Genomic DNA, 1,084,439 nt, shown 5'->3' with positions numbered 1-1,084,439 from the left:
AGCACTGGAAGCCTACAAGATATCCACGCTGTTAAACCGGAAGCTTTGGCTTGGATATCTGACTTAGATATTAACATTTGATTTGCTTTGCTACTACCAGACGAAAGAAGAAGATACCACCATAAATCAATAAATTGGATAATTGTATCTTCTGATCAACACCTTCAAGATCCCCTCGAGCTGTGCAGAGCCACGGTATGCACTTTAAGCCAGTAGATACAAATTGATGTAACCATGTTGTTTGGGATGGAAATTTGTGTGTGTTGCTGAAGGAGAATTGATGTTTATGCCAGAACCAGAGGCAGGAGGTCCGGTCATTAGGCATCTGATGCTGGTCTTGGACATTGCAACTGCAACCAGTCGGTCAACCAGACCAGAACCACGGTGAATGACCACCCGTTCAGGTACTCATCACTGGAGACTTGACGGTGGGCAAAGCTCCCTGGCACCTCCACACCAAGCAGCCTCAGCAGGGACTACAAATCACCCCTGGGAAGTAAGGGCGAGAAAAAGTATCCTTTACATAATCCTGTAAATAACTGAGAAAAAGAACAAATGCTTGTGTCGTAAGCAAATGTTGTAAATCCTATGGGATGGACAGGCTTTCTCCAACCTATGTGTGAGATCCAGAACCAAAACATAGATGATGTAAATAGCTGGGACAAAGGTTTTGGGGCTGGGGAAAGTTATATGCATCTTAAGCAAATGTTATAACGTGGCAGGTAATCAGCATTGCAAATATTATTTCTGTGAGGCTTGTATCTTTCAGCATCGATAAGATATGTAATAATTTAATCTTGAGTCAATCATCTAGAAAGAAAAAAAAAAGACTTTCACAACCTCAGGACGTCCCAAAGCGCTTTACAGCCAATGAAGTACTTTTGAAGTGTAGTCACTGTTATAATGTAGGAAACGCGGCAGCCAAATTGCGCACAGCAAGCTCCCACAAATAGCAATGTGTTCATGACCAGATGAGCTGTTTTGGTGATGTTGGTTGAGGGATAAATATCGGCTAGGACACCGGGGAGAACTCCCCTGCTCTTCTTCAAAATAGTGCCATGGGTATCTTTTACGTCCACCTGAGTGAGCAGACGGGGCCTCAATTTAACGCCTCATCCGAAAGACGGCACCTCCGACAGTGCAGCACTCCACTGCTGTGTCAGCCTAGATGTTTGCACTCCAGTCTCTGGAGTGTGACTATGAACTCACAACCTTCTGACTCACAGGCAAGGGTGCTACCCACTGAGCCACGGCTGACGCTCGGTAAATTTGCCACTTTACAGTGATGGGCGGATTACTGTCTGGTTCAGGCACTACCACAGGGACTATGGTAAATATCAGAAGCAGCACTCTAGGGCCTAGAAATTCAGTGGCCTGCGCCACCAGTTTGCGCCCAAAGAGGGCCTTTGCACCACTGTGCAAACCTACCGCGATATTTAGCGGGGCGCTAATGGCGGCGTTAGCCAGTAGCGCTGCGCCGCCACCGATGACGTCATCGGTGTGCGCAGCACCCCGCTATCGCCCCGCTGGCCATATTTGGTTGCTGCCGCCTCCCCCGCGCCGGCCGCAAACAGCGACTGGTACACGGGGCCTACCTGTGCCGGTAGTGGGGCGAGTTAAGGTGGAGGTGCGGCCGGCCGCTTTTTTGGCGGCCGCCTGCCCGCACCTCTGTCCCCGGCCTCCTTCACCACCCCCCCGCGGCATTGCCGGCTGTTTCCAGAGAGCCCGGCACTTCTCCTTGGTGCCGGGCTCATTTGCCGGCACTCGCGAGCGGGGAACGCGCTGTTGCAGGCACCTCCCCCTTAAGACTGAGAGGAAGGCCTGCAGTACCGCAGGCTGCCGTGCCGCAGCGGGTGGCGCTGCGGCACTTTGCACGCCGATATTCAGTTTCAGCGCCCCAAGCGAGGCGCCGAAACCCTTGTTTAGCGGCCGGCTTCCACTTGGGGCGCTGAAAGTGAATTTCCCGCTGGCGCAAGTGGCTCCGCGCGCAGCGGTAATTCAGGCGAGCTGGGCGCCCCTAACTGAATTTCTAGGCCTAGGTCCCATACCCATAAGCAAAATGATAGGAGATTGTGGTCTATGCTGCGCTCAGCTAGGGAGGCAGTAAGGACATAACAACTAATCGCCATGCAGGGGAGGGAGAAATTAACCAGGATTTCATTTTCTGACTGCTATCCAGTGAGCCAAGCTAGAAAGTTCATGTGTGTGAAAGTAAGGCAAGAACAGGATTGGGCTGAACTGTGTTGCCTCACCCCCCTTTAGAATAGCTCAGCATGGAGATTGGCAATTTGGCTGAAGGAGGGAGAGATTTACTCAGCACTGGAATTTAAGCTGCGCCTGACCTGGGAGGACTCACTGCTAACACAAAAGGGCAGGACGTGGACAAGCGTCTCATTCCCCAGAGTTGACACTTTTTTTGTGGAACGCCTGTAAAAAATTTAAAAAAAATCACCAAAAAATAAAAAATTTTGTAAAAGTGCCTGAGGAAAAAGTAGAATGTGTATAAATTCTAAAATGCTTGTGTGTCAAAAGGCCAGTCTGGATGTTAACGGCCGTTGGTTTCTCTTTTCTTTCTTCAGGTGCTACCTCTGCCCCCTGTTTAATTTTCATCTTCCCAGCTGTGTTCTACATACGGATAATGCCAAAGGAAGAAGAGCCCATGAGGTCGAGTCCAAAAATCCTGGTACGTCTCCTTAATGTCCACCCAGTGAGCGAAGCCTGGATATGCAGAAGCTATTCTATATGGAATAATCGGTTTCACGGCATTACTTGTTAAACAAGACTCGCCATAGATTCAGGTTAAACTGATCTTCTGGGGTTTTCTCTCAAAGACATTATTGATGTGGCAGGCCCGCGACGCGCGGTTAATATTGTGCACTTAGGGCTGAATTTTCCTCCAGGGTGGTTTTCACTGCTGGAGGTCAGTTGGGGCAGGACTTGTACCCGCTGTCGTGACCCCAGGCCCATTTTCCTGGGTTAGGGCTTATTGACAGCGAAGCGTGGGCTCTCGGCGGTATCGCCAGCAAGCAAAGGGAGCCCGTCACTGCCGGGGACGCAAAACCGGTGGCACTGCAATAGGACGCCCGCTGCAAACGCCAAAAGAAGGAGCAGCTGTTGTTAAAGGGGGCAGATGCAGCTTGTCGGTGCTTTGAAATTTTTAATCAATAGGCTCCACGCACGTTGGCATGAGATATAAAAAAAAACACACACTACCAGATTGAAGTGGATTGTGCCCTTTGTCTGGTTGCTAAGCAAGAACAAACTTGCATTTAGATAGTGGCTTAGGATGTCTTCAGGATGACCTACAGCGCTTCACAACCAAGAATAATATTGAACTGCAGTCTCTGTTAAGTAGGCAAACAACATATGTACTACGCATGCACAGGAATTGGCCAGCTTTATAGTATCAGACATGCTTGGTACTGCACATATACAGGATCAAACACTGAGACACAGATAAGGGCCGCGATTTTCCCTACCTTGGCGGGTCCGTGGCAGGCGACATCGGTGGCAGGTCCTGACCCCACTGCTGGCTCCAGCCCGCTGTGTAAAATTATTTTACATTGATTGGGCTGGTTAAGCCCGCCCAGCGCGTTTGCCGGCCAATTGAAGGAAGTGGGTCTGGTGACGTCATTTGATGACACGTCATCAGTCAGTTTCCTTAAAGGGACCATGCGCAAATTGATTTTGACAGTTGTGCTGTCAGTGCTCTACAGCATTGAAGTGCTGCAAACACTGAGGAGCATTGCACAAAGGCTCAGGCTCTCCCATCACTCCCTCCATATGTTTATGGAGGGAGTCGCAGCACGCAGGGAGGTTCTCTTCCCTTCCAATGGGTGGAAGAGACCGCTCCAGGAGACCAACACAGCCTTGTTGCACATTGCACAGAAGGACACAAGCAGGGATGTTGTCAGGAGGATCAGGCTGCAGTGGCGCAAACCTTTCAATAATCTCAGTAGATCACGAAACATTACTGCAAAGCCACACTCAACCTCATCCTGCTGTTCCACTCATCACATCCCTATCACTCTGCCTTCCCTACCCAATCCTGCACATCCTTACTCACACCAACTTACCTTGCACCTCCACCCATCCCTGTCTATCTACGTTATCGCTTCCCCATCTCACCAGCCACCCCTCACACTCGCCCTCATCCTAGTCCAATCATACCAACTAATAACACACAAGGGTAGGCACTTGGGTGTTTTAGCCAATGTTCATGTAAAGTTTCTGTTAATGTGGTGTCAAACATTGAAACCTTTTTTTCAAGACTTTGTGTTCTTGGACAGATCTGTGTGCACCTTTGGAAGTGGCTTAGTGAGTTGCAGTGAATGGTGAGACATAATGGTACCCCCCGCAATGGTGATGAGTGTAAAATGAATGGCTTGGGCATTGTAGGGATGCTTTATGGTGTTGTTGTGGGGTGGTGCCAACCTGGTGCATCATGTGGCAGCCAGGGTGTACAGCATCAAGTGAAGTAAATCTGGCCATGGTGAGACCATCCCTGGCCTCCCGGGCAGCAATGTGGTTGGGTGCTGATGCCCTCTGTCCTGTGCAGCATCAGTTGATTGCGGAGAAGGTTGGTGTTGTTTTTGGTGCTGCTGGTGTTGGGGCTGATCGTGGTGTGATTCTGAGGACCAAGGTGAGATAGTTTCAAGGGTACCGATGCTGATGGAATAGATGGCAGGTGAGGTTGAGATTGAGATGACAGAAACAATCTGTCAGTGGTGAGAGAGGTTGTTCCAATGAGGAGACACTGGATAGAGAGTTTGCTCCAAACACTTGCAAGCTGCATAAAGCTCAATCTGTCTTCCAAATGCAGTAAGCAACAGCTTCTGACCTTGGAAAGTGAACAGCTCTGAGATGGGAGCTTTTATAGCACATTTGCAGCTGTCAAGTAATGAGATGATTCCATGGTCATACAACTCCCGACCTCCTTACCTGTCGTGATCCCCGAGCAGTGTGGACCCCATGGGCGACCTCGTAAAATGGTAAGGTGAGCTCAAAATACTTTTTAATGGGCTGTTAACAAGGTCATAATGACCTGAATTGCCTCCCCCGTCGCTGCATGTCGGGTCTGTTCAGCCCTGACAGACCCGACATCTGGGAAAGTCACATGGCGGCGGGTTGACAGCGGAGTCCCAAGCTGCTGTCAAAAAAAGAATTTCCCACCCGACCCGCCACCGGAGGCGCCCACTGACCCCCCGAAAAGTTCCCCCAAGTTGTTCAGTACCAGAAAGGGAGTGATCTCTCCACTTTTAACTGGAATCTGCGCCATAACCAAGACCTCCTACTTCCATCTCTAATATCACTCGACTCTGCCTCTGCCTCAGCTCACCTGCTGCTGAAACCTTCATCCATGCCTTTGTTACCTCTAGACTTGACTATTCTAACGCACTCCTGGCTGGCCTCCCACATTCTACACTACATCAACTTGAGGTAATCCAAAACTCGGCTGCTGGTGTCCTAACTCGCACCAAGTCCCGTTCACCCATCGCCCCTGTGCTCGCTGACCTACATTGGTTCCCGGTTAAGCAACACCTCAATTTTGAAATTTTCATCCTTGTTTTCAAATCCCTCCATGGCCTCGCCCCTCCCTATCTCTGTAATCTCCTTCAGCCCCACAACCCCCCGAGATATCTGCACTCCTCAAATTCTGCCCTCATGAGCATCCCTGATTATAATCGCTCAACCATTGGTGGCCGTGCCTTCAGCTGCCTCAGCCTGAAGCTCTGGAATTCCCTCCCTAAACCTCTCCGCCTCTCTACCTCTCTTTCCTCCTTTAAGACGCTCCTTAAAACCTACCTCTTTGACCAAGCTTTTGGTCATCTGTCCTAATTTCTTATGTGGTTCGGTGTCAAATTTTTCTCTTATAATACGCCTGTGAAGCGCCTTGGGACGTCTTACTACTTCAAAGGCGCTATATAAATACAAGTTGTTGTTCTTGTTGTAGAAACTACACCAGATAGGCTCGTACTCAACTCGGCATGATAGAGCCAGTTTAAGGACAAATTTGTTGGATTTTGGTCAGAGACACTTAGAGGGGAAACATGTTTACCAATGGACTCCAAGCCAAGGTGCAGTGACAGTGCCACACCTGCTGGAATGATTGGGCGACGCTCAGGCGCCACCCTTAGGACAGAGTAAATGTTTGTTGTTTTCTGTACACTGTTCAAGGCAGGGAGAGAGAGCCAGTATGAACAGAACGCAGCTTATTTATTGGAGCAACTGTGCAAATCCAGCACAGACACGTGTCCTCAAACGAGGAGCCAGTCTTTTTGGCTCTGCTCTCCTTCATCTCACTGGCTGTGACTGAAGAACGGAATGGAAATGTAAGCACAGATTGTGCTGATCCAGAATATGGCTGTTTGAAGGGCTGCAAACAAAATATTGCCTGTTTTATCTTTATTTTGTGATTTTAAAATGTACATTTAAACAATATTACCTGCTGGGATTGACACAAAGAGATTGTTGCAAGGCAGATGTGGCTGGAGTTTGGTTACTAGGGAGGTCCTGATAATGAACCCATTGTGTCATTCTGCTCATGTTTATTTTACAGTTTTAAGGGTTTTTTTTGCCATGTAATGTCTGTTTGCTTCTCCTGTGTTCAGCAGAGGACTGAAATATAAAAGTGCCCAAGTGCCTCACCTACTTGGACTGTCAGTGTTACTGGGTGCACATGTGACTGGTAACAGCTATAACATCTCACGGACATGGACTGTCAGTCCGTCAGTCTTTGGGTGGCAGTGCGATTGTTAAGATGTGTAGGGTGAGATTTTCCTCTTTGGCAGCCCTATTTGATGCTGGGCGTCAGGACCTCTGTCCACTCCAGTGAATTTCCTGGGGCCATCCTATTTTAATTACATTTGGTGTGCTCCCAGCGAGTGTTCTAGCTGTGCAGGAAGACCTACCTCAGGAGGGGGGTCGGGGGGAGTGTAGGGGGTTAAAGGGCTGGAGATACCAGTGGCACGTCACTGTTTCTTCCATTCAGCATTGCGATGACAGCAGTGGAAGGACTATGATCTATGACGCCATCCTGCCATTACTGCCCATCTTGAATAAGCCTGCCCATATTTGGGAGGGGGTGGGGACGTTGTTCTTAATTCAGTGTTCAACATCATTTCCAGTGGGATAACCCTGGAACTGATGGTAAATCGGTTGGAATCCAGCAGAACAGCGCCATGGCCAATTTTCTGCCTCCATCCACCCAAGTTACACCGAAGAGCCAGTGTGACTGAGGAGGAAAGTCCTCCTTCAAATGTCTAACCATATCGGCGAAGCTTGGCTGATATACTTCGGGCAAAATGATGTGTTAAATCCGAAGGTGCTGCTTCAAAGATAATCCTTAGCTGAAGGGCAGCCCCATATTAAAGGCGTTGAAAATGAGGAGGGGTTTTGAAAGAGTAGATAGGGAGAACCTGTGTCCATTGACAGGAGGGTTGGTAACCAGAGGACACAGATTTAAAATAAGTGGCACAAATGGGGGGGGGGGGGGGGGTGATGAGGAGAACTTTTTTCGCGCAGCGAGTTATGATCTGGAGTTCACTGCCTGAAAGGGTGGTGGAAGCAGATTGAATCGGAGCTTTCAAAAGGGAATTGGATCTCTACTTAAAAAGGAAAAATGTATAAAGCTATAGGGAAAGAGCAGTGGAGTGGGACTAATTGGTAGCTCTTTCAGAGAGCCGGTACAGGCTCGATGGGCCAAATGGCCTCCTTCTGTGCTGTATGATTACGTAGAATATTACATAGAATATGCAGCACAGAAACAGGCCATTTGGCCCAACTAGTCTGTACTGGTAGGGTTTGATTAGAGTCGGTGCACTGGTATATTCCAAGTTCTTTTCCCAACTGATGACTCCCCCACCCTTTACACCCGGCCGTTTCCTGCCGGCCTCACACTAGTTAGGGCGCTCAACCCTTTTTTTCCAATGTTAATCATTTCTTTCTCCTGTTCGCCAGGCTGTTTGTTTTGCGGGCCTGGGGTGTCTCTTCATGACCATGAGCCTGAGCTTCATCATCATCGACAGGTCCACAGGAGGCGGCAACGTAAACGGAGGCCACTAAACAACGGGTGGGCCTCATCCACTGAGAGCCAAGTGCCCCCTCTGCCCCACCCCCAACCCTCAAGGAGCAAGATCATCACTGCAGAAAACTGCCAACAAACCCAATGCCCGCCCTGAACCCTCTGTAATGAGACACACATTACAAACACACGACTAGTACTGTACATATATGTAGTTTTGCACACCAGCAATTTTTATACCATGTAACTGTATAGTAATGAATTGATGCAAGCACTTTGCATGAGATTTTATAAAACTGCAAAATTTCTAAGTTATTTTGTATAGAGCTAGGACAGAGGTGGCATTCTCAGTGTTATAGTCTGCAAAATAACTGGCCTAGCATAGCAGGGGCACACGGACGGTAGACCGGGGTCTGAATTTAGAACCTTGGGTAAACTGGGTCGGGGGGGGTGTCTTATTTTTATAATATATTTTATATTTTGCTCCTTTGACACAATTGAACACTATACAGCAGCATTTTTAAAGATGGTTAGGAGCATTACAAAACAAAATTAAACTGCCATTCACTGTTCCCACTTCCAAACGCCCCACTAAATGCTGTGTGCACTTTTCGCTGTAGATAGCAGTATTATACAGCAGTTTCCATGCCTGATTACTTAATTTAAAAAAAAACCTTTAATGTCTCAGTAGGTAAATGCAGTAGGTTGGCTCGACAAGGTAGATGCAGAGAGGATGTTTCCCCTCCGTGGGGAAATCTAGAATGCGGGGGCATAGTTTCAGAATAAAGGGTCGCCCTTTTAGAACTGAGATGAGGCGGAATTTCTTCTCTGAGGGTCATAAATCTGTGGAATTCTCTGCCCCAGAGAGCTGTGGAGGCTGGGTCATTAAATACATTTAAGGTGGAGATGGACAGATTTTTGCAAGATAAGAGAGTGAAGGGTTATGGGGAGCGGGCAGGGAAGTGGCTTTGAGCCCAAGATCAGCTATGATCTTAATGAATGGCAAAGCAGGCTCGAGGGGCCAAGTGGCCTATTCCTGCTCCTATTTCTTATGTATAATCGTGAGCCAAACATGCCGGGCAGTTCCCCGGTGCAAACCTCTGTCTGTGCCGAGTGAGCTCGTCTCAGCCAGATGGTGGCAGAGGAACAAAATCAGCCAGGGTTCCACTATCCCGAAGAAGAGTGAATGTTGTGGATGCTGGATCAAGTCAGGCCCCAAGCTCAACTGTTATGCCTCCATGGGTTCGATAGCCTGCTGACTCACTGGCCACTCGCATATGAAGAATGGCCACTTGGGTGAGGTATGAGAGAGGGGACATCACCTTATCAAATTGTACCCTAACATGTCACATGTTAAGCAATGTATATATATTTTTTTAATGATTCAGAGATAGACGTTAAGCAGATCAATGGAGCCACTTCGAACCTGTTTGCTGAATGCAAGGTAGTGCGCAGACTATTCTTTGATATGAAAATGGTCCCGATTGAAACCCCAGACCTATCCTTTGGCCTTTATCTCGCAGACCTGCCGAGCTCAGCAGTGCTTGTGGAACACTTGCTGAACCGAATGTTCCGTCGTGACAACGTTACACAAAACAATGAGTTCATGGTAAAAGTTGTAAAATAAATGGTTATTTTCCCGCGGGGTGTTCTGACAGTGGGAGACATTTCCTCACCAGCAGACACACGGCTCCTGGGTCTGAGTGGCTGCTTTATGCAATTTGTAAAACTTGCCTGTAACCTAGTCCTGTGAAGCTTGATGCTGCAGTGTGTGCTCTGGATTGGGAAACCAGGGTTGGAATCCTGAAGACTACTCCTGCAAGGTGAGCCAGTTGAGCGACATACACTGAATTGATTGCATCCTGTCTCCAGCTGAGAGACTCAGGATCGAATGCAAATAGTTTCACCCATGTCTTTCCCGCCGCCAGCCCTACTCCAACACATCTCCTAAAGAGTGAATTACAGGAAACTTTCGATTTACCAGCACCTAAATAACCGGAAATCTCGGTTAACTGGCAAAATTCAGGAGTAGGTTCAGGTAAGTTTTATTACTTGCCTTCCTTGATCTGTTGCTGTGCAAGGGTGTGGCTGCAGCTGTTACTAAGCTACAGAGATGCTTGGAACTTGTGGCCATTGTTCTGAACCTGTTGCTAAGCAACAGGGTTTGTTGCTTTATACGGAGCTCTCAGCAACGTATCTTTTACTATAGCTTTCGGTTATCGGAATCTTTGATGAACCGGCACCACGTCGGTCCCGTCGGTGCCGGATTAAAAAAAAGTTTCCTGTACTGCTGTCCATCAGGTGCAGTGCCCAGCAGAGAACGGACACTGGGATAGGAAAGAAAGATCAGGCCTATTTAGAACCATCTAGTTGGCAAACCGGATGGAGAGGGAAGGGCGAGGCTGATTTCCTGCGGTCACTATCAATGTTCCCCCTCTTTTTTTGGGGTCGCGTGGCCCATTCAAAATTCCATGCATGCGTGGTTTTTCCATTTAAATGCCGGCTGCGCAGGACTTCGAGCGCTGTGTGGCCGCACAGCGTAAAGGGAACATTGGTCACTATGTGATACCGCCACTGTGAAGGCAGTGGCCTGGTAGAAGCAGTGAGCAGAGCAAATATGTTCTTTCTCCCGTGTAGCCCTGATGGCACTCAATGGTGGGCCAGTCCATCAGGAAGGTGGACCAGTCCATCGTGGAGGTGGACCAGTCCATCGTGGAGGTGGACCAGTCCATCATGCCTTCCCAGTGGTGGAGTGTTTGCAGGATATACAGATGGGAGAGGGTGGATTAAACAATTACTGTAACAAAAAAACACATTTTTACAAATGAAGATTTTATTTAAACTAAAAACTTTAATGAAAGCACGGAGAGGGGGGGAAGATGGTCATCTTCTAATACATTTAATGATTCCGTCCAATGCCTGTGTTTTAATATTTAAATAAAATGACTCATTCTTCAGGGAACTTAACCGTGAACTTTTAACACACAGTGGGTATACCGTCGCGGTGAAATGGCTGATCGATCAGTGCAGATCTTGTGTGCTGGTTTGGAAATATCCCAGCACTTTTCTAAAATAATAATTCTGGGGACAAAGAATAAAAATTGTTTTATTTTGTGACAACAATGTCGACGGCTTTGTTTAAATAAAATTTGGATTATATTTTTGACCCATGTTGTCTTATGCAATATTAATAGTGTTGGTGGAAATATCCAGTAACCTTTGCTCCGAAGCATCAAGGATTTATTTTTGTTAGATTGCGCTAGTCATGTTTAGCAATGAAGCTCCTGTCAGATTCCTTTACACAATATTTATATTTTATTAAGTGTGTAATTAAATTTTAATTTAATAGAAAATAAAAAGGATTAAAGATTTTTAATATTTTATGTTCTGCATAGCAGTGGAAAAGCCTTATAGAGCTGTACCTGGGTGTGTGAAAAAACCTCTGTTTTTGTAGTTGACTGTTTGTTAAATTACACAAGCTGCTTGTGTCTTGTATTAATCTTGTGCATTACACTGTAAACTGTAATGCTAAATCTTCTTGAATGTACAGTAATTCACATGAGATGTGTGTCACACTGGTGTGTTTGGGGGGGGGGGGGGGGGGGGACTAAGATACGTAATAGGGTCAAAATTGGCATGTTCCACTTACCCACCTCACCAGGGACTGAACCTCGTTAAGCTTCGGCAAGGCACACAAGATCCAACTCGTTGGTTGTAAATATCCCTTCGGCCCTCTGTTTCTGTTCTGCCAGTGTGTCAAGCCCGCCCTCTTCAATCCTGCAATGTGTTGGGGCACTTGTCTACTTTGCTTCAGTGTGCCAGTCCCTCTATCCCTCCTCCTGTTCAATCAGTCAGTCTCCAATCTATCAGTGTATCCCTCCATGTCTACTGTTCAGCGTTTTGGTTAGTCGTGATCCTTAAGCATGTTGCCTTCTCCTCTTGTTCATTGTGTTAGTCTGGCTCTAATCTCGCAATGTATTCAGCCGTGGCTCAGTGGGTAGCACTCTTGCCTTCTGAATCAGAAGGTTGTGGGTTTCTGTCCCACTGTAGAGACTTGAGCACATGATCTAGGCTGACACCTCAGTGCATTATTGAGGGAGTGCTGCATTGTCTGAGGTGCTGTCTTTTAGATGAGACATAATACCAAGGCCCCATCTGCCCTCTGGGGTGGAAGTAGAAAATCGCCATGGCACTATTTTGAAGAAGAGCAGGTGAGTGCTTCTAGCCAACATTTATTCCTCACCCAACATCACTAATAAAAAAGATGATCTGGTCATTATCACATTGCTGTTTGTGGAACCTTGCCCTGTGCAAATTGGCTGCCGCATTTCCCACATTACAACAATGACTACACTTCAAGAGTACTTCCATTGGCTGTAAAGCTCTTGAGGTTGTGTAAGGTTCTGAGCTTGTGCACGGCACTATATAAATGTAAGTTCTTTTATTCCTCCACCTTCTGCTGTTTAGCATCTCAGTTAGTTGCAATCCTTAAGTGTACTTCTTCCTCTATGTGGTCAGTCTCCAATCCTTCAGTGCATCACTCCCTCCACCTCTTGCTGTTCAGTCTCCAATACTATTTGCGCCTATAACAGTTCTCTATCCTGCCAACTAGCTTCTCAGCCTATTTGTGATTTATTTACTCTGGCTATAGCTCAATCAACAGTTTTTTTCTTATGGCCTGCCCCCAGCCAAGGGACACTCTCAGACTCGGAAAGTGGTCACCGCTCTGGATTCCTCCCACCATTCCTCCGATTGGCTTCTTTTCGAGTTGGAGGTCATTTTTTTTTGTTGCGTCATGGCGCTAAAGTCTTTCAGTCACTCTGTGATCACCTCTTCATTGTACTTGGGGCGGTAACAGGCCATATTTTACGTTGAATCTTTAACTTAAATCCTTCCTTATGGGATTTTCGTATGGCAACACACAGCTACCAGCTGCTGATTAGCGAGTGGGGAGGGAGGGGGAAAGAGAGTTGGTATTTGGTAAAAAGCAGCTTGAGTGTTCATTTGTGACCACATGCTAAAACAAAAAGAGGTTTATTTAAAGAATTATTTCCTTGAATTTTGTTTTGCCACACTGGTGGGATAATGTTGATTTATGTGTTTAAGAAAAATAGTGACATTTTTGTTGGATAAGGTGGAGAAGAAAATGTATTTTATTGCCTCCTTAAGTCTTTGGTTAGGTCTGCTTTTTTTGAGCGCCGGGCATTCTGTAACTGTCGGTGTCGAGTGGATCTGTATTGTGTATAAATAAGAAACCATAAATATTAAACGATTTTAAATCTGATACATCTCATAGGGACTTGTATTGATTGACTGAAACAATCCAACCTGTTCAGAATCCAACTTCTAGCGCTGTGTCTAGGGTTTACGCCGCTCTCCCGCCGAAGTTACGAAGAGCCAATCGGGAGAATCCCCGAGGAATATTCGGTGTACTATTGAGGGGCAGTTTACTAACTTCGTACCCCTGGTAACTAATGACTGGAAAGATCATGTGCAATGTGAAATCCGAAGATTGCCACCTTAATGCCTGTACCCACAAGACATTTGAACTCTCCAGTGTCTCAACAGTTATAGGTAAACGTAAAAAGAAAAAATGCTAAGGGCTAAAAAATCTCAAATGAAAACCTTTAGAAATGCATTTAAAAGAGAGGTTAAATGTTTTGGGTGAGACTCTTCATTATAACTGGCCCTAGTTTTTAACCTTATGGGTATTTTTTTTGGGACCCATTAGTTTCTCATTTGGGTGCTTTGACTGTATTTGGTGCAGTGAAGGTGGGGGGGGGGGGAGCGGGGAAACAAACTCTGTAGGAGGAGGAAAATAAAATCTCCCCAGTCTCCTAAAACATAATTCAGTTCCACAGGGCACGATGGACTGCACTGCACAGCACACTGTGCTGGATCTGGACCGCAGGCTGTCCATGCTGACGAGTGCAATCATGGCTTCTGTCTGCACAAAATGTATGGTGAACGTTAATGCAGCCAAAGCTCTGAAGGGAAGTAAGAGGGTTTCCCCTCCCCCAACCCCCTTGGGCACGTTGACACTTATTAAGGAAAAGCTGTATTCCTAAGTTAGATATTGCTCGCGGTAGAATTGCAAACCGCCAACCATCCTCCAATTAAAAATAGACAATTTAATTAACTTCTATCAGCAAAACGCTTTGGCTGCTCCTGCCAAAGGGCTGTGTCTACATATTTATGTATTTTTTTTTAAACTTCCTATTTCACCTCTCAAGGTGCATACCACACACCAGACCCTGTCCAAAGAGTCAGGCAAGGTGAACTGTTTCCAGGCTCCTGCCAATCCTCTTTGTAACTGGTCAGTAAGTGCATCAGTGACTTGCTCTTTGAGCTGGCTAAGCAATGTGTGACAGTAAACCGAGAGCAACCCTCCAGTCGGTTTTTCACTTCTCTCTGTAGAGGCAGGAGACCTTTGTCCAGTACAGAGCAGCAAGTCTGAAATCAGTCAAACCAGTGCTATGGACATCTAGCCTATCTGTCCCCACAATTACAGATTAATGTTCATTGTTTTCAATCATTTCAATTAACATTTTGTAAATGGCGACAGCAACTATGCGTTTATATAGTGGAGGCCATCCTTGTCTTGGCGCCGACCAAATGTTTGGCAGGAATGGGGTGGTAGCAGGATGACAATTTAAAAACAAAAACTCAATATTCAAGCAGGCATTGAAATGGGCCGGCAGCGCTCCTGCCCAGAACAGGCGGGGTTTAAATACTTAAATCGGGGCCCTATGGCAATTGTGGAACCCCAATACATAAATGATTTGGACTCGGGAATCAGAAGTACAATATCGAAATTTGACACCAAATTGGGGGGTATAGTTAATACAGAGGAAGACTGCAACAAAATACAAGACGACATTAACAAATTTGCAGAATGGGCATGTAAATGGCAAATGAATTTTAATATGTGAGATGGTGCATTCTGGTAGGAGGAATAAGGAGGCCACCTACTCCTTGGAAAAATAAGGGGGAGAAATTCGGTATCGCCCCGTTTGGGGCGCAATTATCGGCCGGGTGCAAAGTTTAGCGCCTGGCGCTAATTATCGCCTCTGACTGCAAATTTGGCTTCTATCGCCCCTGGAGGTGATTTGAGCGCTAAATCAGGCGCTACACACCTCTCTTAATGCGCTAACGCTGAGGAGCGAGGCGCTACCTCAGAGCGCTAGCGAAGCTCGTGATGTCAATCAGCAATGGAACACAGACACACTGGCGCCAGCCAGTTCTTAAAGGAGAGGGTCGATCTTGCTCTCCATCCACACCCTGCTCATTGCAGCCTTGAATCTCGGCCTGGAGAGACCTGTGCATCAAATCTGCTGGAAAGAACAAAGGAGAGGCCCGGGGAAAGAGCTCAGAGTGCAGCCCCCATAGTCCCTTCTAAATCGATACAAGGAAGGTCAAATCAAAATGAACCTTCAAAGTGCTGCTCAGTACCCAAAACTCCTTCACACAGCGTTGAATCTCTCCAGAAGTCTCTCTCAGAATGCATGGTGCAAAAATGCCGCCAACAAAAAAAGGCAGGAAGCGGCCATCTTTAAATTTCGCTCCCCCAGTCCCCGACTGCAAAACGTTCCCCTCTACCTGTCATTGCTAGCGGCAGGCGGAAAGGCAGGGGGTGCCACTCAGTATCCGGTCCGGGGCGTTGCATGCTCGACTGACGTCACAATCTGCGGGCGCAGGAGATCGTGGTGGTAGTGTTTGGCGCCGCTGCAAAATGTCTGGTCAATTTTGCGAGCGGCACAAACATCGCCGCGCCTGGGCGCTAGTTGCTCTGCACCCCGCTAGCGCCCTCTTAGGGCGCTAACGGGAGGCGCTAATCAACCAAATGTTTCCCCCTAAGAGTCTAAATGGGGTATTGGCACAAAAGGATCTAGGTGTACAGATTCACAAATCATTAAAAGTAGCAGGTTAACAAGGCCATAAAATATGCAAAAAAAGCACTGGGATTAATTTCTAGAGGAATAGAATTTAAAAGCAGAAAAGTTATGTTAAACTTACATGGAACACACTTAGTGTACTGTGCAGAGTTATTACAAGAAGGATATAGAAGCAGTGGGGATAGGACAATAAAGATTTACAAGGATGATACCAGAATTGAGAGTGTACAACTATCAGGAAAGACTAAACAGACTAGGACTCTTTTCTCTAGAAAAGGCAAGGCTGAGAGCTGAGCTGATACAGTTCTTTAAAATTATGAAGAGGTTCGATATGTTAGATGTAGAGAAGATGTTTCCAGTTGTGAGGGAGTCCAAAAGTAGGGGCCATAAATATAAGATAGTCACTAATAAACCCAATTCAGAAGAATACCCAGAGAGTGGTTAGAATGTGGAACTTACTACCACATGGAGTGGTTGAGATGAATAGCATTTAAGGGGAAGCTAGATAAGTACATGAGGGAGAAAGGAATAGAAGGATATATTGATAGGGTGCGATGAGGTAAGGTGGGAGGAGGCTTATGGGGAGCATAAATACCAGCATAGACCTGTTGGGCCAAATGGCCTGTTTCTGTGCTGAAAAATTCTATGTAATGCAAGCTTCAGGTACCAATGGGCAGAGATCACTGCAGGCCACTCCAAAAATGAGGCAGTGCCACTGGTTTTTGTATGGCCAGGAGAAGCTTCTTCAAAAATCTTCCCACCTGCTTCCAGCCGCTCAGTGGCCCCTTCCCACCTTGACGTTTAACTGTCGGTTTGGCTCCATGGAGAAGCCGCTGGATTTCCCACCCCGCTTCTCACCACCCCGCCCCCCCCCCCCCCCCCCCCCCCAGTTAGCGAGCTGCCTGTTAGCGCTCGTAGAGTGTTGAATGCTGGCAGCTCACTGCTCCAATTCAAAAGAGGACAGGCCATGAAAGTGCTAGTGCAATCTGACGGGCGGTGCGATTGCACCACCCAGCACCCACCCTGTGTGCCCACCACCAGCCCCCGCATCTTTAACGTAGAAAAGAACTTCCCAAGGCACTTCACACACATAACCAAAACAAATGGACAACGAGCCAAAGAAAGCCATATTAGATGGGATGGCCAAAAGCTTGCTCAAAGAAGTGGGTTTTAAGGAAGGTTTTGAAGCAGAAGAGGCAGAGGGATTTAGGGAAGTAATTCCAGAGTGTGGAGTCTGACAGCTAAAGGCATGGCCGCTAATGGTGAGTCAACAGGGCGAATGGGGGATGCACAAGGGGCCATAGTTGGAGGAATGGAGTTTGGGGGATGGGGGCTGTACGGCTGGAGGAGGTTACAGAAGGGCAAGGCCATGAAGGGATTTAAATATCAGGATGAGAATTTTGAATTTGAAGTGTTGGCAATGTAGCAAATCTAGCAAAGCAAGGACAGGGGTAATGGGTGAGCAAGGCTTGTGCAAGATAGGACATGGACAGCAGAGGTTTGGATATGCTGAAGTTCACGGAGGGTGGAAGATAGGAGGTCAACCAGGAGAACATTGGAATGGTTGAGTCCGGAGTTGCCACCGGCGTAGACGAGTATTTCAGCAGCAGATGGGCTGAGGTAACGGCAGAGGTAGGTATTGTTACAGAAGTGGAAGTTGGTGGTCTTTAAGATGGAGACCTTGGAACCGAATTGGACATGAAGGCTGCGAACAGTGTGGTTCAGCCTGAGATATTGGCCAGGCAGGGGCATGGAACCGGTGGCGAGAGTACGGAGTTTGTGGCAGTCTGCCAAAGACATTGGCCTCGTTCTCCTCAATATTTAGCCGGACAAAATTGCAATTTATCCAAGACTGTTTGTCAGACAAGCAGTCTGACAACACAGAGCAGTAGAAGAGTCAAGAGTGGTGGTGGAGATGTAGCGCTGTGTGTCATCAGCGTACATGTGGAAGTTGACCGGATGTCAGTGGATGATGTTACCAAGGGGCAGTGTGTCAATGAGCAAGAGGAGGGGGTCAACAATAGATCCATGGGGGACTCCAGAGGTAATTGTGTGGGGGCAGAAAAGCCATTGCTGAGATGTTCTGGCTATAAGCAGACAGATAAGAGTGGAATCAACCGAAGCAGTCCCACTGAGCTGGACAACAGAAGAGGCGAATGGATGGTGTGGTCAACTATGCTAAAAGCTGCAGTGAGTTTGAAGAGATGAAGAGGGATAGTGCACCATGGTCTCAATCACAGAGAATGTCATTTGTGATTTTGGTTAAGGTCATTTCAGTGCTGTGAAAGAGGTGGAAACCTAATTGGAGTGATTCACAGAATCACAGAAACCCCACAGTGCAGATAGAGGCCATTTCGGCCCATCGAGCCTGCACCGACACATATCCCACCCGATCCCCGTAACCCCTTCACCAACACATATCCCACCCTATCTCCGTAGCCCCACACATTTTTAATCCCCCTAACACTAAGGGTCAATTTATCATAGCCAATCAACCTAACCCGCACATCTTTGGACTGTGGGAGGAAACCGGAGCACCCGGAGGAAACCCACGCAAACACGGGGAGAATGTGCAAACTCCACACAAACATGGAGTTGCAGGAAAGATAGGCATAGATTTGGAAGGCAATGCCACGGTCAGGGTCTTTGGAGAGGAAAGGGAGGTTGGAGATGGGTTCGGGTGGATGGAGAGTGATAGAAGATTTGAGGTTAGGATCAGATCAGCCATGATCTTAGTGAATGGTGGAGCAGGCTCAAGGGGCCGATTGGCCTACTCCTGCTCCTATTTCTTATGTTCTTATGTTCTTATTGCGAAATGAGTTATGCACCAGATACAGTCAAGTCTCCATCCCTTGGACTTAAGGAAGCAAGGATGACAACTAAACCAAGAGCAATAAGATGCGAAAGAGTGAAGGTTTTTAAAAGAGTAAAGGTGTCAGCCGTGACTCAGTGGTCGCACTCTCGCCTCTGAGTCAGAAAGTCGTGGGTCCAAATCCCACTCTAGAGGCTTCAGCACAAAATCCAGCTGATACTCCAAATGAGACGTTAATCCAAGGTCCCGTCTGCCCTCTCAGCTGGGCGTAAAGGATCCCATGGCATTATTTTGAAGGAGAGCAAGGGAGTTGTAGTGTATGTATCCGTCTACCTTTAAGAAAACCATTGTATGTAACCGTTCACCTTTAAGAGAACTATTTTAGGTGTGGCACTACTTTGTTGGCTTCTGTATACTGTAATACCGACGGTGACCACACCGGTATATAAGTGCTGTGTCAGGATTTATTTGGCAGATTCGCCCTGACCTTCGAATAGTAAAGTCCTGTTTTAAGTTACTCTGGTAGTCTGTGTATTAATTAACTAAACAACTCACAGACTTTACAGTGGCGACGAGTCCGATCGTACCCTGCGGCAACAATACTTCCGAAGCAGTTAACGAGCGTCGAGAAGAGGCAACCACCCTCGTCATTCTGCTGGGAGAAAACTCGAGTCTGCAGAGCTGGAAAGGAGGAAGAATTCAGAGACAAAGACTTCCATCAGCAACAGGCACTGACTGTCCCTTCTGCCACGGTGAGGAGTGAGCCGATCAGCACGAGAAGCAAGCCGGCCACGGTGACTGTGAGCAAGGGAAAAGTAAAAAGAATAACCGGAGGATAAGGGCGGTGCACTCGACCACGGTCGAGGGGGAAAGGAGCCGGACAGAAGTCGGGCCCAGAGGCGCTGAGACTGGGGCAGCGTGGAGCAAGGAAGCCGTGGTACAGACAGGCTGGGGACGCAACGGCGTCGTGAGACAGCTAGACCGCGACCGGCGAAAAAGGCCGGGCAGCGACCGAAGCCACGAAGCGCTGCGACCGGGAGCGTAGGCGCGGGAAGATATAAAAACTCAGCCGCAGCCGGAGAGGGAAGCACCGGACTGCGAGAGGGCTGGGAGGCGCGATTGGGAGCCGAGCGAGCGGGAGAGGCAGAGCCGACCAAGGGAGACTGAGCGAGAGCCAGTCCAGCGGCTGAAACTGTTCGCCATCAACGGGGTGTACCCAGCGCCGGTAGAGCCGAGCGAGCGGGAGAGAGACAGAGCCCGAGCAAGGGGAACTGAGCGAGAGCCAGCCCAGCGGCTGAAACTGTTCGCCGTCAACGGGGTGTACCCAGCGCCGGTTGCCCTGCCGAGAAAAGGGAAAGCACTGAAGCCGACGCGCAGGCTGTAAACCTGAAAGCCAGCGGCCGTCGCCCGTGGGGAAAGTGTACCCCTCCCGCCAGGGGAAGAAACGCGGGAAGCCGCCATTAGGCGGAGAAGAAGACAGAAGCGGGGAACCGCCATTGAAGTGGGCGGGGAGAGAAGATAAGCGCGGGAAACCGCCATTTTCGCGGGAAACGCCATCTTGAAGAAAAAAAAAGAAAATTTAAAGAAATAATCCGTGGTGTTATCAGGAAGAGAAGAAGATGCCTAAGCGTGGTAACATCAACGATTTTAATTCCGAGATAGAAGACTGGGCCACGTATGTGGAACGCATTGAGATCTATGGTGAGGCCAATAAAATAGAAGAAGATGACAAAGCTATAACCTTGCTAAACTCGATGGGCGCGAAGACATACGGGCTCTTGAAGCATCTACTAGCACCAGCTAAACCGGCGGATCAGACTTTCGATGATATTGTTGCTGTCCTGAAGGATCATTTTAACCCCGCACCACTGATGTTAGTGGAACGATCCAAATTTTACGCGAGAACGCAACGGAAAGAGGAAAGCAACGCGGAGTACCTGATTGAACTGCGTAGGCTAGCGAAACACTGTCAGTTTAGGGAAAATCTGGCAGAGGCACTCAAGACAAATATGAGGCGGCAATGACCGAGGTTCAACAACTTGAAGAACAGATTAAACTGCGAATCCTTTCAGTGGAAGAAAAGGAAACTGTAAGAAACACAGAGACTGTAAGAATGGCCCCTGAACATGAGCTAGAGAGCATCAAGGCACAACTTCTCCGAGCGCTGAAAGCCAAAGTACAAGAGGAAAAGAAGGTGAAAGCATTGGAGGAAAAGGTGGATGAAATGGAGAAGACTCTGATCCACAGTGTTCCCGTGGAAGAGTTAACGGTCAGCCAACTCCTTCATATGCTGAGGGACAAGACTCTGCAATGGGAACAATCTGAACACGAGCTTCAATCTTCAAAGGGAAGGAGTTCGGAGCTCTCAAAAGTTATGGAAATAGCTGAGGTTGCAACACAGATTTTACTGGGATGCCAAAAGTACGCTGAATCACGTCTATATGAACAACAGAATGTTGAAACAGCTGCTCCAGTAGAAGGATTGAATAGCCCGATCAATCAATCCCCGATGGAAGGGGAAGTATTGAAATCACAAATGAGGTCATTAGTGAAGGATTTGCAGGAAACCCAGGAAGAGCGGGATGAATATGAACGCATGAAGAAGTCTCTTCAGGAAAGATGTCTAGGGAGGGAACAACAGTCGGCTAACGTCCAGTTGGGTAAGGAAGAAGTAGTAGGCCCTCTCGCTAGACTAGTTCAGGACGACACCGAATATTACCATGACCTGTTGAGTGACACGGAATATTACGAGGACTTGGTCTGCCCAGCTTGTGATGAAAACTCCCAAAGTGCAGAAATCAGGATGAAGCACTTAAAGTCTAAGGAACATAGGGAGATGGTGGCGCTACAGCTGGCAGCTGATAAGGGAGCCCCGAGAGTCTCCAAGAAGCAGAAAAGAAAAAGACGAAGCAGAAGGTGATAACCATCTAAATCATTATCACTTCTACCAGATCATGTACGTGGGCCCTACGAAGGGAGCCAAATCAGTTGGCAAGTAGGAAAAATTACCAATGCAGTCCAGCTGTTTGTAAAAGTCAGCACTGCTGGTTCAGCAGGATGGAAGTTCAAGCTGTTAAGTCAAGGGAAAGACTATTGGATGAGTCACGCTAGCAATGTGAACCGGCTACACCACAGAGATGTTGTTCGGACCGAGTCAAGACCAGAGACTGAATCTGTGAACTGTTCCCGCAGAGACTGAATCTGTAAACTGTTTCCCGCATAGATTATACCTGTGAATTGTTTTACATGAAGTTGAATATATGTTATGTTTAATGGGGGACTAAGTATGTTGTAAGCTAAAAAGGGAGGATTGTAGTGTATGTATCCGTCTACATTTAAGAAAACCATTGTATGTAACCGTTCACCTTTAAGAGAACTATTTTAGGTGTGGCACTACTTTGTTGGCTTCTGTATACTGTAATACCGACGGTGACCACACCGGTATATAAGTGCTGTGTCAGGATTTATTTGGCAGATTCGCCCTGACCTTCGAATAGTAAAGTCCTGTTTTAAGTTACTCTGGTAGTCTGTGTATTAATTAACTAAACAACTCACAGACTTTACAGGAGTTCTCATCGGTGTCATGGCCAATATTATCCCTCAACCAACATCACTTAAAAAAGATCATTAGGTCATTATCACATTGCTGTTTGTGGGAGCTTGCTGTGCGCAAATTGCTGCGTTTCCAACATTACAACAGTGACTACACTTCAAAAAGTACTTAATTGGCTGTAAAGCACTTTGAGATGTCATGAGGTCATGAAACACACTATAAAGTCCTTTCTTTTGTAAAACATTTACAACAATTGGCCAGTATTTATGGTGGTATTTCTCTCCCACAGTCTCTTTCTCATGGGTTTGTGAAGTTGGGGCTGAGGGCCATCGAATTTAGTTGTGACACAAGCACTTCTAAAAGAGTATTTGTTTCATAAATGATCTCCCAGACACTAAAACCATTACACTTACAACTACAAAGCAAATATTGGCTGCATTGGGCCTCGCCACTCTTATTGTGACAACTGCTACATTTATAACAAAGGGGTTTGAGAGTTGACATCATGGCTTACACAGGACTCAATAAGGATCATGTTTCAGCCATTGAGAGGCTTTTGGCCTTGTGCCGGGATGTGGAAAAAGATTGACAAATGAATTAAGAGTGTGTTATGTTAAACAAAAAACTGTAAATGCTGATCTAATTAGGTGCTTCAGAGAGTTGGGTAAGTGGAATGCATCATAAAATGTTCTTTTTTTCTTTGAGGCACTTTACCTTTACACTTTTCCCATCCATTTTTTTCCTCCCTGGTTTCTCCAAACAGTGCACCATCTGAAACCCATTTCTTCGGCTAATCCATCCTGGCTTGGCCTATCTGTGAAGCACCTTTTTATGTTAAATGTAAGTTTGTTGTTGTTGCTTCAGGTCACATGCCTGCAGGTCACCGCCATTGTCACACCAAACTGGCCACTAGGAGGCGATGACTTTCCCTTTGATCTGAAGAAAAAAATAGACGGCAGATGTACTCCAGGAGTGGTGTTGAAATAGCATAGGATAAAGCTGAAAGAGACCTAGGATTCTGAGTAGACTCAATGCTAAACATGTCCAACCAATACAGAGTAGTGATCAATAAAGTCAAAAAGTGACAAATTACATAACCAACTTCAGTAGTGGAGGCAAAAACTCTTGAGCGTCAGGATCTCGCTCAATGAATGAATCAAATGAACCTAATGGCCTTCCTCATCCATTATATCTAAAGGCATTCTCTCTCTTTCTTAGGCAGTCCCTCAGAATCGAGGATGACTTGCTTCCACATTAAAAATGAGTTCTCAGGTGACTGATGAGTCCAATGCGGGACCTACAGTCTCTGTCCCAGGTGGGGCAGACGGTGGTTGAAGGGGCGGGTGGGTGGGGTTCTTGGGTTGACGTGCGCTCCTTCCGCTGTTTGCGCTTGGCTTCCGCTTGCTCCCGGCGAAGAGACTCAAGGTATTCGGCGCCTTCCCGGATGCTTCTCCTCCACTTTGTGCGGTCTTGGGCCAGGGATTCCCAGGTGTCGGTGGGGATGTTGCACTTTTTCAAGGAGGCTTTGAGGGTGTCCTTGAAGCATTTCCTTTGCCCACCTGGGGCTCTCTTGTCGTGTCAGAGCTCCGAGTAGAGCGCTTGTTTTGGGAGTCTCGTATCGGGCATGCGGACGATGTGCAGATCAGTCCAGTCCAGATCCAAGGTCGTCCCATCCTCTGTCGTCAAATTACAGTATGCAGACGACACTTGCGTCTGTGCACACTCGGAGGTCGAACTCCAAACCATCGTTAACATCTTCACCGAAGCATGGGAGAGCATGGGCCTTACACTAAACATCCGTAAGACAAAGGTCCTCTACCAACCTGCCCCCGCCACACAATACTGCCCCCCGATTATCAAAATCCATGACAAGGCCTTGGACAACGTGGACCACTTTCCATACCTCGGGAGCCTACTGTCAACAAGGGCACCTACTGTCAACAAGGGCAGACGTCGATGACGAAGTCCAACACCGCCTTCAGTGTGCCAGTGCAGCCTTCGGTCGCCTGAGGAAGAGAGTGTTTGTAGACCAGGATCTCAAACACGGCACCAAGCTCATGGTCTACAGAGCAGCAGTGATACCCACCCTCCTGTATGCCTCAGAGACATGGACCATGTACAGCAGGCACCTCAAAGCACTGGAGAGGTACCACCAGCGCTGCCTCCGCAAGATCCTGCAAATCCATTGGCAGGATAGGCGCACCAACGTCAGTGTTCACACTCAGGCCAACGTCCCCAGCATCGAAGCTTTGACCACGCTCGATCGGCTAAAGGCATTATATGTTGTGGCTCAGCGGGAGCATTCTCATCTCTGTGTCAAGAAAGTCACAGGTTCAAGTCCTAGTCCTCTAGAGGCTTGAGCACAAAATCTAGGCTGACACTCCCGGTGCTGTACCAAGGGAGTGCTGCAATGTCGGAGATGCCGTCTTTCAGATGAGACATTAAGCCAAGGCCCCATCTGCTCTCTCAGGTATGCTGTATGCTATTTTGAAGAAGAGCAGGGGAGTTATCCCTGGTGTCCTGGGCAATATTTAACCCTCAATCAATAGCACAAAAACAGATTATCTGGTCGTGATCACATTGCTGTTTGTGGGAGCTTGCTGTGCGCAAATTGGCTGCTGCATTTCTTACATTACAGCAGTAACTACACTTCAAAAGTACTTCATTGGCTGTAAAACACTTCGGGATGTCCTGAGGTCATGAAAGGTGCTATATAAATGCAAATCTTTCTGATATAAATGCGACTTGTTGTTATTGATCTTGTCCCACTAATTTTCTCTGCTGTTAGCTTTCCTCAAATCAATGGCCGGAATATTTCCGGGGGGCAGCAGGGGTGTTTGGAGGCCGGTTGGTTGGGAAAATGTTTTTTTTTGACAGCAGGTAGGGACCCCGCTGTCAACTCGCCTCCACGCTAGTTTCCCAGATGTCGGGCCTGTCATCGCAGAACAGACCCGACACCAAGCGGTGGGGGAGGCAATTTACATCATTAGAGAGATTGTTAAGAGGCAATTAACTAATATTTTATGCTTACCTTTAGATTTTTAGAGTTCACCAATGCCTTCCCCGCTGCTTGGGGATCACGTCAAGTAAGGAGGTCAGGTGTTGTGTCAGCATGGGATGATTTCTTTACTTGACAGCTGAAAATGGTCTACAAAAGCCCCCATTTCACAGCTGTTCACTTTCCAAAGTTAGAAGCTGTTGCTTACTGCATTTGGAAGACAGATTGAGCTTTATGCAGCTTGCAAGTGTTTGGAGCAAACTCTCTATCTAGAGTCACCTCATTGGAACAACCTCACCATTGACAGATCGTTTCTGTCATCTCAACCTCACCTGCCATCTATTCCATCAGCATCGGTGCCCTTGAAAAAATATTACCATGGTCCTCTGAATCCCACCATGATCAGCCCCAACACCAGCAGCACCAGGCACACCAGCAGCACCAACAACAACAAATCCAACATTCTCTGCAATCAGCTGGTGCTGCACAGGACACAGGGCATCAGCACCCGACCACATTGCTGCCCGGGATGCCAGGGATGGCCTCACCATGGCCAGATTTACTTCACTTGATGCTGTACACCCTGGCTGCCACATGATGCACCAGGTTGGCACCACCCCACACCAACACCATAAAGCATCCCTACAATGCCCAAGCCATTCCTTTCACACTCGTCACCATTGCGGGGGGTACCATTATGTCTCACCATTCACTGCAACTCACTAAGCCACTTCCAAAGGTGCACACAAATCTGTCCAAGAACGCAAAGTGTTGAAAATAAAGATTTCAATGTTTGACACCACATTAACAGAAACTTTACATGAACATTGGCTAAAACACCCAAGTGCCTACCCTTGTGTGCTGTTAGTTGGTATGTTTGGGCTAGGGTGAGTGTGAAGGGTGTCTGGTGAGATGGGGAAGTGATAATGTAGGTAGAGAGGGATGGGTGGAGGTGCAAGGTAAGTTGGTGTAAGGATGTGCAGGATTGGGCAGTGAAGGCAGAGTGATGGGGATGTGATGAGGGGCACAGCAGGATGAGGTTGAGTTTAGGTTTGCAGTAACATTTCATGATCTACTGAGATCATTGAAAGGTTTGCACCACTGCAGCCTGGTCCTCCTAACGACATCCCTGCTTGTGCAATGTGCAACCAGGCTGCGTTGATCTCCTGGGGAGGTCTCTTCTGCCCATTGGAAGGGAAGAGAACCTCCCTGCGTGCAGTGACTCCCTCCATAAACATATGGAGGGAGTCATGGGAGAGCCTGGGTGCAGTCCTGTGCACCTCTGTGCAGAGCTTGTCAGTTTTTGCAGCACCGCAATGCTGTAGAACACTGACAGCAGAACCGTCAAAATCAATTTGCCCATGGTCCCTTTAAGGAAACCGTCCGATGACGCGTCATCAAGTGACGTCATCAGACTCGCTTCCTTCAATTGGCCGGCAAAAGCGCTGGTCGGGCTTAACAAGCCTAATCAGCGTAAAATTCTTTTCACAGAGCGGAATGGAGCCAGCAGGGGGGTTGCTCCCCGCCACTGACCCCAGCCACAGCGGACCCGCCTCGGAAGGCGAAATCGCGGCCAACGCTGTTGTAAAATGTATTTCAGTCTGCTGGTGGTGCTGTTGAGCTATTAGAAGTGAATATTCTGCAATCTTCTTAGCAGCTTGAATCTTGTACAGTTGAGCAACTGAAAAAATCCCCTTCTGAATATAATTATTAAAGCCGCAAATCCTCTGGGAATAACACAATTTCGATTGTCCTAGACTTTGTAACAATATAACCTGGCAGCATATGTGAAAATCTAGTCATTTGACCATACATCCAAATCTATAAATTATCCATTCAAGTAATTTGAACTAACCCAATTACCTGATGAGACATTTTAAATCAAAAAGAGCAACTCTCCCCAACCTATGTAAGGTGCTACCTGGTACAGGCTGATATCCTGGCACCATTGGCTGGCATTGCTCCACCCAGTTCACTCTACTTTTGGATGAGATTTTAAACCAAGGTGGACGTGTCAACCATGGCTCAGTGAGTAGCACCTTCACCTTCTGAGTCACAAGGTTGTGGGTTCAAGTCCCACTCCAGAGACTTAAGCACAAATATCTAGGCTGACACTCCAGTGGCGTACTGAGGGAGTGCTGCACTGTCAGAGGTGCCACCTTTCAGATGAGACATTAAACCGAGACCCCGTCTGCTCTCTCAGGTGGATGTAAAAGATCCCATGGTACTATTTCAAAGAAAAGCAGGGGAGTTATCCCCGGTGCCCTGGCCAATATTTGCCCCTCAACCAATATCACTAAAACAGATTATGTGGGCATTATCACATTGCTGTTTGTGGGAACTTACTGTGCACAAATTGGCTGCCGTGTTTCCTACATTACAACAGTGACAACACTTCAAAAGAGTACTTCATTGGCTGTAAAGAGCTTTGGGACATCTGGTGGTTGTGAAAGGTGCTATATGAATGCAAGTCTTTCTTTTTATTTTTATAGCTTACTAAACAAAGAATAAATGTACACGTAAAGCAGCACTGTAAATATAAACATTTAGCCCTTCTTTAATTGTTTCGTACTGTAAATTTTGCCTTTGACTCTGCGTGCCCTTTCTCATAGGTTGTGAGCACCCTCTGCTGGTAACATCTGCATAACCAAAGGACTGTAAGGTAACCTAAAGCAAGAATGAATAAACACCGTTCCTTCCACAGACCATCCTTTATTTATTAGTAATTATTGCTATCATCGTAAGTGCAATTATACAATCATAAATAAAAATCATAAATAAAAATCGGGAGAGCTGCCGATTCGCTATCACCCATTTTGTCGCACAAAGTCAAAATTACCCCCAGAGACATTGGGGACATTTAAAGTGCAGTGAATGCTAGGCTAAGGGAGTTAGGGTACTGGAGGGGCGAGTCTCGTGTGCCCAGTGCCCTTTCCTTGTCTCTAACTGTTGTTATATTCTGTGTGGTACATTCAGTCTCCTGTGGAGCTAGGAGCACGATATTTTAATAATCACCTTTAGTAACTACTAAGATAGCAGAACTATAGGCCCAACTTCTTTAAGTAAAACTTAAATGCCATTACAATTTAGAGAGACATTTCCTCAATATTTCGTTTAAAATTCAGTTTCTTTTCAATAAATACTTGTTTTAATATATAACTCAAAAATTACTGAACATAATCCACAAATGGAACAAATTTTAAAATCTTTAATAAAAAGCAATATATGCAAAAATATTGCAACATTTGAAATACCTAACACATAATTCAGTGCATTTTGAAGACAAAAGGTTTCAAAGCCTCAGTGTGATATTACTTCAATCTGCCTTTGAACTTCATGCAATAAATACCACTCTTAAAATCCTGCCTACGGAACAATGGGAGTTTGAGGGTTTTTCTGTCATACCTTTGCTAGAACTTAAAGGTTGGTGTGGGCTTGAAACCCACACCTGCATCTCTCCGACACCTGACAGTTCTCTTCTCTTAGTCAAGCTTCTAGGTCAAGCACATCACAGTATGATGGGCTGGTGAGGCAGAAGGGAGAAAAGCGGCAGCAAAACTGCCATTCCTCACAACCGCATTTTGCACATGGGGTTGAGGAGACAACATTGGCTTTGTTGTGGGTTCAAGAAGGTTGAGGGTTCAAGTCCCACTCCAGAGACTTGAGCACAAAAATCTAGGCTGACAGTCCCAGTGCGTTACTGAGGGAGTGCTGCACTGTCGGAGGTGCCGTCTTTCGGATGAGACGTTAAACCGAGGCCCCGTCTGCTCTCTCAGGTGGATGTAAAAGATCCCGCTGCACTATTTTGAAGAAGAGCAGGGGAGTTATCCCTGGTGGCTGGACCAATATTTAATCCCTCAATCAACATCACTAAAACAGATTATCTGGTCATTATCACATTGCTGTTTGTGGGAGCTTGCTGTGCACAAATTGGCTGCCGTGTTCCCTGCATTACAACAGTGACTACACTCCAAAAAAGTACTTCATTGGCTGTAAAGGGCTTTGGGACTCCCGGGGGTCGTGAAAGGCGCTATATAAATGCAAGTCTTTCTTTCTTTGCAGATAGATTGACTCTGCCAATCTTATCCTAGTACAAATATGCCTGCCCATTGCCAATCGCAGAGTCTCAGCGCTGGTCATATGGAACTGACTGCAGCTTTAATATCCCTAAGACCAGATTTAAAGAACGTCATGAGGCCTTTTGAGGGGAAAAAAACCTGGAATTAATAGAGTGTGTGTGAAGGCTGGGGTGGGAAGGTGCAGGGAACTATCTAATGCCTTGAGGATTACTGCCAATTTAATGAGGAAGTTGCTGTTAAATTCTGTAGTGCAGGAGACCACGGAATATGACAATGATAATGTCCTTATTATCAGAACTGTCTGAAGTTCATCTTTTAATTCCAATTCCTTCAATTTTTAATTAGATTTCAGCCCTGCAGGTGAGATACACTGTTCTTGGTGTGAGCACTCTCTAAGAAAGACACAGCAATACACAGCCAGTGACAGTTCGATTGACAGTCCAAGTAGGTGAGATATTAGGCCTGATAGTAACCTCAGTAACAAACACATAACCTGACAGATACACAAAGGTTATTTCAGCAGGCCTCAGTGATAATGATACCGCTCTTTCATTCTAAGTGTCAGTCTGTGCCCAGCACCTTTGAATCGAAATAAAAATAGAAATCACAATCTCTTCACAGGATTTTTAGCTAAAGAAATTTTATTATAAATATGTAACATTCTCTTTAAACTAATGCAAGTTATTTTATGAATAAATTTCCACGAAAAATAAGTATGATGGTAAAACTTTCACAATCAGCAGACGTAAATAGGCCTGTTCCCCTGAGAGCTCAGCACTGAGAGAAAATGGTTCCGAATTGCCCAGACATTGCTTGGCACAGATAAATTAAGCAACAATCTGGTCTTTTCATCCATTATGCACTTAGACTACTTTATAACAATGGAGCAAGACTGAATAGGAACCAGAATAACCAAGATGAGCGCATACTCTTTATTTAGGTCAGTGTTTGTTACGTCATTTTCTCCCATCCTTCTTCCAACATCTATTTAGTGTCAGCCAGTGGCTCAGTGGGTAGCACTCTCGCTTCAGTCAGAAGGTTGTGGGTTCAAGTCCCACTCCAGGGACTTGAGCAGAAAATCTAGGCTGACACTCCAGTGAAGTAGAGGGAGCGCGGCACTGTCAAAGGTGCCGTCTTTCAGATGAGATGTTACACAGTCTGCCCTCTCAGGTGGACGTAAAAAATCCTATGTCACTATTTCGAAGAAGAGCAGTGGAGTTCTCCTCGGTGTCCTGGCCAATATTTATCACTAAAACAGATTATCTGGTCATTATCATACTGCTGTTTGCGGAACCAAATTGGCTGCTGCGTTTCCTACATTACAACAGTGATTACACTTCAAAAAGTACTTCATTGGCTGTAAAGTGCTTTGAGACGTCCTGAGGTTGTGAAAGGCGCTATAGAAATGCCAATGGTCCAACCAAGATTAGAAGCTCACTGTGCAGGAAGCCAGGCATATCAAGGGGGGTGGGAGAGGGAGTCAATGAGCTATCTAGCATCATGCCTCCCTGTCATGAATGTTGATGCTTGTTACACTAACAGGCTACTCTACTGATCAGGCACTTTAATTAACCTCACTAGGGAATATTACCGACAAATGGAATGTCTGAGATCTATGCATTAATGGCTATAAACATAGACACTAGTTTCATTGCTAGTATATTAGCTTCATATTTAATATATGTTGGTAACAAGTTGTTAATTTTAAGTCAATGCTGAAAAAATACTTTTTACTGACCTGGCTTGGAGGAGGAATATGCCTGAGAGCAGGTCACACCTGTCCCGCCAGTTCTGACCTGAACAACAGTTATCAGAAATACACCTTCCTCTCCCTATTTAAAGCAGCATGGGAGGTCATTGAGGACAAATAATTAAACAAAAAAGAGACAATTTGCTGAAGAACTATAACTAAATAATGTCCAGAGTCAGAGGTGCCGCCTTTCGGACGAGACGTTAAACTGAGGCCCCGTCTACTCTCTCAGGTGGATGTAAAAGATCCCATGGCACTATTTTGAAGAAGAGCAGGGGAGTTATCCCCGGTGTCCTGGGCCAATATTTATCCCTCAAACAACATAACAAAAACAGTTTGTCTGGTCATTATCACATTGCCGTTTGTGGGAGCTTGCTGTGTGCAAATTGGCTGCCGCGTTTCCCACATTACAACAGTGACTCCACTTCAAAAGTACTTCATTGGCTGTAAAGCGCTCTGAGACGTCCGGTGGTCGTGAAAGGCGCTCCATAAATGCAAGTCTTTCTTGTTCTGTCAGAGTACGTGCAGCTTCAGCTGAATCCTAAACCTTATTTTTTGAACCATTTATGAGGGAGAGAGCATAGAAAGCAGAGCAGTATAGCAACCAGGCTAGGACAAGTAGAAGAGTACGGCAAATCAAGTCATAATACAGCGCTGGAGAGGAGAGGTAGGAATTATAAAGTAAAATAATATTGAACCGAGAGATGGGGGCGGGGAATGAGCTCGTAGAGAGAGAAGAAAGGTATTGAATCAGATTGAGTAAACTGGGAGAGAACAAGGACTCTACTTCCAATCACAGAGCACTAAGGCAGGCGAGGGCAAAGGCAAGAGTCCAACCAATAACAACTTGACTTTATTCAGCAGCTTTACGATAGAAAAAATGTCCCAAGGCACTATAAAGAGGGTAAAATAAAAAGGAACAAATGCCATATAAATTAGTGAGCAACACCGTAGTGCATCAAGCAGTAGATAATCAATGTTTCATCCCTAACAGAACTAGATTTGGGCTTTGAATCAATGCCTACCCATTCCTTGACATTGATTCACTAACCCTCTGTTCCACTTAGGTCTTTAGCAATTTTATATTTGTTCTTTACTTAATATGCATTTGCCCCCAATTACTTTTAGGGTATCATTTTTGCTATGTCATGTGTTATTCCCAGCTAGGAGGTTAGGTGATGTGTTCTCAGAACTCTCCCAGTGTTGATAATACGATAATCCCAGAATGGGGCTAATAGCAACATTGGAATTCATTCTGAACTCCACAAGATTTCTTTATTGAAAATATTCTGGTCACCGTCAATCCATTAAAACTTTCTTTTCAACTCTCCAACAACACTGATGGTCTCATTCGTATCAGTCCCTGGGTTATGTGTTGTAAAATACATTCATTTAAAAGTTATAATCCAAAAAATATCAGAAATATTGCTCCGTTGAAATTATTATATTCTTCAGTATTCAATATGAATTTTTAAATAAAGTGCTGCTTTCCTTCTTTCCAACTTTGATTGGTCTGAAATCAATATGAAAAAGTCCAGCCCAAAAGATCCATCAGACTTCCAGTTTCTCCTCAACGTGATAGATGGAAATATCTGACAGCCAACCGCCTCTTACTTTCAGTTGGACATAAGTGATTTCATTCATTTATTATTCTGTTACCATCTAAAGGTCTGAACAACTGAGGACACCGGTAGTAGCAAAATCAAGGGTCTGGTGCTCCAGGCACTGCCTTCCTCAGACCATGCTTTCCAGCTCTAAGTACTCCTTCTTCATAGGTGAGCACTCAGGAGATGGAGGGAGAACGTTCTCCTGAGCCAAGTTGTCGGAGTCTTCCATTACTCTTTTTTCAGCCTCTTTGGACAGTTTTCGCTCAGCCAGTGGAACAAAAAATAAAAGTAGGCACGCCACAAAGTAACAAGAGCCAGCCAGCTGGAACGAAGCGTCGTAATTTTTGGTGAGGTCATAAAGAGCGCCTAAGAACAAGAGAAATGGACTTTAGCTGACTAACAGGAATTTAAAAAACTTCTACACAAATCAAAAACCTGTTTGGTGTGTAATTTTGCAGCTTTCAATGTATGATTTCTGAAGATTATAAACAGCGGATAAGTTACTTTTGATCGGAACATGTGAACAGGAGGAGGCCATTGCTCCACCATTCAATTAGATAGGAGTACAGTGGCATCGTGGCATCTGCCAATGCACTTTATTATGGTTATGTTTATGTTAATGTATTACAAACCAAATGTATGTTGAATATTTAAATGTCTTAATCTAAACGTACACTCTCAGGAGCCGCAAGCCTACATTTTGTTGTACTGCACTTGTGCACTAACAATGACAATAAAGTTGATTATGATTGATTATGACATGAGTTCAAATCCCACCACGGCAGTTGTGGAATTTAAATTCAGTTAAATAAATCTGGAATTAAAAAGCTAGTATCAGTAATGGTGACCATGAAACGACTGGATTGTTGTAAAAACCCATCTGTTTCACTAATGTCCTTTAGGGAAGGAAATCTGCCGTCCTGACCTGGTCTGGCCTATATGTGACTCCAGACACAACAGCAATGTGGTTGACTCTAAACTGCCCGCTGAAATGGCCTAGCAAGACACTCATGCTCACCTCCACCTTCTTGAGGGCAATTAGGGATAAAAAAAAAATGATCATGACTGACCTGCACCTCAACACTGTTCCTTGATACCCTTACCTAACAACAATCTATCGATCTCAGTCTTGAAACTCCAATTGTCACAGCATCCACAGCCTTTTGGGGGAGGCAAGTTACACATTTCTACCATCCTTTGTGTGAAAAGTGCTTCTATATTTTGCTGCTGAATGGCCTAGCTCTAATGTTAAGATTTTGTCCCCTCATTCCCCCATCAGAGGAAATCTCTATCTACCCTATCAGATCCTTTAAACAACTCGATCGGATCACCCCTCAATGTTTTATACCGAAGGGACTACAAGCCAAGTGTATGCAACCTGTCCTCATAATTTAACCCTTTAAGCTGTGAGGTATCAGTGCGGTAGCACTATATTTTGCTACAACCAATGCAACATTGCTTCTCTAAACCAAGCAGAGAAGGGAGAACATTCGCCCACCCGAATCAGTGAGTTAGAGAGGCAGGGAGTCCTGGGTTTGGAACTATGGAAACTCAGGCAACTGAAGCAGTGAGGCTGAGTGACAGGGAGCCCTTAGCTTTGCAAAGAGGAAACTCACTCATTTGAGGGAATCAGTCTGAATGTCAAGCAGACTGAAAATGGGGTGGGGAAGAGAAAATTGAGGTAGGAAGACTGGAGTGACAGGCAGTCTCAGGACTGAGGAGACTCATCCCACTACCAAGTCTGATTGTGATGTAGCCATATGACTCACCACCTAGTTAATAGTCAGATGCTTGTCTGCTATAGACGCTAGGCCACTCCCATGTCCCATACGTAACAGTCATATTTGTGTTATGTTATGAAAATCGCTCCAGCGTGGTTTTAATAGAATGCTTCTTAGGCCACTCTAATCTCTGCCAATATGTTATAGCAAGACAGCTGGTCAGACACTTCCACTGGACTGATTTGTCTAGAAGCAGTTAGATATATTTCTTAAGACTAAAGGGATCAATGGATATGGGGAGAAAGCAGGGACAGGGTACTGAATTTGGATGATCAGCCATGATCTCATTAAATGGCGGAACAGGCTCGAGGGGCCGAATGGCCTACTCCTGCTCCTATCTTCTATGTTTCTATGTCTATCACTTCATTGTGGTTAAAATCTAACTTTCTTCCTCTTCTTTCCCACCCTTTGCTCCTCTTCTCCTGAAGGCATGTTCCAACAGCATGTGGGAGTTTGTGGAGACCAGCGAGATCTCGAGCAACCACATCTGCGGTAAGTGTCTGCAGCTCCAGGAACTTTGGCTCAGACTTGTTGAGCTGGAGTACGAGGTACAGACATTGCGGGGCATCAGGGAGGGGGTGAGTTACCCGGACACTTTGTTCCAGGAGGCAGTCACACCCCTTAGGTTAAGTAGTACTTTAGAATTCATCAATGGTCAGGGACAGGAGGGCGTGACTGCAAGTCAGGAAGATATGGAGACCCAGGATGTAGTGATGGAGGAGCCTCAGCCCTTGACTTTGACCAACAGGTATGAGATACTTGCTACCTGTGGGGATGAGAATAAAGACTGCAGGGTGGATGAGCAAACTGACCATGGCGCAGGAGGCCATGCAAGTGGGGGGAGTGAAAAGGAATGTGGTAGTGGCAGGGGACGGTATAGTCAGAGGGATAGATACTTTTCTCTTCAGCCACGACCAGGAGTTCCAAAGGTTGTGTTGCCTGCCCAGTGCCAGGGTACAGGGTGTCTCCTCGTGGCTGGAGAAGAACTTGGAGAGGGAGGGGGAGGATCCAGTTGTCGTGGTCCATGTAGGAACCAACGACAAAGGTAGAACTAGGAATGAGATTCTGCTTAGAGAGTTTGAGGAGCTAGGGTCGCAATTAAAATGCAGAACCTCACAGGTAATAATCTCTGGATTGTTACCTGAGCCACGCGCAAATTGGCATAGGGACAAGCAGATTAGAAGGTTAAATGCGTGGCTCAAAGAGTGGTGTGGGAGGCAGGGGTTTCGATTCATGGGGCACTGGCACCAGTATTGGGGAAAGAGGGAGCTGTTCCGTGGGGACGGGCTCCACTGGGGCCAGTGTCCTGGTGAATCAAATAACTAGGGCGGTAGATAGAGCTTTAAACTAATGAAGGTGGTGGGGGGGGGGGGAACGGGTAAATTCAAAAGCAGTAAGAGAAATGTCAAGGCTATAGAGCAGAGTAGTGATCTGGGTAAAGATAAACAGAGCGAGTCAGGGACAAAAAAAATTAATAAAGGTAATAGGGCATTAGTGACTAAAGTGACATCAGGGAAAAATAGAATAAAGTTAAAGCTAAAGGTACTGGCCTAGAAATTCGGTTGTGGGTCCGCCAGGGCTTTAGTGCCCGAAATTTTGCGCTGGCGTTAATGCCGCTGCGCCCGACGAAAATTCGGTTGCCCCGGGCCCAGACGGCGGCGGGCGCTAATGGAGGGTTTTTGCGCCTCACTATGGGCGTTCAGTGCAATTTTGAGGCGCTAATCCCCCGCTGCGGCACCCGAGGCGGTGCGGCAGGCTGGGGTACTGCAGGCCTCCTCCTTCTGTTAAGGAGGAGCTGCCTGCAGCCGACCGCTGGCCGGTCGATTCGCCCGACAAATGAGCCCGGCACCTCGGGGAAGAGCCGGGCTCGCGGGCCACACACATCAGTGCCGCGGGGGGGTGGTGGAGGAGTCCGGGGAGGGAGGTGCGGGCAGGCGGCCGCCGGGAAAGCGGCCGGCCGCCGCTCCACCTTTATGCGCCGGCGCAAAGGTGTGTAACATCCCTTTCAACAATCGTTGGTTGCGGCTGCCACGGGCGAGGCGGCCGCAACTGAATTTGGGCTTGGGGCCGGGTTACCACGGCAACCAGGACGCTGCGCACACCGATGACGTCATCGGTGCCGGCGCAGCGCTACCGGCTAACGCCGATGGTAGGGCCCAACGCAATTTCGTTACCAGCTATAATTCCGGCGCAAGACCCTCTAACGCCTCTAATTGGGCGCTAACCCCACCGAATTTCTAGGCCACTATATCTGAATGCACAAAGCATTCGCAACAAAATAGATGAATTAATCGCACAGATAGAAATAAATGGGTTTGATTTAATAGTCATTACAGAGACGTGGTTGCAGAGTGACCAAAGTTGGGAACTAAATATTCCAGGATATTTGACTTTTAGAAGAGACAGGCAGAATGGAAAAGGAGGAGGGGTAACCCTGATAATAAAGGAGGGAATAAAGACAGTAGAGAGAAAGGATCTTGGCTCAGAAATACAAAATGTAGAATCAGTTTGGGTGGAGCTAAGAAACAACAAGGGGCAGAAAATACTAGTGGGAGTAGTCTATATGCCCCCTAACAGTGGTTGTAGTGTCGGGCAGAATATAAAGCAGGAAATTAGAGATGCATGTAATAAGGGTAATACAGTAATCATGGGGGGCTTTAACTTTCATATAGACTGGGCAAACCAAATTTGCAGTAATAGTGCAGAAGAGGAGTTCATGGAATGTATTCAAGGTAGTTTTCTATATCCGTATGTCAAGGAACCTATGAGGAAATTGGCTATTTTAGATCTAGTACTGGGCAATGAGACAGGGTTAATTAATAACCTTGTAATAAAGGAGCCTCTGGGGAGCAGTGATCATAATGTGATAGAATTTTATGTTGAGTTTCAGAGTGATTTAGTTAAGTCTGAAACTAGGTTCCTGAACAAAGCAAATTACGTAGGTATGAAAGGCGAGTTGGCTAAGTAGGTTGGGAAACTAGATTTAAAAATATGACAGCAGAAAAGCAATGGCAAACATTTAAGGAAATAATTCATAACCGCAATGAATATACATTCCCTTAAGGGATAAAGACACCATGGAAAAAATATTCCAACTGTGGCTAACGAGAATTAAAGATAGTATTAGATTAAAGGAAGAGGCTTATAATGTTGCCAAAAAGAGTAGTAAGCCTGAGGATTGGGAGGATTTTAGAATTCAGAAAAGGAGAACCAAGAAATTGATTAAAAAAAACTGAAAATAGAATATGAGAATAAACTAGCGAGAGACATAAAAAGACTGTAAAAGCTTCTATAGGTATGTAAAAAGGAAAAGATTAGCAAAAGTAAACGTGGGTCCCTTACAGGCTGAGACAGGAGAAATTATAATGGGGAATAAAGAAATGGCAGAGAAATTAAACAAATACTTTGTGTCTATCTTCACGGAAGAAGACGCAAAAAAAACTCCCAGAAATAGTGGAGAACCAAGGGTCTAGCGAGAGTGAGGAACTGAAAGAAATTAATATTCGTTAAAAAAAAGTACTGGAGAAATTAATGGGACTGAAAGCCAATAAATCCCCTAGACCAGATGGCCTACAATCTACGGTTTTAAAAAGAAGTGGCTATAGAGATAGTGGATGCATTGGTTGTAATCTTCCAAAATTCCATAGATTCCAGAACGGTTCCCGCGGATTGGAAGGTAGCAAATGTAACCCCACTATTTAAGAAAGGAGGGAGTGAGAAAATGGGGAACTACAGACCAGTTAGCCTTACATCAGTAGTAGGGAAAATGCTAGAATCTATTATTAAGGACGTGGTAACAGGGCACTTAGAAAATAATAATAGGATTGGGCAGAGTCAACACGCAATTATGAATGGGAAATCATGTTTGACGAATCTGTCAGAGGTTGTAACTCGCAGAATAGATAAGGGGGAACCAGTGGATGCGGTGTATTTAGATTTTCAGAAGGCATTCGATAAGGTGCCACACAAGAGCTTATTAAACAAAATTAGAGCTCATGAGATTGGGGGCAATATACTAGCATGGATTGAAGATTGGTTAACGGACAGAAAACAGAGAGTAGGAATAAACGGGTCATTTTCGGGTTGGCAGGCTGTAACTAGTGAGGTACCGCAAAGATCAGTGCTTGGGCCTCAGCTATTCACAATCTACATCAATGATTTGGATGAGGGGACCAAATGTAATATATTCAAGTTTGCTGATGATACAAAGCTAGGTGGGAATGTAAGTTGTGAGGAATCACAGAAACCCCACAGTGCAGATAGAGGCCATTTCGGCCCATCGAGCCTGCACCGACACATAGCCCACCCGATCCTCGTAACCCCTACACCAACACATATCCCACCCTATTTAATCCCCCTAACACTAAGGGTCAATTTATCATAGCCAATCAACCTAACCCGCACATCTTTGGACTGTGGGAGGAAACCGGAGCACCCGGAGGAAACCCACGCAAACACGGGGAGAATGTGCAAACTCCACACAGACAGTCACCCGAGGCCAGATTCGAACCCGGGTCTCTGGCGCTGTGAGGCAACAGTGCTAACCACTATGCCAGTCTAGGAGGATGCAAAGAGGCTTCAAGGGGATATAGACAGGCTAAGTGAGTGGGCAAGAACATGGCAAATTGAATATAATGTGGAGAAATGTCAATTTATCCACTTTGGTTGGAAAAATAGAGAAGCAGAGAATTTTTTAAATGGTGAGAGATTGGGAAATGTTGGTGTTCAGAGGGACCTGGGTGTCCTTTTACACAAATCGATGAACGTTGACATGCAGGTACAGCAAGCAATTAGGAAAGCAAATGGTATTTTGGCCTTTATTGCAAGAGGATTTGAGTATAAGAGTAAAGACATCTTACTGCAATTATATAGGGCCCTGGTGAGACCACACCTGGAATATTGTGTACAGTTTTGGTCTCCTTACCTAACGAAGGATATACATTGCCATAGAGGAAGTACAACAAAGGTTCACCAGACTGATTCCTGGGATGGGGGAATTGTCCTATGAGGAGAGATTGTGTAAACTAGGCCTATATTTTCTAGAGTTTAGAAGAATGAGAGGTGATCTCATTGAAACATACACAATTTTTACAGGGCTTGACAGGATAGATGCAGGGAGGATGTTTCCCCTGGCTGGGGAGTCTAGAACCAGGGATCACAGTCTCAGAATAAGGGGTCGGCCATTTAGGACTGAGATGAGGAGGAATTTCTTCACTCAGAGGGTGGTGAATCTTTGGAATTCTCTACCCCAGAGGGCTGTGGAGGCTCAGATGTGGAGTATATTCAAAACAGAGATTGATAGATTTTTGGATATTAAGGGAATCAAGGGATATGGGGATAGTGCAGGCAAGTGGAGTTGAGGTAGAAGATCAGCCATGATCTTACTGAATGGCGGAGCAGGCTCGAGGAGCCGAATGGCCTACTCCTGCTCTTATTTCTTATGTTCTTAACTTGCTGGGTTACAGTTCCATGGGTGCTAGGTGTCCTCTAGTGTCTCACCTAAGTAGCCATTCTTTATGTGTAACAGTTGTAGGGGGTGTCTCAACAGAGTCTAATTCTATTCTCATCCAACATCCACACGCGTGCACTTCCAGGAGCGGTAACTGGATAACAGTCAGGAGTTGGCACCCTGGTTGGTTTCTCCCTCATTAACTAAAGGATCCAGGCCAATTTTAGTGCTTCTACCATCAGTCCAACTGAGATTCAATAACTAGCACAGGCCGGGAGCCAAACCTGGGACCTACCCGGTCTCCCTGCCTCAGCTATACTTACTGCCTTAACCAGCTGAGCTATGGACAGAACTAATCTGTATTCTTATAAGCAATTGCTTTCAAATCCATTTACATCTTTCAGCCCTTTCAAAGTAAGGAAAGGACATCCACTTGGGACAGGTGAGACATCTTTGCTCAACCAGTGAGTTGAAAGTATTATATCAACAATCACTGAAACGCCATGCCTCAGCCTTTCCTACACTCCTAAACTATGGGTTTTGTGTCGAACATCATCTGATCATATTTTAGGTGAGGGTAGGAGTACACCAGGAGGTTCTGCTTACCTGCTGCTGGCGGTCCTATCAAACAGCCAATCCCCACAAAGAACTGGAAGAGGCCCATTCCTTTCTGTATTCTATCGATTCCAATAAAGTCAACCTAAAAAAAAAAAATTCTAATCAAAGCAGAATTCAGACATAAAATGTGTTGAGAATTTTCGTCATTCTGAAGCCAGGATAATGAATACATTTTAAGAATGTTTATGAATAAAGGGGGAGGTAAGGTCCACTAGCTCCAGTGCTGGAACATTCGCCCAACCAAGGACCTCACTGTTAAGTTCAAATCTGATATTTAAACTTGCCGTACTTCACTGGATGAATTTATTCTGTTGAATTTTAGCGAAGATGCTGTCTGGCTGAAATGATGCACCGACCATACCGTGATTTAAACAGATTTGCATTGCAGTCTATTGTAAAAGATCCTCAAGTTAAGCTTGCTGCAATTTATTGCGGCACGGAATACCAAGATGTGAATTTGGAGCCACACTCAGGTGACAATTTCCTGACAAGTTTCTTTACATGAAATAGAATTATACAAAATTACATAGAATCCACAACACAGGAACAGACCATTCAGCTCAACTGGTCTATGCCGGTGTATGTACTCCACCTGAACCTTCTCTCACTCTAAGGACCTCTTTCCACCTGGCTCGCCGCCCACCCTCCGCCCCTCCCCCAGTATCCCTTAATCCTTTCTCCCTCATGTTTGCATCAAGCCTCCCCTTCAATATGTCAATACAATCTGCCTCCACCACTCCACGTGACAGCTAGTTTCAAATTCTCACCACTCTCTCCTAAAATTTGATTGGTTAGTGGTTATCTTCTATTTGTGCCCCACCTACAAGTGGAAACACTTGCTCCACATCCACCCTGTCAAATCCCTTCATAATTTTAAAGACCTCTATCAGGTCTCCTCTTCACCTTCTCTTTTCCCGTGCAAAGAGCCCCAGCCTGCTCAATTTCTCCTCATTGTTGCATCCTGTCAATTCTGGCAACATCCTTGTAAATCTTTGCTGCACTTTTTCCAATGTTTCAATATCCTTTCTGTAGTATGGAGACCAGAACTGTACATAGTACACAGGACACCACCACCTCCAAGTTCCCCTCCAAGTCACACACCATTCTGACGTGGAAGTATATTGGCCGTTCCTTCATCGTCGCTGGGTCAAAATCCTGGTACTCCCTACCTAACAGCACCGTGGGAGTACCCTCACCACATGGACTGCAGCGGTTCAAGATGGCGGCTCACCACCGCCTTCTCAAGGGCAATTAAGGATTGGCAATAAATGTCGGCCTTGCCAGCGACGTCCACATCCCAGGAACGAATTTTAAAAAAACTCCAAGGTGTGGTCTAACCAAGGCGCTCTATAAATTTAACATTACCTCCCTGCTTTTGTCTTCTAATCCTCTGAAAATGAACTCCAGTACTGTTTCTGCACTCTTTATGGCCTCATCCACTTGTGTTGCTACTTTTAGTGCTAAGGTGGCCGGTTGGAGGCTAGAAAGCTTACGTGCATAAAGGGAGGTAAAATCACCCAAGGTGATTCAGACATACCTCCTAGTGGCTTCTTACTGAGCAGCTTAGGTAGAGAGCTGGAAGGAGGCAGGTGAACTGTGTGCCGTGAGTGGTGGAAAGAACCTAAATGGGGTAGGAATAATAAAAGTAAAATGATGAATAAATTCCCTCTCACCAAGACTGGAAGCAACAAGGTCAGATAACCCCCACAGAAGGTGGCAAAGAACACTATGTACACCATTAGTGTTGGGAACGTTTTTGCTGGGGGTGCCAGAAGATTGACAGCTCCACAAAACAGAAGGTAGACTTTAAGGTAATGATACTTCTTCATCAAGTTGCGGTCAGCGACATAGCCAGAGATGAGCTGAGCCACAATCTCAACAATGCCTGAAAAAAAAACTTGTATGTTAGGAGAGCAGTCAGTGACTGTAATGCATTGTAAGTTGGCAACGAAAATACACAAGTTAGAATCATACTGTATGTGGCAATAAGGTTACTACATAGGGTTACATCGGATATACGGCACAGAAACAGGCCATTCGGCCCAACCAGTCCATGCCGGCGTTTATGCTCCACTCGAGCCTCCTCCCGTCTTTCCTCATCTAAATCTATCAGCATAACCCTCTATTCCCTTCTCCCTCATATGCTTATCTAGTCTCCTGTTAAATGCATCTATACTATTCGCCTCAACCACTCCCTGTGGCAGCGAGTTCCACATTCTCACCACTCTCTGGGTAAAGAAGTTTCTTCTGAATTCCCTATTGGATTTCTTGGTGACTATCTTATATTGATGGCCTCTAGTTATGCTCTTCCCCACAAGTGGAAACATTCTCTCTGTGTCTACTTTATCAAAACCTTTCATAATTTTAAAGACCTCTATTAGAATCATAGAATATTACAGCACAGAAGGAGGCCGCTCGGCCCATCGTGCCTGTGCCGGCCCTTTGAAAGAGCCATCCAATCAGTCCCACTCGCCTGCTCTTTCCCCATAGGCCTGCAATTTTATCCCCTTCAAGTATATATATGTACTTAAAAACTGATTATTTTGCCATTAACCTTGTATTTGAAATAATTAATATTAACTTCCATTTTGCAGCTAATCACAATCATAATGCAATAGCATCTGTGGATTAAAACACAAAGTAAACCAATTATTAAATTACAGGCCCGAATAAAATAAGGCACCCGGCAGTTTTCACCCAACTTTATAATGCACTGAACAAGTGCGCTCTAAGATGAAAGAAAGAACTTTGATTTATATAGCGCCTTTCATGACCTCAGGATTCCCAAAGCAATTCACAGCCATAACAGTACTTTTGAAGTGTAATCACTGTTGTGATGCAGGGAATCATAGCAGCCAATTTTTGCACAGCAAGGTTCCAAAAACAGCAATGAGATAAAAGGTCAGATAATCTGTTTTAATGATCTTGGTGGAGGGATAAATATTAGCCAGGACAACTCCCCTGCTCTTCTTCAAATAATGTGATGGGATCTTTTAAGCCCACCTGAAAAGACAGACTTGGTTTAACATCTCATTTGAAAGACGGAACCTCCGACAGTGCAGCACACCCTCTGTATGGCACCGGAGTGTCAGCCTGGATTTATGTGCAACGCACTCCTCTCCTTCCTGTTAAGTGCCCTGAGATGTTCTTCTATGTGAAGGATGCTTTATAAATGCTAGTTTGTAGGACACATAGAATAGCACTGACAGTACAGAAACAGGCCATTCGGCCCACGTACACTTCTATTTTCTCAAGCTTCTATCTCACTGCTCCCCCACTTTTCACGTCTCTCAGGCTATGTAATCATTGTAAGCAAGTGAACAGCAGCTGATCCCACCTCTCGATCCGTGACACTCTGACACCTGTCACTAGAAGGCATCAGGGACGGCATGCCATCTGATTTTCCTTTCTCCCTTTGAGGATGTGGTTAACTTCTAGCTGCTGTCTATACCTCCACAGATGAGGTCAGCCAAACCGCAGCATAGGGGATTGCACATGGTCAGCCTTGACTCGGTGGTAGCACTCCCGAGGCAGAAGGTTGTGGCTTCAAGCTCTGCTGCTGCAACCTCATTACCTAATCTAGGCCGACACTTCAGTGCAGTACTGAGGGGGTGCAGTACTGAGGGGGTGCATACTGAGGGGGTGCAGTACTGAGGGGGTGCATACTGAGGGGGTGCAGTACTGAGGGGGTGCAGTACTGAGGGGGTGCATACTGAGGGGGTGCAGTACTGAGGGGGTGCAGTACTGAGGGGGTGCATACTGAGGGGGTGCATACTGAGGGGGTGCATACTGAGGGGGTGCAGTACTGAGGGGGTGCAGTACTGAGGGGGTGCATACTGAGGGGGTGCAGTACTGAGGGGGTGCATACTGAGGGGGTGCATACTGAGGGGGTGCATACTGAGGGGGTGCATACTGAGGGGGTGCAGTACTGAGGGGGTGCATACTGAGGGGGTGCATACTGAGGGGGTGCAATACTGAGGGGGTGCATACTGAGGGGGTGCATACTGAGGGGGTGCAGTACTGAGGGGGTGCATACTGAGGGGGTGCATACTGAGGGGGTGCATACTGAGGGGGTGCATACTGAGGGGGTGCAGTACTGAGGGGGTGCATACTGAGGGGGTGCATACTGAGGGGGTGCAATACTGAGGGGGTGCATACTGAGGGGGTGCATACTGAGGGGGTGCAGTACTGAGGGGGTGCAGTACTGAGGGGGTGCATACTGAGGGGGTGCATACTGAGGGGGTGCAGTACTGAGGGGGTGCATACTGAGGGGGTGCAGTACTGAGGGGGTGCAGTACTGAGGGGGTGCATACTGAGGGGGTGCATACTGAGGGGGTGCAGCACTGAGGGGGTGCAGTACTGAGGGGGTGCATACTGCGGGGGTGCAGTACTGAGGGGGTGCATACTGAGGGGGTGCATACTGAGGGGGTGCATACTGAGGGGGTGCAGTACTGAGGGGGTGCAGTACTGAGGGGGTGCATACTGCGGGGGTGCAGTACTGAGGGGGTGCATACTGAGGGGGTGCATACTGAGGGGGTGCAGTACTGAGGGGGTGCAGTACTGAGGGGGTGCATACTGAGGGGTTGCATACTGAGGGGGTGCAGTACTGAGGGGGTGCAGTACTGAGGGGGTGCAGTACTGAGGGGGTGCATACTGAGGGGGTGCAGTACTGAGGGGGTGCATACTGAGGGGTTGCATACTGAGGGGGTGCAGTACTGAGGGGGTGCATACTGAGGGGGTGCATACTGAGGGGGTGCAGTACTGAGGGGGTGCATACTGAGGGGGTGCAGTACTGAGGGGGTGCAGTACTGAGGGGGTGCAGTACTGAGGGGGTGCAGTACTGAGGGGGTGCATACTGAGGGGGTGCAGTACTGAGGGGGTGCATACTGAGGGGGTGCAGTACTGAGGGGGTGCAGTACTGAGGGGGTGCAGTACTGAGGGGGTGCATACTGAGGGGGTGCATACTGAGGGGGTGCAGTACTGAGGGGGTGCATACTGAGGGGGTGCAGTACTGAGGGGGTGCATACTGAGGGGGTGCAGTACTGAGGGGGGTGCAGTACTGAGGGGGTGCATACTGAGGGGGTGCAGTACTGAGGGGGTGCATACTGAGGGGGTGCAGTACTGAGGGGGTGCAGTACTAAGGGGGTGCAGTACTGAGGGGGTGCAGTACTGAGGGGGTGCAGTACTAAGGGGGTGCAGTACTGAGGGGGTGCAGTACTGAGGGGGTGCAGTACTGAGGGGGTGCATACTGAGGGGGTGCAGTACTGAGGGGGTGCAGTACTAAGGGGGTGCAGTACTGAGGGGGTGCAGTACTGAGGGGGTGCAGTACTGAGGGGGTGCAGTACTGAGGGGGTGCATACTGAGGGGGTGCAGTACTGAGGGGGTGCAGCACTGAGGGGGTGCAGTACTGAGGGGGTGCAGTACTGAGGGGGTGCAGTACTAAGGGGGTGCAGTACTGAGGGGGTGCAGTACTGAGGGGGTGCATACTGAGGGGGTGCAGTACTAAGGGGGTGCAGTACTGAGGGGGTGCAGTACTAAGGGGGTGCAGTACTGAGGGGGTGCAGTACTAAGGGGGTGCAGCACTGAGGGGGTGCAGTACTGAGGGGGTGCAGTACTGAGGGGGTGCAGTACTGAGGGGGTGCAGTACTGAGGGGGTGCATACTGAGGGGGTGCAGTACTGAGGGGGTGCAGTACTGAGGGGGTGCATACTGAGGGGGTGCAGTACTGAGGGGGTGCAGTACTGAGGGGGTGCAGTACTGAGGTGGTGCATACTGAGGGGGTGCAGTACTGAGGGGGTGCAGTACTGAGGGGGTGCAGTATTGTTGGACTTCTCAGATGAGATGTTCAAGTGATGTCTGATCTGCCTTCTTCAATGGATGTAAAGAGATCCCATGGCACGATTTGTAGGGGAGTTTTCCTGGTCAACTTTTTATCCCTCATTGAACATCACTAAAACATTATCAGGTCAATTATTTCACTTCTGTTTGTGGGACCTTGCTGTGTGTTGTGTTTCCCCATAATACAACAGCGACTACACTTCAAAAGTACTTCAGAAACTGTGAAGTGATTTGCGATGTCCTGAGGTCATGAACATAAGAACATAACATAGGAAACAGGAGCAGGAGTCGGCCATTTGGCCCTTCGAGCCTGCTCCGTCATTCAACAAGACCATGGCTGATCTTCTGCCTCATTTCACTTTCCTGCACTATCCCCATATCCCTTGATTCCCTTAATATTTAAAATCTATTGATCTCTGCCTTGAATATACTCAACGACTGAGCCTCCACAGCCCTCTGGGGTAGAGAATTCCAAAGATTCACAATCCTCTGAGTGAAGAAATTTTTCCTCATCTCAGTCCTAAATGGCCGACCCCTTATTCTGAGACTGTGAACCCTGGTTCTAGGCTCCCCAGCCAGGGGAAACATCCTCCCTGCAGTAAGAATTTTGTATGTTTCAATGAGATCACCTCGCATTCTTCTAAACTCTAGAGAATATAGGCGTAGTCTACTCAATCTCTCTTCATTGTACAATCCCTCCATCCCAAAGTGCCAGATATCTCTCCTTTCTTTGCAGGTGCAAATCTATTTCCCACCACTGCATGGCGCTGTGTGTATATTGCTTATATTGGAAGATGCCTGGTAGCAGCTATCTCACCCACCCTCTATGATAGGACGGGGAGACCCCAAAGATCAGTTTTAAAACCCTAAAAATGGGCTAGAACAACAAGAGTGAATCGTGATTTCTGTAGCGTAATCTAGATTTGTTGCCAAAAGTTGTAATGGTTGTGATCAAAATAGTTACCACGATCCCACTCCACAGCATATTCCGTGCTATGTTGTATCATTAAACACCTCACTGGCAATTGATAATTAATTTAACTTACACCTTAGAACAACATGTACTTTGCAACAATCAAAACAATTTTTTTTTTCAAAGGAAGAAAATTGTTCTGTTGTGAATCTGTCTCTATTCATTCGGCTACAACACATTGTTAAAGCAATAAAAAAAAATTGATGGATCCTGTCTCATTTGAATTTATTGGATCGGGAATTGGCTTGGATCCAGGCATCCTGCTCCAAAGAACTAACTTGGACAAAGAACTGAGGAGGCGTCAACAACAAACAGGCGAATGAACAGTCGTCCACTCTGCGACTCACACTATTGTGGCTTCCAATTATAGCACACTTAAACAATCACAGGCAAAAGCAGAGATCAACTCGCTGTGTGCGCCACTCAGCAGCACTGTGCAGCTGGAATCTGTCCATGATAATCAGTCGCTTTATATGGATTTTAATTCTAGAAGTGGGAGAGTGGTGCGGTGCAATGGATCACACCCTCGTGTAGTGAGCTCCCAGTTCCAGTGGGGCCGTCTGAATTGTATGAAGGGGGTAGCAGCAAGGAATAGTGAGCTTGTCTCTAGAGAACGCAAGGGAGGATCAGGCTAGTCAGTGCAGCTGTTCTTATGTGCCTTCTAGTGTCTAGCAGAACAGGGGGAAATGAAACGGATAATTAAACATGACAGAATGCGAATTCCTTCAGTTTTGATTTATTTTGCTACTACCAATCAAATTCTGGGCTGTATAAACAGTTTTTATATCCAAACATTGTTACCTACCTAACCATTGTGATCAAGTCCAACAAGGACCCATTTCCCTTAGCAGAGAGGTCAATAACCAGGGGGCATAGATTGAAAGTAATTGGTAGAAGGATTAATGGGGAGTTGAGGAGAACTTTTTTCACCGGGGGTTCTGGAACTCACTGCCTGAAAGGGCAGGTCAGAGGCTGGGTATTCTGCAGCGAGTGTCTCACCTCATGACTTCACAAAGCCTTTCCACCATCTACAAGGCACAAGTAAGGAGTGTGATGGAATACTCTCCACTTGCCTGGATGAGTGCAGTTCCAACAACACTCAAGAAGCTCGACACCATCCAGGACAAAGCAGCCCACTTGATTGGCACCCCATCCACCACCTTAAACATTCACTCCCTCCACTACCGGCGTACCGTGGCTGCAGTGTGTACCATCTACAAGATGCACTACAGCAACTTGCCAAGGCTTCTTCAGCAGCACCTCCCAAACCTGCGACCTCTACCACCTAGAAGGACAAGGGCAGCAGGCGCATGGGAACACCACCACCTCCAAGTTCCCCTCCAAGTCACACACCATCCTGACTTGGAAGTATATCGCCGTTCCTTCATCGTCGCTGGGTCAAAATCTTGGAACTCCCTTACGAACAGCACTGTGGGAGTACCTTCACCACACGGACTGCAGCGGTTCAAGGAGGCGGCTCACCACCACCTTCTCAAGGGCAACTAGGGATGGGCAATAAATGCTGGCCTTGCCAGCGACGCCCACATCCCATGAACTAATTTTTTTTTAAAGGGTGGTAGAGGCAGAAACCCTCAGCGCATTTAAAAAGTGCTTGGATATGCACTTGAAGTGCCGTACCCTACAGGGCTATGGACCAAGAGCTGGAAAGTGGGATTAGGCTGGATAGCTCTTTTTGGCCGGAACAGACACGATGGGCTGAATGGCCGGCTTCTGTGCCGTAAATTTCTATGATTCTATAACTGAGTAACAGGAGGGGGATAGAAAGAACTATCTGTGTGTGCATGACTAGCTGTACATGTATATAACTATATAGTAAAGTACTTACCAGCAACAGAAATGAGTAAGGTGGCTTGGAACGGTTCAATGCCCAAAGCCTTGGCCTTGGCTACCAGATGAAAATATGGTATGAAGTAGGCCAGTTGGCTGAAGAAGGTGCAAGCAGTGAAAATAATGAAGATTGGGTTAGTGAGCAGATTAAAATCAATGAGGTTTTTCACACCAACAAAAGCAGACTTCAGTTGGCCACCAAGCTCCCTACAGAAGCCCTTGTGTCTTGTGTCAGTTGGCGTGGTACCGGTGGTCAGTATTTGGTTTGAACTTCCACTTTGGACTTTACAGCCTGGCAGGGTCGCAGAAGGCAATTGGTTCAATAAAATTGGTTCTTGAGATAAGGGGAGCTGCTTGGGCTGCACAACTGCCGAGTCATCGGGAGCACGATGGGTTTGCTCACTGGCCTGTTTCTCTTCATGTAATGCAGAATTCGATTCCTCCAGTCCATTCTGAGTTGAGAGAGGAGATCCTTTGACAGGCTTATGATGGTGACTGATTGGAGACTGTGCCCTTGACTCTCCGCCAGTGATCGTGTCCCTTTTGTCTTCAAGAGGTCGCAGCTTCTTCTGGTGGTCGCTGTCCACGGCCATGTCTTGCTTTAAGTAAATTGGATGATTCAGCATTCCCAGCGGAATCAGGTGCAGTGTTAATCCACATAGAATGAGCATTGCACCTGCACAATACAAGCAGCCGAAATCATTAACTTGATAAGAAATCACTTTAAAAGGCACAGTGTTAACGGCCTCTTTTCATTTGCAAATGGGAAAATAAAACAAGTTTGGGAACGTGCAAAGTTGACAATGACAACATTACCAAAAATATCGACACTTTTGAAGTTTGAAGTGAACAATTGTACAGAGAATAACAGATACTTGGCAGTGAGTTACCAGCAGTAAGCCAATTGAATAGTTATATATGTAGAATGATGGATATGTAGGAGGGAGGTCGCAAGTTATAATCTAATTGAGGAGTTCAGATGGGATTTATACAATGTTCCCGTTAAGCTGCGTGGCCGCACAACTGTCTGGAGGTCGGGCACAGGCCGCTTGCCGGCCTCACGATAGGAAAACGGTCCATACGCGGTAATCTGAATGGGCTGTGCAGCCCCTTAAAGGGGCCGCGCAACCCAAAAAAAAATTAGAGGAACATTAAGGGGTAACTTTGCGAGGCCCCAATCCCAGTTTGCAGCCTTGCTACACAGGCGACTAAGTCACACAACCGGCCCTATAGTATTGCAGCCCCATCTCTGGTCTGCACTCCTATCGAGTGAAGCTTCATGTTGGGGGCCTCACTTTGCAAATTTACCCCTGTAGAATAATGAATAATGTATGTTACCAGGAACTGGGTTGCAACAGCCACCTCCCACCCGAAATTTATTTCACTTCAAACCATTACAGCCATCAGGAAAAGGGAGCTTTGCTCCCGCGCATTTTATAGGTTCTGCCCTCCGGTCAGTCACTATTGGCCGAAACACGGGGTCAGGTGGCTCAATCTCCCAGAGTGCAGTGCAGCCTGAGCTATCGATGGGGCCGTTTCTCTGCCGCCCTGCATTGTGGGAAGACGGGGCCGCCATCATCGCCTCCATTCAATCGGTTCCTGGAATCCGTTCCTGAGCTCAAACCGGGAGCGAACGGGACGAGAAGCTCCCCCAGGGTTTCTGTACATTTGTGTTTCAAAAACAAAGATTGAATTTTTCCAGCTTATCCAAAAAATAAAGTTAAAATCCAACTCCTGTCGACCAGCGGACCAATGAATATGGCTCTATCCGGAGACGAGTCTCCTGAACCGGGGACAGGTTTCCTGATCCGGGGACGTTGTTTGCCTAGGGAGACGGTACCTAATCCGGGGACCGTCCCTGGAAAACGGGGGCGTGCGGTCGGCCTAGTCTAGCTAATAAAGGCAGCAGTGGAAATGCAAGTATACCTCAGTCTACCTAGTGCTGCATACGTATCTGTTTAAGAGTTAAGTGATTCACTTGTAATGAGAGTTGTAATGAGAATTTAGCTGGTCACCTACCTTGCCAGCCATATTCATTGAGAAGGTACTGAAGGAATGGAGCCAGGGCAAAGGTGAGCCCCGTCCCCGAGCGGGAAATGGAACAGGCGGTGGTGAGCTTTCTGCGGAAGTACTTGGTAGTGTTAAGAGCTGCAGCCTGGGACAGGAAGGCAAACCCGCACCCTGCGAAGAGATACCAAGAAATACATTACCATCGGCCTGCAGAACAAGCGATTTCAGGGTTAAAGGTGATTTCTTACCTCAGGGATTCCCTTAACGGCAGAAGCTTTATCATTAAGCAGTGCTGCGGCACAGCAAGTTGGAGGTTTAATGCTGTGATCCACGGCGGGGGAGGAGCCATAGGTCAAGCCTGCGATTCCCCAGGTGAAGAATTTTCTGGTGTCGGCAATATTGACACTGGGAGGCTCAAAGTCGAGGGTAGGATCTCTGCCTCTCTACCTCTCTCTCTCCTCCTTTAAAGCCTACCTCTTTGAACAAGCTTTTGGTCATCTGTCCTAATATCTCCTTATGTGACTCAGAGTCAAATTTTGTTTGATAACTCCTGTGAAGCGCCTTGGGATGTTTGACTACAGTAAAGGCGCTATGTAAATGCAAGGTGTTGTTGTCGGATGAGAGGGAGCAATATTCGATGTCTGACTCTCACAGACTTGGTGAATTACAGGTAGACTACCCTTTATCCGAACTTCCGAAAACCGAAACCCTCTAAAAACCGAAGGTTTTTTCGTTCAGCGTAAGTCGTGCGCACGACATGACCAGAGTGGCGCACGACTTACGCTGAGCAGGGCAGAGGGTCACTGAGTTCCCTCCTGGGTAGGAGATTGCAGGCCGAGCCGGGCAGTGTGAAGGAGGCACCGGGAGAGTGAACCCAACAATACAGCGGCCCGTCCGATAGCTGCAGCGGCCTGTCTGATATTCTTTTCTCCCCCCCGACCCCCCGCTGACCCCCACCCTTTTGGATAAGGGATAGTGTATCCTTTATCCACACTTCCGAAAACCGAAATCCTCTGAAAACCGAAAGTGTTTTCGTTCAGCGTAAGTCGTGCGCACGACCCCGACCCCCGCCGACCCCCACCCCCGACCCCGACCGACCCCCCCGCCGACCCCGACCCCCGCCGACCCCCACCCCGACCCCCCGCCGACCCCGACCCCCGCCGACCCCCACCCCCGACCCCCCGCCGACCCCCCCGCCGACCCCAACCCCCGCCGACCCCCACCCCCGACCCCCCCGCCGACCCCGACCCCCGCCGACCCCCACCCCCGACCCCCCGCCGACCCCCCCGCCGACCCCCCCGCCGACCACCACCCCCCGCCGACCCCCACCCCCGACAAATTTCCCAGTCTTATAAAATACCTTCCGAAATCCGAAATTTTCCGAAAACCGAAACACGGCTGGTCCCGAGGTTTTCCGATAAAGGATAGTCTACCTGTATACAGAATGACATTCGCAAAGGGCTGGGGGCAAAATTCCAGCAAATGGTATGTTGGCCTTCATAGCGAGAGGATTTGAGTACAGGAGCAAGGATGTCTTGCTGCAGTTGTACAGGGTCTTGGTGAGACCACACCTTGAGTATTGTGTGCAGTTTTGGTCGCTTTATCTGAGGAAGGATGTTCTTGCCATGGAGGGAGTGCAGCGAAGATTCACCAGGCTGATACCTGGGATGGCAGGAATGTCGTATGAGGCGAGATTGGGTCGATTGGGCTTATATTCACTGGAGTTTAGAAGAATGAGAGGGGATCTCATTGAAACTTATAAAATTCTAACAGGACTAGACAGACTAGATGCAGGAAGGATGTTCCCGATGGCGGGGGAGTCCAGAACCAGGGGTCACAGTCTAAAGGTAAGGGGTTAGCCATTTAGGACTGAGAGGAGAAGGAATTTCTTCACCCAGAGAGTGGTGAACCTGTGAAATTCTCTACCACAAAAGGCTGTTGAGGCCAATTCATTAAATATATTCAAGAGGGAGTTAGATTTTTCTTAAGGCTAAAGGGATCAGGGGATATGGGGAGAAAGCAGGGACAGGGTACTGAATTTGGATGATCAGCCATGATCTCATTAAATGGCGGAGCAGGCTCGAGGGGCCGAATGGCCTACTCCTGCTCCTATCTTCTATGTTTCTATGTCCCTTTGCCAGGAATGGCACACGGCATAGAGAGACTCCTGGGAGGAAAGGGAAGGAGGGGGAAGGGGAAAATAACTTCCCAAACGTTAAGCAGATGGAAGGGTAAACTCAGTGATGCTGTGCTCCCTGCGCGGAGCATCGCTCGATGGGAGCATTTCCGACCATTACAGGGCCAGCTCTGGAATCTAGGCCATAAGTGCGGCATCACTGAGCTTTCCCCTCGAGTAGGAGTTGTGCCCGTGGAACTGCAGCTACACGACACCCTCTGCTGCAACCAGTAGTTTCTGTGCGTGATGGAGGGGCTTCCTATAGCGCAAGAGGACTGGCTGATAGGGATACCTTTAGTGATCAGGTTTGGCCATGTCCTGTGTGCTCATTTTCACTCGGAGCCTTGCCTTCCAGTCTGAGCCCCTGTTCTCCCTAAAGTGAAATATTTAAGTAGCTCCCTTAATATCGTAGAACCATACAGTGCAGAAGGAGACCATTCAGCCTATCACATTGGAAAATAGAGGCAGTGGAGTTCCTAACCAGCTCCTGCTGCTGGTAAAACCTTACTACAAAGGACATTTCTCCTGTACATTTTAGTAAATATTGCCCCTTACCTGTCAATAAACCAAGGGTGACGTACAGAAAGGCAATTCTTTCAACGTAGGAACTTAAGAACAATCCAGTAGATACCATGACCGCTCCCAGAATTCCAGTCTGCTTCTCACCTATCTTTGCACAGGATATACCAGCAATCGGACCTGGAACAGAAACATGAGAAAAGCCCAAAACAGTGTTACTTAGGGGAGAAAACATTCGGGCTATGATCACTTGGTGCTCTCCTATTAATAGTGGCTCAGAATCATTTCCATTGGCAGCATTCAATATTAAATATACATTGACATCTCCTCCCACCCCACCAATGGCTCACCCTGTTAAGGCAGTGAATGGATGAGTCACACAGACAATTAAGATTCCACATTTGGTACCCATTCTGTGCAGAGTTAATGGACTTCAGTCTGAGTTTGAGGATAGGTGTGCTACAATTGGCCTTGGCACCCCTGGGCTACGGAGCAGGAAATCAGCTATGATTCCCATCTTCCACCCTGATTAAACTTGTGCTCATCCAAAACTCTGCTGCCTGTATCTTAACTCGCTCCAAATCTCATTCCCCCATCACCTCTGTGCTTGCTGACCTTCACTGGCTCCTGGTCTGACAATGCCTCAATTTTAAAATCCCCATCCTTGTTTTCAAATCCCTCCATGGCCTCGCCCTCCTTATCTCTGTCGCCTCCTCCAGCCTTCGAGATCTCTGCGCTCTTCCAATTCTGGCCTCTTGCACATCTCCGATTTTAATCGCTCCACCATTGGCAGCCGTGACTTCAGCTGCCTAGGCCCCAAGATCTGGAATTCCCTCGCGAATCCTCTCTGCTTCTCTACCTCTCTTTCCTTTTTTAAGACGCTCCCGAAGACCTGCCTCTTTGACCAAGCTTTTGGTCATCTGCCCTGATATCTCCTTCTGTGGCTCGGTGTCAAAAATGTCTTGATTGATATCATTATTGTCACGCGCCTTGGGATGTTTTACTATGTTAAATGTGCTATATAAATGTAAGTTGTTGTTGTTCAGCTCCTGATCACTATGCAGTGATCCCTGCTCCGTGTGCAGTGGGCAAGGACAGAATTTGGCCTGGCTTTAATCCCCCCGTGGTCGATTCCTAACACTGTATAACCGAACCTATAATATTGATGGTCCTTTGGACAATATACCAGAGGACGACTAAGCACCAGACACTGACAGAGAGAAGAGGTCGGACGGATGGAAAAATTGGCAGAAAAAGGAAGAAAAAATGTACATTGATACTGCAAACCTACACTATCTCCATGCCCCAAAACAAGCTGCTTAGTGTGATAACTTCAGCTTAGCTTCCACCGCTGACGTTAGCTGCTTTGCTCTCCTGTAGAATGGGATGTTGCGGTTGTGACTTCTTTATAATGAAAACAAGGAGAGAGTGACTCCCAAAAGGGGTTGTTCTGGAATAATGGGATTTTAATTACATGTTTTAATTACTCAAATTGGTGCTTAGCAGCTGTGTTCCTACACAACACAAATCTTGTATCTTTCGCATATCTTTCGTATGTGAGGTAGGAATCGGAGAACAATTCACCTCTGCCTGCACCGCTTGTAAAATGAAAATTAGATCTAATTAAAGAGGCAGAACCAATCACTCGAAATGAGTGCATCAAAATGAATCCTTGTGAAATAGTTCATTAAGGGAAAACTGGACTGATCATTAGTATCATACACTAGAACAAATTACCAGACGCTGAGATAGGCTAATTAATAATGACAGGTCATTTTTACTGGCATTATAAGGAAACTGTAGTCTTCATTTTTCACAGGCCAGTGGTCCACTCCTGGTGTAAGTTAACCAAGAGTGCAATGGAGGGAAACGGAAAATTGTCCAGGGCCAGGGTACCCCAGATCCCAGGCCAGCTAGCGAATTTCCACAGCCCTGGGCTCTCGAACACCAAGTGACCTGCCACCTCCACCTGAGGGTCCAGATGACCATCTCTGGCCTGGACCCTCCTAAACATCCTGACAGCAATATTCTGTTCAAGGGGGACGATCAGGATGAGCAGATGGCTGCTATGCTAGCAGCCAAAAGAGCGGCTGGTTAGCGCTGCTTATCCCACGCCCCCCTCGCTGGTGCCTGCTGCTGCCCTTTAAATTAGGTGACCCCCTCTTGACCCCTGACCCCCGACACCAGCATGATGAGGAGTGGAGATCACCAGCGATGGCGTGGGCCCAAGGACTTTCTGGGCCTGTGGGTTCATTCTTTATTTTTAATTTTATTTAGATATTACTTTTAAATCACCCTTAAAAATACCTTTATTTTCCTAACAATAATTCTAGTGACTAGAATAGGTGATGAATGAGACTTAGCGATGGGGCCGGGATTCGTTATTGGAACAGGTGGGATTGGTGAAGCTGACAGGCTGGGATTACTAGCCCGATTGCTAATCTTGTCAGGTGGCCTGCAGTTGCTAAACTCAGTAGGTGAGGTGAGTTTGCTAATCTGAGTAGGCAGGTTTGGGTTGCTAATCGGGTAGATTAGCAATTCCTGACCACTCAATTTACATAGGATTACATCGGATATACGGCACAGAAACAGGCCATTCGGCCCAACCAGTCCACGCCGGCGTTTATGCTCCACTGGAGCCTCCTCCCGTCTTTCCTCATCTAACTCTATCAGCAAAACCCTCTATTCCCTTCTCCCTCATATGCTTGTCTAGCCTCCTGTTAAATGCATCTATACTATTCGGTTCAACCACTCCCTGTGGCAGCGAGTTCCACATTCTCACTGCTCTCTGGGTAAAGAAGTTTCTTCTGAATTCCCTATTGGATTTCTTGGTGACTATCTTATATTGATGGCCTCTAGTTATGCTCTTCCCCACAAGTGGAAACATTCTCTCTGTATCCACTCTGAAGTAAGATTAAAATTGAGCACGTTTAGTAGAACGCAATTGCGGCCACAGAATGTGTAAAGATGAAATGTACTAATTATTCGTATGTTTAATTGCAGAAATGACCATACCAGTTTAGAAAGATGAAACTTACAAAAAAGAGACACTGACCTAACCCTTTTTCTGGAAAACGAAACTTAGTAGTGGTCAAGAGAGAGAGGGACTCGTTTCTCAGAAGTCACATGCCCTGATGACTCATTTCCAAGAAATCAGAGGGTCTACAGGCCCCTTCAGTGAAAAGTGAAACTTATGTTATAGGCTATTTTGTATAAGTTAGACACACCTAGTTAGTGATTAATGTATAGACTTTTAAATCGATTGGACCTCTGGAGTAGGAGGTCTTCAAAAATGTGTATAACTGTGTAAACCTCAAGAGATTCGGTGGAGTTGGAGCCTTGTGTGGGGACGCAAGAGCCATAGCTCCCCAGGCCTGAATAAACCGTTTTGACTTCAATTACTGGGTCTGTCTTTCTTACAACAAGCCGGTGACGTCGACCTTGTATATCACTTGGTCCGCACTTTGGGGGCTTACATCACACTCTATCAAAATCTTTCATGATTTTAAAGACCTCTATTAGGTCACCCCTCAGCCTTCTCTTTTCAAGAGAAAAGAGACCCAGCCTGTTCACCCTTTTCTGATATGTATACCCTTGCATTTCTGGTATCATCCTTGTAAATCTTCTCTGCACCCTCTCCAGTGCCTCTATATCCTTTTTATAATATGGCGACCAGAACTGTACGCAGTACTCCAAGTGTGATCTAACCAAGGTTTGATACAGGTTTAGCATAACTTCCCTACTTTTCAATTCTATACCTCTAGAAATAAACCTTTTGTTTGCTTTTTTATGGCCTTGTAAACCTGATTCGCAACTTTTAGTGATTTGTGTATTTGTACTCCGAGATCCCTTTGTTCCTCTACCCCACCTAGACTCACCCTCCAAGTGATAAGTGGCCTCCCTATTCTTCCTGCCACAACGTAATACCTCACATTTATCTGTGTTGAACTTCATTTGCCAATTATATGCCCATTCTGCATATTTATTAATGTCCTCCTGTAATTTGTTGCAGTCCTTTACAGTATTGACTATCCCCCCCAACCCCCCCAATTTGGTGTCACCCACAAATTTAGAAATTGCGTTTTTGATTCCAAAGTCTAAAACGTTAATATAAATTGTGAACAACTGTGGTCCCAGCGCTGGTCCTTGTGGAACATCACTACCCACCTTCTGCCACTGTGAATAGCTACCCTTTACCCCAACTCTCTGCTTTCTGTCTTGAAGCCAGCCAGCTATCCATTCTGCTACTTGTCCCCTGACTCCGCATTCTCTGACCTTGTTCATCAGCCTATTACTGTCCTTGTTCCAGTGACTGCCGACACTGTACAAGGCACTGAGCCACTCCCTTCATAAATGCTGTTATCAAACCCTCCTCTAAAAGGAACATTCAAGTATCTTTGCAGTACAGTCAGAGGGGCTGGGAGATGCAGAACTGAGGTGCTGCACTGCCAACACTGGTAGGATGGTATACTTGCAGTGTGACAGGTTTGTATAGGCAGTGTCCATTATAAATGTGGACTCAGAAAGAAAGAAGGAAAGAAAGACTGGCATTTATATAGCGCCTTTCACAACCACCAGACCTCCCAAAGTGCTTTACAGCCAATGAAGTACTTTTTGAAGTGAAGTCACTGTTGTAATGTAGGAAAAGCAGCAGCCAATTTGCGCACAGCAAGCTCCCACAAACAGCAACGTGATAATGACCAGATAATCTGTTTTTTAGTGATGTTGATTGATGGATAAATATTGGCTAGGACACTGGGGATAACTCCCCTGCTCTTCTTCAAAATAGTGCCATGGGATCTTTTACTTCCACCCGAGAGGGCAGACGGAGCCTCGGTTTAACGTCTCATCCGAATGACATAACGGAAAATGGTTGACACACAAGTGTGGCAAGAACATGCCAACATATTTTGTAGACGGCGCATGTATGCAAATGTAATATTTTTTATATATTATATAGTTATATATCAAGGATGTCTCACTACAGATGTACAGGGCCTTGGTGAGACCACACCTGGAGTACTGTGTGCAGTTTTGGTCTCCTTACCTAAGAAAGGATATACTTGCCATAGAGGGAGTGCAGCGAAGGTTCACCAGACTGATTCCTGGGATGGCAGGACTGTCGTTTGAAGAGAGACTGGGTTGACTAGGCCTGTATTCACTAGAGTTTAGAAGAATGAGAGGGGATCTCATTGAAATGTGTGGTGTATGTAACCTGTACCACCTTAAGAGAACTACCTTAAGAAGATGGACTACTTTCTCTTGCTACTGTATATTGTAGTACCGGTGGTGACCACACCGGTATATAAGCTCTGTGTAGTAATTTGTAAAGCAGTTCAGCCCTGACCTTCAAGTAGTAAAGACCTGTTTAAGTTTTTCCTGTTGTCTGTGTCCAGTTATTTAAAATAAGTATATCTGGAACACACAGACTCAACAGTGGCGACGAGTCAATCTTACCCAGCGGCAATTGCATCCAAGGCAGCTTCGTCCCCAGAACGGGCATCGAGAAGAGGCATCCGCCCTCATCATCCTGCTGAGCACCGCATTCGCACGGGAGGCATCGAGAACCCGGGTTGGAATTGCTGACCACGAAGTCCACCATCAGCGACAGGCAGTGATCATCCTTCTTCCACGGCGGTGGGTAAGCCGATCTAGCGACACAGGCAGAAAGTCGGCCGCGTTGTCAGTGGAGAAGGGGGGCGAGACCGGAGGAAAAAGGGCGGAGAACTCGACCGCAGCCGGTGTAAAGGGCCGGGCTGCAATCGGAATAGACGCGCAGCAAGAAAGGAAGCGCTAATACCCACGAGGACAGCGGGGAGTAAAAGCAGCAGCGTCGGGGGAAATTAAGGACCGCTGGGAGGCGAGAACGGCAACAGCGCGGTAATCGCCATTGTAGCCAGCGGGGGAAGAAGCCAAGCGCGGGAAGCCGCCATTTTAGTCGGCGCAGGAAGAAGACAAGCGCAGGAAAAGCCGCCAAGCGCGGGAAGCCGCCATTTTGAAATAAATAAATAAATAAATAAAATACTTAAAGAAACGTACAAGGATGCCTAAAAATGGTAACATCACTGCTTTTGATAGCGATGTCGAAGATTGGGCCACTTATGTGGAGCGTATTGAAGTTTATTGTACAGCAAATGAGATACCGGCTGAAAAGAAAGCACTAACCCTATTAAACTCGATGGGTGCGAAGACGTACGGGTTATTAAGGCACCTTGTAACACCAGATAAACCGGCGGATAAGACTTTCGCGAATATTGTTACTATCCTGCAAGAGCATTTAAACCCCACGCCGCTGCTGATAGCGGAACGATTTAAATTTTACAGAAGAACGCAGCTGAAAGAGGAAAGCAACGCTGAATTCTTAATTGAACTGCACAAGCTATCAAAGTACTGTCAGTTTGGTATAGGACTAGCAGATGCTCTGAGAGATAAGTTCGTGTGTGGACTATTAAAAGAAGGAACTCAGAAGCGACTGCTAGAGGAAAAGGACCTTACGCTAGATAAAGCTGTCACCATTGCAGCATCGCACGAGGCGGCAGCACGAGGCACCGCGGAAATGCAGCTAAGGCCATCGGAACTCAGCACCAATCAAATGGCATTGGGTGCAGTAAAGTGCTATCGTTGCGGAAGGACAACGCACGATCAGAACCAGTGCTGGTTCAAAGATCAAGAATGCAGAAAATGTGGCAGACTCGGTCACATAGCGAAAGTATGCCGGTCAGGAAAGAAGACCAGCAACAAAAAGTCACCACAGAAGAAGTACAAAAAAGTACACAAGGTGACAGAGAACAGTTCGGATGAACAGAAGACGGATTCAGACTCCAACAGTAAGGAACTGGGTTGTCTAAGAATACATAATGTGGGTAACACAGCAGACCACCAAACTATTTGGGTTACACTCCAGATAGCAGGAGTCCAAGTGAAGATGGAATTGGACACGGGATCGGCATTGACGGTCATGAATAAGCAAGATTACAAAAGGTTATTCTCACACATTCCCCTAAGGGATATGGAGATTGTATTAAAAACATACACGGGGCAAAGAGTGTACCCCATCGGAAAGATAAAAGTAAAGGTGGTCCACAAGGGTAAAGAAAGCAAAGGAATGGACTTGTATGTGTTACCTGAGGGAGGTCCACCACTACTGGGACGGGAATGGATCAGGAGAATAATTATGGACTGGCATTCCTTAAAAGCACTAACTGTAGATTCCGGTAAAAAGGACGATGTCAAACCTAAACGACTGTCCAGAATATTGGACGATGCTAAGGAGGTGTTCCACCAGGGACTGGGAACACTGAAAGGAATTACGGCAAACATCAAGGTTGAAGAACATGCAAACCCGAAATTTTTCAAAGCCAGACCTTATGCGATACGACCTGCTGTGGAAGCTGAGCTGGAAGGGCTAGAACATTCAGGAGTACTGTCAAAGGTGGACTGGAGCGAATGGGCCACGCCCATTGTTCCCGTCATGAAGCGTTCATTGAGCAACAAGCCGGGGGAACCGGGGAAAGTTCGCATCTGTGGCGATTTCAAGATCACTGTTAATCCGGTTCTTCACACGGTGCAATATCCGCTTCCGCGGATTGAGGATATCTTCTCTTCGTTGTCTGGCGGGAAACACTTCACCAAGATAGACCTGGCGCAGGCGTACTTACAGATGGAAGTTGATGAAGCGTCACGCCAGTATCTCACGATCAACACGCATAAGGGCTTATATTGGTATAATAGACTGGTTTTTGGAGTGGCATCAGCTCCAGCGATTTGGCAAAGGGCCATGGAGCAGGTATTACAGGGAATTCCTGGCACACAATGCTATCTGGACGACATTCTTATTACAGGAGATGATGATGAGGAACACCTTGCTAATTTGGAACAGGTGCTCACCAGATTGAAAGAGTATGGACTTCGAGTTAATCGCCAGAAATGTGAGTTCTTTCAGAAGCGAATCTCGTACTGTGGTCACGTCATTGACCAGGAGGGGCTTCACAAGTCACCTGACAAGATCGAAGCTGTTGTGAAGGCTCCCGCTCCGGAAAATATATCCCAGTTGAGGTCGTTCCTAGGGTTGATTAACTATTACCATAAGTTTCTGCCAAATTTATCCACGGTGCTACACCCGCTGAATGCTCTTTTACAAAAGGGAGTGCCATTGAAGTGGAGCGAGGACTGTAAGCGGGCTTTTCACAAAAGCAAGGCATTGATCACCTCTAAGGAAGTGTTGGCTCACTTTAACCCAACGCTGCCTATTCGTTTAGCTTGTGATGCTTCTCCATATGGTATTGGGGCAGTGCTATCACATAAGTTGCCAAATGGCTTGGAAAGACCAGTCGCGTTCGCATCCAGATCATTGACCTCCGCTGAGCGCAACTATGCTCAGATAGATAGGGAGGCTCTCAGCCTCGTGTGGGGAGTAAAAAAATGTAATCATTACCTGCAAGGCCAAAAGTTTACGCTGCTGACAGACCACCAGCCGTTGGTTTCCATTTTTAACCCTAAGAAGGGTGTTTCGGTGATGACAGCGCAGAGGCTCCAGAGATGGTCCCTTTTCCTAGGGGCACGTCAATATGAGATCGAATTCAAAGGTACAAAGCAACATGGTAATGCTGATGGGCTGTCGCGCCTGCCACTACCTACAGCGGAAGAGGCACCGACAGTTGACCCTGTTGAGTTATTTCACTCGACCATCATCGAATGTTTGCCAGTCACCAATGCGAGTATTGAGAGAGAGACCAGGAACGACCCGACACTGTCTCGGGTCTACGAATTGACAGTGAAGGGATGGCCAGCACATGGCGAACCACTGTTACCGGCATTCTCAGCCAGACGAGAACAGCTGTCCGTTTGTCAAGGAACATTGATGTATGGAACAAGGGTGATTATTCCTCCTAAATTAAGGGAGAGAGTTCTAAAGGAACTGCATGAAGGTCATCTGGGGGGAGTCAAGATGAAAAGCCTTGCTAGGGCTTATGTGTGGTGGCCAGGTATCGACAAACAAATAGAGGATCTGACTAAAAGCTGCTCAGGGTGCCAAAAAGTTCAAAATGCACCTCCAATTGCACCGCTGCATCCATGGGAATGGCCTTCAACCCCATGGCTGCGTGTACATATCGACTTTGCAGGTCCATTCATGGATTCCATGTTTTTGATAGCGGTAGACGCACATTCTAAATGGCCAGAAGTGATTAAGATGGCGACCACTACCTCGGAAAAGACGATCGCAGTTCTAAGAACCATATTTGCAAGAAATGGATTGCCAGAACAGATATGTTCAGACAACGGACCGCAGTTCGTGTCAGAAGAATTCCAGAAATTCATGAAGAAGAATGGGGTGAAACACTATACATCTGCCCCATATCATCCGGCTACAAATGGGTTGGCCGAGAGATTTGTACAAACGTTCAAAAAGGCGATAAAGGCCATGAGCGAAGACCATATTGGACAATTTCCTAATGGCATATCGAAATGCCACGCATGCAGTGACAAATCAAAGTCCTGCCATGATGTTTTATAACAGGAGGTTGCGGTCCAGGTTGGATTTGTTAAAACCAAATGTGCATAGGGAAGTCGAAAACAAACAGTTCCAGCATGTAAATAACAAGACCACTCGGAGTTTCGAAATAGGACAACCAGTGTTAGCCCGGGACTATAAGAATGAGAAATGGCAATCTGGAACAATTCATGCCAGACAAGGACCCCTGATGTACACGGTAGAGATTGGTGAAAACGTAATACGACGTCATGCTGACCAACTTGTAGAATCGAGAACAAGGGTCGAACCCATGGCTACGGCAGAGACACCAGTGGAAGAAATTATTGAACCTGTAGCATCTACCTCAAACGCGAACGTACATGAGGATGTTCAATCCATAAGAGATCAATTAGAGGAGTCACCCCAGCAACCAGAATCAGAGACCCCTGAAAGGCGTTATCCAACTCGGATCAGGAGGCCTCCTCAGAGACTGAATCTTTGAACAGTTGCATGAAAGTTGTATATATGTTATCCATGTTATGTTTAAATTGGGGTGTACACTGTTAAGCTAAAAAGGGAGGAATTGTGGTGTATGTAACCTGTACCACCTTAAGAGAACTACCTTAAGAAGATGGACTACTTTCTCTTGCTACTGTATATTGTAGTACCGGTGGTGACCACACCGGTATATAAGCTCTGTGTAGTAATTTGTAAAGCAGTTCAGCCCTGACCTTCAAGTAGTAAAGACCTGTTTAAGTTTTTCCTGTTGTCTGTGTCCAGTTATTTAAAATAAGTATATCTGGAACACACAGACTCAACAAAATGTATAAAAATTCTGGCAGGGCTAGACAGACTGGATGCAGGGAGGATGTTTCCCCTGGCTGGGGGGGTCTAGAGCGAGGGGTCACAGTCTCAGGTTACGGGGTAGGACATTTAGGACTGAGATGAGGAGAAATTTCTTCACTCAGAGGGTGGTGAACCTGTGGAATTCTGTACCACAGAAGGCTGTGGAGGACAAATCACTGAATATATTTAAGAAGGAGATAGATAGATTTCTAGACACAAAAGGCATCAAGGGGTATGGGGAGAGAGCGGGAATATGGTATTGAGATAGAGGATCAGCCATGATCATATTGAATGGCGGAGCAGGCTCGAAGGGCCGAATGGCCTACTCCTGCTCCTATTTTTCTATGTTTCTATTTCTACACTATACAGGAAAGCCTTACATATTAATAGTACCTGCTGTTAAACGTACACATGCCATAATAGATCCAATCCAGCTGATCTGTTCCATAGATGCCTGGAATGTTTCCTGAAGTGCTACAGATAGAATCCCAAACGATTTCAGTATTCCCATTGCCAACACATTTATCTACAGAATCAAAGAGAACAAAAATTACATTCAGAGCTTTAATCTTCCCCGTGATTACCCACTGCTAAGCAACATATCATGTGTGGTTATCGATGGAGGATTGAAAATCAAGGTCCCACACGGCACAGGCTGTTGTTAAACCAACAAACCTGTACTATTATTTCACAGCTGTGAGCAACATTGCTTTTAGTTGTCATTAGTGTTATTGTTGCTCCACTGGGCACTGATGTTGTGCTACACTTCCATAAAATGATATGGTTCATTCACCTGGAATTACAATACCATCACCACCAACAACAAATTATGGCCTAGAAATTGGCCCACTTACCGCCGTGAGTCACTGCCGCGATCGGGTCTAAAAATGTCGGCCGCCACGCTAGCGCCCTTCTGTGGTGTGGGACTCGGCAATCGCCATTTTGGCGAGGGCCTTAGTGTTGCCAATAGCAGCGCTGGCCCAAGAAATGTAAATTAAGAGGTGACATCAGTCAGCGTACAACGCCGACTTAACGTCACCTCAGCGAATTTGGACCTTAGCATTGAGTTCAGTGCTGGGTCCTAAGCGCGCCATGAAAACCCAGCATTCAGCAGACTGACAGAGGCACTGTCAGCACCTCTTAAAAGGGACATACATATCTTCCAGGTAAGTTTGCATTTAAGCTTTGGATTGGATTTTTTTTGATCTTATTGAAGTAGTGGGTTGGTGCAATACATGTTAAAAGTGTGCAGGGAGTGCAGGGACTGCTGCTGGATGCTTGAAAGGCCTCAGATGGTAAAGGAAGGCCTCTGAGAAGACAGAAAATGCTGGAACTACTCAGCAGGTCAGGCAACATCCGTGGAGAGAGAAACAGAATTCATGTCAAGATGCTACCTGACCTGCTGAGTATTTCCAGCATTTTATGCTGACATTTCAGATTTACAGCATCCGCTCGCAGAAGGAAGAAGAAGAAGCCGAAGAGGAGGAAGCAGAAGGAAGGATGCAATCCAGATAGCCCCTTTCTGGCCAGGATATCCGGGATGGAATCATCCACCTGCAGTACCAGTGACCACAACCCCAATTCCCCTTTCAACATTTGTCCCACACCTTACCATCCCTCTGTTACTGACCATCACGGTGTCCTCTTGGCCACAATGCTGAAATAAAAACCACCAAAAAGCAAACTTTCCAATACAACTTTATACATCTATCCATCCAATATGACATCAAGAAATCAACTCATCACCCTTATGCATTCTCTTAGTGACTGTCTTGTGTGTGCCTTTGCCTATCCTACTGATGTCATGGCTACCCCATTGGCTGCAACATGGCTGGTGGAAGGCTGCTGACTTTCAGTGGGGGGACACTGCTGGTTGACCTTGAGGAGCTGGTGGCTGGGAGTGTCAAATCGAGTGACGGTGTTTCTTCTTCTTCTTCACTCTCCTCTCCCTCTTCTTGGTAAACCACTGGCTGGGCAAGCTGCATTTCTTGGGTGTGTGAAATGAGGAAGGAACAAGGGTGGAGTTGTGGTGAGGGGAGGGCGGGAAAACAAGAGATGCATGCGAAAAGGAGGATAACGTATGAGGATACCAGCATCATGTGTTATCTCAGCCCTGCCACTGGCCAAGGGCTCAGCCATGCCCCTGCCAAGAATGGCCAGCACCGTCTCCTCCAAGGGGGTGAGGTGAAGCTAGGAATGGGAGATGTGCCTTGTGATTGGTACAGATTGTTGGTAGGTGAGTGTTTGAGGAGTGGGGGGAGTCATGCATTGAGAAGTGTGTATGGACTGGAGGAGGTTACAGAGATAGGGAGAGGTGAGGCCATTAAGGGAATTTGGAAACTGCTTTTTTGCTGTGAATACAAGACACAAGTATTGAGAGTGTCATTTCTTCTCTCCTTCTAGGATCTCCATGTTCCTGTGCCTTGCAGCATTCTTGGCCAGATAGGGTTAGAGGTGGTCTGCTATTAATCATCTCTTTTTGCTATTTAATATTATCTGGAGATGTGTGAGAGACACCTGCTGTGACTCACCTCCAATTCGCTCTCCCCTTCCAGTGGGGAAAATATCTTCTTGGTTCTCAGTGCCTTATGTGGTGACCTATCTGCCCCAATCTCCAACGGTTTGTGGAGCCACATCACACCACATTCCTCTGAGACTCATGCAAGTCACACAGGGAAATGATAAGATGGGAATGGGTTCAATTCTAAAGGTCGGTTAAGTTTTTGATGAGTCACAGGATAGAGGTTGCTCAGTGAGTTGCAGTTTTCAGTTTATCACTAAGCTCTCCGAAACAGAAATCCGGCCTTGACATCACACTAATTGGCTGATAAGGCAAGCCATTATCTATATGTAGCCAAGTGGGAAAATGCAGTGAATATTTAAGTCCACTAGATGGCGCGGTTCATTTTCCCCTTTCGAATTTGAAAAAAGGAGAAAAGGGTTATGGGAAGGGCCATGTGATGCCAAAGGAACCTCCCCTTTCTTCACAGCCTCCATTTTCTAGATCCAGCGTGAGGGGTGTGCTCTGAGGAGAGTTGGGGTGAATATGACTTTTGAAATGAACTTAGTCTGCGTAAAGTACAACTAAAACAGCATTTAGTGCAGCCAGACATAGTTTTAAAGTGATATTGTTTCCCAAATCACTCGATATCACGGGGATGCTTGTAGATTGTCCCACCATGTGCTGGTGTTAACCTTTGTTAAAATTGTTGTTGAGTCCTTGGGGCTACGTTTCGAACGAGTTTAATACTTTCTGTTTGCTTGTAAGAGGTAACAAGTGATAACGGGACATACGAATGTATGGTATGATATGTTTTGTTTTGTATAATGATTTGTGGTTTACCTCATGTTCTGTTTTACAGCAAGCCACTGCCGTATTTTGTCGACTGTGTTTTATGTATTTACAATTTCATCCTAAACCTAGACCCAAGTTATTAATACAGAATAAAAAACCCCAAAAACGAAAGTTCGTGTCCTGTGCTGCTCCATTTCGCCAGGCTACACATTTTGGTACCAGGAGTGGGGTCTGTTAGCTTGGAGTTTCTCAGGTTTGGGAAAGTTACATAAAATACGGCAGTGGGGGAAGAGCGGTGTGGTGCCAAGTGGACCTGGAGACGGACGGAGAGTGCTGCCTGGGGTTGCTAAGGAGGACCAGACCAGACAGACGGGATCCAGAGGGCGCCAGGACCAATCTGGGAGAGGACCCATCAAGGCACCGAGGAGGGACACCATTGGAGAAGAATCGTCACAGCGGCCATCCCATTCAGTGACTGTCAGGGACTTGTGAACTGAGTCAAAATGTTAGACCCTCCTGAGGAGGCGGGTGGAGCTCACAATTCGGATGGTGAGGACAATACCTCGAGTGTGGGTGAGGGCAACCAGATAGATCAACTCAAGGCACAGATTTCAGAGTTGAAAAAAAACCATGACCAAGCAATGGCAATTATTGCCACTCTAGGTAATGGGGCAACCAAGTCATATGTGTATGTACCCAGAGAGCGTCAGATCCAACCATTCAGTGGTGAGGTATCTAAAGATAGTCGTTCAGTTGATGAGTTCATTGAAGAGGTTGAAAGTGTACTACGAGCTAGAGATCAGACTCCTGCAGAGCAGGTAGATTTCATTCGATCTTTGTTGAGGGGGGCAGCCCTACAGGAAATTAGGTTATGGTTGGGTGGAGAGTCTAAGCAGCCCAGTGACCTGTTCAGTTACCTAAGGGGGGCTTTCACCGAAAAACACAGTGAGTCCCAGCTGTTAGAAACTTTCTATGGACGCAAGCAAGAAGAGGGTGAAGGTTTCCAAGAATACTCACATGCACTCTCTCAGATTATTAGAACTTTGGTAAAGCAATCACCTGATGCTGTGCCGGACACAAAACGGGTTGTCAGAAACAGATTTGTTGATGGTGTTAGAGATCCCTCACTCCGGAGAGAGTTGCGCAAGTTTGTACGAGACAACCCCCAGTCTACCCTGTTCGATGTACGTGAGGAAGCTGTCTTATGGTCCTTAGAAGACCAGCCCTGTAGCACTAAAGTTGCAAAGAGCAAGAATGTAGTGTGTGACAGTACGGGGAGGGATCTTCAGTGTTCTGCCATTGGGGTACCAGGCAGCCAGGCTGTCACTTTACAGGATGTTCTTAAAGTGGTGGCGGAACAGGGTAAAGCTATCGGGGAACTAACAGAGGCAGTACGGGGTCTTGCTCTACAGAAGGAAAACACGGGTAATGACAAGGTTGGGAAACCTAGAGCCAAGCCAAAGTTCACTGATGAAGGTCAGCCTATTTGCTTTAAGTGCAACGGGGCGGGGCACATTGCCAAACAGTGTCCTCAGAAGCACGAGGTAGCAAACACATCCACCAATGCTGGCTGGGGTGCAGGAAAACTAACTCCCTCGATTGCCATGAGCCGGGCAATGCGAGGAAAACCTGCAGGCTCTCAGAACAGTACTGGTATTCGTGACAGATTTCTTGACCGTGCAGTAGGTAAATGTCCAGTAGTAGATCTCAAGATTGGGGGGGTTACTGCTAACTGTTTACTGGATACCGGGAGCCAAGTCAGCACTATTACTGAAGTTTTTTTCAGAGAGCACTTACTTGGGAGGGATGAGGATATGCTGCCTACAACCAGGTGGCTTAAGATCACTGCCGCCAACGGGTTGGACATTCCCTACTTGGGCTACCTTGAGTTAGACGTTGAAACTATGGGCATAACCTTACCCGAATGTGGTTTCCTGGTAGTCAAAGAGCATCAGCAGTCACAGCCTGCAGCACCAGGTCTTATTGGTATGAACATCATCAGCCGATGCAGACAACTAGTTCATGCTGAGTTTGACACTACTCTAGGGGGAAAGTTGGATTCAGATTGGAGGGAAGCATTTCAGCAAGTACAACAGTGTAACATCACTCCAAAGTCATCTTCTGTCCGTGTAGCTGGTAGGGGTGCTGTACATGTGCCTGCGTCTTCCATAGCTACAGTCTATGTAAAGGGACTTAAAACTCAGTCAGGTGGCAGCACTAAAATGCTGTTGGAGCCAGGTAACACACCATTGCCAGGTGGCCTGGTAGTTGTCCCCACTCTAGTTGAATCAAAGGGACATTTATTTCCAGTGCAGGTGGTAAATTTCTCTGAGGAGGATGTGTGGTTAAACCCCAGGACCAGGCTTGGTATTCCGACTCAGGCAGAGTGTGTAGACAAGGACTCCTGTGAGGTGCGATTTCAACGCATCTCCGCTGACACAGAGGAAGTAACTGTTGGCAGACAAGAAGGACAGATGACAGACCAAGACATTCAGTTGCTTTTGGACAAACTACACATAGGTGGCACACAGGGCCAACAAGCAGAGTTAGGTGCACTTTTAGCCAGGTATTCGGAAGTATTTGCTTTTAAGGATGAGGACCTAGGCTACACTGATAAAGTTGAGCATGAGATTAACTTGGTAGATGACGCACCAGTTACAGAGCCATACCGTCGTATCCCACCTACACTGTACAAAGAGGTGAGGGACCACATCACTAAGCTTTTAAGAAAGCGTGTCATCCAGGAGAGCAATAGTTCATACGCTTCACCCATAGTGGTAGTTCGTAAGACTGATGGAGACATACGACTATGTGTTGACTTTAGGAAACTAAACTCAAAAACCAGACGTGACGCATTTCCTTTGCCCCGCATTGACGAGAGTTTTGATGCCCTTCATGGTGCAAAGTTCTTCTCGACCATTGATCTTGCAAGTGGGTACCACCAGGTTGCTGTTCGTGAAAGTGACAGGCCTAAGACTGCTTTTACAACTCCTTTTGGCCTTTTTGAGTACCTCAGAATGCCTTTTGGTGTCTGTAATGGACCTGCGACTTTTCAACGACTTATGCAAGCGACTATGAGCGACTTAGTGGTCCACATCCTATTAGTGTATTTAGATGACATCCTTGTGTTCTCTCAGACCTTCCCGGACCATTTAGAGAGGCTTGAGATGACTGAAAGAGACAGGTTTGAAAGTAAAGCTTGAAAAGTGTCACTTCCTGCAGCAGGAAGTCAGGTTCCTTGGGCATCAAATTTCAGGGGAGGGTATAGGGACAGATCCAGAGAAAATTGCCGCCGTAAAGAAGTGGCCGGTCCCCAGTACAGTCAAAGATCTGAGGTCATTTCTTGGTTTCTGTAGTTATTACAGGAGGTTCATTGAGGATTTTTCTAAACGAGCTGGCCCTCTCCATGACGTAGTCAATGCATGCCTTAGGGAAGACAGCCCAGCAAAAGCAAAACGGTTGTTTGAAGGTTCATGGATAGCGGCGTGCCAAGCTGCTTTCGAACAGCTGAAAGAAAAGCTGATCAGTGCTCCAGTGTTAGGTTACGCAGATTTCACTCAGCCTTTTATTGTAGAGACGGATGCCAGTAACCTAGGATTAGGTGCCATCCTCCACCAGCAGCAGGGAGATAGGAAGAGAGTGATAGCATATGCCAGTAGGAGGCTCCGTAATGCTGAAAGAAATGACAGAAACTACAGCAGTATGAAACTAGAGCTCCTCGCCCTCAAATGGGCTGTTTCAGAGAAATTTCGAGGTTACCTTCTAGGTTCCAAGTTCACTGTCATAACAGATAACAACCCCCTGTGTCACCTTTCTACAGCTAAGTTAGGTGCTGTTGAGCAAAGATGGGTGGCTCAGTTAGCTGTTTTTGACTTTGACGTCAAGTACCGCCCAGGCCGCTGTAATGCAGCAGCAGATGCCCTCTCTAGGCAGCCGTTAGCAGGGGAGCCCGAGTCAGACAGTGGGGATGCGGACTATGATGGTTGTGTGGCCATATGTAATGTCACTCACAAGGGAACAGCTCTAGGACCAGACTTAGGGACAGCAGGAGTCAAGTGCTGTAAAGTCAGACAGATCCGTGTTTCGGACGCAGAAGAAAGTACTGAGCGTAGTGAGTTGCAGGGTAACACACCAACACTTCCCGGTTACTCTAAAGAGGAACTACGTAAGTTTCAGGACACAGACCCCACCCTCAGCGTGTTTAGGAAGTTTTGGGGTGAGCAGCGAAGGCCAACTTACAAGGAGAGGTCGCAGTTATCCAAGCTAGTATTATCCACGTTAAAGCAGTGGCCCCGTATTTGTGAGCAAGATGGTTTGTTGTACCGTGTAATCGAGGATGTCCATGTTGGTGAGTGTCACCAGCTACTACTGCCCTCTTGTTTGAAAGAAGTCGTGCTTGAAGGTGTGCATGATCGTATGGGCCATCAGGGAATAGAGCGCACACAGAACCTTTTGAGACAGAGATGTTTTTGGGTTGGGATGTATGGGGATGTGGAACAGTGGGTCAAGAAATGCGAGAGGTGTGTTTTGACAAAAATGCCCCACCCCAAGATACATGCCCCTATGAAATCATTTCTAGCCTCCCGGCCCCTTGAAGTAGTTGCTGTAGATTTCACCATGCTGGAACCGGCCTCCGATGGTCGTGAGAATGTGTTAGTGGTGACCGATGTTTTCACTAAATTCACACAAGCCTTCCCTACTCAGGACCAAAAGGCTGATACCACGGCAAAAGTCCTTCTCAAAGAGTGGTTCATGAAGTATGGGGTCCCAGAAAGATTGCATTCAGACAGAGGTCGAAATTTTGAGAGTGAAATCATTGCCGAGCTGTGTAAGCTTTATGGTGTAAAGAAAACCCGCACTACCCCACACCACCCAGAAGGAAATGCTCAATGTGAGAGATTCAACAGATCTTTACATGATCTTTTGCGTACACTGCCTCCAGAAAAGAAGCGCCGCTGGCCTGAGCACTTATCTGAGTTGGTGTATGCCTACAATGTAACACCCCATGCTACGACTGGCTACTCACCGTACTATCTGCTTTTCGGGGTTCATCCACACCTTCCTGTAGATGCTTTATTAGGTCAGGAGCAAGTGTTAGACAAGAAACATGAGTGGTTGGTTGTCCACCAAGAGCGTTTGAAGGAGGCAAGAGAGTACACTGAAAAGAAATCAGCTCAAAGAATTGAACTTAACAAAGACAAAGTGTACTGTCCAACCATTGAGGTGGGTCAGTTGGTATACTTACGACACAGGCCTTTGGGTAGGAACAAAATTCAGGATGCTTGGGGTCCTACTGTGTACAGAGTGGTGGAGGTACAGGGTACTACACATGCAGTTGAGCCTGTAGAGGGCAGTCCTTTAAAAAGGGTCCATAGAGTTAATCTTAGGCCATGTGTTACCCCTGTCCCTGAGCCTAGGCGGACGAGAACCAAGTCCCCTGTCACCGTACCCCCTGTCACTCTTTTGACAGAATCGTTGCCAGAGCCCTCTGATACTGAGTTTGTTGTGGTAGAGGAAGTCACCTATCCAGAGTTAACTCAGGAGGAAAAAGTAAACAATGATCCTGTTGGTAACGCCCAAGATGTACAGGAATCAGAGGCTGTTTCTGAGCCAGAGCATTCAGATCCTTCTGAGTGTGGGACTGAGGTTGAGGTACCCATTCCGGCTCCTCGCAGAACTAAAAGAGCCAATGCTGGGGTAAACCCTAACCCATACCATTTGCCTCAGTCAGCCTGTAATGCAGTCTCACTCAGTCCTGAGGTGTTCTCTCATGTTTTATCGAGTCTGGGTACTGCATTTTTTCGAGAAGCTGTAAAAGAAGTGAAAAACGGGTGCTAAGTCACCGAGGACGTTGACTTTAAAGCAGGGGAGAATGTAGCCAAGTGGGAAAATGCAGTGAATATTTAAGTCCACTAGATGGCGCGGTTCATTTTCCCCTTTAGAATTTGAAAAAAGGAGAAAAGGGTTATGGGAAGGGCCATGTGATGCCAAAGGAACCTCCCCTTTCTTCACAGCCTCCATTTTCTAGATCCAGCGTGAGGGGTGTGCTCTGAGGAGAGTTGGGGTGAATATGACTTTTGAAATGAACTTAGTCTGCGTAAAGTACAACTAAAACAGCATTTAGTGCAGCCAGACATAGTTTTAAAGTGATATTGTTTCCCAAATCACTCGATATCACGGGGATGCTTGTAGATTGTCCCACCATGTGCTGGTGTTAACCTTTGTTAAAATTGTTGTTGAGTCCTTGGGGCTACGTTTCGAACGAGTTTAATACTTTCTGTTTGCTTGTAAGAGGTAACAAGTGATAACGGGACATACGAATGTATGGTATGATATGTTTTGTTTTGTATAATGATTTGTGGTTTACCTCATGTTCTGTTTTACAGCAAGCCACTGCCGTATTTTGTCGACTGTGTTTTATTTATTTACAATTTCATCCTAAACCTAGACCCAAGTTATTAATACAGAATAAAAAACCCCAAAAACGAAAGTTCGTGTCCTGTGCTGCTCCATTTCGCCAGGCTACATATATAATTCCGGAATGACTCTCAGATTACCACGGTTAGACTTATTTATCTATTTAAGTCTGCAAATTAAATGTGATTGAGGAACCATAATGAGTTACTGAGAGATAAATAATTTCTTGTTTAAAAATAAGGCTCCGGCTTATGGTGTATAAAGTTTGTTATTCATCTTCATATTGCCCGATTCAAACATAATTCTGATTGAAGTAAAAATGATAACGGACCAAAGCAGTATCCATTTTCTCTAATTGTTTAGAGGTTGCATAGATCATGGAATGGTATGTGACACAGGAACCGAAATGGAGAGAAAATTACATTTAAAATGGAGACCGGACAGGTATAACCAAAGTATTGCACTTGTCATAAATAGGAATAGTTTTAGTAAGGGTAGGTACACTACTGTGTCTGAACATTTTACAATATGCATGTGGTACAGTATCAAGTATCATAAATCAGTATCAAATTGCAACATACAGGTAGACTATCCTTTATCCGAACTTCTGAAAACCGAAAACCTCTAAAAACCGAAAGTTTTTTCGTTCAGCGTAAGTCGTGCGCACGACATGACCAGAGTGGCGCACGACTTACGCTGAGCAGGGCAGAGGGTCACAGAGTTCCCTCCTGGGTAGGAGATTGCAGGCCGAGCTGGGCAGTGTGAAGGAGGTACCGGGAGAGTGAACCCAACAATACAGCGGCCCGTCCGATAGCTGCAGCGGCCCGTCCGATATTCTTTTCTCCCCCCGACCCGACCCGAACTGAACCGCGGCCCGTCCGATATTCTTTTCTCCCCCCCCCCCCAACCCGACCCTCGACCTGATTTGCGGGCCAGCTTAGTAGGAGTCAGCCGATATCCGGCTTTCCAGAGAAGCAGGAAGGGGAATGAGACACGGAACAGTCGCAAGAGGTAGCCTGAACTTTTAAAATTTATATTAAATACAAATTTCCCAGTCTTATAATAATGCCTTCTGAAATCCGAAAAATTCCGAAAACCGAAACTCAGCTGGTCCCAAGGCTTTTGGATAAGGGATGTACCTGTACTAGTACAAGTCACATGAAAATACAAGATCTCTGTCAGTATGTCGCAGTACATTGACAGCGAATCCATTGCCAACCTGCAGCGCTCAACCTGCTGCAGAGTCTATGTCCTCTCTGGTTCATTCCCGCTCCGCAATTACTCTCTGGTCAGGCTTCCCACCACTGCAGCCTTAACACATAGTATTTTTTTTAATTAAATGTTAGGGTGTTTCAACCCTAACTCATCTTATGACCCATCTGTAAATCACTCAAACTTCACTAAAGGGCAAAGAATACTTTCACTCACATTAGGGTGAGGATGAGATTGCCACAATTCCTAACAGTGTTCACCTCAATCTAACTGTTTGAGAGCGAGAGAGAGGGAGTCACTAATCTGAGATAGAGACATGGTGAGGGCAGGATAGGCAATCTCAAGAGGCATGAAACAACAGGCGAGGAGGGGGAATCAGACATAAGCTGGAGACGGAAGGGGAGCTGATAGAGACAGAGATCCAAGTTGGAAAGAGAAATCTTGGGAATCATGAAGTAGAGATGCAAAGAGGGATCCCAGAGACAGAGAACAGGGTGTTATGTTTTATGCAAATTGGCTGCCGCGTTCCACACATTACAACAGTGACTCCACTTCAAAAGTACTTCGTTGGCTGTAAAGCGCTTTGAGACGTCCGGTGGTCGTGAAAGGCGCTATAGAAATGCAAGTCTTTCTTTTTTTAGGCTTTACTTAGATAGTTCTCTTGTGCTGTACACTAAACACCATGGGCAGGATATTCCGCTAAGTTGCAATTCGCCCCAAATCTGCCAAAGCAGTGCAAAAGACCGATGAATTTCAAGCGCAGATTACGTCCTGCGCAATTAGAGTTTCTGCGATCTTTTGCGCCAGTTTAAAAAACATTGCGCTGGAAGCAGGCCCCGCCCACATAACTGGCCACGCCCCCGGATCAAATTAATCCCCACTGCAGATTTCCGCTAATTGCGCCCATTTGCTGACCTTAGTAGAGGCTCTTAAAATTCATCTGTTTTTTTAGGCTCAAGGACACTAATTGGCACATTTTAAAAGATTTTAAATAACTTTTTAATTTACTAAGAAACTGACTACTGTACACCAATGTAACTAGTAAATGGTGTTCTGTCTAGTTTTTTAAAGTCATTTGCAGTTATTTAAAACGCAGTTACACACAGGTGGTGGACTAGATACACTGATTAATAAAAGCTTATTTTTTGTGATAAACCCATTTTCAGCTGTATTAATAAAACTGCACCAGGTTACCACTCTTAAATATAAGCAAGGAATATGTTTTAATGCAAAATTTAAAAAAATAAAGATCACGTTCTAAAGTGCTGCCCGTAGTTCATGAAAGATTTTACATTCGGCGATATAAGAACATAAGATAAGAACATAAGAAATAGGAGCAGGAGTAGGCCAATCGGCCCCTCGAGCCTGCTCCACCATTCAATAAGATCATGGCTGATCTGATCCTAACCGTCAATCTACTATCACTGAACCATCTCCTGAATCTCTTTTGAAGAAGAGCAGGGGAGAGTTATCCCTGGTGTCTGGGCCAATATTTATCCCTCAATCAACATCACCAAAGATTATCTGGTCATTATCACATTGCTGTTTTGTGGGAGCTTATTGTGTTCGCATTCACGGGTTGTGGGCGTCGCTGGCAAGGCCAGCATTTATTGTCTGTCCCTAGTTGCCCTTGAGAAGGTGGTGGTGAGCCGCCTTCTTGAACCGCTGCAGTCCGTGTGGTGAAGGTACTCCCACAGTGCTGTTAGGGAGGGAGTTCCAGAATCTTGACCCAATCTTGAAGGTTTCCTACATTACAACAGTGACTACACTTCAAAAGTACTTCATTGGCTGTAAAGCGCTTTGGGACATCCTGAGGTCGTGAAAGGCGCTAGAAAAATGCAAGTTTTCCTTTCTTTCTCAGTGATGATCTGGGACTGTTTAGACTGTATAGATCAGTACGGCATCAAAAAAGAAAAAGACTTGCATTTCTATAGCGCCTTTCACGACCACCAAACATCTCAAACGCTTTACAGCCAATTAAATACTTTTTGGAGTGTAGTCACTGTTGTAATGTAGGAAACGCAGCAGCTAATTTGGGAACAGCAAGTTGCCACAAACAGCAATGTGATAATGACCAGATAAACTGTTTTTAGTGATGTTGATTGAGGGGAAATATTGGCCAGGACACCGGGGAGAATTCCCCTGCTCTTCTTCAGGCTACTAAGCCAGCAGGGGGTGGGGGGAATTCTCTTTTTATTTAAATTAAAACTCTGCACTACGTCCATGGAATAAAATTGTGTAATATTTCCAGCTGTTTAGTTTTTACAAAGCACAATGCGCCAGTGTGATGACACAAACCTATAATCCCATTTCTTTGGCTGCCAACCCTTTCTATCTGCAGTGCTCGGGACAAGGGCTGTTGCTAATATTTATTCTAAGTGCTTAACTGATCAGTTTGACATGCGATCTATTTTTTTCTGCAGCTCTGGGTTCCTAAAGACTCGATACATGATCCCACTATAGCACTGTGAAGCGCTCCAATAATTAAAGATTTCTGGAGTCTGTCCTTTAGCTTTACATTCATGGTTTTACTTTTTTAATCGAGTAAGCAAGTCCAGTGCCATGTTAACAGTAAAGTGATTTTGCAATAATGGAAACGTAAAGCTGTCACTCCAGTGTAAATATTGGGACACTTCCTTTGCTGCATCTGTCACACATTACGCACGCTGTCCATATTGCAAAATGCCCCTCAGAAACCACGGGTTTGTGTAATATAATGAAGTGCGCACAATGAGAAATTTCCCACAGCATATTATAGCGGAAAAGTTGTGAGTTATGTCTGTTACCATTATAACTGAGGACTTTAGAATGCGGATGGAATGTATAACGGAGATAATGTTGTAACTAAGAACCTAATAACGCGAATGGATTGTAACAGAGTGGCAAAACTGAGAGTTTGATGATAAGAGTTGGATATTGCACAGTAATAGTGTCATAAATGAGAGGAAGAGGCCATATCCACTGCCTCCTCAAATTATGGTAAGTTCTTTTTCTAATATGATATATTAAATCATCTCATTCCCTGGCTCATATGATATATTACATATTTCAACACATATATAATGTTTAATGTCCACTTTCAACTGCTTCTCAAATATTTTTAAAAACAAAGTTATTGTTTAAAAGTCTTATATAACAGTTTAAAAAATTCTCCAGATGTTACAAAGTACACGGTCATACAGCCATAATGTTACAAGCTCAGTCAGGCTCACTCTCAACACTTTTAACCGATTCTATGCAAAGAGCTCATTTCCATGAGCAGATTCGCATCTTCTATGAACTAGAATGCACATCCTTATGTATGTTCTGAAGTGATAACCTGCATCACAGGACGAACACTTATCTCTGTATATGGAGTTAGATGGCCCACCATGTTCTCCTTTCATTTTGGAAGGGGGTAAATGACACCCCATCAGACTATTATGTTTGGGCTAAAATATTTGTCAGAATTTATTTATATATAAGATAATTACACAGAAGGAAAATACAACCAGAGAGCAGCAGTACAATACTTCCTTTACACTTTACAGTAACCTTTTCAAAATAACAAAGTTCAAAACTTTAGCATTTTTTCCAATAACATTTCAGTAACAGCCTCTGATTGAAAATTCTGTGGGAAATGATTCTTGAAGGTGCTCCTATTCCTTCTCCAACACATATAATGGAAGGGTAAAGTAGGACATTGCAGACTGCTGGGCTGTTCCTCAAATATATGTCACTCTTTACTTTGATTGTAGACCAGTTAGCCTAACATCTGTTGTCAGGAAATTACGAGAGTCTATAATTAAGGATAGAGCGACTGAACACCTTGAAAACTTTCAGCTGATCCGAGAGAGCCGGCATGGATTTGTAAAGGGCAGGTCATGCCTGACGAACCTGTTTGAATTTTTTGAGGAGGTGACTATAGTGGACAGGGGAATGTCTATGGATGTTATTTATATGGACATCCAGAAGGCATTTGATAAAATCCCTCATAAGATACTGTTAGCTAAAGTTGAAGCTCATGGAATTGAGGGCAAATTATTGACCATGTTAGGGGATTGGCTGAGCGGCAGGAGACGGAGGGTAGGGATAATGGGCAGGTACTCTAATTGACTAGTGGTGTCCCACAGGGAGCTGTGTTGGATCCTCAACTATTCACTGTATTTATTAATGACTTAGATGATGGGATAGAAAGCCACATATCCAAATTTGCCGATGACACAAAGATAGGTTACATTGTAAGCAGTGTAGATGGAAGCATAAAATTATAAAGAGAAATTAATAGATTCAGTGAATGGGCAAAACTGTGACAAATGATTTCAATGTAGGCAAATGTGAGATCATCCACTTTGGACCTAAAAAGGATAAATCAGATAGATTTCTAAATGGTGGAGTTAGGTCACAGATCAGCCATGATCTCAATGAATGGCAAAGCAGGCTTGAGGGGCTAAATGGCCTACTCCTGTTCCTATGATGCTAAAGAAGGATCATTTGATGATCTTCACATTAGGTATGTAATTAAGATTACTGTAGGTGTTAAGTATGAACAATCAAACTGTATCACTTTGAACTACTTCCCAAACCCACGACCTCTACCACCTAGAAGGACAAGGGCAGCAGGCGCATGGGAACACCACCACCTCCAAGTTCCCCTCCAAGTCACACACCATCCTGACTTGGAAGTATATTGCCGTTCCTTCATCGTCACTGGTTCAGAATCCTGGAACTGCCTCCCTAACAGCACTGTGGGAGTACCTTCACTGCACGGACTGCAGCGGTTCAAGAAGGCAGCTCACCACCACCTTCTCAAGGGCAATTAGGGATGGGCAATAAATGCTGGTCTTACCAGCAACGCCCACCTCCCATGAATGAATAAAAAAAAGAAAACTTCCTAAAGTGCCAGACCTGAGAGAAAGGGAACTTGCGTAACTAATTCATACTTTACCCAGAACCATCACTTTCCTTGTTTTCTTAATTACCAGATAAATTGATTGTCATGTTTCCCATAGGCAACCTTGCTCTGGTCTCAATCTGGAATCCAGCAAGGAGAAAAAAAGGTTTCTATCTTCGCTCCAGTTACAAAATAAAACAGCACATTTTCCATGTCTAGAGACATAGAACATGCAGAGTACAAAACAGATTGAAGCATGACAGGGCTCCTCTTCCATTACACGAGGGTAAAAACTGCACGGGGCCCGCTCCAGGCATATGCTAGGACCACATACTGGGAAACTGCAAATCCTCAGCCAGTGATTTTCTTCAATTATCTTTAATGGATGCAAGATCACAGGCTGGAAGAGTACAATTTCGTGATATGCATTCCTGGTATGTGCCAGCTGGGGGCAGAGTGAACTTTCTACCCCATCCTATGTCCACATCTGGATGGGTGTCGGGTATGTTGGTGTAGTGGTTATCAATGCTCCCGCTGGTTTTTTTTTCGGTGCGCGGACCCTGTAAACTGGCTGCGCGGCCCATTCAAATTTTCGTGCATGCGCGGATTCTTGCATTGAAAAGCCGGTGAGCGGCCTGCACGGGACCTCCAGACCGCTGCGTGGCCGCGCAGCTTAACGAGAATGTTGGTGGTCATCTTACCAGAGGCCTGGACGAATGGCAGTTTGAGAATTTGAATTCAGTTGGAAAAAAGTCTGTAAATAAAAGTGACTATGAAGCTGTCAGATTGTTGCAAAAAAACAACACAGCAACTTCCTTTAGGGAAGAAAACCCGTCGTCCTTACCCGGTCTGGCCTAAATGTGACTCCAGTCCCACACCAACGTGGTTGATTCTTAACTGCCCTCTATGGTGACAAGGTGAGCCACTCAAATGTGTATCAAATTGTGATAAATCCATTAAGTGGAACAAGGACTCAAAGAGGCGATATCGTAGAATTAACACGAGTACTTTATTAACAACTGGGAAACACGTTTACAGACAGCCTGCCTCAGCATCCTGGCATTCCACCTTGTGCTGACCTATACAGGAAGCAAACCTCTGACCTTAACAGGAAGCAAACCTCTGACCTTAGTAGCAGCATTGGCTACAGCACCACCTGGTGGATAACCTTAATCATAACATCCCAGATTACTATACAAATCATTACCAGCAGTTGAAGTAAAAGGCCCATCAGCACCTTCTCAGGACAACTAGGAATGGGCAATAAGTGCCGGCCTTGCAAGCGATGCCCACATCCAGAGAATGAATAATTTTTAAAACTGATCCACCGTGTAACTGCATTAATTGTGCCTGAGGAAGACAACTCTGAAGATTTATAGATGAGGGAATGGGAATCAAATGTCCAACATCTGATGAGCGCAACAAAAATATTAGGAGGTTGCCAGCACAATCTGAAGACCTTCCACTGGGCTGTCTTACAAAACACTGAGGGTTTTCGATGAGAAAACAAGATAAACTGGTATACCAGTCGCATGGGTCAGAAGTAGTCCTCTCATCCAAAGTCTTAGCCGCTTTTTTTTAGTAACTTCTTGGGATAGCAGAAGACAACAAAGGCAGAATTTCCCTTTTCATTATACAGCACTTGGTATCAGCACTCTTTCAGTTACCATCATCACAAATGCCTCTGTTATAACATATTTGTACACCTCCTCTTCCATCGTTACTCCAGCGTAGCTTCTACTAAAACACTGGCCCGGAATTTGCGGTTGTAACGATGGCGAAACTGTCAGCGTTCGCCATCATTACACTGTAAAACTGACAGCAACTTCTGGAGTCTGCACATATATGCATCTAAAAGCGGAAATCCTGAAGTTGCTGTAAGTGATACCCTGCTCCTCCACCGGGTGCGCTGTTGCAGTACTCGTAGATGGAAATCAATTAGAAATCACTGAATTGATGTGAACTTCCACTTTTTACGCTTTATTCTCTCTGTAAAAACCCTTGAAAATATTAAGCCTTGTTCAATGAGGTGTAACTGAGTTTATAACGGCGTACTGTCATAATTACTGCTGAACAACCACTCTGGCCCTGAAAAACTAATTTTATGTCTGTGAAGTGTAATTTTCTCCATTCCATGATAAACATTCTATAGATTTTTTAAATAATAAAAATTTATTTAGATTTTTTTTTAAGTTTATGATATTTCAGTTTCCACCTTAATCCCATGTGTATGTCTCAATCTTTATTTCACTTTCTGTAAAATTATAAAACTGAATGATAAGCCCTGCTTGTTACTTCCTGGTTTGCTGACTGTGAGAATTCTTCAATGTGATTGGCTGCTTAGCTTGCTTGATGACATTACTGCTGCTGGACGCCAGAGATTCCCTATAGATGGCGCCAGAATGAAATTAACATCAAAAAAGGTAAAATCGATGCCACAGAGCCCACTAAAAGTTTGTGGGCAGCTATCTTTGAGGTCAGTGGCGAGCGCCGTCACTTCGCCGCTGACCGCAATATCCAGGCCAATAACTTATTAGTCAGCTGTACCTTCACATTTTGATCAGCTCTCTGTCCCTATTATAATAGTCTGCTGGAGATTAGCCTTTACTCTCAAACTTAACCCTTCCTTCATTCACAAACCTCCCTTCTGTCTCCTTTTCAGTACAGAACCTGTTTTAGTTTTACATTCACTTTATTAAACATAAATGAATTGACAATTAAGAATAGGAGTATCAAAGCTTTGTGTCTTTGTGGGCTGCTTACGTATGTATCTCTGGCCACGTATAGCTTAAATCCATCTTGCATATATCTCAAAGTTGCTTGCACTGATGGACCTTGGTGTCTCTGATTTAGGAGTTATTCACCAGTGAGATAACAGCGCTAAGAACAGCTCTTTCCAAACCGCCAGGCTCTCAAAATTCCAACATGGTGAACCAGCAAATAAGGGTGCACACTAGCAAGCTCATAGCATGCCAAGTCCAAATAAGGTTGACTTGCCAGGGCTCGAGAGCTGCATGTGGCTTTCAGACTGCAGATTGGATAGCTTTGTTCTGGAGAAAGACATTGCAAGCCGAGTGCCACAGTAAACACTGCTATGTTGCAAGGCACACTAGCAAGCATGGGTTTGCTACATCATATATACCAGTTGACCTTGGTGTTCTACGAGCTTCACTGAATCGCTTTGTGCTCTTTGTTATCAAGCTAGACCTCAAAGTCTGAATAATGGGTAAGACATTCCTCACATAATGTTCCAATGTTAATCTTTCCTTTTTCAATGTATGTCTCTATGGCCTTGTGCATCTGCAACATTTGACCTCTTGTGACCCCACCGCATTGTTCTTTGATGTAATGTTTTCCTGACTGACCTGTTTGGACACCATTCACACCTTTGATTGCTGTGTTTATCTCTCTGCCGAGGTGTGATAAATGGCAGTTGGAAAGATTACCTGTAAACATCTGACATTATTCTCCGACTATATAAGCTGTGTCTTTATGCATTTCTCCACTTCACCTGACGAAGGAGCAGCGCTCCGAAAGCTTGTGATTTCAAATAAAGCTGTTGGACTATAACCTGGTGTTGTGTGACTTCTTACATTTGTCCACTCCAGTCCAACACCAGCATCTCCACACCATGGCCTTGAAATTAGACTGTGTGATATTAGCTTACCAACCCTTAACACATTCCTATGAAATTCCATTATCTTCTATTGTAAAGCAGCAGCTAACCCATTTAACATAAATCATGCTGTGTGAAATTATCATACAAATTCTCAATGAACTTAGATTAAGCTTCTCTGCGCTATTTTATTTTAAATAGGTTAATGCTTCCATTAAAATATCGACCAAAGAAAATTTCATAAAATAATGTAAAATGTCCGTACGCTAATATTCACAAAGCATAATTTCAAGGCCTATGATTTTTTTGCCACAGTTAGACTCTTGGTCACGGTCATCTCCAGCTGCAGTAACAGCTATGCCTTCAAATGGCTACCAACAACTAAATAAGAAAGGTATTGTAATGTATACAACATTGAAGGGACTACTTTGTTTTGCGGATGTACATCCTTAGTTGCGAGCGTATATAACAGACGCGTATCGATTTGTACAGTCAGTGCCGAAGTTCCAGTTAACCAGTAAAGATCACTTGAAGTTACTCTCAGTCTCTGCTGCTTTATTATTTTATGTAGTTGTGTATAATGGTGCAAACACAACAAATTGGCGATGAGAATTATGAACCTACGTCTTCCTATTCTGGCATCGCATCCAGAGGACACCGAAATTTGGAAGAAAGGAGCGAGAAGGTAGAGAAAACGGAGCACGCTTGCTAAGCTAGGCAGGGGATACGTAAGTCAAGTGAAAAGTGCACAGGACTTGCATGACGCTAGCTAACTAGTAAAGAAAGAAAAACGGGTTTGGAAAAAAAAAATGGCGATGATTGGCACGATTGCAGCATTTGATAGCAGCATTGAAGACTGGGCAACTTACATTGAAAGAGTGGAGTTGTACTGTGAGGCTAACAGAGTGGAGGTAGAAAAGAAAGCCACTGTTTTGCTGAGTGTTATGGGTGCAAAGACATACAGGCTGCTACATAGTTTATTAACCCCTGAAAAGCCAGCAAACAAAACATTCAAACAAATAGTGGACACACTCCAAGACCATTTAAGCCCCAAACCACTGCTCATAGCCGAAAGATTTAAATTCCATAAATGGAACCAGAGCAAAAATGAAAACATTTCTGAATATTTGGCAAAGTTGCGCAAATTATCAGAACATTGCCAATTTGGAGTGGGCTTATCAGACACATTGAGAGACAGATTTGTGTGTGGCATGCAAAGTGAAAGCACACAAAAGCTCCTGTCTGAAAAAGACCTCACATTGGAGAAGGCTCTCATTATTGCAATATCAATGGAAGCAGCAGCACGTGGCGCTTTAGAAATTCAACAAAAATCCCTGGAATATTCAACTAATAAAATGTCACTGAAACAAGAAAAGAAGTGCTATCGCTGTGGCAAAATGTCACATGACCACAATGACTGTTGGTTTAAAGACAAAGACTGCAGACAATGTGGCAGACAAGGGCACATTGAAAGAGTCTGCAAAGCAAATAAGAAGCCGAAAACTGATAGAATACAGAGTAACAAAAAGGTACATCAAGTGACTGAAAACAAGAAACCTTTTAAAGATAGATACAAGAAGGTACACTACATGACTGGAGACAGTTCAGATAAAGAAAAAAGTGACACAGACTCAGAGGAAGGGGATCTGGCTTGTCTAAAACTACACAGTGTGAAAGAGACAGGGGATCACAGAATAATATGGGTTACTCCAGAAGTGGCAGGAGTTAGGCTGAAAATGGAGTTGGACACAGGCTCAGCTTTAACAGTGATCTCTGTACATGACTACAAATGACTGTTTTCACACATACCGCTAAGGCCAACTAAAGTACTGTTAAAGACATACACAGGACAAAGAGTGTGCCCCAAAGGTAAAATAAAAGTGACAGTGACATACAAAGAAAAAAAAATACCGCAATTGAACCTCTATGTAGTGGGAAATGGAGGACCACCATTGCTGGGACGCGAATGGCTCAGGAAAATACAGTTGGATTGGCACACCATCCAAGCACTGTTTGTGTCAGCAAAGGAGGACAGCAACGCCACTCCTGAGAGACTGTCACAAATACTCTCTGACTCTCAGGAAGTGTTCAAGAAGGGAATAGGAACACTTAAGGGCATGAAAGCAAAAATTAAGATTGAGGAGAACGCAAATCCAAAGTTCCATAAGGCCAGACCAGTGCCTTATGCAATTCGCCCTTCAGTAGAAGCAGAGCTGGAGAACTTGGAGCAGTTAGGGGTCCTGTCCAAGGTGGATTGGAGTGAATGGGCCACACCTATAGTTCCAGTGATGAAGAAAACTTCCAGCACAAAACCAGGAAAGCCAAGAAAAGTGCGCATCTGTGGAGACTTTAAAGTGACTGTTAACCCAGTCCTCCACACAGTACAGTACCCATTGCCTCGCATTGAGGACATCTTTGCTTCCCTGTCAAGAGGGGAACGCTTCACAAAGATTGACTTGGCCCAGGCCTATCTCCAAATGGAAATTGATGATGCATCAAAGAAGTACCTGACAATAAATACGCACAAAGGCCTTTACCAGTACAATCGGCTGGTATTCGGAATAGCATCAGCTCCTGCAATCTGGCAAAGGGCAATGGGCCAAGTCCTGCAGGGGATCCCAGGTACTCAGTGTTATCTTGATGACATCATCATTACTGGCAAGAATGACAACGACCACCTTTCCAACCTCGAACAGGTGCTCATCAGGTTACGGGAGTATGGGCTCCGAGCGAACCGAGACAAGTGTGAGTTTTTCAAAAAGGAAATCTCATACTGTGGACATGTGATTGACAAGGACGGTTTACACAAGTCTCCAGACAAGATTGAAGCTGTGATTAATGCACCAACACCTGAAAATGTGTCTCAGTTGAGATCATATCTTAGACTGGTGAACTACTATCACAAGTTCTTGCCCAACCTATCCACAGTGTTACATCCACTAAATGCACTGCTACAGACAGGGTCACAATGGAAGTGGAGTGACAGCTGTGAACAAGCTTTTCAAGAGAGTAAAAGACTCATTACTTCAGAAGAGGTGCTAGCTCACTTTGACCCATCCTTACCTATTCGACTGGCATGTGATGCTTCACCCCATGGCATTGGTGCCATGTTGTCACATAAGTTCCCAGACGGCTCAGAAAGACCAATAGCCTTTGCCTCAAGATCATTGACTACAGCTGAACGCAATTATGCACAGATTGACCGAGAAGCCCTCAGCCTTGTGTGGGGAGTCAAGAAATTCAACCACTACTTGTATGGTCAACAGTTTACACTGTTAACTGACCACCAGCCTCTCGTTTCAATCTTCAACCCAAGGAAGGGCGTTCCAGTGATGACGGCACAACGGCTACAGCGATGGTCACTCTTCCTAGGGGCTCACCTGTATGACATTGAATACAAGGGGACCAAGCAACATGGCAATGCCGATGGTTTGTCACGTTTACCACTGCCAACCTCAGAGAGAACTACAACAGTTGACTCAGCAGAGGTATTTCACACAACAATAGTTGAGCAGCTACCAGTGACAAACTCCCTCATTGAAAGAGAAACACGCAATGACCCTACATTGTCAAAAGTTTATGACATCACTGTGAAGGGATGGCCAGCGCATGGTGACTTATTGTTTCCAGCATTCTCAGCTAGGAGGGAGCAGTTATCAGTGTGTCGGGGAACACCGATGTGCGGCTCACGAGTTGTGATTCCTCCCAAGCTTCGTAACCGAGTGCTAGATGAACTGCATGAAGGCCACTTAGGTACGGTAAAGATGAAAAGCCTTGCTCGTGGATACGTGTGGTGGCCGGGAATTGACAAACAGATTGAGGACCTGACAAAGAGCTGCTCAGGATGTCAAAAGGTTCAGAACGCACCACCACAAGCCCCTCTCCATCCATGGGAATGGCCCTCATCACCATGGCAACGTGTGCACATCGACTTTGCTGGACCGTTCATGGACTCCATGTTCTTAATTGCAGTCAATGCACATTCCAAATGGCCCGAGGTCATTAAAATGAAATTAACCACATCTGAAAAGACCATTTCAGTTCTGAGGACCATGTTCGCTAGAAATGGCCTACCAGAACAAATCTGCACAGACAATGGACGACAATTTGTCTCTGACGAATTCCAAGGTTTCATGAGGAAAAATGGAATCAAGCACTACACATCTGCCCCGTACCATCCAGCTACAAATGGCTTGGCAGAAAGATTCGTACAGACTTTCAAGAAGGCCATCAAAGCAATGTACAGCGAGAATCTACCACTGCAACACAAGATAGACAATTTCCTCTTTGCTTATCGGAACGCAGTACACGCAGCCACTAATCAGACTCCAGCGATGATGTTTCTGAACAGGAACCTGAGATCTCGCATGGACCTTCTTAAACCAAATGTACGTCGTGATGTAGAGAACAAACAGTTCAAACATTTGAATGCTAAGCCAACAAGAAGCTTCAGTGTGGGACAGTCAGTTCTTGCTCGTGATTTCCGGACGGAAAAGTGGCAACCAGGGACAATATCCACAAGAGAGGGATACTGTGTATACTGTGGATGTGGGAGAGAACGTTTTGAGACGTCATGTGGACCAAATTCTGGATGTTCAGGTGAAAAACACCCCTATACCTCGCCCAGACTCACCTGACATGGAAACAGACACTCCTGATTCATCAGCATCAGCACTAGCCTCATCCACAGCTGAGAGCTCTACCTGTGTTGATAGCTCACCTAATGCACCTGTACCTGTACAGTCTCATTCCCCAAAGCAAAGAGTCTGGAGAGACGTTACCCAGAGAGGCAGAGGAGGCCTCCCCAGAGACTTGACTTGTAAAAGGGCTGTTGACAAAATAAAATGTTATGTTGGAATTTGAATTTTGTTACTTTTAAGAAAACAAAAAGGTTACTGTAAAGACAGGCTCTGTATGTTAATTATAGAAATTTTGCGTTAATATACTATTAAACTAAAGGGGGAGGAAGTGTAATGTATACAACATTGAAGGGACTACTTTGTTTTGCGGATGTACATCCTTAGTTGCGAGCGTATATAACAGACGCGTATCGATTTGTATAGTCAGTGCCGAAGTTCCAGTTAACCAGTAAAGATCACTTGAAGTTACTCTCAGTCTCTGCTGCTTTATTATTTTATGTAGTTGTGTATAGCGGTACAAACACAACAGGTATCGTCACCGTTTACATGTGCGTTGAACTTATGATCCCCTGATCACTAATTCAGGTGAGCCACGTTTCCACCTTGCGTATTTTATCTAAACTCGCTCTACATACTGCTCTATAAGCCAAGATGGTGAACAAGCAACATCCTCTTGCTCCTTTGCCAATGTCCTTCTCAAAGCAGGCTCCAGGTGATACAAAGGAGTGATCCTGTGTGACTAACCTTCTGATTTTACCTTTCTTCCTAGCGGGAGACCCGCTGAACCATTCCTCCATTCTAACAATGCTACATAGACCAGGAGCTCACCAAACTCACGTGTCTTCTGAACCCCTCCATTCCCCCTAGTCATATAACTTTGCATCAACAGCCAGGGGTTTTAGTTAAATCAATACACAGACAATCCCAGATATTCTCCTCGACATACAGTTGCCATTGATCCTGACTACTGCCTAGTCTCTGTAGAACTTATTAACACATTACAAGTAGTTGAGCGACTGTTACTAAGAACAAGTCTCGTACAGTCTGTAGTGGTTAATGATTACAGCACTGACCACAAGAAAGGGTGCCTCATTGTTCCTTTGATTCTGAAGTGGAGAATTGCTCTTACTTCCATGTGCAATGTTTCCTCTACTCTGTTCCCACCTCCCCCCCCATACACCTTTCTCAAGTCGCATATCCCCCAACAATAATGGAAAAATTAATAAAGCGCCTTCTAAATGTTAAATTAATCCCTGCCCTGTGTCTGGCTACAGTACATCAAACCAATTTATAATGAACTATTAATTTAGACTTTGAAAATAACCACTATCTCTCTGAAGTGAAATTAATTAACTCTAACAACCTTTATCATGTTCAGAGGAAAGGGCAAGATTACACAATCCATTCTGCGCTAATGTGATGATCTGTGCAAATGTTTTGTCTCCTGCAGGACCCCCAACTCCTGGTCTGCTACTAAATTATTCCTTTGCAGCTTTAAACAATTCGCACTGTACTATCAAAAAGTAAACACTGCCTTCAAAGAAAGAAAACATTGCGGTTGTGTTACTGGGTTGCTAATGAACGAATCCGTTCCATCGCTAGTTATTATTCAGTAATGTTTACCATTGCTTGCATTTGATGAGAAATGATTACTCCTTGGGGAGGAGTGGGGGTAGACACAGGAACACCTGTGGTGTCTGGAAGACATGTTCCTATCCTCTGTTGGCCTAAGTTGTATCGACTGCATTTTGTGCTTCCTATCCCCTGTTGCACCTACTTGGGAAACATCGCAAGTCTTACCTCCTAGCAGCTAGTTCCAGAATTGATACAAATCTTGATTTAATTTCTAGACTCATATCTCAGAAGTTCTTACGGTTCTGCACAGGACTGTATTGTTCCTAGTATACATCAACAGCTTGGATTCAGAAACCCAATGCATACTGGTCAAATCCATAACCAATACTAACCTGTGGATTTGGGGGGGGGGGGGGGCGGACCGGCGGGGTAGTCAAGGAAAGCAGCCAGGGTGCTACAAATAGAGTTAGATAAGATCTGTAAATGAGCAGAACGGTAGCAGATTAATTTTTTTGATTCGTCCATGGGATGTGGGCGTCGCTGGCAAGACCAGCATTTATTGCCCATCCCTAATTGCCCTTGAGAAGGTGCACCACGAGCTAAGTCCAAGGTACTATTACAGTGCAGAAAAATGCAGATCATAAGCATGTTTGTGGGGGAGGGGGGATTGGAGTCGAAATTGCTAAAGGCAAATTTTCATGGAATCTGTAGTTGGTAGCGAATGGCATTTAATATGTCATATTGCTGTGGGACAGGAATAGACAAAGCGAACAGGATGCTAAATTGTATTGCTAGATCGGTTGAACACATGTTGTAAGATGCCATACTAAAACTGTACGGTGCCCTGGTCAGATGGCCCCTTGAATACTGTGTTCAGTTTTAGTCATCAAGACATAAAGGAGACGATGCAGAAAAGAGCCACAATGTTGATTCCTGGCATCCAAGGAATGCATTAGGAGGAAAGATTGAAGAAACTGGGACTACTTAGACTTGAAAGGAGTTGAGTGAGTGGGGCCTTAACGAAGTATACAAGATGGCATAGATAAAGTAATTTGTCCAACCGAACCCAGACATTAGAGCAAGGCATGGGCTAAAATTGCTTTAACAACATCTTAAAACTTCTTAAGAAAGAATTGCTTCCTGTCAGGAGACAAAAACCTTAAGATTCATTCAAGATACATTTGGATAAAGTGATGGGCAATGTAGGCATTTTTCTGGATGGATGAGGCAATGCACACAACAACACAAATGGCCTTCTTCATCCTCAAGGCTACCAATTTATGGGTTTCATGGAAAGATGGAAGGAATTGTAGAATTTAATCCCCAAGATCTTGGTAAGAATCTCGGAATGCAATGTAATAAAAATCGAATTCAACTTATTCAGACATTACAAATGGATGGAATTGCAGAACGTGCTCCCCAAAACACTGGCAAAAATCCCAGAATCCCTTGACTGTTCAGTCTCACTAAACCAGTAGCCCTGCTCATCTGCATTTAACTTGTGCGGACTGAGGATCCAGGTAAAAATTCCATTCCGATTCAGTCAGTATGCCAGTGAACCTCTCTCTTGTACCACGTAATTGTCTTTTATTTATCTTAAGTTATGTACACTGTTATAAAATACTGATTTTTTTTTTGTTTACCTTGAATTATTTATCTTTAAAAATGTTGGGTGGGTTTATGAATATTCTCTATGACATGAAGTACTTTGAGATAATTCAATGTGATGTGGCATTATATAAATGGAAGAATTAAATTAGAATATTGATTATTGTTTATTAGTATAAGTCATTAAGTAATTAGACATATTTTGTCCGTTTTTGAAAAAACACATTGATTGAGTTTATCAGGTATAAGCAGAAATCACCATCAAGAATTCCGTGAAAGATTTTGTAGATCCTTGAGAAGCAATGACAAACATAGAGGGAAGATTTCCTCTGTGCTCTATGTGTAACAAATTCCATAAATCTGTTTTATGATTTAAATCCACAAATCACACAAGTGAACTCTCCTACCCCATTTTGGGTGTTGACCGCGGGGATTTGGCGGGGATGGGGGAACCGCACCACCATCCTCCAAAACCATGGAACTTTCATGAAATATTTTAAAATTAAAGATGAATTATTGGATGAATTCTCAAATAATTCTCATGACCTAATAACACACTTACCATATTTCTTATGCTCTTAGCATTTTCAGTCTATCTAAGCCATAACACAGCGGTAGAGGCCTAGAAGTTGACTGAGTTGTGGTGCCTGCACTCTGGGGCGGGAGGAACCAAATAGAGGAAAATACAAAAACAGGCGAGGGGAAGGAAAATGTATTCTCAGGATTTCTCGTGTTATAAATAGAGTGATAATCGAGTGGACCTGCATGTTATAGAATTGTTTCTTCGACTTGTGAGCTGACCATTATTCACAAACTAGTTGTGATTAGTTCACAGAAAGGTAGTGAACCACAGGCTCCCACAGATGGTATTTTGTGTCTTACCAGAGGAGACCATTTGGACTGACTGGAGAGTTAGAGACCGACTGCACTCTACTGAGAATGAGTTATTTTTAACTCAATCAGGAAGGACCGACTGCATTTCCACTGATTGCTTCACGATGACATTCAAAACTTTTCTGTGCCAATTTATTGCGTCAGGTTTCAAATTGCTGAGTCACTGCAATTTTTCGCCAGGTGAAGAAGTCTTTTTTTAATTATGGCTTTCTGTTGTAAATTTGACCTCTAGCATAAATGTTCCCAACATTAGTGGGTCTGATTTCCCCAGACAGTTAAAGAAGGGTGACTATTACGGGTCTGCACTTACCCCTTGTTATGGTCACTAACATGTCTTTAATTCTCAACAGAAGTTGTAACTTTTTCTAAAATCAAAAAGATGCCCATTAATTATTTTTTCCATGCCCTATTTCCTGAAGAAATTTCCCTCGCATTTTAGGTTCTTTCCACCACCCCCATTCCTCTCCAGAGAGTATGTGTTACTTTGAGACTGACCACTAGCGTATCCAGCGGATGACCCGTCTTCTGAATGAACTTCTTCCTCTCCTGCAGAGGAACACCTCACAGTCAAACTATGCACAGTTTCACGCCTGGCTAGGCAGCCAATATCAGACACTTATCAAGCGTGGATAAAGACATCGCTTCACCTCAGCCAATCAAACTTTCTTAAGTAACCCATCCATTAAGGTGGCCTTTCCCCAATAGTTAATATTAAGTCTTTGAGCTCTGTCATTGTGGTGATTTAGGGAGGACTGTGAGGTCCAGAGTGGTGCCAGAATACACAGAGTCTCTTTTATTTTTACCCCAGCCACTATTGGCAGATGGTTAGTTATCACACTGATGCGCCATCAATTACTCAAAAGACTGAGGTTAAGCGAGTAACAACCAGGCTTTTATTAACTAAAGAATGAAGGTCTTGTCTCGAGTGGTCGACCCGTCCAGAATACTAAGGGACTGGGAGGTAGTCACTTATATACCTGGAATAGTGGGAGGAGTCAGCCGAGGCATGTCCAGACCTGTACCTAGTGGAATACACATACACGTACAGACAGGTATAACAGTGGTTTACCACACACACCTAAAGTTTCATCCAAGATGCCTCTTCCCAAAGATTCAACTCATTTAGAAACATGGCGATTTTTATGCTCTTAACATGTTCAGTCTGTCTAAAGCACAAAACAGGCAAGTTACTGACTCTCTGTTAGCCGTTCAGGCCTGGAAACATAAAGGGTTGAGATCATCCCAAGTGGGTTTTTTAAATAACTTTACTGCATACAGAAAATGTATAATTTCCACCAATCTGTAACTTTAAATGGTGCATGGGAATTTACCAACACCAGTGAATCACACCATCACGTGTTGAATTATGAGAGAACTCACTTGACAAATGTGACTTGTTCCAAACAGGTAGCAAATTGCCAATAAGTAGTGTCTAAATTCAAAGCTACAGGAATGAACAACTAGATCCACAGAGAGAATTACATATATTGGTCCAGCAATTTATGAAAAAAAAATACATTCTTGGATTCCCTTTGGAGCTAGGCTAAGAGAACCTCAACAATAAATGTGTTCCATATCATGGTGGATGCTGAGCAACATAAAAAACAGCTGAATGGCCGCCAAAAGATGATACAGTTAAAGTTGGTCCATAATAAATTCTGAATAGAAAGGATAAGGTTAGAAATTTGACACCTAGAAAACATCTATGGAGGCAATATGGCACATTGTAATATATAAAAATGCTCATTGTCCTCTTGCATATGCATCCTTGAACAGCTTTTACCACACATGCACACATTCCTGAGGTCTCTTTCGTTAAGAAGAGAAAACACTCTCAACAACGCACCCCTCACTGTGATACTATAAATGGACTGTCCATGGATACTTCTCCACTAGCGAAGCCATATGAAACACTGTCTAACATTCTACTCTGATATGCTTATTTTCTAATGCCGAAGCCATATAAAACATACTATCCGTAATACTTCCCCTTGGAGAAGGCAGGGACAGGGTACTGAGTTTGGATGATCAGCCATGATCTCATTGAATGGCGGAGCAGGCTCGAGGGGCCGAATGGCCTACTCCTGCTTCTATCTTCTATGTTTCTATGTTTCCTGTAACACTCTGCTATGACGCAAAATGTCCATAATTCTGAGTAACAGAGGCTGCTGGGAGCCACACCCGGAATGATTTCTGTTTCAATGGGTGAGATTCACTAAGCAACTCATGAACAAGGAACTGACATGTGAGTCATGGTCAAGCTCTCAAACTGGTGTCACTGAGCCCACTGCGATGCAACTGGAGTGAAACACAAAATATTATGTAGCTAAGGTCAATCTTATAAATACATAAGGTATAAAATCACAAGAATTTCAGTAGTGAAGGAAGCCTTTCGACCCATTGCGCATGTATCGGTCAATGTAGTTGAGCTATCTACAGTAATCCAAAAGCAATTTAAGCAGATTCATAGTTATCCTTACATCTTCTGTTCTGCAGTTTTTTTTCCACTGAAATTGTTCAAGAACAAAATGTATCCATCCCACTGAGCAATAGTGGTGCTAGGGAACGGAATGCTTCTCCACTTTATACCTATTGTCAGCATCCAGCACTCCTTGACCAGATATAGCACAGATTGGGTGCACGATCAATATTCATTAACAATGTACCATCAAGAATCCACAGGATATAGTAGGAAAAAAAAGAATTTGAATTTATATGGTGGCTTCTCATGTCTCCTAAAATGTCCCAAAGCACTTCACATTGCAGTCACTGTTGTTCGGTAGGCAAATGTGACAGATCTTTTATGTGCAGCAACCAGTTAATCCATCTTTGGTGGTATTGATTGAAGGTAGAACAGTGTTGGCCAGGACATTGAGAGAACTCCCTGTTCCTCTTCAAATAGTGCCATGGGATCTTTAATATCCACTAGAACCACTGGAATAAACAGATGGGACTTGGTTTAAAGCCTCATCCAAAGGAGAGCACTGACGTGTCAACTGAGATTATGTTGTCTGATAGGAAGAGGCTCATGCCCACTCGATTGAGTTTTTTAATCTCGGCACCATGTTGCTGTGGGAACATACCTTGTCTTCATTCAGGACCACTGCACGGGGGTGGGGGGGGGGGGGGGGGGGTAGTGAGAAAGGAGATGAAGTGACAGAGTTACTATGAAGCTGCTCATGTCCGGCACCTCTTGGCAACCATCTGAAGATCACCAGTGGAGGCCTGGAGCAGGTCACCCAGCCATGTGGATACGTGACCCATGCGAGGCCTGTACAGGAAAAAGTAAAGGGATTTCCTACCCTGCCAACAAAAGGATAAGAGTTTCCCTGTATTCAATAAATCTGATCATTTGTGAGCTGACAGCAAAATAAATACCATGAAAACGTTGTGTATTGTCATAAACCCCAATTAGAGGTGAGGTGACCCCAGCTCCATACAACACATTGACTCTTAATGCCCTCAAATGCCCAGCAAACCACTCAGTTGTAAAGCCTATACACTCTGGAGTTTAGAAGAATGAGAGGTGATCTCATTGAAACATATAAGATTCTGAGGGGGATTGACAGGGTAGATGCTGAGCGGTTGTATCCCCTGGATGGAGAGTCTAGAACTAGTGGGCACAGTCTCAGGATAAGGGGTCGGCCATTTAAGACAGAGATAAGGAGGAATTTCTTCACTCAGAGAGTTGTGAATCTTTGGAATTCCCTACCTCACAGGGCTGTGGATGCTGAGTCATTGAGTATATTCAAGGCTGAGATCAATAGATTTTTGGACTCTAGGGGAATCAAGGGATATGGGGATCGGGCGGGAAAGTGGAGTTGAGGTCCATGATCTCATTGAATGGCGGAGCAGGCTCCAGGGGCCAGATGGCCTATTCCTGCTCCTAATTCTTATGCTCTCAGAAAGCCCACCACCTTCTAGGGGCAACTTAGGAGGGACATTAAGCATGGCCTTGCCAATTTTGCCCACACACCACAGAACAAATTTTTTTTTAAACCGCTCATAACAGTCTTGACAAAGTACAATGCTAAAAGAATTGATGTACACTTGTAGCATTTTATTCTTATATATAAATAAATATGTAACTCTGCACCTCCTCCCTCATGGGACTTCATTCAGCCCTGCGCTGCACCAATGCCAGGGAGCCACACCAGAACCCCAGTTGAAATTTCCAGGTTTCACCGGCCTTAACCCTAATTGTAGAATTCATCTTCTGTAGGTGATTATTGAATCCGACCCTGAAATCGGGAGCTCTTACGTCTCCCCAGACTTTCGCGTTGTTTAATCTCCACCAAGACTCTTCCTGTTTATTCCTGGCCCGCTGACTTTAAATTAAATTCTCTCCCCCCCCCCCCCCCCCACAAAACTGGCTGCTGGGAACAGCATTTTAGCGCTAAAACTCAGTGATAAGACTTGTCACAACATCATTCAATCCTGGAACACGGGCTCAGTGTAATCCACTGCCTCGCAACTCACTCCTGAGATTGCAACAGGTAGTCAATTTTTTTTTCTCTCTTGCTGTAAAACTTTTCACTCACCACAAAGAGATTGAAGACGATAATCCATCCCCAGCCTCCTTCCGGGGGATCAGCCACTGTCCGATGTCGGGCTCCGCTTGGACCGGACATTGTGTTGGTTCTTGTTTTATTGCGGTTGATTTTTTGTTCTTCTCCCCTGTGCTGCCGATTCTCTTTCTGTTGCACCTCCCTATCCCTCTCCGGGCTGTCTCTCTAGCGTTGCTTTCCAGCCTTTGCCTTGCTACACAAGCAGAGCCCACCCCTAGTGGCTGGGTTAACAAGTCCAGCTCAAACCAACTGGGAGATCACTCGGTTTCCTCAAACTGTCAAAGCATCAGTTGGGGGGGTATAGGGTTGACTTGCCAACTCTCTAGGATTGCCCTGGAGGCTCCAGGAATTGAAGATTACTCTCCAGCACACTCCTGGTCCCTCAATACCTCCTCTCTGGTGAAGAAGGCCCAGCAGCGCCTATATTTCCTAAGGAGGCTGAAGGGATGTAACCTGTCACCCCTGATCCTCTCTAACTTTTACCGCTGCACAATAGAGAGCATCCTGACGAACTGTATCACAGTATGGTATGGCAGCTGTAGCTCCTATGACCGGAAAGCCCTGCAGCGGGTAGTCAAAACTGCCCAACGCATTACCGGCACCCGGCTACCGACCATAGAGCACATATACCAGAAACGCTGTTTACGGAGGTCACGGTCCATCATCAAAGACCCTACCCACCCCAGCCACAGTCTGTTCGCCCTCCTGCCATCTGGGAGACGCTACAGATGCATTCGCACCCGTACGACCAGATTTAGGAACAGCTTCTTTCCCAGGGCTGTCATCCTACTGAACTCCACAAATAAACTCTAAAGCCTGCACATCTGCCAATGCACTTTATTATGGTTATGTTTATGTTAATGTATTACAAGCCAAATGTATGTTGAATGTTTAAATGTCTTAATCTAAATGTACACTCTCGGGAGCCGCAAGCCTACATTTCGTTGTACTGCACTTGTGCACTAACAATGACAATAAAAGTTGATTTGATTTGATAACAATGTATTTTTAAACATTTTCTTTGAACACTTTTGTTCATTAGTTATAAAAAATATTAGAGATGGGAAGAAAGGTTGTTTGACTGACAGTCAAGAATCATCCAATCAGGCAATGAAGAGTCTATTCGCTTTACGATTGGCTGGGGAGGCCGTGCATTGCACGTATGGACCTGTTGGGCGACCAATAGCAGGAGTGTGGGAGGTGGGGCGACATGTGATGACACCTCCAGGAATACATCCAACCAGAGCTGGCGACCTTAACAGGGGAACAACATATAAATAGCACGCCACATTCTTGAATTATTATTCCAGGATAAACCTTTCTGTAACGTCAATCCCGGTAAAAGCTTCCTTAGGCCATACATCAGTCACTTATTCTTGCTTGCCGTAACAGATTTTTTTTTTGGTCTGCCTTTTGCATCTCTCCCTACCCAGTCTTGGCTTTTTTTGTTAATGTTCTTTCTTTTAGGTCGGTCTATGGCAGGCACCATTTCCTCTCTGTGGAATGGGTAACTTGATGTGCCCCCAATGCCACACTCGGCACAGTTGCTTGGCATCTGAGAGCAGGTTGGGTTCATCAGTTTGGCAACTTTAGCCTCCCTGTTTGTTGGTGAAGTGTGTGATCTCACCTGACAGCAGAGATGCAATCACAGCTAAAGAGCTGGGGGGTCAGGATATGGAGTGGGGAGAAGAGGGCAACATAACCCCATGTCAAAAAATTGGAAGAAAACACATCCCCATTCCTCCCTCCCTCCCCCCCACCCCCGCCCAATGTTCCACTTATGCCTGATAGTATAACTGGAATCAAGAACTTAGAGTTGGAAAAACTCATATGATGCCGCACATTGGAGTCTCAGCCCAATGCTTTCCTCACCCACTGTTAAGAATTTCTAGCAGTGGGCAGTGATCAGGAGCAGGAACCCTAGCTCTCTACAGTCCTGACCTCAGCCTGGTTGTCACTGTTAAGCAGAAGACAGGTATTTGCCATACCCACAGCAACCCACACATGGTTTTAGTGTAACACCCCAAGTTGCTTTTGTTTATTGCTTATTTGTTGCTTCTTCCTTCCTCTCTTGAATGAGGTGACTTATGAATGGGTAGGTTGAGTGCACATCTGCAATTCATTCCCAATCTTGGAGGAAGAATTGCTCTGGTCAGCAATGTCATAACTGCATTCAACAAGAATGCATTTACAATAACATAACACTATACACACACATATACCAAAGTAATTGTCCTCCTACACTTTATTCATGCAACACTCACGGATACTTTTTTCTTGTCCTCCAATGACAATTTAGGATTGAAAAGCAGATAATTGTAGGAAGTATTTTGTGCTTTGAATTCTGTGCAGTGCTGAGTGCTGCACTGAATGCTTTGCTTGCTGCTTGCCAGTCCACCAATCTGAATCAAAAAAACTGACAACAATGGACCTTGTAGACATTAAATGCAAGAGAACACCGTCCTACCGCTAGAGGTGCAAGACGGCAGCAACATAATTTGAAATGTGACATTTCACTCACTTCTTGCCAGAAGTAATTGCATATACAAGGCCCTCAGATTAACAGAGAAAAATTGGCAAATAAATTTGGCAAGGAAGAGCATGCAATGATTCACCCAGTCTACAAGGACTGAAACTGACAAGGGCGCTTGTTACAAAAGATAGAGACCACTGTTTTGTGTGGAGACGTTTACTTCCAGCAGGGTGCCCCTTGGTGGTTTAAATATAATGAACACAGTCCTTTGCTGCATTCATGTCATTGCACCTCTAGCAAAGGGATTGTGTATGTTAGTTGTTCATTTCAGTGAAAAAGTGCAACATCCCCACCGACACCTGGGAATCCCTGGCCCAAGACCGCACAAAGTGGAGGAGAAGCATCCGGGAAGGCGCCGAACACCTCGAGTCTCTTCGCTGGGAGCAAGCGGAAGCCAAGCGCAGGCAGTGCAAGGAGCGCACTTCAACCCAAGCACCCCACCCACCCGCCCCTTCAACCACCGTCTGCCCCACGTGTGACAGAGACTGTAGGTCCCGCATTGGACTCATCAGTCACCTGAGAACTCATTTTTAATGTGGAAGCAAGTCATCCTCGGTTCCGAGGGACTGCCTGAGAAGAAGAAGAAGCAAAGGGATTGTGTATGTTATTTGTTCATTTCAGTACTGATGGGAGAACAGATCATTTAAAAAAAAATTAAGTTATATATTGTGCATAACATACTATTCCACCAGGGTTACTGTTTTGCATATAGCTGGGCAGAGCAGACTAGATGATGTCACATGAGCATGGTGATAGTCGAGTGAGAATATTTATCCTTTAGAACTAATTCTATGATTCTTTCCCCCTCCTTAGGAATCTCTGAGCAATGAACTATTCTCTGACTCAGAGAATAGGCAGGCTACCCGCAGAAAGGCCTTCACAATGTCACTTCAAAAAAAAAGTATATAAGCATAAACCTTCTTTTATTTTTGTCCCTATTACCCAGTCTTGCGAGCAATGCACCAACTGCATAAGAGAGGGGCTGGGTAACTTAATCGCCTGATAACGCCGGTGGCCTAACAAACTAGCACATACTGGAAAGCAGCTCAGGGACGACTCTACAATTTCTCCCACCCCCTGAAGTGTAGAAAAGCCTGGCACTGACTTGACATTCTCCTCTCGCTGTCATAGTTGAGATCAGGATCTTAAATGTGGAGGATTCTGCACGCAACGTCACATCGCACCACTCCAAGTCACTGCATCATGCTCCAACTTGGTGTGTCAACATGCTGACCTTACTAACGGTGAGGTATAAGCAGCCCCTGGTTTCCACCTTCAGCCTTCTCCCAATGATAAATCTGAGATTAGAAACTTATCGTGTGTGTGGTACAGTGCACTGGTACCAAACACACTGAGCTTTTTCCTATCTTAATGGCAGATGCAGAAATCGCTTTCAGACAATAACTAACTGAAACAGATTTCTGATAACCAAAAGAAAATCCAAACTCACCTCCATGTTACAATCAGCGGTGCTGTACACCACAGATTCCACAAGAGTAACCAGCAATAACATACTGGCCAAATTCACCTTCATATCTTTAGAGAAGTGCCTGTCCTCCATTCACCTGACATGGATGAAATAGAAAACATGCCATGTAGAAACTGGCACAGAAACTGGTCCACTGGAACTGGACAATTAAACAACTAATGGGAGGAGAAGGCTCCATGAACACCCTCATCCTCAATGATGGAGGAGCCTAGCATGCCAGTGCAAAAGACAAGGTTGAAGCGTTTGCAACCATCTTCAGCCAGAAGTGCCGAGTGGATAATCCATGTCGGCCTCCTCCTGAGGTCCCCACCATCACAGAAGCCAGTCTTCAGCAATTCGATTCACTCCATGTGATATCAAGAAATGGCTGAGCGCACTGGATACAGTAAAGGCTATGGGCCCCGACAACATCCCGGCTGTAGAGCTGAAGACTTGTGCTCCAGAACTAGCCACGCCTCTAGCCAAGCTGTTCCAGTACAGCTACAATACTGGCCTTTATCTGACAAAGCGGAAAATTGCCCAGGTATGTCCTGTCCACAAAAAGCAGGACAAATCCAATCCGGTCAATTACCGCCCCATCAGTCTACTCTCAATCATCAGCAAAGTAATGGAAGGTGTCGTTGACAGTGCTATCAAGTGGTGCATACTCACCAATAACCTGCTCACCATGCTCTGTTTGGGTTCCGCCAGGACCACTCGGCTCCAGACCTCATTACAGCCTTCGTCCAAACATGAACAAAAGAGCAGAATTCCAGAGGTGAGGTGAGAGTGACTGCCCTTGACATCAAGGCAGCATTTGACTGAGTGTGGCATCAAGGAGCCCTAGTAAAATTGAAGTCAATGAGTATCAGGGGGGAAACGCTCCACTGGCTGGAGTCGTATCTAGCACAAAGGAAGATGGTTGTGGTTGCTGGAGATCAATCATCTCAGCCCCAGAACATCACTGCAGGAGTCCCTCAGGGCAGTGTCCGAGGCCCAACCATCTTCAGCTGCTTCATCAATGATCTTCCCTCCATCATAAGATCAGAAGTGGGGATGTTTGCTGATGATTGCACCGTATTCAGTTCCAGTCGCACCTCCTCAGATAATGAAGCAGTCCATGTCCGCATGCAGCTGACGACATTCACGCTTGAGCTGATAAATGGCAAGTAACATTTGTGCCACAGAAGTGCCAGGCAGTGACTCTCTCCAACAAGAGAGAGTCTAACCACCACTCCTTGAAATTCAATGGCATTACCATCACCGAATCCCCCACCATCAACATCCGGGGGTCACCATCACCAGAAACTTAACTGGACCAGCCACATAAATACTGTGGCAACAAGAGCAGGTCATAGCCTGGGTATTCTGGTTCTCACTCCTGACTCCCCAAAGCCTTCCCACCATCTACAAAGCACAAGTCAGGAGTGTGATGGAATACTCTCCACTTGCCTGGATGAGTGCAGCTCCAACAACACTCAAGAAGCTCGACAACATCTAGGACAAAGCAGCCCGCTTGATTGGCACCTCATCCACCACCTTAAACATTCACACCAGTAGTGCACCTTGGCTGCAGTGTGTACCATTTACAAGATGCACTGCAGTAACTTGCCAAAGCTTCTTCGGCAGCACCTCCAAAACCCACGACCTGTACCACCTAGAAGGACAAGGGCAGCAGGCACATGGGAACACCACCACCTCCAAGTTCCTCTCCAAGTCACACACCATCCTGACTTGGAAATATATCGCCGTTCTTTCATCGTCGCTGGGTCAAAATCCTGGAATTCACTCCCTAACGGCATTAAGGGAGCTCCTTCAAGGACTGCAGCAGTTCAAGAAGGCGGCTCACCACCACCTTCTCAAGGGCAATTAGGGATGGGCAATAAATGCTGGCCTTGCCAACGACGCCCACATCCCAGGAACTAATAAAGAAAAGAAAAGCTCCATGGCACAGGGCATTGCATCTGAATTGAAATTTTGATGATAATGTGGGGTTTCTGGATGTTGATGTATATTGTGTGTCAAATGGAAGATTATAGAACACTTTTCTTAATATGCTGATTATTCAATATTACTTGTCATATCAAGGATTTGAACTGCTTGAAAAATATTTGGCTGGTACAGAATGTTGTGCTTTAATGTTCGGCCACCTCGATTCAGAACTGCTGATAAACCAATCATTCTCATAGAGTCATAACAGCACAGAAGGAGGCCATTCGGCCCATCGAGTCCACACCGGCTCTCTGCAGAGCAATCCAGTCAGTCCCATTCCCCCGCTCTATCCCCGTAGCCCTGCAAGTTTATTTCCCTCAAGTGTCTATCCAGTCTCCCCTTGAAAACATTGAGCGTCTCCGCTTCCACCACATCCGTCGGCAGCGAGTTCCAGGTCCTCATCACTCGCTGCGTAAAAAAGTTTTTCCCCACATCCCCCCTGTATCTCTTGCCCAAAACCTTAAATCTGTGTCCCCTAGTCCTTGTACCATCAAGTAGTGGGAACAGCCTTTCCCCATATAGCCTATCCAAACCCATCATAATCTTGTACACCACTATCAAATCACCCCTCAACATCCTTTGCTCTAATGAAAACAAATCCAGCTTCTCCAATCTGTCCTTGTAGCTAAGATCCCCCATCCCCGGAACCATTCTGGTAAATCTCCTCTGCACCTTCTCAAGGGCCTTCACATCCTTCCTAAAGTGTGGTGACCAGAACTGGACGCAATACTCCAGTTGTGGCCTAACCAGTGCTTTATAAAGGTTCAGAATAACTTCTCTATTTTGTACTCAATACCTCTATTTATGAAGCCCAAGATTCCATATGCTTTGCTAACCACTCTCTCAATATGTCCCGCCACCTTCAGGGACCTATGCACATTAACTCCTGGGTCCCTCTGTCCCTGAACACTCTTTAAAACTGGGCCATTACGTGTATATTGCCTCTCCCTGTTCCTTCTGCCAAAATGCATCACCTCACACTTCTCTGTATTAAATTCCATCTGCCACTTGTCTGCCCATTCTGCTAGCCTTTCTATGTCCGGTTGCAGTCAATTGGTATCATCCTCACTGTTTGCCACACCCCCAAGTTTAGTGTCATCGGCAAATTCAGAAATTCTGCTCAGTATTCCATAATCCAGGTCATTCATATATGTCAAAAAAATCAGTGGCCCAAGCACTGACCCTTGGGGAACACCACTGTCTACCATCCTCCAGTCTGAAAAACAGTAATTTACCACAACTCGCTGTTTTCTGTCCTTAAGCCAATTCCTTATCCAAGCTGCCACTGACCCACCTATCCATGAGCCTCAATTTTGTTAACCAGCCTTCTATGTGGTACTTTGTCAAACGCCTTCCGAAAATCCATGTAGACAACATTCCCTTCATCAATCCTCCCTGTTACTTCATCAAAAAATTCAATTAGATTAGTCAAACATGATCTGCCTTTTACAAATCCTTGTTGGCTCTCCTTAATTAGTTTAAACCTCTCCAAGTGCCCGTTAATTTTTTCCTTGATTATTGTTTCTAAAACTTTACCCACCACTGATGCTAAGCTAACCGGCCTGTAGTTACTAGGATTGTCCTTACACCCAATTCCCTTAGCATTCTGGGATGCAGAGCATCTGGACCAGGCGACTTATCCACTCTCAGCATACCCAGCCTTTCTAGTACATCCTGTCTTATCAATTTTCACCCCTTCCATTGCTTCTACCTTTTCCACTGCTACCGATATTTTGTCAGCATTCACCTCCTTAGTAAACACCGATACAAAGTACTCATTGAGTATTCAAGCCTTGCCCTGTGCCTCTAAGCATATATCACCTGCTAGGCCCCACCCCACCTTTTACGACCCACTTACTGTTTACCTGCCGGTAGAAGACTTTTGGGTTCCCTTTTATGTTAACTGCCATTCTACTCTCATATTCTCTCTTTGCCAATCTTATTTTCATCTTCACTTCCCCTCTCAACTTATTGTATTTGGTCTGGTTCTCCCTTGAAGAATTCACCTGACATGTATCATACTGTGTTGTAAATAGTCACTAGGTCTCAATATTTCATAGAAATATATATTAAAATGATAATGTTCGTTACACTGATCAATAACCATCTCCATTATACATACAGTAACTCAAGGATGGCCGAAATACACCTGCAGCCCCGCGTGCCTTGGCATCCTGACACTCAGTTCGATTTGCATTATTATTTCTTACACTCTGGTTTGTCTTGCTTGAATTTTATGGGTGTGAAATGGCTGCTCTTAGCACTGTGCCCTCAATATACCCTAAATCAGAAAGCTAAGGCTTGGTAGTGGCTAAGCTGCTTGATATATATGCAAATTAATGGGAACATTGCTTTAAACTTTATACATGACCCAGGAGACTCAGTGCTGTGCAATTAAGTGGTCCACAAAGATAAACAGCTTGGACACGCCTACAATAACATCTCTTAAATGAGCAGTGCACTTATTGCCTGATGTCATTCACATCACAAAGTACTATAATATTTGGATTTGAGTTGCATGTGGGTATAATTTGGCTTCTGATTTAGAGCTGGAGCTTTTAAAAGCTCTGAATTAATTTGTCCGTGACACTCCGGGTCCAGGTATATTGTGTATAAGTAAAACAGGCTTATTAAGCATTAAACATCCTGTACAAAGAAGTAATACTTAACAAGAAGATAGTCGCAGTCTGTTCATCGAACCCCGGCGTTCCTTCCGAGTGACTGTGGCGCAGTCTCTTTAATTCTCTTGCTGTGTTCTGTTGACTGAAGCTTCTCATCCTCTGGTTTCGCGCTGCTTTCAGTGTTCAATCGCTGTTCATTTATACCATTTTTTCCTCCGTTTTGCCTACATGGCAGTTAGTAAACAAGCTATCCTTATCTGAGAATGACCTTCACACTAAGTTCTCACAGATGTCTTTTTGCTTTTTAATCGGCTCATTGTTTAGCCGGTTTCTGCATTTTTGAGTGGTGACTGTCCCCTGCCCCCTATCTTCTTTTGCAATGTTGCTGAATTTCTTGTTCCCCACTATCTCCTTGTTTACTTAACAGACCATTTTACAGAATTACATCAATTTCTAACAGAGTTTAGTCAGGTTGGCATAATTCCCACCCTGCTTTGTTTCTCAGCCATTCGCCATTTTATACAGGCTTTTTAGGTTTTTAACATACAATTTCACATATTATAGTTATATAATAATGGTTATAGAATCTTAATAATGTTTACTAAATCCTACAGGTACACTCTATCCTACAGAGCCCCTGTTTTATTAATATATAAGAACATAAGAATTAGGAGCAGGAGTAGGCCATACGGCCCCTCAAGCCTGCTTCGCCATTCAATAATATCATGGCTGATCTTCAACCTCAACTCCACTTTCCTGCCCGATCCCCATAGCCCTTGTTTCCTCTAGAGTCCAAAAATCTATCTCTCAGCCTTGAATATACTCAACGACTCAGCATCCACAGCCCTCTGGGGCAGAGAATTCCAAAGATTCACAACCCTCTGAGTGAAGAAATTCCTCCTCATCTCAGTCTTAAAAGGCGGACCCCTTATTCTGGGACTGTGACCCCTAGTTCTAGACTCTCCAGCCAGGGGAAGCAACCTCTCAGCATCTATCCTGTCAATCCCCCTTTGTATTGTAAGCAGTTTTAAATGCCTTATTTACATCGACTCGACTGGCATAAATGGTGATGACAAAGGGTACTCACTTTAGTAAACCAGAACAGTTTATTAAACACACACAGCATGCATTACACAAACTTTTTTTAAAGAATTTGTTTAAGGGATCAGGACGTCGCTGACAATGCCAGCATTCATTGCCCATCCCTAGTTGCCCTTGAGAAGGTGGTGGTGAGCCGCCTTCTTGAACCGCTGCAGTCCGTGTGGTGATGGTACTTCCACAGTGCTGTTAGGCAGGGAGTTCCAGGATTTTGACCCAGTGACAGTGAAGGATCAGCGATATACTTCTAAGTCAGGATGGTGTGTGACTTGGAGGGGAACTTGGAGGTGGTGGTGTTCCCATGCGCCTATTGCCCTTGTCCTTCTAGGTGGAAGAGGTCGCGGGTTTGGGAGGTGCTGCTGAAGAAGCCTTGGCGAGTTGCTGCAGTGCATCTTGTAGATGGTACACACTGCCGCCACGGTACGCCGGTGGTAGAGGGAGTGAATGTTTAAGGTGCTGGATGGGGTGCCAATCAAGCGGGCTGCTTTGTCCTGGATAGTGTCAAGCTTCTTGAGTGTTGTTGGAGCTGCACTCATCCAGGCAAGTGGAAAGTATTCCATCACACTCCTTACTTGTGCCTTGTAGATGGTGTAAAGGCTTTGGGGAGTCAGGAGATGAGACACTCGCCGCAGAATACCTAGCCTCTGACCTGCTCTTGTTGCCACAGTATTTATGTGGCTGGTCCAGTTAAGTTTCAGGTCAATGGTGACCCTCAGGATTTTGATAGTGGGGGATTCGGCGATGGTAATGCCATTGAATGTCAAGGGGAGGTGGTTAGACTCTCGCTTGTTGGAGATAGTCATTGCCTGGCACTTCTGTGGCGCAAATGTTACCTGCCATTTATCAGCCCAAGCCTAAACATCGTCCAGGCTGTAATGATTTGGTTAAAATACAAGCTTTACTTCCCGTACAATCAAGGACGCAGAACGCGCTGACGTGGAAGGCTTCGCCGGACACCCTCTCTTTTTTGAAGTCATCTCTTCTGTGTGTTTGGATGTTAACATTCTTATACCATTTTTCAATATGCATTAGTCACATTCCCTGTTGATGGCTGTTTGGGCTTCACTTTGCTTTCTTCTTCTTCTTAGGCAGCCCTTCGGAACCGAGGATGACTTGCTTCTACATTAAGAATGAGTTCTCAGGTGACTGATGAGTCCAATGCGGGACCTACAGTCTCTGTCACAGGTGGGGCAGACGGTGGTTGAAGGGGCGGGTGGGTGGGGTGCTTGGGTTGACGTGCGCTCCTTCCGCTACTTGCGCTTGGCTTCCGCTTGCTCCCGGTGAAGAGACTCGAGGTGTTCGGTGCCTTCCTGGATGCTTCTCCTCCATTTTGTGCGGTCTTGGGCCAGGGATTCCCAGGTGTTGGTGGGGATGTTGCACTTTTTCAAGGAGGTTTTGAGGGTGTCCTTGAAGTGTTTCCTCTGCCCACCTGGGGCTCCCTTGCCGTGTCGGAGCTCCGACACGCTTGTTTTGGGAGTCTCGTATCAGGCATGCAGACAATGTGACTCATCCATCGAAGCTGATCGAGCGTGGTCAAAGCTTCGATGCTGGGGATGTTGGCCTGAGCGAGAACACTGATTGGATCATTGTGTTCGAATCTCATGATTAGGCTCCATCTCCTCTGGCTTTGTGTATGGTGTCTTCCAGACAGAAAGCATTAACTAGCAAGCGTAGTTACAAAGCCGACTTCCTAAGGTCATTAACAAATTAACTTAATAAGCACATTTATAATGGTCCAGGAAGTAAAGCCATTAACAAACTGGCTCTTGTGGCGGTTGCCTCAGCGAAGATATTAACCCTTTACAAGTCCCCGCCTTGAGGGAGAGATATCCTTATCAACCCCTCAAATTCTTTTACTCTTAGGATAATATTTCAACAAATTTTGAGAGGAGGATAGGTGTGGCTTTATAGCGGTCGCAATTGCCATCTTGGTCTCTACTTTCTTGACCATAGCTTTCAAGCGATATACAATGATTATCAATGCCATTAATACAAATGCTTGTAAAACAACCAAAATATGAGAGAGAACGTGGATCCATGGGGGAATTTCGATCCCTTATTTCCCACATGTGAACTCTCCCTTTGATTGTTCCGCAAGCTATCTTAACCTCTACCGTCGCATAACGTGTCTGACTGGTGTTTAGCCACAAGGGGATTTCTCTTTCATATAATTCCGATGTGTCATTGTGGGTGGTCGATCTCCTTCCTCCAAGAACCTGGGGTTCCGTCCCACAAAGTTCGAGCATGTTTTCCTTGGTTTGTCCTCGGTATGCGGTGGTAGTAGTTACGGCGATGCCTGCTAGACCAATTATCGTTAGCAACGCCATTAGCTCTTGGCTGGTCATTGCAGCTTCTTATCACACCTGAAAAAGATAAGGTGTAATATTAATTCTCACAGTTTTTAACTGATTTATGTGATACCACTTTCTTGCTTCTGTTCCCTTCTTTTCTGGGAATTGGATCAAATAAACTGCTGGATTCAACCTATCTACAATTGGGTAGGGTCCCCTCCATTGTGGCTCAAAGGCGTTCTCCTTTTTCCCATAATTTAAGACCATGATGGTATCTCCCACCTGGTATTCGAAAGGCCGTACCTTTTTGTCAAAGTGCTTTTCAACCTGTATCTTTGGCTTTTCTAGGTTTTGGGTCACAAGCCGGTTCATTTGGTTGGTGTATCCACCATCTGTACCAACCAGTTAGAGCTACACAGTTCTTGTGTTAGGGGGCTTGTCCCGGTTAGGGTTATGTGGCCCGGGGTTCTCATTAGCCTACCCGTCATGGCTTGGTGTGGAGAGACTCCTGTCGTCTTATGGGGTGTTGATCTTATTGCCATTAGACACATTGGTAACATAGGGGGCGATTTTGCCAGCCCTGGGGAGGTGGGTTTAGAGGCGGGACTGCCAGGAAAATGGCAGAAACTGGGAGCGGGTACCGAACCCGCCCCCAACCCCCCTCCGTGCCACCTTCCCAGGAGGCGGGTCCCCAACTCGCGCTGGGACCCTTCTCCTGGAAGGGGATTACAGCCACTTAACTGCATGTTAACAGGTAGTTAAACGGCAGTTAAGAGGCTTATCCCCATTTTACCAACACAAGTGCAGGCTTCCTGACATCGGGAAACCCTGCCAGGGTCAGCGAGGTGAGCAGTGGGTCTGCGGGAGGGAGAGGGGTCAAAAAATGCGCTGTGGAGGTGAGTGATGGGAGCAAGTGTGGAAAAGTAAGTATGGGAGGTGAGTGAAAAGTGTTAGAATAAGTTTCCTTACCTTTGTTTCTTCCTGCAGGCTTCAACCATTGGGCATCCGGAGGCTCCTTGGCCTAGAAATTGAGTTTGCGCTGCGCCGGGGCTTAACGCCGGAAATTTAGCGCCGGTGCTAAGTCGCGCTGTGCGCGCCAAAAATTCAGTAGCGCCGCGCCCAAACGGCTGCCGGCGCTACTGAAGGCTGTTTGCGCCTGAAAACTGGCGCTACGCGCCGCATTGCGGCGCTATTCCGGCGCTGCGGCGCCCGATGCGGTGCGGCAGGCTCGGGAAGTGCAGGCCTCCTCCTTCAGTTAAGGAGGAGCTGCCTGCACCCGCCTGCTGGCCGGTTAAATCGCCACAAAAATGAGCCCGGCACCTCGGGGAAGTGCCGGGCTCGCAGCCGAGAAGCATCTGTTCCGCGGGGGGGGGGGTGGGGGAGTCCGGGGAGGGAGGTGCGGGCAGGCGGCCGGCGGGAAAGCGGCCGGCCGCCACTCCACCTTTATGCGCCGGCGCAAAGTCGTGTAAGACTCTGTTGCCAGAGTCTTAGTTGCGGCTGCCACGGGCGAGGCGGCCGCAACTGAATTTCGGCGCTGGGGCCCGTCACCACGGCAACCGGGACGCTGCGCACACCGATGACGTCATCGGTGCCGGCGCAGCGCTACCGGTGTAATGCCGATGTTGGGCCCTAGTCAATTTCAAAACCAGCTGTAAGTCCAGCGCAATGCCCTCTAGCGCCGCAAAATGGGCACTAAGCCCACTCAATTTCTAGGCCCTTATCTCCACAACAGAGATGACAGATTGACTGCTGCATTCTCCGATGCAACGGCCATCTGCTTTCTGCCCACAAAAGAGGTTTGGTGAGTCTTGAGTACAAGGACTCACCAAAGAACAGAGATTGTCAGTGATTGACAGCTTCTCAAAGCTGTCAAACGATGACAATTCACAGATGAAACGTCATACACTGACGTTCTCTGTCACCGGCTTTCCCTTAATTGGCCTGCAGGGCAGGCTTAACAAGGTCAATCAAGGGAAAATAGCGTGGGTTGGCCGGACGTCATTGGGGGCGGGACTGAAACCCGACAAGCAGCAGTTCCGCCCCCAACGTGCCCTCATTGATAAAATTCCCCCCATACTAGCCCATTGAGTGGGATGGTCTGCACATAACTTTTTTAACATTGTTTTGAGGGTCCGGTTTCCCCTTTCCACCACACCCAATGACTGGGGGTGGCGGGAGATATGCAGTTTGTGTTTAATCCCCATGATTTCTTGTAGATGGGTAAAAATTTTCCCCGTAAAGTGTGACCCTTGATTGCAGTCTACCTGTAACGGGAGTCCCCACCTGCAGAACACCTCACTCAATAAAATCTTAGCGGCAATGAGTGCCGTGTTGGTGCAACACGGGAATGCCTCTATCCATTCAGTAAACTGGTCAACCACTACCAAGCCGTATGCAAAATTGACCTGTGTTTTGGGTAGTGGGCCAATGAAATCAATCTGGAGGTGGGTCCAATGTCCCGCTCGGGTGGGGGGGGGGGGGCGCTTCTGAAGAGGGCTCGATTCGTATGTAATGGGGGGTTGTGCTGCAGACAGGGCAGGCACCGTGATACATACAGTCTTACTGTGTTCCCCATATCAGGCCACCATGCCGTTGCAGCTATTTTCTCTAGTGCTGAATTTGGATGGTCAGCCATGATCTCATTGAATGGCGGAGCAGGCTCGAAGGGCCGAATGGCCTACTCCTGCTCCTATCTTCTATGTTTCTATGTGGTGGAGGCTGACTAGAGTCTGCCTATCAGGTGGGAATGGAACAGAGAGAGTAGTGCCTCGCACACGTACCGCCGCGCAGGCATCTGCCGTTCTCTGGAACATTAGTAACTGATCAGTTGAGTCAGAGCTGGGGGCCAAAATGATTTGGGAGGCGCAAGACGTGGGCTGAGGAAGGGGCTTGCCCTGCTCGTGCCAGGCACGTACTATGGTGTATGGCTGATATTGTTCTTGCAAAGATACTAGGTCGATGTGTTCAAGGGCAGGGCTCCTAATGATTGGGCAGCATGGTTCAGTGTGTGGAATCTCTGTTTCCCCATGAACAGCGGCGTCTTTGGTGGCCCTGTCTGCCTCTGCGTTCCCTGCAGAGTGTGGGCCATAGGTTTTATGTGCAGCCACCTTGCCAATGAAGCAAGGTTGAGAACGCTGCTTGAGAAATGCCCAGAGCAGACGTAGCCAGGGGCCGTGTGTGAGGGGTTTGTCGTCCACCGTACAGTAGTTGTTTTTGTGATTCAGGAGTAAGGTCAGCATTGTGTTAATAGCATAGGCACTGTCAGACCGAATGTTAACTGGGCGGTCAGATGTTTCTTTGATGGCTGTCAAAAGTGCCGCGATTTTGGCATTTTGTAAGGAGTGACGAGTGCATTTTAGCTTGATGGTCCGGTCTGGTAGGATGATGGCGTATCCAGTGTGCGGTGATCCCTGTAGGTGAAACGAGGAACCATCGACTTAGACGTCGGGTGCCCCCTTTGTTGGTTCCCTCTCAACGGGGTGGGAGTCAAAGTCAATGAGAAGTAGCAGGCACTTATGGGGGTCGCCTTCATAGGCTAAGAATTGTAGCAGCAGTGTGGTCGCTTTGGGGGTAATGTCGATGTCCCTTTGCAAGAGTTCAAGTGTCCACTTGCTGAGCCGCTGTGAAGAGATTAGGGAGTCCCCTGGTTTGAGCAGCAGGTTTAATGACATGTGCGGACTGTGTAAGATGGTGTTCTGCAGTCCCGTGATGAAAGTAAAGTGATGCACCGCCCAGAAACCGGCCAGTAGGTGTCGCTCGCATGCCGTGTTAGTCTTCTCCACTCCTTGCAAGATTCTAGATGCATATGCGATGGGCTGCAATCGGCCAGCTCTCTCCTGAGAGAAGACGGCGGTAAGACTCTGCTCAGTTGCTCCGACCTCCAGGTGGAAGGGCTGGGTTGGATCCGGGAGGCTATAAACAATGCCTGTATTACAACTTACCCACTGACTGGGTGTGGGTACTTGTCCAGCCTGTGCGAATATCTTCACCCTTAAGCTTCAGGAGCTCATAGAGGGGCTTTGCCAATCCTGCGAAACCTGGGATGAAATTTCTTTGGTATCCCACCAGACCCAGGAACGACCGTAGGGCGGTTTTCGAAATAGGCCGGGGCTGTCTCTGAATGATTTCAACTTTGTGGAAATCAGGGGAATGAAACATCGGGAGAGATCGAGACTCCCAGAAAGGTGACACGATCTTTAACCAACTGGGCTTTATGGGGATTAATCTTTAACCCTGATCGCATAATAAGTGCAAGTAGTTCATCCAGGAGAGGTAGGTGTTCTTCGATGCTTCCTGTCGCTAGCAGCAAATCGTCCGCATATTGAAGTAAACAATCGGGGCACGAAAAGGACTTGAGGGCCGGCGCCATTCTTTAGTGGAATATGGTCGGGGCCATTGTAGAATCCCTGCGGCAGGCCTGTCCAGGTGTAGCTTTGGTCCTCAAAGGTGAAAGCAAATTTATACTGATCGTCCTTCTGAACAGGAATAGACCAAAAGCCATTGGAGATATCAGGAGTTGAGAAAACCTTAGAATTGACTGGAATTCGAGACAATAGGGTAGGGGTTTCCCTTACAACTGGCGAACATGCAGTAGTAACTGAATTTAAATTACGATAATTGATCGAATGTATGGGTGGCCCTCTCTCGGAATGGGGTACTGTTTGGTGAAGGGATGAGGGGTGGTCCCTCTATTGCTTCTTCCCCCACCATTTTCCCGCAGTCGTGCTTGGTAGTGGCAAAGGCAGCTATATGTTTGTCAAGAAGGCACCTAACACGCTCGTCTCCATGGTCGGGGGAGAGGGGGGGTCGTAAACGGACACCTTCTTAATAGCAAACACCGAATGGCCATCCGAGATTTTGATTGTATCGCCACAAGTTCCTAACCCCATCCACACACAATCACAATTATAATCGATAATTGCCCCGTATTGATCAAGCTTCCAGAACAGAGAGCATTAACTAGCAAGCGTAGTTACAAAGCCGACTCCGTAAGGCCATTAACAAAGTAACTTAACAAGCACATTTATAATGGTCCAGGAAGTAAAGCTCTTGTGACGGTTGCCTCAGCGAAGATATTAACCCTTTACAGTATCTTATTGTGATGAAATATGCCTTCATCAGACCTGCTTGTATTTTACCTGCTTGTATTGTGTGAACCGCATCCTTTTGTTCCTATTGTGTGTATTGGCTACGCCCCTGTCTTTTGCCATATAAAGGTCTCAGGAGCTGCATGAGTCACTCACTACCAGACGAACCCGATGTGGGAAGACCTGCTATGCTGCTATGTTCTTAGTGATTAAAAGCCTTCAGTTGAATCCTTGTCTTTGAGTCATTGATGGCATATCAATTTTAATCACTAAAACACCAAGATGGATCCTCTCCTGAAACCAGAGCGCCTCGATCTGGACACCCATGCCTCAGACGCAGCCACACAGTTCGGACACTGGTTCCAATGCTTCGAATTTTTCATTGCAAACTCATCCACTGCCATAGCCGCAGCCGAAACTGCTACCGGAGACATGAAACTGGGAATCCTGCGAAACTGGGTGAGCCATCGGGTCTCCCCTCTCATCCAAGATGCCACCAGCTACGAGGATGCCTGCACCATCCTGAAGGCCCACTACGCACGGCCAATAAACGTGGTGTACGCCAGGCATCTTCTGACTACTCGCACGCAGCGGCATGGTGAGTCACTAGAGGACTTTATACTAAGCCTAAAAGTACTGGGCAGAGACTGTAACTGTAAGGCCGTGTCTGCCATCGTGTACACGGAGGAGCTGATTCGAGACTCCCTTATTGCGGGCCTCAGTTCAAATTATATTCGGCAGAAACTGTTTGAAAAGGAGGAACTGGACTTAAAACAGACCATGGGCATAGCGCGATCACAGAATCACAGAAACCCCACAGTGCAGATAGAGACCATTTCGGCCCATCGAGCCTGCACCGACACATAACCCATCCGATCCCCGTAACCCCTACACCAACACATATCCCACCCTATCCCCGTAACCCCACGTATTTAATCCCCCTAACACTAAGGGTCAATTTATCATAGCCAATCAACCTAACCCGCACATCTTTGGACTGTGGGAGGAAACCGGAGCACCCGGAGTAAACCCACGCAAACACGGGGAGAATGTGCAAACTCCACACAGACAGTCGCCCGAGGCCGGATTCAAACCCGGGTCCCTGGCGCTGTGAGGCAACAGTGCTAACCACTATGCCACCGTGCTGCCACGGTGGCATAGTGGTTAGCACTGTTGCCTCACAGCGCTGGATATGGCCCAGAGGAACTCTGAATCCTGTTCCCCAGGCCACGCGGCCCACTCCGCCTCGTGCGCGCCGTGGGGGCCGCCATCTTGGAAGCCATCTTCACCTCCCAGGTCTCAGGCCAGCCCAGCACCATCGGAGCCCCAGCCTCCACCCAGGAGCCCCACTACTGCCGCGATGCATCGGGGCCCGAAATGCTACTTCTGCGGTCAGGACAAACACTCCAGGCATCTGTGCCCAGCGAAGGGCAGCACCTGTTTTAAATGCGGGAAGAAAGGACATTTCAGCAAAGTCTGCAGAGGGAACCCCGCCTCCAACTCCACCACCGCCGCGTGCGCGCCGTGGGAGTGGCCATCTTGGAAGCCATCTTGTCCACCCTCATGGAGTCCACCATCTTGCCCCGACTACACGGACCTCCAGGACCCACTGGTGGCCTCGATCACAGTGGATCAATCCAGGCCACATCCGTTGTCTAAATCAATGATGGACATAGAGGTAAACGGGAACAAGGTTAAATGCTTGATTGACTGCGGGAGCACCGAAAGCTTTATTCATCCTAGCCTGGTAAAACGACTTTCTCTAACGATAGTCCCCACACAGGGCAAAATCGCCATGGCCGATAAGACTCATACCCCAAAAATTACAGGTTTCTGCGCGGTTATGTTGTCGGTAAAAGGCAATGATTACAGAGATTTTAAACTATTGATAATGCCAGATCTCTGTGTGAGCGTGATCTTGGGTCTGGACTTCCAGTGCCACCACCAAAGTATCACGCTTACCTACGGTGGGTCCCAGCCGCCCCTCACAGTGTGCGGTCTGGCTACCCTGAAGGTCAAGCCGCCCTCTCTGTTCGCCAACCTCGCACCCAACTGTCGACCCATAGCGACTAAGAGTAGGCGGTACAGCTGGGAGGATAGACGGTTCATTGCGTCGGAAGTAGAAAGACTCAAGCAGGAGGGTATCATCGAATGCAATACCAGCCCGTGGCGCGCCCAGGTAGTAGTAGTTAAGGGTAGCGAAAAGAAGCGGATGGTGATAGATTATAGCCAGACGGTTAATCTATGCACCCAGCTAGACGCCTACCCTCTGCCCCACATAGCGGATATGGTTAACCAAATCGCGCAATACCGGGTGTTTTCCACCATCGACCTAAAATCGGCATACCACCAGCTCCCCATTAGGCCGGAGGACCGTCCATACACCGCCTTCGAGACTCCAAGATGGTATGTTGCCTCCCTGGTGCACGGGTCAAGGATGTCTCGGAGCGGGTGCAGAGCATTCTGAAGGGGGAGGGGGATCAGCCAGTTGTCGTGGTACATGTAGGTACCAACGATGTAGGTAAAAAGAGGGAGGAGGTCCTACAAGCTGAATTTAGGGAGTTAGGAGCTAAATTGAAAAGTAGGACCTCAAAGGTAGTAATCTCTGGATTGCTACCAGTGCCACGAGCTAATAAGTTTAGAGAGAGTAAGATAGATAAGCTAAATACGTGGCTTGAGCAGTGGTGCAAGGGAGAGGGATTTAAATTCTCGAGGCATTGGAACCAGTTCTTGGGGAGGAGTGACCTGTACCAAGGGGACGGTCTACACCTGAACTGTGAGGGAGCCGATGTCCTCGGGGTAATATTTTCTAGGGCGGTTCAGGAGGATTTAAACTAATTTGGCAGGGGGATGGGAACCTAGGTAGTGGAAAAGAGGGAAGTCATATGAAGTCAGAAATAGATGGTAGAAAGGTGAGAAGCAATAAGCAAAGGAGAGAAACACAAAGGGCCAAACTAATTCATAATGAGAGTGTGAAAAAAGCAAGCCTGAAGGCTTTGTATCTTAATGCTAGAAGCATTAGGAACAAGGTGGATGAATTAGTTGTGGAAATAGAGGTAAACAAGTATGATTTGATTGGGATTACAGAAACGTGGCTGCAGGGTGGGCAAGGCTGGGAACTTAACATCCAGGGATATACAATATTTAGGAAGGATCGGCAAAAAGGTAGGGGAGGTGGGGTAGCATTGCTGGTAAAGGAGGGGATTAATGCAATGGAAAGGAAGGATATTAACTCGGATGAAACGGAATCTGTATGGGTAGAAATGAGAAATAGCAAGGGGAGGAAAACGTTAGTGGGTGTGATATATAGGCCTCCAAATAGTAATATGGAGGTGAGGGAAGGCATAAAAAGGGAAATTAGAGAAGCGTGCGATAAGAGCACAGCTGTCATCATGGGTGACTTTAATTTACATATTGATTGGACTACCCAAATTAGTAAAAATTCTGAGGAGGAGGAATTCCTGGAATGTTTTCGGGACGGTTATCTGGACCAATATGTCGAGGAGCCGACTCGAGATCAGGCCATTTTAGACTGGGTATTGTGCAATGAGAAGGGACTTATCAGCAATCTTCTTGTACGAGGCCCCTTGGGTCAGAGCGATCATAATATGATCGAGCTCTCAGTCGAGATGGAGAGTGAGGAAATTGAATCAGAGACTAAGGTCCAGAACTTAAATAAAGGGAATTACGAGGGTATGAGACGGGAATTGGGTAAGATTGATTGGGTGGTGTTTCTGGGGGGATTGACAGTGGAGAGACAATGGCAAGCATTCAAAGATAGAATGGAAGAATTCCAGAACATGTTTATACCGGTTTGGCATAAAAATAAACCTAAAAAGGTGACTCAACCGTGGATAACGAGGGAAATTAGGGACAGCATAAAATCAAAAAAAAGGGCATATCAACTGGCAAAAAAAAGCACCAGACCGGAAGATTGGGGGCAGTACAAGATACAGCAAAAGAGGACAAAGGGATTAATCAGGAAGGGGAAAATAGAATACGAAAGTAAACTTGCAGCAAACATAAAGACAGACTGCAAAAGCTTTTATCGGTATATCAGGAGGAAAAGACTGGTAAAATCCCAAGTCGGTCCCTTGCAGTCCGATTCGGGAGAATATATAATGGAGAATAAGGAAATGGCAGACCAATTAAACTCATACTTTGGTTCTGTATTCACAAAGGAGGACACAAATAACCTCCCAGGAATATCGGCAAACATAGGGACTAATGAGAGGGAGGAGCTGACAGAAATTAGTATCTCTAGGGATATGGTGTTGGGTAAGTTGAGGGGACTGAAGGCCGACAAATCCCCGGGGCCTGATAAACTACATCCTAGGGTACTTAAGGAGGTGGCCCTGGAGATAGCAGATGCTCTAAGGATCATCTTCCGGAACTCCATTGACTCGGGAATAGTACCCGTGGATTGGAGGGTAGCTAATGTTACCCCAATATTTAAAAAGGGGGGTAGAGAGAAAGCAGGGAATTATAGACCAGTAAGCCTTACATCGGTTGTGGGCAAAATGCTAGAGTCCATTATTAAGGATAAAATAGCGGAGCACTTGACAAATGGGGAAAGGATCGGACAGAGTCAACATGGATTTACAAAGGGTAAATCGTGTTTGACTAATCTGCTGGAATTTTTTGAGGAAGTAACTGGTAAAATAGATGGGGGAGAGCCAGTGGATGTGGTGTACCTTGACTTCCAGAAAGCCTTCGATAAGGTTCCACACAAAAGATTATCATGCAAAATTAAGGCTCATGGGATTGGGGGCAAAGTATTAACGTGGATAGAGAACTGGCTGGCGGATAGAAAACAGAGAGTTGGAATAAACGGCTCGTTTTCGGAGTGGCAGGCAGTGACCAGCGGGGTGCCGCAAGGATCTGTCCTGGGACCCCAGCTGTTCACAATATATATAAATGATCTGGATCAGGGAATTGGATGCAATATTTCCAAATTCGCTGACGACACTAAACTAGGAGGAGGGGTGGGCTCTGATGAGGATGTCAGGAGGCTACAGTGCGATTTGGACAGGTTGGGGGAATGGGCGGATACGTGGCAGATGCACTATAATGTGGATAAATGCGAGGTTATCCACTTTGGGGGTAAAAACAGGAGGGTAGATTATTATCTAAATGGCAATAGATTGGGAGATGGGGAAGTGCAGAGGGACCTGGGTGTTCTTGTGCACCAGTCACTGAAGGAGAGCATGCAGGTGCAACAGGCGATCAAGAAGGCAAATGGTATGTTGGCCTTCATATCAAGGGGGTTCGAGTATAGGAATAGGGATACCTTACTACAGCTGTACAAGGTGCTGGTGAGACCGCATCTGGAGTATTGTGTACAGTTTTGGTCGCCCCATCTGCGGAAGGATGTTCTTGCCATGGAAAGAGTGCAACGGCGATTCACCAGGCTGATACCTGGAATGGCGGGAATGACCTACGAAGAGAGATTAAATAGTTTGGGCTTGTACTCACTGGAGTTTAGAAGATTGAGAGGGGATCTCATCGAAACATATAAAATTATGGCAGGCCTGGACAGGCTGAATTCAGAGAGAATGTTTCCAATGGCCGGGGAGCACAGAACCAGGGGCCACAGTCTAAAAATAGCGGGCAAATCATTTAAAACAGAGATGAGGAAGAATTTCTTCACTCAAAGAGTGGTGAGCCTGTGGAATTCCCTGCCACAGAGGGCTGTGAAGGCTAATTCAATAAATATTTTCAAGAGAGAATTGGATATATTTCTGAAGGCTAAGGGGATTAAGGGTTACGGAGAAAAGGCGGGGACGGGGTACTGAACTGGTAAGATCAGCTATGATCTCAGACGAAGATCAGCCATGATCTCATTGAATGGCGGAGCAGGCTCGAAGGGCCGAATGGCCTACTCCTGTTCCTATCTCTATGTTTCTATGTTTCAAACGGACGTCTCTACCACTTCCTCAGAGTCCCCTTTGGGGTAACGAACGGGGTCTCGGTCTTCCAGCGGGAGATGGACCGCATGGTCGATGAGAACCAGTTAACAGCCACCTACCCATACCTAGACAACGTCACCATCTGCGGCCACGACCAGCAAGACCACGACTCGAACCTCGCGAGATTTCTGAAAACCGCCCTCAGACTCAATCTCACCTACAACGAGGATAAGTGTGTCTTTAGCACCACGCGCCTCTGTATCCTGGGCTGCGTGGTGGAAAACGGGGAAATCGGTCCGGACCCCGACCGATTGCGACCCCTACAGGAGCTACCCCTACCAAACACTCCCAAGGCCCTGAAAAGGTGCCTGGGGTTCTTCTCCTATTACGCCCAATGGGTCCCCAATTATTCCGAGAAGGCCCGTTCCCTCCTGAAATCAACGTCCTTCCCGCTCACAGCCGAGGCCCACGCTGCCTTCAACAGCATTAAACACGACATTGAGAAGGCCGCGCTGCGGGCAGTGGACGAAAACATCCCTTTCCAGGTCGAAAGCGATGTATCCGACTTCGCTTTAGCAGCCACCCTCAACCAGGATGGGCGGCCCGTAGCCTTTTTCTCAAGAACCCTCCAAGGGCACGAGATCAGGCACTCCTCGGTAGAGAAGGAGGCCAGGCCATAGTGGAGGCAGTGCGGCACTGGAGGCACTACCTAGCCGGCAAACGCTTCACCCTGCTTACCGACCAGCGGTCGGTAGCCTTCATGTTTAACAATAAACAGAGGGGGAAGATCAAGAACGACAAAATTCTCAGGTGGCGGATCGAACTCTCCACGTTTGAGTACGACATAATATATAGGCCGGGGACCCTCAACGAATCCCCCAACGCCCTATCACGAGGGATGTGTGCCAGCATCCAGGGGGACAGGCTACAGGGCCTCCACAATGGCCTCTGCCACCCGGGGGTCACCCGGCTATTCCACTTTATAAAATCCCGTAACCTGCCCTATTCCATCGAGGAGGTCCGGTCTATGACCAGGGACTGCCGCACCTGTGTGGAATGCAAGCCCCGTTTTTTCAGGCCCGACCGAGACCACCTGATCAAAGCTACACGGCCATTCGAGCGCCTGAGCTTAGATTTCAAGGGACCACTCCCCTCCACCGACCGCAATGTGTACTTTCTCAACATTGTGGACGAGTACTCCCGCTTCCCATTCGCCTACCCCTGCCCAGATATGACCAGTGCCACGGTCATCAAGTGCCTCGGCAACCTGTTTTGCACGTTCAGCATGCCTAACTACATCCACACTGACAGGGGGGCGTCGTTCATGAGCGATGAACTGCGCCAATACCTGCTGTCGAAGGGGATAGCCACGAGTCGGACCACTAGTTATAACCCCCGGGGTAATGGGCAAGTGGAGAGGGAGAACGCGACAGTGTGGAAGGCGGTCACCTTAGCACTAAGGTCTAAAGGCCTCCCCACCTCCCGCTGGCAGGAGGTCCTCCCAGACGTACTCCACTCGATAAGGTCGCTACTGTGTACTGCTACTAACGCCACTCCTCACGAGAAGATGTTTGTTTTTCCCCGCAAATCAACCTCAGGAGTGTCCCTACCCTCGTGGCTCTCCACCGCAGGGACAGTCCTGTTACGGAAGCACGTGAGGGGCCACAAAACGGATCCCCTCGTGGAGGAAGTACACCTACTCCACGCAAACCCACAGTACGCATACGTCAAGCACGCCGACGGGCGTGAAGACACCGTGTCCATAAAGGACCTCGCCTCGGCAGGAAGCGACGACGACGACCCATCACCAGCACCCCCAGAAGAACCTCCACCATCCCCAGAGGTATCCTCACCACCCCCAGAAGTACCTGCAACACCCCCAGCACATGGGTATGCCCAGGAGGGCACCACGGACTCCCGGTCGGAACCCGAGGTACTGTTGCGACGTTCAGGAAGGACTATCACACCCCCGGACAGACTAAATCTGTAGAAGGGGTGAATGTGATGAAATATGCCTTCATCAGACCTGCTTGTATTTTACCTGCTTGTATTGTGTGAACCGCACCCTTTTGTTCCTATTGTGTGTATTGGCTACACCCCTGTCTTTTACCATATAAAGGTCTCAGGAGCTGCATGAGTCACTCACTACCAGACGAACCCGATGTGGGAAGACCTGCTATGCTGCTATGTTCTTAGTGATTAAAAGCCTTCAGTTGAATCCTTGTCTTTGAGTCATTGATGGCATATCACTTATATGTTTCAAGAAGATCACCTCTCATTCTTCTAAACTTCAGAGAGTATAGGCCCATTCTACTCAATCTCTCCTCATAGGACAACCCTCTCATCCCAGAAATCAAACTAGTGAACCTTTGTTGCACCGCCTCCAAGGCATCACTATCACTAAGGAAAAAGTACTCGGTAAGATAATGGGACTAAAAGACAACAAGTCCCCTGGACCAGATGACCTGCATCCCAGGGTCTTAAAAGAAGTGGCTGCAGAGATAGTGGATGCATTGGTTGCAATATACCAAAATTCCCTGGACTCTGGAGAGGTCCCAGCGGATTGGAAAACCGCTAATGTAACACCTCTATTTAACAAAGGAGGGAGACAGAAAGCAGGAAACTATAGACCAGTTAGCCTAACATCTGTCGTTGGGAAAATGCTGGAGTCCTTCATTAAGGAAGCAGTAGCAGGGCATTTAGAAAAACATACTGCAGTCAAACAGAGTCAGCATGGTTTTAGGAAAGGGAAATCATGTTTAACAAATTTACTGGAGTTCTTTGAGGATGTAACAAGCAGGGTGGACAAGGGTGAGCCAGTGGATGTGGTGTATTTGGATTTCCAGAAGGCATTTGATAAGGTGACACATAAAAGGTTACTGCATAAGATAAGAGCTCACGGAGTTGGGGCTAATATATTAGCATGGATAGAGGATTGGCTAACTAACAGAAAGCAGAGAGTCGGGATAAATGGGTCATTTTCTGGTTGGCAAACGGTAACTAGTGGGGTGCCACAAGGATCGGTGCTGGGGCATCAACTATTTACAATCTACATTAATGACATGGATGAAGGGATCGAGTGTAAAGTAGCAAAGTTTGCGGATGATACAAAGATGGGTGGGAAAGCAAGTTGTGCAGAGGACTCAAAGAATCTACAAATGGATATAGACAGGCTAGGTGAGTGGGTAAACATTTGGCAGATGGAGTATAATGTGGGAAAGTGCGAGGTTATCCACTTTGGCAGGAAAAATAAAAAAGCAAACTATTATTTAAATGGAGATTACAAAATGCTACAGTTCAGAGGGACCTGGAGGTCCTTGTGCATGAAACACAAATAGTTATTGTAGTGTATGTAACTGTTCTACCTTTAAGAGAACTATTGTATGTAACCATCCACCTTTAAGAGAACTATTTTAGGTGTGGCACTACTTTATCTTGGCTGCTGTATACTGTAATACCAACGGTGACCACACCGGTATATAAGTGCTGTGTCAGGATTTATTGGGCAGATTCGCCCTGACCTTCGAATAGTAAAGTCCTGTTAAAGTTACTCTTGTAGTCTGTGCATTAATTCGCCATAATACCTACAGACTTTACAGTGGCGACGAGTTCGATCTTACCCTGCGGCAACAATACTTCCGAAGCAGTTAACGAGCGTCGAGAAGAGGCACCCGCCCTCGTCGTTCTGCTGAGAGAAAACTCGAGTCTGCAGAGCAAGGAAGAAGGAAGAATTCAGACACGAAGCCTTCCATCAGCAACAGGCACTGATTGTCCCTTCTGCCACGGTGGTGAGTGAGCCGATCAGCACGAGAAGCAAGTCGGCCACGGTGACTGTGAGTAAAGGGAAAAAAATAAAATAAAAATAAACGGAGGATAAGGGCGGTGAACTCGACCACGGTCGGGGGGAAAGGAGCCGGACAGAAGTAGGGCCCAGAGGCGCTGAGACTGGGGCAGCGTGGAGCACGGAAGCCGCGGTACAAGCGGGCTGGGAGACGCAACGGCGTTGTGAGACAGCTAGACCGCGACCGGCGAAAAAGGCCGGGCAGCTACCGAGGCCACGAGGCACTGCGACCGGGATCGTAAGGCGCGGGAAGATATAAAAATAAATAAACCGCGGTGAACTCAGCCGCAGCCGGGGAGGAAAGCACCGGACTGCGAGAGGGCTGGGAGGTGCGATTGGAGTGAAAAAGGCCGGGCAGCGACCGAGGCCACGAAGCGCTGCGACCGGGATCGTAAGGCGCGGGAAGATATAAAAATAAATAAATCGCGGAGAACTCAGCCGCAGCCGGGGAGGAAAGCACCGGACTGCGAGAGGGCTGGGAGGCGCGATTGGAAGCCGCTGAGGGAGAGACAGAGCCCAAGCGAGCGGGAGAGACAGAGCCCGAGCGAGGGAGACTGAGCGAGATCCAGCCCAGCGGCTGAAACTGTTCGCCGTCAACGGGTTGTACCCAGCGCCGGTTGCCCTGCCGAGAAAAGGGAACAAGGAACGCACTGAAGCCGACGCGCAGGCTGCGAATCCCAAAAGCCAGCGGTCGTCGCCCGAGGGAAAAGCTTACCCCTCCCGCCAGGGGAAGAAACGCGGGAAGCCGCCAGTAGGCGGGGAAGAAGACAGAAGCGGGAAACCGCCATTTTGAAAGTGGGCGGGGAAAGAAGACAAGCGCGGGAAACCGCCATTTTGAAAAAAAAAGTTAAAGAAATATTTCGTTGTTGTTTCTCAGGAAGAGTGTGAAGATGCCTAAGCGTAGTAACATCAACGGTTTCGATTCCGATGTGGAAGATTGGGCCACGTATGTAGAACGCATCGAGATATATTGTAAGGTCAATAAGATAGCAAATTATGACAAAGCTCTAACCTTACTAAACTCAATGGGTGCGAAGACATACGGGTTATTGAAGCATCTTCTATCACCAGCTAAACCGGCGGATCAGTCTTTCGCTAATATTGTTGCTGTCCTGAAGGATCATTTTAACCCCGCACCGCTGATGTTAGCGGAACGATGTAAATTTTACGTGAGAACGCAACGAAAAGAGGAAAGCAACGCGGAGTACCTGGTTGAACTGCGTAGGCTAGCAAAATACTGTCAGTTTGGGGTAAATCTGACAGAGGCACTGAGAGACAAGTTCGTGTGCGGGATGTCGAAGGAAGGAACACAAAAACGACTGCTCGAAGAGAACGATCTTACACTTGATAAGGCTGTCCTTATTGCAGCATCGCACGAAGCCGCAGCGAGAGGCACGGCGGAAATGCAGTGGAAGACAGCGGTACTCAGTGTGGATCAAATGACTTCGGGTACAACGAAATGTTATCGTTGTGGGAAGCCAACACACGACCAGAACGAATGCTGGTTTAAAAACCAGGAATGTAGAAAATGTGGCAAGCTTGGTCACATAGCTAAGGTATGCCGGTCAGGAAAGAAGACCAGCAATAATAAGTCACCGCAGAAGAAGTGCAGAAAGGTACATAAGGTGACTGGGAAGAGTCCAGATGAACAGAATTCGGACTCAGACTCCAACAGCAAGGAACTGGGTAGTCTGAGGATTCACAATGTGAGTAAAGAAGCTGACCGACAAACTATCTGGGTCACACTACAGATTGCAAAAGTCCAAGTGAAGATGGAAGTGGACACCGGATCGGCGTTGACGGTCATGAATAAGCAAGATTACAACAAGTTATTCAAACATATTCCCCTATGGGACACGGAGATAGTATTGCAGACATACACGGGGCACAAAGTATACCCCATCAGAAAGATAAAAGTCAAGGTGAGATACAAGGACAAAGATCACCAAGGGATGGACATGTATGTGCTGCCCAAGGGAGGTCCACCACTTCTGGGACGGGAGTGGATCAGGAAAATAAAGATAGACTGGCATTCACTAAACACAATGACGGTAGATTCCGGAAAGGAAGATGTCAAACCTGAACGGTTGTCCAGAATATTGGACGAAGCTAAAGAGGTATTCCAGCAAGGACTGGGAACACTGAGAGGAATTAAAGCAAAAATCAAGATTGCAGAACATGCAAGCCCAAAATTTTTCAAAGCCAGATCGGTACCTTACGCGATACGACCTGCTGTGGAGGCAGAACTGGAAGAGCTTGAACGTTCAGGGGTACTGTCTAAGGTGGACTGGAGTGAGTGGGCCACGCCCATTGTTCCCGTCATGAAGTCTTCATCAAGTAACAAGCCAGGGGGACCGGGAAAGGTCCGCATCTGCGGAGACTTCAAGATCACAGTTAATCCGGTGCTTCACACGGTACAATACCCGCTTCCGCGGATTGAGGATATCTTTGCTTCATTGTCTGGCGGGAAACACTTCACCAAGATAGACCTGGCACAAGCATACTTACAAATGGAAGTCGAGGAAGAGTCGCGCCAGTATCTCACAATCAACACGCACAGAGGCTTGTATCGTTATAATAGACTGGTTTTTGGAGTAGCTTCGGCTCCAGCAATTTGGCAGAGGGCCATGGAGCAGGTCTTACAGGGTATTCCAAGCACGCAGTGTTACTTGGACGATATCCTGATTACGGGAGAAGACGAGGAGGAACACCTCACAAATTTGAAACTGGTGCTCACCAGGTTGAAGGAATATGGCCTTCGAGTTAATCGCCAGAAATGTGAGTTCTTCCAGAAACGGATCTCGTACTGCGGTCATGTCATTGATCAAGAGGGGCTGCACAAGTCACCTGACAAGATAGAAGCTGTCGTGAAGGCCCCCGCTCCGGAAAATGTATCACAGTTGAGATCGTTTCTGGGGTTGATTAATTATTACCACAAGTTTCTGCCAAATCTATCCACGGTGCTGCATCCGCTGAATGCTCTGTTGCGGAAAGAAGTACCATGGAAGTGGAGCGAGGACTGTAAGAAGGCCTTTCGCAGAAGCAAGGCGTTGATTACCTCTGAGGAAGTGTTGGCTCATTTCAACCCAACGTTACCTCTTCGTCTAGCTTGTGATGCTTCCCCGTATGGAATCGGAGCAGTACTTTCAAACAAGTTACCAAATGGCTCGGAAAGGCCAGTCGCATTTGCGTCCCAATCATTGACCTCCGCTGAGCGAAATTATGCTCAGATAGATAGGGAGGCCCTCAGCCTTGTGTGGGGAGTAAAGAAATTCAATCATTACCTGCAGGGCAAGAAGTTCACATTACTGACAGACCACCAGCCGTTGGTGTCCATATTCAACCCTAACAAGGCCGTTTCCACTATGACAGCGCAAAGGCTACAGAGGTGGTCCGTGTTACTTGGGGCACACCAATATGACATCGAATACAAAAGGTCCAAACAGCATGGCAATGCTGATGGGTTATCGCGCCTACCGTTGCCAGTAGTAGAAGAGGCGGCTACAGTGGACCCGGTAGAGATGTTCCACTCATCCATAGTGGAATGTCTACCAGTAAGAAATTCGATGATCGAAAATGAAACGAGAAATGATCCGACTCTCTCACGAGTCTACGATTTAACAGTGGAGGGATGGCCAGCACATGGCGAACCAACGCTGCCCACATTTTCGCAAAGAAAAGAACAGCTGTCAGTGTGCCGAGGAACCTTGATGTGTGGATCTAGAGTGGTGATTCCACCCAAACTTCAGCATAAGGTGCTAAAGGAGCTTCATGAGGGGCATCTGGGTGGAGTGAAAATGAAGAACCTAGCAAGAGCGTTTGTGTGGTGGCCAGGTATTGATGGAGACATCAAAGAAATAACCAAGAACTGTCTAGGATGCCAGAAGGTCCAAAACGCGCCACCACAAGCTCCTCTGCATCCATGGGAGTGGCCCTCATCTCCTTGGCAAAGGGTACACGTCGACTTTGCTGGTCCATTTATGGACTCAATGTTTCTAATCGCGGTGGATGCACACTCCAAGTGGCCGGAGGTAATAAAGATGTCCTCCACCACCACGGAAAAAACCATCACAGTATTAAGGACCATATTTGCCAGGAATGGGCTGCCGGAACAGATCTGTTCTGATAATGGACCGCAATTTGTGTCCGAAGAATTCAGGAAGTTCTTAAAAAGGAATGGGGTCAAGCACTACACGTCAGCCCCATACCATCCCGCCACCAATGGATTAGCTGAAAGGTTTGTCCAGACCTTCAAGAAGGCCATAAAGGCCATGGGTAATGAAGACATCAACCTACAACATAAGGTAGATAACTTCTTGTTGGCGTACAGGAATGCAACACATGCGGTCACAAACCAAACTCCCGCCATGATGTTTTTCAATAGAAGACTAAGATGCCGGCTGGATTTGATTAAGCCAAACGTCAGAAGGGACGTAGAGAACCGGCAATTTCAGGGCATGAATGAAAGGCCAACTAGATCCTTTCAGATAGGTCAACAAGTTTTGACCCGGGACTACCGTACCGAGAAATGGCAGCCTGGAACTATTGGGAAAAGGCTAGGGCCGCTGATGTATACCGTGGACATTGGTGACAGCATAATAAGGCGCCATGTTGACCAGATCATAGGGTCATCCACAAAGGACCAACCTACTCCACAACCTTACACGGCTAATGTTGAAGCAGAGATACCCAGAGCACCTACCTCCGATCTGGTAATACTGGAATCAAATGAACCTGACACTGTCCTTCAAGCCGAATCGACCTTGCCAGAAGAACCTACTACCCCGCCGAAAACTACTACACCACCGAGGCGTTATCCGGACAGAGTCAGGAAGCCTCCAGAGAGACTGAATCTGTGAACTGTTTTGCATAAGTTGTATATATGTTATGATGTTATGTTAATGGGGAATAAGTATGTTGTAAGCTAAAAAGGGAGGATTGTAGTGTATGTAACTGTTCTACCTTTAAGAGAACTATTGTATGTAACCGTCCACCTTTAAGAGAACTATTTTAGGTGTGGCACTACTTTATCTTGGCTGCTGTATACTGTAATACCGACGGTGACCACACCGGTATATCAGTGCTGTGTCAGGATTTATTGGGCAGATTCGCCCTGACCTTCGAATAGTAAAGTCCTGTTAAAGTTACTCTTGTAGTCTGTGTATTAATTCGCCATAATACCTACAGACTTTACAGTTATCATGCAGGTACAGCAAGTAATCAAAAAGACAAATGGAATGTTGGCCTTTATTTCAAGGGGGTTGCAGTATAAAAGCAGGGAAGTCCTGCTACAACTGTACAAGGTGTTGGTGAGACCACGCCTTGAGTACTGCGTACAGTTTTAGTCCCCTTATTTAAGGAAGGATATACTTGCATTGGAGGCAGTTCAGAGACATTTCACTAGGTTAATTCCAGAGATGAGGGGTTTGACTTATGAGGAAAGGTTGAGCAGGCTGGGCCTATACGCATTGGAATTTAGAAGAATGAGAGGTGATCTTATTGAAACATATAAGATACTGAGGGGGCTCGACAGGGTAGATGCAGAGAGGATGTTTCCCCTCGTGGGGAAATCTAGAACTCGGGGGCACAGTCTCAGAATAAAGGGTCGCCCTTTTAGAACTGAGATGAGGAGGAACTTCTCTCAGAGGGTCGTAAATTTGTGGAATTCTCTGCCCAAGAGAGCTGTGGAGGCTGGATCATTAAATACACTTAAAGTGGAGATAGACAAATTTTTGCAAGATAAGGGAGTGAAGGGTTATGGGGAGCGGGCGGGGAAGTGGCTTTGAGCCCAAGATCAGCCATGATCTTATTGAATGGCGGAGCAGGGTCGAGGGGCCAAGTGGCCTATTCCTGCTCCTATTTCTTATGTTCTTATATTCTTATCCTTCCTTAGATAAGGAGACCAAAACTGTGCACAGTGCTTCAGGTGTGGTCTCACCAAGGCCCTGTACAATTGTAGCAAAACTTCCTTATTTATGTACTCCAAACCTCTTGCAATAAAGGCCAACATGCCATTTGCCTTCCTAATTGCTTGCTGCACCTGCATGCTACCTCTCTGTGATTCCTGTATTAGGACACCTAAATCTCTCTGAACAACATGTAGCATGCATTTTTATATCTTCTATAACTGTGAAATGTGCTATATTACTCATGGCAACAGACCAGTGAACAGTGGGAATATTCAACTTATTTAAAAGAAAAGCCTTGAATTACAAAAAGAGTTGCCCCATCATAGGGTCACATTGGTGTACATAACATTCCCCTGCTCTTAAAAGATTGAAAACTGGACACTGAAGTGCAATTTGTGCACTTTATTTTACAATAAGTAAAAGTCACAAAATATCAAACCCTGTTAACCTGTAACAAATCTGTACTGCATTGACAAAAACAATGTAATAAAAACCAAAAAAAAGATATTATACATATGTTTAATAATCTAGAAACAAAAGCAAAATACTGCATCGCTGGAAATCTGAAATAAAAATAGAAAATGCTGGAAATACACCACAGGTCAGGCAGCATCTGCGAAGATAGAAACAGAGTTAAGGTTACAGGTCTGTTACCTTTCATCACAACTGGAAGCTGTTAGAGATTTAACAGTTTATAAGCAAGTATAGAGCCAGTAAAAAGGGGGCAGGTGCCTGATTTTCTTTTCTTCCACTCTGCCCCCCCTCAACTATTCTGCTATAACCATTTAAATCAAACATGGCCACAGTAAATAATAAGGTCTAAGAGTGTTAAAAAAACAAGCCTGAAGGCTTTGGCCTAGAAATTCACTAGCCTTAGCGCCGCTTTTGAGGCGCTAGAGGGATTAGCGCCAGAGTTATGGCCAGTTCAAATATTCCCTGGGGCCCTAAAGCGGCGTTGCACCGGTAGCGCTGCGCCGGCACCGATGACGTCATCGGTGTGCGCAGCGTCCCGGTTGCCATGCCGACGGGCCCCAGCGCCGAAATTCAGTTGCGGCCGCCTCGCCCGTGGCAACCGCAACTAAGACTCTGGCAACAGAGTCCAACATGTGTTTGCGCCGGCGCATTAAAGGCCCCGCGGCGGCCGGCCGCTTTCCCGCCGGCCGCCTGCCCGCAGCTCCCTCCCCGGACTTCTCCCCCCCCACCCCCGGAACAGATGCAAGCCCGGCACTTGTCCGAGGTGCCGGGCTCATTTTTGAAGAGATTTGCGCGGGCCGCGGCCGGGTGCAGGCAGCTCCTCCTTAACGGAAGGAGGAGGCCTGCACTTCCCGAGCCTGCCGCACCGCAGCGGGCGCCGCAGCGCCGGAATAGCGCCGCAATGCGGCGCGTTGCGCCAGTTTTCAGGCGCTAAAACCCTTCAGTAGCGCCGGCAGCCGTTTGGGCGCGGCGCTACTGAATTTTTGGCGCGCGCAAAGGGACTTAGCGCCGGCGCTAACTTCCGGCGCTAAAGCCCTGGCGCAGCGCAAACTCAATTTCTAGGCCTTTGTGTCTTAATGCGAGGAGCATTCGTAATAAGGTGGATGAATTCGCTGCGCAAATAGATGTAAACGGATATGATATAATTGGGATTACGGAGACATGGCTCCAGGGTGACCAAGGCTGGGAATTCAACACCCAGGGGTGTTCAATATTCAGGAAAGACAGGCAAAAAGGAAAAGGAGGTGGGGTAGCATTGCTGGTTAAAGAGGAGATTAACACAATAGTAAGGAAGGATATTAGCTTTGATGATGTGGAATCTGTATGGGTAGAGCTGAGAAATACCAAGGGGCAGAAAACGTTAGTGGGAGTTGTATACAGACCCCCAAACAGTAATGCTGAGGTTGGGGATGGCATTAAATGGGAAATGGCAAAAAGGGCACAGCAGTTATCATGGGTGACTTTAATCTATATATAGATTGGGCTAACCAAATTAGTAACAATACTGTGGAGGAGGAATTCCTGGAGTGTATACGGGATGGTTTCCTGGACCAATATGTCGAGGAACCAACTAGAGATCAGGCCATCTTAGACTGGGTATTATGTAATGAGAAAGGATTAATTAGCAATCTTGTTGTGCGAGGCCCCTTGGGGCGAAGCGATCATAATATGATAGAATTCTTCATTAAGATGCAGAGTGAAGTATTTGACTCAGAGACCAGGGTCCTGAATTTAAATAAAGGAAAATACGATGGTATGAGGTGTGAGTTGTCTAGGATGGATTGAGGAGCGTTACTTAAAGGGTTGACGGTGGATAGGCAATAGCAAACATTTATAGATCGCATGGGTGAACTACAGAATTTGTTCATTCCTGTTTGGCATAAAAATAAAACAAAAAAGGTGACTCACAAGGGAAATTAGGGATAGCATAAGATCCAAGGAGAGGACATATAAATTGGCCAGAAAAAGAAACAAACCTGAGGATTGGGAGCAGTTTAGGATTCAGCAAAGGAGGACAAAGGGATTAATTAAGAGGGGGAAAATAGATTATGAGAGTAAGCTTGCACGGAGCATAAAAACTGATTGTAAAAGCTTCTATAGATATGTGAAGAGAAAAAGATTGGTGAAGTCAAGCGTAGGTCCCTTGCAGTCAGAATCAGGGGAATTTATAATGGGGAACAAAGAAATGACATACCAATTAAATACATACTTTGGTTCTGTCTTCACAAAGGAGGACACAAATAACCTCCCAGAGATGTCGGGGAACATAGGTTCTAATGAGAGGGAGGAACTGAATGAAATCAGTATTTGTGGGGAAATGGTGTTAGGGAAATTGACGTGATTGAAGGCCGATAAATCCCCAGGGCCTGATAATCTGCATCCTACGGTACTTAAGGAAGTGGTCCTAGAAATAGTAGATGCATTGCTGGTCATCTTCCAAAATTCTATAGACTCTGGAACAGTACCCATGGATTGGAGGGTAGCTAATGTTACCCCACTATTCAAAAAAGGTGGTAGAGAGAAAACGGGGAATTTTAGACCGGTAAGCCTGACATCGGTAGTGGGGTAAATGCTAGAGTCCATTATAAAAGATATAATAGCAGAGCACTTGGAAAACAGTGACAGGATCGGACAAAGTCAACATGGATTTACAAAAGGCAAATCGTGCTTAACTAATCTACTGGAATTTTTTGAGGATGTAACTGGTAGAATAGATAAGGGAGAACCAGTGGATGTGGTATTTGGACTTTCGGAAGGCTTTCGATAAGGTCCCGCATAAGAGACTAGCGTGCAAAGTTAAAGCACATGGGACTGGGGGTAAGGTACTGACTTGGATAGAGAACTGGTTGGCAGACAGGAAGCAAAGAGTTGGAATAAACGGGTCTTTCTCCGAGTGGCAGGCAGTGACTAGTGGGGTACCGCAGGGATCGGTGCTAGGACCCCAGCTATTCACAATATATATTAATGATCTAGATGAGGGAACTAGATGTAATATCACCAAGTTTGCAGACGACACAAAGCTGGGTGGGCGTGTGTGCTGTGAGGAGGATGCCGAGAAACTTCAGTATGATTTGGACAGGTTGGGTGATTGGGCAGATGCATGGCAGATGCAGTATAATGTGAATAAATGCGAGGTTATCCACTTTGGTGGCAAAAACAGGAAGGCAGATTATTATCTGAATGGCAATAGATTGGGAGAAGGGGAAGTGCAACGAGACCTGGGTGTCCTTGTGCACCAGTCGCTGAAGGTAAGCATGCAGGTGCAGCAGGCGGTTAAGAAGGCAAATGGTATGTTGGCCTTCATAGCGAGAGGATTCGAGTACAGGGGCAAGGATGTCTTGCTGCAGTTGTACAGGGCCTTGGTGAGACCACACCTTGAGTATTGTGTGCAATTTTGGTCGCCTTATCTGAGGAAGGATGTTCTTGCCATGGAGGGAGTGCAGCGAAGATTCACCAGACTGATACCTGGGATGGCAGGAATGACGTATGAGGAGAGATTGGGTCGATTGGGCTTATATTCGCTGGAATTTAGAAGAATGAGAGGGGATCTCATTGAAACTTATAAAATTCTAACAGGGCTGGACAGACTAGATGCAGGAAGGATGTTCCCGATGGCGGGGGAGTCCAGAACCAGGGGTCACAGTTTAAAGATAAGATGTAAGCCATTTAGGACAAAGATGAGGAGGAATTTCTTCACCCAGAGAGTGGTGAACCTGTGGAATTCTCTACCACAGAAGGCAGTTGAGGCCAATTCATTAAATATATTCAAGAAGGAGTTAGATATATTTCTTAAGGCTAAAGGGATCAAGGGATACGGGGAGAAAGCAGGGACAGGGTACTGAATCTGGATGATCAGCCATGATCTCATTAAATGGCAGAGCAGGCTCGAGGCTCCTGCTCCTATCTTCTATGTTTCTATGTTTCTATATTTACACCTCCTCTGGACCCATCTTTAGTTTCTTTACAGGTGCCATTATCACCGCCCCCCCCCCCCCACTTTGCCTTGCACCATGATCCCTTTTGTCATTTAATCACTCCTACCCTCCACCTAATCAAAGATCTTCCCCTTTGTTCTCCCCCTGCACATGATATAGTCAGAGGTGGATGGATATCAGTCTACTGTATTTTGTTTAGTTAATGTGCAGCTCCAGCACACATCCCATGGCCAAAGCATTCATTTGAAGGACCCCTTGCTGCAATCAAAACTCACCATTAATCATGTGTCCAAGAGGGGCGCGCTCTCTTCGAACAGGAGCTCATGTATTATTGATGAGCGCGTCCATGCTCTTTGTGATGTTCATCGGGTCTCGCAATAGGTAGCTTGTCAATTTCATCTGTCTCACACTCTGGTCCAAGGAATCCAGCTGATGGGAAATCTCCCCGAGTTCTTTGTTCATTTTTCCTGCTAAGATTAATAAACAAATATTAGTTTAGGTTTCAGCTGTGATGCACATTCAGAACTTTTTGGAAATTAAATCAATTCTTCCCTTCCTTTCTGGAGTTCTCCTGCACCACATGTCATCCCTGGGCAAAAAGAGTGGGCTGGACAACCTGCTCCAGAGACTTTGCCGATGCTACTTGGTACTGTTGGGTAGACGATGCATGGGAGTGGGCTGGAGTCACCTTCCTTCTGAAATTTTCCTTCCTTCTTGTGAGACAGTATCTAATCTCTTGTTAGATTCTTCCCCCCTTGCCAAGAGCTGAGTTTGGGAACTGAGCCTTGTGGGGAATTACTAACACAAACCCAACATCCTACCACACTGTGCCAGAGCACATTGGAACTCCAAAGCCAACACGCTGCCACTCATTGAGAACATTTTTAACTGAATCTACCTGCAGAGTCTACAACACTTTCAACTCAGAACTGAGTGCTGGCACAGACAACAGCACCAGGAAAAAAACGATTCCTAATCCGGATATGCCACTGAAGTGAGCATCTCTAGCAATTCACAGTACTTATTAGGCTCCAATGTAGAATAATTACGACTGTGCAACTCTCATTGGAGAAGCATTTTATAAAACTAGGGCTTGGTAATTCCCCACAACCCTCATCCATGCCTTTGCTACCTCTAGACTTGACTATTCCAACGCACTCCTGGCTGGCCTCCCACATTCCACCCTACGTAAATTGAGGTCATCCAAAACTAGGCTGCCCGTGTCCTAACTCGCACCAAGTCCCGTTCACCCATCACCCCTGCGCTCGCTGACCCACATTGGCTCCCTGTTAAGCAATGCCTCGATTTTAAAATTTCTCATCCTTGTTTTCAAATCCTTCCATGGCCTCCATCTCTGTAACCTCTGTAACCTCCTCTAGCCCCACAACCCCTTAAGGCATCTGCACTCCTCTAATTCTGCCCTCCTGAGCAGCGCTGATTATAATCGCTCAACCATTGATGGCCGTGCCTTCAGCTACCTAGGCCCTGAGCTCTGGAATTCCCTGCCTAAACCTCTCCACCTCTCTTTCCTCCTTTAAGACGTACTTTAAAACCTAGCTCTTTGACCAAGCCTTTGGTCATCTGCCCTAATTTCTCCTTATATGGCTCGGTGTCAATTTTTTTTTGTCTTATAACACTCCTGTGAAGCGCCTTGGGACGTTTTACTACGTTAAAGGTGCTATATAAATACATGTTGGTGTTGTTGTTCTCTATGAGTGCCAACAGCTCCTGAGAGAGGGGTGGGGCTATGACAGAAACCTAACACCATCACACTCCACTGTCTATGCTCCTCACCATTCAGATTACATCGTTTTAAATTCAAATACAGATTTGGGAAATACTTTTTTTAATGGAATCTGCAAAGTTTTAAACAGATGGTCACCCTCTCCCTCTGCTAGTACCTGTCTGCCTTTCTGCAGTAGGGAATACACCACATAGAGAAGTGGGTAGCTCCACTTCCAAATAAAATTCCCAACTCTGGCTGTAAGTCTCAGGCCAGGAAGCGGTAGTCACATATGGAAGCAGATTGGGTGGGAGGAGCACAGACAGGGAGCAGACTCAGGTGGGCATGGGGAGAGATGAGGAACACTGGGATGAGGAAAGAAGCCTGAGGTAGATATGGGGAATTAATTCCCATGGTTCTAATTGTCTCAGGTCTGGGACTCAGGAAACGACAAAGAAAAGAGTGAGGGGAGCGGAATGGTGGGTGGGTGGGTGGGAGAGTTAAGCGTAGGTTCTGGAAAGTAAAAAATGTTTGAAAGAAAGTACAGCAGAGATGAAGAAACAGCAGAATGAGAAACACAAATATTAGAAAATGCAATTATTAAAAGAACTAGTAGCCTGAGTAAATAATAAGTTATCAATGTTATACTGCCAACTTAGATGTAAAAGATCCCATGGTACTATTTGAAGAAGAGCAGGGGAGGTCTGCTGGTATCCATCAACCAACACCATCAACAGAGATTAGCTGGTCATTTATCTCCTTGCTGTTTGTGGGACCTTGTGTGAAAATTGGCTGTTGTGTTTCCCTACATAACAACAGTGACTACACTTTAAAAGTACTTAATTGGTTGTTAAGCGCGTTGGGATCCTCTGAGGTCGGGAAAGGCACTATATAAATGAAAGTTCTTTCTTTCTATTTAATGTATGTATTTATCAATTCAATGCATTTGATCCTTGTAGCTGCTACCTATTTGATAATACACTAATCTGCAGACAGACAAATGGGTTGCAGAACTGTAGTAGTGATTTCTCGAAGGCCACACCAAAAACAAGCACAATCCTCCAGAGGTGTATGAAGTTGGCAAAGCAAGGCAACACATGGCTTGCAATTTGCAATTATGGACAAGGCGTGCATCGAATTTGAAAGAAAACGATCAGACGATTCAAACTTACCTGCGTAGTGCACAGTGAACAGGCCAATGGCAATGCTGATCAGCATCAGCACGATTAACACTGTGTAGAAAACTTGATTGTAGCCAGTCGGCCGGCAGCAGATGCAGCTGCACTCACATCGATCTCGGGACTCTTGGGCCGGATCAGCCGAATGACTGGAGGCTGGCTCGCACTGTCTCTGTTCCAGCAAAGGAGCAGTCACCAGCCCATTTGCAGAGGTGTCCTGACCAATAAAGATGGTTGAAGGCCGCGAACGGGTTCGACCTGCAATGTGAACATTGCAACAAAGTTTTAGATTTGCGATCATCTTCTCTAAACAGCTGGGTGATGCTTCTATACAAAATCTGCCCGTCGATTGAAATGCTTTCCAACAGACTTCTTGGGAGATTTTTGTGGGAATGCTAAAGTAGGCAGATCTTGGGGGAAAAATTCAGTTGTTTGCGCCTCCCAGTAGCGCCTTAAGAGGGCGCCAATTGGGGCGCAAAGCAACTAGCGCCTGGGCGCGGCGATGTTTGCGCCGCTCGCGAAATTAACTAGACATTTTGCGGTGACGCTAAACACTACCGCCACGATCTCCTGCGCCGGCAGATCGTGACATCAGTCGAGCGCGCAACGCCCCGTTAGCGCCCCGGACCGGATATTGAGTGGCGCCCCCTCCCTTACCACCTGCCGCTAGCAACGACAGGTTGAGGGGAGCGTTATGCTGTCAGAAAGGGACGAGGGGAGCCCTAATTAAAGACGACCGCTTCCTGCCTTTTTTTGTCGGTGACATTTTTGCACCACGCATTCTGAAAGAGAGAGAGACTTCTGGAGAGATTCAACGCTGTGTGAAGGGGTTTTGGGTACTGAGCAGCACTTTGCAGGTTCATTTTGATTTTCCCTTCCTTGCTTCGCCAGCGCTCTGAGGTAGCGCCTCGCTCCTCGGCCTTTGCGCCTTAAGACAGGTATGAAGCGCCTGATTTAGTGCTCCAATCACCTCCAGGGGTGATAAAAGCCAAGTTTGCTGTCGGAGGCGATAATTAGCGCCAGGCGCTAAACTTTGCGCACGGCCGATAATGGCGCCCCAGATGGGGCGATACTGAATTTTTCCCCCATGCCCCTGTTTTCTGGGGACAGTCCCCAGATTAGGTACCCTCTCTCCGGGCAAACAACATCCCCGGAAGAGTCCCCGGTTCAGGAGACTCGTCCCCGGATAGAGCCATATTCATTGGCCTGCTGGTCGGCAGGAGTTGGATTTTAACTTTATTTTTTGGATAAGCTGGAAAAATTCAATCTTTGTTTTTTAAACATGAATGTACAGAAACCCTGAGGGAGCTTCTCGTCCCGTTCGCACCCGGTTTGAGCTCAGGAATGGATTCCAGGGGCCGATTGAACGGAGGCAACAATGGCGGCCCCGCCTTCCCACAATGCAGGGCAGCAGAGAAAAGGTCCCATCGATAGCTCAGGCCGCACTGCACTCTGGGAAATTGAGATAATTGACCGTGGCCTAGAAATTCACTATGGCCCCGCCAGCTGCCTAGCGCCCAAAAGTTAGCGCTGGGCGGGAAGCCTACAGCGATCGTCAGATATTCATTGTTAGCACCCCAATTCGGAAGCGGGCGCTATACCAGGGTGTGCCCGCCTCCGCTTGGTGCGCTGACACTGAATATCAGCGCTCTTGGCACCGCTGCGCCAGGCGCTGCGCAGCGGCACGCTGCGGTACTGCAGGCCTCCTCCTTCTCTTAAGGGGGAGCTGCCTGCAACGGGGAGATCGCCGCTGGATAGTGCCGGCAAATGAGCCCGGCACCACGGAGCAGTGCCGGGCTCGCGGAAAGCAGCCGGCAATGCCGCGGGGGGGGGGGGTGGAGGAGGCCGGGGAAGGAGGTGCGGGCAGGCAGCCGCCACAAAAGCGGCCGGCCGCACCTTCCGCTTTAAAGCGCCCCACTAAGGCAGCAGGACGGCCTCGTTTTCTGGTCGCTGTTTGCGGCCGCTTCGGAGGAGGCGGCCGCAGCTAAATACGGGGATCGGCGCGGTTTCGGGGCGGAACCGGGGCACTGCGCACACCGATGACGTCATCGGTGCCGGCGCAGCGCTAACGGCTACCGCCGCCAATACCGCTGCGCTGAATATCTGCGCACTCATTTTTGGCGCAAAATCACCCTTTAGGCGTTAACTGGGCGCAAAGCTGGCAGCGCCTTAATGAATTTCTAGGCCCCTGTGTTTTGGCCAATAGTGATTGGCCGGAGTCCGGAACCTTTAAAATGCGTGGGAGAAACCGAGAGGCGGTGAGAGCTGGTGGGTGAACGGATTTACTTTACCTCAGAGATCAGTATGGTGCATTGTGATTTTTTTTAATGAATAAGTCAAGCTCTAAATTCTCCCACTGGGAAGGGGTTTCTGACACCTTCTGAGATAGAGAGTGTTTCGCACTTTATATGGAGATCATAAAGGGTGCTAAATAAATGTAAGTCTTTGGGCTAGATTTTCAGTATAGACAGTTTTGGGGCGCTAACCTTAGCGCCCGCCCGAAGTTAGCGCCCGCCCCAAAGTAGCGCCCCGTTGCCGGAAATTCAGTGGCTTCGCCCTAAGAGGTTGGTGGAGCGCTAAAAGAGGCGTTCCACTACTATCTTTAGGTGCTAAGCCGGCGGTGCAGAGCGCAACACCCGAGCTCGGGCGCAGCGCACGGCAGACACTCTGGTGCCAGTGAGCTCTTAAAGGAGGAGGAGGAGGAGGAGGAGGAGGTGGTGGTCCTGGAGGTCCTTCCACACAACACATGCAGACTGCCTTTTATAGTGCAGGAGGAGTGCCCTTTAATTTGCGCTCCCCAAGGTGTGTTGCGTCCCATTTTACAAACGCTCTGGACGCCAGCCGCACAATGGGGCGGTCCGACTGAAGTTTGGATTGGGGCGGCCAAAGGGCGTTGCACGAGGATGTGACGTCATTTTCTGCGCGCGCATCCGGGCGGCCGCTAAACTTTGCGCCGGCGCTAACGGGCAACTTAATTTGGGGCGGGGCGCAAACTGCGCTGCGCCCAGGCGCTACACGCATAGCGCCCGAAAATCACTTCTCTTAAGGCGCTAACTGCTGGCGCAAGCAACTGAAAATCTAGCCCTTTTTCTTTTCACACACTGGTATATATTTCTGTAATAGGATGCAAAACTGAGTGAGGCATAGCTGTGATACACAATAATAGACAAGTTATGAAAGAGGACTGGGTGGTTCAATGGGTTTACAATACTGTCCTTTCACCACTAGCCTGAGTTCAAATACAGCCTAAACCAATTGGATAACTATAAGGCAAAACTATCTGACGAAGGGTTATCAACCTTAAACGTTAACCCTGTTTTTCTCTCTCCACAGGTGCTGCCTGACCTGCTGAGCATTTCCAGCATTTTCTGTTTTTATTTCAGATTTCCAGCATCCGCAGTATTTTGCTTTTGGATAACAATAAGGATCTTGGATGAAATGAACTTGGACAGTATCTACCATAGAACAGTTCCTAGTGGCGCCGTTATGATTGGGGCTAGTTTTTACTCATGCCCAATGCAAAAGTCCACATCCATAAGCAAGGTCTCACTCCCCATAAACTGGAAATAAAAATATCTTTAAAAAAATAGATTTTTGTTTTGTAGGCAAATAGTTTGATATGAAGACATGAGCAACTACTTTTATTAAATTTCCTTAAGGACATTCAAAATCAATTCTGTTTGGCATCAGAAATCATTTTTTTAAAAGTCCCAGGATAGCTGATAAAATACAAAAGGGGAGGGGTGAGGGGGAAGATGCATTTCATATTCTGCCATTTACCCTCTCAAGCCCTTTTAAAACTTTGAATACTTCTATTAGATCCCCCCCTGCCCCAAATAGTCTGCTGTGCTCTAGTGAATATAGTCCCAGTTTTTCACCATAACTATATATTTTAATCCCTGGTATCACCTCAGTAAATCTATAATGGGTATTTAGGGTATATATTTAGGGTAGATAGAAAGGAACTTTTTCCCTTAGTAGAAGGGTCAATAACAAGGGGGCATAGATTCAGGGTAAGGGGCAGGAGGTTTAGAGGGGATTTGAGGAAAAGCTTTTTCACCCAGAGGTTGGTTGGAATCTGGAACTCACTGCCTGAAAGGGTGGTAGAGGCAGGAACCCTCACAACATTCAAGAAGCATTTGGATGAGCACTTGAAATGCCATTGCATACAAGGCTACGGACCAAATGCTGGAAAATGGGATTAGATTAGACAGGGCCTGATGGCCGGCGTGGACGCGATGGGCCGAAGGGCCTCTTTCTGTGCTGTATAACTCTATGACTCTATGGCCTAGAAATTGAGGTTGCGCTGCGCCGGGGCTTAACGCCGGAAATTTAGCGCCGGTGCTAAGTCGCGCTGTGCGTGCCAAAAATTCAGTAGCGCCGCGCCCAAACGGCTGCCGGCGCTACTGAAGGCTGTTTGCGCCTGAAAACTGGCGCTACGCGCCGCATTGCGGCGCTATTCCGGCGCTGCGGCGCCCGATGCGGTGCGGCAGGCTCGGGAAGTGCAGGCCTCCTCCTTCAGTTAAGGAGGAGCTGCCTGCACCCGCCCGCTGGCCGGTAAAATCTTCACAAAAATGAGCCCGGCACCTCGGGGAAGTGCCGGGCTCGCAGCCGAGAAGCATCTGTTCCGCGGGGGGGGGGGGGTGGGGGAGTCCGGGAAGGGAGGTGCGGGCAGGCGGCCGGCGGGAAAGCGGCCGGCCGCCGCTCCACCTTTATGCGCCGGCGCAAAGTCGTGCAAGACTCTGTTGCCAGAGTCTTAGTTGCGGCTGCCACGGGCGAGGCGGCCGCAACTGAATTTCGGCGCTGGGGCCCGTCACCACGGCAACCGGGACGCTGCGCACACCGATGACGTCATCGGTGCCGGCGCAGCGCTACCGGTGTAACGCCGATGTTGGGCCCTAGTCAATTTCAAAACCGGCTGTAAGTCCAGCGCAATGCCCTCTAGCGCCGCAAAATGGGCGCTAAGCCCACTCAATTTCTAGGCCTATGACTCTAATGTATCTTGCCCTTGATTCCAATATCCAGTCTATAATCCAGTACTCCAACTGTGGTCTCATCAATATCTTGCACAGATTCATCGTCACCTTCTTGCTTTTTTACTCAATGCCACTGTATATAAAACCCACAATGCCATTCAACTTTTTTAAATATAGATTTCTGTATCCTTAGATTTCTTTTTTCCTCCACTCCATTGAAATGTCTGTAGGTACCATTTAGGATATATTTCACTTCTCTTTTCCCTCAAAATGTACTAGATATTTATCTACATTTGTCACATATCTGCCCACTCCCCTAATCTGGCTATGTCCTCTTGCAATTTCCCTCACAGTCTTCCATGTCCCCTAGCTACCTTTTGTCAACCTTACTCTCTGCAGCCATCTATCCATGTCATCACTCCAACATGGATCTTAAGCTTTGAGACAAATCTTTTATGCGGCACTTTAGCAGATGCATTGATTTGATTTGAAGACGTATCTAATACACAGACTGTCAACACAGCAGTTACCTGAGTAAGACTTAGTGACCTCGAAGTTGGAGTTGGTGCGATGCAAGTCATTAATGGACTCCACAGCATGGAGCTCAATTTCGTGCAGGTCACTGTTGCTCTGCATTGAGGATCTAAATGAACTGGAGGGTGCCACTTTCAATATCTGCGTTAAATCAACAGCAAAAAAACATTGTCATTTACAAAGGGATTAAAGTACAGTGAAAGCTGCTTAAACAGCAGAGAGTCTTTACAGGCTAATAGCTTACTTGAAGGGGGCATTGTTTGATCCAGCAGGTGATTTAGAGGCAGCTGTGTGACCAGCAGACAGTAGCAGATGAAGCAGCTCTCCAACATGACACCAAGCTTGCCCCTTCACAACCTAGAAATCAGTCACTCTCACCTCCCACCTATTATGCTATCTGAAACACAGTCCAAGACAGTCATCACTTACTGTCACTAGTCACATATGACCCTTTATGCATGTATCCAGATAATCAACTTGTGGGGTGGGGGGGGAGGGGGGGTGCGGAGGGGGGGAGGCGGAGAGGGGAAGAAGGAAAGATCTTTAGGGCGGAAGGTAATCTCTGACTCCAGCCTTTTCTGCATCCCCTTCCTCTCACCCCACCATTAGTGGCCATGCCTTCAGTTGACTAGACCCTACGTTCTGGAATTTGCTGCCTAAACCCCTCAACCTCCCTATTCTCCTTAAAACCCACTTCATCGACTAAGATTTTGGTAACCCCATTCTAGTGTTTCTTTCTTTGCCTTGGTATCCATTTTTCAACTTATATCAACAACAACTTGCAGTTATATTGTGCCTTTAATGTAGTAAAACGTTCCAAGGCACTTCACCGAACCGTAATCGGACAAAAATTGACACCGAGCCAAAGAAGGAGACATTAGGACAGGTGACCAAAAGGTAGGTTTTAAGTAGCATCTTAAAGGAGGAGAGAGAGGCGGAGAGGTTTAGAAAGGGAATTCCAGAGCTTAGGGCCTAGACAGCTGAAGGCACGGCAGCCGATAGTGGAGTGAAGGTAGGCAGGGATGCACAACTCTGTTAAACACCTTGGAACATTTTTTCTACATTAAAGGTCATAGAGTCATAAAGGCACAGAAGGAGGCCATTCAGCCCATTAAGTCCGTGCCGGCTCTCTGTAGAGCAATCCAGTCAGTCCCATTCCCCTACTCTGTCCCCGTAGCCCTGCAAGTTTATTTCCCTCAAGTGCCTATCCAGTCTCCCCTTGAAAACATTGAGTGTCTCCGCTTCCACCACTTCCGTCGGCAGCGAGTTCCAGGTCCTCCCCACTCGCTGCGTAAAAAAGTTTTTCCTCACATCCCCCCTGTATCTCTTGCCCAAACCTTAAATCTGTGTCCCCTAGTCCTTGTACCATCAAGTAGTGGGAACAGCCTTTCCCCGTCTAGCCTATCCAAACCCATCATAATCTTGTACACCTCTATCAAATCACCCCTCAACCTCCTTTGCTCTAATGAAAGCAAATCCAGCTTCTCCAACCTGTCCTTGTAGCTAAGATCCCCCATCCCCGGAACCATTCTGGTAAATCTCCTCTGCAGCCTCTCAAGGAGGAATTTCTTCACCCAGAGAGTGGTGAACCTGTGGAATTCTCTACCACAGAAGGATGTAGAGGCCAATACATTAAATATATTCAAGAAGGAGTTGGATATATTTCTTAAGGCTAAAGGGATCAAGGGGTATGGGGAGAAAGCAGGGACCGGGTACTGAATTTGGATGATCAGCCATGATTGCATTGAATGGCGGAGCAGGCTCAAGGGGCCGAATGGCCTACTCCTGCTCCTATCTTCTATGTTTCTATGTTTCTATGTGCCTTCACATCCTTCCTAAAGTGTGGTGACCAGAACTGGGCACAATACTCCAGTTGTGGCCTAACCAACGCTTTATAAAGGTTCAGCATAACATCTCTACTTTTGTACTCAATACCTCTATTTACGAAGCTCAAGATCCCATATGCTTTGCTAACCACTCTCTCAATATGTCCTGCCACCTTCAGGGACCTATGCACATTAACTCCCAGGTCCCTCTGTCCCTGCACACTCTTTAAAACTGTGCCATTAAGTGTATATTGCCTCTCCCTGTTCCTTCTGCCAAAATGCATCACCTCACACTTCTCTGTATTAAATTCCATCTGCCACTTGTCTGCCCATTCTGCTAGCCTTTCTATATCCAGTTGCAGTTGATTGGTATCATCCTCACTGTTTGCCACACCCCCAAGTTTGGTGTCATCGGCAAATTTATAAATTCTACTCTGTATTCCAATATCCAGGTCATTTATACAAAAAAATCAGTGGCCCCAGCACTGACCCTTGAGGAACACCACTGTCTACCATCCTCCAGTCTGAAAAACAGCCATTTACTACAGCTCGCTGTTTTCTATCCTTAAGCCAATTCCTTATCCAAGCTGCCACTGACCCACCTATTCCATGAGCCTCAATTTTGTTAACCAGCCTTCTGTTTGGTACTTTGTCAAATGCCTTCCTAAAATCCATGTAGACAACATCCATTGCATTCCTTTCATCAATCCCCCCTGTTACTTCATCAAAAAATACAATTAGATTAGTCAAACATGATCTGCCTTTTACAAATCTGTGTTGGCTCTCCTTAATTAGCCTAATTCTCTCCAAGTGCCCGTTAATTTTTTCCTTGATTATTGTTTCTAAAACTTTACCCACCACTGATGTTAAACTGACTGGCCTGTAGTTACTAGGATTGTCCTTACACCCTTTCTTGAACAATGGTGTCACATTTGCCACTTTCCAATCCTCGGGCTCCTCCCCCGCATTTAGGGAAGATTGGAAAATTATGGCAAGCCCTTCCGCTATTTCCTCCCCCAATTCCCTTAGCAACCTGGGATGCAAGCCATCTGGACCAGGTGACTTGTCCACTCTCAGCATACCCAGTCTTTCTAGTACATCCTGTCTATCAATTTTCACCCCTTCCATTGCTTCTACAGATATTTTGTCAGCATCCATCTCCTTAGTAAACACCGATACAAAGTACTCAATGTGCTATGCAAATGCTACTTGCTGTTGTTGTCTCTCCTAGTCAGAGCTAAATAATACCTTTCTTTGTTTGTATTTTTGTGTTGACTTCCTGGTGTTTACTGGGAGGGAGGTGAAGGTTATTGATTGTTGCAGTTCTTTATGTTAATACTATATGTGTGATTTTTCAGAGGAGGTGAAGGCTACTGGATGCTACAGTTCTTTATATTAATACTATATGTTTAATCAATAAGAAGGAGGTTATATTTCTCACACTGTTATTTCTAACATTGAACAGAAAGTCAATAAGGCTGCCCTGGTGATTCAGCTGGTTAAAGCAATGAATTGCTGCACTATAAAGACCATGAAGGGCCCAGGTTTTGTTGTGTCCGTGCATAATAAGACACAGACTGCGGAGAACGGTACAACAGGTGTTTACTCAACGTGGCTCACACTAGAACTGATCTGTACAGATTACTACTCAGTGCTATATACAGGTGTGGTCACTGCCAGTACTGCAGTATACATGAGCTGTAAAAGATAGTTCCCCCCTTAAAGGTATATACATTACAATTCCTCCCCTTTTAGATTAACAGTACCATAACACTCATTTAACAATTAAATATCAAACTAATTACAATTAACACTTTTAACATGCAACATTAGCTGAAAATAGTCTATTTATATATTCAGTCTTTGGGGAGGCTTCCTGATCCTTTCTGGATAACGCCTTTCCCGAGTGTCTTGCTCTTGGTGCGGAGGCGATTCTGGCCCCCTGTTGTCGGTTGGTTCATCAGCTTCCGATGCTACTGTTTCTGGGGTAGATGCGACCTGTACGTCAGGTTCATCACCAGGTACGTATGGGCGAGGCATGGGGTTGACTTGTTCCTGTGACTCTAGGATCTGGTCAGCATGGCGTCTCACGATGCTCTCCCCAACGTCCACTGTGTACATTAGTGGGCCCTGCCGTGTGCATATTGTTCCTGGCTGCCATTTTTCTGTTCGGTAGTCGCAGGCCAAGACTGGTTGCCCTAAATTGAAGCTCCTTGTTGGCTTCTCATGGATGTGCTGGAATTGCTTACTCTCAACGTCTCTTCGTACGTTTGGTCTGAGCAAATCCAGGCGAGGTCTTAACCTTCGATTAAAGAACATCATGGCTGGGGCCTGGTTGGTGACTGCATGTGTCGCATTCCAGTAGGCGAACAGGAAATTGTCCACCTTATGCTGCAGCGGAATGTTGTCATTGTACATAGCCTTTATTGCCTTCTTAAAGGTTTGTATGAACCTCTCAGCCAATCCATTTGTGGCTGGATGATACGGGGCGGATGTGTAATGCCTTACCCCATTCTTTTTCAAGAACCTCCGGAACTCTTCGGACACAAACTGTGGTCCGTTGTCGGAGCAAATCTGTTCTGGCAAGCCATTCCTGGCAAAAATGGTCCGTAGGACTGCAATAGTTTTCTCCGTGGTAGAGGACATTTTGATGACCTCAGGCCATTTCGAGTGCGCATCCACGGCTATTAAAAACATTGAGTCCATGAATGGACCAGCAAAATCAATATGCAACCGTTGCCATGGAGATGAGGGCCACTCCCATGGGTGTAGAGGGGCCTGTGGTGGTGCATTTTGGACTTTCTGGCATCCTGAGCAGCTCTTGGTCAGGTCCTCGATTTGTTTATCAATTCCCGGCCACCACACATAAGCCCTGGCTACGCTTTTCATTTTTACCCCTCCCAGATGACCCTCATGAAGCTCATTGAGCACTCTATCCCTTAACATGGGTGGAATTACCACTCGGGATCCACACATCAAGGTCCCCCGGCACACTGACAGCTGTTCTCTCCTTGTCGAGAATGCTGGCAACAGTGAGTCGCCATGTGCTGGCCATCCCTTCACCGTCAAATCATATACCCGAGACAGCGTCGGGTCATTTCGGGTTTCCTTCACTTTGAAGCCCACACACAAACTTGTCCTTTAAGGTATCTGCCAGTCCCGCTCCAAACTGACAGTGTTTCGATAGTTTGCGCAGTTCTGTTAAATAATCAGCATTGCTTTCATCCTTATGCTGGTTCCGTTTGTGAAACTTGAATCTTTCTGCTATCAGCAGCGGTGTGGGGTTTAAATGTTCCTGTAGTATCGTTACTATGTCTTCAAAACTCTTTTCCATTGGCTTCGTTGGGGTTACTAGATTTCGTAATAAACCATACGTCTTTGCACCCATTAAATTTAACAATAGCGACGCTTTCTTGTCATCTGACACCTCATTTGCCTTTCAGTATACCTCTATTCGTTCGATATATGTAGTCCAGTCTTCGACTTCATTGTCAAATGCGGTGATACTGCCACTCTTCGGCATTTTGGGTGTGGTTTAAAATGGCGTCTCCCAATGGCTTAAAATGGCGTCTCCCGCGCTTTCCTTCCTCCTCCGCTGCTGCCAACGCCGCTCCCGGTGGTTCTCGTGGCAATGGCGGCACCCTGTAGGTTTCGCGCACTTCTCCTGCGCTGCTGCCAACGCCGCTCTCGGCGATCCTCGTGGCAATGGCGGCGCCTCGCGGGTTTCTGTGCGTCTCTCTCTCTCCCTCTCTTCGACGCTGCTCGGCCTCTGAACACCGGCTGCGCCCTGTGCGCTCTGCCCTCTCTCTCTCTCCCCCGTCGACGCTGCTCGGCCCTTTGCTGTGCCGCTCGGTCGGGCTCTAGCCCGCCGCTGTCCGGGAAGGGTCTGCGCACTACCTGTTGCCAGCCCGTTTCGCTGGACCACCTCGACTGGAAAGCCAAGCCTGGCTCTCGACAGCCTCCCCCGCAATTCTCAAGTCTCTGCTGGATGACTGGGCGGTTGCCCGTGGTCGACGCCCGAGTCTCTGGCCTTGACCTCCAATCCACTGATCTCCAGGAATGAATCCCCGGGAGGTGATGCAGAGTTGCAGGTAGGTTCGAACTTGCCTTGTCGCCAATGTTGTGTCCGTGTATAATAAGACACAGACTGCAGGAGAACGGTACAACAGGTGTTTACTCAACGTGGCTCACACTAGAACTGATCTGTACAGATTACTACTCAGTGCTATATACAGGTGTGGTCACTGCCGGTACTGCAGTATACATGAGCTGTAAAAGATAGTTCCCCCTTAAAGGTATATACATTACAGGTTTGATCTCCAGTCTATGCTGAGTTTAGTAACAATGGAGTAAGGAGGGGAAAAGTGGCCAGGGTTCCAATTCCCGGCCCCTGCTAGAACTGAACACGTGTAGACACCAGGTGAAGACTGGACTTTTTCTTTTATTCTTTCCTGGGATGTGGATGTCGCTGGGGCCATCATTTATTGCCCGTTCCCTAATTGCCCTTGAGAAGGTGGTGGTGAGCCACCTTCTTGAACTGTTGCAGTCCGCGTCGTGAAGGTACTCCCATAGGGAGTTCCAGGATTGGGACCCAGCGACGATGAAGGAACAGCGATATACTTCCAAGTGAAGGTGGTATGTAACTTAGAGGGGAACTTGCAGGTGATGGTGTTCCCATGCGTCTGCTGCCCTTGTACTTCAAGCTGGTAGAGGTCGCAGGTTTGGGAGGTGCTGCCGAAGAAGCCTTGGCAAGTTGCTGCAGTGCATCTTGTAGATGGTACACACTGCAGCCAAGGTGTGCCGGTGGTGGAGGGAGCGAATGTTTAAGGTGGTAGATGGGGTGCCAATCAAGTGGGCTGTTTTGTCCTGGATGGTGTCGAGCTTCTTGCATGTTGTTAGGGCTGCACTCATCCAGGCAAGCAGCAAGTATTCCATCACACTCCTGACTTGTGCCTTGAAGATGGTGGAAAGGCTTTGGGGAGTCAGAAGGTTGATAGTTTTGAAGAGGTTTGATAGATAGATTTTTGGGGGTAAAAATTGGGTAGTGCCACCTTTGGGGTGCTACTTCACTGGGGCGCTAATTTTAGCGCTGCGAAAAAGTTAGCGCCCCCGCGGCCGATTTTCCCAGGTAGCGCCCCGAGAGGGAGGAGGGGCGCTACTGGAAGCACCCCGCGTCTCTCTTGGGGCGCTGCGAGCCAATATCGTGATGCTACGTGCCGCGGTACTGCAGGCCTTTCTCCCCTTATTAAAGGGGAGGGGCCTGGCACAGCGTGTCCCGGTGCCCAGCTGGGCCACCAGGGATCGGGAGTGCTGGCAAATGAGCCTGGCACTCAAGAGGAGTGCTGGGCTCACAGAGAGCAGCCGGCACCCCGCGGTGGGGGCTTCACGGGGTCCGGGGACAGGTGCTGGCAGGCGGCCAGCAGCAAAAATGGCCACCCGCCACCTCCCCTTTAACTAGCGTCGCCCCGGCCGCAGGTAGGCCCCCCTCACCCCGGCGGACTTAGCGTCTGGTGGTAAGTTGGGGGGCGCCACCCAATATTACAGCCGGGGCGCGAATTTCGCGGGAGGCGTTAGCAGCGCTGCGCCCAGGCGCTAGTTGATTTCCGCCCCGTTAGTACCTCTTACGGTGCTAGCGGGAGGTGCAAATCAACTGAATTTAGCTCCCTTGGACTCTAGGGGAAATCAAGGGATATGGAAATCGGGTAGGAAAGTGGAGTTGAGGTCGATGATCAGCCATGATTTTATTGAATAGCGGAGCAGGCTTGAGGGGCCGTATGGCCTACTCCTGCTCCTAGTTCTTATGTTCTTATGTTCTCACTGCAGAATACGCAGCCGCTGACCTGCTCTTGTTGCCACAGTATTTACGTGGCTGGTCCAGTTAAATTTCTGGTCAATGCTGACCCCCAGGATGTTGATGGTGGGGGATTCAGTGACGGTAATGCCATTGAATGTCAAGGGGCGGTGGTTAGACTCTCGCTTATTGGAGATAGTCATTGACTGGCACTTGTGTGGCGCAAATGTTACTTGCCACTTATCAGCCCAAGTCTCAATGTCGTCCAGGTCTTGCTGCATGCGGGCATGGACTGCTTCATTATCTGAGGAGTTGCGAATGAAACTGAACACTGTGCAATCATCAGCGAACATCCCCACTTCTGACCTTATGATGGAGGGAAGGTCATTGATGAAGCAGCTGAAGATGTTTGTGCCTAGGACACTGCCCCGAGGAACTCCTGCAGCAATGTCCTGGGATCAGGCGATTGACCTCCAATAACCACAACCATCTTCCTTTGTGCTAGGTATGACTCCAGCCAGTGGAACGTTTTCCCCCTGATTCCCATTGACTTCAGTTTTACTAGGGCTCCTTGATGCCACACTCGGTCAAATGCCCCCTTGATGTCAAGGGCAGTCATTCTCACCTTACCTCTGAAATTCAGCTCTTTTGTCCATGTTTGGACCAAGGCTGTAATGAGGTCTGGAGCCGAGTGGTCTTGGTGGAACCCAAACTGGGCATCAGTGAGCAGGTTATTGACGAGTAAATGCCGCTTAATAGCACTGTCGACGACACCTTCCATCACTTTGCTGATGATTGTGAGTAGACTGATGGGGCGGTAATTGGCCGGATTGGATTTGTTCTGCTTTTTGTGGACAGGACATACCTGGGCTGTTTTCCACATTGTCGGATAGATGCCAGTGTTGTAGCTGTACTGGAACAGCTTGGCTAGGGGTGCGGCTAGTTCTGGAGCACAAATCTTCAGCATGATAGCTGGGATGTTGTCGGGGCCCACAGCCTTTGCTGTATCCAGTGCGCTCAGCTGTTTCTTGATATCACATGGAGTGAATCGAATTGGCTGAAGACTGGCTTCTGTGATGGTCCGGGCCTCATAAGGAGACCGATATGGTTCATCCACTCAACCCTTCTGGCTGAAGATGGTTGCAAACGCTTCAGCCTTGTCTTTTGCACTGGCGTGCTGGGCTCCACCATCATTAAGGATGGGGATATTCATGGAGCCTCCTCCTCCCATTAGTTGTTTAATTGTCCACCACCATTCATGACTGGATGTGGCAGGATTGCAGAGCTTTGATCTGATCTGCTGATTGTGCAATCGCTTAGCTCTGTCTATAGCATGCTGCTTCCGCTGTTTAGCATGCATGTAGTCCTGTGTTGCAGCTTCCCTAGGTTGGCACCTCATTTTTAGGTACGCCTGGTGCTGAGGGTGCCATTGTGGTGTCCAAAGCCAGTGCCGAGGTCGATGCCGGGTGGTCCGTCCGGTTTTATTCTTATTATTGTTTTTCATAGCAGTTGTGTACAACTAAGTGGTTTGCTAGGCCATTTCAGAGGGCAGTTAAGAGTCAACCACATTGCTGTGGGCCTGGAGACACATATAGGCCAGACCGGGTAAAGGCGGCAGATTTCCTTCCCTAAAGGATATTAGTGAACCAGATGGGTTTTTACGACAATCCGATAGTTTCATGGTCACCATTACTGATACTAGCTTTTTAATCCAGATTTATTTAATTAACTGATTTGAAATTCTCCAGCTGCCGTGGTGGGATTTGAACTCACGTCTCTGGATCATTAATCCAAGACTGGGTTTGGCTATGATGTCTCCCATGCTCAAATAGCCCCTTGAAACTAACCATCTACATTACAACAGTGACTACACTTCAGAAAGTACCTCATTGGCTGTAAAGCGCTTTGGGACATCGAATGGTCGTGAAAGGCGCTATATAAATGCAAGTCTTTCTTTCTTTATCTGGACCTATTACATGGAAAACCACCTCTTGCAAACATTACCAGAGGGAAAGAAGTGTCTGTAGAACTGTACAGCAGCAAAGGTTCAGTGACTTTAGGAGCAGAAGAAGGAAGAAAAAAAAATGGCTGATAAAGGAGGGAAAAGAAACATGGTGCTTTTTAAAAATTAAAAAAAAAATACATTAGAAGCAAAGTACAAGGTTGGCAATTCTTTTCAAATCAACTCAAATGGTTCCATTTTTGCCATCACTAAACAAGTAATGTAGCTTGTGAATTTTCTCCAGCCATTCCCTAATCCCCATACATGGAGTAGAGCACTTTATTTAGATGTTAAACCAGATTTTAATATGTTGCGTGCACTTGCCTGGCTTTATGCATTGTAGTTCTCCATACTATAAAAAGGACATAGAAGCATTAGAGAAAGTACAAAAAAGATTTACAAGGATGGTACCAGAATTGAGAGATTACAGCTATCGGGAAAGATTGATCAGGTTGGGGCTTTTTTGTTCAGAGAAGAGAAGACTGAGAAGCAATGTTCCCTGTAATTTCTTTTGGGTCCGTGGCCCCTTTAAGTGTCTGCGCGGCCCATTCAAATGTTCGCACATGTGCAGTTAATCCAATTGAAAAGCTGGCAGGCGGCCTGCATGGGAGCTCCAGACTGCTGTGTGGCCGTGCAGCTTAACAGGAACAGTGCTTAGAGGTGACCTGATAGAGGTCTTTAAAATGATGAATGGGTTGGACAGGGTACATGTGGAGAGAATGTTTCCACCTATGAGAGAATCCAAAACTAGGGGCCATAAATACAAGGTAGTTACTAATGAATCCAATCGGGAAATAAGGAGAAATTTCTTTACTCAGAGAGTGGTTAGAATGTGAAACTCGCTACCTCAGGAAGTGGTTGAGGCAAATAGCTTAGATGCTTTTAGAAGAAAACTGGACGAGTACATGAGAGAAAAGGGAATAGAAAGATATGCTGAAAGGCTGAGATGCGGCAGATGGAATGGGAGGAGACTGATGTGGAGTATAAACACTAGCAGACTAGTTGGGCCGAATGGCCTGTTTCTGTGCTGCGTATTCTATGTAATACTTGGCAGAGTGTTCTCACATTATAGTTAGTCAGCACTCTCCTTATTTACCAAATAAAATGTGAAAACGTTTTCTTTTAAAAGTATCACCTACATATGTAAGAAAGTACATGGTATTGGTTGCAATGCTAAAAGCGATGATTAATTCAGTGCTAAATTAGTTGTAACAAATACACGGTAGTTTTTTTTGGAATTCCTGTTTTCCCCCATCTGCTCTGACCCATGCTGGGATACAATTTCACAGCTGTTAGCCATCCTTCTGTAACTCACTCAAACTGCCAATCTTGGTCAGGGAACCCAGACAATGAGTGATATGCAACACAGCCAAGCCCATACGTCTCCTCAGCCGACACCTATGCTTTCCAGCAAGGTTCACTGGTTTACAATGAGCTAACTTCAGCTGATTAGTGCCCCTGGACTAAGGGAAAACAAAGTCAATTGTTTTGCTGCTATCCCTCCAGTTCAGATCCATTAACAGTCTGTACAGCTCAGTTCTATACTTACCAATTGAGCTATCAAGGCATTCTCCCATCCAAAGTACATTTTACAGCTAAAAATTAATTTTTCATTGAGCGCCAATAGTACCTAAACGCTACCATGCATGGGAAGATCCCAGTCATTGTCATTAACCTGGTGATTTTTCACTGTTCTCATTACTCCTGATCTTATTTATTCCTCTAATATTGCTAGCTGTATTCACTGTATTAAAAAATCTTGATTGATATCTTTGTGATCTAAAAGTGGTCCAGATGATGACACTCCTTAAAACCAAGCATCAGGTAGTACGTTATTTTATTCTCACTGAGTAGATACATTTTTGTGATTTTTTTTTTTAGCCATTTTTGTGATTGTCAAAGTGAGGGTTGTCAGTATTGGGGAATGGAAAACGTTTATTTTTTGGCATGCAGTGTAGCAACAATGGGTCCCAGGTCAGGTGCAGAGTAAAGCCCCAACAATATACCTTAACTCCTGCCTCAAGAGAGAATCCTCTACTGCACCAAAGTGAATGTATCCATTCCCCACAAAGCAATGGTGTAAAGGCAAATTTAGAAAGACTTGCATTTTTATAGCACCTTTCTCGATGTCCCAAAGCACTTTACAGCCAATGAAGTACTTTTGAAGTGTAGTCACTGTTGTAATGTAGGAAACACAGCAGCCAATTTGAACACAGCAAGGTCCCACAAACAGTAATGTGATAATGACCAAATATTCTGTTTTAGTGATGTTGATTTGAGGGATAAATATTGGCCAGAACACCGGAGAGAACTCCCCTGCTCTTCTTTGAAATAGTGCCATGGGATCTTTCACTTCCACCTGAGAGAGAACACAGGGCCTTGTTTTAATGTCTCATCTGAAAGACGGCACCTCTGACAGTGCAGCACTCCCTCAGTACTGCACTGGAAGTGTCAGCCTAGATTTTTGTGCTCAAGCCTCTGGGGTGGGGCTTGAACCTCACAACCTTCCTGACTCTCAGGCGAGGGTGCTACCCACTGAGCCACGGCTGACACTCAAATTTATGACAGACATCAGGAAGTATTTCTTTACACAGAGGAAGCTCAACAAGCTGGAACAGGTGGCCAGAACGTGGCAAAGGCCAGCATTCTGAATTAATTCAAGAAACAACTACACGCTGAAATTGGAAGACTGTAGGATTACCTTCTTTACCTGAATGGCCCTTGTGAAATTATGCTGTATTTACCTTGCAGTGGTAGCTCTGCTTTCTGCAATGACAGTGATGTTATTGAGGTAGAACTGCTCCTTCTGTTAGCTTTGAGATCCACATAAACAGATGGAAGTTCCACTGATGCCTCCAGAAGGCGTAATCTCCCTGGCAGCAGTATAAACAATAGAGGCAGCATACTTTTCTGCTGTGCACGAGTGCCTCAGCTCAGCCGCACCGACGATTTTCGCTCACTGGCCTGTACACAGTAGGGAATTTAGCGGCCAGACACAAAATTATGAATTGGAATTGTACTGCAATATTAATTTGCTCTGAATGAGGTTGCCCATTTTGTGCAGAATTGTGTGGTTGTGGGCTATGAACCCACATCCACCGGGGACTGAGTTGAGACCAACCAAATTTGCATGTGTCTGTGTGAGACAGAGGGGGAACTAATGAGGCAAAATAGAAATGGAGCCAAGCTGTAACGTGGGAAATAGAAGAGAATAAGCGTGCAAAACCAAATGATTGTGTCCAAACAAATGTCATAAAGACATTATACAGTCAAATTAAATGTAGCAATGCTGAACATCATCTTGCATTTATACAGCACCTTTAAAGTGGAGAAATGTCCCAAGGCACGTCACAGAAGCGTAATTAGACTGAAATTGACAGGGAGGGGATATTAGGAGGCGTGACTAGCAGCTTGGTCAAAGAGGTTCCTTAATAAAGATATTAAAGAACTACATAAGTATATTAAAAGATTGACCCAAGGTAATAGCAAATCACATGCTTATTTATTCATAGCAAGGTTAACTACAGGGTCATTCATACACGTCCTTTATATATTTTCACACTAAGGGTAGCCCATGGGGCTTCAAACCTTGAAGTGGCGTCCCTGCGGCAAAAATAACAATTTCAAGTTTTGGAATTAATTTTTACGATGTTCTCCTCCCCTCTCCTAAAGCTGCTGGCTTTTTCTGGGGTACAGGTTCAAAGGTGCAGCAGTCCTTCAGTTCCTTTACTTGTCCCATGACCATCTCCTTTTGCCCTGCACCATCATCTCTTGTCCTTTAATCTCTCCTGCCTTCCACCCTATCACAGACTTTCCCTTGTTCTTTCCTCCCCTCCCCACCACCACCCCCCACCCCTGCACTTGCTGAAAACTTGTTATATCTCTAACTTTTTCCAGTTCTGACGAATTGGGAGAAGGGGAGGTGCAATGAGACCTGGGTGTCCTTGTGCACCAGTCGCTGAAGGTAAGCATGCAGGTGCAGCAGGCGGTTAAGAAGGCAAATGGTATATTGGCCTTCATAGCGAGAGGATTCAAGTACAGGAGCAAGGATGTCTTGCTGCAGTTGTACAGGGCCTTGGTGAGACCACACCTTGAGTATTGTATGCAGTTTTAGTTGCCTTATCTGAGGAAGGATGTTCTTGCCATGGAGGCGAAGATTCACCAGACTGATACCTGGGATGGCAGGAATGACGTATGAGGAGAGATTGGGTCGATTGGGCTTATATTCGCTGGAGTTTAGAAGAATGAGAGGGGATCTCATTGAAACTTATAAAATTCTAAGGACTAGACAGACTAGATGCAGGAAGGTTGTTCCCGATGGCGGGGGAGTCCAGAACCAGGGGTCACAGTCTAAGGATAAGGGGTAAGCCATTTAGGACTGAGATGAAGAGGAATTTCTTCACCCAGAGAGTGGTGAACCTGTGGAATTCTCTACAACAGAAGGCAGTTGAGGCCAATTCTTTAAATATATTCAAGGAGTTAGATATATTTCTTAAGGCTAAAGGGATATGGGGAGAAAGCAGGGTCAAAGTACTGAATTTGGATGATCAGCCATGATCTCATTAAATGGCGGAACAGGCTCGAGGGGCCGAATGGCCTACTCCTGCTCCTATTTTCTATGTTTCTATGAAAGGTCATCGACCTGAAACTTTGACGCTGTTTCTCTCTCTCCACAGATGCTGTCTGACTTGCTGAGCATTTCCAACATTTTCTGTTTTTATTTCAGATTTCCAGTATCTGCAGTATTTTGCTTTTGCTTCAGTACTTTGCCTCACTGGGGTTTGCGACATATTGGTGCAGAATGGCCAGTGTGACAAGGACCGATAGAAATACAAGTATTAAGTGGTCAATTTTCACACTGAGCCTATTCAGTTGGTATTTGACCAAAGAAAGAAAGACTTGCATTGGCGCCTTTCATGACCACCGGATGTCTCAAAGTGCTTTAGCAGACAATTAAGTACTTTTTGGAGTGTAGTCACTGTTGTAATGTAGGAAATGTGTCACAGCAGAACAGCATCCCACCCTCACCCAACACTGTTGGATAACAATCAGGAGGAACTCGGGCTGATTTTTAAATGATTGATAAATACAAGTCTTTCTTTTTCTTTTCAAAAAAATCTATTTGCTAGCTCTAGGACACCAGACCAATTGTAGCCTCCAGATACTGTCACTGTCTGAGATCAACTAAAACAGCACGGAGAAAGCACTGAATCACTGGTCTGTGTGGTTTAGTACCACGCTGCATGGTCCATTTAGTGCATTTCTGTACTTATTTGGTCAAATTTAAGGACCTTCATCCAGTAGCAACAATTAAGAGATCTCCGTGTTACAAAACAGAATTTCACAATCTAAATATGAATCACAACTGTGGTGGTATGCCACTGAATCTGGAATTAACTTATTTAACAAAGTATATTTGTAAACAAACGACGTGTTAACTATATCTAATTGCTGCATTATCAATTGCAAAGTCTAGGTTAATGTCCTGTTGTGAAACACTTTATTTTGCAAACTCCATTTGTAAACTCAAAATCACTTACCTGGATTAAAAGTGCCAGGATAAAAACTATTCTAATAGCCAGCGATCAGAGACTGCATTCTTTTTACATTCTCTTTCCCCCTCATCTGCTGTGTGGTTCCGCAGCTGTAAGAGAATGGAAGGAACCTACCAAGAAACGGATGAAACTCGCCACAGATCTCTTTGTTGAAGACACTCAATGGGATTTTTTTTTTTGTAGCAACGGCCTGCTGTCAGCACTCATTCACTTTAAATAAATTCTTTTCTAAAATAGGAGTGATCCCAAGATAACAAGAGTTAAAAATAGCCCCTCAGTTTACATTAAAGGCGCTTCAGATAACGGTGCAGCTGTGTGCAGAGCAGGATTGGGGGGCAGTGGGACAGCTGCCACAGTCCTGCCACACAGCCCATTTTTCACCGAGCAGCTGAACAGAGAGTAAGTACTAGACGGCCGCCAATAACAGCAATCCAAGAGTTGGGAGGAAATTCATAAATAGCAAGAGCGAAGAGCAAACAGTTGTCACTTAAAAACTCAACATCAAAAGGGAGGTGGATATATACTTAAAAAAGAAAAATCTGCAGAGCTACGGGAAAGAGCAGGGGAGTGGGAGTCTGTAATGAAATCTGTTTGTCTTGATCCTGTATTTCCTGTACTCATGTATATTACCCTCCCCCACACTGTGTATAGTTTCACTTCCTCTTTCCTGACTAACCTGGAAGGTTCCAGGTCTTGGCTCTTGGCTCCGCCCCTGACTTCTCTTACATAAAGATCCCCGGATCTGTATGACTCATTCCTGTGAGCCCGTCGGTGTGTTGAGATGTAGCTCTGATCTTAGTGATTAAAAGCCAACTTGTTTAAGCCTATAACTTCTAGTTTTGTGGTTATTGAAGGCACATCAGAGTCATTGACTAACTTTCGAACAGCCGGCACAGGCACAATGGGCTGAATGGCCTCCTTCTGTGCTGTAAGATTCTATGATCAGATTATTGGCTGACTGCACGATGATGCTTCTTTGCTTTTCAGGTACATTTTTCTAACTGATTTTCAACAACAATTACACAGATTTTGAAATTAGTTTTGCAAATTATCACTCAAATGAACTAATTCATTAACTCAAGGTTTTCTCAGAATTAAATTTGGTTTGGTACTGGTTTCAACTGCACATGGAATCAGTGTTTGGTGTAGTCTTCTATCTACAGAAGTGAATTATATTTGGTTCATCACAATAGCAAAATACTGCGGATGCTGGAAATCTGAAATAACAACAGAAAACGCTGGAAAAACTCAGCAGGCCAGGCGGCATCGGTGGAGAGAGAAACCGAGTTAACGTTTCAGGTCGAAGACCTTTCATCAGAACTGGAAAAAAGCAGGCAATGGAACAGATTTTAAAGCAAGTTTAGGGGCTGGGAAATGGGGGAGGGGATGAAAGAACAAAAGGGAAGGTCTGTGATAGGATGGAAGGCAGGAGAAGAAAAGAGGCATTAAGAGATATTCAAGGCAAGAGGAGATGGTATTGGGACAGGTTAAGAAACAAAGGATGGCTCTAGATGGAGTGTGAATTGCGCTGGCAGAATGAAAGACAGCCGCTATGTGGGAGGGAAGGAAAAAAAAGTAAGCGCAAACAAGTGTGGATAAAAAATATATGTGATAGGGGCCGAGGTTATGATCTGAAATTGTTGAACTCCATGTTGAGTCCGGCAGGCTGTAAAGTGCCTAATCGAAAGATGAGGTGCTGTTCCTCGAGCTTACGCTGAGCTTCCGTGGAACAATGCAATGAGGACGGTGAGTTCTGAGTGGGAATGTAGCGGTGAATTAAAGTGACAGGCGACCGGAAGCTCAGGGTCCCCCTTACGGACTGAACAGAGGTGTTCCGCAAAGCGGTCACCCAATCTGCGTTTGGTCTCCCCAATGTAGAGGAGACCACATCGTGAGCAGCGAATACAGTATACTAAAATTGCAAGAAGTACAAGTAAATCGCTGTTTCACCTGGAAGGGGTGTTTTGGGCCCTGGACAGTGGGAAGGGGGGAGGTATAAGGGCATGTGTTGCATCTCCTGCGCTTGCACGGGAAGGTGCCGGGCAAAGGGGAAGGGGTGCTGGGGGTGATAGAGGAGTGGACTAGGGTGTCGCGGAGGGAGCGGTCCCTACGGAATGCTGAAAGGGGAGGTGCGGGGAAGATGCATTTGGTGGTGGGATCACGCTGGAGGTGGCAGAAATGGCAAAGGATGATCCGTTGAATGTGGAGGCTGGTGGGGTGAAAGGTGAGGACAAGGGGAACTCTATCGTGGTTCCGGGAGGGAGGGGCAGGGGTGAGGGCAGAAGTGCGGGAGATAGAACAGACACAGTCGAGGGCCGTGTCAACCACAGTAGAGGGGAATCCCCGGTTGAGGAAAAAGGAAGACATGTCGGAAGCACTGGTGTGGAAGGTGGCATCATCAGAGCAGATGCAGCGGAGATGGAGAAACTGGGAGAATGGAATAGAGTCCTTACAGGAGGCGGGTGGGAGGAAGTGTAGTCCAGGTAGCTGTGAGAGTCAGTGGGCTTGTAATGAATGTTTGTCAATAACCTATCCCCAGAGATGGAGAAGGAGAAGTCGAGGAAGGGAAGGGAAGAGTCGGAGATGGACCATGTGAAGGTGAGGGAAGGGTGGAAATTGGAAGCAAAGTGAATGAAATTGTCTAGTTCAGGGCGAGAGCAGGAAACAGCACCAATACAGTCATCAATGTACCGGAAAAAGAGGTGAGGGAGGGGACCCGAGTAGGACTGGAACAAAGAGTGTTTCACATATCCCACAAAAAGGCAGGCATAGCTAGGACCCATGCGGGTACCCATAGCAACACCTTTGATTTGGAGGAAGAGAGTGGAGTCAAAGGAGAAGTTGTTCAATGTGAGAACAAGTTCAGCCAGGCGGAGGAGGGTGGTGGTGGATGGGGACTGGTTGGGCCTCTGTTCAAGGAAGAAGCGGAGCGTCCTCAGGCCATCCTGGTGGGGGATGAAGGTGTAGAGGGATTGGACGTCCATAGTGAAAAGGAGGTGGTTGGGGCCAGGAAACTGGAAACTGTTAAAGTGGCGTAGGGCATCGGAAGAGTCGCGGATGTAGGTGGGAAGAGACTGGACAAGGAGAGAAAAAATAGAGACGAGATAGGAAGAGATAAGTTCCGTGGGGCAAGAACAGGCTGAAACGATGGGTCTACCAGGGCAGTCCTGTTTGTGGATCTTGGGAAGGAGGTAGAAGCGGGCTGTGCAGGATTGGGGAACTATGAGGCTGGTGGCCGTGGAGGGGGAGAAGATCTCCAGAGACGATGAGGTCAGTGAGAGTCTTGCAAATGGTTGTCTGTCACTTTAATTCACCGCTCCATTCCCACTCAACCGTCCTTGGCCTCTTGCATTGTTCCACGGAAGCTCAGTGCAAGCTCGAGGAACAGCACCTCATCTTTCGATTAGGCACTTTACAGCCCTCTGGACTCAACATAGAGTTCAACAATTTCAGATCATAACCTCGGCCCCTATCATATATATAATTTTTATCCACACATTTTGTTTGTGCTTGCTTTTTCTCCCCCCCCTCCCGCATGGCAGCTGTCTTTCATTCTGCCAGCGCAATTCACACTCCATCTAGAGCCATCCTTTGTCTCTTAACCTGTCCCATTGCCATCTCCTCTCGCCTTGAATATCTCTTAACCTCTCCTGCTTTCCATCCTATCACGGACCTTCCCTTTTGTTCTTTCATCCCCTCCCCCATTTCCCAGCCCCTAAACTTGCTTTAAAATTGGTTCCTTTTCCTGCTAGTTTCCAGTTCTGATGAAAGGTCTTCGACCTGAAAGGTTAACTCGGTTTCTCTCTCCACGGATGCTGCCTGGTCTGCTGAGCTTTTCCAGCCTTTTCTGTTATTACTTTATATTTGGTTCATTCTGCGTTGTATATTCTATGTAACTCCTGTGATTAACAGCAGCTCGGTTTTATTTGTCAACAGAAAAGATGATCAGGAATACATTTTTCTCAGTTGAAGATGATCGTAGCTTGTTTCTCCCCCCCCCACCCCCCCATCCCCAAGTGATTTAAACCCATCTGGAAAATGAAGTTTTGAATTATTCAATGATTGCTATCCATGTCGATCATAGAAAGGCTCTCCCGCTTTATTGTGGTTTACGAGGCAATTAAAAAATATATTTTTCTGAACTATTTTTGGTGCTGATGGTTTTTAAAAAAAAATGGAATCTGCACAAGTGTTTTGTCAGGTAATTTGTGTTTATGGAAATTGAAGTTTAATAATGTCTGTTAAAGACTGTATGTTGGCAAATTGACAGGTAGTGCACTAAATGCTTGCAGACAGCAAGATATAGGCAAGATTGCAAAATACTACAGATGTTGGAAATCCGAAATAACAACAGAAAATGCTGGAAAAACTCAGCAGGTCAGGCAACATCCGTGGAGAGAAATTTGAGTTGACGTTTCGGGTCGAACCCTTCTTCAAAACTGGAAAGAAACTAGATCGAAGGCAGGGCTGTGATCGGACAAAAGAAGTAAAAGAGATTAGAAGCTAGACGAGATGGTAATAGGCTGAGATTAGGTGTAAAGTGTACTGGCAGGGCGAAAGATAGCTGCCAGGTGTGAGAGAGAAACAAAAGGAAAGGGGGGGGGGGGGAAAAGGAGTGGAAAAATTACAAGAAAAAATGAAATGGGGGCCGAGCTTATGATCTGAAATTGTTGAATTTCAGATCATAAGCTCGGCCCCCATTTCATTTTTTCTTGTAATTTTTCCACTCCTTTCCCCCCCCCCCCTTTCCTTTTGTTTCTCTCTCACACCTGGCAGCTATCTCTTGCCCTGCCAGTACACTTTACACCTAATCTCAGCCAATTACCATCTCGTCTAGCTTCTAATCTCTTTTACTTCTTTTGTTTCTTTTATTCTTTTGTCCGATCACAGCCCTGCCTTCGATCTAGTTTCTTTTCTTTCCAGTTTTGAAGAAGGGTTCGACCCGAAACGTCAACTCAAATTTCTCTCCACGGATGTTGCCTGACCTGCTGAGTTTTTCCAGCATTTTCTGTTGTTATATAGGCAAGGGTTGGTTGACAACAGGAGGCGAGGACCCCTTTGATAGCACAAATGCAAGGTTGGCACCCAAAGGTTCAAAGGGGGGGTTAAGGGCAGTTTGGTTCCATTCTCTAGGTCCCCTTCCCCACAAGGCTGCTAAACTCTGCACCCCCAACATTGCCAGGCTCTTGCCTCCCATACATGCCTCCAAAACCAATCCCCAACACCCCAGCAATAAGATATAAAAAAAAATTACTTTTGCAATATTTAATAAGCTCTTCCAGATACAGCATACATAATGCAAAGGCACATAAAAAAATAAGGAAGGATTTTTGTGTAAGAGTTTGAGAGACTTGAAAAGGATTTAGCTGTTAAAAACGGTTTGCATGAAACTGTCTGTGACTTGTCTGAAGCAGCAGGAGGCAGACCCATCAAAGCTGGTGGAAGCCAGTTTTAGTCGCCCAGATTCAGTCTACCAGGGCAGGTAAGGAGAGGGCACCAAGGAAGCCAAATCCAACCTACCAGGGCAGGGGAAGGCAGCAGATGCATTTGCAGCATTTTTTCTGTCTGACATTTGGGTGTTGACAAACCAGGCAGAAGGATGAGGTTTACATGCATGACAGCCAAACAAAACCATCTACAGATATAATGGAACAACAAAGGGCTTGAAAATGCAAACTCCACATTCCACATCACTTTATGACTTCTCCTGGTAACACTGTTGAGCTTGATTTGAGAAGAATAATTGGTTGCATGAAAGTGAACCAGTTTCTTTTCATGAACATTGGTTTATGGTAACAACATGCAATAGTTTTATTACATCCCGAAGAGGTACAGAGGATTTTCTTTTTTTAATGTGCATTTTCAAGTTGGCAATGGGAGGGTAGAACACATTCTGGCCGACAACGGGGCAGCACCAAACACACGCAAGGCATAAAAAAAAATCTTGTATGATATTAGTATGGCAATTGAGAAAGGTCTGGAAGTAGTTCTAGTGCCATCATCATCAGGGCAAGATGGTTTTCAAGGTCAAAACCTTTGTAGTTAGGTTGTCAGCGTGAGTAAAAACAAACTTTTATGGGCAACACCCAAATGTCAGTAACAGTAATTCCAGAATATGTTTGTGTATATGGGGTTAATGGACAAACGCATAAGTAAGCAGACTGACTGGTTGCATACCATGTCACAGAATTGGAGCCCCAGGTTCAAAACCGTAGGCATATAGTTAATCGCCGCACTGGTCTAGCCTGACTCTCCTCTCCTTTCCTTTCTCCTTCTCTCAGTCCCACACTGGCCAAAGGTAGAATGCCAATGTTAGCTGGCTTCTCAAGTGCAGCACTCAACAGAGATAAAGCACCTGACTGACCAGGGGAAGAGGAGAATCAACCTCAGTCAGCACTCGGGCAACCCTTATTGGCCACAGAGCAACATTGGCAAAACCCGTGGAATCCTCCCAGCCAGAGGCTGGGGCAGAACCCCCAGGAAATTACAGTACAGATAACATTTATAAAAAACAAAATTAAAAAGAGAATCATCACATGAAAGCACCCATTGTTTTACCCTTTGGCTAGAATTAAAATGAAATGTTTGGAGTTTAAGAAACAATTTTTTTTTTCAATAATTCTTTCATACAAATTGAATATACAATATTTCAGTTTCAAGTCTATTGTAAATGTATGCCCTGAATAAATACTTAAGACTGAAGTGTCACAGGCCTAGGGAGGAAATATATTGCAAATACAAAACTAAACAAAGCACAAATCTGAGATGTATGCATGGAGCCATGACAAGTCCCTCAAATGCCAAAATCATGTACTTTCAAGTAACCCACACTCAACTGTAAACACTCTCTACTGTGGCGTGTGATTTAAATTGTGGACAGAGGCCCTGGAAATCACAATGCCCAAAATAGTTTCACACGGTCTCATCCATTTTACATTGGACCAAAAACTTGAAAGTCTGGAGGTGAGGTTAAACTTGCATGAGGTCAGTTATACTGGCTAGGAGTGTAACCAGAAGGCAACCAGGAGGGGGATCATTTTCCATTCCAAAATCCAAATCCTAGATATCGTATAATGTGTGGTTACCACATCCACAGAAGTGAGTCTGTTCACTCAGCCTTCTCCAAACCCAACTCCAGTCCCAGCTCTCACTATTACTATCTATTCATATTTAAAAAGCAGAAACCTGGCGGTACAAAATGTAGGTAGAAAAATTACAAAAGACTACACACTTTTATTTTTGTGCTTTTCTTTTTTTTTTTGAAAAATTAAATTAATTTGAAATATTTAATCAATTTCCCCAATAATATATTTTGAATGAAATGACTAAATTTACAAGCTCACGCTGCAAGGCGATAGGAGACAATCAAGTTAATTTACTTCTTCTGATGGTTGCATCAGTCCATAGTTGCACATTTTTTGTGAAGCAATCCTACAGATTATATACTAACTTTTTATACAATTTAAAATGCTGATTTTGTGAAATGGCAATTAAATAAAAAGCAAACACAGCAACGGAAACTGTGTGTGCATGCAGTATTAAAAGGCCCCATGATTGCTTACACAATTCAGAAAACCCTGTTGAGTGTATTTTATATCACAGTGACCAGGGACATGAAAATTTACAGAGAGGTCTGACATGATGTCGGTTCTGGTTTCTCAAAGTACATCAGCTCTTTTATCCCGGACTTTGTTTCTTGCCTTGGTCCTTGCTTTGAATGCAGCAGAGTTGTACAGATGCTGTTTCAGGAAAGAGGAATATCAACAGGTTATTCTTACTTTCTAACTATATATATTAAAATCTATTTTAAAAATTCTAGCAGGAATGATCTAATATTAATTTAAAAAAACCTTAAATGGCAGGTTCATGCTATCAGTCCCCAAATATGATCAGAAGGTAAAAGTACATTTTTAAAAATTCATTTATGGGATGTGGGCGTCGCTGGCAAGGCCAACATTTATTGCCCATTTCTAATTGCCCTCGAGTAAGTGGTGGTGAGCCGCCTTCTTGAACCGCTGCAGTCCGTGTGATGAAGGTACTCCCACAGTGCTGTTAGGCAGGGAGTTTCAGGATTTTGACCCAGCGACGATGAAGGAATGGCAATATATTTCCAAGTCAGGATGGTGTGTGACTTGGAGGGGAACTTGGAGGTGGTGGTGTTCTCATGCGCCTGCTGCCCTTATCCTTCTAGGTGGTAGAGGCCGCGGGCTTGGGAGGTGCAAGATACTCCACCAGCAAGTATGCCATTAAACTAGTGCATCTTCCAAGGGTCAGTTTCATGCAGGAATGGCAAATAACCAACAGCCAGCATGCCCATCCTTTTAGCCAACATATTGTATGGGGTGAACCTGAACAGAACAGGACTCTCCCAGAATGGAATCTTATTATACAAATGGTGGATATACAAGTACAGTCAGTCACTCTTACAGGGGGCTGTAGCAAAGTTCCAGCAAATCAGTAAGTGACATCAAACCCCACCAGGATAAGAACAAGAATTTACTACAGGTAGACTATCCTTTATCCGCACTTCCGAAAACCTCTAAAAACCAAAAGTTTTTCGTGGAGCGTAAGTCGTGCGCACGACATGACCCGAGTGGCGCCAAACATGACAGGAGTGGTCCGGGAGCTCTGCCTTTCCCTGTGAGCAGGGCAGAGAGTCACAGAGTTCCCTCCTGGGTAGGAGATTGCAGGCCGAGCCAGGCAGTGTGAAGGAGGTACCGGGAGAGTGAACCCAACAATACAGCGGCCCGTCCGATAGCTGCAGCGGCCCGTCCGATAGTCTTTTCTTCCCCCCCCCACCCCCCGACCTGATTTGCGGGCCAGCTTAGTGCAGGAGTCAGCCGTATCCGGCTTTCCCACAACTGGCGGCGGTAGTCGAGCCCCAGACCCCCGCTAAGTCAAGGAATTCAGATATGGAGCAGGGAGGAGCCGGAAACCTTGATCTAACGACAGAAATCAGCAGCCGTTTTGTTAGGTTTTTTTTCTTCCCCTAGCCTTTTTTTTCTTCCCCTAGCATTTTTTTTTAAACAGTCAGGCTGTGGAAAGAGTCTCTGTAGCTTAGCAACAACTTCAGAGACGCTTCCAAGGCAGGGCCCTAGTGTTTACAAGCTGTTGCTGAGCAACAGTGTTTGTTGTCAGATACGGAGATGAAAACCTTCTGAAATCCGAAAAATTCCGAAAACCGAAACACAGCTGGTCCCAAGGTTTTTGGATAAAGGATAGTCTGCCTGTACAACAGGTTCACAAAAACAGTTAGCTTCAATAAGGCTTGGAGTGGACAAATTAATTACAACAAGGCGTTAAAATACAAGAGACAAAAGGAAACCATAAGTTAATTATTCAACAAAAATAAACTATATGCCAATTATAAATCGGGTGCATTGGATGCAATGTGCCACACAGTGGTAGTAACTTAAGATGCAGCTCTCTCAAATTCTTGAGCAACGATTGTATAGGAGGCACCGCCACACAAGGAGGAAGTGAGGGGAGGAAGGGCAGGAGGAGAGTCACTCTAGGGTCCTCTCAAGCAATTTCTAATCGATTACAGAATGTCTTTAAATTTGAATCCAAGTTCAAGTCTCAAGACCATCTAGTCATCGATTTAGTGGCCAAAATTCCTGGTATGGATCATAGCGGATCTATTCCCTGAGAGAGAGTAAGGGAAGGGAAATGTGACTCAGTCATGGGCACCCCCGACCAGCTTTGCAAATGGAATAAGAGGGAGAAAGAATGAGAAAAAGCAAATACTTTATCATAAGCATTTCAAATATGATACGTACTCTATTTAAATATGTGGCATGTTATTAAATATCGAGAGAAATGAAAAATACATACCTTTTCAAATCTTGAAATTTTATTGGCTCTGATAGCAGCAGCATCTAGCATTAGAGGAGGACCCAGTTCAAAGATATCCCGCAGCAATTCATTATGCTACAGAAACAGTAAGTTACCAAAGTTGAATGATGAGTCAAAATCAGAATCACTTTTTGACAAGTTTTAAAAATTAAAAATTGGTACATTTTCTTAACATGGCATGTACGGAGTGCATTTGGTATAATGAGCATCAGTATAATTTTGCATAGTGGTACAGCAGTTTTACAAGCTTCAGGATAATCTCCAAGAAAACCCACTTCAGTGCAATCCTCTGATCTTCCCGTTCAAATAGTTTAAAGATGGAAAAGCTTTGCTTTTTTTATTTTTAGAAGGGGGAAGAACAAAAGATGACAAGATAAGAGAAGATGGAGCAGAAACTTCCTGCTCCCCGCAAAAAAAAACTCCCCATGACTGTTGCCACTTATGTCTTAGCAGCCAGTTCAAGAGCACCAGTGTCAGAGGCCTGGGAGAAGATTTCTTGCACACACCGTCAGGTATCAACTAAGATGGAGAAAGCAAAAAATTGGTAGCCACCCCTCAAATGGCCGAGCAGTGTAGTCCTGAGCCAGGCAGACTAGGAAGGTCCCGGGTTTGATGCTGGTCTGTGCCACATTAGATGATCCCAGTAGGGCAACAGGGGGGCAACGTTCCCGCTAAGCTGCGTGGCAGACTGGAGGTCACATGCAGACGGCTCACCGGCTTTTCAATGGAAATAACTGCGCATGTGTGAAAATTTGAATGGGCCGCACAGCCAGTTAAAGGGACCGCGCACGGAAAAAAAAATTAGAGGGCACATTGCAGGGGGGTCAAAACAAACGGCTTGTGTGTGTCGAGACCTTTAGGATTGTTGGCGGGCAGAGGGAAGAAAAAAAATTAGCATGTTCCTGCTTATAATTCCTTGCTGGAAACTGCACATGTACCCATGTCACGATACATATCCCAATAGCTACTAAATTTACTTCACTTAATTTGTTCTGCATGTGCCTTTTTCTTTTACCTGCAGATGGTGTCTGACACCAGATCCAAGAATCTCCTTGAAGGCATCATAGGCTCTTCTTCTGACCCAGCTATCTATGTAAAGGCACTCAATCCCAAACTTGATTGTTTCCTCTGGACACTCTTCATCCTACAAAGATACAGAAACTGGTCATTTATAAGTTACTTTTGATTCCATATTACAGTGAAAGAAATACAGCAGCTGCATCAGTTTACATATACATAATTGTTTTGTCCCACCCTGCTACAAATGGCGTACAATAATTTTCCCCTTAGAACAGTCATTACGGAGACCATTTCTAATGTTAAAACACTACTGGTGCTAAATTGTTTTTTCTGGCACATCACCAGTTAAGAAACAAGCCCATCACAGTAGCTGGCACTTCATGCTTAAGATCAATCATTTATCGTCCCATCATGTACATTGCATTGCTTCTACAGTGCAAACAAGCTCGACACACCTGCAGAGAGCAGAAATACTCTCCAATTATTCAGTAGTGCGTCACATAAATTCCGACCTCTGCTGAAGTTCAGAAACCAGTTAAACTTTGCTCCCTGTAGTATGTAATCAAAACTATTTGACTGAATGACAGCATTGTAAATCACTTCCTGCCACCTATTATCCAATTTGGCTGAGCAATAATGTCACTCAGTGACATTTACATGTGATTAGTCCTAAAGAACGTCTCACCAGCAATGGAAAGGTCCAAGTTTTTCAGTCTCCTGCACAGCTCAGTCAGGAGCTTTTCCAATCACACTCATCACCCCAATAAATATTTTATATTCAAGAAACAAATAAATCTACAATCAGTTAGCTATGCACATCACAAATGATCACACCAAGAAACAAATTAGCCTGTTTAAGGAGTCAATTTGAATATTTGTATGCAAAAAGCTTTGCACAACTGATTAATCAGACACCCAAATTCACGAGTATGGAACTTTTTTTAAGGGAAAATTTTTATGCTCATAAAGGTGAGGGATCTTGGCACTAGAAAATGGAACACTCTCCTATTCAGGGTCTTGAGTTATCACATCAGATGATTAGATCTGGAGTAAATATTTATTCTGCTCAACAATGAATTCATTTACAGCACAGCTGAAGTTATTGCGCTTGCGAAAAAGTCGAATCAGTTTTGTACTAAAGAAATTCACACAACCAAGTTCAAACGGGCCACTGCAAGACAACCAAGTGCCCCCCCCCCCCCTCTCCCACCACCAATGCTCTTCTGTCCTCTTCTAAAACCACTGACACCTGCTAGATACAGTTCCACAGGCACTGGCATCCATCCGATACCCTCCTAGTGCCAGCAGGCTATTTAATCGCAGAAGGGCATCATAGCAGAGCCTGATGTCTTTACCAGACACGCACTTTCAAACAGTGCCTACTGGATAGCAGTCGGGTGGGAATGCTGGATGATTGCTTTGCCTTTCCTAGTGCAGAGTTGCAGACATATCTAGACTTGATTTTTTTTCCAATTTACACAAAGCCCATTATAACCAGATAAATCAGAGCAATAATTTAAAAAAATGAACACACACTTCTTGGTGCTTCCCGGGTAAAGGAAAACAAAGAAGTGAGTGGGGTAGGAGACTGGGACTCTCGAGGTGGAGAAAACAGTAAAGTATGAAAGAAATGCTAGAGAGCATTAAAACATTGTACAATTGCAAGAGGTTTGCTCAGGCTAACCAATAGTCATGACAAACCAAAGCAAAAAAATAAAATGCATGTTGCAGGGGACAGAGACGATTTGTCCAGCTTACGAGATTATCTGGACAAATTGCATCTGCTACAAATGAATTGTACTTGCAGCACTTAATTTAGCATAGACCAGGAATCCAGCATGGAAAAGCTTGCACTTATGTGGCTTGGTCAAAAGTGTGAATAAGTCGCACATCAAAAGTTGATTTTTGTATCCATAAAATGCTTTGAGAAGTTAGTATGGGAGGCACAGGCACTTTAGTAATAGACAGCAACCTTCATAACACATATGCAAAAAGTATGCTGATGACTCCCGGTGTTGTTTGACAATCTCTGTATGTCAGGATATCCTGGTTAAATTATGGAGTCAGAATAGTACAGCACGAAGGCAGGCTATTCGGCCCATCGAGTCTGCATCGGCTCTTTCAAAGATCAACCCAGTTAGTCCTGCTCCTCTCCCTCTCTCGCGCCCCATATCCCTGCAATTTTTTCTCCTTCAAGTATTTACCCAATTCACTTTTGAAAGCAACTACAGAATCTGCTTCCTCCACCCTATCAGGCAGTGAATTCCAAAATCTAACCACTCATTTGTAATTGATTAATAACCTGATGATGCATGCTAATTTATAGGAACCGGGATTTGCTTGGTGACCGTTTACCCAGAAGCATCCATCTTTTAGTAATCAACGGTGTTATCCTGACTGGCTTTTATTTGTATATATTTCATGTTCAGTTAACCGAATAATAGCCATTTTTCAGCATGCAGTTGCAGAGCCTATTAAGGGTGGTATTTTTCTTAAAAGAACCGATTTTAAGCTAAGTAGTGCAGTTGAGAGAGAAAACACAGTTGATATTCTATTTATCTCATGAGCTTTATCACTTCCCTCAAGACATTTTTTGTTATTCGTTCATGGGATGTGGGCATCGCTGGCAAAGCCAACATTTATTGTCCTTGAGAAGAAGGTGGTGAGCCGCCTTCTTGAACCGCTGCAGTCCGTGTGGTAAAGGTACTCCCGCAGTGCTGTTAGGGAGGGAGTTCCAGGATTTTGACCCAGCGACGATGAAGGAACGACGATATACTTCCAAGTCAGGATGGTGTTCCCATGCGCCTGCTGCCCTTGTCCTTCTAGGTGGTAGAGGTTGCGGGTTTGGGAGGTGCTGTCGAAGAAGCCTTGGTGAGTTTCTGTAGTGCATCTTGTAGATGGTACACACTGCAGCCACGGTACGCCGGTGGTGGAGGGAGTGAATATTTAAGGTGCTGGATGGGGTGCCAATCAAGCAGGTTGCTTTGTCCTGGATGGTGTCGAGCTTCTTGAGTGTTGTTGGAGCTGCACTCATCCAGGCAAGTGGAGAGTATTCCATCACACTCCTTACTTGTGCCTTGTAGATGGTGGAAAGGCTTTGGGAGTCAGAAGGTGAGACAATCGCCGCAGAATACCCAGCCTCTGACCTGTTCTTGTTGCCACAGTATTTATGTGCATCTCAAAGTACTTCATACACAGGCGCGGGTGGAGTATAAACGCTGGCATAAGTATAAACCCTTCTTTTTATTACAATCTTAAATTCTGCAGTTTTTTTCTAGGGTCTCTGTGCTGTAGTGGAGACAGTTGGTAAACCATTTAATTGGTGTAATTAGAGGGATTGATTTAATTTAAATCCAATTAATTAAAGGGGATACTAGCATCTATAATCGGGAAGAGGGTGTCCATAACTAACAATTAAATTTTTAAAAAATTAATTACATAGAATGGAGCAGGTGATGTGTTACTGTTGCGAGATGTGGGAGCCGGTAGACCCCATTGAGGCTAACGGTGAGTACATCTGTGACAAGTGTCTGCTGCTACAGGATCTCCAGCTCCGTGTTGATGAGCTGGAGTCTGAGCTTCAGATACTGCGACACATCAGGGAGGGGGAGAGTTACCTGGACTCTGTGTATGAGGAGGTGGTCACACCTATGAAGTTAATTAATTCAGATGTAGCCCATGGCCAGGGTCAGGACGGTGTGACTACGAGTGAGGCAGGTACGGGGAACCAGGAGGTAGTGTTGGAGGAGCCGCAGCCCTTGCTCTTGACCAACAGGTTCGAGGTTCTTACTCCCTGTGGGGACGGGAGCAGGGGCTGCAGGGAGGATGAGCAACCTGGCCACAGCACCGTGGAACAGGGGGCCATTCAAGAGGGGGGAGTAAATAGAAATGTTGTAGTGGTAGGGGATAGTATTATTAGGGGGATAGATAGAGTTCTCTGCAGCCAAGAGCGAGAGTCCCGTAGGCTGTGTTGCCTACCCGGTGCCAGGGTTAAGGACATCTCCTCTGGGCTGGAAAGAAACTTGCAGTGGGAGGGGGTGGATCCAGTCGTCGTGGTCCATGTTGGTACAAACGACATAGATAGGACTAGGAAGCCGGTTCTGTTAAAGGAGTATGAGCAGCTAGGGGTCAAATTAAAAAACAGAACCTCAAGGGTAATAATCTCTGGATTATTACCTGAGCCACGAGCGAATTTGGCTAGGACAAATAAAATCAGAGAGTTAAATGCGTGGCTCAAAGACTGGTGTGGGAGAAATGGGTTTTGCTTCCTGGGACACTGGCACCAGTACTGGGGCAGGAGGGAGCTGTTCCGTTGGGACGGGCTTCACTTGGCCAGTGCTGGGACTAGGGTCCTGGCGGATGATATAACTAGGGCTGTAGAGAGGGCTTTAAACTAACTAGTGGGGGGGAGGTTCCTAGAGAACAAATAATAAAAATGACAACAGAGAAGGTCATAGACTTAAGTAGCAGTGGGGAAATGAAAAACCAGAGCGTGTCAGGAAGGGGCAGAAGGTATGGAGTAAAAGGTAAAGTAATAAAAAGGGCAAAAGCAGGAACGAAGTGTCAAAAAACACATTTGAAAGTTCTCTATCTGAATGCACGTAGCATTCGTAACAAAATAGATGAGTTAATGGCACAAATAGCTACATATGGGTATGATCTTGTGGCCATTACAGAAACATGGCTGCAGGGTGACAATGCCTGGGAATTAAACATACCAGGTTATTTAACGATCAGGAAGGACAGGCAGGAAGGAAGGGGAGGTGGGGTGGCTATGTTAATAAAGGAAGGAATCACTGTAATACAGAGAAATGATATTGGGTCAAAAGATCAGGGTAATGAAACAGTTTGGGTGGAGATAAGGAATAATAAGGGGAAAAAAACACTAGTGGGCGTAGTCTATAGGCCTCCGAACAGTTGCAACTCGGTTGGACGGAGTATCAATCAGGAAATAGTTGAGGCTTGTAATAAGGGAACATCTATAATTATGGGGGATTTTAACTATCATATTAACCGGACAAATCAAATTGGGCAGGGCTGCCTTGAGGATGAGTACATTGAGTGTATTAGGGATGGGTTTCTTGAGCAGTATGTAACTGAACCGACCAGGGGGCAAGCAACCTTAGATCTGGTCCTGTGTAACGAGACAGGATTAATTAAAAATGTCCTAGTAAAGGATCCCCTTGGAATGAGTGACCATAACATGGTTGAATTCCATGTTCAATTAGAGGGTGAGGAGGTTGTATCTCAAACAAGCGTGCTAAGCTTGAATAAAGGAGACTATGAAGGTATGAGAGCAGAATTGAGCAAAGTGGATTGGGAAAATAGATTAAAGGGTAAGACGATACATGATCAGTGGTGTACATTTAAGGAGTTATTTTACAACTTCCAAAAAAAGTATATTCCACTGAGAAGAAAAGGGTGTAAAAGAAAAGACAGCCATCCGTGGCTAAGTAAAGAAATTAAGGATAGTATTCGACTAAAAACAAGGGCATATAAGGTAGCCAAATCTAGTGGGAGGATAGAGGATTGGGAAAACTTTAAAAGACAGCAAAAAAATAACAAAAAGATTGATTAGGAAAGGGAAGATAGATTATGAAAGTAAATTAGCAAAAAATATAAAAACAGATAGTAAGAGTTTTTATAGTTATATAAAAAGAAAAAGGATGGCTAAAGTAAATGTTGGTCCCTTAGAGGATGAGACCGGGAAATTAATGGTGGGAAATATGGAGATGGCAAAAACACTGAATGAATATTTTGTATCAGTCTTTACAGTAGAGGACACCAAGAATATCCCAACACTGGACAAGCAGGGGGCTATAGGGGGGGAGGAGATAAACACGATCAAAATCACTAAGGAAGTGGTACTCGGTAAAATAATGGGACTCAAGGCGGATAAATCGCGTGGACCTGATGGCTTACATCCAAGGGTCTTGAGGGAAGTGGCGGTAGGGATTGTGGACGCATTGGTAATAATCTTCCAAAACTCCCTGGACTCAGCAAAGGTCCCGGCAGACTGGAAAACTGCTAATGTAACACCCTTATTTAAAAAGGGCAGTAGACAGAAGGCTGGAAACTATAGACCGGTTAGCCTAACATCTGTGGTAGGTAAAATTTTGGAGTCCATTATTAAGGAGACAGTAACAGGACATTTGGATAATCATAGTTTAATAAGACAAAGTCAGCATGGTTTTATGAAGGGGAAGTCATGTTTGACAAATTTGCTGGAGTTCTTTGAGGAAGTAACAAACAGGGTGGATAAAGGTGAACTAGTGGACGTAGTGTATTTAGACTTCCAAAAGGCATTTGACAAGGTGCCACACAAAAGATTATTGCTTAAGATAAAAAATAACGGGATTGGGGGTAATATTCTGGCATGGATAGAGAATTGGCTATCTAACAGAAGGCAGAGAGTTGGGATAAATGGTTCATTCTCAGACTGGCAATCAGTAACCAGTGGTGTTCCGCAGGGGTCAGTGCTGGGTCCCCAACTCTTTACAATCTATATTAACGATTTGGAGGAAGGGACCGAGTGTAACATATCAAAGTTTGCAGATGATACTAAGATGGGAGGAAAAGTAGTGAGAGAGGACATAAAAAACCTGCAAGGGGACATAGACAGGCTAAGTAAGTGGGCAGAGACTTGGCAGATGGAATACAATACTGGAAAGTGTGAGGTTATGCACTTTGGCAGGAAAAATCGTAGAGCAAGTTATTATCTTAATGGCAAGAAACTGGAAAGTACTGAAGTACAAAGGGATCTGGGGGTCCTGGTGCACGAAACTCAAAAGGTTAGTATGCAGGTGCAGCAAGTGATTAAGGCGGCCAATGGAATGTTGGCTTTCATTGCTAGGGGGATAGAATATAAAAATAGGGAGGTATTGCTTCAGTTGTACAAGGTATTGGTGAGACCGCACCTGGAATACTGCATACAGTTTTGGTGTCCATACTTAAGAAAAGACATACTTGCTCTCGAGTCAGTACAAAGAAGGTTCACTCGGTTAATCCCGGGGATGAGGGGATGGACATATGAGGAGAGGTTGAGTAGATTGGGACTCTACTCATTGGAGTTCAGAAGAATGAGAGGCGATCTTATTGAAACATATAAGATTGTGAAGGGGTTGGATGCGGGGAGGATGTTCCAGATGATGGGTGAAACTAGAACTAGGGGGCACAGTCTTAGAATAAGGGGCTGCTCTTTCAAATCTGAGATGAGGAGGAACTACTTCACTCAGAGGGTGGTAGGTCCATGGAATATGCTGCCCCAAAAAGCTGTCGAAGCTACATCATTACATAAATTTAAAACAGAAATAGACAGTTTCCTAGAAGAAAAGGGAATTAAGGGGTACGGGGAGCGGGCAGGAATTTGGACATGAGTTTAGGTGCGGATCGGTCATGGCCCTGTGGTTAGCGGAGCGGGCCCAGGGGCCGTGTAGCCTGATCCTGCTCCTGTTTCGTGTGTCTAATTCTGTTAGATTCAGGAGATAGTCCTGTCATAGTGGATTGGCGGTTAGGATCAGATCAGCCATGATCTTATTGAATGGCGGAGCAGGCTCGAGGGGCCAATTGGCCAACTCCTGCTCCTAGTTCTTATGGCATAGACCAGTTGAGCTGAATGGCATATTTCTGTGCTGTAGACGCGATGATATGCAGTTACTGTGCTGTGCAGATGAACTCGACAACCACACTGGGCATAACAAGGCCCATGACCATCAATGAGATGAACGACCAGTTAATCTATTTTTGATGATGTTGATTGAGGGGAAAAATGTTGGCTAAGACACTTTTCTTCAAATAGTGCCACAGGATCTGTAACATCCACCAAAATAGAGACCCCGGTTTAATGTCTCATCAGTGGGTTGGCACTTTTAACGGTGGGATTTTAAATTCAGTTAATTAAATAAATCTGGAAGAATTACTAGTATCAGTAATGGTAACCATGAAACTATCGGATTGTCGTAAAAACCCATCTGGTTCACTAATGTCCTTTAGGGAAGGAAATCTGCCGTCCTTACCTGGTCTGGCCTATGTGACTCCAGACCCACAGCAATGTGGGTGACTCTTAACTGCCCTCTGAAATGGCCCAGCAAGTCACTCAGTTGTAACTAACCGCTACAAAACAAAATATTAAGAATGAAATTGGACGAACCACCCGGCGTCGACCTCGGCACCAGCTACGGACACGACAACGGCACACCCAGCCCAGTCAACCCTGCAAAGTCCTCCTCACCAACATCTGGGGACTTGTGCCAAAATTGGGAGAGCTATCCCACAGACTAGTCAAACAACAGCCTGACATAGTCGTACTCACAGAATCATACCTTTCAGCCAATGTCCCAAACTCCTCCATCACCATCCCTGGGTATGTCCTGTCCCACCGGCAGGACAGGCCCACCAGGAGGGGTGGCGCAGTGGTATACAGTTGGGAAGGAGTGGCCTTGGGAGTCCTCAACATTGACTCCAGACCCCATGAAGTCTCATGGCTTCAGGTCAAGCATGGGCAAGGAAACCTCCTGCTGATTACCACCTACCGCCCTCCTTCAGCTGATGAATCAGTGCTCCTCAATGTTGAACACCACCTGGAAGAAGCACAGAGTAGCAAGGGCACAGAATGTACTCTGGGTGGGGGACTTCAATGTCCATCACCAAGAGTGGCTCGGTAGCACCGCTACTGACCGAGTCCTGAAGGACATAACTGCCAGTCTGGGCCTGCGGCAGGTGGTGAGAACACCAACACAAGGGGAAAATCTACTTGACCTCGTCCCTGTCGCAGGTGCATCTGTCGATGACAGCACTGGTAGCAGTGACCACCGCAGTCATTGTGGAGAGGAAGTCCCGTCTTCACACTGAAAACACACTCCATCGTGTTGTGTGGCACTACCACCGTGCTAAACGGGATAGATTCACAACAGATGTAGCAGCTCAAAACTGGGCATCCATGAGGCACTGTGGGCCATCAGCGGTAGCAGAATTGTACTCCACCACAATCTGTAACCTCATGGCCCGGCATATCCCTCACTCTACCATTACCACCAAGCCAGGGGACCAACCCTGGTTCAATAAAGAGTGTAGAAGAGCATGCCAGGAGCAGCACCAGGCGTACCTAAAAATGAGGTGCCAACCCGGGGAAGCTGCAACACAGGACTACATGCATGCTAAAAAGCGAAAGCAGCATGCTATAGACAGGGTTAAGCGATCCCACAATCAACAGATCAGATCAAAGCTCTGCAGTCCTGCCACATCCAGTTGTGAATGGTGGTGGACCATTAAACAACTAACAGGAGGAGGAGGCTCCATGAATATCCCCATTCTCAATGACGGTAGAGCCCAGAACGTGAGTGCAAAAGACAAGGTTGAAGCGTTTGCAACCATCGTCAGCCAGAAGTGCCGAGTGGATGATCCACATCGGCCTCCTCCCGAGGTCCCCACCATCACAGAAGCCAGTCTTCAGCCAAATTGATTCACTCCACGTGCTATCAAGAAATGGCTGAACGCACTGGATACAGCAAAGGCTATGGGCCCCGACAACATCCTGGCTATCATGCTGAAGACTTGTGCTCCAGAACTAACCGCGCCTCTAGCCAAGCTGTTCCAGTACAGCTACAACACTGGCATCTATCCAACAATGTAAAAAACTGCCCAGGTAGGTCCTGTCCACAAAAAGCAGGACAAATCCAATCTGGCCAATTACCACCCCATCAGTCTACTCTCAATCATTAGCAAAGTGATGGAAAGTGTCGTCGACAGTGCTATCAAGCGGCACTTACTCACCAATAACCTGCTCACTGATGCCCAATTTGGGTTCCGCCAAGACCACTTGGCTCCCGACCTCATTTCAGCCTTGGTCCAAACATGGACAAAGGAGCTGAATTCCAGAGGTAAGGTGAGAGTGACTGCCCTTGACATCAAGGCAGCATTTGACCGAGTGTGGCATCAAGGAGCCCTGGCAAAACTGAAGTCAATGGGAATCAGGGGGAAAAAGCTCCACTGGCTGGAGTCATACCTAGCACAAATGAAGATGGTTGTGGTGGTTGAAGGTCAATCATCACAACCCCAGGACATCGCTGCAGGTGTTCCCCAAGGCAGTGTCCTAGGCCCAACCATCTTCAGCTGCTTCATCAACGACCTTCCCTCCAACATAAGGTCAGAAATGGGGATGTTCGCTGATGTCTGCACAGTGTTCAGCGCCAGTCACAACTCCTCAGATAATGAAGCAGTCTATGCCCTCATGCAACAAGACCTGGATGACGTTCAGGCTTGGGCTGATAAGTGGCAGGTAACATTCGCACCACACAAGTGCCAGGTAATGACTACCTCCAACAAGCGAGAGTCTAATCACTTCCCCATGACATTCAACGGCATTACCATCACCAAATCCCCCATCATCAACATCCTCAGTGTCACCATTGACCAGGCACTTAACTGGACCAGCCACATAAATACTGTGGCAACAAGAGCAGATCAGAGGCTAGGTATTCTGCAGCGAGTGTCTCACCTCCTGACTCCCCAAAGCCTTTCCACCATCTACAAGGCACAAGTAAGGAGTGTGATGGAATACTCTCCACTTGCTTGGATGAGTGCAGCTCCAACAACACTCAAGAAACTTGACACCATCCAGGACAAAGCAGCCCGTGCGATTGGCACCCCATCCAGCACCTTAAACATTCACTCCCTCCATCACCGGCGTACCGTGGCTGCAGTGTGTACCATCTACAAGATGCACTGCAGCAACTCGCTAAGGTTTCTTCGGCAGCACCTCCCAAACCCGCGATCTCTTCCACCTAGAAGGACAAGGGCAGCAGGTGCATGGGAACACCACCACCTCCAAGTTCCCCACCAAGTCACACAGCATCATGACTTAGAAGTATATCACCGATCCTTCATCGTCGTTGGGTCAAAATCCTGGAACGCCCTCCCTAACAGCACTGTGGGAGTACCTTCACCACACGGACTGCAGCGGTTCAAGAAGGCGGTCACCACCACCTTCTCATGGGCAACTAGGGATGGGCAATAAATGCTGGCCAGCGACGCCCACATCCCATAAGCAAATAGAAATAAAAACATGCTGACACTTTGGGCTGAAGCTTAACTCCCAAAAACAGGTCGGGTCAGGGGTTAAAATTCAAAAAAGAAATCTGAACCAGGAACCAAGCCCGTCTACTTCCGGTTTTAACGGAGGCAGGACAAGCGCCCAATCCCGCTCATGGGAGGTAGCTTGGTCATCTAAATATTAGTGAGGATGCCTGCCTTCATTTTAAGGAATTATTCTATTTTTAACTCATGCCGGCTGAGTTTCCCAGGCCTCTGGAAACCTAGCAGGTGAAAGGAGGAGAGAAGGGCTGAATCTGTAAGGTAAGTGCCTTTACAGCACTGCTTGTGGGCCAGAAGGTGCAGGAGTGTTTCCTCCAGGCCCAACAAGCTACCCAGTAAACCCCTTCCGTCCCCGCGATCTACACGCTCCCCTGACCACCCCAGCAGACAACCCCCGACCACCATCGCCTCCCACCCACCCCACCCCGACCACCACCGCCGCCCCCCCTCCCCCGACCACCACCGAGCCCCCACCTCCACCCCGACCGAGCCCTGCCCCGACACCCACCAAACCCCCACCCTGACCACCATCTGCACCCCCCCACCTCCACAAACTAGACCGACCTGCTCTCCTCGGCTGCGGCCTTGTGCTGTAGGCTTCCCCGCCTGACAAGACTCCAGCCTGTCAATCAGGCTGCCTGTGGGCAGGAAACAAGACAGAAGAAAATTTTAAAGAAGCCCTGCAGTTAAAAACTGCAGGACATTCGGGAAACCCGTTCTTCCGAGTCTCCCGACTTCAAAACAGCACCCCCACCTGCACCTTCGGGCTAAAATTCAGGGCCTATCTGGTCTGCATGGCCCAGTACCACTGCACATGGTACATTTATCCATTAAGGCATTAGTGGAGCATGCTCTTATGGAAATATTTTTTACTTTAAGCAGGACTCTTACTGTATGTTCTGACGAAAGGCCATCGATCCGAAACGTTAACTGGTTCTCTCTCTCCACAGATGCTGCCTGACCTGCTGAGTATTTCCAGCATTTTCTGTTTATATTTCAATTTCCAGCATGTGCAGTATCTTGCTTTTTTATTTTATTGTACAAAGCTAATTTCCCCCCAAATAACACTGATGTTTCAACTCTGTGCCTCTAACTCATGCATAGGAAGGCATTAACATAAAAGGACAAAGTTTAGGTATGTATATCTTGCTGTTAAGAAATCTAAGTTTCTGCAAGTTTTCCATTAATTGTGTGGTGTGATGTGTTGCTCTCAGTCTTGTTGGTTATTAAGCATAAAACCTATCTTCTTGTCTTCAAAGGTAACTCAAACAAAACCTACCTCGATGGAATGCATGACATCTCGGAAAAGGGAGCGCTGCTTTCGCCGATCGGTTTTTGCCCTGTATTTGTTACTGTCGGTTGCCAACGCCTTTAGCTTTTCACAAAGTTGATCGGTGCCCTCGTACAAAAACTCCTTTAAAATAAAACAGCAAGACATCCACAATCAGATACATAAGAACATAAGAAGTAGGAGCAGGAGTAGGCCATACGGCCCCTTGGGCCTGCTCCGCCATTCAATAGGATCATGGCTGATCCGAATCTAGACTCACGTCCACTTCCCTGCCCTCTCCCCGTAACCCCTAATTCCCTTATCTGCTAGGAAACTGTCTATCTCCATTTTAAATTTATTTAATGTTGCAGCTTCCACAGCTCTCTGGGGTAGCAAATTCCATAGATTTACTACCCTCTGAGTGAAGAAGTTTCTCCTCATCTCAGTTTTGAAAGGGCAGCCAATTATTCTTAGATTATGCCCCCTAGTTCTAGTCTCACCCATCAGTGGAAACATCCTCACCACATCCACCCGATCAAGCCCCCTCACAATCTTATATGTTTCGATAAGATCGCCTCTCATTCTTCTGAACTCCAATGAGTAGAGTCCCAACCTACTCAACCTTTCCTCATACGTCAACCCCCTCATCTCCGGAATCAACCGAGTGAACCTTCTCTGAACCGCCTCGAGAGCAAGTATATCTTTTCTTAAATATGGAAACCAAAACTGCACGCAGTATTCCAGGTGTGGCCTCACCAGTACCCTGTATAACTGCAGCAAGACTTCCCTGTTTTTATACTCCATCCCCCTTGCAATAAAAGCCAAGATTCCATTGGCCTTCCTGATCACCTGCATACTAACTTTTTGTGTTTCATGCACCAATGGAAAACTAGCTGCTAATTCCCTCAGAGCAAAGTGAATTAAGTTTTATGTATGTGTTCAACCAAGATTCAATTTTGAAGGAACGGATGGTTGTTAAACACTTTTTAACTGTGTAACAGAATTCAACACTACCTGGGTTCAGGTATCACCAGAATCAAGTGCAGCACAGAGCTCTCACAGCTTGGCCCAACACATTTATTACAACCAGGGAGAGAAGCACTCCTACCGCGCATCAATCTGATATATTGAGGTTACACAGTGGAATACCTGTCCAATTGCCAGCTTACACAACAGGTGCTCCGAGGATACGGGGTAGGCCATTTAGGACTGAGATGAGGAGAAATTTCTTCACTCAGAGGGTGGTGAACCTGTGGAATTCTCTACCACAGAAGGCTGTGGAGGCCAAGTCACTGAATATATTTAAGGCGATAGATAGATTTCTAGACACAAAAGGCATCAAGGGGTTTGGGGAGAGGGCGGGAATATGGTACTGAGATAGAGGATCAGCCATGATCATATTGAATGGTGGAGCAGGCTCGAAGGGCCGAATGGCCTACTCCTGCTCCTACTTTTCTATGTTTTCTATAACTGTTCAGTTCAATTTTTTCAATTAGTAGATTATGATGACAAGTGCACATGGAGCATTGAATCTGCGATCTTCCGGTCAGCACCAGACCATACAGAACATTTGCGTGTTCCAAGGCATCAGATGAGAGTTACCATAAAATCCAGTCCATAATTTACACTTTGCTGCAGAATTTTATGACATTCAAACCTGGTAGTGCAATCTAGGTCTCACTTAACAAATATCTGTTGAGAGCGCAAACCCTCATTCAATCCATAAACCCAGGTAAAGGACACAAAGCCCCTGTTCCCCCAACTCAATAAATCTCTGTAGGACAAGTAGAGCATTGGTTAATGCTCCAGTATCATCAATCATGAGCATATTGGCCTGTGTGATTGCTTACATAATAAAATTAAATCAGTGACAACAGTCAAGTCAGTATTTTTTGACAAAATTAAGGGCAGGAAAAAAAATAAACCAAAACTAGCAGGTAGAGAGAGTTACCTCAACTAAAAACTCATCACAAACACTGCACTTCAACTCCCATTATGAGGAAGATTTGCCAGTCTAAGGTATGCCATAGGGAGATGGGTGAGGGCGTTGACAAAAAAATCCTGAATCTTTGAATATTTAATACATTTCTGCACAAATAAATAGTAAATTCTTTGCTTTAAGAAAATGTAACAAATTATTGCGTTACTTCTCTGCAAGGAAGTACACAACTCAAAGGGTTCCTTACTTGATCAGTCTTGCGTGCCAACTCAAACAGAAGTGCTATCGCTTCCCCAGCTGCTATTCGCAAGGTCACATTGTCACTACACAGGAGGCCAGGTAATTTTGGCAGATGACTGGAAAATATAGTTAACAATTCATTAGCGCAACAACATTTGTGTGTCAAATTAGCATTACATTTAAAGTAACTTTTCCTTTTAATTAAAGCTGATTTTCTTTGTGCAGTATAGCCAGCTGGAGCTACAATGAACTATGCCATAGAGCAACAGGGCACAGGTTCACACTCACTATTCCCCACAGGGCGAAGTCCTCATTTCAGCTGTCTCATCAGCCTGAGGTAGCCAGCCAAGGTTGTGTATTTTTCCACAGAGGAAAAAAAAGGCCCAGTCACCATTAGCATCCCTCACATACTTTCTAATGGCTAGCTGTACAGCAGCATTGGTAGTGGACTGAGAGTTGGCTCCCATCTTCATAGTCAGAGAATGACATGTTGTCTGGACCAGAAAAGGAACATATTTGACAGGTACTCAATTTAAAAAACTGACCAGTTCTCTCTTTTATATCTCTCTTTTATAATTCATTCATGGGATGTGGGCGTCGCTGGCAAGGCCAGCATTTATTGCCCATCCCTAATTGCCCTCGAGAAGGTGGTGGTGAGCCACCTTCTTGAACCGCTGCAGTCCGTGTGGTGAAGGTACTCCCACAGTGCTGTTAGGCAGGGAGTTCCAGTATTTTGACCCAGCGATGATGAAGGAATGGCGATATATTTCCAAGTCAGGATAGTGTGCAACTTGGAGGGGAATTTGCAGGTGGTGGTGTTCCCATGCGCCTGCTGCCCTTGTCCTTCTAGGTGGTTTGGGAGGTGCTGTTGAAGAAGCCTTGGTGAGTTGCTGCAGTGCATCTTGTAGATGGTACACACTACAGCCACAGTGGTGGAGGGAGTGAATGTTTAAGGTGGTGGATGGGGTGCCAATCAAACGAGCTGCTTTGTCCTGGATGATGTCGAGCTTCTTGAGTGTTGCTGGAGCTGCACTCATCCAGGCAAGTGGAGAGTATTCCATCACACCCCTGACTTGTGCCTTGTAGATGGTGGAAAGGCTTTGGGGAGTAGGGGTTGATGCCTGCAGCATCAGCTTATTGGATCTTTTCAAAATGTCAGGTATGCATGAGGCTGCAATAAAGCAATCCAAATTCTGATTTCAATCAAGGGGCAGAGATCTTGATTAGCTTTGGTTCATTAACTAAAAAATGGGAGTGGGAGGGAAGTTTGATTTTATATTGAAATTACTTCCTCCTGGAGTAATAATATGCAAATATTTTTTAAATGAAAGGATGATTTATTCTCTCGCTAACAGGAAGTTAGGGGATGCATAAGACTGGTAATGCACCCGACAACTTTTTTCAAGCAACCTCTAAAGAGCGCCCCCTAAAGCCACAGAATGGCATTTCTCTTTTGTGCACAATCCTGATAGCCTATTACTGCTAATTACTAATCAATTTGAAGGCACTCAACTTGGCTTTACCATAAACTGGTGCTAAAATAAAACATTAAAGGTGCAACTACAGGCAGCAGGCCTGCAGCACTGGTCATTTCTAATAGCCATTCGCACGTACTTTTCCAAGAACTTCTGAATTTTGGAGGGTGGACAGATAGTAAGCAGTAAGGACCAGGACTGCAGAGCATTGCAGTGAAGGACTTGAGTCTGAGAATTGTGGGAGGGCACTGTTCCATCCCCCTTTATATATGAAGCACTAAAGACACTCTCCAAGCACGTCAGGCAAGATGCAAGGTCCTGAAATAGATATATGCAATAGTTAGAAGCAAACAAGAAGTTTTAGGACACACACTTACGTGATATGCCCATTTTTGATGTGAATGCACAAACTATATACCATAAAGAGGAACTCTGGTGTAGGGAAGGGTACTTTCAATCTTTCAGTATAAAGGGCTTTGCTTTTTTTCTCCTCAACCCAAAGTTTAGTTAATATAACTGGTTGTTCAACATTTTTCTTATTTTGGATCACCTCCTACAGCCTTACAGATACCCAACATTTAAGGTCTGACGGTAGCAAAGATCAGCTGATGTCAATGACAATTCCTGAGCAGTCATAACAACCGAATTTCAGCGTCTACTGTGAAGGTATTAAAAATCTATAAATAGAACACTCAATGATTAGCTGCAGTTTTGAACAAATCTGGAGTATATTCAAGACCGAAATCGATAAATTTTTGGGCACTACGGGAATCAAGGGATTTGGGGATCAGGCGGGAGAATGGAGTTGATGTAGAAGTTCAGCCATGATCTTATTGAATGGCGCAGCAGACGCGAGGGGCTGTATGGCCTATTCCTGCTCCTATTTCTTATGTTCTTAAATCTTTATTACACAGATCAATATATTTATGAATTACCTCTTGAGGTTAGTCCCTCACAACTTACCCAACCCATTAAACCAGCTTTGTACCGATCAATTTCAGCTACTGCACTGACGCATCTCCCAACTATGTCCTGAAATACGTATGTATAGGAACAATAATTTTGGGCACTGCACCTTAAAAATAACACTGATGCATCGGAAAGGGCGCAGGAAAAATTGATCAGGATGATTCACCAAATTGGAGGGTACAGTTAATACTGAAGCCACTGCGTGAAAATACAAGACGACGTTAATAAACTTGAAAAATGGGCGTGTAAATGGCAAATCAATTTCAATATAATGAGTCCAGTAAGGAATTCAAGAGAAACTTCTTTACCCAGAAAATGGTTAGAATGTGGAACTTGCTACCACATGGAGTAGCTGAGGTGAATAGCATAGATGCATTTAAGGGGAAGCTAGATGAAGTAAGGTGGGCGGAAGCTCTTGTGGAGCATAAACACTGGCACAGACCCGTTGGGCCAAATGGCCTGTTTCTGTGCTGGGAATTATATGTAAATGTGTGTAATATGTAAGCAAACATCTTTCACATGGTGGGTTGACAGGAAATAGATGTCTCATGTAGTGTACAGTAACTCCTAATGCCATTAGACATGTAGCTGGGGCCTAAGGCACGTCAAACTAATCAGGGTTGGTGTGCGATACATACTCAGCAAATTCAGCAAAAGTATTACATGGAGCATTCAACCAATCAGACTATCACATACAGTTTACGAAACTAGACGTCATTTATTTGTTGGATTAGATTATATAAAAGTAATATGACTAATACAGAAAATACCATTCAAATGGTTCTTTCCCAGTAAAATCAGCTGTCATATGACTGATAAGTGGGGTGCTTTCCACGGGGAACTACAGACCAGTTAGCCTGACATCAGTAGTAGGGAAAATGCTAGAATCTATTATTAAGGATGTGGTAACAGGGCACTTACAAAATAATAATAGGATTGGGCACAGTCAACACGAATTTATGAAAGGGAAATCGTGTTTGACAAATCGGTTAGAGTTTTTTGAGGATGTAACTAGCAGAATAGATGAGGGGGAACCAGTGGATGTGGTGCATTTGGATTTTTAGAAGGCATTCGATAAGGTGCCACACAAGAGATTATTAAACAAAATTAGGGCTCATGGGATTGGGGGCAATATACTAGCATGGATTGAGGATTGGTTAACGGACAGAAAACAGAGAGTAGGAATAAACTGGTCATTTTCAGGTTGGCAGGCTGTAACTAGTGGGGTACCGCAAGGATCAGTGCTTGGGCCTCAGCTATTCACAATCTACATCAATGATTTGGGTGAGGAGGCCAAATGTAATATATCCAAGTTTGCTGATGATACAAAGCTGGGTGGGAATGTAAGTTGTGAGGAGGATGCAAGGAGGCTTCAAGGGGATTTAGACAGGCTAAGTGAGTGGGCAAGAACATGGCAAATGGAATATAATGTGGAGAAATGTGAAGTTAGCCACTTTGGTAGGAAAAATAGAAAAGCAGAGTATTTTTTAAATGGTGAGAAATTGGGAAATGTTGGTGTTCAGAGGGACCTGGGTGTCCTTGTACACTAATCACTGAAAGTTAACATGCAGGTACAGCAAGTTTTAGGAAAGCAAATGGTATGTTGGCCTTTATTACAAGAGGATTTGAATATAAGAGTAAAGACATCTTACTGCAATTATATAGGGCCCTGGTGAGAGCACACCTGGAGTACTGTGTACAGTTTTGGTCTCCTTACCTAAGGAAGGGTATACTTGGCATTGAGGGAGTGCAACGAAGGTTCACCATGCTGGCTCCGGGGATTGTCCTTTGAGGAGAGATTGAGTAGACTAGGCCTATATTATCTAGAGTTTAGAAGAATGAGAGGTGATCTCATTGAAACATACAAAATTCTTACAGGGCTTGACAGGGTAGATTGCAGGATGTTTCCCCTGGCTGGGGAGTCTAGAACCAGGGGTCACAGAATAAGGGGTAGGCCATTTTGTTCATCCCAGTTTGGCATAAAAATAAAACAAAAAAGGTGACTCAACCGTGGCTAACAAGGGAAATTAGGGATAGCGTAAGATTCAAGGAGAGGACATATAAATTGGCCAGAAAAAGCAGTAAACCTGAGGATTGGGAGCAGTTTAGGATCCAACAAAGGAGGACAAAGGGATTAATTAAGAGGGGGAAAATAGAGTATGAGTGTAAGCTTGCAGGGAACATAAAAACTGACTGTAAAGGCTTTTATAGATATGTGAAGAGAAAAAGATTGGTGAAGTCAAGCGTAGGTCCCTTACAGTCAGAATCAAGGGAATTTATAATGGGGAACAAAGAAATGGCAAACCAATTAAATACATACTTTGGTTCTGTCTTCACAAAGGAGGACACAAATAACCTCCCAAAGATGTCGGGGAACATAGGGTCTAATGAAAGGGAGGAACTGAATGAAATCAGTATTTGTAGGAAAATGGTGTTAGGGAAATTGATGGGATTGAGGGCCGATAAATCCCTAGGGCCTGATAATCTACATCCTAGGGTACTTAAGGAAGTGGCCCTAGAAATAGTAGATGCATTGCTGGTCATCTTCCAAAATTCGATAGACTCTGGAACAGTACCCATGGATTGGCGGGTAGCTAATGTTACCCCACTGTTTAAAAAGGGTGGTAGAGAGAAAACGGGGAATTACAGACCGGTAAGCCTGACATCGGTAGTGGGGAAAATGCTAGAGTCCATTATAAAGGATGTAATAGCAGAGCACTTGGAAAAAAGTGACCGGATCGGACAAAGTCAGCATGGCTTTACAAAAGGTAAATCGTGCTTGACTAATCACAGAATCACAGAAACCCCACAGTGCAGATAGAGGCCATTTCGGCCCATCGAGCCTGCACCGACACATATCCCACCCAATCCCTGTAACCCCTACACCAACACATATCCCACCCTATCCCCGTAACCCCACGTATTTAATCCCCCTAACACTAAGGGTCAATTTATCATAGCCAATCAACCTAACCCGCACATCTTTGGACTGTGGGAGGAAACCGGAGCACCCGGAGGAAACCCACGCAAACACGGGGAGAATGTGCAAACTCCACACAGACAGTCGCCCGAGGCCGGATTCGAACCCGGGTCCCTGGTGCTGTGAGGCAACAGTGCTAACCACTATGCCACCGTGCTGCCCGTGATTCTACTGGAATTTTTTGAGGATGTAACTGGTAAAATAGATAAGGGAGAACCAGTGGATGTGGTGTATTTGGATTTTCAAAAGGCTTTCGATAAGGTCCCGCCTAAGAGATTAGCGTGTAAAATTAAGGCACATGGGATTGGGGGCAAGGTATTGACTTGGATAGAGAACTGGTTGGCAGACAGAAAGCAAAGAGTTGGAATAAACAGCTCTTTTTCCGAGTGGCAGGCAGTGACTAGTGGGGTACCGCAGGGATCGGTGCTAGGACCCCAGCTATTCACAAAATATATTAATGATCTAGACGAGGGAACTGGATGTAATATCTCCAAGTTTGCAGACGACACAAAGCTGGGTGGGCGTGTGTGCTGTGAGGAGGATGCCGAGAAACTCCAGTATGATTTGGACAGGTTGGGTGATTGGGCAGAAGCGTGGCAGATGCAATAGAACGTGGATAAATGCGAGGTTATCCACTTTGGTGTCAAAAACAGGAAGGCAGATTATTACCTAAATGGCAATAGATTGGGAGAAGGGGAAGTGCAACGAGACCTGGGCGTCCTTGTGCACCAGTCGCTGAAAGTAAGCATGCAGGTGCAGCAGGCGGTTAAGAAGGCAAATGGTATGTTGGCCTTCGTAGCGAGAGGGTTTGAGTACAGGAACAAGGAGGACTTGCTGCAGTTGTACAGGGCCTTGGTGAGACAACATCTTGAGTAGTGTGCGCAGTTTTGGTCGCCTTATCTGAGGAAGGATGTTCTTGCCATGGAAGGAGTGCAGCGAAGATTCACCAGGCTGATACCTGGGATGGCAGGAATGACGTATGAGGAGAGATTGGGTCGATTGGGCTTGTACTCGCTGGAGTTTAGAAGAATGAGAGGGGATCTCATCGAAACTTATAAAATTCTAACAGGACTAGACAGACTAGATGCTGGAAGGATGTTCCCGATGGTCGGGGAGTCCAGAATCAGGGGTCACAGTCTAAGGATAAGGGGTAAGCCATTTAGGACAGAGATGAGGAGGAATTTCTTCACCCAGAGAGTCAGGAGTCTGTGGAATTCTCTGCCAAAGAAGGCAGTAGAGGCCAATTCAAGAAGGAGTTGGATATATTTCTTAAGGCTAAAGGAATCAAGGGATATGGAGAGAAGGTAGGAGCAGGGTACTGAATTTGGATGATCAGCCATGATCTCATTGAATGGCGGAGCAGGCTCGAGGGGCCGAATGGCCTACTCCTGCTCCTATCTTCTATGTTTCTATGACTGAGATGAGGAGAAATTTCTTCACTCAGAGGGTGGTGAATCTTTGGAATTCTCTACCCCGGAGGGCTGTAGATGCTCAGTCGTTGAGTATATTCAAGACAGAGATCGATAGATTTTTGAATATTAAGGGAATCAAGGGATATGGGGATAGTTCAGGAAAGTGGAGATGAGGTAGAAGATCAGCCATGATCTCATTGAATGGCAGAGCAGGCTCGAGGGGCCGAATTTCCTACTCCTGCTCCTATTTCTTATGTTTCATAACTATTAACCATTGCTGCAAAAAACGACATTTATTATTAAAATATAAAAGAGTATAATGCTGCTGCAATATTCACACATAGTGGAATCAACTGAGCAGGGAGGAGAGACCCAGCACATTTTCCTTACAGATTTATTAAAGCACGAGAGAGGCTCGTAGAAACAGAAAAGTGAAAACAATGGGTGAAAAATAAAGAGGGAAAAAAAGCTCAACCGTTGATGTCTGTGGGAGACGAAGTGGGTTTACATTTGGGGTCGAGAGCCTTTGTCAGAACCCTGCACTGGTGAGGAGTTTGGCGTTAATCTGCCTTTTCCCCCTCAGGACTGGTGGATTCTATGCGCTATGCCAGCATTTTCTGATTTAATTATTTTCTCTATGTTATATCTCCCTATCACCTCACTCTTGATTTTTGGCATCATCTAAAGTTTTCTGTTCATCAGAACAACCTGTAAACTGTTTAAGAGTACAGACCTGAAACGCCAGATTTTCCCTTTTATTTTAACTCTGTAATTGGCATATCTGTGGATTCTCTCCTCCATACAAACGGGAAATAACTTTGAATTTTGTGATGCAACATACTTTAGTGAAATATACCAAAGTAGATTCACACCCGTTGATCGTTTACATGCAAAGACTGAATGAAAGACACAAGAAAATATGGATGAAAGTACCATTTAGCTCATCAAGTCAATTCCTTCAATAAAACAGAAAATGTTAGAATTACACAGCATCTGTTATGAGGAAAAATGGTCAACATTTCGGGTGTATAACCTCCATCAGAACTGCACCCAAAACGCTAACTTGTCTTCTCTGAATACAGATGATTGACCTGCTCTGTATTTCCAGTATTGTGTGCTTATATTTCAGACTTTTAATTTTTTAAAATTTAAATCAATTCCTTTTACAGACCAGATACAATTTGCCCCATTAGGGGCGATATCCAATTTAGACTCCAGAAGGAACTAGCCAACAAAAGTGCTGTAAAATTTCTCCCTGATCCCCAAAATATATTTTGCAAAACTTCAGGCTATCAAATCTAACATTACAATCTACAGGAAACTCTCTGGTATCCAGCACCGACGGGACCGGGATGGTGCCGGTTGATTAAAAATTCCGGATGACGGGGAGGGTTATCTGCCGAGGCTATTTTTAACAAACAAAGAGTCAGACTCCTGTTATTGAGGTGTTCAGACTTCCGACAGCGCCAAGAAGCCGAGTAGTGGCAGTTTGGAGAACTACCCCCACTGACTAACTCGGCCTACGCGGGAGACTCGGACTCGGCAACATTTCCGGTTATTGAGGTGTTTTCAGAGTATGAATTTTGCCGGTTAATAGAGAATTCCGGATACTTAGGTGCCGTTTAAACGAGAGTTTCCTGTATATTATTTAACTCCGATTAATTGCATTCCACAGATGTTATTTCCACGGTTGGATGAACTGGCTCCACTATGGTCCACCACTTAGATATACGTGAATGAACAAGCTGAATTTTTTTTAGGACTATCAATGAGCCTAGAGCCCCAAAATGAGCAGCACCGGCGTGCACTACTTTACAATAATAAATTATTCAACAAAACTGATGGCATGTTACATCAAGTGCCACAGAAACAAGTATCTACTCACTTACAAAAACATAATGTTATCCAGCAAATCAAGACTTACCTCTGCTTCATTAGCAGCGATGTAACAGCACGTTCCAAGAGCAGTGGCACACTAAACAGAAGCAACAGCAGACATTAAGTAAGAGATACCCAAATGTATTACCCAAATGGTTGAAGGTTACAAGCCTGAAGGTTTAGTCCATTAATCTTTTAGCTTATCTCGAAATTACTAAAACTATACATTGGGTTTGGTACTCTGAAACCCTTATAAGCCAGGCTATGGGAACTATTCAAAAGGTGCACCACACATAGGGCTATGGGGCCAAAATGTTCAAACTTTTGATCATTTTACTGCTTTGGACAAATTACACCTTTAACAATGAAGGTACTTTCATGGTTTTACAGCCGCACTTGATTTTCCAAAATAAGCTCAATGCAGCTGTAAACTAATTAACTAAACGCACCAACTCAGCCAATTAACAGGGTGGATCAGGTGGGCCTTTGTCATTTTTTATATTTCATCGGTCCTATATCATGAATCAGAACAAGCCCAGTTGTATATTGCCACCACCAGACAAAACGGTATATCCAACCATTCCAAAAATACTCGAGGGGAACCTGTGTTACTGGAATGATAGTTAAATCCTTGAAACAATGAAGTTTTATCTTCTTTCCTTTACATAAATGTGGTCCCAGTAAGTGCTATTGTTCTTCCGTTATCAGTAAACTCTCAGTAACAAGGGGCATAAAAGGTGCCAGGTTGCATTATCTTGGCAGTCTAACGTGGTTCGTTTCTAGCATCGAATGAAGTCATTTGGACCATGGCGCCATGTAGTGTCTTATCAGCACAGATTGGTGCTGATATTTGCTCTACAAAACCTGACTGGAAGCCTTAACCTTACTGTATTTGTCTACCTTATTATAAATAATGTAGGTGCAACCATTCTTTATGGGCACATCTCATGAATTTAGAGGCAAATTTGGGCAGTCACAGTATCATATTCGGGAACAAGAATTTTGTAAATCAATCAAGCGCATCAGATATTGTGCTACTGCATTTTGCACATTTAAAGGCTGCAAGTTAGTGTAGAAGGGACAGGACATTCTTGGAGGCAAATTAAAATTCAATTTGTGCTTTGTCCTACAATCCTTTGTTTAGCCTGCTCTGTACATGGCTGCCGATGAGCATAGGATTGGTTACTGAGTATACCACGTGATCAGAAGTGCCTAGCTTTTCATTCTTTTGTATGCCTGTGACAAAAAAAATGTAGTATTTTCTGGAATTCTGTCGATTGGTGCTGACACCAGACTCCTGGGAACCCTAAAAAGTAAAAACCTGGGAAAGTGAAATTAAACACAATGTTTGGATCCATCTGTCTAATTTCATCTACCGCTATAGAGAGGCTGATGTCTTTGGCAATGAGAGGAAAGGAACCTTTGGATATGGGTAAAACAAACTGGTGTAATGACAGGTCCTAGACTTTTAAGGAGACCAAGTGCAGCACTGCCTATATGCAACACCACAAATATCTATCTTGTGCCCCAGAACCTATTACGGTAGGTTATATTCCTACAGCATGAACCACTCCCATTTCCTGAAGATACTTTATTGCCAGAGATTTAATATCAAGAACTCAATTTAATATTTATTTTAAGAATCTCTAGGAACATTTTTGCAGAGTCCACTGTCTAACAGTGTTCGGTTCTCATTAGGGCTTAAGGACTATGTATTGAAGCCTTGTACATATATCACATGGAAAAGACAGTACTTACACTGTGTCTGGCAGCCAAGCTGGCTGATTTGTCAGTAAAGATATTAATTAGAACAGACTTCAGGGTTTTGAAAACATCTTCTCCTTCTTTGCACGATCCCAGCTGAATACACAATAAGGTTGTGACAGTAGCTGCAATGGCTTGTTCTTCACCCTTCCCTTTAGAAAGAAAAGTAAACGCAAAACTAAAGTTGTTTTAGAACTTAACCATCCATTTTCTCTGGGACATTCTGTAACCATTTACACCTCCTCTGGACCCATCTTTTGTTTTCATATTTGTCCCACTATCAGCTCCTTTTGCCTTTCGCCATCATTCCTTTTGTCATTTAATCCCTCCTATCCTCCACCCGATCACAGACCTTTCTCTTTTGTGTTTTTTTTCCTGGCTCTGCACTTGCTTAAAAACTGTTCATTGCCAGCATCTTCCCAGTTCCGATGAAAAATCATCGACTTGAAACATTACCTCTATTGCTCTCTGCACAAATGCTGCCTGACCTGCTGAGTGATTCCAGAATTCCCTGTTCTTATTTCAAATCTAACTATAGCTCACCATGGCAAAATCTGAACTCTTCTGGTGAGGATGAAGCTTTGGAACATAATGCGATGCTTGTAATAATCAGGGTCAGTTCTGCAAGACATGGATCGACCAGCCACTTCTTCAGGCTGGACATCTTTTAACCTCATATGTCAGTTTACCAAGATACACGTACCTTTCTTTAAACACCGTTCCAAGCAATCAGTGAGTGTGACTCTCCTTTCCACCAAAAAGTCAGACAGGATTTTGGAAGAAAATGCTAACTTGAGGCTTTCCAGGGCATTTTGTCTGGTTTTAGCACTAAAATCAGGACAAAGATTAATGCAGCAACAACAACAAAAATCACAGCATGACAAATAACTCTAGTTACTATGCAAGCCCAAATGCAAACAATGCTCTCAAGCCTGCCTCACCTTTTGTCCATTGTATTATCAATATATTCCTTCAACTTATCTTCAGCTTCCTCTTGGGCCATTTGTTCATTAATGGTTTCATTTCCTAAAAAATAAAAAGCAAAGATGGGTATTTGCCACTTTGCCCCAATCTGCTTAAGCATTAGGGAGCATGGAGGATGAGAGCAAAGTGAAAGAGAAACAAATAAAATCTTCCAAAACACAAAGTATATAATTACAGAAACTGCGGCCGAAAGCTGAAAATCTTCATCTAGATGATGATATGGAGAATATTTGTCTCTCAGGGGCAGTGCAGCAGACGATTGCACAAATTTGCACTTGCAAAATAGCTAGAGAGTAGTTAGAATGTGGAACTCGCTACCACAAGGACTAGTCAAGGCAAATAGCACAGGTGTATTAAAGGGGAAGAAAGAAATAGGTTATGCTAATAGGGTTAGATGAAGAGGAGTGGGAGGAGGCTCGTGTAGACAAGCATATACTTGTTGGACCAAATGGCCTGTTTCTGTGCTGTACATTCTGTGTAATTCTGTTCCTGATGCTGTGCTCCTCGACACAGTCAGTGTCATAAGTAGGTATCAGGCACTTCCCAAAAGGGATGGCAGACTGGAATAATTAGTCATGCCAGTCTGCTCATTGGCTTCTCAGCATGAAGTGGGCAGGAATGTGGCCCGACTGCAGATCTTGTTTGAAGCCAACATTGATCTAGACGGCAGGAGGTGCACAAGAACGGTCCAAAGTGATGATTTCCACCCTCAGATTGTCCCAGGCAGCTCCAAGTTCGCTCTCCACTTGGGAAAATGCAGGCACAAAGCCAGTCCATTGCATTAAGTTATCAGCGCCACTCACTTGATCTTTTGCTGGCCAAGCTATTCCAGTACTGTTATGACACTATCAACAATGTGGAAAATTGCACGGCTGCGACCTAACTAGAAAAAACAGGATAAATCTAACCTGGCCAATTATCATCCCATCAGCCGCCTCCCAATCGTTTGTAAAGTGATGGAAGGAATTATGAACAGTGCCATCAAGAAGACCATCTCAACAATAACCTGTTCATTGACATCCAGTTTGGGTTCCAACAAAACCACTCGGCTCCAAACCCCATTGCCAGACACGAATACAAGAGCTGAATGCCAATGGAAAGGCTCGAGTAGCTGCCCTTGACATCAATTCCAACGAGCATGGCATCAAGTAGTCCTAGAAAAACTGAAGTCAATCGGGGTCAAAGGAAAAACCTACCAGTGGCTAAAGTTATACCCGACACAAAGGAAAGTGTTTGTGGTTGTCGGAGGCCAGCATCAGAACTCGAGGACATCACTGCCTAAGTTCTTCAGGGTAGCATCCACGGCCCAACCACCGTCAGCTGCTTCATCAATGGCCTTCCTGGTCACCACTCGCCTGGACGGGTGCAGCCGCAACAACACAGAAGAAGCTCGACACCATCGGTAGCCCCTGCCACTGGACCCAATATCCCCCTCCTCCACCACCAGTGGCTGCAGTATACAAGATTCACACGATGCACTGCAGCAACTCACCAAACTTACTTCGGCTGCACCTCTCTCCCTGCAACCTCCTCTACCACGGAGAAGGACAAGAACAGCAAGGTCATGGGTAAAAAAATAACCCCCAAGTTCCCCTCCAGTAACACACCACCCTGACTGGGACATAATCACAGTTCCCTCACTGTTGCTTGTTCAATATCCTGGAATTCCATGCCTATCACCCTTGTGGGTGAGAAGACCCATCACCTTCTCAGGGTAACAAGGGATGGACAATGAATGCAGCTTTGCCAGCATCACCCATGTCCCGAGAACCAAAAAAGGAAAGCTTCCTTGCATCACAGCAACTTTTTAAGCAAACATTTGGCTTGCAATTTGTAGTATTAATGTATGCCAAATATTATACATAATGACAGTACATCATTGACGCGCAGTATTCAATCTGACAAGTGGTTACAGGTTGATTTTTGGATGGCCCAAGTCACTTCCAAGTGCGGTTTTCATTTTATTTCATTGTTTTCTTGGAGCATAGTTCAGCTTTTGTATTGGATGTCTTTCTTCTTCCTAAAGCTCCTGCCATTGCCCCCCTTTTCAGGGCGGGTTGGGGGTTAAGAAATAAGAATATCTAAGAAAAATACATTCAGACTCTGCTTTCCGTTCTGCTGTTATCTTGACAAATCTCTAAAGGGAAAGAGGAAGAATTATTTTCCCCCCCTCCAATGTATTTAGTCCCAAATATCATTTGTTACAGAAAATACATTTTAGTCTAGAAAGGATCCAGGTATTTAAGATTATTAAATGCATGATCATGCAAATAGATAGTGCTTGATGTGATGGGCTCTGATAGAACAAGGGGCAACCCATACAGACTACATGGGGCAACCCATACAGACTAAAGAAGCAGGGGGGTAAAGTTGGATGTCAGAAGTTTTCTTACTGTCAGAGGGTGGCTGACTGACTTGTGGAACAAGGTAGTGAAGACTGGTGAGTTAGGTGTTAGATGGACTTCTGGAAAACGTGGTGATCGCAACATATGGAAAACAAAAGTAATTTTTTTCTGGATAGCAATGGGTAGCTAGGATACCTTCTGGAGGTCTGCCTGATTATCTATGAGGGTTTGAGAGGAATTTTTGCCAGATGGCTCCTGAATTAGCTACAAATCTCTTTTTTGTTTTCCTCTCTCAGGTGAGGGAGGGGGTGGTTGGTGCACACCGACAAAGGATGGACACAAGCACGCATGGGTCGGTCTGATGGCCTTTTCTTGTGCTGGGTACGTAAATGTAAACATTATTCCGCCAATCAGGCCCACTTCTTCTAAAAGGTCACGTAGATCAACCGCCATTATCGATTCGCCAAATTTTTCTAATCTTCTGAGACACGAGTATCTACAGTTAGCACTTATAAAAGGGAAGGAGGGAAGAGAATGATGTTCTCAGAGTTATACAGCACAGAAAGAGGCCCTTCGGCCCATCGTGTCTGCGCCAGCCATCAAGCCCTGTCTATTCTAATCCCATTTTCCAGCACTTGGTCCGTAGCCTTGTATGCTATGGCGTTTCAAGTGCTCATCCCCAATGGTAATTAAGTGAAAAAGTCAAGTTATCAACCTGCATTTGATTTTTTAAAAGTCCCAAGTATCAAGATGGTGCACATTCACTCTCCGAAACCTAAAGGGCTCAGAATTTGCTTCTAAGGTAACTTATGAACCAGGTCTTGAGAGTTCAAACACTGTAGGTAATGCCTCTCATTAGTACCTTCCTCAGGAACACTGGCCGTCTCGCTGGCACTGCTGCAATGGCTAAGCACTTCACTGGCAAGATCGTCATCACTGGCCTGAGTCTCCCCTTTAGCTCCATTCCGTCCTCCTGCAGACAAAAGCACAGCAAAATGAAGTGTTTCCGCACTAAGGTAGGAGTGCTGTAGCGTGATTAACTAGAACTTGTGTCTGTACTTTGCGAGAGACCATACTGTGCTCACAGTGGTTGATGCACTTGCAATTCATTGCATGTGAAAAGCTTTTGAACATTTGAGACACACATATCAAACGCTACATCAATGCTTATGTTTTTCTTTCTTTTAATACACTTGGAAAATACAAGCTCCATTATACAATACTAGAAGACAAAAGTTGGATAGCAATTTCTGGACAGCAATTAATGATTAGGGCATTTTCTGGCGTATGCCTGATTACTTCTGAGGGTGGGAGAGGAATTTTTGCCAGATGACTCCCGAATTGGCTATAGATCGTTTTTTGCCTCTCTCAGGGCATTCACTCTCTGAAACCGTCTCTGGGACTCAACAATTCATTGCCCATACTGAAAACAAAGCAATTCAACAAGCAGAGCGATTTCTTTCCAGTCATTTCCCTCAGCTCTGCTGCATCCGATCATTTGGGGCGGGAAGCAATCCACACCCATTGTCTAGCGCCCCGTCAGTAGGAATAGGGTGCATTTTGTTGTTTTCAAGAATTGGTGCATGGTTGCTAAACGTGCTGGCAACCATTTGGGGTAATTTACACAAGTTGATAAATTAATGAAAATAACCAATAATGAATCAATACAATATTATCGACGCTAATAATATTTTTGCTGAATTATTACATCTAATTTTCTTTAAAACAGCACAGCGGTGAAAAAAGCCCGCAATAGCAGAGGTTCAGATTCAGCAATGCTGAGACAGGCAGTTTGTGACGTACACACAAATAACAAGCATTTGCAATGCTACAAAAATTCAAAACTTTTTGTGATGCTTAATAAATAGGATCATTTTATAACCTCTTTGCACCACGTGAATTTATTTTAAAACTTATATTATGAAAATGTCTCCATTCTTTCACCAGGGCATACATCACTTTGTCCTGAGCACATGACTAGTTCCAAGGCCTTCATCAGTGCCAGTCGCAGTCCTGACAGGCGTCACTCATGCAATGTTTGGAGTCTCTCCTCGCTATATGGAAGGCCCATGGCAAAAACAGGCGAGACTGGCGTTTAAAACAACCATGGTACCATGCATTTGGCATACCCCTACAACATCTGGCTTCTCATTCCCTTTTGAAAAAAAAATCTGTGGGATTAATAAGGAGCTGTGAAACAGTGAACTGGAACAATAACCCCTTTCACAACTAGGAGCTGGCCTCAAATATGGCCCAGAATACAAAGAGAGAACTAAAATGAGCAGCGAAATGACGACAGGAAGGAGGAAACTGCTTCTGTGAATAATGATAAATCATACCCAATGAAGTTCATATTTACTCTGCTGTTTCATATAGCTGCTGGCTAGGTACAAAACAATAATTAAAAAGGCTAATGGAATGTTACCCTTTATATCTAGAGGGCTAGAATGTAAAGGGGAGGAAGTTTTGCTGCAGCTGTACAAAGCCCTGGTTACACCACATCTGGAGCACTGTGCACAGTTCTGGGCACCGCACCTTCGAAAGGATATATTGGCCTTGGAAGGAGGGCGGCGCAGATTCACCAGAATGTTAGCAGGGCTCCAAGGGTTAAGTTATGAGCAGAGATTACATACACTCGGCTTGTATTCCCTGGAATATAAAAAAGGTTCAGGAGTGGTTTGATTGAGGTTTTAGGATTTGAAAAGGAATTGATGGGAGTAGATAGAAAGAAACAATTTCCGCTGGTGGCCGAGTCTAGGACAACAGGACATAACCGTAAAATCAGAGCCAGGCCATTCAGCAGAGAAGTTAGGAAACACTTCGCCACAGAAAGTGTGCGTGGAACTCGCTCCCACAAAAAGTAGTAGATGCTAGCTCTAATAACAACTTAAAATCTGAGATCGATCGATGTTTTGCTAGCCAAGGGTAGGGATATGGAGCCAAGGTGGGTAAATGGAGTTAGGATACAAATAAACCATGATCTCATTGAATGGCGGAACCGACTCGAGGGGCTGAATGGCCTACTCCTGTTCCAATGTTTCTATATCTGCCTGGCTCTGATCTTAGCCACCTGTTAGAACACCTTACACTATACATCTGAATGCTCTTGTAGTCATCAGCAACGAAGACAAGCCACCCATAGCTCTGTCCAAAGAGAAGTACTTATTCACAGGTGTTTTAATTGCTCAAATGACTAAAACATGATATTTTCAATCAAAAGATATTGAAATAGGGTGGCTGAAAAATCTAGCACCTTCCAACAGCCAGTCAACACGATCTGAGATAACTGCTAATATTTGTCCATGTCCCTTTGTAAATATTAGCGTTGGAAACTTCCTAAAGGTATAGGAGGCAGCTGGAAACATTCATATAATGATAGATACGCTGACCTTCAAAAAGTGTCATGTGTTGCTGTAGCTACAGGGAAAAAACTGCTGGGCTTGAAATTCAGGATGTGTGACTGTTCATTAAAAAAATTCTAATAATTTACCAAAGTAACAGAATCGAGATATTCTGATCCCCAAAGATGTAATTACTCAACTTCATGTTGCAAAAATGTGCAAGTTCACGACACGATTCTATGTTTCTATATTAAATATATTCAAGAAGGAGTTAGATATATTTCTTAAGGCTAAAGGGATCAAGGGATATGGGGAGAAAGCAGGGACAGGGTACTGAATTTGGATGATCAGCCATGATCTCATTAAATGGCGCAGCAGGCTCGAGGGGCCGAGTGGCTTACTCCTGCTCCTATCTTCTATGTTTCTATGACTCACACTTCCACTTATTAATTGCTGAACTGGTTAGAAACATAGAAATTTACGGCACGGAAGGAGGCCATTCGGCCCATCGTGTCAGTGCCGGTCGAAAAAGAGCTATCCAGCCTGATCCCACTTTCCAGCTCTTGGCCCGTAGCCTTGTAGGTTGCGGCACTTCAAGTGCATATCCAAGTACTTTTAAAATGTGATGAGGGTTTCTGCCTCTCCTCAACTCCCCTCTAATCCTTCTACCAATTACTTTAAATCTATGCCCCTTGGTTACTGACCTCTCTGCTGAGGGAAATAGGTCCTTCCTATCCACTCTATCTAGGCCCCTCATAATTTTGTACACCTTAATTAAGTCTCCCCTCAGCCTCCTCTGGTCCAAACAACCCCAGCCTATCCAATCTTTCTTCATAGCTAAAATACTCCAGTCCTGGCAACATGCTCGAAAATCTCCTCTGTACCCTCTCTAGTGCAATCTTTCCTGTAATGTGGTGACCAGAACTTGGTCCAGCACATGTCCTATGGACACCGTTGGACAGATGTTTGGCTCTTTCAAAACAATGTGTAGAGAACACATTACAAAATTATTACTTGTGCATGCGTCAGAGCTTAAAAGACACACTGGGACTCAACATTTTCACTGGGTACAAAGTCAGTTAACTCAACTTTTTATAAACTTTCCCATTTCCTTACCAAGCCAGGTCTTACAGCACTGATCTATAGAAAAAAAACACTATTACAGAACTGCACTGGTTGAACATTTAAAAAAATTAACAGGAGCTACCTTGTACTAAATAAGCAGAAAGTAATTCTGTCCCGGTTAAAGACCAGCAACACACAGACTTCCTATACAAGGCAGCCTTTTGAAGAAAACCAGTATAGAACGATGGTGAAAAGAAAAAAAGACATCAGATCACCTAATACAAATATTTTCATCGAACAGCACTCAATTCCTAGAACCTTTATCTCTAGCACATCAAGTACCTTCTCTTGTATAATCTCTAGTACATGAAGCCTCATGCAGGTTAGAAGATAAAGGTGGAGGTTCTTACGTAATTTATTTATATTTGTTCTGCAGCAGAGATTTGAGGATAAGTTATTTTAATCATCTAACGTACCTTCAATTTCTTGCTGCAGCATACAGAAATAAATTGCCAGCTGATCAGGAAAAGCTACATTTTGGATTTGACACGATATATCCAATCAGCAGCATTTCAGGTCCTGACCATTCACCAAGATATTTTCATGAAAATTCTTGTTTTTTTTCTTTGTGAACCCTTTTCTGATTTTAAGGCATTCTCTCCTTGCTGAGATATGGTGCCCGTCACCCACTTGGACCCTGCACGACTGGCCAATCTACATGCGTGCACCCTGACAAAAATAATTTATATTTATAGTGTAGGAATGTCTAGTTCCTATCCAAAAGACTGAGGTCCACTCAGGCGATCAAATAAACGAGGTTTAATGAAAACTAACAGAGTTTAACGGATAACTACAGGAGAACATCGAATATAGGTCTAATCAGTTCGGAGGCTCCACGAGGACTGCTAGGGCGGTCCCGTGGCTGACGTCATGACGTCATCACGTTTTCCCCGCCATTGGGGGATCACGACGTAACGTCATCGCGTTTACCCGCGCTATTAAAGTGATCGCACTCTGTACATGTAAACAGTGAAAACAAAGATACAGACTCAGGCTGTAGCCAACATATTATTAAAAGGGAATTATATACAATGATGATTGATTGGAGTCCCTTAGTGGCTCCGCCACTTGCGCCCCCCCCCAGAATTGTCTTGAATAGCAAAAGTAAAACGGCGAGGAGGCCTGACAAGCCTGTCAGATCGACTTCTGTAGCCTTGAAGTGGAAGCTGATGGACGGCGGGCGGTTGCGTTTGATCTGGCACAGCGACTGTGGGCGGTCGGCCACGTTTCGGCGGTTGTGCGATCTCGACTGGGTCCAAGTGAGCCGGCTTCAACCAGTCAACCGAAATGTGGTCCGGTTTACCTCCGACATTGACTGAAAAAGATTTGTCTCCCGGCTCTATCACACGGAAAGGACCAGTGTAAGGGGGTTTGAGCGGGTCCCGATGAGGTCGTGGCGGATAAACACATAGTCGGCGTTCTTCAGCTCAGCTGGGACGTGGGCGCTCTGCAAGCCGTGATGCGACGTAGGCACTGGAGTGAAACTTCTGGCTGCCTCCTGGTGGCTGATGAGCTGCTGGGACGCGGACCATGGCTCTGTTGGAGACGGAAGGAAATCCCCTGGTACGTGTAGCGGCTGGCCATATACGAGCTCCGCCGAGGATGATTGAAGATCTTCTTTAGGTGCCATACGAAGACCCAAAAGGACCCATGGAAGCCTGTCCACCCAGCCCGCACCTTGAAGGCTGGCTCGCAGTGCGGCTTTGAGCAACCTGTGGAATCGTTTGCACAGGCCATTCGCCTGTGGATGGTAGGCAGTGGTGCAATGTAGCTTGACGCTGAGCCCCTGAGCCACAGCGTTCCAGAGCTCTGAAGAAAACTGCGGCCCACGATCGGACGAGATGTCCGCCGGAACCCCGAAGCGGGCGACCCAAGAAGAGATGAATGCCCTGGCGACGTCTGCAGAAGTGGTGGAAGACAGAGGAACCGCCTCCGGCCATCGAGTGGTGCAGTCCACCATTGTAAGAAGGTGAGTAAACCCGTGCAAAGGCGGAAGTGGCCCCACCAGGTCCACATGCACATGATCAAACCTACGTTCCGGAATGGCGAAAGTGGCCAATGGAGCCTTGACGTGACGCTACACCTTGGCCTTTTGGCAGACCACACAGGTGTTGGCCAAGTCGCGAACATCCATGTGCATGCCCCGCCACACGAATTTGGACGACATCAACCGTTGCGAGGCCTTCATGCCAGGGTGCCACAACCCGTGGATGGCGTCAAAAACTTTTCGGCGCCAGGCAACCGGGACGATAGGGCGAGGATCTCCTACGGAGACGTCGCAGAGTAGCGTAGTGCCCGCGGCATGGAATTTGGCGTCGGCCACTCGGAGGCTAGAGGGGTTGGTTCTGTAAGATTGGACCTCCGGATCCGAGGCTTGATCCGCAGCCATGAGGGCATAGTCGATGCCGAGCTGGACTGCATGAACGGTCGCGCGCGAGAGGCAATCCGCCACCAGGTTGTCCTTACCGGACACATGCTGAATGTCAGTGGTGAATTCTGAGATAAACGTCAACTGACGTTGTTGCCGAGCTGACCACGGTTCGGCGGTCTTGGCCATAGCGAACGTTAGTGGCTTATGGTCCACAAAAGCCGTGAACGGACGTCCCTCTAGCAAGAACCGGAAATGGCGGATGGCCAGAAAAAGGGCCAGCAACTCCCAGTCGAACGTGCTGTACTTTCGTTCGTTTCGCCGTAGTGGACGGCTGAAAAATGCCAGCGGTTGCCACGTCCCATGCACCCACTGTTCCTGCACTGCGGCGATGGCGTAGTCTGATGCGTCGGTGGTAAGGGCGATGGTGGCACCTGGCAGCGGGTGTGCCAGCATGGTTGCGTTGGCTAAAGCGCCTTTTGTGTCGACAAACACCCGGTCCATGTCGACCGTCCAGCTGATCAGATCTTTGCCAGACTTGCCCTTGAGGGCCTCGTACAGGGGCTGCATGAGCAGAGCTGCATTTGCAGAGCTGCATTTGGGACGAACCGGTGATAAAAATTTACCATCCCGAGGAACTCCTGCAGGGCCTTGACGGACTGCGGGAACGAAGTAACTGCCTCCACTTTCGTTTGCAGGGGAATTGCGCCGTCTGATGTGATGCGATGGTCTAAAAAATCAATCTGCTGCAGGCCGAACTGGCACTTGGCCGGGTTGATGATCAAGCCGTATTGACTGAGGCATCTAAAGGGGGTGCGCAAATGGCAGATGTGCTCCTCTTTATTAGGGCTGGCGATGAGGATGTCGTCAAGGTAGATGAATAGAAACTTGGAGGTCCCGAAGCACGGAGTCCATCAAGCGCTGGAAAGCCTGTGCAGCGTTCTTCAATCCAAATGGCATCCGCAGAAATTCAAACAGGCCGAATGGGGTGATGACTGCAGTTTTCGGGACGTCTTGCGGGTGTACAGGGACCTGGTGGTACCCACGGACTGTGCAGAGAAATCCTGAATATGAGGGATCGGGTACCGATCAGGAGTAGTGGCGTCGTTCAGGCGTCGGTAGTCGCCGCAAGGCCGCCAGGTTTCGGAACAATGTGGAGAGGCGAAGACCAGGGACTATTCGACCGGCAAATAATCCCTAGCCGCTCCATCGTGTCGAACTCCGCTTTCGCAGCCGCGAGCTTGCCAGGTTCGAGGCGCCGGGCCCGTGCGTAGACCGGGGAGCCAGTAGTGGTGATGTGATGTTCGACACCATGTTTCGTGGCCGTGGAAGAGAAAGTGGATCTGGTCAGGTCTGGGGAATCTCCGAGGAGGCGAGTGAAGTCATCCGGAGGTGGGGACGCGCAGGAGACAGTGCGCGCCACGGTGTGACCGCGGTAGCACGGGATGGAGTGAAAAGTGGCCACATTGATCAACCGGCAGTGCCGTACATCCACCAGGAGGCCGTTGGCGCACAAAAAATCCACCCCAAGGATGGCTTGAGACTTTGGCCGTGATGAAATCCCAGTAAAACCGCTGGCCGCCGAAGCACACCTGGACCCGCCGGCTTCCGAAGGTCCGAATGGCCCCGCCATTAGCCGCCTGGAGGGAGGGGCCGTGCCCCCCAACTTGTAGATCAAGATTTGACACGGGTAGGATGCTACACTGCGCCCCGGTGTCGCAAAGGAAACGTCGACCAGATAGGGAGTCGTTGATGAAGAGGAGTTTTCCCGAATTACCATCGCAGCCGCAGGGCGCTCGTTATAACCGGTCCTCTTTCGACAGGGTGGCTGCTGTTTTTTTTAAAAAAAATTTTTTTGAGCGAAAAGCTGCAGGGAGGGCGGCAGCATCTTGCTTTCGCGCCAAAACAGGCGTGGTAGAAGCACAACCCCGCAGGTTGAGGGGCTGGAGCAGCGTCTGTGGGGGATGGGCGCCTCGTGGCAGCGCAGTACTGCTGTGTCACCGCGAAGATCTTGTCCGCATCGACAGCCAGCTCTGCGCAGTCTGTGACTTCCGACCTGGCTAGGGCAGCCTGAACTTGCTCCGGTAGCTGGCTGAGGAATAGCTCCCTGAAGAGGAAGCATTCCGGTTCGGAGCCAGGAGCGTGAGCATTTGGCTCATGAGCTCGGACGGCTTGGAGTCCCCGAGGCCGGGCATAGCGAGCAGCCGGCGGGCGCGCTCCGACTTAGTGAGCCCGAAGACCTGTAACAACCGCGCCTTTATCGTATCATACTTGCGATCTTCTGGTGGATTACCAAGCAGGCTGACGATCCGCGAGGCTGTGGCGCTGTCGAGGGCGGAGACCACTTGATAGTAACGGGTCTGATCCGCAGCGATGTTCCTGATTGCGAACTGGGCTTCAGCCTGGATGAACCACGCGGCTGGCTGTTGCTCCCAGAACTGTGGTAGCTTCAAAGCAACGGCGTTCGATTCCATGTTCAGTAACTTCTGCGAAAACCGTTCGCAAAAGTCGGGGTCACCAATGTAGGAATGTCTAGTTCCTATCCAAAAGACTGAGGTCCACTCAGGCGATCAAATAAACGAGGTTTAATGAAAACTAACAGAGTTTAACGGATAACTACAGGAGAACATCGAATATAGGTCTAATCAGTTCGGAGGCTCCACGAGGACTGCTAGGGCGGTCCCGTGGCTGACGTCATCACGTTTTTCCCGCCGGTGGGGGATCACGTGATGAACGGCATGACGTCATCGCGTTTACCCACGCTATTAAAGTGATCGCGCTCTGTACATGTAAACAGTGAAAACAAAGATACAGACTCAGGCTGTAGCCAACATATTATTAAAGGGAATTATATATAATTGATTGGAGTCCCTTAGTGGCTCCGCCACAATAGCATCTTTAAAGTAGTAAAATGTCCCAAGGAGCTTCACAGAGGTGAAAACAGATGCGTAGCAATTGCAGAATGCTGGGAGGTAAGCAAAGACATGGTTAGAGGTATGTCTCCAGGACTGTGAAGGTAGAGAAAGTGATACCAAGATGTAGGGGTTTAGTGAGAGCATCCCAGAGCATGACCAAGACAGCTAAAAGCTCTGCCACTGAAACTGGAATAGGGGGTGAAGGAGAGGGGTGGAAACACAAGGGAGGCCATTCGGAGGATACGTGGTGACATGTAGGGCTAGAGGAGGTTGCAGAGGTAGACAGGAGCAAGCCCATGTAAAAGACAAGGAGGACTTTTAATTCAGTGCATTGGGAGACAGGGAGTCGATGGAGTTTATTGAGGACAGCAAAATGGTAGGAGAGTACGACTTAATGCAGAATCGTACGTTAGCAACTGGATTGTGGATGAGCTAGAGCTCACCACAGATGGAACTCAGGACAGGAGGCTGGCAACGAAAATATTGGAATAAGTCAAGCCAGGAGATAATGGGGGAAAAATTCAGTATCGCCCCGTTTGGGGCGCCATTGTCGGCCATGCACAAAGTTTAGCGCCTGGCACTAATTATCACCTCCGACAGCAAACTTGGCTTTTATCGCCCCTGGAGGTGATTGGAGCGCTAAATCAGGCGCTTCACACCTGTCTTAAGGCGCAAACGCCGAGGAGCGAGGCGCTACCTCAGAGTGCTGGCGAAGCAAGGAAGGGCAAATCAAAATAAACCTGCAAAGTGCTGCTCAGTACTCAAAACTCCTTCACACAGCATTGAATCTCTCCAGAAGTCTCTCTCTCTCTCTCAGAATGCGTGGTGCAAAAATGTCACCGACAAAAAAAGGCAGGAAGCGGTCGCCTTTAAATAGCGCTCCCCTAGTCCCTTTCTGACAGCATAACGCTCCCCTCAACCTGTCATTGCTAGCAGCCGGCGGTAAGGCAGGGGGCGCCACTCAATATCCGGTCCGGGGCGCTGCGCACTCGACTGACGTCACAATCTGCCAGCGCAGGAGATCATGGCGGTAGTGTTTAGCGCCGCCGCAAAATGTTTAGTTAATTTCGTGAGCGGCGCAAACATCGCCGCGCCCGGGCGCTAGTTGCTTTGCGCCCCATTGGCGCCCTCTTAAGGCACTAACGGGAGGCGCAAACAACTGAATTTTCCCCCCAATGAAGCAATGGACGAGGGTTTCAGGGTGATAAGGGCAGAAGCAGGAGGTGTAAATGGGTGGTCACGGTAATAAAAAAAAAAGACTTGCATTTATATAGCGCCTTTCATGACCTCAGGACGTCCCAAAACGCTTTACAGCTTTTTGAAGTGTAGTCACTGTTGTAATGTAGGAAACGTGGCAGCCAATTTGCACACAGCAAGGTCCCACAAACAGCAATGTGATAATGACCAGGTAATCGGTTTTTAGTGATGTTGATTGAGGGATAAATATTGGCCAGGACACCGGGGAGAACTCCCCTGCTCTTCTGCGAAATAGTGCCGTGGGATCTTTTGTGTCCACCTGAGAGAGCAGACGGGGCCTTGGTTGAACGTCCCATCCAAAAGACGGCACCTCCGACAGTGCAGCACTCCCTCAGTACTGCACTGGAGTGTCAGCCTAGATTTTTGTGCTCAAGTCCCTGGAGTGGGACTTGAACCCACAACCCTCTGACACAGAGGCGAGGGTGCTGCCCACTGAGCCACTGGCTGAACAGGGCATGGGGTTTGAAGCCAAACTGAAGGTCAGAGACGATAAAAGCTGCTCACCACGAGTTTCAGCTTGAGAGCGCAGCTGGAGAAAAAGATGGAATTAAAGGCTATGGTGCAAAGTATGAGGTGGGAGTTAGACAGGTTGGCTTTTGTCTTGCCGACATTGAGTTGGAGGAAGCTCTTGATGATCAACAACAAGCAGTAGGAGAGCACATTAAGTGGAGTCAAGGGTGGGGGGGGGAAATTGATAAAGCAGGATGGTGCCAGAGTACATGCCTACTGATGTCATCACTGAGTCATCTCGCCATCTGTAGCATGCTCAGATCAGAAGGTAAATATTTCTGAATTTGGAAAGAGGGGGAAAACAATCAGAATACGTGTCACGCTTATCTGCTTTTGCGCAGACAATTATAGAGCTGCACTGGCACAGAGCCCTGCGAGCAAGGTCCCAACTCTTCTCATCTGAAAAAGTTGTGGGATGGCTCCAAAGGGAAACAAAGAAACTTACTAGATACCAAGATCAAAGTTTGAAAAAATACAGTAGCACAGAAAAAGAGACAGCTGGCAAAACAAGTACAGGGGCAGCAATAGTTCAGAAACATGCGCATTACAGCCACAAATGACAAAGTATGGAACAACCTCCCTCCTTACCCAAGGGTTCATAGGTTTGAGGAACAGTGCTTAGCTTTTAGATCAAGGGCAAAAAGCTCATTTTGATTTAGTTCAACTGAACTTAGGAGCCATCTCAGGATGATCTGTATTTATCTTGTGATCTTATGAGTGACACGTTGCATCCAATTAAAAAGGGAGAAATCCCACAATGTGCCTTGTCCATGCTATATTATTATTAAATGAAAAAGTAATGCATCAATTGTTACTACTGCACTCCATGAGATTTCACTGCAAAATCTAAAAAGAAAGGCGGTTTAATGAACAGCAGTTGAGAAAAAACTCACCCTGGACAAAGGAAGCTTTTATCTTACTGGGACTGGCGACATCAGCCCATTTGTACTGAGTTAGCAGACCTCAGCCAGAGTAGCAGTAATCAAAAATCAAATCAAAAATCAAAATCAAATCAACTTTTATTGTCATTGTTAGTGCACAAGTGCAGTACAACGAAATGTAGGCTTGCGGCTCCCGAGAGTGTACATTTGGATTAAGACATTTAAACATTCAACATACATTTGGCTTGTAGTATATTAACATAAATATAACCATAATAAAGTGCATTGGCAGATGTGCAGGCTTTAGGGTTTATTTGTGGAGTTCAGTAGGATGACAGCCCTGGGAAAGAAGCTGTTCCTAAATCTGGTCGTACGGGTGCGAATGCATCTGTAGTGTCTCCCAGATGGCAGGAGGGCGAACAGACTGTGGCTGGGGTGGGTAGGGTCTTTGATGATGGACCGTGACCTCCGTAGACAGCGTTTCTGGTATATGCGCTCTATATGGTCGGTAGCCGGGTGCCGGTAATGCGTTGGGCAGTTTTGACTACCCGCTGCAGGGCTTTCCGGTCATAGTAGCTACAGCTGCCATATCATACTGTGATACAGTTTGTCAGGATGCTCTCTATAGTGCAGCGGTAGAAGTTAGAGAGGATCAGGGGTGACAGATTACATCCCTTCAACCTCCTTAGGAAATATAGGTGCTGCTGGGCCTTCTTCACCAGAGAGGAGATGTTGAGGGACCAGGAGAGGTCTTCCGTGATGTAGGGGTCCAACTGGGTTCGGTAGCATAGTGGTTATGTTCCTGGACTAGTAATCCAGAAGCCTGGATTAATATTCCGGAGACGTGAGATCAAATCCCACCACAAGCAGCTGGGGAATTTAAATTCAATTAATTAAATAAATCTGGAATTTAAAAAAAAGCTAGTATCAGTAATGGTGACCATGAAACTACCGGATTGTCGTAAAAACCCATCTGCTTCACTAATGTCCTTTAGGGAAGGAAATCTGCCGCCTTGCCTGGTCTGGCCTATATGTGACTCCAGATGTGGTTGACTCGTAACTGCCCTCTGCGGTTCAAGAAGACGGCTCACCGCCACCTTCTCAAGGGCAATTAGAGATGGGTAATAAATGCCGGCCTTGCCAGCGACGCCCACATCCCATGAACGAATAAAAAAAAGTCCCCTAGTTGGGAGAGTGTAAATTGTGCAGAGTTGTGGTCCTGACCACCACCCAGCAACCCCTGCTGAAAGTGTACATGGATGGATGTCAATTGAGGACAGCATTGGGTTCAGCTCAAACGTATTTGCTAACTCACTGGCATATGAATAATGCCAACTTGGGCAAGATACTGGGGAGTGATCACTCCCTATGGAATTGAAACCCAGCAAGGCTTCAACGTATTTAGGTGAAAAGGGAAGAAAAATGGAGGGAGAAACACAAAAATGCTAATTAAAGCTAAAGTCTAGAAAAGAATTAAAAGATGAAAAATACAGTAAATTGTATTTAGGTCATAAAAATACAAAGCAGAACTCTCAATTAACCCCAGGCCACTAGGTCAATAGTACTCCGCAACGCACGCTCATTGCACTGTACCCCTAGGCCAAATGCTTCAAACACACTTGATTATGTAAATTACAGCAAGTAAAGATTTGATAGCTAATTTTTTTTAAAACTGCGGGTAAGTGAGTTCTGTGGACTACTGTAATGTGGCCTTGTTTCAGCTCTGTTCATACGAGTCATCACAATGTAAAACATTAAAAGGCAATTTTCACGATATGTTGGTGGATTGTTCGGAGCTCAAGTCATTAATGATAAGCTAGCGGAAGAGTTCTGAATATACAAATTGAATGGAACCGCCTGCTCCAACTTTTCAACTTGGTCTTGTCCCATCACGACAGGGTATAACCACAAAAACTGGACATTTGGTAACTTTTGTATTCCATGGCTGTAGAATGGGTACAACTTGAAAATTATGCAAATATACGTGATGATGGGGTGAGGTGGAAGAACAGAGACAGCAAGGTGCGGTAGGTTAGAAAATTGTCTACTCCCTTTTGGAACTCGCATTCCGTTACTTACTGGACTGACAAGCTCACAGTTAACAAATGCGCTAGACAAATAAAGGTATATTTAGTATCACAACATTTACCTTGTGTAATGCTAGAACCTTAGTTATAAAGAATTACATTACTGATATTATACTGCGTGCCTGTTTTGTAATAATGGAACACATGAGTACATGGTATACTCCAATGTGCAACATACATTGTATTGAACAAGTAGGGAGCTACAAGTGTAGACTTTTAAAAAAAAATGCTGTTCCAGCATTAACTTTAAGCTCTTTGTGGAATCAAAATCATTAGCCAAATATTCTAAAAGCGAGCTAGAGTGAAATGAATCTGCAGGATCTCACTAAATTTGGCACCAAAATGGGAATTAGAGAAGCCATAATAAAAGATGGCCCAGGAAAAAGACCGTACAAAGAAAATGACACTTTTTCTGGGTCTGAGTTCAGGCACATTATTGACAGCAGTGCGGTAAAAATTTGAAGCCAGCTACACCTTAATTGACCTGCGTGTTTCTGATGTCACTACCAGTAAGGAGGGAAGAAAGAAATAAGAATCTCAATCTTTCGCCTCCCTCCTGAACAAACCCAACTGTTAGGAAAAAAAATTGTGAACCTTTGCATAAATAGAAATGTTCTATCTAGTGAACCACACCATGCATAAAGGCTGTCTAAGAGCATAGTCTGAGGTTTGGACCTCGGAAATTTGCATTTTCCATTTCGCAGGACAAAAAACATCCTAAATAGGGGAGGGAGAAGTAAAGTAGCTTATAAAGAAAGATTAAAAAATGTAAATAAAAATAAATTAGTAAATTGCCAATTAAGCATTTGTGGAGATAACGCACAAGAAAGTAGCAGGTGAAAGGTTCTTTAAAAAGGTGAATGCAGAAGATTGCTTGGAAACAGGCAAAAGTGAAACATAAGTTTGCATAGTTCAGAGATTAATCCATTGCTTTCTATAGATATAAACATGACAGGGCAAGCCTGGAAGAATATCTTGCAAGTTACCAATCCAAATCAATAAATTTCCTTTTAAAAGTAGTTAATAGTGGACTGGATGGTAAATTTCTATTACTGATATTTCCCTACTTAAGTTTCAACTATCACTACAGACAACTCACTCCTGGGGTTTTGCCAGAGCTGCACGATAGCAGACGAGGGGTAACCTGGACTTTGCTCTGGTGTGAGAGGAGGATTTGGCCTCAATGTGGGCCCTACCTTGCCCTTCACCAGTCAGCAGCACAAAGACTAGATATTCCTGTATAGAGCACTGGAGATGCAAACATATACTCTACTGGTCCCAACCACTAGGTTATCAATTTAGGGAGAAAATAAACCTCTCAATTTATCTTGGGCAATGATGTTACACATCACCCACTGGTAAGAAGACAACCTCCGCTTGGCCTCCACCAATGATGCTGTATAGGCAGTTGCAAGACAGGCACCTGTGTGACAAATAATCCAGGTTGATTCTCCTACAACTTTCCCTCTGTCCCACAACAGAACAACCAAGAATTAAGCACTGCTAAATCATTGGCTTTCTTCGCTTTCAAGATCAGGAACCAAGCATTGCTTAAGTGTTGGCTTTCTTTGCTTCTACTTCAGTGACCTCCATATCCCACTTTTCTCATCTGCTTTCTCTAGTTGTTTCGCTCTCCTTGATGCTTGCTGTTATTGAGGGGAGAGTTAGAGCTCAGTTATTGGAGCAGTGGCACTTGTGAAGTGACTTGGTAACCATAGAGTAGTTTCACCAAGATTATGGGTATACCCTTTCTCCCATGGCATAATCAACACTCATAATTTACCCAGACTGAGCAGGCAAGGCTGCAAAGTGGGCCAAGAAGCTGGATGAAGGTTGAGACAGATTGAGAAACTGGGAAAGGCAACAAACAATCCACTGAGGTTTTACCTGCCGCCTCTACCTAAAGGCACCATTACCGGCAATAGCATGCCACAGTCTCAATTAAACCTATGGTACTCAATTCAAATGGCTATCCTTCATGTAAGCTTACACCGCAAATGTCAGGTTATTAAACAGTAGAGGGCATCGACCCAGTTCTCTCCCAATGTGCATTTCCCAGCTGATGTCAATGGATGATGATTGTTAGCAGGAATTCGAGCTGATTTTACCCTTTCTCAGCCCCAAGCTCAATTATTGCACTCAACTACATCATGGGTTGAGATCAGATAACACAGATAAGGAACTGAATCTGGAACATTCTGGTGTGTTTGGCTTAGAATAGTACCTTTACATACTAAACCACTGGGGATTTGTGAAGCTTTATATTTTAAATATTTTCCGTAAATTCAAGAGAATGTTGAAACGGATTCTTTTGCCCTCAATCTGGTTCAGTACAAACACTGAGTCGAATACTGGTTGAGTTCAACAGTTGTTTTATTCTGTTGTCCCGGGAGACTTACTCTGATACAGCACAGTTCTGACTCCAGCAGAGTCTCGACAGGTTCCACCAGAGCAAGTAATCTTTCATACAGAGTACCACATTATTATACTTGCTTTTGAGAAGACATTAACACATCTTACAGTCTGCACCAATCCTGAGCTGGGCACGTACACATTTAAATTGATTTCCTGGCCTGGCAGTTTGAAATAAAGAAGTCACATTTCACTGAATGGTTTATAGTTTAGGAAATATGCGGGTAATGGTTTCACGATCACCTAATCAGTATGGTAATGCGTTTTCTGATCGCCTATTGTCTGTATATCCTCTGCACTCCGCCCTACACTGTTTCCACCAGCAAGGTGTGACGTTGTGGGTGCCAGCCATATTAGCAGCCACAGATCAGTTTAGCTTTTCCCGAGTTAACATGATCATCTCTTACAATATGCAAGTGACTCAGCGATGTCGACATTGCACCACCATTTTAGGCTAACAGGATCCTCCATTTTAGATTGACAGGGTCCTTGGCCATGCGAAGCGAGTTGTTACCTTATTTTTGCATTCTATATCCTCAAGAACAGGAGCAACAAATTCTTCCAGACCTGCAAAACGGTGAAGGAAGCAACAGTGGCTACATGCACCATGCAGACTACAGCCAGACTATCACTATCTACCTTTCAGCGGAGCTACTTTGGCTGAAACCTTCAGCTGTAGTAGTTCATGTCTTAAAGAACCTGTTAAGAAACAAAGTTGGAAAACAGCTTTAAAAGTCAAATCTTTTTTTGACTCTCACCCTGTCAAAATGTTCACTGTTCAGTTCTTACGTATGGATAGATAATTTCATTCAAATACCATCTCCAAACGTTAACTAGTTTTTTTTTTACAACTTCTATACAGTACAGAACCCAATCTTTCACCAGTTACGATATATGCCATGCAAATCCAGACATCAATAAAAACCCTGGGCAAATGCCCAATGACAATTCTCTCATTCTTACCCATGCCAACTTATCATTCCCCCAGACTCCTAGCAAATAAACAGCACCACTGACATCACAAGGATTTGATCCTCCATGTCCTAAATCTCAATGATAGTCTCCTCTGGACTGGGACGATTCTGACTGTTACAACAAATCATTTGAGGTTACCCAGCTAATGGCTTCAGTGATCTAACTATTCATTGGTATCCCTAAATCCCTTTCCTGTGGCATGCCCACAATACAAGCTAACACTTCAGTGCAGTACTGAGGGAGTGCTGCAATGTCAGAGGTGCCGTCTTTTGGATGAGACATTAAACCGAGACCCCATCTGTAAAAGAACCCATGGCACTATTCGAACAAGAGCAAGGGGGTTCTCCCAGTGCCCTGTACAATATTTAGTCCTCAATCAACACCTAACAACAGATGCTCTGGTCAATTATTTGATTGCTGGTTGTAGGGCCTCGCTGTGCATAAATTGGATGCCCTGTTTCCCTACATTACAACAGTGACTACACTTCAAAACCGAAAGGCGCTATATCAATGTAAGTTCTTTCTTATGACCTGTAGAATATTAGTCATTTATCGTACTTTGCTACTTTTTAAAATTTCTTCCTTATTTCATGACTTTGCGTTGTCTAAATTAAATGACCTTTCGGACTTGTCATCCCAGCTCTTCAATCCAAGTCCTTCCGTATTTGATCAAATTGTTCCCAGTCAGTTGTTGGCCCAAGCTCAGGCCTAACCATAACCCTTACCCCTACACCAGCTCTCACTCGCCGTACATATCGAACCCTAACCCCAGCTCTCACTCACGGTACATGCTGAACCCTGACCCCGGGGCTCACCCCCGGTACATATCGAACCCTAACCCCAGCTCTCACTCACGGTACATGCTGAACCCTGACCCCGGGGCTCACCCCCGGTACATATCGAACCCTAACCCCAGCTCTCATCCCTGGTACATACTGAACCCTGACCCCGGGGCTCACTCACGGTACATATTGAACCCTAACCCTCACCCCCAGTACATACTGAACCCTGACCCCAGCTCTCACCCCCGGTACATACTGAACCCTGACCCCAGCTCTCACCCCCGGTACATACTGAACCCTGACCCAAGCTCTCTCCCCCGGTACATACTGAACCCTGACCCCAGCGCTCACAACCGGTACATACTGAACCCTGACCCAAGCTCTCACCCCCAGTACAGACTGAACCCTGACCCCAGCGCTCACAACCGGTACATACTGAACCCTGACCCCGGCGCTCACACCCGGTACATACTGAACCCTGACCCCAGCTCTCACCCCAGTACATATTGAACCCTGACCCCAGCTCTCACCCCCGCTACATACTGAACCCTGGCCCTGGCTCTCACCCCTGGTACATACTGAACGCTGACCCCGGTTCTCACCCCTGGTACATACTGAACCCTGACCCCAGCTATCTCCCCCTCTAGCCAAGCTGTTCCAGTACAGCTACAACACTGGCATCTATCTGACAATGTGGAAAACTGCCCAGGTATGTCCTGTCCACAAAAAGCAGGACAGATCCAAACCGGCCAATTACCACCACAGCAGTCTACTCTCAATCATCAGCAAAGTGATGGAAGGCATCGTCGACCGTGTTATCAAGCGGCACTTACTCACCAATGCCCAGTTTGCGTTTCATCAGGACCACTCGGCTCCAGGCCTCATTACAGCCTTGGTCCAAACATGGACAAAGGAGCTGAATTCCAGAGGTGAGGTGTGGTGAGAGCGACTGCCCTCGACATCAAGGCAGCATCTGACCGAATGTGGCATCAAGGAGTCCTAGTAAAATTGAAGTCAATGGGAATCGGGGGGGAAACTCTCCACTGGCTGGTGTCATACCTAGCACAAAGGAAGATGGTTGTGGTGGTTGGAGGTCAATCATCTTAGCCCCAGGACATCGCTGCAGGAGTTCCTCAAGGCAGTGTCCTAGGCACAACCATCTTCAGCTGCTTCATCAATGACCTTCCCTACAACATAAGGTCAGAAATGGGGATGTTCGCTGATGACTGCACAATGTTCAGTGCCATTCACAACTCCTCAGATAATGAAGCAGTCTATGCCTGCATGCAACAAGACCTGGACGACATTCAGGCTGGGGCTGATAAATGGCAGGAAATGACTATCTCCAACAAGCGAGAGTCTAACCACTACCCCTTGACATTCAAAGGCATTACCATCGCCGAATCCACCACCAACAATATCCTGGGAGGTCACCATTGACCAGAAACTTAACTGGACCAGCCACATAAATATTGTGGCAACAAGAGCAGGTCAGAGGCTGGGTATTCTGCGGCAAGTGTCTCACCTTCTGACTCCCCAAAGCCTTTCCACCATCTACAAGGCACAAGTAAGGAGTGTGATGGAATACTCTCCACTTGCCTGGATGAGTGCAGCTCCAACAACACTCAAGAAGCTCGACTCCATCCAGGACAAAGCAGCCCGCTTGATCGGCACCCCATCCACCACCTTCATCATTCACTCCCTCCACCACCGACGTACCGTGGCTGCAGTGTGTACCATCTACAAGATGCACTGCAGCAACTCGCCATGGCTTCTTCGGCAGCACCTCCCAAACCCGCGACCTCTACCACCTAGAAGGACAAGGGCAGCAGGTGCCAAGTTCCCCTCCAAGTCACACACCATCCTGACTTGAAAATATATTGGCTGTTCCTTCGTCGTCGCTGGGTCAAAATCCTGGAACGCCCTCCCTAGCAGCACTGTGGGAGTACCTTCACCTGACGGGACTGCAGCGGTTCAATAAGGCGGATCATCGCCATCTTCTCAAGGGCAACTAGGGATGGGCAATAAATGCTGTCCTTGCCACATCCTGAGAATGAATAAAAATATACTGAACCCTGACCCCCCAGCTTTCACCCGCCCGTACATACTGAACCCACCCTGTAAACAATGAACCCTGACCCCGCCACTCACCCTTTTTGTGGCCGGCCCGGCCCCGGGTTTTGGGCATCTCTGTTCTGGATGATTGCCGCTTTGACTCGACCGGGACGATGCTCTCGGTTGGCGGGGCCCTGTATCAGCCAACAGAAGGCAGTCTCCCCTGGGACTTGCTACTGGCCTTCACACGAAGTAAAACGGCTAAAAGCGGCTGTTTACTACAATTGTTGGTACTGTTGTTGTTGATTTTCTGGCTAGGATGACGGGACAACCACGCGCAAACCTCCACCATCTTTACTCTAACTCCCACACTGTGCTGTTTTCGCCGCCGGCTTCGCGCGGGATGACGGGAGCTGTAGTCCGCGCCGCCGCCGGGGACGCAGCCTGTCAAGGGGCCGGTGCCAGCGGCAGGCACTACAACTCCCGGCCTGCACCGCAGCCATGGCGCAGGCGCAGACTCACAATCCGGGCTGACGCCGGGTGGTTGGGGGGAGGGGAGAGGTGAAGACTCGCGGGCCCGGCGAGCAGCAGCACCACGTGACCTCTCGGCCCACGCGCCCTGGGTCAGGCGGGAGCGCACATTGTGATAGCAAAATACTGCAGATGCTGGAAATCCGAAATAACAGGAGAAAATGCTGGAAAAATTCAGGTAACATCCGTGGAGAGAAATTAGAGTCGACGTTTTGGGTGAACCCTTTTTCAAAACTGGAAAGGAAATGAAATAGATGGAAATGGAAGGCAGGGCTGCGATAGAACAAAAGAAGTAAAGAGACATTAAGAGGTATTCAAAACCAATTTCAGATCATAACCTTGGCCCCTATTACATTTTTACTTATATTTTTTTCCACCCCTTTGTTTTGGGTTTTCCCTCCCCCCCCTCCCCTCCCCTTTTTTTTCTCTCTCCCACATGGCAGCTGTCTCTCATCCTGCCAGTACACTTCATTCCTAATCTGAGCCGTCTTCTGTCTCCACTGTCTGTAATGATATCAGCAAATAGTAATGGTATTTGCCTGTTTGATTATGATGCCTTACCAGTATGTTTGCCTGATTGATTACTTATGCCTGACCAGCAGAGGGCATGTGACAGAGACAAGCAGTTTAGTTTGGTTTTGGTTTCGTTTTAGATGGATCTGTAGCATGGTGTCTCCTGTAAGGCTGTTAACCAGAGTTGAACAAACATTAGATTAAAAGACATTCTCTTTCATAAATGTCTCGTCATTGAACCCACATACAAATCGATACACTGTCCTATTACCATCTCGTCTGGTTTTGAATACCTCTTAATGTCTCTTTATTTCTTTTGTTCTATCGCAGCCCTGCCTTCGATCTATTTCATTTCCTTTCCAGTTTTGAAAAAGGGTTCATCCGAAACGTCGACTCTAATTTCTCTCCACGGATGTTGCCTGGCCTGCTGAGTTTTTCCAGCATTTTCTGTTGTTATTTCGCAAATTGTGATCCTTGCTGCATATAGTGTTTGCAGCAACTAGGGGAACAGCAGCACAGTGGTTATGTTACTGAACTAGTAATCCACAGTAATAACAGAAAATGCTGGAAATACTCAGCAGGCCAGGCAGCATCCGTGGAGAGAAATATATTTCTTAAGGCTAAAGGGATCAAGGGATATGAGGAGAAGGCAGGGACCGGGTACTGAATTTGGATGATCAACCATGATCACATTGAATGGCGGAGCAGGCTCGAGGGGCTGAATGGCCTACTCCTGCTCCTATCTTCTATGTTTCTATGAAACAGAGTTAACGTTTTAAGTCTGGGACCCTTCATCAGAAGATTCTGATGAAGGGTCCCAGTATTTCCAGCATTTTCTGTTGTTATTTCAGATGTCCAGCATCCGCAGTATTTTGCTATTATAGTAATCCACAGTTACTGTTTCTCTCTTCATAGATGCTGCCTGACCTGCTGAGTTTCTCCAGCATTTTCTGTTTTTATTTCAGATTTCCAGCATCTGCAGTATTTACTTTTTGTGGTAATCCACAGGCCTGGACTAATAAACCGGAGTATAGGAGTTCATAATCCCACCATGGGCAGCTGGACAATTTAAATTCAATTAATATAGAAACATAGAAGATAGGAGCAGGAGTAGGCCATTCGGCCCCTCGAGCCTGCTCCGCCATTCAATGAGATCATGGCTGATCATCCAAATTCAGTACCCTGTCCCTGCCTTCTCCCCATATCCCTTGATCCCTTTAGCCTTAAGAAATATATCCAACTCCTTCTTGAATATATTTAATGAATTGGCCTCCACTGCCTTCTGTGGTAGAGAATTCCACAGGTTCACCACTCTCTGGGTGAAGAAATTCTTCCTCATCTCTGTCCTAAATGGCTTACCCCTTATCCTTAGACTGTGACCCCTGGTTCTGGACTCCCCGGCCATCGGGAACATCCTTCCTGCATCTAGTCTGTCTAGTCCTGTTAGAATTTTATAAGTCTCAATGAGATCCCCTCTCATTCTTCTAAACTCCAGCGAGTATAAGCCCAATCGACCCAATCTCGCCTCAAACGTCATTCCTGCCATCCCAGGTATCAGCCTGGTGAATCTTCGCTGCACTCCCGCCATGGCAAGAACATCCTTCCTCAACTAGCAACTAGGGGAACAGCAGCACAGTGGTTATGTTACTGAACTAGTAATCCACAGTTACTGTTTCTCTCTTCACAGATGCTGCCTGACCTGTTGAGTTTCTCCAGCATTTTCTGTTTTTATTTCAGATTTCCATCATCTGCAGTATTTTCTTTTTGTAGTAATCCACAGGCCTGGACTAATAAACCAGAGTAAAGGAGTTCATAATCCCACCATGGGCAGCTGGACAATTTAAATTCAATTAACATGAATCTGGAATTTGAAAAAAAAGCTAGTATCTAGTAATCGTGACCATGACTACCAGATTGTTGTAAAAAAAAACATCCGGTTCACTAATGACCTTTAGGGAAGGAAATCTGCCGTCCTTATGTGTTCTGGCCTACATGTGACTCCAAACCCACAGCAATGTGGTTGATTCTTAATCTGCCTTCTGAAATGGCCCAGCAAGTCACTCAGTTGCATTCAAGGCGGTGGCTCACCACCACCTTCTCAAGGGCAATTAGATATGGGAAATTGCCCAGCAATGTCAATGAATTAAATAATTCATAATTCGCAACAAATATATAAAGACACCACAGGAAAAATGGTCCAACAGTGGCTAACAAGAGAAATTAAAGATAGTATTAGATTAAAAGAAGAGGCTTATAATGTTGCCAAAATGAGTAGTAAACCTGAGGATTGGGAGGATTTTAGGATTCAGCAAAGGAGGACCAAGAAATTGATAAAGGGAATATAGAATATGAGTAAACTAGCGAGAGACATAAAAACAGACTGTAAAAGCTTCTATAGGTATGTAAATAGGAAAAGATTAGCAAAGGTAAACGTGGGTCCCTTACAGGCTGAGACAGGAGAAATTATAATAGGGAATAAGGAAATGGCAGAGAAATTAAACAAATACTAAGGCCGGAATTTTGCCGGTGGGCTTGGAGGCGGGACTGCTGGCAAAATCACAAAAATTGACAGCGAGCAGGAAACCCGCTGTCAACCCGCCTCCAATCAATCTTCCCAAGTGTCGGGTCCCCAATTTGCGCATGGACCCGATACCTAGCGGCGTGGAGAGGATTATAGCCACTTAACTGACTGTTAACAGGCTCTTTTTCAATTTTGACACTTCTACTTCGGGCTTCCCGACGTCCAGACACTACACCAGGTAAGTGTGGCATGTTGTGAGTCTGCTGTAATGTTTCTGCATTGATGACAGCTGCAGAAGTGGTGTGAAGGATCCAATGGTGCACTGGTGAGTTTCACAGGTAAGAAAATGTTGGGAAATTCATTTTTAATGCATTTAGGCCTAGAAATTCAGTGGGCCTTGCGCCCACTTAGCGCCTAAAGAGGTCTTTTGCGCCGGCGGGGTGGTAGCGCGGAAATTGAGTGCAGCGGTATTGGCGGCGGTAGCCGTTAGCGCTGCGCCGGGACCGATGACATCATCGGTGTGCGCGGTGGCCCGTAACGCCCCGAAACCGTGCCGATCCCCATATTTATATGCGCCCGCCTCCTCCGAAGCGGGCGCAAACAGCGAACAGAAAATGGGGCCGTCCTGCTACCATAGTGGGGCGCTTTAAAGCTGAAGGTGCGGCCGGCCGCTTTTTCGGCGGCCGCCTGCCCGCACCTCCTTCCCCGGCCTCCTCCACCCCCCCCGCGGCATTGCCGGCTGGTTTCCGTGGAGCCCGGCACTTCTCCGTTGTGCCGGGCTCTTTTGCCGGCACTCGCGATCGGGGCTCCGGCCGTTGCAGGCACCTCCCCCTTAAGAGAAGGAGGAGGCCTGCAGTACCGCAGCCTGCCGCACCGCATCGGGTGGTGCTGCGGCAACTAGCGCGCCGATATTCAGTTGCAGCGCCCCAAACGGAGGCGGGCACACCCTGGTATAGCGCCCGCTTCCGAATTGGGGCGCAGAAGACGAATATACGGCGTGCGCTAATGCCTCCCCGCCCAGCGCTAACTTTTGGGCGCGAGCGAGCTGCCCGCGCCCAAGTGAATTTCTAGGCCTTAGACTTTTCTGTAGGTAATAAGTTTTGTATTAGGAGAACCTCTCTCGCCAGTGACAGATCACTTCTGTAACCTCACCTGCAGCTGCCATCTGTTCTAGCCTAAGGAGAGAGTCACTGGAGAGCCTGGGTGCAAGAGCTCACCTGTGAACAGTCATTGTCAGTGTTTGCAGCACCTCAATGCTGTCAAACACTGAGAAATGAGCTGTCAGAGAAACATTGTGCGTGGTTCCTTTAAGAAAACTGGCAGATGATGCGTCATCAAATGATGTCATCTGACTGGCTTCTTAATTGGCCGGCAAGCCCGCAGGGCGGGCTTAACAAGGCCAATTGACGTAAAATCACGTCCGTGGGCCGGATGAAGTTGGGGGCAGGACTGGAACCCCGAAACCAGCTGATCTACTTCCACGCCGCATCGATCGAGAAAATCACGGCCAATGTATCTGTTTTCATGGAAGAAGATGCAAAAAACTTCCCGGGAATAGTGGAGAACCAAGGGTCTAGCGAGAATGAGGAACTGAAAGAAATTAGTATTAGTAAAAAAATAGTACTGGAGAAATTAATGGGACTGAAAGCCGATAAATCCCCTGGACCTGATGGCCTACATCCTAGGGTTTTGAAAGAGTTGGCTATAGAGATAGTGGTGCATTGTTGTCATTTTCCAAAATTCCATAGATTCTAGAATGGTTCCCGTGGAAGGTAGCAAATGTAACCCTTCTATTTAAGAAAGGAGGGAGAGAGAAAACAGGGAACTACAAACCAGTTAGCCTGACATCAGTCGTAGGGAAAGTGCTAGAATCTATTATTAACGACGTGGTAACAGGGCACTGCAAAAATAATAATAGGATTGGGCAGAGTTAACACGGATTTATGAAAGGGAAATCATGTTTGACGAATCTATTAAGAATTTTTTGAGGTTGTAACTAGCAGAATAGATGAGGGGGAACCAGTGGATGTGTATTTGGATTTTCAGAAGGCATTCGATAAGGTGCCACACAAGAGGTTATTAAACAAAATTAGGGCTCATGGGATTGGGGGTAATATACTAGCATGGATTGAGGATTAGTTAACGGACAGAAAACAGAGAGTAGGAATAAACGGGCCATTTTCGGGTTGGCAGGCTGTAACTAGTGGGGTACTGCAAGGATCAGTGCTTGGGCCTCAGCTATTCACAATCTACATCAATGATTTGGATGAGGGGACCAAATGTAATATATCCAAGTTTGCTGATGATACAAAGCTAGGTTGGAATATAAGTTGTCAGGAGGATGCAAAGAGGCTTCAAGGGGATATAGAAAGGCTAAGTGAGTGGGCAAGAACATGGCAAGTGGAATATAATGTGGAGAAATGTGAAGTTATCCACTTTCTTAGGAAAAATAGAAAAGCAGAGTATTTTTAAATGGTGAGAGATTGGGAAATGTTGGTGTTCAGAGGGACCTGGGTGTCCTTGTGCACGAATCACTGAAAGTTAACATGCAGATACAGCAAGCAATTAAGAAAGCAAATGGTATGTTGACCTTTATTACAAGAAGATTTGAGTATAAGAGTAAAGATATCTTACTGCAATTATATAGGGCTCTGGTGAGACCACACCTGAAGTATTGTGTCCAGTTTTGGTCTCTTTACCTAAGGAACTATATACTTGCCATAGAGGGAGTGCAACAAAGGTTCACCAGACTGATTCCTGAGATGGGGAGATTGTCCTATGAGGAGAGATTGAGTAGACTAGGCCTATATTCTCTAGAGTTTAGAAGAATGAGAGGTGATCTCATTGAAACATACAACATTTTTACAGGGCTTGATAGGGTAGATGCAGGGAGGATGTTTCCTCTGGCTGGGGAGTCTAGAACTAGGGGTCGCAGTCTCAGAATAAGGGGTCGGCCATTTAGGACTGAGATGAGGAGAAATTTCTTCACTCAAAGGATGGTGAATCTTTGGAATTCTCTACCCCAGAGGACTGTGGAGGCTCAGTCGTTGAGTATATTCAAGATAGAGAGTGATAAATTTTTGGATATTAAGCAAATCAAAGGATATTGGGATAGTGCATGAAAGTGGAGTTGAGGTTGAAGATCAGCCATGATCTTATTGAATGGCGGAGCAGGCACGAGGGGCCGAATGGCTTACTCCTGCACCTATTTCTTATGTTCTTACTTATGTTCTTAAAAAAAAAATGACATGATACTGGTGCAATGTTTTGACCTGCTGCCTCATTTCACCACCCCACCCCAAATTTTCTTCTCAAGCCACAGTGGCTCAGTGTTAAAATATTAAACGATTTGAGCATGTGCCTGCTAATACATTAAGTCATTTCCAGGCTTAAATGTCTTATTTTTAGTAATGTTTAAATGAAACTATAATGCTTTCTATTCTACCACAGGATTTTTTTAACCCTAAATCATTTCTTTTACTTTTTTTTAAGTAGTTACTTTATTGGACCCCTATTGCAGCCGGTCCTAACTCACTACCATGCTTGTCAGTGTCCTGTATGCCAACATTGAGGAGTAAGATTTAGACAGATTGCAAACCCACTAAGGCAAAGGGAATTGAGCTCTCCTGATGGCCAAGTCCTGAAACGTATCACCTTGTGTCAGCTGTGGCTCAGTGGGTAGCACACTGGCCTCTGAGTCATGAAGGTTGTGGGTTCAAGTCCCACTTCAGAGATTTGAGCGCAAAATCTAGGCTAACACTCCCAGTGCAATACCGAGGGAGTGCTGAACTGTTGGAGGTGCCGTCTTTTGGATGAGATGTTAAACCGAGGCCCCGTCTGGTTTCTCAGGTAGACGTAAAACATCCTGTGGCACTGTTTTGAAGAAGAGCGGGGGACTTATGCCCGGTGTACTAGCCAATATTTATCTCTTGACCAACATCACTAAAAAAACATTATCTGGTCATTATCACATTGCTGTTTGTGGGAGCTTGCTGTGCACAAATTGGCTGCCGCGTTTCCCACATTACAACACTGAGCACACTTGGAAAAGTACTTCATTGGCTGTTGAGCACTGTGGGACGTCCGTTGGTCATGAAAGGCACTATATAAATGCAAGTCTTTCTTCTGGGATTTTCCCCATCGTTCATGAAAGAAAGAAAGACTGTTTTGAAGAGCAATCCAGTTTATCCCACTCCCCCCTGCTTTTTCTGCATATCCTTGCAATTTTTTCTCTTTCAAGTATTTATCCAATTCCCTTTTGAAAAAAGGGAGACTTGCATATACATAGCATCTTTCACGACCTCAGGACATCCCAAAGCACTTTACAGCCAATGAAGTACTTTTTGAAGTATAGTCACTGTTGTAATGTAGGAAATGCGTCAGCCTATTTGCACACAGCAAGCCCCCACAAACAGCAATGTGATAATGACCAGATGATCTGTTCTTGTTATGTTGATTGACAGATAAATATTGGTCAGGACACCGGGGATAACTCCCATGCTCTTCTTTGAAATAGTGCCATGGGATCTTTTACGTCCACCTGAGAGAGCAGACGGGGCCTCGGTTTAACGTCTCATCCAAAAGACGGCACCTCCGACAGTGCAGCACTCCCTCAGCACTGCACTGGGAGTGTCAGCCTAGCTTTATGTGCTCAAGTCTCTGGAGTGGGACTTGAACCCACAACCTTCTGACTCAGAGGCGAGAATTACAAGATTAAAGTATCATAAAAAAAATGAGATCAACCATTACCATATTGAAATAAATTACATTGAGATGAAGTTGACGTTTCTGTTGTCAACCCTTCGTCCAAATTCGAATATACTGCAAAGGAACAACATTTAAAAAAGAGACAGCATAAAGTGAAAGCGTGGAAGAAAAAAAAATACGCCAGGGAAGAAACAGAATGACCTGTAAAGTACTTAACTGGAAACAGGGGATGGTTAAATAGCAGATGTGATATTAATATGAAATAATAGGAAAGAAACCAAAGAAATAAAATGCATTTACAAGACATAGAAAATGTCTGAACTGCTGCGAGGGTAAGACGAGTGAAAATAGAAGCACGAAAAACTGGAGCAGGTTCCAACAGCACAGGAGCCTACGAGAAGAAAAAAGCAGGTTGAAACCAAGAATGCAGACTGACCTGCTAGCATTGTGACTGTTCTGTTGGAGAGTCCCCAGCCCAAGCATAAACCCCTCCCTCCCAAGGAACCAGCGCACCCACCCCACAACAGAGTAGAAGATATCATTATTGATGTCATATTTTAGTACTGGTGCTTGAAACATTATCTCCTTGACACCCACCAGACACTTAAGGTGACAGTCGCATATACAATCGCTTTTCTCTTCAGGTTAAGAGGAGTGGTTACCACTAATAATTTTGCAGAAAATAAATAATTATAATCATTCCAGGAATTCTCTAAATATCATGTTTGCTGGTGGGGGAAGGTATTTTAAGTGCTGCTTTAACTTTAGCAGGATTTGGTTTTAATCCATCTTCAGAGTGCCTGTGGCCTAAATCTTTCACTTCTCATTTTATTCTTGAAACTTTGTTTTATCCTTGTTCAATTTGATACCTTTTTGTTGGCATCGCTTTAGTGGGGCTTCCTGTTTCCGAACATGGTCCTGTTCATCTATACTAGGGGTGAGCAATTATTTGGGCCGGAGGGCCACTTAACAAGTTTTGGTGAGCTGTTGAGGGCCGTACACCAATGTTTCCACCCCCCCCCCCAAATTTAAAGGGACCGCGCGCGGAAAAGAAATTAGAGGGAACATTGCATAAATATAAAAATTGCATAAACATAAATTCAGATAGTAGTCAGATACTATCTTAAATACACAAAATATAGTGTAAAATAGTAAAACCTTCTGCTATTAAATGAATGAAATGATTGATCGATCAATTACATGTTGTACTGAAAGTCTATGTGGTTCGAGACTGCGGGGCCTCCGATGCAAGAGGTGTTCTCTTTTCAGTGTGCGGAGTATGGGAGCCCGCGGCTTCGCAAGGCTTGAACTACAATTGTGTTACCTGGAGTCCTTGTGCTCCAGGATCCACTCCCGTGTCTAAGACGACGATGAGAACTCCCCTGCCGTCGTAGTCTGGGTACTGGGAGAGGAAAGACGCAGCACCGGTCTCTTTCTTTGGTAAGAGTCATCGAGGTGTGCAGCCATGATTCGACGGAGGAGGAGCGTCCAGTGCGCACGCACAGCAGCGCCCCCACCAGCCAGCGATGAGCAGTGGATTGCGGCGGGTTTTAGAAAAGTGTTTCACGGAGCCAGAGCAGGAGAGGGCCACACAGACGGACGTTAGGCCAGCTCCAAGACACACAAGGGAAGCAGATCTGCATCAGACAGACAGCAGCAGTCCCGGCAGCTTTATTTTTTAATTGCCCCGGTTCAGGGTCGCAGCCTACTCCCAGGCCGCAGTAACCCTGAGCGAGCTCACCTTGGGCCCCTCGCAAGACTCGGACGAATGTGCAGCTCAAGCTCCATGGGCCGGATAGAATGAACTGGCGGGACGGATATGGCCCACAGGCCATATTTTGCCCACCACTGAACTATACTGTGGACTATAATGTAATCTCCAAGATAATGACTCCTTCCAGACTTTCGAGTGCCTCATGAATTCTTCCTTGAAATTTTTCAAGAGCTGGAGAGATTTCAAAAGGCATGCATAGCCATTTGTATCATAGGAACATATCTTCCAAATGGAGTTGAAAAAGTAGTTAGTAGTTGGTTTTTCATCTAATACAACATGTCAACACCCATTCTTTGCATCCACAACTTTGTACAGTTTCACTCGTTCAGGCAGAATATCATCTATGTTTCAAAATGAGTAGTGATTAAATTTAAGGGATGTTACATGACTTTGGATCAGTACACAGGCACATTGTATCATTTCTTTTCATTACCATCACCTTTGAAGAAACCTATTCAACACTGACTATCCTATCAATAAGTCCATTAATGTTCTTTTACAGCTAGAAGTAGCTTTCTGCCTGGCAACTATGTAGGTGGGACCTTAGCAGTTTGAATGCACAAAGTATCTTCTAACATTCCCTCTCCTTTGAAGATATACTTAGCCGCGGCTCAGTGGTCGCACTCCCACCGCTGAATCAGGAAGGTTGTGGGTTCAAGTCCCCCTCCAGAGACTTGAGTACAAAAATCTACCAGTGCAATATTGAGGGAGTGCTGCACTGTCAGAGGTGCCATCTTTCAAATCAGATGTTAAAACGAGGTCCTGCCTGCCCTCTCAGGTGGACGGAAAAGATCCCATGGTCTATTTTGACAAAGAGCAGGTAGTTCTCCCTGGTGTTCTGACCAGTATCAACCAACATCACTAAAACAGATGATCTGGTCATTATCACATTGTTGTTTATGGAAGCTTGCTGTGTGCAAATTGGCTGCTGGGTTTCCTACATGACAACAGTGACTACACTTCAAAAAGTACTTCATTGGCTGTAAAGCACTTTGGGGCATCCTGATGTTGCGAAAGGTGCTATATAAATGCAAATCTTTTGTTGTACTTGGCTACATCTTGTTTTATGAGCCTTGCTGAACCCTCATTTATAATAATGTTATGATTTACTGTCACAAGTTGCATACATTGAATAACTAAAGCAAGGTCTACATCCATTTGGAATTATTTGAAACTCAAACCTGTCATTCTTGGGGTTCTAATATTGTCTCAGTTCTTCATTTCTGTTTGGGTTTAGTTTTATTCTGAGGTGAGGGAGCACACTTGTAACTGTTCTAGTGTGATTGGTCTTCAATGCCACTATTTAACAGTTTTTAAAAATAGGACATAACCATGTACATAACCATTTTGCATTATAGCAAGGTTGTGGTAAGATACATCAGGGGCTAGATTTTCAGTTGCTTGCGCCAGCAGTTAGCGCCTTAAGAGAAGTGATTTTCGGGCGCTATGCGTGTAGCGCCCGGGCGCAGCGCAGTTTGCGCCCCGCCCCAAATTAAGTTGCCCGTTAGCGCCGGCGCAAAGTTTAGCGGCCGCCCGGATGCGCGCGCAGAAAATGACGTCACATCCTCGTGCAACGCCCTTTGGCCGCCCCGAATACAAACTTCAGTCGGACCGCCCGATTGTGCGGCTGGCGTCCAGTGCGTTTGTAAAATGGAACGCAACACACCCTGGGGAGCGCAAATTAAAGGGCCCTCCTCCTGCACTATAATGGAAGGAACCAGTGTGTTCTGAATGGTGTATTTATGTCGTCGTCCTCCTCCTCCTCCTCCTCCTCCTCCTCCTCCTCCTCCTCCTCCTCCTCCTCCTCCTCCTCCTCCTCCTCCTCCTCCTCCTCCTCCTCCTCCTCCTCCTCCTCCTCCTCCTCCTCCTCCTCCTCCTCCTCCTCCTCCTCCTCCTCCTCTCTTCTTCTTCTTCTTCTTCTTCTTCCGGCAACGGGGCGCTAAGGTTAGCGCCCCAAAACTGTCTATACTGAAAATCTAGGCCTAAGTTTCTTAAAGCAGATCAACAATAATGATTTCAAAAGTAAACTTACGATACTGTATTAGAAGACACCAGGGTATAGAATTAGTTTTGGATTGCTGGCATAGACACAATGGTCCAAATGATCTCCGTCTGTGCTGCACGTTTCTGTGGTTCCAATCTCCAAATGTTACACCACCCAGAAAGAACAAATCATTCCACAATCACACCCAGTCCGACTTCTGTCTTGCAGGTCAAAGTTCACCCCCGAGTGCTCCCAATCCCAACACCCGCCCTGACATATACACAAAACTCTCTCAAGAGAACGGCAAAACTGCAACGATAAACCAAGCAATGACCTTATCACATTACGGCTTACATTTGGTGGACACCACACTTCACACCTTAAAAACCCACAAACACCATCATAGGAAGTTTAAAAATGTACTCTCTTTGCAATAAATATAGTAACTCCCACTCCCCATATCTATGCCTTTATTTCTGAAACCTCACATGGCTCTGCCTGCTATCAAGCTCGCCTTTATACATAGAATAGTACAACACCAAAGGAGGCCATTCGGCCCATCGAGTCTGCGCCGGCTCTTTCGTAGAGCAATCCAGTTAGTCCCACTCCCCATATCCCTACAATTTTTTTTCCTTCAAGGATTTATCCAATTCCCTTTTGAAAGTGACTATTGAATCTACATCCACCACCCTATCAGGCAGTGCATTCCAAATCCTAACCAGTCATTTCATAAAAAAGTTTTTCCTTATTTACACTAACTAAACCCTTCATGATTTTAAACTAACAAATCTCCTCTTAGTCTTCACTGCCTTAAGGAGAACAACCCCAGCTTCTCCAGTCTATCCACGTAACTGTAATCCCTCATCTCTGGAACCATTCCAGTAAATCTCTTCTGTACCCTCTCCAAAGCCTTCACGTCCTTACTAAAGTACGGTGCCCAGAATTGGACAAAATACTCCAGCTGGGGCCGAACTAGTGTTTTATATAGGTTTAGCATAACTTCCTGGCTTTTGTACTCTATGGGGGTGAAATTGGATAAAGCTCAAAAACGGGCGCAGGGAGCATGAAGCGCGATCTACTCGTGCCCATTCAAAGTGGTGCAAGCAGCACACAAAATTCGGGTTGGCTGCTCATTATAATGATTGCAGCGCTGATCACCTTTCCCAACATCAATTATCAATTCAATTTTATTTGCCAATATGTAACTAGTACAAGTACAATTACAATGGAATGCTTACTCCCCGTAGGGACGCGTCAGCTATTCATACAGCGCCGCGTTCAGAAAGTCAATACATGAAGTACATACCATACATACACCATTTTACTTCTCTATTTAGAATGTTTTGGATTGCTGGCATAGACACAATGGTCCAAATGATCTCCGTCTGTGCTGCACGTTTCTGTGGTTCCAATCTCCAAATGTTACACTGCCCAGAAAGAACAAACCATTCCACAAGTAACATTATCACACCCAGTCCGACTTCTGTCTTGCAGGTCAAAGTTCACCCCCGAGTGCTCCCAATCCCAACACCCGCCCTGACATATACACAAAACTCTCTCAAGAGAACGGCAAAACCTCGATGATAAACCAAGCAATGATCTTATCACATTATGGCTTACATTTGGTGGACACCACACTTCACACCTTAAAAACCCACAAACACCATCATAGGAAGTTTAAAAAAGTACTCTCTTTGCAATAAATATAGTAACTCCCACTCCCCATATCTATGCCTTTATTTCTGAAACCTCACATGGCTCTGCCTGCTATCAAGCTCGCCTTTATACATAGTAATCAAGTAATCAAACACCATACATTACAAATTCAAAAGTCATCATTACATAGGAAGGCATGGTTCCTGGCTTCAAATTAAATTATAAACTGTTATCCACCTGGTTCCTTTTTACTTGCTGCTGATCATACACATTCTCTGTACAACAGCACAATCATTAAAGCTTTTTGGAGTTTAGATTCCCTCTTTATAAAGTACTTTTCTCCCCTTTCTCTTTCTTGCTGTGCACCTTGTCCAGCTGAGAGAGCAAGTGGACAAGTTGCTCTCAGACAACCTTCCATCCATGCAGAGAATAACCTGGCACCAACCGATTGTACCACTGGTGAGACCAGGAGTGTTATGTATTATGTGTTCTCCTCCCACCTGCGGTGGCACTGTCACAGCAGATGAATATTTGGGTTTGTTCTCTTGGTTGGCTTTTTGTTCTCTTTGTTCTGCACTCTCCAGAACCTTCCTTTTGAATAAAGAAACCTCATGTTTGAATCTCTGGGTTCTGAGCACTAATTGTGTCTAGGTAGAAAGGTACAGACACAACAAAGTGGCGACGAGGACGTCTGAACTTACATGGACTTGAGGAAGGGGAGGAAAAGCAGTGAGTAAATTGGGAAGGACATTTATTCAACTGTGAAACGATCTGTGAATTGAAGCACTAAATAACTGATAGTGAATGATAATTAGGAGCCTGAAAGAAGGAAAATGGCTAGAATTATCGGTAACATTGGACCGTTTGATGAGAATGTCGAACAATGGAGCTCATACACAGAATGATTTGAATACTTCACACAAGCAAATGACATTGGAGGGAACAAAGTAATACCTACATTGTTAAGTGTGATGGGACCAAAGACCTTCAATCTTTTGCGTACTTTAGTGCATCCAGATAAACCAGGGACTAAACAATATAGCGAAATTGTGGAGATACTAAAAGGGCATTTTTCACCCAAACCCCTAGTTATAGCTGAGAGGTTTAGGTTCCACAGGCGTAACCAGGAAGAAGGAGAAACAGTGACCATGTTTGTAGCTGCACTAAAAAGACTATCAGAGCACTGTGAGTTTAATGACATGCTAAATGATACTATAAGAGACAGGCTAGTGTGTGGTATGAGAACTGAAGCCATACAGAAGAGACTATTAACGGAGAGTAATCTGACTCTACAAAAGGCCATTGAAATCAGTATTTCCATGGAGATGGCGGAAAAGGAGGCTCACCAGTTTAGTTCAACAGGGAGAGTTCACAAGGTGTCGTCTGAGCCTAAAGGTGCGCGGAACGGCACATGTTACCGTTGTGGGAAAACGGGCCATCATGCTAATGACTGCTGGTGTACGGAGCTGGAATGCCGAAATTGTGGCAAAAAGGGTCACATTGAACGTGCCTGTAGAGGTAAAAAAAGAACAGACAGAGCTGGGAAGCATGAAAGCAAAATGTCTGTATTTGGACTAGAGAAGAAAAAGAGTGTTCATTCAGTGCTGTATGATGGAACAAGCAAAACAGAGGGGAGCGACATCTCTGAGGAGGAAGAGCTGCACATACTGACAGTTGTAGGTGGTCCAAATGGCTACTGGGTGTCACCACTGATGGAGGGACAATCAGTGCGGATGGAGGTGGACACAGGCGCGGCTGTGTCCCTTGCTTCAGACACTGTCTACAACAAAATGCTAAAGCATCTTACCCTTCAGCCAACAAACATTGTGCTAAAGATGTATACCGGCGAACCTGTGGCCATGAGAGGCGCCATTGAGGTGACAGTTAAATTGAACGGACAGACTGCAAAATTGCCATTATATGTGGTAAAGGGAAATTACCCATCTCTACTGGGACATGTGTGGCTGGAGAAAATCACCCTGGACTGGCCTGCAGTCCGCATGATGTCAAAAGGGGAGTCAGGTCTGACTGCAGTTTTAAACAAACATGCAGAACTCTTCAATGGTGAACTTGGGAGCATGAAAAAGATCAGCGTGAGACTGAACATTAAACCTGACAGCAAGCCAAAGTTTCACAAGGCCCGACCTGTACCCTATGCAATTAGGCCAAAAGTTGAGGCTAACTTGGAGGCCTTAGTCGAGAATGGAGTCCTGGAGCCTGTGAGCGTGAGCAAATGGGCCACACCCATTGTTCCTGTCCTGAAAAAGGATGGATCTATTCGAATCTGCGGGGATTTTAAAGTGACTATTAACCCGGTGTTGTCTGCGGAACAGTACCCTCTTCCCCTCATTGGTGATCTTTTTACGGGCCTGGCCGGAGGGCAAAAGTTCATCAAAATAGACTTATACCAGGCTTATCTACAAATGCATGTCGATGACAAATCAAAGGAGTTGCTGACAATTGTGACACACAAGGGGCTATACAGGTACTGCCGCCTTCCGTTTGGAATTACGTCAGCCCCTGCTCTATTCCAAAGGGCAATGGATCAGATTTTGAGTGGACTGCCAGGAGTCCAGTGCTACCTGGACGACATCCTTGTCACTGGGACAAATGAGGATCATCTTCTGAACTTGGATGCGACACTACAGCGACTGAAAGAGTACGGACTCAGAGTTCGTAAGGACAAATGTGAATTCTTTCAGTCTTCAGTTGAGTACCTGGGGCATGTGATTGACGCTACTGGCCTGCATAAGGCGCCATCAAAGGTCAAGGCGATCGTGGAGGCCCCAGCACCCCAGAATGTGAGCCAGTTACGTTCATTCCTGGGGCTACTTAACTACTATGGAAAGTTTATTCCAGACTTAACAACATTGCTGAAGCCGCTACATCAGTTGCTATGTCAAGGTAAAACATGGAAATGGACTGAACTGTGCAACGAAGCTTTCGTCCAAGCAAAGAAAGCATTGCTGAAGTCGGAGGTCCTGACACACTTCGACCCAAAGCTACCCATGCAGCTAGCATGTGATGCATCACAATATGGTGTGGGAGCAATCATATCCCACATCATGCCTTCTGGTGAAGAGAAACCTATCGCCTTTGCATCACGCACCTTGAACAAGGCCGAGAGTAACTATGCACAGATTGAGCGCGAGGCCTTGGGAATTGTTTTTGGAATTCAAAAATTTCATCAGTACCTGTTTGGGAGAAGGTTCACACTCCTGATGGACCACCATCCATTGACTTCAATCTTCGGGCCCCACACCGGTATTCCATGTCTTGCTGCAAGCAGGATGCAAAGGTGGGCTTTACTGTTGTCAGGACACACATACGACATCAAATATCGCAAATCAGACTTGCATGGCAATGCCGACGGTCTCTCGAGGCTGCCCTTGCCTGTTACTCCCCCAGAGCCTCGTCAGATAGACATCTTCTACTTTAGACAAGTGGAGGGAGCACCTGTCACTGCAGTTCAGGTGCGAAGGTACACCCGCAACGATCCAGTCCTGTCTGAGGTAATGGATGATGTCATTTGAGGGAGAGCTATAGGAGATTCTTCTAGTTTGAAACCTTACGTTTCAAAAAGAAATGAGCTCTCCGTCCAGGCAGGTTGTCTTCTCTGGGGACGCCGTGTCATCATTCTGCCACCTCTGAGGGAACCTGTACTGCAACAACTTCATACAGGCCACAGTGGGATGGTTCGGATGAAGGAAATGGCAAGAAGCTACTTCTGGTGGCCAGGTCTCGATGGAAATATTGAGGAGAAAGCTATGTTCCCCATGTCAAAGGGTCCGGAATGTTCCACAGCTGGCAACCCTACACCCCTGGGATTGGCCTGAAGAAGTGTGGCAGCGAGTACATGTGGACTTCGCCGGTCCTTTCAAAGAGATGTTTATGGTGGTTGTGGACGCTCGTAGCAAGTGGCCGGAGGTTGCTGTGATGAGGTCTACCACGGCAGAGAAAACAATTGAGAAACTTGGTGAGATGTTCAGCCGTTATGGCTCACCGGAACAACTCGTAAGTGACAACGGTCCACAATTTGTATCACAGGAGTTTGCAACCTTCCTGCAAGTGAATGGTGTCCAACACATCAGGTCTGCGCCCTATCATCCCTCTACTAACGGCCTGGCAGAAAGGTTCATGCAAACTTTGAAGCACGCCTTGAAGGCATCGCAAGGTCAGGGCTCAATCCACCAACGTCTGAACAGCTTTCTGTTGTCCTACAGGAACGAGCCGCATGCCACAACCAAAACTTCCCCCGCTTCGCTCATGATGAAGAGGCAGTTGCGGACAAGTTTTGACTTACTCAAACCTCCAAGGGCAGAGCAGGTTGTCCAACGTCAACAACAAGCTCAAGTTGAAAGGAGAGAGAAAAGAGCCAAGGAGAGACGGTTTCATCCTGGAGAGCACGTCCTAGCTCGAAACTACAACACTGGACCGAAATGGGTTCCTGCTACGGTGATCGTGCAGACGGGCCCTGTGTCTTACACGGTTGAGACTGCTGAGGACGTCGTCTGGAAAAGACACACTGATCAACTATTGCTAGGAGCAGAGACAGCCACAGAGGCTCCAACAGCTGGTTGGCCTGAACTGTTTCCGGATGATACAGCAAACCAGCATCCTTTGCCACAGTGCTCTTCTCCAACACAGGAAGTCAAAGAGACTGTTCCACCTGTGCAAACTCCTGACTTTCGACTGACACAGGCACCTTCTCTATCTAGGCCTGTATCAATGCCTACTGCTGTGGAAGCCAGCGATGACCGCCGGTATCCTGTCAGAGAGCGGCGGCCTCCAAGACGCTTGGATCTGTAGGCTTAGTGACTTACCCACAAGACTGGGGCAGAATAAACCCCAGGGTAAAGTCAGGGTTTGAGGCAGTCTACCTCTACCCTTGGTTAGTTGAGTGCATTGAAAGTAACTTACCTGTTGAGGAATAATGTGGACATTTCATATAAGGGGGGAGGAATATGTTATGTATTATGTGTTCTCCTCCCACCTGCGGTGGCGCTGTCACAGCAGATGAATGTTTGGCTTTGTTCTCTTGGTTGGGTTTTTGTTCTCTTTGTTCTGCACTCTCCAGAACCTTCCTTTTGAATAAAGAAACCTCATGTTTTAATCTCTGGGTTCTGAGCACTAACTGTATCTAGGTAGAAAGGTACAGACACAACAAGGAGCTCAGTGTGTGTGGAGGAATCACAGGCACCCAATAGTATTCTGTCACTCTGCGCTGCACTGCTTTGGTGCATAAAACACACTGGCCTTTACACAAGTATAATTTCAGTAGAGTGCAAGCATCTGAACAACAGAATATTGAAGCATAATGCTATAAAGTATCAAAGTTTGAGCAAAAAAAATAGCTTACCCTGTAAAACCGAACGTACACTGGACAAATAGTTAATAGGCTTTAAAAATCTCCTTTGACATCAAGTAGCAGATGAGCTGCACTATCATTTGTATTAAGTGCTTCCACTTGGCATCTTTGAGAACTAGTTAATGTTACACACGGGCATGTATGAGGCTCTGTGCAACACCTATCTGCAATGGTTTGGAAGACGAGGTGATGATCCCAGACAGGACTTCTGTAAGGCTGTACTCCGGAGGACACCTTTCCTCCTTTGTGAATTTTGGTGCTGATCGTTGTGAGAGCTACCTGTGCTGGGCATCAACGTTCTTCCATATTTTGCACCATGCACTTTGAGGTAAGTTACAGCATGGACTGGCCGCAAGGTGCAGCTTCCTCTGTACTGCTACCAGGAGTGTGGTTTTTGTCCAATTTCGGAAGAGCACACACTATTGCGCCAGTCCTGTGGTCTGCCAATTAATACTGAATTATGCGTACTTTTTTGGCTGTGGATTGGGTTGAGACTACATCAAATTTATTGGCTTAGGATCCTTTCCAAGAAAGAAGTGGCTTTCACCCTATCTATTTAAGGCTAGATTCGAAACCAGCTCCTAAAAGTGAAAAGCCATGGGCACAAGTTCCTACTGTTTCCTTGTTACAAGAGGTTCTAACAGTGCTGTTTGCAAAGGATTGTACTAAACCCTATTAAAATAGTGTCTCTTTAATTTTGATCACTTATATTATCTCTTGACGACCAAAGATCTCCTTCCCCAACCCTGGCAAGTGAGGATAATTAGAGGATTATAGAAAAGAAAAACGCTTATGTAACATTTTTACATGACAAAGGTGACGCAGTAACTAGGGAAAGAAATTAGGCACAATGTATTAAGTTTTTTTGGCATATTATGGAACTTATTAATGACTTCAGAATGTATATACACACACACATATATATATATATATAAAATATAGATATATTTTATAATTTTTTTCTCTTTGCTTTACCTGTTCCATGTGCACTATTGGCTGAGAGGGCGGGAAGATGCACATGGGGGGCGGTGGAGAGTATTGGAGGGCCTGTCTCTTGTGCAGCTCCGAGTTGCCAGCTGTACAATGGCAGTGGTGGAGGCTTTGGAGCAGGTCTCTAGCCCATGCTAATGGCTGGAGGAGACACAACGTGGCAGGTGGTGCGAGCCAAGGGGAAAGTAGAATAGTAAAATTGCCCCTCAAAACATTAGATTTTGTCTTAATCGCCTGGAGCCATATTAACAACAACTGAGTCTGAGACTTTGACAAGACGCTCACCTCTCATCACAACTGTGTTACCTGCAAAATCAAAACAAATCAGCCGTGCTGATCTTCTGGCTGCAACAGATAAGCCCCCAAATTGTGAGGCTCTTCCGGCAGCACGGGGCCTCGTCACTGGTGACAGCAGGCCAGGATTTCAGGTGCAAATTGAGTGTGTGCCTAAGTGGCTGTTGCATGGCAACTCACAGCAGGAAAATAGTAGGGTAACGGGTGGCTATGCTTGCCTGCAGCATCAGCCGCTTGCAAAGGAGCAGTTACGTTAATGAAGTCCCATGCAGAAATTCTCATTGTTTGAGTGAGCTCTGCTCCCCCATGCCCATATAAATTGTGCAAATTGGTGAGCCAGGCACTTGGCTGGCTGTAGTCGGATTCTAAAGCCAACTATCCATTCTGAAGGCACACTGAGAAGTTGTGTTTGTTTTGATGGAAGCAGCGCTATTTAGTTGCATTTTCCTTCCTAGGTTTGGTTATTATAATACGGGGGCTGCCATTTATTGAATATTTCCTTGGTTTCTTCACAAACCATTTCTATATTTTTACTGAGCTTAGGTCACAGTGCCTGTTTTCCAGAGCCTATTGCAATTGGTTTAACCTCTCAATTATTGGCGAGACCAGTCCTCCCGGCTTTTGGTGTGGGTGCACCCATGCCACATAAGGGCGCAACTGCAAAATTGCCAAATTTCAGGGCTATAGTGTGTGCTGCAGCACAAATGTTCCTGTGGCAGACACGACGGCAGGTTTTTTCCGGTACAATTTTGGGGCAGATTGTTGCAGAGGCTAAGGCTGTCTGAAAACTCAGCAACAGCCCCCTTAATAAATGCATTTTAGTGTAACTACCGTCACGGAGACCAAAATGTACGCATTAGCTGGTTGTGCTAACATGGATACTTTTTATCAGACTGACCTACATATTCTTTACTTTTTCCTGCCAATTTCCCGCCCCCCCCCAACTCCTTTCCTGAAGATGTTGACTCCTTGCTGAGGTACAGTTCCATGGGTGCTGGGTGCCACCTTGCCCAAGTGGACATTATTCGTGTGCAGGCGTCCGCAGCGAGTGTCGACAGGCTACTCAACGACAGGATGGAACACGGGCAATGCTGATCTTCGTGTTCAACTCCCTAAAAAATGAGCAAATCCTGGACCTGCAGTAGTGAGGTCGTTCTTGAGTATTGTGTGCAGTTTTGGTCGCCTTATCTGAGGAAGGATGTTCTTGCCATGGAGGGAGTGCAGCGAAGATTCACCAGACTGATACCTGGGATGGCAGGAATGACGTATGAGGAGAGATTGGGTCGATTGGGCTTATACTCGTTGGAGTTTAGAAGAATGAGAGGGGATCTCATTGAAACTTATAAAATTCGAACAGGACTAGACAGACTAGATGCAGGAAGGATGTTCCCGATGGCCAGGGAGTCCAAAACCACCACAGTCTAAGGATAAGGGGTAGGCCATTTAGGACAGAGATGAAGAGGAATTTCTTCACCCAGAGAGTGGTGAACCTGTGGAATTCTCTACCACAGAAGGCAGTGGAGGCCAATTCATTATATATATTCAAGAAGGAGTTAGATATATTTCTTAAGGCTAAAGGGATCAAGAGATATGGGGAGAAGGCAGGGACAGGGTACTGAATTTGGATGATCAGCCATGATCTCATTGAATGGCGGAGCAGGCTCGAGGGGCCGAATGGCCTACTCCTGCTCCTATCTTCTATGTTTCTTGGGATCAGAGATGGTAAAGGGGATGACAAGAAATGAAGTATTTGCTGGTGAGCCAAATAAAATAGAGAACTGCTGTAAATAATGTGCGCTCTAACACCTTTGGGGGTATACTGTAACTATCTGGCTGAAGCATGGCAGTATTGCCACAACAGGGTTGCAATTCCCGAAGCTGTGTTAGTTGAGTTATGCAGGGTGGTGATGGGGCTACAAATGGAGATTGGGGGGTGGGGGGGGGAAATCATCTAAGAGGCCGGTTTTCACTTGGGGAAAATCTGCATTAACGGGGCGGTGAGGGCCTGAAAATGGGGTTGGCAGTGTAGCCTTACAGCCCCGTTACCCCCGACGATCGACCCGCTGTAATTTTTAGGGGGCCTATTGCTTGGCGGCTGAAGCGCCTGGCTTAAACAGACGGTAGGCCTCTTTCCCACGCAAATCGGGGTCCGAATGCCGTGGTTAGGGCCAACGTTCCTACTAAGTTGCGCATCTGCGTAGCGGTCAGGTGGTCTCGCGCAGGCTGCTCACTGGCTTTTAAATGGAAAAAACAGCGCATGCACGAAAATTTGAGTGGACCGCGCAGTCAGTTAAAGGGATCTCGCACAAAAAAAAAATTAGAGGGAACATTGGTTAGGACCTCGATTGATATTATAAGGGAATCATGGATGGACGATACAATGTAAACGCTCCGCCCATGTGTACTGGCGTTCATGGCTAGAAAACTTAAAAATATTGACTTTTTTTTGTTGAGTCGGAAGGAGATGTCCTGGCTCCACAGAAATACTGTGGGCCACTGCCGGCCCAGCCTCACCGCACCCCAGCTTTGAGTCCCCCTACCCTCCGAGCGCCGACCCGAGGGCCTCTGCTGTTTTGTGATCGCCTGCTGAAAAGTGCACTGGTGTGGACATTATATGGGCATTGCAACAATTGAATAGCTTACTGACACTCTCAGCCTAGGCTCATATAAGAAGTATGTCCCTTTAGATAAGGTACCTGAGGGTTTCAAGTGTGAATCACCATCTTCAGGAGAAATATAAAGGGAAAAAAATGAGGAGGAAAAAAGAATGCTGAATTTCCACTCTAAAAGATTGAGTTATCCCGACAATGGGACCCTGTCCATCCCCTGTAGCACTGGCATGTGAACTGCTCTTTCATGCTTTGCACATCTTCAGAATGCAATTCTCCACGGGCTGTTAATGTAGAGCCAGTGGAAGTAAGAACAGAGAAAACTTCAAAGCTTCTGGGATCAAGATGTAGATAAGTTCTGGACTCAGGGTCCTGCCGCACACATCGTCCATGGCCACTGCACATAACCTTGCTGCACAACATGGCAGCTATAGTAGTATTTAGAACGTATCTTCCAAGCTCCTGGTCAATGTACTCCTTCAGCGCCTCACAGCGCTCCTAATAGAAAAACACAAGTGCAACACGCACGTTAGTTTAAGCATCATTTTAACATTTGCAATATTCTGAAAAATGTAGTAAATTTAACAAGGGATCTAGGGACACTAATGGGTTCTGCCATGAAGTAATAGATCTAGGTTCTCACACAAGGAGGCGCTCCCAATGGATTATCTGAGGGAGAAGCCAAATGGTGGGGATGAACGAATACAACTGCGAACTATTAAGTTACATGATTGGGTCATCACAGAATATGTCCTCAGTTGAATGTGTTTACACCTATGGGAATGAAATACTCACCATGGTGCGTGCAAACTCCATATCCCCCCACAGCACCACTCCGGAAGCCCCCATGGCTGCACTCTCCCCAATGGTGTGTACCAAGTCAGTCTAGAAGGAGAAAGATAAAGATGCTAATTACACATGGGATACAGCAGGTACTCTGGACTGAGCCAGGGTTCAACCCGTTAGAAGATCAAAGTATTTTTCATGTTTCTTTACAGAATACAGCAGCACACACGATAACACAAACTAACAAAATAGAGAAGCCTCCTGGTGTCTACCAATGATGATCTTGAACCAACTGATGGGTGATGCCCAAAAGTGGCTCAAGGTGAGATGTCTTTCCTTTTTGTCTCCCCACTGCTTTTGCCTAGCACTTCCCATTTGCAGCTCACATTAGACTAAAAATCACACAGTGAGTGATCCCCAAGTGTGAACCCACGTCCTAATGCTCCACAAGGTCGCTGTACTGCCACCTTACTAAACCTCTCCCTTTGTGATTCCTTTAAGATCTTTTCCCCTTCTCCGCCTTTTAGTTTCGGACTCTGCCACACACCATTACCTATCAGAAAGTGACCAGTGATATCCATCCTGGCCTCTGCTAATAGTGCTTTGATCCCAGCTGCTAGTACTTGTGAAAGAACATAAGAACATAAGAAATAGGAGCAGGGGTCGGCCATTCAGCCCCTCGAGCCTGCTCCGCCATTCAATAAGATCATAGCTGCTCTTCCATCTCAATTCCACTTTCCTGCACTATTCCCATATCCCTTGATTCCCTTAATATCCAAAATCTATCGATCTGTGTCTTGAATATACTCAACGACTGAGCCTCCACAGCCCTCTGGGGTAGAGAATTCCAAAGATTCACCACCCTTTCAGTGAAGAAATGTCTCCTCATCTCAGTCCTAAATGACCGTCTTATTTTGAGACTGTGACCCCTGGTTCTAGACTCCCCAACCGGGGGAAACATCCTCCCTGCATCTACCCTGTCAAGCCCTGTAAGAATTTTGTATGTTTCAATGAGATCACCCCTCATTCTTCTAAACTCTAGAGAATATAGGCCTAGTCTACTCAATCTCTCCTCTTGGGAAAACCACACCCCCCTTCCCAGGAATCAGTCTGGTGAATCTTTGTTGCACTCCCTCCATGGCAAATATATCCTGCCTTAGTGTCAGCCGTGGCTCAGTGGGCAGCACCCTCACCTCTGAGTCAGAAGGTTGTGGGTTCGAGTCCCACTCCAGAGACTTGAGCACAAAAATCTAGGCTGACACTCCAGTAGCGGTGCTGAGGGAGTGCTGCACTGTTGGAGGTGCCGTCTTTCAGATAAAACGTTAAACCGAGGCCCCGTCTGCTCTCTCAGGTGGAAGTAAAAGATCCCATGGCACTATTTCGAAGAAGAGCAGGGGAGTTACCCCTCAGTGTCCTGGCCAATATTTATCCCTCAATCTACATCACAAAAACAGATTATCTGGTCATTATCACATTGCTGTTTGTGGGAGCTTGCTGTGTGCAAATTGGCCGCTGCGTTTCCTACATTACAACAGTGACTACACTTCAAAAGTACTTCATTGATAAAGTGCTTTGGTACGTCCGGTAGTCGTGGAAGGCGCCATATAAATGCAAGTTTTTCTTTTTCGGTAAGGAGACCAAAACTGTATATAATAAGAGCAGGAAGATTTCAATATGCCTGCACATTTATGGGCAGATGAACTGTACCCTTCCCATCAATTCCAGGGGTAAATCCCGGCAGTGGCGGAGAGTAGTATAGAGCAGAGGTGCAGCTCAGGAACAATTTCCCCACCGTTACTCCGGTGGAAAATCTACCTCACAATGTATTAGTGCTCGAATACATTACTCTACTCGGCTGATTACTCCACATTAGATTGATTTTTTCCCCTTATCTTTTAAGTTTTGGATATCATCCTTAAGTTAAATTTATATTTTAACATTTTTCAACAGCAGCATATTTCAGCCCAAATTCCTCTCTGAATGGCCACCCTGGACAAATAACCCGAAACAACAACTTGTATTTATATAGCACCTTTAACGTAGTAAAACGTCCCAAGGCGCTTCACAGGAGCGATTATCAAACAAAATTTGACACCGAGCTCACAAGGAGATATTAGGACAGGTGACCAAAAGCTTGGTTAAAGAGGTAGGTTTTAAGGAGCATAGAAACATAGAAGCATCTTAAAGGAGGGGAGAGAGAGGTGGAAGAGGTTTATGGAGGAATTTCAGAGTCCAGGGCTCCATTTAAAGGGTAGCTGGACAATCCCAGACATTTTCATGGCCGGCTGGCATATAGTGTAAGAGTACCCAAGGTGGAACTTTGTTTCCCTTTTTTTGCCAGTTGGATAATACATCTCTGCTTACTCCTGTGCTTAATCTACCTACAGCATGAGGCAAGCCCAAATACTAAAATAGCTGAGACTGGGACTGATGAGTCTCCCAATCCATGATACCAGCACTGCAGGTCATTTTATTGAATGCCATTTTGGGACAATGTCTGGCTTACCTCGGTAAGGAAGTCAAATGTTTTTATGTATGCATATCTGGAGTAGGCCAGAACAGGCAGGGAATCGCTGACTGGATCAAGGGCAGCAACACGGAGGGCCTCCTTAATCTTGTAGTGAACAAACTTTTGAGCGTTATTTGAGGATTTCAGCTTCTCACTGATGTAGATGCTTGGATACAGGGTTCGCGATGCCTTCCAGAGCCATGCCAGCTGGTTATTTCTAGGGATATCTTCCTGCTGGCAATGACCTGTGTAATTGGTTAGTGTGCCCTCTTCAAAGTAGTTATAGCAGTCTGGAAATTTATAAAAGCCCCAGAAACCCATTGGTCTCAGTGTCTGTCCTAGTTTTAGTGTTTCCCTCATAAAATTCTCAGCAGCATTTTCATATTCCTCTTTGGCAATCTGGAGAATCTCACGTTCAGGTAAACGGGGGTGTTTGCTTCTTACTAGTCTTTCAGATTCTTTCTTGTAGATATGCATACGGCCCCAGTTACGGTCCCAAAGTGGTCGCCACTCTTCCCAATCTATCACTGCAAGACCACGAAAGTCTTGGTCCAGTAAATTGTAAATGTCTTCTGTAGCTTCTTTGAGGTGTTGGGCTAGACTGGCAATCTGGACGAGTCCACCAAACACTGGGATCCCCTCATCGGTATAGTATGGGTAACGACCTAATTTGTTCTTGTAGAATATGGTGATATTCTTCCCCACGAAGCTCTCATCTTTATTTTCAACAATATCAAAAACACTCAGATTCAAGTCAATGTTAAATTTAGTTTTACAGCCTGCAGAAGGTGTGTTCCAAACAACAATAAATGGCTTATCATGGATTATTGGTGAAGCCGATGCTGGCTTTAATTCTCCCCCCCATATTATAGCCGGATGGGTAGAGAGATAAAATATAGTGCACGCGAGTAGTGCGAGACCTGATAACATGACTGTGGCACTTTTCTCAGCAGCTGGTGAAGCTCTCCCAATCAGATCATTCTGTAAAATACAAATCAAAAAAGCTCATTTGGAAACCGAAGAAATTCCACGCCAAATAATCAAACACTCTAGATCCATTGTATAATACTTAGGCATGTGTTGGACATCTTGGAGAGTTAAGGGTTAACAGTCAAACTTCTTTGTATCTTGGAGCAACAGGCTTTCCAATATAAATAGGGTGACTTTGAAGTGTCATGAGTCATAGAAACATAGAAACATAGAAGATAGGAGCAGGAGTAGGCCATTCGGCCCCTCGAGCCTGCTCCGCCATTCAATGAGATCATGGCTGATCATCCAAATTCAGTACCCTGTTCCTGCCTTCTCTCCATATCCCTTGATCCCTTTAGCCTTAAAAAATATATCTAACTCCTTCTTGAATATATTTAATGAATTGGCCTCTACTGCCTTCTTTGGTAGAGAATTCCACAGGTTTACCACTCTCTGGGTGAAGAAATTCCTCCTCATCTCTGTCCTAAATGGCTTACCCCTTATCCTTAGACTGTGACCCCTGGTTCTGGACTCCCCGACCATCGGGAACATCCTTCCTGCATCTAGTCTGTCTAGTCCTGTTAGAATTTTATAAGTTTCAATGAGATCCCCTCTCATTCTTCTAAACTCCAGCGAGTACAAGACCAATCGACCCAATCTCTCCTCATACGTCATTCCTGCCATCCCAGGTATCAGCCTGGTGAATCTTCACTGCACTCCTTCCATGGCAAGAACATCCTTCTTCAGATAAGGCGACCAAAACTGCACACAATACTCAAGATGTGGTCTCACCAAGGTCCTGTACAACTGCAGCAAGACATCCTTGTTCCTGTACTCGAACCCTCTCGCTACGAAGGCCAACATATCATTTGCCTTCTTAACCGCCTGCTGCACCTGCATGCTTACCTTCAGCGACTGGTGCACAAGGACGCCCAGGTCTCGTTGCACTTCCCCTTCTCCCAATCTATTGCCATTCAGATAATAATCTGCCTTCCTGTTTTTGACACCAAAGTGGATAACCTCACATTTATCCACGTTATATTGCATCTGCCATGCTTCTGCCCAATCACCCAACCTGTCCAAATCATACTGGAGTTTCTCGGCATCCTCCTCACAGCACACACGCTTTGTGTCATCTGCAAACTTGGAGATACTACATCTAGTTCCTTTGCCCAGATCATTAATATATATTGTGAATAGCTGGGGTCCAAGGACCGATTCCTGCGGTACCCCACTAGTCACTGCCTGCCACTCGGAAAAAGAGCCGTTTATTCCAACTCTTTGCTTTCTGTCTGCCAACCAGTTCTCTATCCAAGTCAATACCTTGCCCCCAATCCCATGTGCCTTAACTTTACATGCTAATCTCTTATGCGGGAGCTTATCGAAAGCCTTTTGAAAGTCAAAATACACCACATCCACTGGTTCTCCCTTATCTATTTTACCAGTTACATCCTCAAAAAATTCCAGTAGATTAGTCAAGCACGATTTACCTTTTGTAAATCCATGTTGACTTTGTCCGATCCAGTCACTGTTTTCCAAGTGCTCTGCTATTACATCTTTTATAATGGACTCTAGCATTTTCCCCACTACCGATGTTAGGCTTACCGGTCTGTAATTCCCCGTTTTCTCGCTACCACCTTTTTTGAATTGTGGGGTAACATTAGCTACCCTCCAATCCATGGGTATTGTTCCAGAGTCTATCGAATTTTGGAAGATGACCAGCAATGCATCTACTATTTCTAGGGCCACTTCCTTAAGTACCCTAGGATGTAGATTATCTGTCAGGGTTACTGTTGCAGGGGCCGTGTAGACACGGGGCCATGCTGTCCGGGTGAGGCTGGTTCTGGACCCAAGTGCAGACAGACGAGGCGAGAAGCAGGTATGCAGTCTTAAACAAAGGTACTTTACTAGAATCACACAGGTAAACAGTACAAACATAGGAGCTCAAGACAAGCTACCACATAGGCAAACGGCTAGTCGGCTAGTCAAGATAGGAACTCAAGACAAGCTACCATGAGGCAACCGGCTTGTCAAGACTGAGCTCAAGACAAGCTACCACAGGGCAACCGGCTTGTCCAAACTGAGCACTTTATCAAGACTGAGCAACTTGTCAGCACCTTGTCAAGACCGAGAACAAAGGGAAAAACCACAGAACTTAATACAAGCAAAACATAACACAGATAAACAGTTATAGACATAGGAGCTCAAGACAAGCAACCACTAAGGCAACCGGCTTGTCAAGGCAAGCTACCACAGGGCAACAGGCTTGTCGAGACTGAGCCCCTAGTCAAGACAGAGCACCTTGTCAAGACTAACTCCCTTGTCAGGACTGAGCACAGAGGGAAGAAACCACAGAACTTAAATACAAGCAAAAACAGGTGAAACCAATAAACCAGATAAAAGGCAGTTAAGTAATAAACACAGGAGACTAGAAACAATTAACAAAGGAAAACAAACCAGTGAAGGTGCCATCTAGGGGTTACTGAAGGAACTGACCGGCACCCTCACATTATCAGGCCCTGGGGATTTATCGGCCTTCAATCCCATCAATTTCCCTAACACCATTTCCCTACAAATACTGATTTCTATCAGTTCCTCCCTTTCATTAGACCCTATGTTCCCTGACATCTCTGCGAGGTTATTTGTGTCCTCCTTTGTGAAGACAGAACCAAAGTATGTATTTAATTGGTCTGCCATTTCTTTGTTCCCCATTATAAATTCCCCTGATTCTGACTGCAAGGGACCTACGCTTGACTTCACCAAACTTTTTCTCTTCACATATCTATAAAAGCTTTTACAGTCAGTTTTTATGTTCCCTGCAAGCTTACTCTCATACTCTATTTCCCCCCTCTTAATTAATCCCTTTGTCCTCCTTTGTTGAATCCTAAACTGCTCCCAATCCTCAAGTTTACTGCTTTTTCTGGCCAATTTATATGTCCTCTCCTTGGATCTTATGCTATCCCTAATTTCCCTTGTTAACCACGATCGAAAGGAATGCATTGCTTGTTTTCTGATATGAAAAGTGCTTGTGTAAGGATATACATGACAGTAATGATATCAAGCATGAGTGAATAAAATGTAATAAACATAGCTAGGGTAATAAAATGGGTAGGTGGTATCCATTAGCTGTAGTATAGAAAGATAACAGTTGATAAAGCTTTTTCTTCAAAGGTGTTAGTAACTGTTAGATCAGGAAGTCTTGTTTAAGGGAAGTAGTTTTGGGATAAACAACGACAATGGTTTACATGAATAGTCTGTTTCCAAAGGATTTGGGAATAGATACATCATGCAGTCTTATCTATCACATTTACCTTTGATGTAGGCAAAATGTGGTGTATAAAGGAGCATGGTTTTCAGCATTTCTTTGGAGAGCTCAAAAGATAGAACTTGAAACAGAAAAGCCACTCTCTGTATACAATTAGGCTGATCATCTGTACTGTATATCAATAAAATCTGTTCCGTATACTCCACTACGAAGTGTCTCGTGCTTACTCGAAACATGTTGTTATGGACCAGAGAAGGAAGGAGGTCGACTGCTAACAGCATGCAGCGTAGAAGGGCTGAGGTTTGACCCCTGGTCTGTGCTGGGTAAGCTGGCCTCAGCTGGGACAGCAGTTGGGGTGCTGCAGTTGACCTAGACGAGGGTTCTCAATCCCGATCACTACTCAGTGACCCTGGCTCAAAATATTGTGCATGTGTGTTGGTATCAGATGAGGGCAAGAAGCTGCTTGGCTGTGATTCCCTCCGCGGCAAAATAACCTATTGATCGATATCCAGCTCGCACATGAAGAATGGCCACTTCAGTGAGGTTGGAGGAAGTGTGCCAGCACCGATGAAACTACACTCAATAAGAATCAGTGGGGTAGAGCTTGACTCTGTGCGATAGTATAAAAGACCTGCATTTATATAGCGCCTTTCACGACCTCAGGACGTCTCCAAAGTGCTTTACAACCAATTAAGTACATTTGAAGTGTAGTCACTGTTGTAATGTAGGAAACGCGGCAGCCAAAATTGCGCACAGCAAGCTCCCACAAACATCAATGTAATTAATGACCAGATAATCTGTGCTTTTTTAAATAATGTTAATTGAGGGATAAATATTGGCCAGGACATTTTGAAATTTGAATTTTGAAATTAATGCCAGCTGTGCATTTTAACCAACAACATAGTGGTTGCTTTTTTGTACAATTACATAAAACCATGCTCTTTTTCTAAAAAAAAAGTTTAAAAAGGGCAGTAGACAGAAGGCTGGAAACTATAGACCGGTTAGCCTAACATCTGTGGTAGGTAAAATTTTGGAGTCCATTATTAAGGAGACAGTAACAGGACATTTGAATAATCATAATTTAATAGGACAAAGTCAGCATGGTTTTATGAAGGGGAAGCCATGTCTGACAAATTTGCTGGAGTTCTTTGAGGAAGTAACGTATAGGGTGGATAAAGGGGAACCAGTGGACGTAGTGTATTTAGACTTCCAAAAGGCATTTGACAAGGTGCCACACAAAAGATTATTGCTTAAGATAAAAAATCACGGGATTGGGGGTAATATTCTGGCATGGATAGAGGATTGGCTATCTAACAGAAGGCAGAGAGTTGGGATAAATGGTTCATTCTCAGACTGGCAATCAGTAACTAGTGGTGTTCCGCAGGGGTCAGTGCTGGGTCCCCAACTCTTTACAATCTATATTAACGATTTGGAGGAGGGGACCGAGTGTAACATATCAAAGTTTGCAGATGATACTAAGATGGGAGGGAAAGTAGTGAGTGAGGAGGACATAAAAAACCTGCAAGGGGACATCGACAGGCTAAGTAAGTGGGCAGAGATTTGGTAGATGGAATACAATACTGGAAAGTGTGAGGTTATGCACTTTGGCAGGAAAAATCGTAGAGCAAGTTATTATCTTAATGGCAAGAAACTGGAAAGTACTGAAGTACAAAGGGATCTGGGGGTCCTGGTGCACGAAACTCAAAAGGTTAGTATGCAGGTGCAGCAAGTGATTAAGAAGGCCAATGGAATGTTGGCTTTCATTGCTAGGGGGATAGAATATAAAAATAGGTTGGTATTGCTTCAGTTGTACAAGGTATTGGTGAGACCGCACCTGGAATACTGCGTACAGCTTTGGTCATAGAGTCATAGAGTCATAGAGTTTTACAGCACAGAAAGAGGCCCTTCGGCCCATCGTGTCTGCGCCGCCCATCCATCCCTGTCCAGTCTAATCCCATACTTAAGAAAGGACATACTTGCTCTCGAGTCAGTACAAAGAAGGTTCACTCGGTTAATCCCGGGGATGAGGGGATGGACATATGAGGAGAGGTTGAGTAGATTGGGACTCTACTCATTGGAGTTCAGAAGAATGAGAGGCGATCTTATTGAAACATATAAGATTGTGAAGGGGTTGGATCGGGTGGATGCGGGGAAGATGTTCCCGATGATGGGTGAAACTAGAACTAGGGGGCATAGTCTTAGAATAAGGGGCTACTCTTTCAAAACTGAGATGAGGAGGAACTACTTCACTCAGAGGGTGGTAGGTCCATGGAATATGCTGCCCCAAAAAGCTGTAGAAGCTACATCATTACATAAATTTAAAACAGAAATAGACAGTTTCCTAGAAGTAAAGGGAATTAAGGATTACGGGGAGCGGGCAGGAATTTGGACATGAGTCTAGGTTCGGATCGGTCATGGCCCTGTGGGTAGCGTAGCGTAGCCTGATCCTGCTCCTATTTCGTGTGTCTAATCCTGTTAGATTCAGGAGATGGTTCTGTGATAGTGGATTGGCGGTTAGGATCAGGTCAGCCATGATCTTATTGAATGGCGGAGCAGGCTCGAGGGGCCGATTGGCCTACTCCTGCTCCTATTTCTTATGTTCTTATGTTCTTTAAAAAAATTCATTTATGGGATCTGGGCGTCGCTGGCAAGGCAAGCATTTATTGCCCATCCCTAGCTGCCCTTGAGAAGGTGGTGGTGAGCCGACTTCTTGAACTGCTGTAGTCCGTGTGGTGAAGATACTCCTACAGTGCTGTTAGGGAGGGAGTTCCAGGATTTTGACCGAGCGACGATGAAGGATCAGCGATATACTTCCAAGTCAGGATGGTGTGTGACTTGGAGGGGAACTTAGAGGTGGTGGTGTTCCCATGCGCCTGCTGCCCTGTCCTTCTAGGTGGAAGAGGTCACGGGTTTGGGAGGTGCTGCCGAAGAAGCCTTGGCGAGTTGCTACAGTGCATCTTGTAGATGGTACACACTGCAGCCACGGTATGCCGGTGGTGGAGGGAGTGAATGTTTAAGGTGCTGGATGGGGTGCCAATCAAGCGGGCTGCTTTGTCCTGGATGGTGTCGAGCTTCTTGAGTGTTGTTGGAGCTGCACTCATCCAGGCAAGTGGAGAGTATTCCATCACACTCCTTACTTGTGCCTTGTAGATGGTGGAAAGGCTTTGGGGAGTCAGGAGGTGGGACAATCGCCGCAGAATACCTAGCCTCTGACCTGCTCTTGTTGCCACAGTATTTATGTGGCTGGTCCAGTTAAGTTTCTGGTTAATGGTGACTCCCAGGATGTTGATAGTGGGGGATTCGGCGATGGTAATGCCATTGAATGTCAAGGGGAGGTGGAGATAGTCATTGCCTGGCACTTCTGTGGCGCGAATGTTACCTGCCACTTATCAGCCCAAGCATGAACTTCGTCCAGGTCTTGTTGCATGCGGGCATGGACTGCTTCATTATCTGAGGAGTTGTGAATTGCACTGAACACTGTGCAGTCATCAGCGAACATCCCCATTTCTGACCTTATGTTGGAGGGAACGTCACTGATGAAGCAGCTGAAGATGGCTGGGCCTAGGACACTACCCTGAGGAATTCCTGCAGTGATGTCCTGGGGCTGTGATGATCGACCTTCAACCACCACAACCATCTTCCTTTGTGCTAGGTATGACTCCAGCCAGTGGAGCGTTTCCCCCCCGATTCCCATTGACTTCAGTTTTACTCGGGCTCCTTGATGCCACACTCAGTTAAATGCTGCCTTGATGTCAAGGGCAGTCACTCTCACCTCACCTCTGGAATTCAGCTCCTTTGTCCATGTTTGGACTAAGGCTGTAATGAGGTCCGGAGCCGAGTGGTCTTGGCGGAACCCAAACTGGGCATCAGTGAGCAGGTGCCGCTTGATAGCACTGTCAATGACACCTTCCATCACTTTGCTGATGATTAAGAGTAGACTGATGGGGCGGTAATTGGCCGGATTGGATTTGTCCTGCTTTTTGAGGACAGGACATACCTGGGCAGTTTTCCACATTGTCAGATAGATGCCAGTGTTGTAGCTGTACTGGAACAGCTTGGCTAGAGACGCGGCTAGTTCTGGAGCACAAGTCTTCAGCACAATAGCCGGGATGTTGTCAGGGCCCATAGCCTTTACTGTATCCAGTGCGCTCAGCCGTTTCTTGATATCACGTGGAGTGAATTGAATTGGCTGAAGACTGGCTTCTGTGATGGTGGGGACCCCGGGAGTAGGCCAATATGGATCATCCACTCAGCACTTCTGGCTGAAGTTGGTTGCAAATGCTTCAGCCTGTCTTTTGCACTCAAGTGCTGGGCTCCACCATCATTGAGGATGGGGATATTCTTGGAGCCTCCTCCTCCAGTTAGATGTTTAATGGTCCACCACCATTCACGACTGGATGTGGCAGGACTGCAGAGCTTTGATCTGATCCATTGATTGTGGAATCGCTTAGCCCTGTCTATAGCATGCTGTGTCTGCCTTTTAGCATGCATGTGTTGCAGCTTCCCCAGGTTGGCACCTCATTTTTAGGTACGCCTGGTGCTGCTCCTGGCATGCTCTTCGACACTCCTTATTGAACCAGCGTTGGTCCCCTGGCTTGGTGGTAATGGTAGAGTGAGGGATATGCCGGGCCATGAGGTTGTAGATTGTGGTGGAATACAATTCTGCTGCTGCTGATGGCCCACAGTGCCTCATGGATGCCCAGTTTTGAGCTGCTACATCTGTTGTGAATCTATCCCATTTAGCACGGTGGTAGTGCACACAACACGATGGAGGGTGTCCTCAGTGTGAAGACAGGACTTCGTCTCCACAATGACTGTGCGGTGGTCACTACTACCAATACTGTCATGGACAGATGCATCTGCGACAGGTAGGAGGAGGTCAAGTAGGTTTTTCCCTCGTGTTGGTTCTCTCACCACCTGTCGCAGGCCCAAACTGGTAACTATGTCCTTCATGAGTCGGCAAGCTCGGTCAGAAGTGGTGCTACCGAGCCACTCTTGGTGATGGACATTGAAGTCCCCCACCCAGAGTACATTCTGTGCCCTTGCTACTCTCAGTGCTTCTTCCAAGTGGTGTTCAACATGGAGGAGTACTGATTCATCAGCTGAGGGAGGGCGGTAGGTGATAATCAGCAGGAGGTTTCCTTGTCCATGCTTGACCTGAAGCCATGAGACTTCATGGGGTCTGGAGTCAATGTTGAGGACTCCCAAGGCCACTCCTTCCCAACTGTATACCACTGAGCCGCCACCCCTGGTGGGTCTGTCCTGCTGGTGGGACAGGACATACCCAGGGATGGTGGTGGAGGAGTTTGGGACATTGGCTGAAAGGTATGATACTGTGAGTATGACTATGTCAGGCTGTTGCTTGACTAGTCTGTGGGACAACCCTCCCAATTTTGACACAAGTCCCCAGATGTTGGTGAGAAGGACTTTGCAGGGTCGACTGGGCTGGGTGTGCCGTTGTCGTCGCCGGGTGGTCCGTCCAATTTCATTCTTATTATTTTGTTTCATAGCGGTTAGTTACAACTGAGTGACTTGCTAGGCAGTTAACAACATTGCTGTGGGTCTGGAGTCACATAGGCCAGACCAGGTAAAGACGGCAGATTTCCTTCCCTAAAGAACATTAGTGAACCAGATGGGTTTTTACAACAATCCGATAGTTCCTTGGTTATCATTACTGACACTAGTAATTATTCCAGATTTATTTAATTAACTGAATTTAAATTCCCCAGCTGCCGTGGTGGGGTTTGAATTCACATCTCTGGATCGTTAGTGCAGGCCTCTGGATTACTAACCCAGTGACATTACCACTACACTACCGTTCCCTTCTTGCCCATTATACCATTTGTGATGGAATTTAGTTGTGGGTGTGGGGGATTGTGAGAGTTATAGCATTCAATGGGATCTGTAACAAAGAGGAAATTGGAGAGAACAAAACCACTACAGCTCCTGGAGTGCCTCATGGTGTCTTGGCACATGCGCAGTATTAAATAAACAGCTGACGTACATAGTAGGGAAAGGTTTCCTCTGTGCACTATCTGAAGCAAAATCATAACCACATTCTTTATAAACTGGATTAAGGTTTTGTTACATCTAAAGCAGGTGATAGCGAGTCTCCCGATTGTTATTTTCATTGACTTCAATCAGGAGAAATGTAAAACGGGCTGCCGACTCACTACCACCCATTTTACACTATCGCACAAAAGTCAAGATCTACCTCAGTGCCTTCAACAGAAGAGGGGAGGAAACCATAAAACAACCGAGGATTCCCCTCTACCGTGGTTGATATGGCCCTCGACCGTGGCCATTCCACTTCTGCTCTCACCCCTTCCCCTCCCTCCCAGAACCACGATAGGGTTCCCCTTGTCCTCATCTTTCACCCACCAGCCTTCACATTCAACAGATCATCCTGCGCCATTTCCGCCACCTCCAGTGTGATCCCACCACCAAATGCATCTTCCTCTACCCCTCCTTTCAGCATTCTGAAGGGACCGCTCCCTCCGCGACACCCTGGTCCACTCCTCTATCACCCCCAACACCCCTTCCCCTTCGCCCAGCACCTTCCCATGCAAACGCAGGAGATGCAACACCTGCCCTTTTACCTCCTCCCTTCCCACCGTCCAGGGCCCCAAACACTTCTTCCAGTTGAAACAATGATTTACTTGTACTTCTTACAATTTAGTATACTGTATTCGCTGCTCACGATGCGGTCTCCTCTACATTGGGGAGACCAAACGCAGATTGGGTGACCGCTTTGCGGAACATCTCCATTCAGTCCGCAAGCGTGACCCTGAGCTTCCGGTCGCCTGTCACTTTAATTCTCCCTTCTGCTCCCACTCTGATCTCTCCATCCTCGGCCTCTTACACTGTTCCAACGAAGCTCAACGTAAGCTCGAGGAACAGCACCTCACCTTTCTATTAGGCACTTTAAAGCCTTCTTGACTTAACATCGAGTTCAACAATTTCAGACTATAAATTGGCCCCGTATTTCTTTGTATCATTTTTTTTCTCTTGGTTCCTCACATGGTCGCTGTTAGTGTTGCTGCGATCATCATTCACACATCATCTAGAGCCATCTTTTGTTTCTTAACTTGTCCCATTACCTCTCCTTTTGCCTTGCACCATCATCCCTTTTGTCATTCAATCTCTCCAGCCTTCCATCCTAGCACAGACCTTCCCTTTGTTCTTTCCTCCCCGCCCATGCTTAAAAATTTCTCCTCCCTAACCTTTTCCAGTTCTGACGAAGGGTTTGACCAGAAACGTTAACTCTGTTTCTCCTCTCCTCGATGCTGCCTGACCTGCTGAGTGTTTCCAGCGCTTTTTGTTGTCATTGTCAAACAAACCACTCTGGATGACCGAGTAAAGGTTGACAACTATATTAGTGACATCTATTATTCTAAATGATAGCCTATTGGAAATTTAATACCGTTTCACAGCAATGGTCCAAAGATTACTTTTAGGTCATGGCACGCTGCAATGTTTTATTTGACACAGTGCAGATCATTTATATTGCTCTGCAAAAGGACAAGGCACACTAGGCAGAAGATGTCTCTTCTGGGGCAGGAAATTGTCTGGAGTTCTGGTGGTAGAAGAATTTTTCGCCACTAATAATGACAAAATGATGCCATACATCACACTTTCCATTACTGTTGCCCTAGCAACACTGGGCACTAATAACGCCTGTGTACAACAGGTGTTCAGCTTTGCTAGGGTTGGTGGAGCTCATTTCTAAAATTAAACAGCCCACCACAAGGTGTGCAATTGATGGCGGTGTGAATAATGCACTCTCCCCCCACCAGCAGATTTAGCTGAGACACGTTTTTCTGCCTGAGTGGCAACTGGCCCCATAATAGCGCAGCAGCAGTGATTTTCTGCCCCCTCTCCCGGTGATAGGCTCCCCTGGAAATCCCACCAGGCGCCTATATTAAAACAATTAAGTTAAGCTGACCCTGGAAAATATGCCAGGGTCAGCAGTGGAACAGATGGATGTGAGCAAAGCCTGCTTCACCAAATTAATTCCGCAATCCCAACTAGATGAAAATCATGACTTTCAAATTTAACATATCGGCCCAGTAATTCCTGTCACAACGCGTGAGTACGGACGGGGTACTCACGTGTGTGCCCGGAGGAATTGCCGGTTTTCAGCATGCACAGCGCATGCGCTGAAAACCGGCATTTCCTGTCCTCTGACCCAAGGGGTTAAGAGGCAGAACGCGTGCGACTTGTGATGCAGCACGTGATCAGTGAAATTCCTTTTTTTTTTTCAGAGTTGCCCGAGTGTAAAGGCCTCCGGTTTTTACGTGTGGAAAAACCAGACGTAAGTACTTAGTTTTACAGGTAAGTGGTCTTTTAGTACAATTTAAAAAAAATTTTTCCACAGGTTTATTATTTTTAAAGAATTTACAGTAAGGTAAGTTTAGTTTAAGACCCTATTTTTTTTTTCTCAAAAATTTGATTAATTGTTTAAAATATTTTTTTTAACTTATTTATAGTTAATATAATCAGTGGGATGTTTTTTAAAATTTTATTTAAAGTTTAAGTAGTGTTTTGGCAGCCCATACTTTTCATGAGTTTGACAGTTCTTACTCTCAAACTTATGAATGAAGTTTCCGCTCCCCTGATTGGCTGCACAGTGCTCACCTGATCCCAGCCGGCACACCGCACTAACTACGCCGCTGGATCAGGTAAGCACATCGCGCCGACATCTGAACCGGGCCAGTGACAGGAAATGCAAGCAGGCCCGGGCTTCAGATGTCGGCGCGCCGGGTGAGTGCAGATCGGGGGCTTGCACGCGCGGCAAGCCCCCGATCCTAATTTCAGGGCCAAAATGGGTTGCTGTTAAAACTATAGTAAATGACATGTTTGTGGATTAAAAAGCTGCTCGTTAAATGGATATGTCATGACTGCCCTTTATTTTCATCAAACCTCTCCCAAAACTTTCTTACTTAAGGAACCTGGCAGAAAGTAAAGTCCATGCAGACCAGAATTTCTTCTTCATGCTTCTTCAAAAGATCAGATTGCTTCCATACCTTTTCAAAAGCTCTCTCTGCATTTTACATTCATAACATGATAGAGGATTGTAAATAGCTTTGTGTTACCTCTAAAAGAATGCATTTCAAATGTTTCTTCCAGTGCAAACAATATGTGCATGCAAATTGTATATCATTATGACATATTTAATATAATGGAATCATAGAATAGTACAGCACAGAAAGAGGTCATTCGGCCCATCGAGTCTGTGTGAGCTCCTTTGAAGAGCAATCCAGTTAGTCCCACTCCCCCGCTCTTTCCCCATATCCTGCAATTTTTTCTCCTTCAAGTATTTATCCAATTCCCTTTTGAAGGCTACTATTGAATCTGTATCCACCGCCCTATCAGGCAGTGCGTTCCAAATCCTAACCACTCGTTGCGTAAAAGAGTTTCCCCTCATGTCGCCTCAGGTTCTTTTGCCAATCACCTTGAATCTGTGCCCTCTGGTTATCGACCCCTCAGCCATTGGAAACAGTTTCTCTTTATTTACTCTATCTAAACCCTTCATGATTTTAAACAGCTCTATCAATCTCCTCTTAGCCTTCTCTGCTCCAAGGAGAACAACCCCAGCTTCTCCAGTCTCTCAATGTAACTGTAGTCCCTCATCCCTGGAACCATTCCAGTAAGTCTCTTCTGTACCCTCTCCAAAGCCTTCACATCCTTCCTAAAGTGCGGTGCCAAGTATTGGACACAATACTCCAGCTGGGCCCGAACTAGTGGAACATGATAGAGGATTTTAGGAATTTTGATGTTTTACTTCGAAACAAATATGCATTTCAAAATGTTTCTTTCAGTGCAAATAATATGTACATGATAATTATACAAATATTTTGCCCAAAGTCTGTCAGTAAGTTGTGAGTTTAGATTTCATTCCAAAAACTTTCTCTGAAGGCATTCAACATAAACATTTTAATTAGCTTATCTGAAACTAATTCCGACCACTTACACAGGCTCCTGACACAATAGGGACATATTTAAACACTGTTCTTATCAGTTGTTCTTACAAGGAACCACAGATTGCATAAAATACAACGTTAACAGAAAAAATGTTGTAACAAGAAGTCTTTGTTGTGCAAATAAAACTCATTTCAAATATTTTGGTATATTGCAATAGCCTTGCCGGTATATCCGTATTGTTAACAATGAAAAGGCCTTTTAGAATATTGCAATAACTTTTACAAATTATTCCTGTATTCCAAGAGTGACAGTTTAATTTCAACAGCAATAATTGTTGAAATAACTTGTTGTAAAGTCTGTAGGTATTATGGCGAATTAATACACAGACTACAAGAGTAACTTTAACAGGACTTTACTATTCGAAGGTCAGGGCGAATCTGCCCAATAAATCCTGACACAGCACTTATATACCGGTGTGGTCACCGTCGGTATTACAGTATACAGCAGCCAAGATAAAGTAGTGCCACACCTAAAATAGTTCTCTTAAAGGTGAACGGTTACATACAATAGTTCTCTTAAAGGTAGAACAGTTACATACACTACAATCCTCCCTTTTTAGCTTACAACATACTTATTCCCCATTAAACATAACATCATAACATATATCCAACTTCATGTTAAAACAGTTCACAGATGTAGTCTCTGCGGAAACAGTTCACAGATTCAGTCTCTGCGGAAAACAGTTCATAGATTCAGTCTCTGCGGAAAACAGTTCACAGATTCAATCTCGGTGGATGCGCCTTCCGTGCTTCTTGACTCGGTCCTGACAACACCTCAGTGGTGTAGCAGTTCCCTGTGGTGTAGTCGGTTCACGTTGCTGGAGTGACTCATCCAATAGTCCTTCACTGGACTTAACAGCTTGAACTTCCGTCCTTCTGAACCAGCATTGTTGGCTTGTAAAAACTTGAGTACCTTGGGAAGTTTTTCTACTTCCAAACTGATTTGGCTCCGTTCGAAGGGACCCCGCGCGTGATCTAGTAGTGATGATGATGGTCCAGATGATCATCATCTTCTGCTTCGTCTTTTCCTTTTCTGCTTCTTGGAGACTCTCTGGGCTCCACTGTCAGCTGCCAGCTGCATGCACAGTTCCTCCTTCTCGTCCTCCTTTTTCCGTAGTAGCGCCACCATCTCCCGATGTTCCTTAGACTTTTTGTGATTCTTCATGGTTTCTGCACTTTGGGAGTTTTCATCACAAGCTGGGCAGAACAGGTCATCGTAATATTCGATGTCGTCCAACAGGTCATGGTAATATTCGGTGTCATCTTGAGCTAGGCCAGTGAGAGGGTCTTCTATTTCCTCCATACCCAGCTGGACATTAGCCAGCTTTTGTTCCAAATCCAGACATCTTTCCTGAAGAGACTTCTTCAGGCGTTCAGCTTCATCCAGCTTTTTCTGGGCTTCCTGCAAGTCTTTTACTAATGACGTCATTTGTGATTTCAATACTTCAACTTCATTCGGAGATTGGTTGATCGGACTATTCAATCCCTCTACTGCAGCAGCTGTTTCAACCTTCTGTTGTTCAACATTGACGTGAGTCAGCGTACTTTTGGCATCCAAGGGTTGCTCTGCTGCCATCTTCTCAGTCTGTGTTGCAACCTCAGCTATTTCAATAACTTTTGGGCGCTCCAAACCCCTCTCCTTTGAAGATTTAAACTCCTGTTCAATTTGTTCCCATTTCAGAGTCTTGTCCTTCAGCATATGAAGGAGTTGGCTGACCGTTAACTCCAAACCCCTCTCCTTTGAAGATTTAAACTCATGTTCAATTTGTTCCCTTTTCTCGGCAGGGCAACCGGCGCTGGGTACAACCCGTTGACGGCGAACAGTTTCAGCCGCTGGGCTGGATCTCGCTCAGTCTCCCTCGCTCGGGCTCTGTTGTTCCCTTTTCTCGGCAGGGCAACCGGCGCTGGGTACAACCTGTTGATGGCGAACAGTTTCAGCCGCTGGCTGGATCTCGCTCAGTCTCCCTCGCTCGGGCTCTGTCTCTCCCGCTCGCTCGGGCTCTGTCTCTCCCTCAGCGGCTTCCAATCGCGCCTCCCAGCCCTCTCGCAGTCCGGTGCTTTCCTCCCCGGCTGCGGCTGAGTTCTCCGTGATTTATTTATTTTTATATCTTCCCGCGCCTTACGATCCCGGTCGCAGCGCTTCGTGGCCTCGGTCGCTGCCCGGCCTTTTTCACTCCAATCACGCCTCCCAGCCCTCTCACAGTCCGGTGCTTTCCTCCCCGGCTGCGGCTGAGTTCCCCGCGGTTTATTTATTTTTATATCTTCCCGCGCCTTACGATCCCGGTCGCAGTGCCTTGTGCCTCGGTAGCTGCCCGGCCTTTTTCGCCGGTCGCGGTCTAGCTGTCTCACGACGCTGTTGCGTCTCCCAGCCCGCTTGTACCGCGGCTTCCGTGCTCCACGCTGCCCCAGTCTCAGCGCCTCTGGGCCCGACTTCTGTCCGGCTCCTTTCCCCCGACCGTGGTCGAGTTCACCGCCCTTATCCTCCGTTTATTTTTTTATTTTCCCTTTACTCACAGTCACCGTGGCCGACTTGCTTCTCGTGCTGATCGGCTCACTCACCACCGTGGCAGAAGGGACAATCAGTGCCTGTTGCTGATGGAAGGCTTCGTGTCTGAATTCTTCCTTCTTCCTTGCTCTGCAGACTCGAGTTTTCTCTCAGCAGAACGACGAGGGCGGGTGCCTCTTCTCGACGCTCGTTAACTGCTTCGGAAGTATTGTTGCCGCAGGGTAAGATCCCATCCTCGTCGCCACTGTAAAGTCTGTAGGTATTATGGCGAATTAATACACAGACTACAAGAGTAACTTTAACAGGACTTTACTATTCGAAGGTCAGGGCGAATCTGCCCAATAAATCCTGACACAGCACTTATATACCGGTGTGGTCACCGTCGGTATTACAGTATACAGCAGCCAAGATAAAGTAGTGCCACACCTAAAATAGTTCTCTTAAAGGTGAACGGTTACATACAATAGTTCTCTTAAAGGTAGAACAGTTACATACACTACACTTGTGAAATTACTTTTGTAGTAAGGACAGAATGAAGACACTAGAAGAGCTGAAAAAATGATTTAAAATATGGAAGTAGCAAAAATGTATTACCAAGATCTCTATTACACTCTTGCTCAACTTTACAGCAACCTTGTTGAACATTCCCTACATTACAACAGTGACTACACTTCAAAAGTACTTCATTGCCTGTAAAGCGCTTTGGGACATCCTTAGGTCGTGAAAGGCGCTATATAAATGCAATAAATGCTATATAAGCCCAGCATTTATTGCCCATCCCTAGTTGCCTTTGAGAAGGTGGTGGTGAGCCGCCTTCTTGAACCTCTGCAGTCCGTGTGGTGAAGGTACTCCCACAGTGCTGTTAGGTAGGGAGTTCCAGGATTTTAACCCAGCAACAATGAAGGATCAGCGATATACTTTTAAGTCAGGATGGTATGTGACTTGGAGGGGAACTTAGAGGTGGTGGTGTTCCCATGCACCTGCTACCCTTGTCCTTCTAGGTGGAAGAGGTCACAGGTTTGGGAGGTGCTGCTGAAGAAGCCTTGACAAGTTGCTGCAGTGCAGCTTGTAGATGGTGCACACTGCAGTCACGGTACGCCGGTGGTGGAGGGAGCGAATGTTTAAGGTGGTGGATTGGGTGCCAATCAAGCGGGCTGCTTTGTCCTGGATGGTGTCGAGCTTCTTGAGTGTTGTTGGAGCTGCACTCATCCAGGCAAGTGGAGAGTATTCCATCACACTCCTTACTTGTGCCTTGTAGATGGTGGAAAGGCTTTGGGGAGTCAGGAGGTGAGACACTCGCCGCAGGCTACCGAGCCTCTGACTTGCTCTTGTTGCCACAGTATTAACCTGCTTGAGACATTCCATCCCTTGACTTATTTTTTTTAAAGAGTAGTTTGTTCTGCATTGTTTCACATACATATGAATAGACCACCACCCAAATCAGGAAAACCACTGGAACACTGTCCCTTTAAAAGTTTGGCACCACACAGGGCCATGCCTCTGCACGGTCTTCCTAAAGGTCCACTCTGCTTTAGGTCTATTTCTGGTATGAGAACTCTTGTTATTTTACACCCTTTGTTATCAAAAGAACAAATTTCTGCTGTACAGTAGGGGGAAAATGTGTTCTTCATCATTTACAGTCATAGAATCCCAATGCACTATCCAAGTCAGAGTTTCAAACTGGCGCTGACTGATATATACCTCAAGATTCCCACTTGGATATCACATTGGGACACTCTGAAAATCACAAGTGTTGACACCACACTTTTCAGCCCCATTGGTACTTTTGTTACTTTAATTATTTCTCAGCAAATACCATTTAAACATTTTTAAACAATTTTTGAAAGAAACACAGGAATATTAACCTGCTGGTCAGACACTCTTTTGAGGAAGCTGCTGTTTGTTGCTCAGGCCACATTGAAGAGAACTTTATTAATCGGTAAACTGTTCCCACATGTGGTTTACTCGCCATTGCACTTGTGGGTACAAAGTGTCACTTTACATTACTAATCATCTAATCTTCGCACCTCCATGTCAAACTTCAGATGTACATTAGAGAGGAAATAGAATCGTACATTGGAGCAAAGGTGGTTGGTGTCCTTCCTAAAATTATTTTCTTTCCATTTGGTGGGTTTTATTCAGCATGTTTACATAGAATACCAACGAATATGGAAAGATCATTTGTCCCATCAAGCTTGTTCCTTTTGTAGATCATGTACAGATTTTTAGTCCCCTTTTTCCCCATCTCTCCCAGAGGTGCTTACCCTTGCTACGGTGTGATTCCACAGCCATCAGGAGATCCCTGGTAACTCCCTGAAGCAGACATTCTCCGTGTCTGAGTCTAGGCAGTGAATGGCAGCAGACCATTCAACCATAGAGGGCATCACAGCCTAGCCAGATTCTGTTTTCACCAGATGTCCAAACACACATTTCCAGCAAGGATCTCCAGATAGTAATCAGGAGCAGGAACCTTACCCAATTTTTACCCTCTCTATTTCTGGAGCAATGCGATCCATGATAGCAACACACTACTGCCGCATCAGCAATCAGCTAACTCAGCGCAGACCAGGGATCAAACATGGGTCCTCCTGGTCTGTCATCGTGCTACATCAAAAACCAGTAGGCCTTCAAGGACCTCGCGGGGGTGGGGGGATTTTTCAGAAGCATTTGATGGCGGGTCGAGTGGGGGAAAAAAATTGACAGCAGGTAGGGAACCTGCTGTCAAACAACCTCCACGCTAGTTTCCCAGATGTCGGGTCTGTCATCGCTGAACAGGCTCGACACCAAGCGGCAGGGGAGGCAATTTAGATCATTAAGAGATTGTTAAGAGACACTTAAATACTATTTTAAGCTTACCTTTCAATTTTACGAGTTCCCACATGGCTTCCCCGCTGCTCGGGGATCACATCAGGTAAGCAGGTCGGGAGTTGTGTCAGCATGGGATGATTTCTTAACTTGACAGCTGCAAATGTGCTATAAAAGCTCCCATTTCATAGCTCGATAGCAAAATACTGCGGATGCTGGAAATCCAAAACAACAGAAAATGCTGGAAAAACTCAGCAGGCCAGGCAACATCCGTGGAGAGAGAAACAGAGTCAATGTTTCAGGTCGAAACCCTTCGTCAGGACTGAAAAAGCACAGGAAATGAAACAGATTAAAAGGCCAGTTTGGGGGCTGGGAAATGGGGATGAGAGAACAAAAGAGAAGTGAAGAGACATTCACAGTGTTTATGTGGCTGGTCCAGTTAAGTTTCTGGTCAATGGTGACCCCCAGGATGTTGATGCTGTTGAATGTCAAGGGGCGGTAGTTAGACTCTCGCTTGTTGGAGATAGTCATTACCTGGCATGTCTGTGGCGCGAATGTTACCTGCCATTTATCAGCCCAAGCCTGAACGTCGTCCAGGTCTTGTTGTATGCGGGCATGGACTGCTTCATTATCTGAGGAGTTGTGAATTGCACTGAACACTGTGCAGTCATCAGTGACAAAGGGTTTCGACCTGAAATATTGACTCTATTTCTCTCTCCACAGATGTTGCATGGCCTGCTGAGTTTTTCCAGCATTTTCTGTTGTTATTTCGGATTTCCAGCATCTGCAGTATTTTGTCATCGCAGCTGAAGATGGTTGGGCCTAGGACACTACCCTGAGGAACTCCTGCAGTGATGTCCTGGGGCTGTGATGATTGACCTTCAACCACCACAACCATCTTCCTTTGTGCTAGGTATGACTCCAGTGGAGAATATTCACATTGACTTCAGTTTTAGTAGAGCTCCTTGATGCCACACTCGGTCAAATGCTGCCTTGATAACAAGGGCAGTCACTCTCACCTCACCTCTGGAATTCAGCTCCTTTGTCCATGTTTGGACCAAGGCTGCAATGAGGTCTTGGCGGAACCCAAACTGGGCATGTGAGCAGATTATTGGTAAGTGCCGCTTGATAGCACTGTTGATGAAACCTTCCATCACTTTGCTGATGATTGAGAGTAGACTGATGGGGCGGTAAATGGTCGGATTGGATTTGTCCTGCTTTTTGTGGACAGGACATACATGGGCAGTTTTCCACATTGTCGGATAGATGCCAGTGTTGTAGCTGTACTGGAACAGCTTGGCTAGAGGCGCGGCTAGTTCTGGAGCACAAGTCTTCAGCACAATAGCCGGGATGTTGTCAGGGCCCATAGTCCTTGCTATATCCAGTGCACTCAGCCGTTTCTTGATATCACGTGGAGTGAATCGAATTGGCTGAAGATTGGCTTCTGTGATAGTGGAGACCTCAGGAGGAGGCCGATATGGATCATCCACTCGGCACTTCTGGCTGAAGATTGCTTCTACCTTAACCCCAGGCTTATGTCCCAATCTTTATTTTGCTCTGTGTAAATTTTTTTTTAAGTGACTTGATAATCAGTGCTTTTTATTTCCTGGCTTGCTGTCTCTGAGAATTCTTCAGGGTGATTGGCTGCTTTGACAGGGCACCGATGCTGATGGAATAGATGGCAGGTGAGGTTGAGGTGACAGAAGCGATCTGTCAGTGGTGAGAGAGGTTGTTCCAATGAGGTGACACTGGATAGAGAGTTAGCTCCAAACACTTGCAACCTGCATAAAGCTCAATCTGTCTTCCAGATGCAGCAAGCTCACAGCGTCTAAACTTGGAAAGTGAACAGCTATGAAATGGGAGCTTTTGTAGCACATTTGCAGCTGTCAAGTTAAGAAATCATCCCATGCTGATACAACTCCCGACCTGCTTACCTGATGTGATCCCCGAGCAGCGAGGAAGCCATGGGGGAACTCATAAAATTGAAAGGTAAGCTTAAAATAGTATTTAAGTGTCTCTTAACAATCTCTTAATGATCTAAATTGCCTCCCCTGCCGCTTGGTGTTGAGCCTGTTCAGCGATGACAGACTCGACATCTGGGAAACTAGCGTGGAGGTTGTTTGACAGCAGGTTCCCTACCTGCTGTCAATTTTTTTCCCCCACTCGACCCGCCATCAAATGCTCCCGAAAAATCCCCCCACCCCCACGAGGTCCCTGAAGGCCTACTGGTTTTTGATGGAGCACGATGACAGACCAGGAGGACCCATGTTTGATCCCTGGTCTGCGCTGAGTTAGCTGATCGCTGATGCGGCAGTAGCGTGTTGCTATCATGGATCTCATTGCTCCAGGAATATAGAGGGTAAAAATTGGGTAGGGTTCCTGCTCCTGATTACTATCTGGAGATCCTTGCTGGAAATGTGTGTTTGGACATCTGGTGAAAACAGAATCTGGCTAGGCTGTGATGCCCTCTATGGTTGAATGGTCTGCTGCCATTCACTGCCTAGACTCAGACACAGAGAATGTCTGTTTCAGGGAGTTACCAGGGATCTCCTGATGGCTGTGGAATCACACCGTAGCAAGAGTAAGCACCTCTGGGAGAGATGGGGAAAAACGGGACTAAAAATCTGTACATGATCTACAAAAGGAACAAGCTTGATGGGACAAATGATCTTTCCATATTCTTTGGTATTCTATGTAAACATGCTGAATAAAACCCACCAAATGGAAAGAAAAATAATTTTAGGAAGGACACCAACCACCTTTGCTCCAATGTATGATTCTATTTCCTCTCTAATGTACATCTGAAGTTTGACATGGAGGTGCGAAGATTAGATGATTAGTAATGTAAAGTGACACTTTGTACCCACAAGTGCAATGGCAAGTAAACCACATGTGGGAACAGTTTACCGATTAATAAAGCTCTCTTCAATGTGGTCTGAGCAACAAACAGCAGCTTCCTGAAAAGAGTGTCTGACCAGCAGGTTAATATTCCTGTGTTTCTTTCAAAAATTGTTAAAAAATGTTTAAATGGTATTTGCTGAGAAATAATTAAAGTAACAAAAGTACCAATGGGGCTGAAAAGTGTGGTGTCAACACTTGTGATTTTCAGAACGTTCCAATGTGATATCCAAGTGGGAATCTTGAGGTATATATCAGTCAGCGCCAGTTTGAAACTCTGACTTGGATAGTGCATTGGGATTCTATGAAAGTAAATGATGAAGAACACATTTTCCCCCTACTGTACAGCAGAAATTTGTTCTTTTGATAACAAAGGGTGTAAAATAACAGGAGTTCTCATACCAGAACTAGGCCTAAAGCAGAGTGGACTTTTAGGAAGACCGTGCAGAGGCATGGCCCGGTGTGGTGCCAAACTTTTAAAGGGACAGTGTTCCAGTGGTTTTCCTGATTTGGGTGGTGGCCTATTAATATGTATGTGAAACAATGCGGAACAAACTACTCTTTAAAAAAAATAAGTCAAGGGATGGAATGTCTCAAGCAGTTTTAAAAAACTGTTCTTTAAGCACTGGGACCATAGATTCAATTCAGCTTGGATTAATAAGATGAAAGAAGGAGTTAGATATATTTCTTAAGGCTAAAGGGATCAAGGGGTATGGGGAGAAGGCAGGGACAGGGTACTGAGTTTGGATGATCAGCCATGATCTCATTGAATGGCGGAGCAGGCTCGAGGGGCCGAATGGCCTACTCCTGCTCCTACCTTCTATGTTTCTATGCAAGACTCTTCTCTTTGTCAGGTTGTATAGGTCTTAAGTGAAATTAGTTACAGGAAGCCACAACTCAATTCTACTATGTGCAAGTTGAAGAATAAAACTAACACTAATAAATTGCTAAATTAGCAGTCTTACTCAGAGAGGGCACAAGGAGACCTGGTGTGGGAAATGGAAATGCCATGCTTGTACAAATAAGTTTAAGGCACGTTAATGGTGCGCAGTGGAGAGAGCGTAAGCTGACATCCAACCTGTTATATCCCTTACCCTGGAGTGCTCAATACTAACACTGGGTGCAAAAAAGTGGAAAACCTGTATACATTTAACTCAAGTCGCTCAATTTGAATTGTCTGTGATCATTTTGTTAAGCACTTAATTCCCACTTTGCTGTGTTATTTACGTTGCTTATTTCAAATTACTGGATAATCTTTTAGCGCAAAAAATGACCACCAATTATCAGGAGTAGATGATATTTCATTCTCCAGCGAAGACATCCCTCATCTCGGAACACAAGAATTCAATTAAATTTTAATAAAATGGACAGACCGTCATAGAGTATGAGCTGAAGGGAATGAGGGGAAATGAACCTATATCCAGTCTCTAATAACTTCATTAGCCGAGGCATTGAATATAAGAGCAAGGAGGTTATGATGGAGCTGTATAAAACACTGGTTAGGCCACAGCTGGAATACTGTGTGCAGTTCTGGTCGCCACACTACAGGAAGGATGTGATCGCGTTGGAGAGGGTGCAGAGGAGGTTCACCAGGATGTTACCAGGGCTGGAGCGCTTCAGCTATGAAGAAAGACTGGGCAGATTGGGTTTGTTTTCCTTGGAGCAGAGGAGGCTGAGGGGGGACATGATTGAGGTGTACAAAATTATGAGGGGCATAGATAGGATGGATACTGAGGAGCTTTTTCCCTTAGTAGAAGGGTCAATAACTAGGGGGAATAGATTGAAGGTAAAGGGCGGGAGGTTTAGAGGGGATTTGAGAAAAAACTTTTTCACCCAGAGGGTGGTTGGAGTCTGGAACTCACTGCCTGAAAGGGTTGTGGAGGCAGGAACCCTCACAACATTGAAGAAGCATTTGGATGAGCACTTGAAATGCCATAACATACAAGGCTACGGACCAAATGCTGGAATATGGGATTAGATTAGACAGGGCTTGATGGCCGGCACAGACATGATGGGCCGAAGGGCCTCTATCCGTGCTGTATAACTCTATGACTCTATAACTTTTTGTTGAATAAAATTAAATCCAAGTTTTCTTAACTGATTCAGTTGAATGTGTGCCATCTAACAAAATATTTAACAATGCAAGCTTGTAGAACAACAGTATTATATAGATTACAGAGCACAGTGTTATGGCACTATATTGATCAGTACATTTAATGAATACCATAGATTAAACAGCAAAATCAAAAACACAATTTATTTCAGCCGAGGTGATCAACTGCTTTTGGGCTGGTACAGGGCCAGGGTAGAAGTAAAATGTAGGTCTCCAGCGTACATCAAGTTCGCAATCTTATGCCAGCCACAGGGGAACAGCAACTGATCCAGAAACATGAAAACAGTAACTCACTGATCCTTTCATTCACTCGTGTGTCCAGGTGATTGGTTAAAAGAATGAAAAGTAATAACTCACAGGAACATAATGTTTTATGCTGAAGAGTTCAAATAAATGCTCAAAATCTCATGTAAATGAACCAAGAAAGTATAATCTTGAAGCAAAATACTGCGGATGCTGGAAATCTGAAATAAAAACAGAAAATGCTGGAAATACTCAGCAAGTCAGGCAGCATCTGTGGAGAGAGAAATAGAGTTAACGTTTCAGATCGATGACCCTTCGACCACAGATGCTGCCTGACCTGCTGAGTATTTCCAGCATTTTCTGTTTTTATTTTAAAGTATAATCTTTGCCGGTTTAGAGTGTTCGTGGTCGAACACATATTAACCATACAAGTCCAGAGGTTTACAGCACAGAAAGCAGCTATTTGGCTCACTGTGTCTGCGCCACGCTTTGCTAGACCAATCCAAACCTGGTCTCACTGGCCACATTCTCCCCATGGTCCTGTATCATCTTCTGCTTCAAATATTTATCCAATTTTACCTTAAAAGATGTAATAATCTCTGCCTCAACTGCTCCACGTGACAAAGCATTTCCATGCTCCAGTAATCCTCCGAGTAAAGACATTTTTGCTAACCTATCATTTTCATTTCTTGTCCGTTAACCAACAATCTATCTATGCTGTTGCATTTCCTCGTATACCATATGCTTGTGTTTTTGTAACAACTCTTGAGACATCTTATCGAACATCATCTGAAAATCCATATACTGCATTCTCTCCATTTATTGAATTAGTCACTTTTTCCGAAAACATTCTATTAAATTTAGCAAACACAACTCGCCTTTAACGAGTCCTTGCTGACCGTTCTTCATTAACCTATGCATTTCTATCACTACTTTTATCTTGGATTATGGATTCTAAGAGTTTGCCCACAACTGACATTAGACTAACTGGTGTATATAGTTACCTGGTTGATCCTTCTCGCGTTTCCTGAACAAAGGTGTCACATTGACTACTCTCCAGTCTCATGGTACAATTTGCATACTTAATGAGGACTGAAAAATTGCAGCCAGAGACTCTACTATCTCCTCCCTGACTTCTTTCAACAGCCTTGGATACACGTCAGCAGGGCCTTGCGACATCATCGTTGAATGCTGCTAATCTTTTCAGAATCAGTTCCTTTTCTACAGTTATCTCTAACATTGCTTCGTATCCTTCTCTAAGTACACCTACACTCTCACTTCAACCATCATTTGTAATACGTGACGTAAAATATTTATTTAATATCGCCTTCATACTGTCATGTTCCACAATTAGACTCTACCCTTCAACCCTGAGCAATCCTACCTTCTCTTTAACTATTTTACTTTTTAAAATGCTTACGATTTCCTTTTATTATGTTTGCCTTTTTTCATATTCCATTGCAACCCTTCTTAATCTCCCTTTTTACGTTCCCACAACACTTTTTATATTCCTCATGATTTGCTTTAGTATCACAAGCCCAAATTTGATCCTGTGCCTCCATTTTAAGGTTCTGTTTAGCTTTAACCTGTTTACCCACAGAACTCTATTCATGGTTGTACCCCTTTTCGCCTTTTAGGAATATATTTATTTTCCACTCTATCCGCCCTATATTTGAAGATTTCGTACTGCCAATCCATTGACCTGTTTGCTAACTTTTCTGCCCCATTAATTTGAGTAATGATTTCTTATCTCATTTAATTTTGCTTTTATCCAGTTCAGCACCTTGATCTTTGACTCTTCATTCTTTTTTATACATTGAACCTATGTTGTGGTCAATATTTCTCATTTGTTCTACTTTCACAAAATGCATTTGCCCTATTTCATGTTTCAGAACTAAATATGCAATGCTCGTTTCTTTATTGAATTAGAAACATACTGATCTAAGAAACAGTACTGGACTCATTATAAAAAGCATTCCCCACTGTGACCAAGTGTTCCCTTTATTCCAGTTATTTCTGCCCTGTTCTTACATATCTCTGTGAACTGTCTGCAGATCTCCCATTCTATCCCATTTCCACTGTTCGGTGGCCTACAAGGCACACCAAGCATTGTACCATTTCCCTTTCTAATTTTAACAATTATTTTAGAACAGACTTGTGTTCTAATGTTGTGATAGCATCCTCACTAACCACGACAACTCACATAGCAAGTTTAATCTTGCTTGTGTTGCTAAGAGAGGCAGAATGAGTTTTGTTTAAACTTTAGAAGATGTGTCCATCCATGACAGCAATCATGTAACTCACAACAGCTAGCTCAAGAGCAGGCCTGACAAACAGGTATTTGTCCAATCAGGAAACCTAAAGGCACCAAGCAAAATAAAAGTGAAAGAAAAGAAAATGAAAAACACTCTGAACGCTTAAAAATGATCATGGAAACTTTATACTTTTGTTCATTCAATTAAAACATAATTTTCTCGAACGGTGAAGTTAATGAGTACATTATTGCTTGAAAAGATACCTTGGCCAGCATGTCTTGAATTACCAGGGAGTTAACAGCCAGTTTCACATTTATAAAGGTATGCAATTCCATTCTTTAGCTAAATCATGCACGAATGTCAATGTCGGTTCTGCACTCTAATACAATCTCTCCCACTTTCAGATGGCTGGTATTTCTCTACGTTCTTTCTTAAAAACCAACTGACGTCAATTCAACAGTAATATAGCTCCCGGTCTGACTTATTCATTTAGGCAACCACCCATTTATTAAGCCCATCTACAACCAGTTCTTAAGGTGGTCCTTTTAGAATGTTTTCCATTGCATTTAATTTGGCACCAGCTAGCTCAAAGACAACCTTCAAACAGATTCTTTCGTGCATTTGAAACAGATTTTATCAAGTTACATGTCCTTCTTCATCCAGAAGACAGGAAGGCCTTTGACATCTCGGTAGAGGGTCTCCAACTGGCTCCGTGTAGCTTCTCCTTCCTTCTTAAATGGTTCACGCATGTCTCCTGGTATACCAAAATGACAAGGGAATTGGGATAACGGTGATAAAGTTTCAGAAGCACCAGGCAAGGGTGGTGGTGCAGGTAGAGTGAGTGACAGAGAGGGTGAGTTGCAAGGAAGAGTATGTCCATGTAGCTGTGAAGAGAACAGGAAGGGAGGGGCTGGCTGTGATGCTGGCAGTGGTGGTGGGGGTGGAAGTGGGGGAGGGGGAGGAAGTGGGGGAGGGGGAGGAATAGGAATACATGAATCTAACTGGGAAGCGGTTGAGAAACAAGACATGGGAGGCTGAGGCTGTCCAGGTTGCGAAGAAAATGCAGTGAGAGACGAGGATGGAAAAGTAATTGATCCATTTGACTGGGAAGACGAGATGGGATGAGATGGTGAAGGAGGATTCAGTCCAGAAATCTGAGCAGCTGCAGAAATAGGTGGAGCAGGTATTTGTGAAGAAGGGGATGGTTCTGAAGGAGATGGTACTCGTGGCGAAGGACGAGGAGGTAGTAGTGAATTAAAATTAAGTGGTGGTGAAATAGATGTAGGAGTAGGGAGTGGGGTCCATAAATGTAACTGAGGTGATAAGGAGTTAGGAGAGGTGGGGTGGGTAGCAGTACCTAAGCATACAACACCAGAACAACCTAAAACTGTCCCTGATGATTCTGAGGAACTGGAATTACAGGGGGGTTGCAGAGACAGCCTTTCAAGGAATTCCATGTGTATGAATGTGGTCATCGACCCTGCATTCTGCACTGGTTCGGATAGTGTGTATCCCAAGTGGGAATAGAAATGTTGCTTATCATGAGTAGTGAGATACAGGGTCTTGAACCCACGGAGCTTGGCATAGGCCTCTGTGGCTTCCATTAGTTTTCTACCATAACCCTTGCCCCGGAACTCCTTAGCAATAACGACTGTCTCCACGAACAAGCCAGTGCGTTTGCCAACTACATGGGAGAGCTTGCTGTGACCCACCAATTGGCCTTTGGTTTCATTCCTAGTGTTGCCAACATTCTTCAGAGTTCTTATCAACACAAGACAAACTGGGAAACAGTTGGAGGATTTATGGAGTGAATGAATCCGAGATGCTTTGCTCCTCTTCCATTCTTCATTGATGAGGTCCGCACAAGCCTCCACAAACTCTGGACGGTGGTGCAGAGGAACTGCTCTCAACTCTTCAGTAACGATCTTCTCACACTAACAGCAATAAAATGTTAGAATTCAATTAAGTGTCTATACATGTGCTAACAAAAAGAATGCCCACCTTTGGGAAGAGAGATCAGGTTGCACTGGAACAAGCATAAACCAGGTTTCTCGTTCTGTAACCAATGTAAAACTGATGCAGAAATCTTTTGTTTGACTATTTAATTTTTCTCTTGCACTTCAATTAAATCCTGTGACTTCACGTACCATTTCCCGTCTGTGAAAGGTTGGCAAACCACCATTGTGTCAGCCTTCCTCTTCAACTGGCCACATGGAGGCTTGTTTTTAATATATATACTAGTCGATCCCCCGGGACATTGCACACGGGGAGTCAAGACCTGTACAGTATGGAAAAGTTTTATTTCAAAGCTTCGAAAGAATGTGATGGCAGTAAACCCTAAAATAGTGGGCAACAGAAGCGGCTAGTCTAATAAATAGGTGATTAAAGATTAACAGAATAAACTGTTAATAAGAGAAGTTAAGGTACAATAAAACATGATTTTTTTAAGACATTATACAGTCGCAACAAAAAAACTCCAACTACAAAAACACAGGCCACATGCATCACTACTCACTGACAACAACCAAAGGTTACGAATGGATGCTGCAAAAAGCTAAGCAGGGAGTGTAGAATTAACAAATTAATACAGTGCCAGCAACCACTGAAACAAAAAAATTCTAGAGCACGGGCACCAGCAAATTAATTAATGCAGTAGAGGGTATAATAGTAAATTTAAAAAAACGACTAGACCAGTGGGCAGCAGCGAATGAATAAATTAATGGCATAGCAGACAGCAGTAATTAAAGCAATGGGCAACAGTGAATAAATGGATAAGCGGACAGCAATACATTGATGAAGCAGAGAGGGCTGGAGCATGAGCTGGGGCTGCGGCCAGCGGCAATGGGGAGGAAAAAAAAGGAAGCGAATGCAAACCAAAGAAGGAACGACGTTTCAAAAAGCGGGGCGGCCGATCTAATTAGTGGAAGGGCAGCCATGTGCCCAGAACTGGAGGGCCGAAACGAAAATGAGGAGTGGAAGAGATAAAAAAGCAAAGGGTATGAGAAAGAGAGATGAGCGGGGAAGGTATTATTAAAAATCAACGGCGGTCAAAAAATAGAGGTGCAGAGTTGGCGAAAAGTAAACGGGGAACAAAAATTAAAAATTACGAGCAGGGTGTGTGGGAAACCAGATGGGGAGAATTTTTTTTTTTAAATGAGCAGGGTCTGAGAGGGGAGGACACAAAATTCTGGACACTTACAACAAAGCAAGTTAAAATGGCGGGCAGGTTGCAATAAAGAACAGAATGGTGCTAGAGGCTACAGGAGCAACATTTGACATTTGTTAAGAGGAAATACAGACCACTAGAAATGAGAAAACACAGATGCAAAGTGAAGTTTTTTTTTTAAACTTAAAGGCAATTTGCAAAGCATCAAAGCAGCAGGCCAACTGCTGCAGGCTCAGATGTCCGGCTTATACTGGGTGAGTAGCTGAGCTATGGAAGGAAGAGGAACCAGGAGGTGCTACAATGTAACCCAATGGCAGGAGAGTACAAATAACAACAACTTGTATTTATATAGCTCCTTTAACATAGTAAAACGTCCTAAGGCGCTTCACAGGAGCGTTATCAAACAAAATTTGACACCGAGCCACATAGAGACATTAGGGCAGACGAACTGGTCACAGAGGTAGGTTTTAAGGAGCGTCTTAAAGGAGGCGAGAGAGGTAGAGAGGTTTAGTGAGGGAATTCCAGAGCTTAGGGCCTAGGCAGCTGAAGGCACGGCCGCCAATTGTGGACTGATGAGAATTGGGGATGTGCAAGAGGCCAGAGTTGGAGGAGCGCAGAGATCTCGGAGGATTGTAGGGATCAATCAAATCAAATCAAATCAACTTTTATTGTCATTGTTAGTGCACAAGTGCAGTACAACGAAATGGAGGCTTGCGGCTCCCGAGAGTGTACATTTAGATTAAGACATTTAAACATTCAACATACATTTGTCTTGTAATACATTAACATAAACATAACCATAATAAAGTGCATTGGCAGATGTGCAGGCTTTAGAGTTTATTTGTGGAGTTCAGTAGGATGACAGCCCTGGGAAAGAAGCTGTTCCTAAATCTGGTCGTACGGGTGCGAATGCATCTGTAGCGTCTCCCAGATGGCAGGAGGGCGAACAGACTGTGGCTGGGGTGGGTAGGGTCTTTGATGATGGACCGTGACCTCCGTAAACAGCGTTTCTGGTATATGTGCTCTATGGTCGGTAGCCGGGTTACAGAGATAGGGAGGTTACAGAGATAGGGAGGGGGCGAGGCAGTGGAGGGATTTGAAAACAAGGATGAGAATTTTAAAATCGCGGTGTTGCCAGACTGGGAGCCGATGTAGGTCAGCGAGCACAGGCGTACTGGGTATATGGTGAGAGTTAGGATACAGACAGCAGAGTTCTGGATGAGCTCAAGTTTATGGCCCAACAGACAACTGCTTACATATAGAAATGCCATTCTAAATGTTAACATGAGCAGTAGCAAACGTGACTGTTGACAAAAAACATTCCTCAAAATTGTGACACAGGAAGTAAAGTTTCTGGACAGGAAGTGTAAGAATTTTAATTAAATACTAGAGCTCCTGTGGTGTTGCTCACAGTGAATTGTTCTATTAAAAGCAGGGATTTTATGCCACCTTGGGGTAACTGATTTATAGTAATTAACTCAAATTCCATTTTTATGAAGTGGTATTCTGGGATTTATACTAGTGTTTTGGGGATTGAATTCCATGATTTTGTTCATTGAAAGCCATAAAATAAATATATATAAAGTATATACATATTTGTAATAAATACACATGTATTTAAATTTTATCCTTTACCAATTTTAAAGCTGAGAATACACAGCAAGATGTACAAGTTGGAGTTAAATGTCTGATATGTAGCAGTACTGGATCGGGGGAGTGGGGTTAAGCTGCTCTGCTGGTGGTCCTGAACACTGGGCTTTGGTGGCACGGGGGGCCAGTCCTGGGTTTTAGCAGCACAGGGGGCCAGTCCTGGGTTTTAGCAGCACGGGGGGCCAGTCCTGGGTTTTAGCAGCACGGGGGGCCAGTCCTGGGTTTTAGCAGCACGGGGGGCCAGTCCTGGGTTTTAGCAGCACGGGGGGCCAGTCCTGGGTTTTAGCAGCACGGGGGGCCAGTCCTGGGTTTTAGCAGCACTAGGTTGGAGCTCCTGGAATTTGGCAGCATAGGAGGCGGGACCAGTAACTTGTTTGCTAAGCACTGTTCTCATAGTTTCCTCGATTTATTCACTGTTCTATAACCCTTGACCTCTTTCCTGAGTAGCAATGTTCCGTTTACAACAACTTGCATTTATATAGTGCCTTTAAAGTAGTAAAACGTTCCAAAGCGCTTCACAGGAGCATTATCAAACAAAAAAAACGGACGTCGAGCCAAAGAAGGAGACATTAGGACAGGTGATCAGATGCTTGGTCAAAGGGGTAGGTTTTAAAGGAAGAGAGAGAGAGGTGGAGAGGCAGAGAAGTTTAGGAAGGGATTCCAGAGATTAGAGTCTAGACAACTGAAGGCAGGGTTGCCAATGGTGGGTCGAAGAAAGTCAGGGATGCACAAGGGGAAGAATTGGAGAAACACAGAGTTCTCGGGAGGGTTGTAGGGCTGGAGGAGGTTACAGAGATAGGGAGGGGCGAGGCCATACTTTAACACACATTTCTCCTTTTGCTTCTAATTACCTGATTAACTTAGTTATTAGGATGACGAGTGTGACAAGAAAGGCATGAATGACGTATTCGGAAGATATAAGGCTGAGAACCTGACATCAGCACGGTTAAAAACACTAAGCACAACATCTCTACCAAATCAGCTGTGTGTTATTGTTGGGATAACTAAAGCTGGTTGGTGTTTGGTTGGAAATGATAAATATTAGAATGATCGGAAAAGAACACTAGAAGCAACAGCAGTGGACACACGTGACACAGGCAACTCAAAATCTATAATTTGAATGTAAAAGGGGCTGTTGATGATGAGACTCTTTCTTTGGAAAGGAAATAATCAGGCTCACGGGTGGAAGGACATTTTCAGGAACAATTTCTAAAATTCTCCAACATTCAAAACAGCGTAAATCGAACATGAAGAGAAACAGGGACAGGGTGTGGTTGATGTGACTTATCAGATACAAGGAAAAAATGTTGAGGTTAAAAAGAATGTCTTGGAGACATCCCTCAAATTAATGTTCACAATCCTTCAATTTTTTTTTAAATTAAAGAGTACACTAAAAAAATAACCCAATGAAAAAACCATTTTAACCACTTTTCCTCAACTCCACCATTTAAGAAGATATTCAAAGAGATGCAAACAGCCAAATTATTACCGCAGTGTTACCAGCACAGCGAAAGCTCATCAACCAGAAACGTTAACTCTGTTTCTCTCGCCACAGATGCTGCCTGACCTGCTGAGTATTTCCAGCATTTTCTGTTTTTATTTCAGATCATCATTCTTGAGTAGATTGCAATTAACCAAACACTTGCTTAGTTTGCACTGAAAGCATTTAGGGGGAAAAATTGGGTATCGCCCATTTTGGGGCGCTAATATCAGCTGGGCGCAAAGTTTAGCGCCCGGCGCTAATTATCACCTCCGACTGCAAAATTCGCCTCTATCGCCCCTGGAGGTGATTTGAGTGCTAAATCAGGCGCTACACACCTCTCTTAAGGTGCAAATGTCGTGGAGCGAGGCACTACCTCAGAACGCTACTGAAGCTCAGGCGATGTCAGTTACCATGGAAGCCAGACAGACTGGCGTCGTCCAGTTCTTAAAGGGGAAGGGTCATCTTGCTGGCCAGCTACACCCTGCTCATTGCAGCCTTGAATCTCGGCCTGGAGAGACCTCGAAAGCAATTGTGTTGGAACCACTAATAGATAGGCCCAGGGAAAGAGCTCGGCACTTAGAAACCTCAAAAGTGGTGCTGAGGACCAAAACTCCTCGGGACAGCATTAAATCTCTCCAGACGTCCGTCTCTCTCTCAACCTGCGTGCACCAAAAATTTTGCCGACAAGAAAAAGCAGGAAGTGCCCGCCTTTAAATAGTGCTCCCCCAGCCGCTTCCCGACTTGAAAACGTTCCCCTCTACCTGTCATTCCTAGCGGCAGGCGGCGCGATTCAATTTCCAGTCTGGGGCGCTACCGGGGCATTGCACACTCGACTGATGTCACGATCTGCGGGCGCAGGAGATCGTGGCGGTAGTGTTTAGCGCCGCCGCAAAACCACTAGTCAATTTCGTGAGCGGCGTTAAAATCGTCGTGCTTGGGTGCCAAGTTCCTAGCGTCCCCGGGAGGCACTAACCAACGGAATTTTCCCCCCTTAATCTTTTGCAGATTTCAGGTGCACCGTGGGTGGGGACTTCCGTCTACCACAAAAATGTGCCTCTCAGTGTGCAGCTGGTCTTCTGGCCTCGGTTCATTAACATATTCTAAGCAGACTGGCTGGTGCAGGAATGGACTTCAGCAGCAGCAGCTCTCAGAGGCCTACCAAAGCCTAGTGGTGTTGGCAGTCTCAAACTGGTGAAAGTTTAAAAAAAAAAATTTAAATGTTTTTTAAATCTCCTCCGCCGGCCTGTGCCATTGATGGCTCTGCGATCGGTAAGACAGACTTTAAAAAGATATATTTATATTGGTTCTCGGTATGTGGGCTGTATTTGTCGCCCATTCCTAGTTGCCCTGAGAAGGTGCTAGTGGGCCTTCTCATTGAACGGCAAAATAATGATCAAATCCGGGTGTTGTGCGACTTGGAGGGGAACTTGGGGATGATGGTATTCCCACCACATTGATGCTCTTGATGGTAAGTCACAGGGGAGGTTCTTCTACCTCCTGTCTCACGCTCCTGGGAAGGGTACACAGAAGGCAGATTTATTTCTCATCTCTCATATCTGGGGAGGTTCTTCGCATTCCCATCTCACATTCCTGGGGAGGGTACAAGGAAGGTAGATTTGTTTCTCACGTCTGATGAATTGCTACAGTACATCCTGTAGACATTACATACTGCAGCCACAGTGCATTGGTGATGGCTGGGGTGTGTACTGGGTCCAGATCAAGTGAATTACTCTGTACTGGAAGGTGTTGAGCATCTTGAGTATTGCTGTGGCTGCACCCATCCAAGCGAGTGGTGAGTATTCCATCAAACTCCTGACTTAAGCCTTGCAGATAGTGGAGTGGCTTTGAAGGGTCAGGGAGTGAGTCACCTGTAAGGAAGTGAGTACCGAGCCTCTTCTCTGTTTTAAGTAGCCATGGTGTTTATATGGCTGGACTAGTTCAGCTTCTGCTCAAAGTTAACCTCTAGAGGTTCACGGTGGGGGACTTGGCGATGGTGGTGCCATTTTGGATCATGGGGAGATGGCTGGGCTTTCTGTTGTTCAATATGGTCATTACCTGGCACTATGTGGCCCAAACATTACCTGCCACTTGCTCGCCCAAGACTGGACATTTATCCAGGTCCTGCTGTAGGCTGACATGAACTGCTTCATTATTGGAGGCAGAAATGGAGCTGATCACCACAGAATTGTCAGCAAAAAGTCTGACTCCTGACATGACAAAGGTGGTCACTGATGAAGCAGCTGAAGATGGTTGGGCCAAGGACGCTTCCTTGAGGAACTTCTGCAGTGATGTCCTGGAGTTGCGATGACTGACAACCACAACCATCTTCCTTTATGTCAGGTATGACTCCAGCCACTGCTGGGTTTTCCCGTTGACCCCAGCGACTTCAGCTTTGACGGGCTCCTTGGTATCAAACCCGGTCGAATGCTGCCTTAATGTCGAGGACAGCTACCGGCATTCAGCTCTTTCACCCATTGTCTGGATCAAGGTCTAGAGCAGGGTGGTTCTGACAGAACCAAAATTGAGCATCGATCAATAAAAAAAATTCACCCCACCCTCATGACAATTCTGGAAGCCAAGGGTTAAAAGGCATCCCTGGAATCCAGTATTGCTATGGCACAAATGACAGGAAATACATTGGAGAAGGCATTTCCCTCATTTGCACCTGTCAATATTGTACGTATCGGATTTATAGTAAGCCGCTTGTCTATAGGAAACTGGGGGGGCAGGCAAGAATGGGAGGAGAAGCTCAATTTCCGCCCCTCGCTGTCCTGTTACGCTGAAAAATTGACAAAGAGCAGGAAATTGCAGCCATTGCCTCAACCAATTAGTTCCTGTTCCAGTACAATGCCACTCCCTACAGCTCTGATGCAGAGGTGCTATATATTAAAAAAAAGACTTGCATTTATATAGCACCTTTCATGACCACCGGACGTCTCAAAGCGCTTTACAGCCAATGAAGTACTTTTGAAGTGGAGTCACTGTTGTAATGTAGGAAACGCGGCAGCCAATTTGCGCACAGCAAGCTCCCACAAACAGCAATGTGATAATGACCAGATAATCTGTTTTTGTGATGTTGATTGAGGGATAAATATTGGCCAGGACACTGGGGAGAACTCCCCTGCTCTTCTTCGAAATAGTGCCGTGGGATCTTTTACATCCACCGGAGAGGACAGATTACACAATAATTCCTAGCTTGGCAGAGGTACCTGCCGGATTAATCATTTTCTCCCCATCACTCCAGGCTTACTTTGTGCTGCACATCATTCCTTGGCTGAGAGGCTGGAGGGAGAGTCAAGAAGACAGGAGGCCTGCTCTACATCTACCAATGCTGCTCTACATCTTGTGACAGAGAGTTGTGTGGGAGCAACCATCCCACAATTTCCTATGGTGCCTAAACCTACATTAGTCACCATCCTCCACACACTGCAGCAATCTAACTTAATGGCCCAGTAATTCCTTTCCAAACGCGTGAGTACGGTCGGGGTACTCACGCGTCTGGCCGGAGGAAATGCCGGTTTTCAGCATGCACAGCGCATGCGGGGAAAACCGGCATTTCCTGTCCTCTGAACGAAGGGGTTCAGAGGCAGAACGCGCGCGACTGCACAGGCAGCGCGTGCGCAGTAAAATTCCTTTTTTTTCCCCCCCAGAGTTGCGCGCGTGTAAAGGCCTCCGGTCTTTACGCGTGGAACAACAAGACGTAAGTATTTAGTTTTTCAGGTAAGTGGGCTTTTAGTACAATGTAGAAATTTTTTTTCCACAGGTTTGTTATTTTTAAAGAATTTACAGGATGGTAAGTTTAGTTTTAGACCCTATTTTTAAAAATTTTATTTTTTTCAAAAAATTGATTAACTGTTTATAATAACTATAAATAAGTTTAAAAAAATGTTTTAATCAGTGGGATGTTTTTAAAAATTTTATTTAAAGTTAAAGTAGTGTTTTGGCAGCCCATACTTTTCATGAGTTTGACAGCTCTTACTGTCAAACTCATGAATGAGCTTCCCCTCCCCTGATTGGCTGCACAGTGCTCACCTGATCCCAGCTGGCACATCGCACTAACTACGCCGCTGGATCAGGTAAGCACATCGCGCCGACAGCTGAACCGGGCCAGTGACAGGAAATGCGAGCAGGCCCGGGCTTCAGATGTCGGCGCGCAGGGTGAGTGCAGATCGGGGGCTTGCACGCGCGGCAAGCTCCCGATCCTAATTTCAGGGCCAATACAGGAGCAGAACACTAACACTCTTGCTCTCGCAGAAGCAAAGCGGATCTGATAAAATGCAAATTACCTCTGGCAGGCGTGTCCAAACAGTAATGTTTTGGAAAAAGCGAAAGGACTGCTTCAAGCAGCAACTCTGCTGATGGGGTCTTGAGCAATGTTCCCTCTAAGCTGCGCAACTGGGAAAGATCCCGCGCAGGCCGCTCACTGGCTTTTACACTATAAATACTGCACATGCGCAGGAATTTAAAGGGACCGCGCATTAAAAGAAACAGTCCGCGCAGAACATAATGCAGCTTACAGGGAACCTTAGTCTTGAGTGCCTTTTAGATCATATTCCTTTTTCAAAAAGCAAGTTGTTCATTAAATTCATTAATGAATTGAAGAACGGAAGGCCATTCAGCCCATATGGTTAGCCCCATTATTTCAGTATGCCCTATTCAGTGAAGTAAGTCCTTCAGAATTAACTTCTAAGCATATTTTTGATTAAAAAAAAATCAAATCAAAGCTCTTCACCGAATGGATTACTTATGAAGTGACTGCTGTTACGTGGTGAAATCCGACAGCCATTCTGTGCACCCACACCCCACAAACAGCAGCGAGGTGAACAGCCAGTTAAATGTGTTTTTCTGACAATACCAGGAAAAGTCATTGCTGTTCTTGGAACAGGTGGGCAGAATGTTGATTTAATGTCTGATCCATCAGGATCTCAACAACGTTCCTCACCACCGCTTGAAGTCGCACAAGCCCTTTTGGGCCCACGCGCTTAACCTTCGACAATGCCACTTCAACCCTGACAATACTTGGAAAGCCGAATGGAGTTCACAAGAAGTCACAAACAAACGCTTCGTGAAAGACCCGACGCGGAAGATCCCTGGCTTCGATCTTCCGCAAAGCTTATGGGCGACCCTAAACCGCATCCGCACAAACCATGGCGGATACTTGATGCACAAATGGAGAATTAAAAACCCACCAGTGTGGGACTCTTGTCACCCAGAACAGCCCATGGAACGTATAACGACTCAGTGCCCGATTCACAAATACGAAACATAGAAGATAGGAGCAGGGGTAGGCCATTCGGCCCCTCGAGCCTGCTCCGCCATTCAATGAGATCATGGCTGATCATCCAAATTCAGTACCCTGTCCCTGCCTTCTCCCCATATCCCTTGATCCCTTTAGCCTCAAGAAATATATCTAACTCCTTCTTGAATATATTTAATGAATTGGCCTCAACTGCCTTCTGTGGTAGAGAATTCCACAGGTTCACCACTCTCTGGGTGAAGAAATTCCTCCTCATCTCTGTCCTAAATGGCTTACCCCTTATCCTTAGACTGTGACCCCTGGTTCTGGACTCCCCCGCCATTGGGAACATCCTTCCTGCATCTAGTCTGTCTAGTCCTGTTAGAATTTTATAAGTTTCAATGAGATCCCCTCTCATTCTTCGAAGGCATCACAGCGATACACTCCGCTACTCCTGACGCAATTATCTGGTTTAACCACCTAAATGTAAAATGATAGTTGTTGCTCTACATCTACATCGGCCATACGAAGTAATAGTAGTATGTCTGATCCAAAGGATGGCACTCCCTCAGTACTCACTGGCATACCTGCCTGGATAATCAGCTCAAGTAATGGTGTAGGGGCTTGAACCCCCAACTTTCTGAATCAGAACAAAAAACACGACCAAACGAGCCAATCTGGCACACGCGTCTTGAATGCCATAAAATGGGGTATGAGTCACCACTTGGATGACCACACAAAAGGGGGAGTTACCCGAAGAGGGAGAGGGGTGGTAATTATATAAACAGAGCCTGTGGGAAACAAAAGGGACCACAAGTATTCTTTCCCTGTAAAATTAAGAGGCATTCAACAGTTGAGGCTGATTCTACTTTAAAGCAAGTGCGATTCTCAATTCATCGCTGCTAATTGTCCCTGCACCACCAATGAGAGATCTGTGATCGTTGGTACTTTGTGTTAAATTGCTCAAAATGTTCTCCTCAGATACAACCCAAGTTCAGAAAGATTGCAAGACAAAATCTAGAATTGTGATCCCAGCTATTTTTCAGATTTTTAACAAATATATATATATGCCACATGTCCACAATTAGGTTCTACTGAAATCCTAGTGACAACAGCGTCACAGCCAGTGACTGGCTAACAGTCCCCCACAATGGCGCATTCCCTGTCACCATGTGAATGACCCACAACAGTGCACATCTTAGTACTGCATGAATGGCCAATGTGGTACAAGTGATTGATCCCACAACAGTACACATGTAATTCGGCAGAGACGTGACGAGATTTGAAGATGAGTTCCAACAGTCACTCTGCAGAGAAAAAAAAGCACATTGATATGCCACGAGCATTGCAGGCGAAGGCACAGTATTTATTAAACATCTCTCTGATGTTGAGACTCACTTGTACACATCATGTACAAGAATGTAGGCCTGGAGAGGTTTACCAAAGAAAACAATAACCCTGCCAGTACGTCAATCTGTAACAAATTCGCATTGATAATCAGTAACAGATGCAAAGCCAGGTAATAATAGCCAGAAGAGAGAGAGAGACTGATGACAGTCTGTCCACGCCTGCATTCATTTCCCTAAAACTTGCAAGACACAATTTAAGAGCACTGCGATCCTAATAACTTAGTTAGAAAAATACGTCTGAAAACACAAGTCTGCATATTCTAACTTTTGACAGTGTTTGACTTACCAAGTGGAGAAATGCCACTGTGACTGGAACTGTTATCCTAGTGACGAATTGGGGGAAATCAATGAAAAAGCTGCAACATAACTGGAACACTTATACTGTACCAGGGAAAGGGTTTTGGCAACACCCAGGCAGCAGGAAGTGACAAACCTTCTTGTGACAGTTACACAAACAGTATTCTTAAACACTTCTCTTTTTTTCAACTTTATCAGAGATTGGCAAAAAAAAGACACACACAAGAGTGCCATTTTTTGTTTGGTCACTGTTGAGCTATATGCTTTGACAAGATACTTTCTTACGAGCACAGAGAAGTTGTTGGGAACTCTATTGTACTTTCTTTTATGTAAAAAGTTTGTTTTATAATGGATGTAAAACTAAACATAATTTTAAGAGCGAGACCCACCATTGTAACAACCCATAGAAATCAAATAGTTACTAAGAAATACAGGAAACTTTCGATTTACCGGCACCTAAATAACCGGAAATCTCGGTTAACCGGCAAAATTCAGGAGTAGGTTCAGGTAACTTTTATTGCTTGCCTTCCTCCAATGGTTGCTGTGCAAGGGTGTGGCTGCAGCTGTTGCTAAGCTACAGAGACACTTGCAACTTGTGGCCATTGTTCTGAAGCTGTAACAGGGTTTGTTGCTTTATACGGAGCTCTCAGCTCCGTATCTTTTACTATAGCTTTCGGTTAGCCGGAATTTTTGATGAACCGGCACCACGTCGGTCCCGTCCGTGCCGGATAAAAAAAAAGTTTCCTGTATGCTTATTTTTTGTTCTGTACACTTCGACAATTTTTATTTGAAGAGCAAGTGCTACTGACAGGATTACTGGACCTGAAATTCGAGTAGATCTTCCATAATATGGAACCACTTATATTCAATTTCAAGTTTCATTTCAAAGACTCTCCCGTATCAAGTCCTGGTTGAGGGAAAATGTCCCGACACCTCAACATCCACAAAATTGATGCAATTTTGTTTGGCTCCATCAGTTAACTTGGCTGCTTGCTCTAGCTGAACCCACAGGCATCCTCAATGCCCTGTTCAACCCAGAGCTGAGTTTTAAATCCCACATCATGAGGTAGACTTTCTGCTTGTTTTGCACCCAGATTCCAGAGCAAAAGATTAGGGAATGTTAAACATAGAATTAAATGTGAGTTACGCCCAAAAAACACTTGTGTTTGTGTTTTCCACGACCTTTTCCATTGGTTGAAGATTCAAGTCGCCTGAATCAGGCCCCACAACCACCCCCCCCCACCCCCCCAAACCCGGTCAAAATTGCGAGATTTCCCCGAATGTGCTGGTTCGGGAAAGCTCTTCAAATCGCTCTCATTTTCTTAGGCACAGAGGGCACCTCTTAAAAGTTTTTTTATATCAAGAAATATTTAATTTACTAAGAAGCTGACTAGTGAAACTATTAAATGGTTCGGTATAGTTTTTTTTTGTCATTTTCAGTGTTTTTAAATCAGGTTACTCACAGGTGGAAGACTGGACTGGACACCCTTACTAAAACCGCTTAATTTTGGTGAAAAACTCAATTTTAGCTGTATTAATAAAACTGCATCGGGTCTTAAATACAGCAAGGAATACTTTGTAATGGGGGAAAAAAAGAAATAATGACATTCTACTGCGCTCCCCGACTGCGCTGGTTCATGGAAGATTTTACGTTTGTGATTATGCAAATGAATCTTTGCAGAAACTTGAACTGTAACCTAACCAGCACAATTTCAAGCCCATTTTGGACGCAATTTCCCCGATTGCCCCCAAGGGGATGCTCCACCCACCTTGGCTATTGCCAATACCGCGTTCTTGTGCCTCTGTAACGTTGCCCACTTAAGCTCCTTTCTCACCCCTCCCCATATGAAACTTTTATCCATGTCTTCTTCACTATGAGTACTTGAAGACCTACACTGGACCATTTCCTGTTCCAAAGGAAGGCAAACTAATCCCCACTTGGAGACTTTAATGCCTGTACAGGCCAGAACCACAAAACATGGAAGGAATTCATGGCAAGTCGGGAATGGGATCCTGTAACCCCAATGGCCTCCTCTTGCTGTCCAAATGCACTGATCATCAGTTGGTGATCATCAACACCTTACTTCACCCAGCTGATAACTACAAATCCTCCCATATGAACCCCCCATTCGAAGCACTGGTATCTACTTGACTATATCATTGTAAGGCAATATCCCATTCAAGATACACAACATTTGCACCATGTGTGGAGCTGACCGATGTGCTAGACAGACCACCATCTAATCCGTTCCAAGATATCTTTTGTCACCCCTCATTATCAAAAAGGTTCTAACACCATGAGAAAGTTGGATTTGAGTTAGGAATTTTCTGAAGCAATCACAGGAGGACTAAATATTAGTAATCACCTCCAGAGTGGAAGCTGAATGGACAAAGTTCAAGGCAGCTGTTTACAAAAGAAGGGGCTGCACCAGTCGTCATCACCAGGAGTGCCTTGATACAAATGCTGATTTACACGCTGCCTACCTCAGCTGTATGAATGAAAGAACTCCATCACAAAGAAACAGCACGACTCAAACATCTAAAACAGAATGCAGGCTAAAATGGGGGAAATGAAGAACTCCTGGGAAAGAAAATGGAGGCAGCCCAGTCTTTTGCAGGCCTGCATAATTCAAAACACTTGCACGGAAGACTCCGTCTGGACCACCCACATTGCTGCTCCCCTCAGGAATGCTGATGGTCCTAGTGATCATTGAAAAGCACAGACTGGTGGAATAATAGGTTGAACTGGACCACGTTTTCCTACATTACAATAATGACTATGCTTCAAAACTACTTCATTAGCTGTGAAGCACTGTGGGATGTCCTAAGGTCATAAAAAGTGCTATATAAATGCAAATACGATAGCAAAATACTGCAGATGCTGGAAATCCGAAATAACAACAGAAAATGCTGGAAAAACTCAGCAGGTCAGGGCAACATCCGTGGAGAGACAATAGAGTCAACGTTTCGGGTAAACCCTTTGTCAAGAGTCTTGACAAAGTGTTTACCCGAAACGTCGACTCTATTTTCTCTCCACAGATGTTGCCTGGCCTGCTGAGTTTTTCCAGCATTTTCTGTTGTTATTTCTGTATAAATGCAAGTTCTTTATTACTATAAAATACAACAACTTGTATTTATATAGTGCCTTTAACGTAGTAAAATGTCCCAAGGCGCTGCACAGGAGTATTATAAGACAAAATAAATTGACATTAACTGTGAAGACTCGAGCTCAGTCAGTAACTGTAATGAAATTTGTCACTAAACCTACATCTTCGCCATCTAACCCCTCCAGCTTCGAATTAAAATGTATTAGTGATGCTTAGAAATGACTGATAGCAATATTAGCGGACAAACGCTTAATACACTCAAATGACATTCCTCCACCTGCTTATTTTAACCCAGGCGGACCTGCTTATTTTAAATGGGTTATCACATCCACTAAAACCGCAGAGGAATTTCATATGAATAGGATGACTTCTAGCGGTGCCTCTTGCTCAATTTGTTCAACTGGTTCCACTTTCAAGAAAATGATAGTGGTTAGTTTGAGGCATTGCATTAAAAAAAATCTTCCCGATGTAAAGGGTTGATGAGATTGTGGTTTGAAAAAAAGGGAAATGTATTACGTACCTTTTTTAAAAAACTTTTATTGAAGAGGAGAAAGTTTTATTTTTCTTTCCAAAAGTGAAGGGAGATTTCACCAGAAGGAAAAAAAGCAGGATTTCCTCCCAACTGTTCAGCGAGTTTAACTAGTGAGCATACGAACTTACGAATTAGGAGCAGGAGTCGGCCACTCGGCCCCTCGAGCCTGCTCCGCCATTCAATAAGATCATGGCTGATCCGATTACTCCACATTCCCACCTACCCCCGATAACTTTTCACCCCCTTGCTTACCAAGAATCTATCTACCTCTGCCTTAAAAATATTCAAAGACTCTGCTTCCACCGCCCTCTGAGGAGGAGAGTTCCAAAGACTCACGACCCTCTGAGAAAAGATTTCTCCTCATCTCTGTCTTAAATAGGCAACCCCTTATTTTTAAACAGAGACCCCTAGTTCTAGATTCTCCCACAAGAGGAAACATCCTCTCCACATCCACCCTGTCCAGACCCCTCAGGATCTTATATGTTTCAATCGTCACCTCTTATTCTTCTAAACCCCAACGGATACAAGCCTAGCCTGTCCAACCTTTCCTCATAAGACAACCCGCCCATTCCAGGTATTAGTCTGGTAAACCTTCTCTGAACTGCTTCCAACGCATTTACATCATTTCTTAAATAAGGAGACCAATACTGTACACAGTGCTCCAGATGTGGTCTCACCAATGCCCTGTATAACTGAAGCATAACCTCCCTACTTTTGTATTCAATTCCCCTCGCAGTAAACAATAACATTCTATTAGCTTTCCTAATTACTTGCTGTACCTGCATAGTAACCTTTTGCGATTCATGCACTAGGACACCCAGATCCCTCTGCATCTCAGAGCTCTGCAATCTCTCACCATTTAGATAATATGCTTCTTTTTTATTCTTCCTGCCAAAATGGACAATTTCACATTTTCCCACATTATACTCCATTTGCCAGATCTTTGCCACTCACTTAACTTATCTGTATCCCTTTGTAGCAGCTGAACATAATTAGGAGCAGGAGTCGGCCATTCAGCCCCTCGAGCCTCCTCTGCCATTCAATGAGATCACGGCTGATCTTCGACCTCAACTCCACTTTCCCGCCCGCTCTTATCCCTTGGTTCCCCGAGAGTTCAAAAATCTATCGATCTCAGCCTTGAATATACACAACTACTCAGCATCCACAGCCCTTTGCAGTAGAGAATTCCAAATATTAACAAACCTCTGAGTGAAGAAATTCCTCCTCATCTCAGTCTTAAATGGCTGACCCTTTATCCTGAGACTGTGCCCCCTAGTTCTAGACTCTCCAGCCAGGGGAAACAACCTATCAGCATCAACACTCAAGAAGCTCGACACCATTCAGGATAAAGCAGCCCGCTTGATTGGCACTCCCTCCACCACCGGCGCACTGTGGCTGCAGTGTGTACCATCTACAAGATGCACTGCAGCAACTCGCCAAAGCTCCTTCAACAGCACCTTCCAAACCCGCGACCTCTACCACTTAGAAGGACAAGGGCAGCAGACGCATGGGAACATCACCACCTACAAGTTCCCCTCCAAGCCACACACCATCCTGACTTGGACCTGTATCGTCGTTCCTTCACTGTTGCTGGGCCAAAATCCTGGAACTCCTTTCCTAATAGCATTGTGGGTGTACCTACACCATATGGACTGCAGCGGTTCAAGAAGGCGGCTCACCACCATCTTCTCAAGGGCAATTAGGGATGGGCACTAAATGCAGGCCTAGCCAGCGATGCCCACATCCCATCAATGAATTAAAAAAAAACCCTGTCAATCCCCCTCAGAATCTTGTATGTTTCAATGAGATCACCTCTCATTCTTCTAAACTCCAGAGAGTATAGGCCCATTCTACTCAATCTCTCCTCATAGGACAACCCTCTCATCCCAGGGATCAATCTAGTGAACCTTCGTTGCACCGCCTCGAAGGCAAGTATGTCCTTTCTCAGATAAGGAGACCAAAACTGTGCACAGTACTCCAGGTGTGGTCTCACCAGAGCCCCGTACAATTGTAGCAAGACTTCCTTACTCTTGTACGCCAACCCCCTTGCAGTAAAGGTCAACATGCCATTTGCCTTCCTAATTGCTTGTTGTACCTGCATGCTAACTAACTGAACAGACCAGGACGGTCTCAGGTTTAAAGCCAGTCTGTGCGGTCTTGGTGATGGAGCGGATATGTGGTCGGAAGCTCATCTCGGGGTCAAATAGGAGGGCAAGGTTGCAAACATTCTGGTTCAGCCTCGGACAGTGGCCAGGGCGAGGGATAGAGTCGGTGGCTAGGGAATGGAGTTTGTGGTGGGAACTGAAGACAATGGCTTCGGACTTCCCAATATTTAGTTGGATATATGAGGAACGGGAATTATAACTAGTAATCTGTAATACAGGAAACTTTCTGGTATCCGGCACTGACGGGACCGAGCTGGTGCCGTTAGATCAAAACTGCCGTATAAACCAGCGGCAATGTTAAAGCATACAGAGCTTTTCAGCTCCGTGTGAATCAACAAACCCTGTTGCTTAGCAACAGCTTCAAAACAGTCGGCTGCAGCTGCAAGCGTCTCTAGCTGAAGCTGTTGCTTAGCTACAGACCTTGCAGAGCCTGACTGGGAAAAAAAAAGCCACGAGAAGTAAAAAAACTTATAGAAAACGGCTCCTGAATTTTGCCGGCAGATAGAGCTTTCCGGACTTTTAACCTCCAGTTAAACAAAAGTTTCCTGTATCATGAACTATGACAGCAATTCTCAAGTAAAAAAAGAACTTTTAATATATAGAACCATATCACATCCTCAGTATGTCCCAACAATCTTCACAGCCAACAAATTAGTTTTGAAGTGCACTTTGTTATGAAGGCAAATACAGCAATCAATTTGCACGTAGTAAGGCCTCAAGAAGCAAATGAATGAACGAAACAGATCATCTGTTTTTGGTGGTGTTGGTTGAGGGAGGGATGTTGACTAGGACATCCTGATCTTCGCTGAATAGTGCCACGGGATCGTTTCCATTTGCCTGATCGGTTCACCATCCCAAATGAAAGATACCACCCTCTGACCCTGCAGCACTTCCTCAATACCGCAGCAATGTGTCATTTTATATTATGTGCTTAAGTCTGTAACTTTTCATGCAGGGTTAAGAGTACTACTGTTAAGCCAAGCTGACATTTGTACAGAAAGGAGGCAGCTTGCATGATTTGGGACCATCAATACACTCTCTGCACTAAAAATAATTCCCCATTTAAAACTAAATGAAGACTGGCAGTAGGTTATCAATACCATCTGACCCCAAGATCAGAGTACATCCTTAAAATGGTCAATTTTTGAATTTCTAGCATCTGTCTATGCTCCATGTTCTCGACATATGGTGACGTTCACATAAATGGGCACACATGTTACTCTGGTTGCCAAAGTGAGCAAAAATGTTGGAGTGAGTACAAAATGGGTTTCCCTGTTTTATACTTCCACCAACTTCCTTTGCTCACGTTAGCAGGTGGAGAGAAAATATCGGGGAAGATGACGGATGTCCGACATTAATACTGGGTTACCACAAAATCATCAGCAACTGAAGACATGTTTTACGTCTCGCATATTATGATGTTATTAGTTGTATTTATCTCCTATTTCAGATAAACAGCATGGACCACTCTCAGTATCCCGATACTAACAATTATCATAAACTTTTGTTTCTACCTTCCTGTTCGTAGCTTTTTTTTCAGATTGAGATCATTCAGCTGATCTGTTTGGAGAAGTCAGCAAGCCCAACAGTACAAGGGAGCTGACAATATAAAAGGAACTGAACTAACACCAGGAGAGATACAGTCATTAGCCCAAGAGTGCTCCAGTGTCACCTCCCTATGATTATCCAGTTCATTTGCATTGTCAGCTCCAAGTACACAATACAAGAACCCTTGTACTTCAATTGTTCGTTGTTCAATCTTTAAACATGCAGGAGTCTGCACTTAACCATGAATAAATAGAATGATCTGAAACTCAAACTGTGCTCTTCAAGTTTTTGACCCTATTGGGAATCAGTGCCCAGAGTATAAAATGTTTCTCAAAAGAAAATGACACTGCATTCGAATATTTATTGGGTTCAGGGCATGGCTATTTTAGGCAGCACAGTGAATCACGGTTATTAGAGACAATGCTGCATGGTGATGGGGAAAATGGGAGTATATGTTAGAAAGGTTAGTATTCTGTAAAACGTGAGGCAATACTGAGTTTGTAGTCACTGTGAAGCGAGCGCAAGAAATCCATGATTATTTGAGATTAAGACTATTCATTTTATTTTATATCTTAAGTTAGTTACTGAAGCATATTTGGCCATTTTCTCCATACAGGTCATCCTACTTTCCTCAACTAGGGAGAGGAGGCATACTATCGACCAGACTCTCCAGGCTACCCCAAGCTGCGAGAGGATATCGAAGCTGCTGTCAACACTCTTATCAGGAGCAGAGACGAGGCATTCTTGTTTGGGGTAATATTTTTTAATCACAATAAATGGATCAAATGTGACACAGTGACTGGTGTGCAGTGCTCCATCTAACAGACTAGTACAGAGAAGGGTATAACTTGTCCAGCGAGTCCAAGAGGGGGTGGAACATTAAGATTAAGACATTAACAACAACAACAACAACAAGCTTTTAACTTAGTAAAACATACCAAGGTGCTTCACTGGAACGTAACCAGACAAAACTGACACAGAGCCAAAGACGGAGACATTTGGAAATGTGACCACAAGCTTGGTCAACGAGGTAGGTTCTAAGGAGCATCTTAGAGGGGAGAGGCGGAGAGGTTTAGGATTTAAGGCTTTAATTTAAAGGGATTGACCCTTTGCCCAAAGGAATAGTTGTTCAGTCTGACACAGTCTTTTGGATAATGAATTTACCTCCATCTTTCCTGCGCCCGGCTCTGCACATCTTCCATCAGCCCCTGAGGGCGGGGTGGCCCAGGTCTTGGACATAACTGCGACAGCCGGTACTCTGTAATCAACCAGTGGGAGGCATGCCTGCAGCAGGGCAAGATATTAACGAGTAAGAAAGTCTGCAGGGTTGACGACTCGCCATTAATGAATGGGAAAATTGCATGCAAGATGATTTTGTTTTGGTCAATTTTTTTCCTCGTTCGCCTGCTCTCTTGGCAGTGTTGGCTCCTGCTGGTGTACAGTTCAACAGGCCATTCTTCATGCACAAGTTGCAGCAAGTCATTCGATAACAGGAAGCATTAAGGCAGCCAAAACCTGCCATCACTTGATAAACGCACACACTTTCCATCCGGGGGGGTCGCAGGACAGTGAGCAGGAATGAGATTCATGGCTGATGTCTTCCCCCCCCCCCTCCCCTTCCCTGGCCCAAGAGCCACCAAGGTCAGTTTTTCTGCGGTTTCCTTTGCCCTGGCTCCTCTGTGAGCCTGAAATGGGGGAACCCATTGGAGATCATGACCCAGAATTTGCGGTCAACAGCGAAGCGAAGGCGTTAGCTGCTGGCCCTGAAGTACATAAGAAATAAGAGGAGTGGGCCATACGGCCCCTCGAGCCTGCTCCACCATTCAATAAGATCATGGCTGATCATCCACCTCAACTCCACTTTCCCGCCCAATCTCCATATCCCTCGATTCCCCTAGAGTCCAAAAATCTATCGCTCTCAGCCTTGAATATACTCAACGCTTCAGCATCCACAACCCTCTGGGGCAGAGACTTCCAAAGATTCACAACCCTCTGAGTGAAGAAATTCCTCCTCATCTCGGTCTTAAATGGTCGACCCCTTATCCTGAGACTATGCCCCCTAGTTCTAGACACTCCAGCCAGGGGAAACAACCTCTCAGCATCTACCCTGTCAAGTCCATTCAGAATCTTGTATGTTTCAATGAGATCACCTCTCATTCTTCTAAACTCCAGAGAGTATCGGCCCAATCTACACAATCTCTCCTCATAGGACAGCCCTCTCATCCCAGGAATCACAGGCCAAATGGCCTCCTTCTGTGCTGTGGCGAAAGCTTCAGAATGAATTAAATGAAACTGGGTTATTTCTTTTATTTACAACATCTATATTCACAGCCCAAGAGGGATGTGTTAAAACAATGCATAGTAAACTGAGCATTAAAAGTATTATAAATGAGCTCCTTGATAGTTCAATCAGTAATTCTACTGCCCAGTATTCAGCTGAGCTATACAGACCAGGAATGTCACAGGTCGAGTCCCCGGTCTACACTAAGTTAGTGCGTCCCAGTTGAACGGTTGGGGGTGTTTCAGTTGAATTCAGTGCCTATGGGCTTTAGAGGGGAAACAAATCAGTCAGAGCACCCACTCCTGATTTCTATCTAGCAACCATTACTGGAAAGTGCATACGTGTTGACATCGGGTGAGGAACATATTGGGCTTGACTACCAGAGCAGATCCTCTTGGCTGCATGGCCTGCTGTTCTAACTGTCTGGGCTCACACATGAAGAATAAGTCAATTAGACGAGGTACCGGAAAGCTGCCTGCGACTTTGGTTGCGTGAGTCACTGCATTCAAGACAGGAGGAATATCGAAGGCTCAAAAATAGATAGATATATGGATTTTTAAAAAGTCTTCAATAAGCGGATTTCAACAAATATGTGATATGTGACTCAAAACATCATCTCCATTGAGTTCTCTATTTCAGGACGGCTAGCGGGGGCTAAGGATTGGCCAGGGAAAAGGAAAGACAAGAAAACATTATTATTTTTTAAACATCTCAACAGGTCTCAGTTAACAAGAGCAAAAGGATCATAAAAGGATCATAATTGGGCATGGCAGCATTGAGGAAGAGTTCATAGAGTGTATTAGGGATGGGTTCCTTGAGCAGTATGTAACTGAACCAACCAGGGGGCAGGCAATCTTAGATCTGGTCCTGTGTAATGAGACAGGATTAATAAAAAATGTCCTAGTAAAGGATCCCCTTGGAATGAGTGAGCATAATATGGTTGAATTCCAAATTCAGTTTGAGGGTGAGAGAGTTGGATCTCAAACCAGCGTACTGAGCTTAAATAAAGGAGACTATGAAGGTATGAGAGTAGAATTGACTAAAGTGGACTGGGAAAACAGATTAAAGTGTAAGATGGTACAAGAGCAGTGGTCTACATTCAAGGAGATATTTCACATCTTTCAAGATAAATATATTCCACTGAGGAAAAAGGGGAGTAAAAGAAAAGACAGCCATCCGTGGCTTAGTAAAGTAATAAAGGATAGTATTCGACTGAAAACAAGGGCATATAAATTAGCCAAATCTAGTGGGAGGATAGAAGATTGGGAAGCATTTAAAAGCCAGCAAACAATAACTAAAAGATTAATTAAGAAAGGGAAGATAGATTATGAAAGTAAACTAGCAAAAAATTTAAAAACAGATAGCAAGAGTTTCTACAGCTATATAAAAAGAAAAAGGGTGGCTAAAGTGAACGTTGATCCCTTAGAGGACGGGACTGGGAAACTAGTGGTGGGGAACATGGAGATGGCAAAGACGCTGAACAAATATTTTGTATCAGTCTTTACAGTAGAGGACACTAAAAATATCCCAACACTGGACAAACAGGGGGCAATGGGGGGGGGGGGGGGGGGAAGGAGCTAAACACGATTAAAATCACTAAGGAGATGGTACTCAGTAAAATAATGGGACTTAAGGCGGATAAATCCCCCGGACCTGATGGCCTACATCCTAGGGTCTTGAGGGAAGTGGCGGTAGGGATTATGGATGCATTGGTGATCATTTTCCAGAACTCCCTGGACTCAGGAAAGGTCCCGGCAGATTGGAAAACTGCTAATGTAACACCCTTATTTAAGAAGGGAAGTAGACAAAAAGCTGGAAACTATAGACCAGTTAGCCTAACATTTGTGGTTGGCAAAATGTTGGAGTCCATTATTAAGGAAACAGTAACAGAGCATTTGGATAAACATAATTTAATAGGACAGAGTCAGCATGGTTTTACGAAGGGGAAGTCATGTTTGACAAATTTGCTCGAATTCTTTGAGGATGTAACATACAGGGTGGATAAAGGGGAACCAGTGGATGTAGTGTATTTGGACTTCCAAAAGGCATTTGACAAGGTTCCACACAAAAGATTACTGATCAAGATAAAAAAAATCACGGGATTGGGGGTAATATACTGGCATGGGTGGAAGATTGGCTATCTAACAGAAAACAAAGAGTTGGGATAAATGGTTCGTTCTTGGGCTGGCAATCAGTAACTAGTGGTGTTCCGCAGGGGTCAGTGCTGGGACCCCAACTCTTTACAATCTATATTAACGATTTGGAGGAAGGGACCAAGTGCAACATATCCAAGTTTGCCGACTATACAAAGATGGGAGGGAAAGCAGTGAGCGAGGAGGACATAAAAAACCTGCAAAAGGACATAGACAGGCTAAGTGAGTGGGCAGATGCAATATAATGTTGGAAAGTGTGAGGTTATGCACTTTGGCAGAAAAAATCAAAGAGCAAGTTATTATCTAAATGGAGAGAAACTGCAAAGTGCTACAGTACAAAGGGATCTGGGGGTCCTGGTGCATGAAACACAAAAAGTTAGTATGCAGGTGCAGCAGGTGATCAGGAAGGCCAATGGAATCTTGGCTTTTATTGCAAGGGGGATGGAGTATAAAAACAGGGAAGTCTTGCTGCAGTTATACAGGGTATTGGTGAGGCCACACCTGGAATACTGCGTGCAGTTTTGGTTTCCATATTTAAAAAAAGATATACTTGCTCTCGAGGCGGTTCAGAAAAGGTTCACTCGGTTGATTCCAGAGATGAGGGGGTTGACGTATGAGGAAAGGTTGAGTAGGTTGGGACTCTACTCATTGGAGTTCAGAAGAATGAGAGGCGATCTTATTGAAACATATAAGATTGTGAGGGGGCTTGATCGGGTGGATGCAGTGAGGATGTTTCCACTGATGGGTGAGATTAGAACTAGGGGGCATAATCTAAGAATAAGGGGCTGCCCTTTCAAAGCTGAGATGAGGAGAAACTTCTTCACTCAGAGGGTGTAAATCTATGGAATTTGCTACCCCAGAGAGCTGTGTAAGCTGCGACATTAAATAAATTTTAAATGGAGATAGACAGTTTCCTAGCAGATAAGGGAATTAGGGGTTACGGGGAGAGGGCAGGGAAGTGGACGTGAGTCTAGATTCAGATCAGCCATGATCCTATTGAGTGGCAGAGCAGGCCCGAGGGGCCATATGGCCTACTCCTGCTCATATTTCTTATGTTCTTATAAAAACACAAGATGTCATGATTGAGTAATTAACTACTGCAACTGTACATGCAGCAGAGCCCCAAACTGCCAAATGACAGGGCATTCACAGCGGCTCCGTAGTGCCTCACATACAACCTTACTTTGTGCATGGACATTCCTGACTGCAGGCACTGCCGTCTGTGTTTTATCCTCTGGCATTGCTAACTGCTGGTTCATAGTAGAAAAACTACACTTGGCTTCATGACATTTCTGACTGCAGGCACCACACACAAAACCACTGCTTCATGCCCTGACATTCCCGATTTCTGGCTCTACATTGCTAAACACATAGAAACATAGAAGATAGGAGCAGGAGAAGGCCATTCAATGAGATCATGGCTGATCATCCAAATTCAGTACCCTGTCCCTGCTTTCTCCCCATATCCCTTGATCCCTTTAGCCTTAAGAAATATATCTAACGCCTTCTTGAATATATTTAATGAATTGGCCTCAACTGCCTTCTGTGGTAGAGAATTCCACAGGTTCACCACTCTCTGGGTGAAGAAATTCCTCCTCATCTCTGTCTTAAATGACTTACCCCTTATCCTTAGACTGTGACCCCTGGTTCTGGACTCCCCGACCATCGGGAACATCCTTCCTGCATCTAGTCTGTCCAGTCCTGTCAGAATTTTATAAGTTTCAATTAGTTACCTGACACTTCTGACTGCAGGCTGCAAACACACCACACACACAAAACCACTGCTTCATGCCCTGACATTCCCGATTTCTGGCTCTACATTGCTAAACACTGTGCTTTCTGCCCGGCATAGCCAATTACAGGTTCTGCAGTATCACACACTGTGTTCATGCCCCACATTCCACCATTACTGGCTCTAGAGCCACAAAGCAGAGATTTATTCACTACAGAACAAGGGCTGTACTGCCGGGTGAATTATTTATCGCTGCCCAATGCCCTGCTTCTCTCACTCAAACGCCAGCACCCATTCAGGTGAGGCCGAGGCTTCCCCCCACAGAGGAGGCCTAGCTCCGGCTCAAGCCTCGACTTCTCGTAGCCACCGTCCCCCAGATGGTTAAAGTGATCGCCAACAAACACTAACGTGTTCATTTCGGTACCGCTGTCCCTGTGCCCCCGACCTGGCGACGGTCTGAAGAGAGAGCGAAGCCGCCGGGGACAGCGCCTCCCGTTGGAGGGAGGAGCCGGGCTGAGCCGCCGGAGACAGCGCCTCCCGCTGGAGGGAGGAGCCGGGCTGAGCCGCCGGAGACAGCGCCTCCCGCTGGAGGGAGGAGCGAGGCGGTGCCGCCGGAGACAGCGCCTCCCGCTGGAGGGAGGAGCCGGACGGGGCCTCCGGGGACAGCGCCTCCCGCTGGAGGGAGGAGCCGGGCTGAGCCGCCGGGGACAGCGCCTCCCGCTGGAGAGAGGAGCGGACCGGGGCCGCCAGGGACAGCGCCTCCCGCTGGAGGGAGGAGCCGGGCGGGGCATCCGGGGACAGCGCCTCCCGCTGGAGGGAGGAGCCGGGCTGAGCAGCCGGGGACAGCGCCTCCCGCTGGAGGGAGGAGCGGACCGGGGCCGTCGGGGACAGCGCCTCCCCCTGGAGGAAGGAGCGGGGCTGAGCCGCCGGGGACAGCGCCTCCCGCTGGAGGGAGGAGCGAGGCGGGGCCGCCGGGGACAGCGCCTCCCGTTGGAGGGAGGAACGGAACTGGGCCGCCGGGGACAGCGCCTCCCGTTGGAGGGAGGAGCGAGGTGGGGCCGCCGGGGACAGCGCCTCCTGCTGGAGGGAGGAGCCGGGCTGAGCCGCCGGAGACAGCGCCTCCCGCTGGAGGGAGGAGCCGGGCTGAGCCGCCGGAGACAGCGCCTCCCGCTGGAGGGAGGAGCGGAGCGGGACCGCCGGCGACAGCGCCTCCCGCTGGAGGAAGGAGCGAGGCAGGGCCGCCGGGGGCAGCGCCTCCCGCTGGAGGGTGGAGCGGAGCGGGGCCGCCGGAGACAGCGCCTCCCGCTGGAGGGAGGAGCCGGGCGGCGCCTCCCGCTGGATGCGAACTGCACCGCCCCACCGCATGTAGGGAACCAGGTGGAGAGAAGGTGAAAAAAGACTTTCACGACCACCGGACGTGCCAAAGTGTGCTACCCACCCACTGAGCCACATGTGCTTTCTACTGAACATTAACAATAATAAATTCAACAACTCTCCTAATAAAGGGCCATAAAGTAATTTATTTTGGTGAGAAAAATGAGGAGAGACAATATAGACTGAATGGTATAATTTTGAAGGGGACACAGGAACAGAGAGATTTGGGGGTGAAGGTACTCAAATCTTTGAAGGTGCCAGGGCAAGTTGAGAAGGCTGTTAAAAAGGCAAATGGGATCTGGGCTTCATAAATAGAGGTATAGAGCACAAAAGCAAGGAAGTTATGCTAAACCTTTATAAACCACTGGTTAGGCTCCAGTGGAGTATTGCGGCCAATTCTGGGCACCACACTTTAGGAAGGACGTCAGTGCCTTGGAGAGGGTACAGAGGAGATTTGCTGGAATGGTACCAGGGATGAAAGACTCCAGTTATTTCTCTGGAGACACGAGAAATTGGGTTCTTCTCCTTAGAGCAGGGAAGGCTAAGAGGAGATTTGATAGGTGTTCAAAATCATTAAGTAAATAAATAAGGAGAAACTGTTTCCAATGGCAGAAGGGTTGGTAACCAGAGGACACTGATATAAGATAATTGGTAAAATAACTAGAGGCGACATGAGAAAAACAATTTTTATACAGCGAGTTGTTATGATCTGGAATACACTGCCTGAAAGGGCGGAGGAAGCAGGTTCAATAGTACCTTTCAAAGGGAATTGGATAAATACTTGAAGGGGAAAATTTTGCAGGGCTATGGAGGGGAGTGGGGGGTAGCACTTTCAAAGAGGCATGATGGGCCAAATGGCCTCCTTCTGTGCTGCATCATTCTATGATTCTATCCTATGTTAATCCTGGTCACCAGCGAGGTTTGAAAAAGAGAGAAATCAGAAAGCAGTAAGACTTTAATTTATATATCTTGTATCACATTTCTCAAAATGTTTCATAGAATAAATTACTTTTTGAAGTGCGGTGACTGCCGATTTATGGTCAACCACGCTACACCAGCAATACCCCAAAGTGATGTGATGAACGACCAGTTATTGGTTGTTTTATTTTGGTACGATTGGCCAAGAGAGAAGTATCGGGCAGTTGAGAAATCACCGCTCTACTTTGAATAATGACATTGTGGAATCTTTAATATTTAGGCAGACAGGACCTCAGTTTAACATCTCATCCAAAAGATGATACAGTACTGCAGTGGAGTCCCAGCCTAGATTATGAGTTGAAATCCACAACCTTCTGATCTAAGAGGCAAGAGTGCTGCCAACTGAGCCAAGCTGACACAAATAGGTTCTGGAAGTCTGAAAACAACAAGGAAAAATGACAAAGGGATGTAAGAAGTTCCAGTATTGAGGTCCTGTTAAAGAATGAGTTCAACAGGAGACAGAGCAATGAGTCTTAATTTCAAGACTAAGGATTCAGGAAGAAGGAGGGGCTTGTAGTATGGTGTAGCTTAGGAGGGGCACTAGAGAAAAATATTTTTTCAACATCGATGGGACATACTATTCACTGCTTTCATACCCCACTTTGATACAAGTAACTGTGATTTTATTGTGAAGATGGAGTAACATCAGCTATAAGAACATAAGAAATAGGAGCAGGAGTAGGCCAATCGGCCCCTCGAGCCTGCTCCGCCATTCAATAAGATCAAGGCTGATCTGATCCTAACCGCCAATCCACTATCACAGAACCATCTCCTGAATCTAACAGAATTAGACACACGAAATAGGAGCAGGATCAGGCTACATGGCCCCTGGGCCCGCTCCGCTACCCCACAGGGCCATGACCGGTCCGAACCTAGACTCGTCCAAATTCCTGCCCGCTCCCCGTAACCCTTAATTCCCTTTACTTCTAGGAAACTGTCTATTTCTGTTTTAAATTTATGTAATGATGTAGCTTCTACAGCTTTTTGGGGCAGCATATTCCATGGACCTACCACCCACTGAGTGAAGTAGTTCCTCCTCATCTCAGTTTTGAAAGAGCAGCCCCTTATTCTAAGACTATGCCCCCTAGTCCCAGAGGGACCCTGGTTCCAAATGATTCGAGGTTGACCCGTATTGGGGACAGTGGTTTAACTTTATTCAGCACAAGCAAGACTTAATACATTACAGTATTCGAGCAGCAGTTTACAAATATAATTGAGACTTATATTAACCCATTATACTCTGGGTAGAAGCCACAATCGTGAGTAGGCTGCACACTGTGTCTCTTGTCTCTCTCTCTCTCTCTCTCTGTCTCCCACTGTCACCTTGATTCGTCTTGTAATCTTCTACTCCTGAAATCTTCTACAACTTGTGGCTGTTAAGACCTCTTTCTCATACTTTTACTTTCATTCAAAACCTATGGAGCCCTCCTGAACCAATCACTGGCTCACACCGAAACCCAAAATCCAATCATATAGATGCCACGTTCGTAGCACCCTGGTTTACGCAGGCTTTTAGTCTTATGACACTCTTACATCATATGTTTTTGACCATCAAGACATGAGAAAAATGGTGAGAAAAATGGGAAAAAAAAGAAAAACAAGTCAGTGACCTGTGCGCAAAATGCTTGTTTGGATATTCATTGTGTATAAAGTTTAATGTAATACCAGAGAAAAGCAAATTCAGCAAAATAACCCCACTCATGAAAATATAAAGTAAACCATGGTTGCAGGTTAGTGTTTGTTCACCTTTGAAGTCCGGACCAAAAGTTACATTGCGTCACTGCTCTATCTGTTTGCGATCTCGCAGTGTGCTCCCATCCATGCACTGTAGCACTGGCACTGAAATCTGGCTGCCATTTCTCTCATGTCTTCCTTAGCTGTCTGTCCCCACAGGAAGAATGCCGGGCCTTTGTCTGAAGGGTTCACTTTCACGGCAAAGGAGTCTGGGTTTAGGTGCAGATAAGTGTGGGCATCTTTGCTTGTTCGAACACATCTGCCGTGGCTTGTGCACAGCAACCAACTGCAGATCATTGCAGCATTTGTTACATTAACAATATAGTTACCCAGCATTCCATTGATGTACGCTTTCAAAGCAAGGCAAGATTCCTAAACAGGAAACAAAAGGTTTCATTAATTATATTTCCTGCTTTTTAAAATGTATTTCCTTCACCTTCAAATAGTCCAATGGTGTCGTGGAGACTGAGAAATCGTTGCGCAGGCAACTATAAAGTGAACCTGAATTCTGAATCATTTTATTCCATACCGTGCCGGTACACCAAATTACTTTTAAAATTTGGATTGCACGCTTTTTTTAATAACTGGGGAGGGGTGTTAAAGTGGGGTAGAAAGTCTTTTTCTGTACCAGGTAATGACATCTCATAGTCAATTGGCCATCGATGTAGCTCCGATATCCATTGTTATGTCTGAAAGGTAGACTGTGTAATCTCAGCCTTCCTATTAAGAACAGCGTGGAGACAGAATGGGGGAGGGAGAATATTTAAATGTGCAGCCCTCTACCTCTTACACCTACCTAGATCCTCTCTGTGCTGAAATCAGGACTCACTTTTTGCAGTGTCCTCTATTCTAAGCTCTTTTCCAGGGTCTCAAAATTGTGGCAATGTTTACCTAAATCAGTCTATCTTCTTCCTGCAATCTTCAGACTTTTGTCAGTATGAGCTGTGGCTCAGTTGGTAGCACACCCTCACCTCTGAGTCAGAGGGTTGTGAGTTCATAGAAACACAGAAGATAGGAGCAGGAGAAGGCCATTCGGCCCCTCGAGCCTGCTCCGCCATTCGATGCGATCATGGCTGATCATCCAAATTCAGTACCCTGTCCCTGCCTTCTCCCCATACCCCTTGATCCCTTTAGCCTTAAGAAATATATCCAACTCCTTCTTGAATATATTTAATGAACTGGCCTCCACTGCCTTCTGTGGTAGAGAGTTCCACAGGTTCACCACTCTCTGGGTGAAGAAATTCCTCCTCATTTCTGTCCTAAATGGCCTACCCTTTATCCTTAGACTGTGTCCCCTGGTTCTGGACTCTCCGACCATCAGGAACATCCTTCCTGCATCTAGTCTGTCCAGTCCTGTCAGAATTTTATAAGTTTCAATGAGATCACCTCTCATTCTTCTAAACTCCAGCGAGTACAAGTCCAATCGACCCAATCTCTCCTCATTCCTGCCATCCCAGGTATCAGTCTGGTGAATCTTCGCTGAACTCCCTCCAGGGCAAGAACATCCTTCCTCAGATAAGGCGACCAAAACTGCACACAATACTCAAGATGTGGTCTCACCAAGGCCCTGTATAACTGCAGCAAGACATCCTTGTTCCTGTACTCAAGTCCCACTCCAGGGACTTGAGCACATAAAGCTAGGCTAACACTCCAGTGCAGTGCTGAGGGAGCGCTGCACTGTCGGAGGTGCAGTTTTTCAGATGAGACGTTAAACCGAGGCCCCGCCTGCTCTCTCAGGTGGATATAAAAGATCCCATGGCACTATTTCGAAGGAGTTATCCCCAGTGTCCTGGCCAATATTTATCCCTCAATCAACATAACAAAAACAGATTATCTGGTCATTATCACATTGTTGTTTGTGGGAGTTTGCTGTGCGCGAATTGGCTGCCGTGTTTCCCACATTACAACAGCGACTACACCTCAAAAGGTATTTCATTGGCTGTAAAGTGCTTTGAGACGTCCAGTGGCCGTGAAAGGCGCTATATAAATGCGAGTCTTTCTTTTAAAACCCAAGTTAATTTCTCTTATTTTTCTTCAACTCTGGCGTCCCGTTCTATGAGCCTTGGCTCTTTACCTTGGTTTCTCAATAAAAAAATGTGTTTGTAAAGTGGAGTCTGGCTCAGGATGGGGTTTGTAATTGGTAGAAAGAGCGGGGCAGTGGAGAACTGTGATGAAGATTGGGTTATCAGATTGAATAAAGTTTGAAACCTGGAAAATAAGCCTTGAAGGTATGGAACATCACTAAAATAGAAGCGCGCTAATATTTCATTACAAAAATGACCAAATGACACATGTTACCTGAGAGTGGGCATATTCTGAGCTCCCCCAAAGGACAATCCCCGCAGCTCCCATCGCTGCACTCTCTCCAATTGAGTGGACCAAGTCAATCTGAAAAATGAAGGAAAAGACAAAATGGTGATGTTCCTGCTTGGGATTCTGGTCGCACCTCCATCACAGGCTGTCGGACTGGATTTTGTCACAGCCTCTTAACCCAACAGTTTGCCTGGGATATGTTTTCTGCTGTGGTGATTAGTTTGGATTTCTGCACAGAGGCTGAACAAAGGATGCAAAATAAACTTCTGTTCAAAAAAAACCCCCCAACTTTTAATTGTATTGAGCATTATGTTCATTCACGCCTTGTGCTCCGAGCTTTCTCTTTCACAGCAATTCCTGTCTTTCATCAGTTTACCATAGCTAATTATTAGAAAACATTTTCATACTGAGTTTAGACAGTGAGCTTGGGTGGACTATTCACCTTGGAGGGTATCACAACCAAGCTTGATATGGGAGTTGTCCATATGTACACAATTTCGAACAGGATCAATGGACAGCAATTAAGAGCGGTAACCCTGGATGATTTTCTTCTCCTAGCCCAAAGGCTTAGAGACCAATTATGGTGACCAATTGAGATCAACTAACTCATTGCAGACTAGAAATTGAAGCGAGGAAATCTCGGGTCTGTTTGGCTCAGTCACATATTTCCTTTGGGAATCCTTTCATTTTATTTTCAGAAAAACACAGGCCTAGAGTTTGCGCTCGACTGCACTGGTTGGGCCCTTGGCTGGCCTCCCACATTCCACCCTACGTAAACTTGAGGTCATCCAAAACTCGGCTGCCCGTGTCCTAACTCGCACCAAGTCCCGTTCGCCCATCACCCCTGTGCTCGCTGACCTACATTGACTCCCGGTTAAGCAATGCCTCGATTTCAAAATTCTCATCCTTGTTTTCAAATCCCTCCATGGCCTCGCCCCTCCCATCCCCGCCCCCCACCCCCCCCACCATGAGATATCTGCGCTCCTCTAATTCTGCCCTCTTGAGCATCCCTGATTATAATCGCTCAACCATTGGTGGCCGTGCTTTCAGCTGCATAGGCCCCAAGCTCTGGAATTCCCTGCCTAAACCTCTCCGCCTCTCTTTCCTCCTTTAAGACGCTCCTTAAAACCTACTTATTTGACCAAGCTTTTGCTCACCTGCCCTAATTTCTCCTTATGTGGCTCGATGTCAATTTTTTTTGTCTTAAAATACTCCTGTGCAGCGCCTTGGGACGTTTTACCACGTTAAAGGCGCTATATAAATACAAGTTGTTGTTGTTGTTAATCGGAATTTGCCCGATATCGCCGTAACCGGCGCAAATGATCGTGCAATTTTAAGTGCAAATTGCGTTTGCCGCAACTCGAGTTTCTGCAATCTTTTGCGCTAGTTTTAAAAACATCGTGCTGGAAGCAAGTCCCGCTGACAAAACTGGCCATGCCCCAGGGTGAATTAATTACCATTGGGTCTTTCCGCTAATTGGACTCGTTTGCGGGCCTTCGAGGAGGCTTCAAAAATTAAACTGGGTCCTTTGGGCACTAGGACACCAATAGGAACGTTTTGAAAGGTTTTCAATGAAACTTTTGAAAAAAAATTACTAAAGGAACTGACTACTGTACCACAATCTAACTAAAAAGTATTTTTGTATCTTTTTTAAAAGTCATTTTCAGTAATTTAAAATCGAGTTACTCACAGGTGCAAATGGTATGTTAGCCTTTATTATAAAAGGATTGGAGTACCTGTATAACAGTAAAGTAGTCTTACTGCAATTATACTGTATAGGGCTTTGGTGAGAACACACCTGGAGTACGGTGTACAGTTTTGGTCTCCTTACCTAAGGAAGGATATACTTGCCTCGGAGTGGGTGCAACGAAGGTTCACCAGACTGATCCCTGGGATGGCGGGGGGGGGGGGAATTGTCCTATGAGGACAGATTGAGTAGACTAGGCCTATATTCCCTAGAGTTTAGATGAGAGGTGATCTCACTGAAATGTATAACATTCTTACAGGGCTTGACAGGGTAGATGCTGAGAGGATGTTTCCCCTGGCTGGGGAGTCAAGAACCAGGGGTCACAGTCTCAGAATAAGGGGTCGGCCATTCAGGACTGAGATGAGGAGAAATTTCTTCACTCAGAGGGTGGTGAATCTTTGGAATTCTCTACCACAGAGGCTCAGTCGTTGAGTATATTCAAGACAGAGATCGATAGATTTTTGGATACTAAGGAACTCGAGGAATATGGGGATAGTGTGGGAAGGTGGAGGTGAGGTAGAAGATCAGCCATGATCTTATTGCATGGTGGGGCAGGCTCGAAGGACTGAATGGCCTACGCCTGCTCCTAATTCTTATGTTTTTACTAGGTGGTAGATTGACACTGTGATTTAAAATGCTTATTTTTTTGTGATAACCCATTTTCAGTTCTATTTATCAAACTTTACCAAGTTACCACTCTTAAATATATCAAGAACATTTTTAAAGCATTTTTTTTAAATGACGTTTTAAAACGCTGCCTGATTGTGCTGATTCACAGCAGATTTTGCGTTTGGCGATATGCAAATTAATTTAAGCAGAATGGCCAAATGCACCAAAGTAGAAACTCTACCCCCCTCAGTATTTGAATTGTCCCGCTCAGACATTGCTACCCTGGGCTACTGTGCTACTTTGGATTCAGACGGGATTATTGGGGTGATCCCGCAATCCTGCGCTCCCAGGGGAGTGTGGGTTGGACAGTGGGCTACAACATTACTGACCAATTCTCCGACCTGCAAGTGCAGCTCCCCACTGGAAGCTTGGGAGCATGGAATCACCCTCCCCCCCACCACATGAGCGTCTTCCTGGAGAGCGGAGAACCATACAGATTACCTCAGTCAGGAAGTCCGTGGCGTTGGCATACACAATCCTAGCATATGGCAAGACAGGCAAACTGTAATTTGCTCCCATTTGAGCAAGACGGAGGCCCTCCTTGATTCGATAATGAACAAACTTGTGCGCATTCTCCGTTGATCGAAGCTGAAGGTCCAGGTAGATGCTTGGATATAGGGCAATACTTTCCTTCCAGAGCCACCTCAGACGGTCATTCCTCTTCATCTCAATATCTGGACATTCTCCAGTGTAATTATTGGAAAAGTCACTGTTGTAGCAACAGGGAAAACCATAATAGCCCCACAAGCCCCAAGGCCTGAGATCTTTTGCCATCTTCAATGTCTGTCCCATGAAATCACCGGCAGCTTGTTGATATTCATTTTGTGCTTGCTTTACCACCTGACTCTCAGACCAATCAGGATGTCTCCTTTGGACCAGCTCTTTTGATTTATCACGGTAGATATCTTTCTGATCCCAGTCCCTTATCCACGAGGGCCTCCAGGCCTCCCAGTCAATGACAGCCAACCCACCAAAGTCTTTCAGTGGTACTAGTTTTTCCACATCTATTTGGGCCTTTGCAAGGTGATCTTTCAAACTGGCATTCTGTGGGACACCCCCATTTACAGAAACCCCACTTTCAGTGTAATAGGGGTAATAGCCCAGTTTATCATAATAAAAGATGGTGACCTTTTGCCCAGTAAATGAGTCATTCTGGTTTGCAATTATGTCAAAAATTCCCAGATTGAGATCAACGCCAAACAAGGATTGACAGGCTGCAGTGGGAGCATTCCACACCGTTATAAACGGCTTATTCAATATAATTGGAGATTTTGTCTGTTTCAGTCGTCGTCCCAGGGTCAAAGTGCACACGCATAGCAGAACGATTACTGCTTTAGTCAGGATCATGGCCATTACACTTGTTCACACTTCACTCTTCAGTGAATCAGTCTCTTCACGTTCTCCATGTAATTAAACCTCATGCTGTTCAAATAGAAGAAAGGAAAAGAATTATGGAAAAGGCAGTGGGTTTGCCATATCAAATGTATTTTCACTGGGACTTGTTGTATACGTGTGTGAATTGTGGGGATGTAACACAATGTATTAAGTAAACACAGATTCATTAGTTTCAGCAGAGGTACCATTTGGTCTGTTACAAACACGGCAACATCTGTTGCTGACACAACTCTGCTTCACTAATAAACACAACTCATTATTTCAACAGGTACGATAGCAAAATACTGCGGATGCTGGAAATCCGAAATAACAACAGAAAACTCTGGAAAAACTCAGCAGGCCAGGCAACATCCATGGAGAGAGAAACAGAGTTAACAGATGCTGCCCTGGCCATTTCAACAGGTATATAGGTCTGACCTTGCTCAGTAAGCCTAACCTGTTGAAGACCTGACTGTGCACTAACAGATAAGTTGTAGGAACCCAATTTTTAAGGCTTCATGTGAACTCAAAGCTCGAGGGCACAGTGCAACTTTAATATAAACGATGATACCAGGGCTTACAGTGGCAGAATCCAAGGGCTCAATGCACTCTTCACACTCCCACATATGCCCAAGTAAAGAAGAAAGTGCTGCTATCTCCAGAGAGTCCACACACCGGCAAAAGAGGTGGTTTTATATGGCTGCTACAGAAATAATGTTATCCCCAATGGCAACAGAATTGGAATGACCAACAGGGTCTGTCATAGTCTGGGGCCACCAGTAGACTGAGCAGCTTTGTCCACCCGTATAGCCCAAGGGAAATGTCTCGCATTCCAAGTCTTGCATGGATCTCCTGCAACCGATGGAGCCAGTACGGTGCTCAGACAAACAGCCAGAAACCATAATATTGGGCGTCTACAGGTTTTCAACGTTGTGGTATGAAACACCTTCACGTTGCTGCACTTGTTGCATATGTATTGTGTGCATGAATTAGGCGCTGGTTGCAAATGGAATGTGAAGAAGCCAGTAGCATGGCCAGAGCTACCTATACCTCAAGGAAGCCATCTTTCAGATGAGCCGTTAAACCGAGGCCCCGTCTGCTCTCTCAGGTGGGCGTAAAAGATCCCATGGGCACTATTTCGAAGAATAGCAGGGGAGTTATCCCCGGTGTCCTGGCCAATATTTATCCCTCACTCAACAGCACTACAACAGATTATCAGGTCATTATCACATTGCTGTTTGTGGGAACTTGCTGTGCGCAAATTGGCTGCCGCATTTCCCACATTACAACAGCGACTACACTTCAAAAAGTACTTCATTGGCTGTAAAGTGCTTTGGGGCGTCCTGAGGTCGTGAAAGGTGCTATATAAATGCAAGTCTTTTTTATTGCTGCTGGTGCTATACTATAAATGTGTCATTGATGAGGACAGATATCAGGCAGTCTGACAAGTGTCATAGAAACATAGAAACATAGAAGATAGGAGCAGGAGTAGGCCATTCGGCCCCTCGAGCCTGCTCCGCCATTCAATGAGATCATGGCTGATCATCCAAATTCAGTACCTGGTCCCTGCTTTCTCCCCATATCCCTTGATCCCTTTAGCCTTAAGAAATATATCTAACTCCTTCTTGAATATATTTAATGAATTGGCCTCAACTGCCTTGTGTGGTGTCCTTCCCTTGTAATCAAGACTGTCAGCTTGGTGAAATGGTTAAGAGTGACATTTATGATCTATAAAAGCAGGACAGATTGCAAACCTATTTAATACAGAGGAATATCCTTACTTTTTTTGAGCAAAATAAATCAAAATAAGTATAATTTTTAGACTAAAATGAGTAACCCTGACACAGACACAACGTCGAGATGCTGGTGTTGGACTGGGGTGGACAAATGTGAGAAGTCACAGACACAACGGTACAGAAGAAACCCAGGAGTGGTACCTGATTATAAAAGGAAGCCATTCAGCCCATCCTGCCTGTGTGCTGGCTCTTTGAAAGAGCAATTTGCCCCCTCCCCCCCCCCCTGCTCTTTCACATATCCCTGTCATTTTCACCCTTTCAAGTATTTATCCACTTCCCTTTTGAAAGTTACTCTTGAATCTGCTTCCAACACCCTTCTGGGGCACTGCCTTCCAGATTACAACACACTGGTTCTTTTGCCAATTATCGTAAAGTACAAAAAACATCATAAGATTTGCATCAAACCTTTTTAATTAGGCGTCATTCCCTGTATAGGTCCCTCAACCAAGAACACTACCTGCGAGAGCTTTGGGTTCAACGGGACCTGTGAAAGAAAGAACAGATTAGAGTCCCCCCAAAAATAAAATATCAGTTTTTGGTTTTAAGTTGCTTTTTTTGTTGTATCCGAGCACAACTTCATTTCTGAGGCGCCGGTTCCCGGAGTCTCCCTACCCTTAGGGTCTCGATTACGTGATGTCTCTGATCCTCAAAGCTCTCCTGTCAAAGCTCCCGATCGCATCCGCGTTTATTTTTCTCTCTTCCAGGCGCCTGACTTCCCGCAATCGCCGATCCATTGATTGGCAGCGACAATTTCAGCAAATCAAAAGCGAAAGCCAAGCAGCCGCCTCCAATGAGAGGGAGTCAAAGGCGGGGCTGTTGCCTGCCATGTGAGTTAAATGCAACCAACAGAATGTCTGTCATGTTCCCAGGACTGAGAAGGTGGAAGCAAAAACCCCCCAAGACTCGACCAGCAAGATTATGGACTTAATGAAATAACTGCTGAGGAAAAGGTTTGCCACACTGGGCAATCGGCTGCTGCAGTTTGTTTATACCAGTGGTTAGGCAGCCCACAGAGTCCAAGCCATTATTTTATCACAGTAATCAGAATAACAAACATAGAACAGAGCTATCAAGAGCCACTCGGCACTGATTTGCTTTTAAAAATCAGCCATGCTCCTCCCCCCTTAAGAATGAAAACATATGGAGTGAAATCAGGAAGCACTTTTTCCACGCAATAAGGGACAACAACAACTTGCATTTATATAGTGCCTTTAACGTCCCAAGAAGCTTCACAAGAGCGTTATCAAATAAAATGTAACACCTAGCCACATAAGGAGCTATTAGGACAGATGACCAAAAGCTTGGTCAAAGAGGTAGGTTTTAAGGAGCGTCTTAAAGGAGGAGAGGTAGAGAGGTTTAGGGAGGGAATTCCAGAGCTTGGTAGCTGAAGGCACGGCCGCCAATGGCGAAGTGATTAAAATCGGGGATGCGCAAGTGGCCAAAATTGGAGGAGCGCTGATATCTCGGAGGGTTGTAGGGCTGGAGGAGATTACAGAGATAGGAGCGAGGCCAGGGAGGGATTTTAAAACAAGGATGAGAATTTTAAAATTGAGGCGTTGCTTAACCGGGAGCCGATGTAGGTCAGCGAGCACAGGGGTGATGGGTGAACGGGACTTGGTGTGAGTTAGGACACGGGCAGCCGAGCTTTGGATGACCTCAAGTTTACGTAGTAGGAATCTGGAACTCTCCCCCAAAAGTCTGTGGATACTGGGTCAATTCAAATTTTCAAGACCGAGATCGATTGATTTTTGTTAGGTAAGGATATCAAAGGATATGGATCAAAGGTGGGCAAATGTTTTGAGGTACAGATAGAAACATAGAAGATAGGAGCAGGAGTAGGCCATTCGGCCCCTTGAGCCTGCTCCGCCATTCAATGCGATCATGGCTGATCATCCAAATTCAGTACCCTGTCCCTGCTTTCTCCCCATATCCCTTGATCCCCTTAGCCTTAAGAAATATATCTAACTCCTTCTTGAATATATTTAATGAATTGGCCTCAACTGTCTTCTGTGGTAGAGAATTCCACAGGTTCACCACTCTCTGGGTGAAGAAATTCCTCCTCATCTCAGTCATAAATGGCTTACCCCTTATCCTTAGACTGTGACCCCTGGTTCTGGACTCCCCCGCCATCGGGAACAGCCTTCCTGCATCTAGTCTGTCTAGTCCTGTTAGAATTTTATAAGTTTCAATGAGATCCCCTCTCATTCTTCTAAACTCCAGCGAATATAAGCCTAATCGACCCAATCTCTCTTCATACGTCATTCCTGCCATCCCAGGTATTAGTCTGATGAATCTTCGCTGCACTCCCTCCATGGCAAGAACATCCTTCCTCAGATAAGGCAACCAAAACTGCACACAATACTCAAGGTGTGGTCTCACCAAGGCCCTGTACAACTGCAGCAAGACATCCTTGTTCCTGTACTCGAACCCTCTCGCTATGAATTAGCCATTATCTGATTGAATGGCGAAACAGACGAGGGGACGAATGGCCTACTCCTGTTCCTAATTGTGAAATGTCCAAATTTTATTAGTCCTGTATAACATGATCAACTCTTGACCCTTTTACAAAATGCAAATAAACCAGAATCTGATCATGAGATATTCGAGCCAACGCTCACTTTATTTACAAGAGAAAAACTAGGCTAGGGAGGATAAAGTCAGGCAGGACTAATGATTACCATGCAATGACCCATACTAAAAAGTGTGGGCATATGAACATCAGGTGACTCAGTTGTGATGCCTCCCAGGAATGAATAGCCTGCTAAAACTGTCTAGGGTTACAAGAAGAATACTCCTTCCAGGAAAAACAGCAACTTACCTGTGCGTCTTCCAACTTAGTATACTGTGTTCACTGCTCACGGTGCGGTATCTTCTACACTGGGGAGACAAAACGCAGATTGGATAATCGCTTTGCTGAACACCTCCGTTCAGTCCGCAATAGTGACCCTGAGCTTCCGATCACTTGCCACTTTAATTCTCCATTCCACTCCCATTCTGATGTCTTTGTCCTTGGCTTCTAACCTACAATGAGTTCAATGCAAGCTTGAAGAACAGCATCTTTCTACTAGACACTGTATACACTCCCAGCCTTAACGTTGACTTTAACAAGTTTAAATCTTAACCACCACTCCCATTTTCTCTCGGACAGGAGGTGCTGGTAATGGAGGGTGGCTCCACCAGAGCCACTGGGAGTGAAGGAGGTGCGGGCTGGTGTTTGGGGTGGGGATGCCCTATGATTACACAGCCAGCATGGTGGTCCGCACCCCTGGGGTCTACCTGGAATCAATGGTGGTGACAGAAAGGTAGAGCTGGGTGTCAATGTCATAAATGTGGAAGCTAACCCCATGCTTGTAGACGATGTCATTGAGGGATAGCATGCAGATGATGATTAGTAGGAGACCAAGGATGGAGTCCTGGGGCATACCAGAGGTAATTGTCCAATCACAGGAGGAGAAACCATTAGAGGAGATGGGGTCATGGATCCCAATTGCCAATAACAACTTTACAGGCCTGGCTGCTTTTTTAAATTCAATCATGGGATGTGGGCTTCGCTGGCAAGGCCAGCATTTATTGCCCATCCCTAATTGCCCTTGAGAAGGTGGTGGTGAGCCACCTTCTTGAATCGCTGCAGTCCGTGAGATGAAGATACTCCCACACTGCTGTTAGTTCCAGGATTCTGACCCAGCGACGATGATATCTTTCCAAGTCAGGATGGTGTGTGTGACTTGGAGGGGAACTTGGAGGTGGTGGTGTTCCCATGCGCCTGCTGCCCTTGTCCTTCTAGGTGGAAGAGGTCGTGGGTTTGGGAGGTGCTGTCGAAGAAGCCTTGGCGAGTTGCTGCAGTGCATCTTGTAGATGGTACACACTGCAGCTACGGTACGCCGGTGGTGGAGGGAGTGAATGTTTAAGGTGGTGGATGGGGTGCCAATCAAGCAGGCTGCTCTGTCCTGGATGGTGTTGAGCTTCTTGAGTGTTGTTGGAGCTTCACTCATCCAGGCAAGTGGAGAGTATTCCATCACACTCCTTACTTATGCTTTGTAGATGGTGGAAAGGCTTTGGGGAGTCAAGAGGTGAGACACTCGCTGCAAAATACCCAGACTCTGAACTGTTCTTGTTGCCACCGTATTTATGTGGCTGGTCTAGTTAGCTTTCTGATCCATGGTGACCCCCAGGATGTTGATGGTGGGGGATTTGGTGATGGTAATCCTGTTGAATGTCAAGGGGAGGTAGCTAGACTCTTGTTGGAGATGGTCGTTGACTGGCACTTGTGGTTTTTGTTCAATGGATGTGGGCGTCACTGGCAATGCCAGCATTTATTGCCCATCCCTAATTGCCCTTTGATACAACTGAGTGGCTTGCTAGGCCATTTCAGAGTTAATCACATTGCTGTGGGTCTGGAGTCACATATAAGCCAGTCAGCGTAACAACAGCAGATTTCCTTCCCAAAAGGACACTAGTGAACCAGATGGGTTTTTACAACAATCTGGTAGTTTCTTGGCCATTACGGATACCAGTTTTTTTATTCCAGATTTATCTAATTAATGGAATTTAAATTTCCCAGCAGTCATGGTGGGATTATGAACCCATGTCTCCGGATCATTAGTCTAGGCCTTTGGATTGCTTGTCCAGTAACATAACCACTATGCTACCGTACCCGTGTGGTGCAAATGTTACTTGCCACTTATCAGCCCATGCCTGAATGTTGTCCTGCTCTTGTTGCATGCATGGTGTGGAGATGCCGGTGTTAGACTGGGGTGGACAAATGTGAGAAGTCACACAACACCAGGTTATAGTCCAACAGCTTTATTTGAAATCACAAGCTTTCGGAGCGCTGCTCCTTCGTCAGGTGAAGTGAAGAGATGCATATAGACACTGCATATATAGTCACAGAACACTGCCAGATGATTACAGGTAATCTTTCTAACTGCTCTTTATCACACCTCGGCAGAGAGATAATCACAGCAATCAAAGGTGTGAATGATGTTGTAATGTATATACCTTTAAGGAGGGAACTATTTTTTACAGCTCATGTATACTGCAGTACCAGCAGTGACCACACCTGTATATAACACTGAGTAGTAATCTGTACAGATCAGTTGCAGTGTGAGCCACGTTGAGTAAACACCTGTTGTACCGTTCTCCGCAGTCTGTGTCTTATTATACACGGATGTAACATTGGCGACGAGGCAGGTTCGAACCTACCTGCAACTCTGCATCACCTCCCGGGGATTCATTCCTGGAGATCAGTGAATTGGAGGTCAAGGCCAGAGACTCGGGCGTCGACCACGGGCAACCGCCCAGTCATCCAGCAGAGACTCGAGAATTGCGGGGGAGGCTGTCGAGAGCCAGGCTTGGCTTTCCAGTCGAGGTGGTCCAGCGAAACAGGCTGGCAACAGGTAGTGTGCAGACCCTTCCTGGACAACGGCGGGCTAGAGCCCGACCGAGCGGCACAGCAAAAGGCCGAGCAGCGTCGACGGGGGAGAGAGAGGGCAGAGCGCACAGGGCGCAGCCGGTGTTCAGGGGCCGAGCAGCGTCGGAGAGAGGGAGAGAGAGACGCACAGAAACCCGCGAGGCGCCGCCATTGCCACGAGGACCGCAGAGTGCGGCGTTGGCAGCAGCGGGGGAGGAAGGAAAGCGCGGGAGACACCATTTTAAGCCATTGGGAGATGCCATTTTAAACCACACCCAAAATGCCGAAGAGTGGCAGTATCACCGCATTTGACAATGAAGTCGAAGATTGGACTACATATGTCGAATGAATAGAGGTGTACTGCAAGGCAAATGAGGTGTCAGATGACAAGAAAGCGTCGGTATTGTTAAATTTAATGGGTGCAAAGATGTATGGTTTATTACGAAATCTAGTAACCCCAACGAAGCCAATGGAAAAGAGTTTTGAAGACATAGTAACGATACTAAAGGAACATTTAAACCCCACACCGCTGCTGATAGCAGAAAGATTCAAGTTTCACAAACGGAACCAGCATAAGGATGAAAGCAATGCTGATTATTTAACAGAGCTGCGCAAACTATCGAAACACTGCCAGTTTGGAGCGGGACTGGCAGATACCTTAAGGGACAAGTTTGTGTGTGGGCTTCAAAGTGAAGGAACCCAGAAACGGCTTTTATCTGAAAAGGACCTTACGCTGGAAAAGGCTTTCAGCATTGTGGTATCATATGAAGCAGCAGCACGGGGCGCTGCAGAGATACAACAGAGACCGCAAGAATATGGCACAAACTAAATGTCATATGGAACAGAGAAGTGCTATCGCTGCGGCAGAACAACACACGACCAGAATGATTGCTGGTTCAAAGACAAAGTGTGCAGACAGTGTGGAAAAGTAGGACACATGGCACGAGTCTGCAGGTCGGGAAAGAAAACCAGCAATAAGAAACCTACCAAAGGAAAGTACAAGAAGGTACATAAGATGACGGAGAATAGTTCAGACGAACAAAAGAGTGATAACGACTCCGAAAGCAGGGAACTGAGTTGTCTGAAACTACGTAATGTGATCACAACGGAGGATCACTGAACCATTTGGGTCACTCTCAAGTTAGCAGGAGTCCAGGTAAAGATGGAATTGGACACAGGATCAGCCCTAACAGTCATAAACCGACGGGACTACGAGCGGCTATTCTCACACATACCCTTGAGAGACACAAAAATTATTTTGAAGACGTACACGGGGCAAAAAGTCTACCCCAAAGGAAAAATAAAAGTGACCGTTATATATAACGGTAAGAAAACACCAAAACTAGACCTGTATGTATTGCAAGATGGAGGACCACCATTACTGGGATGTGAATGGATCCGGAAAATACAACTGGATTGGCATTCCATACAGGCACTGACTGTGGCTGACAAAAAGGATGACGACGTCACACCTGGGCGACTGTCAAAGATCCTAACTGACGCAAAAGAAGTGTTCCAGCAAGGACTCGGAACACTAAAAGGCATGACAGCGACGATTAAAATGGAAGAAAACGCAAGTCCAAAATTTTTTAAGGCCAGACCGGTACCTTATGCGATCCGCCCAGCCGTCGAAGCAGAGCTGGAGAGTCTGGAACGTTCAGGTGTACTGTCCAAGGTAGACTGGAGCGAGTAGGCTACACCCATCATCCCTGTGATGAAAAAGTCGTTGAGCAGCACGCCTGGGGAACCAAGGAAGGTTCGCATCTGTGGGAACTTTAAGGTAACAGTGAACCCGGTCCTTCACACCGTACAATATCCACTTCCGCGGATTGAAGATATTTTCGCCTCGCTATCTGGAGGGAAACGCTTCACTAAGATTGATCTGGCCCAGGCGTATCTGCAAATGGAGGTAGAAGAAGCATCAAAAAAAACCTCACAATCAACACCCATAAAGGTCTCTACCAATACAACCGGCTGGTATTCGGGGTAGCATCAGCTCCGGCTATTTGGCAGAGGGCAATGGAACAAGTCCTGCAAGGTATCCCAGGGACCCAGTGTTATTTGGACGACATCCTGGTCACGGGCGAAAATGACAGTGATCACCTTGCCAACCTGGAGCAGGTGCTCACTAGATTGCAGGAATATGGGCTCCGAGCTAACCGCCCCAAATGCGAGTTTTTTAGAAAACAGATCTCGTATTGTGGCCACGTTATCGATAAAGAGGGGTTACATAAGTCCCCAGAGAAGATTGAGGCAGTAGTCAAGGCTCCAATGATAAGTTAGATTAATCATATACTGCCTTACAAATGCCTTGCAAGGCATGATGGACTAGTTGACATGGGTTAAAAGTTTAAATGTAAAAAAAACTGATGCAGGACTATTGGAATGCAGTAGAAGTAGATAAGAAGGAACAGAAGGAGCAGAATGTTCTACTCCCTAACCACACTCAAGGTGACATAAGATAACTGGTGTAGCAGTCTCATGGTCACTATCTGTTGAAAGTTCACCCACTTATGTCTAAAAAAAATGCGAAACTTAAGCAAAACTCTGTAAAAAAAAACAAGTGACTCACGGAACGCGTGATTGCCTAGTTTCCTGTTTTCCCATGACTTGCAATGTATGAAAATGTATAAATGTTGTAGCTCCGTGGGCCTCGGGGCTCACTCTTGGGGAGGCATACTTGTGTGCAGACACAAAGGATTTCTCAGAGTGAGTCCAGGTACCGGATTACCTTAATAAAACTTTACTTATTTTACAGTTTCTGACTTTGTGTATTACTGAGAAAGTGATAGACTGACCGGCGTGTTTAGTCTCCTAAAGCAGCGAACCCTGATCCCCCAAGGTAGGGGTAGATCCTCCTCATTGACGGCGAGGAGTTAACACCAGCACCGGAAAATGTGTCACAACTGAGGTCGTTCCTCGGGCTGGTAAACTACTACCATAAGTTCTTGCCAAATTTGTCTACAATACTACACCCACTGAACACCCTACTGCAAACTGGGGTGCCATGGAAGTGGAGTGACGAATGTAGATGAGCTTTCCAGAAGAGCAAAACACTAATCACATCGAAAGAGGTATTGGCCCATTACAACCCGGCATTACCAATTCGGTTGGCATGTGATGTGTCACCCTACGGCATTGGAGCGGTGCTGTTGCACAAATTCTCGAACGCCTCAGGGAGGCCAATAGCCTTTGCGTCACGATCACTAATCTCAGCCGAGCGTAACTACGCCCAGATTGACAGGGAGGCCCTCAGCCTAGTGTGGGGAGTGAAAAAGTTCAATCGCTATCTGCACGGGCAGAAATTCACCTTGCTGACAGATCACCAGCCTCTTGTCTCCATTTTTAATCCGAAGAAGGGCGTTCCGGTGATGACTGCGCAACGACTACAAAGATAGTCACTTTTTCTTGGGGCGCACCACTATGAGATTGAATATAAGGGCATGAAACAGCATGGAAATGCTGATGGGCTATCACGCCTGCCACTGCCTACTGCGGAGGAAGCACCAGCAGTGGATCCTGTCGAAATATTCCATTCGACTATAGTTGAATACTTACCGGTAACTAATGCTTGTATCGAAAAGGAAACCCGAAATGACCCGACACGGCCTCGGGTATATGATTTGACGGTGAAGGGATGGCCAGCACATGGCGACTCACTGTTGCCAGCATTCTCGACAAGGAGAGAACAGCTGTCAGTGTGCCGGGGGACCTTGATGTGTGGATCCCGAGTGGTAATTCCACCCAAGTTAAGGGATAGAGTGCTCAATGAGCTTCATGAGGGTCATCTGGGAGGGGTAAAAATGAAAAGCCTAGCCAGGGCTTATGTGTGGTGGCCGGGAATCAATAAACAAATCGAGGACCTGACCAAGAGCTGCTCAGGATGCCAGAAAGTCCAAAATGCACCACCACAGGCCCCTCTACACCCATGGGAGTGGCCCTCATCTCCATGGCAACGGGTGCATATTGATTTTGCTGGTCCATTCATGGACTCAATGTTTTTAATAGCCGTGGATGCGCACTCGAAATGGCCTGAGGTCATCAAAATGTCCTCCACCACCACGGAGAAAACTATTGCAGTCCTACGGACCATTTTTGCCAGGAATGGCTTGCCAGAACAGATTTGCTCCGACAACGGACCACAGTTTGTGTCCAAAGAGTTCCGGAGGTTCTTGAAAAAGAATGGGGTAAGGCATTACACATCCGCCCCGTATCATCCAGCCACAAATGGATTGGCTGAGAGGTTCGTACAAACCATTAAGAAGGCAATAAAGGCTATGTACAATGACATACCGGAATGCGCCACATGCAATCACCAACCAGGCCCCAGCCATGATGTTCTTTAACCGAAGGTTAAGATCTCGCCAGGATTTGCTCAGACCAAACGTACGAAGAGATGTTGAGAGTAAGCAATTGCAGCACATCCATGAGAAGCCAACAAGGAGCTTCAGTGTGGGGCAACCAGTCTTGGCCCGCGACTACCGAACAGAAAAATGGCAGCCAGGAACGATATGCACATGGCAGGGCCCACTAATGTACACAGTGGACGTTGGGGAGAGCATCGTGAGATGCCATGCTGACCAGATCCTAGAGTCACAGGAACAAGTCAACCCCATGCCTCGCCCATACGTACCTGGTGATGAACCCGACGTACAGGTCGCATCTACCCCAGAAGCAGTAGCATCGGAAGCTGATGAACCAACCGACGACAGGGGGCCAGAATCGCCTCCGCACCAAGAGCAAGACACTCGGGAAAGGCGCTATCCAGAAAGGATCAGGAAGCCTCCCCAAAGACTGAATATATAAATAGACTATTTTCAGCTAATGTTGCATGTTAAAAGTGTTAATTGTAATTAGTTTGATATTTAATTGTTAAATGAGTGTTATGGTACTGTTAATCTAAAAGGGGAGGAATTGTAATATACCTTTAAGGAGGGAACTATTTTTTACAGCTCATGTATACTGCAGTACCGGCAGTGACCACACCTGTATATAACACTGAGTAGTAATCTGTACAGATCAGTTGCAGTGTGAGCCACGTTGAGTAAACACCTGTTGTACCGTTCTCCGCAGTCTGTGTCTTATTATACACGGACGTAACAGATGTCCAAACAGGTCAGTCAGGAAAACATTACATCAAAGAACAATCAAACTGACAGAGACACTGAAGCCCCGTCCACTCTTTGTTCCTGCCCAAAGTACCACGCATGCGCCGTGAGACCCGCCCTGTCCAAGATGGCGGCCGGTGAGCTGGATCACCCGGGCGGTCACTGACCAGGCCTGTAACTGGGGAAACACGGAGCCTGTGGGCTCTTATTCGGGGCCTCAGGCCTACACTACATATTTATAAATCTTTTAAACCCAGCCTCGGGTCCATTGCATTCCCTGCGCCCACAATCTCCTTCCGCCTCCCGGCCGCTGACCTGCCTGTTCCGCTCAATAGCGCTCCGAAAGCTTGTGATTTCAAATAAAGCTGTTGGACTATAACCTGGTGTTGTGTGACTCCTCACATTTGTTGCATGCAGGCATGGACTGCTTCATTATCTGTGGAGTTACAAATGGAACTGAACATTGTGCAATCATCAGAGAACATCCCAACATCTGACCTTATGATGGAGGGAAGGTCATTGATGAAGCAGCTGTCGGTGGTTGGTCCTAGGACACTGCCCTGAGGAACTCCTACAATGATGTTCTGGGGCTGAGATGATTGGCATTCAACAATCACAACCGTCTTCCTTTGTGCTAGGTATGACTCCAGCCAGTGGAAAGTTTTCCCCCCTGATTCCCATTGACTTCAATTTTACTAGGGCTCCTTGATGCCACACTCGGTCAAATGCTGCCTTGATGTCATGGGGAATCATTCGCTGCCTTGATGTCATGGGGAGTCACTCTTACCTCACCTCTGGAATTCAGCTCTTTTCTCCATGTTTGGACCAAGGCTGTAATGAGGTCTGGAGCCGAGTGGTCCTGGCGGAACCCAAACTGAGCATTGATGAGCAGGTTATTGGTGATTAAGTGCTGCTTAATAGCACTGTCGACGACACCTTCCATCACTTTGCTGATAATTGAGAGTTGACTGATGGGGCGGTAATTGGCTGGATTGGATTTGTCCTGATTTTTGTGGACAGGACATACCTGGGCAATTTTCCACTTTGTCGGGTAGATGCCAGTGTTGTAGCTGTACTGGAACAGCTTGGCTAGAGGCGCGGCTAGTTCTGGAGCACAAGTCTTCAGCACTATAGCCAGGATGTTGTTGGGGCCCTTAGCCTTTACTGTGTTCAATGCGTTCAGCCATTTCTTGATATCACGTGGAATGAATCGAATTAGCTGAAGACTGGCTTCTGTGATTTTGGGGACCTCAGGAGGAGGAATCATCCACTCGGCACTCCTGGCTGAAGATGGTTGCAAACGTTTCAGCCTTGTCTTTTGCACTCACGTGCTGGGCTCTGCCGACATTGAGGATGGGAATGTTCATGGAGCCTCCTCCTCCCATTAGTTGTTTAATGGTCCACCACCATTCACAACTCAATGTGGCAGGACTGCAAAGCTTTGATCTGATCCGTTGATTGTGGGATCACTTAGCTCTGTCTATAGCATGCTGCTTCTGCTGTTTGACATGCATGTAGTCCTATGTTGCAGCTTCCCCAAGTTGGCACTGCATTTTTAGGTACGTCTGGTGCTGCTCCTGACATGCTCTTCTGCACTCCTCATTGAACCAGGGTTGCTCCCCTGGCTTGATGGTAATGGTAGAGTGAGGGAGATGCCGGACCATGAGTTTACAGATTGTGGTGGAATACAATTCTGCTGTTGCTGATGGCCCACAGCGCCTCATGGATGCCCAGTTTTAAGCTACGAGATCTGTTCTGAATCTATCCCATTTAGCATGGTGGTAGTGCCACACAACACGATGAAGGGTGCCCTCAGTGTGAAGACGAGACTTCGTCTCCACAATGATTGTGCGGTGGTCACTGCTACCAATACTGTCATGGAGTGATGCATCTGTGACAGGTAGATTGGTGAGGACGAAGTCAAGTAGGGTTTTCCCTCATGGCACTATTTCGAAGAAGAGTAGGGGAGTTATCCTCGGTGTTCTGGCCAATATTTATCCCTCAACTAACATAACAAAAACAGATTATCTGGTCATTAGCACATTGCTGTTTGTGGGAGCTTGCTCTGTGCAAATTGGCTGCCGCGTTTCCCACAACAGTGACTCCACTTCAAAAAGTACTTCATTGGCTGTAATGTGCTTTGAGATGTCTGGTGGTCGTGAAAGGCGCTATATAAATGCAAGTCTTTCTTTATCTACTGCAGGCCCAGTCTGGCAGCTATGTCCTTCAGAACTCGGCAAGCTCGGTCATTAGTGGTGCAACTGAGTCACTCTTGGTGATGGACATTGAAGTCCCCCACCCAGAGTACATTCTGTGCCCTTGCTACCCTCAGTGCTTCTTCCAAGTGGTGTTCAACATGGAGGAGTACTAATTCCTCAGCTGAGGGAGGGCGGTAGGTGGTAATCAGCGGGAGGTTTCCTTGCCCATGCTTGACCTGAAGCCATGAGACTTCATGGGGTCCAGAGTCAATGTTGAGGACTCCCATGGCCACTCCTTCCTGACTGAATACCACTGTGCTGCCACCCCTGGTGGGTCTGTCCTGCTAGTGGATCAGGAGATACCCAGGGATAGTGACGGAGGAGTTTGGAATGTTGGCTGAAAGGTGTGATTCTGTGAGTATGACTATGTCAGGCTGTTTTGGCTCAAGTCCCCACATGTTAGTGAGGAGGACTTTGCATTGTTAACTGGGCTGGGTGTGTCTTTGCCGTGCCTGAATCCACTGCCATGGTTGATGCCGGTGTCTGTCCGGTTTTATTCTTATTGGCCCAGAAATTCGGGTCCCAACGCGTGAGTACGCATGGGGTACTCACGCGTAGGCCCAACGAAAGTGCCGGTTTCGTGCATGCACTGTGCATGCGCGGGAAACCGGCACTTCTGTTCTCCTGAAAGAAGGGGTTGACAGGTGGAACGCGTGCGCTGGAGAGGCAGCGCGTGCGCATTGAATTTACGTTTTTTTTGCAGGTTTCTCCAGGAGGGTAAGTCTCCAGCAGTTACACTTTTAAAGGTAAGTGGTGAATTAATTCAAATTAAAACATTTTTTCCACAGGTTTATTATTTTTAAATACTTTAAAGAAAGGTAAGTTTATTTTTAGCCCCATTAGAAAATGTAATTAATTTTTTCAAAAATTTATTGTTTAAAATAGTTATTTCATATAATTTATAGTTATTTTAAAAATGTGATGTTTAAAAAAAAATTATTTGAAGTTTTATTGATGTTTTGGGGCTTATAGTATTTATAGGTTTGACAGCTCTTCCTGTCAAACTTATGAATGAAGCATTCCCTGCTACCATTGGCTCGCCATGGCCCACGTGATCCCACGGATGCATCGAACTAACTGCGCCCCTGGGATACGCAAGCACTGCGCGCCGGCAGTTGGAGCAGGCCCAGGATCGGAATCCCACGCGGGCCCACAACTCAACGGCCGGCACCCGCGGGAAGCCCCCGACCCGAATTTCTGGGCCATTGTTTTTCCCAGCAGTTTGATATAACTGAATGGCTCGCTAGGCCATTTCAGAGGGCAGTTAAGAGTCAAGCACATTGCTGTGGGTCTGGAGTCACATATAGGCCAGACCGGGTAAGGGCAACAGATTTCCTTCCCTGAAGGGAAGTGGTGAACCAGGTGGGTTTTTACGACAATCCAGTAGTTTCATGGTCACAACTTTTTATTCCAGATTTATTTAAATAACTGAATTTAAATTCCACAGCTGCCGACTCATGTCTCTGGATCATTAGTCCAGGTCTCTGGATTACTAGTCCAGTAACATAACCACTATGCTACCGTTTGTATTCCCTGGGGTATACAAACTGTGGCCCTTGGAAAATATGCAGCTTATAAGCTCCATCTGCCTGGCCCTCAAAGCTCCAACAACCCAGTTTCTACTTGCACTTGCATTTCTTACTGTGGTGATTTCCGCTGTTTTAATTTTGCAGGCCTGGAGTTTTGGAAAAGTCTGTTCTACAAGCGCTGCTCCTTCACTGGTGGATACATCTTAAAGCTGAACACCAAGATCTGTTGGTATTGGCAGCTTGAGATAGCTGCATATTAATGGGAATCTTCATCCAAACTTCCTATGTGGATCATGAGGCTCCATGGTACATGCTTGAGTGGCTCACACCTGATGTAATGGTTTTCACTTAAGCCACGAGCCTCAGTACTGCATTTAAAATCAGTCTTGGAAAAAAATGATGAATAACCTTGCAAAGTAACTATGAGAACCATCCGACATCTTTTGGTTTATTTCTCTCTTTCTTTGTTTTTTTTCTGTCCCCCTCTTTGTTTATGGCGTTTGAATATTTTTTTTTGTTGCTGGCTCTTTCGCACACTTGAAATGACAAAGTCACTGAAGTAACTGGGAAATGGCGGGGCTGGGACACGTGGAGACAGGAAATGGACTGGGTTAATCATTGACTGCTTCACTATCAGCCACAGTAACAACCAGATTCTGCAATGGTCTTACCAGCACTTTTTTTTAATTCATTGATGGGATGTGGGCGTCGCTGGCTGGCTAGGCCTGCATTTAGTGCCCATCCCTAATTGCCCTTGAGAAGATGGTGGTGAGCCGCCTTCTTGAACCGCTGCAGTCCATATGGTGCATATTACTGCATAAACAATCATTTAAAAAAATAATTGACGTGAATGGAACACACATTTAAGTCATTCTTTTTAATGTTTTAATTTTCAAAAGGGAAGCCTGATAGTGAACCTCCAATGCAGCAGCAGTTTTACACCAAAATTAAAAATATAATACAATTACAAAAAAAACAATTATTTAAAGAATATATATCAGTTAAGTACCGTTCTCAAATTTTGTACTTTTTGAATAGGTTGTTAAGGAGAAAAAAATCATCGTGCCATACATTAATAATCATTAAATTTGAACACTTAACATAAAATTGATATTGTACATTGATAATTTAATAACTTACCAAATAATTATATGTTGAAATTTAAGAAAATGAAGGGGGATTGGTTAATTTAGAAATGTACATTTTTGTGGCATATTTTAAAAACTGGAAAATCTCTCACAGAAATGAAAGGGCTAAGTGCATTGCTCAGGGTTATACAAACTGCAAGGAAACCATTCTGACTGTATGGGTTTGCAATGCACTCTTTAAAAAAAGCAATCTGTGCTTATTTGTGGCATTAATGGTCATCAAATACCAGGGACCGTAGTGCAGCCGGATGCCATTTTTTTTCCCCTGTCAGCATCGATTAAGAGTATTAAAGGGTTGCCGGTGGGCAGATTCAATTCCTGGCTACCCAGAAAAGTGTTAGCACCGTGGCTGTCGGTGGTTTTATCTGCTGCACTGTCAGCTTTCAGAATAAATCATTCACTGTTTTGTTATCGTCTTACCATTTAATATGATGTGATGCTGCCTTTCCATTACCAGCCTAATCTTAGTCATCCCCTCGGTTTACTGACCTGCTGAATGGGCTTGCAGGATCAGTCCCCAATGACGGTGCCTCAGGTCAGACAGAGACCAGAGCTTCCCTTCTTTGCTCTGAGAAAGCTTTTGAAGCGTAGCCTCAGAAAAAGCACCAGCGGGCTCCTATACTTATTCCAAACGCACAGTGTAGTAGGTAGTATGAGCTTCATAAACCATTCTGGTTTCAGCTTGCCCCCTCCCGAATGCATCGCCTAATGGCAACAACGTGAGGAGGGAGGGCGCTAGAGTGAGATACTGAGGCCTAGAAATTGAGTGCCCTTAGCGCCGATTTTGCGGCGCTGGAGGGCCTAGCGCTGCAATTGGCGCCGGCGCCGAAATTGCCTGGGGCCCTTCCGCCGCGGTAGACCGGTAGCGCTGCGCCGGCACCGATGACGTCATCGGTGTGCGCAGCGTCCCGGTTGCCATGCCGACGGGCCCCAGCGCCGAAATTCAGTTGCGGCCGCCTCGCCCGTGGCAGCCGCAACTAAGACTCTGGCAACAGAGTCTTACAAGTCTTTGCGCCGGCGCATTAAAGGCCCCGCGGCGGCCGGCCGCTTTCCCGCCGGCTGCCTGGCCGCAGCTCCCTCCCCGGACTTCCCCCCCCCCCCTCCCCCGGAACAGAAGCAAGCCCGGCACTTGTCCGAGGTGCCGGGCTCATTTTTAAAAAGATTTTCGCGGGCCGCGGCCGGGTGCAGGCAGCTCCTCCTTAAGGGAAGGAGGAGGCCTGCACTTCCCGAGCCTGCCGCACCGCATCGGGTGCCGCAGCGCCGGAATTGCGGCGCGAAACGGCAGTTAGCGCCGATTTACCGCCGCAAAGACCCTTCAGTAGCGCCGGCAGCCGTTTGGGCGCGGCCCTGCTGAATTTTTGGCGCGCGCAGGGGGACTTAGCGCCGGCACTAACTTCCGGCGCTAAAACCCTGGCTAAGCCAAAACTCAATTTCTAGGCCTGAGTGTCTCCAGCAGTTTCTGTTGTTATTTCAGATTTCCAGCATCTGCAGTATTTTGCTATTGTATTTAAGATTAAGCAGAACATAAGAAATACATAGGAAATAGGAGCAGGAGAAGGCCATTTGGCCCTTCGAGCCTGCTCTGAACTAGAGAGGGAAAATACTTTCAAACTGTGTCTAACAGGGGCCTATTAAAATCAATTTTATTCAGGACCAAGATTTAGAGAGGAAAAATAAGTTGCATGGTGGATGGAAGAACACCGGAGAAGCAGAGGGATGAGACCGTTATCCTCTCGATCTGGACTGCCCGAGTCCTAGAGGTCAAGTGTTGAAACTCCACAGCCCAAACTGTTTTTCACACAGTTTTGGACTTAGATAATATTCATATTGAGAATGATTTTTACAGTTTCCTACATGTCTCGTCTCATTTTTCTTTATTGCAGAATACAGAAGAGGTTAAAATGTGCCATTTTGAGACGGGATTTTTTTTAAACACCGAAAGAATCAAAATCTTCTGCTTTCTCCAGATAGTGATGTTTTTCTCCAAAATGGTACAGATTTTATATCCCAGCACCAATCTTCAAGTATTATAACTTGGTGCTCGCCTCCTGAAAGGGATACAAAGAAGAAAATAGTTCTGCTGTTTCTAAATTCCATTTTTCTTTTAATCCCCAGATCTCCTTTCTAATTTACATTGACTGCCAAATTTTGCTTATAATAATAACGACAATGACAACAACAATAACCCCTTAACATAGAGCTGTCAAAACAATGACATTTCATCTGTCAAAAGCTCTTGACAGATGAAACGTCACTCGCTGACGTCACCAGTAACCGGCTTTGCCTTAATTGGCCTGCTGAGCCCGCTGGGCGGGTTTAACAAGGTCAACATAGAAACATAGAAGATAGGAGCAGGAGTAGGCCATTCGGCCCCTCGAGCCGGCTCCACCATTCAATGAGATCATGGCTGATCATCCAAATTCAGTACCCTGTCCCTGCCTTCTCCCCATATCCCTTGATCCCTTTAGCCTTAAGGAATATATCTAACTCCTTCTTGAATATATTTAATGAATTGGCCTCCACTGCCTTCTGTGGTAGAGAATTCCACAGGTTCACCACTCTCTGGGTGAAGAAATTCCTCCTCATTTCTGTCCTAAATGGCTTACCCCTTATCCTTAGACTGTGACCCCTGGTTCTGGACTCCTCGGCCATCGGGAACATCCTTCCTGCATCTAGTCTGTCTAGTCCTGTTAGAATTTTATAAGTTTCAATGAGATCCCCTCTCATTCTTCTAAACTCCAGCGAGTATAAGCCCAATCGACCCAATCTCTCCTCATACGTCATTCCTGCCATCCCAGGTATCAGTCTGGTGAATCTTCGCTGCACTCCCTCCATGGCAAGAACATCCTTCCTCAGATAAGGGAAAATAGGATGGGTTGGCCACAAGTCGATGGAGGTGGGACTAAAACCCGACAAGCGAGAGTCCCGCCTCCAAAAGCTCCCCATTGACAAAATCCAGCCCGAAGTGTCAGCCTAGATTATCTACTGAAGTGGGACTTGAATCCAAAACCCTCTGCTACCAACTGAGCCAAACCAAGTTGACAAAGTGATCATGGGCGACCCTCCCTTAAATTGTCATTTCCTGTGGACACTGTCTGGCCTTGGCTCAGCACCTCCCTCACGATGGTATGATAGAGATCAGGAGCTCACTCTACACTCTTCCCAATTGACCAGACATCACCGTTAGTGATGTTTTCATAACATGTTCTGTTGGAGAGATTGCTTAAGTGAGTGAAACCACTTTGCACCGGCACAATAATTGCAGTGGAAATACAATCTCAGTGGGGTATGTTTTCAACCTCACTACATGGACAGTGATCCGGCAGAGTGGACCACCTGTCTATTATAGAAGTGCTGGATTTTTATTCCATTCACGCCAATGGACTTAAAATCGGACGGGTCCTCCAATCTGCTTCACCAGATTACCATCCATGCAGTGAAGATGAAAATTTACTCCAGTATCTTTGGGGCAAGATCCCGTCATGGGTGAATGGGACTTGTAGGAAAGGGTACAGCCAGCAGTGCTTTGAATGAGCTGAAGCTTACGGAGGGAGGGGGATGGGAGTTTGGCCAGGGGAGCATTGGAATAGTCAGGAGCTGGCAAAGGCAGAGGATGAGGGGATTCAGCAGCTTTTATTCCGCTCCAAGTGCTTTTCAAGATGGCTACGGACCCGAACCTTTCATACGAGCATCAATTTTGATATCAAGATCAGGCGATTGCTGGACTAATCAATGTTATTATCAAAGCTACCAGTAGATGACAGTGTTGCACGCACCAAACAGTACAAGAACCTTATTGAGGGAACATGATCTCGCAAATCATCGAGTATGTTCATTCTTTCCCGAAAGCGAATAGATTTATTGCCAAACACGGAAGAGATTAAAATGTGTCACAGAGTGGGAAGCAATGTTCCCTTTAAGCTGCGTGGCTGCGCAGCGTGCTGGAGCTCCCGCTCAACCGGCTCACCGGCTTTTAAATGGAAAAAACGCGCATGCGCGGAATTTTGAACGAGCTGCGCAGCCCATTAAAGGGGCCGCACAGCCAAACCCACCCCCCCGCCAAAAAAAAAATCAGAGGGAACATTGGTGGGAAGGTAAGCAGAACGCCACTCGCAGGATCTGTTGGATTTGTAAGGAGTGCCCCATGACTCTCCCTTCCCTCCGGAGAAGATCCCAAAATGGCTCCACTGTTGAGGCTGGGAGCTCACTGGTGTATCCGTGATGAAGGAGCTTCGCCTAAATCCTTCACCTCTCTTTTCAGATGCCGACAGCCTGCTGTGTATTGCTTAGGTTTTCTGATTTTAGTTCAGATTTCCAACATGTAGAATTTTTTTTCTTTTTATCTCCATGGGCATGGGGTGTGGGGGGCGGTGACGGGGTTTATGTGGTGCAGCGATGTACTTAGAGTTGCCAACTCTGGTTGGGTGTATTCCTGGAGATTTCATCACATGACCTCCCAACTCCAACCACCCCGCCCCCACACACCTGCCATTGGTCCATCCTACAGGCGTCACTGCCTTCCCATAGCCAATTAGAAAGTGAACTGCCTTATTGTTACCCAATTGGATTAATCTTGACTGTTAGTGAACCATCCTTTTCCCCTCATCTCCAATATTTTTATAACTAATAAATGAAAGTGTTCAAAGGAAATGAAACACCCCCCCCCCCCCCGCCACCTACAATTTTGTTTAGCGTTCCTATGGTTTTTCTCCTGGGAGTTGCTCACAGCAGTGTTCTGGAGATTAATCTTCAATTCCTGGAGATTACAGGGCAATCCTGGTGGGTTGGTAAGCCTAGATGTATTTCTCAGTATCCCAGCAACTCGAGCCTGCTCTCTCTACCTCCGATCCTTCAGGCAACATGCTTTGACCAACACCCTCCTCTTCCCAAACCCCCGCACATCCTTGCACTGTACCATTGCTTGCCTCCCTTTAACCCCTGCTCACTGTGCATTCCCCCTCCCGCTTTGTGAAGCAGCCGCGATGTTTCTCCACTAACCCTTAGGCAGTGTATCTCTACGTTAAAGGTGGGCTATATAAGTGTCATATTTGTGCTGTATCTTTGGCATGAGACCAACAGACCGCTCCTAAGCCTGGTGATGACTACACGTTTCCGTGACAAGTAACCAAGAACCCTGCACACTGCAGCCCATTCACTGCATTTCAACTAAACCTGAAGCTGGCCCACACACTGTTCTTCTCGGTTAAAGATGTTGCATTGCCATTGTTTTCTGCTTTGCATCCTGAATATTCCTGTTTGCAAACAGGCAATTTGGATGATCAAAGATGCTAGCGGAAGTGCACTGGGCTTTCTTTACTGGCCTGTTGGTCCATTTTGGACTAAGTATCTCGCTCCAAGCACTGGCATCTGCTGGACTACGTCATCGTCCGAGCGAGGGACCGCAAGGACGTCCGCAACACTCACACCATGACAGGAGCTGACGACTGCTGGACAGACCACCGCCTAATCCACTCTGTCATCTCCATCAACGTAGCCCCAAAACAGCGGCGACAACAGAAGCAATGTCTCAGGAAAGTCAACGCTGGAGCAGTCAAAGACCCTGCTAAGAAAGCCCTATTCAGCCTGCACCTCACAACCAACCTGGCGACTCCCAGTGATTCAGAGACACAGAGTGTCCACAGCGCCTGGTCTGCACTCAAGGCCTCCATAATCAGCACCTGTGAAGAGACGCTCGGTCACTCGACCAGGAAACACCAAGACTGGTTCGACGAGAATGACCAGGCGATCCAGGAGCCAATAAGCCGCAAGCGCAAGGCATTCCTGATCTGGAAACAGCAACACAACTCGAGAGCAAGAAAGCAGCTCTACAGACGCCTGAAGGCCGAGGTCCAACAAAAAACTCGCGACCTAAAGAACAGATGGTGGGTGGAGAAAGCGCAGGAGATCCAGCAGCTAGCCGACAACCACGACGTACGTGGATTCTTTAGCGCAGTCAAGACCACCAAGGGCCCAAGCACCCAAGGTCATACCCCACTGCGGGCCAAGAATGGAGAGGTACTCATCAAGGACAGAAAGGCAGTCAGTGCCCGCTGGAAGGAGCACTTAGAAGATCTCCTTAACCGAGCCTCTGTCTTCGACGCGAGTGTCCTCAATCCCATCCCGCAGCATGTTACCCGCCACCACCTCAGCACAACCCCAGTCCGGCATGAGGTTGAAAAGGCCATCTGACAATTGAAGAACAACAAGGCCTCAGGAGCCGATGGAATCCCTGCCGAGGTGCTAAAGCATGGCAGAGAAGCACTATTGGCGCGAATACATTAACTTGTTTCTCTTATTTGGAAGGAGGAGAGCGTGCCAGGGGATCTCAGAGATGCTGTAATCGTGACCATCTTCAAGAAAGGTGACAAGTCCGATTGCGGTAATTACAGAGGAGTTTCCCTGCTGTCTGCCACAGGGAAAGTCATTGCAAGAATCCTCCTCAATCGCCTTCTCCCAGTGGCTGAAGAGCTCCTCCCAGAGTCGCAATGCTGATTCCGCCCACTAAGGGGCACAATGGACATGATCTTCACTGAGCGCCAATTACAAGAGAAATGCAGGGAACAGCACTGTACATGGCCTTCTTTGACCTCACAAAGGCCTTCAACACTGTCAACTGTGAGGGATTATGGAGTGACCTCCTCAAATTCAGCTGCCCTCAAAAGTTTCTCACCATCCTCCGCCTGCTTCACGACGACATGCAAGCCATGATCCTGACCAACAGATCCACCACAGACCCAATTCACATATGGATCGGGATTAAGCAAGGCTGTGTTATCGCACCAATGCTCTTCTCGATCTTCCTTGCTGCAATGCTCAAGCTCACCCTCAGTAATCTCCCCGGTGGAGTGGAGCTAATCTACAGAACAAATGGGAAACTGTTCAACCTCCGTCGCCTCCAGTCCAGATCCAAGGTCGTCCCATCCTTTGTCATCGAATTACAGTATGCAGACGACGCTTGCGTCTGTGCACACTCTGAGGTCGAACTCCAAACCATCATCAACACCTTCACCGAAGCATACGGGAGCATGGGCCTTACACTAAACATCCGTAAGACAAAGGTCCTCTACCAACCTGCCCCCGCCCGCTCCCCGATTATCAAAATCCATGACGAGGCCTTGGACAATGTGGACCACTTTCCATACCTTGGGAGCCTACTGTCAACAAGGGCAGACATCGATGACCAAGTCCAACACCGCCTTCAGTGTGCCAGTGCAGCCTTCGGTCGCCTGAGGAAGAGAGTGTTTGAAGACCAGGACCTCAAACCCGGCACTAAGCTCATGGTCTACAGAGCAGTAGTGATACCCGCCCTCCTGTATGCCTCAGAGACATGGACCATGTATAGCAGGCACCTTAAAGCACTGGAGAGGTACCACCAATGCTGCCTCCACAAGATCCTGCAAATCCATTGGCAGGGTAGGTGCACCAACGTCTGTGTTCTCGCTCAGGCCAACATCCCCAGCATCGAAGCTTTGACCATGCTCGATCAGCTCCGATGGATGGGCCACATCGTCCGCATGCCCGATACGAGACTCCCAAAGCAAGCGCGCTACTCGGAGCTCCAGGTGGGCAGAGGAAACACTTCAAGGACACTCTCAAAGACTCCTTGAAAAAGTGCAACATCCCCATCGACACCTGGGAATCCCTGGCCCAGGACCGTACAAAGTGGAGGAGAAGCATCCGGGAAGGCGCCGAACACCTCGAGTCTCTTCGCCGGGAGCAAGCGGAAGCCAAGCGCAGGCAGCGCAAGGAGTGCACGTCAACCCAAGCACCCCACCCACCCACCCCTTCTACCACCGTCTGCCCCACCTGTGTCAGAGACTGTAGGCCCCGCATTGGACTCATCAGTCACCTGAGAACTAATTTTTAGTGTGGAAGCAAGTCATCCTCGGTTCCGAGGGACTGCCTAAGAAGAAGTACCTTGGCCCGATATCAGGAGATTCTGCACCCTGTGGCCTATCATTTTCCAACTGTCACAGGCAGGGAGTTTGAAGCTTTCTGATACTCATTCACAGTGCACACGCACACCAGGAGCACTGATGTGTTAAATCTGGGTCGTTATATTGAAACAGGAGGTTTTTTTTAGTATCCATGACGAACCTCTACAAAATCTGGTGATGCAGAAGAATTTGCACTGTGTTTTCCATAGATAATTCAGATTAATTGGCATTAAGCAACATGTAAAACATTATGTAAAGCATGTTTCTTACACTTTCACGGTTGGGCTCTTGCTCTCGGCCCTGTGAAGGGGGAAGTGCACCGATTCCATTCTGTGAATAAGGGATCAGAATGTTACAGCACAATCTTGGGAGTTGGGAACACTGTAAGCCCTTCCCATTTTACAGGCAATTTAACATGTTTTCGAAAACATTTTCCTTCCTTCCTCAAGCTATCTGCAACACTCATCACCCTGGCCAAGGGAGCAGCCAGGAAACCTGCTCCCAGGTGTCTGCCAGACCCATGGCTAACCAACTGCCAGGGAGTACATGACAGTGAAGAAGCAGAAAAAGAGAAAGAACAAAGACAAAGAAAAGGAAAGACTTGCATTCGTACAATGACTTAGCATGTCCTCAGGTCATCCCATAGTGCTTCACAACCAATGAATTGCTTTTGAAATGCAGTCATTGTATTGTCTTGTCGGCAAACACAACCATCAATTTCAAAATAGCAAGTTGCCCCAAACAGCAGAAATGACCAGTTAATTTATTTTTGGTGGTATTGGTTGAGGGATGAATGGTGGCCTGACCACTGAAAAGCTCCATGCTCTTCTTTGCTCAAGGGATTGAATGGCCTACTCCTGTTCCTATGGTTAGTGCTGTGGGATCTTTAACATCCACTTGAACCATTGGAACAGGCAGACAGAGCCTCACTTTAACGCTACATCCAAAAGACGGTAACTCGAACAGTGCAGCACCTTCAGTAGTGTACTGAAGTGTCAGCCTAGATTATCTACTGAAGTGGGACTTGAATCCAAAACCCTCTGCTACCAACTGAGCCAAACCAAGTTGACAAAGTGATCATGGGCGACCCTCCCTTAAATTGTCATTTCCTGTGGACACTGTCTGGCCTTGGCTCAGCACCTCCCTCACGATGGTATGATAGAGATCAGGAGCTCACTCTACACTCTTCCCAATTGACCAGACATCACCGTTAGTGATGTTTTCATAACATGTTCTGTTGGAGAGATTGCTTAAATGAGTGAAACCACTTTGCACCGGCGCAATAATTGCAGTGGAAATACAATCTCAGTGGGGTATGTTTTCAACCTCACTACATGGACAGTGATCCGGCAGAGTGGACCACCTGTCCATTATAGAAGTGCCGGATTTTTATTCCATTCACCTCAATGGACTTGAAATCGGACGGGTCCTCCAATCTGCTTCACCAGATTACCATCCATGCAGTGAAGATGAAAATTTACTCCAGCAGCTTTGGGGCAAGATCCCGTCACGGCGGTGGTGTGTGGGGGGCATCGCGTTAGTAGTTGTCTATTTGAAAGCACTTTTCCACTCTTCTATTCTAAACCAATGGAGGCATGTGGGAATAGGGTTGAAAATGCAGGGTCATAATCTGTTCCATGTGAATTCTCTGCCCAATTCCTTGCTCCGTGGGCAAACAGTAAGGATGGGGAGGGTATAAATAATCACATTAAGTAATCAGTGGTATCGCACCACTAAGTTATCTCAAACACTTCCTAAGTTACCCTATCATTTACATAGCATCCACTTGACTGATGTTAACCCCATTGCACACTAAACACTGGTGACTGGATTGCTCTTCTCCGAACCTACATTCTACATTGTTTATCCATGTTCATTGTTGCCCCATCCCCCCGAATGGCATTTCAATGGTGCCAGCAGTTCATGGACCATTATTCCATGCAACATTACATCATCTCTGCCCGTACATAGTCTGGTAACCCAGAATGTATTCCTAACTAAAACCTCATCCCATTCTTTTTGAAGGAGCTAATCCACACCACAACACTAGCTGGGAATCTGTCCAGTACTCATTGGGGAGGTGGGAAAAATAGGTTTCCTCTAATCGCAAGAGCTGCCTGAGGCTTGTTTATTTTACATAAGGATGTCCAGCAAAGACTTGTTTAAATCCAGGTAAAAATCCAGGGCCCCTTATGAGTAAAAATGTAAAATGACATAGCGATAAGAAATACAAATGAAGGCAACAGACCATGTAGAGTTCCTGATCAGTAGACGGATTGTTTTTCATCACGCAGTACATAACAGCGTCGTGCACAGTGGCAAAAAGCTGTGATTTGTTGATGTTTTTCCCAAAGAATTCTCCTTTTTCAAACTGCTCAATAATAGCCCCTGAAAGAAGCAACATTCAGTTAAGATCATGACCCTGAATTTCCTCGTGTGTTCGTCCGGCTCCTGCTGGAACTCTGGCGGGACTCTGTCCTGGAAACAGGCAAGGAGCTGGACTCTGGGACTCAGCAGTCGGCCTTGTAAGGGATGGAATTTCCGCCTGCCACTTACAAGGCCAATGATGCCAAGGGGGCGTTCTCGGAGGTGGTGGTGGGGGGGGCAGGGGCTCCGTACATTGGGAGCTTCTGCTTCTCTGGCCGAGAAGGGCCCTGATGTAGTACTGTAGGCTAGTCCCCCCAACCTCCCCAGAAGTCATAACAGGGATGTGGCCTGGACCCTCGAAGAAAAGAGAAACTAAAATAAATTCTGGATCGGCTCCCTACACATGACTGTGGAGAGACTCGGGGGAGGAGTCGGGGCACTCCCACCGACATGGCATAGATGTGGAGCCGTAGTGCAACCAGCCTGTGTTAATTAGGTGCCCTCTAACAGACTGCGCAAAACCTGGTGGCGGGTGGATGCTCCGCGGAGGCCATTGATGGGCGAGATCACCAGGATTTTAGCCCATGGGCCAATATATAGGTAAACTTCTACAAACCATAATAATTGTGGCCCCCTCTACTGCTGCCTGGCTGAGATCAACAAATTCAGCACTGATTGAACCCGGGACATCCCTGGACTCTTTGGAGGCCATTTTAACTTAGACCTTCCGTCGGGAAACTGACGGGGTCGAGTGCAATGCCGGTTTTACTCCCCGCTCGATTTTACTCTCCATTTAAGTCAATGGAATAATATTGGACGGGGTGCAAAACCGGCTTTGCACCGACCTCGTCAGTTTCCCGATGGGCGGGTTAGGTTAGAATTACCCCCTTGGCCTTGTTTCCACATTCCGTATCGCAATTACCAGCTAAGCCAGCAAGTCTTCTCCCGCCGTTACAAAGGAACTTTGAGATAGAATGGAAGGCGATCTATCAGTAGGGTCTGTCATTACGTTTATCTGGACACTTCTAGGCAGTAAGTCACACAGCAACAGGGCTGCAATATCATGTTAGCAATCAAGCACATCCCATTTGAAATGGTCCATCTTATACTTACAGTGACATCCTGCCAGGTACACGTCAACCTCAACATCCTTATAATCGCGGAAAATCTGAAATTTAAAAGCACTGAGTTAAATTGCTTTGTCTACTTCGAAGGGGAAAAGATATTTGCATTAAGTAGAAACTGTCCTTTAAACAAAAGGTGGGGTCTCAGCTTTTTCAAGAATTTCTGCCTCGCAAGTTGAAAACCCTTGCTCCCCAAACTTTCTGACACCTGATAACCATCTTGAGGAAAAAAACCAGACATGTATTACACACCCCACTTAAAAACACAGCAGTCCGAAGTCAAGCACACTCACCAATGTATTTTACTTAAGAATTTTTTTTTGTGAGGGCTCTTTTTAAAAGCTATTTTCATACCCTTTCTTGGTTTCACCCTGCTGTGCTCATTTCCTCTATTGCGAGCCTCATGTTGTCTCCCATACCAGTACAGGTGAGATTGGTAACTCGGTCTCTAAGCAATCGTGACATGATTTGAACCCATGTCCTGCCACCCTAGCACTTTGTTGTTCCAAGGAGCTGTACCGCCCTACCCGAGAAACATTTTATTTTACGAAGTTGGTCTTCCTCAAAATCCAAGAAAAAATAAAAATTGATCACGTGAAAGCCGATTCTACATCTTGACTTGGTCCAACTTTAATTTTTCTTGAAGATGGGGGAATTTATTTATTCGATTTTAACCTGTTCTAAAGATCAGAAGTTGGAGCAATACCAGAAACCCGCTTGTGCTGTGGTTCCTCTGATTATTGTTCTTAGATTATTATTCTTGGATGTTGGAGAGAAACCCAGATGTGAAAGGCCAGGGCTTGCGCCCACCACTTCATGCAGTTCACCAGGGAACCACAAGATGGTCCATCAAGTGATCTGAAAAAGACATGGAATGAATGCGGAGGAGTGTAGGTCAAGACTGTGATTTGAACCTGGATCAACAGCATGAGAGTCTAACGTTTCCCTGTGTAGGATCTACCAGCCTACCTGTGAAAAAGCACCTGGTGACCTCGTGCCTGACTTGCGGCCAAGACAGGCAGTGTGCCAGGCAGCCTATCACTCCACAGCGCAGCTTATCAGAGTGCCACATCTTTGATGGGGCTGCCTTTCAACATGATTAAACTGACGGGAAGTGGATGGTACTGTGGATTAGACGGTTGGCTCTTTCACCTTAGGGACTTGGGTTTAAATCTAGCCCAGACTGATGAGATGGATATTTCCTGGATGTTCTGACGAAGGGTCATCGACCTGAAACGTTAACTCTGTTTCTCTCTCCACAGATGCTGCCTGACCTGCTGAGTATTTCCAGCATTTTCTGTTTTTGTTTCCGATTTCTAGCATCTGCAGTGTTTTGCTTTTTGTGTTGTTGTGGATGCTTCCTCTGTCTGGCAGCTGTAAGGACTGAGCTTGTGCCATCTTAATCCGATTCCCAATGGGTTCAGTTTCCGAGCACTATATCTGGCCTTAATGTCAGTAGTGCCAAAAGTGGTTGGTGCAGCAAATGAAGTGTCACAGTGGTGCAGCAGGGTGTGCTGTTATAAGATGGGGTTAAAGCACATCATTGAGGCAAAATAAAGGCAGTTATTGTGTAGGGCTAGGTTCTCTACGGGCAGAAAATCCAGTCTATATTCATCTTGCTACACTTGACATGAGTGCTCAATGAAGAGATTGGGTGACAAAAGTGGAAGCACATATCATTACAAAAGCAAAAAAAACGTTAACTCTGTTTCTCTCTCCGCAGGTGCTGCCTAACCTGCTGAGTATTTCCAGCATTTTCTGATTTTTAGAGCACATATCATTCCTTGTTCCAACATCTTATTTTGAGGAGCACCAAAAATAACAATAAAAATCAAAGTAGAATGGAGTCAAGGCTTGTCTTACGTTTCTCAAAATCTTGATGCAGACGCTATCCACAAAGTTGACAGGAGTAAAGTCAAGTATAAGGGAATGAACAGCTGGTTTTGGAAGCCCAAGAGCCTCTAGACTCTGTTCCTCAGGATTCTTGCTGACTTTAGGTGGTGGGTCAAGGCTCAAATCCATTTCGACGCTGATAGGGTTGTCATTACCAACATTCTCGGTAATGATGACTGAGCCAACTGTTCCTGATTCAAACTCTGGCGATTTCTAGAGAGATAAATGTTTTTGTATTAAAAAGAATTGTTATAACATGCAACGTCTTAAAGTACATTGAATAGTTGCAACAACATAAGGAGATAGGAAGGAATAAAGGGGCTTCAGCATATCCACCTCAACCATTTCATTGGGTCCATATACAGGAAAACCGCAGACCTTTTCTGCCAAGTGATGAGCACATATGCCTTCAATCGTTCAAAACTTTAAAAAAAAATTATCTGGCTTAATTCAATAGAATTATCAAAGTATTATTATTGTCAACAGGTCACTTCATTGTATTCCCTATTGTACTGAAAATATTAGATGAGCTAGCAGTTACTTTTAGAACATTGCTACATATAACATTTGAAAGCAGGCAGTTTTGTTATGCGGAGCATCAGTATGTCAACACTGTAAGAGAGCAGTAGGATGTGGATTTGCACTTGTGATTCTTCCATGTATGGTCACCAGAATCAGAGCAGGATCAATCTAGGCAAAACTTGAATAGAAGAGAGCTACTGTTATGATTTGGGCAAATCTTCAACACTTTTTTTTAACTTGCACCCAATGCAAAGGTCCGCTTTTCCATAGGCAAGCCATCATTGAAACGTGTCCTTATGCATGGATTAACTGGAATAGCATGCCACAGGAAAGCACCACAGTGACAAACCATATGAGTCAAGCTGAAAACTATGAATCAAGTTCATTAAATAATATTAAACAGAAGTGAGATCAAGCACAGTGGATTTAGCTAGATTATAATACTTACCTTAAGTTCGAATATTTACGTCAAAACAATAAAAGTCCCAAGTCTGCAGTAGAAAGAATGAGGGGAGACAATACTTGCTAAATGGTGCAATATTAAAGGGGATGCAAGAACAGAGAGACCTGGGGTTGCTTGGGCTCAAATCTTTGAAGGTGGCAGGACAGGTTAACAAAGCAGTTAATAAAGTATATGGGGTCCTGGGCTTTATAAACAGAGGCACAGTGTTATGCTAAACCTATATAAAACACTAGTTCGGCCCCAGCTGGATTCTGTCCAATTCTGGGAACCATACTTTAGGAAGGATTTGAAGACTTTGGAGAGGGTACAGAAGAGATTTACAAAAAATATATATTTTTAAATTATTCGTTCCTGGGATGTGGGCATCGCTGGCAAGGCCAGCATTTATTGCCCATCTCTAATTGCCCTTGAGAAGGTGGTAGTGAGCCGCCTTCTTGAACCGCTGCAGTCCTTCTGGTGAAGGTACTCCCACAGTGCTGTCAGGGAGGGCGTTCCAGGATTTTGACCCAGCGACAATGAAGGAACGGCCGATATATTTCCAAGTCAGGATGGTGTGCGACTTGGAGGGGAACTGACAGGTGATGGTGTTCCCATGCGCCTGCTGCCCTTGTCCTTCTAGGTGGTAGAGGTCGTGGGTTTGGGAGGTGCTGCCGAAGAAGCCTTGGTTCCAGGGATGAGGGATTACAGTTACGTGGATAGACTGGAGAAGCTGGGGTTGTTCTCATTAGAGCAGAGAAGGCTAAGAAGAGATTGATTGAGGTGTTTCAAATCATGAAGGGTTTAGGCAGAGTAAATGAAGAGAAACTGTTTCCAACGGCTGAAGGGTCGATAACCAGAGGGCACAGATTTAAGGTGATCAGCAAAAGAGCCAGAGGCGACATAAGGAAAGACATTTTTACGCAACAAGCTGTTAGGATTTGGAATGCACTGCCTGATAAGATGGTGGATACAGATTCAATAGTAGCCTGTAATGATCAATAACATGTCATTCTATAGTGGACACTAGGTGGAGCTGTAGAGCTGTATATAGCTGTATGTATAAGACTACACTACCCAGCTGTATGTGTTTAAGACTACATTACCCATGAGGCACTAGGCTACCCACAAGGCAACAGTCAAGATGGCAGCCTGCACACAGGAGCACACATGCTGCATCTCTACAGATACTGTACCTAGAGAACGTGTACTGAATAAATGACTAGCTAGAAGCTAGCTGTGTTCATAATAAGAATGTCTAGTTATTAATGAACGGATTTGGAATGCACTGCCTGATAAGATGGTGGATACAGATTCAATAGTAGCCTTCAAAAGGGAATAGGATAAATATTTAAGGGAGAAAAAATTGCAGGGATATGGGGAAAGAGTGGGGGAGTGGGACTAACTGGATTGCTCTTCGAAAGAGCCTGCGCAGACTTGATGGGTCGAATGGCCTCCTTCCGCGCTGTACTATTCTATGATTCTAATACCCATAACTTGGATCACATGGCTGTGAGGAACAGCCTTTATGTGGAAAAAGACAACTCAGAGAATCTTTCATTATCTTTTCCCCATCTAACAGTAGAGCAAACCGAGAACTAAATAATATGGACCACAAATGTTCCCTTTTGATGCCAATCCAATACAAAAGGAAGATAAAAATGTACCTTCACAATTAATCAAAACCATCAATGAAAATTATATTTCAGAATCATGACAAGCAATTCAATGCCTTCAGGACAAAGTAAAACTACGAGAGGTTTGCTTGCAAGACCTCCTAAAGGAATAATTGCAAAATCTATAGTCTGTAAGTGTAGGAAGGTAACAATCTGGGGATTAATATTAATTATTTCTATTACCTGGGTGGACTTTGTTTCGACCAATACTTGTTAAGCAATTCCCATAAACAGGATGAATCATTTCCTTTAGGGAAGCTGCACACTGCTTTGTGTATTCCCCACCTTCCCTCTATAAAGGAACACAGCCAGCCCTCCTAGAAACCAGACATAGCAGGTACTTTTTAAATTGCTGCAATAATGCCATGCTATAAATATTAATTCTAAAAATAACATCTAGAGATTCTTACAATTGGAAACAAGTTTTGCCCTCAAGTTTGTCACAGGTACATCCCCATAGGATGAGAAAGAGGCAATGACCTTGGGATAAGGTCGTAGCTTTCCTCGATCACTAGGGGGAAAGAGTGGGACTACAGGAAACTCTTTGGTAACCGGCACCGACGGGACCAGCGTATTGCCGGTTGATTAAAAATTCCGGATGATGGAGAGGGTTATCTACCGAAGTTATTTTTAACAAACAAAAATTAAAAAAATCAAGAAATGTGCAGTATACAGTAATTGGCGGATCAGAAGAGACTACCGGCAGCGCGGGAGAGTGAGACTCCTGTTATTGAGGTGTTCGGATTTCTGACAGCGCCAAGAAGCTGAGTAGTGGCAGTTTGGAGAACTACCCCCACTGACTAACTCGGCCACCGTGGGAGACTCGGACTCGGCAACATTTCCGGTTATTGATGTGTTGTTTTCGGAGTATGAATTTTGCCGGTTAATAGAGAATTCCGGATATTTAGGTGCCGTTTAAAAGAGAGTTTCCTGTAATTGGATAGCCTCTTTCAAAGAGCTGCCACAGGCACGATGGGCCGCATGGCCTCCTTCTGTGCTGTAAGATTCAATGAGGATTCTAGCAGCTGCTTAGAGAACAGCACTGGAAGAGTTCTCAACCAGGGAATACTGTATGTGGTGTCCTATTTTGGGTGGAGGCAGTCACAAAGCATTCCCGGGCCTGGCTACCTGTGAAGAACATGACAGTGAAAACAGATATGTTTCTCACGAGTTTTAAGAACAAAGGCCTGGAAAGAAGATAATAAAACAGCATTTAAAAAATTCAGGAAGCAGCTCCAAGGAAGTCAGATAACCATTTGTTTGTCCCAGCTGAGCGGAACATTTCTACCTTTAGCGCTTTCTTGGCTTTTTTCTTGTCCCGCTTCTCCTGTTTTTTCAGCTTCTGTTTGAGTTTCGTGATTCTTTTCTTCTTTTTCGAAATTAAGCGAGTGACATTAATTCCAGTCTACAGGCAAAACACAGTAAAGAGGATTATTAAGCCACTGGGTGTTGACAGAAATGACGAATTGTTAAAGCTAGCAAGTGTGATATTTTCAGAGAAAATTGTTAATATGGTGCGCATGTCTTGTTTTTTTTTTAGATTTGATCTCAGGATGTAGGCGACACTGTTAAGGCTGCATTTATTACCCTGAGAATGTGGGCTTTCTGCTTGAACCATGTGGAGATCGTGCGCCCACAATGGTGTTAGGTAGGGAATTCCATGACATTGATGAAGGGACGACAATGCATGTCCAAGTCAGGACGGTGTGCAACTTGAAGGAGAATTTGGAAAGGGGATGATGTTCCCATTGTTGTCCTAATTGTTACTCATGATCCTCATTCATGCTCAGGAGGAACATGGATAAGTGCTTTGGAATCATAGAAATGTACGTCACAGAAGGAGGCCATTCATCCCATCGTGTCTGCGCTGGTCGAAAAAGAGCTATCCAGCCTAATCCCATCTTCCAGCTCTTGGTCCGTAGCCTTGCAGGTTACGGCACTTCAAGAGCATATCCAAGTACTATTTAAATGTGACGAGGGTTTCTGCCTCCACCACCCTTTCAGGCAGTGCGTTCCAGACCCCCTATGTGATTTTAAACACCTGAGATCAGCTCCCAATGCAGCCATGATCTTAAATCAAGGCTTAATACATACAGAATGCATGGGAGTCGCCACAAGTGGCTCAAATAAAACATTAACCAAGAATGGCCAATGTGCAATCTTTATTAAATTTTATCTGGACGAAAGGAAAAAGCAGATTATAACACTGTACACTGGAAAAGCCAAGCTGGTTGGAATCAGATTCTGATGCTCAAAATTTATCCGTTCCAAACTGTATTCCATGTACTGCTTCAGAAATGAGGAGACTGGGGTTTAGAAGTTTCACAGCATATTTGAGTGCTGTCCACAGATTGGTAAAGTACTGAGCAAAGGCAGAGTGGTTCCCACAGGGGGGAAGGATTATCTAATATGGAATTAACCTGCGTCACTCTTGTGCTTTTTACTGCGGTTTTCTCAAGGCCAGCATTATGAGTATGTGCCAATATTGGTGTGACTTTGTACTCGTAATTAATTCCCTGACTGCTTCCTTTTGACCTGGAGCTGTTTGTATGATTGACAGTGAACAAGACAACTGATGAATGCACATCACACATTTTGAAGCTCTGCAGTCTTTTGTAGGTTGTTACTAACTGAACTAAATAACAAACAGCACAGAGAGGAGAATAGATTAACTAATTTTCTCAGTAAGGGGATGGTGTGTATTCTATGGGGCGAAAATTCCTTCTAATCTCAAGTCTTGCCTGCACCATGTAAATTTTATTCCAATTTATATCCTCCAGTTCTGCACTCACAGTCTAAATTAAATAACTTGCATGCATCTACATTATCCATTCTTCTCAGCATTTAAAACCTGCATCACATCTCATCCCATCCCTCCAATAAAAACAGGTTCAGTTCTGCAAGTCTCCCTTCAGAACATAAAACCTGAACAATCATTCTTGCACACTTATCTGAAAGCACTCCAATGAACCAGTGCCATTTCGAAGGTTGGGTGGGTTCAGGTTGACGCACTTCTGTTTTAGCTGAGTGTTTGGAGAGAGAAGTCTGTCTGGAGACCGCACCACAGTGGAAACAGAGATTTGTCCTTGCTTTGCTGATAGATAGTAAGAAGTTTCCCTTCTCCTCATGATTAAATATTAATAACAGTGGAGCTTTGAATCCATTTTCTTACCATCTGCTTTAGCGCGTCTTCATACAACTCAGCGTTGGCAAAGTACATGGTTGTAGATGACTGGAAGATTTTGATTCCTGGAATTTCTCTGACCTAAAGAGAAAGCCAAATCAGATTACCGACATTTGGGGCAGTCATTTTAACTGGGAGTGGGTTTCGGGTGTGCCTGGTGACCGTCGAATCCATCCGAAGTCATCAGTTTGAAGCCAGAGCTGTTTCAACTCTTGGGCTTCATTTGCAGCACGCTGCCAGCTGCCTGTCCGAATTGGGCAGGTCAAAATCGTAGGGCTCGGAGGCCACCCGCCGGCAGTAAGATACGCCATGGAGCAAGGCAAATGGAGTGTTGGCCTTTATTTCAAAGGGGTTGGAGTATAAAAGCAGGGAAGTCCTGCTGCAACTGTACAGATGTAAGAAGTCACACAACACCAGGTTATAGTCCAACAGCTTTATTTGAAATCACAAGCTTTCGGAGCGCTGCTCCTTCGTCAGGTGAAGTCACCTCACCTGACGAAGGAGCAGCGCTCCGAAAGCTTGTGATTTCAAATAAAACTGTTGGACTATAACCTGGTATTGTGTGACTTCTTACATTTGTCCACCCCAGTCCAACACCGGCATCTCCACATCATGGCAACTGTACAGGGTATTGGTGAGACCCCACCTTGAGTACTGCGTACAGTTTTGGTCTCCTTATTTAAGGAAGGATATACTTGCATTGGAGGCAGTTCAGAGACGATTCACTAGGTTAATTCCAGAGATGAGGGGGTTTGACTTATGAGGAAAGGTTGAGCAGGTTGGGCCTATACGCATTGGAATTTAGAAGAATGAGAGGCGATCTTATTGAAACATATAAGATACTGAGGGGGCTCGACAAGGTAGATGCAGAGAGGATGTTTCCCCTCGTGGGGAAATCTAGAACGCGGGGGCACAGTTTTAGAATAAAGGGTCGCCCTTTTAGAACTGAGATGAGGAGGAATTTCTTCTCTCAGAGGGTCGTAAATCTGTGGAATTCTCTGCCCCAGAGAGCCGTGGAGGCTGGGTCATTAAATACATTTAAGGTGGAGAGAGACAGATTTTTGCAAGATAGGGCAGTGAAGGGTTATGGGGAGCGGGCGGGGAAGTGGCTTTGAGCCCAAGATCAGCCATGATCTTATTGAATGGCGGAGCAGGCTTGAGGGGCCAAGTGGCCTATTCCTGCTCCTATTTCTTATGTTCTTATGTTCTAAGATAAGAACATAAGAAATAGGAGCAGGAGCTCCCCATAACCCATCACTCCCTTATTGTTCAAAAATCTGTCTATCTCCACCTTGAATATATTTAATGACCCAGCCTCCACAGCTCTCTGGGGCAGAGAATTCCACAGATTTACGGCCCTCTGAGAGAAGAAATTCCTCCTCATCTCAGTTTTAAATGGGCGACCCCTTATTCTGAAACTATGCCCCCTAGTTCTAGATTCCCCCATGATCGGGGCCATTATGAGGATGGGAAGTTGGTGGGGGGAAGCTCAGGACAGCATAGGCCTCGACTTTCCTTGTGGGGTCAGGAGGAGCATCCTTGCTGAGGAAATTTTTTGACTTACTTTAGAGGGCCTCCTGAACTTCCCTGCCAGCTTTTATTGAGCAGGGTGCCTGCAGTGGGCGGCCCACTCAGTAGGCCATTAAAATGCCATTGTGATCCTAATGTTATCATAGGACCCCGATTTGCATGTATTAATGAGGCTCCTGCCTGATTCAGGCGGCCGCCATGGCTGCCTAAAAGGGCCCACTTAAGATGGCGGCAGTTGGTAATTGATTGAGAACAGGGTGGTAAGTCTTTGCACAGCTATTTTAACCCCCAGTTCCCACCAGGTGGGGTGGGTTAAAATCTCCCCCATGGTTTTTAGACAGGGGCATATGACCAATTTTTTCAAGTAGATTAGGCCTCATAAGTTACAATGTTCAGATCCATCTCATTGTATTTTTCCTCTTTTGCAAAATATACCTTTCGCCAGTGTTACCTCAGAACCAGCTTCAAAGAAGCATGCAGGAGCAGCTGTCGTTATTGCCTCCTGGAGTGAGATTGTGAAATTGCCTTTGCCATGAACTGCGTTAATATTGTTAGAATCATAGGATCATACAGCACAGAAGGAGGCCATTCGGCCTGTGCCGGCTCTTTGAAAGAGCTATCCAATTAGTCCCACTCCCCAGCTCTTTGCCCATTGTCCTGCAAAATTCCTCCTTTACAAGTCTTTATCCAATTCCCTTTTGAAAGTTACTATTAAATCTGCTTCCACCACCTTTTCAGGCAGCGCGTTCCAGATCAAAGCAACTCGCTGCGTAAAAAAAAAATCTCCTCATCTCCCCCCTGGATTTTTTTTACCAATTATCTTACATCTGTGTCCTTTGGTTACTGACCCGCCCACCAGTGGAATCAGTTCCTTCTAATCTACTCTATCAAAACCCCTCATAATTTTGAACACCTCTATCAAATCTCCCCTTAACCTTCTCTGCTCTAAGGTGGTGCTTCTTGCAGGACCATCCTGTATGTTCGTGAGACCTAACATTTTTTCTGTACGTCTATGCTCGAATTGACTCTACAGATGAAAGGAGTTGTTCTAGCTGACAGTCCCACTCAACTCCCCAGCCCTGAAGACTCATTTATTTAGCAACAAACATTTTTTAACGTGTTACAGTCATTGTATTTGGGACATTTCCACACATTCCTCACTCCCCTTGCCTGCCATGGGCATTTCCACAAATTCTTGGGTCACCCTGCTCACCTATGCTTTTATTATACTTCCCTTAAACCCACATTCAAATTGTCATTGCAAATAACTGATCTTCACGCTACCTCATCAAACTGCTTGATGTCTCTGTAGATATCGGTGTTCGGGACCTGTCCCATAATAGAATATTTGGGCCTGGAAAAAAAACAGGAAGCTCAAATATGAGAGAAATTGAATACAAATTTGAAAAATGTTAAAATAACCAAAATGAATAGCTAAGCTATTCCTTCTGCTTTAGTTGACTGAATTTGATCCGGTGACTGTCAGATCTCTTACTGCTGGAAGTATCAGTGGAATCCAAGTGGCATTTGTTGTCTGAAATTGTGATAGTACACTCTGGGCGCAGGACTCAAAGCACAACTATTGCCATATTTACTGGAATTGCTGTCATAAACTGCTGTCATAAAAGGACTTGAAGCAACAATGCTACATGAGTTGTCCAGGTCTATTGAAATTACAAATAATGCTAATAGTTATAGGGAGAGCAGAGGCAGCGGACCTGAGAGGGAGCGAGAGTGGAGCCTGAGGATATAAAGAGCGCGGCAGAGCGAGGACCGAGAGCTGAGGAAGCGGACCTGAGAGGGAGCGAGAGTGGAGCCTGAGGATATAAAGAGCGCGGCAGAGCGAGGAACGAGAGCTGAGGCAGCGGACCTGAGAGGGAGCGAGAGTGGAGCCTGAGGATATAAAGAGCGCAGCAGAGTGAGGACCAAGAGCGGAGGCAGTGGACCCGACAAAAAAAACAAGGAGTGATGTCACAGGAAAGCAGGGAGGTGATTGGTTAGTCAGTATTTCTCTCTTTATCTTGGGCATCGGTTTAAATTAAGAGCCGGGATTAAAAACGAAGGCCTAGAAATTCAGTATAGCCACGTTTGGGGCGCTACAGCCGGGTGTTCGCTAAATTTTGCGCCCGGCGCAACTTAGCGCCACCTTCGCCGATATTCAGTTGCATCGCCCCAAGAGGTTGCTGCTGTGCTAAAGCAGGCGATGCACGACTATCATTAGGCGCTAAGCCGGCGATCTGGGGCGCTAACACTGAGGGCGGGCGCAGCGCAGGTGCGCCGAGTTTCTGAATGAAGGCAGACACGCTGGCACCGGTCAGCTCTTAAAGGGGGAGGGTCAACTTGTTTGGCTGCCATGCCCTGCACACTGCAGCCCTGAAGCAAGGCCTGACCATTGCTGGTTCATCAGTTCTACGCCCTGGACCATGGGGAAGCCCACTATTCTTCCAAATCCCATTGCACGCTCTTGCTGCTTGTCCAGGGTCATGGGGAAGGAGATGTACTGACGTCTCCTTCTGAAAAGGGCATTGGTCACCTGGCGGATGCAGCAATGTACCACGAACTGGGAGATGTTGGCAATGTCCCCAGTAGTGGATTGGAAGGAGCCGGTGGCATAGAAGTTGAGAGCCACCATCACCTTCACTGCCACCGACAGAGAAGTCCTGCTCCTCAGCTGTGGCTGCAGATCTCTGCGAAGCAGGTGGCAGATCTCAGTGACCACCTCCCTTCTGAATCGCAGCCTCCAAACACACTGCTCCTCAGACATGTTCAGATATGAGAACTGCTGGCGGTATACCCTGGGTGGGTAAGGCCTCCTGTGCCGACGCCTGTTGGCCCTTCTCCGTCTGGCCATGACTGGCACTCTCTCACGGCGTCTCTGATCCCTTTGAATGCAATGCAGAAAGCCAACGTTTCCACCCATTGCAGCCCCCATTATATGTGGCGACTCAAGGCTATGGCACTGAAAGTTAAATCCAAGTCCAAAGCTCTGGCCTGAAGCCAGAAGTACCTGTGCGAGCACTGAGTCAAAGCAGAAAGCTCTCTGCCTTTGTCTCTCTCCAAATATCCGTCTCTCACACAGAAGAATTGGCACAAAATGGCTGCCACTTATAATGCAGGAGGAGTCCCCTTTAAATAGCGCCCCCCGCGCTCCGCAGCGACTGGGAACCGTTCCCCTCTACCAGTCGCTGGGGGCGCCAGGCACAAAGAAGGCCGGCGCCACTGAATTTCCGGTTCGGGGTGCACAAAGGGCGTTGCACCATGAAATTACGTCAGGATCTGCGCGCGCAGCTGAGCGCGCGCAAAGGTTTTGCGCCACCGCTAAATCTTAACTGAATTTCGCGAGAGGCGCAGATCGCGCCGCGCCCGGGCGCTAGCCGCTTAGCGCCCCACTTCTCCTCCTCCTAAGGCACTAGCGGCTGGCGCAAACAACTGAATTTCTAGGCCCAAACGTTCAAAAAGAGGGAGCTGATTGGTGAGTATCTGGTAAGTGTTTTTACTTGGCTTTCTAAAAGTTTTTAAGTTTATTCCAGCTAGGTTAGCAAATAGTCTGTTAATTAGAGGTATGGCAGGGCAGCTCACACCCGTGGAATGCACATCCTGTGCCATGTGGGAAGTCCTGGACACCTCCCGTGGTCTGGACGACCACATGTGCAGGAAGTGTCGTCAGCTACAGCAGCTCGAGCACCGGATTACGGAGCTTGAGCAACGGCTGCAGTCACTGCTGTGCATCTGCGAGGCTGAGAGCTACGTGGATAGCACGTTTTGGGAGGTGGACACCCTGCAGCTTAAGTGTGTGCAGGCAGGAGGGAACGGGTGACCGTCAGACAGAAGAGGATGACCAGGTAGGTAGTGCAGGAGTCCCCTGAGCCCATCTTGCTCACCAACCAGTATTCGGTGCTGAGTACTGGTGAGGGCGATGATTCCTCTGGGGAGTGCAGCCAGAACCAAGTCCACAGCACCATGGAAGGCTCAGCTGCACAGGCAGGGGGGAAGAGGAGAGGGAGAGTAATAGTGATAGGGGATTCAATAGTTAGCGGAGCAGACAGGCGTTTCTGCAGCCGCAGACGTGACTCCAGGATGGTATGCTGCCTCCCTGGTTCCAGGGTCAAGGATGTCACTGAACGGCTGCAGGACATTCTGAGGGAGGAGGGTGAACAGCCAGAGGTCGTGATCCATATCGGTACCAACGACATAGGTAGGAAGAGGGATGAGGTCCTGCAGGCAGTGTTTAGGGAGCTAGGAAAGAGGTTAAAAAGCAGGATCTCAAAGGTAGTAATACTACCAGTACTACATGCTAGTGAGTACAGAAATAGGAAGGTAGAGCAGATGAATGCGTGGCTGCAGAGATGGTGTAGGAGGGAGGGCTTTAGATTCTTGAGGAATTGGAACCGTTTCTGGGGGAGGTGGGACCTCTACAAGCCAGACGGGTTGCACCTCAATGGGAATGGGACCAATATCCTCGCGGGAGGGTTTGCTAGTGCTGTTGGGGAGGGTTTAAACTAGCTTGGCAGGGGGATGGGAACCTAAGCATAGAGTCAATAGAGAGGGAAGATAAACTGGAATTGGAAAACAAAAACATAGAAAGTAAATTGGAAAGACAGAGGAATCAAGGGCTAGATAGTAGTCAACAACGAGGTTTGTCTGTACTAAATGGTGTATACTTCATTGCAAGGAGTAGAGCGAACAAGGCAGGTGAGCTGAGGGCACAGGTAGATACTTGGACTATGATATTATAGCTATTACAGAGACGTGGCTGGAAGAGGGGCAGGTATGACAGCTCAACATTCCTGGTTACAGGATTTTCAGACGGGATAGAGAGGGAGGTAAAAAGGGAGGGGGGGCGCAGTATTGATTAAAGAAACTATTACAGCTGTGAGGAGGGATGATATGTTGGAGGGATCATCAAACGAGGCCATATGGGTCGAACTGAAAAACAAAAAAGGGGCGATCACACTGCTGGGAGTGTACTACAGACCCCCAAACAGTGAGAAACATAGAAACATAGAAGATAGGAGCAGGAGTAGGCCATTCAGCCACTCGAGCCTGCTCTGCCATTCATTGCGATCATGGCTGATCATCCAAATTCAGTACCCTGTCCCTGCTTTCTCCCCATATCCCTTGATCCCCTTAGCCTTCAGAAATATATCTATAGAGAGGGAGATAGAAGAACAAATATGTAGACACATTTCTGAGAAGTGCAAAACCTATAGGGCAGTAATAGTAAGGGATTTCAACTACCCCAATATTAACTGGGATAAAATTAATGTGAAGGATATAGAGGGTGCGGAATTCCTAAAATGCATCCAGGAGAACATTTTTAGCCAGTATGTAGCAAGCCCAACAAAGGAGGGGGCGGTTCTGGACTTAGTTTTAGGGAATGAAGCTGGGCAGGTAGAAGGCGTATCAGTGGGCGAGCACTTTGGTGCTAGCGACCATAATTCTGTTAGATTTAAGGTAGTTATGGAAAAGGACAAGGATAGACCAGGAATAAAAATTCTAAATTGGGGAAAAGCAAGTTTTGCTAAGCTCAGAGGGGATTTAGCCATAGTGGACTGGAAACAGCTACTTGAAGGTAAACCAGTGTCAGAGCAGTGGGAGGCATTCAAGGAGGAGATCCGGAGGGTTCAGACCAAATATGTGCCCTTATAGAAAAAAGGTGGGACTAACAAATCTAGAGCCCCCTGGAAGTCTAGGGACATACAGGATAGGATAAAGAAAAAAAGAGAGATGTATGACAGATACCGAGGGCTAAATACTCCAGAATCTTTAGAGGAGTGCAGAAAGTGCTGGGGTGCAATTAAAAAGGATATTAGGAAAGCAAAGAGAGAGCATGAAAAATTCTTGGCAAGTAAAATAAAGGAAATCCCAAAGATGTTTTATAAATATATTAAGAGTAAGAGGATAACTAAAGAAAGGGTAGGGCCTATTGGAGATCATGAGGGTAATCTGTGTGTGGAGGCGGGAGACGTCGGTAGGGTTCTTAATGAATACTTTGCGTCTGTTTTCACAAAGGAGAGGCGAAGCAGACACTGCTATCGGGGGGAGGAGTGTGAAATATTAGATGAAATAAACATAGTGAGAGAGGAAGTATTAAGTTGTTTAGCAGCTTTAAAAGTGGATAATTCCCCAGCCCCGGATGAAATGTATCCCAGGCTGTTAAGCGAAGCAAAAGAGGAAATAGCAGAGGCCCTGACCATCATTTTTCAATCTTCTCTGGCTTCAGGTGTGGTGCTGGAGGACTGGAGGACTGCTAATGTGGTACCCTTGTTTAAAAAGAGAGAAAAGGATAGACCGAGTAATTACAGGCCAGTCAGCCTAACCTCGGTGGTGGGAAAATTATTGGAAAGTATTCTGAAGGACAGGATACATCTTCATTTAGGAAGAAAAGGATTAATCAAGGATAGTCAGCACGGATTTATTCAGGGAAGGTCGTGTCTGACAAACTTGATTGAATTTTTTGAGGAGGTAACAAGGAGAGTAGATGAGGGTAGTGCGTTTGATGTTGTGTATATGGACTTTAGCAAAGCTTTTGATAAGGTTCCACATGGCAGACTGCTCACGAAGTTAAAAGCCCATGGGATCCAGGGCAAAGTATCAAGTTGGATTCAAAACTGGCTCGGAGACAGGAAGCAGAGGGTAATGGTTGATGGGTGTTTTTGTGACTGGAAGGCTGTTTCCAGTGGGGTTCCGCAGGGCTCAGTACTAGGTCCGTTGCTTTTTGTGGTATATATCAATGATCTAGACTTGAATATAGGGGATATGATTAAGAAGTTTGCAGATGATACTAAAATCGGCTGTGTGGTTGATAATGAAGAAGGAAGCTGTAGACTGCAGGAAGATATCAATAAATTGGTCAGGTGGGCAGAACAGTGGCAAATGGAATTCAATCTGGAGAAGTGTGAGGTAATGCATTTGGGGAGAGCTAACAAGGAAAGGGAATACACGTTAAATGGTAGGACACTGAGTAGTGTAGAGGAACAAAGGGACCTTGGAGTGCATGTCCACAGATCCCTGAAGGTAGCAGGCCAGGTAGATAAGGTGGTTAAGAAGGCATACGGAATTCTTGCCTTTATTAGCCATGGCATAGAATACAAGAGCAGGGGGGGTTATGTTTCAACGATATAAAACATTAGTTAGTCCTCAGCTAGAGTACTGCGTGCAGTTCTGGTCACCACATTACAGGAAAGATGTGATTGCACTAGAGAGGGTACAGAGGAGATTTACAAAGATGTTGCCGGGAGTAGAGAATCTTTGCTATGAGGAAAGACTGGATAGGCTGGGTCTGTTTTCCTTGGATCAGAGGCGGCTGAGGGGAGACCTTATTGAGGTGTATAAAATTATGAGGGGCATCGATAAAGTGGATAGAAAGGACCTATTCCCTTAGCAGAGGGGTCAAAAACCAGGGGGCACAGATTTAAAGTAATTGGGGGAAGGTTTAGAGGGGATTTCAGGGGAAATTTCTTCACCCAGTGGGTTGTGGGGGTCTGGAACTCACTGTCTGAAAGGGTGGTAGAGGCAGGAACCCTAACCACATTTAAAAAGTACTTGGATGTGCACTTGGGATGCTGTAACCTGCAGGGCTACGGACCAAGAGCTGGGAAGTGGGATTAGGCTGGATAGCTCTTTGTTGGCCGGCGCGGACACGATGGGCCGAAATGGCCTCCTTCTGTGCTGTAACTTTCTATGATTCTATGATTCTATGAAGTACTAATGCTGTCCAAGTTGGTCTTGCAATATTAGATACAATTTTATTTATTACGCTGCTGACATAATCTGCTGATGGAATCACAGCCTTGGCTCAATAGTGGCTCTCTCACCTCTGAGGCAGAAGGCTGTGGGTTCAAAACCACTTCGGATGCTTGAGCACACCATTTAGGCTGACACTTCAGTGCAGTACTGTGGGAGTGCTGCACTGTCAGAGGTGCCATACTTTGGGGCAAGCCTTTGGGCAGCATTGCTACTTCTGAGTCAGAAGCTGCAGGGTTCAAACCCCACTCCAGACAGTCGCGGTGAGTGAGGACCGGAGCTCCGGCTCCCAATTTTGGGTTGACATCTACTGGGATACTTGCATCATATGGGTTGTGGGAGCCCATAAAAACATCCCGCCGTGTAGGACTAATCACCCCTATCGGCTGGTATAACAACCATTACAATCATGAAAGGAATGTTCACTTCGCGGCCTGTCAGACTGTTAGTCAACCTGTGAATCCTACCACTACTTCAAGCTAATCTCCAAGGGAAAAATTGAAGATTTGCATTAATATAGGCCCTTTCACAACCACCAGATGTCACAAACCACTTTACAGTCAATGAAGTACTTTTTGGAGTGTAGTCACTGTTGTAATGTGGGAAACGCAGCAGCCAAATTTATGCACAAACAGCAATGTGACAATGACCAGATAATCTGTTTCAGTGATGTTGATTGAGGGATAAATATTGGCCAGGACATCGGGGACAACTCCTCTGCTCTTCTTCGAAGTAGTGCCATGGCATCTTTTACGTCCACCAGAGAGCGCAGACAGGGCCTCGGTTTAACGTCTCATCCGAAAGACGGCACCTCCGACAGTGCAGCACTTCCTCAGTACTGCACTGGAGTGCCAGCCTAGATGTTTGTGCTCAAGTCTCTGGAGTGGGATTATGAACCCACAACCTCCTGACTCAGAGACAAGAGTGCTACCCACTGAGCCACGGATGACACAGAAGATTGTGAAGATACAAAAAATAATTAACTCAATCTTTTGATGGAAATATTGCTGACCACAAGAGGAGTTTCTTGGCTGGAAATAAATAGAAGCAATCGCTATTGGCCGTAGCACTGTTTTAAATTTCCCATACATTTCAATACATCCTAATAAAAGCCATTCTGGACGAAATATACGTATGGAAGATGGGAAAGGACAAATAATGCAGAAGGTAAGTCAGTGGAACACATATTTGTGGCTAGAGGTACTACTCACAGTTGTGTCTGGAAGATCACAGTAAGCAATGCAAACGCTATGGAGGCAGCTAGTCCAAGATCCATACCTAATAGTACTGTGCAAATCAGAGTGACGATCCAAACCGCCTACAACAGCAATGTGATAGGGGAAGTATTAGGAAGATTGCACAAGGTGCTACAGTTTGATGTATGGAGTAGAAAACTCAAATGTTGCAAAATATGCAGTAGCTGCCAAAAAGGGACAAGCTCCCAGTTTCTGTTACATACTTTGCAGTCAAAAATCCATGACCCTTTGGGCACATTCAACAGGAATGTGCCAAAGGGCTGGAAATTAGGTTGGCAGCCAGATATGTTGGGTTGCAGCCTTGCACGGGAATTCCCCGCTCGGCTTTGTGGGGGTAGAGCCATCCACCTTCCCCAAACATGGCTAATGGCGTAGGAAGCGGCGCGGTAAGGGATGGGTACTTCCAGTGCCGACATCCCGGCCTCTTAGATGACCGGTGGACTGTCAATAGCAGACATCAGGCCATTGATTGGCGGTTGTGCGGCAAACTCGGGGACCCAGGCCCGGACTGAAGATGGGGTCATTTTTTTGGTGACATTTCAGCCCCTTTTGCAAAGTGGGTGTCAAAAGGGCACTCACACTTCTTTCTCGGGGTGGGGGTGGGAGCGGGGCGCAGAAAGGGGCCTGATTCTTCCCCGGAATCAGCACCTTGCGCTGTTGTATGCAGCCTCTAGGGGTTAAGGTTGCCAACCCTGCAGGATTGGCCTGGAGCTTCCAGCAATTAAAGCCTAATCTCCAGGACACTGCTGCGAGCAACCCAGGAGATAAATCATCGGGGCAATAAAAAAATTGCGTTGCTAAAAAAAATTAAATTCTTTGAACTACAGGAAACTCTTTTTTATCCGGTACCGACAGGACCGGCGTGGTGCCGGTTTATCAAAAAGTCCGGATTACAGAGAGGTATAGTAAAAGGTACGAGAGCTCCGTACACAGCAACAGATCCAGGCTTCCCTGTTGCTTAGCAACAGGTGCAGGAACCCCAGCCACAAGATCCAGGTGCCCCTGTTGCTTAGCAACAGGTGCAAGAACCCCGGTTACACAGCCACAGATCCAGGAACGGCCACTAATATGAAGTAAAACTTACCTGAACCTACTCCTGAATTTTGCCGGTTAACAGAGATTTCCGGTTATTTAGGTGCCGGTAAATCGAGAGTTTCCTGTAGTTATAAAACTATTAGACATGGGAACAAAAGGCTGTTTGACTGACAATCAAGAATCATCCAATTGGGTAACGGAAGTGTCTATTCGCTTTCTGATTGGTCTAGGAAGGCCATGAGGGTGGACATGTCGGACAACCAACGGCAAGAGTGTGGGGGCGGGGCAGCTGGAAGTAGTGATAAAACCTCCAGGAATCTGTCCAACCAGGGTTGGCAACCCTATCTGAGGCGAGGTAGATGCCCTCATGGCTCGAGCACCCACCACTGATTTGATATTAAAATGATCTCTCCCTAATCCCAAGGACTTCGGCAGGGTCAGTGACAAAACTCTCAAGTGGGCACATTTAAAAAAAATTCGTTTATGGGATGTGGGCGTCGCTGGCAAGGCCAGCATTTAAATCTAAACAAAGGAAACTACGATGGTATGAGGAGTGAGTTGGTTATGATAGATTGGGGAGTTTCATTAAAAGGCATGACGGTGGATAGGCAATGGCTAACATTTAAGGAACAAATGCATGAATTGCAAGTTATACATTCCTTTCTGGCGCAAAAACACAAAAGGAAAAGTGGCCCAACCATGGCTAACAAAAGAAATTAAGGATAGTATTAGATCCAAAGAGGAGTCATATAAAGTTGCCAGAAAAAGAAGCAAGCCTAAGGATTGGGAGCAGTTTAGAGTTCAGCAAAAAAGGACCAAGAGATTGATTAAGAGGGGAAAGATAGAGTATGAGAGTAAACTTGCAAGGAACATAAAAGCAGATTGTAAAAGTTTCTATAAGTATGTAAAAAGAAAAAGATTAGTGAAGACAAATGTAGGTCCCTTACAGTCAGAAACGGGAGAATTTATAATGGGGAACAAGGAAATGGCAGAGCAATTAAACAAATACTTTGGTTCGGTCTTCACGGAAGAGGACACAAATAACTTCCCAGAAATGCTAGGGAACCAAGGGTCTAGTCAGAAGGAGGAATTAAAGGAAATTAGTATTAGTAAAAAAATAGTGCTGGAGAAATTAATGGGACTGAAAGCTAATAAATCCCCAGGGCCTGATAATCTTCATCCCAGAGTACTAAAAGAGGTAACCATGGAAATAGTGAATGCATTTGTTGTCATCTTCCAAAATTCTATAGATTATGGAACAGTTCCTGCAGATTGGAGGGTGACAAATGTAACCCCACTATTTAAAAAAGGGAGAGAGAAAACGGAACTACAGACCGGTTAGCCCAACATCAGTAGTAGGGAAAATGCTAGAGTCTATTATAAAGGATGAGATAACAGGACACTTAGAAAATATCAACGGGATTAGACAGTCAACATGGATTTATGAAAGGGAAATCATGTTTGACAAATCTACTGGAGTTTTTTGAGGATGTAGCTGGTAGAATAGGTAAGGGAGAACCAGTGGATGTTGTATATTTAGATTTTCAGAAGGCCTTTGATAAAGTCCCACATAAGAGGTTAGTGTGCAAAATTAAAGCACATGGGATTGGGGGTAATATACTGGCATGGATTGAAAATTGGTTAACAGACAGGAAACAGAGTAGGAATAAATGGGTCTTTTTCGGGGTGGCAGGCGGTGACTAGTGGGGTACAGCAGGAATCAGTGCTTGGGCCCTAGCTAGGCTGTGGAGGCCAAGTCACTGAATATATTTAAGAAGGAGATAGATAGATTTCTAGACACAAAAGGCATCAAGGGGTATGGGGAGAGAGCGGGAATATGATATTGAGATAGAGGATCAGCCATGATCATATTGAATGGCGGAGCAGGCTTGAAGGGCCGAATGGCCTACTCCTGCTCCTATTTTTCTATGTTTTTATGTTATTGTCCATCCCTAATTGCCCTTGAGAATGGGTCCAGAACCTAGATCTGGCCTGGACCCCCCAAGGTAGGCCTCACCTGCCCATTTTGGCCAGGTGCGCCTGGTGAGACCGGGCATACCTGCCCCCAAATGTTATGCTGTATCCCAGCAGAGGATCTAGGAGTTGGAACTCCCAGTTTAGGGAGTCCCCGCTTCTGCTTCCCACCCATTTTTGATTTATGGACCCCGAAATTCCTCAGCATTAAAGGACATTGTTGAACCAGAAGGGGAATTTTACCCTGCATCAAACCTGTGTTACAGTGGCACTAACATCAGGAAAGTTTACATGCTGCAAAGTTTACAGTGACATGGATAACCAGTGAACATATTTGCTCTCGGTGTAAATAGGTACTCCATTTTGCAGTTATCTGGAGTCTTACCAGATCAATTTTATTTGTTCTCCAGAAATGGCAAATATCAGTGACCTGTTCAAACATCCCCTTGAGATTGATGATGACAATTGATGCTAAAACAGCCTGCATGAAGAAAGCACAGACATTAAACTTAACACAACTCTTGTGTGGAATTTCTATCTATCCATCCAATTATCTATAAATACTTGACTAAATATTATTATGTTAATTTCCCAAATCGGGACCTTGTTGGGATTTTTGTAACGAAATCCTATCTCATTGAAACTTATAAAATTCTAACAGGACTAGACAGACTAGATGCAGGAAGGATGTTCCCGATGGTCGGGGAGTCCAGAACCAGGGGTCACAGTCTAAGGATAAGGGGTAAGCCATTTAGGACAGAGATGAGGAGGAATTACTTCACCCAGAGAGTGGTGAACCTGTGGAATTCTCTACCACAGAAGGCAGTAGAGGCCAATTCATTAAATATATTCAAGAAGGAGTTAGATATATTTCTTAATGCTAAAGGGATCAAGGGATATGGGGAGAAGGCAGGGACAGGGTACTGAATTTGGATGATCAGCCATGATCTCATTGAATGGCGGAGCAGGCTCGAGGGGCCGAATGGCCGACTCCTGCTCCTATCTTCTATGTTTCTATGATTTAAGGGTGTCTAAAAGTGAAGTCCTTCCTCAGTCACTTGGAAAGTAAAGCAGTGAGAATGAAAGCAAATGAAGTGAGGGAGTTAAATATAAATCAATACAATCTAATTATTTCTGTGCTCACTGAGCTCGTTACTTTCTCCCCTTTGTCTCTCTGGCAACCTCCTATGACCGAGTGGGCGGGCTGCTTGCAGACATCTGTCACCGCCCATCCGAAGCGGCTGCAAGGAACTCTGTGAGAGTCGGAATGAGTCTTCCACTGATTTTGCTTTCCACCTGTACGAGGAGACATTTGAGGGACGAACCTCTGAAGTTCACCTTTGAATGCTTAATGCACTCTGTGCCCGTTTATTTTAAATGGGCTAACACAGGCGTAAAAAAAAAGTGCTCACTGGAATGTAGCATGCGCACGTTACATTTCTGTGTGTGAACTTCCCCCAATCAGAAGTTCTATGTTCTAGCCTCCAGCTAGTGCGCTGAGAGTGCGAACGCAGCAAAATGAGGAGCGAGAAGGAGACATCCAACCTTGTTGGCCGCCATGCATTGGTATTCCAATACATCATGCCACTGTGCCGTCTATCAATAGAATCTGTGTACAAATGAGAGGGCAATCACCCCAATTGGGTTTCTCCAACTTTGTGCAGCTTCAGTGATTCTGTGATAAGAATACATTCCATGCAAAAGTTACAGTTCTATCCATCACTCTCTCTTGCTTTCCCTTGGAAAACCACCCTGGAGAACTTGTGGAGATTTTAACTGTCTCCAGTGTAGCGGTGGGGACGCAGGTCAGATCCATCCATTTTGTTTGGGCCTCCTCTAAAGTGGTTAGGTAAGAATATCTACCAATAGACATGGTGTGTGTGTGTATATTGGGGCGATTTTGCCAATGGGGGCACGTTGGAGGCGGGACTGCTGCTTGTCGGGTTTTAGTCCCGCCTTCATCGATTTGTGGCCAATCCACGCGATTTTTCCTTGATTGACCTTGTTAAGCCCGCCCAGCGGGCTTAGCAGACCAATTAAGGGAAAGCCGGTCACAGAGAACTTCAGCGTATGGCGTTTCATCTGTCAAAATTTTTTGACAGATGACTTGTCATCGTTTAACACTGACATTCTCTGTAGTTTGATGAGTTCTTGTATTCAAGACTCATCAAACCTCTTTTGTGAGCAGCAATTAGATGGTTGTTGCATTGGAGAATGCAGCAGCCATCTGTCATCTCGGCCGGTCAGATGCGAGACTCACCGCATCCCCAACATTTGAAGCCTGCAGGAAGAAACAAGGGTAAGTAAACTTTTTCTAACACTTTCCACTCACCTCACATACTTACCACTCCACACTTGCACCCATCACTTACCTTCACAATGCACTTTTGTACCCCTTCGACCCCCACAGACCCACTACTCGCCCCGGTGACCTTGGTGGGGTTCGCAGCCTTCGGAAAACCCGCACTTTTGTGGGTAAAATGGGGATAATCCTCTTATCTGCCTGTTAACTACCTGTTAACAAGCAGTTAAGTTACTGTAATCCCCTTCCCGCCTCCAAGGAGACGGGACCCGGCGCAGGTCGGCTACCCGCCTCCTGGCAAGATGGCACGGAGGCGGGTTGGGGGCGGGTTGGGTAGCCGCCCTCAAATTCTGCTATTTTCCCGGCAGTCCCGCCTGCATACCCACCTCCCCAGGACTGGCAAGATCGCGCCCTATGAGCTGGATTTTGATACTGGAGGCGTGTAGGAGGCGGGACTACAACTTTTGGGGTTGTAGTCCCGCCTCCATCGAGTTCTAGCCAATCCATGCGATTTTGACTTGATTGACCTTGTTGAGCCCACCCAGCGGGCTCAGCAGGCCAATTAAGGGCCACCCGGCAACAGGTGACGTCACAGATTGACATTTCATCTGTCAAGAGCTTTTGATAGATGAAATATCAGCGTTTGACAGCTCTTTGAAGCTGTCAAACACTGACAATCTGTACACTAAGTTAATTCCTTCCTCTCAGGCTGATTTAGAGATCTCTCCAGAACAGAAAGCTGAATGCTGCAACTTTTGACAGCTCGCGGCCATTCTGCTTTCTGTGCCGGTGAGATGAGGGACTCCCGAGACCTGAAAGAAGGAAGGCTGTAAAGGTAAGTAAAGGTAATTAAACTTCTTTAAACACTTTACACACACCAAACACAGCTACCTCTGCACTCATGCACACATCACTCACCTGAGCACTGACATCTTGACCCCTCCAAGCCCTTCAGCCTGACGGTCCGCCTCGCTAACTTGGCATGGTTTGGAGCCGTCGGGAAGCCCACACTTCAGGAATAAAAATAGGGATTAGGCTAAAAACTACCTGTTAACTACCTGTTAACAGGCAGTTAATTGGCACTAATCCCCTTCCCGCCTCGGGGAGGCGGGTCCCAGCACAGGTCGGGTATCCGCCTCCTTTGAAACTGGCATGGAGGCGGGTTGGGGGCGGGATGGGTTCGTGCCCCCCAATTTCGTGATTTTACCCCCCACACGCCTCCAATCCCACCTCCACGACCCAATGAAAATCCTGCCCTACGTGTCTCATCCAAGACTGATGATTCATGAACCACAATAGCAATAAACTCGACAATACCTGGTACATTTATTAAATTCTGCCATCCAATACAATAGCTAGCACATTTATATACTTTCTTGGACATACCCGAGCTACTGATGTAAATGGGCGAAGTGCCATACCTTGGGTAGCTGGCTAAAGAGAGCTCCAACTTCCAGAATAATCACCAAGATAACAGTGCAAGACACTGCGGCAGCCAGCTGTAACAAACATATTCAGGGTCAGCCAAGGAGACACAGATTTCCTTAAGGATGAAGGCCACTGACTGACTGACGTCAGAAAATTATTAGATTGTGGCTTAACCTTTGTACATATTATGGGCAAGACAGTGTGAACTTGTGATACTTCATTAAAAATAGCACCAACATGGACACTGAGCATAAACCAGAATTTGATATACGACTATTAATATGAGAAATAGATGAAGATGGATTAGGTTACCACCAGCATGTTCCTAAGAGATGGTTTTCTCTTCAAATGTCCTATTTTCACAATTTTTGGGTCTAGTATCATCAATTTTGGGGGGCTAGTACATTCATTGCTGGCATCCAAATTACTAAAATATTCAGAATAGAACTTCAACTTTTTTGCTGATTTCTTCTCGTGTCTTCTCGCTGTTCCCTTTGGGGAACAGTGTGAAGTAGTGGAAGGATTTGCAGGCTAATTAACAGTCTGACTGGCCAATAGGGTGTCCTATACAGCAGGAGGGTTTTATGGGCTCCAACAACCCATACGATGGGGTGGGTGGGTGGGGTGGGGGGAGGGGGGGGAGGGGGGGCGGCCACCAACACCAACCGGACATCAACCCAGAATTCAAAACCGGTGCTCCAACTCTACTTGCCGAGGCTGTCTGAAGCGGGGTTCAAATCCTGCACCTTCTGGCCCAGAGGCGTCAAAGGCTCATTTCCCTTTGCTGACTTTAGTCATCACCATGGTATGCTGGTCTGTATTTTCCGATCCTGACGGGTGTGTACGAGCTGTGTACACACCTGTAGGGACCGCGCAAGTGCCGGTTTCAGGCATGCGAAGATAATGCGTTGAAAACCGGCATTTCCGATCTGTCAAGAATCCTCTTGACAGATCGGACGCCTGCCCTGGAGAAGGGCCTCCGTGGGTGGAGAGTTCCGCTTTCTACAGAACCTCCGCCCGCTGAAATCCCTTAAAAATCTTACGCCTGGTAAAAAAAAAAAATTCCACTCATTTATAACTTAAAAATACTTTTAAAAAAGGTAAGTTTATTTTCAGCCCCATTATTTTTTTTTCCAAAAATTTTATTTTTTGTTTAAAATATTTATTTTAATGTAATTTTAACTAATTTTAAAAATGTGATTCAAAAAAAAAATTATTTAATGTTTTGCTGTCTTTTTGGAGTGATCTCCATTCATATTTTTTGACATGAATCTTGTCATTCATGTGGAAATGACTTATGGAATGATACTGGGTGGCCTGCTGGTGGCGCGGTCCAGGGAGAGTATAAATACTCGGGCACGGGCCCAGCTTGCTCAGGACATTCTTTAACAGGAACCAGTGAAGGACACAACTAGATCTCCATGTTGAAAAAAAGTTGATTAAAGCCTTGTTTAATACTCAGACCAAGTGCCTAGTAGTTTTCTTACGTCACTTTTGACATGTCTAAGCTGTCAAAAGTATGAAGGAGGATTCCCTTCTCCCATTGGTTCCCCATGGCCCACGTGATCCCAGGGACGCTTGCGAACTGCATACACCTCTGGGATACCTGGGCCCTGCGCATTTCGTCGTGGAGAGGCCCAGGAGCGGAAATGGCCGGACCTCTGGAGCCCTCAGCTAAGTCCGTAGATTTTTTCCAGATCGGAGACCTCCGCACGCAGAAAGCCTACGATCGGAAAATACGGGCCATTGTAATATAACCCCAATCAGCATCAAAAGCCTGCCTCAGTTTGGCTGGACACTGACTAGGCCTAGTTGGGAAAAACTGCAGCAAACCCATCCCATGAAATTCTCTTGTTAACTCTTTTCATTAAAAAGTCAGCCTGGATTTCACTTTTTCATCGAAGTAGACAGGAAGAATGTCACCCCATAGTTGTTTATCTGTGGTCAGTAACTGTATAGCTGTTAATGGAAGTTGACTTTAGCCCTACACACCCAGGGGAAGCCGGATGGATAGGCACTTAATATCAACCGCGTGATTGTCCCGCCCATGTCCCACCTGGATCCTATAGTCATCAATTTCCGAGCAGACGAAAAAGACCTGAAGCTGATGGGACCCTTCTTTAAATATGCAGATTAGGCTCCAATGACATTATTGGGCCGCAACCCCCGATTTTAACTCCGACCTTAGTGGGGAACTCGCTGCAGCGTTCCAGTCAGGTAAAGTCAAATAAGAAGATCAGAAACAAGAGGCCATTCAAGGTAATTTTTTCACTGTCCACAAGGAGTCTTTAGGCTTCTACAGCCCCGGACATCCTCCACCTTCCATACAGCGAGAGCCAACCTCCCCCCAGCCCCATGGAACTCCGGTCCCAACACTTTCCTGAATGTCGGCAACCATTTGCCATAATAGGAAAAATAAATTACTGGCGTCATTTTCCTCACTGGCCTCTCTATAAGATCATGCTCATCTTAAAAGCGCTATGTAATAACACCTAAGGCACGTGGGTCTTGGGGACAGTTCCAGTGGACACAAAGGGGGGAATTTTAACCTAAAAAAACGGGTGGGTTTGGAGCGTGGAAGTAGTTAAATTGTTATAAATCGTATTCCCAATCTGAACCTGCCTCCAACCCGCCCACATCCGGTTTTAACAGAGGTGGGACGGGAAGCAGGATGGGGACGGGCAGCCAACCCGCTCCCAGGAGGCGGAATGTCAATTTAAATATTATATTGAGGCTGCAAGCTGTATTGATTTCTTTGTGGGTTCAATGACGAGACATTTATGAAAGAGAATGTCTTTTAATCTAAAGTCTGTTCAACTCTTTATACAGCATTTCAGGAGACACCCTGCTAGTGATGCACCTAGAATGAAACTGAAACTAAACTCCTTTCTGCCTCTGTCACATGCCCTCTGCTGGTCAGGCATAAGTAATCAATCAAACAAACATGCTGGTAAGGCATGATAATCAAACAGGCAAATAACATCACTATTTGCTGATATCATTACATCTCCCTTTCTTAAAACAAAAGTATTTTACTTTTAACTAACAACATGTTTTCTTTGTATTAATCTGCATTTTAACTGTAACACTTAATGAACTTACATTAACATTATCATTATCAAGGTTTTTTAACCTTGCTTTGTGTGTTCACATGAAATATGTAAATACATTAGAACTTGAAGAAAGAATAAGATAACATTACTTCCTTCTATAACAAGAGTCCTTAAATTTGCTCAATGAGTCTCTCAGGAGGCTTCACGTGTCTTGAGGATTTTCTGATTGATTGTCCTTGAATCTGAATTGTTGCCTCAGATGATGGTTTCTCAGCTGTGTGATCAGGTTGTTCAACAGTATCAGTCTCTTGACCTGCTGTGTGATCAGGTTGTTCAACAGTATCAGTCATTTGACTTGCTGTGGCTGGTCCCATGAGAAGATCCCTACGATTTCTTCTCAGAACAGCACCCTCATCTGTCTGAATGGTGTATGATCTTGGTTGAACTTCACTCAGGACAGTTCCCTTCTGAGTCCATGTGTTTGTTTTGTCTTTGAACCTTACTTGGTCACCAGTGTGGAGTTCAGGTAGGTTTTGTGTTCCTCTGTCATAGTAGTACTTTTGCTTTTCTTTCTGTTGTTCTTTGAACTTCCTCACTTTCTCCCCCTCTTTTGTTTTCAGGAGGTTCTCCGGGATGGGTAGGTTTGACCTTAGCCGACGTCCCATAAGGAGTTGGGCTGGTGACATACCACACTCGAGCGGCGTTGTGCGGTATACAAGCATGCTCTGGTAGAAGTCAGTTCCACCGTCTTTTGCCTTGTACATCAGTCTTTTAACTGTCTGGACCGATTTTTCCACTAGTCCATTGGACTGTGGAAAGTGAGGACTTGACGTTGTGTGTACAAAGTCCCACTCTTTGGCAAAGTGTCGGAAACTAGCATTGTAAAACTGGGGTCCGTTGTCTGTGAAGACCTCGCTTGCCACGCCATGTCTGGAGAATATGGCTTTCATACATGTTATCACAGCATCTGCAGTGGTGGTGTACAGTCTACAAACCTCTGGATACAGGGAGTAATAGTCTGTGACTACAAGATAGTCCTTCCCTTGACATACGAATAGGTCAGCACCTACCTTCTGGTAAGGTCTGTCTGGCGCTGGGTGTGGCTTTACTGGTTCTACCGGATTGCTTGCTCGATATTTCAGGCATATTGTGCAGTTTGACACCTCATTTGTCACATCTTGGTTGATTCGTGGCCAGTACATCACCTCTCGTGCTCTTTTCTTACACTTTTCGATTCCCAGATGTCCTCCATGGATCTTTTTTAACATCTCTTTTCTCAGACTCTTTGGGATAACTATTTTACTTCCTTTGTAGATGATGTCTTCGACCACTGATAGCTCCGCCCTGCAGTTCCAGTACTCTGCCATGTCAGGTGAGCAGTCTTGCTTCATGTTGGGCCATCCATCCAAGATGCTTTTCCTCAGTCGTCTCATTGTTTCATCTTTGTTTGTCTCATTCTTTATGAGCTCCATTTTTGCATCTGCTATGGGCAGTGCACTTGTGATCATGTCCACGTAGGCGTTCACTTTTTCATCCATTGTGGTGTTTGCGGGCTCACTTGGGTCTACAGCTCTGGACAACGTGTCTGCTGTATACATCAGTTTACCCGGTGTGTACGCAACATTCAGTGTATAGCGTTGCAGCCTGATCATCATTCTTTGTATTCTAAGCGGACAGCTATTTAGTGGCTTCTGGAACAATGCAATCAAGGGCTTATGGTCAGTCTCTACACTGATTGCTTGTCCTGCCACAAACTGGTGAAATCTTTCACAGGCGTATGTGATGCTGAGCAGCTCCTTTTCTATTTGAGCATATCGCGTCTCCGCGTCTGTCATTGAGCGCGATGCATATGCAATAGGTTGCCAGTAGTCATATTTTTGCAGAAGAACGGCACCGAGCCCACTCTGTGATGCATCTGATGATATCTTGATGGGTCTCGCTGGGTCATAAAACCTCAGAACTGGTTCCTCTGTGAGCAGTTTCTTTAGATCACTCCATGACTTCTCATGCTCATGATTCCATTCCCATTCTATGTTCTTTTCAGTTAGTCTTCTCAGTGGCGCCATCTTTTCTGAGAGGTTGGATATGAATTTCCCCATGTAGTTGATCATTCCATTAAACCTCTGCACGTCCTTTTTGCACTGTGGCTTTGGCATATTCTCAATGGCGGACACCTTTCTGGGATCTGGTCTGATGCCCTCACTGCTAAGGATATCTCCCACGAATGTCAGTTCTGTCACCCCGAGCTGGCATTTCTCTCTATTCAGCTTCAGGTTTGTTTTCCTTGTTGCTTCCAGCACTTTTTTCAGTCTCTTGTCATGTTCAGTTCTCGTGGTTCCCCATACTATGATGTCATCCATTGATGTATCAACTCCCTCCAGGTGCTCATAGATCATATGAATTGTTTTGTGATACACTTCAGGAGCTGAGGCAATGCCAAATGGTAACCTTAGGAATCTGTATCTGCCAAATGGACTGTTGAACGTGCACAGTCTTGAACTTGCTTCGTCCAATTTCATCTGCCAAAATCCTGATGATGCATCTAACTTGCTGAAATACTTTGCATTTGCAAACTGTGCCATGATTTCCTCACGTGTAGGAAGATTGAAGTGCTCTCTCTTTATTGCTCTGTTTGGATCTCTTGGATCCAGGCAAATTCTGAGCTTTCCATTCTTTTTGTCCACTACGACGAGGGAACTCACCCACTCAGTTGGCTCATCTATCTTCCGAATCACGTTCAGGCTTTCCATCCTGTCCAACTCTGCCTTCAGTTGCTTTTGAAGAGCAAACGGAGCTTTTCTGCATGGATGTATGACCGGTGTCATACTTTTATCTACTCTGATCGTGTGTTCTCCTGGAATGCAGCCTAGACCCTTAAATAGGTCTTTGTACTCTTTCATGAGTTCATCATAGACTGTCTCTCCTTCGCTTTCCACAACGAGGACTCTCTTTACCAGGTTCAGTCTCTCACAGGCTTTTAAACCTAGTATGGCTTGCACATCCTTTGGCACCACGATTAATGCTAGCGTGTGCTCTCTGTCCTTGTGTGTTACTTTGACAATGCATCTTCCTTTCACTGGTATATCAGTACCTGAGTATCCTGTCACTTTCACTTTTATTCCATGTATCTTTGGTCTGGGTCTAATTTTCTTAAAATCAGTCTCTGATATCACATTAACTTGTGCTCCAGTATCCAATTTAAATGGAATGTGTATGTCATTCACTTTTAGTGTCAACATCCAGTCTCTTTCTTCTTTTTTGTTTTCAGACACAACATCTACATTGAACTCCTCTATCTCGCTTTCATCTACTGCATGGACCTTGCTTTGTTGCGCTTGGTTCTTGCAGCAACGGGCATAATGGTTGTTTTTGTTGCAACTATTGCATGTTTTACCATATGCTGGACACTTTTTTGGTGTATGCTGTGTACCGCATCGACTACATGACTTTCGATTGTCTCTTTCATTTTTGTTCGCTGGCCACGCCTCTTTTTTCACATTGGCGCTCTTTTTGTTAAATGGTTTGTGTCCGTTCATTCTCACTGCATCCACGTTGCAGCTATTGTCACTGAACAGCTCCTTTGCCTGCAACTTCACAGTCTCTGTAGCCCTACACAGTGCTATAGCTTTTCCCAGGTCTAGATCTTGCTCTCTTAGCAGTCTTTCCCTTAGACCATTATCTGGAATACCACACACCAGTCTGTCTTTTATCAGCGAGTCTGTCAGTCCCCCAAATTCACACGATTTGCTTCTGTTTCTCAGTTCAGTCACATACTGATCAATAGTCTCACCCGTTTTCTGTACACATGTGAAAAATCTGTGCCTCTCAAACGTCATGTTACGTTTAGGTATGCAGTAGGCCTCAAACTGTTCCATTATTTTATCTAGCTTCATTTTGTCTCCATCAGCAGCGAATGTGAAGTTATTATACACCTCCAGCGCTTCATCACCCACGACATGTAAGAACAGTGACGATTTCTTTTTATTACTTTTCTCGTCAGCTCCGACTGCCGCTAAATACAACCCCACACGTTGTTTGAATCTCCTCCAATTTTCAGCCACATTACCTGTCAACTGAAGCGTCGCCGGTGGGTGTAAACCTTCCATTTTTTCACTTCGTTAGCTATTCTCCAATGGTAAGCAACGATGATCTCTTTTAGCTTGCTAATTTGTGGAGAGCTGATTTAACTTCAGATTTTTTCTCTTCATCTCTTTCAATCACCTCTGACACCATGTATTGATTTCTTTGTGGGTTCAATGATGAGACATTTATGAAAGAGAATGTCTTTTAATCTAAAGTCTGTTCAACTCTTTATACAGCATTTCAGGAGACACCCTGCTGGTGATGCATCTAGAACGAAACTGAAACGAAACTCCTTTCTGCCTCTGTCACATGCCCTCTGCTGGTCAGGCATAAGTAATCAATCAAACAAACATGCTGGTAAGGCATGATAATCAAACAGGCAAATAACATCACTATTTGCTGATATCATTACACAAGCCACTTTTTTAACTTCCATTTTGTTTTTAACTGCATCTGGACGGGTTTTGTAAAACCCAGCAGTTACAGCAAGGCGAGGACTGCTGCATCCAGGAGGTAAGTGCCTTTATACCTACCTCCTGGATCCAGGATCCCTGCCTCACCCACCCCCCGCGATTGGAGAGCCCCTTATGAGGCCTCCGATCACCTTCCCAGGCTCCCCCCCCACCCCCACCCCCGCACCACCCCCACCCATGATCATCCTGAGGCTGGCCACAATCCTCGGGTGGCCGGCCTCGAAGTGATCTTTCCCACCACCTCCCCCGCCCCGCCTCGCCCCCGCCCCGCCACCCTGGTGTCCCCGATCTTCTCCCTGCTCCCCAAACCTAGTCCCACAATGTCTCCAATCTTTCATCAAACCCTCTCATCCTCCGGAGGCCACACTGCACCCGCCCCCCATCCCCAATCCGCCTTCCTCCTTAAAATCCAGCCCAAAATCTCTTACCTGTGTATTTCCTCCAGAGCTTTCTTGAACCAGGCTCCTGGACATTGAACAACTAACAGCAAAGCATTGGAAAAATGATCCCACAAAGTTGCTGAGGCCCAGTGCTATCAGTTCCTGCAATAAACAGATAATAAAGTGGAGGACATTGCCCTTAATATGTACTATAGTTTCCACAATTCCATTCACTGTCGATATGTCTTATTATAGGCAACGTCAGGCAAATGTATATGAGATTCAAGCATAGAATTTGAATCGACCAAGGCACATCTCATTCATTTATTCTCACTGCATAGATCTCCAGTGGATCAAACCATTTCTCATTCACTTCCATTATATACAAATCTAATGGAAACATCCATTTCCCAATGTGTGGTTCTACTAATACTACATATAAAATAAATATTATCAGTTGTAGTTTTACAACAGCTACTGATACATAATAATATAAATTCTGTTACCCAATGTCAATTAGGAGGCATTGAAACTCTGTGGGAAAAGTCAACATGATGTTACTTGTCCTTCAAAGTGGAGAGAATTGATATGGAAACATACTCAGCCTATCTTATATATATAAACACTGTATTTCTCTGTCACCAAATGATTGTGCATAGAGACAGGATTATGCCAAATAACCCAAATAAGAACATAAGAAACTTGGAACCAGAAAAAGCCATTTGGCTCAACCAGCCTGCTTTTTTGCAGTCTGTGCTTGGCTACCTCCAAGATTTTCCACCCATCTTGGAATTTTACCTGTGCATGCCTGCCTCTGTCAATAGATTGAATGGTTTGGGTTGAGGCCACAACAGGTTAAGTAGCACAGGGTCTGCAAAGAGAACGAGGTTCCTGGATTGAGTTACTTTTTCTCATTCCATATTTTCTTTACCTCCTTAATAACTGTGCAGAAAGACAGCATGACCTGTGCATTCCCTATGTAAAGAGACACAGAGTTACCTGCATCATAATCTTAAAACTGGAACGGTGAGTCCAGGAAAAATGTCTTCACACAAAAGATTGCAAGGATGTAAAATGCACTGCCCCAAAAGGTCGTACATGCAAAATCAGTTGAGGTTTTTAAAAGAGAGATACTCAGGAAATAATGGCGGCAAAATGGTGAAGCATGCTGGTAGGGCCGAATGGCTTACACCTGTTCCTATATCCCAAATCATTGGACTGCTGAATTACCTGATTGCTGTCCACCTGGTACCCGTGCTTAAGTGCAAAGATCTTGCCCAGAGATATTGTAATGCCATATCCTACGATGGCCAAAGCAAAAGCATCTCCTATGAGACTGGAGGCAGTGCTGAAGTCAGGTGCAACTGGGACTCGCAAGCTGTACAGCACAAAAGAAAAGAGGAAGCAGTGAGGACAAATCACATCTTGAAGCCTCAGCTTGTGTGACTTAAAGAACATGCTACCGTCAACACATCCTACAAAATGGAAGAACACAAGCTACCTTCCTAAAGAAATATTTTTTGTGCAATTTGAAAATAGCCCTTAAGATTGAAATCTAATGGCCCAGAAATTCAGTTCAATTTTTTTTATTTGCCATATGTAACCAGTACAAGTACAATTACAATGGAATGCTTACTCCCCGTAGGGACGCGTCAGCTATACATACAGCGCCGCGTTCGGAGAGTCAATACAATAGCTTCCCGTGGTAGTGGGAGCACGATGTCCCTCAGCCGCTCCGTCCTCCTCGTCACCGCGGCCTCCTCCTCACTGTTGCCGGCTCCACGTGTGGTGGCCTGCTTCTCCCGCTCACGATCCGACCTCTGGCCGCCATGCCCGGCTCCCCTCCTCCCAGTCGGACTGCGAGTTTCCCGCTATGGAGCTGCCGGTCGACGTGTCTCCACGGGTCTCCACGGGTGAGTGCGCACGGGGTACTCACCCGTAGGCCCAATGGAAGTGCCGGTTTCCTGCATCCACTGCGCATGCGCGGGAAACCGGCACTTCCGTTCCTCTGAACGAAGGGGTTCAGAGGTCGAATGCGTGTGCGGGAGGGGCTGCGCGTGCGCATCGAACTTCGTTTTTTTTTTACAGGTTTTCCCGGGAATGTAAGTCTGCAGAATTTAGAAATGTAAAAAGCAGGCGTAAGGCCTGTTTTTTACAAGGTAAGTGGTGAATTAATTAAAATTAAAACATTTTTTCCACAGGTTTATTATTTTTAAATACTTTAAAGCAAGGTAAGTTTATTTTTAGCCCCGTTAGAAAATAAAATTATTTTTTTCAAAAATTTAAATTATTGTTTAAAATAGTTATTTCATGTAATTTATAGTTTATTTAAAAAATGTGATTTAAAAAAAATTATTTGAAGATTTAGTGCTGTTTTGGGGCCGTAGTATTTATAAGTCTTGACAGCACTTCCTGTCAGACTTATGAATGGAGCATTCCCTGCTCCGATTGGCTCCCCATGACCCACGTGATCCCAGGGGACGCATCGAACTAACTGCACCCCTGGGATACGCAAGCACTGCGCGCCGGCAGCTGGAGCAGGCCCCGGATCGGAATTCCACGGGGGCCCACAGCTCAACGGCCGGCGCGCTAGGTAAGTGCAGATCGGGGGCTTGCACCCGCGGGAAGCCCCCGACCCGAATTTCTGGGCCTAATATTTTACATTAACATTGCATGTAAAGGCCATGACATTAAATGGTAAGCTGTTCATGCAAAAATAATGATTTTGAAGTGCTAACAAGGTATTATTGGTATATTAAAAAAAATTGTAGTACTTTAGTTACGTCCTACTACTAAAGGAACTTTTTCCCTAACCCCTGTGCCACATACTGGGATACCGTAACCATAGGAACAAGATATATGTGTTATATATGAGATACAATCCGTGCTCCCAATGAAGGGCTGCGCTCAAAGTTGCCCTTTCTCTGATCACACTCAAGGGGAGCATCAGCTCCTTGCTCGGGAGCAGGATTGGTGAATTTACCCCACGAGGAGCTGAGAAGTACAGTAATTAAACAGAAAGGAAATTAATTTAACCCAAAAAAATGTCTTGAGGCTGGGGATCAGTGACCCCTTGTAAGAAAGTATTTCACACTCAACTGACCCTTTCGGAATATCTCCCACAACTTGTACTCCATATTTTCCGACGAGGTTAACATTCGCCGAAATCACTGTGGCAACTATTACCTATTTGAGAGTAGAACAGAAAATTAGCGATGTTGGGTGTGCTTGAGCCTTGATGTCCTCAAATTCACTGAAGGGGTCTTTTTTCCCCACAAGCTCAGGTCAGTCGAATTGCTTTGTCACCAATTAGGTTTATTTTTTTTTTAATGTGGGAGTAGGAAGGAAGAGCAGGAAGAAGAAGTGCAAAATTGATTTGAACACTAATATTTTACATCGGCATTTTTAACAAAATATCATCGGTGTTAAAAATTGTACTTTATTTTCTTCCTACTATTTGGAAGGAGGGAGAATGAGAAGGAGGAGGAGCAGGAGTGGAGAAGAGGGAGGTGGGAGAAGTAGCAGAGGAATTTTCCTGGTGCTGCACCTGGGTGTCCTGGATTGCCTGGGTACAGCAAATACAAGAAAATCGGGTGGGTGTAGCACCAAGAAAATTTACCTCATTAATCCAACAGAAAACTATTATATTTACCTCAATGAGTTCGACAGGAATTGGTATTGGCAACTTGGATTTAAAACGGGTATTTAGCACCTTCACTGCAAACATAGTGGACATGGCAATAATACTGACAACCAGGGTGCCAATATTCGTCAAGTGCACTACTTTGATCACGTCGATTATAGTCTGTAAGAGACAGAAGAAAAAAACATGAACACACTCAATCAAGGCTAATGACAGACAGCCCTGGGACTTGAATTCACAACCCGCTGACTGGGAGTGAAGTCCTCAACACTTTGATCTAAAGGAAACCCTGTCCCTTGAAGCTCATGTTTTAAAAAATAATATTTTTGATTTAAATTTTTAGTTTATATATAGATGGTGAAGTTTAGTGTTGGGAAATGGATAATTTTCCCACTTTTCAAATCCAGCCCCAAAATAGGTTAGATTTAAGATAAAGCTCCCTTTACACGGCCCAAACTATGTGGCTTAATTAGTGTATTTGCTCAGAGTCCTTCATGACAGTAAGTACATTTTTTCAGAGTTGTATTTCTTAATTACCTCCATTAGCACCTTGTAATTCCTCACCTCATGCAGGCTGTGTGGAGCAACATCAGCTAACACCACTAGAGAAATACAGAAACAGGGCCTCTTCCGATGGTTCAGTTGGTGAAAGAAAGTGAGCCAAACAGAACCAAAGGTTCCAGGTTCAAATTTTGGTCTGGGCTGAGTTGACAATCTCAGCCAGGGAGACAAGGATTCTATAATTGACCTCAGTGCCCTAGGTTTGGGAGGGGAGAATCAGCACCTGCTCCTGATGGGTGTTCGGTGTGAATGCTGAACTGGCACATGGCTGGGCTTGGCTGTGATGCCCCAAGATTGAACAACCTGTCGATACTCACTGCCAAGCTCACACATAGAATTTCACAGCATAGAACGAGGCCATTCGGCCCATTGTGCCTGTGCCAGCTCTCGGAAGAGCTACCCAATTAATCCTACTCCCTTGTTCTTTCCCCATAGCCCTGTAAATGGTTTCTTTTTAAGTATATATCCAATTTCCTTTTGAAAGTTACTATTGAATTTAACTTGAACTTAATCTACTATTAACAGATTACTTATACAATGATAAAAATCAGTGCAATCACTTATGAAGGCATTTATGATTTTTTGTCTACTTCTAACTGATGTCGTTACTATGGAGGTTTGATTGTGTTGGTGTGTCAGGTGCTTTTCTTGGGGAGTCAGCTGGGTATCTGATGTGTGTGAACCCATCACTAAATTTAAGAGTCTTCAAATAATGCTGAAGGACGAGCTGGGGCAGAGTGAGAAAGCTCGGGAGCCCCAGTGCTAGGTCTATCCTCCAGGTTCCATTAGTGATCCAGCCTAGCTGGTCAATCATTAACAATGCCTTGTACTGTTGGCCATTCTGGTTCTGATATTGGATCATCTTGGAGCCATCTCAACACAAAGGTATTCTTCCGATCTCCTCCTCAACCTTGGTGTCATATTTGACCCTGAGATGAGCTTCCGACCACATATCTGCACCATCACTAAGACTGCCCATTTCCATTTCTGGAACATCATCTGACTCTGTCCCTGCCTCAGCTTACCTGCTGCTGAATCCCCTCATCTATGCCTTTGTTATCTCCAGACTTGACTATTCCAACACACTCCTGACTTGGCCTCCCATGTTCTACCCTCCATAAACTTGAGGTCATCCAAAACTCTGGTGCCTGTGTCCTAACTTGCACCAAGTCCCGTTCACCCATCACCCCTGTGCTCGCTGACCTACATTGGCTTCCGGTTAAGCAACGCCTCGATTTTAAAATTCCCATCCTTGTTTTCAAATCCTTCCATGGCCTCGCCCCTCCCTATCTCTGTAATCTCCTCCAGCCCCACAACCCCCCCGAGATATCTGCACTCCTCTAATTCTGGCCTCTTGAGCATCCCTGATTATAATCGCTCAACCATCGGTGGCCGTGCTTTCAGCTGCCCAGGCCCTAAGCTCTGGAATTCCCTCCCTAAACCTCTTCGCCTCTCTACCTCTCTTTCCTCCTTTAACATGCTCCTTAAAACCTACCTCTCCATCTGCCCTAATATTTCCTTATGTGGCTCGGTGTCAAATTTTGTTTTAAAACGCTCCTGTGAAGCACCTTGGGATGTTTAACGATGTTAAAAGTGCTATATAAATACAAGTTATTGTTGTTGATAGTCAAGAGTTGTGTGCTTCAGTTAGCTGAGGTCATCCATTTCCATTCAAGCGTAAAACTTTTCTTTACTGCTCTCAGAACTCCAGAAATAGCAGCAATACCCTTTGGAACTCCCCCCCCCTTTTAAAAAAAAATCAGTTTGAAATAAAAACAGGCTATTTATAGGCTATTAATACATAAACTAGGCTTGTATTTCCTGGAATATAGAAGGTTAAGGGGTGATTTGATTGAGGTTTTTAGGATTTTGAAAGGAATGTGATAGGGTAGATAGAGAGAAACTTTCTCCATTGGTGGAGGAGTCCAGGACAAGGGGACATAACCTTAAAATCAGAGCCAGGCCACTCAGGAGAGACGTTCGGAAACACTTCTTTACGCAAATGATGGTAGAAGAGTGGAATTCTCTCCCATAAAAAGCTGCTAGCTCAATCAATAATTCTAAATCTGAGATCGATAGGTTTTTGCTATCCAAGGGTATTACGGGATATGGAATCAAGGAGGGTAAATGGAGTTAGGGTACAGATCAGCCATGATCTCATTAAATGGCGGAACAGGGTCAAGTGGCTGACTGGCCTACTCCTGTTCCTATGCTCCTTTGTTTCTATGAGATTACTTTTATCACTGTGGGACTCATAATATAATCTAGGGGCCATTTTGCAGCCTGCATCTCCTTTACCTGTGGCCCTATGGGTGTCCCTACTGGTGATTGAGTCCATCTAGAAGAACGGTCAGATTATAAGATTTTCATTAACAAACAACTTGGCTGTGCTCTTTGCCCTTTCTGAATTGAGTGCGATCAAGTATTTCACACTTTATCTTCTTGAAGGACTCACTTATGGTTTGCTCGCCTCCCTCACGATGTTGAATGGGTTGGGTAAAGTCTAACAATAAGACAAATACGGTCGATTTTAACTTTTGGTGGTGTTGGAAAGGAAATGGGCGGTGGTGGATTGGCGGCACGTTAAGCATCCTGCCGATTTGGAAGGCAGAGTCGGGTGTGGTGTATAATGAGCGGCCAATCCATCACCGTCTATTTATTGCCACCATCAAAAGTTAAAATCAGCAACAATTACACAAAGGCCACGATTTCGCCAGTCGTGGCAAGTTTAGTGCGGCTGGAGCAGACAGTGGCCGCAAACTCCGCACCCGTCTTCATCCCGCCTCCTCCGAGTGATTTTCGCCTGATTGGGCTTGTTAAGCCCGCCCTGCGAGGTTCCCAGTCAATTAAAAGGAAGCGGGTCTGATGACGTCATCTGTTGATGCGTCATCAGCTGGTTTCTGTAAAGGGACCACGGCCACATTCATTTTGACAGTTGTGCTGTCAGTGTTCTACAGCATTGAGGTGCTGCAAACACTGACAAACACTGCACAAAGGTGCACGGCTGCATCCAGGCTCTTGCATGACTCCCTCCATATGCTTATGGAGTGAGTCACAGCACACAGGGAGATCCTCTTCCCTTCCAATGGGTGGAAGAGACCTCTCCAGGCGATCAATGCAGCCTGGTTGCACATTGCACAGGAGGACACAAGCAGGGATGTTGTCAGGAGGACCAGGCTGCAGTGGCGCAAACCTTTCAATGATCACAGTAGGTCACAAAATGTTACTGCAAAGCCACACTCAACCTCATCCTCCTGTGCCACTCATCACATCCCCATCACTCTGCCTTCCCTACCCTACTCCTGCACATCCTTACTCACACCAACTTACCTTGCACCTCCACCCATCCCTCTCTATCTACATTATCACTTCCCCATCTCACTAGCCACCCCTCACACTCACCCTCATCCTAGTCCAATCATAACAACTAACACACAAGGGTAGGCACTTGGGTGTTTTAGCCAATGGTCGCGTAAACTTTCTGTTAATGTGCTGTCAAGCATTGAAATCCTTATTGTCACCACTTTGCCTTCTTGAACAGATTTATGTGCACCTTTGAAAGTGTCTTAGTGAGTTGCTGTGAATGGTGAGACATAACTCCACATCCTCCCCACCTCCCAATGGTGATGAGTGTCAAAGGAATGGTTTGGACATTGTAGGAATGCTTTATGGTGCTGGTGTGGGGTGGTGCCAACCTGGTGCATCATGTGGCAGCCAGGGTGTACAGTGTTAAGGGAAGCTAATCTGGACATGACGAGGCCATCGCTGGCGTCCCGGGTAACAATGTGGCCGGGTGCTGATGCCCTGTGTCCAGTGCAGCATCAGTTGATTGTGGAGAAAGTTGGTGCTGCTGGTGTGCCCGGTGATGCTGGTGTTGGGGCTGATCGTTTTGGGGATTCTGAGGACCAAGGTGAGATTTTTTTCAAGGGCACCGATGCTGATGGAATAGATGGCAGCTGAGGTTGAGATGACAGAAGCAATCTGAGATTGGTTGTTCCAGGGAGGTGACAGTGGATAGAGAGATTACTCCAAACACTTCAAAAGTGCATAAAGCTCAAAAGTGGGTTCTAAATACTGAGGGCTGCAGCTTCTGAGATTGGAAAGTGACCAGCTGTAAAATGGCAGGCTTTAAACCTCTTTTACAGCTGTCACCTATTGAAAGAAATGGAGAGTTGTTCAGGACCCGACATACTTTCCTGGCGTGATCCCCGAGCGACGGGAACCTCGCGGAAAACTTGGCAAAATTCTTTGGAGCTGGGAAAATGGGGATTTAATTACTTTAAACACCCTCCTAACACACAAATGTATGACCCGCCGCTTAGTGCCGTGTCTGCAAAGCGCAGGCAGAACCGGCACTTGGGAATCTGACAAGGAGGTGGGTTCAGAGCGCGATACCGGCCCGCTGTCAATCTTTTTGATTTTGACAGCGGACCCGCCTCCAAACCCGCCCTCTGAGCACCGGCAAAATTCAGCCCATGGTGTGGCTATTTCGATGGCTCGAATGACTTTTTCTTCTTCATACTTTCTTATGTATAGATTGATCAGTGTATTATATATAGAAGCTGCGTGTATTGAATATGTAGAATAGAATACTTTATAATAATATGCAGACATTTTAGTTAACTGAGTAATATGTATTCATTCTGTACAGTGTAAGGGCTCCTACTTGTATTCTATGTTTGATTTGTATTCTAACTCGCGCCGAGTCCCATTCGCCCATCACCCCTGTGCTCCCTAATCTACATTGGCTCCCAGTCCACCAAAGCTTCAAATTTAAAGTTCTCTTCCTCGTGTTCAAATCCCTCCATGGCATCACCCCTCCCTATCTCCGTAACCCCCTCCAGCCCTACAATGCTCCGAGAACTCTGCATTCCTCCAACTCTGGTCTCTTGTGCATCCCCCCACTTTCTTCGCCCCACCATTGGCGGCCGTACCTTCAGCCGTCTAGATCCGAAGCTCTGGAATCCCCCCCTAAACCTCTCCGCCTTGCCCTCTCTCTCTTCTCCTTTAAGACACGGCTTAAAACCTACCTCTTTGACCAAGCGTTTGGTCATCTGGCCTAATATCTCCTTCTTTGGCTCGGTGTCAGATGTTGTCTACTTACGCTCCTGTGAATCGCCTTGGGACTGTTTACGACGTTAAAGGTGCTATATAAATGCACGTTGTTGTTGTTGTTCGCCAGCATTGGAAATCACAATGGAAAGTAACACATGACAGTGATCTGATGCTGTAGTTTAGAACTCCATCAGTAGTCACAAATTTATATCTCGCATTGCATAAAGCCACCTGTTACTCACATAGACTAGTGCGAGGGGTCCGTTCTTTCTGGGAACATCGACGCCAAGCACATACTTCAGCTGTGACACCAGCACGTGGACTGCTGCGCCAGTTGTGTAACCTCGGACGAGAGGGTCAGACAGGTACGTGACAACAAATCCGAACTGTATCAATCCCAAAAGGATCTACACAGTTTGAAGAAAAAACGAGTTATTGATACAGTAAGATTGCTTCCATCCCTGTGGTGCTCATGATACAACCTAGGGGCCATTTTGCAGCTTGTCTCCCCTTTTATCTATTGCCCTTGACAGAGTTAGGTGTGTCTGTACTGGTGATTGAGTCCTTCTGGAGAAACAGCCGGATGACAAGTTTTTCATTAATGAACAACTATTGTTACTCATTGCTGTGCGGCATGACCTTTGTGAGCACCGGTAATTGAGAGCAATCAAGTATTTAACACAACTTTATCTTCTTGAAGGTTTCAACTATGGTTGGTCACCTCCCTTATGATATTGAATGGGTTGGGTAAAGTCCACGATAAGACAAATAGGATGGATTTTAACTTCCGGCAGCGGTGAAGAACAGCAGGTAGCGGATCGGCCGGCCATTATGCAACCGGCCCATTATGCACCCCGCCCAACATTCCTTTTCATTGCAAGTTATTCCCTCTCCTTCTTGCTTTCCAGCCAAAGAAGGCAAGAAAATATAGTAGGAGGTGGGGTTTATGTGTCTCCCATGTAACAAGTAGAAGGGTCCTAGTAAAATAAAACAAATTAATATAAGTACTGAACCTGTTATTTTTTTTGCTGTGAGGGGCATGCTTGATCTCACCTGGCCCACTGTAGTATAATGCTTGGGAATTGTGGGTGCTGACCCACACCCTATTGTTCTGTCATGAGCACTCCTGAGAGGACCTCTCTCTCACGACATTGGCCCTCGATAAACAAACTTCGTAAGTGACACTGCTCTCTCCTACTGCTTCTGTCTGATGCCCTTCGGTGGAGTGGTTATTACCTTCTTTAGGAAGATTGAATGACAAGGTTACTTTTCTTATGAAACAGCTGACTAGCTGACAGCAACTCTTCGATTGATTATGAAATGGACAGGATTTTGTTGGTGTTATTTTTTTAGTTCTATTTTTCACTCTCCCTTCCTTTAGGACACAATACTCAACACACAATTTCTGATGGCCAGGTTTCTATGCTGTTCAAAAAGTAGAAGGAAGGGGCAAGAGACAGACCTGGGTTTTTTGTGGCCACAAATTAGTATCTCAGAATCAATACGACGGTAGCATCTATCTGCAAAAATTCAACGCGAGAACAGGAATTAGGGAGCTGGTTAAAACACAATTTGGGGGAAAAATTCGATCGGTTTGCGCCTCCCGTTAGCGCCTTAAGAGGGCGCTAATGGGGCACAAAGCAACTAGCGCCCGTGCGCGGCGATGTTTGCGCCGCTCACGAAATTAACTTGACATTTTGCAGCGGCGCTAAACACTACTGCCACGATCTCCTGCACCGGCAGATCGTGGCGTCAGTCGAGAGTGCAACGCCCCGGTAGCGCCCCGGACTGGATATTGAGTGGCGCCCCCTGTCTTTCCGCCTGCCGCTAGCAACGACAGGTTGAGCGGAGCGTTTTGCAGTCAGGAAGGGACTGGGGGAGCGCTATTTAAAGGTGACCACTTCCTGCCTTTTTTTGTCGGTGAAATTTTTGCACCACGCATTCTGAGTGAGAGAGAGAGACTGCAGGAGATATTCAAAGCTGTGTTGAGGAGTTTCGGGTACTAAGCAGCACTTTGCAGGTTCTTTCTGATTTGATCTTTCTTACATCGATTTAGAAGAGAATATGGGGGCTGCACTCTGAGCTCTTTCCCTGGGCCTCTCCATTGTTCTTTCCAACAGATTTGATGTACAGGTCTCTCCAGGCCGAGATTCAAGGCTGCAATGGGTAGGGTGTGGATGGAGAGCAAGATCGACCCTCCCCTTTAAGAACTGGCCGGCGCCAGTGTGTCTGTGTCAGTCAGCAATGGAACATCACATGAGCTTCGCCAGCGCTCTGAGGTAGCATCTCGCTGCTCGGCCTTTGCGCCTTAAGACAGGTGTGTAGCGCCCGAATTAGCGCTCCAATCACCTCCAGAGGCGATAAAAGCCAAGTTTGCAGTCGGAGGCGATAATTAGCGCCAGGCGTTAATCTTTGCGCCCGGCCGATAATTGTGCCTCAAATGGGGCAACACTGAATTTCTCCCCCAAAGTGATGATGGAGTCTTGATTAATGAGTAGTGAGGAAGAGGGGTTGGATGAATAATGACGTGCAGTAATGGGGATGAGTAATGGGGATGAGTAATGGGGTGGCTTGGTGGACAGATATTGAGTTGTGAGCTCAGAATAAAGTTGGAATGTACTTTGACGCAATCCCTTTTTAATCCTGAAAAAAAATAAACGACAATTTCTTGTCTGGACTGCATGCAAGCCCAATTGCTAATAGATGTAATTGTTTTAACATTTTGCAACCCTTAATCCTGTCTCTCCCACCCCTCCTTCCCCAAATGAACACTAGCCCTTATCTTTCTTGTGGCAAATAAATGAACTCACTTGAAAGATCCCGCAAAGGAAGGTAACCATGGCTGCCACTTGCACCCTCGTTAAATCTCGTGCGCCTTCGTCGATCGTTCCATTTGTATTATTTACAGAATTGATCCTAAAATTCTCATCCGGGGCCATCCTCTCAGTTATGGTCCCCAGCATAACACTCAGTACTGCAAAAGAGCCTGCAGCAGGGCAGAATTGGACAAACACGGCATCAATTTACAGAAAACATTCTAAACTAGATCATAGGCTAGTTATTCCCTTTACTTTGCCCACCCAAAGCACCAGGAACATCACCCTGCATGGAATGATATGGCATCACCTTGCACTGAGTGCATCTTTCACAGTGCACTGAAGCATCACCCTGTATGCAATGATAAAGAATCACCCTGTATGGAATGATAAAATATCACCCTGCACATTGTAATGATATCAGCAAATAGTGATGATATTTGTCTGTGTTTGATTACTTATGCCTTACAGCATATTTGTCTGTGTTTGATTGCTTGTGCCTGAGCAGCAGAGGTCATGTGACACAGACAAGCAAGCTGAGCGTTTTAGTTTCAGTTTCATACTAGATGCATCACAGCATGGTGTGTCCTGTAAAGGCTGTTAAAAAGAGTTGAACAGACTTTAGATTAAACAACATTCTCTTTCATAAATGAGTCGTTATTGAACCCACAAAGAAATCAATACATGGTGTCAGAAGTGGCTGAAAGAGAAAAAATCTGAAGTTAGCAACTCGATGGGACAGTGAAAGGAGTTGTGGCAAGTAAGTGAAATCAGCTCTCCACATATTAGCAAGCCAGAAGAGAACATCGTTGCTTACCATTAGAGAATAGCTAATGAAGTGAAAAATGGAAGGTTTACTCCCACCGGCGACGCTTCAGTTGTCAGGTAATGTGGCTGAAAATTGGAGAAGGTTCAAACAACGTTTAGAGTTGTATTTAGCGGCAATTGGAGCTGACGAGAAAAGTGATAAACAGAAATCGTCTGTGTTCTTACATGTAGTGGGTGATGCAGCGCTGGAGGTGTATAATAATTTCATATTTGCTGTTGATGGAGACAAAATGAAGCTAGATAAAATAATGGAACAGTTTGAGGCCTACTGCATACCTAAACGCAACGTTACGTTTGAGAGGCACAAATTTTTCACATGTGTACAGAAAACGGGCGAGACTATTGATCAGTATGTGACTGAACTGAGAAACCGAAGCAAATCGTGTGAATTTGGGGGACTGACAGACTCGCTGATAAAAGACAGACTGGTGTGTGGTATTCCAGATAATGGCCTAAGGGAAAGACTGCTAAGAGAGCAAGATCTAGACCTGGGAAAAGCCATAGCACTGTGTAGGGCTACAGAGACTGTGAAGTTGCAGGCAAAGGAGCTGTTCAGTGACAGTAGCTGCAACGTGGATGCAGTGAGTAAGAATGGACACAAACCGCTTAACAAAGAGAGCGCCAATGTGAAAAAAGAGGCGTGGCCAGCAAACAAAAATGAAAGGGACAATCGGAAGTCATGTAGTCGATGCGGTACACAGCATCCACCAAAAAAGTGTCCAGCATATGGTAAAACATGCAATAGTTGCAACAAAAACAACCATTATGCCCGTTGCTGTAAGAACCAAGCGCAACAAAGCAAGGTCCATACAGTAGATGAAAGCGAGATAGAGGAGTTCAATGTAGATGTAGTGTCTGAAAACAAAGAAGAAAGAGACTGGATGTTGACACTAAAAGTGAATGACATATACATTCCATTTAAATTGGATACTGGAGCACAAGTTAATGTGATATCAGAGACTGATTTTAAGAAAATTAGACCCAGACTAAAGATACATGGAATAAAAGTGAAAGTGACAGGATACTCAGGTACTGAAATACCAGTGAAAGGAAGATGCATTGTCAAAGTAACACACAAGGACAGAGAGCACACGCTAGCATTAATCGTGGTGCCAAAGGATGTGCAAGCCATACTAGGTTTAAAAGCCTGTGAGAGACTGAACCTGGTAAAGAGAGTCCTCGTTGTGGAAAGCGAAGGAGAGACAGTCTATGATAAACTGAATGTTGCGTACACACCGGGTAAGCTGATGTATACAGCAGACACGTTGTCCAGAGCTGTTGACCCAGGAGAGCCCGCAAACACAGTGAAAAGACTGAAGTACAAGGCAAAAGACAGTGGAACTGACTTCTACCAAAGCATGCTTGTATACCGCACAACGCCGCTCGAGTGTGGTATGTCACCAGCCCAACTCCTGATGGGACGTATGCTAAGGTCAAACCTACCCATCCCGGAGGACCTCCTGAAAACAAAAGAGGGGGAGAAAGTGAGGAAGTTCAAAGACAAAACAAACACATGGACTCAGAAGGGAACTGTCCTGAGTGAAGTTCAACCAAGATCATACACCATTCAGACCGATGAGGGTGCTGTTCTGAGAAGAAATCGTCGAGATCTTCTCATGGGACCAGCCACAGCAAGTCAAAAGACTGATACTGTTGAACAACCTGATCACACAGCAGGTCAAGAGACTGATACTGTGGAACAACCTGATCACACAGCTGAGAACCAATCATCTGAGGCAACAACTCAGATTCAAGGACAATCAATCAGAAAATCCTCAAGACACGTGAAGCCTCCTGAGAGACTCATTGAGCAAATTTAAGGACTATTGTTGTAGAAGGAAGTAATGTTATCTTATTCTTTCTTCAAGTTCTAGTGTATTGACATATTTCATGTGAACACACAAAGCAAGGGTAAAAAACCTTGATCATGATAATGATAATGTAAGTTCATTAAATGTTGTTAGTTAAAAGTAAAATACTTTTGTTTTAAGAAAGGGAGATGTAATGATATCAGCAAATAGTGATGATATTTGTCTGTGTTTGATTACATATGCCTTACAGCATATTTGTCTGTGTTTGATTGCTTGTGCCTGAGCAGCAGAGGTCATGTGACACAGACAAGCAGGCTGAGAGTTTTAGTTTCAGTTTCATTCTAGATGCATCACAGCATGGTGTGTCCTGTAAAGGCTGTTAAAAAGAGTTGAACAGACTTTAGATTAAACAACATTCTCTTTCATAAATGAGTCGTTATTGAACCCACAAAGAAATCAATACACACATAACCTATCTTAGCAAGTTACGGTATGGAGTTGAATGAATTATGTCTTTCAGGAAGCAGTACCCTACATGCAGTGATAGGGTATGTGTGGTGTGCAAAGCAATATTAGAAGCTGCCTAGATAGCGTAGTATGATTGGTGACCATATGGAGTGGTATGAAGAGAGTACAGGAGTATGTGAGCAGTGCCCCCAATGGATAATCTAAAGATAAAGCTGCATGAGAAGTATGAGCAATGCCCTCCACAGAATATGGGCTGGAATTTCTCTGTGGAGGCGGGATGGCGGCGGGAGAACTGCTTGGCGGCTTCCGGTCCTGCTCCCGTCTGCAGCTGCTCTTTCAAAAAGATTTTCCGTAGATTGGCCTTGTTAAGCCCGCCCTGCGGGGCCTGGCCAATTAACAGGAAACCCGGTCTGATGACGTAATTTGATGACGCGACATTAGCCGGTTTCCTTAAAGGGACCACGGCCACATTTACTTTGACAGTTGTGCTGTCAGTGTTCTGCAGCATTGAGGTGCTACAAACTCTGACAAGCACTGCACAAAGGTGCACCAAGGCTCACGCATGACTCCCTACATATGCTTATGGAGGGAGTCACAGCACGCAGGGAGGTTCTCATCCCTTCCCATGGGTGAAAGAGACCTCCCCAGGACACCAACGCAGCCTGGTTGCACATTGTACAGGAGGACACAAGCAGGGATGTCATCAGGCTGCAGTGGCGCAAACCTTTCAATTATCTCAGTAGATCACAAAACGTTACTGCAATGCCACACTCAACCTCCCCTTGCTGTGCCACTCATCGCTTCTCCATCACTCTGCCTTCCCTACCCTATTCCTGCACATCCTTACTCACACCAACTTACCTTGCACCTCCACCCATCCCTCTCTATTTACATTATCACTTCCCCATCTCACTAGCCACCCCTCACACTCGCCCTCATCCTACTACAAGCACACCAACTAACAACACACAAGGGTAGGCACTTGAGAAGTTTAGCCAATGTTCAAGTGAAGTTTCTGGTAATGTGTTGTCATACAGTGAAATCTATATTTTCAACACTTCACCTTATTGGACAGATCTGTGCGCACCTTGAGAACTGTCTTACTGAGTTCCAGTGAATGTTGAGACATGCGCAGTATAAAAAGCATCGGTAGACCATGGAGTATAAGAAGCAGCAGGTGAAGTGGTGTGGGTGCTTGAGATGTGCACAACAACATGGGAAGGCTGACATTAAGCAGGGCCTCATTCAAATACTTGAGAAATAGTGACTTCTAAACTACTGAACAATCACTTCCAAACTTTAACATGAATTGGCCCAGTTACAAATATTAACCAATATGTAGGAAGCATAAAAATTGATTCCACAAACAGATACACCTTTAGAAGAACCACTCTAATACAGGAGCAGGAAGGCTGAGTCAGGGGGCTCCCCCATGGATCCCTCTCCCCGATGAAGGAAGCCATTTAGTAGTGAGTAGCTTCTGGTGGCAAAATTAAAGGGGATGGGGAAAGGGGGAAAAAAAACTCAAAAGAATTAAGCACTCTCAAAAGAGGAAGGCTGCAGAGCTTACCTACTGAAACATGTCTGGATGTTCCGAATATAAAGTATATAAGCACAGGGAAGAAGGACGTATAGAGTCCAAACACAGGGGGAACAGCTGCCAAAAGGGCATATGCCATACCTGCAAAATAAACAAAATATAAATTAAATTAACATTCATACACCAGACCATTTATTTCCTAATGTAAATTAAGATGTTTAGAAAGTATTACACCACTCAAGATCTAAAATGGCTGACTATTGCCCCATTTTAAAGTTTGTGACGTGTCCCTTCCTCTTCAGGTATCCTGGCGCCCTCTTACCAGTAGGAGGCGAGATGACCTCTTATCAGGTCCCTTTTCGGATTGCCCCTTGATGTATTACGAGCCTTAGCTTCTGATTTTATTCATTCCTGTTTCCCCATGGGCACGTGGCTGGACTCCACTCAGTGGGCAGCTTCTTTTCTGCTGTTGCAGTGGCTCTCCAGTTATACGCCCCATCCCGATAATCAGTTCCATCGATTTTAGTGGAACTGAATATAGGGGTGTGGCGTATAACGTGCAGCCAAAGCGATACCGCCTCTTTTGCGCTTCTGCCCAGTGTTTTGCAAAAACATTTTTACCGACTCTTTAATCTGGTGACTATTTAGTGTGGCTCCGTCCTATACATTCGGAAATAAAGTGTTAGAGACTCTCATGCGGTAGTAACAGGGGCAGCAATTGCCATTGAGTGGTGTTTGTAAAAGATTAAAGTGCTTACTCTGTGGCAACTGCACGATTCCAACACTGAATCCGGAGAAGATGTCGCCCAGCAGCCATTCTCGGAAGGGATACTTGGGCAACCATCGGAGGATCGGGACTAACTTGAACAGCAAGGATTTGGCTTTGGGGCCCGAACAGCTGAAAAAAAAAAGTTGTTCAGTCAGTTGTTAGCAGAGTGCAGATGTGTTTGCTTTAAGTGGGCATTTCTGATTAATCTGCAGACAAGCCAAAGATTTGTTTGAAATCCATTAGAGCCTCCGGTAATGACTCTTCCAAATCTCAAGCACATTTTTTTTATTCATTCATGGGATGTGGGCGTCACTAGCATTTATTGCCCATCCCTAATTGTCTGTGAGAAGGTGGTGGAGAGCCATCTTCTTGAACCACTGCAGTGTGTGTACACTTCTTTGTTGCGGTTTGGTACAACTGAATAGCTTACTGGGCCATTAAGAGTCAACCACATTGCTGTGGGTGTGGGCCAGGTAAGGACAGCAGAGTTCCTTCCCTAGTGAACCAGATGGGTTTTTACAACAATCCGGTAGTTTCGTGATCACCATTACTGGTACCAGCTTTTTATTGCAGATTTATTTAATTGAATTTAAATTCGCAGCTGCTGTGCGATATGAACTCTTATCCTCAGTATCATTCTGTCCAGGCCTCTGGATTACTAGTCCAGTAACATTACCACTATGCTACCACACCCAATCAACTGAATTGTATACCAATAATAAAAAAATATAGGATATCAAAGCTGCCCCTATTTGTTGTGTATGTACCTTTAAGGGAATAACTGGTCTTAGGCTGCAGTACTGGCAGTGACCACCCCTGTATAAAAGGCCCGAGCAGGCTTCTGTAGTTTTAGTTTCAAGCTGCCTCTTGTTCAGTAAAGTACCTGTTAAACTGTTCTCCCGAAGTCCGTGTATTATTGAGGCGCGGACTTTACAGTGGCGACGAGTAAGTTCGAACTCACCTGCAGTGTGGCATCATATCACGGGGATCTCGCCTGAAAGGAAGGTCCTGGAAGGTCATAGTCTGAGCAACAGGCGTCGACGGAGGGCAACCGCCCAAAGAATCCATCGGTGTTTGGAGAATTGCGGGACTGTGGTTCCAGCGAATCGTGCTGGTAGCAGGTAGCGCGCTGACCCTTCCGGACTGCGGCGGGCTCAAGCTCGATCGAGCGGCTCTACAAATTGGGCCGCGCAGCGTCGCCGGGAAAAGAAAACAAGAGAGAGAGGGTGGAGCGCACAGGGCGCGGTCGGTGCTCGAGAACAGGACAGCGGAGAGAAACTAAATGGGGGGGGGGGAAGGAAAGCGAGGCGTGCCGAAGCTGCGGGTCGCCGTCATTACCCCGTAGAATGCTAGGAGCCGCGTGGCAGTAAGGGGAAGAAGCAAACGCGCGGGAGGCACCATTTTATCCCGTTGGGGAAGAAGCAAAAGCGCGGGAGGCACCATTTTATTCCATTGGGGAAGAAGCAAAAGCGCGGGAGGCGCCATTTTAAATCGCCCAAGATGCCGAAAAGTGGCAGTATCACTGCTTTCGACAACGAGGTAGAAGACTGGACCACGTATGTGGAAAGAATTGAAGTGTATTGCAAGGCAAATGAGGTGGCTGATGGAAAGAGGGCGTCGGTATTATTAAATTTGATGGGTGCGAGTACGTACGGCCCATTGCGGAATTTAATTACCCCAGCTAAACCAATGGAGAAAAGTTTTGAGGAGATTGTTCATATCTTACAGGAACACCCAAGCCCTACACCACTGCTGATAGCAGAAAGATTCAAGTTCCATAAAAGAAACCAGCACAAAGATGAGAGCAATGCTGACTATCTTACGGAACTACGCAAGTTATCGAAGCACTGCCAGTTCGGAGCAGGACTGGCAGACACCTTACGGGATAAGTTTGTCTGCGGGCTCCAGAGTGAAGGAACCCAGAAACGACTACTTTCAAAAAAGGACCTGACGCTAGAACAGGCTTTCAGCGTGGCAGTATCCTACGAAGCAGCAGCACGGGGAGCTGCGGAAATACAACAGAAACCACAAGAATACAGCGCTAACGAAATGGCGTATGGAGCCGAAAAGTGCTATCGCTGCGGCAGAACAACCCATGAGCAGAAGGACTGCTGGTTTAAAGACAAAATATGCAGGCAATGCGGGAAAATGGGACATATAGCAAGAGTCTGCAGGTCGGGAAAGAAGACCAACACGACAAGAACTACTAAGGAACAGTACAGGAAAGTAAAGAAACTGACAGATAGTAGTTCAGAAGATCAGGAGAGTGATAAGGACTCCGGGAGCAGGCGACTAAGTTGTTTAAAGTTACACAACGTGATCGCAAAAGAAGATCACCGAACCATTTGGGTCACCCTCATGATAGCAGGGTCTCCAGTGAAGATGGCATTGGACACAGGATCAGCCCTAACTGTCATGAATCGACGAGACTATGAGCGGCTATTCTCACACATACCCTTAAAGGACACGTCCATTGTATTGAAGACATACACGGGGCAAAAGGTCTACCCCAGAGGAAAAATAAGGGTGCCAGTTGAATATAACGGAAAGGAAACACAGAAACTATACATGTATATACTACGAGATGGAGGACCACCATTATTGGGACGTGAATGGATCCGAAGACTACAATTGGATTGGCATTTCATTCTGGCACTAACTGTGACTGACAAAAAAGATGATGACGTCACACCTGGACGTCTGTCACAAATTCTATCTGACGCGGAAGAGGTGTTCCAACAAGGACTTGGGACTCTAAAAGGAGTAAAGGCAACCATAAAGATTGAGGATAACGCAACCCCAAAATTTTTCAAGGCCAGACCGGTGCCATACATGATACGCCCAGCTGTGGAAGCTGAACTGGAGAGTCTGGAGCGTTCGGGGGTGCTGTCTAAGGTGGACTGGAGCGAGTGGGCCACACCCATCGTTCCTGTAATGAAGAAAGCATTGAGCAGCACGCCTGGGGAGCCAAGGAAGGTTCGCATCTCTGGGGACTTCAAGGTGACTGTGAACCCAGTCCTGCACACAGTACAGTATCCGCTTCCGCGGATAGAGGATATTTTCGCCTCACTATCTGGAGGGAAACGTTTTACAAAGATTGACCTGGCTCAAGCGTATCTACAAATGGAGGTGGAAGAAGCATCTAGGAAATACCTAACGATAAACACTCACAAAGGCCTTTACCAGTACAATCGACTGGTATTTGGGGTAGCATCGGCCCCGGCTATGTGGCAGAGGGCAATGGAACAAGTCCTGCAAGGGATCCCGGGGACCCAGTGTTATTTGGACGACATCCTAGTTACGGGCGAAAATGACAATGAACACCTTGCCAACCTGGAACAGGTGCTCACGAGATTGCAGGAATATGGGCTACGAGCCAACCGTCCCAAATGCGAGTTCTTCAGGAGACAAATCTCGTATTGTGGCCACATGATTGATGAGGAAGGGTTGCATAAGTCGCCGGACAAGATTGAGGCTGTAGTCAAGGCTCCAGCACCAGAAAATGTGTCGCAACTGAGGTCGTTCCTCGGGTTGGTGAACTACTACCATAAGTTCTTGCCGAATTTATCTACAATTCTGCACCCACTGAATGCCCTCCTTCAAACTGGTGTAACATGGAAATGGAGTGATGAGTGTAAGCGTGCCTTTCAGGAATGTAAATGCCAAATCACTTCAAAAGAAGTATTGGCCCACTACAACTCAACACTACCGATTTGGTTGGCATGTGATGCGTCACCTTACGGCATTGGAGCGGTGCTGTCACACAAATTCCGTGACGGTTCAGAGAGGCCAATAGCCTTTGCATCGCGCTCGCTAACCTCAGCCGAGCGTAACTACACCCAGATTGACAGGGAGGCCCTCAGCCTAGTGTGGGGGGTGAAGAAGTTCAATCACTATCTGCACGGGCAGAAATTCACCCTACTGACTGATCATCAACCCCTGGTCTCAATTTTTAACCCAAAGAAGGGCGTTCCGGAGATGACGGCGCAACGGCTGCAAAGATGGTCACTTTTTCTAGGGGCACATCAGTATGACATAGAGTACAAAGGTACAAAACAACATGGAAATGCTGATGGGCTGTCACGCCTACCGTTGCCTACGGTGGAAGAAGCACCTGCAGTGGACCCTGTGGAGATATTCCATGCGACCATAGTCGAATGTTTGCCTGTTACAAACGCAAGTATTGAGAAGGAAACCCGAAATGACCCGACACTCTCTCGGGTCTATGATTTGACGGTGAAGGGATGGCCAGCATATGGCGACTCACTGTTGCCATCATTCTCGCCAAGGAGGGAACAGCTGTCAGTGTGCCGGGGAACCTTGATGTGTGGATCCCAAGTGGTAATTCCACCCAAGTTGAGAGATAGAGTACTCAATGAGCTTCACGAGGGTCATCTGGGAGGGATAAAAATGAAGAGCCTAGCCAGGGCGTTTGTGTGGTGGCCGGGAATCGATAAAGAAATCGAGGATATGACTAAGATGCACAGGATGCCAGAAGGTCCAAAACGCTCCACCACAGGCCCTGCTACATCCATGGGAGTGGCCCTCATCTCCATGGCAACGGGTACACATTGATTTCGCTGGTCCATTTATGGACTCAATGTTTCTAATCGCTGTGGATGCCCATTCGAAATGGCCAGAGGCCATTAAAATGTCCTCCACCACCACGGAGAAAACTATTGCAGTCCTAAGGACCATCTTCACCAGGAATGGGTTGCCAGAACAGATCTGTTCCGACAATGGCCCACAGTTTGTGTCTGAGGATTTCCGGAGGTTCCTGAAGAATAATGGGGTGAAACATTACACATCTGCCCCATATCATCCAGCCACAAATGGATTGGCTGAGAGGTTTGTTCAGACATTTAAAAAGGCCATAAAGGCAATGTATAATGACGACATACCACTGCAACACAAGGTGGATAACTTCCTGTTTGCTTACCGGAATGCGACACATGCAGTAACCAACCAAACTCCAGCCGTACTGTTTTTCAACCGGAGACTAAGATGTCGTTTGGATTTGCTCAAACCAAACATAAGACGAGATGTTGAGGATAAGCAGTTCCAGCACATAAATGAGAAGCCAACCAGGAGCTTCAAGATAAGGCAAGCAGTCTTGGCCCGCGACTACTGAACAGAAAAATGGCAGCCAGGCACGATATGCACACAGCAGGGACCACTAATGTACACAGTGGACGTTGGAGAGAGCATCGTGAGACGCCATGCTGACCAGATTCTAGAGTCACAGGAACAAGCCAAACCTGTACCACAAGCATGTGCACCTGGTAATGAGCCCGAAGTACAGATTGCGTCTACCTCAGAAGCAGGGGTATTGGAAGCTGACGAACCAAACAATGACAATGAGCCAGAATTGACTCCACCGCCAGAACAGGATACTCGAGAAAGGCGCTATCCAGTCTGGATCAGGAAGCCTCCTCAAAGACTGAACTTATAAATGACTATTTCAGTTGATGTATATATTACTGAGAAAATTGTAATTGTAATTAGTTATTATTTAGTTGTTAAATGAATGTTATGTACTGTTTATCTAAAAGGGGAGGAATTGTTGTGTATGTACCTTTAAGGGAATAACTGGTCTTAGGCTGCAGTACCGGCAGTGACCACCCCTGTATAAAAGGCCCTAGCAGGCTTCTGTAGTTTCAGTTTCAAGCTGCCTCTTGTTCAGTAAAGTACCTGTTAAACTGTTCTCCCGAAGTCCGTGTATTATTGAGGCGCGGACTTTACACTATTGAGGTTAGTTTATATACCAAATCAAAGGTAATAACAATCAGCAAGCAGAAGAAGTGATGGTAATTCCTTCCCTTTTGCAGTCAATGAAACCATTAATAATCCCTTTAAGAATGTGTTTGATCGTTCTGCTGATTGTAGCTTTGTGAAGATAATAAACAGTGGTTAGGGGTGTGCTGCAAAGCTGTAGCAATCCTATGTTTGTAAGCCGTCTTAAACAACAAGAGCATAACGTGGGTGGATTTTAATGTCATGGAATCATAGAAATTTACAGCACAGAAGGAGGCCATTCGGCCCATCTTGTCCGCACCGGCCAACAAAGAGCTATCCAGCCTAATCCCACTTTCCAGCTCTTGGTCCGTAGCTCTGTAGGTTACGGCACTTCAAGTGCAGATTAAAGTACTTTTTAAATGTGATGAGGGTTTCTGCCTCTACCAGCCTTTCAGGCAGTGAGTTCCAGACCCCCACCACCCTCTGGGTGAAAAGATTTCTCCTCAAATCCCCTCTAAACCTCCTACCAATTACTTTAAATCTATGCCCCCTGGTTATTGACCCCTCTGCTAAGGGAAATAGGTCCTTCCTATCCACTCTATCTAGGCCCTTCGTAATTTTAGACACCTCAATTAGGTCTCCCCTCAGCTTCCTCTGTTCCTAAGAAAACAACCCCAGCCTATCCAATCTTTCCTCATAGCTAAAATTCCCCAGCCCAGGCAACATCCTCGTAAATCTCCTCTGCACCCTCTCTAGTGCAATCACATCCTTCCTGTAATGTGGTGACCAGAACTGCACGCAGTATTCTAGCTGCGGCCTAACTAGTGTTTTATACAGTTCAAGCATAACCTCCCTGCTCTTATATTCTATGCCTCGGCTAATAAAGGCAAGTATCCCGTATGCCTTCTTAACCACCTTACCTACCTGTCCTGCTACCTTCAGGGATCTGTGGACATGCACTCTAAGGTCCCTCTGATCTTCTGCACTTCTCAGTGTCCTACCATTTATAGTGTATTCCCTTCCCTTGTTAGCCCTCTCCAAATGCACTACCTCACACTTCTCTGGATTGAATTCCATTTACCACTGTTCTGTCCACCTGACCAGTCCATTGATATCTTCCTGCAGTCTGCCGCTTTCTTGTTCATTATTAGCCACACGGCCAATTTTTGTATCATCTGCAAACTTCTTAATCATACTTCCTGCATTCAAGTCCAAATCATTAATATATACCACAAAAAGCAAAGGACCTAGTACTGAGCCCTGTGGAACCCCACTGGAAACAGCCTTCCAGTCACAAAAACACCCTTAGACTATTACCCTTTGTTTCCTGCCTTGGAGCCAATTTCGGATCCAACTTGCTACTTTGCCTTGGATCCCATGGGCTTTTACTTTCGTGACTAGTCTGCCATGCGGGACCTTATGTCACCCAAACTGCAAATTGCTCCAATATGACCTTGAACACACTTGGTTTTTTCCTAGCAGGTCGTTTTCAGGGTTTCATTTTATCATGGCTTGTGAACTTCCCAGTTTGAGTTTTAGCTGTTGAATTTTGGCATGTTGTTTCACATCATAAAACAGGAAGAGGGGATGTGTTATACTGTCACTACAGCAACAACAACTTGCATTTATATAGCGCCTTTAACGTAGTAAAACATCCCAAGCTGCTTCACAAGAGCGTTATCAGACAAAATTTGACACCGAGCCACATAAAGAGATCTTGGGACAAGTGACCAAAAGCTTGGTCAAACAGGGAGGTTGCAAGGTGTGTCTTAAAGGAGGAGAGGTAGAGATGTGGAAAGGTTTAAGGAGGAAATTTCAGCGTTTACGTAGAAACATAGAAGATAGGAGCAGGAGTAGGCCATTCGGCCCCTCGAGCCTATTCCGCCATTCAATGAGATCATGGCTGATCATCCAAACTCAGTACCCTGTCCCTGCCTTCTCCCCATATCCCTTGATCCCTTTAGCCTTAAGAAATTTATCTAACACCTTCTTGAATATATTTAATGATGAATTGGCCTCAACTGCCTTCTGTGGTAGAGAATTCCATAGGTTCACCACTCTCTGGGTGAAGAAATTCCTCCTCATCTCAGTCCTAAATGGCTTACCCCTTATCTTTAGACTGTGACCCCTGGTTCTGGACGCCGCACCATCGAGAACATCCTTCCTGCATCTAGTCTGTCTAGTCCTGCTAGAATTTAATACATTTCAATGAGATCCCCTCTCATTCTTCTAAACTCCAGCGAGTACACGCCCATTCGACCCAATCTCTCCTCATACGTCATTCCTGCCATCCCAGGTATCAGTCTGGTGAATCTTCGCTGCACTCCCTCCATGGCAAGAAAATCCTTCCTCAAATAAGGCGACCAAAACTGCACTCAATACTCAAGGTGTGGTCTCACCAAGGCCCTGTACAACTGCAGCAAGACATCCTTGTTCCTGTACTCGAACCCTCTCGCTACAAAGGCCAACATACAATCAGTCTTGACAAAGGGTTTTGACCCGAAACGTTGACTCTAATTTCTCTCCACGGATGTTGCCTGGCCTGCTGAGTTTTTCCAGCATTTTCTGTTGTTATTTCGGAATTCCAGCAACTGCAGTATTTTGCTATCATACCATTTGCCTTCTTAACCGCCTGCTGCACCTGCATGCTTACCTTCAGCGACTGGTGCACAAGGACACCCAGGTCTCGTTGCATTTCCCTTCTCCCAATCTATTGCCGTTCAGATAATAATCTGCCTTCCTGTTTTTGCTACCAAAGTGGATAACCTCGCATTTATCCACATTATACTGCATCTGCCATGCATCAAATCATACTGGAGTTTCTCAGCATCCTCCTCACAGCACACACGCCCACCCAGCTTTGTGTCGTCTGCAAACTTGGAGATATTACATCTAGTTCCCTCGTCTAGATCATTAATATGTATTGTGAATAGCTGGGGTCCTAGGACCGATCCCTGCGGTACCCCACTGGTCACTGCCTGCCACTCGGCAAAAGACCCGTTTATTACAACTCTTTGCTTCCTGTCTGCCAACCAGTTCTCTATCCAAGTCAGTACCTTGCCCCCAATCCCATGTGCCTTAACTTTACACGCTAATCTCTTATGCGGGACCTTATCAAAAGCCTTCTGAAAGTCCAAATACACCACATCCACTGGTTCTCCCTTATCTATTCTACCAGTTACATCCTCAGAAAATTCCAGTAGATCAGTCAAGCACGATTTACCTTTTGTAAATCCATGTTGACTTTGTCCGATCCTGCCACTGTTTTCCAAGTGCTCTGCTATTACATCTTTTAAAATGGACTCTAGCATTTTCCCCACGACCGATGTCAGGCTTACCGGTCTATAATTCCCCGTTTTCTCTCTACCACCTTTTTTGAATAGTGGGGTAACATTAGCTACCCTCCAATCCATGGGAACTGTTCCAGATTCTATAGAATTTTGGAAGATGACCAGCAATGCATCTACTATTTCTAGGGCCACTTCCTTAAGTACTTTAGGGTGTAGATTATCAGGCCCTGGGGATCTATCGGCCTTCAATCCCGTCAATTTCCCTATCACCATTTCCCTACAAATACTGATTTCATTCAGTTCCTCCCTCTCATTAGACCCTATGTTCCCGACATCTCTGGGAGGTTATTTGTGTCCTCCTTTGTGAAGATAGAACCAAAGTATGTATTTAATTCGTCTGCCATTTCTTTGTTCCCCATTATAAATTCCCCTGATTCTGACTGCAAGGGACCTACGCTTGACTTCACCAATCTTTTTCTCTTCACATATCTATAGAAGCTTTTACAGTCAGTTTTTATGTTCACTGCAAGCTTACTCTCATACTATTTTCCCCCTCTTAATTAATCCCTTTGTCCTCCTTTGCTGAATCCTAAACTGCTCCCAATCCTCAGGTTTACTGCTTTTTCTGGCCAATTTATATGTCCTCTCCTTGGATCTTATGGTATCCCTAATTTCCCTTGTTAGCCACGGTTGAGTCACCTTTTTTGTTTTATTTTTATGCCAAACAGGGATGAACAAATTCTGTAGTTCATCCAATGCGATCTTTAAATGTTTGCCATTGCCTATCCACCGTCAACCTTTTGAGTAACATTCCCCAATCAATCCCACCCAACTCGCGCCTCATACCATCGTAGTTTCCTTTATTTAAATTCAGGACCCTAGTCTCTGAGTCAACTACTTCACTCTCCATCTTAATGAAGAATTCGATCATATTATGATCGCTCCGCCCCAAGGGGCCTCACACAAGATTGCTAATTATTCCTTTCTCATTACATAATACCCAGTCTAAGATGGCCTGATCTCTAGTTGGTTCCTTGACATATTGGTCCAGGAAACCATCCCGTATACACTCCAGGAATTCCTCCTCCACAGTATTGTTACTAATTTGGTTAGCCCAATCTATATGTAGATTAAAGTCACCCATGATAACTGCTGTGCCCTTATTGCACGCATCTCTAATTTCCCATTTAATGCCATCCCCAACCTCCGCATTACTGTTTGGGGGTCTGTATACAACTCCCACTAACGTTTTCTACCCCTTGGTATTTCTCAGCTCTACCCATATAGATTGCACATTCCAGTTTGGGGCTTAGGTAGTTGAAGGCTGCCAATAGCGGGGCAATGGAAATCGGGGATGCACAAGAGGCCAGAATTGGAGGAACACAGACATCTTGGAGGGTTGTAGGGCTGGAGTAGGTTACAGAGATAGGGAGAGGCGAGGCAATGGCGGGATTTGAATACTAGTATGAGAATTTTAAATTTGAGGTGTTGCCGGACCGCGAGCCAATGTAGTTCAGCGAGCACAGGGGTGATGGACGAACGGGACTTGGTGCAAGTCTAGGAGATACTTGGCCAGATCTGACAAGAGGAAGGATATTTACTGAAGGATAGTATACTCTATTTTTAAAAGATATAACAGAGCTGCACATTTATTTTAATTATATCTAAACTGTGCCACTGTCGAAAATGCTCTTGCATACCACAGTCCAAAGATGTGCGGGTTAGGTTGATTGGCCTTGATAAAATTGGCCCTTAGTGTTAGGGGGGATTAAATACGTGGGGTTACGGGGTTACGGGGATAGGGCTTGGGTGGGATGGCTGTCGGTGTAGGGACCAGGTGCTATGGTTTGGATGATCAGCCATGATCTTGTTGAATGGCGGAGCAGGCTCGAAGGGCCGAATGGCCTACTCCTGCTCCTAGTTTCTATGTTTCTATGTTTCTAATACACTCTTCATTACTGGAGTTCCTGTGTGTACCATACAATATACATCCAGCATTACTGGGGTTCAATGTGTGCAAGCTCTGATATTGCTATGTGGCAATGAACTAATTCTCAGTGTCGCTGCTGTGCAAATTATTGGAACATAATGGTCCTTTTGTTCAAAGTGCATTGGAACAATACGATTTCTGCTCAAGTTACTTAATTTGATTGAAGGAGACAGCTCTCAATCATTGCCATCCATGACACCTCTCGAACAAATAAAAATAAAAACAGCACACCTTCAGTAGTGGGAAGTATTTTTTTTTGTATTCACAGAGAACGGCGCACTGTGGAGTGAATTCCAAGGTACGAACACATCTTGATGTTGTGAGGAATCTGAACCTGTTAATGTGTTATTGTCTAGTGGCACATTGCAGGCTGTGTGCCACGCTGTAAACGTTAATATAAATAATCTGCGTCACTGGAGTATAACCCCCAAACACAAATTATACAGTAAATGTAACGCAACTTTGTAATTACCATTTATGTGTCAAAATCAGAATACTTCAACATTCAAAGTGAATCTAAACTTTGGGAAGTAACAACAAAAAGTGCTGGAAACACTCAGCAGGTCAGGCAGCATCGTGGAGAGAGAAAAACAGAGTTAACGTTTCAGGTCGATGACCCTTCGTCAAACTTTGGGTATATTTTCCTCAAGTCAATAATGTGAATGAAAAAAGTTGGTGCGAGAGTGAAGCGGATTTCACTGAAAATATTTTTGTCTGTTACTGCATTTGAGCTCCACCTGCGTGATTGATGACAATATACACAAGTGTAATTTTATTTCTGCAGTTTATAAGCTCCCAGTTACTGACTGATGTCCAGAGCTGCCTCAGGTCCTGATAGTTATGTATTGTTTGCTGTTGCTGCTATCACGCTGTTGAAACATTACCTATTACACAGTATTGACCACATATGTAAATGCAAGATGAATAGATAATGCAAGAGGAACAGTGGAGGCTTGGATCAGTTTATTGCCACTGTAAATTTTATCACAAAACCAATTTATCAACAGTAACTTCAATAATTGCACTTAATGATTTACTGTTATTAATTTAGTCTGAAGATTTATTGAAACCTCTTGCAGCTGGCGGAAGTATGACAGAGGAAGTCTGTGCTCTAAGAAAGAAAGACTTGCATTTATATAGTGCCTTTCACGGCCACTAGACGTCCCAAAGCACTTTACAGCCAATGAAGTACTTTTTGAAGTGTAGTCACTGGTGTAATTTAGGAAACGCAGCAGCCAATTTGTGCACAGCAAGCACCCACAAACAGCAATGTGATAATGACCAGATAATCTGTTTTTGTTATGTTGATTGAGGGATAAATATTGGCCAGGGCACTGGGGATAAATCCCCTGCTCTTGTTCGAAATAGCGCCACGGGATCTTTTACGTCCCCGAGAGAGCAGACGGGGCCTCAGTTTAACATCTCATCCAAAAGACAGTACCTCCGACAGTGCAGCACTCCCTCAGTACCGCACTGCAGTGCCAGTCTAGATTTTTGTGCTCAAGTCTCAGGAGTGGGACTTAGAACCCACAACCTTCTGAGTCCAAGGCGAGAGTGCTACCCACTGAGCCACAGCTGACACACTATGAAATTGAATGCTCACATTACAACAGTAATGCAAGTCCTTCTTTATCTATGATTCTTCTCAGGATGAGGCCTAAATCTCACCTGAGCCATTGATGAAGATACAAAATGAAAGCTAGCTGGCTCCCCAAAAGAACAAAGAAAAAATAACAGGCCTGGGCTGTTGTCATGACCTCTTTTTGGTAGGCTGAAGGGTGGCATTAGGAGAAGCTTTGCAACAAGAAAGTCTTCTGTTCTCTTACCTAGGGGAATGATACACAGGAAAGAATAGAAAAGGAGGACAAAATAATAAATTGAAAATTTTAGAAAAGTACTCTTGAAGACCTAAGCACTCATTTGTTTGAAATCACAACACAGGACATTAGTGACCTAAGAGGAAAGATTTGAAGGTTGAACCACACTAACTTTGTTTGTCATATAGTGTTGCCTATGAGTAGACTTCAGGTTAATTAATAATCGCTCATACCCTACTGAGCTTTACAATGAACTACTGAACCAAAACACCCTTGCACTGTAGCCAAGGAGTATTCTGTTGATGCTAATCTAAATCACCAAAGTGTGTTCATTGAAACATCAGCATGACATTTGAGATTCATATATGAATTTGAACAATACAGTATTTAAAGTAAATGATAGTGGTCAACTCCTTTTGCATCCAAATTGGTTATTTTCTGTTTTTTAGTTTTGGAATAAAATCCGAACAGAATTTTGTGAATTCACCTCTTGCTCCCAACGGTAAATCCTTTTCCTTATAGGTAGTGTTTAATCTGATCGACTCATTGATGACCCTAACTAGCATTTGAAAGGAAACTGGTTGTATTGGCCTGGCTGGTGAAGGCCAACTTCACAATGATCCACTGGGATCATTTCAGGACCGCTGGAGGGTTCTGCCCAGAAATTCCACTTCTTCTCAGGGTAGAGTTCTGGTGCAGTCTGACGGGGGCAACCGGAATTTAGGGCAGAACCCGGATTCATTGGCTGGAATTTTCATCCTGCCGTGCGTGTGGGGTTGGAGGCGGGTTGGGAGTAAAATGGGAGTGGTTCGGGAACGTGCCGTCATCCCGCCTCCTCGCACCTTTAACTAGGGCGCGTTTGCCGGCACGGAACCGAACGGCAGAGGGGGAGCGACCTAATTTACCTCATTAATACCTTGTTGTCAGACCCTCAACAGTGCTTTTAACCAGGCCTTTTGAATTTCACTGCATGACCACGGGAATCACGCAGCTCAGTAACCACGTCTGTCAAGCTGAGGCGGAAGCTCAGTGGCCATTGATCAAGGTCATTACTGAAGAGATTGGAAAGCACAATAAATACTGCCACTTGACACCTGCTTACTTGCTGAAGGGAAAGGCTCTTGCTGAATGCATTTTGAGCACAGAGTTAGGTGTCTATAGTTTGCAAATCTTTTCTGCCACTCTCACCTCATTGCTACTACCTATCACACCATTGACAGATTGGTCCTCTGATCGCTACATGACCTGCTATCTATTAAATCAGCATGGGTACTGTTTTTACTGTCTTACCCTGGTCCTCAGAATCGGACCAGGATGAGCCCCAGCACCAATAGGCACACCAGCAGCAAGCACACCAGCAGCAACAGCATCAGCAGAACAACCTTCTCCTCAATGACCTGATGGACAGTGGGCATCAGCGCAGGGCTGCACCGTGCCGGAGGCAATAACCCAACACAGCGTAGACAGGCACAGGATCAGCTTCCTCAACGTGACTGAGCGCGCCAGGTCGTCGCAGGCATTTGCAGCTTACTGGAACCAGACCTGCAGCCCAGAGGGCCTGGTTGATACACCTTGCCAGTGGCTGTCAAGGTCACCAGCGCCCTCAACTTCTTCAACTCAGGTTCCTTCCAGGAATCTGCAGCAGACATTTGCGGGATCTCCCAGTTGGCCGCCCGTAGATGTATCACATAGACCACTGATGCCATGTTTGACAAGTCGGCCAATTATATCAACTTTGCCACTGATGAAGCCAGTGTTTGTGAGCGCATGCTCGGCTTTGCGGCTCTGGCTGGCTTCCCACGGGTGCAGGGAGTCATCGACAGCACACATGTGGCCATGAAGGCATCCCATCATCACCCAGGAGTGTTAGTGAACCACAAGGGCTTACACTCCCTCAACGGTGCAGCTCGTCTGCAACCATATGTAGCCAAGTGGGAAAATGCAGTGAATATTTAAGTCCACTAGATGGCGCGGTTCATTTTCCCCTTTAGAATTTGAAAAAAGGAGAAAAGGGTTATGGGTAAGGCCATGTGATGCCAAAGGAACCTCCCCTTTCTTCACAGCCTCCATTTTCTAGATCCAGCGTGGGGGGTGTGCTCTGAGGAGAGTTGGGGTGAATATGACTTTTGAAATGAACTTAGTCTGCGTAAAGTACAACTAAAACAGCATTTAGTGCAGCCAGACATAGTTTTAAAGTGATATTGTTTCCCAAATCACTCGATATCACGGGGATGCTTGTAGATTGTCCCACCATGTGCTGGTGTTAACCTTTGTTAAAATTGTTGTTGAGTCCTTGGGGCTACGTTTCGAACGAGTTTAATACTTTCTGTTTGCTTGTAAGAGGTGACAAGTGATAACGGGACATACGAATGTATGGTATGATATGTTTTGTTTTGTATAATGATTGTTAGTTAATTAACTGCCTTCACCTGTGGTTTGCCTCATGTTCTGTTTTGCAGCAAGCCACTGCCGTATTTTGTCGACTGTGTTTTATGTATTTACAATTTCATCCTAAACCTAGACCCAAGTTATTAATACAGAATAAAAAACCCCAAAAACGAAAGTTCGTGTCCTGTGCTGCTCCATTTCGCCAGGCTACACATTTTGGTACCAGGAGTGGGGTCTGTTAGCTTGGAGTTTCTCAGGTTTGGGAAAGTTACATAAAATACGGCAGTGGGGGAAGAGCGGTGTGGTGCCAAGTGGACCTGGAGACGGACGGAGAGTGCTGCCTGGGGTTGCTAAGGAGGACCAGACCAGACAGACGGGATCCAGAGGGCGCCAGGACCAATCTGGGAGAGGACCCATCAAGGCACCGAGGAGGGACACCATTGGAGAAGAATCGTCGCAGCGGCCATCCCATTCAGTGACTGTCAGGGACTTGTGAACTGAGTCAAAATGTTAGACCCTCCTGAGGAGGCGGGTGGAGCTCACAATTCGGATGATGAGGACAATACCTCTAGTGTGGGTGAGGGCAACCAGATAGATGAACTCAAGGCACAGATTTCAGAGTTGAAAAAAAACCATGACCAAGCAATGGCAATTATTGCCACTCTAGGTAATGGGGCAACCAAGTCATATGTGTATGTACCCAGAGAGCGTCAGATCCAACCATTCAGTGGTGAGGTATCCAAAGATAGTCGTTCAGTTGATGAGTTCATTGAAGAGGTTGAAAGTGTACTACGAGCTAGAGATCAGACTCCTGCAGAGCAGGTAGATTTCATTCGATCTTTGTTGAGGGGGGCAGCCCTACAGGAAATTAGGTTACGGTTGGGTGGAGAGTCTAAGCAGCCCAGTGACCTGTTCAGTTACCTAAGGGGGGCTTTCACCGAAAAACGCAGTGAGTCCCAGCTGTTAGAAACTTTCTATGGACGCAAGCAAGAAGAGGGTGAAGATTTCCGAGAATACTCACATGCACTCTCTCAGATTATTAGAACTTTGGTAAAGCAATCACCTGATGCTGTGCCGGACACAAAACGGGTTGTCAGAAACAGATTTGTTGATGGTGTTAGAGATCCCTCACTCCGGAGAGAGTTGCGCAAGTTTGTACGAGACAACCCCCAGTCTACCCTGTTCGATGTACGTGAGGAAGCTGTCTTATGGTCCTTAGAAGACCAGCCCTGTAGCACTAAAGTTGCAAAGAGCAAGAATGTAGTGTGTGACAGTACGGGGAGGGATCTTCAGTGTTCTGCCATTGGGGTACCAGGCAGCCAGGCTGTCACTTTACAGGATGTTCTTAAAGTGGTGGCGGAACAGGGTAAAGCTATCGGGGAACTAACAGAGGCAGTACGGGGTCTTGCTCTACAGAAGGAAAACACGGGTAATGACAAGGTTGGGAAACCTAGAGCCAAGCCAAAGTTCACTGATGAAGGTCAGCCTATTTGCTTTAAGTGTAACGGGGCGGGGCACATTGCCAAACAGTGTCCTCAGAAGCACGAGGTAGCAAACACATCCACCACTGCTGGCTGGGGTGCAGGAAAACTAACTCCCTCGATTGCCATGAGCCGGGCAATGCGAGGAAAACCTGCAGGCTCTCAGAACAGTACTGGTATTCGTGACAGATTTCTTGACCGTGCAGTAGGTAAATGTCCAGTAGTAGATCTCAAGATTGGGGGGGTTACTTGTTAAGTCTGTGGGTTGTATTATAAATAATCACAGACTCCACTGTTAACAAAATAAAACACGTCTTTACTATTCAGAGGCTCGGGCGATTCTGCCCTAGTTAACGTATCACAACCCTTATATACTGGTGTGGTCACTATCGGTATTACAGTATACATGAGCCAATAGATAGTGCCACCCTAAAGTAGTGCTCTTAAAGGCGAACGGTTACATTCTATAGTTCCCTTAAAGGTAAACGGTTACATACACAACACTCCTCCCTTCCTAGCTTATTACTTACAGAATCCCGTTAAACATACAATCTTCAACTTTATATAAACAGTTTGCAGATATACTCTCGATGGAGTCAACGTCATATAACAATTTACAGATATACTCTCAATGGAGTCAACGTCATATAACAGTTTACAAACATACTCTCAGTGGAATCAGTTTACAGGTTCAGTCTCTGTGGGAACAGTTCATAAATTCAGTCACTGGTATTAATTCGTTCCAGACAGCATCCTCCATAGCCTTTTTTTTTTTTTTTAACAGCTTGTACTTTCGTCCTGTTGAACCAGCAGTGCGGACTTATGCAACCCACTGGCTGTCTTGATAATGTCCCTGGATTTTTTTTACAAATTTAGCACCTTTCGTAGTGTTCGGACTGAGGTAGTAGAAGTAATAATATTTTAAACAGTTATTATTTTCTGCTTCTTCTTTTTCTTTTCTGCCTTTTTGAAACTCTCCGAGCTCTTTTCCCAGCTGCCATCTGTAGCGCCACCAACTCTCTATGTTCCTTAGACCTTAAGTGCTTCCTCAGGATTTCAGCACTTTGGGAGTTCCCATCACAATTTGGGCAGACCACATCCTCATAACATTCGGTGTCACTCAACAGGTCAAAACCCTTCTTCAAGCAATCATATTCATCCTGCTCTTCCTCGGATGTCTGCCCTTCCTTCCCTCCTGGCCTCATTTGTGCGTTCAATCCTTTCCCTTCCTTCAGGGATTTCGTTATCAGGCTATTTAATCCTTCTACTGAAGTAGCTGTTTCCCCATTCTCCTGTTCCCCTGGACGTAATTCAGCGTACTCCTCCATTTCATCCATCATTTTCTCCAATGCTTTCATCTTCTCTTCCTCTTGTACTTTGGCTTCCAGTGCTTGGAGAAGTTGCGCCTCGATGCTCTCTAGCTCATGTTCAGGGCCCATTCCCAGTTGAAACTGTTCTTCAAGTCGGTCAACCTCGGTAATTGCCGCCTCATATTTGTCTTGGGCTTCCTTCCATATTTTTATGAGTTCTGCCATGTCTTTCACCTCTACATCCTCATCTATGTATGGAACTTCTACCGATGAGTCTGTCTTGGCCCTGAGCTCCTCAAGAATTTCCTGCAGCCTTTGGACTTCTTGCTCATGTTCAACCTTTAGTTGCTCATATACTTCCAACGAAACTAGCTTTTCGGAGGTTGCTGAGTTAACCCCCTCCAGAATTGTAGTCTGGGCCTGTTCATACTGTTTTTTCAACTTCTCGCACTCTGCTTGTAAGGAGTCGTAGAGAAGAATTGGAATAAAATCCTGGCTTCCTGAAGATTCCTCTTCATTTGTTTCTTTCGCAATTTCCTGTTGGAGTTCAGCCAAGGCTGCTATGCTATCTGCCTCTCGAAGTCTCACTGCCATCAACTCTTCTTTATTCTTGCAGTCCATCTCAGCCATTTCCCGTTTACTTTCATTTAACTGAGTGAGTAGTCCCTTATTTTGGGCTGAGAGATATTGCACCTTCTCATGTAGACCCTTGCACTCCTTCTCTGCTTGACATAGCTGATTACCGCTGATTTGGTTCTGCGTTTCAAGTTCCAACATCCTTTGCTTAGCTTCTTTCAGTTTCGCCCCTATAAGCTCCTCTTGCAACATGGCCACATTATTCTCATCAGGTAAAGAAGCGTTTCTCTTTTCCATGTCCAAGATTTGTTTCTGCATCTCCTTAAGAGCACCCTGTGATTCAACTTCTCTTAACTTTGCCTGCACTAGCTCCGTCTCTAATTGCAGAACAAAATCCTCAGTGCAGCGTGATTTGCCCTTCTGCTGTATCTCTAGATCATGCAAATATTCTAACCCCTGAACATCATCAGGGAGATGTGATCGGTAATTGGTCACGATGGCTCTATGGTCGCTCTCTGCTTGAGCCAGTAGGTTCTGTTGTCTTTCCAGACTCTCCCATTCGGTGTCATAGAACTTTTTCATTGTTTTCATCTCTTGTACGAGGCGGTAACTTAATTGTTCTAATTGTTGTTGTACTTTGAAATAGCGTTGAGTTCGAGCCCGGTGTTCCTCCGTAATGCATATGTCTGTAGCTTGAACAGACTCAGAATTCTCTGTCTTTATGCACGCCATCGATTTTCCAACCTTAGTCTGTGAGTTAATGTTAACCTTGTTTTTCATACATAAGCTGGACTTATCGTCTTCCGGCTCAGAGTCTGAGCTGCTTGTCTGCACCGAGTCCTCACTCGTCATTGCTTGTCGGTAGTGCCATTCCATGTCTATTTTCTTGATCCACTCCCGTCCTAGAAGTGGTGGTCCTCCCTCAGGTAGTACGTACAAATTCATTCTTGGGTGTACTTTACCCCTATCTCTCACCTTGACTCTTATTTTCCCCATGGGGTATACGCGATGCCCCGTGTATGTCTGTAATACGAACTTGGTATTTCTTAAGGGTATGTGAGAGAATAGTCGGTGGTAGTCCTTTTGGTTGATGACTGATACAGCTGATCCCGTGTCCAGCTCCATTCGTACTTGGACTCCAGCTATTTTTAGTGTGACCCAGATCGTCTGTAGATCAGTTACTTTACCCACATTGTGGATTCTCAGACTATCCAACTCCTGGCTGTTTGGGTCTGAGTCTGAATTTTGTTCGTCTGAACTCTTTTCAGCCACCTGATGCACCTTGTTGTACTTTTCTTGTGGTGGTGGCTTCCTTTGTTTGTTGGTCTTCTTTCTGGACCTGCATACCTTCGCGATGTGACCCAGTTTGCCACATTTCCTGCACTCTTGATTCTTAAACCAGCACTGATTCTGGTCGTGCGTTGTCTTTCCACAACGGTAGCATTTGGAAATGCTTGCAGTCATTTGGTCCACCCCGAGTGCCGCCGCCTTTAGCTGCATTTCCGCCGTTCCTTTCACTGCGGCTTCGTGCGATGAAGCTATGAGGACAGCCCTGTCCAGTGTGAGGTCGTTTTCCTCCAGGAGTCGCTTCTGCGTTCCTTCTTTGGCCAAGCCGCATACGAACTTGTCCCGCAGCGCCTCTGTCAAATTCCCTCCAAGCTGGCAGTATTTCGCTAGCTTACGCAGTTCGACTAAGTATTCCGCATTGCTTTCATCTTGCCTCTGGGTTCTGGTGTAAAATTTAAATCGTTCAGCCAGTATCAACGGTGTGGGGTTCAAGTGATCCTTCAGCACTGCTACGATCTCTTCGAAGGTCTGGTCCACTGGTTTAACTGGTGCTATTAGATGTTTCAAAAGCCCGTATGTTTTTGCTCCCATCGAATTTAACAAAGTTATTGCCTTGTCGTATATGGCTACGCAATATATTCCTATGCGTTCCCCATACGTGGCCCTGTCTTCTATTTCAGCATTAAAATCATTAATATTTCCTCGCTTAGGCATCTTCTTCTCTTTTCGAGTACAGTACAAGTATTACTTTACTTATTATTAATTTTCTTCTCTCTTCTTGAGAACACCACAAGTATTGCTGTACTTATACTTATTTTCCCTCTCTTCTTGAGAACACACCAGCCTTTCTGAAAAATCTTATTACTTTCCTGAAATTCTTAATAATTTCCAAGATGGCGGTTTCCCGCTTCTTCCTTCTTCTTCAGCGGTTTCCCCGCGAAAAATGGCGGCTTTCCCGCGCTTCTCGCTCTCCCCGCCCACTTCGATGGCGGTTTTCCCGCGCTTCTCGGCGCTCTCCGCCCACTTCAATGGCGGTTATCACCCGTTCCCCGACGCTGACTTTCAGGCCGAGTGCGGGCCTTATCAGCGGATGCGATCGATGGCCCGGCTGCGCCTCGCACTTGAAAGCGGCCCCCGGCCTCTGGCTCACCCGCTCGCGCGGCTCTTGCTCGCTCCCTCCCGGGCTCTGGCTTACCCGCTCGCGCGTTTCACCGCGGCTCTTATCAGGGATTGCGATCGCCCTGTCTTTGCAGCCAACGCTCCGGCTTACCCACGAGGTTATGGAGGCTTCAGGGTCCTAATGCCTGTCGCTTCCAGCCTGTCGGTTCCAGACTGGTGAGGATTGAAACCTCTCTTCAACGTCCTGTCTTCGGACGAAGCCGCCGTGGAACAACTGCCGCAGGGTTCGAATCCTGACTCGTCGCCAATGTTAAGTCTGTGGGTTGTATTATAAATAATCACAGACTCCACTGTTAACAAAATAAAACACGTCTTTACTATTCAGAGGCTCGGGCGATTCTGCCCTAGTTAACGTATCACAACCCTTATATACTGGTGTGGTCACTATCGGTATTACAGTATACATGAGCCAATAGATAGTGCCACCCTAAAGTAGTGCTCTTAAAGGCGAACGGTTACATTCTATAGTTCCCTTAAAGGTAAACGGTTACATACACAACATTACTGCTAACTGTTTACTGGATACCAGGAGCCAAGTCAGCACTATTACTGAAGTTTTTTTCAGAGAGCACTTACTTGGGAGGGATGAGGATATGCTGCCTACAACCGGGTGGCTTAAGATCACTGCCGCCAACGGGTTGGACATTCCCTACTTGGGCTACCTTGAGTTAGACGTTGAAACTATGGGCATAACCTTACCCGAATGTGGTTTCCTGGTAGTCAAAGAGCATCAGCAGTCACAGCCTGCAGCACCAGGTCTTATTGGTATGAACATCATCAGCCGATGCAGACAACTAGTTCATGCTGAGTTTGACACTACTCTAGGGGGAAAGTTGGATTCAGATTGGAGGGAAGCATTTCAGCAAGTACAACAGTGTAACATCACTCCAAAGTCATCTTCTGTCCGTGTAGCTGGTAGGGGTGCTGTACATGTGCCTGCGTCTTCCATAGCTACAGTCTATGTAAAGGGACTTAAAACTCAGTCAGGTGGCAGCACTAAAATGCTGTTGGAGCCAGGTAACACACCATTGCCAGGTGGCCTGGTAGTTGTCCCCACTCTAGTTGAATCAAAGGGACATTTATTTCCAGTGCAGGTGGTAAATTTCTCTGAGGAGGATGTGTGGTTAAACCCCAGGACCAGGCTTGGTATTCCGACTCAGGCAGAGTGTGTAGACAAGGACTCCTGTGAGGTGCGATTTCAACGCATCTCCGCTGACACAGAGGAAGTAACTGTTGGCAGACAAGAAGGACAGATGACAGACCAAGACATTCAGTTGCTTTTGGACAAACTACACATAGGTGGCACACAGGGCCAACAAGCAGAGTTAGGTGCACTTTTAGCCAGGTATTCGGAAGTATTTGCTTTTAAGGATGAGGACCTAGGCTACACTGATAAAGTTGAGCATGAGATTAACTTGGTAGATGACGCACCAGTTACAGAGCCATACCGTCGTATCCCACCTACACTGTACAAAGAGGTGAGGGACCACATCACTAAGCTTTTAAGAAAGCGTGTCATCCAGGAGAGCAATAGTTCATACGCTTCACCCATAGTGGTAGTTCGTAAGACTGATGGAGACATACGACTATGTGTTGACTTTAGGAAACTAAACTCAAAAACCAGACGTAACGCATTTCCTTTGCCCCGCATTGACGAGAGTTTTGATGCCCTTCATGGTGCAAAGTTCTTCTCGACCATTGATCTTGCAAGTGGGTACCACCAGGTTGCTGTTCGTGAAAGTGACAGGCCTAAGACTGCTTTTACAACTCCTTTTGGCCTTTTTGAGTACCTCAGAATGCCTTTTGGTGTCTGTAATGGACCTGCGACTTTTCAACGACTTATGCAAGCGACTATGAGCGACTTAGTGGTCCACATCCTATTAGTGTATTTAGATGACATCCTTGTGTTCTCTCAGACCTTCCCGGACCATTTAGAGAGGCTTGAGACAGCTCTAAGACGACTGAAAGAGACAGGGTTGAAAGTAAAGCTTGAAAAGTGTCACTTCCTGCAGCAGGAAGTCAGGTTCCTTGGGCATCAAATTTCAGGGGAGGGTATAGGGACAGATCCAGAGAAAATTGCCGCCGTAAAGAAGTGGCCGGTCCCCAGTACAGTCAAAGATCTGAGGTCATTTCTTGGTTTTTGTAGTTATTACAGGAGGTTCATTGAGGATTTTTCTAAACGAGCTGGCCCTCTCCATGACGTAGTCAATGCATGCCTTAGGGAAGACAGCCCAGCAAAAGCAAAACGGTTGTTTGAAGGTTCATGGACAGCGGCGTGCCAAGCTGCTTTCGAACAGCTGAAAGAAAAGCTGATCAGTGCTCCAGTGTTAGGTTACGCAGATTTCACTCAGCCTTTTATTGTAGAGACGGATGCCAGTAACCTAGGATTAGGTGCCATCCTCCACCAGCAGCAGGGAGATAGGAAGAGAGTGATAGCATATGCCAGTAGGAGGCTCCGTAATGCTGAAAGAAATGACAGAAACTACAGCAGTATGAAACTAGAGCTCCTCGCCCTCAAATGGGCTGTTTCAGAGAAATTTCGAGGTTACCTTCTAGGTTCCAAGTTCACTGTCATAACAGATAACAACCCCCTGTGTCACCTTTCTACAGCTAAGTTAGGTGCTGTTGAGCAAAGATGGGTGGCTCAGTTAGCTGTTTTTGACTTTGACGTCAAGTACCGCCCAGGCCGCTGTAATGCAGCAGCAGATGCCCTCTCTAGGCAGCCGTTAGCAGGGGAGCCCGAGTCAGACAGTGGGGATGCGGACTATGATGGTTGTGTGGCCATATGTAATGTCACTCACAAGGGAACAGCTCTAGGACCAGACTTAGGGACAGCAGGAGTCAAGTGCTGTAAAGTCAGACAGATCCGTGTTTCGGACGCAGAAGAAAGTACTGAGCGTAGTGAGTTGCAGGGTAACACACCAACACTTCCCGGTTACTCTAAAGAGGAACTACGTAAGTTTCAGGACACAGACCCCACCCTCAGCGTGTTTAGGAAGTTTTGGGGTGAGCAGCGAAGGCCAACTTACAAGGAGAGGTCGCAGTTATCCAAGCTAGTATTATCCACGTTAAAGCAGTGGCCCCGTATTTGTGAGCAAGATGGTTTGTTGTACCGTGTAATCGAGGATGTCCATGTTGGTGAGTGTCACCAGCTACTACTGCCCTCTTGTTTGAAAGAAGTCGTGCTTGAAGGTGTGCATGATCGTATGGGCCATCAGGGAATAGAGCGCACACAGAACCTTTTGAGACAGAGATGTTTTTGGGTTGGGATGTATGGGGATGTGGAACAGTGGGTCAAGAAATGCGAGAGGTGTGTTTTGACAAAAATGCCCCACCCCAAGATACATGCCCCTATGAAATCATTTCTAGCCTCCCGGCCCCTTGAAGTAGTTGCTGTAGATTTCACCATGCTGGAACCGGCCTCCGATGGTCGTGAGAATGTGTTAGTGGTGACCGATGTTTTCACTAAATTCACACAAGCCTTCCCTACTCGGGACCAAAAGGCTGATACCACGGCAAAAGTCCTTCTCAAAGAGTGGTTCATGAAGTATGGGGTCCCAGAAAGATTGCATTCAGACAGAGGTCGAAATTTTGAGAGTGAAATCATTGCCGAGCTGTGTAAGCTTTATGGTGTAAAGAAAACCCGCACTACCCCACACCACCCAAAAGGAAATGCTCAATGTGAGAGATTCAACAGATCTTTACATGATCTTTTGCGTACACTGCCTCCAGAAAAGAAGCGCCGCTGGCCTGAGCACTTATCTGAGTTGGTGTATGCCTACAATGTAACACCCCATGCTACGACTGGCTACTCACCGTACTATCTGCTTTTCGGGGTTCATCCACACCTTCCTGTAGATGCTTTATTAGGTCAGGAGCAAGTGTTAGACAAGAAACATGAGTGGTTGGTTGTCCACCAAGAGCGTTTGAAGGAGGCACATGCAAGGGCAAGAGAGTACACTGAAAAGAAGTCAGCTCAAAGAATTGAACTTAACAAAGACAAAGTGTACTGTCCAACCATTGAGGTGGGTCAGTTGGTATACTTACGACACAGGCCTTTGGGTAGGAACAAAATTCAGGATGCTTGGGGTCCTACTGTGTACAGAGTGGTGGAGGTACAGGGTACTACACATGCAGTTGAGCCTGTAGAGGGCGGTCCTTTAAAAAGGGTCCATAGAGTTAATCTTAGGCCATGTGTTACCCCTGTCCCTGAGCCTAGGCGGACGAGAACCAAGTCCCCTGTCACCGTACCCCCTGTCACTCTTTTGACAGAATCGTTGCCAGAGCCCTCTGATACTGAGTTTGTTGTGGTAGAGGAAGTCACCTATCCAGAGTTAACTCAGGAGGAAAAAGTAAACAATGATCCTGTTGGTAACGCCCAAGATGTACAGGAATCAGAGGCTGTTTCTGAGCCAGAGCATTCAGATCCTTCTGAGTGTGGGACTGAGGTTGAGGTACCCATTCCGGCTCCTCGCAGAACTAAAAGAGCCAATGCTGGGGTAAACCCTAACCCATACCATTTGCCTCAGTCAGCCTGTAATGCAGTCTCACTCAGTCCTGAGGTGTTCTCTCATGTTTTATCGAGTCTGGGTACTGCATTTTTTCGAGAAGCTGTAAAAGAAGTGAAAAACGGGTGCTAAGTCACCGAGGACGTTGACTTTAAAGCAGGGGAGAATGTAGCCAAGTGGGAAAATGCAGTGAATATTTAAGTCCACTAGATGGCGCGGTTCATTTTCCCCTTTAGAATTTGAAAAAAGGAGAAAAGGGTTATGGGTAAGGCCATGTGATGCCAAAGGAACCTCCCCTTTCTTCACAGCCTCCATTTTCTAGATCCAGCGTGGGGGGTGTGCTCTGAGGAGAGTTGGGGTGAATATGACTTTTGAAATGAACTTAGTCTGCGTAAAGTACAACTAAAACAGCATTTAGTGCAGCCAGACATAGTTTTAAAGTGATATTGTTTCCCAAATCACTCGATATCACGGGGATGCTTGTAGATTGTCCCACCATGTGCTGGTGTTAACCTTTGTTAAAATTGTTGTTGAGTCCTTGGGGCTACGTTTCGAACGAGTTTAATACTTTCTGTTTGCTTGTAAGAGGTGACAAGTGATAACGGGACATACGAATGTATGGTATGATATGTTTTGTTTTGTATAATGATTGTTAACTGCCTTCACCTGTGGTTTGCCTCATGTTCTGTTTTGCAGCAAGCCACTGCCGTATTTTGTCGACTGTGTTTTATGTATTTACAATTTCATCCTAAACCTAGACCCAAGTTATTAATACAGAATAAAAAACCCCAAAAACGAAAGTTCGTGTCCTGTGCTGCTCCATTTCGCCAGGCTACACATAAAAAGATGGTCATACATGTTTGCGCCAAATTCCCTGGCAGCTGTCATGACTCTTTCGTCCTGCGCCAGTCCACCCTCCCTCAGCTCTTAGCTCCACCAAACATACTTACCGGCTGGCTGCTTGGAGACAAAGGCTATCCACTAAAGATATGGCTCATAAGAACATAAGAATTAGGAGAAGGAGTAGGCCATACGGCCCCTCGAGCCTACTCCGCCATTCAATTAGATCAAGGCTGATCTTCGACCTCAATTCCACTTTCCTGCCCTATCCCCATAGCCCTTGATTCCTCTGGAGTCCAAAAATCTATCGATCTCAGCCTTGAATATACTCAACGACTGAGCATCCACAGCACTTTCGGGCAGAGAATGCCAAAGATTCACAACCTTCTGAGTGAAGAAATTCCTCTTCATCTCAGTCTTAAAAGGCCGACCCCTTATCCTGAGACTATGCCCCCTAGTTCTAGACTCTGCAGCCAGGGGAAATAATCTCTCAGCATTTATTCTGTCAATCCCCCTCAGAATCTTATATGTTTCACTGAGATCACCTCTCATTCTTCGAAACTCCTGAGAGTATAGGGCCAAGCTACTCAATCTCTCCTCATAGGACAACACTCCCATCCCAGGAATCAATCTCTCCATGGCCTTGCCCCTTCCTATCTCTGTAATCTTCTTCAGCCCCACAACAACCCCCCCCACCCCCCGCCCCGAGATATCTGCACTCCTCTAATTCTGCCCTCTTGAGCATCCCTGATTATAATCGCTCAACCATTGGTGGCCGTGCCTTCTGTTGCCTAGGCCCTAAACTCTGGAATTCCCTGCCTAAACCTCTCCGCCTCTCTACCTCTCTTTCCTCCTTTAAGACGCTCCTTAAAACCTACCACTTTGATCAAGCTTTTGGTCACCTGCCCTGATTTATCCTTATGTGGCTTGGTGTCAAATTTTTTGTCCTAAAATACTCCTGTGCAGTGCCTTGGGATGTTTTACTATGTTAAAGGCTATATAAATACAAGCTGTTGTTGTTGTTGTAGTGAATCTTTGTTGCACTGCCTCTAAGACAAGTATATCCTTCCTTAAATAAGGAGACCAAAACTGTGCACAGTACTCCAGGTGTGGTCTTACCAGAGCCCTGTACAACTGTAGCAAGAGTTCCTTACTCTTCTACTCCAGTCTCTTGCAATAAAGGCCAACATGCCATTTGCCTTTCTAATTGCTTGCTGTACCTGTGTGCTAACTCACTGGGCTGGATTTTACCAACCTCGGTGGGTCTGTGGCGGGCGACATCGGTGGCGGCTCCCAGCGCATTTCCCAGCCAACTGAAGGAAGCGGGTCTGATAACGTTATTCGAGGGGGGAAATAGAGTATGAGAGTAAGCTTGCAGTGAACATAAAAACTGACTGTAAAAGCTTTTATAGATATGTGAAGAGAAAAAGATTGGTGAAGTCAAGCGTAAGTCCCTTGCAGTCAGAATCAGGGGAATTTATAATGGGGAACAAAGAAATGGCAGACCAACTAAATACATACTTTGGTTCTGTCTTCACAAAGGAGGACACAAATAACCTCCCAGAGATGTCGGGGAACATAGGGTCTAATGAAAGGGAGGAACTGAATGAAATCAGTATTTGTAGGGAAATAGTGTTAGAGAAATTGACGGGATTGAAGGCCGATAAATCCCCAGGGCCTGGTAATCTACATCCTAGGGTACTTAAGGAAGTGGCCTTAGAAATATTAGATGCAGTGCTGGTCATCTTCCAAAATTCGATAGACTCTGGAACAGTTCCCATGGATTGGAGGGTAGCTAATGTTACCCCACTATTCAAAAAAGGTGGTGGAGAGAAAATGGGGAATTATAGACTGGTAAGCCTGACATCGGTCGTGGGGAAAATGCTAGAGTCCATTTCAAAAGATGTAATAGCAAAGCACTTGGAAAACAGCGACCGAATCGGACAAAGTCAACATGGATTTACAAAAGGTAAATCATGCTTGACTAATCTACTGGAATTTTTTGAGGATATAACTGGTAAAATAGATAAGGGAGAACCAGTGGATGTGGTGTATTTGGACTTTCAAAAGGCTTTCGATAAGGTCCCGCATAAGAGATTAGTGTGTAAAGTTAAGGCACATGGGATTGGGGGCAAGGTATTGACTTGGATAGAGAACTGGTTGGCAGACAGAAAGCAAGGAGTTGGAATAAACGGCTCTTTTTTCGAGTGGCAGGCAGTGACTAGTGGGGTACTGCAGGGATCGGTCCTTGGATCCCAGCTATTCACAATATATATTAATGATCTGGACGAGGGAACTAGATGTAATATCTCCAAGTTTGCAGACAACACAAAGCTGGGTGGGCGTGTGTGCTGTGAGGAGGATGCAGAGAAACTCCAGTATGATTTGGACAGGTTGGGTGATTGGGCAGAAGCGTGGCAAATGCAATATAACGTGGATAAATGCGAGGTTATCCACTTTGGTTTCAAAAACAAGAAGGCAGATTATTATCTGAACGGCAATAGATTGGGAGAAGGGGAAGTGCAATGAGACCTGGGCGTCCTTGTGCACCAGTCGCTGAAGGTAAGCATGCAGGTGCAGCAGGCGGTTAAGAAGGCAAATGGTATGTTGGCCTTCGTAGCGAGAGGGTTTGAGTACAGGAACAAGAATGTCTTGCTGCAGTTGTACAGGGCCTTGGTGAGGCCACACCTTGAGTATTATGTGCAGTTTTGGTCGCCTTATCTGAGGAAGGATGTTCTTGCCATGGAAGGAGTGCAGCGAAGATTCACCAGGCTGATACCTGGGATGGCAAGAATGACGTATGAGGAGAGATTGGGTCGATTGGGCTTGTACTCGCTGGAGTTTAGAAGAATGAGAGGGGATCTCATTGAAACTTATAAAATCCTAACAGGACTAGACAGACTAGATGCAGGAAGGATGTTCCCGATGGTCGGGGAGTCCAGAACCAGGGGTCACAGTCTAAGGATAAGGGGTAAGCCATTTAGGACAGAGATGAGGAGGAATTTCTTCACCCAGAGAGTGGTGAACCTGTGGAATTCTCTACCACAGAAGGCAGTTGAGGCCAATTCATTAAATATATTCAAGAAGGAGTTGGATATATTTCTTAAGGCTAAAGGGATCAAGGGATATGGGGAGAAAGCAGGGACAGGGTACTGAATTTGGATGATCAGCCATGATCGCATTGAATGGCGGAGCAGGCTCAAGGGGCCGAATGGCCTACTCCTGCTCCTATCTTCTATGTTTCTATGTTTCTATGGTGATGCGTCATCAGTCGGTTTCCTTAAAGGGACCATGCGCAAATTGAGTTTGACAGTTGTGCTGTCAGCGTTCTACAGCATTGAGGTGCTGCAAACACTGATAAGCACTGCACAGAGGTGCACAGCTGCACCCAGGCTCTCCCATTACTCCCTCCACAGCATGCAGGGAGGTTCACTTCCCTTCCAATGGACAGAAGAGACCTCTCCAGGAGATCAACGCAGCCTGGTTGCACATTGCACAGGAGGACACAAGCAGGGATGTCTTCAGGAGGACCAGGCTGCAGTGATGCAAACCTTTCAATTATCTCAGTAGATCACGAAACATTACTGCAGAGCCGCACTCAACCTCATCCTGCTGTTCCACTCATCACATCACCCATCACTCTGCCTTCTCTACCCTACTCCTGCACATCCTTACTCACACCAACTTACCTTGCATCTCCACCCATCCCTCTCTATCTACATTATCACTTCCCCATCTCACTAGCCACCCCTCACACTCACCCTCAACCTAGTCCAATCATACCAACTAACAACACACAAGGGTAGGCACTTGTGTATTTTAGCCAATGTTCATGTAAAGTTTCTGTTCATATGGTGTGAAACACTGAATCCTTTACTTTCAACACTTTGCGTTCTTGGACTGATTTGTGTGCACCTTTGGAAGGGGTTTAGTGAGTTGCAGTGAATGGTGAGACACAACGGTACCCCCTGCAATGGTGACGAGTGTGAAAGGAATGGCTTGGGCATTGTAGGGATGCTTTATGGTGTTGGTGTGGAATGGTGCCAACCTGACGCATCATGTGGCAGCCAGGGTGTACATCATCAAGTGAAGTAAGTCTGGCCATGGTGAGGCCATCCCTGGCCTCCCGGGCAGCAATGTGGTTGGGCATAGATGCTTTGTGTCCTGTGCAGCATCAGTTGATTGCGGAGAAGCTTAATGTTGTTGTTGGTGCTGCTGGTGTGCATGGTGCTGCTGGTGTTGGGGCTGATTGTGGCGGGATTCTGAGGACCAAGGTGAGATAGTTTCAAGGGCACCAACGCTGATGTAATAGATGACAGGTGAACTTGAGATGACAGAAGCGATCTGTCAATAGGGAGAGAGGTTGTTCCAATGAGGTGACACTGGATAGAGAGTTAACTCCAAATACTTGCAACCTGCATAAAGCTCAATCTGTCTTCCAAATGCAGTAAGCAACAGCTTCTTAGCTTGGAAAGTGAACAGCTGTGAGATGGGAGCTTTTATAGCACATTTGTAGCTGTCAAGTAATGAGATGATTCCATGGTCATACAACTCCCGACCTGCTTACCCGACGTGATCCCCAAGCAGCGTGGACCCCATGGGCGACTTTGTAAAATGTAAAGGTGAGCTCAAAATACTTCTTAATCAGTTGTTAACAATGTCATAATGATCTGAATTGCCTCCCCCGCCGCTGTGTGTTGGGTCTGTTCAGCGCTGACAGACCCGGCATCTGGGAAAGGTGCGTGGCGGCGGGTTGGCAGTGGGGTCGCACCTGCTGTCAAAATTTTTTTTTCCCACCTGACCTGCCACCGAACATGTCCGCTGACACCCCGGAAAATTCACCCCTCTGTGTTTTTTGTACTAGGACATCTAAATCTCTTTGAACACCAACATTTAATAGCTTCTCACCATTTAAAAATATTCTGTTTTTCTATTCTTCCTACCAAAGTGAATAACTTCACATTTCCCCACATTATGCTCCAACTGCCACCTTATTGCCCACTCATTTAACCTGTCTATATCCCTTTGCAGGCTCTATGCATCCTCCTCACCTATTACTTTCCCACCTAGCTTTGTATCATCAGCAAACTTGCACTCAGTCCCTTCATCTAAGTCATTAATATAGATTGTAAATAGCTGAGGCCCAAGCACTGATCCTTGCGGCACCCCGCTAGTTATAGCATGCCAATCTGAAAATGACCCATTTATCCCTGCTCTCTGTTTTCTGTCCGCTAACCAATCCTTTATCCATGCTAATACTTTACCCCCAACTCCATGTGCCCTTATCTTGCTTAACAACCTTTTATGGGGCACCTTATCGAATGCCTTTTAGAAATCCAAATATACTGCATCCATTGGCTCCCCTTTATCTACCCTGCTAGTTACATCCTCAGAAAACTCTAATAAATTTGTCAAACACAATTTACCTTTCATAAAACCATGTTGACTCTGCCTAATCATATTATGATTTTCTAAGTGCCCCGTTATCACTTCCTTAACAATGGATTCCAGCATTTTCCCGACGACTGATGTCAGGCTAACTGGCCTGTAGATTCCTGTTTTCTCGTTCCTTCCTTTCTTGAATAGCGGGGTTACATTTGTTACCTTCCAATCCGCTGGGACCTTTCCTGAATCTAGGGAATTTTGGAATATCACAACCAATGCATCCACTGTTTCTGCAGCCACCTCTTTTAGAACCCTAGGATGTGGACCATCAGGTCCAGGGGATTTGTCGGCTTTTTGCCCTATTTGTTTCTCAAGTACTTTGTATCTACTGATATTAATTACTTTAAGTTCCTCGCTCTCATTAGCGCCTTGGTTCCTCACTATTTTTGGTATACTTTTTGTGTCTTCTACCGTGAAGACAGATACAAAATGTTTGTTTAAAGTCTCAGCCATTTCCTTGTTCCCCAATATAAATTCTCCTGTCTCAGCCTCTAAGGGACAAATGCTTACTTTTGCTACTCTCTTCCTTTTTACATACTTGTAGAAGCTCTTAGAATGTTTTTATATTTCTTGCTAATTTACTCTCATTCTATTTTCTCCCTTTTTATCATTTTTTTGGTCATCCTTCGCTGGTTTCTAAAGCTCTCCCAATCCCCAGGCTTACTACTATTCTTTGCAATATTATAAGCCTCTTCCTTTAGTCTAATACTATCCTTAACTTCCTTAGTTAGTCACAGATTGATCACTTTTCCCGTGGAGTTTTTATTTCTCAATGGAATGTATATTCATTGAGAATTTTGGAATATTTCTTTAAATGATCGCCACTGCTTATCTACTGTCATACCTTTTAATCTAATTACCCAATCTACCTTAGCCAACTCACCCCTCATACCTATGTAATTGGCTTTGTTTAAGTTTAAGACTCCAGTGTCAGACTTAAGAATGTCACTTTCAAACTCAATGTGAAATTCTATCATATTATGATCACTCTCCCCTAGCAGATCCTTTACTATAAGATTACTAATTAACCCTGTCTCATTACACAAAACAAGATCTAAAATAGCCTGTTTCCTGGTTGGTTCCATGACGTATTGTTCCAGGAAACTGTCTCAAACATATTCCATGAACTCGTCCTCCATACTACCCTTGCCAATTTGATTTGCCCAATCTATATGCAGATTAAAGTCCCCCACAATTATATTACCTATTATTTCTTGATTAATACTCTGTCCAATGGTATAGCTACTGTTAGGGGGCCATAAACCACTTCCACCACTGTTTTCTGCCCCTTATTATTTATCTCCACCCATACTGATTCTACTTCTTGATCTTCTGAGCCAAGATCCTTTCTCACTACTGTCCTTATGTCATCCTTAATTATTAGGGCTACTCCCCCTCCTGTTCCAGTCTGCCTGCCTTTTCAATACGTCAAGTACCCTCGAATATTTAGTTCCCAACCCTGGTCACCTTGTAACCACGTCTCTGTAATAATCATACTCATTTATCACTATTTGTGCCACTACTTCATCTATCTTGTTATGAATGTTTCATGCATTCAGGTAAAGAGCCTTTAGTTTTAACCTTTTACCATTATTCCCTGCTTTCATCTTATTCACTGATGCACAATTACCTTTAACCTTTCTGTCACTTCCTGTCACACTCTGCTTATCTTTACCCATTCACTACACTGCTCGATTGCCTTGACTTTTCTCTTTAGATTTCTAAATTTCCCCTCATCTGACCCCTCTCCCCATCTTTTTTAGTTTAACGCCCTATCTACAGCCCTAGTTATTCGATTCGCCAGGACACTGGTCTGAGCGCGGTTTAAGTAGAGACCGTCCCAACGGAACAGCTCCCTCTTTCCCCAGTACTGGTGCCGGTGCCCCATGAATCGAAGCCCTTTCCTCCCACACCACTCTTTGAGCCATGCATTTAACTCTCTAATCTGCTTGTCCCTATGCCAATTTGCGCATGGCTCAGGTAACAATCCAGAGATTATTACCTTTGAGGTTCTGCTTTTTAATTTGGACCCTAGCTCCTCAAACTCTTTCAGCAGAACCTCATTCCTAGTTCTACCTATGTCGTTGGTTCGCACGTGGACCACGACAATGGGATCCTCCCCCTCCCACTCCAAATTCTTCTCCAGCCGTGAGGAGACATCCTTAACCCTGGCACCAGGCAGGCAACACAGCCTTCAGAACTCCTGATCGCGGCTGCAGAGAACAGTATCTATCCCCCTGACTATACTGTCCCCTACCATTACAACATTCCTTTTCACTCCCCCACTTGAATGGCCTCGTGTACCACAGTGCCGTGGTCAGTCTGGGGGAACTGAAAACATCACTCAGCCCCTATCAGGACATTTACATGCTGACAATTGACCCACTAAAGAACAGCCTCACAGAACCCATCAAAATCATGCATAAACCAAATCGTTTAGCCAACCTACAAAGAATCTCAGGCCCCACAGGAAACTCAGAGCTTGAGGACAATTCACTACAATTAGATAAGAGTTCAGCAGCTCAGGAACCATCCCAAAACCACTGTAAACAACTTAATCAGATTAGGAGGCCCCAATTTAGTATAATTGAAAGCCTGTTTTCTAAAAACAGAGAAGTCAAGAAGTTCGAAAGACTCATCAGGAAGGTTTCAGCAGAACAGTTCAAACAGTTGAAAACAGTTCAGCAAGGTGGGAGTTCAAGAAGTACAGAGAGTTCCAAGTTCGAGTTCAGTACTCTCTGCAGTTCGAAGGAGTCTCGCAGAAGTTCTCTCTCTCTGGAAGCAGTTCAAAAACACAAGAAGAAACCGGAGCAACAGTTTCAGTGATCATCAGACACCTCGCAGCAACAAGGGCCTTACAAAACAGCCAACTGAACATTACCATCAGCCAACCGGGTAATATTGGGCCACCGCGACCAAAGAAAACCAACTTGGAAGAAAACCGAAGATTCGCAAGTTTTTCCACTCTACAAACTATTCCTGCGTTTGGTGAGCATTATCCCTGGTCCTTTAGAGTCCAACTTAGCTAGTAAGGTGGGATTGGGAGGGGTGAGGTATTTTTCTACTGTAATTCCCTCGTGTATGTCAAAGTGTTTTCCCCATTTTATTAGAGTGTTATTATTGTGTTGTATTTTCTTTCTCAAATAAAGATCAAAGTTCTTGCCCCAAAATCAGTTGTTTGCTGCACTTTTATCACAACCCCCAAATAAGTCCAAGGTCTAGAACCAAGGGAGTGGGAGTGATTCGAACCGCTCATAAGTCAGAGGTGAAGCTGACCCCACACACCACCCCTTACACACTGCTTTCCATCCACTAATTGCAACTCATGCAGGTGGATTGCTATATACCTCTTGCGGTGACATGCCTCCTGCCTCTTAGGTTGGAGGCTATCCTTTGCGAACACTAAGTCCAATATAACTGTCAGTGGAACAGATCTATGACCCTACTGGGTGTAGCAGCAACAATATCTCAGGAAGCTCCTGGGTCTGATGCTGGTACTTCAGGGTTGCTCATGGCTAGAGAAAGAGGTCTTTCTGATTGTCCCACGGGTGTTTCACAGCCACCAGTTCTGATAGGATGTCAAGGTAGGTTAGGACCCACAGGTTTGAGAAGGAGCACTAGGACCGGAGGCGCACTTCAGGGTACACACACAATAAATGCAGCTCATTCATTCACTTGGTAGAAACATTTCCATGATATTATACATACATTTTTCCACATAAATGCACCTCCTCACACGATATAATTCTGCACACACACTCCATTAAAGATACAGAGACACTTCAAGCACACACAGGGATCTGTGCAATATACGTAATATTGCCACTAATGCTGTCTACGTCAGCTCCTTAAACACCAAGGGATATCAGCATATGCTCACATTGATGAAATGCTTGTAAGATGCAGGGCAACAGTGTCTAAGCAAATAACATGGATGTCAATACTTTGGCCACCTTTTGAGGAACATACATGAAATTAGAACAGTCAAGGCACTTGAAGCACTATTTCAGCATAGCCCAGGAGACATATTCCGGCTGTAATGGTCATCAGCATGTTTACTTACCCTACAATCATCTATATTATCATTTTAACGGGACCACTGAGTACCAAAGGAGAATTTATTATGCTGCACCAAAAACAGTACCAATGAACACTAAGAAACATTAACAAGTGCGTAGTTGGCATTATTAGCCATAGCATGAAAATAATACCAAAAAGTTAGTACTGAATTGTTTCTTCACAAGGTGGGAAACTCAGAGTATCTGTAAAACTATCAGCTGATGAACCTTTATAAAACACTGGCTTAGCCACAACTGGAATATTGTGCCCAGTTCTGGGCATCGCACTTTAGGAAGGATGTGAAGGCCTTAGAGAGGGTGCAGAAAAGATTTATAAGAATGGTCCCAGGGATGAGGGACTTCAGTTACGTGGATAGACTGGAGAAGCTGGGGTTATTCTCCTTAGAGCAGAGAAGGTTGAGAGGAGATTTGATAGAGGTATTCAAAAATCATGAGAGGTCTAGAAGAGTAGATAGAAACTGTTCCCATTGGCGGAAGGGTCGAGAACCAGAGGGGACAGATTTAAGGTGATTAAGAACCAAAGGCGACAAAAAGAAAAACTTTTTTATGCAGCGAGTGGTTAGGATCTGGAATGCACTGCCTGAAAGGGTGGTGGAGGCAGATTCAATTGTGGCTTTCAAAAGGGAATTGGATAAGTACCTGAAGGAAAAAGAATTGCAGGGCTACGGGGAAAGGGCGGTGGGGGGGGGGGGGGACTAGCTGAAGTGCTCTTGCAGAGAGCCGGCACAGGCTCGACGGGCCGAATGGCCTCCTTCTGTGCTGTAACCATTCTATGATTCTATGCTGTGAACAGTTTCTTCTTAGTTTTTCACCCCTTTTAATGTCAATCTCCATCGATGTTAATTGCAGAAAACATACCCAGAGAAGAGAGAATATGTAACTGGGTGATAACTGGGAATATAAGATAGAAGATTCAGCCTGTTAAGAGTCATGATAACACGAAGTGCTTACATTACATTGTTACAGTATTTATTTTTTGTTGTTAGGGAGAGTTCCTTATCTCAGTGATTACAGCAGAACCCCAGTTCCACCAGTGTCATAAGCTTGAGATCTTTGTGGTGGCAGTACATCAAAGCCTTGTTTTATCCCTGAAAATTGATGTTGAATTCTTAACAGGCATATGACAATGAGTCTGCACTTATTTGTTAGAGTTCTCCATGGTGATTCTCTTCTGAATTCCGGTCATGACACATGCATGGCTGCTTTATTAATATATAATCTGATGCTCAAAATGCTGAAGTCTCCATTAATCACTTGGAGAATTCTGTTAGCAGGATTGAATCGGCAATCAGTTAAAGAGAGATGGAGGGTAAAGTCACTCCTTGCTGTTATTGTGGATGTTCAAGCAGCCAGTTAGCAAGTGGTATTGTCTGAGATTGAGAGTAGGCTACAATTGTACAGGGCTTTGGTGAGACCACACCTGGAGCACTGTGCAGTTTTGGCCCCTTTAAAACTAGGGGCACAGTCTCAGGATAAGGGGTCGGCCATTTAAGACTGAGTTGTGGAGACATTTTTTCACTCTTATTTTTTTTTGGGTGTGCGGCCCCTTTAAGGGGCTGCGCGGCATTGGAAAAGCTAGTCCTGAGCAGAGAGGTGCGCAGCCATCACGCATCTTATAGGTAACGTTGCTCAGAAGGTCGTGAACCTTTGGAATTCTCTACCCCAAAGGGCTGTGAATGCTGAATCGTTGTGCATATTCAAGACTGAGAGAGATAGATTTTTCGACTCTAGGGGAATCAAGAGATGTGGGGATCGGGCGGGAAAATGGAATTGAGGGCAATGATCAGCCATAATCTTATTGAATGGCAGAGCAGGCTCGAAGGGCCGTATGGCCTACTCCTGCATCTAATTCTTATGTTCTTATGTAAGGCGTCCAGTTTATTCTCTTGGCAAGGTTTTACACAAGGCTATGAATTTACGTACTGTCCCCGAAGACATCTTGAGCTGTGCACAGTGAGGTGAGGAAAAAAAGCCTGATACTTTAACACCGGTTCAAGAGATTCATAAATAAAAAGGAGCAACAGAAAATAAAAAAATAAATAATAAATGGCCCCTAGCATTGCCCATAATCAGTTGATGAATATAAGTTTATTTTATATACAAGATGGCAACAGAGTTTGGAGGGACACTTTAGAAACTTGCTTCGCAGCACCAAATACTGGCCAAAGCCTGCGACTACATTGGTACAGGTAAATGTTTACATACAGGATTTCCATTCTAAATAAACATTTTCAATGTTAAATGTTGACATGAAAGCTTGACCATAAATCATGACAACAATAACTTGGACAGGAAGTAGTCATATAGACAAGATTTTTAATAATATATAAAGGATATGTTTTATCACACAATCCTAGAATTCAACCCACTGGAAAAACTCTAGCTTTTAGGTCTATCTTTTTAAGCTGAGAAGAGCAATGTTTCACCAGCCTTTGGTTGAAGGATTCCCCAAATTATCCTTTTCTATTTGACAGAATTCACTGGGGCATCTGTGCATGTACTATTTGTTTGTTTTTATTCCCCACTTAACTATATAAAAGAACTTGCATTTATTTGCTACGATGGTCTGAGGAGAGAGTTGGGTAGGATTGATTGGGGAATGGCACTCAAAGAGGGTTGACGGTGGATAAGCAATGGCAAACATTCAAAGACCGAATGGATGAGCTACAGAATTTGTTCATCCCAGTTTGGCATAAAAATAAAACAAAAAAGGTGACTCAACCGTGGCTAACAAGGGAAATTAGGGATAGCATAAGATCCAAGGAGAGGACATATAAATTGACCAGAAAAAGCAATAATCCTGAGGATTGGGAGCAGTTTAGGATTCAACAAAGGAGGACAAAGGGATTAATTAAGAAAGGAAAAATAGAATATGAGTGTAAGCTTGCAGGGAACATAAAAACTGACTGTAAAAGCTTTTATAGATACGTGGGGTTACGTGTTGGTGTAGGGGTTACGGGGATCGGGTGGGATATGTGTCGGTGCAGGCTCGATGGGCCGAAATGGCCTCTATCTGCACTGTGGGGTTTCTGTGATTCTGTGATATGTGAAGAGAAAAAGATTGGTGAAGTCAAGCGTAGGTCCCTTGCAGTCAGAATCAGGGGAATTTATAATGGGGAACAAAGAAATGGCAGACCAACTAAATACATACTTTGGTTCTGTCTTCACAAAGGAGGACACAAATAACCTCCCAGAGATGCCGGGGAACATAGGGTCTGATGAAAGGGTGGAACTGAAAGAAATCAGTATTTGTAGGGAAATGGTGTTAGGAAAATTGATGGGACTGAAGGCCGATAAATCCCCAGGGCCTGATAATCTACATCCCAGGGTACTTAAGGAAGTGGCCCTAGAAATAGTAGATGCATTGCTGGTCATCTTCCAGAACTTGATAGACTCTGGAACAGTACCCATGGATTGGAGGGTAGCTAATGTTACCCCACTATTCAAAAAAGGAGGTAGAGAAAAAGCGGGGAATTATAGACCGGTAAGCCAAACATCAGTAGTGGGGAAAATGCTAGAGTCCATTATAAAAGATGTAATAGCAGAGCACTTGGAAAGCAGTGACAGGATCGGACGAAGTCAACATGGATTTACAAAAGGTAAATCATGCTTGACTAATCTACTGGAATTTTTTGAGGATGTAACTGGTAAAATAGATAAGGGAGAACCAGTGGATGTGGTGTATTTGGACTTTCAGAAGGCTTTCGATAAGGTCCCGCATAAGAGATTAGCGTGCAAAATTAAGGCACATGGGATTGGGGGCAAGGTATTGACTTGGATAGAGAACTGGTTGGCGGACAGAAAGCAAAGAGTTGGAATAAACGGCTCGTTTTCCGAGTGGCAGGCAGTGACTAGTGGGGTACCGCAAGGATCGGTCCTAGGACCCCAGCTGTTCACAATATATATTAATGATCTGGACGAGGGAATTGGATGTAATATCTCCAAATTTGCAGATGACACAAAGCTGGGTGGGAGGGTATGCTGTGAGGAGGATGTCGTGAAACTCCAGTACGATTTGGACAGGTTGGGTGATTGGGCAGAAACATGGCAAATGCAATATAATGTGGATAAATGTGAAGTTATCCACTTTGGTGGCAAAAACAGGAAGGCAGATTATTATTTGAATGGCAATAGATTGGGAGAAGGGGAAGTGCAAAGAGACCTGGGTGTTCTTGTGCACCAGTCGCTGAAGGTAAGCATGCAGGTGCAGCAGGCGGTTAAGAAGGCAAATGGTATATTGGCCTTCGTAGCAAGAGGGTTCGAGTACAGGAACAAGGATGTCTTGCTACAGTTGTACAGGGCCTTGGTGAGACCGCACCCTGAATATTGTGTGCAGTTTTGGTCGCCTTGCCTGAGGAAGGACGTTCTTGCCATGGAAGGAGTGCAGCGAAGATTCACCAGGCTGATACCTGGGATGGCAGGAATGACGTATGAGGAGATATTGTGTCGATTGGGCTTATACTCACTGGAGTTTAGAAGATTGAGAGGGGATCTCATCGAAACCTATAAAATTCTGTCAGGCCTGGACAGACTAGATGCAGGAAGGATGTTTCTGATGGCCGGGGAGTCCAGAACCAGGGGTCATAGTCTAAGGATAAGGGGTAAGCCATTTAGGACTGAAATGAGGAGGAATTTCTTCACCCAGAGAGTGGTGAACCTGTGGAATTCTCTGCCACAGAGGGCGGTGGAGGCCAGTTCATTAAATATATTCAAGAAAGAGTTAGATATATTTCTTAAGGCTAAAGGGATCAAGGGATATGGGGAGAAGGCAGGGACAGGGTCCTGAATTTGGATGATCAGCCATGATCTCATTGAATGGCGGAGCAGGCTCGAAGGGCCGAATGGCCTACTCCTGCTGCTATCTTCTATGTTTCTATGTTTCTATGTATTTATATATAGTGTCCTATCACATCTGAAAGTGCTTCATGCCACAAAATACTTTTTGAAGTGTCTGACTGTGAGAAAACATGGCAGCCATTCCGGCCAAGGAACGTCCCACAAACAGCAATGAGATAAATGACCCACTTGTTTTACTTTAAATTGAACTTTCACTTGACTAGATCTTCCAGGTGAACTCAGGTGCAAGAGTTGAACATTTAGCTGTGAGAAGGAAGCACAAAGCTAGTAATTGGCTTAATTCAGAATAAAAAATAAATCCAAGAGAATTTAGGACTGCAATGCCAAAAATGGGGGAAGGAAAGATCTGTGCAATCAATCTTTAATTTGATTGTAATACTCTGCTGCCAAGTAAGAAGTACATATGATTACTGATGCAAGTTTACAACAGTGAAAAGTAGTTTTTATGGAAACTTTTTGACAACCACTTTCTTAATTTTAATCATGTTTTCCATGATAGATAGTGGGGAATACCTTTGCACCCTCTGCTTTAAACTTAGCCATCATATCATCTCCTGAGATGTCTTGCTCATTATCTAATTTGCAGTACTATCAGTTTTACCATAAACGACTATTTTTTTGTTAGGGTGTTATGCCCTTTTTCCCTACTTTATTTTTGGAGTATCCCTACACTGTTTTCATTGTCACTGTCCAAGTGGGTGTTCCCTACCAATGGTCCAAAGCCAGAACTAGGAGATGCACAGCAGTGACTTGGTGACCCTTCAATTTTTAATGGCCCGTATCTTCCGATCGCAGGCCTCCCGCGGGCGGAGGACTGCGATCTGGAAAAATCTGCGCCCTTACCTGAGGGCTCCCGGGATGCGCACACTTCCGCTCCTGGGCCTCACCAAACTCCAAGTGTGCAGGGCCCACGTATCCCAGAGGTGCAGCTAGTTTGCAGCGTCCCTGGGATCACGCGGGCCATGGGGAGCCAATCTCAGAAAGGAATCTCCCATCATACATTTGACAGGAAGACCTGTCAAATATATGAATGGAGATCAATGAGAAACCATAGTAAAACTTTAAATAAATTTTTAAAAATCACATTTTTAAAATGACTTGAAATTACAATAAATTAAGTATTTTAAACAAAAATTTAATTTTTTGAAAAAAATAATTAAAGTATTATACGGGGCTAAAAATAAACTTACCTTTTCTTAAAGTATTTTTAAATGATAAATCAGTGAAAACATTTTTTCTTTTTTTTTTACTTTTTTCTACTCTTATCCTGGTAAAAGCAGGCCTTACGCTTTTACCAGGCGTAAGAATTGTAAGGGTTTTCTGCGGGCGGAGTGTCTCCAAAAAGCAGAACTATCCGCCCGCAGAGGCCCTTCTCCAGGGCAGCCGGAGGATCTGTCCAGAGCATTCTTGACAGATCGGAAATGCCGGTTTTCAGTGCATGCGCTGTGCATGCCTAAAACCGGCATTTCCGATGTCCCTACGGGTGGGTACACAGCACGTACACATCAGTAGGGATCGGAATATCCGGCCCATTCTCTGTGAGGAAGCATTTGGTTTCTGCACAGTACATGTCAAGATAATGCAACTGGGATGGAAAAAATACAATAACAGGTACGATCACATGTTTGTATTTCAAATTATTTCACTTGGTCTATCACCTGGATTGACTAAATTGTTTAAAAGTACTGGGCAACACTGAGTGTTGGACCAATTATATACACTTCTTCCTTCCCCATCCAGCTGCATTGAATTGGGTTAGTGGAGATGAAAGGATTCGCAAATTTCATGTCTCCCCCGAAGATTTACTTTTGGCTTATTGGAGAAACCCTGGCTGGACTGAGTTTAAAATCCAGGGCTCCAGGGCTCAACAAGATGGCTGCAGTCAACCTCATGGCCAAGGCCTGTAAGTTTCAGTTTGGGCTGACAAAGAAGGAACTTTCCAGAAATTAGAAGGCAGACAAACCTTCTGCATTTATGCATGAGAAGCAAACCAGTGGCATTCGGGCCTCTGATTAAAACCCATCAAGGCCGTTTGCACAGACAGTCAATATGTAATAGCTGCGTTCAGACCTTTGTTAGAGGACATCAACACTGTTTGCAAACGATCAACGGGGCATTCAAACTGGAATGGCCCCATCACGAAACCAGTGGGACAAAGGGAAACACTTATGAGACGTTCAAAAACTGATTAACCGGCCATCCAGGTCGATGGGCCCAGATCGGTTTCCTTTGTATAAGCTTCAACACATCCAGGTCAGACAAAGGAACAAGCTGATCTGGCAGGAGATAAGGACTCCCAGGAGGGGGTATAACTAGTCCCTCGGGAAGCCATCTCTCTCTCTCTCTCTCTCTCCCCCGCCTCGACTCTGGTGCCCTGCCTCACCATCAAGAGGATCATCGATGAAGAGCCCGTCCAGGGAAGCAGGATACCCGCAGTTACATTTAAATCACTGGGGTAGCTCTGCTCTGGGCGGTGAAAACCCTAAAGACATCGGCAGGCAACGGGACACGGAGCAGGTGTTCCAACATCCTAGACTGGTGAGCACCAATTTTCTGGCCCATCGCAAGACAACCTAGATAGGTGTAAAGGGTGGGAGTTAAGGGGAATTGCTAAAGTGTCATTTTAGTCATTTTCCCTCGATGTGTCCGTTTCTCCTCCCCCGCTAAGTGTAATTGTGTTGCATCCATAGTGGTTTTCTCTGTATAATAATTATTTCTCTATTTTAATAAACATTGGTTTTCTTTGTACCGAACCACTGGTCTCATTTGTCTGTATCGCTACTCGTAAATAAGTCCGGTGCTCAGAACTAAAAGGGGGAAGCGATTCGAACCGCACGGGGCTGGGGCAGCTCAGACACGACTGACTGGCCAGACACAAACCCCAAACTAAAACCCCCTACAGAAATGGCGAGCCAGCCAGGAGCATCGGCGACGGTATGCGATATGACAGACAGTGGTGCGGAGGGAGAAACCGCAATGGAAGAGAGGTTGTCCACTTATGTGTGTAGAAAGGTTAATATCGCCAAGAAATGGGTGGGCGCTATGTTAAAGGCCGAGCGTCCCATAGATGCTGCCGCCCAGTGGACGGCGAGTAAACAGCATAAGAGGGCAATTGAAAAGGCAGTCTGGTTAATGTGTTATAAGAAACAGGTCCTAGTGCTGGACAGGGTTGTAGCAGCACAGGCTGCCAAGCTCAAGAAATTGGCCCTAGAAATGCAGGATAAGGTTTTAGCGGAAGAGAAGGTGCTAGTGGCGCTTCAGGCGTTAAGCCAAGAAAGAGCGCAGATGGCCAAGGAACACCAGGCAAAGGTAGAGTGCCTGGAGGCCCGTGCCTTCGAGGTGCAACGGGAACACCAGGCAAAGGTAGAGCGCCTGGGGGCCCGGGCCGTTGAGGTGCAACAGGAACATCAGGCAATGGTAAAGCGCCTGGAATACCAGACCGCTGAAAGTAAAGCCAGCGCTAGGCGCAAGATGGAGCACTTAGAATACCAGGTCAGAGAGGCGAGGGGCAGCGAGACAAAGCTGCAGGACACAATTTGCGACCTCACCCAAAAATTAAAAGAGCAGGAGGAGAAAGTAAGGGAGGTAAAGGCAGCATACAAGCTAGCCTGCGACCGGGGGTTCGAGGAGGCAGATCACGGGCCCTGTAGGGAGGAGATAGAAAGCTTGGGCATGGCCTTATCGAGGGCGAAGGGCATGGTATGCCTCATCAGCCCAAAGGTGGGCCAGTCGGACTTTACCGGCAACCCAAACAGAACCGTCCCACAGGCAGCACCCAGGACAAAGTTGGCTAGGGAATCAGAGGTCCCACGGCCGCCACCCATAGCTCCGAGTTTTCAGGAGTTCTGGCAGCAAGCGGGGGTGGAGGAGGAAGTGGTAGGGGAAGCACAGCAGGCCCCGCTAGATAGGCCGGGTCCAGGACCGGTGTACCCCCTCCGACAACGGAGGTACGGCCCGCCCGTTGATGACGAGGACCCAGGGGCCATCCAAAATCAGTTTATGGTGCCGCATGGCACCCAACAGCTCAGGGCCATGGTTAGTCACATCCCCAAGCTCACCGAAAAGGGAGACCCCTCTCTGCACTTCAGGGAGATAGAACAGGCAGCGTGCGTCAATGACTGCAGAGCAAGCTAAGATGCTACTGTTTTCTCTGTGGAGTGATCTCCTCCAGACCCTGTCTGATGAATGTAAAAAGGGGCAGAAAGATTATGAGGATTTGAGGAACGAGATATTGGAGGCCATGGGACTCAATGACGGTAGTCCGTTCGCCCGGGTGGAAAAAACGGTACAGCTCCCAGGGGAGTCCCCGCAGGCGTTCGTAGACAGGCTGTGGCCAGTCTACCGGAGCGCGTGCCCGGGAATGCCAGCGCGGACATTACTGAACCAAGTCCAAGTGACCCACTGGCTCCGTTGTCTAATGACAAACTGCCTGCCCCAAATCCGAGCCCAGGCTGCAGCCTGGTTTGACCCTAGTAGCCCCCAGACCACTGAGGAAATGGTGATCTGCCAGCTCACGATAGCATTTAAAAATATGAGGGGTATCGAGACGCCCCCAACCCAAGGGAAAAGTCCATGAGGTTAAACCTGGGGGCCAGAGTAAGAAAGAGTGGCACCAGGAGGGGAACCATCCCTCCCAGACTAAGTTAAACTGTTATGGGTGCGAGAAGGATGGCCACTGGTGCAAGGATTGTAAGAATCCCTGGAAGGAGAATAAGGGAAAGAATTCATCAGCCCCAGCCCAGAAGGCAGAGACGGAAATTGCTCCCGCTGCGATCGAGTCATTTTTAGAGACCATGCGATCTCTTATGACCAGCCAGGGGAGAATAGCAGCCACCACCGGTGTGGTGGTTCCCTCGGCCCCCTTTGACGCCCCACAATGACTGGAGCCCGCACAGCCTGTCCACCTGTGTGACCTCCGGTATGACGGGTGGAAGAGACTGCTCATGCAGATGGAGGTGGAGAAGGTTAAAGGGATTTATCTGCTGGACACGGGAGCATCATGATCCACGCAGCTAACCCCACCACCTCACCTCTGTCTAGCAGGGTTCCATACATCCTATCGGGATTCACAGGCAAGGAACAGGCAGGAGCGTTCTCCAAGCCGCTCTCAATCCGGCTCAGCACGCTCCAGACCAAGTGGATGTGCATCCTGGTGAAGTGGGAGGCGGAGGGAGGAAAGGGGATCCTAGGGGCCGACTTCATCGTGGGCCACGGGATCCTCGTGGATCTCCGCAATCACTGCCTTTGGGGAGCCAACACGGGTAAAGAGGGAGGTGTAGTAGTCATCCTGAGTAAGGAAGGGAAGGGGACCCTGTGTACTGTGAAGCCGAAAGAAGGTTACAACCTTGGACTCATGGTCGACGGTGTCCCGAGGGAATTTCAGGCATTCGTGCAGGCTAACCTAGCTGCGTTTGCCATGCACCAACACGACTGCGGGAGGGTCACCGGGTTTGAGGTCAGAGTAGACGGGGACCCCATGGCCCGGCCCCAGAAGCAATATAATTTCCCTAGAGAAGCAGAGCCTGACATGGAGGCAGCCATGTCCTCTTTAGTACAGCAGGGAGTGTTGAGGCCCATAGCCACCTATGTTAACTCTCCGCTTTGGCCGGTTAGAAAACCGGACAATTCATGGAGAGCCACGGTGGACTATCGGGTGCTCAACAGCAATATCCCCGTGTGCGCCCCCACAGTGGCAGCCGTGGCCGACCTCATCGGGAGTATTCCAGCATCCGCGACCACGTTGACAGTGCTGGATATTTCAAATGGGTTTTGGTCCATCCCCTTGAGGAGGGAGGACCAGTATAAGTTTGCTTTTACTTTTAAGGGGCAACAGTATACTTGGAACTGCTTGCCACAAGGCTTCCATAACAGCCCCAGCATCTTCCACCAGTGTATGGCAGATAGCTTAAAGGAATTTAGTCAGCCCACCCAGTTGCTGCAGTATGTGGATGACCTGCTCTTGTTTACCGACTCAGTCGGGGAGCATGGCCCGCTACTGGCCGAACTGCTGGAGCTGCTACAGAGTAAAAGGTTCAAGGTCAACCCAAAAAAGGCGCAGATCGGCCAGCGGGAAGTTAAATTCCTGGGCCTAACCGTCCGCGCAGGGGAGAGGGCCATAGACAAGGCTAGGAGGGAAGCGGTCCGAGAGTTGCCGGTCCCCAACACAGTGAGAGGTGTGAGGTCGTTCCTAGGGTTAACGGGGTACTGCAGGAACTTCATTGAAGACTATGCAGCCACAGCAGCTCCTTTGCTCCGACTCCTACACAAAGGAGTGGAGTGGTCTTGGGATGAGGGTTGCCAGGCAGCATTTGTCAAGCTCAAGGGAGACTTGCAGACCGCACCAGCCCTAGGAGCCATAGATGGGGGGAAAGAGTTCTTCTTGGAGGTGGCGGCCAGCGGGGATAGTCTCAGTGCTGTGCTGCTCCAGGAGCGGCACGGCAGGCTAAGGCCCGTGGTCTACTCCTCCAGAGTACTCACAGATGTGGAGAGGAGCTACTCAATTTGTGAACGGCACCTTTTGGCCACGTATTGGGCCGTGGAAAGATCCTTGATCTTCACGGGCACCTCTCCCATCACCCTCCTCACACACCACACACCCACCCAGATGCTTCTGGACGGGAGGATTAAAGATGGGACAGTCAGCAGTGCACGCATTGCGCGCTGGACCCTCCTCCTCTCGCAGATGGATCTGAAGGTGAGGGGCCTTTGCCAGCCAAAGCTCGCGGCCAATATGGTATATCCTGGAACAGCCCATCGGTGTTCATAGAAGGGGTATGGGAGGTGAACGTAGGTTTGCGGGCCGGGACACATCCCTCAGGCCGCAAAATCTATGTAGACGGTTCCAGCATGGTATCTGCTGGCGAACGACTCACGGGTTGTGGAGTTTATGACCCAACGGCAAACATTGCCCTGGCAATCAAGCTCCCCAGCACCATGAGCGCCCAACAGGCTGAACTGTCCGCGGTGGTGTACGTGGTTACCCACCCCTAAATCTTCCCCACCCCATACACGATTTGCTCGGACAGCATGTTCACTTGCAACTCGTGTACGGAATACCTGGCCATCTGGTCCCGTCGTGGGTATACCTCCGCCGACGGGAGGCCCTTAACAGTAAAGCCCCTGCTGGAAAAAATCCTGGCAGCTGTGGGGGAGGAAGGCGAGGTCTTCATCCACAAAGTGAAGGCCCATTCCTCCACAGAACCCTGCAGCTAGGGTAACCAGCAAGCCGACATGCTGGCCAAGGAGGGTGCACATGCAGGCATTTTCTGGGACCCGTATGAGTCCGGGCCCGTGGCGGCAGTTAGAGGCAGGGATGGGACCCAAGGGAGCTTAGGAGTAGTGTTAGCCCCGGACCTTAAAACGGTCCAAGCCCAGGACCCTGCACTGAAAGTCGTCATTAGCGCAGTAGTGGAGGGTAGGAGGATAGAAGGCCCTTACGGCGCAGCGGCCCTCTCCATAAGGGAAGGCATGCTGTTCAAAGAAGAACAGTGGGTAGTACCCCAGCAACACCGGAGGGAGTTCCTTCAACTGGCCCATGAGGGTCCGGGAGCGGGACACCCCGGGCCTGAGACCACCTGGCAACGGGTGGAACAGGCGGGATGGTGGCCAGGACTCCGGGAAGACGTCCGCGGGTTCTGTGCTAGCTGTCTTGTGTGCGCTGCAAATAACCCCGACCCCCACAGAAGGAAGGTGCCCATGGGACACGTTAGGAGGGTAGAGGGACCATGGCAGTCGATCCAGATCGACTACATCGGGCCCCTGCCCACCGCCCAGGGAGGCTACAAATATTGCCTCGTCCTGGTAGACGTGTTTTCTAAGTAGGTGGAAGCCTTCCCATGCAAAACGGCCACAGCATTAGGGACTGCAAGGATCTTGGTGCGAGAAGTGTTCTCGCGGTGGGGACTACCCCAGTTTGTGGAGTCCGACCAGGGAAGCCACTTCACCGGCCAAGTCATGCAGAACACCCTTATGCTGCTCGGCATCAAGGGAAAGTGGCACGTAGCCCACAATTCACAGTCCTCAGGGATTGTGGAGCGCATGAACCGCACCGTTAAAGAAAAGTTGAGGAAGGAGACAGTGAGCTCGCCCCAAAAATGGGCGGAGGTCCTGCCTCTAGTCCTCATGGGGATCCGGGCCAGCCAGTCCAAGGGTACAGGGTATTCCCCGCACGAACTCATGACCGGTAGGGTTATGAGGACCCCCACCCATGTCCTAGCCCCAGTTCTTACTGAAGGGCAGCTCCGGGAGATAAATCGGGATAAATTCGCCCGAACACTCCTAGAGCGCCTCAAACAGGTTTATGAACAGGCAGCAAGTAGCATGGGGAAGCAGCATTGGAATAACCAGTTGCTGCTTGAGCCTAGCAAGAGCCAACAGTGGGAGATAGGGGACCAAGTGATGGTTCGGAACTACGCCCGAGTGGGGAGTTTAGAGCCACTATACATGGGACCCTATAACATAGTCGATAAAGCCAGCCCCATGGTTTACGCAGTAAAAATGCCCCGGCGTACAAAATAGTTCCATGTGAATCAATGTAAGTTGTTTAAGCCGGAGGCAGGGAAGCAGCCAGTTGAGACAAGGTCTGAGGTTAGAAATCCTCAGCCCGCAACGGGTACAAGCTCACAGGCTGCACAGGCAGGCGCTGTGGCTTGTGTTAGGGGAGGAGCCATTCCGTCCACTGTCCAGACCACTCCCCCTCTCCAATGGGATTCTGAGGAGAAGGAGCCCAAATCAGATGGCCCCAAGCCCGAACCAGGTTTTGAGCCTGGAGGGGAAGACCCTCAGCCGCCGGCAGCCGGTGGTGAGGGATTGCCCGTCCCCAGTTCAGGTTTGGGAGGGGAGGGACCCGAGGGAGAAGGCCCCCAGCCAGCGAGGACTGTGACCCGAGCCAAGGGTCCGCTCGCCAGGGTAGCCCCACCGGTAGCACTCCCTAGGAGGTCTCCTCGGCCACCCCAGCCCAGAAAAGTATGGTCACCGGCTCTTCAGTTAAAAAAAGGCAGCCTCCCATGTCAGGGAGAAGCCGAAAGACAGAGGTCCCCAGCCAGCAGCCATAAGCTGCGAGGGACCAGAAGTGGAGATCAGTGCAGCCATGCCGCAGGGAGCAGCCTGCAGCAGCCCAAACAGGGATTAGGCTGGCCGCCCGGAGACGGGCGGCGGATGTATATAGTTTAGGTAGTATAACTTTAAGTAATGTGTAGAAGGTTAAGTTAGGGTGTTTTAATTTAATTCTATGTAAGGAACCGGTGGTCTATAAGTTTAAGTATGGAACCGTTCCAGAGTGTGTACATTTGAGTCGAGGTCGCAAGACCCGACCATGCTTCACCCAAGCCAACGAATCTCTAGGGAACCTGGCTGTGTGCTTCTATATCTGTTGCAGGAAAATTTACGGAATGAAGGGAGGCGTAATCCTACTCGCCCTGATAGGACTGAGCTTCGGAAGGAGAGGTGACGTGGAGGAGTCCCACCTCTATGGGTGCTCCGGAGACACAGCACCAATAGCAATCGATGGGAGCAGCGAACGGGATGCAGAGGAGAATTTTACCAATTATGGGAATAGTAGTCAGAATGCCGGTTATGGGTAGGACAGCCCGACCCGCACCGGTATACAGGGTGGAGAACATTGGAATCATTCAAGGGGGTGCACACATTCGTTTTGCAGCGGTCCCGCCCTATGTCATAAAGTGGGAGCACGCTATGACGGGTACTGACCTCTCGGGGTGCCGTAGCCGGGGAGCACACATCATCCTGTGTCCCCAGCACTTGAATGCCTATTCGAAACCACAATGTGGGTTCAGAGCTGCTGATGCGAAACCTATAAATTGTACCATGGAAGCCATGGCACAAGGCCATGTTCCCCCACAGGTAGCATATATAGGAGGTGGGATATATTGCGTCACCACAGGAGCGTCTCACTACCAGCACGGACAGCACAGCTGGTGCGCGGTGAGTGACAGCAGCTTCTGTTTCAAACCCGAGGCAGAAGTTCAAGTGGCACAAACACGAATTGTCCCCATTCCTGAACCATCCACTGTTCACCTCACTGTGGAGGAGAGTTTTACCCACCTCCAGAAATATGTCGCCCACTTCGGTTACCCGATTCCCCCTCTCCCAGAGCACCTTACCAAATTATTAAAAGCCGTTCTAGTATCACAAAAGCACTTCTACACTTTGGAACAGAAGACTGTACAGATAGGGGCCGACATTTTAGATATTACGACCCCGCCCTGGTGGGACGTTTTTGAGAGTATAGAGGTCCCCTCCTGGATTCGAATGGCATCCCACATCTTAGTAGTCTGTCAGCTAGGGATCGTCCTCTACCTGGTTTGTGTCCAGTGTAGGAGAAAGGGTCCCAAGGTAGAATTTAAAGCAAAAGGGTTGTGGAAGGACCAGTATGCCCGGGTGGAAGAAGAAACACCCGTGTGAGCTTTGCGGCATATCACTGCCAAGTGATGGCAGATCCGTTTGTTATTTTTTTTAAATAAAGCTCGTTCCTTCCGTTCGTTAATTTTAATAAATATGTTTTTTGGCCTGATGTTGATTTTTATTAAAGGTTGTGTGTTGTAATAAAGTTTTATGACGTCCCAAGTAGTACAGGGGTGTTGGACCCCCTCCGTGCTTGGACTATTGTAAAAGATAGTAATTGTTTCTATCAATAGATGCCTGTCGTGCACTGCAGTTTTCTCTAAGTAAGGGGAATGTATGTGTCGAGGGATCATGGATAGGTAAATATAGGGGAAGGTTGTTTGTGGGGGGTCAGAAATTTGCTCACCTTGATTGGACACTTCAAGCAAGTTTCAGTATCCTAGGGGGAGACTGAAAGGATTCGCAAATTTCATGTCTCCCCCGAAGATTTACTTTTGGCTTGTTGGAGAAACCCTGGCTGGACTGAGTTTAAAATCCAGGGCTCCAGGGCTCAACAAGATGGCTGCGGTCAACCTCATGGCCAAGGCCTGTAAGTTTCAGTTTGGGCTGACAAAGAAGGAACTTTCCAGAAATTAGAAGGCAGACAAACCTTCTGCATTTATGCATGAGAAGCAAACCAGTGGCATTCGGGCCTCTGATTAAAACCCATCAAGGCCGTTTGCACAGTCAATCAATATGCAATAGCTGCATTCAGACCTTTGTTAGAGGACATCAACACTGTTTGCAAACGATCAACGGGGCATTCAAGCTGGAATGGCCCCATCACCAAACCAGTGGGACAAAGGGAAACACTTATGAGACGTTCAAAAACCGAGTAACCGGCCATCCAGGTCGATGGGCCCAGATTGGTTTCCTTTGTATAAGCTTCAACACGTCCAGGTTAGAAAAAGGAACAAGCTGATCTGGCGGGAGATAAGGACTCCCAGGAGGGGTATAACTAGTCCCTTGGGAAGCCATCTCTCTCTCTCTCCCGCCTCGACTCTGGTGCCCTGCCTCACCATCAAGAGGATCATCGACGAAGAGCCCATCCAGGGAAGCAGGATACCCGCAGTTACATTTAAATCACTGGGGTATCTCTGCTCTGGGCGGTGAAAACCCTAAAGACATCGGCAGGCAACGGGGCACGGAGCAGGTGTTCCAACATCCTAGGCTGGTGAGCATCAATTTTCTGGCCCATCACAAGACAACCTAGATAGGTGTAAAGGGTGGGAGTTAAGGGGAATTGCTAAAGTGTCATTTTAGTCATTTTTCCTCGATGTGTCTGTTTCTCCTCCCCCGCTAAGTGTAATTGTGTTGCATCCATAGTGATTTTCTCTGTATAATAATTATTTCTCTATTTTAATAAACATTGGTTTTCTTTGTACCGAACCACTGGTCTCGTTTGTCTATATCGCTACTTGTAAATAAGTCCGGTGGTCAGAACCAAAGGGGAAGCGATTCGAACCGCACGGGGCTGGAGCAGCTCAGACACGACTGACTGGCCAGACACAAACCCCAAACCAAAACCCCCTACAGAGACCAGTCACTTCTTGGTGGGGGAAGGAAAGAAAGTGAGTTGTTCCAGTGCAGCTCTTATACATTGTAATGTATTATTACATGGTTTGGTATGAGCATGCTCAGTTCGCTCTGGCCTAATAAAGCAAGCAACTTAACTAGCAACTCATTGTGTCTCTGTCCTTCATTTGTTCTACCCACATATATTACATTTTGGCGACGAGGATGGGATCCCAAAGCCATTTTTAGGGATCATGGAAGGACAGTGTTCAACCTTCGAGTGGACAAGTTTAAATGAATTTGTGAGACCTAAACTGAATTTTTGTGATGTTTTACCGTTAATGCTCATGCAGAATTGCCTGTGCTTCACCTTCGCGTGTATGTATACACAGCAACAGCAGTGTTGATTCTCACAGGCACACAGGTAGTGTGCTGAGTCACTGTTCGACGGGATCGGGACAATCATGGCCGTGCCTATGGGATTCGTCGGAAATCTCGACATGTATGACCGAGCTCGCGAACCATTCAGTTCTTACATTGAGCGGATGGAGCTGTATTTTAAGGCCAATAATGTTATTGAGACCGAAGGTGCAGATGAGAATGTTCAACCTCAAAATAAAGTAATTCGTGAATGGAAGAAAGCTATTTTTCTAACGGAGATTGGGCCAGATGTCTATGGAACTCTGACAAACCTACTCGCGCCAGGGAAACTGAAGGATGCGTCATTTGAAGACATTGTCGAGAAACTCGAGGACCATTTCGACCCAAAGTCGTTATAAATAGCAGAGAGCTATAAGTTTGGTACCAGAAACCAAAAACAAAGTTAAACCATCAGTGAGTACATTGTAGCTCTTAAAAACCTGTCTTTGCATTGTAACATCAGCACATTTTGGATCGTGCGTTGCGAGATACGATTGTGTGTGGACTGGTGGATGAGCGCACACAGTCCAAGTTACTGAACACTCTGAACCTAACGTTTGACAGAGCACGCAAAATTGCCCTATCTATGGAGTTGGCATCTAAGAATGCCAGGGAACTCCGTCCAACTCAAGTGACTAGTGCAGCTGAGGCCCACAGTCACAAAGCTACCGCCAAACCTAAAGCTGTGAGACCAAGTCAAAAGCATGTCAGTGAGAGCAGTTCAGTGAATTGTTATCGCTGCAATGGAAATCACTCACCACAGCCCTGCCAATACAGAAATGTGAAGTGTTTTCACTGCCAGAAGCAAGGCCATATTTCAACAGCTTGCAGAGCTAGATCTAAAACATTCTAGAGGCAATGCAAAGCAGCGACAACAAAAGGGAGGAGTTCACAATATTGAAGTGAACACACCTGATGTTGAAGAACTAGGCATCTACAGTATCTATGCCAATAGCAGCAACGCTAGCAGTCATGAGAAAGACTTCCATACAAAACCTTTGATCAATGAGGAATATATTGATATGTGTATCGATACGGCGGCGGACTGCTCTATCATGAGCAAGGACACATATGAGAGTAAGTTTAATCAAGTACCACTTACAAAGAGTACCATAGAGTTAAAAACCTACTCCGGAGAAATCCTGGAGGCATGTGGACAAATGGAATGTACAGTTCAACACAATGGCCAGTCAGTAAAGCTGCCTATTATAGTAGTGAGCTACAACAACAGGCCAATCTCATGGGCAAAGACTGGTTGAGAAAGTTAAAACTAGACTGGAAAAACATCTTCCGTGTAGATGCTTCAAAGAAGCGACTCAACACAATGCTGAACAAGTACAAAAGCATGTTCACAGACAGTTATGAGGGCATCGCTGGGTATGACGCGCATATCTGCATAAAGTCCAACGCGAAGCCTGTCTATTATAAGGCAAGGCTGGTCCCCTATGTGTTGAAAAGTCAGGTGGAGGAAGAGCTAATGAAGCGCGGTAGTGCCCAAAGCAGACAAAACTGTACGCTTGTGCGGTGGCTACAAAGTTACTATCAACCAAGCAGTTGACGATGAACAGTACCCGTTATTTACATCGCAAGATTTGTATGCAGCACTCTCTGGGTCAAAGACCTGTCACACGCTTACGCTCAGCTGAATGTTGATAAAGAAAGTCAACAGTATCTCACTGTCAACACACACAAGGGACCGTACTCATACACCAAAGGCTTTCCCGCGAATGCAACTGAGATTGCAGATGAGACTCACAAGGACTCAGTACTGAAAAGAGAGTATGAAAACACCTTGAGTGGATGGACTGATCAGTGTCTGGACACAGAGTTGAAACCATTCCATAACCGTCGTACTGAATTGTCTTGTGAGCAAGGTTTGTATCAAGTGGGAAACAGAGTGGTGGTACCTACTTCTTTGAGAGATAGGGATCGTCAGTATGAAATCAATTTCAAGAAGCTTTGCTTACTGGCCTGGATTGGACAGTGATCTTGATTCACTTATCTGCAAATGCAGCGTTTGCCAAAATTGCAGAAACAAACAAACAAACTCAAAACTCCACTACAACCCTGGTCATGGTCAAGTAAACCTTTTCAGAGAGTACATGTAGACTTCTGTGAGAAAGCACATGATTATTTCCTGGTACATGTAGATGGTCACTCAAAGTTGATTGAAGTTCAAATATTACAACTGGACGTATCATAGATGAGTTGAGGTCTATCTTTGCATGTCATGGCTTTCCTGAAGAGCTTGTTCCTGTCAATGGCCCTCAGTTCCGTTCTGCTCTATTCCAAGAATTCATGAAACGGAACGGTATCAAATACACTCTCGTTCCACCATATCATCCGGCTTCAAACTGAGCAGCCGAAAGGTCAGTCAGAATAGTAAAAGAAGCTCTCAGTTTGCAAGTTTGCAGATGACACAAAGCTGGGTGGGCGTGTGTGCTGTGAGGAGGATGCCGAGAAGCTCCAGTATGATTTGGACAGGTTGGGTGATTGGGCAGAAGCATGGCAGATGCAGTATAATGTGGATAAATGCGAGGTTATCCACTTTGGTGGCAAAAACAGGAAGGCAGATTATTATCTGAACAGCAATAGATTGGGAGAAGGGGAAGTGCAACGAGACCTGGGTGTCCTTGTGCACCAGTCGCTGAAGGTAAGCATGCAGGTGCAGCAGGCGGTTAAGAAGGCAAATGGTATGTTAGCCTTCGTAGCGAGAGGATTCGAGTACAAGAACAAGGATGTCTTGCTGCAGTTGTACAGGGCCTTGGTGAGACCACACTTGAGTATTGTGTGCAGTTTTGGTCGCCTTATCTGAGGAAGGATGTTCTTGCCATGGAGGGAGTGCAGCGAAGATTCACCAGACTGATACCTGGGATGGCAGGAATGACGTATGAGGAAAGATTGGGTCTATACTCGCTGGAGTTTAGAAGAATGAGAGGGGATCTCATTGAAACTTATAAAATTCTAACAGGACTGGACAGACTGGATGCAGGAAGGATGTTCCCGATGGCTGGGGAGTCCAGAACCAGGGGTCACAGTCTAAGGATAAGGGGTAAGCCATTTAAGACAGAGATGAGGAGGAATTTCTTCACCCAGAGAGAGGTGAACCTGTGGAATTCTCTACCACAGAAGGCAGTTGAGGCCAATTCATTAAATATATTCAAGAAGGAGTTAGATATATTTCTTTAGGCTAAAGGGATCAAGGGATATGGGGAGAAGGCAGGGACAGGGCACTGAATTTGGATGATCAGCCATGATCTCATTGAATGGGGGAGCAGGCTCGAGGGGCCGAATGACCTACTCCTGCTCCAGCTTCTATGTTTCTATGTTAAAAAGCAAGTGTTGCATGATTGTTCGGGACTCAGCATGAAGCAACATTTGGCAAGTTTCTTGCTGAAGTACAGAACTACTCCGCACACTACAACTGGACATACCCCAGCAGAACTCTTGATGAAGGGGTGATTGAGAACACGATTGAGTCTTGTTCAACCTAATTTGGCCTCAAGAGTTGAACAGAAACAGTTGAGTCAGAAATGTTATTTTAACAGCAATCAGAAAGAATGCAGTTTCAAACAAAACAAGTGTGTTTGTGTTCTCAGTCCCCCTGGCAAGTCGAGTTCACACAAGTGGGATGTAGAAACTGTTGTAGAGGTTGGTGAACCAAGGGATATTTGGTTTAAATTGGTGACAAAATCCAAAGTGTTCATGTAGATCAAATGATCTCTGCTAGAGATGAACCAAGACATGATCATGAACCACTTGATCATGAACACATATGTGTGTTTGACTCAGTTCAGACTTCAGTAACTGAAGTACCTGGGTTCAAACAAGTCTGAGATAGAAAGAGGATCATCTTTGAGTTCGAAACCAAAACAAAACAGCCCGAAAATTGGTTCAACACCAAAAGCTTCTGTAAGGAGATCAGGAAGGCTCCGCAAACCTGTTATTAAACTGGATTTGTAGTTTATTTAACAGAAAAAAAGCCAGGAGTCTTTGTTATGTGGCACATGTAATGCTGAGAAAGGTGGGACCATAGTTCTGTTGTATTGGAGGGGAATACATACACTTTTTTTAAGGGGAAAGCAGTGTAATGCATTATCACATGGTTTAGTATGAGCATGCTCAGTTCACTCTGGCTTAATAAAGCAAGTACATGGACTAGCAACTCATCATGTCTCTGTCCTTCATTTGTTCTATCCACATATATTACACACGTCACCTAGCAGCTAGCCAAGAGTGGCACTGATGGATACTTGGGGCCCAGATGGTTGCACACCCATCTACTTAACTGCAGGAGAGAAAGAAAGTGAGTTAAAGAAAACTTAGGGAGGTAAGCGTCCGTGTCCAAAAAGGATAGAATAGGTAACTGAGTAGACGAGGCCTGACTGTAGCTCTGTGCAAAGCAACACACATTCTTTGTGGCTCTCGCATTAATAGAAACAATGTATGAAAGACCGTGATGCTTTCATAAGCTTTATGGGATAGATTTTAATCTTCACTGTAATCTGGTGGAGTAGATCACCATTGAAATCAGGCAAGTTCTTTCATGGGCGGCCGATCTACTCCATCAGATTGCCACCTTGGTGGCGAAAGCAAAAATTTACCCCTTAATATGTAGCAATCGGGAAATGGGATTTTGTTTTTCTCCTCACAAGACCAAAGGAACTGAAGTGAATCGTTGAGCTCCCATTACTACCACTGCTGGGATCAGCATAACTTGAATGAAACTCAGGATCAAACCTAGTACTTTCCTGGTCTTAGCCAGCATTCCATACTACACCACACAGTGAATTTATCCATTCTGTCATGGGAAACTCAAAATATAATACCTTAACCTGCACAAATTTACGGCCAGGAAATTCCTCAGAGCTGCATGGGAATTGTAATGTAAGAATAAACAAAAGGAATGTTCGGGTATGTTCACCAGTCCCGTGCTCCCAGTGCTGAGCTGTGCTCGAAGGGCGTGCAGGTCCTGTAGTTCCATCCCTGACCCATGCACCCTTCAAGCATAGTCTCCGCTGAATTTTCTCAAATATGTACCTACCCAACATAAATTGTCTCGACTCAGTTTTGCTCCTTTCTCTGTTAGAATTGTCCTTACAGTATGATGTAAGAAAAAGGAGACTTACCATCAAGTAACTTTAAAGTAAGCTTTAAGTAACTTATAAACACACTATATACACAAGAGAGGTCTTTACCATGCCTCTGGTAGAAGCCTCTTACAATACTGAACAGATCAGTATTTATACCAGTCCAACAGGAAGTGACATATGACAGGAAGTGAGGTATGTACACAGTTCATAGTTCACAGGAAGTGATGACATAACTTCCCGGAAGTTATCATTTTTATCACATTCTTCCCTCCTGCAGGATTAGGAGGCTGTGGTCTACCTTTTGGTCCGCAGCCGCCGAACAAGGAAGAGTCGCACCCGTTTGGATGCCCGTCGTAGAGGGTCGCTGGTCCGCTTACATGCGGTTGGCCATTGGCCAGAGTCTGTGTGGCCTGGATTGCCCTGTGAAGGGTCGGGGAGATCATGGCTTCGAGTACGAGCCCCAATAGGTTCAACGTCGGACTGCCTCTGTCCAGAGGGAGGTGCAGAGCTGATCTGTGGCGGATCAGTACTTTCATGCGCGGTACTGGGGGGGTCGCAACCTTGAGCACGGGGTTCTACCGGCACCAAGCTAGTTGGTGTCCGATCAGGATCCTGGAGAGTGGTACCCGATAGGTCCCAAGAGTTTCCTGGTGAAATGCCATCACCCGATGTCCCACTAGGTCCTGGTGGGCAGGGAGCCAGATCCCGTAATGATACGGTAGATTCTCGGCCGTCGGAATATCGTATGTTTGCATAGGTGGGGTTGGCATCGGTTAGTTCGACCTCGTCTACAAGAGGGTCATTTTTAGACGTCCGAACGTATCTTCGGAGTAATACAGGTCCAGGAGTAGTTAGCCATGACGGGAGTGATGTCCCATGAGATGAGCGACGCTGGAATCCAAAGAACCGCTCATGAGGTGTAGTATTTGTGGCTGTAGAAAGCAGGGACCGTATAGAGTGCAATGCATCCGGAAGCACTGTTTCCCATTGCTGGTCTGGTAGGCCCCGAGATCTTAAAGCGAGACGTACGGAATTCCAGATGATACCGTTATACCTCTCTACCTGCCCATTTCCGATGGGATGGTATGGTGTTGTTTTGCTTGTAGCAATTCCCCGTTCTGAGAGGTAGTCCTTGAGTTCCCTCGACATAAAGGATGGACCCCGATCTGAGTGAATATAAGCCGGCATGCCACAGAGAGAAAATACCTGCTCAAGGCAGCAGATTACTGTGGACGCCAGCATATTGGAGCAGGGGAAGGCAAACGGAAAACGTGAATATTCGTCGATCATGGTGAGCAAATATGTGTTCCGAGTTGAAGAGGGCACTGGGCCCTTAAAATCGATGCTAAGTCGTTGCATCGGTTGGGTTGCATGTATGAGTATACCATCTGAGGGGCGGAAGAACTGAGGTTTTAATTCCGCACAAAGCCGGCATTCTGAGCATATTTTCTTTACATCTCCAGTGGAAAAAGGGAGATTCCGTGATCGTACGAAATGTAGCATGCGCGTAACGCCAGGATGACACAACCCATTGTGGACATCCATGAGAGTGGAGGATGACATAGTGGAGCAGAATGCCCGTGAGGGTGTCCGGGGCCACATTCTCCTTGCCAGGCCGATAGAGAATGGTATAACCAAAAGAGGCCAGTTCCATCCTCCAAAGTTGTATTTTATTATTCTTAATTTTGGTTCGTTTTCGATTATCGAGCATGAAGGCGACTGATCGTTGGTCCGTGATCAATGTAAAGTGCTGGCGAGCTAGAAAATGGTTCCACTTCCGTACTGCCTCTATGATGGCTGTGGCTTCTTTCTCAACCGGAGGATAATGTAGCTCGGCACCTTGTAAGGTCCTGGACATAAATGCTACAGGACGACCTTCCTGATTCAGAGTAGCCGAGATCGCCACCTCCGAGGCATCACATTCAACCACGAAAGGGAGATTCTCATCAATGGAGTGAAGAGCCGCTTTCTCCAACTGTTTTTTGAGAAGGTTAAAGGCTGCAACAGCCGCTGTTCCCAGTGGAAATGATCTAGCATGCAGCAAGGGTTGGATTTTGTCCGAAAAATGAGGAATCCATTTAGCGTAGTATGCAAACAGACCGAGAGCCCGACGTAAAGAAGCCGGATTCTTAGGTGACGGGAGCTCTTGGAGCGGGCGAAGTCTTTCTGGGTCTGGCTTAATGATACCATTGCCTATGCAGTAGCCAAGGATGTTGATGGTCGGTTGCGACTCAACAGATTTGGATTCATTCAGGGTCAAATTACGGCGATGGAGGGCATCCCGAAATTTTTGGAGGTTGGAGTCGTGTTCCTGTTGATCGTGACCTGCAATGGTAATGTTATCAAGATAGGGAAAAGTGTCCCTTAGGTTTTCCTGCTTAACCAGGCCATCCATTGCCCGTTGAAAGACAGCCACTCCATTAGTAACCCCGAATGGGAGGCGACGAAATTGGTACAGCCGTCCATTAGCCTCAAAGGCTGTGTACTGCTTATCTGAGACCTTCAAGGGTAACTGATGATAGGCACTTTTTAAATCGTAAGTTGAGAACACTTTGTATTCGGCCAGTTTATTAACCAGATCATCAATGCGTGGCAATGGGTAGGCGTCCAAGTCGGTATATTGATTGATGGTTTGCGAATAATCGATGCATAGTCGCTGTTTGTGAGGTTTTAGAGGGTTCTTGACAATGACGACTTGAGCCCGCCAGGGCGACGAACATGGTTCAATGATATCCTCTGCTAGAAGTCGAGAGATTTCAGCCGCAATAAAAGATTGGTCTTCCTGATTAAAGCACCGCGATTTCGTTATTATCGGTTTGCATTGAGGCAGAATACTGGCAAATAATAAGGGTTCATCAAGTGAAGCTGCTGATAATGCACAAAATGGTAATTTAGACGGTATATTAGAAATAGTAAGTCCGGGTTTGGATCCACCAAACTCAATGGTGAGTTTCTTATGCTGTTTTTGGAAGTCCAGCCATAAGAGGAGATCACTACATAAGTCCTTGAGCACCGAAAGTCGGGTGGAGGGATACATACGACCATGAAGTGTCATATCAACAACACAAAAGCCGGAGATTCTGGTATTAAGTGATGACTGGGCCATCGCAATTGCCTGGTCCGATGGGAAGACATGTAGTTTCAATTTCGCAACAATCTGTTCCTTAATGAAACTATCAGTACTTCCTGAGTCAATTAAGGCATCTAAGGTATGCCCTTTAATTGAAATTTTTGTGGCTGCATGAGACAGGTTCTGTGGGCAAGCAGCTGTAATTGGTGTCGTTGCACAGAGAGTGGCTAAAACTCTCGGTGTGCTTCTTCGGGAGAGAGCTCGAGAGGAAGCTTGATAGGTCCTAGCTGGAGCATCTTGATAGGCCCTAATTGGGGCAGTTCGGTAGGCCTTAGCTGGATTGGCCCTCGTAGAGGCCCTTGATAGGCAAACTTTAGCAAAGTGTCCTTTTTTCCCGCAATAACTGCAGATTGCATTGCGAGCAGGGCAGGTTTTCCTAGGGTGAAAAGCATCTCCACAAAAGAAGCATTCCTTCCTAGATTGCCAAGAGGCTGCTAAAGTGGGGTCGTCCTCCTCTTCTTCATCAGAATTATCAGAATTAGATTCCCCCATGATAGGGTTCACCTGAGACCGCTTGAATTGTCTGGTTGCAGCTACAGCAGCAGATCGAGATCTGGGCAGCTGATAGAGGTCTGCATTTCTCTTTGCCAAATCCAGTGAACAAGCTAGGTCAAAAGCTTTTTGTAGCTCAAGTGTTTTACTTTCTAGTAGACGCTGGCGTATAAATGGAGAGGCAATCCCGCAGATGAAAGCATCACGAATCATTTCTTGGCGGTACAGCTCAGCTGAGGCTGCCTGAAAGTTACAATCTACGCTGAGCCTGCGAAGTTCTTGCAGGAATTCGTCAATTGATTCCCCTGGCCCTTGTCGGGCTGTGGCCAGTAGATGTCTAGCATAGACCTCATTTGGGGTCTTCGCATACAGTTTCTTAAGTGCCCGAATCACCTCTTCGTAATTATCCCATTCATCAACATATTCGAACACTCTTGGGGTCACATAATTGACAAGTATCTTCAATTTAGCAGGAGCATCCGCTTTACATTCATCCAGAAATTTCTCAAAAGTACGATACCAATGCTTCCATACCCTGCCAGCTGCTGGTGTATTCGGGTCCAAGTCCAGACGAATAGGTCTAAGGATTTTCTCCATGATGGGTGGTTCCCTGGATCCTTAACTTCCGAGTTTGTCTGAAGGTCTAGTATTTGTCAGTGTAAATATTAAGTTACTTAAATTGATGTAAGAAAAAGGAGACTTACCATCAAGTAACTTTAAAGTAAGCTTTAAGTAACTTATAAACACACTATATACACAAGAGAGGTCTTTACCATGCCTCTGGTAGAAGCCTCTTACAATACTGAACAGACCAGTATTTATACCAGTCCAACAGGAAGTGACATATGACAGGAAGTGAGGTATGTACACAGTTCATAGTTCATAGTTCACAGGAAGTGATGACATAACTTCCCGGAAGTTATCATTTTTATCACACAGTACATCAGTTTTAATGGATCCAACATACTTGGATAACACAAGGGAGGCACTACATCCACTTCACAGCAATAGTTGCTGTGTCTGTTGTGGCTAGAGTCTGTTTACAGACAGATCTCTCTTCTCTTCTTAGGGGTTGAATTTGGGTTATGGGATATTAGTAGGAAACACGTTATTTCCCCTCCCTACCTCTGTAACCAACTCCAGCCCTACAGCCCTCCGAGATCTCGTGCTCCTCCAATTCTGGCCTCTTGAGCATCCCCGATTTTCATCACTCAACTATTGGCGGCCATGCCTTCAGCTGCCAAGGCCCTAAGCTCTGGAATTCCCTCCCTAAACCTCTCCGCCTCTCTACCTCTCTCTCAACAACAACAAATTGTATTTATAAATCGCCTTTAATGTAGTAAAACGTCCCAAGGCGCTTCACGGGAGCGTTATCAAACAAAATTTGACACCGAGCCAAGAGGAGATATTAGAGCAGATGGGGGTAGGTTTTAAGGAGTATCTAAAAGGAGGAAAGAGAGGTAGCAAGGCAGAGAGGCGGAGAAGTTTAGGGAGGGAATTACACAGCTTAAGGCTTTGGCAGCTGAAGGCACGGCCACCAACAGCGGAGAGATTAAAATCGGGGAGCCAATTTAGGTCTGCGAGCACAGGTGTAAGATTCTCAAAATTCACAGATCCCCCAAAGCTAGAAGAAAACCCTAAGGATAATGACTTTGGACTCTTTCTAACAAGCTTCAGGATGATAAAATACGCATTGGGCCTAACAGAGGGAGATTCAAGGTCGGAAACCAAGAGTTGGCATTTTAAAAGGCATGTTGGGCCTGTAAAGGGAAAAAGGCTGCAACAGGGAATGGGATCAACCTCTGTAAAGACAGTTTGGGTATTGCAGTAAATCAAATTGTCTGGGGAACTGTGTAACCTCACTCAGCCCCTATCAGACATTAACATCCTAACAATCGACCCATGGAGGAGCAGTCCCCACCCAAAACACAGGACCCATCCAAAACATGCATAACGCAAATCACCTCGCCAACCTACATAGAAATCTCAGGCTCAGACAGGAGACTGGAAACCTGAGTGTCGCTATGACAATTAACTAGGAGCTCAACAGCTCATTGAATAATCAGTACAGCATCCCGGAACCATTTTACACATTTCTAATCAAGTTACCATTAACGAGCCCGCCCAAATCAAACAATAGACCGGGACTGATTTGGCGCGCAGGTTAGAAGGCCCCTCAAAGTATAATTGAAGGCCTGTTTTCTCAAGAAGACAGTTCTCTCTAGAAGCAACACACAAGAAGAAACCGAAGCATCGAGACGGGGCAGCATTCTACCGTACACCCAAGTTCCACAGCTTCAGTGACCCAGGACATCATCGGACACATCGCGGCAACAAGAGCCTTACGAAACTACCAACAAAATATTACCACCAACCAACCTGGTAATATCGAGCCACCGCGACCAAAGAAAAACAACTCAGGAGAAAACCGAAGATTCGAAAGTTTTCCACTCTACAATCTATTCCTGACTTACCCCCAGGTAAGATTTTTACTTAAAAGGAACTCTAAACCCTATCTCTACAGAAGAAAAGTGGGTACTCACCCCTTAAATCCAAAACACACCCTACCGCATCAGTGGACTCGCGAAGACTGACCAGCAGTCGAAGTCCTCTACCGCATCCAGGGTAAGGCAGACACCGACCAACATGTCCAGCAAACCCCGAAACCGCGAATCAGCTCAACTGTCAAGGATTTGTTTGGTGAGCATTATCCCTGGTCCTCTAGAGTTCAACTTAGCTAGGAAGTGGGATTGGGAGGGGTGAGGTATTTTCTACTGTATTTTCCCTCATATGTATTAAACTGTTCCCCATTTTTATTAGAGTATAAGATTGTTATGTTGTATTTTCTTTCTTGAATAAAGATCAAAGTTTTTTGCATCAAAACCAGTTGTCTGCTGCACTTTTGTCACTCCCCCCAAATAAGCCCAAGGTCTAGAATCAAGGGAGTGGGAGCGATTCGAACCACTCATAAGTCAGTGGTGAGGCTGACCCACACACCACCCCCTACACAAGAGGGATGGGTGAACGGGACTTGGTGCGAGTTAGAACATGGGCAGCAGAGTTTAGGGTGACCTCAAGTTTAGGGAGGGTAGAACGTGGGAGACCAGCCAGGAGTGTGTTGGAACAGTCAAGTCTAGAGATCCTCCTTTAAGACGCTCCTTGAAACCTAACTGTTTGATTAAGTTTGACCCTTCTTAATATCTCCTTACGTGGCTCAGTGTCAAATTTCATTTGATAATGCTTTTGTTTTATTACATTAAAGGCGCTATATAAATGTAAGTTATTATTGTTAAAATAAATGGGTTTGCTAAAATTGTGGACAGAGGAATTTCACACAAATGAGTTAATGTGTTCATCATTAATATCACACAGTGTCATTTCAAGGCATTGGTGTATTCACTGATTTGTCCACATAGTATATAATAAAAAGAAAAAAGACTTGCATTTATATAGCTCCTTTCATGACCATCGGACGTTCCAAAGCGCTTTACAGCCAAAATGAAGTACTTTTGAAGTGTAGTCACTGTTGTAATGTGGGAAACGTGGCAGCCAATTTGCGCACAGCAAGCTTCCACAAACAGCAATGTGATAATGACCAGATAATCTGTTTTTGTTAGTTGAGGGATAAATATGGGCCAGGACACCGGGGATAACTCCCCTGCTCTTCTTTGAAATAGTGCCATGGGATCTTTTACATCCACCTGAGAGAGCAGACGGGGCCTTGGTTTAATGTCTCATCTGAAAGACGGCACCTCTGACAGTGCAGCACTCCCTCAGCACTGCACTGGAGTGTCAGCCTAGATTTATGTGCTCAAGTCTCAAGAGTGGGACTTGAACCCACAACCTGCTGACTCAGAGGCAAGAGTGCTGCCCACTGAGCCACGGCTAACACACTATGAAACTGAATGCTCACATTACAACAGCGACTAAACCTCAAAAAAGTATTTCATTGGCTGTAAAGCGCTTTGGGACATCTTGATGTTGTGAAAGGTGATATATAAATGCAAGTCTTTCTTTATCTATGATTCTTCTCAGGATGAGGCCTAAATCTCACCCGAGTCATTGATGAAGATACAAAATGGAAGCTAGCTGGCTCCCCAAAAGAACAAAGAAAAAATAACTTGAAGAAAAAAAGACTTGAACCCACAACCTTCTGACTCACAGGCGAGTGTGCTACCAGCTGACCCCCAGCTGACACATTATGAAAGGAGGTTAGCCATTAAACTGGTACACATAATGACTTATACTTAATCCCACACTAAAGTTTTTCTTTTTAAAAAGTTCTTGGATGATTTTTTTGTGTTCTCATCAAAGGGAATGACGTCAGTCCTGGCTGCTACTTTGTTTTAAGCATTCTCTGTCAGGATCATACACTCTCTGATTAGGTATAAGCTGGATTAGATGCAACATTAAATTTCCCTCAACAATCAATTTCAGGAAACCAAATCTATTGTACCAGCGTGACATTTCCATGTTGCACACTAGCCACTCCTGCAATCAACAGGGCTAATTAATTTATGATTGATTATGGGCCGATTAATCTTTGGACCTGCACTGGGCACCCATTTTAGTTGGAACCCTTGTAAATGTCAGCGAGAGGAGGCCCTTTATCCCTGCAGCCTGGACTAGATTTGAACCCAGGTCCGGAAGGTGAAAGAATACTACGGAGCCGAGTACACCGCCTAGTCTTCAGTAAAATTAACCTTTTAGTGCCCCATTCCATCAAACATTTCCTATTGAAAAGTCAACAGGGTTGTATTCAAAAACTGGTCACAAATCACTAAAGAATCACTGGTTCACAAAGGAGCTTTAATACTTGAACTATTTTTGAGTCTTGAACCAGGAGTGCAACATGTTGCTTATTGTTTTTAAATTCTCCCAAGTTACTTTTAAATCGTAACTCTGATAATTACCTAGCAATGAGTTTTTAAAAAAAAAACAGTAGCCTGTTTTAATTTGTATCCTTGCAACGTTTAAAACAGATAACTTTGCCTTGTGCGGGTACAGATTCAGATACAGACTAGTTCCTCAGCTGTAAGCATTCAAACAGAAGTGAGTTTCTCTGTAATAAAAGCAGAAATGATAAGAGATGCATAGCAGGTTAATCAGCCAGTCAACATCTGCACTACATTTCCAGTATCTACTGCTCTTACTTCAGCTTTCCAGCATTTGTGTTTGATCTTCACAAAGAACGAGTTTCATTTATAAAATGCGTTCCCCTCCTCAGGAAGTCCCGAAGCACCTTGCAGCCAATGAATGACTGCTTTTGAAGTGTGGTCACTGTTGTTTTGTAGATGTACGCAACCGCCAATTCACGCACATCAAGATCCCGCAAACAGCAATTAGATAAATAACCAGTTAATCTGTTTTGGTGGTGTTGATTGAGGGTGAATGTTGGGTAGTACGCTGGGAGCACTCCCTGTTCTAATAATAGTGCCATGGGGTCTTTTACATCCACCTGAACAGGCAAATGGGTCCTTGGATTAACGTCACAGCTGAAGGGACACCTCTGACAGTGCAGCACCCTCTCAGTACTGCACGGATTGCGTCAACCTTGGGTTACCCCGTCATAACGCTTTCCCAATTTTCCACCAAAAGTGACAACTCCTACCGAGATACGGTTCCAGGGTACAGCCTCACCCCTCACCACCGCATCTCCAAAGCAGCCATTGCTCAACTCTGAGGCAAATGAATTGTTGACAGGTGAAATCCCTCTTTTTCTCTGAAAATCAGGACCTGCTAAAGAAATCACCAGAACAGGCAGTCTACGAGTGTCTAAGAGTGCTAGTTCATTAGTGGGTTGCCAGTTCTGGGGGGGGGGGGGATGGGATTCTCCCATTTTTCATTGAAAGAGGACTTTTACCTACTTTTCAGTTCAGTTTTCTCTGCAACTTGGAATTGTGGCACCATGCTCCTAACTAGTAAGCAATCAAGTTACTTACCTCAGATTTTCTTTCAGTTTATCTTTTATCGACACTTCAGTTTTTTCGGATCTTTGCGCCAGTTCTTCCAGATGCTCCTCGTCCATGATCTGCCGTTCCACGCGATAGTTGGCTTTCCGCATCCGCAGAGTGGAAGGAGCTCCATCGTCTTCTGAGTTGGCGAACATTGGGGATTCCTGATGTGGTGCTAACCTGGAAAGGATGCAACAGTGGAGTGAAAATTTGTAAAATAAAAACCGACGGACAAAGCCAGACACAGCAACCAACGAGGAAAATACCTTCAATGGGAATGGCAAGTGCTAAACGAATGTCTACCTCCTCCAAACAAACACTCCTTCAATTGTTTGGTTCCTGGCACAAATTTATTCTTATTATTACATCTGCCACAGTGGGGGAGGTCGGAGGAGGAGGGGGATAATGCTTCGAAGTGATGTTGCTATGGCACTGAGAGCAACCGTTTCTTGTTTGGAGAGATTCTTCTTTGGCGATGTCACCATGCATGATGTCACAGGGGGAATAACTCTGATTGCACGCACGAGTGTCATTGTAAACGGAATGGGAAACTTTTCTATGTTATAAACTTCCAGAGGAAACTCTGCAAAGCGGTATGTCCGTGGGACGGGTGCAACTGGCTCTGGTCACCAAGTGTAGTAACACTGTGAGTGCATTTGTGATGATTGACTTTGTATCGTATTGCTGTCGAGATCGCCAAAAAAACATTGCCAAGTAAGAGTGGAAATACTAAATCAGGAAATCACCCCCAAACACGCCAACAACGTTGCTGCATGTAGTGACCTGGTAATTAGAATTTGGCACGAGTGAGGTGAAATTGGACTTTGATGAATCAGGTGGGGGTGAAAAACTGGCTGCCGATTCTCTATCGCCAGTTATACACTACTCCCAAAACCCAATTTCACCCTCTGAAAGTTTAAAAAAATTAGATTTCATCGTAGAAGACACTTAAAAAAAATTAAATTAGTAATTGGATAGGAATCAGCTACCCATACTTTAATGAATGAAAAATAAATGAACAAAACTTGTATGTTTTTTAAACTTATTTTGCTCTCAGGAGGTGGGTAATGCTGGCAAAGCTGCACTTATTAACCAACCACTAGATTCTCTAATGTTTTCACAACTGAGTGGCTTGCCAGACCACATCAGAGGGTTTGGATGAACCGCAATTTCCTCCAGTTAAACTCCAGAGAAGACTGGTGCCACAGTCTTCATCGCCTCCCCCCCAACCCGGACCCCCGCCGGCATAAACTCGGTATCCTTGCCTCTAATTCCATCCCACTCGTCAGCTACTATCTCAAGTTGAATCAAATTGTTCACAATCTCGGCGAGCTATTCGACCACAAACTGAGATTCTGACTCAATATCCTCGCCATCACAAAGACCAGCTACACCCACCATTACTGCCTTTGCCTCAGCCAAACCTGCTGCTGAAATTCTCATCCATTTTTACCTCCAGACTCAACTGTTCCAATGCTCTCCTGCCTGGCCGGCCTCTCATCCTTCACGCTCTGGGAACTTCAGCTCATCCAAAACTCTGCTGGCCTTAGCCTGTCTTGCATCAGGTCCTGTTCCCTCCTCACTCCTGTCCTTGCTGACCTACACTGGCTCCCAGTCATTTAACGCCTCCAATTTAAAATTCTGATCCTTGTGTAGAGATTTCTTCCTGCCCTATCTCGATAACCTCCTCCAGTTCTACAGCCCCCCACAGAACTCTCTATTCCTCCAACCCTGGCCTCTTGTGCGCTGTTTTAAAAATAAAATAAGTTACACCTGGAGCCATGGAGCCAGTAAATCCCTCAGCAAACACCTTAGCTGGGGTAGGGGTAGGACCAGGAGTGGGAGGCAACTGGCAACTATATTTTTCTCCTTGTTATTGATGCAACTATCTTGTGGCATAAATGGAACTTTCGCCAGTCGCCCAGGAGTAACTGCGAACTCTCGTGCGAACTAACGGTCGCATAGTGGTTATGCTACTGGACTAGTAATCCAGCAGGTCCTGGACTAATGATCCAGTAGACGTGAGTTCAAATCCCACCATGGCAGCTGGAGAATTTAAATTCAGTTAATTAAATAAATCGGGAATCAAAAGCTAGTATCAGTAATGGTGACCATGAAACTCTAATACAATAGCAAAATACTGCGGATGCTGGAAATCCGAAGTAACAACAGAAAACGCTGGAAACTCTCAGCAGGCCAGGCAGCATCCGTGGAGAGAGAAACAGGGTTAACGTTTCAGGCCTTCTTGAACCGCTGCAGTCTGTGTGGTGAAGGTACCTCCACAGTGCTGTTAGTGAGGGAGTTACAGGATTTTGATCCAGCGATGATGAAGGATCGGCAATATACTTCAAGTCAGGATGGTGTGTGACCTGGAGGGGAACTTGGAGGTGGTGGTGTTCCCATGCGCCTGCTGCCCTTGTCCTTCAAGGTGGAAGAGGTCGCGGGTTTGGGAGGTACTGCCGAAGAAGCCTTGGCGAGTTGCTGCAGTGCATCTTGTAGATGGTACACACTGCAGCCAAAAATATTTTACAGGCACATCAATAAAAAAAGGAAGGTTGGGATGGGAATAGGGCCATTAAGGGAACATAGCCTGGCGACCAAAAAAGGCAGACACAGGCAGACCCGGCTACCAAGAGAGGACAGGATATGCTCTCACTGCAGTCAGGGAGTGGTGGAGACAGAGATGCACTTCCTCACAGCTTGTAGAAAATATCAGGGCATAAGGGAGAATTTCTACCCAAAATTCACAAAAATATGCCCGGAATTCAGAAATTTGAATGACGACCAAAAACTCCCATACCTACTAGGGGAAGAGAGAAATTGTGTAACCTTAGCGGCACACTATGTTACAGCTTGCCATAAACAGAGGGACAACCACTAAATATAAGAAAAGAGTAAATACAAATTATATGAATGTATATTTATACACTCAGGGATATATCTGTTTATACACTGTATGGATAGATCTGTGTTTTTGTGTTCTCTGTGTTTATGTGTTCAACCATGAATGTTTTTCGATGCTTTGGCAACATAAGATGTACCTTGTCATGCCAATAAAGTGATTTGAATTGAATTGAATTGAATTGATAGACAGGATAATACCAAAGGTAATGATAGACAGATGGCAGAAATATTAAATAATTATTTTGCTTCAGTATTTACCAGGGAGATAGAACAGGTGGATATGACATTGGATGATGAGATTAGTAATGAGATAAGTGCATTTAAAATACAACAAGGGGATATATTAAATAAATGAATCAACCTCAAAGAGGATTGTATCCACACATTTTAAAAGAATCTAGGGAAGAGATAGCAGAGGCATTAATACGCATATTTAATAATTCGTTAGAAAAAGATGTAGTGCCAGAAGACTGGCGGACAGCTAATGTAATACCTAAATTTAAGAAGGGGGTAGAACATGTCCAGTGAATTATAGACCAGTCAGCTTAACATTGGTGGTAGGAAAACTAATGGAATCCCTTCTAAAGGAGAAAATAGAAGAACATCTAGAAACCAAAAACATAGTAATAAATAGTCAGCATGGATTTCAAAAGGGAAAATCTTGCTTGACCAACCTCATTGAATATTTTGAAGCGGTAACAGAGGGAGGAGACAATGGTAATGCAGTAGATATAATTTATCTAGATTTCCAAAGGCCTTCGATAAGGCACCTCATAATAGGCTGATGAACAAGGTCAGAGAATGTGGAGTCAGGGGACAAGTAGCAGAATGGATAGCTAGCTGGCTTCAAGACAGAAAGCAGAGAGTGGGAGTAAAGGCTAGCTATTCACAGTGGCAGAAGGTGGGTAGTAGTGTTCCACAAGGATCAGTGCTGGGACCACTGTTGTTCACAATTTATATTAACGATTTAGACTTTGGAATCAAAAACACAATTTCTAAATTTGCAGATGACACCAAATTGGGGGGATAGTCAATACTGAGGAGGACTGCAACAGATTACAGGAGAACATTAATAAATTGCAGAATGAGCATATCATTCACAAATGAAGTTCAACACAGATAAATGTGAGGTATTGCATTTTGGTAGGAAGAGTAGGGAGGTCACTTATTACTTGGAGGGTGCGAGTCTGGGTGGGGTAGAGGAACAAAGGGATCACAGAATCACACAGAAACCCCACAGCGCAGATAGAGGCCATTTCAGCCCATCGAGCCTGCACCGACACATATCCCACCCGATCCCCGTAACCCCTGCACCAACACATATCCCACCCTATCCCCGTAACCCCACGTATTTAATCCCCCTAACACTAAGGGTCAATTTATCATAGCCAATCAACCTAACCTGCACATCTTTGGACTGTGGGAGGAAACCGGAGCACCCGGAGAAAACCCACGCAAACACGGGGAGAATGTGCAAACTCCACACAGACAGTCGCCCGAGGCCAGATTCGAACCCGGGTCCCTGGCGCTGTGAGGCAACAGTGCTAACCGCTATGCCACCGTGCTGCCCTCGGAGTACAAATACACAAATCACTAAAAGTTGCGACACAGGTTAACAATGCCATAAAAAAAGCAAACCAAGCACTAGGGTTTATTTCTGCAGGTATAGAATTGAAAAGTAGGGAAGTTATGCTAAACCTGTATCGAACCTTGGTTAGACCACACTTGGAGTACTGCGTACAGTTCTGGTCACCATATTATAAAAAAGATATAGAGACATTGGAGAGGGGGCAGAGAAGATTTACAAGGATGATACCAGAAATGCGAGGGTGTGCATATCAGGAAAGGATGATCAGGCTGGGTCTCTTTTCTCTTGAAAAAAGAAGGCTGAGGAGTGACCTAACAGAAAATTATGAAAGGTTTTGATAGAGTGGATAGAGAGAGAGTGTTTCCACTTGTGGGGAAGATCAAAACTAGAGGCCATCAATATAAGATAGTCACCAAGAAATCCAATAGGGAATTCAGAAGAAATTTCTTTACCCAGAGAGTGATGAGAATGTGGAACTCGCTATCACAGGGAGTGGTTGAAGTGAAAAGTATGGATGCATTTAAGGGGAGGCTAGTTAAGCATATGAGGGAAAAGGGAATAGAGGGTTATGCTGATAGAGTTAGAATGAGGAACGACAGAAGGAGGCTCGAGTGGAGCATAAACGCCGGCATGGACTGGTTGGGCCAAATGGCCTGTTTCTGTGCCGTATATCCTTGGTAATCTTATGTAATACAACTTTGGCAGCTGTCAGGACATGAAACAATTCAATACTGAATCCACTCATGACATGCTCAGCTGACGTGGTTCCCCGAGCAGCGGGTAACCCGTGGGGGAAGCATGTAAAATTGAAATGTAGGCTTAAAATAACAGTGAATTGGATGTTAACAACCCATTTAATGATGTGACTTACCTCCCCTGCCGCTTGGTATCGGGTCTGTTCAGCGCCGACAGACCTGACACCTGGGAGACTCGCGTGGAGGTGGGTTGACAGCGCGTTCTCTACCTGCAGTCAATCTTTGCTATTTTGACAGCTGACCCGCCTCAGAACCCACCCTCTGAGCGCTGGCAAAATTCAGCCCCCAACTCTCTACAGATGCTGCCTGACCTGCTGAGTATTTCCAACATATTCTCTTTTTATTTCAGATTTCCAGCCAACTGCAGTATTTTGCTTTTGTATTCGTTTAAGCTAGTTCTGTCTTTAGTGTTACTCAATATAACGTTAAAACACATTGAAATCCTGTCTGAAATAACAATGAAGGAATCTCGCGCTGCGACACATGCAGATGCATTAAGCTATCTTCTGCCACTTTTTCTCCTGCTCCTTAATTTACAATACCCCAAACCTTTGAAAAGCACAAATGTGATAATGTCGCAGCCAATTACTTCACAATAGCTCAAGTCCTGCCTGTGACTGCTCAAGAGCTCGCCAGTTAGTCCAAGTTGAAGCTGAAGGCAGTGAATCCTGCTAAGGTTACGTTTAAAAAAAATTAAATGATGAACTCTACCTTGGGTTGAGGGGTCTTCAATTAAGACTGTTAGAACCAGTCTCCGTCCTTTTGCTGCCTTGAAAGTAATTAGCACCAGTTTCTCTTTCACCGTCTCTTATGCTCTCTCACTGGATTGCACTTTAAGTTCATTTGCTCTGGAGTCAAAGATAAGTCCTAACCTTTGAGCTGTTAATTTATAGGAAAGTGTAATTGCTGATTCAAATGGCTAATGTGAGCCTGGGAGAAATGGTGACAAAAACCACTTTCAGGACTAAACAAGGAATTCTACATTCAACATGTAGTCAATACAAATAACCCGTGGTTTAGAGTTATCAATATTGCAGTAGATTGCAATATATTAAAATGCACAATAATTGCAGCAGTTTCTTCATGCATGTTCCTATTTTTAAAATATATTTATTCCTGTTCTTTAGGTTTAGGAACATAGGAACAGGAGTAGACCATTCAGCTCCTCGAGTGTGTTCCGGCATTTCAATTAGATCATGGCTGACCCGCCTTGGTTCCATATTCCTCCTTGCCTAACAAAACTCTATCAATCTCGGTTTTAAATTTTCAATTGACCCCCCCAGCCTCAACAGCTTTTTGGGGCGAGAGTTCCAGATTTCCACTACCCTTTGTGTGAAGAAGTGCTTCCTGACATCACCCCTGAATGGCCTGGCTTTAATTTTAAGGTTATGCCCCCTTGTACTGGACTTCCCCCACCAGGGGCAGTAGTTTCTATCTACCCTATCAAATCCTTTAATCATTTTAAACACCTCAATTATATTACCCCTTAATCTTCTATACTCAAGGAAATACAAGGTTTCCCTGAGCTACTTGAAACATCCATAGTGAGAGGATGGGCCCTGGGCCTTTCCAATGCTTCTCTGGCCTTCCAGAGTATCACATCCTGCTTTGCTCAGTGACTTCCTCTGAAGGCACTGTGAGAACAAGAACTTGCCACGATGGGGAACTGCTGGACCTTGGAGTCTCAATATGATGTGCCTTGCTTCATACAAGGAATGATTTATAATGCTCACATTAACCTCTCTCCTGGATCACAGGGTAAAAATGTAGAAGAGTTCTGACATCACTACTTTAAGTGCGATAATATAATCTGATAAAGACTTGCATTTCTATAGCGCCGTTCACGACCACCGGACATCTCAAAGCGCTTTACAGCCAATGAAGTACTTTTGAAGTGGAGTCACCGTTGTAATGTAGGAAACGCGGCAGCGAATTTGCGCACAGCAAACTCCCACAAACAGCAATGTGATAATGACCAGGTCATCTGTTTTTGTTATGTTGGTTGAGGGATAAATATTGGCCCAGGACACCGGGGATAACTCCCCTGCTCTTCTTCGAAATAGTGCCACGAGATCTTTTATGTCCACCCAAGAGAGCAGACGGGGCCTCGGTTTAACGTCTCATCCGAAAGATGGCACCTCCGACAGTGCAGCACTCCCTCAGCACTGCACTGGAGTGTCAGCCTAGCTTTATGTGCTGAAGTCCCTGGAGTGGGACTTGAACCCACAACCTTCTGGCTACCATCTGAGCCACAGCTGACAGATGATAGCATAAAGGTGAGCGTAAATGTTACAAACTGATTATAAACAATCCTCAGATCAAAAGTAAAGCAGTGGAGCTGATGTTCCAAGATACTGCAGTTGCAGTAATTCAGTTATTACAAAATGATCTTTTCTCAAACATGCAGGTAAAAGCTGAAGAGATTTATATTTTTCCAAACTCTTCCTTATAGTAGGATGACACCTCATCCCATCTGATTCCTAGCGATATTCCAATCTAATCTATATTTTTATTTGTTCCCGAGATGTGGCTTAGGCCACATTTATTGCCCATCCCTAGTTGTACTGACAACTATGTGGCATGCTGGGTATGACGAGTCATTGATGTAATGTGGCACTACAACAACAACTTGTATTTATATAGCGCCTTTAATGTAGTAAAACATCCCAAGGCGCTTCACAGGAGTATTATAAGACAAAAAAAATTGACACCGAGCCACATAAGGAGAAATTAGGGCAGATGACCAAGAGTTTGGCCAAAGAGGTAGGTTTTAAGGAGCATCTTAAAGGAAAGAGAGGTAGAGAGGAGGAGAGGTTTAAGGAGGGAATTTCAGAGTTTAGGGCCTAGTCAGCTGAAGGCACGGCCACCAGTGGTTGAGCGATTAAAATCAGGGATGCTCAAGAGGGCAGAATTGGAGGAGCGCGGATATCTCGCAGGGTTGTGGGGCTGGAAGAGATTACAGAGATAGGGAGGGGCAAGGCCATGGAGGGATTTGAAAACAAGCATCAGAATTTTAAAATCGAGGCGTTGCTTAATCGGGAGCCAACGTAGGTCAGCGAGCACAGGGGTGATGGGTGAACAGGACTTGGTGAGAGTTAGGACACGGGCAACCGAGTTTTGGATGACCTCAAGTTTACGTAGGGTCGAACGTGGGAGGCCAGCCAGGAGTGCATTGGAATAGTCAAGTCTAGAGGTAACAAAGGCATGGATGAGGGTTTCTGCTGCAGATGAGCTGAGGCAGGGTGGAGATGCGTGATGTTACGGAAGTGAAAATAAGCGGTCTTAGTTATAGCATGGATATGTGGTCGGAAGCTCATTTCAGGGTCAAATATGACACCAAGGTTGCGAACTGTCTGGTTCACCCTCAGACAGATGCTAGAGAGCGGGATGGAGTTAGTGACTAGGGAACGGACAGTACCTGAGGAGAGAGAACCTGAGGAGAACCGTTAACAATATCAGCTAACATGGGAGCCAGAAAAGGAAGTTGGGTGGTCAACAGTTTTGTGAGAATAGGGTTGTGAGAGCAGGAAGTGGGTTTTAAGGACAAGATGATCATGGAGAGGTCATGAGGGGAGATCAGAGAGAAACTGGAGAAAGATGTGAGTTCAGGGCTAGGGCAGGGGGAAACCTTAGAGGAAGTGTGGTCCGGTGGGCTAGGAAGGGAACTGTCAAAGGCAGCTGATCGGATGGTGTTAATCTTAGAGACAAAGAAGTCCATGAGCCCTTCACACTTGTTGTTGGAGTTGAAGAGGAAGGGATGGGAAAGGAGTTTAAGAAGACGGTTAGCAATAGAGAAAAGAAGCCGGGGGTTATCTTTGCATTCCAGGATGATCCTGGAATAGTGAGTAGTTTTGGCAGACAAGTGCAGGACCTGATAATGCTTTATGTGGTCCAGCCAGATCTGACAGTGAATGGCTAAACCAGTTGTCCGCCATATCCGTTCAAGTCTGCGTCCCTAGAGTTACGTCTGGTCCAGACTGGGTAAGGGCGGCAGGTTCCCTTCCCTGAAGGGCAAAGTGAACCAGTTGGGTTGTTAACAACAATCTGGCAGCTTTCATTGTTATTATTTCTGCTGCTAGCCAGCAAATTACAAAATGATGTATTTTGGAATTCCTGACCATTTTGCCATGGAAATCTTTGCTCCCTGTATCCTAACTCGCACCAAGTCCTGTTCATCCATCACCCCTGTGCTCGCTGATCTACATCAGTCCGGCTATGCCTCAATTTTAAAATTCTCCTCCTTGTTCTCAAATCCATCCATGGCCTCGCCCCTCCCTATCTCTGTAACCTCTACCAGATCTCTGCGTTCCTCCAATTCTGGCCTCTTGTGCAGTCCCGATTTTAATCGCTCCTCCATTGGTGGCCGTGCCTTCAGCTGCCTGGGCCCTAAGCTCTGGAATTCCCTCCCTAAACCTCTCTACCTCTCTCTCCTCCTTTAAAACACTCCTTAAAACCTACTTCTTTGACCAAGCTTTTGGTCACCTGTCCTAATATCTCTTTATGTGGCACTGTGTCAAATTTTGTTTGATAATAAAGAAAGACTTGAAATTATATAGAGTTTTTCACGACCACCGGACGTCCTAAAGCACTTTACATCCAATGAAGTACTTTTTTTTTTTAAGTGTAATCACTGTTGTAATGTAGAAAACATGGCAGCCAATTTGCACACAACAAGCTCCCACAAACAGCAATGTGATAATGACCAGATAATCTGTTTTAGTGATGTTGATTGGAGGAATAATTATTGTCCAGGACACTGGGGATAACTCCCCTGCTCTTCTTCGAAATAGTGCCATAGGATCTTTTTTGTCCACCTGAGAGAGCAGACGGGGCCTCGGTTTAACGTCTCATCCGAAAGACGGTACCTTCGACAGTGCAGCACTCCCTCAGTAACGCACTGGAGTGTCAGCCTGGATTTTTGGGCTCAAATCCCTGGAGTGGGACTTGAAACCTAGAAACATAGAAGATAGGAGCAGGAGTAGGCCATTTGGCCCCTCGAGCCTGCTCCGCCATTCAATGCGATCATGGCTGATCATCCAAGTTCAGTACCCGGTCCCTGCTTTCTCCCCATACCCCTTGATCCCTTTAGCCTTAAGAAATATATCCAACTCCTTCTTGAATATATTTAATGAATTGGCCTCTACTGTCTTCTGTGGTAGAGAATTCCACAGGTTCACCACTCTCTGGGTGAAGAAATTCCTCCTCATTTCTGTCCTAAACGGCCTATCCCTTATCCTTTGACTGTGACCCCTGGTTCTGGACTCCCCGACCATCGGGAACATCCTCCCTGCTTCTAGTCTGTCCAGTCCTGCCAGAATTTTATAAGTTTCAATAAGATCCCCTCTCATTCTTCTAAACTCCAGCGAGTATAAGCCCAATCGTCCCAATCTCTCCTCATACGTCATTCCTGCCATCCCAGGTATCAGCCTGGTGAATCTTCGCTGAACTCCTTCCATGGCAAGAATATCCTTCCTCAGATAAGGCGACCAAAACTGCACACAATACTCAAGATGTGGTTTCATCAAGGCCCTGTACAACTGCAGCAAGACATCCTTGTTCTTGTACTCAAACCCTCTCGCTACGAAGGCCAACATACCATTTGCCTTCTTAACCACCTGCTGCACCTGCATGCTTACCTTCAGCGACTGGTGCACAAGGACACCCAGGTCTCGTTGCACTTCCCCTTCTCCCAATCTATTGCCATTCAGATAATAATCTGCCTTCCTGTTTTTGCCACCAAAGTGGATAACCTCACATTTATCCACATTATATTGCATCTGCCATGCTTCTGCCCAATCACCCAACCTGTCCAAATCATACTGGAGTTTCTCGGCATCCTCCTCACAGCACACACGCCCACCCACCTTTGTGTCGTCTGCAAATTTGGAGATATTACATCTAGTTCCCTTGTCTAGATCATTCATATATATTGTGAATAGCTGGGGCCCAAGGGCCGATCCCTGCGGTACCCCACTAGTCACTGCCTGCCACTTGAGCCCATGACCTTCTGATTTACAGCTTTGCAGCACACCCCTAACCACTGTTTATTGGCCCAGAAATTCGGGTCGGGGTCTTCCCGCGGGTGCAAGCCCCCGACCTACACTTACCTAGCGCGCCGGCAGTTGACCTCTTGGCCTGCGTGGAATTCCTCTCCGAGGCCTGTCCCAGAGGCCGGCACGCTATGCTGGCGTGTCCCAGGGGCGTAGTTAGTGCGAAGCGTCCCCTGGGATCACGTGAGCAACAGGCAGCCAATCGGAGCAGGGAATGCTCCATTCATAAGTCTTGACAGATAGACCTGTCAAAACGTATAAATGCTGAGGCTGTAAAACTGTACTTTACCTTCAAATAAATTTTTAAAAAACATCACACTTTGTAAATAAACTATAAATGACATTAAATAACTATTTTAAACAAAAATTTAAATTTTTGAAAAAAATAATTTTATAAAAAAACGAGGCTAAATATAAACTTACCTTGCTTTAAAGTATTTAAAAGTAAAAAACCTGTGGAAAAAATGTTTTAATTTTAAATAATTGACCACTTCCCTTTGAAAATGAAGTCCTTACGGCTGCTTTTTACATTTCTAAAATGTACAGACTTACCCGCACGTCAAAACCTGAAAAAAAATGGAAGTTCAACGCGCACGCGCAGACTCCCGCGCACACGCGTTCGACCTCTGAATCCCTTGGTTCAGAGGATCAGAAGTGCCGGTTTCCCGCGCATGCGTAGTGCATGCAAGATTCCGGCACTTCCATCGGGTCCACGCGTGAGTACTCCGTCCGTACTCATGCGTTGGGACCCGAATTTCTGGGCCATTATCTTTACAAAGCTACGCTGAGCAAAACAATCAAAACATTCTTAAAGGGATCATTAATGGTATCACTGACTCAGCAAAAAGGAATGAATTACCCTCACTCCGTCTGCTTGCTAATTGTTATTACCTTTGGTTTGGTGAGCCAACCATTGAAATGTTTATCCTTAATGACCTGGGACAATAGGTGGTTCATTATAATGCTTTAGATAGTTGTGGTAGACATTCACACTTCAGATATTGGGGTCTGAATTCATGCATATACGGCAGGAGTTAGCTGACTGGAGCCTCCATTTGGTGTGGTGGGAGGGGGGGTTGGGGGGGCCGGGGTGGGTGGGGGGTGGACAGCAGGTGGTTTACTGGCCAACCCCTGCACAAGAAAGGAGTCAAAGATCCTCATGGGAGAGACCAGTGAAGGTAACCTGAGCGCAATAACTAGGATGGAGGCGAAATTTGTAACGCCAGGTTTACTGAATTAATGAAAAAACATCATGCAAAACCATAGCTCCATGAAATGCACAACCAACATGTATAAACCCTCTGCTGGAAACACACAGACATTCTGACCGACTGCATGATTGTTCAATTGATTGTAGCTGCCAAAAATACTGGCTAATCAATAAACGCAGCCAAACTTTTTACAATTCAGTTCACTTGACTGCATTTCTCAGTGCTGTAAGCATGGAGTGGTGGAGTAGGGCATGGATTCATCTCATGACTTTCTACAGAGAATTTCTTCATCATAGTTAAGCATGAGTAAACATGCTTGGCAGGGGCTGTGTACTTCCTTGCAGTGTGAGTTAATGGCCACCATCTCAGCACAACCCCAGCCCGGCATGAGGTTCAAAAGGCCATCCGACAACTGAAGAACAACAAGGCCTCAGGAGCAGATGGAATCCCTGCCGAGGCGCTAAAGCATGGCGGAGAAGCATTACTGGCGCAAATTCATGAACTCATTTCTCTTATCTGCAAGGAGGAGAATATGCCAGGGGATCCCAGAGACGCTGTAATTGTGACCATCTTCAAGAAAGGTGACAAGTCCGATTGCAGTAATTAGAGGAGTTTCCCTGCTGTCTGTCACAGGGAAAGTCATCGCAAGAATCCTCCTCAATCGCCTTCTCCCAGAGTCACAATGCAGATTCCGCCCACTAAGGGGCACAATGGACATGATCTTCACCGCGCGCCAATTACAAGAGAAATGCAGGGAACAGCGCCAACCGCTGCACATGGCCTTCTTTGACCTCACAAAGGCCTTTGACACTGTCAACCATGAGGGATTATGGAGTGTCCTCCTCAAATTCGGCTGCCCTCAAAAGTTTGTCACCATCCTCCACCTGCTTCACGACATGCAAGCCGTGATCCTGACCAACGGTTCCACCACAGACCCAATTCATGTACGGACCGGGGTCAAGCAAGGCTGTGTCATAGCACCAACGCTCTTCTCGATCTTCCGAACGGCAATACTCCATCTCACCCTCAGTAAGCTTCCCACTGGAGTGGAGCTAATTTACAGAACAAACGGGAAACTATTCAACCTCCGTCGCCTCCAGTCCAGATCCAAGGTCGTTCCTTCCTCTGTCATCAAATTACAGTATGCAGACGATGCTTGAGTCTGCGCACACTCGGAGGCCGAACTCCAAACCATCGTTAACACCTTCACCGAAGCGTACGAGAGCATGGGCCTTACACTAAACATCCATAAGACTACGGTCCTCTACCAACCTGCCCCCACCACACAGTACTGCCCCCCGATTATCAAAATCCATGACAAGGCCTTGGACAACGTGGATCACTTTCCATACCTCGGGAGCCTACTGTCAACAAGGGCAGACGTCGACGACGGCCTTTAGTGTGCCAGTGCAGCCTTCGGTCACCTGAGAAAAAGAGTGTTTGAAGACCAGGACCTCAAACCTGGCAACAAGCTCATGGTCTACAGAGCAGTTGTATTACCCACCCTCCTGTATGCCTCAGAGACATGGACCATGTACCTCAAAGCACTGGCGAGGTACCACCAACGCTGCCTCCGCAAGATCCTGCAAATCCATTGGCAGGATAGGCGCACCAACGTCAGTGTTCTCGCTCAGGCTAACATCCCCAGCATCGAAGCTTTGACCACGCTCAATCAGCTCCGATGGACGGGTCACATTGTCTGCATGCCCGATACGGGACTCCCAAAACAAGCGCTCTACTCGGTGCTCCAACACAGCAAGAGAGCCCCAGGTGGGCAGAGGAAACGCTTCAAGGACACCTTCAAAGCCTCCTTGAAAAAGTGTAACATCCCCACCGACACCTGGGAATCCCTGGCCCAAGACCGTACAAAGTGGAGGAGAAGCATCCGGGAAGGCGCCGAACACCTCGAGTCTCCTCGCCGGGAGCAAGCGGAAGCCAAGCGCAAACAGCGGAAGGAGCATACGTCAACCCAAGCACCCCACCCACCCGCCCCTTCAACCACCGTCTGCCCCACCTGTGACAGAGACTGTAGGTCCCGCATTGGACTCATCAGTCACCTGAGAACTCATTTTTATGTGGAAGCAAGTCATCTTCGGTTCCGAGGGACTGCCTAAGAGAAGAGATTTAATGGTGAAGCAAGCATTTGTTTTCTCTGGTAGTCCGCAAGCGTGACCCTGAGCTTCCTGTTGCCTGTCATTTTGATTCTCCGCACAACTCCCATTCTGAACTCTCTGTCCTTGGCTCCTACACTGTTCTAATGAAGCTCAACGGAAGCTCGAGGAACAGCTTGAGGAACATATTTTTACAATTACATTAGGAAAAAGAGGGTGGTCAGGAGCAGTACTGCCACCTTGAAAACTGGTATTGGTGATATTGTCAATGATAATAAGGAAATAGCGGACGTGTTGAATAAATACTTTGCGTCAATATTTACAGTAGAGGAAGAGGATAGCATGCCGGAAATCCCAAGGAAACTAATATTGAATCAGGGACAGGGACTCAATAAAATCAATGTAAGCAAATGTAAGCAAAATAACAGTACGGTGGCATAGTGGTTAGCACTGTTGCCTCACAGCGCCAGGGACCCGCGTTCAAATCCGGCCTCGGGTGACTGTCTGTGTGGAGTTTGCACATTCTCCCCGTGTTTGCGTGGGTTTTCTCCGGGTGCTCCGGTTTCCTCCCACAGTCCAAAGATGTGCGGGTTAGGTTGATTGGCCATGATAAAAAAATTGGCCCTTAGTGTTAGGGGGGGATTAAATACGTGGGGTTATGGGGTTACGGGGATAGGGCTTGGGTGGGATGGCTGTCGGTGTAGGGACCGGGTGCTAGGGTTTGGATGATCAGCCATGATCTCGTTGAATGGCGGAGCAGGCTCGAAGGGCCGAATGGCCTACTCCTGCTCCTAGTTTCTATGTTTCTATGAAGAAAATAATGGCACTAAAGAGTGACATGGTTTCCATCCCCGGGTTTTAAAGGAAGTAGGTGAGCACATTGCTGATGCCCTAACTATAATCTTCCAAAGTTCTCTTGATTCAGAAACTGTTCCTTTAGATTGGAAATTGCATATGTCACTCCGCTATTTAAGAATGGCGAGAGAGGGAAACCAGGGAACTATAGATCAATTAGCCTAACATCTGTTGTTGGGAAATTGCTAGAGTCTATAATTAAGGATAGGGTGACTGAACACCTTGAAAATTTTCAGCTGATCAGAGAGAGCCAGCATGGATTTGTGAAAGGGAGGTCATGCCTGACAAACTTGATTGAATTTTTTGAAGAGGTGACTAAAGTAGTGGACAGGGGAATGTCTATGGATGTTACTTATATGGACTTCCAGGAGGCATTTGATAAAGTCCCACATAAGAGACTGTTAACTAAGGTAGAAGCCCACGGAATTGAGGGCAAATTATTGACCTGGTTAGGAAATTGGCTGAGCGGCAGGAGACAGAGTAGGGATAATGGGCGGGTACTCTAATTGGCAGGATGTGACTAGTGGTGTCCCGCAGGGATCTGTGTTGGGGTCTCAACCAATCACAGTATTTATTATTGACTTAGATGATGGCATAGAAAGTCATATATCCAAATTTGCTGATGACACAAAGATAGGCAGCATTGTAGGCAGTGTAGATGAAAGCATAAAATTACAAAGGGATATCGATAGATTAAGTGAATGGGCAAAACTGTGGCAAATGGATTTCAATGTAGTCAAATGTGAGGTCATCCACTTTGGACCTAAAAAAGATAGAACAGGGTACTTTCTAAATGGTGAAAGGCTAAAAACAGTGGAGGTCCAAAGAGACTTGGGGGTCCAGGTACATAGATCAATAAAATGCCATGAACAGGTACTGAAAATAATCAAACTGTCTAATGGGATGCTGGCCTTTATATCTAGAGGACTAGAATACAAGGGGGTAGAAGTTATGCTGCAGATATGCAAAACCCTGGTTAGATCACAGCTGGAGTACTGTGAACAGTTCTGAGCACCACACCTGAGGAAGGATATATTGGCCTTGGAGGGAGTGCAGCGTAGGTTTACCAGAATGATACCCGGACTCCAAGGGTTAAATTATGAGGGGAGATTACACAAATTAGGGTTGTATTCCCTAGAATTTAGAAGGTTAACAGGTGATTTGATCGAAGTTTTCAAGATATTAAAGGGAACAGATAGAGAGAAACTATTTCCGCTGGTTGGGGATTCTAGGTCTAGGGGACATAGTCTAAAAATTAGAGCCAGACCTTTCAGGAGTAAAATTAGGAAACACTTCTACACACAAAGGGTGGTAGAAGTTTGGAACTCTTCTGCAAATGGCAATTGATGCTAAGTCAATTGTTAATTTTAAATTTGAGATTGATAGATTTTTGTTGCAGTTGTACAGATGTCTTGCTGCAGTTGTACAGGGCCTTGGTGAGACCACACCTTGAGTATTGTGTGCAGTTTTGGTCGCCTTATCTGAGGAAGGATGTTCTTGCCATGGAGGGAGTGCAGCAAAGATTCACCACACTGATACCTGGGATGGCAGGAATGACGTATGAGGAGAGATTGGATCGATTGGGCTTGTACTCGCTGGAGTTTAGAAGAATGAGAGGGGATCTCATTGAAACTTATAAAATTCTAACAGGATTATACAGACTAAATGCAGGAAGGATGTTCCCAATGGCTGGGGAGTCCAGTACCAGGGGTCACAGTCTAAGGATAAGGGGTAAGCCATTTAGGACAGAGATGAGGAGGAATTTCTTCACCCAAAGAGTGGTGAACCTGTGGAATTCTCTACCACAAAAGGCAGTTGAGGCCAATTCATTAAATATATTCAAGAAGGAGTTAGATATATTTCTTAAGGCTAAAGGGATCAAGAGATATGGGGAGAAGGCAGGGTCAGGGTACTGAATTTGGATGATCAGCCATGATCTCATTGAATGGCAGAGCAGGCTCGAGGGGCCGAATGGCCTACTCCTGCTCCTATCTTCTGTGTATCTATGTATCTATGTTAACCAAAGGTATTAAGGAATATGGGCCAAAGGCGGGTATATGGAGTTAGGTTGCAGATCAGCCATGATCTCATTGAATGGCGGAACAGGCTCGAGGGACTGAATGGCCTCTTCCTGTTCCTATGTTACGAGCATCTCATCTTTTGATTCATAGAATCATAGAAATTTATGGCACAGAAGGCAGCCATTCGACCCAGCGTGTCTGTGCCGGATTAGGCACTTTGCAGCCTTCGGACTCAACACTGAGTTTGGCAGTTACAGATCACAACCACCACTCCCATTTTTTCTGGACAGCAGCTGTTGGTAACGATTCTGCTATTGCCATTTACACCTCCTCTAGACCCAGCTTTTGTTTCTTTACTTGTCCCATTACCATCCCTTTTTGTCTTGCACCATCATCCCTTTTGTCGTTTAATCTCTCCTGCCTACCACCGTGTCACAGACCTTCCCCTTTTGTTCATTCCTCCCCTCCCCCCTTTCCATGCCTCTGTACTTGCTTGAAACCTGTAACATCTCGAACTATTTCCAGTTCTGATGAAAGGTCATTAACTATGTTTCTCTCTCCACAGTTGCTGCCTGACCAGCTGAGTGTTTCCAGCATTTTCTGTTTTTACTTCAGATTTTCAGCATCCGCAGTATTTTGCTTTTGTATTAGTGGATGTACCTAGTGACATGAATCTTGTCATTCATGGGAAATGACTTATGAAACAATACTGGGCGGCCTGCTGGTGGCGCTGTCCAGGGAGAGTATAAATACTCGGGCATGGGCCCAGCTTGCTCAGGACATTCTTTAACAGGAACTAGTGAAGGACACAACTAGATCTCCATGTTGAAAAACAGTTGATTAAAGCCTTGTTTAACACTCAGACCAAGTGCCTCGTAGTTTTCTTACGTCACCTAGTTTTGCTAGCAGTGTCGACAAGCTGAATGATTGGTGGGTATGTGCGTTGATGATCCTCATTGATGTAGTGTGGCAGCAGTGTGTCATCTCAAGCGATCCAGTGACGTGACTATCCATTTTCCTGCCAATCTAGTGTGTGTGTGTGTGTGTGTGTGTGTGTGTGTGTGTGTGTGTGTGTGTTTTCATCTCCCCATCTTGTTGGGCTGATTTAGTCAGAGGGAAACAGTGTTTGTGTGGAACCCTTGACTGTGTAGAGGTGACTATGGCCAGGAATTTTTCCGGAGCTCCACTACTGAAACGGTGACAAAGTATGGCGGAATCCCCGTTTACACACGTTAACTAAGTTTCTGCTCCACTTCCGGCAAAGTTACAACGGTGGAACGGGAGCAGCTCCGAGGAAATCCCCCATCTATGTGTTTGTACATTTTTATATTATCACATTGGTAGCACTTTCACCTCAGAGTCAGACGATTGGGGTTCAAACCCTACCCATCGACACAATCTACACTGATACTACAGTGCAGTACCAAGGGAGGGGCATTTTTCCAGATGAGATGTTGAGCCACGTCTGCCTGCTCAGGTGGACAAGGAAGAGTCACCCAGTGTTCTGGCCAACATCAACCAACCAAAATTAGATTAAATGGTCATTGCTGTTTGTGGGACCTTACTGTTGACAAAATAGCTGCTGTGTTTGCTTACAGTAATTGCACTTCAAACATGAATAAATTGTATGCAAAGTCCTGAGAAAAATAAAAGGACACCATATAAATGCAAGTTCTTCCAGTGACAGAGAGTAGAAGGGCTCACCACGCACTGGAATTGAATCTCCTTAACTTTACAAACAACTGAGTTATGGAGACATAGAAGATAGGAGCAGGAGTAGGCCATTCAACGAGATCATGGCTGATCATCCAAACCCTAGCACCTGGTCCCTACACCGACAGCCATCCCACCCAAGCCCTATCCCCGTAACCCCACCTATTTAATCCCCCCTAACACTAAGGGTCAATTTTTATCATGGCCAATCAACCTAACCCACACATCTTTGGACTGTGGGAGGAAACTGGAGCACACCCACGCAAACACGGGGAGAATGTGCAAACTCCACACAGACAGTCACCCGAGGCCAGATTTGAACCCGGGTCCCTGGCGCTGTGAGGCAACAGTGCTAACCACTATGCCACCGTGCCACAGACTTCAAATCCAAAAGCTCAAACCACATTCCCAATCAATTTAAATCAGATTCAATAGGGCCCATATTGATGAAGTGATTGTACCAATTGTTGGGAAAACCAGAGAGTAGCTTGAGCAGATGAGAACTTGTGATGGGCCCCAAGGAACAGTACAGTTCAATCCTGAGTTGTGACCTTTGGTATAGTTGTTGGATACACTTCCTGGGGACAGGTCTGACTATTTGGATGTCACTACTCCTAATGCACAATACCTTTCTGTTCTGATGTGGTCGAGCAATGACTTCAACTTCAGAGTAGAAAAAAACACATTATTGTTAGACTGTCAGAAATCTGAAATCCAAATTCACACTGGAGTCAAAACACTCTGCTGACTGGAGCATCAATGTGCTTTGAAACTGCATTGGAGTCAGGTTAGGCACAGACTGAAGCTCTCCAGAGTCAGTCTCTGAGTCAGTGGCACTAGTCTCCAAACTGTGGAAGAAACCATTGCAGTGAAGCGAGATTGGGCACTGCCAACAGGCCTGTGCCACATTACTAACTCTAGCCGATTAGGGACTCAAAACAGAAGGCAGCGAAACACAGTCACATGTGCAGGCCTTCCTTCAGGGAACAGAGCAGGATTCCAAAGGAATGGCAGAGTCATTAATTATCCTAAATTACCATCTGCAGGCAGTAATATGTCCCCAGTGAATTCTCTCTAAGGAAAGAGAGAAAGTCAGAGAGCGAGAGAGAGAGAGAATGATCCTCTGCTTGTAATCAATAAATAACAGTCAATAAAATGTCATTCCCAGGCAGATGCCCAGCTACCCTTCCTCTAGCCCCTCCCACCATATGCTGACGTTCTGACTATCAGGAGAGTAGGTGTCCGGGTTAGATCAACAACAAACCTACCCTAAACTTTTCCTGAACAAAATTTGTGAAAGAGACAGATGTGCTTCATAAAGTTGCCCTGCCCAGGCCCGCAGTAACTCTTCTTCATTGCGCCACTGGGCGTATATATACACACTATCCCTCTCCCACCTCTTCAAAATATTTACCTCTCCACCTATTGATTACATGTTTATATGTATGATGTACAACCATGGGATCTGCTCCCAGGCCTTTTCTAATGCTACGCTCTAACTGGCCACTAACAAGTGTCTGAGAGAGGTCCTTGGGGACCATGTACAGTTCTCTTCCTTCCTATTACAGAAGCACTTAGCATCACTCAGAGTATCTATCCTCTCGCAGTTCTGCTCTGATTAATGACTCCCAAATTGGGGAAATCGCTGGCATTAAACTGTTGCTACTACTTCAAGTACATTTTATAACTACTGCCTACCCCCAATCCACATATTCCCTTGTTAAGAGGACAGGCTGGGACATCCCTTGATGAGCAGTACGAAAATAGCTCCTTGGTCAACCCAGGAGGTGTATTTTAGCAACGTGCGATACCTTTCTTCAACAAACAACAGACAATCTACAGCACAGAAACAGGCCATTTAGCCCAACTGGACTATGTGGTGTTTGTACTCCACATGAGCTTCCTCCCATTCAAATGACCTCTTCCCACCCTGCCCCCAAACCACTTTATGCAAGTTTGCAGATGACACAAAGCTGGGTGGGTGTATGTGCTGTGAGGAGGATGCAGAGAAACTCCAGTATGATTTGGACAGGTTGGGTGATTGGGCAGATGCATGGCAGATGCAGTATAATGTGGATAAATGTGAGGTTATCCACTTTGGTGGCAAAAACAGGAAGACAGATTATTATCTGAATGGCAATACATTGGGAAAAGGGGAAGTGCAACGAGACCTGGGTGTCCTTGTGCACCAGTCGCTGAAGGTAAGCATGCAGGTGCAGCAGGCAGTTAAGAAGGCAAATGGTATGTTGGCCTTCATAGTGAGAGGATTCAAGTACAGGAGCAAGGATGTCTTGCTGCAGTTGTACAGGGCCTTAGTGAGACCACACCTTGAGTATTGTGTGCAGTTTTGGTTGCCTTATCTGAGGAAGGATGTTCTTGCCATGGAGGGAGTGCAGCGAAGATTCACCAGACTGATACCTGGGATGGCAGGAATGACGTATGAGGAGAGATTGGGTCGATTAGGCTTATATTCACTAGAGTTTAGAAGAATGAGAGGGGATCTCATTGAAACTTATAAAATTCTAACAGGACTAGACAGACTAGATGCAGGAAGGATGTTCCCGATGGCGGGGAGTCCAGAATCAGGGGTCACAGTCTAAGGTTAAGGGGTAAGCCATTTATGACTGAGATGAGGAGGAATTTCTTCACCCAGAGGGTAGTGAACCTGTGGAATTCTCTACCACAGAAGGCAGTTGAGGCCAACTTATTAAATATATTCAAGAAGGAGTTAGATATATTTCTTAAGGCTAAAGGGATCAAGGGATATGGGAAGAAAGCAGGGACAGGGTACTGAATTTGGATGATCAGCCATGATCTCATTAAATGGCGGAACAGGCTCGAGGGGCCGAATGGCCTACTCCTGCTCCTATCTTCTATGTTTCTATATTCATTTTTTCCGCATGTTATGAATAAAGCCTCCCCTTCAATAAGTCAATGCTATCTTCTTCAACCACTCCATGTGGCAGCGAGTTCCACATTCTCACCACTCTCTGTGTAAAAAATGCACTCCTAAATTCTTTATAATGATCTATTAGTGGTTATCATATATTTATGCACCCCCTTGTTCTGGATTCACCCTCAAGTGGAAATAGTTTTTCCATGTCCACCCTATCGAACCTCTTCATAATCTTAAAGACCTCTATTAGGTCTCCTCTTAGTCTTTTTTCAGCCTTCTCAACCTCACTCAATTCTGGTAACACTTTTGTAGATCTTTTCTGCACTTTCTTCAGTGCTTCAATATCCTTTTTGTAGTATGGAGACCAGAACTGCACACAGTACTCCAAGTGTGGTCTGACCAAGGTTCCACGTAAACCGAACATTAGTTCCCTGCTTTGGTATTCGACACCTCTAAAAACAAACCCCAGTATTCTGTTTGCACTCTTTATGGCCTTAGAATTTGCGTTTTTACTTCTGGCGATCTTTATGTATCTGTATTCCCAAATCTCTCTGCTGCTCTTCTTCATTTAGTATCTTACCTTCCGAGGAATAAGTGGCCTCCTTATTCCTCCTACCACAATGAACCATCTCACACTTCGCTGTATTGAATTTCATTTGCCATTCACCCACCCATTCCGAGGTTGATGGAGCAAATGCTTTAGAGGAAGCCAACTGGAAATTGAAATTGAAATTGAACACCCCACTGAGATTCCATTTAGTGTTGCAACAGTCAGCCTGTCATCTTACTCCGTTTCTTTGTATTATACTTACAATGAACTGGATGATTTAGGAGTCTTTTAACAAAATAAACTGCACACAAAAAGACAGTAATGCATCATGATTATAAATGTACAGTTCAAGAGCACAGTCGCCAGTTCAGCAAATCACTCTTCTATTCTTTAGATGTTGAGCTCTTGTCTAGAAAATCAGTCCTTTCTACAATATAGATAATGCCATAACTAGCATGTGGCTACAGCATGAAAGGATACTCAGCCAAGCAGTAAATGCACAGGTCCAGCACATGAACCCAACCCAAATTATCGCTAATCTATTTTAGCTAAATATTAATTGAGGCTCAAGTGCATTACTCAACCAAACTACTGGGTTGGGAGTAGTCACAAAGCCTGAATTAATTCATTGTTACCAGAGATAAGGGAAATTACTCTGTGATATTATCGTATGAATGCTAAATGCATTTGCAGCAACGTACACTGTCCTCTGTTTTAATAGAGGTGCTAACATGATTATTTAGATAGATTAATGGTGTTAGTAAAGCAGACAAAAGAATTTGATGGGAATGTGTAAAGTGTTCTCTCAATAATATCACACAATGTAATTTCGAGGCTAACCCATGGTGGTTTCAGTGATTGAGTCACTTCAACTACGAGAGAATATTTCAGAGGTGCTACGTCACTGCATGTAATGGGTGGCTTATCGGAAAATTAAGAGCGATCTGGCCATGACTTTCAATCTATTGACTTCAGTGGATGGAAAATTTCGGGCGTGTGGTTTTGCAATAAGTCACCTGCCCTCTTGGAGTTACAGAAGAACATTATGTAAAGCTCCGCCAGAGGTATGTAGTTTCAGAAAATATCGCCCCTCGTGTCTTAAAACAGCTCCCACATGCTGCAACTAATGTTCCCTCTCATTTTTTTTTGTGCGCGGTTCCCTTTAAATTCGCTGCGTGGCCGTGCATGCACGGTATCTTCCAGCACCAACAGCTTGTGAGCGGCCTGTGCGGGACCTCCCAATTGATGCGGCCGCGCACCTTAAGGGGGGGACATTGGCTGCAACCTGTTCCGAACATTAAAACTGTCTTAAAACAACATCCGCATGAGTGAAAGAGGTGACGAGAACTAAATTTGCTGGTGGGGCCCACTGCCAAAAGCACTGTTGAGTGTAAGGACTAGGAGCGACGGTCACAGCTTACAGTGGTTGGGGTAGGGCTCCTGAGGGAAGTATGAAACAGGCAATGCTTATACACCATTAATTGTACCAACGTTGTTGTCTCTTTATGTAGAAAAATAAATGGGGGGATTGTCCGATGAGGAGAGATTAAGTAGATTAGGAAGAATGAGAGGTGATCCCATTGTATCTCATGTATAAAATTCTTAAGGGGCATGACAGGGTAGATGCTGGGAGGATGTTTCCCCTGGCTGGGGGAGTCTAGAACTAAGGGTCACAGTCTCAGGATAAGGGGTCGGCCATTTAGGACTGAGATGAGAAGAAATTTCTTCACTCGAAGGGTTGCGAATCTTTGGAATTCCTTACCCCAGGGGACTGTGAATGCTCAGTCGCTGATTATATTCAAGACTGAGAGCGATAGATTTTTGGGCACTAAGTTAATCAAGGGATAGTTCAGGAAAGTGGAGATGAGGTAGAAGATCAGCCATGATCTTATTGAATGGCGGAGCAGGCTCGAGGGGCCAAATGGCCGACTCCTGCTCCTAATTCTTATGTTTTTATGTAATTCCCACATGCTGTAACGGGTTCTGGACATCACAACTATGAGTGGAAATTCTCAGCCAGAGCTCAACGGTTTATTTAAAACCACATTCTAAAAGCAAATAAAAATTAAAAATGACGAAAAAAAGAGATTAAAAAAAAAACAAAGTAATTTCTGCAATCAGTGATTTGCATGGCTTGTGCTTGGCCAGTCGAGACTAGTGGAGGTTCAGGTTTTCGATGTACCGGTGACTTTTTTTGCATTACATAAGATACAGTAAGAGCTGCAGCTTATGGTATAATGTGCACATCAAACATATAACATATATACAAGGCTGGAAAAACTCAGCAGGCCAGGCAACATCCGTGGAGAGAGAAACAGAGTTAACGTTTCAGGTCGAAACCCTTTGGCAGAACTGGAAAAAAGCAGGAAATGAAACGGATGGAAAAGCAAGTTTGGGGGCTGGGAAATGGGGGAGGGGATGAAAGAACAAAAGGGAAGGTCAGTGAGAGATGAAGAGACATTAAGAGGTATTCAAGGTGAGACGAGATGGTAATAGGACAAGTAAAGAGACAAAGGATGGCTCTAGATGAAGTGTGAAATACGCTGGCAGAGTGAGAGACAGCTGCCGTGTGGGAGAGAAAAGAAAAGGAAAAGGCACAAACCAAAAGTATGGATAAAAAATATGTAAAAATATAATAGGGGCCGAGGTTATGATCTGAAATTTTTGAACTCGATATTGAGTCCGGAAGGTCTGTAGGTCTGGAACAAAGAGTGTTCCACATATCTCATGAAAAGGCAGACATAGCTATGTTCCAGTCCTACTCGGGTCCCCTCCCTCACCTTTTATTCCGATACATTGATGACTGTATCGGTGCCATTTCCTGCTCTCGCCCTGAACTAGACAATTTCATTCACTTTGCCTCCAATTTCCACCCTTCCCTCACCTTCACATGGTCCATCTCCGACTCTTCCCTTCCCTTCCTCGACTTCTCCGTCTCCATCTCTGGGGATAGGTTATTGACCAACGTTCACTACAAGCCCACTGACTCCCTGTGGTGATTATTCTTTATGTTTAGTAAGAAGTATTGTGATTGGTTGTTTGTTTCCTGCCTTGGGATATATGTTGTAATCTCATTGGTAGTTGATGTCATGTGATTTGTGGTGGCCATCTTAAATTCAGTTCTTTCCAGCCTTTAGTTGGGACTGGGTGTTGAAGATGTGCTACAGGATTTTTAAGTTAATAAAGCCTAGATTAGAAAGGCAAATCTATTCTTTATTTCACTCCCACAGCTACCTGGACTACACTTCCTCCCACCCCGCCTCCTGTGAGGACTCTATTCCATTCTCCCAGTTTCTCCGTCTCCGCCGCATCTGCTCCAACGATGCCAACTTCCACACCAGTGCTTCCGACATGTCTTCCTTTTTCCTCAACCGAGGATTCCCCTCCACCGTGGTTGACACGGCCCTCGACCATGTCCGTTCTATCTCCCGCACTTCTGCCCTCACCCCTGCCCCTCCCTCCCGGAACCACGATAGGGTTCCCCTTGTCCTCACCTTTCACCCCACCAGCCTCCATATTCAATGGATCATCCTCCGCCATTTCCGCCACCTCCAACGTGATCCCACCACCAAACGCATCTTCCCCTCCCCTCCCCTTTCAGCATTCCGTAGGAACCGCTCCCTCCGCGACACCCTAGTCCACTCCTCTATCACCCCCAGCACCCCTTCCCCTTCGCTCAGCACCTTCCCGTGCAAGTGCAGGAGATGCTACACCTGCCCTCATACCTCCCCCTTCCCATTGTCCAGAGCCCCAAGCACCCCTTCCAGGTGAAACAGCGATTTACTTGTACTTCTTGCAATCTAGTGTACTGTATTCGCTGCTCACGATGTGGTCTCCTCTACATTGGGGAGACCAAACGCAGATTGGGTGACCGCTTTGCGGCACACCTCCGTTCAGTCCGTAAGGGTGACCCTGAGCTTCCGGTCGCCTGTCATTTCAATTCACCGCTCCATTCCCACTCAGACCTCACCGTCCACGGCCTCTTGCATTGTTCCATGGAAGCTCAGCGTAAGCTCGAGGAACAGCACCTCATCTTTCGATTAGGCACTTTACAGCCTTCCGGACTCGATATCGAGTTCAACAATTTCAGATCATAACCTCGGCCCCCATCATATTTTTATATATTTTTTATCCACACTTTTGGTTTGTGCCTTTTCCTTTTTCTCTCTCCCACATGGCAGCTGTCTCTCATTCTGCCAGCGCATTTCACACTTCATCTAGAGCCATCTTTTGTCTCTTTACCTGCCCTATTACCATCTCGTCTCGCCTTGAATATCTCTTAATGTCTCTTCACCTCTCAGACCTTCCCTTTTGTTCTTTCATCCCCTCCCCCATTTCCCAGCCCCCAAACTTGCTTTTCCATCCGTTTCATTTCCTGCTTTTTTCTCAGTTCTGATGAAGGGTCTTCAACCTGAAACGTTAACTCTGTTTCTCTCTCCACGGATGTTGCCTGGCCTGCTGAGTTTTTCCAGCGTTTTCTGTTGTTATTTTGGATTTCCAGCATCCACAGTATTTTGCTATCATATAACATACAAGCTCGAGGAACAGCACCTCATCTTTCGATTAGGCACTTTACAGCCCTCTAGACTCAACATTGAGTTCAACAATTTCAGATCGTAACCCCTGCCCCCATTTTTTCGGACAGCAACTGTTGATGATTCTGCTCTTCCCATTTACACCTCCTCTAGACCCATCTTTTGTTTCTTTACTTGTTCAATTACCAGCCCCTTTTGCCTTGTACCATTTAATCACTCCTGCCTTCCACCCTATCACAGACCTTCCCTTTTGTTCTTTCCTCCCCCTCCCCCCTTTCCCTGCCTCTGTACTTGCTTAAAGCCTGTTGCATCTGCAACACTTTCCAGGCTGAATATAGAAAGTTCAGAGGGAAAGCAAAAAAGAAAATAAGAGGGGCAAAGAGAGAATATGAGAATAGATTGGCAGTTAACATAAAAGGGAATCCAAAAGTCTTCTATAGGCATATAAATAGTAAATGGGTAGTGAGAGAAGCAGTGGGGCCGATTAGGTACCAAAAAGGAGACCTACGCATGGAGGCAGAGGGCATGGCTGAGGTAGTAAATGATTACTTTGCATTTGTCTTCACCAAGGAAGACGATGCTGCCAAAGTCATAGTGAAGAAGGAGGTAGTGGAGATACTGGGTGAGATAAAAATTGATAAAGAGGAGGTACTAGAAAGGCTGTTTGTACTTAAAGTTGATAAGTCACCAGGACCGGATGGAATGCATCCTAGGATGCTGAGGGAAGTTAAAGAGGAAATCACGGAGGTACTGGCCATAATCTTTCAATCCTCCTTAGATACGGGGGTGGTGCCACAGGACTGGAGAATTGCAAATGTTACACCCTTGTTCAAAAAGGGTGTAAGGATAAACCCAGCAACTACAGGCCAGTCACTTTAACCTTGGTAGTCGGGAAGCTTTTAGAAACAATAATCCGGGACAAAATTAACAGATACTTGGACAAGTATGGATTAATTAAGGAAGGTCAGCATGCATTTGTTAAAGGCAAATCGGGTTTAACTAACTTGATCGAGTTTTTTGATAAGGTAACAGAGGGTTGATGAGGGCAATGCGGTTGACGTGGTGTACATGGACTTCCAAAAGGCGTTTGATAAAGTGCCACATAATAGGCTTGCCAGCAATGTTGAAGCCCATGGAATAAAAGGGACAGTGGCAGCATGGATACGGAATTGGCTAAGTGACAGGAAACAGAGAGTAATGGTGAACGGTTGTTTTTCAGACTGGAGGAAGGTATACTGTGGTATTCCCCAGGGGTCACTACTAGGACCACTGCTTTTCTTGATATATATTAATGACTTGGACTTGGGTGATCAGGGCACAATTTCAAAATTTGCAGATGACACAAAACTTGGAAGTATAGTGAACAGTGAGGAGGATAGTGATGGACTTCAAGAAGACAGAGATAGGCTGGTGAAATGGGCGGACACGTGGCAGATGAAATTTAACACAGAAAAGTGCAAAATGATACATTTGGTAGAAAGAATGAGGAGAGGCAATATAAACTAATGGGTACAAACCTAAAAGGGGTGCATGAACAGAGAGACCTGGGGGTATATGTGCACAAATCATTGAAGGTGGCAGGGCATGTTGAGAAAGTGGTTAAAAAAGCACACTTGATACTTGGCTTCATAACTCGAGGCATAGGGTACAAAAGCAAGGAAGTTATGATGAACCTTTGTAAAACACTGGTTCAGCCTCAACTGGAGTATTGTGTCCAATTCTGGGCACTGCACTTTAGGAAGGATGTGAAGGCCTTAGAGAGGGTGCAGAAAAGATTTATGAGAATGATTCTAGGGATGAGGGACTTCAGTTACGTGGATAGACTAGAGAAGCTAGGGTTGTTCTCCTTAGAGCAGAGAAGGTTGAGAGGAGATTTAATAGAGGTGTTCAAAATCATGAGGGGTCTTAGACAGAGTAGATAGAGAGGAACTGTTCCCAGTGGCAGAAGGGTTGAGAATCAGGACACAGATTTAAGGTGATTGGCAAAAGAACCAAAGGCGACATGAAGAAAAGCTTTTTTATGCAGCGAGTGGTTATGATCTGGAATGCACTGCCTGAAAGGGTGGTGAAGGCAGACTCAATCGTGGCTTTCAAAAGGGAATTGGATAAGTACCTGAAGGAAAAAGATTTGCAGGGCTACGGGGAAAGGGCGGGAGAGTGGGACTAGCAAAAGTGATCTTGCAAGAGAGCCGACACGGGCACGATGAGCTGAATGGCCTCCTTCTGTGCTGTAACCATTCTATTCTATGATTCTAGCTCTGACGAAAGGTCATCGACCTGAGCCGCTAACTCTGTTTCTCTCTCCACAGATGCTGCCTGACCTGCAGCGTGATTCCAGCATTTTCTGTTTTTACTTTAGATTTCCAGCATCCATAATGTATTGCTTTTGTAACTTAGACAGCATTCTGGAGGGGCAGGGTGAACAGCCAGTTGTCGTGGTGCATATAGGTACCAACGATATAGGTAAAAACCGGGATGAGGTCCTAAAAGCTGAATATAGGGAGTTAGGAGGTAAATTAAAAAATAGGACCTCAAAGTTGGTAATCTCAGGATTGCTACCAGTGCCACGTCCTAGTCAGAGCAGAAATAGAAGGATATTTCAGATGAATACGTGGCTAGAGGAATGGTGCAAGGGAGAGGGATTCAAATTCCTGGGACATTGGAAACGGTTCTGGGGGAGGTGGGACAAGTACAAACTGGACGGTTTGCACCTGGGCAGGACCGGAACTGATGTCCTAGGGGGAGTGTTTGCTAGTGCTGTTGGGGAGGGTTTAAACTAAAATGGCAGGGGGTTGAGAACCTGTGCAGGGAGACAGAGGAAAGGGAAACAAGGATAGAAGCAAAAGACAGGAAGGAGAAAAACATAAGTGGCAGTCAGAGAAATCAAGGGTTTAAATCAAACATGGCCACAGTAAATAATAATTCTAAAAGGTCTAAGAGTGTTAAAAAAACAAGCCTGAAGGCTTTGTGTCTTAATGCGAGGAGCATTCGTAATAAGGTGGATGAATTAGCTGCGCAAATAGATGTAAACGGATATGATATGATTGGAATTATGGAAACATGGCTCCACGGTGACCAAGGCTGGGAACTCAACATCCAGGGGCATTCAATATTCAGGAAAGACAGGCAAAAAGGAAAAGGAGGTGGGGTAGCATTGCTGGTTAAAGAGGAGATTAACACAATAGTAAGGACGGATATTAGCTCTGATGATGTGGAATCTGTTTGGGTAGAGCTCAGAAATACCAAGGGGCAGAAAACATTAGTGGGAGTTGTATACAGACCCCCAAACAGAAATGCTGAGGTTGGGGATGGCATTAAACGGGAAATTAGAAATGCATGCAATAAGGGCGCAGCAGTTATCATGGGTGACTTTAATCTACATATAGATTGGGCTAACCAAATTAGTAATAATACTGTGGAGGAGGAATTCCTGGAGTGTATACGGGATGGTTTCCTGGACCAATATGTCGAGGAACCAACTAGAGATCAGGCCATCTTAGACTGGGTACTATGTAATGAGAAAGGATTAATTAGCAATCATGTTGTATGAGGCCCCTTGGGGCGGAGCGATCATAATATGATAGAATTCTTCATTAAGATGGAGAGTGAAGTATTTGACTCAGAGACTAGGGTCCTGAATTTAAATAAAGGAAACTACGATGGTATGAGGCGCGAGTTGGGTAGGATGGATTGGGGAACGTTACTTAAAGGGTTGACGGTGGATAGGCAATGGCAAATATTTAAAGATCGTATGGATGAACTACAGAATTTGTTCATCCCTGTTTGGCATAAAAATAAAACAAAAAAGGTGACTCAACCGTGGCTAACAAGGGAAATTAGGGATAGCATAAGATCCAAGGAGAGGACATATAAATTGGCCAGAAAAAACAGCAAACCTGAGGATTGGGAGCAGTTTATGATTCAGCAAAGGAGGACAAAGGGATTAATTAAGAGGGGGAAAATAGAGTATGAGAGTAAGCTTTCAGGGAGCATTAAAACTGACTGTAAAAGCTTTGATAGATATGTGAAGAGAAAAAGATTGGTGAAGTCAAGTGTAGGTCCCTTGCAGTCAGAATCAGGGGAATTTATAATGGGGAACAAAGAAATGGCTGACCAATTAAATACATACTTTGGTTCTGTCTTCACAAAGGAGGACACAAGTAACCTCCCAGAGATGCTGGGGAACATAGGGTCTAATGAGAGGGAGGAATTGAATAAAATCAGTATTTGTAGGGAAATGGTGTTAGGGAAATTGACGGGATTGAAGGCCGATAAATCCCCAGGGCCTGATAATCTACATCCTAGGGTAGTTAAGGAAGTGGCCCTAGAAATAGTAGATGCATTGCTGGTCATCTTCCAAAATTCTATAGACTCTGGAACAGTTCCCATGGATTGGAGGGTAGCTAATGTTACCCCACTATTCAAAAAAGGTGGTAGAGAGAAAAGGGGAATTATAGATCGGTAAGCCTGACATCGGTAGTGGGGAAAATGCTAGAGTCCATTATAAAAGATGTAATAGCAGAGCACTTGGAAAACAGTGACAGGATCGGACAAAGTCAACATGGATTTACAAAAGGTAAATCGTGCTTGACTAATCTACTGGAATTTTTTGAGGATGTAACTTGTAGAATAGATAAGGGAGAACCAGTGGATGTGGTGTATTTGGACTTTCAGAAGGCTTTCGATAAGGTCCCGCATAAGAGATTAGCATGTAAAGTTAAGGTACATGGGATTGGGGGCAAGGTACTGACTTGGATAGAGAACTGGTTGACAGACAGGGAGCAAAGAGTTGGAATAAACGGGTCTTTTTTCCGAGTGGCAGGCAGTGACTAGTGGGGTACCGCAGGGATCGGTCCTTGGACCCCAGCTATTCACAATATATATTAATGATCTAGACGAGGGAACTAGATGTAATATCTCCAAGTTTGCAGACGACACAAAGCTGGGTGGGCGTGTGTGCTGTGAGGATGATGCTGAGAAACTCCAGTATGATTTGGACAGATTGGGTGATTGGGCAGATGCATCGCAGATGCAGTATAATGTGGATAAATGCGAGGTTATCCACTTTGGTGGCAAAAACAGGAAGGCAGATTATTATCTGAACGGCAATAGATTGGGAGAAGTGGAAGTGCAACGAGACCTGGGTGTCCTTGTGCACCAGTCGCTGAAGGTAAGCATGCAGGTGCAGCAGGCGGTTAAGAAGGCAAATGGTATGTTGGCCTTCGTAGCGAGAGGATTCGAGTACAGGAACAAAGATGTTTTGCTGCAGTTGTACAGGGCCTTGGTGAGACCACACCTTGAGTATTGTGTGCCATTTTGGTCGCCTTATCTGAGGAAGGATGTTCTAGCCATGGAGGGAGTGCAGCGAAGATTCACCAGACTGATACCTGGGATGGCAGGAATGACGTATGAGGAGAGATTGGGTCGATTGGGCTTATACTCGCTGGACTTTAGAAGAATGAGAGGGGATCTCATTGAAACTTATAAAATTCTAACAGGACTAGACAGACTAGATGCAGGAAGGATGTTCCCGGTGGTCGGGGAGTCCAGAACCAGGAGTCACAGTCTAAGGATAAGGGGTAAGCCATTTAGGACAGAGATGAGGAGGAATTTCTTCACCCAGAGAGTAGTGAACCTGTGGAATGCTCTACCACAGAAGGCAGTTGAGGCCAATTCATTAAATATATTCAAGAAGGAGTTAGATATATTTCTTAAGGCTAAAGGGATCAAGGGATATGGGGAGAAGGCAGGGACAGGGTACTGAGTTTGGATGATCAGCCATGATCTCATTGAATGGCGGAGCAGGCTCGAGGGGCCGAATGGCCTACTCCTGCTCCTATCTTCTATGTTTCTATGTTTCTGTACAGGAGACAAATAACATTTAGACAGCTGCTGTGCCTGTTTGATAACTCTTTTATATTAGAACGCTGCTGCTAATGGTGCTGTGATATATAAAGCAGGCAGCGCCAGTGCTACTGGGGGAACCTCAGGGATTTGTTTCCAAGGCTGATCTCCAGAGACAGCGGTGCTCCTGCTTGCTGCAACACTATGTGGCTGTAGGTTTCTACATTGCTGGACTACAGTGACCCTCCCCTGGCATCAAGCGATGTTAGCAGTCAGAAAACGAGGCATGCAACAAAATGAGATAGAACTTACAGCACAGAAATAGACCATTCGGCCCAACTGGTCTATCCCAGTGATTATGTTCCACACGAGCCTCCTCCCACCCTACTTCATCTCACCCTATCAGCACAATATTCCTTTCTCCCTCATGTACTTATCTAGCTTCCCATTAAATGCATCTATACCAGGGTGGCCTGTTTCTGTGCTGCACATTCGATGTAATTCGCCTCAACTACTCTTTGTGGTAGCTCGTTCTACTAACCACTTAGTTCTCACTATAATTAAAAATAGCAATTTTTAAACAACTACGTGTGAGCATATTCCATCGCATCAGGAACCACAGCACATTGTGGAGCTGCTTCAAGTAGAAGTGATTCTGCAATACAAGGCAGACGTGACACACAACATGAAAGAAAATCCACTTCTCTATTGCCAGCCCAGCTCTCAAATATCAGCCTTGGCCTATATTTAATCAACCAACAACTAAAAAGCAGATAATTTGGGGGGTTACTTCATTGCTGTTTGTGGGAGCTTGCTGTGTGCAAATTGACTGCTGCGTTTCCTACATTACAACAGTGACTACATTTCAAAAGTACTTCATTGGCTGTAAAGCGCTTTGGGACATCCTGAGGTCATGAAAGGTGCTGTAGAAATGCAAGTTCTTTCTTTCTTACTTTGGATTGCTGATCAGTGAATAAAATGATGGTGAAAATAGGAATTAACTGAATATCTGTGGAAGTTTAAAATAGTTTTTTTTTTTAATTGTTTTTCCTTTCACCTCTTCTTTTCCTACACAAAGTACTAATCCCTAGCTGAGGGGTTAAGCTAGTGTGTGACCCATATCCATCCTTTATTCAATGGGTTGTCCTCCCCTAACTGATAAGGCCAATATTAGACAAACTGTGTGAGGGGCAATAAATTCATAAATACTGTGGCTGCAAGAGCAGGTCAGAGGCTGGGTATTCTGCGGTGAGTGCCTCACCTCCTGACTCCCCAAAGCCTTTCCACCATCTACAAGGTAAAAGTCAGGAGTGTGATGGAATACTCTCCACTTGCCTGGATGAGTGCAGCTCCAACAACACTCAAGAAGCTCAACACCATCCAGGACAAAGCAGCCCGCTTGATTGGCACCCCATCCACCACCATAAACATTCACTCCCTCCACCACTGGCGTACCATGGCTGCAGTGTGCGCCATCTACAAGATGCACTGCAGCAACTCACCAAGGCTTCTTTGACAGCACCTCCCAAACCCACGACCTCTACCACCTAGGAGGACAAGGGCAGCAGGTGCATGAGAACACCACCACCTCCAAGTTCCCCTCCAAGTCACACACCATCCTGACTTGGAAACATATCGGCTGTTCCTTCATCGTCGCTGGGTCAAAATCCTGGAACTCCCTGCCTAACAGCACTGTGGGAGCATCTTCACCACACGGACTGCAGTGGTTCAAGGCGGCAGCTCACCACCACCTTCTCGAGGGCAATTAAGGATGGCAATAAATGCTGGACATGCCAGTGACACACACATCCCGTAAACAAATAAAAAGAAAAAGAAATCTGTGTCCTTCCCACGTCCTACATCAAGGCAGGAACCTGTGCAATAGCCATTCAAATGTTGGCTGGTCTATTTTTAAATATTCCAGCCCACATTTGACAACTCGAAATGAGAAAGAAGAGGGAGGGGACAGAGAGAAAGAGGGAGTGAGATGCAAAGAGAAGAAGACAAGTTGGTGCAGAAAATTATGGCGTCTGCCGTTAATTAGATTTGCCCTTGCTCATTTAGGTTTTTTAATTTTTTTGCGTGGCAATTTGCTGAAAGTGCGAGCTGATAATGTCACAGCGAGGGGGAAACTGGGCACCTGGGACCTGAGTGAACAGGACAAGCAACAGGGTATCTCCTTAACCAATCAGGTTGCAGGGTTGTGAAGTTAACAGTGCAAGGACTGAGAAGGAAGTGTTAATTTAAGTGGGTCACTTCAATGCCAAATCAGGCACAGAAAAAGAAATAAAGAGAGGGAAAGAAAGATTGGCTTAAGAGAGAGAGAGAAAAAAAGAGACAGAATGGAAAAGTAAAACATGTTTTTAAATTTTATAATTCGAAAATCTCCAACCACAATTAAAACCTGAAGGAATGAGACTCCGCACTTATAATAGTTAATTTTCAGTGCCAGTGAGGTTGACTGGCAGTAATTAACGTTTATCACATCGTTACTTTCTGTGTCCCGTTTAGTTTGTATCTACTGTGCAAATAAGGCAACTTCAACCCCTTCAATGCATTTCAGCTGTGAGCCAGAGAGCGAGATGCCATTTTCGTGAAGCTAACAGCGGAGTGGCACATCTCGGAAAACAACTTCTGGATTTCCGCGTTTAGCCTCACATCTGCCCTCGCCTGAAGCTGCTGTAGTATTTGCACATAAATAACGGCGAGCGGTATTAGCCTCACCGTTATTTTGACAGAAAATTATGGGCCAATGACAAAACCGAGAGTGTGAGGAATGAGTGGCAGACAGTCCGTACAAACTGTGAGAAAATGGAGAAGATGAGGGAGACTGCGAGAAATGGTAACAGCGTGCGAAGGAAGGGTCAGGTCAGTGTGAGCAACAGAAGTGAAGAACAGGTGAGAAAAAGCAGAAGATATGGTTGACAGAGATACCAGCAGGGAAATCAAGGAATAGTTGGGAGACAGAGCTTGGGGCAGTGAGTAGCTGATATAGAGGAGCAGGTGAATGGCCCAGAGAGTTTCTTTCACAGTTTAAAAATCACAAATTAATTTGTAACTATTCAAATGAGTAAAACTGCCAGTGATGTTACATTTAAAAAAAAGGCTTGCCTCTACTTTGATCTCCAAACCTGTTCTAATTATTTCTCCATAGTTCTTAATTCCCACATACCTCTCTCTTTCGTCATCACTGTTTCCTTGCATTTTTTTCCTTTTACACAGCTCTCTCGTTCTATCTTTGCCTTTCTCGTCCTTCCCTTCAACGGGCTCTAATGTCCTTCCTTCTCCCACTCTCGGAAACTTCCTGGTGTCATTTCCTCCCTTATATTCAGTTTTGTGTTCAGCCTCTCGTGTGCATACTTCCTGGGCTGTGCCTCCTCCTTCAACTTTCTACACATCCTCTCTCGGCTGCTGTGCTTTTTGCTTCCCTGGCGCGCAACTTCACACGTGAATTCTGTTGGTACCGTTGTTGTTGGCCCACAACTTTCGGACTCTTCAGCGTCCAGCCGTGCCACTGATCAGGAACGTCTGAGAACAGGGAGGTACTAAAGAAGATGTGAACTACAGAGGGCCTGAGAGAGGAAACAAAAGGGATTCTATCTTACACGATGGCAGGTTAAGTTGCGATTAAATCAGGATCTATAAGACAACTGAGATAGGCTCAATGTCCATGTAGTCTGCTGACTATGTGGATGGGAAGTCGACTATTGAGTATTTGATTGTTATGATCTTCTCAAGCACAAGATCGAGAATTTTAGAACATTTTTAACAGCAGAGGAATACTGTAATGTTATGATGGCACACTGTGTTGGAAATCCAACTCACATTGTCATGAAATTCTGATTTGATTTGTAATGTGACTTTTCAACAGCGATTTCTCCATTTTAAGCTTGCTGCTGTAGAAAGGTGTTGAATTGAGTTGCCTAGGCAGTCAGCTCCAAAATCTTCTAGTGGCCAGCTGGTAAGTGGAAAGGGAGATGGGCCAGGAGAGGGTCTCCAGTTCATCTCCTTGACTTGGGAAAGTAAAGTTATTTAGCCTAGGGAGACGATGGGAGGGGAGGAAAATAAATTTAAAAAACACACTTTATGAATGGATTTTGATTTTAAAAATTAAGCCATTTTTAGATGAAACAATTTCTATAATCACAGTTTAAAAATTCAAAGTGGAAAATTCTAATAGCAGACACAGGAGCCCAGTTGGTGATATCAATGGATGAACATGCTCATATGGTCAACTTGCTTAGAATGTCAGCTGTGGCTCACATGGTAGAACTCTCGTCTCTGAGTCAGAGGGTCGTGAGTCCAGGGTCCCACTCCAGACACTTGAGCACAAAAATCTAGGCTGACACTCCAGTGGAGTACTGAGCGAGTGCTGCACTGTCGGAGGTGCTGTCTTTCCGATGAGATGTTACACCGTGGCCCCTTCTGCCCTCTTGGGGTGGATGTAAAAAATCCTATAGCATTATTCGAAGAAGAGCAGGTGAGTTATCCATCAATCAACATCACCAAAACAGATTATCCGGCCATTATCTCATTGCTATTGGGAAGACCGAAGCCATTGCCTTTGAGTTCCTGCCACAAACTCTGTTCCCTAGCCACTGACTCCATCCCTCTCCTGGCAACTGTCTGAGGCTGAACCAGACTGTTTGCAACCTCGGTGTCCTACTTGACCCCGAGATGAGCTTCCGACCACATATCTACGCCTTCACTAAGATCACCTACTTCCACCTCCGTAACATCGCCCGACTCCACCCCTGCCTCAGCTCATCTGCTGCTGAAACCCTCATCCAAGCCTTTGTTACCGCTATACTTCTCCTAGCTGGCCTCCCATTTTCTACCCTCTGTAAACTTGAGGTCATCCAAAACTCTGCTGCCCGTATCTTAACTCGCACCAAGTCCAGTTCACCCATCACCTCGATTTTAAAATTCTCATCCTTGTTTTCAAATCCCTCCAGGGCCTCGCCGCTCCCTATCTCTGAAATCTCCTCCAGCCCTACAACTCTCCGAGGTATCTGCGCTCCTCCGATTCTGGCCTCCTGAGCATCCCCTATTTTAATCGCTCCACCACTGGCGGCTAAGCTCTGGAATTCCCTCCCTAAACCTCTCCGCCTCTCTCTACCTCTCTTTCCTCCTTAAAGATGCTCCTTAAAACCTACCTCTTCTGCTCTAATAGCTCCTTATGTGGCTCGGTGTCAAGTTTTGTTGGATGAAGCTCCTGTGAAGCGCCTGGGGACTTCTTACGACGTTAAAAGCGCTATATAAATACAAGTTGTTTTTGTTGTTGTTGCTATGTGTGGGAGCTTGCTGTGCACAGATTAGCTGTCGCGTTTCCTACATTACAACAGTGACTACCAATGTTCCCGCTAAGCTGCGCGACCGCACAGCAGTCTGGAGGTCCCGCGCAACGGTCTGGAGGTCCCGCGTAGCGGTCTGGAGGTCCCGCGCAACGGTCTGGAGTTCCCGCACAGCGGTCTGGAGGTCCCGCGCAGCGGTCTGGGGGTCCCGCGCAGTGGTCTGGGGGTCCCGCGCAACGGTCTGGAGTTCCCGCGCAGCGGTCTGGCGGTCCCGCGCAGCAGTCTGGAGGTCCCGCGCAGCAGTCTGGGGGTCCCGCGCAGCGGTCTGGAGGTCCAGTGCAGCGGTCTGGAGGTCTCGCGCAGTGGTCTGGCGGTCCTGCGTAGCAGTCTGGAGGTCCCGTGCAACGGTCTGGAGTTCCCGCGCAGCGGTCTGGAGATCCCGCGCAATGGTCTGGAGGTCCAGTGCAGCGGTCTGGAGGTCCCGCGCAGCGGACTGGGGGTCCCGCGCAGCGGTCTGGAGGTCCAGTGCAGCGGTCTGGCGATCCCGCGCAGCGGCCTGGAGGTCCCGCGCAGCAGTCTGGAGATCCCACGCAGCGGTCTGGAGGCTCCGCTGCTCATCAGCTTTCCCATGGGAATAACCATGCTTGTGCAAAAATTTGAATCGGCCCCTCAGCCAGTTAAAGGTCCTGTGCACCTAAATAAAAATTACAGGGAACATTGGTGACTACATTTCTAAAGTACTTCATTGACTAACGCGCTTTGCGATGTCCTGAGGTTGTGAATGGCACTATATAAATGCAAGTCTTTCTTTTCTTTTTCTTTCTTAGTGGACATGTTAACTCATTTAAAATAAAGAGCCTGCATTAAATTAGTGGGAAGAGGTGTGTCCGATGAGTGTATTAAATGGTTATTCACGTATCACCAACAGTCAGTACAGGGATAGAATCCTTAGGTTCCTCACTGTGGTGAGTGGGACAGATCACTGGACGGTGATCAGAGGGTTACATTTAGTCTGGTTAATGGTTGTGTGTAAAATTCCATTGTGCACTACATTGTGCAGCGCATCGAGCAGCAGCAGCAGCCACGATGACTCGCAGTCCGACTGGGAGGAGGGGAGCCGGGAATGGTGGCCAGAGGGTGAGCGGGAGAAGCAGGCCACCACACGTGGAGCCGAGCCGGCAACAGTGAGGAGGAGGCCGCGGTGACGAGGAGGACGGAGCGGCTGAGGGACATCGTGCTCCCACTGCCACTGGATGCCAAAGAATTGACTTTCTGAACACGGCGCTGTAAGAATAGCTGACGTGTCCCCACGGGGAGTAAGCATTCCATTGTATTAGTACGTATGGCAAATAAAAATTGAGTTGAATTGAATTAATGCAATTGTTAACCCATTTGTGCACCCACTCCCCGCACCCACCCCCCCCCCCCACTCCGCCCTCTTCATCCCCCCCATTGGTGACCGAGCTTTGGCCCCATTCTCTGGAACTTCATGTGTGAATCCCTCCACCTTTCCACTTTCCGCGCCACCTTTAAAAACTTTCTCAAAACCCATCTATTCTACCAAGTTCTTGGTCAACTGTCGTAAACCGCTTATCAGGGCTGAACGGCATGCCTTTATTTGTTTTTTATCGAATTTTTTTCCTTCATCTTCCCCTCAGTAAAGCACATCGGGATGTTTTCTCATTGAAGGCGCTGTATAAATGCAGGTTGTGGTTAATTTTAAAGGACTGCATTCAAATAGCACACAAAGGACATTTTACATGAACACTTTAACCAGTGCATTACCAAAGAGAAGTTTTAATGCAGCATTAACAGTAGATTTTACTCCAGTAACGAAAAGCAAATCCAAAGAGGAAACTATCCAACTAGTCAGTGTATCTTTAGAACAAAAATTAGAATGGTGTGGAAAGTTCTCAGTGTGTCTGTGTTGGCGGAAGTGTTTGACTGGAAACTTAATTTTTTGTGAATGTTTTAGTAATATTAAAAGCACCATCTCTGTAATCAGGAGCCATCTTCCCATTAGCCAAGCTCACCTACATGCTACATGCTTATATGTATTATTTTTACACACCTTAACCAATGAGCCATTAAGCATTCATACATGAACTTCACTGATCAGAAGTATTACCTATCATATCACTCCGTATGAGAACTTTCCAATATTTTTCAAATTTTCCAGGGAGTGTACTTAAAAAAAAAAAAAGCAGCACATTTTTGAATATAGGGACACAAATGTTATAGATGAACTTCCAGATGGCTTAGTGGGTAAAGGCACCTTATCGATTGATACTGAGTCAAACACCAGAAGAGTCCATGTTCGATCCCCAATCAATGCAGAATTACCTGCAATCAGCTGGGGCACTGCAGTTAACGTCAGCACCCCTGGATTAGGAAGGGAGAATAAAACCAAGCAGGCCTGTCACTCCTGACTGTCAGCCAGCGGCCTCTGCTGGAGACAACAGCAACAACAATTTATATTTATATAGCACTGTTAACGTAGTGTTATAAAACAAAATTTGACACCGAGCCACATAAGGAGACATTAGGGTAGATGACCAAAAGCTTGGTTAATGAGGTAGGTTTTAAGGAGCGTCTTCAAGGAGGAAAGAGAGGTACAGAGGCAGAGAAGTTTAGGGAGGGAATTCCAGAGCTTAGGGCCTCGGCAGCTGAAGGCACGGCCACCTATGGTGGAACAATTAAAATCGGGGATGTTCAAGGGGCCAGAATTGGAGGAGCGCAGATATCTTGGAATGTTGTGGGGCTGGAGGAGATTACAGAGATAGGGAGGGGCGAGGCCATTGAAAACAAGGATGTGAATTTTAAAATTGAGACGTTGCTTAACCGGGAGCCACTGTTGGTCAGTGAGCACAGGGGCGATGGGTGAACGGCTTGCGTGTAGATGTCAGGAGAGGACATGATCGGGCTTAGCTGCCTCCAAGGTCATATACCCAGAGAAATTGAGTGCCCAGGCTTACACAGTTCCTCTTCAAGTCACACACCATCCTGACCTGGACATATATCACTGTTCCTTTATTGGTGCTGGGTCAAAATCCTGAAACGCCCCGGGAACACCTTCACCACACGGACTGCAGTGGTTCAAGAAGGTGGCCCACCTCTACCATCTTCTCAAGGGTAGCTAGGGGTGGGCAATAAATGCCAGCTTTGCCAGCAATGCCCACATTCTGAGAATGAATTGAAGAAAAACACATGATGAACAGTCATTTGGGTGAGGTATCACAGAGCCTCTGGTGCTCATGGAACTCTACTCCAGTACTTTCAGGGAATCATAGATTCATACAGCATAGGAGGAGGCCATTTGGCCCATCGTGCCTGCGTCAGCTCTTTGAAGGGGCCATCCAATTAGCCCCGGTCCCTTGCTCTTTCCCCATAGCATACGAACATACAAAATTGATGGGCAAGAAAAGACCAGCTGGACATTCAAGCCTGCCCCACACTCATGATGGCCAGAGTATCACCACTAAATGTTTCCTCCCCTCTCCCCACCCCCTGAAACCAGGCAATCTCCTGGCAGAGGCAAAAAAAAAAGAGAAAAAGTCCAGTGCCAATAAGGAAAAAAAATACTCTGGAAAATTCGTCTCTAACCCCCTCAGGCGATCGAAATCAGTTTGGGAGATCACATGACCAAGTGTTATCTACAAAGACAATATATAGAGGAAGGAAGGAGAAAACTGCAGTCGATCTGGACTCCGGCCAAGAGTCTGTAAACTCGGATTAGATCGGACAAATTGACAACGACACATTATGACAGCATTTTGTTCTGGAACATGGATTAACCAGTGATGCCTCAATTAGTTTAACACCAATGACAGGATGATGTCAACAAACACAATGGCCTCAATTTTCACGGGGCAGGAATGGTGCACGTGAGCCCGGTAGCGGGTAGCTAACATGGAGAGTTTGGGGATGTGGAGGTCCACCCGATCTTAACGGCAGGGCTTAAATTAAATTAAATAAAAGTTCCCGGAATCCCGCTCAACACCTGGCCAGATTCACTACCTGGTCTTTGGGCGGGAGCAGGAATTTGGTGGCAAGAGGCTGCAGTCAATGGGAGGAGGGGTCAAAGCTTTGATGCTGGGGATGCACAGGCATGCACACACTCACAGACACACACAGGCATACACACACTCACAGACACTCACAGGCATGCACACACTCACAGACACACACAGGCATACACACACTCACAGACACTCACAGGCATGCACACACTCACAGACACACACAGGCATACACACACTCACAGACACTCACAGGCATGCACACCCTCACAGACACACACAGGCATACACACACTCACAGACACACACAGGCATACACACACTCACAGACACTCACAGGCATACACACACTCACAGACACACACAGGCATACACACACTCACAGACACACACACAGGCATGCACACCCTCACAGACACACACAGGCATACACATACTCACAGACACACACAGGCATACACACACTCACAGACACTCACAGGCATACACATACTCACAGGCATACACATACAGACACACACAGGCATGCACACCCTCACAGACACACACAGGCATACACATACTCACAGGCATACACATACAGACACACACAGGCATGCACACACTCACAGACACTCACAGGCATACACACACTCACAGACACTGACACAGGCATACACATACTCACAGACGCACACAGGCATACACATACAGACACACACGGGCATACACATACTTACAGACACACAGGCATACACACACTCACAGAGACTCACACAGGCATACACACACTCACAGACACACACAGGCATACACACACAGACACTCACACAGGCATACACACACTCACAGACACACGCAGGCATACACACACTCACAGACACACACAGGCATGCACACACTCACAGACACTCACAGGCATACACACACTCAGACACCCACACAGGCATACACACATTCACAGACACACGCAGGCATACACACACTCACAGACACTGACACAGGCTTACACATACTCACAGACCCACACAGGCATACACACACTCACAGACACACACAGTCATACACACACTCACAGACACTCACACAGGCATACACACACTCACAGACACACACAGGCATGCACACACTCACAGACACTGACACAGGCTTACACATACTCACAGACCCACACAGGCATACACACACTCACAGACACACACAGGCATACACACACTCACAGGCACACACAGGGATACACACACTCACAGACACACACAGGCATACACACACTCACAGGCACACACAGGCATGCACACACTCACAGACACTCACAGGCATACACACACTCACAGACACACACAGGCATACACACACTCACAGACACACACAGGCATGCACACACTCACAGACCCACACAGGCATACACACACTCACAGACACACACAGGCATACACACACTCACAGACACACACAGGCATACAAACACTCACAGACACACACAGGCATACACACACTCACAGACACACAGAGGCATACACACACTCACAGACACTGACACAGGCTTACACATACTCACAGACACTCATAGGCATACACACACTCACAGACACACACAGGCATGCACACACTCATAGACACTGACACAGGCATACACATACTCACAGACCCACACAGGCATACACACACTCACAGACACACACAGGCATGCACACACTCACAGACACTCACAGGCATACACACACTCAGACACTCACACAGGCATACACACACTCACAGACACACACAGGCATACACACACTCACAGACACTGACACAGGCTTACACATACTCACAGACACTGACACAGGCTTACACATACTCACAGACCCACACAGGCATACACACACTCACAGACACACACAGGCATGCACACACTCACAGACACTCACAGGCATGCACACACTCACAGACACTGACACAGGCATACACATACAGACACTGACACAGGCTTACACATACTCACAGACCCACACAGGCATACACACACTCACAGACACACACAGGCATGCACACACTCACAGACACTCACAGGCATACACACACTCAGACACCCACACAGGCATACACACACTCACAGACACCCACACAGGCACACACACACTCACAGACACTCACAGGCATGCACACACTCACAGACACTGACACAGGCATACACATACAGACACTGACACAGGCATACACATACTCACAGACACTCACAGGCATACACACACTCACAGACACTGACACAGGCATACACATACTCACAGACACACACGGGCATACACATACTCACAGACACACACAGGCATACACATACTCACAGACACACACAGACTCACAGAGACTCACACAGGCATACACACACTCACAGACACACACAGGCATACACACCCTCACAGACACACACAGGCATACACACACTCACAGACACTCACAGGCATACACACACTCACAGACACTCACAGGCATACACACACTCAGACACTCACTTTTGGCAGATACAAAAGGCTAAAGACGGAGGAAGCCCTAGAGGAGTACAAAAAGTGCAGGGGGATACTTAAAAAAGAAATTAGGAGATCAAGGAGGGGCCATGAAATAACACTGGCGAGCAAAATAAAGGAAAATCCTAAGATGTTTTATAAGTATATTAAGGGTAAGAGGATAACTAGGGAAAAAATAGGGCCCATTAGGGACAAAAGTGGCAATCTGTGTGTGGAGCCGGAAGATGTAGGAGGGGTTCTAAATGAATTTTTTGCATCTGTTTTCACGATGGAGGAGGACGATGTAGACATAGAAATAGGGCAGGGGGACTGTGATATGCTCGAACATATTAACACCGAGAGGGAGGAGGTATTGGCGGATTTAGCTGGCCTAAAAATGGATAAATCCCCAGGCCCGGATGAAATGTATCCCAGGCTGCTGTGTGAGGCAAAGGAAGAGATTGCGGGGGCTCTAACACATATATTCAGGACCTCTCTGGCCACAGGGGATGTGCCAGAGGACTGGAGAACCGCTAATGTAGTACCATTATTCAAGAAGGGAAGTAGGGAAAAACCGGGGAACTACAGGCCAGTGAGCCTAACATCAGTGGTAGGAAAATTATTGGAAAAAATTCTGAGGGACAAAATTTGTCTCCACTTGGAGAGACAAGGATTAATCAGGGATAGTCAACATGGCTTTGTCAAGGGAAGATCATGTCTGACTAATTTGATTGAATTTTTTGAGGGGGTGACTAGGTGTGTGGATGAGGGTAACGCAGTGGATGTGGTATACATGGATTTCAGTAAGGCCTTCGATAAAGTCCCGCACAGGAGACTGGTCAAGAAGGTAAGAGCCCATGGAATCCAGGGTGCCTTGGCACATTGGATACAAAACTGGCTTAGTGGCAGAAGGCAGAGGGTGATGGTCGAAGGTTGTTTTTGTGACTGGAAGCCTGTGGCCAGCGGGGTACCACAGGGATCGGTGCTGGGTCCCTTGCTGTTTGTGGTCTACATTAATGACTTGGATATGAATGTAAAAGGTATGATCAGTAAGTTCGTGGATGATACAAAAATTGGTAGGGTGGTAAATAGTGAGGAGGGTAGTCTCAGTCTGCAGGACGATATAGATGGGTTGGTCAGATGGGCGGAACAGTGGCAAATGGAATTTAACCCGGAAAAGTGCGAGGTGATGCACTTTGGGGGGACTAACAAGGCAAGGGAATACACAATGAATGGTAAGACCCTAGGCAAGACGGAGGGGCAGAGGGATCTGGGTGTGCAAGTACACAGATCCCTGAAGGCGGCGGAACAGGTGGATAAGGTGGTAAAAAAGGCATATGGGATACTTGCCTTCATTAGCCGAGGCATAGAATATAAGAGCAAGGAGGTTATGATGGAGCTGTATAAAACACTGGTTAGGCCACGGCTGGAATATTGTGTGCAGTTCTGGTCGCCACACTACAGGAAGGATGTGATCGCTTTGGAGAGGGTGCAGAGGAGATTCACCAGGATGTTACCAGGGCTGGAGCGCTTCAGCTATGAAGAAAGACTGGGCAGATTGGGTTTGTTTTCCTTGGAGCAGAGGAGGCTGAGGGGGGACATGATTGAGGTGTACAAAATTATGAGGGGCATAGATAGGATGGATACTGAGGAGCTTTTTCCCTTAGTAGAAGGGTCAATAACTAGGGGGCATAGATTCAAGGTAAAGGGCGGGAGGTTTAGAGGGGATTTGAGAAAGAACTTTTTCACCCAGAGGGTGGTTGGAGTCTGGAACTCACTGCCTGAAAGGGTTGTGGAGGCTGGAACCCTCACAACATTTAAGAAGCATTTGGATGAGCACTTGAAATGCCATAACATACAAGGCTACAGACCAAATGCTGGAATATGGGATTAGATTAGACAGGGCTTGATGGCCGGCACGGACACGATGGGCCGAAGGGCCTCTATCCGTGCTGTATAACTCTATGACTCTATGACTCTATGCACACACATGCACATGCAGATAGACACATGCACACAGACACAAAAAACATGAATACACAACAACTTGCATTTATAGCGCACCTTTAACATCGTAAAACGCCCCAAGGTGCTTCACAGTAACATAATCAGACAAAAACTGACGCCAAGCCAAAGAAGGAGACATTAGGACAGGTGAAAGAAGTAGGTTTTCAATAGCGTCTTAAAGGAGGAGAGAGAGGTGAAGAGGCGGAGAGGTTTGGGGGAGGGGGTGTGTGGGGGAGGGGGAATTCCAGAGTTTAGGGCCTAGATGGCTGAATGCACGGCTGCCAATAGTGGGGCAAAGGAATTGAGCGATGCAGAAGAGGGAAGATTTGGAGGAACACAGATTTCTTGGAGGGTTGTATGGCTGGAGGAGGTTACAGAGATAGGGAGCGGCGAGGCCATGGAGGGCATACACACAAGGAGACATAGAGACGCACACAGGGTCATGTGTTCCTATACCCTATATATAAGGCTGGCAATTGTTTCATTGTAGAATTTGATTTTCCATATTGCTACTTTCATTGTACAACTTTTTGCTCAGTAAAACTTTGTATCTCTCTCCAAGTTGTTAACATCTGCATATTCTAAATGTAATACTTATCCGAGTGAACCTTTCTTCCTCTCTCTAGGATCCTAAACTTCATCACACAGAGCAATTAGAGGATCATTTCGAATCTTTCAGCTAATCTCTGTTACCACCTGAGCCCCGAGTCTGTGATGTAGGTGACCAGTTAGCCAGAAGCAGCAGAATGGGAAAAACACAGAAACAACCAGGAGCCCAAAAAATCTATATTCATAGAATGGTTACAGCAAAGAAGGAGGCCATTCAGCCTGTCAAGCCCATTCCGGCTCTCTGCGAGAGCACTTCAGCTAGTCCCACTCCCCCGCCCTTTCCCCATAGCCTTGCAAATTTTTTTCCTTCAGGTACTTATCCAATTCCTTTTTGAAAGCCACGATTGAATCTGCCTCCACCACCCTTTCAGGTAGTGAATTCCAGAGTCTAACCACTCGCTGCGTTAAAACGTTTTTTCTCATGTCGTCTTTGGTTCTTCTGCCAATCACCTTGAATCTGTGTCCTCTGGTTCTCAACCCTTACGCCAATGGGAACAGCTTCTCTCTATCTACTCTGTCTGGACCCCTCATGATTTTGAGCACCTCTGTCAAATCTCCTCTCAATCTTCTCTGCTCTAAGGAGAACAACCCCGGCTTCTCCAGTCTATCCACGTAACTGAAGTCCCTCATCCCTGGAACCATTCTCGTAAATCTTTTCTGCACCCTCTCATGTGTGTGTAACATGAATTTGGATTTGGACTTGGGTGTACAGGGCAGAATTTCAAAATTTGCAGATGACACAAAACTTGGAAGTACAGTGAACAGTGAGGAGGATAGGTATAGACTTCAAGAGGACATAGACAGGCTGGTGGAATGGGCGGACACGTGGCAGATAAAATGTAACGCAAAAAAGTGCAAAGTGATACATTTTGGTAGAAAGAATGAGGAGAGGCAATATAAACTAAAAGGTACAATCCTAAAGAGGGTGCATGAACGGAGAGACCTGGGGGTATGTGTGCACAAATCGTTGAAGGTGGCAGGGCAGGTTGAGAAAGGGGTTAAAAAAGCAGATGGGATCCTGGGCTTCATAAATAGAGGCATAGAGTACAAAAGCGTGGAAATTATGATGAACCTTTATAAAACACTGGTTCAGCCTCAGCTGGAGTATTGTGTCCAATTCTGGGCACTGCACTTTCGGAAGGATGTTGAAAACTCACTATAAGTGTTTATTGTCCGACCTCTTTGCACCATGCTACTGTTACAAATGTGGTACTATCCCTGATCCTCTTCCACCCTGGTTCTTCTTAGTTACAGTCAATGAAGGAGCACAAACCTCAAATTCCTGATAACAGCAACAAGCTTGATGCTTCCCAGTAGAAAGAGTTGTATTTCCTACATTACAACAGTGACTACACATCAAAAAAGTCCTTCATTGGCTGTAAAGCGCTTTTGGACGTCCTGAGGTTGTGAACGGTGCTATATAAACATAAGTTCTTTTTTTCCCCTTCATGTAGCACCTTATCACGTCGCTCAGAAACATCTCCAAGAGCTTCATAAATTACTTTGGAATGCGGTGACTATGGTTATGCAGGCAAATGTGGCAGCTGTTATTGCACACAGCAAGATCCCACAAATAGGAATATGAATGACCAGTTACTCTGTTTTTGTTGGGATTCATGGACAGGAAGAACTTTTGACCAGAAGACTGGGTAAACTGCCCCGCTCTTCTTCAAATAGTTCACCTCAACCACCAGGTTTAGTGTCTGATCTAAAGGGTGGCATTCCAACAATAGAACTGCCCCTCAGGATTGCACTGGACTCTCAGCTTAGATTATAAAGATAAAACTCCTGATATGAGGTTCGAATTCACAACCTTCTGACCCATAGGTGACAGTGCTACCAACTGAGTTGAGCGACAGTAACAATAAATCTTTGAGGTCAGATGGGCAGCAGTTGGAGTTGCAACACTTAGCCTAAACATGCCAGGGCTCGGGAGAAGGTACCACAGCCGGAATCTGCATGTGTGTGGCTATTGTCCGAGGATGGGGGGGGGGGGGGGGGGGGGGAGAGCAGGCTTGGCTGTGATGCCCACTGCAGTCAAATAGCCCATCTGAACTCACATGTGAAGACTAGTCACTTGTGTGGATACCAGCAGATGGAGGGTTACCAGCACCCATGGGACCACAGCTCAACAAGAGTCAGCTCCTTAAGAGGGTGGAAGGAAACTCTCGTTTAATCTGCACCTAATCCGGAATTCTCTAATAACCGGCAAAATTCTGGAGTAGGTTTTGAGGCTTCCGTATACTGTATATTTGTGGCTGTGTAACCGGGGTTCTCGTACCTTTTGCCGTGTAATCATGGCTCCTGCACCTCTGTTTGCGTAACCTGGTCCCCTGTACCTGTGTCTGTGGAATGGGGCTCCAGCACTTGTGTCTGTGTTACGGGGCTCTCGTACCTTGGGCCATTGTCACTCCATGTCCCTTCTGCGTTATCCGGAATTTTTAATCAACCGGCACCATCCCGGTCCCGTCGGTGCCGCACACGCATGACATATACAAATGTTTATGTCATGGGTAATTTCAGAAAACATCAACCTTTCAATAAACACTCTCTCGCCCTTGACTCCCCCGTCCCTCCCCAGCCACCGTTGAATTCTGCGATGGAAAGAGAAGTCCTGAAACCACTTTCAATCCCCAAGGTAACTTTTTGAAGTTCAAGAGAAAAAAAACATGCTTTTATCAGCTTTTCATCATGATAAATAAAAATGGCCCATTGCTGTCAAACTGATACCCGAGTCCATTTTTGTTTTATGGAAATGCCAATTCCGTTAACCAGTTCTAACACTGTCCAACCTCTTTACTTCAATTCAGCAATGAAGAGATCTAACCTTCAATAGTTCAATAACCCATATTGAGTGACCTTATAAAGTGAGGTACAACAGCATTACTGTACATTGCCTTCTATATGATACAGCCAGGGATGATGCATACTGCCTGTGAGTTTTGTATGCTGAACTAAATTTTGAATCTTCATGTGCGTATTTCAAGTTTTTCTGTGAATATGCCAAAATGTCAACATCATTATTTATTAGATTTAGCTGTGACTTGCCAAGATACCAAGAAAATTGGATGGAAACGTGGGGAAATGTCACCTGTACTAGCCAGGACCATTACGTCATCTGTGCAAAGGATCATTTGTCCCTACTTGCTGAAAAAGATTTGTGTGTACCTGAGTAAATATTGGACAACTGCAACTCTAACCGACCAGGGAATGGCAGCTGCTCCATTTCAAGGGGGTCATTTGGGCAGGATTTGCAAAAGTTATACAAATGCATAACTTCGCCCTGTAGCGCATGCCAGCTCGTAGCCTAAGATATTTCATTTTTTCTTTGTATGTAGAGCTAGCACAGTAAAACTGGCATTATATCGCTAGAGATATTTAGCCATCAAGGCAGAAACTTGCATTTTCATAAATATTTTAAAATGCAGATAGGTTGACCTATTCCAGCTGGGCAGTGGCGAGGGTTCAGTGGGGGAAAAATTCAATTGTTTGCACCTCCCGTTAACGCCTTAAGAGGGCGCAAAACAACTAGCGCCTGGGCGCGGTGATGTTTGCACCACTTGCGAAATTAACTAGACATTTTGCGGCGGCGCTAAACACTACTGCCACGAGCTCCTGCGCCGGCAGATTGTGACGTCAGTCGAGTGCGCAACGCCCCGTTAGCGCCCCGGACCGGATATTGAGTGGCGCCCCCTGCCTTACCGCCTGCCGCTAGCAACGACAGGTTGAGGGGAGCGTTTTGCTGTTAGAAAGGGACTAGGGGAGAACTATTTAAAGACGACCGCTTCCTGCCTTTTTTTGTCGATGACATTTTTGCACCACGCATTCTGAGAGAGAGAGAGACTTCTGGAGAGATTCAATGCTGTATGAAGGAGTTTTGAGTACTGAGCAGCACTTTGCAGTTTTATTTTGATTTGCCCTTCCTTGCTTCACCAGCGATCTGAGGTAGCGCCTCGCTCCTCGGTCTGATTTAACGCTCCAATCACCTCCAGGCGCGATAAAAGCCAAGTTTGCTGTCGGAGGTGATAATTAGCGCCAGGTGCTAAACTTTGCGCACGGCCGATAATGGCGCCCCAAATGGGGCGATACTGAATTTTTCCCCCAGTGTTCCTAAGCCTAGAAAGGTAAAAATGGTTCTGGGTTCCTGTTCCTAATTTCGACCTAGTGACTTCTGCTGGAAAGCAGGTGAATGTCGGGTGAGCATAACATTTGGCTCAGCTACGATAACCCCCCATGAACAAATAGCCTCACAACACGCACTGACTGGCCTCATATATATGATCTCATTGGGAAAGGCATCAAAGGTCTGCTGGCTCCTTAATCCCCAGGAAGAATTAACGCCTTTAGGAACTGAGAGCAGGAATAAACTGCTACCAAAAGAATGATTTGGTACAGCACAGTCATAGTGCACTGAGCATGTTAACTCGAACTCTTGGTCCCAAAGTGCACCATCTACACTGGACAGCCTGTGTGATAATGCTGCCTTGGGGGTATATTGTATCTGACATTTTTAACATCCAGAGCAATGTTCCCTGTAGGTTTCTCTGTTCTGCGCAGCCTGTTTCTTTCAATGTGCGGTCCCTTTACATTTCTGCGGGTTTTTCCAATGTAAAAGCTTGTGAGCAGCCTGCACGGGACCTTGCAGATGACTGCGTGGCCACGCACTCGTACGCAGCTTAGAAGGGACATTGGTCCAGTGTATATTATACTGTCCTGTTGCACTCTGTGTCTGCAGTTCACAATTTTATTGTGGCACAGTCTCACTAGAACAGCGCAGCTCTCTTTGGCTTTGCCTTCGCCCTGCAGCGCATGCCAGCTCGTAGCCTAAGATATTTCATTTTTTCTGACAACTTAACAGTGCACACCAAGTAAGGTGAAGAGAAACTGACGGCTCTACAGACACAAAACCTTCAGACATAAACCACACCTTTCACATTCTATCGAGCAGTCAGACATCCGAGAGGAGAAAGAAGCAGCAACTTACGCTGATGGGGAACTAGACGAGCTGGTCATGATGGCTCTTGCAGTCGGGCTTTCAGAGAAATGAAGTTCACCTGGACAGGTTTCAGGGACTGATCTTCTTCCTAATTACGTAATTGATCCTGAAAATCCTGTTAGTAACAGCTTATGATGCCTCTAAAGGGAATACTTCTACAGCATGCTTATGTTGCAACCCAAATCTCATTGATTTAATTGCAAATGGAATTTTATTGAAACAAGGGCTGCTCGTGGTTTTTTTTGTGGGTGGCAAATATAACCCCACTATTTAAAAAAGGAGGGAGAGAGAAAACAGGGAACCACAGACTGGTTAGCCTAACATCAGTAGTAGGGAAAATGCTAGAGTCTATTATAAAGGATGTGATAACAGGACACTTAGAAAATATCAACGGGATTAGACAAAGTCAACATGGATTTATGAAAGGGAAATCGTGTTTGACAAACCTACTGGAGTTTTTTTGAGGATGTAACTGGTAGAATAGATAAGGGAGAACCAGTGGATGTGGTGTATTTGGATTTTCAGAAGGCCTTTGATAAAGTCCCACATAAGAGGGTAGTGTGCAAAATTAAAGCACATGGGATTGGGGGTAATATACTGGCATGGATTGAAAATTTGTTTACAGACAGGAAACACAGAGTAGGAATAAATGGGTCTTTTTCGGGGTGGCAGGCGGTGACTAGTGGGGTACCACAGTGCTTGGGCCCCAGTTATTCACAATATATATCAATGATTTGGATGAGGGAACCAAATGTAATATTTCCAAGTTTGTTGATGACACGAAACTAGGTGGGATTGTGAGTTGTGAGGAGGATGCAAAGAGGTTTCAAGGTGATGTAGACAAGTTGAGTGAGTGGGAAATACATGGCAGATGCAGTATAACATGGATAAATGTGAAGTTATCCACTTCGGTAGGAAAAACAGAAAGGCAGAGTATTATTTAAATGGTGATAGATTGGAAAATGTTGATGTACAAAGGGACCTGGGTGTCCTTGTACACCAGTCACTGAAAGCAAACATACAGGTGCAGCAAGCAGTTAGAAAGGCAAATGGTATGTTGGCCTTCATTGCAAGAGGATTTGAGTACAGGAGCAAGGATGTCTTACTACAGTTATACAAGGCCTTGGTGAGACCACACCTAGAGTACTGTGTGCAGTTTTGATCTCCTTACCTAAGAAAGGATATACTTGCCATAGAGGGAGTGCAGCGAAGGTTCACCAGACTGATTCCTGGGATGATAGGACTGTCGTTGTATGAGGAGAGGTTGGGTCGACTAGGCCTGTATTCACTAGAGTTTCGAAGAATGAGAGGGGATCTCATTGAAACGTATAAAATTCTGACAGGGCTAGACAGACTGGATGCAGGGAGGATGTTTCCCCTGGCTGGGGGGTCTAGAACGAGGGGGTCACAGTCTCAGGATACGGGGTAGGACATTTAGGACTGAGAGGAGAAATTTCTTCACTCAGAGGGTGGTGAACCTGTGGAATTCTCTACCACAGAAGGCTGTGGAGGCCAAGTCACTGAATATATTTAAGAAGGAGATAGATAGATTTCTAGACACAAAAGGCATCAAGGGGTATGGGGAGAGAGCGGGAATATGGTATTGAGATAGAGGATCAGCCATGATCATATTGAATGGCGGAGCAGGCTCAAAGGGCCGAATGGCCGACTCCTGCTCCTATTTTTCTATGTTTCTATAACTTAACCCTGTAAGCCCCAGGAAGATTATTCGCGTGGATAATGACATTGAACAAGTTAACTCTTTAGAAAAAAGTTGTGGCAAACCGGAGTTGCTGCTTGTGACAGAAGCTTAATCAGTAGTGTAACATCATGTTTCCACTGAAGCAGGTTACAGTATATGACTATGACTGCATCTATTTTGCAAGAGACCCACAGTTTCCTGTACGTGACTGTACATGCCACCAGACTCATGACTGCCTAGAAGTGAAGGATCTTAGTTAAAGGTTTACCGCAGCCAGCTCACAAGCATTAACTTGTGAAATCATTAGAGTATAGAAACATAGAAGATAGGAGCAGGAGTAGGCCATTCGGCTCCTCGAGCCTGCTCCGCCATTCAATGAGATCATGGCTGATCATCCAAATTCAGTACCCTGTCCCTGCTTTCTCCCCATATCCCTTGATCCCTTTAGCCTTAAGAAATATATCTAACTCCTTCTTGAATATATTTAATGAATTGGCCTCAACTGTCTTCTGTGGTAGAGAATTCCACAGGTTCACCACTCTCTGGGTGAAGAAATTCCTCCTCATCTCAGTCCTAAATGGCTTACCCCTTATCCTTAGACTGTGACCCCTGGTTCTGGACTCCCCCGCCATCAGGAACAGCCTTCCTGCATCTAGTCTGTCTAGTCCTGTTAGAATTTTATAAGTTTCAATGAGATCCCCTCTCATTCTTCTAAACTCTAGCGAATATAAGCCTAATCGACCCAATCTCTCCTCATACGTCATTCCTGCCATCCCAGGTATCAGTCTGGTGAATCTTTGCTGCACTCCCTCCATGGCAAGAACGTCCTTCCTCAGATAAGGCGACCAAAACTGCACACAATACTCACGGTGTGATCTCACCAAGGCCCTGTACAACTGCAGCAAGACATCCTTGCTCCTTTACTCGAATCCTCTCGCTATGAAGGCCAGCATACCATTTGCCTTCTTAACCGCCTGCTGAACTTGCATGCCTGCCTTCAGCGACTGGTGCACAAGGACACCCAGGTCTCATTGCACTTCCCCTTTTCCCAATCTATTGCCGTTCAGATAATAATCTGCCTTCCTGTTTTTGCCACCAAAGTGGATAACCTCGCATTTATCCACATTATACTGCATCTGCCATGCATCTGCCCAATCGCCCAACCTGTCCAAATCGTGCTGGAGTTTCTCTGCATCCTCCTCACAGCACACATGCCCACCCAGCTTTGTGTCATCTGCAGACTTGGAGATATTCCATCTAGTTCCCTCATCTAGATCATTAATATATATTGTGAATAACTGGGATCCTAGCACTGATCCCTGCGATACCCCACTAGTCACTGCCTTCCACTCGGAAAAAGACTTGTTTATTCCAACTCTTTGCTTTCTGTCTGCCAACTGTTGTGTATGTAATATGTATGTTACTTTAAACCTATGGCGAGGGCAGCACTACTTTGTAGGGCGTAGTGATACCGTAGTACCACTCCTGGCCATAGGGGTATAAATAGTACTGTGGGTACTGATCGCCCCTCAGTTCCCGCCTGTTGGTATGAAGTAAAGACCTACATCGAACCTTCTAAGCTGTCTCTTCCTTATTGTATTAAGTATATTCGCATACTTTACACTGGCGACGAGTAACGTTCGAACTCACCAGTACAAGGTGCAACAAAGGATCGGTAGCAGTACGGGGAGAGAAGCTTCTTACCAGCCTGCAGAGTCCAACGTCGACCGAAGGAGGCCGCCCAGTTCAGGAGGAGCGGCAGCAACGGAGCGAGAGAGAGAGGTTTCCAGCGGAGGCTGCGGCAGCTGAGAGAAGAGGCTGAACGGGCGTTCCAGACACGGGGCAAAAGTCCACCCAGGGCCAGGTAAACTGCAATCCTTCCCGGGGAACGCGAGCTGCAAGGGCCAGAACGGGCAGGCGATCTGGGGAACAAACGGAGCCACGAGGACTAGCGGGCCATGAGAGGGGAAGGTCGTTGTAATAGCGGCGGTGGCAATAACGGGAGCTGCAAGGGCCAAAAATAACGAACCTGGAGAGACGTCGTTGACAGCAGAGGGAGAAAAGGCGGGGAAAGCGCCATCTAGTGGACAAAGGGGAAAAGTTTTTCTCTTCAGCAGTTTAAAATTTTTAAAAAAACAGCGCCATCTAGTAGACAAAAGGGGAAAAGTTTTCTCTTCAGCAGTTTAAAAAAAAAACAACAGCGCCATCTAGTGGAAAAAGGCGGGAAAACCTCTTCAGCGGTTTTAAAAATGGCTAAAGAAGCTCGGTTGTCAGAATTTGTTGCCGACATAGAAGAATGGGACGCATATGTAGAAAGGCATGAACTTTATTGCATAGTAAACAAGGTGAAAGATGACGAAAAGGCAGCAACCTTATTAAATTCTATGGGGGCAAAAACATACGGTCTGCTGAGGAATCTTCTTACTCCAGAAAAGCCAGCAGACAAAACGTATGCCCAAATTGTTGATACGTTAAAGGAACATTTAAACCCTAAGCCACTGTGATGAAATATATTCCATTCATCACTGCCTGTTTTCTGTGTCTTGTAACTGCCTGCTTTCTGTGTCTTTTCCCTTCCCCCAGTCCTCATGTATTATGTATTGGAATGTGCTGGAACTGGTTGTGTGCAGGGCTCCGCCCATACCTGGCTCCTTTGTAATCTAACTTCAGTCCGGCATCAGCCTCCTGAAGGTAGACATCTCTCTATTTTACGTGTTATGTTCTGAGTTAATAAAAGCCTTACTTTTGTTCTGCTAACTTCGAGTCTCGGAATAATTGAGGCACATCAATTTTATTAACTCAATTTTCAACACTATGGATCAACTCCTGAAACCCGAACGTTTGGATTTGGATCAACATGCTCCGGACGCATCAGCACGCTTCGGACACTGGTTTGACTGTATGGAATTCTTCCTGGACAATTCCGCAGCCGTCAAAGACGCTACGGACACTGCGAAGATGAGACTCGGAATGCTACGGAATTGGGTAAGCCACCGGGTTTACCCCCTCATCCAAGACGCCGATACGTACCTGGCCGCCTGCAACACCTTAAAGGCGCATTACCAGCAGCCTACGAATGAGGTGTATGCTAGGCATCTACTCGCTACTCGCGCACAGCGACCTGGGGAATCGGTGGAGGAGTTCCTAAGCATCCTGAAAAAGCTTGGCAAGGACTGTAAGTGCCGAGATGTAAAAGCCGCAGTGTACACCGACGAGCTTGTTCGCGATGCCTTTATCACAGGCCTCAGCTCCACTCACATCCGGCAAAGACTGCTGGAAAAAATGGGGTTGGACCTGAAACAGGCTGCGGACACCGCGCGGTCCCTGGAGATGGCCCAGAGAAACTCGGACGCCTACTCTTCAGCCCGCGCCACCCACGCCGCCACGTGTGCGCCGAGGGCGCCGCCATCTTGGAAGGCATCTTCCCCGCCCGGCAGCCCGACACCGGCGGGGCCCAGCTCTACCCCCAGAAGCCCTACGACAGCCGCGACGCGTCAAGGACCCAACTGCTACTTCTGCGGGCAGCCAAAGCACACCAGAAACCTGTGCCCGGCGAAAGGCACCACCTGCTTTAAGTGCGGTAAGAAGGGGCACTTCGGGAAGGTGTGCAGAGGGAACCCCGCCGGAAAACCAACCGCCGGAAAACCCGCCACCGCCGCGTGTGCGCCGTGGGAGCGGCCATCTTGGACGCCATCTTGCCCGACCTCGTGGGGTCCGCCATCTTATGAGCAGACAGTGTGGACGCCATCTTGTCTCGATCAGGGCCCTACAGTGGCATCGGTCACAGTGGACCAGACCAGGCCGCATCCGCTATCCAAATCAATGGTGGACATCGAGGTAAACGGGTGCCGGGTTAAATGCTTAATTGACAGTGGAAGCACGGAGAGTTTTATCCACCCTGAACTGGCACAACAACTCTCCCTAAAGGTGGTCCCTGCTCAGGGTACCATCTCTATGGCCGATAAAACCCAGACATCGACCATTCTGGGTTATTGCACGGTACAATTGTGCGTTAACGGAACTGTGTATGATAATTTTAAAGTATTAATCATGAAGAATCTATGTGCGAGCGTGATCTTGGGTTTGGATTTCCAGTGCAACCACCAAAGCATCACGCTCAAGTACGGTGGGCCCCAGCCGCCCCTCACAGTGTGCGGTCTGGCTACCCTGAAGGCAAAGCCGCCTTCGCTATTCGCGAACCTTACCCCTAACTGCCGGCCAATAGCGACCAAAAGCAGGAGGTACAGCTGGGAGGACAGGCGGTTTATCGCGACCGAGGTAGACAGGCTCCTGAAAGAGCGCATTATTGAACACAGCAACAGCCCGTGGCGCGCCCAAGTGGTAGTGGTAAGGGGTAGCGAGAAGAAACGGATGGTGATCGACTATAGTCAAACGATCAACAGGTACACCCTACTAGACGCCTACCCGCTACCCCGCATATCAGAAATGGTGAACCAAATCGCCCAATACCGGGTGTTCTCCACCATCGACCTCAAGTCAGCGTACCACCAGCTCCCTATCAGACCAGAGGACCGCCCGTACACCGCCTTCGAGGCAAACGGACGCCTCTACCAATTCCTCAGAGTCCCCTTTGGGGTGACGAACGGGGTCTCGGTCTTTCAGAGGGAGATGGATCGCATGGTCGATGACCACCACTTGCAGGCAACCTTCCCCTACCTCGACAATGTCACCATCTGCGGTCACAACCAGCAGGATCACGACTCGAACCTCGAGAGGTTCCTGAAAACCGCACAAAAACTCAACCTCACCTATAACGAGGACAAGTGCGTTTTCAACACCACGCGCCTCTGCATACTGGGCAGCGTGGTGGAGAATGGGGAAATCGGACCAGACCCCGACCGATTGCGCCCCCTACGGGAGCTGCCCCTGCCCAACACTCCCAAAGCCCTGAAAAGGTGCCTGGGGTTATTTTCTTACTATTCCCAATGGGTCCCCAACTACTCCGACAAAGCCCGCCCCCTCTTGAAAGCATCCTCTTTTCCGCTCTCTGCTGAGGCCCACGCCGCCTTCAAAAGCATTAAGCAGGATATTGAGCGGGCCACGCTACAGGCAGTGGACGAGAACACTCCATTTCAAGTGGAAAGTGATGCGTCCGACTTCGCCTTGGCGGCCACCCTCAACCAGACGGGGCGGCCCGTAGCTTTCTTCTCGAGGACCCTCCAAGGCCCCGAGATCAGACACTCCTCCGTGGAAAAGGAGGCCCAAGCCATCGTGGAGGCAGTGCGCCACTGGCGCCACTACCTAGCCGGCAAACGCTTCACCCTACTTACCGACCAGCGATCGGTAGCGTTTATGTTCAACAATAAACAGAGGGGGAAGATTAAAAATGATAAGATTCTTAGGTGGCGGATCGAGCTCTCCACTTTCGAGTACGACATCATTTACCGGCCAGGGGCCCTTAACGAATCCCCTGACGCCCTCTCACGAGGGATGTGTGCCAGCGCCACCGAGGATCGGCTACAGACCCTCCACAACGACCTCTGCCACCCAGGGGTCACGCGGCTGTTCCACTTCATAAAGTCCCGTAACTTACCCTACTCGATTGAGGAAGTTCGGTCTCTGACCAGGAACTGCCGCACTTGCGCTGAGTGCAAGCCTCGGTTCTACCGCCCAGATAGAGCCCACTTAATCAAAGCTACACGGCCCTTCGAGCGGCTCAGCTTAGATTTCAAGGGCCCCCTCCCGTCCGTCGACCGCAATGTTTACTTCCTGAACATTGTGGACGAATACTCCCGTTTCCCATTCGCCTTCCCCTGCCCAGACATGACCAGCGCCACGGTCATTAAATGCCTCAACAGCCTGTTCTGCCTGTTCGGTATGCCGAGCTATATCCACATGGATAGGGGGGCGTCCTTCATGAGTGAAGAGCTACGCCAGTACATGCTGTCCAAGGGGATCGCCACGAGCCGTACCACCAGCTACAACCCCCGGGGTAACGGCCAGGTGGAGCGAGAGAACAGGACGGTGTGGAAAGCAGTCACTCTAGCTCTAAGGACCAAGGGCCTCCCTATCTCCCGCTGGCAGGAAGTCCTCTCGGATGTGCTCCATTCGATACGGTCGCTATTGTGTACGGCCACTAATGCCACGCCTCATGAACGAATGTTTGTCTTTCCTCGGAAATCCACCTCAGGCGTATCCATGCCATCATGGCTCTCCACCCCAGGTCTGGTACTCGTGCGAAGGCATGTGAGGGGCCACAAGACGGACCCTCTCGTGGAGCCAGTACACCTACTCCACGCCAACCCCCAATACGCATATGTCCGGCACGCCGACGGAAGGGAGGACACCGTGTCCATAAAAGACGTCGCCCCAGCCGGCATCGACAACAACCACGGCAATAGCAGCGACGACGATCACAGCAACCCTTACCCACCCACTATTCTTTCATCACCCCCGGAAGAACATCGACCAATGGCACCCCCACCAACTACCCCTTCAACAACCCCGGCGGCACCCCCGGCAGAGACCCAGGAGGCTACCGGGGACACCCAGCCGACACCCGCAGCACCACAACAGCCACGTCGGTCGCAGAGGACTATCAAACCCCCGAACAGACTAAATCTATAGAAGGGGTGAATGTGATGAAATATATTCCATTCATCACTGCCTGTTTTCTGTGTCTTGTAACTGCCTGCTTTCTGTGTCTTTTCCCTTCCCCCAGTCCTCATGTATTATGTATTGGAATGTGCTGGAACTGGTTGTGTGCAGGGCTCCGCCCATACCTGGCTCCTTTGTAATCTAACTTCAGTCCGGCATCAGCCTCCTGAAGGTAGACATCTCTCTATTTTACGTGTTATGTTCTGAGTTAATAAAAGCCTTACTTTTGTTCTGCTAACTTCGAGTCTCGGAATAATTGAGGCACATCAGCCACCATTTATAGCGGAAAGGTACCGCTTTTACAGACGCGACCAAAGGAATGATGAGTCGCAGGCAGCCTATTTGGCTGAGCTCAGACGGTTGTCCAAACATTGCCAGTTTGGAGCCTTTTTGGCGGAAGCGATCAGAGACAGATTTGTCTGTGGCATGTTAAATGAGAGTACACAAAAACGGTTGCTGGCCAAGAAACAGCTCAGCCTAGATCAGGTGATAGAAATAGCATCATCACATGAAGCAGCAGCACAGGGTGCTGCTCAAATACGACAAAATACAACCGGCTATGACACCCATGAGGTGACATTTCACAAAGGTAAATGCTACCGTTGTGGCAAAACCACCCACGACCAAAGTAATTGTTGGTTTCGTGATAAAATATGCCGGCAGTGTGGGAAAAAGGGGCATATAGCGAAAGTTTGTCGGTTGGGTACGAATCCCAATAGTGGGGGCAATCCGAGCAGTACCAAGGCAAGGACAAAAATACATAAGATATCTGACAGTAGCTCAGACGAGTCACAGGAAGGCACAAAAGCAGAGCCTAAAGGTCTGGGATGTCTCAAGTTATATGGTGTAGACAAAACGGAGGACCACAGCACAATGTGGGTTAAAATGAAGGTAGCAGGCGTCGAAGTTAATATGGAGCTGGACACGGGTTCAGCCCTATCAGTAATTAATGAACAAGATTATAACAGGCTGTTCAAACGCATTCCCTTAAAGGATACCGAAATCAAATTAAAAACATATACGGGACAAAAAGTTTACCCGAAGGGAAAAATGCAAGTAACAGTTAAATACAATGGCAGAAAAGTGCCAGGACTTTATTTATACGTCCTACCAAATGGTGGACCACCACTTTTGGGTAGGGAATGGATAAGAAAAATCCATTTCGACTGGAAGTCGATACACGAGATAAAAGTAGAGACCACCAAGGATGATACAACCATTACAAACAGGCTGTCGAAAATATTGGCAAAAACGCCAGAGGTGTTCCAACAAGGGCTGGGGACCTTAAAGGACATTAGAGCAAAAATAACTATTGCTCAAGACGCAAACCCCAAGTTTTGTAAGGCCAGACCGGTGCCTTACGCCATTTGGCCAGCTGTGGAAGCAGAACTGGATGCCTTAGAGAGTGCAGGTGTCCTTACAAAGATTGAGTGGAGTGAGTGGGCCACGCCCATCGTCCCAGTTATAAAGAAATCTGCAAATAACACGCCGGGGGAACCAAAGAAGGTTCGCATTTGCGGGGATTTTAAGATAACTATTAACCCAGTCCTGCACACGGTACAGTATCCGCTGCCGCGGATAGAGGACATATTCGCATCGTTAGCTGGGGGTAGACACTTTACGAAGATTGACCTTTGTCAAGCTTATTTACAGATGGAGGTGGAGCAGGACTCGAAAAAGCTCCTAACGATTAACACACACAAGGGATTGTACCAGTACAATCGCCTGGTATTTGGTGTGGCGTCCGCCCCAGCCATATGGCAGAGGACCATGGAACAGGTCCTACAGGGCATTCCAGGAATGCAGTGCTACCTGGATGACATCCTGGTGACAGGACAAATGGATAACGACCACCTCGCTAACCTGGAGCGAGTACTTCTGCGGTTGCAACAATACGGACTCAGGGCGAACAAGCAGAAATGTGAGTTTTTCCAGGAACGTATTTCATACTGTGGTTACATTATAGATAAGGAAGGCCTGCATAAGTCCCCGGAAAAGATCGAGGCAGTAGTGAAAGCCCCGCCCCCTGAGAATGTATCGCAGTTACGATCATTCTTAGGCCTTATAAACTATTACCATAAGTTCCTCCCGAACTTATCGTCCATTTTACATCCACTAAATTCATTGCTGCAAAAGGGAGTCTCCTGGAATTGGGACGAAGCGTGTGAGGCTGCTTTTAAAAAGGGTAAACAACTCATTACATCAAAGGAAGTGCTCGCACACTTTGACCCAAAAATGCCAATGAGGTTGGCATGTGACGCCTCCCCGTATGGTATAGGGGCAGTGTTGTCACACAAATTTCCCAATGGGACGGAGAGGCCAATAGCATTTGCCTCAAGGTCGTTAACTACAGCCAAAAGAAACTATGCGCAAATCGACAGGGAGGCCCTCAGTCTGGTGTGGGGTGTAAAAAAATTCCACCACTATCTACATGGGCAACGTTTCACACTACTGACGGATCATCAACCGTTGGTGTCCATATTTAATCCAACAAAAGGGGTGCCCCTGATGACGGCCCAAAGGCTACAGAGATGGTCACTGTTCTTAGGAGCACACCAGTACCTTATCGAATATAAGGGTACCAAACAGCATGGCAATGCGGATGGCCTGTCGCGGCTACCATTGCCTGCCAAGATCGAAGAGATAGTACAGGACCCCGTGGAAATATATCATACGGCGGTTATGGAACACTTGCCCATCACCAGCCAATGTATCGAGCGGGAAACACAGAACGACCCGACACTGGCAAGGGTTTACGAATTGACCGTGAAAGGCTGGCTGGTGCAGGGTGACGCATCATTGCCGGCGTTTTCGGCAAGGAAGGACCAGTTGTCCGTATGCCGGGGCACATTGATGTGCGGAGCCAGGGTGGTGGTCCCTCAAAAATTACAACATAAAGTGTTGCGGGACTTACACGAAGGTCATCTGGGAGGTGTCAAAATGAAAAGCCTCGCCAGAGCCTACGTCTGGTGGCCCGGCATTGACAGGGACATTGAGGAAGTAGCAAAAGCATGCCAAGGGTGCCAGATGGTACAGAACGTACCACCACAAGCCCCACTACATCCGTGGGAGTGGCCCTCAACGCCGTGGCAAAGGATCCACATGGACTTCGCTGGGCCCTTCATGGATGCGATGTTCCTTATTGTAGTGGACGCCCACTCAAAATGGCCGGAGGTCATAAAGATGTCATCAACGACAGCCGAAAAGACGGTCGCAGCCTTAAGGACCATTTTTGCCCGAAACGGGGTGCCCGAGCAAGTCTGTTCGGACAATGGGCCACAATTTGTGGCAGAAGAATTTCAAGCATTCCTAAAAAGGAATGGAGTGCGACATTATACGTCTGCACCATATCATCCGGCTACAAATGGGCTGGCAGAGCGATTTGTACAGACTTTTAAAAAGGCCATCAAGGCGATGGGGGAGGAAAGGTTGCCACTACAACACAAGGTGGACAATTTCCTATTCGCGTACCGTAATGCTGCACATACGGTGACCAACCAGGCCCCCGCCGTCATGTTCTTTAATAGAAGGTTAAGGTCTCGCCTCGAATTGCTCAGACCAAACATCCGGAGAGATGTGGAAAACCGAGTATTTCGTAGGGCTCCTGACAGACAGACACGGAGCTTCGAGGTGGGGCAGCAAGTGTTGGCCCGTGATTATAGAAATGAAAAGTGGCGGTCTGGTACGATAAAGGCCCGCCAGGGACCTTTGATGTACACAATGGATACTGGGGACGGCATAATCAGACGACATGCTGATCAACTTGTGGAGTCCAGAAACCCAACTGATTCACTACCTCAAACGTCTCAGCACATTGTTCCAGCGGAATCACGGCCCAGCTCGTCGCTACAGAAGTCTCAGGATTGCGAGGAGTTCATCACTCCAGTGATCTCCACGGCACAGGATGTGCCATCAGACACCGACGACTCCAGCGATGAAGTGGTGACGGAAGTACCGCCGCCTACACCGAGACCGACTAGAGAAAGACGTTATCCTAGTCAAGACAGGAGGCCTCCTCAGAGACTGAATCTATAACATGTTTCTTTTTATATATATATAGGTAGACAACTCTGGTGTAAATATGTTATGTATGTTGTGTTACCAAATGTTATTAGCCCTAGTTATGGTGCATCTGTTGACTTAATTGCACGGGCACGTTTTAATTAAAAGGGGAGGAATGTTGTGTATGTAATATGTATGTTACTTTAAACCTATGGCCAGGGCAGCACTACTTTGTAGGGCGTAGTGATACCATAGTACCACTCCTGGCCATAGGGGTATAAATAGTACTGTGGGTACTGATCTCCCCTCAGTTCCCGCCTGTTGGTATGAAGTAAAGACCTACGTCGAACCTTCTAAGCTGTCTCTTCCTTATTGTATTAAGTATATTCGCATACTTTACACCAACCAGTTTTCTATCCAAGTATGTACCTTACCCCCAATCTCATGAGCTTTAACTTTGCATGCTAGTCTGTTATGCGGGACCTTATCGAAAGCCTTCTGAAAGTCCAAATACACCACATCCACTGGTTCTCCCTTATCTATTCTACCAGTTACATCCTCAAAAAATTCCAGTAGATTAGTCAAGCATAATTTACCTTCCTTGTTTCTAGTCCTGTTAGAATTTTATAAGTTTCAGTGAGATCCCCTCTCATTCTTCTAAACTCTTGCGAATATAAGCCTATTTGACCCAATCTCTCTTCATACGTCATTCCTGCCATCCCAGATATCAGTCTGGTGAATCTTCGCTGCACTCCCTCCATGGCAAGAACATCCTTCCTCGCTTTGTCCTGCCTTTACATATCCTTTGTATCTTTATCTGCTTTCTTTGATGGTGATGGGGGAGAAGGGGAGGGAAAGCTTGTAATAATTAGACAGAGCATTTCTAGGTACTTAACGTAAATTGAAGACAAGTGTGGAATACAGAATTCATCCCTTGACTGAGGAAATTCTGAGTTGCTTTTGCTGGGGATGCTCACGGATGGTATTGGAATCTTTTGTTTTTGCTCATCCAGGTTTCTAACACATCGAGAGGCCCACTGCCATGCTTAAGAGTCTCCAAACCCAAATCACTGAGAAATTCATGCAAGAAAAAGACTTGCCTGATCACATCTCAGAACAACTCGCGCAATAGGGCCTAAAATCGTTAGCGGCCCAGTCCGAGCGTGACTCCGGCAGAGCGCAGTGGTGGTGCGCAAGGAACGGAGAGGCCCGAGGACCGCACTAAATTCATCCTCGTTATAATGATTTGGATGAGCTGCCGGTGTCGATCAGGCACCCCAGTGCAGATAACCTGCTAGAGCCTAACCAGGATCAGGCAGTGCCAGGGCCCACAGGTAAATCCAGGGGTAGGGTGGGGGTGGGGGAAGTGATTGGGAATGGAGGGAGGGCAGGTGGGCTGGCAGGGGTCAGCAAGTTATTTTGTGGAGCCAGGATTAAAACCTTAAATGACAGGCTTGCTAAAACACCCACATTTTTCACTCCTGTTCGATGTGTTGGCCAAATCCTTGGCCATCTGGTACCACTATGATCTGCAGAAAACCCATAATATGAGCAACAGAAAATGCTGGAAAAACTCAGCAGGCCAGGCAACATCCGTGGAGAGAAATAGAGTCAACGTTTCGGGTCGAAACTCTTGCCATAATATGAGCAAATGGCCCCCCCCAATATCAGATATGGCAGTACTAAAGTAAAGGAACAACATAAGCACCTTTGTCTATTTCACCTTCACTGTGATCAGGTGTAGAAAGCGCGATATCTTGTTTAAGTCTGTAGTCACCATACAACCAACAATCACATATCTTATGGTCATACTTGACCACCTAACTGTGTCACAGACTCATTGGGCTCAATTTTCAGTGTGCCGTGGAGTTGGGATTGGAGGCGTGCGGGGGTTAAATTCCCAAAATCGGGGGTCCCGACCCCATCCCGCCCCCAACTCGCCTCCATGCCAGTTTCAAAGGAGGCGGGTACCCGCCCCACACTGGGACCCGCCGACCCGAGGCGGGAAGGGATTAGTGCCAATTAACTGCCTGTTAACAGGTAGTTAACAGGCAGTTTTTAGTCTAATCCCTATTTTAAAGCTTGAAGCGTGGGATTCCCGACGGCTCCAAACCATGGCAAGTTGGAGGAGTTGGGCCGTCGGGTTGAAGGGCTTGGAGGGGTCGAGATATCGGTGTTCAGGTGAGTGATGTGTGCATGAGTGCAAAGGTAAGTGTGTTTGGTGTGCCTAAAGTGATTAAAGAAGTTTAAATGACCTTTTCTTACCTTTTCAGCCTTCCCTCCCTTAGGTTCGGGGAGTCCCTCATCTCACTGGCACAGAAAGCAGAATGGCCGCGAACTGTCAAAAGTGACAGCCTGCAGCTTTCTGTGCAGGTGAGATTTCTAACTGAGTCTGTGGAGAAGGACTCATGTTAGAAGTAAGACTGCCAGTGTTTGACAGCTTCAAACAGCTGTGAAACGCTGATATTTCATCTGTCAAAACCTCTTGACAGATGAAATTTCAGTCTGTGACGTCACCTGTTGCCGGGTGGCCCTTAATTGGTCTGCTGAGCCCGCTGGGCGGGCTCAACAAGGTCAATCAAGTTAAAATTGTGTGGATTGGCCGCATCTCGATGGAGGCGGGACTACAACCCCGAAAGTTGTAGTCCCGCCTCCAACCCGACTCCTGATTGAAAATCCAGTCCATTATGTCACATTTAAAACAACTAAGCCTGGGGCTTCTTCCGTGGGCGCAACAAGGAAGGTGCAACCACAACTGTGCTCCAGCTGCACCCATTTTGCCAATGTCAAGTTACGCCCAAGTATTCTCCCAGGCTCATTAGAATGCACCCAAACAGGCTTAAATAAGTGTAAACAATCAGGGAATGCCGAAAACACTCCAGTATATTTCTTCTTTGAGTCTTAAATTGCAACTCATTTAACTATCATTCATGCACATCAAGCACAGCAAGTTTGCAATCGGGGAAGCTTTTTAACTTTTAATGTGACTTATACTTATGCCATAAAAATGCATTAAAAGAAACCAGAAAATACAGAGCTGGTCTCAGTGTGGATAAATTAAAAACAAAATTGCTCAGATATTAAGGGACCAGAAAAATGACTGTTTCCTACATGGAATGGACAGCACAGAAACAGACCATTCGGCCCAACTGGCCCGTGCCAGCGGTTATGCTCCACATGAGCCTCCTCCCACCCTACTTCATCTAACTCTATCTCTACATCCTTTCTGCTGCTCCTGAAAATCCGATCGCAATGCTGCGAGACCCCTCCAAACAAGCGCAATTGGATGATCTCGCATTTGAGAGTCGGGGGTCATGGCCAGCTCTGTGGACGGAGATTCGTTCGGACGGAGGGTTTGATGGATGGACATAAAAGATCGAGGAGGCTTCAGTGTATTGCAGTTATGTGTGTAACTCACTCACGCCCCAAATTCCGCAATCTTTTCAGCCGTGTTATTTGCGCTCGGATTACGGGTGCAGCTGGGCGCAAGTGCGGAGAAAACTCCAGGCCCTAATCTCTATGATCTCGCCCCTTTTGTGTTCTCCTTTGATGTTCTGACATAGACTCACAGTATATAGTCTGAATGGATGGCTCCATGAGCAGTTCACCAGTTGGAAGGTCATAGAGTCATAGAGTTATACAGCACAGAAAGAGGCCCTTCGGCCCATCGTGTCCGCGCCGGCCATCAAGCCCTGTCTATTCTAATCCCATTTTCCAGCACTTGGTTCGTGGCCTTGTATGCTATGGCGTTTCAAGTGCTCATCTAAATGCTTCTTGAATGTTGTGAGGGTTCCTGCCTCTACCACCCTTTCAGGCAGTGAGTTCCAGATTCCAATCACCCTCTGGGTAAAAAAGTTTTTCCTCAAATCCCCTCTAAACCTCCCGCCCCTTACCTTGAAACTATGCCCCCTGGTTATTGACCCCTCTACTAAGGGAAAAGTTCCTTTCTATCTACCCTATCTATGCCCCCTCATGACTCTGTACACCTCAATCAGGTCCCCCCTCAGCCTTCTCTGCTCTAAGCAAAACAACCCCAGCCTGTCCAGTCTCTCTTCATAGCTAAAGCGTTCCAGCCCAGGTAACATCCTGGTGAATCTCCTCTGCACCCTCTCCAATGCAATCACATCCTTCCTATAGTGTGGTGACCAGAACTGCACACAGTATTCCAGCTGTGGCCTAACTAGCGTTTTGTACAGCTCCATCATAACCTCCCTGCTCTTGTATTCTATGCCTCGGCTAACGAAGGCAAGTATCCCATATGTCTTTTTAACCACCTTATCTACCTGTCCTGCTGCCTTCAGGGATCTATGTACATGCACACCAAGGTCCCTCTGATCCTCTGTCCTTCCTAGGGTCCTTCATTGTGTATTCCCTTGCCTTGTTAGCCCTCCCAAAATGCATCACCTCACACTTTTCAGGGTTAAATTCCATTTGCCACTGTTCTGCCCATCCACCCACCCCGTCTATATTGTCCTGTAGCCTGAGGCTTCCCTCCTCGCTATTTACCACTCCACCAATTTTCGTGTCATCTGCGAACTTACTGATCATACCTCCTACATTCATATCTAAATCATTAATGTACACTACAAACAGCAATGGACCCAGCACCGATCCCTGCGGTACACCACTGGACACAGGCTTCCAGTCACAAAAACAACCTTCGACCATCACCCTCTGCCTCCTGCCATGATGAGCCCCAGCACCAGGCACCCCAGCAACAACACCAACCTTCTCCTCAACCACCTGATGCTGCACAGGACAGAGAGCATCAGCGCCGGGCTGCACCGCACCGAAGGCGATACCCCTAACACCGGGTATACAGGCAGAGGATGATCTTCCTCAACATGACTGAGCAGCAGTGCCAAAAGAGGCTCAGGCTATCGCGCCAGGTCGTTGCAGACATTTGCACATTGCTGGAGCAAGATCTACAGCTCAGAGGACCTGGTGGACACGCCTTACCAGCGCCATCAACTTCTTCACCTCAGGCTCCTTCCAGGGATCTACAGCAGACATTTGTGGCATCTCGCAGTCAGCAGTGGCCCTTGGAACATGCTGAAGATGAAAGGTTTTCAAAGTTTCCCCCCAATCTCTGACATGGTTATGCTGGGCCTGAGTCTACTGTAGGTACAGGCCCAATTATGCCAATTTTGGGAAGCCTTGGAACTCTCAGGACAGCAAAGTGGGGCAGAGATCTGACTGAACTTATCTCCACCCTGGTTTCTTCTTTTCTGTGCCTGTGAGCTAAGCACTCCCCAGGCACGATAAAGAGGAAAAATGTACCCTTTTAAGTTTACCCTGTGCAAAAATAATAGCCATAGGTTTGCACTTTGGCTAACGACTCCAACTATATTGCCACTTTACTCCTACATGCTTTTAAACTCCTATTCATTCACACTTAATAATCAGTTGCACATATACACAGGTAACTGATAACTGTAGGGAACTTGAAGCTAAATAGTGTTGGACAAAAGGGCAGTGGCTATGGTTCAGTTTTAATGCATGTCCATTCTGATAGGGAAGTAGCCTGAGGAATGAGAACCCAGACCTTTTAAAGTTGTCGTATGCTCAATTGTAATCAGATTAGTTTTTGGTGAATAAAATTGGCCAAGCACAAGTCATGCTCATATAAAATATGGTGCCGCTCTTGGAGCACTCACCCTCTTCCTGTTGAGTAGCAGAGTTTAAAATGATTGCCATTGCTCAGCTTCTGGCCGATTGTGAATCTATTAATGGCATTGTTGTGCCAGGATTAGTTTCCAGGACCCGGAATGGTGCCAATCTCTGTTCAACGTAATGGGGACGGTACACCTAGCATCTGTCATCCACGGATGGAAGACCCAAAAGGGTGAGTCTCCATCTAGCTGTTTTTTGATGGTCTCAAAATAGGGATATCTCCGTGAGGACAAGAGCTACTGTATCTCAAACTTTCTTTGCATTGTTTCTTAGGGAGGGAGAGTACTTTGGTATAAAGTATTGCTCTCTTTCCCAAGTATATTTCCCTTTTAAACATTTACAGACTAAGTGACCTGTGAGCTATAACCATCCCATGCCCCACTTACTTGGAATATATATAATTTCTCATTTCTGTTCTATTTTCATAGATTTGGATGGGCAGTAAATGCCAGCCTTGCCAGCAATGCCCACATCCCAAGAATGAATTTTTAAAATGCGGACAATGAGTGTCCCCTGTTAAGGATCTGTGCCATATTTTGTTTTAATGGAGTACCGATCCTCATGCCATGTGTATTCATGTATTATGTTCCACTCGTGACAAAAATGTATCTTTTGTTTACATTAGATTATTGTTTTGGATTATTTTTACTAAACACGTACAGGATTAAGATCAGTCATGGCTCGCTATTTCTGCAAACTGAATTGAATTAACATTGGAATGCAAAAAGGTCACCAAATACATTGTTCCGAAGAAACACTGCACAATATTTGAGTTAGTAATGAGCAATGAATCAGAATTCATTAATAATCTGACTACTAGGGAGTAGCTTGCAATTAGCGGCCATAACATGATAGTTTGTCATTACATTTGAGAAGGAGAAAGATTGCATACATACCAAGGTTTTAAACTGATGTAAGACTGATTTCGAAGGAATGGGGTACAAGCTGAACACGCTAAACTGGGCAGAACTGTCAATAGGTAAACCTACAGTAAAACCGTGGAATATATTCAGAGGTACTTAGTACAATACAAGATGAATACATACCCCTAAAGAGATAAAAGTTCCACTTGTACAGTCAAGCAACCATGGTCAACATATGAGGTAAGATGCAGTATAAAGCTAAAGGAAATGGCTTACACAAATGCCAGGAAAAGTGTTAATCCAGTGGACTGGGAGAAATATAGAAAGCAACAAAGGGTCACAAAGAAAACATTAAGAACTGCCAAAAGGAATACAAAAAAACTTGCAAGTAATATAAAGGCTAATAGTAAAAGTTTTTATAAATATATTGAGTAAAGATAGTGGCTGAGGGAGATGTGGGCCCACTAAAAACAGATCCAGGTGATACTGTAATACACAAGGTAATGACAGGTTTGTTAAACAAGTGCTTTGTATCCATTTTCACTGTAGGGGAAGAGGATAAAATACCAGTGATATATGGAATCCAATAAGTTCCTCCCCTTGATTCGTTTTTAGTTTTCCTTCTAAGTTTTTTTTAAAAGGTAATGGAGAAAATAATAGGACTTAGGCTAGATAAATCTCCAGGACCTGATGGTTTCCAGGGCAGTAAAAGAAGTAGGTGAGGAAATTGCAGAAGCGTTAGTCATAATCTTTCAAAGCTCTCTTGATTTGGGAATTGTGCAGTTGGATTGGAAAATTGCTAATGTCACTCCATTAATTATGAGGGTGAGAGAGAGAGAAACCAGGTAACTACAGGCCTGTCAGTTTAACATCACTACTAGAGGCTACTAGAATCTGTCATTGGAGATAGTGACTGAGCACTTGAACAAATATGAGTGGCCCAGATGTTAAAAGTAAGTCATGTCCAACTAATCTAGTTGAATTTTTTGGTAGGTCAATAATAAGGTAGATGAGAGAATGCCTATGGATGTTATCTATATGGACTTCCAGAAGGCATTCGATAAGGTTCCACACACAAGATTAACATAAATGAGAGGACACTGAATTGGAGGTAGTCTTTTGACCTGGTTTGGAAATTGGTTGGGAGTTAGGAGGCAGAGTGGGGCTAAAGGGTATGTACTGTGATTGATGGAATGTGACGTCGTGTTCCTTGGGGTCTATTCTGGGACCTCAACTTTGCACCGTATTTATTAATGACTTGGATGAAGGAATAGAGAGTTATATATCCAAGTTTGTAGATGGCAATAAGTAGGATGGACAGTAAGGCTGGAATTTTCTGGGGTCCGTGCAGGCGCGATTGGAAATGGGTCAGGTGAGAAATTTGCAAAATCTTGGAGTGGGTCAAAAACCCACCGTCATCCCGCCCCCATGCGCCTTTCCTCTTGAGCACGTTTACCGGCGCAGAGAGTGGTGAACCTGTGGAATTCTCCACCACAGGCCATTGAGGCCAATTCATTAAATATATTCAAGAAGGAGTTAGATATATTTCTTAAGGCTAAAGGGGTTAAGGGATATGGGGAGAAAGCAGGGACAGGATACTGAATTTGGATGATCAGCCATGATCTCATTAAATGGCGGAGCAGGCTTGAGGGGCCGAATGGCCTACTCCTGCTCCTATTTTCTATGTAACCCGAACGGCAGAAGTGGGCGAGCTAATTTAAATCATTATTAGGTGGTTGTCAGACCCTTAAGAGTCTTTTCAATCCAACCTTTCAAATTCCCCTGGCTGACCATGGGAATCACACAGCTCGGGAATCACATCTGTCAACCTGAGGCGGGAGTTGAGTGGCCATTGATCCAGCTGATTAGTGCACAATAGGGAAAGTACAATAAAAACTCCAACCTCACAGCTGATCACTTTCCTCAGGCAGAAGCTGTTGCTGACTGCATTGCCAGCACATATTTAGCTTTCTACAGGCTGCAAGTGTTTCCAGCAAAGTTGCCATCCAGTCTCACCTCATTGTTGGAACCTATCACATCATTAACAGATTGCTTCTGTCATCTCTACTTCACCTACCATCTGTTCCATCAATATGGGTGCCATCTATACTGTCTCACCTTGGTCCTCAAAATCAGACCATAGTCATAGAGTTATACAGCACAGAAAGAGGCCCTTTGGCCCATCGTGTCCATGCCGGCCATTAGGCCCTATCTATTCTAATCCCATTTTCCAGCACTTGGTCCGTAGCCATGACATGATCTTCAGATCTCCACCCCATTCCCTGTGCAAGGCCTTGCCATGGGATAGGCCTGAGGGCATTCAAATGGGAACAATGGTCCTTCAGCAGGCACAGCTCACCTCCCGTATGCTGCATCTTTCAGGAGCCTAGCAGTGGTCAAGAGGAAAATTGGTCCCAAGATTTTTTTTAAAGTTTAGTCAGGTTTGTGGGTTCAAGCTCCACTCCAGACTTGAGCGCATAATTTCAGCTGACACTTCAGTGCAATACCTCTGCGTTGTCAGAGATTCTGTCTTTCAGATGAATGTTAAAACTAGGAATCGTCTCCCTGTCCAAGTAGATGTAAAACATCTTGTTACTTTTTCCAGTATCCTGCCCAAAATTTATACTTCAACCAATGACAACAGATGAACTGGTCATTCACTTCATTGCTATTTGGGATCTTGCTGTGCACAAATTGACTGTTGCACTTGCCTACAAAAAAGTTGCTACATCTCAAAATTAATTCATTGGCGATGTAATGCTTTGGGATCTCCTGAGCGCATACAAGCCCCAGCTCTTTCTTTCATCTTTAACACTTATTAAAATGAAAGTGAAGATCATCATTGTAAAAGGTTGTCATGAAATAAGGTCTTCACAATTAAATAATTAGATAAGAATTTTGTTTTCTATTGCAGTGTATGGTATTTTGACATCCATTTCTTCAAATGTGCTATTAAAGTTGTGTAGTTGACCTCTGCTTCTGGAAGCTATACACCTGAAAGGCCTTTTCTGCTATGTTCAGACTAACTGTGGGATTCATTTAGAGATGGTATCATCAGATAGCTCACCAGGTGAGGTACCTATAATTGTCACAGCCTGCCAGTGCGCAAGTTGTAGTTGTGTCTCGGACTCAGAACAACTGACGGTTCCACCTTTTGATGGCCAGGTTGCTTCTGGTGCAGTCATTTCTTATTTTGTTTGTCTTTTTGCCATAGCCCGTACTGAAAAATGGCAGGCAGATTACTGGCTTGTGACACGGGGTATAGGCACATGCGTGAAGGGCCCGTTGACATGGTAACAAACTGGCCAGGTTAGGCATGCATAGTGTTGGTCTGACTGCCACTGGATGGTATATTTGAGGTCTGGTCACACAGAGCTAGCTGAAGGGAACAAGTGTTCAGCTAAATGGAGGCAGTTGATTATTAGCAGCAAGGCATTCAAGGGATTGATGCATTTACTGGCCAATCCCATACTTTCACTCCAGCCCATGCATTGCGATGTTGAGAGATCAATGCCTCTGATGGCCTACATTCTATGAAGGTACAAATACAGCTGAATCTAGGTTAGCACCCTTCGATTCGCTTTTCTATCTGAATACTGCTAATATGACCATGTGTGCCCAAGCCCACAGTGCTTGACTGGAAAAATCTGGGATGGTTAAATCTTTCCCAGCATACATTCAAGACCAGTTAGCAACAATTGCACTGACAATTCCTCTGAGGATTACAGGAGCAATTTAACATCGAAATAAAAAACGTAAAACCAAACTACATTTATATTTTGTTTATTCACTTATAAATTCAGAAATATGGTGATGCGCTATCAATTACTCATAAAAGACTGAGAGTTAGAAGAGTAACTAAAGGCTTTTATTAACAACAGAATGGAGGTCTGCCTCGAGTGGTCGACCGGTCCAGGATACCAAGGGCTGGGGAGCAGTCACCTTTATACTAGGACCTGTGGGAGGAGTCAGCCGAGGCATGTACACAGTGGAATACAAACAGGACAAACAGGAATACAAACAGTGGTTTACCACATTCACCCCTTGTTTAAAATTGAGTCCGGCGGGGTGAAGTGTATTAAAAGTTAGTGTATTGGAGTCTCTCCGGAGGTCTTGTCTGCCGCTGTGATCGGCGTGGCGACGGCAGGGGTAGTGAAGCTTCCGGCGTCGAGTCCAGCGTAGGCTGTGGCACAGGCGTGTCTGGCCTTGGGACACTGCTGCGGTAGTTGGGCCGTTGTTGGGGTGTGGCTGGGGTGGCACGGCGCTATGAGGCGGTCCTACCGTGTCCCAGGCTGTCATTCCCCGCGGCGTCCACGGTGCAGAGGAGTAGGCATCCATGCCCTGGTAGGCTGCATCCAACGATAGTGCGAGTTCAGAGGCCTTGTTGAGGTCGAGGTTACTCTGCTCCAACAGTCGCTGTCGTGTGTAATTGGATCTGTGGCCCGCTACAAAAGCGTCCCGGATAAGTTCCTCTGTGTACACGGCGGCCTTTACATCCTTACAACCACAGGCCCGGCCAAGCACAGACAGTGCCTGAAGGTATTCCACGGTCGATTCCCCAGGTTGTTGTTTACGACTCCCCAGGAGGTGCCTGGCGTACACTTCGTTCACTGGGCGCGTGTACTGGTCCTTGAGGAGCTTGATAGCATCCGCGTACGAGGTCGCGTCTTGGATGACCGAGTACACTCGGTGGTTCACTTTGGAGGTCAGGACATCCAGTTTGTCCTCGTCCGATTTGATTGCTTCGGAGGCGGTCAGGAATTTTTCAAAACACTTAAGCCAGTGAGTAAACTTGGTGGATGAGTCCGCCTCCCGATGATCTAAGTCCAGGCATGCTGGTGTGAGGATCTTCTCCATTATAAAAATGTTGTTAATAAAATTGATGCGCTATCAATTACTCATAAAAGACTGAGAGTTAGAAGAGTAACTAAAGGCTTTTATTAACAACAGAATGGAGGTCTGCCTCGAGTGGTCGACCGGTCCAGGATACCAAGGGCTGGGGAGCAGTCACCTTTATACTAGGACCTGTGGGAGGAGTCAGCCGAGGCATGTACACAGTGGAATACAAACAGGACAAACAGGAATACAAACAGTGGTTTACCACATATGGTTCGCTACATTTCAAATGATAATGTTACTATAACTTAATACAATGATAAAGATGTTACACAGGAGGACATGTGCATTTTAAAAACTCTAATGTAAGTAGATTGGTGTGGCATATTACTACTCCATTATCAATCAGCCAAGCTGACAGAAGGAGTGTTGCCCGGATAGTAAGATGTTCCATCTTGGAAGTGGGAGGGAGTGGGAAAGGAGAGGAGGGGGGAAAACTGACACTGTCCACCTCACTAATTTAAATCTGTTAACAGCCATGGTAACAGACAACTGTTTCTTGCAGATTAAGTGAAGTTCACCGATGATCTTGGGAGTATCTCTTTTCTCAATACTATCCAGTTCATTTACAAGTGCTCTGTGAACTGGAGGCATGGGGAAGTGATAATTTATACTGATGTGGGGGTCACACAATAGGTCGGGATTGTGGTGCTGTTAGATGGGTAATGTCATTTTTCTCCCTTCCTGCTGCAACACAATGGCACCATTAAGGACCAAGCTCCATGATCGTTTTCCAAACCAAGATTTGGAAAATTGACACTTCCGGTAGCTGGACACCTTAACGATACACTATACAGGAAACTGTGCAGCTAACTGGACAGATGGAATCACCTGCAATTCTCAGGCCCCAGGAAGACATCGGATGGTTGCATTATTACAGCTGTGCAGAAGGGTTGATAAAGGCAGCAAGTGACATTAGACAACAGTATTGCAGTAAAGCGTTTTTAATTAATACCATACCTACGCTCAAATACCGAGGCGACATGAGGAAACATCTTTTTACACAACGAGTGGTTAGGATTTGGAATGCACTGCCTGATAGGGTGGTGGATACAGATTCAATAGTAGCCTTCAAAAGGGAACTGGATAAATACTTGAAGGAGAAAAAGTTGCAGGGATATGGGGAAAGAGTGGGGGATTGCTCTTCGAAAGACCCGGCTCAGGCTCGATGGGCCGAATGACCTCCTTCTGTACTGCATCATTCTATGAAATAATGACATTAAGTCCATTCATTTTGATCTGCAATGTTCCAAATTTTTATACCACTTCTTGAAAATTATAAAGAAATGACTGAAAGAATGTAAGGAACCACATTTCTTTGTATTTATCCATTTATTGACTTTTTTCCACTCCTTACATCCAATGTCAGCATCAGTAGTCTCCCACGTCAGGGTAGAATAGGTATGCTTTAACCACACCGTACAAGAGTACCACCCTAGTGCCTCATTTCCATTTCATACACCATCCATCCCGTTAGTACTTTGCAACAGATTGCTCAATTGGATTGAAGTTATGAGCACCGCCATGTTGTGGGGCTCAGTTTCTATTGGGGGCTGGGTTCAAAATTCTCTGAACTCGTTAAATTAGCACCGTCAGAGAGAGGAGACTTGCGCCACCTCGGCCTGGATTGGGTTTGAACCCAGGACTCAGCGTGGAAACACCAGTGTTCCAACACACAGAACCACCCTAAACCTTTCCTCCACCTTCCTTTAGCCTGGACTGAGTTGTATCGCTTAACAAGAAGTAAGATGACTGAGTTCGAATTAACTGTGTCATCCCTTCCTTGACTGATACTACTTTTTAATCAAAGGTGGGCTATCTCGACTTTTTTAAAATTTTGGTGCAAAAAAGGCCACCACAGTCCTTAAAGTATTAAAGGAATAATGTGGACTGCACTGGCTTCAACCAGACTACCAAACGATGCTTGATCTTACTGGACAGTAATGGATTTTGAAAAAATCTGAAACTTTCTCCAGCTCTACCTTGCTGCACTCATTTTACACATCAAATTTTCAAGCTTCAGTAACACAAGACAGCTTCAAGTATTTTTTTGTTGCATTAATAAATTAAGGAAAAAATGCTCTTTATCACAATAACTTAAATCAGTAAAAAATAATAAGATAAAAATTTCATCTCTGAATTACAAAGATACAAAAATGTATAAAAAAGTTTTTTTCTCTCCTTTTCTTCCCCCCCCCCCCCCACCCCCCAGATGTTGGATCTGTTTGAAGGGAAGCTTTCATTTATTTGTTTTTAAAGCAAGGAAGAAAACCATCACTCACCAGCCACTGGTGTTCTGAAAGAAAAAAAAGCTGAAGCGTTATAATTTGAGACCGGTCGTAGTTTCTTCAACAGGAAATAATGAAGAGACAGTGAGGAGGGGAGTTTCCCAGTTTATAACCAAAGTTCTTATGTAAAATTAATGATTTCCAGGCAGCCAAAAGGTCAACAATAGGAGATCGCCCACAGTTGCATCTGGGCTGTCTGGTGACTTTTTGTTTGCAAGATATTTGTAGTCAGTAGAGCATGCTGTTCTGTACATGAAGTCAAGCTCCATATATAATATATTCTTTAAATAGGATAACTCCTGTAATTGTTAGAATGAGGAGCATTTATTTTTATAGGGCTAGTAATGATTCCTCTGCTATTGAACAAGGATTGTTCAATTTGGGAGTAGAGTTGTGTTAAATACGTAACTAATTCTTGAAGAAATTGCTTCAGTCAGTATTCCTAAAACTGCGTTCAAAGTGGCTGATGTGCAATATTTAAACCTATGTTCATCTAATCATTCATTCAACAACACATTTCCTGCAGATTGAACAGGAGTTCCATATGGTGAGTAAAACAAAAAATGGTGACTACCACTTTAACATTTGCCCTGCTCAGCAATCAGAAGCATTATATTTTGCTGTGGACACAACAAATGCTGTGGCTTTAAAGAGTCAGTATCACTATGGTAAAGAGTTTTGCAAGACAGTTTTACCATGCCTATGTCTAAAGGAGTGACCAGTGATATGGTAAGGGACAAGATTACATCGTTGCAACACCAATTACATATAGCTATGCAAATGGTTATTTTTTTAAAAACAATAATCATGATTAAAAATTTATATCAAGACATTAAAAACACAAAAAGCAGACTTCATTTATCTCACATAGTGGCTACATGGCTTTGCCCATAGGAGAAATGTAACGCACGGAGGAATTTATAATCACTGGAGTAAGACTCATTTTGGATTAGAAATCTCATCTATTTTGGCATATCTCACTCTTTAAAACACAGCAGCTCCACATGTTTAAATGAGTTCACGATCTGCTTTTTTGTCATAAATCTCACCAACAGCTCCTCAATGGTGTCAGGTCTGCTGAAAGGTTAATATTAGAGATACGTTAACTTATTTTTGTGTAATACACTTTGGTTAATGTAGAGAGTATATAACTTTAGATGAACTTAAAAGGGACAGTCTTGCTAATTTGGGGAGTTTCCATAAAAGTTTAACTGAGAACTGCCTCCTCCAAAAATGCAACTGAAATTCCACAATATTGGCCACCAGAGTAAGCTCGATCCTATACGTGTTGCAGCATGATTTGAATGTTGCATATTTGTCTTAGTTGGCAAGTAGCTAAAATATATAATTCATTACAAACCTTCAGGACACATTATGGTGCCAACGGCCTTGGTGAAAAAGGTGCTTACTGTGGGTATATCAAGGATAACGTGAATCAGAGGTTTAAAAGTGGGTAATCAAAGAAAGAATTGGGAAAACTGTGCTTAAAATAGATTTAAAAAGAAAAAATATTTTCAGTTAACAGTTCCAGCTGACACTGAAAACTAAAAGAGCACAAAAGCTAAGATCTGGTAAGCACATCATCTCAGTACAATTACAGGAACTGTACACCATTTGTATGTACTTTACGGATGATAGTCATCTGAGATTCTCAGCACAACTCGTCTTCTTTTGCTGTGGTGTGCATCAGTTTACTTTGTTAACAGCACATATGCATAGGATTTGCACTGAGACACACAGAAGCCATAAAGTACCTTACATGAACGAATTTAGCCAGTATGTTGTGTGTATATGAAAAACAGCCCTGTTGAGGATTTAGTGGAAAAAGTTTCCTGACACTATGGAGTGATGACTTCTGCTGTGAGGATGAATAGATTTATTTCCTAGACAAATTTATAGACCCTTCGTCTGTCATACTGGAGCATGTATAAGTGATCGACATGCCATAATAGTGCAGAAATGTCAAAATACCGTGATTAGAAACACACTTCATAAAAATAATAGCTTCATTATTTAAAAAGAAAACGTTTTATAGCTGGAGTGATTTTGTACGTTTTCTTCATGGTGACCTCATGATTGGCAAACTGTGTCATCTTCTCAGCTCACTTCAGATTAACCAGTCATCAGTGAGTACACACTCGAGTATGGCAGCGCAGTGTTTATTTGTGCAAGTGGGGGGAATTCACTCACAACAGCAGGATATTCAGTAACATGATCTATATGATGCAGATTGACAAGTGGCATAAACTGGGAAACTCCAAACACATCCATTGCATCATTTCCTCCTGAACGAGGAGATACTGGATTGCAAGTTTCAACAAATTGGCTTGCCAGTCCTCCATCTGGCCGTACTGGAGGATCCGAACTGCATTTTTTTGCTTATGTAAACGTTAATTGGAGTAAAGAAAACGCTCAACCAGTCCCGAATGCAATTATTACCCGATTAAAATTTACCACTTCCATTTGATAACAAGAGCCAGTAATTAATCCACCATAATGATTAGTGAGGATCCGAAGAAACATAGGCTGCTGTAAGTCTTGAACTTGAACACTAGAGGATGGCGGTAGTTTTCCTCCTTATCTAACCTGTCTACCCTGTTCTTGAAACTCTACAGAGTAAAATGGAAGTTGCTGATTATGGAGGAGATCATATCTCTCTCTCTCTCTCAAGTGGGTGCGAACATTAAATATTCTTCGTCTGGAATGTTCAATATTCTTTGCTTTTTTGGCACTCGTAATGGTGCCCACATCAGTGCGATTTCAGAGTTGATATTTTGTCCTCTGCTAGGAACTATTTTGAGAATGATGTAGTTTCCATTTTTCGTAGTGGTTGTGACCTTTTGTCGAACCCTTGACCCAATGGCTCTGCAGGCCGTGGCTGACTCCTTTGTCTTCTTTGATTCCTCGATTTTCCCTCATGCCATTAGGTTGAGTGATCTATTCCCATTTCTCAGTCACTTCAGTCTTCGAGCCACTTGCACCTTTGGGTATCCACAGAGACAGAACGCAGACACGGCAAAGGGATATTGCCTCAAGACTGTGCGTCAACTCTTGCCATTCTGTTTAAATAAAAGAAAATTAAGAACATACTTATTTTAACTTTAATCCCAAGAGCAGGCAGTAGTACATGCCAGAATTCTGGATGTTCAGCAAATAACTTGTCAGTCATGGTGCTTCTTTGCATCAGGGACCTGAAATGGGCTGATTGAAGAACTCCATGAAGATTCATCAGCCTCAGTTCTAGAGTACATTACAGACTTCTAATCATTACTTAATTCGATAACACCTCATTTGTGTACTGAAATTTTTCTTCTTTTCAAGTGCTCCTCATTTTTACTTGAAGGACAGTAGTTAAATTGAGGACAACTGACAATGTTATAATGTTACAGAGGAACCATACTGGATTCAACTACAGGCGGTGTGGGTGGGGGAAGGTTATCAATATTGAAACCATATGCTAGGACGGTAATACTCTTTAAAGTGGGCATGCAATTATAAGTGAGGATAGACATTTGCTTGAAGAACCAAGTGGTGCATTATTACTCAAGAATCAGATACAAGAAGTAAAAACCAAAATAACAACAGGAAACGCTGGAAAAACTCAGCAGGCCAGGCAGCATCAGTGGAGAGAGAAACAGAGTTAACGTTTCAGGCCGATGACCTTTTGTCAGAATTCTGTCAGGAGCTCTGACGAAAGGTCATCAACCTGAAACAGTAACTCTGTTTCTCTCTCCACTGATGCTGCCTGGCCTGCTGAGTTTTTCCAGCGTTTCCTGTTGTTATTTCGGATTTCCAGCATCCGCAGTATTTTGCTAAAGTAAAAACCAAACTCTGGTGAAAACCTTTCATACAGTTGAACCTCATTATAACAAATCCTTGTTATTGCAAACCACCTGCGAGGAGAGCGGACCTGGATGAAGCCTCCTGAAAGTCAGTACAGGAGATCAAATCTCAAACAAATTTAATACCAATGTTCCCTTTAAGCGGCGCGGCCGCACAGCGCTCTGGACTTCCCGTGCAGCCAGCTCTTCAATGGGAAAAACCGCGCATGCGCAATATTTTGAATGGGCCGTGCAGCCCCTTAAAGGGGCGACGCACCCCCAAAAAAAATTAACAGGAACATTCCTGAAGTTAGTTTTTCGATCTCAGTTATGCCATTGCACGGAGTGAAGGCCAGGTGCTTTCTCAAAAGGAGAAATGCAAAAATGGAGAACTGGTCACCTGGGCCTTGTTCTGTGCATTTCCTAGTTTGAACTACCAGCCTCGAGAAGGTTAGAGAATGGCACTAGTATTCCATAGAAGAATTAATTAGAACTGCATATAATGGGAGTGAATGAATCCATTAGAATTATATACAATGAGAATGAATTAGAGGGAATGTGGTCCAGTATAAATGTACAAGATAGGAGGTAATATGGTCCATTCGAATTCAGTTTGATATTTTGGAATTAAATATATAATGCAAATAAATTGGTTCAAGGAAATGCAATATAATAGGAATAAGAAACAAATTGGGCCAATAATATAAGAATGAATGCACATAAATGTCTTTTATTTCAGTACTCAATAATGAGAATAAATGCCATGAAATTCATACACTGAAATCCTGTGTGATGGGGGCGAATATAATTTCATTCATTTGAATTCCACTTAATGGGAGGGAATATAATCCACCAGAATTTTATACAGCTGTGAAGAATAGGGTTAGATTAAGAAGGCTTGGAGGAGGATCGTGTGAAGCTTAAATGCCGGAATAGACCAGTTGGGGCGAATGGCCTGTTTCTGAGCTGTAGACTCTAAGGGGGCGAAATTCAGTAGCGCCCAGGAAGGGGCGGTAACTTTTGAGAAGTTGGAAGTTTAGCGCCAGGCACTCATCAATCTGGCTGCCTGCTAAATTCAGTCTCAGTGCTCAAAGAATGCAAGGGAGCGCTAAATCAGGCGTTAATGGCGTAGGTGAGTGGCGTTAAGCCCCAAGCAATAACGAATGAGGTGTTGTGCAATCGGGAGTGAGCACTGGCACAGGCGCCTTCCAACCATTAAAGCGGGGGGGGCGCGGGCGTCACTGGAGTCTGCACACCAGCTCCCAATGATTCGGGGAGTTCAGAACGGCGATATGTTGTGGGATAAAATGCAAAGTCCTTTGACGGCCCGCCACACTCGGAGACTAAGCAGCCTTTATTTGGCTGCAGTTACATGAGGCTGGATTTTCATTGGGCCGTGGAGTCGGGATTGGAGGCGTGTGGGGGTATAAAATCCTGAAATCAGGGGTCCCGACCCCATCCCGCCTCCATGCCAGTTTCAAAGGAGGCGGGTACCCGACCCGCACTGGGACCAGCCTCCCAGAGGCGGGAAGGGGATTAGTGCCAATTAACTGCCTGTTAACAGGTAGTTAACAGGCAGTTTTTAGCCTAATCCTGATTTTCATTGTTGAAGTGTGGGATTCCCGACGGCTCCAAACCACGCCAAGTTAGCGAGGTGGGCCGTCGGGATGAAGGGCTTGGAGGGGTCGAGATGTCCGGTGTTCAGGTGAGTGATGGGTGCATGATTGCAGAGGTAAGTGTGTTTGGTCTATGTAAAGTGTTTGAAGAAGTTCTACTAACCTTTACTTACCTTTACAGCCTTCCTTCCTTCAGGTCTCCGGAGTCCCTCATCTCACCGGCACAGAAAGCAGAATGGCTGCCAGCTGTCAAAATCTGCAGCCTCTGCTTTATGTTCTGGGGAGATCTCTAAATCATCCTGAGAGGAAGGAATTAACCTGGAGTACAGATTGTCAGTGTTTGACAGCTTCAAACAGCTGTGAAATGCTGATATTTCATCTGTCAAAAGGTCTTGACAGATGAAATTTCAATCTGTGACATCACCTGTTGCCGGGTGGCCCTTAATTGGCCTGCTGAGCCCGCTGGGCGGGCTCAACAAGGTCAATCAAGTCAAAATCGCGTGGGTTGGCTAGAACTCTAAAAGTTGTAGTCTTGCCTCCTACCCGCCTCCTCAATGAAAATCCAGCCCATGGTGCGCTCTCTGCCACTCACAACTGACCTTATGAACGGAAGTTCTTTGACAGCGGGGGGGCATCCCTTTAAGTAGTGTCTCGCCAGCCGCCTGGTTCACGCCCCCGTTCCCTGGCGTGAGGCGCTACTGAAGTTTGCAGATTGGACACGATCTGCATGCCGAAAGGGACCGAGGCGTTAACTGTTATTGCCGACGCTACGGGGGTCAGTAAATTTGCCTCGCCGCGGTGCTACTGCCTGAGTACCCCGTTGGCGCCCCTGCCAGGTGCTAACTGGGGGCACTAACCTGCTGAATTTCTAACCTTAAGTAATTCTATGTAATTGGATATGATTTGTGTATTAGGCGTCTACCTCAATGAGACCAAACAGGATGGATCAACATTTTATGTACTGGAAGTGAATTGGAAGTGATTTGATCCCATTGAGCGTAACAGGATTCCAATCTACATTTGATGGGTATTATTGAATTATTAAACACCCCTAATTAGCGATATAGATTTATTTTATTTTCACAGCTGTGAATTAACACAACTTGGGGACTGTAAACTGAAAGTCAAACCTTATCATAATGAAGTTAGTTGTTACAAACCACAGCAATGCACAGAACCTGGTCCCAGATGAAAACTACATAAAAGATTAATAAGTTCAAACTTCACTGAAAATTGGCTTGCAACAAACTGTTAGTTATTTGCCTTCATGCCCAAGATAGATTCACAATCACAGACTGGAAAACTTGCATTCAAGGTAACACGTTTTATCCCAGTATCTTGAAATTGTTTGTGAATTTCACAGTGATTTGAGCAACATTAGTGCTATGAAATTGAATATTTTCGACTTTTTGGAACTCGCATCAAGCATTCCTTTATTAGACATAATAATATTAGCCAAATGTATAGTAACCTCAGAAAGATACTGCACAAATGTGATACTTGGGCCTAGAAATTGAGTTTGCGCTGCGCCAGGGCTTTAGCGCCGGAAGTTAGCGCCGGCGCTAAGTCCCTTTGCGCGCGCCAAAAATTCAGTAGCGCCGCGCCCAAACGGCTGCCGGCGCTACTGAAGGGTTTTAGCGCCTGAAAACTGGCGCAACGCGCCGCATTGCGGCGCTATTCCGGCGCCCGCTGCGGTGCGGCAGGCTCGGGAAGTGCAGGCCTCCTCCTTCCGTTAAGGAGGAGCTGCCTGCACCCGGCCGCGGCCCGCGCAAATCTCTTCAAAAATGAGCCCGGCACCTCGGACAAGTGCCGGGCTTGCATCTGTTCCGGGGGGGGGCGGGGGGAGAAGTCCGGGGAGGGAGCTGCGGGCAGGCGGCCGGCGGGAAAGCGGCCGGCCGCCGCGCCTCCTTAAAGCGCCGGCGCAGACTCCGGCAACACTCGTTTGCCGGAGTCTTAGTTGCGGCTGCCACTGGCGAGGCGGCCGCAACTGAATTTCGGCTTGGGGCCGGGTTACCACGGCAACCGGGACGCTGCGCACACCGATGACGTCATCGGTGCCGGCGCAGCGCTACCGGTCTACCGCCGCGGAAGGGCCCCAGGCAATTTAGGAACCGGCGCCAATTGCAGCGCTAGGCCCTCTAGCACCGCAAAATCGGTGCTAAGGGCACTGAATTTCTAGGCCTTGGCTTCTTCAAGTGAGACTGCCAACTTAGTGCTGAATTTTATGGGCAGCTCTGAGCTGTCTTGTGCCCACTGGGAATCAAGTTAAAGATGACCAAATTCATTATACTTGGGCTATATGCACCTTAATTTAATAACACTAGGCTGGATGCAACACAGATCCCAGGGCTGAACGGACAGCCTTCAAACCCATTCCACCACCCAGTGCTTCTATCTTTCAATCTCCAATCTAACATGATTTCTGCTTCCTTACATCTTTTTCTCTTTATCTATGCCAAGGAATTTTTTTTGCTAATTAAAAAGTAGTGTTTTCAGAATTAGCGGGAGAATAGGTAACACATTCATTAGATGTGATTTTTTAAAAATAACGAATTTAGTTAAGTGGAATTAAAATGCCAGATCTCATTTTACTGAGGACTCTTACATCTGATAGAAGAGATTTATAATACCTCAGCTAAAACTAGAAACTCAGTGTGTGGGAACTGTGCCCATATCCTAGCACTGTGATGCAGTGCACCAGTTCAGCAACACTCACCACCATTGTGCTGCATTATTGTATACATGTATTACATAGAACTTACAACACAGAAACCAGCCATTGGGCCCAACTAGTCTATGTCGGCGTTTATGCTCCACACGAGTGTCCTCCTACTCCGCGTCATCTAACCCTATTCTTCAAAAACTACCAGCTTGCTTTTCAGAATTCTGATGCCTAAAAATCCTTGACTGTTCTCTATTATCACTTACCTCCTCAACTATAAGAACATAAGAAATAGGAGCAGGAGTAGGTCAGTTGGTCCTTCGAGCCTGCTCCGCCATTCAATAAGATCATGGCTGATCTTCTACCTCATCTCCACTTTCCTGCACTATCCCCATATCCCTTGATTCCCTTAATATTCAAAAATCTATCGATCTCTGTCTTGAATATACTCAATGACTTGAGCCTCCACAGCCCTCTGGGGTAGAGAATTACAAAGATTCACCACCCTCTGAGTGAAGAAATTGCTCCTCATTTCAGTCCTAAATGGCCGACCCGTTATTCTGAGACTGTGCCCCCTGGTTCTAGAATCCTCAGCCAGGGGAAACATCCTCCCTGCATCTACCCTGTCAAGCCCTGTAAGAATTTTGTATGTTTCAATGAGATCACCTCTCATTCTTCTAAACTCTAGAGAATATAGGCCTAGTCTACTCAATCTCGCCTCATAGGACAATCCCCCCAGCCCAGGCACCAGTATGGGGAACCTCAGTTACTCTATGGTAAGGAGACCAAAACTGTACACAATACTCCAGGTGTGGTCTCACCAGGGCCCTATATAATTGCAGTAAGACATCTTTACTCTTGTACTCAAATCCTCTTGTAATAAAGGTCAACATACCATTTGCTATCTTAATTGGTTGATGTACCTGCATGTTAGCTTTCAGTGATTCATGTACAAGGACACATAGGTCCCTCTGAACACCAACATTTCCCAATCTCTCACCATTTAAAAAATACTCTGCTTTTCTATTTTTCCTACCAAAGTGGATAACTTGACATTTCTCCACATTATATTCCATTTGCCATGTTCTCGCCCACTCACTTAGCCTGTCGATATCCCCTTGAAGCCTCCTTGCATCCTCCTCACAACTTACATTCCCACTTAGCTTTATATCATCAGCAAACTTGGATATATTATATTTGGTCCCCTCATCCAAATCATTGATGTAGATTGTGACTAGCTGAGGCCCAAGCACTGATCCTTGCGGTACCCCACTAGTTACAGCCGTGAAGACAGACACAAAGTATTTGTTTAATTTCTCTGCCATTTCCTTATTCCCCATTATAATTTCTCCTGTCTCAGCCTGTAAGGGATCCACATTTACTTTTGCTAATCTTCTCCATTTTACATACCGATAGAAGCTTTTACAGTCTGTTTTTATGTCTCTCACTAGTTTACTCTCATATTCTATTTTCCCTTTCTTTATCAATTTCTTGGTCCTCCTTTGCTGAATTCTAAAATCCTCCCAATCCTCAGGCTTACTGCTCTTTTTGGCAACATTATAAGCCTCTTCCTTTGATCTAATACTATCTTTAACTTCTCTTGTTAGCCACGGTTGCAGCACTTTATCTGTGGAGATTTTGTGCCATAAAGGAATGTATATTTGTTGTAAATTATGTATTAATTCTTTAAATGCTAGCCATTGCTTGTCTACCGTAATATCTTTTAATGTAGTTTCCCAATCTACCTTAGTCAACTCGCCCCTCATACCTATGTAGTTTGCTTTGTTTCGACTTAAGACCCTAGTTTTGGATTTAACAAAATCACTTTCAAACTCAATATAAAATTCTATCATATTATGGTCACTCTTCTCTAAAGGCCCCTTTACTACAAGGTTATTAATTAACTCTTTCTCGTTGCACAATACTAGATCTAAAATAGCCTGTTCACTAGTTGGTTCCTCAACATATTGATCTAGAAAACTATCTTGCATACATTCCATGCATTCGTCCTCCACACTATTACAGCAAATTTGGTTTGCCCAGTCTATATGTAGATTAAAGTCCCCCATGATTACTGTATTACCCTTGTTGCATGCGTCTCTAATTTCCTGATTTATACTCTGCCCTACATTACAACTATGGTTTGGGTGCCTATAAACAACTCCCACCAATGTTTTCTGCCCCTTGCTGTTTCTTAGCTCCACCCAAACTGATTCTACTTCTTGATTTTCAGAGCTAAGATCCTTTCTCTCTACTGTCTTTATCCCATCCTTTATTATCAGGGCTACCCCGCCTTCTTTTCCATTTTGCCTATCTCTTCTAAAAGTTAAGTATCCTGGAATATTTAGTTCCCAACTGCGGCCAGTTTGCAACCACGGCTCAGTTATAAGTATTAGATCAAACCCGTTAATTTCTATCTGCGCTATTAATTCATCTATTTTGTTGCGAATGCTTCGCGCATTCAGATATAATGCCTTTAAGCTTTGACTTATCTCTATTTTTCCCGATGCCTTATTACCTTTGTTACTCTCTCTGTCTGTTCCTGACCCACTCTGCTTCTAGAGCCTTGACATTTCTCTCGTTGCTTTTAAATTTACTCTTTCCTGAATCCTTCCACCCTCCCCTTCATTAGTTTAAAGCCCTGTCTACTGCCCTAGTTATTTCATACTTCTTGATCTTGGAAATGTAAATTTGTTACCTATGTATTTGCCTGGATGGGATTTGATCCAGGATCATGTGATGAGACTGAAATCTCTCAGAAGGTTAAGAAAGACTTATTGTACTGTCTCTTACTCTAACTCATTGTTTCCCAGGACCGCAAAACTGCGGTACACCTCACCTTCTTTAGTCTTCCTTTCCTTCTACAATCTGCAGGCTTTTAAAATTCAAGCACGGTTAATGGCCACTTCTCGATTTATCTTGTCTTTTCTTTTACTCGCTTCAGCCTTGAAGGTCTGCTTTACTATGGGTCTTGGCCCTTAATCTTTATTTTCACTAAAAATCCTAGGTGAAAGGCCAAAGCCCATAGTGAAGGGCATGTCCAGGTTAAAAGGAGTAAATTTGGAAGAAATAATTAGTCGGCACCAGGCTTGGATTTTAAAAGTCTGCAGAAACAAAGGCTGAGGGGTTCCATAGTTTGAAGGTGCTGGAGGGAATCTTTTAATGAGTGCCCAATAAGGCAAGTCTGTTCTGCTCCAATTACTGGATATTAGTGCATTGGCACTGTAGTTCACAACTAGACCAGCAATCTAGCAGTACTTGCGATCCATATTACATACATCATTGCCACACTGGTATCAATCCACTACAGGAAACTTCCTTTTATCCGGCACGGACAGGACCGACGTGGTGCCGGTTTATCGAAAATTCCGGATAACCGAACGCTATAGTAAAAGATACGGAGCTCAGAGCTCTGTTTCAAGCAACAAACCCTGTTGCTTAACAGCTTCAGAACAATCGGCACAAGTTGCAAGCGTCTCTGTAGCTTAGCAACAGCTGCAGCTACACCCTTGCACAGCAACAAATGGAGTAAAAAAAGTAATAAAAGTTACCTGAACCTACTCCTGAATTTTGCCGGTTAACCGACTTTTCCGGTTATTTAGGGGCCGGTTAATCGAAAGTTTCCTGTAGTTTGGTGGTCTTAAGTTTGTACTTACTCTGAATCTGGAGAGATCTCTGAGATGCTGTGTGATGTTGCAGAGTGTGGGGGTGAAGGGCATGGGGCAGAGGTCATTGAGGATGTCTGTGCCCCAGAAGGGGTACAAGTCGTCTGTGGGGCAGAAGGAGTGGTGGTGGAGGGGGCAGAAGAAAGGGCGGAAGAATTAAAAGAAGCAAGGATGGAGGACAGGATATCCAACTGCTCTGTAGAAGGCTGTCGGCTAGGCAAGGGCCCTAATTGCTCTCTGGAAGGCTGTCTTCTGGGAAGAGTATTTAGTTGTTCCCTGGAGGGATGCCTGCTAGGCACTGCGTCCAAATGCTCTCTGGATAAGTATCTGCGAGACATTGAGTCGAGTTGCTCTCGAGAAGACTGCCGACTTGATGTTAGACCTAGTTGCTCCCTAGATGGTTGTCTTCTAGACAGTGTATCTAGATGTTCTCTGGAGGGTTGTCTACTTGACAGTGCCTCCAAATGCTCCCTGGATGCATGCCGACTGGGAACAGTGTCCATCTGCTCTCTAGACATCTGTCTATTGGGTACTGTGTTTAGCCATTCCCTGGACATTTGTCTTACAGGTAATGCATCTAGATGCTCTCTAGAACCATGCCTCCTTGGTATTGTGTCTAGCTGTTCTCTGGACCCATGTCGACTGGGTACTGTGTCCTGATGTTCTCTAGAAGCATGCCTGCTTGGGATTGTGTCTAGTTGTTCTCTGGACCCATGCCTGCTGGGAACAGTTTCTAGTCGTTCTCGAGATGCATGCCTGCTGGAGAGTGCGTCCAGCTGTTCCTTAGACATCTGCCTCCTAACTAGCATGTCCAATTGTTCGCGGGATGAATATCGGCTGGCCGGTTGAGACAGACTTCCAGCGCCTGAGTACATTCGGCCATAGGAGGCTGCCGGAACGACCCTGGGACCCAGCGTTGAAGTATTGTACCAAGGCAACTCGATCTGCATTCTGTTGATGGAAGTTAAGCTTTCGTTCTTCAGTGTCGCAGATGGGTATTGCATTCTGTTTTTCAGAATACCTAGATAAAACATATAAACATAGTCTACATAATTTTATGCTCATCAAGGTGAGATAATAATCCTGTCAAGTTAAATTATTTCCATTTTGCACCAGCCTCAATTGCAGGACAGGGCGCTATAGAGGCACAACAATTGATCTTAAGTGTCCCCGTGCTGGGCAGGGAAAAGCTGCTCAGGGTTCCCACTCCTGACTGCTATCTGATAACCTCCATTGTAAAGTGCATGTGTCTGAATGTTCAGTGAGGGCATGATCACATCTAGTTCTCCTACAATCAAACAGCTCACCAGTATTCACTGTCTATAATCACTTCTTCAGTGAGCTGAGGACTGACAGCACCCAAACAGATATACCAGCATTTTCAATGCTAGAAAGCCAATTAGGTCCAAAATAGAGGCTCCACTCCTTACACAGCATGCCTCTCACTCAATGGGAATTCAAATCAAGAGTTGAACGTGGCGGTTAGTATTCGCAATTTTCCAACCACTGTTTCAAGTGGGGTTTTGTAGCGCTCAGTACTAGGTCCCTTGCTTTTTGAGGTATATATCAATGATCTAGACTTGAATATAGGGGGTATGATTAAGAAGTTTGCAGATGATACTAAAATCGGCTGTGTGGTTGATACTGAAGAAGGAAGCTGTAGACTGCAGGAAGATATCAATAAATTGGTCAGGTGGGCAGAACAGTGGCAAATGGAATTCAATCCGGAGAAGTATGAGGTAATGCATTTGGGGAGGGCTAACAAGGAAAGGGAATACACATTGAATGGTAGAACACTGGGTAGTGTAGAGGAACAAAGTGACCTTGGAGTGCATGTCCACAGATCCCTGAAGGTAACAGGCCAGGTAGATAAGGTGGTTAAGAAGGCATATGGAATGCTTGCCTTTATTATCTGTGGCATAGAATACAAGAGCAGGGGGTTATGCTTCAACTGTATAAAACACTAGTTAGGCCTCAGCTAGAGTACTGCGTGCAGTTCTGGTCACCACATTACAGGAAAGATGTGATTGCACGAGAGAGGGTACAGAGGAGATTTACAAGGATGTTGCCGGGAGTAGAGAATCTTAGCTATGAGGAAAGACTGGATAGGCTGGGTCTGTTTTCCTTGGAACAGAGGCGGCTGAGGGGAGACCTTATTGAGGTGTATAAAATTATGAGGGGCATCGATAAAGTGGATAGAAAGGACCTATTTCCCTTAGCAGGGGGGTCAAAAACCAGGGGGCACAGATTTCAAGTAATTGGGGGAAGGTTTAAAGGGGATTTGAGAGGAAATTCTTCACCCAGAGGGTTGTGGGTGTCTGGAACTCACTGCCTGAAAGGGTGGTAGAGGCAGGAACCCTAACCACATTTAAAAAGTACTTGGATGTGCACTTGGGATGCTCTAACCTGCAGGGCTACGGACCAAGAGCTGGGAAGTGGGATTAGGCTGGATAGCTCTTTGTTGGCCGGCGCGGACACGATGGGCCGAAATGGCCTCCTTCCTTGCTGTAACTTTCTATGATTCTATGATTTTAATGTCCATGTAGTAGACTTATTTTGGCAAAATAGATGTATTATGATTTTTTAAGTAAAAATTAATAGAGAATTGTCATAACAAACCCTATCAAATACAGGGTTATTCAGTATGATGGAATATAGCAACCCTAACATTCAGAGAAGTTAAATTAACACAATTTACCATTACTGTAAAGCTTCAAGCTTTCACCTGAAGGCTTAAACTGAACACTTTGCCAAAGAAACATTTTGTTACAAGACTAATACAGTTCTAGGGGTTTAGATGACACTATTCAAACTTCGAGTGTGTCATAGCCTTATAATTTATGCAGGAGTGCAATAAGTCTGTAAAATACACATCTGTTCAAATCATGGGATTCAATGTGAGCCTGTCTTCTGCTAGAAGCGCCAGGTCAGGTAAAACAGAAATACGATAGAAAGACAATAAACTTCCTCGCTCCATGAATTTTACTTGCATTTATTGCAGAGAATGACAGAGTTTAGAGAATGATTCAAGACCAGAACATAATCCAGTCCATGTTTTAGCCTTGATATATGCCACTGCTCCTTATTGCGTATGTGCAACATATTGTCCTGGCCAATATTTATCCATCAACCAACTTCATTAAAAACACAGAGCCGGCACGGGCTCAATGGGCCGAATGGCCCCCTTCTGTGCTGTAACCATTCTATGATTTGGTTATTTGTGGTATCTTACTGTGCGCAAATTGGCTGCCACATTTCCTTACATTACAACAGTGACTAATGTTCAAAAGTACTTCATTGGCTGTGAAGTGCTTTGGGATGTCCTGAGGTCATGAAAGGCACTATCTAAATGCAAGACTTTTCTTATTTCTGGCGTATCCCACTACTCCCTACTTTGCATCCTTGATATATACTGTCATTTGTCACTGTATATCAATACATCCCACAGCTTTCTATAGACTATCCTGTGGATCTCCTCCACTTTACTTGTCCCCATAGTAGATCCTATATTTACAGCATCATTCCTCTAGTTCTTCATCATTGCTGAGGACACTTTTCACAAGTTTTTCTTTGTGACTCTTTACCTTTCCTCTGTCGCTCTTGTTTGAATTGATGGGTTGATGTATTCTCATCACCGCTCGCAATGGACGTGTCGGGTTGGTTGTTGTTAGTGGCATCCTTATTGAAATCAAGGCCCAGCTTTCTTTCTGAGCCCCACTTCTGCAGTGAGCAGGCATGAACTTCACACTCGCCCAGTGCTGGCCAATAGGATATTAAATCATTGCCATCACAATCTGTAAAATATAACGAAGCATTTTACAGGCACTGCCTGCGTCAAACAAAGCAAAGAGCAATTGCTGTGAAATTTTTACCACAGCAAAAAAACGGGAATTAGCACAAAAAGGCTGATATTCTGAGTTTCCGCTCTGGGTGCAGCGCTTCAGTTGGGTCGAAAGGAAGTTACAAAATTGAGCTGGCAGCTCTGTGTGCCCAAGGCACTGCACGGCACATTGTTTGCATAAAGAAATTTCAGGCTCGAGAATTATGCAAATAGATTCCTGGCTGGACTTCATTGGTTTTTGGCCATTTCCAGTCCTGATGAGGTTCAACCATATAAAACGGGCTCATAGCTATGCCGTTGATCTATTCTGCTCAAGTTGATACTTACTGCAAGATTTTTTTTCTCATTTACCATTGATATTTGTGCCGTCGGCTAACTCTATTTTGCACAGATTTTGCCAGGCTTGCAAGATCAGGGGGTAAAAAGTGTCCTTACAACTCCGCCTGTTTAACTGATCATTCAGTACTGTTCTCAAATGTGACAGGGGCTTCCCAATCAACACCGATTGATATTTTCCATACTATTTCCATTTGCGGTATATTTGCTTTCTTCTTCCTTTATGTGTTGTTTGTGGTGGTGAGCTGCAGTATTCTCAGGGGAGGGCAACATACCTGTAGTGCTGTACAAGCTCGAAACTCAAAAATACTGCAGGCTCGACATAGACAGCCCTGTCACCCTATATAAAACTTACCTTTAATTATACTGCTAAAATACATGAAGACAATTCAAGCTAATTCCTTCTCCTCTTCAATCCACCAAGAGATGTAAAGAGGATCCTTAATCTTTTTCATACGCCCACATGTCTGATAAATAAATGTCATTAACCTTCCACCAGAGACATAAACCACAGAAAAACTCACTTGAGAAGCCTGTTAAAAACTCACAAAATTGTTAACGAGTTATCAAATGGAATATAGTCCACCTGGACCACTAATAGCACGCCATCAGGTTGCTGTTTGTGTAATTACTATTACTGGGGCATTTTAGAGCACAAGAATTTTTTTCATTGCCCGACATATTTTAAAATGTAAAGAGGAATAAGGACGGGGCTGATGAGTACTGAACACCAAGGCAAATGCAGGATACCACTGGTGAACGTGAACCAGTGACACAGCACGTTACTTTACCATCGTGCTGCTCCAATTAGCAAAAGGACACTTTAGCCCCCATAATTGCTCAAAATGAGCACGCACTATAAGTCATCTACATTGAAAAGATTTGTTTTGAGGGGGTAAATTCTGAGCAAACACAAAGGATTTCTCCACAAGTAGGAAGCCAGAAATCTGAGGGCCAGTAAATTCCATAAGCTTGTCCACATTTTCTAGCAACCTTAGAGACTAGGTTGGTAGGAAACCTAAAGAATGGAGAAATGCCATTAAAAGAGGGGAAGGAAAGAAAAAAGGATAATAAATGCAATTAATTTAGAATCATACAGCACAGAATGAGGCCATTCGGCCAGTCATGCCTGTGCTGGCTTTTTGAAAGAACTGTCCAATTTAGTCCCACACCCCAGCTTTTTCCCCATAACGCTGCAAATTAGTCCTCTTCAAGTACATGTCCAATTGCCTTTTAAAAGTTCCTACAGAATCTGATTCCACCACCCTTTCAGGTAGTGCATTCCAGATCTTAACAACCCTCTGTCTGAAGAAATTTCTCTTCATATGCCCTCTAGTGCTTTTGACAATTATTTTAAATCTATGACCTCTGGTTACTGATCCATTTGCCAAAGGAAATAGTTTCTCCCTACTTGCTCTATTAAAACCCCTCATTATTTTGAATACTTCTATTGGGTCTCCCCATAACCTCCTCTGCTCTAAGGAGAACAATCCCAGCTCCTCCAATCACTGCACATAACTGAATTCCCTCATCCCTGGTATCATCCTAGTAAACCTCCTCTGTACCCACTCCAGGGCCTTGATATCCTTCTTAAAGTGTAGTGCCCACACAGTACACAATACTCCAGCTAAGGCCTAACCTGAGATTTGTAAAGGTTTAGCATGACTTCCTTGTTTTGGTATTCAATGCCCCTATTTACAAAGCCAAGTATCCCGTACACTTTCTTAACTGCCTTATCAACTTGCCCTGCCACATTCAAAGATTTGTGAATATCCAAGTCCCTCTGTTCTTGCACCCACCTCAAAATATTACCATTTAGATTATACTGCCTCTCCCTGTTGTTTCTCCCAAAGTGCATCACTTCACACTTATCCACATTAAACTGCATCCGCCATGTCTCTGCCCATTTCATCAGTCTGTCTATGTCCTCCTGAAGTCTGCTACTATCATGCTCACTATTTACTACATTGCCAAGTTTTTTTTTACTGTCGCAAACTTCATTATTGTACTTCCTATACCCAAGTTCAGGTCGTTTATATATAACTAGAAAAGCAATGGTCCCAATATTGACCCCTGGGGGACCCCACTGCATATTTCCCCCCAGTCAGAAAAACATCCGTTCACCACTACTCTCTGCCTCCTATCCTCTAACCAATTATGTACACAAGTTACCACCATCCCTTTAATATGTCCGTAATGAGGTACTTTATCAAATGCCTTTTGAAAGTCCAGATATACAACATATACTGCACTACCTTCATCAATCCTCTCTGTTACTTCATCAAAGAACTCAATCAGGTTAGTCAGACACAATTTGCCTTTCACAAATCCATGCTGGCTGTCCATTATTAACCCATGCTTCTCCAACAGAGAATTAATTTTTTCCTTGACAATGGTCTCTAGCAGTTTCCCCACCACTGACGTTAGACTGATTGGCTTGTAGTTAACAGTTCTATCCCTCGCCCCCTTTTTGAACAACGGTATAATATTTGCAGTCCTCCAGTCCTCTGGACCAGGTGACTTATTAACTTTGAGTGATGCCAACCTATTTAGCACCTCCTATCTATTTTATCCTATCCAATATCTCTACTTCCCCCCTCCTCTACGCCAACATTAACTTCATCCTTTTCTCTTGTGAAAAGATGCAAAGTACTCATTCAGTACCTCAGTCATGCCCTCTGCCTCCACAAGAAGATCGGCCCCACCATTCCTTTAACTATCCTTTTACTTTTAATATGTTTATGAAAGATTTTTGGGTTCCCTTTTATGCTACCTGCTAATTTTTTCTCATACTCTCTTTGTCCTTCTTGTATCCTTTTTCAATTTCCCCCTGCACTCTCTATATTCTGCCTGGTTTTTGATTGTATTCTGGACCTGATATTTGTCATAAAACTCCTTTTTCTGTTTTATTATAACCTCTATTTCCTTTGTCATCCAGAGAGCTTTGGATGCCCCATCTTTCCTCCACATTGAAATATGCTTGGTTTGTACCTGAACTATCTCCGCTTTGAAGGTCTGCCATTGCTCATTTACTGTTTTCCAGTCCACCTGTGCTAGATCCTTTCTCAAATCACTGAAATTGGCTCTCTTCCAGTTGGGTATTTTCACTTTTGATTTTTCTTTGTCCCTTTCCATAACTACGTTAAACCTAATTATATTATGATTACTATTACCCAGATGTTCTCCCACTGAAAAACACTCCACTTGTCCTACTTCATTCCCCAGAACTAGATTCAGAACTTGCGCAAACATATAATTTATATATCAAAGTCCCACTCCACCAACCAGTGGGTTACTCCACACTGCAAAACTGGCTGTAATTTGGCAGTCACACTTTTTTCTTGTTGCTGTTGGTTCTTCCAACCCTTCTGAATGCTCTGAATCCAGCTGGCGCACAGGTTCCAGCAGCCTACAGTAGTTGACCCAAGTAGTTATTCTTCATGCGTGAGCTGAGTTAGTGTCAGTAGGTATTAGACCATGGAGGTTATGCACAGATGAGCCTGATCTTTCTCTTGCCTGATGTCCACACACATGAATTTGGTCCAAACATGTTAAATGTTTGTACGATAACACTTGCAGTGTAATTTCCAGGCTATACGCTTCTCAAGGGTTCCCGTACAGCTTGCTGTAATTTATTTACAAGAGCTGTTTTACATCTCCACTAATAGGAGCTTTTAAGAGGGTGTCAAGACATTTAAAACACTGTGTACACCAGTGAATAATGAGGTGCTAAGCTGCTGCTCAGATGAACAATTAACAGATTAGCATTTACAAAGGGGAGATGCGATTGATTAATATGCTGCTCGTGTGCATTTATAAAACTATATTCTTTATTATACACTTAATGTATCGAGTTACTACTGAAACCAGAGAAAGGACAACAGCAGTTAGTTCCTCCAGAAGCCAAGTGCAGCAGCCCTTGCTCCTAACAGGCAATACATTTATTGGAAAAAAAAATCACAATTCTAATTTTAATCTTGATACTAACCTTGTCAAAAAACAGCAAATTATTCTAGTCTTGAAGCAGAACTATGCTTATTTGAATGGCTATATAATTCCAAATGTAAGAAAACATGGTCAGATGTTCTTGTTCCTATGCCTGGGGTTATTGGGTGACCTGGGCACAGCGAAGACAAGAAAACTGGGTGGGGAGGAGCTCATATCCACAAGGGGAAAACAGCCCAATTTTCCATCCATTCAGTTAACCAGTGGAAAATCGCGTAGGACCCATTAGGGAAGCGTGCTTATCCTTCTCTGATTTTCCTCTTTGCATTGCACCCAGGCAACCCAATAGCCACAGATTGCGGGAATGGCAAAATCTGTCCATTTACTAACGTTTCACAATTGCTGCTGCTTGCTGCGTTTTATGTTTTAAAACGGCTGGTCATAGGCAGTCTAGCAGATGCTTTATGTAGAATTTAATGCCTGTCCTAGTCTTGTACTGATATCTTTAATTGGGACTACTAACCATAGCTCATGATGTAACTGAGATAGAACACTATGATGCAGGGGAAGGGGAAGAGGGCAGAGTCCTATAGTATATCCTCGTTTTGAACAACTTTACATGGACTCAATATTTTTTGCCCAAATTCATTTCCAATTTTGTTAATGCAGAGCTATTCATATCATCTACAGTGCCAATGTGACACATCTATTCCTGAAACCAACCATCCTTGTGACTTCTCTGTGAAACTGTGCAATTAGGACCAAACTGCAGATCTAGTCTAATTTCCCTTAGAGACCTTAGCAACAAGCAGCAGTATTTACATAGTTCAGCTTCCAGCAGATCCGCATTTACAGTGGCTGCCTGGCAGGAAGTGTAAAAGTCTTGCCCAAGAGAGAATTGTGCGCCTGCCTGGTTACAGGTGAGCTAGAGCTTTATCCCAATAGTTAAACACTTAGGCCTAGAAATTGGGTATAGCCCCGCTTGAGGCGTTAGAACTGGTGGAGCGCTAAGTTTATAGCCAGACGAAAGTTATCGCTGCCTGGCGAGATATTGGGTTGCATCGCCCCCAAAGGGGATTGAGGCGCTAATTCAGCCGTTGCACGGTGCTCTTAAGGCGCAAAAGTTCAGGCGCTACTCAACATCGACGCGGACGGGCGCAGCGCAGGTGATTTCAATTACGGGAAACCACGAGACCTCCAGGCGCCGGCCGGCTCTTAAAGGGGTGGGTCAGTCAGCCTGAGCTTCAACACCCAACGCCCTGTAGGCCTCAGAATCGGTGCTCGCCCTTGTCTGGCGTTACAAACTTGTTCAGCATGGAGAAGGTTAGACAGAGAGCAGAGCGTTTCAGCACTGAGGCTCTGCTCTTCTCTGCGACGGGATCTCCGTTTGGCTCTTCAACCTTGTTATTCTTTTGTCCGATCGCAGCCCTGCCTTCGATCTAGTTCCTTTTCTCTCCAGTTTTGAAGAAGGGTCAAACCCGAAACGTCAACTCAAATTTCTCTCCACGGATGTTGCCTGACTTGCTGAGTTTTTCCAGCATTTTCTGTTGTTATTCTGGACCACTTGGTGGCTGCAGTTGAACGCCGTCGAGAGGTCCTGTATCCGGATAATGGCAAGAGGCCGAATCAGAAGGCTTACCGACGATCTTGGAGGGAGGTTGCTGTGAGGGTCAACTCCAGCAGCATGGCGACCAGGACCCCTGTTCAGTGCAGGAAGAAATTCAACGACCTCACACGGATCGTTAGGGTGAGTGATGGTTTAGCAAACTTCTGATTCCCTCCATCTGCAGCTGACTTCGGGCACCCTGCTGCAATGATGCCCCAATGGCCATCTGTCAGCATGCACCCATGGCCCTTTCTGGGCACACATGGACAGATGTCTCAAGGCCTCATGTAAGGGCTCTTGCACCATGGGGGGCATGCGATGATGTCTCAAGGCCTCATGTAAGGGTTCTTGCACCATGGGGGGCATGCGATGATCTCTCAAGGCATCATGTTACAGAACTTCCCCTTCTTTCCCCTGCAGTCCAAGCTGGCGATGATCCGAAAGGAGCAGCGTCGAACCGGTGGCGGACCTCCACAAGTGGTCACTCTCACGGAGCTGGAGGAGAGAGTGCACCAGATACTTGGAGGACGTCTGTCTGATCCTGTGACCACTGCATCTGCCGACCCCATTACCGACAGCGAGGGTAAGACTCTCACCTTTTCCACCTGTTGCCTTCCACTTGGTCCCCCCGCCAGCATGCATCCTCAGTGTGCAGCCATGTCAGAGCCTTGCCGCAATCTGGCATGCCTTTCAGCAAAGCTGTCCTTTTGCTAAAGCCACTCTTCCACCTCCCACTTTCAGATGAAGCAGCACCAACTCGGGCGCAACGCGCTGAAGCTGCCAGTGCCAGTGCCACCGGAGGCGAGGACCAGGAGGAATCCGGACCAGCCGTTGCAGAATCCGGGGAGCTGACACATCTACAGACTGGGGATAGTAGTCCCCTGGAGGGGAGGGGGGGGGCTCTGAGGCTGAACCAGTTGCCGGACCAAGCGGCATGCAGCAACGCACGGGGGATAGGCAAGTTCGGCCACCGTCTCCCCGGAGGGCAAGGCAGGTCGTGATGACTGCTGCACAGAATGCAGATGAGGTGCGTCGCCTGGCTGAGATGAGCAAACAGGCCCGGGTCAGACACACGGAGCTGATGGCTGCAGTCGAGAAGATGCCTGAGTCAATAGATTCATTGGCTAAGAGTATGTTGGACTTCGGGGCAACAATGGAGAGGACTCTCCAGGGCTTTGGGGCAACAATGGACAGGACTCTCCAGGTGTTCGGGGCAACAATGGACAGGTCTATCCAGGGCTTCGGGGCAACAATGGACAGGACTATCCAGGGCTTCGGCCCAACAATGGAGAGGACTGTCCATGGCTTTGAGTCGGCTATGGAAAGGACTGTTCAGGGCTTCGGACAATCCCTGGAAAGGTCTGTGCAGGGCTTGTCCGAGGCAGTGGAGCGGTCGGCTCCTGCCTTGTCCGAAGCAATGGGAAGAACTGTCCAGGTCTTCTCCGAAGCACTGGCACCTGGCACACAGGTCCTCACTGTTGCCACGCAGTCACTTGCTGGGCTCCTCCACAGCCAGATTGACGCAATGCGATCTCTCACTGTAGCCACCCTCTCTGCATCAGTTAGGATCACCCCGGGCCCTTCCAGTCCCATACAAGGCCAGGAATCAGTGGAGCATGCGATTGTGGCGGATGAGCCGAGCCGCTCCCCTCAGATAGCCAGTGTGTCGTCCGGCCATGGTGCAGGTGTCCTCTCTCGGCAGGAGACCATTGCACATGCCAGTGCTGGGACGCCTGCATTGCAGCTGCCACCACCTGCAGGCCACACTGCTTCCAGCCATGGTCACATCAAGCATCCTGCGTCCGCACCCTCCAAGCCCAGAGGTCGGCCAGGCCGTCCCTCAGGGGCTTCTGCGCTTCCAGACAGTCAGCAGGCGTCCCCCAGCCTTGAGGCCGCCACTGGGGTCCAATTACGTAGGAGCAGCAGGGAGGGAAGGGGCTGGGCGCGAAAGAGAAGTCGCTCTCCCTCAAGGGGCCAGTTGTAGAGGGAGGTGCTGAGACGTTTGTTTGTCCAAATTCAAGGACACCCTCACCTGTTGTTATATTTGCAGAAGGTTTGTTGAGTTTTGCGGCTTGGCCGAACAGTTCACAGTTATTTTGAAAGTTATGGTTTCTGTTGACAGTACGTTGTTTAGCTGTAATGAAAGACTTTTGTGCCAATAAACAGAAGTTTCAATGTGGCATGGTGCATGTGACTAGTTTCAGTGATGCTGGCATTCAGAGGCCCTCAAACATCCAAAGTGCGCATGAGTTAAGACTCTCATCATTCCGCCACAGGGGTCTCGACACGAGTCCAGATGAGCCTCTGACGTATGGCCCTTCCACTTTCAGCAGCCCTTCCATCTTCCTCCTCCGCCTCCTCCACCTGCTCTTCCTCCTCCTCCTCTTCCTCCTGCTCTTCCTCCTCCTCCTCCTCCTCCTGCTCTTCCTCCTCCTCCTCCTCCTCATACTCCTCCTCCTCCTCATACTCCTCCTCCTCCGCCTGCTCTGCTGGTCGTTGAGGGACAGCTGGAAATGGCTGGGTGCGTCGATTCGCCAAGTTGTGGAGCATGCAGCAGACGACGACGATGTGTCCCACTTGCTGCGGCGAGTACTGCAGGGATCCCCCCGAATCTTCCAGACATAGGAAACGCTTTTTGACAACACCAATAGTGTGCTGTTTACTGTGCCTGGTCGCCTGATGGCCGCTGCTGATCAGCTCTTCTGCTGGGGTGTCGGCCACACGGAGTGTTGTCATCAGCCATGGCCAGAGAGGATAGCCCTTGTCCCCAGTAAGCCAGCCTTGTCTTCGAGGCAGCCCCTCAAAAAGGTAACAAACTGAGGTCAACCGCAGGATAAAGGCACCGTGGCTGCACCCTGGGAAATGCGCGGTGACTGCCATGATGATTTGGCGGTGGTCACAGACCAGCTGCATGTTGAGGGAGTGGAACCCCTTGCGGTTGCGGAAGTCCTAAGGATGATGGCATGGCGCCCTCAAAGCCACGTGTGTGCTGTCACTCGCCCCCTGCACCGTGGGGAAGTCCGCAATAGAAGCGACACCCTGTGCGCCCTCCGCCTGCTTGTGCAGGGTCCGAGGGAAGGTAATGAATTGACGCCTTCGCCTATAAAGGGCATCTGTAACTTGCCGGATGCAACAGTGGACTGCAACCTGAGCGACAGTCGCAATGTCCCCAATGGCTGACTGAAAGGATCCGTTGGCATAAAAATGGAGGCCATCAGTCAGTTTAGCCATCACGGACAGAGAGGTTCTGCAGCGTTCACGCGGCTGCAGATCCTGACCAAGCAGGTGGCACAGATCAGTAACAATGTCCCTCCAGAATCGGAGCCTTCCCAAACACTGCTCCTCTGACATGTCAAGGCTTGTCACCTGCTGCCTAAAGACCCTCGCAGCTTCCCGTCGGATTGGCCGGCCTCCATTGCCCCTCCTCCTTCTAGCCAATCCCGGCCCTCTCTCCCGCCGTCTCTCTGCCCCTTCAGTGTTGGGCAATGAGGCCGTCGCCCTCCAAACAAGCTCTCATTCCGATGCCAGTTGGTCAAAAGGCTTTTAGGTGTAGTGCTGCAAGTGCTTCGGACAGGTTTGAAGGTCCCAAGTACTGTAAAGCTAAATTCCCAGAACTCCGCTCCACATCAGCTTGCCAACTCTCTCTAGCAACGATCGCAATGAGCAGGCCAAGTGGCAGAAGATTCTGCACTAAAGCTGTCCCCTTTAAATAGCGCCCCCCTACTCCGAGAAGGGCCTGTTAGCCCTCCCTCGAACTGTCACTAATAGCGCTGGGCGCTAAGGCTCCGGGCGCCACCCAATATGCGCTCAGGCGCTCCTAAAAGGCGTTGCACACTGAAATGACGTCATGATCTACTTGCGCTCGCGGGCGCGCGCAAACACTTAGCGCAGGCGCAAAATGTATAGTCAATATCTGAGTTGTCGCTATCTTCATAGCGAACGCCCCAACATAGGGTATCGCCCCAATTCTAGGTCTCTTTAGGCACTCAGCGCCGGCGCTACCAACTGAATTTCTAGGCCTTAAATATTTAAGAAGTGGGGAGGAGAGAAACCCTGTTCTCTACACATTTAAATGGAGGTTAGATAAGTTTGCAAAGTGCCCGAAGTCCAAAGGGAGCAATGCAGATTTGACACTGCACTGGATTCACACTAGATGTGATGTCAAACCAAAGTGGTGCGAAACCATGCACTCTAGGGAGTCTCACTCCATTTTCAGCTCAGGCCCTGGCGTTTCTAGTTTAGTTTCAACGCAAGACTGAAATCACTTTGCACCAACAATAAACCTGCAGTGTAAAATGCTCCAGTGTAAAAGTTGCATTGATTCAAACATAGGTCTTAAAAGTTAAAAAAACTTTTCTAACTCAATTTTAGAGAGGAACAAGATCTAGATCTCATCTGTCAGGGATGTATTTGAACCCAAGCACCAGAGGTTAAAGGACAGTGCTCTGATAAAATGCCCATCACAAACAGGAGAACTTTATCTCCTCTATCAGGAGTAGAAAGGGAGTGTTTCACTTCTAATCCATTTTGCCAGCCAAAATTCACTGCACTTGTTTTAGATCTGATAAAGTATTGTGCATCCTTTTACCATTTTCTACTCACCTTTAGGGGTTGTGTGCAGGGGGTCAGTAAGCAGCCGTTCGCTGTTTGCTGCCCGTTTAAATCGGCGCGGAAACCGCCCTCGGTATCGTTCATTTTCCTCGCTCTCTGACGACGCTAAAGAAAGGCTACGCTCCTCATCCAGTGACAGATCACTATCAGTGTCGGAATCCTGGTCTGTGCACAGGAATGACAAAATTCATTTAAAGTTAAAGACTAGGCAGGAGACATTTTCGTAGCTCACCAGTAAGGCACGTGGTATGGTGCGGAGGTCTGTTTTGAGTGCTACCCATGGTAGGATGAGTTTCAGTTTCCCATTCCCCATGACCCTAGAAATTACTGCTGGTAATGCAAGTGGATGAAATCTTAATGGATGCATTCATGTGACATTCCTTGCCTGCTATTTTAATGCTGACATTAATCATTTCCTTTACCATCATACTAATATGTGAAGCATTCATCTGCTGATATCACCAATAGTCATTCCCAGGCTCTGAAAATGTAGGCTGGAGTTATACTGCTGCTTCTGTAAAGCAGAACAGGTGTGAAATTATCTATTCAAGTGGGTTTCACTCCTCTTACTTTATTGGTTATATATGTTGCTGGACTAGTAATCCACAGGTCTGGACTAATAGTCCAGAGAACACAAGTTCAAATCCTACCATAGCAGTTTGAGAATTTGAATTCAGTTTGAAAAATCTGGAAATAGAAACATAGAAACTAGGAGCAGGAGTAGGCCATTCGGCCTCTCGAGCCCGCTCCGCCACTCAACGAGATCATGGTTGATCATCCAAACCCTAGCACCCGGTCCCTACACCGACAGCCATCCCACCCAAGCCCTATCCCCGTAACCCCACATATTTAATCCCCCCTAACACTAAGGGCCAATTTTTATCATAGCCAATTAACCTAACCCGCACATCTTTGGACTGTGGGAGGAAACCGGAGCACCCGGAGGAAACCCACGCAAACACGGGGAGAATGTGCAAACTCCACACAGACAGTCACCCGAGGCCGGATTTGAACCCGGGTCCCTGGCGCTGTGAGGCAACAGTGCTAACCACTATGCCATTTTATTAAAAATAAAAATCTGATATCAGTAAAAGATCATGAAGCTGTCGGATTGTTGTAAAAACCTAACTGGTTCACTAATGTCCTTTAGGGAAGGAAGCCTGCCATCCTTACCTGGTCTGGCTTATGTGTGACTCCAGTCCCACACCAATGTGGTTGGCTCTTAAGTGCTTTCTGGCTAACAAGCCACACAGTTGATAACTAGGGATGGGCAATAAATGCCGGCTTTGCTAGTGACGCCCATATCCTGAGAATCAATTTTTTTTTACAAATGCGCTTGGGAGTCAGATGGCCTTTGGAATCTTGAGTCATACCACCGCTTGATGTTGATAGAATTTTGTTTCTGTGTCCTTGGCACCAGACATCAGCTGTATCAAGGGCATTTAAAAAAAATGTTTGCTCGAGAGCTGGGTGAGGCTGACAAGGCTACAGCAGGTGGTACACATGGCACTTTCGCTCTAGTTACACACTTTACTGTGACTAACTCAACAGCAGCATTTGCAGAGGGCTGCTAACCGATCTTAGCAAGAGAATGACACATGACATTGATGGCATGTGAAGAGAGGGAGACAATAAAACAATTGTTTAAAAATTCAACATGATGTAGTGCTCTTAATGTTAATTCCTCAGCCAGTTTAATAGAGAACAAACTGATATTGGCTGTTCCTGTTTTTACTGTGAGTAACACCAGTTTCATATCCTCTTGGTCACAGATTTATAATCAGTCAGATATTTTTACAAGTTATTCATTATTTTGCAATATGTGTCTCACTGTAGAAGTGGACATTCTCATCCATATAATAGAGGTAATGCTTGTTGAAAGGAAATATTTGCTGTAGTTTTTATTTATCCTCCACAAACTCTATGTTTACTCAAGAAGAACATCTTGTTTAACTTGTATCTGTGTGGTGTTTACCTGGCAGGCCACTGTCCTTGCTCAACTCATAGTTGAATTTAAAGGTTTTGAAAAATATATTAGCCATGGCTCAGTTTCTACAACATATATCTGCACTGAAAACTAAAATTTAGAGCTGTCAAGTGCAAGTTTGAGCTGTCATGCGGACATTTGCAAAGTGTTTTCTGTATATATGTTTTTATTAAAATTGCAGCACTACACACGGAGACTTGTATCTCACTTATGTTACCTGTGCCCTTGATGCTGAACTTGCCCATTGATAACCTAGATGAATTTAGCACTAACGGGCAATTTCATATGCATCAGATTCATGGTTATGCAATTGTGCTAAAGTCAAGAATGATCAGTTAGAGCAAAGAATTTTGCCACTCTATCTGATACCTTCCCTGGGGAAGCACTGCTGGCCTGTATGGATGGATTGAGAGGACAGCCTTCCTGCGGCCAGATCCAAATGGCAGACCAGACCTAAGAAGCGCTGCCGGTGTCCAGTTTTTATTTGTCTCCGCCAACACTCAATCATTAAAGGGATTCTGGGAAATCCCCCCTCGAGGATTCTTAGAGCCTCCGATAACACTTAAAGGGTTGCTTCCAACCATATGTAATGCCATCAGAGACAATGCTATGAACTAAATGGAGAATTTGTTCCCGACATTGTCTGTGTGGAGATCAACAATAATTTGTAGTATCAAATGCTATCTGTGACATAATGGGGCCGAATTTCCTCTTTGGTTACGCTTCTTCCAAAAAGCACAACCCCTCCCCTACCTGCATACTGTGGTTGACCAGACATTGCAACATCTATGTCAGTAAACCAGCGTAACCCAGCAATTTTCTACCGTGGTGGCAATCAGGCGCTAAAGCGTGCCATATGATTCAAATGACCCTGACTACTGGCAAATTGGCTGGGGCAGGCACGAGTCCCACCCAGTTGAAAATCTACCGCCATTGTGGCAATCCCAATATCGTTGTGTTAGTGATTGTATCATTATGCTACCGATCTGTTACTGTGACACTCTTGTATCTAAACAGTAAAAGTGATTTTAGGAGGGATACATGTTTTAAATTTTGCTTAATTTTAGGATTTAGGGAGTTTTTATACAGAACTTTCTATCAGGGGATTCAATGGAATGGGTAGAGTCAATGATAAGATGGACTGTGCAGGGCATGAGGAAGGAACTGGTTTGATGGATTGAATGAGATTTCTTTATTTCAAGGTTTTTATATTGTTAAACATAACCATGTGCCTGCTAATGACTATAAGGGAGAAAACGTAACACTGTTATCTGCCAAAGTGCAGTACAGGAAACTTTGGTTTATCCGGAGGTTAACTGTCCGGAATGCTCGCGCCACCGGCAAAAATCAGGAGCCGTTTCGTTAGGTTTTTTTTCTTTTCGTTGCTTTTTTTTCCACCAGTCAGGCTCTGCAAGGTCTCGCAAGCGTCTCTGTAGCTTAGCAACAGCTTCAGCAAGGTACGCCCGACTGTTTAGAAGCTGTTGCTAAGCAACAGGGTTTGTTGCCAGATACGGAGCTCAAAATCTCCGTATGTTTCAACATTAGCGTTGGTTTGTCCGGCAGTTCTGATGGGACGGCAACAGCTCGGTCCCGTCGGTGCCGGATAGCACAAAGTTTCCTGTACTTAAGTCATGGAAAACTCCACCGATCAGCACTGTTCAGTGTTGTGCAGGTACGAGACCGGTTGAGAAAAAAATGTATTTGAGCAAAGAACTAATGTCACAAAGGGAGATTAAATTAAACTTTTGCATCGACACACAGTGACATTTTGTAACAATCTCACCACCTCCTCCACCTGCATCTTGTGGTCGATGAAACATTGCAACGTCTATGTCAGTTGGCCCAGTGTGACCCAACAAGGTTTGATCCAAGGCTGAGCCTTGTCGTGCCAATAAATTTTCTCTGAGGGGAGCAAAAAGGAAAAAGACTATTGAGAAGAATGCACAATGAAAATAAGTTTTAGTTTCTGCAGCAGTACAATCAAAATTCAGTTACTATATCTTTTTTAAAAATTGCAAAATACTGGTGGGTGCACTGATGTCTCGCATTTGAAACCTAAATTGAAATTCAGACCAAAAATGGCACTGTAAAAGAGAATTTTCCTTGAGTTTAGCATTTTTATAATTTTTGGGAGCTCTAAATTACATTGCGCCCTCGTCATACCTGAGCTGGGAGTACGCAATTTGGTCACTGGCTCAAAAAGGGAAAATAATCCATTCCCTTGTGCAGGAAGTGTGCGTGTATGGCCATTGGGTGAGGATAGGATTGGGTTCAGCTGTGATGCATCTTCCTGTCAAAAAGCCTGCTGATGCTCACTGCAAAGATTGAGACATCAATGGCCACTGGGTGAGGTACCACAGCACTTGTAAAATTGTACTCTAGCAAAAAGATCTCAACACCTTGAGGAGAAAAGTGTTATAAAGAAAAGAATTCACTTATGATAGCAAACCAGGCGGAGTGTGCTACAAGAGAATAACACAACTTCAGGCCTTCTTGCCATGATCCAAAAACAGTAGCCGGATGGTCTCCATAGAAACATAGAAGATAGGAGCAGGAGTAGGCCATTCGGCCCCTCGAGCCTGCTCCGCCATTCAATGAGATCATGGCTGATCATCCAAATTCAGTACCCTGTCCCTGCCTTCTCCCCATATCCCTTGATCCCTTTAGCCTTAAGAAATATATCTAACTCCTTCTTGAATATATTTAATGAATTGGCCTCAACTGCCTTGTGTGGTAGAGAATTCCACAGGTTCACCACTCTCTGGGTGGAGAAATTTCTCCTCATCTCTGTCCTAAATGGCTTACCCCTTATCTTTAGACTGTGACCCCCTGGTTCTGGACTCCCCCGCCATCGGGAACATCCTTCCTGCATCTAGTCTGTCTAGTCCACCTCTAACCTGTCCTGCCTCCACAAATTTACTGGCTGCTGCTCTCTACAGAGGATTGGAAAGGGGCTGAATGCAGGGCCTAAAGCCCATTTCTTCTGGGCCTCCCTCAAAATGGGCTCCTTCTTGCATTGGATAAGGAAAGTGAGGCAGAAGGGTCGATTATGCCTCTGACATCTCAATGACATGGCTGCCTTTGCTTGTGTCTGTTGCAGGCATAAGTACCCTTGTGTTGGTGCCATATCAAAATATGTGAAACAGCACCTAAAAATACCCTTACTGCTCAAAGTGCAATTTTCCACTTGGTGATAATTGGGTCAAAGAAGTATCTCCAGTCTGAATAAGTGATCCTTTTTTGTTCAAAATTGCCAGACAAGTGCAATTTACATTTCTATTGACCTAAACGACCCTAGCCAATACATAAGGTATTTCTAATTTAATTGAGACCTGGCTCAAAAAAAGGCAGGGTTGGGTATTAAATATTCCTGGTTATAAAGTGTTCAGGAAAGATAGGAGGTGGTGTGGCAGTATTTGTCAAGGAGAATGTTGGTGCTGGAGAGGGGGGATGTCCTGAGGGGCCAAGGACAGAATCTGGGCTAGAGTTAAGAAATAATAGAGGTGCTATTACACTACTAGGTGTATTCTATAGACCACCAAATAGTGGGAAAGATATGGAGGAACAAATTTGCAGAGAAATTACTGAGAGGTGCAAGAACTATAGAGTAGTAATAATGGGGGACTTCAACTATCCTAATATAGACTGGGATCGTAATAGTGTAAAGGGCAGAGAAGGGGAAGAATTTCTGAAGTGTGTTCAGGAGAACTTGCTTGATCAGTATGTTTCTGGCCCAATGAGGGAGGAGGCATTGCTGCATCTGGGGAATAAGGTAGGTTAAGTGGAACAAGTGTCAGTAGGGGAACATTTAGGAAACGGTGATCATAGTATCATAAGGTTTAGATTAGCTATGGGAAAAAGACAGGGAGCAATCTAGAGTAAAAATATTTAACTGGGGGAAAGCCAATTTCGGTGTGATGAGAACGGATCTGGCCCGGATTAACTGGAATCAAAGATTGGCAGGCAAAACTGTAATGGAACAATGGGCTGCCTTTAAAGAGGAAATAGTTCAGGTCCAGTTGAGGTACATTCCCACTAGGGCAGGGCAATTAAAGTCAGGGCTTCCTGGATGACGAAATAGATAGAGAATATGATGAAGCAGAAAAAGTGTGTGTATGACAGATGTCAGGTTGCAAATACATCTGAGAATCAGGCTACATATAGAAAGGTCAGAGGAGAGGTGAAAAAGAAAATAAGAGGGGCAAAGAGAAGGTATGAGAATAGAATGGCAGCTAACATAAAAGGTAATCCAAAAGTGTTCTACAGGCATATAAATAGTAAAAGGGTAGTAAGAGGAGGGGTGTGGCCGATTTAGGGACCAAGAAGGAGACCTATGCATGGAGGCAGAGGGTATGGCTGAGGTACTAAACGAGTACTTTGCATCTGTCTTTACCAAGGACGAGGATGCTGCCAAAATCATAGTGAAAGAGATGGTAATGGAGATACTGGATGGGATAAAAATTGATAAAGAGGAGATATTAGAAAGGCTGGCTGTACTTAAAGAAGATAAGTCACCAGGACCAGATGGTATGCATCCGAGGATGCTGAGGGAATCGAGGGCAGAAATCACTGCTACTGACCATAACATTCCAATCCTCTGTTGGGTGGTGCCAGAGGACTGGAGAATTGCAAAGAGTACATCATTGTTCAAAAAAGGGTGTAAAGATAAACCCAGCAACTACAGGCCAGTCAGTGTAACCTCGGTAGTGGGGAAGCTTTTACAAACAGTAATCAGGGACAAAATTAACAGTCACTTGGATAGGTGTGGATTAATTAAGGAAAGCCAGCACAGATTTGTTAAAGGCAAATTGTATTTATCCAACTTGATTGAGTTTTTTGATGAGGTAACAGAAAGGGTTGATGAGGGTAATGCGGTTGACGTAGTGTACATGGATTTCCAAAAGGCGTTCGACAAAGTGCCGCATAATAGGCCTGCCAGCAAAGTTGAAGCCCATGGAATAATTCTTTCCATGATAGAATTCTATTCAAAGGTTTCTATATACCCCAATGTAAAAACATGATGTGGCTTTGTCCAATGCCCATTTCCTGGTAGCGTACCTGAGATACCCAGGCTGGCTGGTGTGAGTCCGTGCAGATCGGGCAGTGCTTACTGATGATATTGTTGATGTTCCAAGTGTTATCCGATGCAGTCCGCTTTCCTCAAACAGTGATGTGTTATTGTATGGATGGGAGCCCTAGGAACAGATGGAGAAATATTGTCTACACATTAGTGCTTCATGGCAGGAATTTATTGTACGTGCAAATTAATGGAAATCCACAGGTAAACAGGAGAATTCAAGTGAACCATTCAGAGTTGAGTTGACAAGTGAGTGAATGTGTGTATTAGAGTGATTGTGTGTGCATGGACACACATAACATAGCCACGTTATATCACACTAATGCTATAGTTCAAATGATATTTAACCACCTTAAACATTCACTCCCTCCACCACTGTGGCTGCAGTCTACAAGATGCACTGCAACAGCTCGCTAAGGCTTCTTCGGAAACACCTCCCAAACCCACGACCTCTTCCACCTAGAAGGATAAGGGCAGCAGGCACATGGGAACACCACCACCTACAAGTTCTCCTCCAAGTAACACACTATCCTGACTTGGAAATATATCGCTGAACCTCCATAGTCGCTGGGTCAAAATCCTGGAACTCCCTCCCCAACAGCACTGTGGGAGTACCTTCACCACATGGACTAAAGCAGTTCAAGGCAGTGGCTCACCACCACCTTCTCAAGGGCAATTAGGGATGGGCAATAAATGCTGGCCTTACCAGCGACACCCACATCCCGTGAACGAATAAAAAAACATCCATAACTCATCTCAATACAATAAGGAGTTGCATTTATATAGTATCTTTAACATCTCAAGATACTTCACAGATAGGTATTTGGAAAACGGATGCCAAGCCATGAAAGGAGAGATTGAGAGGGGTGACCAAATGTTAGGTTGAAAAGCCGGGTGAGGTGGAGAGGTTTAGGGAGGGAAATCCAGAAAGTTTGAAGGTTATGGTGCCCATGGTGGGGAGATGCACAAGAGCTAGACTCAGAGGAACAGAGTTTTTTTTTTGGGGGGGGGGGGGGGGGGAGTGTTAGAGGAGGTTACAGAAATAGGGGGAGATAAGACCATGGAGGGATTTAAAAACAAGGACAAGGATTTTGAAGTTGAGGGATTAGGATTTAATGTCAGTCAGTGGGACTTTATGCAGGATAGGCTATGGGCAGCAGAATCTTGGCCAAGCATTAGTTTGAGGAGGGTGGATGGAAGGAGGCCAGGAAGAACAGCATTGGAGTAAGTGAGTCCAGAAGTAGCCGAGGTTTGTATGAGGATTTCGACAGTGGATGAGTTGAGGTATGGATGGAGATGGATGATGTTACAGAGCTGGAAGTAGACAATCTCTGTGAGGGAGAGGACAAAGCTTTGGAATTTCAGCTCAGGGTCAAACAACATGCCAATACCAGTAACAGTCTGGTTCAGCCCGAGACAGTAGCCGAAGAGGGAGAATGGAGTCAGTGGCAAGAGAGTGGAGTTGTGGTGAGGGCTGAAGACAATAGCATTGGTTTTTCCAAAGTTGAGCTGGAAGCAATTATGATAAGCAGTCTGACAACAATGTTAGGGTTGCTCTTACCTATAACCTTGCTATATTAGTGATCTTACACACAGGGCAATGGAGCAACAGAATATGGGTTTGATTACTGCTGCAGTCAGTTCCCAGCCTCAGGTGAGTTGTTTCCCCAGAGATGGCGTGCAGATCAGTGTGTTGTTCTTACACATCCCAATTGACTAATTGAAGCAGCAAAGGTGGAGATGTGGAAGATAATGATGGAGTAATGACAAGTTATGTGCTTTTTGTGACATCTTAATTGAGTGTTATTACCCACAGACATCAACTAGTTTGCAACAGAAAAAATTGCTTACTCACATATGCGATCTCTCCGGCTAATCACGTTTCATTTCAGTACAAAGAAATAAATACAAATGTTACAGTTGAGAAAGCAATAAAAACTGATGTTATGTAGGTTCAAACTCTCACTCTTCTCGTACTCTTGTCCCAGCCATATTGTATACGGAGATGGCAAGCGGAGGAGAGGGAAAATCAAGTCCACTGCCATGTGCCTCCTGGGTGTGGGTTAACCGTGATACTGGCAACGGCTTTGCAGTAGCTCATCACCCCCAACCTATCAGCTGTGGGTGATTGTGGTCCAGAGGTACATGTGAAGGGAGAAAATGGGGGAAAGGGTACATGCCTCAAGGAATGATTAGTCAAAAAGAAAATAAATGCCACACGTTTGAGGTTCACCAGCAGAGAATGAGAAGCAATTTAGAATTTTAACACTGTTCTTATTTACGAGAATAGCCCCACTACTTAACATTTAAGTCTTATTACCGAGAGCTGAGGTGCTCGTGTTGTATCATCACCCTGGTTTTTCTTCCCAAGGCAAGCCAATTTCCAGGCTTCCTGCACTTCTTCACTCAGGATACAGAACAATACCAGGACAGCCAGTCCCTGCAGGAGGTTAGAAAGCAATAAGTACCGTAAATTCAAAATTCCATTTATTCTGCAGCAGGTCAGATATCAGACTGCCTCCAAGGTTCTAACCTTACACTGAAATCCTAAATGCATTGCGTATGTGCAAGAGGGCCTTGGTGCTGAATGTGATGCACTGTGGGATTACAAGGTCAGCAGGATTTTGGCTCACGCTCACAAGGCTGATCCAGGTTCATTCTGGAGATAGCTCAGAATAAGTCTGGCACTGCAAGTTGTCTTTTAAAACTAATTCAGATTCACTTCAAATTTACAACATGTCTCCGTTATAAGCAAGAATCTCAATTATTAGCCATAAAAACAAGGCACAGCAGTGGGAAGATGGAGGGAGAAAGTATAACGGTCAAGATTGCTAAGAACGAAAGAGCAAGCTGGAGTAATCAGATGTGTTTTTAAATAGAGAAAGAACAGATTTGAAAGAGGTATGGAGAAACCTGATGGTGCACAGCCCCACTCAACTACAACTCATGAGCTAGTTGATAGATAAATGAAAGAATTTTTGGAATTGAAGCCAACAGTGTACTTTTTTATATTCTGACAACTAATGATCCTTTATTAAAGTCCACTGTTAAAGAGCTATCACCTGCTCGCTTTTGGTGACTTTGTGAACTGTGAAGGATTCAGCATCACGTCTGAGAGTTCGGTCGTGACATCATTTGAGTAGAATAGGCCTACGTACTCTGGAGTTTAGAAGCCTACGTACTCTGGAGTTTAGAAGAATGAAAGGTGATCGCGTGGAAATGCATAAAATTCTTAGAGGGTTCGACAGGGTAGATGCTGAGAGTCTGTTTCCCCTGGCTGGAGAGTCTAGAACTAGAGCTCATAGTCTCAGGATAAGGGGTCGGCCATTTAGGACTGAGATGAGGAGAAATTTCTTCACTCAGAGGGTTGTGAATCTTTGGAATTTTCTACCCCAGAGGGCAGTGGATGCTCAGTCGTTGAGTATATTCAAGACTGAGATCGATAAGACTTTTGTACACTAAGGGAATCGAGGGATAGGGCAGAAAAGTGGAGTTTAGGTAGAAGATCAACCATGATCTTACTGAATGATGGAGCAGGCTTGAGGGGCTGTACGGCCTACTCCTATTTCTTACGTTATCATCAGTTCATTGAAGACATGGGAGCCACGTAGCAAATAAAGATTCCACTGTGCCGCTCCTGATGCATACCAGAAGGGCATATGAGGAAATTTCGTACTCCCAGCCTGCAATCTACCATTCATCAAAGTTAATGGAGAAATAATCATGGGCTGGGAGTGTTCAATTCCCAGATGTGTGTTCCCAGCATGTACTAGGAGTGGCACAGCAGACTTTTTACCTCATCAGTGACTACCTCGCTAGATAAAGAAAATAAAAGAACTTACATTTATAGAGTGCCTTTCATGACCTTCGGACTTCCCAAAGCGCTTTACAATCAATTATGTCGTTTTGAAGTGTAGTCACTGTTGCTATGTAATGAGGTGTAGATGCTCATTTAGGGAGGGATACATATTTAAAAACTGGTTTGGGGGAAGAATACTTAAAAACTAGTTACTTAATTACTCCTATTGCATACTGAAGTGGTCAGTTAAAACTCGGTGGCGATGGTCCAGATGAACAATTAAGTAATTCCTGGGTGGAGTGATTTTGTAACAGAAGGCACTCAAATAGGACCCTCTGAACAGTAAGTGTGTGCTTTGCTGTGATTTTTCTTTTTAAATCCTGCAACGTAGACCCAGGACTAAAATTCCTTCAGTTGATAATTCTGGAAAAAAAGTGCAAGTACAAAATGGGATTTCCTCCCTTTGAGCACCTTATGAATTGATCTTAGTGATATTTTTGTAAAAAACTGATTTCCCCACCCTCAAGGATGAACTTACTAAGGAAACTATTTTGAACACTTATGCAAATATTAATTTGTTGGAGAAATTAACTTTAAAATTGCCATTGCGCTGTTCATTTTCATCCCAAGTTGACCTGCACTGTGGCTTCATTCTCACTTCCATGGAGCCACGAGCCCTAGCTTCAGTCTTAAAGGCGATCAATTTCATTAAAGTTCCATTTTGCATTATTTTCTATTGCTTTGATCTCTATGACATTGATAGGGAATACTCAGAGTCAATCAGTACAGCATCACCAATATTGATAGATTGACAAATGATGGAAAGAGGCCATATATTTTAGCTAGATAACAAAATACCTCAGCTGCCACAGATGACACTGGTACAGCGCAGTGTGTGTAAAGCAGTGCTCCTTTGTGCATTATATGTACATCATATTAGAGCTGTACATGAGTTGTAAAAGATTTATATGGTTGTATCCATCTGGGATGCAAGGCAAATAACTCTAGTCACCAACACAGCTTGTCTCACTCTCAGATATCAGCTCCTTTCTACTCGGGTGCTTGAGACTTACCATATATAGCACACGTGTGGTAGTGAGACCATCACAATGTATTCAGGGCTGGAAGTGAATGTATTGTTACACAATCTGTACTGTACATGTAAGCACCACACAAGTGATTTCTCAAATTTTGTCCAGTGTGGAAACATGTGTTAATAATGCCGATTCTACAATACAAGACACAGACATGCATCCAAGTGTTACTTTCAAACGTATTTGAGAACTTGAGATCATTTCAAAGAAGTAGTGAAATTTGAGATAAGCTAAGATGACCTCCCACTGGCTGCAAATGTTAAACAATTTTCAATACACAATCCAATATAGTGAAACAATGGATTGAATTCCACCACACAGGTAGGACATCTTAGAACACGCTCCCATGCAGACAGTTAGTGAGAGTAAGCCTTTACCTGGAAACAGCAGAGAACAGTGTAGAGGTAGTGAAAAGCAAGGATGCTGTTGTTGACGGCCATCAGCCCAAAAAGCCAGGTGGCACTAACGATTAGTAGCAGAATGAAGGCGCTTCGTACTGTGGTACTGGAGGGACAGAGAGAACCAGAGAATAACCTACACAATGAGACAGAGCTGGGAGCAACACAGCATGTCGGCAGAAACAGCATACCTGCCAACCTTTAAAACAAAAACGTGCTGGTGGTGGAGTGGTGCGGGGTAAGGGCTCAGTGTAGGAGAAAAGGTACCAATTGTTTTTAATCAGGGCCAAGGAGACGGGACAAATATAGGCCTGTCAGTAAGATACAATTGTAGGGAGGACATATGGGGCTGTTAAACAGTTGTTAAAAAATCATAATTATTATAATTAAGAGGAATGTTGAAACTTCGTAAAGATAGCAGTAAGGTATACGTCTCTTGGCCAGGATTTTACAGGTTCAAGTTCCGAGCCTGCCTGACACTCAAAGCTGCCTCTCAGCTCAGTCAGGTTGGCTATTCCAGTTCTTACATGGTGACAAGGGGGACTATCACTAGATGGAATGCCACAAGGGAACGGTACATTCTATCTTGGGAATATGGGAATTAAATTACATCATCTGAATTGCGCCTCCTGATAGCCACAGATGCGGAAGATTACGTAGGACAAACTGACTCATCCTCCTTGGCTGGATGATGTCTGCTGGTGGGAAGACTAAATAGGAGAAAAAGAGGAAGAAGATACAGAGAAAAGTTACTTTGGGAAAAAAAGGGGTAATGAAGGAGGGGACGCAGGGGGAAATGGCATCTACTCACAGAGAACCGATAAGATCGAAGTTTGTGTAGGGCCCAGGTTTAATCCCAGTGTCCCAGTTCCTCGCGCGTCTCTTGGCAGCCCTAAGCACGTAAACAAAAATAAGGCCTGGACAGACATCAGAGAGCACCCAGCTTTCTGGGAGATTTTACAGGGGGAACACTGCTCAAGCAGGAGCAAGATAAATGGCACATTGTAGCTGGAAAGAGGTGAACTGTTACAGAATTTAAACTTACAATGAGTTCGAGAAATTTGCTCAATTGCAGCATGCTAAAAGTTGTGGCAAAAGAAAAAAATGTTTTATCGCATCGGTTTCTAGAAAATTCTAGGTGCAAAATTCAGTCTTACATTCAGTTACTCTTTAAACCACTATTTGTTTCCTTTATGGAGTCCTAATTCCTTCTCGTCTCAGTAACTACATTTACGTCTTCCCATGGTAATAACAATTTACCACTAGAAATCAGAGCTGATGTTGCTGGCTTGCATTTCTTTTAACTTTTATCTTTTTGCTTTGTCTTCCAGTCTACAAGGCCAGACCTCGGAAGGAAAATAGGAAAACAAGGCTGCTTGCAGTCTAGTAGTTGATTATTAAATGTGACTTAAGGTAAAGGAACAAAAATGACATAGTAAAGGAATATTTATTCCTAAAATGCATGTCAATTTTTCATTTTCTTCAACAAACTTCTTATCAAAACCCAGAATTCAAATGTTCCTGGCTCTGATTATACCCCAGGCATTTTACTGTAAATTACACTGCATCTCTCTTTTCATCCAATTTATTCTGCTGGATGTTGCCGCAGGTAAGGTGAAGGGCATGGCGGAGATACAAGCATGGCATGATTTAGTCAATAGTCCAGTCAAACTAGAGCGAAGCTCCAGTAAAAATATTTAAGATTAAAAATGCTTGAACATCGAGGGGGTGAAATCATCCTGTGGATAATTACTATGGTTTCAAACCAGTTGGGAATAATGACTTCTCCATCACCATTTACTTCTAATGTTGGTGGCAAGAGGTTCGAACATGTTAAATTGCTGCTAATGATATTCAGGCATTAAAATGGTGAATAACATCACAGCAGCTGACAGCACAAAGCTGGGACTGGGTGCAATTTTATTTAAAAAGAAAAAAAACTTCATTTCCTGATTGCTTCCCTGAAGACATGACTCCAGCTATCGCGAGAGATGGTAAAAAACTAAAAGGGCAGTAATAGTGGCAATGGTTGCTTTTACTGGCCCTTAATACGGCAACAACTTTCAAAATGGAAAATCGTGAATGAGCAATGATCGCCTCCTTCAGTTAACATAATACAGCCACACAAGTAGTAAACCCTCACTGATCATGCAGCCCTTTAGTGAAAAATGGGATATCAAGGAAAGGCCTTGCAGCCCCTCTGAAAAATCAATCAGTACCTTTAACAGCAACTGAACAATTCAGGCTAATAGACCGTGAAATTATGCTGTTGTGTAATAGCTTAAAACTGCGTTGTGTGTTCATCTGAAATACCTTTGTCTACTATTTCAGCAGAAATGTTACCCACTAGCGCACAATTTACTGAAACCAGACTGTGCTGATGTGCTCTGGGTACGAAATAAAAGATTTAAAGAATTTCTGGTTTTTAAACAAGGCGGTATGGGGAATTTAGCAAAACAAAAAGTATTTTCTGTTCATGTAGTACTGCTTTCTACTACCAGATGGTGCTATTACACTGTATAAACCTCAACATGAAAATAGCACTACAGAACACATATCCCTCTTAATGGGGAATGAACACTCATTTTTATTCCTTATAATTTTATCCCCATTTCTCTCACTGCTCCTGAAGACAGCAGGTCTGTGACAACAGTATCTTATACAACTGGTAGGAAATGCCCCAGAGTGCAGGGTTTTTGGCTTCATGGGCTATATACAACTTTAAATTCATTTCCCATTAATTTGTAGATCTCTTAAATTGCAGGTACTAACAGATGTTGATTTATCCACTAATGAGGTAAGAGTGTTAAAAACAACCCTTTAGACCCACAAAATTCAAACAACAAATCAAAAAATAAGAAATAGGATAAATAAGGTTGTGTTGTGTAGGCTTTGAGGTTTCAAATGCCAGGAGAGGGGAGCTATAGTTTGGACATCCCCACTGCAGAGAACAATAAACCCAGGGGATGATTTTGCATTGAACAGGTGAAAAAAAGAGAGATTCATTGTCATAAAATCCTGCAAGATTGACAGGCATAGCCCAATCAAGGGCAACAAGGAAAACAGGCACATTCTAAGATGGCAGCCAGAAGCCTCGTGGTTTAAAGCTGGAGCTCCCATTCAAGGTCCAGGTGGTTATCGGTCTCTCATGGACTCAAGCCGGGTGATGCTTGTAGATGCAGCATAATGTGATAGGCAGGTGTGGCCCAAGAGAAAGATCATATAGAAGGCACATCTAAAAAAAAAGATTTTTGGCCCACACCCTCAAACTCTCCCAGCTGCAGTGTGGCCAGTGGCAGACAATGCCCATAATAAATTTTACGTAAAAATTAACAAATCTTTTTGGAGCGTTACTGAGATTTTTTTGATTCCCTGGCTTGTTCATCTCTACCAGTAAGCCATCACAGTCACAATAAATGGCAGATTGGTAGAAACACAAGAAGAAAAACAAACAAAAGAGAAGTTAAAATAAGGACAGGAGAACAGATTTGGGTTAATACAGACAGAAGAACAGGCAAAATCACACACGCATTCACACTGAACTAAACTCAATGAGAGAAATAATCAAATCAACACAAAGCTCATGTGACATAAATGGAGGAAGACAACTGAGCATTTGTACTTTGAGTGTTCATTAAAAACATGAGTGAATAACCTTTTGTATTGTTTCCTTATATAGCGCTTAATGACCTAGATAACTTGGTTTATACAAAAAGCAGAGTTATTTGGCAGCTCATGGGTTTGAAATATTATTCCTCACCTCACTAGACTCCTAATGTAATAGATGCCTTGCTGCTGAAGAGCGCTGCCAGTTTTCATTCCTTTGGTCATGCCATAAAGTCGCAGGCTTAAGTTATGGTCACTGGGAAATGATCGCTGAACATTTTTCTTTTGTGTCCTGATAATCCCTGTTGAGCTGTTCTGGATGTCTGTGTATTTTATTTGAAGCATGTCAAACCTATTTATTTTTCATTTCAAAATTAAATGATGACACATTGGTCAGGAAGGGGGCAAGGGAGTGGAATTTGTGGCAGAGGCCGATGATGAAAACTCCCTTTCTTTTGATTTTTAAGCAAAAGGAGGTAATTTGCTGCTCGTGCTCCCAGTGCAGAGCATTGCACATACCAGAATATCACAGAGGACAGCATGCCCAATATACAGGACAGCTCGCCCTATTTTCCATCCATTAACATGAATAGTGTAGTGGGCACACTCCATGCTCCCTTTTCCGACGCACACTTGTGGTGGACAATGTCTGTGCTGGGAGTGCAAAAGCAAAAGGTTTCTCCTGTAGGTTCTTGATGTCTCTCAAGTCTAACCAAACAGCTGTCACCTCTAAGCTTTGATGGTCCCACCCTTCAGTCCTGATTTATCTAATGACATTCTCCGCCCCATCATTTCCTCTGACCTCTAATGGAACTTCTGCATCTCCTTCATTGCTAAAGCTGCCATCAAGAAACTTGGGTTTCCCTTCGGTCTTTCTTCCCTCATAAATTCTTAACTACAATTTGCATTTATATAGCCCCTTTAATGTAGGAAAACGTCCCAAAGTGCTTTAAAGGAGCATAACCAGATAAACATTGATATCAAGCTAAAGAGGTATTGGAGGGATGACTAAAAACTTGGTCATAGACATAGGATTTAAAGGAGGGTCTCAAAGGAGAAGAGAGATCGCGAGGCGGAGAGGTTTGGGGAGGGAATTCCAGAGCTTCGGGCCCAGACGGGTGAAGGCACAAGAGGCCATAGTTGGAGGAACACAGAGTTCTTTAAGGGTTTTAGAACTTGAAGAGGTTACAGAGATAGGGAGGGACGAGGTTATAGAGGGATTTGAACAAAGATGAGAATTTTAAAATCGAGGCGTTGCTAGACCGGGAGCCAATGTGGGTCAGCGAGCACAAGGGTGATGGGTGAGCAGGACTTGGTGCAAGTTAGGATATGGACAGCAAAGTTTTGGGTGAGCTCAAGTTTACGGAGGGTGGAATATGGGAGGTCGGTCAGGACAGCGTTGGAATAACTGAATCTGGAGGTAACAAAGGCATGGTTGAGGGTTTCAGCAGCAGGTAAGCTGAGACAGGGACAGAGATGGGCGATGTTACAGAGGTGGAAGTAGGAAGCCTGAAACGGCGGTCAGGAAGGGGGTGAGGGAACGGAGTTTGCGATGGAGGCCAAAGACAGTGATTTCTGTCTTCCTAATGGTCAAATGGAGGAAATTGCAGTTCATCCAGGACTGAATGTCGGACAAGCAGGCTGACAACACAGAGTAGTGGAGTGGTCGAAAGAGGTGGTGGTGAGGCATTCATGTGGAACTTGACATTACGTCTTCGGATGATGTCGCCTAGGGCAGCATGTAGATGAGCAATAGGAGGGAGCCAGGGATAGATCCTTGGAGGATTTCAGAGGTAACGGTGCGGGGGCAGGAAGAGAAGCTATTGTAGGAAGTTCTCTGGCTATGACTGAAATTGCAAATTGAATTGCAAATATTACGCCCTTGTTCAAAAAAGGATAGTGATAGACTTCAAGAGGACATAGACAGGGCGGACACGTGGCAGATGAAATTTAAGAACCAAAGGCGACATGAGGAAAAAAAAATTACGCAGCGAGTGATTAGGATCTGGAATTCTGGAATGCGCTGCCTGAAAGGGTCGTGGAGGCAGACTCAATCGTGGATTTCAAAGGGGAGTTGGATAAGTACCTGAGGGGAAAAAATTTGCAGGGCTACGGGGAAAGGGCAGGGAGTGGGACTAGCTGAAGTGCTCTTGCAGAGAGCCGGCACGGGCTCGACGGGCCGAATGGCCTCCTTCTGTGCTGTAACCATTCGATGATTCTAAATTGCAAGAGTGGAACCAGACAAAGGTCAAATCTGTCCAAGAGTTGAAAACGGCCCTCATATCTTGGGTAGTTTGTTTAACACTTCTCACAGACTCCTGGATAGGACATATAAATGAACCTCCTTTTATACAGTGCTTTATCTAATCTCTTAGGATATCACAAAGTGCTTCACTGGAAAAAGCTTGTCTGATAGGTCACCCTTCTCTCATCTTTGGTTCCCAATCTTTCTCTACACTACAACCTCTCATTCCTTTTAATTTCATCAACACAATTATTGTCATTGCTCTTCTGAACTTTCTTCTCCAGGTCCTTCTTAGCTTTAGATCCATTATTATACACATTTCTCTTCCCTACATCTCACTATGTTGAAATCAAGACACACTGCATTGTCTCCCATCCTACTCTAAATCATCTTTCCCAGGACCTCTAAACATTTGTCCCAGGGAAGAAGGGCTGGGACTTTACTCAAGTGCATCCTATCAACTAAGTGTTTGTGTGTGGTAAAATATAGGCACCAATATATTACTGTTCTAATCTGCTTCATTACGCAAACCCTCTCCCTAAAGCTTGGGATGAGATTCACGCCTACAGCATAGCGATATAAAGTATACATCTTAACAGCTATTACCTAATCAGCTTTGATCTACCCTTCCTTTCCCACACAGTTATATCCTTTTGATTCAATTGAGAGCACTTAGATATCTCCCCAAGGAGTCTAAAAGTGACTCCAGCAATCCATATATTTTTGTTTCACATGACAGCAAAAAACACAAAATCCTCAACCACACCATTATCTTGTGCTGGAAGGCATGTCACTGGTCAAGTTTGTTACTCCTAAACCTTTCTTTGGATTTAACGTTCACATTTATAAATGCCCAGGGAGGAAAGCCTGCTTGAACAGTCCACTTGTTTCAGCATATAACAAAACTCGAGGCAAATGAGTCAAGGAAACAATAGACAGCTGTAGTAAATCTAAAAACACTAGTAAAATTGCCTATGGTGTTAGTTGTTTTACATTACTGTACTTTGACTACTCACAGTATTGATTTTTTCTTGGCTTCCTTCTGTGTTGGGGCACAGGACATTCTTGCTACCAACAAGGACATCACAATGTTCATCTAAAAGCAGCAAATATCTAAGTGAAACTTTAAACAAAGCTCAGGCTTCAAAAAGGAGTCCAAATATACATTTGGTGAGGAGATACAGAAGATAGCAACAGCAGAATATAACACTTACACTAGGTTATCATGACAATGATGACCTCATGGGGGAAAAGAATTGGAATCAGGGCTAAAAACTAACCAGACCCAAAGGAAAAAAAAGAGAATTTCCTTACATCCAGACTCTGAAATAATGCACAAACTCAATGAGGATCTTGAGAAAATATTAAATTTCATATTTTCACAGGGAATTTTGACAGCCATTTTCAGTTCATCAATAGTCTTGAAAGCCTGCATAAACAAACCGTTGGGGGGAGTTTTTCCTGTTGTTTGGGTCAGGCTCTTACCGTATATGGGAGTCCTCAGAAGGAAGGGTGGCGAGAGAGAAAGAATGCGAGCAAGAGCGAGAGCAGCAAGTAGCAGAAATCAGACAGACACAGTGAAGTAAAAGTTTAATGGAAATTTAATGACGCAGGAATATTATGTCACAATTATAATCTTAATATTTTATGGAAGGCACATAGCTCTAGTACTCACTTTAGAAATATTCTCGAATAAGCAGGAGTAATATTTACCACAATGACAACAGCAATTGGTCCAGCAAAGCTCCAGATCAGCTTATCGTGTACAGAGATCCAGCAGAAATCAGGATTCCCATAACCCTCTGGGTCCAGACCAACTGCAAGACCTGGAAAACACATATTAGTGATAGATTGAGAAATGGAAAATATACTGAGTTTCAAATCTTCTCAGAGAGAAGTCCATAAGAGCCCTTACAGGAAGAGATGGGGGCCGGGGAAGGGGGGAGGGGGAATAAAAACCAGGCCAAACTAGGCTGTTCTTGTGTACCTCCTAGTGGCTAGTTACATAGGCAGATAATCAAGAGCAAGTCGTTTCTCTTCTCAACTGGAGAATGGGTGTGTCATGTGATTTGGGAGGGATTTTGGGCTGGATTTTTCCAGCCCCGAGGAGACGGGACTGCCGGTAAAGTTGCAGAAAGTGGGGGCGGCTGGGAAACCTGCCCCCATCCCGCCTCCGTGCCCTTTTGCCAGGAGGCGGGAAGCTGTCCTGCCCCGGGTCCTGTCTCCTCAAGGCGGGAAAGGGATTAAATCCTTTTAACTGCCTGTTAACAGGTAGTTAACAGACAGAAACAAGGATTAGTCCCATTTTACCTTTTCAAGTGCAGGCTTCCCGACCTCGGAGAACCCCGCCGGGGCGGAAGAGTCGAGTAGGAGGTCTGCGGGGGTCTGAAAGTGCAATGTAGAGGTGAGTGATGGGTGCAAGTGTGGAGTGGTAAGTATGTGAGGTGAGTGTAAAGTGTTAGAAAATATTCACTTACCTTTGTTTCTGCATACAACCTTCAGTCGCTGTGGATCCGGAGTCCCGACATCTTCATTGTAGATTTCACAGACTGGCTGTTGGATCCTCCAAACCAACAATCATCTGATTTCTACAAAGTAGAAAGGTTTGATGAGTCCTGAACACAAGGGCTCATCAAACTACACAGAATGTCAGTGTTTGACAGCTTCACAGAACTGTCAAACGCTGACATTTCTTCTTTCAAGTAATCTTGACAGATGGCATGTCAGACGTTGATGTGCTGGTGTCAGTGACTTCCCCCTAATTGGCCTGCTGAGCCTGCAGGGCGGGCTTAACAAGGTCAATCAGGGGAAAATCCCACTGGTTGGCCAGAAGATGATGGAGGCGGGACTGAGATCCCGCAAGCAGCAGTCCCGCCTCCAACATGTCTCCATTCATCCAAATTCCAGCCCAATGACTCTAAAATGGAGAAACTAATTTAAAAAAAGGCTTCCTTGTAAGTGAAATTAGAAACATAAATCCATATCTGGGATTCTCAGAAATCAGAGGTGCTGTGGGCAGCTCAAATACAAAACAGAACAAGACAATTCAGAGATTCTGAAACTAGTCGTGGCAGCATTAAAATTCCCAAACAGGGGCCCGGAATTTGTGGTCAGAGCATGCTTCTGACCCGATAAAAAAATCCCCACTTACGTTCAGACTCCCGGGCTTCAGATCCTGGGTCTGCAGGTGTATGCCTGTGTAAAGGGCTGCAGATCCCAGGGACGCAGGCGGTTCAGAAGTGTCCCTGGGATCACGTGGGCCAAGTCCTCCAATCAGAAAGGAGGATTCCTAGCATGCTTATGGGGATTCTATTTACGAATGGAATCCCCAAATAATTAAATAATTTATACAACTGGAATAAAACTAAATGTTCCCATTTTCAAATTTAATTAAAAGTCCCTTCAATAAAGCATATACAATAAAAATGTAATTTTTTGAAAAATAATTTTAAACATTTTAATCAATCTTTGCAATTTTGACAGCGGACCCGCCCCCTCAGTGCAATTAAATTCGCGGCCTTAACGTTAGTTTATGTAAATTTTGGCCCGGATTAAAATGTTTAAAATTATTTTTCAAAAAATTACATTTTTATTGTATACGCTTTATTGAAGGAACTTTTAATTGCATCTGCACAACGGATGTAGCTGGGAGTGGGACCGGAACCCAGAAACCAGCTGTCCCGCCCCCATCATTAAATTCACGGCCTAAATGTTTATGAATGATTTTTATTTAAAAAATTTTAATTTAAGGTTTATAGTAACTCTTACACTGGTGAAAGCGGGTCCTACGCCTTCTTTTACCAGGCGTAAGGGTTTTGTGGGTATTTGCTGGACAGTAGTTGGGCAAATAAACCAACTCTGCGCCAGCGAAAGTGATTTTTGGGTCGGTGCGGCTGATCTGTCAAGGTGAACCTTGACAGATTGCAAGTTCCGGGTTTTCACGCATGTGCGAAAACCCGGAACTTGCGGGGCCTTTCTGATGGCTTATGCCTTCGCGAGCGCAAAATATGGGCCAAGATGTCTATGATTCCTGAATTTAGGGCACCCTGGCTTATACAAAAGCCTTTCACTCTGAACACTGCAGGAGAGCACAAGCTCAACTGCAATGCAAGCTGTGACGATGTTACAGGGTGGAAATAGTGCTCAAAATGGTAAAACTTTATTTAGTAATGAAAGAGTTCTATATTTTGAGTTTGTCTTCTGAGGGTTGAAGAGATGATTCACTAATGATTTGAAAACACAAGCAGGTGCAAGGTGGGAGAATTCAGGTACTTGGTTCAATCTTAATTTCATGAGAATAACAATGAAACAGAATGTTGTGGAATCTGAGTAGCACATAAGCACCTGACTCAAACAAAAAGTCAAACTTGCTTGCCCCAGTTGGTGAGTTTTGTCAGCTCTCCTCCATGCCTCTAGATGCATCACGACATAGAAATAATGCTTTCTATTTGTACTCACAGGGAAGGATGCAGGAGAAGAGACAGAGACAGAAAACTGACTGGATTATATCACTGAGCAAAGATGGTGATTGTAGGGTCAAGACCCATTAGCTGGAAGATACATGGAGGCTGGTGGCAAAAATAAAATACTGAATCAAAGTGCGAGAACATAGTGCACTTTCACATTTGGGACCTGGACTTGGATCTTGTGTATGAGCTTGAATTTCCTCATTCTGAAATACAGATGAAATAAATGTAACCAGCCTCAGTCTCATTCCTAATGGATACAAATTCAGTCCACAAAACTGGTGATATAAATCACCGAAATTACAGCACCGAACGAGGCCATTCAGCCCATTATGTTTGCATTGGTGCTAACTCAACTACAGGTGCACATTCTAATCTCCTTTCCCCTATCCTTTCATATTCTTGCTTTTCAATATTTATCCACTGTATTTGTCTCAAATAAAGCATTTTATGTTCTAATAACCATCTTTGTGAAAAAAGTTTATCCAACCTCTCCTTTTATTCTTCTAGTGATGATCCTTAGTCTGTGCCCCTTATTACCGAATTCACAATCGTGTGCAAACAATCTTTCAGTATTTACCCTCTCAAAACCTTTCAGAATTTTGAAAACATCTATTAGAACTTCCCTTAATCTTCTCGGTTAGTGAATAAAGCCCCAATTTTTCAATCTTTCTTCATAATTATAACCTCTCATTCCTGATATAATCTAGAGAATCGCGGCTGTACCATTTCCATAGCTTGAATATTCTTATAATGAGGTGCTGAAAACTGCACACAATACCCCCAGCTGTGGCCTAACCAGTGTATCGTACAAATTCAACATCACTTCCTTATTTTATATTCAATAACTGTGTGCATAAATCCCACAAATTCAACATCACCTCCTTATTTCGTATTCAATATCTGTGCATAAATCCCACAATTGCATCTGCCATTTCTACCTGAACCCCTAGCTTTAAAGATCTATGCTATACATCAGCCCACAGTGCTTATGAACCAAAGTGTGACCTTATTGGCACAATGTTGCATTGTTTAGAGGTTAACGAGTTACCCTTGTCATTGTAATTAGCTCATCGGATTGACCAGACCCCTCCTAGATTTCAGATAGGTGGGCCAATAATTGCTGGTACCTGCCCTTGAGGAACCTCCACCGGCAGATGATATAGAGCTAAGGAGAGGTTCCCCAATTTAGATATTCCCAGAGGGTGCCTGCGCCACTTTTATAAAAATAATCTGTCATAACTGTGCTTTATAAATACAAGAAAAAGATATCTGAAAACTTGCTGGTACTAGAGGATACATCACATCAAAGCATCAATGACAACACTGTTAAGTGAGTAAATTCCTCTCTTTTGCCCACCGTGCACTATACATGTACAGGAAGAGACACAAAAAAGCTACATAGTACTAGACAGGCGTGAACTGTCCATTTTCAATGAACATTTATACCAGCCTATCATTGCATGCACTACTGATGCCAACCTGTGATGATGGCGGGCACTCCCCAGCCAATGGCATAGTAGAACCTCATGGCACCATAGTTGATGTTCCTAGCTTCAGTTTGCATCCGGTAGATGTGAAGCCCCTCCACAAAGATCCAGGCAAAGGTTGCCATGAAAAAGTAGTGCAGCAAGATGGCAATCACTGTGCAGAGAAACTGTGGGAAAGAAATTCTGACAGTTAATACAGACCCTGTATTAAAAGGTCACATGTTGGTAAAAAAATAGATAACTGCACTATATAACTCAATTTTAGTACCATAAAGAAACCCCAATTTTTATAGGTTTCTATCACCTGTGAACTTGGGACATAAATCAGTTGCTCGATGTAAGAGTTGCAGGAGCGACCTACACAGACGCAAACTATACACCTGTTCTTATCGTATTTCTTTCATGCTTCTTGCTATGTGCTCAAGACTCCCACTGTTTAACAGTGGGAAAACTTCCACGAAAAAACAATGTTATTTCGAAAAATAAAAGTTTCAGTTATACAGAGCAAACGCCTGGCCGTTTGTTGAAGGCAGCAATTCAATTTTTGGGGCTCTGCTGACGCTCAGAAATTGCTCAGGAGAGCGAGTGATACCATCAGAGCTGCTCGATTGTGTTGCTGCTCTGTAACTCGGTGCCTGCCGTATCTTATCCTCCATGTAACTCCTTCCCAGCCACCTCTGCTTCTTTTAGCAACTTTCAGACAGTATTGTCTTAACTCTGCACAGGTCACTGACACTTACAATCTTTTATGAATGACATCTCTGCAAAGAGTGATTCTAGTCTTTTCTTTTTAAATTGAGAAGCTTAGGTGAAGGGACAAGACCCAAGTGCAGGATACCACTAAGGTAGATACGAATAGACGAGAGGAGGAGGTAAAACACGGGACGGTGGTTAGTCGATTCAAAGCTTGAGTTTTAAGAGCCTGTCATTTTCAGGAGTAAGGGAAGACTGAGGAAATTAACCAATATATAACAATTACCTGCTTCTAATACATATGGCATTTGCTGGAAAGCCCTTAAAACAGATGGCCGCTACTAATGGTTCCTCTCCTATACAGGAACACTGCTATATTTGTGCTGAGACTGTAATGTGAATAAAATACAGATGTTACAACTGTTCACATCTCTCAATATAACACTAATTGCTGTGGGAGGTATTTCAGGATTGATGAACCCAGCTTCCCAAAATTATCCTACCATTGAATGGGATAATATTCTTGGATAAGCTTGGAAAAACAATACTGTCAGAATCTGTAAATTGGATATTGAATACATGTGGCTAGTGCAGTACCTTTAAGCCAAAGAATGTGCTGTAGTTCTCATTAAGGATCTATGAAAAATCTTGAATCATTCCACCTCAGTGTACTGTGAAGAGGCTCTGCATTAGCTCTTTCAGATTTTGTCTAAGCAAATAAGTAGTTGTGTGAGAGTGCACATTGAAAGCTGCAACATGGCTGAAGAGTTCGATTACATCTCAAATCATGCGACGACGCATCAAATTATCCAGTCATTTGAACCGAGATTGGGTTTCAGTTCATAAGGTGCTCCCAACCAGGCTTTATTTTTATAGATCGTGCAGTTTTTCATTTTATTTCTCATTACGTTTTATTGCTCTCAGCCTTATGGAAGTGGCAAGAGTTCCAACTTTGCAGGGTGTGAACTTCTTGGTAAAAAAAAATTATATATTGTCTTTTAAGGAAAAAATAACTTGCATTTATATAGTGCCTTATTATGCCCTTAGGACATAGCAAAACGCTTTACAAACAACAGTTTACTTTGGAAATACTATTATGCAGGCAAATGCTGCAGCCAATATAACACAGCAAGATCCCATAAACAGCAAATGAATAAATGACCAGCAAACTGTTTTTGGTGCAGTTGGTTGAGGAATGACCGTTGGGTCAGGACACTGGAAGAACTCAATGTTCTTTTTTACAACTTGTCCCTGGAGTCTTATAGGTTCACCTGGGCAGGCAGACGGGGTCTCAGGATAGCGGCTCAATTGAAAGACAGCACCTTACAATGCACCATTCACACAGTACCGCATAGGAACAGCAACCCAGATTATGTGAAGTCTGTAACGCAGCTTTACTGTGATATTCAGTGCCTGGATTAAATGCAGGATCTGACCCCAGTGCAGCACTTACTTTAATTTGTCAGTGCAGACTAGCCATAGTACACAAGTGCTGGAACTATGAGTATTATTGTGGGCTTCTTACAGAATGGAACAAATTCAGTCATTACTGCAAAAGTCTCTGGCCTAGAAATTGGGTATAGCCCCGCTTGAGGCGTTAGAACTGGCGCTGCGCAAAGTTTATAGCCAGACGCAACTTATCGCCGCCTGGCGCGATATTGGGTTGCATCGCCCCTAAAGGGGATTGAGGTGCGAATTCAGGCGTTACACGGGACTCCTAAGGCGCTAAACTTCCGGCGCAACCCAATATCGGAGCGGACGGGCGCAACGCAGGCGCTCTCAATTACTGATGACCACGAGACTTCCAGGCGCCGGCCAGCTCTTAAAGGGGTGGGTCAGTCAGCTTCAGCATCCACACTCTTCGCCTTGCAGGCCTCAGAATCGGCGCAGGCCCTTCTCTGGCGCTAAAAACTTGGACCAGATGGAGAAGGTGAGACAGAGAGCAGAGCGCTTCACCAATGAGGCTCTGGAGCAATTGGTGGCCGCAGTGGAGCGCCGGCGAGATGTTCTCTACCCAAACAATGGCACGAGGCCAAATCATAAGGACTACCGACGAGCTTGGAGGGATGTATGCCAGAGGGTCAACTCCGGCAGCATGGTGACCAGGAGCCCTGTCCAACGCAGAAAGAGATTCAACGACCTCACTCGGGTCGTGAGGGTGGGTGTTGTTTCTGCAAACTTCTGCATCCCTTCATTTGCACCTGACTTTATGGCTACAGGGTGGGCTGTGCCCCATTGGCCATCTGCCAGCAAGCACCCATGGCCCTTTCTGGGCACACACATGCACATTTGACTCAAGGCGTCATGTAAGGGCTCTTGCACCATGGGGGGCATGAGATGATCACTCAGGGCATCATGTAAGGGCTCTTGCACCATGGGGGGCATGAGATGATCACTCAGGGCATCATGTAACATAACTTCCCCTCCTTTCCCCTGCAGTCCAAGCTGGCGAGGATTGGCAAAGACCAGCTTCGCACCGGTGGAGGACCTCCACAAGTGGTCATTCTCACGGATCTCGAGGAGAGAGTCCACCAGATTCTTGGAGGACGTCTGAGTGGTCCTGTAACTACTGCAGCTGCCGACCCCATTGTCGACAGCGATGGTAAAGTTCTCACCTTTTACAACTGTCTCCTTCCACTTGTTCCCCCCGCCAGCATGCTTTCTCACTGTGGACCCATGTCATAGCCTTGCCGCAATCTGGCATCCCTTGCTGCCAAGCTGTCCTTTTGCTAAAGCCACGCTTCCACCTCCCTGCTTTCAGATGCTGCATCACCAGCTCGGGAGCCGGACCCTCAAGCTGCCAGTGCCAGTGCCTCCGAAGGCTCAATGAGAAAATTACTGTCCAACAGAAGGTCAGCAACTCTCTCCAGCAACGATCAGAATGGCCAGCCCAAATGGCTGCAGCTTTTATACTAGTGCTGTCCCCTTTAAATAGCACCCCCCGAGTCTGAGAAGGGCCTGGGAACGCTCCATCCAACTGTCACTAATAGCGCCAGGCGAAAAGGTTGCGGGCGCCACCGAATATCCGGTCTGGGGTGCCAAAAAGGCGTTGCACACTGAAATGACGTCATGATCTGCCTGCGCCCGCGGGCGAGCGAAAAGAGTTAGCGCCGGCGCTAAAAGGATACTCAATATGGGAGGTGGCGCTATATTCACTGCGCCCGCCCGAAAATTGGGTAACGCCCCAATTCTCGGGCTCTTTAGGCGCTAATCGCTGGCGCTACCAACCAAATTCCTAGGCCTCTGAATTAAAAAAAAATTGGGAGGCCTGTGTGGGTAACTGGATTGGCATTGCTGAATGAATGGGACTCCTTACAAGAACACTTTAAGCAAGCTTGATTCTGTTGAATAATTTGAACTTCCACATACAGGGTAAATGCTTATAATGGACTGGCTGTGCATGGATATTTTGACTATTAGAAGTAGCTGTCCAATTTGTCCTCAAAGCGCAGCTAACACAGAAAATTAAACTTGAGCACTGGGAGCAGCTATAGCCCACAAAGGTATTGGCTGTAGCATGGCACACAGCTGATACTGTAGCTTGTAAGTTTTCTGGTGCTTCTAATTAGTAGCTGAGTTGGAGCATGCTAACGATCAGCTAAGTGAGAACCCCAGTAACCTGGACTCAGGATCAGCTGCAACATGGCTGGATCCTTCTACAGATGCACTATAGGTAATCCCACTATAGCTCACCTTCCCTCAGCCATTGTAATGAGAAACATCTAAAGAGAACGAACGAACAAGTAATTCAAAATCCTAAATCAACTGCTTGCAACAGTTGATAACTGTCCAATTAAATTACATTAACGACCATTGCAAGCAACAGATTTACCATTGGATTGATGAGTTTTGTTTGGGATTCAAGGTTTTATCTGTTGCAGAAGGTTATTCACTACAACCAGTCTAATCTCGAGAATGCCGCAGTCAGGTCCCCTCCTGGCCCCACCTTAAGTATAACAGCCAGTTTCTTGCGTGATTCAACCCTATGAATAAGAGTCCATTCCCCACCCACCTCTTCTCCGAGTGCAACAGTCACCTCCCCACCGAGTCCAATCCCAATTGCAACAGGCAGCTCCCTGTTTAGTCCGGCACATGGAGTAGTTGCAGCACCCAGCTCCCCAAATACCCAAACCCTGAGTGCAACAAGTTTCCTGTCTGAAATAACAACAGAAAATGCTGGAAAAGCTCAGCAGGCCAGGCAACAACCGTGGAGAGAGAGAGTCAACGTTTCGGGTCTGGACTGATCCTGCGTTTACCAGCCAGCTCCATGCTCAGCCTGCTCTCTGAGCACAGGAACCAGCTCTCTATTCAGCCTGACCCCAACTGTAGCACGCAGCTCCCTGTCTTACATGACTCAACTTCACCCCGAGTACAACAGCTAGCTCCCTACCCAATCCAATTCAACCGTTAGTGCAACCAGCCTTCCTGTTCCTGCCAAATTCCGACGGAAGGCAAAAAGTAACATTTGGGAACTATTTAAATGTTAATAAACTAGCTGCATTGTTTATTCCTTTCAGTGTTTATGTTATTGGTGACTCTGGGTTAATCTAGTAACTCTTTATACAGAAAAATGTTGTCCATAGTTCTAGTGTGTCCACAGATCTGATTGGTTTGTACATTATTACTCGTGGTTATCAGAAACTAATGCAACTCTCCTTGTCCAAATATTACTCTGTAGCCAAATGCTTGCCTCCCATCCCAGTCCTGGTTTACCTGCTCCTCCAAATCCGAATACCAGGCTTCATTTCAACCATTCCCTTGGAATTCCAGGTCCGGGCTTCCCACTATCCAGCCCATGCCCAGGCTCCGGCCCCTTAATTCTGAAAATACATGTTTCCATCCACGGCACTCCCTTGTGCAAGGCAAAAAGCTAGCATATGTCCCAGCTACCCCTCCGCTCCCAGAGAAGGAGAAGGTGAGTTTTGTTTTTGCTGAGAAGAGATGTGTTGCCCCAAGTTTGCCACCAGACCTCCATGACATAGGAGAGGAAAAGGAGAGTGCAACAGAAAAAGAGACAGAGTGCCAGAGAGGGAAAATGTAAGGTACACAGAGTGCTAGACGTAGAGGGAAAGACAAAGCAAGGGAGACATTCAGAAATTGTATAAGAGGCATAGAGAGAGGATGATAGATGTATAGAGCAGAGGAGGTAGTGAGATTTCAAAAAGGGGCAGAGAGTGAGAAAGAAGGGCTGAACATGAGAACGTTTGAGAGGTGCACAGAGAGAAAACAAAAGGTAGAAAGAGTGGGACACAAACAGAAAGACAGAGAGTGAAAGAGATAGAACTAGAATCAGAGGCAAGCAGAAAGACAGAGAGTGAAAGAGATAGAACTAGAATCAGAGACAAGCAGAAAGACAGAGTGAAAGAGATAGAACTAGAATCAGAGACAAGCAGAAAGACAGAGAGTGAGAGAGATAGAACTAGAATCAGAGACAAGCAGAAAGACAGAGTGAAAGAGATAGAACTAGAATCAGAGACAAGCAGAAAGACAGAGAGTGAAAGAGATAGAACTAGAATCAGAGACAAGCAGAAAGACAGAGAGTGAAAGAGATAGAACTAGAATCAGAGACAAGCAGAAAGACAGAGAGTGAAAGAGATAGAACTAGAATCAGAGACAAGAAGAAAGACAGGGAGTGAAAGAGATGGAACTAGAATCAGAGACAAGCAGAAAGACAGAGAGTGAAAGAGATAGAACTAGAATCAGAGACAAGCAGAAAGGCAGGGAGTGAAAGAGATAGAACTAGAATCAGAGACAAGCAGAAAGACAGAGAGTGAAAGAGACAGAACTAGAATCAGAGACAAGCAGAAAGACAGAGAGTGAAAGAGACAGAACTAGAATCAGAGACAAGCAGAAAGACAGAGAGTGAAAGAGATAGAACTAGAATCAGAGACAAGCAGAAAGACAGGGAGTGAAAGAGACAGAACTAGAATCAGAGACAAGCAGAAAGACAGACAGTGAAAGAGATAGAACTAGAATCAGAGACAAGCAGAAAGACAGAGAGTGAAAGAAATAGAACTAGAATCAGAGACAAGCAGAAAGACAGAGTGAAAGAGATAGAACTAGAATCAGAGACAAGCAGAAAGGCAGAGTGAAAGAAATAGAACTAGAATCAGAGACAAGCAGAAAGGCAGAGTGAAAGAAATAGAACTAGAATCAGAGACAAGCAGAAAGACAGAGAGTGAAAGAAATAGAACTAGAATCAGAGACAAGCAGAAAGACAGAGTGAAAGAGATGGAACTAGAATCAGAGACAAAGAAAGACAGAGAGTGAAAGAGATAGAACTAGAATCAGAGACAAGCAGAAAGACAGAGAGTGAAGGAGATAGAACTAGAATCAGAGACAAGCAGAAAGACAGAGAGTGAAAGAGACAGAACTAGAATCAGAGACAAGCAGAAAGACAGGGAGTGAGAGAGATAGAACTAGAATCAGAGACAAGCAGAAAGACAGAGAGTGAAAGAGATGGAACTAGAATCAGAGACAAGCAGAAAGACAGAGTGAAAGAGATAGAACTAGAATCAGAGACAAGCAGAAAGACAGGGAGTGAGAGAGATAGAACTAGAATCAGAGACAAGCAGAAAGACAGAGAGTGAAAGAGATAGAACTAGAATCAGAGACAAGCAGAAAGACAGAGAGTGAAAGAGATAGAACTAGAATCAGAGACAAGCAGAAAGACAGAGAGTGAAAGAGATAGAACTAGAATCAGAGACAAGCAGAAAGACAGAGAGTGAAAGAGATGGAACTAGAATCAGAGACAAGCAGAAAGACAGAGAGTGAAAGAGATAGAACTAGAATCAGAGACAAGCAGAAAGACAGAGAGTGAAAGAGAGAGAACTAGAATCAGAGACAAGCAGAAAGACAGAGAGTGAAAGAGATAGAACTAGAATCAGAGACAAGCAGAAAGACAGAGAGTGAAAGAGATAGAACTAGAATCAGAGACAAGCAGAAAGACAGGGAGTGAGAGAGATAGAACTAGAATCAGAGACAAGCAGAAAGACAGGGAGTGAGAGAGATAGAACTAGAATCAAAGACAAGCAGAAAGACAGAGAGTGAAAGAGACAGAACTGGAATCAGAGACAAGCAGAAAGACAGAGAGTGAAGGAGATAGAACTAGAATCAGAGACAAGCAGAAAGACAGAGAGTGAAAGAGACAGAACTAGAATCAGAGACAAGCAGAAAGACAGGGAGTGAGAGAGATAGAACTAGAATCAGAGACAAGCAGAAAGACAGGGAGTGAAAGAGATGGAACTAGAATCAGAGACAAGCAGAAAGACAGAGAGTGAAAGAGATAGAACTAGAATCAGAGACAAGCAGAAAGGCAGGGAGTGAAAGAGATAGAACTAGAATCAGAGACAAGCAGAAAGACAGAGAGTGAAAGAGACAGAACTAGAATCAGAGACAAGCAGAAAGACAGAGAGTGAAAGAGACAGAACTAGAATCAGAGACAAGCAGAAAGACAGAGAGTGAAAGAGATAGAACTAGAATCAGAGACAAGCAGAAAGACAGGGAGTGAAAGAGACAGAACTAGAATCAGAGACAAGCAGAAAGACAGACAGTGAAAGAGATAGAACTAGAATCAGAGACAAGCAGAAAGACAGAGAGTGAAAGAAATAGAACTAGAATCAGAGACAAGCAGAAAGACAGAGTGAAAGAGATAGAACTAGAATCAGAGACAAGCAGAAAGGCAGAGTGAAAGAAATAGAACTAGAATCAGAGACAAGCAGAAAGACAGAGAGTGAAAGAGATAGAACTAGAATCAGAGACAAGCAGAAAGACAGAGAGTGAAAGAAATAGAACTAGAATCAGAGACAAGCAGAAAGACAGAGTGAAAGAGATGGAACTAGAATCAGAGACAAAGAAAGACAGAGAGTGAAAGAGATAGAACTAGAATCAGAGACAAGCAGAAAGACAGAGAGTGAAGGAGATAGAACTAGAATCAGAGACAAGCAGAAAGACAGAGAGTGAAAGAGACAGAACTAGAATCAGAGACAAGCAGAAAGACAGGGAGTGAGAGAGATAGAACTAGAATCAGAGACAAGCAGAAAGACAGAGAGTGAAAGAGATGGAACTAGAATCAGAGACAAGCAGAAAGACAGAGAGTGAAAGAGATAGAACTAGAATCAGAGACAAGCAGAAAGACAGGGAGTGAGAGAGATAGAACTAGAATCAGAGACAAGCAGAAAGACAGAGAGTGAAAGAGATAGAACTAGAATCAGAGACAAGCAGAAAGACAGAGAGTGAAAGAGATAGAACTAGAATCAGAGACAAGCAGAAAGACAGAGAGTGAAAGAGATAGAACTAGAATCAGAGACAAGCAGAAAGACAGAGAGTGAAAGAGATGGAACTAGAATCAGAGACAAGCAGAAAGACAGAGAGTGAAAGAGATAGAACTAGAATCAGAGACAAGCAGAAAGACAGAGAGTGAAAGAGATAGAACTAGAATCAGAGACAAGCAGAAAGACAGAGAGTGAAAGAGATAGAACTAGAATCAGAGACAAGCAGAAAGACAGCGAGTGAAAGAGATAGAACTAGAATCAGAGACAAGCAGAAAGACAGGGAGTGAGAGAGATAGAACTAGAATCAGAGACAAGCAGAAAGACAGGGAGTGAGAGAGATAGAACTAGAATCAAAGACAAGCAGAAAGACAGAGAGTGAAAGAGACAGAACTGGAATCAGAGACAAGCAGAAAGACAGAGAGTGAAGGAGATAGAACTAGAATCAGAGACAAGCAGAAAGACAGAGAGTGAAAGAGACAGAACTAGAATCAGAGACAAGCAGAAAGACAGGGAGTGAGAGAGATAGAACTAGAATCAGAGACAAGCAGAAAGACAGAGAGTGAAAGAGATGGAACTAGAATCAGAGACAAGCAGAAAGACAGAGAGTGAAAGAGATAGAACTAGAATCAGAGACAAGCAGAAAGACAGGGAGTGAGAGAGACAGAACTAGAATCAGAGACAAGCAGAAAGACAGAGTGAAAGAGATGGAACTAGAATCAGAGACAAAGAAAGACAGAGAGTGAAAGAGATAGAACTAGAATCAGAGACAAGCAGAAAGACAGAGAGTGAAGGAGATAGAACTAGAATCAGAGACAAGCAGAAAGACAGAGAGTGAAAGAGACAGAACTAGAATCAGAGACAAGCAGAAAGACAGGGAGTGAGAGAGATAGAACTAGAATCAGAGACAAGCAGAAAGACAGAGAGTGAAAGAGATGGAACTAGAATCAGAGACAAGCAGAAAGACAGAGAGTGAAAGAGATAGAACTAGAATCAGAGACAAGCAGAAAGACAGGGAGTGAGAGAGATAGAACTAGAATCAGAGACAAGCAGAAAGACAGAGAGTGAAAGAGATAGAACTAGAATCAGAGACAAGCAGAAAGACAGAGAGTGAAAGAGATAGAACTAGAATCAGAGACAAGCAGAAAGACAGAGAGTGAAAGAGATAGAACTAGAATCAGAGACAAGCAGAAAGACAGAGAGTGAAAGAGATGGAACTAGAATCAGAGACAAGCAGAAAGACAGAGAGTGAAAGAGATAGAACTAGAATCAGAGACAAGCAGAAAGACAGAGAGTGAAAGAGATAGAACTAGAATCAGAGACAAGCAGAAAGACAGAGAGTGAAAGAGATAGAACTAGAATCAGAGACAAGCAGAAAGACAGAGAGTGAAAGAGATAGAACTAGAATCAGAGACAAGCAGAAAGACAGGGAGTGAGAGAGATAGAACTAGAATCAGAGACAAGCAGAAAGACAGGGAGTGAGAGAGATAGAACTAGAATCAAAGACAAGCAGAAAGACAGAGAGTGAAAGAGACAGAACTGGAATCAGAGACAAGCAGAAAGACAGAGAGTGAAGGAGATAGAACTAGAATCAGAGACAAGCAGAAAGACAGAGAGTGAAAGAGACAGAACTAGAATCAGAGACAAGCAGAAAGACAGGGAGTGAGAGAGATAGAACTAGAATCAGAGACAAGCAGAAAGACAGAGAGTGAAAGAGATGGAACTAGAATCAGAGACAAGCAGAAAGACAGAGAGTGAAAGAGATAGAACTAGAATCAGAGACAAGCAGAAAGACAGGGAGTGAAAGAGATGGAACTAGAATCAGAGACAAGCAGAAAGACAGAGAGTGAAAGAGACAGAACTAGAATCAGAGACAAGCAGAAAGACAGAGAGTGAAAGAGACAGAACTAGAATCAGAGACAAGCAGAAAGACAGAGAGTGAAAGAGATAGAACTAGAATCAGAGACAAGCAGAAAGACAGGGAGTGAAAGAGACAGAACTAGAATCAGAGACAAGCAGAAAGACAGACAGTGAAAGAGATAGAACTAGAATCAGAGACAAGCAGAAAGACAGAGAGTGAAAGAAATAGAACTAGAATCAGAGACAAGCAGAAAGACAGAGTGAAAGAGATAGAACTAGAATCAGAGACAAGCAGAAAGGCAGAGTGAAAGAAATAGAACTAGAATCAGAGACAAGCAGAAAGGCAGAGTGAAAGAAATAGAACTAGAATCAGAGACAAGCAGAAAGACAGAGAGTGAAAGAAATAGAACTAGAATCAGAGACAAGCAGAAAGACAGAGTGAAAGAGATGGAACTAGAATCAGAGACAAAGAAAGACAGAGAGTGAAAGAGATAGAACTAGAATCAGAGACAAGCAGAAAGACAGAGAGTGAAGGAGATAGAACTAGAATCAGAGACAAGCAGAAAGACAGAGAGTGAAAGAGACAGAACTAGAATCAGAGACAAGCAGAAAGACAGGGAGTGAGAGAGATAGAACTAGAATCAGAGACAAGCAGAAAGACAGAGAGTGAAAGAGATGGAACTAGAATCAGAGACAAGCAGAAAGACAGAGAGTGAAAGAGATAGAACTAGAATCAGAGAGAAGCAGAAAGACAGGGAGTGAGAGAGATAGAACTAGAATCAGAGACAAGCAGAAAGACAGAGAGTGAAAGAGATAGAACTAGAATCAGAGACAAGCAGAAAGACAGAGAGTGAAAGAGATAGAACTAGAATCAGAGACAAGCAGAAAGACAGAGAGTGAAAGAGATAGAACTAGAATCAGAGACAAGCAGAAAGACAGAGAGTGAAAGAGATGGAACTAGAATCAGAGACAAGCAGAAAGACAGAGAGTGAAAGAGATAGAACTAGAATCAGAGACAAGCAGAAAGACAGAGAGTGAAAGAGATAGAACTAGAATCAGAGACAAGCAGAAAGACAGAGAGTGAAAGAGATAGAACTAGAATCAGAGACAAGCAGAAAGACAGAGAGTGAAAGAGATAGAACTAGAATCAGAGACAAGCAGAAAGACAGGGAGTGAGAGAGATAGAACTAGAATCAGAGACAAGCAGAAAGACAGGGAGTGAGAGAGATAGAACTAGAATCAAAGACAAGCAGAAAGACAGAGAGTGAAAGAGACAGAACTGGAATCAGAGACAAGCAGAAAGACAGAGAGTGAAGGAGATAGAACTAGAATCAGAGACAAGCAGAAAGACAGAGAGTGAAAGAGACAGAACTAGAATCAGAGACAAGCAGAAAGACAGGGAGTGAGAGAGATAGAACTAGAATCAGAGACAAGCAGAAAGACAGGGAGTGAAAGAGATGGAACTAGAATCAGAGACAAGCAGAAAGACAGAGAGTGAAAGAGATAGAACTAGAATCAGAGACAAGCAGAAAGGCAGGGAGTGAAAGAGATAGAACTAGAATCAGAGACAAGCAGAAAGACAGAGAGTGAAAGAGACAGAACTAGAATCAGAGACAAGCAGAAAGACAGAGAGTGAAAGAGACAGAACTAGAATCAGAGACAAGCAGAAAGACAGAGAGTGAAAGAGATAGAACTAGAATCAGAGACAAGCAGAAAGACAGGGAGTGAAAGAGACAGAACTAGAATCAGAGACAAGCAGAAAGACAGACAGTGAAAGAGATAGAACTAGAATCAGAGACAAGCAGAAAGACAGAGAGTGAAAGAAATAGAACTAGAATCAGAGACAAGCAGAAAGACAGAGTGAAAGAGATAGAACTAGAATCAGAGACAAGCAGAAAGGCAGAGTGAAAGAAATAGAACTAGAATCAGAGACAAGCAGAAAGACAGAGAGTGAAAGAGATAGAACTAGAATCAGAGACAAGCAGAAAGACAGAGAGTGAAAGAAATAGAACTAGAATCAGAGACAAGCAGAAAGACAGAGTGAAAGAGATGGAACTAGAATCAGAGACAAAGAAAGACAGAGAGTGAAAGAGATAGAACTAGAATCAGAGACAAGCAGAAAGACAGAGAGTGAAGGAGATAGAACTAGAATCAGAGACAAGCAGAAAGACAGAGAGTGAAAGAGACAGAACTAGAATCAGAGACAAGCAGAAAGACAGGGAGTGAGAGAGATAGAACTAGAATCAGAGACAAGCAGAAAGACAGAGAGTGAAAGAGATGGAACTAGAATCAGAGACAAGCAGAAAGACAGAGAGTGAAAGAGATAGAACTAGAATCAGAGACAAGCAGAAAGACAGGGAGTGAGAGAGATAGAACTAGAATCAGAGACAAGCAGAAAGACAGAGAGTGAAAGAGATAGAACTAGAATCAGAGACAAGCAGAAAGACAGAGAGTGAAAGAGATAGAACTAGAATCAGAGACAAGCAGAAAGACAGAGAGTGAAAGAGATAGAACTAGAATCAGAGACAAGCAGAAAGACAGAGAGTGAAAGAGATGGAACTAGAATCAGAGACAAGCAGAAAGACAGAGAGTGAAAGAGATAGAACTAGAATCAGAGACAAGCAGAAAGACAGAGAGTGAAAGAGATAGAACTAGAATCAGAGACAAGCAGAAAGACAGAGAGTGAAAGAGATAGAACTAGAATCAGAGACAAGCAGAAAGACAGCGAGTGAAAGAGATAGAACTAGAATCAGAGACAAGCAGAAAGACAGGGAGTGAGAGAGATAGAACTAGAATCAGAGACAAGCAGAAAGACAGGGAGTGAGAGAGATAGAACTAGAATCAAAGACAAGCAGAAAGACAGAGAGTGAAAGAGACAGAACTGGAATCAGAGACAAGCAGAAAGACAGAGAGTGAAGGAGATAGAACTAGAATCAGAGACAAGCAGAAAGACAGAGAGTGAAAGAGACAGAACTAGAATCAGAGACAAGCAGAAAGACAGAGAGTGAAAGAGACAGAACTAGAATCAGAGACAAGCAGAAAGACAGAGAGTGAAAGAGATAGAACTAGAATCAGAGACAAGCAGAAAGACAGGGAGTGAAAGAGACAGAACTAGAATCAGAGACAAGCAGAAAGACAGACAGTGAAAGAGATAGAACTAGAATCAGAGACAAGCAGAAAGACAGAGAGTGAAAGAAATAGAACTAGAATCAGAGACAAGCAGAAAGACAGAGTGAAAGAGATAGAACTAGAATCAGAGACAAGCAGAAAGGCAGAGTGAAAGAAATAGAACTAGAATCAGAGACAAGCAGAAAGACAGAGAGTGAAAGAGATAGAACTAGAATCAGAGACAAGCAGAAAGACAGAGAGTGAAAGAAATAGAACTAGAATCAGAGACAAGCAGAAAGACAGAGTGAAAGAGATGGAACTAGAATCAGAGACAAAGAAAGACAGAGAGTGAAAGAGATAGAACTAGAATCAGAGACAAGCAGAAAGACAGAGAGTGAAGGAGATAGAACTAGAATCAGAGACAAGCAGAAAGACAGAGAGTGAAAGAGACAGAACTAGAATCAGAGACAAGCAGAAAGACAGGGAGTGAGAGAGATAGAACTAGAATCAGAGACAAGCAGAAAGACAGAGAGTGAAAGAGATGGAACTAGAATCAGAGACAAGCAGAAAGACAGAGAGTGAAAGAGATAGAACTAGAATCAGAGACAAGCAGAAAGACAGGGAGTGAGAGAGATAGAACTAGAATCAGAGACAAGCAGAAAGACAGAGAGTGAAAGAGATAGAACTAGAATCAGAGACAAGCAGAAAGACAGAGAGTGAAAGAGATAGAACTAGAATCAGAGACAAGCAGAAAGACAGAGAGTGAAAGAGATAGAACTAGAATCAGAGACAAGCAGAAAGACAGAGAGTGAAAGAGATGGAACTAGAATCAGAGACAAGCAGAAAGACAGAGAGTGAAAGAGATAGAACTAGAATCAGAGACAAGCAGAAAGACAGAGAGTGAAAGAGATAGAACTAGAATCAGAGACAAGCAGAAAGACAGAGAGTGAAAGAGATAGAACTAGAATCAGAGACAAGCAGAAAGACAGCGAGTGAAAGAGATAGAACTAGAATCAGAGACAAGCAGAAAGACAGGGAGTGAGAGAGATAGAACTAGAATCAGAGACAAGCAGAAAGACAGGGAGTGAGAGAGATAGAACTAGAATCAAAGACAAGCAGAAAGACAGAGAGTGAAAGAGACAGAACTGGAATCAGAGACAAGCAGAAAGACAGAGAGTGAAGGAGATAGAACTAGAATCAGAGACAAGCAGAAAGACAGAGAGTGAAAGAGACAGAACTAGAATCAGAGACAAGCAGAAAGACAGGGAGTGAGAGAGATAGAACTAGAATCAGAGACAAGCAGAAAGACAGAGAGTGAAAGAGATGGAACTAGAATCAGAGACAAGCAGAAAGACAGAGAGTGAAAGAGATAGAACTAGAATCAGAGACAAGCAGAAAGACAGGGAGTGAGAGAGACAGAACTAGAATCAGAGACAAGCAGAAAGACAGAGTGAAAGAGATGGAACTAGAATCAGAGACAAAGAAAGACAGAGAGTGAAAGAGATAGAACTAGAATCAGAGACAAGCAGAAAGACAGAGAGTGAAGGAGATAGAACTAGAATCAGAGACAAGCAGAAAGACAGAGAGTGAAAGAGACAGAACTAGAATCAGAGACAAGCAGAAAGACAGGGAGTGAGAGAGATAGAACTAGAATCAGAGACAAGCAGAAAGACAGAGAGTGAAAGAGATGGAACTAGAATCAGAGACAAGCAGAAAGACAGAGAGTGAAAGAGATAGAACTAGAATCAGAGACAAGCAGAAAGACAGGGAGTGAGAGAGATAGAACTAGAATCAGAGACAAGCAGAAAGACAGAGAGTGAAAGAGATAGAACTAGAATCAGAGACAAGCAGAAAGACAGAGAGTGAAAGAGATAGAACTAGAATCAGAGACAAGCAGAAAGACAGAGAGTGAAAGAGATAGAACTAGAATCAGAGACAAGCAGAAAGACAGAGAGTGAAAGAGATGGAACTAGAATCAGAGACAAGCAGAAAGACAGAGAGTGAAAGAGATAGAACTAGAATCAGAGACAAGCAGAAAGACAGAGAGTGAAAGAGATAGAACTAGAATCAGAGACAAGCAGAAAGACAGAGAGTGAAAGAGATAGAACTAGAATCAGAGACAAGCAGAAAGACAGAGAGTGAAAGAGATAGAACTAGAATCAGAGACAAGCAGAAAGACAGGGAGTGAGAGAGATAGAACTAGAATCAGAGACAAGCAGAAAGACAGGGAGTGAGAGAGATAGAACTAGAATCAAAGACAAGCAGAAAGACAGAGAGTGAAAGAGACAGAACTGGAATCAGAGACAAGCAGAAAGACAGAGAGTGAAGGAGATAGAACTAGAATCAGAGACAAGCAGAAAGACAGAGAGTGAAAGAGACAGAACTAGAATCAGAGACAAGCAGAAAGACAGGGAGTGAGAGAGATAGAACTAGAATCAGAGACAAGCAGAAAGACAGAGAGTGAAAGAGATGGAACTAGAATCAGAGACAAGCAGAAAGACAGAGAGTGAAAGAGATAGAACTAGAATCAGAGACAAGCAGAAAGACAGGGAGTGAAAGAGATGGAACTAGAATCAGAGACAAGCAGAAAGACAGAGAGTGAAAGAGACAGAACTAGAATCAGAGACAAGCAGAAAGACAGAGAGTGAAAGAGACAGAACTAGAATCAGAGACAAGCAGAAAGACAGAGAGTGAAAGAGATAGAACTAGAATCAGAGACAAGCAGAAAGACAGGGAGTGAAAGAGACAGAACTAGAATCAGAGACAAGCAGAAAGACAGACAGTGAAAGAGATAGAACTAGAATCAGAGACAAGCAGAAAGACAGAGAGTGAAAGAAATAGAACTAGAATCAGAGACAAGCAGAAAGACAGAGTGAAAGAGATAGAACTAGAATCAGAGACAAGCAGAAAGGCAGAGTGAAAGAAATAGAACTAGAATCAGAGACAAGCAGAAAGGCAGAGTGAAAGAAATAGAACTAGAATCAGAGACAAGCAGAAAGACAGAGAGTGAAAGAAATAGAACTAGAATCAGAGACAAGCAGAAAGACAGAGTGAAAGAGATGGAACTAGAATCAGAGACAAAGAAAGACAGAGAGTGAAAGAGATAGAACTAGAATCAGAGACAAGCAGAAAGACAGAGAGTGAAGGAGATAGAACTAGAATCAGAGACAAGCAGAAAGACAGAGAGTGAAAGAGACAGAACTAGAATCAGAGACAAGCAGAAAGACAGGGAGTGAGAGAGATAGAACTAGAATCAGAGACAAGCAGAAAGACAGAGAGTGAAAGAGATGGAACTAGAATCAGAGACAAGCAGAAAGACAGAGAGTGAAAGAGATAGAACTAGAATCAGAGAGAAGCAGAAAGACAGGGAGTGAGAGAGATAGAACTAGAATCAGAGACAAGCAGAAAGACAGAGAGTGAAAGAGATTGAACTAGAATCAGAGACAAGCAGAAAGACAGAGAGTGAAAGAGATAGAACTAGAATCAGAGACAAGCAGAAAGACAGAGAGTGAAAGAGATGGAACTAGAATCAGAGACAAGCAGAAAGACAGAGAGTGAAAGAGATAGAACTAGAATCAGAGACAAGCAGAAAGACAGAGAGTGAAAGAGATAGAACTAGAATCAGAGACAAGCAGAAAGACAGAGAGTGAAAGAGATAGAACTAGAATCAGAGACAAGCAGAAAGACAGAGAGTGAAAGAGATAGAACTAGAATCAGAGACAAGCAGAAAGACAGGGAGTGAGAGAGATAGAACTAGAATCAGAGACAAGCAGAAAGACAGGGAGTGAGAGAGATAGAACTAGAATCAAAGACAAGCAGAAAGACAGAGAGTGAAAGAGACAGAACTGGAATCAGAGACAAGCAGAAAGACAGAGAGTGAAGGAGATAGAACTAGAATCAGAGACAAGCAGAAAGACAGAGAGTGAAAGAGACAGAACTAGAATCAGAGACAAGCAGAAAGACAGGGAGTGAGAGAGATAGAACTAGAATCAGAGACAAGCAGAAAGACAGGGAGTGAAAGAGATGGAACTAGAATCAGAGACAAGCAGAAAGACAGAGAGTGAAAGAGATAGAACTAGAATCAGAGACAAGCAGAAAGGCAGGGAGTGAAAGAGATAGAACTAGAATCAGAGACAAGCAGAAAGACAGAGAGTGAAAGAGACAGAACTAGAATCAGAGACAAGCAGAAAGACAGAGAGTGAAAGAGACAGAACTAGAATCAGAGACAAGCAGAAAGACAGAGAGTGAAAGAGATAGAACTAGAATCAGAGACAAGCAGAAAGACAGGGAGTGAAAGAGACAGAACTAGAATCAGAGACAAGCAGAAAGACAGACAGTGAAAGAGATAGAACTAGAATCAGAGACAAGCAGAAAGACAGAGAGTGAAAGAAATAGAACTAGAATCAGAGACAAGCAGAAAGACAGAGTGAAAGAGATAGAACTAGAATCAGAGACAAGCAGAAAGGCAGAGTGAAAGAAATAGAACTAGAATCAGAGACAAGCAGAAAGACAGAGAGTGAAAGAGATAGAACTAGAATCAGAGACAAGCAGAAAGACAGAGAGTGAAAGAAATAGAACTAGAATCAGAGACAAGCAGAAAGACAGAGTGAAAGAGATGGAACTAGAATCAGAGACAAAGAAAGACAGAGAGTGAAAGAGATAGAACTAGAATCAGAGACAAGCAGAAAGACAGAGAGTGAAGGAGATAGAACTAGAATCAGAGACAAGCAGAAAGACAGAGAGTGAAAGAGACAGAACTAGAATCAGAGACAAGCAGAAAGACAGGGAGTGAGAGAGATAGAACTAGAATCAGAGACAAGCAGAAAGACAGAGAGTGAAAGAGATGGAACTAGAATCAGAGACAAGCAGAAAGACAGAGAGTGAAAGAGATAGAACTAGAATCAGAGACAAGCAGAAAGACAGGGAGTGAGAGAGATAGAACTAGAATCAGAGACAAGCAGAAAGACAGAGAGTGAAAGAGATAGAACTAGAATCAGAGACAAGCAGAAAGACAGAGAGTGAAAGAGATAGAACTAGAATCAGAGACAAGCAGAAAGACAGAGAGTGAAAGAGATAGAACTAGAATCAGAGACAAGCAGAAAGACAGAGAGTGAAAGAGATGGAACTAGAATCAGAGACAAGCAGAAAGACAGAGAGTGAAAGAGATAGAACTAGAATCAGAGACAAGCAGAAAGACAGAGAGTGAAAGAGATAGAACTAGAATCAGAGACAAGCAGAAAGACAGAGAGTGAAAGAGATAGAACTAGAATCAGAGACAAGCAGAAAGACAGCGAGTGAAAGAGATAGAACTAGAATCAGAGACAAGCAGAAAGACAGGGAGTGAGAGAGATAGAACTAGAATCAGAGACAAGCAGAAAGACAGGGAGTGAGAGAGATAGAACTAGAATCAAAGACAAGCAGAAAGACAGAGAGTGAAAGAGACAGAACTGGAATCAGAGACAAGCAGAAAGACAGAGAGTGAAGGAGATAGAACTAGAATCAGAGACAAGCAGAAAGACAGAGAGTGAAAGAGACAGAACTAGAATCAGAGACAAGCAGAAAGACAGGGAGTGAGAGAGATAGAACTAGAATCAGAGACAAGCAGAAAGACAGAGAGTGAAAGAGATGGAACTAGAATCAGAGACAAGCAGAAAGACAGAGAGTGAAAGAGATAGAACTAGAATCAGAGACAAGCAGAAAGACAGGGAGTGAGAGAGATAGAACTAGAATCAGAGACAAGCAGAAAGACAGAGTGAAAGAGATGGAACTAGAATCAGAGACAAAGAAAGACAGAGAGTGAAAGAGATAGAACTAGAATCAGAGACAAGCAGAAAGACAGAGAGTGAAGGAGATAGAACTAGAATCAGAGACAAGCAGAAAGACAGAGAGTGAAAGAGACAGAACTAGAATCAGAGACAAGCAGAAAGACAGAGAGTGAAAGAGATAGAACTAGAATCAGAGACAAGCAGAAAGACAGAGAGTGAAAGAGATGGAACTAGAATCAGAGACAAGCAGAAAGACAGAGAGTGAAAGAGATAGAACTAGAATCAGAGACAAGCAGAAAGACAGAGAGTGAAAGAGATAGAACTAGAATCAGAGACAAGCAGAAAGACAGAGAGTGAAAGAGATAGAACTAGAATCAGAGACAAGCAGAAAGACAGAGAGTGAAAGAGATAGAACTAGAATCAGAGACAAGCAGAAAGACAGGGAGTGAGAGAGATAGAACTAGAATCAGAGACAAGCAGAAAGACAGGGAGTGAGAGAGATAGAACTAGAATCAAAGACAAGCAGAAAGACAGAGAGTGAAAGAGACAGAACTGGAATCAGAGACAAGCAGAAAGACAGAGAGTGAAGGAGATAGAACTAGAATCAGAGACAAGCAGAAAGACAGAGAGTGAAAGAGACAGAACTAGAATCAGAGACAAGCAGAAAGACAGGGAGTGAGAGAGATAGAACTAGAATCAGAGACAAGCAGAAAGACAGAGAGTGAAAGAGATGGAACTAGAATCAGAGACAAGCAGAAAGACAGAGAGTGAAAGAGATAGAACTAGAATCAGAGACAAGCAGAAAGACAGGGAGTGAAAGAGATGGAACTAGAATCAGAGACAAGCAGAAAGACAGAGAGTGAAAGAGACAGAACTAGAATCAGAGACAAGCAGAAAGACAGAGAGTGAAAGAGACAGAACTAGAATCAGAGACAAGCAGAAAGACAGAGAGTGAAAGAGATAGAACTAGAATCAGAGACAAGCAGAAAGACAGGGAGTGAAAGAGACAGAACTAGAATCAGAGACAAGCAGAAAGACAGACAGTGAAAGAGATAGAACTAGAATCAGAGACAAGCAGAAAGACAGAGAGTGAAAGAAATAGAAATAGAATCAGAGACAAGCAGAAAGACAGAGTGAAAGAGATAGAACTAGAATCAGAGACAAGCAGAAAGGCAGAGTGAAAGAAATAGAACTAGAATCAGAGACAAGCAGAAAGACAGAGAGTGAAAGAGATAGAACTAGAATCAGAGACAAGCAGAAAGACAGAGAGTGAAAGAAATAGAACTAGAATCAGAGACAAGCAGAAAGACAGAGTGAAAGAGATGGAACTAGAATCAGAGACAAAGAAAGACAGAGAGTGAAAGAGATAGAACTAGAATCAGAGACAAGCAGAAAGACAGAGAGTGAAGGAGATAGAACTAGAATCAGAGACAAGCAGAAAGACAGAGAGTGAAAGAGACAGAACTAGAATCAGAGACAAGCAGAAAGACAGGGAGTGAGAGAGATAGAACTAGAATCAGAGACAAGCAGAAAGACAGAGAGTGAAAGAGATGGAACTAGAATCAGAGACAAGCAGAAAGACAGAGAGTGAAAGAGATAGAACTAGAATCAGAGACAAGCAGAAAGACAGGGAGTGAGAGAGATAGAACTAGAATCAGAGACAAGCAGAAAGACAGAGAGTGAAAGAGATAGAACTAGAATCAGAGACAAGCAGAAAGACAGAGAGTGAAAGAGATAGAACTAGAATCAGAGACAAGCAGAAAGACAGAGAGTGAAAGAGATAGAACTAGAATCAGAGACAAGCAGAAAGACAGAGAGTGAAAGAGATGGAACTAGAATCAGAGACAAGCAGAAAGACAGAGAGTGAAAGAGATAGAACTAGAATCAGAGACAAGCAGAAAGACAGAGAGTGAAAGAGATAGAACTAGAATCAGAGACAAGCAGAAAGACAGAGAGTGAAAGAGATAGAACTAGAATCAGAGACAAGCAGAAAGACAGAGAGTGAAAGAGATAGAACTAGAATCAGAGACAAGCAGAAAGACAGGGAGTGAGAGAGATAGAACTAGAATCAGAGACAAGCAGAAAGACAGGGAGTGAGAGAGATAGAACTAGAATCAAAGACAAGCAGAAAGACAGAGAGTGAAAGAGACAGAACTGGAATCAGAGACAAGCAGAAAGACAGAGAGTGAAGGAGATAGAACTAGAATCAGAGACAAGCAGAAAGACAGAGAGTGAAAGAGACAGAACTAGAATCAGAGACAAGCAGAAAGACAGGGAGTGAGAGAGATAGAACTAGAATCAGAGACAAGCAGAAAGACAGAGAGTGAAAGAGATGGAACTAGAATCAGAGACAAGCAGAAAGACAGAGAGTGAAAGAGATAGAACTAGAATCAGAGACAAGCAGAAAGACAGGGAGTGAGAGAGATAGAACTAGAATCAGAGACAAGCAGAAAGACAGAGTGAAAGAGATGGAACTAGAATCAGAGACAAAGAAAGACAGAGAGTGAAAGAGATAGAACTAGAATCAGAGACAAGCAGAAAGACAGAGAGTGAAGGAGATAGAACTAGAATCAGAGACAAGCAGAAAGACAGAGAGTGAAAGAGACAGAACTAGAATCAGAGACAAGCAGAAAGACAGGGAGTGAGAGAGATAGAACTAGAATCAGAGACAAGCAGAAAGACAGAGAGTGAAAGAGATGGAACTAGAATCAGAGACAAGCAGAAAGACAGAGAGTGAAAGAGATAGAACTAGAATCAGAGACAAGCAGAAAGACAGAGAGTGAAAGAGATAGAACTAGAATCAGAGACAAGCAGAAAGACAGAGAGTGAAAGAGATAGAACTAGAATCAGAGACAAGCAGAAAGACAGAGAGTGAAAGAGATAGAACTAGAATCAGAGACAAGCAGAAAGACAGAGAGTGAAAGAGATGGAACTAGAATCAGAGACAAGCAGAAAGACAGAGAGTGAAAGAGATAGAACTAGAATCAGAGACAAGCAGAAAGACAGAGAGTGAAAGAGATAGAACTAGAATCAGAGACAAGCAGAAAGACAGAGAGTGAAAGAGATAGAACTAGAATCAGAGACAAGCAGAAAGACAGAGAGTGAAAGAGATAGAACTAGAATCAGAGACAAGCAGAAAGACAGAGAGTGAAAGAGATAGAACTAGAATCAGAGACAAGCAGAAAGACAGGGAGTGAGAGAGATAGAACTAGAATCAGAGACAAGCAGAAAGACAGAGAGTGAAAGAGATAGAACTAGAATCAAAGACAAGCAGAAAGACAGAGAGTGAAAGAGATAGAACTGGAATCAGAGACAAGCAGAAAGACAGAGAGTGAAAGAGATAGAACTAGAATCAGAGACAAGCAGAAAGACAGAGAGTGAAAGAGATAGAACTGGAATCAGAGACAAGCAGAAAGACAGAGAGTGAAAGAGATAGAACTAGAATCAGAGACAAGCAGAAAGACAGAGAGTGAAAGAGACAGAACTAGAATCAGAGACAAGCAGAAAGACAGTTACAGGAAGACAGAGAATTAAAAAAATTGTCCATAAGTAATATGACAGGAAATCAATTAGTTCTACATAAGGTACAGAGACACATCCCTCTCCATGACTCTAAAGCAGCAATACCCCTGCGTGCTGTGTGAAGATGCAGTGACTGTGGAAAAAACTTTGTTTTGGGAGGCTGGCCTCCTTCCTTACCTGATTTTCCGTTTGATTAATTCCCAAGAGGAAGACCAGCTCTGCGCAGAAGATGGCTGCCACAATGTTGCAGTGGATGCCGCGAGTGTTGGATTTCAGTCCATTGAGACAGGTCAGGATGAAGAAAGTGAGAAGCAGTGTCACAAGAGACACACTGATAGTTGAGTAGGTGACAATTGCCAAAGTCTCCAGGTCTCCTTCCAGTTGCTACAGGGGACATTTACAAAAAGAACACAAAGGAAGTATAGTTTAGAAAAAGGCCCTTTTGTGTTATCGTTGATTACTCTTTCCAAAAAAGCTCTTTCATTTTGCACTCAGCATCTTCCCAACTTATTTAATCTCTAGAATGAGACAAAGGAGTGCTCCCACCTTAACTGAAATTGGCTCACTTAGCACAACCATGGGACTTTACTAGTTTGTGTGCATCAAGACCACACCATACTGTGCATTTACTCACTTTGACATTGGGAGAGCAAAAAAATGTTGTACTCTTGAAGGTGAAGAATATGATTGATTGGGGACTGACTATTTTCCCCATTTGACCTCAGGCCATCCTAGGTAAGGTACAGTACAGATACTCGTTATAAAGTAATACTTTTGTGACTGTTAATGATTGGCCAGAGAAGCCAATTTACTGGACAGAATAAGTGAAACTACTTTGCTGGATTATACAGAATGAGCATGAGCAGTTCAAATGCTCAGGCTTCCTTGGCCAATAAAATGGTTGCCTTTAAAGGTAGGTGTTTATGTTGTTGTCAAAAACAGCGTTGCTATCTAAGTCTCCGGCTTACACTCTCTCTTTTGATGGTGTGTGTCGCTGATGGCAAAGTAAGCAGCATTAATCAAACTCTCAAGCTCACTGCATCTAAAATGCAATGGGGGCAAAAACTGGGTCGCGCCCCCTTTGGGGCGCTACTTTTAGCTCCCTGAAAAAGTTAGCACCCCTGCGCCCAAAATTTACTGGCAGCGTCCCAAGATATGGGGAGAAGGCAGGGACAGGGTACTGAATTTGGATGATCAGCCATGATCTCATTGAATGGCGGAGCAGGCTCGAGGGGCCGAATGGCCTACTCCTGCTCCTATCTTCTATGTTTCTATGTATCTATCTGGAATTTTGGAGGCAAGCAGGGTATTATTAAAGATTTGCAAGTATTAATATTTTCTAAAGCTGCTGAGCCCCAAGATAAGACGTCGTAATGTTGTTATCCATGATTTGGAGTGCATGTTTAAAAGATATTGGAAAAATTCAGTTGATTTGTGCCTCCCTTAGGGTGCGAACGAGGCGGGAATCAACTAACACCCGGGCGCGGCACCACTAACTCCTCCCGCAAAATTCAGCGGGAGGTTAGCAGTGGCGGTAACCATTAGTGCCCCACGGCGCTGCACCTCCGGCGATGACGTCATCGCCTTGCGCAGCACCCCCTGACTTACTGCCGGACGCTATGTCCGACAGGGTCAGGGGGCATACATGCAGCCGGGGCGGCCATTTTTGTTGCTGGCCGCCTGCCAGCACCTGCCCCCGCTGCTGTCCCTGGCCTCCTGTGACCTAGTCTTGAGCGTGGGCTCTTTTGCCGGCACTCCGATCCCTGGTGGCCCACCTGGGCTCCGGGTTGCGCTGCGTTAGAACCCTCCCCTTTAATAAGGGGAAGGAGGCCTGCAGTAGCGCCATGATAATTCACTCGCAGCGCAACCCGGAGCCCAGGTGGGCCACCAGGGATCGGAGTGCCGGCAAAAGAGCCCACGCTCAAGACTAGGTCACAGGAGGCCAGGGACAGCAGCGGGGGCAGGTGCTGGCAGGCGGCCAGCAACAAAAATGGCCACCCCGGCCGCACGTATGCCCCCTGACCCTGTCGGACATAGCGTCCGGCGGTAAGTCAGGGGACGCTGCGCAAGGCGATGACGTCATCGCCGGAGGTGCAGCGCCGTGGGGCGCTAATGGTTACCGCCACTGCTAACCTCCCGCTGAATTTTGCGGGAGGAGTTAGCGGTGCCGCGCCCGGGTGCTAGTTGATTCCCGCCTCGTTCGCACCCTAAGGGAGGCACAAATCAACTGAATTTTTCCAATATCTTTTAAACATGCACTCCAAATCATGGATAACAACATTACAACGTCTTATCTTGGGGCTCAGCAGCTTTAGAAAATATTTATACTTGCAAATCTTTAATAATACCCTGCTTGCCTCCAAAATTCCAGATAGATACATAGAAGATAGGAGCAGGAGTAGGCCATTCGGCCCCTCGAGCCTGCTCCGCCATTTAATGAGATCATGGCTGATCATCCAAATTCAGTACCCTGTCCCTGCCTTCTCCCCATATCCCTTGATCCCTTTAGCCTTAAGAAATATATCCAACTCATTATTGAATATATTTAATGAACTGGCCTCCACCGCCCTCTGTGGCAGAGAATTCCACAGGTTCACTACTCTCTGGGTGAAGAAATTCCTCCTCATTTCAGTCCTAAATGGCTTACCCCTTATCCTTAGACTGTGACCCCTGGTTCTGGACTCCCCAGCCATCAGAAACATCCTTCCTCCATCTAGTCTGTCCAGGCCTGACAGAATTTTATAGGTTTCGATGAGATCCCCTCTCAATCTTCTAAACTCTAGTGAGTATAAGCCCAATCGACACAATCTCTCCTCATACGTCATTCCTGCCATCCCAGGTATCAGCCTGGTGAATCTTCGCTGCACTCCTTCCATGGCAAGAACGTCCTTCCTCAGGCAAGGCGACCAAAACTGCACACAATATTCAAGGTGCGGTCTCACCAAGGCCCTGTACAACTGTAGCAAGACATCCTTGTTCCTGTACTCGAACCCTCTTGCTACGAAGGCCAACATACCATTTGCCTTCTTAACCGCCTGCTGCACCTGCATGCTTTCCTTCAGCGACTGGTGCACAAGAACACCCAGGTCTCTTTGCACTTCCCCTTCTCCCAATCTATTGCCATTCAAATAATAATCTGCCTTCCTGTTTTTGCCACCAAAGTGGATAACCTCACATTTATCCACATTATAGTGCATTTGCCATGTTTCTGCCCAATCACCCAACCTGTCCAAATCGTACTGGAGTTTCACGACATCCTCCTCACAGCATACCCTCCCACCCAGCTTTGTGTCGTCTGCAAATTTGGAGATATTACATCCAATTCCCTCGTCCAGATCATTAATATATATTGTGAACAGCTGGGGTCCTAGGACCGATCCTTGCGGTACCCCATTAGTCACTGCCTGCCACTCGGAAAATGACCCGTTTATTCCAACTCTTTGCTTTCTGTCCGCCAACCAGTTTTCTATCCAAGTCAATACCTTGCCCCCAATCCCATGTGCCTTAATTTTGCACGCTAATCTCTTATGCGGGACCTTATCGAAAGCCTTCTGAAAGTCCAAATACACCACATCCACTGGTTCTCCCTTATCTATTTTACCAGTTACATCCTCAAAAAATTCCAGTAGATTAGTCAAGCATGATTTACCTTTTGTAAATCCATGTTGACTTTGTCCGATCCTGTCACTGCTTTCCAAGTGCTCTGCTATTACATCTTTTATAATGGACTCTAGCATTATCCCCACTACCGATGTCAGGCTTACTGGTCTATAATTCCCCGCTTTTTCTCTACCACCCTTTTTGAATAGTGGGGTAACATTAGCTACCCTCCAATCCATGGGTACTGTTCCAGAGTCTATCGAGTTCTGGAAGATGACTAGCAATGCATCTACTATTTCTAGGGCCACTTCCTTAAGTACCCTGGGATGTAGATTATCAGGCCCTGGGGATTTATCGGCCTTCAGTCCCATCAATTTTCCTAACACCATTTCCCTACAAATACTGATTTCTTTCAGTTCCACCCTTTCATCAGACCCTATGTTCCCCGGCATCTCTGGGAGGTTATTTGTGTCCTCCTTTGTGAAGACAGAACCAAAATATGTATTTAGTCGGTCTGCCATTTCTTTGCTCCCCATTATAAATTCCCCTGATTCTGACTGCAAGGGACCTACGCTTGACTTCACCAATCTTTTTCTCTTCACATATCTATAAAAGCTTTTACAGTCAGTTTTTATGTTCCCTGCGAGCTTACTCTCATATTCTATTTTCCCTTTCTTAATTAATCCCTTTGTCCTCCTTTGTTGAATTCTAAACTGCTCCCAATCCTCAGGATTATTGCTTTTTCTGGCCAATTTATATGTCCTCTCCTTGGATCTTATGCTATCCCTAATTTCCCTGGTTAGCCACGGTTTAGTCACCTTTTTTGTTTTATTTTTATGCCAAACTGGGATGAACAAATTCTGTAGCTCATCCATTCGGTCTTTGAATGTTTGCCATTGCCTATCCACCATCAACCCTTTGACTGCCATTCACCAATCAATCCTACCCAACTCGCTCCTCAGACCATCGTAGTTTCCTTTATTTAAATTGAGGACCCTAGTCTCTGAGTCAACTACTTCATTCTCATCTTAATGAAGAATTCGATCATATTATGATCGCTCCGACCCAAGGGGCCTCGTACAACAAGATTGCTAATTAATCCTTTCTCGTTACATAATACCCAGTCTAAGATGGCCTGATCTCTGGCTGGTTCCTCGACATATTGGTCCAGGAAACCATCCCATAAACACTCCAGGAATTCCGCCTTCACTGTATTGTTACTAATTTGGTTGGCTCAATCTATATATAGATTAAAGTCACCCATGATGACTGCTGTGCCCTTATTGCACACTTCTTTAATTTCCCTTTTAATGCCATCCCCAACCACCGCCTTACTGTTTGGAGGTCTATATACCACCCCTACTAATGTTTTTTTCCCCTTAGTATTTCTCAATTCTACCCATACAGATTCCACATCATCAGAGCTAATATCCTTCATTACAATTGTGTTAATCCCTTCTTTAACCAGTAATGCTACCCCACCTCCCTTTCCTGTTTGCCTATCTTTCCTGAATATCGAATACCCCTGGATGTTGAGTTCCCAGTCTTGGCCATCCTTGAGCCACGTTTCTGTAATCCCAACCAAATCATATTGGTTTACCTCTATTTGCACAGCCAATTCATCCACCTTATTACAAATGCTCCTCGCATTAAGACACAAAGCCTTCAGGCTTGTTTTTTTAACGCTCTTAGACCTATTAGAATTATTATTTACTGTGTCCACGTTTGATTTAAACCGTTGATTTCTCTGACTGCCACTTTTGTTTTTCTCCTTCCTATCTTTTGCTTTTATCCTTGTTTCCCTTTCCTCTGTCTCCCTGATCAGGTTGCCAACCCCCTGCCACTTTAGTTTAAACCCTCCCCCACAGCACTAGCAAACACTCTCCCTAGGACATCGGTTCCAGCCCTGCCCAGATGCAGACCGTCCGGTTTGAACTGGTCCCACCTCCCCCAGAACCGGTTCCAATGTCCCAGGAACTTGAATCCCTCCCCCTTGCACCATTCCTCTAGCCACGTATTCAGATGTACCTTATAGCCTTCCAAAATCAAAAAGTCAAGTCAGGCACAAATTCTTCTTTTACCCAGGGGAGAGGGGTAGAAAAGCACTCGATATCTGCAGCTGGAAATTTGTTTTCTTACAGTAACTGCCCCATTGATACGGAACAGGTGTTATCTGTATTCCTGTTGATGCCTTTTCTCCATGGCCCTGGCATTTAATACAACACGACGTCACCCAGTGATGATCAGATACTCATTTTGTGGCAAAACTGGGGTCATGAACCTATGTTCTGCTGTTCGGAGGCTCCGTGTGTAGACATAATATGGTACAGCTCTTAAACAAAATTGTTTTGAATTAATATTCACCAACATTTCAAAAATACTTACCTCACGGTGTGAGCTGTCCATTAGAACCCCAAAGATGCCAAGCTGTGAACACTGACATCGGACGTGTGTGGTGTTTCGGTGAACAAGGTCACAGTCCTTTGCTGTCCAGGTGCCAGCTGGTTCAGACCTGCAAGACAATGTGACTAGGCGTTAGTTAAGTCTTTGATGGCTGTGGTCAACATAGGTATTTAGAAATAACAACAGAAAATGCTGGAAAAACTCAGCAGGCCAGGCAACATCCGTGGAGAGAAAATAGAGTCAACGTTTCGGGTGAAAAACCCTTTATCAAGACTAAAGAGGCACAGGGAATGAAATGGATTAAGAGACCAGGCTGGGAGAGAACAAACGAGAAGAGACATTAAGAGTTATTCAAAACGAGACGAGATGGTGATAGGACTAGTGGAGACAAAAGACAGCTTTAGATTAGGTGTGAAATGCGCTGGCAGAGTGGGAGACAGCTGCCATGTGGGATTGAGAAAAAAAAAGGTGGCGGGGCGGGGAAGGCCAAAACAAAGGTGTGGATAAAAAATATAAGTAAAAATGTAATAGGGGCTGAGGTTATGATCTGAATTTAGAAGATTGAGCTAAGTCCTCAATGAAGTTAGGCAGAGTGAAATAGTCTCTTTTGCTTCTCTTCAGTCTGGGAATACAAAAGACATGGAAAATGAGCCACTTCCTATACACTCTATTTTTTAAAAAGAAATTTGTTTTAAATTTGTGGCCCAAACAGCATACTGACGCACCAATGTGTTGAGCTGCCTATTCACTCTTCCCTTTTTCCATAAAGTGCGAGCTTTCCAACTGAATCTTGTGGCTTTCATTAAACATGGGCGTCTGGAATTTCTACAGGGGCTCATCTGATCTCCCACCATTACTTGGGCAGAAGATCGGTGGAAACTTCAGAGAAACAGTGTAAATGGCCCTTCATGCCATTTCCCTGAGGCTTCCACCAATCTTCTGACAAAGTTACAGCAGGAGACTGGGGAACCCTGTGGAAATTCTACATCAGGGTATCCAAGCTTTTTTGTCTTTGTGAGCAGCACAGTGCACATCATGGACTACGAAGGCCGCATAGAAACTTAGGGTTGAATTTTGCCGGTGCTCAGAGTGCGGGTTTGGAGGTGGGTCCGCTGTCAAAATCAAAATATTTGACAGCGGGTTGGGAACCCGTCATCATGTAAGTTTCCAAAGTGTCGGGTCTGCGATTTCAGAACAGACCTGAAACCAAGCAGTGGGGGAGGCATTTAAGATACTTATCTGCTTTGTTAAGTGCTTGTTTACTACTATGTTGCCAGCCTTTTTATATTATACCACATTTTTAATGGCGTTCATGTCGTTCGGAGATCACGTCAGGTAAGTAGGTCGGGTTCTCTATGACTCCCCATTGCTGTGAATAGGTGACAGCTTTCATACCACTTTTGCAGCTAGCATTTCACAGCTGATCACTTTCCAACGTCAGAAGCTTGAGCTTTCAGGACTTGGAGGAAACTTTTGAGCTGTATGCAGTTTGGAGTAAACTCTCTATCCACTGTCCCCTCCTTGGAGCAAGCTCTCTCGCCACTTGTCATCTCAGCTTCAGCTGCCATCCATTCCAGCAACATCGATGCCCTTGAAAAAATCTCACCTTGGTCCTCTGAATCCGTCCACAATCAGCCCCAACACCAACATCACCAGGCACAACAACAATACTAACCTTCTCCGCAATCACCTGATGCTGCACAGGGCACAGGGCATCAGCACCCGACAACATTGCTGCCCGGGAGGCCAGCGATGGCCTCACCATGGCCAGATTTACTTCACTTGACGCTGTACACCCAGGCTGCCACATAATGCGCCAGGTAGGCATCACCCCACATCAGCACCATAAAGCATCGCTACAATGTCCAAGCCATTCCTTTCACACTCGTCATCATTGTGGGGAGGGTACCCTTATGCCTGAGCATTTGCTGCAACTCACTAAGCCACTTCCAAAGGTGAGCACAGATCTGTACAATAAGGCAAAGTGTTGAAATTAAAGATTTCAATGTTTGACGGAGGGTCAGAGGGATCTGGGTGTGCAAGTACACAGATCCCTGAAGGCGGCGGAACAGGTGGATAAGGTGGTAAAAAAGGCATATGGGATACTTGCCTTCATTAGCCGAGGCATAGAATATAAGAGCAAGGAGGTTATGATGGAGCTGTATAAAACACTGGTTAGGCCACAGCTGGAATACTGTGTGCAGTTCTGGTCGCCACACTACAGGAAGGATGTGATAGCTTTGGAGAGGGTGCAGAGGAGATTCACCAGGATGCTACCAGGGCTGGAGCGCTTCAGCTATGAAGAGAGACTGGGCAGATTGGGTTTGTTTTCCTTGGAGCAGAGGAGGCTGAGGGGGGACGTGATTGAGGTGTACAAAATTATGAGGGGCATAGATAGGATGGATACTAAGGAGCTTTTTCCCTTAGTAGAAGGGTCAATACCTAGGGGGCATAGATTCAAGGTAAAGGGCGGGAGGTTTAGAGGGGATTTGAGAAAGAACTTTTTCACCCAGAGGGTGGTTGGAGTCTGGAGCTCACTGCCTGAAAGGGTTGTGGAGGCTGGAACCCTCACAACATTCAAGAAGCATTTGGATGAGCACTTGAAATGCCATAGCATACAAGGCTACGGACCAAATGCTGGAATATGGGATTAGATTAGACAGGGCGTGATGGCCGGCGCGGACACGATGGGCCGAAGGGCCTCTATCCGTGCTGTATAACTCTATGACAACACATTAACAGAAAATTTACATGAACATTGCATAAAACACCCAAGTGCCTACCCTTGTGTGTTGTTAGTTGGTATGATTGCATTAGGATGAGGGTGAGTGTGAGGGGTGGCTAGTGAGATGGGAAATGATACATAGAAACATAGAAGATAGGAGCAGGAGTAGGCCATTCGGCCCCTCGAGCCTGCTCCGCCATTCAATGAGATCATGGCTGATCATCCAAATTCAGTACCCTGTCCCTGCCTTCTCCCCATATCCCTTGATCCCTTTAGCCTTAAGAAATATATCTGTAGTGTCCGTGTGTAGATAAAGACACTGAAGACAGGAGTTGGTTCATAGGTATTTACTAAGCAAGTCTGGGGGGGGTGCTAAAGGGAATACACAATACACAGGCTTATATAGCCCAAGTGGCAATTACCGGCATTACGCACACCTGGGGCTCTTAAAGGCACATACACCACAATTCCTCCCCTTCTAGCTAACTAGTACATCATATTTTAAGTAATTATTAATTACATGTTATATGCAAAATAATATACTTTGCTGTATTAATTAATTATAAGTTAGTCTCTCAGGAGGCTTCCTGACTTGGTCCGGATAACGCCTCGGGGGTGTAGTAGTTTCTGGTGGTGTAGTAGGTTCTTCTGGCAAGGCTGATTCGGCTTGAAGGCCAGTGTCGGGTTCATCGGGTTCCAGTATCACCGGATCGGAGGTAGATATGGGTATCTCTACTTCATCGTTAGATGTATAGCGTGGTGGTGTAGGTTGTCCCTTTTCGGATGACTTGATGATTTGGTCAGCATGGCGCCTTATTATGCTTTCTCCGATGTCCACGGTATACATCAGTGGTCCTAGTCGTGTGCAGATAGTTCCAGGCTGCCATTTCTCGGTACGGTAGTCCCGGGCCAAAACCGGTTGGCCTATCTGGAAGGCCCTAGTTGGCCTTTCATTCATGCCCTGAAACTGCCGGTTCTCCACGTCCCTTCGGATGTTGGGCTTGACCAAATCCAGCCGGCATCTTAGGTTTCTATTGTAGAACATCATGGCGGGAGTTTGGTTTGTAACCATATGTGTTGCATTTCTATATGCAAATAAGAAGTTATCCACCTTGTGCTGAAGTTTTATGTCTTCATTACCCATGGCCTTTATGGCCTTCTTAAAGGTCTGGACAAACCTTTCAGCCAATCCATTGGTGGCGGGATGGTATGGGGCGGACGTGTAGTGCTTTACCCCATTGTTCTTTAAGAACTTTCTGAATTCTTCGGACACAAATTGCGGTCCATTATCAGAACATATCTGTTCCAGCAGCCCATTCCTGGCAAATATGGTCCTTAATACTGTGATGGTTTTTTCCGTGGTGGTGGAGGACATCTTTATTACCTCCGGCCACTTGGAGTGTGCATCAACTGTGATTAAGAACATTGAGTCCATAAATGGACCAGCAAAGTCGATGTGCACCCTTTGCCAGGGAGATGAGGGCCACTCCCATGGATGTAGAGGGGCCTGTGGCGGAGCATTTTGGACCTTCTGGCATCCTAGGCAGCTCTTGGTCATGTCTTCGATGTCTCCATCGATACCTGGCCACCATACAAACGCCCTAGCTAGGTTCTTCATTTTCACTCCACCCAGATGCCCCTCGTGAAGCTCCTTTAGCACTTTATCCTGGAGTTTGGGTGGAATCACCACTCTGGATCCACACATCAAGGTTCCTCGGCACACTGACAGCTGTTCTCTTCTTTGCGAGAATGCTGGCAACAGTGGTTCGCCATGTGCTGGCCATCCCTTCATTGTTAAATCGTAGACCCGTGAGAGAGTAGGGTCATTTCTGGTCTCCCTTTCAATGGCAGAATTTGTCACCGGTAGACATTCCACTATGGTAGAGTGGAATATCTCTACTGGGTCTACTGTAGGTGCCTCTTCTATCGTTGGCAACGGCAGGCGCGATAAACTGTCAGCATTCCCATGCTGTTTTGACCCTTTGTATTCAATGTTGTATTGGTGTGCCCCTAGAAAAAGGGGCCACCTCTGTAGTCTTTGTGCCATCATAATGGGGACACCTTTCTTAGGGTTGAATATGGAGATGAGGGGTTGATGGTCAGTCAGCAAGGTAAATTTTTGTCCGTGTAGGTAATGGTTAAATTTCTTCACTCCCCATACCAGGCTGAGTGCTTCCCTGTCTATCTGGGAATAGTTACGCTCAGCTGAGTTCAATGAGCGTGACGCAAAAGCTATCGGCCGTTCCGAGCCATCAGGGAATCTATGGGACAATACCGCTCCTATGCCGTAAGGGGATGCATCGCACGCCAGTCTGATTGGTAGTGATGGGTTGTAATGAGCCAAAACTTTCTCTGATGTGATTAAGTCTTTACATTTATGGAAGGCACGTTTACAGTCTTCGTTCCATTTCCAAATCACTCCTGTGTGTAGAAGATCATTATGAGGGTGTAGAATAGTTGATAAGTTCGGTAAAAATTTATGATAATAATTTATTAATCCCAGGAATGACCTCAATTGTGAAACATTTTCAGGTGCTGGGGCTTTTATAACTGCTTCAATTTTTTCAGGTGACTTATGCAACCCTTCCTTATTAATTATGTGGCCACAATATGATATCTGATTTTGGAAAAATTCGCACTTGGGGCGATTTGCTCGTAGGCCCCGTTCTTTCAGCCTAGTGAGCACCTGCTCCAAATTGGCAAGGTGCTCGTTGTCGTTTTCTCCTGTTATAAGGATGTCGTCTAGGTAACACTGAGTCCCCGGAATCCCTTGCAGGACTTGCTCCATAGCTCTTTGCCAGATAGCTGGAGCTGATGCTACTCCAAAAACCAGTCGATTGTACTGGTACAGGCCTTTGTGTGTGTTTATTGTGAGATACTTTTTAGAGGTCTCCTCAACCTCCATCTGTAGATATGCCTGTGCCAAGTCAATTTTTGTGAAACGTTTTCCTCCGGATAGTGAGGCGAAAATATCTTCTATCCTCGGAAGAGGATACTGTACCGTGTGAAGGACCGGGTTTACAGTCACCTTAAAGTCCCCACAGATGCGAATTTTTCTCTGTTCCTCAGAGTTATTTTTCAATGCTTTTTTCATGATTGGAACGATGGGTGTTGCCCATTCGCTCCAATCTATTTTGGATAATACGCCTGCCTTTTCCAAATTCTCCAGCTCTGCCTTGACTGCCGGACGTATTGCGTATGGCACCGGTCTTGCCTTAAAAAATTTTGGAATTGCTGCATCTTCCACTTTTATTGAGGCGGTGATGCCTTTCAAGGTTCCTAGTTTCTCTTGAAACACTTCTTTGGCGTTGGCCAAGATGTCTTTTAATCATTCAGGTATGATGTCATCCTTGTTTTTTTCCTTACTGGTCACCGTCAGTGCCTGAATGGAGTGCCAGTCTAAACGTATCTTCCTTATCCATTCACGTCCCAACAACGGTGGACCACCATCTTGTAGAATGTATAAATACAACTTTTGTATTTCTTTGCCGTTGTATACCACAGGCACCTTTATTTTTCCTTTGGGGTATACTTTCTGCCCCGTATATGTTTTTAAGATAATGGATGTGTCTTTTAGAGGTATATGCGAAAATAGCCTCTCGTAATCTCGTCGATTTATTACGGTTAGAGCTGATCCTGTATCTAGCTCCATTTTAACTGGGGACCCTGCTATTATGAGGGTAACCCAAATGGTCTGGTAATCTTCATTGGCAATTACATTATGTAATTTGAGAGAGCTTAGTCTCTTGTTCCCGGAGTCGCTATCGCTCTTCTGGTCTTTGGAGCTACTGTCCGTCATCATTTGTACCTTTCTGTGCTTTTCCTTATTGATTCTTTTCCCGTTAGTGGATTTTTTATTTTCAGATCGGCATACACGTGGAATGTGTCCCATCTTTCCGCATCGCCTGCATGCTTTTTCTTTGAACCAGCAATCCCTCTGGTCATGGTTGGATCTGCCGCAGCGATAACATCTCTTGAAACCCCGTGTCATTTCATGGGTGCCGAAGTCCTGTGGCCTTTGATTTATCTTTGCCGCTCCTATTGCACTGAAAGCCTTGTCCAGTGTTAAATCTTTTCCAGAAGATACCTTTTTTTGTGTTTCTACACTTAGGGGATTGCAGATGAATTTGTCTTGCAGAGAATCTGCCTCGAATTGGCAGTGTAGGGTATCAACAATCTCCTCAAAATTCTTGTCCATCGGTTCGGCTGGAGTGATTAAGTTGCGTAACAGCTTGTATGTTTCTGCGCCCATTAGATCCAGAAGCACTGAAGCTTTTTTTTCATCTTCTATTCCATTTGCGGTGCAAAACACCTCCACTCTTTCTACATATGTGGTCCAATTCTCTATCTTGTTATCAAAAACATCAATATTGCCAAAGTTAGGCTCTGTTTCGTTATCAAAAGCATCCATATTGCCAGACTTAGGCATTTGAAAAAAAAGATATGGCGCTTCCCGCGCTTTTTTTTTCTCTGTAGCAACGATATGGCGCTTCCTGCGCTTTCCCGCCGCTGCTACCGATAACAACGCTGTTTTACTGTGGTTTCCGTTTATTCACTGTTGGAGACTCGTTCCCGACGGAGGTCTAAACCTGCTTGCCGCGCCGGCCGTCTCCCGAGTGCACCCTCCCAGTCCGTTATTGCTTCCCTCCGATTTCGCTGCCTGTCTCAGCTGTAGAGCCCGACGCTGGAGCCCCAGCCTGACGCCCAGGAAGGATTAGCGCAGTACCTGCCACCAGCTTGGACAGCTGGTGAAACCACAGTTTCTATAACTTCCTTGAGTCTTCTGGACGCTGGAGGAATCGATGTCCTTGAGGTGCTGCCGAATTGCAGGTAAGTCCGTTTCCACTTCGTCGCCACTGTAGTGTCCGTGTGTAGATAAAGACACCAAAGACAGGAGTTGGTTCATAGGTATTTACTAAGCAAGTCTGGGGGGGGTTCTAAAGGATATACACAATACACAGGCTTATATAGCCCAAGTGGCAATTACCGGCATTACGCACACCTGGGGCTCTTAAAGGCACATACACCACAATTGCACTTAAAGGCACATACACCACAATATCGAACTCCTTCTTGAATATATTTAATGAACTGGCCTCAACTGCCTCCTGTGGTAGAGAATTCTACAGGTTCACCACTCTCTGGGTGAAGAAATTCCTCTTCCATCTCTGTCCTAAATGGCTTACCCCTTATCCTTAGACTCTGACCCCTGGTTCTGGATTCCCTGGCCATCGGGAACATCCTTCCTGCATCTAGTCTGTCTAGTCCTGTTAGAATTTTATAAATTTCAATGAGATCCCCTCTCATTCTTCGAAACTCCAGCGAGTATAAGCCCAATCGACCCAATCTCTCCTCATACATCATTCCTGCCATCCCAGGTATCAGCCTGGTGAATCTTCGCTGCACTCCCTCCATGGCAAGAACATCCTTCCTCAGATAAGGCGACCAAAACTGCACACAATACTCAAGGGGCTAGATTTTCGTGGAGCCGTGAGGCAGGGTTTCAGGCGTGTGGGGGGGGGAAAAATCCCGAATTTGGGGGTCCTGACACCATCCCGCCCAAAACCCCGCCCCACGTAAGTTTCAGGGGCGGCAGGTACCCGCCCCGCACTGGGACCCGCCGAAACCAGGCGAGAAGGGATTAGTGCAAATTAACTGCCTGTTAACAGGTAGTTAACAGGCAGTTTTTAGCCTAATCCCTATTTTGAGTGGTTTCGTGTGGGATTCCCGACGGCTCCAAACCACGCCAGGTTAGAGCAGGCGGGCCGTCGGGTTGAAGGAGTTGGATGGGTCGCGATGTCGGTGCTCAGGTGAGTGATGGGTGCATGAGTGTAAAGGTAAGTGTGTTTGGTGTGTCTAAAGTGTGTAAAGAACTTTTACTTACCTGTACTTACCTTAACAGCCTTTCTTCCTGTAGCCGTCGGAAGCCCATCACTCAGCCGGAACTGAAAGCTGAATGGCTGCGATCTGTGAAAAGTGACAGCCTTCAGCTTTGAGTGCCGGTAAGAGTTCTAACTGAGCCTGTGCAGAATGACTCATGGTAGAACTCAGAGTGTCAGTGTTTCACAGCTTCAAACAGCTGTGAAACACTGATATTTCATCTGTCAAAAACTCTTGACAGGTGAAATTGCAGTCTGTGTCGTCACCTGTTGCCGGGTGGCCCTTAATTGGCCTGCTGAGCCCGCTGGGCGGGCTTAACAAGGTCAATCAAGGGAAAATCGCGCGGATTGGCCGGACGTCGAAGTAGGCGGGTCAAAAACCCAAAAGGGGAAGTACCGCCTTCTTCCCGACAGGTTCAGGAAAATCTACCCCAAGGTGTGGTCTCACCAAGGCCCTGTACAACTGCAGCAAGACATCCTTGTTCCTGTACTCGAACCCTCTCGCTACGAAGTCCAACATACCATTTGCCTTCTTAACCGCCTGCTGCACTTGCATGCTTACCTTCAGCGACTGGTGCACAAGGACACCCAGGTCTCGTTGCACTTCCCCTTCTCCCAATCTATTGCCATTCAGATAATAATCTGCCTTCCTGTTTTTGCCACCGAAGTGGATAACCTCGCATTTATCCACATTATACTGCATCTGCCCAATCACCCAATCTGTCCAAATCATACTGGAGTTTCTCGGCATCCTCCTCACAGCACACACGCCCAAAAGGGGAAGTCCCGCCTTCTTCCCGACAGGTTCGGGAAAATCTACCCCAAGGTGTGGTCTCACCAAGGCCCTGTACAGCTGCAGCAAGACATCCTTGTTCCTGTATTCGAACCCTCTCACTACGAAGGCCAACATACCATTTGCCTTCTTAACCGCCTGCTGCACCTGCATGCTTACCTTCAGCGGCTGGTGCACAAGAACGCCCAGGTCTCGTTACACTTCCCCTTCTCCCAATCTATCCCAATGTAGATAGAGAGGGATGGGTGGAGGTGCAAGGTAAGTTGGTGTGAGTTAAGGATGTGCAGGAGTAGGGTAGGGAAGGCAGAGTGATGGGGATGTGATGAGAGGCACAGCAGGATGAGGTTGAGTGTGGCTTTGCAGTAACGTTTCGTGATCTACTGAGATCATTGAAAGGTTTGCGCCACTGCAGCCAGGTACTCTGACGGCATCCCTGCTTTTGCCCTCCTGTGCAATGTGCAACCAGGCTGTGTTGGTCTCCTGGGGCGGTCTCTACCGCCCTTGGAAGTGAACAGAACCTCCCTGCGTGCTGTGACTCTCTCCATAAGCATATGGAGGGAGTCATGCGAAAGCCTGGGTGCAGCCGTGCACCTTTGTGCAGTGCTTGTCAGTGTTTGCAGCACCTCAATGCTGTAGAACACTGACAGCACAACTGTCAAACTCAATGTGGCTGTGGTCCCTTTAAGGAAACTGGCCGATGACGCATCATCAAATGACGTCATCAGACCAGTTTCCTTTTAATTGGCTGGGAACCCCGCAGGGAAGGCTTAACAAGCCCTATTAACGGAAAGTCCATTTTACAGAGCGGGAACGGGATTGGAACCCGCTAACCACCTCTCCTGCCGCGATCCCACCGCCGCTGGCGAAATTGTGACCTCTGACGCCGCTTACCATTAATTTGCATATACAGGTAGACTATCCTTTATCCGAAAACCTCGGGACCAGCCGAGTTTCGGATAAAGGAGAATTTCGGATTTCGGAAGGTGGGTCGGCGGGGGTCCGCGGGGGGTCGTGCGCACGACTTACGCTGACGCTCAGCGTAAGTCAGTCGGGGTCGGCGGGGGTCGGGGCCGGCGGGGTCCGCGGGGGTCCGCGGGGGGGTCGGCGGTTGTCGGGGTCGGCGGTTGTCGGGGCCGGCGGGGTCCGCGGGGGGGTCGGCGGTTGTCGGGGCTGGCGGGGTCGGCGGTTGTCGGGGCTGGCGGGGTCGGCGGTTGTCGGGGCTGGCGGGGTCGGCGGTTGTCGGGGCTGGCGGGGGGTCGTGCGCACGACTTACCCTTTATCCGAACTTCCGCAACCGGAACCCTCTAAAAACCGAAGGTTTTTTCGTTCAGCGTAAGTCGTACGCACGACTTACGCTGAACGAAAAAACCTTCGGTTTTTAGAGGGTTTCGGTTTTCGGAAGTCCGGATAAAGGGTAGTCTACCTGTACTTCAAGTTGCTAATATTGACAGGTCATAAGAACATAAGAAATAGGAGCAGGAGTAGGCCATATGCCCTTCGAGCCTGCTCTGCCATTCAATAAGATCATGACTGATCTTCAACCTCAACGCCACCTTCCCACACTTTCACCTTCTCCCTTGATTCTCTTAGAATCTAAAAATCTATCGATCTGTCTTGAATATACTCAACAACTCAGCCTCCACAGCCCTCTGGGGTAGAGAATTCCAAAGATTCACAACCCTCTGAGTAAGAAATGTCTCCTCATCTCAGTCCTGAATGGCTGGCCCCTTATCCTGAGACTATGAGCCCTAGTTCTAGACTCTCCAGCCGGGGAAACAGCCTCTCAGCATCTACCCTGTCAAGCCCTCTCAGAATCTTATATGTTTCAATGAGATCACCTCTCATTCTTCTAAACTCCAGAGGGTATAGGCCCATTCTACACAATCTCTCATCCCAGGAATCAATCTAGTGAACCTTTGTTGCACCCCCTCTAAGGCAAGTATATCCTTCCTGTACACAGCACTCCAGGTCTGGTCTCGCCAAAGCCCTGTACAATTACTCTTGTACTCCAACCTCCTTGCAATAAACACCAACATACCATTTGCCTTCCTAATTGCTTGCTGTACCTTTCTGTGTTTCATGTACAAGGACACCAAAATCCCTCTGAACACCAGCATTTAATAGTTTATCATTTAAAAAATATTCTGTTTTTCTATTCTTCCTACCAAACTGAATAACCTCACATTTCCCCACATTACACTCCATCTGTCAACTTCCTGCCCACTTACTTAACCTGTCTATATCCCTTTGCAGGGTCTGTGCCCTCCTCACAGCTTACTTTTCTACCTAGCTTTGTATTGTCAGCAAACTTGGATACATTATACTCTGTCTATCCTTTCATCGAAGTCAGAAAGGGAGGTGGGGTGGCTATGTTAATAAAGGATGGAATCACTGCAATAGTGAGAAATGATATTGGGTCAAAGGATCAGGATAGTGAAAGTTTGGGTGGCGATAAGGAATAATAAGGGGGAAAAGTCACTAGTGGGCGTAGTCTATAGGCCTTGTTGTAACTCTGTTGGTCGGAGTATAAATCAGGAAATAGTTGGGGCTTGTAATAAGGGAACAGCTATAATCATGGGGGATTTTAACTTTCATATTGACTGGACAAATCAAATTGGGCAGGGCAGCCTTGAGGAAGAGTTCATAGAGTGCATTAGGGACGGGTTCCTTGAGCAGTATGTAACTGAACCAACCAGGGGGCAGGCAATCTTAGATCTGGTCCTGTGTAATGAGACAGGATTAATAAAAAATGTCCTAGTAAAAGATCCCCTTGGAATGAGTGACCATAACATGGTTGAATTCCGAATTCAGTTGGAGGGCGAGAGAGTTGGATCTCAAACCAGCGTACTAAGCTTAAATAAAGAAGACTATGAAGGTATGAGAGCAGAGTTGACTGAAGTGGACTGGGAAAATAGATTAAAGTGTAAGACGGTACATGAGCAGTGGTGTACATTCAAGGAGATATTTCACAACTTTCAAGAAAAATATATTCCAGTGAGGAAAAAGGGGCATAAAAGAAAAGACAGCCATCCGTGGCTAAGTAAAGTAATAAAGGATAGTATCCTACTGAAAACAAGGGCATATAAAGTAGCCAAATCTAGTGGGAGGATAGAAGATTGGGAAGCATTTAAAAGCCAGCAAAGAATAACTAAAAGATTAATTCAGAAAGGGAAGATAGATTATGAAAGTAAACTAGCAAAAAATATAAAAACAGATAGCAAGAGTTTCTACAGTTATATAAAAAGAAAAAGGGTGGCTAAAGTGAATGTTGGTCCCTTAGAGGACGAGACCGGGAAATTAGTGGTGGGGAACATGGAGATGGCAAAAACGCTGAACAAATATTTTGTATCAGTCTTTACAGTAGAGGACACTAAAAATATCCCAACACTGGACAAACAGGAGGCTATAGGGGGGAGGAGCTAAACACGATTAAAATCACTAAGGAGGTGGTACTTGGTAAGATAATGGGACTAAAGGCGGATAAATCCCCTGGATCTGATGCCTTACATCCTAGGGTCTTGAGAGAAGTAGCGGTAGGGATTGTAGATGCATTGGTGGTAATTTTCCAAAACTCCCTGGATTCAGGAAAGGTCCCAGCAGATTGGAAAACTGCTAATGTAACGCCCTTATTTAAAAAGGGAGGCAGACTAAAGGCTGAAAACTATAGACCAGTTAGCCTAACATCTGTGGTTGGTAAAATGTTGGAGTCCATTATTAAGGAAGCAGTAACAGGACATTTGGATAAGCATAATTTAATCGGACAGAGTCAGCATGGTTTTACGAAGGGGAAGTCATGTTTGACAAATTTGCTCGAATTCTTTGAGGACGTAACAGGGTGGATAAAGGGGAACCAGTGGATGTGGTGTATTTGGACTTCCAAAAGGCATTTGACAAGGTGCCACACAAAAGATTACTGCACAAGATAAAAAATCATGGGATTGGGGGCAATATACTGGCATGGGTGGAAGATTGGCTATCTAACAGAAAACAGAGAGTTGGGATAAATGGTTCATTCTCGGGTTGGCAATCAGTAACTAGTGGTGTTCCGCAGGGGTCAGTGCTGGGACCCCAACTCTTTACAATCTATATTAACGATTTGGTGGAAAGGACCGAGTGCAACGTATCCAAGTTTGCCGACGATACAAAGATGGGAGGGAAAGCAGTGAGTGAGGAGGACATAAAAAACCTGCAAAAGGACACAGACAGGCTAAGTGAGTGGGCAAAAATTTGGCAGATGGAATATAATGTTGGAAAGTGTGAGGTTATGCACTTTGGCAGAAAAAATCAAAGAGCAAGTTATTATCTAAATGGAGAGAAACTGCAAAGTGCTACAGTACAAAGGGATCTGGGGATCCTGGTACATGAAACACAGAAGGTTAGTATGCAGGTACAGCAGGTGATCAGGAAGGCCAATGGAATCTTGGCTTTTATTGCAAGGGGGATGGAGTATAAAAGCAGGGAAGTCTTGCTGCAGTTATACAGTGTACTGGTGAGGCCACACCTGGAATACTGCGTACAGTTTTGGTTTCCATATTTAAGAAAAGATATACTTGCTCTCGAGGCAGTTCAGAGAAGGTTCACTCAGTTGATTCCGGAGATGAGGGGGTTGACTTATGAGGAAAGGTTGAGTAGGTTGGGCCTCTACTCATTGGAATTCAGAAGAATGAGAGGCGATCTTATCGAAGCATATAAGATTGTGAGGGGGCTTGATCGGGTGGATGCGGTGAGGATGTTTCCACTGATGGGTGAGACTAGAACTAGGGGGCATAATCTTAGAATAAGGGGCTGCCCTTTCAAAACTGAGATGAGGAGAAACTTCTTCACTCAGAGGGTAGTAAATCTATGGAATTTGCTACCTCAGAGAGCTGTGGAAGCTGCGATAGTAAATAAATTTAAAACGGAGACAGACAGTTTCCTAGCTGATAAGGGAATAAGGGGTTACGGGGAGCGGGCAGGGAAGTGGACGTGAGTCTAGGTTCGGATCAGCCATGATCCTATTGAATGGCGGAGCAGGCCCGAGGGGCCGTATGGCCTACTCCTGCTCCTACTTCTTATGTTATGTTCTTATTAATATAGTTGTAAATAGCCGAGGTCACAGCACTGATCCTTGCATCACCCCACTAGCCTACCAACCTGAAAATGACCTGTTTATTCCTACTCTGTTTTCTGTCCTTTAATCAATCCTCTATCCATGCTAATATATTACCCCCAACCCCACGAGCCCTTATCTTGTATAACAACTTTTCGTGTGGCACCTTATCGAATGACTTTTGAAAATCCAAATATACTACATCTACTGGTTCCCCTTCAACTACCCTGCTGGTTACATCCTCAAAAAACAAATAAATTTGTTAAACACAATTTCCCTTTCATAAAACCGCGTTGACTCTGCCTAATCATATTATGTTTTTCTAAGTGCCCTGTTACCACTTCCTTAATAATGGATTCCAGCATTTTCCTGACGACTGATGTCAGGCGAACTGGCCTGTAGTTCCCCGTTTTCTCTCTCGCTCCTTTCTTGAATAGCGGTGTTACATTTGTTGCCTTCCAATCCACTGGGACTGTTCCAGAATCTAGGGAGTTTTGGAAGATCACAACCAATGCGTCCACTATCTCTGAAGCCACCTCTTTGAGAACCCTAGGATGTAGTCCATCAGGTCATGGGGATTTGTTGACTTTTAGTCCCATTAATTTCTCCAGTACTTTTTCTTTACTAATATTAATTACTTTAAGATTCTCAATCTCACTGGGCCTTTGGTTACCCACTATTTCTGTTTTTTTTGTGTCTTCTACTGTGAAGACAGATTCAAAATATTTGTTTAATGTCTCTGTCATGGTGTTCTGATTTATCCACAAACGAGGTGACAACACTAAAAATAACCTTTTGCAAAGATCCAGGCCAATTTAATTCTAACAAACCAGCAAATAGGAAATAGTTACAGATAATGCTGGAAATACTCAGCAGGTCAGGCAGCATCTATGGAGAGAGAAACAGAGTTAACGTTTCAGGTCGATGACCCTGCGTCAGAAGAAATAGTTGCTCAGTTAGGACTGAGTTGTTTGGGCTTTGTGTACTTTGCTGCTGGGGATTTGGGGGCGCAAGTCACTCACTGACCTGGACAGCCCTTCTCTAACAAATCTGCTAATCTTAAGAGGTCACAGTTTTGATGAAAAAGCATTCTCCAAATCTTTTTTCACTTATTTTGAAAAACAAAATGTAACGACATAAATTGTGTTATTCTGTCAGTTGTGAGTAACTTTATCACGACAAAAACACACATGGATAGCAAATGCATGAGCTCAGAAAATAAATTAAACATTACCTAGTATATATTATAAAGAATAAAATACAATTGGAAGGGACAGGGTGTAGTAATTGAATGTCAGGGCCCTGGTGACCAGGAAACAGCTCTGCTTTGCTCTTGCATTTTATGGCATTGCCACATTCCCTTGACTCAATTACTGCCTTGTACCTCACTTGCAGCCACCTGCACATAATAGCTATAGGTCAAAAGATCATGGAACTACAGAGTCTGATTACAATTGGAAATGGGTCAAATAGAGTTTGCCAACACTAATCCCTCCCCTTCTCCAAATGATGTCAAAACATTACCACCCATCTTGCTTGAAAGCCATCCATTTAATAGCACATAGATGCCTAGTATAAAACAGAAAATAATGAGATTTTACAAATATGTCAGGCTTATGACTCCAATTGACATTAGGCCATGTGCCACGAAGTGGGTATGATCTGGATCACTTAATTCAGTAAATTTATTATTTACTTAAAAGCCATGCATTCTTTTGGAGGGTGGGGGGGGGGAGGATGCGGAGGGAGTGGTGTGAGAAGGGATCATGCCCAGAGTTGTTCTAGTGCATGGAATTATTGCCATTGGATTACTAGACTTCTCTGGAATATAAAAATTTATGTTTTGTTGAGGGAAACAGCGTAACAAGTTAATGCTGGAACATTTCTTTATTCCTAACATAAATGACAAGGGTCAACAAGTAAAATAGGTTACCTAGCAACATTGCTGAAAGAAAAGAAAGACAGACTTGCATTTATATGGCGCCTTTCACGACAGCAGGATGTCCCAAAGCGCTTTACAGCCAATGAAGTACTTTTTGAAGTGTAGTCACTGAGGTAATGTAGGAAATGCAGCAGCCAATTTGCGCACAGCAAGCGCCCACAAACAGCAATGTGATAATGATCAGATAATCTGTTTTTGTTTAGTGATGTTGATTGAGGGATAAATATTGGCCAGGACACCGAGGATAACTCCCCCGCTCTTCTAAGTGCCATGGGAACTAAAGGGGAGCTTTTCCTCTTGGAGTCACCCTGGGCACCAAACTGGTGCAGCATACTGGTGGTGCACTGCATCTATGAGGAGAGAGGTGACTTGATATTCCTGTCCTGGGTCAGCTGCAGCTGTGGACTGCATTTTCCTGCAGCTTATTAGTTCATTAATATACACCCAAGGAGGAATAAATGCAACAGGCCATAGGCAGTTTGTCAGAGTTTTACACTGGTACAGGAAACTTTGGTTTATCCGGAGGTTATATGTCCGGAATACTCGATCTAACGGCAAAAATCAGGAGCCGTTTTCTATATTTTTTTTAGTTCTCGTTGCTTTTTTTTTCCCAGTCAAGCACTGCAAGGTCTGTAGCTATAGCAACAGCTTCAGCTCCAGACGCTTGCAGCTGCAGCCGACTGTTTTGAAGCTGTTGCTAAGCAACAGGGTTTGTTGATTCACACGGAGCTTCTCAGTTCGTATGTTTAAACATTAACTCTGGTATGTCCGGCACTTTTGATGTTACGGCACCAGCTCGGTCCCGTCAGTGCCGGATATCAGAAAGTTTCCTGTATCTAAGACATAAAAAGCCTTTGCACATCGTAGGGATTTACTTTCAATTTTGCCCTAAAGGAGCCAAATATTATAAGCAGCATTATGAGCAGTAAGAATTTCCCCCAAGAGGCTGATTACATTTAGATTGATTGTGTGAATGTCAAATCTAACAGATGCAGATACAGTATGGGATTTCATATGAATGGGAAATGGCTAGCATTCAGTAAAAAATGCTTGACAAGGTACAAATTCCAGAGTGGCTTTCTGACATTGTAAGCAAGTGAGTTGTCATGGTAATTTTGATTTAAGTTACCTTTAATAGAGAAAGCAATGTAAATGTGTGTGTACACGGATCTGTCTCACTCAGACAGAGCAGGTCAAAGAGTAGATATTAAGGGAATAGTAGATTAACATTCCTATTTGATAGCAAACACAAGTGATACGATGTTAAATTAACATGGCTGCCAAAGATTAATTAAATCCTTTTGTACTTGGATATGACCATTGGCCAAATCCCAACCAACTGGAGGATTTCCATTTTGCATCCAAAGGAAGAAAGAAAGAAACAACAACAACAACTTGTATTGATATAGCACCTTTAACATAATAAAACACCCCAAAGCGCTTCACAGGAGTATTATAGCAAACTTTGGTTTATCCGGAGGTTAACTGTCCGGAATGCTCGAGCCACCGGCAAAAATCAGGAGCCGTTTCGTTAGGTTTTTTTTCTTTTCGTTGCTTGTTTTTCACCAGTCAGGCTCTGCAAGGTCTCGCTGAAGCTGTTGCTAAGCTACAGAGACGCTTGCAAGGTACGGCCGACTGTTTAGAAGCTGTTGCTAAGCAACAGGGTTTGTTGCCAGATACGGAGCTCAAAATCTCCGTATGTTTCAACATTAGCGCTGGTTTGTCCGGCAGTTTTGATGGGACGGCAACAGCTAGGTCCCGTCGGTGCCGGATAGCACAAAGTTTCCTGTATAAGACAAAAAAAAATTGACACCGAGCCACATAAGGAGAAATTAGGGCAGGTGACCAAAGACTTGGTCAAAGAGGTAGGTTTTAAGGAGCGTCTTAAAGGAGGAAAGAGGCGGAGAGGTTTAGGCAGGGAATTCCAGAGCTGAGGGCCTAGGCAACAGAAGGCACTGCCACCAATGGTTGAGCGATTATAATCAGGGATGTTCAAAAGGGAAGAATTAGAGGAGCGCAGATATCTTGCGGGGGGGTGGGGGGGGGGTTGTGGGGCTGGAGGTGATTACAGAGATAGGGAGGGGTGAGGCCATGGAGGAATTTGAAAACAAGGATGTGAATTTTGAAATTGGAGGCGTCGCTTAACCGGGAGCCAATGTAGGTCAGTGAGCACAGGGGTGATGGGTGAACGGGACTTGGCGCGAGTTAGGACACGGGCAGCCGAGTTTTGGATCACCTCAAGTTTACGTAGCGTAGAATGTGGGAGGCCAGCCAGGAGTGCGTTGGATTAGTCAAGTCTAGAGGTAACAGAGGCATGGATGAGGGTCTCAGCAGTGGATGAGCTGAGGCAAGGGCGGAGATGGGCAATGTTACGGAGATGGAAATAGGCAGGCTTAGTTATGCTGTGGATGTGTGGTTGGAAGCTCATTTCGGGGTCAAATATGACACCAAGGTTGCGAACAATGTTGTTCCATTTTGCATCGAAAGAAGAAACAACAACAACAACAACTTAAAGATTTGCATTTATATAGCCTTTCACAACCACTGGACGTCCCAAAGCGCTTTACAGCCAATAAAGTACTTTTTGAAGTGTAGTCACTGTTATAATGTAGGAAACAAGGCAGCCAATTTGCACACAGCAAGGTCCCACAAACAGCAATGTGATAATGACGAGATAATCTGTTTTTTTTGGAATGTTGATTGAGGGATTATCCAAAACAAAACCAAAAATCGTGCTTCCCAACCTTACACTTTTTACAGCTCATGGAGCAAGACTATTTAAGGGCTGTGATTAAATGTTTAGGAGTAACAGTTTCATTGTTCTCCCTAGATTGTATATATATTTTTTTAAAGTTTTCTTTTAACCAAGTCCAAATTTTGTTGGCTGTCGCACTGAACAGCGACAAACACAATCCATCTGCAACCTAGAATGTGCTGCGAGGAGGAGAAATAACATTCCATCTCCCAAAAAAAGGTGATGCTGCACACAGCTGACAATACTTTACAACTTGTAACTAAACTGTTGAAACATCCAATGAGTTACAGAGTACAGATTCCTCTTAAAAGCAAAACCTAATGAAGCAATATTATAATGTGGCAGTACCACCGGTTGTACCTTACATAAAGACACATAATTCCCTTTAACTTACCTTACTGTATGTTTAACTCACCTTTTGGGTCCATTGCCCTTTTAACTTACCTGTTGGGGCCATTGCCCCTTTAAGACGCGCCCTAGCACGCTGATGTCACGTCCGACGTGACGTGCGTGCGGCGGCTGCCGGCCCGACTCGGCCGCCGGCACAGCCCGGCCTAGCGTCTTCAGCCGCATCGGCCAGCCGACGGGAGCGACGCGATCTTCCACTCCCGCGGCAAGCACCGGCTCAGCCTGGCCTCCAGCTCCCGCGACTTCGGCCAGCGACTCAACGACGCGCATCACGTGACGCCCTAAGCGCGGGAAACGCGAACAACGTGATGACGTCACAACACAAACGCGATGACGTCATCACGCTCTCCACAGGACTGCGAACTCAGTCCTCGTGGAGTCCCCGCTGGGACAAGACCTATACCACGGTGCTCCTACAGTCAGCCATCTTACCTGATGTAATTAGTCTGTTCCTGTAAATAAACAACTTGTTAATAGTTCGTCGAAGTCAAACTCTCTTATTTAGTGGCGATCTACACGAACCGCTACATTGGTGACCTAACGACGTGAGTACGGGAGCTCATCAATTCCAACGCTACAATTGGTGAACCCGTATCCGTGAACGATTTTCACGGTAGCAACGCGCGCCTGATCCTCGTCTTCCCACAAGACGACCAACGCACAACCGATGAACAACCATGGAACAGCAACCGCCTCACTCCGCCAAAGGCGACCCCGTCTTTGCAAACGTTTTCGCAAGGTAAGCGCAGCCTGGAGCAGATCCCGTTTGACACGGACAAACCTCAACCGGACCCCGTTCGTTTTTTTGTGAGCAATTTTCACAAAAGAAGCACGCCATGGAAGCACCAGCCGTTTTGCTGTCGCTACCGCAATCCAGGGAGCCACAGTCTCCCTCGTGCTTTATACCGGTAGAAGCCCCGTTCGACAAGAACATCGATGCGGCGCCGACCACGCACTTGCTCACGGTCCCCGTACTCGTCTTTCCTACCGCCACACGGATCGTCCGCCTCTACGTCCACAGCGACAGCAAGTATAAATCTCTCCAAGCGCGGGGTACAGCATGTTCGGGCCCACAAAATCGGAGCGTGCCCTGCGGGGATACCACGAGGACTCACCCCCACGAACCACGAGGACCTATCCCTCGTGAAAAACGACGACTCCTTCTCCGCCGACGACGCATCAGCCCTTCAACCTGCTGGTTGTGTTACCTACTACACGATTCGGCGTGAACAAAAGGCGTGACGCCCTCCCGGCTGTTTTCTCCTAAATCTACAACTGTTACAAGTGTTGCCGCCCTCCAGGCAGAGTTAACCCCTCCTGCAAGCAACAACAACCTGGACCGTTGCCGCCCTTTCTCCAGTTTTCCCTTTAACAAACGCAAATGTCTACTGAAGCTGCACACATCGAGGACGGGTCCAACGGGCATCTTGCGGCCGCGATCAGCCACGTGAAAGTTGCTAGCCTCACCGATCACAGGTTAACGCAGTAACTCTTCACCCTCTGTTGTGTTAACGTCGTAGCACTATGGCACGCACCGTTCTGCGCGTTCCAGCCTCCTGAAGGTTTCGCTCACCTGTCGGTGAGTTCACTCAGCTCACCTGTCAAATCCTTCTGGAACATTCGTTTGGCGTTCCTGCAGAGTTTGTTATAACAAGGACTTGTTCCAACATCAACAGTCATCGCCCGCGTCCGCCCAACCTGCCCGTCACTCTGACAAGGCCTGCTGTTTTGCACGTTTCCACGGTCCTTCGCCTGACGGATACACTTTATTCGCCACGACGCGCGTACGGATCCCCTCACGAGCAGCATCTTCGGAACTCGCTCGCCAAGCCGAGACAGCACGACCGCCGAGACCACCAGCGTCAGACCATCTCATCCTTGGACTTTCGTTAAAGCGAATTCTGGGGGGGCCCATGTGGCAGTACCACCGGTTGTACCTTACATAAAGACACATAATTCCCTTTAACTTACCTTACTGTATGTTTAACTTACCTTTTGGGGCCATTGCCCTTTTAACTTACCTGTTGGGGCCATTGCCTCTTTAAGACGCGCCCTAGCACGCTGACGTCACGTCACGTACGACGTGGCGTGCGGCGGCTGCTGGCCTGACTCGGCATTCGAGGTCGGCCGCCGGCACAGCCCGGCTTAGCGTCTTCGGCCGCATCGGCCAGCCGACGGGAACGACGGGATCTTCCGCTCCCGCGGCAAGCACCGGCTCAGCCTGGCCTCCAGCTCCCGCGACTTCGGCCTCAACGGCCAGCGACGCAACGATGCGCATCACGTGACGCCCTAAGCGTGGGAAACGCGAACAACGTGATGACATCACAACACAAACGCGATGACGTCATCACGCTCTCCACAGGACTGCGAACTCAGTCCTCGTGGAGTCCCCGCTGGGACAAGACCTATACCACGGTGCTCCTACAGTCAGCCATCTTACCTGATGTAATTAGTCTGTTCCTGTAAATAAACAACTTGTTAATAGTTCGTCGAAGTCAAACTCTCTTGTTTAGTGGCGATCTACACGAACCGCTACAATAATACATTAAGTATACTGTACTGGGGACAGGCTAGCCATATTATAATTCAGGAGCCCTTTAGAGGAAGAACCAAGTCGATACTGCTAGGCTTAAATGGAGAAGGAAAGGCTACAGGGAATACATTCTGTACAGCGTACTCCCTCAACACTTATGAACTGCTGTATTAGACAAGGCAAGAAAACAATAGAAGGTTGGATTATTGGCAGCTGCAAGAGGTATCAAAAATTGTTTTATTTTGGTTTTGCATAAAGCAGGTACAGTTTAAAGGCCAGATAGTTTAAGACAGAAATAAAAAGACAACTCAACTAGTGGAATTCCAAAATAAAAACAGAAAATGCTGGAGATACTCAGCAGGTCAGGCAGCATCTGTGAAGAGAGAAACAAAGTTAACGTTTCAGGTCGATGACCTTTCGTCAGAACTGGAAAAAAGCAGGAAATGGAACAGATTTTTAAGCAAGAGTAAGGGCTACCCTTGCTTAAAAATCTGTTCCATTTCCTGCTTTTTTCCAGTTCTGACGAAAGGTCATCGACCTGAAACGTTAACTCAGTTTCTCTCTTCACAGATGCTGCCTGACCTGCTGAGTGTCTCCAGCATTTTCTGTTTTTATTTCAGATTTCCAGCATCTGCAGTATTTTCTTTTTGTATTAGTGGAATTCCAATCTGTTGCATGCAACCAGTCAAGCTGAACAATCTAGGGTGTGGTGTTAGAGGGAAATATAATGTTAAATTGATATGCTGGATGCTTCGCCCCATTAACCTTAGTGGTCAGGGAGCAATTTCAGAGTTTCTCCTGTTTACTTACCTCCTACAGGAAACTTTGTGATATCCGGCACCGACGGGACCGAGCTGTTGCCGTCCCATCAAAACTGCCGGACAAACCAGCGCTAATGTTGAAACATACAGAGATTTTGAGCTCCGTATCTGGCAACAAACCCTGTTGCTTAGCAACAGCTTCTAAACAGTCGGCTGTACCTTGCAAGCGTCTCTGTAGCTTAGCAACAGCTTCAGCGAGACCTTGCAGAGCCTGACTGGTGAAAAAAAAGCAACGAAAAGAAAAAAAACCTAATGAAACGGCTCCTGATTTTTGCCGGTGGCTCGAACATTCTGGACAGTTAACCTCCGGATAAACCAAAGTTTCCTGTATTTGGACAGTAAATGAATTGGGAAGAGTCCATGACACCGGAAATACTGCAGCATCTACTGGAAAAAGTGGGAGCAATCAACCAAATTACTTTTTCTTTGGGTTGCTGCTTTTGCATGCTCTTGACACTGTACTGCATTTTCAATCATGCATCTGACATCAGGCACACTATCTTGCAACTGGACCAGAGTCTAAAGAGCAACAGCAATCTGTGTTCCCGATTTCCTCATTAACAATTTGCCATCCCTTCCAGTTGGCTCTAAACTTGTGCCAAATAATATGAAAGTCAATTTCTGAAGCCCAGACACTACAGTACAGGAGGAAACTTACTCAGTAACACCGTTACTTTCTTGCTGGGCTCCTAAAAGCAATTTTAAATGGATAGTTCAATGTACTTACAGGCTGGAATGATTCCATTGGACACATACAGGCTTGCTGCGATTGGCAGTCTCTAGCAGACGGAACTCCAATGTCAGTGGTGAGTTTAAAGCTCCATGGACAAATGTGTTGTTGTTGAAGATAGAGATAGTCACGATTGGAGAATTCATCACAGGATGCTTTGGAAGTCTGTAATTCAAAATGTTTGAAGGTGTTCAATAATCCAGAGACAGAAAAGAATGTGACAGATTGAAAGATCTCTTCAACCCATTTCAATTTATTGTATAAGTTCTGGCTTCTAAAATAAATGAGAAATTAAATGCATTGGAAGACAAACTACGGGACTTCAGCCTATAATTCCCCACGACAGGTTCACAACCTCAGCCATATCATCAGAGGGAAGCAAATGGTGGAGGCTAAGCCTTTCCCAACAAAGGAAAGGAAAAATTGATGGGTGAATCACGCACTTGAGCACATAATCTAGGACGACATTTCAGTACAGTACTGAGGAACTGCTGCATTGTTGGAGGAGCCGCCTTTCAGATCAGATGTGAAGCAACGGTTTCATCTATCAACTTATGTGGATGTTAAAGATCCCATGGCATTATTCGAAGGAGAGCAGGGTAATTCGCTCTGTACAAAAGCAAAATACTGCGGATGCTGGAAATCTGTAATAAAAACAGAAAATGCTGGAAATACTCAGCAGGTCAGGCAGTGTCTGTGGAGAGAGAAACAGAGTTAACGTTTCAGGTCTTTGACTTTTCGTCAGAAAGGTCGTCGACCTGAAACGTTAACTCTGTTCCTCTCTCCGAAGATGCTGCCTGACCCGTTGAGCAATGTTTCCTCTTTTTTTGGGTGTGCGACCCCTTTAAAGGGCAGCGAGGCCCAATCACAGTTTCGCGCATGCGCGAAATTTAATATTGGAAACGCCAATCCCTGGCTACGTGGGACTAGCAGACAGCTGCGCAGCCTGGAGGAAACATTACTGCTGAGTATTTCCAGCATTTTCTGTAATTCTCTAGGTGTTCTGGCCAATATTTATCCCCCAACAAAACAGATTAACTGCTCATTCATATCAGTGCCAATTACCATTTTATCGGCCTACTCTCAATCACCAGCAAAGCGATGGAGGGAGTCGTCAATAGCGCTATCAAGCGGCACTTACTCACCAATAACCTTCTCATTGATGCTCAGTTTGAGTTCCACCAGGACCACTCGGCTCCAGACCACATTACAGCCTTGGACCAAACATAGATGAAAGAGCTGAATTCCAGAGGTGAGATGAGTGTGACTGCAAGTTGCATCAAGGAGCCCTATTAAAACTGAAGTCAATGGGGATCAGGGGGGAAACTCTCCAGTGGCCAGAGTCATACCTAGCACAAAGGATGATGGTTGTGGTTGTGTAAGGCCAATCATCTCAGCCCCAGGACATCGCTGCAGGAGTTCCTCAGGGCAGTGTTCTAGGCCCAACTATCTTCAGCTGCTTCATTAATGACCTTCCCTCCATCAGAAGGTCAGAAGTGGAGTTATTTGCTGATGATTGCAGTGTTCAACTCCATTTGTAATTCCTCAGATAATGAAACAGTCTATGACTGCATGCAGCAAGACCTGGATAACATCCAGGCTTGGACTTATAAGTGGCAAGTAACATTCACGCCACACAAGTGACAGGCGATGACCATCTCCAACAAAAGGAAGCCTAACCACCTCCACTTGACAATCAATGGCATTGACATCGCCAAGCCCCCCCACCATCAACATCCTGGGGGTGGGGGGGTCACCATTGACCAGCAACTCAACTGGACCAGCCACCAATGTTCCCCCTAAGGTATGCGGCCATGCTCAGGAGGTCCTGTGCAGGCTGCTCACCAGCTGCCGCCGCTGGAATAGATACCACACATGCGTGGCTGCGCAGCAAATTTGAAGGGACCACGCACCAAAAAAAAATTACAGGGAACATTGCCAGCCACATAAATGCCATGGTTATTACATCACGTCAGAGGATGGATATTCTGCGACAAATTTCTCCTCTTCTGGCTTCCCAAAGCGCCTCCACTACCTACAGGAATGTGATGGAATACTCTGCTCTTGCCTCGATGGATGCAGATGCAACAACACTGAAGAAGTTCAACACCATCCAGGACAAAGCAGTCCGCTTGGTTTGCACCTCAGCCACTAGCCTAAACATCTACACCATTCTCCACTGGCGTACCATGGCTGCAGTGTGTACTATCTACAGATGTACTGCAGCAACTCGCCAAGGCTTCTTTGGCAGCACCTCATAAACCCGCGACTTCCACCATCTAGAAGGACAAGCGCAGCAGGTGCATGGGAACCCCATCACCTCGAAGTTCCTCTCCAAGTCACACATATCCTGACTTGGACACATATTGCTGTTCCTTCATCGTCACTGAGTCAAACTCCCTACCTAGCAGTATTGTAGGAGCACCTTCACCACACAGACTGCAGTGGTTCAAGAAGGCGGCCTACCACCACCTTCACCACACAGACTGCAGTGGTTCAAGAAGGCGGCCTACCACCACCTTCTCAGGGCGACTAGGGATGGGCAATAAATATGGTTTTGCCAGTGGTCCTGAGAATGAATGAATAAAACAGCAGGAAGAGACAGGCTGACACAGTGAAAGAGGAAGTGAATAGGCATACAGATTACCAGACTTGCAAAAAGAGAGAAAAAAATTAGAGCAAGACCAAAGACACATTGAGAGAAAGAGAAATTGTGTGAAAAGTATAGACAGAGCATAGGACAGTTGGAGACATACAGAAAAGATGAGGCAGAGACAAGGAGAGGCTTGCACAAATAGAAAGTGAGAAAATAGTCAGACACAAACAGATGGTCAAGCTTGAGAGGGTGAGAGAGAAAGAAAAAGAGAAAGGGGGGAAAGAAATAGAAGACAAAATAAAAAGGCAGAGGGTCCGAGCCAGAATTAGAAAGTGGGTGGACATGAGGCGACAATATTTTTCCATGAGCAATGCCAGTGGAGATTATTAGGGATGGGCAATAAATTCTGGCTTTGCCAGTGACTCCTACATCCCGTGAATGAATAAAAACAATCTAGAATATACTATGAACAATAGGTAGCTACATTTCACTGAATTTAACATCAGAAATCTGAAAATTAGCACAGTAAATAGTTTTTTTTATTACTGATACCTGAATATTCTTAGTATTGCAGGAACCACGTGTCACATCGCTGAACTCGTACCTTAAGTTACGGCGATCTGTGTTGTACCGTGCGGGTAGTAGACCACCTAATGTCCGATAAATGAGGAGGATCAGGATGGTCATGGTGGGCTCCGGCTCTGGTAAAATCCGTTGGTGTAAAACTTTACTAGTTTCATTCCGCACTTGGATAGTGTTCTCTGTTTTGGAGGTGGGTACAGCTGCACAGACAAAAGTATGTAGTGAGAGGTATATACAGCGTCACAAAAGATCGCAAAGGCAGAAAACTAGTCCAATAGCAAAATACTGCAGATGTTGGAAATCCGAAATAACAACAGAAAATGCTGGAAAAACTCAGCAGGTCAGGCAACATCCGTGGAGAGAAATTTGAGTTGACGTTTCGGGTCGAACCCTTCTTCAAAACTGGAAAGAAAAGAAAATAGATCGAAGGCAGGGCTGCGATCGGACAAAAGAAGTGAAAGAAACAAAAGAAGTAAAAGAGCTAGATGAGATGGTAATAGGCTGAGATTAGGTGTAAAGTGTACTGGCAGGGCAAGAGATAGCTGCCAGGTGTGACGCCCTCCACCACTTTAACAGTTTCCAGTTTCCTGGCCCCAACCGCTTCCTTTTCACCATGGACGTACAATCCCTCTACACCTCCATCCCCCACCCGGATGGCCTGAGGGCGCTCCGCTTCTTCCTTGAACAGAGGCCCGACCAGTCCCCATCCACCACCACCCTCCTCCGCCTGGCTGAACTTGTTCTCACATTCAACAACTTCTCCTTTAACTCCACTCATTTCCTCCAAATCAAAGGTGTTGCCATGGGTACCCGCATGGGTCCTAGCTATGCCTGCCTTTTCGTGGGCTATGTGGAACAATCTTTGTTTCAGTCTACTCGGGTCCCCTCCCTCACCTCTTTTTCCAATACATTGATGACTGTATTGGTGCCGTTTCCTGCTCTCGCCCCGAACTTGACAATTTCATTCACTTTGCCTCCAATTTGCACCCTTCCCTCACCATCTCTGACTCTTCCCTTCCCTGCCTCGACTTCTCCGTCTCCATCTCTGGGGATAGGTTATCGACCAATATTCACTACAAGCCCACTGACTCCCACAGCTACCTGGACTACACTTCCTCCCACCCCGCTTCCTGTAAGGACTCTATTCCATTCTCCCAGTTTCTCCGTCTCCGCCGTATCTGCTCCGACAATGCCACCTTCCACACCAGTGCTTCCGACATGTCTTCCTTTTTCCACAACCAAGGATTCCCCTCTACCGTGGTTGACACGGCCCTCGACCGTGTCCGTTCTATCTCCCGCACTTCTGCCCTCACCCCTGCCCCTCCCTCCCGGAACCACGATAGGGTTCCCCTTGTCCTCACCTTTCACCCCACCAGCCTCCACATTCAACGGATCATCCTCCGTCTTTTCCGCTACCTCAAAAGTGATCCCACCACCAAACGTATCTTCCCCTCCCCTCCCCTCCCAGCATTCCGTAGGGACCGCTCCCTCCGAGACACCCTAGTCCACTCCTCTTTCACCCCAAACAGCCCTTCCCCTTCGCCTGGCACCTTCCCGTGCAAGCGGAGGAGATATAACACCTGCCCCTATACCTCCCCCCTTCCCACTGTCCAGGGCCCCAAACACCCCTTCCAGGTGAAACAGCGATTTACTTGTACTTCTCACAATCTAGTATACTGTATTCGCTGCTCACGATGCGGTCTCCTCTACATTGGGGAGACCAAACGCAGATTGGGTGACCGCTTTGCGGAACACCACCGTTCACTCCGTAAGGGTGACCCCGAGCTTCCGGTCACCTGTCATTTTAATTCACCGCTCCATTCCCACTCGGACCTCACTGTCCTTGGCCTCTTGTATTGTTCCACGGAAGCTCAACGTAAACTCGAGGAACAGCACCTCATCTTCCGATTAGGCACTCTGCAGCCTTCAATATCGAGTTCAACAATTTCAGATCATAACCTCGGCCCCTATTACACATTTTTTCTTGTAATTTTTCCACTTCTTCCCCCCCCCCACTTTTCCTTTTGTTTCTCTCTCGTACCTGGCAGCTATCTCTTGCCCTGCCAGTACACTTTACACCTAATCTCAGCCTATTACCATCTCGTCTAGCTTCTAATACCTTTTATTGTCTCTTTTACTTCTTTTGTTTCTTTCACTTCTTTTGTCCAATCGCAGCCCTACCTTCGATCTATTTTCTTTTCTTTCCAGTTTTGAAGAAGGGTTCGACCCGAAACGTCAACAGAAAACTAGTCCAACTGCTTTTAGTCCTCATGGGTTCAACAACACTGATACTTCATGTTTGCATTATTTATTGAAAGTCCACTATCTCACTTGCAAGTATCGTGTATGAAATCCCATCCATTCATCATTGATGGGATCCCGTCAACATTCACTGATGTACATTCTCTGAAAATGCACCGATAATCATCGATATGTATCTTTGGAATCACACTAGCTGTGATGCCTGCTGCTGCTGTTGCTTACCTTTCACTTTTGATGGAAATAAAACAGAGGTTGGCAGTACAATGTGCGTCTGTGCGTCCCACGTGGACTGACCACGAAAGAGTCCGCTGTGATATCGAGGGAATCGTTTCTTCGGCTTAGTGCTATTCTCCACATGATCAATAGTTAGGACTAAAATGGAAAACCACAGGTGAGATTTAACGGGATGCAGAGTCGGGATTTTTTTTTACTGGTGTACATACAATTATCTTAGCCATTGCGCTTTCAATATTAACAGAAAGATATGCAGGCAAATATTTTCCTTCTATATATAAAAAAATGACCACCATTACTTTAGGTAGAACAAACGGTTATGTATTTTATTTTACGCTGGATATTTTTCTCATGTTCAGCATCTGCGACCACTCCTATAGGGAACCCTCATTCACTTGACAAAGAGTGCGTCTATCCAATATCTTAGTAATTTGTACAGCGCTCAGGCAGCGAGCAAAAAACCTTTGTTACTGTATTTTAACTACTAGTTATGTCAACAACACTCAAGAAGCTCGACACCATCCAGGACAAAGCAGCCCACTTGATTGACACCCTACCACCACCTTAAACATTCACTCCATTGCATGGACGCACAACATATCCAGGTTATATTACACTAATGCTATATTCAAATGATATTGAACCACCTTAAACATTTACTCCCTCCACCACCGGCGCACCGTGGCTGCAGTGTGTACCATCTAAAAGATGCACTGCAGCAACTCGCCAAGGTTTCTTCACAAGCACCTCCTAAACCCAAGACCTCTGCCACCTAGAAGGACAAGGGCAACGGGCGCACAGGAACACCACCACCTCCAAGTTCCCCTCCAAGTCACACACCATCCTGACTTGGAAATAGATCGCTGTTCCTTCATCATCAGTGGATCAAAATCCTGCAACTCCCTCCCCAACAACACTATGGGAGTACCTTCAGCAAACAACTGCAGTGGTTAAGGCGGCGGCTCACCGCCACCTTCTCAAGGGCAATTAGGGATAGGCAATAAATGCTGGCTTTGCCAGCGACACCCACATCCCAGGAACGAATAAAAAAAAGTGCACCCTCATGTGATCTTTTTTGATATTGGGAGGTGGTAGAACAAACTTCACTGCATGGTGGCTTAGATTATAAACTGCCAACTTATTAAAACAAATAGGTGAACAGAAGCAATGACAAGGGCCCAGAAATTCGGCTCTTCACAGGTGAGTACGCACGGGGTACTCACCCGTAGGCCCAATGGAAGTGCCGGTTTCGTGCATGCACTGCGCATGCGCGGGAAACCGGCACTTCCGTTCCCCTGAAAGAAGGGGTTCAGAGGTGGAACGCGTGCGCTGGAGAGGCAGCGCGTGCGCATTGAACTTAACGTTTTTTTCCCAGGTTTTTCTGGGAGGGTAAGTCTCCAGGAGTTACACATATAAAAAGCAGGCACAAGGCCTGCTTTTAACAAGGTAAGTGGTGAATTAATTAAAATTAAAACATTTTTTCTACATGTTTATTATTTTTAAATACTTTAAAGAAAGGTAAGTTTATTTTTAGCCCCATTAAAAAATGTAATTAATTTTTTCAAAAATTTAAATTATTGTTTAAAATAGTTATTTTATATAATTTTTAGTTATTTTAAAAATGTGATGTTTTAAAAAAAATGTATTTGAAGTTTTAGTGATGTTTTGGGGCTTATAGTATTTATAGGTTTGACAGCTCTTCCTGTCAAACTTATGAATGAAGCATTCCCTGCTACCATTGGCTCTCCATGGCCCACGTGATCCCAGGGGACGCATCGAACTAACTGCGCCCCTGGGATACGCAAGCACTGCGCGCCGGCAGTTGGAGGAGGTCCAGGATCAGAATCCCATGTGGGCCCACAGCACAATGGCCGGCGCGCTAGGTAAGTGCAGGTCGGAGGCTTGCACCCGCGGGAAGCCTCCGACCCGAATTTCTGGGCCATTGAAGATTTACATATTACAGGCTTAATTATCCTTCCTCAGAAGAAAAAAAAGTCTGGGCCACTGGGAGTGAACTTGGTTTTTAACCCAATATGCACAGTGACAGTAAGATAGAAGCCAATACCATGATACTTTATAGACAAAAATGCTTCATTTTTCTCACTAAACCCTTTATGGATATTTTTCAGCATCCTCTTTCCTTCTGTTTGGTACCTCCATGGATGGTCTGGCAAGAGAGTGCATGTCAAATTACAGGAAGGAAAACACACCCAACTACTTTGTGACAAATCACATTAGTACACAACAGGCTATAAGCAGAGGCTAATTTGAATGGAAATTTAACAAAACAACACGAATGTCCAGCCCTCAAAACCACTAGACTCCCAGACATGTTAAGAGAGGTACTCACTTATATTGGGGGTTACAATGGCAACTGGGTTCAGGTAGGTGAGCTTCATGTTTTGCGCCAGTGTCCTGGTGTATTCCTTAAGCTGCTCCATCAGGTGAGCTGCCCCTCGCTCCGTCTGCTGAAGTGTATTCCAATGTTCCCCATTTTCTAGATCCAGAGCTGCACTTCCTACTCTTAGGAGGTTCTAAAGATGGGAAACAAAGACTGGTACATCATCACTGCAGCCTGGCATATCATACAGCAACTGACAATGGCGTTTTGTTTTGCTGTTTACTTTCGGTGAACTTTGCATTACTGTATGCTAACTTAAAATCAAATCTGGTGAGATTTGATTCCACAATAAGATAACCTGTCCCCCCAATACTTACAAAGCACTGCTGTTTATTGTTGTGTAATTAGCACTTAAAAAAAAACTTAAAGTAAAATGGTGCAGGTCCATCTTTATCACTATCTGCAAAACTATACAGTTACATGAAGGTGACAAGCTTCTAGAGAATTGGGACAGGAGAAACTGTTTCCTAAAATACCTTCAAACAAACTACATTGGGCCAGATTTTTCTGGAGTGGGGCAAAGCACGCCCTACTTACGACTACTAAGTGATATTTGGGGCACTACAGTTTCTGCAGTTAGTTAGACTTGTTTGTGCACATTTAGATTTTAACATTTTTTGCCCACAAAGTTGCTGGAAGTGCGAGCTGGCAATGACGAGACGATGGCAACAGGGCATCTGGCACCTTGGTGAACGGGGCAAACCAATGAGATTTAAGGATTGAGAAATAAACAGAGGAAGGACTGAGAAGGAGCATGAATTAGTAGGTGAACTCAATGGCAACTCAGGGACAGAAAGAGAAATAGAGAGGGGGAAAGATATATTCAATTAAAGTGTGAGAGAGAAAAGAGATAGAAAGGAAAAGTAAGAAAAACATTTAAAATTTGACATTTTTCAAATCTCCTGAAACAATTCACAACCAGAAGGAATGAGGCTCCACACTTTATAGGGCTGTAGTTTGCGACCCATACGGGTGTGTACACGGCCGTAAGGGACGCGCAAGTTCTGGGTTTAGGCATGCGAAGTGCATGCACTAAAATCCGGAACTTGCGATCTGTCAAGAATCTTCTCGACAGATCCTCCGCATCCCCAGGAGAAGGGCCTCTGCGGGTGGAAAGGTGCGCTATTTGCCCAACTTCCGCCCGCTGAATGACCGTGAAATTCTTACACCTGGTAAAAACAGATGTAAGGCCTGCTTTTACCAGCATGAGAGTTTTTAAAAAATAGAAAAATAAAATTTTATCACTCATTTATACATTAAAAACTGTCTAATAAGGTAAGTTTATTTTTAACCCCATTAAAACATATCAATTTTTGTTTAAAATATTTAATTAAATGGCATTTTAATTAATTTTAAATATGTAATTAAAATTTTTTTTTATTTCATGTGTTTGTGTATTTTTTAAGTGATCCCCATTCATACTTATGGGAGTTCCTTCTTTTATTGGTTGGGCCAGCCCATGTGATCCCAGGGGTGCTTGCGATCTGCATGCGCCCCTGGGATACGTGGGCCTCAGCCCGCATGTACCCGGAGAGGCCCAGGATTGCAAGCCTCCGTATCTCCCGGGCCACCAGGTAAATGCGTAGATATTTTACAGGTCGGAGGCATCCGCCCATGGGAAGCCTCTGATCGCAAATGTTGGGCCATAATTATTCACTTTCTGGGCAAGAGAGGCTGACTGGCAGTCTTGAATAATTATCGCGTTGTTAAAAGGGCACTTACTAGACTTAACTTCTGTGGCAAGTTTAATGGGCAATTAATGTGCAAATGCAGCAACTTACTGATGCCATTTTTGTGAAGTTAATGTCAAATTGGCCAGCAACTTGTGGTGATTCGCAATTCATGGGGTATCGCTTCGTTGCTACAAGTTGCTGGCAAATTGGCACGTTAAAATTTTACTACAGCTAGCGCACTGTGGAAATCTTGCTCCACAGTCACTGTACATGCTTAACTTGGGAGTGAAACATATTCTATTTATTCAGGCGTATAAAACTAGTCATTTGGTTTATTTCCCTGACTCTGGCACAGATCTGTAAAAAAACAAGGCATTAATTCAAATCTAAAGCTTGTGTGTCTTTGACTCATTATTAAAATAGTAATTATAATTAGTCTTAAAGCTTTTATAAACAAAGTAATCCAAATGAAGTACTATTTGATTTATATCACACGTTATCTCTATAGCTCTAGATTAATGCTATACTACAAATTTGATTCCACAGATCAATGAAGCATTGCAAACTAAGCATGCTTGTTTCAGATTAATAATTAAAATTGTAATCATTTGAAAAACCTACAGTATTTTACAAAAATTAAATAATCCCAAAGCATACACGGACGGTTAATATTTTTTCTACTTATGACCTTTAAGAACGGATTTCTCTGTAAACAAGCCTTCCGTATCAATAAGTTGGAGGGGGAAAAAAATCTCTCTTCATAAATAAGTCATTGACGTCTCATTATGAACGATAATAGCAGCAGAAATTTCTGTTTACAGATTTGCTGAATTCAACAATTATCTTCTTAGGCAGCCCCTGCTCTATTCTGCTTGACCATGACTGTTCAATTCATGCAGCTAATCTTAACCAGACCACACGGTGGTACTTTCCCACCACCACTGAAGGGAAAAAGACAATGGCCCTGTCTGTCTGTTCGCTCTTCATCCTGCAGCTAATTAGCACACAGTAACGTTACTGGCAGAGATCACTGCAATTCAGCCTTGTGTACTGGTGTGCAAGATGTTGAAGACAGGCAGATTTAAAAATATATATTTCTACTAGAGGCAAATTAAATTGGTAATATTGCATTATGCCAACTGGACTAGAACTAGGGGGCATAATCTAAGAATAAGGGGCTGCCCTTTCAAAACTGAGATGAGGAGAAACTTTTTCACTCAGAGGGTAGTAAATCTATGGAATTTGCTACCCCAGAGAGCTGTGGAAGCTGCGACATTAAATAAATTTAAAATGGAGATAGACAGTTTCCTAGCTGATAAGGGAATTAGGGGTTACGGGGAGAGGGCAGGGAAGTGGACGTGAGTCTAGATTCGGATCAGCCATGATCCTATTGAATGGCGGAGCAGGCCCGAGGGGCCGTATGGCCTACTCCTGCTCCTACTTCTTATGTTCTTATGGATTAGCACAGTGAGGCTTGTCGCTATGGCTCCTATTTATGTTCAGATAATCTAGACGGGGCCCATTCCATAATGAAACTGCTCTTTGTAGGTCCCATTTTTATACGCTCCCTCTCCAACAAGCTGGACTTGCGTGAATCTCATTTATGATTGCTAGTCAGCAGAGCCACTGCCACCGCAGTGTGAAGTTTGCTTTTACATTCTCAGAACAGGCCCCTCCAATTTACCAGGAGGTGTATAAGGAATAAAAAGAAGAATTTGGCAGTAACTCCAAGGCCAAGCTAATCACTTGTATTCAAATGGCAATTTTCATTTTTTTGTTGGAATTTATTTTCTCACCGATTATGCCCACTGAATCTATAAACATCCTCAGTCTAGGTTTATTTGTTTGCCCTATCTTCATGAGCAGTATCATTTCGGCTCCTGATTGAGCTAATGCTGGCTCGTGTCCACAAACTTTCCCTTCCCTCTCCTTCTATTTCACCATCTCATCTTCACTTCAATGAACAGAATATTATTGGCAACTGGCTTCTGCTGTCAGATCTGTACCACGCCAGATGGTAGTAAACTGTTCCTCTTACATGCTGTGTACATATACAGGAATTGTCACTGAGCCATACAAAAGTGTCGTATAGCACCAGGTGGGAGTAAATTGTTCCCTTTTATGTGGCGTTTACTATACTCATACAAGAGTTGGCACTGAGGCTTAAGTGAGTTGTTTTGTGCCCGCTATGTACCATGCTCCTTGCGGTTTTTACCTCTGTAAAGTGTACATCCTGTGTGGCTGTAAGATTAAATCCACGTTGTCTGCACTCAAATTCAAGCATCTTCAAGAGAAGCCGATATGTAATGTGGATGTCATTTCCAAAGTATTGGTCCATCTCCTCCGTGACAGTACGCATATGTCGGGCCAGTTTCTTTGCCTCAATGGTATTTAGTTCAGTTTCATTCCTCTCCAGACTTTCCAGCTTTCAACATAGAGAAAGAGACAAAGACAAACTATATCACAGAAGTCACGCTGGTGTGTGTGGAGTAAACTATGCAAAACTAGATGGTAGACTACCAGAGGTTGGGTTCAAATACCAAACTCATCTGTTGTTTAAACTCATCTTCCCTTATTGGTTAAATCTTGCCAGGTCTCACAGAGCTACTGGATGATGTGTGTTACCCAGCAACAGAGCACTCAATCTCATAGGAGAGGAAGTGCAAACATATTTAAAGGGTGTAGCAGTTTATAATTCACCTGAAAGATACAGCGAATATAAATCAAGCGCGAGCTGGGCCTGTTTCTGGCTGGGGCGGAGATCACCTCTTACAAAAGGTAGGCACTGCAAGGAATTCAGGGCCAGAGTGATCGCCGGGACTAGATTCGATCGCCTGGGTTGGCAAGGAATTTCCCAGATTTCTTCCACCAGATTGGCATGAGTTTTTATCTTTTTTTGCTTCTCCCAGGCGATCACATGGTTTTTGGGTGGGGTGGAGAGAGTATATATTGTGATATACAAAGTATCACAATTGTGTGAGACAGGTCTTTTCCTGTCCATCATTGTTCGCCTATTACTGCAAGGATTATGTGGCTGTATTAAAATCATCATATATAAAAGATTAAAACATAGAACCATGGAGGTTTACAGCACAGAAGGTCTTTCAGTCAATCATCTCTTTGCTGGCTCTTTAAGGTGAACCAAAACTAATCACACCGCTCCCGCACACTCTCCATAGGTTGTATCTTCCTCTGCTTCAAAATTCTATTCAATGTTCTCTGATAAGATGCAATATCTGCCTCAGCTACTTCCTGTGGTAAATCATTCCATGTTCCAACAAGCCGCTGCATAAAGAAATTTCTCCCAACATCTCTCCTCGAATTTGGTTACCTGTCATGACAGCAAATCCTAGTTTTAGAAACATAGAAGATAGGAGCAGCAGTAGGTCATTCGGCCCCTCGAGCCTGCTCCACCATTCAATGCGATCATGGCTGATCATCCAAATTCAGTACCCTGTCCCTGCCTTCTCCCCATATCCCTTGATCCCTTTAGCCTTATTAAGAAATATATCTAACTCCTTCTTGAATATATTTAATGAATTGCCTCAACTGCCTTCTGTGGTAGAGAATTCCACAGGTTCACCACTCTCTGGGTGAAGAAATTCCTCCTCATCTCTGTCTTAAATGACTTACCCCTTATCCTTAGACTGTGACCCCTGGTTCTGGACTCCCCGGCCATCGGGAACATCCTTCCTGCATCTAGTCTGTCTAGTCCTGTTAGAATTTTATAAGTTTCAATGAGATCCCCTCTCATTCTTCTAAACTCCAGCGAGTATAAGCCCAATCGACCCAATCTCTCCTCATACGTCATTCCTGCCATCCCAGTTATCAGTCTGGTGAATCTTTGCTGCACTCCCTCCATGGCACTCCCTCCATTTCAGATTTAAAAAGCACCACTGATAAAAGTTCTTTAAAATGAACCTCAAATAGGAGGGAGAATAACTCGTTTCTGTCAACAGAGGTCACTAGTGCACTTTGGTGTACAAAGTACACGAGTACCATCTATTGACAGAAAAATGCTACTATTTAGCAACTTACTTGATTTAGAGAATACTACATATTTGGGAACGATTCCCAAACAACAATAATTCAGCAGAAAATCCAGAAGTGGCAGAGGCCAGTGGAGAATGAGTGGAGCAGCTCCTCAAGATATTCCTGCCACATTCTGCTGGAGTTAGTCCAGTGAAAAATCCTACCCTTAATATCTAATTGCCTATGACAATGCTCACACTGCAGTATGAATTACTGTAACACCGTAGCTGAAAGATTTCCTAGAAACGATTTGCTGTTGATTATCTGGTCTCCAAGATAGATTACAGTCTGAAAAACAGCAGCAGCAGGGTTTTCAAAACGGTACTTACAGTCTCTGCCAGTTGTGTGAATGGTGGAGATGTACAGTTAAAAAGATCTGGTTCCAACCAGCCGTGCTCCTCCCCACAGTGTCGAATCACAGTACCTGAAATAGGCAGTCATAATATAAGACAGATATCTGAGAAAGCCGGGTTTTTAACAAAATAACTTCCACACCAAGCCAAGCAAAATGTCACACAATCCAGCAGTGAGCAGAGCAACTTACCATCAGCCCGCATCTCTGCAAAGCAAGGAAGGAGAGGAAAAAATACAAGAGTCAAGGCAACAAAAAAAGAGGGAGAGAGTGAAAGAATAGGAAGCTACATGTCAAAATCGTGTGCTGAGAGAGGTTAAAGAGGGAGTCGCCATCTGCAAGTCTTTCAAGTATCACTCTTTGTTTTGTTTACACAGTGAGTGCAAAAGTACTGAGCTCGAGCACATGAATGAGATGAATTAACATCGGTAGAGTACGTCCCTGTTTATACAAAAGCATTTACATGCCACAGAGTCGAAGACAAAATAAAGCTACCAACATTAAGGACTGTGACAAGACCTCCTGATATCGAGGCGCCCATTTTAAGAGAGGAAGTACAGTGGACAAGTATGTCGGGTCACATGCAAAGAGAGTGTCAGAAAGTGGAAGAGGGAGAGAAATAAGAGTTAAGAGTTAGACAGTGAAAAAAATGTAAATGATTGTGAGTAGGTAAGTGTGCTTGTAGGAAAGAAAAATACAGCAAAGATCTTTCCAAACTGAATTTGAAACTAGTACAGGAAACTTTGTGCTATCCGGCACCGACGGGACTGAGCTGTTGCCGTCCCATCAAAACTGCCAGACAAACCAGCGCTAATGTTGAAACATACAGAGATTTTGAGCTCCGTATCTGGCAACAAACCCTGTTGCTTAGCAACAGCTTCTAAACAGTCGGCCGTACCTTGCAAGTGTCTCTGTAGCTTAGCAACAGCTTCAGCGAGACCTTGCAGAGCTTGACTGTTGAGAAAAAAGCAACGAAAAGAAAAAAAACCTAACGAAACGGCTCCTGATTTTTGCCGGTGGCTCGAACAGTTAACCTCCGGATAATACAAAGTTTCCTGTATTGATGTAAATTAAGCAGGCCGAGATATACTTGGATAAAGTACTAATGTTTACACAAGCTTTTAATTTAAAATAATTGCCTGCATGTGTACATAGACTTTACTGCAGACTTGACAGATATTCAGTGCCTTATTGCAGGAGAGTCCAACTTTATATCTTCATGGATTACACAGATGTATACATTGGAGCCTCGCAGGCCACAAACAACATTTAAATCAACGTTAATTTTCATACATCTCAAAGTGCAAACACGAATAGGTCCACATGTCCTGAAAACACCTTTTCAAAATCTCCAAGCGCACAAAATCCAAACAGGACAAACTAGTGAGTAAAAAATATAAGCGAAAATAGGACGGAGCTGCCTGGGTTTCCATGGGCCAGATTTCCAGGGCTTGACAACCAGAAATTGCTTAAGGCCATAGTTTGGACACCTCTGCTTTGCTGGGTTTAATGTTCCCAGAGGTTGTGCAGTTTTTTTTTCTCCCTCAGATTTTTAACTTTTTTTTGAAGCAGGAGATCATCCTAGATCTGAAGTCTGAATTGATTCAGTCTTCCATCTTCGCTGAAGCAAATTATGACCTCTCCATCACAAATGTAAGGCTCCAAAATGACCTAGTTTTGTAAGAAGTGAATTGTGATAAGTCTTTCAAAATGAAGGAAGGTAGCTTCAAACTCACCACTATCCGAGAGGTATTCTACTCATTAACAAAGAATGCAGCTCTGATTAGAACGCTATGGGGTATAAATTTGCCTTGGGCAGTAGCGCAAAACGGGCGGCAGCGAATCGACAGGCAGTTTTACATTCCGCTCGATTTTCTTTTCCTTGATGTTAATGGAAAAGAAAATTGGGCAGAGTGCAAAATAGGCTGCCGATTGATTCATCAGCGGCCAAGGTGAATTATACCCCAAGTGCTTCTTAAAATAAATGCAAGAGGGGTGCCTGTGTGGCTATCTGAACTTCTGTGAGACAGACTTGTAATACATTCTAGACTAGCCAGGTTTTTTTTTTATAAACAACAATTTTCCTTTGCGGTTAGGTTGACTGATTAAATCTTTCATTTTGCTGCTTGGGTTCAATTCTATCACCCTCACCTCAGAGTCTGCGGTTTGGATTGGGAGTGAGATACCTACAGCTACTGAGAAAATTCTGAGTGTGAATGCAGGATGAGAGAGAGATCTATTTTGCAATGTTATCCGATATTTACCAACTTGTTTACACTATTGGGGAAAGAAAACTGCAGCTAAGTTAAAAAGAGAGACAGTATATATTGCAGTGAAGTAATTCAAAATAGGCAAAACAATCTGAGTGGCGTTACTGCGAGTTGAGACTTTAAATTGATCTAGAAGCATTCAATTCCACATTACGGCATTACCTATATTGTGATCCCTTCAAAAATCACTGCCCTTGGGCTCAAATGTTATCGGGGAACTTGCCATTGTCACTGACAAACTGAAGGGGATGACGGGTCGTCCATCCGCCATTAAGATTGCATGCACATTGTTCAGCTAATCAGAACATCATTTTCCAACAGTGTATGACTGAACAGACTACAGGGCCAACTTGCAAGTATAAAGAAAAATCTCATGATAATAAAGCAGAATAATCACTCACCAAGGGAACCTTTTGGACACATTACAGCTGCTGGGAGTCCAAACTTTGTTCGTGGCCACCAAACACCAGCCTGCAGTGATTTGGGGCATCCGTCATATATCACTGCAGAACAGTAAGGCAATAAAAGACGTTAAATCTGCAAAAGGCGTTTTTTTTATCATCTCATTTGTTACGTGCTGCTGCAGTTAAATCGCTTCATACAGCCCACAATCATCCTGCAGAGCAGTAATAATTGAATTCGTACAGGGCTTTCCTGGAATCAGGCACGTCAACTAGAATGATTATAAATGGGTGTCTTCAACAATGAGTAAGGTAATGAGGTGTCAGATAATTATCAAAAATCAGTTCATGATATCCTTTGTTACAGTCTGCAATCCCTGTTTTGCCACCAAGGTCTTCTAATGGTTAGCAAAATAGCATTTTAATAGAATAAAAATTGTACGCACTAATACATTTTTTGAAGATGCAAAGATCTCTCAGAACTTAGACTTAATCGTTAGTCTAAGAATGCGAGTGACATTTCTTCACGACCTCAGAGATGGACAGTACTTCCGTTCAGTGGCAAAATTAGAATTTCACTGAAATGGTCTCATTGCATTGCACCCATGCGGATGAAATACATTTACAGGGGTGTGGGGAGAGGCATGTACTGCTCATTAGCCCTGGTAAAAATAATGATGAAAAATATTCTCCTCTTGCACAGCTAACACAAAGCAGGACACAGTCTTGGGCCTCTTCTAAGGGCAAATGGTCCCGTGTTTGATTTGCTTGTTTGTTTTTGGCACTAGTTACAATTTGCAACTATATCAGTTTTGTGTTAGAAGTCAGCCTTTGTAGAGTAGAGTTGGGCAACAAACAAATACATATAAAACAGAACCACAAATAATGGTTTGGGGCATTTAGTTATTAGAATTATGGGTTGAGCCATAAAAAATAGCTTGTGGAAGATGCAAAAGTAACTTTTATTTTTGAAGAGCAGGTGGTAAAGAAAAAATGCTGAACTTTACACCAACAATTTCCTTTTGTTTTAACTACAGTATTACTCGACTTTAAACACACAATATAAAAATGTCACATTTTAAACTGAGATCAAACAATAGCCCAGATTTTCCGCTATAGCATTTTCAAATGGTGGCTGCCACACAGATGCACCCGCGAGCCCAGCAGCCCAGCCTTGGGGTCATTGGCATCATATTGGCAGGCTTCCTGGCCCCCGCTGAGCAGACCTTGGAGTCCTCCCCCAGCTCGGTGTTGCTGAAAACCATAGTGCTGCCAGTATAGATTTACTAGATAATATGGCATTGTTTTGAATTTGGTGCTAAAGCCAGTGTAATTGACTGCTCAACAATCAACTGCACAGGCTTTTCATCCATTTAAATTTTAAATTGCCCCCTGGCCATCCATTGCAACACTGGATGCCAGGAAGGAACAGAATCCTTTGCACCACCGTTGCTATGGTGTAAATTACGTCAAATATATTGTATGATATATTCATTGCATTTGCCTATTATTAAAATACGCCGGCCGTTTATAGGCAGACATGTTGCAAGTCCTCTATCATTTCTGGCAGGAAATCCTGGAAGCAGTGGGGGCAAGCAGTGAGCTGGCAGATCAACTCCTGTTATGTTTTCCAACTAAATCCACCTGAATTACACCGGAGAGCTGGCATAACTCGAGCAGAAAATCCTAGCCACTGTAACAACCTCAATTCTTCAGAGTGGAACACAGAGGTGAAGGTGGAACCAATTGTCACAAATTCTATTTCTAACATTAGTGAAGTACTAAATCTTTTCAACTATTCTATTTGTAGTTGCCATCAAGGATTTCTGCTTGCTCTGGCTAAATCTACCTATTTTTGCATTCACACATCGCAATTTCTGTAACTTTCCGTATTTTGCTAAGTTTGTCAATTTTGCTAACTGGCCGAGTTTAATATTTTCTGGTGTAGCATAGCATTTTATCAATACTGTTGAGATGGGTGAATATAACAGATTTCTAGGCAATTGTAACAAGGTGCTTAGCAACTAGCAAGGCCAAGAGCAAATTATCAGGCTAGGCTATCTGCTCCCCTAAAGGGTGCACGTCCATCAGCCCGTGACTTCTGCACATTCCAGAGATGCTCTGCTGACCCAGGGTCATTTGGAAAGCAAGCTCCCCAGCCTTCAAAGAAAGCAAGAACCTACATTTATATAGCACCTATCACAGCCTGAGGACATCCCAATTAAGTGTAGTTACCAGCAGAGTCTAAAGGCGGAAGTCACACCCCCATCCACATCAATGGGGCTGTGGTGGAAAGGGTGGACAGCTTTAAGTTCCTCGGAGTCCACATCACAGAAGACCTCTCCTGGTCCCTCAACACCTCCTCTCTGGTGAAGAAGGCCCAGCAGCGCCTATATTTCCTAAGGAGGCTGAAGGGATGTAACCTGTCACCCCTGATCCTCTCTAACTTTTACCGCTGCACTATAGAGAGCATCCTGACAAACTGTATCAGTATGGTATGGCAGCTGTAGCTACTATGACCGGAAAGCCCTGCAGCGGGTAGTCAAAACTGCCCAACGCATTACCGGCACCCGGCTACCGACCATAGAGCAGATATACCAGAAACACTGTCTACGGAGGTCACGGTCCATCATCAAAGACCCTACCCACCCCAGCCACAGTCTGTTCGCCCTCCTGCCATCTGGGAGATGCTACAGATGCATTCGCACCCGTACGACCAGATTTAGGAACAGCTTCTTTCCCAGGGCTGTCATCCTACTGAACTCCACAAATAAACTCTAAAGCCTGCACATCTGCCAATGCACTTTATTATGGTTATATTTATGTTAATGTATTACAAGCCAAATGTATGTTGAATGTTTAAATGTCTTAATCCAAATGTACACTCTCGGGAGCCGCAAGCCTACATTTCGTTGTACTGCACTTGTGCACTAACAATGACAATAAAAAGTTGATTTGATTTGATTAGCGCACAGCAAGTTCCCACACAAAGCAATGAGATAATGACCAGATAAATCTGTTTTACTGAATTTGCTCCAGGGATAAATATTGGCCAGGACACCGGGGAGAACTCCCCTGCTCTTCTTCAAATAGTGTCATGGGATCTTTTATGTCCACCTGAGAGGGCAGACAGGGTCTTGGTTTAATGTCTCATCCAAAAGAACGGTATCTAATTGAGGTGCTGCCTCAGTACTGCACTGAAGTGTCAGACCAGATTATGTGCGCAAGTTTCTAGACTGGGATTAGAACCCACGACCCTCTGCCTCACAGGCAAGAGTACTACCACTGAGGCTGTCACTTCAGGGTGGAAACTTTTTGTGGCAGGCATTGGGGGCCCACTGCAGTGGGAAAAAGAGGTGGCTGGCAAGCTACCCATTTCAGAAAATGTTTTCAGTCTTAAAATGTTTCCCATCAATAATGGGAGACAGTGCAGTGTTGTGTGCTCTACCCCAGTACCCCTTTTGCCAATCTATGAATGCCGGGGTCGATTAGGTAGCCCCGGCGACCAATGTGCAAAGAGTAAATGGAGAGAAACACAGTGGAGGTCGTGTTTCCCTCATTTTCACATCTGTTCCATGTGCTTGCCCACACATGGGCAAGTGCAACTTCACCTCATCAAACTGGCCACTGGAAAGCTGCAAGGAGGCAGGGATGCAGAGGAGCATGTCCAGCTCTGCAAATCTCAGATCCACCAAAAAAAATAGGTAGACAAACACATACAAAAGGTGAAACTCCTCTGGATGTTTCTCCAAGCCTCCACAAGGAATGGATGATCGATCACTTTCAATAACTTATTCCACCATATTGAGGCCTTTGGATCCATCAATACTACAGGTACAAAAAATAATTAAAAAGGCTAATGGAATGTTGGCCTTTATCTCAAGGGAGCTGGAATACAATGGAGTGGAAGTTATGTTAAAGTTATATTGACCTCTGGTTAGACCCCATTTAGAGTACTGCATTCAGTTCTGGGCACCGCACCTCATCAACGATATATGGGTCTTGGAGTTGATACACTGCAATTTCACCAGAATGATACCAGGGCTAAAAGGATTAAATTATGAGGACAGGTTGCATAGACTAGGCTTGTATTCCCTTGAGTATAGAACATTAATGGGTGATCTAATTGAGGTGTTTAAGATGATTGAAGTAGTTGATAGGGTAGACAGAGAGAAACGATTTCCTCTGGAGTGGAGTCCCGAACAAGGGGGCATAACCTTTAAATTAGAGCTAGATCCATCAGGGGTGATGTTAGGAAGCACTTCTTCACACAATCTAGAACTCTCGCTCCTAAAAAGCTGTTGAGGCTAGGTCAAGTGAAAATTTCAAACCTGAGATTGATAGATTTTTAGGCAAGTGTATGAAGTGTTACGGAACCAAGGTGGGTAGATGGAGTTAAGATACAGATCAGGTATGATCTAACTGAATGGTGGAAAAGACTCAAGGGGCCGAATGGCTTAATTCTGTTCCTAAATTCTCTAAATTTTTGAGACCAAGTGTGGTTTATGAGTCTTTGTCTGTGATATCCGAGTGGTAAGGTCCAATAACTGAGATAAGCCAGACATCAGGAACCAAAACTTTAACTATTTTATTAGACGGTTTAGCAGAGAACATAGCTCTTACAGGCTGCAGCAAACACACTCTATTTCTTACTGTGCGATAACCAAGATGGAGGAGCAACCTCTGAGTCATACCCAGAATGCAATGCCACTACCTTAATAAGTGGTGTGCCAGGACATTACCTTAATATTTGTCTCCATCTGGTGGATAACTTAAGCATTACATCCCAGATTACTATATTCTCCATAGGAAACTTTTCAAAATTAATCTTGCCCTTCAACTCCCTCTCCGCAAACTCTGCTTTCCCAGTGTATTTCTAATCAGTAAATAATGGAAAAACTGGGACTGCTATACATTAAGGCCTAGAAATTGAGTGGGCTTAGCGCCCAATTAGTGGCGCTAGAGGGCCTTGCGCCGGACTTATAGCCGTTTTGCAAATTGACTTGGGCCTTACCATCGGCGTTAGCCGGTAGCGCTGCGCCGGCACCGATGACGTCATCGGTGTGCGCAGCGTCCCGGTTGCCGTGGTAACCCGGCCCCAAGCCCAAATTCAGTTGCGCCCGCCTCGCCCGTGGCAGGCGCAACTAACGAATGTGAAAAGTGTTCTTACACGCCTTTGCGCCGGCGCATAAAGGTGGAGCGGCGGCCGGCCGCGTTCCCGGCGGCCGCCTGCCCGCACCTCCCTTCCCGGACTCCTGCATCACCCCCCCCGCGGCCCTGATGAGTGTGTGCTGCGAGCCCGGCACTTCCCCGAGGTTCCGGGCTCAGATGTCGGGGGAATCCGCCGGACAGTTGTCGGCTGCAGGCAGCTCCTCCTTAACAGAAGGAGGAGGCCTGCAGTTCCCCAGCCTGCCGCACCGCATCGGGTGCCGCAGCGGGGGATTAGCGCCGGGAAACCCAATTCAACGCCCGTTTTCAGGCGCTAAAACCCTCCTTTAGCGCCCGCCGCCGTCTGGGGCCGGCGCAACCGAATTTTCGTCGGGCGCTGCCGCATTAACGCTGGCGCAAAATTTCTGGCACTACAGCCCTGGCGAGCCCACAACCCAATTTCTAGGCCTAAGTATGTTCATATGATCAAACATCACCATTTCACATTCACAAAAATTCCTAAAATACATTTCCCCACCATCGTCCTCCAAGGGCTGGTGTCCATGGTGATTTTAGAATAAATCAGCACGTCATTAGATAATCAATTTTTAATGTTGTTTGAACACTTCCCTGCAGCACATTTAACTGTACTGTAGGCACTCAGATAGCAGAGCTCAAAAGCAAAATCTTATATATGTGGCTGATATGTTAAGAACTCACCCACTTCCCCAGATGACATCATGGACTAAATTAACATTTTATGCTTGTGCCCAGGTAAACTATTAATTTCAATGGTCTGAGGCACTACTAGAGTTTAACCAGCTAAAACTGCAGAACCTATCAGCAGAAAGCATTTGTACATTTCCTGCTGCTTGTTCAACAAGGACCACTGTACCCATTAGAGCATTGGCTTGTAGGAATATCTGGAGCCAAGTGGGAAGAATGCAAGCTCCCAGTGACGCCTTTCCCTCAGATCCCATTAATGAGCCAGACTAACAGGCCGATCAATCTAGAGTACTGTGAACCTATCTGGCTGTATTATTGAATTACTGAGTCTGTTACCGAGGGTTGACGTTGCTTCGTGTTCCATCACCATTTCGATGCCACTTACCTCCCCATCAAGAAATATAGTCACTAGCTGGTCATTAGACAACTGAAAAACATGGATTTTATGCTTTGCTAGATGAATAGCAGGTACTAGGAGCTTCTCATAAGCATCAGTGTGAGCAGCGCTACTCACCATAGTATGTGTGAGTCCATTGCAGTCATCTCCCTGACCACAGCATACCTTAAGATGGGGCCAAAATGTTGGACATGCCCCGACCGTAGCTACGGCAGGAGGGCTACACATTAGGCTGGGACCCATTTATTTCAGATCCTGGCCTTCGCCAGGAGTTTCCTATATGGCCTGCTGGGGTCGGAGCTACCACCCGCTCTAAACAAGAATATTGACAGAGGAGGGATCAGGATCAGGAAGTCCTTGTGTCAGGAGTTCCGGAGAACATATCTTAGCACTTATGTCTGGATGCATTTTGGAGCACATATCTTAGGCCCTCATATGAAGAGGTTTGTCAAAGAAACGCTGACTCCATGGTACTCTGTGACAGGATGGTGCAGACCACAGTTCTTTATTCCATTTCCCTTTTTGCAACAGATCTACTTCACAGCTTGATCCTGGGTCTCACAGGTCTGGAGGAAGCAGCAGTTAAAAGAAATGTATGCCAATTAAGTAGATAGGCTAAGGAGTGGAGGTGGATTTTAATGTAGATAAATGCATGCTAATGCATATGGGAGCAGAAAACAGCAAATGTGCACAAGATGAAGGAACATGCATCAGCAGAGATGGAAAAGGAAAATAATGAGTTTAATTATCAATCACTCACTAATAGTTTCCAGTCAATGTAAGCTATTAGCAACACAGCTAATCAAATACAAGAATTAATCTCAAGGACCACTGATTATATGCCATAAAAGTGACTAGTGGTGTTCCGCAGGGGTCTGTAAAGTCCGCGCCTCAATAATACACGGACTTCGGGAGAACAGTTTAACAGGTACTTTACTGAACAAGAGGCAGCTTGAAATTGAAACTACAGAAGCCTGCTAGGGCCTTTTATACAGGGGTGGTCACTGCCGGTACTGCAGTCTAAGACCAGTTATTCCCTTAAAGGTACATACACAACAATTCCTCCCCTTTTAGATAAACAGTACATAACATTCATTTAACAATTAAATAATAATAACTAATTACAATTACAATTTTCTCAGTAATATATACATCAACTGAAATAGTCATTTATAAGTTCAGTCTTTGAGGAGGCTTCCTGATCCGGACTGGATAGCGCCTTTCTCGAGTATCCTGTTCTGGCGGTGGAGTCAATTCTGGCTCATTGTCATTGGTTGGTTCGTCAGCTTCCAATACCCCTGCTTCTGAGGTAGACGCAATCTGTACTTCGGGCTCATTACCAGGTGCACATGCTTGTGGTACAGGTTTGGCTTGTTCCTGTGACTCTAGAATCTGGTCAGCATGGCGTCTCACGATGCTCTCTCCAACGTCCACTGTGTACATTAGTGGTCCCTGCTGTGTGCATATCGTGCCTGGCTGCCATTTTTCTGTTCGGTAGTCGCGGGCCAAGACTGGTTGCCCTATCTTGAAGCTCCTGGTTGGCTTCTCATTTATGTGCTGGAACTGCTTATCCTCAACATCTCGTCTTATGTTTGGTTTGAGCAAATCCAAGCGACATCTTAGTCTCCGGTTGAAAAACAGTACGGCTGGAGTTTGGTTGGTTACTGCATGTGTCGCATTCCGGTAAGCAAACAGGAAGTTATCCACCTTGTGTTGCAGTGGTATGTCGTCATTATACATTGCCTTTATGGCCTTTTTAAAGGTCTGGACAAACCTCTCAGCCAATCCATTTGTGGCTGGATGATATGGGGCAGATGTGTAATGTTTCACCCCATTATTCTTCAGGAACCTCCGGAAATCCTCAGAGACAAACTGTGGGCCATTGTCGGAACAGATCTGTTCTGGCAACCCATTCCTGGCGAAGATGGTCCTTAGGACTGCAATAGTTTTCTCCGTGGTGGTGGAGGACATTTTAATGACCTCTGGCCATTTCGAATGGGTGTCCACAGCGATTAGAAACATTGAGTCCATAAATGGACCAGCGAAATCAATGTGTACCCGTTGCCATGGAGATGAGGGCCACTCCCATGAATGTAGCGGGGCCTGTGGTGGAGCGTTTTGGACCTTCTGGCATCCTGTGCATCTCTTGGTCATATCCTCGATTTCTTTATCGATTCCTGGCCACCACACAAACGCCCTGGCTAGGCTCTTCATTTTTACCCCTCCCAGATGACCCTCGTGAAGCTCATTGAGTACTCTAGCTCTCAACTTGGGTGGCATTACCACTCGGGATCCACACATCAAGGTTCCCCGGCACACTGACAGCTGTTCCCTCCTTGGCGAGAATGCTGGCAACAGTGAGTCGCCATATGCTGGCCATCCCTTCACCGTCAAATCATAGACCCGAGAGTGTGTCGGGTCATTTCGGGTTTCCTTCTCAATATTTGCGTTTGTAACAGGCAAACATTCGACTATGGTCGCATGGAATATCTCCACAGGGTCCACTGCAGGTGCTTCTTCCGCCGTAGGCAACGGTAGGCGCGACAGCCCATCAGCGTTTCCATGTTGTTTCGTACCTTTGTACTCTATGTCATACTGATGTGCCCCTAGAAAAAGTGACCATCTTTGCAGCCGTTGCGCCGTCATCACCGGAACGCCCTTCTTTGGGTTAAAAATTGAGACCAGGGGTTGATGATCAGTCAGTAGGGTGAATTTCTGCCCGTGCAGATAGTGATTGAACTTCTTCACCCCCCACACCAGGCTGAGGGCCTCCCTGTCAATCTGGGCGTAGTTACGCTCGGCTGAGGTTAGCGAGCGCGATGCAAAGGCTATTGGCCTCTCTGAACTGTCACAGAATTTGTGTGACAGCACCGCTCCAATGCCGTAAGGTGACGCATCACATGCCAACCGAATCGGTAGTGTTGGGTTGTAGTGGGCCAAAACTTCTTTTGAAGTGATTTGGCATTTACATTCCTGAAAGGCATGCTTACACTCATCACTCCATTTCCGTGTTACACCAGTTTGAAGGAGGGCGTTCAGTGGGTGCAGAATTGTAGATAAATTCGGCAAGAACTTATGGTAGTAGTTCACCAACCCGAGGAACGACCTCAGTTGCGACACATTTTCTGGTGCTGGAGCCTTGACTACAGCCTCAATCTTGTCCGGCGACTTATGCAACCCTCCCTCATCAATCATGTGGCCACAATACGAGATTTGTCTCCTGAAGAACTCGCATTTGGGGCGGTTGGCTCGTAGCCCATATTCCTGCAATCTCGTGAGCACCTGTTCCAGGTTGGCAAGGTGTTCATTGTCATTTTCGCCCGTAACCAGGATGTCGTCCAAATAACACTGGGTCCCCGGGATCCCTTGCAGGACTTGTTCCATTGCCCTCTGCCACATAGCCGGGGCCGATGCTACCCCAAATACCAGTCGATTGTACTGGTAAAGGCCTTTGTGAGTGTTTATCGTTAGGTATTTCCTAGATGCTTCTTCCACCTCCATTTGTAGATACGCTTGAGCCAGGTCAATCTTTGTAAAACGTTTCTCTCCAGATAGTGAGGTGAAAATATCTTCTATCCGCGGAAGCGGATACTGTACTGTGTGCAGGACTGGGTTCACAGTCACCTTGAAGTCCCCACAGATGCGAACCTTCCTTGGCTCCCCAGGCGTGCTGCTCAATGCTTTCTTCATTACAGGAACGATGGGTGTGGCCCACTCGCTCCAGTCCACCTTAGACAGCACCCCCGAATGCTCGAGACTCTCCAGTTCAGCTTCCACAGCTGGGCGTATCGCGTATGGCACCGGTCTGGCCTTGAAAAATTTTGGGGTTGCGTTATCCTCAATCTTTATGGTTGCCTTTACTCCTTTTAGAGTCACAAGTCCTTGTTGGAACACCTCTTCCACGTCAGATAGAATTTGTGACAGACGTCCAGGTGCGACGTCATCATCTTTTTTGTCAGTCACAGTTAGTGCCAGAATGGAATGCCAATCCAATTGTAGTCTTCGGATCCATTCACGTCCCAATAATGGTGGTCCTCCATCTCGTAGTATATACATGTATAGTTTCTGTGTTTCCTTTCCGTTATATTCAACTGGCACCCTTATTTTTCCTCTGGGGTAGACCTTTTGCCCCGTGTATGTCTTCAATACAATGGACGTGTCCTTTAAGGGTATGTGTGAGAATAGCAGCTCATAGTCTCGCTGATTCATGACAGTTAGGGCTGATCCTGTGTCCAATTCCATCTTCACTGGGGATCCTGCTATCATGAGGGTGACCCAAATGGTTCGGTGATCTTCTTTTGCGATCACGTTGTGTAACTTTAAACAACTTAGTCGCCTGCTCCCGGAGTCCTTATCACTCTCCTGATCTTCTGAACTACTATCCGTCAGTTTCTTTACTTTCCTGTACTGTTCCTTAGTAGTTCTTGTCGTGTTGGTCTTCTTTCCCGACCTGCAGACTCTTGCTATATGTCCCATTTTCCCGCATTGCCTGCATATTTTGTCTTTAAACCAGCAGTCCTTCTGCTCATGGGTTGTTCTGCCACAGCGATTGCACTTTTCCACTCCATACGCCATTTCGTTAGCGCTGTATTCTTGTGGTTTCTGTTGTATTTCCGCAGCTCCCCGTGCTGCTGCTTCGTAGGATACTGCCACGCTGAAAGCCTGTTCTAGCGTCAGGTCCTTTTTTGAAAGTAGTCGTTTCTGGGTTCCTTCACTCTGGAGCCCGCAGACAAACTTATCCCGTCAGGTGTCTGCCAGTCCTGGCAGTGCTTCGATAACTTGCGTAGTTCCGTAAGATAGTCAGCATTGCTCTCATCTTTGTGCTGGTTTCTTTTATGGAACTTGAATCTTTCTGCTATCAGCAGTGGTGTAGGGCTTAGGTGTTCCTGTAAGATATGAACAATCTCCTCAAAACTTTTCTCCATTGGTTTAGCTGGGGTAATTAAATTCCGCAATAGGCCGTACGTACTCGCACCCATCAGATTTAATAATACCGACGCCCTCTTTCCATCAGCCACCTCATTTGCCTTGCAGTACACTTCAATTCTTTCCACATACGTGGTCCAGTCTTCTACCTCGTTGTCAAAAGCAGTGATACTGCCACTTTTCGGCATCTTGGGCGATTTAAAATGGCGCCTCCCGCGCTTTTGCTTCTTCCCCAATGGAATAAAATGGCGCCTCCCGCGCTTTTGCTTCTTCCCCTTACTGCCACGCTGCTCCTAGCGTTCTACGGGGTAATGGCGGCGACCCGCAGCTTCGGCACGTCTCGCTTTCCTTCCCCATTTAGTTTCTCTCCGCTGTCCTGTTCTCGAGCACCGACCGCGCCCTGTGCGCTCCACCCTCTCTCTCTTGTTTTCTTTTCCCGGCGACGCTGCGCGGCCCGATTTGTAGAGCCGCTCGATCGAGCTTGAGCCCGCCGCAGTCCGGAAGGGTCAGCGCGCTACCTGCTACCAGCACGATTCGCTGGAACCACAGTCTCTCCCGCAATTCTCCGAACACTGATGGATTCTTTGGGCGGTTGCCCTCGGTCGACGCCCGTTGCTCAGACTACGACCTTCCAGGACCTTCCTTTCAGGCGAGATCCCCGTGAGATGATGCCACACTGCAGGTGAGTTCGAACTTACTCGTCGCCACTGTAAAGTCCGCGCCTCAATAATACACGGACTTCAGGAGAACAGTTTAACAGGTACTTTACTGAACAAGAGGCAGCTTGAAACTGAAACTACAGAAGCCTGCTAGGGCCTTTTATACAGGGGTGGTCACTGCCGGTACTGCAGTCTAAGACCAGTTATTCCCTTAAAGGTACATACACAACAGGGTCAGTGCTGGGACCCCAACTCTTTACAATCTGTATTAACGATTTGGAGGAAGGGACCGAGTGCAACATATCCAAGTTTGCCGACAATACAAAGATGGGAGGGAAAGCAGTGAGTGAGGAGGACATAAAAAACCTGCAAAAGGACATAGACAGGCTAAGTGAGTGGCCAGAGATTTGGCAGATGCAATATAAAGTTGGAAAGTGTGAGGTTATGCACTTTGGCAGAAAAAATCAAAGAGCAAGTTATTATCTAAATGGAGAGAAACTGCAAAGTGCTACAGTACAAAGGGATCTGGGGGTCCTGGTGCATGAAACACAAAAAGTTAGTATGCAGGTGCAGCAGGTGATCAGGAAGGCCAATGGAATCTTGGCTTTTATTGCAAGGGGGCTGGAGTATAAAAACAGGGAAGTCTTGCTGCAGTTATACAGGGTATTGGTGAGGCCACACCTGGAATACTGCGTGCAGTTTTGGTTTCCATATTTAAGAAAAGATATACTTGCTCTCGAGGCGGTTCAGAGAAGGTTCACTCGGTTGATTCCAGAGATGAGGGGGTTTACGTATGAGGAAAGGTTGAGTAGGTTGGGACTCTACTCATTGGAGTTCAGAAGAATGAGAGGTGATCTTATCGAAACATATAAGATTGTGAGGGGGCTTGATCGGGTGGATGCGGTGAGGATGTTTCCACTGATGGGTGAGATTAGAACTAGGGGGCATAATCTTAGAATAAGGGGCTGCCCTTTCAAAACTGAGATGAGGAGAAACTTCTTCACTCAGAGGGTAGTAAATCTATGGAATTTGCTACCCCAGAGAGCTGTGGAAGCTGCAACATTAAATAGATTTAAAATGGAGATGGACATTTTCCTAGCAGATAAGGGAATTAGGGGTTATGGGGAGAGGGCAGGGAAGTGGATGTGAGTCTAGATTCAGATCAGCCATGATCCTATTGAATGGCGGAGCAGGCCCGAGGGGCCGTATGGCCTACTCCTGCTCCTATTTCTTATGTTCTTATTGTAACCTGGTGAAGCCACATTTGTGCTGTGTACAATTCTGGGCATCCTAACTGCAAAAGCACACAGGGGTCAAATCATAATTATCATAATCATAATCATAATCAACTTTATTGTCATTGTTAGTGCACAAGTGCAGTACAACGAAATGTAGGCTTGCGGCTCCCGAGAGTGTACATTTAGATTAAGACATTTAAACATTCAACATACATTTGGCTTGTAATACATTAACATAAACATAACCATAATAAAGTGCATTGGCAGATGTGCAGGCTTTAGAGTTTATTTGTGGAGTTCAGTAGGATGACAGCCCTGGGAAAGAAGCTGTTCCTAAATCTGGTCGTACGGGTGCGAATGCATCTGTAGCGTCTTCCAGATGGCAGGAGGGCGAACAGACTGTGGCTGGGGTGGGTAGGGTCTTTGATGATGGACCGTGACCTCCGTAAACAGCGTTTCTGGTATATGTGCTCTATGGTCGGTAGCCGGGTGCCGGTAATGCGTTGGGCAGTTTTGACTACCCGCTGCAGGGCTTTCCGGTCATAGTAGCTACAGCTGCCATACCATACTGTGATACAGTTCGTCAGGATGCTCTCTATTGTGCAGCGGTAAAAGTTAGAGAGGATCAGGGGTGACAGGTTACATCCCTTCAGCCTCCTTAGGAAATATAGGCGCTGCTGGAAATCCCAGGAGTGCACACACCTGTGCCCTCAAAGAGCTGACCCTGCTGGAATATGCGAGGTTGAAGGAGGGCACCTCATTTGAATGGGACAGGCGGGCAGATGGATGAGGTTGTCTGCTCCCCACCCTCCCTGCCACAGAAATTGGCTGACAATTGCTCCCCTTTGTAAGGGAATTGCAGCCACATAAACCGAAAAAAAAAATTGACATGCTCTTCGGGAATCCAGCCTGTATCAAGGCCTGAACCACCCTCCCCCCCTCCCTGCCCAAGAGGTCCGCCCTCTCATTAGGAGGCCGGTACATATTTTCGCCCTCGGTGCACTGGCCTTCAACCTTCCACTGAGTCCCGGTGAGCCTGTAGGGAATCCATGTTCCCCTTACATCGATGGCCTGGTAGAGGCGAGTGGAGGCTCTGCCCTCACAAGGCCATCCTGGAAACAGGGTCCCTTAGCTGGGGCCAGGCGCATCCAAATCCCAGCAAACTTTACGGCAGCCCCCAAAGTTAGGGTGGGAGTTCCTTGGAACCAGCAGGGAATTTCATCTCTTTTAATACATTGGAGAGTGTTTGGAGAACAGCAGCAAGGGTATTTCTAGGGCTAATGGCTCTGAATTAGAAGGACAGGCTCACGAGCTGAATTGGTTTTCACTGATGAAAAGAAGGTTGAAAGAGACTTGATCAAGGCGTATAAAATGCTGAGAAGCATACACAATGCAGTTGTAAACAGGCTTTTTAACTTTGATATTCAGTAGAGAACGAGGACGACACAGGGTCAAACTGAGTAAGTCTCAAATGAGTTGAGAGATTAGAAGTATAGTGGATGCTGGGAACTGACTGCCAGTAAAAACATCAGATGTTGCGTCGATTAATTCTGTAAAAATATCGCCAGACAAATATCTGGTTGAAAAAAGGATTGAACGTTATACCCCACAGAACAAAATCGTTCTGTCGCTGCTGGGGCCGAGGGGTGGGTGCAGGATTGCCTTTGGCATTAAATTGGGGAAACCTGGGGGATAGATAGATATTCTGGCATTTCAGCAGGCTGATCAGAATGCAAAAGAGAACAATAGGTTAACATTTCAGTTACCTGTGTTCTGATGAAGAGTTATAGCTGAAATGTTAACCTATTTTTGTTCTTCAGATGTTGTTTGACTGGCAGTTATTTCCAGTATTATTTCAGATTTCCAGCATTTACAATTTTTGTTTTTAATCCATTCTGATTACCTTTGAAGATAAAGGGCTAGATTTTCCTGGAGCCATCAGGCGGGGTTTCAGGCGTGTGGAGGGAGGAAAATCCCGAATTTGGGGGTACCGACACCATCCCGCCCCACGTAAGTTTCAGGGGCGGCGGGTACCCGCCCCGCACTGGGACCCGCCGAAACCAGGTGGGAAGGGATTAGTGCCAATTAACAGGTAGTTAACAGGCAGTTTTTAGCCTAATCCCAATTTTGAGGGGTTTCGTGTGGGTTTCCCGACGGCTCCAAACCACGCCAGGTTAGAGCAGGTGGGCTGTCGGGTTGAAGGAGTTGGAGGGGTCGCGATGTCGGTGCTCAGGTGAGTGATGGATGCATGAGTGCAAAGGTAAGTGTGTTTGGTGTGTCTAAAGTGTGTAAAGAATTGTTACTTACCTACTTACCTTAACAGCCTTTCTTCCTGTAGCCGTCGGGAGCCCATCACTCAGCCGGAACTTAAAGCTGAATGGCTGCGATCTGTCAAAAGTGACAGCCTTCAGCTTTGAGTGCCGGTAAGAGTTCTAACCGAGTCTGTGCAGAATGACTCATGGTAGAACTCAGTGTCAGTGTTTCACAGCTTCAAACAGCTGTGAGACATTGATATTTCATCTGTCAAGAAATCTTGACAGATGAAATTGCAGTCTGTGACGTCACCTGTTGCTGGGTGGCCCTTAATTGGCCTGCTGAGCCCGTTGGGCGGGCTTAACAAGGTCAATCAAGGGAAAATTGCGCGGATTGGCCGGACGTCAAGGTAGGTGGGTCTAAAACCCAAAAGGGGAAGTCCCGCCTTCTTCCCGACAGGTTCGGGAAAATCTACCCCAAAGTATTTGTGTAGCATTTTCCATCAGGACATGAAATAGGTGAGAAAGTATTCATGATGCAATAGATTGTACACGGATGCCATTTGTTGCAGTTGTAGGATAGGGTGAACACTGAATCGCCTAATGGTCTTTTCTCATCCTTTCTATATATGTTTATCTTCAGTTCTTTTGGCTTAAATGTTTTTTCCTCATTTCATACTTTCTTTCTTATGTCCTTAGTGAGTTCTTCCAACTATATTCCTTTACTCTTCCACCTAAACTCTTCAAGCCCCAATATGGGGCAACCCTCTGTTCCTGCCCACTATATCCAAGAACGGCTTTTTAAGTCTGATTGCAAGTGGTCATTCTGTTAATAGCAGATATGCTTGATAAGAGATTGCATTGCAGATCCATGCTAAGTTTAGATTCAGAAGGACACACTTTTACCATTATCTTTACGTACATGGCTTTACTATGAAGGGGAAAGGAGTCACACTAACAGACTTTTATATAAATGCTGTTCCACATACAGCAGTTTTTGCCGGAACACAGCATTCCTCTCAAACGCCCAATTTTCAAAACTATCTAAAACGCAAGTATATAAAAAAAACTCGTAGTATAAACCTTGGGTTCCACTCAGCTAGCAAACATCACAGGCATGAACACTTATAGGTTATTGGCTCATTCACCTATCAAGTACAGACATTAACATATATTAACTGAAGGTTTCATTCCGCTTTTATAGAAAAACATTAATTAATATATATAAACCTATTTAACTATTGAACACCATGAACATTAACACATTTAAATTGCTGGGCCTATTCAACAGCAAGGACATCAGCACATTTATTTAGCTATTGAACCCAGGCATTGACATACTTCTCTATCTTTCCAGCTGCACCGGTATTTGTTAAAAGCACTTCAAACTGTCCCACTTAACTGGCAATCATCAGCAAGTTGTCATGCTGCTGTTTATACTTCAAACTGCAATGTATGACAGCAGCAATAATGGGTATCACAGCAACGCAAAAATGTACAGGTCTAAGGGGGTTTTGGCTTCATGGTTTCTCTGTCCAAGTTTGCTTCATACGATGAATAAAGTTCTAATGATGGATTCCACCTGAAAGGTTATCTTGTGATAATTACAGTCGAGGAAGGCCATTTAGCCCATCTTAATTCATCCATTCAGAAACAATTTCATGTCCCTCCCTTACAGCATCCAATTGTTTAACATAAGAACATAAGAAGTAGGAGCAGGAGTAGGCCATACGGCCCCTCGGGCCTGCTCCGCCATTCAATAGGATCATGGCTGATCCAAACCTAGACTCACGTCCACTTCCCTGCCCTCTTCCCGTAACCCCTAATTCCCTTATCAGCTAGGAAACTGTCTATCTCCGTTTTAAATTTATTTAATGTTGCAGCTTCCACAGCTCTTTGGGGTAGCAAATTCCATAGATTTACTACCCTCCGAGTGAAGAAGTGTCTCCTCATCTCAGTTTTAACTAAGTCCAGGATTTTCACTTCCAATCCTCTTTCTTTGGAAGTCCATTTCATCTATGATCGCTCTGTGTGTGAAGCACTTCCTAACATCAGTCCTAAATTTGCCGTTCACTAATTTGAACCCGTGTCCCCTTCCCCTATTCTCTCAATTTATTTTAAGGTAATGGTCCAGATTTACATTTTTAATTCTCTTAACTATCATATATACAGGAGACTTTGGTTTATCCGGAGGTTGTATGTCCGGAAACCTCGATCTACCGGCAGAAATCAGGAGCCGTTTTGTTAGGTTTTTTTTCTTCTCGTGGCTTTTTTTTCCCAACAGTCAGGCTCTGCAAAGTCTCTCTGAAGCTGTTGCTAAGCTACAGAGACGCTTCCAAGGTACGGGCCGACTGTTTGAAGCTGTTGCTGAGCAATAGTGTTTGTTGTCAGATACGGAGATGAAAACCTCCGTATGCTTCAACATTAACGCTGGTCTGTCCGGCAGTTTTGATAGATCGGTAACAGCTCGGTCCCGTCGGTGCCGGATATAACAAAGTTTTCTGTACTTTTATAACGTCACCTCTCAGTGGCCTCATTTCCAAGTTGAAAAGCCCCCGTTTTTCCAGCCTTTCCTCTTAATTTCGAGCTTTTACACTAGAGATAAGCCTTCAAGGCTGCCGTCAGCACTCGAATGTCTCCTTTTGTCTCTCAGAGACCAGAAATGGACACAGTACTCAAGGTGCGGTCTGACCACAGCACTGTACAGGTTGAGCAATTCTTCCTCCAACCGGTGTTCTACTGTTTTTGCAATATAGCTCATCATTCTATTGACTGTTGATTGTTGCTCTGCATTGGTTGAACGTGTTGAGCATCAAGTCGAAGACTCCTAATTTCTTTCATAGGCATTTCAACGCAATTCATGAAGTATGTTTGTTGCCCATTCTTCCTATGTGCATTACTTTATATTTGTCTGCAGTAAATTTCATCTGCTATTGTTCACCCACCTACATATTTTGCTGAGCTCGTCCTGTAATTTCTAAGCCACCTCCTCTGATTCTACTGCTCCTCCTCATTTGATATCATCTGTAAATTGGCTCAATTTGCATTGAGCTTTTGAATCCAAATGATTGATGTAAATTACAAACAATAGTGGTCCCAACACCGAGCCCTGCGGCACTTCATTCAGGACTTCCCACCACCTCAACAGAAGTCCTCTAACAACTAACTGGTGTTTTCTGCCCTTCAGCCAATTCCTTATCCATTCCTTATCCTGTCTTTCAGGTGCTGACTGACATGTGCATTTCTAGCATTTTCTATTTAGATTTCAGGTTTCCAACATTTACAACTTTTCTTGTTGTCTCAAAGGCTTATACAGGACTGATCGACTTAATTCTCCCTTTCAGTGACCTGAATCAGCTCCTTTCCCTTCTTACAAAAAAGATGAAGCCCTCAGCTCAGTGAAGTGTCAGCCTTGACTCAGTGGCAGCATTCTCACCTCTGAGTCAGAAGGCCATGGGTTTAAGCTCCACTCCAGAGACTTGAGAACATAATGTAGACTGGCACTTCAGTGCAGCACGGAGGGAGTGCTGCACTGCTGGTGGTGCTATCTTTTCAATGAAACATTAAACCAATACACAATGAAGGGAAAGACCCTAGGCAAGACGGAGGGTCAGAGGGATCTGGGTGTGCAGGTACACAGATCCCTGAAGGCGGCGGAACAGGTGGATAAGGTGGTAAAAAAGGCATATGGGATACTTGCCTTCATTAGCCGAGGCATAGAATATAAGAGCAAGGAGGTTATGATGGAGCTGTATAAAACACTGGTTAGGCCACAGCTGGAATATTGTGTGCAGTTCTGGTCGCCACACTACAGGAAAGATGTGATCGCGTTAGAGAGGGTGCAGAGGAGGTTCACCAGGATGTTACCAGGGCTGGAGCGCTTCAGCTATGAAGAGAGACTGGGCAGATTGGGTTTGTTTTCCTTGGAGCAGAGGAGGCTGAGGGGGGACATGATTGAGGTGTACAAAATTGTGAGGGGCATAGATAGGATGGATGCTGAGGAGCTTTTCCCCTTAGTAGAGGGGTCAATAACTAGGGGGCATAGATTCAAGGTAAAGGGCGGGAGGTTTAGAGGGGATTTGAGAAAGAACTTTTTCACCCAGAGGGTGGTTGGAGTCTGGAACTCACTGCCTGAAAGGGTTGTGGAGGCAGAAACCCTCACAACATTTAAGAAGCATTTGGATGAGCATTTGAAATGCCATAGCATACAAGGCTACGGGCCAAATGCTGGAATATGGGATTAGATTAGACAGGGCTTGATGGCCGGCATGGACACGATGGGCCGAAGGGCCTCTATCCGTGCTGTATTACTCTATGACTCTATGACTCTACGTCTGCCCTCTCAAGTGCACTTAAACGATCCCATGGTACTATTTGAAAAAACGCAGGGGAGTGCTCCCGGTACCCTGGCCAATATTTATCCCTCAACTAACACAACTAAAACAGATCACCTGGTCATTTATTTCAGTAATATTTGCGGGACCTGGCTGCGTGCATATTGGCTGCTGTGTTTCCCTACATTTCAGCAGTGATTACACATTGAAAGTACTTAAATTGGCTGTGAAAGGCACTATATAAATGCAAGTTCTTACTTTCTCAGCTCAGTTATTAAATGGCAGGCTGACTTAGCACGTTGGTGGGCCACAGTGTGGCCGGATGAGATATCCTGCCCACAATTCCGTGCAACATGCGCTCTCAATCCTCAGGAGTTCCATTGATACAGTGCAGAGTCCGTCATTCCACAAGGAGAGAAGGGAAATTCCACAAGCTTCCCAGCAGCCCACTACACAGCAGCGTAAACAGAAGCAAGGTTCTTAGCTCAACTCTGGCTGCTTTCTGTTCAATGTCCAGGTTGTCTTCACACTATTGGGATTGAAGATCAGCTAAACTTTAATTTTTTTTTAGAACCACTGACTTTAATAGTGGCTCAGTGACACTTAAGGATATTTATTGCAGCATAATGTATCTACAAATCAATCATTGTCCAGCAGTTAAATTTAGATTTAACGTTATTATGCTGCAAGCAGCATTCTAACACATAGAAACATAGAGGATAGGAGCAGGAGTAGGCCATTCGGCCCCTCGAGCCTGCTCCGCCATTCAATGAGATCATGGCTGATCATCCAAATTCAGTACCCTGTCCCTGCCTTCTCCCCATATCCCTTGATCCCTTTAGCCTTAAGAAATATATCTAACTCCTTCTTGAATATATTTAATGAATTGGCCTCAATTGCCTTCTGTGGTAGAGAATTCCACAGGTTCACCACTCTTTGGGTGAAGAAATTCCTCCTCATCTCTGTCCTAAATGGCTTACCCCTTATCTTTAGACTGTGACCCCTGGTTCTGGACTCCCCCGCCATCGGGAACATCCTTCCTGCATCCAGTCTGTCTGGTCCTGTTAGAATTTTATAAGTTTCAATGAGATCCCCTCTCATTCTTCTAAACTCCAGCGAGTATAATCCCAATCCACCCAATCTCTCCTCATACGTCATTCCTGCCATCCCAGGTATCAGTCTGGTGAATCTTCGCTGCACTCCCTCCATGGCAAGAACATCCTTCCTCAGATAAGGCGACCAAAACTGCACACAATACTCAAGATGTGGTCTCACCAAGGCCCTGTACAACTGCAGCAAGACATCCTTGTTCCTGTACTTGAACCCTCTCGCTACGAAGGCCAACATACCATTTGCCTTCTTAACCGCCTGCTGCACCTGCATGCTTACCTTCAGCGACTGGTGCACAAGGACACCCACGTCTCGTTGCACTTCCCCTTCTCCCAATCTATTGCCGTTCAGATAATAATCTGCCTTCCTGTTTTTGCCACCAAAGTGGATAACCTCGCATTTATCCACATTATACTGCATCTGCCATGCATCTGCCCAATCACCCAACCTGTCCAAATCATACTGGAGTTTCTCTGCATCCTCCTCACAGCACACACGCCCACCCAGCTTTGTGTCGTCTGCAAATTTGGAGATATTACATCTAGTTCCCTCGTCTAGATCATTAATATATATTGTGAATAGCTGGGGTCCTAGGACCGATCCCTGCGGTACCCCACTAGTCACTGCCCGCCACTCGAAAAAGACCCGTTTATTCCAACTCTTTGCTTCCTGTCTGCCAACCAGTTCTCTATCCAAGTCAGTACCTTGCCCCCAATCCCATGTGCCTTAACTTTACACGCTAATCTCTTCTGCGGGACCTTATCGAAAGCTGACTGGGATAAGGTATACAGTGTAATTAGCATTGCTGTTGTGAAATATGCTGCAGGAGACAAAATGTAAATGCACCATCTAAAACACTAATAGCTGCGATGAGATTGCAAGAATCTCTTTAATTGTTCCAATCATTGATCTGCAGATATAATAGGGATTTGTTTCAGCAGTAGCCTGTCAAATATAGCACATAATGACTATACATAGTGGGCCTATTAAAGTTAATTGACCACACATATAATGCGAGTTTCAGGTAGTTCATAAACACTGTGTTATGATGAGGGTTTATTGTAGAAATGTAACATACGTTGTCTATATTATTCCAGTAACATTATGTAAAACAAAATTTAATACCACTACAATATGAGCCATGTGGCATAATAACACAGGTATCTTTCAAGGCTGTAACCAACATTCCCATTAAACTGTGCGGCTGTGCGACCGCACAGCACTCCAGAAGACCCGCCCAGCCGGCTCACCGGCTTTTAAATGCAAAAATTGCGCATGCACGGATCTTTGAATGGCCCACACAGACCATTAAAGGGGCCGCATGGCCCCCCAAAAATTACAGGGAACATTGGTCGTAACACAGGTTTAGATGACATTGTCAAGTTTCTCAAGGTTTACTCTCCCAGTTTATTATATCATTTGAACTTTTAAGTGTGTTATCTTATACGTAATGTGGTAAACCACTGTATTGTATATTGCCACCTCTGGGTGGCGCTGTGTATGGAGGCATGCCTCAGCTGACTCCACCCACCACTGTGTGGGTTTCGTTCAGACTTGTTCAGTCACTCACGAAGAAGCATGGTCTCTTCTTAGCTAATAAAAGCCTTATTCATCTCTTCTTTCGACTCATCATCTCTTCTTCGACTCATCACCTTTTATGAAGTAATTGATAAGCGTATCAATTTTATTAGCTAAAAGTTAAATGGCGACACCTGAGGAGCAACAACAGCAACGGATACAGCAGACATTGCTGAGAGCCCTCAGACCACCACGCCTGGACCTCGACCCTCAAGATGTGGGTGCATCAGCCAAGTTTGAACACTGGCTGAGCTGCTTTGAATCCTTCCTCGCAATCTCACAGGTTACAGAGGAGGATCACAAACTGAAAATTTTGACCGCCCAGGTGAGCCATCAAGTATATATGCTAATCCGGGACTCTAATACGTACGTGGCGGCCCTCGAGCTACTAAAAGGGCAATATACGCGCCCAGTGAACACAATTTACGCCCGACACCTCTTGGGATCCCGCAGGCAGCAACCGGGAGAATCGGTAGGGGCATTTGCACGGGCGCTACTGGCACTCTGCAGAGACTGCGATTGTAAAGCGGTAACGGCTGTGGAGCACGCGCAGGGACTCGCCTGTGATGCCTTCGTCAGGGGCCTCCAGTCAGACCACACCCGGCAGAGACTGCTAGAAAGCAAGGAACCCGACCTGAAGACGGCCATTGCCCTTGCGCTCTCGTTAGAGGAGGCCCACCGAAACCTCGAGGCATACCCCCGTAACGGCGCCGAGACATGGCAATCGAAACCGTGGGACACGGGACCGCCGCCCCCGGCACCAACCGCTGCAGCGACCCAACCGAGACAGCAGCCTCCGGTAAGAACTGCTTCGATGCCCAGTAACCAGGCCCAAAAATGCTATTTCTGTGGCCAGTTAAAACATCCCAGAGCGCACTGCCCAGCTAAGACAGCTACCTGCTCGGGCTGCGGGAAGAAAGGCCATTACGCTAACGCCTGCAAGGGGAAGCCAGCCAGCAGCGCAGCGTGCGGGCCGTGGGAGCAGCCATCTTATCCGCCATTTTGTGTACCCCCGGCCGCATGGCATCCGCCGCCATCGTATCCAACGCACTCAACCGCCATTTCGTCACCGGAACCGACCACCGTCTCGGCGGATGACTATAGTGACTCACTAAGCCACATACTGGCCTCCGTGACGCTGGATCAAGGCCACCCTCACCATCTATCCAGCTCCATGATGGATATCGCGGTAAACGGCCGCGCCACCAGTTGCCTGATCGACAGCGGGAGCACAGAGAGTTTCGTCCACCCCGACACGGTACGTAGCCACTCCCTCACGATTCTGCCAACGCACCATCGCATTTCTATGGCGTCCAAGTCCCAGTCAATGGACATCAGCGGCTACTGTGTGGTGACCCTGTCAGTAGGGGGCACTGAATATCAAAAATTTAAACTGCTAGTCCTGCCCCGTCTTTGCGCTGCCGTCCTGCTAGGGTTGGATTTTCAGTGCCACCTTAAGAGTGTCACACTAGCATACGGTGGACCCCTCCCCCCACTCACAGTCTGCAACCAACAACTTTTAAATCGCCCGCTGCAAACCACCTGCAGCCTTTCCACATTAAAAGTCCCCCCCCCTCCCCTGTTCGCTAACCTCACCCGCGACTGTAAACCCATCGCTACCAAAAGCAGGCGGTACAGTGCCGGGGACAGAGCTTTTATCAGCTCTGAGGTGGAGCGGCTCTTGAAGGAGGGCATTATCGAAGGTAGCACTAGCCCCTGGCGAGCCCAGGTTGTAGTCGTTAAAACCACTGCAAAACGCCGCATGGTAATCGACTACAGCCAAACCATAAACCGGTACACCCAGCTGGACGCGTACCCCCTCCCTCGCATATCTGATATGGTCAATCAGATTGCGCAATACAAAGTATTCTCCACCATCGACCTTAAGTCAGCGTACCACCAGCTGCCCATCCGCCATGAGGACCGCCAGTATACTGCCTTCGAGGCAAACGGCCGCCTCTACCACTTCCTTAGGGTCCCCTTCGGCGTCACCAACGGGGTTTCGGTCTTCCAAAGGGAGATGGACCGAATGGTTGACCAGAACGCGCTGCGGGCAACCTTCCCCTATTTGGATAACGTCACCATCTGCGGCCACGACCAGCAGGACCACGACGTTAATCTAGCAAATTTCCTCCGTACGGCCCAACGGCTGAACCTAACGTACAATAAGGAAAAATGTATGTTTCACACCAAGCGCCTGGCCATCCTCGGCTGCGTGGTGGAGAACGGAGTCATCGGGCCCGACCCCGACAGAATGCGCCCCCTAATGGAGCTACCCCTTCCCCACTGCCAAAAAGCACTGAAGAGATGCCTGGGGTTTTTCTCCTACTACGCCCAGTGGGTGCCCCTCTATGCAGACAAAGCCAGGCCCCTCATCAAAGCCACCTCCTTCCCCCTGACACCAGAGGCGTGTGCAGCCTTCACTCTTATCAAGAACGATATCGCGAAGGCCGCAATGCACGCGGTGGATGAGTCCATCCCCTTCCAAGTGGAGAGCGATGCCTCCGACTTTGCCCTAGCCGCGACCCTTAACCAGGCGGGCAGACCCGTGGCCTTTTTCTCAAGGACCCTCCAGGGCCCCGAGACGAGACACTCCTCCGTCGAAAAGGAGGCCCAGGCTATTGTAGAAGCGGTGCGTCACTGGAGGCATTACCTGGCCGGGAAACGATTTACCCTGCTCACTGACCAGCGTTCAGTAGCTTTTATGTTTAATAATAAGCAGAGGGGTAAAATCAAGAACGACAAGATCTTGAGGTGGAGAATCGAACTCTCCACCTACAATTATGATATCTTGTATCGGCCAGGGAAACTCAATGAGCCCCCAGATGCCCTATCACGTGGTACATGCGCCAACGCGCAGAGTGATAGGCTGCAGTCCCTCCACAATGACCTCTGCCACCCGGGGGTCACCAGGTTTTTCCATTTTATCAAATCCCGTAACCTGCCCTACTCCATCGAGGAGGTCAGGACCATGACCAAGAGCTGCCAAATCTGCGCCGAGTGCAAACCGCACTTCTATAGGCCGGACAGAGCAAGCCTGATCAAGGCCACCCGCCCCTTCGAACGCCTGAGCGTCGATTTTAAAGGGCCCCTCCCCTCCGCTGACCGCAATGTGTACTTCCTCAACATAGTTGATGAGTACTCCCGTTTCCCCTTTGCCATCCCTTGCCCAGACATGACCAGTACCACGGTCATCAAGTGTCTGAATGACATCTTCGCTCTGTTCGGGTTCCCCAGCTATATACATAGCGACAGGGGCTCATCGTTCATGAGCGACGAACTTCGGCAGTACCTGCTAACAAGAGGTATCACCACGAGCAGGACCACCAGTTACAACCCCCGGGGGAACGGCCAGGTGGAAAGGGAGAACGCGACGGTTTGGAAGGCAGTCCTCTTAGCACTAAAATCTAAGGGCCTTCCGACCTCCCGCTGGCAGGAGGTCCTCCCTGCAGCGCTTCACTCCATTCGGTCACTGCTTTGTACTGCCACTAATGCGACCCCTCATGAGAAAATGTTCGTTTTCCCCCGGAAGTCTACATCGGGAACCTCGCTACCGGCATGGTTGACTTCTCCTGGGCCCGTCCTACTGCGGAGGCACGTGAGGACGCATAAAACGGACCCCCTGGTCGAGCGGGTGCACCTCCTACACGCCAACCCCCAGTATGCCTGGGTGACATACCCAGACGGGCGGGAGGACACGGTCTCCATACGAGATCTCGCACCCTCGGGTACCCCTGAATTACCACCGTTATCCCCCTTACCACCGTTATCCCCCTTACCACTGTTATCCCCCACCACCCCTCCCAACCCAACCCCTGCAGACGGCATGCCAAAGCCCCAGGAATCTTCGCCAACCACCCAGACACCAGACCCGACGTCGGATGCTGCAACACCACCGCCGCCACCACGACGATCAGGACGTCAGACAAGGCCTCCTGATAGACTTAACTTGTAGTACCCTTCACCCCGCCGGACTTCACATTAAACAAGGGGTGAATGTGGTAAACCACTGTATTGTATATTGCCACCTCTGGGTGGCGCTGTGTATGGAGGCATGCCTCAGCTGACTCCACCCACCACTGTGTGGGTTTCGTTCAGACTTGTTCAGTCACTCACGAAGAAGCATGGTCTCTTCTTAGCTAATAAAAGCCTTATTCATCTCTTCTTTCGACTCATCATCTCTTCTTCGACTCATCACCTTTTATGAAGTAATTGATAAGCGTATCACGTAATACTTGTTTGTTATCTTCCATGCAAGGCATCCCAAAATCTACATTATCCTCTATGAAATACTCTTAGTTCCATATTGTTTGAAGACCAGGACCTCAAACCCGGCACTAAGCTCATGGTCTACAGGGCAGCAGTGATACCTGCCCTGCTGTATGCCTCAGAGACATGGACCATGTACAGCAGGCACCTCAAAGCACTGGAGAGGTACCACCAACGCTGCCTCCGCAAGATCCTGCAAATCCATTGGCAGGATAGGCGCACCAACGTCAGTGTTCTTGCTCAGGCCAACATCCCCAGCATCGAAGCTCTGACCACGCTCAATCAGCTCCGATGGACGGGTCACATTGTCTGCATGCCTGATACGAGACTCCCAAAACAAGCGCTCTACTCGGAGCTCCGGCACGGCAAGAGAGCCACAGGTGGGCAGAGGAAACGCTTCAAGGAAACCCTCAAAGCCTCCTTGAAAAAGTGTAACATCCCCACCGACACCTGGGAATCCCTGGCCCAAGACCGCACAAAGTGGAGGAGAAGCATCCGGGAAGGCGCCAAACACCTCGAGTCTCTTCGCCGGGAGCAAGCGGAAGCCAAGCGCAAGGAGTGCACGTCAACCCAAGCACCCCACCCACCCACCCCTTCAACCACCGTCTGCCCCACCTGTGACAGAGACTGTAGGTCCCGCATTGGACTCATCAGTCACCTGCGAGCTCATTTTTAATGTGGAAGCAAGTCATCCTCGGTTCCGAGGGACTGCCTAAGAAGAAGAAGATTATTCTCCATGGAACACACTCCTAGTTTATCCATAACACTACTCCCATTATCCTCCATGTAACACACCCCAAGATCTATATTACCCTCCATGTACAAGATCCCTAGCTCTGTGCTATCCTCAATGTAATACACTCCTTACTCTGCATTACAAAAACAGTGTAACACACTCATAGCACTGTTATAGCTTGTATTTAGCACACAACTAGCTCTTTTTTCTTCCTCATCAACTCAATTTTCTATCATCTCTCATGAAGGCAGTGACTTGGCCAATAAGTGTAAAACAATCTTGTAATGCCTTACTCAGGCCGTTCTTTATTTTTGAGCCTGGTCACCGAGTGTTTGAGCCTGGTCACCGAGTGTTGGCAGGTTATTCAACCATAGAGGGCATCTTATTAGGGTTCATTCTGTCCTCATGTGGTACTGGTACATGCAGGAGTCACTGGGGTCGGTGGGGGCTGACCTTATCCTTTCTGAAACAAAGATACTAAGGGCAACTGGCGTGCTCGCAACACTGTGCCAGCTGAGATGATCTGACTCAACACAGACCAGGGAATGAACTTGGGGCTTTCCTAGTCTGTATGGCTTATGATAACACTATTACTTTATCCATTTCAAGTCCTAGCTTGTTATCATTTCAGTAACACACTCCTAACTCTGTTATCCTCTAAATCACATGCTTCTAGTTGTGTTATCACAAATATAACAGAATGAAGAATTTAAAATGGAGATTGTTACAGAAAAAAATCAAATCTGTCTCCAGGTCCTGAGCACTGTCATGCACAAGACTTACATTTTGAACTGTCTGCCAGAGTGGAATACACAGGGCACAACTTGTTCACATCTCATGCCAGATATATGAGACTCAGCATTTTGGAAATCAATGTTAATTACAAAGATTTCCTGAATATTTTGAGATCTAAGCTGTGTGCTTTACTTTCCTGAAACTTATCATTGGCAGTCCTCTTTTTTAGAACCTCTATAACTAGATCCTAATGATATGTGCAAACTCGAGGAACAGCAGCTCACCTTCTGATTAGGCACTTCACAACCTACTGGTCTCAACATTGAGTTCAACGGCTTCAGATCATAACCACCGCCCTAGTTTTCTGACATTTTCTCGGACAGCAGTTGCTGGTAATGGTTCTGCTGTTGCCATTTACACCTCTTTTGTTTCTTTACCACTCTCTCTTGTCTTTGCACCATCATCCTCTTTGTCATTTAATCACTCCTGCAGTATCACAGCTCTCCCCTTTTGTTCTTTCCTCCCCCTGGCTCTGTACTTGCTTATAAACTGTTAAATCTCTAATTTCTTCCAGTTCTGATGAAAGGTCATCGACCTGAAACGTTAACTTTGTTTATCTCTCCACAGATGCTGCCTGACCTGCTGAGTGTTTCCAGCATTTTAGATTTTCCAGCATCCGCAGTATTTTGCTTTTATCCTATTGATATGTATTCAGCCATTGCACAGCTTTCACACCGACAGAGCATTTACTCTGACTTTATACATACTGCTCTTTACCCAGCTGTTCTCCTCCTTTATGAGAATCATCCTGACATTTAGCTTGCAGCAGCTGATGGTGTATTCCATGATAAGGTCTTCTTTTCGCTTCTCTATCAAATAACTTTTTTTATCCTTTAGAATTAGGCTTCTGGGCCAGATCTATTTGGCATCACACTATAGTCATAAAAACAGCTATCTGCCATAAATGGAGGTTAACAAAGGCTTTATCGACCGAGGGAATTACTGAGCACCGGGATTAATTGCTTCAGCAGCTTAGTAAATCATAATCTTGCACCCAATTTTTCTCTCTGCTTATTTTAAAGGAAGTGTTAAACTATTTATTCTAAATGGGTTAATGTCTCTTAAAGGAACGTAAAGTAATTAATATCAGTTGAGAAAAAGTACTTAGAATCATAGAAATTTACAGCACAGAAGTAGGCCATTCGACCCTTCGTGCCTGTGACGGCTGAAAAAGAGCTATCCAGCCTAATCCCGCTTTCCAGCTCTTGATCTGTCGCCTTGTAGGTTACGTCATGTCAAGTGCTTATCCAAGTACTTTTTAAATGTGATGAGGGTTTCTGCCTCTACCACCCTTTCAGGTCAGTGAGTTCCAGACCCCCACCACCCTCTGGGTGAAAATAAGTTCTCCTCAACTCCCCGCTAATCCTTATACCAATCTCTTTAAATCTATGCTTCGCATGCTGGAAATACTCAGCAGGTCAGGCAGCATCTGTGGAGCGAGAAACAAGAGTTAACGTTTCAGGTCGATGACCTTTTGTCAGAATTCTGTTTCTCTCTCCCTCTCTCTCAAGAAACTAATGGGACTAAAAGCCAACAAATCTCCTGGCCAAATTCCCTGGATCTGATGGCCTACATCCTAGGGTTCTAAAACAGGTGGCTGCAGAGATAGTGGATGCATTGGCTGTGATCTTCCAAAATTCCCAAGATTCTAGAACAGTCCATCGGATTGGAAGGTAGCTAATGTAAACCCGCTATTTAAGAAAGGAGGGAGAGAGAAAATAGGGATCTACAGGCCAGTTAGCCTGACATCAGTCATCGGGAAAATGCTGGAATCCATTGTTAAGGAAGTGGTAACGGGGGGGGGGGCACTTAGAAAATCATAGTATGATTAGGCAGAGTCAACATGGTTTTATGAAAGGGAAATCATGTTTAACAAATTTATTAGAGTTTTTTGAGGATGTAATTAGCAGGGTAGATAAAGGGGAACCAGTGGATGTAGTATATTTGGATTTCCAAAATGCATTCGATAAGGTGCCACATAAAAGGTTGCTAGGCAAGATAAGGGCTCATGGGGTTGGGGTAATATATTAGAGGATAGCGAATTGGTTAAAGGATAGAGTAGGGATAAATGGGTCTTTTTCAGATTGGCAGGCTGTAACTAGTGGGATGGTGCAAGGATCAGTGCTTGGGCCTCAGCTATTTACAATCTATATTAATGACTTCGATGAAGGGACATCCGAGTGTGATGTATCCAAGTTTGCTGACGATACAAAGCTAGGTGGGAAAGTAAGCAGTGAGGAGGACACAAAGAGCCTGCAAAGGGATATAGACAGGTTACGTGAGTGGGCAATAAGGTGGCAGATGGAGTATGAGGAAATGTGAGGTTATTCACGTTGGAAAAATAGAAACAGAATATTTTTTTAAACGGTGAGAAACTATTAAATGTTGGTGTTCAGAAAGACCTAGGTATCCTTGTCCATGAAACACATGCGTTTTAACAGACTTTTAACGCAGGGTGTGAACATCAAATCAGCACAGTTTAGAAATTTAATTTACGGCACAATGTTACAGGTACAGCAAGCAATTAGGAAGGCAAATGGCATGTTGGGTTTACTGCAAGGGGGTTGGAGTACAAGAGTAAGGAAGTCTTACTACAATTGTACAGGGCTTTGGTGAGACCACACCTGGAGTACTGTGCAGTTTTGGTCTCCTTATCTGAGAAAGGACATACATGCCTTAGAGGCAGTACAACGAAGGTTCATTAGATTGATCCCTGGGATGAGAGGGTTGTCCTATGAGGAGAGATTGAGTAGATTGGGTCCAGAACTAGGGGGCACAGTCTCAGGATAAGGGGTCGGCCATTTAAGACTGAGATGAGGAGGAATTTCTTCACTCAGAGGGTTGTGAATCTTTGGAATTCTCTACCCCAAAGGGCTGTGGAAGTGGAGTCGTTGAGTATATTCAAGGCTAAGATAGACAGATTCTTGGACTCATGGGGAATTAAGGGATATAGGAATTGGACGGGAGAGTGGAGTTGAGGTCAAAGATCAGCCATGATCTTATTGAATGGCAGAGCAAGTTCGAAGGGCCGTATGGCTCCTAATTCTTATGGGGGAAAAATTGAGTTGCGCCCCCTTTGGGGCGCTAACTTCGCCGGGGCACTACTTTTAGCACCCAAAAAAATGAGCACACCCACAGCTGAAATTCATCGGTAGCGCCCCAAGCGGGAAGCGGAGTGCTCCTGGAAGCACCCTGCCTCCCTCTTGGGCCACTGCAAGTGAATGGCGCTACGTGCCGCGGGGAGGGGCCTAGCGCAGCGCGACCCGGGGCCTAGCTGGGCCACCAGGGATCAGAGTGCCGGCAAAAGAGCCCAGCACGCAAGAGAAGTGCCAGGCTCACGGAGCGCAGCTGGCACTCCGCGGGGGGGGTGGCTTCAGAGGAGGCCGGGGACGGCCGAGGGGGAAGGTGCTGGCAGGCAGCCAGCAACAAAAATGGCCGCCTGGCACCTTCCCTTTAATTAGCGCCGCCCCGACTGCAGGTAGGCCCCCCTGATCCCGTCGGACATAGCGTCCGGCGGTAAGTCAGGGGGCACTACTGAAGATCGCGGCCGGGGCGCTGCACATGGCAATGATATCATCGCCAGCGGCGCAGCACCGTGGGGCACTAACGGTTACCATGGCCGCTAACCTCCCGCTAAATTTCGCGGGAGGCATTGGCGGTGTCGTGCCCGGGCGCAAAGCAACCGAATTTTTAGGCCTATGTCTCTACTAAAATAGCAGACATTGGAACTTGGTATGAGTATGTTAAGTATTCATACAATAACATTGGGACAGTAACTTCTACCCTTAAACATCGATACAAAAATACACGGTGGAAGAGCACCATTATTTGGAATGCGGATTCCAAAATGACAGCCCTGACAACGTTAGGAAGAGACCTGGCCAATAAATTAAAAAAAAAGAAATAAATTATTTACAGACTTTTAACGCAGGGTGTGAACATCAAATCAGTACAGTTTTAGAAATATAATTTATGGCACAATGTTAATTTAAGCTTCCCAACTGTCCAAGAGTGGGAAAACAATGTTTCTACCTTTGTTTTCTAGAGCAGATTTGTAGTAAAATATTTCTGGGGAATGTTTCTCACCTTCACACCCGCTGTGCGTGACCTCCGCAAAGGGATTATCACACTGGTTGCACTGACGTCCAATCACTCCTGGTCTACAGTGGCATTGGCCGGTTTCTTGATCACATGACCTGGAAAACGAGCCAATGGGATAGCAGTCACAAGGTAGGCATGCATCGCTTCCAACAGGACGATAGTGAAACTCCTGGAAGAACAAAAACAGGCTTATGTTAAATGGAGTTTACAACAGGGGTCTTTTGTGAGACTAAAATATTTGTGGGACTTCTTGCTGATGCAAACTATGAACCTAATCTATCCATAAATCAAAGTAGAAAATTGGGAATTCTAATGCAATAGTATTTGTTAATCAAAAATTGCAGATGGTCAACTTTAGGGATTGAGGCCTAGAAATTCAGTTAAGGCCCGCCAGCAGGCTAACGCCCAAAAGTTAGCGCTGCGCGCGGAGCCAGTTGCGCCCGCCAGAAATTCACTTTTAGCGCCCCAAGTCGGAACCGGGCGCTGTTCCAGGGTGTGCCCACCTCCGCTTGGGGCACTGAAAGTGAATTTCAGCGCTCCAGCTGCCGCTGCGCCACCCGATGCGGTGCGGCAGGCTGGGGTACTGCAGGCCTCCTCCTTCTCTTAAGGAGGAGCTGCCTGCAGCCGTGAGATCGCCGCTGGATTCTGCCGGCAAATGAGGCCGGCACCACGGAGAAGTGCCGGGCTCGCGGGAATCAGCCACCAATGCCGCGGGGGGAGGTGGTGTAGGAGGCCGGGGAGGGAGGTGCGGGCAGGCGGCCGCCGAAAAAGCGGCTGGCCGCACCTCCACCTTAAAGCACCCCAGTTGCGCAGCAGTACGGCCCCGTTTTTCCAGCGCTGTTTGCGGCCGCTGCAGAAGAGGCGGCCGCAACTAAATATGGGGTTTGGACCGGAAGCGGGGCGGAACCGGGGCACTGCGCACACCGATGACATCATCGGTGTCGGCGCAGCGCTACCGGCTACCGCCGCCATTACCGCAGCGCTGAATATCAGCGCACCCTCTTACACTGGCGCAGAAACCCTCTTTGGGCGCAAAGTGGGCGCAAAGGCTACTGAATTTCTAGGCCTGAGTGTCCAGACAATTACAAATCTGCCCTTTTACATCTGAATCTTGGGTTCAAATCCAACCCAGACAAACGAATGTTTCACAGATCTTTCCTTCACGAGTGTCAAGAACAGCAGAGGATATAACAGTATTTATTTCAAAATGGTACCATACTGGAACTAAAAACTGCATGAAATAAGCTCAAATACATACAGTAAATATATAGATTTTTAACCCTGTAATGCAATTCATGAAGTTATAGTTGATAGAAAATGGGATATAAAAATTGAAAGCAAAGTGAAGTTGCTACACATGACAGAAATAGATTGTAGAGGACACAGTTGTGAAACAAGTTTAGATAGTCACAATATAGTTCTTAGTGGGTGCAGGGTCAAGGCATAAAAGTGCTCATAATTCAACACAAATGAGCTAATTTATTGGCTGATGTGGGAAATAAAAATGTCAAACTAGTGTATAAGCCGTCAATTTTCTGAGGTTGGCTTTAAATACATTGCCAGGGCAGAGTCATTGGGCTGGATTTTGTCAATGGGGAGCTTTTGGAGGTGGGACTCCCACTTTTTGGGTTGTAGTCCCGCCTCCATCGACTTGTGGCAACCCACGCTATTTTCCCTTGATTGACCTGGTTAAGCCCGCCCAGTGGGCTCAGCAGGCCAATTAAGGGACACCTGGTTACTGGTGACGTCAGCAATTGACATTTCATCTGTCAAGAGCATTTGACAGATGAAAAATCAGCATTTTACAGCTCTGTGAAGCTGTCAAACACTGACAATCTGTCTTCTAACTTGAGTCCTTCTACTCAGACTCAGTTAGAGATCTCTCCAGACTAGAAAGCAGAGGCTGCAGCTTTTGACAGTTCAGCGGCCATTCTGCTTTCTGTGCCGGTGAGCTGAGGGACTCCCGAGAACTGAAGGAAGGAAGCCTGCAGGAGAAAGTAAAGGTAAGTAAAACTTATTAAAACACTTTACACTTACCTCACACACTTACCTCTGCACACATGCACCCATCACTCACCTGCACAACGGACATCTCGACCCCTCCAACCCCTGCAGACCGATGGTCCGCCTCGCTAACTTGGCGTGGTTCAGAGCCGTCGGGAAGCCCACACTTCAGGGCTAAAAATAGGGATTAGGCAAAAAACTGCCCATTAACTACCTGTTAACAGGCAGTTAATTGGCACTAATCCCCTTCCCGCCTTGGGGAGGCGGCTCCCAGCACAGGTCAGATACCCGCCTCCTGGGACATTGGCATGGAGGCGGGTTGGGGGCGGGATGGGTTCCTGCCCCCCGATTCTGCAATTTTCTCACCACTCCCGCCTCCAAACCCGCCTCCTCGGGGCTTGGAAAATCGAGCCCATTATGTAAAGCGTTTATAATGAACAATAGACATCAATTGTACAACGCTGGATCTCAAAACAACCAAGGCGCTGGGGAAATTGCTGTCTGTGGCAGGCTAGGAAACCTTACTGTAAAAGCAGATTCACTGAGGGGCAGAGTACACTGGACTAATAAACACTTTCATTATAAAAAAAGTTAATTTGATGCAGCTAAACACACAATGTTAAATTTAAAACTCATCATGGAATCTCAGGAAAAGCAAGAGCGGTTTTCTTACTATTTTTGATTGTTTGTCCAGAATAAAACAAAAGTTGCAATCCGTGATAGGAAATAGGGTAACGCACATTCAAACCTAAATGTGAATAAACAGGGCTGGATTTTCATTGAGGAGTCGGGTAGGAGGCCAGACTACAACTTTCAGGGTTGTAGTCCCGCCTCCATCGAGTTCTAGCCAACCCACGCGATTTTGACTTGATTGACCTTGTTGAGCCCGCCCAGTGGGCTCAGCAGGCCAATTAAGGGCCACCCGTCTTGACTGATGAAATATCAGCGTTTGACAGCTGTTTGAAGCTGTCAAACACTGACAATCTGTACACTAAGTTAATTCCTTCCTCTCAGGCTGATTTAGAGATCCCTCCGGAACAGAAAGCTGAATGCTGCAACTTTTGACAGCTCACGGCCATTCTGCTTTCTGTGCTGGTGAGATGAGGGACTCCCGAGGCCTGAAGGAAGGAAGGCTGTAAAGGTAAGTACATGCAAGTAAAACTTCTTTAAACACTCCAAACACACTTACCTCAGCACTCATGCATCCATCACTCACCTGAACACCGGACATCTCGAACCCTCCAAGCCCTTCATCCCGACGGCCCGCCTCGCTAACTTGGCGTGGTTTGGAGTCGTCGGGAATCCCACACTTCACCAATGAAAATAGGGATTAGGCTAAAAACTGTCTGTTAACTACCTGTTAACAGGCAGTTAATTGGCACTAATCCCCTTCCCGCCTCGGGGAGGTGGGTCCCAGGTACCCGCCTCCTGTGAAACTGGCATGGAGCCGGGTTGGGGCGGGATGGGTTCGTGCCCCCCGATTTCGGGATTTTAGCCCCCCACACGCCTCCAATCCCGCCTCCACGGCCCAATGAAAATCCTGCCCACTGAAAATCCTGCCCACAGCATCAAGGAAGGCAAAATAAATAAGAGAAAAAAAAGTTAAAAGTCAGTGTCCTGAGGAGAGGATGATACTCACCTTACAGTGGCACTGGCCATTTGTCTTGTTGCAGTTGGGGTCAAAGCCCTTATTGATGTCACAGTTGCAGGGTCCACATGTTGGGTTCCCCCACCATCCTTTGGGACACTGCTGGTCAATTCTAGACCAAAAGTCAGGAGAGAAAAAAAATAATTCATTATAGCACTTAAGATCTATGCTGCAAAGAACTCAGGAACATTTCTTTAGATTTTCATTTGTTTGTTGGTGCAGGACCATGCCAGTGAAAGGCAAGATGTCAATTCACACCCAAAGACTGAACCCAATCTTGGGAATACCATTGAGAGAGACATAGAATAGGGGTTTGGTGCTTCGCGGACATGTTCCAGCGGCAGGTCTAGTGTCTGCAGTGTCAATGGAGGATATCATGTGTGTTATAAAGGCAAGTCAAACTGAAATGGGAATTAAAAAAATTGTTAATTCACATTTGACAAGAAAAGAAAGTATGAGATGTGAATCACTTGTGTGATAAAAATTCTATTACAAGATGAAGTGACCATAAGGATACAAAGAATATTGCATTTAGAAACATTTTATATATAGAAAAGGGGGGGGGCAGAAGGGAGCACATACAAGAGAGCAAAAACACTTGCACATGCATGGAAGGAAGCATTATTATTTTGAGTACCGTTTAAATGGCATGTGCCTGAAGTTCCCTTTTGATGCAGTGACAGCAGATCCTCAGCAAGAAGGGACTTCTACCCGCCCATTATTTAATACCATAACCACTTTCCAGGGTCAGGGACATCTAAAAAAAAATTTGGGGCATGTGTAAGCACTATTTGCAACACAACCAGAGCGTCGCCTCTGGTGGTGGTGGGGTGGACCATTGCTTCAGTGTTTTTCTATAGCGTTAAGTGGGCTGGCTGCACGTTCTGAAGATGCTTAAAAAAATTTTAACTGTTCACTTTTTAATACGGCCAAGTTCCATACTGCTATCAATCATATTATGTACCCAACCCAAATTGTCACAGAACTTTTCATGGCTGGGACGAGGAGCTGAGACTTGATGTGATCAAGTAAGTCCTAAATTCTGGCACAGTCCACTCAGATTGCAATACTCTCATGCTGAAAAGGAGAACATTTGTGGCATTGAAGTAGGTGACGATATATTTATACAATTCCTCAGATTTTCTAGACAGAATGTTCTCATAACTTCATCACTTTTGTCGCTTTGTGACTTCATACACTAACAGAAATATTATATTCCTCATCCAGAAGAATTTTTTTTTTTACCTGTGTTCACAGTATTGGCCGAAATGATTCTCTCCACAATCACATGTGTACCCGTGTGAAGAGCTGGGTTTGCGGCGGCAGACAGACTCATTCTCACATGGATTCAGCTGACAGGCATCGACACAAGACTCACCATAGTAACCTAAATATGAAATATTCTTAAATACTTTACATCAACCTTCCAGCAACCTCTGTACTTTTTTTTAAATTTCCGACCAACTCTTCTTAGGATTAGATTTAGTATTGCCAATCAAAAACTATCGCAGTGTTGTCCAATACGTTTGCCACTTGCAACACGTGGCTAATTGGGAATCCAGATGTGGCTAACTACATTTCTGATTTGTAAATAAAAATGAGTAATTGACAACGACATTGGGCATGTGATCTCAGTACTCATATTCGCATGGTGTATACGTGTGTACTTTAACCTTTCTGTGTGTTTGTTGGTAAAATGGCAGAGCGTGCGAGTGTGTTTTGTTCGTTGCGAGTGCTCTACTTCCTTGGTTACTGAATGGCGGTAGATGTTTGTTAAGTAAATATACATATGTGAAGTACATTTACATGTATTGTGTGACTGTATGTAAAGCATTTTCTATTAAAATTAGTGCATGTCGTGCACTAGATGCAGGCAGGATGTTCCTGATGGCGGGGAGTCCAGGACCAGGGGTCACAGTCTAAGGATAAGGGGTAAGCCATTTAGGACTGAGATGAGGAAGAATTTCTTCACCCAGAGAGTGGTGAACCTGTGGAATTCTCTACCACAGAAGACAGTTGAGGGCAATTCATTAAATATATTCAAGAAGGAGTTAGATATATTTCTTAAGGCTAAGGGGATCAAGGGATATGGGGAGAAAGCAGGGACAGGGTACTGAATTTGGACGATCAGCCATGATTGCATTGAATGGCGGAGCAGGCTCGAGGGGCTGAATGGCCTACTCCTGCTCCTATCTTCTATGTTTCTATGTAGCTAAAGTGCTGTCGCTGTAGCCACACCTGTGGCTAGTCAGCACTCTCTGTTGGACAACGCTGGTCTATCAGGACCATTCGATACAGCAAGTAACATTCTAAAAGGCTGCGAGATATTCCAGCATAGACAACATACTTCAGCGAAATATGTCAATGTCTTCACAGCCATACGGATGTGTGAATCAGGTTTGGTAATGCAACCAACAGAATTACACTTAAAACCTCAGATATTAGTACAACATTGCCTGATGTTTGTGTGAATGGAAACATTTGAATAATTTCTGCATTTTACGATCCTTTTTCACAGGTTGAAATGCAAAATGATCACTGCAGCACAATGTAACATGAAAGAACAGTTGGGGTACTTTAGTAGGTTATTCTAAAATAATCTTGATACGTTTCCATGTTTAATAGATATCTCACATTTATGTCCATTGTCCAGAGTTGCTATTTTCCAAAAATGTGATTCAGTAAGATTGAACTCTAGCTGCTTTCTATCACCTGATTATTCTGGCATGGAGACTGCAGTGATGTTCATATACATCTCCCAGCAGGCCTGTTCTCTTCAAGCAGCTTTGATTAGCACTCAAGTGCTACTGACTACAGAGATGTAGCCAGAACAGATTGCACATGGCAGGAGTAAATTTAGGCCCCAGCTGTTTCCATTTTCTGCAGAGATTCGTGAAATAACATAAATTTTTTTAAACTGTATCAACCTCCCCACCCCCAAGGAATGCGAGGGATCATGGTCTTTTTCACAGTCCGTCAAAATCTAAAACTGTCGGAAAAATTCTGTGTTGAACGCCCCTGTTCAGTTAATAAGTGCATGGCGCTACGTGGCACTGATCCATACGAAACAGATTTCAGGTTTGGTGGCAATGGAAGGAAGGGAAAAAAGGAAGAAATAAAACAGCCAAATTCTACGACAGTTGCCAGGTTTATATGCCGCCTCCAGAGGCAAAATAAAGATGGTTTTATCTGTTGGGTCATAAAGAGGAATAGAATTTGTTGGAGGTCAGAAATCCAGGCTCAGAGTGGCTCTAATTTACAAATAGTAGAATAAGGAAGATGCCAATTGCCTTGGATTTGAAGATTCCGTTCGGTTCCCCCGTGCATGGAAATCAGGGCATTGTTCAGCATGCTTGATTTTCCTGCCAATTATTCACAGAGAGGCATTGATGTGGTTAAAAAGGAATGTCTTTGGCTCAGGTTCAGCCTCGGCCTCTCACCCACTTATATATGGATATTTTGTGTGAAAATGTTAACTGTTTCAGCACTCCACTGGCATTAGAAAAAGCAAATTGGCCAGAACTGGAGCACAGCCTCTCTGTGTGCATCATCCCCTAGCAGGATATAACTCAGAGGGAGCCGTGATCAAGCTGTGTAGTGTTCTGGTCAGACTGCACCTTGAGCACTGCGTCCAGTTATGGTTGTCAAGGCACAAGGGAGACATTCAAGTGCTGGAGGCAGTAGAGAGAAGAGCCATGAAACTGATTCCTAGTATCAAAGGTTATGAGAAAAAACTGGAGAGATTTGGGATTTTCAACCTGGAAAGGAGGCATTTGTGCGGTAATCTTGTAAAAGTGTACAAGATAGTAAAGGGGATGAGAAAGGTAAATCCAGAATACCACTTTAAATTAAATCATGAGAGTAGAACCAGGGACACAGATTCAAATTAACAAAAGGTAAATTTAGGACTGATACCAGGGAGTTCTTCACTCCAAGAGTGACCAATACATGGAATGAAATTTGGATAGAGTAGTGGAGGGGAAAAACCTGGAATCATTTAGCACACGATCAGATGCTACATTGGGCAGACATAAGGGTTTTTCTGGATAAATGAATTAAAATGGATCTCATCTGTGGTGATCTTGTGATCTATGCAACTTGTCAACTGAGCCTACCTCCTTCTAAAAATTGTTTTTGGGTAAATGACCAGTGTAAAAAGATTGTTCATATGAGCTATGGTTCCCCACGCCTCAGTAAAAGATGCTGAACTACCCCCAATTTTGCAAACAATACCTGGCTCACAGATACAAGAGTAATTCTGCCACTCATCACTGCAGTAGCTGTTAGTTGGACATGAGGTGGAGTCACACGGATCAGGGACAGTGCAGCCTAACTCCACGTTCATAGTGCGACTTGGCTTTGGCATTGCAATTCCATTAGAGGTGTCACCAAGACGTACCCCCTGAGGGTAGAAAAAAAACTGCAGTCAGTAGATTGAATCCTTTGAATCCTACATTGGCTCTATAACCTCCCGCCCCAGACGAAACAAAAATATATATCTATACTAGTCTGTGCCATTTATTTCCAGGTCATGTGAAGCTAGATCAGCAAGAAACAGAACAGCAAACATAGGAGGTCATGGTGTGTTAACTTTTAGATGACAGCATCTTCAATAACAAATGCGATAAACATGCAGTCCTCAAAAGCGAGTAAAAACAATATACGAGTCAAAAGTTCCTGGAGCAGATCATATAGACTACTGAAGACAGTATTGGGCTCAGCAGCATTGGCCCTATACAGCCTAATCAATAACTCGGATCACATATGAAGAATGTCACCTGGGATAGATACAAAAGGGGTGTGAGCACCTATGGAACTATACTCCCCTGTGTACCACTGTCTTCAGGAGAGGAGGGAATAATTATTTTCTTCCAAGTAGGAATAAGGCAAAAATCCAATTCATTATCACACACACACACAAATTTATACACACACTGCACAAAGTGGTGCACATAACAAGCAAAATTGCTCAGACCTGTGCACAGGTCACTTTCCCAAGTCTGCAGGTCATAAAAACCCATTTGAAAACATTTGAAAACTTCCACCTGTTTGCATTTTCAAGTAGAAATCACTGTTCGTGATTAGGAGGCGGGCTGGTTGAATTTTCTCCTCATTCCTTTTGCCCAGAGACCAATTGTAGCTGCCCTGAATGGGGTCAGCTAACTCAGTACAAGTCAAGGATTGAATGTGGGACCTTTGGTCTGATTTTTAGATATGGTGTGAGAAAGTGTCCATCAGTCAAGAGTTCTTCCTGCCCTCTGTGCTTCTGAAAGTCACTTTTTTGACTGACTTTATTGGCCGAAGAAATCACCTTTCCATAACACAGAAAGCAGAACAAAGTCTGAAATCAATATAATGCACACCCTGTCTCTATATGGACAAGAGAGAGTAACAGAGCCATTTTGGACAATGGTCCAACATGTGGCTGCTGCAGCCCCCAGACTGTCAACTAGATTAAAGTCTCTTGAGGGTCACTGGGGGTCACAACAATTCACAGACTGAATTGCCTCTAACAAAAAGCAATTCCTATACCTGGATACAGCCATCCAATCCGTTCTGCACCTCACCAGCTCTGAGAATCCCACCAACTTGAAGATGCTTCAACTTCAGCCCATGTAACTCATTGCCAACAACCACCGTATCCTAGCAACAAGAAAAAGTGTAATCAAAACTGCAGAAATAGTCGTACAATTGGGTTCAAATATTCTCAGTTGGGACAACCTTGTATCAGGTATTGCTATCAATTCAATAAGAAAGCGTTTCTTTTTAAAGATGCATTTTTTTTCTTTGCCCCTCACTCAGCACAAAATTACCATGAAAACTACCAGATTGACATTAAATACCCAAGTGCCTCCCTAATGTCCTTCAGGGAAGAGAACCTGCCACTTGGGTTACATGTGAATCCAGTCCACACTACATGGTTGACTCCTCATACTCGCCAAAACTGTCCAGCATGTCACTCAGTGGTAAAAACAATCACTAGAAGGAGGCTCATCATCTTCTCAGGGCAACCAGAGTGGACAACTAATGCGGCCTTGTCAGCATCACCCGCATCCTGAGAACAAGGTTTATTAACACAAGAATATCTTTGCATATTATTGTGAAAAGTGCATATACAGCAAATGCATTCATCAAGATGTCATATGAAAGAATTAGAATGGAAACAAAGAACTTCGAATAATTCATCTCGTCAAATAATTTCCGACAATGTAATTGTAAACTGTTACTTTTATTGGAAGCAAAATAATGTAGCTTTGCTATAAAAAATGTGCCTGTGTGTTCTCCATTTTGCGATAAAATCATTGTTACAACTCCTGTATACGTATCCTGCAAACTCTTGCGCTGTACTTTGCTAACAGGAGTTTGTGGAGGATATAGGAGGATTGAATTGTTTATCACGAGAGAGTTGGTAACTAACTATGTACTTTTACGAGAGCAGATGTGTACCTACAATGTAGTTGTTTCTTAACTGCGCTTTGTATCAAACCGCAGAAGGTGGCCCACCGCCACCTTCTGAGGGCAACTAGGGATGGGCAATAAATGCTGGCCATGCCAGGGACATCGACATCCCAAGAAGGAATTAAAAAATTAATTTAATTAATTTAAATTCATTAAAATACAGTGTCTCCTAGGTAAATAGTGATTTTTCTCAATTTTTGTTGACATTGCGCATTCCATTGCTGGATTACAAACTTTCCAACACTTATTCTAATTAAGTGGCTCGCTGACTGCTTGGGAAATGTGATAGCACCTTTCTTACAAGTACATTGGGCCGTATTTTCCGACCCCCACGGGTGCGTACGAGGTGTGTACGCACCCGTAGGGGCCTTGCAAGTGTCGGTGTCAGGCATGCGAAGCGCATATGCTACAAACCGGAGCTTGCGATCTGTCAAGATCTTGACAAATCATCCGTCTGCCCGGGAGAAGTGCCTCTGTGGGTGGAGGGTTGCGCTTTTTGCACAACCTCCGCCCGCTGAAAGGCCACAGATTTCTTACGCCTGGTAAAAGCTAGCGTAAGGCCTGCTTTTACCAGCTTAAGAGTGTTGAAAAATTAAATTTGATAACTCATTTATACATTTAAAATATTCTTCAAAAAGGTAAGTTTATTTTTAGACCCGTAAAAACATTTAATTTCTTTTTTCAATAAAAATTTTTACTTAATTAAAATTCCATTTATGTAATTTTAAAAAACATTTATTTAATGTTTTAGTGTGTTTTTAAATGTGATCCCCATTCATACTTTTGACAGTTCTGTCCCTACAGACCTGTCAAAAGTAGGAAGGGGAATTCCCTTCTTTGATTGGTTCGTCTGGCCCACGTGATCCCAGGGGCGCTTGTGAACCGCATACGCCCCTGGGTACGTGGGCTTCTGCGCATTTCCAACAGGAGAGGCCCAGGATCAGAAGCCTCGGGATCTACGGAAACAGCAGGTAGATTCGTAGATTTTTTTCTGATCGGAGGCATCCGCCCGAAGGAAGCCTCTGATCGGAAATTCAGGGCCATTGTGTTTGGTGGCTAATTCTTTCTTCCTAATGATGAAAAACAGGCTTTGCTAAATGGAAAAAAATATAGCCCAATAGGCAAAGATCATCAGGCTCTGTGACCGACACAGAGCCTTGCTAATCGCAAGTGCATGGCGCAGAACTAAGGCTACAATGTTTTAGCCCCATTCCTTACCCACTCCCACATCTAGCAAGCTTCTTGCCAGCAGTGGAGCCTTGATGTCTGTTCTTATATGTTTTAATGCAGGTGTTCTGTTAAAATCCAAAAGGGGCATATAGCAAATCCAAAGTGCAAATTCAAGGATCCTGGTGATTTTTTTTTTAACCAGACTCATTTTCTTTATCATTATCTCATTATTGTTAGCACCACACAGTACAACTTTTAGTTTTGACCCTTTCAGTGTTGCAGACAAGTTTACTCAGCTAGATGCTGTTATAATCCAAGTGGTTCCAACAAGTATACTTGTTCAACAGCTTTTTTTCCTGTTCTGATGCATAAAACTCATCAAATGTTGACTTGGTCACAGCTATGATATGGCCAGGTCAATCATTACTGTCTGGATTTTCAATTGGCTTCTTGAAGTGATTTTGCAATATAAAAAGAGAGGATTAGGTATCAGGAATTAACAAACAAAAATTGAAGGTTTGTGAGGAAGGCTGTTTAACTTGTGTTTCTTTATGCTGAACCTCTTTTTCCATGTTAAGGTTACACGAATAAGGCTCAGCTGTAACCCGGGAGATGCCCCGTTAATGAGGCGATAAAAGCTTATAGGGTGTATTGTGTTCCCCAAGGAATGAGTACCAGATGAAGGGTCACACACATTATTATAGATTGTTAATTTTATGGTGTATTGTTTAAGACAATTGAGATTTGCATACAATAGAATTGTATATTAATGATTTTTTTTTAAACTGAGCATAACGGAGCCCAGACATGGGAAAAACTTGCACAACTGCGATTTGGACAAAAATACACTGCACTCAATTTGGTAGAGTAGAGAAATGGTTTGCCTTTCAACTTTGTGGTTATTACAGCCCCTTTAAAGATCAAATTCCTCCTACGTGCTATAACTTTACGATACGTCTACTAATAAATTAATCTGACCTGATAAAGTCCAAAATCAATAGTGATGGTTGCTATGTATCGTATATCGCGCCCATTCCTCACATCTCGTAGCTCCAGTTGAAGATCATGCCACCTCCCGTCATTCAATGGTATTTGATTCAGCAGCAACCTTACAGTCCGACTGCTCCCCCGATTGACAGCAAATGATAGGTGCCCTGAATTCAACTGAAAATTAAGGAGCAGAAAGTTTAGAAAAATCAGAATTGAGAGAGTAGTTTAACATCAAATGTTATATAGCAAACACAGAAAAAAAGATTCCCTAGAAAATGGCCAGATGCCTCCATTTCTCCACACCTCAAGTTTGCTGGCACCAGCCATATTAACAGATGAGGCAAAAGGTAGAGGTTAGACACTTCACCTGTGAGCCACCTCTGTACACTGCTTAGCAACCAGTACTGATGTCAGCCTGGCCAAGGAATGACATATGCTACAGAGGAAATTGAAAGAGGAAAAAAAATAAAACGAGATTTAATCTTACAGCATTTTATAAAATATAATCAAATCACGGAGGAGGATAAGGAGGGTCCTATGTGTCTACATTGCACTTTTGGGTTCCGATGATACTATAAGCAGTAAGAGCATAAGTGCATTTTTGAATCTCTTGAGTGTGTTATAGACCATAACACTATTCCCCTCATACTTTGTTTTATACCACTGGGCTTTTTTTATATATATAAAAATATATCTACCATCAGGTTTTAGGAAACAAGAATTCTCCCTAGGCTCACCACTTTGCAAAGCTTTCAGCTCAAACTAAAATGCGAAAACAACCATATTATATAATAAAGCCACTCAAATATCTCAAGTGGCTTTATTTTAAATTCATTCTAAACTATAAAAATAAAAAAAGACAATTTAAATAAAAATAAATTTGTAAAAATATTTTGCTTCATTTCCCCCATTATTGTTTCTTCTGCATTCTGTCTCCTATTGTTATGTTACCACAGCTGGCACTTTCTCCGATCCAATATAACTTAATCTTTCTATTCCAACACTTCAAGAAACAAATGCTTGAAATATCTTCCTTACCCGTTTTCTTCCTCCTGGCTCTCACTTCCCATTTTTGGAAGTGTGAACAGCTTCAAAAAAAGTTAGTCTCTGATTAACTGCAAACATCCCAAAAGACTAGCTCTTCAGCCAGTCTAATACCAAAACTGTAAAGACTGACACGGTCACTTCACAGACTGGTCACACCCATGACACTTCACTCATCCACTAATCTGGAGTTGGCACTAATTGAATAATTTTCAAATTCGAGGGTAAATTTGAAGCTCTGCGGCAATGACTGATTCCCCAAGGAAAATAAGTTGATATTGAAATTCAGAAGGTATCTGTGTCACTCCCACAGTTACCTGTAATATATAACATCTTGACTAATCCTATCAAACTGCAGTGAGCATGTAATAACTCTACCTGTGCTACCTCATCCCTCAATTTAGGCAATTAATCATTAAAGCACTAAAACAAATGAAAAGGCAATTAGTCCTAAGATCATTTGGATCAAAGTGAAGTATTTTAAGGAGTTATAATACTTTTGATAAGAAGGTCATATGGCAGGGAAAGGGGATTTTACTGGAAAATAATTAACTACAAGATGTTACATAGAATATACAGCAAAGAAACAGGCCATTCCGCCCAACCAGTCCATTTATGCTTCACTCAAGCCTTCTCCCGTCTTTCCTCATATCAATATTTAAAGCAGGATTATAATGAGAGATTGAGTAATATGCATTAAGTAATGCTCGTATATCTCTAATTCTAAATATGTATTAAAATTGTGGGTTCTATGAAAGTGAACACATTTAAACCTTGAAGGTCTTTCAAATAAAAATTCCAACTCAAATTTCATTTACATCTGAATCCAAACTTCAAGAAATCCGCTTATTCACAGCAATATACTATAATTTTACTTAAGTAACAGGCAATTGTGAAATTTTACTGACTGCACAAAAATTAAATATAACAGCAGAATAAATATAAATCTTAGTAATGTCATTAAAGAAGATTTTTGTTTAAATGAAACTACGTTTCTGGCAGTGAAGCTGTTAACAGTTAACACAGAGTAAAGGATAGAGGAAGAATCATACACTTGAAGAGATAGCAAGGAGGGAAAAAAAACAGTACGACAGAAACTTCCTTTGCCATCTGTCAAGACAAAATTTGAGTCAGGTTATTGCATCTAACATTGCAGCTGTACATCACAAGCTTCAAGATACAGAAAGCCAAAGACAGAAAAATAAATGAAATGAAGAAGCATTAGAAAGATATACGGAAATTATTTATTCTGGCTCCTTTTGATGAAATTGGCTGCTAGAGAAGAAAGACAGATGGAAGGCAGTCAAACAGAGACATTCCCAAGATAGGCAAACAGAGAGACAAATGTAGACCATGGGGAGCGGGGGAAGGGACAAAGCAAAACCTAACTGCAAGAGAGGGACACACTATACAAAGGAAGAGCAAGAGAGCATGCTACTTTTCCCCCCATGTGTGTGAATTGGACATGAGTTGCACATCAGATTCAACATGAAGAGAATGATTACCTACCTTTTGGTTTTTTTTTCATTTCTTCAATATAGGCTTCCTCCACCCACTAATGGATTTCACAGAATAAGCATATTTCATTCTGGACAAAATCACGAAGGCTGATTTTTGCTTTAAGACATTTTTCAGGTCAGTGATGACGGCGGGATATCGCCCATGGGATCTTCCCATGCCGACACAGTCTGTAACCTAAGGTCTGTTTGATAAATGTCAAACTATTTTGATCTAACTCAAAGAAACTGATGGCAAGATATTGAGGGGAAGACAAAATGGGGACCTCAATTCTTCAGGATGCCTCAATGAAGGAACAAAGAACACCAACAAGGCAGACAATCTTTCTTTGTTTTTCATTCATTGCATCATTGTCTGACAGACTTGCTAAAATGAAGGTCATCTCTGCCGACTAAATTCAAGACTCATTTGAGATTAGATCACAAGTTAGCTCCAGAGTCAATGAAATACTCCTTCACTGAGCTCAGGGGTCTCGCTGTTGCCTGGTTAACAAAGTTACACACTTAGATAACTTTCGCTTTAAATTGGCTTTGCCAGAACCTTAGGATCATAGACCAACAGCAGAATGTTGTAACTCTAGATGCTTTCCTGAGTTAAACAGATATTCTTGCCCAGCTGAGGAGGATTCAAGAATGAAATAATTATTGTTGCTGCAGATGTAATTGGGAAACCGTTTTGGGCAGATGAGGGCCAAGGACTGCACCATCGTCATGCTATATTGAAAAGGGTGGATCAACAATCATAAGAACATAAGAAATAGGAGCAGGAGTAGGCCATTCGGCCCTTCAAGCCTGCTCCGCCATTCAATGAGATCATGGCTGATCTTCTGCCTCAACTCTATTCACCGGCCCTGTCGCCATATCCCTTGATGCCATTACTAGTCAGAAATCTATCAACTTCTGTTTTGAATATACCCAATGACTGAGCCTCCACAGCCCTCTGGGGTAGAGAATTCCAAAGATTCACCACCCTCTGTGTGAAGAAATTTCTTCTCATCTCAGTCGTGAACGGCCTACCCTTTAGCCCCTGGTTCTAGACTCCCCAGCCAAGGGAAACATTCACCCAGCATCCATCCTATCAAGCCCTGTAATAATTCTGTATGCTTCAATGAGATCCCCTCTCATTCTTCTGAATTCAAGAGAATACAGGGCTAGTTTACTCAATCTCTTCTGATATGACAGTATCGCCATCCCAGGAATCAATCTCGTGAACCTTCGTTGCACTCCCTCTATGGCAAGTATATCCTTCCTTAGGTAAGGAGACCAAAATTGTACACAGTACTCCAGGTGTGGTCTCACCAAGGCCCTATATAATTGGAGTATGACTTCTTTACTCCTGTACTCAAATCCTCTTGTAATGAAGGCCAGCATACCATTTGCCTTCCTAATGGTTTGCTGCACCTGCACATTCACTTTCAGTGACTCATGTACAAGGACACCCAGGTCCTTTTGAGCATCTGCATTCCCCAATCTTTCACCATTTAGGAAATATTCTGCCTTTGTTTTTTCTACCAAATTGGATAACTTCACATTTATCCACATTATATTCCATCTGCCAGGTTCTCGCCCACTCACTGAGCCTGTCGAGATCCCCTTGAAGCCTCTTCACATCCTCATCGCAACTGACACTGCCATCTAGCTTTGTATCATCAGCAAATTTGGAAATGTTACATTTAGTCTCCTAATCCAAATCATTGATATAGCTTGTGAATAGCTGGGGCTCAAGCACCGATCCTTGCAGTATCCCACTAGTCACAGCCTGCCATCCTGAAAAAGACCCGTTTATCCCTACTCTTTTTCTGTCTGTTAACCAATTCTCAATCCATGCTAGTATATTACCCCCAATTCCAAGTGCCCTAATTTTGTTCACCAACCTCGTGTGGGACCTTATCGAAGGCCTTCTGAAAATCCAAATACACATCTACCGGTTCCCCTTTGTCTACTCCACTAGTTACATCCTCAAAGAACTCCAATAGGTTTGTTAAACAGGATTTCCCTTTCATAAATCCATGTTGACTCTGCCCAATCTTACTATTAGTTTGTAAGTGCCCAGTTATTGCATCCTTTATAATAGATTCCAACATTTTTCCAACTACTGATGTGAGGCTAACAGGTCTGTAGTTCCCCATTTTCTCTCTCCCTCCTTTCTTAAATAGCGGGGTTACATTTGGTATCTTCCAATCTGCAGGAACCTTTCCAGAATCTATAGAACTTTGGAAGATGACAACCAATGCGTCCACTATCCCAATGGCCACCTCTTTCAAAACTCTAGGATGTAGGTCATCCGGTCCTTGGGATTTATCGACTTTTAGTTCCATTAATTTTGCTAGTACTGTTTTTTAACTAATAATAATTTCTTTAAGTTCCTCATTCTTGCCACACCCTTGGATTTTTCCGTTTTTCTGGGAGGTTTTTTGTGTCTTCCTCCGTGAAGACAGAAACAAAGTATTTATTTAATTTCTCTGCCCTTTCCTCATTCCCCATTATAAATTCTCCCGTCTCTGACTGTAAAGGACCTACATTTACCTTCGCCAGTCTTTTCCTTTGCACATACCTATAGACGCTTTTACAATCCGTTTTTATATTTTTCGCTAGTTTGTGCTCATATTCCATTTTCCCTTTCTTTAGCAATTTTTTGGTCCCCCTTTGCTGATTTCTAAAAAGATCCCAATCCTCAGGCTGACCGCTTCTTCTGGCAACTTTATAAGCTTCCTCCTTTGATTTAATACTAGCTTTAATTTCTTTTGTTAGCCATGGTTGGATCACTTTTCCTTTTGGGTTTTTATGCCCTAGAGTAAAAATGTTTGTTGCAAATTATGCACTATTTCCTTGAATGTTATCCATTGTATATCCACCTTCATACCTTTTAGTGTAGTCTCCCAATCTACCATGGCCAACTTGTCCCTCATACCCTTGTAGTTTCCTCTGTTTAGATTGATGACCTTAGTTTCAGATTGGACTACATCGCTCTCAAATTTAATGTAAAATTCAATCATATTATGGTCACTTGTTCCTAAAGGCCCCCTTACCACAAGATTATTGATTAGCCCTTTCTCATTACAAAGTACCAGATCCAGAATAGTCTGTTCCCTGGTTGGTTCCTCCACATATTGACGCGGAAACCATCTCGCATGCATTCCAAGAATTCGTCCTCCACACCATTAGTAGTAATTTGATTTGCCCAGTCAATATGTAGATTAAAGTCCCCCCATGATTACCGTATTGCCCTTATTACATACACTTCTAATTTCTTGATTGATACTGTGCCCTACACTACCACTACTGTTTGGTGGCCTATACACAACTCCCGCCAATGTTTTCCGCCCTTTGCTGTTTCCTAGCTCCACCCAAACTGATTCCAGTTCTACATCACGATCTGCCGAGCCAAGATCTATTATCTCTACTGTACCGATCTCATCCCTTATTAAAAGCGCTATGCCACCTCCTTTTCCTTTTTGTCTGTCCTTCCTAAATGTTGAGTACCCTGGAACATTCAGTTCCCAACTTTGGTTGCCCTGCAACCATGTCTCTGTAATGGCAATTACATCATACCCATTTACTTCTATTAGTGCCATTAATTCATCCACCTTGTTGCGAATGTTACATGCATTTAGATAAAGTGCCTACAACTTTGCCTGTTTAATATTTTTCTGCACTTTGACCCTCTTTACTGTTGGCCTTTGTTTCTGCTCCCTACTAGTTTTGCTGACTACTTTTCTAACTTGCACTTCCAGCTTTGTTTCTCTCCAATCTGGGCCCACACTTAGGTTCCCAATGACAGAAGCTTGCTGAATCAATGAATGCATGGAGTGCTGGACTTAAATCCTAAGGAGGAATTAAAGGACAGTATAGGGAACTTGATTTCCACACTTACTTCATGAGGAAAGGATCCCATGAAAACCAGGGGAGACTTAACAAAGGCAATTACTCCTACATGAATACGTATACAACTCCATTTTGGGTGAAGAGGTAACATAGGATATACAGCACAGAAACATGTCATTTAGCCCAACCAGTCCATGCCAGCATTTATGCTCCCCTCGAGCCTCCTCCAGTCTTTCCTCATCTAACTCGATCAGCATAACCCTCTATTCCCTTCTCTCTCATATGCTTATCTAGCCTCCCTTTAAATGCATCTATATTATTCACTTCAACCACTCCCTGTGGTAGCGAGTTCCACATTTTCACCACTCTCTGGGTAAAGATGACAGATGCTGGGGGATACACCCAGACTAGAGAACATAGTTTGGGAGTCGGAGCTCCTGGTGTAACATTATTAAAAACATTTCTTCCATTTAGTGTTATAGGTACAATTCCTGGAGGAAAACCATTAAAAGAGAGGCTGCCCTCTTGGAATTCATCCTCAAATGGAATTTGGTTGGGTCTGAGTATGAAGATCTCACCTAACAATTGAGACAGAAGGTCCCTCCCATGGAGCAGCAAGATTAGCAAGCTATGCTCGATGGCAGTGTCAAACAATCACTGTGCTTCTTAAATCTTTTGGGGACCATGGGAATCAGGCAAAGGGATGGAATATGTACACCTGCAGTCCTTGAGTAAACAGGGAGCTGGTGATTGTCAAATTATGCAACGAGGTTAATTAACAGAGCTGTAAAATGTCCTGAAGAACCCCTGGGTGGATTCTCCACTTATCTGGATGACTCTGACCATTAGCTGCTGAATTGCCTATCCCAGTTAACTGTTGAGGCGAGATTGCCATCCCATGGTTTTTGCACCAGCAGGCAATCAGCAATTCAGTGTGAGAGGGATCTATTGCAGTAGGATGATTGCAGGCATTAGCTGATGCTGATTGGTATGTGGGATCACTCCTCAGCCAGTGTCAAAGAATGGTTCTTTTTCTTTAGTTATGGCTCGGTACCAGTCAATGCTGAGACCATAGACTACTGACAAATACTCCATAAGTATTGATATGCAACAGATGGTAGTACTAGAGTTCAGATGATGCCAGCTGGTATCTTCAATGTAATTCCTACTAGTTCCTGGTCAAGTTTACTGGCTGGTATCAAGGTGGCTCTCTTTATAGCACTGGTGGTGAAGAGGTGGTATGGACCTGGTCCAGAGCTGATACTGTTAATCCCAAATAACAGTACTAGTGGAAGCAAAAATCTATTACAAACCCATTGACTCAGACAGCTACCTGGATTGCACTTCTTCCAATCCCGCTTCTTGTAAAGGCTCCATTTCTTCCTCCCAGTTTCTCTGTCGTGTCTGCTCTAATCATGTCTCCTTCCACACCAGAGCTTCTGAAATGTTCTTTTTTGTTAGCTGAAGATTCTATTATGCTGTGGAAGACAGGACCCTCAACTGGGTCCATCCAATTTCCTGTACTTCTTCCCTCACACCACCTTGATAAGGCCCCCCTCGTCTTCATCTTCCACTCCAGAAGCCTCTGCGTTCGCCAGATCATCTTTTGCTGCTTCCACCATCTTCAACATTATCCCACCTGGAAACTCATCTTCCTCTCTTTCTGTTTCAAAGAGACCATTCCCTCTGTGACACGCTGGTTTACTCGTGCACCACTCTTGTCACCGGCTTTCTTTCCCCTGGCACCGTCCCGTACAAGTGCAGGAGATGCCACACCACTCCATTCACCTCCTTACACACCACTGTCCAATGCCACAAACACTCCTTCCATGTGAGACAGCAATTCAGGTGTACTTGCACCAACCTACTACTCTACAGTATTTGCTGCTCATGGCACAGTCTCTATATTTCGAAGACCAAACACAGATTAGCTGACCACCTTGTCAAACACCTTTATTCTGTCTGCAACCATGATCTTGAGTTCCATCGCTTGCTACTTTAACTTCCCTTCCCAGTCTGACCTCTTCATCTTTGGCCTTCTACACTGTTCCAATGAAGCTTAACACAAGCTCGAGGATTGGCACCTTATCTTCCCATTAGGCACTTTGCAGCCCTCTGAACTTAATACTGACTTTAATAATTTCAAACATTAACTATAGCTCCCACTTTGCTAATTTTCCTGTTTCTATTTTATCCTCCACTGCCTCATCTATTCACATGTTCTCTGTATCTCTTAAATTTATGCTAGTTTGCTTCATCCTACCATCTTATGTTAATATCACTTCATCCATTTAACCATCTCCTATTTTCCATTTAAGCACTTGGTTATTCTACTTCTCTTCTATGTATGTGTGCATTCCCCCCTTCCCTTTGCTCTGCTTCTTTATAAATGCTATTCATCTGTATTTTTCCATTCTGATGAAGGGTTATGAACCTGACACATTAACTTGTTTGTTCTCTCCACTGATGCTAACTAACCTGCTGAGTATTTTCAGCATTTTCTGTTTTATTTTAGATTTCCAGCGTTTGCATTTTATTGCTTTAAAAAAAAAAATATTGAAGCATATGTACTGTTTTCTTTCTTTAAATTTATTCTACAGAATGGCTTCTGATCTTTGGAACAGTTATCTTTTGGTGCAGCCTGATAAACCCAGATAAACTAAACAGTTCACCAGGTCATGGGTGGAAGAATAGCAACAAAGCCTTTTCGCAGATCTGACAGTAGTGGTGAATGCCCAGGGGCATTATTTTATTAAAAGTGTTTAAAGCTGGTCTGCTTGAAGTATTTTGACTGTCCATCAATAGCAACTAATTAAAAGTTCAAGAAATGTGGAAAAGATTTTTGTGATCGGAAAAACACTGTTGCTTGCAAGTAGTCCTCATAATCCTTTAAAACTTTGATGGTATTAAACTGAAAAAAAAAACTAAGTAGCTGATGCAAACATACTCCTAATGCCTTAAAGAAACCCTCAATGTAGAGGCACGGGAGAGAACATTATATCATTCAAAAACAAAATGTATGATACTGGTGCGGGATGAAATGGGCAACATTATGCCACCAAAAGTATCTTAAAGGGATGACATCCCTAGTAATCTTTCCACAGATAGAATACAGGGTACATTTTTGTTTTCAGCGCTCCTGTCACAAGATTTCACACACTGGAAGTTTGCATCAGGAATTCAGGTACACGCCCAAATTTCTGACATGTGCTCCTGGCGTACCCAGTTCTGCGACGGGAGCACTGAACTCAAAACATTATCCCTATGCCCACTCGCAGTAAGCCATTGGTGCATGCGGGGTGTTGGAATGAAAAACTTATTGCATTCATAACATGCAAGAGAAAAGCCTCAAGATACATAAAGAAAATAAATAGAACAATAAATTGATAAATATTAAATAGAATATTAAGTAGATAACATGTAAGACAACATGTTTCTTGGATTTAAAAGGAAAAAAATACACAATTGTAACTTAATATTTAAACAAAATGCATACATACTAATCTGATGAGCCTTTTAAAAAATTAAATGTTGTTGTACATTTTTTGAAGTTAAACTTAAATATCTTAAGACTTAAATATTTGGCGAAATGCACGAGGGCACATGTGAAAGACACAATATCCAGATCACTAGGGACTACTGCTGTTGCACCTCTGGGTTAAACAATCATGTAATTAGACAATGGGCCATACGGGCACACTCCTGAGCATAAGTTGCTGAGATTGCCTATGGGAGTGGCCAGCACCAATATAGACGGCTGAATACCTACGGCACACTGAAAACTTGTAACACTGAGTAGCAGCTTCAAAAAAGCTGACAAGTCAAGAATGAAGATGACATGTGAAAACAAGAAGTTACAGGGGCTTTGTACCTTAAGCAATAAATGCACATAGCATTCCTTCAATTAGAAATAAAAAACATAAGTAACAAAAGACTGAAGGGAAAAATCAAAGGTTGAAGGCACAAAATTGGTGATGAATTTCTAGGGGGTGGGGGAGTGTGTTTGGGGCATGCTCCATGAAACAAAAAAAAAGAATTTTTACTTTAAAATTAATGCATTCTGGTTAGTTTCAAGCATCTTTATATGTCACAACAGATTTTTAATTCAAAAGAAAAAAAAAAGTGACATTTAGATTCTCAATACACCATCACTTATCCTAGAACTCAATAGGAGTCACCACTTGGGGTGGAAACATTGCTACACTTAAAACAATGCTGACATTTCAGTGCAGTACTAAGGCAGTGCTGCATTGTCGGAGATACTGTCTACCTGTTCAGGTGGATGTAAAAGATCCCATGGCATTATTAGAAAAAGAGCAAGGAGTTCTCTGGACAAAGCATACTCAGAACATCGTTACTCATGTCATGAGACCATTTCCCCTTGTTCAATTGTGTGATATCTTTCATATACTATAAACTGTTTATAAGTTCAGCTCTGATTCCCATTATATTGAGTTCTCCTTTATTGTTTGATCATATGTGAGCATCATTCATTGCCCAAACCATCAGATGTGTTACATATTGTGCAATTTCAACTGATTACGAGCAGATAAAAAAACAAGTTAGAAATTACATAATCTTTGAGCCACCCAGGTTGAATAACTGATTTATCCTGATGTCAATTTAGCTCCCTTGCTCTTCTGGCTCAGTAATTGATCCAAGAAATCATTGTATGAACAAGAACATTCAAAAAAAGTGACAGAAATAGACAAAGAACCAAAAGTATGTCAAAGATTAAGAGGTATGTTTTCTGCTACTTGTGCCCTTTGAGTTGGCATTAAAATTAACAAAAAACTGGGGAAAGGTGCTATAAAGAATCAGCTGGCTGTACCAACATTATTCCAGGTTTTCAACTGTGTGAAAAAAAATTAGCTTTAATTCTTTGCAGTTATTGTAAAGGCCACTGCTTAACAATGCCAATTATGGGCTAGTTAATGGCTCTTATCATCAATTGCTGATGTTTTCCGTAGGGTGCAATGAATTCTCCACTGGCACTGTTCCCCTCAAACCGAGTTGGAATTATATATCTGGGATAGGGAAATATGCTGGCGAGCACTACAGCTGCAATCTGTGCAGGCCTTCACTGCTGCAGTAGACAGTAAGACTGAGCAGGAGTGAAGGCTACATACAAAACTGACCTGCACAAGGTCAAGAATTCGCTACTGTCCCCAACAGAGAAGCAGTACATGTAAAGACAGAGACTGTTTAGGGATGTGGTTACTGGCTTGGTCATGTCATGGACAACAAGTTGAAGGAACAGCCTTTAGTCAGCACTGACCTCCCTGTGGTCATCACGTTAATGAGAGCCCTCAGTTTCCATGTAGCTAACAGACCTTCACAGAGAACATCATAGGGGTGATCTGCTCTCAAGTCCAGAGCCATAAAACAGATAACTGATGTGCTATTTGGTCATAGATGATTTTTGACACAGAGCAGCTCTTGCAAACCTAAAGGTGACAGGCTTGTGGGCACCCCTAGAGTTTAAGGTGAAATTGACTGCACCTATGTGGCAATTTGAGCATTGTCCAGCTTTGCCAAGACATATACAAAGACCTTTCACTCCCTTAATATGCAGCGGTACATGATCATCAATTCAGGATGATACATGTTAATTGCGTTTTCTGAAGGATTAGCCACAAGTATTACAACCTGTACCAATCCAACATTACAGAACTCTTCCAAGGGGAAAGCTCAAAGGCTGGGTGTTGGGAGATGTGAGGTATGCAAGTCTCTTATACCTCTGCACAAGCCCATAGTACAGCTGAGTTGAGTCACAGTGAAACCTATGCCCAGATCTGGGGGCTGATCAAACAGGCTTTTTGCATGCTCAAAGAGCACTTCAGCTGCCTGGACTTCTCTGGCAGCTACCTCTTGCATGCCCTGAAAATGTCACCAAATTGGCAATGATGTACATGCAATGCAACATTCTCAGTAAGTGATGCATAAACATGCAGTTATCAATTATCATAAGGCATCTGTGGAAGAGTAGAACAACGGGAGACCCATAACATCCACCCTCTGAGAAAGGAGGATAGCTAGAAGCCCAAGAACAGTGACGGCAGTTAACTGATGACTTCGTCCCTTGAGCTACAGCACTGGGACATTTTATATGTGCTTCATCATAATGGTGTTCATCTAATCTGCTTGCTTATTACTGTCCTACACCGCAACAATAACTCAGTAAGAACACCTGCTGCTATCCCTTGATGCTTACAAAACAGACATAGGCAGGATGATGTTTTAATTAATGGCAACATTTATTTAACTGTAATGTATGTTACTGTACAGATCCCTGCCTGTGTCTTTACTGGGATGTATGTGCAGAATGTCAAGTGTGAAAAGGTGCATTTATGCGCAAAGATTTCAATGTAATGTCATGGAAAAAGATGCCTCCAAATGAACGGGTGAGTTGGATTTATTGAGGTCCTAGTGTTTGTCCTCAAAGCTGTAGGGCCTGATCTACTTCTACATGCAGGGAATGCCCCTATCTCCTTCTGAGGAGGCAGATGCTCTGCTCCAGCCCAAGCAACCCCAAAGCACCAGCACCAGTCCCAAGAGCTTGCTGAGATGTTGTTGCTCCTACATCCAAGGGTTTCGAGTTAGGGTTAGGGTTCCATTGACACTTGTGCTGGGCTTAGTGTTCATACCAGTCTGCTGCTAGCATGAGACCAAATTAGCAAGCCTGGTGCACAGCTTTCCTTCACACAACAGGAAGGCATGTCCTCATCAGGTACACGTTTCCTGCAGCACCATGGTGCTCAAGTCTCTTCTAATTCATAGCTGCAGTGTGACCGACAGACACCTAACTGTGGTTATGGTCTCGCTTACTGAGGCTACGACACACACCACAATGTCTATCACTTGCTGCGTATCAGGCCTCAGACTGGGGAAGGCATCCTCAATGACCCTACTCATACTGGTCACATTGTTCAAAATCTGGGACAGTGTTTCTTCAGAACATCCTGATTTTGCTGCACAGTGCTTCCCGTGGAGCCAAATGAAATGGCTGCACCAAACGCATGATCCAGCATCCTTTGCTCAAAGGGCTCTGGTGAGAAGCCAAGTTCCTGAGATACGAATAGAGAAAATCCAGAGCGGCTGGACCTCCACAAAGCAACTACAAGCCGCTCTGAAGACTGCCGTGGTTATGGCCCTTCACGATTAATTGTGTTGGCTTCGTCAAGTGGACCTTGCTGCACCTCCCTATCCTGTGAGGCAAGTGACTCAATGCTGCTAAAATATATGGGAGGGCAATGCTTCTTCTGATACTATTCATCTTGCTCTTGAGATAGGTCAGTGACTGGGCTGCTGCTGGAGTCTTCACCTGTAAAGAGAGCACATGGGACATTGGAGAACATGTTCCTATTATTGTGCAGTCATGTCAGTACGTACTGCTTGAATGCCTTTCTTTACTGCCTTGATTCTGCAATACTTTCTCCAGGAATACTATGATGGGCATGTACATACCTCTGCAGTACCTATATGTAGAACTCACTCAAGCAAGCCCCCTAGGTCAGCACAGCTTTCTCCCGGATCCTTCACCCTCCAGTGCTAGTTCTGCCTCCAGCATTTGAAGCCAGCCCAGTCTAGAAAAAATGATGCATTTGCTTTTAACAAATGATGCTGATATAGGACAAAGACACATTGGGGTTATTTTAGCTTAACCTGCCTGGTGGAAAACTGATATGACCCGATCGGCCGCCTGTTTTATTTCCATTGACTTCACCAAAGTAAAATGGGCGGCCAATCTGATCGCGTCAGTTTACCACCAGGCAGATAAGATTAAAATTACCCCTACAGTGTTATAACTGTATGGATGAGCCAGGGACAGCACTTTGAATCCCAGAACAAGTGCCATTCATGCCCTGCTGTGCCAAATCATACTCATGACATATCTGTTGATTCACACCATGTGAATCAGAATGGGTCTACATATTTCATCTCCCATATACCAACGCTGCTCTCCATTTCTAGAGAATCACCTGTCTTTATTGGACAGTCTGTCTTTTTCTTTAATAATCTGAATTTACATTATTCTGCAGGTATGAGGGCTAACACTACTTGTAGCCGATTAGTACATTAATTGCAACTATCGCACCATATTTGACTGCCAACAGTATGCTTATGTTACAATCATCTTGCATGGATGACCTTGTAATACATTAACTGTTTTTTGTTCCTTTATTTATATAATAATAGTTTTGGCTTACCTTTATACTTTTGTGCAACTTGTTACATTTCTTCAAGAGGTCTTCCACAGTCCAGGGCATTGGTGGGGGCACAGCTTTCACCCTGTCGGCAACTCCCTGCCAGACACGTGCATGCCTGGCCTTGCTGGTGTTTACTCCTGCTGACTTGGAAATAACTTTTCTCCATTTGGGTGCCACATCCATAATTTTTTTTTTTTTAACAGAGCCTATCATGTGGCTAAGACATAATAGCCCAGGAATTGCAACCCGTCAGCGGGTGTTACATTTGCAAGTTAAGTGTCTACTAAATAAGCCAAATTTCCAGTGTTAACATCAACACAAAAGTGGTGACAAATCGCTTCCAATGGGAAACACAGGGTACTTCACAATGATCAACATGACCGTTAATAAATGCAAAAATCAATGACAGTCACGCTCCAAGAACCAAAAGCAGAAAACACACACTTCACTCTCTAATACTTATTTATGAAACATGAAACAGTATCAGCATTATAAACAGCAGCAACAGGATTATGTACAGCAGAGTGATGTTAAAATGGATGGCAGTACAAAGACACTCAAGTCAAATGGGCTGAAAAAGAAAGAAGAAAATGAAATAAGATTGATACACAACACAAAACAATGAAAAATAAGGATCATTATAAGCAGAAGACAATCAGAAAATTGAAGGGCGGGATTTTGTACTGTGCAGTCAGCAGCAGGAGGGAATCGTGGGCACTGGGGTCAGACTGCAGTCACAGTATGACGCTGGTTATTAGCAGGGAGACATTCTTAAGATTTTCTCTTAATTCTCACATGGGAATTACGGGCTTTTGTGGAAATGTATTGGTACGTGCTGTTGCAAAAGCCAATTGTTAACTGTTTTTATCGAATGTCAAGGTGTTTTAAAATGATTAATTCTCTCCCTTCCCAGATCACTGAGCCACTCGACTGCACCCCCTCCTCCTCCTCAGTTAACGGTGGCAATTCTCTACCCCTTCCCCCAATTCACGCTGGCACCCTCCCATTCCAATTTATACTGCCATTCTCTCCCACTCCCCCTCAGTTCATGTGGCATGGTCCTCTGGTTATATAACACCTTTTCAAATGAATTCAACTCCAACCATAAAAGTGAGGCCATTTTCTACAATTAGCCCTCTCAGTGCTGGATTTTTATGGTTGAATGTCAGACACTGGGCTACGGGGATAGAGCGGGGGAATGGGACTGATTGGATTGCTCTACATGGACTCGATGGGCCGAATGGCCTCCTTCTGTGCTGTAATGACTATGACTCTGTGTGAGTGAATATTTATTTTGATATTAAAAGATGCCGTGTAATATCTGCTCCTTCAATCATTAGTTCAAAAAGTTATCCCATTCATGTCGTGCATAAAGTTGTACGTTTCAGTTTGAAGGAGATACGGGCCTGCCAATGGTTATGCTCCTGGGCTAGTAATCCAGAGGCCTGGACTAATAATCCGGAGACATGAGGTCAAATCCCACCACGGCAGCTAGGGAAATTTAAATTTAGTTAATTAAATAAATCTGGAATTTAAAAGCTGGTATCAGTAAAGGTGACCATGAAACTACTGGATTGTCGTAAAAACCTGCTGTCCTTACCTGCTCTGGCCTATATGTGACTCCAGACACACAACAATGTGGTTGACTCTTAACTGCCCTCTGAAATAGCCTAGCAAGCCACTCAGTTATACCAAACCACTACGACAGAGTCAGCACTGTGGGAGTACACAAGGACTGCAGCGAGTCAAGAAGGCAGCTCACCACCACCTTCTCAAGGGCAATTAGGGATGGGCAATAAATGCTGGCCTTGCCACATCCCGTGAATGAATAAATAAAAACTACCCTTTTGCTGTAAAAAGTTAAGAGCATTGGGAGAGAGCCCAAGTGTGGTTACCAGTTGATATACCAGACAGCATTATCAAAATGAAAGCATCAGTGTAGCACAAATTGGTGATGAAGTCGACACTGACGTGAATTGCAGCTGTCATAATTCTGTTGATACTGTATGGAAGATCTCTACAACACAACATAATACAGATAGCAGTGTTGTTGTACAACTGCTGCAGATCCTTTACTGTAACACTCAGCTTGACAAGCAACAGCCACAGGGATTGCAGTAAGCAGATTCAAAGGCTTTTTCCAGATTGAAGGCAGTGTTGAACTTCACCCCCCCCCCCCCTGTTGTTTTCACTGTTAATAATCATGTTGATAGTGGAGTGACCAAACATGAAGTTGAAGTGTTGTTAGCGCTGTTGGGACCAGGAGTACTAATTAAGACTGAGGAAAAGCCTTTGCCAGAATAATGGCAAGGTCCCACAATATGAGCAACAATTAAAGTGGTCTCCTCTCTGCTTCCAAAAGGGGATAAAATTATTGCTTGTTGCCAATCAAATAGAATTTGTTCTGTCGGTCACGCCACAAACAAATCACTTACAAGTAATCATTAGTCGTTTCTATTTCACTGCCCTGTAGGGATAGCAGTGTGTTATACAAGTACATTAACTGCGACTTGATCGAATATGCAAATACACGGGCGTCTCTAAATGGCAACTGTTTAAGAGCATTTACTGGAGGTGCAATTAGGTTCCACGAGCCAAAAGTCAAGTGGATGGGAAAATACTGCAGCCACAATGGCCAGAGAAAGAGGTGGCTACTTAGAAAACGTAGAAGACTAAATAAAGAGAGAGATGTGTTCAGGAACAGGAAGTGACACAAAATAATTTGGTCCACTTAAAAGCACGTGCTATGCGGTAGCCAATTTGACTTCAAAGCAAACTGTGATGTTCTCAATCTCACTGTCCAGAAATCGAATGATCCTCTTGCTATCAGGCACAAGCAACAGCCCTCAAATCTTTCTAGAGCCTTCCGTTTTATATATCATCTCCACCTTGGGAAGTCAGCCACTCATCTGGTGAGCTGCTGTACTCAATATACAACTTCTTCAAAGGCTTCAAATACGAGTAGTGATAAACAGATGTTATCTGGTTATTACAACACTTGTACTAAAGCCTCTGAGATAAGTGTGCATTTGGCTGACACTTGTTTTCATCGATGACTTGGCAATGTCATCAAAAGTGACACTGTTCTCTTTGCTGATCATAGCACCCTTTACAGAAGAGTAAATCCCTAATTGAAGAAGTGATAATTGAATCACTGCTGTAAGATATAGACAGAATTGGGTAGACAAATGGTGCGTTATCTTCAGTGATAAAAAGACTGAGCCATTAATTCTGTCCAGGAAGATGTTGCCCATCAACAACTTCTCCATGACCGTGGTGAATTCTCTTCAGTTTCAAAGATGCCCCCAATTCCAGGATGTGTACTTAGTGCTTTAAATAAATTTAGGTCATTAAAGTGATAGTCCCTACAATGAAATACAGAAGCCCAGAAATTCAGGAGCACCCATTATCGGGCACGCAGGGTAAAAACCTTGCGTCAGAATGGTGAGGTCCGAGGCACTCTGGATACTGGGCTTTGTACCACACTGTGTGACGCAACAGACTGGGGAAAAATTGGGTCGCTGCTAACGTTACAGTGGTCTTCAATAACTGGGGCCGAGGGTGCGGGTCACGTCGGGCCGGAGTCGGGGGGCCGAGAGTCACAGGGGCTGGGGGTCGGGAGCGGCGACAATTGGGAGGGTGCTTAAATATAGAGTCAGGTGGGGGGACTCTCCTGGCTCCACATTCCAGTAACTTACCTACCTTCTTTGTTGCAGGCGATCTGAAGGGCTAGTGTCCGAGTGCAGCCCACCATGGTGTTGGCTGCCTCAGGGCAAACCAATCTTGGGAAAGGGTCCTCAAACAGGCGTTAGTCCCTTTGCATATGCAAATAAGGGGCCTAACGCTTGCTTTAGGTGTGGTCAAAGGATGTCTCTCGTTTGTCCTTACTCAATATGGTGGGTGGCGCACTTCCGGCCTGAAGTGTGTGCGTGCACTTCCTGCCCGCGATTTTGGGTCCGCAGGTGTCTGCACAACGCCCGATAAATGGGCGTGATGCAATTTCAAAGCCAATGACTTCATTATGAGCATATGTTAACAAATGAAAATTGAAGATGGTTTTACTACAGTAATTAAATAATATGTTTTGTAATCAAGCATGCAGCAGGAAATGCGGTGACATGTACTGTAGCGGTAGTCACAGAGACGATCCATTGAATGAACGATAGGTGGAAGCGTGACGGCAATGCGCACACTTTTTCCAGCAAAAGTGACAGTGCTCTTTCTGCTGATCACATCACCCTCTAAATTGATGCTGCTGGGGTTAAGAAGGGCTGCACTGTGGCAATCAGGATAACAGGTTAAGTTGAATCAACACTGCATGCTGAAGTTTGAACTGTGTCACTGATCGCAGAAATAATTTCCAATAGTAACAGTGACGAATGGAGGCAACAGCTTATTAACATTCCAGAGGCATTCTAATAACCATAATGACACTGTCTTTTGAAATGAAGGGTTTAAAAGTCCTCTTCATATAAACATGCTACTGCCTAATTATATTGCACCATTTGGTTAATTTACTGAGCTGGTGCCATCCACTGCTGCTGGGAGACATGGAGGAAACCGGCAGGACAGAGTAAGCTCTCACTCTCTTCGAACAAGTAAATTATTATTCAGACTGCAATTGAAAAAACAGTTGAACAAAAAGCGCATTATTTGGTCAATATAGTAAAGGCACCGTCACAAATTTTCACTTGTTAGTACAAACGGAAGCAAATTGCAAGATCGATTCAGCTCAGCTGAATGCTCTCATCCTTCCAGGATACAAATCCTGCCAACTTCCCATCACAGTATCCAGCTGTTTCTTAAATGAGTAAAGTGTCCTAGCCTGAATTATCCTATCTGGCAATCTATTCTAGCTGTTCACAACCCCGAGCCCGCACCCCACTGAGATGCGCATCAGTTAAAAAGAATAAAACAAGGGACATAGAATCTTACAGTATAAGAGGAGGCTATTCGGCCCATCGTGCCTGCGCCGGCCCTTTGAAAGAGCTATACAGTTAGTCCCACTCCCCTGCTCTTTCCTTATAGCCCTGCAATTTTCTTCCCTTCAAATATTTATCCAATTTCCTTTTGAAAGTTACTATTGAATCTGCTTCCACTACCCTTTCAGGCAATGCATTCCCGGTCATAATAACGTGCTGCATTCCTAATAAAATCATAAGTGTATTACAAAAGATCAGGTTTACAATTTTGCTAGAAATAGCAATCAAAGAAAATCTTCCCCTGTAGTGAGGCATATATTAGGACATAAAGCACAAACTGAAGTTTGAAGAAAACATACGGGATCCGTGGCTTTATATATAGAGTTATAGAGTATAAAAGCAAGGAATCTATGCTAAACCGTTATAAAACACTGGTTAGGCCTCAGCTGGAGTATTGTGTTCAATTCTGGGCACCACACTTTAGGAAGGATGTCAAGGCCTTAGAGAGGATGCAGAGGAGATTTACTAGAATGGTACCAGGAATGAGGAACTTCAGTTATGTGGAGACTGGAGAAGCTGGGGTTGTTCTCCTTAGAGCAGAGAAGGTTAAGAGGAGATTTAATAGAGGTATTCAAAATCATGAATGGTTTAGATAGAGTAAATAAGGAGAAACTGTTTCCAATGGCAGAAGAGTCAGTAACCAGGGGACACAGATTTAAGGTGATTGGCAAAAGAACCAGAGGTGACATGAGGAAACATTTTTTTTATACACAGCAAGTTATTGTGATCTGGAATGCGCTGCCTGAAAGGGTGGTGGAAGTAGATTCAATAGTAACTTTCAAAAGGGAATTGGATAAATACTTGAATGGAAAACATGTACAGGGCTATGGGAAAAGAATGGGGGAGTGGGACTAGTTGGATAGCTCTACCAAAGAGCCGGCACAGGCACGATGGGCCGAATGGCCTCCCTATGTGCTGTATGATTCTAGGACACAAGGCACAAACTGAAGTGTGAATTTGTGCACTCATAATGTAAATCCGTAATACATGTGAACATGTGTGTTAGCACTGTAGACACAATAAGGGAACTTCACAGCTGTATATGTGTGCATCAGTCCTGGTGCCCTAAATAAACTTACAGTATTACATACTTAACATAAAGACTACATTTAAAGTCACCAAGGGCTGAAAACACAAAAGTGAGGGGAAAACCCCAGGCAAGAATAAAATGTAAAGCCATTTATCTGCAGGAAACTTGCAGAATTATCTGTTTGAACACTATTCTATCCATCTCAGGGACATGGGTTTAAATCAAGTCCAGATTATTGAGAAGAATGTTTCCTCTCAATAACAGCTGTGAGGGTCCTAAATGGAGAGAGTTTGGGCAATCTGCTCAAAAGTTACACTAATTAGCAATGTCACTCACAGGCCAGCTACTCCTCGATTATCTGCCTTCGCACAAAGACCAGGGCTCTTTGAAACCATCCTCTTTGCACGCAGGCAGGCATCGAGAACACCACCCTGCCTGTGTGCATGTCAAGCATACCCCGAAGAAAGGCCAGGTAGGCTTCTCACATTTCTCACAATGTCGCTCTGTAAAGATGTCACATCTGCAGGCAGAGAGAACATGTCTCCTGATTTACCATTCCCAGTTTATTTAATTTGTACCTATTCTTCTGTCACTAATCCTAAGAAAGGGACAATTAATTTAGAACATTAGATGGGTTGAAGTTCTCAACCTATGCTTTTAACATAGATAAACTGATTAAGGGACAACATCAAAAAGTGCAGCTGCTAAACCTTTTTTACAAGGGCCAGTGTCAGTTTTACAGTTAGGGATGTATGTATATGTGTGGACATGAGTGCACATGTGACAGAGAGAACTAATGATGATGTGTGTGGTTTCTTGGGTATGTGGGTGAGCATATATGCAGGTAGGAATATCTGGCCAACATGAACTTTGGTAAACTACTTGCCTCTGTACCCATGGAGCCATTGGCACCATGGGCACTCTCTCCAAAGCTGACTGTAAATGAAGTGAAAGAGCTCTGGATTGAATGGCAGAAGCACATTATGATATAATACCTGGCAGACAATGGTGGTGTACTGTCCAGCATGAGCCTGCACCAGCACGGCCTCAGTGTGACGTGTTCGAAACATAAGCCCAAGGAACCATGGAATAGAGATCTTCACCTCATTCTTAAAATCCCAGGATAGCAAACTATTTCCAAGGAAATGGTAAGGATGGTGCATCACTGCAAAGAAACACACAGGAAAGAGAAATAAAAATGACAAGATTGCCACTACAGACTATATGTTCTCAGGAAAATACTTCAACAATGCAGGTTCAGTGATGAGGTATGCGTTAGTAACCTGGATGTCACAAGAGATATTCCGAGATTTGTGTGTTAGTGAAAAAGACCTCAACAATACAATAGAAATTGTGAGCCATATATTTATGATACAGGATACCAGAAGACATGCTGAAATGTAGACCCCACAATACAAAGGAAATGTGTATTAGTACTAGGGACATTGAGGTATACAGATAAATACAATCACTACAGTGAATATAATGCAAGGCATAATGCTTTTTATTATACAAGCCTTTTTATAAACATGTTAAAAGGCTTGTATCAAACCTTTGTTTCAAATAATAGAACACCTTACACTTAAGAGCGTTTCATAATGTACAGACTCATTCTGTACCCAATCAAATTTTGCAAACACTCAATTCTATTGATCCCCAATCCCCCTTCCCCATGCCATACTAGTAGGACAGTTGCATGACCTATTTCCAGCCCCATCAATACTAAGCTAGGTCGCTGCCAGGAAATGTGCAATAGCAATAGGTTAGGAAATTATAGTTTGGAAGAGTCATATCTTGCAGCTCTATCCCACGGTGCATTAATGCCTCAGTGAACTGTGCCACCAGGGATGTGTATAAACTCTTTAGCTGTTGCTTCTATGAACATGATTGCTTCAGTCTGCAGCATGTTGTTGGTTTAAAACACTGGAACCCACAGTGCAAGTTTGACAGGCTCGGCTGTCTGAAAATAGAAATGTTGTTACAAAAACAAACCCTTAAAAAAAAATTCAAATGCTGATTATTTGACTCTGCCTTTCTTGTCCACACAATGCCGTAATCGCTCAGCCATGGCTTACCTTGTCCACAGTCCTTGCTTCCAAACCCCAGAGGGCATTCGCAGAGAAAGGTCTCCCAGATAACCATGCACGTGCCTCCGTTCTTACATGGGTTTGAATCGCAGAATGGCTGTTTCATATTGCAACCTGAGGAAGATCGTGGGACCCATCAGAAACCCAGAGTTTAAGAATCAGTGTGACACAAAATTACAGAAATAGCTGGAACTATTTGGAAGACATGTCAAAACACAGATCTTTCAAATTGTAACATCTGGGTTGTGATCCAGGGATAATGGAACTGCATGCTGCATTGTACTATGGTCCTCTCACCGCCTCTTCATATTTACTGAAAATTACATCATAGCATGGCGAGGGATAAAATGTTTCACTGCGTCAGCACTAGAACAACTATGCAATCTGCACATCAATTTAGTTCCCATTTAAAGCTAACATTTCTATCCAACTTTTTTATCATTTCATTATTCAGTTCTAATGAAGAGTCGCTATCCAAAATTTTAACCTGTGTTTTCTCTCTCAAATGCTAATACCTGCAAAATATTTCCAACATTTTCTGCTTTATTTTAAACTTTTCCCATGTTAATTTTAATGATGTATCTTGCATAGGGTATAAACTGAAGTACTAAAGAAGTGTGGAGTGCAATGGCTGGAAACCCGCCCTCCACTGCTACCGCCCAGGATCCATCCCTGGCCCGTTCCTCTTCCTCATCCGGCCCCCTCCTCTTCCTCATCCGGCCCCCTCCTCTTCTGGCCCCCTCCTCTTCCTCATCCGGCCCCCTCCTCTTCCTCATCCACACGCTGGCCCTTGACGTCATCAGCAGAGATAGGTCATCTTCCAAATGTACACTGATGACACCTCTACATCGCAAACAGTCCACTTGACCCCTCTACTGCCTCGATGCTGCTGTCAGACTGCTTGCCTGACAGCCATCCTTGGAAGAGTCCCAACTTCCTCCAGCTAAACACTGGGAAGACCAAAGCTACTGTCTTCGGCCATGCACCACAAACACCACTCCTTCACCATTGACTCCATTCTGTCTCAGGATGAAATAGACTGTTGTAACCTGGGGTTCCTGTTCAACCTAGAGATGAGTTTTGAACTCCATACCCTCTCCATCATAAAGACTGTCGACTTTAAATTGCATATCATTTATCTTTGCCTCTGCATTTATCGTTAGCTTGAACTAATTTGGCAGGGGGGTGGGCCAGGATGAAGCAATAGAGAGGAGATACATGGTGGACAGAGGACTGGGAGAGACAGATAGCATTAGAATGAAGAGCAGTTCAGAAAGAGGAGGGATCAGACAGGGGGGAAATGCAAGGCAGATTTAAAATGGATTTAGACTGCATGTGTGTAAATGCCTGGAGTGTGGTAAATCAGGTTGGTGAGTCTGCAGGCACAAGTAGCCACATGGGATTATGATATACTGGCAATAACGGAGACCTGGCTTAAACAAGGAGGAATGGGCTCTTAATATTGCTGGCTACAATCTATTTAGGACAGCTGGGAAGGAAAAAAAGGTGAGGGGGGTGGAATGGCAGTATTGATCAAAGAAACTATTACTGCATTAAAAAGGGATGATATACTTGAGGGTTCAAAGACAGAAGCTATTTGGTTAGAATTAAGGGAAAATAGAGAAGCTATTACACTGCTGCGTGTATACTATAGAAACATAGAAGGTAGGAGCAGGAGTAGGCCATTCGGCCCTTCGAGCCTGCTCCGCCATTCAATGAGATCATGGCTGATCATCCAAATTCAGTACCCTGTCCCTGCCTTCTCCCCATATCCCTTGATCCCTTTAGCCTCAAGAAATATATCCAACTCTTTCTTGAATATATTTAATGAACTGGCCTCCACCGCCCTCTGTGGCAGAGAATTCCACAGGTTCACCACTCTCTGGGTGAAGAAATTCCTCCTCATTTCAGTCCTAAATGGCTTACCCCTTATCCTTAGACTATGACCCCTGGTTCTGGACTCCCCGGCCATCAGAAACATCCTTTCTGCATCTAGTCTGTCCAGACCTGACAGAATTTTATAGGTTTCGATGAGATCCCCTCAATCTTCTAAACTCCAGTGAGTATAAGCCCAATCGACACAATCTCTCCTCATACGTCATTCCTGCCATCCCAGGTATCAGCCTGGTGAATCTTCGCTGCACTCCCTCCATGGCAAGAACGTCCTTCCTCAGGTAAGGTGACCAAAACTGCACACAATACTCAAGGTGTGGTCTCACCAAGGCCCTGTACAACTGCAGCAAGACATCCTTGTTCTTGTACTCGAACCCTCTTGCTACGAAGGCCAACATACCATTTGCCTTCTTAACCGCCTGCTGCACCTGCATGCTTACCTTCAGCGACTGGTGCACAAGGACACCCAGGTCTCTTTGCACTTCCCCTTCTCCCAATCTATTGCCATTCAAATAATAATCTGCCATCCTGTTTTTGCCACCAAAGTGGATAACCTCACATTTAACCACATTATAGTGCATTTGCCATGCTTCTGCCCAATCACCCAACCTGTCCAAATCGTACTGGAGTTTCACGACATCCTCCTCACAGCATACCCTCCCACCCAGCTTTGTGTCGTCTGCAAATCTGGAGATATTACATCCAATTCCCTCGTCCAGATCATTAATATATATTGTGAACAGCTGGGGTCCTAGGACCGATCCTTGCGGTACCCCACTAGTAACTGCCTGCCACTCGGAAAACGACCCGTTTATTCCAACTCTTTGCTTTCTGTCCACCAACCAGTTCTCTATCCAAGTCAATACCTTGCCCCCAATCCCATGTGCCTTAATTTTGCACGCTAATCTCTTATGTGGGACCTTATCGAAAGCCTTCTGAAAGTCCAAATACACCACATCCACTGGTTCTCCCTTATCTATTTTACCAGTTACATCCTCAAAAAATTCCAGTAGATTAGTCAAGCATGATTTACCTTTTGTAAATCCATGTTGACTTTGTCCAATCCTGTCACTGCTTTCCAAGTGCTCTGCTATTACATCTTTTATAATAGACTCTAGCATTTTCCCCACTACCGATGTCAGGCTTACCGGTCTATAATTCCCCGCTTTTTCTCTACCACCTTTTTTGAATAGTGGGGTAACATTAGCTACCCTCCAATCCATGGGTACTGTTCCAGAGTCTATCGAGTTCTGGAAGATGACCAGCAATGCATCTACTATCTCTAGGGCCACTTCCTTAAGTACCCTGGGATGTAGACCATCAGGCCCTGGGGATTTATCGGCCTTCAGTCCCATCAATTTTCCTAACACCATTTCCCTACAAATACTGATTTCTTTCAGTTCCTCCCTCTCATTAGACCCTATGTTCTCTGGCATCTCTGGGAGGTTATTTGTGTCCTCCTTTGTGAAGACAGAACCAAAGTATGTATTTAGTTGGTCTGCCATTTCCTTGTTTCCCATTATAAATTCCCCTGATTCTGACTGTAAGGGACCTACGCTTGACTTCACCAATCTTTTTCTCTTCACATATCTATAAAAGCTTTTACAGTCAGTTTTTATGTTCCCTGCAAGCTTACTCTCATATTCTATTTTCCCTTTCTTAATTAATCCCTTTGTCCTCCTTTGTTGAATCCTAAACTGCTCCCAATCCTCAGGATTATTGCTTTTTCTAGCCAATTTATATGTCCTCTCCTTGGATCTTATGCTATCCCTAATTTCCCTTGTTAGCCATGGTTGAGTCACCTTTTTTGTTTTATTTTTATGCCAAACTGGGATGAACAAATTCTGTAGCTCATCCATTCTGTCTTTGAATGTTTGCCATTGCCTATCCACCGTCAACCCTTTGAGTGCCATTCCCCAATCAATTCTACCCAACTTGCTCCTCAGACCATCGTAGTTTCCTTTATTTAAATTGAGGACCCTTGTCTCTGAGACAACTACTTCATTCTCCATCTTAATGAAGAATTCGATCATATTATGATCGCTCCGACTGAAGGGGCCTCGTACAACAAGATTGCCAATTAATCCTTTCTCGTTACATAATACCCAGTCTAAGATGGCCTGATCTCTGGTTGGTTCCTCGACATATTGGTCCAGGAAACCATCCCGTAAACACTCCAGGAATTCCTCCTCCACAGTATTGTTACTAATTTGGTTGGCCCAATCTATATGTAGATTAAAGTCACCCATGATGACTGCTGTGCCTTTATTGCACGCTTCTTTAATTTCCCTTTTAATGCCAGCCCCAACCTCCGCCTTATTGTTTGGAGGCCTATATACCACTCCCACTAATGTTTTTTCCCCCTTAGTATTTCTCAATTCTACCCATACAGATTCCACATCATCAGAGCTAATATCCTTCATTACAATTGTATTAATCCCTTCTTTAACCAGTAATGCTACCCCACCTCCCTTTCCTTTTTGCCTATCTTTCCTGAATATCGAATACCCCTAGATGTTGAGTTCCCAGTCTTGGCCATCCTTGAGCCATGTTTCCGTAATCCCAACCAAATCATATTCGTTTACCTCTATTTGCGCAGCCAATTCATCCACCTTATTACAAATGCTCCTCGCATTAAGACACAAAGCCTTCAGGCTTGTTTTTTTTAACGCTCTTAGACCTATTAGAATTATTATTTACTGTGGCCACGTTTGATTTAAACCGTTGATTTCTCTGACTGCCACTTTTGTTTTTCTCCTTCCTATCTTTTGCTTTTATCCCTGTTTTCCTTTCCTCTGTCTCCCTGCTCAGGTTCCCAACCCCCTGCCATTTTAGTTTAAACCTCCCCCAGAATAGGCCACCAACTAGTGGGAAGGAGTCAGTGGAGAAAATTTGCTGGCAAATTGCAGAAAGATGCAAGAACCTTAGAGTAGTGATAATGGGGGCTTTAATTATCCTAATATAGATTGGGAAAATAACAGTGTAAAGGGCAAAAAGGAGAGAAATTCCTGAAATGTGTACACGAGAACTTTCTTGATCAGCATGTTTCCAGCCCAACAAGGAAGGGAGTAGCGCTGGAACTACTTCTGGGAATGTAGTGGGGCAAGAGAGCATTTGGAAAACAGTGATCACAATATCATTAGGTTTAAAGTAGTTATGAAAAAGGACAAGAAAAAATCAAATGTGAAAATATTAAACTGAAGGAAGGCTAATTTCAGTGAGTTGACAAGGGATCTGGCCTAGGAGCATTGGAATCAAAGTATGGCAGGTAAAACAGTAAATGAGTAATGGGAGGCCTTCAAAGAGGAGATAGTTCAGGTACAGACTAGCCACATTCCCACGAGGGGGAAAGGAAGGGCATTCAAAGCCAGAGCTCCCTGGATGACTAAAGATAGAGAGATTAAAATGAAACAGAAAAAAGGAAGCTTATGATAAATGTTGGGTTCGTAATTCAGTAGAGAACCAAGCTGAACACAAAAAGGACAGGGGAGAACTGAAAAAGGAAATGAGGGGCAAGGAGCGTGTGCGAAAATAGACTAGCAGGTAACATAAAAGGGAACTCACAAATAGTAAAAATAGTTTGTGCCTTTTTTTCTTCCCTCCCACATGGCAGCTGTCTTTCATTCTGCCAGCGCAATTCACACTTCATCTAGAAGGTGTTTGATAAAGTACCACATAATAGACTTGTTAGCAAAATTGAAGCTCAAGAGATTAATGGGGCAGTGGATACAAAATTGGCTAAGAGACAGAAAGCAGAGAGTAGTGGTGAATGGTTGTTTTTCAGACTGGAGGGAAGTGTGTAGTGGTGTCCTCCAGGGGTCAGTGTTGGGACCACTGCTCTTTTTGATATATATTACAGGAAACTTTGTGATATCCGGCACCGACGGGACCGGCGTGTTGCCGATCTATCAAAACTGCCGGACATACAAAGTTAATGTTGAAGCATACGGAGGTTTTCATCTCCGTATCTGACAACAAACACTGTTGCTTAGCAACAGCTTCTAAAGAGGCAGCTGCAAGCGTCTCTAGCTGAAGCTGTTGCTATAGCTACAGACCTTGCAGTGCCTGACTGGGAAAAAAAAAGAACGAGAACTAAAAAAACTTATAGAAAACGGCTCCTGATTTTTGCCGTTAGATCGAGTATTCCGGACATACAACCTCCGGATAAACCAAAGTTTCCTGTAATGACCTGGACTTGGGTATACAGAGCATAATTTCAAAGTTTGCAGATGACACGAAACTCAGAAATGTGGTAGTAAGGAGGATAGTAACAGACTCCAGGGGGACATAAACTGGTGAAATGGGCAGACACATGGCAGATGAAATTCAATGCAGAGAAATGTGACGTGATTCATTTTGGTAGGAAGAATGAGGAGAAACAATATAACGAAATGGTACAATTTTAAAGGAGGGTGCAGGAAGAGAGAGGCCTGGGGGAGTACAGACACAAGTCTTTGAAGGTGGCAGGACGAGTCGAGAAGGCTGTTAAAAAGGCATATGGGATCCTTGGCTTTATAAACAGAGGCATAGAATACAAAAGCAAGGAAGTTATGCTAAACCTTTATAAAACACTGGTTAGGCCTCAGCTGGAGTATTGTGTTCAATTCTGGGCACCACACTTTAGGAAGGATTTCAAGGCCTTAGAGAGGGTGCAGAGTAGATTGACGAGAATGGTACCAGCAATGAAAGACTTTACTTATGTAGAGACTAGAGAAACTGGGGTTGTTCTCCTTAGAGCAGAGAAGGCGAAGGGGAGATTTGATAGAGGTGTTCAAAATCTTGAAGGGTTTTGATAGAGTAAATAAGGAGAAACTGTTTCCAGTGGCAGAAGGGTCGGTAACCAGAGGACACAGATTTGAGGTAACTGGCAAAAGAACCAGAGACAACATGAGGAAAAAAATTACGCAGCGAGTTGTTATGATCTAGAAAGCACTGCCTGAAAGGGTGTAGGAACCAGATTCAATAGTAACTTTCAAAAGGGAATTGGATAAATACTTGAAAAGAAAGAAAATTGCTGGGCAATGAAGACAGTGCAGGAGAGTGGGACTAATTGGATAGCCCTTTCAGAGTCAAATGGCCTCCTTCTGTGCAGTATCATTCTATGATTCTTCATTACCCTATTTGCCTCTAAAACCCTCATCCATGCCTTTGTCACCTTCAGGCTTAATTACTCATGTGGTTTCCTTACTGACCTCCCATCCTCCACACTCCATAAATTCCAGCTCATCCAAAACTCTTCTGCTTGTAGCCTATCCTGGATCAAGTCCTACTTGCACAGCACCCTGGTTGTCACTGATTTACATTGGCTGCTGATCCCAAAATCTTATCTCTGTGTCATCCAGCCCAACAACCCCCAAAACTCTCCATTCCTTTGACTCCAGCCTCTTGTGTATTCACCCTCTTGTTGCCATTGGCAACTGTGTCCTTTTAGCTGCCTAGGTCCCGCTCTCTGGCATTCTCTGCATCTTTACCTCAGCATTCATTTTCCTCATGCCTGTGAAGTGCCTTTGGGATGCTTTTCTTTGTTAAAGATGTTATATAAACACAATTTGTTGATGTATACATCTCTTGTGGCGCTGACTATAATTCATTTATAACTATTTCAAGTTATTCATGTGATATAAATCATGTCACCCTGCAATCTGCCAGTGCTCATAATTATCCTTCAGGTCAAACAGGGTCACAAATGACCACCAGTACAAGTGATATTAAATATCAGTTGTTCTGAGCAATTCATTTAAACCATTTTAATTAACTTTTTCATTGCCTATTTTTAAATGTTGCTCTTTGATGTTGCCATACACTCCGTGCTGCAATTTTAACAGGTTCCCTAGCACTCCTTCCAGCTCTTTATTATATAACCTGATACTGACTCCCTATACTTGATCCCAATAGCTTTTATTCAATGGATTATATCCGCTTTACTATGTATGAAAGAATAATAAATACTTGAACGGGATTACAGATGGGTTTTAATTTATTCTTGGGTGGGGGGGGGGGGAAGGAGGGCGGTTGAAGACTATAAAAAAATGCTCAAGCTTCCATCTCCAATTTTAGGGTGTCAAAGGAATGATCTCAATTGAAGCCCCATTTCTTTCAGGTATCTGTTCTTCTATTCTACACTTCAGAGAAATAAATATGGTGAGAGGAATGTTTTACAAGAACACTTATCAGGGTTTAGCTGTCACAAGGCACATGAGAAATATGTCCCAGCAACAGATCTACATCATCTTAGCCCTGATAATTATATATATCTTATCATTTTATTAAAATCATCAGTACAAGTACCAGTAATCCATGAACATGACTATCATGTGACTCAAAATGCAATGCTAAACACTTTGAGGAAAATAACATATCTTTTATACAGACTGTGCACACAGATTGAAAGAGAGAGAGAGATACCCCACACGTACAAATGCAACGTCAACCAACAAGAATCAGAAGCACATAACCTCCATTACCTGGAAAGGTGCCATTATTGGCAATGTAGGCTGCCATGTCAACACGCTTGTTGTCAATGTGAAGTTCTTTCATACACCCCACAAACTCCCCGTTAACGACCGGGAAATTCTCGGGTAGGTTTGGGACACCCCCAAGCAGTAAAGGACCGGTGAGATCCAAGGACCTATTGGTAAATGGCAAATGTATAATATTATAGGATACTTTACTTGAGGAATAAGCTACATACGTATATACACTGACAGCTAGCTGCGAGACCGAGTTACAAAGCAGTTATGAAGTCTAGGGATTCTAGTAACCTCACAAATAACAGTCCAAGCTTGAGTTGAGTTCAATGAAATCTCAAGGTTTCTGAAACTTCAGAAAAAGAAATTCACTTACTGGAAATCATTGCTTAGTAAATGTTATACAATTGAAAGGTAATCCAAAATTGGTGGAAGGCCAGGTCTCAAAAGAGTCACCAAGCATCTTAGCACTACACAAACAGCACATGCTAGTACATTATCAGTACAAAAGTTGTTATGGGAAGACAAATCTATTCCAGTAACAGCAACTTAGTAGATTTTTACGGGTGAATATCCCTACTGGTACTTTTTCTAAAAGCCATTTAAGAATTATGATCTTCTAACACCACTTGGTCTATTTCTGTTTATCTCTTGGGGATACTTTTGCTTGAACAGTCAGTACTGTTGACATGAGAGAAACTGGTATTGAGGAATTATTGGGTCTAACAGTACGAGAAAAAAGAATCAACACTGGCCATCATTAACCCAAGGTCCTTCTCACGTTATTTCAAGTGTGTATGTTGGAATTCATCTTCTGTGCGCGGTCAGTTCAATGACCTATCAAGTTAGTTTCTTTAATTAAGTCTTCAGAATACTCAAATAAGGCAATTTTTTATGTCATCAGCAATAAATAAAACAAAATGAAGCCAGAGTAAATGATAATTGGGAACTGGGTGGTGCAACGGGATAGGCACTGGCCCTTCACCTCTGGGATATGGGTTCAAATCCAGCCCAGAATGATGGGATGAAAGTCATCTCTATCTGCTGAGTGTAAGGGTCCTATATAAAATGAGTAGGGACAGTCTCAACCCAGCTCCCAATGAACAAGGGCCCACATCACATACCTAGCCCCTAATTTGGCACTAATTGACAATCTTCAAGAAGAACTATTTTATTAGTCTCTTACAACAACTATAAAAATGCAACCCTATTATTTTTAGAAGCCAGCTAGACGACCTTCATAGAATCACAGAAATTTACGGCACAGAAGGAAGCCATTTGGCCCATCGTGTCTGTGCCGACCGAAAAAGAGCTATCCAGCTTTCCAGCTCTTGGTCCGTAGCCCTGTAGGTCAAGTGCATATCCAAGTACTTTTGAAATGTGATGAGGGTTTCTGCCTCCTCTTATGAAAATAATGTGGAGGTTAGTATGGAGGTAACAAATTCAAATTCATAGGGTGAAATTCATTTTGGGTAGTATCACAAAATGGGTGACAGCGAATCAGCAGCCCACACCGCCCGATTTAGCCAAAGGAAAAGAAAGCTGGCAGAGTGTGAAACAGGCCGCTGATTCGCTATCGCTTGTTTTACGCTACCGCCCACAATGAACTTCAATTAAGGAGAGCTCAGTATAAAAAAGCATTAAACTTTGTTTTGTATAAATGGTGCTATTGCAATTAAAACTCCAGAATCTTCCCAACCCCGCAGTCTCTTGTAGACCTATACTGGAGTCTGAAACAAAGTACAAATACATTACTCCCTGTGAGACTTCTCATAATTGTTTCATTGCATTCATTATTCCTTTTAAACATTATTCATAACAGAGGTTTGCTGTCTCTAGGCTCCAGGAGATGCTACCACAGGGAGGCATGTGCCATTGTTGGTCCTGCTCCAGAAAATTAGACAGAAATCAACTATTAAGGGAACGGGGCAAAATTTCACAAGCTGAACATTAATAGACTTTATCTTGTGGTTAATGCTGCTACTTCACTACTCTTCGCCAGCTGCCACTTCAAGTCAAATGAAAACCGTGTGCTGTCTGGGATTTTTGACTTGCTAGACCGTATACCCAAGGTCTCTTTGCAAGGGAAATTCTATCATGGAAAAAGGATTAAACAGCTTAATCCAATCCTGGAGGCTTTATCTGTTGAATTGAAAAACATCCAAAAGCTGGCTAAGATGAACCTCTTGAAATTCTTGCGCCTTCCAGCATGTGAGAAACATAATTTTCCAGTCTGCAGGTAAAAATTCACATGTGCTGTTTGGAAGACTGCTAGGATTGAAGGGCAGGAGAGCTCGTGCTCCAATTTGCCCTTTGTTCATTTAGGGACCTGGAAAGATATTGCTGATTGCACAGGGATTTTTTGATGTAGATTCGAGTAAGATTTGAAAATCCTTTTTGGAAGAGTTTCTGGAAGAAATTGTGAATAAAGCTTTTCTCTTTGGATTAGACTGTGCCTTTGTGCTGAGAAATAGAGGTGGGCCCTAAACAAATTAAAGGCAACCTGAAACAGGAGTTAGATTGCAGAATACAGGGAATATATTTAAATGTGTGAGATTTTAATGAACCTGCAATATTATTGAGACAGATGTTTGTTTTCTTCTCTGCTGGAAGATCAGCTGAGGTTTTTGGAAGTGACCATTTTTCCATCAATAGCATTCGGCTTTGCATGGCTCTGCTACACGTTGGAGTCAAGGCTGTCACTGGGGTTCCAGAGGGATACATTACAAAACAGTGTATCCTCAAACTACCATGAGCAACTTTATAGGCGATCCAGGGGAGTTTGGGCATTAAATTAAATCACCCAAACCACTGTGAAGGGGAACACTCATCATCAGTACAACAGGAGCATCATGAATTTTAAAAATGATTTTTCTTGTTGATTTTTGCCATAGTTCTCAGTACAGATTTATTGAGGGACTTGGAGTGACACACACAGCGATGCCACACAGCACATTAGTGAGAAAAAAGTTAAATAATCAGACACAAACAGGACACAACGTTGGAGCAGATGGTTTAAAAAGCATTTGACCAACAATCTCTCAATGGGGGCGTAAACCACCAACCACTCATCATTTGTTTACACCAAAAAGACGTTGTATAACATCAGTTATGTTCACTGGCATATTTTACACACTTACTTCTTGGAGCTGGACTGTACACCCTCTGCAGCACATGAATAGTTTCCAATATCATCCCCAAAACGGACAGCAATGGAGGTGTCACAGTCATCAACTGTTAAGATCGCCACCTTCTGCTCTGAGGGACCTTGTGCAACTCCTAATGACCCAATTTTTGGCTGAAAGAAGAATGCACATAAACAAGATAATCACATATTTGGAATTGGAGGCGGTATAAGCGGCGGCAGCACTTATTGGACGCAGCATCAGCGACGGCCGAACCTTCAACGATTTCCAAAAAAACAAGGAGTGCCGTCACGGGACAGCAGGTAGGTGATTGGTTGGTGAGTATTAAGGTTTTTTTTCTCTTTTCTCTAAACTAGGACAGTGGTTTAAATAAGGTGCATGGAAACTGTAAAGTACTGTATTAAATTTATAACTTAACTAGTTACACTGATTAATATAACTAGAAATAATCGTTGAATAAAGACTGTAACTAATTAAATAAATAAAATAAGGCTAGACTAATATATGATAGGGCATGTTGTGTGTCTGGACTGCAGTATGTGGAAGTTTGCGGACAGCAAGACTGTCCCGAGCGAACACGTCTGCAGGAGATGTCTCCATCTCGAATCGCTCCGGCTCAGAGTCATTGAGCTGGAGTGCGAGTTGGAGACACTCTGACACATAAGGGAGGGGGAGGAATTTCTGGACAGTTTTATCCAGAATGCAGTTACACCCCAGAGGAAAGCACAGGTTCAGGAAGGGGAATGTGTGACTGCTAGAGAGCCGGGTAGTGGGGATTTAGGAGAGGTTAAGAAGGAGGCCCCGCAGACACTGGTCCTGTCCGACAGGTACGAAGTACTCGCTACCTGTGAGGACAAGGAGAAAGACTGCAGGGAGGACAGCCACAATGCAGACCAAGGCACCGTGGCTCAGAAGGCTGTCCGGGGGGGAGAAAAGAGAATAGAAATGTGGTAGTGATAGGGGACTCTATAATTAGGGGGATAGTGTCCTCTGCAGCCAAGAACGAGAATCCCGAAGGGTGTGTTGCCAGGGTAAGGGATATCGCACGGCGGCTGGAGATAGGAGTAACTTGGAAAGGGAGGGGGTAAATTCAGTTGTCGTGGTCCATGTTGGAACAAACGACATAGGTAGGAACAGGGAGGAGGTCCTGCTGAAAGAGTATCTGGAGTTAGGTTCTAAATTAAGAAGCAGGACCTCGAGGGTAATAATCTCTGGATTATTGCTTGAGCCACGTGCAAATTGGCATAGAAGCAGACAGATCAGGAGAATTAACACATGGCTAAAGGGCTGGCATGGGAAAAAGGGGTTCCTTTTCATGGGTCACTGGCACCAGTTCTGGGAGGTAGGAGCTGTACCGATGGGACAGGTTCCACGTGAACCGGGGATGGGACCCGTGTCCTAACGGAAAGGGTAAACAGGGATGTGGCAAAGGTTTAAGCTAGTACGGTGGGGGGAGGGATCTACAAGAAACATAACCAGCCTAATTATAAACAAAACAGGAAAAGAGAGCAAAAGAGAACATAAGAAAGAATAAAGTAAGGGAGGACATTGATGGCAAGGAAATAAATAGAGTTATAGAACAGGAGTCTAAAAAGATGGTTAAACATAAAATGAGAGGAAATCCTATTAAAAATGAGTTAAACTGTCTGTACAGCAATGCACACAGTGTCCGTAATAAAACAGGGGAGCTGGAGGCAATTGTGCATTGCAAGGAACCAGACACAGTAGGGATTACTGAGATATGGCTACAGAAAAATCAGGACTGGGAATTAAACATTGCAGGGTATAACATATTTAGAAAAGAGAGAGGGGAAAAAGGGGAGGTGGAGTAGCTGTACTTATTAGGGATAATATAATGGCAGTAGAAAAAAGTGCCGCAGAAATCAGCAAGACAAAAATAGAATCCATATGGCTAGAGATAAGAACATAAGAACATAAGAAATAGGAGCAGGAGTAGGCCAATCGGCCCCTCGAGCCTGCTCCGCCATTCAATAAGATCATGGCTGATCTGATCCTAACCGCCAATCTACTATCACAGAACCATCTCCTGAATCTAACAGAATTAGACACACGAAATAAGAGCAGGATCAGGCTACACGGCCCCTGGGCCCGCTCCGCTACCCACAGGGCCATGACCGATCCGAACCTAGACTCATGTCCAAATTCCTGCCCGCTCCCCATAACCCTTTATTCCCTTTACTTCTAGGAAACTGTCTATTTCTGTTTTAAATTTATGTAATGATGTAGCTTCTACAGCTTTTTGGGGCAGCATATTCCATGGACCTACCACCCTCTGAGTGAAGTAGTTCCTCCTCATCTCAGTTTTGAAAGAGCAGCCCCTTATTCTAAGACTATGCCCCCTAGTTCTAGTTTCACCCATCATCGGGAACATCCTCCCCGCATCCACCCGATCCAACCCCTTCACAATCTTATATGTTTCAATAAGATCGCCTCTCATTCTTCTGAACTCCAATGAGTAGAGTCCCAATCTACTCGACCTCTCCTCATATGTCCATCCCCTCATCCCCGGGATTAACCGAGTGAACCTTCTTTGTACTGACTCGAGAGCAAGTATGTCTTTTCTTAAGTATGGACACCAAAACTGTATGCAGTATTCCAGGTGCAGTCTCACCAATACCTTGTACAACTGAAGCAATACCTCCCTATTTTTATATTCTATCCCCCTAGCAATGAAAGCCAACATTCCATTGGCCTTCTTAATCACTTGCTGCACCTGCATACTAACCTTTTGAGTTTCGTGCACCAGGACCCCCAGATCCCTTTGTACTTCAGTACTTTCCAGTTTCTTGCCATTAAGATAATAACTTGCTCTACGATTTTTCCTGCCAAAGTGCATAACCTCACACTTTCCAGTATTGTATTCCATCTGCCAAATCACTGCCCACTTACTTAGCCTGTCTATGTCCCCTTGCAGGTTTTTTATGTCCTCCTCACTCACTACTTTCCCTCCCATCTTAGTATCATCTGCAAACTTTGATATGTTACACTCGGTTCCCTCCTCCAAATCGTTAATATAGATTGTAAAGAGTTGGGGACCCAGCACTGACCCCTGTGGAACACCACTAGTTACTGATTGCCAGTCCGAGAATGAACCATTTATCCCAACTCTCTGCCTTCTGTTAGATAGCCAATCCTCTATCCATGCCAGAATATTACCCCCAATCCCGTGATTTTTTATCTTAAGCAATAATCTTTTGTGTGGCACCTTGTCAAATGCCTTTTGGAAGTCTAAATACACTACGTCCACTGGTTCACCTTTATCCACCCTATATGTTACTTCCTCAAAGAACTCCAGCAAATTTGTCAAACATGACTTCCCCTTCATAAAACCATGCTGACTTTGTCCTATTAAATTATGATTATCCAAATGTCCTGTTACTGTCTCCTTAATAATGGACTCCAATATTTTACCTACCACAGATGTTAGGCTAACTGGTCTATAGTTTCCAGCCTTCTGTCTACTGCCCTTTTTAAATAAGGGCGTTACATTAGCAGTTTTCCAGTCTGCCGGGACCTTTGCGGAGTCCAGGGAGTTTTGGAAAATTATTACCAATGCATCCACAATCCCTACCGCCACTTCCCTCAAGACCCTAGGATGTAAGCCATCAGGTCCAGGTGATTTATCCGCCTTGAGTCCCATTATTTTACCGAGTACCACTTCCTTAGTGATTTTGATCGTGTTTAGCTCCTCCCCCCCTATAGCAATCACACTGATAGGTGTAGTCTACAGACCACCTAACAGTGGCAGGGAGGTGGAGGAAGAAATACGCAGACAAATTAGGGAAATGAGTAAAAATGAGTAATAATCATGGGGGATTTCAACTACCCTGATATTAATTGGACAGAAGAGGTAGGTAAAGGGGATAAGGGAATGGTGTTCCTACAATGTGTACTGGATTCCTTTCTAACCCGATATGTAAAAAGCCCAACAGGGAGGATTCACTATTGGATCTAGTAATGGGGAATGAACCAGAGCAGATAAGAGAAGTAAAGGTAGGGGAACATCTAAGCAATAGTGACCATAATATAATACGCTTTAAGATGATAATTGAGAAGGACATAAGTATAAGTGGCTGAGAATAGAACTTGGGAAAATAAAATGGGCAACAATATTGGCAAACAATGATGTAGAACAGCAATGGGAAACATTTTAAAACAGTGTTCAGCAGAGTGCAGGAACAATATATCCTGCTAAAAGGAAAGAACAAACTAAACGCTAATGAGACTCCATGGATGAATAAAGCCATAAGGGAACAATTGAGGGTAAGGAAAGAGCATATATTAAGTACATAGACAGTAGAGGAGTGCATGATAAGGGAGAATATGAAGAGATTAGGAGAGAAGTCAAAAAAACAATTAGGAAGGCAAAGAGGAACTATGAAATTAACTTATCAAGGAACATAAAACAAAATCGTAAAATATTTTACAGGCACATCAATAAAAAAAGGAAGGTTGGGATGGGAATAGGGCCATTAAGGGATAGACAGGATAATAGCACAGGTAACAATACAGAGATGGCAGAAATATTAAATCATTATTTTGTTTCACTACTTACCAGGGAGACAAGAGCAGGTGGGCATGACATTAGACGTTGAGATTAGTAATGAGATAAGTACACTTAAAATAAAAACAGGGGATATATTAAATAAACTAATCAAACTCAAAGAGGATAAAACCCCTGGTCCGGATGGATTGCATCCACACATTTTAAAAGAATCTAGGGAAGAGATAGCAAAGGCATTACTACACATATTTAATAATTCATTTAGTGCCAGAGGACTGGCGGATAGCTAATGTAATACCTATATTTAAGGAGGATAGAACATGTCCAGGAAATTATAGACCAGTCAGCTTAACATCGGTGGTAGGAAAAATAATGGAATCCCCACTAAAGGAGAAAATAGAAGAACATCTAGTAACCAAAAATATAGTAATGATTTGTCAGCATGGATTTCAAATGGGAAAGTCTTGCTTGACCAACCTCATTGAATTATTTGAAGAGGTAACAGAGAGAGTAGACAATGGTAATACAGTAGATGTAATTTATCTAGATTTTCAAAAGGCCTTCAATAAGGCACCTCATAATAGATTGATGAACAAGGTCAGAGAATGTGGAGTCAGGGGACAAGTAGCAGAATGAATAGCTAGCTGGCTTCAAGACATTTTGGTAGGAAGGACATAGGACATAGGAAGAATAGGGAGGTCACTTATTACTTGGAAGGTGCGAGTCTAGCTGGGGTAGAGGAACAAAGGGATCTTGGAGCACAAATACACAAATCACTAAAAGTTACGACACAGGTTAGCAAGGCCATAAAAAAAGCAAACCAAGCACTAGGGTTTATTTCTAGAGGTATAGAATTTGAAGAGTAGGGAAGTTATGCTAAACCTGTATTGAACCTTGGTTAGATCACACTCAGAGTACTGCGTACAGTTCTGGTCGCCATATTATAAAAAGGATATAGAGGCACTGGAGAGGGTGCAGAGAAGATTTACAAGGATGATACCAGAAATGTGAGGGTATACATATCAGGAAAGGATGAACAGGCTGGGTCTCTTTTCTCTTGAAAAAAGAAGGCTGAGGGGTGACCTACTAGAGGTCTTTAAAATTATGAAAGGTTTTGATAAGAGTGGATACAGAGAGAATGTTTCCACTTGTAGGGAACAGCATAACTAGAGGCCATCAATATAAGATAGTCACCAAAAAATCCAATAGGGAATTCAGAAGAAACTTCTTTACCCAATGAGTGGTGAGAATGTGGAACTCGCTACCACAGGGAGTGGTTGAAGCGAATAGTATAGATGCATTTAAGGGGAGGCTAGACAAGCATATGAGGGAGAAGGGAATAGAGGGTTATGCTGATAGATTTAGATGAGGAAAGACGGGAGGAGGCTTGAGTGGAGCATAAACGCCGGCACAGATTGGTTGGGCTGAATGGCCTGTTTCTGTGCTGTATATCCTATGTAATCCTATGTAAACATAAAGGCTAGACACTGGGTTGCGAAAAATAGCTATCTCACGGATTCCCTAGGTGGTGTCCTTTCATAATATATTACCAGATTGCTCCATATATAGAGCTGAGGAGAGAACATGAGGGAACAGTTCCACCCTTTTTATGAAAGCAGTAAATTAATTACAATTAATCAAGAGCAATTTCTCATGGCAAGAGGTGGTGATATAAAAAACACTAATACACAGAACAAACACTTTTGAATACCTCATAGAACATTAATAGGAACATTACCTCACCTCCCACAATGATTTATGCAACACAGAGTATTAAAGAGTTTAAATTAATGTTTACTTTTTATGTTTATTTTGAATGGGCTTTCCACAAACTGGCATTTTTTCCTCCTCCAATTCTCTCCCCTTCTCTTATTTCCTGAAGCTGGTCACTTATTCCAATATTCCCCAAATTGTACAAACATGTATGTGAGTTTTCAAGCAAATGCTTTTACCTGTGGTAACCATGCAGTCCGCAAGGAGATATCGCCCTTTATTCTCTATTCTTTTCCTACATACATGTCGATTTTTTAATGTAGGTATCTTTTATCCACTTCATTCTCTTTCCCTTGCTCTCCTCTTTGTCTACCTTCGATATAGAATGAGAATGCAAAACAGAGCTCCTGCCCCACTGTAGACATATTTTCAGCTATGCGAAAATTAAATTATCCAGTGGATTTTCTAATCACCTGCAAATTCTTGTATAAAGCTGTAGAAGTTAATTTTAGTGCTCGAGAAAGATGAGCTGATTGCATCCAGATGGGGCCGTTATTTCCTGAAAGCATTAGCCCGCTAGTACTGCTGCAACCTACTTGTTAATAAACCTCCCACATCAGGGAGGAAATGGAAATATTGCCCTAGGGTGCAATCATTAGCCCAGCTCATGACTTGAGTTGCTGGTGAGGGATCTGTGTTAGTATAATGTTATAGTGGCACAGCCTTCAAACTATCTTCATACTTCCTTTGACAAATCTCCGAACAAAGACTGTGCACAAAGTTTGAGAGGGTGTCAACATCTGTAATGCTATTAAGTGAGAATGCTGTATAACCGAACAGACTGGCGAACTGTGATCAAGATATTTTTCTTCCATCTATTGTTAAAATGTGCACAAGTTGGCTCCTAACTCGGCAGAGAAAGGGGCTTCATGGTTCCCTTCAGTGCAATGATCTGCAAACCATCAACCAGAAGAGATAGAGAGAAAAACCACGAACACTGGGAATCTGAAACAAAAACCGTCAAAACAAGAAAGCAAGGAAGTAATGCTAAACCTTTATAAATCACTGGTTAGGCCTCAGCTGGAGTACTGTGTCCAATTCTGGGCACCACACATTAGGAAAGATGTCATGGTCTTGGAGAAAGTGGAGAGAAGATTTACTAAAATGGTACCAGGGAGGAGGGTTTTCAGCTGTGTGGAAAGACTAGAGAACACAGAACACAGAATCCCCACAGTGCAGATAGAGGCCATTTCGGCCCATCGAGCCTGCACCGACACATATCCCACCCTATCCCCGTAACTCCATGTATTTAATCCCCTAACACTAAGGGTCAATTTATCATAGCCAAATCAACCTAACCCGCACATCTTTGGACTGAAGCTGGGATTGATCTCCTGAGAGCAGAGATGGTTAAGGGAAAATTTAATAGAGGCATTCAAGATTATGAAGGGTTTTGATAGAGCAATTAAGGAGCAACTGTTCCCACCGGCTGAAGGTTCAGTAACCAGAGGACACCGATTCAAGGCAACTGGCAGAAGAGCCAGAGGTGAGCTGAGGAGATTTTTTTTTACGCAGCGAGTTATGATGATCTGAAAAAGACTCCCTGAAAGGGTGGTGGAAGCAGATTCAATAGTAACTTTCAAAAGGGAATTGGATAAATACTTGAAGGGGAGAAACGTGTAGGGCTCTGGGGAAACAGCAAGGGAGTGGAACTAATTGGATAGCTCTTTCAAAGAGCTGGCACAGGCACAATGGGCCGAACGGCCTTCTGTGCTGTAAAATCTTATGATTCACTAGAAATAGATAGCATGTCGGTCAATATCGGAGAGAAATACAAATGAATGTTTCAGCTGTTGTAACGAAAGGTTACACCGAAAATGTTAACACATATTTCTCATTCGTGCTGCCCCAACTGCTGTGCACGGCCAACACTTTCTGCTTTTGCTTCAATCTTTCGACTTGAGTTTTTTTTTTGCTCGTTTGTTTTTCGATTTTCTATTGTATAATAATGGTTCTGGCCTTGAATAGGACAGCACTCAAGGGAACAATTTCTTATATTAATACAGTCACCCGGGTATTTAATGTAGGCGCTCAATCATTCTGCGCAGCAATGGCCCCACCACACGATTATGTGGGCAAGAGTACTTTGTTGCAAATAAATACATGTGTGCCTCTGGTCCAATCTGGGGGGGGGGGGGTGGGGGGGAAGCTATCCATAAAAGTGCTGTGCAAAACTGGAAACAAATCCAATTTGAATTTGCAGTGATTTGATCCATTTGCAAGACTGAAATCAGATTGCATAACATGCTTCGCACCCTATAAAAAACATTAGTGGGAGTGGTATATAGACCTCCCAACAGTAAGGTGGAGGTTGGGGATGGCATTAAAAGGGAAATTAAAGAAGCGTGCAATAAGGGCACAGCAGTCATCATGGGTGACTTTAATCTACATATAGATTGGGCCAACCAAATTAGTAACAATACTGTGGAGGAGGAATTCCTGGAGTGTTTACGGGATGGTTTTCTGGGCCAATATGTCGAGGAACCAACCAGAGATCAGGCCATCTTAGACTGGGTATTATGTAACGACAAAGGATTAATTAGCAATCTTGTTGTACGAGGCCCCTTGGGTCTGAGCGATCATAATATGATCGAATTCTTCATTAAGATGGAGAATGAAGTAGTTGACTCAGAGACTAGGGTCCTCAATTTAAATAAAGGAAACTACGATGGTCTGAGGAGCGAGTTGGATAGGATTGATTGGGGAATGGCACTCAAAGGGTTGACGGTGGATAGGCAATGGCAAACATTCAAAGACCGAATGGATGAGCTACAGAATTTGTTCATCCCAGTTTGGCATAAAAATAAAACAAAAAAGGTGACTTAACCGTGGCTAACAAGGGAAATTAGGGATAGCATAAGATCCAAGGAGAGGACATATAAATTGGCCAGAAAAAGCAATAATCCTGAGGATTGGGAGCAGTTTAGGATTCAACAAAGGAGGACAAAGGGATTAATTAAGAAAGGGAAAATAGAATATGAGAGTAAGCTTTCAGGGAACATAAAAACTGACTGTAAAAGCTTTTATAGATATGTGAAGAGAAAAAGATTGGTGAAGTCAAGCGTAGGTCCCTTACAGTCAGAATCAGGGGAATTTATAATGGGAAACAAAGAAATGGCAGACCAACTAAATTCATACTTTGGTTCTGTCTTCACAAAGGAGGACACAAATAACCTCCCAGAGATGCCGGGGAACATAGGGCCTGATGAAAGGGTGGAACTGAAAGAAATCAGTATTTGTAGGGAAATGGTGTTAGGAAAATTGATGGGACTAAAGGCCGATAAATCCCCAGGGCCTGATAATCTACATCCCAGGGTACTTGAGGAAGTGGCCCTAGAAATAGTAGATGCATTGCTGGTCATCTTCCAGAACTCGATAGACTCTGGAACAGTACCCATGGATTGGAGGGTAGCTAATGTTACCACACTATTCAAAAAAGGTGGTCGAGAAAAAGCGGGGAATTATAGACCGGTAAACCTGACATCGGTAGTGGGGAAAATGCTAGAATCTATTATAAAAGATGTAATAGCAGAGCACTTGGTAAGCAGTGACAGGATCGGACAAAGTCAACATGGATTTACAAAAGGTAAATCATGCTTGACTAATCTACTGGAATTTTTTGAGGATGTAACTGGTAAAATAGATAAGGGAGAACCAGTGGATGTGGTGTATTTGGACTTTCAGAAGGCTTTCGATAAGGTCCCACATAAGAGATTAGCATGCAAAATTAAGGCACATGGGATTGGGGGCAAGGTATTGACTTGGATAGAGAACTGGTTGGCGGACAGAAAGCAAAGAGTTGGAATAAACGGGTCGTTTTCCGAGTGGCAGGCAGTGACTAGTGGGGTGCCGCAAGGATCGGTCCTAGGACCCCAGCTGTTCACAATATATATTAATGATCTGGACGAGGGAATTGGATGTAATATCTCCAAATTTGCAGACGACACAAAGCTGGGTGGGAGGGTAAGCTGTGAGGAGGATGTCGTGAAACTCCAGTACGATTTGGACAGATTGGGTGATTGGGCAGAAACATGGCAAATGCACTATAATGTGGATAAATGTGAGGTTATCCACTTTGGTGGCAAAAACAGGAAGGCAGATTATTATTTGAATGGCAATAGATTGGGAGAAGGGGAAGTGCAAAGAGACCTGGGTGTTCTTGTGCACCAGTCGCTGAAGGTAAGCATGCAGGTGCAGCAGGCGGTTAAGAAGGCAAATGGTATGTTGGCCTTCGTAGCAAGAGGGTTCGAGTACAGGAACAAGGATGTCTTGCTGCAGTTGTACAGGGCCTTGGTGAGACCGCACCTTGAGTATTGTGTGCAGTTTTGGTCGCCTTACCTGAGGAAGGACGTTCTTGCCATGGAAGGAGTGCAGCGAAGATTCACCAGGCTGATACCTGGGGTGGCAGGAATGACCTATGAGGAGAGATTGTGTCGATTGGGCTTATACTCACTGGAGTTTAGAAGGTTGAGAGGGGATCTCATCGAAACCTATAAAATTCTGTCAGGCCTGGACAGACTAGATGCAGGAAGGATGTTTCTGATGGCCGGGGAGTCCAGAACCAGGGGTCATAGTCTAAGGATAAGGGGTAAGTCATTTAGGACTGAAATGAGGAGGAATTTCTTCACCCAGAGAGTGGTGAACCTGTGGAATTCTCTGCCACAGAGGGCGGTGGAGGCCAGTTCATTAAATATATTCAAGAAGGAGTTGGATATATTTCTTAAGGCTAAAGGGATCAAGGGATATGGGGAGAAGGCAGGGACAGGGTACTGAATTTGGATGATCAGCCATGATCTCATTGAATGGCGGAGCAGGCTCGAAGGGCCAAATGGCCTACTCTTGCTCCTATCTTCTATGTTTCTATGTTTCTATCCTCAACACAATACATATAAGGCACTTGATTTCCTAGTAACTAACTTCTGAAATGAAGCCCCCGGTGTTTAAAGAGGCCCCATCTACATGTTCTGGTGGATCTAAAAGATCCCATTTGAAAAGGGCAGGGAATTTTCTTGGTGCCCTAGCAACAATGCCAATCTGCAACTGACAGCTGGTAAAAGCTGCAATTCAAGCAGGATAAGTTTGACAATTCCAGCTTTCCCTTCCTCAGGGTGAAATATCTCATTTACATAAGCTACTCGAGACAAAGGCAAAAGCTGCCAGAAGATCCAATTGAAGCAAGCGTGGAGAACTGTGATCAAGATAGTTTTCATGCACCCTGGAAATATGAACTAATAATATTCTGGTTCAAAATCATACACACAGTCGTAAGAGCTAGGAGTGTCCAACAATCTTAAACTTTTAAGCATACAGACCTATTTCAAAATGACCTACTGCTGTTTTGCTGTGTTGGAGTGGTTCTTTTTGTAGGTATGTATGATTCCCTCAGCTTTCTATCAATTTTTCTCAGTATCATACACTTCTTACAGCTGAAGCGGGGTCAGGCAATCACAAACAATGCAGCTTTCGGCCAAATGCCGAAAAAGTATAGGACAGAAGTCTAATGATGATTTCCTTCCATTTTTCCTCCCTCTATTTTTTTTTATTCGTTCATGGGATCTGGGCTTCGCTGGCAAGGCCAGCATTTATTGCCCATCCCTAATGGCCCTTGAGAAGGTGGTGGTAGCCACCACCTTGAACTACTGCAGTGTGTGGTGAAGGTACTCCCACAGTGCTGTTAGGGAGGGAGTTCCAGGATTTTGCCCCAGCAACGATGCAGGAACGGCAATATATTTCCAAGTCAGGATGGTGTGTGACTTGGAGGTGGTGGTGTTCACATGCGCCTGCTGCCCTTGTCTTTCTAGGTGGTAGAGGTCACGGGTTTGGGAGGTGCTGTCGAAGAAGCCTTGGCAAGTTGCTGCAGTGCATCTTGTAGATGGTACACACTACAGCCACGGTACACTGGTGGTGGATGAAGTGAAGTTTAAGGTGGTGGATTGGGTACCAATCAAGCGGGCTGCTTTGTCCTGGATGGTGTCGAGCTTCTTGAGTGTTGTTGCAGCGGCACTCATCCAGGCAAGTGGAGAGTATTCCATCACACTCCTGATGTGCCTTGTAGATGGTGGAAAGGCTTTGAGGAGTCTGGAGGTGAGACACTCACTGCAGAATACCCAGCCTCTGACCTACTCTTGTTGCCACAGTATTTGCCGTTGAATGTCAAGGGGTGGTGGTTAGACTCTCGCTTGTTGGAGAAAGTCATTGCCTGGCAATTCTGTGGCGCGAATGTTACCTGCCACTTATCAGTCCAAGCCCGATTGTCGTCCAGGTCTTGTTGCATGTGGGCATAGACTGCTTCATTATCTAAGTTGCGGCAAATGGCACTGAACACTGTGCAGTCATCAACGAACATCCCCATTTCTGACCTTATGTTGGCTGGAAGGTCATTGATAAAGCAGCTGAAGGTGGTTGGGCCTAGGAAACTGCCCTGAGGAACTCCTGCAGCGATGTCCTGGGGCTGTGATGATTGACCTCCAACCACCACAACCATCTTCCTTTGTGCTAGGTATAACTTCAGCCAGCGGAGAGTTCCCCCCCCCGCGATTCCCATTGACTTCAGTTTTACTGGGGCTCCTTGATGCCACACTTGGTCAAATGCTGCCTTGATGTCAAGGGCAGTCACTCTCACCTCACCTCTGGAATTCAGCTCCTTTGTCCATGTTTGGACCAAGGCTGTTATGAACATAAGAACATAAGAAGTAGGAGCAGGAGTAGGCCATACGACCCCTCGGGCCTGCTCCGCCATTCAATAGGATCACGGTTGATCCAAACCTAGACTCACGTCCACATCCCTGCCTGCTCCCCATAACCCTTAATTCCCTTATCAGCTAGGAAACTGTCTATCTCCGTTTTAAATTTATTTAATGTCGCAGCTTCCACAGCTCTCTGAGGTAGCAAATTCCATAGATTTACTACCCTCTGAGTGAAGAAGTTTCTCCTCATCTCAGTTTTGAAACGGCAGCCCCTTATTCTAAGATTATGCCCCCTAGTTCTAGTCTCACCCATCAGTGGAAACATCCTCCTGCATCCACCCGATCAAGCCCCCTCACAATCTTATATGTTTCGATAAGATCGCATCTCATTCTTCTGAATTCCAATGAGTAGAGGCCCAACCTACTCAACCTTTCCTCGTAAGTCAACCCCCTCATCTCCGGAATCAACCGAGTGAACCTTCTCTGAACTGCCTCGAGAGCAAGTATATCTTTTCTTAAATATGGAATCCAAAACTGTACGTAGTATTCCAGGTGTGGCCTCACCAGTACCCTGTATAACTGAAGCAAGATTTCCCTGCTTTTATACTCCATCCCCCTTGCAATAAAAGCCAAGTTTCCATTGGCCTTCCTGATCACCTGCTGTACCTGCATACTAACCTTCTGTGTTTCATGCACCAGGACCCCCAGATCCCTAAGTATGAGGTCTGGAGCCGAGTCGTCCAGGCAGAACTCAAACTGGGCATCAGTGAGCAGGTTATTGGTGAATAAGTGCCACTTGATAGCACTGTCAACGACACCTTCCATCACTTTGCTGATGATTGAGATTAGACTGATGGGCGGTAATTGGATGGATTGGATTTGTCCTGCTTTTTGTGGACAGGACATACCTGGGCAGTTTTCCACATTGTCAGATAGATGCCAGTGTTCTAGCTGTACTGGAGCACAAGTCTTCAGCATGACAGGCGGGGTGTTGTCGGGGCCCATAGCCTTTGCTGTATCCAGTGCGCTCAGCCGTTTCTTCATATTATATGGAGTGAATCGAATTGGCTGAAGACTCGCTTCTGTGATGGTGGGGACCTCAGGAGGAGGCTGATATGGATCATCCACTTGGCACTTCTGGCTGAAGATGGTTGCAAACGCTTCAGCCTTGTCTTTTGCACTCGTGCTGGGTGCCAACATCATTGAGGATGGAAACATTCATGGAACCTCCCCCACCCATTAATTGTTTCATGGTCCACCACCATTCATGACTGGATGTGGCTGGACTGCAGAGCTTTGATCTGATCTGTTGATTGTGGGATCGCTTTGCCTTGTATATAGCATGCTGCTTCTGCTTTTTAGCATGCATGTAGTCCTGCGTTGCAGCTTCCCCAGGTTGGCACCTCATTTTTAGGTACGCCTGGTGCTGCTCCTGGCATGCTCTTCTACACTCCTTATTGAACCAGGGTTGGTCCCCTGGCTTGATGGTAATGGTAGAGTGAGGGATATGCGGGCCATGAGGTTACAGATAGTGGTGGAATACAATTCTGCTGCTGCTGATGGCCCACAGCGCCTCGTGGATGCCCAGTTTTGAGCTGCTCGATCTGTTCTGAATCTATCCCATTTAGCACAGTGGTAGTGCAACACAACACGATAGAGCGTGTCCTCAGTGTGAAGATGGGACTCCGTCTCCACAATGAAAGCTCTCCATTGCAGTGCAGCTAAGATTAGTGGAAGGTGGAATCAAACCTGCATTCATCAACGCTGTGGCACAGGGCTCCAGTGTTACATGCAAAGAGTAGTAACCCATTCAGCTCCTCAAGCTTGTGCCGCCACTCAATGAACTTCCAGAAGGCATTCACAAAGGTTCCACGTAATAGACTGTTATCAAAAATGAGAACGTATGGAATTGTAGGCAACCTACTGGCTTGGAAAAGGAATTGGTTAGGAGGTAAGCGATAGAAACATAGAAGATAGGAGCAGGAGTAGGCCATTCGGCCCCTCGAGCCTGCTCCGCCATTCAATGCAATCATGGCTGATCATCCAAATTCAGTACCCGGTCCCTGCTTTCTCCCCATACCCCTGATCCCTTTAGCCTTAAGAAATATATCCAACTCCTTCTTGAATATATTTAATGATTTGGCCTCTACTGCCTTCTGTGGTAGAGAATTCCACAGGTTCACCACTCTCTGGGTGAAGAAATTCCTCCTCATTTCTATCCTAAATGGCCTACCCCTTATCCTTAGACTGTGACCCCTGGTTCTGGACTCCCCGACCATCGGGAACATCCTTCCTGCATCTAGTCTGTCTAGTCCTGTCAGAATTTTATAAGTTTCAATGAGATCCCCTCTTATTCTTCTAATCTCCAGCGAGTACAAGCCCAATCGACCCAATCTCTCCTCATACGTCATTCCTGCCATCCCAGGTATCAGCCTGGTGAATCTTCGCTGAACTCCCTCCATGGCAAGAACATCCTTCCTCAGACAAGGCGACCAAAACTGCACACAATACTCAAGATGTGGTCTCACCAAGGCCCTGTACAACTGCAGCAAAACATCCTTGTTCCTGTACTCAAACCCTCTCGCTATGAAGGCCAACATACCATTTGCCTTCTTAACCGCCTGCTGCACCTGCATGTTTACCTTCAGCGACTGGTGCACAAGGACACCCAGGTCTTGTTGCACTTCCCCTTCCCCCAATCTACTGCCATTCAGATAATAATCTGCCTTCGTTTTTTGCCACCAAAGTGGATAACCTCACATTTATCCACGTTATAGTGCATCTGCCATGCTTCTGCCCAATCACCCAACCTGTCCAAATCATCCTGGAGTTTCTCGGCATCCTCCTCACAGCACACACGTCCACCCAGCTTTGTGTCGTCTGCAAATTTGGAGATATTACATCTAGTTCCCTTGTCTAGATCATTTATATATATTGTGAATAGCTGGGGTCCAAGGACCAATCCCTGCGGTACCCCACTAGTCACTGCCTGCCACTCGGAAAAAGACCCGTTTATTCCAACTCTTTGCTTTCTGTCTGCCAACTAGTTCTCTATCCAAGTCAATACCATGCCCCCAATCCCATGTGCCTTAACTTTACAAGCTAATCTCTTATGCGGGACCTTATCGAAAGCCTTTTGAAAGTCCAAATACACATCCACTGGTGCTCCCTTATCTATTTTACCAGTTACATCCCCAAAAAATTCCAGTAGATTAGTCAAGCACGATTTACCTTTTGTAAATCCATGTTGACTTTGTCCAATTGTAGTGGCGCTTTTAGTTTCCAAACAGGCAGCCACTGAGCTGTGGGGCTGTTAACAACGAATAGACGCGTGTCGAAATAAAACGTTCCCAAACGTAGCTTTGTCTTTTAAACTGTTTACTATAACACTTCACAAACGGAATTACAAAGCAAACACGTATAAACGAACACGGTCAAAAACTGTATTGCTCCAAACCTCACAACTTCTGCCTCCTTCAGCCACGTGGAGTTTAAACTGTAAAATGGCTGCATACCATGTGTGGCTTAGGGACTGTACCATTGTGGCAAGAATGAAGGGGGTGTCTCGGACTATACTACTGGAGCAAGAAAATAGGGGGTTTCTTAATACAATAAGTCAATCAGGTAAATTAACTGTATTATGCTATTTAACCAATATTTTAAAGTATTTTCTTAAGCTTTTATGGCTCTTACACCAATCCTGTCACTGTTTTCCAAGTGCTCTGCTATTACATCTTTTATAATGGACTCTAGCATTTTCCCCACGACCGATGTCAGGCGTACCAGTCTGTAATTCCCCATTTTCTCTCTACCACCTTTTTTGAATAGTGGGGTAACATTAGCTACCCTCCAATCCATGGATACTGTTCCAGAGTTTATCGAGTTCTGGAAGATGACCAGCAATGCATCTACTATTTCTAGGGCCACTTCCTTAAGTACCCTAGCATGTAGATTATCAGGCCCTGGGGATTTATCGGCCTTCAATCCCGTCAATTTCCCTAACACCATTTCCCTACAAATACTGATTTCTTTCAGTTCCTCCCTTTCATCAGACCCTATGTTCCCCGACATCTCTGGGAGGTTATTTGTGTCCTCCTTTGTGAAGACAGAACCAAAATATGTATTTAATTGGGCTGCCATTTCTTTGTTCCCCATTATAAATTCCCCTGATTCTGACTGCAAGGGACCTATGCTTGACTTCACCAATCTTTTTCTCTTCACATATCTATAAAAGCTTTTACAGTCAGTTTTTATGTTCCCTGAAAGCTTACTCTCATATTCTATTTTCCCCATCTTAATTAATCCCTTTGTCCTCCTTTGTTGAATCCTAAACTGCTCCCAATCCTCAGGTTTACTGCTTCTTCTGGCCAATTTATATGTCCTCTCCTTGGATCTTATGCTATCCCTAATTTCCCTTGTTAGCCACGGTTGAGTCACCTTTTTTGTTTTATTTTTATGCCAAACTGGGATGAACAAATTCTGTAGCTCATCCATTCGGTCTTTGAATGTTTGCCATTGCCTATCCACCGTCAACCCTTTGAGTGACATTCCCCAATCAATCCTACCTAATGCGCGTCAGACCATCGTAGTTTCCTTTATTTAAATTCAGGACCCTAGTCTCTGAGTCAACTGCTTCATTCTCCATCTTAATGAAGAATTCGATCATATTATGATCGCTTCGACCCAAGGGGCCTCGTACAACAAGATTGCTAATTAATCCTTTCTCGTTACATAATACCCAGTCTAAGATGGCCTGATCTCTGGTTGGTTCTTCGACATATTGGTCCAGGAAACCATCCCGTAAACACTCCAGGGATTCCTCCTCCACAGTATTGTTACTAATTTGGTTGGCCCAATCTATATGTAGATTAAAGTCACCCCTGATGGCTGCTGTGCCCTTATTGCACGCTTCTCTAATTTCCCTTTTAATGCCATCCCCAACCTCCGCATTACTGTCTGGAAGCCTATATACCACTCCCACTAACATTTTCTGCCCCTTGGTATTTCTCAGTTCTACCCATACAGATTCCACATCATCAGAGCTAGTATCCTTCCTTACAATTGTGTTAATCCCTTCTTTAACCAGCAATGCTACCCCACCTCCCTTTTCTTTTTGCCTATCTTTCCTGAATATTGAATACCCCTGGATGTTGAGTTCTCAGCCTTGGCCACCCTGGAGCCATGATTCCGTAATCCCAATCAAATCATATTCATTTACCTCTATTTGCACAGCTAATTCATCCACCTTGTTACGAATGCTCCTCGCATTAAGACACAAAGGCCTAGAAATTCGGTGGCGCCCAAGCTCGCCTAGGCGCCGGAATTACCGCTGCGATCGGAGCCGTTGTGCCCACCGGAAATTCAGCTTGAGCGCCCCAAGGTGGACGCGGGGCGCCTCGAGCAGCGCCCCGCGTCCATCTTGGGGCGCTCAAGCTGAATAGTGCAGCGCAACGTGCGGCAGCGCCACACGCTGCGGCACGGCACGCTGCGGTACTGCAGACCTTCCTCCCCTTCTTAAGGGGGAGGGGCCTGCACCAGCGCGATGACCAATTGCGAGTGCCGGCAAAAGAGCCCGGCACCGAGGAGAAGTGCCGGGCTCTCGGGACACAGCCGGCACTGCCCTGGGGGTGGGGGGGGGGGATCAGGAGGCCGGGGACGGAGGTGCTAGCAGGCGGCCACCTAAAAAAATGGCCGCCCCGCACCTCCACCTTAATTTGCACCACTACCGCCACAGGTAGGCCCCGTGAACCGGGCGCAATTTGCGACCGGCATTACAGAGGCGGGCGCGACCAAATATCGCGATCGGGGCGCTGCACACACCGATGACGTCATCCGTGGCGGCGCAGCGCTACAGGCTAAAGTCGCCATTAGCACCCCGCTAAATATCGCGGGAGACGTGGCCAGTGGCGCTAAAGCCACTGAGTGCCCTCTTTTGGCGCTAACTGGTGGCGCAGCCCACCGAATTTCTAGGCCAAAGCCTTCAGGCTTGTTTTTTTAACACTCTTAGACCTATTAGAATTATTATTTACTGTGGCCATGTTTGATTTAAACTGTTGATTTCTCTGACTGCCACTTTTGTTTTTCTCCTTCCTATCTTTTGCTTTTATCCTTGTTTCCCTTTCCTCTGTCCCCCTGCTCAGGTTCCCAACCCCCTGCTATTTTAGTTTAAACCCTCCCCCCAGAGCACTAGCAAACACTCCCCCTAGGACATCGGTCCCGGCCCTGCCCAGGTGCAAACCGTCCGGTTTGAACTGCTCCCACCTCCCCCAGAATCAGTTCCTATGTCCCAGGAATTTGAATCCCTCCCCCTCGCACCATTCTTCTAGCCACGTATTCGTCTGAAATATCCTTCTATTTCTACTCTGACTAGCACGTGGCACTGGTAGCAATCCTGAGATTACTACCTTTGAGGTCCTATTTTTTAATTTACCTCCTAACTCCCTATAGGAGCTTTTAGGACCTCATCCCGTTTTTTACCTATATTGTTGGTATCGAGAGTAGGGATAATGGGTATGTACTCAAATTGGCAGGATGTGGCTAGTGGTGTCCCCCATGGATCTGTACTGGGGCCACAGCTCTTCACTATATTTATAAATGACTGGATGAAGGAATAGGGAGCCGTATATCTAAGTTTGCTGACGACACTAAGTTAGGTGGCACAGTAAATAGTGCAGATGGGAGCAGAAAGTCGCAATGGGACATTGATAGATTGAGTAAATGGGTGAAACTGTAGAAGATGGAGTTCAACATGGGAAAGTGTGAGGTCAGCCAGTTTGGACACAAGGAAGATAGATCAGAGTATTTTCTAAATGGCGAGAAGCTAGAAACTGCGGATGGCTAGAGAGATTTAGGGGTCCAAGCACAGAAATCACTAAAAGCTAGTGAACAGTTACAAAAATAATGAAGGCGGCAAATGGAATGTTTTTTTATCTCGAGAGGGCTGGAATATAAAGGGGTGGAAGTGATGTTACAGCTGTACAGAGTTCTGGTGAGACCCCATCTGGAATACTGCATTCAGTTCTGGGCACCACACCTCAGGAAGGGTATATTGGCCTTGGAGGGGGTGCAGCGCAGATTCACCAGAATTATATCAAGGCTTAAAGGGTTCAATGGCGAGGACGGGATGCATAGACTAGGCTTGTACTCCCTTGAATATCAAAGATTAAGGGATAATATAATTGAGGTGTTTAAGGTGATTAAAGGATTTGATATGGTAGAGAGAGAGAGAGAAACTATTCCCTCTGTTGGGGGGTCCAGAATAAGAGGACATAACCTTGAAATTAGAGCTAGGCTGTTTAGGGGTGATGTCAGGAAGCACTTCTTCACTCAAAGGATAGTGGAAATCCGGAACTCTTTCCCTCTAAAAGCTGTTGAGGCTCGGTCAATTGAAAACTTCAAAACTGAGAGTGATAGACTTTCGTTAGGCAAGGTTATTAAGGGTTACGGAACCAAGGCGGGTAGGTGGCGTTAAGATACTGATCAGAACAGGCGGAACAGTCTCGGGGGGCTGAATGGCCTACTGCTGTTCCTATGTAATTATATCACGGCTGATGTGCATCTCAACTCCATTACCCGTATTTGCTCCAATCCCTTGATACCCCTTCCTAACAAAAATCTATCCATCACAGTCTTAAAAATTTCAGTTAACTCAGCATCCACAGCCTTTCGCGGGAGAGAGTTCCAGATTTCCACTAGCCTTTGTGTGAAAAAGTGCTTCCTGATTTCACTCCTAAATGGCCTAGGTCTAATTTTAAGAATATGCCTCCTTGTTCTAGATTCTGCCACCAGAGGAAATATGGTCCCTGTATCTACCCTATCGAATGCCATTATCATTTTATAGAACTCAATTAGATTACCCCTCAACCTTCTAAACTCGAGAATACAAACCACGCTTTTGCAACCTGTCCTCATAATTTAACCATTTAAGCCCTGGTATAATTCTGGTGAATTTGTGCTGTATCCCTCCAAGGCCAATACAGGAAACTTTGGTTTATCCGGAGGTTAACTGTCCGGAATGCTCGATCCACCGGCAAAAATCAGGAGCCATTTCATTAGGTTTTTTTTCTTTTCGTTGCTTTTTTTTCACCAGTCAGGCTCTGCAAGGTCTAGCTGAAGCTGTTACTTAGCTACAGAGACGCTTGCAAGGTACGGCCGACTGTTTAGAAGCTGTTGAGGGTTTGTTGCTAGATATGGAGCTATGTTTTAACATTAGCGCTGGTTTGTCCGGCAGTTTTGATGGGACGGCAACAGCTCGGTCTCGTCGGTGTCGGATATCACAAAGTTTCCTGTATATATCTTTCCTGAGGTTCAATACCCAAACCAGAACACAGTAAACCAGATGGGGTCTGACCAAGACTCTATACAACTGAAGCATCACTTCCTCACTATTAAATTCCATTGCGATAAAAGCCAACATTCCATCAGCTTTTTTTATTACTTATTGTACCAGTGCACCAGATTTTAGTGATTTGTGCACATGCGACAGTTAAATCTTTTTGCTCCTCCACCATTCGGAAAATATTTTAATTTGTGTTTTAGGGATCCACAGTGGATGACCTCACACTTCTCCACACTGAACTCCATCTGCCAGTTTTGACCACTTACGCGATTGGTCTATGTCCCTTCTTAACTTCCTGCTCCCATCTGCACAACTTGTTGTGCCTCCTAATGTAGTGTCATCTGCCAACTTGAAAATATAACCATCTATTCCTTCATCCACGTCATTAATATATATGGCGACAAGCTGAGGCCCCAGGACAGATCATATGGTGGCGCTGGATCACCAGAGTGTGCACTGATGATTGCTCGACAGAGCAGTCTCCAAGACTGTAAAACACAATCAGAATCATTAAGATAAGGGGAGCTTATTAAACAAAGAGTAAATACCAAAATGTTATTGCCCTATGATTTTGATCATTATGAAGTTGCTGACATCAGAAGGGGGTTTCTAGGTCACTGCCCAGATTAGTGAGTGACCAGTGCAACTGTACCACAGAGAAGATGATTGTCTTTTTTCTGAAAGTCAATTTTAAATTCATTCAAGTGAGCTGCCTATTTACTGAAATCAGCAAGCATGTTTTACAAATTGCTGGCTCAAATCAACTCATTAAAAACAAGACCAGACCTTACCACAGCATTATTGTGCAAGTAAATTATTCTCATCCTGCGATATTGAATGAAGGATGCAACAATGGAGTATCACTTCACGTAGCACAGTTATTATTAAGGCTGCATTACAGTTTATAAGATCAAACCTGCCCACAATTGATCTGTTCTCCTGAACTGCAAACCAACAATACTGGAGGCAGGGATTGACAATGACAGCGATAAGAGATCTGAAAAATAATAACCCACTGAACGGATTCATTACAGCAGCCCTCCAGGATTGTTTGTGGATTTTCTTTGAGGTTATAAAATCCCTCAATTTTGTTCGCAATCCTCCTAGTCTTCTAGGCCACAAACTAACTACAGCTGCAAAAAAGAGCAGGCGATCTGCCCTCAAACTTGCAGCAATGCCATTTTGGGCTAGCTGCAAGAAGGTTCACAAGGCTATCCTGCCCTCTGATTGTTTCCCTCCTCTTTGTGTGGAAGGACATGGCCCTTTCCTCAGCACCTCCACAAAACAGCACACCTTAAAGCAGAAGCTCTGTCGAATAGGAAGAACTGAACCTGCTCTCCCACCATTCAGCAGCAGAATTTGGGTAACAAGGAGTCAGAACAGAATGCAACCCTCACTCTCCAGTTTACAGTAAGGGCCGTCCCTTACCAGGTGTTTGAAACCATTCTGCGACAGTTCAAGGACAAAAAAAGGCACAAAAGTGAAACATGTGCAGCACCTCTAACATTAAATACCGTCTCAAAATATATACCAATTTTATTTCCAGTTTTAATCTGCGGGAGATTCTTTGTACTGACCTAATGTACTCTCCCACCTCGTAGTCCAAAAACAAAACCAATGAAAAGAGTTGGGGGGGCAATTTTGACTGTATCACCTGATGTGACTCGCCATCATTTATATTTATCCAATTGCTGCGATTATGCTGAACATAATCCAGAAATAGGATTTTCTGAAACACAGGAGTTAAAAAGGAGAATGTTTAATAAGAAATAGGTGTAGGAATAGGCCATACGGCCCCTCGAGCCTGCTCCACCATTCAAGAAGATCATGGCTGATCTTCCACCTCAACTCCACTTTCCCGCCCAATCTCCATATCCCTCGATTCTCCTCGAGTCCAAAAATCTATCGATCTTGGTCTTGAATATAGTCAAAGACTGAGCATCCATAGCCCTCTGGGGTAGAGAATTCCAAAGATTCACAACCCTCTGAGTGAAGAAATTCCTCCTCATCTGTCTTAAAAGGCTGGCCACTTATCCTGAGACTACGCCCCCTACTTCTAGACACTCCAGCCAGGGGAAACAACCTCTCAGCATCTACCCTGTCAATCCCCTTCAGAATCTTCTATGTTTCAATGAGATCACCTCTAATTCTTCTAAACTCGAGAGAATATAGGCCTAGTCTACTCAATCTCTCCTCATAGGGCATTCCCCCATCCCAGGAACCATTCTGGCGAACCTTCGTTACACTCACTCTATGGCAAGTATATCCTTCCTTAGATAAGGAGACCAAAACTGTACACAATACTCCAGGTGTGGTCTCACCAGGGCCCTATATACTCAAATATACTCAAATCCTCTTGTAATAAAGGCCAACATACCATTTGCTTTCCTAATTGCTTGCTGTACCTGCAAGTTAACTTTCAGTGATTTGTGTACAAGGACACCCAGGTCCCTCTGAACACCAACATTTCCCAATCTCTCTCCCTTTAAAATATACTCTGCGTTTCTATTTTTCCTACCAAAGTGGATAACTTCACATTTCTCCACATTATCTTCTATTTGCCATGTTCTTGCCCACTCACTTAGCTTGTCTATATCCCCTCGAAGCCTCCTTGCATCCTCCTCACAACTTACATTCCCACCCAACTTTGTATCATCAGCAAACTTGGATAGATTACATTTGGCCCTCATCCAAATCATTGATTGTGAATAGCTGAGGCCCAAGCACTGATCCTTGCGGTACCTCACTAGTTACAGCCTGCCAACCCGAAAATGACCCATTTATTCCTACTCTCTGTTTTCTGTCCATTAACTAATCCTCAATCCATGGTAGTACAGGTAGACTATCCTTTATCCGAACTTCCGAAAACCGAAAACCTCTAAAAACCGAAAGTTTTTTCGTTCAGCGTAAGTCGTGCGCACGACATGACCAGAGTGGCGCACGACTTATGCTGAGCAGGGCAGAGGGTCACAGAGTTCCCTCCTGGGTAGGAGATTGCAGGCCGAGCCGGGCAGTGTGAAGGAGGTACCAGGAGAGTGAACCCAACAGTGCAGCGGCCCATCCGATAGCTGCAGTGGCCCGTCCGATATTCTTTTCTCCACCCCCCACCCGACCCGTCCGATATTCTTTTCTCCACCTCCGACCCGACCCGACCCCACCCCGACCCGAGCCGCGGCCCGTCCGATATTCTTTTCTCCCCCCCGACCCCCCGCCGACCCCGACCCCCCCGACGACCCCCGCCGACCCCCACCCCCGACCCCCCCGCCGACCCCGACCCCCGACAAATTTCCCAGTCTTATACCTTCTGAAATCCGAAAAATTCCGAAAACCGAAACTCAGCTGGTCCCAAGGCTTTCGGATAAGGGATAGTGGGCTGAAAATTCAGTTGGCTTTGCGCCCAGTTTTCGCCCAAAGAGGGCTTTTGCGCCAGTAGGGGTGGTAGCGCTGATATTGAGCGGCGCGGTAATGGCGGCGGTAGCCGGTAGCGCTGCGCCGGCACCGATGACGTCATCGGTGTGCACAGTGCCCCGGTTCCGCCCCGCTACCGCCCCGACCCCCATCTTCAGTAGCGGCCGCCTCTTCCGTGGCGGTCGCTAATAACATTCGGAGACCGGGTCGGTACTGCAGCCTTAGTGGGGCGCTTTAAAGTGGAGGTGCGGCCGGCCGCTTTTTCGGCGGCCGCCTGGCCGCACCTCCTTCCCCGGCCTCCACCACCCCCCCCCCCCCCCCCCCCGGCGGCATTGCCGGCTGCTTTCCGCGAACCCGGCACTTCTCCGTGGTGCCGGGCTCATTTGTCGGCTCTATCCAGCGGCGATCTACCCGTTGCAGGCACGTCCCCCTTAAGAGAAGGAGGAGGCCTGCAGTACCGCAGCCTGCCGCTCCGCAGCGGGTGGCGCAGCGGCGCCTAGAGCGCTGAAATTCAGTTTCAGCGCCCCAAGCGGGGGCGGGCACACCCTGGAATAGCGCCCGGTTCCGACTTGGGATGCAAAAACTGAATATCTGACGGGCGCAACTGGCAAATTCTGGGCGCAAGCGAGCTGGCGGGGCTATACCTAATTTCTAGGCCAGTGTACCTGTATATTATCTCCAATTCCATGAGCCCTAATTTTGTTTAATAACCTCTTGTGTTGCACCTTATCGAGTGCCTTCTGAAAATCCAAATACACCACATCCACTGGTTCCCCCTCATCTATTCTGCTAGTTACAACCTCAATAAACTCTAACCGATTTGTCAAACATGATTTCCCTTTCATAAATCCGTGTTGACTCTGCCGAATCCTATTATTATTTTCTAAGTGCCCTGTTACCATGTCCTTAATAATAGATTCTAGCATTTTCCCTACTACTGATGTCAGGCTAACTGGTCTGTAGTTCCCCAGTTTCTCTCTCCCTCCTTTCTTACATAGTGAGGTTATATTTGCTACCTTCCAATCCGCAGGAACCGTTCTAGAATCTATGGAATTTTGGAAAATGACAACCAATGCATCCCCTATCTCTATAGCCACCTCTTTCAAAACCCTAGGATGTAGGCCATCGGGTCCAGGGGATTTATCGGCTTTCAGTCCCATTAATTACTCCAGTACTATTTTTTTTTTACTAATACTAATTTCTTTCAGTTCCTCATTCTCGCTAGACCCTTGGTTCTCCAATATTTCCATGAAGACAGACACAAAATATTTGTTTCATTTCTCCGCCATTTCCTTATTCCCCATTATAATTTCTCCTGTCTCAGCCTGTAAGGGACCCACATTTACTTTTGCTAATCTTTTCCTTTTTACATACCTATAGAAGCTTTTACAGTCTGTTTTTATGTCTCTCACTAGTTTACTCTCATATTCTATTTTCCCCTTCTTTATCAATTTCTTCGTCCTCCTTTGCTAAATTCTAAAGTCCTCCCAATCCTCAGGCTTACTGCTCTTTTTGGCAACATTATAAGCCTCTTCCTTTGATCTAATACTATCTTTAATTTCTCTTGTTAGCCATGGTTAATAACCACTTTTCCTGTGGGGTTTTTGTGCCTTAAAGGATTGTATATTTGTTGTAAATTATGTATTCATTCTTTAAATGCTAGCCATTGCTTGTCTACTGTCATACCTTTTAATGTAGTTTCCCAATCTACCTTGGCCAACTCGCCCCTCATACCTACGTAGTTTGCTTTGTTTCGATTTAAGACCCTAGTTTCGGATTTAACTAAATCACTTTCAAACTCAATATAAAATTCTATCATATTATGGTCACTCTTCCCTAAAGGCCCCTTTACTAAATTAATTAACCCTTTCTCATTGCACAATACTAGATCTAAAATAGCCCGTCCCCTAGTTGGTTCCTCAACATACTGATCTAGAACACTATCTTGCATACATTCCATGAATTCGTCCTCCACACTATTACTGCAAATTTGGTTTCTCTGGTCTATATGTAGATTAAAGTCCCCCATGATTGCTGTATTACCCTCGTTACATGCGCCTCTAATTTCCTGATTTATACTCTGCCCTACATTACAACTACTATTTGGGGCCCTATAAACAACTCCAATGTTTTCTGCCCCTTGCTGTTTCTTAGCTTCACCCAAACGGATTCTACTTCTTGATTTTTGGAGCGAAGATCCTTTCTCTCTACTGTCTTATCCCATCCTTTATTATCAGGGCTACCCCTCCTCCTTTTCCATGTTGTCCATCTCTTCTAAAAGTTAAGTATCCTGGAATATTTAGTTCCCAACCTTGGCCACATTGCAACCACGTCTCCATTATGGCTATTAGATCAAACCTGTTAATTTCTATCTGCGCCATTAATTCATCTATTTTGTTGTGAATGCTTCGTGCATTCAGATATAATGCCTTTAGCTTTGACTTATTTCTATTTTTCCCGATGCCTTATTACCTTTGTTACTCTCTCTGTCCGTTCCTGACCCACTCTGCTTCTAGAGCCTTGACATTTCTCTCGCTGCTTTTAAATTTACTCTTTCCTGAATCCTCGCACCCACCCCCCCTTCCATTAGTTTAAAGCCCTGTCTACTGCCCTAGTTATTCGGTTCACCAGGACACTGGTCCCAGCCCGGTTTAAGTGGAGCCCGTCCCAATGGAAGAGCTCCCTCTTTCCCCAGTAATGGTGCCAGTGCCCCATGAACTGAAACCCCTTCCTCCCACACCACTCTTGGAGCCACGCATTTAATTTGGATCCTAGCTGCTCAAACTCCCTCAGCAGAACCTCATTCCTAGTTCTACCTATGTCATTGGTTCCAACATGGACCACGTCAACTGGATTCTCCCCCTCCCACTCCAAGTTCTTTTCCAGCCACGAGGAGATGTCTTTAACCCTGGCACCGGGGCAGACAACACAACCTTCGGAACTCTCGGTCGCGGCTGCAGAGAACAGTATCTATCCGCCTGACTATGCTGTCCCTAACCACAACTACATTCACTTTCACTCCCCTCACTTTAATGGCTTCCTGCACCACGGTCAGCTTGTTCATCCATCCTGCAGGTTTTTCCCTGATCCACACAGGCAGCAAGAACCTCATACCTGTTGGACAAGGACTGAGGCTCCTCCAGCACTGCACCTGGGGTCCCCTTACCTGCCTGAGTTGCAGTCGCATCCTGCTGTCCCTAACCACTAACCAGACCTGTACCACTACCTAACCTAAGGGGTGTGACAGCCTCCTGGATCAAAGTGTCCAGGTAACTCTCCCCCTCCCTGATGCCCTGCAATGTCTGCACCTCAGACTCCAGCTCAAAAACTCTGAGCTGAAGTGCCTCAAGATGCAGGCACTTACTGCAAACATGGTTGTCCGGGATATCAATGCTCTCCACAAACTCCCACATGCTGCAGTTGTGGCATGCCACCTGCGCCGCCATCCCTATATGACCTTGTTTTATTTAATTAAACTTAATTAAATTTGTAATTAGGTAACTTAGTTTACAGTGTAGTTTCTTGACTACTTACTTGATCTAGATTAAGTTAAGGGGACTGAAATTATATATCTACTTGTAACACAAAGCACCACAAGTAGTGTAGGCAAAAAGCAGCAACTCCTTCCCTCTCTTCTCCAAATTCCCACTCTTTCCAAATAAAACACTCTGTTCAAGTCCACTCCATTTAATCCCGCTCTGTCCATCACCCATTTTAATGAACATCTAAATGGGTAATGGATATTACCTCTGTCACCCTTACTGGTTTATTGCCAATTACTGCCCTCTCCACACTATTTTTCCCATTGCCTTTACTTTCGCTGTTGCATTAAATTTCTCCCATTTGTAACCTGTTTGTGGCATTCTATTACAATTACATGGCTTTTGTTCCTCATTATTATTATGCAAAGCAGTAGGATGCAAGGATACATCGACAGTTCCCTACAAGAATTCCAATCTCAGCCACACTACCTGGAGCTGGTTGCTGTTAAGCACTTCTCAAAAGGAAGGCAAGAAGGAAATCTGGAAAGTGACTCAGCCCAGGCTAGCCTTGCAAACTTCCTAGCATAGGTTTAACATATAGTCGTGGTCCTGACAGCAGGTTAGCTGCTTAGACAAATGTAAAAACTAAACCCACAGTAACACAGAATTGGCATTAACTCACTACCTTGTTGTAGTATTGGACCTGTACTGTGTGCCACTGCCCATCGCTGACACCTCCAGGAAGATATGGGGTTACCACCGTCATTGACTCCCCTGCAAAAAGAACAGCCCAACAAACAGACTTTAAGGATGCATTTTTAAATGAATAGTTGCAATCTTCCACAATTCAGCTGTGACATTTATTTTAATGTTGGGCAAAGGACATTTAAAAAAAAATCAAGAGTGTGTGGGATATTGTCAGCTCCTGTTTCCCCAACCTCCCAAATAAGGGAGGTATAGTTGCGATAATGCTAAGAATTGTGGATAACCCCTTACCAATGTTTCTGAAAAAACATTTTAGCAGAGCTGTAAAATTGAGGTCTGCAACAGATTGAACCTGTTTGGACTATTCACATAAGGTCAGAACTTTTCGTTCACTTCTCCTGCAACTCAGCAGAAAAACAAATTAGAGTGCAGAAATGTGTCACATTATTGTAACTTGTTTGCATCAAATGCGTCTATTAAAACAGCAGAGATAGAACTCTATGAATGTGCATATAACATTGCGTCAGTAAGATATCGCACTCCTCTGATGAAATTTGACAATAGGTTGGCTATATTTAAATGAGATTCTATTTGTATTTAAATTCTATGCTTGGATCAAGAGCTCTCTACAATGAGAAGTGGTTAGATCCATTAGAATTCGATATAACGGGAGAGCGAATTGGTCCACTGGAATAGTAAAGAGTGGGAATTGATATGTTCCATTCGAATGCTACACAACTAGATGGAGTGGGAACTGGTTTGGTCCATTTGACGTCTATGTAATGGGGAGAAGAGGAAAGGGTTTGTATCACTGGAAGTACATTCCTAGATCAGCTATGCGCTGGGGGTAACTGGTTGCACCACGGCATACTGTTGTGGTTTACAAATTTGAGTAGATAGCTCCTAAGAACTGTAATAGTAGTTTAACCTGACATTCCAAATAATGGATATGGAATTCTACGAGATCCCATAGAATTGATTGGAAGTGACTCAATAAATAATGGGAATCTATTTCCAGATCAGGTACTGATGTCATTGGATAGAATATTTAATGCGTAAATATGATTTGTACAAACCTGTTGAGTACTTCAACTGGACCTGTCCATCAATGATTTCCACTGCAATAAAATCATGTTTTTCATTAAATCGTCCGTTGTAGAACAAGAGGCCATTATTTTCTTGTGTAGCGAACCTGAAAGTACAGACAACAGATTCAGTAATGAAATGTATTTCTATTTCTGGGGCTCTCTTTCACAACATCTTCGTCAGGGAGCATGTGAATCTGGTCTGTCACTAAAATTCTGCCAAGAGCTCTCCCTGAACTGTAATCCTTACTGACAGACAATCACAACATTGAACTAATGGTCTCACGCTGACAGGTCCAGAGGCTTTACATGCAGGCAGTTTATCACTGACCTATAAAGTGAAGTGAATCCAAAATCTCAGCTGAGCATAAACAATGGTGAGTGACTGATACAGACATACTGACAAAGACAGCCTGAAAAAAGCTTTCATTTAAGGCCCATATACACGTGGGATTCATTTTAGTGTGAAGTCCAGTCTAGTATATCCTGAACTCCATGCAGGTACAGTCAATTCTTCCAGACATGGGAATCACACTGGTCATCAATCTCCTCTTTGGACATGAAGTTCACATATGTACAGCAACTCCCTTCTCTGGCTGTGAGGTTCATGCATGTGCATAGTTCACATACCAGTATAGAAGCTCCTCTTTCCGGTTATGGGATTTGCATAATTTCAGAGACTCCCTTCACCAGCCATGAGTACAGAAGCTTCCCTCTCTATGCATTTCATCCAATTACGAACAATCTCATCTCTCAACATCGATACAAAAGATTCTCTCTCCAGTTATAGTGTTAGAGAGGCTTTTGCTTCAGCTTTGGATACAGACACATCTGTCTGACCAAAGTAACAAACATTCCCCTCCGAGGATTCTGTATAAGTATAGTTCCCACCAGGAGTGGCTGATATGGTACTTCCTTCATGAAGTGCTTCATTTTGTAATCATAGGTCTGTGATGAGGCATTTTATGTAAAATATATGCTTCCTTGCAGCAACGTCATGAAGTTCTGCTCCATTAACACCAAGTGTTCTGTTAATATGTTCAACATACAGGGGGAGAAATTGGGTGGAGCCGCAAATGGGGCGCCAAACTCGCCTGGCGCCAGATTTTGCGCTGCGATCGGAGCAGCAGCGATCGCCGGAAATTCAGCTTGAGCGCCCCAAGAGGGACACGGGGCGAGGCTCGAGGCGCTCCGCGTCCCTCTTAGGGCGCTGAAACTGAATATCGCAGCGCAACGTGTCACAGCGCCACACGCTGCGGCACGGCGCGCTGCGGTACTGCAGGCCTTCCTCCCATTCTTAAGGGGGAGGGGCCTGCACCAGCGCGATGAGCGATCGCGAGTGCCGGCAAAAGAGCCCGGCACCGAGGAGAAGAGCCGGGCTCTCGGAAAACAGCCGGCAATGCCGCGGGGGGAGAACAGGAGGCCGGGGACGGAGGTGCTGGCAGGCGGCCGCCGAAAAAAAACGGCCGCCCCACACCTCCACCTTAATTTGCGCCACTGCCGCCACAGGTAGGCCCCGTGAACCGGGCGCGATTAGCGAGCGGCGCTACAGAGGCGGTCACTGCCAAATATCGCGATCGGGGCGCTGCGCACACCGATGACGTCATCGGTGGCGGCGCAGCGCAACAGGCTAACGCCGCCATTAGCGCCCCAGCTAAATATCGCGGGAGGCGTGGCCAGTGGCGCTAAAGCCACTGAGTGCCCTCTTTAGGCGCTAACTGGTGGCGCAGCCCACCGAATTTCTCCCCCACAATTTTTATCTTTCTTACTTTCTTCCTAAGGTTGCAACAGTACCGTCTCCAGTGACTGCACAATTTCTCATTAGGCTGTAAGCAAGTGGCACAATCTGAACACTGCAGACTGTTTTGTTATTATGAATTCTTGGGATGTGGGTATAGCTGAAGCAAGAGAATTTGGAGGTGGTGGTGTTCCCATGCACCTGCTGCCCTTGTCCTTCTTGGTGGTGGAGGTTGTGGATTTGGGAGATGCTGCCGAAGATGCCTTAGCGAGTTGCTGCAGCACATCTAGTAGATACTGTAAGCACGGTATGCCAGCGGTGGACGTTTAGGCTAGTGGATGAAGTGCCGATCAAGCGGACTGTTTTGTCCTCAATGGTGTCAAACATCTTCAGAGATGATGCAGCTGCACCCATCCAGACAAGTGGAAAGTATTCCATCACATTCCTAACTTGTGCTTTGTAGGTGGTGGTGTGGAGATGCCGGAGTTGGACTGGGGTGGACAAATGTAAGAAGTCACACAACACCAGGTTATAGTCCAACAGCTTTATTTGAAATCACAAGCTTTCGGAGCGCTGCTCCTTCACCTGACGAAGGAGCAGCGCTCCGAAAGCTTGTGATTTCAAATAAAGCTGTTGGACTATAACCTGGTGTTGTGTGACTTCTTACATTTGTAGGTGGTAGAAAGGCTTTGGGGCTACGGCCAAATAGTCAATTTATACAGGGCACAACCAATCGTTCAACAACTGTTACTCAGGAAGGAGAGTCCTGCTGATGAACAATGCTCAATTTTGCACCCTCGTTAAGAACTAGCAAACTTCCCAATTAGTGGCTTGAATGTCAGTCAAGGTTGGTACATGAACTAACAACCTTCAATATTTAATTGCTCCAACTACCAGACCGTTTCAGCCTGCTATTTTTTAAATGTACCAAATCATGTTGTAAAAGCTGGGTCACTGTCAGCCACATTCAAGCAGCATCTGCCACAGAGCAGAACTATTTCCCAAATTTAAAAATATCTTAATTTACGGAGAAAAACATCATGATATTAAAATGTCCAGACAAAAGTTTGTCCGATAAGCTTTGCAGGAAGCCAGACTGAAGACTTATTTTCAACTGGTCACTTTTTCACAATTGTTTTTTTTAAATGGTATTTTACCCCCTTTTTCCTGATCGCTCCAGCAACTTCAAGCAATTGCAACCAAAAGGGGTTTGCAGGCGAGCTGCTTCCAAGCAGCGATACCAACCTAAACAAAACACAAGGCGGCATGGGGAGGGAGAGTCAATGCAGTCTAGGACGGACTCTCCCTCCCAACCTCTCGGCTGTGGGGAAGCAGTGGGAGCCTCAGACGTTGTGGAATATCATCCTCCTCCTCCCACCCAGCTGTAGCAAGGAAACAATACATGACTGATGCAAGTGCTTCAAGAATAAGGCCTTCACTCACCCTTTGCACATACAAATCTGCTTACCAGCAGGCCTTTTCTTTCACCTGACAGATTGCATCTAGTAAGATATCACTGTATTTGTAACATGTAATTAGAATGTGCACTTTCCCAACCAAAACATAGCAAAGTGAATGAAATGGGATAAAAGCAACATGAAAAACAGATCACAATGTCTCCCTATAGCTGCTCTATTTGACTTGTCTCTTTAGTTGACAACAGCTATCTAGAGGTCTGAATCAAGCAGAAAATAATACGTTTCAAGTATTTATTTTCTTGTAAGAAAAGTGCATAAGATGAAGCTAGCCTCATTATGGTTATCAAAATACCAGAGTTGTTTTCACAAATTATTTTTTTTTTAATAATATAACCTGGCATTTTAATTTTACACATAAATGGTTTACACTGGCTTTTGAGAGCTTCAAGGGCTAATGACATTATCCATTGTTTTACTGGGAGTTATTTTGCAAATGTGTTGGATGCATTTTTTTTTCCTGCTTTCATTTACAGACTTCCTTTTATCATCACCATAAATGTAAATACAGGATTTATGAAGAATTTTTTTTTAATGTTTCATTTCAAAGGTTGAAATATATTACTGGCAGCTATACCCGTAGCAAACCACATTTCTAGTAAAATGGATTGAAGATCAAGGCAGGGGACAAGGACAGGAAAAAAAACTCCAGTGTCCCCTCTCCCACATTTGGGGAGACTGGTAAAATTCAAAATGTTCTTTTTTTTAATAAAAGAGATCTGTTATTTTACAAACACACACACAAACATACAGTGCACCTTTGGTACCTGCCCCTGTTCTATGTTCTGATTGTTGTTCCAAACATAATTCATAGCTGCCCACCTCCAGCCCCCAAGAAAGGGGGGGGGAATATATTTTCTAATGGTCAGATCGGTCAGCCTAAGGCAATGCTCGTGGTGGCCACTTACAGAATAGCAATCCAAGAGGCTTTAGAACATATTACCTGCCAGCTTGCCGTATCATTTGAGGAGACTTTGCTCTGTTCAGCATTTCCATGATTTATATTAGGATTTATACACAAGTCCAGGGAAATGCACTAATCATAAATCTAGTATATATAGGTTGCACCTTCCTGAAGGTTTTTATAATCTGCAAATCTTTCGTGGGCAGAAATTGTGCATATTACATTGATGCAATTTGTACAGTGCATTTTCTGGCACATAAGCAAACTAGAACCACACAAGATTAGTTTATATCCAGATTTCTAAACAAATTCTATCTCCCCTCCCTCATTTAATATACTTCAATGAGCATGTGGTATACATTGACATTATATAATTCACTACAACTCGCTTAACCAAAAACGAAACAGCCATTCAAGATCTAAGACACGCTGAACATGCAGAAAGATGCCAGGGCAATGCAGCTCAACCAGGCAGCATCACTTCGTTGCATTTTTGGATGATTCATTCAGATTTTACAACAGCTTTTGGATGCTCTTACCTTAGCATCAAAGGCGTTTTGTTCGAGTGTACCTTGCACAGCAGGAATTGTTCAGCTGACAATATCTGCAATAGGAATCCACTCTCAGCATGGACATACTTGGTTCTCACTGCTGGCATAAAACATTAGCTGCATAACAAAAGTTTACCCCATCACTTGCTGAACCTGGATTGTTGGTGAACGCTTTGGAAAACTGGGACTTGTCTAGTTACATCTCAGTATAATTTCTACAATTCATCTTGTGCTGTTACCAACCATGAAGGTCAAAATCGTGAGACATTCAGCCCATGTCACAGTTGTCTGTAGCTGTTATGCCACCTCTCACACACTTAAAAAGGTGCCATGGATGATGCCAATAAAACGGGCAAATACCAGAGATGGGTAACTAATGCTGAAAAGGTAAACTAATACATCAATATGAATGAAAGCAGTTGGCAGTGGAAGCGCAGCAGGTTATTGGCTAATTCATTTAATTTGGCTCAACTGTGACAACAGTGGGGAAATTCAGGAAGAAATAATAAGCTGACTGGCAAAGCAGGTAAAATATTGTGGTGATTATTCCTTGTTTAGTAAAAGTATTGTGATTGGTTGTTTGTTAACTGCCTTGGGATATATGTTGTAATCTCATTGGTAGTTGATGATCACATGATGTGTTGTGGCCACCTTAAATTCAGTTCTTTTCCAGCTTTGGTTGGGACTGGATGTGGGAAGATGTGCTGCAGATTTTAAAGTTAATAAAGCCTAGTTTTGGAAGGCAAATCTATTCTTTATTTCAATTTATTAACTTTATGTTAGAATGGAGCGATATCTTCAACCAGAACGATTCAAGGCTGACCCCAATTCTGCTGGAGTGGATGATAAATGGAAACATTGGTATTGTACATTTAAAAACTTTTTGGGCGTGTTGGATCAAGAGTCTCTAAATAAGCTGAATATGCTGATCAACTACATTGCTCCGGATGTATATAAATATATTTTGGACTGTAAAACTTATGAAGTGGCTATTTCTACATTGGAAAAGATTTTTGTTAAACCAAAGAATGAGGTATTTGCACATCACCTTCTATCTGCCCATAGGCAGCAGGTGGGAGAATCTTTGGATACTTATTTACAAGCACTTCGGTGCCTTAGTGTTAACTGTAATTATAAGGCCGTGACGGCTGAAGAATATAAGGAAGAATCGGTACGGGATGCTTTTATTAATGGATTACTGTCCAGATCAATTCGTCAGCGGTTGTTAGAAAATAAGACTTTGGATCTTAAAAGTGCTTTTGAGCAAGCTTCTACATTGGATGTGGCTCAGAGAAGTTCGGATTCTTATGCTCTTTTTAATCGGCCTGCGACTATGGTTTCGGCAGTTTCGGATGAAAAGGAATTATGTGGACTTAATGGGAGTGGTTTACTAGATTCTGAAACAGTTTCTACTTCGGCGGCTGTTGCCTCTAGGATTCAGAAGTGTTATTTTTGTGGGAATATCTGGCACCCTCGTCTGAAGTGTCCTGCTCGGGAGGCTGTGTGTAGTAAATGCGGCAAGAGAGGTCATTATGCATGCGTGTGCAAATCATCAGGTTCAATTACCACCTCCTCTCCTGGTGTGGGAGGGCCCTCCTCCACTACCTCCTCTGTGACTATTCAGCCTTTAGATAGGGCGTTTATTGCATCAATTTCTGCTGCATTTGCTCATGGCCTAAACAAAGCTATAGTTACGGCTCAAGTTAATGGGTTGGAAGTGAAGGCCCTTATATATACGGGCAGTACTGAGAGTTTTATAAATCTTCAGTTTGCGAAGGAGAAGCATTTGAAAATTTCGCCTGTTACGTATCAGGTGTGTATGGCTCAGACGACCCTTACTTCACAAATAGCTGGTTGTTGCTTTGTGAAAATGATTCTTCTAGGTAATACGTATACTGATATACGCCTATCTGTTTTGCCTAATCTCTGTGCGGATATTTTGATTGGACATGATGTGCTTCAGTTACACGAGTCTCTTAGTCTTTCATTTGGAGGGACTAAGCCACCTTTTATCTATTTGTGGATTAACCTCTTTATCTATTTCTCCATTATCACTTTTTTCCAATTTGATGTCGGATTGTAAGCCAATTGCTACCAAGTCAAGAAGATATAGTAGTCAGGATAGAGAATTTATTAATTCTGAAGTTCAACGTCTCTTATTGGAAGGAATCATTGAACCTAGTTGTTCGCCTTGGCGAGCACAGGTAGTTGTCACGACTAACGAGAGACACAAGAAACGAATGGTGATAGACTATTCCCAAACTATTAATAGGTATACTCAATTAGATGCGTACCCTTTGCCTAAGATTGATGAGCTTATCAACAAAGTATCTCAGTATAAGGTTTTTAGCACTATTGATTTAAAGAGTGCTTATCATCAGATTCCTATTGTTAAGAAGGATCAACCATATACGGCCTTTGAGGCTGGTGGAAAGCTGTATCAGTTTTGCCGAATACCATTTGGTGTTACTAATGGTGTTGCTTGTTTTCAACGGGCAATGGATGCTTTTATAAGTGATAACTCCCTCTCTGACACCTTTTCATACTTAGATGACATCACAGTGTGTGGCAAATCAAGGGTGGAGCATGATTCTAATTTAAAAAGATTCCTTCAAGCTGTGGAAAAAGTTGGTTTAACTTTTAACAAAGAGAAATGTATCTTTTCGACTACTGAGGTAAATCTATTGGGGTATATTATCTCGGGAAACAAGATTAAACCAGATCCAGAACGTCTGCGACCATTGATTGATTTACCTTGTCCTACTAATTCTAAGGCTTTGCAACGAGTTGTTGGACTGTTTTCTTATTATTCTAATTGGATTGCAAATTTTTCACGGAAGATCCGGCCTCTTATTCGGGTTACGACATATCCTCTATCATGGGAGGCCAGGACATGTTTTGAGAATTTTAAAAAGGATATTTTAGGAGCAGTTGTGCATTCTATTGATGAGCAGGTTCCCTTTGTGATCAAGACGGATGCTTCGGATTTTGCAATTGGGGCTACTCTGAACCAAAATGGAAGACCTGTGGCCTTTTTCTCACGTACTTTGAACAATAGTGAAAAAAGACATTCTTCAATAGAGAAAGAGGCATACGCAATAGTAGAAGCATTGCGTAAATGGAGACATTATTTATCGGGGCGACATTTCACGTTGGCAACTGATCAAAAATCTGTGTCCTTTATGTTTGATGTTAAACATTTTGGAAAGATCAAAAATGATAAAATAATGAGATGGAGGATTGAGTTGGCATGTTACCATTTTGACATAGTTTATCGTCCGGGGAAGGATAATGTTGCTGCTGATGCACTGTCGAGGGCTTATTGTTCTGTGATTCACGGAGATACGCTTATTAATCTTCACAATGCCTTATGTCATCCTGGGGTTACGAGGATGATACACTTTGTACGCAGTAAGAACTTGCCTTTTTCAGTTGAAGACGTCAAGCGGATGACTTCATCATGTTCTATCTGTGCTCGGTGTAAACCGAATTTCTTTAAGCCTCAACGAGCTCATCTTATAAAGGCTACTTCTCCTTTTGAACGTTTAAGCGTCGATTTTAAGGGGCCTCTTCCTTCAACTACTCAAAACCGATATATATTTACTGTTGTGGATGAGTTTTCAAGGTTCCCTTTTGCTTTTCCTTGTGCAGATGTATCAGCTGCTACAGTTATTAAATGTCTGACTCAACTTTTTGTCATCTTTGGGATGCCTGCGTATATCCATTCGGATCAGGGAAGTTCTTTTATGTCTTCCCAGTTGAAGGAATACCTTCAGAGTCGGGGAATTTCTACTAGTAGAACTACCCCGTATAATCCCCAGGGTAATGGACAGTGCGAACGATACAATGGGGTGATCTGGAAGGCAGTTATGTTGGCTTTGACATCCCGGAACCTTAAGAATACACAGTGGGAAATGGTACTGCCTGATGCCCTGCATTCCATTAGATCATTGCTTTCAACGGCTACTAATGTGACCCCCCATGAAAGGCTCTTTAACTATCCGCGGAGATCTACTACGGGATATTCGGTACCTTCATGGCTTACTATGCAGGGACCTGTGCTGCTTCGACGCCATGTTAGATTGTCAAAATATGATCCTTTGGTGGAGGAGGTGGAGCTGTTGGAGGCAAATTCCCAATATGCTCATATTCGATTCCAAGATGGGAAAGAAAGTACTGTTTCAATTAAAGACTTGGCTCCTTGTGGGGGCCAGCCCTCTTCTGAGGATATTAACAATAGTCATGATTCAGATAATGTGGATGCTGTTACAGATACTACGAATATTTCCAATCCGATTGCAGATAATTATACTTCTATTAGTCAGCCCTTGATAGATGTTCATGACCGTCCCAGTTTACCTTCTGATGGGATTTCTAATCCGGAAACCGTGGAAAATCGGGATATGGATAGCCTTCCTGCTGAAGATACTTCTGTGCCTTCTGGTGTGGGAGGGCAAGGAATTTCACCAAGGTTAAGAAGGTCGACACGAACAAGATATCCGGTCGACCGATTGAAAATGGACTTTTAAATTGATAGTAATGTTTTAAAATTGTTGAAATATTATAGTATATTGTTTTAGTTGAGAGATACTTAATACTTATGTGCAATGTTACTATTTGTTGTTGTTCACTTAGTATTGTGTCATGTGAACAGTTTTATTCTTGTTGTGCATAGTTTTCGTTGTAAATAATTAATTATAAATTGTAAAGGTTATTTAGGTTGGAATATATTTTAAAAGGAGGGGTGAATGTGGTGATTATTCCTTGTTTAGTAAAAGTATTGTGATTGGTTGTTTGTTAACTGCCTTGGGATATATGTTGTAATCTCATTGGTAGTTGATGATCACATGATGTGTTGTGGCCACCTTAAATTCAGTTCTTTTCCAGCTTTGGTTGGGACTGGATGTGGGAAGATGTGCTGCAGATTTTAAAGTTAATAAAGCCTAGCTTTGGAAGGCAAATCTATTCTTTATTTCAAATATGTTGCCTGTTAAAAAGAAATTCAGAAACAAAACAGCTTCTCACTGCCAGTAAAACTTAAGATTTAGCCATCGCTCAATGAATGTAATAAAGCCAGCACCAATGAATTAAAAGTGGCTCAGAACGATCAATGGGACCGGGTGGCAAGAGTGGATCAGGAATGAGGTTCTGGTAAAAGAGCAGAACAATGACCAATATCTAATAATTAAATGGAGTGAGTGACGTGACTAAAGATAACAACTTGCATTGATATAGTGCCTTTCATGTAACGAGTGTCCCTAAGGCACTTCAGTGAAGAAACAGATGTTAAGCAATAGAGGAGTTAGGGGATATGACTGAATCATAGGGCTGGATTTTACCAACCTTGGCGGGTCCATGGCGGGCGACGTCAGTGGCGGCTCCCGCCCCTGCTGCGGTCTCCATCCCGCCGTCCAAAATTATTTTCCCCTGATTGGGCTTGTTAAGCCCGCCCAGCGCGTTTCCCTGCCAATTGAAGGAAGCGGGTCTGATGACATCATTTCATGATGCGTCATCAGGCGGTTTCCTTAAAGGGACCATGCGCAAATTGATTCTGACGGTTGTGCTGTTAGTGTTCTACAGCATTGAGGTGCTGCAAACACTGACAAGCACTGCACAGAGGTGCACAGGACTGCACCCAGGCTCCCCCATGACCCCCTCCATATGTTTATGGAGGGAGTCGCAGCACGCAGGGAGGTTCTCTTCCCTTCCAATGGGTGGCAGAGACCTCCCGAGGAGACCAACGCAGCCTGGTTGCACATTGCACAGGAGGACACAAGCAATGATGTCGTTAGGAGGACCAGGCTGCAGTGGCGCAAACCTTTCAATGATCTCGGTAGATCACGAAACGTTACTGCAAAGTCACACTCAACCACATCCTGCTGTGCCACTCATCACATCCCCATCACTCTGCCTTCACTGCCCAATCCTGCACATCCTTACTCACACCAACTTACCGTGCACCTCCACCCATCCCTCTCTATCTACATTATCACTTCCCCATCTCACTAGCCACCCCTCACACTCACCCACATCCTAGTCCAATCATACCAACTAACAACACACAAGGGTAGGCACTTGGGTGTTTTAGCTAATGTTCATGTAAAGTTTCTGTTAATGTGGTATCAAACATTGAAACTCTTATTTTCAACACTTTGCGTTCTTGAATAGATCTGTGTGCACCTTTGGAAGTGGCTTAGTGAGTTGCAGTGAATGGTGAGACATAAAGGTACCCCCCGCAATGGTGATGAGCGTGAAAGGAATGGCTTGGGCACTGTAGGAATGCTTTATGGTGTTGGTGTGGGGTGGTGCCATCATGTGGCATCCTGGGTGTACAGCGTCAAGTGAAGTAAATCTGGCCATGGTGAGGCCATCCCTGGCAGCAATGTGGTCAGGTGCTGATGCCCTGTGCAGCATCAGCTGATTGCAGAGAAGGTTGGTGTTGGGGCTGATTCTGAGGACCATGGTGAGATAGTTTCATGGGCACTGATGCTGATGTAATAGATGGCAGGTGAACTTTAGATGACAGAAGCAATCTGTCAATGGTGAGAGAGGTTGTTCCAATGAGGTGACACTGGATAGAGAGTTTACTACAAACACTTGCAACCGGCATTAAAGCTCAATTTGTCTTCCAAATGCAGTAACCAACAGCTTCTGAGGTTGGAAAGTGAACAGATGCGAGATGGAAGCTTTTATAGCACATTTCAAGCTGTCAAGTAAGGAGATGACTCTATGGTCATACAACTCCTGACCTACATACCTGACATGATCCCTGCGCAGCATGGACCCCGTGGGTGACCTTGTAAAATGTAACGGTGAGCTCAAAATACTTCTTAATGGGCTGTTAACAAGGTCATAATGACCTGAATGGCCCCATCCCGCCGCTGCGTGTCGGGTCTATTCAGCGCCGACAGACCCGACATCTGGGAAAGGTGCGTGGCGGCGGGTTCACAGCGGGGTCCCGACCCGTTGTCAAAAACATTTTTTCCCCACCCAACCCGCCACCGAACGTGCCCACTGACCGTCCTGGAAAATTTCCCCTATAGAATAATAGAATAGAATCATAGAATGGTCTCCTTCTGTATTGTAACCATTCAGCCCGTCGAGCCCATGTCGGCTCTCTGCAAGAGCACTTCAGCTAATCCCACTCCACCCCCCCCCCCACTTTTTCTGTAGCTCTGCAAAAAAATGTTTCCTTCAGATACTTATCCAATTCCCTTTTGAAAGCCACAATTGAATCTGCCCCCACTACCCTTTCAGGCAGTACATTCCAGATCCTAACCACTCGCTGAGTAAAAAGTTTTTCCTTGTGTCACCTTTGGTTCTTCTGCCAATCAGCTTAAATCTGTGTCCTCTGGTTCTCGACCCTTCCGCCAATGGGAACAGTTTCTCTCTATCTATTCTGTCTGGACCTCTCATGATTTTGAACATCTCCATCAAATCTCCTCTCAATCTTCTCTGCTCTAAGGAGAACAACCCCAGCTTCTCCAGTCTATCCTCGTAACTGAAGTCCCTCATCCCTGGAACCATTCTTGTAAATCTTTTCTGCACCCTCTCTGAAGCCTTCACATCCTTCCTAAAGTGCGATGCCCAGAATTGGACACAATACTCCAGTTGAGGCCGAACCAGTGTTTTATAAAAGTTCATCATAACTTCCTTGCCTCTCTTTATAAAGCCCAGGATCCCGTATGCTTTTTTAACCGCTTTCTCATCCTGCCCTGCCACCTTCAACGATTTGTGCACATATACCCCCAGGTAGCTTTGTTCCTGCACCACCTACTTTATATTACCTCTCCTCATTCTTCCTACCAAAATGTATCACTTCGCAATTTTGTGTGTTAAATTTCATCTGTCACGTGTCCGCCCATTCCACTAGCCTGTCTATGTGCTCTTGAAGCAAATTTTGAAAGTGCGCCCTGTACACCCAAGTCCAAGTCATTAATATATATCAAGAAAAGCAGTGGTCCTAGTACCGACCCCTGGGGAACACCACTGTATACCTTCCTCCAGTCCAAAAAACAACCATTCATCGTTACTTTCTGTTTCCTGTCACTTAGCCAATTTCGTATCCATGCTGCCACTGTCCCTTTTATTCCATGGGCTTCAACTTTGCTGGCAATCCTATTATGTGGCACTTTATCAAACGTCTTTTGGAAGTCCATGTACACTGCCCTCATGAACCCTCTCTGTTACCTCATCAAAAAACTCCATCAAGTTAGTTAAACAATTTGCCTTTAATAAATCCGTGCTGGCTTTCCTTAATTAATCCACACTTGTCCAAGTGACTGTTAATTTTGTCCCGGATCATGGTTTCTAAAAGCTTCCCCAACACAGAGGTTAAGCTGACTGGCCTGTAGTTGCTGGGTTTATCCTTGCACCTTTTTTGAACAAGGGTGTAACATTTGCAATTTTCCAGTCCTCTGGCACCAGCCCCATATCCAAGGAGGATTGGAAGATTGTGGCCAGTACCTCCGCAATTTCCACCTTTACTTCCCTCAGCATCCTCGGATGCATCCCATCCAGGCCTGGTGACTTATCTACTTTAAATACAGCCAGCCTTTCTAGTACCTCCTCCTCATCAATTTTTAGCCCATCCAGTATCTCAACTACCTCCCCTTTCACTATGAATTTGGCAGCATCTTCTTCCTTGGTAAAGACAGATGCAAAGTATCTCAACTGTGCCCTCTGCCTCCATGCCCAGGTTTTTTTGGTCCCTAATCAGCCCCTCCCTCCCTCTTACTACCCGTTTACTATTTATATGCCTATAGAAGACTTTTGGATTCCCTTTTCTGTTAGCTGCCAGTCTATTCTCATACTCTCGTTGCCTCTTATTTCCATAGTCAAAGAAATAGGTTTTGAGAAGGTTTTTGAAGGTGCAGAGAGGGGTAGCAAGATGGATGGATTGAGGGAGCGAGTTCCAGAGAGCAGGGAAAGATGGCCCATGGTAGAACAGATAAAGGGGAGCCTGCACATGAGCCCAGCTTAAGATGACCAGAAGTTGGGGTCTGGAACATAGGGCTGTAGAAGGTAAGATGGGGTGAGGACAGGTACAGCATGGTTAGATCCAGAGTAGAACTACCTCTACTCAGTGCCAACAATATGGCTCAGCCCCAACTTCAGAACAACCCCCTCCTACTGAATGGATGATATTTTCCATTTCGCACATCAGCCACCTAGTGGCGTCACTGTGTGAAATTGCCAATTAGTGCAAGTTAGAAACTGTTCTGCATTTTGGGGCCCATGCCAATCAAGAAACAGGCGGAGAATGCCCAAATGCATTTCACAGAAGTGCAGCCTGGCCTCAAGTCAAGCTCAGGTCCGAGAAGTGAATATACAGCCTCCAACCCACTGCAACACTCAGTCTTCTTTTGTTCTTTTCTTGTATTTTTTCAGCATCTACCCCTTTAGGGTCCCATACCATTTCCAAGCAAATATGGCGGGTTGGTTACCTGCTCCCAACCATCTATCCTATGTCACTCTTGCAGCATAGTACATAACAGTGGCACTTATGAACTACACTGCTTTTCCTTCCCTGTTTGCAATCATCTCTTCCCTGCTATCAGCCTCCTTCCCCCAGGAGCACGGTTGGTCAACTGCTATTCGGAAATCAGTGTATGAGGAAAACCACAGGCATAAATCTCACAGCTGATCACTCTGTGCACCGCATATTAACACAAAAATTGTTGCTGCCCTGGGTCAATTTATAAAGACCTAATTTGTTTTATTCCATCAGCAGTTAGCTTCTGCATACCAGCAATTATATTTTGGATCCTTTGGGACCAAATGCTACATTCGATACACTTCTCAGTAACAAGACTTGTACTTGGTATCATGCTCTCCAACTTATCACACCAGCCAAAATAAGAAAAATGCAATTTTTCCCTCTCCATGAAACTTGAAATATTAAGTTGGATTACATCTAAATGATAGGGACAGAACAAGGTTATATTTTATAAATATTAAACAGTCTGTTTCTTTCTTCTCTGTACATCAGTTAACTTAGCATTTCTGACAGAATTCAGTCGTGACCTTTAATTTATTTGATTCTGTAACCCCCTTCCCATTTTATTTCTTTGTACTAAATACTGATAAAAATATCTGAATGGCAACTAATAAGACCCCCACAACCTTTGCATAATGAAATAGCAGGCAGCTACAATGAAATGTAATTACGTTAAAATGAATAGTATCCCTTTTTCATTTCATTTAAATAGAAGTTGAATGCATCATCACTGTTCCCAAGCACCATTAACGTAATTGGTGCTCACCTCTCTCCGCCCATTGCTGGGTTAACTGGAGAGCCACATGCAGGACAGAAAGGCCAAAGCAAGGGTGCAATTCCCCAGCCTATCCATATTAACAATAGTGCCCTAGTGGGCCAGCAGGAATATTAATTCACTTATAAAAACAAAATGAAATGTATTCTTATTCTGCAGTTTCCAGGAGAATTATGATATTAATAATTCTATCACAAACAATCACACATAAAAGCACATCGCTCATTTAAGCTAGTACTGCATCTATTGCAGCAGAGCAGGAGGTATTTCTACTGACTATACAGGATAGAGAGGTAGTTTTTTCCCCGTCTCCTGTGAGATCTTTTTACTGCTGAATTCATTCGAGTACACATTCTCCAGAAATGCAAAACGTGTCACAAGCACAGGATCCATGTAGCTATGCCAAGTTATTTTTTCTTCCTCTATGAGGCTTATATAAATGTGTCCGTACCAATTCCATAAAGAGATCTTTAAGCAGCAACCTGGTCCTCCCCCTCCACTACAGTGAACAACTCCTGCCCCCCCACCGCCCCCCCCCCCCACTCCAATCAACACATCTCACTGCCCTGCTTCAGTCAGTAAACCCCAGCCTCCTGCACCTGCTCCAATCAGCAATCCTAACCCCGTCATTACTTCTACCAGGAAACCTTGCCCACTCCTCACACTCCGTTAGCCAAAGCCCAATCCCCACCTACTCATGCCATCAGACCAAAGTAAGTAACGAGGCCCACCTTCCACTGATTACAGAGCCACTCCTACACCAGTTGTATTAAAGAATGACTCCTGGCCTCGGAGGCCTCTGGCTGATGAGGGAGTATTTAAAATGCCGCAATTTTGTGAGTTCTCCCTTTTTCTATATCTTTATGCATCCGGACACTAACAAATGTAGAGGTACTCCGCTCATCCCGAGAATAAACTTGTGATCCCTACAACTGTCATGCACTTCATTTCAACCTGTAGAAATGGCTATTTTGAACATGATTGCTAACTGTGTAGCAAAAGCCTGCAAGGGTCCCACATTATATACACTCCATGATTTGCACCATACCACAGCTTCCAAATTATTCCCTTATGACAGACTCCATGCTCTGAATTGGCCCCATGGAGTGTCTTGATAACATGGAGTGTTTTGATAACCAATAGTGTTCTTTTAAGGCACACAAATTGCACTGGAATAGTTACTAAATTGAGTGTATTTCCCCAAACCACCGCAAGCATTTTTGATTACTGCATTTCATTTCAGCAAAACAATCTCTCGGCAGAAAAGCATGAAGTATATAATACTCACGACAGGGATATTGTCATGTGAAACCTTTGTCTCAGGCCATGAAACATCACAAACGACTTTGGTGGGAAGGATCGTGCTGTCACTTCACAGTACGGCTTCTCATATCCTCCTGAGGGACAATTACACTTGAATCCACCCTCTGGGAGGTTCGTGCAAGTTCCGCCATTTCTGCACACACCTGGAGAGCAGCGCCCAGACCAACTGTCCACTTCGCAGTGATCACCTGACCAGGGTTAAAGCGCAAAGGTCAGTGAAAACACATCATACATAGAATTTTTTTCCACTAAATCAGATATAACTGGGATTGTGCTGTCACACAAGCCCGCTCCCTGCTCATAAACACTGTGGAAATTGGAACGTTACTGCACTTACTGATCAGTGTCTCTTGCTTAAAAACAAGTAAAATACCCTAAGTTAAAGGCGGTGCTGCAGCAGTTCGAGAATGATAATGCCAGCTGTGTGAAGCAAATTGTTACAAATGTGGAATCTTACTGCAAAATTCTCACAATGACATGGGGAAAAACACCTCCAAATCATCTGTAAATAGACCATACTGACATCCTCAAGGCCATCGCATCCGAAGAGGATTCTGATGGCTGTTTCATCCCACAAAGGGAGATTACTAGGTCTTTAAAGAGGGAGTCTCACTATTAAGACCTCTTTTCAATATCAAAGTCACGAGGCAATATGATTAAGATTAACATCCATTTGTTAATTTTTTGTTATTTCTTTAAGCTTTCATACAAACATCATAGAATGATGCAGCACCATCAGGCCGCCATTCGGCCCATTGTGTTTGTATCGGCTCTTTGAAAGAGCTATCCAAATAGTCCCACTCCCCTGCTCTTTCCCCATAATGATGCAAATTTCCCCCTTCAAGTATTTAGCACATGCAGTGGCTATTGATAACAGTCTCTGGTGTATTGGCTTGAAAGAGTTCCTGAGGTTAATTTTCAAGGAGCTGAATTATCAATAACCAATAATAGTAAATTCAGGGACGGTTTGGCATTAACTGTCTGTTAATTTAGTTCTCCTTCCGTGGAAGGTCAGTAACCCTCAAGTACTCTTAATATCAGTCCTCACTGTATAAACAGAGTGAAATGGACACTGCAAACCATTAACCATAATTCTCTGCAACTTTTCCATATTTTAAAATGGGGCATGATGGTGTGATTGTATTGTTGCATTATTAGATTTTTTTGAAAGGAGTGGAATACATGGAACACATTTGAGGCTAAGTTCTTAACATTAACCATCACTAGTCACAGTGACCTCAGCAGTTTCCAGCTCCGATGAGGACAAGTTATGTTCGAAGTTCACTTTTGAGTGGGTTTTCTCGATGAATGGATTTTCCCTTCCCCACAATTATTTAAAATGGGAATGAATTCTTGACCAGAGTGAGCTATTCATCTTAGCCGCAAGTTGTTGGTTAAGATTTGGAAGAAACGCCTAGAGTGAGTCATGTAATGTCTAACTGTAAACTATCTAATGGACGATGTTAGATTTTATAGGTTTCTCCACTTAAAAGCGTGTCATTTAAAAGCAATTTATCCCCATGGATGAAATACAGGAAGAACTGTGAGCAACAAAAACAATTGCTTTTATAAGTAACGCATTTTCTGCTCAGATAATTTAAATTTGCTGTTAACAGAAACTGGTTCTATGTATGAAGGTTAATTTCTTATTTTATATGCTGTCGGTAAAAATACATTGGAATACCAGCAAACATATCAGCATTTTTTTTCTTAATTTTTTTTTAAACAGGGTCCCAATTTTTCATTTGTTCTGCTCCTTATGGTCTCCACACACCGAACATGAGATTCCTTCTCCACACACTGACCCCATGAGATTCCTTCTCCACACACTGACCCCATGAGATTCCTTCTCCACACCGACCCCGTGAGATTCCGTCTCCACACACCGACCCCGTGAGATTCCTTCTCCACACCGACCCTGTGAGATTCCTTCTCCACACCGACCCCGTGAGATTCCTTCTCCACACCGACCCCGTGAGATTCCTTCTCCACACTGACCCCGTGAGATTCCTTCTCCACACCGACCCCGTGAGATTCCTTCTCCACACACCGACCCCGTGAGATTCCTTCTCCACACTGACCCCGTGAGATTCCTTCTCCACACCGACCCCGTGAGATTCCTTCTCCACACCGACCCCGTGAGATTCCTTCTCCACACCGACCCCGTGAGATTCCTTCTCCACACCGACCCCGTGAGATTCCTTCTCCACACCGACCCCGTGAGATTCCTTCTCCACACCGACCCCGTGAGATTCCTTCTCCACACCGACCCCGTGAGATTCCTTCTCCACACCGACCCCGTGAGATTCCTTCTCCACACCGACCCCGTGAGATTCCTTCTCCACACCGACCCCGTGAGATTCCTTCTCCACCCACAGACCCCGTGAGATTCCTTCTCCACACCGACCCCGTGAGATTCCTTCTCCACACCGACCCCGTGAGATTCCTTCTCCACACCGACCCCGTGAGATTCCTTCTCCACACACTGACCCCGTGAGATTCCTTCTCCACACTGACCCCGTGAGATTCCTTCTCCACACCGACCCCGTGAGATTCCTTCTCCACACCGACCCCGTGAGATTCCTTCTCCACACCGACCCCGTGAGATTCCTTCTCCACACCGACCCCGTGAGATTCCTTCTCCACACCGACCCCGTGAGATTCCTCCTCCACACCGACCCCGTGAGATTCCTTCTCCACACCGACCCCGTGAGATTCCTTCTCCACACACCGACCCCGTGAGATTCCTTCTCCACACCGACCCCGTGAGATTCCTTCTCCACACCGACCCCGTGAGATTCCTTCTCCACACCGACCCCGTGAGATTCCTTCTCCACACCGACCCCGTGAGATTCCTTCTCCACACACCGACCCCGTGAGATTCCTTCTCCACCCACCGACCCCGTGAGATTCCTTCTCCACACCGACTCCGTGAGATTCCTTCTCCACCCACCGACCCCGTGAGATTCCTTCTCCACACCGACCCTGTGAGATTCCTTCTCCACACCGACCCTGTGAGATTCCTTCTCCACACCGACCCCGTGAGATTCCTTCTCCACTCACCGACCCCGTGAGATTCCTTCTCCACACCGACCCCGTGAGATTCCTTCTCCACACCGACCCCGTGAGATTCCTTCTCCACACTGACCCCGTGAGATTCCTTCTCCACACACCGACCCCGTGAGATTCCTTCTCCACACCGACCCTGTGAGATTCCTTCTCCACACCGACCCTGTGAGATTCCTTCTCCACACCGACCCCGTGAGATTCCTTCTCCACACCGACCCCGTGAGATTCCTTCTCCACACAGACCCCGTGAGATTCCTTCTCCACACCGACCCTGTGAGATTCCTTCTCCACACCGACCCCGTGAGATTCCTTCTCCACACCGACCCCGTGAGATTCCTTCTCCACACCGACCCTGTGAGATTCCTTCTCCACACCGACCCCGTGAGATTCCTTCTCCACACCGACCCCGTGAGATTCCTTCTCCACACACCGACCCCGTGAGATTCCTTCTCCACACCGACCCCGTGAGATTCCTTCTCCACACCGACCCTGTGAGATTCCTTCTCCACACCGACCCCGTGAGATTCCTTCTCCACACACCGACCCCGTGAGATTCCTTCTCCACACCGACCCCGTGAGATTCCTTCTCCACACCGACCCTGTGAGAGTCCTTCTCCACACCGACCCCGTGAGATTCCTTCTCCGCACTGACCCCGTGAGATTCCTTCTCCACACCGACCCCGTGAGATTCCTTCTCCACACCGACCCCGTGAGATTCCTTCTCCACACCGACCCCGTGAGATTCCTTCTCCACACACCGACCCCGTGAGATTCCTTCTCCACACCGACCCTGTGAGATTCCTTCTCCACACCGACCCTGTGAGATTCCTTCTCCACACCGACCCCGTGAGATTCCTTCTCCACACCGACCCTGTGAGATTCCTTCTCCACACCGACCCCGTGAGATTCCTTCTCCGCACTGACCCCGTGAGATTCCTTCTCCACACACCGACCCCGTGAGATTCCTTCTCCACACCGACCCCGTGAGATTCCTTCTCCACACCGACCCCGTGAGATTCCTTCTCCACACCGACCCCGTGAGATTCCTCCCCCACACCGACCCCGTGAGATTCCTTCTCCACACCGACCCCGTGAGATTCCTTCTCCACACCGACCCCGTGAGATTCCTTCTCCACACCGACCCCGTGAGATTCCTTCTCCACACCGACCCCGTGAGATTCCTTCTCCACACCGACCCCGTGAGATTCCTTCTCCACACACCGACCCCGTGAGATTCCTTCTCCACACACCGACCCCGTGAGATTCCTTCTCCACACCGACCCCGTGAGATTCCTTCTCCACCCACCGACCCCGTGAGATTCCTTCTCCACACCGACCCCGTGAGATTCCTTCTCCACCCACCGACCCCGTGAGATTCCTTCTCCACACTGACCCCGTGAGATTCCTTCTCCACACCGACCCCGTGAGATTCCTTCTCCACACCGACCCCGTGAGATTCCTTCTCCACACTGACCCCGTGAGATTCCTTCTCCACACCGACCCCGTGAGATTCCTTCTCCACACCGACCCCGTGAGATTCCTTCTCCACACCGACCCCGTGAGATTCCTTCTCCACACCGACCCCGTGAGATTCCTTCTCCACACCGACCCCGTGAGATTCCTTCTCCACTCACCGACCCCGTGAGATTCCTTCTCCACACCGACCCCGTGAGATTCCTTCTCCACACCGACCCCGTGAGATTCCTTCTCCACACCGACCCCGTGAGATTCCTTCTCCACACCGACCCCGTGAGATTCCTTCTCCACACCGACCCCGTGAGATTCCTTCTCCACACCGACCCCGTGAGATTCCTTCTCCACACACCGACCCCGTGAGATTCCTTCTCCACACCGACCCCGTGAGATTCCTTCTCCACACAGACCCTGTGAGATTCCTTCTCCACACACCGACCCCGTGAGATTCCTTCTCCACACACCGACCCCGTGAGATTCCTTCTCCACACTGACCCCGTGAGATTCCTTCTCCACACCGACCCCGTGAGATTCCTTCTCCACACCGACCCCGTGAGATTCCTTCTCCACACCGACCCCGTGAGATTCCTTCTCCACACCGACCCCGTGAGATTCCTTCTCCACACCGACCCCGTGAGATTCCTTCTCCACACCGACTCCGTGAGATTCCTTCTCCACACTGACCCCGTGAGATTCCTTCTCCACACCGACCCCGTGAGATTCCTTCTCCACACCGACCCCGTGAGATTCCTTCTCCACACTGACCCCGTGAGATTCCTTCTCCACACTGACCCCGTGAGATTCCTTCTCCACACCGACCCCGTGAGATTCCTTCTCCACACCGACCCCGTGAGATTCCTTCTCCACACTGACCCCGTGAGATTCCTCCTCCACACCGACCCCGTGAGATTCCTTCTCCACACCGACTCCGTGAGATTCCTTCTCCACACTGACCCCGTGAGATTCCTTCTCCACACCGACCCCGTGAGATTCCTTCTCCACACACTGACCCCGTGAGATTCCTTCTCCACACTGACCCCGTGAGATTCCTTCTCCACACCGACCCCGTGAGATTCCTTCTCCACACACTGACCCCGTGAGATTCCTTCTCCACACCGACCCCGTGAGATTCCTTCTCCACACTGACCCCGTGAGATTCCTTCTCCACACTGACCCTGTGAGATTCCTTCTCCACACCGACCGTGAGATTCCTTCTCCACACCGACCCCGTGAGATTCCTTCTCCACACCGACCCCGTGAGATTCCTTCTCCACACCGACCCCGTGAGATTCCTTCTCCACACCGACCCCGTGAGATTCCTTCTCCACACCGACCCCGTGAGATTCCTTCTCCACACCGACCCCGTGAGATTCCTTCTCCACACCGACCGTGAGATTCCTTCTCCACACCGACCCCGTGAGATTCCTTCTCCACACTGACCCCGTGAGATTCCTTCTCCACACCGACCCCGTGAGATTCCTTCTCCACACACCGACCCCCTGAGATTCCTTCTCCACACCGACCCCGTGAGATTCCTTCTCCACACCGACCCCGTGAGATTCCTTCTCCACACCGACCCCGTGAGATTCCTTCTCCACACCGACCCCGTGAGATTCCTTCTCCACACCGACCCCGTGAGATTCCTTCTCCACACCGACCCCGTGAGATTCCTTCTCCACACCGACCCTGTGAGATTCCTTCTCCACACCGACCGTGAGATTCCTTCTCCACACCGACCGTGAGATTCCTTCTCCACACTGACCCCGTGAGATTCCTTCTCCACACCGACCCTGTGAGATTCCTTCTCCACACCGACCCCGTGAGATTCCTTCTCCACACCGACCCCGTGAGATTCCTTCTCCACACACCGACCCCGTGAGATTCCTTCTCCACACCGACCCCGTGAGATTCCTTCTCCACACTGACCCCGTGAGATTCCTTCTCCACACTGACCCCGTGAGATTCCTTCTCCACACTGACCCTGTGAGATTCCTTCTCCGCTCACCGACCCCGTGAGATTCCGTCTCCACACCGACCCCGTGAGATTCCTTCTCCACACCGACCCCGTGAGATTCCTTCTCCACACCGACCCTGTGAGATTCCTTCTCCACACCGACCCCGTGAGATTCCTTCTCCACACTGACCCCGTGAGATTCCTTCTCCACACTGACCCCGTGAGATTCCTTCTCCACACTGACCCCGTGAGATTCCTTCTCCACACCGACCCCGTGAGATTCCTTCTCCACACCGACCCCGTGAGATTCCTTCTCCACACCGACCCCGTGAGATTCCTTCTCCACACCGACCCCGTGAGATTCCTTCTCCACACACCGACCCCGTGAGATTCCTTCTCCACACCGACCCCGTGAGATTCCTTCTCCACACTGACCCTGTGAGATTCCTTCTCCACACCGACCCCGTGAGATTCCTTCTCCACACACCGACCCCGTGAGATTCCTTCTCCACACCGACCCCGTGAGATTCCTTCTCCACACCGACCCCGTGAGATTCCTTCTCCACACCGACCCCGTGAGATTCCTTCTCCACACCGACCCCGTGAGATTCCTCCTCCACACCGACCCCGTGAGATTCCTTCTCCACACCGACCCCGTGAGATTCCTTCTCCACACCGACCCCGTGAGATTCCTTCTCCACACCGACCCCGTGAGATTCCTTCTCCACACCGACCCCGTGAGATTCCTTCTCCACACCGACCCTGTGAGATTCCTTCTCCACACCGACCCCGTGAGATTCCTTCTCCACACCGACCCCGTGAGATTCCTTCTCCACACCGACCCCGTGAGATTCCTTCTCCACACCGACCCCGTGAGATTCCTTCTCCACACCGACCCCGTGAGATTCCTTCTCCACACCGACCCCGTGAGATTCCTTCTCCACACCGACCCCGTGAGATTCCTTCTCCACACCGACCCCGTGAGATTCCTTCTCCACACCGACCCCGTGAGATTCCTTCTCCACACCGACCCCGTGAGATTCCTTCTCCACACCGACCCCGTGAGATTCCTTCTCCACACCGACCCCGTGAGATTCCTTCTCCACACCGACCCCGTGAGATTCCTTCTCCACACACCGACCCCGTGAGATTCCTTCTCCACACCGACCGTGAGATTCCTTCTCCACACTGACCCCGTGAGATTCCTTCTCCACACTGACCCCGTGAGATTCCTTCTCCACACCGACCCCGTGAGATTCCTTCTCCACACCGACCCCGTGAGATTCCTTCTCCACACCGACCCCGTGAGATTCCTTCTCCACACCGACCCTGTGAGATTCCTTCTCCACACTGACCCCGTGAGATTCCTTCTCCACACCGACCCCGTGAGATTCCTTCTCCTCACCGACCCCGTGAGATTCCTTCTCCACTCACCGACCCCGTGAGATTCCTTCTCCACACCGACCCCGTGAGATTCCTTCTCCACACCGACCCCGTGAGATTCCTTCTCCACACTGACCCCGTGAGATTCCTTCTCCACACCGACCCCGTGAGATTCCTTCTCCACACCGACCCCGTGAGATTCCTTCTCCACACCGACCCTGTGAGATTCCTTCTCCACACCGACCCCGTGAGATTCCTTCTCCACACCGACCCCGTGAGATTCCTTCTCCACACTGACCCCGTGAGATTCCTTCTCCACACCGACCCCGTGAGATTCCTTCTCCACACTGACCCCGTGAGATTCCTTCTCCACACCGACCCCGTGAGATTCCTTCTCCACACTGACCCCGTGAGATTCCTTCTCCACACTGACCCCGTGAGATTCCTTCTCCACACACCGACCCCGTGAGATTCCTTCTCCACACCGACCCTGTGAGATTCCTTCTCCACACTGACCCCGTGAGATTCCTTCTCCACACCGACCCCGTGAGATTCCTTCTCCACACACCGACCCCGTGAGATTCCTTCTCCACACACCGACCCCGTGAGATTCCTTCTCCACACCGACCCCGTGAGATTCCTTCTCCACTCACCGACCCCGTGAGATTCCTTCTCCACACACCGACCCCGTGAGATTCCTTCTCCACACACCGACCCCGTGAGATTCCTTCTCCACACTGACCCCGTGAGATTCCTTCTCCACACTGACCCCGTGAGATTCCTTCTCCACACCGACCCCGTGAGATTCCTTCTCCACACTGACCCCGTGAGATTCCTTCTCCACACCGACCGTGAGATTCCTTCTCCACACTGACCCCGTGAGATTCCTTCTCCACACCGACCCTGTGAGATTCCTTCTCCACACCGACCCCGTGAGATTCCTTCTCCACACCGACCCTGTGAGATTCCTTCTCCACACCGACCCCGTGAGATTCCTTCTCCACACCGACCCTGTGAGATTCCTTCTCCACACCGACCCCGTGAGATTCCTTCTCCACACTGACCCCGTGAGATTCCTTCTCCACACCGACCCCGTGAGATTCCTTCTCCACACCGACCCCGTGAGATTCCTTCTCCACACTGACCCCGTGAGATTCCTTCTCCACACCGACCCCGTGAGATTCCTTCTCCACACCGACCCCGTGAGATTCCTTCTCCACACCGACCCCGTGAGATTCCTTCTCCACACCGACCCTGTGAGATTCCTTCTCCACACACCGACCCCGTGAGATTCCTTCTCCACACCGACTCCGTGAGATTCCTTCTCCACACCGACCCCGTGAGATTCCTTCTCCACACCGACCGTGAGATTCCTTCTCCACACCGACCCCGTGAGATTCCTTCTCCACACACCGACCCCGTGAGATTCCTTCTCCACACCGACCCCGTGAGATTCCTCCCCCACACCGACCCCGTGAGATTCCTTCTCCACACCGACCCCGTGAGATTCCTTCTCCACACCGACCCCGTGAGATTCCTTCTCCACACTGACCCTGTGAGATTCCTTCTCCACCCACCGACCCCGTGAGATTCCTTCTCCACACCGACCCCGTGAGATTCCTTCTCCACCCACCGACCCCGTGAGATTCCTTCTCCACACCGACCGTGAGATTCCTTCTCCACACCGACCCCGTGAGATTCCTTCTCCACACCGACCCCGTGAGATTCCTTCTCCACACTGACCCCGTGAGATTCCTTCTCCACACCGACCCCGTGAGATTCCTTCTCCACACCGACCCCGTGAGATTCCTTCTCCACACTGACCCCGTGAGATTCCTTCTCCACACCGACCCTGTGAGATTCCTTCTCCACACCGACCCTGTGAGATTCCTTCTCCACACCGACCCCGTGAGATTCCTTCTCCACACACTGACCCCGTGAGATTCCTTCTCCACACTGACCCCGTGAGATTCCTTCTCCACACCGACCCCGTGAGATTCCTTCTCCACACCGACCCCGTGAGATTCCTTCTCCACACTGACCCCGTGAGATTCCTTCTCCACACCGACCCTGTGAGATTCCTTCTCCACACTGACCCCGTGAGATTCCTTCTCCACACTGACCCTGTGAGATTCCTCCTCCACACCGACCCCGTGAGATTCCTTCTCCACACCGACCCCGTGAGATTCCTTCTCCACACCGACCCCGTGAGATTCCTTCTCCACACCGACCCCGTGAGATTCCTTCTCCACACCGACCCCGTGAGATTCCTTCTCCACACTGACCCCGTGAGATTCCTTCTCCACACCGACCCCGTGAGATTCCTTCTCCACACTGACCCCGTGAGATTCCTTCTCCACACCGACCCCGTGAGATTCCTTCTCCACACTGACCCCGTGAGATTCCTTCTCCACACACCGACCCCGTGAGATTCCTTCTCCACACCGACCCCGTGAGATTCCTTCTCCACACTGACCCCGTGAGATTCCTTCTCCACACCGACCCCGTGAGATTCCTTCTCCACACTGACCCCGTGAGATTCCTTCTCCACACCGACCCCGTGAGATTCCTTCTCCACACCGACCCCGTGAGATTCCTTCTCCACACACCGACCCCGTGAGATTCCTTCTCCACACCGACCCCGTGAGATTCCTTCTCCACACTGACCCCGTGAGATTCCTTCTCCACACCGACCCCGTGAGATTCCTTCTCCACACCGACCCCGTGAGATTCCTTCTCCACACCGACCCTGTGAGATTCCTTCTCCACACTGACCCCGTGAGATTCCTTCTCCACACCGACCCCGTGAGATTCCTTCTCCACACCGACCCCGTGAGATTCCTTCTCCACACCGACCCCGTGAGATTCCTTCTCCACACCGACCCCGTGAGATTCCTTCTCCACACCGACCCCGTGAGATTCCTTCTCCACACCGACCCCGTGAGATTCCTTCTCCACTCACCGACCCCGTGAGATTCCTTCTCCACACCGACCCCGTGAGATTCCTTCTCCACACCGACCCCGTGAGATTCCTTCTCCACACCGACCCCGTGAGATTCCTTCTCCACACCGACCCCGTGAGATTCCTTCTCCACACCGACCCCGTGAGATTCCTTCTCCACACCGACCCCGTGAGATTCCTTCTCCACACCGACCGTGAGATTCCTTCTCCACACCGACCCCGTGAGATTCCTTCTCCACACACCGACCCCGTGAGATTCCTTCTCCACACTGACCGTGAGATTCCTTCTCCACACACCGACCCCGTGAGATTCCTTCTCCACACTGACCGTGAGATTCCTTCTCCACACACCGACCCCGTGAGATTCCTTCTCCACACCGACCCCGTGAGATTCCTTCTCCACTCACCGACCCCGTGAGATTCCTTCTCCACACCGACCCCGTGAGATTCCTTCTCCACACCGACCCCGTGAGATTCCTTCTCCACACCGACCCCGTGAGATTCCTTCTCCACACCGACCGTGAGATTCCTCCTCCACACCGACCCCGTGAGATTCCTTCTCCACCCACCGACCCCGTGAGATTCCTTCTCCACACCGACCCTGTGAGATTCCTTCTCCACACCGACCCTGTGAGATTCCTTCTCCACACACTGACCCCGTGAGATTCCTTCTCCACACCGACCCCGTGAGATTCCTTCTCCACACCGACCCCGTGAGATTCCTTCTCCACACAGACCCCGTGAGATTCCTTCTCCACACCGACCCTGTGAGATTCCTTCTCCACACCGACCCTGTGAGATTCCTTCTCCACACACTGACCCCGTGAGATTCCTTCTCCACACCGACCCCGTGAGATTCCTTCTCCACACCGACCCCGTGAGATTCCTTCTCCACACCGACCCCGTGAGATTCCTTCTCCACACACCGACCCCGTGAGATTCCTTCTCCACACCGACCCTGTGAGATTCCTTCTCCACACACTGACCCCGTGAGATTCCTTCTCCACACCGACCCTGTGAGATTCCTTCTCCACACTGACCCCGTGAGATTCCTTCTCCACACCGACCCTGTGAGATTCCTTCTCCACACACCGACCCCGTGAGATTCCTTCTCCACACTGACCCCGTGAGATTCCTTCTCCACACCGACCCCGTGAGATTCCTTCTCCACACCGACCCCGTGAGATTCCTTCTCCACACTGACCCCGTGAGATTCCTTCTCCACACCGACCGTGAGATTCCTTCTCCACACCGACCCCGTGAGATTCCTTCTCCACACCGACCCCGTGAGATTCCTTCTCCACACCGACCCCGTGAGATTCCTTCTCCACACCGACCGTGAGATTCCTTCTCCACACCGACCCCGTGAGATTCCTTCTCCACCCACCGACCCCGTGAGATTCCTTCTCCACACCGACCCCGTGAGATTCCTTCTCCACCCACCGACCCCGTGAGATTCCTCCCCCACACCGACCCCGTGAGATTCCTTCTCCACACCGACCCCGTGAGATTCCTTCTCCACACCGACCCCGTGAGATTCCTTCTCCACACTGACCCCGTGAGATTCCTTCTCCACACACCGACCCCGTGAGATTCCTTCTCCACACCGACCCCGTGAGATTCCTTCTCCACACTGACCCCGTGAGATTCCTTCTCCACACCGACCCCGTGAGATTCCTTCTCCACACCGACCCCGTGAGATTCCTTCTCCACACCGACCCCGTGAGATTCCTTCTCCACACCGACCCCGTGAGATTCCTTCTCCACACCGACCCCGTGAGATTCCTTCTCCACACCGACCCCGTGAGATTCCTTCTCCACACCGACTCCGTGAGATTCCTTCTCCACACCGACCCCGTGAGATTCCTTCTCCACACCGACCCCGTGAGATTCCTTCTCCACACCGACCCCGTGAGATTCCTTCTCCACACCGACCCCGTGAGATTCCTTCTCCACACACCGACCCCGTGAGATTCCTTCTCCACACCGACCCTGTGAGATTCCTTCTCCACACAGACCCCGTGAGATTCCTTCTCCACACACCGACCCCGTGAGATTCCTTCTCCACACCGACCCCGTGAGATTCCTTCTCCACACCGACTCCGTGAGATTCCTTCTCCACACCGACCCCGTGAGATTCCTTCTCCACACCGACTCCGTGAGATTCCTTCTCCACACCGACCCCGTGAGATTCCTTCTCCACACCGACCCCGTGAGATTCCTTCTCCACACACCGACCCCGTGAGATTCCTTCTCCACACCGACCCCGTGAGATTCCTTCTCCACACCGACCCCGTGAGATTCCTTCTCCACACTGACCCCGTGAGATTCCTTCTCCACACCGACCCCGTGAGATTCCTTCTCCACACCGACCCCGTGAGATTCCTTCTCCACACCGACCCCGTGAGATTCCTTCTCCACACTGACCCCGTGAGATTCCTTCTCCACACCGACCCCGTGAGATTCCTTCTCCACACACCATCCTAGATAATATTCCTTACAGTTTCTATACTCCATCCCTAGGTGGCATGGCAGGCTGGTGACTTATTCCCAAATATCTACTAATATTGCTCTTTGACCAACTGCTTGGAAGTGAGCAACAACCAACAAGGGGCCAAAGGCGGCACAACAAATCGTCAATATATTCCTTTTTGTTCATAAAAATCCAACCAAACAAATAAAAAAAACCACAGTCCCAGCATCAATAAGTTTACCCTGATGCTTTGCCATAGATTTTCTTGGGCAATAATCTTGAATTTGTGTGGCACAAATGACCAATTACATGCTGCTTACTATAAGAGTCTTATTGGGACATTTTTGCAGTTGAAAGCCTGAACCCAGTTCTACTGTCATGAGGATTTCCATTCAATTAGTGGCACTGGATCTTTAATGTCCATTCAAACCACTGGAACTGGCAAATGGCACCTTGGTTTAACATCTCATCTGAAGCACAACACCTCATAGCACTCCCCTCAGTACTGGATTGGAGTATCAACCTAGATTACAAGCTCACAGGGTGCAGAAGAGATTTACTAGAATGATACTAGGGATGAGGGACTTCAGTCATGTAGAGAGGCTGGAGAAGCTGGGGTTGTTCTCCTTACAGCAGAGATGGTTAAGAGGAAATCTGATGGAGGTGTTCAAAATCATGAATGGTTTTGACAGAGTAAATAAAGAGAAACGGTTCCTAGGGGCAGAACGGTAAGTAAACAGAGGACACAGATTTAAAGTGATTGGCAAAAGAAGAGGTCACATGAGGAATCTTTAAAAAAAAAAAATTTTTAAACACAGCGAGTTGTGATCTGAAATGCACTGCCTGATATGATGGTGGAAGCAGGTTCAATAATAATATTCAAAAGAGAGCTGGATAAATATTTTAATGGAAAAACAATTACAGGGCTATGGGGAAAGGGCAGGGGACTGGGATTAATTGGATAGGGCAGGGGACTGGGATTAATTGGATAGGGCAGGGGACTGGGATTAATTGGATAGGGCAGGGGACTGGGATTTATTGGAAAGGGCAGGGGACTGGGATTTATTGGAAAGGGCAGGGGACTGGGATTTATTGGATAGGGCAGGGGACTGGGATTAATTGGAAAGGGCAGGGGACTGGGATTTATTGGAAAGGGCAGGGGACTGGGATTTATTGGATAGGGCAGGGGACTGGGATTTATTGGATAGGGCAGGGGACTGGGATTTATTGGATAGGGCAGGGGACTGGGATTAATTGGATAGGGCAGGGGACTGGGATTTATTGGATAGGGCAGGGGACTGGGATTTATTGGAAAGGGCAGGGGACTGGGATTTATTGGAAAGGGCAGGGGACTGGGATTTATTGGAAAGGGCAGGGGACTGGGATTTATTGGATAGGGCAGGGGACTGTGATTAATTGGAAAGGGCAGGGGACTGGGATTTATTGGATAGGGCAGGGGACTGGGATTTATTGGATAGGGCAGGGGACTGGGATTTATTGGAAAGGGCAGGGGACTGGGATTTATTGGATAGGGCAGGGGACTGGGATTTATTGGATAGGGCAGGGGACTGGGATTTATTGGAAAGGGCAGGGGACTGGGATTTATTGGAAAGGGCAGGGGACTGGGATTTATTGGATAGGGCAGGGGACTGGGATTTATTGGAAAGGGCAGGGGACTGGGATTTATTGGATAGGGCAGGGGACTGGGATTTATTGGAAAGGGCAGGGGACTGGGATTTATTGGATAGGGCAGGGGACTGGGATTTATTGGATAGGGCAGGGGACTGGGATTTATTGGAAAGGGCAGGGGACTGGGATTTATTGGAAAGGGCAGGGGACTGGGATTTATTGGATAGGGCAGGGGACTGGGATTTATTGGATAGCTCTACCAAAGAGCCAGCACAGACACACTGGGCCAAATGGCCTCCTTCTGTGCTGTATCAGTCTCTGATTCTATGGAGTCTCAGCATATGCCTCAAAACCCAAAGTCTTCTTACCTACGGATTAGAGCATTTCCAACTGAGCTCTGCTGTGATACTCAAGTGTGACTAACCTTCTACCTTTTCTGAAGAAATGAAGAATCTTCTTTAAAAAGCATTAAGCATTTAAAATAATCTGTCTGTTGGACACTTAAAAAACTGAAAGGAAATAAATGAAGCAACACACCAAACCCATTAATGGAACATATCAAATATGAATCTTGTACTAATGGTTATTAATTAGTTAGCGCCTCCTCTGAGTAGATTGTATTAAGGAGAGAGAGTTTGGATTTCACTGGTCTGTGCTGTTCTCTTAAAGCAGTGTGGCTTAGTGTCGCTATCCCTGTCAATAACATGGTCTTTGGGAGTCAATGAAGATTTTCTAGTGTGAGCCATCTTGTACAGAGTGCTTTAACAGAGAGAGCTAGAAACAAAATGTGTTAGTTAGAGACTGGTGCACTGAGATCATGTTATTGAGAAGGAATTTGATAGGTTTTTCTACACAATGAGAGCTGTAAATAATGTGCACTATGTCAGAGGGTATAGTACATTAGTAACTTATAAACAGTGGACCTTCGATATGGTTTCCTCTATTAGCAAGGGGACATTAAATAATGTCATGCTATAATAGAGTGTTAGTGGAAACTCAATGTGGTTTGTCAATAATTGATGGAATCATAAACATTGTGTTATATCAGATAGCTTTATTGGGGGGAGGGCAGTCGAACAGTGTGGTTAACTGACTGCCTTTGAACCTAGGCTCAAATCGTATCCACACTGATGGGATAGAGGTCTCCTGTCTCTGATGGCTTTGAGGGCCCTAAGGAAAATAATACTGAGTAGCTTAACCCATTTGTGAGTAGGTGCAAATCCACAGCATAAAGCTAGATTAAAAGAATAAAAACTCCAAGCATCATTCCTGGCATATGCTGGGAGCACATAAGGAAATTGTACACACCCAGCCTGTGATTTTGTATCTGAGGACACAAAATCACGAGCTGGGATTGCATAATTTCCCAATATACTCATTCAGGGATCAGTGCAGCTGAATTTCACTAAACTGGCAAACTCACTCAAGAGACTGTATCTGGTTGGTACAATACCTGACTTGCAAGTGTCTAAAGCCTACAACCAAGGGAAGGGCAGGGTTTTTTTTTAATGGCCATGTGTTAGAGAATGCACTCTTCTTGTGGTGTATGTACCTTTAAGAGCCCCTGTGTACTGTAATGCCGGTAGTGGCCACTCAGGCTATATAAGCCTGTATAGTGTCTTGTATCTTTTAGTTCACCTCCAGACTTTGTTCAATAAATGCCTGTAAACCAACTCCTGCATTCCGTGTCTCCATTAACACACGGGTACAACAGTGACGACGAATTGGAAATGGACTTACCTGCAATTCGGCAGCACCTCAAGGAGATCGATTCCTCAGACTAAGGTCGAAGGAAAAAAAAACTGTGGTTTCACCAGCTAGCCGGGCTGGTGGCAGGTACTGCACTAATCCTTCCTGGACGGCGGGCTGGGGCTCGATTGGGTGGCTCTGCAGCGGGGCCAAGCAGCGAGTCGGAAGGCGGAGGCAAACAGAGACAGAGGGTGGAGCACTCAGGAGACGGCCGGCGCTGCAAAGCAGGTCGGCGTTCGGAGCAAGCAGAGGGAGGGAAAAGTCCCAGAGAGTCCGGCGGGAACGAGTCTCCAACTATTAAAAATATCTGTGTAAATAAAAACCGCGGAGAACAGCGTTAGCAGCGGCAGCGGCGGGAAAGCGCGGGAGGCGCCATTTTTTCTCGGCAGGGAAGAAAGGAAAGCGTGGGAGGCGCCATTTTTGATTTTCAGGATGCCTAAGACTGGCAATATTACTGCTTTCGATAGTGATATAGAGGATTGGACCACATGTGGAAAGAGTGGAGGTATATTGCACAGCGAATGAAGTAGAGGATGAAAAAAAGGCATCGGTACTTCTAAATCTGATGGGCGCAAGGACATACGGGCTGTTACGAAACTTAATCACTCCAGCCAAAACGATGGACAAGAATTTTAAGGAGATTGTTGATACCCTACACTGCCAATTCGGGGCAGGACTGGCAGATTCTCTACGAGACAAATTCGTCTGCGGTCTCCTAAGTGAAGGAACACAGAAAGGGCTGCTTTCTGAGAAAGATTTGACACTGGACAAGGCTTTCAGTGTGGCTGTATCATGCAAAGCAGCAGCAAGAGGAGCTGCAGAGATACAGCAGAAGCCACAGGACTTCAGCACCCATGAAATGACACGGGGTTTCAAGAGATGTTATCGCTGCGGCAGATCCACCCATGACCAGAGGGACTGCTGGTTCAAGGACAAAGCATGCAGGCAATGCGGAAAGATGGGACACATTACACGTGTATGCCAATCTGGAAACAAAAAATCCACTGACAGAAAAAAAATCAATAAGGAAAAGTACAGAAAGGTACAAATGATGACGGACAGTAGCTCCGAAGACCAGAAGAGCGATAGCGACTCCGGAAACAAGAGACTAAGCTGTCTCAAATTACATAATGTAATTGCCAAAGAAGATTACCAGACCATTTGGGTTACCCTCACAATAGCGGGGTCCCCAGTTAAAATGGAGCTAGATACAGGATCAGCTCTGACCGTCATAAGTCGACGGGATTACGAGCGGCTATTTCCGCATATACCTTTGAAAGACACATCCATTATCTTGAAGACATATACGGGGCAGAAAGTATACCCCAGAGGGAAAATAAGGGTGCCTGTTGTATACAACGGCAAGGAAATACAGAAGTTGTATTTATACGTTCTGCAAGATGGTGGTCCACCGCTGTTGGGACGTGAATGGATCAGGAAGATATGTTTAGACTGGCACTCCATTCAGGCACTGACGGTGACCAGTGAGAAAAAAAATGATGATGACATCAAACCTGAACGATTAAAAGACATCTTGGCCAACGCCAAAGAAGTGTTTCAACAGGAACTAGGAACCTTGAAAGGCGTCACCGCCTCAATAAAAGTGGAAGATGCGGCAATTCCCAAGTTTTTTAAGGCAAGGCCAGTGCCATACGCAATTCGTCCAGCAGTCGAAGCAGAGCTGGAGAATTTGGAAAAGGCAGGCGTGTTATCCAAGATAGATTGGAGCGAGTGGGCAATACCCATCATCCCGGTCATGAATCTGAAGAACAGAGAAAAATTCGCATCTGTGGGGACTTCAAGGTAACTGTAAACCCGGTCCTTCACACGGTACAGTATCCTCTTCCGAGGATAGAAGATATTTTCGCCTCACTATCCGGAGGGAAACGTTTCACCAAAATTGACTTGGCACAGGCATATCTACAGATGGAGGTTGAGGAGGCCTCTAAAAAGTATCTCACGATAAACACACACAAAGGCCTGTACCAGTACAATCGACTGGTTTTCGGAGTAGCATCAGCTCCAGCTATCTGGCAAAGAGCTATGGAGCAAGTCCTGCAAGGGATTCCGGGGACTCAATGCTACCTAGACGACATCCTTGTAACAGGAGAAAACGACAACGAGCACCTTGCCAATTTGGAGCAGGTGCTCACTAGGCTGAGAGAACGGGGCCTACGAGCAAATCGCCCCAAGTGCGAATTTTTCCAGAAACAAATATCATATTGTGGCCATATAATTAGCGAAGAAGGGTTGCATAAGTCACCTGAAAAAATTGAAGCGGTCATAAAAGCCCCAGCACCTGAAAATGTCTCACAATTAAGGTTGTTCCTGGGATTGATAGTAATTTATCATAAATTTTTACCGAACTTGTCAACTGTTCTGCACCCTCTTAACACACTGCTACAAACGGGAGTAATTTGGAAATGGAGCGAAGACTGTAAACATGCCTTCCATAAATGCAAAGGCTTGATCACGTCCAAGGAAGTGTTGGCTCGTTACAACCCATCACTGCCAATCAGACTGGCATGCGATGCATCCCCTTACGGTATTATCGCATAGATTCCCTGATGGCTCGGAGCGGCCGATAGCTTTTACGTCACGCTCATTAAACTCAGCTGAGCGTAACTATGCCCAGATCGACAGGGAAGCACTCAGCCTGGTATGGGGAGTGAAGAAATTCAACCATTACCTACACGGAAATTTTTTTACCTTGTTGACTGACCATCAACCCCTCGTCTCCATATTCAACCCTAAAAAGGGCGTTTCCATTATGACAGCGCAAAGGCTACAGAGGTGGTCCCTTTTCCTAGGGGCACACCAATATGACATAGAATACAAAAGATCAAAACAGCATGGGAATGCTGACGGTTTATCGCGCCTACCGTTGCCAACGGTAGAAGAGGCACCTACAGTGGACCCACTGGAGATGTTCCACTCAACCATAGTGGAATGGCTACCAGTAACAAATTCTACCATTGAAAAGGAAACGAGAAATGACCCGACTCTCTCACGAGTCTACGATTTAACGGTGAAGGGATGGCCAGCACATGGCGAACCACTGTTGCCAGCATTCTCGCAAAGAAGAGAACAGCTGTCAGTGTGCCGAGGAACCTTGATGTGTGGATCCAGAGTGGTGATTCCACCCAAACTCCAGGATAAAGTGCTAAAGGAGCTTCACGAGGGGCATCTGGGTGGAGTGAAAATGAAGAACCTAGCCAGAGCGTTTGTGTGGTGGCAAGGTATCGATGGAGACATCGAAGAAATGACCAAGGGCCGTCTAGGATGCCAGAAGGTCCAAAACGCCCCACCACAAGCCCCTCTACATCCATGGGAGTGGCCCTCATCTCCATGGCAAAGGGTACACATCGACTTTGCTGGTCCATTTATGGACTCAATGTTCTTAATCGCGGTTGATGCACACTCCAAGTGGCCGGAGGTAATAAAGATGTCCTCCACCACCACGGAAAAAACCATCACAGTATTAAGGACCATATTTGCCAGGAATGGGCTGCCTGAACAGATCTGTTCTGATAATGGACCGCAATTTGTGTCCGAAGAATTCAGGAAGTTCTTAAAAAACAATGGGGTTAAGCACTACACGTCCGCCCCATACCATCCTGCCACCAATGGATTAGCTGAAAGGTTTGTCCAGACCTTCAAGAAGGCCATAAAGGCCATGGGTAATGAAGACATAAATCTACAACATAAGGTAGATAACTTCTTGTTTGCATACAGGAATGCAACACATGTGGTTACAAACCAAACTCCCGCCATGATGTTTTTCAATAGAAGACTAAGATGCCGGCTGGATTTGATCAAGCCAAACATCAGAAGGGACGTAGGGAACCGGCAATTTCAAGGCATGAATGAAAGGCCAACTAGTACCTTCCAGATAGGTCAACAAGTTTTGGCCCGGGACTACCGTACCGAGAAATGGCAGCCTGGAACTATTTGCACACGACTAGGACCGCTGATGTATACCGTGGACATTGGAGAAAGCATAATAAGGCGCTATGCTGACCAGATCATAGAGTCATCCGAAAAGGGACAACCTACACCACAACTCTATACGCCTAATGATGAAGCAGAGATACCCATAGTATCTACCTCCGATCCGGTGATACTGGAACCAGATGAACCCGACACTGGCATTCAAGCCGAATCGACCTTGCCAAAAGAACCTACTACACCACCGAAAACTACTACACCACCGAGGCGTTATCCGGACCGAGTCAGGAAGCCTCCAGAGAGACTGATTTATAATTGATTAACTGCAGCAAATGTGTAGATTATTGTTCTTGTAAACATGTTAATTAATGATTACTTAAAATGTTATGTACTGGTTGTCTAAAAGGGGAGGAATTGTGGTGTATGTACCTTTAAGAGCCCCTGTGTACTGTAATGCCGGTAGTGGCCACTCGGGCTATATAAGCCTGTATAGTGTCTTGTATCTTTTAGTTCACCTCCAGACTTTGTTCAATAAACACCTGTAAACCAACTCTTGCATTCCGTGTCTCCATTAACACACGGATACAACACTTCTGGTTTCCTTATTAGTATGGGAGCCATTAATTTTAAGTGATATTATCTCAGCAAGAGATGTGTTTCAGGATGTGGTGTATTGGAGTATTATGGTGATGGATGAGAAATATAGATCAGTGCTATAATGAGGTGGGAGAACGCAAGAACATAAGAAATAGGAACAGGAGTAGGCCGTACGGCCCTTCGAGCCTGCTCCACCATTCAATAAGATCATGGCTGATCTTTGACCTCAACTCCTCTTTCCCGCCCGAGCTCCATATATATCAAAGTATTATAGTCAAGCAGGATGTGTTATATCAGAACATTATTGTGAGGGGTATAATTGAGACAGTTTTTTCAATATGGTTTCGCTATTAATAAAGCAGCCACAGGCAATAGAACTTAATGTTAATGAGGGGTTTGTTACCAAATTTTTTTCTCTGTTTCAGGAACCAAAATATATTCACGCCTATAGTTACCATGCCTCAAAGTAATATTATTTCTAGTGATCCCAATGGAAGTAGGATGAGTGGTACATCAAACAAGCCCAAATTTGGATCATGTCAGCTGTGGTTCAGTTGGTAGCACCCTCACCTCAGTCAGACGGTTGTGGGTTCGAGTCCCACTCCAAAGACTTGAGCACAAAAGTCTAGGCTGACACTCCAGTGCAGTGCTGAGGGAGTACTGCACTGTCGGAGCTGCTGTCTTTCAGATGAGACATTAAATCGAGGCCCATCTGCCCTCTCAGGTGGACGGAAAAGATCCCATGACACTATTTCAAAGAGCAGGTGTCCTGGTCAATATTTAACCCTCAATCAAAAAACAGATTATCTAGTCATTATCACATTGCTGTTTGTGGGAGCTTGGTGTGCGCAAATTGGCTGCCGTGTTTCCAACATTACAACAGTGACTACACTTCAAAAAATACTTCATTGGCTGTAAAGCACTTTGAGACGTCCGGTGGTCGTAAAAGGTGCTATATAAATGCAAGCCTTTCTTTCTATTTCAGCTTTCATGGAACAAAACAAATTTAGCATGAGTACATAGAGCAGAGAAGTATTGGAGACATGTATACTGAGAAACATGTTTTTCTACGCGATGAGAATGATGCATACAAGAGCCCATTTTTCATGGCCTGCCACGAGTTTGCCAGCACCTGGTTAATGGACAACAATTAATTGTGATCAGAGCAAATCCAGCAAAGGCAATTGTTTGAAAAATATACTAAATATTCTTCAAGACTATATAAAGCACTTAGCTCTAGTAATCTACAACATGTGTTATGGGTGTAGGGGGAATAGACAATGTAATACATCAACCTTTTGTGTGGTGCTACAGGTCTGTTAATATTCCGACGGTGGAAGGGGGGGCGGTGGGGGGGGTGTCAGCTTCACAAACGTTGTTCATTGCCTCCAATAGCAGCACAGCAAGCCCCTCCCCACCCCAAATATACGCGTCCTTGAGCATAAGTACCAGCAATAAAAATAGTTGCTGCCACAGGCAGACCAGGACCACAAATGGCTTATTATTGAAGTATTTCATTGGGCAGCTCTGACTATGTACAGTCTCTTTCAATAGTACCCTTTCTGACCATCACTTTAGTTTATTCTTTTTACTTTGATAGATTCCTTACTGGATTGCATTTGTTTGATGAAACATGAAAAAACAGCTGCCACAAATGGAAATCTAGGTTAACATTACCCCAAGTGCAGTTTATTCAAACCTAAATACAGGCCTGTGTTGATGGAAAGATTAATGAGACAAGTCAAATTCAAATAATTTGCTGTTCATTTCTACTCTGCACCCTAGTTACTAAAGATTTGCTTTATTTTTGGAAAGAGGTGAACAGGACCATGGCCTAGAAATTCAGTTGCGTCCGCCAGCCGTTGGCGCCATAAGAGGGGTAGTTTTCCAGCGCTAGACACTTAGCGCCCGGGCGCAGGCCGATCTGCGCCTACGCCCAACTTCAGTTGACATTTAGCGCCGGCGCAAAGTATTTGCGCCCGCTCAGCTGCGCGCGCAGCTTATGACGTCATTTCGTCGTGCAACGCTGTTTGTGCGCCCCAAACCGGAAATTCAGTGGCGCCCGCCCAATGTGGGCGTGGCACTGTTAAGAACTGTGAAGTGGAACGCAGCAGAGGCCCTGCGGGCCTCGGGGAGCGCTAATTAAAGGGCACTTAGACTGAACTATAAAGGCCAGCCATTTTGCTGCAATGACTTTAGTGCTTTGGATTTCTGGACAGAGACCAAGGAACAGACCTTCCTGATTTGGGACAACATAGGAGAGGTATTTTTGGCTTCTGGCCAGAGCTTGGAAATTTCACTCATTGTGATTTCATTGTTTGCAAGTTTATTATGGGGGCTGCATGGGGTTCCAACCCTCAGTTCCAGCATTATGTGCGAAGGGCTCGCAGACGCTGTGTGAGAGGGCCAGCCATGCCTAGACGCAGAGGGGCCATCAGGCGTCGGCAACGTAGGCCTTACCCACTCAGGGAATACCGGCAGCAGGTGTCCTATCTCACCATGACTGCCGCGCATTGTGTTAAGAGGCTGCGCTTCAGAAGGGAGGTGGTTGCAGAGATCTGCCAGCTGCTTCACAGAGATCTGCGTCCACAGCTGATGTGCAGGACGTCTCTGTCGGTGGAAGTGAAGGTCATGGTGGCTCTGAACTTTTATGCAAGCGGCTCATTCCAAGCCGCTGCTGGGGACATAGCGAACATTTCCCAGTTCGCCGTGCATCGCTGCATCCGGCAGGTCACCGATGCCCTTTTCGCAAGGAGACACCAATTCATCTCCTTCCCCATGACCCTAGAGAGGCAGGAGCAGCGTGCAGTCGGATTTGCCAGGATCGCCGACTTCCCCATGGTGCAGGGCGCCATTGACTGCACGCATGTGGCTATGCGGGCACCTATCAACAATGCCGAGGATTACCGCAACCGGAAGGGCTACCATTCCCTCAATGTACAGCTGGTGTGTGACCACAGGCAGCGCATCCTAGCTGTCAATGCCCGCTTTCCAGGAAGCAGCCACGATGCATTTATCCTGCGCCAGACTACTGTGGCTGACATGTTCGAGGCACAGCCTCCACCAAGGGGATGGCTTATTGGGGACAAGGGCTACCCTTTGTGTACATGGCTCATGACCCCGCTCCGCGCGCCCAGGACCCCTGCGGAGGAGGCATACAACGAAAGCCATCAAGCCACAAGGAACATCATAGAGCAAACGATTGGCGTCCTCAAGCAACGGTTCCGCTGCCTGGATCGATCCGGCGGATCTCTACAGTATTCACCGGATAGAGTCTCCCAGTTCGTCGTCGTTTGCTGCATGCTGCACAACCTGGCTATCCGCAGGACTCAGGCACTGCCACCTCACGTTGGACCACCACCTCAGGAGGACGAGCAGGAGGACCATGAGGAGGAGGAGGAGTACCAGCCCAGGAGGGAGCCACAAGGTCCAAGGGCCGTCCGCCGGCGGCTTATTGAACGACACTTCTAGGCCCCCTGTCAGGGAATGGCTTGTGGCAATGAACGCACCTGAATGCAGCCGCTCCGCAAGCCCTCAGCCGGTTAACGCAACAACCACTTGAAACATGACACCTGGACAAGCTGGATAAATAAAAAGCTTTATTTAACAAACTCCGGGCCCTTCCCACATGAAACAGAAAAACAGACAACACCCCCAAAAAACAGTCAAAAACATATCTCACTCCCACAACCTGGGGAGGAATAACAAAACTTGTCCATCCAATTGGCCTTCATCCTCGGCCTAACCAAGACAAACCCCCCCATACAGAACACAAACACCCCCATATAAAAAAACAGTTGCCTTCATCTTCGGCGTTAGCAAAATAAGCCCCCCCCCATACAGAACACAAACACCCCCATATAAAAAAACAGTTGGCAACACACTCTACTTGGTGTGCCGACAGGGCGAGTCCTTGTGCAGGCTTCTCCGGCCCCTGCCCGACCTGTTGCTCCGCCTCAACCTGGGCCCTGTGGGTGTTGCAAGGCTGGGGGAAGGCTCCTGAGGGGCACAATGCGTGACGGCAGATGCCCTTGGGGGTCGGCCTAGACGAGGTCCGGCCCTGGAGGGGCCGGCTGCTGACTGCTGCAGCTGTGGCTGGGCAGCATCAGTCTCTCCAGCAGCTCGTCGCAGCTTGGCTGGGGGAGTGGCAGTGGCGGCTGCATCAATGGGGGCAAGCTGGCTGATGCCAGGCGCTCGCTGGTCGCCAGAGACACTGGCACTCGGCCGGGCTGGCACTGCAGCAAGCGCAGCAATCTGGTGAAGGCCAGACCGCTGTGCTGCAGCAGGGCGGCGGGTGCCCTGGCGATGCTTCCGTGACACAGTGAGTGTGGCAGAAGTGAGTGCCCGAACTGCCCTGGTCTGTGCCCGCATCAGATCAGCCAGTGTCTGCACGGCACCACTCATGAACTCTCGACTCGCGTCCTGTGCTGCCGCGAGTTGGTCGACACCCCTGGCCTGTGAGTCCCCGAAATCGGCCACACTATGAGCCAGGGACTCAATGGCCTGAGGCAACTGTCCCACAACCCCCATGAACTCGTTGTGGCGCCGCTCCGAGGCCGCGGACATTTCATCAAGGAGGCGCACCTCCTGGGCGAGGACCGTCTCCGGACTGGAGGCCGGACTCTCCCTCTGGGGAGAAGGCCGCCGTGCTGCCCGACCCTTCCCGCGTGCCTGGACGCCACTGGGCACAGGAGCTACACCCCCCTGCAACACTTCCCCCTGGCTCTCCTCCAGGCAAGACGTGTCCCCTCCATTGCCATCCCCTGGCGCGGATGAGGGTTCCCCCAATGTGCCGCCTTCCTCTTGGTCCTCGTCGTCCTCCTCTTCCGAGGGACTGGCACTCTCAGCTTCAGGGACCTCCTCCTCACCAGCTGAAAGCAGGAAGGCACAAGAGTAGCTTTAGAGTGAGGACAGGGCGTCAGCGAGGGAGGCATGATTGGTGGCATTATGCGCATTGGTCGGACAGTGGCAAAGGATGTAGATCTGAAGCGCAAGGGGAACGAGAGAGGTGCAAACGGTCATGTCCTTACCATTGGGGCCCAGCACAGGGTCGGCATCTCCAATAGCAACGGGGCCAACCACCCGGGCACGCATGAGTCGAGCCACGTGCTCCTCCAGGTCACTGAGCTCCTGGAACTGGGCACGGCCTCCCCCGGTGACAGTCCGGCTCCTCAGATTCTGCGCCAGCTTGGCCTGCAAGAGAAAGGATGGCCTCTAAGTACAGTGTGGTGCCCTGTTGTTGTGTGCACTGCCTCCCATGGTCGAATAGCTTGGCCAGTGTGGTGCCCTGTTGTTGTGTGCACTGCCTCCCATGGTCGAATAGCTTGGCCAGTGTGTGAAGTGCAGAAAGTGCTATTGATGATCATGCCAGTGCCATAGCTGCGGGAGGAGGGCTGGCCATTAGGCCTTTGAGGTCCCTTTGCCCATAATGTGAGGTGCACATGCAAGGATGAGGAGGACACTGGAAAGGGTACTCACCCTGACCAACCGAGTGAGGTCGTTGTACTTCTTGCGGCATTGGTCACCAGTCCTGGGGACATCGCTGTTGGCTGACACCCTCAGGGCGATTTCCCTCCAGGCTCTCCTGTACTGCCTCCTGGGAGCCTTCTTGCCACTGTCCGGGCACAAGATCTCTCTGTTCTTTTCCAACCCCCTAAGCAGCACCCTCAAAGCATGCTCTGAGAAGCGCTGCGCTCGTTCACGGGCCTTCTGCATGGCTTCAGGCGCTATTTGGGTCCACCAGCAGTGTTCAGGCCTAGCTGCAGGGCTCCACTATCCAGGGCGTGGCAGCAGACAAAGTCGCCCCTTCCCCCTTTAAGAGCTGGCCGGCGTCAGGGTGTCTGCTGTCAATCAAAACATGACCGCACCTGCGCTGTGCCCGGCCTCGGCGTTATCAGTCCGCACCGCCGGCTTAGCGCCTAAAGATAGGAGTGCAACGCCAGTTTCAGCGCTCGCCCAAACTCCTTGGCCAAAGCTACTGAATTTCGGCGAAGTGGCCTCCACTTTCTGGCGGGCGCTAACTTTACCGCCCGCCCGACTTTACCGCCCCAAAAGTGGCTAGACTGAATTTCTAGGCCCATGTTTCTCATTACCTCAGGCTCAATACAGATACTGGTGTGAAATATATGAATACAGTGACACACAGTGGTAACAATACTGTACATAGGCATCAATACATCTACAGTACATTTAACAGAAACATTAAAGGGCCGATATTAAGGCAAACATGCAAAGTTCAAGAATTGAAAAGAAAGACAGACTTGCATTTATATAGCACATTTCACGGCCACCGGATGTCCCAAAGCACTTTACAGCCAATGAAGTACTTTTTGAAGTGTAGTCACTGTTGTAATGTAGGAAACCCAACAGCCAATTTGAGCACAGCAAGCACTCACAAACAGCAATGTGATAATGACCAGATAATCTGTTTTAGTGATGTTGATCGAGGGATAAATATTGGCTAGGACACTGGGGATAACTCCCCCTGCTCTTCTTCAAAATAGTGCCATGGGATCGTTTACATCCACCCGAGAGGGCAGACGGGGCCTCGGTTTAACGTCTCATCTGAAAGACGGTACCTCCGACAGTGCAGCAACTCCCTCAGTACAGCACTGGAGTGTTAACCTAGATTTTTGTGCTCAAGTCTCTGGAGTGGGACTTGAGCTAACCTGATTATGATGATGGAAGCGGAACTGTTTAGTAATAAGTCATGAAAGATCCAGTACTAAAAGCCAAAGAAGAAAAGGAAACAGACACTGTACACCTAAACTGCATGTTCCTGATCTCATAACTAAATAAAAGACATGGGTGTCATATGCAATATACCACACACTATATTTTATTACCACCCCAAAAACAAGTCTTCTTTAGAATCATAGAACTTTACGGCACAGGAGGCCATTCGACCCAGTGTTGGCAGTACTATTGTGCCAGTTATGTGATCCCACTCGCCATGTCACTCTTATCTTTGTTATTCTTTTACCCGCTTCAGGAGCGACTTTCAATTTCCCTGCATCTGCTCCGTAAGTTATTCAAACCTTCTCAAAACAGCTGTGAATTCTAAACCATACGTTATTAAAAAATAGAACTGGCTAGTAGATACAAGGCATTGTTCAAATCAAAGATCCTGATGATATTAAAAAGCATACATGAGCTTCACTCTCACTTTATATCTTCAGAATCCAATTCAATTACTGCCTTGTATCTCACGGAGAGCTACTAATTGTCCTAAATGTATTGAAATTTAACTGGTATTTTTCATATCTGAATATTCATACAGTATATACTAGCTTCAATGATTCTGCAAAATAGTTCTAATTACACACTAAGCTGTTAATTCAGATTTAAATCTTTAGAACAAAATAATTCTCATTGCTGTATATCCTGCTGAGAATCACGAGAGTGTTATTTTGTTGGTGCCACGTAATTGCCAGTCAGCTTATACAATTTACAGAATGTTCAAATTGTCATAAATACAGAATGTCTTTACTTCAAAATATCATGAAATTTAGGAAAGTAATGGTAAGAGTATGGATTATTAAAAAAAAATTAAATAAAAAATGGATAAGACAGCATTAGGCTGAAATCTAATGTCAGGTCCACGTGTCGTCTACAAGCTCCTGATCTGTACTCGCTGGATTGATGCAGTCACTGAACCTGCTCATGCAGCTGTTGGATGGTACATGGAGGTACAGACTCGAACTGCAAAGAACGGGTTCAGGAATTCTGGCATGACCGATCACAGACCTTCCCTTTTGTTCATTCCTCCCCTCCCCCCTTTTCCCTGCCTCTATACTTGCTTAAAAAACCTGTTCCATCTCTAACTTTTTCCAGTTCTGACGAAAGGTCATCGACCTGAAACGTTCACTCTGTTTCCCTCTCCACAGATGCTGCCTGACCGGCTGAGTATTTCCAACATTTTCTGTTTTTACTTTAAGTATCTCTATTCTATATATAGTTATAAAGATGTTTCAAATCATGCCTGTTAAGTATGTGTATTGTATTGAACAATTAACACAAAGACTTAAACGTATAACTCAAACAGGTCTTTACTGGTTGGAGGTAGGGACTATACGTAGGTCTTTACTTCATGCCCACAGGCGGGAACTGAGGGGGATCAGTACCCACAGTACTATTTATACCCCTATGGCCAGGAGTGGTACTGCGTATCACTACGCCCTACAAGTAGTGCAGTCCTGTCCATAGGTTCAAAGTAGCACACATATTACATACACAACATTCCTCCCTTCCTAGCTTTACAGTCATCTCCCCATTTAACATAACGTAATAACATATATACATATATAACTTCAGGTTTACATAACAGAATAACATAGATACATAGATAACTTCATGTCAAAACAGATCACAGATTCAGTCTCTGCGGAAAACAGTTCACAGATTCAATCTCTGTGGTGTAGTCGGTTCACGTTGCTGGAGTGACTCATTCAATAGTCCTTCCATGGATTTAACAGTTTGAACTTCCGAACTGAATTGGCTCCGTTCGGAGGGACCACGTGTGTGATCTGGTAGAGGTAATAATGGTTCAGATGGGTCATCTTCTGTTTCGACTTTTCCTTTTCTGCTTCTTGGAGACTCTCTGGGCTCCACTGTCAGCTGCCAGCTGCATGCGCAGTTCCTCCTTCTCTTCCTCCTTTTTCCGTAGTAGAGCCACCTTCTCCCGATGTTCCGTAGACTTTCGGTGCTCCTCCATGATTTCTGTATGGTGGGAGTCGAAGTTACAAGTTGGGCAGGACAGGACATAGTAATATTCGGTGTCGTCCTGATCTAGGCCAGCGAGAGGGTCTTCTATTTCCTCCATACCCAGCTGGGCGTTAGCCAGCTTTTGTTCCAAGTCCAGACATCTTTCCTGAACAGACTTCTTCATGCGTACCTCTTCATCCAGCTTTTTCTGGGCTTTCAGCAAGTCGTTTACTAATGACCTCATTTGAGATTTTACTACTTCAACTTCTTTTGGAGATTGATTGATCGGACTATTCAATCCCTCTACCGGAGCAGCTGTTTCAGCGGTCTGTTGTTCTACGTTGACGTGAGTCAGCGTACTTTTGGCATCCAAGGGCTGCTCTGTTGCAGTCATCTCAGTCTGTGTTGCCACCTCAGCTCTTCCAATAACCTTTGAGAGCTCCGAACCCCTTTCGTTTGAATATTGAAGTTCGTGTTCAAGTTTTTCCCATTTCAGAGTCCTGTCCTTCAGCATATGCAGGAGTTGGCTGACCGTTAACTCCTCTGACATCAGACGTTTTGTGTGCTCCTGCTCCATTTTCTCCATCAGCTGCTTCTGTTGTCTTTCCAGATTCTCCAACTCTATATCAAAGAACTCTTTCGTTGCATTCAACTCTTGCTCAAAACGGTGAAGCATTTGTTCTAATTGCTGTTGTAGTTTGAAATGGAGTTGAGTTCGAGCCCGGTGTCCCTCAGAAATGGACACATCAGTAGACTTGCCAGACTCAGAATCCACAGTTAAACTATGTTGTTGCTGCTCAGTGGAATTCTGTGCTGAAACTTTGTCTTTTGCACCTGAGTTGGGCTTACCATCATCCGTTCCAGAGTCTGGGCCGACTATCTTCACCGAGTTCTCACTCGTTATTGTTTGTAGGAAATGCCAGTCCATATTCATTTTCCTAATCCACTCCCGTCCTAGTAGTGGAGAACCTCCTTCAGATATCACATATAAGTCCATTATTTGACTGTCTTCGCCCTTGTGGACCACTGCAACCTCTATTTTCCCGATGGGGTACACTCTTTGCCCCGTGTATGTTTTCAATATAATCCCCGTATCCTGTAGGGGAATATGTTGGAATAACTTTCCGTAATCTTTCTTATTTATGACCGTCAATGCCGATCCAGTGTCCAATTCCAGTTTTACTTGGACTCCTTCTATCTGAAGAGTGACCCAAATTGTCTGGAGGTCTGCACCTTTACCAGCGTTGAGTACTCTTAAGCTAGCCAGTTCATTACAGCTTAAGCTAGCCAGTTCATTACTGCTAGCGTCTGAATCGGACTCCTGTTCGGTCACCTTGTGTACCTTTGCGTATTTTCCTTGCGGTGACTTCTTGTTGCTGGTCTTCTTCCCTGACCTGCATACTCTAGCTATATGTCCAAGCCTACCACATGTTCTACATTCTTGGTTTTTAAACCAACACTGGTTCTGATCATGCGTTGTCTTTCCACAACGATAACATTTGCCAGAACTCACACCCAATTTGTGTGCACTGAGCTCCGGTGACCGTAGCTGCATTACTGCCGTGCCTCTCGCTGCGGCTTCGTGTGCTGCTGCCATAGTGACCGCCTTCTCAAGCGTCAGCTCATTCTCCTCGAGCAGTCGCTTTTGTGTATCCTGTTTAAATAAACCACACACAAATTTGTCTCGTAGTGCATCTGTCAGTCCCGTTCCAAACTGGCAATATTTCGCTAATTTACGCAATTCCAGCAAATATTCAGCATTGCTTTCATGCTGTAGCTGCCTTCTGTCGTAAAATTTAAATCGTTCCGCTAGCATCAGCGGCGTGGGGTTTAGATGATCTTTCAGGACAGTAACAATCTCATCAAACGTCTTATCCGCCGGTTCATCTGGTGATAACAGGTGTTTCAATTGCCCGTATGTCTTCGCACCCATTAAATTTAATAATGTTAGAGCTTTATCTTGGTCACGAATTTTATTGGCCTTACAATAATTTTTTACTCTTTCAACATATATGGCCCAATCTTCGAGGTCACTATCAAAGGTGCTAATATTCCCGTGTTTAGGCATTGTAGATTTGCAATTTCTCAGATTTTATTTTGTTTACTTATCAAAGATGGCGGCTTCCCGCTCTTGCCGTCGTCCTCCGCCCACAAAATGGCGGTTTTCCCGCGCTTGGCGGTCTTCACCCGTCCCCCGACGCCGTCTCCCTTCAGCCCCCGAGTGCGGCCCTTATCTTCGCCGCGATCGATAGCCCGCGCTGTGCACCGCGGCTCTCGCACCTTGAGCTTCTGCAGCCGCCGCGCCTTTCAGTCCGAGTGCGGCCCTTATCTTTGGTCCCGATCGCTGGCCCGCGCTGCGCCTCGCACTTGAAGCGGCTCCCGGCCTCTGGCTCACCCGCTCGCGCGGCTCTTGCTCGCTCCCTCCCGGGCTCTGGCTTACCCGCTCGCGCGTTTCACCGCGGCTCTTATCAGGGATTGCGATCGCCCTTATCTTCTCCAACTTCCCCAGCCCTGTCTTTGCAGCCAACGCTGCACGGCTTACCCCACTACCTAGGTTGAACAAGGAAACTGCAGAAAGACTTCTGTCAGTCGCTGGAAGCTGTCAGGATGGCTGCTGCACTCCAGTGCTCAGTCGCTGATGGAGGCTTCAGAGTCCTAAAGCCTGTCGCTTCTAGTGGGGTGGTGATGTTTGAAACCTCTCTTCAACTGCCGCAGGGTAAGAACCTGACTCGTCGCCAGTGTTAAGTATGTGTATTGTATTGAACAATTAACACAAAGACTTAAACGTATAACTCAAACAGGTCTTTACTGGTTGGAGGTAGGGACTATACGTAGGTCTTTACTTCATGCCCACAGGCGGGAACTGAGGGGAGATCAGTACCCACAGTACTATTTATACCCCTATGGCCAGGAGTGGTACTGCGTATCACTACGCCCTACAAGTAGTGCAGTCCTGTCCATAGGTTCAAAGTAGCACACATATTACATACACAACAATGCCAAATATAGAATTTGCCAGTTTCTACATCCTCCCCACCCCCCGCCACCTCTCCCACCTCCCTCCCCTCTCCTGAAGGTGAGTGCTGAGTTCTATGGTTCTGCCTTCTGGTTCCTCACTTAAGTGTTCATTCCTCAAATAAAGCCTAAACACTGCTTGTAGACTGTGGAGAGTACCTGTGTCAAACCAGAAACTTTTCTCACCCAACATGCTTCCAACAGGAGTATCTGAATATCAATTAGAAGTGGGCTTATTTTTACTATGCTTAGCCCAGAGTGCTGAGGCCGATTGCTGTGTCCTAACTGCTGACCTGCTGAGATCAGCGAACTCGGCACAGACCTGGAATCAAATCTTTACCCACTCGGCCATCGGGGAGCACAAACAGTTTCATCACTTTAGTTCAAAAGAAAAAATGAAAAACCCACATACAAAATATTAATATTTGAAAAAAAAAATTCAGCTCTTGAATCTAATCCTAAATGCTTACTAGTGGAAGTTGTCATGGAAACAGACGTTCTCTGACTGAACATGTACAATCCAGGGATTTCTCTGCGCAACAAGACTGTTTTCTGAGGCCGAGGGATGCTGCTCCTAATGTTCAGGAAAGCTGTGATGATTTATAAATTAAATTAAACCCTTGGTTATTCATTTTTGACCATTTTTCTCTACATTACACGCTCATATGATTCAGGTAACTATTATTCTGTTGTGATGACAGCACACGTACCTCTTGTAGTCTTCAACCAATTATTAAAACAGTTTTTAGCACCGTTTTCATGTTATTGAGATTAAAGTGATATGATGGAAATAATAGTCAGCAGGGAGGCAGACTAAAAGGCTCTAGTGCAATATCAGGGTTCAAAATATTCGGTACACTGCACAAACCTTGCTTTTGTGATTTATGAGGGAAGCTTGCCTGAACCCAACACACAAATTACAGTCTCATTTCTTACTCTCAACTATATGTTATTTTGTATATACTCTTCTGGGAAGAGTATAGGTAGGTCTCAGCCCTTGAATGGAGCATGTTCCATTATGGTGGAAACATCCATCGCGAGAGGAGGACATATCCATAGAGATGACCAGCTCAGCTCGCTCACTGTACTCACGAGTGGCAGATATGGAACGGCGGGATGGCAATGACGCACAAGACAGTTACTGTCCTCCCAGTTGAAGAATGACAACATATGGGTCACAGTGCAGGCAAATGGGAATAAATTTCTTTAAAATAAAAAGATATATATTTTAAATCAATATTGAAGATTTAAATTCTTCGGACTGATTTCCTTGGATTCGTTTTTCTCCAGTTCATTAATAAAAGATCGGACCTGATCACAGAACCAAACACAATCCGTCTCCCAAGCTGTTCAAACATGAGGTGTCCTATTGTAATGATGTAGATGGAATATTGTACAAGGGCGAGGCTTGTAGCTCCTTTGCAACCCCCAAAAAGTCTTTAATCTTTAGCCGAGAGCCATGTGCTTTCTTCATAGTTTTCCTTTTTCCTCAGTTCCTCCCCAAGGAATTTAGGGGTTTCCTCTTCATTAAAATCTGAATTGGCTTCTCTTTGATAGAGTTATTAATTTATTCTCTGGAGCCGTCACTGCAGGGGATGAACTGGCAATGTTTTATTCATCGAGGAACACAATGTTGTACACTCACTTTCCATAGAATACCAGAGCGACTCTGTGTTTCAAAAGCTCCAGGTTAATGTCTGTCAGCCTCATCGCCAACATACAATTACAGAGTTTAAAGCTGTTTAATGTTTCAAAACAAAGCTCTACCGTTGAAATAGTCAGATGTCTTCTGTTAAACCCTTCACCCTTTAGAACCACGGGCCCTCGTCCTGAATAAAGGCTGGAGCTAATTCACGTCTGTTGACGATTTGATAAGATCGCCATTGACTGTATGTTCCAGCTGTCTTAGAAATAGTGCTATCACATGCAAATACAGTCAATCATGTTAGAGATTTTTTTTGAAAGTTAATAAATGGCATTCAACACAGCAGCATTATGGTGGTGATATTTTGGGGGGTGGGAGAGAGTACACATTCAAGCTCGTTTCCAGATCTTATCTATATCATCATAATCACAGTCATAAGAAATATCACTGGAATGGAAATGACTAAAATGTGCCAATTCAGGGTTATGCCTGAAAGCCTCAATGCATCATGAAATGCCATATCAACATAGCAATGAAAAAAAACAACTTGCATTTATATAGCGCCATACCAAATCCTCAGGATATTCCAAAGCATTTCATAGAATGGTTACAGCACAGGAGGCTATTCAGCCCGTCGAACCCGTGCCAGCTCTCTGCAAGAGTCTCACTCCCCCGCTTTCCCCGTAGCCCTGTATTTTTTTTCCTTCAGGTACTTATCCACGATTGAATCTGTCTCCACCGCCCTTTCAGGCAGTGCGTTTCAAAGCATAACCACTCGCTGCATAAAAAACTTCTTCCTCGCGCCGTCTTTGGTTCTTCTGCCAATCACCTTAAATCTGTGTCCTCTGGTTCTCGGCCCTTCCGCCAATGGGAACAGTTTCTCTCCATCAACTCTGTCCAGACCCCTAATGATTCTGAACACCTCTATTAAATTTCCTCTCAACCTTCTCTGCTCTAAGGAGAACAACCCCAGCTTCTCCAGTCTATCCACGTAACTGAAGTACCTCATCCCTGGAACCATTCTTATAAATCTTTTCTGCACCCTCTCTAAGGCCTTCACATCCTTCCTAAAGTGCGGTGCCCAGAATTGGACACGATACTTCAGCTGAGGGCGAACCAATGTTTTATAAAGGTTCCTCATAACTTCCTTACTTTTGTACTCTATGCCTCTGTTTACAAAGCCCAGGATCCCGTATGCTTTTTGAACCGCTTTCTCATCCTGCCCTGCCACCTTCAACGATTTGTGCACATATACCCCCAGGTCTCTCTGTTCCTGCACCCCCTTTAGACTTGCACCCTTTCGTTTATATGATCAAATTAATTATTTTTGAAGTGTAATTGCTGTTGTTATTTAGACAAATGCAGCAGCCAATTTGCACACAGCAAGTTTCCACCACAACAAGTAAGATAAACAACCAGTTAATCTCCTCTACATTGGGGAGAGCAAACGCAGATTGGGTGACCGCTTTGCGGAACACCTCCGTTCAGTCTGCAAGCATGACCCCGAGCTTCCGGTTACCTGTCATTTTAATTCCCTGCACCACTCCCACTCTGACCTCTGTCCTTGGCCGCCTTCACTGTTCCAACAAAGCTCAATTTAAGCTCGAGGCACTTTACAGCCTTCCGGACTCAACACTGAATTCAACAATTTTAGATCATAACCACTGCCTCCATTTTTTGTTGCTGATGATTCTGATATTCCCAGTTACACCTCCTCTAGACCCCTCTTTTGTTCCTTTACTTGTCCCATTACTATCCCCTTTTGCCTTGCACCATCATCCTTTTTGTCATCGAATCTCTCCAGCCTTCCACCCTCTCACAAATCTTCCCTTTTTGTTCTTTCCTCCCCTCTCCCTGCCTTTGCACTTGCTTAAAACCTGTTGCATCTCTAACTTTTTCCAGTTCTGGCGAAAGGTCTTCGACCTGAAACGTTAACACTGTTTCTCTCTCCACAGGTGCTGCCTGACCTGCTGAGTATTCCCAGCATTTTCGGTTTTTATGTGAGCATCAACTCTCAAAACATAAATGCTTGCCAGGTTATTTGACTGCGGTTCCAACTGCACCAAACTTAATTTTGTCTGCGTTAGACATCCAGACAATTCACTTTCCAACAGGGGATCATTGCACAGAGAACAGAAGCAGTAGTCCAAGGGCACAAAGGCTAATTGTAACAACCCTACCTCATTGATGTCAAGTCACATACAGGGTAAGATAAAGAAAAAAAGGGAGGCTTATGACAGATACCGAGGGCTCAATACTGCAGAAACTCTAGAGGAGTATAGAAAGTGCAGGGGTGCCATTAAAAAGGAAATTAGAAAATCAAAAAGAGAGCATGAAAAAATTAGCTAACTGGATTAAACTGGTTCCTGAATCAGTAGCAGAGCAGTGCTGACTCTTCTGAGTCACAAACAGTATAAATACAGGGGCCTGTTAGTGCAGCTTGCACAGAGTGAACAACTGGGAGTTGGGTAAGTGTGGGAGTTTTAAGGGTTAATGGGCTAGATTTTCAGTTTAGGCAGTTTTGGGGCGCTAGCTTTAGCGCCCGCCCGAAGTTAGCGCCCGCCCCAAAGTAGCGCCCCGTTGCCGGGAATTCAGTGGCTTCGCCCTAAGAGGTTGGTGGAGCGCTAAAAGAGGCGTTCCACTACTCTCTTTAGGCGCTAAGCCGGCGGTCCAGAGGGATAGCGCCCAGGCGGGGCGCAGCACGGGTGCGGTCATTTTTGCACTGACAGCAGACCCCGTGGTGCCGACCAGCTCTTAAAGGGGGAAGGGACGAATTAGTCTGCTGCCACGCCCTGCACACTGCAGCCTTGCAAAGAGGCCTCAACACTACTGCTCAGCCCCAGGGAGTCATGGCAACGCCAGAGAAGGCCCGTCAGCGTGCCCTGCGCTTCTCAGAGGGTGATCTGGACATCATGCTCACAGCTCTGGAGGTGAGGCGCAAGATCTTGTTTCCAGACAGTGGGAGGAATCCAACCCACCACGACTACACCAAAGCCTGGAAGCAGATCGCCCAGAGGGTGACATTCACCGGCGAGGCCCCCAGGACCCACACACAATGCCGTAAGAAGTACAACGATCTGACCAGGATTGTGAGGGTGAGTAGCCTTTCCAGTCTCCTCCTCATTCTTGCATGTACACCTGACATGATGGGCAAAGGGACCTGAAAGTCCTTTTGGCCAGCCCTCAGCCAGCAGCATTGGGACAGTCATGAGCATCAAATGGCCATTCGGCACTCTACACTTTGGCCAAGCTATTCCACCATGGGAGGCAGTGCACACTACATCAGGGCTTCACTCTGTCCAAGCTATTCCACCATGGGAGGCAGTGCACACTACATCAGGGCTTCACTCTGTCCAAGCTATTCCACCATGGGAGGCAGTGCACACTACATCAGGGCTTCACTCTGTCCAAGCTATTCCACCATGGGAGGCAGTGCACACTACATCAGGGCTTCACTCTGTCCAAGCTATTCCACCATGGGAGGCAGTGCACACTACATCAGGGCTTCACTCTGTCCAAGCTATTCCACCATGGGAGGCAGTGCACACTACATCAGGGCTTCACTGCGCCCTTACAGCCCGTCCTTTCTCTTGCAGGCTAAAGTAGCGTTTAATCGCCAGGCCCGTGCCAGGGGTGGCCGCGCCAAGCTGCAGGAGCTCACTCGGCTGGAGGAGCGCGTGTGTGTGCTCATGGGAGCACGTGTGATTGTCCCCACAGCGTGCGGTGTATCCGACCCTCCACTGCCCGGCAATGGTAAGGACCTCGCCTTTTGGCCCTCTCGCGTCGCACTGGCCCATCCGAGCTATCTCCTTTGCCACTGTCCCACCAATGCGCTGAATCCCACCAGTCCTAACTCCCTCGCTGACGCCGTCTCCTCACTCTGAAGCTACTCTTGTGCATTCCTGCTTTCAGCTGGTGACGACCAGGACCCTGAGGCTGCCAGTGACAGCACCTCCAACCAGGAGGAGGAGGAGGAGCAAGCCGGACCTTCGGGGGAACAGTCACGTCCCGCAGGAGAGGAGGAAATGCTCGACACCTCCTCACTGGACGAGTGCCTGGAGGAACTGTCGCAGGGCAATGCAGCTTCTGGGACCAGTGGCGTCCAGCCACCCAGCAGCCGTGCGCGTGGCCCGCGGCCTTCCCCCCAAAGGGGGGAAGGATCAGAGGGGAGTGCTGCTGCTCGGCAAACTCGCCGTCACCAACGCGGCAAGGGTCCCCTAGTTCGGCCCCCTCCTCCCCAGCGGGAGAGTCGCGACTCCAGTCCGGACACCTTCACTTCGGAGGAGGTGCGGAAGCTCGATCAGATGGCCGACGACTCGGACCGGCGCCACACGGAGCTCATGAGCGTGGTGGGGCGCATGCCTGAGGCCATCGAGTCGCTGGCGACCAGTGTGCGCGAGTTCGGGGCAGCAACTGCCGCGACTGGCCGCATGCTAACTGATGCCGTCAAGACCCTGGCGGATGTGATGCGCGCGCACACCAGGACCAGAGGGCCACTCACTGCTGCCACACGCGCTGTCTCAGGCAGGCATCGCCAGGGCAGGCGCCGCGCTGGACCATCCCAGCAAGCCGGCCGTCGGCTGATTGCTGCGGATCCTGCAGTGCGGGCCCGGCCGAGTGCCACCGCGCCACAGCACCAGCCAGCGCATCCCAGACGCCAGCTGGCCCACATTGCACCATCCGTCGCCGCCATTCCCCCTCTGGGGCGTCAAGGGCAAGCGGCTGCAGCTGATGGTGGCCAGGCTCAGGCGCGCCACTCAGGAGACGGCCCCTCGAGGCCCAAACGCCGTGTAGGCCGCCCCCCAGCGGCATCTGGCGGAAGGGCATCTGAGCCTCAGGCGCCTTCCCCCAGCCTCGCAGCAGCCACTGGGCAGAGCTTGCGAAGGAGCAGCAGGCAGGGCAGGGGAGGCAAAATGCTGGGCAAGGTCTCGCCCTCGCGGGCCACTCAGTAGAGGGTGTGGCCAGCTTTCCTTTAATATGGCGGTGGCCATCTTTATTTTGCCCATGGTTGTGCTTTTGGAGGGCTTTTTTTTTGCGTTAGGCCGACGTTGAGGCCCGGTTTCAATAAAGGTGGAGTGGCTCCTCCCCAGTTTGTGGGAGTGAGTCGTTTGTTGGGCTTTTTGTGGGGCCCGTTTATTGTTTTTGGGGATTCATGTGGGAAGGGCTTTTCATTTTTGTTTAATAAAAAATTATCTTTATTCATGCAGTCTCCATGGTTGTTCTTCTTAGTGTTTGTTGGCTTCGCCGGCTGAGGGCTTGCGGAGCGGCTGCATTCATCTTCCCTCATGGCCCCTGGCCATTCCCTGACAGGGGGCTTAGAAGTACCGTGTAATAAGGTGGCGTCGTGCGGCCCTTGGCCCTGGTCGCTCCCTCCTGGGAACGTACTCCTGCTCCTCCTCCTCCTCCTCCTCCTCATGCTCCTCCTGCTCCTCCTCCTGAGGTGCTGGTCCAACGTCAGGTGGCAGTGCCTGAGTCCTGCGGATAGCCAGGTTGTGTAGCATGCAGCAAACCACCACAAATTGGGAGACCCGGTCCGGCGAATACTGGAGAGCTCCTCCGGAGCGATCAAGGCAGCGGAACCGCTGCTTGAGGACCCCAATAGTTAGCTCGATGATGTTGCGGGTGGTTTGATGGCTCTCGTTGTAGGCCTCTTCAGCAGCGGTCCTGGGCGCGCGGAGCGGGGTCATGAGCCAGGTGCACAAAGGATAGCCTTTGTCCCCGAGTAGCCATCCTCTTGGGGGAGGCTGTGCCTGGAACATGTCATGCACAGTACTCTGCCGCAGGATAAAGGCATCGTGGCTGCTGCCTGGGAAGCTGGCATTGACTGCCATGATGCGCTGCTTGTGGTCACAGACCAGCTGCACATTCAGAGAATGGTAGCCCTTCCTGTTGCGATACTGCTCGCCATGCTCCAGAGGGGCCCGCAAAGCCACATGCGTACAGTCAATGGCGCCCTGCACCAAGGGGAATTCCCCGAGTCTGGAAAATCCCAATGCGCGCTGATGCTGGCTCTCCAGGGCCATGGGGAAGGAGATGAATTGGCTTCTCCTTCTGAACAGTGCTTCGGTCACCTGGCGGATGCAGCGATGCACGCCGTACTGGGAGATGTTTGCTATGTCCCCAGCAGCGTATTGGAAGGAGCCGGTGGCATAGAAGTTCAATGCCACTGTCACCTTCACTTCCACCGACAGAGACGTCCTGCACCTGAGCTTTGGCCGCAGATCTCGGCGAAGCAGGTGGCAGATCTCTGCAATCACCCCCTTCCGGAATCGGAGCCTTTTAACACATCGCGCGGCACTCATGTTTAGGTAGGAGCGCTGCTGGCGGTATAGCCTGACTGGGTAAGGCCTACGTGGCCGACGCCTGTAGCCCCCTCTGCCTCTAGCCAGGGCTGCCCCTCTCACAATACGTCTGCGAGCCCTACGGACATGGAGCTGCAGCTCCGCGTTGGCACCCCATGCAACCCCCATCAAATCCTGGCAAACACTCTAATTTCCAAATGGCCACTTGCAGCGCTGTTGCCTGAGTCCAAAAATACCTGGCTCTTGCTGCTTGAAACCAGTTAGCTATCCTCCTTGTTGTGTCTCCAGAAATGCGTTGCACAAGACTGTTTTCTGAAATAATGGATGGCCTTTATACTGGAGAGGACGTTCCCTTTAATTAGCGCCCCCCGGGGCCCGCGCTGGTTGTGTTGCGTTCCTTTTTCCAAACGCTCCGGCCGCCCGCCGCACAATGGGGCGGTCCGACTGAAGTTTGCAATCGGGGCGGCCAAAGGGCGTTGCACGAGGATGTGACGTCATTTTCTGCGCGCGCATCCGGGCGGGCGCTAAACTTTGCGCCGGCGCTAACGGGCAACTTAATTTGGGGCGGGGCGCAAACTGCGCTGCGCCCGGGCGCTACACGCATAGCGCCCGGAAATCACTTCTCTTAAGGCGCTAACTGCTGGCGCAAGCAACTGAAAATCTAGCCCTACCTCTTTTAAAATCAAGTGTTAATTGCTAGTAGCTCTTAAGTAAGATCAACTGGAAGTTAAAATTTAAACTTAAAATTTTTAAGTTTCTTCAGGCTTAAGCAGAGGCAAATAAACAAGCTCTCCTGCTGGAGAGCTGCTGTAGTTAGTTAATTAGCTAACTGGATTAAACTGGTTCCTGAAACAGTAGCAGAGCAGTGCTGGCTCATCTGAATCACAAACAGTATAAATACAGGGGCCTGTGAGTGCAGCTTGCACAGAGTGAACAACTGAGAGTTTGGTAAGTGTGGGAGTTCGGTGAAGTGGAGGAAGGAGGTGCTTGCTTTTCCTAACTTCTCCCGCAGAGCGGCGGCGGACCTGAGTGGGAGCAGACCGAGGCCCGAGAGCAGGGATGAAAGCAGCAGGAGACCTGCATCAACAAGAGAAAACGGCAGTGTGACATCACAGGTAAGGCAGGTAAGTGATTGGTAGTGACAGTGGGCTAAATTTTAAGTTAACATATAACATAACTAAATTTTAAAACCTAAATTTAATTAATTTAATAAAATAAACAAGGTAAATAATTTGATTAACACTAAACTAATTAATTAAATAAATAAAGTAATGGGAGAACAGGAGATGTGTTGCTGCTGCAATATGTGGGAGCTTGTGGACATTTTTGTCCAGGGTGACTACGTCTGCGGCTCGAGGAACTTCGGCTCCGAGTTGAGGAGCTGGAGTCCGAGCTGCAGACATTGCGAGATATCAGGGAGGGAGAAAGTTACCTGGACCTTTTGCTCCAGGAGGCAGCCACACCCCTTAGATTAAATACTTTAGAATTGACACGTGGTCAGCGACAGGAGGGTGTGACTGCGAGAGTGAGGCAGGTACGGGGATCCAGGAGGTAGTAGTGCAGGAGCCTCAGTCCCCGCACTTGTCCAATAGATTCAAGGTTCTTGCAACCCTTGTGGACAAGTGCAGGGACTGCGGAGAGGACAAGCAAACTGACAACGGCACCGTGATACAGGAAGCCGTTCAAGTGGGGGGAGTAAAAAGGAAGGTGGTTGTAGTAGGCGACAGTATAGTTAGGGGGATAGACAATGTTCTCTGTAGCCAGGGTAAAGGACATCTCCGGGCTGGAGAAGAACTTGGGAGTGGGAGGACGAGGACCCAGTTGTCGTGGTCCACATAGGTACCAACGACATAAGTAGGACAAAGAAAAAGGTTCTGCTGAGAGAGTTTGAGCAGCTAGGGACTAAATTAAAAAGCAGAACCACAAAGGTCATAATCTCTGGATTATTACCGGAGCCACGAGCAAATTGGCATAGGGTCAATAGGATCAGGGTGATGAATGCGTGGCTCAAAGATTGGTGTGGGAGAAGTGGGGTTCGATTCGTGGGACACTGGCACCCGTGCTGGGGAAAGACAGAGCTGTTCCGTTGGGACGGACTACACCTGAACCATGCTAGGACCAGAGTTCTAGCGAATCGAATAACTAGGGAGGTAGATAGGGCTTTAAACTAAATAAGGGGGGGGGAGGAAGAGGGTCCTGGTAAAGAGAAATCTAGAATGCTAAAGAGAAAAGACAAGGAAGCAGTGCAGGAAAGATTGGGATAAGGATAACCAGATTGTGTCAGGAAGGGACAGAGCGTACAAACAAGGGAGTGCACTAACAAATAGGGTCCGGGTAAGAAAAAATGGTAATAAGACAAATAGGGCCATAATACAAAAAAGTTAAGATGTCTAAAAATATTAAGACGACAACTCTAAAGGCACTGTATCTGAATGCACGAAGCATTCCTAATAAGGCAGACGAATTAACAGCGCAAATAGATGTAAACTGATACGATATAATTGCGATTACGGAGACATGGCTGCAGGGTGAACAAGGCTGTGAGCTGAATATCCAAGGATATTCGATATTTAGGAAGGACAGGCAAAAAGGAAAAGGAGGTGGGGTAGTGTTGGTAAAGGATGAAATCAGAGCAATAGTGAGAAAGGATATTTGCTCAGAAAATCAAGATGTAGAATCAGTCTGGGTGGAGCTAAGAAGCACCAAGGGGCAGAAAACATTGGTGGGAGTTGTCTATAGGCCTCCAAACAGTAGTGGTAATGTAGGGGATGGCATCAAACAGGAAATTAGAGATGCATGTAACAAGGGTACTACAGTAATCATGGGTGACTTTAATCTAAATATAGACTGGCCAAACCAAATTAGCAATAATACTGTAGAGGATGAATTCCTGGAGTGTACATGAGATGGTTTTTTAGACCAGTACATTGAGGAGCTAACTAGGGAACAGGCTATCCTAGATTGGGTATTGTGCAATGAGAAGGGGTTAATTAATAATCTTGTTGTGCAGGGTCCTTTAGGGAAGAGTGACCATAACATGATAGAATTCTTCATTAAGATGGAAAGTGAATTCTTCATTAAGGTGGAAAGTGAATTCTTCATTAAGATGGAAAGTGAAGAAGTCCAATCCGAAACGAGGGTCCTAAATCTAAACAAAGGAAACTATGAAGGTATGAGGAGTGAGTTGGCTATGATAGATTGGGGAGCTTCATTAAAAGGCATGACGGTGGATAACATTTAAAGAACGAAGGCATGAATTGCAACAGTTATACATTCCTTTCTGGCGCAAAAACACAAAAGGAAAAGCGGCCCAACCATGGCTAACAAAAGAAATTAAGGATAGTATTAGATCCAAAGAGGAGTCATATAAAGTTGCCAGAAAAAGTAGCAAGCCTGAGGAAACTAGGCCTGTATTCTCTTGAATTCAGAAGAATGAGAGGGGATCTCATTGAAGCATACAAAATTATTACAGGGTTCGATAGGGTGGATGCTGGGAGAATGTTTCCCTTAGCTGGGGAGTCTAGAACCAGGGGCCACAGCCTCAGGATAAATGGTAGGCCATTCAGGATCGAGATGAGAAGAAATTTCTTCAGAGCGTGGTGAATCTTTGGAATTCTCTACCCCAGAGGGCTGTGGAGGCTCAGTCATTGGGTATATTCAAAACAGAAGTCGATAGATTTCTGACTAGTAAGGGCATCAAGGGATATGGCGATAGGGCCGATGAATGGAGTTGAGGCAGAAGATCAGCCATGATCTCATTGAATGGCGGAGCAGGTTCGCGGGGCCAAATAGCCTACTCCTACTCCTATTTCTTGTGTTCTTATTGGGAGCAGTTTAGAGTTCAGCAAAAAAGGACCAAGAGATTGATTAAGAGGGGAAAAATAGAGTATGACAGTAAACTTGCAAGGAACATAAAAGCGGGCTGTAAAAGCTTCTACAAGTATGTAAAAAGAAAAAGATTAGCGAAGACAAATGTAGGTCCCTTACAGTCAGAAACAGGAGATTTGTAATGGGGAACAAGGAAATGGCAGAGTAATTAAACAAATACTTTGGTTCTGTCTTCACAGAAGAGGACACAAATAACTTCCCAGAAATGCTAGGGAACCAAGGGTCTAGTGAGAAGGAGGAATTAAAGGAAATTAGTATTACTAAAAAAAAGTGCTGGAGAAATTAATGGGACTGAAAGCCGATAAATCCCCAGGGCCTGCTAATCTGCATCCCAGAGTACTAAAAGAGGTAGCCATGGAAATAGTGGCTGCATTGGTTGTCATCTTCCAAAATTCTATAGATTATGGAACAGTTCCTGCAGATTGGAGGGTGGCAAATGTAACCCCACTATTTAAAAAGGGAGGGAGAGAGAAAATGTGGAACTACAGACCAGTTAGCCTAACATCAGTAGTCGATAAAATGCTAGAGTCTATTATAAAGGATGTGATAACAGGACACTTAGAAAATACCAACGGGATTAGACAAAGTCAACATGGATTTATGAAAGGGAAATCGTGTTTGACAAACCTACTGGAGTTTTTTGAGGAGGTAAGGGAGAACCAGTGGATGTGGTGTATTTGGATTTTCAGAAGGCCTTTGATAAAGTCCCACATAAGGGGTTAGTGTGCAAAATTAAAAGCACATGGGATTGGGGGTAATATACTGGCATGGATTGAAAATTGGTTAACAGACAGGAAAGAGAGAGAGTAGGAATAAATGGGTCTTTTTCAGGGTGGCAGGCGGTAACTAGTGGGGTACCGCAGGGATCAGTGCATGGGCCCCAGCTATTCACAATATATATCAATGATTTGGATGAGGGAACCAAATGTAATATTTCCAAGTTTGCTGACAACACGAAACTAGGTGGGATTGTGAGTTGTGAGGAGGATGCAAAGAGGCTTCAAGGCGATTTAGGCAAGTTGAGTGAGTGGGCAAATACATGGCAGATGCAGTATAACGCGGATACATTTGGTAGGAAAAACAGAAAGGCAGAGTATTATTTAAATAGTGACAGATTGGGAAATGTTGATGTACAGAGGGACCTGGGTGTCCTTGTACACCAATCACTGAAAGCAAGCATTTAGGAAGGCAAATGGTATGTTGGCCTTCATTGCAAGAGGATTTGAGTACAGGAGCAAGGCTGTCTTACTACAGTTATACAGGGCCTTGGTGAGACCACACCTGGAGTACTGTGTGCAGTTCTGGTTTCCTTACCTAAGAAAGGATATACTTGCCATAGAGGGAGTGCAGCAAAGGTTCACCAGACTCATTCCTGGGATGGCAGGACTGTCGTATGAGGAGAGATTGGGTCGACTAGGCCTGGATTAATTAGAATACTAACTTGGTTGAATTTTTTGAGGAGGCAACAAGGAGGGTAGATGAGGGTAGTGTATTTGATGTAGTGTATATGGATTTTAGCAAAGCTTTTGATAAGGTCCCACATGGCAGACCGGCCATGAAAGTAAAAGCCCATGGGATCCAGGGCAAAGTGGCAAGTTGGATCCAAAATTGGCTCAGAGGCAGGAAGCAAAGGGTAATGGTTGATGGGTGTTTTTGTGACTGGAAAGCTGTTTCCAGTGGGATTCCGCAGGGCTCAGTACTAGGTCCCTTGCTTTTTGTGGTATATATCAATGATTTAGACTTGAATGTAGGGGGTATGATTAAGAAGTTTGCAGATGATACTAAAATCGGCTGTGTGGTTGATAATGAAGGAGAAAGCTCTAGACTGCAGGAAGATATCAATAAACAGAACAGTGGCAAGTGGAATTCAATCCGGAGAAGTGTGAGGTAATGCATTTGGGGAGGGTTAACAAGGCAAGGGAATACACATTAAATGGTAGGACATTGAGAAGTGTAGAGGAACAAAGGGACCTTGGAGTGCAGGTCCACAGATTCCTGAAGGTAGCAGGCCAAGTATATAAGGTGGTTAAAATGGCATATGGAATACTTGTATTCTATGTAGGGTTGCAAAGGGGTGGAAAGTTTCCGGTAAATTTCTGGTAATTTTCCACGGGAAGTTTAGCTTGGGAATTTTGGCCAAAAAAGCACATGCTAGCATAATATTGTTTTTTTTGTATTTTCTTTTTTTTCCACAGGTCCTCTCTTAAAATTACTAACAGGGATGGAATCTTAATTATTAAAGAATTTCTTAATCAATATATGTTTATCTTCTTACTTGGCTTGTTTTAATAATTACAAGTTTTGTGTGTGACTGTGAACAAATGTGTCCTGATTGGTTGGATGAGCGATTAGCTCCCTCTATTTGTAATATTTGCATATCGAATTGTGATTGGCCTGCAGGCATCTGTAAGACTGCTATAGTTTTTTTAAGATCCAGGTTAGGGGTCCTGAGGGAAGTCATTTTGTTTTCTGCTGATGTTGTGATGATGCAGTAAGTAAATCAGACTTTATACCAAATAAACCAGTTACTTGTTGAACTCTGTTGTCCTTCAATTTAAAATATACAAAATAATACACTATTGGTGATGTAGCGTCGTGTGTACAGGTCATGCTTCCATCACATGGAGCATCAGCAAAAATGTACTCACCCTGTTGCAATCGTGCTGATCGACCGCAGTTCGACACAGAGATGAATGCCCTTTATTTCTCTGCATAGAACAATGCCACGTTTACCGTCGGATGTGTGGAAGCATTTTACCCCAGGCATTAAAGATGGAAAGACTGTGTACATGTGCAAACACTGTAGAAAGCCATATGTAAAGAATGCCACAAAGGTGCAGCAGCATTTATCCAAATGCAACAACTTCACTCAAAGCTCATAGCAGTCAGCCCAGAGTTCCTCTGCTTCCATTCAAGAAGATGATGGTTCTCATTCAGCATCAGGCTCCTTATCATCAGCAACTCCTGGCCCACTTGGAAGGTTCTTTGATACAATGGATAACCATAGCCAGAAGAATGCAGATGAGTGCCTTGCTCGAGCTGTATATGCAACAGGCTCACCCCTCATGCTCACAGCCAATGTGTACTGGAAGAGATTTTTCAATGTTATTCGCCCTGCATACTGTCCTCCCACCAGACATGCTTTGTCTACTTATTTGCTGGAGGCTGAGTATAACAGAGTCCAAGGAAAGCTCAAAGAAACGATAGCGATGGCAGACTGTGTTGCAGTTATCTCAGATGGGTGGTCAAATGTACGAGGGGAGGGCATCATAAACTACATCGTCTCCACTCCTCTCCCAGTGTTCTTCAAGAGCACAGACACGAAGGACAACAGACACACAGGCACATACATTGCTGATGAGCTGAAAGCGGTCATCAACGATCTTGGATCACAAAAGGTCTTTGCAGTAGTTACTGACAATGCTGCGAATATGAAGGCTGCTTGGGCTCAAGTGGAGGAGGCCTACCCTCATATTACGTCTATTGGGTGCGCAGCTCATGGGCTTAACCTGCTCCTCAAGGACATCATGGGTTTGAGAACCATGGAAGCACTGTACAAGAGAGCCAAGCAAGTTGTTAAGTATGTCAGGGGAAAACAGGTAGTTGCAGCAACCTACAACTCCAAGCAAATGACAAAGAACAAGAACACCACACTGAAGCTGCCCAACAACACTAGATGGGGTGGTGTTGTCATAATGTACAACAGCCTTCTGGAGGGTAAGGAGTCGCTGCAAGAAATGGCAATATCCCAGTCTGGGGATATAGAAACCACCATCAAGAAAATACTGCTGGATGATGTGTTTTGGGAGAGAGTGGTTAGCAGCCTTAAACTACTCTCACCAGTAGCATCTGCAATTGCTCAGATTGAAGGAGATGATGCTGTCTTGTCAGATGTTCTCAGGCTTTTTACTGATTTAAAAGAACAAATCAGCATTGCCCTACCCACATCCCTGCTGCTCAAAGCAGAGAAGGCAATTGTTCAATTCATACAGACGCGTCAAGAATTTTGTGTCAAGCCAATTCATGCTGCAGCATACATGCTGGACCCAAAGCATGTTGGGAGACCAATACTTTCTGGAGAACAGATCAACAGCGCTTACAGTGTGATTTCTACCCTCTCTCACCATCTCAATCTGGATGTGGGCAAAGTTCTCTACCAAGCAAGGTCTTTGGAATGGGGATAGGATATGGGAATCATGCAAGCATATCAGTGCACATACCTGGTGGAAGGGACTTTGTGCATCTGAGGCCCTGTCACCTATTGCATCGGTGATACTCCAAATCCCACCTTCATCAGCGGCCTCTGAACGAAACTGGTCACTTTTTGGGAATGCACATACAAAGGTGCGCAACAGGCTGACTAACAAGAGAGTGGAGAAACTGGTGGCTATCCGGGCGAACCTACAACTTATTGAGCCAGATACAGAAGTGTCCACCACACAGCTAGACACTGACACAGAGGAGGAAATGGACACGTCAGAGCCAGAGTCAGAGAATCAGGAGGAGCAATGAGGAGTAGAAGACTCAGAAGACTCATGAGTAGAAGACTCAAAGGGACAAAATAAGGACAAATTACAGGCTAAATAAGCTGACGCTCTTTTTATTTTATTTTATTTTAGATGGGTCTTTTTTGTGGGGGTTCAATAAAGTTCAAAATTATAACCTAAATAAAGTTTTGAAAGCCTGTTTTTATTTGTATGGAACAGTATGTCTATTTTGACGACAAAGATAATAAGGGTCAGAGACTAAAACCATCAGTGTGCAAAAAAACTCTAAATTCCCGAAAATTCCCATGGAAAGTTTCCTCTTTTAAAAATTCCCAGAATTTTGCAACCCTAATTCTATGCCTCAGCTAATAAAGGCAAAAGCAGGGAGGTTATGCTTGAACTGTATAAAACACTAGTTAGGCTACAGCTAGAGTACTGGGTGCAGTTCTGGCCACCACATTACAGGAAAAATGTGATTGCACTAGAGAGGGTACAGAGGAGATTTACCAGGATGTTGCCTGGACTGGAGAATTTTAGCTACGAGGAAAGATTGGACAGGCTGGGTTGGTTTTCTTTGGAACAGAGGAGGCTGAGGGGATACCTTATTGAGGTGTATAAAATTATGAGGGGCCCAGATAGAGTGGACATGAAGGACCTATTTCCCTTAGCAAAGGGGTCAACAACCAGGGGGCATACATTTAAAGTAATTGGTAGGAGATTTAGAGGGGAAATTTCTTCACCCAGAGGGTGGTTGGGGTCTGGAACTCACAGAATCATAGAAAGTTACAGCACAGAAGGAGGCCATTTCGGCCCATTGTGTCCGCGCCGGCCAACAAAGAGCTATCCAGCCTAATCCCACTTCCCAGCTCTTGGTCCGTAGCCCTGCAGGTTAGAGCATCCCAAGTGCACATCCAAGTACTTTTTAAATGTGGTTAGGGTTCCTGCCTCTACCACCCTTTCAGGCAGTGAGTTCCAGGCCCCCACAACCCTCTGGGTGAAGAAACTTCCCCTCAAATCCCCTCTAAACCTTACACCAATTACTTTAAATCTGTGCCCCCTGGTTTTTGACCCCTCTGCTAAGGGAATAGGTCCTTTCTATCCACTTTATCTATGCCCCTCATAATTTTATACACCTCAATACGGTCTCCCCTCAGCCTCCTCTGTTCCAAGGAAAACAGGCCCAGCCTATTCAGTCTTTCCACATAGCTAAGATTCTCTACTCCCGGCAACATCCTTGTAAATCTCCTCTGTACCCTCTCTAGTGCAATCACATCTTTCCTGTAATGTGGTGACCAGAACTGCACACAGTACTCTAGCTGAGGCCTAACTAGTGTTTTATACAGTTGAAACATAACCCCCCCTGCTCTTGTATTCTATGCCACGGCTAATAAAGGCAAGCATTCCGTATGCCTTCTTAACCACCTTATCTACCTGGCCTGCTACCTTCAGGGATCTGTGGACATGCACTCCAAGGTCCCTTTGTTCCTCTACACTACTCAGTGTCCTACCATTTAACGTGTATTCCCTTTCCTTGTTAGCCCTCCCCAAATGCATTACCTCACACTTCTCCAGATTGAATTCTATTTGCCACTGTTCTGCCCACCTGACCAATTTATTGATATCTTCCTGCAGTCTACAGCTTCCTTCTTCAGTATCAACCACACATCCGATTTTAGTATCATCTACAAACTTCTTACTCATACCCCCTATATTCAAGTCTAGATCATTGATATATACCTCAAAAAGCAAGGAACCTAGTACTGAGCCCTGCGGAACCCCACTGGAAACAGCCTTCCAGTCACAAAAACACCCATCAACCATTACCCTCTGCTTCCTGTCTCCGAGCCAGTTTTGAATCCAACTTGCCACTTTGCCCTGGATCCCATGAGCTTTTAACTTTGTGACCAGTCTGCCATGTGGAACCTTATCAAAAGCCTTGCTAATGTCCATATACACAATATCAAATGCACTACCCTCATCTACCCTCCTTGTTACCTCTTCAAAAAATTCAATCAAGTTTGTCAGACACGACCTTCCCTTAACAAATCCTTGCTGACTATCCTTGATTAATCCATGTCTTTCTAAATTAAGATTTATCCTGTCCTTCAGAATTCTTTCCAATAATTTAGAAACATAGAAACATAGAAGATAGGAGCAGGAGTAGGCCATTCGGCTACTCGAGCCTGCTCCGCCATTCAATGAGATCATGGCTGATCATCCAAATTCAGTACCCTGTCCCTGCCTTCTCCCCATATCCCTTGATCCCTTTAGCCTTAAGAAATGTATCCAACTCCTTTTTGAATATATTTAATGAACTGGCCTCCACCGCCCTCTGTGGCAGAGAATTCCACAGGTTCACCACTCTCTGGGTGAAGAAATTCCTCCTCATTTCAGTCCTAAATGGCTTACCCCTTATCCTTAGACTATGACCCCTGGTTCTGGACTCCCCGGCCATCATAAACATCCTTCCTGCATCTAGTCTGTCCAGGCCTGACAGAATTTTATAGGTTTCGATGAGATCCCCTCTCAATCTTCTAAACTCCAGTGAGTATAAGCCCAATCGACACAATCTCTCCTCATATGTCATTCCTGCCATCCCAGGTATCAGCCTGGTGAAACTTCGCTGCACTCCATCCACGGCAAGAACGTCCTTCCTCAGGTAAGGCGACCAAAACTGCACACAATACTCAAGGTGCGGTCTCACCAAAGCCCTGTACGACTGTAGCAAGACATCCTTGTTCCTGTACTCGAGCCCTCTTGCTACGAAGGCCAACATACCATTTGCCTTCTTAACCGCCTGCTGCACCTGCATGCTTACCTTCAGCGACTGGTGCACAAGATCACCCAGGTCTCTTTGCACTTCCCCTTCTCCCAATCTATTGCCATTCAAGTAATAATCTGCCTTCCTGTTTTTGCCACCAAAGTGGATAGCCTCACATTTATCCACATTGTAGTGCATTTGCCATGTTTCTGCCCAATCACCCAATCTGTCCAAATCGTACTGGAGTTTCTCGACATCCTCCTCACAGCTTACCCTCCCACCCAAATTTGTGTCGTCTGCAAATTTGGAGATATTACATCCAATTCCCTCGTCCAGATCATTAATATATATTGGGCCAGAAATTCAGATCGGGGGCTTGCCGCGCGTGCAAGGCCCCGATATGCACTTACCCGACGCGCTGGCCGTTGACCTGCGGGGACGCCTGGAATTCGATTTTGAAAAAGAAGAATCCCGGGCAGCGTATGACGTCACGCCGCCCAGGCGTGCAGCCAGCGCGAAGCCAGTAGCGCGCTGTGCAACTGAGACACGCCCCTTGAGGTCTCAGTTTAACAGGATACGCCCCCAATGTTTCTGCCAAGCTGCTAAGCATTTTTACATGCAAAGCAGCAGTTTAAATAGGTTTTTGGAAGTTTTTTGAAGATTTTGGTAACTTCTATAAACTTTTAAAAACGTTTACATTATTTTGAAGAATCTGAAGTAGTTTTAAACAGAATTAAAGCAATTTAAAGATTTTAAAAGCCCTAAAAGAATTTTTTAAATTCCATTTATTTATTTAGCAATGTCGTCGTCATACGTGTCTTCACACTGTTCCCTTTGGGGAACTGTATGAAGTGGTGGAAGGATTTATGGCCATGATTAACGCTCATTCCGTGACCGTAACCATCTTTGAACCAGCCATTAGGGCGGTTAGTCCTATGGCGGGAGGGTTTTACGGGCTCCCACAAGCTATACAAGGAGGGGGGGCCACCCACACCCACGGACGCAAATATCCCACTGGATGTCAACCCAGAATTTAGAGCCGGAGCTCCGACTCCACTTGCCGGGGCTGTCTGGAGCGGGGTTCGAAACCCTACCCTGATCTGGCCCAGCGGCGGGGATCCTACCGCTATGCCAAAGGCCCAATCCGATTAGCAACGTGAAATGGCTGGAATGAGCACAATTCACGGCATTAAAAGAACTCACAATTGAACTGATGATGACCTCAGCAATCTCCTCAAGGAGGTGGAGGCGCAGCACCTGCTCATCATTGGTAATGAGAAGTCAAAGGCGCCGCAAAAAGGGCAGATGATAGCTTGGTCTTTCAAGTGGCAGCATAGGGCTCCAGTCACGGGGAGGGAAAAGGCGCAGGAAACGTATGGGTGTCACCTTTTGTGCGGAGTGGGCCTTTTGCGTAGCAGTAAGCATCCCCGCCGCTGGGCCAGAAGGAGTAGGGTTTCGAACCCCACCCCAGTCAGTCCCGGCAAGTGGAGTCGGAGCTCCAACTATAAATTCTGGGTGGACATCCAGCGGGATACTTGCGTCCGTGGGTGTGGGTGGCCCCCCCCCCCCTCAGATGGGTTGTGGGAGCCCGTAAAACCCTCACGCCATAGGACTAACCACCCTAATGGCTGGTTCAAAGATGGTTACGGTCACGGAATGAGCGTTAATCACGGCCATAAATCCTTCCACCACTTCATACAGTTCCCGAAAGGGAACAGTGTGAGGATACGTACGACGATGACCTCTTGCGCAATGCACCTCCTTGGACCCTCAGTCGCAGATGCGAGGGGGCAAATCGTGCAATTGTTAAATTTTTCATTTTATTGACATGTAAAATGTTGGTCCAGTAATTCCCTTCCAAATGCGCGAGTACGGTCGGGGTACTTACGCGTCTGGCCGGAGGAAATGCCGGTTTTCAGCATGCACAGCGCATGCGGGGAAAACCGGCATTTCCTGTACTCTGAACGAAGGGGTTCAGAGGCAGAACGCGTGCGACTGCACAGGCAGCGCATGCGCAGTAAAATTCACCGCTTTCATTCATGCTTTCAGTGAGGTCAAGTCCTTACAACTTACACATGAAAAAAGCATGGGTACAGTTGCTCCAGAGGAAGATATTTCTTATCGTGGAGCTTCTGAAAGTATGTATGTCTGTATATATTCCTTTGTGTGTTATGTATATATTCCTTTACTTATGTGTATGAATGTATTATTTAATTATGACTTTCAGAGAAAGTAACTTATTGGAAAATCATAATTAAAAACATACATTCATACACATAAGTAAAGGAATATAAAACATACATACATATACGTAAAGGAATATATGCGGACATACATACATAATTACTTATTACTGATGAAAAGTTTCTTTCTTAAAAGTGCTGGAAATGTTACATTACTCATTTTAGAACACTCATTTTCACATTCAATTCACACAGCCACAATTGCTCCTTCTACCTACCGTTCTGAAAACCCGTTTAAAAAAAAAAAATTTAAACTTTAAAACTTACTTAAAATTTCTTAAAATAACTTCCCTCCCTTTCCCAAACAAAAATATTGCCTTTCAGAAACTCCACGATAAAATATATCTTCCTCCGCAGCCTTGGAACAACTTTACACATGCTTTTTTCAAGTGTAACTTGTAAGGACTTACCCTCACTGAATCCATGAATGAAATCAACGAAGTTCACTGCGCAAGCGCTGCCTGTGCAGTCGCACGCGCTGTGCCTCTGAACCCCTTCGTTCAGAGGACTGGAAATGCCGGCGTTCCCCGCATGCGCTGTGCATGCTGAACGCCGGCATTTCCACCGGCCAGATGCGTGAGTACCCAGACCGTACTCACGCATTTGGACCCGAATTTCTGGCCCATTGTGAACAGCTGGGGTCCTAGGACCGATCCTTACGGTACCCCACTAGTCACTGCCTGCCACTCGGAAAACGAACCGTTTATTCCAACTCTCTGCCTTCTGTCCGCCAACCAGTTCTCTATCCAAGTCAACACCTTGCTCCCAATCCCATGTGCCTTAATTGTGCACGCTAATCTCTTATGTGGGACCTTATCGAAAGCCTTCTGAAAGTCCAAATACACCACATCCACTGGTTCTCCCTTATCTATTTTACCAGTTACATCCTCAAAAAATTCCAGTAGATTAGTCAAGCATGATTTACCTTTTGTAAATCCATGTTGACTTTGTCCGATCCTGTCACTGCTTACCAAGTGCTCTGCTATTACATCTTTTATAATAGATTCTAGCATTTTCCCCACTACCGATGTCAGGCTTACCGGTCTATAATTCCCCGCTTTTTCTCTGCCACCTTTTTTGAATAGTGGGGTAACATTAGCTACCCTCCAATCCATGGGTACTGTTCCAGAGTCTATCGAGTTCTGGAAGATGACCAGCAATGCATCTACTATTTCTAGGGCCACTTCCTTAAGTACCCTGGGATGTAGATTATCAGGCCCTGGGGATTTATCGGCCTTCAGTCCCATCAATTTTCCTAACACCATTTCCCTACAAATACTGATTTCTTTCAGTTCCACCCTTTCATCAGGCCCTATGTTCCCCGGCAACTCTGGGAGGTTATTTGTGTCCTCCTTTGTGAAGACAGAACCAAAGTAAGAATTTAGTTGGTCTGCCATTTCTTTGTTTCCCATTATAAATTCCCCTGATTCTGACTGTAAGGGACCTACGCTTGACTTCACCAATCTTTTTCTCTTCACATATCTATAAAAGCTTTTACAGTCAGTTTTTATGTTCCCTGAAAGCTTACTCTCATATTCTATTTTCCCTTTCTTAATTAATCCCTTTGTCCTCCTTTGTTGAATCCTAAACTGCTCCCAATCCTCAGGATTATTGCTTTTCTGGCCAATTTATATGTCGTCTCCTTGGATCTTATGCTATCCCTAATTTCCCTTGTTAGCCACGGTTGAGTCACCTTTTTTGTTTTATTTTTATGCCAAACTGGGATGAACAAATTCTGTGGCTCATCCATTCTGTCTTTGAATGTTTGCCATTGCCTATCCACCGTCAACCCTTTTGAGTACCATTCCCCAATCAATCCTACCCAACTCGCTCCTCAGACCATCGTAGTTTCCTTTATTTAAATTTCCCACCACCGAGGTTCGGCTGACTGGTCTTTAATTACTCGGGCTATCCTTTTCTCCCTTTTTAAACAAGGAAGGTGGGGTGGCTTTGTTGGTAAAAGATGGGATCAGTGCAGTGGTGAGAAGTGATATTGGCTCAGAAGATCAAGATGTAGAATCAGTTTGGGTGGAGATAAAAAATAATAAGGGGAAAGAGTCTCTGGTGGGCGTAGTCTACAGGCCCCCGAACAGTAGCAATGCTGTTGGACAGAGTATAAATCAACAAATAATGGAGGCCTGTAAAAAAGGTATGGTAATAATCATGGGTGATTTTAATCTCTATATTGATTGGACAAATCAAATTGGCCATGGTAGCCTGGAAGAGGAGTTCATAGAGTGCATCCGGGATGTTTTCCTAGGACAGTATGTAATGGAACCAACCAGGGAGCAGGCTATCTTGGATCTGGTACTGTGTAATGAGACAGAATTAATAAATGATCTCATAGTAAACGATCCTCTAGGAAAAAGTAATCATAGCATGGTTGAATTTCAAATTCAGTTGGAGGGTGAGAAAGTTGTATCTCAAACCAAGTCCTGATCTTAAACAAAGGCAATTACAATGGCATGAGGGCAGAACTGGCTAAAGTGGACTGGAAAAACAAATTAAAGGGTAAGAAAGTTGAAATGCAGTGGCAGACATTTAAGGAGATATTTCATAACTCTCAACAAAAATATATTCCAGTGAGAAAGAAAGATTTTAAGAGAAGGGAGCACCATCCGTGGCTAACTAATGAAGTAAAGGATGGTATCAAATTGAAAATGAAGGCATACAATGTTGCCAAGATTGGTGGGAGACCAGAGGATTGGGAAAATTTTAAATACCAGTTAAGGATGACTAAAAAAGATGAATTATGAGAGTAAGCTGGCAAGAAACATTAAAACAGATAGTAAGAGCTTCTACAGGTATATAAAAAGGAAGAGGGTAGCTAAAGTAAATGTTGGCCCCTTAGAGGATGAGACTGGGGAATTAATAATGGGGAACGGGGAAATGGCAGAGACTCTGAACAAATATTTTGCATCCGTCTTCACTGTAGAAGATACAAACAACATCCCAATAATGGATAATCAAGGGGCCACAGGGAGAGGGGAACTAAAGACAATCACTATCACTAAGGAAATAGTACTCGGTAAAATAATGGGACTAAAAGACGACAAGTCCCCTGGACCAGATGGCCTGCATCCCAGGGTCTTAAAAGAAGTGGCTGCAGAGATAGTGGATGCATTGGTTGCAATATACCAAAATTCCCTGGACTCTGGAGAGGTCCCAGCGGATTGGAAAACCACTAATGTAACACCCCTATTTAAGAAAGGAGGGAAACAGAAAGTAGGAAACTATAGACCAGTTAGTCTAACATCTGTCATTGGGAAAATGCTGGAGTCCTTCATTAAGGAAGCAGTAGCAGGGCATTTAGAAAAACATACTGCAGTCAGAGTCAGCATGGTTTTAGGAAAGGGAAATCATGTTTAACAAATTTGCTGGAGTTCTTTGATATGTAACAAGCAGGGTGGACAAGGGTGAGCTAGTGGATGTGGTGTATTTGGATTTCCAGAAAGCATTAGATAAGGTGCCACATAAAAGGTTACTGAATAAGATAAGAGCTCACGGAGTTGGGGGTAATATATTAGCATGGATAAAGAATTGGCTAACTAACAGAAAGCAGAGAGTCGGGATAAATGGGTCATTTTCTGGTTGGCAAACGGTAACTAGTGGGGTGCCACAAGGATCGGTGCTGGGGCCCCAACTATTTACTATCTACATTAATGACTTGGATAAAGGGATCGAGTGTAATGTAGCCAAGTTTGTGGATGATACTGATGCGCTATCAATTACTGAGAAAGACTGGAAGTTAAGAGAGTAACAAACAGGCTTTTATTAGCTAAAGAACGAAGGCATGCCTCTAGTGGTCGACCGGTCCTGAATGCCTGGGGAACTGCAGAGCAGCCGCCTTTATACCAGGGCATATGGGTGGAGCCAGGGGCGGAGCCAGCTGAGGCATGCACAGACAGGTACAACAATGGGCAAGAGTGAACAACAGTGAAGTGAACAACAGTGAAGTGAACAACAGTGGTTTACCACATTCACCCCTTGCTTAAAAATGAGTCCGACGGGGTGAAGTGCATTAAAAGTTCGTATAATTAAGTCTTTCTGGGGGTCTTGTATGCCGTCGTGATCGTCGTGGCGACGGCTGAGGTGGTGCAGCTTCCGACGCCGAGTCCCGCGTGGGCCGGAGCACTGGCGTGTTGTCCTCATGGGTGTTGAGTTGGTTGGTGATCAATGGCGGGTCATGGGGCCACGGCGTGCCGTCTACAGGGGTTAGGTATGGGTCCGTTGCCGCCGGTGCATTGTGGGTAGCGGTGATGTTGGTTTCAGGGGCCCCAGAGGGTGCGAGGTCTCGTATGGAGACTGTGTCCTCCCGCCCGTCCGGGTACGCAATGTAAGCATACTGGGGGTTGGCGTGGAGGAGGTCGACCCTCTCGACCAGGGGGTCCGTTTTATGGGTCCTCGCGTGTCTTCTCAGTAGGACCGGCCCTGGGGACGTCAGCCATGGCGGTAGCGATGTCCCCGATGTGGACTTCCTTGGGAAGACAAACATTTTCTCATGAGGGGTGGCGTTAGTGGCAGTGCAGAGCAGTGACCGAATAGAGTGGAGCGCATCGGGGAGCACATCCTGCCAGCGGGAGGTCGGAAGGCCCCTAGACTTTAAGGCTAGCAGGGCGGCCTTCCAAACTGTCGCATTCTCTCTTTCCACCTGTCCGTTCCCCCGGGGGTTGTAACTGGTGGTCCTGCTTGTGGCAATACCCCTAGCAAGCAGGTACTGACGGAGTTCGTCGCTCAAACAATGAGCCCCGGTCGCTATGGATATAGCTGGGGAAACCGAACAGGGTGAAGAGGTCGTTCAGACATTTAACGACCGTGGCACTGGTCATGTCCGGGCAGGGGATGGCGAATGGGAAACGGGAGTACTCATCAATAATGTTGAGGAAGTACACATTGCGGTCGGAGGAGGGGAGAGGCCCTTTAAAATCAACGCTCAGGCGCTCGAAGGGGCGAGTGGCTTTTATCAGGTGAGCCCTGTCTGGTCTATAAAAGTGCGGTTTGCACTCAGCGCAGACTTGGCAGTTCCTGGTCATGGTCCTGACCTCCTCAATGGAGTAAGGCAGGTTGCGGGCCTTGATGAAATGGAAGAACCTGGTGACCCCCGGGTGGCAGAGGTCATTGTGGAGGGCCCGCTGTCTATCAACCTGTGCGTTGGCACATGTACCTCGCGATAGAGCATCCGGGGGCTCATTGAGTTTCCCGGGCCGGTACAAGATATCGTAATTGTAGGTGGAAAGTTCAATTCTCTACCTCAAAATCTTGTCGTTTTTGATTTTGCCCCTCTGCTTGTTATTAAACATAAAAGCAACTGAACGCTGGTCAGTGAGTAGGGTGAATCGTTTTCCGGCCAGGTAATGCCTCCAATGTCGCACAGCTTCCACAATGGCCTGGGCCTCCTTTTCGACAGAGGAGTGTCTGATTTCGGAGCCTTGGAGGGTTCGTGAAAAGAAGGCCACGGGCCTTCCCGCCTGGTTAAGGGTAGCGGCCAGGGCAAAGTCGGACGCATCGCTCTCCACCTGGAAAGGGATGGACTCGTCCACCGCGTGCATGGTGGCTTTAGCAATGTCCTCTTTGATACAGTGGAAGGCTAAGCCAGCCTCTGCCGCCAGGGGAAAAGAGGTGGACTTGATAAGTGGACGGGCTTTGTCCGCATAATTAGGGACCCACTGGGCGTAGTAGGAGAAAAATCCCAGGCATCTCTTCAGGGCCTTGAGGCAGTGGGGCAGGGGAAGGTCCATAAGGGGACGCATCCGGTCGGGGTCGGGGCCGATGACTCCGTGTTCCACAACACAGCCAAGGATAGCGAGGCGGGTTGTGCGGAATATGCACTTCTCCTTGTTATACGTAAGGTTTAGGAGTTGGGCAGTGCGGAGGAATTTGTCGAGGTTGGCGTCATGGTCCTGCAGGTCATGGCCGCAGATGGTCACATTGTCCAGGTAGGGAAAAGTGGCCTGCAACGCATTCTGGTCGACCATCCGGTCCATCTCCCTTTGGAAAACAGAGACCCCGTTGGTGACGCCGAAGGGAACCCGAAGGAAGTGGTAGAGGCGGCCGTTTGCCTCGAAGGCAGTATACTGGCGGTCCTCATAGCGGATAGGGAGTTAGTGATATGCTGACTTAAGGTCAATGGTGGAGAATACGCGGTATTGTGCGATCTGATTGACCATATCAGATATGCGGGGGAGGGGGTATGCATCCAGTTGGGTATATCGATTAATTGTTTGGCTGTAGTCAATGACCAGGCGCTGCTTCTCACCGGTCTTGACGACTACAACCTGGGCTCGCCAGGGGCTGGTGCTAGCTTCAATAATCCCCTCCTTCAGGAGCCGCTCCACCTCAGATTTAATAAAAGCTCTGTCACCAGCGCTGTATCGCCTGCTTTTGGTGGCGATGGGCTTACAGTCGTGGGCGAGGTTAGCGACCAACGGGGGGGGGGTTGTGGGGGGGGGGTGTGACTTTAAGCATGGAGAGGCTGCAAAAGGTGCGCGGCGGGCAATTTGAAAACTGCTGGTTGCAGACTGTGAGTGGGGGAAGGGGTCGACCGTACGCCATCGTGACACTCTTAAGGTGGCACTGAAAATCCAACCCCAGTAGAACGGCAGCGCAGAGATGGGGCAGGACAAGCAGTTTAAAGTTTCTGTACTCTGTGCCCCTCACCGAAAGGGTCACCACGCAGTAGCCGCCGACGTCCGCTGAATGGGACTTGGAGGCCATAGAGACCCGGTGGCGCGCTGGCAGGACCGGGAGAGAGTAACGCCGCACCGTGTCGGGGTGGATAAAGCTCTCCGTGCTCCCGCAGTCGAAAAGGCAGGTCGTGGCGCAGCCGTTTACCTTAATGTCCATCATGGACCTGGCTAGTTGGTGAGGTCTAGATTGGTCCAGTGTAACGGAGGCCAGCGTAGGGTCAGGCGTGTCGCTGCAGTCATCAGGTGAGGCGGTGGGTGAGTCGGGGGCCCGTTGCAAAAACGGCGGCCGGAACGGATCACCCATGGTCGAAGGCGTCCAAGATGTCGGCGCCCATGATCCACACGCGGCTGGAGGCGTACAAGATGGCGTCCAAGATGGCGGCGTCCAAGATGGCGGCCCGCTCGGCCCACACGCGGCACTGCTGGAGTTTGGGGTAGGTTTAGCCTTGCAGACGCTGGCGTAGTGCCCTTTCTTCCCACAACCAGAGCAAGTAGCGTTTTTCGCCGGGCAGCGCACTCTGGGGTGTTTGGCTTGGCCACAGAAGTAACACTTCGAGCCCCGGGACATCGCTGCAGAAGTTAGGCCGTTGGCGGGATGTGACGGGGGTGGCGCAGCGCAGGGTGGCGGTCCTACCGTGTCCCAGGATGGCGGCGCCCGCGCCATCCACGATGCGGCCGCGCGGTCAGGGAAGTAGGCGTCCATATTCCGGTGGGCCACGTCTAGCGAGAGTGCGAGTGCCGTGGCCTTCTTCAGGTCGAGTTCGCCCTGCTCCAACAGTCTCTGCCGGGTGTAGTTGGACCTGAGGCCCGCGACGAAGGCGTCCCGGACAAGTTCCTCCGTGTACACCGCGGCCAACACCTCTTTACATTTGCAGGCCCGGCCGAGCACCTTCAGCGCCCGTAGGTATACCTCCATCGATTCCCCGGGTTGCTGTTTGCGGGACCCCAGGTGGTATCTGGCGTAAACCTCATTTACCGGGCGTGCGTACTGTTCTTTAAGGAGGTCAAGAGCACCCTTGTAGGTAGTCGCATTTTGGATGAGCGAATAAGCTTGGTAGTTCACCTTGGAGGTCAGAACCCTTAGTTTGTCGCCATCGTTTTGAACAGTTTCGACGGAGGCTTCTAGGAAAAATTCGAAGCATCGCAGCCAATGTGCGAACTTGGTAGATGAATCCGCCTCTTGAGGGTCTAGTTCCAGGCATGCTGGTTTGAGGATTTGCTCCATCGAAAAAAAAGTTTAGCTAATAAAATTGATGCGCTATCAATTACTGAGAAAGACTGGAAGTTAAGAGAGTAACAAACAGGCTTTTATTAGCTAAAGAACGAAGGCATGCCTCTAGTGGTCGACCGGTCCTGAATGCCTGGGGAACTGCAGAGCAGCCGCCTTTATACCAGGGCATATGGGTGGAGCCAGGGGCGGAGCCAGCTGAGGCATGCACAGACAGGTACAACAATGGGCAAGAGTGAACAACAGTGAAGTGAACAACAGTGGTTTACCACAGATACAAAGATGGATGGGAAAGCAAGTTGTGCAGAGGACTCAAAGAATCTGCAAAGGGATATAGACAGGCTAAGTGAGTGGGCAAACATTTGGCAGATGGAGTATAATGTGGGAAAGTGCGAGGTTATACACTTTGGCAGGAAAAATAAAAAAGCAAACTATTATTTAAATGGAGAGATTACAAAATGCTACAGTTCAGAGGGACCTGGGGGTCCTTATGCATGAAACACAAAAAGTTAGCATGCAGGTACAGCGAGTAATCAAAAAGGCAAATGGAATGTTGGCCTTTATTTCAAGGGGGTTGGAGTATAAAAGCAGGGAAGTCCTGCTACAACTGTATAAGGTATTGGTGAGACCACACCTTGAGTACTGCGTACAGTTTTGGTTTCCTTATTTAAGGAAGGATATACTTGCATTGGAGGCAGTTCAGAGACGATTCACTAGGTTAATTCCAGAGATGAGGGGTTTGACTTGTGAGGAAAGGTTGAGCAGGCTGGACCTATACTCATTGGAATTTAGAAGAATGAGAGGTGATCTTATTGAAACATATAAGATATTGAGGGGGCTCGACAGGGTAGATGCAGAGAGGATGTTTCCCCTCATGGGGAAATCTAGAACTCGGGGGCACAGTCTCAGAATAAAGGGTCGCCCTTTTAGAACTGAGATGAGGAGGAACTTTTTCTCTCAGAGGGTCATAAATCTGTGGAATTCTCTGCCCCAGAGAGCCGTGGAGGCTGGGTCATTAAATACATTTAAAGTGGAGTTAGACAGATTTTTGCAAGATAAGGGAGTGAAGGGTTATGTGGAGCGGGCTTGGAAGTGGCTTTGTGCCCTAGATCAACCATGATCTTATTGAATGGCGGAGCAGGCTCGAGGGACCAAGTGGCCTATTCCTGCTCCTATTTCTTATGTTATGTTCTTACCACATTAGCAGTCCTCCGGCACCACACCTGAAGCCAGAGAGGATGGGAAAATGATAGTCAGGGCCTCTGCTATTTCCTCTTTTGCTTCGCTTAACAGCCTGGGATACATTTCATCTGGGCCTGGAGATTTATCCACTTTTAAAGCTGCTAAACCCCTTAATACTTCCTCTCTCACTATGTTTATTTCATCTAATATTTCACACTCCTCCCCCGATAGCAACGTCTGCTTCGCCCCTCCTTTGTGAAAACAGACACAAAGTATTCATTAAGAACCCTACCGACGTCTCCATACACAGATTACCCTCATGATCTCCAATAGGCCCTACCCTTTCTTTAGTTATCCTCTTACTCTTAATATATTTATAAAACATCTTTGGGTTTTCCTTGATTTTACTTGCCAAGAATTTTTCATGCGCTTTGCTTTCCTAATATCCTTTTTAATTGCACCCCTGCACTTTCTGTACTCCTCTAAAGATTCTGGAGTATTTAGCACTCGGTATCTGTCATACGCCTCCCTTTTTTTCTTTATCCTACCCTGTATGTCCCTAGACATCCAGGGGGCTCTAGATTTGTTAGTCCCACCTTTTTTCTATAAGGGCACATATTTGGTCTGAACCCTTCGGATCTCCTCCTTGAATGCCTCCCACTGCTCTGGAACTGATTTACCTTCAAGTAGCTGTTTCCAGTCCACTATGGCTTAATCCCCTCTGAGCTTAGCAAAATTTGCTTTTCCCCCAATTTAGAATTTTTATTCCTGGTCTATCCTTGTCCTTTTCCATAACTACCTTAAATCTAACAGAATTATGGTCGCTAGCACCAAAGTGCTCCCCCACTGATACGCCTTCTACCTGCCCAGCTTCATTCCCTAAAACGAAGTCCAGAACCGCCCCCTCCCTTGTTGGGCTTGCTACATACTGGCTAAAAAAGTTCTCCTGGATGCATTTTAGGAATTCCGCACCCTCTATACCCTTCACACTAATTTTATCCCAGTTAATTAATATTGGGGTAGTTGAAATCCCCTACTATTACTGCCCTATAGGTTTTGTACTTCTCAGAAATTTGTCTACATATTTGTTCTTCTATCTTCCGCTCACTGTTTGGGGGTCTGTAGTACACTCTCAGCAGTGTGATTGCCCCTTTTTTGTTTTTCAATTCAACCCATATGGCCTTGTTTGATGATCCCTCCAACATATCATCCCTCCTCACAGCTGTAATAGTTTCTTTAATCAATACTGCGCGCCCCCCCCTCCCTTTTTACCTCCCTCTCTATCCTGTCTGAAAATCCTGTAACCTGGAATGTTGAGCTGCCATACCTGCCCCTCTTCCAGCCATGTCTCTGTAATAGCTATAATATCATAGTCCAAGTATCTACCTGTGCCCTCAGCTCATCTACCTTGTTCGCTATACTCCTTGCATTGAAGTATACACCATTTAGTACAGACAAACCTCCTTGCTGACTACTATCTAGCCCTTTATTCCTCTGTCCTTCCAATTTACTTTCTAAGTTTTTGTTTTCCAATTCCAGTTTTTCTTCCCTCCCTATTGACTCTATACTTAGGTTCCCACCCCCCTGCCAAACTAGTTTAAACCCTCCCCAACAGCACTAGCAAACCCTCCCGCGAGGATATTGGTCCCATTCCCATTGAGGTGTAACCCTTCTGGCTTGTAGAGGTCCCACCTCCCCCAGAAACGGTTCCAATTCCTCAGGAATCTGAAGCCCTCCCTCCTACACCATCTCTGCAGCCACGCATTCATCTGCTCTACCTTCTTATTTCTGTACTCACTAGCATGTAGCACTGGTAGTAATCTGGAAATTACTACCTTCTGAGGTCCTGCTTTTTAACCTCTTTCCTAGCTCCCTGAACTCTGCCTGCAGGACCTCATCCCTCTTCTTCCCTATGTCATTGGTACTGATATGGACCATGACCTCTGGCTGTTCACCCTCCCCCCTCAGAATGCCCTGCAGCCATTCAGTGACATCCTTGACCCTGGAACCAGGGATGCAACATACCATCCTGGAGTCACGTCTGCAGCGCAGAAACGCCTGTCTGCTCCCCTAACTATTGAATCCCCTATCACTATTGCTCTCCCTCTCCTTTCCCCCCCCCACCTGTGCAGCCGAGCCTTCCATGGTGCTGTGGACTTGGCTCTGGCTGCACTCCCCAGAGGAACCATCGCCCTCACCAGTACTCAGCACCGAATACTGGTTGGTGAGCAAGATAGGCTCAGGGGACTCCTGCACTACCTGCCTGGTCCTCCTCTTTTGTCAGACGGTCACCCGTTCCCGCAGCTTAAGTGAGTGCAGGCAGGAGGGGTGACCACCTCCCGAAACGTGCTATCCACGTAGCTCTCGGCCTCGCGGATGCACAGCAGTGACTGCAGCCGCTGCTCAAGCTCTGTAACCCGTGCTCGAGCTGCTGTAGCTGGTGACACTTCCCGCACATGTGGTCGTCCAGACCACGGGAGGTGTCCAGGACTTCCCACATGGCACAGGATGTGCATTCCACGGGTGTGAGCTGCCCTGCCATACCTCTAATTAACAGACTATTTACTAACCTAGCTGGAATAAACTTAAAAACTTTTAGAAAGCCAAGTAAAAACACTTACCAGATACTCACCAATCAGCTCCCTCTTTTTGAACGTTTAGTTTTTAATCCCGGCTCTTAATTTAAACCGATGCCCAAGATAAAGAGAGAAATACTGACCAACCAATCACTTCCCTGCTTTCCTGTGACGTCATTCCTTGTTTTTGTCGTCGGGTCCGCTGCCTCCGCTCTCGGGCCTCGCTCTGGCGCGCTCTTTATATCCTCAGGCTCTGCTCTCGCTCCCTCTCCGATCCGCTGCCTCCGCTCCTCGCTCTGCCGCGCTCTTTATATCCTCAGGCTCTGCTCTCGCTCCCTCTCAGGTCCGCTGCCTCCGCTCTCGGGCCTCGCTCTGCCGCGCTCTTTATATCCTCAGGCTCTGCTCTCGCTCCCTCTCAGGTCCGCTTCCTCCGCTCTCGGGCCTCGCTCTGCTGCGCTCTTTATATCCTCAGGCTTCGCTCTCGCTCCCTCTCGGGTCCGCTGCCTCCGCACTCGGGCCTCGCTCTGCCGCGCTCTTTATATCCTCAGGCTCCGCTCGCACTCCTTCTCGGGTCCGCTGCCTCCGCTCTCGGGCCGCGCTCTTTATATCCTCAGGCTCCGCTCTCGCTCCCTCAGTTCCGTTGCCTCCGCTCTTGGACCTCGCTCTTTATATCCTCAGGCTCCGCTGTTGCTCCCTCTCAGGTCCGCTGCCTCCGCTCTCAGGCCTCGCTCTTTATATCCTCAGGCTCCGCTGTCGCTCCCTCTCAGGTCCGCTGCCTCCACTCTCAGGCCTCGCTCTGCCGCGCTCTTTATATCCTCAGGCTCCGCTCTTGCTCCCTCTCGGGTCCGCTGCCTCCGCTCTCGGGCCTCGCTCTGCCGCGCTCTTTATACCCTCAGGCTCCGCTCGCACTCCTTCTCGGGTCCGCTGCCTCCGCTCTCAGGCCTCGCTCTTTATATCCTCAGGCTCCGCTGTCGCTCCCTCTCAGGTCCGCTGCCTCCGCTCTCGGGCCTCGCTCTTTATATCCTCAGGCTCTGCTCGCACTCCCTCTCCAGTCCGCTGCCCCCGCTCTCGGGCCTCGCTCTGCCGCGCTCTTTATATCCTCAGACTCCACTCTCGCTCCCTCTCGGGTCCGCTGCCTCCGCTCTCGCTCTGCCGCGCTCTTTATATCCTCAGGCTCCGCTTGCACTCCCTCTCAGGTCCGCTGTCTCCACTCTTGGGCCTCGCTCTGCCGCGCTCTTTATATCCTCAGGCTCTGCTCGCACTCCCTCTCCAGTCCGCTGCCCCCCTCGGGCCTCGCTCTGCCGCGCTCTTTATATCCTCAGGCTCTGCTCTCGCTCCCTCTCAGGTCCGCTGCCTCCGCTCTCGGGCCTCGCTCTGCCGCGCTCTTTATATCCTCAGGCTCCACTCTCGCTCCCTCTCAGGTCCGCTGTCTCCGCTCTTGGGCCTCGCTCTGCCGCGCTCTTTATATCCTCCGGCTCCGCTCGCACTCCCTCTCAGGTCCACTGCCTCCGCTCTCGGGCCTCGCTCTTCCGCGCTCTTTATATCCTCAGGCTCCGCTCGCACTCCCTCTCGGGTCCGCTGCCTCAGCTCTCGGTCCTCACTCTGCTGCGCTCTTTACATCCTCAGACTCCACTCTCGCTCCCTCTCAGGTCCGCTGCCTCCGCTCTCGCTCTGCCGCGCTCTTTATATCCTCAGGCTCCGCTGTCGCTCCCTCTCAGGTCCGCTGCTTGAAAGGGTGGCAGAGGCAGAAACAGAAACCCTCACCACATTTAAAAAGTGCTTGGATGTGCACTTGAAGTGCCGTAACCTACAGGGCTACGGACCAAGAGCTGGAAAGTGGGATTAGGCTAGATAGCTCTTTGTCGGCCGGCGCGGACATGATGGGCTGAAATGGCCTCCTTCCGTGCTGTAAATTTCCATGATTCATCCTGGCCAACTCAACATAAACCAGGCATGGCACCAATGTTCCCATTAGGCTGTGTGGCGGTCTGGAGGTGTCACGCAGGCCACTCACTGGCTTTTACACGGGAAAAATTGCACATGCACTAAAATTTGAATGGGCCGTGCTGCCAGTTAAAGGGTCCGCGCACCGAAAAAAATAAAAAGCAACATTGGATGGCACGGTTCAGCCTTTCACCAAGGAGTGCATTTAAACACTGAACCACCGAGCGAGCTTGGTCCCCAGGAGCCTTTAATCATTGTCCAACCCTGCCATACGTTTCCTTGGGTAGTGTTCAATTCTTGCTCTCATGACAGATCATCGACCTGAAACGTTAACTCTGCTTCTCGCTCCACAGATGCTGCCTGACCTGCCGAGTGTTTTCCAGCATTTTCTGCTTTTATTTCGGATTTCCAGCATCCGCAGTATTTTCCTTTTGTTGTAGTGAACCATTCACTGGTATCTGCTACCCATATAGCTCTTACAGTGAACGGGAGTGATTTGTCAGCTTTACACAATCTGGTCTCTACTACATCATAAGACGATGACTAGAGTTGAATAAAAATGCTCAACTGGTATAGCTCCTTAGAGGGGAACACTGCACCCTGCCTCTCTGGTGAAGAAGGCCCAGCAGCGCCTATATTTCCTAAGGAGGCTGAAGGGATGTAACCTGTCACCCCTGATCCTCTCTAACTTTTACCGCTGCACTATAGAGAGCATCCTGACAAACTGTATCACAGTATGGTATGGCAGCTGTAGCTACTATGACCGGAAAGCCCTGCAGCGGGTAGTCAAAACTGCCCAACGAATTACCGGCACCCGGCTACCGACCATAGAGCACATATACCAGAAACGCTGTTTACAGAGGTCACGGTCCATCATCAAAGACCCTACCCACCCCAGCCACGGTCTGTTCGCCCTCCTGCCATCTGGGAGACGCTAGATGCATTCGCACCCGTACGACCAGATTTAGGAACAGCTTCTTTCCCAGGGCTGTCATCCTACTGAACTCCACAAATAAACTCTAAAACCTGCACATCTGCCGATGCACTTTATTAGGGTTATGTTTATGTTAATATACTACAAGCCAAATGTATGTTGAATGTTTAAATGTCTTAATCCAAATGTACACTCTCGGGAGCCGCAAGCCTACATTTCGTTGTAGTGCACTTGTGCACTAACAATGACAATAAAAGATGATTTGATTTGATTTTGATTTAATTAATGTAATTTTCTTTAAAGAAGCAGTCTCATTAACAGGATGCCCATGAACAGGCTTGAAAATATAAACATGGTGCAGTACAATTTAGAAATGCAACCTTGGACTCTACCGCAAAGATGCTTACAGATTAAAACGTTTCTCTAGCTAAATTCCTATTGTACTAAACTGAACAGTGTAAAACAGAGCGAGCAATCTAACCACATTATAAATACTAAGCAGCTGTTCAACCCTTAAAAGCTGCAGCCTGTGTTGCTATCATCAATACAAGACCTGGCGGCAGTTTCTAACTAATACATACACACAGCTGTGTAGCAAGTGCCCAGCTGAGGCGACACTAAGCTAGCTGCATCCACTAGTATCGATCAATCCAGCTGGTGACCAGCATCAGAGGAAGAACAGAGTGCCTTTTCCAGATTGTAGTGTCGGAGTCGACAATGCATTTACAAATACAACATTATCCTACTGATAACCTGTATACATGAACTCAAAAATTTCCATCATGTAGTGAGAAAGCAAGCGCGGTGATGAAGGACGAAGCAATAAACTCTACAGTAAAGCTGAGAGTCTGGGTGGTGTAGTAAATCAGAATATATCCCTTTTACTTCCAGGCTGATGGAATAAGAATTTCTCACGGCTGGCTGTAAAAGTCCTGTATGAAATGAGTTTGTGCAGTCCGAGTACACAGACCTTGTAGTTGTGGGACCATATACCAGCAGTCTCATTTGAAAGGTCATAAAGATTGCTGGTGTGGGAAATGGAAAAAAAAATCACACTTGTGCAGTAAAGAGTGATCATTCAAATTTGAGTTATTTTGGAGCAGAACACAAACAGCTTTGCGCTACATTAAACAGTGTTATACCTCAATTCTGATAAAAAAGTGCTCTATTCCCCATGATAAGCAAAGCAAGTCACCAAATATAAAGGACACTATCTCCATGAAAAATTCTCTTTATTGTTCAGGAAGGAGAGATGCTATGCGCCACTTTTGTCATGACATGATTTATATCATTAAATCGATCTTTAAAAAAATGTGAAAAGTTTGCTAAGCTCCTGCTGAGGAAGATATAACCTTTGAAACAATGTAGTAAAATGCATGAGCACAAAGAAAGGTATACTCCGAGTTAAATCCAGGTCAGGATAGAAAATAGAAAACAGTGTTGCATACAGTCACTTAACCCACCAGTACATTGCCAGCCATGCCCGGAGGGATTTATTTCCCACTGTCGCCAAGATTTCAATGCATTTGGTTTATAGCTTCTATTTTATAAATCAACTTTGGTTGCTATTGGAAGTTAAAAAATAAATTCTGCCTTTTGTTTGGGATTTTTCAGTCTGCTTTGGGCGTCCTCACATCCAAGAGTTTGACAAAAGATAAATTGGAAACTGGAATGCAAAGCAGCTGGGAGGAAGAATCAGGAATGGTAAACAAAGCAACAACATAGGTCAGACCAAAAAGGAGCAATGAGTAAATATTACATAGAATATACAGCCCAGAAACAGGCCATTCAGCCCAGCCAGTCCATGCTGGCGTTTATGCTCCACTCGAGCCTCCTCCCCTCTTTCCTCATCTAACTATCAGCATTACCCTCTATTCCTTTCTCCCTCATATGCTTATCCAACTTCCACTTGAGCGCATCTACAGGAAACTTTGGTTTATCCGGAGGTTAACTGTCCGGAATGCTCGAGCCTCCAGCAAAAATCAGGAGCCGTTTCGTTAGGTTTTTTTTCTTTTCGTTGCCTTTTTTTTTCCACCAGTCAGGCTCTGCAAGGTCTCGCTGAAGCTGTTGCTAAGCTACAGAGACGCTTGCAAGGTACGGCCGACTGTTTAGAAGCAACAGGGTTTGTTGCCAGATACGGAAGCTCCGTATGTTTCAACATACACGCTGGTTTGTCCGGCAGTTTTGATGGGACGGCAACAGCTCGGTCCCGTCGGTGCCGGATAGTACAAAGTTTCCTGTATACTGCTCAACCACTCCCTGTGGTAGCGAATTCCACATTCTCACCACTCTCTGGGTAAAGAAGTTCCTTCTGAATTTCTTATTTGATTTCTTGGTGACTATCTTATATTGATGGCCCCTAGTTTTGCTCTTCCCCACAAGCGTCTACTCTATCAAAACCTTTCATAATTTTAAGGACCTCTATTAGGTCACAAGAAAAGAGATCCAGCCTGTTCATCTTTTCATAATACAGGAAACTTTGCGCTATCCGGCACCGACGGGACCGAGCTGTTGCCGTCCCATCAAAACTGCCGGACAAACCAGCGCTAATGTTGAAACATACGGAGATTTTGAGCTCCGTATCTGGCAACAAACCCTGTTGCTTACTTCTAAACAGTCGGCCGTACCTTGCAAGAGTCTCTGTAGCTTAGCAACAGCTTCAGTGAGACCTTGCAGAGCCTGACTGGTGAAAAAAAAGCAACGAAAAGAAAAAAAACTAACGAAACGGCTCCTGATTTTTGCCGGTGGCTTGAGCATTCCGGACAGTTAACCTCCGGATAAACCACAGTTTCCTGTAACCGGAACTGTGAGGTTATACCTATCTTCCTTGTAAATCTTTTTTGCACCCTCTATATCCTTTTTATAATATGGCGACCAGAACTGTACACAGTATTCCAAGTGTGGTCTAACCAAGGTTCGATACAAGTTTAGCATAACTTCTCTACTTTTCAATTCTATCCCTCTAGAAATAAACCCATTTGCTTTTTTTATGGCCTTATTAACTATTGGTAAACAAGGAGATAGGAGGGGATTGTGACATGAATGGTAACACTGGAAACCAGCTCCAACAGCAATATGCGAAACCATTGAAGTACAAAATGCTTACATAACGGGGTCCATGGCGGCTTCCCAATGCGCTGAAGCATCCACTCCCCCAAAAATTGGAAGTGGCGTCCTGATGCCTCAGTGTGCTCCAATGAAGGCGCCAAGTGCAACGGCAGCTGGGAACCAGTGCATAAGTCGACTGCGAGGCTCATTATGCCATGACTTTCATTTAAGTTAGACATCTTCCCCATGGTGCGGCTGGTGCACGCACCATGCATTTGGAACTTTCACCTTTACGCTTTTTTAATATTTGGGCACTTCTGCTCTTTGCCCCCCGCCCCGGCATCCTAGGTACTGGTACTCTGATGCCCCCTGTCCCCCAACTCATGCTTGGTTCCACCTTTCCCAACGTCAGAAAAGTGCCCAGTGTGCAATGGACAGCCAACAGCCCTTCCCTGGTTGCTGGCGCCCAATAGTGTTGCCTGATAATGCTGACTTATTGAGTTAAAGGGTGAAAGTTATGCATCGAGAAGCAGGGAATGCTTCCAATGGATGGATTAGGAGAGATGCACCCAGAGTGCCGGTATATTATGTGAATGAGCAAACCTTGTGTTACCTCGAGGTCAGTTCTTTTATGCGCAAGTGCAGAGCGCCTGGACATTGTGGGCACCAGCAGCGCTACACAAGGCCAGTTTATCACCCCCAGCACATGTAAACAAGTTGGGCTGGAACTACATAGAATTTACAGCACAGAAACAGGCCATTCAGCCCAACTGGTATGTGCCTGTGTTTCCCACCCTACTTCATCTAACCCTATCTGCATATCCTTCTATTCCTTTCTCCCTCATGTACTTATCCAGCTTCCCCTTAAAAGGCATCAATGCTATTCGTCTCAGCTACTACATGTGGTAGCAAGTTCCACATTATAACCACTCTCTGGAGAAAGAAGTTTCTCCTGAATTCTCTATTGGATTTATTAGTGACTATCTTATATTTATGGTCCCTAGTTTTGGTCTCCCCCACAAGTAGAAACATCTTTTTTACGCCTACTTCATCAAACCCCTTCATAATTTTAAAGACCTCTATTAGGTCACCCCTCAGCCTTCTCTTTTCTAGAGAAAAGAGCCCCAGTCTGTTCATCCTTTCCTGATAAGTATAACCTCAGTTCTGGTATCATCCTTGTAAATCTTTTGTGCACCTTCTCCAGGGCCTCTATATCCCGTTTGTAATATGGAAACCAGAACTGTTCACAGTACTCCAAGTGTGGTCTACCCAAGGTTCGATACAAGTTTAACATAGCGCGTCTCAATTCTATTCCACTAGAAATGAACCCCAGTGCTTTATTTGCATTTCTTATGTCCTTGTTAACTTGCATTGCTACTTTTAATGATTTGTGAATTTGTACCCCTAGATCCCTTTGCTCCTCTATCCCATTTAGGCTCTTATTTTCCAAAGGGTATGTAGGCTCCTTATTCCTAATAAAAATGCACATACTTATATTAATATTAATTTGCCATTTACACGCTCATTCTGCAACTTTAACAATGTCTTCTTGTATTTTGTCGCAGTCTTCTTCAGTATTAACTATAAATTTTGAAACTGTACTTCCGATTCCCGAGTCCAAATGTACAACATAGCTGTAGCACAATAAAGGGTTCTGGAGAACATAAATCACAAACTCAAGGATGTCAACAGTTTGTAACTATTGTCAACCGCTGATACAGGAACTTACATTTCTGAAACACCAACAGTTTTAATATGATACTGAAAACTTACATACTGATTGCATTGTGTGTGGCTATCGATACATATATATGTCTATATACACATATTGGCCAAATGACACACCAGAGCCAACCCCATTCACCTCCTTGGAATTCTCTGTGCACAGCTTGCTAAATATATACAGCAACTGCAATGATGTTGAGCATAATAGATAAGCCCCACCGTCTGTAGCATAACTCTGACCCTATTACTCTAGTGAGTGAGCACAATAAAAAACAGGACGCATGAAGAACATGGTCAGAGAAAGGGAATAAGGCAGGAAAGACAGAACAAGCCACAGCGAGTTTATATATTATAACATAAGAACATAAGAAATAGGAGCTAGAGTTGGCCTTTTGGACCTTCGAGCCTGCTCCGCCATTCAACAAGATCATGGCTGATCTTCTACCTCAACTCCACCTTCCCGCACTATCCCCATATCCCCTGATTCCCAAAAATTTATCGACCTGTCTTGAATATATTCAACGACTGAGCATCCACAGCTCTCTGGGGTAGAGAATTCCAAAGATTCACAACCCTTTGAGTGAAGAACTCTCTCATCTCAGTCCTAAATGGCCGACCCCTTATCCTGAGACTGTGACCCCGTGTTCTAGATTCCCCAGCCAGGGGTAACATTTTCTCAACATTAACCCTGTCAAATCCCTTAAGAATTTTATATGTTTCAATTAGATCACCTCTCATTCTTCTAAACTCTAGGGGATGTAGGCCTAGGAATCTCTTCTCATAGGGCAATCCCCTCATCCCAGGAACCAGTCTAGTGAACCTCCGTTGCACTCCCTCTAAGGCAAGTATGTCTTTCCTTAGGTAAGGAGACCAGAACTGTACACAGTACTCCAGGTGCGGCCTCACCAATGCCCTATATAACTGTAGTAAGACTTCTTTACTCTTATAGTCTAATCCCTTTGTAACAGAAGCTAACATACCATTTACTATCCTAATTGCTTGCTGTACCTGCATGTTAACTTTGTGATTCATGTACAAGGACACCCTGGTCCCTCTGAATGCAAACATTTCTCAGTCTCTCACCATTCAAAAAATATTCTGCTTTTTGTTTTTCCTACCAAAGTGGATAACTTCACACTTCCCCACATTGTATTCCATTTGCCATGTTCTTGCCCACTCAGTCAACCTGTCTGTATCTCTCTGCAGCCTCCTTGCATCCTCCTCACGACTTACTTTCTCATTATGGTACTGAAAAAATAATTGTAAATCACCTTTGATGTAACTGAGGGGGCTGCAATAACAGACCTGTATTAAAGGGCAGTTACTTGCGCCGGAACTAAAAATTCTAATACTACCTATTAAAACAATAACACGCTCATGTTTAAAAACCACAGCCAAAATGTGAAAATACTTGCCGGCATAGTGTGAAAGACAGACAGATGCCCATCAATAGCCAGACTCCTCACCAGTCTCTCTTCAGTACATTCAGACATGGCACAGATACTGCTCCATACAAATTCAGTTGACAGTATTCATTCGGAAGTGAATCATTGTTGTGCTAATAAGCATGGTTATTCATTTGAAGTGAGCCAGCATTCAAATAAATTGACATGTTTTGGCTGCATGTCTGAGTTTTTGGACTCAAAACCACAGCTTGAATACACTGAAATTATACTGTCATGAAAATCAAATGACTTTCCAGTTTTTTTAGTCTTACTAAATGTGCTGCATTTGTTAAAGTTGTAGGGTAACAATGAAATGTTTGCCGTGCTGTTGGTGAGGAGTTAAAGGTGTCATTCTAGTGGGACCCCAGCAAAAGAGGGAGAGGGTTGTCTGTGGAATGCAAGTCCAATATTCTATTTTAATAAAGAACCCAGCAGCTGTCAAAATTCAGAGTTCACTTTGAGGGATTTGGTTTTAAATTAATGATTTTTTTTTCCCAGCAGGGATTAGCAGTTTGTGTATTTACAAGGCCGGCCTCTGTCCCCTACCCCTGGTTTTTACTCATTGTGAAGGTCAGTGATATAAGTGTATGCTTGCACCAAGCTGCCATTCAGATATTAACTGTTACTAGAAAATAACTGAACAGTCAATAATACTTTACCTGGTTCTACTTGATGCCTAGGTGATCATTAATGGTTTACTCCCATATTAAAGAATTGGGGAAGGCTGGTACAATTGTCAGCTGCTCCCATTTTTGCCAATTATAAAAAACAACCTCGGCACTTCTACATAATTATTTTTTTTTACCAAGAATCATAGAAAAGGCCATTTGGCCCCTCAGGCTCACTCCTTTCACAAATCCATTTACAGGAAACTCTCTGTTAACCGGCAAAATTCAGGAGTAGGTTCAGGTAAGTTTTACTTCATATTAGTGGCAGTTCCTAGATCGGTGGCTGTGTAACCGGGGTTCCTGCACTTGTTGCTAAGCAACAGGGACGCTTGGTCAGTGGCCGGAGTTCCTGCACATGTTGCTAAGCAACAGGGAAGCCTGGATTTGTTGCTGTGTACGGGGCTCTCGTACCTTTTAAACTATACCTCTCTGTAATCCGGACTTTTTGATAAACCGGCACCACACCGGTCCCGTCGGTGCCGGATAATAAAGAGTTTCCTGTATTTTATTTTAGACTCCACCTCACTCACTAAGGGCTCTCCCTCTCCCTCCTTTGTGATATGTGTAACAAACTGTTAATAAAGGAACATAAGAACATAAGAACAAATCGGTCACACGAAAGAAAGGAAATCTTGGCCCTAAATTTGCTGATGGAAAGCTGAGCATAAATACTCCCTCTAATGGAAGAAAGCTCCTGTATATTCACCCATCCCCATTATTCAGCTCTGGCCGATTGCCCTGCACAGAAAACACTGCCATTCTGTCCCCACCACCACAGAAACCATCGTGGATTATTTGATTATCTTAATCTCTACCAGTCCCCAACCAGATATTTACCAAGCACCTTTCTGAAGGGGTTAATTGACCCAGCATCAACTGCTGTTAAGAGTCTCTTCCAACTAATCACTTTTCTCCAAAGAGAAAAAAAAAAATCTTTCAATCCCTAATCTTGCTTGAGGCTTGTTAATTTTAAAATGTATCTTCACAGTCTAATCAAATTGCCTGCTTATATAGACATCATGTTTGCCTCTCAGCATTTTAAAAATGCAGACCATGTCTCCCTTTAGATCTTCTTTTCTTCAGCAAAAACTAGCTTAGCTCTGCAAGTTGATCCTCAGAGCCCCAAGTGCCACAAAGATCTTTACTTTTCTCCCAACCCTCTCCAAGGTATCAGTGGCTTTTAACAGGAAGCTTTTAATGAATGATCAATAACAGCCGCATTCTTTTCCATCTTGGATAATGGACATCCCTTCAACATGATTTGGTCAGGCAGGGACCGTGTAGCCTGGTTCTGCTCCTACTTCTTGTGTTCTAATTCTGTGTTAGATTTCAGGAGATGGTTTTATTCCTGTTCCTGGCTGGGGTGGAGATCGCCTTTACAGAAGGTAAGTACTGTAGAAAATATAGGGACAGAGTGATCTCCTGGACGAGTTTCGATCGCCTAGATGGGTCGGAGAGGAATTTCCCAGATTTTTTCTCCCAAATTGGCCATTGGGTTTTTTACCTGGTTTTTCGCCTCTCCCGGGAGATCACATGGGTTCGGGTGGGATGGAGAGTGATAGAAAATTTGAGGTTAGGATCAGATCAGCCATGATCTTATTGAATGGTGGAGCAGGCTCGAGGGGCCGATTGGCCTACTCCTGCTCCTATTTCTTATGTTATCAGAGGCCCTCATGTGGGTCAGCTCTTGGGCCTGGCCATACACAGGTTTAGGATGGGCAAGATAATTGGGCTGGGCTCGTCTGACTGCTTGCCTATGTTTTGGTCTATAGTTTGCACCCAGGTGACCTTTGAACATCAATACATGGGGCTGGATTTTGCCAGCCCTGGGGAGGCGGGACTGCCAGGAAAATGGCAGAATCTGGGGGCGGGTACCCATCCCGCCCCCGTGCCATTTTCAAAGGAGGCGGGTAGCCGACCCGCGCCGGGTCCCGTCTCCAGGATTACAGCCACTTTAACTGCCTGTTAACAGATAGTTAAGAGGATTACCCCCATTTTTCCGCCAGAGGCCCGAGCTTCCCGACATCGGGAAACCCCGCCAGGGTCACAGAGGCGAGCAGTGGGTCTGCGGAGGTCGGAGGGGTGCAAAAGTGCGCTGTGGAGGTAAGTGATGGGTGCAAGTGTGGAGAGGTAAGTATGTGAGGTGAGTGGAAAGTGATAGAAACCTTTGTTTCTTCCTGCAGGCTTCAACAGTTGGGGATGCGGAGAGTCTCGCATCTCACCGGCAGAGGTGACAGATGGCTGCTGCATTCTCCGATGCAACAACCGTCGAATTTCTGCTCACAAGAGGTTTGGTGAGTCTTGAATACAAGGACTCATCAAGCTACAGAGAATGTCAGTGTTTCACAGCTTCACAGAGCTGTCAAACGATGACAACTCATCTGTCAAAAAATTTGACAGATGAAACGTCATACGTTGACGTTCTCTGTAACCGGCTTCCCCTTAATTGGCCTGCTAAGCCCACTGGGCGGGCTTAACAAGGTCAATCAAGGGAAAATAGCGTGGGTTGGCCACAAGTTGATGGAGGCGGGACTGAAACCCAACAAGCAGCAGGCCTGCCGCCAACATGCCCCCATTGACAAAATCCCCCCCCATGGTTTCTACCAGTCACTGGATACTTTCCATGACCAGTGGGCACTATAGGGAAATTTTCTCTTGATTAGCCATTCCTCCAACTGGTTGCCCTGTTTCAAGGCATCACCCTTGGGTACCAACATGCAATGGTAGATTTTCCGATCAGTTTTGCCCGATTAATGATAGAACTGTTTGGAAAATGTACAGAGATCCAATACAGCAGATTTCTACCCACTTCGCACACCAGCCAATTTTCCAGTCAAATTTTATACTGGCATCAGACACTCCCATCAGTCTGCAATTAATAATACTACATTTAGGTCCCTTTGACTTCATTTAGCCATCCACACAATTTCCCGAAGGTTAAGCTGATGCGACTGTTCAGGGTTGCGGTTTGTATTTTAAAAGCCCTATAGTAGCAATGGCATACACTTATGTAAAAAGCAGCTCAGATGAACTCAGAGGGTAACAAAGATCTTTACTTAAGTGCATGCTATTGCTACTATAGGGCTTTTTGAATGCACTTCTACAAACAGCCATAATCAAGCAGCCGTGGACACTCAATTACACAGGTTGGTAGATGACTAGTGCGATAGCAGCTTAAACTCAGAGAAACGGCGCAGATGTCTAAATGAAGTCATTGGTTTGAGAAGGAACAGTAGCAATAAAGGGATGTCAGATGGCCCCAAAGGCAGACTATGCCCAGCCTCCTGCACCTTCATATTTACAGCCGAAGGTACAGCGTCCTGGCAATGATCATGCACAACTGACTACACAGCCTCCAGGCCAACAGAAGGCCAGGTGCACAGCCATGCCATCTGCTACAAAGACACTTGCAGCTGACATGCTGCATTGAGCTGACATTGCAGTGGAAGTAATGGTCAGCTGCACCTTAAAGGCCAGTCCCTTAACCCGCTGTCAGGCATGCTGCAGTGCTGCACTGTGGGTGTGTGTGGTGTCGAGGCACAACCAGAGCACCCTCCTCGCTAATGCCTCAATCTGCACCACCTCCACTTTGCCAGCCATCAATCAGGGGTTTGGAGGGTTGTGCCAGTCCATCACTTGATCTGTTTGTTCCTTAAAATCAGTTTGGTTGGGTTTTTCCGTCCCTGGATTTTTAATGGTGATACCCCTTTAAGGGGAAGCACTTATTGCATCCAAGTGCAGTTGGTCTACTAAAAAACAGGATTCCGTCTTCGTGATCACTGAATGTCTTCCTTGACCATTGGACACCACATAGAATTTTATTTCGACTTCACCAGATTTTTACCATTTTGTTTCAATTTTGTTATTTACTTAACATTTTTGACAGTATGTTTTTGTTTAAAACCAGTTTGGGTGGTATCCCTGAGATTTTAATGTTGACACCCATTTAAGGAGGTACTTGATGTATCCTAGTAGGTTGGGCTTATTCCGCTCTCGAACCCCATCACAAAATTTATTATGACTGCCCATCAACGTTCCCTCTAAGCTGCACGGCCACGTGCCGCACAGCTCTCTGCTGGTCCCGCACAGCCCAGGACCGGCTTTTTGCGCATGCGTGAAGCTGTGAATGGGCCACTCAGTCTTTTAAAGGGGCCTTGCACGCAAAAAAAAATTAGGGGGAACATTGCTGTCTATCTATGCTGTAGTTCACATCCAGGTGACCCTTTGTGATGTCTTTTATGGCCAGTGAGCACCGCCGATAACCTTCGCTTTGATTTCTCCTAATGTTACAGTTTTAATTCTGTTTTTGTTTTGCTGTTATCAGCTCCATGATGTATTGCGGTCTTCTCTCTGTAAGGAGAAGCATCTGATGACACATTCCTGTGTGACTGGGTTTGCCCAATCCCACACGTAACTGGCACTATTTCAAAATAGGACCAATTTACCATGTACACATGGCTGCTGATTCCCATCGGCATATACATTACCTCACATTTATCTATGTTAAGATCCATCTGCCATTCCATTGTCCATTTGCTTTGTTGGACTAGTCTATTTTGACTGCTGCTTAATTCCCTATTTGTCACCTGTCCACATAGCTTGGTATCATTAAAAACTGTTACATTGCTAGATTTAACATCCACCCACATCACTTATGATTAGTGAAGAGCAAGGGTCCCAGAACAGACCCTACATAATTCCAAAAGTCACTATACCCCAAACAGTGATATTGAATTGCTCTCAAACATCCTAGTAGGCAGTTGGGAGATGGCCAGTCTGTCCTCTTAGTTTGTGATTGAGCCATGGCACAGAGGAGATCCAAGGGGCGGAGAATTAAACATTCTTATTTTTAAAAAAGGATCAAAATAGAGTGCAGAAACTCTTTTCTTCCTGTAGCCAGGCTTCGTTAGGTTGAACCTAAACGGAGGCAACACCTAATTATGGATCCTGTAGCTCTACTTTCATTTGCACCTCCAATATAGAAATTCTGTATTGCACCGCACCAAGAATTTAATCAAGAAATAGCGAAGCCGGAGGTGGAATTGTTCATTTCTCTCGAGGCCTCATTATGAGTACATGTAATCCGGCACCAATCTATAATAGACCTTTTTGCCCAAATAAAAGAAGGGAGGCAGTAATGGTAAAGATTGAGGTGACCCAGAGGTGTTTTGTTTCCTCTGCACACATACAAAGTCAGTGAAGAATTTAATCTCAGGAATTCTGCAGGGATTTGCAATTCAGCCATTCAATAAATACAAGAATTACAAATGTTATTGCAGTTATTTCAGCTCCCAGAAAAACGAATGCATAATAACTAATGCCAAACGCCTCGCTTCCAAAATAATTTAAAACCCAAGATTACAAGGCACTAGAAGGTGTGGGGCAGAGACATTTTAAACAAATAACACTGCAACAATAGAAAGGGATGTAGGGCGGGACTCGTGTTTTTTCCCTAAAGAAACTGAAACCAGACGAATACAAAACATGCATAGGACATCTTGAACCAAATATGATTAAAGTGAGAACATTTTGCCAAAACCAATGAATACTGGTGATATAACACAGATAAGGGAACAACAATGCTCGTCATACAAGAATGCTTAATTTAAGACCATTCTGGGAGTAACACCCACCGCACCTCTCACAGATAACAGACCTCCAACTACCAGCAACAAAAAGCTTGACCAATTCAACTCAAGGTCGAATTGGTCTCCGTGGATTCATAAAATGGTATTAATACTATTGACATTGGTCAAACAGGACACACAACACAATTTTCTCCAGGCGACTGACAATTCTGGATATGGATGTGGAGAGCAGCTGGTCTTCTACAGAAAGGGGTGACTGGCTATCTCTGCAACTAGACACCTGCAATAGAAACGAAGGCAGCGGTGGCAAGGCACTCTGATATTATAAAACCGCATGTGCTTAGCTGATTCAACGACAACTAACCTCCAAGTTCCCCTCCAAGCCACACACCATGCTGACTTGGAAGCATATCGCCGTTCCTTCATCGTTGCTGGGTCAAAATCCTGGAGCTCCCTCCCTACCAGCACTGTGGGAGCGCCTTCGCCACACGGACTGCAGCGGTTCAAGGCGGCGGCTCACCACCACCTTCTCGAGGGCAACTAGGGATGGGCAATAAATGCTGGGCCTTGCCAGCGACGCCCACATCCCATGAACGAATAAAAAAAAAAGCCATGTGGTTCTTGCATCAGAATGCATGATGTACTGGCCAAGAGGATACAATCCTTACAGCAAAGATAAGCAGCATTGGAGGCAGTGCAAGAGGTGCTGAATCTGCCAATTTGTAGATTTATTTCCTGAGTGCTGAGAAACTGCTGTCATTTTATAGGACTAGCCAGTTCCTCTTTAAAGGGTCAGGTGACTGGCAAAGGAATGTGTTCCAGGAATATTCCAGAGATACTAAAACTTGTGCAACTGTGTTTTTGATAAATCGCTTTTAAAACCAAGACAAGCCTCCATCTAGTTTGACGACACAATTAAAAAAAAGAGACTGCTTCACTATGAAACAAAACAATTCTAGTTTTACAAACCTGTGAACTCCTCACGGCACACACAGGTGTACCCGCCCTCTCTGCGGCTACACACACCAGAATTCTGGCAGGGATTTGAGTAGCAAAGGTTGATCTCCGTCTCGCAGTAATCTCCAGTAAATCCTGGTGGGCAACGGCAGCGGAGGCCTGTGATGGGATGGATGGGCCGGAAGAGCATGGACTCCGAAGCAATGAACGCAGAAGAGCTGTCAAACTTCAGCACCGAGATGCATTTCATGTAGTTTTCGCAGGGCTCCCGCAGGCAGACGTTGTCATCAAATGGGAGGACCTCCAGCATGGAGACCGAGGTCAGCAGCATCCGGTTCATGTACAGCTGTTCCTGAAGCTCGGAGGAGGAGAAGAACTGGCTCTGGCTCCCGCCTGGAACCAGAGCGGAAAAACTCACGTTCAGAATGCTGCCGCTGACATCAGTGTCATTCTGTATGTTGAAAACAAAGATGTCCTCCTTGGGGGCAGACAGGACTGCCGCCAGACCCTCCACAAAGCGATTCAGCAAAGGAGAGAGGAAGCGTTCCTGTGACATGTTCTCCAGACGCACCGTGATACTGTTGGTCAGCATCTCCTCTGTAATGACGATTACTCTCAGCACGCACTGTGCTGTCACGCTGTGAATCCCATCTAAAAAAGGAAAAAACAAAATAACTCAATCAATTAGCACATTGAGTGAACAGCTGGGATAATTATTTTTCTTCTTATCCCAAAGAATGGCTTCCATTGCCAACATGCAATATCTACATTTGGAACAGAACGAAAAACTCATGCAGCAGATGCATGTCATTAATTAGAACTTGTAGCAAGTGAAATAGTAAAAGAAAGACTTGCATTTATACAGCGCATTTCACAACCACCGGACGTCTCAAAGCGCTTTACAGCCAATGAAGTACTTTTGAAGTGGAGTCACTGTTGCAATGTGGGAAACGCGGCAGCCAATTTGCGCACAGCAAGGTCCCGCAAACAGCAATGTGATAATGACCAGATACAGGAAACTTTGGTTTATCCGGAGGTTAACTGTCCGGAATGCTCGATCCACCGGCAAAATTCAGGAGTCGGTTCAGTAAGTTTTTTTTCTTTTCGTTGCTTTTTTTTCACCAGTCAGGCTCTGCGAGGTCTAGCTAAAGCTGTTGCTTAGCTACAGAGACGCTTGCAAGGTACGGCCGACTGTTTAGAAGCTGTAAGCAACAGGGTTTGTTGCTAGATACGGAGCTCAAAAGCTCCGTATGTTTTAACATTAGCGCTGGTTTGTCCGGCAGTTTTGATGGGACGGCAACAGCTCGGTCCCGTCGGTGCCGGATATCACAAAGTTTCCTGTAATCTGTTTTTGTTATGTTGGTTGAGGGATAAATACTGGCCAGGACACCGGGGATAACACCCCTGCTCTTCTTCAAAATAGTGCCACAGGATCTTTTACGTCCACCTGAGAGAGCAGACAGTACATCTAAGACAGATTTTATTCATGATTTAAAAAAACCCAATCTTCTTCATTTGTCATTTTTCTAAACCCAACCAGGCCAATTGCACATCATGTGCATAATAGTCACCAATTCCTTTTTCAATTATTTTTCAATGAGGGGATACTACAGAACACAGGATTTTACTCCAAGCATGGACAATATTAGGAAAAGGAAAGAAAAAGGGCTTTTAGTTATATAGCGCCTTCCATGATCTCAAGGCATCCAGAAGCGCAGTAGTGTAGTCATTGTTGTAACGTAGGGAAACGTGGTAGCCAACTTACGCACAAGATCTCACAAACAGCAATCAGATAACGACCAGATAAGGTTTTTATGGCGATGTTGGTTGAGGGATAAATGTTGGCCAGGAGAACTCAGCCGCTCTTCGTCAAATACGTCCACCTGAGAGGGCGGGGTTTAAAACCTCATTCGAATGACGGTACCTTCGATAGTGCAGCTCAGTATGGCACTGAAGTGTCAACCTAGATTTTGTGAATTATGACCTCAGGAGGTCTTAAGGGGAAATCAGATTTTTTTTAAAATTTGTTTATGGGATGTGGGCGTTGCTGGCCAGGCCAGCATTTATTGCCCATCCCTATTTGCCCTTGAGAAGGTGACGGTGAGCTGCCTTCTTGAACTGCTGCAGTGCGTGTGGTGAAGGTGTCCCACAGTGCTGTTAGGTAGGCAGTTCCAGGATTTTGACCCAGTGACGAAGGATCGGTGATATACTTCTAAGTCAGGATGGTGTGTGACTTGAAGGGGAACTTGGAGGTGGTGGTGGGTGTTCCCATGCGCCTGCTGCCCTTGTCCTTCGAGGTGGAAGAGGTCGCGGGTTTGGGAGGTGCTGCCAAAGAAGCCTTGGCGAGTTGCTGCAGTGCATCTTGTAGATGGTACATGTGGTAAACCACTGTTACCGTTACACTGTTGTTATCACTACACAAGGTTACCTCTTGCCACGCACGCTGTTATACCTAGGCATACCTCAGCTGACTCCGCCCATGGCTCCGCCTGCTTGCCCAGGTATAAAGGTGACCGCTTGGCTAGTATTCTTCCTTGTTGGAACCGATCACCCACGAGGGTGGGCTCTGTTATTTAGACAATAAAAACCTATAGTTACTATCTTAACTCGTCGCTTTTCATGGAATGAATTGATAGGTATATCAATTTTATTGGCTAAATTTTGAAATGAGTGGATCGGAGCAGCCAAACGACCAGCCAAACGGCCAGCTACAACAGCCCCAGCAGCCAACCTGGCTGCGAGCCCTCCGACCGCCGTACCTGGATCTAAACCCACAGGCAGCGAATTCAGCCCTCGACTTCGAACACTGGCTGAGCTGTTTCGAATCCTACCTGGGAGCCTCCGGCGTGCCTCCGGAATCCAAACTAAGAGTCCTGACCGCCCAGGTGAGCCCTAAAGTATTTGCACTCATCCGAGACCTTGCTACATACGAGGGCGCCCTCAACCTGCTAAAAGAGCAGTACCGGAGCCCAGTAAATTCAATGTATGCCAGACATCTCCTAAGATCCCGCTCGCAACAGCCAGGAGAGTCTGTAGATTAATTTTTACGGGCGCTACAAACACTCGGCAGGGACTGTGACTTTAAAGCTGTAACGGCTGCAGAAAATACTGAAGGAAATATCCGCGATGCCTTCGTGAAAGGCCTTTGGTCCGACTACTCACGGCAAAGACTGCTCGAATCAAAGGACCTCAAATTGAAAACAGCTGCAGCCCTCGCTCGCTCCCTGGAAGTGGCCCATCGGGACCTCGAGGCGTACTCCAGGTACAGTGCTGCGCGACCCTGGGACTCGGGCCCGACTCCGGCCGCAATACCCCTCGCACCGCCACCCCTGGGACCTACTACGGCATCGGTGTCCCGGAATCGATCGGGACCGCCACCCCCGGGACCTGTTGCGGCAGCGGACCTCCGCGATCGGGCCGCCAGCTGCTTCTTCTGTGGCCAGGCGAGACATCAAAGGGCGCGCTGCCCTGCAAGGAACGCGACCTGCTCCGGCTGCAAAAAGAAAGGCCACTTCGTAAACGCCTGCAGGGGGAAAGCCACAGACGCCAGCAGTGCCTCATGTGAGTTGTGGGTGCGGCCATCTTTGATCAAGGCCACAGATGCCAACATTGCATCATGAGAGTCGTGGGGGCGGCCATCTTTGATCAAGGCCACAGACGCCAGCAGTGCCTCATGTGAGTTGTGGGGGCGGCCATCTTCTCCGCCATTTTGTCCAACTTCGTGGGGATCCGCGTCATGGGCGCCGCCATTTTGTTCGCCGCACTCGGCCGCCGTTTTGTCTCCAGACCCAACCACCGCCTCACCTGCAGACTACAGCAGCTCACTCAGCCATATACTGGCCTCCGTCACGCTTGACCAAGCTCTCCCGCATCATCTGTCCAAGTCCATGATGGACAGCGAAGTAAACGGCCACGCCACGACCTGCCTGTTCGACAGCGGAAGCACGGAGAGTTTTATTCACCCAGACACGGTGAGCTGCTACTCCCTCACTGTCCGGCCAACGCGCCATCGGATCTCGATGGTGGCGAAGTCCCATTCAACAGACATCAGCGGCTACTGTGTGGTGACCCTGTCGGTTAGGGGCACGGAATATAAAAACTTTAAACTTCTCGTCCTGCCCCAGCTCTGCGCTGCCGTCCGACTAGGGCTGGATTTCCAAAGCCACCTTCAAAGTGTCACTTTGGCTTACGGTGGATCCCTCCCCCCACTCACAGTCTGCAACCAGCAAAATTTAAACCGCCCGCCGCGTACCACCTGCGGCCTCTCCACCCTCAAAGTCCCGCCCCCCTCCTTGTTCGCTAACCTCACCCGTGACTGTAAACCCGTCGCTACCAAGAGCAGGCGGTACAGCGCCGGGGACAGAGCTTTTATTAGCTCTGAGGTGCAGCAACTCCTGAAGGAGGGCATCATCGAGGGGAGCACCAGCCCCTGGCGTGCCCAGGTCGTAGTCGTTAAGACCGGCGATAAACACCGCCTGGTCATCGACTACAGCCAAACCATAAACCGGTACACCCAGCTGGACGCATACCCCCTTCCCCGCATATCTGATATGGTCAACCAGATTGCACAGTACCGGGTATTCTCCACCATCGACCTCAAGTCGGCCTATCACCAACTCCCTATCCGCCGAGGACCGCCAGTATACCGCCTTCGAGGCGAATGGCCGCCTCTACCACTTCCTTAGGGTTCCCTTCGGCGTCACCAACGGGGTTTCGGTCTTCCAAAGGGAGATGGACCGGATGGTTGACCAGAACGTGCTGCAGGCCACGTTCCCGTATCTAGATAACGTCACCGTCTGCGGCCGTGACCAGCAGGACCACGATGTTAATCTGGAGAAATTCCTCCGTACGGCCCAACGGCTGAACCTCACTTACAATAAGGAGAAATCTGTGTTTAACACCTCGCGCCTTGCCATCCTCGGCTGCGTAGTAGAGAACGGAGTCATCGGCCCCGACCCCGAAAGAATGCGCCCCCTCATGGAGCTTCCCCTCCCCCACTGTCCAAAGGCGCTGAAGAGAACCCTGGGGCTCTTCGCTTACTATGCCCAATGGGTGCCCAATTATGCAGACAAAGCCAGACCCCTCATGAAGTCCACCTCCTTCCCCCTGACAGCAGAAGCAGGCGCAGCCTTCTCCCTCATAAAAGGAGACATTGTGAAGGCCACAATGCACGCAGTGGATGAGTCCATCCCTTTCCAAGTGGAAAGCAATGCATCCGACTTCGCCCTAGCTGCAACCCTTAACCAGGCGGGGAGACCTGTGGCCTTCTTCTCAAGGACCCTCCAGGGTCCTGAGATCCGACACTCTTCTGTCGAGAAGGAGGCCCAGGCGATTGTGGAGGCGGTACGACGCTGGAGGCATTACCTGGCAGGCAAACGATTTACCCTCCTCACCGACCAGCGTTCGGTTGCTTTTATGTTTAATAACAAGCTGAAGGGCAAAATCAAGAACGACAAGAGAGGTGGAGAATTGAGCTCTCCACCTACGATTACGATATCTTGTACCGGCCTGGTAAACTCAACGACCCCCCAGATGCTCTATCACAAAGTACATGCGCCAACGCGCAAGTTGATAGACTGCGGACCCTCCACAACGACCTCTGCCACCCCGGGGTCACCAGACTTTACCACTTCATTAAGGCCCGCAACCTGCCCTACTCCATCGAGGAGGTCAGGACCATGACCAGGAACTGCCAAACCTGTGCCGAATGCAAACCGCATTTCTATAGGCCGGACAGAGCAAGCCTGATCAAGGCCACCCGCCCCTTCGAGCGCTTGAGCATCGATTTTAAGGGGCCCCTCCCGTCCTCTGACTGTAATGTGTACTTCCTCAACATTATTGACGAGTACTCCCGTTTCCCCTTTGCCATCCCCTGCCCAGACATGACCAGTACCACGGTCATCAAATGCCTGAACGACCTCTTCGCCTTGTTCGGGTTCCCGAACTATATACATAGCGACCGGGGCGTATCCTTCATGAGCGAGGAACTTCGCCAGTTCCTGCTCGCGAGAGGTATTGCTGCGAGCAGGACCACCAGCTACAACCCCCGGGGGAACGGCCAGGTGGAAAGAGAAAACGCGACAGTTTGGAAGGCCGTCCTCTTAGCCCTAAAGTCTAAGGGCCTCCCAACCTCTCGCTGGCAGGAAGTCCTCCCGGCAGCGCTCCACTCCATCCGGTCACTGCTTTGCACTGCCATTAACGCCACCCCCCATGAACGAATGTTTGTTTTCCCCAGGAAGTCGACTATGGGAACCTCGCTACCAACATGGCTGACTTCTCCGGGGCCCGTCCTGCTGCGGAAGCACGTGAGGACCCATAAAACGGACCCCCTGGTCGAGAGGGTGGACCTCCTGCACGCCAACCCCCAGTACGCCTATGTGGCATACCCAGACGGGCGGGAGGACACTGTCTCCTTGCGAGACCTCGCACCCTCGGGCACCCCTGAGATACCACCGTTACCCCCCACCACTCCCCCAAATCCAGCTCCTGTAGACGGCATGCCGGAACCCCAGGAGCCTTCGTCGACCACGCAGACACCAGCATTAACATCGGATACTGCACCACCGCCACCGCGCCGATCAGAAAGGCTTACGAGGCCTCCTGAGAGACTGACATACACGAACTGGTAGTACACTTCACCCCGCCGGACTCAATTTTAAACAAGGGGTAAATGTGGTAAACCACTGTTACCGTTACACTGTTGTTATCACTGTTTACACTGTTGTTATCACTACACAAGGTTACCTCTTGCCACGCACGCTGTTATACCCAGGCATACCTCAGCTGACTCCGCCCATGGCTCCGCCTGCTTGCCCAGGTATAAAGGTGACCGCTTGGCTAGTATTCTTCCTTGTTGGAACCGATCACCCACGAGGGTGGGCTCTGTTATTTAGCCAATAAAAACCTATAGTTACTATCTTTACTCGTCGCTTTTCATGGAATGAATTGATAGGTATATCAGTACACACTACAGCCACGGTGGAGGGAGTGAATGTTTAAGGTGGTGGATGGGGTGCCAATCAAGCGTGTTGTTTTGTCCTGGGTGGTGTTGAGCTTCGAGTGTTGTTGGAGCTGCACTCATCCAGGCAAGTGGAGAGTATTCCATCACACTCCTTACTTGTGCCTTGCAGATGGTGGAAAGGCTTTGGGGAGTCAGGAGGTGAGACAATCGCCACAGAATACCTAGCCTCTGACCGGCTCTTGTTGCCACAGTATTTATGTGGCTGGTCCAGTTAAGTTTCTGGTCAATGTTGACCCCAGGATGTTGGTGGTAGGGAATTCGGCGATGGTAATGCCATTGAATGTCAAGGGGTGGTGGTTAGACTCTCTCTTGTTGGAAAAAGTCATTGCCTGGCACTTCTGTGGCGCAAATGTCACCTGCCACTTAGCCGCCCAAGCCTGAACATCGTCCAGGTCCTGTTGCATGCGGGCATGGACTGCTTCATTATCTGAGGAGTTGTGATTGGCATTGAACACTGCAGTCATCAGCGAACATCCCCATTTCTGACCTTATGTTGGTAGGAAGGTCATTGATGAGGCAGCTGAAGATAGTTGGGCTGAGGACACTGCCCTGAGGAACTCCTGCAGTGATGTCCTGGGGCTGTGATGATTGACCTCCAACCACCACAACCATCCTCTTTTGTGCTAGGTATGACTCCAGCCAGTGGAGAGTTCCCCCCCCACCCCGATTCCCATTGACTTCAGTTTTACTAGGGCTCCTTGATGCCACACTCGGTCAAATGCAGCCTTGATGTCTAGGGCAGTCACTCTCACCTCGCCTCTGGAATTCAGCTCCTTTGTCCATGTTTGGACCAAGGCTGTAATGAGGTTGGGAGCCGAGTAGTCTTGGTGGAACCCAAACTGGGCATCAGTGAGCAGGTTATTGGTGAGTAAGTGCTGCTTGATAGCACTGTCGATGACACCTTCCATCACTTTGCTGATGATTTGAGAGTAGACTGTAAGTGGCCGGATTAGATTTGTCCTGCTTTTTGTAGACAGGACATACCTGGGCAGTTTTCTACATTGTCGGATAGATGCCAGTGCTGTAGCTGTACTGGAACAGCTTGGCTAGAGGCGCGGCTAGTTCTGGAGCACAAGCCTTCAGCACAATAGCCGGGATGTTGTCGGGGCCCATAGCCTTTGCTGTAACCAGTGCGCTCAGCCGTTTCTTGGTATCACGTGGAGTGAATCGAATTGGCTGAAGATTGGCTTCTGTGATGGTGGGGCCCTCAGGAGTAGGCCAATATGGATCATCCACTCGACACTGCTGGCTGAAGATGGTTGCAAACGCTTCAGCCTTGTCTTTTGCACTCACGTGCTGGGCTCCACCATCATTGAGGATGGGGATTATTCATGGAGCCTCCTCCTCCATTAGTTGTTTAATGGTCCACCACCATTCACGACTGGATGTGGCAGGGTTGCAGAGCTTTGATCTGATCCGTTAATTGTGGGATCGTTTAGCCCTGTCTATAGCATGCTGCTTCTGCTTTTTAGCATGCATATAGTCCTGTGTTGCAGCTTCCCCAGGTTGGCATCTCATTTTCAGGTATGCCTGGTGCTGCTCCCGGCATGCTCTTCCACGCTCCTTATTGAACCAGGGTTGGTCCCCTGGCTTGATGGTAATGGTAGGGTGAGGGATATGCCAGGCCATGAGGTTACAGATTGTGGTGGAATACAATTCTGCTGCTGCTGGCCCACAGGACCTCATGGATGCCCAGTGTTCAGCTGCTAGATCTGTTCTGAATCTATCCCAGTTAGCACAGTGGTAGTGCAACACAACACGATGGAGCATGTCCTTAGTATGAAGACGGGACTTTGTCTCCACAATGACTGTGCGGTGGTCACTGCTACCAATACCGTCATGGACAGATGCATCTGCGACAGGTAGATTGGTGAGGACGAGGTCAAGTAGGTTTTTCCCTTGTGTTGGTTCTCTCACCACCTGGCAGCTATGTCCTTCAGGACTCAGCCAGCTTGGTCAGTAGTGGTGCTACCAAGCCACTCTTGGTGATGGACATTGAAGTTCCCCACCCAGAGTACATTCTGCTACTCTGTGCTTCTTCCAAGTGGTGTTCAACATGGAGTACTGATTCATCAGCTGAGGGAGGATGGGAGGTGGTAATCAGCAGGAGATTGCTTTGCCCATGCTTGACCTGAAGCCATGAGACTTCATGGGGTCTGGAGTCAATGGTGATGACTCCCAGGGCCACTCCTTCCCCACTGTATACCACTATGCCACCACCCCTGGACATACCCAGTGATGGTGATGGAGGAGTTTGGGACATTGGCTAAAAGATAGGATTCCGTGAGTATGACAATGTCAGGCTGTTGCTTGACTAGTCTGTGGGACAGTTCCCCAGATGTTGGTGAGGACAACTTTGCAGGGTCGACTGGGTGTCGTTGTCGATGCCGGGTGGTCCGTCCACTTTCATTCTTATTGTGTTTTGTAACGGTTTGTTACAACTGAGTGACTTGCTAAGCCATTTCAGAGGGCAGTTAAGCGTCAACCACATTGCTGCGGGTCTGGAGTCACATATAGGCCAGACTAGGTAAGGACAGCAGATTTCCTTCTCTAAAGGATACTAGTGAACCAGATGGGTTTTTGACAACAATCCTGGTTTCATGGTTACCATTGCTAGCTTGTTTCTGTGCTGTAAATTCTGTGATATGAAGTTCTGCTTCCATTACAATGACACTGGCTGAATCTACCTCTTGTATTTGTCTCCTCTAAACCTACAATGTCCTTGCTGAACTTCTGCATTTGGCTGCCATGGTAAAGCCTGTGCTGCTGCATCTCGGAGTTGAATGCAAACATTTCTCGGTTTGGGAAGCAGCCCAATGTATTGCTCTAACACCACATGACCAACACCACCAAAAAAACAGATCACTTCTGATCATTCATTCATTTCCTGCTGTTGTTCCATGCTGTGAATAAGTTGGCTGTTGCATTTGCCTGCTTAACAACAGTGATTGCAAGTCAAAGTATCCTGAGGACATAAGGCACCATGTAAATACAAGTTCTTTTATTCAGTGTACCAGGATCATAGCATACAGATTTAGCCCTGTAATTGCCCCCATGTGGCGAGTTGAATGTGAAATCTTTCATCAAACCGAGGACAGCAGAGATGACCAACATGGATAGTTCTGGTGTTGAGATAATGAACAGATTATATTTGGTTCAAGTGGATAGGCTATTTGAATTAGATAGGTTACTGAGGACTAGGGGGGGCAGGGGGGGGGGGCAGGTGTATACATAAGCACAGAACTAGGTTAGACGTCAGGAGGTTTTTCTTGTCACAGAGGGTCATCGACCTTTGAAACAAGTTGCTGGCTTGTGCAGTGAATGAAGATTCACTGCAAGTGTTCAAAGGGACTGGACAAGTTCCTAACTGTTGCTGACATCACAGTGTGCAAAAGGTAGGTGGGGTATTAGGCAATGTGTATCTATGTTACTGTGGTCTCCTGAAACTTGTTTGATCACCTGCAGGGTTTGGAGAGGAATTTCCCAGATTTTTTTTCCCTCGGAATTGGCCTAGGGTTTTCTTTTTTTTTGCCTCTCCCAAGTGATTCCCTGGGTGGTGGGGGGCTAATGCAATTCATGATGTTGAGTTGCACCATGGCAGTATGCAACAAGCTCGATGGACCAGATACTTGCTTCCTGTCCGTCATTTCCATATGTTTGGAACTGGTTTACACTCCATTAAAAACCAAGGCTGAATGAAAAAAGATGAGAGTTCAGGTTTAAAGCAGCATATTAGCAGCAGAATAATCTCTACTTACAAACTGTATCTAACAAACTCCAGTCCCGTTCTCGTTGGTTCTGCCTAATTGATACAGATATTGATTGTTAAAAGGACCGTCTATAAATGCTCATGCTGTATCATTACACAACAGAAACCCTGTATTCTCATGCCCACTTTCAATTTGACAAAAGAACACACCAGTGACACTTTTACTTAAACACAGCTCTACTGATTACTTCAAAAAATGGTTATCTGCTATCAGATCCAATGGAATAAAACTGAAGTACCACTCAACTTGTGGCGCACAATGTTTGAGGTTTCCTAGATATTAACAATTAAAAGTAAAATATCCACATTATTTTTTATTCGTTCATGGAATGTGGGTGTCGCTGAAAAGGCCAGCATTTATTGCCCATCCCTAATTGCCCTCGAGAAGGTGGTGGTAAGCTGCCTTCTTGACAACTGAGTGGCTTGCTAGGCCATTTCAGAGAGCAGTTAAGAGTCAACCACATTGCTGTGGGTCTGAAGTCACATGTAGGCCAGACCGGGTAAGGACGGCAGATTTCCTTCGTGAACCATTAGCTTTTTATTCCAGATTTATTTAATTAACTGAATTTAAATTCCCCAGCTGCCGTGGTGGGATTTGAACTCATGTCTCTGGATCATTAGTCCGAGCATCTGGATTACTAGTCCAGTGATATAACCACTGTGCTACCGCTCCCTTAAAGCCTTCCTTTCCAAATGCTGTGAAATGGAGAAATACAACACCCACACCCAAAAGTAAAAGATGTTTAAGATACAGTACCACTCCTTTTTATTAATCTATGGCACAAATCACAAGATAGATGTTGATGAGGAAGGCTTTAGGTCCATCTTAGCTCACCATCCACAATCCTTCTCAATATAGTACCCAAATGTCTCTCAAATGATTCCTGGGAGTTTCCTTTCCCTGTTCCACCCAGGTCCACTCCAAGTGTTGTTCGCTGTGCGGCTGAAGAACAACTTCCTGACATCAGTCCTACATTTGCCCATTTACTAGTTTCAACCCCTGTCCCCTGGTTCTAATGTTAGGATTTAGTTTGAAGTATTGTTCCAGGTTTACCTTTTCTATACTGTTTAACCTCTTAAACTCCTCTACAAGGTCACCTTTCAGTCACATTCTTTCAAGGCTCAAAAGGCCACATTTCTTCAGTCTGTTCCCCTAACTATGATGCTTGGAATGAGTCTCGCAACTTCTCTCTGAACTGCCTTTAGGATTTAAATGTCTTGATGACCAAAACTGGACACAGTGCTCAAGATGTGGTCTGACCAGAGCACTACAGTTTGAGCATGACTTCTTACAACTTATATTCCACTGTTTTGGCAATACAGCGTGGTGTTCTATTTGTTTATTGATTGCTGTTCGAGATTCGGTACATTTTTTTTCCATTTGTTCATGGGATGTGGGCATCGCTGGCAATGCCAGCATTTATTGCCCATCCCTAATTGCCCTCGAGAAGGTGGTGGTGAGCTGCCTTCTTGAACCGCTGCAGTCCGTGTGGTGAAGGTACTCCCACAGTGTTATTAGGGAGGGAGTTCCAGGATTTTGACCCAGGGACGATGAAGGAATGGCGATATATTTCCAAGTCAGGATGGTGTGTGACTTGGAGGGGAACTTGCAGGTGGTGGCGTTCCCATGCACCTGCTGCCTTTGTCCTTCTAGGTGGAAGAGGTCGCGGGTTTGGGAGATACTGTCGAAGAAGCCTTGGCGCGTTGCTGCAGTCCATCTTATAAATGGTACACACTGCAGCCACGGTACGCCGGTGAAGGATGGAGTGAATGTTTACGATGGTGGATGGAAGCCAATTTTCCTGTTGGCAACGTGCCGTGTGTGCCAGTCCCTGGGGTGCTATAGACATTAAATAGGGTAGGAGACTTGGAACACCAGGTCTCCACAACTTTTACAAGATGTGCATTCCCAGGGGCCAAATGGTTGAGGATAAGAGGCTTCTGCAGAAACAAGGCAGGGGCATTTAAATAAGGTGAAGTGACGTTGCATTGCCTTGCACAATATTTTACAGGGATAACTGTTAAGTCTGTGTGTTCTAGTTATTGTTAATAAGAATTACTGCACACAGATCACAAGAGTAAATTCAACAGGTCTTTACTAGTCGGAGGTCAGGCTGAACTGCCCAATAAATCATTACACAGCACTTATATACCGGTGTGGTCACCACCGGTATTACAGTATACAGCAGCCAAGATAAAGTAGTGCATCTCTTAAAATAGTTCTCTTAAAGGTGGAACGGTTACATACACCACAATCCTCCCTTTTTAGCTTAACAGTATATATTCCCCATTAAACATAACATATATACACAACTTCATGTAAAAACAGTTCACAGATTCAGTCTCTGAGGAGGCCTCCTGATCCGAGACGGATAACGCCTTTCAGGGGTCTCTGGTTCTCGTTGCTGGGGTGACTCATCTAGTTGATCCCCTATGGATAGGACATCATCATCAGGTATATTCACTTCTGAGGTAGATGCTTCAGGTTCACCAACTTCCTCCACGGTTGTCTCAGTCGTAACCATGGGCTCGACCCTTGTTCTCGATCCCACCAGTTGGTCAGCATGACGTCGCATTACATTTTCACCAACATCTACCGTGTACATCAGGGGTCCTTGTCTGGCCCGAATTGTTCCAGATTGCCATTTCTCGTTTTTATAGTCCCTGGCTAACACCGGTTGTCCTATTTCAAAACTCCGAGTGGGCTGGTTATTGATATGCTGGAACTGTTTGTTTTCGACTTCCCTCCGCACATTTGGTTTTAACAAGTCCAACCTGGACCGCAACCTCCTGTTATAGAACATCATGGCAGGACTTTGGTTTGTTGTTGCATGGGTGGCGTTTCGATATGCCAGTAGGAAATTGTCCACCTTGTGTTGCAGTGGAATCTGATCTTCGCTCATGGCCTTTATTGCCTTTTTGAACGTCTGTACAAACCTCTCGGCCAGCCCATTCGTAGCTGGATGATATGGGGCAGAGGTATAATGTTTCACCCCATTCTTCAGGAATTTCTGGAATTCCTCTGACACGAACTGTGGTCCGTTGTCTGAACATATTTGCTCTGGCAATCCATTTCTTGCAAATATCGTTCTTAGCACCACGACCGTCTTCTCCGAGGTAGTGGTAGTCATTTTAATCACTTCTGGCCATTTAGAATGTGCGTCCACCGCAATTAAAAACATGGAATCCATGAATGGACCAGCAAAGTCAATATGTACACTTTGCCATGGGGTTGAAGGCCATTCCCATGGATGCAGCGGTGCAATTGGAGGTGCATTTTGGACTTTTTGGCACCCTGAGCAGCTTTTCGTCAGATCCTCTATCTGTTGGTCGATACCCGGCCACCACACATAAGCCCTAGCAAGGCTTTTCATCTTGACTCCCCCCAGATGACCTTCATGTAGTTCTTTAAGAACTCTCTCCCTTAACTTAGGAGGGATAATCACCCTTGTTCCATACATCAATGTTCCCTGACAGATGGACAGCCGTTCTCGTCTTGCTGAGAATGCCAGTAACAGTGGATCACCATGGGCTGGCCATCCCTTTACTGTCAATTCGTAGACCCGGGACAGTGTCGGGTCATTCCTAGTCTCCCTTTCAATATTTGCATTGGTGACAGGTAAACATTCGATGATGGTCGAGTGAAATAACTCCACCGGGTCAACCGTCGGTGCCTCCTCCTCAGTAGGTAGTGGCAGGCGCGACAGCCCATCAGCATTACCATGCTGCTTTGTACCTTTGAATTCTGATATTGATGTGCCCCTAGGAAAAGGGACCATCTCTGGAGCCTCTGTGCTGTCATCACCGAAACACCCTTCTTAGGGTTAAAAATGGATACCAACGGCTGGTGGTCTGTCAGCAGTGTAAACTTCTGGCCCTGCAGGTAATGATTAAACTTCTTTACTCCCCACACAAGGCCGAGAGCCTCCCTATCTATCTGAGCATAGTTGCGCTCAGCGGAGGTCAATGATCTGGATGCAAATGCGACTGGCCTTTCCAAGCCATTTGGCAACTTGTGTGAGAGTACTGCTCCAATACCATAAGGAGAAGCATCACAAGCTAAACGAATAGGTAGCGTTGGGTTGAAGTGAGCCAACACTTCCTCCGAGGTGATCAATGCCTTGCTTTTGCGAAAGGCATTCTTACAGTCCTCGCTCCACTTCCATGGTACTTCTTTCTGTAAAAGAGCGTTCAGCGGGTGCAGCACCGTGGATAGATTTGGCAGAAACTTATGGTAATAGTTAATCAACCCTAGGAACGACCTCAACTGGGATACATTTTCCGGAGCGGGAGCCTTCACAACAGCTTCGATCTTGTCAGGTGACTTGTGCAGCCCCTCCTGGTCAATGACATGACCACAGTACGAGATCCGTTTCTGAAAGAACTCACATTTCTGGCGATTAACTCGAAGTCCATATTCCTTCAATCTGGTGAGCACCAGTTTCAAATTTGCAAGGTGTTCCTCATCGTCATCTCCTGTAATCAGGATATCGTCCAAGTAACATTGAGTGCTTGGAATTCCCTGTAATACCTGCTCCATGGCCCTCTGCCAAATTGCTGGAGCCGAAGCCACTCCAAAAACCAGTCTATTATATCGATACAAGCCTCTGTGCGTGTTGATTGTGAGATACTGGCGCGACTCTTCCTCAACTTCCATCTGTAAGTACACTTGCGCCAGGTCTATCTTGGTGAAGTGTTTCCCGCCAGACAATGAAGCAAAGATATCCTCAATCTGCGGAAGCGGATATTGCACCGTGTGAAGCACCGGATTAACTGTGATCTTGAAGTCTCCACAGATGCGGACCTTCCCCGGTTCCCCTGGCTTGTTACTCGATGAACGCTTCATGACGGGAACAATGGGCGTGGCCCACTCACTCCAGTCCACCTTAGACAGTACTCCTGAACGTTCTAGCCCTTCCAGCTCAGCTTCCACAGCAGGTCGTATCGCATAAGGTACCGGTCTGGCTTTGAAAAATTTTGGGTTTGCATGTTCTGCAATCTTGATTTTTGCCGTAATTCCTCTCAGTGTTCCCAGTCCCTGTTGGAACACCTCTTTAACCTCATCCAATATTCTGGACAATCGTTCAGGTTTGACATCTTTTTTTCCGGAATCTACCGTTATTGCTTTTAGGGAGTGCCAGTCCATATTTATTTTCCTGATCCACTCCCGTCCCAGAAGTGGTGGACCTCCCTCAGGTAGTACATATAAGTCCATTCCTTGGTGTTCTTTGCCCTTGTGTACCACCTTGACTTTTATCTTTCCGATGGGGTATACTCTTTGCCCTGTGTATGTCTGCAATACTATCTCCGTATCCCGTAGGGGAATATGTGTGAATAACCTTTTGTAATCTTGCTTATTCATGACCGTCAACGCCGATCCGGTGTCCAATTCCATCTTCACTTGGACTCCTGCTATCTGAAGTGTGACCCAGATAGTTTGTAGGTCAGCTTCCTTACTCACATTGTGAATTCTCAGACTACCCAGTTCCTTGCTGTTGGAGTCTGAATCCGAATTCTGTTCATCCGAACTCTTCTCAGCCACCTTATGTACCTTTCTGCACTTTTCCTGCGGTGACTTTTTGTTGCTGGTCTTCTTTCCTGACCGGCGTACTTTAGCTATGTGACCAAGCTTGCCACATTTTCTACATTCCTGATTTTTAAACCAGCATTGGTTCTGATCGTGTGTTGTCTTTCCACAACGATAACATTTCGCTGTACCCAAAGCCATTTGATCTACGCTGAGTACCGCTGCCTTCAGCTGCATTTCCGCAGTGCCTCTCGCTGCGGCTTCGTGCGATGCTGCAATAGTGACAGCCTTATCAAGTGTAAGATCATTCTCTTCAAGCAGCCGCTTTTGTGTTCCTTCTTTCGACAATCCACACACGAATTTGTCTCTCAGTGCCTCTGTCAGTCTTTCCCCAAACTAACAGTATTTCGCTAGCTTACGCAGTTCAATTAAATACTCCGCGTTGCTTTCCTCTTTCAGTTGCGTTCTCGCATAAAATTTAAATCGTTCCGCTAACATCAGCGGTGTGGGGTTCAAATGATTTCTCAGGACAGCAACAATATTAGCGAAAGCCTGATCCGCCGGTTTAGCTGGTGATAGAAGATGCTTCAATAGCCCGTATGTCTTCGCACCCATTGAGTTTAGTAAGGTTAGTGCTTGATCTTCATCTGATATTTTATTTGCCTTACAATATATCTCTATGCGTTCTACATACGTGGCCCAATCTTCAACATCGGGATCGAAATCGTTGATGTTACCACGCTTAGGCATCCTCGCAATCTTCTTGAGAAACAAAAAGAAATTTTTTTTTTTTTTTTTCAAAATGGCGGTTTCCCGCGCTTGTCTTCTTCCCCCGCTGGCTGTAATGGCGATTGCCGTATTGCTGCGTTCGCCCTCCCCAACGGTTCTCAAATCGTGCCTCCCAGCCCCTCTTGCAGTCCGGTCCTTTCCCCCGGCTGCGGCTGAGTTCGCCGCGTTTTTTTTTTTTTAATTTTATCCCGCGCCTCGCGGCCTCGGTAGCTGCCCGGCCTTTTTCCCCGGTCGCAGTCGAGCTCTCTCTCGACGCTGTTGCGTCTCCCAGCCCGCTTGCAGCCCGGTCTTTTACACCGGCTGCGTTTGCATTCACCGCGGCTCCCGTGCCTTACGCTGCCCCAGTCTCAGCGCCTCTGGCCCCGACTTCTGTCCGGCTCTTTTCCCCGGCCGTGGTCGAGTTCTCCGCCCTTATATCCTCCGTTTTTCCCTCCCCTACTTCACAGCCAACGTGGCCGACTTGCTGCTCGTCGCTGATCGGCTTACCCACCACCGTGATAGAAGGGATGATCACCGCCTGTTGCTGATGGAAGGCTTCGTGTCAGGATTCTTCCTTGCTCTTCAGACCCGAGTCTTTTCTCAGCAGGATGATGAGGGCGGATGCCTCTTCTCGACGCCCGTTAAACTGCCTTGGATATATCTCTGCCGCAGGGTAAGATCGTCATCGTCGCCACTGTTAAGTCTGTGTGTTCTAGTTATTGTTAATAAGAATCACTGCACACAGACCACAAGAGTAAATTCAACAGGTCTTTACTAGTCGGAGGTCAGGCTGAACTGCCCAATAAATCATTACACAGCACTTATATACCGGTGTGGTCACCACCGGTATTACAGTATACAGCAGCCAAGATAAAGTAGTGCATCTCTTAAAATAGTTCTCTTAAAGGTGGAACGGTTACATACACCACAATAACATTAGTCTACCGTGAAGAAATATAAACTTGGCACTAGGGAGTTGTGGAATCTGTGCCTTTAATCAGAGGTTCTGTAAAGAGGAGCCCGCAGTTTCTATTTAGCTTGGGCAGGTGTTTTTTTTGGTAAGTATTATTCAGAGTACAGGAAACTCTCTTAACCGGCACCTAAATAACCAGAAATCTCTGTTAACCGGCAAAATTCAGGAGTAGGTTCAGGTAAGTTTTACTTCATATTAGTGGCAGTTCCTGGATCTGTGGCTGTGTAACTGGGGTTCGTGCACTTGTTGCTAAGCAACAGGGACGCTTGGTCTGTGGCCGGAGTTCCTGCACATGTTGCTAAGCAACAGGGAAGCCTGGATTTGTTGCTGCGTACAGAGCTCTCGTACCTTTTAAACTATACCTCTCTGCAATCCAGACTTTTTGATAAACCGGCACCACGCCGGTCCCGTTGGTGCCAGAAAAAAAGAGTTTCCTGTAGTAGGGCTGCATTTTGAGAGTGGAGGCGTTTTCAGCTGCTCAGAAATAGCCACCAAAAGTTCCATTCGGACCGAACAATTTACAGAACTTCCCGCCCCCAATTCAGAGCAAGCAGTGAATCCAAGGCGGAAGTCCCACCTGGTGCTTGTCTATCACGTGCAAATCAGCCGAACCCAGAATAGCAGCCAGGCTCAGTGGAGAACACATCAGGAGCATGCATAGCACACAACGCCCAACTTATGCTGGAGTAGTTGGAAGACAAGAAAATCGGCCCCAAAACGTTGACATTTTATTTTGTTTCAGATGGACGCGTGCTTGTTTTCATTTGGTGTATGCTATCTCCAATAAAATGTAACTTAAGATATGACATAAAATGTATCTATGTTGATTTATGATGCAGGGCTACACTCAGCTCACCAGGCAGAATATTACAACAGCTGGTACAGAAATATCCTTAGGTGTTCACAGGCACTTAAGAGGGTCTACTTATTTTTAAATATACAAATATAGATTATTCATTTCCATTCAACATAAATATGGCAAGACAAACAGTAAGGTATAACCAAGGAAAGCGATTTGTCGTAACAAGTGTTGAAAGTCACGGAGCAGTTATGAGGAAAATTATGGACAAGTCCAGAGAATTCTGCACACAGCAGGCTGTCTGCAGCAACTCTATTAAAGGTATGTTCCATAAATTGGATCTATATTGTGTTATCCTGACTCCGTGCTAATGCATTGCCTCCAATAGACCAGTACTGGTCAGGTTTCAGCAGTGAATCAACAGTACTTCTGTGCACTGTGTCGCTACACAAATGATAGAATCATCTATGAATGATTCCAGGGATGAGGGACTTCAGTTACGTGGATAGGCTGGAGAAGCTGGGGTTGTTCTCCTTAGAGCAGAGAAGATTGAGAGGAGATTTGATAGAGGTGTTCAAAATCATGAGGGGTCTGGACAGAGTAGATAGAGAGAAACTGTTCCCATTGGCAGAAGGGTCGAGAACCAGAGGACACAGATTTAAGGTGATTGGCTGAAGAACCAAAGGCAACATGAGGAAAAACTTTTCTTTACTCAGCGAGTGGTTAGGATCTGGATTGCACTGCCTGAAAGGGTGGTGGAGGCAGATTCAATCACTGCTTTCAAAAGGGAATTGGATAAGTACCTGAAGGAAAAAAATTGCAGGGCTACAGGGAAAGGGCGGGGGAGTGAGACTGCGGGCTCGACAGGCTGAATGGCCTTCTTCCGTGCTGTAACCATTCTATCTATCTCCATTTGCACTGTACATACTTCAGCCTCGATATCCAGCCCCTTTGCGCTTACAATGCAATCATACACTGCAATGCTGACTTTTCTCACTTAAAAAAAAGGAAAGCAGAAGTTGCTTAAAAAGATAGTCAGCCAATATCCAGTCTTGGCAAAAGTCAGCCAATTATCATTGGTCCGACAGCAAGTAGGATGCAAGTCCGTCTTTCCTTAACTGATTTCACAGAAAACCTTACTACTCGTGCGGAATCATGCAGTTGCTGCTTATTAGTAACAATCACAGGATTTGTCACAGTGTGACAAATCACTTGCCTTATGTATACTGTAGGAGACAGTTTCTACAGGATTCACCTGAGCAAAACAAAAACAGAAATGGAGTCATGCAATTAATGATCAAAGTAGTGGCCACAGGACAACCAGAGGATCTGGTCCCCTCCCCTGAAAGGGTGCAGTGAAAAAGTCAAGTTGCATCAAATAGGGTGCTTCAGAGCAGGACACAAAGGAGGACTCGGGAGTGGAGACAGCCAAGAACCTCTATAGCCAAATAAGAATGAAACCTATGTAAACTGAGCAAGCACTTATAATGCAGATACAGATTTAAGCTGCAGCATCGGTTGTAGCCAGGCATCACCTCCTTTATACTCCTCAGCTAGACTGAAATTCTTCCACCCATTAAAAAAGAGCTCTGCACATGCATACAGGTCCAAAGACATTTATAATAACCTCAGTTTAGCTTAAAAGTGCTCAGAAGATCCACCAGATATCCTTATCACTTCTTAAATTATGTTTGGCACTACACTGGAGCTACGGATCATGCAGTGTCAAATCCAAGTGGCATGAAGCATAGAATTTACAATATTAGCAGACATTCGGCCCATTGTGCCAATGCTAGCTCTTCAACTGGAGCTATATACTCTAATCCCCTTTCCCATTATCCTTTTATATTTTTCCTTCTCAGATACATAGCTAGTTCCCTTTTAAGTGATGTTATAGTCCCCACCTCAAACAACCATTTGTGGTAAAATATTCCATATACTGTAACACTCAGTGAAAAAAATTCTTCTAACTTCCACTTTCATTCTTGTAGTGATCATCCGGAGTCTATACTCCCTTGGATGTTCAGTCAGGACAGGACTGGCTTTAGAAATGATGCTCCAGCAATTGAACAGCTGGTTGACACTCACTGTTAAGGCTCACGCATGAATAATGGACATTTGGCTAAGCTACTGCGTTCAACAGAATGTGACAGATGCACTACTGTTAAAAATGAAGCATCCTCTCTTGTCTTAGTAATTCATCCCTGCCAGTTTCTCTAATAGATGTCCTTAAAAGTTGCTGTTTAAACAAAATATTCCAAAAATAGTGAAACATAGGATATATGTTGATGGAAATTTTACAACTCAGTTTATTGACTCTGCATAAAAATATGGATGCATCTGATATGCATTCATAATTTATAAAGCAGAGTTCACTCATATACACCTAAATCATTGAGTTGACTAAATGCACAGCTGAATTCCAGATCTTTGCTGTTCTAACAGTAAAGTGCCATATCGCCATTTAGAGGGCAAAGCAGCTAAACCAGCACAGCAAGGGACTCGTATTCAGAGAGTCAAGGGCAAGTAAGGCCTCCATTCAAAGGGTCTGGGAGGTGCAATGATGGAGGATTCAAACTCTTGTTAAGAGGGCCTGGCAGGTCTAACATTACAGAGCTGCTGATTAATGAAAAAGTCCAAAAAGACCTGGCAGTAATGCAGTCAACTCTCATTCAGAAGACCAGACAGACTTATTCGTCGAGCACTGGATTTGATAGCACCCATCCAATGTTGGTTACTGTATCTGCACAGCGTTGGATCTTCGCTTGACAGGCGAGAGCCATGGAGCCCAGGATTGTGCAGAAAACAGTGGCCAGAGCAGATGCTCTTCTTGTCAAGAGAGACTTGCATGGAGACTGTAAGACTACAAAACTGATGAAATGAAGGGAAGAATGCTTCAGAAAATTGCTTTTACATTGGATAACTACATATATTATAACACACACTCATGTGTACAACAACACGACTGACTTCCTCCATCAAGGTAAAAGCTTTGCAGGAGAATGCCAGCACTTCACTCCGTCCTTGAATAATCTTTCATCAGTGAGCATTTCAGTCACCGACCAGCACCGAGTAGAAGATTAATTTCCAATGATGATTCGGCAGCAGAGCCACTAGATAGTGAAAACCCAGCTTATGAAAAGCGCCTCTCGATCCAGCCCATTAAAAAAAGAAAACTTACAGGCTGAAAATCTTAATAATTCACAAGGCATCAGTCATATAATGAGACAAATTTTACACTTACATAAATTCTCTGCAGAACCTCAAAGGAGCTGCTTGAGCCAAAACAAAACAGTTGTTTGCAAATTTATACTTTAATAGAATAAAATCTTTATGCCTTATGTATATCAATCTTCCTTGTGGTTGTATTTACAACAGGGGGTCCTAGCTGATCAGGGCTTTACCACAGCTGTAATATTAATCGTCAATAGGGCAGCTATGAATGGCATCAGCTGGGGCACATTACAACACAGTGGTCTGAATTGAATTCTACCAATGGCATCAACTGGGCATATTGTTGCATTGAAGGTGCCCAAACATCAGAGATCAGTTGAAGCAGGTTATAGAACAGTAGGGATAAAAACCAAACCACAAGTCTAAATAGAAAATCTTGCATTTATATATTGCCTTTAACATACAGACCGACCCATGGCACTTTACAATGGAGTAACAACAGGAACAGAACCACCGAGCCGGGGAGAGTTATTAGGGAGAAAAGCTGGGTTTTAATACTTTTTTTAAAGGAGGAAAAAGAGGTAGAAAAGCAGAGAGATCTTTGGAGAGAATTCTAGAGAATGGCATAGGCGACTGAAGGAAGAAGATACTTAGGAGGTCACAGTCAGATGATTGAAGAATGTGCAAGGGTGTCAGTTTGGAGGAGGTTGCAGAGGTAGCATGGAAATAACATTCTTGATGATGGAAAGAACGTGGTAGTTGAAGCACAGTTCAGCATCGAGCAGGCACCAACATTGCTGTTTAAACTGAGTGAGAAGCCAGGGAGAGGGATGGAATCAATGTCCAGGAAACAGACTTTGATGCAAGTTTCAAAAACTAGGGCTTCCTGATATTCAGCTGCAGGGCATTATGGCTTACCCAAGACTTAATATCGGACAGGCAGTCAGACAGCCCAAATGTGTTCAAGGGATTGAGAAGTGGTGGAAAGCTAGAGGAAGGTATAATGGCCCTGAATTTGCGGTCAGTACGTGGGATCTGGCGCATGCGCAGGCAGAAATCCCGAAGTTGCAGTCTGTTAATGACAGCTCTGAAATTGACTGCACTGTACCCACGTATTTCAGCAGAGGGATAAACAGAAAATACTATTTTCTCTCTCAAGTTTTAGGTTTTCCTCCATTATGATTGCATTGGTTGGTATTGGTTTCGGGAGCCAGTATGACAAAAGGAAAAACCTTCAATGTTTTTTTTATCATGCTGGATTAATGTTCTGGTGACTTCATTGAGGGAAAGCAAGAATGCATCTCAACCCTGGTGATCTTGTAGGGGGAAGGCCAAGTACAAGATCTCTAATGCCCCAGTTGGAGTGACAAAGAATTTCAGGAGTGGTGATACATATATGCATATACATATATTGAACTAGCATGAGGGGGAGTCAAGAGACTTGATCACAGTTCCACACGGACACATAGGTTGGGAATATTCTTCAGAGCTGCTCCTGCTTTGCCGCTGTACCTTTACTAGAAGTGCAGCGGAAACCCCATTTACGCGCATAAACGGGGTTTCCGGTGAGGTTACCACAGTGGAACTGGAGCATCTGAGGAAATACCTGGCCATAATCACAGTTACACAAAGCTTTGCCTTCTCATTACTCCCTATGGCAGTATATCCAGTTATAAAAACTAATCAATTATTAATTGTGGCCTGAAACATTACCGAGATTTTGTTTAGTGCCAGCTTGCATGGCCCTTAAATTCTTTCTTCACTGTAAACCATCTATTAAAAATGATGCATACTGTTCACCAATTTGCCAGGAATGTACAACGGCTTTAAATTCTGCCTTATAGCAATAGTGTTGGTGACCAGGAGCTGATGTCATATTATATTACTTTAGTTCTGATGTCTAAGATAGCATCCTTAAACAGGTTATGTGGGATTCTTCTTGCTACATTTTCATAAGGTTCGTTCAATTCATTTGAAATTATTATTCCCATTGTCTTTTTAATTGCTTTTATTCCTCATCACATTTTAAACTCTATTTCTCCCCGAGATATCCATGCCTTTCTGTTTAAACAAAAAAAATTGTCAAAGATGTTTTCCCCTTCCTCTCCTTGCTGGGCTATGGTTTCATGGCTGTCAGGAGCTATCCACTACTTTGCCCAAGATACATTATTCACATCTGAGCCTCAACAGCAAGTACCTGCAATTTATTTCACAATGGGCAGCTTCTCAGCTGAGCCAGGTTCTGTCCTCGCTAGATGTTTAGATATATACACACACTCAAAAGTGATCAGGTGTGGGAACTCTGGCAAATTCTCCCTTCCTAAACCAGGCCAACTGCGGTCCCCGTTGAGATCAGCTAACTCAACAGAGACTGAGGATCAAATCTGGAACCTTGCTGGTTTTAATTATTCAAATATTCATACTATAAATTCACTCAGTCAGTCAGCAGGGGAGTATCCATCCGTACCACTTATGAACCATCATAAAAGCTCGCTATAGCACTGCCAGCACTCCTGGTACAGGAAACTCTTTTTTATCCGGCACCGACGGGACCGGCGTGGTGCCGCTTTATCAAAAAGTCCGGATTACAGAGAGGTATAGTTTAAAAGGTACGAGAGCTCCGTACACAGCAACAAATCCAGGCTTCCCTGTTGCTTAGCAACATGTGCAGGAACTCCGGCCACAGACCAAGCATCCCTGTTGCTTAGCAACAAGTGCACGAACCCCAGTTACACAGCCACAGATCCAGGAACTGCCACTAATATGAAGTAAAACTTACCTGAACCTACTCCTGAATTTTGCCGGTTAACAGAGATTTCCGGTAATTTAGGTGCCGGTTAAAAGAGTTTCCTGGTACTTGATCTGTACTGCTTCTTTTCGGCTGCAGGTTAGACAGTGAAAAGTCAATGCAAGCACACAGCTGCAATTGGGTGGAAGTGTGATCGAAAGTGATATAAAATTCATACTTCAAATGATCCCATTTTGCACTTGAATTTCAACCCTATCCTGTTGTTGAAATTTCAGAGAAGCATTCCCAAATTTTAAAATGCCCTCCAAGCCTCGAACGGCTTATCCCAAGACTTTTGTTTCGGAGTTACAGCAATTGGAGGACAAGGCAAGCCTGAACGCTTGCATTTGGATTTCACACTTCTCAGGTCAGTGGGATTAACACTTTATTATACCTTAATGGTACTGTATATGATTTAAACCTTCGTTTATGTACCGTCAGAATGCAGAAAAGTGTTAATTCCTTTCAATAAATCTAAAAAGAAAAAGAAGTTACTCTGAACACATACCAAATCAAAATTCCGTTAATTTGTATTTAAATGAGTGGAAAACATAATACATTAAACCCATCAGAACTGTATAAACAGTGAAAATATTTGGTTATTTGCATATTCACGGCACTATGCATAGTAAGCTCTTATAGCTGATTTTTGGGCCGGTGTCCCGGATTTTCAAAATTGGAGGTTGAGCGATAGAATGGGATCTGATCAGTTTTGCCTCTATATTAAGGCAGAAGTTAAAATAGAATATTTTGAAAATTGAGGCAAGTGATTTACGACGCAAAGACTATAGGGGCAAAAGTGATCAGATGCCATTATCTCTCTCAACCTCCAAGAAGTCTTTGTGCTAGCTGTAAGGGTTCTACCTGAAAATAATTTGACTAGTCTCAACTTCAATGGCGTGGGCCCATGAATAAATAGGGACAAAATTTGGCACAGGCTGATTCAGAATCTTATTCAGACTTTCACCAGTTAGGGCTGGATTCAAAACCAATTCCCAAAGGTAAAAGAACAGTGTCCGAACCCATTGCACGACACAGTCCTCGCAATGAAAGTTATATTTGTTGTGTATGTCCCTTTAAGGGAATAACTGGTCTCAGACTGCAGTACTGGCAGTGACCACCGCTGTATAAAAGGCCCTAGCAGGCTTCTGTAGTTTCAGTTTCCAGGTTGGCTCCATTCAGTAAAGACTTGTTATAATCAACTCCTGCATTCCGTGTCTCCAATAACACACGGAGCTAATACTGGCGACGAGTAAGAAACGAACTTACCTGCAACTCAGCAGCACCTCAGACGACGTTATTGAAGGTCGAACCCAGAAGAAAGAAAAAATAAATAAACTCGAGAAACGGGCGTCGACCGTGGGCAACCGCCCTCCAAATCATCGGATTGAAAACTTGCAGGAGAGACTGTCAAGAGCCAGGCTTGGTTCTCCAGTCTGTGGTTTCCCAGCTAATCGGGCTGGTGGCAGGTAGTGCACTGATCCTTCCTGGGCTGCGGCGGGCTAGAGCTCGATCGGGTGGCTCTGCAACGGGGCCGGGCAGCGAGTCGGGAAGCAAAGAGAGAGAGAGAGGGTGGAGCACACAGGACGCGGCCGGTGCTTCGCAGCCGGGCAGCGTTCGGACAGAAGGGGGAGGGAAGTTGTTGTGTATGTACCTTTAAGGGAATAACTGGTCTCAGACTGCAGTACCCGCAGTGACCACCCCTGTAAATAAGGCGCTAGCAACCTTCTGTAGTTTCAGTTTCCCGATTGAAGACTTGTTACAATCAACTCCTGCTGTCCGTGTCTCAATTATACACGGGCATAATATTGGCGACGAGCAGATACGAACTTACCTACAGTCTGCACCACCTCATGGGATCCGTTCCTGAAGCGAAGTGAGCAGAGGTCGAGGCCAGAAGGAAGAAAGAAGCAGTAGAAACGGGCATCGACCGCGGGCATCCGCCCGAGTCAGCAGAGTTGAAGATTACAGGAGAAGCTGTCGAGAGCGGGGCTTGGTTCCTGTCGACGGTGCTTCAGCTAATCGGGCTGGTGGCAGGTAGTACACTGATCCTTCCTGGGCTGCGGCAGTCGAGAACTCGAGCGGGTGGCTTGCAATGGGGCCGAGCAGCGTTGTCGGGGGGAGAGAGAGAGGGTGGAGCACACAGGGCGCGGCCGGTGCTACGAAGCCGGGCAGCGCACGGACCCGAGAAGAGGGAGGCAAGAGTCCCACAGGGTTGTTCCACGACGGGAAAATAATAAAATAAAATTAAAAAATATTAAACGCGCAGAAAACCGCGAGGAGCTGCAGATTGCAACGGAAACCGCGGAAAGCAGCGCTAGCAACAGCGGGGAAGAAGGCAAAGCGCGGGAGGCGCCATCTTAATCCAGTGGGGAAGAAGGCAAAGCGCGGGAGGCACCATCTTAATCAGCGGGGAAGGAGGCAAAGCGCGGGAGGCGCCATTTTAGATTTTCAAGATGCCAAAGACTGGCTGTATCACTGCCTTTGATAATGCAATAGAGGACTGGACCACATGTGGAAAGAGTCGAGGTATATTGCGAGGCAAACGAAATAGCCGATGAGAAAAAGGCATCGGTACTGCTTAACTTAATGGGCGCTAGAACGTACGGCCTATTGCGGGACCTGATTACTCCAGCCAAACCAAAGGCGAAGAGTTTTAACGAAATTGTTGCTATCCTACAGGAACACCTAAACCCTGCACCGCTGCTGATAGCAGAAAGATTTAAATTCCACAGGAGAACTCAGCATAAAGATGAGAGCAATGCTGAGTACCTTACGGAACTACGCAAGCTATCAAAGCACTGCCAGTTTGGAGCAGGACTGGCAGATACCCTACGGGACAAATTTGTCTGTGGACTCCTGAGTGAAGGAACACAGAAGAAGTTACTCTCAGAGAAAGAGCTGACGCTAGATAAGGCTTTCAGCGTGGCAGTATCGTACGAAGCAGCAGCCAGGGGAGCTGCGGAAATACAACAAAAGCCACAGGAATACGGCACCCACGAAATGACACGGGGATTTGCAAAAGGTTATCGCTGCAGCAGAACTAACCATGACCAGAAGGACTGCTGGTCCAAGGACAAAATATGCAGGCAATGCGGAAAGATGGGACACATTGCACGAGTTTGCAGGTCTGGGAAGAAGACCAACGACAACAAAAAGGCTACTAAGGAACCGTACAAGAAAGTACAAAAGATGACGGACAGTAGTTCCGAAGACCAGATGAGCAATAGTGAATCCGGGAACAAGAGACTAAGCTGTCTCAAACTTCACAATGTAATCGCAAAAGAGGATCACCGAACCATTTGGGTCACCCTCACGATAGCAGGGTCCCAAGTTAAAATGGAATTGGATACAGGATCAGCGCTAACCGTCATGAATCGACGAGACTACGAGCGGCTATTCTCACACATACCCTTGAGAGAGACATCCATCGTCTTGACGACGTATATGGGGCAAAAAGTATATCCCAGAGGAAAAATAAGGGTGCCTGTCAAATACAACGGCAAGAAACTACGGAAATTGTATCTCTACATACTGCAAGATGGTGGACCACCGTTATTGGGACGTGAATGGATCAGAAAGATAAGCTTAGATTGGCACTCCATTCAGGCAATGACGGTGGATGGAAAAAAAGATGACGACGTCACTCCTGGACGATTGTCAACAATCTTAGCTAACGCCAAAGAGGTATTTCAACAAGAACTGGGCACTCTTAAAGGCATAACTGCCTCGATAAAAATAGAAGAGAATGCAATTCCCAAGTTTTTCAAAGCAAGACCGGTACCATATGCAATTCGCCCAGCCGTCGAGGCAGAGCTGGAGAATGCAGGCATGTTGTCTAAGGTAGACTGCAGCGAGTGGGCGATACCCATCGTTCCTGTCATGAAGAAAACGTTAAACAATAAGTCTGAGGAGCCAAGGAAGGTTTGCATCTGTGGGGACTTCAAGGTGACGGTGAACCCAGTCCTTCACACAGTACAATATCCTCTTCCAAGGATAGAAGACATCTTCGCCTCACTGTCTGGAGGGAAGCGTTTTACAAAAATTGACCTAGCACAAGCATATTTACAGATGGAGGTTGAAGAATCCTCTAGGAAGTATCTCACGATAAACACTCACAAAGGTCTTTACCAGTATCATCGATTGGTATTCGGAGTAGCATCAGCTCCGGCGATATGGCAAAGAGCGATGGAACAAGTCCTGCAAGGGATTCCGGGGACTCAGTGTTACTTGGACGACATCCTAGTGACAGGTGAAGATGACAGTGAACACCTTAACAACCTAGAACAGGTGCTCACTAGACTACGGGAACATGGGCTACGAGCCAACCGCCCCAAGTGCGAGTTTTTTAAGAAACAGATATCGTATTGTGGCCACGTGATTGATGAAGAGGGGTTACATAAGTCCCCTGACAAAACTGAAGTGGTTATTAAGGCCCCAGCGCCTGAAAATGTGTCGCAACGGAGGTCATTCCTCGGATTGGTGAATTACTACCATAAGTTTTTACCGAATTTGTCCACAATTCTGCACCCACTGAACGCCCTACTACAAACGGGAGTAGCATGGAAATGGAGCAATGACTAAGCGGGCCTTTCAGAAGAGTAAGGACTTAATCACTTCAAGAGAAGTATTGGCTCACTACAACCCATCACTACCGATAAGACTGGCGTGTGATGCGTCTCCCTACGGCATTGGGGCGGTACTGTCACATAAATTCCTTGATGGTTTAGAGAGGCCGATAGCTTTTGCGTCACGCTCGTTAACTTCAGCCGAGCGTAACTACGCCCAGATTGACAGAGGCCCTCAGCCTGGTGTGGGGGGTGAATAAGTTCAATCACTACCTGCACGGTCAAAAATTTACTCTACTAACTGATCATCAACCTCGTCTCCATTTTCAACCCTCAGAAGGGCGTACCGATAATGACAGCACAACGGCTACAGAGGTGGTCCCTTTTCCTAGGGGCACGCCAATAATGACATCGAGTACAAAGGAACTAAACAGCATGGGAATGCTGATGGATTGTCGCGCCTACTGTTGCAAGAAGAACTGGCAGTGGATCCAGTGGAGTTATTCCACTCGACTATAGTCGAATGTCTCCCTGTGACGAATGCAAACATAGAAAAGGAAACACGAAATGACCCGACACTCTCCTGGGTCTATGATTTAACGGTGAAGGGATGGCCAGCACATGGCGAACCACTGCTGGCAGCATTCTCACCGAGAAGAGAACAGCTGTCAGTGTGCAGAGGAATCTTGATGTGTGGATCCAGAGTAGTAATTCCACCCAAATTGAAGGATAGAGTGCTCAATGAGCTTCATGAGGGTCATCTGGGAGGGGTAAAAATGAAGAACTTAGCCAGAGCGTTTGTGTGGTGGCCGGGAATCGATAGAGAAATCGAAGAGATGACCAAGAGCTGTACAGGATGCCAGAAGGTCCAAAACGCCCCACCACAAGCCCCTCTACATCAATGGGAGTGGCCCTCATCTCCATGGCAAAGGGTGCATATTGATTTTGCTGGTCCCTTTATGGACTCGATGTTTTTAATTGCAGTGGATGCACAAAGTGGCCAGAGGTAATAAAAATGTCCTCAACCACCACAGAAAAAACTATCACAGTCTTACGAACCATATTCGCCAGGAATGGGCTGCCTGAACAGATTTGCTCTGACAATGGACCACAGTTTGTGTCTGAAGAGTTCCGGAGGTTCTTAAAGAACAATGGTGTTAAGCATTACACATCCGCCCCATATCATCCAGCCACTAATGGATTGGCCGAGAGGTTTGTTCAAACATTCGAGAAGGCTATCAAGGCAATGTGTAATGAAGATATACCCCTACAACACAAGGTGGACAACTTCTTGTTTGCCTACCGGAATGCGACACATGCGGTTACCAACCAAACTCCAGCCATGATGTTCTTCAATCGAAGACTACGATGCCGCTTGGATTTGGTTAAGCCAAACGTCAGAAGAGATGTGGAGAACAGGCAGTTTCAGAATATGAATGAAAGGCCGACCAGGAGTTTTAAGATAGGTCAACCAGTTTTGGCCCGGGACTACCACACAGAGAAATGGCAGCCAGGAACGATCTGTACACGGCAAGGACCTCTCATGTATACTGTGGACGTTGGAGAGAGCATTGTAAGACGCCATGCTGACCAGATTCTAGAGTCACTGGAAAACGTCAACTCCACACCACGATCTGATACACCTGGCGATGAAACCGAAGTACCAATGGCATCTACCGCAGAATCGGTGATATTGGAAGCAGACGAACCAAACAACGACATTGATCCCGACTCAACCTTGCCAGAAGAACCTGATACCCCAAAGAGGCGTTATCAAGACAGAATCAGGAAGCCTCCTCAAAGACTGAACTTATAATTGCTTAACTTCAACCAATGTATCTAGCAACCGTAATTGTAATTGTAATTAGTTATTATTTAGTTGTTAAATGAATGTTATGTACTGCTTATCTAAAAGGGGAGGAATTGTTGTGTATGTCCCTTTAAGGGAATAACTGGTCTCAGACTGCAGTACCAGCAGTGACCACCCCTGTATAAAAGGCCCTAGCAGGCTTCTGTAGTTTCAGTTTCCAGGTTGGCTCCATTCAGTAAAGACTTGTTATAATCAACTCCTGCATTCCGTGTCTCCATTAACACACGGATCTAATAATATTCTTATTCCCTTCCTTTCCGCCTCCCACAAGTCTCCCGATCACACATAACTGAGAATGGGTTGGGACCTCTCTCTCTGGTCTCTGCTAAAGCTCATCTATAACTGGACACTGCCGCAGCCCAAGGCTACTGACCATCCAATCTTTTCTTTCCCTCCCTGTGGGAAAATGCTTTGCCTCCATTTGCCATTTCCCATTACAGTACAGTTGAGGTCACAAAACTAATTATAAGGAGAATAATGAAAATGGCGTTGGGTCATGTACAAGGTCTTAAAATGACAGCCTGATCATCCTCCACTCAAATATGGACACAGTATCTGGTGGACCAAACTCTTCCCAGTGACCAAACGCTCAAAGTTTGAGTGGGTTTCATGAAGTAGCTTTTTGAGCCCATCCCAAGTTTCCCCAACACAGCTGTATCAAAACGAAATTCCAAACCTGCCTTAGAGAATCAAATGATTACTTTCATACAGTACCCATTGCTAAAATGCTCTACAGCAAAACATCCATTTTACCAAATCATATGCCTTCGAATGCATTGCTGTACTTGGTCTACTGCTATATAGGCAAGCATTCACATAAATCATTTTTGCTTTTAAAACTGCAAAAGATAAATATGTTAAATACCATTTGTGGTAAACCACTGTTATACCTGCCTGTGTGTATGTTTGTATTCCACTGTGTACATGTCTGTACATGCCTCGGCTGACTCCTCCCACGAGTCCAGGTATAAAGGTGACTGCTCCACAGTCCCTCTGTATTCTGGACTGGTCGACCACTCGAGGCACACCTTCATTCTCTTGTTAATAAAAGCCTGTTAGTAACTCGCTTAACCTCAGTCTTTTGAGTAATTGATAGCGCATCAATTTTATTAACAAGATTTTTATAATGGAGAAGATCCTCACACCAGCATGCCTGGACTTAGACCATCGGGAGGCGGACGCATCCACCAAGTTTGCTCACTGGCTTAAGTGCTTTGAAAGATTCCTGATCGCCTCCGCTGCAACGGTCAAATCGGATGAGGACAAACTGGATGTCCTGACCTCCAAAGTGAACCACCGAGCGTACTCGGTCATCCAGGACGCGACCTCGTACACGGCTGCTCTCAAGCTCCTCATGGACCAGTACACGCGCCCAGTGAACGAGGTGTACGCCAGGCACCTCCTGGGGAGTCGTAAACAACAACCTGGGGAATCGACCGAGGAATACCTTCAGGCACTGTCTGTGCTTGGCCGGGCCTGTGGTTGTAAGGATGTAAAGGCCGCCGTGTACACAGAGGAACTTATCCGGGACGCTTTTGTGGCGGGCCACAGGTCCAATTACACCCGACAGCGACTGTTGGAGCAGAGTGACCTCGACCTCAACAAGGCCTCTGAACTCGCACTATCATTGGACGCAGCCTACCGGGGCATGGATGCCTACTCCTCTGCACCGTGGACGCCGCGGGGAATGACAGCCTGGGACACGGTAGGACCGTCTCATAGCGCCGTGCCACCCCAGCCACATCCCAGCAACGGCCCAACTACCGCAGCAGTGTCCCAAGGCCAGAAATGCTACTTCTGTGGCCAGGCCAAACGCCCCAGAGCGCGCTGCCCGGCGAAAAATGCGATCTGCTCGGGCTGCGGGAAGAAGGGACACTACGCCAGCGTCTGCAGGGCCAAAGCCACCCCGAACCCCAGCAGCGCCGCGTGTGGGCCGTCATCTTGGGCCTCCCCAGCCATGTGCGAACCACCGGAACAGCAGCCATTTTGGATGCCTCCAGCCACATGGGGATCATGGACGCCGCCATCTTGGACGCCAGCCGGGACGCAGCAGGCCCCCAACACCGCCTCATCTGATACCCGCAGCGACACACCGACCCCTGCGCTGGCCTCCGTTACGCTGGACCAAGAGAGACCGCACCAACTGGCCCGGTCCACAATGGACATTAAGGTAAATGGTCACGAAACAACCTGCCTTTTTGACTCTGGGAGCACAGAGTGCTTCATCCACCCCAACACGGTGCGGCGTTGCTCTCTCCCAGTCCTGCCTGCGCACCAGCGGATTTCTATGGCCTCCGAGTCCCAGTCGGCGGACATTGGCGGCTACTGCGTGGCGACACTCTTAGTAGACGGGACTGTGTACGATAATTTTAAACTCCTGGTCCTGCCCCACCTCTGCGCTGCCGTTCTACTGGGGTTAGATTTTCAGTGCCACCTTAAAAGTGTTACGATGGCGTACGGTGGACCCCTCCCCCCCCCACTCACAGTCCGCAGCCAGCAGCTTCCAAATTGCCCGCCGCGCACCAGATGCAACCTCTCCACACTCAGAGTCACCCCCCCCCCCACTGTTTGCTAACCTCACCCCCGACTGTAAGCCCATCGCCACAAAGAGCAGGCGATACAGTGCCGGGGACAGGGTTTTCATTAAAACCGAAGTGGAGCGGCTCCTGAAGGAGGGGATTATTGAGGGCAGCACCAGCCCCTGGCGAGCCCAGGTTGTGGTCGTTAAGGCCGGCGAGAAGCAGCGCCTGGCCATCGACTACAGCCAGACAATAAATCGCTACACCCTGCTGGACGCTTACCCACTCCCCCGCATAGCTGATATGGTCAACCAGATCACGCAGTACCGCGTCTTCTCGACCATTGACCTGAAATCAGCGTACCACCAGCTCCCTATCCGCCCTGAGGACTGCCAGTATACTGCCTTTGAGGCAAACGGCCGCCTCTACCACTTCCTTAGGGTTCCCTTTGGCGTCACCAACGGGGTCTCCGTCTTCCAAAGGGAGATGGACCGGATGGTCGATCAAAATGCGTTGCAGGCCACTTTCCCATATCTGGACAATGTGACCATCTGCGGCCATGACTTGCAGGACCATGACGCAAACCTCGAAAAATTCCTCTGCACCGCCCAACTCCTGAACCTGACGTATAACAAGGAGAAGTGCATATTCCGCACAACCCGCCTCGCCATCCTTGGCTGTGTTGTGGAACACGGAGTCATCGGTCCCGACCCCGGCCGGATGCGTCCCCTTATGGAACTCCCACTGCCCCAATGCCCTGAAGAGGTGCCTAGGGTTTTTCTCCTATTACACCCAGTGGGTCCCCTATGCGGACAAGGCCCGTCCACTGATCAAGTCCACCTCTTTTCCCTTGACGGCAGAGGCCCGCTTAGCCTTCCACCGTATCAAGGAAGACATTGCCAAAGCCACCATGCACACAGTGGATGAATCCATCCCCTTCCAGGTGGAAAGCGACGCGTCCGACTTTGCCCTGGCCGCTACCCTTAATCAGGCAGGGAGACCCGTGGCCTTCTTTTCACGAACCCTCCAGGGCCCGGAGACCAGACACTCCGCTGTTGAGAAGGAGGCCCAGGCTATTGTGGAGGCTGTGCGTCATGGCCGGAAAACGATTTACCCTGCTCACTGACCAGCGTTCAGTTGCTTTTATGTTTAACAACAAGCAGAGGGGCAAAATCAAAAACGACAAGATCTTGAGGTGGAGAATCGAACTTTCCACCTACAACTACGAGATCTTGTACCGGCCCGGGAAGCTCAATGAACCCCCGGATGCTCTATCGCGTGGCACCTGCGCCAGCACGCAGATCGATAGACTGCGGGCCCTCCACAATGACCTCTGCCACCCGGGGGTCACCAGGTTCTTCCACTTCATCAAGGCCCGCAACCTGCCTTACTCCATTGAGGTCAGGACCATGACCAGGAACTGCCAAGTCTGCGCTGAGTGCAACCGCACTTTTATAGACCAGACAGGGCTCACCTGATAAAAGCCACTCGCCCCTTCGAGCGCCTGAGCGTTGATTTTAAAGGGCCTCTCCCCTCCTCCGACCGCAATGTGTACTTCCTCAACATTATTGATGAGTACTCCCGTTTCCCGTTCGCCATCCCCTGCCAGGACATGACCAGTGCCACGGTCATTAAATGTCTGAACGACCTCTTCACCCTGTTCGGTTTCCCCAGCTATATCCATAGCGACCGGGGCTCATCGTTTTATGAGCGACGAACTCCGTCAGTACCTGCTCGCTAGGGGTATTGCCACAAGCAGGACCACCAGTTACAACCCCCGGGGGAACGGACAGGTGGAAAGAGAGAATGCGACAGTTTGGAATGCCGCCCTGCTAGCCTTAAAGTCTAGGGGCCTTCCGACCTCCCGCTGGCAGGATGTGCTCCCCGATGCGCTCCACTCTATTCGGTCACTGCTCTGCACTGCCACTAACGCCACCCCTCATGAGAAAATGTTTGTCTTCCCAAGGAAGTCCACATCGGGGACATCGCTACCGCCATGGCCGACGTCCCCAGGGCCGGTCCTACTGAGAAGACACGTGAGGACCCATAAAACTGACCCCCTGGTCGAGAGGGTCGACCTCCTCCACGCCAACCCCCAGTATGCTTACATTGCGTACCCGGACGGGCGGGAGGATACAGTCTCCATACGAGACCTCGCACCATCGGGGGCCCCAGTAACCCACTACCACCCCCCCCCCCCACGATCCAATATCCAACCCCAGCAGACGGCATGCCTGGGCCCCGCGACCCGCTCGACACCCACGAGGACTACACACCAGTGCCCCAGCCTACGCGGGACTCGACGCCGGAAGCTTCACTACCCCTGCCGTCGCCACGTCGATCACAGCGGCAGACAAGACCTCCGGAGAGACTCCAATACACAAACTTTTAATACACTTCACCCCGCCGGACTCCTTTTTAAACAAGGGGTGAATGTGGTAAACCACTGTTATACCTGCCTGTGTGTGTGTTTGTATTCCACTGTGTACATGTCTGTACATGCCTCGGCTGACTCCTCCCACGAGTCCAGGTATGAAGGTGACTGCTCCACAGTCCCTCTGTATTCTGGACTGGTCGACCACTCGAGGCACACCTTCATTCTCTTGTTAATAAAAGCCTGTTAGTTACTCGCTTAACCTCAGTCTTTTGAGTAATTGATAGTGCGGTGAAATGGTGATGCGCTTTCAAGAAATGATTAATAAAAAAGCAAGTAGACTAATTATGTGACCGTACCAGACAAACTCTTGTCTTCCACAGGTGTGTCACTAACTGTTAACATGACACACCAGTCCAGTCAATACATTTAGAACAAAAATCACAAGTTTTAACTAGAAGAAGTCACTGCCCTCTGATGGTTGCTGTGAAAATTCTGGCGCAACAACTCATCATAATAAAGTCCAATTTAAGCTTTCGCAAAAAAATTAAATCATAAATAGGAGCAGGAGTAGGCCATTCGGCCCCTCGCGCCTGCGCCGCCATTCAATAAGATCATGGCTGACCGTCTACCTCAACTCCACCTTCCCGCACTATTCCCGTATCCTTTGATTCCCTTCGTATCCAAAAATCTATCGATCTCGGTCTTGAATATACTCAACGACTGAGCATCCACAGCCCTCTGGGGTAGAGAATTCCAAAGATTCACCACCCTCTGAGTGAAGAATCAAGAATCGAGAGGTCGACAATAAATTCAAAGAGCAGGATCCATTTTCTCCACAACCTGGAGGTGCTACCCTAAATTCATGACGTTCCTTACTGTTCAGAGAGCCAATTTCAAAAAAGGGTGGTTCTGGCAACATTAGGGAGAGATCAGAACAGTAATAATTTTCTTTAGAAAGAACTGCTAAATACATTTTGACACAGATTGTTCAACCAGACCCAGAATGTCAAATGACTTAAGGCTTAGTGAATTTAATTAGAGGGTGCAGTTCCTCTCACTGACACAACCTATATTTATGTTTGACAAAACTGTGCTAAAGATGCTATTGAGCTAGATTTCTGCTTGTATTGCTTTTTTCTTTGGTTTAAACATTTCAGTCAGATGACATTCTGCAACTGCAACACACAGAAACTAAATGCGGCAAAAACCGTAGCAAAAATCGATTACAAAATCAGCAGTGATTAAAAGGAACAAACATTCAGAGATTGCTTCATAGCAGCCACAAGTTATACCCCATCAGCATGACTGCAGTGCTGTCATCTAAACGAGGCAGTATACCTGCCTCGGAGGGTGAAGTGCTGGTGCCACAAAGGTAAACGGCTGCTGCGAGGGTCATTTGGTTTTTTTAATTTTTCGGCTAAGCTCATGAAAGCACATTTCTAGCCTGCGTCTTCCCTGGGACACCGGAGAAGGTACGCTGCCAGAATAAAAGTCACAGATACAAATTGAGAGGAACAGGGCCTAAGCAAAATGACACCAGTGTAAAAGATGTATTCTTATCTTCTCAGCAAATCCTGCACGTTCATAGCCGTTCCACTTTTACTGCTCATCTCTGAATCTGCTTCACCTAATAAACAAAGTAACATTGGTGCATAGTGATCCAGTTCATAGAACCACTGAAATCATTCAGGTGATTCAGTCCATCATGCTTGTGCCAGTTCTAGCTGTTCAACTGAAAATGTCCACTCGAATCCCATTTCCCTGTCCTTTCCCCATATCCTTTCATATTACTTCTTTTCACATACTTGCCCAATTCCTTTTCATGTTATAGTTTCTACCTCAACACCTGCAAGTTCCCCTCCAAGTCACACATCATCCTGACTTGGAAATATAACACCGATCCTTCATCGTCACTGGGTCAAAATCCTGGAGCTCCCTCCCTAACAGCATTGCGGGAGTACCTTCACCACACGGACCACAGCGGTGGCTCACCACCACCTTCTCGAGGGCAATTAGGGATGGGCAATAATTGCTGGCCTAGCCAGCGACGCCCACATCTCATGAACAATAAAAAAATAACTGCGTGACTGAAATTATTTCTAACGTTCCTCTTTGCTCTCCTAGCAATAATCCTAATTCATAAAAAACTACTGGAAGAGGTTCTGCAATATAAATGGGGGATTAGCCCGGCAGTGAAAGTTTTTACATCACAGCCAACCAGTCAAAGGATAATGTGAGAAACTCTACAGGAAGGGTAAAGAAAGCGATTCAAACAAAGACTGGCCAAATCTTTAACAGCGCTGGCATTAGCAGAATAGTATCAGCCAAACGGATGCCTCCAATAAGAAACATGCTATTCAGATAGGTTCAAATAATCCATTCCATATACACAACTGAGAGTGTGCTTTCCCTCCATTTTCAGCTTATGTACCGTTAGTGAGCTGATTTACATACTAAAATCCCAACTGACTGCAGGTATTAACATTAACTAGATGAGGAGGAAATGCACCACACTGCTTCACGGTTTTAAAACAAAGCATGTTGTAGAGTTTTAAAATACGGCTGCTTAAAAAGCAAGTTTTGACGGGTTACGGTTAGGAAGACGCTCCAAAACCAGACAGTGCAAGCAGCCGAATTAAAGGGTAGCTCATTGCCTCAAAAAATATTCCAATAAGTGACAAGGATTTTCATTTGGCAGCGATCTTCCATATTAGGTCTGGCGCCCCTCTCCCACAGGGAGGGGATGTAGAGAAACTAGAGGGGAGTGTCAATCACTTTTATGTGTCATGTAACCTCCTGTTTCAGAACATCATTGGATGTGGCTTGGGATCAGGCTGCTCATCTGCCCTCTTGGACAGCACTGGTGAGTGGAAGGGGGAAGGCCTGAAGAGGGGAAAAAACTAAAAGGGAATTTGGTAGGACAGTTGGCACAATGACCTTTGGGACTTAGACATGTAGTAGAAATGATTAGTAAGAAAAGTGAAACCAAAAAAGAGCTAATAATTTGGTCAGGTGCCAATCTCAAAGGGGCCAACATAACTGGTTCCAAAAAGCAGCATCTTAAGGTACTTTAGTTAATTGAGAAAATGCAAAATACACTACAAAGCTGCTTCTGGAAATGCAAACAGAAATCTGTATTTCCTTCAGATCTATTCCCGATAAATGCACCCTTAATCTCGTCAGTCACGGAGCTGTTCGAAATACTGTTATGACACATAACAACTCGTCACTGTCAGGAACTCGCCGCCTTTCCATTTTCAATTATTTCTTTGATTTGGTGCATCAGGAAAGCTTTCCTTTGTTTTACTAAGCTACTCCTGGGGGTTTTGTGTAGCAATATGAATGCATTGCGGGTCTCAGAGGGAGCGCTGCCAATAACGCAAAGGACACAAAGGACGGTGTAAACATACAGGATCCGTATCAATCGCATTACAATTTCCAGCAGGGATCCGCTCTTCCAAATTGTCCAACCTAACCAAAGGTGACAGAACAAATTACCGTATTTTATTCGTTACCAACTAGAAACCAAGTCTGTGCTCCTGGCAAGCAGAATTTATTTTGCTGTATAAATTGCAAATTATGACAATTCTTCTGTATTGTGGCCTTCTCATTTGGAATTGACAGCAACAGCTCAGATTCAGATCACCCTTAAAAGGAGAAGGTTATTCTGCAAGTAAGTAACACGCACAATACCTACTTGTAGATAAATCTCCTGTAACCTTAAATCACAGTGAAAAAAATATATATTCACGTACATTCCTTATTTTGGCAACGAAGGAGCCTTGTTGGAATCACATAAGCAAAAGGTATCTGCCCTGGAGCATGTCCACTCCCCATCAGCGTCAGTGGTTCAACTAGTTTAGGATCAATCGCCAGCTCTTTCCAATCTCTCAACCACATACTCTGTGGAGACCTCTTGCTATCAGTCTCCAGATTAGACCAGTTCTATTGACACCAACAGTGAAGACCAAGCGCACTGCAGAGACACCCCCCTGGTTTATGTAAGCCCACAACAGCCAGTGTTCATCAAATGGAGAGTATAGAAGGGTCTATGAAATAACCCTGTAACCAGCTATATTTACTGAAGCAATAAAGTTGAAAAATCCTATTGTGCTTCCATAGGAAAGATTAAATAAATATACAATCAACTCCTGATAACCAAGTCAATTTTTGTGCTAAACAATATTAATTATTTGAATTAAGCAATATAAAGAACAGAAAAATGGGTAGTTTGTGCCAAAAAGAAAAATCAGATAATTTAAAGAAAGCAACTTGGAATTAGCACTCTACACTGTGCTCTTATAGGCAAGAAGCATCTTATACTCTGTCGCAGCCACAGTTCATTTCGTTTTAATGGGAAATATCAACGGTAAATCGTTAAGCATCTGGAAACCAGAGTTCAGACCATTAAGCGACAAAATCCTCTTTTTAGCAACTGTTCTAGTCATACAGCACAGAAAGAGGCCCTTCGGCCCATCGTGTCTGCGCCGGCCATCAAGCCCTATCTATTCTAATCCCATTTTCCATCACTTGGTCCGTAGCCTTGTATGCTATGGCGTTTCAAGTGCTCATCTAAATGCTTCTTGAATGTTGTGAGGGTTCCTGCCTCTACCAGGCAGTGAGTTCCAGATTCCAACCACCCTCTGGGTGAAAAAGTTTTTCCTCAAATCCCCTCAAACCTCCTGCCCCTTACCTTGAAACTATGCCCCCTGGTTATTCACCCCTCTACCAAGGGGAAAAGTTCCTTTCTATCTACCCTATCTATGCCCCTCATAATTTTGTACACCTCAATCAGGTCCCCCCTCAGCCTTCCCTGCTCTAAGGAAAACAACCATAGCCTGTCCAGTCTCTCTTCATAGCTGAAGCGCTCCAACCCAGGTAACATCCTAGTGTATCGCCTCTGCGCACTCTCCAATGCAATCACATCCTTCCTATAGTGTGGCGACCAGAACTGCACACAGTATTCCAGCTGTGGCCTAACTAGCGCTTTGTACAACTCCATCATCATCACCGTCAATTCAGATTGTATGTAAATAAATCCTCTGATTTAGTTTCTCTCATATTTTATTTCCACATGCAGGCAAAGACTCTCTTGCAGCAGAGATGGGGAACGGTGACCCAGAAGGCTGTGAACTCAAAACCAAAGTTCACATAACATTTACATTCACCTGCCCTTGCATGGGCAAATGTTACTGATCCTCAGCTGCTGTGTGTGATGGGACTAGTAGGAGTTAACACAGAGCACTAGCACAAGAGGGGTTTTCCAGTTGGCCAACCACATATTAGTATTGATGTAGGTCACAGTAAAGCCTGTGTCACAGCCTCTCCCACCTGTCTAGAAGAGAGAGAATTAACCAGAGATAACCTGAAGTTGCAGTTAGATCGCAGTGGTGGACCAGCGTAATAGTAGAGCAAGATAGGGCTTAAAAAGTACTATGTTATGTATCAACAGAATACTGGTTTGTTCCCAATATTCTCCACCACAGTAATTTCTCAGCCTATCCAAGAAAGGCATCAAGCAAAAGCTGGACACTTCCCACAGGAAAACGACAAAAACAAAAAAAGTGAGAATGCAAGTCACACCAAGCATCCTCTCACACACCTCCTGCCGATCAGATCAAGATGGACACGGGTAAAGGCTTTGGTGAAGTTTACCTGCCTGTCCTTTAGCCCGGGGTATATGCATAGCTTAAGAAGTCCTAAAACAGGGAAAAGGTAGTGAGCAGCAAATAATTTATTTTTAAACCGCAGCTGTATGAATATGCACCATACTCATGAAAACACAGGCCTTATACTGAACCTGTAATAACTTAGCACAACACAGGAGAACAGTCATCATGAGAACCTGCTAAACGTGGGTGAAATTTGAGTGATACAAATAACAGTAATTTACCTTAGTTCAAATCTTCCCATCGTGTTGTAAGTGAAATGGTATGGATATATAATTTTCTGATCTCAAATTAAAATGTTATCAACCTACAATAAGGTTGCATATATTCTTTACTGTTGGATGCAGACCTATACTCCTGTACTGCACTATCAACCAGAGCTCAGCTGTATTTGGTGTAACAAATGCAGGCCAGTCCCTAAAGTGTAAGCAGGATTTTTAGCACACTATACTCTCTCAAACCTGCAGCAGCATACAGAACCAGTGTTAGCACTTTGGGTTATCTTTTGGGAGCAGATCAGGTCAGCTAGCTCGCAGCTGGGCTCCTGGGTCTTTACAAATGTAAATAAACCCAACAAAAAATTCAAATGAGTTCAGTCTCTAATTAAACAGGCACCAATTCAAAATCTGAAAATGTATTCTAATCGTATTAAGTTGGCCAAACAGGAGCAAGACTCCACAGCCAGCAAGATGCTATCAATGCACTGATGCATGTATAGAATCGGCATTCTAATAACCTTCCGACTCAGCCCATTCATAAACAAACTAAATAGTAATGAATTCCTGGAATAAATCTTCTCCCTCTCCTGGGATAAGAGACAGGACCTTTTAAGAGCTGTTGTGAATTGCCATTTATAATTTTCTACTATTTTTTGAAAAAGTAATATCCATGGTAACTGAACTAAAATGTTTATAGGAGTCATTCAAGTCTCCAAATGTTGCTTTAATTCCATCAGCAAATTTTTGAGGTCGTCATCTCAAATATCTCCGTGTGATCACACGCAAGATGGCCGCCTAATCATAAGTCATGGGCTTGAACATTTTTTTTGCACCCTCTTATTAAGTACAATGCCTAGTAGTTCGTGAATATTTCTTTTCATGTATTACAATGATTGAGTAATATTTATACAAAGATTTATAGTAGCATGTTACTTCACTTGCTTTGAACTTTGTATTCTCCTGACTCCCTCCCATTTCAAATAACTGTTTGGTTGCTCCAGTTCACAGAAGACACACTCAGGAAGGAGGCAATTATAAATAACAACAGAAAACACTGGAAAATTCAGCAGGCCAGGGCAGCATCCGTGGAGAGAGAAACAGAGTCAATGTTTCAGGTCGAAGACCTTTCGTCAGAACGATTATATCCTATTATCCTATTAATTAATTAGAGACAATTATATCCTATTATAAGCATATCATTTAAAATTTAAAAAGTCACAAGTGTTGCATGCTATAATTTTCTAATCAATGGAAAAACATACAAGACAGGAAACATTTAATCATAAAATCCTAATGGAGGAGAAAGGAAGCTGTTGAGAGCAATTCATCTTCTCTATGTATACTTTACTGAGTTCTACTGAACTGGCAATTATTTACTTCTGTATCGCAAAGTGTTTATCTGCTCCACCTGCTTGGAATTAATACCAAGCTGAGCAAGCTCGCTGATTGAAAGGCAAACTGACTTGGCCACAATCCCAACTCAGTATTATACGCCCTATGGCTCCAAGGATTGTGGGTCAGTAAGCTATTGCGAGCTACGAGACCTTCACTGTGCACCTCGGAATTTGAAACACAGTCCTCAGAATCTCACTTCAGAGTGCCCCCAATATAATTTACCAGAGGGGGGCGAACTCGACACTGGCCTCTCACTTCTAGGATCCGGTTTTACATTCAATCCAGAACAAGGACATAACAGCCTCCCGACTCGACATCATATGTGAAAGGAGTTTGGGAAGTTTCAACCCCAATTCCTAGCAAGCATGAGCCCACAGCACAAAGCTAGCAATCTTATTCAGGATGGTTGGGGTGTAATGAAAAATGTTACGCTGGCGCAGTTAACTCTTTCAATTTTAGGTTTAAGGCATATAGCCAGCACGGAGTAGAGAAATTGTTACTTTGGATCTAACCATGCTGCATCTGTCCAAGAAACAGTCGATACTGACACTGGATGAAAAATTGGAAAATGTTCCACTGTCCAGCATCAACCTCCTTCACCTCAAATGAGCACAGCTTCCTAAATTTAAACAGTATATATAATTTATCAGATATCTAGTATTCTCAATGGGTACACCTATATCTTCTCTGAAGCAGGCTCGCTATCTCTCAAGCGCACCAGCTACAAGCTTTGTGAGTTCTTAAGATATCAGAAGCTAATGGAAAACCAGACAATCACATGCCTTCTACTGGGTGAAGACAGGAACAGAAAATGCTAATAAAAATGAGGGATTGGACCTCTTGTAAATAGTTGGAATATTATCACAACTTTATTAGAAGTTCAGGTTTGTGGAGAAGGAACAAAAAAAAAGTTCTAATTTAAGATTGCCATATGGTTAAGTGGTTCCATGTAAGCTGCCCCCTGTGATTCTGTACACAGGCACCATGATAGCCATACCATTTGGTGAAGTCATAAAACAAAGGAGTGAAAAAAAGATCACGGCAGTAAATTCATCTGTGCATGTCCTTGTGCAGCACTAGCAAAAAGAGAGATCACATGTCTATGCACAGTCTTGGTTGCGGGCTGGTGCACAGCAGGGATTTAAATACATAAAATATTTCTTTCCTTTTATTACATTGGCAAAGTTAGATTTAAGTTTTTCTTTAAACAGCCCATCTGTTTCCAAAGGCATTATATCTGGGTGTTGCAGTCATGTGCGACATTTTCTCATATCGTATTATATGAAACGTTTGTATGAATATACTGTAGTTTGAGGTTCTAAAATCTCTAACATACTCCTAGACAGGATACAAGAAATAAAGCTTGTCTGATAGAAGAATTCTTCTGTCACTTCTGGTCTCCAACCTCATTCTTTCTGTTGCAACCGTCCATGGCTTTCACTATTTCACTGATGTGCCTGAATTTTCCACTCACTCTCACAAAAGTTGCAAATATACCATCCAACATGTTCCTTTTCCTTGCATCTTTAGTGTGTCCTACTCGCAACTTCTTTTTCCCTGGACCTTAACTATGGAATTCCACATCTTCCCTCAAGTCTTCATCCCACCTGCAATGTAGACGCTTTTAAAATCTAAGCTTGGTGCCATGTAATCAATACTTCTTGATTTACTTTGTCTTCGTCCCATGTCTTTGTCCCATCTCTCTTAAATCTTAGTAGTGTGTTGCATTCTGGCCCTTGGCCCTTCATCCAGGTTTCTCAATAAAACTAAAAGCGGTTATAGCCAAAACCAGATCACAAACTGCTCGTGGAAGTAATCACAGTGAACTCTTGTTTATGAGGTCACCAAGGGCACTGAACACGATCAGCTGTACATGGACATCGAATCCAGGTGGCGCACAAACAAGAACAGGAGCTCACACCACAAGTCATGTTTGGCTGCTTTTTTTAAACTGCCTGTAATTCCTCACTATAATAGGGAAGGTCTGCTCTGATGTGGACAGGTGCAGACCACAACAGACATTTGCTACCAATTGAAAGCAAATTCAATCTGTATATGGAAAATAAGCACCGTTGTAGAAACTCTCAATGTACACTAACTTTTCAGCAAATATATTTAAGTTGTGCCAGTGCGCAAGTCATACCCCTACAGTTAGAAGCAAAGACAGTGCATGAGGACACAGTTTATACACTAGATTTTACATTTACACAATTTTTACCATGTGCTGCTTGTTATTAGTTTTAAATTGTAATTCACAGAAGAGAAAGATTGAAAATACTTGCATGAAGTCTTAAACTGTTGGCAACCAATAATGTCCATTTTAGGAGGATATAAAGCCAGACCTACCACCAGACAAAATGAACTTTCATCGCTACGTAATCTCAAACAGAACAGAACTTTTAGATAGACTTTGATGACAGATGACAGTTATGTAAAAAGAAAAAAGGTGGCTAAAGTGAATGTTGGTCCCTTAGAGGACGAGACCAGGAAATCAGTAGTGGGGAACATGGAGATGGCAAATACGCTGAACAAATATTTTGTATCAGTCTTTACAGTAGAGGACACTAAAAATATCCCAACACTGGACAAACAGGGGGCTATTGGGGGTTGGGGGGAGGAGCTAAACACGATTAAAATCACTAAGGAGATGGTACTCGGTAAGATAATGGGACTTAAGGCGGATAAATCCCCTGGACCTGATGGCTTACATCCTAGGGTCTTGAGAGAAGTAGCGGTAGGGATTGCGGATGCATTGGTGGTAATTTTCCAAAACTCCCTGGATTCAGGAAAGGTCCCAGCAGATTGGAAAACTGCTAATGTAACACCCTTATTTAAAAAGGGAGGTAGACAAAAGGTTGGAAACTATAGACCAGTTAGCCTAACATCTGTGGTTGGTAAAATGTTGGAGTCCATTATTAAGGAAGCAGTAACAGGACATTTGGATAAGCATAATTTAATCGGACAGAGTCAGCATGGTTTTATGAAGGGGAAATCATGCTTGACAAATTTGCTTGAATTCTTTGAGGATGTAACAAACAGGGTGGATAAAGGGGAACCAGTGGATGTGGTGTATTTGGACTTCCAAAAGGCATTTGACAAGGTGCCACACAAAAGATTACTGCACAAGATAAAAAATCACGGGATTGGGGGTAATATACTGGCATGGGTGGAAGATTGGCTATCTAACAGAAAACAGAGTTGGGATAAATGGTTCATTCTCGGGTTGGCAATCAGTAACTAGTGGTGCTCCGCAAGGGTCAGTGCTGGGTGACTCTTTACAGTCTATATTAACGATTTGGAGGAGGGGACCAAGTGCAACGTATCCAAGTTTGCCGACGATACAAAGATGGGAGGGAAAGCATTGAGTGAGGAGGACATAAAAAACCTGCAAAAGGACATAGACAGGCTAAGTGAGTGGGCAGAAATTTGGCAGATGGAATATAATGTTGGAAAGTGTGAGGTTATGCACTTTGGCAGAAAAAAAATCAAAGAGCAAGTTATTATCTAAATGGAAAGAAACTGCAAAGTGCTACAGTACAAAGGGATCTGGGGTCCTGGTGCATGAAACACAAAGTTAGTATGCAGGTACAGCAGGTGATCAGGAAGGCCAATGGAATCTTGGCTTTTATTGCAAGGGGTATGGAGTATAAAATCAGGGAAGTCTTGCTGCAGTTATACAGGGTACTGGTGAGGCCACACCTGGAATATTGCGTACAGTTTTGGTTTCCATATTTAAGAAAAGATATACTTGCTCTCGAGGCAGTTCAGAGAAGGTTCACTCGGTTGATTCCGGAGATGAGGGGTTTGACTTATGAGGAAAGGTTGAGTAGGTTGGGCCTCTACTCATTGGAATTCAGAAGAATGAGAGGCGATCTTATCGAAACATATAAGATTGTGAGGGGGCTTGATCGGGTGGATGCGGGGAGGATGTTTCCACTGATGGGTGAGACTAGAACTAGGGGGCATAATCTTAGAATAAGGGCTGCCGTTTCAAAACTGAGATGAGGAGAAACTTCTTCATTCAGAGGGTAGTAAATCTATGGAATTTGCTACCTCAGAGAGCTGTGGAAGCTGCGACATTAAATAAATTTAAAACGGAGATAGAGTTTCCTAGCTGATAAGGGAATTAAGGCTTATGGGGAGCGGGCAGGGAAGTGGACGTGAGTCTAGGTTCGGATCAGCCATGATCCTATTGAATGGCGGAGCAGGCCCGAGGGGCCGTATGGCCTACTCCTGCTCCTCCTACTTATGTTCTTATGACAGCCAGTTAAGTATAGAGAGGAGGCTTTATTCATTTTTCTTAAAATCAGTTATTACTACCTTGTTGGCAAGCAGTGTACAAATCCTAGTGCGGTTCTCTTTCAAATTAGGAATATATTGAATTACAAGGAAAATCAACTGCATCAAGTGAGAAGATACTTTTTTATACTTGCTCAGATTTTAGACAATGTGGGCAAGAGTGCATTTATTGTCCATCCCTAGTCGTCCCAAAAAGGTGGTGGGCCTTCTTGAGATGTAGCAACTGTACAATTGAGTGGCTTGCTAGGCCACTTCGGAGAACATAAAGGCCCGTATTTTGCAGCCTCTATGGGTGCATACACACCCGGAAGGACTACACAAGTTCCGGGTTTTTGCGCGTGAAGCGCATGCGCGAAAACCCGGAACTTGCGATGTCAAGAATCATCTTGACAGATCCAACACATCCCTGGAAAAAGGCCATCCGCGGGCAGAGTTCTGCCCAGCGAATGCCCGTGAATTTTTTACGCCAGTTAAAAGCAGGCGTAAGGCCTGCTTTTACCAGCGCAAGAGTTTAAATGAATATTTTTTTAAAAATTCAATCATTAAAACACCTGTAAAATAATGTACGATTATTTTTAGCCCCTTTAAACATTTTAATTTATTTTTCAAAAAATTACATTTTTGTTTTAAATATTTAATTAAATGGCATTTTAATTATGCATTAAAAAAAATTATTTGATGCGTAATGTATTTTTTGGGGCATTCCCATTCATGCTTATGGGGATTGCGTACATACCCAGTAAGTATGAATGGGGATTCCCTTCTTTCATTCGTTGGGCCAGAGCCCACGTGATCGCAGGGACACTTGCGAACCACATGCGCCCCTGGGATACATGAGCCTCTACCCGCGCGTGCCCGGGGAGGCCCAGGAGCGCGAGTCGCCATGGATCCCGAGGTCCCAGGTAGGCGCGGATCTTCTTTGCGGATTGAAGGCATTTCCCCGCGGGAAGCCTCCAACCACAAATTTAGGGCCATTGAGTTTACCATGCAATGTGGATTAGAATCACATTAAGCTAGACCAGGTAGGGGTGACAGATTCCCTTCCCTGAAGGTCATTAGTGAACCAGTTGGGTTTTTATGGCATTTTTTATGGTAATTGTGTTCTGGTACTAGCCCATAATTTACCAGATTTATTGAATTCAGTTTCACAAAGTGACACAATGGGATTTGAACTCAATATTTTAGGCTTCTAATCCAATACTATAACCATTATACGACCATACTTAGTCATTGGTGACCAGAAAAAGCACCTGGCAACCCCCTTCCAAGTAAACACCAAGATATGCTATACATTTCACAAGCTCACCTGTGACTGTCACCAACATGGATGCTACTAGCGGCCGATTATTGTCCAGCTTCCGACTCAGCCGCAGTTCTCCACTCGTCTGGTTGAGGATCATTAAGCTCAGCTCATTCCCTCGTTCAAATGTGTAGAAGAGTCGATCTGAAACATCAGGATCATAGGCTGGGATCTTGCCAATGACCCCTGAAGGGAAGGTGTTTGACTTATTGGATATGTAGTTGTTGAAGATTATTTGGAAGTTCTTAAGGACGGGGCTATTGTCGTTCTGATCAATCAGACGAATGTGGACAGTTGCTCGGCTCACAAGAGGTGCAGAGGTCGCTTGCACGACAATTACATACTCGGATTTTACTTCATAATCCAGGTCAGTAAGGGCTGTGAGTTCTCCAGAAAATATATCCATCTGAAAGATCTCCGGAATGTTGCCTTCCACAATTTGATACATAATCTGAGCATTTGTCCCCTCATCTGGATCAGCTGCTGTGATCTGTCCCACCACTGAACCAACAATGCTGTTTTCCTTTACAAATACCTCAAATTCATCAGCAGGAAACACAGGTGCATTATCATTAACGTCCAAAATAGTGACATGAATATGAACAGGAGTCCTCCGTACAGGGATGCCCCGATCTACTGCATAGGCAGTGAGGTCATATATTAGAACACTCTCGCGATCGAGCCTTCGGACAGTTCTGACAATCCCTGACGTGGGCTCAATGGTGAAGTCCCCGTCCCCATCCTCTCCATTCTGGAAGGTGTACTGCACCCTGCCATTAGCGTGGGCATCCCGGTCAGTAGCCGAAATCTGCAGGACACTGGTAAAGGGTGGGGCATCTTCAGAAACCGAGCCCTGGTACTGAGCATTTACAAACACGGGCGAATTGTCGTTGACATCCTTGACCATAATTTCAACATAGGTAGTGTCAGATTTCTGTGGAATCCCATTGTCTTTGGCAGTGATAGCTAGTGTGTATGTCATTTGATCTTCATAGTCAAGCTCTGTCTGCAGTGTTATAGCACCTGAATCTGGATCAATTCGAAACTGAGGAATGTTATCCTCCAAGTAGTAAGTAATCCTAGCATTCTCGCCAACATCATCATCTGTAGCACTAATTACCACTACAGTGCTCCCCACTGGCCGATCTTCATTGACATTTACTGAATAATGTGCACTCTGAAACACTGGCCGGTGTGTATTGGCATCTGTGATATTAACATGTACATGGCACGTATCATGAAGTGTGCGATCCGAGGCTGTAATTGTTAGGACATAGCGTCTCTCTTGCTTATAATCCAAGGGCAATGCGAGTGTAATGAGTCCCATGCCACCCTGGGTGCTGATACTGAAACGGTTCCTTGTATTCCCACCGGTGATCTGATATGTGACCACCCCATTCACATCTCGATCCACTGCAGTTACTGTCAGTACACTGGTACCCACTGCAGCGTCTTCATTTAAGCGGATAAAATACTCTTTCTGGGTAAATTCCGGCCGATTATCATTAACATCCATCACCGTAATAGTAACACTTGCGGAAGCAGATAGGGGTGGAGAACCATGATCCCTGGCTTCCACTCCAAAGAAATAATGTTCGACAGATTCACGGTCCAACTGTGCACTCACGGTGATCCAGCCTGTTCCACTATTGATCACAAAAGGTGTGTCTGGGGCCGTGTCTGTCAGTCTGTACTCCAGCCGCGCATTTTCACTGTAATCTGCATCCACTGCTTGGATGTGGATCACAGAGTGTCCAAGGGGTGCATTTTCAAGGACGGATACCTGAAATGGGGTGCTCACAAAGATCGGAGCATTGTCATTAACATCCACCAGCTGAATACTGACCATTCCTGTATTGTTGGATAGGGGTGGGCGTCCTGCGTCCTGAGCACGAACACGCAAGGCATATTCACGCTCCACCTCGAAATCTAAAGGGGTCACCACCTCAATCGCACCAGTCACACTATCGATGGAGAACTGCCCCCTGCTGTTCCCACTAATGATGTTATAATGGACCAAAGCATTATTGTCTTTGTCCAGGTCTGTGGCAGTGACTCGCAAGATCTCGGTGTGGGGCCTGATGTCTTCTCTCACTTGGACAATGTAGCGCTTCTCACTAAACTGTGGCACATTGTCATTTTCATCTAAGACAGTTATGTAAACTTTTACTGTGGCACTTTTAGGACCTGGGTCTTTACCTTGGTCATTGGCCTCTACAATCAGGGAGTATTTCTCCACGGTCTCTCTATCTACGGACCCACGGGTAGTGATTAAGCCCGACCTGGCGTCGATATCGAAAACTGTATGTGCAGCTTGCTGATTCATGAATCGATACCTGATATTGGCATTGAAAGGGGAGTCGCTGTCGGTGGCTCGGAGCTGCAAGATTGGATAGCCTTCCTCTACGTTCTCACGAATGGTTTCCCTGTATTCGGTCTGTTCGAACACTGGGTCGTGGTCGTTGGTGTCGCTCACTGTAATGGAGATCATGGTGGTGGCAGAGAGGCGAGGGACCCCATGGTCGACTGCAGTGATTCGAAAATAGTGCAGGTCCATGCTCTCCCTGTCCAGGACTCTGCTGGTCGAAAGCAGTCCTCTCTGAGCGTCGATGGTGAAATAATCCATGGACCTGCTGTCCATTAATGAAGCCATGGAGTAAAAAAGCCTCCCAGCATCTCCAGAATCTGGGTCCACTGCAGTAATGGAGATTACAGGGGTCCCTGGAGGCTGGTTCTCCGCCACCTGAACCTGGTAATTATACTGCGGGAAATGAGGGCGACGATTGACCGATCTACTAGTTCTCGTTAATGGCAAAGGAAAGACGGCTCTCTTCCCTCGCCTGCCAAATCGGTGATTAAATATATCAAATTGCATAGCTTTGCTGGAGTTTAATTGGAAGAGAACACGCAGATCACTTTTTGAATGGCTCCTTGGCCTGAGTCCAGAGAGCAGAGTTTTCAAACAACCTTTGGTGGGTTTAAAAAATTGGAGACCGAGAAAGGCTTCACAGCTGGGGGGACGGGAAAGGCTTGCCGCGGGTGCCCCGAAGCTCTTTGTTCTGTTGTCCGGATTGCAGTGTCTTTGAACGGAAGCTGCTTCCCCATCAGTGTCGGGAGCTGTCCACGCCGCGGATGGTGCTGAAGCCGTTTCATTCAAACAATGCTTCCAGCACGGATTTGAAAAAAGAACCAGGCACGATTTTAGACATAGATTGCAGCTTTGTGGATTTAGAAAACGATAAAAATATCCGTTTATACAATCGAATTTACTTTCACTTAAATGCGATTTAGACCAGCCTGTCCTGTTTTTAAATGGAGCGTATTTCACGCATCGACTCAAACACAGGTTCACATATTGATCGGTCTGTCGGTGTTGGTGCAGGTAGCGGGTAAAAGTGTGGTTGAGGCGCGGATTCTTTTCCTGGTGTGTGCAACATTTGTCCAAGGTTTGATCTGTGCTTGGGACTTGGCACTGGCAGAGACGATGCCTTACGCTGCTCCCAAGCAGATTTAGGCACTGTTTCAAACTCACTCCCAATTCCACATTCCTCCCTTCATCTTTCAGATTCTCGCTGGCTCCCTTGCCGTGCCGGGTCTTCAAGGCAACCTCCTCACAGTCCCAGGGCAGATCCCACGTAAATCTGTCGTTGCCTGCAGGTCGGATGTTTAATTTGCTTTGATTGTGGTGGTGCTGATGATGTGGACGCTGGCTCCAACACAATCTCCTTGAGCTATTGTCCGAGCCCTGGCAGAGCGAGGAGATAAAGACAGGCTGCTGGACCAGGAAGCCTACCTCGCATTCCCCTTGTATGGGACGGACACGTTTCTCCTTCCCTTCAGAGAGGTTGCAAAGGCTTTTCTCACAAGACAATAAAATGCACTGACTGTGGGTCCGGTAGAAAGCACAGCAACAATCCCACCAGCGCAGGTCGTGCAGGAGTTTCCTTGCGGCAATAGTTCGGAGGCTCTTAGCCCCCCAGTTCCAACGGGCTTGATCGACCAAGTGCACGAATAAATCTTTGCCCCGATTCCATTGTACGCCGTCCGGCGAGCTCCTCTTGCTCTCGGCTTTGGCGCTGCCACAGATGCCGGTGCACCGGATCAAGACGACATGCCCGCTGCTCGCATCCCCGGCGGCCCGGCTCTGCCAGCAGCAGCGAGAGCAGCCACCAGAGAGGCGAGGTGGCGGCGGCAACCTGGGCGGGAGCCTCCTCTCCAGCCCGTCCTCGGAGCCCGGCTGGAACCCGGGATTTAGCGCCTGGAAGGCGAACAAAGGGCTGAGGAGGAGGAGGCTGAGGAGGGAGAGGCGTCCCCTCACCGCCGCCATAGTCACCCCCCTCGTCTCTCTCTCTCTCTCTCTTGCTCTCTCTCGCTCGCTTTACCAGCCCGCCCGCTCTCCTCACAGCGGGCCCTCGAACCCTCGCCGGCCCCGGGGCCCCAAAGCGGCGTCCCGCCCGCTCCACATCCACTCCCAAACCCTCTCCCTCCCGCTCCCCACCCCTCGCTTATTTCTCAGCGTCTATTCTTCTCTTTCCCTCCCTTCAGGTTATTCTTCCCCGTTGCGGGACGCAGCTCCTCATCTTCACTCCCGCTCGGCCTCCAACATGGCAGCCAGCGAGCGCGCGCCAATGGGCTGCCCCACCTCTCCGCCCCTATCACATGGTACAGTCCCAACACCTCCGCCTTCACGCTCCACACACAAGGCTTCTGTGACTATTTGGGGGAGTACCGCCTCCATCATTGATACTGGCAAGATGCGCTCGCCGCTCTCTGAGTGTCCCCACTGAGGCTGGGACATTGTTTAACCCTGTGTGGGGAATGTAATGAATTTATCATGTAATTGATGAATTGTAACAAGTACTACCAGATTTAAATTTTAAAAACCCTGTGTGGGGTTTTTTTTTCTCTCCCCCAAGATCCGTCTGGGAAAAGCTACTTTTAAAGTGAACTAAAATCTTGCAAAATATAATGTTACAGGGCACATGGGTTTCAGTTCATAGACAATTCTCCAACAAATATCAACTCCTCTTGAGCATCCCCGATTATAATCGCTTCACCATTGGTGGCCGTGCCTTCTGCTGCCTAGGCCCTAAGCTCTGGAATTCCCTGACTAAACCTCACCCCCTTCTACCTCTCTTTCCTCCTTTAAGACGCACCTTAAAACCCACCTCTTTCACCAAGCTTTTGGTCATCTGCTTAATTTCTCCTTAAGTGGCTCAGTGTCAATTTTTTTTGTCTTATAATACTCCTGTGAAGCACCTTAGGACGTTTTACTACGTTAAAGGTGCTATATAAATACAAGTTGTTGTTGCATTTCTCGAGCACTTCTCACAGGCAGAGACATAAAGAAAGACTTGCATTTATATAGCGCCTTTAACATAGTAAAACGTCCTAAGGTACATCACAGGAGTATATATAAATACAAGTTGTTGTTGCATTTCTCAAGCACTTCTCACAGGCAGAGACATAAAGAAAGACTTGCATTTATATAGCGCCTTTCATGACCACCGGACATCCCAAAGCACTTTAAGACCAACAAAGTACTTTTTGAAGTATAGTCACTGTTGTAATGTAGGACATCCCAGAGTTTCTTACAGAGTATGGATAAAGAATGGACACAAAGGGGGAAAAGGAAAAGAAGGGCTAGGAGGACAAAAAGAAAGATAAAGAAGTGTGGATGGCAGTACTGTATCATGATCCAATGTCTAGCAAGCCACACAGTTGTAAAAAGAATTTCTACAATGCAATAAGGTCCACCAAAATCTTTTCAGGGCAACTAGGGGTAGGCAATAAATGTGGCTTTGCCAGCGTCACCCATACCTAAGAACAAATAAAAAAATAGTCGCTTTAAAAATGAAGGTAAATATTTTTTGGTTGATGTAAACAACATTTGCTAGTCTCAGTTTCCAGCCAATGGTTTTACCCCTCCTGCAGACATACAGTGCAGCTAGAACTGGCAACAAGAGGAGACACTCAAACAGTCAGCCTTTACTGTAAAGTTCTTAGTTTATACAGAAACCTGCACTCCAACTGTACGGTTCTCTCACTCCTGATCTATTGAGTCCCTTGCTCTCAGTGTATGAGCTGCCCTGCTCCTGCTGGCTCCTAGCTGTAGATTCTGCCACTGCATCTGCTGCTCCTTCTGGCTGCTAACTGTAGATTCTGGTGCTGTTTCTCCTCCTACTACTAGCCTTCCCACTCCTGCTGGCTATTCTGTTGCCAAGTTTTCTCATGCTTCTGCTGCCTTTAATGTTCTTGATTCTGCTGCTGTCACTCCCGCTCCTGGCAAGCTCTCCTGCTAATCATTCCTCAGCTGCTCCTACTGGCTGTCCTGGTGATTCCCCTGCTCTTGCTCCTGTAACCTACCTGGCTGGTTCTCCTGGTGGTGGATGGCTTGCTATGTCTTAGCAACTTGGCAGGCCTTCCCAGTCTGTATGAATTAGACTGGATAAACTTCCTTAGCAATCAGGGGAATCTGTTTTGTAAGTTTTAATTGGTGTGCTTTTGCATATCATGGATTAGCATACATATGTATATATAACAGTCTACTCCAAAATACTGGAAAAATGCACCAAATTAAATGTGATAAATCAAAAGTTTCTGGAGCATGCTACCAACCCCCTGGAAAGTAAGTCTGCATAATGTTCAGTATTCTCACTACTATTTTAAAGAGGCTTTTGAAGGCAGAGAGGAAGGTGACAAGACAGAGGTGCTTGGGGAGAAAGTTCCAGAGGGAAAGGGCATCAAGTTGAACAAGTAGCCACCAATGAGGAACAAGCGGTAGGGTGGTGTTGGAAGTGTGTAGGGTATGCATGGATGAAGGAGATTGCTGGTGCAGGGTGATGCAAAGCATGGAGGGATTTGGTGGTAAGGATGAGGAGTTAATTTGCTGGAAAATAGGAAGTCAGTGGAAGAAAATTTGATCCTTGTTTTGAATATAATGCAATCCAGAAAATTGTTAACTACGCCAAGATTTATTGGAATTCTGATTCCATTTAATATGGGCTAACCCCTAATATCACAAACTCAGTTCAGATTTGTGTGACGGTTCCAACCTTCTCAGAATGTTTGGGATTCTTTTTAGTTCTTCCCTAATTGTCCCATTCTATGTTGATGTAGTTCTGTACCAGATGAAGCCTAACCACAATGAAATTGTTCCTTTCTGCCCAGAAACCCAAATATAGTGGAGGATTTTAGATACTACTGTAGCAGAATTTGAAGAATTATGGCAGCTTATCCCTAAAATGCAGTTCTGAAAATTAGGATGATTGGCATGTGAGGAATTCACATTTTTGATCTCAAGAATTTCTTGCTTATTACTATAAGCATACTATAAAAAGAACATAGAAGTACTAAATGATTTACAAGGATGGCACCAGAACTGAGCGATTACAGCTAGCGGGAAAGATTGAACAGATTGGGGCTTTTTTCTTTAGAAAAGAGAAGATTTAGGGGTGACCTGATAGAGATCTTTAAAATTATGAATGGGTTGGACAGGGTAGATGTGGAGAGAATGTTTCCACTAGAGGGAGAATCCAAAACTAGGGAGCATAAATACAAGGTAGTTACTAATAAATCCAATAGGGAAATAAGGAGAAATTTCTTTACTCAGAGAGTGGCTAGAATGTGGAATTCGCTACCACAGGAAGTGGTTGAGGCAAATAGCTTAGATCTTTCAAAAGGAAACTAGATGAGTACATGAGAGAAAAAGCAATAGAAAGATATGCTGAAAGACTGAGATGAGGCAGATGAAATGGGAGGAGACTCGTGTGGAGTATAAACACCAGCACAGACGAGTTGGGCCAAATGGCCTGTTTCTGTACTGTATATGCTATGTAATTTTAAAGAAATATTTCTGTAAACTGCTGACTGAGACAGTCTGGTATAAATAGAATTGTCCTGCATATTCAGTCATTGACATTCATCAAAATCCATTTGCACTGCTTTCAATAAACTTAAGAAATCACACAACACCAGGTTATAGTCCAACAGCTTTATTTGAAATCACAAGCTTTCAGAGCGCTGCTCCTTCGTCAGGTGAAGTGGAGAGATGCATAAAAACACAGCTTATATAGTCAGAGAATAATGTCAGATGTTTACAGTTAATCTTTCTAACTGCCATTTATCACACCTCGGCAGAGAGATAATCACAGCAATCAAAGGTGTAAATGGTGTCCAAACAGGTCAGTCAGGAAAACATTACATCAAAGAACAATGAGGTGGGGTCACGAGGGGTCAAATGTTGCAGATGCTGTGGTCTGTATGAAAAACAAAAAAACATGTCACGCTACATGTAACCCCACCTGACGTAGGGTCATCCAGACTCGAGTCGTCGTTGGCTTGTTCTCTCCACACAGATGCGGCCAGACCTGCTGTGATTTCCAGCAAAAAAAATGTTTTTTTGTCTTTTTTTGTTTTTCATACAGACCCCAGCATCTGCAACATTTGACCCCTTGTGACCCCACCTCATTGTTCTTTGATGTGATGTTTTCCTGACTGACCTGTTTGGACACCATTTACACCTTTGATTGCTGTGATTATCTCTCTGCCGAGGTGTGATAAATGGCAGTTAGAAAGATTACCTGTAAACATCTGACATTATTCTCTGACTATATAAGCTGTGTTTTTATGCATCTCTCCACTTCACCTGATGAAGGAGCAGCGCTCCGAAAGCTTGTGATTTCAAATAAAGCTGTTGGACTATAACCTGGTGTTGTGTGATTTCTTACATTTGTCCACCCCAGTCCACACCATATTCAATAAACTTGCACTTGATTATCTTATAAATAGACCCATCTCCCTCAATGGTGCAGCTGATTAAGTCAGTGAGTATAAGAACATAAGAAATAGGAGCAGGAATAGACCATTTGACCCCCCGAGCCTACTCTGCCACCTAACAAGACCATGGCTGATCTTCTATCTCATTTCCACTTTCTTGCACTATCCCCATATCCCTTGATTCCCTTAATATTCAAAAATCTATCGATCTCTGTCTTGAATATACTCAACGACTGAGCCTCCACAGCCCTCTGGGGTAGAGAATTCCAAAGATTCACCACCCTCTGAGTGAAGAAATTTCTCTTCATCTCAGTCCTAAATGACCGACCCCTTATTCTGAGACTGTTACCCCTAGTTTTAGACTCCCCAGCCAGGGGAAACATCCTTCCTGCATCTACCCTGTTAAGCCCTGTAAGAATTTTGTATGTTTCAATGAGATCACCTCTCATTCTTCTAAACTCTAGAGAATATAAGCCTAGTCTACTCAATCTCTCCTCATAGGACAATCCCCCCATCCCAGGAACCAGTTTGGTGAACCTTTGTTGCACTCCCATGAGTATATAAATTGGGAAGATCCCAGTCTATGGTGACAGTGATGGTGGCATTTGGGGTGCTACAATTGGCCTCCCTGCTCCTAGGTTTTCCTCTTTCTGATCATCATCCAATTAGAAGTGGATCTGTGTGGACATTGGGTGACAGGATTAGGTTCAACAGTGAACCCCTCCATAGTCAAATAGCCTGCTGACACTCACTTTCTAACCTTACCATGAAGAATGCCCACTTCGGCTAGATACTGGAAGGTCAGTGTGCCCTAGCAAATAATCAACTACTTCAGGAGAGAAACGGGGGCAAGAAGAAAAAGGAGGAAAATATTAATTAAAAATATTAAATGTTAATTCCCCTATCCCTACTCTCCCAAATAGGTCTATTTCCAGATTTAATTACCTTCTTCCCTACATGTAGAATTAAATCAATCTTTGCCTTTTTTAATGCTGCCATATGGGACCCAAAGCCCACTGGTATCAAACAATCCTTATCCTTTTTTGCACTTCCTTCTGTGACTTATTATTCTTGACTAAGTGAGAAAGATCAGAATACTTTCCATTTTTTTGCATTTAGTTCCAGCATCAAATATTGCTGGATCAGTTAGAACACACAAGGTAAAGTATGCAAAGAGTGGACCTTTAGCTTCAGAACAGAAATCCCTACCACACTAATGCGGTATTTCCAATTCTCACTCCAAACAGCACTGTTTTAGTAAGGATGCACATTTAGTTTTCTGCTCTTGACATACAATTACTGGATTCTGGGCTGAGATTGTGCTAATTATTTCAATTGGGATCCATACAGCCATAGGAGAGAGACATTGGATGGTAAAACATATCACTAAAGCAGCATATGGCACCATGTAGCATTTATAAAGATTTCTCCAGAATTTCAGATCTTAAGCTGTGCCATCAAGAGGAAAAGATAGAGAGTGAAGTCTGGAAAGTCCCCACAATGAGTGAAGGGAGATTAGAATAGAAGGAAAAATCAGCTGTAGAAGTTACCCTGGAGAACTCTTGTACACCTCTTAAAAGACAGTTACAAATCGGTGTTTCCAAACCAGAGAAGGGTCTGTCCTCTGTAGGGAATCAAGTTGAGAGAAAGAATTACATGGCGGCGAGAGAGAAAACACATTGCTTGGTTTGAGGGATGAGGTGAAGAAATAGACAGGAGACAAGAGAGAACTGCAAATTTAGTACACAGGATGAAAAGAAAGCCAAGTTACCTGGTTTGTGTGGTGAAGAAAGCCTAGCTCCCTGTGACATGAGGAGATGAATATTGCTGCTGACGTAATAAAACTCACTACGCACTTGGTTTGAGTATAAAGCAAGGCTTTAATCAACTTGTTTCAGAACATGGAGGTCTAGTTGTATTTCACTAGTTCCTGTCTTACAAAATGTCCCTGGGCAAGCTGGGCCCACGCCCGAGTATTTATACTCCTTGGACGGCGCCACCAGCTGGCCATCCAGCATTATTTCATGAGTAGTTTCTTTATGATGATGAGATTTATAACAGCTGCTATGTCATAAGAACATAGAATATAGGAATTAGGAGCAGGAGTAGGCCATATGGCCCCCAGCGCCTGCTCCGCCATTCAATAAGATCGTGGCTGATCTTCGACCTCAACTCCACTTTCCCACCCGATCCCATATCCCTTGATTCCCTCAGTGCCCAGAAATCTATTAATCTCAGTCCTGAATATACTCAATGACTGAGCATCCACAGCCCTTTGGGTAGAGAATTCCAAAGATTCACAACCCTCTGAGTGAAAAAAATTCTCCTCATCTCAGCCCTAAATGGCTGACCCCTTATCCTGAGACTATGAGCCCTAGTTCTAGACTCTCCAAACCAGTCAGATCGGCTACAAAGACTGGTTCAGAGCTCACTAGATTTTTACACTATAGTGCCCTAGAGAAGGCAAGCACCATCCCTACTGAAGTTTGATTTGGTTAGAAAAGTTTATAAGGCACCATCTTCATTGGATATTGACAATAACAAATATTAGGGATACTTGAGCTTGCAGACATTTTGCTTTCTTTAGAGGTCACAGCATACACATCAGCCTATCCATAATCGAATCTACAAACTACTTCTCTGGATTTCTTGCTGTAGCAGGGTGTGTTGATGTGAGCAGTTTAAGTGAAAATAAAAATAGAAATATAGGTGTCAACAAATAAGGCGTCCATTTTTGTTAATTTTGCCTGATGAGAGGCTGCTTCCGCATAAGGTGAGGCATATTCATTAAACCAGCTCTGACATTCTAATCAAACCTAGATAAGCTCAAGTCTTGTGGTCATTGTTAACATAGATGCAATTAGTTATTGCAGTTATTTTCCAGTGCTCATTTTTTAAATTTGGTCTTCACAGCAGCAGCGATGATGCAGAACAACAAGAGGATCTGAGACACAGGCAGATTGAAACCGCCTTTTTATTGAGAGCTTTCTAATGGCTCCAAGCCATTGGTTCTCAGAGCTCGCTATTCTCCCTACTCACAGCTCGGATGTGTTGTAAGTGTCTGTACTAGCAGCAGATTGCAAATGTGTATCTCATGAACTTTATGTAAGCTCTGCGTAAAATAGTAAATAATTCAGCAGGTAAAATGTTACTACTGTGCATCAAAAAATTATGATATCAATGAAATGTCAATTAAACAAGTAAACCCATGGTTCTGTCACAGGAAATCATACATTTCATAGAATAATATTTTGTTTTTGCCATTTGAGTACTGGATGTCATTATTTTTGTGTCTGCAACTTCAGAAAAAAATTCTGTAATTTCATAATGTAGTAATAAATATATTATGAAGTATTCAACCAAATCTGTGGCCAACCATATTCTGATTCCCCACCACCCCCCCCCCCCCAACCATCCTTGTCAAGCTTGATTGACAAAACATTCTCAAGGCAGCTTGCCCGCTGTACCTTGAGCAAGCTGTTGTGACACAGGTGCTGCTTTTAAATGTACAATCATGATCAACTTCTTCATGAAATAAATCATTTCTTTCCACACTTTAAAGGCATGGCTGAACAGGGATAATATTCAAGTGTATGCGTTATAGCAGGGAGTTGAAAATAGGCCAGTCAATTGAAGGCCTTGATCTATGGCCTTGTTCTTCAATCAGCTGGCCTATACCTCAATTCCCTGGTACAGTATCTGCATTCATAGATTATTGCTTAATTGGATTATAGGTGAGGATAAAAGAGTGGTGAAAATTGTTTGTATGGCTTCTGATGCACCGACACTTGTGCTCAGTTGAGAGCCTCTCACTGCTCGGAATCAAGAGAATCGATGCTAGTGATGAAAAGCTCATTCAATCATGCTATTAAAAAATAAAGAGAAATACACTTCACTATTATTTTATGGCAATAATGAACTCAAGGTAGGTGTACAAGAAGAGTCCACTTGTGTTTGCTTCATGCCTAAACAAAGTCAGGCATGATTTAAAACCTTCAATACATACACACCTTCCCATTCATTATTGTCTAAGTGTATAAGATAATAAGAGCTGGATCAATCGCATGCCCATGGGCAAAAGAGTTTGCACAGTGTTGCCGGAGGCTTTTATACTGAATACCATCGTTTTTCATTTTTTTTTTATCACAATGTAATATCTCCCAACTGCTGCTAGGAAGAGACAACTTAACTGTCAAGCTGTCACTGCAGAGAAAGAGGGACCAAATATTTACTGTGGAATGATTTACTGTGGAATGCATCACAAGATAAAATATTCCAGCCTGCAACTAGAGTTCTTGTTCATTTTTCCTTTCATTTGTATTTTTCTCCTGTGTATGTCTTCTTGTCTCACATACCATTCCGTATCAAATAGGATGGCAAACAATCTGTTCCCAGCCCACTGTCAGTGGTGCTCTGTAACTGGGAAATGCGCAATGAGCAAACCAGAACCACTCTGCCTTCAATTATTCTCTCCCTCCTTCTGAGAAATTGCCTCACCTTGGCATGTATCCTTCTTCTAAATTTCCCGGCCAAGGTCATGCGTGCAGATTTGCACAATAAACCTGTATCTTCCCACTCAGTGATGTAGTGCGCTAGTCACGCCAGTGTATTGGGTCACTGGGAAATGTGCGAGAGCAGCCGCATGGGTACTCCTCCTGATTTCCCCTCTTTATTTCTCTCTGTGGGAGAGAGTTTGACACTCGACCCAGCACTTCCCCGAGCTAGCATGTCAATCCATTATACGAGCTTTTACCCATTATTAACTTAAAATGATAAAACCAGTTATATCTAATATCCCTTAAAATTAAATTATTTATTCTCAAATAAAATCTTTCAATCCCCCACCCCCCCCCTCACCTCACGGCTTAACAAGTTTATCTGCTGAATAGCTGAGCCATCCAGACCAGGAAGGTCCCAGGTTCTTTCCCAGATCTGTGCTGTTAGCAACTGTCAGCCCGAGAGGTGATAGGGGTGCTACAATCATAAGAACATAAGACATAGGAGCAGGAATAGGTCATTTGGCCCCTCGAGCCTGCTCCGCCATTCAATAAGATCATGGCAGATCTGATCTTGGCCTCAACTCCACTTCCCTGTCTGCTCCCCATAACCCTCGACTCCCTTATCATTCAAAAATCTGTCTATCTCCACCTTAAACATATTCAATGACCCAGCCTCCACAGCTCTCTGAGTTAGAGAATTCCAAAGATTCATGACTCTCTGAGAAAAGAAATTCCACCTCATTTCCGATTTAAAAGGGTTTCCCCTTATTCTGAAAGTATGCCCGCTAGTCCTAGATTCCCCCACGAGGGGAAACATCCTCTCTGCATCTACCCTGTCAAGCCCCTTCAGAATCTTATATGTCGCTATAAGATCCGCTCTCATTCTTCTAAACTCCAATGAGTATAAGCCCAACCTGCTCAACCTTTCTTCATAAGACAACCCCTTCATCTCCGGCACAATCGGCTTCAGCACCCCTGTATTAGGGAGAAGGAAATGGGACAGGGTTCCTTCTCCTGACTGTTATGAACCAACCCTTGCTGGACGTGTGGGCATATGAATGAATGAATGTTGGTTGATGAGACAGGATCGGGTTTGGCTTTGAGGCTCTCTTAGCTGTTGAATAACTTTCTGGCACTCACTGTTAAGGTCCACACAATGGCCACTTGGGTGCGGTGCCTGAGAATGAGCAGTGTGAGACTGTATCCCAGCAAGGAATCAATCCCTTCAGGAGAGGAGGATAGGGAAGAAAATTGACAGGGAGACTATAAAGATAAAAATCCTTTATCACATTGTTTTGAATTATGAATTACCGTACAGTGGAGAAAGCCAACTCTGAACATTGTATTTTAAGCGTGCTTCTCCTTGATGCAGTGCATTCTGAGAATCATGAGATTATTGTAGCTGGCATGCGATCTGCGACTATTTTGTAAAAGATTGTGCAGAATCCTATTTCTCACACCTGGCTTTTGGGAACATTAATCTCACTGTGGTTGACGTATACACTACAGTTATAGTAAAGTGGGTGGGGGGGGGTTATTCAGGAAAGAGTAAATTTAAAAGTAGCAAGCAAAATGTCAAGGCTCTAGAGCAGAGTAGAGTGTTGGGTAAAAATAAGCAGAGTGGGTCAGGAAGGGACAGAGAGAGTAACAAAGGCAATAAGGCATCACTGACTAAGGTGATATCAGGGAAAAACAGAAATAAGTCAAAGCTAAAGGCACTATGTCTGAATGCGCGAAGCACTCACAACAAAATAGATGAATTAATAGTGCAGATATAAATTAATAGGTTTGATCTAACAGCCATGATGGAGAGGTGGTTGCAATGTGGCCAAAGTTGGGAACTAAATATTCCAGGATACTTAACTTTTAGAAGAGATAGGCAAAATGGAAAAGGAGGAAGGGTAGCCCTGATAATAAAGGATGGGATAAGACAGTAGAGAGAAAGGATCTTAGCTCTGAAAATCAAGAAGTAGAATCAGTTTGGGTGGAGCTAAGAAACAGCAAGGGGCAGAAAACATTGGTGGGAGTTGTTTATATGCCCCCAAACCATAGTTGTAATGTAGGGCAGAGTATAAATCAGGAAATTAGAGGCGCAAGGGTAATACAGTAATCATGGGGGACTTTAATCTACATATAGACTGGGCAAACCAAATTTGCAGTAATAGTGTGGAGGGTAAATTCATGGAATGTATGCAAGATAGTTTTCTAGAACAGTATGTTGAGGAACCAACTGGGGGACAGGTTATTTTAGATCTAGTATTGTGCAACGAGAAAGGGTTAATTAATAACCTTGTAGTAAAGGGGCCTTTAGGGAAGAGTGACCATAATATGATAGAATTTTATATTGAGTTTGAAAGTGATTTAGTTAAATCCAAAACTAGGGTCTTAAATCTAAACAAAGCAAATTTCGTAGGTATGAGGGGTGAGTTGGCTAAGGTAGATTGGGAAACTACATTAAAAAGTATGATGGTAGAGAAGCAATGGCTAGCATTTAAAGAATTAATACATGCTTTGCAACAAATATACATTCTTTTAAGACACAAAAACCCCACAGGAAAAGTGGTCCAACCGTGGCTAACAAGAAAAGTTAAAGATAGTATTAAACCAAAGGAAGAGGTTTATAATGTTGCCAAAAAAGAGTAGTAAGCCTGAGGATTGGGAGGATTTTAGAATTCAGCAAAGGAGAACCAAGAAATTGATAAAGAAAGGGAAAATAGAATATGAGAGTAAACTAGCGAGAGACATAAAAACAGACTGTAAAAGCGTCCATAGGTATGTAAAAAGGAAAAGATTAACAAAAGTAAATGTGGGTCCCTTACAGGCTGAGACAGGAGAAATTATAATGGAGAATAAGGAAATGGCAGCAAAATTAAGCAAATATGTTCTGTCTGTCTTCATGGAAGAAGAAGTTAAAAACTTTCCGGAAATAGTGGAGAACCAAGGGTCCAGCGAGAATGAGGAACTGAAAGAAATTAGTATTGGTAAAAAAATAGTACTGGCGAAATTAATGGGACTGAAAGCCAATAAATCCCCTGGACCTGATGGCCTACATCCTAGGGTTTTGAAAGAGTTGGCTATAGAGATAGTGGATGCATTGGTTGTCATTTTCCAAAATTCCATAGATTCTAGAACGGTTCCTGCGGATTGGAAGGTAGCAAATGTAACCCCACTATTTAAGAAAGGAGGGAGAGAGAAAATGGGGAACTACAGACCAGTTAGCCTGACATCAGTAGTAGGGAAAATGCTAGAATCTATTATTAAGGACGTGGTAACAGGGAATATAGAAAATAATAATAGGATTGGGCAGAGTCAACACGGATTTATGAAAGGGAAATCGTGTTTGACAAATCTGTTAGAGTTTTTTGAGGTTGTAACTAGCAGAATAGATAAGGGGGACCCAGTGGATGTGGTGTGTGTGGATTTTCAGAAGGCATTCGATAAGGTGCCACACAAGAGGTTATTAAACAAAATTAGGGCTCATGGGATTGGGGGTAATATACTAGCATGGATTGAGGATTGGTTAACGGACAGAAAACAGAGAGTAGGAATAAACGGGTCATTTTTGGGTTGGCAGGCTGTAACTAGTGGCGTACCGCAAGGATCAGTGCTTAGGCCTCAGCTATTCACAATCTATATCAATGAGTTGGATGAGGGGACCAAATGTAATATATCCAAGTTTACTGATGATACAAAGCTGGGTGGGAATGTAAGTTGTGAAGAGGATTCAAAGAGGCATCAAGGGGATATAGACAAGCTAAGTGAGTGGGCATGAACATGACAAATAGAATATAATGTGGAGAAATGTGAAGTTATCCACTTTGGTAGGAAAAATAGAAAAGCAGAGTATTTTTTAAATAGTGAGAGATTGGGGAATGTTGAGGTTCAGAGGGACCTGGGTGTCCTTGTACACAAAATCACTGAATGTTAACATGCAGGTACAGCAAGCAATTAGGAAAGCAAATGGTATGTTGGTCTTTATTACAAGAGGATTTGAGTATAAGAGTAAAGACGTCTTACTGCAATTATATAGGGCCCTGGTGAGACCACACCTGGAGTATTGTGTACAGTTTTGGTCTCCTTACCTAAGGAAAGATATACTTGCCATAGAGGGAGTGCAACGAAGGTTCACCAGACTGATTCCTGGGATGGGGGATTGTCCTATGAGGAGAGATTGAGTAGACTAGGCTTATATTCGCTAGAGTTTAGAAGAATGAGAGATGATCTCATTGAAACATACAAAATTCTTACAGGGCTTGACAGGGTAGATGCAGGGAGGATGTTTCCCCTGGCTGGGGAGTCTAGAACCAGGGGTCACAGACTCAGAATAAGGGGTCGGCCATTTAGGACTGAGATGAGGAGAAATTTCTTCACTCAGAGGGTGGTGAATCTTTGGAATTCTCTGCCCCAGAGGGCTGTGGAGGCTCAGCCGTTGAGTATATTCAAGACAGAGATCGCTAGATTTTTGGATATTAAGGGAATCAAGGGATATGGGGATAGTGCAGGCAAGTGGAGTTGAGGTAGAAGATCAGCCATGATCTTATTGAATGGTGGAGCATGTTCGAGGGGCCAAATGGCCTACTCCTGCACCCATTTTTTATGTTCTTATGTAAACATTTTACACCTTCGTTATAACATTTTCCATATGTTTTTAACTTAAGAGTCAAAGTTCTCTGGACATATTCTGTATCAGAGTGACAGAACACAAGCTGGCTGAAATGGTGTGATCCTTACCAGAATACATTTCATGAAATAAGTTACTTATTATTATTGAGGCACCCAGGTTGGAGAGAATACAAAGTAAATGAATAATTAATGCTTAGATGTGAAAAGAGTGATTATAAGTATGCCAGAGAGAGAGAGAGTCCAGAGGGAGTGGATAGGGAGAAAAAAGGTGATTTAAAAGCCTGATACAGCTAACACCTCAGTGCATTAGAATATCCATGTTAGATTTAACAATATCTATGACAGGTGCTGGTGGTACTACCCTGGGGTGGGGAGAGGGATTAATTGCTCTGCTCACTATTTCTAGCAAAATTATAAACACATTCCGCTTGAACCAAAAGAAATCTCCATGGATACATTTACAATGTTGTTTCATATAGTGACCAGAGCAATTCTTCTCTCAGATAATCAAAGATTTCCCACATATAACTGTCATGAAGAAATATGAAATTCTAATATAAGATTTCTCCACAATGCAGCAGTACATGGCCAGTACCTTAAGTTGATGAATTTATTTGTGTGCAGACTAGTACAATTTCCATTTTGATAAATTAAAATGCTTCTCACTTAAGGGAACGTTGATATTAGGGTGGGGTGCTATACAGGCTGTCTTCGTTCTTGGAATAGTAAGGACCATAGAATCATAGAATGGTTACAGCACAGAAGGAGGCCATTCGGCCCGTCAAACCCGCGCCGGCTCTCTGCAAGAGCACTTCAGCTAGTTCCATTCCCCTGCCCTTTCCCTGTAGCCCTGCAATTTTTTTTCCTTCAGGTACTTATCCAATTCCCTTTTGAAAGCCGCGATTGAGTCTGCCTCCACCACCCTTCCAGGCAGTGCATTCCAAATCCCAACCAGTCACTGCGTAAAAAGGTTTTTCCTCATGTCACCTTTGGTTCTTTTGCCATTCACATTGAATCTGTGTCCTCTGGTTCTCGACCTTTCCGCCAATGGGAACAGTTTATCTCTATCTACGCTGCCTAGACCCCTCATGATTTTGAACACCTCTATCAAATCTCCTCTCAACCTTCTCAAATCTCCTCTCAACCACCATGAAAGTTGCCGTGACTGCTGGTATGCAGTAATATGTGGTGTAGTGGATTGAAAGTTTATTGCCATAACAACTTCTTCCTCAGCAGTTTTCTTTGCAATAGGTCAATTTTAACTATTCATTTTCTGCGCATATGTATCTCTGACCTCTGCTTTGCTAACCACCCTACCCCCATCCCTCTGAGTTCTAGCTATGTGATTGGCAGAGTTGGGGTCTGCAGCATGTGCACACAGACTGCTGATTCCTGTTGAAAACTTGAATACAGGAAACTCTCAATTTACTGGCACCTAAATAACTGGAAATCTCTGTTAACCGGCAAAATTCAGGAGTAGGTTCAGGTAAGTTTTACTTCATATTAGTGGCTGTTCCTGGATCTGTGGCTGTGTAACCGGGGTTCCTGCACCTGTTGCTAAGCAACAGGGACGCCTGGATCTTGTGGCCGGGGTTCCTGCACCTGTTGCTAAGCAACAGGGAAGCCTGGATCTGTTGCTGTGTACGGAGCTCTCATACCTTTTACTATACCTCTCTGTAATCCGGACTTTTTGATAAACCGGCACCACGGTGCCGGATAAAAAAGAGTTTCCTGTATTCTCAGAATGGGTTGAATAAGAAAGATTAAAAAAAGTATTTCTTTTTTCCTGCCTTTACTTTGCAATTTATATATTTTTAATTAGCACGGACTACTATATCTTTAACTACAGGCGTTCCAGACTGCAAACTACATATTCTCTTCTCTCTCGACCTAACCACTGTGAAATGCCAATATCAGCACTAGCTAGTTAATATTAATGCAGCGGGATAGGTGGATGGCCTATTTATATATGAATTTGGTAGTAAAGGGTTCCAGAAAACCAATGAAACACCATAAATGAAGTGGCATTAACAGGGGCAAAGTTCTAGCTATGGTCATATTATAACCACAACAATTTTATGTACAGCATGATAATTAAGCTTATAATGTGGTATATTTTCCTTTGCGGTTGAAATTAAAGAAAATCTCTTTTGCAAAACCGTCATTAAAAACCTAGGACTATTTAGGAAAATTATTTTTTCTGTAACTTTATACACAGAAAATGTACTTTTTACATTGTCATAGAGTCATAACGGCACAGAAGGAGGCCATTCGGCCTATCGAGTCCGTGCCGGCTCTCTGTAGAGCAATCCAGTCAGTCCCAGAGCGGTATAGCTTTTCCTTCTCTGCCCACTGTCTCTTAAACAAACTTAAAAAAAACACGCACTGCAGTGTCTGGATATATATCAATGTTGGGCTGCACCAGTCTAGTTATGTATTCTGGGGATACAGAGAAAACGATTAAAAAAAATAATACTTGGGAGAAGGTTAAATATTACTTATTTCATTAGAAAGTGTTCATATTTCTCCTCGCTTGAGGGAAAATGTCACTGCTTGTGGTAACACTGGAATCAGGCAATCTCTCAGGTTCCATTTAAGGATGTTACTGCATATTGACCGAACAATGATTGATCCTTGCCAACTAAGAAACAATACAGCAGCAAGAGCTTGTTAATAACATTGTAATGACCTCCATTTTCTGAGGACATTTTGAGCATCTGGGGGTTCAAATCTTAGTGTGGTAATGCTAAAGAGCAGTGGCTAAAAAGGTATTCAGCCAGATGCCCACATTTGATATTGGGAAACCAGTGAGGTTAATTGGCTCTTTTATTCAGCTGCACTCAAAGCAGGAATTTGTTTTTCTCTTTCAATGAAAATTGTTGCATTAAATAACCAATTACGATCCAGATAAAATTAAACACTGCTTATTGTGAAACTAGATACACTGAAATAGGCATTCAAAATCATGAAGGGTTTTGATAGAGAGAATAAGGAGGAACTGTTATTATGAAATAACAACAGAAAATGCTGGAAAAACTCAGCAGGCCAGGCAACATCCGTGGAGAGAAATTAGAGTTGATGTTTCGGGTCGAAACCCTTTTTCAAAACTGGAAAGGAAATGAAATAGATCGAAGGCAGGGCTGCGATAGAACAAAAGAAGTAAAAGAGACATTAAGAGGTATTCAAAACCAGACGAGATGGTAATAGGACAGTGGAGACAAAAGACGGCTGAGATTAGGTGTGAAGTGTACTGGCAGGATAAGAAACAGCTGCCAGGTGGGAGAGAGAAAAAAAAGGAAAGGGAGGGGGTGGGGGAAAGGGAAGACCCAAAACAAAGGGGTGGAAAAAAATATAAGTAAAAATGTAATAGGGGCCGAGGTTATGATCTGAAATTGTTGAACTCGATATTGAGTCCGGAAGGCTGCAAAGTGCCTAATCGGAAGATGAGGTGCTGTTCCTCGAGTTTACGTTGAGCTTCCGTGGAACAATGCAAGAGGCCAAGGACGGTGAGGTCCGAGTGGGAATGGAGCGGTGAATTAAAATGACAGGCGACCGGTCATTATGACCTGTTATTATGACCTGGAATGCACTTCCTGAAAGGATGGTGGAAGCAGATTCAATAGTAGCTTTCAATAGGGAATTGGATAAATACTTGAAGGGGAGAAAATTGCAGGGCTATGGGGAAAGAGCAAGAGGGCGTGGGACTAACTGGATAGCTCGTTCAAAGAGCCGACACAGACACAATGGGCCGAATGGTCTCCTTCTATGCTATAAGGTTCGTCAGAGTGAAATCCTCTTGTACTGAACTCACTATGATGAAACACTGCTTATAATTAATTTTGATACGATTACACCTCCGCATAATGAACACAGGCACTGTGACACATTGTAATTAAATGAATAACACTTCTCGTTACACAGTAATGAAATGACTACTTGTTTACAGTGAAAAGCCCTACCAACAGCCTTGGAGTTTTGGCCTGAAAGTGTGGAACGTGTCTATCTGGAAATGTTTCCTATCTCTGTCTGTACACTGATTCAAATATCATTTGCTTGCATGTTATAAAAGCGGTAATTCCAGTTCAGCCACAGGACGTGGTCTCAGCATCACAATTTCTTTGCAAGTATGGTGTCAGTCTCAGGTGTGAGAATGCAGCTTCTTCTTTAGATTAAGAAATCTTATATGCACTGAGTAAATGTTGAGAGTGCAATCATTTCACATTGAAATAATGAGAAATAACATTGAACAAGCTGTATGGTACACCTGCATTTGGACTTTTTGCTTTCAATTAAATTCATGGAGATATTAGAGTGCCAATAGGACTGGCGTAGAACTGGTTTTTACTTGTTTTGTTGAAGAAGTTTCGGGTTTCTAGTTAAAAGTAGTTTACTTGAAGTTTTAATTGATTTCTGATATGGTGTATGACGTATAAGGAGAGATTGGGTCGATTGGGCTTGTACTCGCTGGAGTTTAGAAGAATGAGAGGGGATCTCATCGAAACTTATAAAATTCTAACAGGACTAGACAGACTAGATGCAGGAAGGATGTTCCTGATGGCCGGGGAGTCCAGAACCAGGGGTCACAGTCTAAGGATAAGGGGTAGGCCATTTAGGACAGAAATGAGGAGGAATTTCTTCACCCAGAGAGTGGTGAACCTGTGGAATTCTCTACCACAGAAGGCAGTAGAGGCCAATTCATTAAATATATTCAAGAAGGAGTTGGATATATTTCTCAAGGCTAAAGGGATCAAGGGGTAGGGGGAGAAAGCAGGGACCGGGTACTGAATTTGGATGATCAGCCATGATCGCATTGAATGGCGGAACAGGCTCGAGGGGCCGAATGGCCTACTCCTGCTCCTATCTTCTATGTTTCTATGTTATGGGACTTTGTATATTGTGGTGTTATTTAGTGTTAAAGCCAGAAGGTGCAGGGGTCGAACCCCACTCCAGACAGCCCCAGCGAGTGGAGTCTGAGCTCCGGCTTCGAATTCTGGGTTGACATCCAGGGGGACACTCGCGTCCGGTGGGCGTGGGTGGCCCCCTCCTCATTGAATGGGTTGTGGGAGCCCATAAAACCCTCCCGCCGCATAGGACTAACCACTCCATCAGCTGGTATAAAGATGGTTACGGCCGTGGAAGGAGCATTAACATCGCGGCCTGTCAGGCTGTTATTTGGCCTGTGAATCCTTCCACTGCTTCACACTGTTCCCCTGGGGAACAGCTAGAAGATTCCCAAAGGATGCTTTTTACTTGCTACAATATGAATTTTGCATAATAATGTTTCCTTAGTTTTAATATTTTTACAAATTTATTGTGATTGGTCAAATTTCTTCATCTACTCTTGTTTTCAATGAGATAATTGCTTTCCCACATGAGCCTCACTACAATTCAGCTTCGAGTCTGTCAGTTGGAAAATACCTGACTTAATTCTAAAGGGAGTTATTTTGAAACAAGCCAAACAAAAATGTCACCCAGTGGAACACATAACACAGGTAATTTCTGTGACACTCTCACAGAACTAGTCACAGTCACAGAATCCCCACAGTGCAGATAGAGGCCATTTCGGCCCATCGAGCCTGCACCGACACATATCCCACCCTATCCCTGTAACCCCACGTATTTAATCCCCTAACACTAAGGGTCAATTTATCATAGCCAAATCAACCTAACCCGCACATCTTTGGACTGTGGGAGGAAACCGGAGCACCCGGGGGAAACCCACGCAGACACAGGGAGAATGTGCAAACTCCACACAGACAGTCGCCCGAGGCCAGATTTGAACCCGGGTCCCTGGCGCTGTGAGGCAACAGTGCTAACCACTATGCCACCGTGCCCCCCTGTTGGAATTGAACTCTGCTTATAATGAAAATGTTTACAATAAAACCATACTTTTATCAAAATCCATTTATAATGAAACCCTGTTACAATGAAACTATACGTATAATAAAACAACACTATAATGAAACTCCCATTAAAATATCTTACTATGAAAGTCTCCTTATAATGAAACCATGTATAACAACACCCCATTAAAATGGAATGATACTTTAACGAAACTTGTTAAAATTGAAGTATCACTATAATAAAACTATTTTATAATGAAACACCCAACCTTGTCTCAAACGCTATTAAGGTTATTACATTGCATTGAATAGAGGAATCAAAATGGAAATGGACAACCTCAGACTATTTTTCTTGATTATTATCTCGATGGGGCACAGAAATCCCAATGCAGAAAATATAGTTACAAATATGAAATAACATCAGTAAATAAGGGCTTTCAGGCATTGCATCAAACACAGCAAAAACATTCTTCGAGCTAAGCTCGCCAAATTCAGTACAGGAAACTGTATGCAATATGTTTTCCCTAAAGTATGTACAACCATTCCTCCATACAATACAGTCCTGACTGTAAATCCTTGGTACAATTCATTCAAATAGAGAAAGTATGAACATTTTATAATAAAAGCCCAGTAATTTATAAAATGGAAGGACAGATGTCACCTTAGACTAAAGATAAACATTTTACTCACCAGGATTACAGAGTAGGTTTACTCTTGTATAGAAACAGAAAATGCTGGAAATACTCAGCAGGTCAGTCGGCATGTGTGGAGAGATACACAGAGTTAATGTTTCAGGTCGATGACCTTTCGTCAGAACTGGAAAAAGTTAGAGATGTAACAGATTTTAAACACTTTGGCTGGAATTTTGCCAGGGGTCAGCGAGCACGATTGATGGCGGGTCGGGTAGGAAAGTGGTTTTTTTTCACAGCAGGTCCCGACAGGCAGTGGCGGGCAACCCAATTCAGGTAATTAGTGGCTTGTTTACAGCCACTTAAGAATGATTGTGTGGAGATGCCGGTGTTGGACTGGGGTGGACAAATGTAAGAAGTCACACAACACCAGGTTATAGTCCAGCAGTTTTATTTGAAATCACAAGCTTTCGGAGCGCTGCTCCTTCGTCAGGTGAAGTGGAGAGATGCATAAAGACACAGCTTATATAGTCAGAGAATAATGCCAGATGATTACAGGTAATCTTTCTAACTGCCATTTATCACACCTCGGCAGAGAGATAATCACAGCAATCAAAGGTGTGAATCGTGTCCAAAAAGAATGATTTGCAGCTTACCTTTTGCATTTGACAGCTCGCCCACGGGGTCCACACTAGTCGTGGACCACGTCTGTCAAGCTGAGGCGGGAGTTCAGTGGCCATTGAATCAGCTGTTGAGTTGACAGCTTCAAATGTAAAGTAAAAGCTCCTACCTTACAGAGATATCTTCCCTCATCCACAAGCTCTTCCTCACTGCATTTCCACAACAGATTCACCATGCTGCAAGCCTTTACACAAGTCTCCATCCAGTCTGACCTCATTACCTCTCTCACCATTGACAGATCGCTTCTGTCATCTCTACTTCACCTGCCATCTATTCCATCAACATGGGTGCCATTTATGCTCTCTCACCTTGGTCCTCAGAATCCGACCATGATCAGCCCAACACCAGCAGCACCAGGCACACCAGCAGCACCAACAACAACACCAACTTTCTCCGCAATCAACTGATACTGCACAGGACACAGGGCATCAGCACCCGACCGATCACATTGCTGCCCAGAAAGCCAGGGATGACCTCACCATGGCCAGATTGACTTCACTTGACGTTGTACACCCTGGCTGCCACATGATGTGCCAGGTTGGAATCACCCCACACCAACACCATAAAGCATTCCCACAATGCCCAAGTCATTCCTTTCATCACCATTGGGGGGTACCGTTATGTCTCACCATTCACTGCAACTCACTAAGCTACTTCCAAAGGTGCACACAGATCTGTCCAAGAACGCAATGTGTTGAAAGTAAAGGTTTCAATGTTTGACACCACATTAACAGAAACTTAACATGAACATTGCATAAAACATCCAAGTGCCTACCCTTGTGTGTTGTTAGTTGGTATGATTGGACTAGGATGAGGATGAGTGTGAGGGCTGGCTAGTGAGATGGGGATGTGATAATATAGATAGAGAGGGATGGGTGGACGTGCAAGGTAAGTTGGTGTGGGTAGGGATGTGCAAGAGTAGGGTAGGGAAGGCGGAGTGATGGGGATGGCAGCTACAGCAGGATGAGGTTGAGTGTGGCTTTGTACTAATGTTTCATGATCTACTGAGATCATTGAAAGGTTTGCATCTCTGCAGCCTGGTCCTCCTGACCACATCCCTGCTTGTCTCCTCCTGTGCAATGTGCAACCAGGCTCTGTTGATCTCCTGGGGAGGTCTCTTCTGCCCATGGGAAGGGAAGAGCACTTCCCTTCATGCTCTGACTCCCTCCATAAACATATGGAGGGAGTCATGGGAGAGCCTGGGTGCAGCCCTGTGCCTTTATGCAGTCATTGCCAGTGTTTGCAGCACCTCAATGCTGTAGAACACTGACAGCACAAATGGGTGAGACCAGAGACCCAGTGAGTATTTAAACTCACTTTCGCGGGCTTTCTTCCAGAGGCTGGTGTCGGGAGCAGTGAGACCGGAGACCCAGTGAGTATTTAAACTCACTTTCGCGGGCTTTCTTTGCAGAGGTTGGCGTCGGGAGCAGTGAGACTGGAGACTCAGTGAGTATTTAAACTCACTTTTGCGGGCTTTCTTCCAGAGGCTGGTGTCGGGAGCAGTGAGACCGGAGACCCAGTGAGTATTTAAACTCACTTTCGCGGGCTTTCTTTGCAGAGGTTGGTGTCGGGAGCAGTGAGACCGGAGACCCAGTGAGTATTTAAACTCACTTTCGCAGGCTTTCTTTGCAGAGGTTGGTGTCGGGAGCAGTGAGACCGGAGACCCAGTGAGTATTTAAACTCACTTTTGCGGGCTTTCTTTGCAGAGGTTGGTGTCGGGAGCAGTGAGACTGGAGACTCGGTGAGTATTTAAACTCACTTTCGCGGGCTTTCTTTCAGAGGCTGGCGTCGGGTCGAGTGAGACCGGAGACCCAGTGAGTATTTAAACTCACTTTCGCGGGCTTTCTTTCAGAGGCTGGCGTCGGGTCGAGTGAGACCGGAGACCCAGTGAGTATTTAAACTCACTTTTGCGGGCTTTCTTCCAGAGGCTGGTGTCGGGAGCAGTGAGACCGGAGACTCAGTGAGTATTTAAACTCACTTTCACGGGCTTTCTTTGCAGAGGTTGGTGTCGGGAGCAGTGAGACCGGAGACCCAGTGAGTATTTAAACTCACTTTCGCGGGCTTTCTTTGCAGAGGTTGGTGTCAGGAGCAGTGAGACCGGAGACCCAGTGAGTATTTAAACTCACTTTTGCGGGCTTTCTTCCAGAGGCTGGTGTCGGGAGCAGTGAGACTGGAGACTCAGTGAGTATTTAAACTCACTTTTGCGGGCTTTCTTTGCAGAGGCTTACCAATCTCAGACCGGCGGTGGCGTTCCAGAGCCACGTCACGATTCAAAACGTGACGCGGGCTGGAGGGAGCAGCTGATTGGGTGAGTACGGCCAGGTGAGTACTTATACTAATCTATAGTTTGACAGTTAAGGTTCATAGTTTATAAAGTTTAGAAGGTCTTAATTTTTTTGTGGTTATAGTGTCTAGTGCTAGTAACCAAGGGCCCTTGAGTATATCATTTAATTGTACTGTAATTGGCAGTATTGATTTTATTTAAGTTAATTTAAATTAATTGAAGGGTACGTCATGGCAGGACAGCTCGGTGCCATGGTATGCTCCTCCTGCACTATGTGGGAAATCAGGGACACTTCCTGTGTCTCTGACGACCATGTGTGCGGGAAGTGTATCCAGCTGCAGCTACTGGCAGACCACATTGTGGCGCTGGAGCTGCGAATGGATACATACTGGAGCATTCGCGATGCTGAGGACGTCGTGGATAGCGCGTTTAGGGAGTTGGTCACACCACAGGTAAAGGCTACACAGGCAGGAAGGGAATGGGTGACCGCCAGGCAGAGTAGTAGGCACAGGCATGTAGTGCAGGGGTCCCCTGTGGCCATCCCCCTCTCAAACAGATATACCGCTTTGGATATTGTTGGGGGGGGTGGCTTATCGGGGAAGACAGCAGCAGCCAACTTCCTGGCACCAGGGGTGGTTCTGCTGCACAGGACAGGAGGAAAAAGAGCGGAAGAGCTATAGAAATAGGGGATTCTATTGTAAGGGGAATAGATAGGCGTTTCTGCGGCCGCAAACGAGACTCCAGGATGGTATGTTGCCTCCCTGGTGCAAGGGTCAAGGATGTCTCAGAGCGGCTGCAGACCATTCTGGAGGGGGAGGGTAAGCAGCCAGTTGTCATGGTGCATATAGGTACCAACGATATAGGTAAAAACTGGGATGTGGTCCTAAAAGCTGAATATAGGGAGTTAGGAGGTAAATTAAAAAATAGGACCTCAAAGGTAGTAATCTCAGGATTGCTACCAGTGCCACGTGCTAGTCAGAGTAGAAATAGAACGATATTTCAGATGAATATGTGGCTAGAGGAATGGTGCAAGGGAGAGGGATTCAAATTCCTGGGACATTGGAACCGGTTCTGCGGGAGGTGGGACCAGTACAAACTGGACGGTTTGCACCTGGGCAGGACCGGGACCGATGTCCTAGGGGGAGTGTTTGCTAGTGCTGTTGGGGAGGGTTTAAACTAAAAGGGCAGGGGGTTGGCAACCTGTGCAGGGAGACAGAGGATTGGGAAACAAGGATAGAAGCAAAAGACAGGAAGGAGAAAAGCAAAAGTGGCAGGCAGAGAAGTCAAGGGTTTAAATCAAACATGGCCACATTAAATAATAGTTCTAAAAGGTCTAAGAGTGTTAAAAAAACAAGCCTGAAGGCTTTGTGTCTTAATGCGAGGAGCATTCATAATAAAGTGGATGAATTAGCTGCACAAATAGATGTAAATGGATATAATATGATTGGGATTACGGAAACATGGCTCCAGGGTGACCAAGGCTGGGAACTCAACATCCAGGGGTATTCAATATTCAGGAAAGACAGGCAAAAAGGAAAAGGAGGTGGGGTAGCATTGCTGGTTAAAGAGGAGATTAACACAATAGTAAGGAAGGATATTAGCTCCGATGTTGTGGAATCTGTATGGGTAGAGCTGAGAAATACCATGGGGCAGAAAACGTTAGTGGGAGTTGTATACAGACTCCCAAACAGTAAGGCCGAGGTTGGGGATGGTATTAAACGGGAAATTAGAGACGCATGCAATAAGGGCACAGCAGTCATCATGGGTGACTTTAATCTACATATAGGTTGGGCTAACCAAATTAGTAACAATACTGTGGAGGAGGAATTCCTGGAGTGTATACGGGATGGTTTCCTGGACCAATATGTCGAGGAACCAACTAGAGATCAGGCCATCTTAGACTGGGTATTATGTAGTGAGAAAGGATTAATTAGCAATCTTGTTGAGCGAGACCCCTTGGGGCGGAGCGATCATAATATGATAGAATTCTTCATTAAGATGCAGAGTGAAGTATTTGACTCAGAGACCAGGGTCCTGAATTTAAATAAAGGAAACTATGATGGTATGAGGCGCGAGTTGGGTAGGATGGATTGGGGAATGTTACTTAAAGGGTTGACGGTGGATAGGCAATGGCAAACATTTAAAGATCGCATGGATGAACTACAGAATTTGTTCATCCCTGTTTGGCATAAAAATAAAACAAAAAAGGTGACTCAACCGTGGCTAACAAGGGAAATTAGGGATAGCATAAGATCCAAGGAGAGGACATATAAATTGGCCAGAAAAAGCCGCAAACCTGAGGATTGGGAGCAATTTAGGATTTAGCAAAGGAGGACAAAGGGATTAATTAAGAGGGGGAAAATAGAGTATGAGAGTAAGCTTTCAGGGAACATAAAAACTGACTGTAAAAGCTTCTATAGATATGTGAAGAGAAAAAGATTGGTGAAGTCAAGCATAGGTCCCTTGCAGTCAGAATCAGGGGAATTTATAATGGGGAACAAAGAAATGGCAGACTAATTAAATACATACTTTGGTTCTGTCTTCACAAAGGAGGACACAAATAACCTCCCAGAGATGTCGGGGAAAATAGGGTCGGATGAGAGGGAGGAACTGAATGAAATCAGTATTTGTAGGGAAAGGGTGTTACGGAAATTGACGGGATTGAAGGCCGATAAATCCCCAGGGCCTGATAATTTACATCCTAGGGTACTTAAGGAAGTGGCCCTAGAAATAGTAGATGCATTGCTGGTCATCTTCCAAAATTCTATAGATTCTGGAACCGTTCCCATGGATTGGAGGGTAGCTAATGTTACCCCACTATTCCAAAAAGGTGGTAGAGAGAAAACGGGGAATTATAGACCGGTAAGCCTGACATCAGTAGTGGGGAAAATGCTAGAGTCCATTATAAAAGATGTAACAGCAGAGCACTTGGAAAACAGTGACAGGATCGGACAAAGTCAACATGGATTACAAAAGGTAAATCGTGCTTGACTAATCTACTGGAATTTTTTGAGGATGTAACTGGTAGAATAGATAAGGGAAAACCAGTGGATGTGGTGCATTTGGACTTTCAGAAGGCTTTCGATAAGGTCCCGCATAAGAGATTAGCGTGTAAAGTTAAAGCACATGGGATTGGGGGCAAGGTACTGACTTGAATAGAGAACTGGCTGGCAGACAGGAAGCAAAGAGTTGGAATAAACTGGTCTTTTTCCGAGTGGCAGGCAGTGACTAGTGGGGTACCGCAGGGATCGGTGCTAGGACCCCAGCTATTCACAATATATATTAATGATCTAGACGAGGGAACTAGATGTAATATCTCCAAGTTTGCAGATGACACAAAGCTGGGTGGGCGTGTGAGCTGTGAGGAGGATGCCGAGAAACTCCAGTATGATTTGGACAGGTTGGGTGATTGGGCAGATGCATGGCAGATGCAGTATAATGTGGATAAATGCGAAGTTATCCACTTTGGTGGCAAAAACAGGAAGGCAGATTATTATTTGAATGGCAATAGATTGGAAGAAGGGGAAGTGCAACGAGACCTGGGTGTCCTTGTGCACCAGTCGCTGAAGGTAAGCATGCAGGTGCAGCAGGCGGTTAAGAAGGCAAATGGTATGTTGGCCTTCGTAGCGAGAGGATTCGAGTACAGGAACAAGGATGTCTTGCTGCAGTTGTACAGGGCCTTGGTGAGACCACACCTTGAGTATTGTGTGCAGTTTTGGTCGCCTTATCTGAGGAAGGATGTTCTTGCCATGGAGGGAGTGCAGCGAAGATTCACCAGGCTGATACCTGGGATGGCAGGAATGACGTATGAGGAGAGGTTGGGTCAATTGGGCTTATACCCGCTTCCTCTAATTGGCCGAGAAATGCGCTGTGCGGGCTTAACAAGCCCTATCAATGGAAATTCATTACACAGAGCGGGATGGAGCCACCATGGACGTCAACCGCCACGGAGCTGCCGAGGTCAGCAAAATCGTGGCCTTTTTCCAGTTCTGACAAAAGGTCATCGACCTGAAACGTTAACTCTGTTTCTCTCTCCACAGATGCTGCCTGACCTGCTGAGTATTTCCAGCATTTTCTGTTTCTATTTCAGATTTCCAGCATCCGCAGTATTTTGCATTTGTATTAGGTTTACTCTTGTGTTCAAATATGGTTTAGTTACTTTAAGATTCCCATCTAGTCTTATTATTCCAGATATTGAAATTAAATGTAGAAAGATAACACTACTAAATTAGGGAAGAAACTGGTAGATTTCTAAGTGGGAGTATTTCAGGTAAAGTTTTCACTACTGTGTTAATAGCATTTGAAACTGATATGTTGAGATGATTGGAGATGGATGGGTAGGGTCATTTTAAAGCTATGTAAGGGGAAGGATACCTCAGATGCATTAAAAGAGTAAGGTGGTGAAAGGAAACCTCCTGGACATGAACAGGAAAGGAAGTATCGCAGAGACATAGAATGGGCAAAAAGCTGCCTCTGAGACACGGAGAGGGTTGGACGAAAGAATCTATGAGACATTTAAATGATGGAGAGATGCCACCAACACATGGAATAGGACAGGGACTTTTTGCAGACACACAAAAGGGTAGTGGAGGGAAAGAGGAATCTTGAACATATGGGGAAGGATCTCACCATCCCGACTTAGAAGTATATCGCTAATCCTTCATCATCGCTGGGTCAAAATCCTGGAACTCCCTCCCTAACAGCATTGTGGGAGTACAGACTGCAGTGGTTCAAGAAGGTTCAAGAAGGTGGCTCACCACCACCTTTTCAAGGGCAATTAGGGATGGGCAATAAATGCTGGCTTTGCCAGCGACGCTCACATCCCATAATCGAATAAAAAAAAGATACAGGAAACAGAAGGCAGGACGAAAATCTTGAAAGCATGAAGCAGGTGGGAGGGAATATTGGAGGGAATTGAATTGGAGGTTAGGAGAGGGGAAAATGGCTTGTCCTGTTTTTTTTAATTCATTTTTATGGGATGTGGGTATTGCTGGCAAGGCCAGCATTTATTGCCCATCCCCAATTGCCCTCGAGAAGGTGGTGGTGAGCTGTCTTCTTGAACCGCTGTAGTCCGTGTGGTTAAGGTACTCCCACAGTGTTATTAGGGAGGGAGTGCCAGGATTTTGACCCAGGGACGATGAAGGATCAGCGATATACTTCTAAGTCAGGATGGTGTGTGACTTGGAGGGGAACTTGGAGGTGGTGGTGTTCCCATGCGCCTGCTGCCCTTGTCCTTCTAGGTGGAAGAAGTTGCGGGTTTGGGAGGTGCTGCCGAAGAAGCCTTGGCGAGTTGCTGCAGTGCATGTTGTAGATGGTACACACTGCCGCCACGGTACACCAGCGGTGGAGGGAGTGAATGTTTAAGGTGGTGGATGGGGTGCCAATCAAGCTGGCTGCTTTGTCTTGGATGGCGTTGAGCTTCTTGAGTGTTGTTGGAGTTGCGCTCATCCAGGCAAGTGGAGAGTGTTCCATCATCTCCTGACTTGTGCCTTGTAGATGGTGGAAAGGTTTTGGGGAGTCAGGAGATGAGACACTCGCCACAGAATACCCAGCCTCTGACCTGCTCTTCTTGCCACAGTATTTATGTGGCTGGTCCAGTTAAGTTTCTGGTCTATGGTGACCCCCAGGATGTTGATGATGCGGGATTCGGCAATGGTGATACCGTTGAATTTCATGGGGAGGTGGTTAGACTCTCGCTTGTTGGAGATAGTCATTGCCTGCCTGGCACTTCTGTGGCATGAATGTTACCTGCCACTTATCAGCCCAAGCCTGAATGTCGTCCCGGTCTTGTTGCATGCGGACATGGACTGCTTCATTATCTGAGGAGTTGTCAATGGCGCTGAACACAGTGCAGTCTTTAGCGAACATCCCCATTTCTGACCTTATATTGGAGGGAAGGCCATTGATGAAGCAACTGAAGATGGTTTGGCCTAGGACACTGCCCTGAGAAACACCTGCTGCAATGTCCTGGGGCTGTGATGATTGACCTCCAACCACCACAACCATCTTCCTTTGTCCTAGGTATGACTCCAGCCAGTGGACCATTTCCCCCCCGATTCCCATTGACTCAGTTTTACTAGGGCTCCTTGATGCCACACTCGGTCAAATGCAGCCTTGATGTCTAGGGCAGTCACTCTCACCTCACCTCTGGAATTCAGCTCCTTTGTCCATGTTTGGACCAAGGCCGAAATGAGGTCGGGAGCCGAGTGGTCTTGGCGGAACCCAAACTGGGCATCTGTGAGCAGGTTATTGGTGAGTAAGTGCCGCTTGATAGCACTGTCAATGACACCTTCCCTCACTTTGCTGATGATTGAGAGTAGACTGATGGAGCGGTAATTGGCTGGGTTGGATTTGTCCTGCTTTTTGTGGACAGGACATACCTCAGCAGTTTTCCACATTGTCGGATAGATGCCAGTGTTGTAGCTGTACTGGAACAGCTTGGCTAGAGGCGTGGCTAGTGCTGGAGCACAAGTCTTCAGCACGATAGCCGGGATGTTGTCAGGGCCCATAGCCTTTGCTGTATCCAGTGCGCTCAGCCGTTTCTTGATATCACGTGGAGTGAATCGAATTGGCTGAAGACTGGCTTCTGTGATGGTGGGGACCTCAGGAGTAGGCCGATATGGATCATCCACTCGGCCCTTCTGGCTGAAGATGGCTGCAAACGCTTCAGCCTTGTCCTTTGCGCTTACGTGCTGGACTCCACCATCACTGAGGATGGGGATATTCATGGAGCCTCCTCCTCCAGTTAGTTTTTTAATTGTCCACCACCATTCCCGACTGGATGTGGCAGGACTGCAGAGCTTTGATCTGATCCGTTGAGTTCAAATCATTTTTGAAATTGTGAAAAATCATAGATTGCTCCTAAGTACAATATTACCCTAGAAAATGTAAATAAAAAGTAAGACAAGTGTTTGAGAAACAGAGAAAGAGATAAAAAGAGATTTTAGAGAAAGAAGAGAGACGAGATAAAGATGTGGAGGAAGGTGAAGTTGACCAATTAATGTCAACTGCTCTTTTCTAGTTCTACATGTAAATGATCATAGGTTTGTGATTATATTACTGTTTGTAACCACTCCTAGATGTCCATTAACTATACTGAATGTGAAGTGAGCTTATAAGAACACTTCTACTTATCATATTCATCACATATTTATGTGCTTGCTTCACATCAAACAGTTCCAATAATATCCACACTGGATTTTCAGATATCAGCAGGGAACAGTGCTGGAAAATTCCATTTTATTGGTAGGGAAGTAACTTTCTGGCTTGGGCTAGACAAAAGGCAGAGGAGAGGCTCTTTCCTTATCAGTGTGTTTCTGTCTCCTGTTTCTTTAATCCAGCACCACTGCTTTCCCTATTTCCTTACTACTTCTGATTCTTTATGGCCTGTTGCGGCTCTCTCCCACCCTCAGTACCCTGCTCTTTCCCTGTGGTGGATTTTCTTTTCTTAGGATCCCTATTTTCAGCTTTGAAATTTAAAATTTATATATTTTATCAAGCAAAATATTAATTTAGATGAATTAATTAATCCCTACTTACCAAGAGCGCAACAACTTAGACATTTTGCCATAATTGGTTGGCAGAGTTGAGCTGTGATACAATATGAAAATTTGAATTTTATTTTTGAGAAATGTACACGTCTGTTAAATTGATATTGCTGTACTGCCGCCCCAACCGTGCCCCCCTCCCCTCCTGCCACACACACAATCTAGTTCCTTGCAGTGTGCTATTTCTGATGAAAAGAGTATGCAAGAAATCTACTGCTCTGTGACTGGCAATGTATGGGATCACAACTAGGGGTGACCTCTCTGCTGGTTTGCACTCTATTCCTGTGTAAATCCCTTAATCACCATTTGGGGCCTCCCCTATCTATATCTGATCTTGAGTGGCACAACACCAGATGTTAGTAATAATGATAAGAGGGGAGTGTGTTGCTGCTTCAACACAGCGTAACATGGAGCTTTAGGAGGCATGTTTAGGCTCGCGACTCTCCACATGATGAGTACGATTGTGGCGAGGTGTTGAGCAAAGCCTAGATGGTTCTGCACAGCGAGAGATGAAGAATGTCTGTCGCCACTCTTGCATGTCTCCTGGAGGCTGATAATGGAGAAGCCCACATACTCTCAGCTGGGGGTGATGTACAATGTGGAGAAATTTCAAGGAGAAAATGTGAGGATAACACTGCGTGCGGTGCCATTTTGAAAGGGGCCTACCACTGGCTGCCCAAAGCACCTAGCCATTTCGGGTGGTAGACCCATTTCAATATGCCAGTCGGGGTGCTGGGTCCTGCATTGCCATTTTAGGCTGGAAATAGTCGGAGTTGTTGCCCTGCGTGCTCCGATCATTTCCACAGGCAATAAAGCGGAAGAGGTCCAGCAAAGGTAAGTATGAAATTATTTTTGGTGGAGCCTGGTGGAGTAGGTGTGTGTTGTGTCGGTACCTTTCTACCTAGACACAATTTAGGACTCAGAACTCAGAGATTCAAACATGAAGTGCTTTATTGGAAGGAAAGGAAGTTCTGGAAAGTTCCGAACAAAGAGAGCTAAACTTAACCGAGAACACCCAACCATTTATCTCCTGTGACAGTGCCACCACAGGTGGGAGGAGAACACACAATACATAACAGTGTGCTCCTCTGGGCCCCAAATAAGGCCTCTAACCTCCCTTCTGCCATTGTGACCTGCTCCCTGTATTTATCTTGATGGCAGCCGGGGCAGTTTGATGTTGGCCAGCGTTAGTTTAGAAGATTGAGAGGGGACCTCATAGAAGTGTATAAAATTCTGACAGGTCTAGACAGACTGGATGCAGAAGGAATGTTTCCCTTGGCGGGTGAGAACAGAACTAGAGAACATAATTTAAGGATAAGGGCTAAACCATTTAGGACAGAGATGAGGGGGAATTTCTTCACTCAGAGAGTGGTGAACCTGTGGAACTCATTGCCACAGAGGGCAGTGTACGCCAGCTCATTAAATATATTTAAGAGGGAATTAGATATATTTCTACGGGCAAAAGGGGTTAAGGGTTACGGAGAGAAGGCGGGGACGGGATACTGAATTAAAGGATCAGCCATGATCTCATCGAATGGCGGAGCAGGCACGAAGGGCCGAATGGCCTACTCCTGCTCCTATCTTCTATGTATCTATGTATCTATGTTAATCCAGCGAGCTGCATCAGGTCGCTCCTTTGGTGCCCTGGAGCTCGCTGGCCTGATTTAAATGAGGCTCCTGCATTATAATTGCGTTGGTTGCCCAAAAGTCAAAATTGACCACAATGAAATGGCAACTTTGCTGGAATTCTGCATTGATGGAGAATGGAACACAGTTTGTGTCTGTAATTTCCCCATAGACTGAGTTCCTAATCTTTCTATGGTACGTCATTGGCTGTGACATGCTTTGGGACGTCCTGAGGTCATGAAAGGCGCGATATAAGTGCAAGTTCTTTCCTTTCTATAGCGCAAAGTGGCACCAATCAAAGGGAAGGAAGATGGAAGAGGAGTCTCCCTGAGCTGCCCTAGCACAGCTCCTAGCAGCCGGCTGAAGAGTGCCATTAGTAGGAGCCCGGGAGCAGATCACTTACCTGCCCTCCCGAGTAGTCAATAAAGCGTGACGCAAAAAGTCAGTTCGAAAGTAAATGTAAAATGGGGTGAAAAGTCTGAGCACGATATGGCAGGACAGGACATTGGGTTATTAACGCAAAAAGGACCAAGGGGTGATAAGAACTGGTTTGTGGCCACACGAGGGGAAGGGAGATTCCAATCTTTACTGCATAAAATTTATGTTTTTGCACAGTGTTTTGTATTATATTTATTTAGACCAAATTGTTGACTGAATGATTAAAGAGGGGGAACTAGAACAAAGACTGGCAAATAGCTGTAGTTTCGAGAAACCCTGATCTAAACTAGTTATGAGTTTATCTGTATCTGACTGCACTGCCTGTTTAAATAAAGAGACCTCTCCCTTAGATCCAGCAGAGTAAGGGTTAACCTTCATCTCCTTTTATTCTCTCTGCCAGTTTCAATCATGGCAGCAACCTTCACTGTATCAGCGGTATCCGCCTCCCTCCCCTTGCCCTCCCCTGGCAGATGGTAAGGACCAGCCCTAGCTGGGTAATGGGAAGATGATTCAGTGATTAAATAGGAAATGTGCCAGTAAAAGAATTACAATCAGTGTTATTGTCACCATTAGCAGAATACACAGGAGCCACCTCCCACCAGCAAGCTAAAGAGCAGTCTGCTTTCTCCACTGCTACAATGTCTTTTACTTAAAAACAGGAGAAATAACATTAACACAAAAAGAACATAGGAAAGAAAGCTGTGGGTGCCTGCCTCTGTTTAAAATAAAGGAAATAAAGACAGGCAAGAAAAATGAAAGACAGATAACGCAAAGAATGGGAACTAGAAGAAAGAATAAAAGGAGACAATGACAGACAAAAGAGGAAGAGAAAGGCTAAAAGATGACAAGGGATGAGCTGGGAATTGTTTGTGAATTCACTTCTAATCATCCAAGATAAAATAGGCTCGATATTCAAATCTGATTTTTTTTTGATAACGTCTAATATTCATAATTTATGATGTCTATATTTTTCACTTTTTAGATTCCTCGCTCCCTTTATTTAATCTCTTTCGCTGTGTATAGATCTGTTCTGTTACCATTTAGCGCACCCTAAATTAATTTAAGACAATTTGCTTTGTATGAATGGGTGTAGATACAATGAATGTCTGTGGTTTATTGCTGAATCATTTCTTCTGGGTGCCCGCAGCATATATTATCCATGGTAAGACAGGCTCCACTTATGCCTTCATGAACAATGCATGCAGGTAGCTTCCTTATTCCTGTGTGTGTTTTGGGGGGCATCTGAAGACTAGACCAATCTATGAAACCTTCTCTTCTCTGCTAGAACGACTGGGACTTCATAGTTTCCAATTTCCACTCCACTACCGTGTCTCACAGTGAAGGCACTTGAATTATGAATTCTTAATGGAACTCCATAAAAACAGTGATTTTTTTCATGTTGCTGTTTTGTCTGTGGTGGTTCAATGTTACTACACTATTCTTAATGGAATGTGTACAGGTATTAAAGCTATAACTGAGACGCTGATTGACCAGATAACAATTTTTATTTTGTCCCAGCTGATTTGCCATGACATTACTCACGGGTAGATTGGGATCTGAAGTGGCTTGTGCTGCACAACATGATCTCATTCCAAGCCAGGGTGGTCCTGGGATTGGAGCAAAAGAGGGGTGGGAGAGGAACATATTGGGATTGCGACGGTGGAAGAGGTCGGGGACTGGAGCACCATGGAAAGGGCTGCAGAGTAGAAGACAGTGAGGAGGGAGCAGAGAACAATCATGTAATCTTGCAGCACAGAAGGAGGCCATTCAGCCCATCACACCTGTGCTAGCTCTTTGAACGAGCTATCCAAATAGTCCCACTCCCTCATTCTTTCCCCATAGCCCTGAAAATATTTCCTTTTTAAGTCTATATACAATTGCCTTTTGAAAGTTACCATTGAATTTTCTTCCACCGCCCTTTCTGGCAGTGCATTCCAGTTCTTAACTCGCTGCGCAAAAAAAAATCTGGTTCTTTTGCCAATTATCTTAAATCTGTGTCCTCTGGATACCAACACTCCCGCCTGTGGAAACATTTATTCTAATTTACTCTATCAAAACCCATCATACTTTTGAACACCTCAATTAAATCTCCTCTTAAAATCCTCTGCTGTAAGGAGAACAATCCCAGCTTCTCTAGTCTTCCAACTTAACTGAAGTCACTCGTCCCCAATACCATTCTGGTAAATCTCCTCTGCACCCTCTCCAAGGCCTTGACATCCTTCATAAAGTGCGGTGCCTAGAATTGGACACGATACTCCAGCTGAGACCTAACTAGTGATTTATAAAGGTTTAGCAGAACAAGGTATGGAATTTTAAATGGTGCAATGAAGGTTCACTAGATTGACCCCTGTGATGAGAAGTGTAAGAAATAGCTATTAGATTCAAAGATGGGTTTTAATTCTTAGAACAGAGACAGACAACATGCAACCGGGAACAGAGAGCAGAAATGCCAGCAAGGTCGAATGTCAAGCATCAAAAGACAAATAGAAGTGATAAGGGAATCGTAAAATGCAAAACATCACAGGGTGGTGGGATAATAGACAAAAATGGAGCCGAAGAGTCATAAAATGTCCTTAAAGAAACATAACAAAACATTCCTCAGAAAGATAAGAGGGAGGCCTCATCAGCCATGCAGAAAGGGACGGCGAGGAATGCCTTCCCGCTTCACAATTGGACAATAGGATGGGGGATCAAATGATTGACACCAGGTGATTACCAGCCCACCGAAATAACTATAAATATAGACGACCGAGAGAGGAAATCAGGCAGTCGGGGGCGAAGGCTTCCCCAAGGTGGCTACGGCCTAACACCTTGGTCAAGTTTAGCCTCTGAGGTGGCTGATGGCCTAACACCTCCAGCAGCTTGAGAGATGACCCAACGGAAGTGACCGCTGCAGCAGACTGCAGGAATCCACCCAATCCGAGACCACCGTACTGCCTCCTCCTCTGTCCGGTCGTGGCATTCCGATTTGGGAGCCGTAGATCACTCCTACTGTCACGGGTTGTATGTCTATTATACTCGGCTTAAACCATATGTAATATCTGATTATGCCTTAAAACTGTAGCTCTTTAATAAAAGCCTTACAACTTCTAAAGCCCTGTTGGGTAATCTGTGTGGGCCTGTGATCCTAATCTTACAGAAGGTTGTCCCATGAGGAGAGATTGAGTAGATTGGACCGATACTCTTTGGAGTTTAGAAGAATGAGAGGTCATCTCATTGTAACATATAAGATTCTGAGGGGGATTGACAGGGTAGATGCTGAGAGATTGTTTCCCCTGGCTGGGGAGTCTAGAACGAGGGGGCATACTCCTCCATCACCATCCCTGGGTATGTCCTGTCCCACCGGCAGCATAGACCCACCAGGGGTGGTGGCACAGTGGTATACAGTCAGGAAGGAGTGGCCCTGGGAGTCCTCAACATTGACTCCGGACCCCATGAAGTTTCATGGCTTCAGGTCAAGCATGGGCAAGGAAACCTCCTGCTGATTACCACATACCGCCCCTCCCTCAGCTGATGAATCAGTACTCCTCCATGTTGAACACCACTTTGAAGAAGCACTGACAGTAGCAAGGGCACAGAATGTACTCTGGGTGGGGGACTTCAATGTCCATCACCAAGAGTGGCTCTGTAGCACCACTTCTGACCGAGCTTGCCGAGTCCTGAAGGACATAGCTGCCAGTCTGGGCCTGCGACAGGTGGTGAGAGAACCAACACGAGGGAAAAACCTACTTGACCTCATCCTCACCAATCTACCTGTTGCAGATGCATCTGTCCATGACAGTATTGGTAGCAGTGACCACCGCACAATCACTGTGGAGACGAAGTCCCGTCTTACATACTGAGGACACCCTCCGTCGTGTTGTGTGGCACTACCACTGTGCTAAATGGGATAGATTCGCAACAGATCTAGCAGCTGAAAACTGGGCATCCATGAGGCGCTGTGGGCCATCAGCAGCAGCAGAATTATATTCCACTACAATCTGTAACCTCATGACCTGACATACCCCTCACTCTACCATTACTATCAAGCCAGGGGACCAACCCTGGTTAAATAACGAATGTAGAAGAGCATGCCAGGAGCAGCACCAGGCATACCTAAAAATGAGGTGCTAACCTGGGGAAGCTGCAACAGAGGACTACATGCATGCTAAAAAGCGGAAGCAGCATGCTATAGACAGTGCTAAGTGATCCCACAACCAACGGATCAGATCAAAGCTCTGCAGTCCTGCCACATCCAGTCATGAATGGTGGTGAACCATTAAACAACTAACGGGAGGAGAAGGCTCCATGAATATCCCCATCCTCAATGATGTCCAGCACATGAATGCAAAAGACAAGGCTGAAGCGTTTGCAACCATCTTCAGCCAGAAGTGCTGAGTGGATGATCCATATTGGCCTACTCCTGAGGTCCCCACCATCACAGAAGCCAGTCTTCAGCCAATCCGATTCACTCCACGTGATATCAAGAAACAGCTGAGCGCACTGGAAACAGCAAGGGCTATGGGCCCCGACAACATCTCGGCTATCGTGCTGAAGACTTGTGCTCCAGAACTAGCTGCGACTCTAGCCAAGCTGTTCCAGTACAGCTACAACACTGGCATCTATCTGACAATGTGGAAAACTGCCCAGGTATGTCCTGTCCACAAAAAGCAGGACAAATCCAATCCAGCCAATTACCGCCCCATCAGTCTACTCTCAATCATTAGCAAAATGATGGAAGGTGTCATCGACTTCAAGCGGCAATTATCACCAATAACCTGATGCCCAGTTTGGGTTCCGCCAAGACCACTCGGCTCCCAACTTCATTACAGCCTTGGTCCAAACATGGACACAGGAACTGAATTCCAGAGGTGAGGTGAGAGTGACTGCCCTTGACATCAAGGCAGCATTTGACCAGGTGTGGCATCAAGGAACCCTAGTAAAACTGAAGTCAATGGGAATCGGGGGAAAACTCTCCACTGGCTGGAGTCATACCTAGCACAAAAGAAGATGGTTGTGATGGTTGAACGTCAATCATCTCAGCCCTAGGACATTGCTGCAGGAGTTCCTCAGGGCAGTATCCTAGGCCCAACCATCTTCAGCTGCTGCATCAATGACCTTCCCATCAACATAAGGTCAGAAATAGGGATGTTCGCTGATGACTGCACAATGTTCAGTGCCATTGACAACTCCTCAGATAATGAAGCAATCCATGCCCGCATGCAACAAGACCGGGACGACGTTCAGGCTTGGACTGATAAGTGGCAGGTATAATTCGCGCCACAGAAGTTCCTGGCAATGACTATCTCCAACAAGCGAGAGTCTAATCACTGCCCCTTGACATTTAATGGCATTACCATTGCCGAATCCCCCGCCATCAACATCCTGGGGGTCACCATTGACCAGAAACTTAACTGGACCAGCCACATAAATACTGTGGCAACAAGAGGCGGTCAGAGGCTGGGTATTCTGCAGCGAATGTCTCACCTCCTGACTCCCGAAAGCCTTGCCACCATCTACAAGGCACAAGTAAGGAGTGTGATGGAATACTCTCCACTTGCCTGGATGAGTGCAGCTCCAACAACACTCAAGAAGCTCGACACCATCCAGGACAAAGCAGCTCGCTTGATTGGCACCCCATCCACCACTTTAAATATTCACTCCCTGCATTATCGGCGTACCGTGGCTGCAGTGTGTACATTTTCAAGATACACTGCAGCAACTCGCCAAGGCTTCTTCGGCAGCACTTCCCAGACCTGCGACCTGTTCCACCTAGAAGGGCAGGGGCAGCAGGCGCATGGGAACACCACCACCTCCAAGTTCCCCTCCAAGTCACACACCATTCTGACTTAGAAGTATATCGCTGATCCTTCATCGTTGCTGGGTTAAAATCCTGGAACTCCCTACCTAACAGCACTGTGGGAGTACCATCACCACACGGACTGCAGCGGTTCAAGAAGGCAGTTCACCACCGCCTTCTCAAGGGCAATTAGGGATGGGCAATAAATGCTGGCCTTGCCAGCGATGCCCACATCCCATAAACAAATTAAAAAAAATATTATCAGGATAAAGTATCGGCCTTTTAAGACTGAGATGAGGAGGTCTTTAACATAGAAAAATGTTCCAAAGTGCTTCACCGAGGCATAATCAAAAAAAAGAGAACTGATCAAAATCTGTAACTTTAGTCCAACGGTGTCAGTATCTTACAGCAGAACTCAGCAATTAGAGATCATGAAATGGAGCATAAAGGGAACGGTGGCATAGTGGTTAGCACGGTTGCCTCACAGCGCCAGGGACCCGGGTTCAAATCCGGCCTCGGGTGACTGTCTGTGTGGAGTTTGCACATTCTCCCCGTGTTTGTGTGGGTTTCCTCCGGGTGCTCCGGTTTCCTCCCACAGTCCAAAGATGTGCGGGTTAGGTTGATTGGCCATGATAAAAATTGGCCTTTAGTGTTAGGGGGGATTAAATACACGGGGTAACGGGGATAGGGCTTGGGTGGGATGGCTGTCGGTGTAGGGACCGGGTGCTAAGGTTTGGATGATCAGCCATGATCTCGTTGAATGGCGGAGCGGGCTCGAATGGCCTACTCCTGCTCCTAGTTTCTATAAATCAGTAGCATAAACATCACTTTCTAGTCATAAATGAATACTCTTATGAAATTGATACAAATGCAAAAATATTTTGTGAAAGAAAAACTGCAAATGTGGAAAAATACACAGTCGGTCAGTCAGCATCTGAGAGACAAAGGTAGGCAACATGTCTTGTATATAAACCCTTCATCAGCACCTAATATTGTCTGTAATTTAGAAATGGGGCTTGAAATGGATGCACAAATATTACAAAAAAGCAGCAGGCAAAATGCAGGAGCAGAAAATAAAGATTGAATGCTGTTTCTGGAATTTCTAATTTAGGAGGGTACAAGAAATTTAAGCCTGAAATTGGTCTTGGACAATAGCAAATCGGCAGCCCGTGCTACACGCCGTTCGTTTTGTCCCCCCATTAAAGCCAATATAATAAATATAAATATAAGTTCTTTCTTTCTTACTCTTTCAGGCCCTGGCGGGAACATGCTGTACAGAACAAGAATTGTGACTTGAAATACATGTTTATTTATTCCAAGTGCTACTGATTATTACACATATGCACACATATATATTAGTACATACAATACGTGATATAGAAGAGTGAGTTACATAAATAACAGAATGATCTATAAAACAATAAATAGATGCAGGATCCCAAGGACACCATGATGAATGGAAATGCAACAAATATTTGATCATTTGACATATGAGCGCCATGTAATTTCAATTTGCCAGAGGGAAGGAGCACAAATGCTGCAGTATGCAGCAGCTTCTACAACCTACGCAATACAGTGACAGGATGTGGGTTTACACCCACAATTCTACAAACAGTGTGTTCCCAGACTTGATTTATCGCTGCAAGGAGTCAATGAGTCAGCTCCCCTTTTTTATTTAGAGACAGAGGTTCCGACCCCTATTTCCATTCAGAAGGTGTGAGTTCAATCCTATGCCCTTGCTAAATGTGCTTTGTTGACCAAATGTTCTTCTTTACTGTCATAGAGTATTTGAGGAATAACTCAGTGAATTATTAATGCCTAACTACTGCAGTAATAGGAAACATGTGCATTGATAGAGCACTGCTTCATTAACAAGCCTCTCTGAATATACTGAAAGGCTGCACACTTGACACGTTTTATTGGCCTTGCTGGGGGCAGGGGAACCTCACTGACAGGGCCACTGGCAACTAACCCTAGGTAACGAGTGGCCACCCAACCACAGGATTTAAAAAAAAAATATATGAACAGTAATTTATAGTCCTCGTTGAGTAGATTTCTGTAATAATTTTTCAACATTATAGGTTTAAGAGACCCAGTTTCTTCAAAGCTTCTTCATGATCCTTTTCTGCTGGTGATGGTGGAGATTTTGACTGTTGAGCTCCCTCTGTTGCAAAAGGTTGAGAGGAGGAGGCATTGTTGCTGCTCGGCAGGTCTCCAGTAAACCTCCACAGTCCTAGTCTCTGGACGGCGTCTTGCCTTGCTGCCTTCTGCTCAGGCCCTCCAAGCAATCGGAGTGAGTTGGATTGGGCTGCCAAGCCCTCCATCTGACTGCTTGGCTTCTTCTGGCCAGACCCGCTAAGGCGGGCGAGAACCTGGGCACGGAGCTCCTGCACGCTGACCCCTGACCTCAGGATGGTGTCAAACTTTTTAGCATGAGCAGGGAGCAAAGTGAGTGTTCTGGACGAGCTTTGTTCATCAGGTGAGGTCTCTCTGGACTGGCTTGAGGTATTGGATTCTAATGCTATCGTAGTTTCAGATCCTTGATGTTTCATTGGCTCCTTCTCCTCCTTGCTCTCTTCTGATGCTGCTGTTTGGTTGGGTGTTGCATCGAGCCCAGGAGCTGACTCCGTCCCTCTGTTAGTGATTGTTTCAGCAGGTGGGCTACTGGTAATTGTATCCACATTTCCAATAATCTCAACATTGTCACAACTTCCTGCATCATATAAAAATATTGAAAAATACAAACATCAGGACTACCTGAAATATACAGAGAATATTAATGTAAGCAAAATAACAGAAATAATGGCACTAAAGAGTGACAAATCCCCAGGACCAGATGGCTTCCATCCCAGGGTTTTAAAGAAAGTAGGTGAGAACATTGCAGATGCCCTAACTATAATCTTCCAAAGTTCTCTCAATTTGGGAACTGTTCCTTTAGATTGGAAAATTGCTCACGTCACTCTGCTATTTAAGAAAAGTGAGAGCGCCAAACCAGGGAATTATAGACCAGTTAGCCTAACATCTGTTGTCAGGAAATTATTAGAGTCTATAATTAAGGATAGAGTGACTGAACACCTTGAAAATTTTCAGCTGATCAGAGAGAGCCAGCATGGATTTGTAAAGGCTAGGTCATGCCTGACGAACTTGATTGAATTTTTTGAAGATGTGACTGAAGTAATGGACAGGGGAGTGTGTATGGATGTTATTTATATGGACTTCCAGAAGGCATTCGATAAAGTCCCTCATAAGAGACTGTTAGCTAAAGTTGAAGCTCATGGAATTGAAGGCAAATTATTGACCTGGTTAGGAAATTGGCTGAGCAGCAGGAGACAGAGAGTAGGGATAATGTGCGGGTACTTTAATTGGTAGGATGTGACTAGTGGTGTCCCACAGGGATCTGTGTCGGAGCCTCAACTATTCACCGTATTTATTAATGACTTAGATGATGGGATAGAGAACCACATATCCAAGTTTGCCGATGACACAAAGATAGGCAGCATTGTAAGCAGTGTAGATGGAAGTATAAAATTACAAAGAGATATTAATAGAGTAAGTGAATGGACAAAACTGAGGCAAATGGATTTCAATGTAAGCAAATGTGAGGACATCCACTTTGGACCTAAAAAGAACAGAAGAGTACTTTCTAAATGGTGAAAAACTAGAAACAGTGGAGGTCCAAAGAGACTTGGGGGTCCATGTACATATAGTGTTAAAATGTCATGGACATAGGAACGTAGGAACAGGAGTTGGCCATTCAGCCCCTCGAGCCTGTTCTGCCACTCAATGAAATCATGATTTGCAACTTAACTCCATACATCCCTTAATACCTTTGGTTAACAAAGGAATGGAATGCTAGCATTTATATCCAGAGGATTAGAATAGCGGCAGTATAAAAGGCTCCAAGAGACCAGGTAGGCTTACCAGTCTCCAATCTCCGAACTCAGAGGGAAGGAGAGAAGTAAAAAGTAATCGAAGTGTCACCAGAAAGCAGGTAAGTGATTGGTTGGTGAGTATTTCTCTCTTTATTAAACTTTAACTCTGTGGTTTATAGTTTCTAAAGTCTCTGTGGTGTCGCGGGGACTGTTTGTAAACCAGGGCCCTTAAATATATCATTTAACTGTAGTGTAATTGCTGGGATTGATTTGATTTAATTTAATTGCAATTAATTAAAGGGTAAGTCATGGCAGGACAGCCCGGTGCCGTGGTATGCTCCTCTTGTGCTATGTGGGAACTCAGGGACACTTCCTGTGTCCCTGACAACAATGTGTGCAGGAAGTGTGTCCAGTTGCAGCCACTGGCAGACCGCATTGCGGTGCTGGAGCAGTGATTGGATACATACTAGACCATTCGCGATGCTGAGGACGTCGTCAATAGCACGTTTTATCAGTTGGTCACACCGCAGGTAAAGGTGGCACAGGCAGAAAGGGAACGGGTGACCAACAGGCAGAGTAGTAGGCGCAGGCAGGTAGTGCAGGGGTCCCCTGTGGCCATCCCCCTCTCAAACAGATATACCGCTTTGGATACTGACGGGGGGGATGGCTTACCAGGGGAAGGTAGCAGCAGCTAACTTCCTGGCACCAGGGATGGCTCTGCTGCACAGGACGGGAGGAAAAAGAGGGGTAGAGCTATAGTAATAGGGGATTCTATTGCAAGGGGAATAGATAGGCGTTTCTGCGGCCGCAAACGAGACTCCAGGATGGGGCATTGCCTCCCTGGTGCAAGGGTCAAGGATGTCTCAGAGCGGCTGCAGAACATCTTGGAAGGGGAGGGTGAACAGCCAGTTGTCGTGGTGCATATAGATACCAACGATATAGGTAAAAAACAGGATGAGGTCCTAAAAGCTGAATATAGGGAGTTAGGAGGTAAATTAAAAAATAGGACCTCAAAGGTAGTAATCTCAGGATTGCTACCAGTGCCACGTGCTAGTCAGAGTAGAAATAGAAGGATATTTCAGATGAATACGTGGCTAGAGGAATGGTGCAATGGGGAGGGATTCAAATTCCTGGGACATTGGAACCGGTTCTGGGGGAGGTGGGACCAGTTGCACCTGGGCAGGGCCGGGACCGATGTCCTAGGGGGAGTGTTTGCTAGTGCTCTGGGGGAGGGTTTAAACTAAAATGGCAGGGGGTTGGGAACCTGAGCAGGGGGACAGAGGAAAGGGAAACAAGGATAAAAGCAAAAGATAGGAAGGAGAAAAACAAAAGTGGCAGTCAGAGAAATCAATGGTTTAAATCAAACATGGCCACAGTAAATGATAATTCTAATAGGTCTAAGAGTGTTAAAAAAACAAGCCTGAAGGCTTTGTGTCTTAATGCGAGGAGCATTCGTAATAAGGTGGATGAATTAGCTGTGCAAATAGAGGTAAACGAATATGATTTGATTGGGATTACGGAAACATGGCTCCAGGGTGGCGAAGGCTGGGAACTCAACATCCAGGGGTATTCAATATTCAGGAAAGATAGGCAAAAAGGAAAGGGAGGTGGGGTAGCATTACTGGTTAAAGAAGGGATTAACACAATTGTAAGGAAGGATATTACCTTTGATGATGTGGAATCTGTATGGGTAGAACTGAGAAATACCAAGGGGCAGAAAACGTTAGTGGGAGTGGTATATAGACCTCCAAACAGAAATGCGGAGGTTGGGGATGGCATTAAAAGGGAAATTAGAGAAGCGTGCAAAAAGGGCACAGCAGTCATCATGGGTGACTTTAATCTACATATAGATTGGGCTAACCAAATTAGTAACAATACTGTGGAGGAGGAATTCCTGGAGTGTTTACGGGATGGTTTCCTGGACCAATATTTCAAGGAACCAACCAGAGATCAGGCCATCTTAGACTGGGTATTATGTAATGAGAAAGGATTAATTAGCAATCTTGTTGTACAAGGCCCCTTGGGTCGGAGCGATCATAATATGATCGAATTCTTCATTAAGATGGAGAATGAAATAGTTGACTCAGAGACCAGGGTCCAGAATTTAAATAAAGGAAACTATGATGGTCTGAGGTGCGAATTGGGTAGGATTGATTGGGGAATGTCACTCAAAGGGTTAATGGTGGACAGGCAATGGCAAACATTCAAAGACCGCATGGATGAACTACAGAATTTGTTCATCCCAGTTTGGCATAAAAATAAAACAAAAAAGGTGACTCAACCGTGGCTAATGAGGGAAATTAGGGATAGCATAAGATCCAAGGAGAGGACATATAAATTGGCCAGAAAAAGCAGTAATCTGGAGAATTGGGAGCAGTTTAGGATTCAACAAAGGAGGACAAAGGGATTAATTAAGAAAGGGAAAATAGAATATGAGAGTAAGCTTGCAGGGAACATAAAAACTGACTGTAAAAGCTTTTCTGGATATGTGAAGAGAAAAAGATTGGTGAAGTCAAGCGTAGGTCCCTTGCAGTCAGAATCAGGGGAATTTATAATGGGGAACAAAGAAATGGCAGACCAATTAAATACATATATTGGTTCTGTCTTCACAAAGGAGGACACAAATAAAGTCCCAGAAATGTTGGGGAAAATAGGGTCTGATGAAAGGGAGGAACTGAAAGAAATCAGTATTTGTAGGGAAATGGTGTTAGGGAAATTGATGGGATTGAAGGTCGATAAATCCCCAGTGCCTGATAATCTACATGCTAGGGTACTTAAGGAAGTGGCCCTAGAGATAATAGATGCATTGCTGATCCAGATTCCATCGAATGTTGGAAGATGAACAGTACCCATGGATTGGAGGGTAGCTAATGCTACCCCACTATTCAAAAAAGGTGGTAGAGAGAAAACGGGGAATTACAGACCAGTAAGCCTGACATCGGTAGTGGGGAAAATGCTAGAGTCCATTATAAAAGATGTAATAGCAGAGCACTTGGAAAACAGTGACAGGATCGGACAAAGTCAACATGGATTTACAAAAGATAAATCGTGCTTGACTAATCTACTGGAATTTTTTGAGGATGTAACTGATAGTAAAATAGCTAAGGGAGAACCAGTGGATGTGGTGTATTTGGACTTTCAGAAGGCTTTCGATAAGATCCCGCATAAGAGATTAGCGTGTAAAGTTAAGGCACATGGGATTGGGGGCATGGTATTGACTTGGATAGAGAACTGATTGGCAGATAGAAAGCAGAGTTGGAATAAACGGGTCTTTTTCCGAGTGGCAGGCAGTGACTAGTGGGGTACTGCAGTGATCGGTCCTTGGACCCCAGCTATTCACAATATATATTAATGATCTAGACAAGGGAACTAGATGTAATATCTCCAAATTTGCAGACGACACAAAGCTGGGTGGGCGTGTGTGCTGTGAGGAGGATGCCGAGAAACTACAGGATGATTTAGACAGGTTGGGTGATTGGGCAGAAGCATGGCAGATGCAATATAATGTGGATAAATGTGAGGTTATCCACTTTGGTGTCAAAAACAGGAAGGCAGATTATTAGCTGAATGGCAATAGATTGGGAGAAGGGGAAGTGCAACGAGACCTGGGTGTCCTTGTGCATCAGTCGCTGAAGGTAAGCATGCAGTTGCAGCAGGCGTTTAAGGCGGCAAATGGTATGTTGGCCTTCATAGCGAGAGGGTTTGAGTACAGGAACAAGGATGTCTTGCTGCAGTTGTACAGGGCCTTGGTGAGACCACATCTTGAGTATTGTGTGCAGTTTTGGTCGCCTTATCTGAGGAAGGATATTCTTGCCATGGAAGGAGTTCAGCGAAGATTCACCAGGCTGATACCTGGGATGGCAGGAATGACGTATGAGGAGAGATTGGGACGATTGGGCTTGTACTCGCTGGAGTTTAGAAGAATGAGAGGGGATCTCATTGAAACGTATAAAATTCTGGCAGGACTGGACAGACTAGATGCAGGGAGGATGTTCCCGATGGTCGTGGAGTCCAGGACCAGGGGTCACAGTCTAAGGATAAGGGGTAGGCCTTTTAGGACAGAAACGAGGAGGAATTTCTTCACCCAGAGAGTGGTGAACCTGTAGAATTCTCTACCACAGAAGGCAGTAGAGGCCAATTCATTAAATATATTCAAGAAGGAGTTGGATATATTTCTTAAGGCTAAAGGAATCAAGGGGTATGGGGAGAAAGCAGGGACCGGGTATGAACTTGGATGATCAGCCATGATCGCATTGAATGGCGGAGCAGGCTCGAGGGGCCGAATGGCCTACTCCTGTTCCTATCTTCTATGTTTCTATGTTTCTATGTAGCACAGCTATACAAAGCCCTGGTTAGACCTCACCTGGAGTACTGTGAGCAGTTTTGGGCACCACACCTTAGGAAGCATATACTGGCCTTGGAGGGAGTGCAGCGTAGGTTTACCAGAATGATACCCGGACTTCAAGGTTAAATTACAAGAAGAGATTACAGAAACTAGGGTTGTATTCCCTGGAATTTAGATGGTAAAGGGGTGATTTGATCGAAGTTTTCAAGATATTAAGGGGAACAGATAGGGTAGATAGAGAGAAACTATTTCCGCTGGTTGGGAATTCTAGGACTAGGGGGCATAGTCTAAAAATTAGAGCCAGACCTTTCAGGTGTGAAATTAGGAAACACTTCTACACACAAAGGGTGGTAGAAGTTTGGAACTCTCTTCCGCAAACTGCAATTGATGCTAGATCAATTGTTAATTTTAAATCTGAGATTGATAGCTTTTTGTTCACCAAAGGTAGTAAGGGATATGGGGCAAAGGTGGGTATATGGAGTTAGGTCGCAGATCAGCCATAATCTCACTGAATGGCAGAACAGGCTCGAGGGGCTAAATGGCCTCTTCCTGTTCCTATATTAGCAATGTAATCCCAGTTGTTTCCAGTATGTACAATACTATCCATATTTGATCCATGGAGGATGAAGACGTTTATCTGGAGATTATGATACCACAGTTGTGAAAGTACAGAACTTTTTCAAGATTTAGTGCTAAACCTGAGGCTAAATATCCCACTTAATGGTTAGTTTTTGTCAAACTAAATGTTTACTGAAACTTGGCATGTCTCTTTGATATAGTTTAATCTTCTTCACTTGCACACATCCTAGGGAAAGGGAGAGCCTGTTTCCTGTGCATTGGAAGAGAATAAAATTGGAAGGCAATTTTCAGGCTTGCTTTATCTGTGGTGTAACAGGGCATAGGTTTCTGCTTGCAGCGACAGGGAAAGGTGAGGTGCTTTCACATCGAGGGATGGGATGGGAGTGGGGGGCAGGGGGAAGGAAAATTTAAAAGATGTCCTAGCAACTACTAGTGGCAAGTTATATACCAACAGGGGCAGAGGCCTGCAAGCAGGCCATTTGCCTGCCCTTTAGGCCAAGGAACGGTAAGAGGCAATCAGAGCAAAGCACACTATTTGGTATTCGGTAATCCTTGTTGAATTAGTTCACAATTTATATGTCAGCTCTATTTTCAATGGTTGCTCATTGTCACAATTTTTTCAACAGTCAGTTCAATACAATAGCATAGTGGTTATGTTACCAGACTAGTAATCCAGCGGTTTGGACTAATGATCCAAAAACATCAGTTCAAATCCCACCACGGCAGCTGTGGAATTTAAATTTAGTTAATTAAATAAACCTGGAATAAAAAGCTTGTATAGGAAACTCTCGTTTAAACAGCACTTAAATATCCGGAATTCTCTATTAACCGGCAAAATTCTCACTCTGAATACAACACCTCAATAACTGGAAATGTTGCCGAGTCCGAGTCTCCCGTGGTGGCCGAGTTAGTCAGTGGGGGTAGTTCTCCAGACTGCCACTACTCGGCTTCTTGGCGCTATCGGAAGTCCAATTACTGTATACTGCACATTTCTTGATTTTTTTTATTTTTGTTTGTTAAAAATAGCCTTGGTAGATAACCCTCTCCGTCATCCGGAATTTTTAATCAACCGGCACCATCCCAGTCCCGTCAATGCCGGATACCAAAGAGTTTCCCGGTATTAGTAATGGTGACCATGAGGCTACTGGATTGTCATTAAAAACCCATCTCGTTCACTAATGTCCTTTAGGGAAGGAAATCTGCCGTCCTTACCCAGTCTGGCTCCAGACCCACAGCAATGTGGTCGACTCTTAACTGCCCTCTGCGGTTCAAGAAGGTGGCTCACTACCACCTTCTCAAGGGCAATTAGTGATGCCCACATCCCATGAACGAATAAAAAAAAACATTTGCATTAATGGTTCCCCCCAACCCCCCATTTAATTCCTCGCTTTTTAAAATTTCCCAGGTTACACATCATTCCTCGGATGAGATGAAAGAAAGGAATGCTCCAAGTCCCTGCCTACACCACCGCTCTTCAACCAACTCCTAGTAGTGCCTACAAGTGGCCTCTGGTACCTTGTCCTTCACTTGAGGCCAAGATGGCAATGTGTTGTGGATCTCGCTGTACAAAGTGCATGGACACAAAAGTACCGTTGCTGAATTTCTGGCGACAAAATTCAAACTTCTCAAATTCTTGGCCAACATCTTCATGGAGAAACATTGATGGACCTAGTAGGATCAAGTGATCTGGCTATACTCTCAGCTGGGGAATAGTACATGGTGAGTGAGGACTAATGAGACTAACAGAATTACTAAAAGTGAGAGACAAAAAAATCCGACCCTGAAACGTCAGTTCAAAGTCTGTGTGATTGTCATTTGATTTGCAGCAGATGTAGATTTAATTTCTAATCCCATGCAAACTTTTCCCCACATTTTACTTGGGAGGGTGGGGAGATACGGGGTTGTAGGCAGTCCACTTTCCTGGTTTCAGCTGAATAGAACAGATGGAAGTGTTTTCAAACAAAATGTAGACTAGGCAGGAAAAGTCTTGTTTTTTGTGTACGTACTCCCAATTCTTGTCTGAGTTTCTGGCCCACACAGCATTTCTGTATGGTCAGTGATATGTTACAGCACCTGTCCTACCTGCCAGCATGCATTCAATCTATATTAATGATTTGGAGGAGGGGACCGAGTGCAACATATCCAAGTTTGCCGACGATACAAAGATGGGAGGGAAAGCAGTGAGTGAGGAGGACATAAAAAACCTGCAAAAGGACATAGACAGGCTAAGTGAGTGGGCAGAGATTTGGCAGATGCAATATAATGTTGGAAAGTGTGAGGTTATGCACTTTGGCAGAAAAAATCAAAGAGCAAGTTATTATCTAAATGGAGAGAAACTGCAAAGTGCTACAGTACAAAGGGATCTGGGGGTCCTGGTGCATGAAACACAAAAAGTTAGTATGCAGGTGCAGCAGGTGATCAGGAAGGCCAATGGAATCTTGGCTTTTATTGCAAGGGGGATGGAGTATAAAAACAGGGAAGTCTTGCTGCAGTTATACAGGGTATTGGTGAGGCCACACCTGGAATACTGCATGCAGTTTTGGTTTCCATATTTAAGAAAAGATATACTTGCTCTCGAGGCGGTTCAGAGAAGGTTCACTCGGTTGATTCCGGAGATGAAGAGGTTGACGTATGAGGGAAGGTTGAGTAGGTTGGGACTCTACTCATTGGAGTTCAGAAGAATGAGAGGCGATCTTATCGAAACATATAAGATTGTGAGGGGGCTTGATCGGGTGGATGTGGTGAGGATGTTTCCACTGATGGGTGAGACTAGAACTAGGGGGCATAATCTAAGAATAAGGGGCTGCCCTTTCAAAACTGAGATGAGGAGGAACTTCTTCACTCAGAGGATAGTAAATCTATGGAATTTGCTACCCCAGAGAGCTGCGGAAGCTGCAATATTAAATAAATTTAAAATGGAGATAGACAGTTTCCTAGCAGATAAGGGAATTAGGGGTTACGGGGAGAGGGCAGGGAAGTGGACGTGAGTCTAGATTTGGATCAGCCATGATCCTATTGAATGGCGGAGCAGGCCCGAGGGGCCGTATGGCCTACTCCTGCTCCTACTTCTTATGTTCTTATGTTTTTATGTAACCAATGGAGGAGCATCAGGAAACATGTGACAGAAACAATCTGAGAGGGGGTGCATGGAAATGGAGGTGCACCAGCCACTGCTGTGAGGCACCTCTGATAGAAAGACTGCTGTTTTCCTCCACTCTCCACTTGCCTGGATGAGTGCAGCTCCAACAACACTCAAGAAGCTCGACACCATCCAGAACAAAGCAACCCGCTTGATTGGCACCCCATCCACCACCTTAATCATTCACTCCCTCCACCACCGGCGTACCGTGGCTGCAGTGTGTACCATCTACAAGATGCACTGCAGCAACTCGCCAAGGCTTCTTCGGCAGCACCTCCCAAACCCGCGATCTCTACCACCTAGAAGGACAGGGGCAGCAGGCGCATGGGAACACCACCACCTCCAAGTTCCCCATCAAGTCACACACCATCCTGACTTAGAAGTATATCGCCGATCCTTCATCGTCGCTGGGTCAAAATCCTGGAACTGCCTCCCTAACAGCACTGTGGGAGTACCTTCACCACATGGACTGCAGCGGTTCAAGAAGGCGGCTCACCACCACCTTCTCAAGGGCAATTAGGGATGGGCAATAAATGCTGGCCTTGCCAGCGACGCCCATAAAAACGAATTATAAAAACATGCACAGTGACCCTCGCACTGCTCGGTCTGACTTCCTGCGTTAAGGTAGTGCCAGTGCCTGATGGAAGTCAGTCTTCAGCAATTATTATTACTTATCAGATGTAAATGTTCCACTCCCACAATGAATTTCTTTAATGGCTTCTAACTGGCAACAGGAGACATGGCTAATTCATTCATTCTTTTCTGGGAACATTTTTCAGGTACCGATCTTTAAATCACTGATCAGGTTTGGCTTAATGTAGACAACCCAAGAAATTGGATGTTTTTATTTGCAGCTGAAAAGGTATATACAGTACCCACCAATCATTTTAAGTCCCTCCCTTTATCAAACTCCACCCTGTCAAGTTTTGGACTCAACAAAATGGTCATCCTAAGCATGAGATTTCCTTTTTAAAAGGCAATCCTGGAGGCAAGATTCTTTTGTTAAAAGAAAGACCCGAATGAAAGAATTATTCTTTAGAAGGGACCCGGATGACAAGATCTATTACTTAACAACAGGCATTAGGAGAATGAAGGCACCAAAATGGCTACAGATTTTGCAGACACCTTTTTTCAGAACAAACTGAGCGTATGCGGCCACAGCATTACCATAACCACATTGATATCTGTGATTCATTGTGCAACGAGAACTCACCTGAGCTTACTGCATCTTCTGTTTGTCGAGTGCTGCATACCATTCCTAGAAACTCATAAAACCCATCACTAATGGTGCTATCTCCCTTCGTCACCCCATCTTCATCATCTTCCTCCAATTCCACCTCTAATGAGTCAATGGTTTCAATCAAAAAACTGAGGCATTCTGTCTCTTCTTGGGACAAATGGCGCAAGAACTCATCTTCCTGCAGATGAAGCAGAAAAAGTTACACAATCCGGTCAGCTTCTAATCTATTGATAACCCCTTTGAAAACCAGAACAGAAGTAATCTCTTCCAGAGGTCAAAGACTAGACGCATATACTAGGATTAAGAGACACAGGACTTTTGAACCGATTCATTCTTGGCTGGCTAGGCGGCCTGAGAAGGTGGTGGTGGGTCAGCTTGAACCACTGCAGTTGGCGAGGTGAAGGTTCTCCCACAGTGCTGGTAGATAGGGATTTTGACCCAGTGACGATGAAGGAACGGCGATATATGTCCAAGCCAGGATATGTGTGTGACTTGGAGGGGATCTCAGGAGGTGATGGCGTTTCTATGCACCTGCTGTCCTTGTCCTTCTAGGCAGTGGAGGACGTGAGTTTGGGAGATGCTTTGGCAAAAGCCTTGGAGAGTTGCTGCAGTGCATCTTTGAAATAGTACAAACTGCAGCCACGTTGTGCTGGTGGTGGAGGGGGTGGCTTTTATAGACTATCTCTAAAATAGCTTGTTATTGTCTAATATGGTTATGCCTCTTAAAGCAATGTATATATCATCATCTATATATATAAACCGGTACGTCTCTCTGTCTGTCTCTCTGTCTGTCTTTCTGTCTGTCTTTCTGTCTGTCTTTCTGTCTGTCCGGCTATACAATCAAAAGTTATAGAGCGTACCTACAAGTACGTTATATCGAAAGAATGCTTATCGTTAGGGGACTCTCGTAGGCATATTTACTTTTTCGTCAGACAAAAATTGTTTGGACGGTATACAAAAAACGTTCAAAAATCCTCAAAAATCCACTCATTAGCGGTTCACCAATCCTACCTCTCATTAGCGTTGAGTGACGTGCTGCTTGACCAATCCTACAGTTCACTCACCTGATGGTTGACCAATCAGTGCATCACGGGCGGGTCCTAATCCTCCAGTCTCCCTAAACTTCGCCGCCATTTTTACCATCCCCACAGGGACAGCAGCAGCAAAAGAAACCCCCACATTGTGGCTCCCGATCCCGCTCCCGCCCCGCCGGAGCAGCAGGTAAGTTGGGTTCACTCAGGCCGTGCCTCGCAACCGCTCGGCCCGACACACACAGTGGTCGGGGGAGCGGCAGCGGCTGGCCGTCAGCCGCGTGATCCGGGGGGGAGCTCAGCTCCGGTCCGTCTCGGCCCGACAGCCCGGCCGCGCCTCAAGCGCTAGGCCCCGCATGGCCGCTATCACAACGGCACCGGGCCTCAGGCGCTAGGCAGGGAGAGGGGAGGGAGGGGAAGGGGAGGGAGGGAGAGGACAGCACAGGGAGAGGGGAAGAGGGAGAGAGAGGGGGGACAGACAGGGGCAGGGAGACCGCGCGGCCCAAAATTGCCCTGGCAACGCCGGTGTGGTAAACCACTGCTAACTCTGTACATGTCTGTGTGGTAAACCACTGTTAACTCTGTACAGGTCCAGGCATGTCTCCGCCCCTGGCTCCACCCCTAAGCCCGGGTATAAAGGTGACTCACCACCCTTCCCCCGGGAGCTCTTAGGATGGATCCACTAGCAAAGGCATGCTCCAGTTCTTAGTCAATAAAAGCCTACTTCGTATAAGTTCAACTTGTAGTCTTTGGTGTTGTTGATAGTGCATCAATTTTATTGACTAAATTTTCGACATGGAGCAAATCTTGAAGCCGGAACGTTTAGATCTGGATCCTCAAGCAGCAGATGCAGCCAATAACTTTGAACACTGGCTGAGCTGTTTTGAAGCCTTCCTGCAGGCCTCCAGCACTACCGTCACTACAGATGACACGAAACGGCTTGTCTTGAACTCACAGGTGAGCCACCGAGTCTACTCGATCATCCGAGACGCCACAACTTACGTGGCCGCCATCGCGACGCTAAAGGAACAATACGTGAGGCCTGTTAACGAGGTCTACGCCAGACACCTCCTGGCTACCCGAAAACAGCGCCCCGGGGAATCGGGCGCCGAATATTTACTGACACTGAGAGTCTTCGGCCGGGCCTGTAATTGCAAAGCGGTGACGGCCAAGGAATGCACGGAAGACCTGATCCGAGACGCCTACGTAGCCGGCATCAGGTCCAACTATACATGGCAGAGGCTGCTGGAACAGAGGGGGCTCGACCTGCAGAAGACGGTGGCCCTCGCTAACTCGTTAGACGTGGCCCTCCAGAACATGGACGCCTACCCCCCTGACCGGATGGCCACGTGGATGTCACGGGAGCTGGTAAGGCCACAAGCCGCCAGCAGCCCAACTACAGCTGCAATGACCAGAGGCCAGAAATGCTACTTCTGCGGCCAGGCCAAGCACCCCAGACAGCAATGCCCAGCAAAGGACGCGACCTGCTCCAAATGCAGCAAGAAAGGCCACTACGCGAGAGTGTGCAGGGCGAAATCGACCCCCAATTCCAGCAGCGCCGCGTGTGAACCGTGCAGGCCGCCATTTTGGACCCCACCAACCACGTGTGAGCCGTGCGGGCCGCCATTTTGGGCACCACCAGCCGCGGGGGAGCCGCCACCTTGGACACCATTTCAGGGCCAGGCCCCCGGCGCGGGCGAATACTACAGCGACCCGCTGACCTCGACGATGGCCTCCATCACCCTGGACCAATCTAGGCCCCATCAACTAGCCAGGTCCATGATGAACGTAAAGGTAAATGGCCATGCCACAAATTGCCTTTTCGACTGCGGAAGCACGGAGAGCTTCATCCACCCCGACACAGTGCGACGCTACTCCCTATCGGTTATGCCCACACGCCACCAGGTCTTTATGGCCTCCAAATCCCATACGGCGGACGTCGGCGGCTACTGTGTAGCGACTCTGACAGTGAACGGCGTGGAGTACAGAGATTTTAAATTCCTCGTCCTGCCACAGCTCTGCGCTCCCGTACTGCTAGGATTAGACTTCCAGTGCCATCTGGAGAGCATCACGATGGCATATGGCGGGCCCCTGCCCCCACTTACAGTCTGCAGCCGGCAGAATTTAAACACGGCGCCGCGCAAAGTATGCAGCCTGTCCACCCTGAAGGTCAAACCCCCCCCGTTGTTCGCTAACCTCGCCAAAGACTGCAAGCCAATTGCTACTAAAAGCAGGCGGTACAGTGCCGGGGATAGGAGCTTTATTAAATCAGAAGTAGAAAGACTCCTGAGGGAAGGGATTATCGACGGCAGCACCAGCCCATGGTGAGCCCAAGTGGTGGTAGTGAAGACCGGCGAAAAACAGCGCCTGGTTATTGATTACAGCCAGACGATCAATCGATACACGCAATTAGACGCATACCCACTTCCCCGCATATCTGACATGGCCAACCAGATAGCACAATACCGGGTATTCTCGACGATTGATCTGAAGTCGGCATACCACCAGCTCCCCATCAGGCCTGAGGACCGCCAGTACACGGCCTTCGAGGCTGACGGTCGCCTCTACCACTTCCTCCGAGTCCCCTTCGGCGTCACCAATGGGGTCTCGGTCTTCCAAAGGGAGATGGACCGGATGGTTGACCAGAACGCGCTGCAGGCCACCTTCCCCTATCTAGACAACGCCACCATCTGCGGCCATGACCGGCATGACCACGACGCCAACCTAGAAAAATTCCTCCGTACGGCCCAACGGCTGAATCTGACATACAACAGAGAAAAATGTATGTTCCGCACCACGCGCCTCGCTATTCTTGACTGGGTGGTGGAAAATGGAGTCATCGGCCCCGACACCGACCGAATGCGCCCCCTCCTGGAACTACCCCTCCCCCACTGCCTAAAAGCCCTGAAGAGATGCCTAGGGTTCTTCTCTTACTACGCCCAGTGGGTGCCCAACTATGCGGACAAAGCCCGGCCCCTCATCAAGTCAACCTCCTTCCCCCTGACGGCAGAGGCCCGTGCGGCCTTCACCCTCATAAAAGAGGACATTGCGAAGGCCACAATGCATGCAGTGGATGAGTCCATCCCTTTCCAAGTGGAGAGCGATGCATCCGACTTCGCCCTAGCCGCAACCCTTAACCAGGCGGGGAGACCCGTGGCCTTCTTTTCACGGACCCTCCAGGGCCCCGAAATTCGACACTCCTCAGTCGAGAAGGAGGCCCAGGCGATAGTGGAGGCTGTACGGCACTGGAGGCATTACCTGGCCGGTAAACGTTTCACCCTGCTCACTGACCAACGGTCAGTAGCATTTATGTTTAACAACAGACAAAGGGGGAAAATCAAAAATGATAAGATATTGCGGTGGAGGATCGAGTTATCCACCTACAACTACGATATCTTATACCGGCCCGGGAAACTTAATGAGCCCCCAGACGCCCTATCCCGTGGGACATGTGCCAACGCACAAGTCGATAGGCTACGGACCCTCCACAATGATCTCTGCCACCCGGGGGTCACCAGGTTCTTCCACTTTATTAAAGCTCGCAACCTGCCTTACTCCATCGAGGAGGTCAGGACCATGACCAGGAACTGCCAGGTCTGCGCCGAATGCAAACCGCATTTTTATAGGCCAGACAAGGCACACCTGATTAAAGCCACCCGCCCCTTCGAACGTCTCAGCGTCGATTTCAAGGGGCCCCTTCCCTCCTCTGACCGCAACACGTACTTCCTCAATATTATTGACGAGTACTCCCGTTTCCCCTTCGCCATCCCCTGCCCGGACATGACCAGCGCCACAGTCATCAGGTGCCTCCACGACCTGTTCGCCATATTTGGCTTCCCCAATTACATCCACAGCGACAGGGGCTCGTCGTTCATGAGCGACGAGCTGCGCCAGTACCTGCTCGAGAAGGGCATAGCCACGAGCAGGACTACCAGCTACAACCCCCGGGGTAACGGACAGGTAGAGAGGGAGAATGCAACGGTGTGGAAGACTGCCATGCTCGCCCTAAAATCCAAGGGCCTCCCAATCTCCCGCTGGCAAGATGTCCTCCCCGATGCGCTCCACTCCATACGATCACTGCTCTGTACTGCCACAAACGCCACCCCTCACGAGAAGATGTTCGTCTTCCCCAGGAAATCCACCTCGGGGACATCACTACCGCCATGGCTGACGTCTCCGGGACCCGTCTTGCTCAGGAAACACGTGAGGAGCCATAAGACGGACCCCCTGGTCGAAAAGGTTCACCTCCTCCACGCCAACCCACAGTACGCGTACGTGGCGTATCCTGACGGGCGGGAGGACACAGTCTCAATTCGAGACCTCGCACCCTCAGGTACCACCCGAAACACCATCGATCACCATCCACTACCTCCACCCACCACCACTACCCACGACGCACCACCGGGGTGTCTACCACGAACTGACGACATGCCGGTGCCATCCCTACCCCGAGAGGACGACACGCCAGTGCTCCGTCCCACATGAGAAGCAGCCGCGGGCAAAGAACCGCCGCAACCGGCACCACGAAGATCATTACGGCAGACAAGACCCCCGGAGAGACTTTCGTATACGAACTTTTGAAACACTTCACCCCGCCGGACTCTTTTCTAAACGAGGGGTGAATGTGGTAAACCACTGCTAACTCTGTACATGTCTGTGTGGTAAACCACTGTTAACTCTGTACAGGTCCGGGCATGTCTCCGCCCCTGGCTCCACCCCTAAGCCGGGTATAAAGGTGACTCACCACCCTTCCCCCGGGAGCTCTTAGGATGGATCCACTAGCAGAGGCATGCTCCAGTTCTTAGTCAATAAAAGCCTACTCGTATAAGTTCAACTCGTAGTCTTTGCTGTTGTTGATAGTGCATCAGCCGGGCACCCCCAGCTGGTCTATATCTTTTATCTTCTATATATATAAATCGGTACTTCTGTCTGGTCTGTCTGTCATTCTGTCTGTCATTCTGTCTGTCATCGCCTGTGCGTCTGTCGGGCTATGCGCTCGAAAGTTACAGGGCGTACCTACGCGCGCGTTACCTCCAAAGAAAGCTTACGCTTCCGAGACGGTTTTAAGCGTATTTACGTTTCGGCCGGGCTAAAATCGCGCCCGCGGTATCCCAAAAACCTTCAACGTTCCGCTCATTAGCATCTCATTATCTGCTCATTAGCGACAGAGTGACCTCGAGCTCGACCAATCGTACGTCGGGTTGCTGCCGTGTGCCGCCGGGCCAATCGTCGTGTGGTGTGGCTGGGCCTTATCGTTCAGAACCGAGGTGAGTCGCCGCCATCTTGATTCAAACTTTTCCTTTCTTTTTCCCGACTTTCTGCGTCTTAAAAAAAAACGTTGCTTTTAAAACACATATTGTTTTAAAAAAAAATGATTTAGAAAGGAATTAACTTATCTAATCTCATTAATTTTCTACCTTCCCCGTTTTTCCAGGTAGGCCTAGAAGCCTCGGCGTCTCCTCCGCACCCATGCCCGAGCTAGGCACCTCCCGGCCCCACTCGAAGGCTGGAGGGCCGAGCCTCAGCCCAGCGCCGCTAGGGTGCGCGCGCAGCAGGAGCTGAGACGCGGCGTCTCTCTCTGGCTCGGCCGGGGGGCGGGGCTTGCTGATCGGCGACGGTTACCCTGGCAACCGCCCCGCCGGCCGTCTCGCACAGCCGCAGTCGGCGGTCTTCATCTCGGGGGGGGGCCGCGACCCTCGGGAGGGGCCGCGACCCTCGGGGGGGGCCGCTGCGCGCAGCAGGAGCAGCTGAGACGCGGCCTCTCTCTCTCTGGCTCGGCTGGGGGGCGGGGGCTTGGTCAGCGTCATGGTTACCCTGGCAACCGGGCCTGCCGGCCGAGCAGAGAGAGACGCCGCGTCTCAGCTCCTGCTGCGTGCGCAATCGGTGGTCTTCACCTCGGGGGGGCCCCCCCCTTTCCCCCCCCGCCCTCCCCCCTTCCCTTCACCCCCCCCTTCCCCCCCCTCCTCCCTTCCCCCTCTCCCCTCCCCCACCCCCTCCCCTCTCCTCCCCCTCCCCTCCCCTCCCCCCTCCCCCCCCCTCCCTCTCTTCCCCCCTCCCCCTCCCCCCCCCCCCCTCTCTTCCCCCCAGTTGCTCTCTCTCTTCCCCCCAGTCGCTCTCTCTCTTCCCCCCCGCCCTTCCTTCCCCCCCGCCCTCCCTCCCCCCCCCCAGTCGCTCTCTCTCTTCTCTCTCTCCAACAACAACATGCCCTCGAAAAGCCTCGGCACCGCCGGGCACTTCCCCCCGCCCTCCCTTCCCCCTCCCCTCCCCCCCCCTCCCCTCCCTCTCTTCCCCCCAGTCGCGCTCTCTCTTCCCCCCAGTCGCTCTCTCTCTTCCCCCCCGCCCTTCCCTCCCCCCGCCCTCCCTCCCCCCCCCAGTCGCTCTCTCTCTTCCAACAACCAACATGCCCTCGAAAAGCCTCGGCACCGCCGGGCACTTCAGCTAGTATATATATATATCTATATATATAAAGCGGCTCTTCTGTCTGTCTGTCTGTCTGTCTGTCCGCCTGGTCTCTATACGTTTGGAAGTTACAGAGCGTACCGACGCGCGCGTCGCCTCAAAAGAAAGCTTGCGATTCCGGACCGGTCATAGGCGTATTTACGTTTCGGCCGGACAAAAATCCCGCCCGCGGTGTCCCAAAAACATTCAGCGTTCCGCTCATTAGCATCTCATTAGCGACCGTGTGACGTCGAGGTCTTCCTACAGTTGAATGTCGAGTGACTCGACGATTGACCAATCCTACGCTTCGGTGACCTGACCGGTCGACCAATCGGTGCGTGTGTGGGGCGGGCCTTATCCTTCTGAACCGAGGTGAGTGGCCGCCATCTTGATTTCCACGATTTTTTCCCCCACACTTTCTGTGTGTTAGGGAACTAAGGTAAATATTTCAATTATGTGTTAGGCAATTAATTAACAATTATTTGAGTTTTATATTGTGTTTAGCAACCCCCCCCCTCCTCCTCCTCACCCTCGTGCAGGGGGGACTCGGGGCCTGAAGCTGAAAAAATTTCTCTCTCTCTCTCTCTTTCTTCCCTCTCTCTCTCTCTCCTTCTCCTCTTCCCTCTCTCTCCTTCTCCTCTTCCCTCTCTGTCTCTCTCTACTTCCCCCTCTCAGGTGTCGCGGACGGAGCGCGGGCGCGCCGCCCGAAGTTTCCCGCTCGCTAACGGCCTTGCCGGCTCCCGCGGGCCGCTCGCACTGACCGCGCATGCGCCGCCCGCACTCACCGCGCATGCGCTGCCCGCCCGCCCGCAGCGGCCGTCCATCAGCCGCGCGATACGCGGGGGACCTCAGCAACGGCACCGGACCTCAGGCGCTAGGCAGGGGGAGGGGCCGGAGAGAGGGACAGAGGGGAGTGGGGGAGCGGAGGGGTGGGGGGGGGGAAAGAGGGAGACAGGGGAGGGGAGAGAGGGGAGTGGGGGAGGGGAGGGGTGGGGGGGGGGAGGGGAGGGAGAGAGGGGAGGGAGGGATAGGACAGGGAGAGGACATGACAGGGAGAGGGGGACACACAGGGGCAGGGAGACCAAACACCCCAAAATTGCCCTCGCGCCCCAAAATTGCCCTCGCAACGCGGGGCTCCCCAGCTAGTATATATATAAAGCGGTTTGTCTCTCTTTCTGTCTGTCTGTCTGTCCGGCTATACAATCAAAAGGTATACAGCGTACCTACACATATGTTATATCAAAAGAAAGCTTATCATTATGGGAGTCTAATAGGCATATTTACTTTTTGGTCAGACAAAAATTGTTCAGACAGTATACAAAAAAGCTTCAAAAAACGGCAACATTATGCTCATTAGCGTTGAGTGACGTGATGGTTGACCAATCATACAGGGGATTAACCTGATGGTTGACCAATCGGTGCATCACGGGGGGCATTTCATTGCATGTGTGGGCGGGCCTAATCCTTCTGAGCTGAGGTGAGTGGCAGCCATCTTGATTCCTAACTCTTGATTTATTTTTCCCACTTTGTGTGCGTGTGGAGGGGATTTTGGGAGCGAGTTGAGGTGGGGAAGGGTTTCCCCGGCAACCGGGCCAGGGCCTGGGTCTCTCTCACAGCCTGTAGCCCCTCAGGAGGGTGGGGGTGGGGGGAAGAAGGTTTTCCCCGGCAACCGGGCCCGGGCCTCTCTCACAGCCTGTAGCTGCTCAGGAGGGCGGGGGAGGAGGGTGCAACCGGGCCCGGGCCTCTCTCACAGCCTGTAGCCATTCAGGAGGGTTACCCCGGCAGCCGGCGGCGTCTCACTCTCCCCCCAGTCTCTCTCTCTCTCTCTTCCCCACGCAGCCCGAAAGCCCGGGGGAAGAGGGAAGCGAGCAGGTGAGCGGCAGTGTCTCTCTCTCCCCCCCACCGCAGCGAAAGGCGTTCATCTGCCGCCCGGCCAACCGGTCCAAAGGCCTGCCGTGTTAACGATGAGGAACCCTGGGCTCGCTTCGGAGCGATGGGCACCCGGCCTCCCGATGTCGGACTAACTCCGTTCTGGTACCGAAAAGGAGGGAGAGACAGGGGGAGGGAGGGAGGGAGAGGGTGAGAAGAGGGGCAGGGAGGGAGAGGAGAGGGGAGGGAGGGAGGGAGAGTAAAGCAGGGAGAGACAGGGGCAGGGAGAGAGAGAGGGTGAGGGAGGGAAAGAGTGAGGGGGTGGGACAGGAAGGGAGAGCTCGCCTTCTTCCTTCCTTCGCAGGGGTCGATCGGGCCAGGCCTGAGGCGCTCCTTCCCCCCCCTCTCTCTCCAGGCTAATCCCGAACTAAATCCACCAGTCTCTCTCTCTCTCTTCCCCCCGTCTCTCTCTTCTGCCCCCAGTCTCTCTCTTCTCCCCCCCAGTCTGTCTCTCTCTCTCTTCCAACAACAACATGCCCTCAAAAAACCCTCAGCACCGCCGGGCACTCCAGCTAGTATATAATATATTAAAAGTCTTGCTTATAGCACACACTTCCTGTTACAACACTTACTTCCTGTTGCTTCCGGTGTGATGATTTCTGTCACTCATTTTACACCTCTGTCACATTTTCTTACACATTACTGATGCCTGCATCTATATTACCCATACATATCATTATGCTTACCTTTCAGTCCTCCCAACATTAGGTGGTGCTGATGTGGCCCATATGCACCTCCCAACTCCTGTGCAGATGCTGGTAATCCAGGATACCAATTGTAAATTGCAGTTACATTTATTTTAAACTTATTGGGGGAAAAATTCAGTTGATTTGCGCCTCCCGTTAGAACCCCGGGCGCTAACAGGCTGCAAAGCACCTAGCGCCCGGGTGCGGCGCCGCTAACTCCTCCTGCGAAATTCAGCGGGAGGTTAGCGGTGGTGGTAGCTGGTAGCGTCCTGCAGCGCTGCACCTCCGGCGATGACGTCATCGACGTGCGCTGCACCCCGCTCGCACCCAGGCCGCAAACTTCACTCGCGCCCCTGACCTACTGCTGGACGCTATGCCCGACAGGGTCAGGGTGCCGTGTTTGCGGCCAGGGCGGCGCAAGTTAAAGGGCAGGTGCCGGGCCGCCATTTTTTTTGGGCCGCCTGCCAGCACCTGCCCCTTCTTGCCTCCTCCTGTGGGGTGCTGGCCACGATCAGTCAACCCGGCACTCTCCTTGAGTGATCGGCTCTTTTGCTGGCACCCTGCTCCCCGGTGGTTCAGCAGGGCCCCGATGCGCGCTGTGCTAAGCCCCTCCCCTTTAATCAGGGTGGGGGGGGAGGCCTGTAGTACCACGGCGCTATGTGCTGACGCGCGTGGCGCTGCTGCACATAGCGCTGCGATATTCAATGGGTGCGCCCCAAGAGGGAGGGGGGAGCTCTTCCAGCAGCGCCCCGCCTCCTACTTGGGGTGCTGCCATTCAATTTTGGGCACGGGCCGCGAAATTTTTCAGGGCGCTCAAAGTAGCACCCCAGTGACATTAGTACGACCCAATTTTCCCCCCATTATTTATTAAATTTTAAATGCAACTATCTGTCTGTCTTTCTCCCGATTCTGCCCCGAGGTCTTTCCCCGCCTGACTTGCGTTCTTGCACTCCACTTAGAAACATAGAAACATAGAAGATAGGAGCAGGAGTAGGCCATTCGGCCCTTCGAGCCTGCTCCGCCATTCAATGTGATCATGGCTGATCATCCAACCCTTTGTGACTTTATCCGCACCAGAAGTAGACCACTCCCCACTCTTAGGCCTACTCCAGTTGGACTGCACTCGGTTCTGTCCTTAGTCCTTCCGCTGCCGACCTGCGACCTCCTGCGCCAGTACTTCTATCCCTCCTCAATCTCCGGTGCCATTTCAGTTTTTGTTAACTGCCCAATTTGCTACTTTCCCCCCTTTCCGTGTGAAACCCCCACATCTCTCTAAAATGAATACTGTTCGCTCCATTGCTTTCCTGCAGTGCCGGCACTCAGAGTCAGTAGGTTGTGGGTTCACACCTTGCTATGCGCAAATTGGCTGCCTCATTTTCTACATTACAACAATCACTAAACATCAATACTTCATTGGCTGTGAAGCGCTTTGAGACTGCCTGACGTTGTGAAAGATGTTAGATAAGTGCAATTCTTTCTTTCCTTACCATCTCCTGTGTTGAAAATTGACGCCGGCCAATTGGCACATTCACGAAAAAAATAAACTGTGTCCTCCAGAATCATAACCTTCTCCTGTCATTGGCATTACCATAATCCAGAAATTTCCCTCCATGCGCTCGCCCTCCCCATATCTCTCTCTCGAGTCTTCCCGCTTCAAGATTAACTCTCACCCAATTGCCCATTCACAGAGGAAATCTAAACTTGCTTCTGCTAAATCTCTAACATCCTCCTCTCACCACTTTCTCATCCTGTGAGCTACTCCTCATCCTGTGAGCTACAAACCACTACAAAACTGCCCTATGAACTCGCTCTCAAAATGCACCCAAAAGCTTAATTTCCTCCTGTACCAGTCCAACTTAAAAATCATTTGATTTATTCCTACAACCCACGCATAGAATTTTCCTTTGTACTTTTAAAGTGCCTAAAAGAAACAACGAACAACATACTTCACCTCGTTCTCTTTGCATTACTGTCGCATAACAGATTCCCATAACATTTCAAATGTACAGGGCCTTGGTGAGACCACACCTGGAGTACTGTGCACAGTTTTGGTCGCCTTATCTAAGGAAGGATATACTTGCCTTGGAGGCGGTGCAACGAAGGTTCACTAGATTGATTCCTGGGTTGAGAGGGTTGTCCTATGGTGAGAGATTGTGTAGAATGGGCCTATACTCGTTGGAGTTTAGAAGAATGAGAGGTGATCTCATTGGAACGTACAAGATTCTGAAGGGGATTGAGAGGGTAGCTGTGGAGAGGTTGTTTCCCCTGGCTGGAGTGTCTAGAACTAGGGGGCATAGTCTCAGGATAAGGGGTAGGCCATTTAAGACTGAGATGAGGAGGAATTCCTTCACTCACAGGGTTGTGAATCTTTGGAATTCTCTGCCCCAGAGGGCTGTGAATGCTGAGTCTTTGAGTACATTCAAGGCTGAGATCGATAGATTTTTAGACTCTAGGGGAATCGGACGGGAAAGTGGAGTTAAGGTCGATGATCAGCCATGATCTTATTAAATGGCGGAGCAGGCTCGAGGGGCCGTATGGCCTACTCCTGCTCTTATTTCTTATGTTATGTTTTTACTTATTACGTCCGTCAGTGCAGTATGCTGCTCACATCAAAATGGCCACAATGGAAAACATCTAAATTGTATTAAATACTCTGTCGCTGGAGACGCTCTTCACTGCCCCCTACGACACAAGCCCAAAATTGAAAGTTTAAAAAAAAAACTCACAATCTTCAGGGGTCCAGGGCACCCCTTACAGCCCCAGTTAGTTCATGGGGTGTGATGTGAGATGTGACCTTTGTGGTGCAGGGCACCCAATGTAAGCGAGGTGCCCTTCCACTGACCTGGCAAACTCTGGCAGGGGCAGCACTGGCGGGCATGATCCTGACGTAACTGCCAGGATCCCACCTCATGGGTTTTCAGACCTGTAAAGTATGCGCATATACTTGATACAAAAAAGGAAGAGACAGCTTGGAAGGGTTTAACTTAGGTCTTTACTTCATACCCACAGGCGGGAACTGAGGGGAGATCAGTACCCGCAGTACTATTTATACCCCTATGGCCAGGAGTGGTACTACGGTATCACTACGCCCTACAAAGTAGTGCTGCCCTGGCCATAGGGTTAAAGTAGCATACATATTACATACACAACATTCCTCCCCTTTTAATTAAAACGTACCCGTGCAATTAAGTCAACAGATGCACCATAACTAGGGCTAATAACATTTGGTAACACAACATACATAACATATTTACATCAGAGTTGTCTACCTATATATATATAAAAAGAAACATGTTATAGATTCAGTCTCTGAGGAGGCCTCCTGTCTCGACTAGGATAACGTCTTTCTCTAGTCGGTCTCGGTGTAGGCGGCGGTACTTCCGTCACCACTTCATCGCTGGAGTCGTCGGTGTCTGATGGCACATCCTGTGCCGTGGAGCTCACTGGAGTGCTGAACTCCTCGCCATCCTGAGACTTCTGTAGCGACGAGCTGGGCCGTGATTCCGCTGGAACAATGTGCTGAGACGTTTGAGGTAGTGAATCAGTTGGGTTTCTGGACTCCACAAGTTGATCAGCATGTCGTCTGATTATGCCGTCCCCTGTTTCCACTGTGTACATCAAAGGTCCCTGGCGGGCCTTTATCGTACCAGACCGCCACTTTTCATTTCTATAATCACGGGCCAACACTTGCTGCCCCACCTCGAAGCTCCGTGTCTGTCTGTCAGGAGCCCTACGAAATACTCGGTTTTCCACATCTCTCCGGATGTTTGGTCTGAGCAATTCGAGGCGAGACCTTAACCTTCTATTAAAGAACATGACGGCGGGGGCCTGGTTGGTCACCGTATGTGCAGCATTACGGTACGCGAATAGGAAATTGTCCACCTTGTGTTGTAGTGGCAACCTTTCCTCCCCCATCGCCTTGATGGCCTTTTTAAAAGTCTGTACAAAGCGCTCTGCCAGCCCATTTGTAGACGGATGATATGGTGCGGACGTATAATGTCGCACTCCATTCCTTTTTAGGAATGCTTGAAATTCTTCTGCCACAAATTGTGGCCCATTGTCCGAACAGACTTGCTCGGGCACCCCATTTCGGGCAAAAATGGTCCTTAAGGCTGCGACCGTCTTTTCGGCTGTCGTTGATGACATCTTTATGACCTCCGGCCATTTTGAGTGGGCGTCCACTACAATAAGGAACATCGCATCCATGAAGGGCCCAGCGAAGTCCACGTGGATCCTTTGCCACGGCGTTGAGGGCCACTCCCACGGATGTAGTGGGGCTTGGGGTGGTACGTTCTGTACCATCTGGCACCCTTGGCATGCTTTTGCTACTTCCTCGATGTCCCTGTCAATGCCGGGCCACCAGACGTAGGCTCTGGCGAGGCTTTTCATTTTGACACCCCCCAGATGACCTTTGTGTAAGTCCCGCAACACTTTATGTTGTAATTTTTGAGGGACCACCACCCTGGCTCCGCACATCAATGTGCCCCGGCATACGGACAACTGGTCCTTCCTTGCCGAAAACGCCGGCAATGATGCGTCACCCTGCGCCGGCCAGCCTTTCACGGTCAATTCGTAAACCCTTGCCAGTGTCGGGTCATTCTGTGTTTCCCGCTCGATACATTGGCTGGTGATGGGCAAGTGTTCCATAACCGCCGTATGATATATTTCCACGGGGTCCTGTACTATCTCTTCGATCTCTGCAGGCAATGGTAGCCGCGACAGGCCATCCGCATTGCCATGCTGTTTGGTACCCTTATATTCGATAAGGTACTGGTGTGCTCCTAAGAACAGTGACCATCTCTGTAGCCTTTGGGCCGTCATCAGGGGCACCCCTTTTGTTGGATTAAATATGGACACCAACGGTTGATGATCCGTCAGTAGTGTGAAACGTTGTCCATGTAGATAGTGGTGGAATTTTTTTACACCCCACACCAGACTGAGGGCCTCCCTGTCGATTTGCGCATAGTTTCTTTCGGCTGTAGTTAACGACCTTGAGGCAAATGCTATTGGCCTCTCCGTCCCATTGGGAAATTTGTGTGACAACACTGCCCCTATACCATACGGGGAGGCGTCACATGCCAACCTCATTGGCATTTTTGGGTCAAAGTGTGCGAGCACTTCCTTTGATGTAATGAGTTGTTTACCCTTTTTAAAAGCAGCCTCACACGCTTCGTCCCAATTCCAGGAGACTCCCTTTTGCAGCAATGAATTTAGTGGATGTAAAATGGACGATAAGTTCGGGAGGAACTTATGGTAATAGTTTATAAGGCCTAAGAATGATCGTAACTGAGATACATTCTCAGGGGGCGGGGCCTTCACTACTGCCTCGATCTTTTCTGGGGACTTATGCAGGCCTTCCTTATCTATAATGTGACCACAGTATGAGATACGTTCCTGGAAACTGGAAAAACTCACATTTCTGCTTGTTCGCCCTGAGTCCGTATTGTTGCAACCGCAGAAGTACTCGCTCCAGGTTAGCGAGGTGGTCGTTATCCGTTTGTCCTGTCACCAGGATGTCATCCAGGTAGCACTGCGTTCCTGGAATGCCCTGTAGGACCTGTTCCATGGTCCTCTGCCATATGGCTGGGGCGGACGCCACACCAAATACCAGGCGATTGTACTGGTACAATCCCTTGTGGGTGTTAATCGTTAGGAGCTTTTTCGAGTCCTGCTCCACCTCCATCTGTAAATAAGCTTGACAAAGGTCAATCTTCGTAAAGTGTCTACCCCCAGCTAACGATGCGAATATGTCCTCTATCCGCGGCAGCGGATACTGTACCGTGTGCAGGACTGGGTTAATAGTTATTTTAAAATCCCCGCAAATGCGAACCTTCTTTGGTTCCCCCGGCGTGTTATTTGCAGATTTCTTTATAACTGGGACGATGGGCGTGGCCCACTCGCTCCACTCAATCTTTGTAAGGACACCTGCACTCTCTAAGGCATCCAGTTCTGCTTCCACAGCTGGCCGGATGGCGTAAGGCACCGGTCTGGCCTTACAAAACTTGGGGTTTGCGTCTTGAGCAATAGTTATTTTTGCTCTAATGTCCTTTAAGGTCCCCAGCCCTTGTTGGAACACCTCTGGCGTTTTTGCCAATATTTTCGACAGCCTGCTTGTAATGGTTGTATCATCCTTGGTGGTCTCTACTTTTATCTCGTGTATCGACTTCCAGTCGAAATGGATTTTTCTTATCCATTCCCTACCCAAAAGTGGTGGTCCGCCGTTTGGTAGGACGTATAAATAAAGTCCTGGCACTTTTCTGCCATTGTATTTAACTGTTACTTGCATTTTTCCCTTCGGGTAAACTTTTTGTCCCGTATATGTTTTTAATTTGATTTCGGTATCCTTTAAGGGAATGCGTTTGAACAGCCTGTTATAATCTTGTTCATTAATTACTGATAGGGCTGAACCCGTGTCCAGCTCCATATTAACTTCGACGCCTGCTACCTTCATTTTAACCCACATTGTGCTGTGGTCCTCCGTTTTGTCTACACCATATAACTTGAGACATCCCAGACCTTTAGGCTCTGCTTTTGTGCCTTCCTGTGACTCGTCTGAGCTACTGTCAGATATCTTATGTATTTTTGTCCTTGCCTTGGTACTGCTCGGATTGCCCCCACGATTGGGTTTCGTACCCGACCGACAAACTTTCGCTATATGCCCCTTTTTCCCACACTGCCGGCATATTTTATCACGAAACCAACAATTACTTTGGTCGTGGGTGGTTTTGCCACAACGGTAGCATTTACCTTTGTGAAATGTCACCTCATGGGTGTCATAGCCGGTTGTATTTTGTCGTATTTGGGCAGCACCCTGTGCTGCTGCTTCATGTGCCAATGCTATTTCTATCGCCTGATCTAGGCTGAGCTGTTTCTTGGCCAGCAACCGTTTTCGTGTACTCTCATTTAACATGCCACAGACAAATCTGTCTCTGATCGCTTCCGCCAAAAAGGCTCCAAACTGGCAATGTTTGGACAACCGTCTGAGCTCAGCTAAATAGGCTGCCTGCGACTCATCATTCCTTTGGTCGCGTCTGTAAAAGCGGTACCTTTCCGCTATAAATGGTGGCTTAGGGTTTAAATGTTCCTTTAACGTATCAACAATTTGGGCATACGTTTTGTCTGCTGGCTTTTCTGGAGTAAGAAGATTCCTCAGCAGACCGTATGTTTTTGCCCCCATAGAATTTAATAAGGTTGCTGCCTTTTCGTCATCTTTCACCTTGTTTACTATGCAATAAAGCTCATGCCTTTCTACATATGCGTCCCAATCTTCTATGTCGGCAACAAATTCTGACAACCGAGCTTCTTTAGCCATTTTTAAAAGTACTGAAGAGGTTTTCCCGCCTTTTTCCACTAGATGGCGCTGTTATTTTTTTTTCTAAGAGAAAAACTTTCCCCCTTTTGTCCACTAGATGGCGCTGTTCATTTTAAACTGCTGAAGAGAAAAACTTTCCCCTTTGTCCACTAGATGGCGCTTTTCCCGCCTTTTCTCCCTCTGCTGTCAACGACGTCTCTCCAGGTTCGTTATTTTTTCTTCTTGCAGCTCCCGTTATTGCCACCGCCGCTATTACAACGACCTTCCCCTCTCGTGGCCCGCTAGTCCTCGTGGCTCCGTTTGTTCCCCAGATCGCCTGCCCGTTCTGGCCCTTGCAGCTCGCGTTCCCCAGGAAGGATTGCAGTTTACCTGACCCTGGGTGGACTTTTGCCCCGTGGCTGGAACGCCCGTTCAGCCTCTTCTCTCAGCTGCCGCAGCCTTCGCTGGAACCTCTCTCTCTCGCTCCGTTGCTGCCGCTCCTCCTGAACTGGGTGGCCTCCTTCGGTCGACGCTGGACTCTGCAGGCTGGTAAGAAGCTTCTCTCCCCGTACTGCTACCGATCCTTTGTTGCACCTTGTACTGGTGAGTTCGAACGTTCCTAGTCGCCAGTGTAAAGTATGCGCATATACTTGATACAAAAAAGGAAGAGACAGCTTGGAAGGGTTTAACTTAGGTCTTTACTTCATACCCACAGGCGGGAACTGAGGGGAGATCAGTACCCGCAGTACTATTTATACCCCTATGGCCAGGAGTGGTACTACGGTATCACTACGCCCTACAAAGTAGTGCTGCCCTGGCCATAGGGTTAAAGTAGCATACATATTACATACACAACAAGACCCTCAGTACTTCTTGAAACCAGAACCCTGGTGTAGCTCAACATTAGGCCCCCGTCTTAGGCAATTTATCATTCTTAAACTGAAAACCGTTTTAATGAGGTTATACCCTTTTCATTTTTCTGTCTCTTCTGACGTGCACTGTGAATATTTGTTTAAACATGAGTGGTTGTAGCGCATTATTGGCAGAAATGGTTGTGCTGACTTACCGAGCATGACTGTGTGAAAGACTCCTGCAGAGTTTTATTACCCAGCTGCACAGATACTCAGGGAGATGTATGCGGTATCTTCTAGTGATCAGAAAAGTTGCTCAAACAGGCAGGGAGTAAGTGACACAATGACACATAACAAGTTTCTTCTGTGCCTTGTTTGAGGCAGCTTCATATGTTGCATGGTTTAAGTGTTGCAATGTTCATCTAATTCCCACAAAACATTCCTCAAGCACAGCATGCACGCCTTAAAAATCAAGCTTTTAAATATCCTTCCCTCATTTTCCTTCATTGGCTGTTGTTTCCATCTTGGGGCATTTGTTGGGAAGGTGAATTCCCTGGAGAAAAAAACCTCTCTGTAAATTTGTGTTGGTCACTGGGGATAGTCCTGCTGCAGCAGACGTCTGGGGCAGGGCAAACATCTAAAGCTGGGGTCCCTCACGTTCTGAGCAGGAGTACTATTATAATAACGCCTCATTAGTAGATAAAACTAACCTGCCTCACAATGGTTCACGACAACAATACAAAAATATCCCAAAATGCTTCACAGAGGCCTGAGGAAAAAAAACAGGAGGACCAAAAAAACTGAGGACCAAAAGCCTGGTCAAAGAGGTGGATTTTAAGGTGGGTCTTAAAGCAGGTGAGGAAGGTGGAGAAGGCATAGCTGCCAATGGTGGGCCAAAGGGAGGGGGATTTACAAGGACTAATCTTAGCTCATATTCCCAAGCTGTGGATGAACAATCCAATGATTGGTGAGTTCTGCTTCATGGCGTTAGGAAGAACCAACGTCAATGGATCAAAAAGAAATGTTGGTTTTTTACTTTTAGCCCGATTATTGTATAAGAAAACTTTATAATGGCAGATGTGATTGATGGCATCATGACCAATGCTCCCTTTTTTCATGCACAGTCCCTTTAACTGGCTGCGCGGCTGTGGTAAACCACTGCTGACTCTGTACATGTCTGTGTGGTAAACCACTGTTAACTCTGTACAGGTCCGGGCATGTCTCCGCCCCTGGCTCCACCCCTAAGCCCGGGTATAAAGGTGACTCACCACCCTTCCCCCGGGAGCTCTTAGGATGGATCCACTAGCAGAGGCATGCTCCAGTTCTTAGTCAATAAAAGCCTACTTCGTATAAGTTCAACTCGTAATCTTTGGTATTGTTGATAGTGCATCAATTTTATTGACTAAATTTTCGACATGGAGCAAATCTTGAAGCCGGAACGTTTAGACCTGGATCCTCAAGCAGCAGATGCAGCCAATAACTTTGAACACTGGCTGAGCTGTTTCGAAGCCTTCCTGGAGGCCTCCAGCACTAACGTCACTACAGATGACGCGAAACGGCTTGTCTTGAACTCACGGGTGAGCCACCGAGTCTACTCGATCATCCGAGACGCCACAACTTACGCGGCCGCCATCGCGACGCTAAAGGAACAATACGTGAGGCCTGTTAACGAGGTCTACGCCAGACACCTCCTGGCTACCCGAAAACAGCGCCCCGGGGAATCGGGCGCAGAATATTTACTGGCACTGAGAGTCCTCGGCTGGGCCTGTAATTGCAAAGCGGTGATGGCCAAGGAATGCAAGGAAGACCTGATCCGAGACGCCTACGTAGCCGGCATCAGGTCCAACTATACTCGGCAGAGGCTGCTGGAACAGAGGGGGCTCGACCTGCAGAAGACGGTGGCCCTCGCTAACTCATTACACGTGGCCCTCCAGAACATGGACGCCTACCCCCCTGACGGATGGCCACGTGGATGTCACGGGAGCAGCCATCTTGGGACCCGGTAAGGCCACAAGCCGCCAGCAGCCCAACTACAGCTGCAATGACCAGAGGCCAGAAATGCTACTTCTGCGGCCAGGCCAAGCACCCCAGACAGCAATGCCCAGCAAAGGACGCGACCTGCTCCAAATGCGGCAAGAAAGGCCACTACGCGAGAGTGTGCAGGGCGAAATCGACCCCCAATTCCAGCAGCGCCGCGTGTGAACCGCGCAGGCCGCCATTTTGGACCCCACCAACCACGTGTGAGCCGTGCGGGCCGCCATTTTGGGCACCACCAGCCGTGGGGGAGCCGCCATCTTGGACACCATTTCGAGACCAGGCCCCCGGCGCGGGCGAATACTACAGCGACCCACCGACCTCGACGATGGCCTCCATCACCCTGGACCAATCTAGGCCCCATCAACTAGCCAGGTCCATGATGAACGTAAAGGTAAATGGCCATGCCACAAATTGCCTTTTCGACTGCGGAAGCACGGAGAGCTTCATCCACCCCGACATGGTGCGACGCTACTCCCTATCGGTTATGCCCACACGCCACCAGGTCTTTATGGCCTCAAAGTCCCATACGGCGGACGTCGGCGGCTACTGTGTAGCGACTCTGACAGTGAACGGCGTGGAGTACAGAGATTTTAAATTCCTCGTCCTACCACAGCTCTGCGCTCCCGTACTGCTAGGATTAGACTTCCAGTGCCATCTGGAGAGCCCCCACTTACAGCCTGCAGCCGGCAGAATTTAAACACGGCGCCGCACAAAGTATGCAGCCTGTCCACCCTGAAGGTCAAACCCCCCCCGTTGTTCGCTAACCTCGCCAAAGACTGCAAGCCAATTGCTACAAAAAGCAGGCGGTACAGTGCTGGGGATAGGAGCTTTATTAAATCAGAAATAGAAAGACTCCTGAGGGAAGGGATTATCGAGGGCATCACCAGCCCATGGCGAGCCCAAGTGGTGGTAGTGAAGACCAGCGAAAAACAGTGCCTGGTTATTGATTACAGCCAGACAATCAATCGATACATGCAATTAGACGCATACCCACTTCCCCGCATACCTGACATGGTCAACCAGATAGCACAATACTGGGTATTCTCGACGATTGATCTGAAGTCGGCATACCACCAGCTCCCCATCAGGCCTGAGGTCCGCCAGTACACGGCCTTCGAGGCCGACGGTCGCCTCTACCACTTCCACCGAGTCCCCTTCGGCGTCACCAACGGGGCCTCGGTCTTCCAAAGGGAGATGGACCGGATGGTTGACCAGAACGCGCTGCAGGCCACCTTCCCCTATCTAGACAACGTCACCATCTGCGGCCATGACCGGCATGACCACGACGCCAACCTAGAAAAATTCCTCCGTACGGCCCAACGGCTGAATCTGACATACAACAGAGAAAAATGTATGTTCCGCACCACGCGCCTTGCTATTCTTGGCTGCGTGGTGGAAGACGGAGTCATCGGCCCCGACCCCGACCGAATGCGCCCCCTCCTGGAACTACCCCTCCCCCACTGCCTAAAATCCCTGAAGAGATGCCTAGGGTTCTTCTCTTACTACGCCCAGTGGGTGCCCAACTATGCGGACAAAGCCCGGCCCCTCATCAAGTCAACCTCCTTCCCCCTGACGGCAGAGGCCCGTGCGGCCTTCACCCTCATAAAAGAGGACATTGCGAAGGCCACAATGCACGCAGTGGATGAGTCCATCCCTTTCCAAGTGGAGAGCGATGCATCCGACTTCGCCCTAGCCGCAACCCTTAACCAGGCGGGGAGACCCGTGGCTTTCTTTTCACGGACCCTCCAGGGCCCCGAAATTCGACACTCCTCAGTCGAGAAGGAGGCCCAGGCGATAGTGGAGGCTGTATGGCACTGGAGGCATTACCTGGCCGGTAAACGTTTCACCCTGCTCACTGACCAACGGTCAGTAGCATTTATGTTTAACAACAGACAAAAGGGGAAAATCAAAAAAGATAAGATATTGCAGTGGAGGATCGAGTTATCCACCTACAACTACGATATCTTATAGCCCGGGAATCTTAATGAGCCCCCAGACGCCCTATCCCGTGGGACATGTGCCAACGCACAAGTCGATAGGCTACGGACCCTCCACAATGATCTCTGCCACCCGGGGGTCACCAGGTTCTTCCACTTTATTAAAGCTCGCAACCTGCCTTACTCCATCGAGGAGGTCAGGACCATGACCAGGAACTGCCAGGTCTGCGCCGAATGCAAACCGCATTTTTATAGGCCAGACAGGGCACACCTGATTAAAGCCACCCGCCCCTTCGAACGTCTCAGCGTCGATTTCAAGGGGCCCCTTCCCTCCTCTGTCCGCAACACGTACTTCCTCAATATTATTGACGAGTACTCCCGTTTCCCCTTCGCCATCCCCTGCCCGGACATGACCAGCGCCACAGTCATCAGGTGCCTCAACGACCTGTTCGCCATATTTGGCTTCCCCAATTACATCCACAGCGACAGGGGCTCGTCGTTCATGAGCGACGAGCTGCGCCAGTACCTGCTCGAGAAGGGCATAGCCACGAGCAGGACTACCAGCTACAACCCCCAGGGTAACGGACAGGTAGAGAGGGAGAACGCAACGGTGTGGAAGACCGCCATGCTCGCCCTAAAATCCAAGGGCCTCCCAATCTCCCGCTGGCAAGATGTCCTCCCCGATGCGCTCCACTCCATACGATCACTGCTCTGTACTGCCACAAACGCCACCCCTCACGAGAAGATGTTCGTCTCCCCAGGAAATCCACCTCGGGGACATCACTACCCCCATGGCTGACGTCTCTGGGACCCGTCCTGCTCAGGAAACATGTGAGGAGCCATAAGACAGACCCCCTGGTTGAAAAGGTTCACCTCCTCCACGCCAACCCACAGTGTGCCTACGTGGCGTATCCTGACGGGCGGGAGGACACAGTCTCAATTCGAGACCTCGCACCCTCAGGTACCACCCGAAACACCATCGATCACCATCCACTACCTCCACCCACCACCACTACCCACGATGCACCACCGGGGTGTCTACCACGAACTGACGACATGCCGGTGCCATCCCTACCCCGAGAGGACGACACGCCAGTGCTCCGTCCCACGCGAGAAGCGGCCGCGGGCAAAGAACCGCTGCAACCGGCACCACGAAGATCATTACGGCAGACAAGACCCCCGGAGAGACTTTCGTATACGAACTTTTGAAACACTTCACCCTGCCGGACTCTTTTTTAAACGAGGGGTGAATGTGGTAAACCACTGCTAACTCTGTACATGTCTATGTGGTAAACCACTGTTAACTCTGTACAGGTCCGGGCATGTCTCCGCCCCTGGCTCCACCCCTAAGCCCGGGTATAAAGGTGACTCACCACCCTTCCCCCGGGAGCTCTTAGGATGGATCCACTAGCAGAGGCATGCTCCAGTTCTTAGTCAATAAAAGCCTACTTCGTATAAGTTCAACTCGTAGTCTTTGGTGTTGTTGATAGTGCATCAGCGGCCCATTCAAATTTTCGCGCAGCGCAGTTTCTTCCATGTAAAAGCCGGTGAGCGGCCTGCGCGGGACCTCCAGATCACTGCGCGGCTTAGCGGGAACACTGATCATGACATCGTTGCTTTACAGATCACAGCACCATTCACTCTTTAATGTGATAAAGTGTGTTGCCGGAAAACATTACCATGGCAACTGCATCCTCTTAAAATTAATTCTTTATTAATATTTACATCGATTTATATCGGTACTCCTCTTCAGTGAATCACTGTGGTTCACGAGAGTCAGTCCATTTTGTTGCTGGCACAGTCATGTTAATTAAATGATTGAAACACCGTCGTTATAGAGCACAAAATCAACAAATATCTTAAGACACGGAAGAACACAGAAACCTCACTGTATCACCCTGTCCTTACAATGTAATGATCTATTACATATTGGACACGTTGTACTATATTAACTTAATTGTAGCTTCCTATAGCTCTGGTGTGATGAGGGCACCACCACACATTCGGGACCTAGAAGCCACTCAGCCACCATCAACAGTTTCCAAAACTCAGTGGATAGTCCTTATATATTAGTAAGAAGTCACACGACACCAGGTTATAGTCCAACAGCTTTATTTGAAATCACAAGCTTTCGGAGCGCTGCTCCTTCTTCAGGTGAAGTGGAGAAATGCATAAAGACACAGCTTATATAGTCAGAAAATCATGTCAGATGTTTACAGGTAACCTTTCCAACTGCCATTTATCACACCTCGGCAGAGAGATAATCACAGCAGTCAAAGGTGTGAATGGTGTCCAAACAGGTCAGTCAGGGAAACATTACATCAAAGAACAATGAGGTGGGGTCACAAGGGGTCAAATATTGCAGATGCTGGGGTCTGTATGAAAAACAAAAAAACATCTGTCTGTTTTTTTGTTTTTCATACAGACCCCAGCATCTGCAATATTTGACCCCTTGTGACCCCACCTCATTGTTCTTTGATGTAATGTTTCCCTGACTGACCTGTTTGGACACCATTCACACCTTTGACTGCTGTGATTATCTCTCTGCCGAGGTGTGATAAATGGCAGTTGGAAAGGTTACCTGTAAACATCTGACATGATTTTCTGACTATATAAGCTGTGTCTTTATGCATTTCTCCACTTCACCTGAAGAAGGAGCAGCGCTCCGAAAGCTTGTGATTTCAAATAAAGCTGTTGGACTATAACCTGGTGTCGTGTGACTTCTTACATTTGTCCACCCCAGTCCAACTCCGGCACCTCCACACCATGGCTTATATATTAGGCCAGAAAGTTTTACCCCAGATACAGAGTGACATTTTTGGCACAAACAGACGCAAGCAGGATTATTTATTAGACAAACTGAAAGCCCGAATGAAACGTATGTGGGTCAGTTTGTCGCTGATCTGCATCCCCATTGTGGAAATACTCTCACTGTAACAGTAACACAAGACGTACAGCAGAGTGCGTGTGCAACCTGAACCATCACTATGGCAAAGCAAGTGCTTTAAAATGATAATCTTTTCTTAAAATAATTTTAGATGCAAATCCCCGTTAGCAGGGATAATTAGAATAGAAAGAAATTTCCACACCTCACAATAGGTTACGCCACAAGATTAATGGAAAGCTGCTGCAGTAGATTAAGAATTGGCTGCATGCCCATACACAGAAAGTTGTTATCAATGGCTGTGGATCTGCATGGAGCCCGGTTTTCTGCAATGTCCCGCAGGGATCGCTGTTTGAGCCATTTCCCTTTACTATCTATATTAATGACCTAGATGAGGATGTTGGAGAAACGATCTGCCAGTTTGCAGATGATAATGAAGATTCGTGCGAGTAATAGGACTGTGGAAGAGACTAAACGACTACAGGCAGATCTTGGATGTGTTGGGAGAATGGGCCTGCGTTTGGCAAATGGCATTTGACTTACAGAATTGCAATGTTATGCATGTGGGCAGGACAAATGCTAAACACACTTGCACCTTACAAGGAACAGAAATGAAGCCTGTGGTGAAGGAAAAAGCTCTAGGTATCACAGTTCATAACTCTCTAAAGATTCACGACCAATGCAGAGAAGCTATAGCTAAAGCAAATAGGGTACTGGGCTGCATTCACAGAACTATCCATTACAAAATGACACGTGCCATTTTGTCCTTGCGCAAGACCTTGGTTAGACCTCATTTAGAATAGCGTGTCCAGCGCTGGTCCCCTCACATGGTGGGTGACACTGAGGCTTTGGAAAAAGTTCAGAGGAGGGTCAGAGAATGATTTAAAATATCTTAGCTACCTAGATAGGCTTAAGGAGCAGAGTCTATATACTTTAGAGAAGCGTAGGGGTGAAATTTTCGGGGGGGGGGGCAGCGGGCCTGTTTGGTGGCGGGCCAGGTGGGAAAAAAAAATTTTGACAGTGGGTTGGGACCCCGCTGTCAACCCGCCACATGCACCTTTCCCAGATGTCGGGTCTGTCAGCGCTGAACTGATCTGACACACGGAGGAGGCAAGTCAGGTCATTATGACCGTGTTAACAGCCCATTAAGAAGTATTTTGAGCGCACTTTTACATTTTACGAGGTTGCCCACGGGGTCCATGCTGCTCGGGGATCACGTCAGGTAAGCAGGTCAGGAGTTGTAGGACCATGGAATCATCTCATTACTTGACAGCTGCAAATGTGCTATAAAAGCTCCCATCTCACAGCTGTTCACTTTCCAAGCTCAGAAGCTGTTGCTTACTGCATTTGGAAGACAGATTGAGCTTTATGCAGGTTGCAAGTGTTTGGAGTAAACTCTCTATCCAGTGTCACCTCATTGGAACAACCTCTCTGACCATTGACAGATCGTTTCTGACATCTCAAGTTCACCTGTCATCTATTACATCAGCATCGGTGCCCTTGAAACTATCTCACCTTGGCCCTCAGAATCCCACCACGATCAGCCTCAACACCAGCAGCACCAGGCACACCAGCAGCACCAACAACACCAACCTTCTCCGCAATCAACTGATGCTGCACAGGACACAGGGCATCAGCACCTGGCCACATTGCTGCCCGGGAGGCCAGTGATGGCCTCACCATGGCCAGATTTACCTCACTTGACCCTGGCTGCCACATGATGTGCAAGGTTGGCACCACCCCACACCAACATCAGAAAGCATTCCTACAATACCCAAGCCCTTCCTTTCACACTCATCACCATTGCGGGGGGTACCATTATGTCTCACCATTCACTGCAACTCACTAAGCCACTTCCAAAGGTGCACACAGATCTGTCCAAGATTGCAAAGTGTTGAAAATAAAGGTTTCAATGTTTGACAGCATATTAACAAAAACTTTACATGAACGTTGGATAAAACACCCAAGTGCCTGCCCTTGTGTGTTGTTAGTTGGTGTAATTGAACTAGGATGAGGGTGAGTGTGAGGGGTGGCTAGTGAGATGGGGAAGTGATAATGTAGATAGAGAGGGATGGGTGGAGGTGCAAGGTAAATTGGTGCGAGTAAGGATGTGCAGGAGTAGGGTAGGAAAGGCAGAGTGTTGGGGATGTGATGAACATAAGAAACAGGTGCAGGTGTAGGCCAATCAGCCCCTCGAGCCTGCTCCGCCATTCAATAAGATCATGGCTGATCCAATCTTGGCCTCAACACCACTTTCCCGCTCTCTCCCCGTACCCCTCAACTCCCTTGTAGTTCAAATGTCTGTCAATCTCCGCCTTGAATATATTCGATGACTCCGCCTCCACAGCTCTCTGGGGTAGAGAATTCCAAAGATTCACGGCCCTCTGAGAGAAGAAATTCCTCCTCATCTCTGTCTTAAATGGGCGACCCCTTATCCTGAAACTATGCCCCCTAGTTCTAGATACCCCCACTAGGGGAAACATCCTCTCTGCATCTACCCTGTCAATCCCCCTCAGAATCTTATATGTTTCAATAAGATCACCTCTCATTCTTCTAAACTCCAATGAGTATAGGCCCAACCTGCTCAACCTTTCGTCATACGTCAACCCCCTCATCCCAGGAATCAACCTAGTGAACCTTCTCTGCACTGCCTCCAATGCAAGTAAATCCTTCCTTAAATATGGAAACCAAAACTGTATGAAGTACTCCAGGTGCGGCCTCACCAGCGCCCTGTAAAGTTGCATCAAAACTTCCCTACTTTTATACTCCATGCCCCTTGCAATAAAGGCCAACATTCCATTAGCTTTCCTAATTACTTGCTGTACCTGCATGCTAACTTTTTGTGTTTCATGTACGAGGACCCCCAGATCCCTTTGCACCGCAGCATTTTGTAGTCTTGCTCCATTTAAATAATAATTTGCTTTTTCATTCTTCCTTCCAAAGTGGATAATCTCACATTTTCCCACATTATACTCCATCTGCCAAATTTTTGCCCACTCACTTAACCTATCTATATCCCTTTGCAGACACTTTGGGCGGGATCTTGCCAGCCCTGGGGAGGCGGGTTTGGAGGCGGGACTGCTGGGAAAATGGCAGAATCTGGGGGCGAGTACCCATCCCATCCCCAACCCACCTCCGTGCCATCTTCCCGGGAGGCGGGTAGCCGACCGGCGCCGGGTCCCGTCTCCTGGAGGCGGGAAGGGGATTACAGCCAGTTAACTGCCTGTTAACAAGTAGTTAACAGGTCATTAACAGGCAGATAAGAGGATTATCCCCATTTTACCCACACACAAGTGCGGGCTTCCCAAAGGCTGCGAACCCTGCCAGGGTCAGCGAGGCGAGTAGTGGGTCTGCGGGGGTCGGAGGGGTGCAAAAGTGCACTGTGAAGGTAAGTGATGGGTGCAAGTGTGGAGAGGTAAGTATGTGAGGTGAGTGGAAAGTGTTAGAAAATGTTTACTTACCTTTGTTTCTTCCTGCAGGCTTCAAACGTTGGGGATGCGGAGAGTCTCGCATCTCACCGGCAGAGATGACAGATGGCTGCTGCATTCTCCAATGCAACAACCGTCTAATTTCTGCTCACAAAAGAGGTTTGATGAGCCTTGAATGCAAGAACTCATCAAACAACAGAGAATGTCAGTGTTTAACAGCTTCATAGAGCTGGGCGGGCTCAACAAGGTCAATCAAGGGAAAATAGCGTGGGTTGGCCAGAAGTTGATAGAGGCGGGACTAAAACCCGACAAGTGGGAGTCCCACCTACAAAAGTTCCCCATTAGCAAAATCCAGCCCTTTGTGTCCTCCTCACAACTTGCTAACCCACCTATCTTTGTATCGTCAACAAATTTGGCTACAGTAAACTCGGTCCCTTCATCCAAGTCATTAATATAGATTGTGAATAGTTGAGGCCCCAGCACTGATCCCTGTGGCAGCCCACTAGTTACTGGTTACCAACCGGAAAATGACCCATTTATCCCGACTCTCTGTTTTCTGTTAGTTAGCCAATCCTCTATCCATGCCAATATATTACCCCCAACCCCGTGCACTCTTATCTTGTGCAGTAGCCTTTTATGTGGCACCTTATCGATGCCTTCTGGAAATCCAAATACACTACATTTACTGGTTTCCCTTTATCCACCCTGTTTGTTTCATCCTCAAAGAACTTCAGCAAATTTGTCAAACATGATTTCCCTTTCATAAAACCATGTTGACTCTGCTTGATTGTCTTATGATTTTCTAAATGTCCTGCTATTACCTCCTTAATAATGGATTCCAGCATTTTCACAATGACAGATGTTGGGCCAACTGGCCTATAGATTCCTGCTTTCTGTCTCCCTCCATTCTTGAATAGTGCCGTTACATTTGCGGTTTTCCAATTCGCTGGGACCTCTCCAGAATCCAGGGAATTTTGGTAGATTACAACCAACGCATCCACTATCTCTGCAGCCACTTCTTTTAAGACCCTAGGATGCAGGCCATCAGGTCCAGGGGACTTGTCGGCCTTTAGCCCCATTAGTTTGCCTAGTACTTTTTCTCTAGTGATAGAGATTGTTTTAAGTTCCTCCCTCCCTATAGCCCCTTGATTATCGATTATTATTGGGATGTTTTTAGTGTCTTCTACTGTGAAGACCGATCCAAAATAATTGTTTAGAGTCTCTGCCATTTCTCTATTTCCCCATTATTAATTCCCCAGTCTCATCCTCTAAGGGACCAACATTTACTTTAGCTACTCTCTTCCTTTTTATATACCTGTAGAAGCTCTTAGTGTCTGTTTTTATATTATTTGCTAGCTTACTCTCATACTCTATCTTCTCCCTCTTTATAATTTTTTTAGTCATCCTTTGCTGGTTTCTAAAAATTTCCCAATCCTCTGGCCTACCACTAATCTTCGCAACATTGTATACCTTTTCTTTCAATTTGATACCATCCTTAACTTCCTTAGTTAGCCAGGGATGGTGCATCCTTCTCGTAGAGCCTTTCTTTCTCACTGGAATATACCTTTGCTGAGATTTATGAAATATCTCCTTAAATGTCTGCCACTGCTGATCTACCGTCTTACCCTTTAATCTATTTTCCCAGTCCACTTTAGCCAACTCTGTCCTCATACCCTTGTAATCGCCTTTATTTAAGTTCAGGACACTAGTTTGAGACCCAAGTTTCTCACCCTCAAACTGAATTTGAAATTCTACCATGCTATGATCACTCTTTCCTAGGGGATCCTTTACTATAAGATCATTAATTAATCCTGTCTCATTATACATTACCAGATCTAAAATAGCCTGCTTCCTGGTTGGTTCCTCAACGTATTGCTCTAAGAAACCATCCCGAATACACTCTATGAACTTGTCCTCAAGGCTACCCTTGCCAATTTGATTTGTCCAATATGATGATTAAAATCGCCCATGATTATTGCAGTACCTTTCTTACCCCTGAATATTCAGTTCCCAGCCTTGGTCACCTTGCAACCACGTCTCTGTAATGAGTGGCACAGCAGGTTGAGGTTGAGTGGGGCTTCGCAGTAACGTTTCGTGATCTACTGAGATCATTGAAAGGTTTGCACCACTGCAGCCTGGTCCTCCTGATGACATCCCTGCTTGTGTCCTCCTGTGCAATGTGCAACCAGACTGTGTTGGTCTCCTGGGGAGGTCTCCTCCACCCATTGGAAGGGGAGATAGGTTTGATGTTAGCCAGTTCTTCTTTTCCCAGAGAATAGTAGACCCGTGGAACAGGCTTGTGCGGTGAGTGCTAATTCACCGATCAAGAGAGCTGGATCAGTTCCTGGCTGAGGCGGGGATTGCACCATACAAAAGGTAGGTACCAATTAATACAAGTCATGGTCAATGTGGTCTCCTGGACTAGCTTCAATTGCCAAGAGGAATCGGAGGGAAATTTTCCAGATTTTCCCCCCAGTCTGGTTGTGCTCCTCTTCCATGAGACCACATGGCATGTAGGGGGTCGGGAATTTCTTGACAAAATACACAAGACATAACAACTGTCTGGGATAGGTTTGGAGGATCAGCTGGTCTTTCCCCATCTGACATTTTCGTATGTTTACATGTGCACACTGTATTTTTTTTAAATGACACCATTTGCTTTTTAATTGTGTACGGCAGGGTTATTAACTGTGGTTCTATTGTCATTTCCTCCCTTAATTTTTGTTCTCTTATTCGCTGCCTTCCTTTGCTTTTTCCTCCCCCACATTCCATTCCCCAGACAATCCTTTGGGGAGATAGCCTATTCACAAGGAGCGAAAGCTCCTTTACTGGAAACTAGTCTTAACTATACGTTAAACTGCGGTGTCTGTACGTTCATCATTAACGTTTCTCAAATTAATCTCAACTTTACAGAAATGGAATATGTCTCAATACAGTCCATATAAATTATTATAGGAGGGACCAATATGGGAATATATACATTTTGCATGCTCACCCCGCTCCCTGATTGCCCAGTGATTAAATGCAGGAAGCTCTGATGTATGTTCCTTGGTCTGTGCTGTATTATATAATCTTAGCCAGCACTACTGTTTGGACATTACATTCCCCTGGTGTCCCCAAGCTAGGAAGGGGGGTGGCTGGGGCTGGGGGTGGAGGGGGGAAGGTGTCGGGGGGGGGGGGTGGAGGGGTGGGGGAAAATCAGCCAGGGTTAATCCAATGATCCTCGTTAGAAAATGTATATATTTCACGCAATGTGTATATATCGATCAAAGGAGAAGATTACAAAAGGGTTAGTAAAGAAGTCAAACAAACAATTAGGAAGCCAAAGGGAAATGACAAAATTAAATTATCAAGGAATATTAAAATAAATAGTTAAGTATTCTACAGACACATAAATAACAAAAGAAAAATCAAGATAGGGCTTGGGCCACCCACGATAAACACACAGGTAATGACAGTGAAATGCCAGAAATATTAAATAATTACTCTGCCTCAGTATTTACCAGGGAAACTAACATGGTGGACATGACATTAGATATAAAGACATTTAAGATAGAAAGGGGGAGATCATTGATAAACTAATCAAACATAGAGAGGATAAAACCCCTGGTCTGGATGGATTGCATCCGCACAGATAAAAAAAGTTAGGAAAGAGATAACAGAGGCACTATTACATATAAAAAATGTATTAGAAAAGGGAATAGTGCCAAAGGACAGGCAGACAGCTAAGGTGATTCCTATATACAAAGGGTCAAAGAACAAGTCCAGGGAACTATAGACTAATTAGCTTAACGTCGGCGGCAGGAAAGATAATGGAATCCTTACTCAAAGATGTAATAAAAAAAATCTAGAAACTGAAATTACAATAAAGAGTTGTCAGCATGGATTCCAAAAGAGAAGGTCATGCTTGACCAACCTTATTGAATTCTTTGAAGAAGTAACAGAAAGGGTAGATAAGGGTAATATGCAGTAGAAGTAATATAATTGGATTTCCAAAAAGCCTTCTTAAGGTACTGCATAGTAGACTCAAAACTAAGGTCAGAACATGTAGGGGGCAAAATTCGGTTGCTTTGCGCCTCCAGTTAGCGTCCCAAGGGGACGTTGTGGGGCGCAAAGCAACTAGCGCCCGGGTGCGGTGCTGCTAACACCTCCCGCAAAATTCAGTGGGAGGTTAGCAGCGGCGGTAGTTGGTAGCACCTCACGATGCTGCACCTCCGGCGATGATATCATCACCGTGCGCAGTGCCCCGCTCGCACCCCGGCTGCAAACTTGGGTGGCGCTCCCGACGTACCGCCGGACACTATGTCCGACAGGGTCAGGGGGGCGTTCTTGCAGTCGGGGCAGCGATAATTAAAGGGCAGGTGCCGGACAGCCTTTTTTTTTGGGCCGCCTGCCAGCACCTGCCCTTTCTGGCCTCCTGCTGCAGGGTGCCAGCCGCGATCAGGCAGCCCGGCACTGCTTGAGTGCCGGGCTCTTTTGCCGGCACCCCACTCCCCGGTGGTCCAGCAGGGCTCTGGTACGCGCTGCGCAAGGCCCCTCCCCTTTAACAAGAGGAGGGAGGCCTGCAGTACCGCGGTGCTATGTGCCAGCGCACGTGGTGCTGCTGCACCTAGTGCCGCGATATTCAATGGGAGGGGGAGTGCTTCCAGTAGCGGGGGGTGGGGGAGCGGGGTGATAATTTTTTCAGGGCGCTAGCCCCGGCGAAGTTATCACCCCAAAGGGGGCACAAGCCAATTTCTGCCCCGTAGAGTCAGGGGACAAGTAGCAGAATGGATAGCAAGCTGGCAACTAAACAGAAAACAGAGTAGAAGCTAAAGGTACTTAGTCAGATTGGCAAATGGTGGTAAGTGGTGTTCAACAAGGGTCAGTGTTGGGGCCACTGTTGTTCACTATTTACATAAACGATTTGGACTCAGGAATCGGAAGTACAATTTCAAAATTTGCAGCTCAGTCTATTTAGCACATTTTGCAAAAATCATAGAATTATAGAATGGCTACAGCACAGAAGGAGGCCATTCTGCCCGTCGAGCCCGTGCCGGCTCTCTGCAAGAGCACTTCAGCTGGTCCCACACCCCCGCCCTTTCCCTGTAGCCCTGCAAATTTTTTTCCTTCAGGTACTTATCCAATTCCCTTTGAAAGCCACGATTGAGTTTGCCTCCACCACCCTTTCAGGCTGCGTAAAATAGTTTTTCCTCATGTTGCCTTTGGTTCTTCTGCCAATCTGTGTCCTCTGGTTCTCGACCCTTCCGCCAATGGGAACAGTTTCTCTCTATCTATTCTGCCTAGACCCCTCATTATTTTGAGCACCTCTATCAAATATCCTCTCAACCTTCTCTGCCCAAATTTGAACAACCCCCGCTTCTCCAGTCTATCCACGTAACTGAAGTCCCTCATCCCTGGAACCATTCTTGTAAATCTTTTCTGCACCCTCGCTAAGGCCTTCACATCCTTCCTAAAGTGCGGTGCCCAGAATTGGACACAATACTCCAGTTCAGGTCAGACCAGTGTTTATGAATTTTCATTAGAACTTCCTTGCTTTTGTACTCTATGGGCTGGATTTTCATTCAGAAATCGGGAAGGAGGCGGGACTACAACTTTTGGGTTTTAGTCCCGCCTCCATCGAGATGCGGCCAATCCAGGCGATTTTCCCTTGATTGACCTTGTTGAGCCCGCCCAACGGGCTCAGCAGGCCAATTAAGGGCCACCCGGCAACAGGTGACGTCACAGACTGAAATTTCATCTGCCAAAACGTGTTGACAGATGAAATATCAGTGTTTCACAGCTGTTTGAAGCTGTCAAACACTGACAGTCTTACTTCTAACCTGAGTCCTTCTACGCAGACTCAGTTAGAAATCTCGCCGGCACTGAAAGCTGAAGGCTGTCACTTTTGGCAGCTCGCGGCCATTCTGCTTTCTGTGCCGGCTGAATGATGGACTCCCGAAGCCTAGAGGAAGGAAGGCTTTAAAGGTAAGTACAGGTAATTTAAACTTCTTTACACACTTTAGACACTCCAAACACACTTACCTTTGCACTCATGCACCCATCACTCACCTGAACACCGACATCTCGACCCCTCCAAGTCCTTCAACCCGACGGCCCAACTCCTCTAACCTGGCGTGGTTTGGAGCCGTCGGGAATCCCACACAACACCCTTCAAAATAGGGATTAGGCTAAAAACTGCCTGTTAACTACCTGTTAACAGGCAGCTAATTGGCACTAATCCCTTCCCGCATCGGGTCGGCGGGTCCCAGTGCGGGGCGGGTACCCGCCTCCTTTGAAACTTGCGTGGAGGCGGGTTTTGGGCGGGATGGTGTCGGGACCCCCGAATTCGGGATTTTTGCCCCCCGCACGCCTAAAAGCCCGCCTCGCGGCACACTGAAAATCAACCCCTATGCCTCTATTTATGAAGCCCAGGATCCCGTATGCTTTTTTAACCACTTTCTCAACCTGCCCTACCATCTTCAATGATTTGTGCACATACATCCCCAGGTCTCTCTGTTCATGCACCCACTTTAGAAATGTACTCTTTAGTTTATATAACTGCATTTATCTGAAGATTCATGTGTGCACAGATATAATTTTGACTCTTTTCGTCCAAAGTGACAAAATACTTTTGGTAATTCAGCACCTCGAGTTTTTCTTAAAGAAAAATCTCTCACGGCCAGCTCAGTTTAGGTTTGATTGTTCAGAGTTTGTTTAAGTGCAACCAAGCAAAGACTTGCTTAATCTTACCAAATAATAGCTCATTTGATTTACCTTGCTGAATGTAGCTGCCTCTCCCTCAGTGTTAACCTTTCCACTTTCCTGAGCGAAGTTAACTTCTGGGTCCATGGATATATCCTTATCTGATAAGCTCTGGTTTATTCTGGAAATGTCAATCCCATCGATAAATTTTCAGTGGAATTTTTCTTCCAAACCTTGGAGCAAAAAAACACACAAGTTCACAAATCTACGGTTTTTGGTTCTCAATAAAATTAAGGGATTTTAGTGCCCGTCAATGAAACATATTCCCACCTTTACGATCCAGGTCAGCATCAAGCACCCTCTGTTCAGGTATAACACAAGGTAAAGCTCCCTCCATTTGGCCTTTGTCAACTTAATCTCAACGTTAGATGAGCATCCCTACTGCATAGATGTTTACAGCAGAGACGAGGCTATTCAGCCCATCGCATTAGTGCCAGCTCTTTGCTGAAGCAACCCAAACGAAACACACTGCCTTCCACTCTCCCCATAGTCCTGTATTATTTTATGCTTCAGATATGTAGCTAATTTTCCCTCAACAACAACTACTTGCATTTATATAGCGCCTTTAATGCAGTAAAACGTTCAAAGGCGCTTCACAGGAGCGTTATCAAACAGAATTTGACACCGAGCCACATAAGGAGATATTCGGACAGGTGACCAAAAGCTTGGTCAAAGAGGTAGGTTTTAAGGAGCATCTTAAAGGAGGAGAGAGCGGTAGGGAGGTGGAGAGGTTTAGGACGGGCATTCCAGAGCTTAAGCTTTAGGCAGCTGAAGGCACGGCTGCCAATGGTGGAGGGATGAAAATTGGGGATGCATAAGAGGCCAGAATTGGAAGAGTGCCAGCGATCTCAGGGGCATGTAGGGCTGAAGGAGGTTACAGCTATAATGGCCTCAGCCTCAACCATGTGGCAAAGCATTCCATGCTTCAACAAATCTCTGTGTAAAGAAATCTCTCCGAACCTCTCTCCTCACTCTCTATCACGTTAAAACTACACAGCCACAGTATTAGACAGCTATTAACTTATGGAATAGACGACCACCCAGGACTGTCGATTTGGATGCAGTTGACATATTTATAATGGAAATTACAGATTCATCATTCAACAGGGAATGAAGTAGTACAGTGTCAAAGGAGGAGAGAATTGCAATAGTTCAGTAGGGATTCAGCCTGCGGACCTTATTGACAAGACAAGCTGGATGGATTGAATATACTACTCTCAGTCTACCTTCTTACAGAAAAGGCAGATATAGAGATTCTGAAGTGCAGTCCACATCACAGCCTCTCTCTCTCTGTCAGACATCTTAACAGTGACAAGCCACATGCTGCCAAACTGTACACAATGGCTGCCAATAGGCTCTCCAACTGTTGATGGGATGTACCAAATAAGGTGTAATATTTCACTTTTACAAGATGCACTGCAGCAACTCGCCAAGGCTTCTTCGGCAGCACCTCCCAAACTCGTGACCTCTTCCACCTAGAAGGATAAGGGCAGCAGGCGCATGGGAACACCACCACCTCCAAGTTCCCCTCCAAGTCACACACCATCCTGACTTAGAAATAAATCGCCGTTCCTTTGTCGTCGCTGGGTCAAAATCCTGGAACTCCCTCGCTAACAACACTATGGGAGCACCTTCACCACACGGACTGCAGCAGTTCAAGGCGGCGGCTCACCACCACCTTCTCAAGGGCAATTAGGGATGGGCAATACATGCAGGCCTTGTCAGTGACACCCACATCCCATGAACGAATTAAAAAAAAAACTATTTTGGGATAGCTTGCTAACAGTGGAGGGTGGGGGCGGCACTAATTTTTGCTGGAAAGGTTGTTAAATTTCTGTCAGATTGCCTTATGGGACTGCATAAATGAAGGAGAAAAGAAATTAGAAATTGTCCTGGTCACCTCTTCATATTTCAAGTTATTAAATATGTTGCCTTAGTTTAAGCATTCAAAAGAAAATGTGACAGATTCTTTCTTCAACAGGGAATAGCAGGATACAAGCTTCAGGTAGGAGAGAGATGAAAACTTAACATAAGAACATAAGAAATAGGAGCAGGAATAGGCCACTTGGTCCCTCGAGCCTGCCCCGCCATTCAATAAGATCATGGCTGATCTTGGGCTCAAAGCCACTTCCTGCCCGCTCCCCATAACCCTTCACTCCCTTATCTTGCAAAAATTTGTCTATCTCCACCTTAAATGGGGCAGAGAATTCCACAGATGTACGACCCTGAGAGAAGAAATTCCTCCTCATCTCAGTTCTAAAAGGGCGACCCTTTATTCTAAAACTGTGCCCCTGCGTTCTAGATTTCCCCACGAGGGGAAACATCTTCTCTGCATCTGCCTTGTCGTGCCCCTCAGTATCTTATATGTTTCAATAAGATCACCTCTCATTCTTCTAAATTCCAATGAGTATAGGCCCAGCCTGCTCAACCTTTCCTCATAAGTCAACCCCCTCATCTCTGGAATTAACCTAGTGAATCGTCTCTGAACTGCCTCCAATGCAAGTATATCCTTCCTTAAATAAGGAGACCAAAACTGTATGCAGTACTCAAGGTGTGGTCTCACCAAGACCCTGTACAGTTGTAGCAGGACTTCCCTGCTTTTATACTCCAACCCCCCTTGCAATAAAGGCCAACATTCCATTTGCCTTTTTGATTACTTGCTGTACCTGCATGCCAACTTTTTGTGTTTCATGCACAAGGACCCCCAGGTCCCTCTGAACTGTAGCATTTCGTAATCTCTCTCCATTTAAATAATAATTTGCTTTTTTATTTTTCCTGCCAAAGTGTATAACCTCACACTTTCCCACATTATATTCCATCTGCCAAATGTTTGCCCACTCACTTAGCCTGTCTATATCGCTTTGCAGGTTCTTCGAGTCCTCTGCACAACTTGCTTTCCCACCCATCTTTGGATCATCCGCAAACTTGGCTACATTACACTCGATCCCTTCATCCAAGTCATTAATGTAGATTGTAAATAGTTGAGGCCCCAGCACCGATCCCTGTGGCACCCCGCTAGTTACCGTTTGCCAACTGGAAAATGACCCATTTATCCCGACTCTCTGCTTTCTGTTAGTTAGACAATTCTCTATCCATGCTAATATATTACCCCCAATTCTGTGAGCTCTTATCTTATGCAGTAACCTTTTATGTGGCACCTTATTGAATGCCTTCTGGAAATCTAAATACACCACATCCACCGGTTCACCTTTGTCCACCCTACTCGTTACCTCCTCAAAGAACTCCAGCAAGTTTGTTAAACATGATTTCCCTTTCATAAAACCATGCTGACTCTGCTTGACTACATTATGATTTTCCAAATGCCCTGCTACTGCTTCCTTAATGAAGGACTCCAGCATTTTCCCAATGACAGATGTTATGCTAACTGGTCTATAGTTTCCTGCTTTCTGTCTCCCTCCTTTCTTAAATAGGAATGTTACATTTGTGGTTTTCCAATCCACTGGGACCTCTCCAGAGTCCAGGGAATTTTGGTATATTGCAACCAATCCATCCACTTCTTTTAAGATGCAGGCCACCTGGTCCAGGGGACTTGCCATCTTTTAGTCCCATTATTTTACCAAGTTCTATTTCCTTAGTGATAGTGATTGTCCTTAGTTTCCCCCTCCCTGTTGCCCCTTGATTATCCATTATTGGGATGTTGTTAGTGTCTTCTACTGTGAAGACAGATACAAAATATTTATTCAGAGTCTCTGCCATTTCCCTGTTCCCCATTATTAATTCCCCAGTCTCATCCTCTAAGGGACCAACGTTTATTTTAGCTACCCTCTTCCTTTTAATATACCTGTAGAAGCTTTTACTATCTGTTTTAATGTTTCTTGCCAGTTTACTCTCATAATTCATCTTCTCTCTCTCTATTTTTTTTTTGTCATCCTTTGCTGGTTTTTTAAAAATTCCCAATCCTCTGGTCTCCCACCAATCTTGACAACATTGTATGCCTTCGTTTTCAATTTGAAAACATCCTTTACTTCCTTAGTTAGCCACAGATGGTGCTCCCTTCTCTTAAAATCTTTCTTTCTTACTGGAATATATTTTTGTCGAGAGTTATGAAATATCTCCTTAAAAGACTGCCACTGCATTTCAACTGTCTTACCCTTTAATTTATTTTTCCAGTCCACTTTAGCCAGTTCTGCCCTCATGCCATTGTAATTGCCTTTGTTTAAGATCAGGACACTGGTATGGGATACAACTTTCTCACCCTCCAACTGAATTTGAAATTCAACCATGCTATGATTACTCTTTCCTAGAGGATCCTTTACTATGAGATCATTTATTAATTCTGTCTCATTACATAGTACCAGATCCAAGATAGCCTGCTCCCTGGTCGGTTCCATTACATACTGTTCGAGGAAACCATCCCAGATGCACTTTATGAACTCCTCCTCAAGCCATGGCCAATTTAATTTGTCCAATTAATATGGAGATTAAAATCACCCATGATTATTACCGTACCTTTTTTACAGGCCTCTATTATTTGTTGATTTATACTCTGTCCAACAGCATTGCTACTGTTCGGGGGCCTGTAGACTACACCCACCAGAGACTTTTTCCCTTTATTATTTTTTATCTCCACCCAAACCGATTCTACATCTTGATCTTCTGAGCCAATATCACTTCTCACCACTGCACTGATCCCATCCTTTACCAACACAAAGCCACACCACCTCCCTTTCCTTTCTGTCTATCCTTCCGAATTGTGAAATACCCTGGAATATTCAGTTCCCAGCCCTGATCACCTTGCAACCACGTCTCTCTAATGGCGATCAGATCATACCCATTTGTATCTATTTGTGCCGTCAACTCATCTATCTTGTTACGAATGCTGCGTGCATTCAGATATAGAGTTTTTAACTTTGCCTTTTTACCATTTCTCCTTGTTTTGGCCCCATTTTCTCTTGCACTCTTATTTTTAAACATTCTGTCCCTTCCTGTCACACTCTGGTTATTATTTCCCCCATCTCTATCCTGCTCTATTGCTTTCTCATTTCTCATTGACTTTTTAAATTCCTGCTCACCTGGATCCTCTCCCCCACTATTTAGTTTAAAGCCCTCTCTACAGCCCTATTTATTTGATTTGCCAGGACTCTAGCCTGATTAAGTCTGAGCTGTTAACCCAAATGATGGGACAAACTGCATGGTTCCTCAATCTTTATTCTTACATGTTGGCCCATCTAGTTTCTCTCTCACCACAGATGCTGCCTGGCCTACTGAGTAGTTCCAGGATTTTCTGTTTATATTTCAGATTTCCAGCATCCGCAGTATTTTCCTTTTGCATTAGAATAACGGAGGATGTTGGGAGTGTGCCCGGCAGTGGAAGAGAACTGAATCAGTAGTTATAGGTCTGGATTTTCCTTACGAAAACCCACCCATTTTCAGGAGGGCCGCAATCCCAGCCCAAGTATCTTGGTTCAGGTGACCTGCGCCATCACCTGCACTGAGCCCGCCCTCTTGCATATTACTGAAGGCGGTGGGTGTGGCTAATGGCTCCCTGTGACGTCACTTCCTCTAACCTGCCAACAGAAACTCTGCCACTATATAAGGGGCAGTATTAAGAAGAGAGCATGTCCCAGGGGTGATGCTGCGTGGTGGAGGCCAATATTTTCTGAAGTTCTTGCAGCTCTCTCGGACTTTGTCTTTGAATGCAACACCACTGAAAAATTCTTCCAGTTACAGTGAGTGCCTAAAGATTTGAAAATTTTGAGGGGAAAAAAATAGATTTCCAGATGGGAATCCTCCTTTTTCTGTATTATGAAAAGGAGGATGATGAGAATATGATAGAGGCTAGACTTGAGGAAATAAGACTGAGGCATCACCAAAGATGGTTGCATGTAACCCATTGATACCCACTCCATGGGGTTTATAGACCTGGCAACTGTACTTGGATCTCATGGGTTTCACAAATCCAATTTTTTACCTTATTGGCTGCATCCTTAATCCTTCATCAATTAACATCCTTGCCACCATTATCCTCTCAGATCTCAAATGGAAGTCCCACATCTTCTCCATTACTAAATCTATTACCAAGAAGTTAGATACATAGATACATAGAGATAGGAACAGGAGTAGGCCATTCGGCCCTTCGAGCCTGCTCCGCCATTCAATGAGATCATGGCTGATCTTCGTCTGAGATCATAGCTGATCTTACCAGTTCAGTACCCCGTCCCCGCCTTTTCTCCGTAACCCTTAATCCCCTTAGCCTTCAGAAATATATCCAATTCTCTCTTGAAAATATTTATTGAATTAACCTTCACAGCCCTCTGTGGCAGGGAATTCCACAGGCTCACCACTCTTTGAGTGAAGAAATTCTTCCTCATCTCTGTTTTAAATGATTTGCCCGCTATTTTTAGACTGTGGCCCCTGGTTCTGTGCTCCCCGGCCATTGGAAACATTCTCTCTGAATTCAGCCTGTCCAGGCCTGCCATAATTTTATATGTTTCGATGAGATCCCCTCTCAATCTTCTAAACTCCAGTGAGTACAAGCCCAAACTATTTAATCTCTCTTCGTAGGTCATTCCCGCCATTCCAGGTATCAGCCTGGTGAATCGCCGTTGCACTCTTTCCATGGCAAGAACATCCTTCCGCAGATGGGGCGACCAAAACTGTACACAATACTCCAGATGCGGTCTCACCAGCACCTTGTACAGCTGTAGTAAGGTATCCCTATTCCTATACTCGAACCCCCTTGATATGAAGGCCAACATACCATTTGCCTTCTTAATCGCCTGTTGCACCTGCATGCTCTCCTTCAGTGACTGGTGCACAAGAACACCCAGGTCCCTCTGCACTTCCCCATCTCCCAATCTATTGCCATTTAGATAATAATCTACCCTCCTGTTTTTACCCCCAAAGTGGATAACCTCGCATTTATCCACATTATAGTGCATCTGCCACGTATCCGCCCATTCCCCCAACCTGTCCAAATCGCACTGTAGCCTCCTGACATCCTCATCAGAGCCCACCCCTCCTCCTAGTTTAGTGTCGTCAGCGAATTTGGAAATATTGCATCCAATTCCCTGATCCAGATCATTTATATATATTGTGAACAGCTGGGGTCCCAGGACAGATCCTTGCGGCACCCCGCTGGTCACTGCCTGCCACTCCGAAAACGAGCCGTTTATTCCAACTCTCTGTTTTCTATCCGCCAGCCAGTTCTCTATCCACGTTAATACTTTGCCCCCAATCCCATGAGCCTTAATTTTGCATGATAATCTTTTGTGTGGAACCTTATCGAAGGCTTTCTGGAAGTCAAGGTACACCACATCCACTGGCTCTCCCCCATCTATTCTACCAGTTACCTCCTCAAAAAATTCCAGCAGATTAGTCAAACACGATTTACCCTTTGTAAATCCATGTTGACTCTGTCCGATCCTTTCCCCATTTGTCAAGTGCTCCGCTATTTTATCCTTAATAATGGACTCTAGCATTTTGCCCACAACCGATGTAAGGCTTACTGGTCTATAATTCCCTGCTTTCTCTCTACCCCCCTTTTTAAATATTGGGGTAACATTAGCTACCCTCCAATCCACGGGTACTGTTCCCGAGTCAATGGAGTTCCGGAAGATGATCCTTAGAGCATCTGCTATCTCCAGGGCCACCTCCTTAAGTACCCTAGGATGTAGTTTATCAGGCCCTGGGGATTTGTCGGCCTTCAGTCCCCTCAACTTACCCAACACCATATCCCTAGAGATACTAATTTCTGTCAGCTCCTCCCTCTCATTAGTCCCTATGTTTGCCGATATTCCTGGGAGGTTATTTGTGTCCTCCTTTGTGAATACAGAACCAAAGTATGAGTTTAATTGGTCTGCCATTTCCTTATTCTCCATTATATATTCTCCCGAATCGGACTGCAAGGGACCGACTTGGGATTTTACCAGTCTTTTCCTCCTGATATACCGATAAAAGCTTTTGCAGTCTGTCTTTATGTTTGCTGCAAGTTTACTTTCGTATTCTATTTTCCCCTTCCTGATTAATCCCTTTGTCCTCTTTTGCTGTATCCTGTACTGCCCCCAATCTTCCGGTCTGGTGCTTTTTTTTGCCAGTTGATATGCCCTTTTTTTTGATTTTATGCTGTCCCTAATTTCCCTCGTTATCCACGGTTGAGTCACCTTTTTAGGTTTATTTTTATGCCAAACCGGTATAAACATGTTCTGGAATTCTTCCATTCTATCTTTGAATGCTTGCCATTGTCTATCCACTGTCAATCCCCCCAGAAACACCACCCAATCAATCTTACCCAATTCCCGTCTCATACCCTCGTAATTCCCTTTATTTAAGTTCTGGACCTTAGTCTCTGATTCAATTTCCTCACTCTCCATCTCGACTGAGAGCTCGATCATATTATGATCGCTCTGACCCAAGGGGCCTCGTACAAGAAGATTGCTGATAAGTCCCTTCTCATTGCACAATACCCAGTCTAAAATGGCCTGATCTCGAGTCGGCTCCTCGACATATTGGTCCAGATAACCGTCCCGAAAACATTCCAGGAATTCCTCCTCCTCAGAATTTTTACTAATTTGGGTAGTCCAATCAATATGTAAATTAAAGTCACCCATGATGACAGCTGTGCTCTTATCGCACGCTTCTCTAATTTCCCTTTTTATGCCTTCCCTCACCTCCATATTAGGTTAGGTTTCCTGTTCTCTGAGCTTCCCTGTCTTGTTCCTCCCAAGTTCCAAAGTGCTACTATGCACTGATCCTACTCCCTACATCCTCATTGTTGAAATTGAGACTCATCATATCATCTGTTGCTCTAACTCATTCTTTGCCAAGATCGCAAAAATGTGCAACCCCTCATCTCCATCAGTCTTTTCTTTCTCCAGCAATCTCGCTCGGTTTTATAAACCTAAACTAATGAGTTTTCAGTACTTCTTGGATTTGCCTCACCTCTCCTCTTTTGAATTTTGGTAGTGTCCTACATAATGGACCGTGGCCCTTCCCCATGGTTTCTCATTTTAAGAAATGAAGTACGGATGTCAGAACAAAGCTGAACTCTTTCAATGAATGTTTTTGTTTGTACTGTAAACAAAATAAATGGCGAAGAGGGAGATACAGAGTTTACCTCATTAGCCACTTACGATTTCAGAATTTATGAGTTTTCCCTTCCTTTTGGAATAACCCACTATGCCACCGTGTAACAACTGTACACTGGCCAATATTTTAAACGGTGGCCTGAATTCCCTTTAAGACACCCGCTCTTTACAAAGGAAGTGGTATGCATTGTCTTACAAGCTCCTGAACGAGTCCATACCTGTTTGCTCAGTGCTGTATGTAGGTCGTTCTGCAATTCAATCCTCAGAATTAACGTTGTTTTTGTCATTGCTATGTGGTCCGTAAACTTGGAGTTACACGTACAAACATCAGAAAACAAAAGAGAGACACTTTTGGAAAGCAAGCACCTTCCACTCTCAACCCAAATTAAATTGTCTTCTTTTGCTGCGCATTTACAGTCGGTTGGAGTATTCACACAACGGGTTACTTTATGCAAATCAGCTTCACTTGCATTAGCCATTTGACTTTTGAACTCCACTCCCGTGAGAGGTCAAACAATAAAAAAGACTCAGCTTCTAAGCAAATATATTCAAAATAGACAATGAAACACTCCTCATCAATAAACAGGCTTTCAGAATGGCAAATTATACAAGAATAGTTTACACAAATATGTTTGGCTTAGCGCCTAGTGCATAAATGTTTCAGTCTCAGCACTTCAGTGTGTAAATGTTTCATGCTCAGTAACTTGCTGTGAAAACACTTTCCAATCTGGACAAAGGGCAAATTAAAAAAAAAAAAAAATTAAACCCTTCTGGCTTAGTATTGATTCGCTACTCAGCCAGGCACACCAGAAAGGTCTAGGGTCTGCGCTAGGTTAGCTGACATTTACCAGGGCAGACTGCTTCAATTGGCTTCAACTATTGGATTGGAGGAATAGAAAATCAACCACAGTTCCTGCTTCTATTTGCAACATGGAACCCTCTACTGGATTTTGTGTAGGTTTGTTTCTCGGGGGGAGGGGAAGGAAGAGAGATGGAAAGAGAAAGAGAAAAAGGAGCAAAAAAGTATTCCCTGGAATTTAGAAGGTTAAGGAGTGATTTGATCAAAGTTTTCAGGATATTAAGGGGAACAGATAGGGTAGATAGAGAGAAACTATTTCCGCTGGTTGGGGAGTCTAGGACAAGGGGGCATAGTCTAAAAATTAGAGCCAGGCCTTTCAGGAGTGAAATTAGCAAACATTTCTACACACAAAGGGTGGGAGAAGTTTGGAACTCTCTTCCGCAAGCGGCAATTGATGCGGAGTCAATTGCTAATTTTAAATCTGAGATTGATAGATTTTTGTTAAATAAAGGTAATAATGACATGGGGTAAAGGCGCGTATATGGAGTTAAGGTCACAGATCAGCCATGATCTCATTGTATGGCGAAACAGGCTCGAGGGGCTAAATGGCCTCCTCCTGTTCCTATGTTCCTAAAGGGTATGTTGAATGAAAACAAAATCAGGCTCGGCTGTGATGTCCTTCTCAGTCAAATAATCTGCCAATATTCACTGTCTAGGCTCACATATGTAGAATGGCAACTTAGTCAAGGAACCAGACACACTTTCTTGGGGCTTCTACCCCAAGGAGAGCTAGCAATCTCTCTCTTCTTTCTCAATCTCACCCAGGAGGGTTTGGAAGTCAGTCTCCTTGAAATTATGCGCTCTAATTCCAAGCACTCCCAGAACAGCACTTATATTTTACATAAGATTTGTGCTTCAGAAGCACCAGTGGTTTAAATTCTGGTGGAGTCAGCGTTGCAGTGCATTGGTAGACACCAGTCCCATTTCAGGGCCACAAAACACGTGTAATCGGTCTTGTGGAATTCAGGGACCCTTTTCATTATTTTATCCATTTTGTTTTTTCATAGATTTATATTTGAAACCAAAAAGGAGAAATTAACACATTGGCATACATGAACTGTTCCTCCACATCAATACTACACTGGCTCCTCCCCATCTCAATGGTGCCAATATCCTAGAATTATCAGGTAACTCCACTTCCTCTTTTTTTTGTTTTTCATTCTCAAGAAAATATACCCCAGCACATTTTGTTCCCTCGGTTGTAAACTTTTGTTTTTTTATATGTTTGATCTCTTATGCTTTCTTTTAACTCATCACAGGACCCCACGAATAGATGAGACTCAGGATTGAGCCACTGACCACACCTGAGTAAATAAGAAGATGCGTCACCATTCTGCTTTCAATTCCCAAATGATTCACAGATGGACAAGACAAAACACTGCCATTAATCAACGTCTATGTCTCACGAGATAACAAACTTTGAGGTTGTCACTTCCATATGTCCTTAAAGAAGGAAGCTTAATGCAAGAGGGGAGTACTTTCAGTATAAAATACAAAGCCTATCTGTAAAGTAATAAAAACACGATGTAAACATCTCTAACAAGTGAGTTCTGACAAAAGGTCATCGACCTGAAACGTTAACTCTGTTTCGCTCTCCACAGATGCTGCCTGACCTGCTGAGTATTGCCAGCATTTTCTGTTTTTATTCCTAACATGTGTCAGCTTGACTCAGTAGCACTCATGCTTGTAAATCAGAAGGTTGAGGGTTAAAGTCCCCCGATAGGCTTAAGCACATAACCTGAGCTGACACCTCAGCGCAGATGCCACATTTCAGATGGGACATTAATCATAGAAATTTATGACACTGAAGGAGGCCATTCGACCCATCGGCCTAGATTTTCAGTGTGCTGTGAGGCGGGCTTTTAGGCTTGCGGGGGGGCTAAAATCCTGAATTCGGGGGTCCCGACACCATCCCGCCCAAAACCCGCCTCCACGTAAGTTTCAAAGGAGGCGGGTACCTGCCCTGCACTGGGACCTGCCTACCTGAGGCGGGAAGGGATTAGTGCCAATTAACTGCCTGTTAACAGGTAATTAACAGGCAGTTTTTAGCCTAATCCCTATTTTGAGAGGTGTCGTGAGGGATTTCCGACAGCTCCAAACCACGTCAAGTTCGAGGAGTCGGGCCGTCGGGTTGAAGGACTTGGAGGGGTCGCGATGTCAGTGTTCAGGTGAGTGATGGGTGCATGAGTGCAAAGGTAAGTGTGTTTGGTGTGTCTAAAGTGTGTAAAGAAGTTTAAATTACCTGTACTTACCTTAACAGCCTTTCTTCCTCTAGGCGTCGGGAGTCCATCATTCAGCCGGCACTGAAAGCAGAATGGCCACGAGCTGTCAAAAGTGACAGCCTTCAGCTTTCAGTGCCGGTGAGAGTTCTAACGGAGTCTGACAGATGAAATTTCAGTCTGTGATGTCACCTGTTGCCGGGTGACCCTTAATTGGCCTGCTGAGCCCGCTGGGCGGGCTCAACAAGGTCAATCAAGGGAAAATCGCGTGGATTGGCCGGACGTGAATGGAGGCGGGACTAAAACCCGAAAGTTGTAGTCCCGCCTCCTTCCCGACTGCTGAATGAAAATCCAGCCCGCTATCGTGTCTGAGCCGGTCGAAAAAGCTATCCAGCCTAATTCCACTTTCCAGCTCTTGGTCCGTAGCCCTGTAGGTTACAGCACTTCAAGTGCATATCCAAGTACTTTTTAAATGTGGCGAGGGTTTCTGCCTCTACCACCCTTTCAGGCAGTGAGTTCCAGACCCCCACCACCCTCTGGGTGAAAAAAGTTCTCCTCAACTCCCCTCTAATCCTTCTACCAATTACTTTAAATCTATGCCTCCTGGTTATTGACCTCTCTGCTAGGGGAAATAGGTCCTTTCTATCCACTCTATCTCGGCTCCATATAATTTTAAACACCTCAATTAGGTCTCCCCTCAGCCTCCTCTGTTCCAAAGAAAACAACCCCAGCCTATCCAATTTTTCCTCATAGCTAAAATTCCTCAGCCCATGCAACATCCTCGTAAATCTCCTTTGTATCCTCTCTAGTGCAATCACATCTTTCCTGTAATGTGGTGACCAGAACTGCACGCAGTATTCTAGCTGTGGCCTAACTAGTGTTCTATACAGTTTTAGCATAACCTCCGTGCTCTTATATTCTATGCCTCGGCTAATAATGGAAAGTATCCCGTATGCCTTCTTAACCACCTTATTTACCTATCCTGCTACCTTCAGGGATCTGTGGACATGCACTCCAAGGTCCCTCTGTTCCTCTACACTTCTCAGTGTCCTACCATTTATTGTGCATTCCCTTGCCTTCTTGCCCCTTCCCAACTGCATTACCCCACACTTCTCTGGATTAAATTCCATTTGCCAATTTTCTGCCCACCTGACCAGTCCATTGATATCTTCCTGCAGTCTGCAGCTTTCTTCCTCACTATCAACCACACGGCCAATTTTTGTATCATCTGCAAACTTCTTAATCATGCCCCCTACATTGAAGTCTAAATCATTGATGCATACCACAAAAAAGCAAGGGACCTAATACTGAGCCCTGCAGAACCCCACTGGAAACAGCTTTCCAGTCACAAAAACATCCGTCGACCATTACCCTTTGCTTCCTGTCACTGAGCCAATTTTGGATCCAACTTGTCACTTTCCCTTGGATCCCATGGGCTTTTACTTTTCTGACCAGTCTGCCATGTGGGACCTTGTCAAAGGCCTTGCTAAAATCCATGTAGACTACACCAAATGCACTACCCTCATCAACCCTCCTTGTTACCTCCTCAAAAAAATCAATCAAGTTAGTCAGACACGACCTTCCCTTAACAAATCCATGCTGACTGTCCTTGATTAATCTGTGCCTTTCTAAATGTCGATTAATACTGTCCCTCAGAATTTTTTTCCAATAATTTGTCCACCACCGAGGTTAGGCTGATTGGCCTGTAATTACTCGGTCTATCCCTTTCTCCCTTTTTAAACAACAGTACAACATTAGCAGTCCTCTGGCACCACACCTGTAGCCAGAGAGGATTGGAAAGTGATGGTCAGAACCTTCGCTATTTCCTCCCTTGCTTCTCTTAACAGCCTGGGATACATTTCATCCGGCCCTGGCGATTTATCTACTTTCAAAGATGCTAAACCCCTTATTACTTCCTCTCTTACTATGTTTATCTCATCTAATATTTCACACTCGTCCTCCTTAACTACAATGTTTGCATTGTTCCTCTCTTTAGTGAAGACAGATGCAAAGTATTCATTAAGAACCATACCCACGTCTTCTGTCTCCACACACAAGCTTCCTTTTTGGTCTCTAATAAGCCCTACTCTTTTAGTTATCCTCTTGCTCTTTATGTATTTATAAAACATCTTTGGGTTTTCCTTGATTTTACTTGCCAATATTTTTTTATGCCCTCGCTTTGCTTTCCTAACTTCCTAGGCTTTCTGCAGTATTTAGCTCTCGGTATCGGACATAAGCTTCCCTTTTTTGCCTTATCCTACCCTGTATGCTCCTCGACATCCAGGGGGCTCTAGATTTGGGAGTCCCACCCTTTTTCTTTGAGGGAACATATTTGCTCTGAACCCTCACTATCTCCTCCTTGAATGACTCCCACTGCTCTACCGATTTACCTTCAAGTAGCTGATTGCAGTGCACTTTTGCTAAATCACATCTCAGCTTAGTAAAATTGGCCTTTCCCCAATCGAGAACTTTTACTCCTGATCTATCTTTGTCCTTTTCCATAACTACGCTAAATCTAACTGAATTATGATCACTACCACCAAAACGCTCTTCCACTGATACCCCTTCCACCTGCCCAGCTTCATTCCCTAAAACGAAGTCCAGAACCGCCCCCTCTCATGTTGAGCTTCCTATGTACAGGCTAAAAAAGTTCTCCTGAATGCATTTTAAGAATTCTGCGCCCTCTACACCTTTTACACTGATTCTATCCCAGTTGATGTTAGGGTAGTTGAAATCCCCAACTATTACTATTACGGAACAGAAAATCAGAGGAGGTGTATAACGGGCAGTTGATCCATTGCCACCTGTTTTATACTTCACCGAAGTTACATTTTACCCCCAATATCTAAGACAGATTTTCATATTTTTGTATTATATAGATCGCAGAGTACTCTTGCGCATTAATCTGCCAATATGGTCCGGAGTGATATTTTCACCCAGAATATATCAGCTGTTCAGTTCAAAAAGAGGCTATAAATATATAACGCTGTTTGTTCAATTGATAATCTGGTATCAGGAGGCATGGTTTCTAATTACAATTGTGGGTAATCAAGCCAGCTTTCACAAAAAGCACCAAATGCCAAACCCTGGTCCAAAGCTACAGACAACTTGCATTACGACAAAGTTTACTGCAAAATACCCGTTTCAGTTTTTTAATGATTTTAAAACTTAGCTCTAATATGGCAAAAAAGCCACTCACAATGGTTCCCAAATAGGATTACACTCCTATTACCTCTTCGGACCCAGTAGCCAACAGTAGATCCTCAGGCATCAGCATCCCTTCGATAGCTCACCCAAGTGGTTATTCTTCATGTGAGAGCCTAGACGGAGAGTCGCAGCAGGGTATTTGACACGTGCGGGAGTGGGCATCACTATTCAAGCCCAATTTCGTCCTCACCCAACATCATATACGTATACTTTCAGCAATCAGGAATGGGAATCTGGCTAATTTTTCCTTGTTCTAGCCCAGCATTGAGATCAATCATAGTACCCCGCCATCCACCCTGACTGTGGTCAAGCAACTCAACACAGACCATTTATCAAACCCGGGACCTTTCTAGTCTGTATGGTTTTGTACCACATCATTTGTTGCATTTACTCACCGAACCATCTCTGTTTAACTGATTCTCTTTTATTTACCTGTTGTTACATGCAAATCACTTACTAGGCTCCTTTGGGTGCGTAGGGTCACAACTCAGCTGTAAACTTCTGCTCCGACGATAATGTTCTGTCCCCGGTCCTTGTTCAGCAGTTTGTGCCTGATAATGTTCTATTTCCTCTAGCTCTCACTTTTACTTTCTGCCTTTGCCTCTTTGAGTCGATGTCGCTCTCTCTTGACCTCCTCGCCTCAATCTTTATGTGTACATGTATCTCTCTTACACTCGCCAGCTGTTTCTAGCCCTGTGTTTCTATCTGGGCCTTTGTTTTTGATTCCCTATCTGTTTATCCACCTGTGTGTGTCTCTCTTGTCTTGTCTCGATCTTTTTCTAGCTGTTTTGCTTTTTCTGCCTCTTCGAGACAAGTGTGTGCTTTTTTCTTTCTCACCTTGTCCCCCTCTGTTTTTCTTTCTCTCTCTGTGCTTTTTTCTTCTCACCTCTTTGTCTGTGTCTCCCTTTCTGTCTTGGTTTTGCAATCTTTCTCTCCTCGTTTCTCTCTCTCTCCGTCTTTGTGCCTCTTCTTGCCTATGTGAGTGTGTGTGTCTCTCTCTCTCTCTCTTTAACTCTATCTCTTTCTCTTCTTGTCTGTGCACACCTCTCTAACTATCTTTGCCTTTCCGTCTTACTGTGCTGGTATAGAATAGCAGTTCCTCTTGTCACTGGTACAGTTCTGCTCCCTCCAGGTGCAAATGCAATCTGCTGAGAACAGCGTCAATGCAAAACCTGATTTTCCTGAGAGAGGCTGGAGAAACAAAATGCTGATGACAGGTTGCTGCAGCAAGCTTCTTCTACCTGTCCACAACCTTTCGTAAACAAATAGATCCTATTTAAATAAACTCACATCAGCCATAAAGAAACTCAATTATTCGCACAAAGGCAAGGACTGATCAGTAAACTGTTCCGTGCAATGTAGAATAGGAAGGGTCTTTGTGTATTTTTGTATTTGTTTAACTGGGGAGAAAGCTGAAAGGAATTCTCAAAAGCAGTCAGCTCTGTCACCAGGGCTTTGGAACCAAAGGGCTCCTCTAGCATGCACAGGGCAAGTCACCTTTAAAACCGTTCGAACGGAAAGGAGAGAAAAAGCCAAATAAAAGGGTGTTAAATACTTTGATTTTTATTGCTGCTTAGGTTTCCAAGATGACCATTGCATACCATTGCCAAGATGGCCGATGACCTGTATGGTCTGATACAATGTTAGTGAGTCAATGAATCAATGTAGGAAGTTACACAACACCAGGTTATAGTCCAACAGCTTTATTTGAAATCACAAGCTTTCGGAGCGCTGCTCCTTCTTCAGGTGAAGTGGAGAAATGCATAAAGACACAGCTTATATAGTCAGAGAATCATGTCAGATGTTTACAGGTAACCTTTCCAACTGCCATTTATCACTCAATGAATCAAGTAACAGCACACCATTATGGCTTGGCACTTTCTGACTGCACTAAATTCAGATCAGCTGTGGTCAAAGTTTCCACCTTTTTCCGATGTTCAAAAATTAGATATAAATGGAACAGGGACAGAGTCGGAGTTTCAGCTTAGACATTCTGTGGCAGTATAATGAGGATGGTTCAGCTCCAGTCTGAGGACTGTGTTAAGATAATGTGGTTGTCACGCCAGCTTGCCTGGCTGGCCATCTGGAAGAGAGGCGGGAAGAGGAGGAAAGAGAGAGCCAGTAAGACAGAGAAAGAGTAAAGAAAGGTGAAAGAGACAGACATAGTGTAGAGGAAGAGAGAATGAGGGAGAAAATGAAAGCATGGAAGAGATTAAAGGAGAATGTAAAAAGGGACACAACAACAACTCACCTTTAACAGGAGCTTTATCAAACTCAATTTGACACCAAGTCACATAAGGAGATATTAGGACAGGTGACCAAAAGTTTGTTGAAAGACTTGGGTTTTAAGGAGCATCTTAAAGGAGGAGAGAGAAGTAGAGAGGTGGAGAGGTTTAGGGAGGGAATTCCAGAGCTTAGAGCATGGCAGCTGAAGGCACAGTCGCCAATGGTGGAGCGATTAAAATCAGGGATGGGCAAGAGGCCAGAAATTGGAGGAGTGCAGAGATCTCAGAGGGTTGTAAGCCTGGAAGAGGTTACAGAGATAGGGAAGAGCGAGGCCATGGACGGATTTGAAAACAAGGATGAGAATTTTAAAATCAAGGTATTGCTGTACTGGGAGCCAATGTAGGTCAGTGAGCACAGGGGTGATGGGTTAATGCAAGTTAGGATACAGGCAGCAGTGTTTACAGAGGGTGCAAGATGGGAGACCAGCCCGGAGAGCGATGGAATAGTCGAGTCTAGAGGCAGTAAAGGCATGGATGAGGGTTTCAGCAGCAGATGAGCTGAGGCAGGGGTGGAGACGGGCAATGCTACAGAGGGGGAAGTTGGCAGTCTTGGTGATGGAGCAGATATTGGATCAAAAGCTCACCTCAGGGTCAAATAGGACGCTAAGGGTGCAAATGGTCTGGTTCAGCATCAGTAGCCAGGGAGAGGGTTGGAGTTGATGGCTAGGGAACAGAGTTTGTGGCATGGATCGAAGACAATGGGAGGAATTTTTCGGGGGGTCAGCGGGCGTGTTCGGTGGCGGGTCGGGTGGGAAAAAAACATTTTTGACAGCGGGACGGGACCCCGCTGTCAACCCGCCGCCACGCGACTTTCCCAAATGTCGGGTCTGTCAGGGCTGAACAGACCTGACACGCAGCGGCGGGGGAGGCAATTCAGGTCATTATGACCTTGTTAACAGCCCATTAAAAAGTATTTTGAGCTCACCTTACCTTTTTACGAGGTCGCCCACGGGGTCCATGCTGCTCGGGGATCACAACAGGTAAGGAGGTTAGGAGTTGTATGACCATGGAATCATTTCATTACTTGACAGCTACAAATGTGCTATAAAAGCTTCCATCTCACAGCTGTTCACTTTCCAAACTCAGAAGCTGCTGGTTACTCCATTTGGAAGACAGATTGAGCTTTATGCAGGTTGCAAGTGTTTGGGGCAAACTCTGTATCCGGTGTCACCTCATTAGAACAACCTCTCCCCCTATTGACAGATCGCCTCTGTCATCTCTACTTCACCTGCCATCTATTACATCAGCATCAGTGCCCTTGAAACTATCTCACCTTGGTCCTCAGAATCCCACCATGATCAGCCCCAACACCAGCAGCACCAGGCACACCAGCAGCACCAACAACACCAACCTTCTCCACAATCAACTGGTGCTGCACAGGACACAGGGCATCAGCACCTGACCGCATGCTGCCCAGGATGCCAAGGATGGCCTCACCATGGCCAGATTTACTTCATTTGATGCTGTACACCTTGGCTGTCACATGATGCACCAGGTTAGTACCACCCCACACCAACACCATAAAGCATCCCTACAATGTCCAAGCCATTCCTTGCACACTCGTCACCATTGCAGGGGGGGGGGCGGTGGGGGGTACCGTTATGTCTCACCATTCACTGCAACTCACCAAGCCACTTCCAAAGGTGCACACAGATCTGTCCAAGAACGCAAAGTGTTAAAAATAAAGGTTTCGATGTTTGACACCACATTAACAGAAACTTTACATGAATATTGCATAAAACACCCAAGTGGCTACCCTTGTGTGATGTTAGTTGGTATGATTTGGCTAGGATGAGGGTGAGTGTGAGGGGTGGCTAGTGAGATAGGGAAGTGATAAAGTAGCTATAGAGGGATGGGTGGAGGTGCAAGTTAAGTTGGTATTAGGATGTGCAGGAGTAGGGTAGGGAAGGCAGAGTGATGGGGATGTGATAAGAGGCACAGCAGGATGAGGCTGAGTGTGACTTTGCAGTAACGTTTTGTGATCTACTGAGATCATTGAAAGGTTTGCGCCACTGCAGCCTGGTCCTCCTGACGACATCATTGCTCGTGTCCTCCTGTGCAATGTGAAACCAGGCTGTGTTGGTCTCCTGGGGAGGTCTCTTCCGTCCATTGGAAGGGAAGAGAACCTCCCTGTGTGCTGTGACTCCCTCCATAAGCATATGGAGGGAGTGATGGGAGAGCCTGGGTGCAGTCGTGCACCTCTGTGCAGTGCTTGTCAGTGTTTGCAGCACCTCAGTGCTGTAGAATGCTGACAGCACAACTGTCAAAATCAATTTGCGCGTGGTCCCAATCAGGGGAACATCATTTTGGACAGCGGGCTGGACCCACCACCGACGTCATCCGCCACGGACCCACCGAGGTAGGGGAAATCACGGCCAATGGCTTCGGTCTTCCCAATATTTAGTTGGATTAAATTTCCGCTCGTCCAGTATTGGATGTCGGACAAACAGCATGAAATTTCAGCAGCAGTGGAGGGGTTGAGAGAGGTGGTGGTGAGGTAGAGCTGGGTGCCGTCAGCGTACATGTGGAACCTGACGTGTTTTGGATGATGTCGCCGAAAGGAATAGGGGAGATTCCAGAGGTAATGGTGCGAGAGCGGGAAGAGAAGCCATAGCAGGTGATTCTCTGCCTACGATTGGATAGATTGGAATGGAACCAGGCAAGGGCAGTCCCACCCAGCTGGATGAAAGAGGAGGAGAGGTTGGTGTAGTCAACCATGTCAAAAGCTGCAGGCAGGTTGAGAAGGATGAGCAGGGATAGGCAGAAACCTGACTGAAGGGATTCAAACATGGAGTTGTGGGAAAGGTGGGCACCGATTTGGGAGGCAAGCACACGTTCAAGTGCTTTGGAGAGGAAAGGCAGGTTTGAGATGGGGCGGCAGTTTACAAGGACAGAGGGGTCAAGGGTGTGTTTTTTTTAAAGAGAGGGGAGATGATGGCAGATTTGAAGGGGGGGGGATGACAGTTATTGATGAGGGGGAACAGTGAACAATATCAGCTAACATGGGGGCCAGGAAGGTAAGTTGGGTTGTCAACAGTTTGGTGGGAATAGGGTTGAGCGAGTAGGAGATGGGTCTAATGGACAAGATGAGCTCGGAGAGGGCATGAGGGGCAGTAGGAGAGAAACTAGAGAAAGATGCGAATTCAGGGCTGGGGCAGGGGGGAACCTAAGGGGAAGTTTGGCTTGACAGATAAAAGAGTAATGAAACAATAAGAATGAATAGAGACTGCCAGCTTCACAACAGAGAGAATATGTGCCTGTGTCACCTGCACCCTGCAGCGTTGTGAACAATTCATTCAATAGGTGGTATGTATCTATAGTTAAAAAAATTCTTAACATGTACAAATACATGGGAATGCCTAGCTGCACTTATTACCTGCCTGATTTTCTAAAACTATCCTTTTGTATGATTGACTCACTGTAGTCTTTAATATGGGGCAGCCACAAATATGCTGAAAATATATCAATTATTAATATTAATGGCGTAAGAAATTCCACATGAAAAGATACAATGAGTCACACATTACACAAAGCACCAGATGGAAGAAGCCACGGGTGACATCACTGGTATCAGACAGCCAAAATGTGAAAACAGATAGTTGAGGAGGAGGGGATTAAATTCAGTTGAAGGATCCTCCACAATGCCAGGTCACAAAAGGACGAGGACATCTGCAGCTCAGGCAGAAAATCTAAAAGGATTAACCTGAAGAGCTTGCGCACAATGTCGTAGAGCATGGAGGAGTCCAGCTCCAACTTGTGTCAAGGCTTTGCGCACAGCATGGAGACTGTTCTGTCCAACAGTGGTCAGCTCCATCAACACGACAGTGGAGTCCACCGTGATGGAGCCTCTGTTGATGCCTCTGACAGCTCACAATGCTGTCATAGAAGCTCTAACGGTTGTCACCTTGGCTCTGGGGGCCAGCGTTGCAAGGGGCCTCCACAGTGTCACCGCAGTCCTGCACTCTGTTCTCACAGAGCCGCAGCAATGTTGAGGCGCAGTCCCAGGAGAGTGACCGTGGCTCCAAAAGGGAGCGGCACCTGCTGTCCTCTCTCAGATGACAGTATGCCTGTTCCCCCCCCCCCGCCAACTCCTCTGCCAGTGCCCTAGTTAGTGCCACACAGCCAGCTGGGCCAGACTGGCCGGGCCCACACCGAGATGCTGCAGTTTACAGCTGCATCCTCTAGGCCCACAGCTGCTCGAAGTCGCCCACCACAGGCAATTGAAGTGTCCTCAATCAAAGCTCAACACCTTCCACCTCGCAAGTGTAACCACTGGGGAAACATTTTATGGGAGCACTAGGATAGGAAAAGGAGCCGCTAGACAGGCACAAAGTGCCGGCACAAGGTTGATTCATAATTACTTCTGGTAACTGTTAGATAGAGATGGAATTGAGTTGTTTGATAAATTTGTTTGTTCGGGATTTGGTGTTGGTGTTTATCTCCGTGGTGAAGTGGGGACAAGACCCATAAGGCTGGACTGTAGGAAGGCAATCGGACGGTGGTAGCAAGGGTGGTGCTAAGGGTTGTGGGACTGTTTGTATATTGGGGATGGGAGGGATTATTTAGGTGAAGCGCTCTTCGATGAGCTGGTCTCAGAGCTCTGGCAGCTAGGGGGGCTGACGCCTCTCCTCCTTGTAATGCTCCTGCTCTCCTCATTGCCAGGTGATGGTGAGAGCTGGTCGCTCATGGTGACAAATTTTGTGCAGCATGTAGCAACTGACCACAAACCTGGATACCCGCTCAGGGGTGTACTGCAAAGCTCATCCGGAATGGTCCAGGCAGTGGAAGCATTGCTAATTATTTGCTCGTGATGGCACGGCTCTTGTAGGCTAGCTCTACAGCGGTGCCCAGATTCCTAACAGGAGTCATGAGCCATGTTCGGAGGGGATAGCCCTTGTCGGCAAGTAGCCAGCCTGCAACTTGACAGCCTGGCTGGAATAAAGGTGGCACAGAGGACTGTTGCATGCTCAAAGAGTCATGACTGCTATCGGGTACAGAACTGTATGACGCGCTGGCTGTGGTTGCAAACCAGCTGGACATTGAGGGAGTGGAATCTCTTATGATCGATAAAGATGCCAAGGAGCATGCAAGGCAATCTGGGTGCAGCCTATGACACCTTGTACCCTGGGGAAGCCCACCATGTGGATGCGGCCGAGTGCTCTCTTGACCTGCTTCGCTCTGTCCATAGGGAAGGAGATGTAGATGTTTCTCCTTGAGTAGAGAGCTTCGGTGACCTCACGGATGCAACTGTGGATTGCGAAGTGGGAGATATCGCTGACGTCACCTGTTGCAGCCTGAAAGAGCATGTGCCATAAAAGTTAAGGGCCACGGTGACCGACAGTCACAGGCAGTGCTGTCCATGCCCTAGTGCGAGGCTCAAGTTGTGGCTGCAGCAGATGACATAGCTCGGGAACAGCCTCCTTTATGAAGCGAAGGTGCCTCAGAAATTGCTCCTCGGTGAAGTTGAGGTCGGAGAAGATCTCCTTGAACATCTGCTGTGGATATGGCCTCCTGTGCAGTGCCCTTCTCCTCCAGCAAGTACTGCAGGAACCCTTTAAGTAGCACTGGTCGAGTTCAGCATGCGGCGAGTCAGACGCTGAGGCCTACCAAAACCGGAACCTAATTTAAATAACACATTCACTCTTAAATTCTTCTGGCATTGCTCCAGATGCCACCGCAGAAGCTCAATCCAACAGGGCGGGTTCCACACTTCCACCTGGAAATGGGCACTTCTTGCCCGTCATATTGGACTCTTAGGAGGTCATTTAATGCCCGTAAAACGGGCACTGCGCCATCAAATTTCTAGGCCATAATGTCTGTATTCATCTTCAACTCTCCCTTTGCCTCTACTTGTGCTGTCCATACACAGCTCCATCCCCACCTCAGAATGTTCTACCTCATCATTCACAATTCCCTGAATTGTAGCATGCATAACCACCCCTGCCTCTTCCGGACTTTGCTGCCCAAGCAAGGATCTGGTCTATGACCCTCCCTTTGTGTCAGTCCTGACGAAGGGTTTCGACCTGAAACGTTGGGCTGGATTTTCCTAAGTCCCTGGAGTCGGGTTGGAGGCGTGCGGGCGATAAAAATCGGAGATCCGGGGGTCCCGACCCCATCCCGCCTCCAACCCGCCTCCATGTCAATTTCATAGGAGTCCGGTTGCCGACAAGTGCTGGAACCCGACTCCCAGAGGCGGGAAGGGATTAAAGGCAATTAAACTGCCTGTTAACAGGTAGTTAACAGGTAGTTTTTTGCCTATTCGCGATTTTTATTGCTGGTTTGTGGGCTTCCCGACAGCTCCAAACCACGAAAAGTTTTCGAGGCGGGACGTGGGTCTGAGGTCTTGGGGGGGTCGAGATGCCCAGTGTTCAGGTGAGTGAGGGGTGCAGGAGTGCAAAGGTAAGTGTTTTGCAAGTATTTAAAGTGTTTAAATAAGTTTAACTTACTTTTACTTACCTTTACAGGAGTCCTGCATTCCGGTGTCGGGAGTCGGCTGCAAGAACCACAGAAGCTCCGATTTAAAAAAAAAAATCAGCTTCTTGGTTTCTGCAGCAAAATGATTTTAAAGTTATCCTGAGAAAGGACTGAGGCTGAATTAGCAGTTTTTCAGTGCTTGACAGCTTCAAACAGCTGCTAAACACTGATATTTCATCTGCCAAAAGCTTTTGACAGATGAAATGTCAATCTCTGACGTCACCTGTTGCCGGGTGGCCCTCAATTGGCCTGCTGAGCCCACAGGGCGGGCTCAACAAGGTCAATCAGAGGAATATCCAGTGGGTTGGCCACATCTCCATGGAGGCGGGACAACAAGCCCGAATGTGGGTTTCCCACCTCCAACCCGCCCCCGTAGCAAAATCCAGCCCGTTGACTCTATTTCTCTCTCCACGGATGTTGCCTGGTCATGCCGAGTTTTTCCAGCGTTTTCTGTTGTTATAACGAATTCTGAGTGTTCCCAGCTCTTTTTGCTGGGCCCAAAATGCCAGTTAGTGGAGCAGCAGAATCCAGGAGTCTTTAATAAAAATCAGAAAATGCTGGAAATACTCAGCAGGTCAGGCAGCACCTGTGGAGACCATGAGTCACGAGTCACCAGGCAGACCAGGAGTCCTTAATCTGAATTAGAGTTTAACCGTATTACTCCACATTTATTGCTCTGAATCAGCAAAGATTTATTCTGCTCTTGTCACCCAGACTCCTAACTTTGCATCCTTGATTATTTTTTTTAAAGTACATCAATAACTAAAAAGGTCAATAGCAAAATACTGCAGATGCTGGAAATCCGAAATAACAACAGAAAATGCTGGAAAAACTCAGCAGGCCATGTAACATCCGTGGAGAGAAATTAGAGTCAACGTTTCAGGTCGAAACCCTTTTAGTTAGAGGTCAGCTTTGTGGTAGCTGGAACACAAAATCAATAGATATTTTAAAACACATGCACAAATAGCAAGCATCTATCAAAAGATTAAAACAAATGTAAATTTTACCTGCCCATGCTTCATTGAATCATGTTAAATCCAAGCAACAAGTTAATAGATTGCTGCAAACTTACTTCAGACACACAGCAACTCCTCAGTAAGAGACCATCCATATTTCTCAGTTTTTATAACAGTACCTTGGAGCGAAAGGGTTACTATTTTTATGTACAACTTTTTTTAACAGATAGAATGATTACCACACTTGATCACTTGTTGCAAAACCCCTCTGGGAGGAAGGAAACAAAGGGAACATTCTTGGTGTTGTTACCAAAAGGATGGAAATTGGTGACGGCCCCTAAAAGGGGCCTCTGCCACATCCCGTCCGGCCTCAGGCTGCTGAGGTTGCCTAGAGACTGAAGCCTCCTATTTCTGCTTGATGGTTTATTCCCCCAACAACCGCTGTTGTGGCGTCTCGGTCTGGATAAATGATTTCCCTATCTCGAGGGAAAGACTTACACAAACAATCACACCAGGCCTGCGCCCAGGAGCACCAGCGTCAGACTCAAACAATGACCAAATTAATTACTGCGGGGGAGTGGGAAAACAATATTTAGCTGTCAATGTTGCTCCGATTACAATGAAGGGCATTCTGGCAATAAAGGTAACCAGAAGATGCAGTGCAGCTTTACCCCCACAGTTGCTGGGGAAGCTGACCAGATGAACAGCATCAGATTGAAATTGTTTAACCTAAAATCACACGATAAAGATGCTGAATGTGGCCGAAAGGTGCTCACAACTCCCTGCGTGGTGGGTTGCTAATCATAATCGTGCCTTGGAGGGAGAAGCACCTTCCTGCAGTAAAAGGGGGAAAAGGAGATGGATGTTTGCCTCTGCTTGACTCAAGATCATGTACAACACGAGCTCAGAGCATGTGGGGCCCTTCTGGCTATTTGATCTCGTCCTTTCTGAATTATCAACCCGACCATCTTCCCATTGCAGGTTCAAACTGTTTCCTAAATACATCAAGAGCCCTGGCCTCAAGAAAATGACACAATTTTGGACGAGACATCGCTTCAGACAACACAGGTGAGTTTGGGAATTCAACATATGGGAATGGTGATGGGGGGGGGGTGATAATTGTGTACAACTTTATGACAGATCAATATAATATTTAGTGATTCTACCAAGCCACCACAATATTGAATCCCTTACAATCACTTTGATGCTGAGATCATTTCCAGGAGCAATGATAAGCAACACGTCAAGGAGAGTTTAGTTTGTCAGAGTTCCTGGAACAACCAAAACCCCTTCTATTTTGCCCTACAATATTCACGATAAGGATAATTCCACAATCTCTTGTTCCCAGTGGAGCATGGAGCAGAGAACTACAATGGTGCAGCCTTATCTCTTACCCCCTGCTCCCTATGAGTGTATCTCCCACTTAGAAGTGAGGGTTCGAGGAACTACCTGCCAGTGAAGTGCGAGATTTTGAAATGTGTTTTGTTTTAAGGGGGAGCAGTTAATTTTTAATAAAAGCATTACCGATGATGTAATTCCATGATACTTTAGTTACAAACCTGGTAAAATCTAGGCATGAGAGAAAAGCTAATGCAAGAGGAGAGGTAAGAGAAATTGGCCTTCACATCAAGAAGCATTTGACTGACTATGGCACCCAGGAGCCCTAGCCAAACTGAAATCATTGAGGGTCAACAGGAAAACTCTTTAGTAGCTGAAATCATGACGGGCACAGGAAGATGGTCATGGTTGTTGGAGGTCAATCATCTCAGCCCCAGAACATCGCTACAGGAGTTCCTCATGGCAGCATCCTCGGCTCAACCATCTTCAGCTGCTTCATCAATGTCCTTTCCTCTTTCATAAGGTCAGGAGAAAGGCCCGTTTGCTGACAAAGCTAATATTCACCTGAATTCACAGCTCCTCCAATAATGAAGCAACACATACTAACCCACAGCAGGACCTGAACAACTTGGATGGCAAATGGCAGGTAACATCTGTGCCACATATGTGCCAGGCAATGGCCATCTGCAGAAAGAAAAGGCCCAATTACCTGACCTTCAACAGCTCCATCATTGCCAAATCCCCCACTATCAACATCCTGACCGGAAGCTTAACTGGATCAGCCATATGAACATCATTGGTTGTAAGAACAAAGCAGCAGCTGATTACTCTATGACGAGTGGCTCACCTCCTGATCCCTCAATGCCTCTCCACCATCTGGAAGTCAGAAGCGTGATGAAATATTCAACACTTGCCTGGATGGGTGCAGCTGTAACAATACTCAAGAAGCTTAGCACCATTCAGAATAAAGTGGGATGTTTGATTGATACCCCTGAACTCAATATCCACCCATCCAGCACCAACACATTCTGGCTGCAGTATGTACCATCTGCAGGATGTACTGCGGTAACTTGCCAATCTTACTTTGATAGCACTTCCCAGCCCCATGAGCTCTACCACTGAGAAGAACAAGAACAGCAATGTCGTGCACACACCATCACTTCCACGATCTGCTCCAAGTCACGTACTGTCCTGACTTAGACATATATCACTGTGCACCGTTGCTGGGTCAAAATCCTAAAATTTCCAATCCAACACCCTCTTGGGCGGGCCATCACCACAAGGACTGCAGTGGTTCATGGAGAAGGTCCACCACCATCTTCTTATGGTAACTAGGGATGGTGAATGACTGCAGCCTTGCCAGTATCATCTGCATCCCAAGAACAAAGATTTGTTTTAATCCTTTCGGATGAGGTGTTAAACCAAGGCTCCGTCTGCCTATTCAGGTGTATGTAAAAGATTCCATGGCACTATTTAAAGAGCAGTGAGTTCTCCTGGTGTCCTCCCACCACCAACACCATTCTGACCATCCATCTCATTTATTGTTTGTGGGACCTTGCTGTGATCAAATTGGCTGCTGCGTTTGTCTACACAGGCTGCACTTTAAAACTAATGCACTGGCTGTGAAACACATTGGGATGTCCTAAGGAGCTACATATTTTTGTTGTTGTTGCTTAAAGCTTCTTTAGAAGATGCTGTGCCTGCTGCGAATGATCCTTTTAGCTCCATTTCTCTGGCCTCACTTTGTGCCTGTAAATCATATCTGTAATGGACCATTCAATGCAAGCCTACAAAAGAAAAAGCAGCTGCAACATGTGCATTCAGTGCTCCGAGAAACTGGCTGAGTGAGGCAACAGAAGGCATTCATTGAGCCCTTGGTTAATGTACAATACGGTTAGGATTATATTAGTTGTCATCATTGTGAATAGCAGGTGTATGCGGTTGAAATGATTCCCACCAGGTATCAACAGGCTTTATGCTATTTATGCATGACTTCGTCACTACAGTGGTGAAGAATCACCTTAGTGTTAGCCACGGCTCACTGGTAGCATTCTCGCCTCGGAGTCAGAAGGTCATGGGTTCCCGCTCCAGAGACTTGTACACTAAAATCAAGGCCAACTCTCCAGTGCAGTACTGAAGGAGTACTAAAGGAGTGCTGCCATGTCAGAGGTGCCATCTTTCAGATGAGACATTAAACCGAGGCCCTGTCTGCCCTCTCAGGTAGACATAAAAGATCCCATGGCATTATTTGAAGAAGAGCAGGGAAGATCTCCCCGGTGTCTTGGCCAATATTAATCCCTCAACCAACATCACAAACACATGTTATCTGGTCATTTATCACTTTGATGTTTGTGCAATCTTGCTGTGCGCAAATAGGCTGCCACGTTTCCTAAATTACAACGCTTCAAAAGTATTTCATTGGCTGTAAAGCACTTTGGGACATCCTGAGGTTGTGAAAGGCGCTATATAAATGCAAGTTATTTTCTTTCTTTCTTTAATAGTCCTCGCTCTTCCCTCATATTGAATCCACACCCATTAGTTAAAGAGTGGACAAGGCATGGAAAAGTACAGCTGAGCATAACACAAATTGCAGATGTGCCATACATGTGTATTCCCTGCTCATTAAAAGAAAAACCTAATTTGCCCGTGACTTTCTAAACCTGCTAAAAACCTCTCTCTTTGATTGTGCTTCTGCCTCCCTCCCCTTTGCCTTCCTGCTTGGTGTCTGCTTTTTTGTCTGTTGAACTCTAAAGCCATCTGAGGTGTCCCTTTATCAAACTCAACCTCCTTAAAATGTAATGTTTCGAATCGCAGTTTCAGTCAGGTGTTGAACGGGATTCCCCTCCTTTTGAGGTATATTTTCCAAAGAGGAACTCAAATGTATTCGTAAAACAAATCAACTACCTCCGAAAAATTACACAATTCATTATTTTTTTCAAAAAATCAATACTCTATTGTCACCAAAAATGGAACACAGTTCTCTCAATTTTTGTCATGAGGTACACGCACTCATTTTGGGTGAAAAGGTTGACCTATTTTGATAAGTATCAACCTAAAAAATAATTAGATAAAATTGGTAAATATGATTAAATGGCTTTGTGTTCTGTGTTGATCGTTCTGCTCATAATACACAAAAAAATTGTACAAAGGCTCAAGAGGAAAGTTAAAGTAAATTAAGACAAGAGACCTCAAAATTGCTGAATGCATCTTCATTCCGGCAACTTTAAGTCCTATTTCCCCAAAACACATGGCACCGTGAAAGTGACATTAACAACACAACAGATTTTTGAACTTTTGAACATTCTAGTTTGTGTGTTACTCATTGTACAGTATCTCCATGACCCGGATTTTGCGGTGGGTAATGATGGTGAATTGTCAGCATTCGTCGTCATTACCCCTCTGAAACTGACCGTAATTTCAGGATTCAGCGCATACGCATCTAAACGCGAAAATCCTGAAGTTGTGGTCAGTCATTCACTGTTCTGACATAGGCTGGGCTGTGGACCCGCCCACCCCAATATTCGCCAATCCGCGAAATCAGTGGAACTAACGAAAACTTGAGCTTTTCTGTGCTAATATCGCTGTTAAATATCCCATTAAATGTTATGGCTTGTTGGAATAGGTGTAACTGGGGTTTTAACAACATATTGACTGCTAAACAAATGTTCTGGCCCTGAAAAATTATTTTTTTAATTTGTGGAGTGTCAAATTTCTCCATTATGATAAAAATTACCATTTTTTTTTTTAAACTTAAATTTTTTTAAAGCTTTTTCATGATATTTCAGCTTCTACCTTATCCCTATGTGAAAGTCCCAATCCCACCCGGAGGCGCTAATGATGGGAATTTCACCCCGCTAGTTCCTTATTGAGTGCTCTGCACAACTCCTCACTATCAGCCTCCACCCCTCTCTCTGGTAATACAGGAGTAATTCAAATCCATTCAGATGCTAAACAGTCCATTACAACCTATCAAAGTGGCAGACTATAAACCAGCCTGATATCTGCTAGTAGACAAAGGCAACACGGTATTGTAATGAGAACTAGGGTTTGCTTTCTGCATCCATTTCATTTATAATTAATTGTGCAGCTAATCTAGGAAGTTCTGGCAATATTTACCAATTTGATTGAAAGAAGAACATTTAGTAGAGATAGCAAGAAGTAACAGCAGATCATTGAGTGGTCTATGTGACATTCTCAAGATCATCTGTGTTGCACACAAAGCCCAGCAATGCACATGCACAGTCAGAAATTTTATGTTTGCGACATGCTAAAGTAATGTTTATGATATTCTAACACTCCATCATCCTCTTTAATAATGAGGTATAAAGGCACTCTCAGTTATAGATACAGCAACACAGACAGGCAGTCCAAGTGAGCAAGGTATTACAGCAGCAGGTATGTAGGCCTATACATGCAATTTAGATAGGCGAGAGGTAACTACTATCATCAGTCCCAGGTGCGCATAGTGATATAGACAGTCTATATAAACAAGGTGCAGGCTTACCAATTGTTGCAGTCTCAAGAAAGCTGTACAGACAGATTCCAGACTGGGGAAGGTGGGTCAATGCTCTCCCACTACCAGGCGGCTTTGCGCAGCACAATCAGTTCTTGGTCAACCTAACCTCCCCTCAAAAGGGAAAATCTTTAAACTGCAATTAGCTGATTAGTGTTGACTCTCTTTCCTTCCTCCTACAACACTCCCCAAGAGAATATCTGAGGATAATTGTCTGGCAACACCGGTTCCAGGCAGGTCTCCGACTCTTGACTGAATGCTCCAGTGCAGTCATTAACAGAAATGTTGTCAATTTACAAGCTTTAAATATGCCATTTGTTCCACTGTACAACACCATGGCCGCAATTTCCCCTACCTCGGTGGGTCCGGTGCGGCTAGGGTGCGACCCCGCTGTTGGCTCCAGCCCGCTCTGTGAAATGATTTTCCCCTGATTGGGCTTGTTAAGCCCGCCCAGCGCGTTTCCCGGCCAATTGAAAGAAGCGGGTCTGATGACGTCACTTGATGACGTGTCATCAGCCGGTTTCCTTAAAGGGACCATGCGCAAATTGATTTTGACATTTGTGCTGTCAGTGTTCTGCAGCATTGAGGTGTTGCAAACACTGACAAGCACTGCACTGGTGCATGGCTGCATCCAGGCTCTCTATGACTCCCTCCATATGCTTATGGAGGGAGCCACAGCACACAGGGAGGTTCTCTTCCCTTCCAATGGGCAGAAGTCACTTCCCCAGGAGAACAACGGAGCCTGGTTACACATTGAACAGGAGGACATAAGCAGGGATCTTGTTAGGAGGACCAGGCTGCAGTGGCACAAACCTTTCAATGCCCCCAACCCACCTCCATGCCAGTTTCACAGGAAGCGGGTACACACCCCGCACTGGGATCCGCCTCCCCGAGGCTGGAAGGGGATTCGTGCCAATTAACTGCCCGTTAACAAGTAGTTAACAGGCAGTTTTTAGCCTAATCCCTGTTTTCATTGTTGAAATGTGGGATTCCCGACGGCCCCAAACCACGGCAAGTTAGCGAGGCGGGCCGCCGGGCTGAAGGGCTTGAAGGGGTCGAGATGTCCGGTGTTCAGGTGAGTGATGGCTGCATGAGTGCAGAGGTAAGTGTGTTTGGTCTGTGTAAAGTGTTCAAAGAAGTCCTACTAACCTTTACTTACCTTTACAGCCTTCCTTCCTTCAGGTCTCGGGAGTCCCTCATCTCACCAGCACAGAAAGCAGAATGGCCGCCAGCTGTCAAAATCTGCAGCCTCTGCTTTCTGTTCCGGGGAGATCTCTAAATCATCCTGAGAGGAAAGAATTAATCTGGAGTACAGATTGTCAGTGTTTGACAGCTTCAAATAGCTGTGAAATGCTGATATTTCATCTGTCAAAAGGTCTTGACAGATGAAATTTCAATCTGTGACGTCACCTGTTGCTGGGTGGCCCTTAATTGGCCTGCTGAGCCCGCTGGGTGGGCTCAACAAGGTCAATCAAGTCTAAATCGTGTGGGTTGGCTAGAACTCGATGGAGGCGGGACTACAACCCCAAAATTTGTAGTCCCGCCTCCTACCCGATTCCTCAATGAAAATCCAGCCCATTGTGTCTTAAATAATAAAAAGCCTTTTGATGTAACAAAAGAGTCTCACACATCAAGGAACTTTAAAGTAAGCTTTAAGCAACTTATAATTAAACTATATACAAGAGCGGTCTTCACCATGCCTCTAGGTGAAGCCCTTTTATCATACTGAGCAGTTCAGTATTTATACTAGTCCAAACACAGGAAATGACGTATGCACAGGAAGTGATGTATGCACAGAGTTCACAGTTCACAGGAAGTGATGTGCACATAACTTCCCGGAAGTTATTATTATTATCACATTCTTCCCTCCTGCGAGATTAGAAGGCTGTGGTCTTCCTTTTATTCCGCAGCCGCCGAACGAGGAAGAGTCGCACCCGTTTGGGTTCCCGTCGTAGAGGGTCGCTGGTCCGCTTACATGCTGTTGGCCATTGGTCAGAGTCTGTGTGGCCTGGATTACCCTGTGAAGGGTCGGGGAGATCATGGCTTCGTGTACGAGTCCCAATAGGCGCAGAGTCGGTCTGTCTCTGTTCAGAGGGAGGTGCAGAGCTGGTCTGTGGCGGATCAGTACTTTGGTGCGCGGTACTGGGAGGGTCGCAACTTTGAGTACGGGGTTCTACCGGCACCAAGCTAGTTGGTGTCAGATCAGGATCCTGGAGAGGGGTACCCGGTAGGTTCCAAGAGGCTCCTGGTAAAATACCATCACTCGATGTCCCACTAGGTCCTGGTGGGCAGGGAGCCAGATCCCGTAATGATACGGTAGATTCTCGGCCGTCGGGATATCGTATGTATGCATAGGTGGGGTTGGCATCGGTTAGTTCGACCTCGTCTACGAGAGGGTCATTTTTAGACGTCCGAACGTATCTTCGGAGTAGTACAGGTCCAGGAGTAGTTAGCCATGACAGGAGGGATGTCCCATAAGATGAGCGACGCTGGAATCCAAAGAACCGCTCATGAGGTGTAGTATTTGTGGCTGTAGAAAGAAGGGACCATATAGAGTGCAATGCATCTGGAAGCACTGTTTCCCATTGCTGGTTTGGTAGGCCCCGAGATCTTAAAGCAAGATGTACGGAATTCCAGATGATACCGTTATACCTCTCTACCTGCCCATTTCCGATGGGATGATATGGCGTCGTTTTGCTTGTAGCAATTCCCCGTTCTGAGAGGTAGTCCTTGAGTTCCCTTGACATAAAGGATGGACCCCGATCCGAGTGAATGTAAGCCGCCATGCCACAGAGAGAAAATACCTGCTCAAGGCAGCAGATTACTGTGGACGCCAGCATATTGGAGCAGGGGAAGGCAAACGGAAAACGTGAATATTCATCAATCATGGTGAGCAAATATGTGTTCCGAGTTGAAGAGGGTACTGGGCCCTTAAAATCGATGCTAAGTCGTTGCATCGGTTGGGTTGCGTGTATGAGCATACCATCTGAGGGGCGGAAGAACTGAGGTTTTAATTCTGCACAAAGCCGGCTTTCTGAGCACATTTTCTTTACATCTCCAGTAGAAAAAGGGAGATTCCGTGATCGTACGAAATGTAGCATGCGCGTAACGCCAGGATGACACAATCCATTATGGACATCTATGAGAGTAGAGGGTGACATAGTGGAGCAGAATGCTCGTGTGAGGGTATCCGGGGCCACATTCTCCTTGCCAGGTCGATAGTGAATGGTGTAACCAAAAGAGGCCAGTTCCATCCTCCAAAGCTGTATTTTATTATTCTTAATTTTGGTTCGTTTTCGATTATCGAGCATGAAGGCGACTGATCGCTGGTCCGTGATTAATGTAAAGTGCTGGCGAGCTAGGAAATGGTTCCACTTCCGTACCGCCTCTATGATGGCTGTGGCTTCCTTCTCAACCGGAGGATAATGTAGCTCGGCACCTTGTAAGGTCCTGGACATAAATGTTACAGGACGACCTTCCTGATTTAGAGTAGCCGAGATCGCCACCTCCGAGGCATCACATTCGACTATGAAAGGGAGATTCTCATTGATGGAGTGAAGAGCCGCTTTCTCCAACTGTTTTTTGAGAAGGTTAAAGGCTGCAACAGCCGCTGTTTCCAATGGAAATGATCGAGCATGCAGCAAGGGTTGGATTTTGTCTGAAAAATGAGGAATCCATTTAGCGTAGTATACAAACAGACTGAGAGCCCGATGTAAAGAAGCCGGATTCTTAGGTGATGGGAACTCTTGGAGCGGGCGAAGTCTTTCTGGGTCTGGCTTAATGATACCATTGCCTACGCAGTAGCCAAGGATGTTGATGGTCGGTTGCGACTCAACAGATTTAGATTCATTCAAAGTTAAGTTACGGTGATGGAGGGCATCCCGAAATTTTTGGAGGTTGGTGTCATGTTCCTGTTGATCGTGACCTGCAATAGTAATGTTATCAAGATAGGGAAAAGTGTCCCTTAAGTTTTCCTGCTTAACCAGGCCATCCATGGCCCGTTGGAAGACAGCCACTCCATTAGTAACCCTGAATGGGAGGCGACGAAATTGGTACAGCCGTCCATTAGCCTCAAAGGCCGTGTACTGCTTATCTGAGACCTTCAAGGGTACCTGATGATAGGCACTTTTTAAATCGTAAGTTGAGAACACTTTGTATTCGGCCAGTTTATTAACCATATCATCAATGCGTGGCAATGGGTAGGCATCCAAGTCAATATATTGATTGATGGTTTGCGAATAATCAATGCATAGCCGTTGTTTGTGAGGCTTTAGAGGGTTCTTGACGATGATGATTTGAGCCCGCCAGGGCGACGAACATGGTTCGATGATATCCTCTGCTAAAAGTCGAGAGATTTCAGCCTCAATAAAAGATTGGTCTTCCTGACTAAAGCGCCGCGATTTCATTATTATTGGTTTGCATCGAGGAGGAATACTGGCAAATAATGAGGGTTCATCAAGTGAAGCTGCTGATAATGCACAAAACAGTAATTTAGACAGTATATTAGAAATAGTAAGTCCAGGTTTGGATCTGCCGAACTCAATGGTGAGTTTCTTATGCTGTTTTTGAAAATCCAGCCCTAAGATGAGATCACTACATAAGTCCTTGAGCACCGAAAGTCGGGTGGAGGGATACATGCGACCATTAAGTGTCATATCAATAATACAAAAGCCGGAGATTCTGGTATTAAGCGATGACTGAGCCATCGCAATTGCCTGGTCTGATGGGAAGATATGTAGTTTCAATTTCGCAACAATCTGTTCTCTAATGAAACTATCAGTACTTCCTGAGTCAATTAAGGCATCTAAGGTATGCCCATTAATTGAAACTTTTGTAGCTGCATGAAACAGGTTCTGTGGGCAAGCAGCTGTAATTGGTGTGGTTGCACAGAGAGTGGCTGAAACTCTAGGTGTGCTTCTTCGGGAGAGAGCTCGAGAGGAAGCTAAGGCCTACCGAACTGCCCCAATTAGGCCTTAGCTGGATAGGCCCTCGTAGAGGCTCTTGATTGGCAAACTTTTGCAAAGTGTCCCTTTTTATCGCAATGACTGCAGCTCGCATTGCGAGCAGGGCAGAATTTCCTAGGGTGAAAAGAATCTCCACAAAAGAAGCATTCCTTCCTAGATTGATGATAGGCACTTTTTAAATTCATCAAGAAAATTCTCAAAAGTACGGTACCAATGCTTCCATACCCTGCCAGCTGCTGGTGCGTTTGGGTCCAAGTCCAGACGAGTAGGTTTAAAGATGTTTTCCATGATGGGTGGTTCCCTGGATCCTTAACTCCGAGTTTGTCCGAAGGTCTAGTATTTGTGAGTGTAAATACTAAGTTGCTTAAATTGATGTAACAAAAGAGTCTCACACATCAAGGAACTTTAAATGTTGTGAGGGTTCCTGCCTCCACAACCCTTTCAGGCAGTGAGTTCCAGACTCCACCCACCCTCTGGGTGAAAAAGTTCTTTCTCAAATCCCCTCTAAACCTCCTGCCCTTTACCTTGAATCTATGCCCCCTAGTTATTGACCCTTCTACTAAGGGAAAAAGCTCCTCAGTATCCATCCTATCTATGCCCCTCATAATTTTGTACACCTCAATCATGTCCCCCCTCAGCCTCCTCTGCTCCAAGGAAAACAAACCCAATCTGCCCAGTCTCTCTTCATAGCTGAAGCGCTCCAGCCCTGGTAACATCCTGGTGAATCTCCTCTGCACCCTCTCCAAAGCGTTCACATCCTTCCTGTAGTGTGGCGACCAGAACTGCACACAGTATTCCAGCTGTGGCCTAACCAGTGTTTTATACAGCTCCATCATAACCTCCTTGCTCTTATATTCTATGCCTCGGCTAATGAAGGCAAGTATCCCATATGCCTTTTTTACCACCTTATCCACCTGTTCCGCCGCCTTCAGGGATCTGTGTACTTGCACACCCAGATCCCTCTGACCCTCCGTCTTGCCTAGGGTCTTACCATTCATTGTGTATTCCCTTGCCTTGTTAGTCCCCCCAAAGTCCATCACCTCGCACTTTTCCGGGTTAAATTCCATTTGCCACTGTTCCGCCCATCTAACCAACCCATCTATATCGTCCTGCAGACTGAGGCAACCCTCCTCACTATTTACCACCCTACCAATTTTTGTATCATCCGCGAACTTACTGATCATACCTTTTACATTCATATCCAAGTCATTAATGTAGACCACAAACAGCAAGGGACCCAGCACCGATCCCTGTGGTACCCCACTGGCCACAGGCTTCCAGTCACAAAAACAACCTTCGACCATCACCCTCTGCCTTCTGCCACTAAGCCAGTTTTGTATCCATGGGCTCTTACCTTCTTGACCAGTCTCCTGTGCGGGACTTTATCGAAGGCCTTACTGAAATCCATATATACCACATCCACTGCGTTACCCTCATCCACACACCTAGTCGCCCCCTCAAAAAATTCAATCAAATTAGTCAGACATGATCTTCCCTTGACAAAGCCATGTTGACTATCCCTGATTAATCCTTGCCTCTCCAAGTGGAGACAAATTTTGTCCCTCAGAAATTTTTCCAATAATTTTCCTACCACTGATGTTAGGCTCACTGGCCTGTAGTTCCCCGGTTTTTCCCTACTTCCCTTCTTGAATAATGGTACTACATTAGCGGTTCTCCAGTCCTCTGGCACATCCCCTGTGGCCAGAGAGGTCCTGAATATATGTGTTAGAGCCCCCGCAATCTCTTCCTTTGCCTCACACAGCAGCCTGGGATACATTTCGTCCGGGCCTGGGGATTTATCCATTTTTAGGCCAGCTAAAACCGCCAATACCTCCTCCCTCTCGATGTTAATATGTTCGAGCATATCACAGTCCCCCCGCCCTATTTCTATGTCTACATCGTCCTTCTGCATAGTGAAAACAGATGCAAAAAATTCATTTAGAACCCCTCCTACATCTTCCGGCTCCATACACAGATTGTCACTTTTGTCCCTAATGGGCCCTATTTTTTCCCTAGTTATCCTCTTACCCTTAATATACTTATAAAACATCTTAGGATTTTCCTTTATTTTGCTCGCCAGTGTTATTTCATGGCCCCTCCTTGATCTCCTAATTTCTTTTTTAAGTATCCCCCTGCACTTTTTGTACTCCTCTAGGGCTTCCTCCGTCTTTAGCCTTTTGTATCTGCCAAAAGCCCTCCTTTTTTTCCTAATCCATTCTCGTATATCCCCTGACATCCAAGGTTCCCTGTGGTTTTTGGAACCACCCTTGACCTTTACGGGAACATGTTGCCATTGTATGATCTCAATCTCCCTTCTGAAAGCCTCCCATTGCTCTGATGCGGATTTTCCTACAAGTAGCTGATCCCAGTCCATTTTGGCCAGATCCTGCCTTATCTTATTAAAATCGGCCTTCCCCCAATTTAGAACCTTTATTTCCGGCCCATCCCTGTCCTTTTCCATGACCATCTTAAATCTCACCATAATATGGTCACTGTCACCAAAGTGCTCACCTACTAGCACTTTTTCCACTTGGCCGGCCACATTCCCTAGAATTAGGTCCAGTACCGCCCCCTCTCTTGTAGGACTTTCTACATGCTGGCTCAAAAAGCTCTCCTGGATGCACTTTAAGAATTCTACACCCTCTGAGCCTTTCACACTCTGACTATCCCAGTTAATATTGGGGAAGTTGAAATCCCCCATTATTATTACCCTATTATTTGCACATTTCTCTGAGGTTTGCCTACATATCTGTTCCTCTATCTCCCCCTGACTGTTTGGAGGCCTATAGTACACTCCCAGCAAAGTGCTTGCCCCCTTTTTGTTTTTAAGCTCCACCCACATGGCCTCATTAGAGGAACCTGCTAATATATCATCCCTCCTTACTGCAGTAATTGACTCCTTAATTAATATTGCGACACCCCCTCCTCTTATACCTCCCCCTCTGTCTCGCCTGAAGATTCTGTACCCCGGAATATTGAGCTGCCAGTCTTGCCCCTCCCTCAACCATGTCTCCGTGATAGCAACAATATCATACTCCCATGTGCTTATCAACACCTTCAGTTCATCCACCTTATTTGCAAGACTCCTTGCATTAAAATAGATGCCATCCAGCCTTGCCCTTATATATTTGCCCTGTCTACCAAGCTGACTTGTTTTTTTCTCTATAATTGGCAGCACATCACCCCCTATTTCAGCTCCCCTCTGTATCCCATCCCCCTGCCAAGTTAGTTTAAACCCCCCCCAACAGTGCTAGCAAACCTCCCCGCAAGGATATTTGTCCCGCTCTGGTTCAGGTGCAACCCGTCCGACTTGTACAAGTCCCACCTTTCCCAGAAGCAGGCCCAGTGATCCAGGAAAGTAAAACCCTCCCCCCTACACCAACTCTTTAGCCACGCATTCATCTGCTCTATCCTCCTATTCCTATACTCACTAGCACGTGGCACTGGGAGTAATCCAGAGATTACAACCTTTGAGGTCCTGCTCTTTAATCTGTTACCTAGCTCCCTAAATTCTTGATGCAGGACCTCATCCCCCTTCCTACCTATGTCGTTGGTCCCAATGTGGACCATGACCTCTGCCTGCTCACCCTCTCCCTTAAGGGCTTTATTGGCCCGGAATTTGCGATCAGCAACGAAGCAAAGGCTTTCGCCGCTGGCCCCGAAGAAAGCTGCCCACAGAAATCTCGGAGCAGCGAATGACTGACCACAACTTCAGGACTTCTGCGTCAGGATGCGCACCCGCTACATCCTGAAGTTGCACTCGGTTTCAAAGGGGTAATAATGCCGAACGCTGCCAGTTCGCTGTTGTTACCCACCGCAAATTCCAGGCCGTATACGTGTTTGATCGTAACATTCAAGAGACAAGGTCCAAATGTGTCATGTATATGAGTGAAAATGTCTAAAGAGACAATTTTGATTGAGAGGGAATGCATAACTGAGAACAAGGAGAATACAACAGTGACAGCAGAATAACGACTGTTGCCACCATTCAGTTTTTGACTGACAGTCTCAGTGATTCAGGACAGAAATGAGCCATAGGGAAAGTCACACAAAGATAAATAAGCACAAGAAATAAGAGGAGATTGGAAGAGTAGAAAGAGGGCATGGCCAGAAAAAGAAACGGGTATCCAAAATGGGCTAAGGAGGGATGAAAGATGTTTACCATCTGAGCTCTGAAAAAAATGTATTCGTTCATGGGATGTGGGCATCACTGGCAAGGCCAGCATTTATTGCCCATCCCTCATTGCCCTTGAGAAGGTGGTGGTGAGCTGCCTTCTTGAACCGCTGCAGTCTGTGTGGTGAAGGTACGCCCACAGTGCTGTTAGGTAGGGAGTTCCAGGATTTTAACCCAGCAGCGATGAAGGATCAGCGATATACTTCTAAGTCAGAATGGTGTGTGACTTGGAGGGGAACTTGGAGGTGGTGGTGTTCCCATGCGCCTGCTGCCCTTGTCCTTCTAGGTGGAACAGGTCGCAGGTCTGGGAAGTGCTGCCGAAGAAGCCTTGGCGAGTTGCTGCAGTGTATCTTGAAAATGTACACACTGCAGCCACGGTATGCCGGTAATGCAGGGAGTGAATATTTAAGGTGGTGGATGGGGTGCCAATCAAGCGAGCTGCTTTGTCCTGGATGGTGTCGAGCTTCTTGAGTGTTGTTGGAGCTGCGCTCATCCAGGCAAGTGGAGAGTATTCCATCACACTCCTTACTTGTGCCTTGTAGATGGTGGAAAGGCTTTTGGGAGTCAGGAGGTGAGACACTTGCCGCAGAATACCCAGCCTCTGACCTGCTCCTGTAGCCACAGTATTTATGTGGCTGGTCCAGTTAAGTTTCTGGTCAATGGTGACCCCAGGACGTTGATGGTGGGGGATTCGGCAATGGTAATGCCATTGAATGTCAAGGGGCAGTGATTAGACTCTTGTTTGTTGGAGATAGTCATTGCCAGGAACTTCTGTGGCGCGAATGATACCTAGCACTTTGACCCAGCAACGGTGAAGGAATGGTGATATTCTTCTAAATCAGGATGGTGTGTGATTTGGAGGGGAACTTGGAGGTGGTGGTGTTCCCATGTGCCTGTTGCCCTTGTCCTTCTAGGTGGAAGAGGTTGTGGGTTTGGGAGGTGCTGCCGAAAAAGCCTTGGTGATTTGGGGAATTTGGAGGTGGTGGTGATCAGTAAGAGGGGAGGCAAAACAACTGGATGGGAGACAGAAGGAAAGTGATCAGAAATAAAGGGGCACTACAGCAGCTGAGAGAATAGAGAGAAGGGAGAAAGCTCATAATCAACTCATAATTATGCTACGTGGAGCAGGAAGTTATTTGTTGGCCAGCTTTAAAGAAGTACTTAAGGGAAGTAATTTATTATACAAACTTTATATACTGGTTTACTCCGGAGGAATACGTATCAGACAGTCTTTAGGGAATTCATGATTCAGAATTTTTGTTAACTAAGTGATCTTTGAAGATGAAATCACAACCCAAGATTAATTTATTGAATAAATGTAAAGTAGACTTTTATTAGAGAGCAGCAAACCTTTGCAAAGGACTGGAAGGAGGCAATCACTGCGAGGTTAGATTTTTGGGAAACTGCGGGGTGGATCAAACCATGGAGAGAAAGCGATTGGGGGTGTGTGATGAAAGAACTTGCATTTATATAACACCTAGAAACATAGAAGATAGAAGCAGGAGTCGGCCATTCGGCCCCTCGAGCCTGCTCCGCCATTCAATGAGATCATGGCTGATCATCCAAATTCAGTACCCTGTCCCTGCCTTCTCCCCATATCCCTTGATCCCTTTAGCCTTAAGAAATATATCCAACTCCTCCTTGAATATATTTAATGAATTGGCCTCCACTGCCTTCTGTGGTAGAGAATTCCACAGGTTCACCACTCTCTGGGTGAAGAAATTCCTCCTCATCTCTGTCCTAAATGGCTTACCCCTTATCCTTAGACTGTGACCCCTGGTTCTGGACTCCCCCGCCATCAGGAACATCCTTCCTGCATCCAGTCTGTCTAGTCCTGTTAGAATTTTATAAGTTTGAATGAGATCCCCTCTCATTCTTCTAAACTCCAGCGAGTATAAGCCCAATCGACCCAATCTCTCCTCATACGTCATTCCTGCCATCCCAGGTATCAGTCTGGTGAATCTTCGCTGCACTCTCTCCATGGCAAGAACATCCTTCCTCAGATAAGGTGACCAGCACCTTTCACATCTAAGAGCACTTCACAGACAATAAAGTATTTCTAGATGTGTAGCCACTGTTGTAAACAGAGAAACCAATTAGCACACAGCAAGTTCCCACAAACATCAATGAGCCAGTATTTGCTGTAGCCGGGCATCGAACGCCATTGTCCAGCTCAGTGAGACTGCCATTACTTGGTTTCGCTCTTACCTATCGAATGGTAAAAAGAAAGAAAGACTTGCAATTATATAGCGCCTTTCACGGCCACTGGATGTCCCAAAAGCGCCTTACAGCCAATGAAGTACTTTTTTTTTTGCAAGTGTAGTCACTGTTGTAATGTAGGAAACACAGCAGCCAATTTGCACCCAGCAAGCTTTCACAAACAGCAATGTGATAATGAGCAAATCGTCTGTTTTAGTGATGTTGATTGGGGGATAGATATTGGCCAGCACACCAGGGATAACGCCCCTGCTCTTCTTCAAAATAGTGTCATTGGATCTTTCATATCCACCTGAGAGGGCAGACCCTCGGTTTAATGTCTCATCTGAAAGACGGCACCTCCAACAGTGCAGCGCTCCCTCAGTAGTCAGCCTAGATTTCTGCGCTCTAGTCTCTGGAGTGGGACTTGAAGCCACAACCTTCGACTCAGAGAGGCGAGAGTGCTGCCAACTGAGCCACAGCTGACACAAAGTAGTCAGAATACCAAGCAGGTTGACGTGGTCATTCTGTTAGCAGACCCGGTATCAGCTAAGTTGCTTTGATTGATAGGTGAGCATTTGTTTTTCCACACTATCTATCTGCTCTTGATTAATTCTACAACCTTCGGCACACAACAATGACTTGTAGCACAAGAAAATGGATTGCTTTATGGACCTCAATAAGAAAACTGACAGTGCTCAGTGGTCATGGCTTGTAACTGATGTGGTTGCTACACACTTTATCAAAAAGTTGTGAAATAATGGGCCGGAATTTGTTGGAATTAGACTGTTTTTCCTGTACCCTTCAGCTCAAACATTTTTTGCCCTTAAGTTGCTGGGAAGTGCGAGCTGCTAACGGCGTGGCAAGGGCAACAGGGCATCTGGGACCTTAGTGAACGGTGGGACCAACCGTGTATCTCCTTAATGATTGAGATTTAAGGATTGAGAAATAAACAGAGGAAGGACTGAGAGGAGGGTGAATTAGAGTGGGTGAATTCAATATAAAATCAGGTACATAAAGAAATAAAAAGAATAGGAAAGAAAGATCGGATTGAGAGTGAGAGGAAAAAAAGTGACAGAAAGGAAATGCAAGAATTTTTTTTTTTTTATTTGATATTTAAAAAATCTCCAACAATAATTCACTATCTGAAGGAATGAGAGTCCACAGTTTAAATTGTTCACTTTCTGGGCCAGAGAGGTTGATTGGCCGTCACTTAATTATCATGTCGTTAAAAGGGTATTTATGCTATTAACTACTAGACTTAACTTTCTGTGGCGAGGTTAATGGGCAATTAGTGTGCAAGTGCAGCAACTTCTTGAAACTCATGGGGCGGTTGAGGGCGAGCTGCCATTTCTGCGAGGCTAACAATGGAGCGGTGCAATTATCCAGCAACCTGTGGTGATTCGCAATTCACGGGGTATCTCTTCCACAGTCCAAATTCTTGCCCAATTCGCACATCAGTAATGGCGTGTGTTGTTCACAAACCTTTATTTTTTCAGCAGATTCTGGCCCAATAACTGCTGAAATAATGCAGAGTCATTGAGTATATTTAAGGCTGAGATAGATAGATTTTTGGACTCTAGGGGAATCAATGAATACGGGGATCAGGTGGGAAAGTGGAGTTGAAGTCAAAGATCAGCCATGATCTTATTGAATGGGCTCGAAGGGCCGTATGGGCTACTCCTGCTCCTAATTCTTATGTTCTTATGAAAGACAACTATTTCTGTGGTATCTTGAGCGGGCCATAGATGGAGACAGACACAGGTTAACTCCTTAACATGGTTTAATCAACTCTTGCACATAAAAGCTTCTGCCATGAGGCAGCATAAACAAAGAGTACCACAGTACAGATCAGACTTAACTCAGGAGAGCAATTGCCACAGCACCACCTGGTGGATCAGGTTATTCATAACCTCCCAGGTTACTACACTCCTCCCCCCTTAAGATTGCCGTATGCAATTTTTAAACAATAACCCTTACTAGGTACTACGTTTTAATTAACCAGTATGCTCTAACCATGGTTAACCCCTGACTAATTTAACAGGTTTGTATAAGTCTTTCTGGTTGCTTGCGAATCCTTTGTGAACGTCTTAATTCCACTTGTGGTGGATTCTCAGATTCATTCGCACTTGAGATTGGAGTAGTCTCTGATGTTGGTTTTACTCTGTCCCGCTGTGGCCTGGCAGTACCAGTGTCCACTGGCACCTTATAAGCCATGCTGGGTCCTGGAACAGCCTCCTCTACTGCCCTTTGTTCCATCTGAGGCAGTTCCCCCTGCTGCCGGCTGAAAAGCTGATCCACATGCCGACGAACCCCTCGACCATCCCCTAGTAATACGGAGTATGACACAGGTCCTGTAATGTCCTGGATTAGTCCTGGTATCCATTTAGGTCCATAACCGAAGTTCCGGGTGTACACAGAGTCCCCTATGGTGAAATGGCGAGCTTTAGTATGTTTGTCATGGTACGCTTTTTGGTTTGTTTGTTTTGTCTCAACCTTGCTTTTGAGATCTGGGTGTATCAGGTCTAACGTACACCGCAACTTTCTCCCCATCATCAACTCAGCTGGAGAAAGCCCCGTGGTAGCTTGGGGTGTTATACGATAACTAAACAAGGCTCTATTGAGCTTGGTCTCCAGGGTGTCACCTGAGCTCTTCCTCATGAGCTCCTTAAAAGTCTGCACGGCTCGCTCGGCTAACCCATTTGAGGCTGGGTGATATGGAGCCGAGGTGACATGTGTGATTCCATTCCTTACCATGAATTCTTTGCTCCCTTCACTAACAAAACACTGTGCATTGTCGGATACAATCATTTCTGGAATACCATGCGTGCTGAAGCTGTTCCTGAGACAATTCAGTGTGGCATCAGTCGTTGCAGAGCTCACTGGATAAACGTCGATCCACTTTGAGTGAGCGTCAACCAGCACCAAAAGCATTTTGCCCCTAAAAGGTCCCGCATAGTCTATGTGAATTCTCCTCCAGGGTTTGCTGGGCCACTCCCAGGGATGGAGTGGTGCCCCGGCAGGCGCTTTCCTCTGTTCCTGACATATAGTGCATGACTTTACCTTTGACTCAATTTCAGCATCCAAGTTAGGCCACCACAGGTAGCTCCTAGCCAATCCTTTCATTCTAGTCATTCCTGGGTGCGATTGATGCAACTGTTCCATCAAAGTAGAGCGTCCCCGCTCTGGGACTATGATGCGTGCTCCCCATAGCACACATCCATCTTGGACACTGAGCTCGTGCTGTCTCTGTCTGTACGGCGCAAACTCCGGTCCCTCACGGTGATCTGGCCAGCCTTTCAACACATACTCATGGACCCTTGACAGAACGGGGTCCTTGGCTGTCCAGCCCTGGATTTGCGCTGAAGTCATCAGGGGACTGATCTCCTGATCCAGCATCAGGACGTGCTCCTCAGGGGAAGTACTGCGAGGAGATTTTGAGAGGGGCAGGCGGCTGAGAGCATCCGCATTCCCGTTTTCCTTGCCGGCTCTGTACGTGATCACATATTCATAGGCTCTTAGTATTACTGCCCATCTCATTATTCTCTGTGATGCCATTTGAGGCACCGCTTTCATCTCATTCAGTAAGCTAATAAGAGGCTTGTGGTCAGTACTGATTACAAACTTCCTCCCATATATGTACTTATGGAATTTCTTTACTCCAAATATAATGGCCAACCCCTCTTTATCAAGCTGTGAATAGTTCTTTTCCGCAGCTGTGAGCGTGCGTGAAACAAACCCGATGGGCCTTTCTGCTCCATCTGGCATGCGGTGGGCCAACACTGCCCCCACTCCATAGGGTGATGCGTCGCAGGACATTATCAGCTCCTTCTTCTCATCGTAATGCACCAACACCCTGCTGGACTGAAGTAGCTCCTTTGACTGCTGAAACGCTTTCGCTTGCTCTGGCCCCCAACGCCATGGCTCCTCCTTTCTCAGCAGTTTGTGCAGGGGTGCCAGCAGCATCGATAAGTTTGGAAGAAACCGGTTATAATATTTCAGGAGCCCTAGATAGGCTTTCAGTTCAGTCACTGAGGTGGGTGCAGGTGCATCCTGCACTGCCCGCACTTTCCCTGGTAATGGATGGAGGCCTGTGGCATCCACCCGATGTCCCAGGAATGTAACTTCCTTCTCCATGAAACTACACTTACTCCGTTTCAGGCGTAGCCGCGCCTCTTCCAGCCGCTGTAGCACTTTGTCCAGTGTTTTTAAGTGATCCTGATCATCACTTCCTGTTAGCAGAATATCATCTAAGTACACGGTCACCTTTGGAATGCCCTGCAGAATGCCCTCTATAGTCCGTTGGAATATTGCTGGGCTAGAACTGACACCAAATGGTAACCTGGCATACGTGAACAGCCCCTTGTGCGTGTTCTCTGTGACAAACTTTTTTGATTCTTCATCTAGCAATATCTGCTGATACGCATGACTCATGTCCAGTTTGCTGAATCTTTCTCCCCCAGCGAGCGATGTTAACATGTCCTCCATTCTCGGAATGGGGTACTGTTCCAGTGATGATACTCTGTTCACTGTTAACTTATAGTCACCACACACCCTTACGTTACCGTCGGTCTTCAATACCGGGACTATTGGTGCCGCCCAGTCTGAAAATTTCACTGGTTCTATTACTTTGTCCCTTAGCAGGCGATCTAGTTCCGCCTCAACCTTGGTTTTCATTGCAAAAGGTACCGACCTTGGTTTAAAGAAACGAGGCGTGGCATCACTGGCTACATGAATCTTGGCTGTGGCTCCCCTTAAGGTGCCCAGTTCGTCCTTGAACACTAACTCATGCTTCATCAGCACTTCTTGCAGTGCCTCTGTACTGTCCTCCATTTTATTCATTGCCTGCCAGTACACACTCAACTCACTGATCCACCCTCGCCCTAACAGGTTTGGCCCTGACCCTGCTACCACTACCACCGTAAGCTCTTTGGTGACTCCTTTGTGTTCCACTTGTACTTCGGCCGCCCCCAAAATGTCCACCTTCTGTCCCGTGTAGGTTTTGAGACTAATGGGGCATGTACCTAGCTCTGGTACTTTTGCTCCCCCCCATAGCTTGGCGTACTCAGTCTGCGACATTATGGTTACACTACATCCGGTGTCAATCTCAAACTTTATTTGACCTCCGTTCACTATCAAATACTGAGTGAGAGGGGGTACGTTGGGCCTTGAAGTGTCTATACTGTATACAGTGAAAACCTCCTCACTAGACTCACTAGACTCTTCCTCCTCTTGTATGTCATTTGCCCGCTTTGTGTACTTCTCCCTCCCCCCTTTTGCATGCTTTGCCCCTTTAGCACTGCCTCTCTCACTCACTGCCCTTTTACAGACTTTCTTTAAGTGCCCTATTTTTCCACAATTGTGGCACTTTGCCTTTGCAAACCTGCAGTCCTTTGCATAATGGCTCGTCCCGCCACATCGGTAGCAATCCCCAACCCCGACTGGTGGACTTTTCGCGCCAGCTTCCATCTTGAAAACAGCTCCTCCCCCTGGTTTACTCCATTTCTCCTTGCTCATACTGTTTAAGTCCTTAATGTCCTTGTTAGCCGTCTCCATGGCTTGTGCTTTTTTAAGTGCCGTCTCAAACGTTAATCCTTCTTCTGACAGCAACCTTTGCTGTATACTGTCGTCGTTAACTCCGCATACTAGTCTGTCCCTTAACATGACTGTGAGCGCATTTCCAAAATTACAGTCCTGTGCGAGCTTCCGAAGCTCCTCCACATACTCGGTAACGCTTTCTTCCGGCCTCCTAATCCTCGAATTGAATTTCCATCTCTGTACTATTTCACTAGGTTTTGGATTGAAATGATTCTTTAGTAGACTCACCAACTCGTCAAAAGATTTTTCTCCTGGCCGCTCCGGGCTCAGCAGATTCCTCATCCGTGTATAGGTTTGCGCTCCCACACAACTCAGTAAAATGGCCCTTTTCTTTTCAGCACTGTCCACCTCGTTTGCCATAAAGAAATGGCTCAGTATTTCAACATACTCCTCCCAAGACTGCGACTTGCTGTCAAAAGGTACCACGGAGCCTACCGTTCCTGCCATCCTTGGAATCCGGTCACTTCAGCCAAAAAATCAAACTCCGTTTCGACTCTCGCGGCCTAGCCTCGTGCTTTTCCGACTAGTTTGCTAACCAACCCGAGCACCTCTTCTGAATACTCCAAAACTCTTCCGTCCTTTATTCTCATCACCATATGTGGTATCTTGAGCGGGCCATAGATGGAGACAGACACAGGTTAACTCCTTAACATGGTTTAATCAACTCTTGCACATAAAAGCTTCTGCCATGAGGCAGCATAAACAAAGAGTACAACAGTACAGATCAGACTTAACTCAGGAGAGCAATTGCCACAGCACCACCTGGTGGATCAGGTTACTCATAACCTCCCAGGTTACTACAATTTCTCTGAGTACATTTCACTTTTACTGTGAGAGTATGCACCACTACAAGTGTCCATAGTCAATCTGGTGCTCTGCCCTTCCCAATTTCCTTTAGTGGGCTTTGTAATCTGCCTCTTGTGTGCCTGCATGCATGTTGCACTGGTTCTCCCACTCTGGTTGGCTCCTCTTGCCCAATCTAACTGGATATTGTGTGGTAGATCTTCTGCTTCAGCGCCAATGCACAAAAGGTTGGTGGGTGGAAGCCCTCATCATAAAACCAGGCACAAGCCGCTCACAATTTTCCATCCATTAATTTTAATGCATGGAAGACGATGAGCAGCTTGTGCTCAATTTTGCAATAAGGGCTTCCGTCCAATCAAACTGTTAAATCATGGAGCTGAAGAAAATCTACTCCTGCAAGTGTCTTGACTACATTTCAAAAGTTTCTTGTCGCTGTAGATCGTGACTTTGGACTGTAGGCCCCGCAATTCCTGCCTCTCACCTCAGGTTCTTTGCTTTGATTTTGTGCTCTTAGGTTTTGATACCTTGGGCTGGATTTTCTCAATGGGGAGCTTTTGGAGGCGGGACTCCCACTTGTCGGGTTTTAGTCCCGCCTCCATCGACTTGTGGCCAACCCACGCTATTTTCCCTTGATTGACCTTGTTAAGCCCACCCAGCAGGCTTAGCAGGCTAATTAAGGGAAAGCCAGTTACTGGTGATGTCAGCGAGTGACGTTTCATCTGTCAAGAGCTTTTGACAGATGAAATGTCAGCATTTGACGGCTCCGCGAAGCTGTCAAAACACTGACAATCTGTCCTCTAAGTTGAGTCCTGCCACTCAGACTCAGTTAGAAAGCTCTCCTGAGTAGAAAGCAGAAGGCTGCAGCTTTTGACAGTTCAGCGGCCATTCTGCTTTCTGTGCTGGTGAGCTGAGGGACTCCCGAGACCTGAAGGGAGGAAGCCTGCAGGAAGAAGTAAAGGTAAGTAAAACTTATTAAAACACCACACACACACTTACCTCTGCACACATGCACCCATCACTCACCTGCACACCGGACATCTCAGCCCCTCTGACCCCCGCAGACCGATGGCCCGCTTCGCTGACCCTGGTGAGGTTCGGAGCCATCGGGAAGCCCACACTTCAGGGCTGAAAATAGGGATTCTCAAAAAAACTGCCTGTTAATTACCTGTTAACAGGCAGTTAATTAGCACTAATCCTTTCCTGCCTTGAGGAGACAGGACCCGGTGCGGGTCGGGTACCCGCCTCCTGGGAAGATGCTACGGAGGTGGGTTGGGGGCGGGATGGGTACCCGCCTTTAGATTCTGCCATTTTCCTGGCAGTCCTGCCTCCTTATCTGCCTCCCCAGGGCTGGCAAAATCGCCCCCAAAATTTCAGATCCATAATCCCAACTCAGTCAATGGCTTCAATATTGACCCTTACCTCGAGGCCGCAGTCTGTATGAAGACAGTATCCTTGATACCAGCACCGTGCCTTTAGTAAATGGGCTCCTTCATTACTGACATCTACTTCAATACTTCAGTTCCTATTTTGGGTTAGTTTCAAATCTCTGAGTATTTACCATGCTCACATCTTCACTCAGACTCCAGTATTTATTGAATCTGCAGCTCTAATCTAAGCTTTGACTGTACTAAAGTAATTGATGTGGCTTCCTTTCTCTTTCCTGATTTCTATAGGAGGCATTTCCATCAACCTGGATCCTGGTTACCGCCCATCCATACATGCACACGTCCTTAGGTTTAAAACCTGGCTGCTTTTCATCCCTCCTTGTTCCTGCTGCATTGTAGCCAATTGTAGCTCCCCAACTGCTACCACAGCTGAGAAAAACTAACTTAGCATAGATCAGATCCGAGGGCTTCCTAGTTTTGTCTTCGACGCGAGTGTCCTCAACTCCATCCCGCAGCATGCTACCCGCCACCATCTCAGCACAACCCCAGCCTGGCACGAGGTTGAAAAGGCCACCCGACAACTGAAGAACAACAAGGCCTCAGGAGCAGATGGAATCCCTGCCGAGGCACTAAAGCATGGCGGAGAAGCACTACTGGCGTGAATTCATGAACTCATTTCTCTTATCTGGAAGGAGGAGAGCATGCCAGGGGATCTCAGAGACGCCGTAATTGTGACCATCTTCAAGAAAGATGACAAGTCCGTTTGCGATAATTACAGAGGAGTTTCCCTGTTGTCTGCCACAGGGAAAGTCATCACAAGAATCCTCCTCAATCGCCTTCTCCCAGTGGCCGAAGAGCTCCTCCCAGAGTCTCAATGCGGATTCCGCCCATTAAGGGGCACAATGAACATGATCTTCACCGCACGTCAGTTACAAGAGAAATGCAGGGAACAGCACCAACCGCTGTACGTGGCCTTCTTTGATCTCACAAAGGCCTTCGACACTGTCAACCGTGAGGGATTATGGAGTGTCCTCCTCAAATTCGGCTGCCCTCAAAAGTTTGTCACCATCCTCCACCTGCTTCACGACGACATGCAAGCCGTGGTCCTGACCAACGGTTCCACCACAGACCCAATTCACATACGAACCGGGGTCAAGCAAGGCTGTGTCATCGCACCAACGCTCTTCTCGATCTTCCTTGCTGCAATGCTCCATCTCACCCTCAGTAAGCTCCCCGTTGGAGTGGAGCTAATTTACAGAGCAAAAGGGAAACTGTTCAACCTCCGTCGCCTCCAGTCCAGATCCAAGGTCGTCCCACCCTCTGTTGTCGAATTACAGTATGCAGACGATGCTTGCGTCTGCACTCACTCAGATGTCGAACTCCAAACCCTCGTCAACACCTTCACTGAAGCGTATGAGAGCATGGGCCTTACACTAAACATCCGTAAGACAAAGGTCCTCTACCAACCTGCCCCCGCCACACAGTACTGCCCCCCGATTATCAAAATCCACGACAAGGCCTTGGACAATGTGGACCACTTTCCATACCTCGGGAGCCTACTGTCAACAAGGGCAGGCGTCGATGACGAAGTCAAACACCACCTTCAGTGTGCCAGTGCAGCCTTCAGTCGCCTAACGAAGAGAGTGTTTGAAGACCAGGACCTCAAACCCGGCAATAAGCTCATGGTCTACAGAGCAGCAGTGATACCCGCCCTCCTATATGCCTCAGAGACATGGACATCCCCAGCATCGAAGCTTTGACCACGCTCGATCAGCTCCGATGGACGGGTCACATCGTCTGCATGCCCGATAGGAGACTCCCAAAACAAGCGCTCTACTCTGAGCTCCGACATGGCAAGAGATCCCCAGGTGGGCAGAGGATACACTTCAAGGACACCCTCAAAGCCTCCTTGAAAAATGCAACATCCCCACTGACACCTGGGAATCCCTGGCCCAAGACCGCACAAAGTGGAGAAGAAGCATCCGAGAAGGCACCTTGCACCTCGAGTCTCTTCGACGGGAGCAAGCGGAAGCCAAGCACAGACAGTGGAAGGAGCACACGTCAACCCAAGCACCCCACACACCCGCCCCTTCAACCACCGTCTGCCCCACCTGTGACAGAGACTGTAGGTCCCGCATTGGACTCATCAGTCACCTGAGAACTCATTTTTAATGTGGAAGCAAGTCATCCTCGGTTCCGAGGGACTGCCTAAGAAAGAAAGTTTGCGTGGCTCAGTACAACACCGTGAAATGCATTTACCCAGTGATCCATGGGTGGGGTGTTTTTTTTTTTTAAAATCGTTCCTGGGATGTGGGCGTCGCTGGCATGGCCAGCATTTATTGCCCATCCCTAATTGCCCTTGAGAAGGTGATGGTGAGCTGCCGCCTTGAGCCGCTGCAGTCCGTGTGGTGAAGGTACTCCCATAGTGCTGTTAGGGAGGGAGTTCCAGGATTTTGACCCAGCGACGATGAAGGAATGGCTGATATACTTCTAAGTCAGGAGTCAGGATGGTGTGTGACTTGAAGGGGAACTTGGAGGTGGTGGTCTTCCCATGCGCCTGCTGCCCTTGTCCTTCTAGGTGGTAGAGGTCGCGGGTTTGGGAGGTGCTGCCGAAGAAGCCTTGGGATATGTTTCTAATCACAATTTATCAATGGGTTACTACGGATGGGATATCAGTAAATAATCAACTACTGATGTAAGTTGCTAACGAAGTCAATATCCTCGAGCTAATAGACAAATATATACAGTAATTAATTAACACTAACCTTTTGTTTGTAGGCCAGTGTCGGGTGTAATGAATAAATACGGACTAGTTCTTAATAATTTATTCTAGACAAGTTCATCAATTTGAGCTGTTTGCCCCAACATGGAAAAATAATGATATGCTAACTGAATTACAGCAATAAATATCAATATCCAATTTAAAATCACCTCAAAATCTGAATGAAACACTTGAATTAATCAACTCACAGGAACTCTTAAGCAATTGACCGTAGCAAATAAAGTATTAGTATTTAGACCAACCATTAGACAGTAACTTGACTCAACTATGTTCAATTAATTGCTCTCTGATGCGCTATCAACAATACCAAAGACTACGAGATGGACTTAAATGAAGTAGGCTTTTATTGACTAAGAACTAGAGCATGCCTCTGCTAGTGAATCCATCCTAAGAGCTCCCGGGGGAAGGGTGATGAGTCACCTTTATACCCGAGCTTAGGGGTGGAGCCAGGGGCTGAGACATGCCTGGACTTGTTCAGGGTTAACAGTGGTTTATCACACAGGCATGTATAGGTTAACAGTGGTTTACCACATTCACCCCTCGTTTAAAAAAGAGTCCGGCAGGGTGAAGTGTTTCAAAAGTTCATATACGAAAGTCTCTCCGGGGGTCTTGTCTGCCATAATGATCTTCGTGGTGCCGGTTGCGGCGGTTCTTTGCCCGTGGCCGCTTCTCGCGTGGGACGGGGCACTGGCGTGTCGTCCTCTCGGGGTAGGGATGGCACCGGCATGTCGTCAGTTCGTGGTAGACACCCCGGTGGTGCGTCGTGGGTAGTGGTGGTGGGTGGAGGTAGTGGATGGTGATCGATGGTGTTTCGGGTGGTACCTGAGGGTGCGAGGTCTCGAATTGAGACTGTGTCCTCCCGCCCGTCAGGATACGCCACGTAGGCGTACTGTGGGTTGGCGTGGAGGAGGTGAACCTTTTCGACCAGGGGGTCCGTCTTATGGCTCCTCACGTGTTTCCTGAGCAGGACGGGTCCCGGAGACGTCAGCCATGGCGGTAGTGATGTCCCCGAGGTGGATTTCCTGGGGAAGACGAACAACTTCTCGTGAGGGGTGGCGTTTGTGGCAGTACAGAGCAGTGATCGTATGGAGTGGAGCGCATCGGGGAGGACATCTTGCCAGCGGGAGATTGGGAGGCCCTTGGATTTTAGGGTGAGCATGGCGGTCTTCCACACCGTTGCGTTCTCCCTCTCTACCTGTCCGTTACCCCGGGGGTTGTAGCTGGTAGTCCCTCTCGTGGCTATGCCCTTCTCGAGCAGGTACTGGTGCAGCTCGTCGCTCATGAACGACGAGCCCCTGTCGCTGTGGATGTAATTGGGGAAGCCAAATATGGCGAACAGGTCGTGGAGGCACCTGATGACTGTGGCGCTGGTCATGTCCGGGCAGGGGATGGCGAAGGGGAAACGGGAGTACTCATCAATAATATTGAGGAAGTACGTGTTGCGGTCAGAGGAGGGAAGGGGCCCCTTGAAATCGACGCTGAGACGTTCGAAGGGGCGGGTGGCTTTAATCAGGTGTGCCCTGTCTGGCCTATAAAAATGCGGTTTGCATTCGGCGCAGACCTGGCAGTTCCTGGTCATGGTCCTGACCTCCTCGATGGAGTAAGGCAGGTTGCGAGCTTTAATAAAGTGGAAGAACCTGGTGACCCCCGGGTGGCAGAGATCATTGTGGAGGGTCCGTAGCCTATCGACTTGTGCGTTGGCACATGTCCCACGGGATAGGGCGTCTGGGGGCTCATTAAGTTTCCCGGGCCGGTATAAGATATCGTAGTTGTAGGTGGATAACTCGATCCTCCACCGCAATATCTTATCATTTTTGATTTTCCCCCTTTGTCTGTTGTTAAACATAAATGCTACTGACCGTTGGTCAGTGAGCAGGGTGAAACGTTTACCGGCCAGGTAATGTCTCCAGTGCCGTACAGCCTCCACTATCGCCTGGGCCTCCTTCTCGACTGAGGAGTGTCGAATTTTGGGGCCCTGGAGGGTCCGTGAAAAGAAGGCCACGGGTCTCCCCGCCTGGTTAAGGGTTGCGGCTAGGGCGAAGTCGGATGCATTGCTCTCCACTTGGAAAGGGATGGACTCATCCACTGCGTGCATTGTGGCCTTCGCAATGTCCTCTTTTATGAGGGTGAAGGCCGCACGGGCCTCTGCCGTCAGGGGGAAGGAGGTTGACTTGATGAGGGGCCGGGCTTTGTCCGCATAGTTGGGCACCCACTGGGCGTAGTAAGAGAAGAACCCTAGGCATCTCTTCAGGGCTTTTAGGCAGTGGGGGAGGGGGTAGTTCCAGGAGGGGGCGCATTCGGTCGGGGTCGGGGCCGATGACTCCGATTTCCACCACGCAGCCAAGAATAGCGAGGCGCGCGGTGCGGAACATACATTTTTCTCTGTTGTATGTCAGATTCAGCCGTTGGGCCGTACGGAGGAATTTTTCTAGGTTGGCGTCGTGGTCCTGCCGGTCATGGCCGCAGATGGTGACGTTGTCTAGATAGGGGAAGGTGGCCTGCAGCGCGTTCTGGTCAACCATCCGGTCCATCTCCCTTTGGAAGACCGAGACCCCGTTGGTGACGCCGAAGGGGACTCGGAGGAAGTGGTAGAGGCGACCGTCAGCCTCGAAGGCCGTGTACTGGCGGTCCTCAGGCCTGATGGGGAGCTGGTGGTATGCCGACTTCAGATCAATCGTCGAGAATACCCGGTATTGTGCTATCTGGTTGACCATGTCAGATATGCGGGGAAGTGGGTATGCGTCTAATTGCGTGTATCGATTGATCGTATGGCTGTAATCAATAACCAGGCGCTGTTTTTCGCCGGTCTTTACTACCACCACTTGGGCTCGCCATGGGCTGCTGCTGTCCTCGATAATCCCTTCCCTCAGGAGTCTTTGTACTTCTGATTTAATAAAGCTCCTATCCCCGGCACTGTACCGCCTGCTTTTAGTAGCAATTGGCTTGCAGTCTTTGGCGAGGTTAGCGAACAACGGGGGGGGTTTGACCTTCAGGGTGGACAAGCTGCATACTTTGCGCGGCGCCGTGTTTAAATTCTGCTGGCTGCAGACTGTAAGTGGGGGCAGGGGCCCGTCATATGCCACCGTGACGCTCTCCAGATGGCACTGGAAGTCTAATCCTAGCAGTATGGGAGTGCAGAGCTGTGGCAGGACGAGGAATTTAAACTCTCTGTACGCCACGCCGTTCACTGTCAGAGTTGCTACACAGTAGCCGCCGACGTCCGCCGTATGGGACTTTGAGGCCATAAAGACCTGGTGGCGTGTGCGCACAACCGATAGGGAGTAGCGTCGCACCGTGTCGGGGTGGATGAAGCTCTCCGTGCTTCCGCAGTCGAAAAGGCAATTTGTGGCATGGCCATTTACCTTTACATTCATCATGGACCTGGCTAGTTGATGGGGCCTAGATTGGTCCAGGGTGATGGAGGCCATCGTCGAGGTCGGTGGGTTGCTGTAGTATTCGTCCGCGCCAAGGGCCTGGTCCCGAGATAGTGTCCAAGATGGCGGCTCCCCCTCGGCTGGTGGTGTCCAAAATGGCGGCCCGCACGGCTCACACGTGGTTGGTGGGGTCCAAAATGGTGGCCTGTACGGTTCACACGCGGCGCTGCTGGAATTGGGGGTCGATTTCGCCTTGCACACTCTCGCGTAGTGGACTTTCTTGCCGCATTTGGAGCAGGTCGCGTCCTTTGCTGGGCATTGCTGTCTGGGGTGCTTGGCCTGGCCGCAGAAGTAGCATTTCTGGCCTCTGGTCATTGCAGCTGCAGTTGGGCTGCTGGCGGCTTGTGGCCTTACCGGGTCCCAAGATGGCTGCTCCCGTGGCATCCACGTGGCCATCCGGTCAGAGGGGTAGGCGTCCATGTTTTGGAGGGCCACGTCTAACGAGTTAGCGAGGGCCACCGTCTTCTGCAGGTCGAGCCCCCTCTGTTCCAGCAGCCTCTGCCGAGTATAGTTGGACCTGATGCCGGCTACGTAGGTGTCTCGGATCAGGTCTTCCGTGCATTCCTTGGACGTCATTGCTTTGCAAATACAGTCCCGGCCGAGGACTCTCAGTGCCAGTAAATATTCAGCGCCCGATTCCCCGGGGCGCTGTTTTCGGGTAGCCAGGAGGTGTCTGGCGTAGACCTCGTTAACAGGCCTCACGTATTGTTCCTTTAGCGTCGCGATGGCGGCCGCGTAAGTTGTGGCGTCTCGGATGATCGAGTAGACTCGGTGGCTCACCTGTGAGTTCAAGACAAGCCGTTTCGCGTCATCTGTAGTGACAGTAGTGCTGGAGGCCTCCAGGAAGGCTTCGAAACAGCTCAGCCAGTGTTCAAAGTTATTGGCTGCATCTGCTGCTTGAGGATCCAGGTCTAAACGTTCCGGCTTCAAGATTTGCTCCATGTTGAAAATTAGTCAATAAAATTGATGCGCTATCAACAATACCAAAGACTACGAGATGGACTTAAATGAAGTAGGCTTTTATTGACTAAGAACTAGAGCATGCCTCTGCTAGTGAATCCATCCTAAGAGCTCCCGGGGGAAGGGTGGTGAGTCACCTTTATACCCGAGCTTAGGGGTGGAGCCAGGGGCTGAGACATGCCTGGACTTGTACAGGGTTAACAGTGGTTTACCACACAGGCATGTACAGGTTAACAGTGGTTTACCACACTCTCTTTAGGCTCTTGCCCTGTAAACCCTCTCCCATTTCTCTCACTCGTGAGCTCAACACAGCTCCACTGTGTCCCTTCTCTTGCCTTGGTGAACTCTGACCTTACCTCCAACCATGTTCAACGTGATGTCTGCTGGACTCGGTCTGAGGTGTCCTCCCAGCTCTGCTGTTCACTGCTTTATCCAGTTCCAGCCTGGACTTCCTCTTTCCATGCCAATATTCCACAGTTGCCCAAATTCTCTCAATAACTAAAATTTAAAAAAAAACATAAAATGCCGGAAACACTCAGCAAGCAGGTCAGGCAGCATCTGCGAAGAGAACAGATGAGTTAATATTTCGGGTGTGGACCCTTCATTAGAACTGCAGGACATTACGGATGAACAGCATTTGAAAAGGAAGGGGAGGGTAAACATGCACACAAACAAACAGAATGATATAGGGTTTCGATTTCTTTTCTCATGTTTGCGTGCATGTGTTTTTTTTTCACATTCCTTTCTTCTGTTCCTTTTTAAATGCTGTTTATCTGCAATATCCTCCAGTTTTGACACCGAGTCCAGGCCTGAAATGCTAACTAATCTGTCCTCTCCACGGATGCTGCTTGACCTGCTGAGAGCTACCAGCATTTGCAGTGTTTTGGTTTTCCTTCCATAATTATTACTTGGTAAATATGAATCTAAATGGGGTAGAGGAGCAAAGGGTACAAATACACAAATTACTAAAAGTAGTGACGCAGGTTAATAAGGCCATTAAAAAAAGCAAACCAAGCACGAGGGTTTATTTCGAGAGGGATTGAATTGAAAAGTAGGGAAGTTATGCTAAACCTGTATCGAACCTTGGTTAGACCACTCTTGGAGTACTGCGTACAATTCTGGTCGCCATATTATAAAAAAGATATAGAAACACTGGAGAAGGTGCAAAAAATATTTACAAGGATGGTACCAGAAATGCAAGGGTATACCTATCAGGAAAGGACGAACAGGCTGGGTCTCATTTCTCTTGAAAAGAGAGGCTGAGGGATGACCTAATAGACATCCTTAAAATTATGAAAGGTTTTGATAGAGTAGACGCAGAGGACTGGATTTTGTCAGCCCCGAGGAGGCGGGACTGCCGGTAAAGTTGCAGAATTTGGGGGCGGGTGGCAAACCTGCTCCCATCCCACCACCGTGCCCTCTTGCCAGGAGGCGGGAAGCCGTCCTGCCGGGGTCCCGTCTCCTCGAGGCGGGAAAGGGATTAAAGCCTTTTAACTGCCTGTTAACAGGTAGTTAACAGGCAGAAAATAGGAATATTCCCATTTTACCTTCCCAAGTGCAGGCTTCCCGACCTCGGGGAACCCCGCTAGGGTGGAGGAGATGGGTAGGAGGTCTGCGGGGGTCGGAGGGGTCTGAAAGTGCAATGTAGAGGTGAGTGATGGGTGCAAGTGTTGTGAAGGAATAAGCCATATTCAGAAAAATACACCATTCTATGAAATAATTCTGGCTTTATTAAAACATGACAAACTGGGTTTGGAAATCTAGAAACCTCAACAATCTAAAGCTGTAAACAGCATACAGGCTATTGAGATAAGATAAGTTGTTGACACTGAATCAATAACCTTATTGAAACAGGAGGTTGGAGGCTCCTGAAGTCTGAAGCTTTGGAAAGAACACAATGGTACACCCTGTTAAGGTGTTCTAAATTACACTTTGGAAAGAAACACACAAAATTAAGAAACATATGCCTTCGTAAAAATTACATCAAATGAAACACAGGAGACACGATTCTGTGTTGCAACCAGCTGAGGTAAATAAGAATTGCATAGATCACCCTGGTTGAGGTATTTTAGTTTACACGTCGTAAAAAGACACAAACAGAAGCCCTTGGTAAAAATGACATCAAATAGATGGACCTGCTGTTACACTGTTTTTTATGATAAGCTTTGAACACCTGAAGTATAGACATGATTCTTAATGCTACCAGCTGAGGTGACTGTAAGAATAGCAGGGGTCAGCAGAAAAATGACTAGAGATAATTAGCTTACATCAGCAGAAAACTTCAAAGGAGATACCACTGAGAAAGGATATAAATATTGAACTTTCAAATGGGATGATAGATTCGCTGTAAAGGGGCAAAGCGACTCTCGGCTTCAGAGGCAGGCTCTGTAAGTCTGCGACTCTGTGTCTTGGTGATCAATGGTACTGCATTTGACTTTGGTGGATATTCTGAATAAGACTAAGAACTGTGAAAATGTAGCGAAGTTAAGATCTGATAATAAGAATTGTAAGCTTTCTCTTTTTGGAACTGTTAATGTTGCGATTGAAACACCTACTGTAATTACATGTCGGTTCTTTAATAAATCTATATATTTTTAGAATTGTCTCACATAGTACTTCTGTATTTAACTCGCGAACTCAATCTCTGTACGCTCTTTGGTGAGGAGTTGCAGAATTCTGGGGGAGTTTTCCGGACCCTCATAATATCTGGAATGTTACAGTCTAGCTAAACTTATTAAAAGTGCTATCTGGAGGATGGTAACATCTTCAGGTTGTTTCCTTTAGGGAGAGATAGTCTGGACCTTTAGCCCCAATTAAGCGTCTTTAGGATTCGGCTACCTCAAACTTTAGTTGAAAGTGAATGTCTGGGGAATACGGCTGATCCGGGGTAGCCCTAAAGGGGCTAGGACTAGTAATTATCCCTTCAGTGTGGAGTGGTAAGTATGTAAGGTGAGTGGAAAGTGTTAGAAAATGTTCACTTACCTTTCTTTCTGCCTACAGCCTTCAGCCGCTGAGGAGCCGGAGTCCCGACATTTCCATTGTAGATTTCACAGACTGGCTGTTGGGTCCTCCAAACCAGCAGCCAGGTGATTTCTGCAAAGTTGAAAGGTTTGATGAGTCCTGAACACAAGGACTCATCAAACTACACAGAATGTCAGTGTTTGACAGCTTCACAGAGCTGTCAAACGCTGACATTTCTTCTTTCAAGAAATCTTGACAGATGACATGTCAGACGTTGACGTGGTCTGTCAATGATTTCTCCGTAATTGGCCTGCGGATAAGGTCAATCAGGGGAAAATCCCTCTGGTTGGTCAGAAGCTGATGGAGGCAGGATTGAAAGCTGGCAAGCAGCAGTCCCACCTCCAAAAGCTTCCCATTGACAAAATCCAGCCCAGAGTGTTTCCACTTGTGGGGAAGAGCAAAACCAGAGGCCATCAATATAAGAAATCAAACAGGGGATTCAGAAGAAACCTCTTTACCCAGAGAGTGGTGAGAATGTGGAACTTGCTATTACAGGGAGTGGTTAAAGCAAATAGTATAAATGCATTTAAGGGGAGGCTAGATAAGCATATGTGGGAGAAGGGAATAGAGGGTTATGCTGATAGAGTTAGATGAGGAAAGACAGGACGAGGCTCGAGTGGAGCATAAACACCGGCATGGACTGGTTGGGCCGAATGGCCTGTTTCTGTGCTGTATATCCTATGTAACCCTATGCAAAACTAGTTTGCTTCTGGGTCTTTTATTTTGTCTCCATGGGCTCCTCTCCTGCTTCCAGTTCTTTTCAGGAACTGTCCTATCCATTCCTACTTCCGAACTTGATCAACCACCTGAACTCAGCAACTCAAATACATTTTGCCCTTGTGTTTTCATGGGAGGCGGGTCTCCTGATCATTCTCAGCCACTGAGTACTTAACATATTACCCCATTTGAGATTAATTTCTTTTCTCGAGCACCGTAGGTGTCAAGACTGCAGCTCTCCCTCTACACTCCCACCGGGCCAATAGGATAATGAGAGATTGAGCTCCCTTACTGCAATCAGTGCCCAGTGGGATCATGCCAAGCGAGATTTAATTAATTTACTGGATAGGAAAAATCGGGTTGTCAGTCTGAAAACAGCACACGTTACTAAAAGGAGAAACAAAAAAACAAATTGTGCTTTTCTCCTGTAATTAAGGAACCCATTCATCAAACATATAAACTGCAACAAGATCAATTGTGTTTACTAATCCCACCAGCTGATGACAGAAAGGTGAAACACTGCATCCACATCTTTATTGATTAATGCAAGACAGAACATGAGTTAAATCTGTTGCTGTTATTGTATTTACAACCCACAGAGTACAGCCATGGGGTAAATACTTTGGAAAGGAAAATTCTTTATTACAGACACTCCGGCATAAAGGGCTAGAAATTCGGCTCGTTTGCACCTGCTGTTAACGCCTCTGGGGGGCGCTAACTGGCTGCAAAGGGCTTATCGCCCAGGGTGCAAAAAATGCGCCTCGCGAGAAATTTGGCGGGGTGCTGCTGAGGCGCTACCCAATAGTGGTGCACCCCCGCCAGTAGAGCCCCGGGCCGCTGCGTCGCCGGCGGTGATGTCATCGGCATGTGCCGCGACCCCTTACTGCCCCGCCGCGGCCCCTTACCGCCCACGGCAGGAATTCGGCTGCGCCCCGCGAGGCTGCCACGGGCGATGTCAGCGCCAGCCTCGCGGGTCGCAAACTGGGCCGACCTACACTCGCGGGGCGGTATTTAAAGGGGCGGTGCGGCCGCGACCCGCGCCGCCATTTTCTTTTTTTGGCTGACCCCCAGGTCGGCCCTCCATGTGGCGTGGCCCTGGCCAACATCGGCCAGCCTGGCACCGCGTCTCGGCACCGGGCTGCGGCCGCAGCACCACGCCACCTTGGTGGTATAGTCCGGGCCATCGGAGGCCCTGCAGAGTGCGCAGCGGCCCTGCCCTTTAACTGAAGAGGAGGGGCGTTGAAACGCAGCAGTGGTCCGCGGCACCTCCGTCAAGCGCAGCTGATTATTCCTCGGTTACCGCCCCACCAGGAAGTGGAGCGCCCGAGATTGCGCTCCACTTCCTGTGCAGGCCGGTAACCCAAATTTAGCGGCCGGTGCGGTACTTGCGCACCAGGCGCTAAATGTCCACCCTTAACGGGGCCTAAGCGAATTTCGCGCCCAAAATTTATTCAACATGCCTCCTGAGTAATATACTTCCACATGCAATTATTGTTACACAGTGGTGGAGAGGGGAGAGCTCCTCAAGGCAGATAACCTATTGAAATTGGGGTTGTGGATCAGAATTGCTTAAAATGTGCAAAAGAATGAAAGACTCTGAGAGCACAATACAAAGCAGCAGATGAAAAGTACAACATTACAGTGCAACACAGGAAGCTGTAGATGCAAACAGTGAGCAAGAGGAAGGATTGTGACAGCAAGGAAAAGGGTATTTAGAAAGAAATGCCAAAAGGAAGGCTGGTGCAACAGCTATACATTGTGAGAAAGTAGGGATGAGCAGAGAGTGAAGTGATGTGATTGGAAGCGTAGAGGATGATTTCAGCTGCAAGGAATTCAAGATCACTAAAGGGTGTGACAGGGAATGAAAGGAGGAGCATTTAACTTTGGGAACAGTTTGACTGAGGGACCTGGGGTAACAAGATCAAGAGTAAAGAGATCATGGGTCAAGCCAAGACTGACCCACGGGTAAGTGTAGCAAATGGAGCAAAGGGAAATGACGGCAGTGAGAGTGACGGAGATCAAAAAAAATGATAAGCTGAGAAAAGGGGAGACTAAGGGAGAGAAATTTGGTATTTGGGGCACAATTATCGTCCGGGCGCAAAGTTTAGTGCCTGGCGCTAATTATCACCTCCAACTGCAAACTTGACTTTTATCGCCCCTGGAGTTGATTAGAGCACTAAATCAGGCGCTGCACACCTGTCTTAAGGCGCAAAAGCCGAGGAGTGAGGCGCTACCTCAGAGCGTGGGCGAAGCGCAGGTGATGTCAGTTAGCAATGGAACGCAGACACACTGGGCACTTCTTAAAGGGGAGGATCGATCTTGCTCTCCAGCCACACCCTGCTCATTGCAGCCTTGAATCTCGTTGTGGACAGACCTGTGCCTACATTTTCCAGCCAAGGACTATGGAGAGGGTGAGAGAATGAGCTCAGCGCTTCAGTGACCAGGCCTTGGAGGCTCTGGTTGGCGCGGTGGAGCACAGAAGAGCTATACTGTACCCTGAGAGTGGCAGGAGGCCATTGCCGCGCGAGTACAGAAGAGTGTGGAGGCAGCACGTCTCCTCCAGGAGCATGGTGCCCAGGGCCCATACGCAATGTCGCAAAAAGTTCAACCTCACTCGGGTCGTCAGGGTGAGTGGCTGTTTTTCAATATCTCTCCATCCTTCCATCTCATCCTCACTCTATGGCCAGAGGGTCTTAAAACCCCAATGCCCAACACTCATTCAAGACCTATAGCCCTCTCATAAAACACACACGCACATTCCATACAGTAAGAGCTATTCAACTATGGAAGGCACATCAGGCAAGACCATGGCTGCATACGGTAAGGGCTATTCAACTATGGGAGGCACATCAGGCAAGACCATGGCTGTATATTTACTCAGACGCTGTCCTTTTTCTTGCAGGCCAAGCTATCTCATAACAGGAGTCAGCAGCAACGGATGGGTGGAGGGCGGCCTCAGCGGCAACCCCTCAGTGATCTTGAGGCACGCATCCACAGGATTGTGGCAAGCCAGGTGATCGGTCCCGTCGCTCCTGGAGAGGCCGACCCCGTTCGGGACAGCAATGGTAAGGTTATTAGCTTTCTCTCCTCTCTCATTCCACTTGTCCCTCACAACACCAGCCTTTGACACTTTCAATCCAACTTACTAAATCGCTGCACTCCTTCCTCCCTTACTGCCCCCCTGTCCTCACACTAAAGCCACTTTTGTACCTCTCTGCTTTCAGCTGGTGATTCACCAGTTGAGGGGATGGGCCCTCAAGCTGCCAGTGGGAGCGATGTCGCAGGCGAGGAGGGAAAGGAAGCCGGAGCCTCAGCGCCAGCGTCTCCCGAGGAAGCCCATGCCCACACTGGGAACACACCTTCCCTGGAGGGGAGCAGGGGGGGAAGGTTCTGATGAGGGTGAAGCTCCGGAACCCAGTGGGCTGAAGCAATGCGATGTGGGTAGGGAAGCTCGTGGGCCTTCTCCCCGGAGGGAGAGTAGGCCAGCGAGTCCTGCTGCACTGGACGCAGAGGAGGAGCGGTGAAATGAACACCCAGGCGGTAGACATGCACACTGAGTTCATGGGTGCAGTGGGAAGGGTGCCCGAAAGCATTGATGCACTGGCAAGGAGTGTGGAGCACTTCGTTGTAGCACAGGTGGATGCCACGCAAATGCTTAGTGCTGCAATTCAGTCACTGGCTGCCGTGATCCAATCTCAGACTGGTCTCATGCAGTCTCAGATTGAGGCCACGCAAGCACTGACTGCTGCCGTCGTCGCTGGTTCGGACACATTTCCCCGGGGCTCTCACGGCGCCGCAGCAGGCCAGCAATCTGTGCTCCAGCAGATTGCTCCGGATGCTGAGGTGCTGCCCTGTGGGAGTGCCAGTATGTTGGTCGAGCAGGGAGGTGCTGTCCTCTCTCAAGATGACAGCATTCCTGCTGCCAGCACTGTCACTTCCCCACTGCACTTGCCACGACTGCTGCCACCCATGCAGAGTTGGTGCAGTCTGCAGCTGGACCCTCCAGGCCCAGAGTTGGTCGAAGGCATCCTTCAAGGGCATCTGTAGTCTCAGGATCTGACATTCAGCAGCGTTCCACCAGCCTTGCTGCAGCCACTGGGGCCCCATTACGGAGGAGCAGTAGGGTGGGAAGGGTGCAAGTGGGCAAAGGAAGGAGATCACCCTCGAAGGGCAAAAATTAGGAGGTCTCAGGAAATATTAGGAATGTTTTTATTAAAGGCCAAGGTTCGTGTAATAACTTTTGTTTAGTGTTTTGGCCATTATCTCCAGGTTGAGAACCAGTTATGTTAATTATGATTTTTGGTGTTTGTTTGTATTAGTTTGTCATGAATAAATGACACACACAGAGTTTGTAAAATAAAAAAGTTGTATTGAAAGTGTACGTTTGGCCTTTGGAATCATTCCTGCCTTGGCCGGTGATAGGGGTTGTGGGTTGCTTTCCATCATGTTGTTCTCCATGCTAGAAACCATTTCCTGAGTAGGGGCCTAGAAGCGACTTGTAATCAGTCTTTGATGGATGGCCCTTGCAGTTTCAACATTGTGGGCCTCCCTCCCGCTTTGGTGCTGCTGCTGATCATCCTCCTCCTCTTCCTCCTCCTCCTCCGGTGGTGCACCAAGGCCTGGTGGCATTGGCTGGGTCCTGAGGATTGCCAGGTTATGAAGAATACAGCACACAACTATGAGGAGGGAGACTCGCTCAGGCGAGTACTGCAGGGCTCCTCCCGAGTGGTCCAGACAGCGGATCCGTTTCTTGCGCACGCCGATCGTCTGCTCAATGATGTTCCTGGTGGCAAGATGGCTCTCATTGTACCACAGCGCAGCAGGGATGTTGGGGTTACGCAGCGGTGTCATCAGCCAGGTGCAGAGTGGATAACCCTTGTGCCCGAGAAGCCAACCACTTGGCTGATGCGCTGCCTGGAAAAGCTCTGGCACACCAGCCATTACCGATAAGGGATCAGGCCTATTAATTTAGGATGTAACTTTATGCAATAGTCTGTATTAATTATCAGTGGTTAAGAACTTAATTTATTGTAGAATTTAATTTGCAGGTTGCTATTAATCTATTAAGTCAGGGGCTCAGAGGAACTTAATTACCAGTTGTTGCCAATTTACTAAGCAACTGAATTTTTCCCCCGAAGTCTGTTTAATCCATGTGCAATGGGTCTACACTGCCTCCACAACAACTCAAACCAAGCAAATGTTCACCCCTTTTTGTAAAGAAGTTCAAATGGAGTGCTGAACACAATTGAATACAAATAGAATCATTTTATTAAAGACATCAAGAAAAATATGTAGTTCATGTGGTGTGGGGCACCGGTCAGAAGTATGATGCCACCCAACAACCCATGTGGTGCACATCACCTGAAGAATACTTTTTAAGGCTTGGCCGCATCTAGCTGTATTTTGGTGAATGTGCTTTAACAATTAAACTGCGGATAAATCCCGTCCAGGAATTCACCCATCTCCATCGTCGACCATCAGAGCACCATCTTAGCTGAGCATATGGTCCAAGTTTCTATTTGTTGCAACTCTTCTACCTTGGCTCAAGGTGAAAGGAAATGACCCTGTGTTTTAGTGTGCAAAGCCTGGGACATCATAATAGCCACAGCCTTACCAGGCCATATGTACAACTTAAAATTCTCTATACATTGTTATACACAGCTACATCTTCTGTAATATTGCCTCCCAAATAATAAGCACAAAGCAAAATGCATTACTACCACATTATGATCTGTATACATTACACAAAGCCTAGGATTGTAGTCATCCAATTTTCCCCATTTAGAGCAATTCTAATCCTCCCAACCCCACTTTTAGTAACTGTGGGCTACTGAAAACTGGATCAGCAAGACCCTTCAAGAAGTTGAAATTGTACCCTCAGTTTTTCTCAATGATTTTGTGGGTAAATGCAATGGCCAGGTATATTGCTGAGCCCAGGTAAGTCTCCAGCTCAATTCCTGGCTTGTGCTTAGTTAGCTAGGACAGTAGTGGAGGTACTGCAACTGGCATCAATGTGCCTGGGTCAGGGAGCAGAAAGATTGGCCAGAGTTCCCAGTCCCGATTGCTATCCAGCAGTCCCCTGCTGGAAGTCTGCATGCATAGATGGTAGGCAAGGCCATAGTTAGGCTTGCTCTCAAATGAAGAATGGCCACTTCAATGGAGGTACTAGATGGCTATATCCACCCATACCCTAGCCTGAGTCACTATGTTCAGGAGATGTAGGAGGGAAATTGTAACGCCAGCAATACTTGGTGCAGCAGGCTCGAGGGGCCGATTGGCCTACTCCTGCTCCTATTTCTTATGTTCTTATGTTCTGGAAACAGAGGGTATCTCACTTTTCAGAGGTCACTTGTAATTTATCCCATCAACGATGCTGATGACATGAGTCCTTCCCAGGATCACTGGAGTCTAATGTCGAATATATCATAACTTTTGCTTTAAAAATGATCTGGGATTGTTCTATCCTATCTAGTCTTTTGGATGAAACATTTATCCGAGTCCCTGTCTGTCCTCTCAGGTGGACATAAAAGATCCCAAAGTATTATTCAAAGAATAATGTCCTGGCCAATATTTATCCTTCAAATCAACATCGTCAAAACAGATTATCTGGTCATTATCGCATTGCTCTTTGTGGGAGCTTGCTCTGCACAACTTGGCTGCCGCGTTTCCTACATTACAATAGTTACTACACTTCAAAAGTACTTCATTGGCTGTGAAGTGCTTTGGGACGTCCTGAGGTTGTGAAAGGCACTATTTCAATGCAAGTATTTCTTTCTTTCAAGAAAGATAATCTACATGCTCGGCTTAAGTACATAACCAGACAGAACAAGGTAAAACCGGTGCACAGTATACAATAAAAGCCACAATGTCCACAACTTGCCGCCTCTGCGTAGTTTCTTTATAAATAGGCCTCTATTAATGATACGCTGTAAGAAACAGCAAAGAGCAAACCCAGTGCTAAGAACAAGAGGATTCAATGGCTTCCTCTATCACCTGGTCCTGCCTCTGACCTCTCCTTCCACTGAATGAGTGAGGAGACCCACATGCAGGTTTTTCAAGAAAAGCATTACTCCCTCCTTTTCCCAAAGAGCAAATAATTCATTTCTCATACTTTATGCATTTGCAAGCTCACCAAGCCATTACCGATAAGGGATCAGGCATATTAATTTAGGATGTAACTTTATGTAATAGTCTGTATTAATTATCAGTGGTTAAGAACTTAATTTATTGTAGAATTTAGTTTGCAGGTTGCTATTAATCTATTAAGTCAGGGGCTCAGAGGAACTTAATTGCCAGTTGTTGCCAATTTATTAAATTGGAAATTGAGGGGAACATAATCACAATTAATTTATGGTATAGAAGCAAGAAGAGGGTGGGAGGGGGCAGTAGCAGGGTGAGTTGCAAATCAAAGCAATGATATAGACAAAATTAAAAGTGCAAAGTTGATTCCAGAAGGGGCAGTTCTGGCAGAGGCTTATTGCAAGCAACTAAATTGTTTATGGAGGAAATCCACCTACTAGTTAAATAAGAATCTCAAAATCAGGTTACCGCCACCTCCAAGTTCCTCTGCAAGTCACACACCATCCTGACTTGGACATATATCACTGTTCCTTCATCGGCGCTGGGTCAAAATCCTGGAACTCCCTCCCTAACAGCACTGTGGGGGTACCTTCGCCACACGGACTGCAGCGGTTCAAGAAGGCGGCTCACCACCACCTTCTCAAAGGCAACTAGGGATGGGCAATAAATGTTGGCCTTGCCAGCGACGTCCAGATCCCACGAATGAATAATTAAAAAAAAACATATAAATGAGGCGTGCCAGAGAAGAAAATTCACATGGAGCAGGTTAATTGAAATAATTAATTACATAGTATGTCAGAGCAATGAATGTATGAGGCAGAACTGAGGGTCCTAACAGGAACATAGACAGTTGTATTTATGTTGGTTGATATTCATTAAAGGTGTGAAGTGCACCAGGAAAGTAACAAGTGGATATCATGAGTCCTGAAGCAAAAGGGATTGTCTGCTGCAGAGCTAACCTGCAAATAGGATCCAATGAATCCCAAGGCACAGCAGCAGGATGAACACCAACTACAAAGTAATCTAACTTGTGCAGAGATACAGTTACATACAACACATAACCACAAATTGGGGCCACTGAGGCCTAGTGTACAAAAGGAAAGAAAGACTTACATTTATATAGCGCCTTTCACCACCACCGGACATCTCAAAGTCAATTAATTCCTTTTCTTTTGGAGTGTAGTCACTGTTGTAACGTGGGAAACATGGCAGCCAATTTGTGCACAGCAAGCTCCCACAAACAGCAATGTGATAATGACCCGATAATCTGTTTTTGTTATGTTGGTTGAGGGATAAATATTGGTCCCAGGACACCCAGGGAGAACTCCCCTGCTCTTCTTCAAGATAGTGCCATGGGATCTTTTACATCCACCTGAGAGAGCAGACGGGGCCTCGGTTTAACATCTCATCTGAAAGACGGCACCTCCGACAATGTAGCACTCCCCCAGCACTGCACTGGAGTGTCAGCCTAGATTTTTGTGCTCAAGTCCCTGCAGTGGGACTTGAATCCACAACCTTCTGACTCAGAGGCGAGGGTGCTACCAACTGAGCCATGGCTGACACTGAAAAGACACCAAGAAGCATTTGCGCAGGATGGTACTTTTCTAATCCTGCTCCAAAGGCAAGCAAGCTCGAGAGCAAAACTAGGCAAGCACCATCCTGAATAGAATTAGGTTCCAGAAATTGAATCAGTAGAGCAGACTGTACAGGGCTGCAATAATTTGAAGTGAGAACTATTTGTACATCAGATAGGCTTCTTATCGGAAGAAGAACTCTAGAGCTATCACTACCTACCTCCTCAAAGAATTCCAATTACCTGTGAGACATAAACGGTTGCTTCTAAATGAGATTGTCTATCCCTTATGGCCTCTGTGCTTTTTACATGGACATTGATTAGATGAACATTCACCTGGGACCCCCTGCGGACATCCCCCTTTCAAACAGGTATACCAAGTTGGATACTGTTGCGGGGGATGACTCACCAGGGGAAGGCAGCAGCAGCCAGCTTCCTGGCACCAGGGACGCTTCTGCTGCTCAGGAAGGGAGGAAAAAGAGTGGGAGAGCAATAGTGGTAGGGGATTCTATCGTAAGGGGAACAGATAGGCGTTTCTGTGGCCGCAAACGTGACTCCAGGATGGTTTGTTGCCTCCCTGGGGCCAGGGTCAGGGATGTCACTGAGCGGCTACAGTGCATTCTTAAGGGGGAGGGTGAGCAGGCAGAGGTCGTGGTCCACATTGGGACCAACGACATAGGTAGGAAGGGGGATGAGGTCCTGCATCAAGAATTTAGGGAGCTAGGTAACAGATTAAAGAGCAGGACCTCAAAGGTTGTAATCTCTGGATTACTCCCAGTGCCACGTGCTAGTGAGTATAGGAATGGGAGTATAGAGCAGATGAATGTGTGGCTAAAGAGTTGGTGTAGGGGGGAGGGTTTTACTTTCCTGGATCACTGGGCCTGCTTCTGGGAAAGGTGGGACTTGTACAAGTCGGACGGGTTGCACCTGAACCAGAGCGGGACAAGTATCCTTGCGGGGAGGTTTGCTAGCACTGTTGGGGGGGGGGTTTAAACTAACTTGGCAGGGGGATGGGATACAGAGGGGAGCTGAAATAGGGGGTGATGTGCTGCCAATTATAGAGAAAAAAACAAGTCAGCTTGGTAGACAGGGCAAATATATAAGGGCAAGGCTGGATGGCATCTATTTTAATGCAAGGAGTCTTGCAAATAAGGTGGATGAACTGAAGGTGTTGATAAACACATGGGAGTACGATATTGTTGCTATCACGGAGACATGGTTGAGGGAGGGGCAAGACTGGCAGCTCAATATTCCGGGGTACAGAATCTTCAGGCGAGACAGAGGGGGAGGTATAAGAGGAGGGGGTGTCGCAATATTAATTAAGGAGTCAATTACTGCAGTAAGGAGGGATGATATATTAGCAGGTTCCTCTAATGAGGCCATATGGGTGGAGCTTAAAAACAAAAAGGGGGCAAGCACTTTGATGGGAGTGTACTATAGGCCTCCAAACAGTCAGGGGGAGATAGAGGAACAGATATGTAGGCAAATCTCAGAGAAATGTGCAAATAATAGGGTAATAATAATGGGGGATTTCAACTTCCCCAATATTAACTGGGATAGTCAGAGTGTGAAAGGCTCAGAGGGTGTAGAATTCTTAAAGTGCATCCAGGAGAGCTTTTTGAGCCAGCATGTAGAAAGTCCTACAAGAGAGGGGGCGGTACTGGACCTAATTCTAGGGAATGTGGCCGGCCAAGTGGAAAAAGTGCTAGTAGGTGAGCACTTTGGTGACAGTGACCATAATATGGTAAGATTTAAGGTGGTCATGGAAAAGGACAGGGATGGGCCGGAAATAAAGGTTCTAAATTGGGGGAAGGCCAATTTTAATAGGATAAGGCAGGATCTGGCCAAAATGGACTGGGATCAGCTACTTGTAGGAAAATCCGCATCAGAGCAATGGGAGGCTTTCAGAAGGGAGATTGAGATCATACAATGGCAACATGTTCCCGTAAAGGTCAAGGGTGGTTCCAAAAACCACAGGGAACCTTGGATGTCAGGGGATATACGAGAATGGATTAGGAAAAAAAGGAGGGCTTTTGGCAGATACAAAAGGCTAAAGACGGAGGAAGCCCTAGAGGAGTACAAAAAGTGCAGGGGGATACTTAAAAAAGAAATTAGGAGATCAAGGAGGGGCCATGAAATAACACTGGCAAGCAAAATAAAGGAAAATCCTAAGATGTTTTATAAGTATATTAAGGGTAAGAGGATAACTAGGGAAAAAATAGGGCTCATTAGGGACAAAAGTGGCAATCTGTGTGTGGAGCCGGAAGATGTAGGAGGGGTTCTAAATGAATTTTTTGCATCTGTTTTCACTATGGAGAAGGACGATGTAGACATAGAAATAGGGCGGGGGGACTGTGATATGCTTGAAAATATTCACATCGAGAGGGAGGAGGTATTGGCGGTTTTAGCTGGCCTAAAAATGGATAAATCCCCAGGCCCGGATGAAATGTATCCCAGGCTGCTGTGTGAGGCAAAGGAAGAGATTGCGGGGGCTCTAACACATATATTCAGGACCTCTCTGGCCACAGGGGATGTGCCAGAGAACTGGAGAACCGCTAATGTAGTACCATTATTCAAGAAGGGAAGTAGGGAAAAACCGGGGAACTACAGGCCAGTGAGCCTAACATCAGTGGTAGGAAAATTATTGGAAAAAATTCTGAGGGACAAAATTTGTCTCCACTTGGAGAGGCAAGGATTAATCAGGGATAGTCAACATGGCTTTGTCAAGGGAAGATCATGTCTGACTAATTTGATTGAATTTTTTGAGGGGGTGACTAGGTGTGTGGATGAGGGTAACGCAGTGGATGTGGTATATATGGATTTCAGTAAGGCCTTCGATAAAGTCCCGCACAGGAGACTGGTCAAGAAGGTAAGAGCCCATGGAATCCAGGGTGCCTTGGCACATTGGATACAAAACTGGCTTAGTGACAGAAGGCAGAGGGTGATGGTCGAAGGTTGTTTTTGTGACTGGAAACCTGTGGCCAGTGGGGTACCACAGGGATCGGTGCTGGGTCCCTTGCTGTTTGTGGTCTACATTAATGACTTGGATATGAATGTAAAAGGTATGATCAGTAAGTTCGCGGATGATACAAAAATTGGTAGGGTGGTAAATAGCGAGGAGGGTAGCCTCAGTCTGCAGGACGATATAGATGGGTTGGTCAGATGGGCGGAACAGTGGCAAATGGAATTTAACCCGGAAAAGTGCGAGGTGATGCACTTTGGGGGGACTAACAAGGCAAGGGAATACACAATGAATGGTAAGACCCTAGGCAAGACGGAGGGTCAGAGGGATCTGGGTGTGCAAGTACACAGATCCCTGAAGGTTGCGGAACAGGTGGATAAGGTGGTAAAAAAGGCATATGGGATACTTGCCTTCATTAGCCGAGGCATTGAATATAAGAGCAAGGAGGTTATGATGGAGCTGTATAAAACACTGGTGAGGCCACAGCTGGAGTACTGTGTGCAGTTCTGGTCGCCACACTACAGGAAGGATGTGATCGCGTTGGAGAGGGTGCAGAGGAGGTTCACCAGGATGTTACCGGGGCTGGAGCGCTTCAGCTATGAAGAGAGACTGGGCAGATTGGGTTTGTTTTCCTTGGAGCAGAGGAGGCTGAGGGGGGACATGATTGAGGTGTACAAAATTATGAGGGGCATAGATAGGATGGATGCTGAGGAGCTTTTTCCCTTAGTAGAAGGGTCAATAACTAGGGGGCATAGATTCAAGGTAAAGGGCGGGAGGTTTAGAGGGGATTTGAGAAAGAACTTTTTCACCCAGAGGGTGGTTGGAGTCTGGAACTCACTGCCTGAAAGGGTTGTGGAGGCAGGAACCCTCACAACATTTAAGAAGCATTTGGATGAGCACTTGAAATGCCATAGCATACAAGGCTACGGACCAAATGCTGGAATATGGGATTAGATCAGACAGGGCTTGATGGCCAGCGCGGACACGATGGGCCGAAGGGCCTCTATCCGTGCTGTATAACTCTATGACTCTATGACTCTACTGCTGATGTTAGGTCAACTGGTTTATAATTTGTTGATTAACTGCGGCCGTAGACGTGACTCCAGGATGGTATGTTGCCTCCCCGGTGCCAGGGTCAAGGATGTCACTGAGCAGCTGCAGGACACTCTGAGGGGGGAGGGTGAACAGCCAGAGGTCATTGTCCATATCGTTACCAACGACAAAGGCAGAAAGAGGGATGAGGTCCTACAGGCAGAGTTTAGGGAGCTGGGAGAGAGATTAAAAAGCAGGACCACAAATGTAGTAATCTCCAGATTACTCCCGGTGCCACGTGCTAGTGAGTACAGGAATAGGAGGATAGAACAGATGAATTCATGGCTGGAGAGATGGTGCAGGAGGGAGGGCTTTAGGTTCGTGAGGCATTGGGATAATTTCTGGAGAAGGTAGGACCTGTACAAGCCGGACGGGTTACACCTCAACAGAGCCGGGACCAATATTCTCGTGGGGAGGTTTGTTAGTGCTGTTGGGGAGGGTTTAAACTAGCTTGGCAGGGGGGTGGGCACCAGCATATAGGAGTAGAAAAGAGGAATAAGGTGCATAAAAAAGTGAGTGTGTTGGATAGTACTAGTGAAGATAATACTAGAGGCGGTAGTAGTACCATATTGATAGGAGCAGACTAAGAAAGACTACAAAAATTGGTTTAGAATCTTCTTTTCCTCTTCTTAGGCAGTCCCTTGGAACCGAGAATGACTTGCTTCCACATTAGAAATGAGTTCTCAGGTGACTAATAAGTCCAATGCGGGACCTACAGTCTCTGTCACAGGTGGGGCAGACGGTGGTTGAAGGGGCGGGTGGGTGGGGTGCTTGGGTTGATGTGCGCTCCTTGCGCTTGGCTTCCGCTTGCTCAGGAGCAAGCGGAAGCCAAGCGCAAGGACTACAGGATCTTGCGGAGGCAGCGTTGATGGTACCTCTCCAGTGCTTTGAGGTTCCTGCTGTACATGGTCCATGTCTCTGAGGCATACAGCAGGGCAGGTATCACTGCTGCTCTATAGACCATGAGCTTAGTGCCGGGTTTGAGGTCCTGGTCTTCAAACACTCTCTTCCTCAGGCGACCGAAGGCTGCACTGGCACACTGAAGGCGGTGTTGGACTTCGTCATCAACGTCTGCCCTTGTTGACAGTAGGCTCCCGAGGTATGGAAAGTGGTCGACGTTGTCCAAGGCCTTGTCGTGGATTTTGATAATCGGGGGGCAGTATTGTGTGGCGGGGGCAGGTTGGTAGAAGACCTTAGTCTTACGGATGTTTAGTGTAAGGCCCATGCTCTCGTACGCTTCGGTGAAGGTGTTGACGATGGTTTGGAGTTCGACCTCCGAGTGAGCGCAGATGCAAGCATCGTCTGCATACTGTAATTCGATGACAGAGGATGGGACGACCTTGGATCTGGACTGGAGGCGACGGAGGTTGAACAGTTTCCCGTTTGTTCTGTAAATTAGCTGCACTCCAGCGGGGAGCTTACTGAGGGTGAGATGGAGTGAAGATGAAAATCAGATTGGCAAAGAGAGAACATGAGAGTAGAATGGCGGTTAACATAAAAGGGAACCCAAAAATCTTCTACCGGCATGTAAACAGTAAGCGGGTAGTAAGAGGCGGGGTGGGGCATATTAGAGACAAAGGTGGTGATATATGTTTAGATGCGCAGGGCAAGGCTAGAATACTCAATGAGTACTTTGTATCGGTGTTTACTAAGGAGGTGGGTGCTGACAAAATATCGGTAGAAGTGGAAAAGGTGGAAGGAATGGAAGGGGTGAAAATTGATAGACAGGATGTACTAGAAAGGCTGGGTATGCTGAGAGTGGATAAGTCACCTGGTCCAGGTGGCTTGCATCCCAGGTTGTTAAGGGAATTGGGGGAGGAGATAATGGAAGGGCTTGCCATAATTTTCCAATCTTCCCTAGATGCGGGGGAGGTGCCTGGGGATTGGAAAGTGGCAAATGTGACACCATTGTTCAGGAAAGGGTGTAAGGACAATCCTAGTAACTACAGTTTAACATCAGTGGTGGGTAAAGTTTTAGAAACAATAATCAAGGAAAAAATTAACGGGCATTTGGAGAGATTTAAACTAATTAAGGAAAGCCAACATGGGTTTGTAAAAGGAAGATCGTGTTTGACTAATCTAATTGAATTTTTTGATGAACAGAGAGGATTGATGAAGGGAATGCAATGGATGTTGTCTACATGGATTTTCAGAAGGCGTTTGACAAAGTACCACATAGAAGGCCGATTAACAAAATTGAGGCTCATGGAATAGGTGGGTCAGTGACCGCTTGGATAAGAAATTGGCTTAAGGACAGAAAACAGCGAGTTATGGTAAATTATTGTTTTTCAGACTGGAGGATGGTAGACAGTGGTATTCCTTATGGGTCAGTGCTGGGGCCACTGCTTTTTTTGATATATATAAATGACTTGGATATTGGAATGCAGAGTAGAATTTCTAAATTTGCTGATGACACCAAACTTGGGGGTGTGGCAAACAGTGATGAGGACATCAATCGACTGCAACAGGACATAGAAAGGCTAGCAGAATGGGCAGATGGAATTTAATACAGAGAAGTCTGAGGTGATGTATTTTGGCAGAAGGACCAGGGAGAGGCAATATACACTTAATGGCACAGTTTTAAAGAGTGTACAGGGACAGAGGGACCTTGGAGTTAATGTGCATAGGTCCCTGAAGGTGGCGGGACATAGAGAAAGTGGTTAACAAAGTCTATGGGATCTTGGGCTTCATAAATAGAGGTATTGAGTACAAAAGTAGAGAAGTTATGCTGAATCTTTATAAAGTGCTGGTTAGGCCACAACTGGAGTATTGCGTCCAGTTCTGGTCACCACACTTTAGGAAGGATGTGAATGCCCTTGAGAGGGTGCAGAGGAGATTTACCAGAATGGTTCCGGGGATGGGGATCTTAGCTACAAGGACAGGTTGGAGAAGCTGGATTTGTTTGCATTAGAGCAAAGGAGGTTGAGAGGTGATTTGATAGAGGTGTACAAGGTTACGACGGGTTTGGATAGGTTAGACGGGGAAAGGCTGTTCTCTCTAGTTGATAGCACAAGGACTAGGGGACACAGATTTAAGGTTTTGGGCAAGAGATACAGGGAGGATGGGAGGAAAAACTTTTTTACACAGCGAGTGGTGAGGACCTGGAATTCGCTGCCGACGGAAGTGGTGGAAGCGGAGACACTCAATGTTTTCAAGGGGAGACTGGATAGGCACTTGAGGGAAATAAACTTGCAGGGCTACGGGGATAGAGCGGGGGAATGGGACTGACTGGATTGCTCTACAGAGAGCTGGCATAGAATCGATGGGCTGAATGGCCTCGTTCCGTGCCGTTATGATGCTATGACTCCTTCTTTGAAAATTGTGGTTACATAAGACTCCCTCCAGTTCTCAGGTGCAGCTCTTGGGTATGAGGAGCTTCTGGACATATTGGGCTAGAAATTAAGTAAGGCCCCGCCAGCTTTGCGCCCAGTTACCGCCCAAAGAGGGCTTCTGCGCCAATAGAGGAGTTCGCGCTGATATTCAGCGCAGCAGTAATGGCGACGGTAGCCAGTAGCGCTGCTCCGGCACCGATGATGTCATCGGTGTCCGCAGTGCCCCGGTTCCGCCCCGATACTGGCCCGACCCTCATATTTAGTTGCGGCCGCCTCTTCCGCAGCGGCCGCAAACAACATTCTGCAACCGTGGCCGTCCTGCAGCCTTAGTGGCGCTAGTTAAGGCGGAGGTGCGGCCGGCCACTTTTTCGGCGGCCGCCTGCCCGCACCTCCTTCCCTGGCCTCCTCCACCCCCCACCACCCCACCCCCCCCCCGCGGCATTAATCCATCTGTTAGAGCTTCCGAAACATTATCAGCGACTCATGCAATGTCAATGAGAGATGGAAAACTATTCTGTCACCAGCTTGGTGTGATGCACCTATCTGTCCGTCCCCCACATGCGCGTCATCCTCCACTCCTACGATCTCCAGGACCGCCTCCTCCCAGTGGGTGAGGTGGGCTACTGATGGTGGCCCTCCTCCTTTCCTCACTCATTCTCTTTTATTGTGAGCTCTCTTTTCCTGCAATGAGGGAGACAAGTGGAGTTTGAGTGAGAATGAAGGAATGAGTGTAGAGAATCCATAGCATAGATGCTTAGAAGGAGACAAAGATGGAGTGAGGTGGCAAGACCAAGGGCCCTCCCTGCGTGTTGTCAGTTGTTTTCATAGCATCAGAGTGATTGGGAGTGTGAGGGCTGCATAGTCGAATAGTTAGATGAATGTAACCATAGAGAGAGAGGGAATGGGTAAGGGTGCATGGCTGTCAGTGTCAAGTGGGATGTGGAGGAAGAGATTGCTAAAACTGAGTGCTGGTGAGGAAAGCCAATGGGGATCAGATTGAGAGTGATGGGAACTTCATACTTACTTTTCCAGTGCGCTGAAGGTCATGAAATCTCTTCCTGCACTGTATCCAGGTTCTGCGGGTAGCCGATAAGGAGTTGATCTCCTCTGCCACTTGCATCCACGCACCCTGTGTCTGCTAGGGAGGCTTCTCCCTCCCTGATGAAGGGAAGAGCACCTCCTTGTGAGCTCTTGCTCCCTCCACTAAAGCCTGCAGGGCAACGTCGTCGAAACGGGGTGCAGACCTCGGTCTTTCTCTGGCCATTCTGCTTCTAGCTCAGTGTATCAGCAAATGCCAAAAGGTTGGCAGTCTGCAGAAGAAGCAAGGCTTCTTGCAGACCTTAAATGCAGCAGCAATGATGACATCATCGGAGGCGACTTTCAGACTGAAGAAACTCATTTGCCACGGGTTCCCACACGCTGGAACTCAATTGGGCAATTTAGTTAAAATAGCATCAATCTCCCACATCGAATTAGATTCGTGTGGATAACACGAAATGCGGATTACACACCAACCCGCACCTGAATGAAAATCCAGCCCTATGATGCAGGCCATCGGGTCCAGGGGACTTGTCCACCTTTAGTCCCATTAGTTTACCTAGTACTTTCTCTTTAATGATAGTGATTGTTTTAAGTTTCCGCCCCCCACCCCAATCGTCTGTCAGGAATGACCCAGGTTCTGCCTCGCCTCGCCACCAGAGGGCACCATGAACTCTTAATTGTTTCCTTCTTTATTCCTAATTGTACTCACCTGTGCATGGTTATATGCCTGCTATTTAAGTGGTGCTTAGTTTATGTTCATTGCTCAGTCTTAAGTTTCACTGCCTTGTGATCCGCTTGCTGGCCTGCTAGCTTGTATCTGTGCTGTTGTTATTTTGTTTATTTCTAGTAAAGTCTATCTTTGTTTTTGCAACCTAACCTCTGCCTCAGTTTGCCTTCCTGCAGTTGGGTTCACCAAGTTCCATTCCTCACATAGCCCTTTGATTATTCATTATTGGGATGCTTTTTGTGTCTTCTACCGTTAAGTTTTGAACGTTTAGTTTTTAATCCCGGCTCTTAATTTAAACCAATGCCCAAGAAAAGAGTGAAATACTGACCAACCAATCAACTCCCTGCTTTCCTATGATGTCATTCCTTGTTTTTGTTGTCAGGTCCGCTGCCTCTGCACTCGGGCCTTCCTCTGTCGCGCTGCTTATTTGCTCCGCCTCCGCTCTCACTCCCGCTCAGGTCCGCTGCCTCTGCACTCGGGCCTTCCTCTGTCGCGCTGTTTATTTGCTCCACCTCCGCTCTCGCTCCCGCTCAGGTCCGCTGCCTCTGCTCTCGGGCCTTCCTCTGTCGCGCTGTTTATTTGCTCCGCCTCCGCTCTCGCTCCCGCTCAGATCCGCTGCCTCTGCTCTCGGGCCTTCCTCTGTCGCGCTGTTTATTTGCTCCGCCTCCGCTCTCGCTCCCGCTCAGGTCCGCTGCCTCTGCTCTCGGGCCTTCCTCTGTCGCGCTGTTTATTTGCTCCGCCTCCGCTCTCGCTCCCGCTCAGGTCCGCTGCCTCTGCTCTCGGGCCTTCCTCTGTCGCGCTGTTTATTTGCTCCGCCTCCGCTCTCGCTCCCGCTCAGGTCCGCTGCCTCTGCTCTCGGGCCTTCCTCTGTCGCGCTGTTTATTTGCTCTGCTTCTGCTCTCGCTCCTGCTCAGGTCCGCTGCCTCTGACCTGTGATGTCACTTTTTATTTTTTTCCCTGTGCAGTTGGGGGGTTTCACAGAGCCGAACTCCCACTGGTTCTCTGTCCCCTCTCGTGCAGACTTTTAACTCCTGCTCTCCTGGAGGCTGACAAAGATAGAAAAAGAAGAAAGGAACACCTCCCTCCCCTCCTCACCGAACTTCCTTACTCAACAAACTCGCACGTTTACACTCTAACCCAGGACGCCAGGCTCATAAGGCAACTCCTATAGAAAGCCAGTCACCAGGGTGCGTAACCCCAAAAGATCTTTCATTCATACACCCTTGGAATTATGGCCGAGATTTTCCGGGGGAACAGCGGGCGCGATCGGCGGAGGGTCAGGTGGGAAAGTGTTTTTTTTTCCCCCAATGTGTCAGGACCCCGCTGTGAACCCACCACCGCGCGTCTTTCCCAATGTCGGGTCTGTCCGTGCTGACAGGCAGCGGCGAGCGACCCAATTTAGGTAATTATGACCTTGTTCAGAGATTATTAAGAATAAATTTGAGCTCACCTTTTGATTTCACGTGCTCGCCCATGGGGTTCACGCTGGACATGGACCACATTTGTCAAGCTGAGGCGGGAGTTCAGTGGCCATTGAATCGGCTGTTGAGTTGACAGCTTTAAATGTAAAGTAAAAGCTCTCACCTTACAGAGATATCTTCCCTCAGCAACAAGCTCTTCCTCACTGCATTTCCACAACAGATTCCCCATGCTGCAAGTCTTTACACAAGTCTCCATCCAGTCTGACCTCATTACCTCTCTCACCATGGACAGATCGCTTCTGTCATCTCTACTTCTCCTGCCATCTATTCCATCATCATGGGTGCCCTTTATACTCTCTCACCTTGGTCCTCAGAATCCCACCACGATCAGCCCCAACACCAGCAGCACCAGGCACACCAGCAGCACCAACAACACCAACCTTCTCCGCAATCAACTGATGCTGCACAGGACACAGGACATCAGCACCCAACCACATTGCTGTCCAGGAGGCCAGGGATGGCCTCACCATGGCCAGATTTACTTCACTTGACGCTGTACACCCTGGCTGCCACATGATGCACCAGGTTGGCACCACCCCACACCAACACCATAAACCATCCCTACAATGCCCAAGCCATTCCTTTCACACTCGTCACCATTGCGGGGGGTACCATTTTGTCTCACCATTCACTGCAACTCACTAAGCCACTTCCAAAGGTGCACACAAATCTGTCCAAGAACCCAAAGTGTTAAAAATAAAGGGTTCAATGTTTGACACCACATTAGCAGAAACCTTACATGAACATTGCATAAAACACCCAAGTGCCTACCCTTGTGTGTTGTTAGTTGGTATGATTGGACTAGGGTGAGGGTGAGTGTGAGGGGTGGCTGGTGAGATGGGAAGTGATATTGGGCCAGATATTCCGATCCCTATGGGTGTGTATGAGCTGTGTACCCCCCCATCAGGACATCAGAAATGCCGGTTTCAGGCATGCACAGCACATGCGCTGAAAACCGGCATTTCCGATCTGTCAAGAATGCTCTTGACAGATCGGATGCCTGCCCTGGAGAAGGGCCTCTGCCCTGGAGATAGTTCCGCTTTCTGGAGCTCCTCTGCCCGCAGAAAACCCTTACAATTCTTACGCCTGGTAAAAGCAGGTGTAAGGCCTGCTTTTACCAGGATAAGAGTTGAAAAAAAGTTTTTTAAAAATTTCATTCATTTATCATTTAAAAATACTTTTTAAAAACAGGTAAGTTTATTTTTAGCCCTGTAAAAAACGAATTATATTTTTCTAAAAATTAAATTTTTGTTGAACTAATTTTAAAAATGTGATTTAAAAAAAAAACTTATTTAATGTTTTGAAGTGTTTTGGGGGTGATCTCCATTCATATATTTGACAGGTTTTCCATTTTGGATACTGCTGGGGGAGATGGTTTCTCGGGAATGCAGCAAGAGCCAAGTCCGTGGCACTACAAATGGCTCAGCTACACAGGAGGGGGGGAAAATGAGTGGGAGAGCAATAGTGATGGGGGATTCTATTGTAAGGGGAACAGATAGACGTTTCTGTGGCCGCAGACGTGACTCCGGGATGGTATGTTGCCTCCCTGGTGCCAGGGTCTAGGATGTCACTGAACGGCTGTAGGGCATTCTGAAGGGGGAGAGCGAACAGCCAGAGGTCATGGTTCACATTGGTACCAACAACATAGGTAGAAAGACGGATGAGGTCCTGCAACAAGAATTTAGGGAGCTAGGTAGCAGATTAAAAAGCAGGACCTCAAAGGTTGTAATCTCTGGATTACTCCCGGTGCCATGTGCTAGTGAGGATAGAGCAGATGAATGCATGGCTAAAGAGTTGGTGCAGGAGGGAGCCTTTAGTTTCCTGGATCACTGAGTCTGCTTCTGGGGAAGGTGGGACCTGTACAAGTCGGACGGGTTGCACCTGAACCAGAACGGGACCAACATCATTGCGGGGAGGTTTGCTAGCACTGTTGGGGGGTGGGGGGGGGAGTTTAAACTAACTTGGCAGGGGGATGGGATACGGAGTGGAGCTATAATAGGGGGTGATGCACAGCCAAATATAGAGGAAAAACAAGTCAGCCTGGAAGGCAGAGCAAATATATAACGACACAAGGGAGTATGGCAAGGCTGGATGACATTTATTTTAATGCAAGGAGTCTTGCGAGTAATGCAGATGAATTGAAGGTGTTGATGAACACATGGGAGTTGGAGATTGTTGCTATCACAGAGACATGGTTGAGGGAGGGGCAGGACTGGCAGCTCAATATTCCGGGATATAGAATCTTCAAGCGAGACAGAGGGGGGTGTAAAAGAGGAGGGGGTGTCGCAATATTAATCAAGGAGTTAATTACTGCTGTAAGGAGGGATGATATCTTAGCAGGTTCCTCTAATGAGGCCATATGGGTAGAACTTAAAAACAAAAAGGGGGCAAGCACTTTGCTGGGAGTGTACTATAGGCCCAAACAGGGGGAGATAGAGGAACAGATATGTAGGCAAATCTCAGAGATGTAGGCAAATCTCAGAGAAGCGTAGAAATAATAGTAGGGGATTTCAACTTCCCCAATATTAACTGAGATAGATAGATAGATAAAGTTGGTGTGAGTAAGGATGTGCAGGAATAGGGTAGGGAAGGCAGAGTGATGGGAATGTGATGAGAGGCACAGCAGGATAAGGTTGAGTGTGGGTTTGCACTAACATTTCGTGATCTACTGAGATCATTGAAACGTTTGCGGCACTACACCCAGGTCCTCCTGACCACATCCATGTGACCTCCTCTGCAATGTGCAACCAGGCTGTGTTGATCTCCTGGGGAGGTCTCTTCCACCCATGGGAAGGGAAGAGGACCTCCCTGCGTGCTGTGACTCCCTCCATAAGCATATGGTGGGAGTCATGGGAGAGCCTGGGTGCAGCCCTGTGCCATTGTGCAGTCACTGTCTGTCAGTGTTTGCAGCACCTCAATGCTGTAGAACACTGACAGCACAAATGTCAAAATAAAGTTAGCCATTGTCCATTTAAGGAAACTGGCTGATGATGCGTCATTGAATGACATCACCAGACCCGCGTCCTCTAATTGGCCAGGAAATGCGCTGGGCAGGCTTAACAAGCCCCATCAAGGTAAATCCATTTTACAAAGCGGGCTGGAGCTAGCAGCGGGGTCAGGACCTGCCAGTGACGTCGCCCACCACGAACCCACCAAGGTTAGTAAAATCCCAGCCTATGTGTCAGGAGGCCTCTGTATTCTGTGGGGCAGAGCATCCTGGAGCTGCCACTTGCTCCTGGATACGCTTCATTGTAGAGAAGATCTCTCTGATGGCGCTGCAAAGGATAGCATTGGATTCTCCTGCCAACTGTCAAACATCTTTGGAGAGTCCTTGGGGTGTCTTCATATGGTTCTGATGTTCTGCAAGCATTCATTTTTTCATGGCAGGACCCTGGAGATCATCGTCTGAATGCTCAGGTACACCATGTTCCACCTTCAATACCTCATTCTCTGGTCTCCTTGTGAGTTGTAAATCATCGTATGTAAACTCCTTATCTGGACTATCACTATCATCCCAAGTTAGCCTATCTGGGCTGGTGAGTGCAAGTGATAGGGG

General features: G+C 45.9%; 8 protein-coding genes and 2 long non-coding RNA genes across 21 annotated transcripts; 2 read left to right on the top strand and 8 right to left on the bottom strand.

Annotated features, from left to right (window-relative positions):
- The first annotated feature begins 1,862 nt into the window (after nucleotides 1–1,862).
- Nucleotides 1,863–11,625, top strand: LOC147111250 (uncharacterized). The gene is made up of 2 exons (XR_015080073.1): nucleotides 1,863–2,683; nucleotides 7,960–11,625. It is a non-coding gene; the product is annotated as an uncharacterized LOC147111250 (long non-coding RNA).
- Nucleotides 11,626–31,823: 20,198 nt separating this feature from the next.
- LOC147111249 (putative monocarboxylate transporter 5) lies at nucleotides 31,824–97,122 on the bottom strand. Its single transcript, XM_086001970.1, has 8 exons — nucleotides 96,918–97,122; nucleotides 64,640–64,772; nucleotides 53,965–54,108; nucleotides 51,243–51,404; nucleotides 49,222–49,899; nucleotides 42,239–42,450; nucleotides 40,554–40,647; nucleotides 31,824–33,083 (listed from the first exon to the last, which is right to left on the bottom strand). Exons 1-8 carry the CDS (start codon nucleotides 97,005–97,007, stop codon nucleotides 32,845–32,847), a joined length of 1,752 nt encoding a protein of 583 aa, XP_085858096.1. The 5' UTR covers nucleotides 97,008–97,122; the 3' UTR covers nucleotides 31,824–32,844.
- Nucleotides 97,123–106,300: 9,178 nt separating this feature from the next.
- LOC147111248 (uncharacterized) lies at nucleotides 106,301–158,246 on the bottom strand. Of its 3 annotated transcripts, none has more exons than XM_086001968.1 (5): nucleotides 157,673–158,246; nucleotides 142,510–142,654; nucleotides 136,998–137,261; nucleotides 134,378–134,572; nucleotides 106,301–109,019 (listed from the first exon to the last, which is right to left on the bottom strand). In XM_086001968.1, the coding sequence occupies exons 2-4, from the start codon at nucleotides 142,613–142,615 to the stop codon at nucleotides 134,424–134,426; spliced, it is 519 nt and encodes a 172-aa protein (XP_085858094.1). In that variant the 5' UTR covers nucleotides 142,616–142,654; nucleotides 157,673–158,246; the 3' UTR covers nucleotides 106,301–109,019; nucleotides 134,378–134,423. The 3 variants fall into 3 exon arrangements, with proteins under 3 accessions (XP_085858094.1, XP_085858093.1, XP_085858095.1); XM_086001967.1 differs by lacking the exon at nucleotides 106,301–109,019 and adding an exon at nucleotides 130,081–130,306 and having other exon boundaries at nucleotides 157,673–158,243; XM_086001969.1 differs by lacking the exon at nucleotides 106,301–109,019 and adding an exon at nucleotides 130,081–130,306 and having other exon boundaries at nucleotides 134,378–134,569; nucleotides 157,673–158,241.
- A 4,691-nt stretch (nucleotides 158,247–162,937) lies between these two features.
- LOC147111247 (interferon-related developmental regulator 2-like) lies at nucleotides 162,938–218,100 on the bottom strand. 4 transcript variants are annotated; one of them, XM_086001963.1, is made up of 13 exons: nucleotides 217,714–218,094; nucleotides 214,445–214,504; nucleotides 197,772–197,882; nucleotides 194,522–194,606; nucleotides 194,284–194,408; nucleotides 193,575–193,732; nucleotides 191,863–191,913; nucleotides 184,717–184,895; nucleotides 183,110–183,218; nucleotides 180,933–181,067; nucleotides 168,558–168,686; nucleotides 167,522–167,617; nucleotides 162,938–165,426 (listed from the first exon to the last, which is right to left on the bottom strand). In XM_086001963.1, exons 1-13 carry the CDS (start codon nucleotides 217,748–217,750, stop codon nucleotides 165,346–165,348), a joined length of 1,356 nt encoding a protein of 451 aa, XP_085858089.1. In that variant the 5' UTR covers nucleotides 217,751–218,094; the 3' UTR covers nucleotides 162,938–165,345. The 4 variants fall into 4 exon arrangements, 3 of the variants coding, with proteins under 3 accessions (XP_085858089.1, XP_085858090.1, XP_085858091.1); XM_086001964.1 differs by lacking the exon at nucleotides 214,445–214,504 and having other exon boundaries at nucleotides 217,714–218,093; XR_015080072.1 differs by lacking the exons at nucleotides 162,938–165,426; nucleotides 167,522–167,617 and adding an exon at nucleotides 176,578–176,674 and having other exon boundaries at nucleotides 168,601–168,686; nucleotides 217,714–218,100.
- A 12,720-nt stretch (nucleotides 218,101–230,820) lies between these two features.
- LOC147111246 (hyaluronidase Ccc Hy-1-like) lies at nucleotides 230,821–298,189 on the bottom strand. 3 transcript variants are annotated; one of them, XM_086001962.1, is made up of 6 exons: nucleotides 298,064–298,167; nucleotides 292,654–292,773; nucleotides 272,609–272,830; nucleotides 243,857–244,840; nucleotides 241,360–241,449; nucleotides 230,821–241,062 (listed from the first exon to the last, which is right to left on the bottom strand). In XM_086001962.1, exons 2-6 carry the CDS (start codon nucleotides 292,726–292,728, stop codon nucleotides 240,739–240,741), a joined length of 1,695 nt encoding a protein of 564 aa, XP_085858088.1. In that variant the 5' UTR covers nucleotides 292,729–292,773; nucleotides 298,064–298,167; the 3' UTR covers nucleotides 230,821–240,738. The 3 variants fall into 3 exon arrangements, with proteins under 3 accessions (XP_085858088.1, XP_085858087.1, XP_085858086.1); XM_086001961.1 differs by lacking the exon at nucleotides 272,609–272,830 and having other exon boundaries at nucleotides 298,064–298,189; XM_086001960.1 differs by lacking the exons at nucleotides 272,609–272,830; nucleotides 298,064–298,167 and adding an exon at nucleotides 297,933–298,047.
- A 2,950-nt stretch (nucleotides 298,190–301,139) lies between these two features.
- LOC147111245 (hyaluronidase 1-like) lies at nucleotides 301,140–310,378 on the bottom strand. Its single transcript, XM_086001959.1, has 5 exons — nucleotides 310,253–310,378; nucleotides 310,046–310,124; nucleotides 306,912–307,892; nucleotides 304,040–304,129; nucleotides 301,140–302,113 (listed from the first exon to the last, which is right to left on the bottom strand). Exons 3-5 carry the CDS (start codon nucleotides 307,821–307,823, stop codon nucleotides 301,793–301,795), a joined length of 1,323 nt encoding a protein of 440 aa, XP_085858085.1. The 5' UTR covers nucleotides 307,824–307,892; nucleotides 310,046–310,124; nucleotides 310,253–310,378; the 3' UTR covers nucleotides 301,140–301,792.
- Nucleotides 310,379–324,803: 14,425 nt separating this feature from the next.
- On the bottom strand, nucleotides 324,804–533,311 carry slc26a6.2 (solute carrier family 26 member 6, tandem duplicate 2). Of its 3 annotated transcripts, none has more exons than XM_086001956.1 (21): nucleotides 533,231–533,311; nucleotides 454,763–454,954; nucleotides 386,976–387,115; nucleotides 386,248–386,358; nucleotides 381,565–381,740; nucleotides 378,997–379,161; nucleotides 373,148–373,300; nucleotides 372,599–372,681; nucleotides 370,726–370,873; nucleotides 369,544–369,657; nucleotides 361,500–361,577; nucleotides 358,162–358,257; nucleotides 354,723–354,829; nucleotides 347,050–347,119; nucleotides 344,224–344,316; nucleotides 342,340–342,456; nucleotides 338,385–338,627; nucleotides 336,511–336,565; nucleotides 335,279–335,418; nucleotides 333,301–333,360; nucleotides 324,804–327,141 (listed from the first exon to the last, which is right to left on the bottom strand). In XM_086001956.1, exons 2-21 carry the CDS (start codon nucleotides 454,927–454,929, stop codon nucleotides 327,121–327,123), a joined length of 2,337 nt encoding a protein of 778 aa, XP_085858082.1. In that variant the 5' UTR covers nucleotides 454,930–454,954; nucleotides 533,231–533,311; the 3' UTR covers nucleotides 324,804–327,120. The 3 variants fall into 3 exon arrangements, with proteins under 3 accessions (XP_085858082.1, XP_085858080.1, XP_085858081.1); XM_086001954.1 differs by lacking the exon at nucleotides 533,231–533,311 and adding an exon at nucleotides 490,980–491,098; XM_086001955.1 differs by lacking the exon at nucleotides 533,231–533,311 and adding an exon at nucleotides 460,733–460,840.
- Nucleotides 530,968–913,971, bottom strand: celsr3 (cadherin, EGF LAG seven-pass G-type receptor 3). The gene is made up of 36 exons (XM_086001957.1): nucleotides 909,511–913,971; nucleotides 860,483–861,121; nucleotides 778,174–778,396; nucleotides 761,935–762,050; nucleotides 760,839–760,927; nucleotides 731,936–732,093; nucleotides 728,793–728,956; nucleotides 720,424–720,549; nucleotides 719,344–719,513; nucleotides 697,729–697,914; nucleotides 694,654–694,764; nucleotides 693,355–693,523; nucleotides 690,367–690,508; nucleotides 689,113–689,233; nucleotides 685,455–685,638; nucleotides 653,201–653,302; nucleotides 650,507–650,601; nucleotides 648,361–648,570; nucleotides 644,422–644,605; nucleotides 642,060–642,209; nucleotides 639,598–639,775; nucleotides 636,395–636,562; nucleotides 612,705–612,831; nucleotides 606,897–607,103; nucleotides 583,494–583,668; nucleotides 579,259–579,371; nucleotides 578,562–578,641; nucleotides 571,674–571,800; nucleotides 568,724–568,843; nucleotides 566,385–566,521; nucleotides 563,122–563,228; nucleotides 559,331–559,504; nucleotides 548,585–548,794; nucleotides 544,992–546,021; nucleotides 533,231–536,295; nucleotides 530,968–532,151 (listed from the first exon to the last, which is right to left on the bottom strand). The coding sequence occupies exons 1-35, from the start codon at nucleotides 913,829–913,831 to the stop codon at nucleotides 536,268–536,270; spliced, it is 10,641 nt and encodes a 3,546-aa protein (XP_085858083.1). The 5' UTR covers nucleotides 913,832–913,971; the 3' UTR covers nucleotides 530,968–532,151; nucleotides 533,231–536,267.
- A 39,559-nt stretch (nucleotides 913,972–953,530) lies between these two features.
- On the bottom strand, nucleotides 953,531–1,017,148 carry LOC147111241 (uncharacterized). Of its 2 annotated transcripts, none has more exons than XM_086001953.1 (4): nucleotides 1,016,452–1,017,148; nucleotides 1,000,675–1,000,835; nucleotides 965,380–965,584; nucleotides 953,531–954,944 (listed from the first exon to the last, which is right to left on the bottom strand). In XM_086001953.1, exons 2-4 carry the CDS (start codon nucleotides 1,000,747–1,000,749, stop codon nucleotides 954,307–954,309), a joined length of 918 nt encoding a protein of 305 aa, XP_085858079.1. In that variant the 5' UTR covers nucleotides 1,000,750–1,000,835; nucleotides 1,016,452–1,017,148; the 3' UTR covers nucleotides 953,531–954,306. The 2 variants fall into 2 exon arrangements, with proteins under 2 accessions (XP_085858079.1, XP_085858078.1); XM_086001952.1 differs by lacking the exon at nucleotides 1,016,452–1,017,148 and adding an exon at nucleotides 1,009,928–1,010,130.
- LOC147111242 (uncharacterized) lies at nucleotides 982,624–1,012,087 on the top strand. Of its 2 annotated transcripts, none has more exons than XR_015080071.1 (3): nucleotides 982,624–983,330; nucleotides 1,011,576–1,011,695; nucleotides 1,011,828–1,012,087. It is a non-coding gene; the product is annotated as an uncharacterized LOC147111242 (long non-coding RNA). The 2 variants fall into 2 exon arrangements; XR_015080070.1 differs by lacking the exon at nucleotides 982,624–983,330 and adding an exon at nucleotides 1,010,527–1,010,663.
- Nucleotides 1,017,149–1,084,439: the final 67,291 nt, after the last annotated feature.

This window comes from Somniosus microcephalus, chromosome 11, assembly GCF_052327205.1.
Source record: "Somniosus microcephalus isolate GS21.2 chromosome 11, FLI_Smic_1.0, whole genome shotgun sequence".
NCBI classification, from domain to species: Eukaryota; Metazoa; Chordata; class Chondrichthyes; order Squaliformes; family Somniosidae; genus Somniosus; species Somniosus microcephalus.
The sequence above is the reverse complement of the archived record's forward strand: the minus strand, read 5'-3'. Positions and strand labels throughout refer to the sequence as shown.

Coding starts and splice junctions, on each gene's coding strand:
- LOC147111249 (XM_086001970.1), bottom strand. CDS start 97,007: ATGTCCGGTCCAAGCGGAGCCCGACATCGGACAGTGGCTGATCCCCCG. Junction 54,109..64,639: donor ATGTGTACGTTTAACAGCAG/GTACTATTAATA, acceptor TTTCTGTTCCAG/GTCCGATTGCTGGTATATCC. Junction 40,648..42,238: donor CCTTGTTGCTTCCAGTCTTG/GTGAGAGGGAAT, acceptor TTTTTTTTTTAG/GTTGACTTTATTGGAATCGA.
- LOC147111248 (XM_086001968.1), bottom strand. CDS start 142,615: ATGCAGAGCAACAGTGACCTGCACGAAATTGAGCTCCATGCTGTGGAG. Junction 137,262..142,509: donor GGTCACTAAGTCTTACTCAG/GTAACTGCTGTG, acceptor TTCACATTGCAG/GTCGAACCCGTTCGCGGCCT. Junction 134,573..136,997: donor GTTCACTGTGCACTACGCAG/GTAAGTTTGAAT, acceptor TATTAATCTTAG/CAGGAAAAATGAACAAAGAA.
- LOC147111247 (XM_086001963.1), bottom strand. CDS start 217,750: ATGCCCAAAACCCGGGGCCGGGCCGGCCACAAAAAGG. Junction 197,883..214,444: donor CAAAGTAGCTCCGCTGAAAG/GTAGATAGTGAT, acceptor TTTTGTCTGCAG/GAGGACGGAATGGAGCTAAA. Junction 193,733..194,283: donor GGAACGGTGTTTAAAGAAAG/GTACGTGTATCT, acceptor TTCTTTCTAAAG/GGAAGGGTGAAGAACAAGCC.
- LOC147111246 (XM_086001962.1), bottom strand. CDS start 292,728: ATGTCCAAGACCTGGGCCACCCCGCCCTCAGGGGCTGATGGAAGATGT. Junction 244,841..272,608: donor ATGAAACCAAAGGCCAATTG/GTGGGTCACAGC, acceptor TGTATTTTACAG/AATGATCTGATTGGGAGAGC. Junction 241,450..243,856: donor CATTTGACTTCCTTACCGAG/GTAAGCCAGACA, acceptor TTCTCCTTCTAG/ACTGACTTGGTACACACCAT.
- LOC147111245 (XM_086001959.1), bottom strand. CDS start 307,823: ATGGCCATGATCCTGACTAAAGCAGTAATCGTTCTGCTATGCGTGTGC. Junction 304,130..306,911: donor CCACGGACTTCCTGACTGAG/GTAATCTGTATG, acceptor TTCATTTTTCAG/ATTGACTTGGTCCACTCAAT. Junction 302,114..304,039: donor CAGAATATGCCCACTCTCAG/GTAACATGTGTC, acceptor TTTCCTGTTTAG/GAATCTTGCCTTGCTTTGAA.
- slc26a6.2 (XM_086001954.1), bottom strand. CDS start 491,011: ATGCAAGGAAACAGTGATGACGAAAGAGAGAG. Junction 370,874..372,598: donor GTGGGAGATATTCCGAAAGG/GTCAGTTGAGTG, acceptor TGTGCTGTACAG/CTTGCGAGTCCCAGTTGCAC. Junction 361,578..369,543: donor GCTCTGGAGGAAATACACAG/GTAAGAGATTTT, acceptor TGTTTGTTACAG/CTGGCTGCCGCAGTGTCTTG.
- celsr3 (XM_086001957.1), bottom strand. CDS start 913,831: ATGGCGGCGGTGAGGGGACGCCTCTCCCTCCTCAGCCTCCTCCTCCTC. Junction 720,550..728,792: donor CAATAATGGCACCTTTCCAG/GTAATGGAGGTT, acceptor GATCTTCCTCAG/GTTGCAATATGAAACAGCCA. Junction 642,210..644,421: donor CATTGTAACCCCCAATATAA/GTGAGTACCTCT, acceptor TTTCCATTTTAG/TCCTAACTATTGATCATGTG.
- LOC147111241 (XM_086001953.1), bottom strand. CDS start 1,000,749: ATGGACCCAGAAGTTAACTTCGCTCAGGAAAGTGGAAAGGTTAACACT. Junction 965,585..1,000,674: donor AGGCAGCTACATTCAGCAAG/GTAAATCAAATG, acceptor CTTCATCTGCAG/GAAGATGAGTTCTTGCGCCA. Junction 954,945..965,379: donor AGAAGATGCAGTAAGCTCAG/GTGAGTTCTCGT, acceptor TATATGATGCAG/GAAGTTGTGACAATGTTGAG.